Raw genomic sequence first — 815,205 nt, 5'->3', positions numbered from 1 at the left:
ACAGGTCTTGTTATTTAGCCCAAGCTGGACTCAAGCTAGTGATCTTCCTGCTTCAGTCTCTAGAGTGCTGGGATTATAGGCATGTACCACCATGTATAGCTGAGAGTATATTTTAAGCATTCTCACCACAAAAATATAACTATATGATGTAATGTAAATATTAATTTGTATGATAAGATGGATTTAAAAACTTTGAATGGTGATATAATTGTTTCAAAAATACATTGTTAAATAAGTAACTTTATGTAAAGTAAAAGTCAGGACCATTTGTCTAGCAAATTCTATCAATAGTTTATCAAAGAAACAAGACCAATCTCATACAAATTCTTCCAAAGAACTGAAGTTAGGGGATTTTGTAGTGACCTTTATATATCAAAACACTGACAAGATCACAATGTACACCCTGTACAACAATAACATGATAATGAAAATAAAATAGAATATTCACAATTAAACAATGACTTGTGGAAACTCTCTCACACTGTTGGTGTAAGAGTATATTGGTACAACCACTTTGGAAAATAGTTACAGGCTTATCTACTAAGATTGAACCTGTTCAGAATTAATGACACTGCAGTGCTACTCTTCAGAATATATGTAGAATATATAATGTATAAAAGCATATGCATTGAATCTAGGTGATAGGTGCAAAACAGGTAAGTTCAAAGAAATTATTTATACTAGAAAACACTCTATACAACACAAATGTTCATCTGAAGATGAGCACATGCTCATCACATTTCTGAAAAGTAATGTTGATTGAAAGAAGATGGTAACAAAATATTGAACACTGCAAATTTTGATTTATAGAAGTTAAATGCAAACAAATATCTACCACGTTGCTTAGGGATGTACATTTAGGAGGAAAAATGGATCATACTTACCTTTTTTTGGGGGGTAAGGGCATAGTTGTCAGGTTTGTGAAACTTCCTGTGTTCAGATTCTAGATGTTATTGATGCTTTCATGGATGCTCACTTTGTCAGAATTCATTAAGGGATGTCTGTGTTTTATGCTCCTCAATGCTTAAAAATATTTTAAAGGAAGCATTACTTACTGTTAAAGGTAACTAAAATATCATGATGAAAATGAACACAGATCCCAAGTACATAAAGCATCAACTATTAAACATAGAGATGAATCACAATCAATAAATGTAATTAGAGATTCTAAGATATTTCTCTTAAATATAAAATATAAGCAGTTGTATATTTAGAGACCCATAACAACAAACATTTTAAAACACACATCTTCAAATGCATACACATACACATCATGCTACTAAAAAGCCCTTGGTTAAAGAGAACATCGTAAGGAAAATTGTGGAATACTTAGAACTGAATGCTAGAATACTGCAGTTAAATTTTGTAGAATATTGTTAAAGCAGTTTAGGAAAACTTGTAATTTTTAATTCATTTATTAAAAATTGAATTGAGCATTCATTGTATATTGAATTAATATGTTCATCTCCTTATTCCTCTTTACATCTACATTCTGTAATATAATTTTGCAGTTCATCTCACAAACTGCATAGTGTACTGCCCTCTTCGTTGACTCTGGACTTGATTCTATAATTTGACCAATGGGAGGTGAATAATAGACCTGAGGCAATAAGAGGCTTGAAATTTGTCTTGAGACTTTCTTTCATATGCTTCTGCAATCAGCATGATAAAAATGTCTTCTGAATAGTTGTTGTCCCTGAGGTCTGGATCCCAGAGTGAGGGCAATGAGTAGACCTGAGTCAGCTAGACCCACACAGTCAACTGTCCAACTAACTTCAAGAAAATAGTGCTTATTTTTTACTTTACTGAAATGTCATTTTCAACTGAAAGAAAAAAATCAGTACCTAGAAATGGTACTGATTTTAGAAAACCTAAAATACATGGAAATGACTTTGGAACAAAGGCAATAGAGAAAGTTTTATAGGAAGCTGGAGAAAATTATCTTGAAGACTAGAAAAATGGCAATTCATATTATATGCTTGCAACTCATTTGCAAAAGTTTTACCTTCAGTAACTTGAAAGGAAAAATGGATCTAACAAATGTATGGATTTGGGAAAGATGATTTAGAGTCAAAATCCTAGAAGCATGAGTCATTGCCCTTAAGTGGCAATAATAAAAAAGAGATGGACTTATAATAAAGACAAAGAGATGAACTAGAAAAGAACTGGTCACTTTCCAACCCGAAATTAGGGAGAATATAGATCATCTATATGAAAATCCAGGACTGTAAGTGAAAGATTAAAGCTCATAAGGAAGTGCAGCAAAGCTTTCAAGTGCATGATCAATCTACAAAATGGAAAAACATTCCTCCGTTCAAAAACAAAATGAAATTTCAAATCTCACTGACATAAGTTGTGATTTGCAATAGCTACAAATCTATGGAGTATTCATAAATGGACTCAAACAAAGCATAGGGCTTTGTGGTGATGATTTATAAATATATCTGCTAAAGAAATAATGTACGAATGGAGAGATATAATGCATACAATTAAATTTGATATGCAAAAAAGGTGAATTTTCTCCAAATTAATTTGTACATTAAAAACTCCAACAAAATTTGTTTGATTACTTTGAGAACTTAAAAGAAAGATTTTGAAGTTTATGAGGAAGAAAAAAAATTCCCAACTCAGAATTTGAACGAGGAGACAAAGGACAAAGTGTGTGGGCATGACTAGGGGGTGTACTCTAGCAGATATTAAGACAAAATAGCAAACTATAGGAGTAAAATAAGCATTGTGCAATGACATATAAATTGTCCAGACAGCTGGCTAAAGAGCCAAGAAATAGACTTCCTTACATACGGAGGTTGGTATAATATAGACATAACTTCAGAAATGGGTGGGGAATGAGGAGATTGGAAAATCAAGTTAAATCTTCCAGACATTAAAAGCTTTTAAATTGGAAGAAAAAATAACTAAGTGTGAATTCATATTTTAACAAGTAATACAAAAAATGAGAATATATCTTAAACCTGAAACTGTAAAGGTGAAATTGATGAATTTGATTGACGAATGGATTAAGAAAATGTGGTATCTATACACAATGGAATTCTATGCAGCCATGAAGAAGAACGAAATGTTATCATTCACTGGTAAATGGATGGAATTGGAGAACATCATTCTGAGTGAGGTTAGCCTGGCCCAAAAGACCAAAAATCGTATGTTCTCCCTCATATTTGGACATTAGATCAAGGGCAAACACAACAAGGGGATTGGACTATGAGCACATGATAAAAGCGAGAGCACACAAGGAAGGGGTGAGGATAGGTAAGACACCTAAAAAATTAGTTAGCATTTGTTTCCCTTAACGCAGAGAAACTAAAGCAGATACCTTAAAAGCAACTGAGGCCAATAGGAAAAGGGGACCAGGAACTAGAGAAAAGGTTAGATCAAAAAGAATTAACCTAGAAGGTAACACCCATGCACAGGAAATCAATGTGAGTCAATGCCCTGTATAGCTATCCTTATCTCAACTAGCAAAAACCCTTGTTCCTTCCTATTATTGCTTATACTCTCTCTTCAACAAAATTAGAAATAAGGGCAAAAGAGTTTCTGCTGGGTATTGGGGGCGGGGAGAGGGAGGCCGCGGAGTGGGTGGTAAGGGAGGGGGTGGGGGCAGGGGGGAGAAATGAACCAAGCCTTGTATGCACATATGAATAATAAAAGAAAAATGAAAAAAAAAAGTTAGTGCACAGAAAAAAAAAAGTTAATTTTTCTGGTCAATTAAAGGTCACAGTTACTAGATGCATGATAGACAAGAAGAAGACATTTGCAAAAACTGAAACTGACAGGGATCAATATTTAGAATATACAAAGAGCTGCAAATGAACAAGAAAATGATCAGAAACCCAGTAGAAAAGAGAGCAAAGATGATTAATAACTATTCACAAAGAGAAGGGCCTGGACCAGTACAGAACCAGAAAATATGCTCAAGGAAGTGTGAATTTAAATAATAATATACCACTCTGAAAATACTCAAGTTTTCAGAAAAGTTTGAAAGCAAGATAAAATTACATGTTATTGAGGAAAGAATGAAACTCAAATACACTGCTTGTGGTAGCTCAAATTTATCTTCTATTATAGAATAATTTCTGTGGTGAAACAAAAAACACAGGACTGGAGGCATGACTCAGGTGCCACAGTGCCTGCCTAGCAAGTGTGAGGGCCTTAAGTACAACCTCCAGGACCACAAAAAATAAAGTAAATTTAAAAAAGAAAGAAAAAAAACTTGTAAATGATCCAGCAGGCTTACTCCTGAAAAAAAATTCCAGGAAATAATACATTGATCCCTGAACAAAAATACCCAAAGATGTTCATAGTATCATTGTTGTATTAAAAGCAACCTTATGTTTATGGCAAATAAAATAGATAAAATGTGAGATTTGCTTTCCTCCTATAACATGGACGTCTTAAGAATACAGTGTAATTTGAAAAATAAGAAACAGCAAATGATACTGAGCAGCACCATTCCTTTATAGTAAAGGTTTTACATTGGCAAGCTAGTGTGTATATATTTCAAGGATTCACAAGGAGACATATGGTGGAGAAAGAAATGAAGGGGTGGTCAGGGGATGAGACAGTTTTCTAATCAACAGAATTCACTCAATACTTTGTTCCATATATACAAAATAAGAAGAAATATGTGATATCTATTACTCAAGTTCAAGAAGCTTCTCAATACAAGGTTAGTGGTTCAAGATTTTAGGCTCAAGAGTTAGGCAACATGAATTCAAATTTACCTTGAGTTGTACACCATACTCTCTGTGGGCAAATGACTGAACTTCTTTGAACCTCTTATTCTTCATCTTTGAAATAGAAATATTAGTAGTACTTATCTTGTGAAATTATTGGGAATATTAAATTTTATAAATGCCTTTAAACACCTTAGCCTAATGTACAGTACACCGTCAAGACCAGGTGTTTGGCCAAATAACATTGCACGTAGCCAAGGCAACTCTGACTTTAATGCTGTCCACTCAAGAAAAGCCTCTCAAAGCAACCTACTACACATCTGGGTCCTAAATGTCTATATTTGCCCCTGCTCTAGTGGTTTTTCATCCCCGGTTCAGTTAATTATCTTGGATTCTTATGTATCCTCTGTTGGGAAATAAAAATTTGAAAGTAAAAATATTGAATTTTCAACATATTGACCTTTTTATTAGGCCCGAAGTATTCTTAAAATCATCTAACTTCTAGAAAACAATCTTCTGAGAGTATATTTACCCCAATTTGTCTAAGCAGAATGGACCTAATGAACAATAATATCACACAGCTGGTTAGTAGCAAAGCTGGGATTTGAAACCATTTTGAAGACTCAGACTTCTCACACATAACTAGCATGGTCCATTGTATCTCTGTGTCATTATTCCCAGTCTGTTTAGCACTACCAAATCTTACTAAATTAAAACACGCAATGTGCCATAAGATTTTCTAGTATACGTAAATATCTTTATTTCTAAATATCTATTAACTTATTACCCAGCCCAGAAATTACTTTCAACTACCTATTTATTTCTGTGGCGGAAGGATTTTTTTCTATACAGATGCCTAAAATGTATAGGCTATGTATCGTCTTTTGCCTTATAAACATGAATGAATTTGGTACACTAGAACTGGCCCATTCATGTTGCTCAGAAAAGGAAAACCAAGTCAAAATAAAAGTCTCACAGAAACAAAGAATCTGAGAGATATTGTAGAAAAATCTGCAGGATAATTATCTGCCATTAGTTTTTAGTAGTTTTCATTTGCAATTATATGAAATTACATATTTTAAGAGACTATAGGACTCATTTTAGAAATTGTTTTATGACTTTTAATTTTCTCTCCTCTGTTTTTAAAATAGTAGGCAGCTCTTCCTGAAAAAAATTGAAATTCGACTAAGTGTGGCAGATTGAGTTGGAATGTGAATAGTGTGATTTAATGTTCTTGTTGATTCAAAATATTTTCCTGTTGGGGAAAGCAGAGACCCCTCCATCAGCTTGCATACTTTTCCTAAAACCAACTTGCCAGAGTCTAGCCCATTATGAAACACACAGGCACGATTATTTTTACAAAGGTATCACCCTTTTCTTTTCTTCCTTCCCTTCCCCTCTGTCCCCTCTCCTCTCATTTCCTTTCCTCCCCTGCCCTCGCCTCCCTTCTGCTCTATCCTCTTCCCTTCCTTTGCCTTCTTTCCTTTCCCTTCTTTTCCACTAGCCCCTTCCTTCATTTTTCTATTCTTTGTAAAATAATCTTGAGCTGTAATTTGACTGCACTTAACAAAAGTTATATTAACTAAAGCTCGCTGTTTCAGAACCCTTTGTCAAAAATGCAATACAGGGCTTTTGGAGAAATTAATCAAGTAATCGATGTACTCTAAGATGTTCTTCTCAATTCCTTCTAAAAACTGTGCTGAGAAGGTATATTGTGCTCAAATAGCATTTCCATTTATACTTTGGGCTTCTTTCCTATGTCTACTATGCTGCTTTTATGCACCACACACATGCGTACACACACAATCTTTAATTTCAAAGAACTTCTTACATGGAACAAAGTTTCTCATAGCGCCTTTTCTCTTTTTTTTTTTTTTTAGGGTGTACAATTAATGAAACAGTTAATTAATCTGGCTGGCAATTGTAATGAAAAGGTGTATTCTTGCTTTTGGCCATAGACTAAGTAATCTCTCATGCAGCTCTTATCATAATATTCATATACCTGTGGTGTCACCTATTATAATTTTGCTGCTAATAAACAAATTTGAACGAGTCAGGAATCCTAAATTTTGAGACTAGTTGTTTATCTGAAATGCACTCCAGAGAAATAGTAATGCAGTTCTGCTTTGAATTTAATTTAAACAGGAACAGGCAAAACAAATCTCTATGGAGGATATTTGACAATAATAAAATATTTCTCCCAGCGGGTGACCTGGTAGCAATTGTATTGTTGCTATCCAAGCTCGCTTTTCAGTAGGTCATTACCATCATAACAAGCCCTAGGACCAACTGGCACGGACATGCAACATTGAGCCCCTGATGGGCACATTATTTCAGAGCTCTAACTTCATGGAGAACAAGACAAATACTCCTGGGAAAGGAGGATTATATTTTGAAATTCCTTTCTTTTTGATTTTGTTTCATAGTAAGATGCAGCATATAAGCAATCTATTGCTACTTGTTCCATTTTGGATTTTACACACTATCGAGGGGCACAAGAAGTTACACTTAGAGATTTGAAAGAGCCAGACACACTGGCTTCAACACTTCCCTATCTATAGAACTATGGAAATATCCATGCACTACATAAACGATTGTGGATGAAATAAAAACCTTAAATGTATCTCTCTTTTCTTTCACTGGTTAATCATAAATTAAATTTTAAACAAGCAAAGTGTACCTAAATTTTTTTGCAGAGTTCCAAGAATGAAATACACTTCTTCAGTTTTCATTTTTGTCTCTCACATAAAGCAACAACTTGGAAAATAAGGGTATGAGAAGTCACTGAAAAATCAAAAAATTCTAGTTTTGTTGCTGTTTTGTTTTTCAGTAGGAAAAAACAGGTATTTTAAACCATATGCAAATTAATTTCAAAGGACATTAAAGAGCCAGATGAACAGGTGTAACACAAAAAAGACTATGAGATAGAGTGAACACAATTTTTGAGCAGGTGTCTCCATTTTATATGGAGACATACGCAGAAGAGCTGGCTTGAGAGTCATCAAATAAACTGTTCCCTGTGTACTTGAGGAAGAATGTGGATGAGAAAGGCAGAAGTGACAATGGGGAAAGGGTAGGTCAAAACAGGTAAAGTGTATTTCATCAGCTTTTGAGGGGAAAAAAATAAAGGTTAAATCTTTTGTCTTGATTTTGAAAAAAAAAACTATAACACAAACTCAGAGCCGATGTATGAAAGTTCTTTATTTGTAAGGATATTTGTGGCTTGAGGAAAGCAAGAAAATGTGAAACTATGGTTTCCCTATCTTGGGAGAATCTGGAGACCTTTTCTAGCGTATTCAAAAGCCCAGGCCGTATATGACTGATGAAGTCACAGTCTATGGGGGGAAATAAGGATCAGAAAATTGTGATACTCCTATGACAATTAGAAGATGTAGACACATTTGGGAAGTACAGATTTTAAAAAAATTGTTTCTAAACAACTGGTGAAAATAAAATGATTTCTGAGCACCTGCTTGGCAAGCACGAATCCCTGAGTTCAAACTACAGTCCTGCCAAAAGAAAAAAAAAAAGATTCCTTAAAACAAGTATGCAACCATTTGTCAGAGCTACTTATTCATGTATTAAAAAATGCAATAAGCCAAAACATCAAAATTCTATTTTGTCTTCTTCTTTTGTATCTGAGGTATCCATGATAAAATTACCACAAAAGTTGTCCTATAATTCTGAATGATTACAGAGCAAGAGGATTTTGATCTTTGAGTTCTTAAAAGTATGTGCATGTTTGTCTAACATATATTTTTAAGTGAGGATCTCATTGGAATGTTATATATATTTTTTTCCTTTTTAGAAATATATCTTACATTGTTTTAATTCCACCCAAGTACTGAAAATATAAAAAATGAAACACAGTTGGCATCTACGTTGAGCCGTTATCACTCAAAGGACATTAGAATAGGAAAAGTCAACACTGAGTTATCTTGGTAGCTAGCACATTTGAGTGACTTAGACAACCTCATGCTCCAGAAACCCATTCAGTTTAGTGGCCTTTGTGTGTTGTGAGTTGGCCTCTCTAGAGATCCAGCCACCTCTGAAAGGGAGAAATACGATGGCCAAACACAATGACAAAACACTCTCAAGATAGGCAGTGAAAAAAAACTAAAAAGAAAGGCAGAGAAGCCAGGAAAAGCTCATATTAGCACTTCGGTGATGGCACCAGGAGGGTCCAGTGGAAGCTACAACTTGACCCTGCCAGCAAGGGCTATAACCTCTCTGAGTGTAAAAGGCTAGAGGAGGCCCTTTGCTGTCAGCGGTGCTATTTAACCCTCTTGAATACCAAGACAGCTCCCCCTCCTAATTCACACAGATCTATAAGCTCGCTACTGACTTCCCTTTCAAGAAATCTGGTCAGCAACTCCACTCTTACTCCATAAAGCCTGCAGTTTACTGAGGAGTTCTGCCATGCAAGCAGGAGTGCCTGATTTAATTGTTGATAGAGGGGAATAATAGGTATCTCTAGCAGGTTTAATATGATCTTAAAATAAGGAGAAAGTTTTCTGTTATGACATTGACATAGAGGCAATGATTTTGAGTAATGCAGGATGATGTGGAGATGCTTTAAGATTAAATAAGAGCTATATAAAGGCTTGTCAGAATGAATTCTAATGTGCCATGAGACACTTTGCATACTCTTAAATATGCAAAATGTCTCCGTGGCACCCTAGAATTCATTTTGACAAGCCTTTATATAGCTCTTATTTAAAATCCTGCTTTATTTTTAGGGAACAGGTACTCAGAGATAGTCTTTGAATGGAAGCAACAAAGGGCAGTGTTTATTGATTTGGTTCTTTAGTGAGGAAAAAAAAAAAGCACAATACAAAAGAGCAGTCAAAAGTGAAAGCGTGTTTTATATTGCTCTACCGTCATCCTGAAAGGCATAATAATTTGAGTTACACATCTGAACTGATTGGAGTTACAGAATCATATCTCCTTTTTGCATTTAACAATATATACAATATAAAATAAATACATTTACACAAATGGACATTTGCTGGAGCACACAGTATGGTACACATCACAAAAATATACAATTGATTGCTTTACAGATGTGAAGCCCATCTACAGCTATAGACATGGTTTTATTATTATTATTATCATTATTATTATTACTACTGGCTATAATGCAACTCCTGGATTATTATAAGCAGTTTAAATTTTTTGTCCTTTTACGATCTTTGCACATAAGACTGCCATAAAATGTTTTCCAAGGCAGGTAAACAGAGACGTTTAAATAATTAAAATACAATCACCAACACCCATTTTCTCTTCTATAAGAAAAATAGCAGTTTTAAATTTTTTATATCTTTTATGTTATCATTTAAATGCAAAATAGTGGAATAAATACAACAATCTGATCTGATTAAAACACGAGTGTAACTACAAGGAGTCACACAATCATATTGCTTTAAATAAGAACAAACTGAAAAGAAGGAAAATAAAAATTGAAATCATACAGCTAAAACATACACCTTCAAAAACTTTCCAACACTTCACATTAAGTAAATGGTCTTGCTTGAAACTTGAAAAAACTTCCCTCAAGCGAGGTTAAGATGAGTATTTACCCTAAAGCCAGTGCACTTCTTTTAGATCTACATTTTACTTTGCTTTTTTTTGTTGTTTATTTCCTATTTGTGAGATATTTGTTCTTGTAATGCTGAGAGTCACTTAAACTGAAAACTAAAAATTGCATCTCGTTCTTTGAACATATCTCCATCTTGTGTTTTCAGTTATTTGGCTCTTAATTCTGAAGCCCAAGTACTTGAATGTGATACAGATGTATATATTGTATATATTTTATTTATATATAGTGTAGTTGAATAGTGGCAACTTAAACCCTGCACAAACTTTCTGGAAAATAATCTTTTTAAACACTTACATATATAAATAATCTTATAGAATCAGCACCTTTTTTTCCCAGGAGTTGTATTTTCTGTTGTTAGTTTTAAAGGGATGTGCCAATTTCTGAACTCCTATCACAGCTATAAATTTCAAGTTATTGACCATCTGAATGAATTGCTAATGATGATTTATCTAGAATCACACTACAGTCACTTCTCTACTGAGAAACCACAATCTACAATATAGTCCCATATAGCTAATGATAGATACACAGTATTTCTAGCACTGGGCTGATATTTCATCAACCCAAGGTATTTTGTTTAAAGCACACAAAGTAGCAATAGTTTTGGAAACGAGTCCGCACCAAAAAAGTTTTGCAACAACACAGAGCAAGTTAATAACAACATCTGAGAGATGATTGAGTGAAAGCCATATATACAGCATTTAAAAATTAGACTTATCTATATTCTTGAAATATTCAAAGTTTTATTTCTAAGCTATACATTGGTATTCTATAATAAACCATTAGAGAAATTATTCCTTGTTTTGAAAATATTATTATGATTTTGATGTGTATCTGTTCATAATGAATACTTGTTTGGAATTTCAATCTCTTAATTATTATTAAGAAGAACCTTATTACTGGTAAGGAATAGAATATACTACTGTAGTCTCCTGAGGAATTGTACATCCAATATTGTCTCTAATTCTACCCTGTGTCTAAAAGCACACACCACAAGAATCCAAACACCACAAGAACAAGACAACAGTCTTCGAATGCAACATAAAATTCAGAAAAGCACAGCAAACATGAAACATTGAAAAGCTGAACTACATTTCTTTTGTTTGTTAGGATTACAATTTTAATTACATCTGTGTACATAGAATAAGACTGTTCACATAGTACAGGGAGCAGCTACTAACACTGGTCCATTGGTATAGCATTTGATGGAGGGTACTGTTTATTGATTATTTAGCAACTGTAGATTCTGGGGGTATCTAATTGATTTCTTCATTAGATTACACCTCTTAACAGTCTGGAACCTGACTGACTTTCGTGCTGTGACAATACTGGTTGAAAAGCACTTATATTGGCTTAGCTCTTGACAAAAAACTGTAGATTAATTTAAACAAACATTCCTAAATAAATAAACTCATATGGGTTAGGTTTTAGAATTTGGTCAGGCGTCTGCTGTCTTTGATGATTTTTTTTTTTTATTCTGGCATTTGCCTTATTGCCTCTTAAATGAATACTGGCTCACAGCTCCTTCTGAGACAAGGTCTGTAACTTTGCACACAGGCAGTAGCTCATTCCTAACCACCATGGCGGCTAGAAGTCATATGGCATCTGTACCTCCCAGGTAGGGAGGTGCACTCATGATAATTCTATGGATTGGTATTCCATTCGCAGTGCTTATATACGTGACTGCTCAGAGTCACGGTAGGTGTAACCTAATCCTTGGTGTCAGTGAACACAGGTAAACTGGAGCTCATGTTAAAAAACTGGTGTTTGGGACCAGACTGGCACACAACATAAATTGCATCCGTGATAATATGCACCTTCCCTTCAACTATTGCTTGAGTAAGTTAAATTCCCATATTAATAAATGGCTGAAAAGTGGTAAAGCTGGTACAAAAAAATCTCCATTTGTAAGAAGAAACAGAACATTTTTAAAAATCTTCCTTCAGGATTCATTTGTCCTTCATTATTGTTCATAATTGTTCAAAGCCAGCACAAAATTGCAGTATTCTTATTTCTCTTTAGTATTGCATGAATGAATAAAGCTTAAACTATTCCCTGAAAAAGTTACATAGTAGCTAAACTAACAAATACCTGGAAGACTTGAAAAAACAATTAAGGAATCAAATGGCTGTAACTGATCTAGATGGAAAAGCAATGATAAGAAGCAGCCGATGCAACATTGCTTGAGTTGTTTAATTACAGGCTGCTCCCGTGAAATCTAATACTGCACTTAGTCAATTCGTTTCTGTTGCACTGTACTTTTAGGTACGTCGGTTCTCTCTTTGATTCCTTAGTCATTGGGGACGTTATGGTTCACAATGAGTTCACTGGTATCCATATTATGGATCTCCATCCTTTGGCAGGGCTGGCTTCCATCTCTCTTCAGTTAGAGACCTCTTTTAAAAGTTCAGCAGCAGAAGGAAGGGAAGGGAGAAGAAGAGAAAGAAAAGAAAAGGACAGAAAATAGAAAATAAAGGAAGAGAAAGGAGAGGAAGGAGATGAAGAGAGACGAGAGGTGGGAAGAGGAAAGGAGAAAGGAAATTTTTAAAAATTAGAGTTATTAAAAGGAGAGGTTGAAAAAAAAGGGACGAGAACAAGAGAAAAGAACAAGGGATCGAGGAAGGAACGAAGGAAGGAAAGAAGACAAAGAGGGAATGGGTAATAAAGAAAGCCAAGAAATGAAGGAGGGGGGTGGAATGGGAGGGAGAAAAAAAGAGAAGAAAAAAATAAAAGAAAAAAAGGAGAAAGTTGAGATAAAGTGGTATCAGGAAGATATGGAGGAAATCTGAAAGCTGCTTCATAGTTTTGCTGCTAAAATATCCGTGCAGTCTGTCGGTTTTTTTCGATGTTGTTAACTACACTCTAAGTTTCTTGACATCACTCTTGGGTTTAGTTTCCCTTTTTCAACGTGCAGGATGGGAAGGCCCAGGAAGCTTGTAGTCAGACCTTGGCCTCCAGCATTTCCAAAAAAAGTTTGTGCATGGGGACTTTGCCTTCAAGTTTGATGTTGTAGAAATGCTGCACAGCCTTGGTGGAGGTCTGCCTCAGGAGTGGCAGGGTCATGAGCATCTTGCCTGCTCGGCGAGGGTCTTCCACGTGCTGGCCAGCCTCGTAATCCTGCAGAGCCTCGTGCAAGACATCCTGGAGCTTCTGAACAGCTTCCACATCCTCTATATGCATGGAATCTGTACAACAGAGCAAAACACTTGCGTTGATAAGAAGTTTATGTGGTTTAAACATATAAAGTTACACAGATACCAAACCAGACAAGGACACACATGTGTGCTCTCGTATGTGGAATGTAGACCTGACACAAATAGGAAAAACAGGTCACATTAAGGCACAGGTCATATTACGAGAGATGGAGGATATAAGAAGGTGGATAGAGTTGAAGTACTCTCTATACAAGAATACATATAGAATTCTTAAACTTGTTGGAACCACTATAAGAAGGGGACTAAAGTAGAAAGAAGAAAAATAGAGGAAGTGAACCAATTTGAGTTATAATACACATATACATGGAGGTGCCACAAGGAAACGCCTGTGTAGCTGCCTTAAACAAGCAAAAATGTCATTTTTTTTTTTCTTTTACCAAATCAGAGAACAAGAGGACAGAATCCTGCCTGGGGACTGTTGGAATCGTGGGTGAGGGAGGTGGGAAAAGGGTGTGGATGGGTGAATATAGTGCAAATACTGTGTACACATGTATGTAAATGAGAAAATGATACCTGCTGAAACTATTCCAGGAATACGGGAAAGGGGGGTAAAGGAGAATGGCAGAGGGGTGAATTCAACTATGATATATTATAAGAACTTTTGTAAATGCCACAACGTACCTCCACCCAGCACCACACTAATAATAATAATAATAACTATAAGCTAACATCCCTGGGGAACACAGATACAAAAATTCTCAAAAAATATTAGCAAGTTGTATTTTTGAACTTCTCTAAGATCAAAGCTATGATTTACTTAAGAGCCTCACACTTCCAAAAATCTCTATTTTTTTCCTTAAATTTCACACAGCAATTTCTAAAATTGCTTTAGAACATGGGAGTTATTATAGAAGATCTATTATTTAACACACTTTTTTTTCCGCTTGAGAATAAGAGAAAACATTCTCTTACCAAAATATAAAGCTAACTATTTTATTGATTGCCTTATTTTGTGTTCATTCATTCAAAAAAATGTCACAGGTCATTTATTAAAAGTATTACTCTAAGTGCTGTCTGAAGTAAAACTTTTTAAGATCCTGATTTTGCTTGCAAAAAGCACATTTTTCCCAAAGGGGTAGAAAAGTTGATGACTACAATTTTAATTAACAGTTCCATGTAATACATTGAATCTAGTACTAGACTGAAATTACAATAAATTCTTTCTCCTTTTAAGATTTTGAATGTAGTAGTTAGCAGTCTCTTAAAACATCTACTCTACTTCCCTGATGGAAAACAAATGGTGTCTTCAGATTACTGAGTTGTGAAATATTTTCCACATTTGGGAAGGTGAACTTTGCCCTGAAATGACTAATTTGAAAATCTAATTCAGTGGAGCAAAAAAAGGGTTAACAGGGTTGCCACAATTATTCTTGTAAGAAATGTGAGATGTGGGGAAAAAAATTAAAGTTACAGCTCTAGCACTAAAACAGACACTTAATTATATACAAGTTTGAATCATTTAGCACGTTTTATTGATTCTGATGACAGTTTATCTGTTAATTACACATAATGGAGTCTTCGGGGGATTCTTCATGTTTAATAATTCTAGTTCGCTGAGAATGCTGAGCACTAAGATATATGTAGCTAGCCCAATCTTTCATAGAATTCAAATACAGATTCCATGACCAAAAAACCAGAGCGAAACATAATTTAAAATGAAGTGGTTTAACATATAATAAAAAAGGAATTGGCAAAGTAATCAAGATAAATGCATATAACCATTAATGTGTTTTTAAACTTCTATATATTTTTGCTTATTGGTTTGTTTTTGTCATTGTCATTTTGAATTATTTTACCAAATCACTGGTGATTTGGCAACTATTTACACTAGGTAGTTGATAGCACATTGCTTCAAAAGATTTTTCAACAATCTGAAATATCATTCTTATAAGTGTTTCCTGCTCAGGAGTCAATCCCTGCTTGATAAAGCCCAAAAAGTAAATTCTTCAAAGTGGGGAATAGTGTTAGAAGGGGGTTCTCAAGACATCTCCCAACATATATCTGGTCTTTCCCTGTAGACTGTTTCAACTTAGGTTTCTCTCCAATCTGGTTCCTTTTAACAGGACAGTCTTACCCACTTCCTAGGGTGTCTTCTCTCTAAACTAAACATATCTAATTTCTGAAGTTGTGTCAGGATTGGTAATGTTAATGATGGAAGCATAGCCATAAACATGATGAAAACATGCGTTGCCTTTTTTCTCTGTTTGTACATGTAAACACTGCCTGATGGAAAATGGGGGTGGGACATGGGCACACACTAATGGTGACTCTCTAGGCACATAATAGATTGATTCAGGACCAGGTACTTAAGGGAATGGTGATTTGTTGGACTTATCCACGAAAACAACAGAAAACAGATGAACGGGAAAATATGAATTATGTTCTTTAGAGACAAAACATAATTAGAACAAAATAGCTATTTTTGAACTAGACATAAAGTAAAAATAAAAATAATAATTCTATCATCAATTGAGCATTGGCTCATTTAATCTCCTAATGGCTCTACAAGTCAGGTAGTACTGATAGAGTAAGAGTCAGACTTAAATTTGGTTTACTTTGAATCGAATTATAATATTGGATTGAATATTGCTGATCTGAGTGTAGTAGCCTTTCCTTTTTCTGATAAATGAGAGAAAATTGACCTCTGAATTCATTTCATTGAAACATCCATTTCATCAGCAATGTTCTCTATAACATTCCTAATGAAGACATGTCCAGTGATATGTAGACTATTCTACATTACAAGGGGCAGAACTAATTACTAGAAATGTCTATTTCATGTTTCCAAATGACTACAAATTCCTTCCTTTGATCCTGGTTCTAACTGTGGGAACAATCCAGAATAATTTCCTGTTTTTAAATGGTATACCTTTAAAAACTGGAAGTCAGCTAGTCATCTCAGCCCTCACCCTACACTTTTCCTTTCCCACAACTCCTGCCCAGCAGGAGATATATTAGAGGATGTCACAGGAAATGAGGCGAGAACAAATAGTAGAGAGATATGCCCACAAACAGCAATTAAGACTTCAAACTATTCTTTAAAGGCTGTGATTTAGCTTGAGAGATTTAAAAATGATTTAATCAAATTACTATGATAATTTAGCTTCCCATTTACAGAAAAGATTCTAACTCATTTTAGCTTTGCCCATTCTCAGATCTGCTAATACTTGAAATGCAAACTCACTAAATCTGAGCTATTTAATTAGACCATGATTCAGCTGGCAGACTGATGAAGAAAATATTAATCTCCATTAGGGATCCTAGTTCAAGTTCTGGCTCTGTGGCTTTAATCTGTTTTGTTCTTTTGGGTAAATTTGCATTTTGATTCCAGGTTCCATAGAACTGACATTAATTTGTGCAATTGTTTAGGTTTGGTTGTTAGTGCTGGGCTCTTTTCTAACTATGCTTTAAAAGATATAGTATCACTATCAGTGCTAATGGAAACCAGCTAAACTTAATGGAGATCATCGGTTTATGAACTAACTAGATAGTCTGAGGATGCACATTAAAAACACTGGGTGAGCTGCTAAAGAACTTGGATTCTTGGGCCCAAGCCCAGACCTGTTAAATGAAAATACTGGGGCTGAATCCAGGACATCCTTGTCTTTTAAAAAATCTAGGTAACTCTGCCAAACTGGGGTTGAGAACCACTGAACTGGACAATAAGATAAACAAGCACTATTAAAAAGAATCAAGATTTCAAAATACAGACAGGCTGGTATACATTGTAACCCACATATTAAGTTTTATCCCTTAATAATAAAATAGAACGCTTTCATAACTTTTGATATTTTACTCTGTGAATGGGTCCTAAAGAATTGTGTCTAGTTCTAATCATTCACTTTGGAAAGACAGCTAAGCACCTGAAGCTGAAAAATTCAATGAGTATTCTGACCATTAAAGAAGACTTTGTTTTCATATTTTACCTGAAATAAAATGTTGCCTTTCCCTATGATAAAAATAATCATTGTGGGCCTGGGCATAGCTACTCCAGAGTGCCCAAGTCCTGTTCAATGCTTGTAGCTTCTCATTCTTGACAATACTTCCTCAGTGGTGCCAGGCCTCATTTTCAGGATAGAATTGAATATAAAAAAACACACAGAGTGTATTCTGAGTCAAGCCTAGTACATAATATAAATTAACGTTCAGAATAAACTTTTCTGTGAAACCCATGTGTTGACTTTCTTTGTTGTTTCTAACTGCTTACCTGAAGAAGGACAGAAAGAGTTTGGCTAATGCAACCTTCTCCAATCATTCAAGGAACATTGATAGGCAAATGGGTAACTGATTAATATAGATTTAGATTAATATAAATTAGAAAAAAAAGGGCACCAATCATAAAGTTTTGATTAAAAATAGGTAGACAGTATTATATGAAGATGGTTGTAGTGACAGCAGAATTTTTAATCTCTCCAAATATACACATACAAAAAAACCCCAGAGCAACTACATGGCAAAATTAAAAACTTATACATAGTTATAGCTCAAGTAGAAGGTACACACATACACATACAAAGTAGCTTAATGTGTCGGTGTTCCTAACTGTGTCCACTCAAGGAGCTAGGAAGAATAGCTAATCCATTCCATATGCTTAGCACACAGGTTAACATCTGGTTGTAGGCCCTAGCTTGGAAATATATAATATGTTCATAGAGCATCTCGTCAGACCAAATAGCATCGATACTATGTACAACTACAAGTCATTCCAGAAGATTCTAGATGTCAACCTGAAGGGGTTCCTAGTGTCTGAAGATGGAATAATTTGAAGTTCAAAGAAGATTATACTTGCAATTGAGTGAAGTCCATTAATTAAGCTTGAATATATGTGTTTATAATGACCTTAAAAATACAGGGCAACAATTTTTTTATTCTGAAAACTGATAAATGAGGAGAATGAATCAGGCATTTCTAGTACTTTTCTGTATCACTGTTAACAAAATAAAAGAAAACATTATACATACCTCAACTACCAATAAAAAGAAAAGACAAAATTATAAATCACCATTTTTGCAGTCTCTAGTGATTAATGAAATTAGATAATGACCATCCACAGCTGCTAATGTCACAAAAAATAGAGACAACCAGATGTTATTTGACTGCTAATGAACAATATACGACTGTTAGGTGCCACAGGAATAGAACTTAAGTCTGATTTAGACTCTGGATCCAGTTGGCAATTTCCACAAAAGATAAAGGGCAGAGAAACACGAACTTACATCTTTAAAATCCAGACTAAGGGACAATCTGTAGGTTAGGTACTATTACCCCTTCACTAGATATAAGAAAAGTTAAATAAAAGAAGAACTTTTGCATTTATGTTTTAGATTTCAACTTGAAACCTGTGGGACCTTTTTTTTTTGTTTGCAAGTGAGCAAGACTAAACTAGGAATATACAATTTAGTAATGAAACTATAATGAGACACAAGGAAGGGATCACCAAAAAACGCAAGATAGAACTTTCCATGAAATAATTACTATACCAACACTGCCATGTTCCTAGAATACAGTCTACCTATTTTGAAACAAAACTGTATATCTGGCACCTTTTTTTCCCATAAAAGTTGGCTTCTCTTATGAAAAGTGAGAGGGTTGAGATTGAGATAAGATACCAGGAGGGGTTTCTGGGGTTCCTTGCAAAGTATTAACTATTGATCTTACTTATATATTCATTGTGGTAGGCTGAAAAGAGTGTCAAAGAAATCCAGGTCTTAATGGAACCTATAAATGTTACCTTATAGGAAAAAAATGATCTTTACAGAAGTGACGAAGTTAAAGGATCTTGATATAGGAGATTATCCAAGCGGGGCCTCAAAAAAGCAAAAGAGGGAGGAAGGAGGGAATCTCACCACTGAGTTAAAATAATAGCACTGGCTTTCAAGCTGGAGGAAGGTGCCATTAGACAAGGAATGCAAGGAATTTGAGTCTAGAAGCTGGAGAAGGTGAGGAAAGAGATTCTCATCCTTGAGAGCACATCCTTGTCCATACCTTGCCTTACACTTAAAGAACCGCATTTTTGGACTTCTGATTTCTGGAACTAAAAGGAAATAAATGTGGGTTGTTTCTAGCATCAAGCCATGGTGATTTGATAGAGGAGTATAGGAAACTAATACAGTAACTTAAATGGTGAGAGAGAGAGGTGGGGAGTGAGAAACTTCTGCTGGGATTGTGTCTCCAAGAAAGTACTGAACCAAGTGGAATTCTTATAAAGGCCGCAGAACACATAGCAGACAAACTAAAGAAACTGTTCAAATAACAAGTAGGGGTTTGGAGCTAAAGAAATCTTTTAGGATTTTTCCAACCCAGAGAGTAATGATAATTCTGAATTCTGATTTTGTGCTCAACCATGATGAGATGATCACAGTTTTTATTAAATAACATTAATTTTTTCAGGAGATATGATGTCCTCACTTTTTGCTTTAGCTAAAAAGCAAGTTTTCTCACACACAAATCACTCTTACTATATTTATATGAAATGCACCACAGAAAACCTCTGTGGTCATTGGGTCTTTTCTCTAGGCAATCCTCAAAGATCCCAGATTGTTGTTTACTTATATAACAGGATTTCTCTGCTAGGTTTTTTCTGATTTCCTACAATGGTTCAAGGCCCATCTCCCTTCATGCTTTAGACTGTTCTAGAAGGTTTCTAACTCTATTTACTAGAAGTGATAAAGATAATTATAGTCAGTAGCTGAATGTTGATACCATAGGTCAATCTTCTTCAACATCATAGATGATCCCATCATAGGTGATGCTAATCTTCTTTTGTAATAGATTGCTGGTAACTATGGAGTCATAGTTACTCAGGAGAAGGAAACAATTGCAGAGTATTTTATGTGCTTCTAATCCAGGATGGGAAGTTTAGAAATATTTAAGGCAAATACTTCTTATACTATGCCAAGGTATAGTTATCATTAAGCATGATGAGGAAACTTAAGAGCTAGCTTGTTCTTAACCTGAGAATTTGTAATATCCTACTACAGGAAGCCTGCCTAGTTATGGATTTATTACATGTGGTTTTGAACAAACATGGTCAAAAAATTAAAAAATCAAAAGCAATTTCAAAAACAAAAACTTCAAATTCTCATGCACACATTATACAGCTTAGTTGATGTGGAAAAGCTCTCAGTCCTGTGTTATCATCAGTAGTATTTAAATCATTGTGTGATCTGCTGAGTGGGTCTCTGCCCTTAATTATGTGAAAATGTACCTCCTAAAAAGCAAATGGTACCCAAAAGCAAGATAAAGCTATGATAATCTTCCCAAGCCAAAAAAGGTATGTAATATGTTTAATTTTAGTGATAAAGAGAAGGTTTTAGATTTCTTGAAAGCTGGTATGTCTTTTGCAGAAGCTGGGCAATGTTACGGGAGTAATGAATCAAGCTTCTGAAGAACAGCACTGAACAATATGTATCCCGAACATTCATGGTTTTTTAACAGCAGTATCCTTGGAGCCATGTACCCACAGATACCAATGATCTACATATGTATTCATACACACATACACACATACATATACATGAAATTTTAAAGTTGCATTAAATAACACAAATTGACTTCCCAAATGTATCATCTGAAATAAAATTAAAACAATTCAATAGTTATATGGTAGACTTCAGTTAATAAATGAAAGTGGATTAGGAGATGGAGTTATAATTTTGATTTCTTATTTACTAGATAGCATTATTCATTTGGTATTGGTAACACTATAGTCAGCTCCAAACATTGCATCTTTCCTTCTGTTTATCATTTTTCCTGGGTGGTTTCAGAGTAATCAGCCCTCACTATCTGACGGCAATAGATCCACAGATTAAATCAACCTCAGAAAAAAAATATTTGAATGCTGGATTTATGGCACATGACTATAGTCCCAGCATTTGGGATGTGGAGGCAAGAGAACTGTGAATTTGAGGCCAGTCTTGGCCACACAGGGAGAGCCTATCTCAAAAAGCATCAAAAAGTAAATAAAAATAAATTATGTCTATACTGAATATGAATAGGAATCTTCCTAGTCAGTATTTCCTACACAATATGGCATGGCAGTTATTTACCAATTATGTAGGAGGCTATATGTAAGCTATATAAGGCACTTGAACTTCTGCAGATTTTGGTGTCCATGGGTGAGTGGAAGTGGTATGGAACAGGGAGAAATCCTGGAACCAATTCCCTCCCATACACCACCAATTCCACAGGTACCAAGGGACAACTATATTATAACTATAAGAAGACAGCAAAATAAAGGAAGTAGGCACACAATTCTAAGCTAAATTTAAAACATTAATTTTGGTTCCTGGATATGAAATTGCAATGTCTTAAATCTTCTGCTCTGAGCCTTCTAAAGAAATGGTAGAAGACATTTGTGGAATAGAAATAGCTTATTGATAGCCAAAGACAGAAGGTCCAACCCTCGCCTTACAGTGTCCACACATTTTTATCAACTCATTTCAGGTATCTGTCACCTGATGTTACACATGTGTACTACATGGACACATTGTGGGAACTAGATTCCCCAGAGAGGTTTTAGAAAAATGAAATAGCTATGGAAAGATCCTCAGAAAGGATCTTGGCTGGCAGCTAAAATTATATACAGAATATTAAAGAAAATTTAGTAAAGATTTTACTAAAATTGGCTGAAACTCAGTAGCCACTCTAGACTGAAGTTTTACTCACTTTTATACTAATAGTTTGGCTCCATGAAGATTTTAATATTTTCACCTTATAAATTCAGCACATACATACATGTAGTCTCACCTTCTCTAAAACCAAACTCATCACCTAACTTAAAAACGTATTACTTAAAAATTTTATGCCAGTTAGGGATATTAGACATTATCTAATTTATCTGGCCTTACTTCATAGCTGAGAAAAGACATGTGTCTAAACCATGCATTCATAAATATATGCTATATAAATATATAATGTATTTGTGGTATTAATATTTCATTAGAGGGTTATTAGGAAAATCATAAAAAAAATTCCCTTAAGGAAGTGATGATGAAAAAAGACTGAAAAAAAAGACACTAGGGTTCAAATATTCTAATTAAATATGGACCCATTCCAGTCTCCTACAGAAATCATAAACTTTCTGCCCCTTTAAATTACACAATTCTAGATACATACCACTTTGTCTTCACAAAAGCCACTGAATACACTCATGAAGTTGTTATGATTACTTAGAATTTTAACTTGATGGCCAAAATATTACTTGTAGATTTTATCAACATGCTGTTATTCTAGAAATAGTATGCAGAAGTAAAAAAAAAAAAGAAAACTTGACTTTAGTCATATTTATTCTTGAATGGAAAGAGCTCACATAGTTTGAGGTAAAGGGTGGGATAAAAGTGATGAAAGTTGGGATGTGAGTGGCAACCATGAAGATCTTGTGACTTGAACAAAAGAGAAGGATCAGAACTAAAGTGGTTCAGAATCTGAAACACATGAAAAAATGCTCACCATCTCTAGCAATAAAGGAAATGCAAATTAAAACCACGCTAAGATTCCACCTCACCCCTGTTAGAATAGCCATCATTAGCAACACCACCAATAACAGGTGTTGGCGAGGATGCGGGGAAAAAGGAACCCTCTTACACTGTTGGTGGGAATGTAAACTAGTACAACCACTCTGGAAAAAAATTTGGAGGCTACTTAAAAAGCTAGACATTGATCTACCATTTGATCCAGCAATACCACTCTTGGGAATATAACCAAAAGAATGTGACACAGGTTACTCCAGAGGCACCTGCACCTGTTATGGAAACAGCCAAGATGCCCCACCACTGACGAATGGATCAAGAAAATGTGGTATCTATACACAATGGAATTTTATGCAGCCATGAAGAAGAACGAAATGTTATTATTTGCTGGTAAATGGATGGAATTGGAGAACATCATTCTGAGTGAGGTTAGCCTGGCCCAAAAGACTAAAAATTGTATGTTCTCCCTCATATGCAGACATTAGATCAAGGGCAAACACAACAAGGGGATTGGACTTTGATCACATGATAAAGCGAGAGCACACAAGGGAGGGGTGAGGATAGGTAAGACACCTAAAAAACTAGATAAGCATTTGTTGCCCTCAACACAGAGAAACTAAAGCAGATACTTTAAAGCAACTGAGGTCAATAGGAGAAGGGGACCAGGAACTACAGAAAAGGTTAAATCAGAAAGAATTAACCTAGAAAGTAACACACATGCACAGGAAATCAATGCGAGTCAACTCCCTGTATAGCTATCTTTATCTCAACTAGCAAAAACCCTTGGTCCTTCCTATTATTGCTTATACTCTCTCTACAACAAAATTAGAGATAAGGGCAAAATAATTTCTGCCTGGTAGCGAGGGGGTGAGGGGGGAGAGGGAGGGGGCGGAGTGGGTGGTAAGGGAGGGGGTGGGGGGCGGGGGGAGAAATGACCCAAATATTGTATGCACATATGAATAATAAATAAATAAATAAATAATCTGAAACTATTTTCAGTATATAAAAATGAGCCTATTGTCTTGAAAATAGTTTCAAATAAATTCTTAGATATGAGTCAACAGAATCAATCAAGAGAATAGAATCCCCTGATCTAACTGTACCCGGTGCTTATAGAAATATTTCACTATTTTCTCCATTACAAGGATAAAATTAATGACAGAATCATTGAATTCCACAAATGAGAATTCTAGAGATCAATCTAACCTCCTGGTGTTGGCATGAGAAGTTACCATGTGAAAACTGTGACCCACAATTTTTTTTTTGAAATCTGATCCTACAGAGCTATATCAGCTCATCTATGCAATAATTGTTCAAAAATAAGAGGACACACAGCTTCAATGAGCCTGAAAATTTCTCTGTCTCTCTCTCATTTTTTTTTTTTTTGGTGGTACTTGGATTTGAACTCAGGGCCTCACGCTTGCTAGGCAGGCACTCTACCACATTATCAGCAAGCGAATTGCCTGTTTCCCAAGCATAAGAACAACATATGTAATTATTGCATAAAGACAAATGTTTAAAATAAGACAAAATATAGATAAATGAGACATTGGTTGTTAACACCTATAGCCATACAGGGAAAGCTAAGAAACCTACATAATTAACATTAAAATAGATTTTTTGCCTAACATGCATTTATGTTAATCTGTAATTTCTAAATACTACAAAAAAACTAGGAGTTTTCTAAAATGTCTATAAAAAGTGTTAAAATATTTTCATATTGATGTGCTCATGTGAAGTTTATGAAACTTACATTGGGTATAAGCAAGTCTGAACCTACAGCTTTATTGCTGTTCCCTAAGCAGATGATCTTACCACTTAAGCCACTCCACCAGCCCTGCTGTTCCCTAAACAATGGTCAAACAATAGAATAAAATATCCTTATATTGACAGTATCAAAGAAAATGGCTTTTCAAATGGTTTGCTCCAAACTAAAAAGGTAGAGTTTGTGGTTAAGTGGGTGAGAAAAAGGACGTATTTATACGACATGGGAAACATAACACAATTTTGAGATTAAAAGTCTTTATAGGATTTAATCACTCATTCCTTAGTTATGCCTGATTCAGTTAATTTTTCTTGGTATTTAGAGGCTTACAAGAATGTTAAAATCACCTGCAGGAAAAATTTGTGCCGTGCGTAAATTTTCTGAGAAGCCATGCTACTCAACTACTCTAATTGGAGAGAAGGGAGAGCTTGTTAGCTATTTTTGGTTTTAAACAAGAAAAATTAGCTACTTCTTTAAATAAAGACTTTCTAATCATGAGTCACTGCTATAAAGTAGGTCACTGCCCTCCCCCAACAGCCGAGTGTGTGGGATTAGAACATTTATATATCAACAATATTAATGATTATACTTCTATGCAACAGAACAGAAATGCTGCTGCTAATTAATTAAGGTACTCTAAATTATAATACTTAGCCATAAAGTGTACATCCAACATTTAAAATTATAAACTTTAGCAATTTTGATGATAAAGTTTTAGCACTGCTCAGCATTCACAATTAGCTAATAATTTTACAAACCAATTTAAAGTATAAAAGATATAAAATATGCTGAGTCTATTTTAAAAACAATTAACCAAGTAAATGTTTTGAGTTAGAATTGTTTCATGATTACCAAATAAAAATGCTTCCCCAAACCATTGCTCTAAAATCTGTCATCTAATTATAAGAGGTCCATACAAACTAATAAATTCTCAGAAAATTCCTATTGCATCTTCCACTTTGATCTAGAGAGCAGAGTAAGGGGTTCTTGTGGACGGCAACAACAATGTCGTTTGTTATAAAGAACATATTTTAAGTTTCAAAGGGGAGTGGGAGAAGATGGGTGAATGGTGTGGTGAAGAAGGGAGTTATATTCACAATTAAAATGATGAGATGCTAAGCTCCATTGTGCAGACAAATAAGAAAGTACAACTTCATTGTTGAAAACAATTTCCCTCCTATCAGTCGAAGGATTCATGCATCAATATTGTAGATGAACTGTTAATTACAAAATCAATTAAAAATTATTTCTAAAAACAGTCACGCGTCCCTGGCTCTCATGGGGGCAATTTGGGCAGAAGGTCTCATCTCACTAGGACTGCGCCAAATCACAAAGTCGTCATCCACAAGTAAGCAAAAGCAATCTGGTTTTTCATTTTTCAGCGCGGCTGAGCCCAGCCTGAGATTGATCGTCACATATGGCCCCAGAAAACAAACTGTCAATACCTTGAATGCTGCAGAATTTGAACAAATAGCCATCCGCCCATTCAAGCCACTCATTGCATCCCATTTAACAGATTTTATTGACAGTTTCCTTCTTGTAATTAAAGGGAAAACTACTGGCCGGCAACCAAGATAAAGTTCAAAGATAGGGTCAAAACAAAAGCAGATGGAGGGGCACGGTGTGACTGTCAACGGTACATAGCATCAGAGAACGTTATTGACATGCAGGTATCTCATGATCGGCAAGCCATTAAGGAGGGATCTATCCTGAACTTTATGCAAATGCTAAAAGAGACTTAAGACCACAATAAAGCATTAGGAGAGGCACAAAGGCAAACACAAAAAGCACCAATGATTTTTATTTATCAGACGTTGCTCTCTATTTTAGCACATGTCAGTTCAAATGGAAAGAACATTTATTCCCATAATTCTTAACCCTTGCTGCCTATAGGTGATACTTTTGAGGGGAATACTCCTTCAGCAGAATTTCATGTCTAGAGAATTCCAGATTGTAAGAAACTGAGGGACTCTATGATAACCAAAATGACTTGCAACACTAAGTATATTTTCCCCATTAAAAAGTGTGCATTTTTGAGGAAAAAAGAGGCTCATGTGCATTCATAACTCACTCAAGTTGACTTGTGCTTAAAAACCAACACAGATAATCATGACCCAAGAGTGTCCATGTATGCTAGTTCTTTAAGACTTTCTGCTTTGCTACAGTTCAAATCAGTACATCCATTAGGTGGTTAAAGTTAGCTTTCAGTAAGCTAGTAATGTGAAAATGCTTCCCTGTAAATGTATGTTTTCCTTTTTTCTAACTTTCAACTAGAAAGTATACTGATTATAATCTTGCTAACTCATACAGAATTTACAAACTAGGTCTAGCAAATCGCTGAAGAAGTTAAGGGAAGGGGTAAAACTGACATATTAAAAAATGTAACAATGACCATGTCAATGTGCCAACCTGAATTAGCAAGAGCTATAGCTTTGAGGGTGACAAATTCTTCTTTCTCCAGCTTCATGCTCTTGTATTTCTTTACCAGCTGCAGGATAGCATTATTTAGGTCAAGAAGGCCTGCTAACTTGGACTGGTCTTCGTCCATTATATAATCGTCTGCATAGACAAGTTCATCCTCAAATGAAAGAGATCGGTATACGACACCAAGGATCAAAATTTCCATCCAAGCACTCTGCAGAAGGCTCATCTGGTCCGCCAGGGACAGCGTGGAGAAGCCTGTATGGGAAGATGGGCAGATCGAGTTACTTTAAAGCCATAATTTCATAATGCAACATTAGTTTCGTATGGTTGTCAGCTTCTGCATCAGAGCTCAGAAAGATGCTGATCTTTGATTAGAAGCTCTTAAAATTTTTTCCCTGATTCACTTTGTGAACGGTAAAGTAAAAGTCACAAACCAGCTTTTATTGGTTGGTGTTTTTATAGATTTCATAAACACAGTTGAGGGGAATATACTAGAGGTGTACTTTCTTTTATTAAAAGAAAAGAACCTGCAATCCTTATACTTTACTTCTGATTGAAGTTTTTAGCGATGTGTTACAGGATGTCAGGTTTTCAGCTATCTTAAACCACCCAATTATTAAAACCTTAGTATTGCTGAACATAAAAGCAAAGCAAAACAAAACAAAACAGGAAAACAATTTCAAACACACAGTAGACTACAATTTGGGATGAGTTACAAGTAGATGAGCCTTCTTAATTGGATATTTCACCTCCACGGATAGTTGTTATGAATTTCTTTTTTAAATGGTTCTTAGTGGTATAAAAGACAGCATAATGCTTAGGCTGCCAGGCCTGCTCACCAAAAAGAAAGGCCATGATTCATTCTTATGTTAAGGTCCAGTTATTCAAAAAGTTAATATAAGCAGTGTTTGGTGGAAAGAAAATCCTGAATGTAAAAACTGGCTCCACTTAAGTATTGGCTTTTGTGCCTAGAGCAGGATTAACTTGCACTTTAATGTTTGCATTTGGGAAATAAAAATGTGCTACTCATCTAAATACTAATTTATAACATGACCACTTCAATTCTTTACTGTTCTATCTACACCTGCATATTAAAGTCCCTTCTAAGCTTCAGAAAACAAAAGAAAAAAAAATATTAAATTCTCAATAGAGAAAGATGAAGCTACACAATTAAACTTACTCAGGAGACAAGATATATACATATTCATATCTCAGAGGAATTAGATCTACACTCTAAAAGGAAGTCTCAGAGAAGATACTTGATGATGGGATGTTTTTTGTTTTGATTTTTTTCCCCCAAGAATCCTAAAAATGAATTGTTTCATTGCCAAGGCTATACCAAAGAATTCCAAGAATGACCACCCACATCCATGGTTTCTGAGGTCAAGGAACCATGATTTAAAGTCCTCCTATCAGTAATTTTACAGAGGGGAGCATTTTGAATAATGTAACCTACGAAATGTATTGTTATTCCCTTTCTAGACATTATTATCCAGATCATAAATATCCACTTACAGCCAACGTTTTTAGACTCCTGCTTGTGGTCATCATTGTTGTCACTTTTATTCATACAAAATTAATCATATCCCATATGATATTAGAAGCTATAGCACAGTAAGGGGAATGGTTTTCTGACATAGTGGTACAAACTAATGGATTGCCATTTGGTACCATTAACTATGAGTACTTAATAAAATCATCAAAAGGGATTAGTCCAGCTTTTCTTAAAGGGCTCTTTATGGCACTTGTAAAAAAGCTTTCCTTTCATTGTTCAGGTGCTTATATGTTGTTTGATGGGGCTTATTTTGGTCTGGCTTTATAAGGTTTTTTCCCTTCTTTTTCTTATTTCTTGTCATTAAATTTTAATGTACATTAATAAGTATCTTCTTAGAACTTGAGATATAATAGCTGGTAGCATTTTAAATAAGTATTTGCAAAAGAAAAACATTAAGTAGATTTGTCTCTAGGCACTTTCATTTGGGGGCTGTTATACTCACACACACATATACACAAATAAAGACCACAATGATTTTTTTTTTCCATCCCTGCCCTCTTATCCTGAGAAAAAAGGTATTATGCAAATCCAAACATCTAAGTCAAGAAGAGAGTTAACTGGAGATATCCTTTATGAATTAAATCAACAAAAATTAAATGATCATCTGGAAGGTTCTAAGGAGAAAGGAATGGGTCCTTTCCATTTCTCTTGGTTTTCTTCTTCGTTTTCATGCTTCCTTTTCTGCAGGAGCAGATGGACAGAGCGCATAGCCTGCAGCACCGTCCTATGACAGCCCAGTTCTCCCTCCCAGACACTGCTGTTAGTAAATAGATTTACACATTCTCCAATCTCCACACATCTTTCTGCCGAATAATTAAAAGCAGGATGATTAGTTTATTGAGTGGAAGGAGGAACTTTTTTATTGAGGTCCATCCACGATTTTATCAGGGCTAGCACTTTTATGGTTGTCAGGGGGGTGCAGGCATCCAATTTTTCTTATCTGCCTGATTAATACAAATGCTGTTTCAGGACGCATTAATTAACAGATACAAATCTACGTTCTCATGGAAGGATCAATACAGAGAAGAAAAGAGGCATCAATGTGAATTTAGTGCTGATGATGGAGAAGGCATGCTATTGACATTTACGTGCACGGAAACTTTAAAGTTGCACTGGGGCCCCTTTGTCCCTGTGATTTACAAATTAACAATTTTTTTTCAGGCCACAACAAGGTTTCACACATTTCTATGGGGTTTAATTAAATAAAAAGCAATAAAATTTCATTTTTTAAAGGTTGATCCTATAATTTGTGTGTGTGTGTGTGTGTGTTGATGGCTCTTGTGTGTGTGTTATATCTCTCCTGCAAACCTAACTTTTTCCTTTCACTTCTCTATGAAGGAAGAAGATAAAGAAAAAGTACTTTTTGTTTTTTGGTTGGGAAACACAGGGTGCTGGGGGTGGTGGGTGTTTATTGCATAAAAGATTTTGGCAAATTTGCTTGCTCTATATCCTCCTGCCTTTTTCAGTTGATTAAAAGAAGTATAGTTTTTACAAAAGCATAGGGGAAAAGGACACTCCATGCTTCACAAAATGAAAACCTGGATTTCTATCTGTTCTTGGTCTAGAAATAGCTGGCTCACATTTTAACCCTTCACTACCACACTTCTGCAATCTGGAAGCTGGCACATAGAGCTTTCCTGCTCAAATCCCTGAGCAGCACTAACCTTTGCTATGAAACATTCACGTGCCTTGGTCACTACAGAGGCCAAATACATAACAAAGATTTTATTTTAATTCCATAAAATATATTTTATCCACTCTTTAGGATTTGCAACCTGTACTGCAATTCCATTAAACACCTGGATAGAATAATGTCTTTATCAATGAACCTGAGCAAAGTATTAAAACATAAATGACCAAGAGATAAATGAAGATTCTTGTTTTAATAAGCAGAGTGTAAGGAATCTTCTAAAAGCATGATTGTTCTGTTGGCTCACACATACTTGGATTCAAGGGATAATTATTTGTTTGTGCTCTTATCAGGCATTAATGGTATTTTACAGCTACCAGGCTGAAAGTAAGAAGTCCTCATCAGCTGCAACTTGTAGCTATCTTGAGAAGAAATGTTTTTCCCAAGTGAAATAAAATATGTTTGCAGTTGTGTTGTCTGAACTTCATATTTTGTACACTCTGGGATCTTAATCTTCAGTGTGTGACAGGTTATAGTTTCAAATATTCAGCCATATTAGAGGTTTTTAAAAACACACTGATACCATGGCACATTTTTTTTTCTTCCCCAGCTACAGCCCATTCTACGCATATCACTGACAACTCTGATCTCTCTTCATCTCTGTCCTGGAGTCAATGCCATTTAATGTATCTCAGGCATTTTGCTTAGTGGAATGACTCTCTAGCTTGACCTGTAGTTAAATAGCATGTCTTTCTGCAATACAGCGTGCTCCAAATAAACCAGATGACAGCTGGGAATAACATCATTTGGAAGGATTGAAAAGCTTCTTGAGAGGCAGGTACCCCTAAGGTGATAGGCTTGAAGAAAGGATGTTTTGTGCCAACCCTCTTGCCTTCTTCGACTGGAAACTTCGGAGGTTGACAGTGGTGCCATGGGCACCCATCAAGTACTTTTTTTCTCCCCAGCCTGGCAAACTGATGCACTTTACAGTCAACTTACAAAAAAGACTAAGCATTTGAAAGTGTGAAGGGCAAAAAATATCTGACGGCTAGTCTTCAAAAATACACTTTCATTTCAGAAAGCATAAATGTTTATTTCCTGAACAGAGTGTTGACAGAAATAGGCTGCAGCCCAGGCATTCAGGTTTAACCCCTGGTAGGCGTTTTCTTCTTGGCTGCTTTCTTGAAACGCAGGGCAAGCATTTTAAATCTTCAGGGTATCTGTTAGTATCAGTTAATCATAGCATTGATTTTCCCTGCTCACAGTATTTGAACTATAGTCTCTCAGTTCTGCAAAAAACTGACACTTTTCAACAAATAGCATTTGGTGCTAGAATCATAATTGTGCCACAATGACTCACTGAGATAGCAAACAAAGTTCATCTGGAGAAGATGACAGAGCAATGTAGCAAAACTAAGATTCCCTCACTCTCATACCTAATGTTGACAGGGACTAGGGGAGAAAAGAGTAACAGTGACTCTAAGATTTAGTCTCAGTGACCAACGGACACTCAGATGTATAACTCTTGTTAGAGATAAACTCACTCTGTATTTTTATGCCAGTCACTCTTTTCACATATGGACAGATATTATCACTTGTTCTACGATTCACAAAACACACAGCTCTGTGTCTTGGAGATTTTATAAATATGTGTGAGTGTGTGTATGGATTTCACAGACTGGAACTCACAAGGAGCCAGAGTTATGCAGCTAGATGGTTAACTACCGAAGTGAAAGCTATCAGAAACAATTTATTTTAAAATTTTCTTTAAAAGAGATGATAATGATCTCTATATTAGATTAGTACTTAAAGATTATATAAAATTCTTATAATACTACTCTTTGTATATTTATTCTTTTAGGCTGACCATAATCCAGATTTCAGTAATTTAAATTCGCTCACAACTGATATGGTTGCAATAAAAAAAAGTACCTGACAAAATGGGAAATAGATCCCTTTCTTTCTAATTTGATTATATGTTTGGGCAATTTTTTTTTTTTTTTGCAGTACTGGAGCTTGAACTCAGGGCCCCATCACCTTGAGCCACTCCACCAGCCCTTTCTTGTGATCGGTATTTTTGAGTCAGGGTTTCACAATCTATTTGCCTGGGCTGGCTTTGAACCATGATCCTCCTGATCTCTGTTTCCTGAGTAGCTAGGATTATAGCCATGAGCCACTAGTGCCCGGCTTGGACATTTATTGATTCCACAACAAACATGTTTCTAGTGCTCTGTTTTTATACCTTAAGTAGGTTTCATACAGAATTTATAGAATTGTTATGTTAAAAGTCATAATAACAATAAAAATATTTCATATAGCAACACAGAAAACCCTCAACATAAGGACAAACGTCATGGAGGCAAGCATGGGTGGGAAGAACTGCCTTCAAGATGGAAAATCCAGTGGCTTTCTTTCTTTTCAACCTGTTTTTTCACTTAAAACAAGAAAGTTCTGTCTGAAATCTCTCCTTTTAGATGTGACTTAAGTATATTTGATCATCAAGAAACAAGGAAAACAGCATCATTTAATATAGTACTCTAAAAAAATATCTTATAAAATGGCATTAGCAGTCATCACTATAGGATGAGATGGATACTGAGTAGGGAAAACCAGTGCTTTGGAGCCATATTTCTGATTTAAAGGAAGTGCTTGAATCTGTCTTGCTCTGCCCAATGCCTGGTAGGACCAGGTCAAGAAATATCAGAAGGTGTTACCGGGGTATTAACTATTAGTCTAAGGGAAAGTCCATCTAGTTCAGGCATCAAATGTGCACACATTGTTCTCTTCAGGAAGTACTCAAGAAGTCCTCACCAAATTTCATTTCACACTTGATTAAAAATCAAGCTTCCCAAACAGACATACACACTTAGCTTTCTTATCTGGGGAGGGGTGCTGGAGTCTAAATGCAAGGCCTTGTGCAGGCCATATACTTGCTCTACAATTAGGCTTTCCCTTCAGTCCACTACAGATTCTACCTGAAACTTTGGACTCTGTAAGTCTGATGGGCATTCCTATGGGTTTGTAAAGAGTTTGTCGAAAGCATTTAATACCATGCTTAAGGAAAGAGGCTAGTGTGGGAAAGAATGAGATCAGGCTACCACCAATGATAGATATTAACTTGGCTCCTCTTATTAGCTGAATTGTGTTCCACCCCACACATTCTCCAAAATATAGAAGTCCTAACTCCCAGTATCCACCTTATTTGGAAATTGGATCTTTGCAGATGATCAAGTTATTATAAGATTATTAAGAAGGATCCTAAACTAATATGACTATATTTACATTAAAAAGAGGGTAAATTTGGACAAAAATGAAAGATGACACGAAGACATAAGGGAGAATGCTATGTACTGGCCAACAGATGCTTGAAGCTACTGAGAAGCTAGGAGAATAGGTTCTCCCACAGGACCTGAGAAGAGCCCTGTTGATCCTCTGTACTTGGCATTCCAGTGCATTTCTGTTGCTCACACCTCCCAGCTTGTTACATTAGTACTACAAAACTCATACATACCCACATTTTCCCTCTGTATCTATAGAAAATGAAATGTGGACTAGACACTTTTCTGAAGAATCTTCCAGCTTCAGTAGTTTAGGATTCGGTGTAAACAAACTGAGGATGACTATTAGGAAGGACAAAGCTATTTGGGTTACATAAGACGACATCACTGATAAAAACACGAAGAACTGGGTGCCCTGTATATCACCAAGTAGTTGTGAGTCTCTGAGGAATGACCCAACAAGTCTCATTCCTGCTTTCTCATCTGCAAATGAGAAAGTGAGAAAGGTATCCCAGCAGATTTGTTCCAGCCCTAAATTGCTACGTTCCTAGAAGTTCAACTGTAGTGAAATTCAAATTAACCAGTATTTAGGGCATTTTTGATAAGTGATACAACTATAATTGCTACCATTAGAATAAAGAAAATGAATATGATATAATCCTTATCTTCTAAGACTTTACAACTAAGTAAAAGTGGATTAGACCATAATGAAGAAAAGAAAATGTGTTTGTACTGTAAGGATTGATCAACATACATACAGATGCAGAGGAAGGATTGGGGCTTGTACACATCTTCCTATATCCATTCATCAAGGTCTCTCCTTTTTTCCCCTCCAAAGTTTTGGTGCAGGCTTCCATCATCTCTTTGGGAGTAATTTTAATAGCCTCCTATCAAAATCGTCATATCTGGTGTCTCCCTCTTTCATTAATCCACAGCTATTCAAGCAATCTTTTAAATATGAAATCCAACGTCACCATCCACTGATCAAAATTCTTTCTTAGCTTCTGTATCTCCTACAAAACAAAACTTAAACTCTCTAGCAAAATACAGATTTTCCTTCACTATTTGATCCTTTTAGTCCTTTTTTTAATCTCAAAAAACCAAAAAATTCTCCCTAGGTAACTCCTCTGTGAATGACTAAACTGAAAATTAAACTCATTTTCTGAATTCCAATGTCAAATGCCATTCCTTCCACTACTTCCAGAATCATAGCTCTACCGTTCACCAGCTGCTTCATTCTTAGTTTTTCATAAAAGGCTTTCTCTTTTATTTCTCTAAAATCATTCTCAAATGTACACCCTGATTTCCATCCTTAATACCATTATCATCATTACACCAGCTTCTAAGGATGAGTGTAAAATACACAAAAAAAGATGAAGAAAAAGACACAAGCAAGATACACAGATCTTGGCATAAGAGACAGTGGGTCAGGAAGTGGACATGGCAGTGTGCAGCCTGGTTGATCTACTGTATCCTTCTTAAGGTAGTTTGTCACGTTTTAGGAGTTCTTCAGAGTAGAAAGCCCTTTCTTTGTTCCCTGCTCTATCACTAACACCTAAAATCATGCCTGTTAAGCATTTGCTAAATTAATAAATGAATAATTCCTTTGTAGCTCATTGGCTTTCAAAAGGATTAGAAGACAGGAATGAAGTGACCATTCCAGAAAACAGCCCCCAGTTCCAAAAAACATGTATGAACACATAACAAAAAAAGTTGCCTAAAGTTTTTTTTTATTAATTCAGTAAATGTTTATTGAAGCACTGATTATTTGCAAAGCTCTTTACTTTTAAGTGCCTATATAATATATATGATTGTATTTGGAGCCACTTAAACCAGGATAAAGTCCTGCCTAAATTTCTTAATCTCATCCAACTCCTCTTTAATTTATAATTGGAGTTGACATTTTAATCCTATAGCCTAACTGCTTCTCTTATATTTGTAAATAACTATTTACAGCAGATTCTACAATAATGACACAAGGACTTCTTTATTATTTCAAAGTATCAGTAATTAATTACCAATCCTCATCATGCAACTATTTTGACAATATATTCATTTATTTTCTGTAACTGTGAATTTAAACCACTGAAATCCTAACCTGGTCTAGGCAGGGAGTCAGGGATGAAAACAAATCTTCACTGCCTCTTTCCAGGTGCAGGACTAAAATATCACATGCCTCCTTTCTATGCAGAAATTCTTAGGAGAAACCAAATCTAAAGTTTTGTAAAGCAGAGAAAACTGCTCATGAGGACATTTTCCATGTGTGTTTTTTTAAAAAAAAAATTCCAAGCATATTGAGAAATATGGGTTTTCATCATTATCAGTTCCTTCCTTCTGCAGCAGAAACAGCAACAAGAAGGCAGCTATAAAAATGCATGTTGATGGCATCTCCCTCTTAGTCCATTTTAGAACAACGGGTGTTCACTAAGTAAGTGCTCACTCATCAAAAGTACATGCAACAGTACTGCAGCCTACGAACAGCCTATGGATGAGGGGCTTCCTATTTTCACAGATAGCAAAGATGGAACTCCTCTGTCGTGACCGTTCACTATATCTGAACACACAGGTGTTAATGTCAATTAAATGCTACTTAGATATGTTTAAGTACTAGTTTGTGCATCCATTCTTACAAAACAATGAAGAATATTTTCTGTCAATATAGCTATAGAAGTAGCCCTGTGCAAAAATTCTAGACCAGGAAAGCAGGATCTATTTAGATCTGAAAGAAATCAGGTAGCACCTTGAGGAAATCAAGCAAGGACCAAAGAGATTTTTTTTAATAAGTAAGTAGCAAGTTTTCATTAATTTATTTTAAATCTTGTTTTACTATTTACCATACCTACTTAGCAGAATATTTGGACTTATGAGCAAATAAATTACATTTGTTAGAGATCATAATTTTTCATTGAAAATAGATACATGGTGAATTTTGCTAAAGTAAACATGTTTTTACAATCATCCAAAGTTTGAGTGAACTAATAAAATGTATCACTTATCAGACCTAGCACAATTAGATTTGCATCAAAACTACAATGGTTGGGATGCAATCTCACCTGCAATTTTTTATTACATTTTTAAAACAACAAATTATTGGCAGTCATCTTTCTTACTTTCCTTTAAACTTTCTAACGTTTAATTTTTCCCTATGTTTTGAACCCCAAAATAAATTTTAAATGAAAAATAAAATTTTATGAGCTTTTTCCCCCTCTCATACATCAAGTTTAAAATGAACGAATTAATTTACTTTTTATGGTATTCAACACTTGAGCCACACCTCCAGTACTTTTTCTCCGGTCATTTTTGTGATAGAGTCTCACTTTTTGCCCAGGCTGACCTGGATAGCAGTCTTCCCGATCCTCCTGTTTATGCTTTCCTCTGTCACTAGGGTGACAGGCCTTAGCCTGCTGTTCTTGGGAACATGAACCAATTAAAGGAAATCTATAAGAAGCAATTTGGCCATGGCCACTTTACTTCTGTGATATGTTGCCCATCATAATATTCTTATATTGAGGAGAAGGGGACCAGGAACTGGAGAAAAGGTTAGATCAAAAAGAATTAACCTAGAAGGTAATTCTAGGAAATTAATGTGAGTCAACTCCCTATATAGCTATCCTTATCTCAACTAGCAAAAACCCTTGTTCCTTCCTATTATTGCTTATACTCTCTCTTCAACAAAATTAGAGATAAAGGCGAAATAGTTTCTGCCAGGTATCAAGGGGGTGGGGGGAGAGGGAGGGGGCGGAGTGGGTGATAAGAGAGAGGGTGGGGGCAGGGGGGAGAAATGACCCAAGCATTGTATGCACATGTGAATAATAAAAAAATAAAAATTAAAAAAAAATATTCTTATATTGTAAGAATCTAAAAGTATATCTCATACATTGGATAAATGTGGAATAAGCTACAGTAGATTAGATAGACAGACTTACCTATCTATTAAGTTACTGAACTATTACAAAAGAGAAAATCAGAAGGAAAGTATTTGCTATACCCTAATCTGACTTTAGAGTGAACGTTGACTAAGGAATGTGGGAGATCATCATTTCTCCCAACAAGTATGCTTGGAGTAATGAAGGTAGAGGTGCTGGCTTTAAGGTTCATGGTGCCTTTTTAGTCTCATTTTCTCATTGAAAGACACACTTAGACACAGGCTAAGGTATAGAATGGTGTAGGCATTGGGAAGAACTTCAATAATTTCATATGAATTTATCCAAAAACTTGAAAACTAGATTTCCATTACCAGTCCTAAAACAATCAAGAGTTGTGATTACCTTGTGTTCTTTCATTGATGTGATCAAAAATTGGCTCTGGGATCCCAAAACAAAATCATTTATAGCTTCTATATTAATTATAAATAACATATTTTTAAATCTTTTCAAATTGACTTAATAGACCACTTAATGTAGAAACACAAATTCCATACAGAACACTAATTATTGGAGACTTCATGTTCATGGAGTAACATTGAAAACTTCCCTTTTCTTACTTTTACTACTTATGTGTATAGAAGAAAAAGAAAACCCTTCAGGTATGCTTCTCTCAATTTTAACATATGTCCTAGTAGGAAGAGAGGCAGATTAAAAAACAACAACAACAAACCCCTCAGAGGTCTTCTGCAAAAACACAAGTTAAAGGATTTATAGCATAGGCCATTAAAAACAAAGTGTCATATGCATTCATGAGAGTACATAGAAGAAATATGCTATCCATGAGATGCATGTCACAGATATGAAATTATAGCATGCTGACCCTGAAATCCCACTTCAAGTGATGTGAAGAATCCTCCCCATCTATGCTAAAACACCTGAGTATAATTTGTGCTTTAGTGTAGCAAGGAAAAACATCTCTTCTGAATTTCCAGCTCTGTCAGTTCAGTTCAAAGTCAGGCTCCTGCACTATTTTTCTCTGTAGCTAATGGAGATTTTTTTCATAATATTTACTCCCAAGTTCAAGGCTGGTGTTTGCTGGCTCAAGCAAAGCTAAGTCATTATGGCTTGGCATCGGTTCCACGGGGAGGCTACAGTTATTTTCTCATTCATAATAGAGGCAACCCCTTCAATTCTTCTCTGCTTTGGCTTCTTCCTCTCTACACTATCCCCAATTTGGATAACAGGTCAAGTTAAAATGAGACAAAAACCAAAACAGAAGACATCAGAGCTCTCGGAATTCCTTCACTCCATGAACACAGAATCCTCCTCCTCAGTAGTAAAAGCCTGCCTGATGTATTTACTACAGATTCAAAATATACAAACTAAACCTGTGCCTCTTACATAATTCCCTCTGAGAAGCTTTTCCATTCAAAAGTGTAATGGAGCAGCCAGACGTACATGTGGTGAAAAGCTCTGAATTCCTCTCCTTAAATGAACAAGAGCTCCTACGGGGCTGCCTCAATGCCTCCTGCTTTGATCTGTTGGAAACTGGATTTATCTTTGTATCTCACCTCTCTCCTCTGTGGTCTCTTTCATGCCACTGACACCCTGCAAATAAACCCAGGAAATCCTAGAAATTCCTACATGAGACTGATTCAAGGGAATAAGCAAAGGAAAAACACAAGGGTGACGGTCCACAGATGAACCTATTAAGTGGCTGTGTTTCCTAACTTGATTTGAGTAGCGTTAAGAATATACCTCTGGAGGCAGAAGCTGTTAGGTCTGTAACAGTCCAATATGAAAGGGGGAAAAACGGAGGGGGGAAAAAAGCTGCCTGATTCTAATACACCTAATTAGCCATCGGCAGACTCTTAATTGCATACATTAGGGTGATTCCATAGTGGAGATTAATTCTAAATATACCCAAGCAGCTGGTTAAGATGCCATGGATTACAGTGTGGACTGTACTTTTCCACTTAATTAGATATCAAAATTAAGCAGCAACAAGCGTTCTGACATAACGGGGATCAAGCCGCTGCTTGCCATCCCAGAGCTGCACTAAAGTGACCGCTAAACAGAGCAGCACAGATGGAGAGATATTAAATGCCGCACTGGAAAGTAATTTCAAATAATAAAATATCAATATTTACATTTTAATTACCCCTACTGAGAGCCGCTCTGTCATTTCCACTATTGCCGACGCAGCAAGGGGTAGTGGAATGACATTGCAGCTCCGGCTGCAATGACTATTTTGTTTCCATTAAAGAATGACAAGTGTTTTAGAGGCAGTGACACTCAGTGTGTGAACAAGAATGACAGCAGATCAGAAAATTCCTATTAAGGGACTAAATGCCTCAACAAGAGAATTTACTCTGAGCAGCAGCTCTTCCTTGAAGCACATAATCCTTTCCAAATTTTCTGCTCAAAGTATATTATTGGGGAGGCCCAAGGGAAGTCTTAGTCTCCCATGAAATATTTAGATCTGTAAAATGTTATATGATGATTGTCAATTTAAAAACAATAATACTTGACGTGAACAAATATTTCTGGGAGTTCTGGGGAAATCTCAATGTGGATGGGAGGTTTCCTTTCTTAGACTCTCTGGCTGAAATTGATGAGACAGTATAAGACCAGTTTTCATGCCATCGATAATGCTTCCTTAAGGCATGTATATTTCTTATTAAGTACACGGATGAAAGCTTGGGATGCAATTTATCATTATCATCATCATCATCATCAAAATATTGGGCTTGCTTTCATGATCTTTTCATTAGTATTATCTTTTATCCAACCATCTTGATAACAATTTCTTTGATATAAGAAAAAAATGAAGTCAAGAATGGGTCACAATTTATATGTGCAAATGCACATAAATATGGATATATGCTATACTTTTTTTAGTTTCTGGTATTTTTTAAAAATATAGCAAAATTCCTACTGACTCTTACAAGCTCTCACCAAATTTAATTACTCTTTATGGGGTGTGAAGATGAGATTATGAAAACAAATAAAAGGTAGATATTAGATGTGACATGCTGCATTCACAGGATAATAAATGAAAACAGTGAAGTCTTCCTTTGGGGATGACTGTCAAAACTGTAGAGATCTTAAAAGAATTTTAATGCCTGAAGATATGAGAGAGTGTATAAGAAAACCTCCTTGGTCAGTATACTATCGTAGGCAGTTAACTGACCCCCTATCTCAGAGCCTGCATTTATTTAATGTGTGGAGATGAACAACCATAAATGTGATAGATGGCTACAGTAGGAGGCTGAATAGAATTTTTTCAAAAAGGAGAAAAAGGAAGTTGGGGAGTTATACAGACCCTTAGCACTCTTTTTACTCCCATTCCTTTTAAAATAGTGGTTTGGAAGTTGAAATAAAAACTTGATTAACAGGCATGGTATCCTAACGTGTGCTCTCTAACAAGGAGATTCACCCCTTAACGAAAAACAAGTGTGTTGTGAAGTATTTCTTAAGCCTCCCTAATGCTTTTAGGACAAGATCCCCGTCTCTCAGCTACTAGCACCTTTTAATTTCTGAAAGAGCCACGGTTGAAAATCTTAATTAATTGTTCCATACTGCTTCAGGATCATTATGCAATGTAATAAAGGCCGTGTAATTATGAAATTTTACAGCCATTACCAAGGCTGATGGCTCGTATTTCATCCTCAGCTGGACCGGATGGCTTTTAGGCACTCGGCTCTCCTTTGATGAACTACAGACAGATCTATCAGGCCCAAACAATATCCAGGCGAGGCAGCTATAATAGCTACCTACAGATGAAGCCATAGATGAAGATAAACTGTAAATCTACACACACAAATGCAGGCACAGTGCCTGGGGATGACAGAGGAGAGGATGAGGCACTTGGGAAAGGTAGCAGCTCCCACGACATGGCCTTCTCACTCCTTCGCTCCAGAACGGCTTCGATTTCATGAAAGACAGCAAAGCGCAAGTGAACATCTCACTTATCCTCTGATCTCAGAATCGAATGAGAACAGTGGGTGTTCATGAGTATGTATTTAGTGCATTATTTAAAGGGCAAAACCAACTTGGATGTCCTAACATCCGTTTCAGTAGTGACAAAGAAATAAAAAGGCTCAATATGGGGGTTCTGATTCCCTGCTCAGAGCACTGATACAGCAATCCAAAATAAGTACTCTGTGATAAATTAGATTACAGCTCATGAGTATCTTTTTCATAGATATTAACACTTTTAAAACAGTAATCCAAGAATAACAAAAGTACTGAAACATAGAAAGGGAAAATAAAATTCTATTTGTATATAACAAAATGTTTATAGCTTGTAATCGGAGACTGATCTCATAATTTAAGAAGGCATGTAGCCTAGGAACTGATACAACTATGTTTTACTTAACGGATTTCTAGCACATCCCTTTTGGTGAATTAAGCATTTCCGTAGGTCTTTTAAACTTCAAGTTAAATATAAAAGGGCCATTGAGGAGGTTCATTTGACAACCCTAAATGCTACACTCCAGGGAGTATCTAGTTCATCTCTGCCTTTGGGATATGGTAGCAACTTCACAGAGCTGATGCCCTCGGTTCTTACAAAGGCATCAGCCTCACACTGGCTTGTTTCATGAATATAACTAGACAGGCAGTCTAAAACATGGCTTATCCTAGAAAAAAGCCCATCTGAGAGTCCATCTAATTCAGCCTGCAAGCTGAAATGATGACCGCGCAGGGCAGGCAAGACAAGGAGCAGGATGCAAGAAGGTTGGGTCTGAGGCTGATGACTGGCTTGGGGGTAGGATGGCTGTGTATACAAAACATATAAAACAGGATGCAATATTAGCTGAAGAGACATTAAGACTCTGGAAAGCACAGCTTGAGATAGTTCACTAAAAGTACAGATTAAGAGTGAGGAAAAACTGCCCTTTAGTACAATCATGACTATGAACTAGCTGCGTAACTCTGAGCTAGTCACGAAATATTCAACTGCATCATCTACCACTGAAGGTTGCTAGAATGGATGCTCTGGTCTATGGTATATTGCAGAATGAACTATCCATTATTCCTTAATATTCTTTGATGTGAGCAGAGCGACATGTGGATTGAAAATATGCTTCCCTACACAAATACACTGAATCCTTTTTTAGGCTGTTTTTGATTTCACCAATGTGATCTTACTTTCCATATTTTGTATCAATGGAAGACATCAGCTATAAATACCCTTACCCTACTTCCCCTCCTCGTCCGTACCAGGCCTACTTTCTATTGCCCTTGCCTTCCCACTTGTTTTTAAGGAACGAGATTGGAATGCATTTTCTAGTGATCCTGTCTTCTTTACTTGCATGTATCAGTTTCTCCACCTGACGTTCCTTTCCTTCTTCCCTCTATTGTGATAAAATATTCCCTCCACACTGGCTCCTTCTCAACACCTAAATTTTTCTGTCTACCTGTTTGTCTCCTTCTTCACTCCCTATCCTTCACCATCACATTACCTAAAAAAAAATGGTGTACATAAGGTTCTCTAGGACATTTATCTTCTATCCATAGAAGTCTGGATCCTCTGTCATTCTACTATGCTCTGTTCACTAAAAATCACCTAACTGCCATCACCCACAGTGTGGTGGCCTCCCCTTCAGGTCCCTATTGATCTACATGATCCACTTAGTCTAGTCTGGCCCCCTGCTTCCTTCCCCAAACACTTTCTCCTTTGATGCTAACATATCTTTCTCCTGGTTGTTCTTTCTTCTTTTGTGATAATCTTCTCATGAGATCCTTCAATAATTCTATTTTGACTTCTCTTTTCCCCCTACTATGGATGTTACAAAACCATATTACCAGCATACACTTTTCCTACAAGAGCCAGACTTTTATATTTCCAATTCCTCACCAGTCATTCCTATCAATATGTCCACAGGCATCTCAAAATGTCTAAAACTAAATTCCTCTCTCTCCCCAAACTTATTCCAAATATATTCCCTAACTGAATTTTTGAATATTAAATACCATCTACTACTCAACAAATGCCAATTAAAAATAAATAATACCGAATAATACAGAATTTTAAAACTCAAGAGTTGTATTTGACTTGTCTCCTATGTCCAGTTCTTCCAGTGAAGTCTCTCTTAGTTCCAACACTGTTTGGAGACACACTGCCTAATTCCACCCCTCATTATCTTCCAATTGAACTTCAATGGCTTCCTAACTCATGATTCATGTCTCCTCTTCTATAGAGCTACATTAAGCAAGGATCAGATCATTCTTGTTATGAAGGTCTCTCTCTGTGAGGCCCACAGAATCCTTTGGTCAGGACCCAGTTTACCTCTCGCCCTTCGTTTCTTGTTAAGCATCATAAAAATGATGCTGATGCTGAAAGTTTATTAAGTTTGCTAAGCCCTTACTATGTGATGAGCACCATGCTAAGCACTTTCATTTATTGAGTGCTGATTAGGAAATACAACAAAATTGTATTAGAAATACAACAAAAGACAAAATATGGGTCATTGGGGGGGTTATGCAATGGGGAAGGGAAAAGAATAAAAATAAATCAGCCCAGCACAGACCATCAGCCCAGTAGTGCAATGGGTTAAACTGTTTATAAAACCCAGGAATTGAGTGTGGGAAGGAGAAGCTGACATTGTAAGAACAGGGGCCATGGAGAGCCTTACTGATACCTGAGCTCTGAATGGAGATTTGAAGAAAATGAGAGAGCAAGCTTATGTCTATCTGGGGGTTACAGACTGAATGCTTGTGTCCTCCCAAAGTTCCTATGCTGAAATCCTAAACCACCACTCCAATTATATTAAAAGGTGGAGCCACTGGGAGGTGATTAACTCATGAGAACAGGTGGACCTCATGAATGGGATTAGTGCCCTTATACAAAGACCTCAGAGAGCTCCCCCCGCCTTTCTACCATGTGAGGACACAAGGGAGATGTGTCTATGGACCATGGTAGACACTGAATCTGCCAGCACTTGATTTTGGACTTTTCAGCTTCCAAAACCAGGAGACATACATTTCTTTTATTTATAAGCCGCTTGGTGTATGGTATCTTTGTTACAGCAGCCTGAGTGGACTAAGACCCTGGAAAAGCATTGCAGGTGGAGGGAATGGCAAAGATGCACACAATGAAGGAGCTGCCTGATGGAATTCAGACATCTGTAAAAAGGCCAGTGCAGCCGGCAAGAAACAGTGGAGCCTGGCATTGGCCAAGTAAATGAAACAGGCATGTCAAAAAGGTTTTGCCACTTTTTGCAGTGAGATGGGAATCACTAGGCAAATAGGAGACAGGATCTGGCTTTTATTATAAAAAGGGACAGGGTATGGGAGAACAGTAAGGCAGGTGCAAGCATTTAATGCTCACGGAAACCTTACCGGGCCTACACCATTTTCTTCCCCACTTTGCATATAAGGAAAAGTGAGGGAGAGCTCACCTAAGGTCACATGACTGAAAGTATCAGAGTTATGATCGTCACTCAGGACACCTGAATCCAAAACTTGGAATTTCACCACCAGACTGCACTACTGCCCTTCTTATGTTACAGTCATCCTCTATCCTTTCCCAAACAAGCCACCCTGGTGTACACTTCTGTGCTTTCGTGTGAAATGCCTTCCTCCCTCCTGTCTGCAAGGCAAATTTGCCTCCTGTCTGCAAGGCAAATGCCTCTTAAACCACTCAGGTGAACCTGAGATATTTTTCTGTATGCATTCCCTTAATCAACTCAAGCAGAATGCTGCTTTCTTTTCTTCTTCCTTCTCCTCTACTACACAGTCCTGTTTCTATTATCATATTATGTTGACATTGCTGAAGGCCATGGCCTCTTCTATGGCATCAATCAATTTATTCATCTTTGCATTCCTAGTCTTTGTCAAATAGAAGGAGTTTGACTTCCTGTGTGTGTGGGGGGGGGGGTTGGGGGGTGCCTGTGCTCAGAGTTTGCAAGGTCTCATGGACCTGTAAGTTCATCACTATATTTGGGGAATAAAAGACATGCGAGGGTAGAAAGGGATAGTGGTCACAGCTCAGGCAAGGGCAAAAGCAGCAAGACTATGAAAGCTGCTCAAGAACAAAGTTGCAGGAAGCTTCTGGTACCTCTTCCCACCAGGTTAGGATTGGGCTCTCTGCTCTATGAGAACTGGGAATGAGGACCTGGTGTAGCCCCTCCACTGATTTTGCAAAGCAAGAGGAACCTAGGGCAGCTGAGCAATTCCTCCAGGCTAACAGGCCAGAGAACCTTTAGGAGCTTGAGAGGGCAAAAGCATCACTTGCACCCTTTAGCCTGAAGCAACAGTCAAGAACCTCTCAAATGGACACTAACCATCATCACATTCCCCAGCTGAACACCAGGTTACCAATCCACATTCTCGATTAAATCTCCAGCAGTCCACATACCCAATTCACACCCACTGTTTCAAGACAGCACTGGGAAGCTAAATGTTCCAGTATAATGAAGTCCAGACAAGCATAGAAAGTAAGCTCAGGAAATGATTCCAGCAGTGATCTCATGCAAAAAGTGCTCATCAGTGCACAGGTGAGGAAGCTGTGAAAATCATGTATGAAACCACTTATGAAAACCAACTCCATCATAACATTAGGAATATCATGTCAGTTAACAATCACTCTCACAACCCCAAGACTTACACATCTGTTGTCATGATATATGCTTAAAACAGATTTTATCTGCATGTTTACATAAGCCTAACTTTCAAAATACAGTCAAGGAAATGAACACAACTATTCTAGTTGCAAAAATAATGTCAAACATCAAATCTTTGCAGGGATAACTCTTCAGTTTTAAGTTGTAATGAAGGATAAAGTCAAAATAGTTCTGGGTTTTTTTCCATTTCTTTTTTTGCCAAGTCACATTAGATAATGGTTAAAATGTGTTTGTTGATAACTTCATTACTTATTGAATTTGAAGTATTTTTACATATATAAGCCTTTGACAAGAATGGCATGTCTCTAACATCACTTGAAACTATAAATTTTTAATTGAGTTTGCTATTGAGGATATTTTCACATAGGTAATTAAACAAGATGATTTACTCAAAAGCACCATTATAGTCAGTTTCCCTCCCCACTCAATTTTCTACCGAATTCACCAAGCCCTGGCTAATTCTGCTCCAATCATTTGGGACGCCTTACTATTGCTAAAAGATCTCAGCACACTCCTGCCTCACAACGTTTGTCCATTCTGTCCTATCCCCTGCAACTGAGGCTCCACAGGGGAAAGGATTCTTTTTTAGTCATTTTGGTTTGCTACTATATCAGTACTGCTTAGCAAGACCTCATACAGAGTGCTACAAAATATTTGAAAACAAATCATAAGATGGATGACAGTACATATAGCACTGACATTACATTGTGAATTTAGTAGTTATTAATGGAAGAGGCTCCACCTATATTAGTTTCTTATCCTACTATTGATGCAAAGAAAGACCAATTACCTTAATTTGAGATATAAGAAACACATACAAGATTTTTTACTTCTAAACTATTTTGATTCTGCCTTAAAGATCAGTGCAAAAAGGTTATTTTAAAATCCAATATGACTATATGAATAGTTGAAGACAGAAACAGGAAAACATAAAGAAATTTGAAATAGACCCTATTTCCTCTCCCCTAATCATTATGTCTGGGCACACTGCATGTAGAATTTATGTACTTTAATATTTCTACCTTATCACAAACCTAAGATAGAGGTAACCTTGTGAGCCTTCCCCTTATTAATATTTCCCATAGAATTCAGATACTGCTATTTTCATATTCTGAAGAATCTCCACAAAGCCAATAGACTCAGCAGTTCATCTGGAATGAAATGGGTGTAGAAAATGATTTTATAGATTATTTGCTACCTATACTTTTCATTTATTACACATTTTTAATAAGAACAAAAAGTGTAACTTCATGCCCATAATTTAAGCCTCTATCTAAATATCAGTTGTACTATACAGAAGGGATATTATTTAATTCATTGACTTTCTTCTGTTTTCAATCACAAAGAAGGTGTTTGAATATTTGGTAAAGTCAAAACAAGAATGAATCTATGTCACTATTATGTTTGAAATAATGTGTTTTCAATTTTTTTAGAGTAAAATTTGATTTTAACATAAACATTTTGCAAGTGAGTCGGCATTTATTAATTAACAGTTGAAGACTAGACGCTACATTTGAATTACTGTTTCAGTTTCTTTAGGATCTGGCCTAGGAAGTACTTGAGCAACTGAAACAGAGGAGAAATAATAGCTAGAAATACAAACTAATTCAAGGCCAATTATATCCCAAATGAGCCTTTCTTTATCCTGGTGCTTTTACTAAGGTCTGTTTTTTAACAACATGGTTATGATTTTTTTGCTACTCAAAATTCAATAAAATTATTTCTTAAAAAATTAAGATTTGCTGCTCTATCCCTATTGAAAACCAGCAGTTTCTCAAGATATTTCTTTGTGACCCAAGAAGATGACATTTACTAATGTGTTGGAGAGACAAGGATGCTCTTTTGAGGCAGGCAACACTAATAAGAAAGACATGGCTCTGCATCCTACGTGTTCTTCCCAGTTTTATTAATTAGGTGGGAAGCCTTTCCCAGTGGAATGGTGCAAGGTATTTATTAACACTTCAGCCACAAATAGAACAAATGTACAGCAAAGAAGGTAATTATTAAATACACGATCCCTTTATCTACTTGGCAGAGACAACTGAAAAGACGGAGTCTGATTATGATCTTTTTCATGATATTTTAATTGTGCTTTTTAACCTGCTAAATTAAAAAACACAGGGCAATCTCACCTAGATCACAGGCAGAGGAGATCCTATCAGTTTGCAACAAAATGTATGAATGCTTCTATCTGTTTTAATTACACCAAGAATCTCACATGCAAATTCAATAGGATCACAGAAGAACTGAGAGCTAAATGTTATCTCTTTGCCAATGGCATTATCATCCCCCGTATGTTGTTACACATTATAGAGTGTGAACTTCAGTTTAATAATAAGTTGGGGGAAAATAATGATATTTCAGTAAAGAAGACTTAATCAGATATTTCAGCGTCTGCTGGTTATTTTTACAATAAGCTCTTCTTATATACCTACCCTGGCCATGAGCATAAGAGGGAAGACTACAAAGAGAAGTCATGATGAGCTAAGTTTTTCTGCTTCTCAAACAAAGCCAGCACATGTATCACAAATATGTTCTAACTCTTATTTTGTTCCATGTCTACAACCATTTTTGGACCAAAACTCTGCCAGAATTTCTCTCAACCAAATCTTTAGTTTTGCTCAAGAGGTCCATTTATCATTATCATAAAATCCCCTACATTAACCTTCTGGTATATATCTCAGTATGAATGCACAGTAGGTGTTTGGGAGCTTCAACTACTAAAGGTTTGGGGTTTTTCATCCTGGCCACACTTTGGGATCCTACCCCCAAGTTAATTCTCTGATAGTGAACTGACCGAAAATGTATTCTTGCATGTCTTCATGAGCTGGCTGTACTACATTCTGTGGGTGTATGATGTGTGTGTACACATGTGTGTGCATGCTCACATGTGTGTACATGGAAATGTGTGTGTGAGAGGGAGACAGACAGAGATGGGGGGAGAAGGGGTGAGGAGGAGAAGAGGGAGAAGGGATAGAATGGTGTCTGATCCTGGACAATCAATTCCTGTCCTTCCTGTTTACAAAGGACATCCCTCCTAATGCTCACATCCAGTTGAACTCTATTTTTTTTCTCTTTCTTGAACTGTTTTCTATCTCCCTCCTATATATGGGACTTCTTATTTAATCATTTCAGTAAGATTCGGGCTTTTTTCTCTCCTCAAAAGAGGATCCATTTTTTGATTCCTTGTGAAGTAACTCTTTAAAAACACTGTAGCTCTTAAATATAGATAGAAATGAGAGACCAATATGCAGTTATCCAACCCAGAGCTGTGTCCATGCAAGGGTAGAGGATGCCTCATATATATCACAGAGTTTTCTATCAGCTTTCACTGAAACAGGGAACAATGAAGCGATGGAAAGCCACACAGAAACTTACACTTTAAAAATACTCTGAAAGTTTACACTGCTGGTGGGAATGTAAACGAGTACAATCACTCTGGAAAAAAATTTGGAGGCTACTTAAAAAGCTAAACATTGATCTACCATATGATCCAGCAATACCACTCTTGGGGATATACCCAAAAGAATGTGACACAGGTTACTCCAGAGGCACCTGCACACCCATGTTTATTGCAGCACTATTCACAATAGCCAAGTTATGGGAACAGCCAAGATGCCCCACTACTGATGAATGGATTAAGAAAATGTGGTATTTATACACAATGGAATTTTATGCAGTCATGAAGAAGAATGAAATGTTATCATTCTCAGGATGGAATTGGAGAACATCATTCTGAGTGAGCTTAGACCAAAAATTGTATGTTCTCCCTCATATGTGGACATCAGATCAAGCGCAAATACAAGGGGATTGGAATTTGATCACATGATAAAGCGAGATCACACAAGAGAGGTACGAGGATAGGTAAGACACCTAAAAAACTAGATAGCATTTGTGGCCCTCAATGCAGAGAAACTAAAGCAGATACTTTAAAGCAACTGAGGCCAACAGGAGAAGGGGACCAGGAACTAGAGAAAAGATTAGTTCAAGAAGAATTAACTTAGAAGGTAACACACATGTACAGGAAATCAATGCGAGTCAACTCCCTGTATAGCTATCCTTATCCCAACCAGCAAAAACCCTTGGTCCTTCCTATTATTGCTTATACTCTCTCTTCAACATAATTAGAGATAAGGGCAAAATAGTTTTTGCTGGGCAGCAAGGGAGTAGGGGGGGAGAGGGAGGGGCAGGAGGGTAAGGGAGAGGGTGGGGGATGGGGGTAGAAATGACCCAAACATTGTATGCACATATGAATAAAATAAAAATTAAAAAAAAAAGAAATCATAAAAAAAATATTCTGAAAGTGACTGTGTTCCCACTCTGGTTAGGATAGATTGTAGCATTTACTACAGATAAAGCTCTACATTATCCTTTAGATTCTGTTTTTTCAAAACTTCAAGTTTTTATACTTTGTTACCAAACAGGCTTAAACTCCTTGATAATTACATAAGTGTTTTGAAACAAGGCCCTCTATACAAAAAAATCTCAATGTTGTAGAATTGACTTCTTCTTCTACCTATTTATTCGTGTATTAATATAATTCTTGGTCCACACTATGAATGGAACATGTAATCTTGTATGTGTCATGCATGAAAATTCCCATTTTAATGTGCACTAGTTTTATGTATTGTTTATTTGCACCCAAGTGGTTGTCAGTTAAGGGTTCCACCTGCTTCGTCTCACCCAACTATGTAGCATTTGGAAATGTGTGGCAGAGATTTTTTTGTGGAACTGTTAGTGAAAGAACCAAGGAATGGCAATAGTATCCCTTTGAAAAACACTTTGAACTTTCTCAATGAAACCCCAGCAGCACAGCAACTAAGAGATAGCATAGATAAGTGGGACCTCATAAAGCTAAAAAGCTTCTGTTCATCAAAAGAAATGGTCTCTAAACTGAAGAGAACACCCACAGAGTGGGAGAAAATATTTGCCAGATACACATCAGACAAAGAACTGATAACCAGAATATATAGGGAACTTAAAAAACTAAATTCTCCCAAAACTAATGAACCAATAAAGAAATGGGCAAGTGAACTAAACAGAACTTTCTCAAAAGAAGAAATTCAAAAGGCCAAAAAACACATGAAAAATGCTCACCATCTCTAGCAATAAAGGAAATGCAACTTAAAACCACGCTAAAATTCCACCTCAACCCTGTTAGTATAGCCATCATTAGAAACACCACCACCAACAGGTGTTGGCGAGGATGCAGGGGAAAAAGGAACCCTCTTACACTGTTGGTGGGAATGTAAACTAGTACAACCACTCTGGAAAAAAATTTGGAGACTACTTAAAAAGCTAGACATTGATCTACCATTTGATCCAGCAATACCACTCTTGGGGAGATACCCAAAAGACTGTGACACAGGTTACTCCAGAGGCACCTGCACACCCATGTTTATTGCAGCACTATTCACAATAGCCAAGTTATGGAAACAGCCAAGATGCCCCACCACTGACAAATGGATTAAGAAAATGTGGTATCTATACACAATGGAATTCTATGCAGCCATGAAGAACGAAATGTTATCATTCGCTGGTAAATGGATGGAATTGGAGAACATCATTCTGAGTGAGGATAGCCTGGCCCAAAAGACCAAAAATCATATGTTCTCCCTCATATGTGGGCATTAGATCAAGGGCAAACACAACAAGGGGATTGGACTTTGAGCACATGATAAAAGCGAGAGCACACAAGTAAGGGGTGAGGATAGGTAAGACACCTCAAAAACTAGCTAGCATTTGTTGCCCTTAACGCAGAGAAACTAAAGCAGATACCTTAAAGCAACTGGGGCCAATAGGAAAAGGGGAACAGGTACTAGAGAAAAGGTTAGATCAAAAAGAATTAACCTAGAAGGTAACACCCACGCACAGGAAATCAATGTGAGTCAACTCCCTGTATAGCTATCCTTATCTCAACCAGCAAAAACCCTTGTTCCTTCCTATTATTGCTTATACTCTCTCTACAACAAAATTAGAAATAAGGGCAAAATAGTTTCTGCTGGGTACTGAGGGGGTGGGAGGGAGAGGGAGGTAAGGGAGGCGGTCAGGGCAGGGGGGTGAAATGACCCAAGCTTTGTCTGCACATATGAATAATAAAAGGAAAAAGAAAAACACTTTGAGTAAAGTGTACTAGAGAAAAAAAGCCAGAAATTGACTGCACAGTCACCATGTGCAACAATGCACATGTGGAACCCTCTACAAATCATTGACAGAAAAAAAACCCTTCTGAAATATCCAACAGCCCTCTGATATCCATCCACCACATCGATGGAACTACACTATTTTTCAGGTTATAGTATTGTTTCCAAAGTCTCCTTCAAGTATATCATGTCTGTTCTTTTATCTGGAACTTTTTGAAGTTCCCTATCACAATGTTTACAAGGTTGGGGGATAAAAATATCCTTTTTTTCTTTCCTGTAAATGTTCAAGAATTTCTTCTATTCCCACTCTTAATCCATGATGGCTCTGAAAGAGTGGTGAACTCACTGCCTTACACCTCAAAGTTAGGATTATCTTGGCAACACAGGTTTCTATCACGTGCAGGTTCCAGTGAGATTGTAATTTTCTCTTGCTATCTCAATACACATGTGCAATTTTTGCTTATTGGAGTTTTACTGCTAAAATTTGAATTATAAATACCTAGCATTTTGGTCTGTATTATTATCATTATTTCATTTACTTCCATTGATTTAGTCTCACAACTATGATTACATTTGCAGTACTCTCTTGGGCCACTGAACAGGAAAATAGTGTCCACCACCATCCGATGGATGGGGTTGTAACACCCTGCTAAATTTTGCAGAATTCTATCTTTATTTAACACCACAGTAACATTTAAGTCACTTACAGACATTTCCTGGAAACAAACCAGTTAAAAAATATAAAAGAGAGATTATAGAATCTTATATTTATGCTCAATACTTATTAAAATTAGAAGAAAATAGAGATTTGTTCCAAATATGGAAATAAAAAATTATTGATAACTTGAATTCACCTCTGTTGTGAAATGTGAGCAGCTATCTCCTGAGTGACAGATGTCAGTCAACTGTGTGCACGCGAAGACAATCAACTACATTTGGGTTTCACTTTCCTCATCTGGCCAAAATAGACCCATGAACACAAGAACCTCCCACGGATGTTGTGGGGATCAAACACAAGGGAGCATCAATTATTTTTGAAATGATTTTTAATCTGCACATCAGGTTCAGATTACAACAATAATAATAATAATTCAGAACTGTAAAGGAAGGAGAAGTTCATATAGGTAAAGTTCCAAAATATTTTTAAAAGATTGTAGTGATCTTGGTTAGACTCTTTAATTAAAAACAATTATACATTCTTTAATAAACTAAGTCTATTAAGTATGTATTTAATTTTCTTGATGACTCAGAATCAGCACAATATTGGAAACTATCAGGTGATCCAGGGCTGCACTAAGAAGCCCTTGGAGGTTACTGAGGCACATGGCAGTGCCCAAGCCCCCTTATACAGCCCTCTCTCTCTCCCTCTCTCTCTCTCTCTCTCTCTCTCTCTCTCTCTCTCTATATATATATATATATATATATATGTATATATAATTTGAACTCAACGCAGGTGTTCTACCATTTATGCCATGCCTTCAGTAGTTTCTAATCTGGTTATTTCTGAAATTCAGGGTGTTGATTTTTACCAGGCCAGCCTGGATCAAAATCCTTCTATTTATGCTTCCCACAGTAGCTGGGATGACAGGCACAAACCACTATGCTCAGCTATTGATTGAGATAGGATCTTGCTACTTTTATTTTTTGCCTGTGATGGCCTTGTATCATGATCCTCCTGATCTCCTCATAAGTAGCTAGAATTACAGGCATGAGCCACCAGGGCCCAGCCAGATTTTCTTACTTTCAATTGCCGTCCACAAGATTCCTTTAGCATCAATCCCCTCTTTGCTGTGCATTGGAAAAAAGAGTTAAGCTAGTTAAAATGGTTCAGATAGTCTATGAGTAAAGGACTGAGGGACTGCTTGACAAATAATATGTTAGTCAATTTTGCATTATTGTAACAAAATGCCTAAAGTAATTAACTTATAAAGAGAGAAATATTTATTTTGGCTCACAGTTTTGGGAGTTCCAGTCCATGATCAATTAGTCCTGTTGCTTTAGATGTGATGAGGTAGAACATAATGGCAGATGAAGGTGGAGCAAGACCACATACATCATGAGTCAAGAAAAGATAAGTCTCCCCAATCCCCTTCAATGGCATCTCCTCAATGACCTTAGGACCTACCATACCTTGCACCTGTCAGTGGTTCCACTACCTCCAAACAGTGCCATCCTGCGGACCAAGCCTAGAACACATGGACCTTTGGGGGACATGTAATATCCAAACTAGAGCAAATGCAACACATTTTCAGGATAATTAAAAATAAATATCTCTCTTATTTTAAACAGTGCTCTAGGAATCTGGGGTTGTTGAAAATTTTACTTGTTATCTTAAGTGAGCATAAATTGAGTTTGAATACAGTGATATATAATTGACTTAAAAGGAAATTTCTGTGTAAAAATACAGACAGAAAGGTTTACACTTTTTCCAGTAAAATTATTAGAAATTCAATTTAAGAACAGGTAAATGCTAGTAAAGGATGAATTGTATGATCTCCTACATGTTTATAAGTAATTGCTAATCCCTGTTAGAACAGCAACCATTAGCAACACCACCACCAACAGGTGTTGGCGAGGATGTGGGGAGAAAGGAACCCTCTTACACTGTTGGTGGGAAAGTAAACTAGTACAACCACTCTGGAAAAAAATTTGGAGACTACTTAAAAAGCTAGACATTGATCTACCATTTGATCCAGCAATACCACTCTTGGGGATATACCCAAAAGACTGTGACACAGGTTACTCCAGAGGCACCTGCACACCATGTTTATTGCAGCACTATTCACAATAGCCAAGTTATGGAAACAGCCAAGATGCCCCACCACTGACGAATGGATTAAGAAAATGTGGTATCTATACACAATGGAATTTTATGCAGCCATGAAGAAGAACAAAATGTTATCATTCACTGGTAAATGGATGGAATTGGAGAACATCATTCTGAGTGAGGTTAGCCTGGCCCAAAAGACCAAAAATCGTATGTTCTCCCTCATATGTGGACATTAGATCAAGGGCAAACACAACAAGGGGATTGAACTTTGATCACAAGAAAAAAGTGAGAGCACACAAGGGAGGGGTGAGGATAGGTAAGACACCTAAAAACTTAGCTAGCATTTGTTGCCCTTAACTCAGAGAAACTAAAGCAGATACCTTAAAAGCAACTGAGGCCAATAAGAGAAGGGGACCAGGAACTAGAGAAAATGTTAGATCAAGAAGAATTAACCTAGAAGGTAAAACACATGCACAGGAAATCAATGTGAGTCAACTCCCTGTATAGTTATCCTTATCTCAACTAGTAAAAACCCTTGGTCCTTCCTATTATTGCTTATACTCTCTTCAACAAAATTAGAGATAAGGACAAAATAGTTTTTGCCAGGTATCAAGGGGGTGGGGGGAAAGAGGGAGGGGACGGAGTGGGTGGTAAGGGAGGAGGGGGTGGCGGGGGTAGAAATGACCCAAGCATTGTATGCACATATGAATAATAAAAAAAATTTTTTTAAACAAATAAATAAAGTGATGAAGAGTACAGGCTCCACAAAAAAAAAAGTAATTGCCAAAGTATTTGTGGAACATAGCAATACTTTATAGAAAATGACTTTATATAAACTACAGAATTCATTGTCAAGTTTGCAACATGCCCACCCTCACTCAGAATTTTAAGAAAGACCAGATTAATATAAATCCCTAGATATTCTGCTGTTATCTGTATAAGTTCATTTAAAACAGTTCTCTCTCAAAAATTCTAATATTTTAAAATATATATAGCATTTATCTAAGCATGTATATTTATCACTTGTTATTTATAAATTTCTGAAAACATTATTTATATCCAAATGATAAGAAAATAATGTATAATGCTTACTTGACATGCTACAATGGCTCCTTTCTTTTCATTATGTGTGAATATATAATTAGCATCATCATGTCTCCTATGAAATGTTCAAAAAAACTTTTTCCCAAAAGTGCAGTGTGTCCACCTTTTAGAGTTCACTATTTTTTTTCTGTTTTATTTTTAATAACAAAGTTAAAACAAAGGGTTGGTGAAAATACACTCTGATCACGTTGATGAAGGTGGCTTCTTGTCAAGTGAAGCCATAGAGATGGTAAAAGAACTACCATATTTATTTATATATTAATTCATAAGATTTGCAAAATTGAATAAAAGCCCCATAAATTGGATTGTTTAAAACAGGTTTCCTAGCATGAGATAATTCCTTGTTGGAAGCAGAAAATAGGAGGATGCTGTGCATTGTAAAATATTTAACAGCATCTCTGGTCCCTACCCATTGGATGTCCCTGTTCCCTTCCCACTCCCTTATTGTGACAATCAAAATGTCTAAACATTTCCAAATGTTCCCTATGATGAAAAATTGTGGGTAGGGACCACAGGTCAAGAATGATATAAAACATCTTTCCTTATTAAATTAATTATTAGTTGTTGAGAAAAATGATATCCAAAATAGCCTATCTTGGTCTACAAAGCACTTACCCAGACCCAACCATCCACAAAGATGACCCAAGAGGGACTCTTCTACTTGTTAATTTTGTCCCCAAGCAAAATCTCCATCTCTCACAGCAAGGGCAGCTTGCCTCCATGGGTGTGCAAACTCTGCCGAGAGCCATATTGGTTTAATACCCTGCTGCTTCTGTCTTGAATTTCTTAATAATTTTTAATAAGGGAATTTTAATAAGGGAATCCTATATCCTTCATTTTGCACTGGGTCCTGTTAATTATGTATGCAGCCCTGCAATGACTTCAAAATCAACATTACTGGATGCAACAATGAAATCTGTTTTTGCCACTAGAGCTTTTGAGATCCTGTTGTGTAAAAACAAAACAAAACAAAACAAAATTCAAGGATCAGGGTTTGGAATCAAATAGACCTAAACTTAAAATCTCACTTCCACTACCTTATTAACTCTTGATATCAAATACGTTCTCTGACTTTTTAGGCGTCAGTCTTCTCACTTATAAATGGCATCCAGGCAATCCTTAATTATAGGATTGTTTTGAAAATTAATCAAGAGAACATACATAAAATAAGTAGAACGGGGCCTACACAACTGTAAAAGCTCAATGAATCTAGCGTGGTGATGAAAATGCCAACATCCACTCTGGTTTGGGATGAGAAAATAAAACTCACCCTCTAAAGCTTCATCATGTAGTTTTTGAAGGCAGATTTTCAGAGTTCATAGTGTTAGTTAGTGTTAGTTGAATCATTGCCCGATTTCCTCCTAACCACTCTTAACAAAGAAGACTAGAATCTAAAAATTTTTAATTCTACTCAGTACTTAATTAGAACCTGGCCCTAATTTTGCACAACCAGCTCCAAATGTCCAGGGACACATTTGAAGGGACTGCGCATGCCCGTCTGCTGACGTCACTGGAAGTTGAGGTGCAAGGATGTGTTAATCCACTTCATGCATTAAAGATGTAAATTTTATTCTTCAAGCTGAGAGCCAGGTGATTAATTCGCATAGCATAGTGATCAATTGGTGCAGATGCTCCACCTGTATTAATGTTTGTTTTTGTACGCATTAGTAGCAGGAGTACACCAATAACACAGGTGTCTGACACAGAGCTGCACTACGTTCCCTTTAGCCGGCAAACATTGAGATCAGTAGTTAGGTTGCACGTAGCACTGCCAATTTTTTCAATTAGACCCATTATTGATTTGATGAAAAAGCAAATTAAACATACCATGGTGGTATGTAAATCTGTTAGAGAGAGCATAAGGTTCTGGTACAAAGCTTCAAAGGCATGAGCTATATGGCTTTCATCAGCTGTAACTCATAAAGGTTCCTGACAATTGCTGCTATGTACAGGGTTTCCTTTAGTGACGTGGGCTGGCTGGCAGAACAGTCACCTGGAAAGCTCAGGGCTGTAATTTTAAAGCTTCACAACAGTTTTCCAAAAAGGAAAAGAATGCTGGAAATCCACTAACTTCAAGTGGATATGGAGAAAAGAGGTACAGATGTAACATAAAATAGTTTTCACAAAGTGATGTGCATTTTGCCTGCCCAAATACATGGCAGGGAGGGTCTTTCCAACGGGCTTACCGTGTGCTATTTGAGAACTTAACTATGCTGACACAAAATGTCCTGATCACTACCTCAAGTGACTGCTAAACTTGATATCTCCTGGTCTTAACTATAACCACAACCTAACTCACCTTGATATTATAGTATCTTAACATTTGAAATAATGTTACTTATTTTTCAATAAATGATGTCCTTTAGTTCTGCTAACAAGTTGGGTTAGGTATTCAAAATGGACCTGTTTATACTATGGTTTCATTTAAAAAGGATGCTAATAGTTAATCAAACCTTGTCCCTGATACCTCGCTATACATGTTGTCTATATTTCACTACTACTCATAGTATAGTTGAAAAGTCACTCTCACCAAGAAGCCTACCCTGATTCTAAACGCTAGAGTTTCTACCAGGGTACCCCAAACTATGCTGTGCTATTCCATCAGTACACCTGGAAACCCTGTTACCTCTTTGCTTGCTTGTATTCACCCACAGACTCTAAGCTTTATAACACCGTGACCACATTTACCCTGTTTACTCACACATTTCACTACCTAGCAGAATGATGTGCATAAAGGGACTCAATACTTTTAAAATAAATAAGTTTATAATGCAGTGACTCACTTAATTTTGTCAACTTTAAACAGAAGTATTATTAAGTAGTATTCCAGAGAGTTTGCTTTTCTCGGTGCAAGTAAGGGACCTAGGAAGCCAAAGACTGGCAATGCCAAATGTTAAGCTCTAAATTTTAAAGATATAGAATATGACAAATCTGTCAGGACAAAATGGAGTCCCTCAATGACTATTTGAAATGCCACCAAAATATGTAGCAGGTGCACCAAGGTCATGTAAATATGTTCTTCACATCCTATTTAGCAAGTTATATTACAGAAAGCAAATAACTTTTGCAGAGGAGAAAAAGAACAAAAGTGATGTCAGTAGGTAGATGAGGCTAAAGTGAAAAGAAAAATCAAAGAGAGATGTTACAAAATTTAAATATCAGACCAATGATTGAAAGGGGCTTTTTACACTGGAAATCAGAAAAGGAGACATAGATCAAAGCAAACTATTGGGAAATGAAGGAAAAGTACGAATATTGATTAAATCAGGATAATCAAACAGAGCCAAGAGAGATAGGAGAAGGGCCCTCCATCTGTGACAGGACAATTTCTGCAAATAAATAAATGAATAATAGGCAAGTGTCACAGTTAATCAGCAGATATTGAGTTGCCAAGAAAGCATAATTAGGGAAAAGAGATTCAGATCCAATATTTCATACAAATAATTACATTTCTCATCCTTTGAATTATAACCACTTATTTGTATCAAGATTTCACTATGTGCCAAAAATTAACATGCTTTTCCTTCCCTGGCCATATTACAGCATGGTAAACAGCATATCTTCAAAGAGAAGGGCTCAGGTCTCAATGCCCACACAGAAAAACTGTAAAATGTAAAAATTGGAAAAATAAAAGATTTTCTTCACTTTTTCCTGCCGAGAGAAACCATTCCCTCAAAATAAACAAAGGTGGCATAAATCATCCGAGGAGTTCTTGGTTGTTTTTGTTTTTCTTTATTTTCACATTTGTGAGTTCATTTCCTTAAACAGAAAATACAGAAGATTGGAGCTGGCACTGCCAGCAGTTTCTGATAGAAGAGAACATATGTTTTCTGTCATGTTGGCATGTGACTTCAACAGCCGCGTGGAAGTCAGTTCAAGTCCTTACATCAAAGTTTGCTTGCCATTGTGAGGACGTTGTTAGAAGTTGAAAAACAGCAATGTCCATTTGAAGCTTGTCTGTGAACTTTGCATGAACCGCTAGAATAATGTAGTGTGATGACAAGCCAGTTATACCTTCCACTAAATTTGCTGTCTAGAATGAACTGAAATAGTGTTTGGTTTGTGTAATTACGTCCATCTATCTTTATATTCCAGCGGCATATCGCAAATTGAAAATACTAAAAATTGACTGTTGGTTCTGATATTTAATGATTGCCAAAGACAAGACGATGATTTATTGGTTACTTACCGATGTGACACATTTGCATCTTATTAGACGGAGATTACTATTCCTTAAAATGCGGACGAGGCCTGATCATGTCTGATGGATTGATTTGATTTGCAAATGTAATCAAACTAATAAGAGGGAAAAAATGAGCAATAATGCCTTGTTTTTCAACTGGCAATCACTCCCCTGCCAACAAGGCTGATATCCCTGACTAAGCAGCCTTTACACAGTCTTCCTGTCGGCTCAAATAAACAAAGGGATGCTAAGAGTCTGATAAGAGGATAACAAGCCAAGTATGGAAGCAACATGGAGTCCAAGCCTCTGAACTGTGCTACTGGAGAAAAACAAAAGTTACTGGCAAAAGATGTAACAGGACCTAAACCATCTTGAGAAAAACTATAGCTACAACTAGCTTGATAGCCTTCTATTAAGTTGTGGTAAATGTAGAACCTTTTCTTAAAATAAAAGTACTGCCATCCTTCTTGATGTGGTAAATAGGTCTCTGTTCACACAGGGACTCCATTTCTGAGGGTCGTTAACCAATTACAATCCAAATGGTTTGCAAACAGCATTAAAAACACTGTTGGGCAGATGCTGATGCTTGATTTAGATCACAGAATCTCACTGATACTCAGAATACAGGAGTGGCATGTTGTAGTGTAGAAAACCTGAAATTCTAGACCAGGAAGCATAGCTAACATCTGACTTAGATCACTGTCCAAACATTTCTTCAAGACTCTTGGGTATGTGAGATAGAATCTCAAATGACCTGCAAAACAACATTCTTGAAAGAAAAATTCAAAAAGTATTTTGATAATATATAAATGATGCATCATAGTCATAAACTAGTGGCAGAAACACTCTCCCAAGAAAAGGAACTTTAGCATAAGGCCTATCACATGGAAGGATCTCCATGTACACTTCTGTATAGTATATGAATAAATGTATTAACCAGCTCACTAATAAGACTATACTACGTATGGCATTGTTGTTGGGACCTGGATTTTGCACATAGGCAAATGACAAATTAAGTTTACAATGCTTACTACTCTAGCCAGGTATTCAAATAGTATCCTACTTGATGTGAATATAACTGCACCACCTAGTGTCACCCATATAAAATTTACTGACGGTCTGGGATAGAGCATGTGCTTAGCATACCTGCGTTTAATTTCTAATACTCCCCCCAATACCAATATAGCATGGTCAAGTCCCAATAAACAAAAAATAATTCTATGAATCTACATAAAATTCCCTTCACAATTTTTTTCAGAGCAAATACAGACATGTTAAGACCCTCACTGAGTGTGGTGGATCATGTAACTGGTCAGTAAATTAAAACCCATGGATTATTCACAAGTTAATTTTAACCAGATGTTATGTACTGATTTGCCAGAAGCACTGTTTCTTCAAAATCCACATTGGTGCCTCACAGAAGTTCAAAAATGCTTTGTGAATTGGGCACACCTCATGGATTCAGGTTATTTTATCCTTTCATTGTGTAGACTACTTAGCACTCTATCAAGACAGAGGTTCTTTCATCCACTAAATTCTCAGCTACTGTGTGTTGTCGACCATGTTTCTTACTCCCAAACCTCAGGGATTTGTCTCTACTACAACCCTCTATAAGAAGTAGAAAGGTTCTAGTCCATATCCATAGGCTGATCTGACATACCCAGACAGTATACTCAGGATATACCAAGGAATAACATTACATTATTATAATTTGTGATAGACAATTTACTTTTGGTGGTACTCTAGGTAGGTGCTCTACCACTTAGGCCACACTGAGCCCTTTTTGCTTTAGTTATTTTTCAAATAGGGTCTTATATTTGTGCCTGGGTCAGCCTGGACTATAATCTTCCTATTTATACCTTCTGTGTAGCTGGAATGTCAGACATGTGCCCCCATACTCAGCTTTTATTGGTTGAGCTCAAACCACAATCCTCTCGATCCCTACCTCTTGAGAAGCCAGGATTACAGGTGTGAGCCACAGCCTGGATGTGATAGTCCATTTAAAAAATATACCAAAATAAATTTTTTATAACATTTTTACCACAAGTTTTTCTATCTGCGAGAAACCCACTATGCATATAATTATGTACGTATATATGAAGTATAATATAATGTGGTATAACATAAAATAAAGTTAAGATGATAATGTGCTACTATGTAATACTGAAAAGTTGTTGGTGACAAAGGGATAAATATCAATAGTGTCAACCTGGCAGCTATAAGACCTGAGTTTTAGTCTCAACTCTATCTCTGACTAGCTTCTGATCTTATGCAAATCATTCAGCTTTCCTGGTTCTAAGTGTCTTTACCCAAAAATGAATGTACAAATAAAGACATTTAACATTTGTTGAACACTTAAAAGAATATGCCAAGAGTGGATGGTCATTTTGCCTGTATTAGCTCATGGAATTGTCCTAACAATCTGCAAGGTAAACATTATCATCCCTACTTACTCAAATGCACCTTGTGCACAATGGGATTGGACTTTGAGCACATCATAAAAGCGAGAGCACACAAGGGAGGGGTGAGGACAGGTAAGACACCTAAAAAACTAGCTAGCATTTGTTGCCCTTAACGCAGAGAAACTAAAGCAGATACCTTAAAGCAACTGAGGCCAATAGGAAAAGGGGAACAGGAACTAGAGAAAAGGTTAGATCAAAAAGAATTAACCTAGAAGGTAACACCCACGCACAGGAAATCAATGTGAGTCAATGCCCTGTATAGTTATCCTTATCTCAACCAGCAAAACCCCTTGTTCCTTCCTATTATTGCTTATACTCTCTCTACAACAAAATTAGAAATAAGGGCAAAATAGTTTCTGCTGGGTATTGAGGGGGTGGGGGGGAGAGGGAGGGGGTTGAGTGGGTGGTAAGGGAGGGGGTGGGGGCAGGGGGGAGAAATGAACCAAGCCTTGTATGCACATAGGAATAATAAAAGAAAAAGGAAAAATAAATAAATAAATACAATGAGACCTAGAAAAAAGAAAATGCACCTTGTGCATATGTAAATGAAGTTTCTGACATGTAGTGATACCAGAAATTGAGCCAGAGTCTCTGACTTCAATGACCATACACTGCCCACTACAGTACAGTGATGACCTCTGAGGTCCATTCCAGCTCTATTACCCTGAATTGGTTGTTATGGGGAAGAGGATCTCCCTCTGTATGTTTACAAAGAGCATCAAAAAACTTTCCCTAGGCATGCTTCTGAACGAACAAGGCAATTTAAAGGATTTGAGAAAATCCATCATGAAGTCCTTTATTTTAAAACAATAGCAATTTATGGAAATAATTTTGAAAATTCCAAAGGAATTTTTCCCAACATAAGGTTAATCCAATAAAGTTTCAAATTGAAACAGCCATTGGGAAGGGATTCCTCTTTCAGGTGTACAAACCTGTGCTAAAGATACCTTGCCATGGGGCTTTTCTGTGACACAGACACGTCACAAGATAAGAGCAGCTTGACTTTTTCTTTTTTTTTGTGAAGTGCTGACCACATTGGGAGGAGACAGTCTTTCTCTGAACCCCCAGCTGCTCCTCCTGTCTCCCTCCCTCAGCAGCCCAGGCCACCATGTGCCTAGCCAGAAACATGCTGACTGGCAGAGGGGCCTGGCACTTCAGGTAATTAATCCTTTCCTAAACTAGGTTAAGCAGGTGTGAAGCCTCTCCCACATGGAGAGGAAGTAGCTGCTCTTTGGAGACACCCCTAGAGTGATGCTATTAATTGGGCTCAGATGGTTCCCCGAAGCTGGGCGGTATCTGGTGCTGACCTGCACATTCCCTTATCAACTTGCTTAGCCTAAACCCAGCTGAAGAAATGAATCCTTTCCCCTTCATTTTATGATATTAACAACTTGTGGGGGGGACTTCGAATTTACTCTGGCAATGGAAATTTCATTTCCTCGTTAGAAGCAAAGTTATGTGCTTAATGAAGATTGGTAAAATTTGGGGATTACCTCAATTGAACTGACAATAACTCTCAGAATTACCAAAGGTGGGAAATACCCACTTCACTTTTCTCTTTAACTAAACTGCAGGCACTAGTACTTTTTAATTCATATACAAATAATACTGAACTGCATCCTAAGTAATCCAAGTGCAAAACAAAACATGAAACAAAACCTTAACTTACATTTATATACCATGCACATCACTCCTGACTCTTGCTAGAGGGGAAAAATAACCTGGCAAAAATACATTAAAAAATAAAAGTTGTGGACTCCTATTTCAGAAAATAATTAGTGCTTTTATCTAGGGAAAAGAAACCTTTTCTTTTTAGAGAAATATCAAGGTATTCATGAACAAATGGAAGTATTATGTCCATTAACCACACAACATAAACTGCTTAGGAAGTTCTGTCAATTAAAGTGATCTTGACAGGTTAAAGCGTTATTCTGTTGGATCCTTCTAATTGAGACCATTTCTGATGGTTGAAAATTGGCATGAATTGGGAAGGAAGCTGCATGATTTTAGTGAAATAATGTAGTCATTAGTGCACAGTCTAGTACAGTATTAAGAAAGTATCTGATTTGATACTGGGAGTGTGGGTCAAGTGGTAGAGTGCATGCCCAAAACGCACGAGGCCTTAGTTCAATACCCAGTACTGCCAAATATATATATTTAAAATTTGTAAAATGTAATTGATATGGACAAATTGGGCCAGTTTAGATGTCAGTTAATACAGCTTTCCTGTTAGAATTGTCCAAAGGAAAAGAGAAGAGAATAATAAAAATGTACAGTTCAAGGGTGGAGGACAGCCTTGACTATACATACATATGTGTGAACTCTATGATTAATAAGGAAAATTCAGACTAGACAAGAATGGTAAATGAGAACAGCAAATCCTAGCTATAGCTCTCCCATTCTTCTTCTCCTTCTGCTTCTCAGAAAATCCTTCAGCACAGGCTGTGCAACAGTCTATTAGATCTCAATATCAAAAATATTCCCGGATATTCCTCACATCTTTAACTCCTCCCCAAGTGCTCAACCCCTCTCCTCCATCCACACCAGCACCATTTCTTTTGACACAACAAAACCACACTTTGCATTTTGAACCTGGTGGTTACTTATTCACTGAACCTTGGTCTAACAAGGAAGTAGGCTGACTCTGTCACTTAAAAGAACACAGCTAAGGAGGATATTTTTGGGAGAAAAGCAAACAGAAGAGCAAAGTTACATGGCTTTTTTGAACTGACATTTGTGATCCAAAATTATTTCAAATTCTCCTGATGTTGAAAAAGCTCCATTCTTTAGAACACACAACACACACACACACAGACTACTGCTACTGCTGCTACAAGTCACTAGCACTTTGAAGTTAACCATTCTATTTTGTGTCAGATGAGTTGAATGTTTCCCTTCCAAATTATTTAGGCTACTTTCTACCTCCCATACACTAATTTTGATATGTACAAACCTGGATTATGGAGTTTATTTATCTACAAAAAATAAAATAATGTGCCAGACCACTTCTGGGTATATAGCTAAAAGAATCAAACTCAGCTTACTATAGAAGTATCTACACAGACATGTTTGTTGCTGCACTATACACAATTGCTAGGTTATGGAAAAAGTCTAGATGCCCACTGAGGAAAGGATTGATATAGAAAATGTGGCAGATGTACACAATGGAGTTTTTCTTGGCCACTAAGAAGAATGAAATTATGTTATTTGTTGAAAAAATGGATAGGACTGGAAGTCATCATGTTAGATGAAATAAGCCAGGCCTACAAAGATAAGTATTACATGTTTTCTTTCATTTCTGGAAGCCAGGGGGAAAAGTACAATCAAAACAACCAAGGCCATGGAAGTAGAAGGGGTACTACTTAGGGAGGTGGAAGGGAAAAAGAAGGGAGGAGGGAGAAGTGGGGTAAAGAAGAGTAATAGAGGAGTACATGTGATTAAAGTACAGGATATAGATATGTGGAAATGATGTAAAACCTTAGTATGTGAAATTTAATATATTCCAATTAAAAATGGACTAAGAAAAATGTATGAGAAATTCTGAATTGACTCTTTCCAAAAGAAAACTCAGCAGCCAAATTTTTTTTAAATCACTTCTCTCTGTGTTTAAAAAGTACTTCGAAACTGCTCTGAATTCTATAGAAAACTGTTTCTCTGATTCTTGAAGTCTCCAGCTGCCATACAATTTATATCTCTTTCCTCTGCTCTTTGTTTTTCAGCCATTTTCCCTGAATGTCAAAGTCAATTTAGTGCATTTCACTTTGCTGAATAAATCAGAGGCGCAATCCTTGCTAAAAGTGAAAATTTGATTTGCTAAAAGGAGCTTAGGGCAACTATTAATCAATATATCCAGAGTGTCAAAGCCAAGGCCAGGATAGACATGCATTCATTTAGAGATTGGCTGAGGCAGATAAAGGGGGGATGCAGGGGAAAAAGTGCCACCAGCCACTAAGGGAAGTGGGACTAAGGTTGGAAAGAGGGTCAAAGAGGAGCAAAGGGAAAAAACAAAACATCCATGCACTGTGCTTTGTACTCCTCCCCCAATTTTTCTTTTAGAGAAGAAAAAGCTACTTTAATCAAGCATTTAAGCATGTGTGGATTATACTAATTATGCCAGCTTTTGTATAACAAATTTCCCATAAGACTCAGTTTTCTCTCTTTAACTCATCAAGTAGTTTTGAGAATGACCTAAAAGTCAGAGGTAACAGCTCCATTAATAAAAAGAACACCAGGGAAACAGAAAGCAGGGACACGGGCAGGTCTATAGGATGCCAACATTTTGGCAATCCTCAGGTAGATCATGAACTAAATGGCTAGATTCAGTCCATCACTTTATTATTTAAAGGAGTTTAGCAATTACTGTGAACTTGCCTGAAAATGATAGCATAGTTCAGGACATAAGACATACAGAAATCTTCAATACTCAGGGATGCAATGTTGTTATTTTCAAAAAGGTATGAAGTAAGTTGATTTTAGACTTTTCAAAATGAAGTTTCAATCAGGTCACTCTCAATTAAATTAATTCCACTGCCTTCAGTAAGAAAATTGTTTTTCTTAGCACAAAACCCAAGGTTTTCCATGATAGGGTTTTGCCTAGGTCTTAGCCTCCAGTCACATATACTTTCTATGTTTTCATGTGGCAATTTGGGAGGTACAGTGACATCTCTCATCACTGAGTTTAACTGCCACTTCATCTTTCTGAACCACCCACCAAGCTGTGTATGTGTCTTTAAACACAGTACTTGGGACAGAATTCATTAAATACTTACAAGTGGAAGGAAAGAAACAAGGAGAGAAGGAGGCAGAGACAGAAATGAATTCAATGTTGAGTAGTAGAGCTACCATGTTTGATATGGTTGAAAGTCTTTCACTGTGACTCACTTCTCTAGTTTACCTATAAGTTTCAATCAAATTCAGTATGCAGTGAATCTGAATATATCCTAGTAACCATTTAGAGACTTGCTCAACTTTTCACACAAGTAGCTAAATTGTTGACGTTTTCCATTAAAATGTGTGATCAGAGAGGTCTAGAGCACACAAACATTTTGATTTTCACTGATTTAAAGACATGTCATGCATTCCTTTTTCTAGTCACTGTTTCCTTTTAACCTCTAATTTTGTGATGACAAAATTTAGAAATAGAGTGAATAAGTTACATGTGCCTAAATTTGTTATAAAATGAAGGTAGTTAATCTGGAACAAAAGACAAACATAGGAAAGTAATGAAGAATGGGAAGAATGACATAAGGAAGGCACTGGTAAAAATGTCATTTAAATTCCATACCAGGGCTCAAAGTAACATCCCCCAATGACAGTCATAGCTATTGGCTCTCAAATTTGCACATCTATAAAGTGTGGCTAATAAGAATAAACCTTCCAACAAGTTTGCTGTTGACGTCGAACAAAAGTTTGGAGAAGAGCTTTGTAAGTGATAAGGAAGTATTTAGATCATAGCTATTTTATATTTAAAGCTTAATTATATGGAAGTAGAATGGAGTAGGATAATTCAGGTCCAAAGCTAATAAAGTTGAAAATCAAGATTATCACCAAAAGAAGTACAAACATATGCAGATATAGAGGGAGGTACCATGTCATGCACATCTTTTAAATTTCTAATGGTGCTGAGCATAATATGAAGTATATAGCAGACACTCAAATACTTACATTACATTCAGTGATTACTATAAAACTATGATTCCTTTTCAATTTCAGACATACAATAACATGGCTAGGTATAGATGGCAAATATATTTTTGGAGTGTCTAATAACCAAGAGAAGTAAGCTGGATAGAGTCACATAGACATAGCAAATTCAGTGTGATAACAGCAGTGCATTCGGTCACAAACAGTAGCCTGAATAGAGAGTTACAGGTCTGTGTGACCATTTTTAACAACCTTTGGGTTGTCTCATGAACTGGATTTCTGCCAAGGAAACCTCACTACTTCTTTGTTGGTCTATTTTTTCATTTCTAGCAAGGAATCTTGGCTGATACTTCAAATTGTTTTCACAACGTATTTCTCAACTTCCTCATTCCTATTTCTATAGCACAGTTGTGGCTTCTGAAAATGATAACTTTGAGTTATTTTAGGTTTGCCCAGGGAGGAGGGCTCGATTATTTACACTATGATGGTTCTGCCAACCCGTGACAATCTCCACACAGTGATCCCTATAGTTAAATAAACTTTTCTTCTTTTCTATTAAATTTGGTGTTTTCTCTGAATATATTTTAGAATGATTTTCATGAATGCTAACGTTTCAATCACTTGGTTTCAATTGCAATAAAATGAAGATATGTGCGGTATCTTGGAGAGAAATGAAGATCAAATGCTTTATACTTAGATCATGCTTTATAATTTGCAAACTAATTATACATAGGAATATAATTTGCATGTGTATTTTTCCTCCTTTGTTTTTTACAATATAATTAATGGTTAGCACAATTAAATAACTTGTAAAAATTACTGAACTATAGCTCAGGTTTCCTACTTTTGCTTTTAGAATCATTCAAACCTAAAGATAAACAGATATACAACCACTATGTATATTAAACAGAATCTCCAAATATTTGATAATTGAATATTCTTATAACTTAAGTTATAAGAATTGCCAGGGCTGTGTGTCTTATAGATAATTTTTCTTCTCTTAACTAACTTCTACTACTTCATAGTTCTGATATCAAGTTGCATAAACAAAAGAAAAAGAAAACTCAGTCCTGAGAAAACAGGCTAAAAATTGATGCTTAGAACAGTAGAAATTATAATTACATGTAAACTTAGTTATGGAATGGGTTGGAGGGAAGAGCCTCAAGGCCAATTATACTTTTGTGCTATGCACATTTAAAATCAACCAATCAGTACACATTTACCAAGTTCCAATGACATAGATTCAAAATAAACTATGAAGTGGTACTTACATTTGTTATGACTCATCCTAGTCAACCATCCCTGCCTCCTAAACATCAAACCATGATCACACACGTTCTTTAAGGAAGCATATTGTGAATTACAGATGGAAACGCAACCTTACAGTAATTATTTCTGCCATGTTATTTGTACTTTCAAACATACCCTAATGACTTACAGTGCTACAAGTTTATGATGGGTATTTTTCTGACCAATATGCAGTAATGAGTATTTTAAAAATAAAATTTCTACAACTTTACTTGGGGGAATCATAGGATCTTAATAATTGATGTCTCTACACTATTTGTTTGAACAATTAATATATCTCCAAACAGTGCCCTCAGCAATAAAAATTCAAACATTCCTGGTTATTCTTCTGCAAAACATATACCACAACACAGAAACAGTTTAGTCCATGCTATTTACAGATTTCTGTCATTGCAGAAAACTCTAAATACCTCTGCTGAGAAAACTATAAAAAGCCAAGTCAATGAGCAATTTTTGATACATTCTCTTAACTGAATCTTTTAACAAAAAACATTTTAGTGCAAATGGAAAATATTGGTTTTATAGCTTAGATTTCTGTTTCTTACAAAAAGAAATATAGCAAAAGACTATTTTATCACATCACCTTCCTGGTGTGGTTTTCATTTAGAACTTCCTATCTCCTGTATCCACTTGGGTAGGCTTTTTATTTTCCTGTTTGATGTCATTACAACAGATACCATTTTAAGAATGTAACTAAGAGGTTCTGAAACTTGCACAAAGTCCTTCTTCATCAATAGGTATTTATATGCCATGTTAAAAATAAATAAGGCAATCTGAAACTCTGCCATATTGAAAGAGGAAAAATGCTTTCATAGCTACATTCATTAATTTAATTGTTCAAATACCTTTCTGTTCTTTAAAAGTAAGCTGTCTGGTAAGACCTGTAAATACATTTAAGCCACTTGTATACATCAGCTAATATGGGTTATGATTTTATAAGAACCATCTGAGGAAGCACATTCTGCATTTTGCTAACAAAATTCCAGTGTGTGTATACAATAGTATTTTAATCAACCACAAAGAACAATAATAGATCGGACTATTGGGCTGATAATCGTCTTATCACACCCTGTGAAACCTAGCTCTAATATTTGATGGAGCCTCCATTACTTGGCAGCCCATTCTAAAAAAGGCCAACAATGGAGAGAGAATGAAGTCGAGTGTGCAGTACCTCCGTATCTACATAAAGGAGATTAGAGGCCACAGCGTTCCATTTTACAGCTCAATCATATTGTGTTAGCATGCGCTTATCCGAGCGCGGACGAAATTGAAAGAGAAATAAAAAAGAGTCAGGCAGATAGGAACCAGAAAAGCGAGGCATGAGCAATTTCCAAGGATATAAAAGGATGCTAATGGCGGGGCCCTGTCATTCTTAAAAAGGGCTATTAGGGCACCATCATCTGTTCTTGTGCCCTTATGCTCCTCCAGCTAAAGTCAAGCATTTTCTAAAGCCCTCATGATCTTTTTTCTTCTATAGATAAAGTATGGTCATGTTTCATAACAACACACTTTCCCATTTATGTGATTTATTAATGTAAGTCAACTAATTCTATTTACTGATAAAACCCCACTCCATATGTATTTTTCTTCAATATTTTCTTTCTTTGAATTCTTCACTTTTTATGTAGCAGAGTCAAGTGCACAAAAGTACATTTAGAGCAGTGCAGAAGGGCTACGGATCTGATCTTAGATGTTAAAATATATGTGTGTGTACACAAACTAAAAACAGCATAAAAATAACAATGCCTCAAATTTTTTAGCACAAGAGTTCACTTTCCTTTCAATGTAAACTTTACAAAAACGAAGAGTTTTGAAGTTAAGACTAAAATGGGAAATTTCAGTACTGATTTGCTTTTAATTCTGGTCTGAGCCCACTTATCAAGACTGGTTCATGTATCAAGAACATGATTTTACTTTTATCAAGGGAGAAATGTGACTTTAATCTTTCTGTTTTCTTTGCCTTACCTCCCTGTCCCACACTCCACATGGTTCTGTGTGGTTCTCTGATGCCCAGGAACTCAGAGCACCTTATCCTTCTACCACTTCAAAGTGCTGTCTGGCACACGTGTTGTTAAATTTTCAGTTAGTTCTTATTTTACTAATCCCTTTCTGAAAAGTCAAGATTTCCTCACAATCATTTCAAAAACACTCCAGGCATCATGACAATCAGAGCTGCGAATCATCATTCTATAGTGACCTGCTCTGGCATTTGGCATGGAAAGAGACTAAGGTCAGTCCCCACTGCTTCTCAGTTTCAGCTTCAGGCTGAGCACATAATCGTAAAGTCATTGTTTCCAACACTGGAAATGGTGTTACTTATGGTTATTTAAAGTTACCATCTTTATAAAAGTCATCAGAGCCCCTTTACTATGACAAGTTCCTTTATAAATTAATGGTTCCACTTAAATGCACAACAAGAACTACAAATTTATCATTGGCACTTCATTACCAGAACGCTTGGAAAGAGCTGTTGACTCTTACTGGTCTTTATTATAAATGTCTGTAAGATATTAAAATATTGTCTTACCAAATCCCTTTATTCAGGGAGATTTGAACAGGTTCATGAAATAATGGGTGAATTGGAATCATAGTGATGTAGATATTCACACTCTTGTCATTAATAATTAGTGATAACAATAATAATATTAATAATATCATTATCATTTTGAAATGGCTCATTAAAATACAATCTCCTAGGAGACTACAATGTCCTGATTTTATTCCAGGAAGCCAGGCTGAATATAAGTTTTGAAAGCACTGGATACACTGGTGAACTTGTGCATGTGTTTACCTGCTTCAAATCTGCCTTTGAACTGAGGATAATATTACCTGTTTCCTGGGTTAGCACAGTTCTTCTCAACTGGGGGGGCAGGAGGGATGTGCTGATGAAATTTTGCCCCCCTGAGGACTGATGGCAATATCTAAGGGTGTTTTCATTTGTTAGGGGTGCTACTGGCATCTAGTAGGTAGGAACCAAGGATGTTACTAAACATCTTATAAGAAACAGGACAGTCACCTACCTACAAGAAAGAATTATCTAGTTCCAAATATCAGTAGTGCAAGACTGGGAAATCTAGCTTAGAATAGTGATGTTTTGACATACTACACTAATACAAATGACATATCTTGATTATATTAAACAAGTATCTCTTGCAAAATCATATTGGATAATTAAAAGGCTCTGGTTTAGCAATGAAAAAAGGTATCTATAATACTTCAACAAATGCTAGTTTTGCTCATTCTATTTTAAAACCCTTCAATAACACTCTCCTGACAATGAGTTTTCATATACTGTTCGGGAGAATTCTGGAGATCCTCACTGCCAGAGTTCCCAAATGTCTTCAAATCTTTTAGTCTATCCTTTTTGTGTAACTCATATAGATTTGATTGCAATCCAAAAGCAGCATCAACCATCCACAGGATCAAATTCTCATTCTTCCTTGAGACATAGTAACCATCTTGTGAGTATTTTCTAAAAAATACACTCAAGCTCACCTATTTAACTAGTTTTGACTTAATTTGGGGTGCTTTATTAGCAAGCAGTGTAAGACAAAGTAGCTGGTATAATACAGAGTGATGTTTAAATTAGTTTACAATTTGCTTGGCCTCATCTAGAACTGCACTGAACAAAGCCATTCAGAAATGTCAGCTGTGTTCCTAACCACTGTAACAAATTGTCGCCTGAACGCTGCACACCTAATGACTTCAAATTAGCTTCACTGCGATATCGCCTGACAGTTCGTTACGACTGTTAGCAACATAGCTGGCGTATCATGACCAATAAATTGGTTTCAGTGTGGGCTGGGAAAGGAACTTCCATCAATTTGATTAAAGAAATTACTGTAGCATTCAAAGCATAAAGACAAACTAGTTTAAGGAGACAGAAATAAGTTAACTGTACCAGAAAAACATTGCTTATCATTCAAAAACTTGTCTATAAACTATTTGGAGATCAAAGTCCAAATAAATAAAAAATAATGCAGGTAGAATACAAAAATTCTCAAAACTTGTGATCAGATATCTGTTGTTTTGACATGTTAGGATAAGTGAAGGAAAAATGTAATAGAATATTTTAAAATACTAACTTTAATTTATCATATGAGAAAACTTATCACCTTAGTTTAACATTTATTTTCACAATTTATATAAAAATTCATGGTAAATGTGTCCTTGTTAACCAAAGCAAAACTTATATATGAAGAGTAACTCAATATAAATAACCCCAGGAACAACAAATGGGTGATTCCTACAAGAGAGAAAGGCACATTACACTAATGCTGACAATAACATTTTTAAAGTAAAAATAAAAAGGAGGAAAAAACACTCAGAATGTAAAAAAAAAATAAATAAATTTTTTAAAAGTTATATTCTTATATTTTATTGGCAACAATACCTTCACATATGAAAAAACAACAAAAACCCAAAGTTTTTGTTACCAATATACAAGGATTCATGATTGTAAAGATCAGAAAAGATCTTAATTGTGAAAAAAAACAAGTGTAAAGGTTAAAAAAATCCCATGAGAAAAATTTTAATTTATCCAAATCTACATATGTAATCCAGAGAATTAACTGCAATCTTTTATTTTCTTTTGCTTTTCAGAAATTGTACCTGGAATATGCTTCGCCCATCCAATGATAACCACCAACTCTCGGTCAGCCAAGTCACACAGTGTAGTGAGGGCTTTGATGTCACTGTCAGGGACGGTAGGGTCAGGCATGGCATAGATCTTCTCTGGTTCAGCCACCAACAAATGTGAGACAATCTTGTTATCTGCAGGATCAGACCAGAGCACTACAGGATCACTAGTAGTATCATCGCTCTAATACAAACCCTATAGTACTTTATGATTTTAAACAATAATTCAAATAATCTACAGTAAACCCAAAATATTTCATTTATGGCCCAATACGTATGTAATAAACAGTGTCCAGGAAAATTCGCATAAAGAAATAAGCCCCTGCAGTCCTAATGGGATGTATTCCTTTATTCTTTGCTTTACCTGCTTTTGCTAGAATTGAAGCATCTGTGGGGCAGTGAAGACTTTTATAGCAAACAGATAAGAAAAGTTAGATGCCTTCTGGGTTTGTTCTTTGATTCTTACATGGAATTTGGAGAAGCTGATTAAACAGTATACACAGCTTTAATGCAAAAACCTAGAGAAAAATCACTGAACTATAGGCTCTAATGGAGAAAGCAAAGAACTACTTATGCTCACAGTCACAATGTGCATGGAAGTCATTAATTGTCTTTATTCCTTTAAAGAGCAGAGGTCAGGGCCCTTCTGCCTGGGTGAATTATTGACTATATAATTTTATCTCTATGGGATGCATTAAATAGGAATTTCTTTCCTTTCTCCCAATCTCCACATGTCCAGCCAACCTTCTAAATATAGTTACTATCAGTTTCCATAAAAATCCTCCTACCTATAATCTTCTAGTATTTTTCCTTCCGAGTGCCTAATTCTTTAATCTTTGATTTTCATCTGTTGCCTTTAGTAGTTCATTTTCTGGTTCAGATTTATCTGTCTGAAATTTGTGATATATATTTTAAAATCTTTCCTAAAATAAACACTAGAAACAAATGGAAAACATCCCATGAAATGTGTTCGATTGCTCATGGGCATGGAGAGTTTATAGGAAGGGTTGTGAACCTGGCTCAAGGAATGATTTTTCTTGTTGGCCCAATTTTCAATTTCTGTATGTTGCTTTCAATTTTATACTTTCTTCTAAGTGAGGACATACAAATGGGTAAGAATAAACATGCATAGTTAAATGTTCTGTGTAGTACTATTCTAGGAAAGCAGGGCATTTAATAGGATCCTTGTGAGCAAAGTCAAAGTTTTGACTGTATTTACTAGACCATTTGCCTGGCACTCTCAGTTTTCAACAGGTTTCACTCAAAATGACAATACTACAAAGTTAGAATTAACTTTGTAATTTGTATTCTTTTAGTGTTCTAAGGAAATGACAAAGAAACTTATCCAAGCCACAACTAGCACTTTTTCTGATCTGAGATTTGCAGTTTATTACTATGACTATAGGAATTATATTTATTTCAAAGTCATCAGATCACCAGTCATTGGCAGTAACATCCAAAGATCATTCAATTGAATATGCAGATTTAGGAGGAAACATTCCCAATATCCCATTTTCCAGAAAGTAATAATATTGTATAGATTCTATCTTAACTTGTAAGATGTGCAAAGAATGGCATGTATTTCTTATATACAGTACAGAAACAACACCCTGTATTTTTAGGTTGTGCTTGGAAAAGTCTCCACTTTCCCAACTCTGACAATGTGACAAAACCTGTCAGCAAAAAGGAGATTCTCAGGATGGGAAGAAAATGCAAAAGTAATGGCACAAAAATGTAACCAAAGGAAATCAGGATTCTGGATTCTTTTTTTAAGACAGGAAAAATACAATCTGTTTTACCCAAGTCAATGGATACTTGACTTGAGGTGTCAGAGAAATTTGGTAGAAGCTTAGAAATTCCCATCGCTCAGAAAATGGAATAGCCAGAAGCACTGTTTCTAGGTAAATCTTATTTAATGTTTCCTAATTAGAATCAATAGAACCCAATTTTCATTCTTGGGCCTTTATAGTACACAAACAATCAGGGTGCAGAAATGTCCCTAGCCACTTCCTCAGAAAAGCCCATACAGTCTCTTGACACTTATCTGACAAGATCTGAAAATTAAGTTTTATAAATGTTTGTTACAAAAACACGCTAATTGGATGGACTAAGGAAAATTAACACGGAGGCCTTTAGATAATGAGTAATGATTTATTAGGAGTCCTCTTTATCTCAGACAAATGGAGCTCACTGAAATTGCTGTAATCTTCTTAAAGGTACTTGACAAACCACTTCCTATTTTTCAGGTTTACACACAAAACGATAGATGTTCCTTTACTGTGTTGAACAAATGGGCTGGTGCTCATTTTGCTTTCTTAGAGGAAATTATCAATGGTTTCAGTCAATGTTTGCATAAAATAAATGAGAAATGGACAGCCTGTACATTACCGAATCAAGGAAAACTAAACCTCTAATGAAATTAAGCATTAGTGTTTATTGCATTTTATTGTATTATCAGAAAGTTTTTTTATTATAATGTGCAAAATCTGCTTAATGCAGTCCTGGACTGTATTTGCAGAAGGCCAAACAGCTTATGCCGGCTGAGGAGGAGATGCCAGATTGGACAATTGAAGGTATAATCAACATAATGTTTTTTGGAACGGCAAAAGGAAACTATGCCATATGTTCACTGAAGCTTTAATTTTATGTAAAACTGGTTGTTTTTCCTTTGACATAGCTAAAATGTCCTTTCATTTACAGCTCAGGGTCTGTTTTATTTATTTAACAGATTCCCATATGCTCATATGGATGGTGCACAGCAGTGACCTCTCCTGGACAATCCAAATTAGAAGTGGACACTTTCTCTTCCCACGCCTTTTCTATAACTGCTAAAGTGGCGACTTTCTCTGGCAAATGTGGCTTGTGACTTCTGTGACAAAGAGAGCTAAATGCGGGGATTCTTCCACCACAGCACCTCCCAGTGCCTAGTGTGAATTTCATGCATAGACACTCTACTTTGCTAGCTCTGCTGCACTACAGCTATTAACTGATTTTTCAGAAAATAGGATATAGTTATTGCCTCAATCTGTATTCCAGCTCTTTTTAGTTAATGACAAAGAGAATGGGGTTTGCACTGTAGCAATGTACCAGTCATTCTTTCACATTGTAACCTGGCATCATAAAACCATGGGCTCTTTAAAAACAATTCATCATGCCCATAAGGGCACCTGAGATGGAACCACCAACCTATGCTTGTTATTAGTAGGGATAATTCTTGTTCTAATCTATTGCTAGCTAGCTGTTAACCTTCTATAGCTCCAAATTAATGAGGCCCCTAATGTATTTTCATTGGGAGGTTGAGCAGCCAAACTCATTTACTTAGTGAAAAACTACAAAAATCACTTTCTTGTGAAATCTGAAACGAACAGCTCCAATGAACTAATGATCACAGTATGATCTATTTTATGTACCTCTGCAAATAAAGATAACCAGTAAATGTAAAATTCACACTATATCAGTGAGGTATTAATATGCTCATGCATGCACAAAATGACTAGGTGCTGAAAGGTTGGAGGAGAGTACATAATAGACATTTTTAAAAGACAAAAAAAGATAATTAGTTGAGTTGCCATTGCTTTTCACAGAAAATACAATCTCTATTCCCACTGTTCTCCAAGAAACAGAAGTCTCCTTGGAGTCTGTAGAGATGGTTATGCCAACACTGATGTACACAAAGCTGAATGGGAGGAGCTTATGTCCTGGGAAGCCAGACACTTCTGCTGTACTTACATGGCTTTTTGGCTGGCTGAACGAGCTGAGGGTTCAGGTATGGGCTGTTCTCTGCATCTATTCTGCGCTTGTACTTCTGCCGACCTCCACGTACTCTGTCAAGACGCACCCCTGTGGGCAAAGACAGGCACTGGCTTACTTTTTAGGTAGCTATCTTTAAAACCAACCAAACACATTGACAGATTTCCCGAGAAGCACTTTGGAAACAGCCAGTAGAATGCAGAATGGTGCATGGGTATTCAAGAAAGGCAAAAATGTGAAATTGCCACATTTAGATGTGGTTGGAAACCCCACACAGATAATAGATCTGAAAAACAGTTTCTCCAAAGCCATCAAAGTCACTATTTCTACATCAAAGGTAGATGTCCACATGAATTAATACAAAGAAGCTGCTTCCTATTGTTGTCATTGTTGCTGCTAGTGTAGTTTCTCAAATTAAAGACACTGGTATTTTACACCCTAGTCATCAGTCACTCCTGAAAGCTGTTTGTAGGACCCAGCAGACCATGAGAAGAAGAACAATCCAGGCCTCCATCAGAGGACTCAGTGTGGAGCTACAGAACTGAATGGAATAAGGAGTACATTATCTGTTGGGAGCTGGAATTATGCTACCCAAGACTCAGTTCTGTGAGCTACATGTATCGTTCCATATTTAAATGACAATATGCCCCATGAGGGGAATGTTATTTACAATTTGACACACATTTGTATTTCTGTAATAGATGGGAAAACTAAGAAAGAGTAGGCTGAGTTGATTGACACAGGGTAGAAAGAGGAACTTTCTGAAGAAAGACTTCAGAGGGCTAGGATGTTGAAAAAAGGGCAGATGGACAGGGAGTACAAAAAGGTGAAGCTGGAAAGTATTCAAAACTAGACAGGCTTAAGTAAAACTGCTCCCCAACTAGTAAGGGTATGGGTCAAGAGAGGTTTTGGATCATGAGATTAAATGTTAAGAAAAAAAGGAAAGAAGGGGATTAAGATTATAGACAGGTTTCATTTAGATGAACGGGGGGGAATAGTGGGGAAGAAGCTAATAATCTAGTTTCCGGTCTGTAGTTTTAAAGTTTAGTGAATTACCACCCAAATCTTTAACAAATTAAGGGAGTAAGAGCAAGAAGAGATCCTTTTTGTGCTATTAAGTTTTATCTTAACTGATATAACAGTATAACATTATCCATTAATGGAGGTACAATACATATAAACATATGTATGATTATGTCACTTATGAAACCTATCATATACGAATGAAAACATGCTAAAAATAATAAATAAATATATAAATTCGGTCATTCGATGAATTATATTTTGGCATTTCTCAGACTGTTTACAAAACAAATTTGGTTTAAACATCATCAGTGTTATCAGTTTACTTACGGCCTCTCAGAGCCACTAATATGCAAATATACTCTGTAAAACTGTATGAGGGAGATATAGAGCAGATGCAATGTTTTAAAAACCAAGAAATGCTTCTTTGGAGTATTTATTAATATCATGTAAAACATGCATTTTGGGTAATCTGAATTATATGCAACAGTTTGGTAAAGATCAATGTATTTCTGTTTATATGTTATTCAAATGTTAAGCATTATTAGAAACTCAAGATATGAAAGAAAATAACAATTTATCGTATTACTTAATAATAGTACTTAAAAGTTCATTACATTTTAGTAGGATACACAAATATTTAGTTCTCAATAAAGCTGGAATTGTTGTACTGACACATCAGAGTACAAACTAATAAAGAGAAAACTTCAAAAGCAGTTAAACAGGTTAGACAAAAATCAAAAAACAAAGAAGTTAGATGAAGCTTTTAAGTGTTCAATGAAGACAGGCTTCATGGTCATGCCTGTAATCCCAGACTCCGAAGCTTGAAGCAGGAAGAAGGTAAATTCAAGGCCAGCTTGGGATACATAGCAAGACCCTGTCTAAAGAAATAAGGAAGGAAAGGAAGGAAGGAAGGAGGGAGGAAGGGAAGAAAATAAGGAAGGAAGGAGGGAGAAAGAGAGGAAGGAAGAAGTCATTGAAAACATGACAAAGAAGCTATTCTACCTTTTTTCTTTCTTTTTTTAATTTTCTTTTGGTGCTGAGTATCAAAGTAGGGCTTCATCCACCTTAGGTAAATGCTCTACCACTGAGCTACTTCCTCAGGCCCTATGTTTCCTTATTCTTGCCTTTAAGGCTCTTCATATCTACAGTAGAATTCCATTCTTTTCTTCATCTAATTCCTGAATAACTATTTTTGTTGCATCTGTAGTTAGTAAAGTTTAACATCTTCTACTTTCTTACCCATTTATTTTATTTTATATTCTCATCTCATCCTCTTCAAAACTGTCACCAAGACATTTTTACAGTTTACTATGGAGGTCACATTTTAATCTTGTCATCTAAGATACATTCAAACCTGTTCCATTAAAACATTTTTTTTAAATTAAAAATAGTATTAGAATATAAGCATATGACATTAGTTGTATCTCCATGTGTTTGTCATCTGAGTCCAACCCAATGAGAACATTTAATATGATATTACAGGTGGCAAGAGAATGCAAAGAGGAACAGATAGATAATGACACAAAACCTAAAGAGTGAAGGAACATTTTAGACATCTCTGAAACTCGTAGAACCAAGTAAGCTTAGAGAATAACCTTGACTGGGTACATGAACTCCTCAATTTCCTTTTGTTGCTTGTCAGAGAATGTATTCACCATTAGACAGGCAGTCTCACATACCAAACAACACACTACAAAGCCACTGCTAGTGGTTTCTAACAATGTAGTTTGTCTATGGAGAAGACTTACAGAAGAGAATTGTGGTTGAATGACTTGATCCAAAATCCTGGCTGGTGACAATGTAAACACACAGCCATAGAACATTTAAGTCACCAACTGGCTTAACCAGTCTGGCCATGTGCTATACCCACGCAGAAAAAATACCATCAATTGTGAGAATTTTTATTCTGTATTATGGGTTATTTTTGTAATTGTAGAGACATATTTTTTCATATTGTTAAGTAACTGCCATGACTACGCGGGTCCCTTCCAACTTTAAAAACTGATAGAAATATTCATATTACTTTCTCCATGCTCCATATCAATCACTTATGTCCCCACAACCATCTATCCCTTCCTGTGTAGGTAGGTGAATATCTATCTATCTATTATTGATCTATCTATCTACCATCTGTCCATCCATCGGTTCATTCCACCCATACATCTATCCAGTTTCTAAATATTCAGGAACTTTTTATATACACTATGGTTTTACTTTATTTCCTAAAATAAAAATCAATTTGCCAAAGCATTCTTTTATGATTTGTTATTTTATTCATATGACACCCAGTAGAAAAAAAGACTAGCTACCGATACTCATAAAAATCAGATTAATTATTATATAGTAAAAGTTGACAGAGACTCAATATCTGTGAAAGTGTTCCCGACAAGTTTAGATAACAATTAATGGCAAGAGTTTCTTTAGTCAATGTGTTTTAAAGAATCATAATAATGTACATGTGTGAAAATTTCATTGCCTGCTAAAAGTAGGCAGACACTGATAATTTCAAATACTTCAAATCAAGTAAATAATATTTACTTCTGCTTTTAACCTCTTTTCAAAATCTAGAAAACCTGCCTCTATGTCTCTCCTGGTGGGTTATTACTATCACCATCATGATTACTTCATTTTGCTGTCAGACTTCATACTCTGTGACATGTGTGAACCAAAATACTAGTAATGTACAGTTACAAATGTTTATCATACTGGAACTTACTCATCAATTTATTTCATTACATTTGGGGAAAACGCTACCCAAGCAAACCAGTTCTAGTAAACACAGCTACACGCATGTGATGTAGCTCTGAAAGTTAAATTGGCTGAAAGATATTTAAACATGTAAACACAGCTTCTTTATTGGTGTATCATTAAGAATAGATAGATTTATTCATGTGAGTCATAATAATATATGAACTTAAATTTTAATTTAATTTTTATTTTTAAGTGGTCTGATAAAATAATACTGAACAGGTATCTTTAAATTACATATTTTCAATATAATTCTATTTGTAAATGTTTCCTCTCCCCAAAATTTAAACATTAAAAATAAGTCAACACAAATCAAACACCTAGTCACAAATGAGGTTCTATCAGAGAAAATCAAACATCAGATTAGGAAAAACACCTCTCACATTTTGAACTCAATGGAAACAAGTTCTGCATAATTGAGATGGTACACATTTTCCTTTTAGAAGCTAATTTCAAGAAATAAAAGGTAGATTGCCAAAAACAGAAGTGTTTAACCAAAATTAAATCAAGCACATTGAAGATTCTATATTGCACCTGCAAGGACATAGGTGCAGTGCATATGTAAATGATATGCTGAGTTTAAAAAGAGCTGGGCATGTTGACTAGAGTCTGCCATCTTTGTTACTTAGGAGACAAAGAACAGGAGGATCATGATTCAAGGGCAGCCCAGACAAAACGTTTGAAAGACCCCATCTCGACCAATAAAGGCTGGGGATGGTAGTGTGTACCTGTTATCTCAGCTATGCAGGAAGCATAAATAGAAGGAATGCAGTCTAGGCTGTCCCAGGCATAAAGTGAGACCCTATCTCCAAAATAAACCCAAGCAAGAAGGGCTGGGGTCATAGCTTAAGTGATAGAGCACTCACCTAACAGTGAGGTCCTGACTTTAAAGCCCAGTACTGAAAAAAAAAAGCATAGTATGCATGACAGAATAGTTTAGTTCTTTTTCTGACTTTTTCAGTAACTAGCTCTGTCTATTGTGATGAATCTGAACATATTTATTTTTCCAAATATAAGATGGATGTAGAGAAAGTATCTTCCCTGTTGTTTTGCTATAATGATACAATAAAACCATATCATGGTTTTATACAAATGCATATTTTAAATATTTTATGAACCTTAAAATGTCAAGTTAAAATAGGGAAGTTGTTATTTTATTGAAATAGTGCTATATTACTTTATTGAAATACATTTTTTTATCACGGTCATTTACAGAATATCTATCCTCATGGAGTCTGACAATCTACTCCATCTCAATTCACTAGATGGATTTGGGATATAATGGAGATCCAGTTCTTATACCAAAGAATATAAAATAAATAAAGAGGCTATTTGATATCTGAATAATTTTTAGAAATATATGGTACAACGTTTTCTTTACTACCCACTCCTATCATAAATAATATCATTTAGATATTTGAGCAGATTAGAAAAGATACAGAAACAAGTAAAAAATACTTCAAAAAATAAACCAGACATGATGTCTCACACATGAAATCCAAGCTACCCAAGTGGCTGAATAAGAGGATCACTTGAGTTCAGGAGCTTGAGATCAGCCTGAGTAACACAGTAAGACTCTTACCTCAAAAACCTTTTTAAATAAAACATGCTTTTCCTGAGTTTACCGTAAGTATGAAAAGTTAAATAGTGAATTTATAATTTTCCAATGAACCTAGTACATTTAAAAGGTTCAAAGTCAACATTTTAACACAAAGAAACATTAATATTTTTTATCGGGACCTGGAAAATACAAATTGGTCATAACAAATATCAATCTAATTCAAATATTGCCACTGAAGATGACAAACCTGTCTCTTCATTTTTACAATCTGTCCCCCACCCCCGGCCACCAGTGTTGGGGATCAAACCCAGGGCCTTGCTCATGCCAGGCAAGCACTAGACCACTGAGCTACATCCCAGCCCTGCACAAACAATTTCTGCTTGGACATCACTTGTAAACCACTTTTGTAAAAGTTTTAAAATGAGTCTTTTCCCAGGAAATAAGATACCCACAATGTGCAAGGTTTGACAGGATGTGGAGTTTATTGAGGCAATTGGATTTTCTATTCATGTGAAGACTGCTATTATCTTTCTTAAAAAAATAAAAGATCTTAATAGTTGGCATTACCTACCTAATAGAACGTTTCACATTGCTTCTTCTTTGAATACTGCATGTGCATACATTGCCACAAGGGAATTATAGATCTTATACATTGTCAAAATTTACAAAATTGAGAAAGCAAGAGTAGGGCAAGGAGGAAAAAATATGCTGTGAGGCAAATACACACCAATAGATATAAAAGAGTTCAGCCCACGGTCTTCTTAGGTCAGCTAATTTTAAGCCTACATTTTATGCTTAAATGCAAATTTTTATAATATTATATAGTCCATAGTCAGAACCATTTTTCACATTATAATAGCAAAAGTCAGAGGCATTTCATAGGATAATAAAAAAAATCCTTCCCTTCAGAGAATTATACAAGAAACCCTACCTTACTTTCTTAGTTTAAAGGTAAGACATTTGTTATGTTGTATCCAAACAAAAGTTTGCTAGAAGACATTGACTATACAGACCTCTGGAATAATTAAGAAGGATACAAACAAGTCCCATTAAACTAAAAGAATTTTGAAAAGTTAGAATAATATTAAATAAGGTATGTTAAGTAAATTATCAACCATGGATGAGGTGGAAAAGCAATGAGGGAAAGAATTTGGGACTCTACTGCACTGTAGGTCTCCCTGATACTGTAGCTCCCCATGCTGCCTACGAGCACTTCCCTTCTTCCTTTTAGGAAGAGAATGTAGCAACACCCTTGAACTCCTGGAGATTTTAGAAGCAACCATCATAAACAGAAGGTAGAGAAAATCCCTTTGAGGAACCATAGGAAGAGAGGATTAGGCAGATTAGCAGTCTCAGACACAGCAGCGGGAATTTTAGTGGCAGCCTTGATGGGGCTTTCCTTTGGGACCATATCCAGAGTATTTGTGCATATTTATAGGTTTCTCAGTAAGGGGATGAGTGGAAATTATTTGTATATTCACATGTATGCTCCAGGGAGAATCTAACCATATTAAATTCCTAAGGATTATATAAAACAACGAAACAAACAATCCCTAGGTATTTCTCTAACTACTATTGCCCCTTCTCAATAGATAGCAATATTATTATGAATGGCTTTAGGATTCCATCCCTTTCTTTCTGTTTCACAGTCTTTGCTTCCTCATGCCTATATTCCCCTAACAAGCAATGTTTTCAGTGTTAACTGAATAAACTGATCTGTGAATGAAATGTCTTGGAATAAACCAAAATACAAGCAAAATGTGGTTACTGAAAGCTTGTTATATACTAGGCACTGGGTTAATTGATTTGCATTTATCACACTTAATCCTTAGAGTAACCCTATGAGGTGGTTGCTATTATTAATCCATTTTCCAGACAAGAAAACTGAAACTAGGAAGAGGAAGAACCAGAAAATTGCAGCATGAGTGATTTTGCATCTACCACTTAGATGACCTGGCCTTAAAATTTTAAATCTATTAAACTGTGAACAAAACCAGAGTGATTTAAAAAGTTTATTTCCTTTGCTTTTCTACTGAGGCAAGGCCCTGAGATATAAATTTCTTTACTTCTAGTTTCATCTTAAAATATCACTGCAAATTAGGCAAGTCAGGTTTTGCCAGAGCCTTGGAGGCAAAGCAACAGCCCCAGTTGAATTTTACAGTTCTGAAGGAAGGCCCCAAAGGTCATTTTTCCACTAGTCATTGCTGGCCAAGGACTACCTCTACTTACTCTGGAATATCATGACCACGTTTCAGGAAGTTTGGAAATTGCTTGGTTGCATGTGGAAATATAATGTCTGCTGATATAGAAGAAAAAAATCACACACAGAGAAAAATACATATCCATTAGGTGTGCTTTATATTTTTTTAAACCAATTCCTCAGTCACTAAAAGAGATAAAAGCCGTGACTTACATTAAAGCTTCCTTGCTCTACAGATGAATTAACACTTAGCAAGGGAAGTCTTTCATTTTGGTCTCCTGATAGCTATCTGGACTATTAAACATGGAAGGCTTGCATAGCAAAATGCAAGGGCTTCCCTCCTTTTTAGATGCCAGTTGTGTCCAAAATATAGCTCTCAATTTCTGTGCATAAGACATAACCCCCAAGATGTTGCTTGTTTTTTTTTTTTTCTTTTTTTTCTCCCCTCTGAAGTGTGATTGATTATTCTTGGCTGGTTCCAAAGTTCATGCACTAAATTTATAACAGGGATTAAAGCTGAAATTGAAATGACAGAAATTTGAAAACCATAAACAAAATGTTTAGCAGGGAAAATGTTTTTCAAGCAGAAGTAAAGTTGCTTCATTTGAAGCACAGAGTTATAATCTGTGACACATACAAGTACAAATTAGGTCATCTGCAACAGGTGACCAGTTTTAATTGAATGTCTTCTGTCTGCAATTCTGACAAAAGGTGAATGGAAATAAATGAGTCTGGCAAGACAGCCCTAAGCCTTACAATACCCAATATCTCATTATTTTTAAACAGCTATCTATAAACTGATGCTGACAAGCCTTGAACCTTTTATTTCTGCTCAAGATGAGGTTGCTGTGAAGGGAGAAAAAAAAAAAAAGAAAGAAAAGGAAAAAGAAAAAGGAGCATCCAGAATTACATTAAACATGCAATACCTACCATTATCACTTCCCCAAGGTAATTAAAGGAAATCTCCTATTCAAAAGGCACTATTTCTTACTTTGCTTCATGTCAGAAAGAGAGAGAGAGAGAGAGAGAGAATACACTAATGCATGCTTGGCCTGCATTTGCTTAACATAACGACTGTCTAACGAAAAAGAAAGAAAGAAAACCTTTCTCTCCTTTTTGGTTAAACATCTCATAAACTATTAAAAAGGATATTGCTGTGTTGCATGCCTAGCTAAACCATATTTTATCTTTCTGCTATTTAATACCAGTGACTCTTTCCTTTATCCTTTTTGAAACTGCTGTTTCATGTCAACAAATTAGCGAGTGCAGACATGAAATATGGTTGTGTATCAACAGCAAGAAAAGTGACTGCTAATTCACAATTAAATGTGACACTGGCAGCAATAAGTTTAAATACAACATAAATAGTAATAACAATACACAGTACTCCACAGGGTGCTGTGGCTGAAGAGAAGCACAAATATTATTTATGCAAAATTCAATGCCCTGTATAAATGAATTTAATATGAAATCAAACAAGCTCGTTTTCAAGTTGCAGGGTTAAGAGCCATAGTCACTTTGTTTCATTTGATGGAAAGGCATATAGCAGAATCTAATTTCAAAATCAAAAAAGCAGACATGTATTTCAAAGAGAATATATGTTTAAAATATAGGAAATGGATGGCAGAGAGAGGTACGGGAGTCTGGAAGTCATTTGGTTTCATAAAATGAGTGACTCTAGATCACATGGGAAACCTAGAAAGGGCTTATGAAGCCTAAAGGGAAGCTTATGGGAATTCTAGAAGGAGCAATCTTTCAGTCCTGGATAAGGTGTTACTAATTCACCAAAGACAACCAAAATGCATGATAGACTGGAGCAGAAATTGTGAGCACCAAGTATAAGATACCAAAGAGAAGCACGGTGCTTATAATCTTTCTTTGATGATCATTGTAATTTGGCAAAATTCGGATTCAAAACGAAGCAAATCTAGTACAAAGTACATAGTAGACATTCCCAGGTCATGTGTAAAGGAATTATGCCCAACACATAAAATACGTAGGAAAAATCAATAGAGATGAGCTGTAAATATAATATTAAAATACACATGTCCAAATTTCATACTAGTGAGAGATTTCTTGTAGCACTCTGACATATTTCTTATTTCTTGTGACACTGGCAGCAATAAGTTTAACACAATAATAATTGCAGTAATAATGCACTGTGCCCCATGGGGATGCTTTGTGTAAACAGAAGCACAAATTGTATTTATTCAAAATTCAATACCCTGTAAAAATCAACTGAAGATGAAATTAAAGAAACTGCTTATTGGGTTGCTGGGTTGTGAAACATCAGTTTGTTTTAGTCAATGGGGAGGAATTCAGTGGAGTCTAATGGTTCCAAGCTAAGTCGTTACTGGAATAAGCAAGACATAATGAAGGAACATTGAAAAGGAGTTAGAGAGATACTCTGAAATGGGTTGATTCAGGGTCTGATATAAAATAAAGAAAACACAGGTTTCCATTCTTTTCTTAATAACTCTTTCCATATAACCTCACTAACCTCTATTTGTCTACCAGTTGTATTTTTAGATATTTTGTGAAGAAAGAGAAAAAATCAGGAGAGATTATGGAAGGTATAAGCTGTGTATACATTCAAAAGTTGAGAAGAGTTGACTAGGAATCAGAATGCATTCCTTGCTGTCTGGAGCCTGAGGGGTCCACGATATAGTGTGCTGCCTCTGACGGCCGATTTTCAAGACACTCAATGCACACTTTTCCTTCCCCAAGGTTGACACTTAGACTCTAGAAGAATTTAAGAGCGTGGAAGAAAAACTAGGTAGGGACATCATGAGTGGCAGCAACAGTAAGAAATCACATATACATAAGTGACACTCGCTAAAATTAAAGGCGAATATGCAAAGATCCCCAATGATATACACTAAATGAGTAATGTTTCCTATACAATGAGTTTCCATCCACCATCCTTCGATCTCATGAGTATTTTCAGAATTGCCTTTCTACCTGGTTTCAGCAGAATAGCTATAAATTCATTTTTTTTTTGATGCAGGCAATCTTCATATGAAAAGGCATTATTTTTACAGATTTCAAACTAATGTTCAATGGTATGTTTACTTTACAATTCTGAGTAGCTAGGTTTTAATTAGGAATGACTCCAAGGTTCACGCTTAGTTGATAATACAATGTTAAAGATTTGGGAGGGAGGAATCACATGTAAAAATATTCACACATCAAAATTTTCTGTCAAGAAAATTATCAGAGGAAGAACATACTCTGAAAGCCAGTAAGAAAACTGTATTAAGGCAAAGCATGGTGGCACATACCTATAATCCCAGTACTTGGGAGGCTGAGGCAGGAGGATTACAAGTTCCAAGCCAGTCTGGGCTACATAACAAGACTTAGAGGGAGAGAAAAAAATGTGTGTGTGTGTGTGTGTGTGTATGAAAGACAGAGAGTTTCCATAGCTTGTATTTTAATTCTTCAACTAAGATTCATGAAGAATGTGAGAAAGAATACAGAAAACATCAAATGATATTTCCAGATAACACACTAAGTCTCAGCTAAAGAGCACTGGTATTTATACCAAATGAAACATTTGCTGTCAGACTTTCCTGTGTGTAGTACTTGCATGGAGATTTCTTGGATGGGTAACTGCTGGACTACTCTGTAATGGTGGGAGGAATCTTTAAACCCTAGTGTATTCCAAGAAAAAAACAAACATGTTTTTTTTAGTTACAAGGTAGCTCAAAGCTAGAGGTTGGGAGTAAAAACTCCCAACTGTCACTACCTCATGTGGGAAGAGGCAGAATTTCCCATGAAAATCTTGTAGTTTTCCAAATCAAGTTATCTTTGTCTTTCTTGTCAATTGTCTCCCTCTATTTGAAACATAGCTTGGCTGAGAATTAAACTTTTAGATATTTTCTACTTTTTACATATATTCAGCTTAATTCCACAAAAAGTTGAGGGTTGAGGACATGGTAACAAATGACACACTAAGTGGAACAGCATCAAAGGATCCAAATATAGCCAATTGATTTGGTGTATGTTCTGTGTTTTAGTCATTATTGAATATGCAATACATATCACATCCCTGCTGTATAAGAGGACTCAAAAATACTGAGGAATGGAACAAATGAATAAATTTATGACATGATTTATAGCTAAGCACTAATTAGTTTTTCTTCTATACTTGAAATGTACAGACAAGATATGGATCTCTTGTCAATTCCCTCTGCAATGACTATGTAGCCTGTTTTCCATGATGTGTTAGTATGTTATAACTTTAGAAAGGTATAAAAAACATAAATACAACAAAGCACAATGAAGCAGAGGGAAAAACAGTCAGCTGCAAAGTAGAAACTCACAATTCAATTTTTCAGTATTCACCCTGGAAAAAATACATTTGATTTGCTAAGAAAAATCTCAGCTATTAAGAAGAACTACAAATGAGAATTATATTTAGATATTAAATATTGAACTACAAAGACCATAGGTCCCTTTACTTGGCAAATTTGACAAATGAAGAAAACCATTTCCTTCCTCAGACGTTTTTATTGGTCTCCTGCCTGGAAACAGATGAATGAGCTTGATCACGTGTTAAGCTCTCTTCCAGACCTAAGATTCTATGAATGAAATACTTAAAAGATGGAACTGACCCACAGATTCAGAGTCTGACAACTGCCTTGGCAGTCAGAAACAGCAACATACTTTGTGTCTTAAATCAGGGACGACCAGAGCCAAATGGAAGGCATTAATGAACCAGGGAGCAGAAGGCTTTCTGGCACAGGTCTTAGCGTTCCCCTCATACTGACCTTGGCCAAATGCATTTTCTTTTGTTCTTGATGATAATAAAGCAAATAAAGTGCCCATGTTTGAAAAATGCTTCTAGCTTATTACTGCATTAGGAAAAGATCAATGTCTGTTGCACATCGCTGGGGAGACTGAAGTAGGGGAATCATAAACAGCCTCAGAATCTCAGGCATTTGACAGCAGAAAGACTAGGTTAAGTGAAGAAAAGTATCATCAAATAATGGACATATTGAAAGCAACCAATGGGGACTGGGTACTCATTAACTAAATTCCATTTAGAATCTCAAAAAAAAGGGCATTTGCTAAATATGATTATCTTTCATTAAATACACACAATGGTAAGTTATTCCATCTCAATATCTACACTTGCACTTTTGTCAGAAATCACAGTGTATTCCTGTATGTATGTACACATACAGTAGCTCCCCTTCTCTGTGGCGGTACATTGCAGAATCTTTAGTAGATGCTTGAAACCACAGTTGGTAATAGAGACCTACACATAGTATAATTTTTCTATACATACATATTCAAATTTATGTTTTTCCATTTTAATTAAGCACTATTCATGTGCTGTGATTTTAATTTTGGAGTTAAGATGTGCCAGTGAAACTAGTACATTCTTTTTCCTTTTTCACAATTTTAAGGATAAAAGATTTATTCTTATCATAGATCTTAGCAACCTCAGCATTTTTCCCCCTTTCCCTAAGTCAAGGATTTTCACCATCTTGCTTAAAAGAACCATTTACAGGTTTTCTTTGTCGTACAGAAGTTCCCAGTATCCCTACTGCTGTCCTTTTTGGGCATCAGTTAGAAAATAAAAATCACTTGAACACAGCGCTGTGATAATGGGACAGTCCAACTGAGAACATAGACAGCTACTGAGTGACTAATAGGGTGGTAGCACATACAGTGGGGACACACTTGAAAAATGGATAATTCACATCTTGGTCAGAAGTAGCCTGGCAGTGTGAGTTTTCATCATTATACTCAGAATGGAACATGATTTAAAACTTGAGTTGTTTCTGGAATTTTCCATTTCATATTTTCAAGACTACAGTAAACTATGGGTAACTGAAGTTGCAGAAAGAAACTGTAGATAAGGGGAATATGATACATATATAGACACACAATTCATCTCAACAAAATATTGTTCAGTCTTTGTTTTTTCTGACAGTTATGTGTCCTGATCAAATAATTCTGTGAGAATTGTTTATTTGCAGATTTTTTTCCTCCAAGAGACCCTGCATATATGAGTTTATTCTAATATTTACATCAGCAATTACAAATTCAAACCACTACAGGACTACCTTAATAATATGAGTTAATGAAAGGGACTATGTGTTTTAAAAAATTGAGGATTACAGAATGTAGCGAACAGAGATCATTTGCCCCATAGGATGTATGGCTTCTGCTTACAGCCAATCTGCTACTGTCTTGTGGGAGAGGGGTAGACAAATTCAAATGTGAGTGTAATGTTATCAGAGTTTCTATTTCCAAAAGAAGACAGTAATTTGGATCTTCATATAAAATCATCAAAGTTTAATTGTTCATACAATTTATTTAGACAATTAGTGTGGTTCTCTCAGGCTGACAATTTATAGCTTTTGGTGTCTATAGTGTTAGAAAGGATCCACTGTCAGAAGTTCCCTGATGAAAACCAAGTTTGACAACTGGCCGGTTAAGCTGCTCATACTGTAAGTTGGTAGCTATCTAGAGTCACCCTTTAATTATACAGGCCCTCATTATATGAGCATAAGTCAAATGGCTTAACTGCTGAAGTTGTTCCATAGACTACACCTTGAAATTCTAATTTCAAAATGCTATTTAGTAGGTTTTCAGGTATAGTAAAAAAACAAAAAAAAATGACTACATGTCATTTCAAATGAAAGTATAATTTTAGTCATACACACCCAGACCTAGTACCTCTCACTTAAGAATGCTGATGTGTTTTGAGCAAATAAGACCTCTTTAAAAAATCACTGGTCCCCACGGGCATTTATAGTGAATATTAGTATTTAAAGAATTTCTTAGACTCATCCATTATGTTTATTCAATGTTTTCATCTTTTGAAGAAATGTGTTTCTATCCAGTGAAATATGTTGGAATGTTGGAGGTCAGTTCTTGAAGTACAAATAGCACATCTCCATAGTCACTGAGATTGTTAACAAACTAATTGTTACTGGGAATTAGCTGATGAAGAATTTCTCTTCTGTTGGCCTGAACTCTTTCTCCCTACAACTTCTTGCATTATAAGGAAGAGAAGGGCTGTACAGTAGCAAAAGAGGAAGAAGATTCTGAATGCTTTTGGGAATTGTCTTATAAGGAAACAGGAATTAGTGTTTAGGAACTAAAAATGCTTCCTTTGGGTTAGTAGAACATAAGGTACAAAGGGGCAAAAGATGTTGCTAGAATAAAACTAGGGAGAACTGGCATAGCCAACAGCCACGATTATCAAAGATAGTATGAGGAAAGGAAATTTAATTTGAAGACGAGTGTTATTTTTTAAAAAACAGCTAAGGTTGAAACAGGTGGTAAAATCATGTTTCTATTAACTTTTCAAGAATAGTCAAGAGCTTTATGAAGCTCTTTGAGGAGCTATTATGAAGAGCTTTCCATATGCAAAACAAAACATATAGTTTGAAAAAGTGCATCTCTAAACAGACCATAACACATACTGGATAGTGAGCTGGAATTTTGCTATATAGTCACATAATATCAGTATCACTGCAGCCAGGATTAGTAAAATATATATATAATTATAATATATATAATATGGAGAGAGATAAGAGCCAAACATGACACCAGCTGAACTAAATACTTATTCTACAATTCCTTTCAACACCAAATAATTCCAGCAACATGGGCCTCTGACAGTGAGGTATTAGCTTTTTAGAACGTACGTATTTGAGTCCCCCTGGAAGCTGTCACAGCAATGCCTTAATCAGCCAAGAAGGCTGTATCCCTCCACCAACAGGAGCTTCTTGGCTGCCCTTTCAGCACCCATAGTCCCTGCTGGCCAAGAAAATGAAAGACCGTGAAATTGAACCCAAGTAACCACATGGCAGGTCAAGAAAGCACAGCAACTGGGCTACCAAAGCAACCCAAGAACATACTTTAACGTCATAATAGCATTTCTATCACAAGGTTGAGACTAGAAAGTTATTTTTAAAAGGTTTCAGATAGTCATAAGTCTTTTGGTTTACCCACGTATTTCAACACATCCTAAAGACAGTCAGCTAGCTGGGCCAAAAGTTGACGTTTTCTGGGGAAGGGTGGTAGATGGCACAGCTATTCGTCCCTTCATTCTCTCTTTCTTCTCGCATTTGTTTAACAAACTTAATTACAAATAAATACATAATTATAATATGACAGATGTGCTCAGTTCTAAAATGTTTTTATAAATCTATATACTTTTTTTTTAAAGAAACTGTTCAAATTATTTAGGTTATTTCAGAAGCCAAATAAGCATAACTTACATTTCCATTATTATTTTTCACATTATTTCAGTATGCATTTTATTTTCTTGGTAATAAAACCATGGAAAACATCAAAGATATTACTAGGCTAGTGTTATCAGTGTTTTCAGATGAGGAAAATGAAGCTCACTTCTATAATTCCCTACACATCTTTCCATACTTTGATTTACTTTCTTAGTGCTGAGGGTATGACTGAAGAATATCAACATGTAATAGCTTTAACATCAGTTGTATGCCTAATCATGGTGTCAAAATGTTCCAGATCTCATACCAAAACATTTAGTCAACATTCATTGCTAATAAGGATGAAGCTAAAAATGGCAGAATTATTTTAATCATTAATCCTAATAAAGTAGAGTCTATCATCTATCAACATGTGTTCAGCCCAAAATTGTGAAAAGTTTATAAAATTAATAAGCTATGGTAAGGGTCAGGAATGATAAAAAAATATATATCATTTTCATACAACTGATTTTTTTATTATGGGTTTCGTTTCTCAAGGATGAGATGTATTTAAAGAAATATGAGAAAATAAAGAATATACAATGACCTCACTAGAGTTTTATTATGTCGCAATTTAGCAAACTGCCAAGATATTCTGAATTTTTAACATGGGATTTTCGTAATGTGCATTACTGTCCAAATTGAATTATATTACAAAATTTGAATTATACCTTGCCTATTTAATAAAGAATAAAGTAGGCAGATCTGAATTTATAATCTATGGTTGCAAAATTTTTCTTGAAATCATAGAGTCAAGAGCATTCACTGAATAAATAAATATATGAGGGAGAAAACTTGATCTCTGAGGAAATAATATTTCTAATAGCAGGATGTTATTTCTATCAAACAATGTCAAAATAGATGTTTGTGAGTACTTATGCCCAAGCTTGAAAATTATGATAAGATACTCTATTGAATAATGTAATGAATAGAAATATAAGACAAATTATATAAATTTCATCAATCTTAAGAACTAAATCCAATGAAGTACATAAACAGGAAGCTAACTTTTATTCCTAGGGAGTTATTTTATTTTTAAAAGAAATATCAGCAATGCACACTATTCCACTTTTTATAAAGTAAATGTAAATATGTATAAGTAACTACCAACCAGAGTAATAATTCCTGTGAGTAAAAACTCAAGGCCAAAAGTGGTAGCTTACACGTATAATCCCAGCGCACGAGCTTGACAACGTAGTCAGTTTGAGGCTAGCCTGAGCTGTAAAGTGAGAGCCAGACTCAAATAACAAAAAAATTCACATCTTCCCAACCTTCTCAGTTTTCTGTATAGTATTTGCCTGGTTTCTGGAGCTCCCTGAGTTTCATTCTCCTTACCAAAACAGAGTTTTACCATGGTCTTTCCAGAACTCTTGAATAAAAACCACTTAAACATTTGGAAATAAAGACTCCAAAAGAAATGTTTGTCATAGATTAAAGAACTGCATTTTGAAAAATAATAGCTCACATTTTCTTTTAAATTAAGCTTAAAGGACATGAATAGCAATGTTAAAAAGTACATTAACTTTTTGATTAGAGGGAAGGGCTAATTATTTCAGAAATACAATGTGTAATACTTGTATAACTATGAAGTGAGATCATATGTCAACTTCTACGCCTGTAGCTGATAGTCTCAGTAACATTTGGGCTTTCAAAACCTTTTTAAATCAACATCATCATTATATTCAAAATGCTGTTTTATCATGTAGACAACTTACATATCTACTGCCTGATCAATACCTGTACAGTGAGTGAGAGTTTAATAAATAATATCGAATTACTGACACTTCAATATAAATTATTATAAATCTCATATATCTGTGTTTAACTGACAATGGAAGTAAAATAACTGTAGTACATTTCATATAAAAAATTTAGACATACATTCCATAGTATTCTGAGCAAGAACTTAATTTAGTTATTTCTTTCTTTTGACACAGGGTCTCGCTATGTAGCCTGGCTGGTCTAGAACTTGCAATCCTCCTGACTAGCCTTCCACATTTCAGGATTACAAGCACATGCCAGCCACCACACAAAGTGCAAGATCATTTCTGAAAAATCATAACTTATTTCAGAATCCATAATATTTCGAAAGAATGCTTTGAGCCAAAATGGTGTAATATTTCAGAATGCTAGTAGGTTTAGCAATAGCTAGACAATTTATGCCTTGATTACAACATGTGCCAAGCCGAACTTTAAAAAGAAACCAGGAGCAATCTTACCATAATCTGATAAAGAAGCATTTGGGCCTTTGGGGAAAGAGTTAATGAATTATAGTTCTGAAACCAGGTACCAAGGATGCGCTGTGAACTTTCATTCTAATAGTTAAAAAAGATGTCTATCAAATTGCTTATGAGGACAAATTTATGGAAAACAACCAAGAGTAAAGCTTTGTTCTTATTAAGAAACATGAATATGTATGTAATTTTAGCCAGACTAAACTAACCCAAAAATGAATAAATAAAAAAAAAGAGCAATAATTGTTGTCACAAAAGAAGGCTTGCCTCCCTTCCCCCTCTTATAAAAGCATTTATGTTTGTAATTTCAAAAATAAACCTATTTGGAAAGAAACAAAAGGAAAGGAATCTGCACAGAATCCATTAAAGGACAAGAAACATGTTTGGTTCCCCTCCCTGCTTGATAATAAACCTTTTGTTGTTTGTGCTGTTGTTTGGTAGGAGTTTGAACTCAGAGCCCTGCACTTGCTAGGCCAGCACTCTACTGCTTGAGCCACACCTCCAGCTCGGTAATAAGGGTTTTTTAAAGAGAAATAGCCTGCAGGCTAAATACAGTGGTTGATGTGAACATAACTCAGGAAAACTAGAGCTCACACAAGCAGTCCATTACTGCTGAGGTGTGTCTGTTTTCTAAGTATGACTCTTGATCTAGTCATTAATCCTAATTTTACTCTAAGGATCTTCTGAAGCTGCATGAGCTCTGAATCGAGTACATTCCTATTTTATTTAGCAGACATAGAATAAATATGAAACATATTATAGACGTGTGCATCCTGTGTGTCTCTGTGACTACTGTATATTAACATGTAGTCTCCCAGCTAATGTTCAGTCATCAGTTATGTGAACCAACAGCAATAGAAACATGGGTTATACCTCAGATTTCATCTTTATTTTCAATAAATGGTTTAATGTGATTGATAGCCATTGATCACTAGGAATTTTAGCATGGGAAATTGGTATTATTTGAGGTTAGCAAACCTTCCAACTATAATGTTCTCTCTCTTTTCCCCTTGGGTTACTGTTTCATCTATGACTTCTGGATGTGCAAAGACCCAAGAGAGTGGAACTACTATCTTAAACAAACAACAAAAAAAGGCAAGGTAATCTTGGCCATTTCTATTAAAAAACTGATCATTAAGAATTAACTTTGGCCTTGCCAGATATAAAAGAGAAATAGTTATATTAATACCTTTCTGTTCTATATATTTCACGTATATTATGCACCTCTATTTCAAAGGCTTTGGAGGATAATTGTTCTAACACTTAAATGATTTGTAAATGTTCTTTCTTTTTCTTCTTTACAACTCAGTGCCTTAAGTATAGGATTACTACCTTCAGTTCATAGGTTCAGAGACATTAAGTAAGTTCAATACTCTGTACTTGTCTAATTCCAAATCCTCTTTATATTACCATATAGATAGCTCTATATTCTAGAATTGTAAATTGTTTTAAATAAGAAAAAATAGAAAATAAAGACAAAGAAAGCAGATAATTCACTCATAGCTTTCCTCCACTCCTAAATAAAACTGCACTTTGGGAGTCTACTTGGTCCTTCTCTGAAGACTTGCAGTCAATAGGAACAAAGTGAAAAGCAGAAATCTACAAGACACTAAGTACGTCATTAGAACGCATGGTGAAGAATGTGGGAAGAAAAAAGAAGAGTCAAAAGAAATGCCAAAATTTATATTCTAAAGGAAAGGAAAACAGTGCTCTTGATCAAATTAGGAGACTTGGAAGAGGGAATGAACTAACTAAAAAAGAAACACAAGAACAGTTTCATGCTTGTTGAGTTTGAGGTGACTTTGAGAAGTAAAGATCCATCACAAAAAACTCAAAACTCTATAAATTAGAGCTACTAACACAAGAAAATATAAACATGGATTTATTTTGCAGAAAGTAGAATAGAAGAACTTGAACCAAACTTGGGAATTATTCATAAATACAGAGAGGAAGCAATAAGTGAAACCAGAGAAGAACGCTAAGAAAGAGTGACTTTTAAAAGTAGCAAGGGAAAATTAATGACTATTGAATCATACAAACCAAAGGATGAGAAACAACAATTAGTAAGGGTTCATAGTTCATACAAATTTAGCCAAAATATATGAAAGAGTGAAATTGGAGAAAAAATATAATGGTGATGTATGGAAAACATGGAAATATTGCCGAAAGGGATGATATAAAATAATGCATCTTTTCAATAGGGAAAACATTTTGGTTCTTCCTCCATTATCTTTTTTCCATTTTATTAGCATATATTAGTTGTACAAAGGGCTTCATTCTGATATTTCTATATGTGGTTACAATGTACCCTGATTAAATTCACCCTCTCTAACATGCCCCCCTATCTTCCTTCCTTTTTCTTAGAACAATTTCATTAGATTTCATTGTTCTACTTTCAATCATGTGTATAAAGTACTTTGACCCATCAACAGGGAAACTATTACATCCTATCTTACTGTTTTGTTTGTGTGTAATCTTTAGTATTTGAGTTGCAATATATCTTGTACTTTCCTTAATATTCTGTGAGAAAAATAGTAGACAAAAGTCAAAGGAGTCTAATCACACCCTAGATAATTTTAATAGCATAGTATCTTATAGAAAATTGTTTTATGCTACCAACAATATTGGATCCGTGGTGTGGTCCTGGGTTAATTTGAATATTTCTGAGTTTTTTGTTGTTGTTGTTAAAGTCTAAAAAAGAATCAATCCCACAAAAGATACTATTTTAGAGTACTTTAAAGTATTCTGATTTTTATGAACTTTAAAAAATACTGTACACTCAACATTCATTTATATGAGGATGTGTTACATATGTTAAGAATGGGCCAAAGAATGTGGATGGACACATAAAAAAGAGTTCCAACTGGCTTCTTCATCCTCTGTCTGGGGTGTAGCAAATAATCATACTGAAAGTTTAGTCCCTAAAAAATTTTGTTTAACTTACAAAGAACATCAATGTGTTTCTGGATAAAGATTTAGTTGCAGAATTATGGAAAAAGATCTAGGCAGAGAGCAGTGGGATTGGTTGTAAAGATTAAAACCCATAGCACTGGAGATTATTCTGTGATTTCAAGTTTTTAAATATATATATAGCACTATCTGACACATCATTAGAGAGGATGGGAAAAAACCATGAGAACTACAAAACTTATCTCTCTCTTTTTTTTTTATTTGACAGTATAAGCCACAAGGCAGCACCTCAATTAGAGTCAAATTCAGCAACTAAAAGATAATGTGATAGCCTTTGTTCCTTCTACTGTCTCCTAACACTTACACCTCAATACATGGCTTCCTAAAGCTAATGCCTTACTGGCATGTGACCACTACTCTGTGATGATGTGATCCTCCATTTATGCAAACAAACAACAACTGTGGTATCATAGAAAGATGCTTGGTCTTTGTTTCTGGTTCTGGTATAGCAGTTCTAAAGCCCTTAAAATTTCCTGAGTGATGTGGATGAAAGGAAACTCTATTGTTCCAATGAGGTGACTTTTGGTGGCACCTAAATGGCCTCAGGATAGAGAATGGTTACCAGAAACACTAAGTCTTGGTAAGAAGCTTGGAACTTTTGGTCCCTCCTCTAAATTTCCAAGAAGGGAGAGAAAGACTGAAGACTGAATTAATTACCATAGACATGTTTCACTCAATCATATCTGTGGAATGAAATCTGCATAAACTCCCTTAACTTATAGGGTTCAAGAAGCTTCTGGGCCGGTGATACATAGAGGTACTGGGAGGATGGTATACCCAGACAAGGCATGGAAGCTCTGTGCCCCTCCCAGATAGACTTGTGAGACTAAAGTCCTGAATTTGTGGTCATCTTTTTGTACTGCAAACTGAGAATGTGAACCAAGAGTAAGAGAGACAGTCAGTTGTTAAGACATAAGAAGCCAGCTTGATAAATCTAGGACAATTTGAGCATTAAAATAAATAATGATAGCAATGGATTTTAATATAACTCATTGAATAAAATAGGAATTCATAAGTCCACACTAACATAAATAAATAAAAAGAATCAATTAGTAGGGAATGGAATAATACTATAGTTTCAAATGAACACCCACCTCCAAATATTTTATTACCCTCAAAGGGGAAAAGAACTTTATAGTGAAAAAGGCTTATAGATACCCCAACCCAATGAACACACTGACACCATCAGTAATGAGACAGAGCTGTGTGCCATCTGTGATGTGACTATGAGATCAGGGTACCACTTCTGTGAGAATCCTACCAAAGACGCACCTGCATCTAATTATGAAGAAATATGGTAACTGTTCGGACTGAAGGACATTACAAAATAACTTGTCTGTATTCTTCGAAACTGCCAGTGATGAAAGTCAAGTAAAGAATGCAAATTTACTTGGAAACTCCTATTTTGTGTTAATGGAAATATATTGGTTTTAGGATTTTAGTGAGCCTTTGAATGTTTTTGCTTTCACTTCTCTTTCTGCTGTCTATGATTCTTTCTTTTCCCTGTATCTCGTCTTTCCCCCACACTCCAAAAAAAGCAGTATTAACAAAATGTCCATCTATTCTCCAGTGGATTTTGATTTTCTTTCTCCACTTTGAACCTGTTTTTTCAATTGATGTTAATGACTCCGGATTACTGCAATTTCAGAATGGTGCCTCCATCTTGCAAAAGATGTCGAGGTGATGATTCAAAGAAAATGGGTGCACTGCTTTCCAGTTTATGAAGTTCTTTGCCTAGTTTGCCTCTTCTGAATCTCATATTCATTCTGGGACTGGTATTACTATGTTTCCCATTTACAAATGAGGGAACTGACAAAGATGCAATCCTTTGCAAGGCTTGTGGACCTTCTAACATCAGTACCACATGGCTGCCTTCCTTATTTACAGGGACTGTGTGCATTTCAGCAATATAAAAAAGAAGGGGCAATCAATTAGTCAAAGAACTGTCCTGAAATAAGTTGGTATTGTTCAGATTGCTCAATGTGAATGAATAACATTCACTATGCCATCTCAATTAACATATGCAAGACTGTAGCAATCTATCTTCTTTTTCATTGTTTCTGTGCTCTTTAACTAAAATGGACAGTCCTTTATTGTTAGCTGTGATTTTTTTAAGAAGTGAAAAGAACAGAAAAGAAAATGAACAAAATCAATTGTAGTTGGTGGTGAATTCTATATATTTGAAGTACAACTTTACTGTTTTAATTAAATGGAAATATAGGCTCATTGTTTTAAGGACATTAAAAAGGCAATTGAAAACCTGACTTGGCCCCTTTTATACATCCTCCATCCCCATCTTTTAAAAATGTAACATCTACAAAAACCAGGCTGACCACAGTTTAGAAGATTAGATTCTGATAAAAACTAATTGCATATAACTACCTGAGTTCTAATTATTCCTCTAAAAATCCAGCTAATTATAGGCCTACCACTTTGTGCACTTTTCTAAAGTTTGGATAGTTATCTAGTTTGAAGTAATTTGATAGAATTGGCAGACATGAAATCAAAAGAACTATAAATAAGTTTGACTACATTCCCAGTGAATAATTCTAGGATTCATTCCACTCACACAGAAGAACCTCAACAGTAATATGACTCCTGAAACACAAGGGAAACTTCTAGCTAGTATAAAGGAGCCAATAATGCTGACATAATCACTTCTGATTCATGAGACCTGGGTTCAAATCTGTCCTCCTTTACTTCCCAGATGTGTGACCTTCATGTTTTTGGTCCTTGGGTTGTTCACTTGTAAAATGGGAATTAAAAACAGTATGTATATCCTGGTCACATGATGAATAAAGGACAGGATGAGTTTTTGGTACAAAAAAATGCTAGCTATTATTAGCACTTACATTTGCATTCCAAATATACTTTCCTATCCTTTATACTTTAACTTTTTTGAAATTCCCTCATTTTAAGAAATTGATGCATTTTAGGGAATATAACATCACTCATACCAATTTGAATACTATTTCAAGTTGGAATATTTTGGTTAGCAAAATTATCAAGAATATCTATTTGCTCAATGCTCTCATCAGCCCTATTTTGTGGCCAGAGGTCAAGTCTGAAGGGAAGATGTTCAGGAAACAGGAAATTCTCTCACCCCAACCTTTAAACATGGTCCTCTACCTCATGTCACCAGGCTCAGCATTCTGGAACCAGCTAATAAAATCTGAGCATTCAATTCACAATAAGGTGAAGCAGACAAAATGACTGTCTTGAGTTTGAATCATAGCTCTCCCTCTTTCTTGCTGTGTGGCCTTTGCACAATTCATTGACACTGAGCATTATTTTTCTCCTCTTCTGTAGAATTAAGGAGATAATTTATTAAAGGCATAGTACCTGGTACACAGCAAACATTCAGAAAATATTTACTCCCTATGGCCTTCTTTGGCAGAGCAAAGGAATTATTCATGGAACTTTGGGAAGCAAGAGGACTCTTGTAAGGAAGATATTTCGAGTCCTAATGCATTTCTAGCTTGTGTCTTATCACAATAGGCAAACACTGAACCCATCCTGCAGGTCTAGATTGTGGTACTTGTCATGTTTCAGTGAAATCCTCTAGGAAAAATCCTTCAAGTACCTGTGTAAGTGTAAGTGGTTTATTTCTCCATGTTTTAAGAAAGAGAAGAGGGGCATCATTTTCTAGGCAAATGTTTGAAATATATGTTTGAGAAGGAAAAAAACTGGAATTATTAAAACTAAGCATTATGTAGCACATTCTACAAAATGCTGAATGATCAGGAACCTGTCTTAATATGTCAAGGTTGATATTATTACCTGGGAAGGCTTACTTGGCATTTCAAATTCTCTAGTCTGCACAGCCACTCAGCTCTTCTTGATTTAAGAACTCAGGTAAGCTCACTAAAATGACAGGACCATGACACTACAGAGATGGGAAACTCTGATGCGGTACAATACTATCTTCTCACATAATCAGTCATAATTGGCTTTGTTTTTCCACTTAACAAATATTGTAGAAATTCATCAGGAAGCATATGCAATAAGAACCTGTTTAAATTATTTCACATAATTAAATTCCAAATAATTAAAAAAATAAACTGCTAGTATTAAGTGTCAGATGCATAGAATGTCAATTTCCCAGAAAGGAGTACAGTGTAGAATCCATTTCTATTATTCTTTTAGCACCTTTTCTCTATTTCTAGAGACAAATAAATTTCAAGGGCACCTAATTAGCTGTCTATTCAAGCACAATTGCCTGAAAAAGCTAGGACATTCTTGGCTGTTTCCCTTCCACTTTCAATTGCCTCAAATGTTGAATTTATGTTTAAACTGCCTCAAAGCCCTTGGGATCAAGTGCCAATTTTATTTTCTTCAATACTGGATACTAGAAACAATTACACAAAGCACCACTCACATGTTTTCCCTCACATACTTTTTGGCAGAAAAATGGTAAGACTTTAAGAATAAAATTCAGCAACAAGTTGTGTGTTTTTAGTTAAGTGGAAAAAAAAAACCAAGGTTTTACTGCCATGTTTCCTGTGCATGATTTTGATGTGTGCTGCCCCAAAGCCAATTCCAAGAGCAATCAGGATTACCTGCGGCTCCACTCTCCCTGGAGAACACAGCTTCGTTACATTGCTTCTATCCAGTATAGCCCCATCCCTGGGGTCAACTGGCTGACTGAAAAAGTCAGATGAGGAACAGCATAAAACACGATTACTGCTCTAGTTTTCCCTAAATGCTCCAGGTAGCCGTCACTTTACCCTGTGTACACTGCATTCCATTACTGCCCAAAGTAATAAAGACTTCTGTCACTGCACGAGCTTTTCATCTTCAGTGCTCCCTTCTCTTCTCCTGATAAGACTGCCAACTCCACTCTCTGTAAATGAGCTCATGTGAACACTTTATTTTCAGTGTGTGAAAACAAAAAGGGCCATGGCCCAGCTTCAGAGATGGAGGGGGTGGTGCTCTGTCTTCAAAGTCAGACAATGGATGTTTGAAAGGATTGAAACTGACCTAGGGAGCCTCCCAAGAAAGTTGGAGCTGTGCCATTATGCTCTCCACTGGCCTCACTTTCAATGTCTTTTGTAATGCTTGAAGACTTGGGGGTAGAGGAAGGGAGGGAAGAGACTACACCAGCTATCTCTAAGCCAATTTCTGGTTGTGAACATTAAACATATGCATTCACTTTGGCCAAGACCACTAGCCAATATCAATGGTCCAAGTGTATGTGAGCTGAACGTTCCACATGTGGGACAGATGGCTAAACCATCACAATGCAGTCAATTCTGAAATAAGTGAATCGCAGCTTAGGCTTCCTCATCCAAACAGTAACTAAATTTAATTTTTTTGCAATCAGTGGCATATGTTTGCATCTGTCTACTATATAACTTGAGCCAAATCTGATCTGGCCACAGCATCCTGGGTACAAAAGCCATACAATTCCTAGTGTTAAATTTATTGCAAATACCAGAGGGGGACAGGTTAACTAATTAAGGACAGGCAACTGCTCTTTTGGGCTGCTTCAAAATCTACCATGTTTGTAACAAAGGTAAAAGCTGCTGACCAGCTAGAGGATTTTCTCTGTTAAATTTCTAAAATGTTTACACTTTTCCCACCCACCGATAGTATTAGAGGCTGGGGATATAGTTCAGTGATAGAGCATTTGCCTAGCACCTGTAAAGCCCTTCATTCTATCCCCAACAATGCAAAAAATAAGACACCATGCTAGGCACAAGGCAATGTCAGAGTTTCCTTCCAGGGTTCATACTAGTGGTCAGGTAGGCATAAAGATAAATAATTACAGCTCTGTAATGTCTGCTTTGCAATGAAAGCACAAGTCAGGCCCTAGAAGAGCATAAAGAAGAAAATGTAATTCTCCTTGGGCATCATGTTAAGTTTGGAGGTGTATTTACAGATTGAGAGGATGGAAAGACATTTCAGTCACAGAGAATAACTGTGGCCGAGAAGCAAGTAAAAACAGGATCTGAAACTGTGCTGTCCAATGTGTGTAATAATGTAAACTCATTAAAATGAAACACATTTAAAATGCTACTTCTCAGTGACACTAGCTGTATTTCAAATTTTTTCTAGTCATAATATAGCTAGTGGTTAACATGTCTCACAGTGCAGTTTGGGAACATTTTCCATCACTGTAGAAAGGTCCACAGTGGTAATCTGGGAATATAGAGTATCAAAAAGAAACAAGCCATGAAGTTTAAAATGTATATAGGAACTTAGTCCTATGGATCCTGAGGAACCATGCAAACAGAGGTCTTTGCTTACAAAAGTTGAAAAGACACCAATGGATTTAAGTGGAAGAGTATGTGGTGTAGATAAACTAAAGAGAAAGACAATAGGTGACTTGATAAGATATGTTTCAGAAAGAGCTTCATTCAAGTGACAGTGTAAGTGAGACACACATACACACACATTATTCCTCAGAGATATATACAAATCATATGCTTTTATCCTCTTTTCTTTTTCTTTCAGTGAATGACAATAATAATGATAGTCAATATTTATTGAACGCTCATTGTGGATCACACACTGTTCCAAACCCTTCATATGCATTAACTCATTAAGAACAAAGACAATGAGATACCTTAAAACAATGGTAGCATCTAAAGGCCAGTATGTCAATATATTCCTCCATTTATATGCTTTTATAGAACTAGAAATGAAGAACATGGGTAGAAAAGCTACAGAAAAACATATGGCAAGGCTGAATCATGGTGTAATTCATCCTGCCAACCAAACTTAAGCCATGAGCCAGTTGCTGTGGAACTTGGGAGCTGAGTGATTGTGGTTGCTATAGACATCTGCAAATACATAATACGGCATTCATGGAAATGCCATAAAAATCTCTTCAGTTGCATTACTAGGAATTTTCCTACATACAACATTCAACTACACACACTGAAGGAAATTGTTCATATGGAAAACCATAGAAACTTTAAGAAATGGAGGTGGCAATAATTAAAGTAACAATGAGCAGTGAATTCTCCAGTGACCTGCCATCTTCCTGAAATGGAGAATTGAGGTGGCTGGATGTCTGACCAAATCTTAGCCCCTTCGTCTTCATGGGAAGGGTATTTTGCTTACCATCCTAATCACTTAAAGTCAGGCTGTGTCCCACAGCAAGTTAGTGAACTATTCTTTGGTTTTTAAGGGCTAAAATTTGACACAGGTTCAGACGAATAAAGAGACCTGATATGGTATTGGGCCTGGAGCCGCTTCTGAGCAGCTTTCTCATATTTCCCTGCCTCACTCAGTCAAAAAAATTTAATTGAATGCCTACTGTGTGCAGAGAAGAGGGTGTGGTATGCAAAAAAAGTTCATAATACTGACACTCAAAGCTTTTAAAACGTAGTTTAAAAAGACAACACATACAGAGAGGAAGAAATGAGATAATTTTAAACCAATAATAGTCATTTAAGATAATATGATATAAAACGAATCTCTTTTTTCAGGTTCATATTGTATTTTTTAAAATGTTTCTATTATCTTGCTATTGTACTGGGGGTACATTTTGACATTAACAAAAGTACTTATAATTTATCTTAATTAAATTCACCCAGTCCATTATTTATGCCCCCTCCATCCATTCTTAGAATAGTTCCAACAAGTTTCATTTTTCCATTTTTATACACCTTTTCTTGCATTCTCCCCCCTCCCACTGATACCAACCCCCCTCAGATAGGACCTGATTTATGTTTCCATCCTCTGTTTTCTGAGGGGAAAAAAAGACATTTTTGTTTAAACTGAATCCTTGAGTGTGACAGGGACTTGGGAATTTAGATTAAAATGATGCTATAATGATACTATCCTATAATGATAGTACATGGAGTTAAGAAAGGAAGATTACCTGAAGGAGACTGGTGTACCTGAAGTGTTGGGGAAGTAAAAGATACAGCTTTAGATGTTTCCCGAAATTATGTCTTATTTTATAATAAAATTACAGTTGCAGATTCTGGTCTGCAAACAAAAAGGAGAGCTAAGGTGTAAAGTAGATTGAAGTTTTCTAAAAGAGAATAAGACACTTCAGAAATTATATAGTCTAAAAATCTCAAAATAAGAAAGAAAACTCTGGGCTGGTGGTATGACTCTGATAGAATGCTTGCCTAGTATACCATGTGCAATGATCCAGGTTTGATTCCAAGAACCACCAAAAGAAGAAAATGAAAGAAAGAGAGAGAGAGAGAGAGAGAGAGAGAGAGAGAGGAAGGAAGGAAGGAAGGAAGGAAGGAAGGAATGAAGGGAGAGAACTCTATATGGTATAATTCCCCTAGGATTTCTTGAAACTATGCTGTTTACCATTTTTGATATAATTAATGGAGTGTTTATAATGCTTAATGCTGAAAATCCTTTGATCTAACTAATTTTTAAAATGAATTATTTCACTTAAACAAGAAAAAAAAAGCTCCTTTCGATTTTTGCCCTGGTGCTACAGTTCTGCAAGTATTCCGTATTTTCAGCTATTATCCCTTTCTTACAAAGACTCCACTTAATAATGTTCACTCTAACAACCTCATTTATTTTCCAGAAAATTAACTCAGTTTCAACCCTGATTAATGATTTCATCTAAATGAATCAAATTAAAAATTGAAAATTATATTTCAAAAGCCAAAGGAAAAAAAATTGACCATTTCCAGTTAACAAACGATCCTTTCAAATATTAAAAGATGACCATGAAGAGTGCGTGATAGTAATGAAATCTGGCTCAGGCCTGCTGCTTATCTGGAGTTCATGGAGGAGGAGAATTAGTGTGGAAAAAAAAAAAGAAAAGAAAGAAAAAAAGGGAAAAGGTACCCTATGCATTTTTAACACAGAAATCCCTTGGGACACCAAACTGACTTCCACACCGGCATTGCCTGTAATCAGTGTACCAAAATAATATGAGCACTTCCTTATTAATTAAAACTGGTTGGGCTCAGATGCCCCTCAGCAGAAGGGAGATTGGGAAGTCACACACTAACAGCCCCTGTTAGCAAAGCCTAAGTCATGAAAGAATGATTCACGCTACGATGTTTTCTCCATGAGCCGGAAGCAGTCCATGATTAAAACAAGCAACTCATTAGGGAGAAACTTCTAGTCTGTTATGTTATTTTTAAAATTCCACTTTTGGCCCTGGATTAGGGGTAGAGAGAGATGAATAGGCAGAGCACAGAAGATTTTTAGGGCAAGAAAACGGTTCTACATGATACTGTAAGGGTGGATACATGCCATTATACATTTTGTCAAATGTCACAGCATGTCCACCACTAAGCATGAAGCCTGATGCAAACTACAGACTTTGGGTGATAAGCTGTCTCAATGTGGGTTCATCAACTGTAAACAATGTGCCATTCTGAGGAGGGAAATTTTTAATAATGGGGGAGGCTTTGTATACATGGAGTCAGAGGATATTTGGAAAGCCTCTCTACTTCTGTTCAGTTTTACTATTAACCTAAAACTGCTTTTGAAAAACAAACCTATTTATTAAAAATATGGCAGAATTTAAAAAAATTATTAAATCCATTTTTGAGGCCATCAGGATTAATGCATTTATCCCTAGATAATATGTAGATCATGTAGTTTTGGGCTAGAATTCTTCAGTATTTCAATTTTTAAGATATAGGTACATCAAGACTAGTCCATGCAAAATGACTGGCCTTAAACCAGGTCGCAGAAAAAATAATAAAGTCAGTTCTACGTAGGCTGCATCCTGTTTCCTTGACAGATTTGACCTAGTCTTTCTTTTCTGAGCACAGATTGTTAAAGATAAAATAGTACCTCAAATTATGAGGGCAAAAAAGCTGCTTCTGCATTCTTCCCCAATTGTCTTCTGGCATTTGACTCATGTAGGTTGTTAAGGGCCTTGCAGAGGCCTGTGAAGCCTGTCAGAGGACACACAGCACTACAGCTGCAGGTGTGAGGAGAATGGTGGCTCTGGCTTCAGCCCCGTCCACAGGCTGCACAGGTCCCACTGGGCCCCAGGCCAGGGCTCTGTTTGCACAACAGGCAGCTAGGTGGAAAGGATGCCTGTGAAGGACCCCTGGCCAGAAGCTAGCATGTACTCTGGGGTTTCCCTCTACAGATTTCCAGAGACATCTTTGGGCCACCAGAGAGTGCACTGTATTCAGCAGCCAAGGCTAGTGTGCAAATAGTAATTGAACTCTCATGACTGTAGCCAGCAAGGGGATTTTCCAGAAAACTAGGCTAAAACTGTGCAGAACACATCTTGAGTGTTAAGGAGACACCAGTGGGTATATTATTTAAAACATTTACTGAAGAGTATTAATTATCAGGAGTTGTTTTGGTTCTGACAGGGAAGAACGACTTCAAAGTGAATAAGCAAGGGTGTGCCTTTATTCTGGGCAGGAAAGTGGTAGGTTTGGGATTTTTATATTTAGTGCAAATTACAATTGCGCAGTTGCTCTCTCTTCAGTGGCTTGTTTCCCATGTCCCTTATAATAGCTGTTGTGCCCACTCCCCTCTGGCTTACAGGTTGGAAGATTATTTCATTAATTACCACAACAGGAGGCAGATATTATTATCCACCATTTACAAGGGGAAATAGACACACAGGAAGAAGTGGCTTGCATCAAGGCCAAAAAAAAAAAAGTATGATTTATATCTGGCTCCTTAACTATTATTAGTTATCTGCTAAGGCTTTCCATAGCACACTTTATAAAATTCTAGAATTCTTTTTTTAAATAGTACCCTACATATCTTTAAAAAGTGAAATCCATTCAAAACCCTAACAACAAAAATAGGACTTTTCAAGGAACAGCAACAAAAAAGTGTCTGAAAATAGTTGAATGACCTGTCCAAGGTCATACAACTAATAAGTATACAGAGATAAAAATATACAAAAAAGTCTGAATAAAAAGCTTAGTCTTTCTATATTCTATTTACATCCCTTGTGCTTTCAAATACAGTGATTGTTTAACACACAGTTAAAGCTATTGTCCACATTAGCAAAGAAAGTGTGCACCTGATGCAGCTTTCAACATTTGCAGGGATATTGTAATGATTAGTCAGGATAATGAGGAGTGACAGCTATGTTGTGCAAATGATTCCTCTTTGATTATATTTAACAGAGAATGCTAAGTGCTCATGGACCCAAGCTTGTCATAAGCTGAAAGACTCTGTGACAACTCCCACTACATACAAGCTTTTAGTATGGAATGTGATGCAAAGAAAGGATTTCTCAACACCAAGTAAAATGTCTCTTTGGACTTTTAACCAATAAAACTGGGATGAGAAAATCCCAACTAGGGCCAACCGTAACACAAGCTAATAAATTTTTTCTGCAAACCATTGTGTATGTATAATCCCTATCCTGACCTGGAACGCACAGGCCATTTTAATACCAGGCCTTCCTGGATTATATATTCTAGATCAAATGTTCTCAACGTGAATTGTTGATTTAGTGCAATGCATAGAAAGTCTGAAGGATGATTCTGAAATTTCTAAGAATTTCTCTGAAACATATTAAATCTGAACTATGCTTTCAAAATTAGAATTCAGTGAATTGCCTTGCCAAACAACATCTTCACAGAACACTGAAATGATTTTCTGTATGTCTATCATTCAGAAAATAAATGTAAACTCACTGTGAATTAATTTAGTCTTTAAATTAATATCTGATCAATAACCTGACATTGTTTACATTGTCTATATGAAGAAAATTAAAACAAAATAATTTTTCAGTGCTATCACAATTTAGTGTTAATCTGTATCTACACAAAACCAAGGTGAACAATATTTAATTTTATTGCTATAGCTAACAAAAATCTGATAATAGAAATTACAAACAATTATCTTTTTACTTAAATTACTGAAATTAGCTTCCACATACACTGATCAGAAAAATCACATGAATTTTCTTTTTTTATGTTTGATATTACTTAAAATATCATTTTCATTATTAAATATGCTGAAATAATATTTTAAAGGAAATTTGATGTATGAAGCTTTATATATATCGTTTAATTTTCATTAGCTTTCATTAGCTTTCCTCTTTTAACTCCAAGTTTCTTTGCTTACTTATTAAAATATAACTCAGAACTCACATTCTACACAAAATTTCTCAAAATTCATCTTACTCATCCATTCTCCAAAAGATTGATACAAACTATGAAATGACCCCAATTTTCACTGAAATTGTTTGCAAATATTTACTATGAATTTACCTATTTACCTTTGACTTAGTTGTATGAGGAAAGATTTCTGTTTTAATTTTCTCTAGAGAAAAACAGTCTTGAATGCTATGGGCACTGTGCCCATTCTACAAAAAAATCACAAATTACTTTAAATTGCAAGCATTTACAAACAAAAAATAAAACAAAGCACAGTTGTTTCCTGATTTCAGTAATTTTCAAACTATTTTATAAAACTTTGGGATTCTCTTTCAAAATACACACATGAAGAGAGAGAAATTATTAAATTTATTCAATAAGATCCTAATTACATATTCTGGGATCCAGTTAGGATATGAGAGTGTGACAGTAAGAGAAATAATGTTATCGAAAATTAGGAAATTATCATTCCTCCTTTCTGGTTGTCCAGATAGTAAAAGAGAAACCATCAAAGGCATTTCAACAGGAAGAATTTAAAATGACAAATTGGCTCAAAGGGTGTTGGAAAACTTCAAGAGCAAAAACAGAAAAGGGATTTGAACTGCAGGGAGCACCGGCTGCTTCTGGAAATCGTGAGAACGAAAGGAAGAGTGCAGCGCTATCAGAATCTGTACCCTCTGACCTCTGAGGAGTGGACATTAGTGGCCAGTACTGGCTATTCCCAAGTGCACAAGAGAGCTTAATCTGAGAGTGTCAGAAAAGCTAGGAAATGGGCAAACCTGACCATGCCGGGGCAAAGGGTCTTTTATTGGTAGCATTGTCAAGAACAAGTCCATAGGAAGGCAACATGAAGATCAAATTCCTTCTCCCTCCTCCTGCCTGGAGTCCCAGCTCCCACATTCCAGCAAAGGAGGATTTAGAGCTAGGAGACAATCACTTCTTACAGGCCTGAGCGATTTCATAACTGGATCACAAACCTCATCTCTAAACTACAGTAGCCTCTCTATAAAAGAGCATCCTATGACATTGGAAAGGGACTGACTCTCTGTCATGATCCAATAATCTCTTGTTGATACGATCACACTTACTAGCTTGTAGCATCTAGAATATTTACTTACTGTGCCATGATCTGAACACTTATTCTTGATCTTTTATCCTTATGAAAGCAATATCATCATTTGTCCCCAAATACTCAGTAGTATTTTCGTTGGGGATGAATTCTTTGGAATATATTAAAACCTTAGCCCCCTACCTGGCCTTGGGGTTTCTTTGGCTGATTCCCAGGTGGACAGGTGGATGAAAGGAGGAGGGGGGATGTGGTGTGGGAGGGAGGTATGAATGTGTGACAATAAGCCTGTGATTGCAAATAAAATCTCAGCATAAAACAAGGCCTATCTCTCTCTCTCTCTCTCTCTCTCTCTCTCTCTCTCTCTCTATATATATATATATATATATATATATATATGTATATGTATACACACACACACACACACACACACACGTAACCACGAGGACTGCGGGTGTAGCTCTGCAATCAAGCATTTTGCTTTGTGTGCATGAGGCCTTGGGTTCAATTCCCAGCATCACAAGTGGGGGAGAAAAGTCACCAAGAAACAGTTTAAATTAGAACGCGATAAAAAAACATCATTTTTTTTTTCCTTAATACTGTTGGTTAGATCGGCAGTGTTATATGAAAACAGAACTATGTCATGTGAATCAATTTACTAAACAAATAGCAGCTGTAGTAAAACATCTGTTTGGGAAAGGGGAAATATAAACTCATAAAATGCAATGAAGGCAATGCGATCTGTACTTCCACACATACGTGAACACTAGGCATATGGAGCAGTTTGCAGAAGATTATCAATCATTCTATTAGAAACAAAGTATAAAATAGATAGCAGTGTGATCCCCACACAACATAGTAGCCAGTACCTGCATAACATTTTAGAAATGACATAGAAATATTTCATGGAAATGAGACATCACCCTGGCAAAAAGAAACATTTTAAATATAAAACAGCAATTCTGTCTAAAAAGCTACCTGTCTATACTGTCACCAGTAGTAGATTGACTAGTGACAATTATGCAATGTTAAATAAAATAACAGGAACAATAGGAAAGAAGAGTTGTATGTGGAACTTGGAAAAGACATTTGTTATATTATGTACAGAACCACTCTCAAGTTCATTAGAGTCAAAATGATTTGCTTTCTGAACATCAAACATTATAGGAACTCAATAAAATTTCAATAAAACTATGAAATAGAAAAGTAAACGAAAGACTAGATTTTATCCTTATGTAACCAGCCTGGAAGAAAAGCAAAAATCGATAAAGAGAGCTTGAATTAAAGAGAAAATAAAAGAACCCTCCAAATAAGCTGTTGCTATTTCTGAAATAACGAGAAAGCTAAGTGTTTGCTTGTTTGCAGTGCTGTTTCGCTGCTCGCCTTCTCTTTGATTCACAGAGTTGAAGTTAAAACTGAAGAAAGACACAATACATCCAAAAATCAAAATCACATCAGTAACGTCAGGCAAATCAGAGAGCAGTAAAAAATGTCAGATGTGTAACAGCAGAGGCAGCAGCTAGGGTGTTTTTCCCCCCACACTTAAAAGTGAAATACCTAGCTGTTATCTTGGCGCCTGCAGAGCCTTCCCATTGTAGATTCAATAATACAAGAGGCTTCTTATCAGCAGCTAGGGTGACTGATTGGAACCATGATATGTTTAGACAATGCACTGTATTTAACTGAATTTACAGATGCCCCAACTCAGATGTGGTAGTAAACGCCAGAGACTAATAGGAAATTAAACATGTACAATGGACTAACTCCATTTGCTCTTACACACTGTAATGTGTTTAGTTAACTTACTCATAGTCACACTCTATCTTTTTCTCTATGGATTCTCTGGGATATGTTTCAAATTGGCCAGAGATTAAATCTTCTTTTCAATTTTTTGTTACCATTTTATTGTCGCTTTCCTTTATTATTGGCCACTCTTTCTCTTGCACAGATAAGCTAAACAAGATGACCCTCTGCACTCTCCCCCAACCCAATTATCAGATAGTCAGCAAGGAATGCAAGGGTACAGAAGACTCTTATAATATTAATATTAATATAACATGAGAGGAACAAAAATCAGTCACTTATTTGAAAGCAATGGTGTATTTAACTCATTTGAAATTTAAATGTGAATTTTAATGTACCTGGTATGTAACACGTACATACAAAAAGAGACAGTGTGGGAGCTGCATGCATAGGTCAGGTTGAGAATCATTTTAACTCTTCATTGGTTCACATATTTGCTAGTGAAAACAGCTTCAAGTAGACATGCATCTATATGAGCATGCAGTAGGATTGTTGGGGGGGAGGAAAAGAAGTCACAATGCTTTAGCACTTTTCATCTGGTTAACAGAGAAAGGTAATTTATTGTTGGATAAACCCACAGATTGATCTCTAGATCTTTTAGGGAATCTCTGAAAGAGGCTGTTCACAGAGAATTCTCTTGTAATATAATAGCAACTGAATCCATAATGGTTTTGTTGTCCTTAGCAAACTGCAAAGAATTTCCTCATTCATGAAAGCATGTTACCTAGAAAGCATAAAGGAACTCTCTCTTCTATTCTAGTAGCATGCAGACTCTTGACAGAGTTAAAACATCCAGGGTTCATCTGAATGCTTGGCCACAATCCCCACATCCCACATGACACTGTTCTTGATGGAGTTAGATGTCAAAAACGCTGGCCACCAAGACTGACAACAGTACAAGCTTGACCACAATGATCTTCCTGGTCACTTGTGTACATTTATTATGTTGACAAGCAAGAACACCTTGACATCAGCCTAACATGCAAAATAAAAATAAATGAAACTCAGAGCAAGCACAATGGTCAGGAAAATGGGCAGAGTGGGCAACTATATGGTAATTTACATACTTAAAATCCTAAAGAATTAAAGTAGAGGGAAAGATGGCACAGAACAAATTGTATGTGCACATATTTACCTGCTTCTGAAGTACCAGACTCAGGGGCCCTAACCATAGAATGCTCGAATCTGGTATACCAGAGGGCCTAGACCATTGACCACGACCTTTTTATTACATTTTCTACATTATTCTCTACTTTCACAATTGCTATTTTTTTTACTAACAACACAAACTATTGTATTTGTGCTCTATAATGTCTAAAACTCTACTGTCAGAATTTGCAACAGATGATAGGTATAAATACTTAAAATGGAAAAGAAATACGTGGTTATGATAATCAAATGATAAGTGGCCTGAATGTCATAGTCCTTGTGGTCAATTTTAAGTGACTTTTTAAAGAAGCAAGGATGGCATCAAATAACAACACTGAAAGCACATATAACCCCATAAACCACAAAAAAAAACTGTTGTAAAATTAAACATTCTAAAATGCTATCTCCATCCCTCCCCTTTAAAATTTTACCCTATGGAAGGAACAGAGTAGCATGACTATCAAGAAATGTTAATGTCATTTGAACGTCAAGTTATAATCAAATGAACACCACTCACTAAAATGGACGTCCTAGTAATCATTTCTTTCTACAACTGAGCAGTCCAATAAATGTTTCTTCTCTTAATCAGTTCTGATTGGTATTTGCTATATGAGACAGAGACAAATCTTTGACCAATCTTTAATTAGTATCACTGATGAAATATTTATTCTTTTAATTTGAATTTAGAAACCCAATAAAGCCATGTTTGCATCTTTTATCAACTTAAATATTATCCCCTTTTATTGCTTTTGTCCTGACTGCAGATTCTGAAAATGTTCTCCTGAAACAATGTGAACTTCATGTATGCACAGTGGCCTGGTCTCACTGCTTTTAGGGCAAATATTTAATATAGGTATTCAGATCACAAATTCATTTTTGTGGTTTTTTTTCCCTCAGGAGATCATAAAGCAGATTTCCTCTAAGTGTCAAGAGAGAAGAGGAAGCTATTTTTAGACATCTTAAGACCTCCTTAGGGAATCATAGATTCACCAAATCATAACCTAATCCTCCCCAGAGCTCCTGGTGTCCTAGTCACAGAATTGCCAGGGCTGGACAACACTGCTGGGCCCTCAGGTTTGGACCGTGTGGGACATTCCAGTCTCCAGACATTGAACTCTGAAGCCACTGTTCTATTTTTGGCTCTACTGCTGATGTGTTGCTACCTTTAGCTTAAAACTTGTGTCTCCAAACAGAGGCACAGTTATACAGTTCCCAGGTCTGATGGTTCTCAGAAATCTGAGCTCATTTAAAACAGGCAGAAATCACCAAGCATATTATTAAAACCTAATGAAGCAATCAGATTGCATCTTGTTAGAAAAACAGCTTTACCAATTTCTTCTAGTCCACAAAACACCTCCAAAATTAGTATATCCAGACTTACTGGGGGAGGATAGAAGAAGAAGAATTGTATCTTGTGAATGATACACAAACAAATGAAGGCATATCTTCTGTATTGTTCAAGGGAGTTTTTGGTACATGAGAATCTTCCCCAGTTACTGGTTTTAAATTTTCTTCCACCTTCTCTTGTTTTTTTTCAATGTTGTCCTAAACTTATTTATTTATTTATTATTGTTGTGTTGGGTGGGAGTACATTATGGCATTTACAAAAGTTCTTACAATGTATCAAATATATCATACTTGAATTCATCCCTTCTATCATTCTCCTTCACCCCCCTTTCCCCCAGCTTCTCCTTTGTGTTCTATAAAATTCAAGCTACCTCTTTGAAATAAATCTATCAGAAACAGGTATTTAGTAACATGTAGACATTAGATGTTCATAACAGCTGTGTTTGTGAAACTATTATACATACTTCATGGTATCACGTGCTTCTGCCTCATAGCACTTTCACAATTACATTTATTCTACATTTATTCATGAGATTACTTTATTCATGTTGGCTATACACATTGTTACATGCTTTTCTAAGATAAGAATCATATTAGCTTTGTTTAATGATTATACACATAGAGCCTAGTACCATGTCTGGCATATAAACAATTATCAAATGAAGAGAATGTAGACCTTTCCCCAAAGAAGCCAATGCTCTCCTATACTTGTCTGTAGTCTCTGACTAGGTCACAGTTTTATCTACCCTGGAAAGCATACCTCATTGTTGCCACAGAAACCAATCCCTGTGCTCTAGGTGAGCAGTCCCTGGCTCTCCTGTGTTCCCACTTTTGCCAGGAGTAACAAAACCACAACTGCAGTATTGTGTTTTGGGGAAACATCTCTTTCATGAAAAAGTGCAAAGTAAGATTTGTAATTATTCAAATCAGACTTGATAAAACAGAATACTCTGTTATTCAGTAAATAATCTTAGCTCAGAAGTTTGGTTTTTCTTAAACTAATCTGCCATGATAAAGACAGAAGACATGAATATAAAATCAGAATTACTGTTGACATATTAGTTAACACACATGTTGTATATGATGGCATTTACTGTCACACTCTTCATTAAGAGCTAATTCGGTTAAACAAAATCTTGACCTACCATTCTATTTGGTGGTGGCTGTCACCTTGCATTTTGCACATTTTAGTACTATTTAAAAAGGCTTTTCCATATTTAATACATGATGGCTTACTGTACCTTTCCACTGGCATTTATCACCTCTCAAGAGTGATCAGTCTCCACAAACATGAAGTTCACTGTCACAGAAGGGCCTGGTCTTCATTTATCTCCCTATACAGTATTTGGTTGAGAACAAAGTGTACAATACAAGGTGTGCTTTCAATTTAGAGGTCACACATTTAGCAAAAGAAATATAAGTTATGAATATAGGCTTGTAATCTTTAATAAAATAAAGTACCCTTAGAGTGAAGTCTAGATAATTATACAAAATTTTGTATGTCTAGTTTTGTTTGTTATGGGGTACAAAGTGATACTAAAAATGTTGTGATTTCACAAACTGGAATTGTTATTGTTGGCATAATAACATTGAGTTTAGAAAAATATAGGGTTATTAATATCTCCAGCAACCAGCCCTATCCTGGTCTAATTTCTCTATCTCTGTAATAACTTATGTTGATGCAACTTATGGGGTTTGAAAGCTTTTAAAGAATACAAGAACATTTCCATGCACACCCCATCTGACTTTGCTTCAGTGTGATAAGACCATCCTTAAATAGTAAATGATCATGAGCGTCTGAAGAGGAGGAGTGTTGTCGAATAGCAGACACAACTGCTAAAGCACTGAGGTTGGTACTCTACAGCTCTGCCATCTACAGCTATGCAAGTTGGGGCAGGATGCCCAGCTACCCACAAGTCTCGACTTCCACATCTAAGGCTAGGAGAAGAGTAGGTGCCAATCAATTTACATATACATATATATATATGGGCATATGAGCACATATGAGATATATATTTATATCTTACTTGTTGACAATGTTGAGCACTTATATACAAAGCAATGTCTTTAGGGTTTTACACGAACTAACTCATTTATTCCGTACAAGAACCTTATGAAGAAACAAGCAAAGAAAGAAGCACATAGTGGTTAAGGATATAACCAAGTTTGCCCAATCCAACATGGACCTAGGCATTGCATTGCCTTGGAGAGATATAGCTAAAATGATTAAAAAAGAAAAGACATGTAAGACTGAGTTTGACACATAGTAGGCATTTGATATGCATGGTAGGTTCTTTTTTCTATCTTTTCTGTCTCTATCCCTTGTACTTCCTTTCCATGTGAATCAACAGATTTTTTTTTACAGTAACCTGAAGAAACAATTCAACTGGTATAACAGTTCCTAGCGGAGAGTAACTAGATACACCCTATAAAAGTGGACATAAATATAAAGCCTATTAGCAACTATAACATATATATATATATATATATACTAACTAACCAGAGCAAAATGAACTGGAGGTGTGGCTCAAGAGGTAGAGCACCTGCTCTACTAGCTCTGAAGCCCTGAATTCAAACTTCAGTTCTATCAAAAAAAAAAAAAAAGAAACAAACAAAGAAAAAGAAATCCTATGGAATGTGGAATCCTGAGCAAGAAACAATTAATTTGGCCCAAGGACTCACAAAAGAAGTGATTTCTTCTAGATATGTTGAATTTTACCAGGCAAAGATGAGGGTGAGAAGGACATCCCAGATGAAAGAATGAATGAGCACTGATACAGAAGCATGAAAAACGGGTTACTGAGACTAGGCACCTAAAACTATAGTACCTTAAGAAGGTTGGGGAGAAAAACTAGGTTCTAATTACAAATGGCTGCTTCATGCCTAGCAGGGAGTCTGGAAGCAGAAGACATTGAAGACATATAGACAAGTGGAGGTCATTTCAGTATCCCAGGTGCAAAGGGAAGTAATCTGTTCTAGTAGCAAAGGAGGGAAAAGAAATAAAAAGATTCAAAAGATAATGAAGATGTAGAATCTGCTAGCTTTCACAGCAGGAAAGGGAATAGGAAGAGAATGGATTTCAGGATGTGTTTAATGATAGTTGTATATATACATGATGCTTTACTGACTTATTCTTGGAAGGAAGAAAGGAAGGAAAGAAGGAAGGACGTCCCAGATGAGAGAATGAAAATAAGAAGGATAGAAGCATGAAAACTGTGCTATGAGTAGGTGAGGTAGCATTTTAAAAACATAGAGTACCTGAAGAAGGCTGGGGAGAAAAACTAGGAAGGAAGGAAAAAGGAAGGGTAGGGGGAGTAAGGAAGGGGCAGGAAAAGGATTGTTTAAATTCTAGGGTGCCATAAAATTGAAGTAGACAAACATATCTTGGATTATGGTGAAGGCCAACTAAAGGAGCTTGCTGATGGCCTTTCATCCTTCTAAAAAAAATCTGCATCTATAAATATATATAAAACTCTCCTTACATTTCCTCCCTCCTTCTTTCTTCTACATCCACCCCTCTTTTCTCGTGTCTCTTTCCCTTCTCTGTGGTTTGTCTTAGCCTCACACATAAACAGAGTTCACCCTCATGAGGCAGAAGAGTTCATGTAATCTTTTCTCCCATGTCACTCATACTAACATTAGTGTCACAACCACAATTTACCTTTACACTCTTCAAAATTTCATTATAAAAACTCAGGTTCTTCCAAAACTGCTTCGTGGGACTTATTTAACCTAAAAGCTCGGTGATGTTTACCTCTGCGCCTGCGGCAGCACAGTGGAATAACTTAGTAAATGCAAGTGGTAGAGACGCCTTTATGTTTCCTATGCAAATACTGTTCTGGAAGCCATTAATGGGAATTATGGAAAGCGAAAGCCAACTAAATACATAAATACATAAATATTCTGGGCCAGAATAAGCAGGATGACTCAACCGGTCTTCAGAGGCCTTCTCCTCTGCTGGTAATTTTGTTAGAATCATTACCACAGAAGAAACTTTTAACTTTTTGAATTGAACTGTAATTTGTTTCTGCTTTCTGTGATATCTTAAAGGAATTTCAGGGGAAATTTTTCTTTGGTTTGTGGAGTGATTCTCTGAGGACTGGGAAAAAGTCTTTTGGAAATTCTGGATTACTGTTAGGGATTTTTCCTGAAATGGATTCTTCTTTAGAATTTGTCTAATCATTAATTTTAAAAACATTATTGGAATTTTTTGCATAAAAATTTGCAGCAATTCCCTCAGCTTATAGGATTCATAAAAACGTTATTTCAATGGTAGCACCTTATAATTTTGAAAGTATTTCTACTAATGATGAAACGCTGTCTTACTGCTTCAGTCTATATAGGAAAATGTCATTAGTTAAGAAATTACAAAATGCAGAATGTATTTTTGACAATTCCTCAAACTTAATTTTTGACACAGGTGCTATGGAGTTTTTCCTTTTTATATTATTTGTGATTCTGGAAAATAAATTATAAGGGGATGTGTAAAGCATCTTCAAATATTTTTCTGTGACACCACATAGAAGCTCAAAATAACTCTTCTGATGTAATACTGTGTTCAATTATTGCATCATTTATTGAATTTGAGTTGCCTCCCTATGTATATCAAGCTCAACAAAATCGTGTTTTAGCTGGGTGTGGTCAAGAACACCTGTAATCCCAGCATTCAGGAGGTTGAGGGAGGAGGATCATGTGTTTGAGTTCAGCCTTTGCTGTATAGTGAGACTGTTTCTCAAAGTCCCCCCCTCAAAAATAAAATCTATTTTGTTTGCACCCTCCTTAGAAAATTTCAGATTGTATTAGTAATGCTGACCATTACCAGTGATATAAAAACTCCTTCAACATTCTCCTCTATGGCAGACAAGTTCGCACACTCACAATGACAAATTCTTTTGAAAGATGATGGGTATCAATGATGAAAGAACTGCTTTTAGTTTTCAGAGAGCAATACCTTAAGGCTTTTATCTGATTGCTAATGTACTAACACAAATACGTTTCTTACCCCTGTCTCTTCTGTTTCGTCACAAGTTTCAGGACAGAGGCTTTCTTGGTTTGTAACTTACACTGTCTTCATAGGACCATATTGTCCAGGCAGAGCTCAACTTTAAGTCCCTTTTCCCTGAATTCCATACCCTGCTCTACAAAAACATGCCATTTGCAGATCAAAGAGAGGCGATTTATGCTTTCATCCAGCTGACGGACGATTAAATTAAAACAGATCAGCAGTGCAGTGCATGGGCAGGTGGCTCCCACCACCACTGTCGGCCTCAGAGCGATTAAACTGTGGCGGAGATGGAGGGGTTTCTGCTCCCATTCCTGCACTTACAGATCAAACGGTGACAAATGAGATGTTACTGCTCTTGTAAAGCAAGGCTACAATCTGTCAAAATCCAACATAATTTGTGACCCTCGGTGACATCCTCTTTCTCTCTCTCTCTCTCTCTCTCTTTGACATTTGAATACAGTGATTGTAGTAGAGTCAAGTCCATTTAAGTGAATATAGTCAATTCTCTCTAAAGGAATACAGGTCTGTTAGCTCCAACATGGAAGCTGAATGTATATCTGCTGAGTACTCCAACGACCCTTTGTGTTAAGTGCAGACCATTAACAATGAATTCTGATTTTTTCCAAGTTATATAATTTGATATCTTGACAGCCCAGACACTTAAAGCACTACTATTTGTTTTAAATGGCTTTATTTTATTGTTTAAATGTCAGTATCAAAATAAAGTAATGCATACAGTCTTGTCAGTTCTAGTGCAGGGGGAAGTGTTCCTGGGGAGAAGAGTCTTGAAAGAGTTGGTTCTAAAAATGGACAAGAGTGAATTGTAATGTCTCTTGGCTGAATCCTTAAATGACTCATGAAACATATTTATACCGCATTTTCTGTTTAGCTGGTGCATTTAATAAGGCACTGAAGCATAAGCAGCCCAGGGAGCAGAGCATCTTAACTTACTGAAGTTGACATCACTGCCAAGTCTTTAAAACAAATACTGACTCCGGGAAATAATTGAGAAATGCACAACTGAGAGACGCCCAGATACATGACAGATCCCTTACTATGTTTTAATGACATAATCCACAACGTGATTACAGGTGGCTTAGTCTTAAAAGAACAAAGTAAAGATTCGAGAGGCTGATTAAGTATAGTATCTAGCATTTTTAGCTGCTAGGATGGTGGGAGAGTTGATCCTCTCAGGCCTCCACTCCATTCAGACCTGTCTGTGGGTGACAAGCCTGTCACATTTCAGAATAGCCATTGACTTTCTACTTCAAAGAGGCTAAAGATTTTTCCCCAAAGACTTTTGTTGACCACAAACCTTCAGGCAAGTTAATGCCAACCTTTGGGAAAATAACTCTGAAATAACTTTGTTTACAAAGAATAAAAGTGTATCTATACTCTTTGAGCATTTTTTTGTTAAAGAACTAGGCTGATGCGTTAAGGTTCTTTGGCACAAAGTATTTTCTGCTGTCGAACTCCACCTGTGATTGTCCTAAGTGGGTATGCTCAGGGGCCTCCTGCTTATCCCATTCCTTTCCTTACCTTAGGGCTGTATTTACAGACATTTTAAAGCAACTGTCCCACTTGATGTGCCATCATAAAACAGCCGGCCACAGAGCAGATCTCAGTGCACAGCATCCCAGAATAATCAGCAAGAATGGGAAAGTGACTCTTGACATATAGCACTGCCATACACCTTAATCTACCCTTATCACGGTGGACTTTTCTGTCCTTTCTGGGACATAATGCTTGTCATCATCCCATTGTTACCCACATGTAGAAAGACAAAACACAGTCCTTAAGACCCACAGACCTTGCCAATTGAAGAGAGGGTCTCCGCTTCATTCTGAGCTATTATACAAGCCATGTGTTTGCTTACTTTAGCCAGAAAAAGGGTATCTCATGCCCTTAAGAAGGCTCCAGAAGCTGTGGCCAGCAGCTCTACTGTGTCAAGAGTATACTGACAGATGCTGCAGTGCAAGGTCACAGCACATGGGCCACTGGGCCCTGGTTCCTACTACTATGTGCCCATAGAGACCCCTAATGTGCAAGGTCAGGTGAGAGCTTTTGCTATCACTGGAAACTCCCCAGGAGAGCGAGAATAAATTATAGGGAACTAGTGTGTATGTGTAGGAGGCAGCACACTGACACAGAAAATGCAGGTATGACTAAATTCTCCTCCCAAGAATCCTCTCCCAAGCCAAAAAAGTATCAGGTGAAAAATCTTTTAAAGATTGATCCCCTCTCTCCTTCCCTGTATTGTTTATAAATGCAAACATATATAAACAAAATATACCTATTTTGATGACAAGCTGTAGTCCTTAGGGCTTGCCAGTTGGCCTGTGTTTGTTAACAGATTACTTCTACTTTCTGTGAGTTCTGCCAAGGCCTTTGCTGATTTTATAGACTTCCACAAACCACTGAGCTGATTTCTTCCTAGCTCTCCTCTGTCTCCTCTCTTATCTCTAAAAGTGCTTCCTGCTTTTGATGTAGATTCTCTATTAGACATGGGATATAGGGCAGGTTTTCACCTTTGCCTGTAAGCATGAGAGGAGGAAAGAGTAAGGCAGCAGCAATATTGTTAACTTTAAAATCTCGCCTCTTCCTCCAAGATGAGAATAAATGTTCCCCAAAGAATCCCTGAGATAGGTAGAGACAGCTCTTCCCCCATAGGAATCTCCTGTCACCTCAGGTTTTTTTCTTCTTCTTTTAATGGAATATAAGACTCTCAGTGTAGGTAGAGATCTTTTCAAATGAAACTGCTGTACTCCATCTGTCAGATGACATTTTCATAATACAAAACTCCGTCAATCTGTTTCTGTTCCACATCTTCAATGTTTGTTATATGATGTCAATTATATTTTAACTTCGCTTATCCTAACAATTTCCCGAAGTTTCATTAGATTGGCCAGATGAAACTCACCTACTCTTGTTTAACTTCTCAAGCCTGAGAACAAAAGTGCCTAAATGGCTGCTTTTAACCAAAGGGTACTCAAGAATGCCACTAAATGAGTAGTGGCTAGAGATTATGAATAGGTGACACTATTGAAAAAGCATGAACAAACTTCCACAGTGGGTAACGTTAAAGCCCAAGCAGTTATATGGTTAAAAACCCATTCTGCTGCCTAATGTCTACACAGATAGCGAGGTAAATACAGCATCACAATTGCTTTGTTTGACCTCATGTTACTTATCGCCATGGGAGATGAAACATTTCCTAATTGCTGATCTGATAAAAAAAAAAAAGCATTGGGGAATGGGGGATTTCTAATGTGAGGACACATAGCATCATCCAATAGAATTTAAAAGAATGCAAATTATTTAAACATTCAGTAATGATCCTGTACTGTGGTCCTTAAGTCCAACAATAGCTTTTTGATAATACCAATCTCTTGACCTTAACCCTACTTGTTGGTCCTGAAAGATGAAAGTTATTTCTCTTTTTAAGTAACCCACATACATGTTCAGAAGTAGGCTGCAAAGCAAGAGCCTGCGTGGCTAGAAAAAGAAATTTTTTTTAACGTCATTTAATAAATACTCCGAAAATGCAAGTCACTTTTCTCAGCTGAATGGCTAATGCATTACAAGATTTTGTGATACCCAAACCAGTGAATGTCAGAAAGATTTAAGTTCAAATCAACATGCATTTATTCTATGGTACAGCAATATGGAAGGCTGATGGCATGAATATTTCACGGTAATGTTTCAATATTAAAATCCTCATATTGAAATTCCAGAGTTACATACAAATTATATTTAACCATCAAAAAATTCATTGAAGTACTTATTAGAGTATCAGTAATAATAGTCATTAAAATTTTATGATCACTTAAAAGAACACTAAATAAAGACAGTTTAGCAAATGCCCTATTTACATATTTTAACAAGACTTACATAGCAATGTAAAAATCACATTGAATTTGAGAGTAAAATTAAACTTGCCCTCAAAAGAGCAGATATATTATGGATCTGCCCTGATAGGTTTGCTTGTTTTCCCAGTAATAGGGTGAGTTGCACTGATTCACTGATTCTGCCTTTTTGGACCAGCTCCAATATTATACAACATCTGACCAAGACTCAGGGGTTCAGTCTATGGAGAAAGCACAGAATAAACTAAGCAAACTATTTAGTAATGTCGTCTGCAAACTTAGGTACCATATCCTATTTTGTTCTGATAAAAACTTACCCAGGTATCCACCAAATTTTGCATATATATATATATATATATATATATATATATATACAGGATAGGTACCTACTAACTATATCAGATATTTATGTATGTGTACACTTATGAGAATCACTTCCATTTTCAAAATTTTAGCATATTTATGCAAGTTCTAATCCTAAAGGATTTGAATAACTAGTATATTTAGTTGATTTTTTTCACACTTGAGTGCTAAAGAAAATAATTCTTAGAACTTTGATTCTCAAAATTTACACAGATCCAGGGTAGAGCATAAACCTAAAATATTGGTGGGACTTGTTTTCTTTGCCTTATATGTTTAAGGTTATGGGTGATCACTGTAAATTCAATGAACTTGAGTGAATGGTAGGGTCAGTAGAAATTCTTAAAGAGAGATATATGAAGGTACTCAGAGAAGATGTGTGGCCTGGGGTCAACAACCAAACTTTCTGAGAACAGCCATGCCATTGACACAGGCCACTTTGGTTTCCTTGGAATATGTGATTTACTGGCAAACATATCAACTAAAACACTGTAGGCGCTGTCAGAATTTGAAGCTCATGAGGGGCAAATTAATTTGGCTTTCAACTATACAAACTCCCATGAGGAATAAAAACAGTAACACCAATACACAGACTTTACCCATTTTCCTTGCTTAGTGCTTTCACAAAATATCTAATATTATAAAATCAAAGAAATGAAAGACTTCCTAATACCATGCAGTCCTGACGTTTGTGATATGCATATTTGCATGTATACAAGTCTTCACATATGTGGGAGGAGAAAATTACAGACATATGTATAATTAGAAATGTACCAAAAATTATTAAATGCCAAAACAAATGCTGAGTGATGTTTCCAGAAGTTTATCTAAATAGACAAATTAAAAAGTATCATCAGAAATATTTGACTGTGGATAACAAATTCATTAAAAAGCCCATAATCTTAATTGTTTCTGACTTCCCTTTTCAAAGAAATGGAATTAAGATCTTTCAGTTTCATTGGCTGTCAAATAAGAAGGCTTGAGAAACAATTTATATGGCATGAGGGAAGCTTTATACTTACGACAATACTTCTTCACACTGTGAAACTATAGTTAATTCTAAGCTAAAAGTTTTGCAATATCCTAAAATGTATGTCATTGCAACAGAAGACAAATGATCACAAATAAAATTTTGCAATATATTATACATCCTTCCTCTGAAGCATGTTAACCTTCCTAATCATATTTTCAAAATTAATATTAACATTTTATTCTAACTTTCAAAAAATGGTGGAGTTCATTTAGTTGAAGATTTAATAGATGTCTGGGAAACAGACTTGATAAGTGAATGATCCACAGAGTACACCCAATATATGTGACCAGAAGAGGCAAATTTAACTGGAATATCTAGTAGGAAAAATAAAATAGGATGCTTTAATACTGAAATGCTCGTTCAAATGTAAATTAGAAAATTCTTGAAAATCAAGAACATCCAAAATCCCAAATTTCTTCATCTATGGTCTTTTCCAACAATTGAAAAAGTAAAAACCAATCCTCTTTTGATATTCATTTAGTACATGTAGAGAAGGAGCCTGCCACTCCGTAAGATCAAACTGGCTTAGAAGCCAGTTTCAAGATTTGACTCTTAGCTCTAATTTCTCATCTGCATGATTCTGAACAAATTATCTGTTTTCCATTTTTCTTATGAAAAAAACAGGTTAAAAAAGCCCCCCAAAACCCAGCACCTAATTCAGAGTGTTGTTTTGAGCATGAAATTACTCAATACACATTAAAACATTCAGAATCAAGGCAAGCTCTAACTATAAACCATCATCATTATCCAATACATTTTTGATCGGTTCACCTCACAGGACCAGCTTCTTGTTTAAATGCTACTCTGCCCTCAGAGAATATTATTTGTCTATTTAGATTTTCATTCACTCATTCATTCAATTGCTCCCTTTCTCAAAAACAGTTTGGAAAACTAAAGGAATGGCAAACCAAGAAAAAGAACTAATAAGACCTATTTTTTTAATAATAAGAGTGATATTGGAGGACCAGGTGCCGGTCCTATTTTCACACTACTCCTGTTTTCACCTCTCTTCATTCATGTTACACTGTGTGCATACAGTGCATGAGAGGAGGGCGTTGATCACTTACATGTGAAAATACTTCAGATGTATTTTATTCGACCTAGAGAAAAAACGTAATGACAAGAATGCACATTCATGAAGGAGGTGGTAGTCTTCCTATACCCACCATCCTTTGACTTGCTTTCCAATTGCAATGTCTCTTCTACTTGAATACTCTCCATTAAAGAAAATAGTTCAAGGCAGAGCAGGATTTTGAATGATGTAGAGAAGGGGATTGATTTCTAAAAATGTTTTGCTTACCAATCTGAGGTCTGCTATCCCCTGAGGTAATATCAATATCGACATCATGTTTGGACGCCAGATGTCAAGATGCAGCATGTTTTCCAATGAACACTCCCATCCCATTCTGCTTTTATATCAGCCAATGAATATGGATAAGACCCTGGAAGCAGCCCTGGATATGTAGCCACAGCAGAAACTTAATGTAAGTGGCATATAAGTGATATTTATGTATAAATTTTGCTTACTTATTCTAGGCTAACACACTCAAAGTACTAACCTTGACCTATCCTATCCAAATGGGCAAAAATCCAATTTATTATCCAATTTAAAGAGTTTTCTTTTCTTTATGTTTTATGGGGAAATTATGCTGTCTAGCACATGGTATTACTAAAAGAAACATCTTAGTGATATGTACTTAAAAGACTTTTGACAAAGAGGTGCAATATCAAAGGTCACACATGGTGATTATTTTCGTCAATTCCATACATCTAATAAAAAGATGGTCAGCAAAACATCCTTGTGTTTTGATATTTAGTAAGAGGAAAGGAGGTTGAGAACAGTCTTAACCCATGTGTTCACAGTATGCAATGATAAAGCCTTGCTCCCTGGAAGAAAGGATTCCTTCAGTTATTCCTCATCACTATTTAACATATGAAGTTCTCAACAATATCGTGTCCATGTAGTCATCTTGAGGAAATGCCTAGCAATTATTCGGGCATTTGGGGCAGGTCATGATGTACAGAAGACAAATTTCACTCTTCAAAGTCATCTTGGCTTTGCTGTTCAGAACTGCAGACTGGTGGCATATGGGGATTAATCTATTGCAACAGATGGCTCCACTGATTTTCCTGATGAAGTGATTATTGCTCCTTCCAACAATATTCCCAGATCCAGTCAGGCACTGGGTCAGCTTATTTCCATTTTGGGAATGTTGCTCAAGTTTCTTTCTTGACCCACTGTTGCCAATCTCATGAGGAACAATGTTTGGCATTTGAAATATCTACACCAGCATTCTCCCTAGACCCTGTGCCCATCCCTTTCTCCTTTCTGCCATTATAGCAGCATGTGTACCTGCGGCTTCCCTGACCAAAGGTCTGGACTGGGTGACTATGTCTTCAGGATACAGGAAAAATATTTGTCCTGGAATTCAAGTAACACCCTCCGTGAGCTGGTGCCTTATCTCATTCTCCATCCTTATCTCCAAATTTGGACTTTTTACAAAAACTTGCCTTTAGTGCAAATGGCACCTACTATAACCCAAATATACCATGTCAGTAGCACCTGTGGGTGTTTGCTGACCACAATGACCTCTGGAGGAAGTATTTCCCCTTGACCTCTGCAGTTTTATGTTCTAAGTTATTATCATTATTAAGAGTGTAAATTCTACTTCTATGGGACTTCTTAATCTACTCTAGTCATCTTTAATAGGTTCGGAAACTGAACTCTGATCGTCAATATTTTGATATGGAACCTCCTGAATTGTTTTCTTTCAGGTATTCTTATATCCTTCTTAACAGATCACCAGCCCTTTAAGGGTACACACTCTACACATGAAATTCCCTGTATCTATTACAGTGGCCTTTAGGTAATAGGAAATTTGTTCACTATGACATTAAGAGAATGTGTGACTGGGGATATAGCTCAGTGGTACAACAACTATTTAGCACATATGAGACTTGATACAACTCTCATCACCAGGAAGGAGAGAGGGAGAAAAGGACAGAGAGAGAGAGAGAGAGAGAGAGAGAGAGAGAGAGAGAGAGAGAAAGAGGAGGGAGGGAGGGAGAAAGGGGAGGTCTCTCTTTTTATTAAATAGTGTCAATGCAAAACAAAGAAAAATTATACACATGTGCATTTCCCATAAGGTATTGTGCACAATTATTTTCACTTGCAAACCATGAATTTTAGCAATGCTTTCCTTCTTAAAAACTCAATGCATAAGCTATTTTCCTGCAGAAGAAATTTAAATGAACATCAATCATTCTGATTCCAGATTTCTTTTTCAAAATATACCACATTTCAGGTTCAATGCAATACCATAAAAATTCCATAGACATTCTTCACAGAATTAGGTAAAACAATCAAAAAAACTTAGATGGAAGTGCAAAGGATCATTAATAGCCAAATTATACTACAATGCCATAGTAACAAAAACAGCATTGGTACTGGCACACGATAGGCATGTAGATTAGTGGAAGAGAAAGACCCAGAAATGGACCCACACAGCTATGGCCACCTGATTTTTGACAAAGGCACCAACAACATATATTGTAGAAAAGACAGCTATTCAACAAATGCTGTTGGGAAGACTGGATACCCACATGTTGAAGACTGAAACTAAACCCTTGCCTCTCTGTACAAAAAACAATTCAAAATGAATCAAAGACCTTAATGTAAGACCTGAAACTTTGAAACTACTAGAGGAAAATATAGAGAAAAAACTTCAAGATACAGGTGTAAGCAATGACTTTCTGATTAGAACTCTGATACCTCAGGAAACAAGAGCAAGAACTGACTGATGGGATTGAGTAAAATTAAGCTTCTCTATAGAAAAGGAAATAATTATCAGAATGAAGTGTCACCCCACAGCATGGGAGATTACTCCAGCAGGATGGTTATTTATGATTCAGACTCTCCACACTAAGTTCATGTTCTTTTAGCAGTAATATTTGGGAAATATCTGGAATGTTTTCCTTTCTCCAGTATATGCTAAGTCAATATCATTTCCACTAAGATCTAGAAAAAAGCAATGGGTGTCAGAATACTAAAAATCTGAGGACTGTTCTAGGAATACCTTCCTAGAACCATGAATAGCAACTACCTTTGCTCATTTCCAGCAAGGCTAGGAATTTCTGCTACTGTATTCACTTATCAGTGTATTGAGAAAAAAACATTCAGATACTCAACAGTGTCTAATATTAGTAGACAATTTAAAACAGAAATAATTCCAGACCTCGTAAGAAACCTGTCAAAATATCCCAGAGGCGAAAAAGAATCCAATGACCTACAGTAGACTATTGCCATGACCCTGAAGTCCAAGTGTTAACTCTAAAAATGTTTCATGAGATATTTGATGACAGCTGATCAAGACATCAACTTTATGTCCTATCTGGAAGAGATAGGATTCTTTGAAATGAATATTCAACAAACCTGCCTTCCATACCACATGTAAATTCACAAAGAGACACGCAAGAAAAACAACAACAACTTGTTTTTCAGTTAGGCTATTCATGAATTAAAAATAGGACTCAAATCTCATCTCTATATTACTTTTCTCAAATTATTACTTCCATTCTTGGAATTCTTATCCCACTTCTGGCTTCATGTTTATATACAGGTCATTTTGATTTGAATAGTCCACTGTTACCTAAAACCCAGCACACCTTAACTAAACTCATGAGCAATCCATCTTCACCACTTAACATAGGCCTCAGCTCACAGGACAGCAAAAGCAAAACTACATATTAGTTAAGCAAATTGCTATTTCATTTCATGCCAGTGTCCGATTTCAAATTCCCCAATTCTGTTTCATGGCCATGGGCTTACTACTTTGTTCCTCTGAAATAATTGATTTCTACTAAGTTTTTCCCTTCCCACAACCTCTATTCAATATTTCCCAAATGTCAATTCTTTCTTCACAAATTCTGTCTGATGATCTTTGAATGCTAAAACCTTCATCACTGATTGCCTTATGAGCAGGTACTGGATATGTCTCCTAGTTTAGCACAAAGACCAGCTAACTCTTTCCCCTTTCATCTAATCAGACTATTTCTATAGAATTAGGATTCATGAAATTATAGTTTCCCTTCTTTCCTGGAAATCCACACTGGCTCCAAACTGTTAAACTCTAAATTACCGTATCTTTTGATGTCTTTCTAAATTGGGTCCACTCTACTCCTCACTATGGATGTTTCTATAGCACCCTTTGGTCTCTTTTATTTTAAACCTACTTATGCAGACTCTTAACTGATAGGAAAAAAACAATTTACATTAACACTTTTCCTACACATGAGGCAAACCCTTACAAAACTGTCTCTTTTTTACTTTCTTCACCTGGGAGCATCAGCTTCCCTTCACAAAGAAAAAATTCCATGTTAATAATACCAGAGTAGAGTTAATAATACAAGAGGCAAGACAGTGTAGCAGTTAGTATCTAAACTCTGAAAGGAGTACACTGCTTGGGTTTTAAGTCCAGGTATAGCATTTCAGAGTCAAATGACCTTAGACAAGCCTTTTAACTTTGGTGACTCAGTCTCCATCTGTAAAATGAAGTAATCATACCAACTTCATATGGTTATAAGAATCAAATGAGCTCACACATACATATAACATGCTTACAAGAGTACATGGCATGGTTCTAATTCCTCTCCTCTCTCTCTCTCTGTGCCTGGTATCCTCTCCTTTCTATGTCACTATTTCTCTCTCCTCCCTCTCAGCTCATGGTCAAGATTGGGGGGAAAGTTCTTCATGCTCATTACTTCTCCTTCATGACATCACAACACACTCTTCAGAGTCCCACTGCCCGACTCCTCCCCTTCCACGCTAAGGAAACAGTCTCTGTCAAAATCAGCTTTGACCTGATACAGTGGGTTAAACCCACTATTATTTTTCAGTACTTTCAATTGAGATTCACCATCTTATCACTTTTTTTAACCACTTCCTCCTAAAATCTCTACTCTCCTGGCTTCTGTGATGTCACATTCTCTTGAGTTTTCCTTCTCACCTTGGATCTTCCTAATCTCCATTCTATTTCACTTCCTCTACCCTTGACTGACTCTCAGGAACCCTAGGATTCATCCTGAAGTAAACTCTCATCTCGGGGAAGATCTTTATCAGATCCTTCCCACTTTGCCTGCTAACTCAGACTCTACCTAAAGGGCAGTGAACTACGTGCAGCTCCCTAAAGGTGCCATTCTCCTTTGTAGGTTCTATTCTTCCTTCTGGGATATCATGTGACATCCTTCTTGCCTCCTCACCCACTCTTACTTATCCTTTAGGATTCTGCTTGGATGTCACTCATGCAGTAAGCCTTCCCTAACTTCTCAGCTTTGAATTAGATAATCCTTCTTTGTGTTTCATTTTTGCCTTTTGCACATATTGCAATTCTTGATATCTTCATGGATAGAATTTGTTAGGGGGCAGAATCTGCAGCATTCAACATTTTATCCCCAGCACACAGTGGTACCTATCGACTATTCAATCTACATTTTTAAATGAATAAATAAATACCTCTAACTGTAGTTCTCAATGCATAATGGGCATCAGCATCATAGTTGGGGTTTAAAAACATAAATTGTTTAAATTCATACTAGTTTTTGTGATAATGCAATGTTCCAGAAGAAAGAGATAATGTCAAAATAATTAATAGAGATACTGTCTCCAAAAAGGAAGACCTGATGGTGAAAATACTGAGGAAAATGGAAAGGTAAGAAACCTGATGGGTAAGTGGTTAAATGAGCTTGTAGTTTATAATAGTGAAAAAAAGTGATGTGGGGAATGTTCAACCAGGTATATATGTAGATATAGAAAAAGATATTTAAAAATTCAGAGTGATGCTTATGTCACATCAAGCCTTACGAGACTACCCTTACAACTTGACCCAGTTTTCCCTTGCTTAGGAATTCATCTTAAAGAAATGTTCAAAAAGAAAAGAAAAAGAAAAATACTGAAATCAACTCATTTATAACAATATAGTAAGATAAAAACAGAAGCAACAGATAGTCACAGGAAACAATTGGGTGAATTATGATATTAATTTTAAATGACATTCCATTTTTTAAAATATGAAAGTGTATGTGAGAAATAATGTATAGATTATTAGCACAATTATGAAACATATATGTAAATAAAAGGACCATTAAGAGAGCTGGGAAGTAGCTTAGTTATAGAGTGCTTAAACAGCATGCATGAGGCATTGGGTTCAACCTCCAGCACTGCAAAAAAAAAAAAAAAGTCATGAAGGAATAAAAATAAAAATTACATTTGCTATGCATTTGTTTTAAAAATGGAGCAAAGTTGGAAGATTAAAAACAGAAACTGACACCAATAAAGAAGTTAATTATTCGATATCTAATTATGTTTTTTAAAATATAATTATCAGGGTTGGTAGAGTGCCTCAAGTGGTAGAGCACCTGCCTAGCAAGCAGGAGACCCTAAGTTCAAACACCCAGAAGTACCAAAAAATAAACAAAATTTAAAAAATGTAATTATTAAATAGCTAACAATTTCAAAGCAAAGAGAATTCAGAATCTTCAGACACCAATGTGGCTAAGGGTAAAGTGATCTTTCTTTGAACATCTACTGTGGACTAAGTAAGTACTTTAAAACATTTCATCTTTAGTCCTTACAATCACTATATAAAGTACATAGTTATCTCTATTTTACAGATGAGGGCTTCTTTATGTCTCAGGGAAGATAAATGGTTGGTTTATCCAAGAATCAAAGTTACTAAGTGGTACAGTCAATGTCAAATTGAAGCGGGCCTTGGTTCTGACCTAGAACCTTTCTAATACCCCGTCTTGCTGCTGTCCGTTCTTTCCCAATTTTATTTTAACAAAGAAACAAACCAATGGAAGCAAAGGGAGAAGGGAAATGAAAAAAAAATTAAAAGGAAGGAAAGTAATTATAGATGAGACACATATTCCCAAAGTAGCCACATAAATGTCTATAAAATATGTCAAAATAATAAATATCTTTTAGTCTACTTGCTTGCTTTTCATTTGCTTAGAAAAGACAGTTGAGTAAGTATATACATATTTATCTGTTGATGAGATCCCACCCCATACCACTAAACAAATGAAACTTAAGGCACTTGCTCACCTGATCCCCAGCAGAAAGGGATGAGGACATGCTTGGCCAATTAAATCCCAGGCCTGATCTCAATAGGGAAGATGACATGAAGGAAGGGGTATTGAGAATTCAGCTCAGGGCCACCCAATGCCCAGTAAAAATCTTTAATGGCCATAGCAGTGTCCTTAGGTTGATGCTCCTAAGTATGAACTTGGCTATGGTTTGGTCACTCAGCCTCCTGCACTTCTTGCCCCTTCCCTGAGCACGTTTGCTAGTTTTCCATTGACTGTTCAGCTACTGATCTTCCTGCCCACATCCACTGCTTTCCTGCTTGAGTTAACTACATCGATTTTTATTGATTGCCAAGAGCCCTGGCTGGTGAAAAAGTGTAACAACACACATGGCCAAGTGATAATAAACTATTTTGGTGTTTTTTTCTTTTTCTTTCCTTCTTCAAAAAGAATGATCCTCTAACTAGGGCAGGATGAAACTGAATAAATCTCAAAATAAAATAATAATAGAGCATCTATACACTTTTTTTGGTGGGGGTGCACAAATCTATCTTATTTATGAACACAAGTAGAAATAGGTTAAGTTAAACATTTATAATTAAAACTAGTAACTTTTTAAGAGAATAACATAAATAACCAAATGGGACTTATTCTAGAAGTATATTATGTAAAATTGGGAAATTTATTAATATAATTCACTAAATTAAGATTTAGAGACTATGACATTATCTTATTATAATAAAGTATTTCCATGAATTAATACCATTCTTATTAAGGTCATGATAGGAATAAATACATTGTTCCTTAATTTAATAAAAATGTTATTACAAAACTTAGCAAATGTCATCCTTAGTAGAGAAACACTGGGAGCATTTCTACTGATGTTGTGACCAAAACAGGAATGTCTACTTTCTTTAAATTAAAATTTATTTTTAGGCTCATACATAAAATGCCTAGATCTATCATCACAACCAGAATCAGAGTCTTAACCAATCTGACAAAGCAAGGAAAAAAATGAGTTGGAAATATTGGAGCGAGTGACTTAAACTTTTACTATTTGCACACAATTTCTTCTTAGAGAAGGAATAAACATTTTTGATATGAGGGACACAAAAAATCAATAAGTTCTTGTATACAAGTAAAAAGCTAATTAGAAAATTAAAGAAAAAATCCAACTTAATAATAATAAAATTATTTAAAATGAGAGAATAAACAGCAGAATTCACATATGGAAAATTACATGATTTTATTGTAGTACATAAAGTAAAGTTTAAATAAACAAGCTCAGGATAAAAAAAATCAATAGTAAAAAGGTATTAATTAAACTCAAATTAAGTCTAAATACACTTTAACAAAAGTAAATTTCTAGACTCAGGGAAATCACAGCCAGACTGCCAGGATAACAGATGCATGAAACTAAAGCACTAGTCTTCATCTTTAAGAAGCCACACGGTTAGCAGTACCCCACCTGAAGATGTGATCATACTTAGATTGCCTAGGAAAAGGGAAAACAGAGGATTTTAAGAAATCCCCTCTGCATTCCTTAGAATTAATTGAGTTCAAAGTCCCATGGGCAAGCACGTGTTCACTCCAGCACACAGAATAAACAGAACTTAACTTTTTTGCATTTTTCTTCCTTCTTCTATCATGCATTTTCCATATTCATATTCTATAATGAACAGCTAATTCTTTTTAAATGAAAGGAAACATTTAAAGTTCTAACCATATCCTACCAGACAAAACCTCATATAGCATTTTTGTTGGGGTTATTCTCCTAGTAGATAAGTGGAATGCTGCAGACATTTTGATAGTGCTTTTAGCAAAGTACTTAACAAAATCCTCATGGAAATCTTGTGGACAAGGCAGAATCATGTAGAGTAGATGACAGTAAATTTAGAAGAATTTGAAGCAGATGATATCACAGCTAGGCAAACTCACTGGGGGATGTACTATCATTCTCAAATGATGAGTATTAATGAATTGATAAATAATTCACAGAGAAAGAGAATTCTACATGTGGACTAGAAATTTTTATGGTGGGTCCTGCTCAACATTAGGTACAATGCATTGAGTCAAAGAGTACATATTTATAATATTTACAGGTGACCCAAAGAAGCAGAATATAGCTTGCACAGAATAACAAAGTAATTCTATCAACTATAATCCAAGAAGAATTTTTTAAAAATGTAATTAAGCTAAGTGTAAAGCTCAAGATTAGGCTGAGAAATCAGTTAAGTCAGTAAAGAGAAAGAGTCAAATGATATAATAATTTGTATTAAAAAAGTAAGGATTCAAGTAATGAGGAGGTTATTAACACAAACAGTACAGGAAGGGCTACTGTAATGTTAAAAAGGAGCCTATCCATCTGCATTGACAGCTTTTGCTCAAAAAACAGAACGACTCTGTGCTGGTCTAAGAATCATACTTTTAATCAGGACATTTATTAATTAAAAAGTAATAAAAGGAAGGCCACCAGAAAAAGGGGAAAGCAGATAGAGGACAATAAAGTCTGAAGGGCATGACTAGGGGGAAAAATAGGCAATTTCTGATTTTTGAAGCACTGTCTTAAGAACAAAAGTATGGACTTCTGTGTGAAAAACAGGTTCAAAACAGCAAAAGTAGGGATGATTGGCTGTTATTCAAGAAAGGCAGCAAGAGTTATTTCTATTAGAGATAGAATCAGGGCACAGACAAACAAATAGGTTGGAATTAAAAGTAGCACATCAGCCAGGTGCTGGTGGCTCATGCCTGTCATCCTAGCTAATTGAGAAACTGAGATTGGAAGGTTTGTGGTTGCAGCCCAGGGAGCAGGGAGTTTGCAAAACTCCATCTCAACCAATAGATGGACTCAGTGGCAGGTGCCTGTCATCCCAAGCTACATGTAAAGATTGTGGTCCAGGACAGCCTGGACAAAAAAGTTGGTGAGACCCCATCTCAATGGAAAAGAGCTGGGCATGCTTTCATGCATCTATAATTCCAGTGAGGTAGAAAACTCAAAACAGGAGGATCGCCATCCAGGCTGGCCTGGGTAAAAATGCAAGACCCTAGATTCAAAGTAACCAGAGCAAAAAGGGCTTGAGGTGTGGCTTAAGCAGTAGAACATCTGCCTTGATAGTGTGAAGCTCTGAGTTCAAAACCTAGTATGCAAAACAAATAAATACAAGTACCAGTATGTATGCTAAGTTATTCCATGGAACTAGGCTCTCTCCTTCCTTCCTTCCTTTTTTCCTTCCTTCCTTTTTTCCTTCCTTCCTTCCTTCCAACCTTCCTTCTTTCTTTCTTTTCTCTCTCTCTTCCTTTCTTTTTTTCACTTATTTGTGCCACTCAGAGCCCAAGACTGAAAGAGTAAGAAAAAGCAGAAGTTCCAGAGTCTGTGGCCACCAATACCTTTCAAAGGGCAAGGAAACCCTCAAGAGCAGATATCCTAATTCATTTTCAAGGTGGTAGATTCTAGAACTAAATGAATTTTATATATGGTCATGATGGCAGAATTTCATATGAAATGTCTTGCTTCTCTAAAATGTCAGGAGCAAATAAAACTCTTCTCACTCACATAAAAATAACTAGTATGTGGCTATAATTTTAAACTTTTACCAGTAAATTGGAAATCCCTTCATTCCTAGGTACCATTTTTTAAAATGTACAAATTTTCTAGTCACTCACAATCTGTTCTTCACCACTTCCCTCTACCTCTGGCTCCCCATACATTCAACCCCTGGATTCCCTTCCTTTGTTTTTTGGTGATAGTGTATCTGGTCTGACTCTGTGAAATACCAATTCAGCTCTGGCTACACATCTCAATCCTGCTTCCACTCTGCTCCATCTAGTGGAATACTGATTTTTACAGTTTAGTGCCAGCTAAAAAGGAAAAAAAAAATGTCATATTCTACTGTGCTGAGTGGGGTGAAGAAAAAAGAAACCCAGAGGGAAAAACCCTGTATACAAGCTTTTACTTTGGTTAGATAAATTAAGGGCCATATCCCAAACACGTGGATAGAACGCCAGAATTCTGAAAGTATGCTTATTTGAATGAAGTAGAAATGTACTCAGTTTAGTAACAGCATGGGATTGGACTTCAATAAGGACTATTCTGTCAAGAAATAAAAGATGGGCAAATGATTCCTTTGTCTATTATGGAAGTTTCATTGGTCTGTTAATATAAATTATTATTTGGTAATTGTGAAATATGCTCTAGGGATTATTTAAAAGGGTTTCTTCCTTATACCAGATAACAAAAGCTTCAAATATTAAGAAAATGAAGATGTTTCTATGCTTTGTTTTTTACATTTACAGAATGAGAAGTACTTTGGTAGGGTCACGTGAATATTAATTTCATCAAAAGGCATGAGTATGGTTCTTTGGAAAACATAAGTTCCTCTACTAGGAAGGTCACTTAAACTTAACAGCATTCATAGAATGTGAATGACACAAGAAACCTAGCACTGATGGTGAACCAGTTTTAGATATGCTCTGCTTAGTCTCTGGTGATTAGAATGGATTTTTAAGCAGGAAAGGATCTTCGAGTCTAGAGTCACAAATGTTAATTTATGACTTTCCTGTGGTCATAGTGAACATTCTGTTCAAATAACTATTAAACCTGACAGGATCAAATCTTAAAGACTCAAGTTCAAAGTCAGGTTGGAGTTGGTTCTCTCATAGTCTTACATCCAGAGCTGATGTGCACATGACTGAGCATGGGCTTCTTTACAGGAACAAAAATTCCTATTTTAAAATTGGATTCGAGGCAGAAAGATCATAGAAATAAACCAGGAAGGAAAGGAACAGAAGTCACTGTGATCCAAATCAAGTCAGAATCCAACCTTCAAAAAATCCTCATTAACTCGAGCAAAGACCAAAACCCTTAACTGGATTTCAGGATCCTTCATTATCAAGTCCCTGACTCCATCAACACCCCTAGTAACCTGTGTGTTCACACCACAACAACTCCTCAGCCATTCTTAGCAACTTTCATTTCTCAAAGGAGTAAACTTCTTCCCTGGGCCTCTGAGCTGGTAATGCACTGAACTCTCCACTAAGAACACCTGCTCTGTTTCCCCTGCCTTCACGAATCAAGTCTGCTCTTTCTTTGGGTCTCACTTTGCACATCACGACCAGACCAGATGTCCCTCCTGGTGCTCCTGTGCCACCAACACTTCCCTACCCACCACCAATTAAACAGCAAACTCCTTAACTCCTGCTCACTGTTTTGTCTCCATCAGGTAGAATGCCACTGGGAATTTAGGAAGCTGTCCTTACACCATTGTGACTGTCAATGAATAAAAGAGGACATGAAACTAACATGCCAAGAAAGCATCAGTAGGAAGGGAATGATCTGGTGGACCTCGGAGGGTTTCAGTTCCATTCTACATACAACTGGGAAAGAAAGATTATTTTCCTGAACGTAATGTTTACAACGTACTTAAGTTTGCATGTTGGGTACATGTGACTAGAAGATACCACTATGAGATGCAAATTTAGGACAGTAAGTGAGTTAAATCAGAATGGAGTCACTCTGGAAGATAAGTAGAATTTACCCAAATATTGGAATTGTTAGCTCCGATATATGTCACTCCCAAGGGAGACTTTGGCTCTTATATAGGAGTGCTAACTTTTTATTTTCACCAGAGCAGAGTCTAATCAAGTGTGTAAATGTTGCAGTACACCAAATGGCAGAGAAAAATCAATGTTCCTCTCGTGGGTTCCTGCAGTGTCTCACCACTAGGAAGTAACATAGGCAGTGAACAGAACAGGGATCACTGGAAACAGTTATGCAAAACCTGTGAACAGAAATACCCTTGCTTTATGTGAAGGTTAGAATTTGATGGTCTTTTCTAGTGTCCTTGGAGTGAGACTTAGGTAAAATATTAAGTTATAGCCACAGTTGAAGAGCTAAAAATAAAAAGCCAGTGTACAATTTCTAGGGTTGTCTATTGTTGACTTCAAATGCTAGTTGAATAATTTTTCAATTTATATATTTTACTGAGTTAATTCTCCTCTTGTGAAATTTTTTAAGGCTACATATACAATAGCAATTTTTTAGGTCAATTGTGTCCCCAAAAATTCACAAAAAATGAAAACTCTTGCCACCACCAATATGAGCAAAATCCTGAAGAAGTCACTGAAAACACTGGGGAAATAACTTGACTTTTAAGCATGTATTGTTTTCTTACCATGAAGTCAGGATTAGGTGACAAATAAATACTAAGAGGAGTGCCATCAAAAACTATTTGCTTCATGACAGTCCCTTTTGTGAATTTTGGTTTGTAACACATCAGGTCCTTTCATTCTCTGTGATCAGAGAAACTTCAGTGCCCTTATATCACAATTGCAAATTATCAGCTTGAGTTATTTTTCCCCTTGCAACATACAATGACACTGAATTACACTAAGACTTTCAAAGTCTTGTCTACTGTTCATCAAACTTCATTTTGGCAATTTTTTTAACTGTTAGCAAAACTAACAAATAGACACACATACAACTAAATGTCATAGGAAAAGGCCTCGACCCCTGCCAAATTTCAGCTGGGAACAAATTTTTATGGCCAGCTAATAAACCTGCTGAAAACAGGGGTTGATAATGGAAACCCGCTCAAGCCCTTAACTACAGTCTGCACGGCTATAATAAAAAGAATTAATGCAGTCAATTTGTACTACTGTTCTTGGAACAAAAAACCCTATTTCAACCACAGTCTTTTCAACAGCTGATTGGCATCCCTGTCCATTTCCCCTCTGCAGTGTTGTCAGGAGTCTTCAACATGATAATGAGCCTGTCACCATATTCAAATAGCCCTGTGACAGCATGTTTTGTGAGTGTGACGTCCACTGCAAAGGGTCTGTCAAAAAGCACCTTTCAGAAAATGAAAAGAGAATGCTTTGCTGATGATAAACCTAATTTCTCCAAAGATAAAAGAGTGAGATTTTTCACCAGATTTTGTCAGTGTTGTGTTGCATTTATCTCTTTAAATGTTCCTGTTTTCTTTTTTTTAATGTACATAAATTTAGATTTGGCAGTGATGGGGGAAAAATGATGAAACACACTTTCTGTTCTGGGAAGCTGAGTCTATCCAGTTACTATAGGAAAGAGAAGAAGAAAAAAAAATCCTGTTGCTTTTCTATCACATTAGAATCTGACAAAAAACAATTGGAGGCCAACTCGTTATTAGGTGCTCAACAAATTTACAAGTGTGAAACTCAAATTCTGTATGCTGCATGCATCGAGACCAACTGGGTGTCCAAAAACACCCACCTGGAAGTTGCTGTCTTCAAATGGTGTCTCTATATAGTCAATTCCCCAGGGCACATGAAAATCTGAAGCCATACTAATAGAAAAAGCTCCTATTCTAGAGCTGAGAGTCACTTATTATCTTGGTAAATTGTGTTCTGAACACTGGTAGAATGTGTTTTTATCACATTTCAACACATTAAATTATTGTGTGTACCTAAGATATATGGAAGCACTATTTATTATTGAAGAAAAAAACATTTTTCTTGAGCTATGAAAAATTGTTATAACGACTGGTAGAATGACTCAAGTGGTATAGAGCCTGCTTAGCAAGTGTGTGGCCCTGAGTTCAAACCCTAGTATAGTCAAAAAAAAATTTAAAAAACTGTTATAAAAACCCAAGTTCTCTAGAGCATTGTTTAATCTCTTCCTTTGTTTTCTCCCTAATGTAGACCAAATCTCAATGTGTTCTGCATTAATACAAAAATCTTGCTTCAGTATTAATCAAAAGGGGTATATATATATATATATATATATATATATACATGTTTGTGTACATATGACACATATTCACATAGATGTGTATTTATTATATATGCTAATGAAATGTAAATACACAGGTACATGAATTATATATGCATATATAATAAATATATACACATATTTACAATGCACACACAGTGGAATGAATGTGAGTGTCTATTCTTCAGGAATTTTATATACAGTCCAGTGTCTTGGACTGTAATAAAATTCACCCACATGTGCCCAAGGGAAACTGGGAAGCTCTCTGGGTTTGACAGTAGAAGAGGCGGAAAGAGGGGTGGCATGAGGAGGCCAGGGGACAGGAAACCAGCAGTGAACTGTCATTCTCTCACTCCTGAGGTGCCCTGAATCCCACTTCAAGCAAATAAACACATGCAAGAGGTCCTGAAGGCTTCTAAAAAAAAATTAGAAAGTTAAATCTAATGCCTACTTTCATCTCAGGTTCTATGACAATAAAAGAACACACGTACACTGTCCAGTATACTACAATGTGAATTAATTCACAAAGATTCCTACATTAAACTATATCCAAACATTTTTCAAAGAGACTATAAAGCCTTCATAATGCTGAGTCTCACTCTCTTGATATTGGCTAGTAGTTAGTGGACTCAGGGAATTTTCACTCTCGCATTTCAAACCAATCCAGTTCTAGTTATATCATGAAGTCTAACCAAAGGACACACTAGTTAAAGAAAATTAAAGTTTTACATTTTCAAATGTATCACACATATAAAAGGCAATGGAGCTTATCCTAAATATAGCAGAAGAGATTGAAATTTGAAATACAAAATAATTTTTTTGTTGTTGTTTTGAGACAGGGTCTTGCTATGCAACCCAGACTGGCCTTGAACTCACGATACTACTCAGACTCCTTTTTGTGCTGGGATCTCATGCCCAGCACAAAAAGAATTTTTTTAAATTGATTTACCTTTACTAATCAACAATTAGTGAAGTTAAAATTACTGAAAACTTTCTAGGTTTTATTTATTTTGCAGAATAAGGCAACTAAGGAGAAAAAGGGGGAGAGACAGACCAAAATGTGCAAAGTCAACCCCTGAAAAAGTAACTAACCTAAAGATCAGCAATAAATGTGACTGATTTTAGTTCATCAGCTCGAAGGGAACTATTACAAATCCAACAGATAGAGCTGTGGACAGCTGGCTTTGTGCAATGTCCTACTTTTTCCCTAAATGTCTAAACCACTGGTTTATTTGGGATTTAAAAAAAAATGAGATCTCAAACTGAACTATCCCCAACATACAAAGCAAATTCCAGAATCTTGAAGACTTTCATTGTCTCTGAAAGTCATTGTCACCACCGTAATCCCCTCATTAAAGCTGAAGAAATGCCAGAATGGCATTAAAATGAATGCAAACCATTTGCAGCAATCTCCTGCTCACACCACCTCCAAATGAAGGCAGGCACATTGCATAATCCAGGCAGCAAGAGCTCCTGACAGGTGGATGATTTATGCTCATAGTCAGAAGAATCGGAGGGCCTGCAGAGGAGACAGCATGAGCAAGGTGGTGGCGAGACAGATGCTCTCAGTGGGCTTGCAGGGGCTGGCAGGCTCCAGCTAGTTCAGGTGCAACCTGGACACTTTAAGTGCTGAACTCCTATTTCCTAGATTCCAACACTTGGATATGCTACTTATAATATTATATGCAATGTACACACTGAATAAACTGTCAAATGTGGGCGAGCACTGTATCCACACTGTGTACACTTCTTGCACACACAGGCAGACATTAAGTAGATGATGCCCCAACACACGTGAAAGGAGACTTGCTTCTGTTGAATGAATATTATAATACAGATGTAAACATTCTGTCGTTGAAGGGTCCTTGACCTGCAAATATTTAGCCCAGGTATGGTAAGTGAAGAGTGACAAGACTCCCTAACAATTGGATCAATATTAAAGATTGCACAGTGGAATTCGGAGAAACACACCTCAGCAGAAAACCGACGTTGCTGTCAATTATATTAATTATTTTTCAGATACATGACATGCTTTCATGACATTTCATTCTGAGAAAGCATTTGAATATTTGAGAGAAAATGAATAAAGGGTGGATAAAATGAAGGATTCCCAAAGGAGATGGACTGCTTCGAAATCAATCTTTAAAATACTTTTCCAGAATTCCTCTCCATGGCCCCAAACAATAACAATCTGGTAAAGATTATGGTATTGGTTAAAAGGGTAGATAAACCTAATTACAGCTATTGATGACAAATGACTGCTACTCCAATCTCTAACAGAAAGTCTTATGCAGCATTTTACTGGTCAGCAACAAGCCACCGAAGGACAGAGAATTCACTCCATAGATATTTGTGGAACTATGTGGGTCATACTTTTTTTTTTTTTTTGGTCCTGCTCAGCCCAGCTGAGCATATAGCTTCAGGAATCAGTGAAAGGGCTACGCATCCAAATACACAAGCTTCACAATATCTTGAATGAATGCATCTGTACTTTCAACTCTTAGATACTAGAAGGTCAAAGGCAGATCTGCCGATGAGAATTAAAGACACAGGCACTGCTTTAATTAGGAAACAGTATTCAAAGACTTGTAAATTCCCAAGAAGCCACTTTGCAAAGCAAGTTACAATGTTTTGCAGGGAGAAAGGTGGATAGTGGGCTTTCCTTTCAGCTATCCACCACTAAAAGAGAATTTTTGAAAAGAATAAAATGGAATACATTTTAAGTAATTCAAAATGCCTCCAGACTTTACAATTCTCCCTAGAGAAAAAAACTCAAACAATTTGAAGTCTTCACAAACTGCATCCAAATCCTTTCTAACTTCATTAAGCTCCAGTACTTAAAAATCGTTCATAGCAAGAACTTTAATTAGAGATGAGCCAGTGCAGGAACAGCTCGGCAGGCAGGGAGTCCACCTAGGAAGCAGACTGCCCAGGGGGGACACTGATGCTACTGGTACACAGACATACTGGAGCACTGCTACATTGCATCCTTCCCCACAAGAAAAGTGGGGGTGTGGGTTGGTGTGGCAGAGAGAAAGACTCCAATAGCATTTCTGGCCTCATCAGTATTCTGACAGTTTACCACCATATATCCAGAAAGTGTGGTAAAGAACACAAGTTTTAAGTGAAACACAGAGCCATGTCATTGCCCTGTGTAAGTCTATTTGTCTCTTTTGTGTCCCTTCCTTATTCTCTCCTCCCTCCTTTTCTCTTGGCTCCCCCTCCCCAGTTCTCCACTAAACCCTCCACCCCACACTTGGAAACTGAAACCACTGCTGATCTGTAGCACAGATACAAAGCTAGAAGTGTTAAAGGGCACACAGAACTGGGAGATGCTGACATTTATTTGGTGTCTAGAGTCACTCTTAGGGGGAAGAAGAGAGAGAAATGGAGAATTATTCCTACATGTGAAGAATGCATACTCTTACTTCTCTGGCTAGAGTAATGGCTTTGAGGCAGAACTTAGGAAAGCAAGTAAAGAACAAACAGATTCCAAGCTATCTACACTTTTAAGCCTAGGCTATTTACAGATTTAAAACAACAGTAAAACAGTTTTTAGGGACAACACAGTGGTGAAAAGTTTTAGGTGGAGGTGAAAGGTCTATCTTCACCAAAGAGTCCTATACTTTTTATCCCATTCGAATGAAGAAACACATTAACATGTGCAAAGGGAACTCTCGATGCCATAAATTACACCTTGGAAAAAGTTAGCGATGTCTGGATGAAAAGTGATCCTACAGACTCAAGGTCATTTGCTTCTGGTCCATGACAGACTTCTTTGCTTGCTGTCCCCCCACAATTCACGGAGGGGTCTCTGCAATTCTGGCAGATGATGCTGACCCTAACTGTCACCTTCAGATTTCCTGAGCACAGGAAAGGGACTTGGGCCGGAGTCATACAGAGCATTATTGGGGACCTCTGACCCCAGTGAGGCAAGGAGAGAAAGCAATGTGAAGACAAGCCAGGCCTGCTGTGAACACAGCGCTCGGTCATTTTGGAGGGGAAAAACACACCCAGGAAAACTATACTTGAGACGAAACAGAACTGATTTGTCTTTGGTGCAGTGAAGCAATGGCCTAAACTTTTGGGCAATAATAATGTAATAATGATCATAATAGCTAATATTTACTGAGGACAGATTTGTCAGAGACTCTAAATACATTATCTTTTTAATCTTCACAGTAAACTCTGTGGAATAGGCAATATTATCAACACTGTTTTACAGATGACCAAATTGAGGCCACAGATATTAAAACACTTGGTAGTAATTGACAATTTCACAACTCTGGGTTATTAGCAAATTCCACAATCTTGATAAAATGCTATGCAGAATGACATGCTTATAATACAATTCCAAGTGTATTTTCTTCATTTTTCAAATATATTAACCCCTTGACTTTATATCACACCACCTACTGGAATTGTTACAAGGTAAGAGGAAATTAATGCTCATCGTTTTTCCCTCTATTTCCCTCACTCTTGAATGCCTTTAAAATACTCAGTCCTGAAAAAAATAAAAGTAAAACTAAAGAAAAATAATTAGGCTTAGGTACCTTAGCACTTCCTATAATGACACTTTTTTACCCAGAAGCTCTCTTGCTGTGATAGAGAGAAGACAGTAGGGAAGACCCTGCAACTAAACCTTTGCTTTCCTGGTCCATTAACTGTTTTCCTATGTGCATATGACTCTGGTCTCCCAGGACTGTTGAAGAGGTCAGCTGACTCCAAAACTATCTCCTTTTGGGCTACCAGTTAAAACCAACGCATTAACTCAGGCTACTCTTTCAAGTTTGGTAACTGCAAGTTTAGTAAGAAAGGTGAGGAAGCAAAGAATTCCTAGCTTTAAAAGCTTAAGAACTTTCGAAGAGGCTCGTTTCCAAGTGGCATTAAAAAAGAAACAGAATTATTTGGAAAAGCTAGAGGACTTTGTTCTTTTATGACTTGACAAAACTTTTGATAGATTTTTCTCTGCTGGAGTACATAACCAAATAGTTAAAGATTTGTGAGATAACCAGGAGATTCTCCAACATTTCTTAGGCACACACATCTGAATTGAATTTCTGTTCCTATAACTCTGTTACCATTAGTGAAACTTTCTTTTTCCTACACTATCTCCTCAAGATACTAATTAAACACTTCTGAGGAGACCTACAGACATATATACAATCACTGAGAAATGTATGTGCTCACAGACTACAAATCCGGACCTGTTGACTGCAAAGAATGAGCAGGATGCTATTAAAAGACACTGAACTCAAACAATGATGTGTACAGGCTTTCCAAGACAGATGCTGGTCACTGGCAGACTCTTTTCCGCTAAATAATGGGCTATGATCATCTACACAGAAGGAGGGCTTTCAGAAATATGAGTAGCTCACCCATTAGTCCACTTATTAAGAAATAGAAGAAATATTTTGTACAGAAACCTCAAGAAGTAATCTTCTGGTTCTACAGGGAGCAATATTTGCAGAAATCAGAAAATATTACTTCATGGCATAACCCTCTTGTTTTAAAAATGTTTATGCCAAGGAATGATTCTGGAATTTGTAATATTCTGGTACCAAAACCATTTCTGGAAATGAAGTTCTCCTTGCTCACAAAAGGAAGCAATAGCAGAGAATAGCAGCTTCCACATGACTTAAATGACATTTAACCTTTTGACATGCTGGTAAGTTTAATTAAGAGAAGAACCAAAAGGTTTCATTATAAGTAACAGTACAGCATATGAGCTTCAGGAAGCCATGAATGTCAAACTGGATCCTGGCTTTACAATTTCCTAGGTGCCTGATCTTGAGCAAGTTATTTATACAAGTGACTTGAAATGGGTCATAGTTTTCTTATTTATATCTGCTGACTTATTGAATGTCTTCAGGCAGTTACAGAAAACCATCATCACTTCTCACTTTTTCTTTCTCTTTTTGTAAAATTTTTGGTGCCTATTGGTATACTATAAGAGTAGTCAACATAAATTCAGTAAAATATTATTTCCAAAATACAATTTCCATACATATAAAGGAAAATGTGAGCATAATTTACATGTGATTTTGTTCAAAACAACATTTTTGTGGTATTGGGACTTGAACCCAGGGCCTACACCTTGAGCCACTTCACCAGCCCTTTTCATGATGAGTTTTTCAAGATAGGGTCTCTCGAACTATTTGCCCAGGCTGGCTTCAAACCTCCATCCTCCTGATCTCTGCCTCCTGAGTAGCTAGGATTACAGATGTGAGCCACTGGCGCCTGGCCTAAAAATCATTATTTATGACAAAATTATTCCAAGTTATAAAAATGTCATTTGAGGGTATACCAAAGCAGGTTTTAAAAAAAGTTATATTTTATTGAGCACCTAATGTGATCATTACTGTGATAGTGTATGAAGAATTGAAATAGAAGTAGACATAGTTCCTGTTCTCAAGTTCTTTATGCTTAGCTCCATGAAACAAATTAAGTGAAGAACAGAAAACAAAACTTAGTAACAACAAATGTTTTCTAAGTACTATTGCTTGACAGGTACAGCACCAAATATTACACACATCACTCCATGTAAGCCTAAAAAAATCCTCTGGCATATTTATAATTTCAACCTCCATTTCATAGATAAGGCTTAAAAATGTGAAGGTATGTGCTTGAGATGACATGGCTAGTTAGCATTAAGCTTTGGATTAACCATAGCTCTCTTCTGGAACTGTCCAGTGTATTGTCTACCAGCTATTAAACTTAATTAAAAGTAAATAAAATTAAGAATTGAATGTTCCAGTTGCATTTCAAGAACTCAATCCTCTCTCCATTTGACCCCAGAGCAGATGTTCTTCATCTTTATGCTATACTTCCCTGCTTTGGCAAACATGACATTAAAATGGTAAATTGCATGAAAGAAAATGATAAAGGTATATATGTTAGAGAAATTCAGAAAGAGGTAAGACATATAAATTTAAGTCATCAGCATTACAAAGGATCATAACTTTCATGAGGGCAGAATCTCAGCCACCATATTCACTTTCCTCCTTTTTCTTGTGGCAAGGACTCATGTTTCCCAGCCTACCCTTGAACTCATGGACTCAAGTGATCCTCATATCTGATCCTCCTGAACATCTGAGTGAGCCAATGCATCTGCCTTCATCATATTCATTTTTAATCCCTGTACCGCTAAAGAAATCAAGTTGCATGGAGCCATCCTTCAAAAGGACTGAATGGGTGAATAAAGAAAGGACGGGTGAATAAAAGTTGGGAGAGGGACTTACACATGTGCATTATTTGGGTTAATGATAGACAGAAAGCAGCCTCTGATAGGAACAACCTCATCCTAATTTTAGATGACACAAAGACAGGGTTCACTTTTGGAATACCAAGTAGAAATATTTACACAGTTTAAACCATGAGGCAAGAATCCAGTTTCCTCCCAAATATTTCAAAATTATGCTTGAATTGGTAATAACCCAAGACTGGCTAAGGTCAGAGTAATTGCAGTTTAATTGGATTCAAATATACTAATGATTATGATAATGTTGATGTTGGAGAGATTTAATAGGCCTGGAGACAAATGCCTAAGAGAGTAGAGAGGTGTCCATGGGAGGTGGGGGGAGGGGATAATTATGGAGCTCATAAGGTTGAGTGGTAACTCAGTGGATTTGTGAAGGAATCTGGCTATTGGAGGAAACTTTAAAAAGCTTCAGGAAAAAAAGGGGGGTGACAGGGTGGGAAGGAGTTTTGTGTGATATGTGACAAAGAAACTTAGTTGGGGATATTAATTGGACAATCCAGGAGGAAGCCATTAAATAAGGGCTCAGATGGCCTTAAGGAAAACACTTATTATAACTGGGAACTGAGAGGTAGGCCACACAAAATGGTCTTGACTTCCTAAGGGGGCGACATGCTGGCTTGAACTGAGATGCAAAACTGGAAATTAGAACAGAGGCCAGATCTAAGTGGAAACATATTGCATTAAAGTTGGATAATGTAAATTACCTCATTTTTATAGATTTGACTCTTTAAACTCCCCATATCTCCAGGATATCTAAAAACTTCAGCAAAATAATTCAGGCACATTAAAATTATGATTAAGCAGTTTATACAGAAAGGACATAACAGATGAAAATGTAATAGTTGAGAAAACAAAGGGAGAGACTGTGATTCTACATACAAACACTCTTAGGAGATTAGTTAATCAAAGGGCAATTGCTGAGAAAGTTTCCGTTTGGGTTTTGACATCAGTCTCTTTTCATTGCAGACAGTCACTCTAAGAACAGTATCTTATGAAGGAGGCTTTTAAAATAGCCTTGTCAAAGGTCTCTGTAATGTTTCCTGCTTCCAAACCATTTCCATATTACTTACCCCTGGTATGATTCATATCCATGTCAACTTTGAAGAGAATTTCAGCTCAAATAAGGTAGAAACAAGTTCCTGGTATGGATATTCAGCTGAAGCCCCTCTTCCTGAGGGTCAGTTATTATTATGCCTAGGCTGAGCAGTCTACTTGGGTAACATGAGTGGGAGTGGCAGGTCTCTGCTATTTGTTCTGGTAGCCATAAAGCCACACTGGCTGTCAGAAAGCACAATCTGCCACACACTTAAGTCTGGTTTGCCAGGAAGCCCAAGGATGGACTCCCTACTAGTACCATCAGGCTCAGGGAATTTGGCTAGCACCAGGCACCTCAGACTTCTGCCAGTTAATTGGCTTTGGGGAAGCCGCTGACCTACTCTTCACAGAGTGGCTTTTGTGAACCTGGAACCCAGCCTGCCTCTCATCATTGATCAACCTTGGCCAAGCCAGCTGGCTTGTTCCTTTGCAGACAGCTTGCCTTAGGGAAGCTGGTTGGTGGCTTCTCAACCTACTAAAAGAGAGAGAGAGAAAGAGAGAGAGAGAGAGAGAGAGAGAACAATGTCGCACAGTACAAAAATCTCCCAAGCATTGTGAGAGACTTAAGGATAAACAAAATCATGTGGAATAGATCATATAAATGGAATAGAACTCTACAGAGCCTTAACAAGAAAGGTAACAAGTTAGGTAGAAACCCAAATTAAAAAAAATCATGAATCACTTCATTAAATAGTCCTTATCAAATGCATACCAGAATCCCTTTACATTATATTTAAGGATAACATAGTAAACATCAACACCACGTTGAAATATCCATCTATCTACCTATCTATCTATACATACATATAAATATATATATACAGATATATAAGCATATACATATATATATGTATACACACACATATACATATACGCATGCTGTGGTGACAAGGAACAAAATTCTGTTGTCTGGAGATTGACAGGAAAAAATGCCACATCAGAGGCTCTGATGGCTCTGGCCTCCCCAGACCTTTTCTCATCACTTACTGTGCTATCACTGGACTTCAAATGTCTGAGCAAATGTTGAAGCAGGTTTCCCCCGCTTGGGGTTAAAACCATTGGGGATTGTTTTATAATTCAAAAGGAATAAAAATTTGTCACATATTAGATAAATGTTGGCTTCCTATTTCAAGTTCACAAGTAGAAATGACAAATGGGAATAATCAAATAAGTGATTAACTTTTAATAGTATTCCAATTAAATCAAGAGGAAGGGAGCTAAGACCTATTTCTTTTGATTTCAGTCTTTTTGCTCCTTCCTCTGTAACACAAATGCAGGAAGAGAGATTTATTAAGGTGAAAGAATTCTTAGTGTAGCAATCACTTAGCTCATATGAGAATATCTCATTTCTAAGTAATGGTAATTTTTAAAAATATATGGAAATATGAAATGGTTTCAGAGACCCAGGAGTGCAGCGGGTATGTGATAGCCTTTTATGACCCACGTGGATTTTTCTATGGAATTGTGGACAAATCTTTAAAATATTCCTATTTTAATTTTCCTTATTTATAAAATGGTAAGGTCATAAAAACCCAGGGATACACTAAGACCATAACCTCAAAGCAACTGAGGCAGATGGAGCTGGAGTCAGAGAATCAAGTTCATTCCTCTGTACAAAGGTACAGTTTAAAAGGAATATGTTCCTGAAGTCAATTTTTAAAAAGGAACTGACCCAGAGAATAAAACTATGTCACAGGGCAAAATTTTCCTCTCTGCTTCAATTTGGCTTAAATAAAATGCCATAGACTGTTTGACAAAAACATAGATCCCTGAAATAAGATTTTCAGAAAATGAGCAACAGTTAAGTTGGGAGTGTTGCTCAATGGTGGAGTACTTGCCTAGCATGTGTGGGGTCCTGGGTTCCATCTCCAGCACTGCAAAAAAACTAATAATGAGTTGTTCTAAAACTTATGTTAGGATCTCAAGAATCTCAGAGGAGAGAGCCAACATAAAAGATACTCTAATGTAATCCTCACATAATACTTGAACTTGTGTGCCAAAACATGTCTCCCAGTGTGGGGACACTTATTTGCCTTCCAGTACAGTTCAACTATTTCTAGACAGCAAGTGAAGTACTTGCAGCACAGAAGTGAGTGCTTGTTCAAAGAAAAAAGAAAGGGAGGGAGTTACTTACATAACCTTTTAAGAGTTCAGTATCTCATAACAGCTAGACTCTGAAACATTCCAAGCTAAACATATATCCGAATATTCCTATAGTTCACAAAGAAAAACTATATTAAATAGAAGGGATGCAGGCAGTAAAGCCCAAGTACCTGCTGCAGAATCTAGACTCTCTCATGTACTAGGAGAAATTCTTAGCATTTTTTTTATCATAATCTCTCTTAGCTTTGTTCCCTCTGTGAGGTGGGGAAATACCTACCACTGGCGGTCATTGCAAGGATGAAGAAAATAATAAAAATCTAACTAAAGTACATAGTGTACAGTCTGATGCATATCAAACTCTCAAGAATACATTGTTAGTCTTATTTTCACAATCCTGGCTATTCATTTTGAGACAGACTTCCTGTTTCATACCAACAAAAAATGAAAAAAGTTGCCATCTGGCAATGAAATGTCTGTACATGAGATAACTTCAGTGGCTCCTTAAATACATTCCCAAGTGGTTTAATGTCAAGACAGAGCTCACAAAGAAGGTGCTCTTTGCTATTGCTTCTATTATAACTTGGGAATTTTGTTTAATACTCTGCATTAATGAGGGAGCTTCGTAGGATAAAATTACAACAGAGTGCAAGAAATACCAGTGAGGTCAACGCGGTTCTATTAACTGTCATCTAACCCAGAAATATTTTCCTTGAACACCATTAAAGCTTTCTCCTTTCCTTTGTTCTGCTTTTTGAAGGCAGTAGGAACCCAAATTTCCCTACAAATAATTTCTTTTTTCGACATGGCAGCATAATGATATTAGACTTGAGGGAAAAAAAAATCACCTTGGCAATGTCTTCTTGAGAGGTTTTTACAAAAGAGATTTTGTTTGGATGAATTACGAAGAAGGCTAGTTAAAGTAAGCAAAACCAAATCCACTTGCTACCACATGACCTGTGTAGCTTTGTATTTTTTAAAAAGAACCTACCTGGAAAAAGCTACACCCTTTAAATGATCATTTTATTAAAATGGGAACTATGGAAACAGAAGGGTAATTAGACAAGTAACTTGCTCTTTGCTACTCCTGCTGATAGGGTAAACCCAGAAGACTCTCAGAGGTCCCAGTGTCATATATAAATCAAGACTCAAGCTGTGGTTGCAGCAAAGACGGTTCTGGGATCATTTTTCTTTAGATCCTGTGGGTTCAGGACAACTCATTGGAGAGAGATAATAGCAGTTAAATGGATAAATGTATTGATATGTGCTCTCTCATATATATATGCACACAAACACACACACACTCACACACACACACAGCCTTCTGAAAAGGACAAAATTAGGACCTATATACTGATAATAATGAAATAGCTGAGAATAAGTAGGTCCTCTAGACAAAGAACCCTCTAACGTGGAAGAAGATGGGTTGCTTCTCCCTCTATACTCCTACCACTTCTTCTACCAAAAGGCTTCCTATTAATCCATGAGTCAGAGAAAAAGTAGAGGGCCTTCTATTACATAAAGACTGGCAATTTGTGTTGGATTTAAAAATTGTCAAGCCAAAGGACTTAAGTTGGGCATGGATGACATGACCCTTCTAAGACAGTTGTCTTCAGCCCTGTCATTCTGATATCTTAGCTTCTGATATGTACTGCCTGTTCCTACTTACCTTCAGTGACACTCTAGGCTGCTAACTTATCCCATAAAAACTTTTCATGGGGCCAGGTGTGGTAACTCACACCTATAATACCAGTGACTTAGGGTTTTGAGAACTGTTTGCCCAAGGCTGACTCTGAACCATGATCCTCCTGATCTCTGCCTCCTGAGCATCTAGGATTCCACATGTTAGCCACTGGTACTCAGCTTCTGTTTTCACTTTATTTGGAACCTGAGGACACAATTCCCCTGTATTAGTTATACTGCACATCTAGAATCTCCATACTGGCATATTTTTAGACTACTAAAAGTGGAAAAATATGCATAAATAATATTGATCACCTCAGTAATAGAAACATACTTTAAAGAGGTCATCAAATACGAGAATCAAATGTGGGCATCAATAAAATAAATACTAATTACATTATTCATTTTATTTGTTTCAATGATTTATTTTTCCCCGGAGGAAGTATTTAGAAGGCATTTCAAATTATATAAGCTTCCTCCTTTCCTCTCCTACTGTTGTCAATATTTTTATTTTAAAAATGTAACAATAAAATTTCAAATAAAATTTGACTGGTAGCCATCATAGAAATTTGTGATGAGATTTCAGATGCCCATGGAAATAAAACTCTACTGACTACTTCAATATATTGACAAAACATGGAGGAAATATAGAACAAAAGTTTTTCAAATTCAGGCAAAACACACAATCAATACTTTAGTTCCTAAGTATTTAAATGCCTATTAATTATTCTTCTGCTCCTTCAACTCTCACTTCTTTTTTTTTCTTTTATTATTCATATGTGCATACAAGGCTTGGGTCATTTCTTCCCCCTGCCCCCACCCCCTCCCTTACCACCCACTCAACCCCCTCCCTCTCCCCCCACCCCCTCAATACCCAGCAGAAACTATTTTGCCCTTATCTCTAATTTTGTTGTAGAGAGAGTATAAGCAATAATAGGAAGGAACAGGGTTTTTGCTGGTTGAGATAAGGGTAGCTATACAGGGATCAACTCTCACTTCTATTACCTGTGAGTAAAGAAACACACTTTCTACTCAAGAAAAATGAAAAGCACTCAAAGAATTTTCAGTTAAGACAAAATTTATAGACTGACACAATTCAGTATCCATGCCTAGCAATCTATACCTGGTAATGCAGTTCCAAACTCCTCCTCTTCCTTCCCGCCCTCCTTCTCCTCCCCTTCCTCCTTCTCCTTCTCATCATCATAGTTTTGAGTATCTTCATGTAATATATTAGTATAGTGTTTCTGTAGGCATAATGTCATTTTAAAATCCAACATGAATTGTTTTAGGATGCAAGGAATGAGAAAGAATGCAGTCCCTCTGCTCTCCTGAATGCGAAGGCAATGGAGAGTATTAGAGTCAAATAAGCTTGGTCACAATTGCAGTGTGCTAAGTAGAGGAAAAGAGAAATAAAAGCTACTGCAATCAGACTATGTGCCTCACACCTGTAATCTTAGCTACTGCTCAGGCTGAGGTCAGAAGGATTGCAATCCGAGGCCAACCTGGGCAAATGGTTCACGAGACCCTATTTCAACCAATAGGTGGGCACGGCAGTGTGCGCCTGTCATCTCTGTGATAGTGAGAAGTGTAAAATAGGAGGATTGTGGGCCAGGCTGGCCTGGGCAAAAAGCAAGATTTTGTCTCCAAAATAACCAGAGCAAAAAGATCTGGAGACATGACTTGAGCCCAAAGACCTGAGTTCAAATTCCAGCACAATCAGAAAAAATATGTAATGCACATTATTTCACCACACATGAAGCAGAAGCTCAATTCATATCTGTTGAGTTTACTAAAATTATTTTCATGCTATGATTTGTTTTCCACTTTGCTGCTGCTGCTCTTCCTCCTCCTCTTCTTCTTCTCCCATTTCCTCCTCTTCCTTCTCCTTTTTCTTTTGAGATAATGGAGTTATCAAAATCATACCCCACCTGCAGTATTGATGAAAACTACTTGTGTTAAAGTCTCTCTTATGCATTTTATGCTGTTGCTTCTCCTGGTGTGACCTAAGGTCGCTATTGAAGATGAGACTTCCCCATGACATTTCTGAGCAAATTTTCACTTATTGATGTGCCACTATGAAAAACACTGGAAAGCACCCTTGAGGCCACTGATATTGTCAAAAGATAACAAATTTTACATGAACTTGGATTTGTCCACCAAGTCAATATACAATATGATATCTAGATTCTAGCTCATGGTATCTCCTGCTCATTATGTTCCAGACTTGTACACTCCCTGAAACCTTTGCTCTCCACAAAATCCTCAACAGACTGAGGCAAACAAGCCTTACAGAAGTTACATCACTTGTCCCAGGCACAGGGGGTAAATGTAGGACCAGGGCTTGAACCTAAGTTGGCCTCACCTTAAAGCATGACTTACTGACTCTGGCAGCAGTAGCTAATTTTAATCTAGTCCTTTCTCTAGACCGCATGCTATGGTAAACATTGAACCTGAAATACTGTTTTTATTTCTTTTCCTTTTTTTTTTCAGTGCTGGGATGAAACTCAGTCAGTCTGGGAAACATTTGCTAGACAAATGTTCTACCATTCCCCTTTAATATCTTATGCAATATCTTCAGTATTTTGTTTGCAAATACTATTATTGATATCACCATTTTATAGATGATAAAACTGAAGATTTTTTATAGCAAATAAATAGTACACTTTCTTGGCATAAAATAACTAAACTTGTCCTCTGTGTTGCCTGATTGATTCACACTTTACATGGAGGCTGGCCTGGCTAGGGAATATAAATACATAAATGTAAAATCTTTTGTACACTTGGAAGAGACAGAGAAAAATCCTTGAATTGCCAAAGTGAAACCCACTGTGCCAAAACTCCCTTCAAGCTTTTGATTAGTGAATTTCATAAATAAATAGTGCTTTCATAAAAACATCTGTTTGATATGAACAGAGAGAAAACTGAACCACTAGGTACTACAATAGCCTTTAAATAACCAAGGAGAGAGATCAAAATAAAAATAAATCTTAACCAGATTTATAGGTACACCTTGATTAGCTCTTGGTTTTTCCTTCAAATCAGTTAATACCTGAAAAAAATAAAAAAGGAATGTTGAGACCAGATTTCATGTAATAGATGGACTTCATCTGACATACAGTATGGTAGACTGTTAAGAAAGTAATGCTGGCCCAACATTCCTGACGTTTACAGCAAAGCAGAACAAGAAAGAAGACAAACGGGACTTTTCAGAATGCCATTACTTGGATTTGAATAAATTATTATTTGTGTAGGTACACTTCTCCAAGTTTTATTATGGTATGGCATTTTGTCATTTCCTCCAAAACAACTGTTGGTTGTTTGTATCTTTTGGGAATTTTTGCATTTTGACTTCAACTGGTAACAGTTTTTGATTAAAAAATTCTAATATGAAAATCAACATAGTTTATTAAGATGTGATTCTTTGATAGCTAATGAGAGGGCATTACTTATAATCATTTAATTACACTCAATGTAATGCACAGGAATCATTTACCCATAATGCATCACTTCCCTTTCACACTCTAACCGACACTTAGCTATCTTCTTAAAGAGATGGGCCTCAATTTGTAGAAATGCCAGTCAATACAACTAAGAATTTATTTTGTTTTTACTTTTGCTATACTGGAGATTGAATTTAGACTTTCAAGCTTGCTAGGAAGACACTTTACTGCTTGAGTCACTCCCCAGGCCCTTCTTGCTCTGGTTATTTTGGAGATATATAGGGTCTTGCTTTTTGCCCAGGCCATCCTGGACCCAATCCTCTAGATCTCAACCTCCCACAATGCTGAAATAACAGGCACACACCACCATACTCAGCTATTGGTTGAGATGGGGTCTTGTGAATGCTTTGCCTGGCCTGGCCAGGCCTCAGACTGTCAACCTTCTAATCTCAGTCTCCCAAGTACCTAGCTCTACAGGCAGGAGCCACTGGTGCCTAGCTAGAATTATTACTTTTAAAATAGTAAAGGTCTCATTTTTCTATAAACCTCTTTTATAATGAAAAACTTCTTTATTCGCCTCAGGCAACACTTTATCTATGATGCAGTTGGCGAGTGGAATAAAAATACCTGTTAAAGGAAAGAAGGTTCCCATCAAAGCTGTTGAAATCTGATTTCATTTCAGATTCTCAAACTAATGTTGTTTTTTGTTTAAATAGATTTTGTCTGTCAATTTCCAGACCTGCTGTGCCATCAGCCTGTATGGACTGCTGTGGTCAACACGGGGGTTGTAGCAGCAAATTTTATTATGGACTGGTAATTGAATTGAACAGGTTTACATTTGAATAGATTTACTACATCATGATCTCTGACATACTGCATGGGACTGAAATCCCTCTACATCCATAAAGATACATTTAAGTTGATATCATTCTCTCTGGGCTCAGAAAGCAAGTGTTGAGCCAAGGAGATGGTCAAAAATAATAGGGCATTTATATGCAGGGTGTAGTGTAATATTTCACTGCATTTTTTAAGTATAAAAGGGAAAAAAATTCTGTATTTCCTCATAATTACTCATCCTTTCTTTTGGGAAGAAAGAAGAGGTGGAACTTAGAGAACTGATGTTTTCCCATCTAAGTGGCCTTAAGAATGGAAAGTAAATTATTATTAGAGGAAATCAGCAACAGCAGTGATTGCCTTGAAAATACATCCTCTAAAGGCTTGGTAATAGCAACTGAAGAGGTGTGAATTAGAGATAAGCATGGTTCCATTTACTTGGACCAACAATGTTTAATTAAATGTAGTTCGTACCACTTCATTCACTCTTCCTACCCTTCGGGATCACTGCTGTTAGAAACTACAATAGAAAAATTATTTAGGAGAAAATATTTCTTTCTTACTACTCCTTAACTCTGGGAGAGCAATTAGTTGAGCAAATTAGAGAAGTAAAGTCAAAGTAATCAAAAATAAATTATATCTTCGTTTCCTAGGAATGGAAGTGGGTCTCTATGTATTGTGCTGTTGAAAATAAAATCCAAATCTAGGATACATTCACACACGGTGTTCACTGACACATTACTTCTAACATTTTAAAAAAGTAAATTACCTTTTAAAAATAGTGATTCTTCAATTTTCAGGAATTTGAAAGCACTCTTAATGAAACTTTTTTGAATAAGCATTAGGTTTAGTTTAAATCTCTGCAAGTCCAAGTGGTTAATGAAGATCCAAAATTGACTGTCCATCTCTTACTATGTTCTGAATTATGCTTTTTTTGTTGTTTGCTTGTTTTTGTGATGCTGGGGATCTTACATTGTGAATTATCTTTGGTACATTGCTTTGCTATAGAGTTTAAGGTAGTGGCTAAAACAAAGTTTTCCACTCAAAAAAGTAAGCTACCACCATCACCTGAACTAAAAGGAAACGTTTTTGTCATATGAGTTAATTTTGTATTAATACTTTTACTTATGTATTTGCCTTTGTCAAAAACAGTCATTTTGGCATTTTCATGCAAGTTCTACTAGCAAGAGCAGACTAATCTGTCTTTTATACTTGCATTCCTGGAGCCTACAATAGTGTCTGGCACAGATAGCGGTAATCAATATTTAGCAAATGGATTATAAATGTAAAACATGTTTATTGTGAAAAAATCCTAACAGTGTCAAATGCTATGCAGTAAAAGACACCTTCCATCCTCTTTTTATTCAGCGGTATAACCCTGGCACCAGTCTTACGGTATCCTGCTTCTTCTCCAGGTGTACCATCCCAGTTGTGTGTGTCTATGTTCTGCCTTTCTTTCTCCTTTCCATGTGTCTCTCACTCCCCCTCACATATGTGTGTACATGTATATATGTTAATATATAAGTGTGTGTATACATGTAAATTTAAAAATTTATATAAAATTCAATATATAAATTTATATATAAATGAACCTTTTTTTGCTTTCCTTTGTTTGCTTGACAATGTATCTTGGTCGTCTGTTTAAAATGCTTTAATTACTAAGTTACAGGGATGTGGGCAATGATCAAAGTGGTAAAACACTTGCCCAGCAAGCATGAGGCCCTGGGTTTAAATATCCCAAACCAAAAAATTTTAAAATTAAAAAAATAATTATTTAAAGTTTTGTGTCTGTTTACAGCTGTTTTTCAAGAGAAGAGCAAAGTTGAAGGTGAGAAGAAGACTTTAAGAGGGTCTTCTTTGTCCCTAGTAAACAAGATGAAGGGTAGATATGTGTGGCGTGAATTCTGTGGACCACGACAGAATCTGTTCCACCCATCTTCCTATAGATCCCACAGAGCACCATAAAATCCTGGAACAGGAGCAAACCAGGTACAATATGAGAATCTAGTTATATCACACCCAGCTGAAGCTCTGCTTTAACTTGGTGAATTAGCACTCAGATCAACTTGGATTTAGAAAAAAAGAGGGTGTTTTAGTAACACAAAATATACAAACTAATAAGGCAAATCCCAAGAACAAAGCATATTTCTATGATACAACAGAAGGTATATATTTAAATATTTAAGTAATATAACTTCTTTTAAGCTTTAATTACCAAATTTCACTTTGTTACTTTATAAAATTATCACATTTATTTTAAACACTGGTAAATGAAGAGAAGGAAAGTCTAAATTTAATAGGTAAAATACACATGTACAAAGACACATAAAAACATCAAAAACTAAATGGTAGGCATCTCAAAGTAAAGAACAAAATTTTTTTTACATCTTCAAGCTGAAATGCTAGTTTTTCTAGATATGGTGTAATATACAAATATGTCAGGCCTCTTGACTTGTGTAGAATAGCTGAGTGCTATCTAGTATTCAGTTCCTGACTCTCCAGTAATTAACCGTGTAAGCTCAGACAATTTGTTTAGCACAGAATAGAGGTTCACTGTCATTATTTTATGTTTGTCATTGTTATCCCCAATTGAAATCAAAAATAGAAAGCAATTTTAATATCATACCAAAAGCTCTTTACACTAGGTCTAAAAGATAAGGTTGGAAAAGAATAAAGAAAACCTTAAACCCAAGATTCATAAAAAAACAAAACAAAAAAAGATCTCTCTGTGATAACAGTAATGAGAAGAAAAGCAAAAACATAATGCCAGCAAACATTTGGTTTGTCTTCACCTTTTTCCTTCGGCAAATTGTAAAGATCAAAATATCAGGACTGTCACATATACCTGGTGCCTTCAGCTGCACAAGAAATGTGTCCTACCTTGTCCCTTCTGGTTGACGTCGAGCGTTAGCCACGAGGTATCAGAATGCTAGGGTGTCTGCCATCAGATGCAGTATACTTACAGCAGTAAGTATACCATCTCTTTCTGTTTTCTCTAAAATTGGTTTAATTCCCTGTTCTTCCAAAACCCCATAGCCCTCCCCAACAAAGTGCCTTACCTTCTTTCAGCATGCCCACTTTTAGACACTTCATAAAGCGACAAGCCTGGCAGGATTTACGTCTGCGCTTTGTGATTTCACATTCGTTCGTGGCAGGGCAGCTGTACTCTATATTACCTAAAACACAAAGGGTGAAGAAAGCTGTTAGACTTGCAGGTCCCAGGAAATGTTAGCATTTCTGCTAACATTACTCCTGCCTTCCCCCATCCCAAGTTACACAGATTCATCAGGAATGTAAAACATGTCACAAAGCTGATACTATGCTAAAGTCACAGACGATGCATTTAAAAATGAGAAGACATATGGAGAAGGTCTTTAAAAAATTAAGTTTAAATTAGGCTTTTATGATCATAATCTACTTTGAAATTTCTTTTGGATTCTAAGATTCTAGAAGACAGTTACTCTGCATGGGCAGGAAAAGCAAAGGGTCAGTAAACCAAATCCACCCATGCATTACTTTTCAAGTAAATTATGTTCATAAAAATACAAACATAGAAAGTGGATTCTTGTATTGTTCGTCCTGGATTTCTTCTGGAGACACTGAACGACATAAACTTCACGGTGAGAAATGACCACGACCAGCAGGCTAATGTGGGCCTTTGTGTTAGGCACCTCCAGGGCAGGGATAGGAATTCTAACTGCAAGGCTTCCAGAGCCTTCCAGCACAGTTCCACACTCAGTAAATGCTTCTTGATGACAATGGTGATGATGATGATGGTAGCCATGGTGATAGAGGTGTTCATCATCATTACTACCGTCATTGTGTTTGTCACATTATTTGCATAATTAATTCCAAACACTCAAGGTCCATGAAAATGTTATAAAGAAGAACAAACTACTATGAAATTATTTTTTTGTTTGTTTGTTTTTGCAGTACTGGTACTGGGGTTTGAATTCATGGCTTCAGCCTTACTAATAAGCAGTTATTCTACCACTTCAGCTACACTTCCAGTCCTTTTTGCTCAGTTGTTTTGGAGATGGGGTCTCACTTTTTGCCATAACTGGCCTGGACTGAGATCCTTTTATTTATACTTCTTCCTTGTTGATATGATGACAGGGGAGCCATCACGCCCAGCTTTTTTCCAATGTGGTGGGGGACCCATGAGCTTTTTTGGCCCAACTGGCCTCCAACAGTGATCCTCCTGATCTCAGCCTCCTAAGTAGTGAAGCTATATTTTTAATATTAATTTTACACCACTTACAGTAGTGTCTACGTCTTTGAAATGATACACATGAAGCAGAAGAAGATGCAAACTTTAAATTCTTCTCAATTAGAGACCATGCAAGTGTGTGGGCTGTTCTGCGGGTTGCCTACAAATCGGCAAAGAAGCTGCCTTTAAAATAAAGCCTCTCTCCCCTCTCTGCTAGGTCGCATAGTGCTGGAAGGTCTCCTGCTACTTCCTAACCCTTTCCCCTTGTGATTAAGTGCATTAGTATCTTAATGAAAATGCATTCTGTTTATTGCCCTCCTGGGAAGGGGGAGGTCATCACACCAAATGCATAAATTGCCATCAGAGACGGTCCAAGCATAATTGCAATTTTGCTGCTCCACGTCTGCTGTACTGGGGTCCATCCTGAGTCCCCTGAAACACGTGCAGATTCTTGTAATTAGCATAGAGGCTGCCGGGGACCACAGCATTGATGAAATATTTCAGAGTTAATCACACTTTGTAAACACTGATTTATATTGACTACCTTTCTCCAGACTGATGTCTCCTCATTAAATATCACATTAGTGGATTGCAGGATTGTACAAAGACTCAACTACTCAGCAACTGCTAAACAACAGGAAGTAATACTAACCACTTAGAACTGCTGAAAATTGGTTAAGTATGCATGAGTTAAAATAAAAGTCTATTATAATTTGAGCTAAGCCTATAGAAAGTTAGTCTAAATTAGCATTTTAATTTACAATACATGATAAAAACAACTACTTTTGGTTTTTGTTTGTAGTTTTTTAAGACAGGGTCTCCCTATGAGGTCTAGGCTGGCCTTGAACTCTCTTGTAGTCTAAACTGGCCTCAAACTCACAATCCTCCTGCCTCATCTTCCCCAGTGTTGGGATTACAGATCTGCACTACCAGGCCTGGCTTAAAGAAACTACTGTTAATAGGAGGTTATATATTAAGAGTGACATTAATTGCATAAGCAAAAGTGTTCACCATCACTTATATTTCATTCCTCAGAAATATTAGTAATGGCATACACACAGAAATCCAAGGATAATGTGAAGGAATCAGACTGTGATGAAGGCCAAAAATAAGAGGAGTTTGATCTGAATGTTAGTTAAACCACTCCTCACTGCAGAGTTTCTTGAACCATCCCTGAGATTTTATTTTGCATCAAAAGAGTACTGCTAGCAATTTTCTAAGGGTTAATATTCTACGACTAGATTCTCCCTCTTCATATGACTTATTTTAAAAGAAAACTAAGGTTTTGTTCTCTTAGGAATGATGGAAAAATGATTGGTTAGAAAGACCAGAAAGTAAAAAAATTCAAATATTTCTTTCCCTTTGGTACTTGAAAAATAGTAGGCAGTAATGCTTGTTCATCTTTCTGTTTTGAGACATGAACACTTGTCTTCCACCTTTAACTCAGTCCTAGATAATCCACTACCACAAGCAAATGCAATCTTCTTTCTTTTCAAACTAGTTTCTCTCCTCTTTGGAAATTACTTCCTCATCCTTCACATCAAGACACTTCTGACAGGAACATATATCAGGCACTCCTGAGCTCACATCTGGACCAGGATGGTCACCACCTTGGTAGCTATTGGCCTCCATTCTGCCCCAGTCTAATCCAGGTGGGACACCATGAGCATATTTTCTTTCTGTGACTGTTTAATCATGGGTCTTCCCTAATATTTAAAGAACTCAATACGAAGCTGTGGGTGTAGCTCAGTGGTAGAGTGCTTGTTTAGCCTTTGCCATTACACACACACATTCACACACCAACAGTTCCTATGCCCTCCTGAATTAAGTCTAAAATATTAAGCTAGCAAACAGGACTCTTTCCCAATCTAACTCTCATCTATTTTTCCAGCAATATTACAATTTTTACCTCAGATGAACTTCCTGATGTGGCCAATATGATTTATTCATTTTTTTACTGCCTGCCCTTCAAGACTCTCCTCTGAGGATGAACTATCTCTGCCCCTCTTTTCTTCTTAAAATTATTTTCAAGGCTTTATGTTCAACTCCAATTCCCTTCAAATGTTTTATGAAAACTTCTCAGACTATCCTAGCAGAAAATGATTTCTTGGGACTTATGTCTTTTGAGGCTCTCATCCTACATGGGTAGGTCATATTTGGCTGTCTTTTCAGGTGCCTATTACCCATTAGATAGTAGGACACTGGAGGACAAGGACCATTTCTTAGGAAATATAAAAACTTTGGCCAAAAAGCACTGCATAAGTAAAAGAATAGTATTTTCTTGTTATCTCAAGGTCATCATTATTATGAACATCAATTACTGTGGTATGATGTAGTAATGTCTAAAGGATCAAGTGAGCTAGATATTCCTTTAGAAAGCAATATTAAGAACACTAGCATCTTAGGAGTGGTGACACACGCCTGTATTGTAAGCACTTGGGAGATGGAGGCAGGAGGTGAAGGTAGGATGTCCCCAAGTTTGAGGCCAGTTTGGAAAACAATAGCAAGACCCTATCTCCAAAATGAAAAAAACAGAAAGGAAGGAAGGAAGGAAGGAAAGAGGGAAGAAAGGAAGGAAGGAAGAAAGGAAGGAAACAGGGGAGAGGGAGGGAGGAAACAAAGGAAGAAGGGAGAGAGAGGTGCAGGGAAAGAAGGAAGGAGAAGAAAACCACACTAGGAAAACCATTTCACAAATAATTTTTAAGAGGGTAGAAGGAAATCTATCTCTAATTTTTTTCAAAACATTGAAAAGTACCTTTGACTAAAACAACAATGTGTATCAAAAGAAGGAGTGATCAAGAGGAAATTTTTTTAAAATGCTAATGGTTCCAGAGAGTAAAGTATATGAAAGAAAAAGAATCTGGAAGAGGCCTTAAAGGAAATAAAAATTTGTTATGATATGAATAGAAGAAGAAAAGGAAAAGGAAATATGCAAATACAAACAATACAGACAGATGATACTAAAAGAGTCATGTAATTTTGTGTTGTTTCATACTTGTTATTATTGACAAAATAGGTGCTCTCAGAATTGGATCCACATTGAAGAAAATATTTAGGAGTGATTCAATAATAATAGCTAAATCTGCAAATAACTTTTGTAAGAATAATTGTGTAAAGATTTTTAAATTTACCCAACAAAACAGAAGAGAAATTGCTAACTTGTCATATAAGAGTTTCACATTACATATAAAGAATATTCTAGTTTCCTTTCTAATCTGTGCATTGCATAATTCTTCAATGACAAAGAGATATTTGAAGGTAGGAAGAGTTATAATAATGCCTTAAAATTAATTCTTTTGTTGCTTTTGTTTTGTTTTTTGAGACAGGGACTTACTAGGAAGCCCAGGCTGGCCTGGAATTTACAATCCTCCTGTCTCAGTTTCCCAGTGCTGGGATTTTCATGTGCAGATTACCATAGCCAGCTTTTGAAATGAATTCTTGATGTCTTATTCTTTGCTGAATCTACTTATCAATGAGCCTGGAATTCTGTACTGTGCCAGGATTGGGATAGAAAGGTGGCCATAGTCAAAAGTTATTTCAACAGATAATACAGCTTAGAGTGTGGTGCAATGACTCTGGATGCAGTACAGGTGTGTACCAGCATGCACACATTCTCACGCACAGAGATTATGCTTCTGAAAGCCAGTGAATTGTTCACACAGGGCAACTGCTTGAACTGTGCTGTGAAAAAAAGAATAGATGCTGACATTGGAATAAAGGAATCTTTTCAAAGCATAGGAAATATGGTGGCAACTTTATAAAAAAAATGTCACTTGTGAAAGGATGGAAAACATAGTGGTCTTGAGTGTTTTCACAAATGATATATTTTGAACTGAAGTGTAGAGACATTGTTTAGGACAAGTCAGGTATTCTTCACCAAAGTTCTCTTTCAATAATGTCGTCTTGACACATAGGGATGATGACCTTGATTTCACTAAGTAACTCTGCTTCCTATTTTGAAAAACAAATCAACATTATTTTAAACAACTTGTTTGCTGGAAGGAAGCCTCTCTAATTTCCAAGCCCTCCCATTGAGTTACTTAGTTCATTGTTGTAGGCTATGATTGTCCATCAACAAGTCTTTGATCCATTTTAGAGTCTACAGAGATTCTGCCCTTGAAAAGCCTTCCTGTTGTTTTTCCTATTCAATTAAAAAAATCATCTTGTTCTAAAAACTTGTGCTATCACAAGCACCTGGATCACAATGTTACGTCTACTTTGGTAATGGCTCAAAGACATTACTCCCTCTAGACCACAGCATCTCTATGGGACACTTGTTTTCCTCTGAGTCAACAAAAGTGGAAACTAGACAAAAATGTTTCTAGCAGCAACTATGGACACCTGGACATTCAAGAAGCTGCAGAAATGATTGTCCATAGGATAGGAGTCTCATTGTACACAGAGTTTCCTGGGATTATAGCTTGCTATTCTTCTGGTACACATTTGTTCAATGGGACCCGGGGCAGAACTGGGCAGCTACTGATGACACAACTGGAATTTTCCAAATTTTGTCAATAGTTGGGGAAGTATGCTCTGCTGCAGAGGGAACAAATCAACATGGAAGCTGTGGGTTTTTAAATCAGGGTGACAAGAATGATAGAGCAATTTATAGTATCTCCTGGCAGCTTTTCAGAAAGTCCTGGGCTCTGATTACTTATTTCAGAGTCTTTTGTACAATTAGTTTGCAGGCAATATAATTTTCTCACTTACTGCTTAATAGAATCTTGCAGCTAGCTGGCGGGTAGAATAACAGGGTGTGTGTAAAACTCCAGCCTGGAGTGACAATAGATAATGTGTATATTCCTTTCAGTCACTTAATGGACTTTTACAGTTTGGCAGTGAAAAGGCTGAATGATGTAAATTAGCATGGCGCCTCAAAATAAAAATATATGTCAAATCTTTATTCTCATTTCACATCACTCCCACACAACAATGATCCATGTGGATTTACATAGTGCCTTACAGTCATCTTTCTTTTCATACATACAGACCGCATAACTATAAAACCAATTTGAAAGCATCTGTACATTTCCCCCAATTGTTTTAACTTTATTAGCAGAACCAAATGGCTTGAGATGACCCATAGGGTCCTCCAAGTGGGACTTATCTATTGTTTTTCAACATTAAGTGATTTAAAAGCAATGGGATTTGCCTTAGCACACAATTACAGAGCACTGAAAACACGCAAGCAATAATCTGTAGCATTTTTGTTTTAAAGGACCTAAAATGTAAAAAAGAAAGAAAACCCTCTCTTTATTATATAGTAGTAAAGATTTTTCCAGTTTTTAAGTGATATGACTTCTCTTTCTTGTTTTTAAAGCCTTTTGTTTCTAGCCACTCTCTGATCATTCTGCATAAAAGAGGAAATACTTTCTATAGCTAGCATTATATAACATAAGCTAATAATTTATCATATATCTGTAACTTATAAAATGTCATAATTATATCAAGGCACATATAAGTTAAGAATACACCCAAAGTTAGAAATCAAATTAAGTTCCATTGGGACACTGTACCTGTGCCCAAGGGGTTGTACGAAACACTTTTTGATGCTTCCTTTAGAACTGTCACTGGAATTTCTTTACAAACTATAAAATGTGTGTGGGTGGGGGGGTATTTCTATACCACACCTCACTTTTCCCCAAACATTTTATTGCCCTACTCATCACAAGTCATGACATCAATTGAATTTTTGTGTGTACATTGCTAAGTTTTAACTTTACCATCTTCAGGGTGTGGCATGGCATGCTGAGGTGTAGGGAGAGGAGTATAGCACTAGGATGACAGTGGAGCTAGCTCTCATCACAGCAATTTCATGCCTAGGGTTGTGCTCAAGCCTCATTCTCTTTGCTTCTCTGCTGTTCCTCTAGCCCTGGAAATAAGATGGGATATCAGCAGGGAAGGTATAAAAAGGGTCTTTTGCTGGATATGATGGTGCCTGCTTGTAATCCTAGCACTTGAGGCCTCATTCAGGAGGATCATGATTTCCAGGCCAGCCTAAGCTATGTAGGGAGTTTGAGGACAGCCTGAGATGCACAGCAAGACCCTGTCTCAAAACAACAACAATGACAATAGTGATAATAAATATAAATAAATAAAATAGAATGAAAAATAAAATAGAATGAATTAAAAGATAGAATGAGAAATAAAAAAAGGATCTTTTGACCTTTTATTCTTGACCATTTTTAAGGATAAAGTAGCATACAAGAGTCAAAAGAGTATACTGGCACACATTACTGATTTTCCAATGAGAAGGGCAGACTAAACTCCCCAATAGGAATGGATGATGCTTTGCCTTTAAAGAAAAGAGTACAGAAAGAAACCTCAAAGCTAGTGGTCTATCAAACCCAATTAGTGCCCAGTGTCAGGGACCGCACACTGTTTCCCTTCTACAGCCAACTTTGTCTGGGCAGGTCACTGAGCCCACAGTGGTGCTGCATTGACTTCACTCCTGTATAATGTATTGGACTGTGGGAAGTGGAGTAGGAGAAGCCTATGAGGACATAAGCACAGTTGTACTCAATACTCTGCAGGCCAAGATTGGCACAGCCCCAGCCACAGAAGAGAGCGAGAAAGCGAGATGCACCTCAGCTGCTTTTCGTAAGTTGTTTAGAAGCAGGAACACAGGCTTCTCTTGTTACAATGTCATGTCTTTCCCAGAGAACTGCTGCTCCACCTCCTTGTTTACCACTGGGTACAAAAGACCTGCTGAAGGAGGATGAGAGGCTTTTGGATAAAGGAAGGCTTTTTGATAAAGGAAGGCTTTTTGGCTGAAGGGAAATTGCTGGAAGGAGATCGCTGAAGGGGAGAAATGAATTGCTGAAGGGAGGATTGCTGAAAGGAAAAGAATGGCTAAGAAAGCTAAAGACAGAACACGGGACAGTGCAAGACTGAAGGCAAAGACTTTAAGAAGGATTATGCTAAAGAAAAGCTAAGAAAAAACATGGGACAGCGCAAGTCTAAGGAAAGAGGCCTTAAAGAGTAGTGAAGCAAGGTTTTAAAGAATTGTAAAGGAATAAGGCCTTAAAGAACAAAGATAGAGAAAAGAAGCAGAGTAAATAGAAGAGACTGATAGAGATAAGAAGCAATGAGGCTGTTGTGCATCTCCACCTGAGTGCCCAACACACCTGGCCCCAACTTTGTGTCTGTCTGTCTACCCTGTGTCCTTTCTGCATCTCTCATCACCCCCAGTTAGGCCCAGTTAGTTTCAGTAGTAACAGGAGCAAGAAAAAGCTCCCTCCATTGGATAAGAAGAGTATGCAGTCCCATTATATTGAATAAAATGCTTAGGAGGAGAAAATAGTTAGGTGGGGAAAATGCTTAGGAGGGGGAAATGCTTAGTGGGGGGAATGGTTAGGAGGGGAAAATGGTTAGGAGGGGGAAATTGTTAGGAGGGGAAAATGGCTAGGAGGGGGAAATGATTGGTGGGGGGAAATGATTAGGAGGGGAAAATGCTGCAAAGCACTACAAACTATTTGGCCTTGAACTTTTCCAGCTTAAACAAGAAGATTCATGTGTCCTTTTTCCCTTCCATTTGTAAGCACAGCCATTCCTTTATTATTTTGATCCCATAGCTGTTAACTAAACACTAGGCACTCAGAATGAGTCACCTTAAAGTGAAGGCAGGAAAACTTCTTGTGTGCCCACTGTAGGTCCAATTTTAGCTTTTTTTTTTTTTTTCAGTATGGGGGATTGAACTCAGGGCCTAATGCATGCTAGGCAAGGGTTCTACCACTTGCGTTACAAGCCCAGCCCTTTTATTTTTATTTTGTTTTTGATATATGGTCTACTATAAACTCTTCTCAGGCTTGATCCATGATCCTCCTACCTCTACATCCAGAGTAGCATGGATTATAATTATAAACCACCATACCAGCCCATCTTCAGCATTTTCCCTTCCATATGGTTCAGGAAAACATATGAGGAATGAATGAGAGAAGGAAAAGATAAAAGAGAGAGAAAGGGAGGCAGAAAATGGCAGATGAAGCTTCAAATTCCAACTCTGCCATTTTATTAGTTGTGTGCACCTAAATCACTTAGCCTTATTATTCTCTGTTTTCCAAAGCACAAAAGAACAATAATTCTATCTGCTTTATGATTATGTAAGAGTTACATGAACTAAAGATGATTAAAATCACCATAGTTTGTTTCCCCTTCAGAGAAATAAGGAGAGAAACATTTTAGAATTTCACTGATTATTATATACCTTGACTCTAGGACCTAAATGTGGAGTTTAGAAATGTTATAAAAACAATCTCCCTTAGATTTATGCAAGGATATAAGGAATGTGCCACTTGCTCAGAGAAGTTGAAAGAAGATTTTGTTTTGTAACAGCTCCAGAGAGAACAGAGCAATGTCTAGAGACACTGAAGAGAGGAGGACTTCTACAACTTGAGAACATAGTCATCTGTTGAAGTCTCAAATTGTGTGAGAAGTGCATTTCAGACATAGCAACCACATCTTCTCATGAATATTTCCTGTCACTACACCAGAGTTCATACACTACCTATCACTGAGTGTGATCTGATTATAACAGAGAGCAAAGCATTTACAGAGTTCAAAGATCTCATCCCAGCCTTATCTCTGGCCACAGTCCCCTAACCCAAGGCTTGCCCCTTGTCCGATGGCTGGAGGTTCCTAGAAAACAGCACTCTCTTTTCTTCTGTGAGTTTATGTGCTCCCACAGTTGTATCTTCATGGGAGCCCCACCAGGGCCCACAAGACTGAGTTGGGGTCCTTGTCACCACTGCTTCATTTCACATTCATCTTTCAAGTGAGCCCTTCCCTTAGCACCTAACAGCTTCTATTCTACGTGTGTGGTGAACTGTCCCCTCCTTCCAATCCCATATTCCTTCAGGGCAGAGACTCCATTCAGAATCCTTGTCTACCAGAGTGGTCAGTCAAGTCAACAACCCCCAGGAAGCACTTACTAGCTGTCATGATTTTGTGTGTGTGTGTGCTTGGCACTAGGATTGAGCACAGGGACTCACAAATGCCAAACAAGTGCTCTAATACTTGAGCCAAAAACCTAACTCTCTTATTTATTTATTTTTATTTTCAGAAAGAGGGTCTCTATAACTTTACCTAGGCTGGTCTTGATATTTTGATCCTCCTAACTCTGCTTCCTCAGTAGCTGGGATTACAGATGTGTACCACCTCTCCTGTCTGGATTTTTTTGGGTTTTTTGGTGAAGGAATCACACTAAGTAACTAGGCTGACCTTGAACTCCCGGGTTCAAGTGATCCTCTTGCTTCAGTCTCCTAAGTAGCTTGGACTACATGTACACACTGCACTCAGCCCTGTCAACTTAGTTTTCAGTATTCTATTCTTCATTCTTCCACATTAGAGTTTATCCCTAAATTACCCAAAAAGGAAATACAAAAATTAGGCAATAAATTATCAGTAAAACTGACAGTAATCCCTACCAATATTATATCATTTGGCATAAGCAACACAGATTTATAAGCTATTTGTCTCAAAGAGATCCTAAATTCCAGTGGCTGTACTGATTTACTTCTGGTCATAAAACCCCCTTTACAAGATATCCCAATGCCCATTTCAACGCTTTTAGTACCCTGAAAATTTAGACACCCATTCCAGTGGTTTTTAAATGTACCCTGAAAACTTAGACATCAACACCACAGAATCTAATAATACACATTAAGAGTGCCAGATACTCTTTGATGTGCTAAACACATATTAATCCTATTCTGCTGATCTGAGGCTTAAGGAAGAGACTAGATAACACACCCAGCACCACACAGCCAACAAGTGTCAGAGCCAGGATTTGAACCCAGGCAGCCTGAATGAAAGCCTGTGCTCTAATCTTGCAAAAGTAATAACTGAACGTGGCTAAGAATAGAAGTACAAAATGAAAATCCTGTCTTGTGAGGGGTTCTTTGTGTAGCTATTGTTGTTGCTACTGTTGCCGGTGGAAAGGAAATGTTGATGCCTGCTCCAGGATCCTAGGAGTGACAGGGCGAGGGTGGAACTTGGCACTGTCTTTGGCTGTTGTCAAACTTATGGTGCAAGGGCAGCTGTGGGATTGCTTTTGGATAATGGAATCTCTCAACACCTCAAAAAGACATCCTTCAACTTGTCTCTGTACCATTATCGTTTGTGACCAGTTTAATTCCACAGAAACCAAACAGAGCATGTCACCAAACAACAGGTGTTGGGTTGTACACAACACATTTAACAATCCCAAAATAATGCTATTGTTTGTGAGAGGAAAGAAAGTAATCCGTAATCATAAGGGTGTGTTCTGAAATACATTTAAAAGCGAATGATAAAGTGTGTAATAAAAATACACTCATGACAGCTGGGTGTGGTTGTAAATGCCCATAATCCCAGCACTCAGGAGGCTGTGGCAGGAAGATCATGAGTTTCTGGCCAAGCTGTGATACAAAGCAAGACACTGAATGATGAAAACAATGGTGTATGTAACTCTCTCTCCTCCAGGGCATGCAGAAACTCAGTAGTTTTTTGTTTGACATGATGATATCTACTTGGGAAAGGCAACTCTTCTTCAGGAATGCATCCCAGGTCTGATGTGTGCAGTCACTCATTCACCTGGTTTGGTTTGGTTTTGTTCTCAGTGCTAGGGATGGAATCCAGGGCCTCACACAAGCTAGGCAAGTGCTCTGCCACTAAGCCAACCCCCCACTCCACAGCCATCACCCTGTATCAGGAATTAAGCACAAATATTGAAAAGAAAAGCATGTGAGAGGCTTTGCATTTGATCTCCAACACCAAACAAAACAAAACATCTGAAATCCAGAACGTTCCAGGTCCCAAGCACTTAATATAAAAGATATTAAGTATATGCTTCTCTAGGGAGTCCTGATCTGTTCTGATAGGAAGTCACTGACATACTGAAGTCAAGTCAGGTTCAAAGCCTGGTTCTACCATTTTCCGTGTGACTCAGAAAGTTCTTACATTTTAATTTTCTTTCTGAATGAAATGGGATGGGTAATAATTATTGACACCTGACAGGGTTGCTGCTGAAATTCAGTAAGATCATGTGCCTGAGGTGTGCAGAAGAGCTGGGCATGGTGGCACACACCAGCCCCAGATACTCAGAAGGTGAGGAAAGAGGGTCACTTGAGCCCCAGAGTTTAAATTCAGCCCTGACAACATAGTGAGAACCCATCTCAAAAAACAAAACTTCCTAAGTAGTGTAATCTCACACTTGTAATCTTAGTTACTCAGAGGCAGAGATTGGGAGGATCATAGTTGGAAGCCAGCCCAGATGAAAGGCTCACAAGACCCCATCTCAACTAATAACAAATCTAGGTACGGCCGCATGTCTTGTTATCCCAGCTAGGGAGGAAGCAAAAATCAGGAGGATTATGATCCAGGACCTTCCTGGGCATCAAACAAGACCCCATTTTAAAAATAACTGAAGTAGAAAGGACTGACAGTGTTGCTTATGTGGTAGTGTACCTGCTTAGTAAGTGCAAGGTCCTGAGTTCAAGCCCCATACCACAAAATTAAAAAGTGTGTAGTGCCTTCCAGCCAGTGAGCCACAGTTATAGGCTAGCCTACAGATCAGTAGCAGAGCACTTGCCCACCATGCTCAAAGCCCGGGATTCCATCCCCACAACCACAAAACAAACTTGAGAAGAGTTGTGTTAGTGCTCACCATGGAAGTGAGGAAATGCCTGGTAGAGAATTTCTCCTAGTTAGATGTCTGAATCAAAAGGCAGTTTGTGAAGAGGCACAAGCAAACAAAGCAACAAAAGAACTCCACATAAATCTCATCATGAAAAGAAGACTTCCCAGAAGAATGATTACCCCAAGAGTTGGGGAACTCAGGCAGAGCTGCCCAGAGGAAGAGAAGAACCAGAGTCTCTCAAATAGAGCTTATGCCTGACATTGATCCATTGTGAAATAAAATCTGTGCACCCAGATGTCTGCTATGGTAGAGATTACAGAAACACTCCTGGCATTTCCTGATAGAGGAAAAGCAAAAAAATGGAATTACAAAGCTGGGCGTGGTATACATCTATAATCTGAGCTACTAAGGAGGTAGAGACAGGAAGATCATGAGTTAGAGGCCAGCACAAGCAAAGTTAGTGAGACCCTTTCTCAAAAACAATATTCGAGCAAAAGGGCTGGAGGTGTTCCTTAAGTGGTAGAGTGCTTGCCTAGCATGAAAAGCCCTGGGTTCAATCCCAAGTTAAAAAAAGAAAGGAAAGTACATATACTGGGGAAAGTAGCAGATGCCTCAGTTTAGTTATCTCTGGTCTATGGCACTGGACAGAAGGGTATAAGGACAAAAACACTTTTCAATCTCTTGTACATTATTTATGTTCTTGTCTATAACTTCTAAGGTAGTTTCCCACAAGTTAGGTACAAAAATTTAAAAATTAGCTCTTTGTAAATTAGCAATATCTGAAAAGAACAAATGGAAGAAAATGGGCACAGTGGTACACACCTGTAGTCTTAGCAACTCAGGACGCAGAGGCAGGAAGACTGCCAAGCTAGGAGCTTAAGACCAACCCAAGCAATGTAGTGAGACTCCATCTCAAAATAGATCAAAACAAATGGAAGAACTGATGAGTTGAGAGTTGACACTTTAAGTACCCGCAAAATTTGTTATTGTTCTCCACATAAAATGGATTCTGGAATCAGGGGGAGACTGAGGATGGTCCAAAAGTAAGGCAGTACCTTGGGAGTAGGAAAGATGCCTCAAAGGTAAAAGGAACAAGATACTGGGCTAGAGTCAGTCTTTTGAAGATTCTTGTTTTTATTTCTGATCTTCCCATCTAAATAGTGTGCACAAGAAAACATCAGAATGTAGATTTGAGACATGCTATCAGATTCTCTGTGAAGGTCCCTGCAAGACCTATGGTCTACATTCTAAATTCATCAAGAATTCCTTGATCTAAATTCACTTGTTCTCATTCTAGTCTTACTCAGAAATGCCTTTAAAAAAGCACATAAAATATGCTTATGTCCTTACATTTGCCAAAATAAAACCAGCTTTGATTCTAAAGACTATATAACATTAAAAAAATAAGAACAAAAACTTTTTTCCCACCTTCTGACTAATATTTATCATAAAGGAATTGATTCTGAGCCACCCTCGGTTGTGGTATAAATGTTCGTGCAAGTGGGCGTTGATCCTCACATCAAAACAGGAGGAAAAGCCAGCTTCCCTCCTGAAACTGAGAGCTAGAGTCTGGAAGTGTGATGAATAGTGGGCGTGGAGACACCTTTTTAGGACCAGTGTAAAACTGTCAACCAAAGAACTGGGTGGGGAAAAGAGTGACAGTAAAGAAAATCTAGGGAACACATAGAAAACGGATTGGTGGCTCTGCGGAGCTGGGCCCTCAGGCTTGCCACTTAGGGGATCTCTGAAAATGAATTGTAAACCATTAGGTATTTTTAAGACTTAGGTTTGACTGTCTCCTTCTCCTTCCTAAAATCCCTTAATATTATCTAATGATAAATTTGTATTGTTCCTAATTCCCAATTTTTTATTTTATTTTAACGACTTAATGGAAAAATTTGTCCTTGGACTACAATCTCTCAAGAAAAAATGAACTCTAAAATTGTTCAATGCTTAAAGGCTTTTAAAATACGCAAGGCAGAGTAATGTGTGGGTTCGGAGCACAGGTGTGGGTTCAGGTTTTCTGAGACCCAATTAATTGCTGCTGAGATGATTTTCTCTAAATACCTCAAGCTCAACATCTAGAAAAGAAAATAATTATGGTATCACTTATTACATTGGAATGATGAATGAATTAAGCAAGAATATAAAGTACTTAGAACAATGTGTGGAACATTGTAAAAAAACTAAAATATTCAGTATTATTATTACAAATTAAAAAAATTCTTCATGGATAACTGGTATTAAGGCATCATACTGAACTTATAAGACTAAAAAAACTGCATACATTGCTCACTTATAGTTATTACATATGGATAAGTCTAAAGAGCTAAAAGATTAAAACTAAATTTTGGGCATAACTAAATCTCTCAAAAATGTTTGAACGTTTACCTGACAGTATATGGAAAAAATGGAGCACATGCACTCTGATAGCGGGAATGAAAAATGGCAGAGGGGCTATGAAAAATAGTATAGAAGTTCCTCAAAAAATTTAAAAAGAATTACCATATGAGGCAGCAATCTGACTTCTCATTATATAATCTGACTTCTCATTATAAGAAATTAAAATGGGATCTTCAACTGTCTGTACACTCACACTCATTGCAGCAAGCATTGTTTCTTTCAGCCAAGAGGAGACTGCAACCTAAATGTCCACTGAGATGTGAATGGATAAAGAAAATGTGTTATGTGCAAACAATGGAATATTATCCAGTTTAAAAAAAAATTCTGTCATAAACAACAACATGAACTTGAGGACATCAGGCTTAGTGAAATAAGATGGGGGCTGTCAGAGTAGCTCAAATGGTAGAGCGCCTGATTAGCAAGTGCAATACCCTGAGTTCAACCCCAGTACTTCCAAAAAAGAAAAAAAGATTATTTGGAAAAATGAGACCTGTTGAAACTGTTCCAGGAATGGGGAGGGGGAGGATAAAGGAGAATGATGGAGGTGGGTGAACCCAATTTGAAAGATTTTGTAAATGTGTCAGTGTACTCCCAGCATAACAATAATATGATAAAAAAAAAACATGATAAGTTAGCACACGCAAAAAAAGAAACGAAAGTAACATACACATACACACGTACCCAAAAAAATGGGACTCAGTGGTTTGAATTAGTGGTAGAACACGTACATAGCATATACATGCCCCTAGATTCCATTTCCAGCACAGAAAGAGGAAGGAAAGGAGGGAGGGAGGAAGGAAGGAAGGAAGGAAAGAAGGAAGGGAAGGAGGAAACAAAAGAAAAAACAAATTCCTTATGGTACTCTTGGTTCCGTTTATATGACCTATCTGGAGGAGTTAAATTATAGAGACAGAAAGTGGAATTACCATGTCTTGTCAGTTGACAAGGGCTGAGGGCAGGGGAAAATGAGCTGTTTGATGAATGTAGAGTTTTGGGTTTGTAAGATGAAGTTCTGTGGCATGACATGAATATAGTTAATATTAACAGACTGTGTGCTTTAAATGGTTAAGATGTTAAATATTATGTTATATGTTTTTATCGCAATTAAAAAAGGAAAAAACATTTGTACTGGGGGCATGGATCAAGTGGTAGAGTCCTTGCTTAGCAAATGCGAGAACCCTAGTTTAATCCCCAGTACTGATTAAAAAAAGAAGAAAAGCACTATACATCATTTCCGTTAAATGTAAACTCGGCGGAGTTTAGTGTGTGCTCAGTGGCAGAGCATGAGGTCAACAAGTGTAAGGCCCTTGCTTCAATCCCCAGCATCAAATCGATAAATAAGTAAGTTTATATTTACTTTCAACTATAAACGTTATAATTCTTTACCAGTATCTCTCACCTATGTTTAGTTTTATGTGAAACTTTTAAACTTCTGTAAGTGAACTCCAATGATTAGGTCTTAATACTGTTGAAATCCATTTTCAGAAACTTCAAAAGAAAGTGAATTAATGCAGTTTACAACAAGAGAATTAATGCACTTTGTAACCGGTACGATATTATGTAAGTTTCTCAAGTAGTCTATCAGAAAACAGAGTCACACAGGTTACTCCAGAGGCACCTGCACACCCATGTTTATCGCGGCACTATTCACAATAGCCAAGTTATGGAAACAGCCAAGATGCCCCACCACTGACGAATGGATTAAGAAAATGTGCTATCTATACACAATGGAATTTTATGCAGCCATGAAGAAGAACGAAATGTTATCATTCGCTGGTAAATGGATGGAATTGGAGAACATCATCCTGAGTGAGGTTAGCCTGGCCCAAAAGACCAAAAATTGTATGTTCTCCCTCATATGTGGACATTAGATCAAGGGCAAACACAACAATGGGATTGGACTTTGAGCACATGATAAAAGCGAGAGCACACAAGGGAGGGGTGAGGATAGGTAAGACACCTAAAAAACTAGCTAGCATTTGTTGCCCTTAAGGCAGAGAAACTAAAGCAGATACCTTAAAAGCAACTGAGGCCAATAGGAAAAGGGGAACAGGTACTAGAGAAAAGGTTAGATCAAAAAGAATTAACCTAGAAGGTAACACCCACGCACAGGAAATCAATGTGAGTCAATGCCCTGTATAGCTATCCTTATCTCAACCAGCAAAAACCCTTGTCCCTTCCTGTTATTGCTTATACTCTCTCTACAACAAAATTAGAAATAAGGGCAAAATACTTTCTGCTGGGTATTGGGGGGGGAGAGGGAGGGGGTGGAGTGGGTGGTAAGGGAGGGGGTGGGGGTAGGGGGGAGAAATGAACCAAGCTTTGTATGCACACATGAATAATAAAAGAAAAAAAAAAGAAAGAATGCAGATTGAGGTCATTTTTCATTTCTGGTTCATATTGTCTTAGAGACACAATTTCATTTTAATAATATGCTAATGACATATTTCTAATGTATATCAATGCAATAAAAAACACACAAAATATATATTAAAAAAAAAAAAAAGAAAACAGAGTCACTGCCCTGGACTTTACCACATCAAGGAAAATTTCCCACTCTGCCACTCCTCATAAAGCACCTAGGTTTACTTATTTATTTATGCATTTATTTATGTATTTTGTGGTGCTGGGGATCATATCCAAGGCCTCATATAATATAGACAAATGTTCTACCACTGAGCTACACCCCTAGACCTACAGTTTGATTTTTAACAAATGTGCTTCCTTTCTTCTGAATTTGGCAAATCATATTAACTCCTATATCCTTATAATTAATTGCAAAAAAAAGACCCTTACCCATACCAATACAAACTTCTGACAATGGAACTCTTATCATTATTTTTGTTTTGTTTTTCTACCATTAGGGTGAACATTCTGACCATATATTCTAAATGGATTTAGCCATAACTAATTCTGACCTCACTGGAGAAAGAGTACTACTATATAATTAAATAAAAACATGCATTTTGGAAAATGTAAAGCATATGGTTGCATTCCCATTATTTTGTCCTCGATCACTGAATGAAAGAAAGGTATCACATTGGTTAATGGTGGTACTGATACATTTGTTTGTGTTTATCATATAAGCTAAGAATCGCCTCCAGCCTCTTCATCAAAACCAATAGTCATCAGATAATACTAATTACGGGTAGCATTTCCTCAGGGAAAAGTCCAGTGAACAGTAGGCAAAGAATCAGCCACTTCCTAAGTCCACTCACAAGTGTCAAAATCCACTCTGCAAAAAAGACAGGAAAATCAGAGGCATTTTTGTAGGAATTAAAACTGATCTGTGAAATCTTTCTCAATAACACAAATTTCTTTCTCAAGAGTTGGAGAGCTGCTGAATTTGACAGGCTGTAGATTGGGGCAGGCTAAGGTAAGAGAATCACTAACCAAATCCTTGGAAGAAATAGAAAGGCAAAGATTTCTTTTCCATAAGAGAGTAACTGATCAGAGTACATTATATGCTAATAAAAAGAGAAAATGAAAGCAACTGAATCAGAAATAAGGAAGCTTAAGTGGCCCAGGCCTGTGAGGATAAGGGGGGTTACCACCTGGGACCAGAGAAGGCACCAGGTCACATGCCAGCTTTATCCACCATCAGCACCTGTGAGGAGCTGCCTTCCCTTCCACCAAGCTGCCACTTCTGAAGACACTGGCGCAGCCCATGGGAATTGATTGTAATTTCTGAGTGAAGAGTGTTTTATTAATGATAAAAGTTTACAAAAATAAGGAAAAATTTGCATTCTTATTAAGTATGTACATGCAAAGGTAATTTATTCCAAAAGAACATCCTTATTTTTTCTGGATTCTACAATGCAGGTCATATCACAGTAGTTATTGGAGAAAATGCTTGGACGACATATATTAGAACTTTGGTTAAATTAGGAAGATAGAATTAAGTTTTAAAAATTAATTAAAAAGTTTATCCTTTTATTAATTATAAACACTATGAACTGTTGATATTGCTTCTACAAGACTTTTTTTGTATTCTTTTGTTGTTGTTGTTGCACTGGTGATAGAACCCAGGGCCATGCCAGGAAACTACTCCACCACTGAGCTATATATACCCTCAGCCCCCAAGATGGCTTTTTAAAAATAAATAAAGTAAATGTAATGTAATATTGCCAGAGGAACATTAGAACTATACTATCAGTTCTCCCCAACCGTCATCGAGTAACAGAATAGCAGGAGAGAGCCTCAACCACTTTGCCAGTTAAGTGCTAAGAAAGTTAATTTTGTTTACCTAATTTGACAGTGAACAATAGGTGGCCATTTAATCTGGTATTAAAAGTCTCCCTGCAAATTCATTTCCTCTGAATATCACTGCCACATACCCCTTACATGGGGTATGTTTTTATCCTGCAACACAATGGAAAATAAATCCTACAAGTCAAAACTGTAAATGATGTGCCAATTCGAAGTGACTTTAAAAACACAGTAACATAATACTACATATTTAAGAAACATGTAAATGACACTAGAGATTCTGGTGCTTGCAAACTTGAATTCCTAACAGCTGAAAGACAAAAAAACATATGGTGAGGATTGTTAAATTTTCTTCTATTTTTCTCTCCTTTCAAAAAAATTTATTTTCCTTTCCTAGGTCAAAGATCAATCATATCACCATCATGCTTGCAATCCCAGTATTCAGGAGGCTGAGGCAGGAGGATCTCCTGTTGAAGACCAGCCTGGAGTACTAAACCACACCCTCTCTCAAAATAAAACAAACAAAAATGGATTGACCATGTAATTTAATCTTTAAAAATAATCACTCTGATTTTATATAATCCAAAAATTCAACTTCTACAAATGATCTTGAACCCCAAGCTCAGAATGATTTCAGATTTTTAAAAAGCCTAATAAACAAAACAACAAATGTGAAACAGAGAAGACATGTGGCCCCAGGTCCTAAAGTATTTAATATCCTAAGATATTTAAATTCAATTTACTATCTGGTCCTTTACTTGAAAGAGTCTGCTGACTAGCAGTTTTTCAACAACCTAAGAAGTATGACAACTTAGGCCAATTCCTAGAGTCAAAGAAACCATCAAATAGTTTCACAAAGTAACGCTAAAAGAAATAAAATTGTAAATTACACTGTTTTAGGACGTCCATTCACAAAATGTATCTTCTCTTTTCCACCAAGAGAGAAAATCTAGATTATTAACTTTTACTGGTAGACAAGTAAAACTGAAGAATAGTCATATCTGCCAATAATAACTTGGCAACATTAAAGCAACTCAAAAAAATTCAAATCAAATTAGCATTAAGTACAGAAAAAGTGGAAAAGTTAATTAAACTTACAACAAAAACAAGTTCTGAGTTACAATTCAGACAACTGAATTATAGACAACATTTAAAAATATTATTTTATATTTAATACTGCATTCAAACTGGTAATCATGGGAATTCAACAAGTCAACTTAGACATTTCCATATTATTTGGAGTTTTAATTTTAGAACATATTAGAGTTTTAAAGCTGATATTTACTATAAACTGGGATAATTATTTTCTCTAAATACTACTTGAGTAGAAAATATCTTACTATTTTCCTTTGGAAGGTTCATATGCTCTACAGACACTGAAATTGTGAGTTCTTATTTCCTCCACTGCTGCAAATATTCTAAGACTGAAATAGCACATGATGGCAAAAAAAAGCTACACCCAGGAGAGATGCTCCAGACTACATGGCCTGTTCAGAAAAGAGTCAGGACACTCACACTGTAGAAAAGCAGCTGGCAGCATCAGATCCAAGGGCCAGGTGCCCGTGTGTCTTTAGCACATGGCTTGTGGGCAAGTGACTCCTCTTGAATGCTCCATGTTGAAGAGGAGACTTAGGCTTTAGCAATGGCACCGATTCCCTAACAACGAAAACCTCTGTCTGTATGCCTGGGGTATTAGAAGGCATCTACAGCACCTTAAGGTGCTAAGGTGACAAACTACAGCCATCCCTTTGTACTGTATGCTCTCAAATACCTGTGACCCTCAACTTCCTGGCCAAAGCAGCACAGACCCATTTCAGGGTTGAGAAGGCCTCTCCCCGGGTCCAGCTTCTGGAAATAACACTAAACTGCAAAGCTGGTGTGTATGTTATGAGACCCGAGGGTGGTCAAGAAGTTTGGAAGGGGTTGTTGAGCCTTGAACAAGATGACAGGGGTTTCAACCTATGGACAGAACAAGAAGGGGGCAGAGAGGAGTAGGGAGAGAAAGGGGGTGAGCTGCAGATTAGGGATGAACTTTCCTTATATTCTGCTGCTTTTGACAAAAAGCTCATAGGACTCTATGCCTGAAAAATGCAAAACAGACCTTCCACTCACTGAAGAGAGAATAGAGACACATTTTACGCAGCAGTTTATCTTGTTGTCTGACCTTCACCTATTTACGAATATGGGATGTGGGGGTGCTCACGGTACCCAGCTTCCACAGAGTTCAAAGTGCAATTTATTCCCACAATGTTTATTCCTGCAACTCATAGTACTTTCTCAGCTCCTAAGTCCCACATATTAAACTTATGTGTTTGTGCCATGTATGTGTGTGTTTTCTTTTCATTTTGATTTTGTTTTGTTTGGTTCTGTTGGTTAGTTGCTTTTTGAGACAAGAGTCTCCCTACGTAGCCCAGACTTGACCTCTAATTCCTGATCCTTCTGCCTCTGCCTGACAAGCATCTGGAATTACAGGAGTGTGCCGCTACATGCAGTTAACCATTGATGTTTCATGCAAGTTCCAAAATTTAAGCTTCTTTTTTTATTTGCCCACTTTTTCTCATCTGTATTCATAGGAAAAATTAATCAATCACTATAAAAGAGCAACACTGGGGAGAAGTGGCTATTTGGACAAAGTTTATTTATAGCTAAAGGTGGGCAGCTGTGAGTTAAGGAAGCTTGCCTACATTTCCCTCTAATTTAGCACTAGGACAACTCTTTGTGCTAGGATAGTTAAACAATCCAGAGCATGGTATTCCCGTCATATTCCTGGCAGGAACCAAAGTTAATAATCTATCGAACACTTACTGTGGTCGCTCACTTTAACATATTCTCTCATTTAACCTTTACCTCCTGGAAACAGAGCTGCAGCAAGGCACAGGTCCCACAGCAGGTAAGCGGCCAAGACTTGGGTTGGATTTTATATGACTCCATGAGGCAAATATCTTTTTTTAAAATCCCATATTTTAATTAGGTTTTTCTTTCCTTTTTTTATTTTTTTATATTGCTGGGGATCGAACCCAGGGCCATGCACATGCTAGGCAAGCACTCTGCCATTGGGATATACCCCCGCTCCAAATCTCCTGTTTTTATATTTATAATTTCCTCTTTTTAAATATGGGAGAAGGGAATGCTTTATCTCTAGCACTAGCATGGCCAGTTGGTACAGTTATGTCACCTACACAATAAAAAACGTACGTAAATCAGTTTTCATAAGATTATTTACCAATACAAGCTTTAAGGAAACTTATGGTGACACAAGTATGGGGCAGGAGGATGGTTTGAGCTCATGAGTTCATGACAACCCTGGGCCACGAACTTATAGCAAGAACCAGGCCCAAAAAAAGTTTTAGGAAACTAATGTTTGGAGTATTAGATAAAGAAATACATATGTTTGGATATAAAGTTTTTTTTTTCCTTTTCCTGCCTCCTTACCAAGAGTCTAGGGAAAACTCTTAAAAAAGGTCTAAAATAAGTCCTCATTCATTTATGAATTGAGGCCAAAACTGGAATAATAATAATAATGGTATCACCCACCTCCCAAATTAGCATGACTACAAAATGACAGTAAAGTCATTGCTGCTGTTATAGCCCTTCAGGTGATAGGTTTGAATCATTAAAGTCTTCCAAAAGGTTTTAGAGGGATCCAGTGTAGCTCAGTGGTAGAGTACATGCTTAGCACACACACAAGGCCCTGGATTCTATCTTCAGCACTAAAAATAGATAAATAAATAAAGTGTTTTGATTAAGAAAAATACCCAAGAAACAACAACCTTGAATTACAATGTTTAACATTTTTTAGTTTGAAGATATAAATTGACTTTTTTTCGATTCTAGAATCAAGCACCACTCCATTCCATAAAATAGAGTCCTTCTCCAACCTTTTAAACTTAGCCTTATTACATATTCAACAACCAATTCCCCATACAAATAATCACAGTAAGAAATAACAACTCTTAAGAGGCACAATTGCTCACAAACACGCCTTTGGCTGCATATGTCCCTTAAGCAAGTCAAGGAGAGCAGATCCAGGGCCTGGTGAGGCCCAAGTCACACTTACATAATGCCCTAGCCATTAGGGCTGTGAGACCAGCAGGACTTGTTCTCAAGGGGAGTTACATAATCTCTTCTCACTCCCTGGAGATCTTTAAGGGAGGGGAGGCACAGACCACTACTGTCAAGGGTAATTTGGTTCCTATGCTTCCCAGAGTCGTGAGAACCATGCCATGGCCCCTTCTGCATTGCAGTAAGTGTCTGAGATGGTACAATACATCCAGACTACTTTCAACGTTTTTAGAGTTCAATTGCTATCACTATTTGGCCAGAAAAAGGAGGGGCTGTTCCAATCTTCCTTACAATTACAGCCTTAATTATTACATTATACTTTCACAATTTAATCCCTTTATTTGCCTCACTGCCTTTTTGGGACTAAGTAAGAAACACTGTGGGATGCCTGACGATGTAGCTAGCAGGGTAGCCTTACTGAGTGCTGCCCAGCTGCCAGCTACAAGCACAGCCAGGTGGGCAAGTCCAGAGTGCTAATCTGGACAGTGACATCTCTGTCTCCTGCTCAAAATCCTTGAAACTTGCTCTCTCCAATATGGAGGATATCCGAGCACTATCTATCAATGCCAAAAACCACCCTGTGCTTTGTTCTGCTAAGCTTTTGGTAGCATTTTGGCATTCAAAAGAATAATCACATACAGAACTCCAATCGTTCTATTCCAATTACCACTCAGTAAATAAGTATTGCAGAGCTGTTGATACCTCAGTAGCATGATCTTTTAAAACAACTGTCAGGAATTTTTTTTCACATAGTTGTTCTGTCTCTATAAAATGTACTGAAGACAAAGAGTTTAATTCCCCAACACTCAAAATTTGATATTGCCTCAGGGCAAGAGATAGCTGCAGGAGGAATATGCCTCAATTCACAACCTTTGGGAACACAGCTGTACTAAATTGTTGATAAAGTGAAATCCCAGTCAGCACACAGACTAACTCATAATATATTCTGTGAAAATGTTTACAGAGTACATGGAGTGGTTTTCACCTTCAGAATCTCTTGCTTATATCAGTATAATACTTGTTAATTTATCCCAAAATATTTGCTTATCTTACTGTAGTTACAGCCAGAGCTGTGTAAAACTTGGATTTCCAAAAGTTACTAACAGTTTAAATTTTATATACTCTGCAACCATAAGGACTATAACATAGTTAAACAATGGCTGGTAAAACCAACCAAAGGTTTCAGGAGTCTTTTCATAATCAAGTCTTGCAAAATTTAGTAAATAGGTTAAAGAGGTTTTTCAAATGCCCCAAACTGATACTACACTTTGTATATAGATCACCATTGTTATTTGCTTATTTTCTTTACAAGTAATAATTTTGGAGTGCTGAGAATTGAACCCAAGACCTCATAGATGTTAAGCACATATTTAACACTGAGCTACACTCTCAGCTCTTTCAATGATTTTAGATTTCATTTTATCCTTAAGCATTCTGATAAATAGGTATCATTACTTTCAATTTACAGAAGACATTAAAGAAACAAAGATCAAGTGGATGAAAAAATTTTATAAAAAATAATTAATGAAATGTGGTAGCAATGACCCAGAAACTAGGAAGATACAGCTACTAAAATATTTAAGGAAATCATCTGTAGTCTACACTAATTTGGCTTCTTCATCTAACGCTACAAAAGGCTATGAACTATCCACTCTATTATATAAGTTATATAAGAATTATATATATTTGAAAAACTGTGTACTTCATTACTTTTTTATTTTTCTAGTGCTGGGAATTGAACCCAGGCACACTAAGCATGTGGTGTGTCACTGAGATGTATCCCCAGCCCCCAAAACAATGCACTGTAAGTAAACTCTTTAAATGTTTACTTACACTGGTCTAGGAAGCTGTGTAACAAACAACACAAAAGCAAGGGAGAGGCTGGGGATACAGTTCAGTGGTAGAGCACACAATTAGCATAGACAAGGCTCTGGGCTTCATCACCACTACCCAACAAAACAAAACAGAAAAATCTATTACACAAAGACAGTTACCAAAACCTTCAGCATAATTGGTACAGTTGCATGTGCACATAAAGGGTTCTGAATCATCTTTTGCTAAAATATTTAAAAGGATTAGAGTTTAACAAAGAGTACCTGTTTTACACCTTAAAACTCAGAATTATCACACATCACATAAAAATCCAAATAAACTGATTTTAGTTATGTCCAGCAAGAGACATCGCTGGTCAGATGTCAGTGGTAAGCCAGCAACAAGATGTACAGGGCAGTGTTGCTCGGACTTGAGTATTAGAACTAGGTGGAGTGCTTGGTGCAATACACATAGCCAGGATCACCACCTGAGATTCTCACTGAGTTAACCAGAGGTGAGGCCCAGGAATTTTCATTTCTAACAAATTTCCAGGTGATCCTGATACTGCTGCTCTAGCCTTCAAACGTCGATGACACTGGTACACAGATGATGGCACAGTTCAGTGAAGTAGTCAAAAATCCCTACAGGAAGCAGTCAAAAATCCCTCCTTGACCTGGCCGTACTTAAGACCAATTAATGAAGAATTTGGAAGCATTAGTCCTGGTATCAGTATTGAAAAAATCTTTTCAGGTAATTTCAATGATCTTATAATCTTGTGAACTACTAATACATGGAAAGAAAGACTTTGTGTCTGATAACTGGTTGTTAAGAAAGTATTATTTTGGAGAGCTGGATGGGAAGGGCAGTGGTAAACTGTGGGATTATTAGCAAGTTCAAGGTCCTGGGTTCACTCATTTATTTATACAAAACCATAAGCAAAATCACTGGTGTGCTGTGGATACTCAATAAATGACTTCTTTCCTTCCTCCATGTTCTTCAAAAGTGTTTCATAAGGGAACAAAAAAGGAAAAACCTAATTTTCTGTCAGAACATATATCTAAAATGAACTGAGTTCTATATTTGTGGATTGCTAGTTTAAAGGTGCTCATACAAATTTCTATCAAAATTTTCTACATTTTGTTTGGGAAATAATAATGTAGATTTATAAAGGTTTGGGTGGGCATCACTTGTTATGTTGGAGGTATACCCGGCAATTAAATGTAGCTGCAGTGTTATCATTTGGAGGGTTTTTTATATAAACTCAGACAAAAGATGAGGAAAACATATCCAACCACAGGAAAAAGAAGAGGCTGATACATAATTAAATTAGTCAAGTGCAGTGATTTTCAAAGTGTGGTCCTTGGACCAGTAGAATCAACCATTGCCTGAGAATTTGTTGAAACTATCAATTAATTCTTAGGCCTGTATCCCAGATCTAATCAATCAGAGACTCCAGGAATAGGATCCAGTAATCTTAATTTTAATTAGAATTAATGGACAGGGAGTATCTGGGAGAGAGTTTATCTATAAATCCTCTGCTACCAATTTTTAATCTGTTTCTATTTTCTACTCAAGATAGAATTAATACTGAGAAATGACTTATGAGAATAAAAACTGTAAAAGCAAAATACATCATGAGAGGTTGGAAGGGGGTGGGATATTCCCAGGTCCAACACTAACCTTGAATTGTCCTCTTGAAGAATGCCTTGCAGGCTTCACAGGATGCGACCCCGTAGTGGTACCCAGAGGCGATGTCACCACACACTAAACACAGTCTCTTGGGCATCGAGTTGAGCATGTATTCACACTTGGTCTGAGGATCCTCAACTATGGTACTGGGGCAGTCATCATATAGTTTCCTGACAGGCCCACTACCTCCCAGGATTGGAGCAGAAGGGTAGAGAGGTGGTGAATCAAGTCCGTTCTGATGGCCATTCATGGTTGAACTGTAGCTCCCACTGGCGTCTGAAGAGCCACCAGGACTGTGGTGGTTGACGCTGTCCGTCAGGGAGGCTGGGCTGGAGGGTTCCGTCTTGATGAAGGACGAACAGCTGGAATCAATGTGTCGATCTTTGTTTGACATTCTGCAGAGAAGCCTGAGATGGAGGGAGATACAGAGAGAAAGAGAGAGGAGACAGTGTCAAACATGGAGACCAGCAGAAATAGAAAGGAAGAGGTAGAGAAAAGAAAGGCAAGATGAAAGGAGAAAACAAAAGAGAGAGAAGAATTTGTATGTTAAAGACATTGCTCTTTGAGAGTGCTTCCTAAGGGCTGAGGACTGTACATCATTCAATCTCCAGTCAATAGCTCTTGTTCTACAAGAAGGTAATCAGCATAAGGCCATGACAGGGTTACATCAAAAAGCCCAGACAGGCCATAAACAAAAGCTCTAACGGGTCCAGTTGCTTTTATTTTACCTTTCTCTTGGAGAACTACTGTCAATAACTAAATCAACTCTTCAGATTCTAAATTAATCAATAGAAGAGGTGGTGATTTGCAAAGTCTATATCATCTCTAAAATTGCATTTATCCTCACTCCACCTTTCCTGCCACATTCTCAGGCTGCACTCCCTTTATTATGAGCAGAATCAAACTTTATTTTCAATACTGAACAGATGATCCTCAGCTCTGTAATTACTATTTGCCAGCATGCTTCCATAGCATAACTGTGTCTTTTATTGATCTAACTAAAACACATCGGGAATATATCCTCAATCACTTTGTTTCCTTATTTAAATCGCTCCATTTCATAGCCATTTAGTAATACACAAAGACATTGAGTATAAAATTCAAGCCAATATTTAAGGATTATTTTCTAGAGTCCACAAAACTTGGTAAATGATCCCTAGCACTGATGAATAAATGCATGCGTGTGTGTGTGTGTGTGTGTGTGTGTGTGTGTGTGTGTGTGTGTCTTTGTGCCTGAGTTTGGCCAGTATTTAAGAAATGAATCTGGAAAAGTCATCTGAGCCTTTAGTATATCTGTGAGTCCATAAATATCATGGTTCATTCATAGTAGTTATAGAAATGTACTAAACTTTGTCTTGAAAAATGATATTTGTAAGGGTTTCTTCCGTCCTCTCTTTCTCTCTCTCTCTCTCTCTCTCTCTCTGTCTTTTAACATCATACCTCTTGAAAGGAAGCCTGGTGAAGTACCTAATCTTATAAAATACTTCTCTTATCTAGAAGAAATACATCACCTCTTTCTTTGTCCCATCAGTGATTGACTTTCTAAAAAGGTAATTAGATGCAAAGATATAATTGGTCCTGTTGTCTTTCAGCTTAGCCATAGTGCAAAACCCCTTTTAGCAAACCTCTAAGAACCTCCTGAGAACCCACTATAGAAAGAAGAGGTGACAGTTGAGAAAGGGTCTTAGATAATTGCTTCCCAGTGGAAAGGTGATTTATGGGAATCCCACTGTGTAATGGTCATTCACTAGAATTTGGGGGAGTAGTCACCGTAGAACCAAAGGGATGCAATTATCTCTTTCACTATAAATCCAATGACATTTTATTATTGTGCAAATTTTACACTCTCCTCCAAGTGTTCCTTCCCCCATTGCTCTAGTTCTTTAAAAGGGAGGACAATATGGGATTCCCTACTAGAATGTTCACTTATCTGTTCTGAGTGGGAAGTCTCAAGAACAAGCATGAAGGCAGGAATTTGCCTCTTCACAAACATACTTCAGCTCACTTTGGAAACTGTGCTGTCATTTTGTTTTCTAAAGTCAGCAATATTAGGATGTGCAGGAAGCCCCCGTGAAGGAAAAAGCCACCCATGAGTTCACTGACGTGCCCACCCACTGGTGTTGTCCTTTACTCAAAAGCTAGCAAGAGAAAAAAAACACCCCCTCAGCAGCCCTAACAACAGCAACCTCTCCCTTCTGCATTTGCTGCCTTGTACCAGTCATTGCTAATGGGTGCTGTAATTAATAGATCGCTCTCCTGTCTCCCTGCTTGCACTCAGGGCTAAGCCCTTTCCTCAAGTCAACGTTTGGAAGAAAGCGGGTCGGCACTGACTTAAAGCAGCCCTGTGAATTCCTTTTAATTTAGAGCTCTTACACCACCACTTCACTTATTACCTTATAATTACCGGACTGCTCACACATACATTATGATCTTAGACTAGAGTTAGAAGTTATTAGGCTCCTAAACTGTGCTTGTTCCCTTTCCTGTCTTTGGCACTGAATTTCCCACAGCTATGACAATTAACTGTTTCACCATCTGCCCACAAGGCATCACTTCCCGCCCCCCAAGAGGAGAATTGCTTTGAGCTGCTTGATCACAAAATACACCCCATTTTCTCCAGGCTTGATACACTCCCCCCACCCTTTCCCTGTAACCTCTGCAAACACTTTCATCCCAATTTTTGTCCCCTCGGGCTTTTTCTCATGGACTTCTAAAATTTGCAGGCTCTTGATTTAAAGAACAAGGCCAAAAATTCCCCTCCCATTTATGAAACATGTATTTGCTAAGTCACCAAATGCATATGTGTCAAAGTGTGCTTCAAGTCCCTGAAAAATGGGAACTCTCCAGCCAGCTGTCTCATCCTAAATCTCAGTCCCTAACTTTGCAATAACCTGGATGCAAGTGGGAAAATTCAGGACGTGCAGCTGCCAGGGAAGGCCTTGGAACCCTGGCAGCATCTTCTAAATGAGGACTGGCCACTGTAGCAGCAAATGAATGCGAACAAACTGGATTCATTCTGTAGGTTGAATGTAGTTCATGGTTCTTGTCCAACACGAAGTGCTTCCTTAATTGATACCTTTTGCCCAGGGGAAATACTAATATGGCTGCCATTTATCAAATGGCGATTATGTACCCAGCCTTGAGCTGAGCATTTTACAAGTATTTATTGTACAGAAAATTCTTGTGAGGGAGGGATCTTTAGGAAATGAAGCCTCAAATGTTCTGAAATTTACTTAAGGTCATTCAAATGGGAACTGATAGAGGTGGGATTTAAACTCATGTCTTACTCCAAAGTCCAGATCAGAAATGTCTTGAAGTCAATAGTTTTTAATGGTGTTTACTCATATTAAAATATAAATAGCTGAGCAAGCAGGGATAGAGAGGATACACACAGAAACTACTGCTTTATTTCTCAACAGTTCTATCTACCAATCACTCTTCAGTAGAAAGGGACCAAGGAGCCACCACTCTGGCTGCAGTTCTGCCCTGCTGAGTCACCTCCCTGCAGGTTTGCAGTGACACCTGAACAGAACCTCAGAAAGAACACAGTTGTCTCCTAATTACTACTTACACATTGTACTCAACACTTCTTAGACATCATTACATTATAACCTAAAACTACAGCGAGCCTTAATTCTCTCCCTCTCTGTCTCTGAAATTCTACAGCTCTATTATTCAAGCCTGAAATATTCACAACTATCTATAAATTCAATTGTCAGCTGGTGGGTTTTATTCTAGACTTCACTTCAATCTAAAATTAGAGGCACTAAAATTCACATTAACTCTAAGAGGAATGTGGTGAATAAGACTTTATTTCAAAAGAACACCTTTTTGTCAGAAAGAGCCATTTCCAAGATGACGGCTTTATCTGTAGCCAACAAGAATAAGCCCTATTCCACATTGTGCTGTTAATGCAAAAATTTTAGGTCACATTGGATTAATAAAAATCTAAATTTAGTTAAGAATTATGAATAGAAATAACATGTGTCGAAATGTATGGGAAATATTTATTTTAAAGGCTTACTTGCTACAGGTTACTTTTATTTTATTATTTTAAGACAAATGATGAGGACAAGAAGACAAGACAAGCTGCTTCCCAAAAACCTGTGAATGAACAGGACACCCTGAAAATAAACTAAGGGGGAAATAAATCAAGAACAATATTTAGAAGGCTGGGGGAGCTCAGTGGTATATAGCTGGCCTCACAAGCATGAATGACACCCAAGGTCTAATCTTCAGCACGGCAAAAATAAATTTTTTTAATGTTAAGATAACATTCATTTTTTATGTACAAAACTGATTTGAGTAATTTAATAGCCTTCCTGAAATGTCAACACTTTCAAAAGCATTCTCAGTACAGTTTATGACACAGTCTCAAACAGTCCTGAGCATCCTGCTTCAACCTACGAACTTACTTTCTAGCCTGGCTGAAGGGCTCTGTAAAGGTAACATTTATCTTTGGTGTTTGATACTAATGATCAGGCAAATCAAACTTCTTAGTAGATGGGTTATTTAAAGATGTAATTCTTGAAAGTTAATTAATGTGTACATATGTGTGCACAGAAAGAAAGCGAGAAAAAGAATCCATCAAGTTGCTGGTGTAGGGAAAACAAGATCATCGGTAAGTTAATATTCAATTTATGTTATAATTATCAAGTTAATTGTTTTCGGAGAGTCTACCTACATCCAGGTAAATGTGTGAACTTGAATGAATTGCCATGAGTTTCCATATGCATGTGTAAATGTCCTGGGTGGTCTCCATTTCAAAGATTTAAGCTTAGGAGATACTTCTAATTGTTTAAAAACTAATATAAAGATAATGTTCCATAGGCTTATGTATTTTTAACCCTTTCTCAAAATGTAAGGACTTAGCAAACAACTACTTCCTTTGTTTGTTTATTGTGTTTGTTTGGCAGAGTTGGGGATCAAACTCAGGGCTTCAGGAATGGCAGGTAAGTGCTTTACCAACTGAGCTACATCCTCAGCCCTGTTTTGATATTTTGAGACAGGGTCTTGCTGGATGGCCCAGGCTGGCCTGGATCTCACTATGTAGCCCAAGCTGACCTCAAACTCTTGATCCTCCTGCTTCAGTTTCCCAAGTGCTGGAATTACAGGAACACAACTACACTTTATCAGGCAAACTTGACAGAAAACTTGAACTTATTTCTTATGCATCTGAAAATAATGGCATATAAGCCTGTAATTGCAGGACTAGGGAGGTTGAGACAGGAGAATTCCAGGTTTAAGGCCAGCCTGGGTTACATAGTAAGATCCTATCTCAGGGAAAAAAAAAATGTAAAAAAAAATCTCATAAAACATGTATGTACAGGTCACATTGTAACTTTCTGATTGTTTATACAAATCAAGATCTTCTGAAACTTTTATTATACTTATACCAGTGGCAGACACCTTCATGGGCTAATTATGCATCAGCTAAAGATGTCATCATTTCGTTTTCTTCTTTGTCATCCTGAAGATTCTAAAAAGGTAACCATAATCCTTACAAATTCCAAACATTTTCCAAACATCATTCCAATGTGCCCATGTTGCTGCGACCCTGAGGTCAACACTCTGTAAGTTGACAAACAAGCTCCTCTCACTGAATTTCTGAATTGGAAAGAGAAAGTATTAAACCCACTACCAATCACTCTATTCACAACAGAAATGAATTGGTGGGGACTGGTTGGTTTTCTGTCTTTTGAAATCACCAGATTAAATATTTAAGTACTTTGACTTAAAACAAAACACAAAGTTCTTCATAGCCTATAATATTCTTTTGTTTTGTTTAATGCATTTAGAAGAAAACCTCCAGATTAAAGCTGCAGCTTTCCTAGTCAGGCTTCAGAGCCTGTGACCCCAGCAACTCTCGTAGCAGTCCGAATTACAACTTCAAGCATGCTACTTTACAATGAGCTTTTTTTTCCCCCTGCTTCAACTAATTGCAATCTAGTAAAGTGGCAAAGTGTGAATCACTTAGTAACAAAATGGGCACCAGCTGCTATTGTCAGAGAATGGTGACGCTGAAGAAAGGGAAAGCAACCGAATGAAGTGTCATGTCAGAAATCAACAGTGCAACGTGTGATTTGAGAAAACATGACTACTTTACGGAGACAGGGTGTCATTATGGCCTCACAGTAATACGATGCTTTGACAACTTCTGGGTCTAACATATCATCATTGCATTAAGGTACACTGGCTTAGTTGGGGAAGGAAGAGAAAGGATTTTTTCTTTTAATAAGAAATATCTTAAGGTCTGCCTGGTTAACCTAATGGAAGGAGATGGTTAATTATAAAGGAAGAATTTTAAATTTTGACCCATATGCTTAGAAAGATAAATACACATGGGCACACATATGCACACATGCTCATGTATAATTTTAAGGTCTTCTTTAATAAACATCGAAGCCCATCCAATAGAACAGATTGGTATTTAACAATATCACACTCATTCAGTAATTCTGCTTCTTGATTCTTTGACGAAATAACTTGTGCATTTAGTCCAAAAGACTCTTTCCAACTTACTCCATCAAGAGCAGGAGTAAGCGAACAGCTGTATGCAAAGCTATACCTTAGCTGCTAACAAGAGTTGTGGCCATGTAGTGTGTCTATCTAAGCTATCTAAGCTAAAAGCTCTCCCAGTTCTCTAAGGGGCTGTCCACCACACCAAAAAAAGAAAATTACAATAAATAAAGAAGGGACCTTCACTTCCTGTCTGGACAGTCATTGAAAGAAAAATACTCCATGAATTAGAACTTGTACCTAATGATGAAATCCTTATTAGGAAAGACCTTCTACTTCAACTTCTACTTATTAGGAAAGACCCTATCTGCTTTTAGGGTCCTAGAGTTCAGTGGTTCTTTCTGACTCAATTTTGTTCTGACATTAGGTTTATCAACTGTCTTGGTATAAACACAGATATTTCTTGTACTAGGGACTCCTGAGTCCCAAGTAATCGAGGATGGTTAGTCTCTCACTTGGACATACAGAGATATCTAGAGAATCTTATGTAGCCATTCCTACTGTTATCCCTACACCAAAGGAAGTTTGGAGAATATTCAATTGTTTTAGCAATGAAGGCCCAGAAAGACAGCAAGAGAAATGTGCTAATAAAAGTATCAACCTAACAAGAACAGGGGGGTTGTAAGTAGGTGCATGATCAGAAGCGCCTATAGAAATGCCCACATCTGATTTTTCTATGCAGTGGGCCAGAAGCCACTGCTGATCGCCTTGTTAAGTTTTTCAGACTATTTTTTATGTTAAAAAAAATGCAGTTGCTTCAATTTGTTTTGCCAGGTGGTTTCTTATGCTTCCTGGTTGATAAACTTTATTAATGGGAAAAGAAACAGTCCTGCAATATCACAATGTGCTGCACATTATGACTGTTGACAGTTTCTGTATGTAAAGATTCGATCTGATGCAGAGGCACTTAGCAGTATAATCTATCCTTAGCTTGTTTTCTTGGACCCATTTCAATCTGGGAGTGAGCATCTCTTGTTTATAGCTCTAAATACAGTAAGTGAGCTACTGGCAAATCAATAAAACTGTTAAATGCATAATAATGCTAGGTAATTGCATACATGATGTTTTGCATAATTAACTGTCTGAGCTCTTCTTTAATATAATGGGCACTCATGTAATAGAGAGTAGCTATAAGTCTATAAAATATACACAGTTTATATGAACCATGATTCTGCTTAAAACTCTGGCTAATCTTCTACATCGGCTTTGAAGGAAGCGCTCTTGTCCACGGCCAAGTTGAAATCAATTCTTATGACATTACTTTACAACTAAGATGATATTTAATGGATGGTGGCTATTAGCTATTATACAGAATGCATTCAAGGACTGTAACAGTTGGGGGGAATATCATTTAGTTTAAACAAACTTCTCCCATTGTAATCAATACTATTGAAGCAAATTAAGTGTTTTAACAAGTGTGTATATTTGCCTTAATGCAGCTTAATTAACTATGCCCTGAAACACCCAACTACATGACACCTATGGATCTTACAAGAGAACTTTAAGAATTGCCTCATCAGAAAATCAGACACACATGAATGGGAAAACAAACATTTTATCTCAGACACCCAAGAATATTTCTTAGTTTAAACAACTCTCCTGGAAACCAAAAGCCCAAAGAGCAGAAGGGCTTTAGAATTGCATGTCTTATGGTCAATCCACATGGGTAGTAAATGTCCCACTGTGGACTGGGTCACCATCCTGGGGTTGAGTGAAATAGCCCTGGGTAGCAGGTGGGAACCATCTCTAAAAAGAAAGGTTCTTGGAGGATAAAACAAAACAAAAAACTATGTCAGATAAATCATCCAGATGAAGTTCACAATATATGGTGAATGTAACATTTATTCAGTCTTAGAGATTTACTATGCCATGAGCAGACCTCCTCTGCAGCCAGCTTTCTGGAGTAAAGAAACAGTCTCCTACTTCTACAAATCTCTGGTCTTTCAAACAGAAATATGGATCAATAAAGTTTGCTTGTGTTCAGACAATTCCATCTTCAACCAGTCAAGGAGTACACAGAAGAGAAGTGAGCACAACAGGGGACTGACAGCTAAATGAAGACCTTCTCACAGCATCTCGCCAGAGAAGAAATAAACAGACATTCAACTCATAGAAAGTCTATGCGCTGATCTTTACAAATGACAATCGAATATAGATGCTTTACACACACACTCCGGTGATGGAGTTCACAAATCAAATTCAGGTCAATGAACTCTCAGGCTGCCTGAATTTTCCTCTCCTATTCTCTTTGCTATGCTGAAACAGGAAATGAGAACACAATCAGGAGTTGCTGTAAGAATATGGAGATCACAGTATTGATGTCACCCTTTACTCATTAAGAAAATGTTTTTCCACAAGCCATTACAATTACCCATAAAGCAGCTGCCTCCAGTTTACTTGGAGTGGGACTCTAAAAGCCACTCTGAAACTGGGTGAGTTATAGTAGTAACAAAAATCTAAAGGCTGAGAAGGAATCAAGGCAGGAAAAAAAAAGGTTGCTTAAAGCACATATGAAAAATTCTGTTTTAGAGGGAGATTTACAGTGCAAACGGAGATTAAAAAAAAACCACATCTGGACAGTGGTTAAACTATGTTTGTACCTTTCACTTAATAGCTTAGTCTGCAACAGTTAACATCTGGATGCAACCGCAGCGGGTCTTGGGTGATCTATGGTAGCTGAGGTTAGGATTATATTCTGTTGGTATCAGGTGTTGTCCAGCTGAAGCAAGAGTGGAGGGGGGGGAGATGGATGGGGGTCAGCTAATTATTAATTCTAAGAATTCTTCTTCTATCTGCTCTTTTTAAACATTTCAGTGACCTAGCTGCTTGAAGAGAAGATAAAACTAAAACACATAAGGTACAATTTGCAGGCAGGGGAAAGGAACAAATATCCACATATAAATTTAATTCAAACAATAGAAAGGACTAAGGATTTGTCTTGCAGCATGATGGGTTTTTATAAAAAGGGATTATTCGGCAGTAAGACAGCATCCAGGGAAGCCAAGAGAAACCATCAAAGAGCCAGGAGTTCAGATCAGAGGGACTTGCTTGCTACTTGTCACACTGAAAGGTCTAAATACAAACATGCAGAGGAGAATTTAAAATCTTATTTGCCATTCTAAAAAAACTGATTTTTTTTAAAAAAGTGACTACATCAGAGCTCTCTGAGCATGCTTGTCTTCTACTCTTTTCCCAGGAAAGCCAATTTTCTCACAAATCTGGACAGACCTATCTCTGGACCTAGTACTGTATAACCTAAGCCAAGTTACTGAATCATTTTAAGCCTCAGTTTCCTCAATTGTAAAATCAGAGGATTTGTCAGTGTACTTCTCTAAGTCACTTCTGCCATTTCCTAAATGTGTATGTATAAATTTCTTAACTTCTGCCATTTCTCTCTCTCTCTCTTTCTCTCTCTCTCTCTCTCTATGTATATATATATAAACTCAAATAAAAACTGCACTTCCCCGTGACTCAGATAATACATTGACAGCAAAGGTTATGATGCTAATATAGGCTAAGTTACCATTTGGGGCCACAGAAGAGCATGTGTGTGTGTGTGTGTGTGTGTGTGTGTGTGTACTTATGTACATGTGTGTGCACTTACGTTTCTTAGGAGAAGGAATAATTAATTACCCAAAGAACTTGCTGCATAGCAGAGCAATTGCAGCAACCACATTGAAGGGAGAAGTCATCCCAGTGGGCCAGAAGAGGATAAATTTAACAGTGATCATTGGGGAGCTGGGGAGCAGGACCCTTGGCTTTTTCCTAGAAATGGTTTTGTTTTTACTCATTATGTTTTTGGTGGGAGGCGCTGGCGGAAAGGGCAATTCCCTGCAATCAGTGTTTAAGTGAATGTTTGTCCCAGTGTGTGACACCACGCTGTCAGTGAGCAGCAGGGAGCCAGTGAGTTGTTACTACATTTGATTTGACTGCCAGTAGGAGGTTTTATTTCTACCAACTGTTAGTTGCTCATTCAAAGAATCTTCTCTTCATTTTTGGAGTGATTTTTCCCTCTCTTCTTGTTTCCTTTGCCTTGATGTGTTGTGAGCCCAAATGCCATGCGGGTGTGTAAGAGGCAACCTCAGGACTTGTCTTCTGAGTGTGTCACAAGACATGCCGGTTTGGATGGAAGGGGTCTATGCAATTTGTTCAATATTTCCAGCCACTCATTTAGAACCCCTACATCTGAGGAATGTATTTTAATTCTGATTTCCTGGATTATGACAAGGTCAGCATTGAGGCAAACTGGTCCTGCACACTGTGGTCACATCTTTTACTACTTGGCGGGCTTATTTTAGCTGATAGAGTGGATATTTCTACAACCCTTGTCACTTACTTTTCCATACAATTTTGTTAAAATAGTTGATTTTTTTTAGTAACTGCTTCTAGTACCTTAGAAGCAGTTTTTCTGATTTGGGATATTTACTACATTACACCAAAGTCTTTCTTCTTATGATAATGGTTTTGCTAATGAGAATTTTCAAACAGTGAGTCCCAAGTTATGTCTCTGAAAATGACAGCATTTTTGGAAAAAAATAAAAACATGTGTGTGAATTAAAAGTGAAGGGAAAAGAACGAAAGAAAAAAAATCCCTCAGCGATATTAGGAAAATTCAGACTGAATAGAAAAGTAATTAACACTAAAGAGCTAAAACTGTAATTAAGAAAAATTTCATTAAGGAGAGACAGGTGAGTCTGCTTCTCTAAATATGACAAGGTGCTGTGTAAAAATAAAATAGAAGCAGGTTTCAGTGAGAGGAGCAGGAAAGCCATGTCTTTAACCAGATCAAATTCTCGAAATTGGCTGTCAAGACAGGATTGCTGTGATTTATACCCGTCTATCAAGTTCAGGAACAGGAGAGACAGAGAACAGAGGCAAGCTGCTGTCGCCACCATTCCCAAAGAACCTTTAATTTCCACAGCACCATCTGTTGCCAAATCTAATTCACATTCACCCTTAATCTGGTTTAGTTCCATAATACTAATTCTTCCCCAACCTGTATGACCACAAACTGCACACACACACACACACACACACACACACACACACACACACACACGGCTTCGGTTCTCGGTGAGTGAGAAATTGAATATTACAGAGTTAAGATGTTAAAGCCCTGGTGACTTATGGATGCTTTCTTCCATTAAAATGTATGCCTGGTAAAGGGATTTGTTTTCAGCCAATGCAGAGATAGGAAACTGTTCATATATATTTGGGGTAAAAAAAAAATGGTGATATAAAAGTAGGCCAGGGACATGAAAGCAGAGGTTGTCATAAAATACAATTGTTGTCAAGTTTAGTCACTTTTCAGAACTGGCTATAAAATCACTTTGTCATGGTTTTCATATCACGAAAGCCTGAAATTGTATTTTTGTTAAGAAAATTCAAGAGGGTGATGTGTATATTCAGAAAGAATACAGAAGGGTAAGGGAAAAAACCCTAGAGGAATGAAAGAGGAAAAAAATGTACGTTAAAATAAAGGGCTGTATATGGATAAATGCACACTAACCTCTCCCCAGCTAAGATATTATTAGCACATACTTTTATTCACCATCACTTCTACCCTTCTCCAATAAAATAACTGGCATCCACAATAATGAGTCCACGGAGCTATAAAATTATAAAGTGCTTTCTGCATCAGAGAAAGATTAAACTATGCTCAGTGAAGATTTAGTGTTAAATGTATTTTATTGCTTTCTAAGTCAATGAAAACTTGTTATCCCTAAAGGCAATAGTACATAAAGATCCACAGGCATACATTATGAAATGAGAAAAAAGTATGGTTTGAATACTGGCATGAATTTTGATTACGTTTTTAGTCAACCAGCTCACTACCTGAGTCTTCTATGAATGTGGAAAGAAGACTCGATGTTATAGAAAACTGGCTGGATTACATGGTACCTTTTCCATAGTTTCAGGAAATAATTGGAGACACTATGACTTTCAAAAAATGATTTGTATTCATCTCAGGTGATCTACCGCCCATAAACACATTTCTGCAGAGGAAACTTTCACTAACGTCAATCACTGAACTGTTAATATCTTAATACCCAATTTTTTAAAAATCTCAAATCTGGGAGTCTCTACTCCCACTTCCTGGGAAACAGGAAATATTTCTCCATTTCCCCCACTTTTATCCTGATATACTGCATTCCTTTCCTTATAAAATTTACTATTATTTTTACTAAAAAAATCTCAAATCATTAGGTAAAGATGTATATTTTCAAGAGAGAAGTTTTCATTTTACTGAAGTCCTGAGGTTAACTTAATTAGACAGATACTGTCAACTATTCACAACAATAAAACCTTTAATTTTTTAACATACAGGAGATTATGGAAGAGGCAATATTTTGTTTTTTTTAAATTGTTTTTGTTGGGATTTGAGTTTGAACTCAGGATTTTGCGCTTGTAAAGCAAAGGCACAATACTGCTCCAGCCACACTCCCAAAGATAAATTGTTTTTTAAGACTGTAAAAAAGAAAAAAAGCCTTGAGACCAGATTTTAAAAAGCTTACAAAAATATATATAAACATAATGTACATATATATGTATATATAATGCTTATAAAATTGGGCATCAAACAAATGCAAGTGATAGAAGACTATAAAGATGACAATATGTAATACAATGCTTAAGTTTGTCATTATTCAGTAAGGGATATCCTAATTCTGTTATCTCTAAGTTCTACATAGCAACCTGGATTACATAACTCGTATAGTTTCTATTACAGCCATAAAATAAAGAGAAATTTTAATTTTGGGAGGAGTACAGGGGTTTGAACTCAGGCTTTGTGCTTAGTTTCTTCATGTACACAGAAGTGGCTGAAATTCACAAGACTGACAACACCAAATGCTGGTGAGTATGCAGAACAAATGGAACTGTACTCCATAAAATGGCACAACCTCTTTAGGAAAAAGAGTTTAGAAATATATTATGAAGGGAAACACACACTGAACTTATTACAGTCTTGCTCTTAGATATTTATTAAGAATGAAAACATATGCCCACAACACAAATGTGTATTGTAGCTTGATACACCGGAGTTGAAAACAAAACAAAACAAAAACTCAACACTGATAAACACTGAATGGATAAACAGGTTGTGATGTATGTGTAGATATACACACTCACAGATACATAAACACACACACACACACACACACATACATACAGGAATCCTAGTCAAAAATAAAAACGAAATGAACCATAATGAAGAGCATCATGACTGGATTCAAAGAAAGTCTGGCAAGCAAAAGAAGCTAGATATTTAAGTATATGCTGTAAAATTCTGGTCTGTGAACTTCTAGAATAAGCAACACTGATACATTGCGTTAGAAGTCACCAGTGGTTGTCTGGAGCAAAGGGTGGGGTTTGGCTCCAGAGGTGCACAAGGAGACTGGTCGTCATGTGTTATAAGTCACATTTGTCACTGAGTTGTACACTGACAGTGTATTTCTTTTGTTGCCTTAAATTTTATTTCAATAAAGCTCATCTAAACAAAATTCTGAGCAGGTTAAACATACAGTTTTGTATTACCAGAAGTTTCTATTGATTCCCGTACCCAGTACAGATCTAGAGTTTTCTTTTACTTGGCATTTCTACTTATCATTTAAAAACCATTTTCTGCCATTTATTACTAGTAGATACAGCAAAATTATTGTCTCTTATGTTGACCTATCTGGTGACATTCCTAAATTCATTTATGATTAGTAGTCGTTTAGAAATACTTTCACATTTTCTAGCTTTGAGTGATGATATCTGTGATACAGGAGGTTTTTTTAATTGCTAATTCTTCTCTAAATGAAGTAGAACAAATATCTTTGCATTGTTTAGAAAAAATGTTTAGTTTTATAATTAAATAATGTTACTTAAAGATGTTTCATATATGTCCTTTATTTGAATGAAGAAATTACTTTCTATTTATGTTTGCTGAGATAAATTTTATATAACAGATTCTGTTTTTAAAAAACTAAAAACAAAACCTGAGTATAGCCACACGTGATGGGACATGTCTATAATTTCAGCTACTCAGGAGATGGAAGCCAGGAGGATGGCAAGTTCAAGGCCAGCCTGGGCAAAATTAGGGAGAACTGATCTCAAAAACAAAAACAAAACACAAAAGGGGTCAGGGTGTTGCTCAAGTGGAGGGCTTGCCTAAGATGCATGAGGCCCTGGGTTCAACTCCCAGTACCGCAAAAACAACAACAAAACAAACAAAAAATCTGAGTAAATAAAACGATAACATTTCAAAAGAAACGTACAGTTCTTAAGAACCTACCTGGATAGAGAATTTCAATGTAACCGAAACAAATTTAAAAATAACTTCATCACTACTTTGCCAGTTGCTTCTCAAGTAGAAATACCTAGATATACTGCCAGCAGGAAAAGGGTAAATCAAACCCTCCTCTCTTCTTTACTTCTCATGCACATGAAGGTTCTAGCATTTAATACTGGGTGAGGAGAAAACCTAATTACGTATGTGGCTAATTCATGTCTTCCTGAAAAGAGTGTTCTGCAAAATAATGAAACTATTCATATCCCAGAGATGAGTCTAGCCAAGTTGCCCATAGGTCCCTTCTCTTGGCTCCACTCTGTGCCAGATGACAAAAAAGTCCCTTAAGTAGGGTGACTGGACCTGCCTTCACCTCACTGACCCAGCCTTTGTCTGCAACCTGAATCTCTCTTCCCTCAGCCACCTACCTTGTACACATACTGTGCATAATGATTGGGAATTACCCATGCCAGCTTGTTTTGCACACTGCTTTTCTTTCTCTCCCCTTTCCTTTGGTTCTATTGTCTGGCCAGCTCCTACTCCTCAATAAGACTCAACTGAGTATCATTTGACTCTCCAGCAAGTCTTCCCTCACATTCCTTGATCTTCCCATAAACTGTACTAGGGATAGAACCCAGGGCTTCTCTCACACTAGGTAAGTACTTTACCGGTGAGCTACATCCCTACCCCCCAAAAACCCACTGTTCTCAATGTATATACTTATGTTTAAGGCTGGAGGTGTGGCTCAAGTAGTACAGTACCACTTAGCAAGAATAAGACCCTGCGTTCAAATCCCAGTACCACCAAAAAAAAAATCCCCCCAAAGTTCTTTTGATTGATTGATTGATTTTAGTACTTGGTGACTGGACTCAGAGCCTCATGCTTGATAGGCAGATGCTCCACCACTCGAGCCACCTCGCCAGTCCCCAAAAGTTCTTCTACTTACATTTACATCCCTCCATTTGAGTGGGAGGACAACCATCAAATGTTCTCTATTCCTAAAATGTAACCCTTTGCCTGAGTTGTTGAGTGAATGAACAAGCCATGGATTCACACATCCCAGAAGCTGTTGAGTCGAAATGTCAGAGCGTAAATATCTTACATGAAAGCATTCTTCAGACAATGTGTGAGATAAAACAAGAATCTCAAAAATCTGTGAGATGAAATATTCAGCACAGAAAAGAAATTTGTAGATCTCATGGGTCCCAATGTGATTTAAAATAAACAAAAAAGCTTACTCAGTGAAGTAACAAAATAATTCTAAGATTTTAAATTAGAAGAGCAGTTTCTTAGAGAACCTACACTGTCATTTACTAATGGTGGCTCCAAGATGTTATCTACGAGCCTTAGTTGCTGAACCTGTGAAATGGAAAGTATGTGACACTGAGAATTGTGGGAAGATTGAAGAAAAACATTCGCAGACAAAGCATTGTATTTGGAAGGGAGTCAGTGAGCAAGAAGGAAAACGACCACTTTAGGGTGAAGGAGGATGACCTGCAGTGCAGGTTCAGAGAAGGAAGGAGAGGGTGATGCTGAAGAGCAATGCAAGGGGGTCAGAAAATAAACTGGGGCCAGGTTCTGGAATATCTGGAATACCATACTGCATAGATCAGATATTAGTTTGTAGGCAATGGGAAGCTGTCGTGGGTAACTGAGGAGAAAAGCAGCATGAGCCAATCTGAGTTTTTACTAAATACAGTTTTGGCTCCAAAACATTCAATTCATTCATCCACTCATTCATTTAGCCATTTATTCACACATTCATTACTATTATGTTTTAGGTCTCTAATTTGATGAACAAAGTAGATCAGATCTTTGAACTCACATTACTTAAAGCCCATCTATGAAAATATTCTATCTAGATCAAAGAAAAAGAAAAACAGAATTATGGTTGTGGCAAAGAGAATGAAAAGAAAGAAGACAGGGGCCAGGGTGTAGCTTAGTGATAGAGCACTCGCCTAGCAGGTATGAGGCCCTGGACTCAATTCCCAGCACCACCAAAAGAAGGAATAAAGGAAGGAAGGGAGGGAAGAAAGATTTAAGACAAATAGTATATGCGACATTAAATAAAAGAGGTTTTTGCACCTGTAGTAATCCACAAATAATATATAATAATCTGTCCAGCTGAAATTTCATTGACAAAGTATAATTTTTGGGGGCAGTGCTGGGATGTGAACATAGTGCTGACAGCTTGATAGGCTGGTGTTCTACAACTTGAGCCCATCCTTAGCCCTAACAAAATGTCATTTTTAAACAAAGCATAGTATAAAAACACATTAACACTTTATGATGGAACTGTTTTTTTTTTTCTTGACAGTATCTCACATGTGATAGAAGAGGCATGAAAGTAAGCACACAAACACACACACTACCAGTGAACACATGCAAACCTCTAGAGCTGAGAAAAGTATATGGATCGTGTCACTGGACTACACTATCATCATGAAGGAAACGAACTGAGGGCCAAAAAGGATTTCTCTGGACTATTTCATAGAAATGCATGTGAATCTACAATGATCTCAAAATAAAAGGATTTTTTTTTAAATTAACATTTTCCTTGAAAGCATGAGCGAGATCCTATTTCACAGACATACCCAGCTTATGGTAACTACTTAATAAATTTATTAAGAATTTACTTAATATAATAAGTGAATTAACCGAACAGCATTACATCAATTAAAAACATCATTTTTTCACCAATGTTATTGAAAACCTGACCACATGAGAGTCTATGGCTAACGTGTATCTGTTAATGACATTATTTTAAACACTGAGACTCACATTAGACATGAGGATGTCAAGGTCACGAAGACGCTGGCGTAGATGGACAGAAAATGTTCTCTTCTGCCTCTTCCTGAGACCATGGTGATTATTAAGATAACGTTCTTTTGTTTTGCAGTACTGGACTTGAACTCATGGCCTTCACCTTGAGCCACTCCCACCAGTCCAATATTTTTGTGATAGGATTTTTTAAGATGGAGGCTCACGAATTTGCCTGGGCTGGCTTTGAACTGTGATCCTCCTGACCTCTGCCTTCTAAGTAGCTAGGATTATAGGTGTGAGTCACCAGTGCCTGGTTAAGATAATGTTCTTAAGAAATATTGATATGACTTCTTATATCCCAAGAAGATACCTATGAAGTACTTTTTTTCCATTTTCTGTGTTATGGTGAGGAACAAAATTACAGTCCTACAGTAGTTATGGAGACAACCCTATGTGATAAATTTTAATTCCATTTTACAGAAGAGGAAACAGGGCTTTGGTAAAGCAGAACTAAAACTTGAATTCTCTTTATGTTTGCATTGTTCACTATGGGCTACAAAAATAACCATCAACTATGACTTTAGTATGTCAACTAAGGTCAGACCTACAACTACTGATATTTTTAATCCCCTAAGCATTCTTCTTTTCAATAGATTAAGGATTCTTGTTGTTGGTTGTTGGATTTTTTGTTTTCTTGTTTTATGGTGGCACTGGGGTTTGAACTCAAGGTTTTGCACTTGCTAGGAGGCACTCTACTGCTTGAGCCATGTCCCCAGCCCTTTTTGCTCTGGCTGTTTTGGAGATAGGGTCTTATTTGCCAATCTGGCTGGGCTGGATGGTGATTCTCTTGTTTTATGTTCCTCACTCCATCTGGGATGACAGGCAAGCACCCACCCATTGTTTGAGATGGAGTCTCTAGAACTTTTTGCCATGACTGGCCTGGAACCATGATCCTCTAGATCTCTGCCTCCTGAGTAGTCAGGATTATAGGCATGAGCCATCACATCTGGCAATCGTTTCGTTTTGTTAAACAACTGTGTATGTGGTAAGTGCTAAGATGTTTCTATGGTGATTATTGGAACCCATATTACAAAACAATACAAAGAAAAAAATATTTTGTTCTTAAATGCCCAAGAACAAAGAATAATAGTGTTGAAAAGTCAAAATTACTAAAATATTAGGATTATTTATATCAGAGAAGAAGACCGACTCATGATTAATATTACATGGTATAGGATGAGAGTCTTCCCATGGAGAGAAATGGACTTTTTTCACACCATGGAAAACTGGAGCTAGATATTAGGTAAAACTTTCAGACCACTTAGTTGCTGTCATCAATTAACTGTGTGGATATGTCTAATTAATACAGATTAGCTCACTGTCTCAGTTTTCTGATAATTAAAATGGGGGAGCTAATCCCTGTCTTTTTTAATGCACAAGAATCTGAGACTCAAAAAAGAAAACAGATACAAAAAGCTTTTGAAAAGCTTAAAAGCATTATACACAGCTAAATTATTACTATAAATTTATAGGACAAAAGTGTTATTTTTTAACTTTGGAATAAATAGATCTGGGGGTAATTCTTCATCTAGCTTTTAAATCTAAATCTCTACTTACCTGGAGTATTCACAAAAAAATGACTCACCTTTGAGATTTGTGATGACTTGTGTTTGTTTAAACACTTTGGTAACGTGGCATGAGTTTTACTGATATTTCACTGTCATTAGCTCATGACGTCGCATAAAATGATTACCTTAACTTCTCAGTACCTGACATTAAGATGCTATAGTGTTGTTATAGCACAGCTTTAATTCAGTCAATTTACACATCTTTTGCTTCTTGTACGGGCAGGACGTGGTACTGGTTGTGAAAAGACTAACCAGGTCTTTTTTACAAAAAAGAATGTGAGCTTCAGGGAAGGTCAAAAAGCTACACTAAGAATTAAAGTTGTTTAGAAGTCATGCAAGAAATTAGGGGGATTAGAACGTTCCATTAGAATCCATGTAGAAACCAATAACAAAGATCTGGAAGGAAAATATGGCTAGAGACAAGTAAAACTGCTTATCTGCATGTAGCCATCACTCCCAGTGACCACAGAGAAAGCAAGACAGGATAGAGGGCTTGACGCCCGTCTTTTATGAGTTTTGGAATTAAGGGCTTTTTATGAACAGAGGCACAGAGTTCAGGCAAGAACCCAAAGTCTTCTCTGTGGAGAAAAGTCACAATGCATAGAATCAATGACACTCGTTCTCAATCTTAACATCAGGGAAGTCATGTCTCAGAGACCCAAGTCCCTTTGTCCTTAAAGGGAGGCTCTTCCATGACAGTCACTCTTGTCCATTTTCCAGGAGGAAACTGACAGGATTTCTTTCTCTTTTTGAAAGCCAATGAAGGGTGGCTGAGGGAAAACAGGAAATGGAAAAATTAGTACTATCTATCTCATGAAATACCTGCCATTGTTACCAAGGAGCTAACTGTCAGCTAAGATGTCAAGTCTCTTCCTGGAATATGTATGCCCCCATGCCAACTCCACACTCATAGTCAAGCCAGCTTGTTTACTGGAAAACAGCAAAGCAAATAGTAAGTGATGTTCAGTGTATAGACGTGAACTTTCCAGATAAGGAAATGAAGATTGATGGTAAGAAAGGAACTTGGTGGGGGTGGGGTTGGGGAGTGTCAGAGGAAGAATGGGAAATGGGGTGAGGAGTCTGGTTCATTATTTCCAAAACAACCACAGGAGAAATGTTCCTCTCCCACTGCCAAGGAACCAAAAATACTGCAACCCAGGGAGCCAAGGCTTCAGAAAAAGTGAATCTCTTCTAAAGTGGCCCCTCCTTTCCTAGCTTCTCCCACATGTACATATTTCTCCCCCTCTCCAAAATTCAGCTGACAGATCAGTGGGCTAGGTCATACTGTGGATTTGGGGAACTTTACTTGTCTACTCATCTTTCTATACGTGGGAGCTCACAAGGCTTAGGGCTGCACGCTGAGGTCACAGCCAGCCTGTGAGTAAGGTCATCTGCTTATTCATCTGCATTGCTGTATCAAATATGCTGTCAAATTTAAACAAGACAATCTACTAAAATATCTGTCACAAGAAAACAAGTAATGACAGCCAAATGATGGTGTGTGATTGGTTGACTGTACCAAGTATAGGGGGTAGTTACCTTAGTCACTTTATTAAATATGAAGCAAAAGATTTATGTTATGGTGATAGAAGCAAGAATGCTGTAAAAGTGAGAAAATATGGCAACAGTATGCTGTACATCACCAATGGGATAATTATTTATCTAAAAAGTTGGCATTCTTAGACTTCCAACATGCAGTGTATGAAATTCATTTATTCAAAGGAGACATCATAATAACCTGCTGGCTGGTAGTGATGGATAGGTTTTTAATCCAAATGACCACAATCTTCAGTCTGCCTGTCATGGAAGGCCAGGGAAAAAAATGAAATTTTCCTTTCATAACTCTTGATATTGAAAGAGGAAAAACCTGGAAGAATGATAAGTGGCTAATTCCAGTGGACAAATGGACATGGAGCTGGGAGAATGAGTGTGAATAAAAGTCATTGTTCCTTAACTAATGCTATTTTCACTTGTTACATTGAAAAAAAATGGAGGTAAGGATGATTTCTGTCCCCTTTGTGTCTAGAAAGTCCAAGTTCAAACTGTCACAAAAGCTGGAAAATTGTCAACATCATGTGAGTTAATTTTCTTGCTGAAAAACTGGGGGAAAGTCTGGTGCAATCTTTGTCAATGAACTAAAACTTATCATACAAACACAGCAAGAAGAGAGATGCTGTACTGCTTTATTGACGAGAAAGACTTGCCTATGGATTTCCTCCTTTGAGGTTTAAAGGAATTCCTATTTCTCATTTACAGTCTATCAGAAAAAGTATATGACCTGTATTTTTTAATTTATATAAATCCACTCAGTCAATCAGCCTGGGTTGAAATTTAATGGATGTATCAGTCATCGTTGGTCCAGGGAGAGAGAAAAAGGCACCATCTACTATTCCATCTGCTTCTTCTATTACACTCCCTCCTGGTTATTGGTGTGAGTTTTTCCCCCCAATCACTAGCTCAGGTGCCTCATTTCACTATTAAGCTGGGAGTCTTTGTGAAGTTGTTGCTTTAAAAGAAGAAATCTAAGTAAAAATAAACTGAGGAACAATCTCTGACTATTTGGATTTTTTTGGATTTTGTTTTGTTTTTTTTTTTTTTTTTTACCAACACTGGGGCTTGAACTCAGGGCTGTACACTTGCTAGGCAGGCATTCTACCACTTGAGTCATTCTGCCAGCTATTTCAGTTTTTTATGATCTTTATTTTCCCATCTGTGTTATGGCAACTTTATTCCACATTCAGCATGTTGACAGTAACAAGATGTTCTCCTGATAAATTACTTCCCAGGGATTTTATCAGATAAATGAAGTATCATCATGGCAGGGTAAAATCAGCCCAATTGCTTGATAAAATGCTTCCTTTAGGAAGAATCTCACCTGAAATTGAGGATCATCTCCCTCTATGTCTCTCTCTCTCTCTTTCTTTCTCTATCTATCTTACACACACACACACACACACACACACACACACACACCATCTCTCTCACTTCCTCACACCCTAAAAAATGTCATCTGGGCTCTTATTCTACTCGCAAGCTTCTATTCCCATGTTTTTCAAAAGGTAGAAAAAACTATGGATTTGAGAACAGAGTAATCTGGAATCTAGACTTTCCCCTTAGTCGATGTCTCCTACTTTTACTTCTACACTTCCTTTAATAATAATAATTAAATATTATATTTTTGTATTCCTCTTGTCACCCTAACATTCCAGGCAGGGAAGAAACCAGCAAGTGGCTGGGTTTCTGTCTTTACTTTGCTTTCCCCGTTTGCTAATTTCAGAAAGTGAAGCCAGCAATTATAAGTAGTAGGAGACTGATAAGGAGTCACACGTGCAAGAGAAATAGGTTCAATTCAAGCTTCCCTGACTAATCCTTATTATGACTCATTTTGGCTTCAGAATTTGTCGGTTGAGGTAAGAAGCTAATTTGGCTTTGAGAAGTGAAATCTCCGTTTTGTACTTTCCTTCTAGTGCTACTAACAACCCCATTATTAAGAGAAAGTGGGGGAAGCTGTGAAATATTTTTTAAGTGCCCACCCCCACCAAGCACTTTTTTTCTTAACATCCTTTAAGCAGCAGCATAAATTTCTCTGGCTTTCAAATCCACATGGTCTGCAACTGGACTATTTTGGTTCCCAAAATAAAATGCATCATTTTAAAAACCTGTACTCAATGTGACAATCAGACTGGGACCCTGAGATTAACAGTCAGACAATTTGCAAGATCCTGACAGGAAATGGCAGCAGAATAGTGCTGATAAGTTTCTCTTAGCTGCTTCATCCCCTTGTGCAAATATACTGCTCCATCTTATTGCACTCCTCAGTGAACATGTCTCTCCCCTTGGATTCTCTTCTGCCAAAATATACCCAGTTTTATCTCTGTGTTTTAAGAAATTAAAGGAATCTGCCACCATGCCTGAACCAGCTGCGATATCCCAAAACAAAAGATGTCCAGACCATGTTGCACGCAGTGTTTAAATACCATGCTGTTTATTAGCCTTGCTTTGGGGAAACCCCAAATGGTCACCTTACCTCCCCACTATGAAGCCATAAAAACACCTATGATTTATTATTGCATTCTTCTTCTTCACTATGAATGGGGTATGAAGTTCTTTATGGGAGGCTATTAAGCAACATGGATGATACTATTTGCTACTTACCCCACATAATTAATAACACCATAACTATCATAGAGCAGTATTTAAAGCAGCTAGCCTCCCGTAAATATAGCTGATTTGACTAAACTGTCAATATCAAATTTCAAGAAGAACCACTAAAAGGTGATTTACATCTGAAACGTATAATCTGTTGCACAAATCCTTTTATTAACACTTATTTTTTAGTTTTAATGAAATTATTGAGCTCACCAATTTTCTACATAATTAGAACGTCAACATTCTTAAAAGCAAGTAGTAACACTAATATCCTTCTGGGTATGTCTCTGACAAATTATAAGAATTCTCTTTTTCAAAATTTCTAACAAATATTTAGGTACATAGCTTTCTTTTTTTTTTTTTACATAGCTTTCTTTAAGAGATGACATCTTTAAAACATCTTCCATGAAATTGCTGATCAAATAAAAATGAAATTAACATCCAGATAATATATTCTCAGTTCTTAAGAGAATAGAAAGAAAAAATCTGGAAATTTTCACCAAAAGAAAGAAAAAAAAAGAGGTAGTCACAGCAAGTGCAATGAGTACTTGAGTACTTGCTTATTTACTAAATTTCTATTGTCATAGAAATAGACTCACTGCAGATTGTCCCTATTGAAACAAATATATTTGATATAATCTTAGGATAATGTAAGCTAGTACATATTCCAGGCAAAGTTGACAAAAGCATATGATTTAACAAAAATCATTCACAGGTGAATACCCTAGCCCTGTCCAGTTTAGATCAGAGAAACTCTTAACACCCTAACATCAGAAGACAAAAGGAGATAAAGAAATGCTTAGGAAGACTCTTCCTTGTAAGTCTTAAAACAAAAAGCATTTGAAAAACTAAATGAGCACTGCACATCATGATGACTACAAGGCAATTGCAGTAAGAAGTGAAAAACTTATGTGTTCTTGTAGAGAATACAGTTTAAAAATTATCTGAAACATTTCATTACTTTCTATATCTAAGGAGCCTCAAAATATTTTTAGATGTCCCTGAGGTTGTCAATTAAACATTGAGTCATCTCCTGTGTTTGTACTTAACCACTACCTTGAACACAGGCAGGTTACTTTTAATGAAGCCACATCTCTGTCAACTCTGTCCTTCTTTGCCTGGCCAGAGTGACTATGAATAATAGACTACTGTCCAGGAAAAGAATCTAAGAAGAATAAGAAGAGGTCCCTGTTACTAATTCTGGATAGATGTAATGGGGAAAATTATTTTTATAAAGACACCTTTTCAAAGCTAGGTGTGTAGGTTGGGGGGAGGGAGGTTGTAGACTGGAAAAAGAGGCCTGGTATGTTATAGGAGGCGATGTGATACCTGGGAAGACTGGGTGAGAAGATAAACCCAGTATTGCTGAAATCATCTGAATTTTAGTGCACGTCCTTAAATTTTACAGAGTTACTTGGCTTGAGCAAATATCTCATTTTATTTGCTGCAGGAAAACAGTTTTGAATGTAGATAAAAAGAAATCATCCTAAGTATATTTTGGAAATAGAATGAATATAAATCAATTGCTCTGAAGTTAAAACTATTTTGTTTGAAAAAAATATGAAGAGGGTTACTAATTGGTTATCTTTAGAATTAGAGATGATTAATTTTCAGGTCTATTTGCCTCCAGATATAAATGTTACTAATTTAAATGATGAGTAGAGCTTTATTGGGTCAAAAAAGCAGATCAATTACACTTACTTTCCAACTAAATTGAAAACAGAGTAAGCCAGTCCTAAGGAATTCAGCTTATTCCAGAACACAAAATACAACATGTTGGAAAAGTAGGCCCATAAATGTCCCTGAGGAAAGACAGAAATAGTTTCTTTAAAATCTGAATATTACCAATTCCTTCATAGTACTAAACTATCATTTATGATTTACAATCATTTTTATACAACCTAGCTCTTCTTAGACTTCATAATAATTATAGCCTCATAAAACTATCTTGTTAGCTACAAAATAATGCCAGTAAGTCTTTACAAACCAATTTTGTTTAAACTTTCCTTATTTCAATACTCTATTTTAATATAAATAACTTATTTGACTCCAGCTTACAATTTAAGTATTTCTCTCTTTTCATTCATCACGTAATTCTTATAGCTGTCCGTGACTCAGCTAGACAAAAGAGTCACACACAAACTTCTGTACTTGAAGACTTTCATTTAATATCCAGCATATATTAATGTGTATCAGTAACAGTGCTTTATACACAGTAGCTAACAAAAATATTTTTGACTAGCCACATATACAAATAAAATTAACACAGATATTTTTCTACTTTTTCAGCTCTAGTAGGAAAAAAAACCCTCAAAAAAAAAGCTATAGAAATTATAATTCGCTAAGAATTCACACAAGATTTTGCTACCTCCCAAAAAGCCATCCATTTCAAAAGGACGTACAGTGGCTTCATTTCTGCTAAAACATATTCCATTTTATCGGTTGAAAGTCCTGAAGACTCCCTACCTAAAGTTGGCCACATTTGAAATGTGAAACAGTCTGAGCGCTATCTTGATCTAGATAAAACTCATTGGTTTGTAATCTACACAGTGATCTATACATCTACATTCAAATGGACACTTGCAGACACTAGAAGATTCCACAGCACCCAGGGCAAAGCGAGTCCCAGGGTCCTTCAGTTTCTTTCTCCGTTATGCTTCTCCTTTCCCTCTATTTATTTGTACCAGCTACCTAAATAATTCACACTGCCTGCTTTGCAGCCGAATGTTCCTCAGAAGAGGCCTACACGGAGCTATTGCGGTCACCAGATGGACTCATGAATGCAGCAGGTGGGGTCGCTGGCAAGGCGCCCTGTCTGATGCCGCCTGCCTGGGCCTGGGCGGCCTTTTCCTTCCAGGTATATTAGCATCATTTTAACACTGAGCAGTGTGTGCTTTGGGGGTGGGGTGGAAATGGGGCATTGGCAAATCCTTTACATGCAATACCAGAAGAATCATAAATTCCCAGCTGCCCTCTCCTTCCCTGCCCTCCCACCCCCCAGCAACTCCTGATGTTTTATGGTGTTGCTTTGTTACTGGGTTTTTCTTTTTAAACTATGGGGAAGGTTTCGGAATAGGTCCTGGCACCAAGTATAAAGGAGCACACATCCATTTGAATCATTCCACCACAGCTTCAAAAAGTGAAAATGATTCACTTGGAGTGACAGGGTAAAAGTCAGGAAGACGATGGAGAAAAAGAAATCTTTTCACAGATATTTCAGGTGAGATGATTCTGCTCTTGGTTGTAGGCCCAACAAAAAGGTGAGCTCCCCCTCGTATACATGAAGTGAAGGAGACAAAACCCATATGTTTATAGTCTGTGGTACTGAAGAAAACATTGGCTGTGTAGATGACAGAATACTTTGTCTCATTTTTCTCCTATCACCTCCAAAAAGTGTGGCATTTCTCTTCCAAAGTTTGTAATACTACAATACTATTACTCAAAAACCTGCAGTACTACTCAGTTGCAATTACAAACTTTCAACAACGTGATGCCAAGCTATCATGAGACAAGCACTCGGTAACATGCAGTATAAATTTTAATTGAGCATAAACACTCGACAAAAACTCTCCGGAGATATTTCTGGCATATTCCGATTGGCAATGGTGCTGTGATACTATGATTTTAATCCTTCTATAAAGTTAACTGGTGCCAATCCTAAATCTTATTACCTAACTTCACTAATCATCTAATTATAAGTATCTAAAAATATGAATGAGAGTAATTTTAATGACCTGAAAAAAAGCAATCTGTATCTTCAAAAAAATAAATACATACAACACCTAAAGAAAATGAATCCATGGAAGAGATGCTGCAAAGAGAGAGAGAACTGCTTTGAATTCAGCTTCAAGTCCGCAGGCAAATTGAAATCCCAGGCTTTGGGGAACTCTACTGGGCAGGTCTGCAGGAAGGCTGCAGGAAGACAATAGCTGAGAGATTATCTCAAGATTAAGGGCAAGGTTTCCTTATAAAAACTACCTTCAGTCATCATTTACTTCGACTAGAAAGAATTTTCTAATTCAAACCTTTCTTCAAAGTCAAACAACATAAACCTCAAATTCAAATAAATTCCCTATGCTACCCCTCTAACCTGGGAAATATTTTGTTTCACCAGCTCTGAGAGTGTTTCTTCACTTTCATTATCAATCTTAAAAAACAAACCATACACAAGCAATCCCAGCATGCAGAGATGTAAGGACAACTCTGGTGATGGAGTGTTCAAAGGCTTCTCAAAGAGCAAGAGTCCCACATACTTTTTAGGTGAGGAGAAGAGAAGACCAGGTTTATGGGGGAGGGTTACTCAGTGGCAGCACTTACTTAGCAAGTGGAAGATCTGAGTTTGATCCCTAGCACTACAAAAACCTAACAAAGCAAAAGACCAGACTTGAGCTCCAAGACCCCAATTATCCCCTTGTGATATTAAAGATCTACATGTTCACTTCCTTCTGTGTTCATGAGGCTAACTTCTCATCAGCTCTAGAAAGCAAAAACCAGAAAGTCTGAATGGAAACTTAAGTTAAGTCTTACGTAAAAATAACACAACTTAAATTCTTGGATTTATTTTCTGAAGACTGACACCCATTTATTTACCATTAATTTTTATACCATTTAGGTATAAAAAGTCCCATTTTAAAATGTTTCATATCCACTCATTCTCCTGTTTTTTATCTTTTTTTCAGGATCATAGTGCCCAAGACAGTGCTACACACATGCAAATATTTTTTAATAAATGACCAAGAAAATGCGTTTTAAGGCACTAAACCTATTACTTTAATGATTTAAAAACTGCACATGAATGCATGCAGTCTTTTTTGATGCAACATGAGAAGTTACTATAAGCAATCAATTTGATATCAGAGAGTTGGTTATAAAGAAAACATTTCAAATACCAATTTTAAACTGATATCTTCTAAACCTGTTTTCATTAACTATCATTCAGTTATGAGCCTACAACCTAATTAATGTTCATAACAGAAGCACTTAAAAATACTAAACACAAGGGAATGGACATTTCCTACAGGAGACACACCATAAGGCAAGTGATAGCAAATTCACCTTTTAAGATAGCGGGTGAAATTAAGATGCAATTTTTGGAATTTATATAGTTCATAATGATTTGGATATTCTTAGTGAATCCAATATGCTTTAGGTCTGCTACAATTAAACTGTCACACAATACTACTTCTAAAATAACATTAGTAGCAAAATATCTGGGAAAACAGTAAGGAACTAAATAACCAAGTAATAAAAACAGTAAGGGAGAAGGAATGAGTAAGTAATCACAATTTAAGACTTAGGTATAAAAGGAGTAAAGGTAAATATATTACCAGAAAGATGCTGAAAGAGATTAAAAATTTGATTTTTGATATTTGAAAAGTCTTTTAGTAAGCATATATGATATTCTTGAATAGATTTGTCTTTTATAAAATGTCTATATTTGAACATGCTTTTAAAGCAATAGAAACCAGTGTAATGACATTTATATATATATATATATATATATATATAAAACCCTACATTTACACATGTGAGAAAAGAGTTTATGTGTCTGCATATGTATGTATATAAAACTCAATTTTTCCTACTGGGTGAATTGTTATTTCCTTATTTCAGACATCTTACTGGATGGGACCAGGTCCAAAAATTTTAAAGTAGAAGTTAGTATAAACCTAATAAAGAACACAGATATCCACTTAAGCTAATATATAGTACATACTAAATTTAGTATAATTTAAAAAGAGAAACATATTTTTTAAATGCCACCTGTCTCTTTCCTAAACAAAATACTGGAACAATTACTCAAATGCCTTAAGTTCAATGCAATGCCATCTGATAAATTCATGCAGACTCCTAAATTAATTACAATTTTGCCATCTTTATTGTTCATAAGAAGGTAGTGATACTTTCTTTTAAAAAATGAAAAGGATGTAGAATCTCTAATGATATTACTTATTTTATTTGTGGTTTACCTACTCTGATGAAAATATAAATTAAGTTTTCTAACTAAACACAGAAAATAGAATAAGCCAATCAATAATATTTTTAGAGATGGAAATTTAGCACACCAAAGGACTATCAATTTTTCATCAGCAAGCAAGGACAGTATCTTTGTAACATTAACCTGTAATCATGATTCAGGATATAACCAGACAATTTTTGTTTTATTTCCTCCTCTCCTGAAAGTTCTAGACAGATTTTCTCCATCAGTTTTGAGTTTAAAGCGGCCTGCCTGCTCTGCCTCTAAACAGAGACATTTACATAGTCCATTGAGCACTGTTTAGTAAACAAGTGTGCAGGCCCAGAGTGGACCCTTCCCTCCACTCCTGCAGTCCTTTTAAAAGCAAGGCAGGGGTTCTGTTTTTAGTCCACACTTTGGGTCAGCGTTAATCCTGTTTTATGTTGGTCACACCTGCTGCTGACTAGCAACCTGCTGAGGAGCTGGGGCTCATGCTGCTCACAGAAACCCCACTAACGAAGAAGCTACAGCACAGAGCTGGAAACGAAGCCTGAGTGGGAGCCAAGCGCCATCAGAAGCTGACCCCACAGAATCTTACCTCTGCTTTCCTAGTAAGACTCTGATGCGCCTCATTGCCACCCACAAAAATGTAGCCATTGCTCTTTTTCGAAAAAAGACTAACTCTACTGGGCTACCCGTATTCCTCGACTTTTATGTCTTTTGATAAAACTGATGAAAATGCAGTATAAAAAATGAGTAATTCTGATCAGATATAACATGTGAGGTACTGCTTTGTGTCCTTATCAAAAGAATCTCTATTTAAATAAAATTATTAAGTTAAAATACTCCAAGGCTAACCTCTCTATTCATAGAATTTAACATCCAAAAAATAGAGAAAAAAAAATATATATATATATACATATACATCTATATACATATGTATGTATATATATAGCTTGCCATCATTGGCAGCAGGGTGACTAGGACAGTGACCTTGTATGCTAATATTACACCCCTCCCACTGCACTGCATGTGCCTAATAGCAAACACCAAAAGGAATGATTTCTTTTTTGATCTTAGTAGCAGTGATAAATCAAATTCAGTGCCACAGACAGGGGAAAAGGCACTACTGAGGGAAAACTCCAAGACTGACAGTGGGACCAGTCAGAGGCATTTGCTCAATCAAGTTCCAATAAATGATGACTACCCTGCCTCTCTACGGAACAAGATGTAAGCTGTCATGTGCCTACCCAGAGCGACAAAACTTGCTCAGTCCTGATGTGACTCCAAGTCAAGATGCACTTTGTGCTGACATTCCTATCCATGTCACCAGCCCCCTTCCCCACCTGCCCCCAGATACAGCCAATTTCCTTCCTATCTGGGAGTCAGTTTCTGCTCACAGGTGGGCAGAGAAAACTCATATTGGTGGCCAGCACAGCAGTGCTAACAGGAGTCGCACATCTGGGGGGTCAGATGGTCGTTCTGGGATTGCTTTACTACATCTCCTCCATGCGCTGCCACCCCTCCCCCCTTTCCTGACTGCAAAGGCCAATCAAGCATCACAGGCTCCACTGCCAACTGAGGAGTTCTGCACCTGCCTACAATGCAATGGTGACACATTTAATGGGGCACAGTTTTAATGTTTCTCTAGGGAAAGCACAAAAGCCCTCACTAGCATAGGAAGGTTCTCTTATGAAATGCATGTGAAGATAAAATACCCGAGGGATTGACAACTTTCTCCAGTTTCTTTTGAAACCCTTTACCCCAACCCCCAGCAGAGACTATATTCTTTTGGGGGAGGGGGTCAGTACTACTCTCTGATAATCTGAGGCTACTCTGTGTGTGTGGCAAGGTATTCCTCAGCAGATGAAAGTTTACATGGATTCTTAGAAGTAGTTTAGTTCCCACAGGACAGACACTAGCTATAATACACACTTTTTTGCAGTGTGTACAAGACACTACCTCTAAGGGTTAAAGAAAAATGACAGAGTTGCTAAAAATGGGATTACAATATACTTGCCATAGTTGGAGCCAAATGTTGTGTGTCTTTCATAATCTGATACAGCCACCAGAACATCAAAACTAGTAACTTCCAAATTGATTATGGAATATGAACAATATATAAATAGGCTTAAGTATGGGGATGGATTAGACAAAATTACTGATATTTGATAATTTTTGACAAAAAATAACAACTTCCTGTGGTTATAATGAAAATCTCTTGACAATACTTTCATGCAAAAAAGCCTGATGTTTTAACAGATAATTTCATGATTCCAAACTTGACTTTTATATGAATTTTCCCTCAGAAAGTCACTTCTAGCTTCTTAGGGCTATAAAACAAAACAATGTATACAAAAATGAGAGCACTTTTTTGAAGTCCATGTTAAGACTCGAGCATGGGCTTGGAGGTACAGTACAGTAGCAGAGCACTGTCTACTACATGTGAAGCCCTGGGTTCCATCCACAAACCAAACCAAAACCAACCAAAAGAAAAGAATTTCAGCCTATAAAGGCCTTGAGTCCACAGGTGCTAGAAGTCTGAATTTTATTTGCAACGAGGCTTTGCAAGTAAGAACCCTCACATATGCAGTGCAGTGGAGTCATTAGTGTCATGCTTCCTTTTTGGAGGGAGCATCTGAGCAGTGCTGCGTAATGTCAGAGCTAAGGCTTCATTATAAGGCCCGAGCTGCACAAGGGTAAAATATTATAGAGAATCTTTTCCTTGAGGCCTTGACTCTTAAAGGACTGGAAACATGGGTGATTCTTTTTTTTTCTAACGACTTTGTGAGTTTGCTCAGGACAGAAAGACTTCAGTTTATTAGCAGGAATAGCGGCTTTCAGATCAAATGTTATTTAGCATTTAGTTCCCCCCCACCCCCTGTGCAGTATTGGCAGGGTGATGCTCACCCTCAGATAAAAAGGGAGAAAAAAGAAGCTACGCTTGACCAAGGTTCTCTACCTGCTGCTGCCTTCCAGCGGTGCTGCTAAGCACGTGACTTCTGAAGAAAGTTAAGACCCCCTTATTTTGATTATAGTACTTTCCTCAGGCAGCACTTTTTATTTCATTTTGTATCTTAAACCATTCCATTTCCAGTGATGCATTTTTATGTTTACAATTGACATCTTCATAAAAGAATGAAACCTTTGAGCGACAGCTCAAAAGCATGAAGGTTGCCTGCAGTAAGTACTTAAATTATTTTACACCTAAATGGAGCCCAGTTGTTTTTAGTTAAAATTTAATAAACCTTAAACTGATGACCTTTATTCCACAGAAAGGCCCCAAGTTGCAAAAAAAAAACCACGAACTTTCCAATGAAATATATTTTAAGGAACTAGTGCTGAACAAAGGGCTATTTAAAGCTGAGCGCTTTGTCAATTTATCAGCTTGTGAACATTCTGTTCCCGAAGTCGCCACTGCTGCTGAATGTATAGAACGGTGGTGCCTCACTTAATCGAATACTATTGATTCCAGCGTGTCACAGTGATCTCATTGAGAGTAATCAATAGTAATCCAAAATCAATCAATCTGCTCTTGCACTATCATTTATCAAATCTGAATACGCCAAATTATTTGTAGGCATCAAATTACAAAGAAGAGAAAATGATAGAACTGGGAACTTAATGGTTTATATTGAAGAGCAAAACCAATCTCTCTCTCTCTCTTTTTTAAGGAGAAGAGCTTCAAAATGGGCTATTACTTGGACAAATACATTTATCTTCTCATTAAAGCATCCTCAATTTGTAATTAATCGCATTCCATTCCTGGAAAAAAAAGAGAACAGATTTCTTTTATTGGAGTTTGCTAGTTCAGCACAACTCACAGAAACTTACTGAGCCCAAACTGCCTTACCCAGAGCGCACCAGCATTTTATATGTCTGATAAGCTAAGTTTCAAATGCCTGTCACCCATCTGCTGCAAAAACAAGGAGACTCGACTGACATAGGACATAACTGCATCTTGTAACATCAGAAATGATGTTTAATAGAATTGGAGGAGAAAAGCCAAAGCTTAATTTCTCCAGAGAATGCACACATAGATGTACCTGCTTATCAAAGACACTGCCGTGGATGCTGAACGTTCTTTTATCAACATATTCACCTGTAATTTAGTCAAGGTAATAAATCCTTCTATTCATTACAGCACACTCAAAAGCACCCCTCCTGTTTAACTTGAATGAAAAAAGGCCCAGAGTGTCTAAAACATTTACTTTTGCTAATGTAAAAGTGTTGGCATTTTACTTCATTCCTGATAAGCTGGTGCCAGTAGAAGTGATTATTCTTTTCTTATTCAAAGCCTATCAGCATTTCGAAAAGCTCTCTCAATCTTATCAGGCGTATGAACAGCACAGTTACTGAAAACAGTTTGTACTGCTCCTCTTTCTTTCTGCCAAGCTATCTGATAAACCTCCCAACTAACTAACTGTATTTACACACAATCAAACATAAGTTGTATCTTCCACGCACTACAGCCAGATTCTAGTTTGCCAGAGGTTTTTCTGCTGTGACATTAACTTAACAAAAATGTCAGCACCGAGTGAGTATCCCAAACTGACAACAATCAAGAAAACACTATAAAAGCACTCAACTAGAATGTACCGCAAACAGAAATGAAAGCAAAATAAATATGAGAAGTTAAAGGCAATCGCCTTGGATTCACAGAGGAAAGAAAGTTCTGCAGGTGTATGAATATTGTGCACTTACCTTTTACAAAGTAAGCGGTCCTTTAACAAAAGAGTTGAATGGAAACAAAAAAATTAAAAAAAACAGATTGGTGGAACTAAGGAAAGGTGTTCAGGAAACTTTTTTACACTGAACAGGTATTTCTGCTACATTTCAATAACTTCAATGTGGAGGCAGAGAGGTTCCACAATGTAAGCAATATAAGAAAACAGATAATATTACCAAACTTACCCCATAAACTGAAGACAAAATAGAAAGCAAGGCTGTCACATATGGTGACCACATTCTCAGGACAGTTTTTCCAATCATTAAACCCCTCATACATGCTCTAGACATTAAAGTTTTGTTCACTATAAGGAAATAAAGAAATAAAAAAATACAATTTGAGTTTTTAACCTCTTATTAGTTCTATTATTCTTCAGATTTCATCCATGGAATAGTTCAATAGAAAGAATGAGAAAAAACTCATCATCCAAATTAACATAAATAGATGATCTGGTGTCTATTTCAATCTATTAAAAATCTTCATACCAGTTCATGGCCCATAGGAATGGAGAGACACACCTCCTTTATGGGTTGTAATTTGTACCATGAAAGACAACAATGACATTTCTAGAACATAAGGGAAATGTGAAATTTTCTGAACAACCAGGTAACAACAAATTCCTGACCAAAGGAAAGCATTATCTGCTGATGTGCATAAAAATGCTCTTTTGTTCCTCACCTCCCTTTGATGAATGTCTAGAAGAGGAGAGAAAGGGGCGGCCATGTGCCTCCCACCTGAGCCCAAACTCCTGATGCTGTCTAGACACCAAGGCAGAATAAGCCTTCCTTTAGCTGTGTAGAGCAGTAAGAGGAATCAGCCACGTGTGTGGTTCAGCACAATTCAGATGACGGTTGCTTTCCCATCTGTGACACTATGGTCCCATGACTGATGAGGCAGGTCTCATCAGTCATGATGGAACTGCCATTTCACAGGACCAAGAACCAACTGTATACAGTCACTTTCTCATAGTAAAAAGACTTAGGTAAGTCTGATCATGAACAGTTGGTTACATGAGAAATAATAGTCCTCAAAAATATCTGATCTGTTTTAGTAGATTAGTGGCTGTAAAGAAAGCATCATCAGAATAGTGTTTGATTTGTAGAAAAATGAATACAACTTAACATGGCCATTGTATGTTTTTGGAAAATGAAAGTACTGCAATACTTTGGAATGTTGGACAGCAAAAGGGAATTGACTGAGCTGCCTCACATTTGAATTTTCTCTTAAATAAGTGACTTAGACTTTGTCATTCTTCTTATGATCTTCTATTTTTGCTAACTCTCCATATGATTTTGGATATATGAATGTTTTGTTTCTACCATTATTTTCAAAGAAAACTCTTTGTAAATATTGTTCCATATTTACTGCCTTGAAAAGTATACCTTGAAAAGTGTGTTAAAACACTTTAACACACTTAACACACAGTGTATTAAAAGAAAAGGGATATAGTTATTTAACAAACCCTTTGTTTAAATTCTCAAAAGCCATGAAAAAATGAGTAAAAGCTTTCTAGAGTAGATGAATAAGGAATTATCATTTGCCAAGGTAATCATTCTTATCATGGAGACAAAAAAGAATTTAGTATGTTCCTGCCTATTTTCCGTGCATAAATTCTTGGTTTACTTTTTAGATTTTTCTCTTTTTTGTTTTTGCTTAGTGAATAAGCCGTACCAAAAGAAAGCACAAAATTTTTTCTTTCTCAGAAAATGTATGCAAAATGCAACAAAAAGAGATGTCTCCTGTTGAAAATGGATTGCTCAAGCTCCTGATTCTTCACTTCTTTATATTATTTGTTCCACACATAAGAGAAACTGAGGTATACCACTTGAACAGCCCATTTTACTTCCACAATGGCAGGAAAGTCTTGAACAAGCTTCAGATTTATGCAAAGCTCATTAAGATCTATGCTATCTGTATTCTCACAGTTAGTTTTTAAAATGAAAGGAGCAGGCAAGCTGATCGTCATTACACTTAGACTAGCCATCAGTCTCGGGTATAATATGAGAATTTATTAGTAGCCTTCCCTTTATTTAGTATTGCCTTAACCAACTGTTTGTAGAGAAAGTATACGATGAGGCAAAGTTAAATTGACCTGTCTGTGATAGGCCTGACAGCCCTCAGTATGCCCAATATTAATTTGTTTTCTTTGGCCAGGCAAGGGCTGCCAGAACATATTGCACGTAGGTGTACTTCCAATCAAAATGATGAAAAGTACATATGCAATTCTGTTTCACTCAAAACAGTATGAAAAGGCACAGAGGAGTAGGTATGACCCAAACTGCTTTTTATAATTAAAATATAAAGTATATAAAGTCACTTTAACTTCTTTTTTTGAGAATGTACTCTCATTTTAAGTAGACTCCCTATGAGTTTTGACACTTTAAAGTATGTAATAGATTTTAAATGCCAAAGATAGTGTTCTTCTTACTATACTGTTTGAAAGAATTCTGTATAACCATAGGTTGTATGTCTAACAGTTAGTGTTGTGTGTCATATATTTGTAGTCAAATGCACTATATAGATCTATGCCAGTAGATTGAAGTGGACATCAATTGACTAGTGAGAAGCCAAATTCTTAAAAAAAAAAATGTCTTTCATTCATTGCTTTGCCTTAATGAGCTACCACCTTCCAAATATATATGCAATGCTACAAATTAAATAGCACATTATTTGAAGAAATTAAAACATAAAAAAGCAAGTTCCCTCCAAATACTTAAAAATGGTTTTCCAAAATCATAAGAGGGACTATTTATCTGTATATAGGTATATATAACACATAAAAACTAAACCCTCTCAATTCAATAATTTTGGATAACTGATTAGAAAATACATTTGGAAAATACTTATCAACCAGAGAAAAAGAAACAGTAGATACTTATGGAAAGAAAAAGTAGAGAGGAAAGATGTGCTTGCTAAAACCAAATGAAAATTATTTGTATCAGCTGGGGTTTTCCCAGATCTTAGCAAGTGTAAGTCTAACATGAACTTGAAACAAGAATAAAAGGCCAGTTAAATCCTTCAAAAGACAGAAGACTGTTACTACCACCCTCAGATAATAAGGGAGCTAACTTTGACTTGATAGATTGGTATATTTCTTATAAACAATAGCAGTGAAAATTTTAAAGTGTTATGCAAACAAAGAGGAAATGAATCTAGGAATTTAAATAAGAACATGAATTAGGACAAGGAACAGAAGAAGAATAGACAACAATTGTACAGCTAACCATTTTTTTCAACACTCAGATTTACTAAAGCAAAAATCACAGAACTCTAAACTTCCCTGTTACAATAACATTAAGTGTTTCTGAAATCTATGGTATTTATTATAGGAACATAATACTTATTAATTTTATTTATTTGCTTTTAGCAAAATAATAAGCAAATGTCATATTGATTTGGTGTAGATAAATGAAATTCACATTTTACATTTGTTTGAAAGCTCTCATGCTTTGCATTAAGATATATCTGTCAGGTCCAATTGTTTAACAAAAGATGTAGCCAAGAGCTATTTCAAAATCTTTTATTGGATATGGGCCCAACCCACTAAATTATGCATTTAATATCAGCAGTTTATTTCCTATTTTACAAATTATTTATGCTTACTAGATATTAAACACATGAATGAAAATGATTTTAAAAAATCAAAATCAGAAACAAATTGACTTACTAGATTACCTGTTACTTGTTTAATATATAGTAATTAAATCAATCCAGTTTTAAATTGGACCTTGTAAATACTCAAAATACTAATTCCAGGTTAAAATGATGCCTGACAAATTTAACTGGCAACTGACTGCTGAGAATAACACTTGATTGTAGAAATGTCCATGCCCAATGTTTATAGCACAACTACATGCTATGTATTTCCCTTTCCCCAAATATACATATTTCACATGCATGCTGTACATGCACACAAACACACTGTGTATATCCCATTGAGTGCTTTGGATTTTAAAGTGCCATATGTATATTTATTAATAGTGGTACAGATGAAGTGTATCTCTACACACATTGCTATGGAAGTAATAACCAACGGCAAAACGTACAACATGCAGTAAGAATGTCAAGCCACTGAGATGCTGGGTGTCATCCGTGCACTATCAAATACACACATAAGTGTGATCGGGGAGAGAGAGGCTAAATATTTCACTGTCAGAGAATGTAGAGAACTACAATTCATTTCTATCTCATGTGCTTTAGGACAATGACAATTTAATACAACGCCAGTGGATGTAAAAGAGATAAAAACTGAACAAACCAGGCCAATGTAATCAAAGATTTTCTCCAGAGAGCTGGCTAGGGCCGGAGCTCATCTGCACTTATACCAGATCTACGTCGTATTGTTTCTCTCTCCTATGAATTTGCTATGAAGCGATTTCAGAGCACAGCTTGTCTGCGCGATGACTTTAAAGTTCTATTATGACAGCTCTGTACTCTCCTTTCTTTTCTAAATGTTTGATGGGTGAGTCTAAAAAGTTTATTTGATCTTAATTGGTTTAATAAAAATCATTGCTATTCATTGCCACTTGTGTGTAAAGTATCAGCCATAAGCATGCCTTTTAATTTCTCTTATGAAATAAGATAAAGGAAAATCTTCGGTGCTGAACATCACTTCACAAGTAAAACAAAGAAATATTTTTGTTTAGTCCCTAGGTTAAAACAAATGTTGAGGAATTTTTCACAAGTGATACAGACTTGAGATTGGGTATTATGCCTACCTTCCCAAAGAAGAACGGTCTCTTCTTTGTCTGTAATTCTGGCAGGAGACAGGTATTGTGAAAGAATTGTTAAATAGAATCACAGAGAAGTTAGCTGCCCTCTTGATAAATAGCACAAGGTATTGAAAATTAATTGCAAAAGTATGGCCCAGCTAATGAGATGGTCCTTATCTTTTCCCAGCACAGGAAGCACAAGTATTTTTTTACTGGCTCAGTATTTTACAAAAATGCCTAAAGCATTATTAACTAAATAAAGCCTAATTAAAACACCTTAAAGACACACGTGATCATAAATCCTGGGATCTAGAATATTAAGAGTTAAAATTTATTTTCTCCAATATTTCCCTTCAAAAGCTTTAATTCTTTTCTTGTCTTTTTTACTTTGAAATAAACAACAAAAAAATTTCCTCCTGTTAATAATTTTAAAAGCTGAATTACAGTACCATTCTTTATGAGGTGGCCAATATATATTATAAGTCAGATTAAATCAAAGAAAATATCAAAGGCCGTCAATTTAGAATATTAAAAAAAAAGAACAATGACACCTTATTGGGGGGGAAACACTAGAAAAATGATCATCCATGCAAGAGAATTAATGGATATCCACAAGGGCTTTGCTAATAACATGGGTTAATTACTGCTGTAACACACTAGGCTCAGTAAAGAAAGCAGCAGTGCCATAAACACATTAAGATGAAAAACATCATCGTCAGATGAACCAACCAACACCATCGCCCCTGCCTCTGCCCAGGTAGTCAAAAGCTGTTTTCCAGCTCTTACTGCAAAAGGATTTTTAAACTCACCACCAACTGTGTACAGGGTAATACATAAATACCCTTACACAAAGGGCTAGGGAAACACAAGTGCCCATCCCTTACCACTCTCATTCAACATGTATGCCATTAACTCAGGAATACTTTTTTTTTTTCACTTACTGCAAGGAGAAAAAGAATCATATGTTACATAACACATATAGTCTGTCTATTTCAACTATGTGTATATATGTATACATATATACATATATATATATATATGGTTTGAGACAGGTACTGTGGTTATTTAATTCATAGAAAAGCAGAATTACTCTGTTCAATTCGATAATGCTATGGGCAAAGGTTATGAGGTTCTATAGCTTGAGATGCTCACCCTAATTGTTGCTGGTTGTCACTTCTAGTAATTTACAGAGAAGTCATCTGAAAACCTCACTTATACCACCTACCTTTAAGGCTGCAGATGTTTTCAACAGATTTATAGAGAAGAAGCAGAGAGGCAAAGTAATATAAGCTCCAAGTCTGGAGTTTGAGTATTGTTTTTGAGAAAAATTTAAAGTGTCTTCACAGTTCTCAAATAATATCACATCTTAAGTGACTCTAGCAGGCTCCTATCTTTCCTTAAAATGCAGCATCCACTCTAACTTAGACTTTTTTTTTTGTTATTTTGACTACAATTTTTTTCTTCCTGTCTATTTTTATCCCTCATATTTTGACATTATAGTATCATTTTTGGTTAGCTGTATTTTAATTTAGTTTAGCTTGTACTAAGAAGAGATGAGGCAGAGAAAGAAAAAAAAATCCTAAGACAGAAAGAGGGAGCCATACAAAAATAAAACTTGTGTAGCTCTGAGCAGGAATCTTAAAATACAAAACTGTTAAATGTTCAATGTCTCAAATTCAATGATCAGATTGAAATTTACTAAACTGTTCCCTCCTTGCCTTGTCTGTTTTGGAGTGTTTCAATTGCCTTTCCTTCTTCCAGCAGCTGTGACAACTGTTAAAACAGTCAGTAAAATTAAGTCCGCTCTATAATCCTGTAGTCAATGTTACATTTTAATCAGAGGGTGAAAGGGACTCATGTGATAAGCACCCTCATTTAGAATGATTAGGCTGACACATATGTCAGAATGAGCAGATATATTATTTTCATCTATTTATGCTATCAGCTATGACTGCTATTAAATGTGAAACAGGCATTCAAGCATTATGTTCTTTAATGTGTTGGCACATTTCCTAAAATAAAAAAATACATAGTTAGAGGTTAACATTTTAAGCTTTCTTAATGGTGGTCAATAAATTATATGAATCTTTTTTAGCAGGCTCCAAGGCAGAAATTGTTCAGTAGTTCCCTCGGAATCTGCACAACTCTGGTTTCATTTCTGTGTATATACACACGTGATGAGGTTTAACCCGGTACAATTACTATGAATATTAATAGCATGTATAAATTCTGTGGTTTATTAATTGAGACAGAGAGGCAGATGTGTTGCTTAGCGTTGGATCCTTCTGTCTGTCCAGTGAACCACGTAACCATCAGAACTGCATCCAGACAAAAAATCTGTATTTTTAAAAGATGACTTTTAATTGAGCCAAAAGAGAAAGCTAGTTTGAATCTTGCGCCAAAGCCAAAAGGGCATGTGCCCTAATTTCATTTAAATGCCTCTGCTTTTAAGAGGCTTATCTAAAGTAATTATTCAAATTAGCTATAAGAAGTTAAATTCAAGAAAACTACTTTAAAAAGAACCCTCTGGAAGATTTTTAAAGTTTGTCTTCTTTATTTATTTACAAGAGGAAGTTTCGAATTTGGGTGAGCTTGGCTAAGACATGGAGACAATTTTACTTCCTCAGTTCTACAGCCCAGGCGCACTAACCTTCGAACTATGCTTGTGGCCAGTCTTACCTTTGCTCCTTTTTCATTTTTATTTTCACGCATTTTAAGGTTGGATCTTCTGTCGAGTGTTTCAAACCGAGGTAGGCACAGCCTTTTCAATCTTTCGGTTCCTCCTAAATTCATCTCTTGGCTAATATCCTCTGTGCGAGTGTGGGCGTGCGTGTACGAGCGTGCATATACACACACTCCCTCTCTCACACTCAAACATAAGCAAGCAGCCACTGAGACTGCAAGTCACTTTTCCTCTCTTAATTATAAAGCAATGCCATGTGCAGTCACTAAGGACAGCTAGTGGACATCTACCCATAATGCAGTACCTCATCTCCCAGAGTTTCATATTTTCTTCACAATCTAGCGAGAGAAATGTTTGCCAAGTGCACTCTTTACAGAATTATAACAGTTGGTATCACTGTAACGTGAAGGCAGAGCACTGTAACTGACTCAACAGAAAGAGAAACCAGTGACAGCTTCCTTGATCTACTAATATTTTACCTTAACAGTGGGTTGAAATTAAGTTTATGACCTACTCATTTGCACAAGAATGTCTAATTTACTTCCCCTACCCGGCACTCACTCCCCTTCCACCTTTAGCCATCTAAATATATATTTCCATGTGCATAATGGTATTCTTAAGTACGAATTAACTACATTTAAGGACAAAAGCACTTTTCTCTATTTTTCTGGACCCAAAACATGAACCAAATCTACAATCTGAGCAGCGTCTATTTAAGAGCAGATTTGAAAAGTCATGACTGTTTCTTCTTTAGGGTTTTTTTTTTCCCCCTTAAATATTTATAATGTGTGAAAATCTCATGTTACTTAATGGACTGATTTGTCAGTTAAGTGCTGACTTCATGCTAACCATGCAAATAACATTATTCTAGCTCTGAATTGCATTGGGGCTAGTTTTAAAATTGTTCTCTGAAGGAGAATTAGGAAATGTGCAATTTTGCCTCTAACTCCGCGCGGTAAGAAATGACAGGGAGCTGAAAATAACTGTCAAGCTGCAAATACATAAGAGGCACTCAATAGTATAAATCATTTTGAATATTGTATTTTAAAACATCTTTCCTTGGGAAAATGGGTCCTAGTAAAAGATGCATTTTAACAGTTCACTAAGCATTTGTGCCAAGTGTCTATTCTTAGCACCTGAATAAGAAGTGACTGTCACACAGCTGTTTTACTGACAGTCACTAGCTTTGCCTCAAAGGTAACATTGTAGTCAGAGAACAATTCTGGACTTGGTGAATTAGGAGATCACCCTCGACACAAAAGGCACAAGACAGACACAAACAAGCACTGGTGCACACAAAATACCAGGGCATTACCTGACTCAGTGTGCAAGGCACATGCTGTCCTCCCCCCGCACGCACCCCCACGCCGAGTTTGAAAAGGAAAGCAAAAGGTACCTACTCTTCTTCGTAGTGCAGCGAAAAAGACTCAGGAAGGCAAAGTTCTACCGAATCCATGTGCGGCCGGCAACCATTATTTGTGCACCCCAGCTATAAATCAAAGTTTCCTTGACAGAGCACGGTGCAATTAACACAAATGTTCTCCTAGTGACAAGCCTATAGGCACGGCCAGTTGGGACCAAAGCTCTCACACTCTTCTAATCAAGGACTTAAACCCCGATTGGAGCTTATTAATATGAAGTAGGGCTTTACATATGCAGTCCCCCCGGCCCAGGCGCGCAGCCGATTGGGGGGCCTCTGCCCAATCAGGAGGGAGGCGACGGGAGGCTGCACTAGCGAGGGAGAGCGAGCGAGCGAGCGAGATTGCGAGCCAGCAAGCCAGCGGAGCCAGGCAGGTAGGCAGCGTGCACAGAGCGAGAGAACGGGTGAGCGGGCGAGCGAGGGAGCGCAGGGGGCTGGAAACGGAGAGAGGGCAGAGAAAAAGCCGGGAGGACCAGAGATATTGAAGATACTGAAATGCTCCCAATACAGCGCGCTCTCTCTCTTCTCTCTCTCTCTCTCTCTCTCTCTCTCTCTCTCTCTCTCTCTCTCTCTCTCTCTGTTTCTAGGATGCTGCAAAAGAAACATAAGTAATTTAACTCTCTAGGCACTGGAGGGCTTTGCCTCTGGTTTGCCACCCTAAGATCTATGTTGCTTTGAAAGGAAGAACTCGCGCAGACTCTCAGTTAATTTGGGAAAGGATTCTGTGGAAGGCAGAGAATTAAGTTTGTCCTGCCCTTCTCTGTGTTGCTCCACCCGGGCGGCTGCCTCCTCCGCGGTGCTGTGCTGTCTCAGTTGTTTCTAATCATGTCTGGTCAGTTGGATCAGAGGTGGAATGCAGTTTTACACAAGTATAGAAGAAGAAATACTGCACCCAAACAATTCGAGAGAATGTCTATGCAAATTAAACATTCCTGTACCTGATGCTTCTCTCTCTCTCTCTCTCTCTCTCTCTCTCTCTCTCTCTCTCTCTCTCTCTCAATATACAATACAGAGCTTTTCAAAACAAAGGTAAACAACTACAGGACAAATTGACTTCTTCAGTTTTGGAAGGGAGACTGAAGGCTGGAGGTTAAATACTACACTAAATGTATCTCAATGCATTTTGACAAAATAAAGACTTTTTATTTATTGAGAAAGCATTATTACACACTAAAAGTGTTCTTAACTCTATACTTATTTCAATATACACTTCTAAACTGGGAGACATATATTAATATATATGATTGGAGCCCAAATCTTCAGTTTCCAAATAAAACACAGTGTTTTTATTTCTATACATAATGTACACTCCATACTTTTAAAACAATCAGCTCAGATTTTGTAAACCTAGTCACTATAAGACCAGTTTTAAACAGATATTTCATGAAACCATGAATTCTCAATCAAAAGTGTTCCCCAAAAAAGACACTAATAAGAAGGAAACTGTTTTCCCTCTTACAATGGTATATCACCTATTTTTGATTTCCACATAAAGAGTATGCTATTTTAAACTCTTAAGTTTTTTTATTAGCAATTGTACATTGGAATAGACACCAGCTATTTATCTGGTGAGATAACTGCTACCTTACAATGAATTCTGATATACTTCAGCCCCACTGGTACCAACCTTCTGCATCTTACATCTTACATGATAGAAATAGTATAATCTTTGAGATCAAAATAAATCACTTCAGATATTCAGCATGTGTTAAATTCACTAAATCAGAACTCAGCTCTCTCAACCCTCTTAAAATTTCTAGGTCTTTAAAAAACAAAACACTAAAATAGAGCAGACATTAAAATTCAGAATATAAAAATGACAGACATGATTTGGTCCCCCCACAGAAAAAAAGCAATTTCCTTGCCATGTATTTAGCTGTATCTAAGAGAGGAGCCTTGTTCCTTTTATTTGTGCTCTCAATGCACACAAGTTTGGAGATCAGAACTCACATAGTAAAAATCTGTACTTGAGAATACTGTATAAAAGCAGGTAGAAAAAGCTTAATTACTAGTAGCATTATGCTGTCTATATTGTTAAATGTGAACTCTGCAATTAACATGTAAATTTGGTTGTGAGCAGTGAATTAAAAGAGCTTTGAGATGTCGAAGAAAATCCAAGCATTCTGTAGCCACCCAGGAAAAAAAAAAAAAAAAAGGTTTGTCTATTCAATCTAAAATGAAACATGTAATCAGTTTACAATTAAAAAAATAAATAAAAGGGCATTTTGCAAAAGAAATGTGATTGTTTTCCCCTAAAATACAATCAAAGAAATATGAAAGCTTCTACTACGTTACAAAGAATAGCATCTTTGGTTCATATGATTACTGTCCTGATTTTTGAAAAAACTAAAATTTTCAAGGTAATTAGTAGGCTAATTGTATTCAGATTTTTAAAAGATATAACCCCAGAAAAGTTTCCTTCTTATTTCTGTCCAGGAACATTTCTTTAAAAACATAAAAATTGTTTAGTGTACTCAACACTTATTAATAGACTCTAGGAATGCATTCTGACTTTGCACTTAAACATCACTTTGCACTGAATTCAGTTTCTTTGCTTTATCATGCAGAGAAAGAACCTGTTTATTACTCCTTCGAAATGGCCTTTTAAAGACAAGATTTGTAGTCAATTATTTACCAGTGGCTCTTAAATCATCACATGGCATAGAGGTGATTTTTTTTTTATTTCCCAGAATTTTCTTTTTTTTCTTCAGATACTTATTAGACCTTATTAGGAACCACTGCACTTCTCTAGTGTGTATTTTAAAACATATTTAGATTCATTTTCATGCATCAGTCTTTCTGTGCCCACAGAGAAACAAGTATAAACATGCATGGTGTCATCCCTCTGATCTTTCACTAACCATATTTCATTCTTGCAAGGTGCAGTGTTCATTGAGCTGGCTGTTTTCTGAACGGCCAGAAGTGAACTAGGTGTGGAGAGCTGCATATGTCCCCCTTGGGAGCAAAGTGTCACCTGCACAAGTCAAGGCCCTAAGATGCCACTTGCTGTCTTGAATCTACTTTAACCAACTTAAAATTTAAAATAGCATCTACTGCACCAGACTTGCGAGGGAGCTTCCATAATATTTTATAAACACATAGCTCAAGTCATCTCAAGAGCTTTCCCTAGTCAGTATTTTTTCACCTTGAAAGAGAAAGGAATGGCTAATCATACAAAATAAACATGCCACATATAATCTAAGCATAGACCTTCAAGAATCTACAAAGGATTTAGGAGAAAAAAATTAGCAACCCACAATAAATACATATTGTTAATCAGTATAGTGTATACACTTCACAATCTTACCACAAGGAGTCTACCCAAATCAGGAGAAACTGAGCCAAGCAAAAGGACTTCTGTCAACGGTGTCACAAAGAATATAAATTAGTTAATATCAGTCTACTAGTAGGCACCACACCTCCAGTCTATGTGGCATATACAGCCACAAATATCTGAGCAACTTCATCTCCAACTAAAGCACAGGCACCAACCACAGAATATACTTCATTTCCATTTGCAGAACAAGCAAAACTCAAGTAGGAAGGAAGATTTTATGAGTTGTAGATAGCAGTAATTTTATTATATTTCCTCAGAAGCATTTCCTAAAGTATCCTAATGGTGTTGGAAGATGCTGAGGAGAAATGTATTCTGCCTATTATTGTTTATCAATAACTATTTTTAGTTCTCACTTTCCTTTTCTGAAAACTAACAGCATGAATCTATATTTCAATATTTAAAATTCAATTACTGTTACTATTGAAATTTGTCATTTTATACTGTACATGTGCCATTTGTTAAATCTTTAAAACTAAACAAGGCATCACAAATTTAGGTTTTCAAATTATTTTATAATCTTCATTTCCGGATTTTTTCCTCAAGAACATAAACCTTTGAAAAGCTGTTCAGCTTTTAGAACTGTTCTTCTTGCTGTCTTTGAAGTATCATGTATGGTGTAATATATCATACTGTAAAAACCAAACCGAGACTATTACAAACTACTATCTTTAACTCTAAGAGAAAACTCACAGTGGACATCCCTGGGAAAAGAATCTTAAACAACATGCATAGAGGCCCAGATGTCAGAGTCCCCTTGTGAGCTGTGGCCTTGAACAGGTCCCCTACTCATCTGCCCTTGTTCCCTCATCTGCTGATTGGGATTCCTATCGTGCAGTAAACCTACTTAGGAACACACCTTTCCCACTAGAACACGCAGACTTCTTTCCAAGTCAGGATGACGACTTTGTATTACCAACAAACCTCTATCAATTCATCATACCTCATTTTCTGTTGCCTTTCATTTCTAGGGCACAGGCTTTGATATTTAAATTATTGTCTCGATTGGCAAGAAGCAATCATTTCTGCGGAAAGTGATCGCTTCCACAGAAGCACTAATAAAAATCTTGCCTTTTGACAAACCTCTTGTCCTATAAATCTATCCCATTCCCAAATTATGGAGTATGTATTAAAAAAAGCCCATTCTCTGGGGAACAATTCTCCCACCTCCCTCCATAACATTATCAAACTCTTTTCCTACTTAAAAGCAAAAAGAATCAGGGAGAGAAAGCAAAACTAATAGAGGCAATTTGGTTTCTGTTTAATTAATTCAGGATTATTTCACTTTCATTTTGTCAAGCTAATAATATACATGGTGAAATGTCAGTAAAAATTAAATTATAAACTATGGTAGCTCCAATGGGAAAACTGACTTTAGTTAGGTTGCATTTCCAACATGCTTTCTCCAGTAAAATACCAAATGCATTTTACGGTATCCTTCAAGTTTCCTATAATCTGCATGGCATGTATTTACAGAGTAATAGTTAACATTTTGAGATTATACGTTAATGAATGAGTTGCAGTTATGTTCTTTCCTGAATGTTAAGCACCAGGAGCTAAATGAAGAAAACATTCAAGGTCAATGTCCCATTTTAGACCTTTTCAGGCAGCTGTAATATTATGATAATCAAGCTTAAAATATTCCTATAGAAAGAGTAAATTAGCCTTTTCACTTGAAAGATGATTATGATAAACAATAAACCTAAGAGAGGACAAAAACCCTATTTTTAAAAGCTGCAAATTGTTGACTCAATCATGTGTGTGATAGTGTTGTCCAAAATAAAAGGTAGATTAACTCTGAAAGGAAGGAAGAAGAGGAGAGAGAGAAGCAGGGGAAAGTAGAACAAATATGACACATTTCAGAGTAAGCAATACATGGTTTGATAGCAGTAAAGTGATCAACTTACTCAGCTTAGCTACTCCATTAAGCATAAAGTACACTTGAGGCTCTGTGAGAGTGAGAGTGTGTGTGTGTGTGTGTGTGTGTGTGTGTGTGTGTGCATCTCCATGAAACATGAAAAAAGCACAAAGTATTTTTTTCCCGATGTATAATGAATGTTTAATACAATCTGAAAGCTCTCTTTTCCTATTGCTTCCATTAACCCTTTTCTCCAGATTTTCAAAGAACTAGTTAGGAAAAAAAGAAAGAAGAGAGAAAGAGAGATTAACATCTGGTATCCACGTAAACAGGTATAAAAACATTATTACACTTCTAAAAAACGTTAAAACATGACATACTTCGAAGATTCCATTTTATAAATGAATATGCTTGATAAAAACACATCTCCCTTAACCAAAGCTAATTATTTGGGGATGTATTTGTCATACCTGGCAAAAGTCAGGAACTAAAAGATCCCATAGGAAGGCACCACAAGCTGTTCTGAAGTAGGCCTTGGGTCAGATTCCAATGACCTGGGATAAAGCTTCGGGCTAGAATTATTTCACCCATAGATGCCTGTTTCCTCAGACAGCAAATGGGCATAAAGAAAGCAACATTTAGAATTGCTATGATGACTAAGCAAGTGAAACTAATTTAGTACAGTGTCTGGCCCTAGCTAGGGAAGCCATATGTCCTGTTGGGCCAAGGCTATGGTCTGGGCTAGTTGTCCTAGCCTAATCATTTACAGTAGCCTCTTTGTGCTCTCAAAAGTGTCCCCTGTTTGGATAATAAATTGTATTGTCATCCTCCACATAGTGAGCCTTCCATAAATATTAGCAGTGTTATTTTTAAATCTCACTAACTAAAAGAAGAGACATGAGAGAATGGTAGTGTAATTCAACTGGAATCCATCTTGAACTAGAGTTCAGGGTACTTAACACAGAAGAGAAAATGAAGTACACTCTTTCCCTAGTGAGAATACAGGCAACTTTTACCATAAGTTGTTATGAACTGCTTGCTACACTAGCACATATACATTGGCTCAATGTAAAGAGAAGGAGCAATGAATGGTGCGCCCCTTCAAGCTGTCATCATGTTTGATGAGGAAGACAGACTTAGGAAAATTAACCGATTCTGCTGACTCTCCAGAGAATTGTACATTATTTCCCAGGAAGAAAGGGAGAGAGAAACTGCTTTTACTCTTTTTCTCTTCCTTTAAGAAACTTCTTCCACATCCCTCTACCCTAGCAATTTAGTCAATAAGGCTGTTGATTTTATTACTATCCCAAGAACCAGCTCATTCACATTGTAGCTCTTTTGATCAGATATCCCAAGAACTCAATTTCTTCACAAGGCTTTGCTGTTGTTATAGTCAATGGCTGTTAATCTATGGCAGAACAGTGAGCCTGGGCAACGGGGAATTACAGGCAGAGAAAGGCCATAGGGATTGAGTCCAATTTGGTCAACTTACCGGTAAAGAAAACAAGTCTCAGAATAGTTAAGAGCCTTAACTCAGGTTACACTTCTAGGTAGTAGGAAAGCTCATGTTAGAAAAAGATTACACTTCTTCCCTTCAGAAACCTCTCAATTGTTGACAATATCCCAGTGCACAGAAAAATCCCTAACCAGTAGTCCTTTCATAAACACACTTTTTACTATCGGATTCAGTTTTTATTAAATGATCACTCCTTTCCCCACTCCAGCCTGATCCAACTAATCTGTGGAGCTGGGACGGGTCTGAGTACAGTCGCCAGAGCCAGCAATGGAACTCAATGAGTACTCCTGACAATGGTTCTAGGAACGCAAAGAATATGTCCTGGATGAATGAATGAATAATGACTAATATTATTACTTAGTTAATTATTATTCAGTTGAGGGAAGCTACCAAATGCTTAGAGTAATACAGGGAAATTTTAAAAGATAAGACAATTTTTAAAAATGTAGAGGAGGAAGTTGGTAGAAAAAGATAGAAGAATAAATGTGAGGCCCAAGTGTTTCAGCACTTCATCATCATTTATTCTTCGATAGCTAAGAAAGAACAATGTGGATTGGTTGCTTTCTTCCTCTTTTTGTCATTTTTCTATGTTTGCCAAAGAGTCAAATTGACTAAGTATTGGATAATAAAAAAATATTATGAATACAAAAGCAAATAAACAAAGCAGCTACATGAGCACCCTTAATAAGATACTATGGAAATATTTTCTCATTTAATAGGGCAACAAATGCTTTTAAAACTCTCAGCTGTGTCTTAAAATCAAGTAATTTTTATCAAAACATTCAAAATAGCCCTTGTATGCCATATAAAATTTGCTATACTAAGGATTCTTGGTACTTTTCATTCTGTAAAGTTTTCTTGGGTTAAATGTTGACAAGGATCCCATGAAGAATGACTAGCTAGCTCCCATTTCTCTGAGGTATTATGCAAGAACCACAGAAAACACTGGATACTTTCAGAAAGGGGGTAGATTTCACTTCTTATGAGGGAAATGAAGAAGAGAATGAATTAATCAACAGAAAAGACAGAAGAGAAAGCCTTCGGCCTACTCTCTAACTGATGTACTCCCTTTAATTCTTTAACCAACTGATTTATTCCCTTTAATTCTTTAACCAAGTCCTTTATGTTTTGTTTGATAGGTTCATCCCAAGAGCAAGACCCTGATGAAAACATATCACATTAGAGAATGTCAAATGTTATTTCTAGAAAACCACACTTTGGATTCAAAAGAGAAAGAGAAAGAATTCCTTTCCCATTTCCCATGTAGATTAAAATAACAGGAAGGGTAAAGGGGGAGGAGGGACCTGAGTATGGTACTAAAAGCACTGAAATCCTGGGGCCTCTTATCTCACCTGTCGTGTCTCACTAAGTACAGAGCTATTTATATCATGAAGGTTTATCCAATCAAAGCCTATGTTGCTGAAAAGCAAATAGCATAATTAAAGACCCCATTTTTTTCTAGAGTTTAGTTACCACTTGAATTAGAAAACTAAATAAATCAAAGACAATTTTCATTAGTGAGAAAAGAAACTTAATTCACTCTTCGATAAATGAGAACTTTAAACAAAGAAGTAAAATTTAACAAAGGAAGATTTTTTTTAAACTTTTTATTTTTAAAATACAGCCAAATAGAAAAGTTTAGCAGTTTAGAACATTTCAAAATTATAATCAGTTAGTGGAATATATAATATTTGGCTTACAAATTAACATTTAAAAAGCAGTTTCACATGTATATCTTTTGCTTCCCACAACCATCCTGTTTGTGTCATGCTGAAGCTATATCATAACCATCACCACCACTACCACCATCATCACTATCACCACCATCACCATAACTACCACCATCACCACCACCACCATCACCATTACCATCATCATTACTACCATCACCATCACTATCACCACCACCACCACCACCACCATCACCATCATCACTACAACCATCAACATCACCACCACCATCACCATTACCACCATCATCGCTGTCACCACCACCACATCACCACCATCGCCACTACCACCATCATCACTATCACCACCACCACTGTCATCACCATCATCACTATCACAATCACCACCATCATCACCATTACCAACACTACAACCATCATCACCATCACCACAGCCACCATCAACATCACTACCACACCATCATCACTATCATCACTATCACCATCAAACACCATCATCACTATAACCATCACCACCATTACCACCAGCAGCATGATCATCATAATCATTATCATTCCATTTTAAACATGACAGAACTGAGGTCTACAGAGTTTATCTGATTGACCAAAGACATTCAGTTGTTATGTTGCAGAGTCAAGACCTGAGTTAATTTTTTTTTAAAACTCTACATCTTCAGCACTTCCAATCTCAAACTGCTTCCTATATATTTTTTTGCATCCTCTTGAAAGGACACACAGGGAGTACAGAAGAGCATTAACAAGGATGCACGTTTGTCTATCAGCAAGTCTTGTTTTAAGAAACGTGATAAAGCAGCTCCTAACAATTCCAACTCAGAAAACATGCATCTTTCAGTGCCTGCACTGTACCCGCCCTGTGTCAGTTCCCTGGGATAGGTGCACATAGATTTGTAAGAATTTAGAAAACAAAAGGAAGCCCCAGCTCTGCATCTCCCTGCTCTATCATGGATTTCACTAAGGAAGGTTCACTATAGCTCCTGTTGCTGCTTTTCTGCTCCCCACATTTCACAGTCATGCAATTATCTAGTCATTCTAGATAATTCTAGAATATCTATACCAGCAGACCAAGAGGCCTAGAGAAAAACAAAGCCATTCTTCATGAAAACTGAAGCAACAATAGCCTCCCAAAATTTAAATTAGATTTTCAAACAACAGTATTTACGTGGAAGTTTTTCATGGACTCCTTAATAAAAAAGAAATATGATCATTTCATAACATAGGAAGGAAACACCTTTATAAATGTTAGTGTTTCCTTCAGAATAATTCTATTCCTCTCTAATCTTTCCAGAATGCAGTAGAAGGGGATTTCACTGTATAGAACCAGGTGTTCTTGGGCCTGGCTACATTATTGCTAAGAAGATCCTGGAAGGAAACATGGCCAAATTTCACTTTCTCTATTAGCAAAGATTATTAAATGAGACAATATTAGCTTTAATGGGCTCCTTCTGTGGTGAGAGCTTTCCAGTACTGCCCAAGTTCTACCCCACCACTGGCCTCATTTCCATCGATTGAGCAGTTAGAGCTATTCAATTATTCAATCCCAATCAATATTTTGAGATGTACCAAAATATAAACCTTCTTGTTTATTTTTAACAGATTTAATTCATATGCTCTGACTGAGGGAGAAAGTTGCATATTTATAAATAAACTATGTAGTATTGCAAAGACAGTTTACTTTTCCCTGTGATTCTGGCTCTCATTTAGTCACCTGTAGTATTTAGCAACACAATCCACAGAGTGGATTCTCAGATGTCCCCAAAGCTGTGAAGCCTCCCACAAGTACCACTAAACAGAATCAATGGCTCTCTCCTCGTGCCCCATAATGCTTTGCACTAAATTATCTCACTGGTTTGTGTCAAGGTACCATGTACTTACATCTTTCTGTCTTCTACTTAGTAAACTTCTTGAAGGCCTTCAATCATCCAAGCTGTACCTAGCACTGTAATCTGCCAGATGCATTGCTGATTTGAACAAAAATCATTTACTGTCATGCAGCTTGATTTTTGGTGAACGTCAATGAAGAAATCCTGTCAATATTTTAATGGGGTTAATATATTTACTCTTTCTCAATTAGCTACTCGCCACCTGAAACTTGTTTTGACTTACAAAGAAAGGAATGTTCTTATTATTGAATCACACTCAGTCACCCATAGATGAAAACACAATAGCTATCTTTTCCAATATTCGTCTTTTTCTTAATACAAATCCTACCATCCTCCATCCCCCACCTTCCACTGAGAGAACCTGTACAATTATTTATTAGGTTCCAGTCCTTAGCATCATACAAATAAAGTGACATGCTTGGGTGGCCTTGACTAGTCTCAATTAATGGAATGATGTGCTTAAAAGTTTGCTTTCCTAGGTCACTATACTCACTCCCATTTGAGAATGAAAAGAACAGAAAGGAAAGTTCCCAAGTAGTAGTTACTAGTTATATATAATGAGTAGTTTTTCTCGCCTGATAACCCATCCCAAACCTGATGCATCAAAAGAGAATTTTAACCTTGATATTTCTTCTCTCAAGTTGAATTTTAGGGTAAGTGTGAAAATATAATCTCTGAACGTTCTTCCGCCTCTTCCAGGGAAGTAAATGCAGTAAAAACCACAGCTGAGGAGAAATGGCTCTCCTGGGTCAGATGTGCACTGGGGCCAAGAATTTCATCTCACTGGGCTTCAAGGAATGGGACTGAAGTATGGATCTTAGACAAGCAGAATCTACATGGACTGGAAGCTGGTTATAAGTGCAAATTCTAATCCAGGTGTGGTGTGCATGACTATAATCCAGCTCTCAGAAGGCAGAAGCATAAGATTGTGAGACTGTGTTTTAAAAGAGAAAGAGCAAAAAAGAGAGACAGAGATAGAGACACAAACTCTCAGGCCTCATCGCAGAACTACTGCATCAGAAACCGTGTAGACAGAGCCCAGCAACCTATGTTTTAACAGATTGTCCTGGGGATTCTCAGGCATGGCAAGGACTGAGCATCCTACAAATCTCTTTTGCTCTAAAAGCCTACAATTTCATCATCAAGAACAGAGCTTATGCTAAAACCAAATGGCTCAGAACTCACTTACGTATTCACTTATTGTATTCTGTATTCACATTTTATATACTTCATGTTCCAACACAGGAAGTCTTCTGAATAAAATTCTACAATCAGAAACACCAAAAATAGATACATACATACACGAACTGTTGCTGGTTAGTTCACAGACAGGAATGTGGCTCTTGAACTTCTAGAAATCCCTAACTTTGGTCTTTCTTTAATTAGCATACCCATTTGGTTCATTCAACTATCCCTATTTCAAAATTTAAAGTAAAACACCTTAAAATTGTGAGAAATGGATTTGGTGACCATAAGAGCTGGGAACCACGGCTCACTCTTACTTTGCCTCTGCCTTCTGCATTCATGAGCTGGTGGACTGGTAAGCTAGTAGATTAAACTTTTCTGGCGATGACTCCAACCTCATCATCTTGTTGCTAAGGGGATTAAATGAAATGGTCTATATATCAGTGGCTTCAACCTTTAAGAAATCTCAATCCTCAGGCCTGGCCCCAGACAATTAATTTATAATCTCTGGCATCAGGAGTTTTTAAAGTTCCCCAGATGAATTCAAAATGCAGCCAAGATTGAGACTGACTGAGCACAGGGCCTGGAATCATTACTTTACCATCATTGAACCACATAAGGAAATGTAAGGAAAAGCAGAAACATGGATTTCACATGGCTTAGTTTTATTCCTGGCTCTAAAGACTGCTGTCTGTGTGATCTTGGACAATTCCTTTTTCTGAATTCCTTTGTGTTGTTTTTTATTGTAGGTTAAAAACAACAATTAGCAAAAGTAAAAAAGGTAAGACAAAATTGTTTTGCTTACTTCCTAAGCATTTGTGCTGAAAACAAATGTGTAATTTAACTCCCAGCCCACCATGAACTATGTAAATGTAAGGGAAGAATATTCCTTATGTACAGCCTGGAGAAATTTATTTCTCATGTATAGGAATATCAGAGGCCCAAGTTAGATAGAGTGATGTCTAGATCTTGAATAGACCAGGGAAATACCTCACAGCCCAATGGACATCACAAAACACAAAACAAGATAATCAGGCTCTTTGGTGGAGTTGCCTGGAGACATTTTGGGGATTTTTTTCATCTTTTTTTTGTGGTACTAGGGTTTGAACTCAAGGCTTCACACTTTCTAAGTAGGTGCTCTACTGCCCATGCCACACCCCCAGACCTTTTCTGCTTTATTATTATTTTTTTCAGATAAGGTCACACTTTTGACCAGGGCCAGCCTCAGACTGTGATCCTCGTATCTATGCTTGCACATAGCTAGGATTACAGACATGAACCGCTGCACCTGGCTACTGCCTAGAGACTTTTTACAACTATATCTTCCAAACCTGCCAAATTAGAATCTCTTAGGTATGACCCACACAGTGGTATCTTTGGAGCGAGTTCCACTGGTAATTCCAAACTGCAGCCAGTGTTGAGAGGAGAAGGAAAATGGTGACGTTAACCACCAAGAACTTGGCTTACGGTCAACTGAAAACCATTTGTGGCCATTAGCTTTGTCATGATGCCATGCTGAGAAGCCAAATTTCTGGGGAGCATGGGTAAGTGAAATTTAACTAAAATAAGTACAATACTACCACGTGTCTAGGAGAAAACGGCGAACCATAAACTGCTGATCAACAAGGTGCTGAGTATAATTTAAAAGTACCTTCTTATTGTTTTTGTTATTTTGTGGTACTAAGGTTAAACTCAGGGCTTCCCACTTGTGAGGCACTCTACTACTTGAGCTATGCCTCCAGCCCTTTTTGCTCTGGTTAGTTTTGAGTGGGGTCTCTCTTCATAGTCAAGCTGACCTGGACTATGAGCTTCCTATTTTATGCTTCTTGCCATTGCTGGGATAACAGGCGTGCACCACCACAATCAGACACTGGATAAGATGGGGTCTCATGATTGGCACCCAGCTAAAAGTGTATTTTAAGAATGGGTATATATATATTGGGTACTTGCCTAGCATGCATGAGGCTCTGCATTCAATCTGCAGCACAGGAAAAATACACAGGCACGTATATTCTGATATATATTCTGAACATTGTTTTATGGTAAAAACAGATGTAAAAAATAATGAAACAAAAATGGTGGTATCATAAGACAATAAAATTTAGCTGTTTTTCATTTTCTCCCTCCCTCCCTCCCTTCCTTCCTTTCTTCCATTTTTTCTTTTTTGGTAGTGCTGGGGTTGGAACCCTAGGCTCAAACATGTTAGGCAAGTGATTTACTGCTGAGATTCACCCCAAGCCCTGCCTGCTTTTCATTTTCTTATACTCCTATGCATTATCTGGATGATTTTATAATGAATGTGGCTTATTTACTTAATGGAAAATAACAGAATTTACTGTGAGGAGAACACTAGACTTAAGGGAATGGGGGGTGGGGGTGGGGGTATGAGTACGTACAGAAATATAGTGAAATGAACACCAGACCTGAAAGAGAGAAAACATGGTTGAACATGGTGGCTCATATCTGTAATCCCAACTCCTTGGAAGGCAGAGGATCATGGTTTGAGGCCAACCCAGGTAAAATGTTAGCAGGATCCTATCTCAAAGGAATAAGCCTGGCATGGTGGTATAGGACAGTAATCCCAGCCACTCAGGAGGCAGAGGTAAGAAAGATTGCAGTCCAAGGCCAGCCTTGGGCAAAAGCGCAAGTCTCTATCTGAAAAATAAGTAAAAGGATTGGGGGTGTAGCTCAAGTAGTAGAACACCTGCCTAGCAAGCATGAGGCCCTGAGTTCAAAGCCCAGTACTGAAAAAAAAATCTGTAATTCAAACTACCTTATCCCTAATACTTAAGTTTGCCCTTCTGTCATCTGGGAAGACCTACTGTAGCAACGGCATTCCTCTATCACCCCAATAACCAAATGCTGTGATATTTTCCTTGTATTTGCCTGATTCTCCATGACTCCACGCTTTCTGAAAAGAAAAAAGAAAAAGGTGACCTCCAATGACTCATTGAGCCTGACTATAAACGTTCCCTGCTGTGGGAAGCAGGCAAGAATTCCTGAAGAGGGACACAATCAGGGCTCTGTTTATTTTTAATAAAATATAAGAAAGTAGAATCCTAGATGTAACCTCTTCTGCCATCTTTCAGACTTCTTACGAGAGGCTGACAGTGAGGAGCTGCCCAAAGCTATTGCTCATCGGGCTTAACTGATAGGTGCTTGGAAAATGCAAATGATTTGGTGCTGTGAGAGTGTCACACTGTATTTATACCACTAGTTCTCAAAGTGAAGATCACCAGGGAACCGTTCATTGTGTAAGTTCTCAGGCCTCATTTGGAGAGACAGTGATAGGGACCAGCAATCTGTCCCATTAGGTCCCAAGTCCTCAAAGGATTGTGATGCACATTCAAGTTCAAGACTCATTGATCAAAACTGAGGGAGTCAGAAGTAAAATGAAAAGCAGCCTCAATGTTTAACCTCTTTCAAATGTCGACTACCCTAATATGATTCTGCCATATATGCCACAGAACCCCAAACGCTGATGAGCAACTGTTTCAGACTCAACCACAACACAGGTAAGCTTTTAAAATTCCCACATCCAGTCCTTAAGAAAAGGAGGCTAAAGATGCAAAGAATAAGGCCTGGTATAACGGTGAAAATCTGTAATTCCAGCACAAGAGCCAGCATAGGAAGATGGTGAGTTCCACGCCAATGAGACAGGGCTAATGAGACCCTGTTTCAAAAATACAAAACAAACAAAAAGGTGTAAAGAATAAACCTGTTGTCTTTTCTACAGTTCAGCAGGAATTAATTCTTCACTCTTCCCTACACATTGTCTTGTAAATGGCCACAGACACATCTCAAGTACTGAGCCTAGCTCCTGACCTCAGCTCTGTAAGCCCCTTCTCTGCTGAAGAACAACCTTTTTGGGTCACTGACTTGCTATTATTCTATGCTTAGTAGCCCTGACCTGTGCAATATTTTTTATCTGGCTACAATCCTATCTCTAAAGTCTGTTTTGAATGAATACCGATTTTGTGACATGAAGTCTGCTATATAATGAAATGCAAACAATGAAAAGGGGAAATCAGTTTACAAAAAATCTATTTGCCAAACAGTGTGGCGATGTCCCCAATTTAGTCTGGACAGTTCATGCGGCTCTTGATAAGGGAGTTAAACACCTCGCTGTTCACCGAGTGGAAATAAAGGCATCTGTGACACAGATCTATTTTCCTTTCAAAAGTCTTTGTTGTAACTTGTAGCTAATTAAATGTCCTTATACACTAGATGCATACACACAGCAAAATCAGGGAATTTCCTTACAAGAGAGCAAACGAGCAGAACACCACATAAGCTTCCAGCTAGGAGCTACCAGCCCTTACACTGCATTTCCATTTCTATAAGGCTTCATCAGCCTGGCAAAAAAAAAAAAAGCACATGGGGAGGCCTTTCTTCTTAGGTTTTGTACCAGAAAGATTTCTAAGGCCTGCAAAGGAACATTTGAGAGGGAGGTGGGGATGGAGGGGGAGGAGGAAGAGGGAGGTGGGGAGGGGGAGAGGGAAGAGAAAAAAGGAGTAGTAACCCCATGTTACATGCTGTGGAAAAATATTGATTTCTCTACAACTGACAGAATAAGTAAAAAAAAATATGGAGAACTTAAAAGTGTTTGAATTTTTACTTGTAGTATCTTCCTTACTCCCTGGAGATTATTTTCAGGCAGAAATGTCCCTATATTAAGTTTGACATTCATTCAACTGGCTCTGAATTTACCATGTCACATTTATCTAGATGGGGCTATACATATTGAAATGGGCATTCTTTGGTCTTTTCCATCTTCTAGATTTAACTATTACATTGGGAAGAACTTGAAGTGTTAACTCTCACTTAAATTTGCTTTTCTAATCATGTAAGAAATGGATTATCAATTAGAATGGGCACTGAGTCATCACAGTCCCTAACCCATGTTATATTCTCTCTTCTTTCACACTCCTGTCCTTTATGGGGACATTACCCAACACAGTGGAATCGCATTGCATATGAAACCGGACTAGTATCTAAACACAGGAACCATCACTGGATAATAGAAAGCTCTTTGGAGTCAATGTAATTTGTATTATAACTACTTTATACCTGTAACTACACATGTTGATCCCTCAGGCTACAGCATCACCTCCTCCTAACATCTCCTATCCTAAACACATACCCACACACACCCTAACCCCTGCCCATAGCGCCTTTCCTGTGGAATATCAGAAACATCACCTCCTCTCTGGAGGCCTCCTATCTGCCATCATTTTGCATTCTCACATCTATTTGAACATAGTTTTAAACTGTGAGCTTCTTGAAGGCAGGAACCCTGCTTCTACCTGGATACTTGAACAGTTCTTGGCAGAGAATAGATACCCAAGAGCTGTCTATTAAATAATCAAATGAATACAAGCTTAGCAAGGCACTTGCTTTTTGAGCTTTGAATTATTTCCATTATATGAATGATTAACTCACACAACTCTTTTGGTCATCAAAAATCACCACAGCGTTGTATGTAGGTGTGCAGTATAATTGTGTCTGCTTCTAAGTCCTTTTGTTTCTGATCCTCCATTGTCTCTACTTTCTTTTTATCTCCTGACTACACTCATGAACTTCCAATTAATGTAATTTTCTACTAGTGGTTTTGTTGGTTTTCCTCCATTTTTTTACTTCTAATCCATCACAGATGCTGTTCTCAAGCACTCTTTTATGTATTTCCCGCTATCACAAACAAAATCAGAATTTTTGTGACCTGAAATTCAAGCCTGTTTATAATTTGACCCAAACCCTCTTATTTCTCATAAGTCTACTTCACACAGCCTGTACAGTGATTCCAGGTAACCAGAACGTATTGAATGTATTCCTATTTCTAAGAGATTTGCTCCGGATGTTCCCACCATCAGATAGGTACAGTCCTTCACTCATCATGTTTTTCATAGATGTGACACATCTTTACAAAGTAGGTTACAACCTTAAGGAAGGTCCTGGCCAATTCTACTGGAGAGAGCAAAGAAAAGAGATGGATTATCTGAGCCAAATCTCTAAGAGCACTTTGCAGAGGAAACATTCATAGCAAGTGAGACAGCCTTTATTGACAGAATAACAGGAGCGTACTTCCCCAATAGACTGTAAGTTCCTTGAGGACAGGAATTATCTAGTTCATCTTAACAAACTCTGAAGCACCTTTCAGAGTGTTTTGTATGTAACAGTTGACTCTTTAATGAGACCTCATGCATTTTATACTAACTTCCTCAAAATCTTTAATATGATACCTTGCATATAGTAGGTACTCAATAAATGCAAGTTAAATTAATAAATGCCTTATTGACTTTTCCATTATTTTGGTATGATGCAAAAATAGGAGCAGGACAGAATAAGATTTCAATTACTAAAAAAAAAAATCTTACGAACAAAATGAATGGTAATCAATAAAAAACAGGCTAATTTTGTTTATGCAACAATAAATTGTACATAAAAATTAGTTAAAACGCTGTATTCACATCGCCCTCTGGTGTTGGACTCTCCCAGATAATTAAAACAAAAATCCAAACTTACAGTATAGGGAGATTTTTGTCACACAAAAAGAAGGATCCTACCTTCCCTGATAAATATAAGTGCATCATTGAATAAGCAGTATAGCATCTTTCAAATTTGCTTCAACTTTTAAGGATTGAATCCTTAACTCCAACAAGGTGTGGAGTCTCTAGTAGATTTGCTGAAATGGAGCGAATACCTCTTCTGTCAGCCACTGCTGCAGCATAAGAGTCATTAGAGACAATGACAAAATCTTTAGGCTCTTTGTAAAGGAGACACTGCAAGAGTGACACACAATGACAATTTCTCCCTTTCCTAACTTTGCTGAAAAAAGGCATTGTGTAGACAGAGAACAAAAGTTATAGCATAGGCACCATCTATTCATTTGCTATTAGTCATAGGACAGTGTGCCAAAGCCGCCAATAATATAATCGACTACTCTTGGTATCATGAAGAGTATTAAAGATATTTATTCCAATGCTGGAATAAATATCTCAGTTATGAAACCGTTTTTTCTGCCTATGGCTCAGAATTCACAAAGTTCCTTATATGAAGAATATAAAGTTATTGATCTGCAGGATAATTTAACTTAGAGAGCAGGTTAAAGCTTTCTACAAACTAAGAGCATAGTCCAAGGATGTCTTAGACCCAGAAACATGAACTAGAAAATAGATCTTGGCACAATGTCAGATGCTGTGGCCTAAGTCTGTAATCCTAAATACTTGAGAGGTAGAGATGGGGAGGATCACAGTTAGAGGCCAGCCTGGAGAAAAGATCACAAGATGCCATCTCAGTCAATAGCTGAGTGTGGTGATTTGAACCTGTCATTCCAGCTATGTGAGAAGACACAAATAGACAATCCAGGTCCAGACGGCCTGTGAATAAAGACCCTATTTCAGAAATAGCCAATGTGAAAAAGGCCAGCACTGTGACTCAAGTGAGGAGAGCCTGTCTAGCAAGTGTGAGGCCCTGAGTTCAACCTCTGATACTGCCTAAAAAAGGAGGAAGGAAGGAAGGGAGGGAGGGAGGGAGAAAAGAAAGTATATCTTGGCACAATTCCCTTAAAGAGTTTTTTGTTGTTTTTTAAGCAAGCTATTAGCCATTAATTTCTCTCACCATCACCACCATCATCATCACACATTGTCATCATCACCACTGTTGCTGACATTGATGGTCACCATCACCGCCGTGGTCAATGTTGCTGAGTATCACAAGTTTACAATGTGCTAGGTCTGTGCTCAACATTATACTCCATTTAATTCACCGGAACTTGACAATAATCTTGCTTTTCTTTTTATCGTTCATTCTTTTCTTTTTTTTTGAGACAAGGTCTTGCTATATAACCCAGCATAACTCAGAGCTCATGACCCTTCTGCCTCAGCCACCTGGGTGCTGTAATTACAGGCGTGCACCACCAGGTAATATTGCTATATTTGACTAATTAGAAAACTAAGTCTTGCTGGGCACAAGTGGCTCATGCCTTTAATCCTAGCTACTCAGGAGGCAGAGATCAAGAGAATCACGGTCCAAAGCCAGCCCGGGCAAATAGGTCGAGAGACCCTATCTCAAAAATACCCATTACAAAAAGGGTCTTCAAGGTGAAGACCCTGATTTCAAGCCCCACCACTGCAAAAGAAAAGAAAAGAAAACTGAGTCCTAATAACTTATTATAACTTTCTTAGTGGGTTACTAGTAGAAACAATTCAAATCCTGCTCACAGAACACTTAACTGTTGCTTTTAACCATGGTATTTCCTGCCATGAGGTACCAGACTTCCTGTTACTGGCCATTGTCCTGCACACAGCACACATGGAGTATGGTTCTGCTCATTTATCTGTTGCATTCCTCTTTTCATCTAAGTGAGGAGCAAAAATGGACAGGAAGGCTTGAAAGGGGTGCTTGAAGAGAAAAATCTAAAGAGATGAATCTCAAGTGGAGAAGGAACCACTGTCTCTACATTGTCTTTTAGAGTCTCTTCTACCTTATATCTGAACAAATGGCAATAAAATACAGCATACTAAACTTTTAGGTGTCAAATCAATTTGTTTATCTATACTATATCTGGCAAGCATTTATCACATTGTTGCTCACACTGTGCTTGGTGCGAAACAAAATATTTACACACAGGATAAATGTAAGCACATACCCCTCCCTTAGAAAGAAAACATCAGCCATACAATGCTCACAGGGTAACTCATTTGAGGTTTTAATCACATGTCTTAACTGAGTCTAGTACCAAACACTGAATACAGGAGCTCACATTGACACCCACACACACACCCGTGAATACAATCCTGAAAGCAAAGGCTCAGTTATGCCCAGAACGTACAGATATTCGGCAAGACAAGACTTCCAAAAGATGTGCAACAATTTTAAAAAGTGAGTTTAAGAAATGTGCATCCATAGGACTTATAGAGGTTATTTCCACATCTCACCATCCTTGTTCCTGGCAATGCATGCTGTGTTACCTATGAGTAGTCTCTTTTTGGCTACAAATGTGTCCCATCTTCCATCTGTTCTCCTAGCAACACTGTTGGCCTCCTGCCACTTTCGCTACACCAGTCTTCATGATGCCACTTGACTACATTTGCTTCACTCTCCAGGTGAAACAGACATAAATATTTGTCTGTAGTTCTCAGAGCAGGTTTTAATTTCAGTTTCCTATCAGGAAACATCTATGTTTCTGCTGTAATTACCAAAGCTTACTGCCCACTTTGCTGAGAGAAAAGAGTCTCAACTTTCCCCAAAAATTTGCTGGATGAGATCCTGGAGGTCTCAGCTCGGGGTCTGTTTTCCTGTTATTATGTGATGGCATTTTGAGGAGTGTATCTGAAAGATAATACTCCCTGAATTTTCCTATCATTTTCTGAATTTTCTTTTCCTTCTTCATTTAATGAAGAACTGTCTATCTAGCACTCATTTTGTTCTGTATACTATGAGAGACTCAGGAATCTTATTCTCAAGTCGAAGGTTGAGATGTCCTCACCACCATTGCTATCACTTTCCCTCACTGTGTCTAAGCAGGTTGGGGAGCCTACTGGGTAGGTATCTGGTAACTTTCTATGTCATGTTTGTCCTTTAATAGAAATTTGTCCTTGAGAAAGTTACTTAACCTCTCCACTCTTAGTTTACTCACTTGTAAAACATATTTTCCAGAAAGAGAGGCCATTATTTTTAGATCACATTATGGTGACTTATGTTTATGTTTCAGTCTCCTTTTATGAGGTAATTAATTACCTATATATCAAACTCATTCTGGCTCTTCTAAATAAGGATACAAATATAAGGCGATACAGTTATTTAATACAGTATTTAATGTAGGGTTCAACTTAGAGTTTGTGTCAAGAGATATAGAAAATGTTTGCTGAGCTCTTGCTGTGACCAGCACCACGTTGCACCCTTGACTTGTATTATTTTGTTTAACCTCAAACAAGTTCAATGAGGTAAAAATAATAACTGCCTTCTTTCATTGTGTGATTACCTAATTTAATCTTGAAAACATATATGAAGTATACATTATAATGACAACGATTCCCATTTTGTGAAGAAATGTAAAGAAGGAAATGAAGCTCAGACATTGACTATCCAAGGAAACGACCAGTAAGTGATGTCACCAAAATCTGACTCCAAGACTATGTGGCCAAGGTGTGCTCTTTCTGTCCCTCCCCATGCTTCTTCTCCTGCGTGGGTGAAGTAGAAGGCAAGCCCAAGCTGGGCTGATTAAAGGAAAAATAAAAATAAACAAAGCATTCATACTTAAAGGCAAAAATGCCATAATCAGGAAAATATTAATTTCATGTGTACAAGGCTAAATATGAGAATGAGTATGGAATCCACATAACTGCCAATTATAAAAGTTAGTTATCTAAGCTAGCTTTTAAAAGAATTCATTGCTTAAAGTTCTTTATTTTCATAGCATTTTTCTTGTCTAAGAATAGAAGAACTGTAGCAAAACTTGAACATGTGGGCAAACTTGAGATACACTCATTTTTAAAGGTATCACTTAGACTATTACATCATTTATTTATATCCCAGCACTAATAGTAGGCCTATGTAAATATTTATCCAGTACCTGCTCTGGATAAATAGACATATCTGGTGTAAATAAAAATAATTGGTAAACTTTTGATGAAATAATAAAAAATAACCACTGATTGTCCATCCACTAACATGGAGATCTTAGATGTCAGTGTTACATAAACAGAGACTGGCTCCTAATTCCAAAAGCTGTCTACTCATCAGATAAATGAAACACACACACTCATACTTATTCTCCTTCATTTGGTGTTATAACTGTGTGAAATTCTGTTTTCCTTAAAACAATCTAATTTAACTTAATTTTTTTTCTTCGACATATTCAAAAGGCCTTGAATTGTTATAATTAATTGTCAGTCTGACTTGGAAGAAGAGACTTCATTGAAAAAACCATAAAACAAGCTAAATGGAATTGATACCATTTATAGGCCTACTTGTTTTATTAATTTCTACCACAAACACATTGCTTTCAAGCTTCCAAAATGCTTGTACACATACAGTCTTATTTAGTTTGTATTTGCAAGATAAATGATGCTGATTTTCCTGTGTCATAGATTTTGAAGCTAGGATTCTGAGAGGTTGTTTAAATTGCCTGGTACGATATCCACTCAGAAGACACACAGACAAACTTTGGAGTGATTATCTCCATCCTACCAGTCTTCCTCTCTGTCACAGCTACTCCTTCACTCTTGAACCTCACTCTGGGTCAACATCATGTGATTAAAATAATGCCAGTGTTGGTCTGGGACACGTGGGTCACTTGCCTAGCATGTATGAGATCCTGAGTTTGATCCCCAGTGCCACACACACACTGGCATTAACAATAATAATATTAATATTAATAATAATATTAGTGATGATGGTGATAACCATTGTTAAATATACCTCTTCGTCACAGGTGCTTGATCCTCTCAAGATCATCCACACAGCTCTGTTCCTTTGCACAACAGTTTAATGAAAGACCTGAATCCCATTGCCCTCCCCTATTCCCAGCAACACAGCTTCTGATTTCTCCAGATATCCCTAATACAGAAATACAGAACTAGATACATGGGGTACAATGACTGAATTTCTTTCCAAACTAGATAGTATAGCTCTGTCAAATAATCTATCAATGCTTAATAACAAAATAGCTACTGATAACCCTTCTATAATCCTGGTCTTATTGTAAACAAAGGCATGGCCTCAGGCACATCATTCATTTTCCTTCAGCCTCAGTCTACAGACTTTACAGGGAAAGAAATGGACTACTTATACAAAGAGTCCATTCAAATACCAAGTGTTAGTAATCTGTGAAAACTGTATTTCATGTAACTCAAAAACACTCTAGTTTTCAGGAGACCAAGGTATGATTAATGAGCAGAATCCAATAACTTTTCACCCTTGCATTGCATATAAGTTGTTTGTTCTATAAACGCCATTTTGATCAAGTTTCCTGTAACTGAACTGGAAAGGGGTTGTATGAAGATCAGTTCTATGACATTGCTAACATGTACTTTGAATAATAAATACCACTGAAATAGAGTTAATAATCTTAAAAAACTTAATGTACCTTGGTAGGAATATATTGGTATATAGTTATTGTTTACAAATATAGTACAGAAGAGAAGAATCTTAGCCTGAGGGTATAACTCAGAGCCCTTGCCTAGCATGTAGGAGGCTTTCATCTTGAGAACTGAAAAAAAAAAAAAAAAAGCAGGAAAGGAGGGGAAAGAAAAGGAATGAGAAAAAAAGAATCTTTTTGAAACAAACAGCAAATCTGGAATCTATCATAAGCAATAAACTCCCATTTCACTTGTAAATATGCAAGTGTTTATTTATATCCTTGATCAATTCCTGCTCAAAACACTACAAGTATCATACTCACATTTTAATCTATATTGCCTGGACAGGACAAAAGTAGATGTTTTGTGGCACATGCATGCCCACTTATTCCAAGCTGACTGGGGCCCCATTTGTAATCTAGTATTGACAGAATAAGGAAAACATATAGTCAAATGTTATCCCAGGGGCAGAAGTAAGCACTTTGCCAATAATTCAGAACTTAAAATGTGGCCTTGCTCTTCTCCCTCCCTCTGTCTCTCTCTCTCTCAATCAGTTCCAAACCAAAAGAACTATTTATACAGAACACTTTCCACCTTAATGTAGATCTTTCAAATGTCTTTTGAAACTTGCTTTATCTAAACACACTGGGTTCTCTCTATTTTTCTCTAGCACTGATTTGAAGGAATGCAAGAAAGTTCATGCACCTTTTGCCAGTTCACAAGTTCCTGTTCTTTATGGGGAATGTAAGTTGTCCCTGTGTTTATAAAGTGAAAAGATGCTGTAGGGTTAGCCAGCTCTTATAAACTCACTTTAATCAAGTGCTCTCATTGTGGTGGGTGATCCAGAATGTGGTACAGAAAGCAAATCCGAGACTGGGTGAAGTAGGCCTTGCAAACTAGAAGTAATCATAAGACGTGGTACAGGAGTGTGACCTGCTGGGTGCACCACCTGTCCTTGTAGACAGGGACAGAACAGGCCAGCAAGCCATCCAGTTATATTTATGCTGTCGTAGAGGCAGTCTTCAGTTGACTATTTCCGACATAGGAAGGCAGACCTGCTTAAATCAAATCACTCATCCATCCCTTTCAATTTTTTTCACAGGTACATACTCTTTATACCAGACCATCCTGTTTCTGGCCCTGGAGGTAAGCAGGTAAGAACCCTCCCCCGCCAGCAGCAATCTTTTTGCAGAGGACTTGCACAGCTAAGGTGTCTATGTTTTGTTTTGTTTTGTTTTTTGCATGGTTATACCATCACTTAAGGATCCATTAAGCAGCCTCTGTGGTCAACTGCTGTTCAGTTGCCATCCGATGCACTGGGCAAACAGACACCAATGACCACCACTCCCCAGTGTTTGTCCTATCTCTCAGGTTCCCTAACACCATACTGATGGCACCTGTTAAAGCTGCTTCTGCTAAGCTGTTCTGCATTTGTCTGGCTGGATTTGTACTTCCTGGATCTCTGACTGAATACAATGTGATTAGAAAGCCCAGTGTTTGGCAACAAGCACCTTGGGGAGCACGCTGTGTGTGGGTCCCCCAGAGCACAATGTGGTCTCCGAAACCCCATGCTGGGAGCGCTCTGAGAGTGTCCCTGTGCTGTGGAGATCAAAATGGTCTCCTTTGTCCTCAGCTGTTTAACAGCAGCTGTTTAATGTAATTCCAAATGATCCGCTTGAATGAAGTTGTCATTCTTGCCGTAATCTTTAATTTAGTAAAACACAGAGCTGAGCAATGTTATTGTAGCTTTTTAAAAAGTTTCCAGCCTCTGTATTTGCCACATTGACAATGGATAAAAAAAAAAAAATCAGTACTGAGAAATATAGATTAGGTAAAGGAGAAAACTAGCTATCAATATCAGCATTTTCCTACCCCAGTTAGTTAAAGCCTGTGTGTCAACAGAAGTTTACAAAAATGAAAGAAGGGAACCAAATAAAGTTAATACAACAAATCTCTAGTGCCTTCTTCATTACTAAATTTAAAAGTGTACCTTTTTCCTAGAAGAATATGTCTTATATCAATAAACTCAAATAACTAGGCCAGAAAAAGCATATTTAGTACATTTCATTTTTTTAAACACTTGGACAGAGTTAAAGTAATACACTGATGACAAATCAATTTAACGTCCTTTCTTTCTTTCCTTCCTTTCTTCCTTCCTTCCTCCATCTGTTTCTCCCTCCCTCCCTTTTTTCTTTCTTTCTTCCTTCTTTCCTATCTTCCTTTCCTCCTCCCTCCCTCCCTTCCTCCCTTCCATCCTTCCTTCCATCTCTGTTATTGTCAATCTCAGTAAGCAGGGAAGTCTGTTTACCAGGCAAAACCTGCCTGGCCTGTGTTCTGGAGCATTCTGCAGTTCCCCTGTGAACAACAGAGGGCACTGATGCTTCTAATCTTGCAGACATGGCCTCAGACAGAATTCAGTCGCTCTTGTGGCTTGCTTTCCAGCTAGCTTACCTCTCCACTACATTTGCTATATACATTCTCTCTCTCCTAAGAAAGCTGCCTTTATTCTTTCCCTATTCATCTATATTCTACTACCAGTTTTCAAAGCATTGCTTTAAAGAGCTGTTATTCAGTAATAGCTTGTAATTTTTTTTTAACATCTTTTGGCTTTTCTGATTATGAATAGTTGTTCTCAAAGCTTTGCTTCTTACCTTCTTGCTTTGTGACTAACCTTATTTAAATGTAATCTATTCCAAGAGCACACTATTGCTAGCATCTGGACTTAAAAGATGGAAGCTCTGTTGGCTTTGACCCTTTAAAAATATATGTCCCAAAGCTTATTATCGAGTGACATAGTTTACCAAATGCAGCAAATTAATAAGTGGATAGGCACTGGGCCACCACCTGCAGAAGAACACACTGTAATAGAGTTCTCGCCTAAAGAAAGCTATTTGCTTTTAAAAAAAAAAAAAAAACTCAAAGCCATAACAATTTATACTGTTTCACTTGAATCAAATGAGATGCATCATCCATTTCCTTGATGTGCTTTCGGCAAAGAAGAAAAGCATTCATATGAAATACCTTAGGAAAGTGCTCTGTGTTTAACCATTTTCTCACCATAAAAAGCTAAAATCACCTAATCAGAAAACACTCCATCATTTTACACTGAATGGTTCATAAGAACATAAAATTCCATTTAGCACTGTAACCCGCTCCCATCATCTACCCTTTTAAAATGCTTACCCATCTTTCTCATTGCTATTCAAAGAAACAGATTTATTTCTCACCCTGGAGTTGGGAATTTTGGCATGCCAGATTGAAAATGTACCCAACACCAAGTAGTGGATGGGTTATTCTTAGTCTCCTTACACGCGTAAGAGAAAAATGGGGCAGCCTGTATCGCTGTATCAAGCAAAGTTCTTCGGAAACTATGACCTCAACCATAGTGAGATTAGCAAGGTCAGATTAGAAAAAGAACTGGGATCATACAAGATAGGAATTCCAGCTCCAGCAAACAAGATAAAAGGGCAAAATCTAAGGAAGTGTGAGAAGAAGTTACAGAATTATTACTATAGTTATCATACTTCTGATTTTCTTAAAAACTTTACTTACGGAAATAAGAGAAACACCTGCCATGTTTTTGTTATATACATACGTATCATTTATAGAGTGGGAAAGGCAATCACCTCTGCCCACCTATGCAAAACCTTTCCATCATTTCACTCCTGTGCCTCTTCTGCCCTCCCCCTGCACCCTCTTGATTCCTTCTCCTTTTTCCCTTCCTGCCCAGGCAGGTATCAGGGCCTGAGAATCAAGAGTAGACACTAAAGCACACATTACATGTCCGGCTGAAATAGTTTCTGTTTCCTTCTTTACAAAGTCAAAGTAAAAGGCCTCCCTAGATGACCAACCCCAGACCTTCTTTCTTGGGATTTAAAAGATAAAAATCAGAATGGACCCTGTCAGTCCTTCTTGTGTGTTATACTCTTCTTCACGTCAAGGGGAAGAATATTGGTTGACATTTTTTCTTTTTGGAAGAAGCTGTTACCATGCTGTGGCTGAGTTCACTGGCAGCCAACAGTGCCTCTGATTAGAAGGCTACTTCATAAATTACAAACCACCAGAGTGAGAGTCATTAGGTAGAATGGGCTTTGCCATCTGGTCGTCCACTCTCAACATGATAAAGGCTATCATCTTTGCTCTGTGGCTTGGTTACTTCAAGGGCCCCTCGGCCACAGTGTTGAAACATTAGAAATGTTTTCATTGCAACTCAATTGTCATTTTTGCCGGTGGGGAGAGCAGGGGAATGGTACTAAGGATTGAACCTATGGCCAAGCAAATCCTCTACCACTGAGCTCCACTCATGGACCTTCACTTGGCTTTTTAACCCTGGATAATTTGGGCACTTGCAAAGGCTATTACACCCATTTAACAGATGGAAAAATGGAAAAATAAAAGAGCTAAGTGCTTTATTTGTAAATGGTTTTCAAAAATCAAGCAAAGAAAGCAAAATTTGTTCTTTATTTCGCTAGCAAGAAAGCAGACTCCTCTTTTTTTTTTTTCCTGTTGCTTTCTGTAGAAGAAATTTCACATAGGTTTTGTTTCTATTTTCTGAAAGGTTCTATCAATGGAAGTTACAGGTGCAGCAACAAGGGAGAATAGATTTCTTATTGAACAGGTAGGCACATTACAATTCATCCCAGCTGCCTCTAGGGGCAGGGGAAACACAGCTTTTATTAAAGTTGGTAAAATTCCAGACAGCAACTAATTCTTTACGGTTACGTATATTTGTTTCCTGAAGCAAAAAGAGAAATACACTCCTCTTTAACTCTGGAAATAAGTTCAGAACAAACAGCTGGATGTCCTATTCTCTTTATTTGTTTGTTTTATTTGTCAGTGCCCAGAATTGAACCCAGGGCCTTGCAGATGGGTTTTACCACTCAGGTACAGCCCCAGGCCCTCTATTTTGTTTAGAAAGAATTTCTGGGCATTCAAGCTAAAACTGGCCAAATCAAAGAACTGTTTAGCCCAGCAGGATTCAGTGTGATGGGAAATGCTAATTACTCCATTCTTTTACATCCCTTCTTTTCTATGTTGTCTTTTCCATATTACAGCATTCTAGAAGCAGCATTGCATAGCACAGGGAGAAAGAGCACATCTTCTGGGACCACTAAGTCCCATCTATACCTCTTATTAGCTGGCTGGCCTTGGGCAAATTATTTCACTTTGCTGTGCTTCAGTTTCTTCCCCTATGGAATGGGTTTATAATAGTCAATACTTAACTAGATTGTTGGGAAAATTAAAAGAGTAAAATTTCTACAGTGCAGGAACAAAATTGTTCCAGTGAGAATCCTTTGCTGCCTTCTCACTTAATTATTACTTTTTTTCTCTCAAGATTAAATTTTGTTAAGATAAAAGAAAGGCAAGATTAGGGAGCAGAGCTAAGTTTAAACCAGGATGATGATTCATCTTCATTAATCAAAATAATACATTTGACTTTACTGTCTGTACAACCTATAGACATTATCAATTAGCATGGCCCAAGGATAACTGAAGGCAAAAGACCACACATACACACATACACATATCATTAATTAGAAGTTCTTATGCATACATAAACTCGTTCTACTATTCTTTATTAATGATTTAAAGATGCACACTAGAGCTCACAGATATACTTAATTTTTGGCAGAGTTAAGAAAATTCAATGGGATGCTTTTAATTAATGTCCAGAAACTTATAATACTGGACTCTTTTCATTTTTGGAAAAGGTTGATATTTATGAGACATGAAAAAAGAAAGCCATGAAAAGGGAATTTTTTAAAGTCCATATTAACTATATTATTGCTATTCTCCTTTCCCCACCAAAAAAGTTTGAGAAAGTATCAGTAAAGCAGTTCAACAAAGTAATACTACCAGTACTTACAGGTTTTATCAAGTCAATGTTCTGCTTTTAAATTTTTTTTATTTTTGACAAACAGTAATAGTATAAATTTATGTGTTATTTTCTGTTACGAAGAAGCTATTCTCACAGGTTCATTTGGGTTTTCTCCATATTTTACAATAGTTGTGCCAATATATAAAAGCGTATGTGTATATATTCTGATAATCCTGTGTATAGTCCTTTGATGCAGTATCTTGGGATATTCCAAACAGACAAAGCAAACATAACTTCTTAGATGAAAACAGAGACTACGTGAAGATACTGAATAGTGTATATCATGACCTCAAATCAGACTCGAGGAAACCCTGGTTTCAGATAGCACAGGAGGGTGGGAGTGGGGCGTGGTAGGAAAGACTGGGTGTGCATGTTGTCTGCATTCTCTTCTGAGGAGGAATAAAACCAGTCACCAGGGATCTTGCACGCAACATAAAGCCAGGCTTCCTGGGCCTGCACTGCTCAGCTGTGACTCTGCTCAGGGTTATCAACTCCGCCTGGCATTTGGTGATCCTAACATTGTCGCTTGCAGGCCTTTAGTCAAAAACCATGCTGATTTTACTGCCACTTTTTTTCTTCCCAAACCATAAGAGCTTTCAAAAGTAACTTAATGGGAAGCAGCTAGACATTTTAAAAGAGACAGAGAAAAAAATATGCCTTTTAGGAAGGAGTGTGACCTTGACCCAGCCTGTATCCTTCTTCAAGGGGTCTGGGCCCAGGGGAATCCCAGGCCTTCCCCCAGAGCCCTTTTGCACACTCACTGCTCACTCTGCAGTCCTATCTTGGAATTCACTATTTCAAAAGAATTGAAAATACTTCAAACTTTTACTCCCAAGACCAGTCCTGTTTCAGGAATACCCAGAACATAGAATTTAACCACCTTGCAAAAGTGACAGTCAACTTTCATCATTCAACATTCTTCTGGAGACATCTTTCCTCCTGTTCCTTTAGTTCAAGTTTATGAGCAACTCTTTTAAAAATCCTCCTCTGAGTTCTGTATAAGGACAACAAATTAGGCCTGAGCTATTACTCTCATTTTTCAGAGAAAATCATTCAGCTGGTAGGCTCTACCTAGACACAGATTTCAATCTCTAACTTAAAAGTGTGTTCCTTAGCATCTGATGTAATAGAGCCAGCCATCAGAGAAAGAACTCACATGTAGCCATGTAGCCATTGTTGCCGCATTTTAATCAAGTTGAAGAAAAGATCTGGTGGGGAACTTTAAAAGTAATAATCACAGGAACTTTCTCAGTGACTTGTAGGTTTCACTCTCATTTGTTCATTTCTGATTTCAACTCCACTATAGTGGATAATTAGGAACTGACTACACAGATGGCGAATGCATCCAGCCACTCATTAAACATATTCCATGATATCTGGGTGCTGGTGGCTCTGCCTGTAATCTGAGTTACTCAGGAGGCAAAGATCAGCAGGATCAAGGTTCAAAGCCAGTCCCAGGGAAATAGTTCAAGAAACCCTATCTCAAAATTATCCAACGCAAAAAAGGACTAGTGGAGTGGCTCAAGTGGTAGAACACCTGCCTAGCAAGCATGAGGCCCTAAGTATAAGTCTCAATACTACAAAAAAAAAAAAAGAAAAGAAAAATTCATGATGATGACAGAGACATCTAATTTTGCTAACATGTAACAGAGGCCAATTATAACAGAATATGGGAGAAGGAGAATGTAGCCTTTCTGTTTGTACATGTATGATATTCAATGTGCACATTTACAGACAGCAGTGAAGAGAAGGGGGATGCACAAAGGATTTGTTATGGGTTCCAGCTATGCCTTTGTCTCACCTACTACTTTCTTTGAACGTGACAAAATATTCTTAATGAAATTTGACATCCCTGTTTCACAAAACTGAACATTGGTGAACTTTTTTTATAATCTATAATTACCCAAATTAGAGAAGTAGCAAATTGCATGACTAACCTTCAAAGCAGAAATTAATATGAGAATTTAAGTCATGGTTTATCTTTATTCCATACAGATGAGAATCCTAGATTTTAGAGCTCCCCACTCCCCAAATTCAGGTACTGTCTTTTATGTAATGAAAAATGACATTTAGCTAAATAAATAACTAAATTAATTATCAAAATAACAGTATCGTGTACCATTTTCTTGTTGTTGTTTTTTTAAGAAAATGTACTCCCAAATTGGTCTCAAACTCATGGGCTCAATTGACTCTCCCTCTTCAGCCACCCAAGTAGTTAGGACTACAGGCACATGCTACCACACCCAACTTCTACCAGTGTCTTTCATACAGAACTTCTTTCTTTGTCTTTCTTTCTTTTTCTTCTTTTTTTTTTGTGGCAAGGTCTTACCATGTACCCCAGGCTAGCCTCAAACTTTTGATCCCCCTGCCTCAGCCTACCAAGGGCTAGGATTATAGGTGTGTAGCATGATGTCCAGCTTCTACAGAATTTCTTATTCTAAATTACTAATTATGTACATGCATCTAAATATACATAAACTTTATTATATTGAACAAAATATATATGGTGTTGGTGAAAATGAAACTCCTCACTTTGTTTCTATACATCAGGAAGAATGACCTTTAACTCACCACATGCTTTTAATGCCCTCTACCTTATCTTCAAATTCTGTAAATTATCAGGTAGCATGATCAGAGAAGATACTTAATGTTTTTTTTAATTATTTGGGGGGGCTTTGTTTTGTTTTAGTTTTGTTTTTTGAGACACAGTCTTATTACACAGCCCAGGCTGATCTTGAACTTGCAATCCTTCTGTCTCAGCCTCCCAAGTGCTGGGATTACAACTGTGTACCACCATGCCCAGCTCTGTGGAAACTTCTCTCTTCAGTACAAATAATCAATGAAGAGATAATAAAGAATAGCATTTAATTTTATGCCAAGGATTTGTTTTGTAACAGAGAATACTGAAAAGCTCTCCCAATTCTTTTATGACAGGGGCTATAGGTATCTGCTAATGCCACATATTCTAGTTAAACAGGCAGTACTCTTCCCCTGGATGACGGGTCAGCAATCCAAACTTGCTACTTAGCCCTGGGGCCACTGTGGGTTACCAGGAATCTAAGACTAACCACTAACCAGCCCCACAAACCCGGGGTGGTTGGAATCTCTGAGGAATGTGTAGCCCCAATACTCTGATGTACCCCAGATCAGCCTAGACCTCCCTGCTGTCATATCTAAAGGCAGCCTGTGTACTTTAATTTTCTCATCTGAAAAATGTAGATAGCATCTGCTCCATCTAATTTACAGGCAGGGTGGAAATAGATGTGATAAAACGAAAGGCTCAGACTGTCAATAAAGTCCATTCTCCCCCCTCCAAGCCCCAGCAAAACTGAACTACTGAAAAAAAGCCATATAAGAACATTAGGGGGCTTTTCCCCCTCTTTTCTCTATACTCCAGTACATCGGAATTATAAATTAGGTGGAAGAGTTCAAAAGCCCAGGAAATATGCCAATCCTTGGTCCTGGAATAAGATAATGATTTCGTTTGGGGAGTTAAGATTATTTTAACTAGCAAGGCATTCCTAGTCATTTCTCTGCATAATGCCCCAACTTGGACACAATAGGAAATTCAGCAAGAGGAATTTGTACTTATCAGAAATCATGAAAATCAGGTTTTTCCTGTCTGGGACAGATACAGCTCTCAGAATGGGTCTTGCTGAGCCTCCCTTCCTCCTACCCTCACACACTGGGCACAGAAAGAAAGCTCCTTGTACCTACTTTAATGGAGGACAAGACAAGGGAGGGAAAGAATGAGCAAGATTTCCAAAGCTCTAGAACTTCAAATATCTAAAGGAACCAGTATATATTTTAAGAAATCAAAGACAGAAACAATGACAATTGAAATTTCATAAAGTTAGAAAAAAAGGTATACTTTTGATATTCCCATTCTATTATCAGTTTAATTATGTATAATTTAATGCTAAGAATGGTTGCTATAATAATTAATTTAAAAAATATCTTTGGAGTCCAAGAGGAAGCACATGTACTAGAGTCCAGACTGAAAACTGATCACAAACCCATTTCTTGTCATTGGTAGATTTCTGGGGTGCCCATCATCACCTCCCCTGTACCAAAAGGAAAAATGCAGGTAGAAGAGAGCCCCCCTTACACTGCCCCTCTTCATAAAGGTAATTCCACAGCTTCCTGAACTCCTATCTAAAGATTGTCATTGCAACTTTGTGCAATGTTTTGCTCCAAACAATTCACTTAATTCAAACTGTAAATCTTTATTATAAAGATTTCCTTTTCCTACGCAGTAATTCTCTCTGCTCTGATGGGGAAAGGAATGATTTGTTTTTTTCGTTACTGGTTATTTATAAGATATCTACTCTAGATTAGTCCTGCTTGAGTGACATCCTAAATGGCTCCATTCCCCAGCAGTACTCTACTTCTGATGGGAGACTGACAACCTCTACTTAGAATGTCTTTCATGGTACACAATGAAGTGTAAAACTGCTGTGAAAAAGCCCATGTTTCAAAACAAACCATCTCTATAATAAGCACTTAAAACACTTTTCATTAATATATTTCTTTGTGTATAAAACAAAAGCTTAATGCTGCAACATGGCCTTTGACAATTTTTTAAAAAAATAAACACTATTTCAATTTTTACCTAGACTGAAATAATGAAAATGTTAAGTCAGGCTTGTTTGAAATTTTACCCACATACACACTTAGTACTTGTGCATATTGTGTTTTTCTGACCAAAATATTAAAGTTCAATAAAAATGCAAAGTCAAAAGCATGAATTAGTAAATACGGAATCTTACCACCTTTCCATCTCAGGTATTAGCAAATATCTTTGGTCTAGAGAGATATGGTCCTGTCTAATCCTTATCTGAATTTGCAATTAAGACTTCAGAGCCACAGATATCTGCACACACTTTTATACACCATTCTGCTCTCTTAATTTCAAATGACTGGACCCAAATCAAGTCAGGCTTCAAATACACTGAAAAGTAAATGTCTAATGTCTAATTGAACTAATAGTTAGCATTCTTTAATAGAGCTAATGATTAGTGCCAGCTGCAAGCAGCCAGGAGCTACAGGGTAGGAGAAATGAACAAATGAACAGCATTAAAAAGAAAGGAAGGAAAGAAAGAAAAGGAAGAAAAAAAGGAAGTGAAGGAAGGAAGGAAGGAGGAAGTAGAAAGAAAGAAAATTCTCCTTGGATAACTGTCAAGAAATTATGATTATTCAATTCCTCAATATAAATATAAAAGCAAGCAAATTCATATTGTTTCTTTGCTGCCATACCTCCTCCCTCCATCTAAATGTGCTCTGAATTTGATTGCCATTCACTTCCATTAATTGTCACCTCCAATAGGACATTGTAAGAGCTTCAAAATGAAGCACTTATGAGTTTTCTTTTGCAATCTCTTGTGGGCTTCTCTCAGTTTATCACAAATGAACAATCATGTTGGAAGGGGCTCCGTCTGTTTAATGTCATTAGCGATTGTTTCATAAAACAAACAGCCACTCTACCATTCGGCTGCAGTTAATCTTAAATCTAAATGTGGTGGCACTCAGGGAGCGCCTCAGCCGTGGTTTGTTCTCACCAACGCAGGTCTCACAATCTACTGCAAGTCAAGGGCTTATCTCTGCTAGGCTCACAGCAGGGATTTCTTTGTCCAAATACTAAACCAAACCCAGTTAACTTTGTGCGTCCAGAATTTTTTTTTTAAAACCCTGGACAATTTTTTTAAAGCGACTCAAAGTCTACAGTATATTTATGTATTGACTGTACTATTTTACAAATATTTTCTCAATACTGACAAAGTCAAATTCTTTTTCAGGTTGGCGCCTGCAAGCTAGCCTAATCAGTGAGTTTGGGAATCCTGCCTGATAAAAAGCTAAACTGAGAACAAAAACACATTTACAGACTTGGGAATGGTGGGCGCTTGCAAATGACAAGGAATTCAGGGGATCACAGGCTCATAGCAGGGTCTAATTATCCCCACGTTAATTACGCTCTACTGTTATTATCTTAAAAAACAAGAATATCATAATTTAATATTTATTTTGCCATGTATGGGGCTAAGCACTCATGGAATATTAGTTTCTATATTAAAATAAAATTTGGCTGAAGCAGCCAAATAGTTCCTAAAAAGGAATTTTTAGGTAAAGTATCTGAGGCTTGGAGAAGTGAAGAAACTTGCTGAGGGCCATCCTGCTGGTACCAGGCACACTCATCATTTAAAACAAAGCCTAACTGGTTTTCAAAGCATATGTTCCCAGCTATAAAGTCTTTTTAGAACTGGTTATCATGCTAATTTGAAAGTCCATGTCTATAATGGTCATACATTCTGCAGTTCTTGACAGATTTTAATTTATAAATTTTTGTATCTCTGCCAGCAGTGTGTCCCAGATTTTCAATGGAAAATATTACCATAGTCCTAGACTGGAGTTCCCAGAGGCAGAAACTGCTTATTGCTACTCAGGACTAGATAATTTCCCAATTTCACAAATATAGCTTGACTGAGACACTTGGGCCAAGTTCTTCATTCAAGTCTCCACAGGTGGAAACTTCTGGGTACCAGCTATGGTACTGTATCCCCTCAAAGTTCCTCAGTGTCTCCTGCACCCACCACATGGTCATTCTTTCTTTCACTATGTGTTTAAATGTCTGACAGCTCTTTTGCTGGCTTCTTGCTCAATTTTTAAAACCCTTTTATTATTTTTAACTTTTCACCTGAGCCATAATATAGCCAAAAGAGGCTTCAAGGCAAAAATCCAAGTCTAAAGCTCATTACACAGCACTGAATAGTCATTTGGTCAGCCAATCAGCCAGATGACATTTATTGAGTAGTTCCTACATTCTAAGCTCAAGGCCAGGTACCAGGCCTAATATTTGTTTCTTAATATAATATTACACAAGTATAACAACTTTTTCTTGCCCTAATAATTTGTTAAAGAGAATTCGAAGGTCACCCTTCATTCATTTTCCTTTGCATTAACCTACTGGAATGATGTTCTCCTCTCCAGAGAGAATAAGCACTATTGTCTCCAAGCAGGTACACACGTACTTCTCCCCTCACCTGGCTAAGTCCTACACAAACTTCAGATCTTTCACAGCTATACCCAGATTCACTGCATCCCTACATGGCATAAGTGTCCTCTGTTAAGCCTCCATAGCATCTAGGGTTTTCCCAAGTGATAGCACTTATACCCTGTGCCTGTCTCCCTCAAGTCTGAAAGCACCATGAGAGATAGGAACTGGTCTGTCTTGTTCACAATTGCCTCCACCACATGAAGGACAAGGCCAGATACAGAGGTGGCCTGCGATGAATAATGCCAGAATGGATGGATGGATGGATGGGTGGATGGAGGGTCTGTTATTCTCATAACAAATCACAAATATCTGAAAACATTTTAAAAGAAGATAGGATGCACATGCACACATACTCTAAAGAATAGCAATCACCTGACAGTCTGGTTGAGATTTTGCTGTTCTATCTTTAGAACTGAGAGGAAATAAAGGACTTTTAGATGAAGTTTAAAAAAAAAAAATTCCAGAGATGAGAGGGCACACTTCAGCAGGTGGGTAAGAAGACAGAGGACATGCATATTTTTTGTGTTTGCAATTTTCACAGGGAAATTAATATTTTATCAGGATGCAGATTCAGTTCAATTTGACAAATGGTCATACATCTCAGCTGATAAAACAGGCACTCTACTAGACATTATTACGAGGTCAGAAATGATTAAAATATTCCAGTTCTAAGAACATATAAGCAGAGGAATAGAAAACAAAGCAAAGACACAGAAATTCCTTTGAGGGACTTCAAGTATCGGTTCAGTCTCCTTTGTTGGCAGAGGCTCGATCTGGCAGCTTCAACCTACTGTGTCCAAGTGCTCCTCAACCACCAGGTGAGAAATAAAAGAAGGCCTAGAAAGAGTTCAAGACTGACTAATATTTGTTTCTTAATATACCAACTATACTAATATAACACTTTTTCTTGCATAAGAAAGTGAGAACTATGGGTGTAGTACTGCACATCTATAATCCCAGACATTCAGGAGACTGAGACAGGGGAGTCCCAAGCTGGAGGCGAGCCCAGGCAAAAAGGTAGTGAGAGTGATGGTGGAATGATTCAAGTGGAAGAGTGCCTGCATGAGGTCCTGGGTTCAAACCCCCAGTACCACAAAAAAAAAAAAAAAAAAAAAACATGGAGTAAGACTGTTTTAAAAAAGCAAAATGAATGCAAAAGGATTGAGTACATAGCTCAGTAGTAAGTGCTTGTCTAGTGTGCTGGAGAGGTCCTGGGTTCATTTAATTCCTAGTACCATAACAACAACAAAAATGAAGAATGTGAGTTCTATCTCTTTCTTTTTTCTCAATATCTGACATTTTTCTTTTATGAACTCTAGATTTTCTGGGTCAGCTTTGAGTGAAATGATTATTTCCTAATTTATACAATTCAAGGAAAGAGTGTACTAGTCTTCACAATCAAACAAAAATTTACAAGTGACAAACTTCAGTAAACAAAATTAAACAAAAAAAGAAAACCTTGGAAGTAACTGTATTTCCTGACTTCAAGTAAATATTGTTTCATGAATAAAGGATCCATATATTTATTTATACCATGAATATCTACCCAAGCCAATCTTCAAGCAGAGTGTTATAAGTAACAAGTTGACTTGGCTAATTTTATTTTCCCTTCCCTGCCAGGACAAACTGTCTTAAGAAAACAGTGCCTAAATACTCAGTCAAAAGAACAATGCAGGAGGTATTACAATACCTGACTTCAAACTATATTACAAAGCAATAACAATAAAAACAGCATGGTACTGGCACAAAAACAGACATGAAGACCAGTGGAACAGAATAGAGGATCCAGATATGAAGCCACACAACTATGAGCAACTTATCTTTGACAAAGGAGCTAAAAATATACGATGGAGAAATAGCAGCCTCTTCAACAAAAACTGCTGGGAAAACTGGTTAGCAGTCTGCAAAAAACTGAAACTAGATCCATGTATATCACCCTATACCAAGATTAACTCAAAATGGATCAAGGATCTTAATATCAGACCCCAAACTCTTAAGTTGATACAAGAAAGAGTAGGAAATACTCTGGAGTTAGTAGGTATAGGTAAGAACTTTCTCAATGAAACCCCAGCAGCACAGCAACTAAGAGATAGCATAGATAAATGGGACCTCATAAAACTAAAAAGCTTCTGTACATCAAAAGAAATGGTCTCTAAACTGAAGAGAACACCCACAGAGTGGGAGAAAATATTTGCCAATTATACATCAGACAAAGGACTGATAACCAGAATATACAGGGAACTTAAAAAACTAAATTCTCCCAAAACTAATGAACCAATAAAGAAATGGGCATGTGAACTAAACAGAACTTTCTCAAAAGAAGAAATTCAAATGGCCAGAAAACACATGAAAAAATGCTCACCATCTCTAGCAATAAAGGAAATGCAAATTAAAACCACACTAAGATTCCACCTCACCCCTGTTAGAATAGCCATCATCAGCAACACCACCAACAACAGGTGTTGGCGAGGATGCGGGGAAAAAGGAACCCTCTTACACTGTTGGTGGGAATGTAGACTAGTACAACCACTCTGGAAAAAAATCTGGAGGCTGCTTAAAAAGCTGGACATCGATCTACCATTTGATCCAGCAATACCACTCTTGGGGATATACCCAAAAGACTGTTACTCCAGAGGCACCTGCACATCCATGTTTATTGCGGCACTATTCACAATAGCCAAGTTATGGAAACAGCCAAGATGCCCCACCACTGACGAATGGATTAAGAAAATGTGCTATCTATACACAATGGAATTTTATGCAGCCATGAAGAAGAACGAAATGTTATCATTCGCTGGTAAATGGATGGAATTGGAGAACATCATTCTGAGTGAGGTTAGCCTGGCTCAAAAAACCAAAAATCGTATGTTCTCCCTCATATGTGGACATTAGATCAAGGGCAAACACAACAAGGGGATTGGACTATGAGCACAGGATAAAAGCGAGAGCACACAAGGGAGGGGTGAGGATAGGTAAGACACCTAAAAAACTAGCTAGCATTTGTTGCCCTTAATGCAGAGAAACTAAAGCAGATACCTTAAAGCAACTGAGGCCAATAGGAAAAGGGGACCAGGTACTAGAGAAAAGGTTAGATCAAAAAGAATTAACCTAGAAGGTAACACCCACGCACAGGAAATCAATGTGAGTCAATGCCCTGTATAGCTATCTTTATCTCAACCAGCAAAACCCCTTGTTCCTTCCTATTATTGCTTATACTCTCTCTACAACAAAATTAGAGATAAGGGCAAAATAGTTTCTGCTGGGTATTGAGGGGGGGAGCGGGAGGGGGTGGAGTGGGTGGTAAGGGAGGGGGTGGGGGCAGGGGGGAGAAATAAACCAAGCCTTGTATGCACATATGAATAATAAAAGAAAAATGAAAAAAAAATAATAAAAAAAAGAAAAAAAATAAAAAAAAAAGAAAACAGTGCCTAAAAACAAGAGAAAAAATGAAAAATATTCAAACGAACAGAAGTCATTCTTTCTCCTATATGAGCAAACCCTAAAAGTATGTGATTCCTATACAGGCTTAAACATGACCACACTTTGAAATAAATATTTGGCAGAGTAAAGGAAAAGGTGATTAAGCTCACTTACAAATCCAGACTTAGGGTTTACAGCTGGAGCTGTCCAGTTCTTCAATGCATTGCCCAGGTTTCAGGGAATGAGTTTTTCAGGCTTTGCAGTCGGAGGGTGTATATGGAGTATCCGCCTCTCAAGTACGGCAGTAGTGGGCCTTTGTAGACTGTTAACAATAGCAACAACAACACTAGCACTCTCGACTGCTTCAGACCCACTGCTTAAGGAGTCCACACGGCAGCAGGATGGACTGTTATGTCACTCAGTTACCCTCCACCCTAGAAGTGGGGAAATGGAGCTGGGGTGTAAGATCCCATGGCTCTTGCAGATCCTGAAAATTAGTCCCTGTCAGACCAGAGAGCACATTCTAAAAATTTTGAGGTCTACAAACTTAATTCTAAGACCCAAGTGCTCTTCCCAGAGTAGAAATTGAACGACGATACACAATATAGAAGTAACTTACACAAACAAATTCCTGTACTATTATTTGAGTGGAATTCCAAAAATTGTACATTTTTGACAGCATATGTAGCAGGTATTTAATAAATACTTTTTGGGTTAAATTCATAATTACTTAAGAGTACTAATTCCTATAGAGCTTTTTTCTGACCAGTTTTTATAATTATAGACTAAAAAGGCAATTTATAAAATGGGCTGATTGAAGTTAGAAGGGGCAGGCACAATTATATTTTGGAATCTTTTACAGTGGAAAATAGGTTTATGAGAGAAAATTGGCTGAGATCATTTTCCTCCATTCTCCATTTGGTTTTTTTCATATACATAATCTAGAATAAACTTTTATATAATGTTAACAAAATTGCCCATAGTGTGGATATTTTCAGGTCTCTTCAGGAAGTATTATAATTTTGATAAATCACTAAATAAAACATTATTTGAAAAAATCCTTCATTTTTAAGTGCAGTGGTTATGTAAACGTTGACTGCTTTCTTTTTTATGAATTCCACTGTAGTTCACATTTCTGACCAGGAAGGTATGGTGGAGGATTAGCAGGAGAGAGGGAACATTAAGAAAAGAGAAAGACTGAGAGAAACCTGAAAACAGATCACCAAACAGAAAGCTGTCTACAAAATTAGTGTCTGCATAGTGTTTTCAGTTAGCTAAAGTCACTTATACTTCCTCTGCTATTGCCACGTTAACTTTAATTCTGTTTTTACATTCACTCCAACACTAAGCTGTCAAAGTTTTTACTATGTATGGGCAGTAACACACGATGAAAAGAGCAAAGATTTTGTACCCCCATAGATGTAGAAGCGGAATGACCTCAGACAATTAACTACCTCTGGCACACTGCTCAAGGCTCAGGATCCTTGGTTTTGTTATCTATGAGATGAGACTAGTAATGACTTATACAGGCACAGGATTGTTAACTATAATAAGTTAAATACTTAAGAGTATTTAACAGAGTAGGAATTCAATGTGTTAGTCTCATAAAGAAGACAGATCTGGAAAAAATTAAACAAAATTTAAGACACTGAAATAAGTGCCAGGCAAACAAAAGCCATGTTCTGATAAGCCATGCTATCTCTATAGCTCTCAGAATTCCCTGGGATTCTTGCCAATTATGTAGATTTCTGGATCCCAGGTCAGATCAGCCTTACAGGGTAACATCTCTGAGGTCTAGATTGAGGAAGCTGCAAATCTGCATTTTCTACAACAATCTCCCTAATTGATTCTTGTAGCCACTAAAATTTGAGAATCTCTAAGAGAAGGAGTAAAGAATTCTATCAGTAAAGGATCCAACAGGAAGTGAGTGGCACATCCAACCTAGGACAACACTAGAACTGACCTGCAAGCGGGGGAAAGGGGTTGAGACAGAGAGAACCAGACTGAGGAGCTGCGGCTAAAGCAGAGGTGCAGAGCCTGGGAGAGGGAGCACTGTGCACAACAGCCTTCCTTCAGGGAAGCTGTGACTTTTGGTTGAGCAATAGAGCCAAAGCAAGGCTAGGTGGACAATGGGAGCTTTCTGGATTATAAATGCTGTGTTCTCACTTTTCCTTCTTTCTCTAATCTCCTGCTGAGAATTCCCACTGATCAGAAACAACTAGAAGCTGGAAGACCCAGGAGTCCTGCTGAGTTGTCTAGAGGTTGCCACCTGGAACAGAATGCCAGTGGCAAAGGCTGGGGCTAACTGAGGGGCAGAAGGGAGATGTCTGGCATGGAAAAGAAGGGAGGGGGTGGCAGTGAGGGTGGAAAGGCATCACAAATAACACAGCTGTTGAGGTTGAGAATGACTAAAACATTGTTACCAACAATAGTGATGATGACAGTCACTCTATTTCCTGTGTTTTTATTGTGTTCTACTATTCTAAGGACTGTCCATGTGTTCAGTAGTTTAACCTTTACCACTGCCTCATAAGACAAGTTCAGCTATTGTCCCAGTCTTATTGATGAGGAATCTAAGGCAGGGAAGGTTACCATTCCTGCCCAAGGCCATAGCTAGTTAGCAACAATTTGAGTTACGCAGAGAAGCTGCCCCTGGCACTGTGGGGGCAGTTCTAGAACCCTGCTCTCTCAAAAGATGATCTGTGGAAGCAAAGGAGGACCCAAACTAAGGCAAGAATGTGAGCAAAGGAAGAGGAGACAAAATTGCCCAGCGTTCAAGGAAAACATGAAACATGGTGGTATGGCCAGATAGTAAGGGATCTAGAAAGAAGGAAGTCTCAAACATCACACCTTGGAATTGCTCTTTTTCATAGCAGCCCTGGGGCACTCCACTGCCTTACAAAGCTTTTGAACATGCTGTTCCCACAACACAGGCATGAGCTAATCCCTGGACTTTAGCTCAACTCCACATGCTGAGCTGGAAGACAGCTTTATTGTTACTCACAAATGGAGTATCACGGATCCCTGGTTCTTTTTCACCTTTCATTTCTTGCTACTGATATAACTTTTTATGTCAGGAGCAATAGAAACACAAACTCAAAATATCTCAGGGCAGTGGAGGTAAAAATAGAATGTAATAGTAAAGCGAAGCAATCTTCGTCACAAATCTTGTAAAGCAAGCCTGTCGGGATTTGATCTCTTCATTCAGCAAACTCATCCTCACCCAGGCGCGCGCACATGTAAACCGGTGACAAAAAGACCCTATCTTTATGATTAGGTTAGTGTTATGTCTCGCTCTCTCCCTCTTTCTTACAAAGATGAAGATAACAACTCCTCCCATAGGCTGTCTGAATTTATAGCTGATTTTGTTGGGGCACTGGGGAGGTATAATTATGCAAAGAAGATATATGTGGGGAAGGAGTTACATAGGACAGGAAAGAGACAAGAGATGAAAACCTTGCCTTAACCTTCTCTAATCTTTGATTCTTTCTGCCTTCTGCCTTCCCTTCCCTCTCATTCTCACAGCCCCAGTCAAAATATGAGGATTACTAAAACTAACTAAATAAAAAGAAGAAAAAGAAATGCCGTATCACCTGCTTGGGGACAGGGGCACATTCCATGGGCTTCAGTGGTAAGAAATTTCATCATTTTAAAAATCTTCACCTGCCATCGTAGGGAAAATAGTGTGATATTTGATGGCAATGAGGACTTCATTAAATACAAAGACATTGTTCTTGATGTGTATCAGAAGTTACACCAGAGAGAGACATCGACCTATTGCCAGCACTTATATGAAAAGAAAGTTGGAGTCTCCTTAGAAGGCTCTATTTTATCCGTCACTGATCTTAACAGTTCTGTTCTCTGGGGTCAGACATGACTCAGACCAAATGCCTTTGGCTGTAGATCCAGTGTTCTCTATCCATTATTCATTTAATGTAGATGTTATATATTTGATTGTGGTTATTACCTAATCTCTTTTTCTGATCTAAAACAATTTCCCTTCCCCTATACATAAAACCTGATGAAGCTTAAATCACTTATCATCATTGAACTTAACAACTAGAAAGGATCTTAAATTCATAGAATCTAACTCTCTGTCCTAAGAAACAAGGTATCTGAGGAACGGCACAGGGAAAGGCACTTCACCAAGGACATAATATTAGTGAACTTGACTTGAGATGCTATGCTTGATTCTTCTCATCATCCTGACTCAGCAAACTATTCTGAGTTAACAAGGTTTTCCCTTTTTCCTTCCATTGTTCTTTATGTTTTAAAAGTCACATTGGTGTCTTAAAAAGGGAAGAAAAGAAAAAGCAAATGGGTGCATACTGGCCAAAATTTCAAAGGTACTATTTTTGAAAACTAAGGGCATAAGAAGGAAGGGATAATTGTTTTTAATTATAAAAATGTGTATATACCACAGAAAAAAAAAGAAGAATTAGGAACACTTCTTAATACTAATGCTCAGACCTAACTCCTTTTGACATTTTCATATATGTCCTTTCTAGAAAGGGGAAATTTTTGAGCTTGCTGTCTAAAATGCCACATAGATAGGTTTACCTGTAATCTAATCACCTGCCATGTTTATCACAGGTTATGGTAACAATGAGTTTAAAGCTATTTGAATAACAAGATACTGGGTTTTTGTCAGCTATAGCTCCATGATGTCTGTAATTTTCAATATATCTCGTGGTAGAAAAATATAAGCAATCTGAAAGCTTTTGATTGCTACTAGTACAGTTTACTTAAACAGATAGATAACTTGCACAATGCAGAGCTGATTACAGAGGTAGAAAGGAGTCACATGGTGTGGTAGGTGAAATAGTGAATGGCACAGGACTGTCTCTTATGTGGGTTTCATCTTCTAATGAGTTTTCTTACTGCAATGGTCAAATTTATCCTGGGCTCCCAAAATTAAGTATGCATTTTGATTTGGGGACAAGAACAAAGGCTGGAGCTATGGCTCAAGTGGTAGAGAGCTTATCTACCACTTCACGTTCAAAATCCAACACAGCATTAAAAAAAGTTCCTACTTAATTGTCTTTGCCATACTTCCTGATTTTGTCATTTTTTCCATATTCTCATTAGTAGTCTGCTTGCCTATTTAGAATAAGATTAGCATTTTCAGTTACTCAATATATTGCAATAGCCTCATAACTGGTTTCTTGACTAGTGCCTCAATGCTTCAGGTAGACTTATACATGGCTGCTTCGTGTATGCCCTGGATTGTTCCCCTCCCATGCTTGTATCTTCTGTGGCTCTAAAGACATTAGAACTATGCCCATATTTTTTAATCTAGAAGTTGAGGACTTTGGTCTTTATGATCTTAGATAAGGCACTGTTCTGCGATGATCTTCCTCTGTGTTAAACTTATTTATATAGTATCTATTTCACAGGATAACTACAGTCAGTCAATAAATAAAAATGATTTTCCTTTCTCCAAAAAATATATGAGAATAGTACATATGTTATTATGATATTGTAGAATAGCTCATTCACTTGAAATTACAAGCCAACGCTTTTCTCAATGGTAGATGCATATTTTATGGAGTATAAGGAGAATAATGGAGGAGATAAGTGAAACTATATTATAAAAACTTTTGTAAATGTCACAATGTACTCCTAGTACAACAATAATATGCTAATAAAAAATAAAGAGAGCATCACAGTTCAAGGATATAACTTAGTCTTTAGAGCAATACACTTGGAATGTGAATGTAGATTCTGTTCTTGTTAGATATTAGCCTTACTCTTGTCATAAAATAATTTTTAAGCTTTATAGACAAAGGCAGGGAAAGTTGTGTTCTATTAAACAAAGAACATGGTTAAAAAGTATTAGTTGACTTTGTTCACAAATAATTCTTCCACAAGAGAACAGTAAGCCAGTAGAGAGCAATACCTAAGATTATTAGCTAAAACAACAAAAAAAATAAAGTCAAAGTAAAAAGTCAACAAAGTCTTCATAACTAAGAAATTGTTGGTATATTTTCTTATTGAAGGTGCCCACAATGTGGGCATTTATATAAATTGTCTTTAATTCTCACAAAAATATCCAATAGGAAAAGAATTATGATAACACTTTCTAGTTGCAGAAAACAAAGCTTAAAAATTTCTAGTGACTGATTATGGAGGAATACATTTAGACAAGTTGGATTTGAAATGTTGAAGAGGCATCACATCAAGGTTTCTAGCAGACACTTAAAAATATGGAAATTAACTGATGATATGATATGCCTTAGAAATTATGTTAGATTTCTCCTGCAGAGAGATGGATGGTGGATAATACCATTGAGAAATAAGGTAGAGAGAAAACAGAAAAGAACATTAACTAAAGATGAGTTTACTTCAAGGAAGCTACCTACCAAGAAACACTGAGAAGTGGCTTAGAATTGGGCAAAAAGACTGCAGACACTGACAGGATGAAGATACGAAATGAGATGGTCACCCAACTCGGCAACAGGAAAACACTGGTGTCTGTTGTAGGCTAAGTGAGTGTCAATGGCTGTGAAGAAATCTGATGGTCTGAGGAAAAACTAAAACTGAACTGGCTAGGTATAGACGAGTTTGTTATTTTATAAACACCTAGAAGCCTTGAGAGTGAGAGAAGAGGAAGTACCCAGCCAGCTAGTTCCACAGCCCTGGACTCTTCAGCATCCATTAGCATTTATTCATATTCTAATCTACAAATCTTTGCATGTTTTTTCACCAGTACATATTGCAAGCATGTGCCTAGGTCCTTTAGCACTGGGAAATGGCTCAGCTATTTCTTTTTGCTCACGACATGATCTCAAATTATGGTGAAAGATCAACATTTTTCTTTCATTGCCCATATTTCTACATATATATATATTTCTCATACATTTAATTTTAAAAAAAAATTTATAGAAAGAATAAGTAACAAATATAACAATAAGTAATAGCCAAAACAGTAAGAATTAAGTACACACTGTTACATGAATTACCTAATCTTAAAAAAAGACATTTTGAATAATAAACACTTGTTTTATTTTTAGATTATATTTTGCATATAACTATTTAAAAATCTCTGCCCATTATAACTATCTACCCACCCATTTAGTCCTTCCTTCCTTCCTTCTTTTCCTCCCTTCCTATCTTTTATTTTTCCCAACTCTCTTCTTCCTTCCCTCCCCTATTCACCAAAGAAAATTACTCTAACTAGGTACTAGATATAATAAAGCACCAACTTTGATTTATCAATGCCATCTTGTTATGAAGGATTCCAGAGATGTATATTTTTGTCAACTACACCAAAATATCATATTTCAATTAATGGGATTTTTTAAAGTCCAAATAAATAAGAGACAGAAACCATACTGGTTTTTCCTAGTCATTCTACCCATCTAATAAAGATGCTCGATAATTCTTTACCATAAATACACATATATTTATACCAGTATATAAAGAAATTCAATTGAAAAATTAAAATTAGGCACATTTCTAATTTAACGCCTTATTATCTTTGCTGTAGCATGTACATAGAGTTATCTAATAAGTAAAATATGTAGAACAAGGAAGAAGAGCCTTGCCCTAAGGGAATTTATAATATATTCTAATGTATTCTAATGGTGTGTGAAATATACATCTAAAGTCAGAATTTGTCAAAATTTTGTAACTGGAAGATGCTGATAACTATGCCTAAGTATGCGTCTAAAATATTCCTGCCACAGGAAAAAATATGTCTTTATTTCATGATGCTCATACACTGTATTTAAAAGCTTCCTCATACACTGTAAAAAAAAAACAATTAATAAGTTGGGAAATAGCTAGAAATAATGTGGGACAGCTAGCATTAGTGGATTTATTTACTGAATTATGTTATTTTTCCTGTGATATCATTAGATATGCAAGTTGAAATTTATAGTATTTATTTTTAAAACTGTGTTTTCCATTTTTGAAAGACACAGCTAATGAGGAAAAATTTTAAATTTCATACCTCAAATGGTGTAGCAAAAATGACAGATCTCTAGTTGTAAGGGGGCCTGTGTTCTGGTCTTAGGTCCCTAGGATTATACACAGACATGTAATCGTTCAAAGGTCCTGAGACCATCTCTTTATGTAGAGGACATGTGTCAGACTAAAGTGATGGCAGTTCTGTAAAGCAGGAGGCTCCACAAACTTAATTACTTATAGTGTCCAGGCAAAGGTTCAAATAATATGGAGTAGTGGGATCCATGCTGAGCTGATGAATGGATGCTCCATTTAAATGCATTCAGATTCTAACAAAACCTCTGTCACAGCTGTCCAGCTCAACAGACAAGACACCGGTAAAGCATATCTGCAATCCACATATAGCCAGTCAGTCAAATCTGCACCACATAATTGCAAAGGTCATTTCTAGTTCTAAGATAGTGGACCTAGGACATTGAGCTCCCCAAAGAACTCCTCATCTCCCTCAACTCTATCCTTAATCACAGAGGAATTCTCTGGCTCAGGTAGAAGCTGCACATGACGAGTTCTAGAAAATTCAATACTATACCCTTTGAAGAAACTTCTAGATCTGTGTAGCTCTACCTTTGTCCAGTAGCTGGAACACAGTGAGAGACTCAATTATCCTAACAGAAAGATACTAACACTGATGCTCCCTACATAATTTTTAAACTGTCAAAGCATATGCCTTGGAATTCCCTCAACATTTAAGGACAAAATCTTTTGCTTGAAAGGTATGTGCTATCTGCCGATGACCTCAGAGAAAATTAGTTTTATGAACGAGAAGGACATAGTGAGTTATTTTTTGCTTAGCAAGATCTTCTGGCTTTGGAACTGGATTCCCAAATAGCTTAGTGATATGACCCAGTGTCCGATTACTCAAAGAGAAGCTAAGAAATGTACCTGGGCAGCAGCACATCAGGGACACTAACACTGTTTTGTGTGTGTGTGGAAAGAACCTGGAATTTGATGTTTCCATAAAAGAAATAAGCTTCGGAGGGAAAATCAGAACTTTACGATTTCTTAAATTATCTTACAGTTTGCTATTGTTTTTTATTTTCCATTACCTCTAGGTAGGAGATGAGACATGGCGTCCCTTATAATGTTCAACATATTTTCTAAAGGTCTGAATCTGCCCTCAATCTGACCACTTGGATAGAAAAGTCAAACAAAACAATCAAGACATGAAAAAAAATCTCAGCCAAGGGACCTCTATCAAAGAAAAAATTGGACTTAAATTGTGTATGCTTTTCTGTAATATTCATGGTGAAAAGACAGTTAACTGTTTTTGTTTCAAGAGATAAGAATTAGAAAATAGGGTTTACCAGGCAGATAAAAGATTCACCAAGGAATTTATGCATCTTGCACACAGATATAGCTTGGTTTGGGTTTAAAACTTCCACCAGAAATGTCATGATCCAAGTTAAGTAACTGCTAGTTTTATTTACTCTATGGACTGCCTTGATGAAAATATGGGATTTTCCTTAAGGAATTTATCTGCACCACAAACTTGACTGAAGATTATTGAACACCTTAGGGACTCTCTTCACTTTTGACAAAATTGTTAATTGTGATTAAATATACAAATTCTTTTTTATAAATGGAATGAGAGAGACCTAATCAGAAGAGAGAGAATGAAAAAAGAAAGAATGGGGACATCAATAAACATCCAAAAGATAGAAAGACATTCACAAATTTCCAACATAAAGCCTTTAAGGTCTTTCATGAAGAAAAAGCATAGCCATCTTTTATATTAAACAGTCAGATTTCATTCCTTTTTGAGAAAGCAGCTACAGAACAGCTTGTTTTGAGGCTAAAAAAGATAAGATGAACAGTGGGGTGTAAAGGGTATTAAGAATACCATGTACTTTTGGAAATGAGAAGTTCTTTATAAATCAAGCAGTATAGAAGCAGTATGGATCTGGATAGGTTCTTCATCACAGATGACAGTCCAGTCATAGCTGAGGTACTAAAGGGACTTTACACATAAGAACTAGATGATTATAATAACAAAAATAATGAAAGTGTAACTAATATTTTGACGTTTGACTTGTTTATATATTATTTTGGCTACTTATCATGTTAAATTGCCACAATTTAACAGATGATTGCATTCAGATCATAAAGGCTTAGGAGTGATACAGACAAAATTTGAAAACAGATATTTTGACATTAAGGCCAGTGCACTGAGCTAAGTGCTTCTTTAAAAGAAGAACTTGGTGAGAATTTGCTCTCAAAGGCAATAGCATTGGTGTTTTCTAGCTTCCTTGGCCTCTTGCCCTTTGGAACTGTGTGGGAGGGAGCCTGAGAGAACATTGTTGTTCCTCTTAAGACGATGATTTGCCCCGTGTCACAAGTCTGCGACAGGCATCACAGTTTAGCTAGCTTTCGAGTGCTGCTCATGTCACAGATATGAAAGCACATGATGTTCCATTACACAATGTGGTTGGAGGTTATGAATTGCAAAAGCCACATGAAATTCTAAACTTGTCTCCTCTGCCCATCAGTCACGCTGCACTATCATCATTTCACTCTCTCACTTTATGAATGAAAATCTTTGTTCTAGAACCCCCAAATCTGCCTCTTCCCCCATTCTGCAAGTACAGTGCAGTATACTTTCCTACAGGCACTGTCATATTTCAAAGCCATTGCTCCTAAATGAAAACTCTGAAGTAACACAAAAATGCTTATAATATATTAATAAGAAGGGGTTAAATGCAACACTAAAGGCATACTCTGATTAAAGTATGTGAAAACTCTGTGACTAAACAAGATCTAAAAAGGAATGCGGAAGCAATTAATTAACGTAGGAGAGTGAACAATTTCTTAGTTTTTTCATCATTGTTGAAAATGTTGCTTGTCTTCTAATAATGTGAATACAGAAATTCTGCCTTATATCCAGTTTGCCTTCTTCTATCTGTGTCCCTCTATTTTCTGTGTAGCATGGTGTTCATCCCCTTCTAAGTGCTTCCACTCTTCTATGTGTGGATGTATCCATCCCGTCACCTTAGTTACCTCTGGTCTCTGTCTCTAGCTCTTAAGCTCTGAAACCATATAACCTTGTAGCCTATACTTGCCTCTCGCCAACACTTTAAAAGACCATGATAAATGAGTTCCAGCTTCTGATCTCACCTTGATTCTGTCCAACAAAGCCAGATGGATCATTTTAAAATAGGGAGCTCTTCCTGTCACTCCTCTATGTAAATCTCTATAATAGCTCTTCATTACTTTTAGGATTAAGGGCCAATTGCTTAACATGTTTTAAAAGGTCCTTTTTGTTCAGGCCTGAGCCAACATTTAGACTCCTTCTTCACTGCTATCACCTCTCTCTTCCCTACCAACCTTACTAACAACAAACCACAACAACCAGAATCAGTGGCTTGTAGGTTTCCAACAATACTCAGGAAATAGCAACTACTCTCCCCCACCTCCAACACAAATTTGCCTGACTTATCCTAATGAATGTCAGGACTTTTCTTTGCCTGCAAGGCTGACTGGGGTGCACCTGAGAAGGCCCCCAGGGATCCCGAGCCCATGCACATCCTTTTGTTTACCACACTCTATTATAATTGATGATTCCAGGTTCACTCCCTAGACTTTAAACTCTTGGAGGGCTGAAACTGTTTCATATTCATTCTTGTTGCATTACCCCAGCACAACTACTAGTATAGTTTATTACAAAGTAAATATATGCTGAGTGCAATTTCTGAAAGCAAAGATCCATTCAAATATCCAATATGGTGGCATAGACAACATGAAAAAAACCTCTTCAAATATGTTGGCAAGAGATTCTATATCATTCAAGAGGTAAAGGAACATTCTATAACTTTGAAAAAGATATTCTAAGAGAGGGGGTAAAAAGCCACAAGACCCCTATATCCTGACAAAGGAGGAAGAGGTGATGGCTATGACAGCTACTGAAGGACAGTATTGAAGGCCATGCTAGGAGCCCAGTCAGATGGAGAATGAGGAACTACAAACGTTTACAACCTTTGAGAATCGCGTGTTCTAAGAAGATGAATGTGGGCCTAAGAAGTCAGAAGATAAAAGATGGCACCACTAGGCATTTTTAACTTTAGGCTTGTCTCCACACCCAGCCATCCCTTAACCTTTTGAAGTTTATCTATCATTGCTTTGCATTTATCCTCCTCTCTACCCAGCCAGGTACTCCTGGCATGATCTATGGTAAGGGACATAATTTACCAGCATAGCTTGCCTATACAAGCTGTAATCAGCGGTGACATATTTTGTGACAGTTCTGTATAAAAGATGACTAACATAAATAAAATGCATTGTATATTATGGGGTAATAGAATATAAATAGTCTTCTCCAGCAGTGAGATCCAGGATTTAAGTCCATGAGCGACAGCATTCTGAGGTGAAGCTAAAATTCTGCCTAGCAACTCATCCCATTACCCAAAAGCAGCCCAGCAGGCAAGCTATCAGTCAACTCAACATGAAGACCAGCTCAAGAAGAGCTTATGAAAAGTTTCCACAAATATTTATGATCTCAAATAGAACATCTAGAGTAGTATTTTAGCTTTTATTCCACTCATCCTGTCAAGGAAGTTTTTCTTTGCACAATGTGTTACAGACCACTAAAAAACAAGTGATAAGAATTGGCAAAGTGCTATAAAAGAACAACAGTACTGGATTCAATTTAAGTCTGAAATTTGATCCCAACACTGCACAATTACATTCAGATTCAATAATCATGGAGACACTGATTCCTAACCTTTAAAATGGGAGTCATACTGTCTTGGTCATCTCTATAGTTCCAACATCCAACAAGGCAATAGTCTTATTGTAAATGATTCACATTCTCTCCTTTCCTCTTTCTCCCTTCCTTCCCTGCTCCCTGCCTAATTTGGTATTTACTATTCTGAATACCCAGAAAGGAATGTGGCCCTGAAAAGCAGATACATTGTTCTACTTATACTCTCATATTGCAGAATGACAGTGTACTGTCTCTTCTATAATCCCTCTCACACTAATGCTGATTTATGAATACAACCAGGGCTTCTATCAACAGTCAAACCTAACATTGCCTGCTGACTTAAATTGAACAATAGCTGCCTTCACCTGTCTGTTATCTGTCACTGCAACACACAGAAAAACAACATGCAAAGATTAACTAATGAGTAAGAATCTAGCAGCCATTTTGGGTATCTGATCTCAGATCTGTGGAAAGCTGAAAACTCACCTAACATAGAAACTTGTTGAAGGTTGTCATAGGTTGGCTTCTTGGGAAACAGATTCTGAGATTTGTGTGCAGGGAGCTATTACGCAGCACTTCTAAGAACCTAGTGGTGAGAAATGCACAGAAGTGCAATGCAATGATCCCACCAGGAGTTCCAAAGCTCAATGACCCTTCAGACTTGTCCCTATTTGAGGCAAAGGAGCTAGTCATTTGTGCCTCCACATAAGCCAATTATTGGAGGCCTAGGAGAGGATCTTCCTTGGGCAAGGATGATTCATGTCGAGGGATTCACTGTGGACTGTCACTTTTGTCAGCTATGGAAGTGAATTTCTTGGCCCTAGAAGGGGATCTGCATAGCACACCACAGGGTCCACTACTGAGGTGTTGTGTTAGGCCTTGGTTTATAGATCCCGGGGTCACGCAGCAGTAGAGTGATAGTCTCTAATGACCTATCTTAGACTATACTAGAGGATAGAGATTGGGTTCCGGGACCTGAAGCAGTTCTTGATGGAATGTCCAGCAAGCCTGTGCACTCTACAGACATACACAGGAGCCTTGTTTCTGGCTGAAATGTATAGTACACCTTTCTCAAAATTACTACAGCAAGCCCACCTTATTTGTGGATTTGTTACATGCAGTTCTGTCCAAGTGCAGTAAAAAAATGAATAAAAAATAAAAATACATTTCAAAAACAAAAAACTTAAATTCCCATGTACACTGTGTACAGCTCAGTTGATGTAGAGACGTTCTCAGTCAGTCCCATAATACCATTGGTCTTGTTTAAATCATTGTTTCTCTGACATTAATTTTATGAAAATCTGCCTCCCCAAAAGCAAATAGTAACCAACAAAGCAAATAAAAAGTTAATATGTTTAATTTAAATGATCAGTGAAAATTTGAGATTTGTGGAAAAGCAGCATGACTTAGGCAGAAATTGGACAGTCTTATAGGAAAAATGAGTCAAGTGTCCTCAGTACAGCACTGAACTCTGCAATTGTAGTATATTTAGTTTGTGTGCAGTTTTTCAACAGCAGTCTCCTTGCAGTCATTTACCCTCAGATACCAAGGGTCTGCAGTACTTGGATAAAAAGAATAAATCTTCCAGTTTTGAGGAACATCTAGTTGGGATTAAACTCAAAAGGAAGAAATATCTATTTTCATTGGGCTGAGAGAGGAAACTGAGGCTCATTACTAAAACCTGGTAAATATCCTGAGTTGAGAGAGAACCTAAGCTTTTGCCCAGAAACCTGTCAGTGGCAATAGGCTGCCAGAGGGAAACAGTGAGGCAGCCATGTTGTCTGTGACTCTGTGGTCTTCCACTCAAAGTCACTCCACTCAACTCTGACATGACAACACCAAAACAAAGCAGTGTAAATTGCACCTGTGAAGAAAATCCCTTCTTAATGATTATGTGAATTTTGTTTGTATCTCTGCTACTATGTTATTATGTGAAGGCTTAAACTCTCTCTCTCTCTCCATATACTCCATACATATAAAACCTCCTAGGATAGTATGTTTATACTGTCCTAGAAGAAATTTCTACTAGTTTGAAAAAGTACTGCTGGTTATAGTCTTATATTTTGAACTATAATATATTTAAAATTATTTCAGCACATCTTATTGACAATTAGTCAAAAATGTTGAAGTAATTAGAAGTATCATAGAAATCACAAAAGGGGAGGCAAGATACATATTAGGCAGGCATAAGGAGGTCATTAAAAAAGGTTAAGATTTAGTACTTTGGGAATGACCTTGACTGACTCACTTATCTCCCTAAAAGTTTTCCTCTATACAAAGAGCTTAGTGGTATAGCACTGGGTCAATGCTGAAGATCAAATGACATGCCACATTAAAGTCACCAGCACCCACCATATAATATACACCTAATATAAAAGCAGTGTTAGTTTTAGTTTATTCTGCCTTGCTTTCTTCTACATAAGCTAATTGAGGAACTGGTTAAAAATATTAGTCAAAAAATAACAATAAACCATCAACATGTTTGTCTGGCTGAGATCTATAGCAAAAAAGAAAACAAGAAAGCACATCTAGATGGCTCTCACAAAGAAACTATGGCTCATGAGCCCTCACCAATGATTAAACCTTAATACAACTTGACAGTTTTAATTTTTATATAAATACCATGAGGGCCGATCATTCACATTATAGATTCCAAGCTTAACAAATGTAATTTAAAAACAACAAAGCTGCTATGAAAGGAGCACTGTCAAAGCGCTGACATTTTCAAAATTGAAAATGCTCTGTGTATACGATTTGAAATGGAAAACCCAGCAATTCTTCTCTTTACCTGACAGAAGTGATCAGGATGGACCCTGGGAACGCCGCCACATTTTTTAAGTTGAGTTATGGATAGGCTCAGATGATTTCTCATGAAATCATAAATATTTGGATATAGAATAAGAGCTTGTCACTGCCAAGATTTACAAAAAAGTAAGTTAGGTACTATGCACAAATGATCACTTTAATTGTCACAGAAACTCTGTGGATCCATGACTAACATTATTTTCAATTCACAAAGAGAAAACAAGGGCAGAGGGAGACCTGAGCCCTTGTGCTTTTGATTTCCAATGGTTCCTCTAATCTATATTTTCTTCATAACATATTTACAACACACACACACACACATACACACACACACACAGTGAGAGTGGGTTTCTACAGAAGTCCAGAGGGAAGAAGGGATTTCTGGAGTCTCAGCTAGTTAGTGACCTAGTAAAGACTAGAACTAGGTTCCCAGAACCTGTTCTTTCTCATGTGCTTTATGTTCTCTCTGGATTGTGGCGACAGAACAAAATTAGATTTTTTTTCAGCAAAACAAAGTTTTGTTTGATCATGACTGAGTATGGTGGCTCTCTTTAAGATCAATCATTTATCAGGAACATACGTGGGTCCTGGAGTAGGACCCACATATTCAGCACTAAATTTCAGCACTAAATTAAACTGTGTAACAAATTTAAATAAATAATTTTGTGATATAGTCCACTAGTGTTAACTAAGCACCTACTTTTAAAATCCAAATTAAAATTAGTAAGCAATATCACTGTCTTACCCAAAACAAAAACTTACGGTGGGCATTAAGTACATAAAAGAATATATGTTACTATTTAAACTTCTCCACCATATCCATCACATATACATTCTTTTATTCATCAGATTTTTATTGAGCATCTATCTTGTGACAAGATTTCATTAGGGACGCATACTACAAGAATAACCAAAAAAAATTCTCTTACTTAATCTTTGTTGGAGAGGAAGACATAGTAAAGTCAGGTAAATTTCTTTAGTTTTTATTTCAAAAGCAGTGGTAAAAGAAATTACAGATAATAAATACCTTATTTGTAAGCTTTTTAAAATAGCCTTCACATTCTTCTCATTTCTCAGTGTCCAACAATGGAATTAATAATGTCAGCATATGCAGAAAGGCATCCATCAATAAGCCAATTAACATTTACTTAACATCTTCTGCATTCCAATTGCTAAACCAAACATATTGTCACAGTTCAAAAGAGCTTATATCTTAGTGAACAAATTAAAGCCATCAAAAAACAAGTCTGTCAACATACATACCACCCTCGGTGCCCTAATGCAGGAGACACCACATTTACCAGGGCAAAAAAGCCCCTCCTCACTTCTGCCTCCTTCTGTGGTAACTTGGAAAAACCAAGCATATAACCAAGTAAGACAGAAATCAAAGCAAGCCAAACTCATTAGCTCATATGCAGACAATTCCTAGAAATTGTTAAGCTGCAAAGTAGAAGCCAGGTTGAACAGATTCATATCTATGTCCTACAAAGTGGTACAGAGAAATGTTGTGTGCAAATGCTGGTGATTTCAAGGTGACACACCTCTGATTGAAAAGTCTGAAGGTCAATAAATCTCAATTGGGGGTCACTTGGCCTTGCTGTCACCTTGGATGACAAAGAAGAAATTTTTAGAAAATAAACCTGAGTAAGCTTTTAAAAAGCTAGGTCTCCATTTCCAAAATAATTATAGTATATCATTTCTTTCCATTTAAAAAAAGAAACCAATTTCACATTTTTTTCTATTATTTGCAAACATTGGATGAGTAAATAGTTATGGACAGATTACAAAGGCCTTGATTTACAAGCAAAACATTTTCTATAGTAAGGCTGGTAGATCTTGCCCTTTATAGCCTGCTTCTCATCGGCCCAGGGAGAGACCTGTACTTGTCACAAGACTACCAAATAAGTCACCTGTGGCATTGCCACTTGTGAGTAATGGCATGATTCCTTCCTTCTTAGGATGTAAAGTACTTTCTCTCTGTCTCTGTCTTTCCCTGTATATATTATTATCTAATTTCCATGTTGGTTATCAAAATGCAGGCAAACATTTTCTGCTATTGCACAAGGAAGATAGAGGGCATTTCAGAAACTCCAGGGGAATTCAAGCCTCAATCAAGTTCTAACATTGATTTATGTGAATCAATATGCATTTTTGCAAACTATCTTTTAGCTTTCTTTTTTTTTTTTAAGTTAGCACTTAGCAGCAGAAATCAGGTCATTTTCATTAGAAAGAGCCTCTAATTAACTAGTTCTTTATTTAAAAGAATACAAGTTCTACTCTCAAGAATGCTATAACATTTTTGTCAATAGTTAAGAACAGGGTTGATGATCATCATTAATGAAAACCCAGTGTGAGTTTGAAAACTGCATTTCATTCCTTTTATCAAAGTATAGGATCCTAACAAAAAAAAAGCTTTATAATAATCATTTTCTACTTTACAAATAAATAAAACAAGCATTCCAGAGAAGGTGACAGGGAATGTACAGTTGAAAATAAAAAATATCCCTTGTCAGCTTTAACAGGTACTTCATCTTTTGAACCAGTGAGAAATTTAAGGAAATATTTTCTCCTTCTTAAAAAAAAACAAATCCTACTAGGATGTCCCCTGTTCATTATAAATAACCTCAGAGAGGTTATCAGAGAGAGTAAATAAAGAAAGAATGAAATAACTCCAACTTTACATTTTATCTAGGAATAGTTACCAGGCATTTTAGAATCTTCTGGGCAAAGGTTGGGGTTTGAGGAGATAGGAGGTGGGTCTCAAAGTTTGAAAACACTTTACAGGTGCTTCTGATATATCTTTTGGTTGAAATCTTAGAATTTATTTCCTTGGTCTGCCTGGTCATATGTCTCAATTATTTTGTGAATGGCTCAAGTCTCTTACCAGTGCTCTGCTGAGTGATCAACTTGATTCTGACTACCATTTATGTGAGGATGTTTACAAAGGTATGTCCTTTATTACATGCACGATTACCAATATTAATGTACTTAGTAAGAGACACTTTGCCTTCTAACAGTGAGATTCTTCAGAATTTGTTTTTAATAGGACCCATTTGTTCATCACTAATCTTTAATTAAATTTTTAAAAAGCTTGGATTATTTTACCTCATAGGAAATCACATCTCTTGATCCTACCTTTTTTTTATAGTGCATCTACAAATCTACCTTCTCATCCTAACAGAGAAGTTGGTTATGCACTTAGTTTCCCAAATTCAGTTGGTCTATTCCTGCCCCAGTTGATCACAAACTCCTAAAGGGATTCAGACCTTCTTGTGATTCTTTCTAGAATTGCAACAATATGTGTAATATTGAGGGTGACGAAGCTGCAGTCTGAGAGACCTCCCAAGACTGTGTTCCCACAGGACTCTTGCCTTCACTTGACCTTGACTCTCCTCATGTTTTCGAGTTTAGATTCAGTCCAGAACATTCTCCAACAATGGTCTATGCAATGTCTTGTACCCTTCTCAATTAGAATAAAAAAGAGCATAGCCAGGGTTCCAAAAATCAGGTTAACTTGCATTCTTTTACAATTGTGGGTGATTCCACTCTCATTTGGAAACCTGTATTTGCTTTGCACTGTACCTCTTGCTTTTATTTCCTGATCTTTTAGTTAATAGAGTTCTTCCCTGAGCTAATTACAATTTCATCCAATTAAACAAGGCCATTAAAGGCTGCATTTGTGGCATCAGGAGAGGGTAGCTCAATGGTAGAGCACAGGATTAGCATGCATGGGCCCTGGGTTCAACCCCAGCCCCCAAAATAAATAAATAGGTAAGGACTGTTTTCTTCCAGCTTATAATGATATAAGCTAAAGGTTTCTACCACCCCTTAAGATTCCTCTGGGAGTTTTTCTTTCCCGATAATACACATCTTATTTTTTCTCCCTCTCATGTTTAGTGTTTTTACAATACTTTAGCATCTTTCACTTATTTTCCATTCCTTTCCTAACCTGTTTAAAATATCCATGATGTTATAGTTAATTGGAGTCAAGATTTTTTTTCTTTTTAGCTGAGAATAACTTTTGCTTGGGATAAAAATAAATTCCTTGCAGAGGACTTCATTATTTTCTACTGTAACTACATACTTAAGTTACATATCTGAATCATAGTAAAAGAAACATTTATATATTTTATGAACACAGGGACATGTACACATGTATTCTAGAGTGTACGGTAAGAATATTTATAAAAGCACAAGATTCAAACTCCGAGGCTCAATAGAGAAGAAAGCTCACAAGACATCACAGTTACATCAGGTGATCTAAAAACAAGAATATCTGAATGAATTTCTCGCAGTTTCATTTCTGTAACTTCTACATATTTAAGAATTACAACACAGATGCCTACATCAAGATTCTACTGAGCACACTCCATTTTAAAAAGATGACTTCTTGGCCCTAGTTTCCTTTCTTCCTTCCTTTTCCCTGACGCCCCAAACCCCCAACAAAAACCTTACCAGTTGGTTAGTCTCTGTGTTATTAGTTCATGGAAATGCTAGTATATTATTTGACAATAAAAATAAAAATCACACTCAAGCGAGCACTGAATTATTCATGCACTCTGATTTTACATAATTTGGCCATCCCTCTTCTTAATGCTATTTCACTTTCTATGACTAAACAATTCTCCACTAGGTCCACCTTGGATTCCTGTGAACAAGGAGATAACACTTGTAAAATGTTCCCTCCGAGACGATGTTCTGAGCTGATGTCCAAACATTTGCAGCTAAAGCCTAAGCGACGAAAACAGCAAGGAAGACACCCTCAGTGACCAGAATGAAAAGTGGAGCATTAACAAGATGTTAAAAAAAAATCAAATTTCTTTAGAATTTTTAAATCTGTAGCATCACAAAAGCTAGCAAAATTGAACCATCAGAGGAATAGCCTTTTCAGACTTACATTGTCACTCTATATTTTCATTATGAGCTCACACAGACCCAACACATCATTTAAAACACAATTAAGGCACTTAATGCAGTTCTGGTATTAAAAGTTCCTAATGGGCAATGTCAGCCTCTCTGTTGAGTAAAAGGCCGAGAAAGGGAAGAAGAGCACCTGAGCAGAGTATGGGGACACAATGCAGCTTGCTCTTTCAGCACAATGTCAGGCAGAGAAGTGAATTCTCATCATGGCCAATGGTGCAGGCATACTGGGTGTGGCACGGTTTACTCTCATCTGTCTCTCAGGCAGCCCTTGAACTTCATAGGGCTTTTGCTCAGAACGGGGGAGAAAAGCTGGTTTTAGTATCCATCTTGATATGACAGCAAGAAGAGGAAAGCCAGCTATGCACTGAAAACTGAAAACTGAACGTGCTTAGGGAACGGCCTACTTGAGCAAGAGAGGGTCTCCTTTTAAAACAATACCACTGTGTATTGTCATGTTGTTATGCTCATTTCTAACATACAATTTTCAGCAAGTCATGAATGGAAGTGGCTGAATTGGAAACTAAACCTTTGTGGAGACATTCTTCAAATGTTCAGTGTTAGGAGTGGGAAAGGGAAAAAACGCAGATGGAAAATACTGTAATGAACTGACATGCTCTATTTAAAAACTGTTTGTCAGCTGTTGTTAAGGTGACACTGTCAGCATGGCAACAAATCATAACATTTTGCATGTTTTGCTGCATGTTGAAGCAACCACAGTACACAGCACACCTAGACCAGAGCAGTGGGAGTTCAGGAATAGTACAGTCAATGGATGGAACAGAACCTGTTTCATCTGCTGCTCCCACAAGGTCAGCCACTGGGAAAGTGGACCATGGTGTGCTGCTTCTTGTGTCTATAAAGGAAAAGTGCAATTCAGTTTTTCAAATGGGATGTGAGTGGCCCAGCAGTACTAAGGGATTCCCTCCTCTAAAATGTTTAATTATTGCATTGCACTAAGAGATTCGTGTTCTGCAAAGGATAAAGTCCCCCACCAGAGTTCTGTTCCTTTTGGCTGTATTGCATGGGAGAAAGGTGCAAAGATTGAAAACAAACCAAATATAATGGAATATAATCTCTGAAATTGAAATCCTACAAAAAAAATGTGGATATACATACAATGATAAGTGACTCTTTAATAAATGTGTACTGAGGGTCCTACTATGTGCTTAGCTCTGGTCTAGGAAAAGTGTGGGAGGAGAGTTAATACCAATGAAATAATAAAAAGTGCACACTGTGCTCATGGAGTGAACAAATATAGTGAGGCAGTGAAACTAACAGAAACATACACACCAAGCAGGAATAAAGCTATGTATAATCCAAACACTTGATTTTAGCTAATAATAAAAGAAGGTCTGTGGCAGCCACTGCTGCTTGCCCATCAAATCTGTCCCTCTATTTCCTGTATTCCTGTTAGACTGCATTTCCAAGCTTAGCAGCTGGGTGGACCACACAACAAAGATCTTGCTAATGAATTATGAGCAAAAGTGCAATTTTCACTTCACTTACTCAATAGAAAATATCTCAACCTGATTTTGCCCTTAGCTGGAATTCCTATGTCAAAGGCAGCCTAAAAATCCATGTGTTAAGTAAGGCAAACTAGTCAGTCCAGGTTTCCTAAGAAACTGTGAGTTGCTGGTGGAGTGGCTCAAAAGATAGAGCATTTACCTAGCAAGCCTAACAAGCATGAGGCTCTGAATTCAAGCCCCAGTTCCACCACCCAAAAAAAAAAAAAAAACTATGAGGAGCTGAGCTACTTGTTCATCTAGAACATTCACTTAGGTCTACTACATGAGAGATAAATAAGCATTTGTATTCTCTATTCCACACCATTTTGGAGAACGCTTCTTGCAGAAGCAGATTATCTCCAATTCATGCATGTTCTGAGTGATCTCATGCCTTCAGAAAGTCACTCACCTCTTTTGCCTGTTACCCATTTGTAAAATGGACATGATCATATTTGTCTTTTTTGACTTAGTAGAATATGGCCATAAATAATTCTATAAAATAGTTTCATGCAAAAGTAAGTTATAAGCTAATTTAGAAATCCAAAGGAAAGAACAATTTGAGATAAATCTTAGTCACATAGGGATGGGATTTTAAAGGTGATGTATGAGGATGGAGAAAAGACAAAAATAAAAATATATAATACATTTTTCAGAGAACAGTTAAAGATAGCTGTCTATAGCAAAGAAGTCTGATAGTGAATAATGAGAAATAAGGCTGGAAAGATAAATTTGAGGGCTAGATGACAGTGGAAAAAGAACTTGAGCACTAGAGTAATGAATTATGATTGCTCTTGGTCAATTGTAATTTCGTCCTCTTTGACCATGCTTGGAAGAGGAGAGCCATATGCTTGGGACACTTTCAACAGAGATGCATTGCATGGATTCAGGACAGCCACCTTGTATTCTTGATAGAAGGACCAGGAGAATCAGAGAGAGGTCAGTCATAATCTCAATACTGTGGAACAGTTGAATGAAATTAGAAGTACTTAGCTCCAACCTTCTTGTAATATGGAATAGTTAAGTGCTTCTTTTTACCCCAACATTAATTGGCATAAGAGTAAGTGATATATAAAAAATTAACTCTGCAACGGAGAAGAATATAACTAGTGAAAGATTTGATCTCTGAAAAGGTCCCTTGCAAAACCATCATCCTTAATTTCTCAAACATGTGCTCTTCATGATCAATACTTTGGAGTCTGACATTTTCTCACCCTCAAAAACATACTCTAACATAATATTTACAAAATAATGCTGGAATCCACTTCAGAGGAAACAAACTTTTGTCACTGATAATTTGTGTTTATTTTATAAACATTATCATTTGTATCATAGCACTGGTGAATAAAAACTAGTCATTAGAAAGAATTGTGCTTTTGAGAAAACTTTGTAGAGCTACCTAATAAAATGAACTAAATTTTCTGCCTAGTCTTACAGATGAGGAAATTCAAGCCTAGATAGTATATTTTTAATATACCTTGTTGAAAGCCTAGAACCTTGCTTTCTTTTTCTTTTTTTCACTAAATCACAATTGATCTCATTATTGTCAACTAGATTTTCTTTTTGTTCTCAGAATAAAAACATATGAGAATAATTATTTTCAAGCTGTAGGAAGAAAGGTCAAGTTTTCCTGATGTTACCTATAATAAGTACATACTACCAGTAGCATTTGTATCTAAAATATCAAATTTAAAGTGGAATACTTCATAATATTGTGGCCACAGGACCTAAGTGCATACACAACAACAAGAAGCATGCTGTCCATATTTTTCATTATCTCTATGACATCCTAGAGATAGATATTGCTAAATATTTCATTTCACATTATGTCTTTATCTAACTTATTTCTCTACTCCTAGTCTTTTATTAAGCAAGGACTGGAAGTCACTCTAAGCATAAGTACAGTCCTAAAAGGTAATACCTATACAATTTCTTCTTCTTCTTTCTCTAGGTATTACTCTTCATATACTTCCAAGGTTTTTGCCAGGCTATAGCAAGGAAAGCCAGGGGAGACAGATGCTCTAGGTGTTTACAGTCCAAGGGCTGCTTAGGCATATTTTATATACTTTAATTTAAAATGGGGTAAAGGCAGTAGGAAAAATGCATATAATACCTTAGTACATTTTGCCAAACTGAATAAATGCTTTTGTATAGAGTTTACATGAAATGCTCGAGTTATTAAGAGAACCATGTAGTTTAAGATGCCCCTTCAGTCTAAATCAGAAATGACTTTGCAAATGCACTGTCAAAATTTTTCCTTAGATTATCTTACAACAAACCCTGCATTAAATGTGGTGGTGCACGAAGAAAAATCACTTAGCTACAGTTGATTTTGATGCTATTCCATCGGAGCCATAGAGGGGGCTCATTCAAATACAGCCTTTCATGCTGTTCAGATTTCAATTTTCATAAGGCACCATGATCCCTTAGTGAAAAAGAACTGCTCCTAGACTGCCACTGATAGGAATATCATCAGTAACCTTAAATCCCTTTCTTTGCAAAAATCAGAATCCTATCAGTCAGAGTTCAGAATTTCTACATAACAAATTTCCTACACAGATATCAGAGACTGCTCTCCCTATGACTGGTTGATATTTAGCCTCTATGTCCATCACTCCATCTTTAAACTACTGCTTTTTTCTTCCCATGATATTGACTAAAATACGTGGTTTTCATTGCTGACCTCCAATGGACAGTCACGTGAGGGTTCTTAGAATCAGATCCTCTTGCCCTGTGGTACCTTCAGACGACTTCAGTCATGGCCAACAGCTTCAGAGCAGTCTTACGAGAAACCCTGAGCTAGAGCCACCCAACTGTTCTGCTCCCTACATCCTGACCCTCTGACACTATGTGATATTATATGTATTTGTTGTTTTGAACCATTATGTTTTCAGGTAACTTGTTAAACAGCTTCATACAGAATACAAGGCATTGTAGGTTTTTGTTTTTGCCTTGTTCTTCTAATTTTTAAGTGACTTGAAGATAGGAGCCATATCTTATTCATCTTTAAGATGAGCATAGTGCCTAAGGACATAGAAGATCCAATATCCATTTTCTGAATGAATGATTCTCTTCCTGTTTTTATCATTAACGTAAATTCAATGACAATTACACTTCTAGACTTCTGGCTTAGTGAAGTATTTTTTTTTTAAATAATGTGGTTTAACTCAGAGAATATAGAAGGGGAAAAAATTCTGAAATGAGATCACCTTTCAGAAGCTCCAATTTTTTTAATGCTCCCACCATTAAGAGTTCAATATAAATTTACAATGAAGCTCTGTGAACAATTTAGGAAGCCTTGGCCTCCTGCCTTATAAGCATTCATGATTACAAATTTAAACTTGGCCTCACGAGCTAAGACATGACAGCATGATGGCTGACGTAAGTGTAAAGAAATAAACCCCTATAGGTCTTGGGTTTAGGGGACAGTAGTGACATTCAATATGACTTAAGGAAACCATTCCTAAACATAAGCATCCCATGGTAATTTACTATCATTGTTTAAATGAGATTAAATCTATCTATCTCTCAAATATCTATCATTTCTTTATGGTAAAAGAATTCAAAACCTTTTCTACTAGCATTTTGAAATGTACACTACATAGCTGTCATCTATAGTTACCCTACTATGCAATATAAGACCAGAACTGTCTCACACTTATTTAACTCTAACTTAGTACTCTCTAATCAACCTTCTTTCATTCCTCCCTCCCTTCTATTCTCCCAGCCTCGGGTAACCACCATTCTACTGTCAACTTCTATGAGATCAACTTTTGTACATTCCACATACGAGTGAGATCATTCAGTAATTGTTTTTCTATGCCTGGTTTATTTCACTTAACATAAAGATCTCTAGACAATCAGTGACCAAACACCTTTCCAACTTCCTTGGGTGGGAACTATATTCTTTAGTATGAGGAGTCAATTCTGATAGATATTTTAGATATTTCATAGTATACCCATTTTCCAAGCTCATGAACCCCATTCCCATTAGGAAAACACAGATACTTAAAGGGGTAAAATAATCCCATTACCATGTAGAAAAATGAAAAAGCATCTATTTGGAAGCCTCTAAGAACACGTGATTCTTTGAATTGACATTTTGTTTTTTTCCACGGGCTAAGCCCCATTCCTAGACCATCATCTCCTCTGGGACAGAGTTACTGAAGTTACTGCTCCAAAGTGAAAAGAATTCAATGTATACGGAGGAGAAAATAGGAGCTTTTGCACAGCATAGTTAGTTAAAATTTTACCAAAGGAAAGTTCAACTTGCATGAATGAAAGTGGTAGCCTTTCCCTGAGGAAGAATTTGCTTGATTTTCACAAGCTACATCTTTAGGGACCATGAATGCCATCTCCAGCCTTCTCCTTCCTTCAGGAAAGAAAAGACTTAGGAAAAGCTATCTTCCTTCTCTCCACCCTCAAGTAGCTGACATCTGAATATAGCTCAAGAAGCCAAGAGCCAGAATCATTTTTTGTCACTTAAAAAATTCACTAAAATATTAAAAAAGAAAAGAACTAAATGCAGTGGTATAGGAAAGGGCCTCAGGTTCAGTTAATTTCCATTCCAGAAAATAAGCTTGGATTCTTGCATCACTTAACAAAAATTGCTTACTTCTCAAAAATTTGAGTACTGCCCTAAAGGCAGAAAGTAATATGCTCTAAGAACTAAACCTTAAACTAACCAGACTCATTGGAAAAACAAATTGACAGCTCCATTTCTTAATGTACATCTTTTTTCATTCAAATAAGTGGATAAACAGACTAAAGTATACATTAAAATTTAACATATATTTTTTAAAAAATGAATGCACATAAATAAGTAAACAGATGATTTTTAATGCTGAATCTCGGAATTGTGATTTTTAACAAAGTAAAGATTTTTCTGACCCCTTTATTTCAAGATTTATCTGTAAAACAACAAAAAAGGAACATAAGTGCATTTCTCTATCTTTGATAAAAACAGGACATCTGTGATGCAGAACCATTGTATATGATGTAAACCACAGTGTAGAGCGGTAACTTATCAAAATACATGCAGGAAGTGAATAGAAAACCAGGAGGCTCATGAATCAAAGGCATAATATCCCAGGTATTGATGTAAGGCAGGGGTGAAGCATGCAGCTGGAAACAAGTGGGGCTGGCTGGTACTGTATCCCCTCCATACTTCATGTACTTCCTGAAAAGGAACAGTAACTACTGTTCCTCCTTACTTTATCTTGGAAAATTGAGGTAGAGAAATTCTGATGGGGATAATATGTAAGGAGGTAATAGAGAGTGTCAGAAAACACCTTGCTCAAAAAATGATACAGGAAAGCCTGGTACCCTTACCCCATTGCCCCCTGGGCTCTCAGAATGCCCTAGGGCCACTGCCTATCCCCAAGGCAGGATTCTGGTAGACCCTGTTCTAGAGTAATTGAAGGTTTAAAAGAAAAGAGCTAGCAACATCAATATTTTAAGATTGTCTCAGCAACAACAAAAGACATTGGCTTTATAAAATCTTCCTTAAGCAAGGTAAACCCAGCCACAGTTCCCATCCATGCACCTACTGATCACCATTTTTCTGTATCTTACCCTTAAATGTCAATGGAATGAGCCTTTGAACATTTTCTTCTCCTTTGTTATATATTTTTTTCTAATTCTTAGAAAAAAATTTCACTGGTCTCTTCTGTCTCTTCTAACTTTAACCCAATTTCCTCCTTCTTTTCCCTGGGAGGTTTCACTTGAACCTCCTTATCCTCAGATCCTGCCATCTCATTAACTCTGAGATCTGATTCCATCACCAGCACACCCCGTCCCCTTTTAGTATTCAAAACCAGTGACTTCTTACTTGATTGTCTTGCTGCTTTGTTACTTTCTCTGTTACCCAAGCTCAAAACCTCAGCATCACTTCTTTTCTTAAAATAAACTTTTTATTTTATATCACTTTAGACTTACAGAAAAGTTGTAAGGATAGTCCAGAGACTTCCCATTTGTTCTGTAATGTTTCTTCTACTGTTAAGACCGTATATTGGTATGGTACATTTGTCACAACTAATGAACCAATAATGATACATTGACTAAGCTCCATACTTTATTCTGACTTCTTTATTTTTACCTATTGCTCTTTTTCTTTCCCAGGATCCCATCCAGGTTGTCACACTATATTTAGGGATCATGACTTCTGAAGCTCGTCTCAACTGTAACAGTTCCTTAGATCTTCCTTGTTTTCGATGACCTGATAACCTTGAGACTTTTGAGAAGCACTGATGAGGTATTTTGCAGAATTCTTCATTAGAGATATTTTTCTGATGATTGATGAAGCTTATCGGTTTGGTAGAGGAAGACCATAGAGGTAAATTGCTATTATCATCACACCATATCCAAGGTATATTTATTAACATGACTCATCACTGTGGATACTGACATTGATCACATGGATGGATGAGGGAGTGTTTGTCAAATTTCTCTGCTGTGAAGGTACTCTTCCTCATCCCTTCTTCCGTAATATACTTTTAAGGAAGGAAGTCATTATGCGTTGCTCTTATTTAGAGAGCGGGAAGTTATATTCTACCTCCTTTTAGGATAGAATATCTACCAAGATTACTTAGAATCCTCAGAATCACATTTGACCATTTTGCCCTTGCTCCCCAACTCATGTATTTTGCCTAAAGTACACAGGGTAGTTAGGCTCCAAATCAGATATTGTAACTCAGAACCCTGACTCTTGATTGTACCAAGGAAGAGATTTAATTATTCCTGCCACCTTAGGGCTTCTTTCTCTCCTCATTACCTCCCTTCAACAAATACTTAATGTCTTATGGGTAGTATGCAAAGTATGAGCTTTAGAAACATAATGGTAAATCAAACATACATAGTCCCCGGGGACTCAAAAATGTATTGTTGCATCTAATTTTGCTAGGGAGTCAGTGGAAGTTTCCCTGACAAGATGAACTTTTGTGTTTTTTGTTTTGCTTTGTTTTAATGCTGGAGATTGATCCTAGGGCCTTATGTGTGCTGAGTAAAATGCTCTACTGAGCTACACTTCCATCCCAGAGGTGGAGTTAAGATGTAAATTATGGATAGAACTCTATTAAGAAAATGAAGGCAAGAAAGAAGACAACATTCTAGACACACAGACAGACAGCATGTGCAAAGGCTCTGATATGTGGGAAGTTTGGAGGAAATCCTGAAGTGTAATAAGCAAGAGTGAAAGGATGTCGTACATTAGATGTTAAGCAACCCCTCAAAAGCTCATGTATTGAAGGCTTGGGTCCCAGCTAATGGTGCTACGGGGAGTGGCAGAACCTTAGGAGGTGAGGTTTAATATAAAAAAGTTAGGTCATTTGGGAATGTGGAATTGGAGGGGCTATTGGAACACTAACACTGGTTTTTCTCCCCTTTTAGCTTCCTGTGTCATGAGATAAGCACCTCTTCTCTACCACAAACTCCCTACCATGATATTCTTCTTCATCACAGGCCCAAAACAACAGGGCCAAGCAACCACAGACTAAAACTGTGATCCAAAACAAACTATTCTTTCAAGTTGATTATCTCATGTATTTTGTCAGAGCTATGGAAAGCTGACTCACACAGAGGATAAGGGCTGGGGTTGCCTCCCACAAATCCTACAAGCCAGGGGCTCACCAACACTGGGATAGTGTCACAAACAGATTGGAATTAAATAGGTCCTAAAAGCAGCCAGAGACAAACTTAATCTGGGCAGTACGAATCAATGCAGGACAATTGTGAGGAGGCCTTTGCAGAAATCCAGATAGAAGATGATGACAGCTTAGCCTAAGGTAAGGACAGTAGAGATGGAGGAAAATGGACAGATTTGAGAGAAAGTATGATGTATGATCTTGAGAGAGTAACCTAACTTCTCTGTACCTCAGCTTCTTCATTTATAAAAGAGAGATAATAATATACCTTCTTCATGGAGATGTTGTGATGTAATTAATATATGCAAAGCATTGTTTAAATGCTTTGTTATGTATTAGTATCTATTAATAATATCAGTTACTATTCAGGAACAGATTATCTAAATCAGCTAAGGAATCAATCCCTAAACTGACCAAAGGAGGAGTCTTGGTCAGTTCCTAAAACCTTCTCAACTCTAAATGATTAATTTTCTTAGCCAATATTCTTTGCTAATCCAAGACAACCACAAACTCTTCTGTATGCTGTGCCTCAAAAAGCTCACTCAATACACATAACCTGTACCATTGCAATCCCAAACAGATTCTTTTAAAAAAAAACATGAGAGTTGAGAAAATTTGTCCTCCTGACTAAGGAATTCTGGTTGATGTTTAGGAATGAAACTGATTATTCATGCCTAAACATTTCACATTCAGGACTCATAGAATTTGATTTTTCATTTTTTTATCCATTATACCATGGCCCTACCTTAATAATTTTATCATTTTACCAAGTATTTCGGGAAGATTCTACCCCAGCAAGCTTTAAACATCCAAAGGCACTATCCACAGAACCATAGCTGGCTTGACAATTTGGGAGAGGAGGAGTGGTGGTAATCATAGTCATGTCAAGATCGTGAATCAGCGAAGACTCACAAACGTTACCAATGTATCTGACACAATGAAGATGGAAGGTAAATCTGATCCATACACAAGAAGATTGGATATGCCATTGTAAAAGTTATGAATGATAAGTCAATTCAGACTCTAGATAGACTGGACAGATTTTAGAGTAGAGGGAATGGGGAATATTTAATGACAAAAAAGAGCTGAGAACAATGGGACACACTATCACAATGACGATTTTAAAATAAAAGCTTTTCAAAATCTTAACCAAGAGGAGAAAATTTTGCTCTTATGAACCATTGACAAAGCATACATCCTCAACACGAACATAAACTAGAAGCAAAAGACACATACCCCAGGCACTTCCACTAAGTAATGATGACTGAAAATGTCTCATTTGTCAGTAATTTGGGGTAATAATTCATATTACTTGAGAGTCATGATCAGTTGTTCCATAGTATCCATAAGAAAGGGTGCCAGGACCTCTGAGGTTACCAAAATCTGTGGATGCTCAAGTCCCTTCTGTGAAATGACAGTGTTTGCATATACCCTACGCTAATCACTCTGTATACTTTAAATCATCTCTGGATGATGAATAATATCTAATACAAAGTGAATGATGTATACATAGTTGTTATCCTGTATTTTTTAAATTGAAAAAGACATGAAAAAAGTCTGTACGTGTTCAAAATAGATAGAATTTTTCTGAATATTTTCAATCTACAGTTGGTTAAATCCAAGGATGCAGAACTCACAGATATGGAGAGCCCAATGTGATGCTTTTAAGAAGGGGAGGCCCACTATCCCCACTCTTACTCAACATAGTACTGGAATTCCTAGCCAGAGCAATTAGGCAAGAAGAAGGAATAAAAGGAATATAAATAGGTAAAGAAACTGTCAAAATATCCCTATTTGCAGACGACAAGATCCTATACCTTAAAGACCCAAAAAACTCTACTCAGAAGCTTCTAGACACCATCAATAGCTATAGCAAGGTAGCAAGATATAAAGTCAACATAGAAAAATCATTAGCGTTTCTATACACTAACAATGAGCAAACTGAAAAAGAATATATGAAAACAATTCCATTTACAATAGCCTCAAAAAAAATCAAATACCTAGGTGTAAACTTAACAAAAGATGTGAAGACCTCTACAAGGAAAACTATACACTTCTGAAGAAAGAGATTGAGGAAGACTATAGAAAGTGGAGAGATCTCCCATGCTCATGGATTGGTAGAATCAACATAGTAAAAATGTCGATACTCCCCAAAGTAATCTACATGTTTAATGCAATTCCCATCAAAATTCCAATGACATTCATTAAAGATATTGAAAAATCTACTATTAAATTTATATGGAAACACAAGAGGCCACGAATAGCCACGGCAATACTCAGTCAAAAGAACAATGCAGGAGGTATCACAATACCTGACTTCAAACTTTATTACAAAGCAATAACGATAAAAACAGCATGGTACTGGCACAAAAACAGACATGAAGACCAGTGGAACAGAATAGAGGACCCAGATGTGAAGCCACACAACTATAACCAACTTGTCTTTGACAAAGGAGCTAAAAATATACGATGGAGAAATAGCAGCCTCTTCAACAAAAACTGCTGGGAAAACTGGCTAGCAGTCTGCAAAAAACTGAAACTAGATCTATGTATATCACCCTATACCAATATTAACTCAAAATGGAACAAGGACCTTAATATCAGACCCCAAACTCTAAAGTTGATACAGGAAAGAGTAGGAAATACTCTGGAGTTAGTAGGTATAGGTAAGAACTTTCTCAACGAAACCCCAGCAGCACAGCAACTAAGAGATAGCATAGATAAATGGGACCTCATAAAGCTGAAAAGCTTCTGTTTATCAAAAGAAATGGTCTCTAAACTGAAGAGAACACCCACAGAGTGGGAGAAAATATTTGCCAACTATACATCAGACAAAGGACTAATAACCAGAATATATAGGGAACTTAAAAAACTAAATTCTCCCAAAACTAATGAACCAATAAAGAAATGGGCAAGTGAACTAAACAGAACTTTCTCAAAAGAAGAAATTCAAATGGCCAAAAAACACATGAAAAAATGCTCACCATCTCTAGCAATAAAGGAAATGCAAATTAAAACCACACTAAGATTCCACCTCACCCCTGTTAGAATAGCCATCATTAGCAACACCACGAACAACAGGTGTTGGCAAGGATGCGGGGGAAAAAGGAACCCTCTTACTCTGTTGGTGGGAATGTAAACTAGTACAACCACTCTGGAAAAAAATTTGGAGGCTACTTAAAAAGCTAGACATTGATCTACCATTTGATCCAGCAGTACCACTCTTGGGGATATACCCAAAAGACTGTGACACAGGTTACTCCAGAGGCACCTGCACACACATGTTTATTGCAGCACTATTCACAATAGCCAAGTTATGGAAACAGCCAAGATGCCCCAGCACTGACAAATGGATTAAGAAAATGTGGTATCTATACACAATGGAATTTTATGCAGCCATGAAGAAGAACGAAATGTTATTATTTGCTGGTAAGTGGATGGAATTGGAGGACATCATTCTGAGTGAGGTTAGCCTGGCCCAAAAGACCAAAAATCGTATGTTCTCCCTCATATGTGAACATTAGATCAAGGGCAAACACAACAATGGGACTGGACTTTGAGCACATGATAAAAGCGGGAGCACACAAGGGAGGGGTGAGGATAGGTAAGACACCTAAAAAATTAGCTAGCATTTGTTGCCCTTAACGCAGAGAAACTAAAGCAGATACCTTAAAAGCAACTGAGGCCAACAGGAAAAAAAGACCAGGAACTAGAGAAAAGGTGAGATCAAAAAGAATTAACCTAGAAGGTAACACACACGCACAGGAAATTAATGTGAGTCAATGCCCTGTATAGCTATCCTTATCTCAACCAGCAAAAACCCTTGTTCCTTCCTGTTATTGCTTATACTCTGTCTACAACAAAATTAGAGATAAGGGCAAAATAGTTTCTGCTGGGTATTGAGGGGGTGGGGGGGAGGGTGGGGGCAGAGTGGGTGGTAAGGGAGGGGGTGGGGGCAGGGGGGTGAAATGACCCAAGCCTTGTATGCACATATGAATAATAAAATTAAAAAAACTTTAAAATAAAAAAAAAGGGGAGACCCACATTTGTAATTAAAAGTGTACTAATTTATGGTGGAGAAGGGAATCTCAGTTCTTCCAAAGGAAATCATACTTAAATGAAGAAAGGAAACTGATGTAGCAAAAGGTGAGAAAAGTAGACCAAAAATTCAGTTGTAAATGAGCTATCATTACAGGTGATATTAAATCAATAAAACATATGATTTTACTAAAGTCTTCACACTTCACAATACAGCTGTGTGCCCAATAAAAAAACCATTAACAAAATATCACCAATGGCCCAAGTATATCAATGAAATTAATTCAAAAACCAACCCAGAACAAGAGGAAAGTACCAGTCAGTCAATGGCACACGAAACTCTCCCCACTGCCCTTCCTAGTATTCCTCAGAACACTGAAGAACTGACAGGCTGGAGAGAAAAGGGAGAAGAAAACTGCAAGTAACTTTGAAAAGCAAGAAAAAGATTTCAATCAATACTTGAGACCACTTAAGAAACACCTTTCCAAATATACAGTTGATAAACAGAAGGATATAAGGGGGTTGATAAAAACTATGAAAGGGACCCTTTAAAAAGGATGTCTTATAAACAGTATTCTATTTTCATAAGAAAGAAAATTTATTTTCTCAAGTTGAAATACCAAAGAAGGGGTTTTTAATTATTTTGGGGCCAGAGGCTCTTTGAGGACCTGATGAAAGCTGGGAACTTTCTTTCCTGATAACTCCCTATGCTTACCTCTCTGCCCCCATCAGACCAATTCTGATATGTGTTTTCTATTGTCTTGTGGTAAAAGCTTATAATCCCTTGAATTTATAAAGTCCCGTACTAAAGAAACATGCTTTAAGATCTTGAAACTGGGCATGATGGTGCATGCTAGCTCTAGGGAGGTAAAGGCAGGAAGATCAGGAGTTTGAGGCCAGCTGGGGCTATATGGTGATACTCTTTCTTGAAAGACAACAATAAAAAGAAAGAAAGACTTTGAGACAAGAGTTTAACAGTTCCAATATATTGCCAAATAGAATAGGAATTGAGAGTTTAATTTTACTGATTGTATGGCATACAATTTAAATTTTATATCACTTCTTTGTTTTTTCTCAATTCTCATTTTATTATCAAAAACAGTTAATATGAAATCTCTCCTTTAATAGATTATTTTTAATGTCATTTCTGGTAGTGCTGGGATTCAGCTCAGGGCTCGAGCTTACTAGGCAAGCTCTTTACCACTTGAGCCAGACCACCAGTACTCTATTTTTAATTTTTAGGAACTTTCTTACTGTTTTCCACTGTGGTCAACTTACATTCCCATCAACACTTCCCTTTTTTTCTTAGTTTATTTTGATAATTGCCATCCTAATAGATATCAGATGATATCTCATAGTTTTGATTTGCATATCCCTGATAGCTAAGTGATGCTGAGTACCTGTTCATACCCTTAATTGCCATTTTTATACGGTCTTTGAAAAAAAAAAGTCTCCTCATGTCCTTTGCCCAATTTTTTAAAATCAGGTTATTTAGTGTTGGTGGGATGGCTCAAATTGTAGAGTGCCTGCTTAGCATTCAAATCCAAGTAATAAAAAACAAATGGGTTATTTATTTTTCTGCAAGTTCCAATCTCTGTCTTTTTTTTTTTTTTTTTTTTGATACTAGGGATGGAACCCAGACCCCCCATGCATGCTAGGCAAGTGTTTTACCACTGAGCCACAGCCCAGCCCAAGTTACCAGTTTAGGAGCTGATTTCCTTCTTGGAGGTGGCCCTATTACTTGCTTCCCATGTGGTCCCAATATCATACATTTGAGGCAGCCTGCTACTCAAAAATACTCTGCATAAGAAAAGCAGAGAAAAACATTAAAGTAAGGTGAGACAAAAAGGAGTCAGTGGTCTTCTTGGCAGCTCTGGAAATCAGTCTGCTTGTTCGTTTACTCAGTGAACAAACTGAATTAACAACTATGTGTCAGAGTAGTAAGATGCAAGAGGTTTGAAAAAGATCAAATCCCTTACCTGAAAGAGCCTACTGTCGTCTAGTGCCTTACTGGAGAAGTGTTTGTATGCGTATACAGAAAGACACTGTGAAGACACCCCTAAGATGTCCATTCTTTTGGCCTGGGGAAGTAGGGACGTTGACCTGTATGGAGGCTGGAGGGCAAGAACTACCTCTGTGCCTTTTCCCAAGGAAGGGACGTAATGGCAAGGGAGGAGTAAGAAGTGGAGTGTGGTTGGAGCAAACTGGGAGTTACTGGGAAGCATGTTACAGAACAAAGTCAAGAGGGGAGAATTAACTGAATGGTTACTCTCAGTCTGATAACGCCACAGGTAGTTTAAGAAGTCCAATAAAAGCTTTCATTGGAAAACAAGTAGGAATACATGAAAGCAATCAAGTATTCATGATCAGCTACATAATATGTTGGGCCCAATGCAAAATAAAGATGCCGGGCCTCTTGTTCAGAAATTATTAAGAATTTCAAGGCCTTTCTGAGTATGTAAGGGAACCCTTCTGAGCATAGGGGCCTGTATGACTTTATAGATTGGACCATATCTGTGAATTAGGCCCTGATAATATGAGAAGGAAATTTCAAATCTTATGCCTATCTTTTATTACCTTGGATACAAAGCCCACATTTTCAAAATGGCAGCCATGAGGCACTTAAGATGTGCTGAGCACCAGACTGGGAGTTTTATATTCACTTAATTTTCTCAGCAACACTATGAGGTCAATATTACTAACCCCAGTTTTTGATTATGAGACCAAAGTTGAAAGAATAAAGCACTCCTGAAGGGAAAAGTGGTATTATCTTCTTGACACTATCCTCTCAAAGCCCTGTGCCATGCTGTGTTCCAGTGAGTGCTCAGCAATCACTTGTAAATGGGTATTTCCAATTCTTTGGATCTGTCTTCACTGAGCCATGAAAGTCCAGATTTTGTGAGGTCAGCCAGGGAATTTGTGCTTTTGGTAGCTAATGAGTGAAAATCTGGACTATGAGGGCCCATAGGACACCATTCTAATTAAACTCCTTCTTAGAGGCCCACAACAACCACCTCTGGTAGGAATGTGGGGTGAATGTGGAAGGAATAGAATGCCAGTCCTTTTATAACTGTCCTTTTTCAATGCAGATACAGTTATAAGGAGAAGTTATATAATTTCCACGAGAAATTACGCATTAAAATAGCACAGGTACACTGCCAAAGTAGTGAATCTATTTTAAAAGGAAGTTATTCACTCTTTAGAACCTCCAGTAATTTCTGATTTCCCTGAAAAACTTCCAATTAATAGTTTCTTGAAACAAAAGCTCACACAAGTGTTCAGGTTCATGAGAGTCCCCAGCACAACCCAACCCCTCCAATATCAAATGCTGCTGCTTGAACAATCTACAGCCATCCGAGAAATCCACACTTCCCATTTCCAGAGAATAATGACCGGGACCACAACATAGTATTAATTTGACAGTCATAAGCAAAGAATCTAAATATTAACCATAATTCCCTGATTTTCCTAGATTTTTTTTTCTGTAAAAAAAAATTAACTGGTCACCCCTTGATGTTTTATAAGGGAGGAGGCACTAGGTGGAGAATCCGGGACTTTCTGTGAAGTCTCTTTCCTTTGGTCCTAGCTGTACTCACAAAACCCCATACATCAGAGCACTCTATGTGATTAACAGCACTGCCACGCATTCTTATTTAAAACCTATTCCTACTTATGTCTTTTTTTCTACTTACCCCTGATTTCCTCTGATCTTTAACTTTTCTCCTCAGCAGAAATTACCTGCTGTCAAGAGTTTGCTCTCTACTCCTAAGCCTGGGAACTTTATTCCATAGTGTTTTGTTTTGGGGAGATTTTGTTCAGCAGATAATAGGGCAAAGCCTATTCAAATTAAATAAGTAACTGACCAAAAAGGTTCTACACAGGTTAAGAATCCGCCAGTACCTCTCTCCCTCTACCCAACCTCTCATTCCTTATCCACAATGTGAAGGCAGAAAGAAAACCACCATGTGGTACCCCCCAACAGCAAGCAAGCACTTCTTCCCTTGTTCTGCCTGTGCACTGGAAGTATAAGGAGCAATTTCAAAATTATTCTGTCAGCCTCTTGACAATTTAATTTATTTATTAGTTAGCCAGTTTCTCAGCTCTGTGTGGGTAGCAATGGCCCATAAATATCTCATTCAGGTGTAGCATAGAAAAGACTAACAACCCTGGGCCCTCAGCCAAACTTAGCAATGACTGACGCTCGCTTAACTGAGCAAAGATTTGCTCTGCACAGAGTGGGGCTTGACTGTGCAAGGACCAGGAGTGACAGTGAAGATGCCGCCTAGCATTGTAACAAAGCTGCTTCCAACTTGTGCTCAGGCAAGTGGAACTAGCACTTAAGCTGAATGTTAAGGGGTTTCAATCTTGATACTTTTTCCATCCCCAAATCATTTACCTTCTGAATAAACCCTGGGATTTTAGAGGCAAAACAGCACATTACTACACTTAACTCACAAAACCTTGTACCTTTTTAAAAAGGCTGCTGAAGATTTTATTAACTTGTAGGAGCAATCATTTAATTGCTTGCTTCTGCCACACCACATGCAATTTTTTTTAAATGACCAAATTAAACTTGATGCACAAATTCATGCTTTGAAGTTCCTGTAAAAGGATCATTCCTTTCAGGGAGGTATAAAAAGAATTGAACTGCTCTCCTTTGGTATAAATGTCTGCACACCACCCTTTCCCCACCCGAGATGACTTCATATACAAAAGCAACTCATTCTCCTTCAAATGTTTCCAATTCATTTTCCATGCCAAGTTTGAATTTCCCTCTGCAATTTCAATGAAAGTCCATAAGCATTTACAAATGGAGAAATATTGTACTTACAATTTTGGGATGTGTAATGCAGCTGTGTATCTTATGAAAAAACTGATATGTTTATTTTTGCTGTCCTTCCTGTTCAAAGACAACACCACTCTTGTATAGTTGAAGAAACTAGTGAGAAATAGGAAGTCCTTTCCACACCACGAACATGTGGACTCTATTCTTTGAATCAAGCTGCGGTAGCAGTTAGCAGTCTGTTGTCTGACACTTTGTCTCTTAGATCAAATGCAGCCCAAAGTCATCAGGATGATTTACCGTGTAACCTCACTGAACATGGTGACATACAACTGCAGAATCAAATATGTAGACTAATTTCCCACTTCACAGGTAAAAACCATGTAGACATGAGTCGGTACACACAAGACAGGTCCCATCAGGACAATTGTTCAGTTAGCTAGGACGATTCTCAAGCTGTGTGTAGATAACCAGACAACATGAGAGCGACAGAGTGAGTGCCTCTGGGATTTTAAAGTGCTGCATGCCTCTTGCTTGGACGGGAGCTCTGTTCCATTGCATCAGACACCGAGTAACACGATATCACAACCTATGTGAGCAACCAGAAGTCCAGGCAGGTCACAAGTGAAATTCTCTCCATTGCCAATTGAGATTGACATGTGCTGTTGTCATAAAGATCACACTGTCCAATTTGGCCAAATTGGTGGTCTTAGGACTAAACCAAGGTACAGATTGTCAAATTGAAAGGCATGTGAAAGGCTCCAGTGTTAGGCTTCTCTACTGGCAGTTTGCTGAATCTCTGCTGGTTAAAACACTGTGTTTTTGTTTTACTTTTAGATATTTGCTTTTGTTTTGACTTTGTTTGTTTCATGTCAATCTGTGTTTTGAAGGCATTTATGCCCAGAACTGAGCAGACGGTGTTAGTAGTGCCTTCGTGGTAGCAACCTAAGAGCGCATGGGCTTTGAAGGGAAGAGGATGGAAGGAAGATTGCTCACACTTCCTTGGAGCTCAAACCTGGAAACAGCTCTTCTTCCTTTCTTTTCCTCTGTGGGACTTGGAACCTGGATGCCATAATTGAAAGCCAGTGTGTTAAGCATAACACATCAAACTACTGTTCACACCCAGCCGCCCGCAAGGCTGCCTCCTAACAGCTCTGTTTTCTGCCTACAGTATGTGCAAGCAAGTGGAACCATCACACGCACTGCATGCTAAAGGCCGCAGCCTTTGTCTTCTCCAAGTTCTGTCTGTTTCAGAGGCTAACATGCAGCAATTAGTCTAATTAATGTGAAACAATGAGCTGTGTTACCACTTATCAAATTGATTGTTCCCCTATCAAAACAAAACAGGCTGGCTTTTTGATGTAATTTCAAGAGATGATTTGAAATGTCATGTTGCTGCAAGCCAATTACCGTATGACTAGAGTCACGGTCAACAGAATACATAATTAGCATGAGTTTGGGAAGGCTGCTTACTGCTAGTATGTTAATTAACTGTCTTTTGTCATAAAACAAAAAGATTGTAAGGAAGGTTTTGAAATAGGTCTTTTTTATTTACATTTCTTTGTGCTTATCAATGTGAGACATGACAGTGCAAAAGAATAGGAATTTTAATTCCACTCCTTCAAATTAGTACTCAGCTGCAAGGTCAGGCATCCTATACAGTCTGAAGGCAGTACCAATCCCCTCACTCTTGTCCTGCCCCTTTTATTATATTTCTTATGGAGTTAAATTAAGTATCGGCTACAACGTGCAGGTAAGACATCCTGAGCTCCACGGAACAAATCCCCTAACAGACTTCTTCTGGGCTCACTAGCCTTTGTGCAACTTAGAGGGCTGGGCAGTACATGGTTGCCCTGAGAATAAGATTCAGGTGTCGTCTTTCTATTTCAATCTCGAAATTGGAAGAGAATCATCAAATGATGTTATTGCCTTTACCTCACAATGGTGGAGAAGAAATGCAGAACGGGCACCTGTAGGCTTGTAAAAGAATCCTATTTGTGACACCAGGGCTCCATAACTCCTCTGAACTTTCCTTTTGTATATGATAGCCTGGCAATTCCACATTCTTCATTAAGGAACCAATTCTGTATTTCTTGAGTTCTAATGCATTCTGGCAGTGGCTATAATCGGTAACTGACAATTAACAACCAAGTTCATAGCCATGGTTTGACATGCATATATTAGGAAACTAGCTGCTGGTTTGGAGAACAAGTTGCAACTTTCCAAAATTTTACTTTTACTCTTCCATTATCTAATGGTATTATTCCACCTGCAAAGGCAGATAGGGAGGGCTCTCAGGGGCCTCCCACAACTTTCTATGAGAAATGCAGTCCCATTCTGTGAGTGCTCATAAATTCTTTTCTTCCAATTTTTTCTGGAGGCTTGGTTTGGGTCTTGAAATCATATTAGAATGGTCCCCAGGAGTCAGAAAAATATACTTGAAGAATTTCAAATTTAGTTTGCAAACCAGACTTTCTGTCCTACTTTGTTAACGGTTTACAACTGCTTTTTCTGTTTCTGATATTTAAAATGTAGTATAAAACATATTAAGTGGATGGGATGCAATGCCTTCTCTTTTGGAATAGTGATTTCTCAGTTTGTTGCTGTAGGGCAGGGGAACCCCAGGGGAAATGTAATTGACAGAGGCAGCTCTGGACCGAGCTAGGCAGGAGAAGAGAGTGAGTTTTCTGACACACTCTTCATTCCTCTGCACAGCACCTCTTCCTCTGTCAGTATAAAAATTCATCAAGGATTGTGATTATAGTTTGCAGAGAGAGGGAAGAACCAAGATAAGGATGGCAACCTAAGAACTCTGGTTGTTAAGTAATAATAATAACTCATCACTGCTCAGTGTTTCTAGGTGCCAGGTACAGTACTGGTCCCTTGAGATTTCAGACAAACCACAAAGGTGTTACAGTCAGGGGCTTAGTGTATGAGGTAGCAAAACAACAAAAGAAATTTACTAAGCTCATGGCTGGGTCTGGAGTCTCTAAGTGTTGGCACATCTGTAATCTGGAATATAAAGTTCATAGGATCCTAAAGTTGAATGAAATCTTAGAAATGTACTTATCCAACCTGCCTTCCAATATGGAATTCTTACTATACCAGCCCGGGTAGACTGAAATGAGATTCCTTCCAAGGTAAGGAGTCTCTTTGGCAAAATTTAGAAAATACCCAAATAAGTTTCAAAAGTTTTTGTATCGGTGCTGGTAAAAAAAAATTTAGAATTCATGATGCTTGGGTGTCATTGTTGCTCTAAAGCTATAACATGGCTTATAGGTACTGTGAGATGCCACAAACTCTTCAGCAGGCTCAGCAGGACGAGATAGTCTATGCAGAGTGGTTTGGTTAGAAGCATGTCCTGTCTGAACTAGAGACTTGGATGAGACCTGATTGGAGATCATTAATGAATCTAAAATTAAAAACTTGGAGACTGGAGCATCAGATTTAGTAACAACCTATTGCACAAATTTCTTTGCAATTTTATTTTCTCCTGGGTCAAGTCTCAATCTAACCACACTTTAGCTTGTAAAATCATTACTTAAAACATCAAATTTCATATATAATATTGTGAAAAATATTTTTTTCTAATAGTTTCCCTCTCAAATAAGAAAGGTGAAAGTGAGAAAGGGAGGAAGGAGAAGGAATGGTTGTGACCCTTTGTTGCCGGGCACTGTGTTGGTTCACATGAGGTCTATATACTTACATACCAGGAGCTATGCCAACTTTATATAGTACCTGATTACCTTCTCAGAGTGACCTTGCAAGGCAGGTGCTGTTTTCCCAACTCTCTCTCTCTCTCTCTCTCTCTCTTTTTTTTATTTCAATAAGTTAAGAAGGCTTAGAAAGAATAATTAATTAGCCAAAGTCCCACAACTAACTTTGACTCTAAAATTCTACTCCTTCTGACTATGCAAGATTATTTGGTATTTTGCTTTTATTGTTTAGGTAGAACAAGGGTCTAACTATATTATTGTAAAAGAAAAGAATATGAAAGGACTGGAAGTCTTCATCATTCAAAACAAAAGAGAATGAACTTGGAGCCATAACTAGCTCCATTCTGTAAAGCAGTACAATGGATTTTATTTTCATCATTTGAAATCTTGCCAAAGAGGGATTTAAGGGATGCTGGGCAATTGCTACATTTTAATGCTGAATCCAAAATGGTTTTTTTTTTTGAAATTTAAGAACATTACAAAGCAAAGCTATGTGTTTGGAACACAGGATAGTTTGTGTTTGTTCCCCTTCAAAGTTAAAATTCCTCAGAAATGTTTTCTTTATGCTTTAAGCAAAACCTGAACACTTTGTGCAAAATAAATAAATAAAATGTGCTCAACAAAAACAGTGTCATCCTAGTGAAGATGACTAGGTATTGCATGCCAAAGCTCCTGGGACAGTGGCCCCTGTCACCCAACAATAGAGGAGCGTGCTCGTCAAGGGCCAGGAGAGGCACAGTGGAGGAGCCTGAGAGAGCAGTTGCCACAAACACATTGTTGAAATGTCAGTCAGGCACTCGGCTGGTCTCCACCACCTTTCACAAAGCTAAACATCTCTTTATGTCAGAACAAATTGGGTAAGCCTCAAATCTTTTTTCTTTTCTCTGACTTCAATGAGATGAGCATGGGGAATGAGGAAGAGAGAAATAGCCAGGAAAAGAAGGGAGAAAGAAGGAGAGTTCAGTACACATGAAAGCACTATGACACTGTACATGCCTAAAAACCGTTCCTGGGAACTCTTCAGAATCTTTCATGTGTGACTGAGGCAGATCAGGACAGAGGCAAAAAATCTTAAAACATATGACTTAATATTATATTTCAGATTGAACATTCTCTCTCTCTCCCTCTTTCCCTCTCTCTCTCTCTCTCCCTGACTCTTCTTTTCAATTGTGGATATGTGCGGATTGTTCACACCTTGTGCCAGGGCCAGCTGGAATCACCGCCCTAGCCCAAAGACCACTCAAACCCCTCCCCACTGGCTGATTACTGGCGATGGAGAACTACTCAGGTTTTACCCCTCCCAGAGGTTACGGTGACCTTTTCAAAACACTTTTGAAGCAGAAAGCCCTCTCTCTGCTTCTGCCTCATACCTGGCCCATCATGCCTATTTGTAACCTTCCCCCCCAACATTTAGTAAGATTTATTATCACCCTCACTACATCTACATATCATGCCTGGATACATCCATGTAGGATGTAAGAGTGGATTTTCCACTTACCAGCAACTACAACATGGTGACAGTGAGGAGCAGGCAGTAGCAGGGCCACATTCAGATTCCCAGGGCTTAAGTTATTTCCCTAAGCATGTACTGGATACTTCAAGGTAGACGCTGATGTCTTCATGCAAATAGCTAAACCAGCCAACCCTTTTTTCCAGGCCATTCTGTTCCTCTTGCTCTTGGCTACCACCTGCACATCTATCATCAGAGTAAGCAATATTATAACTGAATCTGCACACAGCTTTACAGCAGTATATGTCAGTGTTCCTCTCTTTTAAGTCTCAAAGAAAATGTTAACATCTGGAAAAAATCCAGCTGAGTAGAAGGAAAGACAGTACATGAGTGGAGAAGACACAGGCTGTAAAGCCTCAAAATGCAATGGATGGAAAGACAGTAGCATAACAAAATAGACTAGTCAGCCACAGAGGGCAGATGTTTCCATGATATGTATGATATGTATTTTAGATATAAAATCAGCCATCATATGTATTACTTTTGGAAGGTACAATTAATTCCCTTTTTTTTTTTTTTTTTTTTGGTGCTGGGGATAGAACCCAGAATCTCACACATACTAAGCATGTACCCTACCATAAAGCCAATTTTTTAAAAAAAAAATTGATATAATGTACATATATATATGTTTACACAGTTGTCCTTTGATATCCTTGGGACACTGGTTCCAAGGTCCCCTATGAATACCCAAATCCATGGATGATTAAGTCCTTCATATAAAATGCCATAGTATTTGTATATAACCTACATAACCCTCATCTATTCTTTGAAAAATCTCTAGATTATTTATTATACTTAATATCATGTAAATGTTATGTACATCCTTGTTATATTGTGTTTTTAAAGGAATAACAAAAAGGGGAAAGTCTGTACATGTTCAGTACAGATGGAATATCTTTTATTCATATTTGGTTGAGTCCATGAGTGCAAAATCCATGGAAACAGAGGGCTTTGTGCAGTTTGTGTATCCATGGGTTATATATAAACACATGCACATGCATTTGTACCCATGTTTGCTTAAAATTAGCTCCAATTTGTAAAGAACAATATTTGGACAAACAGAAAAATGAGTGAAACTAAAATATAAGCTTTTTTATGTACAGCTCTGTTTTGAGAGACACAACCAAGTTCCAGAAACTGAAGAGAATAAAAAGAAGTGAAATACTGGATTACCAGCTTTATTAGCACAAATGTAAAGAACTTGAATTCTACAAAGATTTTGTTTTCAAACAGGACACAATGGTTACTCTTTGAGGGAGTGTTTGATATGGGAGAAGATGGAACCTATCAAGTAAAATGAGATAATATAAATATTTCATTTAGTCATTATCATCTCTTTATGATGATGAGAAGACATTAATATCATATTTTTATTCTAACTCATAAAAATGGTCAGTCATCCACATTTGTAATGGGCTGCAGCACACGAATCTTAAGTTTGGCACGAAGCTCACACAAATCACTCAATATTTTCAATATAAATGTAATGACTTCTGATTTTAGGAAAAAATAACAATGCTGAAAAAACCGCATCACTAGTAAACTGTAACCTCTCCTATTGGTCACTTATGTGTGTGCACTTGCAAAAATATAAACTTTCTGCATATTCATTGTGAAGAAGCCGTCTGACAATCAGTAGAAGAGACAGCAAATTTCTTCTTGAGGATTAGGCTCCGATTGGTTGAATTGCAGCATCAACCGGGCAATTTTACTATTAAGTCAGCAAAAGTGAGTTCTTATACACTATGCCACTTACTACCAGAGAACATCAGGCAAAGGGAAAAGAACACGCCAGAATAAATTGTGCATTATTTCTGGCGTTAGTTAAAGGAACAGAGCATTATAAGGAAAAAATACAGTAGCATTGATTTTTACAGGTGTTTAATACAGATAAGCTGAAAAAAGGGTTTCCATTTTAAGCCCAGTGATGGCTAAAGATGTATTCAAATACGTTCAAAGGCAATCTTAAGTCTTCTAAAATGGTGTTGAAGCTATTCAAGCAAAACGTAAAGTTTTTGTCGTAATACTGAGGAATAGAGAACAAAAACTGTCCGAGGAGCTGACTCTGGCACATGTCGGCCACTGTCAAATTGGGGCCGGGGCGGGGGTCATTAAAACACAGGTAATACTGTTTATCCATTACACAATCATACATTATATAGAGAAAACAGTAATAGACTGTCCACAGAAAGGCAGGAGGTGTAATTGCCCTGGAAGCCTCCCCCTCCCATTCCCAAGGAAAGACACCAAAACAACCAAGCAAAAGAGTTAAATCTATGCTCAGGTATTAGTCAAAAAAATCCAGTCCATGATTTGCCACCTTGTCTGTTTTTATCCTATTTCTTTAAGTTTAGAAAGAATAGGAAAATTTTTGTTTTTATCCAGCAATACTAAGTAGATGCATTTAAATGCTTCATAAAAACTAATTTAGAAAAAAAATAAAAGTTCTGGAGGACCAGAGATGGAGCTCAGGAGGTTGGCCTGTGCTTAGGATGTGCAAAGTCCTGTGTTCAATTTCCAGCACCACAAACAAACAAATAATCATATCAATCAATAAGTGAAGTAACAAATAAATAAATCAGATTATGTTTGCATTACTACTAGATGGATAGTTTTTATAGTTAACTTATTTTGGGAGCTTGCCAGCCTCTGATTTCTGTAGAGTCAAATAGTCAGTGAGATAATGAATAAGGCAGAAAAGAACAACCATTTTTGACCACAGAGACTCAATATTCAGAGAATGAAAATATGGGAGCTATGTTTGCTTTCTGGCATTCTTCGCTATGTACTGTCTTTTATTTTCTCTCTAGCAATTTGTCTTTCTTCCTTTGAAATTAATTTTGATAATTCTGGCTCAAATTATGATGCTTCCTTCTGTTACAATGTTGTTGCTTTTTTGTTTTGTTTTGTTTTGTTTTTGAGTGCTGGATATCAAACCTGGGACTGCTAGGCAAGCATTCTACCACTTTTACAGCTCCAACTCTTTAATACGTGTTTCTATCCACCCACCCCTCCTCTCTAAGACCTGGGCCAGATAGCTTCTCATTCCCATTACTACTGTGACTATTGTCCTAACTGACCATACAGCAGGTATTCTTGCATTAACAAAAAGAGGGATTGTGGTAGCCAAAGCCCCTCTGATCAATTGACCAACAAGCATAAACTTGGTGCCTGTTTGGTATGACACATAGCAATGAGGACAGGACTGACATCTGTGAGGAATGAAAAGTCTCCATATACAAAACTATCACTCTCATAACAAGTATTGGACTAATTCCAAAACATTATGTTAACTAAGACAAAACAACCCTGCACAGCTGAACAGCTAACTGCAGTGAAGTATAAGCTAACAGAGTAACCAGAGATGACTTGGAAGGGTTTACTGTAAAGATGCCCAGTCACTAACAGATCCCGTGAGCAGCGGCAGCTGACTCATGTTCTGGAGATGCTAGAACAGAAAGCCCAGGACATAGATACCATCGCTTGTCAAACACATGATAGGATCAGCCAGAAGTCAGAGCACTGACAGTGGTAGTCTGGCCAAACCTGGTCAGTGATATTCTGATCACAAAATGGCTCAGCCATGACCCTCTGTGTGTCTCAGAGTTTCCATAGGTAAAAGGTTACGGAGTGCCTTATGTCACAAAGAACACTAAAGGAGGGCAAGCAGTATCAGTAACTTAGTAATATTTTGGAATTTAGTTATAATTATAATATTATAGAATGTGTTATAATGGGGCAGGGAATACGACTCAACTCAGAGGAGACAAAATTCATATTATATTGAGTTATAATTAATACAGATTTTCATCCTACATAGGTGGAGTGATGGAGGTCAGAAGAACACAGATTTTGAAGCCTAGAAACTAAGATTGAAGTTCTTTCCTGGACAACATTGAGCAATACTTGTTCAGCCCTCTTAGCCTTGGGGCTTATCTATAAAAATGGGAGAAACTGAAGATCCTCTCAGGGATGTCCTAAGGCAGCAGAGACACTCAGGCAGGTGGATATAGATGAAAGTGTCATCAGTGCTTACATACTACCTATATCATGGTTTTTATTCTTCCTTGGGTGTAAACCCGATTCTGGCTCATTCAGGGGGAAAATCATTCAGGAAGCAAGCTTACTTTCTTGGGAAAGCATTCTTACCAGTCTTGTGAATTTGAGGAACACTTCTCACTTGCATTAATTGGTGTTTATGAGTGTATTATGAACCTCTGCTGTGGCATCTGATTCACAATAACGAGAATAAGCATACTAATTTGTCATTTATTTTCCAATGCCTGCTTTCCTGCTCATAGCACCACTGATATCCCAGGACTCAACCCAATTATTTCCTGTTTTCTATTCCTACTGATAGTAGCACTAATGTGCCCAAAAGGCTTTGCTACTTGGTGATGAAAAAAGGGGAAAAAAGGAAAGAAGGAAGGAAGGGAAGGAAGAAGGAAGACTCCTACTGTATCCATGACAATACTGTTGTCATTTGCTAAGTAGCAACCTACGCTCTCCAGGCCACTGGGCCATATCTAGTAATCAAACCAAATCAGCAGCCTGACTGGGCCATGGACACTAGCAGCAGACCTGTGCTTATTTTGTATTTATTTCTGGGGTGGAAGGAAATTCCATCTGCGGAATGAAGTTCACAACCTAGAGGGAGTTGAATTATATGAGGTCTATATACACCAATGGTTTTGTGTGCTTATGCTTTGGGGAATTGTGTGACAAAATGACACAGATAACTGGCAAATTCAACTTTGTTTTCTTCTCAAATAATTAATGACCAGTGGTTTTGACAACTCTTATTATTAACTTGGAAACTAATTTATGAATGTAGACACAGCTCACTATTAATAGAGGAAGCATAGAGACTTCACGCTGTGCTTTTTAGTCCAGCCATCTAAATGGTTTTTAACCTTACCATGTAATATTTCTGCTACTTTCTTCAGTCTTTCACTTTAAAAATGTCCTTTTGTGCTTATCCCAGGAGTTTCTGTATTGCTCAAGGCAAAAGACTGCAACGCACCTTCACAATTACGAACTGTAAACATTTTTCTGCCTTATTCTGCCCAAGGTTCCGAGCCCATTTAAATGTCTGCAGATAGTTTCAGAAACATACAAGAAACATACATATTTTTGTAAAACTTGCCAATTTCACCAAGAATTTTGGATTTTAAAAATTTTAATTAAAAAAAATCTAATATTTTTAGCTGTGGAGAAATAGTGACTAAAACCAGATTGTTATTTATTTCATATATGATCAGCTTCAAGAATGAAATGCAGTAGATTAAGTTAATCTCAATGACGTTATTTCATACTATTTTTTTTTAAATCCTCCTCTCGATTTAATCAATAATAGGAATGTTAAAGTCTTCATATAAGGAAGGAGCCTAGATTTGTGGTTTCATAATAGCATGAAAGCCAGGAAACATGAATTCTGTTCTTGGTCATATGGTCTCAGGTGATCTCACGATTTACAGCCTCAGTTTCTCCATTTATAATACTGCACAGACCAGAAACAGCAGCTTCATGGTGGTTAAGACTGTTGAATGCTATGTGCCAGGCACTGAGCTAAGCGCTTTAAAAGGATTATCTTCTTTAATCTTTTGAAGAAGATAATGTTATTATACTAATTTTACACATCAGGTAACTGAGGTACAGAGATGTAAGTAAATGGCCCAAGGTCATACAGCTAGCTGGGAACCAACTGCAAAGGTTGAGCTCTAACCCATGAGCCACACTGCTCTCTGTATGGTTGGCTTCCACATTTTCTGCAAGGGATTTACAGAGTGGGAGATACTATACAGCCAACTCAGAAAATTTCCAGAATAGTGGCCCATATTTTCCCTCTCCTCTTGCGGTACTGGGCCACCTGCCTTGAGATGAAGACCACCCAGGCTCAGGCGTTCTTGGCTTTGCTGCACCTGGTAGTCTTCCACCCCCCTCATGCTGCAGTTGCAACACAGCAGGGCTTTAATCTGTCAACTGAACCTGAGACATTTGTGTTCAGTTCAGTGCAGCTGGTGGAGGGAGGCTCAGATTTCCGCTGAACTGAACACAATGAAGCAGCCCTGTCACACACCCATTACGAAAGCACAGTACTAGCTGGCTAATTTTTGTAGCATAAGGGTATGAGCTATTTAAAACTTTTCCCTCCCAGCTTTTAAATGCCTTCCTAGGGGTAAAGTTCATCTAGGGGTCTATTGGCCATATGTTAGTTGGTGTCACTTTTTCGCATATTGAGGAACAAACACAGAGAAACTGGCTTCCAGAAGAAAATGTTCACGATTGCTGACAGCATGTATACCAAATGGCACACTTTCAAAGTATAAAGAAGCAACTCTGTGACTTCTCTGCTCAAACCTGGTGTCTGCAGAAAAAGCAAACTTGAAATTGACTTACACAGATGCCAAACTAGTGCCTCTTTCTCTACTACTAAGATTCACCTTAGCTCATCAGAGCTAACTGGCCAAAATAGGATCAAAGGTTTAAAGTGATTTAAAACTATACCACATTCATGGATGCTTATTTGAAATTATGGTCATTTGAGAATAACATATCTCATCATTGTGGACTTAATGAGAGCTATTTAAAAAATGTAATATGCACATTGATTTGATCAATTTTAATCACTCCACAATATATGCATGTTTCAAAACAACATGTTACACACAACAAATATATAATTTTTAAATGTCAAATAAAGAAAAAGAGCTAGCTATCATCAAAAATACCACCAACAACAAATGTTGACAAGGATGCAGGGAAAAAGGAACCCTCGTACACTGCTGGTAGGAATGTAAGCTAGTACAATCACTTTGGAAAACAATATGGAGGCTACTAGATCTGCCATATGATCCAGCAATACCACTCTTAGGGATATACCCAAAGGAATGTGACTCAGGTTACTCCAGAGGCACCTGCACACCCATGTTTATTGCAGCACTATTCACAGTAGCCAAGTTATGGAAACAGCCAAATGTCCCACTACCGACTAATGGATTAAGAAAATACAGTATTTATACACAATGGAATTTTACTGGGCCACAAAGAAGAATGAAATTTTGTCATTCGCAAGTAAATGGATAGAACTGGAGAACATCATCTTAAGCGAAGTTAGCCAGGATCTGAAAGCCAAAAATCATGTTCTCCCTCATATGTGGATTTTAGATCTAAAACAAATGCAGTAATATTATTGGACATGGGTCACACGATAAGGGGAGAACTCACACAGGAGGAATGGGGAAAGGTAGGAAACCCAAACCTTGAAAGTGGTTGATGTGCTCACTGTAGAAGAGTGAATATAGTAACCTTAAACTGACAGAGGCCATTATGGGAAGTTGACTGGGAAGTGGTGAAGAGGTCTGGTACAGATGAACCAATTTGGGTTGTAATACACATGTGCATGGAAGCAATGCTAGGAATCTCTCTGTATAGCTATCCTTATCTCAATCTAGCAAAAATGCTATATCTTTCTTATCATCTCTTATGTTTTCTCTTCAACAAAATTCGAGAAGAGGGCAGAACAGGTTCTGCCTGGAAGCAAGGGGGATGAGGGGAGAGGGTGGTGGCCAGGGGCAGGGGAAAGAGATGGCCCAAACAATGTATGCACATATGAGTAAATGAATTTTAAAAACCAAACAAACAAAAAAGACACATATGGTAACACAGAGAAGGCCATGTAAGATGAAGGCAGAGTTTGAAGTGATGCTGTTGTAAAAAAAAAAAGAATATCATGGATTGCTGAAAAACACCAGGAACTAGGAAAAGGCAATAGAGGATTTCCCCTATTGTCTCCAGAGTAAGCATGGCTCTGACACCACCTTGGCTTTGGAATTATAACTTCAATAACTCTGAAAGAATAAATTTCTGTTGTCTTAAAAAAGAAAGAAAGACAGAGCTAGCTATCGAGCTTCACTTTTCATGGCTTTGGTTAAGTAGTAAATAATAAAATAATACCTTATATGCTTAGGCCAAAAATAAATAAGCAATAGGTAAGAATGATATGGTAAAAGACTCACACATCCAGAGATGCTCTGCAATTTTAATGCCTCTGGAATAAGGTTGCAAATAGAGCACATGTAACTTTCTTCAAATCCTGGAGTTTTTACAAGCAATTGCTAGATCAATATTTGCGAATTTAAAAGAACTAAACTGGATTAAAAGAAGCTTAGTATCTGCTAAAATCTAATAGGGGGGAAGAGAAAAAAAGATATCATCTATATGACTTTTAAGATGTTCTAAAAAAAGTCTCCATATAAAGAAACCATTCAAAGAGACAAAGACTGAAGGCTAGCTAAGATAGAAAAAAAATATCTCCCAAAGACAAGCAATATGGGGCATCCATCCAGGTCTCATTTTCCTACAGTACAGAGAAAATATCTTGGGGACTTTTTTTTGCGGTACTGGGGTTTGAACTCAGGGCTTTCACCTTAAGCCACTCCACCAGCCTTATTTTTTAAAGAGTTTTTCAAGATAGGGTCTTGCTGAACTATTTGCTCAGTCTGGCTTCGAACCGAGATCCTCCTGATCTCTGCCTCCTGAGTAGGTAGGATTACAAGTGTGAGCCACCAGCGTCCAGGTACATCTTGGCCTTTTTATATTCAAGTATTATCTTTACACAATCCTTGCCTTCTTTGGTTTAAAAAAGATCACAAATAAATTTAAGCAATTTTGTAGCACAGCATCAAAGAGTGTAAATTATCATCATTAAAAAGAAAACAGGGGCTTTGTGGATCACAATGGACCATGCTTCCTTAAAAGAAGAAATACTGTGGGGCAGAAATGGTCCTAAACACACATCAAATAACATCTGGAGGTTGTGAAAGACCCTAGGAAACAAGCTCCTCCTTCCTACAAATATGGAAAAAAACAGCTTCCAGATGCAAATGAACTGCTGTACTCAATCCTTGGTCTTAAAAATGAATTTCAGTAGAATCACCAATGCATTATCTCAGTCTGAAAAAGACATACAATAATAGCCTTCTGAAAAATGAATTAAGAACACATTGTCATCAACTCCAGCAAAAATAATAAAGGCAGAAAAGATGAAGAGGAAAGCCTATCTTTCAAAATTGTAAAATGGGTTTATAGGTCTTCTAATAACAACTTTTGTTCAACCCTTACATAAATAGGCTTAGAGGATACAAATATTACGTGGGCTGTGTGGACACTCCCCAGTTCCTAATCGTGTTTAGGGATTACTCGACAGAACAGAGACATTTCATTCCTATTGGGCCAGGGATTACAGCCAAGAAACATCTAATATTCCATTTTTTAATTTCATGCATTTTTTATTTACCTTTAATGATGCTGTATATATTCATCATCCTGAAATATTAAAACAGTATGAAAAAAGTAATAAATTGGTGGAAAATTTAGGGAATAGGAATGCAACAGCACGCAAATCATACACTATCAAGTGCTTGATACACATTTAAAATTACTGCCTACTACGGCAAAGCCAAATTCCTAGCAGATTTCTGAAGCACAAAGTCACAATAAGGAGATCAGCAGAACAGACTGAAATAATAGAATATTCATCCCTCTAATCCATATGCAATTCTTTAGGGCTTTTTTTTTTTTAACAATGCATATGAGGTCTGACTGTATTCAAGATTTAAATAAGTTGTCTCTCTCTTTCCTGCTCTTCTCTATTTTTATTAAAAAAATGTATATACAGTTATCATTTCTGCACTACTGCACCAATGATGACAAGGTTAGCACATTGTCTCACACCTCAAATGAAACAATAGCATTTTTTAAACAACACAAGTGTTAAAAGAAATACATTTATTCATTTCACTAAAACCTCTGGAAATAGCTTTTCCAGAAAGAAGGAAAGTTGTCTTCATTCATGGGAGAAATGAAGTAGTGTTTTTATCATTTAATTACTAATTAACAGATTGATGCTATAAGACAAGATCATACTGAAATGCTGACAAGAAGAGCTAAAGGTTGGCATTTCAGCTTTGCTTCATTCACTTTCCCTTGCAGGGAGATGAGATTGCCTATCAGGTCTTAGTCAATTTCATCACAAGGATCAGAAAATTATGGAGGAAGAATAAGCCACTACAACCTGGTTTGGTGCAGGTACTTCTGGAAAATGCTTGGAACTCTGGGAAAAGGAAGGACCACATGGTATCAGGTGTCAGGTCAACAAGATCTTTGCTGTGGTCCTCACCCTCCTAGCCAGTGTTCTAGTTGTCAAGAGTTAGTTGCAGTTCTCACCCAGGGTTTCTGGTACTTTTTTGCCCTGTGTTCTTTCAGTTTGCTTGTATGTTCTGATAGTTTTCGTCAATGAAAATTTACTGTAACTTAATAAGGAGGAAAATCGACCAACAATGTAAAGCACTTCCTATGCTTTAAAGTCTCCCACACACCTCCTTCTTTAAGAGGTCTTTTTTCCACTCACCCAAAAGAATTGGTCCTTCTGTTATGCTTAAGATCGCAAATTGCCTATAGCTCAAATCCTATCCTGTCTCCTGCTATGGTTCTTTGACTTATAAGTATGTCCCTTAAGGATAAACACCCTAAGTCTTCTTTTCTAGTATTTTCTCTCTTGCAATATTCATCACAGTTCTACCAGGTGGGTTTTCAGAATTTTTCTTTTTTTTTGTAATTTCATTGAATTGACTGAACCTAGTTCTGTTAAGTGTTCCTGTTTGTGTTACACTCACTGTTTTTCAGTTCACTGTTCAAATTAGCCAATTGTGCCAGTTGTAGATATGAGGAATTACCACAATAATCCTAGATAGAGCAATATATTGCCTTAGTAGAGAATCAATTGAAAAGAGAAAGCATGCCCTACCACCTCAAACACTGAACACAACAGAAGAGAAAATATGTGGCTCCATGGAATGACAAAAACATTTCCAGACTATGGGAAAAACATAAACAATGCAATTTGGAAAATAAAATTTCCACCAATGCCAACCAAGAGGGAGACATGTAGCAAATGAAAGAGATTTATGAATGAGAAAGAGGAGAGAGGAGGGGAGGGGAGGGGAGGGGAGGGGAGAGGAGAGAAGAGTTCTCCATTTCACTTACAGAATCATAGAGTTTCTTTATGGAGAGAGATGCCTCTGCATTCAAATTAATAAGTATAAAAACATACCCTGGTGACATTTTAGATGAGAAGGAAAGCTTTAAGGAAGTCCTTGCATCCCAGAATACAGTTCTTTGAATCTTTTGCCAACCCCTCTTCGTCACAGCAGTAATGTGTCACCATTTCCTTCTAACCCCCTTAACATATTCCAGAGTCAAGATAAGCTGATAAACTATCCAATTAAAGTCCAATTCCTTCATGAATGTTTTAAGGTTATTCCTTCATTTCCCTTTAAGGACATTAAGAAACTTGAGAGAGGAAAAAGATTCAAAATATGGCGTGATGAATGGCAAGAGAAAAGGAGGACAAAACAATTTATTAAGCTGACAGAAATTGTAGGAAACACCCAACCTAATGTCTTTTTACATCCCTCTGTCATGTCTGAGCAAACCAGACATGGTTTGCTATAGCAAATCTATTCTGATTATAACACAATGATCCTAGCTACAGTAATGATATCATCTCTTTTTTTTTTTCAGCTCCAATTCCCATGCTGGCAAGCCTTTTGACTCTAGGCACCCATTCAAGAATTCAAGAGTGTTCTCAAGTTCTTGTGTGAACCAAGATGTGTCAACCCAGGGCAGGTGGTTCAGCGGCTGTGAGATTCTTTTCTGAGTATGTCCAGCATTTGGTTAAAGCCTCTTATAAACAATACACTGGCTTTGCAATTAAGCACTTATACTTGTGAGGGTTAATAAATTACTCGACATGTGTAACTGTTGACAACAGGTCAAGGGTGTCACTCTGATAGGGCAGAGAAAGTGGTAAAACTCTATAAAACTTTCAATTCTATACCCAGCACTAACCCCATTCATGAAATCACCTCTTTTATTTCCCATGGAGGCATTCCCGTGTACGTGCTGTCTTCATGGTTTCACAAACTTTACTTTTCCAGCCTTTGTGGGCTAGTAATATTTGATGAAAGGTTGTTTTGAAAATATTTCTAAAACACAAATAAACCACACTATGAAGTTTTTAGAGCTTGACTTGGTTTTGCAGAGTCTCCTACATAGGTGTGCTAATTCATATAAATATCCAAACTAATAAAGATATACCAGGGTTGGGCCAACCCATAGACAGTTGGAAAAAGAAACTATTAGCAATCATCACCCTTCTTACCTGGCCTACTACTCCCTCCTTCTGGGAGAGATGTGTGCTTTACCCTCCACAACTAGTCCAGATTTCAATTCTTTCAGCCCATCCTCTCCCCTTTTCTGAATTTGCTATTTTGTAGGACTTTCTATTTGTTGGGAAATATTCTACAATATTGCCCATTCAACTGAACCATTTGAAATTATTGTAAGATGTTTTTCCCTGATAACAGAGCTTAATATTGAAAGTTCTTTCTGATTCAACCAAATATATCATCCCACTCAAGTCTTACGATGCTGTGTAGTGGTATGTAGTATTTTGTCCTCTGTACTATTTTAGTGCAGTGTGCACTATTCCCAAATTAAAGTAGGGCTTTAAACCTGGATCTATGTGGCCTCACATTGACCTCAGTGCTCTACTCTCTCTCATTAACTGTCCCCCACTTGACCAGCCAGGATGGGGGCGCAGTTTAAATCTTTGTCACAAACACACCCATCTTTCAAGTAGTTAGTAACTCTGCAGGATAAACAAGATCTCAGTTTGAGTCTTTTTAATTCTCTATAAAGATAGAGTTGTATTTTTTAGAGTTCTTTGAAAATGACATAACTTGACAGTGAAAGTCAGTCTAAGTACAGAAATGTACTGTGTATGGCTTATGTGTAAATGCATGACTATGTTTAAACATCCTCCCAAAGCCATTGTTCTTATATGGAATTTCCTTGAGAGATAAACACTGATACTTTAAAAGTCTGCATGGATGATAAACTACACAAAATAACTAACACTCAAGAGAAACACAGTTACTAACAAACCCAACTAAAATTCTAGAACGGATGACCATCAACAAAAGAAAATGTATCTCAAAACTAGTGGTATTCAGATTGGCATTATGTTTCTTAGCAAAAGGCTCACAAATCAACAAAGTTAAAGACAGAAACATGGTCTTAAAGTAGGAAATTTTTTTCCAAGTCCTTCTCTGAAACTAGTGAAAACCACTGGCACACACCTGTTGTTTTACAAAGTGAATCAGGCAGGTGTTTGGAGGGCTTATCTTTAAGTCATCAAGAATTTCTGCTTCTCCTTAGACTGCTTCTGGGTATCATGGATTATGAGTGATCAGTGTGTTCCTTCGTTTGTTTATATAAATGGGCCCAATGGCTGTTGAAACACTTCAGAGCACTTAACTAAAGCAAACAATGCTCTTGAACTTTAAATATCCAACAAGAGGAGCTATTGACAAGTAGACTTTACTTAGCAAATCTCAGAATCATTTGGAACCTTAATACAATCTTTCAGATTTACAAAGAAGCGACACAACCCAGATACTTATCTCCAGTCTCCACAAAGAATGCACTGCCTTGATTTGAGACAAGGTTCAAAAAATAACGCTGTCACCATATATTTTGCTTGCTTTATTTAATTTTTGTTAAGACTGAAGATGAGTTTACTCAAGTAGAGAAGGGAGAGAGGGTGTTTGATTTGTATCTGAGTCTTCTGGCTTTTTTATTCCCTCCCAAAGTACTAAGAATTTCAGAGAAATTCTATGATTTCGGTCCTAGCATGTTCGTTACCTGAAAGAATGGTAAACACTCCCAGAACCCCTTCTTATCTGTAAGAGGTGGGAGCACCACTGGATGCAAAGGCCCATTTCAACCTACTAGCCAATTATTTTCTTATTTAATACAGTTACACTATTATTGGTAACTAGAGAAAGAGAGCCAAAGTACTGTTGTAATAAAATTATGGAAAACATTCCCAAGTAGAGGCCAAGGATTCCTTATGTTGGTTCTTTTATATTTAGAAAGAAACAAACTGCATGTTTCCCTGATGATGTTTGGAGGTGTTAGTTTTGCAATGGGGTGAAGATGATGGGGGAAGGGGGTTTGCTCCTTATACTTTCTTTGGAACTCCATCTTACTTTAGTTACTGCTGGGATAAGGCTTTGACTTTTGTGCCAGTAGAAGAATACAAACGAAAACTCATTCTTTTTAAGAAACTAAATCACATAATCCTATTTCCATTCTATAATAAGCTGAATTCTAGCTGTTTTCTAATTTGACCAACCTGTTTATTTTTTCATCCAAAGTTTTAGAACCACCATGTCCAGGCAGGAATAAAAGCTTTTTCAAGGCACTATTCTAAAAAAGATTTCTCAGGGAAACTTGAAACTTCTACTGAGTATTATTTCACACCTTACAAGTGCAGGAAATATTAAAGCAATATTCACATCTTTTGCTACTGGTGGACTACCACCCATTACATGAAAAGCCAAGTTTGTTTTGTACACACTGTTTCCTAAATGGACATGGTTAGAACTGTATGGGACTTGGGGACTACAAGATATCCTTTATTTCTCCCTTTCCTGACATGACAATGTGTAACGATGGCGCAAAGTCCAGAGAAGCTGTAAACTGACATTCTTTCTCCCACATTCCTCAATGCTGCATTGGGAGCATACCCAGTGTCTTGTCAAGTGCCTTCATTGTGGTTTAATCCTTTTTCTTTAAACCTCTACTAGAAAGTGTAGTTCTAATAAATGATAAAATGTAGTCTTAGGCACAGATCTGCAGGGAGCAGCTTTTGAAATTCTCTAACATTCTAAGTTATAATTGGGTTTTAATGCATAAATTGGCTGAGTAATTTAAATGTTTGGAAAAGAAAACAGTCTTTCCTAGAGTTTATGAAGTGGTAAGTCTTTTTCTTATAATAATTAACTGTGAGTCATCCTTTCAAACACAAGCACATGCTCCACACAAGAAACGCTGAAGACACTCGCCAATTTACTAAACTAGTACCTTATTACAGTGGACTTTAGCACATATTTGTGTAAGAAATAAAAATGGGAAGTAACAAACCATGAACCCTACTGAGTTTGCTGTCTATCTGCCCCACCTAACTAATGAAGAACAATGTTTTAAAGACATATACTCACTGTCTGCATATGGTCCTACTTGAGAACAAATAATGAACTAGATGAGAAGGTCAGTAGTCTACAGAAAATGTCACAATGGTATAGAGGCTGTTCTTAACAACCTGATCCATTTGTTTGCTTCTAACTAGAGCCTGCCTTTACCAGCAGGTCCTGGTTCCATGCCATGAAAATCATGAGAGTGAGGTCAGGTGGAGTGGTACATACCTGTAATTCTAACTGTATGGGAGGCATAGGTGGGAGGACTGTAGTCCGTGGCCAACCTGGGCACAAAAGTGCATGACCTCATCCCCACTGCTAAAAAAAAAAAAAACTAAAGCAAAAAGGACTAAGGAAGTGGTACAAGTGATAGAAGGTTCTGCCTAGTAAGCATGAAGTCTTGCGTTCAAAACCCTAGTATAGTATGGTGGGCTCTTTTCCCTCTCATGGCAAGGTATGAAGAAAATGCAGGCATCATCACTTCCATGTGTCATTTATGAAAGCCTCTGGGCCTGAGGACAAGCCCTTCTTTCACATCTTTCCTGTTCTTCAAGGCAAGGTTTGAATGGAGCCATCACTGGCTTCAGCCTCAGAAGAACAAGTTTTCATACTGAACTCCACCAGTCATTGCTTACATATCTGAATCTTGCTAAAATGTTCTCATTGTAAAACTCTGGCTACAGAAAATGTAATTAGACTTTTTTAAAAAGTCAGATCACATTTAAAATGGATAAATGCTGGGTTTTTACAAACATCTATAGGGATAATGCTGAGAAACTTGGAATGAAGGAAGCTTTGCAAGTGCAATGTGTTATCATAAAGGAAATCATGCCTTCAAATGTGTCAGCATCATTTCAGAAACCAAGAAAAGGGAGGACAGCTAGAAAATCTGAAACGGTAATTCCAAGTTATTTAGGTAATATAACTTAATTGGGAGAGAAATAAGTTAAATGTATGAGGCAAATTAATTTGGTACTATTGATGATGAAAGTATATATAGCATTTAGTTGCACTGCATTGGGCTGCAAATCACTTCCAGTTGCTTGCTTTCTACACAGCTTTGTAAATAGAGGACTTAAGGCACCATAAATCAGCATCAGCTTCCTAATGTGGTTCTTCTGGAAACACAATGATAGAAATCCTCAACCCAGCAGTACTGAAAGGTACATAGTTGTAGGAAGATGAGCCTCATATCACTTGCCAATTTCCCAGATTCAAACTAAATCCAATAGCTTTCTCTGCTAAAAACTTCCCATCCAATGAAGCCAACTCTTTGCCCAAAGTTGAAGGGAGAATCACTGTTGGTTTTGCAGCATCTAGTTGGGAGTATGAGCTCTCACTCAAGTTGCTTATATTTTCTTTGCTAACAGAACTAGGGAACCAGTAAGATTTATTTAAACTTTCATATGCCAAGGTGTAAAGAGAGGGCAAGTAGAGGTACTTCGAATATTACTTAAATTAAATTCTAATGATTATAAAGTGCTCAAGTCACTATTACCCAAGCAAATTGTTTAAAAAATGGAGACATATGGATGGTGTACAGTATGTCAATGAATATTGACTAAAAGTACAATCCTAATATATTTATCTGGATAGTAAACAAATGGCAAGATGAAATGTACTATCAGGATCAAATGTACAGTATAGAATAATGGGAACTGATATACCTATTGACCTTGAGTTCCAAGTGTTAGCTGTGAGATCTCACTTGCCAAACATATGGAACTGAGTACAGTTTACAGCATGGCTCAGAAGTAGACAGGTAATAAGCAGAGGTTACTGGCAATAACACTATTGTGTTAATATAACATGATTGGGTCACATGCAAATCTTTTATACACATTTCCAATTTAATTTCATCCCTATACTAACATGTGTCTGAGGTAAGTATTATTGATCCCATTTTATAGAAAAGGAAACTTACCTGATGACAAGGGAGTTAATCTTTCTGAGTTAAAAGGTCTTGCTCTTAATTTTAGTCCATACTACATAAATTCCAATTTCAGATTATATATCACAGTCTTAAGTAGAATGGAATTATTTCTTCTGGTTTTAAGTTCAGAAAAGAATGTGAAATTGTTCCACTACACTTTTCTATGTTTTGGTGCCCGTAAAACTCTGCAATGATCAAGGGACCAAGTAAAGTGATCTTCACTATCGACAATCAGGGCAGAATTTTCATAACAACATTTTAAGCTCTTTCTTTCCCAGCTGTATCAGTAGATGGTGGGAAGGGGTGATTCCTACTGTCTATCACAGACATTGACACTGAAGCATTCATTGATTGCTTCAAAACTATAAGAAAAACACAGCTCAGGTCTTCAGATTATGGCCATAAGAAAACTCTGGTAGAATTATTTATACTTAATATTAACAGTAACTTTCTGTATACAATGGGATTTTAATTTTCTTCTTTAGGTTTGTCTGTATCACGAAAATACTTTACAATAGATAGTTACTATTTTGTAGTTTAAAACGTTATGCTGATGTGGTGTGGTTCAAGTGGTAGAGTGCTTACTTTGCAAGAGGAAGCCCTGAGTTCAAACCCCAGTCCCACCCAAAAAATAAACTAAAATAATGTTAAAAACAATGTGGTGATGTATTTATCAGGATACATTAGTTTAAAAGATGTCTCTGAAATGTTCTCTCTTATAGTATGGACATTCTCCTTATTCTGTTTTGGGTTTTAAAGTTTATTTAAAGGTGATCTGTACTTACATCACATTTATCTATTGCTCAATGCTTTTTTCTCCTGATTTCCAGCATTAGACAATAACTGTGAGGAAAGCTTAGCTATAATCCTAGCTCTGCATCTCACTAACTACATGGTCTAAAGTAACTGTTTAAAACAAAGCAAATCAAAATCATGTTGCCAGAATACACACACATGTGCATGCACACATACACACACACACACACACACACACACACACACACACACACTGAGCCTCTTTTCCCTAGTATTTTAAAGATTGCTTATTTTTTCTCTAGGTATTGTATTTTCTCTAAGTGGAAAACTCAGGCATAGTGTATGAAGCCAAAAAACACAGCTGGTCATAAAAAGTTAGGTTTTAAAAATATTTTCATGCCTAATCAACAGATGAAACCAAAGGCTATATATTTCAGCAACCAGTAACTTTGTCACTGTGCTTTCTGGGATGCCAGAATCTGCATATAAAAATGATGGCCTCTCACCATCAGTTCATCTTTCACCCTTTCTGTTTTATTAACTTCCATCAGCCTCGTCTACATTGTATAATAGTTGACTGTGATACAGCTCTCAGTGAACATTTGTCAACCCATTGGTGCCCCAGGGTTAGGGATAGATTGGGTGGCCTGGAGAATCAGCCCATGGAATACACAAAGAAGGTGCTCAGGTTCTCATTAAAGATATGAAAACCAATGGGGTACAGTATACATATAAATGGTCAAAAGGTTCTTATTTTAGAAGACTAAGCAATATGAATCACATTGATAGAATGGCTATGGGATTCAACATATTTTGTAACCTGTAAGATTTATTCTTCCTCCAAGGCTATAAGCATTACTTGAAGAGCACATGACCTCCTACCATCCCAAGTCTGTCTGTGAACACACTCACACCCAAAGGGACCTCTCTAGTGACAGCAGAGGAGGGGTGAGGTCATCATTCACCATCATCCCCATCTTCACCACAGGCCACTGGCCACTAGCCAGTCACTGTGATAAATTCCTTCAGAGTTTACTTCCTTACAACCATCCTAGAAAGTTAATATTCTGAATCCCAGTTTACTGATAGTGAAAATGAGGCATAGCAAGGTTAAGAAGTTCATTTAGGAAGCTTATAGTTAATAAATACAAAAGTAAGGATGTTTAACCCATACCTATCTCACTCCATAACCCACATTCTTAACCACTCAACTTCTACTGTCTCCTCACCTTAAAGGAAGGATTTATGGGATTAAGCAGGGGCGAAAAATAGCAAACTACATCATGTACAATCTGAGGTATGAATAAAGGCCTAAAGAAAGCCGTGTTTTGAAATGAAGGCATCAATGATATGTCAATCACACACACGCACGGGGCATTTTATTATCATATCCCTGCTGAAACTTTTAATACAGCACTACAATGCATTCATTGCAAGGTGCCATTAGGGCTGGGCTCACTTCAAGTGTTACCAATTCATGGGCAGATTAGAGGACACATTAATAACGTAGTTAATATGAAGTGTTTAGTGCCTCCACATCAGTGACAAATACGACTCAGCCAAATTTCCTGACCACTGAGGCCACGGAGGAACAATTTGGTAGATTTCATCAACAGTTCTAATTATGTCCCTGTCAAGTCGAGAACAAAGTAATCCATAACTGGGGGGTACTCAGAGACAGTGGCACAGAAGAGTAATTTATGCCCAAGACACAGAGTCCTTCCTGTAGTTAGTGTGCACAACGCTTGACTAACAAGTGGGTTCAGATAGGAATTTATTAGGGAAAACACAGCCCTCTGAGTTTGAGAGGCTTGTCAGGGGAAGCTTATGAGGAGTTATGAGGTAATGACTTCTAGAAAGTCTTGTTTACACAGGCATCTGAGTTCAGGCTGTCACAACCTTGGAAACTGCAGGCTGAAGGTATAGGATCTCGGCCCTAAGATCGTTTCAGAATTTTTTTTCAACTGCTAGATTTGAGCCACTTCTCTTGAGAGGATTTGTGGGTAGACTTTTAAGTGTGACCGGAGGGATGCTGAAGTGAGTGAGCCAATGAGGAGACAACTTAGGAAACAGATATTTTAAAAATAGCAGTTCAAACCTCAGATAGCATTATCATCAGAGGTACAAGGATATTGTAAAAAGAAAAAAAAGGATCCTTTTATGAAGCTATAAATAATGTGCTAATGGAATGTACGAAGGAATTGTTAGGCACAATAAACTGAGTATCACACCTCTCCCCCAACCACACTGTGCACCCAAACTCTGAGACAGGAAGAGTGAGGGAAGGAGAGGAAGAAAAGAGGAAAAAGAGGGGTCCTTAGGGAGGGAAGGCAATGTAATTTTGACTGATTTTCCACTGTGATTTATATTGGGATGTGGCTCTGGTTCTCTCCAACAGGATAATTTTGTACATGGCATTCTTATTAAATACTTCAAAGAGGGAGGGAATAGGGGTGGAGGAACTGCATGCCTGATATATGTTCTAACTAGTTAAAATTGGTGATGTTAGCAGCGGCTTGATTATTATTACTGATCAGTTGTTAATTAAAATAAAATGAAACTTCTTAAATTGCAACACCTTATTGCAAATTATGCAAAAAACACAACTAATTGAATTATTAGCAAAAATTACATTTAAAAATAGCTTCACACAAAGAACTGAAATTATCTAATCTAAACTTGCTTTTACCAAATAAAGCTTGAGGAGACAAAGCTCTGGGGAAAATATGGGTTTTTTCTGACTCTCATTGAAGAGAAAGTGTGTGTGCGTTTAAATGTGTTGTCAAATGTTCATAGAAATAGCAAATAAATTTGAGATTACTTAAAGCAAACTATTCGATAATTCTCATCCCATACAACATGATATTCATTTGGATATAATCAATTCTTGATCAGCTACAAATGACTTTCTAAGCAACGATACGAGGAAAACCAAGATTCATTATTACTAAGGCCTTCTTTGGTCTTTAAATAAGGAGAATGGTCAGAGGTGTGTGAAAATCAGCTCCTAGAACAATGAAAAAGATGGTTTCAATTCAGTGGGTGCTTACTCACATATATATAGCACATACACAACATACACATTTGTAAACAGACCCCTATTTTCCATTGTTCTTTTCCTCCAAGTTGCTTCTCCTCTTCCCCTGCCTTGGTGTGTAATGATTCTTCATGCTTTATTCTGCTGCACAGACATCAGGGTGTCACTGTTCCCCTTGGGCTCTCTCATGTGACAATAAGCTAAAGCCAAGATGCTGCATTCTTGTAAGCAAGCTCTGCCCAAATGCTCATTTGACATCATTGTCCATTTACTATCATTTTGATTCAGTTTTTTCTTCACCTTTTTTCTTGTTTGGAAGGCCACCATGATCTTTACTCAAGAACCACAGCTATTTTTGCAAAACAAGTAAAACATATAAACAAAAGGACAATTATAATATACATGTTGGGAAATTCCTTGCTCAACACTGACTCTGGTCAGCTAAATGGAAAGTTCCTTTTGACTATAAGTTTTGACCAGGTTTCTCTGTAGGTAGACAACACTAGTATTGCATTATTCTTTTAGTGCAGGAAAAACAGAGAGAGAGAGAGAGAGAGAGAGAGAAGAGAGAAGTTGCCTACTGAAATGTTATTCTGCTCCAGGGTCATGTTATATGACCCTTTCTATAAACAGCAGTGGTCTGTGAAGCATCTCACATTGTACAACTTGGAAAATGAAACCCGGCAGGCTAATTTAGCAAAATGGTCCTATTAGCTAATAACCAGTCCATCTGATTGAGCACCCCAACACTCAAGGTCTGGAGGAAGACAAAGACACCTCATTTTAAAATTCCTTCACTACCATCATCCTTTTAACTTAATTTCATTTAACTTTCCCATAGGACAACACTTAGATTTCGGGGAGTAACAGCAGCAGGGAACAGCTGCACTAATGTGAACCCAGGGTAGAGCAGGGTCGGCGTGTTCACGCTTCTCCACCACTTTGCTTGGAAGCCCCAGAACTAATTAGCCCAGAGCCCCTCACTTATCTTCTGTGAGGCCTTGCACATTGTAAGTGCTCAAAAAATTACCTGTGGATTAACCTTTCTCAAGGAAAATTGCATATTTTATCAAAAAGAACATTTAAATGTTACACTTCAAAATTTATAAAAGAATTATTTGACCACAGGGTATTTTTAAAATGTGTAATTTAAAAATAACCCACAGGTGAAAAAGTCCATTTGGTCATAAGAATCCAATCCTAAAATCTATAGTATTTGATATCCAGTTCCAAGGCTATATTATTGCTACTAACCTTAACTACAATTTTCTAGGCTATCCATCTGTTCTAATAATAAGTACAAGGCATGAGTTTATAGGTCTGTAAGCTTAACAGTATGTGGACACTTTGCTGCTTGTGTGCAGTTTGGTCATCCTTCAAAATCTGGATTCTTTGTTTCTGTGAAAAATTTGACAAATAAAGTTAGCCAATTAGTACCCTCACTTGTTGTTCTTTTCTTTTCTCATCCTTTTAAAGGAACTCAGCAGACACTGCTTAAGGCTATATTTAAGGGAGAGAAAGATCATCTGTCTACATCAAGGTGGTTAATCCAATTACCAAATTTCTCTCAGTATACCTGCCCTCAGGCTACTGTGTATCACTGTTCATCTAAAAAAGGGTTCTTTGGAGAATTTGCTGGGGAAAAGCTGCCAGCTCTGTGCTGCCTATGCATAACTGTATAGGAGAAGCAAGTGGCAATAAAATGGTATGGGTGGCAAGAGGCTGAGGCTGGCTTGCAGAGGGCCCCAGTTGTCATGTAGTTTTCCATATGCAACAGGAATTAGTACACTCTGAACACCAGTGCTGAGGTGAGACCACAAGTCTCCAACCCCTCACTTATAGAATAAACATGGAACTAACATTATCCAACTAACAGCATGGCAATGAGGATGAAATAAAACATTGTAAGAGTTCACGCATCTTGTAAGGATAAAACTAGATGGGAAAGTGATTGAGTCAAAAGTGGCTTGAACATGGTTTATTGCAGATATTGTAGTAAAAGGTGGGGCATTAACAAAATCAAGGTTAGGAGGTGATAAGTTTGAAAGAAAGGTAAGAAAAACTGGAAAATGGGCATATTGAGCTTCAGACTGAAAATCCAGGTGGTTGTGAGCAGCATTTTGATGTCTTGTTGGAAATTAGAGGACAGGTGAAGACAGAAATGTACAATTGGGTGCTATATGCACAGACATATGATTTGAAGTTCCACTCATGGAAAAATGATGACAACAGATGCTGGAAATTAGGAAACAAATGTGTCTAAGAAAGAGGAAGAAATCCAGGGCTGAAAAGGGTCATGAAAGCTGAAGAACAAGAGTGTCAGTAAGAGAGGTTGATTAGTGGGTACCAAGCTACATTTAGCTATGAGTAAGTTCTAGTATGCTATTGCATGTCAGGGTGACTACAGATAATGGTAATGTACTGCATACATCAAGTGGCTAGAGGAAAGGATTTTGAATATTTTCACCATAAAGAAATGATAAATGAGGAGATACATTTAACCTGATTTGAACAGTACACAATGTATTCACGGGCTGAAATAACACAAGATACCCATCACTGTGTAATTTTTATGTTTTTGTTTTCAACTTAGCACAATATGTACAATTTATGTTTTAAATTAAATAAAATCATTTTAAAGTAAGAAAAATAAAATGCTGCTAAATATCACAAAGTTAAAGAATATGAGACTGAGAAAAAGTTAATGGATTTGGAGATGTGAACGTGAGTGGTGACCTCAAAGTTGCCAGGTCATGTTGGGTTAATGAGCAGCCCATAATGACTAGGTGGAGACTAGGCCCATGAAGCATTTTTATGAGAAAACTGGTGGCAAAGGAATGAGAGAAGAAAGGCAATACTTACAAGGAAGTTTATGTTTGCTTGTCCATGTTATTTCTAGAATTGGAGGAATTCAGTATGTGAGTAAATGCACTGGGAGAATTGAATAATAGAGATTAGCAAAGGATTGGGATCAGTTTTGCAAGGAAAGCTCATTTCATCTGAGGTGCCAGAGGAGAGAAGATGCTCCATTGAACTTGACCATGGACAAGTGGCATGATGAAGAATGTGACATCATTGAGGTTCTTCAAAGACTACCAGTAACAGGAGTCATGTGAAACAGCAAAGCATGGTTCAACAAAATATAATATATATTTTTATGTACATATCTAATATATATACAAAAATAAATATAAATATTTATTTTAGAACATTTAATGAGGAAACTTAGCTAAAAAGACTGATATTTTATAAACAAAACAGCTAGATTTATTGATTCTTCCTTCTATTCTTTAATCCCATTGTTCTGGAATCACATAAACTTAGCAATAGTCACACAGTATCAAAAAGCAGTGTTTAAAAAAAATACATGCTTAAGTATGTATTTGTTTCTCAAACAAGTACAGTATTTTAGAACTTGTGGGTCCTGCTTATTCAAGGTAAGGGAAGCAGTCAACACTGCTATTTTAACAAAAATGGGATGATAAATTAGAAATATATAATATGATTAGTCTGATTTTTAAGCCTAACAAAAACTGTGACGATAGAAGACCCAACTCAGGTACACTAACAGCCAAATTTTAGAAACAACAACAACAGCTTTCTGTCTTCTAGTTTCATGGGAGATTATACTTGAAAATTTCCTGTGTCAAGAATCAGTTTCATTTGTCCCCAATAAGCAAACTTCAGGAAAAGGGAGAATAAAATGAAATAAAATTGGGATTTCTCTCACCAGTGAGTTGAACCCATTAGCGGTAAGTCACTGAATTTAACTGCATGTCTTTTATTGTTTTATTTTACTTTCTTACTGTTTTATTTCTGCAATCATAGGCCCTAGAAAGACTGTAATCTCCCAGTGGGAGCCTGGCACCAGGACAATGGGATGACCAGGGAGGAAGCAGGAAAATAGGTGATCTCTCTACTTTTCCCTCTCTGTTGTAGAAAAGGGCCATGGTACAACTGAGTTTTACAACAGCCACCAGCCATTTCTTTTCTTTTTTTTTTTTCAGGGCAATCATCAGTATCAGTCGGGCAGTAGAAGAAGCTCAGCATGCAAACGTTTTTGGCTAATTTAAAATCCTGTGCAGCCGAATCAAACATGACAAGACGATGGCAGAAAGAAAGGCTATTATCCCAAATGAGAGCTGGTAGATGGCTGAAATTGGTTTGAGTGGCAGAGACAAAGGGGGAAAAGAAGAGAAATAACAGAATGATAATCCAATATAAAATGGGCTGCTATAGTATGCACATGTCTAGCCACTCAGAGACAGACAGATGGACAGAAACACACACACAATCAGAGGAGAAGAAAAATGTTCCCTGGCTTCAAGTACTGGGTAGATCAAGCATGCAATAAGCTTCTAAAAAGAAAGAAAAACATATAAAATGACAAAGAGCTACTCTGGTCACAGGTAAAGAAATACCTACTTTTTAAAAATGTGACCCTTTCCATTGAATGTCCAATTTGTAAATATTAAAATAACTATTCCATGTTTGAAAGACCATGTAGATATTGAATAGTCATTATTATGGGAAAGAAATGGGAGCCACAGGCTAAGGACTGGTAGATCTCAGGTGAAAGAGATCTTGGTTTGTGCCAAAACCAAGGACTTCCTCATGTCAAGTTCTCATCAGAAGAATTTGATATTGTGGGCTGGAGAAGATGAAGAATTCATCCTGAAAGGCAATAGGGAGCTCAAAGCAGGCTGGTGGGGTCCTGAGGCACGAACTTTGACCACTGCTTCTAGCACAATGGTTTCCTGTGCATAGAATGACGACCTGTGGGATCTGCCAGGTAGTGGTCCTTTGTAATCCTAACAGTTTTCAAAGGGCTGAAACTAACTTTGTCTAATAGTTATGGGTGCACACTTCTTACAATGTAGGTTACAAGGCCAGTCAGCATTCACAACCCTCACATAGCAGAGGGAGAATAGATTTAGGGTAGGTACATGCAGCTATCTGAACTCAGATATATAACTGACAGTCTCTTTCCACCCAGGTGTGGAAGATGAGCTGTTAAGTCTGCTTCCCCACAGTAGCTCCTCACTCACACAGCTGGACCTGAGAAGGCAGGAAATGCAGATGGAAGGCACTGCTGTAGCCCAGCCCTTGTGCTCAGGGGGTACCTAGTAAAGGAAGCCCCTTTCTCCCACCAGATGCCTCCTCCTAGAGGAGCACCTGAAACCAGGAAGGCACTGAGAGGAAAGTGAAAGTCATTTCTTGTTTACTCACAACTCATAACTTCTCAGTATCATGAGTGTAAAGGGGTTCTAATTTTGGCAATAATGAAAGAAGCACTTTTGTGGTGAAGAAAATTGGTTCAATTTCTTTTTCAGTGTCTCAAAGCGAAGATCATCCCAGTGACCATTAGCATCCACATTTTGTCATTTGATACTAACTTCAAAACCTTGACATTTGTTTCTCCAATACCACAGGGGCTGGAGGCAGACATGGCTGAGGACTTCGATGAGTTTTAGGGGAACACTGTGACTCTATCACAGGGCAAACCAATTGGCCACAATAGTTGCTTGGTTGACCTTGGTCCTCAGTTCTCATGCTCTAACCAACTTATGTGTTTTAGGATGAAATAATTGTTAAATGTTATCACCAACTAACTTGAGACTGAACTGGCAATTTCTTTGTTAAAGGATACAATAGATCTTAAAATTAAAATAGGATTTGTTTTTGCAATTTCTGGAGAGAAAAGTGGGGGCTGGGAGAAGCAGGGAGGAGAGAAGAGACAGTATATACATCACACACACACTAACGATAGACTCCTAGTAATTGCCTCTCCATGGTACTTTTCCCTTTTAGGAAGTCCTAAAGCACACAAATAGACCTGTCTTCAGGATAATCACCTTACTCTTAACACCAGAGGCCAGCTGTGTGGTCAGCACTGGTTTACACACTTTGCTTGTCCAAAGGGATTCTAAGGAATTCCATAAAGAAGGAAACTGTAGATTTCCACAAGCACTGGACAAGACCAGCTGCCAGGTTCATTTAGGATGGAACTTTAACATGAAGGAACGAGGTCCAGGAGCATTTTGCAGCCCACTTTGGAAAGCAGTTAAGAAGAATTCCTCCACAGACAGTAGCAGGCCAGGTGAAAGCATGAAACAATATGACAGGTAGCTTATGGCAGGCTTACTTTATCACAGCAGCACCTCCTAACCACCCTTCCAGCCTGCAGGCACAGGCATAATAGCATGTAATATGGAATAAAAACCAAAAAGGCAAGTGTCTGCTTTTAACAAAAAAGCCTTTAAGAAATGTACATATTATTTCGTCCAGACTCAGCAAATTAAGAAAACATCATTTAAAAATTAATCTTTACATTCAGAAAAGGAAAATAGAAAACATCTGGGTTGAGGATTGCACAAATAATTTATAAATCATTGTATTCCATAATGAGGTTTAGTTTTCACATCTATTTTTCAATCTTCAAAGCTAATGTAATATAAAGTTTGGCTATTAAAGAGAATAAAATTAATTTGTCTAGAAGTTGTTGCCAGATTGAACAAAGTGAGGCCAGAAGATATTTTCTTCCACTATTCACATTGGCAAGAAAGACTATAACATATCCAATAACCAAAGATCATTTTTGATGCAGGACAGTTTTTACTAAGATATTTCTGCTAGAAACTTATTCACTATACCTAGTTCTATGTACAGGTCTTTAGTTTCTCTTTGTGCTTCACAGTTGAATTTATATCCTCCTCCTGTGACTTCAGAGAACCCGGGTTCATAGTTCAGGAAGACACTGCTTACAAGGAAGTATGACATGGGTCCACAGGGTCTCTCATCCATCCTGTGCTGGCATTGCACTCACTACCAAGGGACCCCATTAGGAAAGAAGTGCACAGTGAACTCTGAAGCAAAAGCTGTTCCAAACAGAACACCAGGATCCAGCTGCAGCATCCTCAGCTGAGATTCCATTTGTCTTCAGCACATCAAGAGCCAGTATATGTTCTCTGTCACAAACTTCACTTTTCTGCCCAATCCACAGTGTCTTTAAAGCATGAGGCAGATGTAGTTTGCCTGGCGATGCAGCAGCCACCAGACTGTCACCCAAGTCTCTAATTAAACAGTATATGACACTTCTAAGTCCAATCTGGCAATTTCACTGAGTTTTAAATGGTTTTCACAGGAAGGCATGCATCTCTGTCTACCCATTGGCAGTGAAGCTACACCACTAATCCAAGAAGCAGAGGTGCTATGGATTTGCTTGGGCATTTATACCACAAACCTGTGAAGAAGTAAAAGCCTGCTCAAGACTGCTTTGTTACCTCATGTGCCATATGCAATCTGAAATGAGTGAATGTTGGGGTGTTATTCCTCCTTGAGCTGGAAAAAAAATCCTAAAAGTTCACTAAACTGGAATCTAAGTGCATATCTCTGAAACACATACTATAAACAAATTAGGGTCAAGGGTTTGGCTCAGAGGTAGAGCATCTGCCTAGCATACATGAGGCCCTGGGTCTGATACCCTACACTGAAAAAAAAAAATTGACTGATAAAAAATACTGATCTGGATTAATTCATTCTTTTTGCCTTAAAGGGATTAAAACTAACCTTTGTACCTTGTCCTAAGTTCATAGTGACCAGGCAATTAAACACAACACCTAGTTTCTCCATTACCCAAATGCTAATGAATAAGAAACTAGCAAGACAGATTCTTTTAAAAATATTCCTATGAATCTTTATACCACTGTCGCAAGAAATTTTGGTTTTTTGTTACATTTGAAATAGATTTTGGGGGGGTTATATATATGTATATATATATATTTTTTCCAACCATACATGCAAGCAGGGAATGGGAGTTTCAACATTGTGATTTTTATTAACAAATGGAAGACAACCTTTTTTCAACAGGCCTTTACAAAATATTCCATCAGTAGAAGCATTAGGTAGGTCAGAAAGACTAACTTTTCCAAGGTATTAAATGAAAAGATGTTGAATTACGTTAAATGCCCCACACTGAATTGACATTTCCCCTTTTTTAATGCAAGCTAAGATTGATGAAAAATACCACTTATCTACATTAAGGGTCAAAATCTCTCACAAAAGTAGCTTCTGGTTCAACACATCAGAGCAGAGTTAGTCTTCCATAATCCAGGGACCAGGACGAGGATCACATGCTGATCATCCAATTAATGGGGGGACACTTTACAATCATCCAGCAAGCAAGGCCCCTAACAGATTGTGGGGCTGTAACATCAATTTCTTAAGTGCATTTAAAGGATTACAAATGTTAGTCCTGGCTTGAGATTGAAACACCTATTGAGGTGCTCTGAACCACATTACTGTAATTGGGTACCTGAATTAATGCCATTTCTTCTGATGGGTGAGTTGAATACATTGGAATTAAGAGTTCTTTTTGCTGTATTTCACTTTCCTATTCTTTCCTCCTTTTTTGTTTCCTTGGAACATAAATCTGCAGTGAAATAACTCTCTTTGAATCCAGATAGCTTTAATTACAGCCCTCAGGAATCCAAGTATTGTCCTAATTTTACCTCATGAACTGTTTGGGTGCATTCTCCTTTGAGCTTGTTATCTTAATATGCAGCACTTAGACGATGAAAATACAACTCTTTTTTTTAATAAAAGTAAAGGAATCAAGGGAGGGGAGATGGGAGAGAACAGTCCTCTTGTTTCTCCTTCCTCCCAGGTCAGAGGAACCTTTTTATGAAGGTAGCACTTGAAATTCATTACAGGGCTGGAGGACGAAAAGCCAGATTCTCCCTACATCTCATACTTTCTGAGATCAGTTCAAGTAAAAGTTCTGACGAGGAGGAAATTGAACGGATGGGTATTGTCTGGACATTTTAAACTCTAGGTTAAGTGTTTTTGACTTCTTCCCTACCTTTATTGCCACGAAGTCCCTCAACTAAAAGATGCTTTATTCCTCTACTCTAAACCTCTACAAAGCTTCCTTACTGTAAGCTGAAGAAAATCTAAACCAATCACTTCAGTCTCAAAGGCCCTACATGCTCTACCATGCCCAGCTCGGCTAGTCACATTCTCCTGCTTACTATCCTAGTCCCAGACCCCATCCCCCCATTTCCTTATCATCTACATATACCAAGGCCCCTCCTCAGACACTCCACACTGGAACTTCTCCCTAATTCCTTTCATACTTCTACTCTAATACAAAATTGTAGAGGGTTTTCTGATTCTGCTATAAGTAACACTTGTGTACCCTATCCTACTCTTTCATCCTGCTTTGCCTTGATTCATAGCACTCATGTGTGTTCATGTATTTACATATTAGTGTGCATATGCAAATTAGTAACATACATACCACACACACACAGACACTCAAAAAAATAATGACTCCCTACAGCGGGGCCTTTGTTTAATTCACTAATACAATCCAAGTGACCATAACAGTACCTGGAAGAATCCAAATATTTGTCTAGTTGAATTGAACTGAATTTTTTGCATGGCTGATTCTGCCTCATTATTCCAGTCTCAGGTGGAATGTTTTCTTTACAGAAGACCCTAAATGACTCTGATCTAAAGTAGCACCTTCCCTACCCTGTGCCCACAGCACCAGCTTATTACATGGTTTCAGTAATCTTCCTATCACTTCATCAGTATCTGAAATATCACTGCATGTACGTATGTATATATGTTTCTTGTCTGTTTTTACACCCAAGTATTTAAAATTCAGAAACATAGGAATATTTTTCCATCTTGTTCACTTTGATGTATTTAGTACTAAAAATAGCACTTGACAAGCAAGAGAAGAACCAGAAATATCTCACCATGAATGATTCTAAGTCAATCAGAGGTAGTCAAAGATGCAAGAGACTCAAACCAGAGTTAGAGATGACACAAGTTTCCTTCACCTCATTTTATCCCAATAAAGAATCTAAATAATAGAAGGATTGTGTTTGTTCAGTATAATGTATTCTACTTCCTGTAGAGAACTAAAGCTGGTTAAGTACTTATCATTGGCTTTAGGAGGGAGACACAGAAGATCTGGAAAGAAAAATCTAACTCTGAACAAAGCTGGCCTTGTCAGGAATGGGAAAGAGGGAATGGCCCAAGTTGCTTCCCACTTCTCCCATCCTGTGCCCTTTCCCACTTGCCAGCTGCATTGTTCCCCTAATTCTACCCTGAAGCACCAATGGCCTCCAGAACAGTACCTGACTCAGTTTTTCCCTCCCCTGAAAACACTTCTATTCTGGAACTTTCTGACTCATCTATGTCCTTCTGCCAAAACATCCCAATTCAAGCACCACATTCTCTCTAGCCTCTACTCTTGGACTTAAGCTAATGTGATCAACCTCCACATCGAAAAGCAACAGCTGTCACGAGTCATAAACATGACCCTGCTCTCTTGGAAAAGAAATATGCCATCAACCCCAATCATCTCTGCTCCACCTCTCCAAGCAGAACATAGAGGAACTGCCCTTCAGTTGCACCAAGAATGAAACAATCCACAGAAGGTACTAGTCTTTCTTTTCTTTTTTACAATAACTGTTTAAACTTTTATGATTACTGATGGTACAAATAATTTTTCAAAAACACATTAGATGATTTAGATCATGTAAAAAGAAAAAAACATAATACCTAAAATAAGTATAATCCTAAATTCCCTAAACAACAAACATAAAGTTTCCTTTCAGTTACTTCTCTTTGGATATTTACATGGTTAATATCTACATGTACTCCACACTTTTCTTTTCTTTTTTCTTTTCCTTGGCAGTAATGGGGTTTGAACTCAGCACCATGCTCTTGCTAGGCAAGTGCTCTACATTTGGGCCACACCCCCAGCCTTTCTTGCTTTATTTATTTTCAGATAAGGTCTCATGTTTTTGCCTGGACTGACATCAGTTTGTGATCCTCTTACCTAGTATTTAAGGTATGCATCACCACAACTGGCTTATATGTACTTCCCAAATCAACTTTCTTTTCTATGTCTTTAAAATTCTTGATAAAAGGGCTGAGGAAGGGACTCAATGCTAGTGTTTTGAGGCCCTGGGTTTGATCCCCAGCACTACACAAAAAACAATTGTGGATAAACATTTTGGGCAAGACAGAATAGTTCATGACAGAGACTTAATGTCATGTAGTTATCAATGCCCTATTAAATTATTCAAAAATTTGATAAACAGGGAAACAATAAGCACATGTTTTTGTCTGGAGGGGTTGGCAAAATTTTCCCATACAGTCAGTCAATATGAGACCAGCTATGCAAAATTCCTGCTACCAGGGCTCCATATTATTAAAGCCTAAAAGTGTGTGAGGGTATAAATGTCTTCTATTTAAACTTTTCAGGTAATATTTCACTATAAATCTGCTCTAACATGGCATTATGCTTCCAATTTTGGTTTTACTTAATCAATTGTACAGGGATGGAGAGCCCATTTTGCTATTTATCTTTTATCTCAGCAGAAAAAGAATCTCAATGTATTCTCAGCTGAGTCCCTGCGTCCAAAAGGCTTCACTGGAGTAGAAGGGAAAGAGGTAAGTTTTAATTCCTGAAATAACTTTCTTGGAGAAATGATGAGCACTTTTTTTGTGGGTTTTGTTTTGTTTTGTTTTGCATTCTGTCATGTTTTCCTCTTAACTACACAAATGAAACTCTCTTCCTACACCCAACAGAGATGAGGGGGCTGGAATGAATCTCAAGAGTCATTTTAGTACAGGCTCTTATGTCGACAGAGTAATTTTCATTCTTCTTAAGCATACACTCTCTCTGGGAAGTGGGCGTGTCTGGGTCTGCAATTCTACTATGTTACAAAGACATGTTAAGCCCAGGGTGTTCTTTCCTCATTCATGACCTCTTCTCAAAGCAACAGGACTGTTGATTTGAGGAGTCCTTGGCCCTATACAGACGATAGGCATCTGGGTGACAGGAAACACAGTGGTTGACGGTTAGGGATGGAACTCAGTGGTAGTGCATATTCTTAGTGTACATGAGGTCCTGGGTTCAGTCCTCAGCACCAGCAAAAATAAAATAAAATATAGTGGCAGTGATGACAATCTCTAAAGCTCAAAACCAATAATATGTTCAGGAAGTGGAAGGGGAGCACTCCATTTGTATTTCCTTTGATAGATTTTTTTTAAATATAAATAAATGCTGTTCTCAAAAGCTGGCGTAGAGTAGGATTTCTCAAGCTCAGTGTTATTAATATTTGGGGGCAGAGAATTCCTTGTTGTGGGTGACTGCACTGAATATTGTGGGACATCCCATAATATCCCTGGTTTCTGTCTACTAGATGCCAGCACCACCTAACAGTGAAAACCAAAAACGTCTCCAGAAACTGTTCCATTCTCCGGGCAGGCACCAAAGAGGGAAGACCCTAGAATATCAACCCAAAGACAGGGAAATGCCCAGAAATACACATGTACTTGACTATCACCTCTGCCAAAAATGGCTCTGGGATGCGAAAGGCAGCAAGTGACACAGCCCTAGTGAGCTACCAAGAGGACTGAGCTCTCCACAATCATAAACTTCTTTCTTCTCCGTGTGCAGGTTTCTCTACTTGCCTGTTGTGTTCAACAGTCACTACAAACCTAGATATGAGTTTCTTCGTTTTTTTTTTTTTTGACTCATTAGGTCGCCCTGTTCAAAATGATTTACACATAGATAATTAAACTTAAGCCCTAAGGACTAGTTAACTGTTTAGCAGTGTATACATTTCATATAACCATTTCCATACATCTAGTTTTAAATTCATTAACAAAAATTAATAGGTATTCAGTGCTCTACACTGCGCAGCGTGTTGCTATGGTTTGCTTGTTAAATTACCCCTTTCTATCACTCCTCCCGCCATCTCACAGACAGTTAAACTTTGCAGTGCTCCAAACGTTGCCTACCAATTTGCAGCAAAGATCATATTTACTATATTTACTGTGAATCATTGACCGAACTTCAGAAAATATTTGTCTCTGTTTGGTATGCCTCTGGAACATTCCATCAGCTTTACAGAACAGTGCGTGCACTTTTTTTCTTTTCTCTTCTTGAAAAATGACTGAGAAGCATTTAATGGGCAAGATTAGCTTTGACTATGCATTAGAAATATATTTTTTACTAATATATCCTTCATCTTAAAGTTCCCTAACTACACTTAACTATCTTGCATTTTTCCCCCATTTGGCATATTTTATGAGGATAAAATGCCTTTCTAATATGAACCACTTATGACCCATTATTTATCTTTCTATTTCTGAATATCAATAGCAAAAGAGAAAAATAGTAAATCTCTTTTCTATAACCTTAGTACCACATTTGCACACAGTTTGGACTTTTTTTATAATTAAAAAATATTTTCCATTAAAAAATAATCTTCAATCCTACTTTGCCAATATTTACAGTGTTCGCCTCAGGTTGGAAAGAGAGTCAGGGTGAACTAATTCATTGTTTACACTCAGAATCCTAGGTGGCCCAATCGCATAAAGGTAGTACACGGCACTATATCTTTCGTTCTTAGGACTTATCTTAATCTCAATAACTAGCCAGACAACTGACTCCAGAGCCTGGTGCTTATCAACTGGAATTCGTCACATGAACCCAACAGAAGACAAGAAATTCATTATATAGCAATGCTAAATGCTATACAAATCATTATCTTTTGATATTTAAAGGTGTGCATTCAAAAGCCTATGTAAGACTTTTATTTATTTATTCATCTTTCGCTGAACTCAAATTCTACTTGTTCCTAGTGAATGTGAGAGCAAACGAACAGAAAGGTTCTTGTTAGGAATTATCTGCAAACAGAGTTAACTCCCAAGAGATCAAAAGGATTCTTCCTGCTTCATTCTAAGCATTGGCTATCAAGTGCTTTAAACACTTGCTTTCATACTGATTATTTAGGAAACACATTAATAAGAATATAAAAAGACCAGGGTTCTTCAAATATTGAGAAATGTCTAAGGTTGCCACTGAAATTTCGGCATCTTCCCATAAAAAGGTGGGATTCCTTTGATTTACTGACACAGACAGCAGGAATACAGAGCCATCTACACTACAGTTTTCCCAGATCACACTCTGGATTAAAAATAGGACATGACTCATAATTGTTCATTCACATTGAGGGTGTATCTTCAGCAGCAAGATTTTATGAAATTTCTCACTTTGGTGATTGACTTATTATAAATATTTCTAATTATACCTTACAGTTTTCATTCTAAATAAATAGAGACTTTTAGAAGTGCAATGTACTTATTGTGCAATTCTATACAAGATTGGAGTTATTCCTTTTACTGGTTTGACACAACATTTTATTATGTCTAAAATGAGCTAAATATTTTTACTGAATATATTTCAAGCAGAAATATACACACAATTTAATGTTTTAGATGGGCAAAGTATCTTTCAAAGAAATATTTTCTTTAAAATCACTGCGTTGAGTTTTATTTCCTCAAATTTTGAAGTGAGTTGTGCAAATGTTTGTTAAATGACACTTGCATTTTCATTTGTAACCTATGCTGTTGATATAAATGCTGTTTAAAAAGTGCTACCTATTACTTTTCCTCTGCTCTTTAAGAATGCAATAGCTCATTAATTACTTTAGAATTTTTTAAGGTTGGAGTCTCATTATTTTGCCCAGACTGGCGGCAAACTCCTGGGCTTAAGCAAACTTGCTTCAGCCTCCCAAATTCTGGGATTATACGTGCATACCACCACACCCAGCCAGAATTCTTAATGTTAAGTACAAGTTACATTGTGAAGTGAAATAAACCAGACTCAGAAAGACAAATACTGTATTTTGTCTGGTATACAGAATCCACACTTAAAAAAGACATAAAAATCAAAAGGGCTCCATTTGGGAAGAGAGAGGGGACCAGCAGGAGGGGGCAGGGGACCAAAAGAGTGTAATAGGGAAACACGTATAATCAAAGCACATTATACACATTGAATGAGAATGTCAAAATGAAACCCATTATTTTGTACAGTTGATATATGCTAATTCAACGTTAAAAGAACATATTACCTTTGGTGGGAGTGGTACAGTTCTTTAATGTTTGTATCCTTACAAGATACATAGTGTCTATTCAACTATGTCTCCGTAGTTTCAAAACACAAACCTCATCTAAAATTACACAACGTCTGAAAGGAGGCTGAAATTGAGATACAGTGAAACATCCTTAGGTGTATCTGTGGCCTAATAATTGTGTAATTCACTGGAATCCTGTCTTCTTTACACCAGTAATCAAAGGACCTTTTTTGTTTTTTCCTGTTTTGATATATTGCCCAGGGTGGTCTTGAATTCCTGGAATCAAGTGCTCCTTCTAACAAGCACTAACAAGTAGCTGGGACTACAGTTGCACACCACTGTACCTACTTTAAGTGTGTATTTCTTGATGACATTTGAATATATGTGAAATTAAAGACAGTAGCATTTAATATGAAAAAAGCATCACCTTCCCTAAGAGTTAAACTCTTCCTATAATCTGTAATAAATACCTTGCTGTTTTCCAATATGGAAATAAGAAAGATTGATGATGTTGACCACAGGTTTTGTACTTTACACTCAAACTACAGATGAAGTATTTATCAAGAAAAAAAGGAACCATTCCTTAGTTAAGAGATGTGTGGACTACTCACAATAGCCAAGTTATGGAAACAGCCAAGATGCCCAACTACTGATGAATGGATTAAGAAAATGTGGTATCTATACACAATAGAATTTTATGCAGCCATGAAGAAGAATGAAATGTTATCATTCGCAGGTAAATGGATGGAATTGAAGAACATCATTCTGAGTGAGGTTAGCCTGGCCCAAAAGACCAAAAATTGTATGTTCTTCCTCATATGCGGACATTACATCAAGGGCAAACACAACAAGGGGATTGGACTTTGGCCACATGATAAAGCGAGAGCACACAAGGAAGGTATGAGGATAGGTAAGACACCTAAAAAGCTAGATAGCATTTGTTGCCCTCAATGCAGAGAAACTAATGCAGATACCTTAAAGTGACAGAGGCCAATAGGAGAAGGGGACCAGGAATTAGACAAAAGGGTAGTTCAAGAAGAATTAACTTAGAAGGTAACACACATGTACAAGAAAGCAATGCAAGTCAACTCCCTGTACAGCTACCCTTATCTCAACTAGCAAAAACCCTTGATCCTTCCGATTACTGCTTATACTCTCTCTTCAACAAAATCCAGAGATAAGAGCAAAATAGTTTTTGCCTGGTAGCGAGGGGTTGGGGGGATAAGGGAGAGATGGGGGGGTAAGGGAAGGAGGGAGGGGGAAGAGGAAGAAATGACCCAAACATTTTATGCACATATGAATGAAAAAAAAAAAAAAAGAAATGTGCGGAGCTAGGGGTGTAGCTAAATGGTAAAACCCTTATCTACCATGCTTCAGGTCCTGGGATCACATCCCCAGCACCAGAAAAAAAAAAAAAACAGAACAAAAGAACTTCAAAGAGAGACAGGGATGTGATTAATTATTATCAATGTATTTATTAAGACTGTAATCTCATTGAGGAAGACTATAGAAAGTGGAGAGATCTCCTATGCTCATGGATTGGTAGAATCAACATAGTAAAAATGTCTATACTCCCAAAAGTAATCTACATGTTTAATGCAATTCCCATCAAAATTCCAATGACATTCATTAAAGAGATTGAAAAATCTACCATTAAATTTATATGGAAACACAAGAGGCCACGAATAGCCAAGGCAATATTCAGTCAAAAGAACAATGCAGGAGGTATCACAATACCTGACTTCAAACTATATTACAAAGCAATAGCAATAAAAACAGCATGGTACTGGCACAAAAACAGACATGAAGACCAGTGGAACAGAATAGAGGACCCAGATATGAAGCCACAAAACTATAACCAACTTGTCTTTGACAAAGGCGCTAAAAATATACGATGGAGAAAAGACAGCCTCTTCAACAAAAACTGCTGAGAAAACCGGTTAGCAGTCTGCAAAAAACTGAAACTAGATCCATGTATATCACCCTATACCAAGATTAACTCAAAATGGATCAAGGATCTTAATATCAGACCCCAAACTCTAAAGTTGATACAGGAAAGAGTAGGAAATACTCTGGAGTTAATAGGTATAGGCAAGAACTTTCTCAATGGAACCCCAGCAGCTCAGCAACTAAGAGATAGGATAGATAAATAGGACCTCATAAAACTAAAAAGCTTCTGCTCAACAAAAGAAATGGTCTCTAAACTGAAGAGAACACCCACAGAGTGGGAGAAAATATTTGCTACCTACACATCAGACAAAGGACTGATAACCAGAATATATAGGGAACTCAAAAAACTTGAATTCTCCCAAAATTAATGAATCATTAAAGAAATGGGTAAGTGAACTAAACAGAACTTTCTCAAAAGAAGAAATTCAAATGGCCAAAAAGCACATGAAAAAATGCTCAACATCTCTAGCAATAAAGGAAATGCAAATTAAAACCACACTAAGATTCCACCTCACCCCTGTTAGAATAGCCATCATTAGCAACACCACTAACAACAGGTGTTGGCGAGGATGTGGGGAAAAAGGAACCCTCTTACACTGCTGGTGGGAATGTAAACTAGTACAAGCACTCTGGAAAAACATTTGGAGGCTACTTAAAAAGCTAAACATTGATCTACCATTTGATCCAGCAATACCACTCTTGGGGATATACCCAAAAAACTGTGACACAGGTTACTCCAGAGGCACCTGCATACCCATGTTTATTGCAGCACTATTCACAATAGCCAAGTTATGGAAACAGCCAAGATGCCCCACTACTGACGAATGGATCAAGAAAATGTGGTATTTATACACAATGGAATTTTATGCAGCCATGAAGAAGAACGAAATGTTATCATTCGCTGGTAAATGGATGGAACTGGAGAACATTATTCTGAGTGAGGTTAGCCTGGCCCAAAAGACCAAAAATCATATGTTCTCCCTCATATGTGGACATTAGATCAAGGGCAAACACAACAAGGGGATTGGACTTTGATCACATGATAAAGCGAGAGCACACAAGGAAAGCATGAGGATAGGTAAGACACCCAAAAAACTAGATAGCATTTGTTGCCCTCAACACAGAGAAACTAAAGCAGATGCTTAAAAGCAACTGAGGCCAATAGGAGAAGGGGATCAGGAATTAGAGAAAAGGTTAGTTCGAGAAGAATTAACTTAGAAGGTAACACACATGTACAGGAAATCAATGCGAGTCAACTCCCTGTATAGCTATCCTTATCTCAACCAGCAAAAACCCTTGGTTCTTAGAGATAAGGGAAAAATAGTTTCTTCCGGGTAGCAAGGGGTTAGGGGGAATGGGGGGGCAAGGAAGGGGGCGGGGAGGAAGGGGGGAGAAATGACATATGAATAATAAAAAAAAGACTGTAATCTGATTGATGCTTTATCTTATCTTGAAAATATGACTCAAAGTGTAGTCTACATACATTTGTTAACAGTAGTATATAAAATAATACAATAAATGTAAAACTCTATCTACCAACATGATACTTTGTTTTATTGGATGTGTTTTGTATATGAGCAAATATCGGGATATAATCATATTTACTGAACTCCTCTTAGAAATCCTGGCAGCACTACCAAGAAAGATTAAAGATCTATCCCTAATTACAAAGATAATTTTTTTGTAAAGAAGAAATAACAACGCTTTGCAGAATGCCCACTCATTACTAAAACCTGCCTGCTCTGAGTCAGCATGACCTCAAACCAACAAGATGCATTTACTTTTCTCCCTTGCATTTGGCATCAAAATCAGCTTCAGGATGCAGCAAATTAGCAGAGAACTATTTATTATTAACTGAATGTTTATGTGCCATCCCACCACAGAAATTATATGTTGAAATCCTAACCCTCAATGTGAGGGTCTCAGCAGGTGGGGCTTCTGGGGGGTGATCATGTCATTAGGATGGAGCCTCTATGGATGTGATTAGTGCACTAATTAACAAAGGCCAGAGAGCCAGCTAACCCACAAAGATACAAACAGATAGCTGTCAGTCTTCTGTAACACAAAGACCCTCACCAGAACTCCACAGTGATCTCAGTCTCCTGGTCTCCACAACTGTGAGAAATAAATTTCTGTTGTTTGTAGTCTTCCAGTCTAAGGTGCTCTGTTGTAGCAGCCCAAACCAAGACACTTCTGTTGCTTGCCAACTGGCACAAGTGTACCTCTCCCACCAGCATTTTGAGAGTACTTTATGCTTTTTATAAACAAGATACACAGAAATAAACAAGATACACAAACAAATATTGGGAAACTACTATTTGAGGTGAATTTAAAAATCACCTGAATTGGGCCACACTGACAGTAACTACAAAATAAGGGAGAATAAAGAATCCTTAGATGGTTCACTTAAAAAGAAAGAACTCAAATTCTGACAAAGGAACAGCAATTAAGAAAGAAGTAGATAAAACTTATGGATGACAAGTTATTATATAAATGAACAGTCTCAAAACTGAGAAAAGAGATTTCTTCAAGGGGTTGCTTATGCTTGGCTTATTTGTGATTTAAGAAATGTTGCTTCAAATTTTTATTTAGCCTAAGTCCTTCTTCTTTCAAATTCATTAATTCTTTAAAATTCTTTAAAAATATTAGTGGCAAATGTTGGTGTCTCTATTGAAACTACTGCTATAAGCCGAGATCTTGTCACTTCTCTTCCGAGGATATTCATGAAGAATGAACACTAATGAAGCAAGACGATGAACACTACAAGGATAAGTTCCTTGGAATAGAAAACACAGTACACAGATTAGAAATGAAAGACAGAGGTAAGGTCAGAGAGTTCTAACATAATTGCAAAAATTAACTCACTTACCTGCTAACCATTTTATTATTCATTACATACATTTTAGTAAATTAGTATATCTTGTGGGTATTTCTGCAATGAGACAATAAACTCCTGGAAGATCAGAAAAATCTTTTTCTATCTTATTTAATGTTTAGTTCATATAGGAAAAAAGGGGTATATATAAGTGTTTCTGTGGTACATATCACTGAATTTAGAATAATGTTTGTTTTATATTAAAAAAGCATAGAATTATTGAGCAAAAAGGTAATAACTTAGTTAAGTAACATGATTTTTCAAATTAAGACATCAAAGCTCCAAATGTCTGAGAATTGAATCCAAATTCAGAACATTTTGCTCCAGAGATGGGACTCATCTACCTTTGTCACCCTACTTCCTTCCAGCGTTCCTTTCAGATCAACATTTAATTGGTCTACTCTCTTGACACATATTTGAGTCACTCTGGTGCCTCACTAACTTTTCTAAGTCCCAGGAGATGGCATGTACCAGGCATTACCTATCTGTTGCACATATTTTCTGTAAAATTAGATTTTATAGAAGTGACTTTAGCCTGCAATATCTCAGCCTGTTAGACCCTTGCCTATTGCAAGCAGTTCCCAAAATTAGTAGCATTCTACATCATAGTCCAAGATATAAACACATATAAAAATACTTACATGCTGGTTATGCTAATGAACTGAATCAAGTTAAAGGTAAAAAAATATTGCCAGACTTCTTTTATGGAATACTGTATATAGGCTAATTGGCTGATGAGTATCACAAGGAAACAAGTCCTCCAAGTCTTGGCTTAATTTTCACAGTGGATTCTACCCTTTTATCAACCCACCCTTGACATGCTGCCAGTTAGCTTCTAAATGCCAGTATGGATCATGTCACATCAAACTTCAAAAACATTCCAAGGTGTACATTTTTTTTACATACTAAGTAATAAAGTCCAAACTCTTTTATAAGAGTTATGATCTTTCCTATTTTGTCCTCCATAAGAATCACACTCAGTTTCTACACACACTCTAACTCCTCCATTCTTGTTTTTCTCCTGCCTCTTGTCTTTATTCATACAGTCCCAGAACCTTAAATGTTACTCCCCCTTGAACACGCTCAAACATCCTCCCTTGCCCCCCACTCCCAACCAATTCACCCATCACATTCTACCGCTCTTCAAAAGGGCAGCCAAACTGGCTGATCCTCCAAGATGCCATTCCTAATCCCCCAAGTCCCAGTGAAGACTTCCACAGTGAGTTGCTTTGAGCACTAGTTTTAATCTTTTATTTCGTCTTTACAACTTTTCAAAAACTTCATGGTTCTTTCTTTCCTTCTTTTGTAATGGGGCTGGAGTTTGAACTCAGGGCTTCGTGTTTATAAAGTAGGTGTTCTACCACTTGAGGCATACTTACAGTCCTCATGATTGTTTTATGAGGAAATGAGTCAACTGTTTAACTCTTCACTAGATAGGTAGATATAGATATAGATATATGTGTGTGTATTATTATTTATAGTTTTTTAAAGTCTGTTTATAGCTTATAGAACAAGTATGCCTTCTATTAAATCTGTGACAATATGATAATGTGACATAGAGGACAACCAGACATGATGCCATCAATTACTTTGTGAAGAAGGTAGGAGTTGGGCTTAGCTGGCTACTTCTATAACTAAGTCTCCCTATGTGTATTTCTTCTCGGACTAGAATTTTCTTGACTATCAGGGACTGATTTTATCCATCTAGTACATCTTGGAGCATCTAACAAAGACACTGGGTGTAGTTACCAATGAATACACAAGTATAAAATAATCCAATAAATTTTGTTGAAATGCCATTTAATTGACTGCCCCATCTCAGAGCATTCACTCTCTCTACTTTCATTTCTAAGGGCAGAAGAAACAGGAAGGGGCGCACATAGTGGAAACGGCAATGTCTTTATGGCACCCAAGGGAACTCTGTCTGGCTGTGTGATAGCCTTGGCTGACTGATATCAGAAACAGCCAGTCACATGGCTCAGTCTTCTAGAAGTGTCTGTCCTCTGAAAATGCCTGTGAACCAATAGAATGCTTTTGGCTAGAGAGCCTGTCCGGTCAGTCTTGCAGTTCTCTGGGTCAATGTGTGGCTCCACTTTAGAAGAATTGCTCATGTATTTATGATCATCCTGAAGAAAGAAAACAGGTAACATCTTTTTTTTTTATAACCAGTTAGGTAATTAATATGATATTTGGACTTAATATTCTGAGTCAGAAAACATTCCCATTACAGCTGGCTTGAACAATTACAAGGCTTAGTGACAAAGCCATGTTCTTGGCAACAGCACCTTCAAAACAACAAACAGGAGCCCTGCCTTTAGTTAAACGCTGCTGTTGAAGTTATTGCAGAGTTGACTTGAGTGTTTGGTCTCACACTAGGATACGTGCTTTCTGTGAGTTATCTCATTTAATTTTTAGAAAACTCTCTGTGGGTACTAATATTTCTCTGATTTACAGATTTGAAAAGGCAAGTCTGAAAGATTAAGAAAAGGATATAAATTTAAAAAGTAAGTTGGTGGCCAGGTGTGGTGGTGAACACCTGTTGTTCCATCTACTTGGGAGGCAGAGGCAGAAGATCACAGTAAGAGTCCAGCCAGGGCAAAAGTATGAAAGTCTATCCAAAAACAAAAAAACAAAAACAAAACAAAAAGTAGAAAGTAAGAAGACTGAGAAATGGCTCAAGTGGTAGAGTACTTGCCTAGAAAGTATGAGATCCTGAGTTCAATCCCCTGCAAAAGTAGGTAACAAAATGTTTTTGTTTGTTTGTTTGTTTGTTTTTAACTCGGTGTCACTGCCCCAGTGGCAGCAAGTCTGAATATACTATACATGAAGGCAGAGTCTTCTGTGTGACGCATCTGCACTCCATCCTCCCAATCAGCTGTCCCTGTCTGACCATGCACCAGCTCAGGAACAAGCGGAAACACTGGTGAACACTGGTGAACCAACCAGATAACGCTCACTGTGAAGAGGCTGCTGTTGATGCATCTGGAGAACACACCTCATGACGATTACTGCTGACTTGAAAATCCAATTGCGCAAAGGTCTGCGTGCAGGGTGTTTTTCTTTCCACGCTTTCTATTCTCATTTCTTTCTCTAATGTTCATGGACTTTATCTCAATTCAAGTAAAGACTGTCGTGCTGAATGATAATGAGGGGCTTGCTTCCACACTGCATGGTCATAGCCTGAATTCTCCAAGTGTCTGTTTTTTCTTATTATCAAAAGAGGTGACTTACTATCTGGGGCATTGTGTTGACACCTATGGTTACCAAAGAGGCAAAGCATTTTGGTTTTCTGTTCCCATCATGCCCCTGCCATATCCTCTGGAGTTATAACTCAGATACTTTGTTTCTTAAATGTATACATAAAGCAAAAACTTTCTATGATAGAAACACATAGCGTTGATACACAGTAGCTGGAGTAAAAGAAGAAATGGATGAGTGGATCTGAGACTCAAGCAAAGGAAAATTTCCCAGGAAGCCTACTCTTTATTTTCTTCCTATACATATTACCAGTTCCTTAATCCATCTGTCTGTCTCTCTGCCACTGTCTGTCTGTCTCTCTCAATCTCTCTGTCTCCACACACACATGCACTTTGGAAAGAACACAATCCATGAGATAGTGAAGAAACTCATCTTGACCTGAAATTGCTTTTGGACCAAGACCATCTCTGACATCAAAACAGTTTATGTCAAAATGGGTCAAGGTTTAACATCCCACAAAATAGCACCTTATTTAAAAACCAAATCCACTCCTTATTGAAAGTGATGATATTTGAAGCACACACAAGTAAAACTAATTTAACCTTTGGAAAGTTCTCTCCAGAGACAAGAGTCAAAATCCCTTTATAAGATTTTTAAGCAGCGCAATTATTGACGAGGAGTATATTACTTCACTTTTCTCTGATCAGGAAGAGAAAAAAAGAGGAAAACCCACAAGAGACATCAGCAGCTGTCAGGCTGTTTTCCAACTGCAAAGAGGTAGTTTACAGTGGGCTCGCGCTAGTCTCTTAAGACCCAGTTAAGAAGCCTTTTTAAAATGCCTTAAAAAGCCAACTCATACATTAATCAAGTTGAGCCCTCATCCATACTTACTGCAATACATCAATTACTATGTCTTTTTTTTAAATAAATTCCAGTTGACAGCAGACACCTTATTAAGGCCCACTAAAATGATACAATAAGTAGAAGGCTATTAATATTGCTCTTTTTTTCTCTCTGCTATTGTCTTGCTGCACTGGTCTGCAAACAAATTCAGGCTGCATTACAATTAATGCCAGTGGAACTCCTTCTAACGACTTCCAGCTTGCTAATTTTTTACGCTAATAATAAAAAAAGGCATTGCTATGCAAGAACGATCCCCTTTTTATCATGCTAGCATTGCACACCAGAGAGTATCTGCTATTGTTCACATGAAAGACAATTAAACCCTGGAACATCAAGCCTAAAAATGACAATCTGCTAACCAGCACTGGGCAATGCTCAGTGCTTTCCTCTTTTTTCTGAAACGATAGAAAATAATTCTCTAAAGACATTTCTTTCCTGGTCTCCCTTAACCACCATTGGTGGGGCAGAGAGCACTTTAAAAAATACCCTTTGCTGATTTATGTATCTCCGTTTAGAATTTTTTAAGTGTCTAAGGCCAATTTTACTTCAATACTCCTACTGCCTGCAGGTTTAAATTCTGGACTCATAAAAAGAAATGCTCTCATATCATCACACTTAAAAATAAACATTAAAGGTGATTTTTTAAACATGCACACAATATAAAAGTCGAGAAGGAGAAAAGAAAATCAATTCAGCAACTCTGTGTATATCATCAACTCTGGGGACCATGGCTAGGTCAGAGGGCATTCTGAACACTAAATCTGGTTCAGATGCTAATAATCCACAAAACCAGAGTCCAAAGACCCATCTCTTCACTACCAGCAATGGAAGGACTCAGTCGCCAAAACACATTCCCATTTACTGGAAAAATACCCCTCCCTTGGGTTTTAATTATAACATTGAGGACATAAATCTATCCACCTAAATGTTCACAGATTTTCTCAAAGAACTTTTCAAATTTTGACTGACATTCCATCCACAGTATAAGAACTAAAATCAACTGGAAAACCCAAGTACCAATCTTTGCTTTGTCATCTGCTAATCTTGGGGCTGTTTTTTTGTTTTGGAGATAGGGATTTGTTATGTAGCCCAGGTTGGCCTCAAACTCACATCCTCTGCCTCATCCACTTGAGTGCTAAGATTATAGGCATGCACCACAATACCTAGCTAATCTTGGAGTCTTGACCCAATCTTTTAATCTCTCCTTCGTTGAGTTTCTCCATTTGTAAAACAACAAGAAATATAACTCTTTCTTGAATCATGATTGCAAAGGTGAAATGAAAAATGGATTTGAAAGCCAAACAACTACATGTTGGAATTAAATAAAGATGTTGCATGTCCTCATTCGAGCTGCACAGCGACAAGCTTATTTTTTGACAGTGAGTGACTCTCAAATGCTGGGCATGGACAGACTTTGCATTTTACCAGCAATTTTTAGTGAAGTCATCAGATACTGTAATTGGTTCATTACATTTGGTATTTTTATTTTATTTTCTCAATCACTCTCTTAGTAGGGCTGACTAGTCCATGTTTACAAATGAGGAGACTGAGGCCCAGGGAGAGTTAGTAACCTGTCAAATGGCAGAGTTGAGATTTGATCACATAGAAGACCCTCAATAAATGTCACAAACTTGACTATTTTCAGGGTAACTTGACATGGGGAGCTTCTTGTAGGAGACTCAATTCCTTGAAGCATGAGTTTAGGCAACCTGCATGATATATTGGCCCTGACACTTACTGCCACTGGAACTCTGAGCCAGTCATTCAAGCCTCACTTTGCATCTCTAAAATACAGACATTTATCTCCTGAGGTTGTTGCAAGGATCAAATAAACTAGTCAGTGTGGAATATTGGAGAAAAAAGGTGTAGCTGGTAGTACTTAAATGTGAACACGTTTTACTCTTATCCTCCAGCATCATGTACAAGTTCAATACATAAAAGAATAAAATAGGATTCAAAATTTCTGCATTCAACCAACAGATTTACCTACACACCTAAAATAATGAAAGTAGAACACTTTAGGAGATTCTAGAATGAGGCAAGGAGAGACAGTAGTCTCTAAGAGATGAGAAACAGATGGGTTGAGACCTATGATTGTCTCAGCTTAGAGTCCCTTAAGAAAGAGAAGCCAGTCTATATGCTAGAAGGTAAAGTCAGGCAGAGCCCGGCAGACTCCCTCAGTTTAGGAGACACAACTGAGAGGCCCAGAAGATCAGGGCAGCAAAAGCTCATAAGACAGAGTACTAGAGAAGACAGCTTTGCCCAGACAGAGAACACTGGAGATTTACAGAGTTCATGTATTCAGCTGGATACTAATTAGTACATGCATATAACAAAACTACCCAAGGCTTCTGAAAGAACTACTAAAAAATATAGGTGGTAGCAGGATGTAGAACTCACACAAGGCTAGGAAGAGTGCCTGTTCCCCTCACTCAAAATGGAAAAACCTAATTATTCATAGGGCATCAGGCAGAAAACACAGAAAGGTCTTGATTCATTTGTGGATAATATTAGCTCTAGACTAAGCCCTGTTCTTGTCCATCTAACAAATCTTAAAGTAAGATCCTAAAGAATCAAACTATTTCCAAGTAACTTAATTGCATCCCAGAACAAAGCTCAAGGTTATTACTAGAAATTCAATCAGATGGAGAGAATCCCAGTCATTTCAAATGTCCCCACCAAGTGAGTTGGGCCACCCCAAGACATCCAGCTCCTGCAGAATCAGCACAAGCCAGAAATGCAGATTCTCTGTCAATCTACAGAGTCATGAAAAATACTAAATGTTTGTTACTTTAAGCCATTAAATTTTGATGAGGTTGATTAATAAAAGCTGGATTACTAAAGGTTATTAGAAAAATGGAAAAAAAAAGAAATTCAAAATACCCAGAATACAAGAAAGTAAAATTCTATGCCAGTTCTTTGACATCCAATTGAAAGTTACCAGAATTCAAGGACAGTAGGAACCTACAACTCAAAATGAGGAGAAAACAAATCAATTGACCCAGTTGTTAGAGTTATTACACAAGGACATAAAAAAAGTTATTATAATTGCTATTGTTTTGATATGGCTTGAATGTATCCCCCAAGGGTTCGTGTGTTACAACCTTGGACCCCAGTGTGGCACTGTTGAGACACAATGGAACCTTTGAGAGGTGGTAGAAGTTACTTCCAGTGGAGAGTTACAGAGTAACAGTGGAAGTTACGTCCAATAGAACTTAGTTAGATCACTGGGAGTACTGCCCTTTGAATTGATGGAGGTAGTTCTTGAGGGACCCTAAGTAAGTTCCCAGGGTTATAAAAGAGTAAGTCTAGCCCCTCCTTACTCTCTTTATTTCTATCATTCCATGAGATCTTTCTCTCTCACAAATGTTCCCATCCCTATGTAATCAGCCATGATGTGATGAAGAGAGAACCTTGCCAGAACTGGCACCACACTGTTTGAACTTTCAGCTTCCAAAGCTGTGAGCTAAATAAACATCTTCTCTTTTATGAATTATCCAAATCAGGAATTTTACTATAGCAATGGAAAATGAACTAATACATTTATATGTATTGTCTATAAAATGTATAACTACATTTTATATCTTCCAAAATTTGAACCAAGGTTCTACAAACCTCAACATTACACAAAGAAACTATAGCAGATCACATCATAATCACATTCAAAATCACAGATAAAGAAGAAATCTTAAAGAGAGAGGTGGAGGGGGTGAATTCAAGTATGATCTACTTGATACATTGTAAGAACCTTTGTAAATGCCACAATGTACCCCCACTCAGCAAACAATAAAAAATAAAGAAGAAATCTGAAGAGTAACCAGAGACAGAAGTCACATAAATAATTATTAAAATAGTTTCTCATTAAAACTGCAAATTAGAAGATAGTGAGGAAATATATTTAAAGTAAAGAAAGTAAAATGGCCAACTGAGAATTTGAAATATCTTTTTTAAAAAAAGGCAATGAAACATAATTTTACATATATACAAGGGCTGAAATATTACTTCACAAGCATATTTTTACTATGAAACCATTAAAGGAAATCTTTGAGACAGGAAACGGTACTGGACAGAAACCTGAATTTACACAAAGAAATGAAGACCAACCAACTCAAATGGTATATAATGAGCTATCATATACTTATTCTTTCCTTCTCTTCAAAATATAATTTACTGTTTAAACAAAAACTAATGGTAACAATGCAGTGTGGAGCTACATTATAACTCTTGAATATAGTTTGTAATAAATAAAAGATATGCTATAAATCCTAAGGTAACCACTGCAACAACAAAGCAAAGCCAACAGAGGTGACAATGAAAATGTATTCATTAAAATTTATTCAATAAATTCATTAAAATTGATTGAGTTAGTCATTCTCCTTTAACAGGTGTCATTTTTCCATTTTCATGCCTGAGTACATGACATTTCTGCCACATTCACCTCCTCCACCCTTTCCTTAGATCCTCCCCCTCCCACCGGTACCAACCATCCACACAGGGCCTGTTTTACCTTCCTGTTCTCTGTTTTTGAAAAAAAAAGACATTTTTGTTTGTTTAAAATAGCTGATGATATATTAGCTATGATATATTTCAAGAATTTTTTTAATGTGACAGTGTACCCCCAGTACAACAATATTACAATAAAAAATAAAATTTAAATTTAAAGAGAATAAAATTATTCAATTAATCCAAAAGAAAACAAAAATAAAAAGAACAAAAACAAACAGATGAGACAAGTATAATAGAAATAGTAAAATGTAAGATTTAAAACTATCCATACCAATAGCCCCATTAAATATTAGTGGTCTAAATACCTCAATTAGAAGATAGAGATTGTTGCATTGCATTAAAAAGCAAGATTTCCCTATATGTTTCAAACACACAGATATAGGTGGGAAAAGTCTGTGACATGAGTTAGTCAAAATATTTTTTCTTTTAAATACCACAAAAAAAAAGCCATAAAAGATCAAATTGACTAGACTTCATGAAAATTAAAAAGCATAAGCTCTTTGGAAGATATTGTGAAAAGAATGAAAAGAAAAGCCAACAATGTATGAATATATTGCAGATAATGAAATATAATCAATAGTTTTTATATAGAATACTGAAAGGATTATTAGAATCAGATGATAAGAAAATATAAATACATAGTTGGGCAAAATATTTGAACAGACACGTCAAATAAGATAAATGAATGACAAATGAGCACATGAAAAGATGCTCAAGACAGCCATGAGGGGAATGCAACATTAAAGCCACAGTGGGACACTTCTGCACCCTGTTAGAAAGACCACAACTAATAAGTCTGAATATATCAAAGATTTAGAGTGCATGGACCTTTCATACACTGTTGATGAGACTGTAAAATGAAAAGGTTAGGAGTTTTTAGAAAATTTAAGCACACACCTAATGTTAGTTTTCTGTCAGTGTAACAAAATATCTGACAATTTAAAAGGGAAAAATTATTTTGGTTCATGGTTTCAGAGATTTTTGTACACAGTACTTGGCTTCATTGATTCTTATCATATGGGGAGACAGAACAACATGGTGGTGGGAGAATGTGACAAAGGCTACTCACCTTATAGCAGACAAGAAGCAGAGGGGGACTGGGAGAAGATACAATCCCCACTCCATGACACACCACCAGTTACTTACTTCCTCCAGTTAGATGCAACCTCATAAAGTTTCCAGAACCTGCCAAAATATCACCACCAGCTAGAGACCAAGCATTCAACACATGACCTATGGGAAAGATTTCATATTCAAACTATAACATTCTGCCCCTGAGCCCCAAAGATTCATGTCCATCTCATAATACAAAATGGATTTATTCTATCTCAGAAAGTCCTCATAGTCTTAACAGTTCTAACATTGTTCAAATCCAAAGTCTCTTCTGAGACTCATGGCAAACTCTTTAACTGTGAGCCCCTATAAATTTTAAATTTTTACAAACTTATAGCACAAAAACACATGGAGTAAAAATTTCCAGTACAAAAGGGGTGAATGGGAGAATAGAAAGAAGGAATGAGACCAAAGCAAGACAAAAATCTAATAGGGCAAACATTAAATACTGTAGCTCCATTTCTGGAATCCAGGGCACACTGTGCTATGACATGAGCTCCAAAGGACTTGGGCAGCCCCACCCTTATGGCCTTGCCATTTTCGGCCCAGATGGCATCTCTCTTGGGCTAGCTCCATTCTTTGGCTGTGGCTTTCCTCAGCAGATGTTCCATGTTTCTGGAATCCATAACATCCTGGGGTCTCCACTGAAGCTTAGGCTTCACCCTCACAGCTGCATGTATCTCCCTCCTATCTGAAAGCTCAAGAGCACAGTTCTTGCTGTCTACATTCTTATCCACATTCTGGTCTTCTGAGCCTCCACATAAAGCACCCACTAAGCTCTGCTTACATCATCCTCCTAGGCTTTCTCTAGCCTGCATATCCAAATGTTTCCAAATTCCTCCAACAAACCAGTTCCAAATTCCTCCCACAAACTATTTCCAAATGCTTCTGAACCACATGATCAATTCATTTTTCTGGTACCAGATTTCTTTGTTAGTCAGTGTTCTCATCATTATGACCAAATACTTGAGCAAAGCATCATACATATGATCCACTCCTAGGTTTTTATCAAAGAGCATGAAAACCACTGTGCATACAAAGACTTGTGCACAAATGTTCTTAACAGTTTCATTTTTTAACTGCACAAACTGGACACAACACAAAAGTCCACTGACAGATTACAGAATAAACATATTTTGGTATATACATACAAAATAGTACTCAGTAATAAAACAGAATCTACTATTGATATATGAAACCATATATAATGTGTAATTCTACTTACATGAAACTCTACAAAATGCAGATATTTGTAGAGACAGACAGCAGATAAGTACTTGCTTTGGGATGGGGTAAGGGCGGTCAGTGAAGGGTCACAGGGAAAGATTATAAGGAGAAATACAACAAATTTAGTGAGATACTTGTTCATTATCTTGATTATGGTGTGGGTGTATATGTATGTAAAGATTGATCAAATTGTACACTTCCAATGTGCAGCTTATTGAATGTTGGTTATATTCTAACAAAGATGTTAGAAACAAAACAGAATCATTGCCCACTAGGAATTTGAAAGTCAGTTATTAAAATATAATGTGCACAGAAATTTAATTGAGGAGAAAATAATATAAAGTGTTTTAGATAGAAAACATGAATAGTATAGATCAATGGTCTCAAATTTTCTTACTTATAGAATCACCAGGAGGGAGTACTAAAACACAGATTGGGCAAATGTCCAGAGTTTCTGGTTCAATAGGTCTATAGCTAGAGCTAAAGGATTTAAATTTCTAATAAGTTTTCAGTTAATGTTGATGGTGCTAGTTCTGGGACTATAAGTTTATAACCATTGATAAATTTGAGAAAATAGTATAGTATAGAATATAGGGCAAATTTAGAAAAGGAAGAAATTATAACATTTGTGAAAGGTTTTAATCTTATTCCTTAAGGTCACAATGAAATAAAACAATACTCAAGTTAATAAAATTTTATTTTATTCTGAGAATTTCTTCCCTTGAAATTTTTACTATCTTCCCATGGACAATTCCTCAACTTACAGTAGATCATATAGTAGTTGCAGAACTCAGTGACTTAGAGTCAATCACCAGCTTCTCACAGAGCAAACTAATTGTCAAGCCAACAAGTAAATGAAGAGTCATTTCCTCAGTCCTTTATTCCACTTTCTGCCATATTTCGATTCTTCTTCCCTTACATCCTTTTGAAGAAATAATACTTCTGTGAGTTAAAAAATAAAAATATTTACTAGCTTTTTCTCAATCATGGGGCTTGTTCTTTGTTATTCGTTTTGAATGTAATGACTTTTATCTTTACCCGCTCTCTTTCATCTGGTTCATTCTAATTTGCTCTTTAAGTCTGAGCTTTGTATCATCTTTTTTGCAGAACTTTCCCTCCCACACCCTCTCTAATGTTTAGGCACCCCTTTTGCTCTCTTGGTCTAGACTACTACCAAGGCCTCCATCTACTCCTTTAAAGCTCTCCTGTGTGTTTTCTTCCAAATCAATTTATTATACTCATCCAATTTCTCTCTACTTCCTAAATACATAATTTATTTCTCTTTAATTTAATGAAGTAACACTTGGGACATTCTAGCAACCCTGATCCTATCTGAGTTATGTATTGTTAGGGATAGAGAAAGACAGGAGTCACCAAATGTGTAATTGTGAAATTGGAGAGGAAGGATGTAGGATGAGGTTATAGTTATGCAGTATACACACATATATGAGCACATACAAACTATCTTGGGGTGGGGGGATGTCAACAACTTCTCTAAGGATAGTCGTTTCAAGTAACACCAATCTTTAACCCAGACTGGATCATAGAACAAATAAAGTTTCTTAATTCTTACTCATGCATTTGACATATTTGTGATCTACTTTTATAGGTTTTGATCACAATTTCCCAGGAGGCAACTGGTCCCTAAATCAATAAGCCAGAAAGAAACAACCAGAGGGGTGAGGTGGTGGGAAGAGGGTGTGGGAAGATGCATATGGTGCAAATACTGTGTACACGTGTATGTAAATGTGAAAATGATACCTGTTGAAACTGTTCCAGGAATGGGGGAAGGGCAGGTAAAAGAGCATGGTGGAGGGGATTAATTCAAGTATGCTATGTTTTAAGAACTTTTGTAAATACCACAATGTACCCCCACCCAGCACAATAAATTAAAGAAAGAAAGCAAGAAAGAAACAACGAACCAAAGGCCATTCCTAATAAGAGAATTACCTATGAAGGGGTCAGTGCTGTTTTGGAACACATTTAAAACACTTATGAGAGCTGTTTTAAAATATCTGCTCATATGTTCAGGTATCATTAAAGGATCCTGGTCATACATTCTCATGATTCTAGACTTCTGCTACAGTAGCCCAAAACAAAGAATTATGGCAATGGAAGAATAAAAGTGATACCAAAAATAAAATCTCCCCTGAAAATTTTCAGTTCAACAAGGAGCAAGAGTATGCTAAGAAAGCAGAGGACAGTAAGGAGCAGGAGGGAATTCCCCTGAGGAATAACCATGGTGATGTGTGCACACTTTGGGGGCAGGTTTTTGGGGTGGAGTAACCGGACCAATTTTTTTTATTATTCATTTATTCACATTAACTGGACCAATTTAACTAGGCAGCATCAGTGGCTGTCCATCTGAGAAGGCCGCACCTTAGGAGAATACCCAGGATTCTCGGGAAATGATGGCCATGTCTGGAATGCAAAAGGCACAAAATAAGCCTAGCTAAGAACAGAAGCTGACTCAAATACGGACTCTCAACTTCCAGATTCTGCCACCATCACGGAGCCCACGGTTAGGGGCCACACCCAAAAAGTATAAGGACTGCCAACCCTGAGCGCCAGAGGAACTAACCTGAGGGAAACTTCATTTCTCTGACAGAAATGTCTAGTTCCCAAAGGTAAGTGTACTTTCACATCACACTTTCTTAGTAGATGTACATTGTGATGAATGAGAAAAAAAATTGGACTCTCTAGGAAAATTTCTTATAAGGTTTCTTCTAAGCTTGATTTTTTTAAAGCTATGCAGAAAAAATTTTGTCCCAAAGGAATAAAGAACACTAACCAAAGAAATTTCTCTCACAGATTTTTGTAGCACCTCAGAACTTCTTGAAAGGGAAGGACAAAGGAGCCGTTTGCTCAGCTTAGATCATTTTGATTGAGACTCATATGTTATTTTAAATGAACATTGCTCAGGTAGTTAAGCCTTAAAAATCAACCATCCTTGACAATTGTCCAATTTTTTTTGCAAGTCTTACCTTAAGGGTTTCAGAAACACATTTAGGAAGAACACTGTCGTTGGAAGTGGCTAAGCTTCCTGCCTGGCTTCACAGCACGAGTGGGACTGCTAGCCTTTGTTCATTTTTGTCTTTGAAACTTTAAGTTACAATTAAAAGTGAAGAAAAAAACTGATGAAGCTTAAAATGCAAATGTCGGAATAGTACAAAATTTCAGTGCACATTAAAAACATAATACAATAGAATATTTCATTTTCAATATTTTGCTCTCAACTACTTGATTAATTAACGTCAACAAGAAAAGAACAGTACTGAGTTTCTCTGGTGCACTGAAATGTTCCTTGCAGTGGCATTTGTTTTGGGATATCAGAGCTAAAATTTTCTTTGCATTTTTCTATCTCCCAAGTCACTACATTAACACTATTAGCATCTGTAACTCCACGCCTAATATATATTCCCTGTACTGGAGATGTCCATAGCGTTGCACCTTCTGCCAACAAAAATGTTTAAGGAAACGCTTTCAAAAGAAGGCCTGACATTTTGCAGAGTCTTGAGTTTATCTTTAGAATGTACAGTTATAAACTATGCCTGAAATAACAGCCCAGATATTTGTGTTAACACAGAAATTCTGTTACCATTAGTTCTTGCTTAGTAAATGCAAATATTGTGAACATGCTGTTTAACAGCAGCGAATATCATCTCTACCACTTTCTGAAAAATAATATTGCAAAAGATGCCATCAAGAAATAAACACATTTACTAAATGGTCTCCCATGCAAGCTGTGTACATGCATGCACACATTTTATTGGACAGTGTCCTGGGTAGCTATAGTTTAAGTGTTCATATCCAAAAGGATATAGATCAACGATAATAATGCATGTTTTAAAGAATGCTCTTACTATTATTTAAATATGGTTGTCCTTATCAGTATTGAAATATGTGATTTTAGAGAAAGCAACAAACATACATATTACTTTCTATGGAGGATCTGCTTTAAGCTTTCTTGGGACAACTACATGAAAATTTCATACAGTAGCTTTCTGACATAGTAGCAAGATCTATATTTCCTAGTGTCTTTATCTTCTAAAGGGGCTTAAGGCAGTCCATATTTCTTCCTCCATGTGGCTTTCTTACAGAATTCATACTTTGGCATCTGTGATTAAATTTCCTTTTATTCTTTGATGTGGGTTTTCCAACTTAATAAGAGACTACACACCAAGTAATATCGCTTCCTTTTTTTTCTGCCCCATAGATATTTTTCTAACCTTATATATTAAAAATTGCCCTTATTAAAAGTTTCTGTCATTTTCATCAGAGTTCAAACTGTGAAATGAGTAAAATATATGCCTGGCTTTGAGAATTAAAATGATGAAATTTTGCAATGCTGTAATATGTATGCCATGAGGAAGATTATCAGCAGTCAGAATGATTATGCTTACATTATACACGTGGGGAAACCGAGGCAAAGAGCAAAAACCACTTTTCATCATCTCATAAAGTATATGTGGACACGGAAACTAATGGAGTGGAAAGACTACAATTTGATTCAAAGCATTTTTCAAAGGAACTCCCCTTTTGTTTTAATAATATTTTCCTTTTCCTTCATTTTTACACACAGCTAAATTATCTGCCAGAGTTGGAACATGGAAAGACTTTTGTATATTCATCTTTTATGCTACAAAGTTGCTAAATTCAGTTTTTATCTCTAGGAGTTTTTTTGTCATTTTCTTGAGATTTTCTACAGAGAGAATCACAAAGTCTGCATAAAGAAATGATGTTACTTATTTTCAATATATTTGCCTTTTTTGCTTCTTAACACATTTTACCAGCTAGGTGTTCATGTACAATGTGAATATGAGTTTTATATTTTATGGGGTAAGCATTTAGTTTCTCATCATTAAATATACTAGCTATAAGTATCTTACAGATGGACTTTATTAGGTTTAGAAAGTTTCCTTCTATTCCTACTCTGCAGGGAATATTTTCTCAGTATGAATTGATGTTAAACTTTGGCACACTATTTTTCTGCATCAATTCTTATGCATCTGTGGGGTTTTTTCTTTAGACTATGTTGATTATATTGATATTGATCCAGATTGGCAATTCCACTTTGTAGCTGCTATTCTTATCATATCTTGAGATATTTGATTTTCTGTTCTATAGATTATGTCTATATCTACAGTAATGAAGAATACTTGTAATTTTCTTTACTCTTTTCTTTTTCTCTTTTTTCATCTTTGCCTGTTTGGAATATCAGTGTTTTTCTTTAGAGGCCAAAGTTACTCTTCTGGCTTCATAAAATAAATGTTGAAGTATTCCTCTTTTCTCTGAAAAAGATTTTATAGAATTAGCACAATTTCTTCCTAAGGTGTTTGGTAGGATACACCAGTAAATCTGGGCCTAGAGATTTCTTTTGCAGAAGGATTTTAACAAGAATTCAATTTCTTTAATAGGAGTTAAGTAATCTATGTTATTCAAGTGAGTTTTAGTAGATCATGATTTTCAAAAATTTGTCCATTTCCTAAATTTTCAAATTCCTACTCATGAAATTGGCCTTTTAATGGCTGTAGGATCAGTAGCGTGGTCCCCTATTTATTCTTGATATTGCTAATTTGTGTATTTCCTTTTTCACTTTATCAATTTTGCTAGGAGTTTACCAATTTTATTGATTTTTCAATAAAATTGCTTTCTTCTCCTGTTTTTCTTTTTTTAAATTTTATTAACTTTTTTTGGTGAAACTAAGGTTTTAAATTTTATTAACTTCTGTACCTTTCTTTATTTTTATACCCTTCATTCTATTTGCCTTGGGTTTATTTTGCTCTCCTTTTCCCAGAATATTGAAATCAAAATTTAGAGAACTGACTTGCATCCTCTCTTCTGCTTTAATCTAGGCATACAATACATACAAGAAAGTTCCCTGTAAGCACTGCTTTAGCTAAATCACACATATTTTTTTCAATATTTTCATCATTGTATGTTAGTTGTAGCAGAGGATTTCACTTTGACATTTCTATATATGATTACAATGTACCTCTGTTAGATTCTCTCCCTCCATCATTCTACCTCACCCTCTCCTCTCTACTTAAAACAATTTTAACAGGTTTCATTGCTCTGTTTTCACAGAAGTACATGAAATACATCAACCATATTTACTGTCCTTTATCCCCTCCATTCACTTTCTTGTTCCCATTATTATCTACCCCCCCAACCAGACCTTCACTTTTTAAGTGTATATTCATTGTTCAAAGGGGTTTCCCCATGGTATTCCACCCATGAATATACTGTACTTTAATCAGATTAATCACTTCTATAACTCTCCCTTTCCCTTTCCCATTTTGTTATGCCTTCTTCCTACACAGATGAAATATACTTTGATATTATTCACTCTCATTCTATTTTCTTCTTCTTTCTCTCCCTCATAGCCTCAAACAGTCCCACAATTACAGCCATGTATATGTAATACATTTATATAGAGACATACATACATGACCACATTTGTTTTTGAATCACACCCATTTTGATATATTTTAATTTTGTTCAGTTCAAAATATCTTCTACTTTCCCTTGAGTCAGCTCTTGGATCATGGATTATTTAGAAATGCATTGTCTACTATTCAAGTTTGGATATATTCCTATTGACTTTCTATTATTTACATATATATCCATTCTTTATGGTCTGAGAATATATTTCATGCTATTTCAATTCTTTCAGATTTTTTAAATTGATTTTATGACCCAGGAAATGGTCTATTTTGATTAATATTCCAAATTCCCATGAAAAGCTTTTGTATGGTGCCATTATTGGCTGGAAGTCTCTAAAACTATCAAATAGATCCACTTGGTTGATGGTATTGAGTTCTTGTAAACGCCTGAAGATTTTCTGTATATTAGTTATATCTGTTACAAAGGGAGGAGAGCCACAGCTTCCAACTATAACTGTGGATTTGCGTTTTTCTACTCTTTTGTCAGCTTTGACTTTATGTATGTTAAGTCCCACACATTTAGAACTGCTACATTGCCTTGATGATATGTTTATTTATGTAATTCACCCCACACTTTGTTGTTGTTGTTGTTGTTGCAGTGCTGAGGATCAAACCCATGTCCTCATGAATTTCAGGCAAAGGCAAGAACTCTACCAATGAACTATACCCCTGGCTAATGTTCCTCTTTATTTCTGGTAGTGTCACCTTCTCTCTCTCTCTCTCTCTCCCTCTCTCTCTCTCTCTCTCTCTCTCTCTCCCTCTCTCTTTGATGTTGCTTTCTGTTATTGACATAGCTTCTCCAGCTTTCTTTTAATTGTTGTTCGCATGGAACAACTTTTTTATCCTTTTGTTCAGCTATATTATTATATTGGAAAATTTTCCTACAGAGAACACAGACTTAGGTCATGTTTTCTTTTACTCATGTCTGATAATCTTCATTTCTAATTATTGCATTTACACTATATCTACCAATTTATTGTTTGTTTTCTATTTGTTCTCTTTGTTTTTCAATTCTCAGTTTTTCCTTTCCGCCTACTTTATACTTACCTGAACATTTTTAGGATTCCACATGAAGTAATTACTTGTTATTTATTATCTGTTATATAGGTTTTTAGTGTTTGTTCTTCACTAAAAACTTCACTTTTGACAGGGTACTTAGAATTAAATTTACCATTTCAAGTGAAAGATAGAAACCTTCTACCTCAAATTTCTCTTTATCCTACATAATTTTTTTATTCTTTCATCTTTGTTGTGTACTTGCCTTATATATTATACCTACATACAGTGAAAACATCTACATTTAGGATGAAAATTTTGCTTTCGACTGTCAAACACACTTTATAGAATTCAAGAAGAGAATATTATATGTTTGCAAATATTTATTATTTCTTTTGTTCCTCTTTTATTCTTGTTCCAAGTTTCAATTTGGCATCATTTTCATTCTATTTGAAGAACTTCCTGTAGAAATTCTTTTAAAGCTGGCTTGTTGGCAACAAATTCTCTTCATTCCTCTCACCTGGGGACATCTTTAGCTCATGTTCATTTCTGAGTAGCATGTTGGTTATAGAATTCTTTCCACTGCCTTAAAATGTTGTGTCCCTTCCTTTCTGCCTTCCACACTTTCTGATGAGACATCCATGGTCATTTAAACAGTTTTTCCTCTATAGGAAATGCATTATATAAACCTGGCCACTTTTAAAATTTCTTTGTTTCAAGTTTAATGATTATTTCCTCTTTCCATTTCATTATGTTATCTGATCAGCAATTCTTTTTTTTTTTACTGTGGGCTATTGTATTCTTCAGTTCTAAAATTTCAATTTGTGATTTTTCCTTGTATTTTCAATTTCTTTGCTGTACTTTTTACTTTAACTTTGTTTCAAAAGTATTTGTGATTGTTTGTTGAAGCATTTTTATAATGCTTAAATAAAAAACTTTACCTGTTAATTCCAACATCTGTGTCTTCTCAGCATTGGTATCTCTTGACTTGATTTTCTTGGTTCTTCCTATGTCAAGCAATTTTGCATTGTAGCTTGGATATTTTAAAAATTATGTTATGCAACTTTGAGTTCTGTTTAAATTCTGTGGAATATGAACTATTTTTGTTTTAGCAAGCAAACTGGTGAGTTTCAAATAGCTTTTCTAAGGGCTCCAATGTTAGTTTTCAAACCCTTTGTGGGGCTATTCAAATTCCCCCTGTGTGAGTGCCACCCAGTGGCCAGGATGGACATAGGTGATGTATACATTAAGTCTCAAATTTTGTGTTATGCTAAATTAGGATCACAGCCTTATTCCAGAGGGATCCTTGGAGTTCATAAACGTCATTAGGGAGTCATTTTCCCAAGCTCATAACTAACTGCAGCATCCTGGCATTTTCTCAAGATCCCCTTTTCAACCTTCCCACCAAAAATTCGGAGCTTTAATTATCTCACTTCATCACATATAATAAGGGAAACAATAGCAAACTTACCACCACTTGAGGGATAGCTCTACTTCTGGCCTTTTTTCATTTCCTTTTGAGAATCCTCACATGGTGATCCTATAAATTAGGTCCAGGTTTTATAGCTGAATTCAATGGCAGACACAGGGTAGATTGAGCTTACTCGATTTTATCCGGAACCAAAACTCAAGGTAAAAAATTTTTAAATCATGAAATAAATGCATTGTATACAGAATATGAAACACAGAGCTTACATATCAGTCTTTAACATAAGTTAAAGAACATAATAAATATCAATGTTACCTCATCTAAGTTAAAACTACAGTGCACCCCTCAGAGACTTTTCGAAGCCCTCCTTTTCCCCTCCCATGGGAAGAGTATATCCCTTTATAGTCTTACTACCTAAGCATATAACTATGAACCATACACTGCTTGGCTTTTATGCTTTACATTTTAATAAATGTACAAATGTACTTTGATCATACTTATACAACTTAAGTAATCATTATGAAGTGAACATACTTTTCATCTACCACCCAATCCACATATAAAGTGTCACCAGCATTCAGAGTCCTTTCATGCCTTTCCAAATCACTGTCTCTATCTTCTTCCCCATGGGTAACCATTGTACTAAATTCTAATATCTCAGCTTACTTTAATCTGTTTTTTAACTTTGTATAAATAGATCCACACAGAATGTATGCTTTATGTCTAACTTCTGCTCCCTGATATTATAAGGTCATGCATCACTTAATGATGGGAACTCATCCTCAGAAATCTGTCCTTAGGCAATTTTGTCATTGTGTGAACATCATAAATGCTTACATAAGCCTAGATGCTATGATCCATACCTCAGGTCCCCTACATAATCTTGATACAATCTAGAGACAGAGTAAATATGAAGTATACGAGGTTGTGGCCAGTGTAACAGAGCATGCTGTTTTACAGTAAACCTGTATTTATATAAATAGGAGGGTAGTCTAAAATAATAAAAACTATAGCATGGTAAATACATAAACCAGTAGCCTAGTTCTTTGCTAATGTCATCAAATATTATGCACTGCACATAATTGCATGGGCTTTACTTTTATATTGACTGGCAGGGCAGTAGGTTTGCTTCTACCAGCTTTACCACAAACACGTGATCAGGCATTGCACTATGAGGTAATGACAGTTACCATGTCAGTAGGTGATAGGAATTTTTCCTCTTCATTATAATCGTATGGGACCATTGTCATATATACAGTCTGTTATTGAAATGTAGCCCATGACTGTACTAAGTTTTCACAATTTAAGTTTCTCTATGCTTTCATTCAGTACTACTGGCTTCTTATCTGTTAAATGGGTTGTTAAGTGAAAAATTATTAAATTATGACACTATAAATATGGATCATGTGCTGGGAGATATTTATTCCCCGTTACACAGGATAGTGCCTGGGGGAAAACAGTCCACAGAACACATTTTTGAATAAAGAGATGACTAAATTACAATAATGGAAGTGCACAGAAAATACGCTCACTGAGTAGAGGCCAATGACCATGTGTGAGATAGGAATAAGTAGATTTTAACCAACAATTTTGGCACTCACACAAATAGCTTAGTTCCAAAGACAAACAGGTGAACATAAAGCCACTGCAATTTGGTCCATTTATGTAATTCTTTAGAAAATCTGCTTTGCCATCTGTCTTCATCTCTAAATAACATAGAGTTCAAGGATTTACAGGGGTTACACTCAAGTTCAACTTTTGGGTAGATGGTAATGGAGCCTTGAGCTGTCATTAAAGAACAAACGGACCAAACACTGTTGACTTCCTGCGTGCTGCCATTCATCTCTCTGTGTGATTGTCAAGACAGTCTCTGATTACTGATATGATTATCCCCAAAAGATGGTCTGTAGAGATGCTCATACACTGCTAGTCTGTCCCAGTCTCATAAATTGAAAATCTTGTTGGCTTATTCTTCAAAGGGAGAAAAAGGCCACCAGGAAGAAAATGGTGGTTTAAGAAAGATACCAGCTGCTACAATGCTACATTAATTGCATTAATGCAAACACAGCAGAGTGAAAACAGGATTTTGCTGTTTTGTCTCTTCTTGTTCTTTCAATATCACTATTGAGTTAATGGAAGGACTGTCATGGAATTTTCTGAAAGATAAAATGGTTCCCCTCCAAAATTACCTCAGTATTAGTGAAGTCCTCTTTCCATAGTAGGAGAATTTAGCAGCAATCTTTCTCTCTCTCTCTCTCTCTCTCTAAATCCATTTCTATCTCTCAGTACTTTTTTTTCCAAAATAAACTATACCATACTGCAACTGGCAAAATGTTATTACCACCAATGAAATAAAGTAAAATATCATTAACTAGGATTTTCTGAATTTTTTAAATTTATGGCCTGTATCAACAGTAATTAATCTGAAATGAGTATCAATAAATTGTGTATTTATTTATAATGATTATAAATAAAAATAAAGTACATTAAAGGGATATTTTCATATACATTAAATACTTTGAGAGCATCCAGTAATATTTAGACTACTAATAAATTAGCACTAAAAGAAAACATGAAAATAATTTTATCTGACGTTTATCTTACAGGAGGAACACAGAGTGTGGAAAAGGAGGAGACATGATGTAATCACTAAGGCCACCATGTAAAGATTCTGAGCATGTTTCTAATACCTTCATCCAAATGTATTTTCCAACCCGCATTCATCATTTTTTAATAATTTTTAAAATTTTTATCAGAAAAATGCTCCAAACTTACATTTATAATATCAATATCATTTACTATTCCTTTTTATTTAATTTAGGAAATATTTGACTTACTGATTTATAATGATATGAGCTAAAAAATGAAATGTGATGAGAAAGTATATCATTAAGGAATATGAGGTATGGATCCACAATGAGGATAAAATTGAAATTCTCAAAATATATTCTCAGCTATAGCAAAAGTATTCAGTAAAAGACAAACCAGTTTACAAAGATTAAAAACATTTCTGATGCTTTATTATTAAACACACAGTAGAATAATTATTGCTTTTTAATATGCTTTCTTCTGACCTTAAAACAATTGAACCTTCACATTAAAAAAAATTAATTAAAGCAGAATGGATCTGCAGTGAGCCAGGGGGAAAATCCCTAAAACTTAACATTAAAGAAAAAAAATGAATAAATTAAACAAGGAAAGTTAAAATGTTTCTCCTTTAATGTATATTAGATGTTTCTTATAATGAGTATGAACAAATGCCACTAAAGGAAATACTGGTGAAAAATTATTTGAAGTAAACCATTTACTAGATAAACTCATAATTTTTTCAACATACTCCATAATTTTCTCACTAAAGCAAGAGATTCTCCAAGATGTAGAAAGTTTACAGAAAATGGATTATCCTCAAAACAGTAGCAAAGCTTGGTAAGTTGTCAAATACAGCATTCTCAACTGAAGAAAATGACTACAGGAAGTATCACTAACACTGGAAAGTCATTTTCCACAAATATTAACCAGTGTGAACTACATTTCCTCTACCCATGGATTCCCACACAATTTTCTATGTTCTTCTAATATTATATAGAAGTAAGGGGTAGAGCTAGGGGCTGGTGGAAAGATAGGTGGTAGCTATACCAAAGGAGAGGTAAAAAAAATCAATAATGAAAGCAATTTCCTATGTATGTAGAGCTCTCATTATCACCACTGCCAACCCTTCTTCAGCAACTTCTCAGCTCTCCCTCACCCCACCAAAATAGATTAATTTTGCCATGTAAGTCTATGAAAAGAATACCTGGTTGTAAATATGATCTGATGTTAGGGAAGCCAGATGTGTACTACACAAACATACAAAAGGAGGATAAAAAGTTATGCACACACTCAAGCAAATGTTTTAAAGGGAATGAAGATTTATTGCAAAGATCTAATAGGAAAGATGAACCATCTGCTAAGTGACTTATATTGCCCCATACATTAGCATTTGTTGTCATGTTTTCAAAGTACAGAATTCTATCACTATTCTGATCAGTCTTCTGGATGTGATGAGTTTGCTATGCAGTAGTTAAAAAATAAAGTCCCAAAGAAAAGGCTTGGCCTTGACCTCTAATTCAAAATTCAGTATGGTGCTGTAGAGGTTACAATAAACATGGTTTGCTGATGCCCTCATCCAGTTTTCACTGTCATGTGAGGATACCATAATAACAATTCTTGTCTTCCAGACAACAAACGGATTTTCAAGGGGTTCCAGTGACTTTTTCAAGGTTATCCAGGTAATGGCTGGATAGGTGGGACTTTGAGTGATTACATTCCTTGATTTCTCCACTTCCTAAGATGACCTGTAGGCCTTGAATCCAAATGTAAGCTGTGTCAGTGATCAGAGTGCCCACTCTCCTTGGGCTAACCAGAGTGCTCTTGAAATACCTGCAAGTGCCTTGCAGAGAGGGACTGAGCTGTGAGCACCTGTGTGTTATAGTCACTTTCCCATACCTGTGAAAAAGTGTCAGAGAAACAACTCAAGGGAGGAAAGATTTATTTTGGCTCACAGTTTCAGAGGGTTCAGTCCATCACGGCAGTGAGGGCATGGCAGAGTAGAGCAGCTCACATCACGGTGGCCAGGAAACAGAAAGCACCTGCACTTTGGGCTCTCACTTTTTTCCTCTTTTTTTTGTGTGTGTGTGCGGTACTGGAACTTGAACTCAGGGCCTACACCTTGAGCCACTCCACCAGTCCTGTTTTGTGAATGTTTTTTCTTGAGATAGGGTCTCATGAACTTTTTGCCAGAGCTGGCTTCAAACCATGTCCTCCTGATCTCTGCCTCTTGAGTACCTAGGATTACAGGCGTGAGCCACCAGCACCCAGCTACTTTTTTTCCCTTTTATCCCACCTGGCCCCCAGCCTATTGGATCACCCACAGGTGGATCTTCTTCGCTCAGGAAATACCCTCACAGACATACCCAGATGTGTGCTTTACTAACTTATTATGTGCTTCTCAATCCATTCAAGATTAACCAGCCTGGAAGAGTATCTGTCTCAGCAGGAGAACAGTGAAGATGTGTTGAGTGAATTAATGATGAAAGGAATGCCAAGAAATTTCTACTACCTAGAATATACTCAGCAAGCTGACAGATGCTGGAATAAATAAAATATAGATTTTTGTATCAATAAGACTAAGAAAATGAAAAGAGCAAAGCACAGTTAAAAGAACTAAATTGTTCGACCTAAAACATAAATATTAGAGTACTCGAGGATGACTTACAGAGAAGTTAGTATTTCAGTTCTATCAAATACAATTAGCGAGCACCTGCCTAGTAAGTGTCAGGCCCTGAGTTCAAACCCCAACAGTACCAAAAAAAAAAAAAAATTAGCTTACTAGTGAGAAAATGAGTAGGGTAGAAGTGGCCCCACACAAACAAAAAATAAAGCAGAAGCAAAATAACAGTGTTTAAAGTAGTATTAAAATGATAGCCATAAAATCAACAACACATGTTTTACCTTTAATTTCTAAGTCTAATAAGAAACTGAATCATTTTCACATTCTGTCACCTAGGAATTGGCAAAGCAAAATATGCATTAATAGTATCAGGATTTTTTTTTTTTTTAGAGAGTCACAATTTGAAATCACTGTACCAATAAAAGTAACTCTATCTCACAGAAGAAGGCTAAATTGAGTGGCCTCTACCTCTTTCCTTATTTAAACTGCATGGAGTAGCAACACTGTGCTCAGGCCAATTTCAGGCCCAGAAGCCTGGGAAATGTACAGCAGGACTTCTTCCTGATATACACTGCCCAATGGGATTGCCATAAAACACTTGCTTTAAATAGAGAGCTTCAATACCCTGGTGATAGAAAGGAGTCAGTGATTACAGTCAGAGATTCTGTTGCTTCAGTACAGCCATGAAATTCAAGTTAATCCAGCAGAGTAGACAAAAAGATAAAGTTGCATGTCTGCCACACTGGTGTTCTTTTCCATTAAGCATGTCTTCCTGCTCCAATAGGAGGTCCCTGCAGTATAGACCTTCATCAAAGGAAGGTAGAACAATTAATTGCCTGCTACTTGCCAACTAATCCATCCCCTCATGGTGGCACCACGCAGATTCAGGGCATGCCTGTAAGAGCAGTCAGTTCCAGGTAGTTACCATGTAGAATATCACCACAAATGAGGATCAATGTCCAACACCACTTTGGAATAGTAATTTCTTAATTCTTATTCAGATCCAGCAGGCAAGATAATATAACTTGATCTGAATTGGCCATGTGATCCTGATAGCGTCCTGCTAATGGGCTGTTCACTTAATTTATGTAATTTTAAAAAATTAAATAGTCGTATTTTAAATCCCCACTGCAGTCCTTCAGATAGAAAGTACATGTTGAAAGTTACAGTGTCTTTATAAATCAATGTTATCAAACTTCTTACCCTGTTGACTACATTGTCTTAAAGTTTTACCTTTTCTTGACTTGCCTTTTGGCTCATAAGAAAAATATTTTAGAATCCCATCAGCAAGTCACTTAAAATCTCTGCTGAGGGAAAATAGGTTTGTCAATTTGGTTTTAGACTGCAACATAAATTTGTTGCTTTATGAATATATAGTAGGAACCCAGCATGCTGGGCTACAGATGTATTTGCAAAGAGGATACAGATAGCAGAGCAAAGGTAATATTCAAAAGCCAACAAAATCAAATTCATTTTTGTTACACACACAATTCCAAAAAAAATATATTTCAATTCATAAAACATTTACTGAGAGCCTTCTATGTTCAAGGCAGTGTGCCTTTCCATTTCTTTACCCTGGCCTCTGAGTGTAATGGCTGACAAAATCTTCCTGAAGCTTCCCTGGTTTTCAAGCTCTAAAACAATCATAGAGGCAAAGAGAAGGCTTTCGGAGGCACGCTAAGCTTCTCCTTAACTACTTGATCTTGGACTTGTGGATTCTGCAGTACCTGGAACTATCTTCTCAGTTTTCTCTAGTCACATCCCTTTATGGAACCTTCCATCAGAGATTTGGGTAGAGAAATGGACATCACCCCTCACTGAGAACAGGTGTGGAGGAACATTTGGTGCCTTTCAGATTGGACTTTGCTCTTACTGTAGTGAGGTTTTCACCTACTTTGTTCAAGTTTATAAATCACTTCCTAGAACTAAACTTATTTTTATTGATAGCCATACAACTCAGCGATAAATGAAGAGACTGGTCACGTTGTACAGATTTTGATGTTGGTTTTTTGGATGCTGGAAATGGGATGAAGTCACACGACTTTGTATTCAGCTTATTTCCTCCCCTCAGCTCTTACTTGGTCCCTCAAATGAAGGAAATGCAATCACTACATTCCAAAGTCCAACTACTCTGAGTGATATGAGTGGCAAGATGACATATGGTTCAGAGCAGATGCCAGGAGGGCACCACAATATGTGACAAAAGGGAAAGAGGTTTTATTCATGTAAATATGAATATAGCTATAAAAATCAGTACATATTCATTTAATATGTACTCATTTGATCATATATAAAACATGTATACTAACTATATGGCATATGAACACATATGGCATAGAGGACAACACGTATATATGGTGGACATTAACTATATAGATATGTGAACTTGCACCTGTACAAAACAATTAGACAGAATTTCTCAGATTTGCCTTTGAGGTTGTCTGGGGAGAGAAAACATGGAATAAAGGCTACTTAGGGACAGGGAGGGTATGTGGAACCCTTAACCTGAGCAAATGCATTTTACCCATCTATAAATTAGGGTTTCAAGTTTCCAAATAAGGTTTTGTTAGGGAAGTCTCCCTTTCCCTAGCTACTTTTTCAATCTGTTTTTTCACGGCTTCTCAAAGATATAATCTCCCTTTTCTTAATCTAGGCTAATCCCCATAAGGCCCTCATTTCTCCCTCTGATAAAACCAGCTATGCTTAATCCCAATTCTATTTATTTTCAGACAATTACTGTTCATTATTTAAGGGTAAACTCATGCCCCTTTCCTACATAGATCCCTAAACAGAAATTCTAGCCTGTCACCATCTTCATCCCTTTTCCTCTATTATGAGGAAAGTCGACATCATGAATTTATAAAGATATAGTCTGTATTTCTTAATTCAGTTTTATTTTTGAATTGCCAAATTGAAGTATAACTCAGGTAATCTCTGAGTATGAATGTCTCCTGTGTATGAACAACTAGGTCAACACAGACTGCTTTCCCTACTGCACTTTTGTCAATCTGAGCTTTCTCCACTCTACTTTACATTTCACTTGAGACAATGATCTTTCCCATTCTATAGTCTCAGCTGGAGCTGAAAAACAAATTGTTTTCCTCCTTATAGTCTACTGACCAAAGTTAAAAACAATTCCATGTTTCCTAATTTATTTGGCAGGATAATATAATACATTTTAGTCAAGATGGAGAGACATTCATATAAACTGATTGTTATAATCTAAGATTTTAAATGCTGTGGAAGATTAAGACATAGAGGAAGGATATCTTTTAGCAAAATATGTAAGAAATAAAACAAGCCGTGTTTGAGTATGAAAAAAATGTAATGAAGAATTGGTGATTATAATCCATTAATAGGGTGGGAATAGGCCTTTTTTTTTTCATTTTTCTTTTATTATTCATATGTGCATACAAGGCTTGGTTCATTTCTCCCCCCTGCCCCCACCCCCTCCCTTACCACCCACTCCACCCCCTCCCGCTCCCCACCTCAATACCCAGCAGAAACTATTTTGCCCTTATTTCTAATTTTGTTGTAGAGAGAGTATAAGCAATAATAGGAAGGAACAAGGGGTTTTGCTGGTTGAGATAAGGATAGCTATACAGGGCATTGACTCACATTGATTTCCTGTGTGTGGGTGTTACCTTCTAGGTTAATTCTTTTTGATCTAACCTTTTCTCTAGCTCCTGGTCCCCTTTTCCTATTGGCCTCAGTTGCTTTAAGGTATCTGCTTTAGTTAAAAAAGTCCACATTCTCCTAGAAGTGCACATTTCCTAATAAATCCACTGGCTAGCTAAAAATCCTTATTTATTTTAACAAATACCTCTGTTTTTCTATTTTCTTCACTGCTAGACTGCCAGGATCTACAAATATAACTAACACTTTCATTCTTTGGGATATTATCCACAACCCTGGAAGAAAGTATCATTTTTCTCCACTTTTCAGTTTGGAAAACTAAGGATCCATGTGCCAATATAACTTATCCATAAACAGTGAGTTGACAAAGTAGAGATTTAAACTTGGTTCTGACCAATTTCGAAGCCCAAGTTCTCCCACTTGGACCCATTTGGCACAGTGTTTAAAGTATAGAGTTTTTCAGCTACTTATCAGATAAATAAACTTCCCTGAAATAGTCCAACTGCCATATATTACATTCTTGTTAAGGAAAAATATCTCCTCAGTTGCAAGGTACTGATTTAAGCTTGAACTATCAGAACTATAAGAATACAAGCACTCTTAATTCCGAGACTTCCTATAACAGCACATATCTGACTTAGGTCAAGAAAAGTGGGAAGATTAGCTCTTCGTCATTAAATAGACCATCACTCTTAAACAAAGATAATATTGCACACACATGGTGGCAAGCACCTGGAGTTGTCTTACTAAAGTGATGATTTTTTAATTTTTGAGACTATAGATACTGTGGCTGTGTTTATAGAACTACACATTCTTCTATCAAATGACACAGCTGACATATTCAGAAGTGCTTTACAATTTCCTGCCACATACAGAAAATTGTACCTCCTTTCAATGAATAGCTAATTTTTTCCTCTCTGAACAAACTACAAGGTACTCATCCTCATTGACCTCTATTAAAAGATATAGCCAAATATATTCATTTCTCTCCACAGACATGTTATATCAAAAGAAAAGGAAATATTCCTTTAAAACTGTAAGAAGGAACACTTTCTGCATTTAGCAATATCAGTTTTGAGTTTCCTGGTGCAGAAGAGAAAAGGAGTTGAATCTTAGATCTGATGAGGTTCTGTTCACTTTGAATATTCATTATTATGGTAGTTTTTCTGCGTGATTGGTTAAAGAAGACAACACAATTTGTAATTGATTTTTTTTACCACTAAACAACTAATTTTGTCTTCCAAAAAAAGCTCTGGAGTTTATTAACTGTGCAATCACAATTTACTTGGGTCCTTTCACCAAATTAGTCCTGCAACAATGCAATTTTTCCTTTATTTTACTTCTATTTCAAGAAGGGATTTCCACTCTGGCTCTTATTAAGAAAGACAGTCACTTTTCTCTAATTTAGGTGTACTTCTCATGGCAACAATTCATTATTACAGCTACAGAATTTTTAAATCCAATTCTGGGTTTCCCCTGCCTTAATTCCTATTTCCTTCAGCATCATAAAATGTGTTATCTCCAAATTGTAGCATCCACTGGATGTTAAAAAAGGAATATACCCTGTAGATTTTTAACAAAAGAGCTTCCAATCTAGGAATAATCCACTAAATTTCTAAAATTCTGTTTGTTTCTTTATCTTATTTATTCATGTACTTCAGACTTAGCCTCTATAATAACAAGTTTCAATGAACTGATAGTAATACTAATCCTTTTTTAGGTACTCATTTCCCTCAACTGGTCCAGCAAGATTAATTTAATATATTTTACCTTTCTCGATTTTACTTAAGGAGTGTGGGATTGATATAGATTCTTATCAATACCCATACAAAAACTTGCTCTATGGAATCAAAGAAATATTCTTTATTTAGTTCCTAGCACCCAGCCCTTAACATTTGTCCCTCAAAGAAACAATATCTCAAACAAGTACATGAATGGAGATCCAGAAATAGAGCCCTGAGATCAATAGGTGTGGCTGAGAAAACCTGCACATTCTCAAGGGTAGAGCTCGCTATGTTTCTAAGTGGATCAGAGAGATATGATCCCGGCCGCTGTGAATGGAAAAGAAACTAGATGCCAACAGAGGGAGACACAAGTCCTAATGCAGTGAGGTAATGCAGCAAAGAATAGAAGAGTCCAGGAATGGAATGCCACCCTGAGAAATCTTCAAATAAGTTCCTACTTCCTTCCATCCCAATCCTCAGAAGAGTGAAGCACAGTGAAAAGACAAGATTTCAGAGTTCAAAATCCTTTCCAATGGAAAGTGTAAACTTCTTCCTCTGCTACCAACTGAAGTTATACCCTGAGTAGTTAGTCTTCTCAGCGTGTTTTCCTAGGAATGTAATAAGCGAAAGACTGCTGACACCTTTCTAGTGTGGTGGGAGGGGAGTGAAAATGCTGACTCTCCCACTGACAGATATCCAGCAGAGGTGGCCCTGACACATGGTCCGACTGGACGTTTCTAAGAAGGTTGCTGAAGCACCAATTTCAAGCCAAAATGCTTGGGAAATGGTTAACGTAGAGGGATTTTGCACATGCTAGGCACACTGCAGCAGCGTTTTTCTTTCTTTCTTTTTTTTTTTTTGAGTGCAATTCAGCAGTCTGTCAATCGAAGATCCTAAGGTTCACAGACTATGGACACCCACCTCTGACCTTGGTAGGCCCTTAGGACAAGGAGAATAGAAAGTGGCTGACAGCAGAAATCCCCCTCAATGAAATAAAATTATTTCAAAAAGGAATTTCTTCACTCTGGTCCTCTTTGCAAATCCATAGTGCAACATCTTAAGGCTTCCACTTAAATTATCAAAAAACAAGTGAGGTGCTGTCAGGAAAAGAAAGTGACTCTTGGTGGCTTTAGTTTCAGAAAGCTCCACAAAGCAGGTAGGTAATTTTGACACTGTGGTTTGTATTTCTGACGGGGTAGGTTATCGCCTACATTTGTTGGCTTTGCTTTGTTGATAAATCAATTCTCAATAAATCAAGAGTGAATTCTAGGCAAATTTAAACTCAGTATTTTATTGTGTACAGAAAGTAGAGGGAAAAGATGGAAAGGTCCTTTCTCTTTGGCTTTAGGCTAGGGTTGAGACATTGGAACCTGACATGGATATGGCCCAGGACACAGAGTATATAAGCTCAATTTTATCTCTACCTTAAATGTTCACAATAAAATGAGTTTGTTTGCAAGATAATATAACACCTATATTATCTTTCCCTTGAGAATGAACTTTTATAAACAAATGGACCTAAAATCTTTCATTGAAATCCAACCATAAGCTATGAGTTGGGGATACATTACCAATTATAATACAATCCCAATTTTATTTGCCAAGAGTTCACGGTCTGGAGAAGAAGTCACAAAAATGAACAATTAGGGCATAATGAATTATGTGAACCCATCACTGCTCCTGTTGAGCTTAAAATAAAATCTAGACTATACGGTGAATATTGACAAGGCAATTCTATTAAATAGAAGAATACACTAAGCCAGATACATCCCCTCATGGCTCCCACCCAGAAAGTGTTCTTCATTGCCCACTTAGATTTTGAAATGCTTCAACCCAGAACAAATGACCTGTGATATAAAAACTGAACCTGAGTGTATCTTACCTGCCCAGATAAATATGAACCTAGTATGAAAATGAGTGCATGCACACATTCAAAATTGTGAATGTCTCTTCCACTGCACTATTTCTTTAACATGTCTGTAACCCTAATATAAAAAATAGCCCATTTTCTTCTCCTACCCTCTACCCCCAAACCTTAGAGTAATAACTTCTAGGAAAGAAAAAATAATAAAGAATGATTACACAATCTTATTTGGGCAAAAAGCTAACATATGGGTATCAAAGCCAAAAATATGGATTTGAAGATAAAACATATGGATGCCCATATGGAAAAAAAAAAAAGGTTTCCTGGCCGGAAACTCTGCTGTTGCATTTTTTTATGCCTATACGAATGGCACAATTTTTCCCTTCTGCTGAACAATGCTGTCGACAGATTATAATGTTATAAATTCACATGCAAATTTTACAAAATGCTCCACTGATATCATCTTTATTAGTTTTTTATTCTCATAATCTTTTTTATCACTAATAGCTCAACAAGTAAATGGATTTTCAGTAAAATGGTGAGACTTATTACAATCAATCCCATGGCTGAATCTCTCCTTGATGCTCACCTAATGAAACTTATTTTTCTGCAGAACCTAAACAAGAAAATCCTTTCTTTCATACACATACATGTATGGGGGAGGGTACACGCAAATGCACACCTGTGCACAAGCAGACACACACATAGAGTACATACGTAATAGGTGGCCCCCCTGTGATCATAAATAATGAGCCTCCTTCTCAATTAAGAGATGAATTTTTAGCCAGGCGCTGTGGCTTATGCTTACAATCTTAACTGCTGAGGAGGCAGAGATCAGGAGGACTGTGGTTCCAAGCCAGCTAGGCAAAAAGTTCACAAGTCTCCATCTCAACGCAATATAGAGCTGGGTGTGGAGATGTGCGCCTGTCATTCCAGTCAGACAGGAAGCATAAACAGGAGGACCACAGTCCAAACCAGTCTGGGCATAAATGAGAGACCACATTCAAAAAAACAACTGAAGCAAAAGTGCTAAGAGTATGGCTTACGTGGTAGAGTGCCTGCCTAGCAAGTAAGAGGCCCTTAGTTCAGCCCCCCAGTACATCAAAAAAACCCAATAAAATAGAAGATGAATTTTCCATAAAGTTTCCGAATTAGTCTCTTACAATTTATTCATAGGTATCATTATTCTTTAGGGAGCACAAGAAATAAAGGTATTGGAAAAACAAGAGATTTTTAAGGAAAATGAATGCATCCTTAGTGCTGTGCTCGACTTTTAAGTCAGTACACTCTTTGTGAGCAAATATGACAACGTGAAGTTACTGTATAATTTACAAATGAGGACATTCTTTAATGGAGAACTTTTAGTGTATAGCTTGTGGCATTCAGATAACAAAAGCATGATTTGAAACTCTGTCCTTACAATCTGATGTTTCAGGAGCAAATGCCATGTCAGGTGTGTCTACCAAGGCCCTGCCTGGAGACCTGTTTAGACTTTTAGCCACTGGAAACTTAGATTTCCTGTAAGAGCACTGCCTTCTGTCCTGAAGGTTCCCTAGGGGGTTACACATCATCTTCACCAAGGGAAGAAAACTCACTCCTATTAACAGAAATCACATCGTGGGCTGTTGAGCTGTGGTATTTAATGCTCCGAGGGAATATTTTAGCCTTCCTGTCCTCGTTATGGCAGCTAAAGTGGATGTTTGGGGCTTCAAAGACCTCAGGTTATATAAAGGCAAGTTTGTTAGAATCTTCCTGAACCAATCTGTACCAGCAGTATCGAAGGCAAAGAAAATAAGGAGGAATTATATTCAGTGAAAGGACAAAGCAGTGGCAAGCTGATCTATAGCGGGGAGCACAGCACTGTCCTCACATCCTTTAAGAGGGCTCAGCTATTACAGCAATTACAGCCAGCACATCTGAATTATTTAATCGTCCTCTCCTCCACCCGCCCTGCTTGGTACCTCTAGAACCATAATAAAACCCCAGTTTCCCCTGACTACTTATATTCTTTATCGCTGATGGCTAACTTTACCTTCTTTTAAGGTGATTTTCTTCTATTAAAGTTACAGTGGTCAGTCATTAACCACACTCAGTTTCTGGCCATAAGAATAAAGTCCAAATTCCTCAGCTACACATTTAAGTCTACCCACAATCTGGTCTTCAGCTACCCTTTCAAATTTATTTTCTATGATTTCTTTGCCATATACCATATGCAGTAAACTATTTACTGTTTGCTGAAAACACCTACACATCCAGCTTCCAAGCTTTTGTTCATGCTGTTCTTACTGGTTAAAATGTCTTCTCATCCATTTTCATCCTCTAACTCCTATACTAGCAAACAACTTGCCAGGCAATATCACGGATATAAACACAGTGCCGAACAAGTAGACACAGTCCCTGAATTCGAGGATCCTGTAATCTACCCCAAATCTCTATCAGATCAGATTAAAATTCAAGAGTATCTAACATAGTACCAAGGCCCCATGACATGGAAATAAATACGGATTTTTAAATATTTGAATAAAACCGACTTGAAAGATAGATCATGAAAGAATGGCATTGCTATTTTACAAACTTTCAGATTCTTTATTCATTCAATTGATTGCATCATTCATCCTGTGCAGGGTGCTTGACAAGTGGCAATTCACCAATATGTGTGTGGCTGTTTAACTGTAAAAACCTAAAGGACATAGCTCCCCATCTTATATTTCTGTATAGGTATCCTCAACTCAACCAGCAAAAACACTTTGTCTTCCTAATTAGGCTTGTATCTTTTCTTCAACAAAACTAGTGATAAAGGCCGAAAAGGACCTGCCTGGAACTGAGAGGAGAAGAGGGGAGATAGCAGGGGGTGGGGGGCGGGGAGGGGGGAGAAATGACCCAAACAATATATGCACATGTGAATAAAAGAATAATAAAAGAAAAAAAATTTGCAAGAAATACATTCTATAATGCCTACTGGAAAAACAATGACAGCAAGGAAAATGACTACGTCTCAAAGCAGAGGAAATGTAAGTTGTCCTTCTAGCGACTGCTCCGACAAGGTGAATTTGAAAGAAGGCTGCTTTATGATTACTAAGGGAATACAATGCACCAAATTGCAAGAATCAAAGCTAATTTGAAATTATTTTCTAAATACAATGTAATGTTTGATTCAATTAAAAGAGATGCTATGATTTGGAATTGAGTCAAAACAACACATTATTCAGTGATTCTGGAAAGCCTTTTCCAAAATGCATGTTGGCTTGAGTTTATGGAAATATTGACCTTCTGACCTGGAACAGAAGCAAGTGATTTTCATTATGTTTATACAGTGGGTTTTTTCCCGTCTCTTATCCTGGTTTGCCAAATTTGAGTATTCTGCTCTGATTATAACCCATGTTCTGCTTGACTGTGGATCACCCGACAAAAGCTGTAACTATGGGTCAGATCAGAAAACTATGAACTGGTAATGAAATTCATTTCACAGACTCAGAAACCAAAAGGTACAGTTTTCAAAAATAGATGCCTTAAAGCCAATACTCAATTTCTCTTTTAAAGGTCTTTGGTCATAACTCCCTGAGCCAGGTGATTTGTCCTGTAAATATTCTGAAACAGCCTGAATCAATGAGACAAATGCAAAACGAACAAAGTCAGCTGGTTCATATGGTAGCCTGGGTGCATCATCTATATTTATACAGCCACTTAATCAAATGCTTGCTTGGGTCGAGTAGCTATGTTTATCTCTCCTGGTTACATGTAATCTCTTTATTAAGTACGCTGACTTTACAGAAGAACTAGCAAGCTACAACTTAAAGTCTCTGCTCTTTCACTCCTCACTTTAAATCTTACTTTTAGGAAGAAGAAAAGAGGAAGAAACAGGAGATGGGAAAGAAGGCTGTGCAGGAAGGAGAGAGAAGAGAGTGATTACTTGCCAAACCAGCACGTGTTCACCAGAGAACACAGTCAAGTGGTCAGGAGCAGCACGGATGTTAATTAGCAATGAAATGAGGAATGAACCAGCATTAGCCCTGAGACTAATCAATGGGAAAAAAATCACTCCACGCAGCAGCTTAATGAAGTAGTATACAGCTGTTTATTGTTAGTCTATTTTATCCTGGCTGCTCCCCACCCCAAATTGCCATTAATTGGAAAAAAAAAACCTTATTAAAATATATTTCTTTTCAAACTCTGGCATAGCTCTTATTTATGTATTTCTAAATCCCTATACTTATTTCTTTCAATGACTAGGACAAACCATAAAAATTAGCTGAACATAAATACCTGCACCATACCAGAAATATGTTTTTCAAGTTATTTTTAGATAGCTATTTTATTCATTCTAGTTGTATTTCATAAAACAATAAACACTTTCCTGGAGTTGCAAAACTGATCTAATTTCTCTGAAAGTGTTCTATGAAAGAAATGCTATTGATAGCAAATAAGACCCTTCTCTACATTTCTTTACAGTGAAGAAATTTCTTGGAAAATATTTTTGCTTGTCTGTTACTCTTGAAAATATGACTGTCATTTCTCTAAGAGCAAGAAGATAAGGCCCATTAATTAAGACCTACTACTTATCTCTCTCTATATATATTTTTTTCACATTTTGACATATAAAAGATCCAAAACCAGAGGGCCAATTGGGGAAGGGGAGTTTGTCATTTTATCAGGATCATGGATAAGCAAGGCAGTCAAAGTCTTTTTTGAGAATTTCTTCTTTAGCTCTAATTGGAGATAACATTTCTCTCTGAAGGATACAAATATTCCACCTTAGCAAGTTCCAATAAACTAAAGGGACTTCTCCAATGAGCAAATCCTATTCGCAATGTAGGAAACAAGATTAGAGTCAACTTTTCCTTCTAATGATAGAGATGTTACTGGTGCACGTTCATTCACTACAGCCAGACAGACATGAATTAAAATGTAAGGAGTGGGGATAAGGAAAAGAAAAAGAGGGAACCAAAAACAGCTCTTCTTTCTCCCCTCTTTTTTCTCCCTCTTTCACTCTACTTAAGAATTTGACAAGTAGCAATATCCACCCTTCATCACACACAAAAGTTAGTGTTCGCAAAGATGTCCAAATGGCAATCAGAACATCACTCTACCACGCTCTACTACCGAAGACAGGCTCCCTTGCTTTCTGTGTTATTAGAAATTCAAAATTCAAGTGAAATATAAAGCTTCTCCTTTTATTCAAGTATCTATGAAGTCCAAGTGAAAATACTGGCTTTGTTTATCCTTCATTGTCCCTAACAAGGATGAGTATGCAAATGACTTTTTAACATCCAAAAAGACCAATTAAACAAGTATACACGCATTCTCTTCCAATAAAATCTCTGCAAAAACCCAAGCTAAAATTCCTGCACCTTTACATTCAAGCTCCTTACTAATAATTGGGAAGGAAGAGAAATCCATGCTACTGGATCTGCTCCTCCCTGGCCAAAACCTCACAATTGAGGGCTGTTGCAATGTTTCGAGCATATTTTCAATACAACGACACATCTTGAGAAAACAAAAACAAAAAAACTGCCGCTAAATGCAAACCTGGGAAACAACAGCACGCAGGTAACCCCCTTTATAGGTTGATTTGATAGCTCAAGGAAATAGAAACAAAAGCACCAAGCACTAGAACACCAACAGCTGGTTGGGAAATTGCCACAGATTGTTAGGGAGAGCTGCAAAGTAGAGATAGGCAATGAAAAGGTTAGAAATGATAGTTAAAAAAAGACAAATTACTCCAAAGACCATATTCTTTAAATCGCTGAAGCAAAACATGTTTATTCGATTTGTTTGTATGCCTATTACAAAAATGCTACTTTGGGATTCTAGGAACCCAGTCTGTCAATTTTTCAGTTTCTGCACTTTCATGGTTGCTTAGAGCTGTTTAATGCAAATACACTTCCAATAAGAGATTTCATGCCCCTAAATTACACCCAGTTAAAAGCGAATGAAAATGTAAGGTAAATAACTATAATCAGCCATATTATCTTTCTCTTGGCACCTCTCACTTTACAGGCATATTTAAAGACATCTCTGGGGTCCTATCCTTTCTAACAAGCAGCAGCGTATTTCCTGGAATATTACTTAAGATGCTGTGCAGTGAACATTACACAGGTTAAAATGTTACCTAGAGACCTAGAAAAAAAATGCATCTTTTGCAGAGCCATCTTTTTTTTTTTTTTTTTTTTGCCACATTTTGGAATGTCTGGGAAGATCAAAGGGCATTTGCTGTGGAAGGGATGAAAAGAGATGAGAAGAGTTTAAGTTTGTCTTTTATGTTTAAGTTCATTGATCAGCAGTTGTGAAGAGCATGAAGTTTGAAAAAGTAACTCTGGGAAGGAATGAATGGGGTGATGTGAGCAAATGAGAAAGACCAACTGGATTTGCCACACAAAGAAAGCACTTCTGAGTAATGCCACTGAGTTTCTCTTAGGAGATACCACTGACCACTTTTACCTTAGATGACCTTCTGGGGGTAATAGTTCTTAGTGCACCTAAGAATCACTTTGTGAAGTATTTAAAATGCAGGGTTCTGAGGCACCCCAAGAGATTGGATTAAATTAGATGGAGGAATCTGCATTTTTAACCAGTACTGTCTGTATGGACTACACTTTGAAAAAACAAATGGCTCTATGACCTTAAGAGCACACAGTTTTTTTAAATGACAAATGCCATTTCAAACAGACTTTCCAGCCACTCACTTAGGCTGTCCCTGCAAAGCACACAATTATGACTTAGAATAGAGCCTACAGGAGAGTGACTAGCCAGGAAGGAAAAGGAAGCTGAGGATTAGAAGAATTAGTGAATGGCTCAAATATGTGAAATAACCTTCTTCATCCGAAATATAGGATGGTGTTGTTCTAACTATAATCCCAGAGCTCCATTGCCTTGGGTCACTTTCAGGAAAACTGGCAATCATTTCCTTTTGTGGGTACACAATTTCTGAAGAACCCAGTCATTTTAAAAAGATACCATTCCTCTACTGACAGCGCAGCCGCTAGCTCAGTATTGCTACACCTGGGGGAAGAGCGTGGCTGCTGGGAAGAGGGACTGGGTCCACATTCCATGCCAGCCTATTGTCTTGTAAAGCAACTTGGTCTTGGGCAGGGCCTAGCTCATTTCCTGGCACACAGTAGGCATTCTTCATCTGCACAATGAATATGCATCCTAAGCAAAAACAGACTTCTACAAAATTAATATAAACCACCACCTCACAAGTTTTAAGAAAGTTGAGACCTTAGCATAGAGCCTGGAACGTAAGGAATATAGAGGGAAAAAAATCAAGGACTTGATTCATTAAATCAAGCAACATGTAATTCCATCTGTGGCATTAATTTCCTATTTCGACTCAGGACAGTTACTGTTAATTTTAAGGTATTAAAAGAATTTAAAATTTTTGCCAGTGGAAAATGGGACCCATTTCTTTTATTGTATTTGTAGTGTGTGTGTGTGTGTGTGTGTGTGTGTGTGTGTGTGTGTGTGTGTGTGGTGTATGTGATGTGTGTTCAGTATGTGTGTGGTTGCGGTGTGTGTGTGTTTGTGTGGTGTGTACTATGTACAGTGTGTTTTTGTGTGTGTGTGTGTGGTGTGTGTGTGGTGTGTGTGTGGTGTGTGTGTGTGGTGTGTGTGTGGTATGTGTGTGGTGTTTGTGTGTGGTGTGTGTGTGGTTGGTATGTGTGTGGTATGTGTGTGTGGTGTGTGGTATGTGTGTATGGTGTGTGTGTGGTATATGTGTGGGGTGTGTGTGTGTGTGTGTGTGTGATGTGTGTGGTTGTGTGTGGTTGGTGTGTGTGTGGTGTGTGTGTGGTGTGTGTGTGGTGTGTGTGTGTGGTGTGTGTGGTGTGTGTGTGTGGTTGTTGTGTGTGTGGTTGGTGTGTGTGTATGGTATGTGTGTGTGGTGTGTGTGTGGTGTGTGGTGTGTGTGTGGTGTGTGTGTATATGTGATGTGTGTGTGGTTGGTGTATGTGTATGGTATGTGTGTGTGGTGTGTGTGGTGTGTAGTGTGTGTGTGTGTGTGGTGTGTGTGTATATGTGGTGTGTGTGTGGTGTGTGTGGTGTGTGTATATGTTGTGTGTGGTGTGTGTATATGTTGTGTGTGTGTGATGTGTGTGTGGTGTGTAGTATGTATAATGTATATGGTGTGTGTGTGTGTGTGTGGTGTGTTTGGTGTGTGTGGTGTGTATGTGTGTGTTCCTGGGGATTGAACTTTATGTATACTAAGCACAGGCAACTGAGCTGACAGCTATAGGAAACTGATACCTAATATTAACCCATTCACCAAGTAGTAACAAATTTTATAATTTGAAAGAGTGTTTGGATTTAATCATTATTTAATATTTAGAATTTTTCCATAGAAACAAAGTCATAAATGGAGCCTGCATTTCTAGGCTACTGTGCCAAAACCTATTTAACATGTTAGTAAGTGACCTAGTGTTTTTATGGGGAACATGTGCTGTGAACACAAGGAAACAGCTTCCTCTCCTGCAGTCCTAAGAGGAAAAGAAATCTCCTTAGTTAAGCAATAGGAAAGGCCACCTTGTTCTAGCTTCTTCAGCTCAATACATTGTATTGACTCAAGTACCCTGGGAGTGGAACAGCATGTTTTCTCTTCTGGAAGGATCCTAAGTCACAGGGAGGCTAGAGAGAGCTACCAAGAGTCTTGGGGAAATAAGGTGCAATGAATTGATTATCTGTACGTATATTATTAGCTTTCTTTTTATGTAAAAAATAAAACAAAACAAAACATGGAGGAGCCAGGCACCAGTGGTTCACACCCATAATCCTAGCTACTCAGGAGGCAGAGATCATGAGGATCTCAGTTCAAAGTCAGCCAAGGCAAAGAGTTCAAGAGACCCTACCTCAAAAACCCCTTCACAAAAATAGGCCTGGTGGAGTGGCTCAAGGTGAAGGCCCTGTACTGGGTGTACTGCTCCCAGTACTGCAGAAAAAATAAATAAACAAACATAGAGGACTCTTTCAGGAGATAAATGGTTAAGAAACTACAGATGATGACAAGAAAATTCTAGGGCTAAGTACCAATGACACATGAAAGACCGCTTGGGTTTTGGTTCCATATTAGTATTTGACCACTTTCATTAATAGCATTTGCAGGACACTTGGAATTTATTCTTTGAATATCCTTATCAGTATTAAATTTTTCTTTTTTTCTTTTTTTCTTTTTTAGATTGTTTCACTATATAGCCCAGACCAGCCTCAAACTCATGATCTTCTTGACTTAGTCTCCTGAGTGCTGGGATTATAGGTGTACTTTTACAATGACTACATGTTTATATTCTTCCTTACGGTTGAGAAAGTGATTTAAAAGGAATAACTTCATGCCAGTATTTTTCCTCCTTCAACCACTAATTTTATTCTTGAAACCAAAGGCTTCAAAGAAGATTGAGGAAGACTATAGAAAGTGGAGAGATCGCCCATGCTCATGGATTGGTAGAATCAACATAATAAAAATGTCGATACTCCCAAAAGTAATCTACATGTTTAAGGCAATTCCCATCAAAATTCCAATGACATTCATTAAAGAGGTTGAAAAATCTACTGTTAAATTTATATGGAAACACAAGAGGCCATGAATAGCCAAGACAATACTCAGTCAAAAGAACAATGCTGGAGGTATCACGATAACTGACTTCAAACTTTATTACAAAGCAATAACAATAAAAACAGCATGGTACTGGCACAAAAACAGACATGAAGACCAGTGGAACAGAATAGAGGACCCAGATATGAAGCCACACAACTATAAGCAACTTATCTTTGACAAAGGAGCTAAAAATATACGACGGAGAAATAGCAGCCTCTTCAACAAAAACTGCTGGGAAAACTGGTTAGCAGTCTGCAAAAAACTGAAACTAGATCCATGTATATCACCCTATACCAAGATTAACTCAAAATGGATCAAGGATCTTAACATCAGACCACAAACTCTAAAGTTGATACAGGAAAGAGTAGGAAATACTCTGGAGTTAGTAGGTATAGGCAAGAACTTTCTCAACGGAACCCCAGCAGCACAGCAACTAAGAGATAGCATAGATAAATGGGACCTCATAAAACTAAAAAGCTTCTGTTCATCAAAAGAAATGGTCTCTAAACTGAAGAGAACACCCACAGAGTGGGAGAAAATATTTGCCAGCTACACATCAGACAAAGGACTGATAACCAGAATATATAGGGAACTTAAAAAACTAAATTCTCCCAAAACTAATGAACCAATAAAGAAATGGGCAAGTGAACTGAACAGAACTTTCTCAAAAGAAGAAATTCAAATGGCCAAAAAACACATGAAAAAATACTCACCATCTCTAGCAATAAAGGAAATGCAAATTAAAACCACACTAAGATTCCGCCTCACCCCTGTTAGAATAGCCATCATTAGCAACACCACCACCAACAGGTGTTGGCGAGGATGCAGGGGAAAAAGGAACCCTCTTACACTGTTGGTGGGAATGTAAACTAGTACAACCACTCTGGAAAAAAATTTGGAGGCTTCTTAAAAATCTAACCATTGATCTACCATATGATCCAGCAATACCACTCTTGGGGATATACCCAAAAGACTGTGACACAGGTTACTCCAGAAGCACCTGCACACCCATGTTTATTGCGGCACTATTCACAATAGCCAAGTTATGGAAACAGCCAAGATGCCCCACCACTGACGAATGGATTAAGAAAATGTGGTATCTATACACAATGGAATTTTATGCAGCCATGAAGAAGAACGAAATGTTATCATTCCCAGATAAATGAATGGAATTAGAGAATATCATTCTGAGTGAGGTTAGCCTGGCCCAAAAGACCAAAAGTCATATGTTCTCCCTCATATGTGGACATTAGATCAAGGGCAAACACAACAATGGAACTGGACTTTGAGCACATGATAAAAGCGAGAGCACACAAGGAAGGGGTGAGGATAGGTAAGACACCTAAAAAACTAGCTAGCATTTGTTGCCCTTAACGCAGAGAAACTAAAGCAGATACCTTAAAAGCAACTGAGGCCAATAGGAAAAGGGGACCAGGAACTAGAGAAAAGGTGAGATCAAAAAGAATTAACCTAGAAGGTAACACACACACACAGGAAATTAATGTGAGTCAATGCCCTGTATAGCTATCCTTATCTCAACCAGCAAAAACCCTTGTTCCTTTCTATTATTGCTTATACTCTCTCTACAACAAAATTAGAAATAAGGGCAAAATAGTTTCTGCTGGGTAGTGAGGGGGTGGGGAGGAGAGGGAGGGGGCAGAGTGGGTGGTAAGGGAGGGGGTGGGGGCAGGGGGTGAAATGACCCAAGCCTTGTATGCACATATGAATAATAAAATAAAAAAAAAAAAACAAAGGCTTCAAAGAAAGCTCAAAGTCAAAGAGTTGTCTTCCCAGGGTCATGGAAGATAAAGGGAAGGGATATGTAGTTCATGCTTTGCAATTTTAGATGACCTAGGAGGCCATTTTGGAACTTCCACTGCTTATGGAGGAAGACATGAAAAGTCTGGCTAAAGCCCAAAAAAAGGTAGATGGCAAAACCAGCAGGATCTAATCAACCTATCCAGAAGGCAGAAATGGTAGGTGCTGGTAGCCACAATCCTGAAAGTAGCTGGACTACCCGCTGACCCCCTAAATGTAGAGTCACAACCCACTTCTCATCACCTGAGTTGTCCTATGCCTAAGGCATATAGTTGAGAATCACTCATCCCAGTAAATAGGATGGGTGTTTAACTTTATCACTTTGTTTTTGTTCATTTGACAGTGTTGTGTATACAATTCCACAAAGCTGCTTGAGAAATTCAAATTAGCTTTTTTATTCTTCATAAGCAGAAGATATCATAATCATCTTATAAGAGATTTAAGTAAATAAGGCATTCCATAAATGAGTGTTTGTTGTGGTCTGGAGCCACAGAGGTAACACAAAGAAGATGAGACATCTCACATAATGTGCCAATGTTTTATAGCTGACAAGTCACAAATCTGTAATCTTAAAGCTTAAAACAAACTCTAAATATTCAGGTTTAATACAGCATGCTTGCAATTTCTCCAGAAGGGCAGGAGAAGATACCATCCACTCATGTTGATGTTCAAATTGCTGACATTGAAGAGCTCCCGGAATAAAACAGCAATGGGAACAATGCTCTCAGAAGCAGTTAGAGAACGGAGCAAAATTACCCCTGGGGTGTGGATACATGAGTGTATTTATGCATGCACACATGGTTCAATCTGCTTTGAGGGGAAAGAAATTTGACCTAGTGCGTAAACTTTATCCTAAGCTATGTACCCTATTATCTCAAACCTTTATATGAAGAGTTTAGCCTTGTGTTTTTATCTCATGGTCCCAAATCATAAGGACCTTGACACTTTAAGGAGTGGACCAAGGGTAGATTATGTAATAAAATTTTAAACCTCAGCAGCTTGATCTCCTTTAGTTACACTAAGGGCTCACAGGTAATCATAATACATTTACTATATCTGTATCTTTAAATTGCAAAGTGTACACTGGAGAGAACTCCAGGACATGTAGCCATATCCAGTTCCCGTGAATCTCAGATAATGACTATGAAGAGAAATAGCAGAAGTTAGAAGTGCACTGAGGGTGTCACATTGCCAAGTGAAATAAACTTCTAGAATCTTCATGCAGGGAGCCCAAATTTCTCACTTACTAGCTCCCAGCTGTCAAGTCAGAGGAAACTAAGACTAGACCATAAGAAGCCATCCCAGATTCACTGCTGCTAGAGTTTGCTTCTTAATCCTGTGATTATGTATCTATGTTAGGAAAGTATGATTGGAATTGAGAGAATGCATGGAGGTGGGTTAGGATAGCCAAAAAAATGCATCAACCTTGTTGTGCATGGGTGTCAGGATGAGGGGGTGGAAGCTAAAATTTCCCTTGGAAGTTTATGTGGTTCTATAAGCAAAAGCATATTCATCTCACTACCAAGAATTATTAATCACCCTTTTCAACTTCTTGACATATAAGATATTATGTCCAATTCCAAAAGACTCTTCTCAGTATATAATTCAAATTATACCTCTGCTTTCTAAAATTTAAGTGTATTCTCTTTAGCAGTGTAGCTGCATTCCAAAAAGAAGAAGAAGAATCAGTTACCTACCAATACTTCCTTTTATACCTAAGATCCAACAACATGGTTGTCATAAGGCTTATCACCCAATTACTATTTCCTAAACTTCTAATTTCTTAGTCATCTCTTCTTCCTTTGTATTAATCCTATATTGTAGTCCAGGATGGTCCTGACCTTAAAAATAATGATCATTCTGGCGTCCAGGAAAAAAAAAAAGGTGGAATCCACTGAATCCTCTCTGCCCATCCTCCAGTGTGGCTCCTGCAACATCTCCACACTGGACCTATTCCTTACACCTTCTACAGTTCCATCAAGAACTAATATAAGTTCCTGTCTCTTCTGGAACTTCCACCAGCTAAGAGAGCATAAGCCTTTGAAATGTTTGTATGGCTCAATATTGAAAACAATACTAGAGGCTGAAACAATATTCAATCCAGAGTACACTCCTCCTGATAGAATGAGTACCATGACTACATGGAAAGCCCTGGAACTGCCAGCCTTTTTAGTGATAGCTCTTTATGACTGACACATTTGCTCTGTAATCCACAGGGGTCATCATCTAACTGAACTTCATTCTGCTTTCATGTTACCACTTATCAAAATGACACACAGTAGCCATTGTTTCATCAAGCATTTCTGTATTCTTTCTTTTGTTACTTTTTTAGTTGTACTTGGCTTTGAACTCAGGGCCTCATACTTGCTAGACAGGCACTCTACCACTTAAGCCACCCCACTAGCCCTCATCGCATTTCTGAATGGCCTTTTGGAGAGAAGCATGGTGCTGGGGTTGTTTCATAGACCCATGTTATAGAATCCCTTGTGTATATTTGTAGGCATGTGTTTGTTTACAGATTTGCGTGTGTATGTATGCATGTTTCTCTTTGCTTTGTAAACTGTACCTAACGTCCTGTGTACCACTATTCTGTATCTTAGTTCTTGTGTGTCATCTAGCATACATTACCCATGCTACCCAATGCTACTGTGGCATGGAAATGTCTACAGGAGACATTACCCAGCGTGTAATTCTTTGTGCAGTGATTTTTTTAAAGACTGTGACTTTTCTAGCAGTAGGGTCCATCTCTTTTCTTTTTTAAACTATAAAGCAATTTTGCAGAAATGTGTATGTGTTTGTGTGTCCACAATTGCATCTGCATGTGTAGGTATGGCTGAACGTGTGCATGCATGTGTTCGTGCGTGTGTGGGAGAGTGTACAGGGGAGGAGACTATGGAGGAAATAAGGGAAAGAGTGAGATTACAGGTTGGAGGTAATGTGATTAGGCTCGGATTGCACAGCTGTAAGAAATGGAGGGTGAGAACACGACTCAGGGTGGGAACAGCAGGCAGCGGCACCCTGCACAGCTGGTCCCTGCCAGCCTGTATGCTCTGCTCAGGGGATAGAAAAATACCCAGAGATGTGAAAGGGAAAAATCCACCCAGAAGAGTGAGAAGTGCCTTAGGGAACTGAGGATAAAGACTGGATGCCCTGATTAAACTACATGTCCCTTGCATGCCATCTTCACCAACCACTCTCAGAAGCTCGGGCAGCATGGCGCCAGATACTAATCACTACTGTGTTAAAAAGACAGGACTAACTCTGCACAGAATCTAATTATGTCCCTGCTTAGACACCTGAGCACTTGTTTCAAAACAGGCATAAAATGGCCAGGGCCCTAGGAAAAGAGATAGTATAACCCCTGCAAAGCACCTGGGTTCAAATCTTCATACCAAACACATTCCTATAATTTTGACACTTCAGTCTCCTCCTCTGTAAAATGAAGACAGTAATTGCAAACACCTTACAGGGCTGCTATAACTTCCAAAAGTAACTTCAATGAAGCCCCTATTACAAAGTAGATGGGACTCAGTCAATAGGAAGTCATGAAAATCCAAGAGAGAGCTACAAGTTGTAGTATTTACTGCTTATGCAAACCCCCCTCCATAATTACTTAGATTTAATCTTTTAATTCTCTAAACAAATGAACAGCAATAGTCCCCCCACTTCTGGCTACCATGCTGCAAATTACATTGCTAAAATGACTCAGTTGATTCTACCTGCAGACAAGATGGTTCTGCCGGAGATAAGCAGCTTAACCAAACCCTCTGTTAAACTCCAGAGCACATTGGATATTCCAGGTATTCTGACAAAGGCAAGGTGAGATTGCTAAAATTAAACAAAGTCATTAAAACGTTCACCTAATGCCTGTTACACATAGAAACAGCTTCTTTTCTCCTAAGGATACTTATTTCTCTCCCTCCTTATCTCTTTACTGCTGGGAACCGCTGAACTTACCAAAGTAAACTTGGCTTTACTTATCAGAGTAAGCTCAGGAAGCCCTAGAAGAAGGAGCAACTCAAACACCAGAGACAAGATGCTCAGAGACCCCAGAGGACAGCTTAACGCCCACCACTCTTGGCTGCCTCACGGTCACTAGCCAGGTTCATCGTCTAGAATCACAAATGGGTATATCTACATCTACCTGGCTGCAAAGCCCAGCTCCTGTCTGAAGTCACTGGCAAAGCTAGGGCTCCAAGAAGTTTCTGGAATCTTAACACTGAGCAGAGATACAGACAATACACATCACAGAAGGCTGCTGTCTTCTGAACTGCTCACCTCAAATGAGATTAAGGACCCAGTGCTGATAACTGCCCAGTGACATCCTCTTCAGTGCCAGCCAACCCAACATGGCATTTTATTTCATTCAAACTGAAGTCACTGAAGAATTCTTGTGAAAATCTAATACAGGCTGGGTTTTTGTTTATAAGAATGATTAGCCAAGCAAATTAAAGAGGCAAAGGATACTACAAGGGAGTGAACTTCAATGAACTTTAAGATTTCAAACACTGTCTGCAAACAGAGGCAGATGGTGTCTGTCCCTGGCAGAACCCAACACACACCTTTCTGGGGGCAACGAGACTGAACATAGTGAACTGCAGTTTCACTACCAAAGTCAAGTCCAATGCCAGGTCTTCATTCACTAGGATCCAGCTGCTCTGTTCTTTTTCCTGTTCCTTGAACCAGCCCAACTCATTCCTATGTCAAGGCCTTTGCACTTGCTTCTCCTTCTGCCAAGAACATTCCGCCCTCAAACCATCCCAGGGTTAGCTCCTTGTCATTATTCAGCTGTCTGCTCAAAGGTTACTTATGCCTTAAAGTTCAAGCTCTCTCTGCTATCACATCAATATCACATCCCCATTCAACTGTCTCCTAACACCCATCACCATACGGAGCTCCACATAGCTGTCTGCATACTTATTTACAACAAAACACCGCCACTAGACTTTCGCATCTGTGACTGCATGGATCCTGTCTGTCTCATCACCACTGTAGCCCATCATGGGCTTCAGTGATTGGAAATTAGAAGATGCCCAACAAACATTTATTTCTTAAAGAAAAAATAAATCATCCTTTCTTAATTCTTGTATTTCAGAGGTTTTCCTGGCTTGATTGGCTACCTTTCCATTCTATGGGTCCTCCATTCCATTTTGCTTAATCAAACTGAAAAAGAAAATCTGTCACACTCTAGGTAAATATAATAAATGAAAAACAATAGTGCTGCTGATTGCTTTATATCCTGAGCATCATTGTATAGCAGCAGAATAGTCTTCTGAGAAGTCTCAGACTCCCATCTAAAGTGGAGAGATAAGCTAGGTCATGACACGGACTGTCTAGGCTATAGGACCCTGCAGCATCTCTGGACTGTTGGAGTCTTTATTCATTGCACAGATGGTTGGAAAAGCTCAGCATTAACTGAACAGCAAAGCTCTCCTGGGACTCCGTCCAAGGATGCACCCTGCTCTCTATCGCCTTCCATACTAGCCAACCTTCCTCCACAGTGACCAAACTTCAACACCCAGTAAGGTGCTGGAAACAAAGGACTGACATCCAGAAAACACACTCAGCATAATGATGAGAATTTGCCACACATGAATGATTGCCCTTCACTAGAACTTCCTAGGATGTAGAACCCAGCAAGGAAAAATCCAGAGAATTCACGCATCGTCTGTGTTATGTAACCCACTACCAAATGACAAGGGTGGGACTTCTCTTTCCTACTCAGAGAAGTAGCAAAGCACATCTCTCTTTTAGTTTTGTCTTCTTGTACATTTACAGATAAGGACTGCGTTTCTAAAGATAGAAGTGAGATAAAGTGCAAAACGTGGACTCACTCATAACCCCCAGAAGCACCTCTAAGCTTCCTGTATACATTTATACATTACACATTTATACATTGCTCATGCATGTATGTATGCTAGTAAATGTGTGCTGGGGGATGTGTGCAGACATGTGCAGTCATTTGGAAAATGGAAAACGTTGAGGCCGGCCCTGCCACCTTGGGAGAATCTCCAAGAGCTGGAACATTCTGAGTAGGTAATACTCCATGTTCTAAACTGCTCATGCAGCAGGACTGAGGAAAAGGCATCGCCTGGCCACCGGCTGTTCCTGACTCTGGGAAAATGAAAACACAGCAGCTCTGCACCTGTTCACCTGATGGTGAAGGAAGGAAAAGCCATTACCGAGTGACAGGAGACAAAAAACCAAAATCCACTTCAGCAACTCATCCCACTGCTGGTGATTAATCTCACACTCCCACAGCCTGACGCACATTAACCAGATAATTAATAATTTCTTTAGGGATTCCGGCTCGGCAACTGTTTTCTCAACCTGCACAGCATTAGGAGGGAGAGGCTGCCTTTGTGATCAAATGTCTGGAACAGGGAGAGGAACAGCGAAGACTTTGCAGCAATTTGTGAGCCTATTTTGAAATGAACAAGTGTGATGTAAGCAATCCAGCCTCACATTTTATCACTACTAAAGCTGACCTGAATAGCAAAGTCCCTTCCATCAAGTCCCTATAACTGGTGCCACCAGCAGAAGGGCCCTTGGTACTCTGGTATCCCTCTGGCCTGGAACCACATGTGGCTCACACTATGTAAAGGAAATAGAACACGTCAGACAATAATTAAACTCTGGAAATTCGTCTCCTTTTTTGGCAGTGCTGGGTTTTGAACTAGGGGCTTCTGGCTTGCTAGACAGAGCACTCTACCTCTTGAGCCATGCCTCCAGCCCTGGAAATTCATCCGTTTAAAGGTGTGCATAATCTGGTATGCTCCAAATGTAAAGTTTCAAAGAAGTGTTTGATCAGAACTGAGCCAGTTACCATAATTCTTGTCCTTGCTGGGTCTCATTCATGTCCATCTAAAGGGAAAAGAGGTACAAAGAAGGAAGCAAACCCTATCTGAGTGCCCTGTGCAATTTATCCTTCTTCTCTCATGTCAGAACTTGTTTCACAGGAAGAAGCCAAAACTTCTTTCTTAATGTCGGTCTGTATTAAGATTTTAAGACTGTGAATAAAAATCCCAAGAATAATAATACATTATAAGCAACACTATTAAAAAGACTCACCATTAAAATTCCAAATTATTCACGTTCTCTCCTAATGGGAAAAACACTACATTGAAAATATTATTATACATTTCTCTCAACTCTATCCAGAATGCGAATTGGATGGAAAAGAAACAGTATAATCCACCCTCATCAGAAATCACAGTGGACTTGCACACAGAAAACCAGGAACGAGGGCTTGCCACAGTCACACTGTGTTTTGGTATTATGTCCTCCAGCCTTCCTGAGGGATGTTATAATAGGCAGCTAAACTGCACTAGGCAATTTGAGTTTTGCCATGGGACAGTTAATCAGACTGGATGGCAACCACAGAGTGTGGCCACCTTATGTAGACTCAGAGAAGAAACACCCCTCCCCGCAGACCTCAATGCCAAGAAAACCTGGCTTCCCCTAAATGTGGATGATAAAGACAAGGCAAATCCTAGGGCTGAGTATTGGGGCTGGGAAGAAGCTTCAAACTAAATCATTAGTGTATTTCTAGCAAATATGCAGAATCATAATATAGGTACATCCCCCCCCAACAAAGACTCCAATTTAATCTCACTGGGGCAGTCTAGGGGGATTATCCTTATTTTCAGAAGTCTTTGGATTGGATTGGATTGTATATCTTTATGAGAATTCCCTCAAATCATCTTGGAATAAAGTAAGATAATGAATTAGACAAAAAGAGAGAAAGAGCAGAAAAAGACAAACTATAAAATCTTGGGTGAAACAACTGATCATAAAGCAGAGTCGTCAAAGCTGGAAGGATCTGGGATTCGCCAAGTCATGTCAGGCACTCTCTGAGTGGGGACAGTGTGCTGTAGGGTATGAATCCTCAAGATAAAAATCAACTCTGTAACCTAGATTTTATATTAAAATATATATTATGCAGTAGAGTGTAAATTTCATAAGCACAGTAAAGATGAGGCAGACACTAGAAAACATTTTTTTTTTTTTAGTGAAAGGAATAGTAGGGGAGGAGAAAAGAGAAAGAAACATTTCCTGCTCCCCAAACAGGAAATGAGAGCAAAGACTCCCAGAAAACAAATGGTTTGATTCCTATTGGCTACTTTAGGCCCTCTTCATAAATCACACACCTGTTCCTTGACTGGTGGTCTTAGAATACATGGGACATTTTGAGAAACATTCAATTATATCACATTATAGATCAGGAAAATGAGGCTGAATTCTTTGACTTAAACTCCTTATTTCTAAAATGAAGGTAATAATAAACATTTCATTAGCCACCATGAAGATCCGGTGTGAATCATACCACAATCTCTAAAACAATGCTAGCTATAAAGTCTTAATCAAGAACACATGTGAGCCGGGCACAGTGGTACACGCCTGTAATCCCAGAATTTAGGTGACCGGGACAGGAGGACTGTGTGTTGGAGGCCAGCTTGTGCTACACAGTGAGTTGAGGTCAGCATGGGCTAATAATGAGACTTTGTCTGAACCAAAGCAAGCAACAAACAAAAAAATACCATGTTCTCCAGATTTGCAAAATTCCAGTTTCCACCAATAACTCCGAAGTCCTCCTGTGTCTATAAAAGTTAAAAGCACAAGAAATCACCTAGTGGTGTGAGTTATCAAATCACAACACCACAAACAGTACCCAGTTCCACCAGGGAAACCTAGACTGGAAAAACTGACACTCTAAGTATATACACACACTCTTTGAGGATAACGCCTTGTTCGGTTTATTTTGACCTCCTAGAAACAAACACAATGCCTCTACTACACACCCAATTTATTAGGCTCTCAGTCAGTATCAGCAGTTGAACTGAGATCTGGGGGATGGACATGATTAAACCTAAAAGCACTAAAATACTATAGGTATCACCATCGATACCAGCAAACAAACACATCGACACAAAAAAACCCCAGGGATATGGACATGGCATAGAATAAAGAGCACTGGATTTGGAATAATAAGACCTGGTTTAACTCCCTGATTTTTTTCAACACTATGTATGTAAACTTAGAGGGATATTCTCAATCACACATGGCCTAATTCCCCACTGAAATACTAGAACACAGTGCTAACCTCGACACGTTGTTGTGAGGAATAAGTTGATATAAATAAAAGAAAAATTTGTTAAATTATACAGCACTACGCAGCATTAGTTACTACCTGTGGCTACATTATTGCATAGAAATACAAAGACTGTGGAAACACACACTCACAAACACACACTCACACTCACAAACACACTCACACAGTAGGTACTTTTCTTTCCCACATGGCTTGATTCCAAAGCAAACTGAACCAAGATCCTTACAAACTAGAAACAGTATTTTAAAATAACTACATACCATCTCAGCCCCTGATTTTAGGGTTTTATTATACACAGCTAATTGAAAATGTTTCATTAGGTTTATTACAAGCACGCCAATGAATTAAGGAAAAATCTGTCATCACTACCTTTTCCTTGAAACTTATACTGCATTGTCACAAAGGCCTTGACATTACAAAATCAACACACATTAATTCAGCACAAGTCATAGGACTGGACATAGGATGGAAATTTGGCATTTCTAATACTAGGACACCATTGAGAAGGTTTGACAGAAAGCTATTATGCTCCTGATGTCAGGACGCGTGCAGACAAAGCCTTCCTTGCTATGGTGAGGTGCATTATGGAGCACTAGCTCTATGGAGACTGGACTGGCCTGGTGCAAACCAAATGTGTGAGGTGAAACACTCCTGACCCAGATTGTTGCTTTACTAAAAACTCACACTACACACACTGACGAGAACTGAACCCTGAAAAGATGAAGTACAAAGATCGCTACTAAGAAAACAGGCACTACAGGCAAATACTGTACAGGTAGCTACGTACATCAGTGTAAATCGTAGCACACTGTATTTGCTGCTCTTTTTTTTTTTTTACTTACAACTATTTATTGAGTGACTTTCGGGTACAAGGTACTTTACATACATTTATTCACACTGATTTAATCAATAAACATTATTTTATCTAATGGGTCTTTTAATTGCCATTTTATAGTTGGAAAAAAACTGCATGTGGATGTATGTACCAGCTTTATTTGTAACTGACCAAACTTGGAAGTGACCAAGATGTCCTTCTGTAGGTGAATGGATGAAGACTCTGTGGTACTTCCAGATAATGGACTATTACTCAGTGCTAAAAAAATTTAGGAGCTATGAAGCTATGAAAAGGCACAAAGGAACCTTAAATGCATATTATTAAGTTAAAGAAGCCAATCTGAAATGACAACACACTGTAGAGTTCCAACTATATGGTATTTTGGAAAAGAAAAAACTATGGAAACAGTGGTTGACAGGCGAAACAAGGATGACTACGTAGAACACAGGCGATTTTTATCTTATGTGAAACTATTCTGTATGATGTTATAATGGTAGATAAATGTTATTAGACTGTCGCCCAAACCCACAGAATGTACAACCCCAAGAGTGAGCCCTATTGTAGGCTTTGGATCTGAGTGACAGTGACATGTCAGTGTAAGTTCATCAACTGTGACAAATGCACCATGCTGGTGAGGGATGCTGATAATGGTGGTGGCTATGCACGGTAGGGAGAGAGGGGTAGATGGGAAACATCTATGCCTTCCACTCAACTGTGCTGGAAACCTAAAACTCCTCTAAAAGATAAGGTGGGAAGGGAGGTGAGATGAGGGGAGGAGACAGGATGGGACAGGAGGGAAGGGGAGGGAAGGGAAGGCAAGCTAGGGGTGTAACTCAGTGGCAGAGCATTTGACTAGAGTATGTGATGCCCTGGATTTGATTCCAGCACTGCCAAAAAGTACATACAAAGGAAGAGGGGAGAAATACACTAATTTGCTCAAAGTCTTATAGTCATTTCAAATGTGGCAGAAATAGGACTCAATTCTAGGTCTATGCAACATCACGGCTTATTTTTTCTGCCTCTGTATTTTTTACATATCTACAGGGTACATCCTTCATTGAAGTCTTCCTCTTTTACATCTGTCTCTGGCCAAAAGCATTTGTCATTTTATTCACACTGGTGAATGAGATATAATTACTGCATGCTCAGTTCTATATGATGAAGGTACTACAGTAATTGTTGGAGTTGTGACATGTGGCCATGACAGCATACATACACGTACACACCCGAAAGATGCACAGGTAAACATTTTATGCAAATTTTTCCAGTGCTGTCAAATTATATGTGATCCTATGTTTAATATTTAGGGGTTTTTTAATGTGTCATTATTGATCAGCACTGTCAGTGGGATGTGGCTTTGAAGTCAGGAGTCTTCAGCCACTGTCCCTGAACTTTTTCCAGGCTTACTTTTTCTCTCTCTCTTTCTTTCTTTAATTCTTTTTTTTTGGTGGTGGGGATACTGGGTTGAACTCAGGGCCTTGTACTTTTGAGGAGGGCATTCTACCACTTGAGCCATGCCCAAAGCCTTTTTGCTTTACTTATTTTTTAGGTAGGACCTCATGTTTTTACCCAAGCTGACCTCAAACCATGATCTCCTACATCTGCCCCACCATGTAGCTGGGATTACAAGTATATATCACCATGTCTGACTTGTTTTTGAGATAGAATCTCACTTGCTTCTCTCAGGATGGCCTCAAACCACATCCTGTGTAGCTGGGATTACAGATATGAACCACCAAGTTGGACTCATGTTTCCTAATTCTAAGATAAGAATTAAAAATATTTGTCCTGTCAGTCAGCCATAGTGGCAAAAGCCTATAATCCCAGCTAATTGGGAGGTGAAGGTAGGAGGATCATGAGTTTGATGTCAGATTGGGCAAAAAGGAAGAAAGACCCTGTCTCAAAAAATAAATAGACAAATAAGCCAAGTGCGATGGCTCAGGTCTGTAATCCTAGCTACTCAGGAGGCAGAGATCAGGATTATGGTAATTTACAAGATCCTGTCTCAAAAATACCCAACCCAAAAAAGGCTGGCAGAGTGGCTCAAGTGGTACAGCATCTGCCTAGCAAGCATGAAGCCCTGAGTTCAAACTCCAGTACCACCAAACAATAAATAAATATAAAATTTTTTTTAAAAGGCTGGGGGCACAGCTTAAGTTGTGGAGCACTTGTCTAACGAGGTGAAGGCCCTGGGTTCAATCGCCAGTACCACACACACTCGTGCACACTAAAAAAAGAACACCTTCCCGTGTACCTCAAAGAGCTGTACGAGTACCAAACGATACAGAGCACGTGGTAAGCACTTTAAAATGTATAAAACTCTGTATGCTGCAAGTCATTGCTATTAGGAATAATTATAAACCTTGAGAACGGCTGGGAAATTAGCTATCATTATAATTAAAGTAGTAGTCACACAATTTTTATGCTTTTATGACTTTGAAGGGTCCTCATTTATATCCTGAGGCATCAGAAAGAGGAGAAACATAAAGAACCAACGTACACCAGTTCCACTCTAACAACAGCAAGTGACAAGGCTATATTGCAAACAGAAATAACAACACGGAAAATACCAGAAAAGTATATTCCAATAGATCTTGGTCAAGAAAAATTGATTTCTAGTTCCTAAAAAATGGTAATGACGCCCCCTTTTCTTCTTTTAACAATACTATTGAGAATCGGCTATCACGGGGGAAAAAGAGAATTGGCCAGCAGGCTAACACTGTAGTCCTAATCTCAGTTCTCACATGGGGGATTAATAACAAATATTTGTAATGTTTCCTGAGGAGGAAAATCCTAGTTTTTTATGAGTATTAGCACTACACCCATATGTGCACTTGGCCCCAGCATAATATTTCATGTTTAATATCAATTATTACATGAGCTTCATTACAGCAGCAAAATAAAATGTTACTTATAAAAATGCTCACTTTTTCCCTCTATAATTTAAATACATTGCTAAGAGGTCATTTCTCAAACCATTACTGGTCCTGCAATTTCCTAAGACTTATAGCTTTTCTCAGAAGCAGTGCTCACATAAAGTAGCTCAGTAGGAAAAAAATGATTTTGACCATGTAAACACATCTAATTGTCAGCTGAAATTATTGAAAATCTAAATTGTATGATTTCCAAGGGGGCTCACTTAACTAGCAGTGGGAATGATTTGCTCTTGGGTTCCTTATTCCTTGATAATAACCCAGCCCATCCAGGAGGGTGTCTGGTGCCAACAATCCTACTACTCCAGGTAACAGAATTGCCTCAATGATCAAATGCAGGAAGTCACCATCTTTTGTGCCTGGCCACCCTGACAGACAGGCAGGTGACAGGGAGCATGCCAGTTCATTCTTTCCTTACCCATCCTGAAGCCCTGGGCTTCCAGACATGAGGGATTTGTTTTCAAGGTACTGACATTTATTCAAAGATCCAAATATAAGTTGAAGAAAGAAGAACGATAACAGCACTCATCACTAGTATGTGCAAAAGCAAGTACTCTGTTTCCAAGTCCCTCTCTGGAGTGTCCTTCGGTAAACATGGAAGGCTCCCCAGAACTTCTTCCATTTACTGGCTTCATCCAGTTGTGGACCCACCACCCCTCCTCTCAGAGCCACATCTGTGGATGTCAGCTCTGCAGGAAGTCCTAACCACCTCTGTACAGGGCCAGCTGGAGATGACAAAGAAGCAAGGTCACCTCTGCTCCACTTATGCATGCACACCCAGAAGTCAAGCAGCAACTCACTCTTGCATCCCTTGGTTGGCATGGAAGAGGTCATATAAGTCACCACAATTGAGGATATCACTGAGAAAAGCAGCCACACATTCTACTATCCTTAACGAGGGTACTGATGCAGTGGAGACCATAAAGACTGCAAAAGTGCTCTTTCAACACACAGACTGCATTAATACAAAAGCAAATCAATCTTCCATCTGACCCTAAACAGCCAACCTAGAGTTAAAAAAAACAAACACTGACACATATGCTTGATTACAAGAAGTGAGATCTCATATATTTGATGCAGGGGAGCATCACTCAAGACAACCTACGAAGGACTAGAGAAAAGACCCTGGGCAGTCACATCCTGGTAATACTAGAGAAAGAGCTCAACGATGACCTCTTGAGCAAAGGAGGAGCCTGTTGTGTGCACCAGAAATGTAGCCAGTCCTACGATGCCTTTTCTCATATACTGCACCATCACCAGCTCCCAAAAGAAAGAGCCAGTGACAGTAACCTCGTTGGTATGCAGTGTAACAGTCCATCCCTAACTCAGGCAATCTTGTGAACTATTCATCAGGGAAGGAAGACACTACTTTCCTCTATGCAGTACTTGTTAAGAACTTTTAGTCATATGTGATTCACTCTCTCTTCCTGTGTGTGTGTGTGTGTGTGTGTGTGTGTGTGTGTGCGCGCGCGCGCACGCACACGCACATGCCCAGCCACCTTCCTCTCTCTTTTGGCCTCGACTCAAGCATTAACCTTTGATGTAACATTTGTGCCCCTATCAGAATGGAAGGAATGAGCTTCAGAGAAAGCATTGAGTTGAGAGAATAAAAGGATGACATCACTTCAAACGTGGACTTGCCATGAAATAGTCTTTTCAAGTGCTCCCCTGTGTTGTCAGCCAGGGGCCCTCTCCGCTCCCTGACGACTGCACACTGGCCCCGCTTCAGCACTTTTGATCACCATGTGTCACGTATCACCATGGGTTGCACTTGTGCACTTTTTAAAGATCCTCTTGTGTTCAGTTTACAAACTCCCAAAGAAAAGGCGAGAATTCATTAGCACCAGATGTTAGTTTGATAATTGTAAAGGAAGTCAGTATAAACATTTACATGGCATTTGCCCAAGATGAGGAATGAGAATTGTTGGACTCTGGTTCACATTCTTTTTGGTATACATAACACAAGGCACAGGTGGCATGAAGGCCCAGGGGATAAATCCTATACCACTGTGTTTCTCTTTTCCTCTGTAAAGTACAAAGGAAAGTCTCCTAACCTTTTCCCTATTGCAATTCATTGATGCCATATGCAAATCATCTTGTTGTTATACCTTTTTTTTTTTAGCAGTACTGGGGTTTGAACTCAGGACTTTGAGCTGGTGAGGCAGGTACTCTACCACTTGAGCCATACCTCCAGCTCACATGCAGATCATTTTGAGATATCTGGATTCCTTCAAATATCACTGGATTCCTTCCTCCACTCTCCAAACCCATCTACTGAGCAAGCACAGGGGGTAAAAATGCTCATTAGAGCATTTTTTCAGTGACCTGGGTTCGAATCTCACTCAGCCACTGCCTTGGTCTTCTTTTGCTGTAATCACTCAAAACTGCTTGGCAATGAGCCACTACCATTCTGTCAGTTCCCAAATCTATAGGGGGAACTGGGCTCAAATGGACTTTTCTTCTTTTCAACCTTACTGGTGGTCACTAAGGTGGCTGAACTGGGATGGTTTGTGGTTTGGGGCTGGGCTCTGAAGGGATTCTGGGATGGTTGGATTTCTCTCTCCCCCAACCTCCCTCTCTTTATAGTTTCAAGGTCTCTCCCTTTCCCCATATCTCTCTACATAGTCTCTCCAGGAAGGTAACTAGAATTTTTTACCAGGTGACTCAGGGAATTACAAAAGAGGAAGCTTGTTGGCTTACTTAATGCTGGCATCCAGATGAGAACAAAATCACTTTTGCCACTATCTACTGACTAAAGCCAATCTTAGGACTGGCTCACATTCAGAGAACCATAACTACACCCTAGTGTGAATATCTTGGGAACCACCAATGCAGCTGAGTACATCATCACTTAACAAATAACCAAATGTATACATTCTGTTGTGACACTAAAAGGGGAAATTATACTTCCTATTTTATAGGGATCTAACAATCTAGATAGTGCATGTGAAGTGGTTAGCAGAGAGACTGGCCCATGGTAAATAATCCCATGGTGTATCTCAAAGTAGTTGGAATTTCTAGCATCCAGAAGCTTGTGAGCCCCCTCCTCCCAGTGTGGACACCTGCCACAAGTGCACAGTTCAGCTGGACACCGGTGGCACATGCCTGTAATCCCAGCTGCTTGGGAGGATAAGATCAGGAAGTTTGTGGTTTAAGGCCAACCCAGGAAATAACTTTGTGAGACCCCCATCTCAACCAATCGCTGGGCATGGTGGAATGTGCCTGTCAACCCAAGCTGTTCAGGAGGCTGAGACTGGGAAAATCAATTTTGCCTTTGCAAAAATGTTTGCAAGGCCCCTTCTCAACAGAAAAAAAGCTGGGTGTAGTGGTACATGCCTGCCATCACAGCAACGGGAAGTGTAAAACAAGAAGACTGTGGTCGAAGCCAGCCTGAGCAAAAAGCAAGACCCTATTTCCAAACTAATCAGAGCAAAAGGACTGCAGGTGTGGCACCTGCCAGCAAGTGCAAAGCTGAGTTCAAACCCAAGTTCAAACCCCAGTCCCACCAAAAAAAAAAAAAAAAACAAGAAAAACAAGTAGAGTCCATAGTTAAAATTAGCCATCATAGAAGTCATTGCAGTACCTACTACAGACCCTGGCAACCCCCTGGAAATTAGCATCTATTGATTGACTATGTGATCAAATGAATTTTATACACTGCCTCTAAGTACTCCCTCTAAAACACAAGGACAGATTGAGCTATTTCACAAGAGTTTCTTATACGCAAATTAGAAGTCATCAAATTCAATGTCATGAGCAATCACAGCAGTCTGGAGTTCATCTTCACCTCCTTTTAAATATAGTATATATAGCAAATTCCCCAAAAATATTTTGCCAGATTTCCACTGCCTCAATTTTAAAACTCAGGCACACTACAAGAAATATGTAATCCATATGTCTATGATTCATTTTTACCCAGTTCATCAAAATGCTGTTTTCATATTAAATGTCAAAATGCCTTTTATGTCTCTATATATGAGCCCTTTTAAGTTGTTATTTTTAAATCATGCTACAACGAGTTTCATCAAATTTAAACTCTACAAAGGCATTTGTAATTTTGTGCCAAACATCAGCTTCTGGGATGCTTTAATTTTGTTTACTCTGGGAAAATTCCTGTTTTCAGAGATAGACATTTCAGTTTCCGTTAAATATCCCCAATTCTCTTAGTCTTTACTTTAAGTGTACTAATGAAAAAAATCCCCTATAGGTCCACAGAGAGTTTAGAAAATCAGCGTGTCACCTACAGTCTCTTTCAAAGGAACACATCTTTGTTTCTATCATTCCATTCTACCTCAATTCTATCAACTGGTGTGTGGGAAAAGAGCCTACTATTTGTTACTATCTTTAAGGATAAAACCAAGGACAAATTTTGTTCTCTACAGTTCTAGAAACTGTAAGCTTCTCTACATAGATATGTTATATACTCAGTGTACTCCTGACATCCAAATTTCATCCAATCCTCTTCCTTTTCAGTACTGTTTTTTTAATGTTTATAACTGTTTTATTCATAATTGTCAAAAATTGAAAGTCACCAACAGACACCTTCTTGAGGTGAATAAATAAAGTACCATACACCCAGACATGGGAATATCATTCAGTGCCAGAATAAATGAGTATCAAGTCATGAAAAGACACGGAGGAAGCTTAAGTGCACGCTGTTAAATGATTTAAAAACCCAGTCTGTAAAGTCTGCATATTATGATGCTGCAATAATATGGCTTTCTAGAAAAGACAAAACTATAGAGGCAATTTTTTTTCTTAGAAAAGTAGTTGTCAAGGATGGGGGAGGGGGAAAATAGATGCAACCTGGGGAATTTGGGGGCAGAGAAACTACTCTTTATGATACTGCAATAGCAGGTTCATGTCACCAGACGCTGTTCAGCCTATAGGATATAAATACCAAGAATGAACCATGATGTAAACAATGGACTCTGTCTGGTCAGTAATGACGTATCATTGTAATGGTCATTGATTACAACCAATGTGCTACTCTGGTTTGAGTATTGCTGGTGGGATGTGCTGGGTGGAACACAAGGGGTAGATGGGAACTCTATGTCCTTTTAACTTGATTTTGTTGTGGACCTAAAATGCTACAATAAATAGCACACACACACACACACACACACACACACACAAAACTAGCCCCCTCTTTCCCATCACAGGTATCCCATGAGAGCTACCACGCCTCTTGCAGCCATGTACTTATCAAAGGTTTGTAGCTCTGCCAAATCATAGAAGCATCTGGTAATGCACCATATAATGAACTTGGTTGGGAAAGATGGGAACTAGGTAGGGACCTGGGTTCATGTAATCCATCTGACCCGACATCTCTTCACTCTACATAAATCATTGTCCACCCATCTACAAACTAATAGGATTTACCTGGCCATGATAACTGTGGCCTCATTCAATTATTTTCTTTAAAATTCTCTTAAAATTTTTTGTTGTTTTCCTTTTTCTATAATATGATTTAACTTTTTTACTATGAGATTTCTTTTTTAAAAAGAAATAATAATGTAATAGGACCACTCCATGATTCAAATTTCTGTGATCAGCTGGCTGCACTTTGGATTAAAATAAATATTTATAATAAAGTAGCATGCCAGCTAAAAAGAAAAATAATCTACAAAAGTCAATATTACATAATTTTAAAAGTAATCAGAGTAAGGTCTGTGACCCCAGACACATCAATTAAGCTCTGGATTTTATTAATGTATAAAATGAGGATAATTTTGCCTATACTGCCTCCATCACAGACTACTCAGAGTATGAAATGACTAACATAACGTTTAGTAAAATATAAACAATATTAGTGATATTTCCTATATATGTGGTATGGGTAGTTCTTATTTTTTCCCAATTTCAAAAATAAGTGGGTGTCATTCTCTAATGTGTCCATTTCGGAGTAAAATTATTTCTGTCTAGTCACTAAGACACTAGTCTAGTCACTACGGGAGCTAGGCTCTGGTGGCTCATGCCTATAATCCTAGCTACTCAGGAGGCAGAGATAGAAGGATCACGGTTCAAAGCCAGCCCAGGCAAATGGTTCTACATCCTATCTCAAAAACCCATTCACAAAAAAAGGACTGGTAGAGTGGCTCAAGGTGCAGGCCCTGAGTTCAAGCTCTAGTACCACAAAAAAAAAAAAAAGAAAGAAAAAGAAAGAAAGAAAACTATGGGAGTTAGTTAGTCACAAAGATGACTTCACAAGCTTATTTGGTCCACTTCCAGGGATCTTTATGGCCACAGGTTTACTATTCCTAGTCACCCACTGAGCAAAGGATACTAGTTTGTCCCTTCCTAGAGAAAATGCCATTCATATGGCACTGATATCTTTCCATTTAATTTGTCGAAATATGAAACATTTTAGAAGCAGTACTTCTGGGTCTGAGCTGAGAAGCATATTTCAAAAGCCTTGGCTAGAACACTCCGGCTTGAGCTGCAAACAGCTCTGAAATTTGAACTCCAACCACTATAAATCTGTTGCTAGGTTAAGAATGTTTTCTAGTAAACAGTTTGCTTCTTTAATAACTTACTAATGCAGAATACATTCTTTATATTCTTCTCTTAAAGAACACAAGTTAAAAACAAACAGGCTATCACCATAGCTAGGCCCCTTCTCTACAAATCAGACCAGAACAACTTACATTCCAAACTCGAATTAGTCTCGCATGGAGGAGGAATATCAGGCTTCTATACCACCACTGAGCTGACCCAGGTGTTAATTTGAATTTTAAGCAGAACCAAGCTTTTGCTGGGGTCCATCCCACCTGTCAGTATATAGTAGTATAACAAGATAATTACTTCCTCTTATTTCAAAATGCCAGACACCCAAGTAAGACTTCCATGGAAAATGAACAGAGCACCTGCATTAAATTTTATTCTAATAAGTCTAAGACTGAGTATCACTGGTATCTTGCTGTTATGCTGAGAAATGGTGGCAGATGCCATATAAACCCTAAGAAAAGTTAGACCTACACTTTGAGAATTTTAGATAGATACTGGGGAAAATTTTTTTTACAGAAGCAAGAGGAAGTTGTATATCATTCATTCAAGGAGCAGTGCCTCCTTATTGGAAAATACAAGGTTGAAATACAAGGTTATTTACATAAGGAAAGCAGCAATGCTATGCTTGTACAGATTTCTTGTTTATTTCATTCTAAAGATTTTAGATGTACATGCAAACTCTTCTTTACAAAAACCTGTCCAGAACTTGATATTGACCCCAGCATGGCCTGGCTCTTCACAGAGTACAGTGATTTAAATCTTTCTGATAGATTTGATGAAGATAACCAACTGAAGTCCACAAAAACAAGGCGTAGGCTTGAGTTCAAGCCCCAGTACCGAGTGTGCACACACAGTTGTTTGTCTGCAATTGCCTGCCTGGACATGGCCTTTCACATTCGTTGTAAAAATTACTTGAGAATATTTAATGATGCCTATTTACCTTTCATATTCATCATAAAAGAAACAAGACAGAATAGGCCATTAATGATGTATATGAGACCTGTATCACCTTGTGATAGTTTATAGGAATTTTGGAAAATAAATTACCAAAGATAAATGAAATGTAAGGGCAGTCCCCAGAAGACAGCTTCCATGTAAAACTATGCCACTCACCACACTGCAACCTTCCCTAGCTACGGGGTTTCAATGCCATCTAGCAGATTATTGGTTCTCTGCCAAGGACCTGTCCTGAATCATGAAGGAAGAGGTTAGGAGAAGGAGCTGCTTGAAAAGGTCGCTATCACGGGCATCTTACTCCCCTTGCCTATGTTGAATACATCTTAGCATCTAAAATCCCCAATGCTGTGGAGGCAGCATGAAACCATGAGCAAGGCAGGTGGTTGAGAGGCTGGCAGCAGAGCTAGATTCAAATCCCAGATGTAACTGTGAGCTGTTTTCAATAATTCACAGGTTTTACTCCACTCTGCTATTTCACTTGGAAACTGAACTTAAAAATGCAAATGGTAACCTGAATGACCCAGTCAGTACATGACTTGGAATCCAGACATTCGAAGAATGTCATTTCAAAAGTGAGGTTGAAACAACAGGTGTTGGCAAGGATGCGGGGAAAAAGGAACCCTCTTACACTGTTGGTGGGAATGTAAACTAGTACAACCACTCTGGAAAAAAATTTGGAGGCTACTTAAAAAGCCAGACATTGATCTACCATTTGATCCAGCAATACCACTTTTGGGGATATACCCAAAAGAACGTGACACAGGTTACTCCAGAGGCACCTGCACACCCATGTTTATTGCAGCACTATTCACAATAGCCAAGTTATGGAAACAGCCAAGATGCCCCACCACTGACGAATGGATTAAGAAAATGTGGTATCTATACACAATAGAATTTTATGCAGCCATGAAGAAGAACGAAATATTATCATTCGCTGGTAAATGGATGGAATTGGAGAACATCATTCTGAGTGATGTTAGCCTGGCCCAAAAGACCAAAAATCATATGTTCTCCCTCATATATGGACATTAGATCAAGGGCAAACACAACAATGGGATTGGACTTTGAGCACATGATAAAAGCGAGAGCACACAAGGGAGGGGTGAGGATAGGTAAGACACCTAAAAAAATTAGCTAGCATTTGTTGCCCTTAACACAGAGAAACTAAAGCAGATACCTTAAAAGCAACTGAGGCCAATAGGAAAAGGGGACCAGGAACTAGAGAAAAGGTTAGATCAAAAAGAATTAACCTAGAAGGTAACACCCACGCACAGGAAATCAATGTGAGTCAATGCCCTGTATAGCTATCCTTATCTCAACCAGCAAAAACCCTTGTTCCTTCCTATTATTGCTTATACTCTCTCTACAACAAAATTAGAAATAAGGGCAAAATAGCTTCTGCTGAGTATTGAGGGGGTAGGAGGGGAGACGGAGGGGGTGGAGTGGGTGGTAAGGGAGGGGGTGGGGGCAGGGGGGAGAATTGACCCAAGCCTTGTATGCACATATGAATAATAAAAGAAAAAGAAAAAAAAGTGAGGTTGATATGATTTTTCCCATTTGATAGTAAGAAAGACATCACGTACACACCAGACACATTCTCCATCAGGAGGCTCAGAGGAGGAGTGTTGGAGAACAAGTCCCCAACACTTGGGATCTTCATCACATGGCGACTTTTTGCAAGTGCTTAACTGAACTTCGCACTCTGTGTTCCACTGGTGAAGTGAAGGGAATGACACCTACATCTTACGGTTTAGAATATGACAGATACCATGCCACTCCTCTGTGTGAAACTCCCAACAGCTTCCCATCTTCCCAAGAGTAAAGGACAAAGTCCTCGCAATAAGGTACAAACTCTAACAGACCATACCACATAATATCGCTGACTTCTATTCTTCCTTTCCTACTGACCCTTCCCTGCTCGCCTTCAACACATGCATGCTTGTCCCTGGGGGCTGTTGCTGGCCTTCGCTTTGCACTCTTCCCCTGACCCCCACTGCTGCTCACTCACTTCCTTCAAGTCTCCACTCCAACCTTGCTGATCAGTGGAGCTTTTCCACTTATCTCTCTTAGAAATGAGACCTCGATCCACTCTGCTGCCTTCTCTCTATAACACTGAGCACCTTCTAAGGTAATCAGTATTTTCAACTTTATTGTCTTAACTCCTTTTAGTAGAACAGAAACTTGAAGAGAACAGGAATTTATATTGATTTTATTCCCTGCTGCATCTTTAAGGCAGAGCCTGGTACTTGTGATGGCTCAGTAAATATTTACAGGACAAAGAGATTTGTTGTAAGGTTTCAAGGTTTGTTTGTAGGCATGCTCCTTACAAGCACTTAGCTCAGTGCCTGGCACGCGGAGAGACCTTAATAAATGACAGCCATTAGCTGCAACAGCAGGTGGGAGGTGAGTACTACTACTTTGTGTCACACACAGGACTGAAAGGCCACTGATCTATTGCTGGTGTCTCCATGACCCACCGCTAGGCCGTGAGCACACCAGTTCCTACATCTGTAAGCAGAACGATTAATACTTACCCGAGGGAAGGAAGGAAGCTAAGAAAAAATGTTTGTGACTTGCATTGCCATCAAAGATAAGGTAATCATAGCGTTACATAAACTATTTGACAAAACAGTACAGTAAGAGACATTGTAGTTTCTCATGTTTAATGACATTTCTACCTACAGAAATCATCTTTCAGCTGGCACTCACATGCCCTGCCTGGTTTTCTCCACAACCTTCCTTTCTTGGGGTTGCAGTTAAGCACCAATGAAGGAAGAGCCACTCTGAGACTTTCCTGGGGAAATGCAAGGATCAGGCTTCTTGGATGGGGCAAGCCATTCTTTTCATCCCAGTAGAAATATACAGGGAGAGATACAGTCCTGGGCTCCTGTTCATTAACTGGGTAGAATTACTGCAGCAAGAAGGTTAATGATTACACAAGTAATTAACACGTCCTTCATTTTCATACTCTAATCCTATAGTTGCAGGATTTCAACCTTGGTCCCAGAGTCCAAGGGAACATGAGAACAGAATGGCAATGAACCACACTGGCCTTGGAGAGAGAGCCAGGAAAAGAAGAGACAGCCCTGGGTTTCTAACCACTTCCTAATGAGGTATAACTAGAACACATGCACACTATCAGCTAGCACGATGGTGCATTTTTAACAATCACATGCTTTTTCTGGCAGCAAGAGTCACCCTGTTGTGCACCACACAGGTATGTGACACCCCATCTTCCCTAAGCCTCCACTCCTACCCCTTCACGCCTGCACACTGTATATTTGGTGTCACTGTTTATTAAAGATAACTAATGCCCTAAGTCTTTATTTACTTCTGTTTATTGCTATTTTAGCAAGAGTCACCAGAGAGCAGCTATGCTTCTGGTCCATTCGGGTTCTTTAATCACTGTTACTAGGTAAAATCATCTGTGACAACTAATCCAAAAAGCAGATTATATTTATTTTGGCTACAGTGGCTTGCAATTCGTTAAAATCAACAAAGCCTTTTCATTAGCCTCCTGCTGATGTCCTAAAAACAGACATTTCAAGGGTCTCAAAGCACAGAGCTCCACATATGCAGCCAAGCTAATTCTGACAGATTCTCAGTGCCATTCTTAACACAAAATCTTATTAAACTAACAAACAAGAAACAGAACCCCTCCTCTCTGCTACAAAGGCTTAATTAACATGCCTAAACTCCAAAATCAAAATCCTAACCACAAAGCTTCCTGAATGTGGAAACAAAACAAACACAGAGACTGTGTCATTAGTTAAGCAAGATTTACCAAAAATTGGACCTCTTTTTGTTTCTTGTTTTTTTTTTTTTTGAATAATGTGGGAAAAGATTACAGATCAGAACCATGGTGCTTGTTACTAAACAGTTCTGCACGGTATTCTGGCCTTTAAAAGCTGGGGTTGTGATTAACTGGACAGCTGGGTGAAGTCAGTGAATCTACTGAGGAGAGACGCAAGATCTTACCTGTTCTTGAGATGACACACAGTCGTCCCAGGTTTTAAGAACAACACACACACATGGCCCTCCTTCATGAATCGTCACATATACAATCACATCAACACATTTATTTCATGCACAGTTCTCGTACTTGCCACCATCTGGCTGTCCATCTCATAGAAGAAGGGCCTCTTTGATGCTGCATTGGATTTTAGGTCTCAGTGTCTGGAATGGGGCGTTCCAGGAAAGACGCTCATGGCAGTGACTCAGACATCACCACACCACCAGGCAGCAGCCATAATTAATGAATGAATCAAAAGGTCTACTCAAGGAGCAAAGAAGGTAGACAATGATTTATGTTTACCTAAGGGGAAGATTATTTAGCTTTGCAAGACTTTCAAAATGAGGGAGCCCAGAAATATTCAGATATGGTGCAGCCCTTTTTCCATACTGAAAGGAAAATTGAAGAGTAAACAAACAAATCTAGAAATAAGAGGGGGAGGGAGGACAGACAGGAAGGTCCTCTCTCCCCCCTAATTTTCCCCTCTAAAGCTCTGATTGGAAAGCTATTTCCATGACTGCTACTGCAATGGAATTGCTTGTTTGTCCCCCCAGCATAATCCTGAGTGTTGTCAAGGATGATTACCAGATGATATGTCACCCAAGTCTCTTTCCTAACATGCAGATTTCCACTGGGTGAAATGGGAGGCCAAAGGCAGTCCTCGAGAGCAATGGATGGTTTAGTTCTCAAGCGCACACATGCCTAGCTCACAGACTGTCTTTGAGACCAAAAAAAAGGTCCCATCACTGCCACAAGGGCCTCTGTCCAGCAGCCCCTTCGGCCAGTACTTTAGTTTCTGGTTCATTCGATGAGCAAAAGCACTGTCTGTTAGAGCAGATAATAAAATCCAGCCTCGAAGGAAAATCCACATACAAAGCTTCTCTCAAATCAGTTTTGTCCACAGGGAAAAGTGAGCCACATCTGATATACAAGTTATCATTTTGGCTCTCCATAATTAAAACTATTGTTGCCATGGCAATCCTAAGAGTAGTACAAATATATGAAAGGCAAATGTCATGGCTTTTTGTTGTTACTGATATAGTTTGCATCCCCAGTTTGGATTTTACTTATAGCAGGGCAGAGACATGACTTGGGTCAAGGGGGAGGCCATATCAGGAGAAGAAAATCTAAAACTACCTTATGTACCCAAGATACTGATTTTTGCTTGTTCCTCATGTCCAGACTATCTCATTCAATAGATAATGAAAGTGTGCTGTCTTCCTTATGTATATTTACACTCAGTGGATCTCCCTAGCACACCCCAAAACAGCCTGGCTTTCTTCTCTGTCATCTTCTACTATCCAGAGGATTATACTCAAGAAAGATTTCCAGGTCATTGAAACAGGTCACTTTTCTAAACTACCTTATCGGGCAAAAGAAGCCACATCAATTCTTATACAGGGAAACAAAGAATCCACTTCACTTTGTGACTTCAACAGGATGGCTGGCAACACAGCCTTTATAACTGTTGTTATGTGAACATGTTGATACAAGAAAAAGCTCAGCAGTCACCCTAAGGAAGATCCCAACTTTCCACCTTCTAAGGTTACTGTCAAACACAGGGGAACTCGCCCTAAGCTTTTGTTGGTTTTGGAGTGGGGTGGGGATTTATATGTGTGTGTGTGTGTGTGTGTGTGTGTGTGTGTGTGTGTGTGTGTGTGTGTGTGTGTGTGTAAACAAGCTCCCTGGTTCATTTAAAGTGGGCCTTGCTGCTGTTCAATGTTCTCAATCCCCTCAGGACAAACACTCTAAGCCAAGCAAAAGAAAAAGGTCACACAAACTACTCCACTCAGCCCTCACCCCAAACAACCCTAGAATCCAGCACACTTCCACCAGCTAAATGCCAGAATGAATGATCAGTCTTTCCCAGACTTAGGGGCCCAAAAAGGCCCCAAGAATGCTGGGCCCCACCCCAACAGGCTCTGCTCCCACAGGACTGGACTCATTTAGGAAACACTAGCACAGATGAACTTGGCCAGCTTCTCTGAGGGCTACATCAGAAGTTCATAAGTGAGTAAAAAATTTAAATCCAGAGTCAAAGATCCCTAGGAGGCAGAAGGTTTGTTCTCTGGCCTATTCTGGGTCACTACCAGCTACTTGAAGACAACCAGCTGCCCTTTCAGGAAAACTTCCATTAAAACCAAAATGATGCCATGGTATATAGTTATGTGGCTCTCAGATACCTTGAATCAAAATATCAAATGGTCTGATAACATTTATTTGGCAGAGGAGGGGAGGAAGTTGTAACTACTTACTAAATTTTATTTTTCAACTGAAAACAATAAGTGAGAAACTACCCGTTAAAAACTCAGGAAAATATACCATATACCAATTATTCTGGAGGACATTGTACTTGCAGCAACAGTTTAGTGATATGAAGAAAAAGTGTAGTGTTTCATTTAATGCTGGGAACAGTAGCTCAGGATGTTGAAAGAAGCATATACTATTTCCCCTGGGGGATCTGAAGGTAGCAGTGTAGGTGACAAAACGGGCCGGGAGGATTGAAGTGGAGAAGGGAGCTTTCATCTGGTCAAATGAGTAGCAGGCGTGCCAGGCAGAATGGTGAAGGCTGGAGGCAGCACGCTGTCGGGAAACTGGCTGCCCTGTGAGAAGAATCGCTGCACACAGCCACAATTACTGTATTTCATGGGCACTGTCTCACTGGAATACAACTTGTTGGGGGATTAGTGTCCGGAGAGAAATTTTCAAATAAGCTTTTACTAAAAGTCTAGATGCTTAGAAATGGCAACTGCTCCTTTTTAATTCCAAAAGCAATCCCAGCCATAACCCGATAGTTCTGCTCTCTGATAACTAAGTAAAATCTGATACTGCTCCTCCAATTTTATAGACACTCCTCTCTTTCCGAGTACATGAATAGTGTATATACACTCTTCAAAGGCTCCATTTTTCTCTTTTGTAGCAAAATGGCAAGAGCCTATGGGAGAGCAATGCCCGGGGCAATGTTCCTTTCTGCTTAGAAGCCACCTGCTAATCACCTGCAAGCAATAACAGACTACAAGGGAAGCAGCCTAGAGAGGGCCCCTCACCACCCCCAAGGGCAAGGGTTAAGCAGAAATAAAGTAAGGGAGGCTTTCTCGGCCTGGGGGAGCTCTGCAAAGTGACCAGTGAGAAACTCCCCAAGGATGGATTCAAGGGGCCGAGGAGCAGTAGCTGAAGATCAGAGGCAACTTGAAATGGACCACGGTGCTGCACGTGTGAAGTAGAAAGAAAAAATAAGAATACTTCCAAAAAGGTAACACACTCTCAGGGCCAGCAATATCTTGCCTCTAGGCTGAGAAGTTGAGCTTGATTGGGCTGGCATTCAATGGGCCCCTCTCCACAGGTGGCTTTCAGAACTACAGAGCTGTTTACTCCAAGATAAGGCTGTGCCACACTTGATACTGGCACTGTCAGATGGGTCAGCAGGATCATGAAGGAGGATACAGGCTTACAACAGGATACAATAAAATTCGCCTATTCCTCCACCTTTAACCCAAGAGAACAAACAGCAGAGAATTCACAGGGAATTAAAGGCTCAGAATCAAATTGGAGCTAAGTCATTAAGGAAAAAGAGTTTAACCCAGTTCCCATCTATATCTGAGAAAGAATTTAGGCACATCAAGGATTTTCATGGGGAAAGTCTCAATAATTCCTTTCCAGTTATTGAAAAGTCAAGGAGAAGAAAGGGGCTCAAACCAGTAGAGTTGAAAAGAAGAAAGTGTTGAACGTAAGAGACTGGTACCTAATGTTGGCTGTGGAATCTCTTTCTGCACATAGTCATCAACTGTACAGTAGATATCCACAGATCCTATAGTGCTGAGGACTCACCCTGCATGAAGTGTGTAGAAGCTGTGAGTTAAGATTGATTAGCTTTCTCATTGTATCTTTCCCCTGTACCTGATGGGATGCCCATTAGACTGGAGCCAAACTTCCTTTTCTGCACTGTTTTCTCACCTCTTTCCGCTACTATCTCTCCTTAAATGATGTTTCACTTTTTTCTGCCCTCTCTTCCACCCCACTTATTAGTTTCAATAAGAAGGAAAGGGGAAAAATGGATTGAGAGTCTCTCAATCTCAGTTCTCAATAATTGCTATTCATTTGGTATTCTAGGCACACATTTTCATTACCTTCTTCATGTTAAGCCGCCATGCCTAATGGGAGCATTTCCTGATGATCCTAAGTCCCTATCTTCCTGGTCTTTTCTGATGATGTTGCCAGGCACCATAGATGATTCCTCAGTCTACCTTTTCTTCCTCCACTAGCCACTGATCAAGCTAGATGGCAGGGTGAATTGTTTTTTGAGTATTTGGATCACCTATGGAAACAACCCAAATATTCATCAATAATAGATAGAAAAACAAATCCTGGCAAATTACAATGGAATATCATTCCAACTTAAAAAGGAGTAGAACTCTGATATATACTACAGCATGGATAAAACTTGAAAACATTATGCTTGATAACAGTAAACCAGACACAAAAGGAAAATATTGTCTGATTATAGGTATATGAGGTACGTTGACTGGTCAAACTCACAGAGACAGAAAGTAGAGTGGTCGATACCAGGGACTAAGAAGAGAGAAATGGGGAGTTATTGTTTAATAGGATAAAGGTTCAATTTGAGATGATGACAAGGTCTACAGACAGATGTTGGTAATGTCTACACAACATGAATGACTTAGTGCCAGTGAACTCTACACTTAGAAATGGTTAAAGTGATAAAGTTTCTTACCACAATAAAATGAAAACATTAGGAAAAAAAATTAGTCCCCCTAAATCTGCATTTGACTGTTCCAGTCACACCAGAATCAAGCCTGATTGTTTCAGAGAAAGCTTGTCAAGCACCATCAACAATTCGTGTGAAAGTGTGTCAATTAAATCTTCCTTCTTTATCTCCTTCCTCCCCTCCTTCTTGCCTTTCTTCCTTCCCACTCTCCCTCCCTCCTTCCTTCCTTAAATATTTATTAGACAACTACTAAATGTCAGGCACAATCCTAAAGGATTCACAATCTAGAAGGCAAAAGGAGTCTCAGAAGTAACAGCATATCCCAATAAAGTTGAGAATAAGAAATGACTGTTTGGAGGGCTGGTGGAGTGGCTCAGTGGTAGAGTGCCTATCTAGCAAGCAAAGGCCAAGAGTTCAAACCCCAGTGCTGCCAAAAAAAAAAAAAAAAAAAGCGGAACGCCTGCCTAGAAGCAGGCAAGGACCACCTGACCCAGTGCAGCAAGCGAGAAGGAGGGAACACTTAGAGGAAGAGTTTTTAAGCTGAGATCTGGAATTTGAGTAGTAGTTAGACAAAAACCAAGAGTGTAGAGAAGAATATTCCAAACAGAATGGTACAAACTGAAAGAGAAAGAATGTAAGGCTTAAGTGTGATGGTTTAGTGTGGCTGAAATTTTGAAGAACAGAGAAGCTTGTAATCAGTTTGAAAGGGCTGCAGAGAGTAACCATGGAGGTCCTAGGAGATGACATTAGCATTTTAGACCTTCTCCCCTAAAAGCCAAATGAGAATATTGAACTCAATCCCCTAGCTCCCTTCCTCCTTCCTTGTAATTGACTAGATCCCTTTTAAGCACAAGTTCCAGGCCAGTAATTGCCTGTGTTCCTTCCGAAACTGTACCTGAGTGGCACTCCCCGATTACACCTTCAACACTGCCACCCACCTACACCATATCACCCTTATGTCATTCACATTGTTAGACACTACATGATTTCACTGGGTATCTGTCCTCTCTAAGTCCAGGGTTGACACACTCACCACTGTCCTCACTTCAGGGACATTCTGCCAAGATTATTATGTAATCTTCCTTTCTGACTCACATCCCCTCTGAAGAACCATACTCTGACTCACTTCTCCCTTTTCACACCCATCTTTCTTATTTCTTGCATCTTTAATCTCTCTTTCTAACCTCTTCCCTTCAGCATCCTTAATGCTCTTTAGTCCCCAAGTGCTAAGGAAGATGTGAACATGGCCCATTGCCAATTCATTCTAACTTCAACTTTGCCCTTCGTCATGGTTACCAGGTGATCTATTTACTCACCTTCTGTGCACTCCTAGGCTTACTTCTTCTAAGATTTATTTACTCTCTCCTCAAGCTCTAGCCTCCAATGGTCAGAGAATAACTTTACATTTTGACTATTTATTCTGCACACATCTTCTCTGTCCTGGCTTTGCTATACACAGGTCTGTATTGAAAGATGGGCTTAGTTTTCTTTATTAGCAATGACTAATTGCTAAAGACCTGAGAGCTACCAAAACTTGTGAGGTATAGTTCTGGGCTCTTCCAGAAATCTCAAATCAACTAGCAGTGTGTGTGTATATCACTATGATACTTTGTTTTAGACCGAGTCTTAAATGGTACAAACATACACACAACATCCAGGTTTCTTATGGCTAAAGAGACCAGGAAAGGCTGCAGGAAGGAAGAGATACATAAGATAGGCCTTAAAGGGTCCGCAAGCCTGACAAACGGCTGTAGAAGAAGTTCCAAACAACAGCTGGAGGTGTGGTTTGCATGGCAGAATGCCTGACTTGCAAACATGAAGCCCCAAGTTCAAATCCCAATATTGCTCCCACTCCACAAAATAAGAAGTTCCAGACAGAACAGAAGCAACTGCAAATGAGAAGCGGGGAGGTGAAACTTACCGGGTCTCACTGTGATTGCTTTTTAGAGTGAAAAATAGAAATCAAGTGTGATGGGAAAATGCTATAGGCAGTTTTGCTGCTAAATTTAGACAGATAATGGGAACTCACGTGACTTTTGCATGTCAGGAAAAACTGACATGTAAAGGAATGCTTTTCTGCAGGAAGAGACTGCATTGATGCTTGAAAGCCAAAGGGTTGAAGACCAAGTTCAGTCAGAAGACATCTGTCACGCTTTGGTCCCACAGCAAGTAGAGGAAGTTACGTGGGGTTTTGATATTCTAATTTTAATTAGGCATATTTCTGTAGTATAGTGTGATAATTCAATACATGTATACAAGATGTCATGACCTCATCAGGGTAACTAGCATTTTCATCTCCTTTCATTACAGTATGTTTGGAGCACTTCAGCTCCTCTCTTGTAGGGGACACAGATTAAAGATAATGTGCTCATTTCTTATAATTCTCAAATAAGGATCCTTGTTCCCTTTGTCTCTTCCTTAATAATTTGGGGAGGAAGTGTTTCTTTCACTTTTTAAATCTCATTCTTGGAGTTTTCTTTTCCTTCAGCAAAAAGTCCATTTTCTTGCCATAGAAGAAATATTTATTCTTTGTGGAAAATTTGAAAAGTCAAGAACATAATGGTCCCTTTGTATTAAAAATGGATTCTCCCAATCCTTCCTTTTTTGTTTATGTTTTTTTATCTTTGTTGTTTTGCTTTTGTGGTGCTAGGGAACAAACACAGGGCCTTAAAAATGCTAGGCAAGTACACTGAGATATATTTCCAGTCATACTCTTGATCCATCTTCCCTATTCTGGAATGCTCACTGACTTCAAAGTTTTCAAGTTTCCTTGCTTAGACATTTTCCCCAATTGGAAATGTTCCCCACCTGTGTGGCTCAACTGAAAGACTCAGCTCAGAAGACAGCCCTGAGGAAGTTGTGTTCCACCCTCCTCTCAGGCCCTCCCCTGGGTTGTCAGGACACTGAGTGCATATCTGAAGACAGCACCAACCAAAGCACAAAGCAGAAATTTCTGCACTCCCCAGCTACTTCCCACCCAGTCCAGGAGTTAAGGAATCAGGGATCATGTTTGGAAAAAAACATAAAAGATCTAAAGTAAAGTAAATATTAGTTTTCTTTCAGGGAGAAGCCAGAAAAAAGAGCTTGCATAAAAACCAACACAAATTTTTGGTGACTTCTCAATCATGAAGTGAAATACAGTGTGAAATTAAAAGGTAAAAAGTAAACAGGGAGACATTTTTATAACATATTCTTATAAGAAGGGGTTACCTCTGTTGAGCGGCAGTACACAATGTGAACTCCAAGGTGGGACTTCCTACATTGAAATCACAATTCCTTTACTTGGCCAAAGCTCTGAACTTCTCACACCTCAATCTCATCATTTTTGAAATTGAATAACAGCAACTAGCTTACATGGGGCTGTTTCCAGTATTATAGAATTTATTATATTTAAAGTACTCGAAAAGTATGGAACACATAAAAAATATTATAAAAGTGTTGGTTATAATTCTGCTTTTAAGTTTTCTACAAGAAATGTGCATGGTAGAATGCACGATGTTTTGGTTAACTACAGGGAACATATACAATAATGGTCCTGTAAATTATAATGGTGCCAAAAAATTCCTATGCTCTTATGATGTAGCCTCATAAAGTCATAGTACATTGCATTGCCTATAAATCTGTGGTGATACCACGGTAAACAAACCTAAGATGATAGTTCTAAACAAGTATGTCACAGACAATTATGCATCATACATAATACTTGAGAATAATAACAAAGGATATAGTAATGTTTTATGTATTTACTATATTGACTTTTTATCCTTATTTTAGAGCATACTACTTTTTATACAAAAAGAATAAAAATTGACCACAAAAAAGCAGCAGTCTCATACATTTCATGTTTACCTTATCTCTTGATTGAATCAAGAGGAGAGACTGACCTATGGAATCTGGGTTTATGTAAGTATATGCTATGATGTTTGCACAAAAATGACATCACCTTAGGAGGCAGTTTCAGAACATAACCTACCTTTAGAACAACAGACAATAGTCTACTACAATGACAACAAAATAATATTTAAAGAAAGCCAAGGTTCCTTATTATTCCTAAATCAACTGTAAACCACACTTTCCTAACTTAATTCCCTGCTAATCATTGGGATGGGATCATTTTCCTAAGGTAACTAACTTCTGACATTTTTTCACTTACGCTTTCTAGTTCCTTAGGTCCACCTCATGTCCATCCCTGTGCTTGTGTGATAAATGTTAAGAATTGGCTCTTGCAAGTTATGGAAAAAGCCAAGATGCCCCACTACTGACGAATGGATCAAGAAAATGTGGTATCTATACACAATGGAATTTTACGCAGCCATGAAGAAGAACAAAATGTTATTATTCGCTGGTAAATGGATGAAATTGGAGAACATCATTCTGAGTGAGGTTAACCTGGCCCAAAAGACCAAAAATCGTATGTTCTCCCTCATATGCAGACATTAGATCAAGGGCAAACACAACAAGGTGATTGAACTTTGATCACAAGATAAAAGCGAGTGCACATAAGGGAGATATGAGGATAGGTAAGACACCTAAAAAATTAGCTAGCATTTGTTGCCCTCAAAGCAGAGAAACTAAAGCAGATACCTTAAAAGCAACTGAGGCCAATAGGAGAAGGGGACCAGGAACTAGAGAAAAGGTTAGATCAAAAAGAATTAACCTAGAAGATAACACACATGCACAGGAAATTAATGTGAGTCAACTCCCTGTATAGCTATCCTTATCTCAACTAGCAAAAACCCTTGTTCCTTCCTATTATTGCTTATACTCTCTCTACAACAAAATTAGACATAAGGGCAAAATAGTTTCTGCCGGGTAGTGAGGGGGTGGGGGAGAGAGGGAGGGGCGGAGTGGGTGGTAAGGGAGGGGGTGGGGGCAGGGGGGAGAAATGACCCAAGCATTGTATGCACATATGAATAATAAAACAATAAAAAAATAAAAGAATTGGCTCTTGAATGAAAAGAGATCCAATATTTGGCATTCAGCACTCTCTGGGGTTGACTCCTACCATGGCTAATTTCTGCTCCCAACATGACATCACGGTACATAGGGTTGATGAAGGCATGCACACTTACACACCATGATACAGTCTCCATCATCCAGACAGAAGGAACTGGTCTTGAAAGCATCAGTAATTGCACAATGTGCTTAATAATAATAATGTAATTACTATTATTTTTAATATGACTGATTTATTGTAAGTTTGTCATTTAACATTTAATAACATGAAATAAACACTGGGTCATGTAATTCCTAGAAATTTAATAATTGGCTTTCTTGGTAAGAGCAGGCCCTAGTGCACCAGTGAATGCACTTACTCCTCAGAGGAAATCTCCCTTGCTGTGTCTTCCTCCTAAACTGGTCCCCTTTCCTTACCTCTGCCAATTGCTGGTCTACCTGCATAACAACGCCTTCTTATAGGAAGATAGCACTCCATTGGTCCTTTCCTTGCTCAATTCTGTTACCATCTTTGGAAAATATCATACATTTAGTGCTTCCAGGTGCATATTTTATTATCCTCACCACTGATTAGTTTGTCTGTATCATTTCTCCCAACTCCAGATTAATTGTTCTGCACCAGATGTTAGCATCTTAGGAAAAGTGGTGGGGTTCACAGTGCATATTCAAGACAGATTTGATATTTTACCTCCAATGTCTACATCAAATAGGTTACAGTACCATTATCTCATTATTTTATACACTGCAAATCTTAGCACAATCTGCCAAATAGTAAGCCCTCAATAAATACTTGTAAATTGAAAAATGAGATATTTTAACAAAAAAAACTAAAGCTCTTTTTAACTAATTTAGTAATTAGCTAAAAATGTAAATTCCCTGTCAATGGAGATGTAATAACAAAGGGAAAATCAAACTGTTTTTCCTACTCTTTCAGTCAACACAGAACACTTCTGTGTTCAGGTGTGTTGGATATTCTCAAACACTCCCCCAATTCCCACATAGTCACCACATGCATCAGTTCTTCAGTGGTCACCCTACAATTTAATGCAATGTTGACACTGTCTACCTGGAGACAGCACAGCATCTCACAGATTCAGGGCTGGGCTTGGTCCCACAAGGTTGCCACAGGGTTGCCTCCTCCCACTTCACACACCAATCAAAAGTCATTGGCTGCCACAACACTGACTTGGCTACGACTGGAAGCTTTCATGACCCTCTTCTCCAATGAGATCTATTTCCTAGAGTAGCTCAGGAACCTCAGAGAAATACTTTCCCCAGTTTATTGTATTAATAAAGATATTCTGAAGGACACAGATGGATAGCAAATGAAAAGGTACACAAGGAAAGGTGTATGGGAAGGACACAGGGTTTCCACGCTCTTGGGTACTCACCATCCCATGGCCTACATGCGTTCCACACCCTCAAATCTCTCTGAACCCTGTGGTTCAAGGATTATCATGGAGGCTCCACCAAGTAGACATGATTGACTATTAACTCAATCTCCAGTTCTTCTCCCCTTCTGGGAGGATGGCTGAAAGTTCCAAGCTTCTGATCATGGCTTGGTCTTTCCTGGAACCAGCCTCCAAAGGAACCCAAGGAGAAAGAGTGGCCTCATTAGAACAAAAGACACTCCCATCCCATAGGATAGTTCAGTGGATTAGAAGCTCTGTTGCAGGAATCGAGGCAGAGACTAGAGAGATAGATAGATAGATATAGCTATAGATATAGACATATCTATAGCTATATCTATATCTATATCTATATATCATGGGAAATCAAAATTTCATAGTAATTTTTTATTTCTTGTAGCATATGTCAATAGTTATACTAAAGAGAAAAACAAACAAATTATCATGCCAGGGTATCATTGCTTATAAAGGAAATGAAGTAAATGTCTCCTACCAGGGCTCTGTCACGCAAGCACATTTCCATTAAGAGTATAAAGTGATTGATGACTTCGTTATTATGAAAGAAAACATGGAAGATCTTGCTACCACATTCTTAGAGACTTTGGGAGTATATAAACATACACACACATACATGCATGCACATGTATGTATGTATGTATAAATATATATGGCTAGATCATACCCTTACTGAAACATTTTTAAATTCCAGTTGTGATGGCTGCAATCCTAACTTCATTAGAAACATAGTACTTAGAGACCAAATTGTTCTATGCCTACTTACTTTGAAATAACATCATAATTACTTGTTTCTAATGAAAAAAAGCAGGGGGTGGGGGGCAGGGAGCAGAATGGTAGGAGAAAGCTAATGCCCTCTAGACTCCCATGGAAATTTTGGCTAACCCTAAAACAGTCAAGGATAAGCATCAATGGCAAAGCATATAACCTACATCTCAGGATCAAAATTGCCATATCACATCCTTTCAGAAATCAGAGGAGGAATTTCAAATCTCTGTTGTTTAAATGCATTTGTATTCCCGGGGCACATGCTCAGTAGCAGAAATGCAGAAAGAGGCATTCTCAAGGCCCCCTGAAACATTCTCTTTTTAGATTAGACACACTTGCAAACTCTAGAACCATTTGAGTGCACCTTCCCCTTTTAATTGGCACTTACAGCTTTCCCAAGATAAGCTTACTTTTCAGAGTCTGTTTAGTTAAAAAAAAAAAAATCTCAAAATTTGGTCACACATAGCCAGCATTAAGTCTTCTGCTAATTTTCAGTCATAAAGAAGTAGCATTGACAAAGGCATTAAAGATAGAAACAATAAAAGGCAGAAAAGGCAGAAAAATAGATTGCCAAGTTATTCTGCCTCTGTCTGCGAAAAGATGCTAAAATATCAATGATACAAAAATAGCCTTGAACAATTATTTTTAAAAGCAAGAGGGTTGCTACTCCTAGACTTCCTAAGATGGGTGTCTTAAAGGTTTCATTGATTAGTTGATAAGTTTGCTAGTGAATGATTAGTCTGTTAGTCAGAAAGGTGTGAATTAGTTACTAGAGTTCTGCCTCCCATGAATAAAATGTGGAGCCTACTCTCTCCCACCCTGGGTGACAGATGATATCTGTTTTCTCTTGTGAGTTTGAATTTAAGAGCCACTGAAGCTCAGCAACAGTATATTCTGGCTCAAATGAGCTGAAAATTGCATTCAATTTGAATTTCAAAACTGGAGGGGAGGAAGGGGGAGAGAAAACCCTCAGCACCCATCAAGTATCCACACTTTTCAACTACTTCCTGCTGCTTAGTTGCATCCTGCCAGGCTGGGGACCTGAAACCCAGGATGTGTTGCAGGGGAAAGAGCATCGCTGGAATCCTGCCCAGTCTGAGTTTAAAAATAAACTTTTAATAGTCAGGATCAAAGCAAACCTCACTTTTTACGCACATGCATAATGCAGAATGTGACCCACCAAAAGAAATAGATTTCTCTTTTCCAAACTCAAACTGGCCTGTTTTCTTCCCTTGTGCATCTGTAGGTGATGAAGGTGAAGATGTTTGCCCTGGGAAACTAAAAAAGTAAATTCTTTTCTAAATTAAAATTAGTTCCCATACAGCTCACTTAAAACTCCCCCCACCCCACCTTGTTGGTTGATTTACTCCCTTCACCTGCCTCACATTACAAAGCAGATGTGTTCTTCAAAAGTTGAGTGAGTAGCCATTGATTTTTCAAATCAAATCATACTTTAAATGCTCTAAGAGAGCTGGTTATTTAAAGTAATCTTGTGATAAATTATTTTATAAAAATCAAGCTATTTTTAGTGTGCAAGTGATTGTGCCTTCATGCAATGACACTGTAAGCATGAACTGAAGCACTTCCAAGGTTTTCTAAAACAGAGCACACCTGTAGTTTTTAACACGTAGATTTAAGTACTACCAATATTTAAAATCAAACTGGTGCTACACAAAACAGCAGATGATATCCCAGAATCATGTGACTGAATGATTTGGGGCCAGAGCTCCAATTTAAGATAGTTGGAGCTGAAGAAGCAGAGTGAATACCAGTCATTCAATCCACTTCAAACTCAGAAACATTATTTCTCCCACCGTCTAAATTACTCTCAACTTGTGAATTAAGCAACTCAGCTGCCATGAAAAAGGTAATTCTACTTGTAAAGTGTCATTTTCCACACTGAAACAGGAATCTGCTGAATGTTGTTCAGAAATATGACAGACTCCAGAGGGCTCAACTGCAAGCACCATTGAGAAAGGCCATCTGCGGTCAGTGTGCACTGACTCCTGTTCACTGCTCTGGCCCACACCACAGCAGGACTCAGGGGACCAATGAATTGTTCTTGTTTTTAAGGAGGGAGTGGCTGGTCATCCTTCCTAAGATGCACACCTCTGTGAGAGTCTCAGGAGGAAGTACAGTCTTCACTAAAAAAAAACCCTCCATATTGTGACACTTACATGGCAGTGGTTGCCATGAGGTTCATGAGTAATGGATGGTAATCTGGTGAGAAGATATTATACAACTTTCCTTCAAAACTAGGGTTAAGTAGACTCAACCTGTAGATATTCTTAGGAAGAGCTTCACAGAAGTTATAAGCAGAGAGAGTTTCCTATCCTAAGCACAGGACAAGTTGCAAAGAAAAGTAATATTTTACTTTTTATACTTCACCAAAAAGCAAGAATTAAGAAATAATCTGGCACAAACAATCATGGTTTAGTGGTCAATACAGTAAATCAACAGAAACAAGGGGAAAACCTTTCAAAAGGAACCACCTGATCACTGGGACACACACACTCAGTAACATCGAATTTTTCAGAATATCTCACAAAACATAACACTTTAAGAGCACAAAAATGATGTTTTCATATTTTAAAAGAAAGAATGAGGAAAAAATCAGAATGTTCTTTACATTGCTGATGGAACTCTTGCCAACAGAGAACAGATAGACAAGGTGTCAAGAGGCCATTTATATCACCTGGCATTTTTGCTATGCAGATTTTTATTAATATCCTAATCTTGTAGAGAACAGCTTACCTTTCAAACTGCACCAATGTTAGCGTAGGATTTTTTTCTTACATCTTCATAATTTAATATTGTTTCATTGATGAACCAGTAAATTGTCAGCTCTATTCATTTATGTGACGTGAGCAAGGATCCAACCCAAAAAAAGGAAAAAGAAAAAAGTGAGGTCAATTTTCTTGGCTGCTGCATTTAATAAAATCTCCCAGGCAATAGAGTTAAGCACACATTAATAGCTATGACTTATGCTTTGCCTTCAGTAAGTCTTTGATTTTCCTATATATACTCAGGGCTGTATTAACAGTCCAACAAAGGTACAGTCCTCATTTTTAAGTTTTCTTCCTTCTCAGCTTTATCAGATTTATTAATCTTCCACTTCTAACTTATTTATAGCACTCATGCCAGTTATGGTTTCAAAGCATTCCCCCTTATAATACTCATTTATAAATTTCAGAAAAAATTTTTTCCAAGACCACTGGACTTACTTCTCATTAGTCTCAAAACACATGCATTTCTACAAATGTAAGAGCTTTGTTTCCTATTTGTCTAATCCTCAGAAAAGATGAAAGGGAACAGGTAAAAATGTACAAGTGTTCTAACTGGAAAAACTTGAAGCTTGAGTTTGACAGAATTTTACAGTGGCTTTTAACTAAGCATGTACTAGAGCTGTTTTAGGTAGAATGTCTATCCAAGGAAGTCACTGGAGCTCATGAAATTGCTGATGTTCTACCAATTTTGACCTGGAAAATCAGCAATTCCATATACTTCTTTTCTCTTTACCCTCAGAGCAATGAAGTGACCTTTTGACTATCCAGGGGAGTTGTGTACTGAACTTATAGTTCATGGAAGAAGAAGGGAGAGGGACTGGAATGCCCTAACGATGTGCTCGGCCCATGCTCTGGTACAATTTATTACATAAAAGAAGTGGGGGAAATAATTAGCCAGGTGGCATGGGGCCATTTTGCATCACACTCCACGAGGCATGAATGCATAAATGTAGACCTTAGGGAGTAAACATTTCAAAGAGATGCCTGTACTGTCATTAGAAGGCTCTCAGAGGGACTGCTAAATCTATTCACTAAGACACCCTTTATGGATTTTTTTAATTTTATTTATTTTTTTATTTTGTGGTATTGGGGTTTAAACTCAGAGCTTCATGCTTGCTAAGCAGGTACTATACTGCTGAGCCTTATACTAAGTCCCTAAGATATCCTTTAAGCTCACAGCTTTTTCCCTTTTCTTTCAATAAAGAAGTTAAAAGTCAAATGCTTGACAAATAAATAAGATTGAAATTTCAGTACCAACTTCTTAACACCCCAATGCTAAAACAATAACAACAAAAACAATAGGTCAAATCATACTTTGATTATTTCTTCGAATGCTGAAGAGAAACTATTGGGTACTAGGAAACAGAGGGATATTTTGAAATAAATTCATGCATTGAGTAAGAGTTGAAGATCAACTTAAGACCAGAGATGAAGGAGGATTCAAATGTAGATTGAAATTTCACAGAGTATAACATCAAGAAAAGAGGCTGCTTTGCAGAGAGAAAAATGACTCTAACATACTCATGTATGGAGACAACAGGCAAGAAGACTCAAATGTGAAAACTCAACCCTATTTATTTTCTAGGATTGCGAACATAACAGACCTGTCTTTATACAAGTATAAAGAAATTTTAGGCACAACCCCACACACTTGGCGCTAAAGGGTAGAAGCTCCCTAAATTAGAAGGGAGCTAATTTAGGTTATTATTTATTTTTTAAAGAAAGGACTCAAGAGATAAAAAGGAAAGTTTGGAGTCAACCAAAATTCTGCAGGTGCAGATTTCAGTTCTGTTGCTGTCTGAGCAATATTACCAATTGTCATTACCAATGTGACTGACTTGTCAAACTCCATCTCTGGAAATGATGCAAATTTAAAACAATGTTAGCATTGTAATAATGGCTTTAGGAACCAGTTATTTGAGCAGAGGCATTCAGCTCAGGAGATTTGGGATTTGTGGTTGAGGGAAAACAATGAGGCAATGGAAGAATATGTAGACTTAACTTCCTTTTAACTTCAAGATGGCCTCTTCTTAAAAATATGGCATACAGTTCACCAAATTAACCCTGTTTTAAGTGGTGACAGTCAAGGTGGAAGATTTCTTATTCAACACTCTGAATAATTTATTAAAGAATAGGAGGAAGAAAATAAGACCATTATAAACCTTCTTTAGGAGTCCAGTTAAGTCTGATTGAGAAGATTTCTGTAAGTAACCTAGAAAACTCCCTCCTATCTATTGCATGTTTTTCCCTGAATGCAAATATTCTGAATGTCAAACAACTAGTTATAAAATGTAGATTGGGATACAACTTTTTTACACACTGGGAACTGTCTATTGAAATTGAATACATAACTAAAACCAAAGAAATTAATTCCAGGATTAAGAACTACCAGGTATAGTGGCTTGGGTTTTGCATTATACCATATCTTACAGATATCTCACAATATAAATGGTGTCACTTCATCATGGTTGTGATATATTGGGCATGGGGGTAAGAAAGCCCCTGGATTCTCTTCCCTAACCAATAGAATATTTTCACAGCAAATACTGTATTCCTGAAACATAGTAGCATTTTGTTGGAATCCAGCCATTAACAATATATCTTCTTTGGGGTAAATCTTATGCTGCATCCCAAAACCTTAGGAGTGTCTCTTTCTAGAAGGAGTTATCTGTAATCTACTCAGACTCTGGTACAACAGCCTGAAGAACATATATTTACAAAAAGTAAATGCATAGCAAAACTAAAGGGTTTTGTTTTTTTTTAAAGGGAAAACACAAATAATTCCTTTGATCCTTCTGTAATGTCCCCTGAGTGGTTCAGAGATTATGATAGTTTTGAGAGTAGACAATAATTTTTCCATTTGGATATAGCTTTCTCCACAATGAACATAACATAAGGTTCCCCCCAGTAAAACTGAGCTCAAACTGAGAATTCCACGTTTAGCTCTCCCAGTAAGTATTTGCCCCTCCACATTTAGTCTTCCCAAGTTCAATAATATAGCTACTAACTGGTGCAATTTCTGGTGGAGAAAGCTTTTCTGTAAGTATTTGAAAAATAAGTGATTTCTTGACTAAATTGGCCAAGATTCTTGATTATAACACCCTGCCAATCATTCTCCTTCCACTTTATCCCTGGAAACATGACCGGTTGGGAAGGGGAAAGAAAGAGGAGAAGTATCAAAAGAGAAAAAATTAAGTAAAAGACTAAGTGAAATGAGCGAAAGAAATGGAAAAGATAAGAAAGAAGAAGCGTATAGCTTCTATTTACTACAATTCAGAATACCACTAATGCTCCCAAAATCAGATGGAGTACAACTTCCCCTTCCCTAAAGGATGGAAGGAGAATATTATTGAGAGAGACCTGGAGATGATCCACACCAGTCTTCATTTTATAAGCAAGAAAAAGGAGGTCCTGGAAGGCAACTCAACTTATAAAAAGTCATGAGTAGAACTAGGGCCACCAAGAAACAGTCTAATGTTCCATCCACCACAGCCACCTGAAAGCAGTAATGGCTTTTTCAAGTCTTAAGACAACCACTAATGACATCCACAACAAAGTAAGATGGAGACGCTGATCTCTCTTTGGCGGAGGGAAGGAAGGAGGAACACAGATCAGCTCACTGCAGTACAATCTGCAGGAACCCCAAGGCTGCAGCTGAAGCTTCCAGAGTAATGCGACCTTTGAAGATAACACTGCAAATTCAGAGGGACAAGTTCTAAGTCCCATTTTTTCTTTATAGAACCAACAAACTTTCTGTGGTACTGACTATGACATAACATTTCTACTGATTAATTAAGGGCTTTCCATTACATCAGCTCCTGCTCTCTTTAATAAAATGAATAGAGTGATATGAAATAAATGAGAAACACCAAGTCCTAGGTAAAGCCTAAACCCAAATGCTAGAATCATTGGCTCTCTCAAGGAGGCAAAGATACAAAAGGGGGAGCGAAAAGGGAAAAAACAGGCTTTATTAAACAAAGATGAGAGCTAGTGCTGAGAAGGGGCTGCGGGGAGGAAGGAGGCATTTGCTCAATTGGTACCTATTTTCAGAATTTCCTTCAAGAGGGCTTGGACTGAAAGCCATCAATTATTTAAAAGGTGTAACATGATGCTTCCTTTGTTGAGGCAAATCTTCCAGCAGACCCCAAGAGAAAATAAAAAATGAATTAAGCAGAATTTATTAGTGTGCTTGAAGAAAACAAAGATTTAGCTGTTGGAATTGACTCTGGTCTAGAAATAGTTCAATTTTGTCTCCTAACACCTCAAACCTCTTCTCCCTCCCTTTTCCTTACCTACTTATTATTTTCTACAGTAGATCACACACAAAAAGGGGAATGAATCACTTCCTAAACTTCCCCTTTCTTTTCACATTCAGCTTGATGTATTGTCTTCATTTAAATTACAAATACACTAATCTGTAACACTGTTTACCAAGTAGCATTTTAAATGAAAGATACAAGAAATTGCATCACTCACATTTTAAAAATGACTTTAGAGTCCAGACCTCATAAAAAACCAGCCAGCAGTGTTCTCTGCCTTTGGCTGCTATATTTCAGCCCAGTGAATGAAATTCAATTAGTGGGCTTTGTACTTTAGGACATTGTGATTCTGATGGTTGGTAAAATCAAAACAGGAGCGCCAAGCCCTAGTTCTGATTTTTGGCAGGCCACAGTTAAGGAAAAATTCAACAGAGTTGAAAAAAGAAACTTCCTTCAGAGGAGCCTTCTTTCACTGTCATAAGAAAATCCAGGAGAAGGGGACCTGCTCCCTAGGATGGCTCTTTCCCATGACCCAGGTAAATGAACTAACTTTTTGAGAGACCTCAGTACCTGATGGAGTCTCGTTAAGTTTTAATACTTAACAAAAATAACAACATAACAACATGGACTAACATAAACCAATAACTCAATAAATCACCCTTAGGTTTTTAATCTGTTCCACTTATGTTCCAAATACATAGGACAGAGAACAGAATCTTCATGATACCAACACAACCTTCCCAATTAGAAATTAGCAACAGTCATCTCATAAAAAAAAAAAAACCCTGAACCTTTACAATGAAGACCCAGACTATATCATCATCATCTCAGCATTTCTACAATACCAAAATAACAAGGCTGTAGTTTAGAGTGTCGGATGTCTTGTCCCGTTATCTGGACCACTACAATGCATCAGAAACATCACATCTTCATCTGATTGGATCAAACACAATGCCAAAAGCAAATCAAACTGACCAGCACATAGCTTGACTTTTGAAAAGCAAACACAGAAATGCAACAGTAGAAAATTACAGAAGGATATATGTATAGCCATTGGTCCATTAAGCATCATCTTAATTAATTAGCCAATTGAGATCTGAGCATCATTTGAGTTTTCAGAGTTGTTGCCTTAAAGATCAGGGACTGGAGATAGAGATCAGTGGTACACCATGTACTTACCATGCACAAGACCCTGGGTTTGATCCCCAGTACCATAAAAAATTCAGTGGCAACAACAATAAACACAAATGAGCTCATATCACCTTTTTGCTTCTTTCATAGGACATGGCACCACCATCCAATCCAATCTACAATAGAACAAAGGAACATCCTTGGCATCTCTTTCCCTCATCACCACTTGCCATCACATCTCCAAAATTTTTCCCCTTCTTGGAAAACACTGATGATACAATCACATTAAATTCCAAGAAAAATATTAATATAATATGTACATATTCCAGAAATGGCATCTGATTTCTCAGCAAACTCTTTGGAAAGTTTCTGGATACTTTAAATATTGCCTGAGTGTGACTCAGAACTCAGGACAGATGGGCAGCCTTGACACATGGTGCCCATGGTGCTACTTTTTTCTGACTCAAAAGTATTTACCCCATCTGTTGTTGATATGAATACATCATATTGATGGGGTTTTAGAGGATAAAAAGATCCATTGTGAAGCAAATTTTTCCTTGTGTCAAATACCGAAGGGACCATGCAACTTATTTCCTTCCCATAAATGGGCTGTCTCAGATGTGTTTTCTCAGAGTCTATTGGTAGAATGAAGGGCTAGAGTGGCTCATTCCAGGTTGCAGGAGTTAAGTCTCTGCATCTCTTTCCAACTCCACATTTAATGGATTATTGGTGGCAGCTTAAAATCAGCCACAGTGTGAGTATTTACACCAAGAACTCAGAGAATAATACAAACCAGGCAAAGCTGGTTTTCTGTGATTTTGTTTTTCCACCAGAAAACCAGTCAATTAGCACATCACTGAAAAAGACTTTGTTTCCTTCCTGGCAAATAAAAAGTACTGTAGTGCCCTGCATCAAACACATCCTTCCCTTTTCTCTTATGGCAAAGACTAATCAGCGGTTCACCAAACTCCTCATACCCTTGACACACTTAGCTCTGTTTCCCCAGCTGCCCTTGTACTTATGTTGTCATGATATTGAGTTTTCCTCCATGCAGGGGTAGAAGTGACAACAGTGTCCCCACACTTGGTACATAAAACCCTCCCCAACACCACATTGCACGTGATGTCTTAATCAAAACTTTGTACACCATACACTGAAGTCACAAAGATACAAAGATATCAGCTTTCACATCACCTTTTGTACGTAATTCAACCTAATCAGTAACATTCATTATAGACTTTATGCAAAGGGAAATAATTTTATTATTTGTTATGGGACCCTGAAATATTCGGGAAGTTGTTTGATGCTCAAATCACCACAACCATAACTAAACACTTTCTTCTCATCTTTCAACTGTTTTCTCTCTTCCCGCTCGTGGATATGACAAATCTGGGAATGAAGACTGATCAAAATTGGGAAGATAGAAACAAGGAAGCTAATATGATATTGCTTTCTCACATAAAGACTTTATTTCACATAAGTCTTTGGTTCCATGTGTTTGGACAGTCATTTCAACAGTTACCAGCTATAAAGCTGTGTTACTTCCACAAACCTACAGAGGACAGCTTATTCTCCCTGCCAGTGATGTTACCTCAATGAAATATCCCAATTTAGAATCATTTCCATGTTAGAAATATATGAAGAATCCAATCCATACACCCTACGACTTGACAAGGAAATTAACTATAAAGACAGTATTGATGTTATACAATTAAAATGAGAGCTCTTAACATATTTAATTTCCCCCTGACCTGACTTTCTTCAGTCATTATGAACAAAAGTATGAATTCATAATTTGCAGATAGCCCAGATTGCTTAATATATTCTAGAAGGAAGTAAGATACCTTCTCATGTGCACATGCATATACATACATTCAAGCACACATGTTTCTCTACCAAGGGAAAAATAATAATGAAGGTAAAGATAAGGAAGCATTCCAAGTTGTTAACAATGTATACTCAGTATAGTGTAACTATAAAAATATTTTAGTGCATATATCAGTTCCTTCTATAATGCTCACAGGAAGGAAGGAAGGAAGGAAGGAAGGAAGGAAGGAAGGAAGGAAGGAAGGAAGGAAGGGAAGGAGGGAAAGGACAGAGGCAGGGAGGGAGGGAAGGAGGTTAAGAAATCTAAAAATCATTTTAACCTTTGCAGATTATTTACTTTACAAAGCATCATATGTTTCCCCTTATAAAGTTGCATAAGGAATCTATTTGGGGGTGTTTGGAATTGTTGTGTTTTTTAAAATTTTACAATCATAGCTCTGAAGCTTAATCACTTGTATGTGTTACAAAACCAGATGGTTCAAGTGGGTGTTTGTTTACAAGCTCTTTGCATAAGGTTTTTAGCTTCTTCTTAGACTGAAACTGAATATTTCATCTCAGAAAGGAGGCAATAAGAGAAAAAAAGAAAAACCATAGATTTCATAGGCCTTCACATTGCCATTGTCTTGTGCACTTTTGCAAGGATATACTGAGCACAAAGAAACAATGGAATATGCTTAGAGGGTTCGGAGTTCCTTATGGAGCTCCATCCTACCTTGGGGACAAAGGTCCCCAGTGGACTCAGCACTGTCTGGATGCTGGCAGTAGACCAACTTGAATGAAACAGAGCACTCAGCCTTTCCAAAACCATTACCTGAACCTCTACAAATGTCATGTTTCCTGTTGTTTCTAGTTTTTTGCACTGAGCTGTTTTGACCAGCCATATTCACCACCAGCTTCTTTCTTCTAGATGTAGACAAAAGGGGAGAAATCAAACTTTCTGGCAACTCCCCCATTGTTTGTTTCTTGTACAATAACCACACAGACACTACCTGCAAACATGCAAAGGCCGCAAGTTCATTTACTGCAAAATAAGTGAAATAACAGTAAAGGTTTCTTAAAGGAGAACGAAAGGTTTCACCAAGACACAAACTTTTAGGGCTTTGAAAATGATCAGCATACATTTCTTGTTTTTAGGTAAATGAGAAAAATCCTGTCCTAGCTCACTGTCCCACTCTGGTAAAAAGTGACCAACTTTCAATGAAAACAGACAGTCAAGGCTTGTGTGACTTTATTTTTAACAAGATAGCATAGTTTGCACACCTAGCATTAATGTCTTAGTTCAGAAGCTATCTGTTCTTTTGTGTGACCTAAACTGGTCTCTTTCTTGTCACCACACAACAATTCCCCAAATTAAAATGCTTGAGATAAAATATGCAAGGAAAGCCCATGAATATCTTAGCATGTCAGCAAACTTGTTTGTATGATGTCTATAAAAAATGAGAAAGATACTATAAGCTAACAAAAATCCATTTGACCATGATCATTTCATTTTTCTCTTTTTTTAGTCTGAGGAAAAAGCAAGTTTTCATAACTTGCTCTGGATTACCTCTGCAAAAGTGGCATTGTTTCCTTATTCATCTAGAATGAGGAATATGCTGAATTTACCATTAGTGTTGGCCTTTCGTGTGCTTGGGTTTCATGCCTGCAGATTCAACTAGTGGCAAACTGAAAATATTTAAGGAAAATCTTTATCTGTGCTGAACACTTTTTTTGTAGTTTTTGTAGTTGTTTTCAAATAATACAGTATGGCAACTATTTACATAGTATCTACATTGCATTAGGAATTATAAGTAATCAAGATGATATTATATCTTTTTTATAAAGAATTTTGAGCATCTTTTGAAGTCCTACAACCAATCCCCTTAGTATTGAGAAACAACTGTGGTTCCCCAGAGAGCAACACAGTTCCTGACATACAGCTGGTGCTCGATAAAAGCACATTAAGTTGAAAAAAAAAAAAAAAACACATTAAGTGAATGAAAGAATAAATTAGTAGATGTGACTGTTACCTTCCAATTCTAATAACCTTGAAACTTAATTTATGTCATCAGTCTTTACAATGTAAAGTTAGGAACACCTAGCTAAATTAGCACATTCATGATTGGTAGGACTGTTTCTCCTTCTACTCTAAAAGTAACATTTAAGAAAGAGCTTTTTCATTGTTTATTGCCTTTAATAAAGGAAAGTGTATCTGACAAAATTCAAATAGATTTGGAATACTGTCTTGATTTTCAACAACAAAAAAAAATCAAGCCTAAAAAATATACTTATGGATGACAACAGTGACAATCTTGTAAGAGCCAATCCTCAATGAAAACTGTTGGCTGATGTAATAAATAACAACCAGGACTGGCAGAGTGGCTCAAGTGGTAGAGTGCCTGCCTAATAAAGCATGAGGCCCTGAGTTCAAACCCCAGTGCCACCAAAAAAAAAAAAAAAAAAAAACAATCAAACAAAAACAATAAATAACACCCAGCTTCGTATCAAGGTAGAGACCTGACTTGAACAGAGAAGGCTAAACAAGAACCTCCTGATTTGCTAACTGTTCTTCCACTATTCTAGGCAATAATGAGTCTACGATTTGCAACTGAGACCATTTTACACAATTGTTGAAGATGTTCATCCTAGTAAGTAGTCAAGAAATAGAGTTTTACATATCTGAGAAGCATAAGGTCAATGCCTGCAAAATATAGTTTTTTGAAAATAAAAGAAGGTAGGCCAGGCATGGTGGCACAATCCCCACTATGGGACAGGCATAGGTAGGAGGCTCACAGTCTTATGCCAACCCCAGGGTATAAAAGCAAGACTCTATCTGAAAAAAATAACTAAAGGGGGTGTGGCTCAAGTGATAAAGCACCTGCCTAGCAAGAACCAAGTACTGAGTTTAATCCCCAGTACCACTGGAAAAAAAAAAAAACAGGATAGGAAGGTTCAAGTTCATCACATTAAGAAGTAGAAAACTCTTTCAGAACTTCATATTATTAGTCTTCACCTAAAAAAATGTTTTTTAATATATAAACTCTCCGACAAGTGAAAGGTCAGAGATGCAACTTTCACAAGATGTTGACCATGAGATTTAATTTAAAATTAGTGATCAGAGGAAAGAAGGTTTAAAACCATGATGGGATTTCCTCTAAACATATCCCTCTAATGGACATTGGGAAAATGTATCCAGGTCTGAGCACACAGAGGAATCCTCCTCTGCAGATCAAAGAAAGCACCACCACCAGCGCTGGGCATGAAATGTCCCTTGGATCCACTATTCATGTTTTACATCCTGTCACCAGCAGCATGTTCCTTTAGCATCAGACACAAGTTATTCAGGGACACAGATGATGCAGAAAGTGTCAATACTGACGTTACTATTTATAGCCCAATAAACTACACTTTAAACAATATTAGTAATGGTAAGCTTAGGTACCACTCTTAGTATTAACGCCTTAATGTAGATATATTGCTATAGGCATAGTTTACAACATGGAACATAAACACAGATCTAGTTTTATTAATAAATCACTTTCTTGACTGCTTAAAAACATACTGCCAAAATGGGCTTTATGCATTACACAATGGAGCAGAAGGCAGTGATATATATTTAAATTTTCCATTTTTAAGCTGTCACTCAAAAACTTTTCATACTTTTTTTAGCTTATTGATCTTACCGGCTTGTGATAAGACTTCAACTGCTTGGTTGGGCTGGTTTTAGCTTCTGCTTCTTATTAAAAGAGCTAAATCGGGAATCATAAAATGCTACTAATTTAGCAGTTTTTGATAAAAATGAAAGCTAAAAACAGCACCAAAACAGTGTAGCCCTCATGTTTCATTGCATTCAAATCCCAGACTTAACTACAATGTAGCATAGTAATCGACTGGACTCAACCTTGCATCTCTATTTAAATCCAGAAAATAAAAGCTTGTATTAAATATACTAAAATAACTTTTACTGGTTTCTGATCCTTGTTAAATATTTTTGCACAGGAGCACCATTATATATATATGCATTATATATATATATATATATATATATTATATATATATATATATATTATATATATATGCACAGGAGCATGCATTATATATATATGCATTCATATAATATAGGTATATATTGGTTCTGCATTTTTATGTTCCCATTTATCTAAAATTTACAGAGGCATTCTAAATTCCTTAATGTTTGGTTGCTTCTTATCTTAAATATACATTCTGCATCAAAACAAATAAAATAGCCCCAGCAGAACCTAGTTGAGTGACCAATCAACTTGTATAACTTCGCCTAACCCACACACTGTGTTTTGAGTAGCAAATTGCACACAATCCTCAGACAATTTGCAAATGCTGATTTTGGAACATTCTCCTCACACATCCATGTCCACTCTCACATTAGATTTTCTCTTCAGCAGAGTGATTTGTCTCTTCCCTCAGTGTCAGCCTCAAAGTTCACATTCAGTGTGGAAGGGACAGTGGCCCTCAGAGCTAATTGCCCATATTTTGCAAAGGGCTGCCAGGGAAAAGGAAGCCACGGGCTCATAAGGGCAGGATCTGTGATAAATATCCCATGATGAATGAGGCCAGTGGTCATGGTCAGGGATCTTAATGCAGTCCCGATCTTGCCCACTCAGAAATGACAAAGCTTTCAGTTTGATCTTATTCCTCAGAGCCTGACGTTCTCACAGTAGGGATGGGACAGGAGAAGAGGAAGAGCAATTGTAGACAGCCATGAAATTTATCCTCAGCAGAAATTGCAGTTGGAATTTCTGTTACTACCATTATTTCCTTCTTCTAAGGGTATCCTGGAAGCTATGCAAGAAAGCAAAGTCTGTTAAAAAAATTCATGTTCATAAAGAGATTTGTTTCTTTCTTAGTGTATCTAACATCATTGGTCTAACACAAACATCTCATATATTTGACAGCAACTATTGTCAATAATTTTAAACTGCCTTCAACCTTTCAAACTTGAGTCCTCAAATTTTTCCTGGCACTGCTTCAGAGGACACCACCAAGAGCTATCCATTTTTTACACAGCTCACTGTTTCATTTTTGTAAACCTCATTTCCACTAAGGCCACTGCTCCTTCGAACATCACCTCACAGTCACTCACACTGGGCCACTTCAGCTTGTCTACAATCTGCATATGTATATGGATATAGGAGTGTGTACACCCAACCAGAGAGGCACATTTCCATTTCTCCCCCACATAAATATGATGATGAATTGGTCGCTTAGAGCTTTCCTGACAGCCAGTTGAAATGGTAGCTACAGTGACCAGAGGATGTCCTGGTTCCTCCATGCAGAAAGGTATTCAGCGCACGTAATAATTATCCATCCATCTCGTTCACACTAAAGGCATGGCAATGCAATTTTAGCCTTATAATCAAGACCATATGACAAAAACCAAGGCCATTAGGGACCAATTTTGAGTATTCTGTGCAAGACAATGATTTTCCAACTGCACTTACATATGCTGAATAGTTACCTCTGCACCATCGCACCTGCTCTCATTTACGTAACCCCCCTGTTTTCCAGAGCCGTTCTTAGTAATGCAATAGTGCAAAGTTTTAAGGGCTTGCTGGCATTTTTTTCCCCTCCATTAATTTTTTTTCATTTCCCAAAGCATGGTAGGAAAATGCTGAGGGCAAATTTTCTGCTGTGCCAATGACCATACTTCAGAGATCTGCTTTCCTCTCTCCTTTTCTATCCCCTCTGCCCAGATTCCATCCTCCCTCCTGGCCCTGCTTGCTTTTCTTTGAACTGAACCATGGTCTTCCAAGCCCATAATTACTTCACATATACTTTTGACCTCACCACTTCAGGTTCAGTGACATAATAATGTTGTCTCTGAAAGGACATGATGTCATCATAAATCACAGATCTGTACCGGCAAAGGCTCCACTTACAAAGCAGAAAGAATGCTAAAATTACTTTGAAATTACATAAAAAGTAACTCAAGTATTCTTTCACATCTGTTTTAAAATATCTAGAACAATGAATGAGTCAAATTTCTTTATAATAGACATAAATACTAAAACAACATGGTTCATCAGCACTGATTTATTGATTCAGAAGAAATTGAAAACAATCAGAATAGCAAGAACAAAAATATGAAACAGCCTATGCAAAGTGAGACAGTCACTATTATTTTGTACCATTACCTTGGATTTCTGTGGACTCCACGCTCTTTCCTATTTTTCAGTTGTTAAAGAGAAAAGAAATTATCCCTAAATATGAATTAATTGTCATCTTGGTTCATTAACTTCTGAGTCAGGTTGCATCATCATATCTCACCTCTGAACATTTTTTTTCGTTTATTCATATGTGCATACAATGATTGGGTCATTTCTCCCCCCTTCTCCCCACCCCGCCCCACTCCCTCCCTTTCCCTCCACCCCCTTCCTCTCCCCCTCACCCCCTCGCTTTGAACATTGTTTTAATTTATGACATAAACAGACTTGTTTATACCAGTTTCAGCAGTGTTTTTTAAATGACAAGACTGCATAGTTTTAAAAACATGCACTAAGTAATAACTCGGTATAATGAAAACTATTTAAACCTCAAGATAACCCCTCTCCACTGAAGAAGTATTCACACATTCTTGATGACCACTTTCCAGAAAGCTCTGTGAAGACACTCACCTGTCCCTGCACTGGAGCCATCAAAACCAAGTTCAGTCTGCTCCCCTCTATACCCTGGAAATACCATCTTTATTCCTACTTCTTGCTGCTTAATTTAACATAATGAATCTTGGCTTCTTCCAGAGAAACAAGAACAGAATGTATTATGCAATTTTCAATATAATGCACTCAAAAGCTCCTAACTGCTTAATCTAGGCATGTGTAAATAAAGGGATATTACATAAAACAAGTCAAAGATCACGGCTTGAGTGTTCCATCAGTCGAGTCATATATTCTGATTAGCTAATCAGGTTCTAAATGTATATAAAATGTATGCCTCCGAACATCCAGGCTATCACATATGAACGGATATGTTCATGTTAATACATGTACTATGTTTCCTCAATTAAGACACTTGCCAGCTGACAGGCAGAGGAGTAAGTTGTGACATCTCAGTAGTGATCCTGCATGAGCATGTGTGAACTTAGCTGTTCATCTGCTTGTCACCTCATTGGTATTATTTGCATTGGCAACAGCATATGGACTTGGTTTTCACTTACATTTGAATCTCTTTAAATGTCTTCAAAAAAGACTGCCCTGTGGTGCTATGCTGGAAATGAACTCACTGTGTAAATAGGAGCTAGCCTATCTCATGCCTGGCAATGCAGCTACAGATTACAGAAATGGCCAAGTCTTTTCCAAGAAATCATAAAATTTTGAAAGTTAAAAGAGAGGTTCATGTGTACAATTCCAGTGTTACTCCAGTGCCAATCATTTATCTGTCAAAGGCTTTCAGTCAAGAAATAAACAAGATAAAAATGTTTAAACAAATGGGAAAATCAACAAAATAAAACAAAAGTAGATGAAACCCTAAAATCTCCAATAGTCTTAAAATTATCCTTTCAATCTTACAAGTGATGAAGACAGGTTGTGGAGGGGACCATATCACTGTAATATCAAAAGTACTGACCAATGAACAAAAGTGAGCCCAAAGAATCTAAGTGTGTAAAATGCTTATTTATATTCTGATAATTCTTTGTTAAACTTTGGGGAAGTGATTTTCTTTATCTCTCTTCCTCATTGGTTGCTTCTTCCATCATCTCATTTTTCTCATCCTACAAATGCTACAAAGCTAAGTCCTTGGACTCTTTTATGTTTCTATACTCACTCTCCAGGTAGTCACAGCCAGTATCTATAGTTTTGGATAGTTGACAAATCCTGACTTTGGCTGAGAGGTCTCCTTTTAGTTCCAGACTCATTTATCCATCTTCCTACCCACCACATTCCCTTGGATATCTAATATCCATCTTAAAATGAGTATTTTCTAAAATGACTTCTATCTATTCCTACCCTTTAAGCAAATCTATCCTTCCCCCATATTTTTCATCTTCTGGTTGCTTTGACCAAAAACTTCAGAGATATCCTCAACTCTTTCTTTCTCTAACACCAATCACACAATCCATTTGGATCTTCTTTCAAAATACAGTCAAAAGGTAACCAGTTCTCATTTCCCCATCCCTCTCCCTCTGGTCCACGATCATCATCTTTCTAGTGGACCACTGCAATGGCCTCCCAACTATTTTCTCTGTTCCCATTCTTGCCCTCCTCAGTCTAATCTATACAGAAAAGCTAGAGGGATTGTATTTTCTTTTTAAAATCAAAATATAAAGATATGATCATTATTAATCACAGAATACACAATAGAATACACAAATTAAAGAATAAAATGTGATGAGTTTTATTAATGTATACATCCTTAAAACCATCTCAGTGAAGTTATAGAACATTTCTATTATCCCAGAAAGCTTCTCTTATGACTTGATCCAGCTGATCACCTACTAGAGGAAACCATATTCACATTTCTATTATCAAAGCTTACATTTTCCTGTTTCAGATATGCACATGAATGGGAACACATAGTATTCCCTTTTCAATGCATATGTACCTGATTTTCTTTTGTACAATATAATATTTATGAGATTTATCTATGTTGTCGAGTATGTTAGCAACTCATACCATTTTATTAATAAGTACTATTCCACTGCTTAAATGTACAATAATATGTTCATTATTTGTTAACAAACATTTGGAATTATTTCATAGCTTTTAGCGATTGTAAAGATGCTATAAGCATAACTTTTTGTTATGCTTTATAGATAAATATCCCAGAGTTGAATTGGTAGAAATCTTTAATTTCATAGAAACTGCCTGTTTTGCAAAGACTTGTGAGATTTTACACACTTACCAGCACTGGCTAAAAGTTCAGATTGCATTCTACAATTACACGCATTTGATTTCTGCCAGTGGGCTTTGGCTGTTATTGTTTGTTTTGATTTTTATCATAATAAGGAGCATGAAACGGTATCTAACTGTGGTTCTAACTCACCTTCCCCTGATAACTAATGATTTTGACATGTTTTCATGTTTATTGACCATCCATTGTGAAACAGCAATTGAAGCCTTTTGTCTTCTTTTAAAGAATGATCTTTCAAGACTATATCAGCTACTGTCAGTCCTCTGCTCTGAGCAGTCAGATCACTGACTAAAGCAGGAAAGGATCTGCTGCTCAGGCAACTCTGATCTCATCTTGAGTGCTGCTCAGCCCACTGCAGACCCCTCAGCCTTCCCAAGTCCTTAAACCACCTACCAGGGTAACTCTACAGCCTTCTGGGCTCTCCACAGGCAGCCTCCTGTCCCAGAGATCCACCTGCCTGTCTCTCACTTCCTTTAGTGCCTTCTGGAAGATTCTGTATACAACAGAAACCACACGTGCAGCATTCACTATTCCACTTTATAGGTTTTTTTTCTGCATGGCACCATTTTACTGTGAGTATTTTTTAACTTTTTACTTACTGTACCTATCCCTCCTTTTATTTCTCTTTCCTCCCTCCCTGCCTCCATTCATTGGTTCGTTCTTTCCTTCCTCTCATTTATTGCTTATCTCTACATACCAAAATATAAGTTCTACGAGGACAGGGAACATTTTCTCATTGTTTCCACAACTACTTGGCATTCATTTCTGATTCTCAATCTTAAAACAAAAATTTAGCCCTTCTGAATTATTGAGAATATGTAACTATACTATCTGCCAGCATAAGCACATGAGTGTTAGTCCTCATTATATGTTCTCTTAAAAGCTATAAATATATCTATTTAAAAGGAAAAAAAACTTAAAATTGTGCTTCTAAGCACTAAGCTAAAAATCTATGAGATTAAAAAAAAAAAGACTGAGTAAACAGAGAAACAAACTTTCAAGAACAAAGTGAAGGTCAGGTATGGTGGCTTATACCATACTAAAAATCCCAGCTAATAGGGAGGCAGAGATCAAGAGGATCCTGGTTCTTGGCCAGCTCCTGCAGAAAGTTCTCAAGACCCCATCTCAGTGGGAAAAGAGCTGTGCATGGCGGCATGTACCTGTCATCCTAGGTATGGCAGGAAGCATAAAATGGGCATATCATGGCACAGGCTGACATGAGCAAAAAGCAATGCCCAATCTCCAAAATAACTGCAGCATAAAGGGCTGGAGGAGTGACTCAAGTGGTAGAGCATCTGGCTAGCAAGTATGAAGGCCTGAGTTCAAACCCCAGTATTGCAAAAAAGAAAGAAAAGGAAAAGAAAAAAGCGAACAAAGTGAAGGCTGGCTACAGTGGCTCATACTGTAATTCTAGCTATTTGTGAGGCAGAGATCAGGAGGACTGCAGTTTGAGGACAGCCTAGGCAAAAAAGTCTGCAAGGCCCCTATCTCAACCAATAAAAGCTGGGTATGGTGGCACAGGCCTGTCATTCAAGCTATGTGAGAAGCATAAATAAGAGGACTGTGGTCCAAGTCAGCCCAGACAAATACAGGAGAGCCTATTTTTTAAAAATACTTAATGTAAAAATGTCTCAGGTCCTGGCTCAAGTGGTAGAGCACCTGCCTAGCAAGTGTCAGGAACCTGAGTTCAAACCCCACTACCACCAAAAGAAAAAAAAGTGAAAATTTATATACATACATATTCCCACTTTACAGATTACGAAATTGAGGTTTATAGTGGTAACTTCTCAATGACTATTAGTCATTCCTAGAGTCAGGATTTAAACTTATTATATTGCATTGGATTGCCTAAATATTGCATATGTACACATGCATGAGTATGTATAAATTGAATTTAAATTATAAATAGGACATTTAAGAATGAAGTCTATAATACAGAGAAATGAAAACAATTCTAGACTTTTGCATATGCTTTTTATAAAACAACTACAATGTATTTCTGGACAAAGTGTTTAAATTTTCTTCTTGTAATAGTTACAAAATATAGTAGCTTTGCATCATCTATGAACATTATGAAACAGAACAATCAAATAAACTCTCCCATACCTACAATGCAAATTAAGCAATGCATATGTCCCAAAGTCCTAAGGTCATCTGCAGAACCTCCGCAATCCCACCCAGCCCCACTCCTTATCCGAAGTAAACACCATTTTGAATTGTGCGTATACTGTTCTGTTTTCCTTAGGAATTTTAGCACAGAAATGTACCCTTAAATAATATGCTGCTTAGTTTATGTCTATGAGCTCTTTCAAGATGGCATCAGAGTGCGCATGGCCCTCTCTGGTGACTTTTACCCTCTCATTGAACAATATGCCTCTGTGATTCATCCATGGAGATGCCCATAGCTGTGGATCATTGACTTCACTGCCCTTATGTATTCTGTTGCACAAACATACCAAATTTATTTGTTTATCATTCTGCTGACTTCTTATACCAGACATCAAAATATATTACAAAGCTACTGTAAAACAATATATTTACACAAAGAGAGACAAACTGATCAACAGAATCACATAGAGACCTTAGCAACAGGACCACACCAGATGGTTACTTGGTAGCTAACAAAAGCAAGTCGCAGATCTGTGGGAAAGGATGAACTCTTCAGTAAATGGTGCTGAGATAACTGACTTCAAAGGTATCCTGCCTTCTATTATATGCAATAACAAACCTCAGCTGCACTAAACACTGTGAAAAGGGAACTACTAAAATTTGTAGACAAAAACAATGAGTATTTTTATGACCTCCCAGTCAACAAAATTATTTTTACAACATAAAAATGTCAACCACAAAGGAAAAGATTGATAAATTCCATCTAAATAAAAGCAACAAATTATTTTCATCAAAAGATACCAACAAGAAAATAAAAAGAGCTTGTGGCTTTTAAAAGACATTTAGAGCACATACTATCTTTCAGAGCATTCTTTTTTAAGTATAGTCCTAGTTTCCCCAAAATAGTCACAACTTAAGTATCTATTCTTATTGTGTCTTTGCCTGTTTCTTCCTAGAGCTTGGAAGAGTAGACACCCAGTATACTGTTAACTGACTTTTATTTTAGGCTGATTTCAGTATATGGAAAAATTCTATCTTGCTTCAAACAAAGGCTACTAACCATAGGTGGCATTGTTGTAGCATATATCATTTTCTCAATTACCTGTATGACAGTAAAGACTGATACTAGTAAAACTTCATTTAAGTTTTTTAATTCAATTGAATGAGAAGGTCATTGACACTTCAGTAATTGCTATTGAAAACCATTTGGCTAAAAGAGAAACACGCACATGCATACACACACAAAATAAATTGTGACATAATCTTTACCACAGATTATTACTTTAAAAGAATTATCATGTTATAAGATAATTACTGCAATTATTTTGCCTAAGAAATTTTTGATGATTTATACAGTCAAACATGCCATAATTTATATATCCAAATAAAGAAAGCTTGTCAGTGCTGTCTTCTGCCTTTTTTTCAAATCCAAGAAAAATGTCTAATTTTTAGGCTTTGTTCTAGTTCTAAATAATGGAATCAACATAAATGAAGGAAAAAAGAACTAGAGAGATGAAAGAAGGGGTTTGGCAGAATCTGGAAGCAACTGACTTCCTACACATGGGCAACATGGAGGTGAGTTGGTAACCTCAGAGGAGGCCTGACATTGAATACCACTGGATGCTCATAACTGATTATTTCCCCCCAACTGGGGGACTCTGGTAAAGTCTTTAAGTTTTTCTGATTTTTCTCTCTATCTTCATTCCAAGAAGACATGGCTTAGTGTAGCTAAGTGCCTAAAATTCCCTTATCTGTGAATGTTTAAAAATGTGTTCCCACTTGAAAGCATGGCAGAAACAGGGGTGTGAATGAACATCTTAGACTAAAAATTTAATCTGTGAAGTCCTATATCTGTTGTCTCATCTATTAGACAGTAGGTCCCCCCAGTAGGGACTTTCTTTTTGTGCTACATTATAAAAGTCACTGTTAGGCTAACAAATCCTGTTGCTTACAAACAAAGCCAGAAAGTACCAGGATGTATAATGAAGAGAAGTGTATTAGATAAAGAATTACTGAAATATAACCATTTTAAAGTTTTGAAAAGACACAATTTCAGGACTACAAAGCCAGTATTACACATGGAAAACTTAGAGCCCAGATAAGAACAGTGAAAATGAACACAGGTATGGAAAATAGAAATGGGGAAAATATGAATGACAATATGGTGATAAACCAAAGGAAGAACAAGGTACAATATTACTCTTCCTGCATATGGAGGGTGGCTCCTAGTATTGGAGAAACTACCCGGAGCTTAGAAACCCAAACACCTGGATTTGAGACCCATTTGTGTCATCTATAAGCCACATGACCCTGAAAAAGTTCTGCAATTTCTCCTGGCTGTTTTGTGAAAGGAGAGAAAATAATATTCAATCCACTGAGTTATTTGGAAATTTAATGAAGTGATGCACTTAAAACACTTTGTAAACTGTAAGGCACTATATAAATGTGATTCATCTATTTAAAGAATAATTATCCAAACAGATTCTCCCTGGGGAAAGAACAGAAGGAAATGGGTTTATTAAATTATAGCACAAGGAATTTATATCAGGCAGTGGGAAAAGCATGCTAACTGTGACACTGATTACACGGGAGGCAACAGAGTTGCTTTCTGACATTATAAACCACGATTGCTTAAGAGTATTAAAACAATCTTGCCTTAAAGGAAAAGGATAGAACATGTGACTCTGCTGCCACCCAGAATTGGGTTCAAAGTTAATGAAATTCAGCAGCAGCTCAGTCTTCTCAAGACAGACTTAGACCAGGTTTCCTGGGGCCATGAGGAACCTAACACCATCGGACTATGCAACTCTAAAGCATTTGCTGGCTCCCTCTTGTACAAGTTGAATGAAGACCTGTCTATCCCCCATTATTATCTCCAAATGCAGCCTTTTAAAATAAGTCTCCAACCTATAAAAGTAATTTGATGACATTTTTCCAAATATTAAATCATGCAGGGCTGTCTTTAGAGAAACCCAAGAAACAGGAAAATCACATAGTGCTTCCTGATCCTGCCCATGAACAATACCAAAGGACTTTTCTATGCAGGGTTTTGGGGTGAGAGCTGTGAAGGCAGAGGGAAAGCAAGCAGATACAGTCTCTGACTAAAGGAGTCTCAGACTAGTGGAGGTGGTGTAGCTATTATTCAAAGTCACATTATGAAAATAAGTGATCTAAAAGGGTACAATCAAGGGACTTGGGTGACAGATAGAAATCAGATAAGGGTTATCTGAGGATGAGAAGATGAGGCAGGTATCTGAGAGAAGAATAGGAATTAACTAAGCAAAATAAAACAGATTTCTAAGTAGAGAGAACAGAAGGTGCAACAGTCCGAAGGCAAAAAGGAACATGGTGAATGCTAGTATTTAAAAGAAGGCAATGGTATGGTTCACAGGGCAGGGGTCAGCAGGGAGAGATGAGGTGTGAGAGCTGACTAATAGTCACTGAGAAGTTACTTAACCACTATAATCTTCAATTTCATAATCTGTAGAGAGCTGACTAGGACCTACATGTAGGGTTTTGGTTTGTATCCTGGGGGCAATGTGAACTCAATGATGCAATGCAGGTGAAGAGAAAAGTTAATCCTGGAACAAACCTAACAATTACGTACAGAAGGACTGAGGGATGGCCTTAACTGCTTACCATGAAATGGAGCAAAGATGGATCAAAGATCTTTGCTCCTTTAAGTCACAAGTGTGCTGCCATCAACCTCATCTCCCCCATGAAAGTGCACTGTGCACTTTCTGTACCAAGGGGACAATGTGACCAAGAAAGTCGTTTGTTACCACAGGAGCTCATGATGAGCTATGGGAAGTTTAGATCATGGCAGCGTGGGATGGAATATGCACTTGGTAAAAAACAATGTGTACAGAGAGGAGCGAGGGTGGTGGCTGACAATGACTGTGAAGCCCAGGTGTGTGTCTACCTAGCCCTGGAGGTAGAGCTAGAAGGAGAAATTATCATCAAACTTACTCTTCTTCCTCATCTAGATAATGGCTCTTTATATTTAAAATGTTCCTACTATTAGTAGTTCTGTATTTGTAAAAGGAGACGAGAAGAAAAAAAAGAAAACTGTGGCAGGAAAGTAATAATAAAATGTATGATCCACAGAGGTGGTGGGAAGATATAATGTTATTTTACATATTTGATATAAAGCCTAAATTAAGCCATAGAAAAAAGGCCATGAATCTTCACTGCCTCATTATCAAGCCTTTCTAAACCTCAAATACAGAAAAATACATTTCATAAACAAAGACCCAATAGGATTTTAATAGTACAATAAATTTCACAGACATTTGCACTAATCACATTTCATTACATTTTTTCAAAGAAATTACATTTGATGGAGAGTCAGATTTTGAAAAAGGGTGTAAAATACCTTTTGGGGAGCTAGCTTGTGACTAACCATGAACACGAAAGAAAGTGCTATAGACAAGTCAAGCTTGATGTACCATATGCCTTTTGTCCCCTGATTCCAAAACTTCACAGAGTCAAGGTCAATCTTCTAAGTCTTTTCAACATCTTCCCTCCAAACACATCTATCTCCAAATGGCAGGAGATAGAGACTTCAATTTGAGTAGTCAACTCCCAAGGTGTTCTCCCATCTTGGATGTCTTCCTCATCAGTGACATGGTCAACATGCAATGAACCTCCTAATGCTAATTTCCATTTATTCATTACTGATTTGATTGAGGACACACTAGTTTGAATGTCGTCAGCACAACAATCTCATACCCAGAGAAAGAGACAACATTTGTCTAGCATGCCCTGCACTTTTGTAAACATACCTGCAGCAGTACTCCAGGGTCCGAGCAGTGTCCAGAGTCAAAGATATGTGCTCACCTGAGCTTCTACTCCCCTTCTAGAATTGTAAGTACCTTTAATCTTGGGATTCTCTACACAAATGATCCTAAGCGTTCTTTAGGCCTAAATCCATCCTCCCAGTGGCTCCCAGGTGTTCAATCACCTGTGCTCTACACTGAAGGGGAAGCCAGAGATCAACTACTTTAAAGGATATAGATGGTTAGACAAGGCATCCATATAGGTATGCACAGAGCCTTCTGAGATGCTGCAGGATGGTGGGACTAAGACAACCAGAGGGTTAGACTGGAGGTTAGGGGGATGAGAACTCTTATAACACTACCACTTGCAGGGGTAGTACTCTAAGAATCTAAGAGTCCTAAATTAGAATTTAGCCTTCTGGGTCATTTTAAAACATGCTTCTCAAAGATAAATGTGCTAACTAATTTACTGAAGCTCTTACTATAATACAGATTCAGATTCAGCAAATCTAGCATAAGGGCTGAAAGTCTGTATTGCAAGGAGTTCAAAGATGATGCAGACAGAGTATTTGAGCCACACGTTAAGTAAAAGGGACCAAGAATTTGTATTTGTCAAAAAAAGAATACTACACATATTTTATTTAACAATTTGTTGAATCTCCATTTGTATTCTTGTCCTGGCCAGCAAATATGAGGGACATTACTGGATTTCTCTTTTGTCAGGGTGGTCTGTCCATTTCCATAGAAAGTTCTTTTTTGGGAATTGACCAAGAATTATTGCACCCACTCATTCTGCCTGAATTAATGCCCCAGTTAGTGACCCAGGTTGTCCACACATTCCAATTCTGATGCTATGAAAAAAGTGAGGGTTCAGCCTCCTGAGACCTATCTCCCCTTTTCCCATGCCCTCAAGCTCCATCTTTAAAGGAAACCATTCCTGGTTTCTTCCCAGACCGGAGAGCAAAGACTTGCCACACTTACTAGGAAATGCGCATGTCTTCAGCAGGTATACTCTCACCTGGAAATGACTTGGACACACTGCCATCACGTACCCTTCCTTCCCCACAGTGCTCAACATTCTGGCTGTAGTTTCCCCATTCCAACATCCTCCTGAGCTCACATGGAGCCTTCCTGTACTTTTGCTGAGCAAAACCAGTTCTACCTTCTGCCTCTAAAATTCAGTATTGCAAATTCCACTGTGCTATAGAACATTGTAAACAAATGGCCATTCAGCTGTCAAGAACCACCCATACCATGGAGGGTGCCTGCTTTTATAGCAGCACAATCATATATACTCAAAAGTGAAAAGGGTGAAATCCTAAGCCCTAAACCCTTAGGCTCACTTACTTCTATTTATGCCTCAGCCACATTTCTCAGCACTCCAGCCTTATGTACTTAGCCATATCAATCGTACTAACGAATTTTCCTGAACAAGATCTGTGTTTCAATTTGACCAACGTTGCTTTAATCTGAAATTATCTAATGACATATAATGTTGAGTATCTTTTCATATGTTTATTTGCCATATGTAGATTTGTTGCTGAAGTGTCTGTTTAGGTCTTTGGTAAATTTTTAATTGGGTTATTGGTTTTCTTATTGCTGAATTTTAAGAGTTCTTTGTACACTTTCAATAATAATCCTTTATTAGATATTTCTTTTGCAAATATTTTCTACCAATGTATGGGTTGTCTTCTCATTTTTTTTTTGCAAGGTAGTGTCTTTTGCGAAACAAAAAATTTCTTTGTAATGAAGTCAGCTTATCTGTTATTTCTTTTATCAATTCTGCTTTTGGTGTTGCATCATAAAAGGCATTGCTAGAATGGAGGTTATTTACATTTTCTCCTGTATTTTCTTCTGCTTTGCAATTTACATTTTTGTCCACTGAGTTAAAATTTGTGAGGAGTTTAAGATTTGAGTATAGATATTTTGCATGCAAATGTCTATTGTACTGGCACCATTTGCTAAAGGCTATCTCTTCTCCATTATATCACCTTTGCTTCTTTGTCAAGGTCAGTGGACTGTTTTCCTGTGAGTGTATTTCTGAGCCTTACATTCTGTTTTATTCATGTATAAAGTCTATTCTTTTCCCAATACTGTCTTGGTTACTGTAGATTTTTAGTTTAGTCACAAAAAAGGTTGTGTCAGTTCCCCAACTTTGAATTTTCTCTTTCAATATTGTGTCGACTCTTCTAGATCTTTTGCCTCTCTACATAAACTTAAGAATTAGTTTGTCAATATCCACAGAGTAACGTGCTGGGATTTTGATTGCGCTGCACTGAATCTATGGATCAAGTTGGGGAAGAACTGACATCTTGACAATATTGAGCATTCTTACTGATAACCAGTGCAATAACTCTCCATTTATTTCGTTCTTCTTTGAGTTCTTTCATCACTTTTGTAGTGTTGTTCTTCCAGATCTTAGACATATCTTGTCAGATTTATACCTAAATATTTCATTTTGGGGGATGCTATTGTAAATGGTATTCCCGTTCACATTTTCTGCAGCAAGGATTTTCTCTTCCACTCTTCCTTCTTCTTAGGCTTCAGGTCGCAGACTCCCTGTCACTTTGTTTGGAAAATCTTTCTAAATCACATATTTAATCATTCATTCCTTCACTCATATATTCACTTACTCTATTGCAGATCAGCTGTAAGCTATGAGGATATTGCAGAGAAACAAAACTTTCTATCCTCATAGACTGTATATTCAAATCATGGGCAAGTCAATTAATGAAAACATAAGAAAATAATTCTATCAGTAGCCTAATGTGGAGATACTCATAAAATACAGTATGAATGAATGAGTAAAGGTTGAAATTCTCTGTCCCTTCTGGTGCCTACTGAATGTTATTTTTGGTTAACTTTTCCTTTAACAAATTAAAAAAAATTGATAGAGGTGTCTTTTGTTTTCAAATGATTGCAACTTCTGATTCAACTTTATGATGAGCTTACCTTTAGTGCTTAACAAATTCTTAAATGATTTGCTGATGTTTTAGGAACAAATTTAGGGCAATTAGCCCTTCAATAGAAACAATTATAAACCTGAGATGAGGGATGCCAGTCTTGAATCTGAGAGGAAGCAGGAGACATTCTCCCACACCCCATTCCCCATTATAATTCAAACATTTACAACTCCCTTCTTCTTACCATAGTCAAGTTCAATGGAGTCACTGGTAGTGGTTGTCTTTTTTTTTTTTTTTTCCATCTTTCAAGTGTTCTATCAGAGAGAAAATGCTGAGAACTACCAGGAGAAACATAACTGAAGCCACCAAAGTTTTACTATCAACTGGAAAACCCACAAATAAAAATGAAGATGAGAAAATTCATCACTAAAAATCTTATGTGCAGTTAGCTAAATGATAAACCAATTTGAATTAGTGAATACTAATTGAAAAACTGCATGACAAAGTATTTTCCCATTAAAGCAGGAATTTGCTAAAGGCATTTTCAATTATTTATCATGCTTCAGTAAAAAGCTTCACACATCCTAACAACATAGTGCCTTTTTCAACTTTGCCTACTGATCGAATTTTTAGCACAATGGCTACCTAGCCCAAATGACTTTAAAAATTATATGCCAATGACCTTGACAATGTTCTTCCATTTTCATGAGGTTCTTTTTTTTTCTCTACAGTCCTCACACCTAACTGCACAGATGCTTTTAACCCAAGAATCTAATTATTATCTAAGAGTGTTAATATTTCTAACCTTAGCGTGGCTTATCTGCATCCCTGAAACTCACAGTTCACTATACTTTACTAGACAAGTAGAATATTGAGAAGTTTTGACCATCTAAAAGGACATTCTAGATGAAGGACTAGCTCCCTTTGAAGTACACAAATATTTGAATGTCCTTTCAATTGCTTGGATAACTCACTCTTCTCAAAAATCAGGGCAGAGGTGACTGCTGGGAGCCAAAATTGTAGATTCCAAGCCTACAGGGAAAGGAATATATCTGGAACATAATACCCTGTTGGTGCTCAATAAATGTTTATTAATGAGCCCCATTTTTTTGACCCAGGCACAGAGAATAAATCCAACGAAGGAAGATTATGCAAATAGACAGAAAGGTCACCCAGCCCTACATGGGGGTGTGGCCCAGGGTGGGGGCAGAACCAAGTTATTCAGGTGACAGGACATTCTCCTGGGTGTATAGCAATGACCCTGGCAACCCTCATTCCAATAGTTATCTATTCCATTATAAAATAATATAGAAGAACATTTCAGTCAGTGGCTGCAGAAACTGCTGCTTGAGGAAAAAATGGTTCTCTTCTCTAAATGGCTTAAAGAGATTCCTGGGTGAGAGACTTTCAGTGAAGAATAGACAACAGGGAAGAGAATCAAAGTGTGATCTAGAGGAATCACTAGTATCTGCAGGATAGTGCTCATGAAGTCAGTCTTACATAAATTATTTTTACAGCAAATGGATAAAACTAACATGCTAGACAAAATTAACAGTATTAGAAATTCATGTCACCCCAACTGATGACATTGGACAAGGGCCACTTCAAAGGCAAAATTTATAAAATAATACATACTTGCTCTGCTAGAAAACAGAAAAGCCATGAAACAGTTACCAGGATGCCTTTTAAAATTCATCTGTTCTTCCTCCCCAACACTGCAGAAGAGAATATTCATCTGATTTGGCACCAGTCATTAGCTACTTAAAATTATTGTTTTTAATCTAGTAAGTAAAACTGAAATTTGCAATGGTTTATTTTAATAAAATATTTATGATGCTTCAGGAAAATATCTAAATAACTCTGATCTGAAAATGAACAATGAAACTGAACTAAATTGATTTCTCCCCAATAGGACACATAACTCAAAATATACACACATAAAAGATGGACACATCTAATGTTAAACTCTATTTTGTAGACATTTGCTTTTAATTGAAATCTTATCTGAGGTGAAGATTAGTTCTTTTCCTTCTGCTACACTAATCTTTCCTAGCCTGAAGGCCCATAACTTGTGAATTATTAAACAATCATATTTGTAGCAGCAAATTGATTTCTGAGAGAATCCATATTGATTGAGATATTTAAGACTAATGATTTTGAGGTTAAGGTGTTTAGATGTTATTATGTGATGAACTAAATGGGCAGGGTTTTGTTTTGGGTTTTGCTATTTTTATTCTGCTCCTTTAATAGATGATTCTACTTGCTCTTCAGCCTTGAATCCATCTATCAGACCAATAGTAATCCAGTTTTTCTCAACCTGCCAAAGCACTTGACGTGCTAAAACAATACCAGTTGTTGTCCACATTCATAAAAGAAAGGCAACAGTGACCATCAGCTGGTTAGAAATCAGGGGTCAAAGTCAGAATTATAACTGTTAGTAAGGCTAATTAATCTTGCTCTATTCCAGTAATGCAGGAGGCATCCTGAAACCACAAATAACTGCCAATGAGTCACGCAAGAGTCACTGGATGACAGTACAGTGGCCAAAACTGGGTAAATTAATTACTAGTTACCAGGAAAAAAGAATGCCAAGTGCATGGTCAAACAGACTTCCCCACAAGTCAGGACTTCGGTCTTCATACACAAAAGACAATCCATGTTCACATGTCAGAAATGCTTCGCTTTGTCTCAGCCACTCAGAGGGAGGATGGAGATGTTAAAACCACATAAGCTATGGTCCCAGCACTTAACAAAGGAGGGTTGACTGATGCAAAGTCTGCAGGAAACCTGAGTTCCAGTATCTGCTCTGCCATTGACTGGCTGCATGAACTTGGTCAGAATATTGAATTTTACCAGGTCTATGTTAATGCAATATGAAAAATGAATATTACCCAGCCTATATCAATGTAATAGGACCTATTGCATAAGTTCACTTAGAATAATGCAAATAAAGCTTTTTTTAATTTTTAGAGTATATTGAGTTTCTGGTGTTCAAGATGATATTTAAGTAAGACATTATCTAAGGATTTATGGTTATAGAGTGAGAACCTATGATTCCAAGTTTTTCTTTCTCTCTTAGCTCACATCTAAATCATCATGAAATCTTGTCTGCACTACCTTCAAAGTGCGTCCAGAGAATTCAACCACTCCTCCCCAGCAACATGACCATCTCTGGAGTCCAAGCCACTGTCCCCTCTCCCCTGGAGGATGGCATCAGACTCCTCATGAGTTTTCCTGCTTCTTCCCTAGTCCCTCGTCAGTCTATTCTACAGACAACTGCTGGAATGATCCTTCAAAAATGTGAGGTCATTCTACTCCTCCTCTTGAAAGCCTCTGGTTTTTATCTCACTCAGAGTAAAGGCCACAGCATAACACTAATCTACTGACACTACACACTCTACTGACCCTTTCTCCTCGGACACTGCTCTTCCTCAGTGTACTTCACTAGTCCCACTACCATCTTGGATTTCCTCCTGCATGATGTCAAACAAGCTCCTTCTACAGAACGTTGATGCCTGCTGTTCCCATTACCCAGAATGCTCCCTTCCCAGAGAGCCACAGAACCACTCTTGCAACTTCTTCATATCTTTTTGTAAATGTCATTTTCTGAGTGGAACCTCTCAGTTTTACACAATATGTAAAACTACAACCCAAACTTCCTCCTTTTGTTCTGTTGGTTTTAGCCATCCTATATGCTGTGTTATCTTTCTTCATTCATTATCTTTCTAGAATCTCTACAAGTGAGTAGAGACTTTGTTTGCTGTGTCCCAGTGCCCAGAGAGGTTCTGGATCAATAAATATATGTAAAGAATAAAAGTATGAGTGAGTGAATTCCAAATTTGGTGAACTCTAACACCAGTTTGATTGCTATGAACCAATAGTTCTATCTCTACACTAATACTGTGTTGCTATAATCACCCCCTCCTGTAAGTTATAATGCTGCAAAATCACTCACAAACTCTGGGGTAACTCTTGAGCTTAAAAATAACGTCGAAATCAATTATTATCATAATTGGAACCATTATCACTAACAGTTCTGTTTATTTAAAGAACAAAATTAGATAACTTTCAACTTCATTCATCTTTCCAAAAATCTTGCTAACTGACTTCAGCCCTTGAAATTCCTAATCTCACAGTAAGTTGGTCTGGACTGAGGTGGGTATCTATTTTCCAAAGGGGAAAAAACAGCAATAAAAAGATTGCAACACTCCTCAAAGTGGGGTTCACAATATTTTTATTTCTAAGCCACATGTACATTAGTCTCCAAAGTTCTCAGGGTAAAAAATAAAAAGGCTGGTGTATAATTTTTTAAATAGAAAAACAGGCTGTAGCACTTTAAAACTTCTCAGTTGGAAAGGGATATTTTTGGTCAATGATCTATTTTTATTTCTGCTCTGCTGTTTCTTGAGGAGTCCAATGACAAGGACCTGTCCTTCAAAGTTTTAGTCTGTGGGCACAGAATTAGCATTTTCAATTACTTTCTCTGGATGAAGTATACAGGTCTCTCTCTCTTCCCATCCCCCTCCCTTCCCTTTCTCTCATTCTCCCTTTCCTCAGAGGATACGGAGGACAGTTTCTGTCCTGGGTTATCCTTCCTTTTTTTCCCCTAGAACTTTCTCAGCAGGCTACAAACATATTTTAAAAAGCAATTTATAAATGTTTTTTAAAAAAGAAGTGCACATAGAATTTAAACCACAAATGACGTCTGCTTTTACTGTTGACACTATCTGTTTTAGTTAACAAATTTGTTTTATGTCATTCTTAATCAACAAACATATATTTTTGTTACTCCTATTGATTCTGCAGCAAAGCCAGTTAATGCTATTATGTTGGATAGTATGCTCAGAACAGCTATCCTTACAGACATTTTTAATAAAAACAAACATCAACTGGGAACTCGGAAATGAGATCAGATTGCCTTATTAACCAAGGAACAACCGTTGTTCTATTTCACATTCTTCCTTAAGTGTCTTTTCACTTATCAACTTTTTAAATACTACAATCTGTTCAGATCAAGGACAGGTATAGGAAGGGGAAGCCAAAAAAGAAGAAACTCTTGTTTAATTGTTGATAAAACTAATATCCAAAGGAGGAAAACCAGAACATACTAAAAGCCAGGTGCAAGAGTTGAGCTCAGGTAATGGGAGCCATAAATTCTTCTATCATGATGCAGTTGCCTTGCCAATTTAGTGGATGATCTTGAAGGGCCCTTCCTTTCTTCTGGCTCAGGTCTCATATTAAGTCAGAGATAAATGATTCTCAAGCACTTTGGAAATACACAGTGCTCATTAAAAAGGCACTCACAGAATTCTGAGAGTCTCCACTTCAATTCTCAAACTTAATATATCCTGCTGTTCTACTTTTGAGCCATAAGGGAGGATGCTAGAGACAAACAGATCTGGGATCTAATCTCTTTGGTTGCAAAGAGCCATCCTTAATTAAGGTTAAGAAACAGGAAAGTGATGGAATAACCAGGACAAATATCTTATGCCAGTGGGAAAGGACCGTATTTGTTGAACACATAATACATAGCAGACCACTGTGGGATTCTTTCCATATATCACTGTAAGGACAGATACCCAGAACAAATCTCCTTATCCTCTTTCCCCAAAAATCTCAGCACCAAATTATTTGAACTCATTACAAGCACTTCAAACAGAGCTGGTTTCTACGAAGGAGTCAAACATCTTCCGGATGTCTGTTAGCTTCACACTTCTCCCAGGGCTAGGTAGCATGTTTCATAATATATTCAACACCTAATAGAAAATTTAAGTCCAAGTTTCTTGGAAAGGTGAATCTAAAAAACTGCTAGTAAAGTGCTTTGTTAATGAAAAAAAATATGAAAAATTGTTAGCCACTGAAGATATGTAAATATGAAAACTACAAATCACAGTAGCAATTCTAAATAAATAACTCACTTTAAGCTACGTAGGAATAACTCAACATGCCAAAAGACAAAATACTTCTAAATATGTGTGAATTAAAATGATTACTGCCCTTCCCTCATCTAACTCTAGCCCCCCTAGTGTAACATAGAAATAATTTGGAAAGAATTAAACTAGGATGCTACTCTACACGGTTGCCAGCATATGAGTTATCAGGTGACTCTATAACCCCTGCACTGACACTGCTGCTTCCTTAAGATTTTCTTTAGCAGGTATAACCTTCACTACCCAATGTCTCCGTTGGTCTGCCATTTACCTGGCAATATCCTGTTATAGCAATAGCCTGCAATGTTAAACACCTCTTAATTATGGCCTCATTTAACAAAGGGAGCATTCATCTCTTCATTTCACAGACAGGCCACGGTAGCAGTGGTAGCAATTTTTTTTTTGTAGGAACGTAATGGCAGTTAGACTCATTTTTATTACCCTTCAATAATGAGGTTTATGTTTTGCTTTGTGCTTAAGTAATGGATTGTACTCAAATTAGTCTGCTTTTCCTTCTTATTACTCTTATGACTTTCATAAGGAAGGAGAAAGAGAGAGAGTTTAGACACATTCCATTCTGTATCCAGTCTCAGTCAAGTGCACTGGAGGGAGAATAAATGAAGTCAGAGCTTTATGCTTTCCCCTATTAGTTTAATTATGGAAGGCGCAATATCATGGAGCTTCTACACCAGAGATGGAGTCACTTTCTTCATACTCTGCTCAGTACCATTTATGTTATATTCACACAGGGGTGAAAACCACTGCAATCTCTCTCCCTCCCCCCCCTTGGGGTGTGTGTGTGTGTGTGTGTGTGTGTGTGGTGTGTGTCCCTGCTGCTTCCCTCTCTTCCTTCTTCAATGTGCTTTTGTTGTTGTTTGGAGAAATCCTGGAAATAATCTTAGTAGAGTAAAAAACATATATATACTTGCAACATTATTGGCTGAAAACATTATTTTGGCAGAAACTTCCTTTACCATTAACTAAACCAGCACATTTCTTCTAGGGCATCGACCTGTCAAACCTTTCACCAGGTTCGAATGCCACCTAATAATGTGAAGAGAAAATTTGAGATCTACACAAATTTTCCATTAGGACTTCCATAATTTTTAAGCCCAAGATATGAGGTAGACTAAATTTCAGAAGTAAATTTTCAGCAGCATTCACTGTCTTTATTTTACTTTACATTTGTAGAGCACTTTCTCAGACCTTTTCACATAGACTGAGAGCTGACAAGCTCCTCACTGCCTAGAGGAAAATGAAGCACAGAAAATAAGTATGAGGGCCAATGTTCCACACATGTCAGGTGCAGAGGTGCCTGACAACCCAAGTGTCCTGACACTCTTCTGTGTGTCATCTCCCATGTGACCTCCTCACATGGAGGATGGGAATAGTTAACTAACTAGATGAATAAGGAAACTGAGACAGAGCAAAGTTGTTTGCAAACAAAGGCTGGCAAATGGCTATGGGGGCCCAAATCCACTTAGCCCAGCTCCCACCTGCCACTTCCACCTGTTTGTTCTTTTATGGTTCTGGAGATCAAAAACCCAGGGTCTCATGAATTGTAGGCAAGTGCTCTACCACTGAGCTATATTCTTAGTCCAACCTCTACCTGCTTTTAAAACTAAAGTTTAACTGACACTTTGCCACACTCATTACTTCCCTATTGCCTAAATCTGCTTTTGTACTACAATGGCAGAGGTGCGTAGTTCTGACATACAGACTGTATGACCAGCAGAACTGAAAATATTTATTATCTGACCTTACAGAACATTTTCCAGGGTCAGCCTAAGGTATATAGTGAGTGTCAAATTGGTATCAAAATACAGATTGTCTAACCCTTTTCACTCAAGGAATAAAATGTAACCTGCCAAATATGTTAACCTGAACTCTGCCAGAAACAAGAAAGATCCCCAGACATTGTGGACTCAACTTTACAAAGGAGTGTCCAATGTCTGACTTTCAACCACTATCCACAATTCTAGTACCATGACCCAAACAGTGCCTCAGTACCCCAATGTGGAATGTGGTGCTTCTGAGTGGCAGTCTCCTCAAAGACAAAGCAGAAAGTGTCATCTCTATGCAAATGCCCTAAAACACAGGCACTTTTTGTGCCTGTCATGTATCCATGTACCCATAGACAAAATGAGAACTATGGGCCATTTTGGCTTCTCAAAGGAGTTGGTCAAGGCTTCCTTCCTTTATTGTCCTCTATTCTCAAAGGGCTCAAATTTCTAGAACTGATCAGGCTTACATACTAAAAGAAGTGAGACTGACTGGTCCCATAAATAATGTATTTCGTAACTTTAATGAAAGCTGGAATTTGATTTTTGAGTCAAACTGTCATCGATACATTACATGTCCAGTCAACTGGCCAACTTCAGAAACGAAGCTTAGTGAAAACTGGGCAAGAATGTGCATATTTCAGCAGGGCACCAGGGGCTCATGCTCATCATCCACCTACTTTGGAGGCTGAGATTGGAAAGAGTGAGGTTCAACACCAGCCTGAGCAGTGAGTCCATGAGACCCCATCATAACCAATAGCTGGGTGCAGTGATACACACCTGTCATCCAAGCTACATAGGAGGCTGAGAGCTGAAGGACTGTGGTTCTATGCCAGACCAAGGAGGAAAAAAAACCAAAGTTTGTGGGACCTCATCTCAACAGAGCAATGCTGGGCATGCTGACTCAAAAAGACAGTGTAGAATAGGAGGGTTGTGGTCCAGGCTTGCCTGGACAAAAAGCAAGAACCTGTCTCCAAAACAAGCAGAACAGAAAGGGCTGGCAACATGGCTTAAGCAGTAGCATGCCTGCCTTGCAAGTGCAAAGTTCAAACCTCAGTACCGCCAAAAAAAAAAAAAAATGCACACATCTTACTGAGCTGCTAGCTCTTTATAAAGGAATTGCTTAAGCACCAAACCTTCCAAAATGACACAATGCAATATTTAAAACAAATTCCTCTCAAGAGAAGTTTTTAAGTCATCACATTGCTTAAATCCAAGGACTCTTCCATATAAAACTGTTTTCTCTCCCCTTTCTCTTCTTTCAGATCCCTTCTCTCATCAAATCCATTGAACAAGTCCATCTATGGTCTACTAAATCCTACTTGTCTTGCCTTACTGCGAATGTATAGAGCACTGATGCTTGTCTTTTAAACTACAGCACCAGGCATAAAATGATAACCTTTGTTATTGCTCACTAGCCATTATCTCATGTGTGCTGTTGGTGTGTGGTCAAACATAGCCCTATTACTTAAATTTGAGTCACTTGTATCCAAGCCTTTTAGACAGACATAGACATATGTCCCAAATCTGACAAAACATGTGAGTTTTAACCAAGCCCATTCCATTTTTTATATTCCCCATCCTGACTAATGACATTATTACTTACTAATTTTTTAAAAGCTAACATCTATCCTCAAATCCTTCCATCTCCTTTTCATAGCTAATGAATAATCAGTCTCGTCTATTCCATCTATTAAATATTGCTGAAATCTAACATGGCCACTGTACCAGTTCACAGTCACAGTCTCATCCAGGACCAATGCAACTATCTCCAGTGTTGACCACTTCCTATTCCCTTCAATCCATTCCCCAAGGTGCTGTTCTTTTTCCCTAAGCTCAATATGGGAAATGGATCCCCACTTCTCCAGATAAGCACAGATCCCATGGAATTGCCATATAATAACCATTGAAACTCTGCCTGTTAACTTCAGTGTTGCTCCCTCTCTTGCCTCCATTCAATCATCTTCCATTTTATGTTCCAGCAATAGTTTACAGAACCTGTAGTTCCAGAATATGCTAGCACATCTCTTGTTTTTATATATGCTCTTCTCTCATCTTGAAATACCTTTTCCTACCTTAGCTGTACAGAAACCAATATTTCTCCACAAAGTCTCAACTGAATGTTAACCATTCACATCTTTTCCTGATTATGCTACTTACTATTTCCTAAGGCCATATACGATGTTGGTCATGGTTTATGGAGCAGTGTGCACAAAAGTAATCTCCAGAGACAGGGATATCTTTTTCTGTACACCACTCTTGGCTCCAATGCTACTTTCTATTATAGCAAGAATATGATTAAGTGACAGTCATATGGCTACCTGCCTTTCCACTCTACCATAAGCAAATATTCAAATATATTTTGAAAGAATGAAAAACTATCCTTTGTTTTTTATTTGTCCTATGTTTTCACTGGATTTCTCAAAGGACATACTCTAACAAAAGGTACTGAGATCAACATTATGGGCTTTGGAATCAAACAATCTCAATTCCAGACTCAGCTCCACCATTCATTAGCTCTATGACCTTGGGCACCCCACTTACCTTCTACAAAATGGGGACAAGAATGGTATCCTATTTCATGGTACTGACATGAGGAGTCAGTGAGGTAATGTATGCAAATAACCCAAAATAGCATCTAGCATGAAACAACTCTTCAATAAATGTTATCATTTATTACCTACATGTATAAGAGACATATGGTGACCATAAATAAAAATTAATCTCTTGGTTCAAATAGTCCATTATTCTACAATTTTACATCTCCTGTGATTTTCAGTGGTGTTGAACCTACAGAATTAAACACACACAGGCGCACACACACACACACACACACACACATAAGCATTTTTCCAACCAAGACTTGTCATCTGAGGATGAGGGTCGAAGAAGGGAGTGCTGCTGGTTATGGATGTTAAATAAACAATTTTTTCTTACAACAAACCCCTGGCACCCTGTTCTCACCATGTCATGGCCTGTGATGACTTAGTGTCTCCCGAGCATGACCAAGCGATTAGCGGGGCTGTGTCTGTGCATCTCGACAGTAATGGGAGCTCTCTTTCCATTTGCCATGTATTGAAGTCTGAGCGCTTCGCTGCTTCGTGCATTTTCAGCTTGATGAATTCATTATTCTCCATATTTTTCTCCTCCCTCCTTCAGAGACAAATCTTTCCCCAAAATGCCAAGACTTTTTTTTTTTTATAAATCCCCTTTTTAAAAAATACAGGTGATTTTTACATACAAAAAAAATTGATAACATGTCTATGACAGCTGCACCCAATGTCAATTTTTTTAAAAAGAAGAAAATAATAAAAATATAACTTCTATGATACAAATGCCACAGTATTGGCTTTCACTGGATGGAAACACTCAAGCTTAAGTTGGGTATTTCTTTTTTTAGATCAGAAAAGAAACAAACCAAAAGGTATTTGTTCTAGATGGGCAAGAATTCCTTGGTCAGCACCACAGATCTGAGAGCTTATTTTCCAGTCTTTGCCTTTTCCCCTCCCTGTAAGTAAAGCACCCCCATACCTGGGGTTCATCCTCACCATTCCCCATACAGAGGCCACTGGCCCATCCAGACCCTGCACTCCTGCATAGAGATGTACTCCCGAAGTGGCAAGGGCACTTTGTACAGAGCTTGTGCTCTTATATACAGTACTTTCAGGGCAAAGGAGATGAAAGAGAATTATTCTGAGTGGAACAGTAGGTAGTAGAAGACCTTACCTAAAACCAATTTTTGGCTTCCAAACTTAGTCTTGACTACCTTCCAGTAGCAAGAGGACTAGAACAGAGAACTCTACGACATACAATAGACAGGCTTTCTCTGCTAAATTCTGAATCAAGAGAAAGAGTTTAATGAACACTAAGGATTCTGCCCATATAGAAGATGACATCACAGGCACTGGGCTTTTTAGTCACCTGCATATGTCTAGGTCACAAGCACCAACAATTTCATCTTCATACACATGAAACATGAGTCATCAGAAAATTGTATCTATGAGCAAGTAGGATAATAGTAAGAAGCTCTGGCCCAGAAGTCAGATCACCTGAGTTTGCAATCTGACTGGCACAGGGACCCTGAATAGGTTACCTAACTTTCTAAGCCTCAAATTCCTTATATTAAAGAGGGAACACTACTGTACACCTGATAGTCAATGCAATGATTAAATAATTCATGAAATATACTTAGCATGTGTGTAGTTACTATTAGAATTAGTATGAAACACAGCAGCATAGATTGTTTTTATTCTTTTTGCTAATTTACTGATATATCTTCAAATACTTTTTTCCTTTTTCTGGAGTAAAAGTTTTATTGCTGTTGTTAAAGTAAAATCTTTAATTCTATCCAAAAATGAATAAGATGATTCATCTCTCATAGATATGTGTGTGTGAACACTAAGAATCTGTTCCCCAAAACTTAATGTGCAATGTGTTTTTTTGCAATATATATCGGTTTATTATAAAAGTACTTTATTCTATAAAATAACATCAAAAGACCATACCCATTAATTGGGCTTCTAACATAGAGCAAATTCTTATCTCCCAGAAAGTGAAAATGTCCCAAATGGATATCTCTTCCATTTGGCAAAATGCCATCCTTCTCAGAAGCACAACCTTGCTGTGGTCACAGAAGATGACGCTTCAGATCTAAATATAGGGTCGCAGTGCTGGGGGGAGGGGCAGAGAGATAATAAGAAAGGAGGGTAGATAGAGGCCAGTGTGCTATAAATAACCAGAGAACATGACTGCATTTAGAGCTTCCCATGTGGAGGACTCAAGCAAATCTCATGCTTTGTTTCCTGCAAGAAAAAAAGCAAGAGCTGTCTCTAGGTTTCTCAGAGAACCTGGCAGAAACACACTCGTCTATTTTCTTTTCTTTTGAAGAACCAAGAGCTCAAAATAAATCTTTACAATCACTTTAAGATTCTGTAATCCCCAAATTGCATCCATATTATACTTGGGAAATGACCGGCCCACACCAGCTCACACTAGCTTCATGCAAAATAGCTCCCGAAACATAAAAGTTTTACTTGGCAAAGTCTTAACAACTAGTGTACCTATTTCACTTGCAAGTATTTGTTTCTGTAACATCTCCAACATGGGTGCTTTTCACAATGTTTTGGCAGAAACAAACATCTGTTTTGGGGACGACACCTGATAAATTTAAACATTCCTATAATGGGAAAGTGCTGACTAGAAGAAATGTTTACAAAGATTCTTTGTGCAGTGAAGATGCCCAGGTGTCTATGAAAAAAAAGAAAAAAAAAAAACCCGTTCAGCAAAAGCTCAACCAACCAACACTGCTAAACATCTCTGGGATGCTTCTACTCCAAAATTTTCTAGGCTACATGATATAGAAAAGAACCTCATCTTGAACTCCCTGGAGAACTCTTTGCATAGTCCTGGGTATTCATAGGTATCTATTGAGTAATCTGCATTCAAATTGAAAGGAATCTGTATGCTTGTGGATTTGTGGAGTCCCAGGAGAAGTTGGGGCCCATAAACCAGTTAATGAATCCCATTAATACATATATGTAGCTTTTTCATCTGTGACATCAGTGACATTTTTTACTTGCCTATTTCTGAATATTCTTTATTAAACAATAAAGTCAAGAATAATTTCCTACAAATCACCAGTGTATGTAACTATTATTTCTTATTATTACAATGGCTTCCTCACAGGCATGATGCTCCTGGTTCAGGGGTATAGTGAAGTTTGCCAGTGTGGAACCCTTTTATGGCAGGTCCAAATCCCAAGGCTACTTTACAAAACCAGCACATGTGCCTTCCAGAAGAAACTCCACCTGCTGGAAGAGACTGGCCAATAAAACTCAGAGAATAAACTGAAAATGTCACCTTCAGACCAGGCTGGAGAAGGAATAGGTGGTACCAGGCTTCTCCAAATATTTCCAGTGAAAGTTGTTCCTCTGATGACTGACTTTGAGTCAATAACTTTTATCTCCCTTCAATGAACTAATCATCTCCATTTTTGTATATTTCATGTAAATGATATGCATATCATTTTTCCATTAAGGAATTGCTTTTTCATGGGGCTAAATGAGATAATATTTGTTTCTTCTGTAATATTCTGTAATGTGGAAGACAATGATGGTCAAGACTTACTTAAAAGCCATTTGTCTAATGTCATTTATCAACAATCATGACCTTATCAATCATGGGGGTAAGAGGTGGCACTCAAGACAGTTGATAACAAAGCTCTCAGAGGGTAAAAGTATTCAAATATCTATCTTCAACTTGATCCAGAAGATATTTTAGAAACTAGGTAGTTCTTTGAAAAAACTGACAATTCTAAAAATTTGCATAACATTACCAATAATGAGTAATGCAGCTGAAGGAAGCCTTTTAAAACCATCAATAATAAAAAAAAATTTTCAATCAATACGCCAGAGGAAAGACTAACTTTCTATTCTCTCTACAGAAAATGAGATTACAAAATCTTTCTTGTAATATGAAAAGGCAATCAAAAAACATGTAACAAAAAAAGGAAAAAGAACAAGTTTTATAGAGGAGTATCAGACAGCTAATTGAAATTTTGTTATTTTTCTGAATTTTAAAATGTTGTGATTTTTTATATTTTGTTAAATTTAAATTTTGTTGTGATTTCCTTTCTTATTCTGGACAAATATATTCACTTCTATAGCTAATTTTGCAGCTATAATTTTATATCTTTTTCTCTGACATAGCTAAGGAGAGGACGTGTGCATCCATGCATGGTCCAGTTTGGAGGAACAGACTGTAGAGGCAACAGCAACTGTCCTAGGAGATAACCATCATACCTGCTGCCCAGTCCATCTTCCCACTCCTGCTTGGAAATACTTTTCCAGTGCTAAAGATTTGGAATATCTGAGTAGTGTACTTCAGTAAGGGAAGCAATCCCATTACCATCCTGCTTAATATAAAATCTAATTTCCAGGGAGGGAGGCTGAAGGTTTCCTTTCAAGCTACCCATCTAGACCCTATAGAGGAAACTACAACATGGATTTGATGAGGTACCCATTTCCTGTCAACTATTTCTGCCTTATGACCAGTTAACCAAGGCACTCCCTAAGTACAGCAGAGGTTGTCAGTGTCACACCCACATCTTTCTCCCTCAACTGTACAGGGAGTACCATCACCTACTTACTTTTGGCCAGAGGGAAATCTCTGTCTCCCATGATGGTTTGTCTGCCTGGCCTGCACAACAGAGGAAACACGGAATCTGCTGTTGCAACCCCAACCAAGAAATGACAAAAGAGTTGATGTGCAAATATTCTAACTCCTTCACCCTTTGGTGAGATATCTGGCCTTTCAGAGGTTCCCAACAGGACTGAGCTCCAGTTACCTATGGTGAAAACTTACTTGATGTGAAACCTTTTATTTGGCTGCCTTCACTTTTCTGTCCTACTGTCTTACTTTTCAAGTGAGATCACCTCACAAATAAACTACTTGCCTTTGAATCTTTGTCTTGGGGTCTATTTCTGTGAAAATCCAACACAATTGGAAGAAAGCGAAGGCACACCCAGAATTGCATAATTATCATCATTATTACTTGCTATCGTTGAGCCCAGATGCCATCAGCTTCTCTACTTTCTAGTCACCTTGAATAAGAGAGGTCAGAAGAGAAAATTGCCATCAGAATTTAAGTCTTCCAGGAGTGATGTAGAGACTCCTTGCACTCACTGTGAAAGTCTGTGTTGTATCTCACTCTGACTTCTGCACTTGGTCTCATATTTGTCAGTTTTTTCTTCTCCTTCTTCTCCTTTTAATTTTTTGGAGGTACTAGGCATTGAACTCAGGGTCTTGTGTTTGCGAGGCAGGTGTTCTAGCACTTGAGCCATGACACCAGCCCTTTTATGCATTCGTTATTTTTGAGATAGGATCTCACTTCAAGCCCAGCCTGCCTGGAATACAATCCTCCTATTTGTGCTTCCAGGTGTAACTGTGATGACAGGCACACACCTCCACACCCAGCTTCTTTTGGCTGAAATGGGATCTCATGAACCTTTTTTTGATCAGGATTAGCCTAGAATGGTGATGATCCTCCTGATCTCCTCCTGAGTGGCTAAGATAACAGGCTTGAACCACGATGCCAAGCCATCGGTTCCTTTCTTTATTGAAACTCTCAACACTGTTGGTGAACCAGGAGCTTACTGCTACCCTTTTCCTACCTGCTTCATAGGGTTCCTTCCTCAGCTTTCCTGTCCTTCCAGATGGTACTTGACTCTGGACCAGTCCTCAGTTTCTGCCCTTCTATTTGAGAGCCCGTCCCTGAGATGCAGTGAGCTCTGATATGATGGTTGAACTGTTCCAATTCATACTTGGCTCCTTTTTTGCAGCTCTTCATGTGTAGGGGACTCATATCTTTCCTTGACTTTCATTCTAATCCCTTCAAATGCTACTCTGGGTGTTTTCCTAGTTGACCCATGTGTTTCACACAGAAGCACTAGACACTTCTGAGGCTGTCTTCTGCTTTAACTCCATTAATTTAACACATCCTCAGGGAGAATGTCCACTATGAATAATTATTCAGACAAAACTGAATGAGAAAATAAATGCGTGTAAAGAAAAAGAAAGAACCTCATATATGTTTTTGGACCACCTCAAATTTTCAATTCCACTGCATGGATGAGCAAGAGTTTAACCATGGTTGTAGGCTGTTAATTGGAATGACAACAATCGTGCTTCCAAAATGAGATGTGAAAGGCAGATATTAGAGTTGGAGTCTTTTGTGTCCACAGAAGTGTAAGTGCCTATTGTTTTTATTTAATTACTTGTCTGAAAATTGGGGAGTGGTTAATTTTCCTAAGACAAAACTAAGCATCAGATATGATTAGCATTTTCATATTCTTTTTTATTTATTAACATATATTAGTTTACAGGGGTGATTCATTGTGACATTTACATATGTGCTTACAGTGTATCTTAATTAGGTTAACCCTTGCATCATTCTCCCTCATTTTCCCTGTCTTGTTCTTAGAACAATTTCATCAGGTTTCACTGTTCTATTTTCATACATGAATACAAAATACATCCACTATATTTGCATTTATTTACCCTCTGTTTACCTTTCCCTTTCTCACTGGTACCCACTCTTGAACAGGACTTATTTTACTTTCCTGTACTTCATTTTTTTTAATTGTATATTGATTGTCCAAGGGGTTTAGCCCTGGTATTTCACATGCATAGATATCATACTTTAATCAGATTAACCACCCTATTACTCTTTCTCTATCGCCCTGCTCCCTTATTATTCAACATCTTTCAGGGCTTTTGATTATACTTTCTTCATACACAGATGCAATGTGTTCCAATATTATTCACTTTCTATCATTGAGTATTTTATTATTAAAAAAGATATTTATCAAACACATCACCACTTCTCTGGTTAAAATTATCAATGAATAAATGAAACTATGCTTTCTAGAATACCATTAATCAAAACTACTCGACCCTTAGTTTTGATAGGATGCATATATAAGTGTGCCTCAAAATATAGCACCAAATTTCCTTCATACAATTTGTCATTCAGATGAGAAATCAGAGTTACACACCTGTGCCCATTATAGTCAGTGTGTGTTCCTGCACACTGTGTTTCTAAGCAGCATGATTTGGTTTCCATGGGCTTCTACTATGTCCTTACAATAGGTGTTTACAAGTCATTTTCCACTGGAAAGGATTTGTTAGGAAGTTCTCATGTTTCACTACTTGTTGAGATGGTTGAGCAGTTTCCTGAAATTTACTTTTTGAGAAAGGTAGTTTGGCTTTTGCTTAGATGACTGATAGCAACATCAAGAAATTTTCTGTTAAATCCAAGAATCCCCAGGTCTTAAAATTACATGAATTCACAAATGAATGTCATCTTAGATTTTTCCAATAAGGATCTACTCTTGGGCCAAACGATCAGATTTTGTCAGTAGTATCACTGAGGGATATAACCTGAAGGATGGCAAGAAGGGCAAAGACAATGTTTCAACATCCCTAGATGTTAATCAATGTGCACTCCTACTCTAAAACATGGATGCTTTGAAATTTGTACCAATGCATCCATTGGTGCAGTTCAACAATAGCATACCTTATTTAAATTGCAAAAATAAAAAGGTAAGAAAAATACTTAAAACTATCAATGCAAAAACTTATTAGCTGCACTCATATTGCTCTTTTAATATTTGGCACACATGCTGGGGCATGGTGGCTCAAATCTGTAATCCTAGCTACTTAGGAGGGGGGGATCGAAAAGATCATAGTTCTAGAACAGCCTAAGCAAAAAAGTTCAGGAGACCTTATCTCAACCAATAAAAGCTAGGTGTGGTGGCATGCACTTGGCATCACAGCTACACATGAAGTGTAAATATGAGGATCACAATACAGGCCTGCTTGGGCACAAGTGATAGAGCATGAGGACCTAAGTTCAACCCTCAACACTGCCAAAGTAAAATACACATAGTGCCACTTTTGTGTCACAAAGTGTAGTCAAAGTCATTCAGTTTATGTCTCATTATGTGGCGTTACAGAGAACAACAAGTGCTCGGCCATCGGAACAAATGCAGAAGCTTGTCCTGCTTCCATGGTGTACTGACTCTCTTCAATCAAGCGCTCTTGAATCACAAGGATTTGTTGTTGCTATTGTCACTATGATTATTCATCATTATGAAACCTCAATTCAGGAAGTACTCATGGGTGCCTACTGTGAGTCATGCAGTAGGTAGACAAAGATGAACAAGGAAAAGTCCTGTCCTCATGAAGTTTACCCATCCACCTGGGGGAGTCAAGACCATCATTGAATAAGTAAATACATGTCCAGTAGAGAGAAAGGGAAGATAGGAAGGGAGGAGATGGGAGAGAAAGGAGGGGAATCGAGGACAAAGAACTGTTTTGAAGAACAGGAAGCAGAGAAGGGAGGTAGAATGTGATAAACCATGGCTATGTTGAGGAAGTCAGGGTAGATCTCTAAGTAGGTATCTCAACCGGCTCTGCAAATAGCAAGAATGGCCTCTAAAAAGTAATTGCCAGGTAAGTTTTTCTGTACCATGTGTCTGTCAAGTATCCATCACTTTGCCCAAGTTCCACTTCATCCCATCATGGGGATGTGCCCAGACTGTGATTGTTGTCCCTAACCCTTCCCAGTCAGAGTGTGGCATGCTGCTTACACAGGCCAAAGAATAAAAAAGAACTGCCAAGTAGATTTTGGATTCCCATGTAGTCTGGATTTTTCAGACCAAATGAATCAGTTGAACCTGCATGTCTCAATTGAGATGAGAACGGGGGCTTCACTTTGGCCACACATCCAAACCACATTCAGTGCTTAAGCTTCCAAGCTGTCAGTCCTTGTGACTCTCCTTTAATGATATTTAACTACTTGTGACATGAGATTCTGAAAGCTTTTTGAAAGTCTTACTCACTAATGGAAAAGCCTCTTACATATTTTATAAAAGTAAACAAACATCAAAGTTAACACTCAAATGTAACTTGTTTTTCTAAACTCTCAGAGCCTTGTCAGCATATAAAATCCCTCTAACAGGTTCTATTAAAACCAAGAGTAGAAGAGTCCTAAACTGTTCAGGGAAAAGATTAGAAGCTCCCCAAGGGCAAAGTCTCTATTGTGCATTTTTGTTCTCCAGTGCCCAGCATAGGGCCTGACTCAAAGTAGAGAAATGAGGAAATGTTTGTTTAATTGTACTACTGGGGAGGGGAGGTGCAAGACATTTAAATACATGAAGCACCTTGCTTTTGTTGATTTTTACCCTTAAACATTATTAGCTGTCTCCAAAATTAAAACTACAGATGATAATAAAAATTCTTTACAAATACAAATTTGAATCCCATTAAAGCGGGCTCTAAACAATTCTCCCTATAATACACTATGGACTACCAAAATATGCAAAGGGTACATAGGCTTAAACTACATCATTATTACCAAGGATAATGAAGATAGTAACTATCAGTTACTATGATAGCTAACACTAATTAAGCAGTAACCATGTTCAAGCACTGTGCTCCAAGCCTCCTTATGTTCTTCCTCTTCATTCATACAATATCACCTCCTGTATCACAGGTTTCCCCTAATTACCATATCTAAATGTCATCTCCATTTGATCCCTATCCCTCTCTACCTTTCTTATTAGCACTCAATGATATTTGATATATTTATTTGTTCAATTTCTTTAATAGGTCTAGCTCTCCCAACCAGAATGTAAGTTCCATGAGAGAAGGAACTGCATTGTTCACTCTTGGATCTTTAACAGCAAAAATCCAGTAAATAGATAATAGATGGATGAACGAATGAATGAATGAATGAATGACTTTATTCACCCTTTAAAACAACTCTGCAAATTAGAGCAGTTAGCCCCAGGAAGCTAGGCCATAATTCTCTAAGTCCCACACTTTTCCTAGTACCCCATGCTACCCCCACATGTTGAATAAACATAAAGGTGAGGGAAAGCCATGCCTCCCTTACCTTCCCCCCACCCTGCTCCTCCTACCTTTATCTGGTAGAACCAAAGTCTCCAGTTCTCACTTCACTTGCCCATTCTTAGGGGGATACAGTGAGCAAAGTCCACAGGCATTCATCCCATCCTATGCTACTTTTATGCAACTTCTCTGCAATCCAAGAAGCAAAGGTTATAGCATTTGGAGTTTGGGAGCAAAGATAGTCGGATTTAAGAGCCATCTCTGAGTCACCTGAAGCATCCCTGCAGTATGGACATGGCCTAAGGCACGGACCAGAATCAGAGAAGTTGATTTTTTTTAACTCACCGGGATATGATGAGGGCAGATCCAAGGTTAAGGTGACAGGTTTTCCTGTACCGCAGTCTTGTCCATTTATATCCAGGACCCTCCACCTCTGAGGTACCCTGTTGAATGACTCACTCCTGGCTACATTTGTGCCTCAAAAAATATTGGGTAGAGATTGCGCTCACTCTGGCTCCCGTTCCAGGATGATCTCACTCCAGCTCCTGGTCCATAATGATGAGGTTAGCCTGAATTATAACCTACAGCAGAGTTTCAGTTACTTCCTTTGGAAAAACGGACTTTTATCTGCCTTAGATTTTAAATTTTATACTAGGTAAATATCACTTTCACTCCAATATATTTTCATTTCATGAGGATGATTGATGAAAACAGGAGCCAATATTTTAATTGCTCTAATAAAATGAATCATTGCTTTCATTCGCATTTTACTCCTTGCAGAGATTTTTTTTTTTAATGTGTAAGTGGATTTCTGAGAGTTCTTAAATATAAGCATGTCTCTGAGATTGCTAACTACATTTCCCTTAGTAGGCTATTTAACCCAAATGTTTAAAGTAGATTACATATCTCAGAGGACTTGTAATGGGCTATGGAGTCACTCACTCTGAAGTCACCATCAGATTTAAGCAGTAAAAAAATCATTAGAGCTGTTTGGCTTGCTTTTGTGGAAGGTGGGTTAGTGACTTTTCTCCAGTTTCTATATATTCACTTCACAAGTATTACCATTATCTCAGAGGCATTAAAGGAGACCCTCCCAGTGATGGGGGATCTGGACGAGATGTCACCTGAATGTGCACACATGAGTGCACACATATAAACACACTCATCATGGTACAACTGCTCAGACTGGACTCATTCACAAAGAGCATAAAAAACATATTTTAATCTTTTGACAACACATGGTTCAGCTCCACCTGCTCAGCAACCAGTGGGCTTGCCTATATCCTCTGTGGTCCTGTCCTCACTATGCAGGATTTCTGTAAACAGACCAGTGCACCTCCCCAAGCCTGCCTTGCCGTTCACCATGATGAACAGAAGATGGTATTAGTCTTCAGGGATGTCGATCCAGAACCTTTGAAGTACACTGGCCTATACTTAAAACTCAAGGGCAACTGAGATGACTCTTCAGAAGTAGGGCCTTTCCTTAAAACTCAGGAGACCTAATGCCATGCTTGACCCTAGGTCCTCCTTTCTTTCTTGCATCCAGTATTCAGCATGGTCTGTCCATCTGTCCTCTTCACTTACCCTGAAGTTATCACTTCTTTCCATCATTACCACCACCACCTCAGAGAAGGCCACCACCATCCTCTACCTTGATTCCTACACCAACTCTCTCAGTCTGTGATTTTACTTCACTCCTTTCTAGAATACTATCAGAATGTATCCCCAAAATGTCACTCCCCTGCTTAAAATCCTCCAGTGTCTCCCTTTGGCCTTCAGGACAAGATTCATGTTGCTTAGCACAGCCAATAGGACCTTCATGATCTCACTCATCTGTTTTCCTTTTATGTCACTCCTGCAGCAAGCATGCTTCTACTGCAAGGAATGTATTGCTCTCTTCTACAAGATTCTCTAGTTACTGTTAAATTATTCTTCTTGACTCCACTTAACTGTCATTTAAGGACCCTGTCCTGAGCCTTCCAGGTTGGGAGCTATTCTCACAGCCCTGTCACATCACTCACTGCACTACAGTGGAATACTGTCTTCTTCAAGCAGGATCTGAGTCTCATTCACTATCAAATTCTTAGTCACTAACATGGTATCTAGACTCTAACAAAATGAATAAATATGTGAGGTCAGAATTTTAAGAATGGCTTATAGCATTTCCTTTATTTCGTGACTATATTGTGTCCTATACTTCTGGTTCTATTTAAACCGATCTTGTATCCTAATCCTATTCTGTTATTTTCTTTGTTGCCATAGGTCCCTCTGCATATAAGGCAGAGAACAAAAGAAATGGAGAGGAAGTCTTAGCTGTGTTCTTTTCAGGAGGGCTTTTATTTTTTAAAAAAATTAAAAGTTTATTCTTTACTTGAAGAGTTTTAGGCATGATCTCTCTCTCTCTCCCCCTCTCTCTTTCTCTGTCTCTCTGTCTCTCTCTCTCTGTCTCCCTCAATAGTACTTAGGGTCTCAGGCTTGCTAGGCAGGTTCTACCACAGGAGACATGTTCCCAGCACAGACATAGATAGCATAGACTGGAGCAGTGGTTATTATAAATAAATCTGACCATAGTTTTGAAATGAGGGAGAAAAGCCTGGAAAGATTTTTCACATGACTACAGAAGCAAAAGAGAAGGTAGACGTAGATGAGGAAATGATATGACATGTTTTTTAAAAGAGAGTGTAAGACATAGATACATAGAGGATTGAAAAGTCGAAACACTGAGAAGTAAAGGGGAACAAGGAGTGGAAAGGGGAAGAATGGGCAAGGTAAGAAGATAAGGGGAGGAAAAGGAGATGAGAAGACGTATTAGAGTACAGATAAATCAGAGAAATGAGAACAAAAAAGAGGAAGAAAAAAAGATATTTTGAACCAGGCCTTGTATCCACATGTGAATAATGAGGGAAAAGTGAAAAAAAAAACAAAACAAAAAACAACAAAAAAAAAAAAAAGATATTTACATAATGTGCACAGTAATCTGTACATAGTAGGGGGTCTTATTTTGATAGTTAAATAGATAAATGAATGAATGAAAAGCAAGAAAAAGTCAAGGTGAAAATATTTTTATTTCATTCCACCATGTTATATATTCATTATACCCCAAAATAGTTGGGTGCTGGTGGCTCACACCTACACTTAGCTACTTGGGAAGCCAAGATTGGGAGGATCACAGGTCCAGGGCAAACTGGGCAAAAAAAGTTTGTGAGGCCCCATCTCGACAGAAAAAGAGCTAGGTGTGGTGGCACACACTTGAAATAACAGTGACAGCAGGAAACATAAAATAAGAGGCTGTTCAGTCTGGCCCGGGAAAAAAAACAAGACAGTATCTCCAGAATAACCAGAGCAAAAGGAGGTAGAGGGGTGGTGCAAGAAGTATGGCACCTGCCCTGAGTTCAGATCCCAGTATCACCAAAACTTTTTTTTTTTAAAAAAAGAATAACCTGTATGCTAATATTCATTTATTCAACCAACATTTACTAAGCACTCTTGGTGGGCCATACACTGTTTTAGGTGTTAAGAATCTGACCGTGAGACCCTTCAGCCATGCACCCAAGGACACTGCAAAAGAAAGTGTTAAATTCCTTTTTTAAGTTATAAACAATCTCTTACTTTATATCGCACATAATTTGTGAAAAAAAAATCAGAATCACAGGTAATAGTATGACTTGGCAAGAGCCACAGGAAACAGGAGCAGTTTTTTCTCAATAGAATTAGATGACATTATGACATGTGCCCATTTAAAATGGAACTGCAAATCATAAAAATGCCAAAAATGTGGGGAAGAAAAACATTAAAGGAGCTAACAGTAGAATATTAAAGACAGACATAATTAAAGAGAGAAAGGCATAATAAATATAGGGTACTTTAAATTCTCTTTGTCATAGGGCTATACTGCAATTTGACTCCCAATCCCATTAAAGTCATTCTAAATTGATTCCCCAGGTATAATGAGCCCCTCTTGATAACACCAAAACACTTGGCCTCTCAAGAGCTCCTTAATGCGGCCCTGCAGAGATGTGGCTGACAGTATCTTCCTACAGAATGGCAGCCACTTCCACTTCACTCAGTGCCCTGTGCACAGGCAAAAGGAGCAAGTCTAGATCTTCCTGCATGGGTGGATAGCAGAGGACTGGGCAGCTTGCGAAACACCTTTTAGGCACACACAGAGGCATCACGGTCCTACTGCATCCCCAAGTTTTGAAGTTTCCTGGTTATGAATGAATGTCTTAGAATTTGCTGAAATTTTGAGTTTCCTTTTGAAAACCCTTTATTATTTTATATTTGGACTACATGTGGGGCTTCCCACTTAATCTGAAGAAAGGGAGAATTTATACAGTCTCCCACTAAGGTCACCTTTTGGATGGATAGACAGATGATGGAGAGAGAGAGAGAGAGAGAGATGATGGATGGATAGATGGGTGGGTGGATGGATAGATAGATAGATAGGTGGATTCCATGTGGAAAGATAGATACTTACAATAAGAACATAGGAAATCTAAAATATATTTAAAAATCAACAGTATCCTTATCCACTATACAATGTTAGCAAATTTAAGGGACATCCAAGAAACCCAAATTATTATATGACCATTTTCTTGGATCCCATTAACTTTAAAAGAACGAGAGACGTCATCCATTTGCATGACTAAATAGCTTTTCTCTAAAAATGTAGCACCAATAGCTCTTCTACCTGTTCAGGTTTGGTTCTCACCTTTCCCCCTCCCAATTTTTTTTTAATCACTAAAAGTATTTGCATGAAAATCTTTGTTTCCCAAGGACTGATGCTGCCTCTTTCCACCTTGATGACATCACAGCCCATGCAAAGGGGCTAATTTTAATACCACAAAGGGTCATGATTTCAAGTGGAATCAGCTAATATCTGCAAGAAAGACCTTGTTTGCAAGCAATTGTTTCTGATAATAAAATACAAAAATAAATATCTAAAATATAAAGTAGATATTTTATGTAAAGAAGGTGTACTAACATTACTTAGGATTTTCTACATCTGAAAGCTGCGGGAAAAATTTAAGGCAAAGAAAAAGAGAAATTAACTTTCCATTGATAGCAGGATTTCTGTACACCTTTGCCAGTGTTGTTTGGCCTACAAAATGGGGCAACTATATTTTTATTTTAATATTCTATCTTCTTTCACTGAGAGTCTAGATAATAGATGGCCAAAGTCAAATGTTGTATCTAGACATCGCTTATTTTGAACAAATATAAAGCCACTTATAATACTTTCTATTGTTTTATTATCACAACATAATTTAGCATTTTACTGACAGTTATTTCTATTATCACAATTAAACATCAGTTTTCAGTGATTTTAGTCTCAGCAATGTGCGTATTTGAATATGCCTCTAACCATTCTACTTCTAAGAGATAATGAGAAATATTTCCCCCTGTTATAACATGAAATAAATTTTTAGACCTCATAAACAACAAGGTATTGGACAATTAAGAAAAATGCAAATGGAATTTTAATGTATTTTGATAAGTTTACACAATTTTGAAAAAGTTATGATGAAATCATGAAGTACCATTAAGAGAACTTTGGTGACTAGCATGGTGCAGTAGTACATGCCTGTATTCCCAGGTACTTAGGGAGCAAAGATCAGGAGGTTAGAGGTTCAAAGTCCAGTCAACAAGTTAGCAAAACCCCATCTCAACAAATAAGCTAGATATGGTGGTCACAGCTGTAATCCCAGCTATGTGAGAGGCAAAGGTAGGAGGATCATGGTTCAAGGCCAACTCCAGGCAAAAACATGAGAAACTATATGAAAAATAACTAAAGTAAAAAGGGCTAGAAGCCTAGCTTAAGTGGTAGAGCACTTGCCTAGCAAGCATTAGGTCCTGAATTCAAGTCCTAGTACTACCAAAAGGGAGAGAAAAAAACCTGTGTGATACCCAGCCTTTGAAGGAGATTTCAGAAAAGATAACCAAATATGGACACTCGCATATGCACAGTTCATGCTACCTGCGGACTACGGACTGTGATCTGGAGCCATGTGTGACTTGTTCGTACTGCCAAAGTGATCACACACAGCACGGTCTGTGACTTGTGATCATCTGTGATTCTCTTGTGGTTGAGAACAGTGTCAGGCACAAAAGGTGGTGTGTTGGAGTCTCATGTAAACTACTTAGTTTTGTCCTCTCTAGACCACAAAGGTATGCCACCCCCAAATTATCTTCATAAGGATGGCTAGCTCTTAGATAAGAAGATTGGAAGAAGACAAGTGCTCACAGCTATAATCTCAGCTACTTGGGAGATGGTAGGATCTTGGTTTGAGGTCAGCCTATGGAAAAAGTTATTGAGACCTATTTCAAATACATGGCACATTCCTGAAATCCCAGCTACTCAGAGGTATGAGGAGAAGGATCATAGCCAGGTAGCTCAGTCAAAAGTATGAGACCCCATCTGCAAAACAAGTTAAAGCAAGAAGGGCATGGGACTTGGCTTCCATGGTAGAGGACTTGCCCCTACCAAGCACATGACCCTGAGTTCAATCCCCAATACTGACAAAAATAAACAAAATCCACTACTTACCACAATCTGTCTTTGGAAGAAAGTTTTTTGTGTGTTCTCAAAGAAGCAAAGCATCTGCTCATTTAAGTTACTTTTCCCATGCCTGGTGTGTGTGTGTGTGTGTCACAGTACACATTACAATAACAAACAGTGAAAGTATGGTAGTGCTGGAGGAACCTCGTCCACTTGCAGAAGGAGAAGCAGACGCCTGACATGAATCCATGGAGACCCTGAACAGGCTGTTTTTCACTAATTCAAGGGTAAGTCCTATATGGATGCTGTCACTGGACCTGCAGACAAAGCAAGAGCCACCTTCAGGGTTAGAGAGGACTGGATCTCAGCAATGCGCCAGACTCAGAATCTATGCATCCTGCCCCCACTCCATAGAGTCCACAGCCATCAGAGCTCCAACTGTCTACACTGAGTACATGAGAATGACACATTCCATTCCATCAGTATCAATTCTGGTCACATGCACCAAAATGAACCACTCTGTGTCATGTGGGTTGGCGGCTCAATGAGATATATCTTGATTTAATAGAGAAATAAAAGCAATATAAGGTCATAAGCTAAGACCATCATAAAGTGCATGCAGGTACCCTATACTTTAACACTCCCAAGCCGCTTTTTAACTGAGTGAAACAATTTGCCTAATGTGTACAGAAATGGTTGGATTAATTTCCTCCTTTAAGTAATATCAACCTGTCCCCTATAATCCACCTTAGTAGAAGTGCTTTGGTTTTCTTCTGTACCTTTTCAAATGTTGAAACTCAAAAGGTGCAGGGATGGTAGGAATGCTGATTTCTGAATGACAGGAAATCTCCCACAGGAAAAAAAAAAGAACATTCACACTTGATTACAGCCTTTAAAGACCCTTTGCAAACACCAGTGGCTGAAAACAGTCAAGTGGATGATTTCAACTGCCCTGGGCAGGAAAAGGCAGCTGACAGCCTCTCTCTATGGCTTCATTAAAAATTCCTTCACTCATAACACAATTTTTTGAGCACCTAGTATGTCTCAAGATTCATTGTTCTAGATAGAGGTTTTCAATGCGGTGGTGGGGTAGACGGCAGAGAACATTTGAGATGACGAATTACAGAAGGAGTTAATCATAAGAACATATAAAAGAATATTTCAAGCATTGAAAACAGCCACTACAAAGACACTCAGGCAGGAACAGGTCTGGTAAATTCAAGAAATAGCAAGAAGGGCTGGGAACAGCGGTGTGCACCTCCTGTAATACTAGCTAAGGATGAGTCTACATAGGAGGATCACAGCCTAAGATTGACCTTGGGCAAAAAGTGAGGACCCTATCTGAAAGAACACTAAAGCAAAAAAGGACTAGGAACATGGCTCAAGTAGTAGATTGCCTATTTAGTAAGCACGAGGCTCTGAGTTCAAACCCTAGTACCCCTTCCCCTCATAAAAGAAATAGCAATGAGGGCAAGATGGTTGAAGCAGAGACAATGAGGAGAAAGGAGTAGAAATGAGGTCATGAAATAACACAGTGCTGTCAAACAGAGGGCAGGTTATATATCCTAACCAAAAGCAAAGTCAAGGAGATGTTTAAGTCAGCTTGTGCACATTGTGAATTTACATCTTATTTTCAATAGGCTTTTTTAAATCCTGAAAATAGGCCATTCTCAAATGACTTCTTCCAAAGACCCTAAACAACTACTCAGATTCAATCACTTCTTTTTAAGGAGGTAAAGATCAAAAGATTCTATGATTAATACAAGGTAAGAGTGGCATAAGTGAGACAGGAAAAAGTGATTAAATCCAAGATGGGTGCCCTTTCTTCACTATTCAAAAATAATTGTAGGTTTGCACATGACAACAACCAGATAGATCAATCAAATCGATGAATATTCCAATCACAATGGTTGTTCCAATTCACAAGTAAGTACTCTAAGGAACAGGAAAGTCATAGGACACTTGAGATAATGCTAAACAGATAAGGCAACCTATAGAACTTGTTTTGTAATGTTGTTCTTCTCAAAGTGTCAAAGCCAACCAAAAAGGAAGTGCTATGTTTATTAACTCCAAAGATAACCTGACTTCTACAATGCCACAAATCCTAAGCACGTGATATGTTAACATTTAAGTGAGTTCTTAAACAGCTCTTCTGATGGTTAAAAAATGAATAGTAAGTCAAAATCCACAACTTTCTGTTTCAGACTTCTCACCTTTTTGTATGCATGACTCAGGCAACTAGCCTCTACAAGCTAATAGGAAAAGTCCTCCTTTCCACTGTTAAAGTTGTCAGCTTCGTAGTTAATCTCCCTTCTTATGTAAATTGTGATATCTTTATTGATGGATATTCATCCCAAGTTAGTTACAACTTATTTTCAGTAAAGTAACAGTAATAATTGAGGATAGAACTGATAGAGGCTTAAATCCCAGGAACTGGGATGGTGGAGTGGCTCAGGCAGTAGAGTATCTGCTTAGCAAGCAGAGGCCTTGAGTTCAAACCCCAGTGACACCAACAAATAAAAAATAAAAAGGCCAGGAGCTACTGTTTAACTCACACAGCTGAGTGTCTTTTCAATTGAAGTGCCTTTCAAACCACAGAATTAAGTACCTACAGTTTACCAGATTTTTCTTCCATATTACAATAAAGTACAGAAAACTAAAAACATGCTCAATGAGTCAACACAATTTATCATGCTAAGAATGAATTTAGAAATCATTGAAGATGCTTAAAAAAAAGTAAAATGTTATATGTATATGAGTACATGTAACAATTGTTGGTGATATGCTCACCTGATTTATTGATATATATATATAATTTAAATTTGTCCTATTAATAACATCATTGATGACTTTGTTTGTTTGTTTCTTAGTGCTGGGGACTGAATCCAGCACCCAGCTCATGCTAAGCCTATGCTCTACAACAAAGCATTTATTCTACCGCAAAGTTTATTCATCTTAAGACTACAGTATACAGATAACGTCAATAAGCCTCCCAGGCTATGTGGAGCCAATTTGACACTCTAAATACCTTGGAACTGGCTTAAATAACAATGGCTGCTTTTAACTAATTAGTAAACTGAACTGTTGTTGGAATAATTTATTTGAACTGCCGTGCTTTTTAATTTATTGTCATCAGTGATAAAAGCTCATTTCCTAACAAGTGCTTGAAAAATTATATCACCAGTTTAAGGCTTATTATGACTTTTTTAATTCTATGTGATTTAATCCTTTGAATGATCCATCAGGATTTTCCTTAGATCTTTAAAAGAACTGTAATGAGTTCAGGGATGATAGAGATTAAATTCACAGGATAATCACAAGAGCAAAAGGGAAATTTCTTCACATATACACACGTGCATAATGTAATAGAATACAGTAGATTGTTCCACCATCCCAAACATTAAGATTTGAATGTGACTTCCCAATTCCCCCCAGAAATTAGGAGGGGAAAGGAGAGAGACAGTGAGGGAGTAAGGAGGGAGTTCACCATATGGTTTCAGTCTCAAATTTTTAAGGTATTTTCCCATACTACCATGTAACTGCTAACTCAACAACTTTAATCTTTCCTTCCTTCCAAAGGGAAGAAGGTAAATAAAAGAAACACAAACCCAAGGGCATTTTGATGAGCAACTTTAGAACACTTCTATTATACCACTGGATAACTGAAGAACAAGATCCTTCAGTTCAATACCCGAAAATACATCTGAGGATTATTGTCAAAAAAAATTTATGACTTCCTTTTGGAAGATGAAAGAATGAAAAAATTCAGTCTTGTAATCATCTTTACAGGGCCATCTCCATAAAATTCTTCTTCGTCGTCTTTTATTCTTAGGCTATTTTCTCTGATGAGACCAAATTTTCTAAACCTTCACCGAAGAATCCCTGACTTGGGCTGCTCAACCTACTTCCTTCCTCCTTTCAGTATTCATTCAGTATGTAAGTACTGAGCGTTTACCATATGTCACGTAAATATGGTAAACTCTTCCAAGTAAATAAGACAAAAAAAGAGTCCCAGGACAATCATGAGATTAGGGTAGAAGCAGATAGGAGACAAGAGAGGGGTGCTGAGCCATCCATAGTGTATCCAAGAGAACAGCTGTGACACGAGTAAGAAATGGTGTAACAAGGAAGTTAAAGACCTCAGATCTTTAGCACTATGGTCGAGTCCCACAACACAGTCTCACCGTTAGCTCCTTGTGCTCAAACATATCCTAAGGTAGCACCAGGCTCTTACAACAGCAACAGCAACCCCAAACCCAGTACAGCAGACATAAAAATATTCAAACCAAGCACACTTTTGAACTCCTCTGAGCTGAGCAAGCACAGTGTGATGTGGGCAGGGGGAGTATCACTATCTCAACTTTACAGATAAGTAACATGAATCTCAGCAAAGGGACTGTTTAAGGTTACAGAGCTAAGTAGTCTAGCAACTGAAACCAAGTCCTTGCCTCCAATGACTATTCTAGAATATCTGCACAATGGAATATGGATGGCAGCTAGTGGAGAAATATTTCTAGAAGCTGCTCAGGAAACACTGGGCTGACTTAGCTTGCTTGCACCTCTAGGTGGGGGCTGCCAGTGACTGTGGGAAGTTTTGTAGAGGGGAGTAGGAGTAGGAGAGATGGAAAGACAAGAACAGATAATGAATTAAACCCCAAGGCAATGCAGATGTCTGTAACAAGATGCCAGGTGGAATGGCATCCCAACTTCTACCTCTAGAAATTTTAAAGGTCTTATTTTATTAATCAGGGACAGTAGCTCTTGATTTACCAATTAACTCCAGATCTCCAAGGTTTTACACTGTGGTTAAGTTGAAACAAATTCCACTTCCTTCTCTGACAGAGATTTATTTAAATAGACCAGTGCTCTCCCAACTAAATGCTGTCTGAGTAAACATCTTCCCACTAGAAGCCAGGTATATCCTCAAGGGCTCAAAATGTCAAGCAAGGCCTTTCTAGAACATTCTCCAGTGACTTCAGTGGTTAGGTGTCCCTGTCTCCTGATGCATGCGTATTTGAATGGATCATTCTTATATATGTCTAGGCATTTATTTGGAAGCAATTAAAATACTCTCCTTCTTCATGGTAAGAAGTATTTTTTGTCTTAACATGTCACAGTCATTTCCTTCTCTGTAATATCACCCTACTTCTTTGTTACTAAAATGCTTCCTGCTCAAGCCAATCTGATCCTTCGAAATTCTACATGTATAAAACCAGGAGTTACCCCCTTTCCACTCACAGACCACTTAGTACAATGCAGGAACCACAGAACAACACTATATATTGGTAGAATTATTCCTTTAAGATATGATTTCAAAAGTTTCTCTTTAAAACTCATTTCTAAGGATGACAAATAACACACACTTGTTGAGAAATGGCCTATAGTAGATGGAACTCCTTAATGGGATCAAGTCACTGGTTTTGGAACTTAATGCTTTCCAGTCCAAAAGATCCAGAGATACAGAGTTATCTCAAGGGACTCAAATAAGCTATTTTATCCAGTTTGAAAAATAAACAATAAAAATGGCAAACAGAAAAATTCTCATTGTTCTGTGACTCTCTGCTACTAAATTAGTTCATTGTCTATTAATGGCATTTGGTAAGAACACTTTAGGTCTGAAAGTTGCTTAAGGAATGCTCACAGTGCCTGGCCTCTGTCTCCATGGATCCCATGAACAGATCCCATGGAGAATAGTTTTCAAATTTTAAATTGCTCTAACTTTTACTCAGAGCACAAACATCAGACCAACCACAGCGACTTTTGTATTGATGGGGTACAAGAACGAAGAGATTTCACTGTAGGGGGAAACATCAGCAAATCAGAAGAGCAGAGATGATCCCAGCCAGCCCAAAATGAGAGGGGCAGATGTAGGCATTAGCACAGTTTCCGATGAATAAACATACCCTCTTGCATTATTTCCATGTTTGCTTGCTCTTGCATGCTGTGTGTCTTTGGCGAAGAAGAGCCAATATCTGTATTTGAAAATGATTGTTAATCGCATTTTTTAAAAACATATTTTAGCCAAAGGATGAAAACACTCACAAATGTAGCTGGAATGAAAAAGAGAGAAAGAGAGAGAGAGAAGCAGCCACCCCTGCAGCCAAAACAACTCAGTGTGGAAACAGTGTGGTGTTGACGCATCTCTGAAGCCCAGCTGATTTGTAAAATCATCAGAAACTGAGGCGGCTGGCTCTGATTACCACTGTGATTTGGGGGTGTATTTATCCTTTGACAGAAAATCTGTTCAACTGAATTCTTCCCCTTATATGCCACCCACCCAGCAATGTGCTAACAGTGATCTTCATAAAGAACCAAGGGTCATCAAAGGTTATCTTTTCATTCAAAGGTCCGGAAGGGAAGATGGAGACAGAACTCCACACTAAATTTTACCTTGTGAAAAAAGAAGTCATTGAATAGCTAGCTGAAGAGGCCAAGAGATTTTAAATAAAATAGCCAAAGACCAGGGGAAAATGACCTTGAATGGAAAATTATGGGAAATACAATTAAACTAGATGTGGGGAGACTGGGAATCTGAGGTAGGAAAGAAAGAAGAGAGGTACATTTGATTCCCTTCTCCTAAATGTCAGCCTCTTACCCTCTCTACCAATCCCTTGAGACAGATTAGATCTGAAAATGCCTTTAATCTTTGGTAGACAGGTGTCAGCACCACGAGGCTAACACATTCACGGGCAATGGCCTGAAAATTCCAACAAGTCGGGTTAAATAATTAAATATACTGAGGATCCAAGGTTACTCACCAGACGCTATCAACTCACAATACCATATGATCTGCTTACTATGCAAATATCCACATACGTGCAAAGTCTTATTATAAATAACTCATTTCCCAGCTGCATACATACTCTACAGAGAAAATGACACATTGCCTGACTACCACTGAAAGAAGCCAAGTGAAAGTGATGTATAAAATCAGGCTGCTTCTCCTGAATTTAGGTTTTGTTTGAAACATAAAAGGAAGTCCTAACTCTAAAATGAGAGTTCTCTGGTACTCAATATATGGATTTACAAGTGGGTACTACCATGCCAGGAAGCAAAGTTGATCTTTGTCAGAGTCTAAGTGGTGACTTTATTAACAGTGAAATATTGCTTTGGCTCTGGAGGGGACAGTGTTTGTGAGTGACTAAACTGTCACGTATTATCTTCTTAGTACTCAGTAGCTAATTTCTTGAGTGTCTACATGCAAAGTATTTGCTAGATGTCTTCCCAAGGGGAGGTCAAAGATCCTCACTTCCCCTACCCTCTCTTCTCCATGTTCTGGGATTGGTTTTTGTCCTGGAAAACAGGCCAAGATTTCTGTACATGCACACCTCACACACACAAACCCCTCATGCTCTTATTCACTTCCACCCTTCAGGGATTGCTCTGTGAAGCCTGACTGCCCACTTGGGCTGAAATTCCCTTCCTCCACCTGTCCTAACCATGGTCCCCATTTACCCCACTCTCTCACGCAACTCCTCCTGGTCACTAATCTCTGAGTACTTGGCTCATTTGGACTATTCCTATCTTCAGCCCTGATTTTTTTACTTAGCCTTGTTTAGCTTCTTGTTCTGGGTCCCTCCCCACCTCAGCAGAATTTCCTGATTCTTAGAAGCCGCACCATTCTATGCCAGTTTGAAGTATCTAAAACCCAGACAACTGGAGAAGGACTCCCTTTAAGAATACAAAAATACAAATTTAAAATTAAAAAAGAAAAAAAAAAAACTTTGGAGGGAAGCCATGCAAGAGAGGTGATCTGCTACTTGAGGTTCATCAGCCTCTCAATCTCTGACTAGAACTCCATTATTCTGGTGGACGGCCATTAAAGGTTTTTGGCCAATCTTCTGAGAAGCCTATCTATTTCTACAGTACTTAAGACTTTGTTTTCCTGGAGAATTTGAGAATTTAATAAAACTTAAAAGTGTTTATGCCCATAAGAGGCATGCAATCAATATCTGCTGATATAAATAATAAAAGTAATGGTAAGATGGGATCAGAGGGCCCCCAAACCTCCAATGCATAAAATTTGAAGAAGCAGCAGCTCAAAAACCCAATTATTCTTAGAAATAGCTAGGGATATAGGCCTAGCTTGATAGCATTTGAAACAGTCCCTACCCTGATACCATTAGAAAGCCCTTGTTTGAGTTACTAATAGCAAGATTGACACTGATGTTGGCAATTTAGAAATGGCAAATTCTGAGGCTAAGTTTAGGCTAAAGGGACTGGAAAGTATGGGACTATTCTCCACCTTCCTTCTTGCCACAGGAATAACAGGCTGAACCATCCCCATCCCCCAACCTCAGCCCCAGATTCCCAAATTTGCCCTCAGTATCTACACTGGGCCAGGGAGTTCTCAGGTCAATTTCACATACTGACAAGAATCACAGTTCTCTTTCTTCTGAGTTCTTTGAACACCAATCACAGCATTATACCCTTAAGACTTCTATTAGTTTGCTAGGACTTTTGAAAATAAACAGGGTGGCTTAAACAACAGAAATTTATCTCACTTCTGGAAGACTAAAATCAAGGTGTAAACAGTGTGGGTTCCTGTCCATGGCAATTGGGAAAGACTCTTTGCCAATCCTTTTTCGCTTTTATTGGCTCTCTTCTCAGTCTCTTCACATTGTTTTCCCTCCATGCATATCTGCCTCTGTGTCTAAATTTCTCCTTTTTATAAGAGTACCAGCCCCACCTTAATGACCTCACTTGAACTTGGTTATCTCTGTAAAGACTATCTCCAAATAAAGTCACATTCTGACATGCTGGAAGTTAGGACTCCAGCATGTCTTTTGGGGGGTACACATTTTAACCTGTAACTAGGACTATCACCAGGTCTTTTTATTAGACACTGGGAAAAAATATGTGTAACTAAGATGACCATTAATAAGTTCACTGAGCAAGCAGATATAACCATAGGATGACATGGGAATGCTTAAAGAATGCATTTTATTAACAGCAAAAAATAGAGAATTAAGAACTGATGTGATGTTGACTGACAATTATACTAAATTTAGCAAAGAATGCTGTGAAATTGTACAAAAATTGTTGTTTTTCTTCCATGTTCATAGACATTTTATGAAGCTAACTCAACATGTTCTAACTTTTTGAAGGACAAGCATTCCACAATCTCTGATCAATAATACTTCTTTTGAATATCCCTTTGCTAGGTAATTTAGGATTCATAGAATAGAGAAGGGAAGTCTGATCAATTACCCTTGGAGTATGGTATATATTTCATCTCTAGATAAAAGAGGTGAGAATTTTTTGGTGCTATATTCATTTATGAGGCATATATTACCAATGTAAGGATATAAAATGGTAGATGAGATCACTTTAACTGCCAGGAAAGTCCATCACTATTAGTCCATGCCATCTCCTTAGAAGAGGGACCAAGTAATTGCTCCACTTGCCTAGAACCTAGCTTCTTGTCATCTCCTACCATCAAATGAGGTGCTGAACCATTCGTAAACCAGAGGAAATGACAAGGTTGAATATGACGTGATAATTATGAAAATAAAGGACAACCATCAAAACAAAGAGAAAAGAGCCACACCACTGGCACTAGGTGTTACTCTCGGTGAATAATGCTGGATCAGGCAATGCTAGGACAGGATGGAAGTGTGCCTACCCTCCTTTCTTTTCCTTCTTGCATCTACTTAGAGGATTCTTTTGGCTTTGGGTTTTTTACCCCCTTTTCCCTCTTTCCAAAATAAAATTTACTTTTTGTGACTGCTGTGGGTGTTTGGGTTCTTATTTTAATTTATTTTAAAGTTTGATTTAAATTTGGAACCTGCATAAGACTTTTGACATTTATTTCTGGGGGTGTTTTCTGAAGCTCGATGAAGTGGGTGTTGATTGACAGGCAGGTTGCTATGGAAATGGCTGTCACTGCAGAGACTAAGGCTTTATTTCATAGTCTTCTTTTGTCAGGCAAAGGTTTGTGGGATATTTTAAAAATAGTATAAGTGCTCCAGAATTAATAGGAAACCATTCCGTGACTCTTTGCTAACATACCTATCAGAACCAGCAATTGTTTTCATTCTGTACTGTTCAGTTCTGCATATATATTCATAACTTTTTGCTTTAAACTAGTGCTTCCTGATATTGTTTTCTCTCCCGGGTTGTTCACCACATTTTCCCTATGATATTGGCCTCCTGTGAAATCATACAGATAAGGAAATTGAAGTAATAAAAAGAAAGTCCCAACTATACAGTCATGAACTTCGGCAGCCTATGACCTCCATCCTGAGGCTGCATTTACTAGACAGCTTCTTTATTTTAGGGTTTTAAATGGAAAATTCAGGAGATGAGAAAATGCACCTATATTAAAAGAGGACCAGATGAGTTACCTTAGACTTAAGTTAGGTTCAACTATTCTTATTACTATTCATTTATTTCTTCTCCACCTTTAGTAGTCTCTTGGAAAGTTGGGTATAGGATTAAATAGATACAGAATTTTGAAACAAATTGTAATCAGTCCCAAATCTCCTATTTCTCAGGACTGTTTATTTCCCAGACAATTATTAAAGTCCCAAAAGCAATCGAATTCTGAATACTCTCTAAGCATTTCTTAAAAAAAAAAAAAAAAAAAACTAGGCAGAAACCCCATGGTTTCTGCTCTGCAAATAATAAAGAATGACCCTCTTCTAAACTCAGCTTCCTATGAAACTGAATCCAATCATCTACTTCTTCAAAACAAGAATGTCTCAGTCCTACCTCACACTGCAACACAGCCCAAGACCCTGGATAGGTCAGCAACTCGATTTCTGAATAGAGTTCAGGAGCTGAGTGTTGCATTACTTTGTATTTTTCTGACTGCAGTCAATTTCTGCCATCTCTTTATTGGTCTTGTTTAGCTCCCTTTTATATGAATGTCAAGTTTTACATTTGTGAAGAGTGACCATCCAGACCCCTGCTGGAAAATCAAAATTTCCCCTTGCAAATGCTTCAGATTTCCTCTACATAAATAAAAATACAATTCTAGTTTGGAGGAAGTAAAATATAAAGACATACACATTTATTTTTGTGAACCCTAAGCTCAAGCTTGGATGATTACCTGTGTCAAGTCGTAGGAAGGGATTTCCAGAAGGATTTTTTCTTACCATGCAAAAAATTCTACATGTGTATACCATCATGACAAATGAAAATTCACTTTAATAGACTAAAAATGTTTGTCGTATTTTCTGGCCAACTGAAAATATCTGTTTTTAAAGCTGAGAATAAAAAGATCTTAATTACACGTGGTAAAGCAGAGTTTGACATTTCAAGGACCTTGAATTTTTTTAGCTAGATTTGGAGTAGGAATGGGAAAAGCATATTACGGAGGATGGACACTTGATCGTGCCTTCTCCTTCCTGTGGCTGTAACAGCTGATTTGGGAGGTAGACTGCAGCAGAGACCCATATCCCTGACTTTACTGCAAAAAAGCCTATAAACAGGTCCAGTTAGTACTAATCTTAGAAAAGATAAAGTTGGTGGGAAGATGAAAGAGGTGAGGAAAGAGAAGTGATAGTATGAGAACAAAATTCAATTTTTAAAAAATGCTAAGCAGTACAGAGATAAGAGCTATTGTAACGTAGGCTAACGTGGTATGAAGCTTATTTGTCACAGCTGTAACATTATTTACATCTTTTTATAAACATAGATGACATTTCTTGTCCTTTTTTGGGGGGAGGGCAGTACTGGAGGGTTGAAATCACGGCCTTACATTTGCTAGACAGGCTCTCTACCACTTAAGCCATGCCCCTGGTCCTTTTGGTGTTTGTTATTTTGGAAATAGGGTCTCCCTTAATGGCCCAGCCAACTTCAAGCTGCAATCCTCCCAATCCCCAACTCCTGAGTAGCTAGGAATAACGGCTTGTGCCACCACACCCAGTTCATCTCTTGTGTTTTTTAAAGAAAATATGATGCAACAATTATAGATGCACCTCAACTCATGATGGAGTGATATCCTAATAAACCCACTGTAAGATGAAAATATTGTATGTCAAAATGCTTTTAGTACATCTAACCTACCAAACTTAGCTTAGCCTCAACTTACTCTTAAACAGGCTCGTAACACTTACCTTAGATGACAGTTGGACAAAAATCATCTAACATAAGAACTATTTTATAATAAAGTATTGAGTAACCCATGTAACTGAGAGCAAACAACAGAATAGATGTAAGGAACATCTTTGGCACCATTAGAAAGTTGAAAACTCATTGTGAGTCAAACTGTCTTAAGTTGGGAAAGTGTATTAAACTTCGAGTCAGGTGAGCTAGAATGTGGTTTCTCAAGTCATTTTATAGGTGACCTCAAGGAAATAAAAATTTAGTTGCAATTATGTCTTATCACCTTGAAAATAATACCTTGCGTATAGCTTATAGCTTCTGATCACATTTAGTAAAACTAAATTGTTTTCACCCTCTTCACCTTCTCCTCCCTCTTTTCTTAAATTCTAACTTCTCTTCCAGTTATCATCTGTATCTTCAGTGTCATTATCATTCTCATTACTTGAGGGAAATATTTAAGTTGGAGATTCTGTTTTAGCATTTGTTTCCTATAGTCATAAGCTTAGAAATGATTTACCTACAGAGTCAGGAAAAAAACCTCAAAAGACATTTTCCTACATCTTTTCTCTTCACAAACTCTGCCGATCTTCTCCAAAATTAAGTGTTCTGTTGAATTCTGCTATAAATGGATCCAGTTCAGCCCCTGTCATTAAATTAATAATCTGGGAAAGCTATCCATATTTACAGAATCCATTTGCAAACACTAACTACCAACTTTGTACCTGATGCCTATATATCTAAGCATACGTCTGCATAGGTTATCCTCATACACAAAGGAAAACGAAAAAATCCAGTCAGTGAACTCTTTTACCAAGAGACATAACCAAAGAGCTTATTGTCACTTTAACAGAGTGCAAATCAATAAGTGATGCAGGGTTTTACTTTTGGTAACATTAGGATGTTGACCTCAGCAATAAGCATGCTATAGATTAGAAGTTAGGACAAAATGTTCTTCTATAATACACAAGTCAAAAACCTCTTATTTTAGAACTGTGCACATTGGTTATCCAATAACTAACTCTCTACCACTGCACTCACCTATGCACTAGGTATGTAATCTATAGCCATCAGCCTAGTCTTTCCACTACAGGTCCTACCCAGAGAAGGGGACAAATTCAATACATTACAGTAGAAATTACCAATATACAAATACAAAAAAACTTAATATAATTTAGAAAACAAGTCTTTTAGCCTCATTCACACTGAGAATAAACAAAAATGTGATTATTCATGCTGCAGTTAGTTAGTCACATCAGACAACATGGAATCTATCTTGATTTTTTCATTTACAAGATCCCTGGAGAAAAGAGTCTACAGAACTCAAAAAGAAGGGGAGGGGGAGAAGTGAGCCCATTCCATTATTTGAATATTCACTGTCATATTTTTGCTTATTAACTTTAAAGTTATGGAAAGAGGAGAAATTAGGATTTAATTTCCAGCATGACTCCTTCGTAAATATGTTACCATAAGCAAGTTATTCAACATTTTATGCCTCAATTTTTTCCATATGTTTAGAATGGGACAATAACAGTATCTGCACTGTAAGGGCTCCGAAAAAAAAATCAAGTGCAATAAAAGCATTTTAAATACCATGAAAACTGAATTATGCTACAATAATTTTAATTGATAGTAAGAACTCATAGTGGCAGCAGTAGCTATATTAGCAATAACAAAAACATGCACAGTACCAGGTGTGGTAATGTATGCTTATAATCCCAGCACTAGGGAGGCTGAGAAAAGAGGATCTCGTGCAGTTGAGGCCAGCTTTGGCCAGATAGTAAGATATTATCTCAAACACAAAACAAAACTAACAAAAACAGCACACACCACTGCTTACATAACCCTGCAGTCAGGTCATAATCAAACCTATTAATGTTTCCGAAGTGAAATATACAAATATTGACACTTAACGGGATAAACAAGAGTACATAAATACCCTGCTCTCAGTTAAGGTCAGATTTTGCTACCAAATAAGTTTTGTGGCCAAATTTATAAAACAAATAAAAAACTAAAATTCAACTTTTTTTTGGTTTCAAAATCACAAGATATTAGGTTTTGCATTTTAATAAACCACCATTCATTTATGATGGAAATACGGTTATTAAATTTCTCCCTAGCCTTTCTACATCTCCTCTAAATTATTCTGGTTTTATTTTCTTCTTGATCTGATATCCCAACTCTTTCATCACCTTGTCACCCTTCTTTTAAAACCCTATGATGTCTCCAGGTTGTTAGGCCAGGTTCTCTGCCATAATAATACGAAAAAGATTCCGAAAGAGACTGGCTCTTGACAGCCTCCTAGACTGGTCTTCCTGCTTTCATCCAATCTATCCTTCACCCAGGAGTGAGAGATCTTTTTTAAATGAAAATTTCAACATGTCACCTTTCTGCTAAAATCTTTCAATGCTCTCCCATAATTCCACTTAACAAAGATCTAACTTTCATATAGCACACAAAGCCTTTTGTGAGCTGGTTCCTGCTTCACCTTCCTGCTCAGCTCCAACTTCCCTATCCACAAAGCCCATAGCCCAGTTCAGCCACGTGACTTGCAGTTCTCTGAGTACATAAGGTCTTACCTTTGCACTTCTGCTCACAGTGCCCCTTTCTCTAGAATGTCCTTCTCCAACAAGACATGCCATGTGATCATTCCTTATTCTTTGCACATTCTCTCAAACAAAATTTCATCTCTAAAGTGTATCCTGACCCCTTTACATTTCCTCCAAACCCCAGAAACAAATGAAGCCTGTTGCTATCATATGCTTAGTGCATCTCCACATGGACCATGTCACACAATAATTCAATGTAATTATGCATTTACTCATCTTCCCTGACTCTTCCAGTAGACATCCCCAGCACAACACTGGCACAGGCCCTTTACAAAGTGTATTTGCTAAGCACAGGCTTCATGAGTTAAGGTGCTTCACAGAGCTTTTCATCAAAACTGTACATGTTAAAAGTATATGAAAAGCCACCACCTGCTAACTTGAAAGGTAAAAGTTCAGATGTCTTATTTCTAAGACAAGTTTTAGATTTATTCTCTAACTGTGGTTCTCATGGAAGGATACCAAATGGTCTAGTGCTCAGATTGAACAAAAATCTTTGCTTTTTACCTTACTCTTTGTAGAAATACAAAGCATTTAATCGGGTATTATGAGTACTAGACCAAGATTAGAATTTGGCCAATGAGGGGTAGCTTTCAGGTTGGAAAGCTTTCAGGCAGAGAAAGAGGGAAGGTTAGGTCCATAGAATTTTCTCCAAATGTATGACTTTCCCACCATTTTCAAATGGGTGATTTTGTGTGTTGGCAACATTTTCTCTATGTGCATACTATAGTTTGGATCTGAACTGGCCCACAAAGGCCATGCTAAAAGTTTGGTGCTTCCTCGTTCTTCTGGAAGGTAGTAGAATCTTTAAGAGGTAGGGCTTATTAGGAGGAATTTAGGCCATCTGGGATGTGCTCTTGAAAGGCATATGGGGTCCCTGGCCTCTTCTTCTTTCTCTCATTCACTTCCCAGCTACCATGAAGCAAATAGCTTGCACTACATGTGCTTCCTCACCACAGCTGCTATGACAGGCCCAAAAGCAACAAGGTCAACTGACCACAGACTGAAACCTCCAAAACTGGGAGCCAAAATAAACCATTCTGTTTTTTAAGTTGGAAATTGCATGCATCTTATTATAGTAACAGAAAGCTGACTAACACAGTATCTATCTTAGAAGCACATCCGTCATGAGGCAAACAATGTTCCAAACACAGCAATGCTTGAAAGATGCAAGAAGGTGTTTTGATAGGACCAAAACACATGTGTGAGGCACTCAAAAGCTATTCAGAGAAGCTACTAATGAGCACATTCCAAATTAATTTGGAACGAATAATTAAAGAACACATGTTATGCATGAAGAAATGTTGAGCCTGCCATATTGGTCCCATTTTTCCTATCTTTTCTCTTTCTAGAAATGAGGCTTTCATTTCAATTAGGAGGAGCAGAGCAAGTTCCAGGCAGGAATGCCTGGTCTTACTCAGCCTTAGTTTCTGGCAGCATCTGTCACATAAAAAACTCTGAGTATTTGTTTATTGAACAAACTAGAAATTTTCACTTAGAAAACATTTAAAAAATCTCTTTTGAGATATTAGCTTTACTTAAAAAGTATTCAAAATGTACTGACTATTTGGGGTAGGGCAAGGACATTCTTTTATTTTTTTTTCCCTACTCTGATTATTCATAGTCAGGGGCCCAAATAAAGTGACCAGGACTCTAGTATCTTAACACCACTCTCTGTGGACTTTTTAATCAGAGGCACTATATGCATGGATAAGTAGCCATGTCCTTTTTCTCTTTTCCCATAAATCCCAAGGGTCCTGGTGATAACTCCACATTGGTTTGCTCAAGTCAACAAAAAAGCATGAAAAAACCAAAAAAATCTGTGGAAAATATGGCACATAAGTGGCTTACACTGAACCTTTAGAACTGGATGCTAAACATTAAGGAGAGCTGGTATCAAAGCATACATATTTAAATATAGTAAAACTCTTGGAAAATATAACAAGTCCACAAAACTTCTGGGTAGAGTTTGTACTCAGTTAACCATCAGACACAGTCTTGGCTTTCAACTGGGTCTAGAGAGCTATTCCTAACTATAGATTATCAACCATTTTATAATGAGGAAACTGAGCCTTGAACAATTACTTATGCAAGGACATGCCCTCTAATATGCAAAGGGATATACTTTCTTCTTTTCCCTCTTATCAGATCTGTCAGTGATAACAGCTCTACTTGAAATGGAAAAATGACCACTATCTTCTACCCTCCATCCTTCTATCATGCAAGCATGAATACAGATTTTAATGAACCCCAGAGCACTTGTTGGGGGACAAGGACAGGAGAGTCAGAAGTGAAAAGCTGAAAAGCAACAGAGGATCTCTTTCTCTATTTTGAGGCTTATAAGGTACTGTTGAAAATCTACAGATAAGCATCTTAAATCATGGTAAATTACACACTGCATGCTGGTGACTCGGTCATGGAAAATTATGAAGCTACGTGATGTCTCATTTGTTGTGCTGAAAACAAATGTAAATAAATTACTGGGAGAACCTCATTTACATTTAGAAATTCATCCTGATGCATGACATGACTACCGATTTTTTTTAAGATACTTTGAGAAGAAATGCCACTCATTAAACCCAGATTATGAGGATCAGGATATGAGTGTGATTTGATGCAGGCTTTTGGAAATAAGAAAAATCTACCCTCTCCTAACAGAAGAAACACAAACCCCACTCCACCCCCAACACATTCATGCACACAAGGGAGAGGAGGCGCCACACAGCTCATAAGCTTACAGTTGTTTCTGTTTCTAATGACAAATTCACTGTCTCTCACGTTTGGGGAGAACACCTGAGAGCCACTGGTAGTGAGACTAGCTCATTGCCCAGTAGTGGGGATCATTTGTGGGGAACCGTTCACAATCCCTCACCCCATTCCACCCAAGACCTAAGGCAGCTGGCAGGGGTTAATGGAACAGAATGGAGTTAAGTGACTCCTGCAGGGATCAAGCCCATGACGGATCTCATTACCACTCTACTTTGACCAAGTGAGCTGCAAAGGCTGGACTCTCCTTGAAGAGGAATTGGTCATCAAGTGGCATTGATGCCCTGCACTAAGATGTAGCTGACCTGGAAAGGCAGATAGAAAAGACAGGAGATTGATAGGATTTGGGCAAAAACCTTGAAGGGCTTCAGGTCTGGGGTGGCTGTTAGGCTGGTTGCCATGCTTAATTTATCCCATCCACCTCTCCCTAACTTCACTCAAATCACCCAGGGCAAAAGTAAGGACTTACGAAACAGGGACAGAGAGTTACAGTACACTGGATGTAATAAGAGCAAATCGGGCAAGCACTTAACACAAAGTTGTAAGACCCGTTATTCGCTGTCTCCAAAGCTGCAGCTACAAAGGAGTAGACTGCTGCTTCAGAGTGCTATTACACTACACTTAGCACCCTCAATATCAGATATGATCACATCCCCCAATGTCCTGCCTTCTAAGTGGGGGCCTGGGACTCAACCTCTTTTTCTCCACAGCTGTGGTGATGAACTCACTTTCCAGCCCTTGAATTTCCTCCCATCTTTTTTCCCTTCCTCATTCTAAATAACCATCACAAAAAGTTGTTGAGTTTTTACATTCCACCCCACAAGGGTGAAGTACAACCATTTCCTAAATAGGGATATGATGGTGTGCTCAGCCTCATCCGCAGCAGAATACCTACATAAGCTTGAAGAGGTCTGAGAGTTTATTGGTTAAGGGAAAAATAAGCAGGCCATGAAATAATTATTTTTCATTGTGCCCTGCCAAAGCCATTCAGCCAAAGGCTAAATTGAGCTGCTATTGTGATTATTTGAACTGTGGAGCCAAAAGTCTTTGCTGCAAAGCATCCCAGCTGTCCTAAATTTTGTTCTGATGGCTAGTTTTCATTCTGGCTCTGATTGTGCCAAAAAAAAGGTCCCCAAAATAGGAGGGTGGAAGGGATACTTTATCCAGATTCACATCAATTACTGATTTAGGGCCATTCAGAGAACTCGATTATTAACAAATCACTTCCTGAAATTGTTATGACAGGATTCCCATATGCAAATGGCAGGCCACTCATATGCACACAGTGAGGCAAGGAAATTAAAACTAAGACTTCCAAAATTTACTGGCGGTCATTTCTTTTAATGCTGATTGTACTTTACAGCAAATGAGCTCTTCCCAATGGTCCTCACAGCTGGGAGGCTACAGCAACAGTAGTCTCCTGGCTGGCTTAATGGGGACATCAACCCTGTGCTCACTGGGGACATCGACCTTGTGCTCACCTGGCACCTCGATAGGTATGTCAAGTGACTGTGGGATTTCATGGCTGAGTAAAATGGCCCTTCTAGGGCTTTTGGAATCAATGTAAGCTCAGTGTGCTCAATGTGGTATCCCCAGCAACCACAGCAGTATCTGCCCATTGTGGGCATTCAACCTGTATGTATGGAAGGAAGAAAGGAGGGAGAGAAGGCAGGAAGACTGCGCATCCACTGGGATTCACATTTTAAGATTGTCCTGCCTTCTAAACAAATATTCCTTCTTTGTGTTAGGAGGTACACATTTCTGAAAGTGAGCCTATTATGGAAACACAGAAAATCTTCAAACCAGTTCTCTTTTATCAAACCATTACTTTTGTTTTTTACTTTGGCCAGAATATATTCACAATGGAGAAAAGAAGTATTTTAATTTTGTGCATCTTTCTATGAAAAGGTATACTAGACTGGAATGAAAACCTTTAAAAGATTCCCTAAGACTCCCCTGCAATTCGCCTTTTAATGAATACCTTCAATAAATATATGTCAATAGCATGTAGACAAGGAAGCCGATCTGTAGGGTACAGATGGAAATCAAAAGCCTGGGATCAGAGGAAGTTTCAGAAAGAAGCTCTGGGAATGAATTTCTGTTGCCTACACCCAGTGGTATCCAGAAGGAATTTCCTGGAAGCTCAAGTTGTGCCCACTTTTGGTAGGACATGTTTGATGTGCCCTGGATCCAGGTCCTCAATGCAGAGACAGAGCCTGTAGACACTGAGATCACCAGTCCAAGTGAAGGGTGGGTTTTTACTGTTTCTGGAACTCTTTGCATTGTAGGTAGACAAGCTCCAGGAGAGGTCCATTCTGAAACAGCAATTACAAGTTAAAGAGACTTCTTCCACACATACCCAAACAACTCTGGACAACCCTATCTTTAAGATGCTTTCCTAGAACAACATCAGGGGTATGAATTTCTTTGGTGTGCCACTGTCCTCATATAATTCACTTCCTCACAATCACTTCCCCAACCTCAGCTCCCCACGCTAAAAAAAAGATTGGGGACAGGGAAGGGAAGCATTTGCCCTCCAGTCAATTCAGAATCTTGGAAATACTATCACTGTGTCAACAGTGATCAAACATCAGCTCTCCCTGGGCTGCCCATCAGGAGTAACTAGCTAGTTTCAGAACAGTCTATGACAAAACTCCATGTGTGGTGAAGGATGAATGGATGAGCCACCTTCCAACAGAGACAGTAAAAGTAAAGTATAGGAAACACAAAGCAAGAAATTCAAAAGATAATTATAATTCTAAAAGTTGCATTGGGAAGACAAAACAGTTTTGTAATTAGTGGTAGGATACAACTATATGTGGTTTCCAAAGAAATTTTGGAACTGTACATCAGGTTAGGACAGATGGGTAGTCTTTGTCATGGCTGCTTCGCTGACATACCAGATGTTAGAGCCCAGATGCACCTTTGTGAATACCACACCTACCCACCCCTACCTGTACCTACTTAATCCCCACATAAAGGATATAAGGACACTGAGGCTAGGAGACTTGAATGCCATTTAATCATTCACCATCAAACTATTTCTTAATTCTTAATCTCTTTTTATCTCTGCCCCATCTTTTCCTTTTTTCCACTCCATTCACTTCAATCTTTACCATCTTTTACTTTTCCCCCACTCTGCCTTCAGACTTCCTACAGTTCTAGCAACTGTAGGAATAATAACACCAAACATTCATACAACATTTATGTCAAGAACTACACCGAGTGTTTTGATGTTCACCACCTCATTTCGTCCTCACGTAGCCCTGTAATGTAGGTACTAGGATTATCTCTATTTTATTGTAAATCAGCAAACTGAGTCTTAGAGAGTTAAGTGACCTGTCTGAAATTATCCTACCAATTTACCAATAAAAATGTACTGCAAAATACCCTTTCCACCTCACATTTGAGGAAACTGAGGCATAAAGTTTTAGTAACATGCCTAAGGCACTCAGCTATAAGAAGCAGTACCTGATTTGAGCCTGGTTGCCCACTGCAGACAAATACTCCCAACTTCCTCATTATCCTGGCTTGAGAACCAAAGCTAGAAGGCCTGAGGGACCAGCAGCTATACTAAAGGCAAACAGCTGTGTCTGTTCAGCCCTGGGGCCTGTAACATCATCAGGCTCAAAGTTTTATTAAGAAATCTAGGAATCAGGGAAAAGCCAGACACAGAGTGCTTTTCTTTTGTGAAAACCAGGCAAGACTTATTTAGCATATATTCCTGGATAATGATTTTGCCAGTTTTCAGTCATTTAAAAATAAAAGCTCAGTAGGGTAACATCTATTTTAAATAATTACAGCCAAAAATAAAGTTCTTTAAAAAAAAAAACTAAATAAAGTCAGTCTGGTGCTTTTGGTTCTAATTTCTGGGGTACGTCATTATGTATTGCAGGAAAAAGTATATGCACAAGAAAATTAACTACTTTTGGTCAGGAACAGTGGGGAAAGTCAAAAATGTCCACAGACATGTGAAAACTGTACTCCCTAGTGAAGTCATTCACCGGTAAAATAGGCACTCTCCAAGCCTGACCTCTAATACTGGGTAAATGTTTGTTATACTAATAAACCATTTTAAAGAAATACAGCCATGCCAATGTCCTAGGAAAGTCCAGGCCTGGATAGCATCCAATGTCTGATTATCTAGTTTCACTACCATTTGATTTCCATAGTCATGGAAGGTCATTTTCATCATGTCTACTTTTTCTTTTACTTATTATTCCTATCTAGAATAATACATTATTTGAGATGAGAAAAAAATAGCTGAAAAAGAAAAATTCTTGTAAAATGATAAAAAGCTAAGCCCATGGACCCCAGCAAAGCACAACCTTTGTCCTGCTATTCCCTAGTGAGATCAGCTGTGCATGGCGGCTTTACACCTTGCCTTTAGTTTCCCAACCTCTCATCTCACCTGCTGAGCCCCACAGAAGTTTCTGCAACTATAATTTAATTCCTATTTGAGTTGGAAGCATGAAAAGAGTCTGACCTGTGGCCCATGTGACAGCCACCACTCTTACCAGTGACTAGATTCCTTCCCTGATCCAGTCCACTGGCCAAATGGGGCAACAGAACATCTTTCCCTTTAAGGCAAAGGAAGACATGCCAAGAAAGGCTTCATTTCAATTAAACTCAGCAGAGAATCAGAACCAAATCGGCCACACTTATTGGAAGAAGCTGCAAATGGCAAGAATTTTTAAGACACCACTCACTGTTAATTAAAGACTCTGTAAAATGCTCACACACTCAAGACGATTCACTTCTTCCCAAAGAGGTTTGAGTTAGGAAAGGACAGGACTCCAGTTTCCTGGTTATTAAACAGTCACTTCTGGCCTGAGAATGGCTGAAATGGAGGGATGCTTTACATTTCATCACATATGTGACTGTGCACTTGGGGGTATCTAATTTGGAGTGCTATTAATATGTAGCCTTTTCTGCTGAACCTGCCTAAGGGACCAGTAACCCCCCCAAAAGTTGTGTTGAATATTAACTGTATTAACTTTGCAGCTCACAACATACTGCTATACACAAACAGCCTGCAGTGCCTAATGGGTGATTTGCTTAACAAAAAACATTCCCCACCAAGCCCTACTGCTAGAAAAACATGCTACCTCCAGAGGGAGGCCCTCACCACCCCCAAAACAGACCCAGTTTAGGGTATTATCATTTTTAGCCATTAATTTTCTCTGACCACACAAGATCCTTTCACTGAAGGCAAGGTTCACACACACACACAATCAGTTGAAGAAATGCATGTTTAAAGGTAAGAATTTTGAATATTGTACGTAATATTTTTTTAATCTCCTACCACAAAGGCCACATGTTCGTCCTGGTTCCCAAACATGTAATCTACAACAACTTTCTAATGACTTCAATTTATCTGGGAAAACTGAGAATGATTTTGCTATAATGTCCAGTACCCAAAAAGGAATGAATATAGCTCGAATGCTCATTACAAGTAGAAGAAATATCACAAGTTTTCTACCTAGTGATAACAGCCTCTTTAGAGATGACCAGCTCACCGGAACTCCACTGAACAACCATTCTCTCTCCTCACTCCTTGCTTTTGTGTTACAAACATTGTGCAGCTCTTACAGCCACTTTACAGAGGGGACTAGGTGTAATTAGAAATCCAGTTAAATCTTAGGGCCTGGAACCTTTATTTCTTCATAATGCTGTACACTTAATTGCTCCTGCCAGTTAGCAATGCAATTATGTTGTCTAGAGATGGAGACAAACAATAGATTTTAGTATTTAAACAGGAACTGAAACTGCAAGCCGAGAGCCGCAAACCACGCCATTAAACTGGAATTGAAGCTATATGTGAAAAGAAAAAGTTCCACTCCCAGCAATCATCAGTCCACCACACAAAAAGAAGCAACCCACAGAACAGAATGGAAATGGAACAGGTGAGGCAAAGTTTGGGTTCCCAGTTTCAGCTGGGATTTTATGAAAATCCCACGTTAAAAGTATGGCAGAATCCAGAGGACAAATAGCGACACTGGACAACTCTTGCTCTTTAATGGCTGAATAAGAGAATGAAAGAAGCCTCTTCTGTCAGGAGTATCACTTGTGCATAACCATGTGTCAATTTACTCTGTCCCTAATCTCTGTGCCTATCAAGGTTCCCTAAACTTAATGCCTTACTTTCAGAATTAGGCAAGAAAACAAGGAAGTCAACTGATATGTATCCCTTTTTCCTAGAAACTGTAAAAAAGATCACAGAAACTCAAATGGTAAGCAGATTTGACCTTACATTTCCTTCTGATCCCATCCCTAGAATTACTATCTACCCCCACCTCCCCATCACCTCTCAGGGCACATACATTCTCTTAATATAATTTATTAAGGGATAGAGACCTTACACAGTAGCATCTTATTTCAATATTATGGAAGGAACTAATTTAGCCTCTATCACCATTAGTATGCCATGACAGACCAGGAAGGACTCAAAAGATCCATTCAGGAAACAACTAGAATAGATGTCAGCAGTCTCTTCCACTGGGAAGGCTGTGAAGAAAGCAGTGAGACTGAGTGAACCTACACTGGAGGCAGAAATTTTACTCTACCTGCAGATGACAATGACTGGTAGACATATAAGCCCAACATTGCTGAGGAGGACAGACTTGAGATATCTGATGCCAAGTTCAGAAGGGCCAGAGCTTTTGCCTGTCAGCTGAGTTTACAGAACCCCTTAGTGAGGATGAAAAAACCTTTGAAGTTGAGTTTTGTGTCTTTAGAAACAGCAAATTTCAGGAATCTGCCATTACTCAATATATGAATAGTTTTTCTATCAGAATTAAATTAGTGAAGAATATGTTCCAATTTCTGGAAATATGCACAAAATAGCAAAAAAAAGCCATATTTAATTAATGGGCTTGTGCATGGACCATACACCCAATTATGTAAACATGTAACACTAATCTTTGAGCAGAATTTGCTGATGACTCTGTATATCCTCTATTTCATCTTGTCCTTGTCCTGAATGGACCTCTTCACCATAGCTTTCCAAGCCCCACCTTGAAAAAATACTAAGTATTGCACCCTCTGTCCTTGCTTTCTGAAAAGCAAAAGTCACATTAGTCATGCATATACCACAACATGGAACCCTTCCCCAAAAAACAAATATCCCATCATGTCATCTTTAATTCAAAAGTGAATTGTGGACTTTTACAACTCAGTTTAAAACAAATTCTCTGAAAAACAAAAATAAAAAAGAGAGGGAGAGGAGAAATTAATTCCAACCCTTACCTTTGGCACCTTATAAGACTTTTGGCCATGACTTACCTGTATAAATAGAAAGAACTAATTTACTACAGAAATGCCCATGGGCGAACATGCACTGGCTAATGAAGTGTTCGGCTTTTGCATGATTAACCAGCTGGTAGGGGTAGTGTAAAAAGCAGAGGGCATAATAATAAGAAGAAAAATTGATTAGCAGCCCTTTTTAAAAGTAGTCCATGAAAAATTCCTTTCTTATACTAACCAGCTAAGAAACTGACTGTAAAGGAAGATAAACTCGAGTGGCTTACCAGGAAACTGAGCAGGCTGCTGGTGTCTTCCAAATTCACTATGTAGGGAGGCTCAGGTGAAGGAAGAAAAGACACCAACTGCTTCCAAACGGGCTGACTCATACAACAGGTCCTGCCAGTTGTCATAAAGTTAATTTTCTAATACATTGCGAAACGCGTTATAGAAAGTGGGGAAGTATGACTGGCTATGTGTCCATTCAATTTTTCTCTCTGGAGCACTCTGCTAGACCACAGTTGGCTTTAACTACCGCCAGACCAATTCATTAAGAAAAAAGAGTATAGTCTTGAGCCAGAATATTTATACACTTGACTCTGAAACAATCTATTCTAGGGGACATTTTCCCAAGCTAAATGCACTGCAGGGCTTTCCTATTCATAAAATTCTTGAGCTGGTCTGCAAGTCCCTTAAGTGGGGAGGAAAGGAATCAGGTCCAAAAAAGAAAAATTGCTCACTGACTAAAAAGGAAAAAATGTCTCAGGAAAGGCAGGGATTGGAGTAGCCACTCAGCAAGCAATGAGATTTCTCTGTATTCCATTGATACAAGTCCATTTATATAACTAACATTTACTTACTTTAGTCCTCCCTTCAGCACAAGAGACAGGCATTTCCCAGGCCAAGAAAGACCAACAAAAGTTCAGCATCCTCACCAGTGCACCAATACTACCCTCTGTCTTATGGAGCTACTGATGTCAAGGAGAGAACAAGGTGGTGCAGAAACAGTGACCCACAAACATACACTCCAAGAGCCTGTCCAGAAGCATAGGCCTTTCTCTTCCTTTTCTCTTCTCTGTGGCCACAGATAACATCTCTTTGCCCAACCAGATCTCTCACACACTTGCCACAGACCCTAAGTAGAAAGTGACACTGAGTTATGCCTAGGATAAACACATCACCATTACAAGAAAATCAAGCATTTTCTGGATGATTCTTAGGGCTAAGGTCCTTAAGGCCACTTTTCAAAACTAAAGGACCAGCAGAAAGACACCAAGCATCTGTCTGATCATACATGATGAAGATTCTGTAGAGCTGGACTGTCTGAGACAAGGTCACTGGCCACATGTAGTAGCTGCTGAACACTTGAAATACGGCTAGCCTGGAATTCAGAAACAATACCACAAAATGCAAAATATCTCATCAATAACTTATATTGGTTACATGTTGAAATACTAATATTCAGGATAAATAAAATACATTAGCAAAATGAAAGTGAATGCTCCTTTTTACTTTTTTAATGTGGTCACTAGAAAATTTTCCATTAAAAAGTGTGGTTCACATTATATTTCTGCTGCACAGCTATGCTCTATAGGAAAGTTTAGCAAACCATGGCCTATAGGACAAATCTAGTCCATAGCCTGTTTTTATATTCCCTGAAAACTAAAAATAGTCTTGTATTTTCAATGTGTTCTTTTAAAAAAATGTTACTGAAACCATTGTAAGCAACAAAAGCTGAATTATTTACTGCCATACTTCATAGAAAAAGTTTGCTCACTCCTTTTCTTCCAGGGTTCTGGTATGACTGTGATAGCCAAGTGTTGAACACGATGCAAGAAAAAGTACTGAGAGAGTATTCCATCCAGCCCACATTATCCTAAATGTGGTAAAAGAAGATAAGAGGAGAATTCCAGAAGAAGAAGAAATAGCGATCAGACTTACTGCTTATGTTCCCCCTTTCTAACCACAGTATCAACAAAGCTTATATTTAATCTACCTCACAGATTTCAGGTTCACTCTTAAGAGAAAACAGCTTACCATGAAGAACCTGAGCCTAAGAGAAAAAAAAATATGATGTTAACCTAATATGGTAACATATTTTTAGCCAAATTTTTGTGATCAATTGTCCTAGTTCTCTAGGACCCTGGGATCTTCTGGAAATTTAGAACTTTCTGCTTGCAAAGCAGTTGAAATCAGTACAGTTTGGGGCAAAACAGGATGAGTAGTCACTACAAATCTGACCAAGAAAAAATATGCTGCTATATTACTTAAGGAAGAAAGCTAATCCTGTTTTTTTAATAGAAATACCTTCCTTAACAAAGCTACATGTTGAAATTTTCCCTCTCCTACTTTCACTGCCTTTTAATTATTGAAAATTAAATTCTCACTAAGTTCTCCACTGACCATTCGGTTCTTTCATTTTATGATCTTGGATCAGATTCCTCAACCTTTCTGGGTCTTACCCTTCCCACTATATAATAGTAGATAACATATTCTTCCCAATAACTTCTGATGGAGGATAAAACACTAGGCTTGAAAAACCTTCACATAAAGATTTTTAAAGATTCTCAATTCAGGAATCATGGTTAATTCATGGACAACAGAGATCAATAAGATGAAAACATTTTTTTTTTAGTTGCTGGAGATGGAACCCAGAGCCTCATCCATCCTATCCAACAACTCTACCACTGAGCTACACCCTCCAGCCCCAAGGTCTCTACCACTGAGCTACACCCTCCAGCCCCAAGGTCTCTACCACTGAGCTACACCCTCCAGCCCCAAGGTGGGTTCTTTTTTTTTTTTTTTTTTTTTTTAAGAGTTTTAAACTGTTTGACATTGAAATTGCTTGAACTGGAAGTAAAATGGAACCCAACTTGATCCAGCTACCAAGAAATATAAATAAAACTTCAAATCCAAAGAAGTTACAAATCCCATATAGCTGAACCTACACAGAGAGGTTTTATTGTGAGTTCTGTTATTTAGAGTGGTTGTTTGAAAACTCATAGATGCCAGGATAGTAATATCACATTCACAAACAAGTGAAACATAAAGAATGGAATTCCCCTTCTCCCAGATGGTATGGAAATGTTCTCATTGTTTAGGAGCCTATGGTGTCATTCATTGCATATTAAGCACACACTCTCTATGTTTCACTGGGGATGCTCTATTGTGCAATAATTGGTCCCTATTGTTATATGCACAATTTGGCTGCTCACATGTAAAGTAAAAACCTCTTAAATAGCCATCTCCACTGATAGCCTTAGGCAAGGCTGGTCCCCAGTGGCCATGTGCCTGCAGCAACCCATGACTAAGGCTTATGCAAGGGAAGAAAGATTAAAAGGGGTACACATACAAACCTTTATTTATATGAGATAGCCACCCCAAAACCGAGTGGAGCCTGCTAAGACAGATGAGTGGCCCATATCCAGGAGGAAGGAAAGGTAGTGAAAGAAAAACAATGCTACTGTGTCCTAACCCTTCTCCCACAGAAGAACCTGTCCTGTGTCCTGCAGTGTTAAAGTCCATCTGGCTTCCTTGCTCTCCATACATCATCCATTCTAAAGTTACAAGTCTAAAAGGTCAATTCTTACCTTAACTAAATATCACCACGACCTCTCCATCCTCCCACTCCCCCAACCCCATGACTTTAGCCAGATGACAACTAACAGGGCTTTTGGATATTGAAAACATTCCAATTTCTCCCACCTTACTGGAATTTTCCTTCTTAATTTCCGAACTCCTTTTATGTCCAAATCACACCTTAAGAGTTTTTTCTAAACAACCATTAATGTTCTGACACATTCCTTTTGAAAATTTTGTTTCCCTTAATCTGCCTCAAATTTTCTTATTCTTGAGTCAAGTTTCAACCAGCCCAGGGGACTTTGCTTCCCCAATTTAGTTTAGTCCTATGAACCCCTAGGGGACCTGCAACTCTGTAGGAGCTTGCATTCTGGGCACAAAACAAGTGAGCTCAATGTTTTGGTGGGCAGGGATCTGACATCTGAATCACTAGAACAAGTGCTGTTTCTCCTGAGAAGACAGCCAAATTTCCCCCACAAATTCTTCAATACAGATAAATAAAACCGGGGGCAGGGCAGGATAAGGCCTGGAATCCAGGTATGTCAGCCCCGGGTCCACTCCTCTTCTTCTCTGTGTCATGCTTAGAGGCCCTATGAGGACAGGGTGGGGAGCCAACTGTTTTCCACCACCCATAACACCAATTGTACTTTTAATAACATGGAAGAGTTGGGGACAAGAAATCCATAATGGAGCATTACACCTCAGAAGATCCAGAAGAAGGATTTCCTGTGTTATACAGAAAACATGGAGAATCACATTTTCTATTTATCTATCTATATTTTTTTTATTTTTAACATGTTTGAAGCATTTTCAAATGGTTATCAAATCAAATACCAACTCCTCCTTGTTGATGGAGGCCAGGCTGATCCAGAGCTCAAATCCCAATGGATTAGTGGTATGACTGACCTTGGCCAGATTTCTTTATGTGGCTTGGCCCTGGTTTCATCATTAATGAGGTGGGATTCATAATATCTACTCATTAAAATTAAATGGATCGTATATAAAAAGTGCTTAGCAAAAGTGCTGATCTAGTCTCAATAAAGAATAGCTATTGTTGTTATTTGCAGTCCTGATGGGTACAAAAGGATTCAGAAGCTGACAAATGAGACCAAGCTTTCTCAGTACTGCCAATCTCAAAGCAGGCTTGTATTCTTAGGCAGTTTCCTCTCCCAAATGGTCTTCTCCAGAAGACCATCCCCTTCCAAATATCTCTGGTCACAGAAGTAAGATAAATACAGAAGGAAAAAAAATCCCACTGAGCATCGCAATATTAACAGGATATTTAAGTTTAAACCAAAAGTCAAAACCTTGAATGATTCTATGAAAAAAAAATCAGAAAAAAAAATTCTGCAGAGGCAGAGATATTTCAAAGGAACCCTAAATGACTTGTCGGAGTATTAAGGAAACTTAGGATTCCCATATTACTCTGAGTCACATTTGTGCTCTAGTCAAAGTTTGCTCCCAGTAATGAATATCGCACTGGATGGCAAACTAGTCAGCCAGTCAGCCTACCTTAGAGTCCTTCCTCTCCCAAGCTGGTGCCTACCTGTTCCTTTTGAATTCTCCTCAGCCTGTGCTGTGGACTGATCGGCACCCTTCCTTAAATCCAGGTGGGAAATGCAGACCACCAGAGAAAGAACCACTTCAATGGCTAAAGGAATCATCACGTCCAAGCTGCTTGCCTCTGGACTGCAAGGCTGAGCACATATGTTCTGCAGAAACTGGGTACTGTCTGTACGAACGTTCCAAGGAGCCCGAGTCTGCCCCTGATGACAAGTACTGCACTTTCCATTTTGGAATTCCTGCTCTCCTGAGATGCCTCTTAAAGACCAGATAGGGTAGTATTCTCTCTCTCTCTCTCTCTCTCTCTCTCTCTCTCTCTGTCTCTCTTTCTCACACACACACACATACACACCTTTCTTTAAAGACTATTTTCATTATACTTTTTCTGACAACTAAATCCATTACAAGTTCCTTTTTAAATCACTTAGAGACACGGGCTTTGCCCTACAAATTTTTACTTGCTTTCTGAACTGTTGATATGTATTTAAAGTATTTGAACCTCAGTATGATCTGTTCTTCCACCTGAATGAAAGCTCTTACAGTCTGAAGATGGTCATTTTTCTTAACCCTATCTAACGCCTCTGAATGGTAGAATTCTGTACATGGTCACACAGTGATCAACATAACCTCATCAACTCTGTCTTAAACTCTGTAGGCTGGCTCCATGGGAACAGGTAGAAATAAAGATAAACACCCCACCACCACCACCCACACACATACAAGAGCAGAGAGAGAGACAAAGGTGAGAGAATGCCAGGACTCCTCTCATATTTATCACCTTCTGTTTCATAATAACTGTGACATCATATTCTTTTAAAATTTCAGGATAGTCGTTTCAAAATAGGTTCTATAAGTGGCAAGAGATACATTTTTGGAGTAGTCACGGAAAGAAAAATGTCAATTGGCTGCTGAGTTCAAAACCTATCTCTTCTGTCAAGGGCCAAGACAGTAAGGAAGCCACTGCCTGGTCTCCCTGTTAATAGTCCCACAAGGAAGGAAACAGAGGATGCTTGGGTCATCTCTGACCCCCTTCCTGCCACAGGCAAGGACAGACCCCCTTTTCCTTGCTTTCTATTTCATCTCCCCCTGAGCTGGAATTTTATCATTCTTTTCAAATTATTAATTTCACTCCTCTGGGATTTAATAAGTAAAGCTGCTGCTGCCTTAGTTAAACTTTTATGGCAGTGATTTAGCAATCAAAAACATTTTGTTTTCTGATGAGAGTTTGGGAATATTTCAGATTTTCTAGCAATAACTGCATTTTTCCTCTTCTATCTTTGCAATAGTAGCATCTTCAGACAAAAAATGCCAATGATAAGACAACTATGACAGGGATTAGACAATCTGCCCAATGTCATACACTATCAACAGGCCAAGATTCCAACTAAATCAGTTTGACTTCAAAACTGCACCCATGCTGAGTATGCTGTGGAACTCCACCAATGCTGTTAGTCCTACTCCAGTCAACCTAGAAGAAGGCTCAGCAATTCCTGGGCTTAAAGGAAAGACATCCCAGCTAACTACCTTACTACAAAGCATTCTGAGTTTTATTTGGAATTTCTGGCAATACACACTGTTGTCCTATAGCATACTCAGTTATTCTCCTCTACACTGGACAACCTCAACAGATAAGAGACGCTTAAATTTAGTTTACAAACATTTTCACCTAATACCTCCCCCACTCGATTTTAGTCAAGTTTAGTCTCCACAGACTGCATGCTCAGTAAAAGCATGAAAAACCATTCTCATCTTTTTTTATTAAAAAAACGAAATCAGAGAGACCCAGGGATCTCTAGCTAAGAGGCCCCATAGTCAGAAGCACTGTAAAAAGATCATAGCTGACACCACAGTTGGTGAAAATAACAGCCTGCAAGCTGTGCCAAAAGCCCTTTTCCCTCATCTAATCCTCCACCATTCTTCAGATACGAGACAGCAAATGCATTAAATCCTTTAAACATTCATTGCAAGTTCATATAAAAGTAGTGCATTTTAAGAGGTGAAAAAATTTGTGTGTACATGCATTCACACACATATATTCACAACCATATCCAGCAGTCCAGTTTTAAAAGGAGTAAGTTCACTAGAGGCTTAAGAGAATCATCTAATCTAATTGATCCTGCGTGTGGCAATGATGAAGCTAGTTAGGTGCAGATTAGACTGAGAAGTAAAATTTCCATTCTTTGCTTTTCTGGAAAAAAAAAATCATCCTCTACATACAACAGACCTGGAATATACAGTTTTCGTTTGTTGTTTCTACTTTGTTTCTTTCTGGAACATTAAGAGTTCTTGGATAAACAAGCATCTGACAGTTACCCTACCAGCTGGTAGACTTGAGTGTCACAGCTAAAGCCCACATCTGCTCAGTCTCCTACAGAATCCCCACTTTAATTAGAATTAGATATTGGTCTGTCTATATGTTCTAATTTATCTTTTTATTTTATATCTTGCTTTGGCAGGCAATATCTTTTTACATTCTTTAAAGGGAAGAGCTATGCTTGTCCTCAGATCATCAAGGTTATATTCAAAGTAATGCACCCAGTAGGTTCTCAACTGACATTTTATAATCTGTCACCTATGCCACTGTCATCTTCTGATGCTCCCTGACAACATTCTATCTCATGATGAAAGAATCCATCACTTCGCCAGGTAGGCTCACTCTAACCACAGATACGTATTTCTGCTTTGATAAAATGTGGAATTGTTTATATTATGGATAGCTCTCGCTATTTGTTTTTCTTGAATCACTCAGCTATACAGTATGCTGAATGACATATAAATATAGAAATTATGGAAATAGAGAAAGCATTTTATCCAATGCAGATTCCGAGTTGCTAAAATGAGTCACTAAAATTTCTCTCTAGGGTGTCATTTAAAATCTAACCTTGTCCCAAATAACAACTGACCACCAATTGCTTTGATTCCCAGGAAAGGAGCATTCTGCAGCATGACTCAGGCAAGAGGCATTTTCTGCATGGGTATGAAGAAGTCATCTAAGAAGAAAGGAGAGAAATACATGTGCGTGCACATGCACGCGTGCACATGCACACATGCACACGTGCACACACATGCACAGGCATACATGCACTGTATACACTCTGGCTTCCAGAAGCAGTATGATAATACAGAGAGGGACTCCACTGTCCCCTCTCCTTTCCCCCACTCTTCTTTTCTTTCCCCCCACAGGCCCAGTCTAAACCAGCAAACGGTACTGGAGCAGGTGTTTGCAAATAATTCTAACTATAAGCAGCCACTGCTAAAATCAGAAACTTGGTCTGTTCATTAAAAAAAAGAAAAAGAAAAAGCTCTCCAAAAGGGTCTATTTAAATGAATGCAGCCAGAACACTCTGATTTGGCAAGGAGTGACCCAGCCAGGGCACTGCTGTTTCTCAGCTTTGCCACTGCACCATAAGCTATACTTGCTTGCTAGTTCCTAATGAAGACAGCACAGGGTGCGTCCACTTCCACGGTATGGTGCTGCCTTCTCTGAAACAGGCCATTAACAGTGCCCCATTCCTCAGTGGCCTAGTCCCCTTTGAATCCCCAAAACCATGTTAAAGTGAGTCTTGTCAATTCCTTTTCCTCCCTTTGCTCCCAGCTCCAGTTCAAATTTGATGACCAACACTAAGAATTTCTTGGCACACACACACACACACACACACACACACACACACACACACACACGAGACTCCACGATAACCCACATATAGATGCTCAAGCCCTGTTGTCCATCAGGAAACTCAGCAAAGACGACAAACTTCATACATTTATAGCATCATCAAACTGCATTCCAATCCTACACCCAGGAAAGTGAGCGGCCTTTACCGATTGCAGCTAAATTGGGCTCAAAGGCGCCTTCCATAAATGGAAAGAAGGAAGCTGGGTTCGGTTACCAAGAGGAAGCTTCTCTCTCCAATTTACACAAACAATATAAAATCACCACACTCAACCTAAAAAGGTGGTGTCATTTTCAAAGCCCATCAATAATAAATGAATGTTGCAAACCTATCTCTAATGAACCAAAATTCTCAGACGTATTTCTGAAAATGAAACACATCATTGTTGACCCTTTACAACAATAGCATTCCTCAGTACTTTTATTAAACAGCCATTATCTGAACCCAGAGTTTTAAAATTTACTTATTTTTATCCTTATTGTCATTACTCTCAAATTGAACTAGTATCTGAGAAAAAGAAAAAAAAGAATTTTTTTTTGCACACATATCCTGGCTCTTAAAAAAACAGACAATAATGTAAGTCATATTTCTAAAGACGAAGTGTTAATGTTCTTGATATAGATACATTGTGTATATACAGGAGCAATACAAAAACTCAGAACTCAGAGAACAGACCGATAGGTCAATTACCTGGGATTACAGAAAGCAGGCAGAACTGATTCTCCTGGATATTCACCCCTAACGTTACACCCTCATCCTCATCCCATTGTATACTTCCTAGAGGTCAGAATAAAAGAACAAACGACCATATTTTAATCTTTCCCTTCTCCAAGTTAGTATCTCCAAGATACCAACAGCACTCATATAGCCAAAGGCAAGAAAAAAGGGGGAAAGAAACCAAGCATAATGGTTTTAACTATCATAGTCAGCATCAAGAAATGCTTAATGCTTGACATTAAATTTGAACCCAGGATAATCTGTCTTTAAATAATCAAGACTCAGCAATTATTTAATAAAGCAATAATCACTTCTGAAGTCCACTGAACTAAGCATTAGTAGACCATGAAGTGCAGAAGTTGAAGGCCCTTCCTCCCCCTCCAGAGGATGTAGTTCTACATCCTCAGATATCATTCTATCACTTGACTACCTTCTTTTGGGCTACATAGGAAACACTCCCAAATTGGCCTCTGTGAGGAATCACTTGAACTTCAGTCTCACTAACATCTTGGTTTCTCTTGCCCACTTCACTTCTGAATCATGCTGCCTCTCTTACCATCTAAACACACTCAATCTATTTATTAACTATAACTACAGGACTATACTAAAAAAAAAATGGAATGACCCAATTCCATCCCATTCCAACTTCATTTTATATCAAAGTAACATAGCCCCTTCCTGAAAATCCTTAACTCATCTCTTATTGGTTCCTAATGAAATCTACATACTATTCCAAATCTAACTCCTACACTCTAAATCCCTTTGCTGACCTCCAACTCATGTTGACATCAGATGAGATGTCAAGTGCAAAGGAGGCAGTAGATAGTGTATAAAGAGGCCACAATCACTGACTATAAATGACACATAAAATCCCAGTCCATTTTCATATTTTCTGACTGACATTTTAAAAAAAATATAAAATAAAAAGCACCACAGGAAAATGGACTTCCCACTGAAAGTCTCAGCAAAAACAGCCACCAGAATAATTCATTGGCACTGAGTTATTAAAATCCCTGACAGGTATTACTTAAGATGTTAGAAAATTATTCAGGCACATGTGTACACATATATCTACCCTCTGTACTTGTAGGCTCTCTCTCTCTCTCTCTCTCTCTCTCTCTCTCTCTCTCTCTCTCTCTCACACACACACACACACACTCACATTTTTAGTAAGTACTCATTAAGCTATCTGAGATATTAAAACTAATCACGGCAGTTTTCCTTTAATGTTATCCTCTGCATAAAGAGAAATGAGCCCATTGTCATTTATTTCAAAATCATTCTTTATAAAAAATAGCTAATCTCCAGAAGCACACCTGGTTTATTGAAGTGAATACAAAGATGCAGCATATAGCCTTAATGTGCTCAGCTGGGGAAATATATTTTTTTAAATGAGCATTTGTTAGGGCTTTATTTGCAAATGCAAAACTATCCAAGGCACTCTTTGTGCAAGTAGAGATTTTTCATTTCAAAAACCACATTAATATAGGAGGATTCACATCAAGCCTTAAAAACAGCAAAGAAAAATTAACCCTTGTATGTTTGGAAAAACAAAAAACCATAATACCACAGGTCAGAGGAAGTTCAAAACCCAGGAAGCCATTGGCATAACCCTGAAGTACATCCGACAGGAATTTCTAATACAACACTGTTCCCACAAAACATCCTGATTCATAGATTTAAAGTGCAAGTATCCACAAGGTTGACTCATGTATTAAAAAGTGGCAGAAAAGGGAGGCCTACTAGATTAAATATTAAAAGGAAAAAAATCACCCATTAACTACACTTGGGAGCTTCCAAAGAAAAATCTAAGTCTAGAGCTTTCTTGATCTTCAGAGATGGCTGGTCTCCATGATGAGGCACGAGGTGGCCTCAGTTGCCAAGGATGGGATATTGGAAGGTTTTCACAGCAAGGCTATGTGGGAAAGAGTGTGTGGCTCTTGGCCATGTTAGCCGGGTGTTTCCTAGTTACCATGGCAGGTGTCAGTTTTTCCATTTGATCAGGGAATGTAATATGTCTTCAAAACAATTTTCACCCAACGGGTCAGAGATGTTAAAGTACAACCCCGAAAGAATTCCTTTGCTACTTTCCCTCTGAGGTAGGCTGCCGATGCTGCTATGTTTCTTTTGAAAACATAGATTTTTATACAAAAGTCTTCCATCTATTGTTTCTTTAGCTTTTTTGTATTTAAAAAGAAAATTTTTGAAACTGAATATGTTGAGATGCTTTTCTATTAGGGATCTCAGGAATTCTATGTCAAACACAACAAGGACAAGTAATTTGGCATTTCTACTGCTGAAAAAGAAAAAGTCTACGGAGCTTGCCATATAACCTGAAAGAGTTAGGGTATGTCTCCAATAAAAAAAAATTACATCAGAGCCACTGAGATCCTATGATGTGTATTTCTTTATAAAGATAACTTAAAATTATTCCCCATGTAGACACTAGCATGTCAGGAGACATGTTTTTAAAATGTTTAATTTTATATCCCTATAATATTCAGCATTCTACCTTATACAAAAAGATGATCAATAAATATGTATTGAATTGATTAAATGAATCAGCCTGCTGGCATTAGATCAGGAAAGCCATAGTACTCAAACACATCCAAATTAGGTTATTCACTTCCTTGACTTCAAATCCTTAATGACTTTCTGTTATCTAACTTCAGGTAAAAGACAAACATCATTGAGTCATTTAACTCCTGCTTACATTTCTAGCTAAATCGCTCATCAGTATTTTTTGCAAATAGTTGAAGAATACAATAACAACGGAGACCTAAATCTTAAAACTTAACATATCATAGTATAAAAACAGAGATGTGTAATTGTCACTGGAAAGACAAAGTTATTCCCTGGTTGGTAAAATCTGCTGTAACCTGGTTGAATATGTTAATATATGTAAAGGAAGGGTATGCCATGAGAAGAAGTGGCAGAGTGGCAAACCATGGGATATGCCCTGATAGCAGGAGCATCACCCAATAGGCTTGTTTATCATCTGGCCTCTATGGTAAGCTTATGCCTACAAGTGAAATGGTTGCATCAAATTATTTACTGTTTGACTTATGTAGCTATTGTTTCTCTAGTTTAACCTGAGCTCATCAACCATCCTTATGATTATGATATGATTTTCTACAGAAATACCCATTTTCAGCTATAAACCTACATGTCTCACTGAGTTAGACACCTTCACTTGGATGTCCCATAGAACTTCAAATTCAGCATGTCTGAAAGTGAACTAGTCACCAAACCAATTCTTTTTCTAGTGTTCAGCATCTTAATAAATGGTATCCATCCATTACAACCAGAAACCTGAAGCTCACATTTCATCAGTCCACCTCATTCAATCAAACACCAAATATTATTAATCCTACTATCTAGTTATGTTTATAATCCATTAATTTCTCTCCATCTTCATTGTTACAACCCAAATTTAAGCTACCTCTCTCAGGAAACCTTGTTCCTTCTTTTAACAAAGGGAATATTTTATAAATTATAAATCCATTCATTAAATCATATTCCCTTACAGCCAGATGCCAGTAACTCACACGTATAATCTTAGCTACTTGGGAAGCTGAGATGGGAAATTTGCAGTTTGAGGCCAGCCTGGGTAAAAAAAAAAAAAAAAAAAAAAAAAATTAGTGATTCCCCATCTCAACCAATAGCTGAGCATGGTGGCATGTACCTGTCACTCCAAGCTACATGGGAGGCTAGGACTGGGAAGACTGTGGTTCCAGCAACCCAAGCAAAAAAGCTTGTCATACCCCAGATCAATAGAAATAAAGCTGGGTGTGGTGCGTATCTGTCATCCCAACTATGTTAGGAAGCTTAAAATAAGAGGATCACAGTCCAGGCAAGCCTGGGCATAAAACAGGCTCAGATGCGAATGAAGCCACTTAGGCCCTGTCTAAGCCAAAACAGAATTGACATTAAGATCATAAGCTACACAGTTGGGAGCAAATGGAGGCCGTGACCAAGCTGGCAATGACGTTACTATTCCTGAAGAGGGCAGTGGTGAGGATCCAGAGTGCCACCCAAATACCCTGCACACATACCAGGCCCCCTTCCACCCAGGCCTCTGTCTCCCATGTCAACTAGATGGATGACTCTGACAGAGAAGTTTCCTAAAATGGACCACTTTAAAAGAAAGGACATTAAATGTTAACTGAAAGAGACTAGGAAATCGTGTGTTTCCCAGCTACCCACTGAAATAGGAACTTACAGGAAAAGTCAGGGCAGCCATAGAAAAATAAAGAAGTTTACATTTTCTTTACACATCTGAGTATGGCATGAGTAAAGCTTGATCCTCCCCCCAGTCTGTAACCAGAGTAATTTTTTTTTCAATGAAAATCAAATGATAGCATAAAGGTGCTGGAAACCTTTCCTAACCTTCCCAGGTTTTCTTTTGCCTACTGGTTACTGGTCCAAATCCTTAGTAAGCCCAATACACTCTTCACCTAGGGCCACCTGCCTCATCCAGCTCTTCTGTCACTTCAGCTCACTATTTTCCTGACACAACTATTTCCCTGGGTCTTCTGAACTCCCATTCCCTTAGTCCAGAATGCAACTTCCAAAGCCCTTCCCTTACTCCAAATTCTATTCATTGTTTCGTTCTATTCATTGTCAGAATCTAGCTATATTTCTTCCGTAAGCCATCCTTGCCTGAACAGGATCTTTATTCCTGGGAAATTCTAGGTTACTCACAAACAGACTGCTTTCGTTACTGTAAGAATTCTCAGAGTCTTTACTATGCTGTAGTGAATCTTCAAGAAGCAGAATGGAGTAAAGAAGTTTAGGATACTTAAGATGTGTTAGTTTTAGGTTACAGTAACAAAATATCTGAAATAGTCAACTGGTAAGGAAAGAAGATTTTTCTTGGCTCACGGTTTCAGTCCATGGTCAGTTGGTCTCATGGCTTTGTGGGATGTGGCAAAGCAGAACATCATAGGGGAACGTGAGGCAGAAGGACAGCAATGCATTCACCTCAGGTCATCCAGGAAGCAAAAAGAGAGAGAGGAAGGTGCTGGGATTCCACTATCCCCTGTAAGACAACCTAACTTCCTCCCACTAAACCTCACCTCTTAAAGATCTGCTTCCTCCAATAGCCCCACAGGCTGACATCTAAGCCTTTAAGTCAAAGGCCTTTCTTTGCAGGACAACTTATTCAAACCATAGCACCTGGGTATACTATTCTCCATTTTATAGAATTAGAATGCTCAAGCTATCATTTGGAAAATGCTAACTTGTAAGAGTTACAGAACCAAAAAAAAAAAAGTCTTTTTGAAAACCAAAGACTGAATGAAGTCCATAAAGCTTCCTAGACAAGAGATGAAATATTAATTCTATGGTGGATAGAAACTCAAATTTCTTTGGAGAAGATGACAAAGCAGTGACACAGCAGAGAAGAGTAAAAGAGAGTATAACTGGTTTGTTTACCAGTCCTATCAAGACTTAAGGCACAATAAATTGCTCACCCCACGTCAGATCCTCATGATCTCCCTGCTGGGAAGGTCTCTCCACCCAAGTCTTAGACCTATGGCCACAGCTTGAACTCTAAGCACCCTCCCACATGACGCAGGTTGCAGCAGAACTGGCTCCAATCCAGGGAGACCAGCCAGTGCCACCTATGAAAAGTTAACAGCAGCTTTCTGGTCAGCCAGAAGAAAGAGGCCACAAGAAAAGAAAGTGAGTCAGAGTGGGGCAGAAATGAAGTGAAAGGTGATCTCTCTGGTCCCATTTGGGAAGACTGCATGTGAAGGGCTCAGTTCTGAAATACATGTCCAGTGTCAGGAAACCTATGAAGAACAGCAAAAACACACAAATGCTTCAAAAGAGGAGGATGGTGCCATTATACTCATGGAGGAAACTTCACTGTAAGTCAAACATGTCTGAGCTCCACTCATGGGAATTTAATAACTGAGATGTCAAAGAACCTTATTAGAAGGCAATCTTACCTATGGGATCCTTTGACCTGGACCTCAAGGATCATCTACAGTGCTGTGCCAAGATGTCTGAGCCAGGGGGCTGAAGGAGAACTTCTGGCAACACAGCTTAACAAATGGATTCTTTGGCCCAAGGAAGTTGCTGAAGTAGTAAGATGAGATGGGGTCCAACAAAATTTAGGTTACACGTAGAAAGATCTTCATAAAATATAGCCCTTCCCTGGAAAAAAGAAAACTACATTATTTTTTATTAGATAGGATAGACCACATCACCTTGCAGCTTTATCTTTTGAGGTCTCGGGTCATTTGGGGACAACTCAAGTTTGAACAGCAGAGGAGCCAGACAGACTGCATGTCAACGATCCCTTGCCTGCAGGCTCCTTCCAGGGAAGCCAAAAATTTCCTCCTGCTCAAAAGGTGCTCCACAGAGGCTGACAACTGGGGAATAGTTGAGGAAATGCCAGCATCCCGTAGCCAGTGCTCTCACAATGGCCATATGGTTGGATGGGCAAGGTGTTCAGGGTAGGGGAAGTGGTCCAGGCCATCCTCTGCTCAAACCAAGATGTGGACCATTTTCTTCCCCATTCCCCTTTTGTTCTATTAGTCACTGCCTTTTCCTCAACCCATTTATTAATCAATGGTCACAGCAGATAGACTCCACTGAAATAAATGAATCAGGAATCTGAGGACAGTCACAGCCATACTCAACGTGTCACTTGATCTTGAATGTTTGCACCCACTATTAGGACCCTTCGAAGGCTCCAAATGATAAAATCAGAGATGCTGCTCTGGTCAAGGAACATTGCTTGGACCATTCAGGTTAGCCAGGTGTGGGCGGAAATCAGTGAACAGAACAGACTCCAAGGCAGAAAGAGAAAATTTTTTTAAGCTGACAAAGGGAGAAATGAAATCATGGAAGAAAGGTTTCTTGAAAGACTTTTTTCACTCCTTATTCCACCTTCAAGATCTAAGAACGATGCACTGGCCAAGAAGCTGAAGTCAGCAGTTGCATGTCCTCAGGTGGTTCTGAGACAAGAAAGAAAGGAGTGGATAATGGGGGGTGGAGAGAGTAAGACTGGGTCATTTGACAATTCTTGGCTTGAATCTACCAGGGTTTCCCTTTGGGTATTATCCTAAAGAAAGCTCGAGGCAACCTTAGGCTGATTCTTCACTTGTCACTTCTAAAAGGTGAATCACCTAATGCTTACAGTGGCTGCCTCTGTGCTACAGTTCAGATTCACATGCACCTTCTAATTATAAGAAACAGGCTTCTTGGGCTTCTCCAGGCAAAAGCTGAGAGGACGCCAACCTTATTTTTGCTGTTACTGCAACATCCAAAATAATTTTCCATCTGCTAGAGCCTCAAATTAAAAGGGCAATGATTATGAATCAATGCATGCCCACTGGCTTGGGTCATCCTTCATTTATGTCCCTGAAAGATCATTGTTCCATTTTCTGTATCAAGAGGTGAGGAGACATGAGCTACATAGAATAGGAGATGGCCCAAGAGTCAAGAAATCTAGCTTAAATCTCCCTCATGATCTGTTACAAAATAGTGGCCTTATGCAAAAACACCCATCACGATCCCTATTTCCCACTCGGAAAAGGCACAGATGTTATGAAAAAATAACAGTGGCAACGGGGAGGGGAAGAACTCTGAATAAAGTGCCTGCTCAGAATCATTGCAAGGAAGGCAAAGGAAGATAAAACTAAGAATGTAAAACGGAAATACAGCTTGGTTTTTGAGACAGAAGTTTAAAACTATGAAGGAAATATTGATGCAGCTTTACAAGCGCCACAGAATGACCTGGGACAATTCCACACAGATCAGCTTTAAGATTTGGCTCAGAAAATGATTTTTCACATATCCAGAGGCACATTGGACAACCCTGAAGCAATGTTGGGGCAAGTTTCATAGTGACTGAACACATCAACATCAAAGCAATCTCCATCTGTAAGTTGTTCCAAATGAGTTCTTCTTTATAACTTGAGCAATAATCATATATTACATTCATGCTAGAATATGACTCTCACACATGTCTAGATCTTTCTAAAATGATATTAAAAAGAGACCCGTGAATTCAGCACTAGATAGTTAATGCCACCTATAACAAAATATCCAAAAGCTATTTTGGATATCCCCTTACTTAGACATTCCTAGATGTACCAAGGGGCATTATGCACTTTTATTTTTTCTCAATAAGCACTTTTAAAAGAGGATGATTTCTACACTCTTACTGGAGAGAAGGATAATGAAGCTTATAAAATGATTGGTAGTGATAATTAATAATAAAGGGTATTCTTTAAGTGGTTTTCTCAGAAATAATCTGAGGTAGTTGACTAAGGACTCTTGTGTCCTCCAGCCACAGTCCATGGACTAGACCCTTAATCACTGAAGACTTTTGCATACTCTGGTAGCTATGATTAAAATAAATAGACCATGTAGAGATGAACATGTAGACCAAGAAGTACTTTTCATTCATCTTCCTTCCTTCAACTCTTCCTTAATCAGATCAAAATTGCATTTCTTATTGTGGTTTCCAAAAACAAACTCAAACTACTGTAGAAAATTATGTGATTCTTGTTCTAGTCAGTAGATACCTCTATAGATTATTCAAGAAAAAATATTAATTCAATATGGCTATGTTACCAAATCTTTTTTACTTAAAATAATTTGAATAGCATGACAAATGAGGTTTTCGACTTTTTTCTACAATATGATTGCGTTTCAAAAAATAAAATCAAAGTAGTATAGAAGTCTCTGTTTTCTGCTTTTTGGGTTTTTTTTTTAAAGAGCCATCAAAGAGCTAGCTGTAGTCATGGTTGTTGTCACCAGACATGGGGCAACACAGTTGGCAGGGGTTGGCACATTTTTCCAGGAGTCAGAGCATTTGGAAACTCCATGGTGGGTCCCAATGGCACAAAGGCTCGTGCGTAAGGCCCTGCTTTACAAGAAAGGCTCTGCCGATTCCTCAGCAGCTGTGAAGTTGTCAGCCGTGGCATTCTTTACAAAGCTGGGTGGCTGCTCACTGCTGACATGTTCGGTTTTGAGCTCTGAGAAAAAAAAAAAAAAAACCTTCTCTGGAATGTTGAGCTAGGCAAAGATAACAGATGCCCAAATTGAAAAAGCCTATCGCACATCAGGTGCTTTGGAACGTTCTGGAAACTGTCATAAAAACATGACTGTTTTTCTACTAAGTTTGCACTTAGGCATTTCAGGTCCTTTTTGTCAAAATCTCTCAACTTCCCCCTCCTGGACCTTGACAGCCAGACTAGAGACGATCCAATAGGCTATCGATCATATTCTCTTCTAAAGGTCATATTGGGGGGAGCATAAATGCCAGACAAACCACACGTTTCTCTAAGGAAATTGCACATTGCATTTACCCTCCAAGCTAAACTCATGCAGGCTTTTACCAAGACACAGGAATGCCTGAGTGAAGTTTGGTACAATACTTGTGATTATTTTCTGAGGTTTCCTCAATTGAGGGAATCTACCCAAAAGAAAGAACAAAATGTATGTGACAATCTTCCTTGATGCTAGTCTAAGCAAAAAAAAAAAAAAAAACATATATCTCTGATAACACACTTGAGTATCTTCTAATGGAAGAAAAGCAGTCTTTCCCTGAGAGGGCTGCAATCCCAGTGCCTAGAACTAGTTCTTGCCACAACAGTGTCTATTTAGGTAGTAATGACCTGAACAAAGCTAAATGTATGGCTTCTGTGGTTATTATAAGGGTGCCTAGCAATAAAATACCATGCCTTAGCAAATAAAGAGACATAGGAGGTGAATAAAGGTCAGAGAAAAAAACAGATGAGAAATCAATGTCAAAAGAGGTCACTTTATGAGCTTCAAAGGGAGCTACAATCATTGATTATAATATCACTGAAACAACACAGGCCCTGCGAGATCTGAAATTACATTTCCAGTCTGAATTTATAGAACTCACTGCAGACTGTGGTTGTGATTGTAGCACATTAATGGGAGCCTACCATGTACACATGATTGAGATACACACAGACAGAGGTGAATCCAGTTTTTCCTGTGTGTAGGTGACACTAGGTGTGTGAGCAAAAAGGCTTTGGAATGGGTTTCCTCTTCAGTTTCAGAGATACTGGTAGTAGTGGGGGACTAGAATTACCTCTCAAAACTACAAATCTCTTGCTTACAAACCACCCATATCCTCTGTTTTGTTCCATGTATAATAAGGCTTAGAATCCTTAATCAATATGCAAGGTGTTCTTATGAAGTCACCCAACTTCCTATTCAGAACTCATCTAAGTTTTCCAAATATAGTATACTGTTTCCCAGAAGCCTAATGTTTTCTTTTCTCTCCCTTTATTTTGCATTTTATTATTATTTATTTTTTACAAACCCTTGTGTCAAGGGATGATTTTCAATGGATCACAATAACAGAAATGTTCTATGTACGAAACTTGGATCACTGAGTTTTTATGCAATTCATTAATGGGTGAAATGCCCTCTCTGCCCTAGTAAAGTTTTCCATATTCTTCTTCTGGCACATTTCCTCACCATGGCAGACCCTGGGCTCACCAAGCCCTCTCTCCTTTTCTCCTTGGGCACACAGTTACAATACTCTTTCCATTTCCCTTGCTGTTACGTAGGTCTGTATCATTGAGCTCTGGCCAGAAAGTGCATGGAAATGAGCTATGATATCACTGGTCTTTAAAATACTCTCTTTAGAGCCTCCATGTTCTCTCTTTTCATGAGCTTCCAACTCTGATGCCCTTGAGGATGGTCCTAAGTCCCTGAATAACTATACAGAGCAGAGCACATAACTCACCAAACTGGCCTATCTACATTAGACAGGCATAAGCTAGAAATACTACAGGACCAAAATGTTTAGCTGTTCTACTTTGATCAAACTCAACCAGATATAATTAATTACATTTATCTTTTATTGGTATGGTTATTTTATATATCACCATATTTTTTGAAGAAGTCTAGATATAAGTAGAAAATCATGCTTATTAAAGGAAAGAACCTGAATTGATACTAAAATGAAGACAAAACAATGTCAGAATTCTTTCCTTCTCTGGACTCACTAGTTGTCTAAAATATGGTACCACTGAGATTGTGTCCATGGGTCCAAAAGAAAGTCTTCCTCAGGCCTAGGCTGCATTCCTTTTCCTGGGCTACTATTGCTCAGATGTGTGTCACTCATCAAAAATGACATTGTTTAAGAGTCTCTGGTGGCTTAGATTTCTGTAAAGGTATTGGGATAATTTGTAAAAATTAGTTTCCAATAGAAAATGGCACCACAGCTCTTCAGAATTTTGACTAATATATAAATAGATTAAAAAGTCCAAATCCACAGACAACATTTATAACAAAATGAAAATATGTTTCCTCTGGAACTTCCAAATGTAAATTAATGGAACAAGTCACCAACACTCAGATATCCTGCAAGAAGTCAGCATCTGGTGGGAAAGGTGGGCATCTATGGACCTCAGAACAAAGAACCTTAAAGTAGCCAATATGAATCAAATGTGGAGTTCAGTGGGCCAACTGGAAAATGATCACTATAACTTGAATGTACTTTTATCCTACTTAACACCAAAGTACAGGACCACCTGGTGAGGGGGACTGACAGGGATGGAGTAGTTTCATCCTCATAAATTATAAAGCCACCAGGGCTCTCTTTGGTGTGAGCCCTCACTAGAAAACTGCTCAGAGTGTCATCAAACTTGATCCAAATGTAATAGGAGAGTTGAAGAAAGAGTAGGTCTAGATCAAAGTTGGGAAGGAATCCCAGAAAGTAATCTGCTAACTTTTTGCACATTACCTAGAGAGAAAGAAAACAAGTATACAGGAAAGAGAGAGACAGGTCTGTGAAGCTATTAAGATTTCCTTAACTATTCCTCATTCCAAAATGTCAGTAAAATTAATTCCACATAAAAATGAACAATGGAAAAATAACAAGGTCAAGGTAAGGTCCCATATAAAGTTATTCTAATTATAAACTAGAAGGAGCAGAATAACATCCCTAAAGACAATAAAAAAACAAGAAAAAGACACTCCCACAAAACAAATAATAACTGTAACAGACCATTTCAAAAGAAACTTAAAGACATTGTGAAATTATGTAAAATCTAAAAGGATATAATCATCAGATTTGAAAAACTCATAAATACAGCTTAGAAAAGAATTAGAAAAATAAGCAATGAATCATTTCAGAAATGTCAACTAAACTAGAAACAAAAAGAACTGGTAATCTCTCAATAAACAGAAGAGACAAGAAGGAGATGCTTAAAAATAAAAGAGAAATGAAGAAAAAAGGAGGATTTAAAAGAAAGAGAAATAGCAGAGATAGGCAAAGAAAATCAAACACATGAGTAACAAGTGTTTCTGAAGAAGAAACAATCGGGAACAGAACAAATACTGATAACTATAATTCAAGAAAATTTCCTGATGTACACAAAAAATTGAAATGACATATTGAAAAATTACACCATGCACCTGAGATTATTGACCCAAAAAGACCAATAGCAAGACACAGTCTAGTAAAATTCTTGGCTTTCTAGGCTGAATGAATGCATACCTTCTAGCATAAAGAAAATTAAACTAGGCAAAAAATTTTCTAAAGAAAATGCTTAAGCTAGAAGAAGATGAAGCAGCCTATTCAATATACTAGAGGAAAAAATGATTTTATATCCAGCAAAACTGACTTGCAAATAGGAAGGGTTCAAACAGTTATAAATATAGTCAAGAACACGTTGGTCCTGAGTCCTTTCTAAGGAACATACTTCCGATGATGAAAATAATCACACAGGCCACACTGTAATAACTGCAGGTACTCACCTCCAGTTAAATATATACTTACCTGTAAATTTAAGACCAAAAGGGACTATGAGGTAGACAGAAAGATATCTAACGCTCAACTGCTCTGACCATGTAGATATAGCACAGCTATTTTAAAATGAGGATGGTGGGGTAAACATATTTTTTAAAAAACCTTCAATGTTTTCAATAACCACATGGGAACCAGTATTAGCATCACTCTCCTGAGATGATTATGCTGGTAATGTGATAAAACAAAAGAGAAATATTAGAACCGTTTAATTCTATTATCCCTGTGTCCTTGAGAATCAAGATTCCCGAGGATGGAAAAAGACCCCAAAATAATACAGAACAAGTTAAAACTGTGGCTGCAAATTTCAATTGGGTGATTAACATACACTCATAAGTTCATGAAATATATGATAAAATCTCCCAATCTTATCTACAAAGGGCTAAGAAACAATGACCAATCCTTTACCAGTGAGCATCTCTAGCTCTCAGACTGCGATCTTTAAAAAACATTCTTACCTAGGAAATCAGGACCTCTTGGAGAAATGAATGATTTCGGGTTTAAAGCAGGAAATGTACCAGATCAGCCTGGAACGTCTTATATTACCAGACAGTGGGAAAGCTATCAAAGGCTTTTAAGGTGATGACAAAGGAACTCAAGAACCAACTTGCAGAGGTTCCTACTGGATAAAGTGGGACAATTTGAGCTTCAATAATGATTGTAGCTTTGCCAACCACCAACTACAGTTTTGCCAAAATGATCAAACAAACCTGAGCGTGATCCAGTCTCCGGATCAGGTTGCCAATTTGCAGGAAATCAAAGGTCAGAGGAACACTTTGAACCGCATTTTGAGTGAGTAGTCTCTACAACTCAGGCTCAGAGAAACTCTATAGGTCAAATAGCCCTGGTTCCTCAATAGATAAACTATAAGGAAATGAACAGGACTAAAGAGGCACTTACAAATTAAAAGACAGCTTTATAATGCACCACTTTTTAATGAGAAAAATTAGACTATGATACTTGGGGATATGCAATGGATGATAAATATATTTTTAAGAGCAGGGTGTGGTGGCACACAGCTGTAATTCAGCACTCAGGAGGTTGAGACAGGAGGATTGCAAGTTTGAGACCAGCTATACTGTAAGATGCTGGCTCAGTATATATGTGTTATCTATACATGTATAGTTTTTCAATATAAGAAAGTAATTCATACAACACAATAGTGGCTACATAAAAAGGGTAGAAAGAAATGTAGTTAGTGAGGCACTTGAAGGTTTGGGAGGGTCAAAATTCTATTTCTTATCTGGCTGATCTAGAATACTTACACATATATGCATATATATTCATATAACACACCAGGACATGCATTTGATTTGATTTGATTTGATTTACAATAAAATTGTTTTAAAATGTTTTTCACAGCCACCCAATGTTCAACTGAAAAGCAAGACAAAGAATATATCAGAAGAGAAAAGGAAGGTTCGTACACCATAGTGACTGAAGCCATGTTGGGACGGCAGGCAAACGTGTTTGCAGACATATTTAATTTGGGAGATTCTGTAGATTCACTTAAAGGGTTTATAAATCCAGTGACTTCCGCCCCCTTTCCTCTGAACTTCTTAATTTACTCCCTTGATTCTCACATTTGTATAATTTAGATGACAGAGCTAAAGAAGGATGACGTGAAATAAACCCAGGACACGTAGGTGAAGAGGGGTGGACAAGCGTTGCGTTCATCGATAAGGTCATCCTATTCTATTAGGATAGAATAGAAAACTTGCTTGCTGCGCCATTTTTATTAAGTTTATCCAGATATTTTTGCCTTGTCGAGCATCTAAATTATTCCATTTCTTAGGGAATATGCTAGAACCCAAGAGAAAAGAGTAAACTTTGAGTTATAAAATCAAAACGACATTGAACGCTAGAGAGACAGATAGACACAAGGGAGTAAGTGCCTCTGAGTATGCCTGGTGTCTAAGCAATCAAAACAAATTTACAGAAGTCTTCTTGAGACTGTACAGAAGAAATCCCACAGAAATTATTACTGTAGGCTCATTCTCATTTTTCTACTTTGAAATATATCAAACTTTCATGGATGGTCCTTTTTATTCAGGATGCTAAATATTTTTAGTGACCATAAAGGGATCTTATGCATTGGTTCTTTCTTTCTCCCAAAGGTCTTAAGTTCTTCCATTCTAAATTGTCATCCAGTGGGATTTTCCAGAGTTAATAATGTGTAAAATGCTCCTTGTTCAAGACAAAGACAAAAATGAAGCTTTTAAAATTGCCAGTGTCACAGTTAGGATAAAACAGCCTGCCAATCACTACAGCATAATTCAACCTCGTATTACAAAAGCACTACTTCCCAGTCCTTTTAGGAAGAAGGGGGGTTACTAATTCACAATAACCAAATCTAACCCCCCAAGAGGAGATAATATAAAACCAAGTAGCTAAATGCATGCAAGTAAGTACCAAGTGAATGGGCACAAGTCATACAAACCTCACCAGAGCTATCTCTCCCAGGACTGCTTCTGCTTCTAAATCAGAGGAATAAAGGGCTCAGCCCACCTTTAAATATGGAATAAAAAGACAGTTGCACTGGACTATAGAAGAGGCAAGCCCAAATTCACAGAGGTTTTATTAAAAACAGGAAAAGGTCAGTCCTTTTCCCCCAAAGGAATGTCCAGGGCTTGTAGGAATTATTACTCCAAGATAGTTTCTTTATTAAATTCACTGTGCAGAAATAGAAAGACAAAGCCAGGAGAGAACTAGACACTGAAAGTCTCACTGTCATCTAGCCTACACATCCCCACTATCTAAATTTAATGCAAGATAGAAGGAAACAGACCCTCTTTGCTGTGTCTAGAACCCAGATATATTTTAAAACTCAGAGTTTTTAATGAACTAAGAAGTTACGTGATTAAAGAATTCTTGCTTTTGCCACAAAATACAACAAATGGGCCACACCTGAGAAAGCTATGCCAGAGAAAAACATCTGCAGCAACCTGCGTCATGTTAAGCAAGAACACGAAGCAGCCACCTACCCTTCAACCTACGTTTGTTTCTAGCTAAAATCAAGTGTGAGTTAACGAATTAGTTGGAGTGAATTTGAAGATTGAGGGCGGCCCAGCACGGCCTTGTTTAGCAAACAGTTTTCGACATGGGCAGTCACGGAGAAATCTCCAACCGAAGTTAAGTGCCAACTTAAAATGGATTCCTGAGACACCCCTGGCGTGTGAATTAATTCTATTTGTATTAATATTTGGAATGTCACGCAGGATGCCGCAGCTGGTTTGGCGTGACGCTCTGGCACTCTCCCCACAGCATTTTTATCATAAAAATGACCAGGTTTTGAGAGACTTTACAAGAGTGGGAAGGATGAAAAGCTGAAAATTTCTCCCCTGGTCTCTGCCTATTAAACACCTTAGCATCTCAACAGCAGGTCAAATTTTGGTGTCAAAGAATAGGACAGTGTATGCAATTTCAGTGCAGTGAGGGGCTTGGGTAATCCTATCTCTTCACATTTCAGATCAGCCCACTCAGAAAAATCAACAGAATCAGATGCTCCAAAATAATGCCCACTGGGCAGGTACAAAGACACAAAAAATACTCCTTGCGAGAAGGTAGAAAAATTAAGGCAACCTAAAAGGGAAAAATCTCTCCTGGAGATCAGAGAGGAAAAGTAAGTGTCAGAGATGGAAACCCTCCTCTCTGGAAAGCCTCTGCAACCAGTGCTACTGTTTTTTGTGGAAACAGGGGCAAGGCTGGTTTGGATCAGCAAAAACTGGATAGAGATAGATATCTCCCTTTAGTCTATAGTTTCAATCGTTTCTTATCATCAAACATTTTTATGGCTTAGAAATGAAAACATCACCTGGTTTGGATTGTATTTCTTTCCCTCACAGCCTGCTGGTGGAGATGTCAATAAAACTAATATGGCTACAGCTAGAAGGAAGAACCACTGAGACTAAGGATAAGGTTCAAGCTACTTCCTCAGCCCTTAAATAATCAAAAAGATGCTCTGATGGGTACCTGTGAAACCAGCTATTTTCTACCTTTGTTGCAGGTTCAGGTCTGGGAGAAAATCCCATCCGGGGCTTTGGGGTTTCTGGCTATTGTTACCTCTCCTCTCCTCTTCCCTCTTTAATGGGTTCTAGAAAAAGCATAGGAGATTGCAGTTTCAGCAGACAGGGAAAAGAGAGTTGATATGCTTTACACAGTTATTTTTATATTTAATCCAAGAGCAAGAGAGGACTAAGCAACCCAGCTGACTCTAAAAAGCATTTTAAGAAGTTGGCAATGGAACAAGCCACCTCCTGCTATCTCCTACTGCGAAGTAACTGTATCCGGGGTATAGATAGTTCCTCAAAGATATCAATAGCACAGATAATTAAGTTAGTGCAGTAAACCAGCTACATGCTTTGAAGTATGGATACAGCCGGTGCACTAACCTTTCCCTCACCTGATAGGCTAAGCCTACAAACTCCTCGCACATGTTAACAATCCTGTGACCTTTGGTCCATCCTCATTATCACATCATTTAGGTTGCCCAACCATGTGGGACCCACCATAAAAATGACTGCTTATAAACTAGGATAGCCAGTTAAGAGGTTCATAGACTCCAGTAGAGTAAGAAGAACCCTCCAGAAGAGGAGCTAGAATGCTCTAGACTCTATTCTACTGCTGCCAGAGGATAGCATTACAGGGTGTGGGAGAGGTGACCAGTTATCCTAGGGTCCCATCCATCTCTGAGTTATTGGAGGTGTTTCTAAAAACACAAGTTACTGTAGCTCACCCTCCAGAGTCTTATTCAAAGTACAGAGGCATAGATTTTTGCCTCTGCTTTTTCTGCATTTTAATGAGTGCAGAGGTTGACTCCAAGTCTGTAGTCCTGAGACCACATTTTGTCAAAAAAGAAAGGCAACACAAGTGTCTCAGGACTCCAACAATATGCACATAGGAACCCAAAAACAACCACTAAACCCTTTTTTGTGCTTTGAATATTTTACATCATTTAATCCTCACAACATATCTATATTAATGACAGGTAATTTGCATCATCTACAGCTGTGGAAAGTAAGGCTGACAAGGTCAAATAATTTGATCCAATGTCACAAGCTAATAGATGACATGACCAGGTGCAGAACCCAGATTTCTCCCTTCCAAACAGAGCCATAGACCCACAGAGAGAGAAGCCTCAGAGTTGGCTGCAGTCCCTTCTGAGGTGGGCAAATTCACTTGCACTCTTGTCCATAGGAGACAAGAGTGAGTGAAGCCAGGAGATTGAGAAAGGGTTGAGTTATATATGTACAAAATATTAGAAGTCCTCCCAAATGCATAGGCATTTCTCATAAGTTGTAATTGAACTTGATGAACAAAATAGACTATAGAAACTTCATGTAGGGATTAGCCTTTAGGCATAGAGAAGCTGCTATGAATAAATAGATGACAGCTACCTTTTTGATCAGAAGGAGATGGAGAACACATGAACTGGGCCTCTTCTATCCTGCTCTATACCAGACTCTGTACAGATGCTGCAAACCTGAATACATCCATACTGCACTTTAGTTTGTTTTGTTTTTTTTTTTTGTGAAGAGAGAAAAGAGACAAAAAAGGAGAAGAGAGCAAGGAATTAACTGCCTGCATACACACACACACACACACACACACACACACACACACACACACACACCACACATCACACATCCCATATACCCAGCAAAGAAAAAGAAAATAAGGGGGGCTAGAATGCCCCTTTCCTCCAACTCAAGTACTGGGTTTGGGGACTGTACAGCTCATCAACAGGAAGTGCTTTTATATTTAAAAAAAAGGGGTGGGGCAGAGGTGTTGAACTGCTACTAGAAAGACAAACAGCCTAGGATATCTATTAGTGCCCCCTAAATTCTGCTGCTCAGAAGGCGTATATAGTTCTAGTGATTTGTGATGTTTTCTTTCCAGTTTTTGATGGCAACTCAGGTTTAATACAAAAGACCAGTTTGGCAAAGGTAAAATGTCTAGCTATGAAAAACCTAAGTCCCTAGATCCCACATCCTTGGTAGGTATGAAAGCAGCAAATCTTAACTAACTTGCCAATTCCCACAGAAATCCCCACTGGGAGTATGACTTCCAGTGTGGCCTTTCTGGGGGGGAAATCCACTGTCAAATGTGTTTTGGAGAATCTCCCGTGAGGCTGGCTTACAGGAATTTTCTATATTTTTCTTTCAAACATGAATGGCCAAACCGGCCCTGATGATAACATTTTAAGGGGAGACCCTTATCTCCCCTCTGCAAACTTGGAGTGATACTCAGAGGACAGCCAAAAAGAAGGTGACAGCGGAGGTAGGAACAGTCACTCTGTATTTACAAGTCTGGGCTGCAACGGATACTTACCCTCTGTCATTTACACACAACCCAAAGACCAGTTCAGTCAAGAATGGCCATTGAAGAGGAAAAGATGGATGGGCACAAGACCAGGTGCAGAACTGGCAAGCAGAGAGTTACACAATCTTTGTTTTTCCCCCCCTCCTTCTAGAAGCAAGTATAAACCTACTTTATGAGGGCAATCCTTGTTTCCCAGGGAAGCACTTCTGCAATAATAGCACCATAGAATAAAAGCTTGAGCAACCAAGGTCATTTAGAAAATAAAGCCTCCCTATTCCCAGGTATTCTATGGTCAGTGCCCTGTTCCTCACACTTCCAACCAGAAGCTCATTATATTCCTTTAGGCTGCAGGATTGCCTGGTACAATCATCTACCTCCCCACTGAAGTTGCTTTGAGGCTTAACTGAATTGCTATGTGGACAGATACTTTAAATAGTGTCTGGTACATGCAGTAAGCTCTCTATAAGTCATAGATGTGGAAATTGTTATGGTAATTGTTACAGGTGGCTCAATTAGACACTACACTATATTTTCAGTATTTGTTAAGCAAATATGTGGCCTGTTTGAAGTTTTTAACATCAATGCTATGTCTTTGGGAAAAATCCTAACCATGAAATCAGCCATTTAAAAAATCCAAAAAATATTTAAGCCACTTACTTTCTCCTTTTTACCTTTTAAATATTGCAAGTGTGTAGTGCAGGGCTTCTTAACATTGACACTGCCAATATTTTAGGCTGGACAATTCCTTGCTGTGTAGGGGGCTGCCCTTTGCACTGTAGGAAGTATACCAGCATCCCTGTTCCTTACATATTAGATGCCAACAGCACCTTCTTTCCAATGGTGATAATCCAAAATGTGTACAGATATTGCCAAATGTCCCTTGGGGAGGCAAAATTCTCTAGCTGGGAAGTACTGGTCTAGAGTCATTTTGAAACAAGCAAGTGAACTACAGACAGACTTTCTCTAAAACAGGTGTCAAGCCTAAGATTGCATTCCCCCAAAATGATCTTATTTATGCCACAAATAGCATTTTACCTGCAGTAAAGTGAAGCCCAATGCCTGACAGGGCCAGTGAGATGCCTAGCACTAACAAGCTATGGGGAGCAAAGTAGTCCAAAATTCTTCATATATGCAAACTCAACATTTAATTTTCTGCAAGGTTACCCACAATAATTACAAAATTTCTATAATACAGCCTTAAAAGCTTGGGACTATGAGATCCATAAGAATTGATACTTTATCTTTTACCTTTGCTGTGTACTGTGTCTGCGTAACATAGCAAATGAATGTAGGCAATATTTTCCTCTAATTTCTAGGAGTATTAAAGTGAAACTTTACTAAAATTAAATTGATTATTAAGGAATCCAATGGAGGGAAATACAGAGCAAACCTCTAGCGTATCAACAACACTGAGGCAGACCAAAGACCTACTTTGCTTATAAACATATATCCCTTAACTGGATATATTGGTTGTACACATGATAACTAGAAGTTTAACATTATACAAGTAATTTTGAAACAGTTTATGGTAGCTGACAGTGGTTAATGATGGCTTCAAGGCAGAAAGTTGACTCCTACATGACACCACTCTGTCTAGTCTGCCAGTAACATACAGTACTTTTGAGGCATTAGCAAGTGCTTGAGTGGACTTTCTACTGGGAATCTATAGGCAAATGCTGACTATGCTAGATTAACTTGAAGATCTCAGAGCTATTCTCAAAACACATAATTTCTTTGTTATAGTCTTAGAATTAAGCCAAGTTAAGAAATCCATTCTAATAGACAACGCTTATTGGGATTTTATTTACCTGATATTAATATTCACAGGAGAGAGAATACTCATTTATTTCACCTTTGAATATCCATATGACTAATAAAGTTTTATTCAAAACAAAGTTTTTTAGGGGAGAGTTACCCATATTTTAGCTAAATATTAGGCCAATGCCTTTTTTAGATTAAGGATGTTGGTTTGATGAGAGAATACTCCCTCATCTATGCTCACTCTGGATTTCAGAGACTTAGTTGTCCCTGCTCTTTCTAAGATGATGTTACTGAAGGGATTACTCTCCTAATATAAGGGAAAGTGAGTGACATTCTATATAAACACAGGACTTAAGGTTACCACCACAAGGTCATTCTATTTGCTTACAGCAAACTCAAGCCATCTTCTGTGATGCAGAGATTATGTTTCCACTCTACTGCGTGACTTCAGAAAGAGAGGAAAGCCTGAGGATTGGTGGGAAGAGGGAATTATGGCACTACCCCTTCCTCTTGCCCAGTTTTCCCTGCCCTTTTGCCTTTATTTTTCAATTGAGGACAAAGTTGGAATCTGTGTGCCATCTTGAAGCCTTGGATACCATACTCGACAGGCAAAAATGACAAGTTTTTTTCTTCTCACACACCTAGAGGCTGCTTTTTTTTTCCCATCCCAACTTTTTCACACCCAATCTCAACCCATAACCTATATCAAACCTCTTTCATGATGTGGATTTTTTTTTAAGCGATAGTAAAATTTATTACAAAAGGAATGTATTTTCAATAAACTGAAAGTAGATCATCTCTAGAGAAAGAATGAGAATGACATGATTAGGCTTTCTAAGAAATGGAGTCACCCTGGATCTAGATGTCAGAATATATCATTTCTAGTATTCTGTTCTTGATATTTTTAACAAGCTGTTATTCTAAACCACTTAATCTTGCTAAGTTAACTCAATTGTAAAAGGAAAATGAAAATTTGTGACTCCATAAACTTTCACAATATAAATATCATGTATTATTAGAAGAAATACTCCTATTTAGAGAAACAGAGTGAGTTATTTTACCTATTAATTCAGTAAAAGCCATAAGAAAACAATTATTTAATCAACAATTACACTTATGCCCAAGCAGCTTTACTCCAGGCTGGTGAAGTGATTCCATGACCTTCTAAGGGAAAAGTGAAAGGTCATCACTTTTTCCTTTATTTGATCCCTCCTATCCACCTCCAGAATTTACATACTAAAAATTGGTGGCTGGAAAGGCACTGGAGTCTGACTAGTGGGCTAATTTCAGTGATAATGTTTAAACTGAGTTAAGAAAGTGGTCTGACCTTGACATTAACCTTGGAAATTACAAGGATTTCCTTTTCCTCTCTTTCCAGTCTGTCTTCTACTGCATGTCATTTTTCTTACACACACTTAGGTACATCTTCTCTTCTTGTTTCCTAACTTACTCAAGCCTATGTCCTCAAAGCAAGTATCCAGAGTTCCCGTACCTTTCGGAGGAGAACTCTATCTGCCCCACAGAGTGCCAGTAGGTTACATCATAGAAATAACAGACAACCATCTGGGGAGGACGTCATAGTGTCTGGTGGACCCCAGGAGATTAAAACATAGGACAGCACAGGTTTCTCCCTAGTACCCAGCCTGGAGACTATGAACAAAAAGTGCTGTATGTCATAGCCCTTACATCATTCCTTAAAGACCAGCTGATGGTATTCCGTACTTGAAGGGAGTAGAAAACCTGAATAAATGAACCACCCTTCCATTTCCATCTTCCAGCAAGGCCCTCATTGCATACATAGGTGTAGCTCTCCTCCATCCATGTGTCCCTCCATTCTCAGATGTTGATTAAGTAACAACCACACCAATTATAAATGACCACTACAGTAAAGAAACAAATCTTGGACGAAGATGTGGCTCAAGTAGTAGAGAGCTTGCCTACCAAGAACAAGGCCCTGAATTCAAATCCCAGAACAGAAGGGGTGGGGTTGGGGAGCAAGAGAGAGAGATCTTTCTCTGGGGACATCAAAGTTCACAATATCAGCTTTCACGTTTCTTATATGTCAGAATGATTGTAGGGAAATAAATTAGGGAAACTAATTTATCAGTTTCTCCATCTGTAAAATTGGGAAGAAAATGTGACTTGTTGAGCTCAGACAATTTTTAAATATCAAATGAGAATAGTAAAATCTAATTTTAAATTAAAAGGATTAAAAAGGTTAAACATCTAGTTATACTGGGTGCTTGTGGCTCACACCTGTAATCCTATCTACTTAGGAGGCTAATATTGGGAGGATCGCTATTCAGGGCTAGCCCAGGCAAATAGTTCTTGAGACCCTATGTCCAAAGTAACCAGAGCAAAATGGACTTCAAGTGTGGCTCAAGCAGTAGAGTGACTGCTTTGTAAGTGTGAAGCCCTGAGTTCAAACTTCAGTCCCACCGCACTGAGAAACAAAACAAAACAAAAAATACCAATCCTTTTACATACAGACTAATCTAATCCATGTCTCTAGTTTAAAAAGTACACTATAACTTTAGAAATTCTCTAGTGTTAGTATCTGAGAAAGTGTAACCATGGCTCCATTATTTGTCCTCATGCCATTGCACCTGTACTTCTCTCTCTCTGTATGCCTCTTTTTTCTGTCTGCATCTTTGCATGAAACTCTGGGTCTCAAAAGGTAGCATAATATAGAAGACTGTATATATTTTAAAGGTAAAAAAAACCATAGAGTAAATCTCAAATCCATCATTTCTAGTTGCATTTCTTCAGACTAAATGATATCTCAAAATAGGTAAAATGGAGACTGTGAAATGAAAGACATCTACTCATGCCTCTCCCCATCTCTATTTCTCCTTTCCTTCCTTCTCATGCTGCATCCCAGAAAATCTACCATCCTTACAAATCCTGTAAATTGTCTCCAACTGAATGAGACAGGATGCACATATGTAGGGAAGATCATAAATCAAAGGTCTGGCTGTCATTCATTAGTTGTGTGGACTTGGGCAAGTTCCATGACCTCTTGGAGTCTCAATTTTCTCATTTATAAGATGGGGAGAGGGTAAAAATATCTATCTCATAAGAATAATGAGAAAATTTGATCAATTAAGATACCATATAGAACATATGGCATGAGGCCTACTTAAATGCTAACTGCACAATAAAGACAGTTATTACATTAAAACTAAAAATCAGTTTCTTGTATTAATGATACTTTGGCTAATGATAAGAATGGCAAATCTGGGTGAGAAAACTCAAGATAGGACACTGCCCACCAAATTGTTTGAAAACAAAAGCCTCTAATAATTACTAAAATGTATTGATCACTTAATGTATGCCAACCATTTTTCTTAGGACTTTCCATGTGTTAAGTCATTCAATCCTCACCACAATCCTCTGATGCAGTTACCATTATATTTCAATTTAAAGTTGAAAAACAATAGAGGTTGAGAGTGAGAGTGGTTCAGTTTCTTCTATGTCATCACAGAGAGTCGACATGGAATCTAGCTCCAGAGCTAGGGATCTCTCTAAATCATATTCCTTTAGAAAAAAAAATGGCATGTTCTAGACTAGCTGGTCAGTTGTCAGTAATTAGTAGTGACTACTAGTAAACTACTAGAGTCTCCTGATGACTTTCTTTTAAATGAGTGAAGGTCCACTTTTTCCTTTTTTTTTTTTTTCTGGTGGTACTGGAGTTTGAACTCAGGGCCTCACACTTGCTAGAAAGGTGCTTTTACCTCGTGAGCCACCCTGCCAATCAGAAGGTACACTTTTTAAGGCATGTCTCTTACTCACCAACATTCTCATTTCTTTTCTTATACAGAAAAATGAACTGTGCAATCCAAAGTAAGGCTTCAGGACATGGTTGTAGACCTGGGCTCATGTGTGGTATGCATACATCACCCATCAACATGACCATCTTTGTCATCCCCACCACCACTGTTATCACCATTACCATCAAATTACTATTTATTGATCACTCTCTGCCAGGAATGTGGTAATTCTCCACATACATTTTCTATATGTATAACAGCAGAAGGAAATGTTGAAAATTACTGAGCTATACTATTCCAGATGCATACTGAAAGACTTTTTCTTATAATTTTACCACTCATAACTCCAACACCAATCTTGAAAAGGAAAGAGGATTGACAATAATATTTACTGATACCTATCTCAGGTCAAGAAATGCAAGACATTTAACATATGTAATCTTATTTAATCCTTACAACCAACCTAAAGGCGTCATAGATACTTTAATCCCAATTTCACAACAAAGGAAACTATAGCCCAGAATGGTTAAGTATTTTTCCTAAGGGTTTTACATCTATTAAACTTTAGCTTTAGGATTTGAACCAAACCTCTATGATTCTTTCGAGCAATACCTTTAAGATAGTCTTACCATTTCCTAACTGTATTATTATTTGTTTCTCCCATAATATAAGCTCTCTTACATAGTCTATTCCACTACAAAGCAGAAGTCTCAAAAAAGTACTAGTATCACAAGTTCTAGCTCTGGCTTTGCAACTCACAAATAATATGACCTTGGAAAACTTGTTTATTTATCAAAAGGATGAGTTTCCAGTTCTAGCCTTCTACATTCTATGATATCTGTAGAAATAAATTACGGATAGCCACCATCTTTCACACTACATTAATTCCAATTGCAGGCTTTTTCTCCATCCTTGGAAGAGAAGATTCTGGAAAGGGATCGCTATACTGGTGTGACTGCTGATGGGACCACCAGACAGGAGTGGTTAAGGAAAAGGTTGGCTGGAAAGTGTGAGAAAGGCACCACCTTGCAGCTGTCCCTGCCTGAACAGTACCATGAATAAACAAGAGCCTCTCTCTAGAGATCTCTGCTGGCACCTTGTCTTCATTCCTTTCTGGAAAAAAGAAAAAGAAAGCAATTCATACCCTTGTGAAGAATGTACTGCCTTCTACACGCAATTGCCAAAAACCCAACTGTAGACAAAATCCATCTGACAAAATCCCTTAACTGCTTTGATTCAGTTCTTAAAGGAGATTAGTTGTTGGAAGGTCACAGAGAAGCCATCCTACTGCACATTGCAGCTAGGGGTTTCAAAGCTTTCACTACTAAGGGAATCTCTGTGCTTCATGCCCCTTCTCTCCATGCTGTTTAATCAATGAATCAACAAATAGTTACTGAGCAAGGCTTCCCTGGGGTCTACAGGTCACTTCAGATGTAGCTCTCTAGTTCAATAGCAGGAGAAAGAAAAACAGATTTTTCTGACTCCTCTTAGTTTCCATTTATAAAACCAGGGCTGGCATCAAAAGACTGTCGGTCTCCTGTCCCTCCTTTTCCTTTCCCTGAGATTTCTGATTCACAAAGAGCAGGAGAGTGTTATGCAGCCAAGAGAATATAGAAGGAAGGGAGAAGGGAAGGAAAGAGAAGGAGGAAAGAATGGAAGGGATGGAAGGGAGGACAGAAAGAATAAGACATTTAGATTTCAGCTCAAGGACAAGGGTCAAAAGATAAAGCAAACCCATAGGCAGTATTCCCCAGAAGTATCTCTTTAGTAGTATAAACTTCCATGCTTACTAGCCTGTTACTTTTGTTCTTTAAAATTTAAGACTATCCTTGAGACCAATTAGTGACCACAGGGCTTAAGCTTTTAGGATTTGGGTAATTATGAATCTCTTATACCCTAAAGTGTTCTACTGCCTACAACTATAGCAATAGGCTCATATGTAAAATGGGCATTTAGCCTCAATACAGTATCATAAATCCTAAATGAAAAACAAGTCTTAATTAGTCTTCCTAAATAATTCGCATGAAAATGAAAAGGTATGTAAGATATTATTTTCAGCTTTTAATAAAATGTTACATAAACCACTACACTATACTATAAACTGAATCACCATCCCCCAAGTGATGATAAATTACTCCAGTGTACAATTGTCACTAAGATAGGACCAACTATGATATAAATAGTGTCCTTCTCTGTCTAGCACATAAGCAGGATTCTACTTCAGTATATACTTTTAAAATAAAATAATGACAATAAGATTCACAACACATTATTGAGCATTTACTATGCCAGACTCGGTAGCAAACAGCTGCTATAAATGATCTCATGTAATTCTTTTGACCACCTATAGACATGCATTATTATCTTCTATGCACAGTAAGGATGTGGAGAGATAGTCAATTGCCTAATTTTTTTTTTTTGGGTGGTACTGGGGTTTGAACTCAGGGCTTCATGCTTGTTAGGCAGGTGCCAAGCAAACCACTCCATCAGCTCTCTTTTGTGTTGGATATTTTTCAGAAGTATTTGCCAGGTCTGGCTTCAAAGATCAGTCCTTCTGATCTGTGTCTCTTATGTAGTTAGGATTACAGATGGGAACCACCAGCACTCAGTTTGCCTAAAATCTTAAACATGGTTCAGTCAAGAATGAAGAATCTAATCCATATCCCATGCTATACACTGTGCTTCTAATTCTACCCTGAGACTGTTAGTGTTTCATATTTTTTATAAGTATGGCTGGTACTAGAACACCAAACAAACATAAGATCACAACTTAACCATGACATTCTGAAGAAATTTTCAGTGTAAGTATGGAGTAAGGCATTCCAACATCTTAAGAAGATTGATTTTTTTCAAGAGAAGCTTAAATATAAGTACTGTGTTGAGAATGGAGAGTAAACATGATCAAAGTACTTAACAAGCATATATGAAAAAAGAATAATAAAATCTCTTAAAAATTGTTTCTAAAAAGGGGGGAAAAGAAAGAGTAATAGAGAGGGTGAGTTTTATCAAAGTATAGCATATGTATGTATGGAAAGATCACAATGAATCCCCTTTGTACAATTAACATACACTAAGAATAAAGAAAAAAAGTACTATGTTAACACTTAGCACTCACAAGTCTGAAGAAAGAGTTTGCAAGATAAAGTTGAGTGTATATGGATGGGGTTGATGCTTTTAGAACTTGTTGGGCTCCTAAATTATGATTTTTCATGTACAGATTGGTTCTATCATAGATGGTAATAACAGAAAAAAACACACCTGAAATTCTACAAATCAGTAGGAAATCTACATGTATATAATTGTGCATCTATTGTGAGCAATCTATATGTCAATAGAAAATAAGATAAAAATACAGCATTATCTTTTGCTCCAAAATGATGTGATTATTTATACCATCTGTGTGTGGAAAGAAGTGTAGACCAAATAACCAGTTCAGGTCTGTTTGACCTTAAGACACAACACACCTAATCAGAATCCTTTGCTTAAAGTTCCTGTGCATGCTTTAACTGTGAGCATCCTCACTCCTGCACACTATATCCAACTAGGTCCACCCTCCAAATTTGAACCAAGACCCAGCTTTCCTCTTGTTTTTTCTTTGATGAACACCTGATAACTGTTCACCAAATAAGCCATGAGGTTAGCACTGAACACAGTTAACAGTTGACTCATTTTTTTTTGGTTGAAAGCAAATTTGTGAGTACAATCATTTTCACATACAGAAACCATCCCTATAAGAGAAATGAAAATACCACTGTAAGACCTGATCCTTATAAGAACCCAGAAAAGTCGGGGTAGGTGAAAATGCTGAAATGAGACATGGCACTTCCCCAGTAGCTGCATGCACTCATTACCATACTGCAGAAGTTGTTTCTAAAGCACATAGCACTTTGCAGAAAGACCGAGGTTAAAAATTAATCCAGAGATCCAGGAAGGGAGCAAAAAGGCAGTTGTACCACTTAAAACAAAATGATCCTCTTATACTTAGGCTTGAGAACTTCTAGTACGCAATTAGCATGATCCTCAAAAAGGCAGTCCTGAAATACTCAGTCTTCTTTTTTTGTTTCCAAAATAAAGGTACTTACCAGTAAAAATCCACAAGTCACCACACTTTGCCCAGAATTACATGGGTCATCCTTCTCCATGGGAACACAGAGTGGGACTTGCCAAGTTTGTAGAGATACCTACTTGGGTTGGTTAAAAATAGGTAAGGGGTGGGGGGAGGGAGAAAAGAAAGACTTTCCCTTTAAAACTGAACAGAAGCGGATACCAAATCACATGACCTTTTACCGTAATTTCTATTAAAATCATTTCATGTCTGGTTGCCTCTGCTCTCCTGGCTCATTTGTATTGTTTACAACAAGCCATTGCACTGGCAGTTAGTGGTGGCTGAATCCATGGTTACCCGTTTTTACATTCACTAGTTAAATGGAATGCAGCTTTGCTGTGGGTTTCAGGGAGCAAGCTCTTAAGAAACCACAATCCAGCTATCAATCAGCCTAATCTGAGAGAAATTAATCTTACAAACGTAAGTATTGTTGCATATTAAAAATTGATAGAAAGGGGGCAGGGGTTTTTATTGGTTGGAGTTACAAAAGTGGACAAGCTGAGATTTGACTTAGAGTGTTCAGTCTGTGGTCTCCATCTGACAGCCATTCACATCGTGCAACTAAAAAGCTTTCAAGGGTGACACGACCACCCTTGACAAACAAATCCCACCACCTCCCCCAAATTCCCTGAGCATTGATTCCCCCTGAATGTTCTTAAAATCTAAATATAGGTTTAACCAGACTGCAATCCCCACAAAGTAACTTAAACAGATACACACAAGACAGTAAAATACCAAACATACAGCATTGAGTAGGATTCAATTAAGACAAAACCTCAGAGGAACGCTCTTCCTGAGTAAATTAAAACTGCAAACTAATATGTTTTATGGAAAGGGAGCGCAGTATAAACTCATTCCATTGTCCATGAATTTATGTAGTTAATCCTTTAAAAACATTCCCCCAAAGCTAACTTGTTTCTCAAGGTGGACATGACCAACAATGATAATTCCTAATAAAAATTTAGAAGTTTTATAGTTTAATGCCCACAGCAATTGTCCCACAAGTCACATCTACATGCTAAATGAGAACAGCAAATAGTTAAAGCTAACATATTACAACCCCATCTACTGCAAAGTCACTGTATCAGAAACTAGAATTGATTTGTTTCTTCAGAGCGAATTGAAAATGAATGTAACATAACGTCGGAAAAAATCTCTCCTGCACTGCTAAGCGGATATTGTATAATGGTTGATTGTAGCTTTGCCCTGCACTATTGCTGCCTAAATCACACATACTTACACGTTCTGGGTTCTTCCAAGAGTTTGGTGCAGTTTCAAGGACAAATGTCTTAAGGATGCCTCTCTATTGTGCAGCAGGGAGCCTAGCTCAGATCTGATGACAAGAGCACAGTGCTAAATCTGACAACAGAGAAGGAAACCTCCTCCGTGAAGAGGAGATCTTGGAAAGTCTCAGGGTTAAAAAGGCTGCTTGAAATGTGCTGGTAGATTTGCTCTCTGGTTGTGTATACACAGTAACAGCTGATCTGTGTTTGCAGCCCTGCAGAAAGGAACCTTTACTGAAAACCAATGGCATCACATTTCAGCAGGGCCAGTGCCAAGTGCTGGAGAGCAGAGCAACCTTTGACAACTTCACACAATTCAACCCAGCAGACTCACCACAGGTCAGGGAGGAGGGTGGAAATTGTCTGCTGCCGCTGAGGTTCATGCCAGTATGTTAACGCGGTACCCGGGAAACCAAACAATGTCACAGTCTGGACTTGGGCAAGAGTGGAAGGCATTCCCTGGACTTCTCTTAAATGTGATTTTTGTCTCTGCTGCCCTGACCTACCATGTACTATATGTCAACAGAACAGTAACAATGAATCCCAATGTACAAAGTGCATCTCCCTCTGTTTCTTATATAAACCTTTGGATGTAAGGTTCCTCTGATGTTCCTCAAAAATAAACCAAAGGGAAAATGGTATACAATGGGTATACCATGCACTGTGCCTCTCAATTCAGAGGCCAGAGTTTAAAAAAGACTGTGTTGTCAGGACCATTTCATCGTTGTTCATTATAAATCAAGGCATTTACAGAACATCACTCAAGAGACTTTCTACCACAGTGAAACAATGAAGATACCAAGAGCAGACAGGCCATGAAGAAGATGGCAAGTGCTGGTCAGGAGAATGACCTTTGTTATCATCCTTCATATGGAAGAGGAGGAAAACTCCAGTGAAAGGAACATAAGAGACAGAGATGGGGGCAGGGCTTCCAATGGCGACCACAAACTTAACCCAAGTCACGGGTTGACAACTTTATTATCTGTGTGCTCCTCATAGCCCTTCCCTTCTCTTCTGCCCTATGACAAGTCCATATCGTCTATCATGGGGCATTTTATTCCACTATCATGCATTTCACTTCAAAGGGCAGAAATCACAACTGGCAACTTCACAGAGGCCATATGAAATGTGTCAGATGGCTCAGGGCCTATTCTCCTTGTCTAAAGTCAGGTCCAGGAGCTAGTGCCTGGGCAACTGGTGAGCTATCCAAAGCAATTCCTTTGAGGCCATACTTGTTCCTGAATGATGATAATCCTTTACCTTTGAAAGCCTAAATCATGTAATAAATAAACTGTGATTTTGAAGCCAGATAGATGTAACTTCCTACCCTGACTCTACCAGTCTACCTGCACCAGGTTGTGAGTAGTTTAAAATCTCCAAACTTCTGTATCTTCAGCTGTGACATGAAGATAATCTATGTATCACTTTTTAAAAAGATGTAAGGGACAATATATGTTGAGGACTGACCAAAGTGCCTGGCATGCATGCATTCACAAACATTTACTGAGCCTCCTCTCAGATCAAGACAAATTTCGAGACTCTGGAGGCTCTGAGTCAATTAAGACATGGTGCCTACCCTCAAGAGCAGGTCCACAAGTGTTAGGTCTCCCTTCCTCTCCTCCTGTAATCTATGTAATCTCTATTGTAAGCATAAAAACACTTTCAAATGCTCTGACATGGGCTGGGGAACATGGCTTGGTGTTAGATTGCTTACCAAGCACATATGAGGGTCTGGATTCCATTCTTAGCACCACCAAAAAAAAAAAAAACCAAAACAAACAAAACAAAAAAAAACCTACCTCATTTGACTCTTACAACAATTTTATTTTATGAAATAAATGAAAGTAAGCCCAATTTTTAAATGGGAAAACTACATCTTTTTTTTGTTTGTTTTTTGGGTTTTTTTTTGGTGGGACTGGGGTATTTGAACTCAGGACTTTGTGCTTGCAAAGCAGACACTCCACCACTTTAGCCACACCTCCAGTCCATTTTGCTTTGGTTATTTTGGAGATGGGGGGTCTCTCTCAAATTATTTGCCTTGGCTGGCCTCAAACCTCAGTGTTCCCCACTTCAGCCTCCCAAGTAGCTAGGATTACCGGTAGGAGTCACTGGTGCCTGGCTAGAAAACCACATCTTAAAGAGATCACACAGCTAGTAAATTGCACCCTTAATGTTAATCAAGCTCTCTGATTCTCCCAGGTACTATTTAATGTATCTATATGAATTAGCATGCAGCATTTAATGTATCTGTATGAGTAAACATTAGCACTAAATAGTTTATACAGTTCTATGTTGTACTTATCTTTTTTGAGGTTGTTTTTTTTCATACTGTTGGGGATAGCACCCAGGCTTCACACATGCTAGACCTAAGCTCTACCACAGAACTAGACCCAAAGCTCTCCATACTGTTATCTTAACAATTTCATGCACATATACTGTACTTTCCTCAAGGTAGTATGAGGCTCTTAAACACAGAAAGGCTATATCTTCAAATTTCTTTGTAGTCACTAACAGACCTAACATCATGTTAAATATATTACATGTTCAATAAATTATCCTAAATGGAAAAGAAACTCAAGCTGGATTGACTTGTACCACCTATGAGCATAGGAAGCCAGAACCTTCAATAAATGGTGGTTTGGAGTCCTCACACCATCTAAGTCTTCAATTACTTATAAAGATTCACATGCACATTCAAGCTTTTAACACTGACTCACAATTAAGTCCCCCAAATTTTATTTTCTTCATTTGTACAGTACACATTCTATACATTGAGAACATGCTGGGTTTTGGTAAAAATGACTAAATATAGACTTTAAACTTGATCCCAAGACATCTTTTGATTTGTAGGTTCACCCTGTTTTTGTGTGTAACAGAATGAAAAGTATAGAGTTCTGTGAGTAATGCTTAGAGTAGAGTAGAGCACACACTAATTTCAGAGAGAATCCAAGCAGAATTTTGGGATCTAGTTTTTAAAACATATTGTCTAGACCAAATTTCTTGAATAGTTGTTGATATACTACTTTCCTCAAGGTAGTATGAGACTCTTCATTGCATGCAATGAAGTAATAGTTCATTTCTAATGGAAAATTTGGCTAGGAATTTATCGGTGAATAATATACAATTCCTAGAATCACATACAATCAGACCTAGAACTTGGAATTCGACTGATGTCTTATATCCTTAGTTCCGTCGTATCTTGGAAATCTTTTTTCAAATGGAATTTATATCATTCTTTGTAAGTATTTACTGCTAAACAATGATTCCTTTAGCCTTCACAGAAATGCAAGAAATTTAGATTAATATCAAAGTCATGGCAAAAGTGCAAAAGGCAAGCAGTGTTTGAGACAAAACTATTACTGAATGCATTGTTTTTATTTCCAAAAATCATTCACTTGTTTACGTAAGCAGTGGCCATGTATAGGAAAGTTAATATGCTCAAGCGCTGGTGTTGCCTATGTTAGAGTCAACAGCCTGTGAATGGCTTCCACTTCAAAGGCCCATCTGCACAGTATTTCCTCCTTTTTCCCTAAATAGAGTAATATGAAAAGTGCCCACCACACTCCCTGTTCCACAATGGGCAAGAAATGTCCCAAGCAAAGCAATCCAGAGTAAAATAAACTCTCAAAATTGCCAGACCTGGTCAGCACAGAGTGGGCTGACCCAATGACTCTTGCGTCCCACCAGAGCTAAAGCTTCATAGTTTATCAATATTTTCTACCCAAGAGTCTCTCACAACTTTCACAACCATCTTGAGAAGCAAATGTTTTCATTAGTCACAGGTTTACAGAGGAGAAAGGTTCAGAGAATGAATTTCTCAACATAATGTAGGCAGAAGTGGCCCAGAAGAAATTTTGGGATGAGAAGCTGAAACCTAATTCTAAAGTTTTTCCACACAACATACTCTACCTTCCCTTCAAGGAGGATTTACACATTTTAGTTTTCCTCTTTGTCCTTTTGGCTTTACAACCAATAGCTCAGTTAAATGTAGACCAGACCATTTTTTACACACATACACATACACACCCCAAAAAACAAACAACAATCAAAAAAAAAATCTCTTTTACCTTCGACCTTTTCTTCTCTCACATCTTGGCCAATGTATCCGAATAATACATTTTTTTACCTTCATTTCTCCTCGCTTCCACTTTCAATGAATTTGGGTGACAAAACACAAATTTTATCACAGTTGATAAACTTAGCAGCAGTGCTACTGTTTCACTATTTTAAGAGAAAGAAAGACCATCTATTTTACAACCAGTTTCTAAAAATCCTGAAAGTTTCTAAACACCCCTTTTAGCTTCACTTCAATAATTTCCATATATCTTTTCAACGTCCAACTACGAGTGCAGACTTTTAAACATCAACCCTTCTGCTCTAGATAAGTAATGAACTACCATTCCATTTCACTGCCTTTTTGCTATGTTTATCACTTGTATCATAATAGAACTGTTCTTTACATTTTGTTCATCACTGATAATACAATATTTCACTCCAGTAAGTAGGAACAGGCTTTTATGATCTAGCTTGGGAAAGTAATCAGCAAGATTGTTTTCTGTAGGAAAAATGTGTGTTTTGAATATCTGATAATTAATCTGCAAAGGAAAAATCTGAGTGCAAACCTGACTGTCTAAATATCATAAGGCTTTCATTCCAAACCACTGAATCTGAGCTCAGTTGCTTCTCTACATACTAGTTTTTTCCGTCATGGCATAAGGCCATACATAAGTAAGTAATTAGTATGTAGAATAGAAATAAATTAGAGTATCATTAATTGGTTGATGCATTATTAATCACTTAATTCAGAACTTAGGGGCAAAGTAAGTTGGAGACCATCTAGTGAACCTCCTCCATTTTGGAAATGAAGATGCAAAGGTTCGCTATTGTTCTCTGAAGAAGTGGGTAACCATGTCATTCTACTGTCTGCTTAGTATCACTGTGACTGACCTTTAGCTGAAGACCAACATTCAGTCCTATACACATTAGCTATAAAGAGCAGATTTCTAACTCTGATGGGGATTGGCTCAAAAGATCATCAGGAATTATGTCCTGATTCTGCAATTTTCAGAAAATAAATGTTCATACTAAATAGAAAATGAATTTCTAATAACTGAATGAAACTGCTCATCTAAATAGATAACTTTGGATTTCTCTCTACACATAATAATTTGGGGAAATATATAGCCTGTGTTTACTATAGCAAAATAGCTATAGTCTCTAAGAAGAGCTATAACTTGCTAACAATTTTCCTGATTTATGTTTGAAAACATACAGGGCATGAAATGATTTCTGCAACCTTACATTTTCCTCAAGAACACTGGTGAGCAGAAGATATATTCCAAAAATCATGTGGGATTACTTATTTTATCTCCTATTTCAACAGAAACGTGACGAGCAATTATACATAGATGTTCCACCCTCAATAAAAGGTCATTAGATTATTTTTCCCATTAAGGGAGAAAAGAAGAAAAAGGAAGAGAAGGAAGAAGAAAAGGGAAAGAAGAAGGGAGGGAAGGAAGAGCATCTATTTTCATATGATGTGTACATTGTAAAAAGTGATTGCCTTCTTAAGGAAGGGCAATAAATATTCTTCCAAAGAACAGCTTATGGATAATGTATGGTTGTAAACTGTAACTCACTATACAAATGTTAGTTATTCTTGTTGTTAGTATTTAACATACATGGAAATTTGCTTCACAATCTATAATTGCGTTAATAAAAGATAGGCATTTGTGAATATAAATTATATTGGTCATTAAATCAGCCTTATTAATCTAATATATCTTAGAATGAGACCAAATTTAAATGAGCCACTCTGGTAACATAGATATCTTGAAATGTTGTTTATTCTACCATCTAAACATCGATTGGAATAAAAATACAAAATTTTACTACGCTTTATATAATGGCATTCTGAATTTGAATCTTTACAACACTCAAAAATCACTGTCAGACATACATATTTTCCAAAGTAATAAAATAATTTGTTTGTATAAAGGAAGTAAAATAAGCAAGCTCATTAGTTAGCATCCTTTTTAGAGTAGTATCCAGGTTATTTTCAGCAGATGTGCCATTTGAAACAGCTATAAGTGTCCATAAGTAAATATCTTTGAATCTCCAGTGTCCTGCATTTTATCACAGGGATTCCAAACACATTCAACCCTTTTGTTGTGGCATCTGTGATCATTACCTTGTTTAAATGAAGTAGAATCCTTCCTAGCAGAAATACAGCTTAATTCAAAATTATCAACGATGCTTTCTCCACCCCTACAGGTGCTATCAAGTGTAATGTTACAAACGAGCAATTAATACCATGCATGGTGTGCCTGTGTGAGGGACACTGGGAGGTGCAATGCAGGAGGTAAGTAGGGAGGAGGTGGGCTTTCACAACTGGAAGTGACAAGGGTTGAATACATGCTCCAAGACAAAGGAAACTCCCTTATCTAAGGGATAAAAGGCACACAGAGTTTGCATTTTCTCAGGACTTGTTATCAGAACCATAATGTCAGGAATTTTCATTCAAAGATTTTCAAGGATTTTTCTAATTTCCTGAATCTGAGGTGATTCCAGGACTACAGTCCTGTGTGTGTATTAACAATCTATTTCAAAAGACTGTGAGACCTTGTGCAATTATTTCTTAAAAGAAAGACACTCAGGCTCTGGCTCTCCTTCTTAGCTTCAATCACCGAGTCCATAGGAAGTGTTATTTTAAATTAGGCTCAAAATAATCTAAAGCAGACTGTTCTAGAGAAAGACCCTTAAACTCTCCCACAGTACGCCACGACCACCTGCCAGCATGCGAACTCACAGAACTTTTTCCTAATTCCTTGTTGATTCTGAAACTCTCCAGGAATGGCAATGCCAACCTAAAAACCAAATTGTGAAGCCATGGTATCTCACGGCTCTAACCAACTGACAACACAGTGACAAGAGAAGAAGTCTTTGTTTGCACAAGAGGCCCCAGTACATTATTTTGACTTTAGGAAGATATTTAAAATGAATAAGAAATCGTAATATTATGACACTTGGTAATCACTATTTCAAAGATCAGAGATTCTATTGTTCAGGGAGAAAATTTCAGTTGATTTTCTCATAGCAGTGGTTCAACTGAAAGGTTCACCAACAGCTCCCTGGAGAAAATGGAAGGCCTACATTTAAATGGAGATACAGTATTTCCGAATGCACAGTACCTAGAAGGCAGATACTGTCAAGGTTTCTTAGTGAGAATAACTCAACTATATTAGGGACATTTCAAGCTGTAGCGCTCCGTATTTCATAGAGCTCAGGCTATTTTCATAGAATTCTTTTTCCTCTACACATCTTCATGTTTGTCCCCAGAAGTTAAAATTAAACCTCGTTCCATAGCAAAATCCTTACTCTCACAACAAGCAATTACAATTGTACATATCATTTCTGTGTGTGCAGAAAAAGACCACAGAAGATAGCTTGGCCAGAAATGTTAAATAATTGAAAAGTATAATGACATAATAGTGTAGTAAGCTTAGTTTACAATGCAGCCGATTTAAAGCCATAAAAATACTGTGTAAAAATTTTATCTTGTGGTTGACCATTACATATCCTATCTATTATTCAAAAGTATCTCAACCGTGTTTTTCTTCATTAATGTGGCTTTTGGCATTTCCCTCAAAATCTTGCAATTCCAAGAGTTTTCCACAATTTTGAAACAAATAGAAAATGTCTGTTTTATATCATAAAGTTGCTTCACTAGAATGAGAATATCTCTAATGGCTGATTGAAACTAATTTCATAGGTCAGTTTACAAATGAATCTTTAGCCTCCTAAAAAATGATTTGTTTTCTTTTAACAGACTCAAGCATACAAAACATTAAAAAAAAAAAAACTAGTCATTGGACACATGTAAACAAGAGAAGAAACTCATAAATAACCCCCTTTTCTGTGACACGCTAATCCAGGGATTTGTCTGTATTAGAAAACGCCATAAACCATCAGGAAACTTTTGCCTGGAGTGTTGGGCTAAGGTGCATAGCATGTCTGCACAGGAGCAAAAAGAGACACTTAGGATCTATTTCAAACATAAGCCCATTACCTCTGGCAGGCTCTTGCTAAAATTCTAGCTGCAACTGAAATGTCCCTGCAAACAAGGTTACTAAGAACAGCCCCAGCTACTTTTTTTTAAAAGCAACCTTTCCTAGGAGCCCTTCAGCTGTCTGTGGGGTTAGTTATACCTTATCTTGCTACACTGCCATTCACTTGCTGATTCAAATCACAACCCAAAATAAAAGATAAAATATCTTGAAGATCACTTAATATTGCAGTAATAAGTAATGCTCAGTTGGCGATGGGAACATGGTTCTCCCTTGGTAACCTTTTAATTTCTGGAAAGGATGTACAGAATAAATTGAGCAGCACACACATGGAAACATTATCGATTGATGTGCTCAATTTTGTGAAAACACCACCCATCAGAAGCTCCCTTGGCTCCCCAGGCAATTCTGGTTAAAGAAGACCTGCAGGTTTTAGTACATATCATGAGCAAAGACTTAAATACTATTTTGATTTATTAAAGAAAAGGAATCATCTTCTATCTACATTGATCACCACAGTCAATGGACAGTTTGATGTGCAATGTGATACCATTCTCAATATACACACACTTAATTCTATGTGACTCAAGTTTTAGAGTTGTGAGAATCTGCTTTAGTAAAAATAACAAGACCATGCTTCACAGACAAATCTATATATAAAAGATCACCAAGCCTGTTTTATTATGCAGTTGATCACATTAGAAGGAAAAGAACCCTCATCAATATCACTTCATCAGATCAAGCTTCTTCTTTCTGTCAGCCATTCCTCAGCTCAGATTTGAGAAATGTTCAAATTTCCCTCTCTTTTCCACAATGACAGAACTGTTTCTCAGGTTGGTTAACTCATTTTGCTAACATCACATCTACTGGACAGCAGGAAAAAAAAAAAAAAAAAAAGGAACCCTGAACATGCCCCAATCCCATTCCCTGCCTTCCTCTCTAAGACATTTCTGACATTTTCCTCTTGCCTGCTGCTTCTGAATTTGGGCATTTTCCAAACACACTCCCCTATTTGGTCTTTGGGCAGCGTGAGAAAACAAAGGAGAGTTTTCTCTTTAAAACTAGACCAGCTTTTCTGAAACACACTTCACAACATCCGCAGTTCTCTTGATCTTGACTTTTAAGTATTAAGCAGGAGTGTTTTGAAAGTAGTGGGAAGTCATATGTGAACCTAACAGCTTCTCTTAACCCACATGCTGAGAATTTCTTTCTTTTTGGGGGGGTGGAGAGAGAGGTGATAAGGGAGAGGGAGTAGAGGATGCTCTTTTTAACCTTGACCTCTGGCTTACTTTAGCCAACTCATTTCCTTTCTCTGTGTGTCTGTGTCTTACTGCATGGCCACTGTAATGATACTACAACACAAACATACCAAACGTGCTTCCCTAGCATCAGCAGACCCATGTGGTAATTCACAACGTAACCGAAGCAAGCACAATAAATAAACACATACATAACCATTCCACAGCACTGAAGCACGCGGGGCATTCGCCAGGCCCTAAGAACTCTTCCAGAATCGCTCATTAAGATTCGGAAAGGGGGAGGGGGTACAGCTAGGAAAAGGTTGCCGGAAGGGAAGAGGAGGGGAGGAGGGGAGCTTTGCCCTCTGTGTCTTTCTCTGACAATCTCCCATCAGCAGACTGGGGGGTGGGGGGTGCCCAACACGGAACTCTCTCCTGCAGACGCTCTGACAGACTTTAGGGGCAGAAGAGAGTAGGTGGTTTGAAACACTTAAAGCATGGCCGGGTGACCTCTGCTCAACTTCAGAGACTCCCTCCCGGAAGGTGAAAGGGTTGGGGAGACAGCAGGGAAGAAGCATAGAGGACAGGAGGGAGACACCTAGGACTACAGCAGCAGCAATCACCGGGATTTTCCAGCCCTTGACAGCAATCCTGAACTCCTGGCACCACCCTCTCATACACGACCCCTACCCCGTGTCCCCTTGGCCCCTAAGCCCTCCCAGTTTGGGGTGCTCTAACTCTGCCCTCACTTTACCACTTTACCAAGCACACAAGTCTCTAACCAGGAAGGGGGATGGGAGGGGTGTTGAAAGAAGAAATCTAATTGCAATTAGGATTTTCTCTGTGTCTCTTGCACACACCTGACAGTTTTGCAGTCATGGTCAGGCGAGTCTACAAGAGGTGGGTACTACTTATGGTTGTGTTATTGAGGAAGGGGCTGCTTTTTTTTTTTCCTTCTTCTTCGTCTTCTCCAAGAGACTCTATAAGCAAGTGAAGGGGGTGGGGGGGAGAAGGGGGTAGCAATATAGATTTCAACCAGGACTGCAAATAAAGAAAGCCCCAGATGCAAATGTCTGTCTCCAGATGTTGATAAGGATTTATTTGGAGCAGTTACCTTGGCAGGCTCAGAACTGCAGCCGGTTAATCAGGTGAGTCGTCGGGGATTTTAAAGAAGCCGAAGCCGGTTTCTTTGGCTATGAAAGTCTACAAAACCCCCATGCAGGAACATTGCACATCTTACACACGCCTCCTTTAAAACTGGGCTCCCGCGACCTCAGCAGGCGAGGGGGTGCTGGCCGGCCCGCCGATGGCAAGGGCACGGCCCCCTGCGCTGTCCCCGCAGGCGCGGGCCCGGCCTGGCCCCCGGGGTCCGCGTCCCGAGCGGCTGTGCACTCACCGAGCCGGGCTGCGAGGGGCAGAGGGGCGCCCGCGGCTAGCCGGAGCGCAGAGGCGCCTCCCTTTTCTCTTGGTAGCGTCGGTCCGCACTCCCTGTGACCCAGGACGTCATGATGCCTGTCTGTTTTCTCAATGATAACTTGGCAGAAGAAGAGAGAGGCTTCCAGGTTCTCCTCGGGTGGTTACGTGGTATGTGCACGTTTCTGTTTGCATGCGTTTCTCTCTCTCCTCTCTCTCTCTCTCTCTTTTTCTAAAAAAAAAAAAATAATAAATCTCTCTATATTTTTTCTAAAAAAAAAAAAATTTTTTTTCCCGGCACAGTCATGATTTGATCGCATTATTGCGTTTGCATAATTGACGCCTCTGGGTGTGTATAGATGTGTGTACATGCGTGTGATTTTTTTTTTCCCCTTTAAATCCTGCTGCTCCTGCCGCCGCCGCCGCCGCAGCCCGCTGCAAAAGGAAAGCATGCATGCGTTCATCTTTTGTCTTTCATTTTACCTTCAGGGTGACATTCAGTGCCAACTGCTCCCTTTTGACCGTCGCCAATCCCCGCCTGGGCAAAATAAATTTGAAAAACGTGGAGGGAGGAGGGAAGGAAATGCCCCCCCCCCCCAGCCAGAATGCCGGGGTTTCTATTGCTTGGGCTCCCAGATCCCAAACCTTACCCGGCCCACCTCCCAACCCCGAGAAACCATTTTCCCTTCTACCCACCGGGCCCAGGCAGAGAATCGGCACCAAGACAGCAAGGAAGCATCCACCCCGGCCAGACACTCATCTCTCAGTTGCATCCCCAGTGTGTAGGCCTCTCACAACTGGAGCTATTTTTGTCTCCCAGTGATTTTCTTTAAAGCCTTTTAAAAATGGGGAGGGGGCAGGGAAGAAAGAGAGCAGCGAGAAAGAAGTCAAAGCCAGCATTGAAGGGACTCTATGGACACAGGAGAAAACTGGGATGGGAGGGTGCTCCTGGCATGCACCCCATCACCAGGGTAGTTTGGAAGGGCAGAAAGGATAACCAGCTTTTCTTTGACTTATTCTCCAATAGCAGGAAAACTTTTTTTTTTTAATGCAAAGATGTTACTGCTAACTAGTCATTTTTATAATTATGGTTTCCAGAACCAGTAGGAAAGATCTCAAGAATAATCCTTAATATTTCTTTCTGCAAACGTGAGAATGTAGTTTAGATGGTGTGGCCACAGGACAAGTAAAGCACAGATAAGTTCTTTGTGTTATTTGTACATTGCTATGGTTTGTGTAACTTCTCAATCACAATATTGTATATATTACTCACGATGTATATGTTTCTGATGAATACATATCTAAATAATGCCTAGCACCAGGTTCGGCAAGTATTTTGCCCTTCTTTATCCATAATTACTCATTTGTAGTAGCAGAATGGTATAAGGATATTTTTTTTTCCTAAGCCTGTGGTTGACCTTGGCCGTCATCCTATATTGGTAAAAATCACTGTCCCCTACTGATTCCAAATTCCTAAAAGATGACAGCAAAAGCTGAAGTTGCAAAAAATAAAACACAGAGGAGAATGTTGTATCTGAAAAGCAGAGTGAACTGAAAGAAAAAGTTTTTAACTTATCCAAGATAATCTGTAACTGCTGTAGTTGAACATAGTTTATCAATTTGAGAGCTTGGCTAAGTTTAATGAAAATAGCAAGTAACTTGTTGGGTCTTTTCCCTGTAGAGTCATAGTCCAAGAATCACTAGCAAATCCCACAGGAAAGACACTGTAATTACTAAATTACGCAAAAGCCAGACAATCAGAATTGGAGAAGCGCCTGGCTGAAGTACACTAAGAGGGTCAGAGTACTATTGACTAATGGCCAGATCCCAAGACTTCAGCAACTGCCTGGCCACCCTTGACAATTGGTCATGGTTCCTCTGGCTCTGCTTATCAGTCTCCTTGGAACCCCATTTTGATGAACTGGTACATTCCTGTCGGTACCTAGAGGTTATGAGAGCTGGTGATTCCCAAGAGGACAAGGGCCTATTCAGAGTGCCAGGAGGGACCAGCTATAGATGTTATTGGTAACTTTCCCTAACTGCCCAAGAGGTACTCATTAATATTCAGTTTGGTTCTCCAGCATTTTTACTTATTAACCTCGGAACTGGACTCTTAAAGACTCACAGGAAAGGAACCATAAAAATTTGACTTTAATCCCCTGAAATCCAATTTTTTTTTTCTTTCTACACAAAATCTGTCCTTGCTGTTTGTCACCAATCCATGTGCCAGTGCAGACAGCCAAATGATCTCCTTCCCCAGGGGAGGAGTTTGAGCAACTAGCAGAAAGTAAGGCAGAGTACTCAAGTGATCCAGAGGTCTGGATAGAGGCTTTCCAAGCCAAGATTCTATAAATCCAAGTCTGCCTATTCAAGTGCAGACTTCTCAGGCTATTTTCAAGCCTTTATTTTCTGGCTTCACATTGTCATAATATTTTCAGCTTTATTTCTCAACCAAACCAGAGGGTGTAAAAATGTTTACCAAATGGGGGTGATGACATAGAATGTCTTTAAGGCAAGGTTGTAAACTTTACTAGACTTAGAACTTGTAAAGCTAACCAAATCTCCATAACAACAGGAGCAGAAAAGTAGTTTTACCCAAGGAGACTGTGGCAGGAGGAGTTGAGTAATTAGTCTCAAGTTACACAGCTGGGGTTCAAATGAAGTTCTGTGAGCTCTCACTATCAAACTTTCTGCTGACCTACCTACCAAGGCAACCTTATTTCCAACTACTGGCTCATCTACCCAAGGATCAGTCAGGCTAATCACTCACTGTTAGTCTCACACACTCCATTATCTCCTATTTCAACACCATTCCCTAAGCATCCAACACCCTCCTTCTATTTAATATTCAAGTTCTATCCATTGGTGAGGCCAGGTTCAAATCCTACTTTGCCCACAATGCTATTTACTATTCTTGGGTCTATCTGTCATTCCTTCTCACTGTTCCACAGTGTTCATTATTACATAGAACACTGCTGTTCTCTAATTGTCTGTAGGGTTTATTTTTAATCTCTTCCTCATCTTCCCATTCCATTCTGATGGAATTGTCTTTTCCGGTTTGTCTCACGTAGTGCCAAGTGCAACCCTTGCTTCTGATGCATTCATTGATGCAAAACTGCCCTTTGGAGAGAGCTAGGATGCCACTTTTCAATTTGATAGGAAATGAAAGTTTTATGTAGCAAGGCTTCACAAAACTCATCCTTTCAGCTGAAGAAATTGCAAACATGTTTCTACCTATTTCAGACTGCCCCTAGAAAACAAGTCAGATCAGTGGTGAAATTATTTAACTGGAGAAGCATATTATGATCAGGTAGAACTTAATATGGGAGGTGGGGAGAGAAAGCGGGTATATAATTGTATCATTTAGAAAGCTATTGTAAATCTAATTATGAGCTTTTAGCTGTTATAAGCCTTTTTGTGCAGTACTTTGCATTTCCTGAATTTTTTTTCTAATTAAAAAGATAAGAAAATAAGCAAAGACTGGTAATCAGAAGATGTAAGCTGCTCTTGGATCTGCTACTGATCAGCTTGTGTGACCTCTGGCAAATTTTTTATTAATTTTTCTAAACAATTTTATTAGTATATTAGTTACACAGGTGGTTTCATTGTGACATTTCCCTATATTGTACAACGCACCCTGGGTTTAGTTCATTCCCTCCATTATTCTCCCTCTTCTTCCTTCCTTTCTTAAAATGACTTCAACAGATTTCAATGTTCCATATTCATCCATGTATAGAAATACAACAATCATATTCAACTTCCTTCACCCTCTTCATTTACCGTCCCCCTCCTACTAATACCTTCCCCTTATCATAACCTGTTTTACATTCCTGTCCTTCCTTGTTTAAATGTCTATTCATTGTTCAGTGGGGTTGTGCCTTGGTACTTTACCTGCAAATATATTATACTTTTTAATCTGTCTAACCCCTCTGTTACTCTTCCTTACACTTTCTCCCACCCCCCCCCCCACCTATTGTTCAACAGCTTCAGGCAAATTATTTAACCATTCTGGGCCTCAGTTCCTGACTTGCACAAAGTGGAGTTGAGCTAATCTCCAAGGTCTTCCCAGCTCTACAAGTTTGAAAGAGAATGAGAGAGAGATAGAAAGAGAAAAAAAGAAGAGCAGGCAAAGACACTCAGCCTGCCATGAGACAGTTTTTTTTTTGTTTTTTTTTTTTTTTACTAAAAACGTAATCCAAGTCCATGTATGTAACTCCCAACTATAGTAAGGATTGCTCAGAAAAATGAAATCCATACACAAAAGCCTTGTATTTTCCAAAACTGTCTTTTTATGTGAGATAAAATTAATAATAACCATGTATATCAGTAGACTACCATAAAATTCAAAACATTACTAGTCATATTCGTGTTTGCTCAGACTTACTTTCTAACACTCCTAAATCATTGTACAGACCTAAGTTGATAATCCATGTTGCCTGTCTTCAACTCACAAGCAGCTTGAATTAAATCATGATTCAATACTAATTGAAAAGCAGAGCTCCACAATGAAGAGATTTGGGGACTAGAGCCAGAAAGAGATCTTCTGCTTATTTCCTGACTGTAACTTTTTGAGTAACTAACACTCAAAAAGCCTTTCTTTCAAAGGTATGGCTCAAACCTGCTTTGTAAGCTTGAAGCCCTGAGAGCCCTGAGTTCAAACACCAGTCCACCCCCGCCAAAAAAAAAAACCTTTCTGTGTTCCTTTGATTATTTGTTCTTATTAATTGAATAATTATATTCATTGACTTTCTCACCAGGTTTTTTTTTTTTTTTGGAATAAAATGAAATGGCAGAAATGAAAAGGACACTATCAATACAACACAATATTATCAAATCAACTGTATCATATATGTCACATCAGATGTGCTTCATTTTACACCTGAGTTGTGTTTCTAAAAAAAGTTTTCCAAAGTTAGTAGACCATGTGGAGACAGAACTCAGGTCCCCTGGTTGAGAATTCAAGTTGATTTCCACCACACCTTGTTGGTTACAGAACTTCACAAAGTCCTAGAGCTAGCTAATCCACATGGCTGTGGAGATCAATTGTTCTGTCACAGTCCATTTTCAAAAGATGTGGCACAAGGGCCAGGGGTGTTGCTCAGTTATAGAATTCTTGTCTAGCATGCACAAAGCCCTAGGTTTGATCACCAGCACAGCAAAAAGAGGGGAAAAAAGTAGTACATACTCAAGGAAAATATACAAGTAATCACTTCTTAACTGGGACCAAATTCATTATAACTCTAGGGAGTTGTAGATGACTTAAAGTCTTGTGGTTGTCAACACTGTGTGTGTGTGTGTGTGTGTGTGTGTGTGTGTTATTCGCAAGAGAAAATCTGTAACTTTTATCACATTCTTAGATGAGTTCATGATTCCAGAACCACTGGTATAAAAATGGTTTATTTTAAAACTGAACTTAATTGTTAAAGAGAATACATGTTTACATACACCTAAAGCCATGCTGGCTACAACATGGATGGTATGTAACAATCACCAGTATTCAGAATGATGGCCTGGAAACAAAATAAAAGCCTCAATCATCAAATTTATCTTTAAGATATTTTATACATATCTCAGCCTATAAGAAAGATTGGTATATTGAATTAGGATGAGTTTCCTGCTTTGGTTTAAGCTGGCTGGACAACTCTCTGTGCTAAGCAAGGTGGATTAGTGTGGGAAAATACTCATTGTTTCAGGGAGGACAGTTAGAAGTCCATGGCAGCTGCTGAAGTGACAAAAAATAGGGGACAGCAGTAGGAGCCTAGCAGTAGAGGAGCCAGGAGGAACTAGAGGGATATTTGGCAGGAAACAGATTAACAGACTTTAGTATATGGCTTGGACAACTAAATAAATGCTAGACTATTAAAGATGTATAAATAAACTAAAGAAAATAATGAATTTTGTTATAGATATGATGGGTTTAAAGTCCTTTGGAACAGCCTTGATTCCACTGGCCTCAGGAAAGATTTGTGGCTGGCAGATATTTATTTGGGAACCCTCAGTGAATCAGTGATGCCTTAAATGGGTCAGAAAGGTAAAGGAAAATTATACATGTAAATGATTTAGGAGAGTCTGAAATAAAATTGCACATACTTGAATAAGATCTAATTTGTAAAATATGATACTAGATATTACTTAAGGCAAAATAATGTCCACAATTTTAAATATTTGCAGACCACTGTATTTGTACCATAAATTTCTGAAAAGAACTATCCATCTCAGAATTTTATTTTACACTTGGGATTTTCTGGAAGTTCTTTCATTTCAAGACTTAATTTTCCATTTGAGATAGCACATTCACTCCCTGGGTACAGAAGGGAGAAAGAGCTTTCCTTGGCAACCATGTTCAACTGGAAAAAAATAATCAAGATGTCACCTGATGCCACAGGCTACTGCCTCTGTTCTCATTTATGTGGACCTGCCAGTTGCTGAGGCAGCAGAGGAAACTCAGAGTCATGGAAAGAACACTAAACTTAGAATCAGAACCCTTGAGCATGAGTCTCATTCCTGACTCTCACTGCTGTTGTGACCCTAGGCAAGTCATTCAACTTCTCCAGGTCTGCATTTCCTCCTTGGTTACTGCTCTGCCATCCTCAGGTCATGATCCCTAGAGCACTGATGTTTATAGCTGACTCCCAAGGCAGACAGGGAGGCATGAGTGGGCCTTATCATATGTGTCATGTCACCTCGTGAACCCTTCTAAGATGTATGTCCCTGATCCTCCCTGTAAAAGCCCAAGGTGAAGGGTTCATCCTTTCTCTCCACCTCCATCAACACTTCTGGGACTGTACTTATACTTTATTGTCTGATGCTCAGAAGTCTTTGCTGCCTTTGTAACAAATGTTTTAGTTATTTTTTGACTCATAGTGTCTAGAACACATAGGTGCTCCAGAAGTGCTAAATGAATAAGCAATTATCAGGGAAGAATCTTTGCCTGCCTATGTGCTTAGTTTATGAAACTGCTTTAGATAGCTGGAAAATGGGAAATGTGGAGCTAGCCTATGGGTAAGTCATTACCTACATATGGATGCTTTGCTCAGAGGGGTATCTGTATTATCAAATTGCTATCTTCACTGTGTCCTACTCCACCTTATGTGTTTAGTTCTTGTAAGGGAATAAAGTTCTTCCTTTCCCAGTCAAACTTAAGTTTAAAATGTAAATATTGTCCCTTCTTATAAAAAAAAGTTAACACTGACTTCATTTGACACTGATATACAAATGCTCAATTTCAGGTTTTCCCAGAAAGCTAATGAAAGGAACCTGAAGAAGGTGGGCAAGACTACTGTAAACCCAAAGGAGAGTTCAATGGCTGTCACTATGTGGTGGAAAGGACCTCAAAAGCACACCAAACACCCTGTTTTCAAATTCCTGAAGAATTTTCTTAATCTTTCTATGATCACATATTGCACCTTCAAACTGGAAATTAAAATACTTAAGTATCAGAGTTTTAGGGGTGTTAAATGAGATGATGCCTATGATGGCACAATGCCTTGTCACATATGCAAATGATAAAAGCAAATTCTCTACCCTTTATTTCTTCTTGCATATTTACCTTCACAGAAGAAAAAATAATCAAGTTCATCAAGTTGTATCCATGATTACCTTATAAGCTTTTCTCTTGGCTAGTGCTATAGTTTAGATCTGGAATATCCCCCAAAGGCTCACTTGTTGAAGGCCTTATCCCCAGCCTGTGATGCTATTAGGAGAAGATAGAACCTGTAGAGACTGGGCCCAGTGGAAGGAAGTTAGACCATTGGGGGGTGTACCTTTGAAGAGGATATTAGGACACTGGTCCTTTCTCTCTTTCATTTACTGGCCACCATAAAGCAAACAGCTTTGCTTCACCACACACTCCCACCATGATGTGCTGCCTTGCCACAGGCCCAAAAAGGACAGGCCAGCCAACAATGGACCTCTAAAACCATTAGCCAAAATAAATCTTTCCTCTTTATGTTGAGTATTTTGTTACAGTAACAGAAACCTGGCTAATACCACCAGACTCCTAAAACACGAGATCATAAAAACTAGTTTATATCAGCAGTTCCCACACACACATCTAATCACTTGGGATGCTTTTAAAACTTCTGATGCTCAGGTCATATGCCATAGCAATTACGTCAGAATGTTTGAGGATATGAACCAAGTAACAGTATTTGTAAAAGTCCCAATGTGAATTCTGCTGCACACCAAAGTTTGGGACCCACTGACTAATGTAGTGAAATGGGCCTGGACTGGTTAACTTGATGGAGCCTGATCCTAATAAGGCCCAAGATTTGGATTCTGGTCCAGAACAAGACAGTTCTTAACTCTTTCACAGATCCTGAATGTTATTCCTTTTCCTTCAATCCTCTTCTATCAAGCTCTTTGTTAGTGAATCCTAAACAGGATAATAACAATATATCAGCCATCCCAAGCACTACAGAAGCAAATTTAAAAATCTCATAAACACCTCAAGCTATAGTACTTTGCAATTTGTAAGGTACATTAACAGCTTATTTAATCTGCATAGTTGGCAGTATTATTTTGCCCACTTTATCTATGATAATCCAAAACTAAAGAAAGTTCCACTTGCTCAGGGACAAAGTGGCAGATTTGAGTTATACTGAGGCTCAGAACTCCAGAATGAATGCTCGTGTAAGCCCTACTGATTACTGCCAGCAGGATAACAGCCTCATGTTGAAATTTGGTTCAGAGCTATGATCTAGTTGCTCTAGGATGTTAAGAAAGAAAGGAAGAAGGGAGGAAGGAAAGGAAATATTGTTAAATATATTTGAATTAAGCAGGTTTCATTCCAGCAGGCCTTTTCCAATTACTTAATACATGAACAAGAATGTAAATGTCTAAAATTTATTTCTTCCAAACTGACTGAGCAGTGGAACCCTTTCTAGCTCAGCACTTCTCAGGACTGCCACCCAAAAGAACATCATCTGATATGTGCTGCTATGGCTTTCCACAATTCCTTCCAGACTCTGTTCAGTGTCTCATAGGAAGGACCCACCTACCTGACCACCCTATTTAAAACCAAAACACCGCTCCATTCCCAGCCTAGCACTCCTTACCTACTCTACTGCTTTATTTTTCCCATAACCCTTAACACCTTCTAATACACTTGATAATGTACTTACTTCTTCACTAACTGTCTGCCTTGTTCTCTATTTCTGCAAGCTATGAGATTAGGGCATTTTCTAGCTTTTTTTTTTTACACTGCTATGCCCAATAGGTAGAAAAGCAATTGGTACAGAATGGTTATTCAGTAAGTAAGTGGTAAATGAATGACTAGACAAAAAGAAATGTACAGTCTCAACAGTAATGTCTTCTTGAAAAGTTCTTTAATTCTAATTATCCCTCACAATAACCTAATGTAACAGACAGAATCCTTACCTTACAGAAAAATAAAGTGAAAATTAAAGTGATTAGATCTGTAAGCAGAGAAAAAATTGGATAAATAAAAAGATAGTTAGGTTGGAATTGAGCCTTTTAATTTCCTGCGTAGTGATTAGGAGATAAAGCTTGTAGAGTAGGTGTTTCCAACAGTGTACATGAGACATACAGATATGTGGTTTTAGCCACGAATTGTACAAAGACCTAATGTATCAGCCCAGGAAGCTATTTTTTTATCTACCAAAACCAGCCCAGGCTGAGATAGAAAAATTCAGCAAATCTCTGGTATAAAAATGTTAATCTTTGGCTGGATTCAGATTTTTCCACAGGTCAAATCATATTGTGAAAAGTGTTATATGAAATTACAGTGGAAGTCAGCCTGTAACACAGGTGTTAGTTGGGGCTTCCTCACTATTTTACACAGGCTTCACTGCTTAATGACAGTGTTTTGCGTCCATGTGGAGTCTCTGTAAAGGTCAAAGTGCTGTGAACAATTCAAATATAAGCAGGGATGATGATGGTCCATCGAGCTCACAAAATGACCCAATTGACCCATCCCACTCCAAACACAGAAAGTAACAATGAAGTGGAGAATACACAGTAATAATGTCAAGATCAATGCTCTGTTCCTCCGTTTCCCTTTTTATCCAACAAACTGCATTTATGAAGTGAGCTCTTTTAGTAATGAAAGTGGTATTTATTAAACACATCAAAACTATAAATCCAAACTAGCACTTCTCTTCAAAATACTCATCTTGGGAGGCAATGTAATTACCTCAGTGATCTTGTGACTGCCCTAGCATTTGGGAATTCCTCTTCAAAAATTACCTTCATAGCTGGTTTAGTACTCATACAGCAAAACAATAGCATTTCTTTATGGCTTTGCTTTATATAACAAAAATACATTTTAGTCCCCAGTAAATTTGGCTGGACAGTGTCATGGGTCACAAACTGGCTGCCCATCAGATTCTCCCAGGTACTTATTAAAGAGAGCTTGCCAGAGTGACCCCAATACACATGTAGTAAGGTCAGAGCTGGGAACAGGAAGTCTGGTTTTGAGTGGTCACTGTTTCATCCATTGTCATTGTGAAATGTGAGTTAGAGCACCTTACTGTTCAAATAGGGTTTGGGGTCTGAACTCTACTTTGAGTCAGTCACCTTCCTCTAGCTGACTTCAAAGGCTGGACCCCTAATAGTCATTCATTCACTCAAGCATCTGTGGAACTCTTACCATTGGTTTGAAAAGAGAGACTTATCAGTAATTAGAAATTCAAGTGAAAGAGTGTAGATGGTTAAGCTCAAAAAACGTACCCATTGGATATAACTTCACTGTCATCATGCTATCTTGCCAACTTCATGGTTTTAACTTTTTCTTTGGAGACAGTCCAAAAGAGAATAAATAATGTAGCCTCCAAAATAAAATTTCCTATAGTCAAACCCATACTCAATCAGGTGACCTAGGGCACATTATTCATATGTTCTGTGCCTCAGTTTTCCCCATTTGTGAAATGTGTCTAATACGTCTATCTACCTACTAGGAGTATTGAGAGGATTAAGATAATAAATGAGGCTGAGCACAGTGCTCATAAATTTTAATAAATATCAACTACTATCACATCCCCTACCCTCCCATCACAGAGTTTTGTTATAATATAATCTAGACTGACCTCGAAATCACTATTTACCCCAGATTGGGCTTGAACTCATGATACTCCTGCCTCAGCTTCCTGAATGCTGGGAATATAGGCATGCACCTCCATGCCTGACTGCTACTATCATTTTTGATACTTATATGTTAATGATTCTTAAGTCATAAATTCTAGATCTGATATTTCAACCTCCTTCCTTAACATTAATACACAGATGCCCATCAGAATTTTAAACTGACCAGATACAAAATTGAATTAATTACTGGCCCAATTTCAGTTCCGAAGTTGTTCTAATTTCTCAGCCTTAGCTCTTGGATAGAGGCATCAATAACTATAGGGTCAGTCCCTAAACCAAATTTATCTCTGCTTCTCTTTCTTATCTTACTTGACCTCCCATAACATCAAATATGCACACCTATGTGCACATTCATTTAGTTACAAAGTCATGTTGACCCTTCCTTGACTTTTCTTTCCATTCATGTGTGTATTTTAAACCAACCTTTATTAAGACATGCCAGATCATAACAGTGTACATTCATTATTTCATTTAAATCTTAAAACAACCTCATGAATTAGGTGTTACAGTTATTTCTATTTTGAAGATGTAAAAACTGGAAGCATTAAGAGGTTAGGAAATTTGCCAAGGTACAATCAGCAAGAAACTCTGGGAACTGGGGTTCAATCCTGGCAGCATGACCCACTCTAGAACTCTTGCTAATATTTTAAAAATAATTACATGTGTTGAGTTCTCAATACAACATACTATCACAAAAAGCTTATGATGTAAATGCTACTAAAACTCCTCTTTTACAGATGAGGAATCTCAGTCCAGAGTAGAGCTGCCACTTCCCCAGTTCAAGTCTCCATGGTATACTGTCTAGGACAATGAGATCACCACTCCAATCTCCTCTGCAACTCCCAGTTAAAATTTTTCCAGTTACTTCACCCTCAAATTTCAGAATAACCTTCCCAAATTTCAGTCCTTGCCTTTTATTTATTCTTTAACAAGCAATTTTAAAACAACTATATTCCAAACAATATTATTATAATCCATCACTCATACAACCTAGGTGAACCTGGCATGGCCCAGATCTACAAAAAGGTCCCATTCTTTGGGGTGACTGCTGCAGAAACAGATAATTTCTATAAATTGTAATATGCACCTTGTAGAGGTACACAGGAAAGAGCTTCTAATGTACTATGGGGCAGCATGGAGGGAATGGATCAAAGAAGGCTCAGCACAAGCTTAGAGACTTCTAGAGTTATCTAGGCAACTGATAGGGTTCAGAAAAAGAAGATAAAGAGGAAGAGGGTAAAATATGAACAAATGCAGAGAGACTCCTGTGAATGAAAGAGTGCAAAAAAATCTGTCAAATAATTACATGTGTAGGGTTTAAGGACTCAACTGGAAAGCTTGGGTTAGAGATATTTCTACATAAACACATGGTCTTTGTGTTTTGATCTTCTAGCAGGACTGAAATTATGGGAACCAAAGCATCCTCCTGTGGTCACCCTTGGTACCCCTGCTAGTGCTGCTAGATTATAAAGGGCGAAGCAGAGAGAGGGGAGTCAGCTGGCCTATGGAGCCCGGACTTCATACTGTAATGGCAAGCGGTTAAAGGATTCTGAAGGGAGTTACAGAACTGTATATATGTAAAAGATTAGATACTCAGATTACTAACACCACTCCCAGCTTCACAATCCTAAAGCATCTTTCTCACATCCAAGAAAGGAAGTTTCACCTCAGCATTCCAGGAAGGCAAGCCAAGTATAAAGGTCCTGACATGTCAGCATATTTGCTCTGGTCAAGTAACAGAAAATAGAGTGGCTGTGGCAGAATAAAAAGTGGGGTAGAATGTAGGGCTGGAAATACTAGAAGATGAAATCAAAGAGATAAGAGCAATGATAGGGTCCTGACCAAAGGAGCACTTGATGTGGTAACACTGAAAAGAATCACTGTTTGCTCTGATCCTGGATGCTATCACATAAAAATACACAATTGTTTCTAAAACAGAGCTCCATACTCAAACCATTCTCTGTGTCACTCTTCTTCCCCTAACATCATTCCTTTTAGTGTCCTACAAATTCTTATGTATATTGTTTCAAATACTTACCTTTGACACAAGAATAAAATGTCCAAGATCAAGAGTGGAACTTCTGTGTTCCCTATAGTCTCTATAACTGTGATGCTGTAGACAGCACAGGGCTGACAACATCCTACAGAGTGTAGGTACCTAGTGAGCACTTGATCAATCAGGAAAGGCCCTGGAGGATTTGGGTTAAAGCATAAATGAAATGGGAAAGGAGCAAATAATAAGCCCCCATCAACTTGTACTCAACATGGTAAAGCAAAAAAAATCATAGACTGTAGATTCAGAAAACTTGGTTTCTGGAAGTGACTCTATCACCAGCTGAATGATAATACTATCTAAGACTCACTTTTTCCAACTGCTTAATGGATACAATTCTACCTCAGCGGGAAGAGATAAATGAGATAAAATGGGTGGAAACACTTTGTAAATGGTGCTGGGATATATGAGAGGGAGTGACATTATCTTATCAGCTGAAGTCACAAGAATGTGGAGATGGTGGTAAGAAAGGGTCTAGAGCGTCAAGTTCTGCATAGCACAGGCACTGAGTTGTAAGGTAAGGAGAGCTGGAAGAAAACAGTGATGGGAAGCCCACCATTTTACCATTCATAGTGTATGATAAACCATGATTTCAGATTCAAAGAACTGTTCTTTAGGGATTAGGAGTTCATGGTAAGGAAACGAACCTTGGGGAAAGTTCAATGTTTGGTTAATTTCTGGAGAAGAGATATTGAATGATCATGGGTTAAACATGTTCAGTTGGTAAATTAAAGTGCACTATTTCAACTAGTTTTTTCCCCATGACCTTCTCATTCCCAAAGAGAACCTCTTACAGTGTTCAGCAAATTCAGCTCCATCCCACGCATGATATCCATCGAGACAAAGAAGGCGACTATTATGTCATTACTATCATTCTTCCTGTCTTATGCTGCCAGGTACCCTAACTCCAGTAACTGCACTTGTTACTATACTCAAATCACCACTTTGTTCTAGGGACAACACTAGTAACCAATTTCAAAAACACAGTATTATGTTATAAGTGTGGTCAGGCATGTGCCAAGTGCCTTATTATTATTTTTAACATCACAATAAGGTAGACACTAGCTTATTTTACAGACTTTATAGAATCTGAAGTTTAAAGAGATTAAGTACTTGACCAGAGTCATTCATTTGTAAGTGACAGAGCCAGCATTTTAATTGAGCTGTTTATTTCCCCAGGCTTAGGTAGAAAGCTCTCAACACCCAAATGTGGCTCCTGAATACTGACCCAGTGCATGGGTCCTACATAAAGTGTGCAGCTGGCCAGTCTTTCTGGATCACTACCAATTGGTCTCACCTGGACTTCCTGGCTGCTGGGAAGAGCCACCACCTACTACTTGCTGGACTTCCTGATGCTAAGTCTTGCAGGAGCCCCAGCCTGTCTCCATGGTAACAGATTCTGCACACTATTTTCCTGCTTATATTTTCCTCTTCTACCCTGCACATGGACAATCAACTCAACACCTGTCCTGTCCCTAGTAGCCAATCTCCCTAGTAGCTAATCTCAATTATTTCTAGCCTGTGGTTTCTAGGCACATGAAGTCATTGGCTGTATGACCTTGGAATCTTGTAGGTCAAAATGTTAGAAGTCATGACACAGGTACCAATAAACATACTCACCCTATTTCACATTTTAGATAAACAAAATAAACCTTGAAAGTGTAAACTCATCATTTCATGAACTAAATAAGAATGACTGAATCAGACTGTGGGGAATTCGGTTGTCTATATGGAAGTTAAAGGTCAATGTGACAATCCCAAAGTAGCAACCAAAATGATGATAAGACTTAATTTGCCATGAATAAAAAATGTTTTTTTCTAAAAAAAAAAAATCTTGAGAATAGTAGATGTGCTTAAATGTAATAGTCTGTCAGTAATAATTTTAAACAAGGGAACAATTGTTTTAGAAAGTAAGGTATTTGGAATCTCCGTACAGAACTGAGATCAAAGGGAACAACTTTGATGGAATGGTAGGACAAAAGCCATACCTCCTCAGGGAACCAGATCAGGGGATCCTCTGGGTCACAACTCTCACCCTGTCCCCCTCCTCACACACATTCACACTCATACAACCTGTTCTCTGTTCTGTTTTGTTTTTTTAAGTGACTCTGTGACAGTGCCTGAAAGTGTTAATTTCAGTGTGAATTGAGACACTGATGGTTTTACTTTAGGAGCTGGATGTAAAGGAAGAGGAAAAGCTGAGTTGTCTAGAATAAAGAGCCTCACTGATCAGGGGAGGGTTTTGGAAACACAAACTCCCTTAGCAGTCCTCCTGGTAACATCCCCTCTCTTGTTACAAGCTGCTTGACCAATCTGAAGTTTTGCTGACATGGGGATGCTTAGCTTTTGCTTCCCTTCCCGTGACCAGCACTGCCTCCTGCCTCCAGCCTCACTGCCCATAACCTTGACAGCCTCCTTCACCTGACTATTCCTACTGCTCTGAGGAATGCAATGCTGTAAAAATTCTTCATGGCAAACAATATATTTTGCCCAATTTTATATTTTCACTATGACCTACTTGCCTATCAAGACTTAAAAGTGAGCCCCCATCTCTCCTCTTCTGTTACCACCTACCTGGAACAGAAAAAAATTAAGACAGTTTTAATAGATTTAGACATATTGATTAGACTGATCTTTTTTGTATTTTAATCTGTTTTGCAAGCTAAGAAGAGTTATAGCAAAAGTCAAACTTTGACTCATCTCAATATCTTCTGGCTGATGGTAACAGTATGGCTTACTCTAAAAATTTGGAAGAAAAACATAAGTGAAATTTGCCACTCTGTTATTTTACACCAGGAAAATTAAAAATAAGCAAATAACAGTATTTATTCCCTTTCTCAAAACATTTGGTAAGGTACAACTTTCTGATATTCGTTGGATTCTGTATGACTCCAACATTTCTGACTTGGATAAACAGTTTAGCTCACATTAATTTTTATTAGTGACATTACCCAGCATTCAAACTATAACCATAATTTATTCATGGATGAATCAAATGTCAGTGCTTCCTTGATAGAGTCATGTGTGATTTCTAGTTATGTCTGTTTGCTCAGAATCTAAAACTTATACATACATATTGCACTTTTTATCCCCCTGGGGTTAGTTCGGAGAGTTTGTTTCATTAAAGAACAGACATAGGAAAAACTTTCAGTTCCTCTTAATAGTTGCATTTAAATGCATATATAAACATTTCATTGTAGGTAGTTGAGACTGAAAATTCACAAGGATGTTAGTGATTAGATATATAGTCTATTTCTGTGCCCAAACTTAATGCTAGAATGTATGGAAAACTCTCCTAAAATTCAATCTGAGCTACTCATGCACAAGCGCCATCAGACTGGCCTCCAAACAATTATCTAAGATGTCATAGTGTTTTCCATCTTTCTTATGCTTGGAAATAGTTAGATTTTATGACCGCTGAGTCAGAGCCAAAAATATAATTTTATACTATAATATACAACCTTTTCCTTTGGCTGTGAAAATTTATATGTACATATTTATGTGCATATATAGATAAAAATCTTCATAAACAGAGTGTCCCATTTGAGATGAACTGTATTTAAAGCATGTCGTTTCTGCTCTTGATGATATTACTACTACATTTAAAAAAATCAGTTCTCTCCATGACTTACCAAATCACAAACAAATACCTTAAACTGGTACTCAAGTGCATGCAGTTTTGAGTTTCCTGACCTTTCTCCTTCTTCTTTATGTTGTTGGTTTGGGTTTTTTTGAGACAGTATCTTCCTATGTAGCCTAATGTGGCCTCAAACTCCTCCTGCCTCTGCATCTGAAGTGCAGGGAGTTTTCTCTTAATTCTTTATCACACAAATTTTTACCCAACAGAAGGGGGAGGGCAAATGGAGAAAGTAAAGGAGGATGAATGTGTTTGAGGTGCTTTCTATACATGTATGAATATGGAACACTGAAACCTGTCAAAGTCATTTTAAGAGGAGGAGTGAGGGCAGAGGGAGAAAAATGGAGGGAGGGGATGAACCAGACTGGGGTACAATGTATGTATATATGGAAATGTCACAATGAAACCCCTGTGTAACTATTATATACTAATAAAACTATCAATACTAATGAAAACATTCTAAACAGAATGAACAAAAACAGAAACAAACTCTCAACCAAATGAAGGTAATTTTCTTTTGGCTATATTGGGGTCTGAACTCAGAGCATCAAACTTTGTAGACAGGAGTGCTACCACCTGAGTCATACCTCTAGCCCTTTTTGCTTCAGTTATTTTTCAAATATGTTCTCACATTTTACTGAGCGGGTCTCAGACAGCAATTCTTCTACCTATGCCTCCTGCATATCTAGGATCACAGACACATAACACAGTACCAGCTTATTTGTTGAGATGGGTTCTTACTAACTTTTTGCCAGGTCTATCCTCAAATCGCAATCCTCTAAATTTCCCCTTCCCTGCCAAATAACTGAAATAACAGGCATGAATTTGGCCTTATTTTATTTTTTGGCAGTACTGGGGATTAAAGTCAGGGCCTTGTGCTTGCTAGGCAAGTGTTTTACCACTTGAGCAATGCTTCCAGCCCAAGTCCTGATGTTTTTAGGAGTAAATTGCCCCTGTTCAATTAGTTTCTCTTTGTCACATCACTAGCTTATTTATTGCTCACTAGAAAGCTTTCTAGGCCACATCCTGAAGTACCTGAGTTCAAGACCAACCTGGACTACACAGTGAGATCCTGTCTCCAAAAAACAATACACACACACACACACACACACACACACACACACACACACACACAAACATGGCACAAGGCTGCCAGCCCCACCCAACCTTGGGATCTACGGCTGACACTGCTAATCAATCATGGTACCCTATCATACACAAACCAAACATGGACACAGAATTTTTGTCAGCACAGCACTATGAAAAGCAACTCCAAGTTTATCACAGTGAGTTGAAATAACACAATTCCTGTGCTATGGAAAGCCCTCTGAATCACCTGTTGGCCTCTTTCTTGATCTTATCCTCCAAACCTACCTTGTTGACAACAAAGAGTCACAGACTTTGACCTTTGCTATGAATTCTTACTTTCCAAGCCATTGCATGCAGCTTTTTCTCAAAATTTTACCCAAGTGACATCTGGCTTTAGTTTCCTACTTGTTAGGACAGCCTTGCATCTTTCATACATCCTCTGTCTTTTCATGAATACCACTTGGCGATGCAAGTTGAATGTCCAGCAGCTCCAGAAGAGTCCTTATTTTTCCAGTGGTTTGCTCTAGGGCACAGACATAAAAAAACGTGTTCTAGGGATAGGTCTCCATTTGGGAAGAATAGAGGGCAGTCACTGGGGACTTGGATACCAAGAGACTTACTGCCATCGGAGGCTCCCTGAAGCTGCCTAGGGCCCTCTCTTACCATGCCCTGCAACACACATCCTGAGAGCCATTAAGTTCTCTGGCTTGTATAAACTCAGCAGCCCACCAGACTCCTCACACACTAGAGGTGAGGCACTATTTTGCCACCCAAAACTCTCTCGGCACCCAGCTCAACCAGAAAGAAAGGTCAGGATTTTGATACACCACTGTTAAAAGGTCACTGAGTCCTGTAGGAGACTATAAAACAGGGTGAACTATTCAGCTAACGTTAACAAAGGGATCGTTCCAGAAGCGATTCACACAATTTCAAACTTTATGCACAAATTCATCCATGGAATTGAAAACTATGAAGGTGAAATAAGTCAAGGGAGAAAGCTGTCTTAGAAAAAATTTACAGGATTGATTTCAGAAACTTTAGGAACTTTTCAGGACAAAGAACTTTTTGTAAGCTTTCTATAGATTGAGCCTGGGCATGGTGGCACCAGCCTATAATCCCAGCACTCAGGAGGATGAAGCAGGGGGATCAAGAGTTTGAGCTACTAGTGAGACTCTGTCTCAGCAACAGCAATGAAAATTCTGTTGACTCTCATCTAGAACTAAAGAGTCCTTTGAAAATATCTCCCACATTTTAGCTGCTGACTCTCACATCATCAATATTAGAGAGTGGAGAAGGTTGGTACGGCTTTGGTGGTCATTGTAAAAACTAAAAATGGCCACAAATTATTTGTCCTTCTCTCATTGAGAAAACAATGGCAGTACTCATTGAATGTGAGTTATTAGAATCAGGAAAAGTGGCATTCTGGCACTTCCAAAGTGAACCCATTAGAAATTGTGGAATTTGTAGCCAGGTCTCTGGAAACTTTCTATCCAGGTATTCCCTTTTGGAATCTAGCCACCATGTTGTGAGAAGCTTAGCTCAACAGCTTCACCTAAATTCCCAGCCAACAGCAACTGCCAGTCATGTGAATAACCCATTGGGACTTCTGCCCATTCAAGGCTTCAGATCTAACCATAACCGCAGTCCTACCTACCCAACATCTGCCTCCAAAGCAGATGGGGTGACCATCAGTTGGGGTGATGGTAAAGTTGTTGATGATGTTACTAGTCATAGCCAGGCACTTCCCAAATATTCCTCACAAACAAAATTATGAGCAAGTAAAATGGTTGTTTTCAGTTACTAAGTTTTGAGGTAGATTTTCATACGACTATATACAACCAGAGAATAATTTGTTATTGCAGGGGATTTGTGTGTGTGTGTGTGTGTGTGTGTGTGTGTGTGGTGTATGTTACTGGTATTTGAACTCAGGGCCTAATGCTTACTAAGCAGGTGCCCTACCATTTGAGCCCTAGCACCAGCCCTTTTTACTTTTTATTCTGTCATAAAAATCTAAAACATATGGCACTAGCTTTGGAGGCTGGAGAAAGGAGCACCTGATTTAAACATTGGTAGAACAGTTAGCAAACCCTTGCCTAGACAGCAATGTGGAACACAGAAGAGATAGAATTCCTAATGAATTTGAGGATACGACCAAGAAGATCTTTAGGCAAAATATAGAAAAGTGCTTCTTGTAGCCACCTATAATAAAATTCAGAAAGAGAGGACTAGAATAAAGAAAAGACTATTGAAGGCACATGCTTGTAATACTAGCATTCAGGAGACTGAGGCAGGAGGATCATTGAGTTCAAGGAGAACCTGGACTACATGGCAAAACCCTGTCTCACAGCAAGGAAGGAAGGAAGGGAGTGAGGGAGGGAGGAAGGGAAGGAGGACTTTTCAAAAACTTTTTAGCAGAATTTAGAGGAATTTAAAAGGATCCAGGGTTTACTCTGTTTCAAAATAAATTTTTTCTCATCTCTAGTCTCTCACAAAGGATTCTGAATGCAAAAAAAAAAAAAAACCTAATTACTTCAAGACAGATATCAAATTCAAAGTCTATATTAAGATCTCAGAAAGAGTTAAAGGAATACCCCTCAAAAGCTTTCAGCTACGCAGAGGACTTCTCTAAGTATCTAAGAACAAACATCATGGATAGTCTCTGTTAATCAAAACAACTTATAAACATATGGTGTTCTTTTCTACAGCAACTTCATATGAGGCTAAAGATAGAGGATATATTTTGAAGAGATAGTGAGTGAAACTTTTGACCAGAAAGCCATGGAAAACCATATAACTTTTAAGAGAATTGTATTGGAAGAAGAGATGCCAGCCTTGACCAAAAGTGTCAGAGAGCACAAAATGAAAAGAAGCCTTTAGACTTCCAGTCTTCTACCAGAAGGACACAGGCTGAGAAATTTAATCACTTATAGACAGAGACTTATCTTTTTTTCCACTTCTGATTCAGAGAAGAACCTCAAAAAATCATTCTGAGGCAACAAGAATGGTCTTGATCAAGCACCCGACAGCATGTGATGAGCTCAATTTCAGAACTACTAGGGGTCACTAAGTGCTTTGTCTTCCCATCCCGCCCCCCCCCCTTTCAGTTATCTCTGTACCATCCCCATACTGAAGGGTGTGATGTGGCTCTTGATAACTTATCTTCAAACTCAGAGAAACCATTTTCAGTGGTTTCCATCCATATCTGAACCTCATTTAGATGACAAAATCCTGAACCTTAAGCCAATGGAAAAAAAATGAAAAATGAAAAAAAACTTCAGGAGTATTTTTTATTTTTGGAAGGATATAAATAATTTGTTACCAGATGACAAACAGTGGTTAATTACAAGTATCAGCTACTCCTCTCTTTAAGAATTTGTACTGAGAATCAGTTTACTGTTACTATAATGAAATACCCTTACAAAGTTGGAGAAGTCACCTTTTCTAGAAGTTCAAGCCTAAGTTCTTCACTTAGGCTCTGGGGAAGACCTCACCATAGATGGCATCATAATTGCAGGAGTGCCAGGAAAACAAATATTACATGGGAAGATGGAAGCCAGCATGGAGGAGAAGCCAATATATGACCTCCTGCACATTCCCCTCTCAACACTGCTCTATGTAGGACCAAGCTCCCAACACAGGAACCCTTGGGGAGTATACTCAAACCATAGCAAACATCTAACACTATTTATAATAAGTGTTAGATGTTATAATAGTGGCAGATTTAAGGTATTTTTTTATCCTGTACCACAGAAAGTAAAAACTTAAAATTTAAAGTTCCCTGCTGGTTTGATATTTGGCACTATAAAGAATTATAGGTAGAAGAAAACAACCAGGACTAAAAACATCTTGTGAATGAGGAAGAAACTTTGTTCTGGGCCTTGGAAGAGTCTTGAATCACATAATTCATTGAATTATGCTACAGATGATAATTCTAATCCCTGACCTGAAAGTAAAAGGCAGTAACAAAGCTGGAGGCTTGGTCAGGTGTTAGAGTGCGTGCCTAGCAAGTATGAAGCCCTGAGTTCAAACCCCAGTGTTGCCATGAAAGGTAATACCAGCCTATCCGCCAGCAAGACCTTACTTTCTCGGGTACTGCAATTTAGGAAAGGCTGAAAAAAATTAGTCCTCAAAGATCAAGGTGAAGTTAAGTGCTATGCCCTAACTTCAGACCAAAACAAAGTGGGAAAATTTAGACTGACCTGAATAAAGGTGAGGTGCTTTATTTCATAAGGTAATATACCATAAGCTTATTGTCATTACTAATGTCTTAGAGTTTATTCTAAATATAATTCACTGGACCCAAATTCAATTTATAACTTTCAAGAGTATTGTTATTGAGAAAATGGGATATACCTGTCACTTGTGCATGGATATCCAAATGGTTTTATAGTTAGCTGTGTGTTCTGGTCTATAGGATGTATTTATCCAGACAGTATGATTTAGGAAGAAATATTTTTCTTCTTTGTATCTCCGGATCATAGCACAGTGCATGCCAAGTGGCTGGTGCTCCCTAAGCATCAGGTATTACAAATACCCCTCCACTATCCTGGTTTTAGAATGATAGGCATTCGAATTCTGAAAATTCTGACCTAAAGGAGCCTAGATGACCCATACACATCCCCTACCTACTTAGCCATCCAGTAATCTCCCTATTCTATCTCCCATGCCTGTCCTTGTGTTCCCTTAACTCCAGCTTCACTATTTTTCTTGCTCAAACATGCCATGCATGCCTCACCCTGTACACCTCTATATTTGTTCTTCCCTCTCCCTGAAATACTCTGCCCCACACTCATTAACACTGCCTTCCTTGTTTCCTGCAGGTCTGTATCCAAAAAGCCACTTTCTCACAGATGTCTTCTCTGTCCACCTGAACATTTCATGTTTCCTTCCCTTCCTTCTTCTCTTATCTCAAACCTATATATTTTCCTACTTATAGTATTTGCTATATCTCACCTATAACATGAGATCCATAAGTATCAGGACTTATGACCGTTTTATTTACTATTCAATACCCAGAACAGTGCCTACTCAATATAAAGATGAATTAATGAATGAACGAATGAATTTATAACAGGCTGACTTCCAATATAAAACTGATGAATACATGGAAGAGTTTATAGCAGGCTGACTTCCAATTCATAGACTAGTAGTTTTAGAAATATTTCTCAATGACAATTTTTATTGTAAGTGGATACAAAAGGAAGAGAAGATTGAATGAAAGATTTATTAATGTACTTTTCTAAGAAACTGATCTCATACTCAGCCTGTTAAAATGTCTAGGTTCTATGTAGACATTATAGATAAAATAGATTAAGATAGGCACTTTTCCATTTTATGGATATAAATATCTTAATTATCTTGAGAGGAATGTATAAAGCCATAAAGCCATCACCATGGATAACAGTGATTGCTGGCAGGTCCTAACTCTGGTTGTCATCCCATTGGCAAAGCCCCAAATAGAGTATAATGATTTAGTACCAATTCAAACCAAACTAATAACAACCCATGAGTTCCTGATGTGTTTAACGAAGTGAGCTCCTGCAGCATCTATTGAAGTTATGGGCAACGTTTTATCCAAAAGCTAAGTGTTTTGACTCTAATAAGACCTACTTGAAATACAACATAGTAATAGGTAGAATGGATATCATGTCTTACAAACCTATGGTGAAAGCAGTTCTCCATAGCCCCTCAGTATTTTAACACCCATACTATCAGAATATTCTTAAATCTAACTTAGATAGATATTTCCTGTTGTAATATTTTCATCATTGATGAAGGGCAGAAAATAAAAGCAGTCTTGTTGCTGAGAATATGGCAGACTTTCTACTTGTAAGTCTTTTTACTTTCTACTTATACAGACAATATGAGCATAGTTAGGATTCTCCTCTTCTCCCCACATCCTGGCTGCTTGCCCTTCTTTTTGAATTACTTCCCCATTGGCATTTCTGCTAACTCTGTCTCTCCACATATCAGCCAGTTGGATTGATGGCAGTGTAGCGTTAGCAGGAATCTCTCCTATTGGAGGATTGTGGCTACATGAGAAAATGTGGGACCTGGGAAAAGGCACATGTACTAACTGAATAATCCCGGGCAAATCAATCGACCTCATTAAGCCTCAAGTTCCTTGCCAGAAAATTGACACTTACAGAGTACTTAACTCGTAAGTCTCTCAACGTGCTCTGTGAAACCACAAGTTTCATACTGAGGATATTTGCTAATATAAATAACAGTATACAGAGGTAAATGTAACAGAAATGTTGAAAGTACTGGCTTTGTAGCTTGTCATAACTGGGTTCAAACACTGACTCTAAATAACTTCTGAACCTTGAAAAACCACATGACTTCTCTGAGCCTCAGTTTATTTATATATGAGATAGAGAGGACAATACTTCATAGAATTTTTAAGGATTAAATAAAATTAAGTAGCCAGAGGATTAAAGTTACTGTGATACATTAAGTACTCAATAAATATTTGATATATTTTAATAAACCCATTTCCAAGACCAATCTGGTGAATTTATTTTCTGCTTTCTCTTCAACAGACTGAATCATCTTGAGGTCTTTAATCGTCTCTAAATGACACTTTTATCCTGAGCTTCTCTGAAGACTTTTTGATACTCTCAATACTTTCAGAGTATTTATAGAAGGCAATCTCTAAACTAATTCAGTTTCAAAGGTCAAGCAGATGATGTGTATTTAATGCTTCACCAAAAAAGCTCAAATTCTTTACATTTCACCAAAAGTTTCAGTGACCTTGCCGTCATGAATCTTTGCTCTATGAAGACCGTCTCTTAAAACATCATTCAAATCTAATGATAGCTACTAGAATTATTCAGTGCTTACTATGTGCCAGACCCTGTTCTAAGCATTTTACTGATAATAACACTTCTAATTTTCCCAGAAATCCTATGCAATGAGCATATTATTAACACCATCACCCATGGGGGGAAACTCAGAAACGAGGAGTTATATAACTAACTCAAAGTTATACCACTAATTAGAGGCTAAAGCTTAAAAAATGAACTCACACAATCAGATTCTGGATCCTGGGCTCTTTATCATCCTACTAAACTTCTTAATGCAAACAGCAGTTCTAAGACCTGCTTTTGGCTTGGCTGTCTTTATAGAGTGAAGTAACTGGAAAACTGTCAGATCTATATGATACTCTGTAGACTTAGCCTCAGAGTCTGTACCTGTATCTAGTCAGACTTGCCTCAACCATTCACTAAAATCATTATGACTGTGCTGTGAATCACATGATGCTCAATTCTGATTCCCATCATAAAGATGGGCAAGAAGAAACTATGGGTCCATTCAAGTCAAACATTGTCCTTTTTCCTTACATTATATAAGGATTATATAATCCTACAAAGTAATATAATGAATTACACATGCAAAAACTACATATATAAAAGGAAAATACACATAAAAGGGAAGACTAAATTCTTCAGCTTCAATTATCTTCACGTTGCATGTGGGTGATAGATATGGAGTCTTAAAAATAAAGATTTCTAATTTAAAAAAGGATGATATATCCAATTTAAAGAGTACAGTAGAAGAAATTCTCTCCTCAGTCTGGGTTAATAAAACTAAAACAGCTCCATTCATTACTGTGTACAGGATGGGTTCAAACAAGGTTGTGCACAAGTAAATTTTAATCCCAAACACTTCACAGGGCATTTATAAACTCAGCTTTGTCTCACCGTAGATAGAGACTGTGTGGTTATGACTAAATTCAACAGATTCAGAATACTGTTCTATCATTGTGACTCCAAGAAACAGTGGTATCCTTCAACATTAATCTCTTCAGATACACGCTGTGAAAACAACCCTGCAACAGACCATGTAAATGCTTAAACCTCTTTCCAGATCTGCCTTAATGACTGAATCCCACTACAGCAAGAAAAGAGAGCAAGCTAAAAAACAAATAGCCCTGGTAACATTACTTTTGTATCTGTCAACCTTCTTCTTACGAATTTATTCTAATTTCATTTGGTCCTGCAGCATAAAGGCATGGTTGGCTTTTACAACACGATCTGTATTTTTCTTGTAGCTTGGCTGGCTTTGGTTTACTTAGGAGAAAATGTCCCTTGAGTAAACATTATATGATTTAAAAAATAAAAGAAGCATTATTTGAAACAAAGGTTGGCTTGGGAAGTAAATGTAAACTTGAGGTTTAACTGCATTTTATGTCATAATGTAACTTCTTAGCCAGGGATTTAAAACACTCTACAATTGAGCCCTAACTTGCCCTTCCAGTTTTTTGTCTTCTTCTTCTTCCTTCCTATTACTGGTATGGGAGAAATTGTGTGGGCCTTGGGGTCAGTCAGAGTATTTATTCACAAACATTTACTTGGCAAATATTATGTACAGATATAGAAATAGGTACTGAGGATACCAAAATGAAAAAGATTAACAATAATAAGTAAATGTTGTTCCATTCCTTGGAGGAGGTCACAGTCTACTAAAAAGCAAAAGAAAAAACAAAAACTCACACAAAGGAAATTAAAGTAAAACTGAAGTAACATGAATATGTGTAATATACAGAGAGATGAGTCCTCCTGGCCTTCTCTAAGGCACCTGCTATAGTTTGGATCATAAATTCCCCTCCGCCTGAATGCTCATGTGCTAAAGGCTTGGTTGCCAGCTGTGGCATTATTGGGAAGTTGTGGAGCCTTTAAGAGACAGGGCCTACTTGGAGGAAGTTAGGTCCCCAGGGGCATGACCTTGAAGGGGATATTCGATCTTGGGACCCCAATCTTTCTCTTCCTCTTCCTCCTCTTCCCCCTCCCTCCTTTTCCCTCCCTCCCTTCCTCTGGCTGCTATGAGGCGAGCAGTTTCCTCTGCTGTGTGCTCCCACCAGGATGTACTGCTTCACTGCAGGCTCAAAAGCAACAGGCCAACCGACCACGAACTAAAACCTCCAAAACAAACCTTACCTCTCAGGTATTTGTTACAGTAATGCAAAACTCACTAGCAAAACTCCAGACCCCAAACTACATTTCTTCCAGTGTTTCTGAACCTTATGACCAGCTTTGCCATCTGTTCAGGAATACCAGGGCCATTTTCTCCCTCATGTACTGTATCTACCCCAAAATACGTCCTATTTTATTTCCATTACTACAATTCTAATCAATATCTGAAAATATCTTACATAAACTAACAAGTCTATCATCATCTACTCAACTAACCTTCAAATTCATATTCACACACTAGACAGAATGAATTCTTCAAAATAAAAAAGTCATGACTTGTCTCATCTAAAACGGCTTCCTTAACATGAAAGAAAAACTTCCTTAACATGGCTTATGCCATTCTTCAGAGTCAAGCCCCTTCTGTTCCTATCTCTTCCTGTGCCTCACCCCCTGACCTTATTATGACTGCACACCTTGCTTTTACTCAGTCCCTTCAGATATCCCAATATTCCCTCTTAACATAAGATTTTCGCACACACCATTCCCTCTGCCTGAAACTCATTTTTCTCAAGTAATGAATTCATCTTTTACATCTCAGCTCAAGCACACTTGCTTGACCAAAGTCTCCCCTGTACTCTTACTAGCTCAAATTCTCCTGTGTAGGACTCACCATTACAGCCTTCTCTGTTCTTCAGAGTGTTCGTCATAGTTTCATTTCACAATTATTTGTGGGAATGTCTGATGAATGGTGAACTCTGCCCTCAGTCTGTAAGCTCTATGAGGACAGGGACCATATCTATTCTGTCCATTATGTCCAATGCTTAGCCCAATGCCTAAGGGACAGGGATCCAATTCAATGGAACAGAACAAAGGATGAGTGATGAACTTTCTCTGAGGGAGAGTGAGCATAATGCTACAATACAGGGGTCAGCTGGACTGAGAGTCAAAGGATATATAATCATTTACCAGGCAGAAGGAGCACATGAACAGAGATGCAAAGAAATGAAGCAGTCTGCCACCACTTGATATAACTAAAGCTGTGGATATGCTCTGTTTTGGGGAGGGGAATAGTAAAAGTGTCAGAAATGAGACTGGAGAGATTCAGGGACTAAACCACAGAGGGTCTTTTGTGCTCTGCAAAGCAATTTGGATTTTTGCCATGGGAAATCACTGAAGGGTTGTAAAAAAGGAGTAAAATGACAATCAGATTTGCATTTTAGAAAAATCACTCTCCTGGTAGTATGAAGGATGTCATTGACAGGTTGAGATTAGAGAGAGGGTGACTAGTTAGGAGGACATCATACAACTCTATGTGAGAGATAATGAAGCAAGAATGAAGGCTGGAATAAGGGATTAAGTGGAGTACAAAGTTTCAAAAGAGATGAAAATGAGAGTCAGGTAAAAGAAAGAATCAAAGTATATTTACCTGTTCTTTGGGCATTTGGGAGAGTAGTATGGTCATTAAGTTAGAGAGTATAAGATAAGATGTCAATTTGGATAGATGGCTGAATATTGTTTTAAATCTATTTGAGGTTTAATATCTAAGAGCCAGAATCTTGTGCCATAATGATGGTTGCTCCCCAAGTCCTTTTCCCACCTCTTTCATCAATACTGCTTCAGCTGAGCCCATAACCATCTATGAGTACATATTGCCCCACCTCCCTTGCAGCTAGGTGTGGCCATACGACTAAGTTCTTGACAGAGAAATAGGAGCAGAAGAGTGCAACCTCTATGTCACTTCTTTAAAAGGAAAGTGCTTGTTCAGAATATCTTCTCAGATAATCAGGAATTGATTTAGCTCCACCTATGTAAATGAGACAATACCTTAGGAAATGTTGGAGAAATGGTATGGAAAGAACCAAATGGTCAATGAAGCAGACAGGCCAGCTCAATCATCCTTGAGAAAGAAAAAAAAGCTTTAATTATTTAATCCATTAAATAAGAGCTTTGTTTTCAACAAGTTCATTTTATATTCTAAATAATATAGACTTTAAAAATAGAGATCCCCATAGACAACTGCCTACACCTGGAGAAACCATCATTATGTCTCTGGTAGACACTTACATTTTTCCATCCTCACTCTGCATCCTCATTCACATGCTTGTCTTTGTTTACAAAGCCCTAAGCACCTTTCTTCCCTTCTACTCTACCATTTCTACATTTACCCTTTTTAAAATACCAATCTCAAAGCAATCTCCTTGAGAAGCTCCCTCTAATTCTTCATAATCAGATTAAGCTCTTGGAACCACCATCACAGTGCTTATGATCTCCATTTAGCACTTATCAGATGTTTATTTGGTATCACACCAATATGTATACTCACTCTTCCTTCTAAAGGTACCAACGGCATTCAACTCTTCTTTGTTCAAAGTGATTAAAAGGCTACACTACATGTAGACTCTAAACTTAAGAGATCAACACTTAGAGATTTGAAGTCTCCTCACAAAGAACGAGAACTAATCTCTGAAAAGTAGGGTGCAGGGAGAGTCTAAGTTCATTTTAAGTATCTAAATACTCAGGTGATGACTATCTTGATTTTGGGATAGTATTGGATTTCTTTATTTCACTTTGCCTGACCATGAGAAAGCATGTGTGGTAATACCTACTTAAGAATAAAGAATGTACTTAACAAACAATAAAGTAACAAATATTTAAATATGATGATACTTCAGAAAAGCAATTTTCAGACTTCTTTAAGAACTCTCCAAGTGTATGAATCAAGGCAGTGATGTGGCAGTTTTTAAGGCAATTTGAGAAATGTCAATAATCAAACTATTTAAATCTATCCATCATGTGAACTCACAGCTCTTGAGTGATCTGAGCACTTGCCAAGACACTATTCTGTTTAGATACAGCCAGTGCCTGAGAAAAAAGAAGAAAAAGGAAAAAGATGGTGTATCTGGGCTTAGGTGGTCTACTAAAAATGTTTATGTTCTCCCCTTTCCAAACAATCTTGATAAAACTAGGTAATGCATAGGCAGGAAGTTTATCTCAGTCTACTGAAATAATCTTATTCTATATACCTTGCCTAAGATTGGGAGTCACTCAAATAATATATACATCTTTGTATATAAGGAGACCAGCATGAGATACCCCACTAATACTGCCTCTTCATATCACCTACTCCAAGATGGCCTCAGAATCCCTGGAGGACTCTAAAACCATTTTTCTGCCTGAATCATTCCCCTGCTGGTGAGACCAAAGACATCTCCAGGATCCACTCCATATCCAAATCCACACCCAATCCATGTACTCTGAAGATAGCCCAGAGCTGATCTGTATCTATAGACACCAGGGTTTTTTGTTTTGTTTGGCAATACTGGGGTTTAAACTCAGGACACTGTGCTTCCTAGACAGATGTTCTACCACTTCAGCCACACTTCCAGCCCAACGCCAGGTCTTTGACTACAATTTACCAACTGCTTATCCCAGAGCCCAGTGTTTACTAGGATATCAGAACACTACCATCCTGAGGAGGAAGGTGCAGTGGAGTTCCATGATTGTGATAGACTACATAACTATACTTGTGCCACAGGTCCTGGGACTTCCAGGGGTCACAGGATTTCATTGAAATACTATGGAGACCACTAGCTCTAGGAGTTGCTCTTTATACAGAGGAAGCAGGAGTAAGTCTGGAAAATACGTAACATAATCCTCTCAATGACGGGCACAGGACATGCTAGTACGCACAGGCTTTGAAAAATCCTATAATGAAGAAACCTGAGCAACCCATTATTTCACAAAAATATCGGTCTCCAGAAAGTTTTTGAGGCAAGGCACCTATTAATATCTTCTCTGCATAGACTATGGGTTGGTTCTGTGAGGTCAGGGACCATGATGTTTTGTTCACTGCTACTCCTCAAGTGCTTATCATGGTATATGACACTTTAATGAATATTTGACAAATTAGTTAATAGTATTTAGTAGTACAGTCCCATAACTTTATAAAAGTATGTAGAGTTTTGTATACATTTGTATAGAATACTTCAAGTGAAGACGACCTCCCCAAACTGGAATCACTTTGCATCTCTCAATTAAATTCCAACTTGGTGCTGAGGGTATAGCTCAGTGATAGAGCACTTGCATAGCATATACAAGGCCCTAAATTTGAGCCCTAACATTCCAACTCAAATTTAAAAAATAAACCCCAACTTGTGAGGTAACTCATGGGTATTTATTATATGTGGTCAGAAACGCCTCAGTTCCCCTCAATCTTTTCTTAGAGCTAAATTAAGCTATCACAATATTTTCAGATGTTTAGCATCTGAACTAGCGATGCTAAAAATCTACTATGTGTAAAGATTCTCTTGAGGGTATACTAAGCATTCTGAGACGTTAGGATGCAGTATTTCTGGTGCAGGGCCCAGGATTGTACATTTTATACAAATAACCCAGGTCTTTCTGGAATCGGCATCCAGGCAGGGCACATCTCAGAAATGCTGGTCAGCAGACATCATGGTAAAGGGCCCTGGACTTGGTATCAGAGACCTGGATGTGAGGCGCGGGCTGCACCCTTGTGAGTTGTGTGGTTAGGGGCTGTAATCTCAGTCTCACTTTCCCATCTGGGGGATTCATAACACATATCTTAGCCTAACTGCTTGACTACTATATAAGGCGAAAACATTTATAAAATTCTGCCTTGAAACTTATCAGGTAGCAAGTACATACTGCTCAATAAATCAGTACATTTGTAATTATTTTGTCATTCTACAATATTCAAAAAACTGTATCACAACACAAAACTTTAACAGCACAGAGCTGACAGCTGTGGCTCAAGCAGTAGAGCACTGCCTAGCAAGCACAAGGCCCTGAGTTCAAACCCAAGTACTGCCAAAACACAAAGTTAGGCAGCAAGAAAAGTGTTTCTACTGACCATTTAAAAGACATTTCAAACAAGGTTAGACCAACTGCACTGTGGCATCACATCAACCAGTCTGGCAAACTAGACTACAGCACACTAGACTCAGACTTCAAACCATATGAAGGCCAAACTACAAGACATTTACCACAGCACGCAGAACATTAAAATATCTCCTCTGTTTAATACTGGACATTGAAAATGCAGATTTTCAATCTTAATAGGCAAATTACTAGAGTAAATACTTTGGTTGGCATTGATATATTTACAGAGGGCAAGTTTGTGCCAATAAAATATCCTCATTAATAATAATTAACTATTGTTCAAAAATTAGAGTGCATTAGAATATGCATAATTGACACTATGATATATAATTGTCTCTCCATTCAGGAGACCCTTCTGAAGGCTGCAGTACTGGGGTAATTGTTACACCCAGCGTGAATATTTTGACAGTACTAAAGACTGGTTTGAATGTTTCCTAACTTTGTGACATGTTCTGAAACCTGCTTTTAGAATAGATCAGACATTGCTTGTTAATTACCTCTTAGGTGTAAGGTAAGAAAACAAGTTCTATAATGAAAGACTTCTGCCTAAACAACAAATTATCAGAAATCTCCAATTAGCAAGATGTCTACTATATTTCCTACATATTCATTTACAGTCAATCTCTTTCTGTAAAGTTGTTTTTTTCTCACCCTTCAGATTTTTCTTCGTGATAGTTCTGGAGATTGAACTCGAGGCCCTGCGCTGCACTTACTAGGCAGGCACTCCCCATCTTGATTTTAAAATAATTTTAAACACTGTTGCAAGTACTCGGGGGCTACCCAACAAACACGAGAATCTGAGCTTGTTGCTTTGTGGTTAATGCCAGCAGCAAGAGAAATTTGCAGGACTAAATTTGTGTCACGATGTTCATCAAAATTGGCTTTCTTCTTAATATTTTGGTTACGATTTATTGTCCTTGCTGGAGTTCTATATTACAGTAGCAAACCTGATTGACTATAGGGCTGATGCAGGTGAACAAGCAAATAACCAAGCCAAGTTGGGTGACTGTCAAAAGATGACAGTGACAACCCAGTTCCAGCTGCTCCTAGCCATAACAGAATGGAGGACAGCAGCCCCAGCACTGCCAGAACATTCAATGTTGCAAGAGAAGTCTCCAGGCAAACTTCTTGAAGTTCAATATCATACTCTGTCACTTATCAGCTACATGACCTTACACCAAAAACTCAGTGCTTCAGTTTCCTCCCCTGTAACATGGGGGGAAATAACAGGACCTACCTTGTAGGATTGTTTGAGAACTTCACTTATGTGTTTATGTTGCATTAAGGATCAAACCCAGGGCTTCACACATGCTAGGCAAGCACTCTGACCCTCAGCTATGCCCCCAGATCCATATTTTACTATTTTTTAAAATTTCTGGACAATACCTACATAAAAAAGGAAAATCACAGTAAATTTTCAAAATGCCTTATAAATATGTCTCATATATAGGTACCATTTCTACGTGCATTCTTCTTTTTTGTTGTTGTGGTGAGTGGGGGTACCTTGTGGCATTTACAAAAGTTCTTACAGTGTATCAAATATATCATACTTGAATTCATCCTCTCCATCTATATTCCCACCTCCCCCCATTCCTGGAACAGTTTCAGCAGGTATCATTTTTCCATTTACATACATGTGGACACAGTATTTACACTATATTCACCCTCCTTCACCCTTTTCTTACCTCCTTCTCCTTCCCACTGGTACCAACTCTCCTAGGCAAGACCTATGCTGCCTTGAACTGTGAGATGAAGGTGGTATTCCACACCCAAAGAAACCAAGTTCCCCTAGGGATCCTTCAGAATCATTCAGGGTGATAGCATGTGTGTATTCATCAGCCATGCAGGAACACTGGAAATGGGCCTTTACAAAATGTCCAGGGGTTTACCCTCCATAAAATGACAAATTCTGAAATCTGATCCAAGACCTCTGGGGATGAAATCAGAGCTCTCTAAACCAGTGTTCACAACAGGCCTTCTTCCTCAATAACTACATAAATAAAATAAAGATCTGATTCAAACTAGTGGGTGTGTTATTTTTAATTAATAAATTAACAGCCCAAAAGTAACCAATTTGAAATAATTGACAAAGCCCTTATAGTTTATACCATGCATTTCTGTCCTTACTCTTTTATTAACTTCTGTTTTAACAGTGTTTTGCAATAATTTACTTTCTCTTCTGACTCCAAGACCTTTCTCCCAGGAACTTTACAAGCAAGTCACCTGACTATCCAGTCCTGTGTGCTAGAAACTGCTAAGTTAGGAACACCCTGTCAACCTTTACTTTGATTTTCCTGGTTCTTGTTGGTTTAAGGCAGATCCTTAATGTTATTTAAACAGAGAAGACTATTTGAAATTTCTTGGTAGATGAATTTGATAGTGATAATTTTTAAAATAACAATAACTGTCATCTTGAGATAAAAGATCTCATTCACTAGGGTAGACACCTTATCTGAATAAGTCAGAACTTCTTCTAATAAAAGGTCAATGTAGCCCAGGCTGTTTCCTATTCTTGAGCCACAACAGTAACTTTATGTACTCTCTGATAATCTGTAGTTGATAATGCTGTTTGGGCAGTACAGAAGAGTCTTCTCTTTATTTAGGATGTTAAGAGTTTTATTGTGTGTATGTGTGTTGTGTCTAATCTGAGTCTTCTGATGGATTAGAATGCACCTCTTGTTAGAAAAAAAAAGTTGATAATTTGCAGTTCATGAAAAAACTTCAATGAATTACAGGATACAATCAAGAAATTGAAAGTGAAGAAAATTAAAACATTTGCAAATCATCTAGCTTATAAGGGTCTAGTATTCAGAATATATAAAGAACTCTTAGGGCTGGGGAGTTCGGCACTTACCAGACATGTGCAAGGGCCTGGATTCAACCCCAGCACTGAAAAACAAAAAACTCTTAAAATTCAACAACAAAAAGACATGAACAAAACAACTTAAAAAATGGTCGAAGGCACTGAAAAGGTATTTCTCCAAAGATATACAAATGGCTACGGACCTCGAGAAAAGACACTCAACATGGTTCATTATTGGGGAAAAGTAAATTAAAACAACAATAAAATTGGATTTACACCCACTCCTGTAGCTGTCTTTACAGAAAAAAAAAAAAGGCAGTGCTGCTAAGAATGGATAGATTGTACTCCTTGTATATTTTGGGTATGAATGCAAAATTACACATCCACTGTGGAAAATAGTAAAGTGCGTTTTACAAGTCAAACACAAGTGGAAACACGTCTAAACAAAACTTTGTATACAGGTTTTCATAGCAACATTACTCATAACACCTGACAAACATAAACTAAATTAGTATATCCATCCAATCAAGTATTATTCAGCTATGAAGAGGACTAATGAGCTGACACAGGTTATAGCATGGATGAACCTCGACAGCACTGCTTCAAGTGAAATTACACTCATTATGCAATCCCTCTTAAGTGACAGAACCAGAATAGGCAAACCCAGAGAGACAGAAAGCAGATTGGTAGCAGCCGTGGGCTGACAGGGAGGGAGGAATGAGAAGTGACTGCTTAATGGGTACAAGGTTTGGGGATGTGGGAATAATAAATATTCTGGATTTAGATAGTGAGGTCTGTTGCACATCAAGTGCATGCAGTAAAAGCTAATAAGCTGCACGCTTTAAAATGGTTAAAATGGTGAATTCTGTGATGTGAATTTTACATTTCAAAAATAAAAATAATACTGACTCAGCCCCGACCCTCAAGCCAGTGGAACAAGCAAAAAGCTTCTTCCCATACAGAATAATTTCACAAAATACATTACCAAAATTATTTATTTATTTATTTTCATAGTGCTGGAGATCAAATCCAGGGCATTATACATCCTAGGCAAGCTCTCTGCCACTGAACTAACTACATGCACACTGGCTTGAACCCAAATAACTTAAGGAGTGAAATCCTACATCTTGAAGATCAGTAGCTGCCACGTTTTCCTTCTTCCCTTTACTTCATTGTGCCATTTGTCATTAGCCCTTTGCTGTTGAATGCACTGTTGGTTTGCCAGTTTGCCAAAATATTGAAACCAACTTTTCTAATGTTACACTTCCAAATGTCCCCTATCAATAGTTTAGCCAGTCTGAGTAGGTGTGGAAACTTCTCCGTTCTAAATTACGTTCAGATGTGTAATTCAAAATATTTATACTTTAATTACTCTGGTAAGAGGAGGGATATGACTTTTCAGAGACCAGTAATTTGAGTATTTCTTTAATTGAGGGCAGATCAGTTAGTCAGAAACAACAATGTAGCTGATTAAAAACAAAAGAGCATTGAAGACAAACTAATTATTCCACACACCTTCCTGAAAAAGATAACACGTACTTTTCTCTTACAAAGAAATGTCCTTTCTACCATTAAGATGTTAACAAGAAAAATACAGCTTAAGTAATCAGTTCAGTAGAATATACAAAATGCTCCAAATTTAAGTTTTTTGAACTGCTAACTTCTATCAAGTACATGATACTGCTGCAAAAGTTGAACAAATTCAACAGTTGGAAAAAATCTCATTTAAGGACATACAGTTAAAGCAGTACGTTGCAGATGCAAGTGGATCAGAGAATTATAAAGAACTATAGTAAAGCAGGATGGAAAGTTCTAGAATGAAGTGAAGTTGCCAAATGACTTCAAAGATACAGTTTCTTGAATTTACATTAAATACCTGAGTTATGATTTTAAAATACCTAAAAGAAAATTTCTACATTTTAAAAAAGTCATGCTTATCTTTTATGACATCTCTAAATGTTAATATAACCAGATTTATTCCAAAAAAGGCAGATTAAAAAAAAAGAGAAAGAGACAGAGAGAACCAATATTTGAACAATTCAGATTTAAAAAACACCTTCTCTTTCATCTCAAGTGTGTATCTAATTCAGGTGAGAGAGAGCAAAGGCAGTTTCAGCCAGAACTGCCTGGAGAATTGTGGTGCAAATAATCCTGACCCCATAGAAGCTAAGCATATCTGGTTCATGTATTGTTATTGCAAGGAAATTTGAGAAATACAGAAACTGAAACCAACCTGTTGAAAGTGAACAAGAACTTAAATAAAATTCTTTTATTACTTTATGTCAAAATTGCATGAGACAAAGGAGGCACAGAACCTACAGGTTGCATATCTGTCCAGTGGTCTAATCCTGAAAATGATCAGCTAGAATACAGAACTGAACCTGTGGCTAAAACAGTCACCTAATCTGTGAGTTCTGCTTCTCTTACTGAAGGGAGAAAAATGGAGTTAAAATTGATGAAACATAACAGGAAAACATCAAGTTAGTTGAAATTGCTTGTCCAACAGAGTCCCTTAGTTCTTTTCTGGGTTTTCCCTCCTCCCTTCCCTCCTACCGTATGGGTGTCAAGTCTCAGCTCTTTGCTGGGAAATGTGTAAATTTAATGAGCAAATGAAATCCTACAAGGAGACTGTACTCAGCTCCTTTAAGCTCTAACCTCTGAGCAGAAGTTGCAAGAAGAGAGAAACCATTGGTTAGAAATGTCCCTTTGGAGCCCTGAGGTTACTAGGGTCAGAGTGGAAAGGGAGAAGACTTAGGAAATTGTTCTAACCTTTGAGAGAGAGAGAGAGAGATTCTTTATTCTAGTCAAAGGTCTAGCTAGGGAAAGGGAGAGGGAATCTCTGGTTGGCTTTGAAGCTATTTTTAGTTCTTTGATGACTCAGCCACACAGAGAGGGCAGGTTGGTGGTTGAAGGGAGTAGGGCTGAGAAAGGAAGGGGACAGTTACACCCCAGGAGGAATTTTTAGGGCTTTTGGTCTGAGACAGTTCAAGCTGGTCATCCCACTTCATGGATTCAGCAGCCACAAAAAAAACACAACTCAGGGACTGTCAGGTGTCTGCCCTACTTATTTGTAAAATGGTGGCCACTGCTGAAAGGTGGCTGCTTCTCATCACCTCTTTTAGGGGCTTACAGGCCATAGATATGAAGAATTTGGAAAGTGACAACTCTGTCACTTTCAGAGTCTCTTAAAACTGGATTATTGTGGAGAAAATAAAATTTCTTCTTCCCTCATGAACTGATTTGGAAACAAATCAGTTCCTGTCCTCTGTCACCATCAACTCCATACACACAATTTGTTCTCTAGTTTTGTTTGAATGTCATTTCTACTCACACTCAGAAAAAAGGACTTCTTATCTAGAACCCCAACCTGAGGGTAAAGCCCAGGAGTCTGTAGCAAAGGACAGACCAGAAAGGAATCTGCACTAGGGTGGGGAAAAGCCTTCTGGCTCACAAAGTTCCTGAAAGCAAAATGATTTTTGGAGAGCACTCCTCTCCCACTGCAGCCCAGGAGCCTGTTATAATAGACAGGGTGCTAGGAGTGAGCACTCTCACAGCACCTCAGCAACCCTGTCATGGAAATGCCTTTGAGGGTCAGGACTAGGAAGACTGAGAAGGGCTAGTCAGTGTGCAGGCAGATGAGCACCTGAAGGTGAGGTGGGGGTGTTCTTGTGCTACCTTCTTCCCTCTCTAAAAAGGTCTTGTTCCTTTCAAAGGAGGAGAAGCATTTAGCAAGGGCTCATTCCTTCACAATAGTTTTCCTTTTATTTTGCCTTTCTCTTCTCTCCTCTTTAATCTTGTCTTTCTTACTTTGACCTGTTCTCTCTTGCCTTCATCCCCCTTAGAGCTTTCGAAAAGGACCTGCCACAGGAAAGCCAAATGGCATTTCCTGTCCAGGACAGGAATGGAGGAGAAATTCTAAGACACAGAGCCTCCAATCCCAACTGCTACTACTACTACTACTACTACTTCTTCTTCTTCTCCTCCTCCTCCTCCTCCTCCCTCCTCTCCTCCTCCTCCTTTCTTCTTTGGCAGCACTGGGATTCGAATTCAGGACGCTGTACCGTTTGAGTCACTTCCCCAGGCCCAGCTCCCAAACTGTGACAATTAGGGTCAATACCACTAGTTTCTAACTATGAAATTGTCCTAAGATCCTCTACCTATATACCTAAATCCGTCTCAAGAATAGCAGAAACTCGCCTTTGCTTTTGACGGGTGAATTGCAAGCTGAATTGGGCTGGCCAGGGTGAGAATCAGGACAGCTTAGGACCAGGTGTGTGCGCCCCCAGTCCAGTCTGAACCAGGCAGTGCCAGCAGTGTGAACTCTGGAGAGAGTCAGAACCGGGGGTTGGGAGCACATCGCGCCCCACCCCCACCCCCACCGTTTCCGTGGCGGGAAACTCTGGGTGCACACACCCTGAGGAGTAGTTCCTCTCCACCGGGCACCATCACAGGTCCGTGCTGGATCTTAGCAAAAAAAGGGAGTTTGTGACATTCACAGTGTTAGGAAAAATTAATGGCGGCTAAGAAGTTGATACAGATGCACGGGGCAGATGAGCGCCAGGGCCCAGCGTACCAAAGTCGTGAAGCAGACCTTCTCCCGCTCATAGGGTCCTAACTTCTCCCCATCTCAGCACTGCGCTCTCCTTCTCCGTCAGACACAAACCCAGAATTATTTCCAGTCACAACCTTCCCCATCTCGCTTCCTCCAAAGTCGTGCCTGGGCCCAGACTGCAAAGGGCACTTTGACCCACCATGAACGACTCTCAGGTCACCGCTGAGCTCCTGTAAGAATGCGTCTGGCCGCGGCCGGGCGCACGCAGCTCTCCCAGCGCCACACGCGCTTGCCTTGGCGCTCCTGTCACCAGGAGCTTGGAGAACCTCTCCCCGGCTTCCCAGTCCCTTAATACTTGATTTCTGAAATCCGGACACACTGTCTGAGGCTATGGCATTTAGAAAAAGAGGGCAAGGTCAAGGTCTAGGGACCCACTTAGGAGATCGGCTTCTACCTTAGTCTTTGGCTCAAGCAAGCTTGGAAAAAGGGATAGCAGCGTCCAGTTACCTGCAAATTAGGGCCGTTACCCTGCCTCTATTTCCGGCCAAGCCTAACTCACATCCTTCCCCTTTCCCTGCTTTGCACACGGAGAGGTTCCGAGATTTTGATTACGGGAGATCTGTTCTCGCACCGCAGAGGGATGGCCCCAAGTGACCAGGGTACGCGGGTACTGCATTCTCATCCCTCGGTCAGAGCCACTGCGGAGAAAGGGCTCCATTCGGGTGCACTTCGTCCCATCCCCCAGAGCGCAAGGTCGCTCTCCCCGGCTGGCTCCAGCACGCGCCTTCCCCCCTCCCTCTCTCCTCCGCTCAGCCAGGCAGTTTTCCCCTCTCTGAAACACGCACGCCCACCCCGCCTCCCACGTAAAGGCTAGTCTTGTCTCTTTGTATCCAGAAGCAAACTCAGCTGGAAGTTGAGAGCAGGCCAAAGAGGGGAGAGCAGGGAAAGAGATGTTCTGAAATAGAGAAGGGAGAAATCAAAAGGGGAGCTGGAGGTGGAAGGGAGCGGAGGCGGGGGACTTGGAGAGGGGCGCGGCGGGGCAACAGCGCCTCCCGCGCCCTCCCGCTGGTGCGTGCGTAGGGGTCGGACGCGAACTCACATGGTCGGAGTGCCCGGCGGCTCTCAGCTACTGCGAGCGAGTGGTGTTGGGGGCTCCCCTCGGGCTTCTCCCTGGTGGCCTGCTGCGTGAGGACAGAAACAAAACAAATCACGGGACACGACCGGGACGGGCCGCTTGGCGCCACTAAGACAGCTCTCACTTCGGCCAAGGAAGCGGGCGCGGGGATTTGGGCCTCTGGGTGTAGCCTATAAATAGCAAACTTTTAGCCCGAATCAACTAACAAATGAGAGGAGAGGGTGTAAATTTGCGCAGGATCCCCCTTTTCCGGGGACAACGGGCACCCCCCCCCTCCGACCACTCCCCCCTCCCACACGCTTCCAGGAGTTGGGAGGAGGCAGATTTTAAAGAGGAGGTGGAAAGTAATGTTATTAGAATCTACAGTAGTTTTTGTTACTTTTGCAAGGGAGGTCCTTCCCTGTCGTCGTCGCCCCCCCCACCCCCCACCCCCCACCCCCCACCCCACCCCACCCCTACCCCAGCTGGGAAGGGCAAAGGCCTGGGAGATCCGAGCTTCCCAGAGGGCTGGCTGCTGACGCTACGCGGAGGGGAGGAGAATCCCGAGCCCGGTTTCCCCAGGGACTCTGGGAGCGAGGGAGGAGAAGGGACAGGGAAGCAATGCCAGGATTGACGTTTTCTTGAGTTGCCAGGACGGGAATTTGGGTAATCCCGAATTTTGGTGGGAAGTGCGAAAGGATGAGTTCAGAAGGCACAAAGAATATCTGAGGTGCAGGTTTCCTTTCCCAGAAGCACCAATAACCCTCCAAGGCTAACAAACCCCTCTGGCTTTCTTTGCGTGAGCCCTCTGCCCTAGCCCGACCCGGAGAGCGTGTCTGGGCTCGTGTGGCGGCCCGAAAGGTCTCAGAGAAGCTGAGACTGCTGGATGGCACCCTGGAGTCTTCCTCACTTAGTTCTTTCCCTCCCATCCCCCGGGGCGGGACGCCTTTTCTCCATGTGGGTTCACACCAGCGTCCTGGTAGGAAGCTGAGGGACTGGGGGTCCCGAGTGCAACTCGGGATTCTCCATTCTCCTTTCCTTTGGCCAGGATCGAGTTGTGGGTGCTGATTGGGTTAGTTCGATTTTCATTTTCATTCTAGGTATTGCCTCAAATATATAACCCTTGAGGACAACAGATACGAGCTCACCAGTCCAGACTCCCCACTTAACAAGTTTGCTTCGCTAAATATATACTGGATGTCGAAAAAAAAATCACAAGGATCAATAGCAGAGTCAACATAGGTGGGTGTGGAATTGAAGTTGAGGACGCTGCAGCTGAAGTCAGGTATGGAGAGGAAGATCTGCAGGTGAAGAGTGTGCTGCTCTCCATTGGAGGCCCAGGCCTCCCCGCCAGGGACAAAGGGGGCCAAACACGCCCAGTGGCCTCTAACTGGGGGGGAGGCAGTGGGGTGACTGAGGGCAGTGGTACTTTTTCCTTTGCCGGTCGTTCCTCCTCCCCTCAAACCTCCGGGACGGAGATCAAAGGGAATCTCGGACTTGGTGGCTGCAATCCTGTTTAGCCCTACACCTGTCTTCCCGCCAATTACCTCCTCATAATAGCAAAAGTTATTTGCCCCCAAATCCAGCCGCGTTTGGAAAGAGCAGAAAAGTGCAAAGGTGCTAAGCAGGTGACTGCAGCAGCCCCTCCCCAGCGGACGTACCCACTGCCCCCAACTCCACGCAGCTTGGTGCGCGCTCGCTCTGGGTGCTTCAGCTGACCGCCGCGCTTCCTCCACTTCCCCGGAGGTCTAGAACCTGTAGTGCGGCCTCTCCGTCCCATCCCCGAGCGATGTTAAGGGTGCTCCCGGACGCGAGTACCGAGCTGGGGGATCCGGGGCACCCCTGCCTGGATTGCGCACCCCACGCTACATACCTATCTTGGCCTTCCCGCTCCAACTGCTGACCGCGTTGGGGGGTCCGGCCTGGAGCCTGTCGCCACCCGCAGAGCCGCTCTCCCCCGCGCGCTTTTGCTCTCTAGGACGCCCGGTCGAGTGCCGGGCGGTCTCCCCACCCCCACTAGACCATTGGCTATGACCAGTGTTCCCAGCCGACTTCTAGGACTTCCCCAGGTTGTGCGTCCAAGCCAGCGCCTCACCTTTCACCCTATCCAGCCCCAACATCCCCATAGGTCCCCCAACCCCGCCTCTCGCCACCAAAGCCCAGGTTTCGAACTAGAAACTCCTCAAAGAGAGCAGGCAGGAAGCCCTCTTTGCGAACCCGGTGTGGAGGTCCGGTGGGTATTCTGGAAGGTTCTTGGTTTTTCATTCTAGGGGAACAGGATTTATGCAGACCAAAATGATGGCCCCACAGACAGCGCAGCGTCCTGGTGGCTGTAGTCAGCTAGAGGTTCACGTCTATTGTTTTATGCCTAGGGGAAAGCCGCCCAGCGTGATAGATCTTTTTAGATCTCATCACTGGATGGAAAATCCTGGTGATAACGATTATCTCCCTCTCGCGCTATCTTGCCATCACCCCAATTCATCTCCCTCTCGCTCCAGCCCTTTGGGGAGACGAGGAGGGTGAGGAGCTGGAGGGAAAACGGGCCAAGCCGCTGCCCTCGGATGGAGCAAAGAGGGAGAGGCATGAGGCCACCTCATCTGTCCCTTTCCGCTCCTGGGGAGAGGACACGGAGTCTCTCTCTCTCCCTCTCCCTCTCTCCTTCTCTCTCTTCTCTCTTCTCTCTTCTCTCTTCTCTCTCTCTCTCTCTCTCTCTCTCTCTCTCTCTCTCTCTCTCGCAAGCCTCACGTTTCTTTCAAATGCTTTTAGTCTGGTGCTTCGCTCTATCCATACACATTTCCAATCTCATGGCTCATAAACTATTAGCAAAATGGTTTCATTATTCACCTTCTGTATCCTACAAAAGGAAGAAAAGGCGGGAGCGGGAGGGGGGCAGTCGTCGGACACCAGTTAACAACGATGCCGCGCGTGTTTAAATCATGGCACAGACTGCCTTCTTCAAGCTGACACTCAACAAATCTGGTCCTTTCCCAGCGATCTGTAGCCGACCCCTTCTCGCTCTTTCCTTACCCCCCACCCTTCTATCTCTCCATCCACCACTATCCATCCCTAATACACAGGGTTTTAGGACCAGATGAATAGCCAGGATACTACAGATCCATTATTTGCTTCATTAAATGTCATCAATAAGGCACGCCCTTTAGATACGACATACACAATTAACTGGTTAAAACTGCTCTGCCAGGTCCCGTTTTGGGTGGTGTTAGTTGCCGTCCCTGAAACCAGCCCATCTTAAGATAGTAGTCTGGGATGATAAGCAAGAAGTTGAGTAAAGATTCGGCTTGGCTTTAAGGTACTCCACTAGGCACCATGAGCGCGATGAATGTGTATAGGCTGAGAATGGGGGCAGGGGGTGTCCAGCAGATTTCAAAGACAGAAGATGGAGTCAACAGCCCCTACTCAGGGTCTTTGTTTCATTCTGAGAGGTGGCCAAAAAAAAAAAAGAAAGAAAAAAAGAAATGAGCCAACTGGAATGAAAGCAAATAGAATCAAAGTGCGTCGTGGAAGCCCGAGTGAAGGCGCTAAATGCGGTGGAAAAGTGCGGGCAGGCGGCAGCTGGCAGATGCAGCCCTGGGCGAGTGGAAATCGGACCTGCTCCTCAGAAGGGGTCGACGATCATGATATTAGGTGTCTCCACGAATATTTTTACTTTTCCTATAAATAAATTTTATCTAAAATGACTCCCACACTTCCCTACACTTTTTGAACATACAAAGGACGCTAGGCAAGTGAGCGTGCGGTAATTATCCCTGGATATGGAAACCAATCTGGCTGGAAGAGGCCCCTCTGCAATCGCCGGCGGCGGCAGCGGCGCGCGGGCCCGCGCGGTGGCCGGGGACTCCCCGCGCTCGCTAGGTCACCAAACCGCGCGGCCGCCTCTCGCCCGCTGTTTAATATACATGGGGTGGGAACAGAAGGAAGCGGATCCCTGTGCCAGCCCGCCCTGTAGGAAAAAAGAAAAAAAATCAATTTGCTATTTATTTCTGAAATATATAGATTTAGACATTTTTCCCCCAGCCCGAGCCCCTTCAAGAACGGCGGCCCACATTTAATTACGTCTTTTAATGACTTTTCCCTTATTTGCCACCGCTATTTCACGTGAAGGGCGGGAGCAGGGTGGAGTTTCTTGGGGGGGGGGTTTCAATTCTGGTATCTTCAAAAAGATTTGCCTTATGTGTTAATTGCATGCTGTTAAGCACCTCTGGGACTGCGTGCTGACCAACTCGGACCAACTTTTAATTAACACATTGACCTGGCGAAGAAGCAGCCGCCCAGCCTCCCCCTGGAAATATGCATATTAGCCGTGCGGAAGGCGCTCGGCCCGCGCCGCCAGATGCGTGCGAGGAATTGCCTGCGTCCAGGGGCGAGAGGGGGTGCAAATTGCAACTGATCGCTCCCTTTCTGGGAACGTTTTTTCCTAGCCTCACCTCTAGCAAAACAACAAAGAAAAAGAATAAGTGAAGGGTTCCTGGAGCAGGCTGCTTACATCCTTGACCGTGACTTGACCCTTTGGCAAGGGGGTTGAGAGTGGAAGGAAAACCCGCCAAAGCCCTTTCTAATCAACCTGACTTGGGTCTGAGCTCAGGTCCCCAATCCAGTCTCTGAAAGAACCAAGTTCTGTTAATGAGTATAAGGAATGCCCAAGAATCCTGGTGGAAGGAGAGAACCGGCCACACCGGTTGCCTTTCGCGGTTCTGGCCTTCTTTCCTCCCAACCTCCTTGCCTTCGCCCGGGGCTCTGCGAGACTAAACCACAAAATCCAGGGCCCCAGACCACAGAAAGAGGAATAGGTGTTCTCCCTGCTTGGAGCGCGCTACAGCCAGACTAGGGCAGAGAAAATCGGGACAGATGTTAGAACGCTAGGCCCTTTCCAGGAGGTGCAGGCTATTCAGAAGTGATCTTGAGCTAAAGCCAGACAAACCCCGACTGGGAGGAGAAAGAAACCCGGAGCGCAGCTCAGCCGATGCCACCTGCAGATATGCAATTTCACCCTAAGTAATTTCATTCAGAATTGATGGCGTTTCACTGGAGTGGTGCCTTCACAGTGAGTGCCTAGCCTGCTTCCCTGTAGAGCACAAATACGGGTTAATCCCCAGATACGTACTCATTTTCTCCTTCCGCTGGTAATATCAACTGCCTTGTTCTTGTAAGTGCTTAGCTTCCGCATACAAACCTATAAAAAAAAATGTCAGAGTGGTATTCCTTCCCCTAGCCATAAAGAAGTTGGAACCAATCACTCCCCAGTTACCGTTTAATGTCCCCTCCAGGACAAAGTTGAAGTTTCTTGTTTGACATTTTTTCATTCCCCAATACAGAACTTTTCAATACACACACAGAACCAGGGTGAAGAATAGATCACAGTAAATGCTCTAATTATACTGTTGCTTTGAAAAATTTAGTGAGATAAGATTGCTCCTCAAATTCCTTCTACCTCATTTAAAAAATTTTTCTCTCTCTTTTTTTTGTACTTCCCTCGAATCTCCTTTACTTTTCCTATGCATTTATTGGAGAATCTGCAAAATTTGAGACCAAAAGAGTAGAGAAAGATAAAGACAAGAGAACAAAGTTCTATTACTGTGTATTCCTCTCAGTCCTCCCCCCGCCCCAGATCTTCTTATATTCAGATAAAGGTGTAATCAAAGCATATCTTTAGACAGGGAAAAACCAATCAGTTGGTAAATTACAATGTCCCTTTGCAAAGATAAGGCCTTTGGAAAGTTCCAACTTTCTTTCGAGTTTTAGTGGACCACAGTTACTTACTTCAGCTCACAGACTGATCTGTGAAATTACAGCCCACACCTGATATCCAGGGGGAACAAGAGTTGGTAACTCCAGCTGTTTCTTCTTTTGATTTACTCTGCCTGGTAAAATGTATGCTGGGGTGTTTTGATAAGAAAAAAAAAAAGAGTCAGCAGTTTGATTTGGAAACTCTTTTATTGCTGAATATGGTTGCAGGTTTAAACTAAAGAATGTGTTTCTGCTGGGGACATTTGCATGACACATCCATATGCATTAGCAGCTGCACTGTGTTATATCATCAGTTCCTGTGAGCATTTATCTTTTTTCCCCTTCTGTCTTTCTCAAAGGAAGTAGGTAAGTGGCTTATAGGAAAACCATATAGACTTTAAAGATGTATAAATGGCTCTTGTCCTTCAGGCGCTTGCCGCCTACTTGGCCTGTAACAACCTGTTTCTTTTGAAGATTTTGGAGCATTTGGAGTAGCTAACCCCCCAGGTTACTTTTTTCAAATTTAAACAATGTATTAGCAGTGTATTAACTATAATAAAAGTATTATCCAGAAAGGTGTTGTCATCTATGCCCTTCTATTGATTTGCTTAGTGACTTTCCAGAGAAACTTTTCATTAGCTAGATTTTTTTTTTTTGTCATCAGTCTTCACTTCTTGACACTTGATAAAGGTAATATTTTTGAATCAAGATACTGAGGACCTTGCCACACTGGCTTGTAGTCATGATGTCAGGAAGCAAAGGATGTTTGCTTTTTCACACACTGTATGAGCCATATACAGGGCCAGTGTCTAATTTCCCTAGTGATTGTCTGCCTATAGTCCTGCTTCAACCATGTGTCATATGGCTGGATTTCCCTGAATTCCACTGGCCTGTCAACAGTAGGACTCACAGTACCAAACTGAAACCAGACAAAACAGGACTCTTACTTTGTCTGAGTCTGTTCTATCACCTACACTATTTTTCTTTGTTTGTGTTTTGGGTACTGGGTATTGAACTCAAGACGTCATACTTGAGCTACACCTCCAGTCAACAAGCTATTTTTCTATAAAAACAATAACAAGAAAGCCTGTGTATCTTAATACTGAGGTGACTAGAAGCATATAGACACCCAAGCTAAGAGACTGAACATAAGAACACTTTTGAGACTTGCTTTTCACTTCTGGTCAAAATGCAAGAATTATTCGAGAATAATTTAAATCATACTCAGACTTTTTGACCAAGTCAAATTAGAAACGAAAATCTTACACATACACATAAACACTAGCAAACAAAAAGGAATCATGATGACCAATGAAAATATCAACTGCAGATACTATGGATTTTTCTCCATTATTACAGCTTATTAGGTCATAGGAGAAGTTACTTAGAGAAAAAAAAATGAAATGACAATAATTAGTAAAATGGTGCCATGAATTTTTTCTAACATACTTGGAACTAATATGCACTATTGTACAAATGTGCATACACAATGACACATAAATATGCATGAGTCTCAATGATAATCTATTTTTATGTCTTGTTTCCAGATGTTTGCAAATACTACCAGTGTATTGATTTGACCTAACCAAAAGTTTGCAAAGATCACTGCTATTCAACTGAACCCTGGCTGTTTTAGGTATCACCTGGGATAACCTTCGCTTGCCCCCATTGAGTAAAAGTTATTTTAGCTCTTCAACTTAAAAAAGATAGTTGAATATAATATGAATATGAGAGATAACAGTTGCTTGATATTATATAATGAAAAACTTAGTCAACTTCATTATTTACTCAATTATTTTAGCAATAATTGGAACATATGATTATTAAGTCTAGTTAGCTCAGTTGTTTAGGTTAGAAAGTGGCTCAGAGTTGATTCTGTATTTAACTGTGTCTATTTCAGAGCCAGGACTGACCAGTCCTGTACAGTTCATTTGTAGTGACACAAAGACCAAGCAAGAAATGATGAATCTACCCAAACCAAAGAAAAAGCATTATTTTTCAAAGTGCATATATCATTTGCAGCATTTAACTTCAGAAAAGTGGGGATTATGGTTTAAATATAAAATGTTCCCCCAAAAGGCTCATCGTGTGTTGAAGGCTTGGTTCCAAGCTGGTGGCACTACTGAGAAGTGACTGGGGTCGTGATGTTGCTAACCATATCAATGGATTAATTTCTTTTGGGTTTTATTTATTTATCTATCTTATTTTGGTGGTACTGGGGTTTGAACTTAGGGCCTCATGCTTGCTAGGCAGGTGCTCTACCACTTGAGCCAGTGGATTAATCTTTAGGTGAGTTCATAGCTGAAAGAGATATTAGGAAATGGAGAATGGCTGCTGGAAGTGAGTCACTACAGGCATGGCTTTGCAGGATATAGTTTGTCTCCTGCCTCTTCTCTTCTCTGGTTCTTTGCTTCCTCGCAACAATGAGGTAAGCAGCTTTGCATCACCCTCTCTACCATGATGCTGGACTAAAACCTCTGAAACCTTTCCTCCATTGTTTTCCTCATGCATTTTGTCACAGCAACAAAAATCTAACCTGGAGTGATCTTCATTCCAAACGAAATCTCATCAAGGCAAGATTTCTCAGAGAGCAGAGACAAAGAGCAAAGACTAATCCAATGCATCGACCAGGAGAGTTTAGGCATGATGGGAAACTTCCGTATAGGATGCTACTGCTTCAGTGTGTATTTACTTGATCTTTAAGATAAAGAGAGAATTTGTTTTCTTTGTGATTGGGGTTTGAAATTAAATCTTTCTGGATATATTAATGGTATCAGTAGACATAGGATATGGGGGATCTGAAGGTATTACTTATTTGCTTCTTCATTTATCTCTTGGTTATATTTACAGAATGATCACATTTGTCTACCAAAGGCTTTCTTTGTCACAGGTCATAAAATAAGAGGCTCTTTGAGATATGATGGCTAACAAAGATAAAATATAGACTACTATTGAGTCACCCTTCGTTCAGCAGATCCAAATCAAAAAGCAGAAAGAAGATTTGTTAAGTCAGTACTTAATTCTACATTTATTTATTTAATTCATACTCATTTCCAAGAAGTGTCAACTAGGTATTGTCTATTCAAAAACCAGTCATTGTAATTTGGCATGTAAGGAGCTTAGAAATCATCACTCCATTCTAATAATAATTTTTAAAAATGAACAAATTGAAAAATCAATACCTCTTCTTAGATCCAGTAGAGAAATGAGGTCACAGGGCAAACCAATTCCCCCCAAATTGGAGTGATATTCAGTGACCTAGAATCACAATTTACCCAAGTAGGAACATACGAATAGAAACCTCTGTAGGAACTAATGCCACACTAGGAAAACCTGAAGTGCAATTGAGAAATTACTGGGGGTAGTGTGTACAAATCTGAGAGTGAAAAACTGCACAGGAATCTGCTCATGGCTGCTCTCCCACTCTGCATTTTACCTCCTGGTGTTCTATTAGGTTCTCACAGAAATCCTTCTGTGTTTCTGGTAAGCACAAAGGAAAAGGAACCATTTTGAAATGTATCAGAGCATTCTATTTTTTTTTTCTTAACAAGTCCTACCCTCAGGAGAAACTATTTTGTCAGATCCTTACTGTAGTTTTATCAGAGCCTAATCTACTAGAGGGAAGGAGAAACCAATTCCAGCTTCCTCTAGCTTTCTACATAGAGGAAGGGAAATTTCTCACTCCAACCCCTCCACTATCCTGGTTCACCTAAGGTGGGGCAGGAGGCCTGAGAAGTACATGTAGAGTTCACCGTCCAGGGGCACAAGCTCTCCAAAAGACTGACCTGTTTGGAGGACTACAAAACATCCCTACCACAACCACATTAACACCAATTGCTAAAGCACATTTACTTTGATTCTTCTTACCCACTACATCATGTCTTCCATTGTATAAAAAATGGTAAGGCATGTTAAAAGGCAAATGTTTGAAGAGAATTAACAAGCATCAGGAACAGAGTCAGGTATGTCAAGACTGTTGGATTTATCAAACCATGATTTTTTTCCCAGTGCTGGGGCTCAAACCCAGGGTCTCATGCATACTAGACAAATGCTCTACCCTGAGCTACAACCCCAAGTCCCAGACCAGGATTTTTTCTTTAAAAAGATTAGTATGCTAAGGGCTTTAGTACTCAACATGCAAGAACAGATAGGAAATACAAGAATAGAATAGGAAATTCTAAGAAACAATAAAAATGAAATTCTAGAGATTAAAAACACTGCGGCAAAAAGAAAGATTTCCTTGCCTTTTCTTTTTAGCAATACTGGGGTTTGAACTAGGGCTTCACACTTGTTAGGCAAGCATTCTTCTAGCCAGATTTGCTTTTGATGGGCTCATTAGTTGACTAGACATGGCTAAAGAAAGAACCTCTGAGCTTGAGAATATGTCCATAGAAAGTTCCAAAACTGAAACACAAAGAATAAAACTGGAAAAATATAGAACAGAATAGCCAAGAATTGTGAGGCCATTACAAAAGGGTAATATACCCATTATGGGAGAAGGAGAAAAAGGAGATATCATTACATATCCCTTGAACATTAAAAGGATGATAATGAGATATTATGAACAAAATATGGTAACTTGGATGAAATAGCTAATTTCCTTAAGACACAATTTGCCAAAACTCACACAAAAAGAAACAGACAATTGAATAGGTCTGAATCTATTAGTGAAATCGAAGCAATAGTTAGTAACTTTCAAAAACAGAAGACACCAAGAGTAGATGACTTCTCTGGTGGATTTTACCAAACATTTAGAAAGAAAAGAAACTATATCAATTTTTTAAAAACTCTTTCAAAAGATAGAAACAGAGAAAGTTGGTTTTGGTGGTACTGAGGTTTGAACTCTGGGGCTTCATACTTGCTAGGTAAGTACTATACCACTTGAGCCACTCTGCAAGCTGTGAGAAGGTGGAAGGTGGATTCAACATTCAAAAATCAATGAATGCAACCCATTCCATCAATAGGCTAAGCAGAGAAACTCCATGATCAGAAGAGGCATGTGGCAAAATCCAACATGCATTCATGACTTGAAAAAATGCTCAGTGAACTAGAACTAGAAGGGAAGCTTCCTCAGCTTGATAAAGAGCATCTATAAAAAACTGACTGCTAACTTCATAATTACTGGTGAGAAGAAACTTGATGTTTCTCCAGTGAGATCAGAAACAAAACAAGGATGCTACTTCTCACCACTGCTGTTCAACCTCACACTGAAAATCCTAGAAAATACAGTAAGACCAGAAAAAGATAAAGGAGATATATGATTGGAAAGGAAGATATAAAGCTGTTTTTGTTGCCTGATGACTTGGTCACCAATAAAGAAAGAATAGACAAAAAACTCATGGAACTAACAGGAACTTTATCGGACACAAGGTTAGTATATAAAAGGCAATCAATTTCCTACACACCATCAACGAGGAAATACAATTCGAAATTAAGAACACATTACCATTTAAATTAGATGGAAAGTGTGAAATATTTATATACAAATCTATCAAAAGACATGTATGAAAAAACTATAAAACTCAGAAGAAAAATTAGAAAGAAGTAAATGGAAGACAGTCAATGTTCATAGACTCCATTTTTAAGATGTCAGCTCTTCTTGATCTGTACATTCAATGCAATCCCAGCAAGTTTTGATTCTACAATAAAAACAACGGCAAGTTATTTTATAATTACCAGCAAATTGACTCTAAAGTTTATACCAAGAGATAAAAGACCCAGAAATAGCCAACTCAGTATTGAAAGAAAAAAACAAAGGCAGAGAACTGACACTACCCAACTTCAAGATTTACAATAAAGCTATAGTCATCAAGACAATGTGGTAAGAATACCCGAGTAGACCAACAAAACCAAATACAGCCCCAAAATAGACACACAATGTCATTGAATAAATGACAACAAAGGACCAAAGCAAGAGAATGGAAGAAAGATATTCTTTTCAGAATTGGTGCCAGAGCTGGAGGTCCACATTGACACAAATCTTATACCTTTCAAAATATCAGACCTAAAGGGGAGTAGGTGGGAAGAGGATAACAAAGAGCAATAAAGGGGGTGAATTTGATCAAAGTAATTACATGCATGTATATAAATATCACACAGAACCCCTTTGTGCAATTAATTTATAGACCTAAATGAAAAACATGAAATTATAAAACTTGTGGAAGATAATATAGGAGAAAGAACAGATGACATTGAGCATGGTCATGACTTTTTAGATACAACACCAGGCAGGGTTCATGAAAGAAACAACTGTTAAGCTACATCTCAATGTACTCCTACCCAGTACAAAAAATGAAAATTAAAAAAAAATTTTAAAGGATAAAAATTGCTCTGTGAAAACAATTCCAAGCCAATGAAAAGAAAAGAAACAGACCGTGAGAAAATGTTTTCAAAAGACACATCTGAGGAAGAACTGTTATAAAAAATCTTACAAAGAATTCTTAAAACTGAATAAGAGAATGAGCAAACCAACTCAAAAATGGGAAGAAGGCTTAAAAAGATACCTTAGCAAAGAAGATATACAGATGGGAAGTAAGTGTATGAAAAATTGCTCTACTTCAGATGTCATTTGGGATTGAAAATTAAAACCACAATAGGATACCATTAGAATGTTCAAACTCCAAAAAACTGACACCACGAAATGCTGGTGAGGATTTGGAGCAACATGAACTCTCACTCCTTTCTTGTGACAATGCAAAATGTTACAGCTACTTCAGAAGATATTCTGACAGGTTTTTTTGTTGTTGTTATTTTTGTTTTTATAAAACTAAGTGTTCTCTTACCAAACAATCCAGTGGTCATGTTCCTTAGTATTTACTCAAATGAACTGAAAATTTATGTTCACACCAACCCTGTACATGGATGTTTATATCAGCTGTATTCCTGTCTGCCAAAAATTGGAAGTAAACAGTGTCTACAGCACAAATGGATAGATTGTGCTTTAGTTAGACAATGCACTATCATTCAATGCTACAAAAAATGAACTGTCAGGCCTTGAAAACAGATGGAGGAAACTTAATAACATATTCCTAAGTGAAGAAAGACGATTGGGAAAGGCTTCATACTCTGATTCACAATATATGACACTTTGGAAAAGATAAAACTGTGGAGATCCATGAGTGCTAAGAGTTAGGGAAGAGAAGGGAGGAATAGACAGAGGACAGAGGATTTTCAAGGAAGCGAAACTATTCTACATAGTATTATAATGGTGAGTATTTGTCATACATTTGTCAAAATCCATAGAATATACAACATAAGAGTGAGCCCTAATGTAAACTATTGACTTTGAGTGGTAATGGTGTGTCATCTTAACTTCATCCATTGTAACAAATGTACCACTCAGAGGTGGAGGATGGTGATATTGGAAGATATTGTTGGGAACAGGAAATATATGAGAACTCTATAATTTCTGCTCACTTTTCCTGTGAACCTAAACTGCTATATAAAATAAAGTTGATTAATATTTTTAAAAGCCAATGATTTGCCCTGTGATCTTAATAAATTAATAGTAGCACATTCCAAGTGTTAGGCTTTAGGGTCTGCTGCTGAGCAAAATCTTTCCATAAATATTTTTATCTCTATTCATTAACAAAGAGGACATGTGAATGCAATACTGTATGACTTTAAGAAAAGCACGTAATAATATAGGAAAATCAACTCTAAGAAATATTTCCAAGACAGAAAACAAAAATATTTTGGAAGATTGATTAATTACTAGTATTAACTGTTAATTAATATACTATTTAACTAGGAAACATAAATTATATTACATTTTGCAAATAACCCTAAAATGAAACTCTTTAAAGCAAGTTATTATACCATTTTGCAGGTAGAAAGAAAAAGGATTTGTATAAGACAGAGAGCAAAGTATACAGTTAGCTGTACTATGGTTCGTACTCTGAAATACTGTCCTATATTTATATATCACATAACCTGTGGTGACATGAATCTGATGCTCAGAAGTGCATACAGTTTGACATAATGTCAAAGTCAAGTTTCTGAAGGACCATATTCTGGACTCAGTGAATTCTTCAGGAGCAATGACACCTTGCCTTGAAGGTCTCTTGACAGGCAGCTGGCTGACCTTTTCTGCTGATGTCTCTGTCTTCCTGTGTGCTTTTATTCAAACTGAAGCAAGAATTTCATACTGACTACAAAAGGATTATTTGAGAGTAACTGAATTTATACCATGGACAGTGATGATTTAGTATTAGCAAAAACATAATAAAAGAAATTATAAATGACATCAAGTGGGGATGTTAACTTTCACTCTTTTCCCCTAATTACACATATTTGAAACTCTTATCCATGGTCGACTTTAGAGAAATGCCTTTATACTCTCCTTCTTTCATCCTTTTTTGTCTGTGCACCCAATTGTCATGTCAGGATGGATTGAAATCATTTTCTTATATGAGGCTTTTAATAATTTTTGCAAAGAATCCCCAGGCTCTCAAATCTTAGCATTTGTTCTCTTTATCAACCATATTGCTAAGCTACTTTCCAGATCTGCTCAAAGCCAGCATTTAAGAGGATTGCTTTCCTGCAATGAGCTCTGTGAAGTGAATGCCACTAGCTATTTACACTTGGGAAACAGTTTTGGGTAGTGTGGCGTTATAATTCTGCCTCTATCTCTCTCTTCTACCTGTGTTCTACATGTTGAGGAAGCAGGGGTCGGGCAGAACAAAGGCACAGTTTATAATCCGCTTGGAAAATGGTTTCCACAATTAAAAACAACAACTTTTCTCTCCCTATTTCCATTTTGTGGAACCAAATTTCTCCATATAGCTGATAATACTTGCAACATGGTTTCCTTTTCTTTTTTGAGACAGGGTCTCACTATATAGCTCAGACTGGCGGAACACATAATCCTCCTGCCTCCATCTCCTGATTGCTGGGATTACAGATATGTACCATCACGCCTTCCTCATAAGCATCCTTTTTGGTTGTAGCCACCTAAAAGCTCTCTGTTTGGCTATTGTCAAACTCACTAGCATGTAAATTCCTGGTCGCAGAGTAAACCCCTCATCTCCATGGCCTCTGAGCTTCTGAGACAACTCAAAGCTTACACTTACTAATGTCTGGTCTTCAGGTGGGGAGGTTTGAATACGTTTTGTTTGAGTTGGGAGATTTACACAGTATCTGATCAGCATGGCTGTTTTTGTGCAGGGTTTTTTTCTCTGTTACCAGTACCTATTGTGGTGCATAGCCAGAATGGTTGTGCAATAAGTGTTTCTTCAGTGAATTAAAGCTTCTAAAATAAACCCTGATGTAAATTAAAATGAAACAAAACAAAACAAAATAAAAGACAACTCATTGCTGGACTTTACACTTTTTTAAAAAAGAGGAAAATGACGAAAGAAAAAGATGCATTGTGACTTTTAAACAGGCTATCGACTTTCACTGGGGTACACGGCTCACATGGTGATTAGGAGTCTACCCTGTAATTGTTCTTGTCACCTGCACACTTGGCTCCAGTCGATATCTTTTTATCATATACATTTTTAATCATGTATTAATAAACAAGAAGTTTGTATGCTATTGATGATTGGATTATATTATTGACTAACTCCACAATTCTGCACATAGCTTCTAAAAATATAAGCAAGGACAAAATGTGAAGATCACATAAAGTACACCAAAGAAATAAATTAGCCTTTTCTCCCACTCCCTGTACAATGCCTGTAGAAAATGACTATCAGAACAGAAGATTTTTGAAATTATTTATCCACTGAATACATGATTTCAGTCTAGACAGGAGAATAAGATAAATAAAAATTAAACTCAAATTATTTTATTACACTAGAATATGGAAAGCATTTTTGCATTTTAGACATTTTGGTTGTGCTTAATTTGTTGAACAGAATTTGATCTGGGCTATTTATAAACCCTCAGTGGGGTCACAAAGAAATATGGAAATATGGTGGGTGGCAAACAGAAAATGTTCTGTTTGGAAAAATGTTTTAGTGTTTTCTCCTTTAAGGGTTAGACTCTTGGTATTAGAATTTTTCCCTTCTCTCTCTCCATACACCATTGTACTCTACATTGCTCCCCTCCCAGCCCTGTGTTGTTTCTGATACAGATTGCCCAGTGTGACACATAGATTTCTGCTGATCACTTGCCTCCACTGGGAGTACAATGTGCGTTGTGAATATTTGACAAGTTATGGGTAGAATATCTTATTGTAATTTGGTTCAAGGTGACCAACTCTCAGATAAAGCATACATTTTAACTATTCTTTCATTATCATTCTTCACGAAAACCTCTGGTGCCAACCTAAAGATAGTTCTGATGTTGTCCTTAGTTACTTGGAAATAGAAGAAAACATTTCTTTGGACACTATCTCACATTCCTTCTTTATACATGTGGCCTCAGAACTGTCTTCTCTCTCATAAGATGTTACCTATGGGCAATAAGGTGATGGGTAGGAACATGGAACCTCTCTGTTGTGTTTACAACTTCTTTTGAGTATAGAATTATCTGTAAATACAAAGTTTTTTTAAAAAAACAAACTTATACCTGCTAAAAGCTAACTTCACCTATAATTCATATTTACACATTAATGCAAATGTTTCTATACTCTGGACATAATTCTGTAACTTGCAATTACTTTTGGAGTAAGATCATAGGGAGAAGTTATCTTTTTAATGATAGGACATATCCTTATTTTGGAGTTTAACTACTTTTGGAGAGGGGATTGGGAAAATAGGAGAAACAGAAATAAGCACCAAAATTTTTTTAAATGCTTTTTGGCTAGACTTGAAGGAGGCAATCAAAAGCACAAATACATCTAACATTCACATCAAATGAAGTCCTGTCTTTCTCATGATAAAATGCATTCAAATAGACTTAATACTTCTTTTGAGCCCTTCATTTGCATCTGTTAAATATGATAATAATGCCTTATGTATATAGTGATTTACAATTTTAAAATTCACATTTATTATCTCTTTGATCTTCATAAAAATTCTGTGACACAGGCAAAGCAGTGGTTACTTTTCCCATTTAAATATGAGAAAATTGTGGATCAGACAAGATGAGTGTACTTTCTCAGGAGAAGCTAAGACTTGAACCAGTATTTTCAAATTCCTAGTCAGGTGTCCTTCTTAACTTACCATATATTATTTGAATATCCTAGTTGGGAATTTATTTTTATCTGGCTTAAGGAGCAAGAACTACTAAAGCTGTTTACTTTGCTTTATCTTTTTTTGGGGGGGGGGAAAGAATTATTAACATAACAATACCTGAAAAATCACAAGCTATGAATAATGCTTAATGAAGTTTTTTGCCTTCATGTAGCACTTTGTGGAAACTCTGGGTCTGTGACTCCATGTGATCCAGTTCTCCACTTCTCTGATAGTGTGTGTGTTCTTCCCTCTTACCTTGGGTATTTGCTTCACCTTGGTTTAAGGGAAGAACAGAGAATATATATAGTCCCTCCTTCTCCTCCTCCCCTCCTTTTTTCTTTCTTCCATCCTACTCCTTTTTTTTTGGCAGTACTAGGGTTTGAATTTAGGGCCTCACACTTAGGTGCTTGCTAGGCAGGCATGCTACCATTTGAGCCACTCTGCCAGCCCTTTTGTGTTGAGTATTTTCCAGAGAGGATCTTGAGAACTATTTGCCTGGGCTTGGCCTCAAACTGTGATCCTTCTTATCTCTGCCTCTGGAGTAGCTATAATTATAGGTATGAGCCATTGGTGCCCGGTCTCCATTTGTTTTTGAAGCAGGGTATCTCTATGTAACTCAAGCTTCCCTTGAACTCTTCCTCCTTCTGCCTGCGCCTCCTGAGTGCTGAGGTACAGGCATCTGTTACCATGCCTGGCTCACCACACTTCTCATTTGAATGGAGAATATTTTTCAGTTTCTCATTTTTTAAGCTAAATTACTGATTTTTTTTCCCTAAGTGTTCCTAATTTAGTATTATATGTGTGCTTGTTTTATGATCCTGGATTCTATAACATTCAACTTTTCCAGTCAGTTCAGTTTTCTTTTTCTGCCAGAAAGTTCATTTTGAGTACTAAAATTGATATTTAATATATTAAAATTCCAAACAAAAAATTTTAGTTTTTTTTCCTGGGCTTTTAAGTCAACTTACGCATACTATGTTATTTATTTATTTATTTTTGGTGAGACTGGAACTTGGGGCTTCATGCTTGCAAAGCAGGCACTCTACCACTTGAGCCAGTCTTCCAGTCCTATATTATGTTGTTTTTAAATCTGCAGATTTAATCAATCACTTAGAAGGAGCATTTCAGAAATGTTTATTCCCTTTTGTAGATTTGATCGAATACCTTCAAACATTTGAACAGTTTTATAAATTTATTTATTTTCTATGTATATTAAAAGTTTATTTTCTTATATCTGAATTAGCAAACAAAACCTTACTAAGGAATTAAATAACTTGTATGCATCTAAGAGATTAAACATACAGATAGATGTATGGTGAATTCAAATTTTCTTAGGTGGTTCTAAAACAATACACAGTACAGAACTTTATACTCATAAGTCTAAGTCAATTGCTCAATTTCACATTCTAAATAACAGTTAGAGGGCTATCCCTCTATTAAAAGTAATTCTTCTGAACTGGTTGTGGTGGCCTATGCCTATATTTCTAGCAATTGAGAGATTGAGAAGAGGATAGTGTGTTTGAGACCAGCCTGGGCTATATAGCAAGTTTAAGTCTAGCCTGAAATACAAAATGAGACCCTGTCTCAAAAAGAGAGAGAGAGAGAGAGAGAGAGAGAGAGAGAGAGAGAGAGAATCTCATAAAATATATTAAATATTAAATACATACATATTCCTTTATTTTTATCTTTTGCAGTGCTAGGGATTGAACACAGGCCCTTTCACATTCCCAGCATGTTCCCTGCCACTGAGCCATGCCCCAGCCCTATATATATTCCTTTTAACATGAAATTTCAGTGCTATGGCTATTTAAATTCTTCAATGAGTCAACATATTGTAAAAATGAATCCTTTTGGGTGTAGTGCTAATGAATTTTAACATATAAGTAGATTTGTGTAGTCATTAGTAAAATCACAATACAGGCCAGCAGGCCAGCAAAGTTACCCTTTAATTTCCTAAAAATTTCCTTTAATCCCTGTTCCCTGCCCCTCCCTCAAGGCATGTCTAGCTTTTGTTCTGTGGTCTGCTTCAATGTGTCATTGTCAGTTTCCTGGCTTTAATAATTGACTATAGATGTGTCAAATGTTACCCACAGGGAAGCTGAGTGATTGGTACATGGGACCTGCTGCTTTGGGAACTGGTTTTAAGTCTTTAATTACTTGAAAGCAAAAAAAAAAAATTACGTTTGTGAATCCTATAGACAGACTCATGTACAGCCCACTTTTCTATATTAATACACATGTCTGCACTGCTGGTGAAACCCTGTAACTTGCAATCCATGTTGCAGGAAAAAATTTATCTTTTTTATTACAGAACAATTCCGTCATCCTTAAAGCTCATCTGTGTTATCACTTTGTGACCACACCTCCTTCCACCTCACCTGTAAAGCTACACAGTCACTGATCTGGTCTCTGTAGCTCCAAAAGTACCTCTGAGATTAATCCAGGTTTTTTGTATTATCAATAGCTTGTTCCTTTCAATTACTGTGTATAGCTGAACTACAATTAGTTTGTCCATTCATTTGTTGAAGATAATTTAGGCTGTTTCATTTTTTTTTGTTTTTGCAATTAAGAGTAGGGTTGCTCTAAACATTCGTGTACAGGTTTTTATGTACATATAGTTTTCATTTCTGTATAGTACATAGTAGAAAGGAAACTGCTGAGATAGTGTATGTCTTTCTTTTTAGGCAACTGACAATTTTCAGAGTGGCTGTACATTTACACCATCAACATATGAAAATTCCAGTTGTTCTGCATTCTTATCCATGTATGATGATGACAATTTTTATTTTAGCCATTTTAATAGATGTGTAGTTGTATTTCATGATGATGTTTGCATATCCCTAACGGCTAATGGTGTTAATCATCTTTTAATGAGCTTATTTGCCTTCTAAATATTCTCTTTAGTGAAATGTCTATTCAAGTTTTTGCCCATCTTTAAATTAGGTTGGTTTTGTATTATTCAGCGGTCAGTGTTTTTTTATGTATTCTGGAAGCAAGTCCTTTATTAGATATGTGACTTGCAAATATTTTTTCCCAGTCTACAGTTTGTCTTTTAATTCTCTTAATATTGACTTTTTCAGAGCAAAATTTTTTAATTTTGCTGAGGTTGAATCATCCTTTTTTTTTTCTTTTCGATATATACTTTTGTATCATGAATGAGAACTCTGTCCAACTCCAGATAACCAACGTTTTCTTCCAGAAGTTTTATAGTTTTGCATCTTACATTTAGATCTATGATGAATCCTGCTGCTAATGTCTGTATCACATGTATGATTTAGATTGAGGTTCATTTTTTGCCTATAGATGCCCAATTTTTCTAATGCCATTTGTTGAAAAGCCTTTCTCATTGAATTGCTTTCTTACATCTTTGTCAAAAAATCAGTTGGGTCTATTGATGTTGGTCTACTTCCAGGTCCTTCATCTTCTTCCATTGGCTTGGGTGCCTGTCCCTCTAGCAACACCCCACTATCTTGATTACTATATATTACAACTAAATGGTTTTAGTAAGTCCAAAAATTTGGTGGTATGATTCTTTAAAATATATTTTTATTTTCAAAGTATTTTTGGCTATTCTACTTTCTTCCCTTTCAAATTACTTTAAAAACGAGTTGTTTATACCTACAAAGAAACCCACTGATATTTGATAGGAATTACATTTAACTTATAGCTCACCTTGGTGGGGATGAACATCTTTATAATGTTGAGTCTTATAATGCATGGACATTTTTCTCCTTTGATTTAGGTTTTTTTTGTTTAATAAGTTTTTGTAGGTTTTTAGCACAACGACCCTACTTTTTTTTCTATTTGTATTTCAATTTTTGGTGCTGTTGTAAATGTTATCACTGTTTTCAGTTTGTTTCCAACTGTTCATTGCTACTATATATTAATCTGTTTATTTTTTTCATGCCAACTTTATCCTGAAACTTTGCTAGGCTCACTTTCAATTTCTGGATTATTATTTTATTTATTTTATTTTTTTATAGATTCCTTGGGGTTTTCTGCCTGGACAATTCTGTTATCTGCAAATAGTTTTATTTCTTCTTTTCCAATCTGTATGTATTTTATTTTTTCTTGCTTTATTGCACAGGTAAGGACATTCATTAGCTTTAACCAAGCTTCAGTAATTTTGTTGTTGTTGTTTGTTTGTTTTGCTTTGGTCCAACTTAACATCTACTTTCTGATCTCATAGGTTTCAAAGTTGTTTCTTGTAGATATCACCATATGAGGTTTTTATCTTTGTTCCTGCTATAATAGGTTTGTTTTCTTCCCCACCCCCAACTTTCTCCTCCTCCTGTTTTTTTCCAACTGCTGTGCACCAAAGAAGACCAAATAAAATGCTGGTCATTTTTTATTAACCTTAAATGATTTAAATGCTTCTATTTAACATAAATACTAAAACATAGTAAAATACCCTTAATAAACACAAATGATCTTAATAAGTCAAAAAAAGTTTGTAAAATTCTCATTTGTTTTGATAATTTTCTAATTAAGAGGCTATTTTATCTTCTAAGAAAACGAGGATATTAAAGTTTTCTTTTTCAATTTTTTAAAAATGGATGAGACATTTGTTATGTTACAGAATACAGCTGGACATAGTTAAATGAACTGAATCACCTTGCAAATAAAGAAGAGTTGGGGGGGGGACGATGGTCGAGCAATGATCAGAGGCTCTAAGCTGGCAGATACCAGGAAGCACACTGCAAGCCAGGTCAATAGTGAGACACCAGTGGTGCACTTCAGAGATTAGATTTTAGCCTCTCATCTGCTAAAAAGCCAAAAGCACTCAGTCCTTGAGACTGGAGTAAAGATGGGCTACAAAGACAGAAAATAGGGCCTAGTGGAATAAATTGAAAGGTCAGTCTTCAGCACAAGAGTGGTAATAAGAATGACTCCATGTTGGGTGCCATTGGCTCACACCTGTCATCCTAGCTACTTGGGAGGCTGAGATTTGGAGCATTGTGGTTAGAGGCCAGCTCAGACAAAAAGTTCAGAAGTGTCCCTTTCTCCCATTTCCAAAATAACCAGAACAAAATGGACCACAAGTGTGGCTCAAGCACCTGCTTTGCAAGCATGAAACCCTGAGTTCAAACCATAGTCTTCCCCTTACACCTCCAGAAAAACAATGACTCCAGTAGCAAACCTTGACTCCAGGGTGCTGGGCAGGAACTCTTGCTTCAAGTCAAGACTGATGCTACCATAGTGAGCAGGATTTGTGGTGGGTTGAGGAGCAAGTCTGCTGTGAGGAGTGGTGGGGGTGCATAGGCCATGAACCACACAGGTTTCAGCTGCACTATCTATGAGTGGAGCGTTTCAGTTACCTTCACCTTTTTTTCTCTTGACAGTATACAATGGTCTTTTTCTTATTTCTCAAATGGATTTTTAAATTAAAGATGTTAATATTTGAAAGAACCCTTATTAACTTCAAATATGTAGATTTCTGGAGTTAGCTTTATTGATTAAATTGGTAACAGATTTGAGGATTGAGTTTCTTCTGTTTTGCATTTAGACATGGGATCTTTTTCATTATTAGCATTTCTATGGATACCTTTTTCTTGAAGAAGGAAACTGTTTAATAGTTCAGTAGATATTTTAGAAACATACAGAACCTGGCATGGTGGTGTGCCCCTGTAATTCCAGCACTTGGGTGGCTAAGGCAGGAGGATCTCTAGTGCCAGTAGTGCCAGGTCAGCATAAGCTACATAGATAGACCCTATTGAGACAGACAGACAGAGAGAGAGAGAGAGAGAGAGAGAGAGCTGGAAGGAAGGAAGGAGAATAGAAAAGAAAAAGAAAAAGACATGGACAGCTAATTTGGGTAAGAGGACAGGTGATTCATTTACCCGATTCTACTATTAGCTGCAGCCAAAGCATCATTTTGGACAGAATTTCTCTCATAACCTGGTAAGAGTTGTATGTTTTTGAAAACAGAATTTTCTTCTGTCATACATCACTTTCTTTTAGGTCATGACTCCGTCTCTGGTATATTCTCATTTGAGGTATAGATGCAGACCTGACAAGATACAAAAGACTGCTAAAATTGATTGACTACATAACCCCCCAAAGACTGATCCATTCTAGTGGCTTCCTTTTGTATCACTCCTCTAGGTTTTGGTACTGAAATACCGGATCATTTACCAAGGATTAACTTTCTGTATGCTTCCAAAACACCTCCTGGTGATTAAACATTTTCTTTTCTCAAGAAAAGGGAATTTGTAGAAATGCTAAAAATATATTAAAATGCTTTTCTGAATTCAAGGCACTCACATAACTGGTTTGGCTCTTATAGCCTCCTAAAGGTCACCTGTGTGGTTATTTGCATTCATTGTGCCATCAACAAATATAAATTAAACCACCTGCAAGAAAAGGAACTTTAAATTTAGGCAATGGGCAGAGACTGGGCCCAAAGGATCCATTTCCACTAAATGAGGCTATAAAAACTAAACATGACCTAAGCATTCTTCTGCCCTCCAAAACAAGGCTTAAGATGACATTAAAGCCAAGAAAACATACTACCTAGAAGAAATCAAAGGACAGGATGAACACTTACTCGTCCCACCTTTTCTCAGCACAACAAAGGACAGTAAAATACAGGACTGGAAGAACCATTGCTCTGAGGTTGTAGCTTTTTAAATATATTTCTCAGTGGTACCTAAGATTTACACGCACACACACACACACACACACACACACACATGCCCTATTTTCACAGTAAAATATCACCTCTCAGATATATTGGCAGGAAGCTCTATCCCAAAAGACATGGAGAAAAAGCTCCCGAAGGGTCAGTTCTTAGATATTATATAGCAGGCTTCTCTCTTCAGGGCAGAATCTAAATGTGTAAATGTATACAGTGGAGTCGTTCCAGAATTTTACCCTGGTAATTCATATGAAATAACTTGCAACCAGCCCACTGGGGCAGTCTGTGCAGCACAGAGTTTGAATCAGCTGGAAAGGCAGTCTGAGGACAGTGTTTGTGTGTGTGCGTGGTGTGTGTGTGTGGTGTATGTGGTGTGTGTGTGGTGTATGTGTGTGGTATGTGTGTGTGTGTGTGGTGTATGTGTGTGGTATGTGTGTGGTGTGTGTGGTGTGTGTGTGGTGTGTGTGGTGTGTGTGTGTGTGTGTGGTGTATGTGTGTGGTGTGTGTGTGGTGTGTGTGGTGTGTGCATGTGGTGTGTGTGTGGTGTGTGCGTGGTGTGTGTGTGGTGTGTGTGTGTGGTGTGTGGTGTGTGTGTGTGGTGTGTGTGTGTTGTGTGTGTGTGCGTGGTGTGTTGTGTGTGTGTGTGTGGTGTGTGTGGTGTGTGTGGTGTATGTGTGTGGTGTGTGTGTGGTGTATGTGTGTGGTGTGTGTGTGGTGTGTGTGGTGTGTGCATGTGGTGTGTGTGTGGTGTGTGCGTGGTGTGTGTGTGGTGTGTGTGTGTGGTGTGTGGTGTGCGTGGTGTGTGTGTGGTGTGCGTGGTGTGTGTGGTGTATGTGTGTGGTGTGTGTGTGGTGTATGTGTGTGGTGTGTGTGGTGTGTGCATGTGGTGTGTGTGGTGTGTGCGTGGTGTGCGTGTGGTGTGCGTGGTGTGTGTGGTGTATGTGTGGTGTGTGTGGTGTGTGCATGTGGTGTGTGTGTGGTGTGTGCGTGGTGTGTGCGTGGTGTGCGTGTGGTGTGTGTGTGTGGTGTGTGGTGTGTGTGTGGTGTGTGTGTGTGCGTGGTGTGTTGTGTGTGTGTGTGTGGTGTGTGTGGTGTGTGTGGTGTGTGTGTGTGGTGTGTGGTGTGTGTGGTGTGTGTGTGTGTGTGTGGTGTGTGGTGTGTGTATGATGTGTGTGTGTGGTGTGTGTGTGTGTGTGTGGTGTGTGTGGTGTGTGGTGTGTGTGGTGTGTGTGGTGTGTGGTTTGTGTGGTGTGTGGTGTTTGTGTGTGTGGTGTGTGGTGTGTGTGTTGTGTGGTGTTGGTGTGTGTGTGTGTGTGTGGTGTTTGTGTGTGTGGTGTGTGTGGTGTGTGTGTGGTGTGTGTGGTGTGTGTGTGTGTGGTGTGTGGTGTGTGCATGGTGTGTGTGGTGTGTGTGGTGTGTGTGTGTGCGTGGTGTGTTGTGTGTGTGTGCGTGGTGTGTGTGTGGTGTGTGGCGTGTGTGTGTGTGGTGTGTGTGTGGTGTGTGGTGTGTGTGTGGTGTGTGTGGTGTGTGGTGTGTGTGTGTGTGGTGTGTGTGGTGTGTGTGTGTGGTGTGTGGTGTGTGTGTGTGTGTGTGTGTGTGTGTGGTGTGTGTGTGGTGTGTGTGTGTGTGTGGTGTGTGTGTGGTGTGTGTGTTGTGTGGTGTTGGTGTGTGTGTTGTGTGGTGTTTGTTTGTGTGGTGTGTGTGTGTGTGGTGTGTGTGGTGTGTGTGTGTGGTGTGTGGTGTGTGTGTGTGTGTGTGTGTGTGGTGTGTGTGTGGTGTGTGTGGTGTGTGTGTGTGTGGTGTGTGTGTGGTGTGTGTGTGTGGTGTGTGTGGTGTGTGTGTGTGTGTGGTGTGTGTGTGGTGTGTGTGTTGTGTGGTGTTGGTGTGTGTGTTGTGTGGTGTTTGTGTGTGTGGTGTGTGTGTGTGGTGTGTGTGTGGTGTGTGGTGTGTGTGTGTGTGTGGTGTGTGTGTGGTGTGTGTGTTGTGTGGTGGTGTGTGTGTTGTGTGGTGTTTGTGTGTGTGGTGTGTGTGTGTGTGTGGTGTGTGTGTGGTGTGTGTGGTGTGTGGTGTGTGTGTGTGTGTGGTGTGTGTGGTGTGTGTGGTGTGTGTGTGGTGTGTGTGTGGTGTGTGTGTGTGTGGTGTGTGTGGTGTGTGGTGTTGGTGTGTGTGTTGTGTGCTGTTTGTGTGTGTGGTGTGTGTGTGGTGTGTGTGTGTGTGGTGTGTGTGTGTGGTGTGTGGTGTGTGTGTGGTGTGTGTGGTGTGTGTGGTGTGTGTGGTGTGTGTGGTGTGTGTGGTGTGTGGTGTGCGTGGTGTGTGTGTGTGTGGTGTGCGTGTGGTGGTGTGTCTGTGTGTGTGGTGTGTGTGGTGTGTGTGGTGTGCGTGGCGTGTGTGGTGTGTGTGGTGTGTGTGGCGTGTGTGGTGTGTGTGGTGTGTGGTGTTTGTGTGTGTGGTGTGTGGTGTGTGTGGTGTGTGATGTTTGTGTGGTGTGTGTGGTGTGTGGTGTGTGTGGTGTGTGTGGTGTGTGTGTGGTGTGTGGTGTGTGTGTGGTGTGTGTGTGTGTGGTGTGCGTGGTGTGTGTGTGGTGTGTGGTGTGTGGTGTGCGTGGTGTGCGTGATGTGTGTGGTGTGTGTGTGGTGTGTGTGGTGTGTGTGTGGTGTATGTGGTGTGTGTGGTGTGCGTAGTGTGTGTGTGGTGTGCGTGGTGTGTGTGTGGTGTGCGTTGTGTGTGTGTGGTGTGCGTGGTGTGCGTGGTGTGCGTGGTGTGTTGTGTGTGCGTGGTGTGCGTGGTGTGTGTGTGGTGTGCGTGGTGTGCGTGGTGTGCGTGGTGTGCGTGGTGTGCGTGTGGTGTGTGGTGTGCGTGGTGTGTGTGGTGTGTGTTGTGTGTGTGTGTGTGTGGTGTGCGTGGTGTGCGGTGTGTGGTGTGCGTGGTGTGCGTGGTGTGCGTGTGGTGTGTGTGTGGTGTGTGTGGTGTGTGTGTGTGTGTGTGATGTGTGGTGTGTGTGTGTGTGGTGTGTGTGGTGTGTGTGGTGTGTGTGGTGTGTGTGGTGTGTGTGGCGGGGTTGGGGGGGAGAAATAAGGCAATACTAGTTATTCTGCATTGTGTAATCTACCGCCTTCTTCTTTTGAGGGATAGGATGGCGTTTCCCTAGGAATTTTTGAAGAGCTTTTTGGTTTCTCTTATATTAATTAACCATAAAAAGGAAAGTTCCCTGGGTATTTTCCTATCATTGAAAAAGTAGATCGGTTTTCTTAGTTCCAGATGAAACTAAATTTCTGTACAACATTTCCCAAAGCAATGTTATATGAAAAAAATTAATGCTTACCTAGGTTTAGGAATATTGTTGAAAACAAAGTTAAACAGGTTACTTCACTCTGGGGCTCTGCAGTATTTGTAATAGGATAAGGCACATTAAGAATCTCCTGGGGATGGACGTGTAGCTCAGTGGTAGAGAGCTTGCCTAGATGCATAAGGCCCCACTGCTCAGGTGTTCAGTCCCCAGCAGCAGGGCTGCAGAGTGGGGAGGGACCTCTGGAGGGAGACATAATAGTCAGTCTTCCCAAGTTTGCTTCACCGCAGAATCCTTTTCTTCAGGAACATCTCATTTGGGATGTGTTTTGCAGGGCACACTTGAGTTAGACACTGCTTGATGGGTATCAACAGAAACCTCATTAAAGCCAGAGATCTTGTTGCTCTCTCTTGTATCTGGTCCAAGGTGACTGGTGGAAATGACCACTCTGAATGTCACTTTGTTCTTTCATTATATGCCCAATGAGAGGACCTGGTACACCAGTTTCTCGGTTTAGTTTGATTTTGTAGAGTGTGGTAAATCATCTGATCAAAATTACATGTCCATTAGGAGGACACAATTCTGGGGATTCAAAATAAGCAGCCAGCTCTTCTTTGGTGCAGTGTAAAAAAGAAACAGGGTAAAATTTTGGTGTGGGGAAGTCCTACAAATTTGAACTACGTTCATCCTTGTCTTTTTTTTTTTTTAATTTTTCTATCAGTGGATTCATACATGAAGTTTTACTATGTATGTGTGTCCATCTGTGTGAATAAACCCTTGGTACTAATATCATCTGAAATATACTGATTATGAAGGATAGCTCACTTCTTTTACCAGAACAATGTAAAATCACATGGATAGAAGGACTATGGACAGCTATATATTTATTTAAATATAAGTTGAATATATATAATGTACAAATATACTTATGTTTGTTTGTATATACACACATAGAATGCAACTATTATGAGATCAAAACAATTGCATCTCTTGAAAATAACTTCTTATGTCCCTGGTCCCACCTAATCCATCACCACTGCACACATGTGTGTGAAAACATACACACCCCTACAGTTTGCTTTACAAAGCCGCTTAAATATCAACTGTCTTAATTTTGAAAACTTTACAGGTAAAAACGTACAAATTTCTTTACAACTGTAATCAATATTCATGCATATAAAAATTTCCAGGCCCAGAGGAATCAGGCTTTAGTGACAGTGAAAGGATAGAAGCCACTGAGTGTCCCCCCTCACTGAGAACCAGAAGAGGCAGTCAAGAGGCAGCAGTAAGGACTTTCTGATTCTCAAAGTACTTCTGTCTAAGCCTCTTTGAACCATGATCTTGTGAACTTCTTGTTAAAATTCAGATTCCAGATCCTTCAAGTCCTCCTTTAATAAGCTCCCTAGTTGCTTGTGGGGCACACTGAGGCTCCACAGCTCCACTTAAATTGAGAACAAGCACTCTCCCCAGCAACAACAGCAAGCTTAATGTTGGTGCTCACTGAGTACTTATGGAACTAAATTGGTGCGTTTGTGTCTTTCTATGAAATTGATCACCTTTGTGAAGTAAGTCCACTTTTCTCCACTTTGCAAAATAAGAGGCCCTCACCAAAGTGTGGCTTTAAGCCTCTCATGACATGTGGGCAATACGAAAGTTTTACCAGTTCACTGCTGTAGGAACTGCTAGTTTTGAAAGTGTAAAGACAAATAGTGCCTCATTACCACCCTCTTCTCTTGCCTCTTTGACTGAAATTCTATCTCTCGTCTATCTCCTAGCTAGAGCCACTAATAGGCAAAGGACAGTACTAATAATAGCTATGTGTCATCCTGAGTCCCCATTTCTCTCCACCTGAATTGTGTAGATTGTCACCAAATCTCATGCATGTGTGAATAAAGAGAGAGATCTGCTTATCAAAAGGGTCACAAACTGGTTACTCATGAGATGTTTACTTTGTTCAATGTATTTAATAAAATTTAAGCAAATTTTTTGGGGTGGTACTCAAGTTTGAAGTCAGAGCCTCAGGCTTACTAAGCAGTTGCTTTATCAAGGGCTTTATCAAGCCCTTTTTGCTTCAGTTATTTTGGGGATAGAATCTCACATTTATAGCTGGACTGGCTTGGACCACAGTCCACCCATTTATGCTTCTTGTATAACTGGGATGATAGGTATGTGTCACCACACCCAGATTTTATTGGGTCTCAAGAACTTTTTGTTCAGGCTGGCCTTGAACTACAATCCTCCCTATCTTTACCTCATGACTAGCTAAGAATGCAGGCAAAAGCCACTGTACCCAGCTAAAATTTAAGCATTTTTGTAAACCACAGTCTTCCAGAAATCTAGATACCCAGTTTCTTTAAAACATTGGGTTATTTATCCCCACTGGGTCCATATCTCCCCACGGTGGTCTGCTGGTGCTAAGGGGTAACAACTATCTTTAGTTGGGCCTATACTATGAAGCTTGCCCCTGGCCTGACCACTCACTTTAAGAATGAAGAACTACACACAGTCTTCTTCAGTTCCTCATGGCCACAATCTGTCCCTATGGGTGCTGAGTCAATCAAGGGCATTGGGCTTTTGGATTTTTTTACTAGTAAATACGGGGAAATAAATATACAGAAGCAGGTTGGGAGTCATTCCTTGGTAGTGTGGGTTATGGTCGATAGCTGTCCTATTCTTCAGCACAAAGGTTAAAAAGAATGCCTGGAAGCTTCTTTCCAACCTCATCCTTAGCACCAGGGCTTCAAGTCTAGAGGAAGCCCCATTTTCTGCAGGTGTCTGGAAGAACACCAAAATAAAGACCTGCAAAACCTACCACAGCCCAGTCATGCTACTGACCAGTTTCATTTCCAACCATGACCAGGCCAAGGTTGTGTTGGATTGTTTTTGGAGCATGAAGAAGAGGTAGATGTCCTCCAGACTGAGAAAAACCAGCTCTACATACCTCTGGCCTAATACTTCTCTCTCTCTTTTTTTTTTTTTCATTACTAGACAAAGCCATTTAAAGGAGCATATAAAACCACGAAAAGCAGGCTGATCTTAGAATGAGTTCCATTAAAAAAAAAATAGTCTGGCAGAGTGGCTCAAGGTGAAGGCCCTGAGTTCAAGCCCCAGTTCTGCAAAAAAAGTAACTTTGTGTGTAGGGAGCAGGGAGCTTGGTAAGCCTTCCTGTTCCTTTATATTTTAATTTGTTCAAAGGTGATAACCATCAAATTAAGTAACCTCCCTGAGCATTAATGAGATAATGTGAGAAAATTATCAAGTGCTGTGGTAATGTTAGTCCTAATTCTACTTATTTTAAAATAAATTACTCGTTTCTCTTAAAGGAAAAGTTTACTAAATAGAAAGACCTTTAAAATACTACAGAGGGTAGAGAAAAATATAAAACAGTCATGGATGACATTAGCCAAGGAAGCAAACCTACCCGACCACAGACAGCCCTTCTATGCCCAAATTAAAGCTACCATCTCTTATCATTTCACCCAGCCATTTTTGGAGCCTAAATGTTGCTTAATATAGAAATATATATCTATTTCAAATTCCCCTCTCCAAAATAATTATAGTTAATGAAACAGACCTAAAATATCTGTGGATATTTACATAAAGTAGGCATGCTTAAATAAATGAATAAAAGAAAGAAATAATGAAAGCATGTTCACTTGTTTTGGTTTTAAATTTATATTATAGTAAGGAAAAGAGGTCAGAAGAGAATAAGGAACCTAGCCTTAAATGCTATGACACTCAAGATCATTCCTCTCCATTTATCAACCAGTCAGTGCTCAAGACATGTAAGGACTTGCCCCTTATTTAAAATAGTTTAAGGCAGAGCACAGTGGCTCACACCTGTAATCCTAATTACTCAGAAGACAGACAGAATGGTTCAATCCCAGATCTGGCAAAAAGTTTAGGAAACTCCATTTCAAACAGCTGGGCAAGGTAGTTCCTGTCTGTCATCCAGCTATACAGGGAAGTACAGATAGGAGAATCACTGTCCAGGCCAGCCTAGGCATAAAGCAGGACCCTATCTCAAAAATAACCAATGCAAAAGGACTGGTAGAGTGGCTCAATCCCCACCACTACTCCCTCACCAAAAAAAGTTTAAAGTCACAGCAAACAAATAAGCATATGTATACATGAAAAAATTTGATATGATAAAAATTTAACTCTAGGTTATGACTATTCTTTCAGCAGACATTCAAAGAAGTGAGAGGTCATGGGAATTGATATTGTCAGAGAAGTCTTATGAGGTAGGTGAACTTGCACTGTCCCCATCCTTTTCTCACATTAACCCTGTGAGGTTAATCTCTTTCCATAAATGAGGAAACAGCTCAGGCAGATTAAGTCCCTTACCAAGGTCACTCAGTTGACCTTACTACAAAGGTCTCTCCTCTGCATAGTACTGTCTTTTCTGTAATGTGTGGATTGTTGCAATAACAGAATAAAAGCCAAAGCCGGTCTTCTCTCGTCTGGTCCCTGCCCCATTGAAAGCCTTATCTTCTACCTTTCCTCCATTTGGTCTCTGTTTCAGCTACATCCTGTGTTTTAGGAAGAACCCTAACAAGAAACATATGGCATAACTCAAAGAGTGTAACTGAAAAATAATTTAATGAGAAATTATTCTCAGAAAATGAACAGTTAGGAGAATCAACAAAAGGTGGGTAAGTCACCTAGAGACAACAGCAGGGAGTCCCAGGACTGAGGAAGCAAGAGGAATAGGTAATGATGCTGAAGACTAGGAAATGCTGAAATTTGGTGTATTGGGGTAGGTGGGGGGGGTGGCGGGGAGGGTTAAGCCACAGGAGAAGTAGCTTTATATAGGCATTGTCAAAACCACAATGAGAATAAAGACTCCAACATCTTCTCCACCTGTTCCAACATAGTCAAGACTTTGGAAGACAGAGGATAAAGGAATCCAAATGATGCCACTCATACAAGTCAGCCTCCTGACACAGAAGAGAAAGGGCAGGTAGTGATCTTGGTCACAAAAAGAGATACAACTTCTTCCTATCTCTGTAAGCACATCTTCTCCTACTGCTCCGGAATGCTGTCCACTGCTTGATTAACTACTCTTCATCCTTCTAGATTTAGTTCAACAACCACCCACAGTCTGACTTAGGAATCTCTCCTCTGACTCTCATCAGCACTGTGAAGACCTTTGTTATTACCCCATCACCTTGCTGGAATAGCCCTAGTGAGCCAGATGCATCACATCAGGGCTGAGGAAATTCCTTCCCTAATTCCATTGATGCACACAAGCAGGCTGAGCAAACTGAGTACCCATTGCCAAGCCCATGTCTTCTAAATTTTAAAGTTAGGGAAAGTTGCAAAAAACATCACAAGAAAATTTTATGTTCCCCTTTTTCTCAGATCCACTAGTCTCTGTCTCTCTCTCTCCTTATTCTCTCTCCACACACACACACACATATATAATTTTCTTTTTATTATTTGAAAGTTGGAACCACTGTATCACTCTTCCCCTAAATACACTTCAGTGTGCATTTCCTCAGAACAAGGACATTCTCTTACATACTTAGAATACAATACTCAACACAGTAGTATACAACACTCAAACCAGGCAATTTAATTATGTTGTGGACGGTAATACTATCGTCTAGTCCACAGTCCGCTTTCAAATTATGTGAATTGCGCCAATAGCCTTCCCTTCCTCAGTTCAGAATCTAATACCAGATCATACATTGCAAGGAACTGTCACACTTCTTTAGTTTCCTTTAATCTGGAACACTTAATCCACCTTTCTGCATCTTGACCTTGCCGTCTTTGAAGAGTTTGGGACATGAACTTTGCAAAATGTCCTGCATTCTGGCTTTGTCTGATGCATCCATGTGATTAGTGTTAACTTGGTTTTATCAGGTGTTCCAGAAATGCATCCTTCAGAGTTTTGTATCAGCGCTTAAATAATGTCTGTCCTAGTATTAATGGTGCAACTCTGACCATTGATTAAGATGTGCCTGGCAATCTTCTCGATTATAAAGTTACTATTTGAAATTTATAATTAATCAGTGGAACATACTTTGAGACTGTAAATATGCTATTCCTTATCAAATTCCTTTTAAAAGGAAAAGAGGAAAATTCCTCTTTAAAAAAAAAAAAAGGCAACAGTGGAAATGACACTCATGTCTTGTTGCTCCTTCTCTTCTCGCAGGTGTCAAGGTAGGTTACTCTCCCTAATCATTGTCCTCCCTTTTGAGTCATTTCTTGTCTCTTCTGGGTCCCTGTAAGAATTTTTATAGGAGAAAATTTGAGTCTCCATAGAAAGAGCAAACCAACCCCATTGGCACCTCCTTGGGATCAGGATTCAGTCCTTTTATAATCCTCCCCTCTCCTGACATCAGACATGGGAATCCCTTCCTCCCTGTTCCAGCTTCACTCAGTGTACATCAGAACCAGGCAGACTTTCTACTGGCTTGTTTACTTCGGAGATCTGAGCAGTAGAAGGGTAGCCTAATTATTATTGACCCAAGTCATTTTTCTTGCTTAGGAAACGATTTAACAGTATTAGGAGGTGAAGTCTGGTAAAATTGGAACCAAAATAATCTTGTCCTTAGACCTTGAAGACTAATACAAGGTTAATGTGTCTGCCTTTTAAAAAATGTAAGTATTTATAGGGTTTTAAACTAGTGCTGGCTTTCTTTTCCATAACTCACACAGTAAGAACTTCAAAAACTCAAAATGAGGACTTTAAATCACCGGTAAAATACTGCACTGCAGTTATTGTCCTGTCCCACTGTAGAACGGGACCTCCCTGAGAAGAGGGTTATGCACTGTTGTTGACTTTCGTGTCTCCTGTCTGCCTCTGTCTACCATAGAGCATGGTACATAACTGGACTCAAGCTTACTTGAAAAAGTAAGTGAATTACCTCCAATATAATAAATTATCTTCCCTATTTCCTTTATTAAATATTTCAATCTAGGAACAAATGGAATTTAGTTAGAATGTATTCCACTTTTGGCACTACAAAAAGTTATGAAGTTAAAAATTTTATTGAAAAACATCAAAGGATATCTAAATAAATGAACAACTATCACTTTGGAAGAACAGATTACTTTCAAATAGTTTTTATTCTGAAATGGTTTAACACTTACAAGAAGTTGCCAAAAAGGTACTGGGAGTTCCCTTGTACCCTTCACCTAGCTCCCCAACTGAGTGTCTTACAGAGTGCATTGTCCAACCCTGAAACTGACTTTGCTTCAAAACAAGTACTGATGAGGTATGGCCTAGAGTTGAGTTATTTGGGATTCATCAGTTTTTACAGGCATTCCCTTTTGTTTGTTTATTGTTCTAAGAAATTTTATCTATTGTATAAAATTTTGCGCAAACAGTACAGTCAGAATACACAACCCTTCCATCACAAAGAAGCTCTTTCCACAGTTCTCCCCCTACACCAAGACTAACTTCAATCTGGTCTACAATTTTGTCACTTTAAGAAAATTGCATGAACAGGAAATCAATGCCAGTCAACTCCCTGTATAGCTATCCTTATCTCAACTAGCAAAAACCCTTGGTCCTTCCTATTATTGCTTATACTCTCTCTTCAACAAAATTAGAGATAAGGGCAAAATAGTTTCTGGTGGGTAGCGAAGGGGTGGGGGGGAGAGAGAGGGGGTGGAGGGTAAGGAAGGGGGTGGGTAAAGGGGGGAGAAATGACCCAAACATTGTATGCACATATGAATAATAAAAAAATAAATAAAAAGAATATTGCATGAGGGCTGGTTTAGTGACTCAAGTGGTATAGCACTTGCGTAGCAAGTGCAGAGACCTTGAATTCAAGCCCCCATACTTTACCCCCCCAAAAAAAAACTTGATTGACTTTGCTTGTTCAATGTAATGTCCTTAAAATCCATCCAGGGTACTTAACCTTAAGGACTTCCTCCTCCTCCTTCTTTTCTTTCTTCTTCTTCACCAAATTGTAAGAAACCTCTTTTAATTTTAGTTTATTTTTTGCATGTATTTAAGGTATGCAACATGACGTTATGGTTCATTTGGACAAAGTGAAAGGATTCTTACAGTTGAGAAAATTAATATCCATCATATCATGTGGTTACTTTTCTTGCACATGTGGTGAAAGTACCTAAAATCTACATTCTCAGCAACTTTCCAGTATACAATAGAGTATTTGTATATATAGTCCTTATGCTATGCATTCGATCTCTAAACTTACTCATTGCATGTAAATATAACTTTGTACCTTTTGACCTCCATCTCCCCCTTCTCTGTCTTTATAATCACCATTCTGCCCTATTTCTCTACATTCCAGGGTTTGTTTTTGTGTTTAAAATTTCACAATAAGTGAGATGGTGCAGTGTTTTCCTTTCTCTGTCTGGCTCGACTCCTCTAGTTTCCTCCATGTTGTTGCAAATGGAAGGATCTCCTTTCCTTAGGCTCAATAATATTCACACACACATATACAAATGCACAAGTATACATATTTATATGAATCTATATACATATACAGATGTGTATACCACACATTCTTTATCCATTCATCCTTTGATATATGCTTATGTTGTTTTCGTATTTTGGGTATTGTGAATTAAACTTCAATGAACACAGAGGAACAGCTATCTTTACAGGATGGTGATTTCCCTTCCTTTGGCTGTATGTCCATAGGAGGGGTTGCTGGGTTATAAGGTAGTTTTGTTTTTAATTTCTTTAGGAAACTACATATTATTTTTGACAATGGCTGTGATCCTTTGTGTCTTTATCTACACAGTTCCTCTTCTGGTCTTGACTCCCAAATCTCTATTTCCAGTTTCCTGGAAACCCAGTCTTGGATATTCAGATGCTTTATGATTTCATGGGTGTTTAACACATTTGTCAAAATGAACCTGGACAAAGCAATTTTTTCCCCAAATTGAAAATTATTGGAGAAAGCTCCAATCTTTTTCATCCAACACCCACTATTTACCAAACTGCTCAAGACAAATATTGAGGACTATTCTTTCATTTTCAAATTTTGTTTTTCTCATTAAATTCATTAATGACTCTGTTGATTCCACTGACAACCATACTCTGAATTCAAAGGCGTTTATTGTCCATGGAGAGGAGTATAGAGCAGAGGTTAGGAGTCTGGGCTTCAGAGTTAAACTGCCTGGGCTTTTTGTTTCATTTTGAAACAAGATCTCCCTGTGTTGCCCAGGCTGGCTTTGAACTTGTGGGTTTAAGTTATCCTCCCACCTCAGCCTCTCAAGTAGCTGGGACTACAGGTGCTGGCTAACTGCTTGCTTTTGAACCCTGACTCTGCTTCTTGCTTGATGTGAAGACTTTGGCCAGTTCCTTAAACTTTCTGTACCTTATCTCTGCCGTTCCTTAAATGGGGACAAAAATAACACCTACCTGGGGAATGGTGAGAATTAATCCAGTTGAGTAATGATCCCTAGTATATAGTAAACACTCAAAACAGTAGTGGCTGTTGTTAGTCATTTGTTCACAGGGTGGCTTCCAGAGTGACTGTTATGTGGTGGGCACTGTTGATGCACTGGAGATAGAGCAATCAGCAGAGTGGAGAACCTGTCATCAGGGAACCTACATTCTGATGGAGTGGGGAGGTGACAGAAATGAAAGAGCAGACACAGATGATGGTAATGCATGCTAGTACTATGGACGTTACACTTTTAAGAGAACACACTGTAAGGAGCATAGTTAGCTGATGGCATCTGCCTGCCACACTTTGGACTTTTCCCTGTGTTCAGCTAAGGCCTCACTCTTCCCAGGCTGACCCTGACAGTGACTGAGCAGAGGTTCTGAGTCTGATCATTTCACTCAACATGGAGCTTCTCTCACAGGCCGTCTTCATGGAGCGCTCCCTTCAGTTGGCCCTCAAAGCTGCATTAAGGGACAGAACAGCATTAGAACTTGAGGCCCTCTGTGCCCACCGTTCCCTCTTGACCCCTCCTCCCTTTCCTCTCCTTTTACTTGTGTCAGACTTGTACAGCTGTCTGAAGTCTCTGCCCATCTTCTCCTCCCTTTTCCTTTGATCCTTCTAAGGCACTTCCCCCAGTAAATCTCTTACACATCTAAATTCTTGTTGTCATCTGCTTTTTTCTTTTTGGTGGTACAGGGGTTTTGACCTCAAGGCTTCGTCTGTACTAGACACCCACTGTACAACTTGAGCCATACCCTCAGCCCTTTTTGTTTTAGTGATTTTTTTTCGGATAGGGTCTCAAGTTTTTGCCTGAGCTGACCCTATTCTGCAATCTTCCTACCTATGTGTCCTGCGTAGCTGGGATTACAGACATACACCACTATGTCCAGCTTGTTTTCTGAGTTAGAGTCTCACTGTTTTCCTGAGTTGGCTTGAACCAGTATCCTTCTATCTCCACCTCTCAAGTAACTGGGATTACAGGTAGGACCCATGATGCCTAGCTTGGCATCTGCTTCTTGAGGAACCCACACTGACTCTGTGCTAAAAATTAAAAATAAGACAGGATCTGGGGAGAGGATGTGACTCAGAGATAGATATGGTGCTCACTGAGTGACTTTCAAACAGGATGAGCAGAATCTGTTAATTGGTGAGTAAGCGAAATACGCCAGGATCTGAAGGCGTGTGTTCCAGGTAGAGTCAACAGCAGATGGAGAGACCCTAGAAGGGAACACGCTTGGTGCGTTTAAGAACCAGGAAGGAGCGAAGATAGTTGGGATAACTGAACAAGGGGGTAAATGGAGGAGATAAAGAAGATACGCAGGGGTGAACCAGATCATTTGGAGCCTTGTACGGTCAAATAAAGACTGGATTTTTCCTTTTGCTGAGATGGGAAGCTAGTAGGATATTCTGAGCAGAAGATTGGCATGATCTCTCTTTTTAAAAAGCAAAATTATTCTACCTACTTTGGCAAGCCCAGTTAAGTAGGTGTGGTAGCTAGGATTCCAGGTGGTTTCCCAGAACCGGCCCCTGGTGTACACATCCTATATAACTCTCTCTCCTTGAGTATAGATGGCACCTGTGACTATGATGGGGTTTCAGTCCTGTGATTAAGTTACAATTAGGTTACAAGCCAGCTCACTTTGACCTGATCAGGAAAGCCCTTAAAAAAGAGAAGCAGCAGTATCAGCACATGCACTCAGACTGGGCTGAACAACAGCAAAGGGCCATATTGGAAAATACCTATGGGAAGCATGTGGTCAGGAGCTGCAGGCAGCCTCTAGGAGCTGACAGCAGGGCTTGGTTGCCAGCCAGCAAGAAATAAGGACCTTAGTCACACATCCGTAGGAACCAAATTCTGCAGCACCCTATGAGTTTGAAAGAAGATGATGAACATAAGATGAGACCGCCCTAACTGACGCCCCAATTTCGGCCTAGTGAAATCCTGAGCAGATGACCCAGCTAACCTCTCTTCAGACTCTTGACCTACAGAAGCAGAGAGATAAGCATTTGTTGCCTTAAAAAGAAATAAAAACAAATAAATATAATGTTATACATTTGTGTTTTTCTAAGTTACCAAGTTTGTAGCAATTTGTGACACAGCAATAGGAACTAATACAGTTAGAAATGGTGGAAGCAAGCAGAGATCAGTTAGGAGGCTTTGCAGTAACCCAGATGAGGAGTATGGTGGCTGGGTGAGGGTGGAGATGATATGCATCATTATGGTCAAACCAATAGGATTTAAGGATGGGTTGGATGTGGAGCGTGTGAGAGAGATGTCAAAACAGTTGACTCGAGCAACTGCAAGTTTGGGATGGTCAACAATAGGAGAGTGGGAGGAGAAGATTTGATAACTTTTTGGCAAGTGGATCAGTAAGAACAGTGAATTCTGTTAAATTGGAAATATCAATTAGACATCACAGTGGAGATGTCCAGAAGGCACAATTAGATGTATGAGTCAGGAGTCAGGGAGGAAGCCCAAGACATATAAATTTTAGAGTCATCGGCAAATGCATGATATTTAAAAGCCTGAAACCAAATGAGATCACAATAATTAGTACTAATTGTTTCTAGACTTGTCCAAGCCCCTGCCATCTCCCACCTGGACTTCACTAACTTTCTAAATGGTCTCCCTTCTTCCATTGTCATCCTTTTAATACCTATTCTCACACTGCTGCTGGGTGGTGGATTTTAAGGATTTCCATGCAAACAGGATCAGGTCTGCTATCTGTTTAATACCCTCCAGAGGATTCCCATCACACTGGATTAATTAGCTTTGTTGTATTGCAAACCACCCCCAAATTTAGTAATTTGAAGTAGTATACATTTATTTTTATGTTTATTCTGTGGGTCTCTTGGACAGTCATTCTGGTCTCCAGTGCTTAGCTGTGGCTGGATGGATTCATTTATGTGTCCCATGGTTGGACAGTTAGTCAAGCGGATGGGGGCTTAGCTGTGATGGCTCTTCTTTTCCTCACGTGGGCTCTTATCCTTTAGCAAGCTATCCCAGACTTCTGCCAATGGCGGAATCAGAGTTCCAAAGAGCAGCCCAGAAAGGCAAACCTCAATGTACAGGAACTTTTCTAGCTTCTGTCTATGTCATATTCGCTAATGTCCCATGGGACAAAGCAAGACGTACATAGAGCCTGCCCAGATTCTAGGGATTAAAGAAATAGACCCCACCTCTTGATGAAAGCCACTGCAAAGGCACATTGCAAAGGGGGTTAGGATGTATTATAGGTCTCTACAGAATCCCCTGGAAGACAATTCTGAATCCTTACTCAGGCTTCCAAAGTTCTGAATGACCTAACTCCTACACACCTCTTCACTTCTTCAGCATCATGTGATGTTGTTTCTCTCTTTCTCTCTCTCAAAATAAACTTTTTTTTTTTTTACAGCAACTTCAGTTTCACAGAAAAATTGAGTGGAAGGTACAGAGATTTCCCTTATGCCCTCTCCCCCCACACATGCAGAGCCTCCCCTGTTAGAGGCATCATCTGTTCTCTTTCAACCACATCTTTCTGTAATTTAATAGGCTTATTTTTGGTACAGAAGAATCTACCGCTCCTTCATTTGGACTGTTCTTTTTTCCCTACTGGCTTTATTAAGGGATAATTGGCAAATAAAATTGTGTATATTTAAGATGTATTGGGATGATAATCTTGATAATTAGAATGAATATTGCAATCAAGTTAGTTAACACATAAATCAACTTGTGTAGTTACATTTGGGCGCATGTGCTGAGAACACTTAAATCTATTCTCCTGATAAACTTCAAGTATATGTCATTATTTATTATAGTCACTATGCTGTACCTTAGTTCCCAGAACTTATTCTCGAATGTTCTTCCTCTCTGATCTTGGCAAGGCAGGCTCCTCTTTTACACTAAGGCTTCAGATGAAATTTTTTCTTTTGAAAGAGGTTCTTCACCTCCTCTCGATCACTTTTTATCTTGTATTGAATTCTCATCATATCATTTATTTTGAAGTGATCTGATCTTTTTCTGGTTTGTTCTTTTGTTTGTGTATAGGTCTCCCTTTAAAAGAATGTCAACTCTGTGAGAGTAGGGACTTTGTTTTATCCACCCCAAGCATGGTACCTTACATATAGTGGATATTTAAGCAGCAATTATGAAATAAAATTCTCAAATGTCAAGTAAAAAAGTGTTTTCCTATTATGGAACTTTGAGAGCTGACTACCATTGCATGACCTGAGTTCAGCTAAATTTTATATGAATAAAACTAAAGTTGATAAAAAACAGAGAACTATTATTTAAAATAAGGAAATTTGTCTTTTAGACACTCAAGTAAAATTTACTGTCTTTCAACGAAATTTACAATGTCAGATTTCTTTTTAAAGAATTTCCTTCTCAGGGACGTGACTCATGTAACAAAACGGTGCCCAGATCTTTGGACTAGTATCCTGACGGCTCCTCATCCCAAACTTCTCTGTTCTGATTAACAACAAGTGGCTGAATATCCTATAATGAGTAGGAAACTCCTCAGTGTCTACTTCCTGTCCATTCTGGCTTCAGTGCCCAAAATTTATTCATTAACAAGTTTTGCTTCCCAACTAACCTGCTGTTATGAATTGAATCTTTGTGTTCCCCCAAAACTCATGTAGTGAACCTCCTAATTCTCAATACAATGGTATTAAGAGGTGGAGTCTTTGGAGTCTAGGTTTAGATGAGTAATGATGGTGGAACCCTCATGACAGGATTAATGTCTGTATAAGCAGAGCAAGGGTCTCCAGAGCTTCCTTTCTCTTCCACAAGAAGGAGACCATCTACAAGCCAGGAAGAGGGCTCTCAACAGAACCCATCCAAGATGGCACCCAGATCTCAGACTTCCAGAACTGAAAAATAAATTGGTTATTGAAGTCATCCAATGTATGATATTTTAGTATCAGCCTGAGTTAATATATCTCTTTTCTCTTTTTCTCTTTTTCTTTCTCTTTTCCATTAAGTCCATCTTTTCTGAATCAGACAGTTCAGTGGTTCAGCTTTCCCAGGGGATATTTGTACTTGTTTCATTTCACTTTCTGATTAGTTCTTGCATCAGATTCATTTGTCTGCTCCAGAGCCATTCACTTTTCTTAAATGAAACAATTCTTGTCTCCTCTCTTCTACCCCAGCATTCATCAATTGCCTCCCTTATACCCCAGGGAAATTCCATTCTCTTAGCAAGAGGCAGGGAACTTTACCAGGCCCTATACTGGATGTCTTAAATCTGCTTCCTGAAAGTCAATGTGCAAATAGTGATGAGTGCAAGTGGAATGGGGCTGGGGTGAAGAACAATATTCCAGGGATTCTAGAATACTGAAATTGGTCCTTGACCAAAGTCACTGTACAGAGACACTGCTCTTCTTACCTTATATTTTTGTTTTCTTTCTGGACATAGGAAATCCACATTTTCTAGTCTCCTTGGTATCTAATATAACTAGTTCTGTCCAATGATGTATTTATGGAAGTAATCCATATCATCTTCAGTTCTATCACCAAGGCAGGGGTGCGGGAGGAGTTTGATGCAGTTGAACAATGAAATTCTCTGAGGATTATCCACCAAGATGAAGGTAACGGGACAGAGTAGAACTAAGGAAATGTGATACAGAGTAGCTCCTTGTAACATCCACACACAAGCTCATTTGCAATTCACAAAATGTAAGGGAGGATCCTCATTAAAGACTAACAAAACCACATAAAACAAGAAATATGCAAAACAGAAGAAAGGTTGATAGCTACTCAGAGACCTGCAAAAGGAAAGAGTTAAAAGAGCCGGGTGCCGGTGGCTCATGCCTGTGATCCTAGCAACTCAGGAGGCAGAGATCAGGAAGATTGCTGTTTGAAGTCAGCCCAGGCAAATAGTTTGTGAGACCCTATCTTGAAAACACCTTACAAAAAAAGGGCTGATGGAGTGACTCAAGGTGTAGGCCTTGAGCTCAAGCCCCAGTACCACACAAAAAAAGTTAAAAGACAAGTCGAGAGAGTTGAGTTATCATTGTCCTTACACTATCAGATTATTCTCACCAATAGTGAGAACAATTGGGCTCTCTAGCAAAACAAGAGGAGAAACTGTTTGGTTGTTGAGGCTGGGGAGGAGTTCTCAGGTTAGCAAATGTTCCTTGCACAATCTTTCAAGGTTGTCTCTTGGTATCAACTCTACCTCATAGCCTTGCCTGCAGAGGTAGTGGAATTTGTGATGGGATCCAGCTCTGTTCCTGTTGGTGTTCTCCCTGTAGGCAGATCCTGTCTCCAATTTTTTTTTCAGGTAGCAGCCCCTTGTGGGCCTCTGCAAGCCACAAACTGCAGGCCCAGCCGATCTCAGTGCAGGGTAGATAGTCCTATGTACCTTGTCTATGCCCCATATCAACCATTTGCTTCTCTTTGCCTTGCTGCCTCAGGGATTAGCCTGAAGTTCTTGTTTGGCAGCAACCTAGGAACACAAAAATCTTAATGCTCCTGGAGGCAACCCTTCATGATCAAGGATCGGATCATGAATAGACATGTTAACCTGCTCTGAGTTTGTTCCAATGATTCCTCAGAAAATGTTGAAAGAATCTGAGACCCAGTTGTGCACTGCAATAATCAGCTCATAAACTACCTTTTCGGTCTCAGGTTCCCCACTGCCTTAGTCAGTTTTCTTTACTATAATGTAATACCTGAGGTGATGAACCTATAAAGAGGGAAGGGCTATTTTGGCTCTTCCTGGAGGTTCCAGTCCAAGATTCAGTGGCTCCATTACTTTAGGTCTCTGGTGGGGACACCAGATGGGCAAGGCTGGAAGTGACTGGTAGAGCCATCTGCTTACATCCTGAGCCTAGAGAGAAAGAGAGAGAGAGAGAGAGAGAGAGCAAGTAAGCCAGGTCCACACAATCCCCATGAAGGGCATACCACCAGTGACCTAAGCACCTTGTGCTAACCCCATCTCCTAAAGGTTCTACCACCTTCGGGTAGAACCACACTGGGCTCTAAGCCTTTAGCTCATGGTCCTTTGGGGGATGTTCATCAAACCATAACACCTACCTTCTCACATCTACTGTCTTGGGTCACTTCTCATGAAGGCCTTATCATCTGTTCTAACTAGAATCTCTAACTTCTGATGCCTTATTAATATGTTTGCTGCTGTTTTTTTCCTTTTATCCTCATGAGTTTATCCTCCTGCTATTTCTGTGACATTAAGAAGGAAGTGGAGGTAATAGGTGTCTTCATTTCTTCCCTCTTGACTCCACTCAACCTTGAGGTTCACTGTCACCTTTCAGGGAAATTTTTTGGACACTCCCATCCAAATGAGTCCTGTTTTGCTTTTTTTTTCTTTTAATAACATCCTACACTAGTCTCTTTTATTTTACTTTATGTTATTTATTTATTTTATTATTGTTGTACTGGGGTACATTGTGACATTTACAGAAGTTCTTACAATATGTCATAATTGAGTTCACCTCCTCCATCATTCTTCTTTCTACATTAGTCTTTATGACACTTAACACAATTCATAATTTTATCCTTTTTAGTTGATTTTCCACACCTTCACTAGTGTCTTAACTCCATGAATCAAGGCCTACATCATTACTTTTTAAATTTCTGTTTTTGTTCAATGAATGAAGGACCTTCCCTGCCAAATGTAGTCTGAAAAGATCCAATCTCTCTGACCCTCTGCATAGTATAGAAGACCACTCAGGTCACTTGCAAATAGACCCTTTTCAGTACCTCTTCTTAAGAAAACTCAGCTTTGAACCAATTCAGAATTATGTCATCAAATTGTCAGTTGGAGGAAAGTGATGTCCTATAAGTATGAACATGCATGGCTAGCTGATTTGAGTATGGACACAAGAAAGAAAGAGCAGAAGAATGCAGAGTTAGACTTGACTTTTACCCAAGGCTCAGTATACTCACTGCTAAACCCTGCAGATCTTCTGGGTGTTTGAATTACCCTTTAAGATAGAATTTCTTTAATGTTCTTGGCTTCTGGGGTCCTGATATTCCCTTGCCTGTGGAGAATGATTGTCCCACCATGTCTAGGCATCTGTGCCTACCTACAGACAGGCTTTGGACACCATCTCCAAAAACAGCACACAGACAAGCCAAGAATCACCTTCACAAGACCTCCAGCCACTGGGCAAAATGGAGGAGAATAGTGCCTGTACAGTCTTATTTAAGTGGGGCTTCTTGATAGACAAAAATAAGTGATTGCTTCCAGTAACAATATCAGAGAGATTTTATGAAGAGGCCAAAGATTATTTGGTGTAAAGGAGCATTAAAATGCAACAAAGGGATTGAGATGCCCTCTCCTTTCTTGAAAGTCCTTCATGTGACATCCATCTCCACACTGCCCCTGATTTTTAAACTAGCACATGTATGACATATAATACAACATTTATAAATTAAGGAAGCCCACCTCTTTTAAGTGATATTCTTTAAATCTCTATTTCTGACAGTCCTACTATTTGCACAGTAACTGTAATAGGCGTATATTTTGGAAAATAGTGAATAAAAACTGACAAGCTATCGGGGAATCTGAATGTATAATTGATAGGAGCATAAATTAATATGATTAGGCCTTTATTGGGTACAGTGGCTGCCAAACCTACAAAAGGGGCCTGGAATGAATCACTGCCATGGTCTCGGTGCTGATAGACATCAGTAATGTGGATTATCTCAAGCTTTCTCATGTGGTCCGCTTATGACAGCATTGAGCCTAATTGAAATTTTTATCTTTTTGTTGCATACAGACAGTTTTGGCTGGGCACTTCCTTTAGAAAGAGGAGCAAACCAGGTGATAAAAAAAATCAAGGTTTTCAGTGAAGGTCTTAATAAAATCATTTCATAAAGGTTTTAGAAATTAGTGCTTTGTAAAGCCACTTTGGAGAACCCGACTTCTGGAAATTCCTTTGCTTTATGATTTTTTGTTGAATATTAAGTAGGCTTATTGAAGCCAAAGTAAGGAGGACAGAAGATTTAGTCACTTTGGTAGAAATTGCTGTTTCTTCATAAAATCAGGGCTAGTAAGTTTTGGCTTTTTTTTGACACTGTGTGAAACCATTTCTTTATTATTATTATTATTATTATTGGGGCTTTTTGCTGCGACTGGGATTTGAACTCAGGGCTTTATGCTTGCAAAACAGGTGCTCTACTGCTTGAGCTATAATTTTAGTTCATTTTGCTGTGGTTGTTTTGGAGATGGGGTCTTTGGAACTATTTGCCCAGGCTGCCCTCAAAGCTTGATCCTCCCAATCTAAGCCTCCTAAGTAGCTAGGATTATAGGCATGAGCCACCAGTGCCTGGCTGAAACCATTTTACTTTTTCTTTTTCTGGTAGTACTGGGGTTTGAACTCAGGGCCTTACTTTTGCTAGGCAAGTGCTCTATCAATTGAGCCAGTTCATCGGCCTGACACCATCTCTTTTCTTTTCTTTTGTTTTTTTCTTGGTGGGACTGGAGTTTGAACTCAGGGCCTTGTGCTTGCAAAGCAGGCACAGCAAGAGACCACAGTGTAGTTTTGTTTTGTTTTTTGGTGGTATTGGGGTTTGAACTCAGGGCCTCACACTTGCTAGGCAGACACTCTACCACTTGAGCCACTCCACCAGCCTCACACCATTTCTTAATGTCTCTGATAAAATGTGTCTTTGCAGAATGGCATTTATATTTCTATAAATAAAATTAAAATAATTTTCCTTCCATTCTAAACAACCAGCACATGTTGTTCAGTTAAGCAGTTATCATCCCTGCTCACCACTGTTCTGGTTTGCATTTGCTTCCTCACGCTACATTTTAGGTTGTAATTCTATAATCAAAACTTGGAGGCTAGAGTTTTAGTGTTTGCCCAGTGTTAAGTTTCAGAGATCAAAGCAGGGACATCAGTAATTTTCCAGAGCTTCATCATTTTATAGCATATAAAGTGTTACTCACATTTTACATCTGCCCATGGCAGTAATAAGTTTAAGATGTGAAACGAGCTCAATATGATTTTTGGGGAACATTTGTGTACTGCAACCAGAAAGGTCACTATGTTTCATGTACTTTGTGATAAAAGTGAGTGTTGATATCGAGGGAAAGGACAATGAAAGCTAATGGGGCATTGGAACTTTCTTGGTGACCTCATGAAGCAATTTATGATCCTTTTATCACCCCTCATCTGATGTTGTCATAAAAATGATCTTTTAATTAAATGTAACAGGAAAACTCTGTGCCCTCATTGGGGCATTTCTGGTCCTAGTGAGTTAACATTTTTAACAGCATGCCTTCAGTAGGCAACATTTACTAAAGTCTCTAAAAACACTTTCAAAGCTATGATCTCTTAGCTATATTGACCCAAGAGACTGAAATGCAAGAAGAAAGCAATCGAAAGACTTCTTCCATAGAAAGACAGTAGAGCATCATGAAAAGATTAAGCTTAGAAGAAAAATGGCCTATCACTTACTGAGCTCCTACTATGTGCTGGGCGTTCTGTCAAGAACTTCATCAGAACTTTCATTTCACTTAGGTTAAACCTTATTCTCTGGGGCACTGGGTTCTTTTTCTGGTTTTGCCAATATTTGACTCATAACACCGGCCTCAGTGCTCTCTACTGAAAATGGGGTGAGAGAGAGAAAAGAATTTGACCAGGTGGTCTCTAATTTCAGTTTTAAATTTCTGTAGAAGTAAAAGGATGAAGACAGAAAAGTAAAAGAGTATCAGAACAAGGAACTTCATTAAAAGTACTATGAACCATCCACAGTCCTGGACCTTGGAGACTTAGATGACCATGACATGGTTTCCCCCATTAGTGAACCTGCAGTCTTGTGGAAGAAAACCATGCTAATATGCACTAGAAAAGGCAATTGTGAAGGACTATGAAAACAGAGGAAGAGGCTCAATTCAAAAGCAATGTTTAGGGAAGACTTCCATGGGGAGAGAATAGCTAGTAACCCTTAAGTAATGAAGAATGTGACCTGGGTAAAGAAAGGTAGAATTGATGACCCAGGCAAAGGGAAATTACAGATATATGCAGTGACCTGGTGAACGCAAGTAATTACAGATTGTTAGGATGTGACATTCAAGGGGGTAGTAGGAGGAGCAAACATTGAATAAATGATGAGGTGTTAGTTCATGGAAATTCCTGCAAATTAAGCTCACTAGCACGGACTTTATCCCACAGGAGATAGGAAGCCACACAAGGTCAGGCTGGTTTTTGGAAAAATGACCCTACCTTCAATAAGAGAAATTTAAATAGGGCTAAATGGAAGCAAGGAGATCAAGTAAAAAGCTAATACAGCACTTGTTGATGTGATAGCCATGAGCCAGGGAACAGGTGTTGAGAGGAACAGGCAGCTGGAGAAATGTTTAGAAGGTAAAAAATCATCCGGGCTTGGGCTTGATTGAATGTAGGATCTGTCTCAGAAGGGGGGCTGGTATGCACCAAAGTTCTTGGCTAACTACATCAATTCTGGGAACTAAAAATGAGTAATTTCAATGGAAAAACTCAGAACCTATCTTTGTCACAATAATCTTAAAAACAAAATTGTGGATTAACTGAAATCTTCATTTGCACTAAGTGATTGGCCTAGATCTAACGATCATGTATTTTCTTCAGAGCCAGTGATAAAGACCACTTTGATCTCTGCTTGGTAGTTTGAGAAATGGAAGCCCTGAGAAAGTCATGGATGCCTCACCATCCTGGCAGGAGACTAGTATGAGGTCAGCTCCCCCAGTTCCCATCCACAGGGCCACTCCTTACATAACTTGCCTCTTCCGTCACAGGACTTGAAGCAATTTTTTAAAATTAATATTGATTGTTTCAATCAATTTTTTTCAGGGGAGGGGAGTGGCCATTACTGGGATTTGAACTCAGGGCCACACTCCCAACCCTCTTTGCTTTAGTTATTTTTTGGTCTTGCATTTATCCCCCAGGACTGGTTTCAGACCATGATTCTCCTACCTACACTTCTTGTATAGCTGGGATTATAGCTATGAATAACCATGCCTGGCTTATACAAATGGAGTCTTGCTAGCTTTTTGCCCAGGCTGGCCTTGAATCATGATCCTCCAGATCTCCACATCCCAAATAGCTGGGATTACAAGTGTGAGTCACCATGCCTGGCCCTTAGAAATATTTAAATCCATTTCTCTGCTGATACAAAGATTTATAATCAATAGACTTCCTTAGTGAATTATCCTTAATATTTAAAATTTAATAAGCTCCCAAATATTAGCTGGAGTGACTGTAGCTATAATATTACTGAAAAGTTGACAAGATGAAGTCATGCTCATGCTTGTAATCCTAGCTACTTGGTGGGCTGAGATGGGGAGCATTGCAGTTCGAGGCCAGACTGGGCAAAAACTTCACAAGGTGCCATTTCAACCAATATCAGGGCATGGCAGCCTGTACCTGTTGTCCCGGTGACAGTAGAAAGCATAAAATAGGAGAATTGTGGTCCGGGAAAGCCTAAATGAAAAGCAAGACCCTATCGCTAAAATAACCAGAGCATGCTAGAGGCATGGCTCAAGTGGTAGAGGACCTCCCAAACAAATGCGAAGTTCTGAGTTCACACCCTGGTATCACAAAAAAATCAGCATCGTTCAACTTGAAAAGTTAGCTTAAATAATCTGCTATGGCCCTCATTTACACGAGGCATATTCAATTCAAAGGCGAATTCTTGACAGGTGATTTACTTTTAAAATATTCTTTTAGCTTCAGCATTTGAGAAATGAAAACTACACAATACTGTGGTATCTATCTGTCCTGTCTTATGCATGCTACTTAGCATAGTACCTGATTATAAACGTGACTTTCTACCTTAGATTCGTGCTAGGCTCAGACCATTTCACAGAATTTCTAAAATTAAAAATGAGAATGGATCACCCTAAAGTTTGCATAAGCAAGAATTGTCATTGCCTGTGTTAGCCCCATCAACTCAGGACAGTGTGTTTAGAGATGGTCTCCTATTGTGTAGTAAGAAATTTGGCCTCAACCAAAGTTCTGTCCTAAGCCTTTGAGGGGATCCTAGTCATAAGAATACCTTTCCTTATTCATGTTGGGCCTCTTAACTCACACTTGACATTTTCAATTGACAATAATACCCTAAGATGAGCCCCTGGATCCTGATGTCAGCAAGATCTCCAGGAAGGGACCAGGTCCTGGAGAAAGCTCAATCATGTGGGCAAAGAATCAATCAATGATGCTTATTAACTAAAAATCAGGACACCAAGGCTTGGGTGAGCTTTCTTGTGCATATTGTCACACTTAGTGGCCAGGAAGGACACAGGGACAGGGCACAGAGATTTCCAAATTTGGACTCCTGCTAGACACTGCCTTGTATCTCTTCCTTCATCTATTTATAATTCATATTTTCTTTCCGTATCATAAAATGACTGTGAGTGTAATAGCTTTCAGCTAGCTTTTTCTAGCAAATTATTCAAACTGAAAGTAGATTTGGGAAACCTCTGAATTTGTAATCAGTAAGACACTCCAAGAAAGAAGAAACTCCTATCTGTGATAATTGAAAGTAATTTGTTTCTTTCTTGATACGTTCTTCCCTGGAGTCACTATGCCATCAGTCTGTCTTGAAGGAATTCTCTTTTTAAAACCAATACAAAGAGTAGTATGACTGCTAGTAGTGGTCATGATCTGATTCTGTTGAAAGGTAACAATATCTATAAAATTTAGATTATGAGACGTATTTGCATGACACTTGGATTTTAGGGTTGTGATGCATTTTTTTTTCCTTGGGAGGAAGAAGAGTTGAGCCAGGGTCTTGCTATGCTGTCCTAGGTTGGTTTGCTATTTGCGATCCTCTTGCCTCAGCCTCCTGAGAGCTAGGATTACAGGTGTGTACCATTGCTACCATACCCAGCTTGTGGTTGACTTGATTTTTAATGGTCACTGGGTAAAGTGTAAACATGGATAATCAGAAAAAAATAATCCCATTTCTCACTTTAACTAGTCTTTTCAATTTCTCCATATCAACGCAGAGTTGCAATAAAATTAACCTTCTTTAATTTTATCTTTTTTCCCACATCCAGACCTGTTGAGAATTTCACTCTGGGACACTGTGCAAAATAAAACACAAACATCTTAATATTAGCTATGATGGCTATATGTCAACTTGATTGGGCTAAGAGATGCCCAGATCGCTGGTAAAACATTATTTCTGGATATACTGTGGGTGAGTTTGGAAAAGATTAGCAATTAAATCAGGGAAGAAGATAACCCTCACTAATATCAGGCAACATGAGACTCAGTGAGGGCCAGAACATAACAAAAAGCAGAGAGAACATTTTCTGTCTCTCTATTTCAGCTGGGATGTCCATCATATCTTGTCTTTGGGTATTGGAGCTTCTGCCTCAAGCCATCAGCTCAGACCAGGGCTTTTTAAATTAATTGGCTCCCTTGAGTCTCAGGCCTTTGGATTTGGATGAGATCTACACTATTGGCTTTCTTGGGCCGACAGCTTTCAGGTTACTGTGGACATCCTGGCTTTAATAATCACATGAGCTAATCCTTGTAATAAATGTCCTGGAGTAAATCACACACACACTCATGCACACACACACACACACACATTTTATTGGTTCTTTTTCTTGGAGATCCTTGACCAATGAATTAGCAAACAGGGTGATATTTAGCAAAGGCCACATATTGCATTTAGAAAGTCACTGACAAACCCATTAACTCTGCACCATAGCTTAAAAACCTTAAAAACCCAAATCAGCACACTCTCAGTTCCATGCTAAGAAAGGAATTGCTCATGACCTGGGGTCAATGGCCTAAGAATAACCATCAGGTAGGAAAGAGCAACATGTGCTTGTGGCCACTGTGCTGGATGTTCACACAACTCAATGACTTCTCTCTCAGAAGGGTGACAAGAAATGAATTCAAGAGGACAAATGGCTTTCCAAATGACCTGCTGTCCATTCTTGCTGGACCAATTCCCCTTTTGTGTTTTTTTTTTTTTCATTTTTCTTTTATTATTCATATGTGCATACAAGGCTTGGTTCATTTCTCCCCCCTGCCCCAACCCCCTCCCTTACCACCCACTCCACCCCCTCCCGCTCCCCCCCCTCAATACCCAGCAGAAACTATTTTGCCCTTATCTCTAATTTTGTTGTAGAGAGAGTATAAGCAATAATAGGAAGGAACAAGGGGTTTTGCTGGTTGAGATAAGGATAGCTATACAGGGCATTGAGTCACATTGATTTCCTGTGCGTGGGTGTTACCTTCTAGGTTAATTCTTTTTGATCTAACCTTTTCTCTAGTACCTGTTCCCCTTTTCCTATTGGCCTCAGTTGCTTTAAGGTATCTGCTTTAGTTTCTCTGCATTAAGGGCAACAAATGCTAGCTAGTTTTTTAGGTGTCTTACCTATCCTCACCCCTCCCTTGTGTGCTCTCGCTTTTATCATGTGATCAAAGTCCAATCCCCTTGTTGTGTTTGCCCTTGATCTAATGTCCACATATGAGGGAGAACATACGATTTTTGGTCTTTTGGGCCAGGCTAACCTCACTCAGAATGATGTTCTCCAATTCCATCCATTTACCAGCGAATGATAACATTTCGTTCTTCTTCATGGCTGCATAGAATTCCATTGTGTATAGATACCACATTTTCTTAATCCATTGGTCAGTGGTGGGGCACCTTGGCTGTTTCCATAACTTGGCTATTGTGAATAGTGCCGCAATAAACATGGGTGTGCAGGTGCCTCTGGAGTAACAGTCTTTTGGGTATATCCCCAAGAGTGGTATTGCTGGATCAAATGGTAGATCAATGTTTAGCTTTTTAAGTAGCCTCCAAATTTTTTTCCAGAGTGGTTGTACTAGTCTACATTCCCACCAACAGTGTAAGAGGGTTCCTTTTTCCCTGCATCCTCGCCAACACCTGTTGTTGGTGGTGTTGCTGATCATGGCTATTCTAACAAGGGTGAGGTGGAATCTTAGCGTGGTTTTAATTTGCATTTCCTTTATTGCTAGAGATGGTGAGCATTTTTTCATGTGTTTTCTGGCCATTTGAATTTCTTCTTTTGAGAAAGTTCTGTTTAGTTCACCTGCCCATTTCTTTATTGGTTCATTAGTTTTGGGAGAATTTAGTTTTTTAAGTTCCCTGTATATTCTGGTTATCAGTCCTTTGTCTGATGTATAATTGGCAAATATTTTCTCCCACTCTGTGGGTGTTCTCTTCAGTTTAGAGACCATTTCTTTTGATGAACAGAAGCTTTTTAGTTTTATGAGGTCCCATTTATCTATGCTATCTCTTAGTTGCTGTGCTGCTGGGGTTTCATTGAGAAAGTTCTTACCTATGCCTACTAACTCCAGAGTATTTCCTACTCTTTCTTGTATCAACTTAAGAGTTTGGGGTCTGATATTAAGATCCTTGATCCATTTTGAGTTAATCTTGGTATAGGGTGATATACATGGATCTAGTTTCAGTTTTTTTGCAGACTGCTAACCAGTTTTCCCAGCAGTTTTTGTTGAAGAGGCTGCTATTTATCCATCGTATATTTTTAGCTCCTTTGTCAAAGATAAGTTGCTCATAGTTGTGTGGCTTCATATCTGGATTGTCTATTCTGTTCCACTGGTCTTCATGTCTGTTTTTGTGCCAGTACCATGCTGTTTTTATTGTTATTGCTTTGTAATATAGTTTGAAGTCAGGTATTGTGATACCTCCTGCATTGTTCTTTTGACTGAGTATTGCCTTGGCTATTCATGGCCTCTTGTGTTTCCATATAAATTTCACAGTAGATTTTTCAATCTCTTTAATGAATGTCATTGGAATTTTGATGGGAATTGCATTAAACATGTAGATTACTTTTGGGAGTATAGACATTTTTACTATGTTGATTCTACCAATCCATGAGCATGGGAGATCTCTCCACTTTCTATAGTCTTCCTCAATCTCTTTCTTCAGAAGTGTATAGTTTTCCTTGTAGAGGTCTTTCACATCTTTTGTTAGGTTTACACCTAGGTATTTGATTTTGTTTGAGGCTATTGTAAATGGAATTGTATTCATACATTCTTTTTCCGTTTGCTCATTGTTAGTGTATAGAAATGCTAATGATTTTTCTATGTTGATTTTATATCCTGCTACCTTGCTATAGCTATTGATGGTGTCTAGAAGCTTCTGAGTAGAGTTCTTTGGGTCTTTAAGGTATAGGATCATGTCGTCTGCAAATAGGGATATTTTGACAGTTTCTTTACCTATTTGTATTCCTTTTATTCCTTCTTCTTGCCTAATTGCTCTGGCTAGGAATTCCAGTACTATGTTGAATAGGAGTGGAGATAGTGGGCATCCTTGTCTGGTTCCTGATTTTAGAGGGAACGGTTTCAGTTTTTCTCTGTTAAGTATAATGCTGGCTGTAGGTTTGTCATATATAGCTTTTATAATGTTGAGGTATTTCCTTCTATTCCTAGTTTTCTTAGAGCTTTTATCATGAAGTGGTGTTGGATCTTATCAAAGGCTTTTTCTGCATCTATTGAGATGATCAAGTGGTTTTTGTCTTTGCTTCTGTTAATGTGGTTTATTACGTTTATTGATTTTCGTATGTTGAACCACCCCTGCATCCCTGGGATGAAGCCTACCTGGTCGTGGTGAATAATCTTTTTGATGTGTTGCTGAATTCGATTTGCCATTATTTTGTTGAGGATTTTTGCATCAATGTTCATTAAGGAGATTGGCCTATAGTTCTCCTTTTTGGAGGTGTCTTTGCCTGGTTTTGGGATAAGTGTAATAGTGGCTTCATAAAATTGTGTTTGGCAGTTTTCCTTCCCTTTCTATTTCATGGAACAGTGTAAGGAGGGTTGGTATCAGTTCTTCTTTAAAGGTCTGATAGAATTCAGCAGAGAATCCATCAGGTCCTGGACTTTTCTTTTTGGGGAGACTCTTGATTGCTGCTTCAATTTCATTTTGTGTTACAGATCTATTCAGGTGATTAATTTCCTCTTGGTTCAGTTTTGGATGATCATATATATCTAGAAATCTGTCCATTTCTTTTAGATTTTCAAATTTATTTGAATATAGGTTCTCAAAGTAGTCTCTGATGATTTCCTGGACTTCCATGGTGTTTGTTGTTATCTCCCCTTTTGCATTCCTAATTCTACTAATTTGGGTTTTTTCTCTCCTCATTTTAGTCAGGTTTGCCAGGGGTCTATTGATCTTGTTTATTTTTTCAAAGAACCAACTTTTTGTTTCATTAATTCTTTGTATGGTTTTTTTGGTTTCTATTTCGTTGATTTCAGCTCTTATTTTTATTATTTCTCTCCTTCTATTTGTTTTGGGATTTGCTTGTTCTTGTTTTTCTAGGAGTTTGAGATGTATCATTAGGTCATTGATTTGGGATCTTTCAATCTTTTTAATATATGCACTCATGGCTATAAACTTTCCTCTCAAGACTGCTTTAGCTGTGTCCCATAGGTTCCGGTAGGTTGTGTTTTCATTTTCATTGACTTCCAGGAACTTTTTAATTTCCTCTTTTATTGCATCGATGATCCATTCTTCATTAAGTAATGAGTTATTTAGTTTCCAGCTGTTTGCATGTTTTTTGTCTTTATTTTTGTTGTTGAGTTCTACTTTTACTGCATTGTGGTCAGATAGTATGCACGGTATTATTTCTATTTTCTTATATTTGCTGAGGCTTGCTTTGTGCCCTAGGATATGATCTATTTTGGAGAAGGTTCCATGGGCTGCTGAGAAGAATGTATATTGTGTAGAGGTTGGATGAAATGTTCTGTAGACATCTACTAGGTCCACTTGATCTATTGCATATTTTAGATCTTGGATTTCTTTATTGATTTTTTGTTTGGATGATCTATCTATTGATGATAATGGAGTGTTAAAGTCTCCCACAACCACTGTGTTGGCGTTTATATATGCTTTTAGGTCTTTCAGGGTATGTTTGATGAAATTGGGTGTGTTGACATTGGGTGCGTACAGATTGATGATTATCATTTCCTTTTGGTCTATTTCCCCTTTTATTAGTATGGAATGTCCTTCTTTATCTCGTTTGATCAATGTAGGTTTGAAGTCTACTTTGTCAGAGATAAGTATTGCTACTCCTGCTTGGTTTCAGGGGCCATTGGCTTGGTAAATCTTCTTCCAGGCTTTCATCCTAAGCATATGCTTATTTCTGTCAGTGAGATGAGTCTCCTGTAAGCAACAAATTGTTGGATCTTCTTTTTTAATCCATTTTGTCAAGCGGTGTCTTTTGATGGGTGAATTAAGTCCATTAACATTAAGTGTTAGTACTGATAGGTATGTGGTGATTCCTGCCATTTAGTTATCTTAGTTGTTTGAAGGTTTGATTGTGTGTACCTAACTTGATGTTACTCTCTACTGTCTTGCTTTTTCTTATCCTGTGGTTTGGTGCTGCCTGCCTTTTCATGGTTAAGTTGGGTGTCACTTTCTGTGTGCAGGATCCCTTGCAGAATCTTTTGTAATGGTGGCTTTGTGGTCACATATTGTTTTAGTTTCTGCTTATCATGGAAGACTTTTATTGCTCCATCTATTTTGAATGATAGCTTTGCTGGGTAGAGTATCCTGGGGTTGAAGTTATTTTCATTCAGTGCCCGGAAGATCTCACCCCATGCTCTTCTTGCTTTTAATGTTTCTGTTGAGAAGTCTGCTGTGATTTTGATGGGTTTACCTTTGTATGTTACTTGTCTTTTCTCTCTTACAGCCTTCAATATTCTTTCCTTAGTTTCTGAACTTGTTGTTTTAATGATGATATGTTGTGGAGTAGTTCTATTTTGATCTGGTCTGTTTGGTGTCCTGGAGGCCTCTTGCATTTGTATGGGAATATCTTTCTCTAGATTTGGGAAATTTTCTGTTATTATTTTGTTGAATATATTACGCATTCCCTTCACTCGCACCTCTTCTCCTTCTTCGATGCCCATGATTCTCAAGTTTGGTCTTTTGATGGAGTCAGTGAGTTCTTGCATTTTCTTTTCACAGGTCTTGAGTTGTTTAATTAATAGTTCTTCAGTTTTTCCTTTAATTACCATTTCATCTTCAAGTTCTGAGATTCTGTCTTCTGTTTGTTCTATTCTGCTGGATTGGCCTTCCGTTTTGTTTTGCACTTCTGTTTCGTTCTTTTTTCTGAGGTTTTCCATATCCTGGCTGTTTTCTTCTTTATTGTTGTCTATTTTTGTCCTGAGTTCATTTATCCATTTATTCATTGTGTTCTCTCTTTCACTTTGGTGTTTATACAGTGCTTCTATGGTTTCCTTTATTTCTTCTTTTGCTTTTTCAAATTCTCTATTTTTATTGTCTTGGAATTTCTTGAGTGTCTCCTGTACATTTTGGTTGACCCTATCCAGTATCATCTCTATAAAATTCTCATTGAGTACTTGTAGTATGTCTTCTTTTAAATTATTCTTGTGGGCTTCATTGGGTCCTTTGGGATAGTTTATCTTCATTTTGTTGGAGTCTGGATCTGAGTTTCTGTTCTCTTCATTCCCCTCTGGTTCCTGTACTAATTTTTTGCTGTGGGGAAACTGGTTTCCCTGTTTTTTCTGTCTTCCCGTCATTGTCCTTGGTGTTGTTACTGTCCCTGTACTGTGTGTAATTAAGTATTTTCTAGCTTGTAATAATAACAATGGTAATATTGAGAATGGAAGAGTGAGCTGAGATGGAAAGCAAGAAGTTAAAGAAAAGGGGAAAACAAATATACAGACAAGAGGGAGAAAGCAGAACAAGGTATCAGACAAGAGAGTTTGAAAGGTATAAACAGGGAGTGTTAGTGTACTAGTCGACAGTAAGCTGAACAGACAATAGAGAGACAGAGAGAGGATTGAAAATCAAAGATAAAAAAAATAAAAAATAAGTATATGAAAGTAATATCTATATATAAAAATGAATTAAAACAAAATGGAAAATAGAAAATAAAAAAAAAAGAAACCAAAAAACTTCCAAGTTTATATGCAATGCAATTTCAGTCTTAATAATTTGGATGTCTGTCTCAATCTCCAGTCCTGGAGTTGGTGCCTCAGATGTTGTTCTGTAGTTGTCTCATCAAAGGGGATGCATAAAGTAGAACAAAACTACACTCACACACACACACACACACACACACACACACACACACACACACACACACAAGAGAAAAAAAAAAGCCCCACCAAGTGTCCCCAGTTCAAATGCAATAGAGTTTCAGTAAGTTTTTCAGCTTGCAGGTGTAATTCGGTTGTTCTCTCATCAAAGGTAGGGAGAAAAAGAAAAAAAAGAGTGGTATCTGCAACTGTGGCTCGCCTGCCTGCTGCTCTCAGCCTGTAGCTGGCGGCGTTATTGATGCAGATCTCTGGGGTGAGCTAGCACTCACCTGGTCCCACAGGCTTTGTTTGCTCAGAGTTCTCCTGTGCGGGAGCCTCTGCTACAGGCTTTCCCCTTTCCAAGCACTGGGAAAAGTGACACTGCCTTGCGTTGACAGGCCTGCGTGTTTATTTACAGTTCATGTGGGAGGTGGGTCTTCCCCCCTCTCCTCTGAAGTTTTCCTCCCACTGCCACTTTCACAAGCTTTCCTGCTCCTGCTTATTGGGCGGTGCTGCTGCTCCTGCTGGCCGCCATGTTTGTTTACAGTTCATGTGGGAAGTGGGTCTTCCCTCCTCTCACAAGCTTCCCCACTCCTGGTTGCTGGGCACGCACCCCGCTCCCGCCAGAGCCCCTCTGGCCCGCCTGGCTTGTTTATTTACAGTCCCCGGAAGGATTCCCTTCCTCCAATCTTCAGCGCTCAGGGCGCCCCACCCTCTTTCCAGCGTGTCTTAACTGTTCTTATTGCTTATTACTCAGTTTCTCTTTTTTTCCCGGGTGGAGGTCAGTCTGTCCAGGGGGCAATGCTGCTCTGGCCCAGGCTTGTCTGTGGGGCTACCGCGGTACCGCGAAGCTCACCTGGTCCGCGTCTTCCCAAGCCGTATGGGCGCCGGCCACTGGCGGCCCCGGGGGCCCTCCTCGTTTCCCCTTTTAACGTGAAGTGGAGATTCTCTGCGCCGGCTGGAGATGTGGAGGAGTCAAAGTTATGCCTTTTCTCGGTGATTATGCCTGCAAAGTGTGTCTCCAGCATCTCTCCAAGATTTCACTATAGGAGGGTCGCTTTCTGCTTCCTACCTCTAGCCGCCATCTTCCCATCCCCCTTTTGTGTTTTAATCAGACTCTGAACGCTTTCCCACCTTATATCTTGCTTCACGAAAACCTTTGGAATACTTTGCACTCTCTGCTGCTAGAATTATGATCCTTGACTAGTTTTCACTTTCCAGTGTGAGATCATTGGCATAAAACCCATCTATGCCTCAGTCTGTGTCTGTTTGTCCTGCCTCATGTCCTAACATTTCCCCTCAAAGTCCCTGAGTTCCAGACAAGCTAAATCACTCCTATGTTTTCAAAAATACTACCTACTCTTTTGCTCAAGTGGAACCATGTCAGTCTACAAACCCTTCAGGGGTCAACAAAGTGTTCACCTTTAGAGACCAGTGATGCTGTCTGGCTCAAGTAATGAACATGGAGCCGGACAGATGTGGGTGAGAATTCACGCTCCACTACTCACTGGCTGTATGAATTTGAAGGAATTTCTTAGATTCTAGCCAGCAGCATCTTCACCCAGAATATAAGATAATCTTGCTGTTTACATCATAGGGATTATGAAAGAATCGAAGTGTGAGCGCATGTGAAGCTCATGATACAGTGCGTGGGACTTGATAAAAACTCGAAGTATTCAATACTATGATGTTATTATTAGTCATTCTGAATCATCCATCCATGCCCCCCACCAAGTCCAGGTGAGTATTCAGCCATATTCCAAAACATTTGCTTATGGTAATCATTTGAAGGTTCTGCAGAATCTGTGTGTCTAACCTGGAAGGTTCAGGACCTATCTTTGAATGAATTAATGAAGAAATGGGAAACTTCTACTCCTGTAAGTGTAGAATAAAGTACATTTTCACACAAATTTCAACTTAGGAAACTTCTGACAGTTTATTGCACATTATCAATCTCACTTTTATTGGAAAATGGGCTTTAAAATTTTTTTCAAGAATGTGAGAAGGGAGGCTAATAATGGTGTTTCACTGATTCAAATTGTATATATTGCTTCTTATAAAACAATTATTTTTACAGTATATTTTAGCCAACTACCTGGTCTCTTGGTAGTGGAAGTAATAGTATTATTTTGTTTGACGCATTCCTCTCCTCTGATCTTCCTTCCTGTTTCTTATATCTCATTCTGCTTAGCACTTCTGTTAGCTTTAGCTGTTCTTGTATCTGTCATGTACGTCAGTCAGGTGGGGTGAGGTTTGACAGGAAAGAAGGTAAAAGTGAATCTTAGGAGACCAACACAGTAGCCACCATTTAAGATTGCATAACCCACTATCTTCACAGAAAACTTGGCACTCATTTTAACTTAATTTTTAATTCATTGATATGTAATTATGCAAGTGATAAACAGTAATTTTCATCATGAAAATAACCAAACATATCAAAGCACCTAGGCCTCTCAGATTATTTTCTGTGCTATTTGTACATGTATGTATGTATGCATGTATAAGACTATATAGTTTTAAAAATATTTTAAAGGAACAATAAACCTTAGAGAACTTTTCCACGTTAGTATGCAGAAGTATTCATTTTTAAACGTTTGTACAAAATTCCATAATTTCTTGTGATTTATTAACCATTCTACTCTTAGTAGATATTTTTTACCCATTTTTTTACTTGTTGCAAACAGTGCTATGGTAATAGTCTCCTTACAGCCTCCTTGTATGGATAGATCTATATTTTGCTGGAGTCAGTACCAAGAAGTGGATCTTCTGTGTTACAGTGTTTAAACTTGGAAAAATGTAAATTTGTTCAATTATTTTTTGAATAAACAGGCAATCATGTCATATAAATTCTGTAAATTATATAACAGGGTTAACCTCTAGTTAAAGTTTATCTAGTTTCATATTGCTATTTTCTGCTATGTCCTCCAAAAGATATTTTTTTCTATATTGAAGCAAACAAGTAAATGAATTTATGTATACTATATATTCAAAGTCTTATGTATATAGGCAAGCCTACAACTCAATTCCTTATCCAGAAGAGTTTAGAAGCCTTGCAAGTCTGAGAAACTGAGTTCAAACCCCAATACCACCAAAAAAAAAGGAGTTCAGAAACCTCAACAAAGTATTGTTAGCTAAATAAGATGTATCTACCACCTTAGAATTTATCAGTTCCCATTTTATTAAGCATAGTAAAGCCTTTACTTTGTTGAGATTTCTGAACTTTTGTGGATAAGATAAGTAAAGCTTTGGAAGGCAGTTAGATGATGAGTTCAGCTTTTGGATGGTATCTGCCCTTGCTTGCATGACAGAAGACCAGGCAAACCATATGTGCTAGTGGATAGCTGGCATTCCTAGTGTTCTTTAGTGGGTCTCTGCCTTCAGCTGGGGAGTTATGTGAGCAAACAACTTATATAACTTTACACAGCAGCTCTGATAATCACTCCTTGGGATCCTCAGGGATTAAATAATCTTAGAAGCAAAGTTGTAATCTTTATAGCAGTTAAGGTGAATAACCAGTGTATGGAGTTATCATTTATGTAAAACAGAATCCATTAATCTCAAGTGGAGTGTCATGAGATTTTACAAGTCACAGACACCAATACCAAGATATAGAACATTTCTGTGATTCCAGAAATTTTCCTCATGCTCCCTGTCAGTCAACTCCCACCCCTACGTCTGGCATCCAGCCACCTGTGGTCTGACTTCTGCAGCTATAGTTTTACCTACTTGAGAAAATTTTTATGAGCGCACAAATAGTCTTTTATAAATGGCTACTTTCAGTTAGTAAAATATTTTTAAGATTCAAACAAATTGTGTGTTTATAGCTTTTACATTTTATTGTCGAGTAGTAATGTATTATATGATATGGATATTCTACAATTTATTTATCTATACTAGCTGACAGTCTGGAATTATTTTCAGCTTTTGGTTATTAGGAAAAACTGCTATGCAATGCATGTACAACTTTTTGTGGTAGACATAGGTTTTCACACCTCTTGGGTGAGTATCTGATCTGAGTGGAATTACTGTATCTGAAGATAAACATATACTTAAATTTATAAGAAACTGTCAAACTATTTTCCAACATGATTGTACTGTTTCATATATAACTAGCAACACATGAATTCTATTTGCTATACATCTTTGCCAACACTTAATGTTATCAGACTTTTAAAATTTTACCCATTCTCTTGAGTGTGTGTTGGAATTTCACTGTGATTTAAATTTTTGTTTCTTTAGCTAATCCTAAGAAAATTAGCCCATATGACTAATGATGCAAGTATATGTTAGTGTCATATTGACCCATTTATGTATCTTTTTTTTTTTTTTGGGTGGTACTAGGGTTTTAACTCAGAACCTCATGCTTGCTAGGCAGGCACTCTACCACTTGAGCCATTCATCCAGCCCCAAATCTTTTCCCTGTTTTTATTTATTTATTTATTTACATGTCTTTATTTTTTTTTCTTTTATTATTCATATGTGCATACAAGGCTTGGGTCATTTCTCCCCCCTGCCCCCACCCCCTCCCTTACCACCCACTCCGCCCCCTCCCTCTCCCCCCACCCCCTCAATACCCAGCAGAAACTATTTTGCCCTTATTTCTAATTTTGTTGTAGAGAGAGTAGAAGCAATAATAGGAAGGAACAAGGGTTTTTGCTGGTTGAGATAAGGATAGCTATACAGGGCATTGACTCACGTTAATTTCCTGTGCGTGTGTGTTACCTTTAAGGTTAACTCTTTTTGATCTCACCTTTTCTCTAGTTCCTGGTCCCCTTTTCCTATTGGCCTCAGTTGCTTTTAAGGTATCTGCTTTAGTTTCTCTGCGTTGAGGGCAACAAATGCTAGCTACTTTTTTAGGTGTCTTACCTATCCTCACCCCTCCCTTGTGTGCTCTCGCTTTTATCATGTGCTCATAGTCCAATCCCCTTGTTGTGTTTGCCCTTGATCTAATATCCACATATGAGGGAGAACATACGATTTTTGGTCTTTTGGGCCAGGCTAACCTCACTCAGAATGATGTCCTCCAATTCCATCTATTTACCAGCGAATGATAACATTTCGTTCTTCATGGCTGCATAAAATTCCATTGTGTATAGATACCACATTTTCTTAATCCATTTGTCAGTAGTGGGGCATCTTGGCTGTTTCCATAACTTGGCTATTGTGAATAGTGCTGCAATAAATATGGGTGTGCAGGTGCCTCTGGAGTAACCTGTGTCACAGTCTTTTGGGTATATCCCCAAGAGTGGTATTGCTGGATCAAATGGTAGATCAATGACTAGCTTTTTAAGTAGCCTCCAAATTTTTTTCCAGAGTGGTTGTACTAGTTTACATTCCCACCAACAGTGTAAGAGGATTCCTTTTTCCCCGCATCCTCACCAACACCTGTTGTTGGTGGTGTTGCTAATGATGGCTATTCTAACAGGGGTGAGGTGCAATCTTAGTTTGGTTTTAATTTGCATTTCCTTTATTGCTGGAGATGGTGAGCATTTTTTCATGTGTTTTTTTGCCATTTGAATTTCTTCTTTTGAGAAAGTTCTGTTTAGTTCACTTGCCCATTTCTTTATTGGTTCATTAGTTTTGGTAGAATTTAGTTATTTTTTTTTCATTTTTCTTTTATTATTCATATGTGCATACAAGGCTTGGTTCATTTCTCCCCCCTGCCCCAACCCCCTCCCTTACCACCCACTCCACCCCCTCCCTCTCCCCCCCCCAATACCCAGCAGAAACTATTTTGCCCTTATCTCTAATTTTGTTGTAGAGAGAGTATAAGCAATAATAGGAAGGAACAGGGGTTTTGCGGGTTGAGATAAGGATAGCTATACAGGGCATTGAGTCACATTGATTTCCTGTGCGTGGGTGTTACCTTCTAGGTTAATTCTTTTTGATCTAACCTTTTCTCTAGTACCTGGTCCCCTTTTCCTATTGGCCTCAGTTGCTTTAAGGTATCTGCTTTAGTTTCTCTGCATTAAGGGCAACAAATGCTAGCTAGTTTTTTAGGTGTCTTACCTATCCTCACCCCTCCCTTGTGTGCTCTCGCTTTTATCATGTGATCAAAGTCCAATCCCCTTGTTGTGTTTGCCCTTGATCTAATGTCCACATATGAGGGAGAACATACGATTTTTGGTCTTTTGGGCCAGGCTAACCTCACTCAGAATGATGTTCTCCAATTCCATCCATTTACCAGCGAATGATAACATTTCGTTCTTCTTCATGGCTGCATAGAATTCCATTGTGTATAGATACCACATTTTCTTAATCCATTGGTCAGTGGTGGGGCACCTTGGCTGTTTCCATAACTTGGCTATTGTGAATAGTGCCGCAATAAACATGGGTGTGCAGGTGCCTCTGGAGTAACAGTCTTTTGGGTATATCCCCAAGAGTGGTATTGCTGGATCAAATGGTAGATCAATGTTTAGCTTTTTAAGTAGCCTCCAAATTTTTTTCCAGAGTGGTTGTACTAGTCTACATTCCCACCAACAGTGTAAGAGGGTTCCTTTTTCCCTGCATCCTCGCCAACACCTGTTGTTGGTGGTGTTGCTGATGATGGCTATTCTAACAAGGGTGAGGTGGAATCTTAGTGTGGTTTTAATTTGCATTTCCTTTATTGCTAGAGATGGTGAGCATTTTTTCATGTGTTTTCTGGCCATTTGAATTTCTTCTTTTGAGAAAGCTCTGTTTAGTTCACCTGCCCATTTCTTTATTGGTTCATTAGTTTTGGGAGAATTTAGTTTTTTAAGTTCCCTGTATATTCTGGTTATCAGTCCTTTGTCTGATGTATAGTTGGCAAACATTTTCTCCCACTCTGTGGGTGTTCTCTTCAGTTTAGAGACCATTTCTTTTGATGAACAGAAGCTTTTTAGTTTTATGAGGTCCCATTTATCTATGCTATCTCTTAGTTGCTGTGCTGCTGGGGTTTCATTGAGAAAGTTCTTACCTATACCTACTAACTCCAGAGTATTTCCTACTCTTTCTTGTATCAACTTAAGAGTTTGGGGTCTGATATTAAGATCCTTGATTCATTTTGAGTTAATCTTGGTATAGGGTGATATACATGGATCTAGTTTCAGTTTTTTGCAGACTGCTAACCACTTTTCCCAGCAGTTTTTGTTGAAGAGGCTGCTATTTATCCATCGTATATTTTTAGCTCCTTTGTCAAAGATAAGTTGCTTATAGTTGTGTGGCTTCATATCTGGGTCCTCTATTCTGTTCCACTGGTCTTCATGTCTGTTTTTGTGCCAGTACCATGCTGTTTTTATCGTTATTGCTTTGTAATGTAGTTTGAAGTCAGGTATTGTGATACCTCCTGCATTGTTCTTTTTACTGAGTATTGCCTTGGCTACTCATGGCCTCTTGTGTTTCCATATAAATTTAACAGTAGATTTTTCAATCTCTTTAATGAATGTCATTGGAATTTTGATGGGAATTTCATTAAACATATAGATTACTTTTGGGAGTATAAACATTTTTACTATGTTGATTCTACCAATCCATGAGCATGGGAGAGCTCTCCACTTTCTATAGTCTTCCTCAATCTCTTTCTTCAGAAGTGTATAGTTTTCCTTGTAGAGGTCTTTCACATCTTTTGTTAGGTTTACACCTAGGTATTTGATTTTGTTTGAGGCTATTGTAAATGGAATTGTATTCATACATTCTTTTTCCGTTTGCTCATTGTTAGTGTATAGAAATGCTAATGATTTTTCTATGTTGATTTTATATCCTGCTACCTTGCTATAGCTATTGATGGTGTCTAGAAGCTTCTGAGTAGAGTTCTTTGGGTCTTTAAGGTATAGGATCATGTCGTCTGCAAATAGGGATATTTTGACAGTTTCTTTACCTATTTGTATTCCTTTTATTCCTTCTTCTTGCCTAATTGCTCTGGCTAGGAATTCCAGTACTATGTTGAATAGGAGTGGAGATAGTGGGCATCCTTGTCTGGTTCCTGATTTTAGAGGGAACGGTTTCAGTTTTTCTCTGTTAAGTATAATGCTGGCTGTAGGTTTGTCATATATAGCTTTTATAATGTTGAGGTATTTCCTTCTATTCCTAGTTTTCTTAGAGCTTTTATCATGAAGTGGTGGATCTTATCAAAGGCTTTTTCTGCATCTATTGAGATGATCAAGTGGTTTTTGTCTTTGCTTCTGTTAATGTGGTTTATTACATTTATTGATTTTTGTATGTTGAACCACCTCTGCATACTTTTCCCTGTTTTAAAACCAGGTTGTTTGAAAGGGATCTTTATGTGTTCCTGCATTATTTTCTCACTTGGTGAGTGAGGGGTATGCTTAAGCTAACTAGTACCAAAGTAAAGAAACAGAAAACTAAGTGTATAGCCTTACTTCTCTGTTGGAGGGGAAACTTATTTTCGTCTGCCTTCATAGTTCCATCTAGAAGCAGCTCTCCTGGAGTTACCTTCTACCACTCTCCTCTGCCCCTTATAGGAGAGTGGGATGAGAAGCTATTTTGGGGGTGAGTTTTGAACAATTTGTGAGCATGCTCAATTAAACCCTGGGTTCTGTGGGATTGGTTTTATGCAGAGTGTGCCTTCTTTGCTCTTCCACACTGCACTAATGTCATAGCCTATGGTTTTCTAGCCACTGCCAATGAGTGAGAGGCCTCATTCATCTCAGAAGGTTGTAACAAGTCCACTTGGTTCTAGGATGAAACTTGATAGAAAATCTGTTTTTCCAGTAAATTCATTGTGTCCGGCCTTTTACTTTGGCATATGATGTTACCCAGTGAAGGGACTGAATATCCTATCAGATTCATGGGTTCCAAACATACTTAAAAGGACAGAGACTGCACAAGGCAAGTAGACCGGGGGGAATGGGAGTCTTAGGTTACATAATCTGCCTACCACAGTGTATCCTTGTGGTACACAAGGAATTTTTTATTCAAGACAAAAAGGTACCTGTAAAAGACCTGTTCTGTTGGGAGAGGGTGTTAGGTGAATACAAGCCAATTACAGATAGTAAATGCTTTAAGGACCTCAAGGGGACATATACTCCACTTCAGTTACGGTTTGGAAGTAACCAAAAGCTTAAATATCAAAACAGTGGCAGAGATTTCATTTAGCACTTAATTTTCTAACTGAATCTATCTATCTATCTATCTATCTACCTATCTATCTATCTATCTATCTGTCTGTCTATCTATCTATCTATCTGTCTATCTGTCTGCCTATCTGTCTGTCTATCTAATCATCTCTCACCATTGGCTTACTCTACAGTTTTTCTTTTGTCCTCTGTCCCAATATTTCTAATATCAGTTTTCCTCCTTGCTCCACCATTCACATATGTTAATAATTTGATTATTTCTGTTTCATAGAAATCTTGTAATATTTGCCCCCAGGCTTCTGAAGCTACTTTTGTCCCAAATAATTCAAAGTGAATAATTTCTGGGAATCCTTGTGTTCAACATAGAGCTTAACAGTTTACTAGGAAACAGATTACAAAACACTATGAAAGTCCAGACTGAAAACCCAGTTTATTTTCTTTTTTTCCTATAGGGTACTGGGGTTTGAACTCAGGGCCTATACACTTGGTAGGCAGGTATTCTACCACTTGAGCCACACCACCAGCCTGAAAACTAATTTCCTGTAGACTGGTAACTCATGATCTGATTGAAATCAGGGAACCTGCTGCCATTCCCATGACTTTCTGAGGTGCTCATTTCCATGCAGACTTCCTTCAGGTGTCTTCCAGTTCTGCTAATGTGGTGCCAGCCACTTCTTTGGATGTGACTATACATCCCAGTTCCCTCAGACCTATCTCCATTTACACCTGCCGTTCTGAGGTAATTATTCATAGTACACCTTTAACCCTCACATGTTCCAGTTTGGAAAATAAATTATGTGACCTAGAATGTATTGCAGAATACTTTCTACATAAAAACAGAACTTCTTGTGCACACAGGAAAATAGAAGCTTTTGATATTTATTAAATTCAAACGTGGTTTGTGTGTAGAAATTCAAATTTTGACAAACTAGACTCCATGCTTGATGCATTTCATTTTATAGCTTGTGGATTTATTCCCATGATTGAAAATAAAGCCTTTCAATTAAAAAATTATAAATCTGCTGATAAGTATTTCTGTATATCCACATGAAGATAACTAAGTAATACATTCTGAAACTAAAGATCATGTCAATAATATATAGCAATAGATCATCACTCTACAATTCTGTTGTGTTGTGTTAGTAAGATCAGAAATAGAGTACCATGGTCTGGAATTAGGGATCATAAGGTTGAAGACAGAGAGAGAGAGACTGAGAGAGAAAAAGGAAGAAGAAGGAGGAGGAGGAAGGAGGAGAAGAAGAAGGAAAGAAGAGAAGAGAAAAAAGAGAGAAGAGAAGAGGAGAGGAGAGAAGAGATGAGAAAACAAAGTGGCACAAGGAGGACACATGGAGCCAAAGCTGAGACAGAGAGGTAAAAGTGTAAGAGATGATGATACTTTTAAAGTTGTCTTCATGAAAAGGTCACTCAAGCAGCTGTATTAAATTATCAGGGACCAATGATGTAGAAATGTCATGAAACCAAGTAAAATCTAATAGCTTGCAAATTCTTATTCCCAAATTAACTGATTTTTTCCCCTTTCTCACACTGGTAGAAGAGATTTTGTGATTGTTATAGGATCAAATACTTGCTGGAGAAGGTAGCTGAACAGATGACCCAGCTTGAGATGTAGGATCAGGACCAAACACTGAGTTTACCAGAGACAGAGACTGGAATGACTTACTTTAGTGAATGCAGTTGTAATAAATGTTTGATGGGCTGGGGATGTCGCTCAGTGGTTGAGTGTTTGCAGGCATGAGGCTCTGGGTTCCATCCCCAGAACTGCTAAATAAATAAATACAATGTTTGAGTACCTATTATACTCCAGGCTTTGTTGTAAGGGTTGGATGTAAAACATGGATGTGAGAGAGAGAGAGAGAGAGAGAGAGAGAGAGAGAGAGAGAGAAATGTATGATAAGGAAAACAAAAGAATCCCTACAGATAAGGAACTTACAGCCCAGTCCTCTAATTTTAGGCTTCATTACACTCATATTTCAAATGTGACTATGTTGTTTCAATAACCATGGTAGCCACCCTAAAATTTACACATCCATTTAATTAACTAGTAAGACTTTTGGGGGAAAACAGATATGCTTTGGTTTCTGTCCTGGGTACTGGAATCAATTCTTGCAAATCTCATTGTGAGGTAAAGCTCTAAAATAGTATTTACACCACATTCTAAATATATAAGCACAATGTTATATTATTTGGCACAAATGTTCATTTTAAGAGCTTTTTCTTCTCCCCAAAAAGCTCCAGACAATTACATATTCATTGCTTTTCTTAAGTGCTATCTGTTACATAGCATTTCAGCATGAGGTTAATTGCAGCTAAAGAAAAGTTTATGATTAGTCCAGACAGGTATTTTTCTTCATTGTCTAATACCATAAATCCATTAAATTCCTATCCATCTTGTCATACTCTCCTTGAAGACTTGGGTATATGACCTGCAGTACTAGCTCAGTTTCGTGATTATAATTGTGATTGGCAGAGAGCTTTCAGAGTTGCAATAAATTTTGCCAGAGAGGGATTTTTGTACCACCCCAATTCCACTGTGAAATCTGAATTTTTAACTATCTTATTACTGGTGAACAGTCTCATTTGTAAGAAAGAACCAAACCAATGAATGTATAATTGTCTGGAGCTTTTTTGGAAGGAGAAAAATAAGTGGTTTTGAAAAATGCACACTTTCAACAAATAATCTGACATTGTGCTTCTATATTTAGAATATGCTTAAATTCTTAGAGCTTTAGCTCACAATGAGAGATCCTCAAGCATTGGCCTCAGTACCAGTGACCAAAACATATCCACAGCCTCAAAAGTTTTGATAGATAATCTTAAAACCTTTTTATTCTTCATCACTGAAGCATATCGCTTTTTGTAAAAACTTATATTCTGAGATAATTCTGTATCTTTCATTGTTCCTTCAGACAATCCTGGGATTGAGGAGAGGGTGTGGGGTTCTCATCAGTGGAAGTGGACAACACATTTTTCTCTGATGTATTTTTTTCTATGTGAAAAAAAGAACATTTCTGGGACTCTCTGGTGGATGTGTATACCTGTGCATGCACCTATGTATGTATAAACAAATAACCCATAGGCCCATGACACATGTGTTCCTCCTTGAAATTTCTGTTGTTGACATGATGGAAAAATTGGGTAGGTAAATTATTTCTGCCCCCAGGCACTTCAACTTGAACGGCCAGCGCTTATTCAGCTGGCCACCGCAGGTCTCCTTGTCCTTGGCAGCATTACAGGGGTAATATTTTTTAACATGGATGAACAGCTCTTGAAATTTCTCCAATGTATTAAGCATGAACAAGCCTTTTTCAACACCAGGCTTGCGTGTCTTCCTTTCACATTTATTTCTCTATAACAAACATATTTATTAGGGCCATTATGAGAAAAATCTCCCTCTCCATAAATGTTTGTCTTCCCCTTTGTCCCTTTTATAGGATCATGAAGAAATGATGGAAGGTCTTGTTGGGTGATTGTGTATATTTTTGTGTGTGCTTTTTTTTCCCCTGAAATTCCCTTTCAGTCCACTATGGCCACAGAGTCTCATTTAAAGCATCAGATACTAGGTTCTGATTGTTTGCTTTGGAGTTAGAAATGAGCTGTGTGGCAAAACAGATACTAGGCAGTACTTTCAAAGTAAATGAAGAAAATAGAGTATTTTCTGCACTGGGATTTGTAAATGACTTCTCCATTTACCATATCCATTGATGTCACCAAAGTGTACCTGAGAGCTAGTGTTTTAACTACTCATTTTCCAATTAGATAGATACCTGACAGCAGTTTAAATTATAGGATTCTGATAAACGAATGTTCAGATATTAGTTAATTTTTCAAAAATTTTATGGTTGTAGATGCCAATAGAAAAATAATTTTCAGGCAACCAGTAAGAGCAGTTATCTCTGGTACAGGTCAGTATTGTTCAATGGCCCGATATGTCTGTAGTCAGAACTTCTTGTTTCATAGTTAAAGTAAAATTCAGGGAATATTTGAATCATGTTAATGCAAATCGTTACCATGTAAGATTCTGTGAAATCTGGGGTGATGGCTGGACAGTATTAGAACGAGTTTTTCACACATGTGCTCTTAGATGGGAATGGATAAAGCTATTAGTACAATTGTTCTAGTCAGTCCCTGCTCCTTTGTCTGTAGGTTGACTGCTGAAGGGTAGCCAGAGGAGTGAGACATCCCTGCATCAAATTCTACATCACCACTTCACACAATTCCTGTTAGTCTGTTGGGGAGCTAGGCAACTGGGTTCAGAGGATACAAATATGTCATTATGATTATGAATAAAGAGGTGAATTTCAGGCATGCTTTCCCTCAAATGTTTACAAATCCCTTCCATCAGGCTCATTTAAGGCACAGGCAATCTGAGCATGTGTTTTGGGAATTGTTGCTCTGAAAGACAATGACCTTACCACTTCTATTGGCAGCTTCTGTGAACACCATAGAGACCAAATGACCCATTTCTATCTTCAAAGCAAGGTTGAAGGAAGATGGGAACAGAAATCAGTTCTGGGCCCCAGTTGCTGCTGCTTCACCAGTAGATCTATTTCTAGGGAAATTCGGAAAGAGGTCTTTTTAATCCTCTCACCTTTAATGTATAATTACATTATTGTATTTGAAGATGTGAAATCAGATACCACTCCCTAATTAACTTTTTCTATTATATTTTAAGATTTTTTTTTCCATTTCAAGGTAACAAACTTACTCTGTTTTCTCCTAGAAACTGCATAATATAGCTTTTAATTTTAGGAATACAACTCATCTCCAATAAATGTGTACATTATGAGGGAGAGATTGAGATTCATCCATCTCTTCACTTTTCTTCAGTTATTTTAGCACTGTGTATTAACAAAATTGTCATTTCTGCATCCAATAGCCTTAACACCTCTGTGGAAAATCAGTTAAAAGTGTGTGTGTGTGTGTAATTTTGAGCTTTACTATGTTCCAATGATATAGTTATCTTAACCTATATTAAAACCACACTATTTTGATTACCATTGCTTTATAGTAAGTTTTGAAGTCCAGTAGAGTGAGCTTCCTAAATTTGATCTTTTTCAAGATTATTTTGACTACTCCAAGTCCTTTGTCCATGTTTAGAATCAATTTACCGATACCTACTTAAAAAAAAAAATTTCATGATGGGATTTTGATTAGTATTGTGCTATGTCCTTTAGATTGTAAGAAATGATATCTTAATAATGTCTACTCTTTCTAGTTATAGACATTTTATATCTCTATCAATTAAGACATTCTTTAATTTCTCTTAGCTGTGATTTGTGGCTTCAACTAGAAAGATACTACAGATCTTTTAAAAAATTATTTCTAAACACTTTATATCATCTGATGCTATTGTAAATAGAAACTTTAAATTTTTTGTTTCCAGTCATTTGCTGTTAGTGTATAGAAATACCACTGACTTTTGTATATCAACCTTAAATATTCTACCAATGACAATTCATTTTTAGTTTAACAGAGTGGGACTGTTTACAAATTATTAGGATTTTGTACACATATGATTATGTTTTCTGCAAATGAAGATTGCTTTGTTTCGTCCTCTTTGGTCTTTGTGTCTTTTTTTTTTTCTTGCTTTATTGCATTATATTATCATGACATATTGCCATACAATAGTGAAAGGTGGTTGTGCCTTGCTTGCCTTGGTTCTGCTTTTACAAACAGGGTTTGATATTCCACAGATCATTTCATGTTTCTGGCCTACCATATTTCATAGATGCCTTTTATAGGACTGAAAATTCTCTTCTATTCTTAACTTTCTCAGGGTTCTGATTTTTAAAAACCATGAACACATGTTCAGTTTTGCCAAATATTTTTCTGCCTCTATTAAGATGATCATATAGATCATAAATTGTCCCCCCTTTTTTCTGTTAATGTGCTAAATTACACTGGTTGACTTTCAAATATTAAACCAACTTTGTATCAGAATAAGTTACAGGTGGTTATTTTTATGTAATTTTGGATTCAATTTACTGATAATTTGCTAAGGATTTTTATGTCTAGGTTCATGAAGACTATAGGCCTATAATTCTCTTTTCTTGTAATATCTTTGCCAAATTTGGTGTCAGGGTTATGATGCCCTTTTAAATTTGTTGGAAAGTATTTCCTTCTCTGTTTTAAAAATATTTGCATAAGAAGATATTATTTCATTCTTCAACAATTGATAGAATTCACAAGTGGAGTACTTTGGGCTTAGAGTTTACTTTGTGTTGAACTCTTATCACATATCAATGTTTTTGAATGATATTGGTCTATGCAGAATTTGTTAGGTTTTCTCAAGGAATGTACTCATTTAATCTAAGCTATAGAATTTTGTGACTTTAAATTATTCATCGTATTGCCCTGTTATTATTTTAAAATCTGTAAGACCTGTAGCTACATTTCTTTTTTACTGATATTTGAATTTGCATTTTCACTTTTTCTCTTGGTCAGTCTGTTTCTGAGAAAAGCAGCTATCACCTTAATGCTGCCTCATTTGATCAGAAATGTCTCTGATTCTCTGACATCTTTTATGATTTTTACCTTTATTCTTTGACTACTGGCATTTTGACTATGATTTAAACATTAAGTGTGATTTTCATTTTATATATCCTGCTTGAGGTTTGCAAGAGCATTTTTAGTATGTAGTTTTAAAAATAAATTTTTCTGTATATATTTAAGGTATACAATGTGATGTTCTGAGACACAGAAAGATAATAAAAATGTTTTCTATAGAGAAAAAATTATCTTACCCATCATCTCACATAGTTACCCTTTAGTGTGATTGTGACAACTATCGCTGAAACCTACCTAATTAGCAAAAATTCCAAATATGAAATAATACTATCAACTCTAGTCCTCATGATGGTCTTGAATCTATAGAGTTAACACATTTAGAGACCTCTGACTTTGGAATGTTAATTTATCCACTGTGTTTTCCCTATCATTCTCTCCTGGTAATTGCAGCTTCTTTAAAAGCCTGACATTCTAACTTCTTCCTCCTCAGCTCAGGTAGACCACTGCTCCACTTGGACTCTAAGTCTCATCACTGCAGCAAGAATGTGAGGCAGAAAGCCAGAATGATCATGGGCTTACCTTGTGTGCATTTATTGCCTCAGGGGTTGAAGTTCTCTTCTGCTTTTGCTCCGTGCTTGCAAATGGTTGTTTCACACCTATTGTCCAATTCTGTAGTTGTTTTTCAGCAGGAGGTCACGTCCCAGGATGAACAGCCATGTCCTGGCTGGACGTGGAAACAGCGTTCTGTCTTTCAAACGGATATAATACGTTAATCCTGTTTTTTTTTTCCTGGGTATTTTATAAGATATATACCTAAATTTGAAGAGGGAAGCATATTTTTTCCCTAGTATTTAGCCTTCCTCAGATTCTCAAAAGAATCTGTGTTAGAGAATAGGACTAGTAGGTATAGTATTAGATTCTATGACTTTATCCAAAAGAAAAAGTACTTGTTTAATCAATAAATTAAACAATAAACAATAAACTCTGATCACACCTGAGTAAAAAGATCTCAACAATAAATTAAGGACAGAGTTCTGAGTTTTAAACATTAGCATAAAAATGGTTATAATCGTAACACATAGCCACCTAGAATTAATTATATAAAATGTGATCTATGTATATAATTAAATACTAGAGAGCCATTAACTCTACAATATGCCTGTAGACACTGAAAATAATCATGATACAGTAGATTCAAAAGCTCTAGTCCAGTTTGACAAGAAAAAAAGGTATGTTTTGTATTTTTGGCCACAGATTAATTTTGATTCGAATGGTGATTCTATAGCGTATCCTTAAGTAAAAATTCATTAAACTGTACTCTTAAGATTAGTGTAGTTTCTCTATTTTTTGTATTTAAAGTATAGCAATAAAATGTCTAAAAACTGGTATGAATTTAACCACATTCTTGACACCACAAAAATGTCCTTCTCTTCTCCTTGGTCACTCAAACTGGGATTATCCAATCATCCAAGCTGTTTTGTATCATTCCGCCCCAGTATCTCATCACTGGAGTAAGAATTCAACATCTACCCTGAGCTTAGAGAAATGCTATCATTTCTATCATAAAAAGCCAATATCTTTGCTATGAATTATTGCAGTAATGCCAGAGACTGAATGCCTATTGAAAAGAAGTGTAGAAAAACTTGACAGCCACCATTACTCTTGCTAAAATCCTTTTGAAAAATCCTTCTTGCCATATCTAGAATAAAATACAACTCTGAGCACAATTATCAAATTTTACAAGCCCTGAGTACATCCTTCCTATTACTTCATCCCCCTCTGCTTCCACATGGCCCTCACTTACACTCCTTGAATATCTCAATTCTGCTCCAATCTAAGGGCCTTTGAGTTCAATTTGTCTCTTGCATGGAACCCTTTTTGCCAAATTCTACCATGTCTGCCTTTTGCAACATCAATTGTAAGCTAAATATCAACTCTTTCTTTCCCCAAGACCTCCCCTGAAAACTTAGCTAATGCAACCTCATAATTCTTCTCATATTACCCTATTTCATCTTCTTATCATGCATATGAACACATCAAATTACTTCTATGGTTGTATACGTACGTTTATTTTGGGGTGGGAGGACTTGTCTTCTCTGTACCAGAATACTGTTTAATCTTCTTGAGGGCAGAAGCTTTGTCTTGTTCAATACCATTTCCCCAATTACTTGTGATGGGAAACGCGTAGTGTTCATTATTAGATGTTGTGACCATCCTTCTGGGCTCATTGCACAGCCAATCCTGATTTCCAAACACCTGCTGGCAAGGGGAGTGAAGAGCTGGAGGACTTGCCATCACCACCACATGGAATGACAGTTGAAAAGGCTCTTTTATATTGTGTCATGTTATCCTTACCCACTGCTGTTACATTATCCTAGCTGCCAAACACCAATTCCTCTGCATGTGTGTGCATGCATGGCATGTGTGTGTTGGGGAAATCTCAGGACACGAGAAGGTTATTCAACTGAATATTACCTGCAACTGCGATCATAACTGCCCACCTGTACACCCACATTCCCAGAGGTGCTGCTGCTTTTTATATGGTCAAATTTGAATTCAAAACCATCATCACAGTGGCAGGGATGCTGGCTCAAAACCTTTTACTAGCTAAAGTCATAGGCTGTGCCAGGAATCACCCACCACAGCACACATTCCGTCTTAGAATTTAACCAATTCTGTTCCTTTTGCTAGATATTTTGGTCTTTTTTTTTCTCAATGGGGATCATATCAATTGTTCAGCTTTGTGGGGGTTTTTTCTGATAAATGCTCCTTTATATAAGAATATGTCAGGGGTGGTGGAGTGGCTCAAGTGGTAGAGTGCCTGTCCAGCAATCATGAGGCCCTAAGTTCAAACCCCAGTATACCCAACTAAAACAAAATTGAAAGAAAGAATATGTTACAATTATAGAATAACACAGTATAAATTGTTCATTAATTTCATCTAATAGTAAAAAGAAAAAGAAAAAAGAATCAGGGATAGAGGAGGCAAAGAAAATGTCAGATTATAGCATTTTAATCAACTATCATAAAAAACTTTTTCTTTATTCTCCTGATGTGAGGACAAACCTCCAAATTAACAGAACTCCGAATGAGATAACACCCTAATAAAAAATGTCTTCATACCAGTGGAACAGAATAGAAGATCCAGATATGAAGCCACACAACTATGAGCAACTTATCTTTGACAAAGGAGCTAAAAATATACGATGGATAAATAGCAGCCTCTTCAACAAAAACTGCTGGGAAAACTGGTTAGCAGTCTGCAAAAAACTGAAACTAGATCCATGTATATCACCCTATACCAAGATTAACTCAAAATGGATCAAGGATCTTAATATCAGACCACAAACTCTTAAGTTGATACAAGAAAGAGTAGGAAATACTCTGGAGTTAGTAGGTATAGGTAAGAACTTTCTCAATGGAACCCCAGCAGCACAGCAACTAAGAGATAGCATAGATAAATGGGACCTCATAAAACTAAAAAGCTTCTGTTCATCAAAAGAAATGGTCTCTAAACTGAAGAGAACACCCACAGAGTGGGAGAAAATATTTGCCAACTATACATCAGACAAAGGACTGATAACCAGAATATACAGGGAACTTAAAAAACTAAATTCTCCCAAAACTAATGAACCAATAAAGAAATGGGCATGTGAACTAAACAGAACTTTCTCAAAAGAAGAAATTCAAATGGCCAGAAAACACATGAAAAAATGCTCACCATCTCTAGCAATAAAGGAAATGCAAATTAAAACCACGCTAAGATTCCACCTCACCCCTGTTAGAATAGCCATCATCAGCAACACCACCAACAACAGGTGTTGGCGAGGATGCAGGGAAAAAGGAACCCTCTTACACTGTTGGTGGGAATGTAGACTAGTACAACCACTCTGGAAAAAAATTTGGAGGCTACTTAAAAAGCTGGACATCGATCTATCATTTGATCCAGCAATACCACTCTTGGGGATATACCCAAAAGACTGTTACTCCAGAGGCACCTGCACATCCATGTTTATTGCGGCACTATTCACAATAGCCATGTTATGGAAACAGCCAAGATGCCCCAGCACTGACGAATAGATTAAGAAAATGTGGTATCTATACACAATGGAATTTTATGCAGCCATGAAGAAGAATGAAATGTTATCATTCGCTGGTAAATGGATGGAATTGGAGAACATCATTCTGAGTGAGGTTAGCCTGGCTCAAAAAACCAAAAATCGTATGTTCTCCCTCATATGTGGACATTAGATCAAGGGCAAACACAACAAGGGGATGAGCACATGATAAAAGCGAGAGCACACAAGTAAGAGGTGAGGATAGGTAAGACACCTAAAAAACTAGCTAGCATTTGTTGCCCTTAACGCAGAGAAACTAAAGCAGATACCTTAAAAGCAACTGAGGCCAATAGGAAAAGGGGAACAGGTACTAGAGAAAAGGTTAGATCAAAAAGAATTAACCTAGAAGGTAACACCCACGCACAGGAAATCAATGTGAGTCAATGCCCTGTATAGCTATCCTTATCTCAACCAGGAAAAACTCTTGTTCCTTCCTATTATTGCTTCTACTCTCTCTACAACAAAATTAGAAATAAGGGCAAAATAGTTTCTGCTGGGTATTGGTGGGGGAGAGGGAGGGGGCGGAGTGGGTGGTAAGGGAGGGGGTGGGGGCAGGGGGGAGAAATGAACCAATCCTTGTATGCACATATGAATAATAAAAGAAAAATGAAAAAAAAATGTCTTCATGTTCCACTTAATGTTAAAAAGTGAAGAAGAAAGAAGGAAGAAAGGAAGGAAGGAAGGAAGGAAGGAAGGAAGGAAGGAAGGAAGGAAGGAAGGAAGGAAGGAAGGAAGGAAGGAAGGAAGGAAGGAAGGAAAATCTAAACCTGTTTTAGATGTGGCAGCCAGGAAACACAGGATTTACATTGAATGCTTTTTGAATTATTTGGAGAACCATCATCTCTGTGTGTTTTCTTTAGATTTCCTTTTTTTTTTTTTTTTTTTTTGGTGGGGGACAGTACTGCAGTACTGGGACTTGAACTTGAGACCTCATGCTTGCTAGAGAGATATTCTACCACCTAAGCCACAGCCCCATCTCATTTCACTTTAGTTATTTTTCAGATAGACTCTCATGCTTTATGCCCAGGCTGGCTTCAGACTGTGATCCTCCAACCTACACTTCCTGCATAGCTAGGATTACAGATGTGTACCTCCGAGCTGGCTTGTTCTTTAAGATAGGGTGTTGCTAACTTTTTGCTAGGGTTGGTCTCAAACCACAATCCTCCTATTTCCATTTCCTGAGTAGCTGAGATTACAGGTATAAACCACTGTATCTGGCCTTGATCTCCATTCTTTACAGTATATTTTCATGGCTCAATGACCAGACCAATTATCATTTTCTCTTTTTACTTATTCTTTTTTCTTATAGCCTCCTGGGACAGGAAAAAAGAACAATGGTGTCAGTCATCTCGTTTATGGAAGGCTTTTAACCTTACTATTGAGATGCTCTTCAACAAGTCAACTTACCAACGACACACTAGGAAAGCAACTCTTCGGATTGGAATCATCACGATGATGGTAGTCTTTTCCACTAATGGAAATGTACAAGCTGACTCACTGTGTGTGAGACAAGTGGTCTCCTTCAGGACCGGATCTTAGACCATTTATTCATTTTTTTCCTTTTTTAAATTGTTGTGCTGGATGGTGGTACACTGTGGCATTTACAAAAGTTCTTACAATATATCAAATATATCAAACTTGAATCCATCCCTTCCAGCATTCTCCTTTATCCTTCCTCTCCCCATTCCTGCAATAGTTTCAACAGGTCCCATTTTTCCATTTACATACATGTGTATACAGTATTTACACTATAGTCACTCTCACATGCCCTTTCCCCACCTCTTCCCCTCTCCCACTGGTACCAACCTCCCAGACAGGACCTGTTCTGCCCTCCTGTTCTCTGATTTTGTGAAAGAAAAAAAAAATGACGTTTCTGTTTGCCTAAGATAGCTACACAGGGAGTTTCCTTGTGACATTTTCATGTATATATGTATTATAACCTGAATTGGTTCATCTCTTCTATTTTATTTCTTTCCTCCTTAGTCCCCTTCTTATGATGGTTTCAACAGGTTTAACAATTCTATATTCATTCTTGTATAGAGAGTACATCAACCACATTCACCTTCTTAACTTCCTTCTTTTACCTATCCTTCTTTGTTCATTTTTTAAGATTTCATCATTGATGGGGAGAATGGAGTATGCTACTGAATGTGACAGAAAGAATTTGGAACTCAGAATTACACAGGTTCTTAACACATAGTTTAGCAAGTAGCAGTTCAAAACCAAAAGATTTTAATGATATCATTTTAGTGTCTGAATTAGACTGAAGTATGGTGAAAAGACCTGAATGTTCAATGTCTGTGTGTGTGTGTGTGTGTGTGTGTGTGTGTATTTGTGTATTCTAGTAAATTCAGTGAACATGGGCAGGATAGCATGAGGGACTTGAGAGTTCAGAAGCCATCCAGTTGAGAGCAAGAGCAGAGCTAACATGCAGAAGGGAAAACATCTCCACAGGGTTGGAAAGAGGAGGATCTCCATCCCTAACAGGCAAACATAGAAGTTATGACTTTTTAGGATGTCATAAATACAGACAAGAAATCCATGTTTGGAAGTCTGTTCAAATGTTACCTTTGTATGTTTGAAACACTGGGTGTTGTTTGAGAAGCCCTTTGTGTTTAATGGTGTGTTTAGTGGTTGCCAAGCTATTCATATCCGTTTCCTAAAGCATGGGCTGCTTGATTCTTTCACCTATAAGTTTAGTCCTGTCCTTGCCTCTTAGGACAACCCCACCCTAATGTCTCAGTGTTCCTTCTCTAAAAGTAGAAGTCAGATAGGGTTCCAGACCTTGGGTGTTTGCTCACAATAAGCTGGCCATGGCAGGGACATCCAAGTAGAAAGGAGACATGTGGGGTAGTCCTAGCCTGGAGTAGAGGATTGAAACTCAGAGTGGGTACAGAAGATCACAAATAAGGTATACATATAAGAGACAGGCATTGGGGGGCTTGAATGACAAGAAGACATGAGAAGGTTTTTGACTATTGCCTAGTGCTTTAATGGTACATGGAAGATGAAGATATGTTTGACTGCCTTAAAGATCAAGAAAGGAAGTATATGATCTGACAGAGTAGCTTAAGTGATAGAGCACCTGCTTAGCAAGTGTGAGACCTTAAGTTCAAACCCCAGTACCACCAAAAAACAAAAGAAAAAAGAAAAATGAAAGAAAGGTAGTATCGGAGATTCATGTTGTCAATCTGCTGCCAGTCTAGCTCTGTCCCCTGATCCTCTTAGAAAATTGGGCCTCTGCCTCCTGCCTGACTTTTGTCCTATGCCCCAATTTCATTTTGCTATCTGAAAACTTGGTGTCAGAGACTTCCATGACACCACACACATTCCTGCCTCCTGTTGTCCTGCCTGGTCTTTCCATCACTATCTTTTATCTGTGTAGTCTTCCTATGGTAGATAGTTTCCCAGACCATAGCTTGTCATCTACATCTACACCTTTTAGGCACAGTGACCTTCCTACCCGAAAAGGACACTTTTGGATGGTTTCTCAAAGGCATAATGATCAGGACGGAGCAAGTGCCTATGTACTGATGTAGATTCTGAGTAATAAGAAGGTATAGGGTCTCCGTGATTAATCCATTGATGAAGCAAGAACTCTCATAAACCAGTCACTTCTCCAAAGCCCATCAGCAAGCAACCAAGTCTTTATCACACTGTTGTTGGAAGACATTTTACAGATAAACCATAAAATGGACCATATTTTTTCTCATCTCTGTTTTTTTAATGTGTTGTTTTCTATAATTTCCTGCCCCTAAAACTTTAGTCTCTCTCTCTCTTCTTCCTAACTTATCCATCCATCACCTTAACATGTAATACCAAATTACTGTTGCCATATGTAGTAAAGAGTTTTCGTCTAACTCTTAAAAATGGATTAGAAATCTCTCATTGATATCCACAGCATTCTATTATTATAACTAAGATAGTATTTGTGTGTTGTAACGTTACTGCTTTTTTTTTTTTTTTTTTTTATCGGTGAAAGCCTTGGTTTAATTGGTGACAAGATTGAAGGATTGATTATCGATCAACAGACCGATTCGTTATCAAATTGGACAACACACAGGCAGTCATGGGGGTCCTGCACCCACCCTGGGGAGAGGAACTGTGACTAGGGTTGGGGCTCTTTCTGGCCAGTTCCCCTGCACCAGGCTCCTGGGGAAGGGGCAGCCCTTGCCCCTACAATAACACAACATCCTGTCACCCCAGGACTATGGTACAGTTTGCATAACACAGCAGGAACGGGGATACGTTACTGCTTTTATCTTGCCCAACTCTCCACATTATTTGTGGTTATTTCTGTTTAAGATGCTTTTACCTAACACCATGCTTGTAACAAAATAGAGGATCAAAAATATTTGGATCACTTTGCCATGTTAGACTTCTCCAATCAAATTTCTTTCTTACCCTTATTTTCAGTGTCAATCTTAGAACACCACTCTAATGTTGGTATAAATGCCTCTTATTACTTTCATGGCTTTTTTTAAGAGTACCTAAGAAATTAAAGCAATTGAACAGAAAGAGTACATTAATACAGGAACAGTGGGCTTGGATGGGGAGTTCAGTTGGAGGAAGCTAGCATTACAATGTGCCCTCCAAAGGATCCTAGCAAACACAGGTCCTCCAGAGGGTCATTATCCAAAGGTTCCAGTCTTGGGGAAGGGCTGATATTAGAATCTCTGAGGAGTACAGCTCCATAATCATTTTCTAGGGAATTTTATTAGATTGGACTGGATCTTCAAGGAACTAGGAAAGTCTATTTTCTGGAAGAGAAGAATGAAGTAGGAACTGAGCAACTGGCCAGGTCTCCAGACAAATGTGCTGAGGTCCAGGGTTTTCTTAAGAAGCTAAATGTCTTAGGTCCACAGGGTGAAGGGTAAGGAGGGAAGTTGTACCTTTACTGCCTGTGGACACCCAGGGGCTCTCCCTGAGCACATCTGACACCATGCAAAAGGCAATAGTCAAGTGCAAGTCTCCCAAGAAAGGATCAACAGCAGCTTATTTTGTAAGAACTATTATAATAGGCCCTGGAAATAACCTTTTTCTCAAAAGCTCTAAGATAGCACCCAAATGGAATTTAAGATCAAATTAATTTGCAGTGAGTGATCTGTCACCAGTATGCATGCCAAGGAAGGTTGAAGGTAGTTTCTGAACAGTACAGGGTGTTGAATTGGAATGAAGTCATTTTCTTAGCCATCTAAAAATCAAGCCAGTTTTAAACTACCAACTTTTGGGTTGTCTATGTTGCAACACACTCCATAGAAGTATAGGACTGTATACTAACATTGCCACAAAAATCTCAGTAAAGATGATTGGGTCAAGTTCATGAAATTAGTGAAAATATTTGCTTTAGAGACTACTTTTTAAAATCATGGTTGCAAAGAATGTTTTCTACAGTGACAGCTGCAATAGGAGGCCCCGGGCTTGATGGGTTATCAAAAACATCTCCACCACTGCATTTTCATATTGTTTTATAATGGTTTGTTTCTGTGTCTGTCTCCTTAGTAGATTGTGTGTTCCTTGAGGAATTAGCTTAGTATTTTCAGGTCGTGTGATGGCCAGCACTCACTCAGTGTGGTGACTCTCCTCCACACTCCACAGAGTTGGAGACTCTCCTCCAACCTCTGTTTTCCCTTTTTTTGACCACATGTCTAGGTATCATTTACCCATGAGTCATTGGGCAGAAAGAACTCTCAGTCATGCCTCAATAAGGTAATAAGTAAATGCCTTAACTTAGGTCTTTAGTCTCAAGATGCAGATAAACCAAATCTTATCCATTGTCTTATGATATCAAAAGATCCTGAAAATTCTCAATGAGTTCGATCAATAAAGTATCACTATCAAATCAGACCAGCCACACTAACTTGAGGAATATATTCAATGGCATTTTTAAAAATAGCATTCATGGAAGAATGCTGAAATGCACATTTTTAATTGTCAGGCTTTCTAAGCTGATTTTCCTGATAGGAAATTGTATTTTTGGAAGGATTACGATATAAAATAGATGGATTTGGGAGGGGGTGGGTACAGGAGTTCAAACTCAGAGCTCTGTGCTTCCTAGGCAGGCACTGTACCATTTGGGTCCTACCTCCAGATTAAAGTATGTGGGTTTTAATAGTCAACCTTTATTAATAAAAATTTGCTTGTCCAAGTGTTTTATCTTCAGGCAAAGATGTTCTCTAGTTCTTTCTCACTCTCTTGCTTCTCCTCCTTTATGCACATTATTATTCCTTCCAGAAAAACATTTCTAGTTCATTTTCTTTCTCTTAAGTGTTCTAGAGTTTGTTTCTGGAGGTAAAGGTAGTCTAGGCTAAGATAAACATATTTGTCAGTATAAATCACCTTTCTTCTTTCCAGTTTTCCCATCTGTCTGAGCGTCTTCTATATTCTCAGAATATCATAATGGTTCTTGTGACAAAATTAGTTTGAAAATTGGACAAATAATTGGTAAACCAATAAAATAAATACATTCCAAGGATAGGAAAAATATCTGATTCAGACACTGAAATAAATGATGACATTAATGTAAAATCTATTTTTATTCAGTAAAAAACAATTAACTTAATTAACAAACAAATATTGAGTTGACATAGTGGGTTCAAAACTAATGACAATAAAAACAAAGCTTTTATTCTGTTTTAAATCAATGACACTAATATCGTTTGTAAATCCATTATTTCTGAACTCAATCCTTTTAAAAAATTAACTTCAAAATTTTTAAGTCATAAATAAATCTTCTGTGTTTTTAAGCAATAAATAAAGCTTCTGCAGTTTGATAGGTCCTGCCTCTCAATTTGCAAATTAGCCATTTTCTGCCTTTCGATTATAGTGTATATAGGTTAAATTACATTGCAACAAATCATATGGTGACGATTTCAGAGCCAGAGATTTTTAACTCTTATTTTCCTTGTTTCAACTAATATTTGGTGCAATGAAAGCCTAACAAGGAAAGTTTGACTGATCCCTTGAGGATTTTGTTAAAGTGTTTTACCTGAATTTATTTATAGTTTTTCTGAAAGCTGTGATAAGAAAGGTTCTTGAGCTAAAAGCATGGTGCATATTTGGCAAGGTATAAATTAAAGACAAATATCTGGGAACTATGAAACAGTTGGACTTTTGATTTACAAAGATTAAATATAGATAAAAGATCAAACACATATATAATGTTTTCATTTTTATCTGAATGTTTCAGGAGTAAAAAACCATGCCAGGAGTGCTCAGCTAGATCACTGCTTGTGAAATCTATAATTGTTTTGAACCACTATGTGGTGTTTCTAGGATTCCAACCCTAATAGAAATATGCTGCTTATCTTTAAGGAAAATTGTATTGAGTGATTAAAAAAATCTCTATGCCTCTTCTCTTACAGGCTTTTCTATAGTGGGTCACATGATCAGATATCTGTGTGTACAGGTTGTATGAATTATTTATTGATAATTATAGTGGAATATAACATTGATTATTACAAAATGATTTAATAAAACAAATGACTATTAGCAAGAATGCAAAAGAACTTGACAGGCCAAGTTACATTACTTGTCCATATTTGAAATCACAGAGTTACAGTCCTACTGTTAGTCGATAATCAACTTGATGAACTTGCTGATATTTAGCATACTTGTGAGAAAAATTCACCATTCTTTGGTGGTGCTGGGGATTGAATCCAAGTTCTTGCATCTGTTAGGCAAGTGCTCTACCCTTAGCTACACCTCCAACCTAAAATTCACCATTTATAATGTAGCTACAGAGCCAGGAATATTGTGGTAAAAGGGACTGGAGAGGCACACAATTGATAGTCCCATTTAATATAAGGACGTGGAATTCTGGGTCATCAGCTGGAGCTGTGTTAAAAAGCTGGAGGAGACCTAAAGTGTTTGGGAGTAATTGCCAATGAAGATAAGAGAAAAAAATTTTCCACATGTAAGAAAAAAATTTAGTATTTTTTGGACCTACCTAATATTGAAAATGCATAAATTTGGGCACATTATTGAAATTCCAAAAATATTTAAACAGCTAATATATGCTTCATTGTTCAATACACTGGGGAAATAAGCCCAGTTTTGGGTTAGTTGCTGTCTAAACAGATAAAGGTGTGTGATTTTTCTGTAGCCTGGTTGTTTAATTGCTCCAGATTGGAAAAATTGAGGAGCAAGTATGGAAAAAGAGCAGAAGTTTATTTTATTTCAAGAAATACTTATTGAGAACTTTAATATCCCAGTTGCCTAAACAGGAATGTAGGATGGAAAAAACAAAGCTTCCAGGTCAACTTGTAGTATCTGGGAAAGACAGGAATGTTGGCACATCTTTGTCACTAACATATGCTCAATGTCATGGTGATCTGGAGAGAAGAACATGCAAGAACCCCTTATCTCTGTACAGGAAAGTCCGGGGGGATGAGGCAGGGAGGGAGAAAAGTGTCAGTGGTGAATCCTAAATAGTATGATACCTGAGCTGAAGCTTCCTGAGGACATAAAGCAGCCTGTATGATATTTGCATAGAAGTGTGAGTTGATGCTCTTCTGCAAAAAGAATGAGGCAAGAAGAGCCTACGATGAGGCTAGAGGAATGAGAAGATCCCAGAAAACCTTGGGGATGGGCACAGGTAATCAATCATGGGATTCAAGCTGAGTAGCAAAGGGCTTGAATCCAGGATGGCTCTGATAGAGTGGAAAATATTTATGGGATCAAAGGTTTGATCTCCTATGGGGTAGAAGAGAAGGATCAGTGAGAGAGCTCAACAAGAGCATGGAAGCATTTGAGGGTGGAGCATTTGAGCTTAAGAAGTTTGGTGTGGATACTTTAAAGTGACAGAGGCCAATAGCAGAAGGGGACCAGGAACTAGAGAAAAGGTTAGATCAAGAAGAATTAACCTAGAAGGTAACACCCACGCACAGGAAATCAATGTGAGTCAATGCCCTGTATAGCTATCCTTATCTCAACCAGCAAAAACCCTTGTTCCTTCCTATTATTGCTTATACTTTATTTTCAACAAAATTAGAGATAAGGGCAAAATAGTTTCTGCCTGGAAGCGAGGGGGTAGGCGGGGAGAGGGAGGGGGTAGGGTGGTTAAGGGAGGGGGTGGGGGGAAGGGAGAAGAAATGACCCAAACACTGTATGTACATATGAATAAAATAAAAAAACACTTGAAAAAAAAAAAAGAAGTTTGGTGTGAAGTTGCTCTAGGGGAGGAGAAAGTCCTGGATGTCCATGGGGATAAGGGACTTGAAGAGCCTGTGAGAATCACTGAAGTCAATGATATACTCTCTGACTCGCTCCTATGCACCTTGCAATTTCTAAGAATGGTAGTGGGAGGTAGAAAAAAGGGAAATTGTGAGCCCGAATCAATGATTGTGAGGTAGTAATGTGGATCCCACTTGATTATAGTTATATGAAGGAGTGATGCTTGGCTTAGCTTGTCACTGACTTTGAAAGCAAAAGATTTGGTGGACAGTTTGTGGGCAGAACACGGGATCCCAAAACATCTCAAAGTACTTGGTTCTGGTAGCTTCCTAGTCAGCAGAGAAATGTATACCCCTGAAGTCCTCACAAATATGGGATCCATGGGTTAAGATCTCATGTTCTTCATACTTATCTGGATGTTAGCTGCGTCTACACAGATACCAGGAGGAGAAAGGAATTACTTAAGCTTGCACAGGAAATCAGTGCTTGACCTAGGACCAGAATGAAAAGATTTTTCCTCAAGTTTGTTATGCCAGACTTCATTGCATTTTTTTAAAAATTAGATTTCTTATTCAGATGATGTTTTAAATAATAAATTATTCCTTTTAATACAAACTACTGGTGAAAATTATCTTCTTAGAATTACAATTATACTTGGCCCAGGGAACTTTTCCCAGGTTTCTCGCACCAATGTCCTGGTGCTGAGATAGCTCATACCCCCGAGACTACAACCAATCCTGGAGCCAGTTCATTCTAAATTTCTTTTCTGGATACAGTTTGATTTTTTTAACCCTAAGTTTGAAAAGGTTTAATACATAAATACAGAAATTTTGCTCAGTGCAGAATTAAGCCCAAGTCTGGAACAAGTTCTTTAGAGCTCAACATCTGGGTCAAAAGCATTTACACGTTCAGTGTATTGCAAATTTTTAGACATTGTGTCTATAGAGTTAAAATATCTGGTTGAATGATTATTCATTTTTATTGGAATATTTTTGTATTCTGTAGTTACATATTCTCCTTTCCCAACTTGTCAAATTGAATTTAGTTCTATAGTATACAAAACTTTTGAGAACAGTGTTGACTAAGATCTTAGAACCTCTTTCCCAGGACAAATCCTGCTTGCTGGTGTAATTAGAATGGACGCAGTTATTTACTTGAAGTTTTCCCTATGGTACTATTTTCTATGGAGGGCACTGCATAGCTCTTACAGCTGACAGTGTCTAATAATGCTAGGTCTGAATAGTTACCCATCTAACAATGTGCTTTTGGTATCATCTGATCTCCATATAACATAACTCCTTTTATCAACTATTGCAGTTTATGTGCCTAGAGTTTTGTAAAAATATTGTTGTCAGTCTTGTCTTAGTTCATCCTTAAGCATTCCCCTGAGATAGAACAAGTGCTTTCTCCCAGTGTACTGATGAGATGAAGCAGTTCTCCCCAGGTCTATAGACAGCACGAGCAGAACTGAGGTGGAAACTTTAAGAAGTAGAATTGTCCTATTTCGTACAGCAGAGGTGGAGATTGAGTTCATGTAACTTTCTAATTCAAGTTTCGTTGATTCAAAACTGGATTCTGGGAGTGGCAGAATGCCTGAAGTGGGAGAGCACCTGTGTAGCAAGCATGAGGTCCTGAGTTCAAATCCCAGAACCATCAAAAAAATGGATTCTGGCCCATTATCTTATCAAATCTCTCAGGAACAATACCAAAATTGAACTGAGGATATTTTTCAAAAAATTTTAAGCCACAATCTTCAAATCTTGGATAGAAGGTAAATCCTCACCTGTTTATCTGCGTACCTAGAAGAAAAAAATATGTCTAGATTTATTTCTAAAATGAAGGCTATTAAAAACATAAAACAAAGACAATAACTGAATATTTCGCAGACTCAATAGGCTGAGATAGCCTTCCTGTACCAGAGTTGTGGTCAGGTTTCTGATAAAGAACATCTGTCAAAGGGCTATGCAAAGCCAGAAACCCTCACACCCATTTTTAAAAGCTAATTTTTATGTTTTGTTCCAGGACACATGAATTATTCACATTTATACTTATTTTTCATAAGCTGGTGTCCCTCCCTTTCAGAGATGCCTCGGAGGGGATTTATGTAGATACTCACACCCACTAACAAATGGAAACCCACATTCTTGTCTTCATGAACCACTGGGTACACTTACCCAACGTTCATGCAATGGAGTTACCCTGTATGTAATTAAGTTATCAAAATTAAGACGGAAGGGGTTTTTAACAGTGCTTTCTCTCCACCACAAGCCATGGGCCATCACATTGTACTTTCTACTTCCTTTATTATTTTTTTTTTCATTTTTTCCTCAAAGCTTTTCCCTAAATTGCCATTTTTTGCCAACTGTGGAAAATTTGTTATCCCTTGTTAGGAACCAACTTTATTGAACTGGAAGTCTCATCCTATTACTATTTATTAATATATTTTAGAAGAATCCTCCCATTTTGGTTGGTAGCTGCTCAGTTGGTTTAAATATGATGCACTTGTTGGCTGGTTAGCCCCGTGAGGACTGTGCTGAGACAGACTTACTCAGGCATCCTTTGAACACAGAAATGAAAATCAATAAACAATTTGAACTTCTTCGAATAGAATTTTTCTCCTCTAATGAATATACAAGCTTGGTTACAGCTTAATTCAAAGACTGGATTTAGTGAGTGTTTCGCCCACACCATAAGCATGACAAACAGAAGCCTCCGGTGACATGACCCACAGGGACACCTAATTTTTTTTAGACCATACTGTCCCATCCCAAGCCCACATAAAAATGAGACAACTCAACTATAGCAATATTTACTTGATCTAGAATACTGAGAAATGGTCCAGTGAGTGCCTAGTGATATAATTTGTCCTATCTATGCACAGAGTTTTGAACACAAGCAATTATAGAGACAATAAACAACAACAAAAGATATCTTAATTAAATCAAACAAGTCAATATTGAATCAATTAGGAGACTGTGTACTTCAAGTAAAGGGAAACACAACCCTGGCAGGTCTTGAGCAGGTCTTGATGCAGAAGCTCATGTGATGTTACCAAGTCTGCTTCTTCCTTCCTTCTGCTCTTCCTCAACATCTCATAGTCTCTATGGAGAAGCAAGGTACTCCCATGTGACAGCAAAACCACTTCCAAGGAAGGAAGTTAAGTATTTTCCCCACAATAGATGAAAAAAAAAAAAAAAAGCCCAGGTCCTGAGCAAGGTCCTGAACTGGGTCACACAAGCATTCCTATCTCTGGCCAGGTGAGCAGGATGTGCTGATTGATCATGGCCACAAGATCAGATCACTTTCTGACATCTAGAATGATGTGGGCTAGGGGGTGACTCAAGCAGTAGAGTGCTGGTTATCAAACTCAAAGCCCAGAGTTCAAACCCCAGTATGGCCAAAAGAATGGCATCAATGCTAGGCAAGCCTTATACTATCTGCCAGGGGTGTTTTCTCAGAACAAATTTGAGGTAGTAATTTATCAAAAGAGATAAGGTGAGGTACTATATGACGCAAACCACATATGAATTCAAGTATAACAGATTTGAGAAATGGTTGATTAATTAGCTAAACCTATTATTTTAACTGTTTCTAAAAGCATGGTAGAAAATTGGCCCAGTAGCCATAATTTATCACTAGACATTTACAACATATGTACACATTAGTGAATTATAACATTTAAAAAATACTGCATATAAAAATATACAACTATATAAACACTAAGCCCATACCATGAATGGAATCAAAGTAACTAATTTATTTATAAATAGGATCTACTATTAAATACCTATGACAAATGAGATTTCATACTTCTTGTTGCAATTGACTTCAAAGTCTTGTTATTTTCTTTATAGCATTTTATCACTAACCTTTTAATTTTTCTACATTTTTTAGAAATGTACTCACTGGAACAATGAAGGGAAAAAATGTTACATTTTGTGTTTCCTTCCATGTACCATATTTTTCACTGATAAGAAAAGGGGTTACCAAGAGCGGAGCCTATAGCATGGCTCTCTCTTTCTCCTGTATAAATCAAGAGAAAACATTTTTCTCCTGGTTTATGACGAGGCCAGTTGAAAAAATCCCACCAGTGAGATAATTTAGATGATTAATGCTAGACAATGGCTTTCAGATTTTGCAGGTGGAAGCAAGCCATGTGTCTTCTTGAGCCTGGAGAAAACATCAATTCTCTTCTATATTCCCAGATTCTTGCGTTGACTCACATCTAATATCAGTTTCTATGTGATTTGAAAATATGCCCACACATTCTTCACCACCCCTCCCTTTAAATGTCGAAGCGTAATTGCCATTCCTGGCACATGAGCTGGCTGGATTCTTGACTTGCTTTTAACAAGTAGAATATGGCAGAAGTGATGGTAGATCTGTCCTAGGTCATAAAAGGCATTGCACCTTCCTCCTTGATCTTTTTCTCTTCTTTGGGTCCCTCACCTTGGAATGTCATGAGGACACTTAAGCAGCCTTATGAAGAGGTCTTTTTGTTTAGGAAGAAAGCTCTCCTGCCTACAGCCAGTAACAAACTGAGGCTTTCTGTCTCCTGCCATGTGACAGAGCCATATTTAAGTGAATTCTCCAATCCCATTCAGTCTTTAATTTGATTGCACCTCAGCCTCTATCTTAACTTCATGAGAAACCCTGAACCTGAACCACCCATGTAGGCTTTGCTCACATTCAGAACCCTCAGAATGTGTGTGATAATGAGTATTTGCTGTTTTAAGCCATTAAGTTTGGGAGTGATTTGTTATGCAGCAGTAGATAACAAATTCAGTATCCAGCTTTATTTTCCATTGCTCATCGAGATGCAAACTCCTGACATGTATTAACCAATAAATTAGCCAATCAGTCAAACAATTGAGTATGCATTTACTACTTATTCCTTCCATGCTCAACTTAATCTCACATTTAACCTCAGCACCTTCCTCTCTTCTGTTGCCCAGACAGAACTCATCTCTCCTTTAAATTTCTGATTTTCTAGTCAGTAGCATACAGTTCAGCTCATAATTTTGCTTTAATTGACTTATATGTATTATATTTGGCAATCTTCCCAAAGAACATTGGGTTCATATTTTAAAATATTTCTAAATGCATTTTTGGAGTCAATAAGTCTTGATTAATTGAAGGAGCAACTCCTTGAAACGGCTTGACTTCTGGGGAAATTAAATAAGTGGCTTTGTTTTCTTTGGAGCAAACATTAAGTCTGGTTTTCCCATATCTGCCTTCCCATATCTGTCACCATATGCACCACTCAACTTTGCTGTTGTATCATGATAGTGGTTATGGACACTAAGTAAAAGAATGGATGTGGCTGTGTTCTAATAAAACTTTACTGAAATACCATTGCAAAATAATATGGACTTAAAAATGAAGGACAGGATTGTAAAACCGGTTCTGTGATGGGGTGTGCACTTGTGGGAGGGGGAGGAGAAATGGGGCAGATAAAGAGGGTGAATATAATCAATGTACTTTGTATACTTATACAGAATAGAACACTGAAACCTATTGTAACTGCTTTAAGTAGAGGGCAAGGGGTGTAAGGGAAAGAGATGGTGGCAGTAAACCTAATAAGTCACATTGTAAGCATATACAGAAATGTCATAATGAATCTTCCTGTACAATTAATATATGCTAATAAAACATTAATTAAAAAAAACTATTTACAAAAACAGGGGACAAGGCAGTCTTGACACACAGATGATAGTTATAGATTGATGCTCTAGGGTGATAATTCCCAACATTCCTACATTAAAAGAATCAGCTAGAAAGCTTGTTTTAAAACTAATATACCTGACCACAGCTGTGTTTTAATAAAAAGCACATCTGGCTCAGTGTGGTGGTACACACCTGTAATCCCAGCTATTAAGGAAGCAGAGGCAGGAAGATCATGGTCTGAGCCTGGTTGTGCAGTTAGTACAAGACTCTATCTGAAAAACAAACTTAAAAAAACCTCATAAAAACAAACGAAACAGTAACAAATATGTGAAGCTCTGAGTTCAATCCACAGTACTGCAAAAAAAACCCAAGCAATCTGACAATTTTCATATTCTGACAGATTTGCAAAACTGGGGGAAAGAATCAAAGTTTCTGTATGTGGGACTGCTTTCACAGAGATGTGAGCCAGGAGCCAAAAATCAGGTTCTTGACAACTAGGATTTCTATGATGTTGAGAGGCCACAAACCCCTTGAAAGACTTAAGTTTCTTAGAATACGCAGCTACATTTCTTATGCTTGGGAAGACAATGGGGAAAATCCACTTCTCCATTTCACTAAGGGAAATTAAGGTCACACAAGAAACTTTTGGACTTTCCACTTGGCTCTGTGACGTTAAAGGATGTAGTCACCGTAATTATTCCTCTGCACAATGTGTAATTTTCTTAAAAAGATAGTTTGTCTGCAAGATTAAGAATTTGAAGATATAGAATTCAGATACATAACACGAATGGGGTGTACAGCAGAAACACTTAAATCTGACCAAAGTCTGGTCAAAGAAGTTCCAACACCTACAGTGTTGTGCTGGGATGTCAAATGTGTGTTTCAGCTATTAAAACAAAATGATGATGGCTGTTTCCAATGGGTTTCCTCCATGCAGTCTGATTCTCCATCCTAGCCCAATTTAGTGAGGTTTACAATACTCCAAGTAAGATTCCTCTTCCTTCTTTTTCACATGAGTAATTTTGTAATTTGATAAATTCAATACACTATCAAAATAATTTCAATAAATATGATCAACGAGGAAAAAATACCCTGATTAATTGGCTCCAATTCTCCTGCACAAATCTTTGGGTATAAATATTATAGATGTTCATGTGGATAGAGCATGGTTTGCTTTCTTAACCTTGATGATATTGGCATTTTAGATGGGGAATTTTTGGGCTAGCAGAGTGACTCAAGTGGTAGATAACCTGTTTAGGAAGTGTGAGGCCCTGAGTTCAAACCCCAGTACTGCCACAAAAAAAAATTTCATAGGTGGTGAGGTTTATTTATTTATTTATTTAATACTGTAGTTGGGGCTATCCTGCTGTGCACTGTAGTATATTAACACTTTCACTAGCTTCTGTCTGTTAGCGTCTGGTCACAAAACCTCAAGTTAATTCCAAATGTTCCTGAGGTAAGGGGTGGGGAGGGGAAGGCAGAATTGTCCCTGGTTGAAAATCACTGATTTGGAGAGCATGTATATTCCCCAAGCAAAGTGGAGGACAAGGGCAGCTACCCAGTTGTCTTATATTAAGTTCCTGCCCTCAAATATTTTCCTGAAATAGCTAAGCAAAAGAAGGACCTACTCAAACTATAATTATTCAGGTAATTGACTCAGTTCTCTTTATTTTACATGTATGAATACCAACGGTAACTCAGCTCTCCAGGGAAAACTGTGCAGAGACTCAGTGCTTCAGGAACACCTGGGGACCATCATTTGTGGGATCCCTCAGTAATGATTTTATAATACCCAGATGTTAGAAAAACCATTTGCACACCCTGACCCAGGCTCGCTGCATTTTAACAAGTCTGCATCCACAGAATTCTAGGGAATATGTGCAAGAACTAGGTAGCCTGAACCATCTGGTGTTTTAAAAAACATGTACTATAAGACCAATTAAGAACTTACATTTAGACCATTTATGACTGGACTTATTTTGAAAGACACAAAAATCTAGCTCTAAAATAAAGGGTCTCATTTGGAATTTTCTCTTACTTTTTTTTTTTATACTTTAAAGCATCATTTTTTTTTAATTTTTATTTTATTCATATGTGCATACAATGTTTGGGTCATTTCCCCCTCCCTTCCCTCAACCCCTCCCTTACACTCCTCCCCGCCCTGCTCCCTCCTTTACCCCCACAATACCCCTTGCTATCCTGCAGAAACTATTCTGCCCTTATCTCTAATTTTGTTGAAGAGAGAGTATAAGCAGTAATAGGAAGGACCAAGGGTTTTTGCTAGTTGAGATAAGGATAGCTATACAGGGAGTTAACTCACATTAATTTCCTGTGCATGTGTGTTACCTTCTAGGTTAATTCTTTTTGATCTAACCTATTCTCTAGTTCCTGGTCCCCTTCTCCTATTGGCCTCTGTCACTTTAAAGTATCTGCATTAGTTTCTCTGCGTTGAGGGCAACAAATGTTATCTATTATTTTGGGTGTCTTACCTATCCTCACCCCTCCCTTGTGTGCTCTCGATTTATCATGTGATCAAAGTCCAGTCCCCTTGTTGTGTCTGCCCTTGATCTAATGTCGGCATATGAGGGAGAACATATGATTTTTGGTCTTTTGGGCCAGGCTAACCTCACTCAGAATGATGTTCTCCAATTCCATTCATTTATCTGGGAATGATAACATTTCGTTCTTCTTCATGGCTGCATAAAATTCCATTGTGTATAGATACCACATTTTCTTAATCCATGAGTCAGTAGTAGGACATCTGGGCTGTTTCCATAACTTGGCTATTGTGAATAGAGTTGTGATAAACATGGGTGTGCAGGTACCTCTCGAGTAACCTGTGTCACATTCTTTTGGGTATATCCCCAAGAGTGGTATTGCTGGATCATATGGTAGATCAATGGTTAGATTTTTAAGAAGCCTCCAAATTTTTTTCCAGAGTGGTTGTACTAGTTTACATTCCCCCAACAGTTTAAGAGGGTTCATTTTTCCCCGCATCCTCGCCAACACCTGTTGTTGGTGGTGTTGCTGATGATGGCTATTCTAACAGGGATGAGGTGGAATCTTAGTGTGGTTTTAATTTGCATTTCCTTTATTGCTAGAGATGGTGAGTATTTTTTTTTTGTCTTTTCTTTTTTGGTGCTGGGATCGAACCCAGGGCCTCATGCATGCTAGGCAAGCTCTGTACCACCGAGCTACATCCCAGCCCATGGTGAGTATTTTTTCATGTGTTTTTTAGCCATTTGAATTTCTTCTTTTGAGAAAGTTCTGTTTAGTTCACTTGCCCATTTCTTTATTGGTTCACTAATTTTGGGAGAATCTAGTTTTTTAAGTTCCCTATATATTCTGGTTATCAGTCCTTTGTCTGATGTGTAGCTGGCAAATATTTTCTCCCACTCTGTGGGTGTTCTCTTCAGTTTAGAGACCATTTCTTTTGATGAGCAGAAGCTTTTTAATTTTATGAAGTCCCATTTACCTATGCTATCTCTTAGTTGCTGTGCTGCTGGGGTTCCATTGAGAAAGTCCTTGTTTATACCTATTAATTACAGAGTATTTCCTACTCTTTCCTGTACCAACTTTAGAGTTTGTGGTCTGATATTAAGATCCTTGATCCATTTTGAGTTAATATTGGTATAGGGTGATATACATAGATCTAGTTTCAGTTTTTTGCAGACGGCTAACCAGTTTTCCCAGCAGTTTTTGTTGAAGAGGCTGCTATTTATCCATCGTATATTTTTAGCGCCTTTGTCAAAGACAAGTTGGTTATAGTTGTGTGGATTCATATCTGGGTCCTCTATTCTGTTCCACTGGTCTTCATGTCTGTTTTTGTGCCAGTACCATGCTGTTTTTATTGTTATTGCTTTGTAATATAGTTTGAAGTCAGGTATTGTGATACCTCCTGCATTGTTCTTTTGACTGAGTATTGCCTTGGCTATTCTTGGCCTCTTGTGTTTCCATATAAATTTCACAGTAGATTTTTTAATCTCTTTAATGAATGTCATTGGGATTTTGATGGGAATTGCATTAAACATGTAAATTACTTTTGGGAGTATAGACATTTTTACTATGTTGATTCTACCAATCCATGAGCATGGGAGATCTCTCCACTTTCTATAGTCTTCCTCAATCTCTTTCTTCAGAAGTGTATAGTTTTCCTTGTAGAGGTCTTTCACATCTTTTGTTAGGTTTACACCCAGGTATTTTATTTTTGTTGAGGCTATTGTAAATGGAATTGTTTTCATACATTCTTTCTCAGTTTGTTCATTATTAGTGTGTAGAAATGCTAATGATTTTTCTATGTTGATTTTATATCCTGCTACCTTGCTATAGCTATTGATGGTGTCTAGGAGCTTTTGAGTAGAGTTTTTTGGGTCTTTTAGGTATAGGATCAGATCATCTGCAAATAGGGATATTTTGACAGTTTCTTTACCTATTTGTATTCCTTTTATTCCTTCTTCTTACCTAATTGCTCTGGCTAGGAATTCCAGTACTATGTTGAATAGGAGTGGAGATAGTGGGCATCCTTGTCTAGTTCCTGATTTTAGAGGGAATGGTTTCAGTTTTTCTCCATTAAGTATAATGCTGTAGGTTTGTCATATATAGCTTTTATAATGTTGAGGTATTTCCTTCTATTCCTAGTTTTCTTAGGGCTTTTGTCATGAAATGGTGTTGGATCTTATCAAAGGCTTTTTCTGCATCTATTGAGATGATCAAGTGGTTTTTGTCTTTGCTTCTGTTAATGTGGTTTATTACATTTATTGATTTTCGTATGTTGAACCACCTCTGCATTCCTGGGATGAAGCCTACTTGGTCGTGGTGAATGATCTTTTTGATGTGTTGTTGAATTTGCTTTGCCATTATTTTATTGAGGATTTTTGCATCAATGTTCATTAAGGACATTGGCCTATAGTTGTCCTTTTTGGAGGTGTCTTTGCCTGGTTTTGGGATAAGTGTAATACTGGCTTCATAAAATGTGTTTGTCAGTTTTCCTTCCCTTTCTATTTCATGGAACAGTTTAAGGAGGGTTGGTATCAGTTCTTTAAAGGTCTGATAGAATTCAGCAGAGAATCCATCAGTTCTTGGACTTTTTTTTTTTTAAGGGAGACTCTTGATTGCTGCTTCAATTTCATTTTGTGTAATAGATTTATTCAGGTGATTAATATCCTCTTGGTTCAATTTTGGATGATCATATGTATCTAGAAATCTGTCCATTTCTTTAAGATTTTCAAATTTATTTGAATATAGGTTCTCGAAGTAGTCTCTGATGATTTCTTGCACTTCCATGGTGTTTGTTGTTATCTTCCCTTTTGCATTCCTGATTCTCCTAATTTGGGTTTTTTCTCTCTTCATTTTAGTCAGGCTTGCAAGGTGTCTGTCGATCTTGTTTATTTTTTCAAACAACCAACTTTCTGTTTCATTAATTCTTTGTATGGTTTTTTTGGTTTCGATTTCTTGATTTCAGCTCTTATTTTTATTATTTCTCTCCTATTTGTTTTGGGATTTGCTTGTTCTTGTTTTTCTAGGCTTTTGAGATGTATCATTAGGTCATTGATTTGAGATCTTTTGGTCTTTTTAATGTATGCACTCATGGCTATAAACTTTCCTCTGAGGACTGCCTTTGCTGTGTCCCATAGGTTCCAGTAGGTTGTGTTTTCATTTTCATTGACTTCCAGGAACTTTTTAATTTCCTCTTTTATTTCATCAATGACCCATTGTTCATTAAGCAATGAGTTATTCAGTTTCCAGCTGTTTGCATGTTTTTTGTCTTTATTTTTGTTGTTGAGTTCTAGTGTTACTGCATTATGATCAGATAGAATGCATGGTATAATTTCTATTTTCTTATATTTGCTGAGGCTTGCTTTGTGCCCTAGGATATGATCTATTTTGGAGAAGGTTCCATGGGCTGCTGAGAAGAATGTGTATTGTGTAGAAGTTGAATGAAATGTTCTGTAGACATCAACTAGGTCCATTTGATCTATGGTATATTTTAGATCTAGGATTTCTTTATTGATTTTTTGTTTCGTTGACCTATCTATTGATGATAATGGGATGGTAAAGTCTCCCACAACCACTGTGTTGGAGTTAATATATGCTTTTAGGTCCTTCGGGGTATGTTTGATGAAATTGGGTGCATTGACATTGGGTGCATATAGGTTGATAATTTTTATTTCCTTTTGGTCTATTTACCCTTTTATTAGTATGGAATGTCCTTCTTTATCTCATTTGATCAATATAAGTTTGATGTCTACTTTGTCAGAGATAAGTATTGCTACTCCTGCTTGTTTTGGGGGGCCATTGGCTTGGTAAATCTTCTTCCAGCCTTTCATCCTAAGCCTATACTTATTTCTGTCAGTGAGATGGGTCTCCTGTAAGCAACAAATTGTTGGATCTTCCTTTTTAATCCATTTCGTAAAATGGTGCCTTTTGATGGGGAATTAAGTCCATTAACATTAAGTGTTAGTACTGATAGGTATGTGGTGATTCCTGTCATTTAGTTGTCTTAGTTGTTTGAAGGTTTGATTTTGTGTACCTAAATTGTGGTTACTCTCTACTTTCTTACTTCTTCTTTTCCTGTATTTCAGTGCTGCCTGCCCTTTCATGGTTATGTTGGGTTTCACGTTCTGTGTGCAGAATCCCTTGAAGAATCTTTTGTAGTGGTGGCTTTGTGGTCACATATTGTTTTAGTTTCTGCTTATCATGGAAGACTTTTATTACTCCATCTATTTTGAATGATAGTTTTGCTGGGTAGAGTATCCTAGGGTTGAAGTTATTTTCATTCAGTGCCCAGAAGATCTCACCCCAAGCTCTTCTTGCTTTTAATGTTTCTGTTGAGAAGTCTGCTGTGATTTTGATGGGTTTACCTTTGTATGTTATTTGTTTTTTCTCTCTTACAGCCTTCAATATTCTTTCTCGAGTCTCTGTACTTGTTGTTTTAATGATAATATGCCGTTTGGTAGTTCTATTTTGGTCTGGTCTGTTTGGTTTTCTGGAGGCCTCGTGCATCTGTATGGGCATAGATTTCTCTAGATTTGAGAAATTTTCTGTTATTATTTTGTTGAATATATTACACATTCCCTTTGCTTGCATCTCTTCTCCTTCTTCAATGCCCATGATTCTCAAGTTTGGTCTTTTGATGGAGTCAGTGAGTTCTTTCATTTTCTTTTCACAGGTCTTGAGTTGTTTAACTAATAGTTCTTCAGTTTTTCCTTTAATTACCATTTCATCTTCTAATTCTGAGATTCTGTCTTCTGCTTGTTCTATTCTGCTGAATTGGCCTTACATTTTGTTTTGCATTTCTATTTCATTCTTTTTTCTGAGTTTTTCCATATCCTGAGTTGTTTCTTCTTTAATGTTGTCTGTTTTTGTCCTGAGTTCATTTATCTCTTTATTAATCATGCTCTTTGTTTCACTTTGGTGTTTATACAGTGCTTCTATGGTTTCTTTTATTTCTTCTTGTGCTTTTTCAAATTTTCTATTTTTGTTGTCTTGGAATTTCTTGAGTGTCTCCTGTACATTTTGGTTGACCATATCCAGTATCATCTCTATAAAATTCTCATTGATTACTTGGAGGATTTCTTCTGTCAGGTTGTTCTTGTGGGCTTCCTTGGGTTCTTTGGCATAGATTATCTTCGTTTTGTTGGAGTCTGGATCTGAGTATCTGTTTTCTTCATTTCCCTCTGGTTCCTGTACTAATTTTTGCTGTGGGGAAACTGGTTTCCCTGTTTTTTATGTCTGCCCATCATTGCCCTTGGTATTGTTACTGTCCTTGTACTGTGTGCAATTAAGTGTTTTCTAGCTTGTAATGATAACAATGGTGATATTTAGAATGGAAGGATGAGAGGACAGGGAAAGCAAAGAAGGTAAAGAAAAAAGGAGAAACAAATAAACAAACAAGTTAAAAAAGCAAACAAACAAACAAAAAAGTGTCAAAGATATAAACAGAGAGAGATAGTGTACTAATTAACAGTAAGCTAAACAGGCATTAGAAAGACAGAGAGATGATTAAAAAAAAGTCTCCAAGTTCAAATGCAATAAAATTTCAGTCTTAATAATTTTGGTGTTAGTCCCTCAGCCTCCCTGGAGATGGTGTCTCAGAAGTAGTTCTGTTGTTGTCTCATCAAAGGGGAAAAGAACCAAAAAAAATAAACACCACAAAGTGTCCCAAGTTCAAATGTAATATGGTTTCAGTAAGTTTTTCAGCATGCAGGTGTAGTTCAGTTGTTGTCTCATCAAAGGAAGAGAAAAAAAATAAAGGGTCTGGAGACAGCTTTGTGAATGTCTATCTGAGGCTGCGCTCACCTGCGCACTACTGACAGCCAGCTGTCGCTGCAGGCTTTACTGATTGTAGATTTCAGGAATGAGCTTAACACTCACCTAGCCCCTCACTCAGGCTTTGTTTACTTAGAGTTCTCCTGGGTGCGACCGCTACTGTTATAAGCCTTCTGTTCTGCAAGCACAATGAGGGAGGTGGTGCTACACATGCCTTCTCCAGCCAACGTATTTATTTACAGTTCACGTGGGAAGTGGCCTTTCCCCCCTCTCCAGTAGAGTTTTCCTCACACTGCCACTTTTACAAGCTTTCCCACTCCCGGTTGCTGGGCGGGTGCCGCCACTCCTGCCTTCTCCAGCCAGCTTGTTTATTTACAGTTCCATGAGGGATTGCCCCTCTAAGCAATTAAAGGAAAACTTGTAGAGTTGTATATTGTCTTTCAGGGTGCAGGACATTCTTTATATCAAGAGCTACAGGGAATTGACTCCAATTGTTCTTCATGATTATAGCTATCCTTATTCTAGTAATTCCTGCTGGTGTGTTGGTATGAGAAGCCCAAAGTGACCAAGTGTTAGTCAAAGTGTCCAGTTCAGGGGAATTCTTACTGTTTCCTCTGGAGACACTGTGTCATCTCTGACAACCAGTAGAGCCTTATTTAGTCCACAGGTGAGTGAAGAACAAATTTGTGGAATTTGAGTCACTGAGTGTGATGGTGAAAGGAGCCATTCCATCTTCATTCATTAGTTCCCAAAACAATGTATTCTAATTATTTATGAGGAAACACAGGCTAAAACAAGAGTGAGTAAAAGGATTTCAGATATTTGTTGAGAATGGGAATTCAGGAGTTTGTAGACCCATGTATATGCTATAGAAACTTTCTCTAGTTAGCATTTGCCATGTTGGTGGCAAGAATGAAGATGACAATTGGTGGGAATTGTTCACGTTTGAATAAGTGAGAGATGGTATGATATGAAAGAAATTCTTAAACTTGAGATGGTTCCTCTGGGTATAAGAATGATTTAAGAGGTAAATCCAGTAAAAAGCTAAAGGCTGGGGTATCAAAACCAAAATACCACAAGTAGTGTTGAGAGCAAAAAACATTTATAATAAATTCAAAAGCGGGAGGAACTTCATGGACAATAAAATTTTCTGAGTGTTTCTCCAAAAGATACTACAACAAATATTTAATTTCATGCACATTAAAGTACCATTTTCTTTCACACTTGTTCTTGCCTAGCATTAGGAGCCTTCTTGCTGTTTCTTAAATGAGTACCTTTGATCAAGTGCTTAGAAGACTCTGCCCAGGTAGTGATGCTCACATGGATTTCTGTTATGTCAGCTTATGGCTCAAATATCTCCTTCAGTGCCCTGTATGGAGTAGGCCAATTCATCCTATCTCCTCATCCTATTTATTTTTTCATAACTGTGCTCACAACCTGGAATTATTTAATTTACTTGTTTCATTAGATTATTTGTTTTTTGCCTGCCTTCCTGGGGAAGAAATATTATCAATTTTGAATCCATATCAATCATAGTACTACTAGCATATAGCAAGTATATCATTTATAGATATTTATATCTATAAGTTAATAAATGATTATTAACTATTATCAATAAAATTATTTATAATGAAGAAATACATCAGATAATTCATAATAATTAAATAAAAGACCCTGTATGTACCTACCTTCTGCTTAAGCCTAAATTTAAACCTTAACTTTAGCACAGGAAAAGCTTGCAGTTTCATCAAGGTGGTAAGTGACACGCACACATAATACACAAACACCTTGTGGCTTAGTGTGTGAGGCATGTTAAAGCAGTTATGGGGATTACGTTTGACAAGTGTCCCAGGATTTCAGAGGAAAGAATGCTGAGCATTGCAGAGGCCAGAGGGATTTTTGTAAGAGGTGGAGTTTCAGTGGGGTCGTTTACACTGGCATAAAGAGTAAAGGATAGACAAGAGTACTGTTTTGATCTCACACCCATGACCTGACCAGTGCTGAATACGTCCATATCTAAACAAGCAACCCACTAAACCCCCAAAATAGCCATTTTCCCAGTTACTTTATCTGTGCACCACAGCCATACACACACGCATCATCTAGGTGATTAGATATGAGTTTGAGCTCATGCTTAAGCAGTTGAGTGTTATATTTTGAGCTCTGTTGTAATGAGATGAATAAATATTGATTGCTTTAAATGGAATAAGGAATACTCAATTCAAGTGCTGAACACATTCCCTTGTACCACTTTAGGAAGGGAAAAATGAGATGGATTCTGCTTGTCAAGAACTGACTAATGTCCAGTCCAATGTTCTCATTTGGTGTCAGCCTCTGATAAAAATGAGGGCAGCTGATTCATTCGAGTATTTCTTCACTGACTATTTGACAAAAACCCATTTAAATTGCCCACATCAATTGTGCTCCTTTATCCTGCTTGCAGTTCTTATGGTGCTGTCTTATTTTATCAATGCTGGTTTATATTTTCCCTGTTTTAATTTTTTGAACCTAAGAAATTCTGCTCTAAATTTATTTATTTGGCTTATTTTTCATTGGCATAATACTTGTACTTATCTGTGGGGTGCAGTATTACAATTTGATGCTTGTAGATAATATGTAATGATCAAACCATGGTAATCAGCATTTCCATCTCCTCATATGTCATCACTTCTATGTGGTGGGGACTTTTAAACTCTTGTCCTGTGATTTTGAGATGTATGATTACTTGTTATGGGCTTCAGTTTTCCTATTGTAACATATAGCATCAGAATTACTTTATCTCTCTGTATTTGGGGATCCATTTTTCACTCTCATACTATTCTCCCTCCTTTCTTGCCTTACCAGCTTTAGTGACCTCTATTCTGCTTTACTTCTGTGTGATCAGCTTTTTTATCTTCTATGAATGAATAAGAACATGTGTTATTTGGCTTATTTCACTTAACATAATGTCCTTTAGTTCCATCCATGTTGCTACAAAAAACAGGATTTCATCTTTCGATGGTTGAATGATATTCCATTTAATATATATATATATACACTGAATTTTCTTATCCATTTATCAGTCAAGGGACTGATCAATCCGTTGATTTCAAATCTTGGCTACTGTGTATAGTGCTGCAATAAACATGAACATGCAGATAGCTCTTTGATGTAACAATTCCGTTTCTTTTGGGTATCTATCAAGTAGCAAAATTGCTGGGTCATGTGGGTGTTTGATTTTCAGGGATTTTTTTGAGGAACTGCCATAGTGTTTTTTCCATGATAACAGTACTAATTTACATTCCCACTAACAGTATGTACGAGTTTCTCTTTCTCTGAATTCTTGCCAGCATTCATTTGTATTTCCTTTTTTTTTTAAACTCCTGCATTATTTTATTTTTTTTATTATTCATATGTGCATACAATGCTTGGGTCATTTCTTCCCCCTGCCCCCACCCCCTCCCTTGCCACTCTCCCATCCACTCCCTCTACCCCCCACCCCCTCGATACCTGGCAGAAACTATTTTGCCCTTATCTCTAATATTGTTGAAGAGAGAGTATAAGCCATAATAGGAAGGAACAAGGGTTTTTGCTAGTTGAGATAGCTATACAGGGAGTTGACTCACATTAATTTCCTGTGCATGTGTGTTAAGTTCTAGGTTAATTCTTTTTGATCTAACCTTTTCTCTAGTTCCTGGTCCCCTTCTCCTATTGGCCTCAGTTGCTTTTAAGGTATCTGCTTTAGTTTCTCTGTATTGAGGGCAACAAATGCTATCTAGTTTTTGGGTGTCTTACCTATCCTCATATCTCCCTTGTGTGCTCTCGCTTTTATCTTGTGATCAAAGTTCAATCCCCTTGTTGTGTTTGCTCTTGATCTAATGTCCGCATATGAAGGAGAACATACAATTTTTGGTCTTTTGGGCCAGGATAACCTCACTCAGAATGATGTCCTCCAATTCCATCCATTTACTAGCGAATGATAACATTTTGTTCTTCTTCATGGCTGCATAAAATTCTATTGTGTATAGATACCACATTTTCTTAATCCATTTGTCAGTAGTGGGGCATCTTGGCTGTTTCCATAACTTGGCTATTATGAATAGTGCCGCAATAAACATGGGTGTGCAGGTGCCTCTGAAGTAACCTGTGTCACATTCTTTTAGGTATATCCCCAAGAGTGGTATTGCTGGATCAATGTTTAGCTTTTTAAGTAGCCTCCAAATGTTTTTCCAGAGTGGTTGTACTAGTTTACATTCCCACCAACAGTGTAAGAGGGTTCCTTTTTCCCTGCATCCTTGACAACACCTGTTGTTGGTGGTGTTGCTAATGATGGCTATTCTAACAGGGATGATGTTTTTTGGCCATTTGAATTTCTTCTTTTGAGAAAGTTCTGTTTCGTTCACTTGCCCATTTCTGTATTGGTTCACTAATTTTGGGAGAATTTAGTTTTTTAAGTTCCCTATTATTCTGGTTATCAGTTCTTTGTCTGATGTATAATTGGCAAATATTTTCTCCCACTCTGTGGATGTTCTCTTCAGTTTAGAGACCATTTCTTTTGATGAGCAGAAGCTTTTTAGTTTTATGAAGTTCCATTTATCTATGCTATCTCTTAGTTGCTGTGCTGCTGGGGTTCCATTGAGAAAGTTCTTACCTATACCTACTAACTCCAGAGTATTTCCTACTCTTTCCTGTATCAACTTTAGAGTTTGTGGTCTGATATTAAGATCCTTGATCCATTTTGAGTTAATATTGGTATAGGGTGAAATACATGGATCTAGTTTCAGTTTTTTGCAGACTGCTAACCAGTTTTGATAATAGACATTCTCACTGGGGTGAAATGATGTCTCATTGTGGTTTTGATAGGCATTTCTCTGATGTTAGTGATAGTTATCATTTTTCATATACTTCTTGGTCAATTGTTTATCTCCTTTTGAGAGATGCCTATTCATATTTTTTCTCCACTTTTAATAAGATTATATGCTTTTTACTGGAGTTTTTGGAGTCCTCATAAACTCTGGATATCAATAGCTTGTGAGAAGAAGAGTTTGCAATTTTTTTCTTCCATTTGTAGGTTGCCTCTTAACTCTACTGTTACCTTTGCTGTGTAGAATCTTCTTTAGTTTGATATAATCCCATTGGTCTAGTTTTGCTTTTGTTGCCTAGACCTTTGTAAATATATATATATATATATATATATATATATATATACATAATTATTATCAAATATATATATACATAATTATCAAATATATATATACATAATTATTATCAAATATATATATATATATATATATATATTACATAATTATTATCCATGGCCACCCAACTGAGTAATTTCATACCATAGTTCCTTACTCTGATTCAAAACCCATTGATCAACCTTTTCTTCTTATGCCCTTCCTCTTACTTTTTCCAGCCTCTGATAGCCAGCATTCTACTTGCAAGTTCTGTGAGATATCTTTTGTACATTCCACATGTGAGTGAGATCATGGATATGTCTTTCTGTTCCTGGTTTATTTCACTTACATATGATCTCCAGTTCCACCTATGCTGTTGCAAATGACTGGGTTTCATTCTTTTTTGTGGTCAAATAGTATTCCATCCTGCCCATGTACCACATTTGCTTTATCTGGTCACCAGTTAATTGGCGCTTAGATTGATTCTATTTCTTGGTTACTATAAATAGTGTTTCAGTGAACATGGGAATGAAAATTCCTCTTCAGCATACTGGCTTCTATTTCTCTAGATATAGATCCAGTCATGGGATGCTGATCTCATGGTAGTTGCATTATTAACTTTTTGAGGAATAACCATACTGTTTTCCATAATGGCTATGCTAATTATTTCCATGAACAGTGTGCAAGGGTTCCCTTTCTCCACATCCTTAGGAGCCCTTGTTATCATTAGTCTTTTTGCTAATAGTCATCCTTACTGGGGTGAGGTGGCATTTTGCATTTTATTCCATTGAACTGGTTCAATGATTTGTGATCAGTGTGAGTATGATATGAAAGAAATTCTTGAACTTGAGAAGGTTCTACAGGGACATTGTTGCTCTTAGTGACATTAGAAGACCCTAGAAGGATTCTTTAGTTCTAGAAGTATTTTTTCTCAGCCTGTAAATATCTAACACATTAGTAACTCATACTGTTTATTAAAGCAGCAATGATTGAGATATTAGGGGATGTGGGTTAATTTTCTTCCGTGTTAAAAGAAGATGAATTCAGCTCTTATTAAAATATTTACCAAGGCCCCTCTGAAAAGTATTCAGCGGTGAGGCATTCTGAGAGAAAAATATCAATTTTTTTCTTATAACTTAGAAAAATATTTAAATTTTGTTTTAAAAACATTTTTATTAGCATATATTATTCTTACAGGGGTTTCATTGTGACATTTCATATGCGCTTACAATGTTATCTTGGTTAGATTCATCCCCTCCATCATTCTTCCTTATCCCCCAACCCCCTAGGAAAATGTTTTAAAGGCATTTGATAAACAGTTTCCAAGTCTGGTGATGAGATGAGTACTTTGAAATGAGAAGTCAAGAGAAATTTCTAAGAGAAATGAGCCACTAAGGTCACATAGGAATATCAGGATAACTTTTATTCATGGAAGGTGATCCAGTCAGGTTATTACTGTTAAATATGTTAATGAACTTTACACTAAAGTTGGAAGAATAAACATTTAGAAAACTATAGTATGAATACAAAAACATGTAAATGAACCAATCAGCAAATCTTAGAGAATGTTGCTACTTATCAGTTAAAATACAAACATTTGTGAAAATGTGGATTTATAGCAGCAAGATTTGTAGATCTGTATCACTGAGTGATGCAATCCCACTGCTGTTTCACTGGAAAGTATTCCTTCTTGAGGCTGGAAGGATTAATGTTGCTTTCTTGGTATAATACCAAGAAACAGTCTGATGTCTTTTAAAACAAAGCAATATAACACTCTAAATGTACAAGCAACATTGCTCCAGAAAACACATTTGTCTGTCAAAGCCAAATAGTAATCTTAATTTAATGAACATCTTCAGTTTGTTGAGCCTGACAAGGAATGAAAGAGTCTTTATGGAAAGCATGTAAATGAACTGTACCAATTTATTAGGCAGCTTTTTCTTTAGAGTGAAATCAAAGTGCCAGGAATATTTGACCAAAATGTTCTAAGATTCCCTCAAAACTGAGACTGTTATTCAAGATTGTCCCTCAGATGATAAGTTTCTTCTCCTCTGTCTCTTTTTTATTAGCATACATTAATTGTACATCCATCCATCCATTCATCAAACATCATTACTCCCTGTCACACCATCGGGATGCTTCAGACACAGGTGCACATGCAATTTGAACAGGAAGAATAGGATGTATTAATGCTCTGAACATAGGATTATGAGAATATGAAGAAGAAAAACCTTAATTCTACCTCAAGTTTTGGAAATGCTTAACAGCTCTTACATATGGCCTCTTTTACAGAAAACTGCATTCCACAAAGGAAAAATCAAGAAAATTTAAGTCAACAGGTATTTCCTGGAAGATCTTGTTTTTCATGGTAATGGGATGCATGGGGCTCACTGAACAGGCTTCAGTCGAGATATGTGTCATTATTGAGCAGCCCTGGACCTCTCAGAAACCAGCAGCATGTATTCCTGTTCTAAGTCCTTTTGCTGGTCGTCATTGTTGGTATCAGTAAGGGAGGGAGTGAATTCTCTGCCACCTGTTAACTTGTACCTGCTCCGCCTAGGAAGACAAGTTTTTAGTCAATCTGCTTGAACTATTCTCTGCCCCTGCTCTCTGTGGACAAAGATTTAAAAAATTTGACTTCTCATTTTCTGTAGTCTTATGTAGTGGGAACTGGCACCCCTTTTGTTTTAAAACTTTTAGACTAAGAGTGGTAACCTACCTTTCCCCCGATTTTATCCATTGGGTTTCTGTATTTATGTATTTGTCTTATCTGTCAGTGAAGATGGGCACTGGGGAGGACCCAATGCAACAATGTCTGAAGATGTTGAGGGTGTCTAGATCTACCCAATCTGCCTGGGGACTTTTCCAGTGTTTGCAAGTCAAAAGCTCACAAGCAGCAACAGAGCCTATTGGGTGGGACTTCAAATTATCATCTTCTCTTATTAGTAAGCTAAGATCACCTTTGTAGGTTTATTTCTTCCAGATCCCCTGATAAATCATCTGCAGTATATTGTAGAAAGTGAATGGTTATGGTAATGGGTAGGTGGGATGAATTGGGAAAAATTATGTAACATGAATTGAGATGGAAACTATATAAATTGTAATGGAAATTTCTTCCTGGAAGCTGGACTTGTGATATTTTATGGCCTGCTCCCAAGATGTCAGGAGGCATCATGAGATCAATAAAATTTCCTAAGATTCAATGAACCAAACTGGTCTCTCTTTTCACTACATTACCCTGGATCCCAGGGAGGCCATGATGCTGAGCGGGTGTCTTGGTAGCTCAAACTGCCATTTACTTAAAATAACAAGTGATCTGTGAACATCCTTATTCAAGAAGAGGCAAGAAGGAGGAAGCAGAATTAGGGACTAGGATTCGCTTCTTTAATATGTATGGTGTTAGTTTTCTGGGACTGCCATAACATATCACCATAAACTTGACAGTTTAAAACAACAGAAATTTATTCTTTCAGGATTCTGGATTTCAGAAGTCCAAAGGAGCATAGAGAGGAAAGATCCTTGTTTGACTCTTCCAGCTTCTGGTGTTTGCTGGCTTTCCTATAGCTGCATTATTCTAATTCCTGCCTCTGTGGTCATGCTGCCTCCTCCTTTTCTGTTTACATCTTCTCTTTTTCTGTCTTTTATAAGGATACTTTTCACTGGATTTAGAGCCCACCTAGGTAGACCAAGATGGTTTCATCTCAAGATCCTTCACTTAATTACAATTGCAAAGACATTTTTTCCCAAATAAGGTCTCATTCACCATTTCTTAGTATGCAAACAAGGACACCATGTGGAATTTATTGGAGAGAAATTATTAACTTCATGTATTAGATTGTCTATTGTTTTAACCCTGAATTTCAGAAATCTGTACGTTATATCTAGGTCTGCCTTCAAACAGCTGTGTTCTATTGAATAAGATATTTCACCTCTTTGTCGTGCAGTTTCTTCATTTGAAATGTCAGATTAGATGACGTGTAATGCTTCTTGTAGCTCTTAACTTTTGGTGATTCTGAACAGAGGGCAGTATTTGGGGGAAGGGGAAACAATTAAATAGTTTACTTTTATTTTTTCATGTTCTAAGAGCCAAACCCTGTCCTTGTATATGCTTAGCAAACACTGTACCACTGAGCTACAGGACTAGCCCTTGGGACTTTGACAAATGGTCTCACTATGTAGTGCAAGCTGGCCCTGAACTCTCTATGTAGTCCTGGCTGGTCTTGCACTTGTGATATTCCTGTCTCGACCTCCTGAGTCCTGGGATTCTACAGATATATGCAACCATGCTCAGCTAACATTATGAATCTTGAACTTTATTTCTTTTCACATGTCTTCGTCCTTCTGTGCTGCTATAGCAAAATACATGTGACTGGGTAATTGATAAATATTAGAAACTTACTTCTCACAATTCTATAGGCTAAATCCAAGGAACTGACAGGTTTGGCATCTTGTGAGAATCAGATTTCTGCTTCCAAGATGGTACCTTAAATGTGGTGTCATCACACGATGGAAGGGCTGGAACAGAAAAAGGTATCAGTCTCATCATGAAGTGGGAGCTCCCAAGACCTAATCATCTCCCACAGGCCCTACCTTCTAAAACTGTTACCCTGGGGATTAAGTTTCAATGTGAATTTTGTAAGGGATACAGACATTCAAGCCGTAGCAAGCAGAAAACCACATTTATAAAATTTTCTTTCCAATATGACTAGCAAAATATCCAAAATGATGATACCATAATAATGACAACCACTAGGTTCTAATTCTTATTAAAGAATAGAAATAGAGCAGGGCACCAGTGACTCATGCCTGTAATCCTAGCTACTCGGGAGGCAGAGATCAGAAGAATCAAGGTTCAAAGACAACCCAAGCAAACAGTTCACAGACTCTATCTCAAAAATATCCAACACAAAAGAAGAAGGCTGGCAGAGTGACTCAAGTATGAGACCCTGAGTTCAAAGCCCACTACCGAGTATGAATGGAAATATATAGTTTTAACATTAGAGGAGTTAAAAGAATCTGATTATTATATGTTTATCACCCACAATTTTCTAGCTACTATACTAGGTGTTAGGAATACAGAGGAATGTGAGACCTAGTCCTTTCTTTTATGTACTTACCTTCTAAAGGCAACAAAAACACTGTGCCTATACCCCAACACAGCATTCAGACATGTGAAGCCAAAGAAAGTTCTCATGAAAAAAAGATTAACAAATCGAATCTGGACTAACACTGTGGAAAAGGCCCAAGATGCAGAGCCAAATCTCGTTGACTTCATTGCTAAATCATGAAAAAATAGATTCCAGTTGCCCTACCACTGAAACCCTAGAGGGTACTGCTACTCGTGACCATCAAGGGATTAATGGTGCATTTAAATTGTTCTCACCAGAGGTTATAGACGCACTGAGCCACAGTGGAGGCCGGGGCTGCATGTGACCTGACCAACTGGCAAACTCCAAAATCCCTGTGCATTTCTCTGATGAGAGGGTTGATAACAGCCAAAGACGTGATGGCAAACAGTTCAGGCATCTGAACTCCAAGAAGGACTCTGGTCCCATGAGACCAGCTGCCCTCATTCTGTAAATGTTGCATGGGGAATTCTGTCCCCTGGCCAGATGTAGGCCGTGAGTATGCACTTTGGTTCAGTGAACTCCACCCTGCAAGGAAGGAATAAATCATCATACTAAGTAAAGCAGGGGGCAGGGGAAGACTGGGATACTGTGCGAAGTACACCGAATGTCTCCGGGAAATGTCAGGGTGCGCTGTAAATTTGGCAAGCTTGTTCTCAGACCTAGTTAACATTTTTCTCAAATTCCCTAGCAAACAGTTTGGCCTGGTTGGCAGCTTGCTCTTACGAGGCTCAGAAATGCACGATCTGTTCACCTAAGTAAGCCCCAGAAAAGAGATTCACAGTAGAAATAATGTCCAGGTTTAGTCTTAAGTAGATCAATGGTGACTTCTCATCTGGAAATGGAAGAGGCATTGTCACACTGGAGGCATTTGGCCTGGAGAAAAGCCAGTAAGGCTCAGGTTCACTTGCAGCGACCACAATTCACTTGGTCATCAGGAGAAACGGGCTATCTAAGGCAGAGCTCAGCATGGAAAGTGTTCGTGGCAGCCCCAGCCCACGGCAAATCAAAGAGCTGTAGGTCTGCGATAAGGGAACGCTGCAGTCATGCTGAGTGCCAACGCCAAAAAGTGCCAGAGGATGGTAGGGCACTGGAAAGTGTAATCACTTGGAATAAAAACATTCGTGTGACACATAGAAGTTTTTCAGGTACAGAGCCCATCTCTAATGCTCTTAGTTCCTTGACTCTAATGACTTTTTTTTTTCTCCAACTAGTGCAAATGGCTGGAAAATAGAAAAATAGTAATGACAATAATCAGAATCCACTGTTTTTGCCCTAATTAAGCTTACAGTCTAGTGGTGTTACAGATATTAGTTGTCATATACAAATACATAAAATTAAGTGTTAGAAGAAATACATAGGCTAAGGGTATATAGTGGAGGGATTTGACAAGTGTGGGGTCATAGATTTCCCTGTAAGAAGGTGACAACTGAACTGAAATTGGAGAACAAGTAGGTGCTAAGTTCTCAAGTCAGAAAGTACAAGTGATTGCCAAGGGAGGGAGAGAGATAGGCAAATAGCCAGAGGAACCGTGGAGTCCAGGATTTGTGTGTGTGTGTGTGTGTGTGTGTGTGTGTGTGTGTGTGTGATTTTAGGGAAGAGACTTGAATTCAACAGAGCAATGGAGTTTGAGTCATATAAGCATCACCTTTACAGATATTGTATTCTTCATCTATTAAGTTGAACCATTTCTCCCTCATTATTGAAGAAATTATGGAAATATTCCTTTTCTATTTTAGTGAGGTCAGGCTTATCACTGTCTTCATGTGTTGTACACCCAGGCCTTTTCTTATTTCCGTGCCCTCTTCCTAGTCTTCTCCCCTCTTTTACTCATGCCCCTCACTGTCTGTACAAAGATCTCTGGGAACTGACTTCACATTCTTGTGGTGGAGCCTGAGTTTGTGTCCCTATTTTTCAATCTCTATTACCAGAATTATAGATAGCTCAGGCTTTTTTATTAAAATCATCTGTAACATTCATGACAAATGAGTAAACATTGAGCAAATGTTCCATTAGAAGAAAATTATCTCTTAGAAAAGAAATTCCTCTCAAATAACACCAATTTGTTGGTTATATATTGGGTTTTTTTGTATTTAGCTTTTTGAGAAACAGCCCAAAATGTAAATTAAGTTTCTAAATGTACAGATTTTTAAATGCCTTAAACTGAAGATAGAGAATTTTACAATTGATCTTCTACAAAATTTCCATTGGTTTATCATCTATATTCAGTTTTATATATGTTTTTTTCAGGTACAATATGCTAGATTCTAAACAGAGGAAGTTCACTATCAAAAAAACAACCATAAGACAGAACCTGATCCATCTAAGGGCTTAACATCTAGATAAAGGAGGAAAATCCAGGGTAATTTATTCATAAGGCTTGCTGGAGAACTATTATATACCAGTGATAAGCTAGAAAAATAGTATCCCTGCATTTGTAGGGGTTAGGGTGCAACCAAAGCTATGCATGCAGGAAAAAAAACATAAATTTTAAATAACTGTCATCCAACTTGAACACTTTATTAGTATAGAAATTAAAAAAATAGTATCCTAACTTTGTCACTATGGAGACAAATGACCAATTTAATCTATTTAAAATTGAGTCCCTCACAGCTTATGATGCTAAGCATTAGATATTGTTTTATAACCAGTATTTGATTATCAGAATATCCAAAACAAATGACTCAACAAGCATTTATCAGTGTTTAGGAAATGAGTGCACTGTCTACCAGGAATCTCTCTATTTATTATGTCTTTTCTTTACAATAACTATATATGGAGATAGTGATTGCTGGGTTGACAAAATTGTTGTGTACTGAATTGTATCCACTCCCACCCCATTTATATGTTGAAGTCCTAACCCCCCTCCATGACTGTATTTGGTAGTAGACCTTTAAGGAGGTAATTAAGGTTAAATGAGGCCCCTAATCCTCCTATAGAACTGGTGTCCTTATGAGAAGAAGATAGTAAACTCTCTCAATTTTTTTTCTTCTCTCTCTCTACTTGCAGAGAAAAGGCCATGTATGTGAGTAAATAGCCTGATAAGAGCTGCCTATAAAGTAGGAAGAAAGACCTCAGACCTCACAAGAACTCAGTTTTTCAGTACCTTGATCTTAAACATCTAGCTTCCTCAACTGTGAGAAAATAAATTCTTGTTGTTTAAGTCACTGGATCTGTGGTTTTATTATAGCAGTCCGAACAACCAATAGAAAAATAAGCAAATACTTATTATCATCTATGTGCTAGACTCTCTACATCCCCAAGCTAGTCAATATTCATTGCCTATTTACAGAGAAGAATATTCCTTTTGCATAGTCCTATTTAACCTACAGCCATGTCCACATTCCAAATTGAAGTTAAGACAAGAAGAGGGAACATGCCTTCCTAGAAGGTACTACCCAGAAATTGCACATTGTATTTGCCTATATCCTATTGCACACAACTTAATCACATAGTTAAACTTAATTCCAAGGGAAGCTGAGAAAAGCAGTCTTTACTTTTGTTGTGAAAGAGGTTCTGTCACTCTCAAAGAAGCAAAGAATGCATGGAGAGGGACAATAGTCATCTTTCCAATACTCGCACCCTCAAATGGACTTAAAACATTCCTGAATCAAGTATTTAATGTTTCTAATCCTTCTGCTATGCTTTACCCTATGTCCTCTGATTAAACTGTTGGATGATGTGACCACTCTTATTGGGGCTAATATTTTCAACTTGGATTTAGTTTTTTCGTTACCAACTCCCAATGTGATAAAACCAGCCCATACTTTTGTAGATTAACCCCAATTATTTTTTACCCTCATAATGGAAGAAGCGAAACTTTCCCCTTATAGTCAAGGAAGCAAAAATGATTTGCTTAAGGCTTCATAGGTAGAAAATAGAATAACTGGGATAGGAACTGAGATTCTGGCATTCCAAGTTCAGTTTTGTTTTTGAATAGCCACCAGTTAATTTAAAAGTATTGTGCGTTTGAGGCCAGCCTGGGCTACATAGTGAGAACTTGTCTCAAATAAATACCTTCTAACTCACTGTAAGATTTATCAATTAACTCCTTGTCCATAATAAAGACTGTGGAAATGCAAACAGAATGGTTAACAACAGTCTGAAAAAAATGATAATTTTATGTTTGGTCTATTTCTTATTTCTTAAATAATTTAAATTTCCCTCACTGACTGATATCCCACAATGTGTTCTAGCTTGTCCTATTTTTAGATTATTTTCATTCTATTTCATTACTGTTTAAAACCACAGTCCATTAAATCCAATTGTGAATAAATATTTATATGAATGAAAAGTTATGGACAGTTTAAGTAACATATAATTTCAAAGTCTGTTGATTGTCTTTGATCATATAGCCAAAGTGCTGTCCAAAATGATTTATTAACATTTACTTCCATCAAAAACACAAAGTCTACATGTTGAAGTCACAGATTGGGTTCTCCAGAAACAAACCCTGTTGTAAAGACCCATATGTTCTGATGTATTTAGGAAAGGCTTCTTTGGAGAATAGTATGGAAATGAAGGACACAGGACAGGGAACAGAGGAAGCCATACAAAGGTGTTCAGTCAGCAAGATGTTCTACAGAGCAAAGGAACTGGGCTTCCATATTCTGGTGCCTGATGGTCATTACCTCTCCTGGGGGGAGAGGTAAACCCTAAGCATGTACATTGAGCCTTTTAGTAGCAAAGCAATTCCAGTAGCCTGAGGGTAATGCTCCCAAGAATAGCTTCAAGTTGTAGGCATTAAAAACACATAGAAGTCAGTGGTAGGGGCAGTGGAGGTTATGCCTGGAAAATATAAGAATCTGAAAGGATCTACACAAAGCACCAGTATTCTCTGCTAAGTCTGACGCTTTCCCTGATTAAATTCTTTCACATTTTAGTTTTTTGTTCTTATATTTTCATATGTACTAAGTTTGCACTTTCAGAAACCTTTCCGTTTTCTCTTTTCCTTTTCTTTTTAAAAAATTTTTTTATTGTTGTGCTGGGTGGAGATACATTTACAAGCTTCTTACAGTATATCAAATATATCATACTTGAATTCACCCCCTACCTCATTCTCCTTTACCCCCTCCCCAATTCCTGGAATAGTTTCAAAAAGTATTATTTTTCCATTTACATACATGTGTACACATTTCAATTTTTAAAGGTGGTGGTTACTGAAAAAAAGGTAACATAGAGAGTTAATTAGACAAGCTATGATCTTTACTGCTTCAGTTGGTCCTGAAGCGAAGACATTTCATAATCCCCTCTTCTACCAACCATTCTCCCAACTACTGAATTTAACGATAATGCCATATCATTTTTCATTGCTCTGGAAGCAACTTATCTCTAAGCCTTCATGAGGAATACACCCATTCATACACCTCCAAATCTATTTATCTTCTCCTCTATACTCTGCCAGATCATTATTTGTTATAAGTTTCAAGGAGCTGCTCCAGTGGCATTTTAGGACCAGTTGCATCCAGGTGATCTGTAAGAGTGTTAAGTATTGATCCACATGAGAGGCTCCTAAATCAATAAACTACCTTCTCCTTCTAATCCTGTATTCTCAATATCTACTTCCTTCCATGTTTTCCTAGTATCAAGAATTCACATTAACAAGGTCCTATAGATTCCGTCCTCCCTTAATAAGGCCAACATTTCACTAATGGAGTCATACTGAGGCCTAATCCTAGTGAGGCAGGATAGGGATGGCCAAGACAGGGTAAATGGATCTTAATCCAAGTTCTGCTTTATTACACACCCCAAGCCCACCTAGGATATGCCTGTTTCAGAAAGCATCTGGTTGGGAATATCCTTGGAACCTCTTTTTGTGATCAGCTCAGTGACCACTACGTCATGATAAGGGACAATGTATGGTGCAGAGGGAAAAGTCCCCAAACTAGTGCATGTGCTGAGGCTGGGAAACCTGCCCTCAGATGACCTTTTGAGATGCCCATCTACTTAAAGCATCTCATGCATGTAATTATAAAAGGATGCATTATGGGTAGGGACATGCATAGTCAAAAATAAATAATATAATATCCTCCTGTCAATCATAAGAGGGAAGCCCTTCTCAAATCCCCTTTTAAACCCCCTTCAGCCCTAACTCTGGCCTTAAATTACAACACAAACATGAGAATCAGAGTCTTCAAACTTCTTCACTCAGGTCCTCTCCCACCAGTGGGAACATATCCCACTTTCAATAAATCTGATCTTTGCTTGTCTGTGCATTTTGTCCTTTTGTTCAATTTGCCAACAACTGGGGTTTCACAACCCCATCTGGACCCCCTGGATGGTATCACTAGTTGTCTGTCCTGTGTTAAATAAAAAATGTAGGGATAGATCATGAGGAGGACAAGGATTGTCTTTTGATGCATCTGCCTCAGTTGAGACTTCTGAATAATCTCCAAGCATGATGGGACCTCCTAGGAGAGTTTGGCAATTTTACACAACCAGACTGCTCAGGTGAACCTATCTGGAGTCCCAGCAGCTCTTCCTTTCTTTTCAGAGCTCTGATTTTGGTGTATGACATTTGACGTTGTTCAGACTTCTCTGAAATTTTGTTACTTTCATAATTGAGTCCTGTGCCTGGTCTTTTACATGTTCTTTACCTTGGCCAAAGGATATGTCTAAGAGTCTTTAAATGATCTTAAAGTCCTACTGACTTTCACACTGTACCTAAGTAGGTATGTGAGGACATAGGCCTGTATTTTTCTCACTTTGATGCATCCAGAGTACTCAGCAGTAACAATTTGACTATCCTTCTAATTATGATTTTTTCCTATTTCTTGTAAATACAAGAAATATTGCATGAGAGAGAACATCCATTCCATCTATATTACAGCCCCACCTAACACAGATGAAAGTCTTAGTGTAACTACTAGGGAGAGTCAGACTCCACATAGCACCACCACAGCAGCGCTTGTTTTCAGCTGGTCAAATATCCAATTCCAGAATCCAGCCTGCTTTTTCTTCTTTCTAAGACCACTCTGATATGAACAGTCTTAGGGGAGCAGGAACCATCCCTAGGGTTGAGGGTTCCTATGCAAATAATTTTCAAAACTAATGCAGAAAATCCTGGGAAAACAGATGAAGGCATGAGGAAAGAATAGGGACAGGGAGAGGATGTCCAGCCTGGGTGTGACCTCAGGCAAAAGTTCCTTGGAAGGCAAAAATCAGCCTGATCTCTAAGAAAATCTCTGGAGTGTGGCACTCAGAGTTGTTTGGTCCTGAAGGGAGGATATATTGGGCTTTCCTTCCTCTACATCATTAGTCTTTGGTTGAACTGTAAGCTCTAAGATCCTTCCATCATTCTGCTGGAGTGTGGACAAAATGGCTGTGGTGGTCCAAGGACTTGTTCTGCGGAGAAGAGTCATGGGTGTTGTTCACAGAAGGGCAAGCCTGGAGAAGTGGGTTTAAGTGTACAGAAAGGCCTTAAAGGGACCCTGGACATCTGAACAGATCACTAACATAATGTCAACAGTTGTAGTTCTCTTTGTCCATTTTCTTCTTTTTGTTTGTTTCTAATAATACTACTTTCAATTTGGTTTTTTTTCTTTTTAAGACTCAAGTTTAATTTATGTTTGGAATGGGTTAGTTTGCATATAGTATAAAATCCAAATTTCAAAAAAGACTGTATGTGAAAAATTCCCCTTCCTATATAGCCTGTCAAAATATCCTGCCAGAATAGATTTTGTACAGAGCAAAACTCACTCAATCTCTTTTGTTTCATGTTCATGTAATTCTTTTTTATAATTCTATCATCTCATTTAAAGGGATCAATTCTTTTCTGCATGGGAGCCCAGAACAAGGATGGCATTCCAAAAACAAAGGAGAAACAATCCAAAAGTTACTGAGTTACTGAGTGCTACAAACCGTGCAAAAGAGGGTTCCCAATGAGGCCTGACCCCATTATACGAATTGGCACATCATCATTGTTCTAGGAGGAAATGATGACAACTGTAAGTTTAGTTTAATTAACATCAAGACTTGCTTTGTCTTCAAAATAAACAAGAGAAATCTTAAATATGACGAATTGGTAAGATACTGGACTATAGTGAAAGGTGATAGATGGCTTTCCGTTCCATCTATCTGACTAAACTTTTAATGGACAAGGAGGATTTTACTTATTTGGAAAAAATAAGTAAATAAATAAATATGTGTCAAGGCGAAGAGAACAAAGGTTAGGAATTAAAAAGTCAAACAAACAAAAAAAAACCAAGAAAAACCCATGTACTAGCTCCAGTAGCCAGAACTTACTGTGTTAGCTTGACTGATTCACTCAGCTTCTCTATGCTTCCTGGTCATCTGTGAGCTACCCTCAGCAAATTATGAAGCTAAAATGAAACCAGTACACACAAAGAAAAATGTCTGTGGGATTTGATATGTAGTAACAATCATGCTAGCAAAAGGATAAAGCTGGTCAGACAGGGTTTTTTGTTTGATTTGCTTTTACATTGTTTCTATTGCTTCGCTATCTGAACAAAGTACTGTTTAGTTTATTCTCTGTGACTAAGTCTTACACTTGGACTTGAAGTCTGCAGCTCAATACCTACAAGACTGTTAGAAATTTGCAGTTTCACTGTCAAATTTCCACTGTTGTGGAAACCTAGGATATCAAATGAAGACGGAAGATGTGTGGTCAGCTTCTACTCTTTACTTTCTTTTGACTGACAGCTGACCTTCACTTCCCATTTGGTGTGGTTATCAACAGAGGAGGAAGGAATCTTGAAAGTTACACTGTGAACTTAAATTTTGCATGCAAAAGCCTGTAGCTGCTTTGAATATTTGAGTTTGTTAAGCCAGTGGAGGAAATCATCAATTATTTTTACTTATTTTTTCCCTAGTCTCATGGAGATACTGCAAGCGCTGGACCTGCAGGTCTGCTTTTACTGACAGGTTGCATTCTGCAGACACCTGTCTATCAAAATGTTTATGTATCACACAGGCAGGATCTCGCAGATGTGGAGGACAGCCAGTATAGACTGCCAGGTTCCAGAGTGGGTTTTTGTTTTGCCTGAATTCATTTTCTATTGTTGCCATAACAATTGCTATAAACCAAGTGGCTGCCAGTTGGGGGCTACACTTGTTTTCTGGAAGCCTCTCTCTAGTCCTTGCCTGTGGTTCCCAGAGACCACGCACTGAATCCTTTTCTCTCTGCCACATCACTTCCCACTCCGTCCTCTTTTTGTACAGCATCTCTGACTGACTGTTCTGCCTTTGTCCTTTAAAAGCTCAAGTGATTAGATGGCCCACCCCCGATAATCCAGGATAATCTCCCTGTTTAAAGGTCTGTAACTTAATCACAAACTCAAAGACCGTTTTGCCATGTAGCATAATGTATTCAGAGGTTCTGGGGATTGAGACATGGAAATCTTTGGCAGGGAATTATTCTGTCTACTACAATCCCATATACTAAAAAGATGGATAATTATGGCATAAAGTGTTCTCATGTAATTGCCTTCCTTATATACCTAAGTGTTGTGATTATTACTTACTGCCTGACTTACCTAGGAAGCATTACAGGAACTGTACAAAGCAGGTGAGATACTGGAATGGAGATTTGGGGGATACATGTTTCCTTGCTTCATACTTCCTTCCACATGCAGAGAGATTTTCTAGCAAAGCATGTCTGGTCTCTCTGCACACTCTCTTTCCTACCCATCATTATGTGACTTTGGGAAAAGGAACTAGGCCATGGCTCTGCCCTTTCAAAGGTCACATTTGGGATCTGTCTGTCTGCAGGGAGCAAGAGTGCTGGTTTGCTCTTGGTCACACGCTAAACTCAGGGAAGAATTACAGGGATCCCCTGTAATTTTCTCGTGCTGATTATAGCTAAATGGAATTGCTCTGCAACCATGGACAGGTCAGCCTCTGTATTTTGGATCTATTGAGCATCTACCACATTCAGAATAGTGTAGTATACTTAGTATTGTGGAGTAGATGCAAGTAAATTGGGATTTCCAAATAAAAGACATCAGAGGAAAGGTGTCTTTTCTCTATTTTCCTCTCAGAAATCACTGTAATAGATTCCTCTCTGAATCTCTCCACTTGTTTCTATTGCATAGATTGTTTTTCTATAACATAAATTTATTGTTTATTATATTTTAGATATAACATAACATTATGTATTACATATAATATATATTATTATATTTATATCATACAATAATTAATAGTAGTACAGGAAAAGAATGAAACAGGGAAGGCAGTGTATATAGCCTGATTTCCTCACATTTGGTAATAGGAAAGAGGGAAAGGTAAGTGCTACAAGATACATATCTGACAAATTATGTATTATAGTTCTGAAAATACTTAAAGAAACACAAGAAAGTTCTAGCCAAACTAACAACAATATGATTAACTAATTAAGTTGGGAAGGATGGAAATTGGGAAGAAATACAAATATAGTGATTTGCTAGTTGTCAAAGTAGGCAGATAGTAGGTATTACCTAAAGAAACAGAGGGTTTATTGTACTTTGTAACATTTAGTTCTAAATTTATAATTTCTAAAACTATTGCAATAGAGGATTAGAAGCAGAATAACGTAAACTTCCAAATATAATTTGTACTTAAGTGCAAAGAAAATATGATTGTATAGAGCAAAAGATATTTCAAAAAGTACAAAAATAAGAATAATATGAAGAGGTAATATATAACTGAATGATAGATATCATATCAACAAATATAAATGGAATAGGCTTTCTTATGAAAAGAAAGACTCAAATTGTATCAAAATGGAAAAATGCAGGCTGGAGGCATGGCCCAAGTGGTAGAGAACCTACAAGCATGATGTCCTGATGTTCAAACCCCAGTGCCACCAAAGAAAAAAAGCAAAATGTATAATCCGGCCATGTGGTTTGTACAATAAACACACTTAAAACACGTGGACAAAGAAAGGTGGAAAATGGAACGATGTGCAAAGATTTACCATGCAAATAAAAAGACAAGGACATAAACTGGTTTTTAAACATACGAGAGGATCCTTTCCTCATCAGATTAGTTAAAAGTAAAACTACCTTAGAAGAGATCTTTATCCACCAAATTAGTGAAGATTAAAAAGACTGTTAACACACTGGTTGTTGGTCAGAGTCAAGAGGCACTCTGCAGGGATGGGGGAATTAGAAGAAGGAGAAAGGGGGGAGGAGGGAAAGAGAGGATAAAAGATAAAGAATATGATTGAAATCCATTGTATTTATATGTGAAAAAGTCTTAATGAAACCCATCTAAAAGTTTCAAGAATGTTAAAAAGAGGGGTATGGGAGAGAGGGGATAAGAAAAACAATAAAGGGGGTGACTATGATCGAAGTAAACTGCATGCACAGATGTAAAATCACCACAAAACCCCCACATTGTACAACTAATATGTACCAATAAAAATGTGGGGAAACATTGGCCACCAGTGGCTCACACTTGCACTCCTAGCTACTTGGGAGACTGAGATCAGATGGATTGTGGTTGGAGGCCAGTCAGGCAGGGAGTTCCTGAGATCACATCTACCTGGATGTAGTGGCATGCACCTGTCATCCCAAGCTAGGCAGGAGGCTGCTCCTGAGACAATTGATGTTCCAGGCTAGCCTATGCAAAAATGTTTTCAAGACCCATCTTAATGGAAATCAGCTAGGCATGGTGATGATCCCAGCTATAAAGCATGCAAGCATAAAATAGGAAGATTGCTGTACAGGCCAGCCTAGGCAAAAAGTGAGACCCCTATCTCCAAAATAACCAGAGCAAAGAGGGCTGGAAGTGTTCTTGAGCAGTAGAGCACCAGCAAGCGTAAAGTCCTGAGTTCAAATCCCAGTACTGAAAAAAAAATGTGACAAACAGTAGATACGCTCACTTATTACTGATGGAACTATACACTGATGCAGCATTTATGGAGTGCAACTTGATAATACATATCAAAATTACAAATACATCTTCCATTCGGTGCAGCAATCCATGTTTGACAAATTTATCTTTGAACAATACATATGTATGTACAAGAACAGTCAATGTAGTCATTATCTATAAAAGCAATTTTTAAAAATTAATCCAATATACCCATGAATCCAACATATGAAACCATTATTGTTATTCTAAATGGTGGTTTTGGACAACTTAGGAAAACCTGTCTTTCTGTTCCCTGGACAGTCTTTCTAGGGCCCATTGGTTGTGAGTGGACCAGGGCAGAATGTTAGCCCTTGTTGCCTCCTCAATATCACACTCATGGAGAGCAGAGCCATACTTGGCTGCCCTGGCTGAAGAGCAAACACCTCCATTACTTTGTTTTGTTGGTGGGGCTGGAGTTTGAACTCAGGGTTTCACACTTGCAAAGCAGGCACTCTACCAGTTGGGCCACACTTTCAGTCCATTTTACTTTGGTTATTTTGGAGATAGGATCTTACTGAACTGTTTGCCTAGGCTGGCCTCAAACTGTAATCCTCCCGATTTCAGTCTTCCAAGTAGCTAGGATTGTACTGGCTGGCTACCTGCATTACTTTCTAAGATGGCCTTCAAGAAAGAAAAACATCTATTCTTTTGTCACATGGGAATACTATCAAACAATTATCTATCTCTGAGCAGAAACAGTGGATTCAAGATATCTTAATGTAACCCACAAGGAAAAAAAATAATTTGCAGATCATTAAGATTTAATTGTCAGTAGAAAGAATTGTATTTTATTTACCAATCTTAATTTGCTCTCTGAATTGAATTAATTGATTAGCTAATTTAGTGCTTAATGCCACTTGTTACCTTTGAATAGCATCATTAAACTTTAAATTAGTAAAGTTTGTAAACCATGAATTGGGAGTTGGGTCACATTATCTCAAACTTGCATGAAATAGACATTCTAGTGTACATTTCTAGGACACCAGCCTTTTTACATATTAAAAAATTATCTAAAACTGTAAGTCAATTACCTAAAAGTTTTGGTCTACAGTGTACTCAGGTATGATTTGTATTAAGCTATTAAAATAAACTCCAACATTTCAGCAACATGGAATAACTCCATGCTGATGTTGTGGTTGGCTGGTGGCTCTCCTCTTTAGTGATCTCAATGTGTAGAGTCCTTGTACATTGTGCTGTCACAGGAGGTTGGACCTTGGAGTTCTTTATAGAGTTGACAGACATGGAAAGGATCAGTGCAGAATCCTACCTCTTAAAAACCTCAGGCAGGAAGTGACTAATTTCAAACACTCACATGGGCATAATGAAATACAAAGGTTCCTGGAAGTGTCTGTGACTTCAGTGAAACAAAAACAACCATGCACCATGAAAGAAGGAACGAGAACTTTCGGCCAACAGCTAAATATTTCTGTCATCACCTGAATGCTGTAAGGCAGTGTCTGACTGAAAATTACCCTGGCTTCAGATGCTTGGCATTTTATGAACCTAGAATTGGCTGATGCTTGATATGGACTATCTGACCTAAATGAAATACCAGATGATCCTTGAAAAAATTGCCTGCATGTGTAGTCTATCTCTCAATGATTCCTCAACCCACTTCTATTAAAAGTCTGCTTTCAAAATTTTGCCTGCCAATCTTGTTCAAAAAAAAAAAGTTAGAGTAAACAGTCAGCCAGGCATAAGCAGGAAAAAGGACAGGCCTTCATCACCCACATGTGAGACATACCAAATGTAACAGACACCTGTGGCTCATGATTAACAAACACCCTCTTATCGGGGATCCACAACTAGGCAGCATGTACACAATGCCCTGGCCTGTTCAGTGGGGTGAAGAGTGGATGCAAGAATTTGGACCAACAGACTTCTCTGCTCTGTTACCAGATGAAGGACCTGGACAATGATGGCTTGGGGCAGTCAGTCCCTATCTGAACTGCCTGCCTCCTGTCTTGAGGTATACTGACAGCCTTTAAGCTGTCAAGACTTTCTGAACTGCCTGCTCTACATCTCTCTTCAAGGCTGCACTGTCAATTCTAAGAAAAGCCTTATTCTTTTCACAATAAAAGTCTCTTTCTTACTATACTTTCCTTTTATTATTCTGTTTATTCTACTTTTGCTAATTTTAGACACTAGACCAAGAACCAAGGTCATTGTAATGCTTCTGCCCAAGGACCATTGCCAAATGGTAAAAAAATCTATTAAGCTCTTCTGCAAACTGAACCTGTCTGAACCTGTAATTTTTTTGTTTATTAGCATATAATAGTTGTATAGGGAGATACATTGTGATATTTACATATGAACTTACAATATATGTTAATTAAATTCACCCCCTCCTTCATTCTCCCTCATCTCCCCTCCCACTTCTTAGAGAAAACCTCCTCTTTTGTGTTCTGTATCCATGGGCCTTCACTGTAACTGATGATGGTAAGTGCTTTTTATAGCACTCTTCTCTTTGTCTACATGCTCTCTCACACCTGTTCTGGATAGTTCATCTCAGACATCTGTCCATGTTCCTTCTCCTAATACTCCTTAAATGTTAGTGACCCTCAAGGTACAATCCTGACTCAACACTTCCTTTTCCAAACCTTCCTTGAATGACCTTAATGTCCCTAGGATCAGAAGCACCACTTGTGTTGTGTAATTGGGACTACAAAAGGGAAAAATCTTTGGTGTCACCAGCTGTGTGCTGGCCAGTTTACTGTGATTTGCTAATCAAACTGACATTTCCTCCCCTTTTGTCTGCATGCTGGAGAGTCCAAGGTTAACACCCTTTACTCTTCAATTAAATCAGGCAGTCTTCTACCCCCATCTTTCTCTGACCACCAGAGAAATAAACCTGCCAGCCAAGACACACAGCTTCAAAGATGTGGCCTCAGGGCACCTGGAGAACCAAGGCCAGCACCTACTGTGGGATATGCATTCGGCAACACACTTCAACTGAGTCTCTTGAACTCCCCATTAGAAACTGGACGTTTCCTCTCAGGAGTGGGACAACAGGTCTTTGAGAGGTTGACTCTTCCTGTTCTCCTCTTCATCTGATGAATAATAAACTCTCTTTCTCTTTCCTCAAAATTCCTGCTCTAATTATTTGTGAATTGGCAATGAGCGTAGGCCACCAGCTTTCTGGTAACACTTGTACACAGTGCTCAGATTCATATCTTTGAAAGTTATTTTCAACCTGAGTTTTTGATAATATTTCCATGCTGAATATTTTCCCTGGACATCACACAAAAACCTCTTTACTTATTCAGTCCCAACATACTTCTTCCCAAATTTGTTCTTCCTCCAAAATGTCTGGCTTTAGTGATGAAACTATTGTTTACCCAGCTCCACATGCTGAAAACCCAGAGTTTGTGCTTGATTCTATTTATTTCAACCATATTAAATTGACCAGAAGCATATATGGCTTAGTTTACCTCCTAGATGTATTTCAAATCCATTCCTTCCTATTCATATTCTATTATTATTGCCTTAACTCAGAGCTTCAAAATACCTCCTCTTTATCATTTTATTTTAGGTGCTTTATTGTCATCTTTTTCTTTTTAGATTGCAGGCATTTGATATCCTGATCCCACCCTAGACCTAGTTTCCAAGATCATGCTGAATGGGGCTGGGGAATCCAATGTTTCTAAACAGAAGATCCCAGGTAATTTTTGATTACCACCCAAGCTTAGAAATCACTAGCCTATTTAGAAGTTTAGAAAAGGCAGTGAAAGACTGTCCTTGGTGGCCCAGAGAGACAATTTGGCTAATATAACCATGTTAATGAAGTTGGAATTTCACCTAAAAATAATAGCTCAGCTCTGCCAGGGATTGATACAAATACAAAAGTCTATGCTAAGATATTTTAATTTCTGTAAGGCGATAGTTTTCAAACTGTACTCCTTGGAAAAGTATTATCCTAAAAGCTATTAATAAAGAATTATGTGAGAAAAGTGTGCTAATATGTATTCTGTAAGAAATACTCAAATAAACTTGTGAAACATCCAAAAAAAATCACTAGCCTAGAAAAAATACTTGTGAGCCATCTCCAAATAGCAAGTAATATAGCAACAAATCCCCATATATTTTTTCAGGACTTTATAAATCATTTTTTGGTTTTCTAAGCTGTTAAAACAAGAAATGAGTGACACAAGCTTGATGGTTCTAATTACTTAAACAGCTTCAAGTTCAATTCAATTATCATTGCCACAGAGTAATGGTTAATTGGAGAAAACCCTGGATTACACTGTGAGTTTCATGTATCTCTATATTCAGTGTATTATTCAGGCAACATAAATCTTTCCTGAGGTCCTATCAGGCAAATTTTAGGAGATAAACCAATGCATTGGCAAACTGGGACCTAACAGTCTTTTGTATAACCTTGTTTACTGAACTATGAATGCTCTACTTCAGAAAAAGAGCAGAGTAGGGAACAGAAGAGTGTGGATATGTGCTTTTCAGTTCTGGGTATTTATGCTAGGCTATAGTAAGGATTTGGTGGAGTTCACCAAAATGGCTGGAGGTAACAGACAAGAGTCAATAAGCAGAACCCCAGGAAACCTGGAAGTCTAGGAAGCAGAACAGTCTCTTGTCAGCAGGAACAGGCTAGTGAGGATGCCACTGGGGCTGTTCGATGGAAGACCTCCAAGAGCTCATGCTGGCCTTGCTTAACTTGATTATCATTCACCATTCTCTGAGAGAACATCTAGTTGGTCAAGTGTAGGTCATTGCCAGCTCTCTTGCTTACACCAGTGCCAGGGAGAGGGTAGATCTAGCACCCCAAACTTCTTAGTGAGAGGCAGGACTAGTCATAATAAAGAAGAGCTTATTTTTCCAAAATGAAGTCAGATGCTATTAACAAGAGAGAAGAAGTGCTCAGCAATGAATAAAGAACAAATATCCTTGCAGTGCACATAAGGGAAATTGAAGAGGAAAGAAAAAGAAAGGAGAAAAAAATTGAGGAAATAAGGAAAACAATAGGTTCAAACTTCACACAGTCTCATAGGAATTTTATTTTGCTTTGCTTTGTTTTTATTACTTTTTAAATTAATCGAAAGAAAATCTCTTATGGTTTTGATAGTCATACATCTGGTCTTAATAATCCTAGAAATCTCTATTTATAGACATTGAGTGTGTTGTTGAAATTAAATATAATGTATGAACAAAAATTTCAAGATACATTTAGGATTTGCTCTCTCAATAAAGCATACCACAAAGGGAATAAAGAAATTCTTTACTCAAATTAATGGCGAATTCTTTTGTCATGAGAATAGGAGTTTATATTCATTTCAGTAAAAGCACATAAATTGTTCTAGACAAGAAAAACAAAACTAGCCCAAGGCGCTATTTTCTTTATAGAAAAAGGCACATGTCCATGGATATCTAGTTTAATATTAACAAAAGTCATTCAATTAGCTATGCATGTGCCATTGTTATGAATATTTATTCATGTCTCAGCTAAGTAACACAGATATTTTTTATTCACTGGTTCAGAGATTCAGATGTTATAAACATTTCCCTTCTTGCCCTGGTGGGAGATAAGGGGATTTGAATCCAAAAAAAGGCTTGATACTTCCCAGCACTGGAAATGCAAATTTCCTTAGAACTTTCAATTTTATGTTCAGGAAATTGTCTTTGTTGTTTGCTAATTTTACTTCTTCTTTAAAATTATTAAAAGAAAAATAATCTGATGAGCTAATATTGCTTCTGTAATAATGACCATTGTTAAAGATCTAAAAAGTGGTTTCCTTCTCCTTGTCTCTTTGATTAGCTGTAGGTGGCCAAAGAGGAAAATCATGTAAATTCAGGTGAATTAGATTAATTAGAGCAAGATAGCAAAAAAAAAAAAAATGTAGTCAAGCCATCCCCTTCTATGACAAGCTATGCTCTATGCTCATCCTTTAGGGTCTCCTTCCTGCTGAGCTAGGTATGCTTTCTGTACTATAAACCCAACCCTCTTAAGTACGAGCCTCCCATCAATAGGACTTGACTTATAAAATGAAATATGTTTGCTATACCTAATTTACATTGATTCAATACATTCATAAAAAGCAAGTCTTTGCATTCTACCTTTATCAGAAGATGTATAGCAGCACCAGTGACCCAATGGTCTCAATTCCCACTTTCTCATTTTCCAGCCATTAGTGGTTTGGAATCTCATATTTTTTTTTCTTGTACCTTGATTTTTAGCAACCACCATGCAGAAAGAATGGAAAGAATTCTCTAATCCTTTACACCTTTTTTTTCTCAGTGCTGGAGCTTGAACCTAGGTTCTAGTACATGCTGTGCAAGGCCTCTACCACTGAGCTACAGCCCCAGTCCTACATCCTTTCTCTTTTGATCATTTATGTTCCTCCCTGATGACCAATCATATTTTATTTTAGCCTCTATACTAGAAATGGAACACATACACACAAATACACACACACATACACACAAACACACAGAAGCACAGACACATTATTTTTACATGCTGTAGAATAATTCTGGTTCAGAGAAGAAAACAACATGTTTTCTAAGCTAAATATACATATTTCTTGTAGACTTCAATTGTCTGAGCTTTCTTTACTCTCTGCCTCCTAAATATTTTCTATCACTTGTAACTAAATTATTGTTTTTATAAATACATAAACTTCATTTTACATACAAATACTGCAGAAATAATTCTCTGTCAAAGATATTTTCATGTTTCAGCAGATTTAGCATTCTCTGTGGTTTTTCAATAGTAAAATTTGTCACAATACCTTTCTGTAAGAGGGCTAAAATTTCTCCTAGTTAAGCTTAAACATTGCCTTCCTTCTTTATGTAGTCAATTCGTATTTCTCTTTATTCTTATTTCAGATATATCTCATTGGTCTTCTTAAAGAATCTTTCCTTGAAATTTTTTTTTTCAGTTTAAAAAATAAGTTTAATTAATAATAATAAAAGAACTCAGGCAGTGCTCCTGTGAAATCATGCTTGCTTGCAGTGATGTTTTTTCTTTTTTTTAATTTTTCTTTTTTTTATTATTCATATGTACATACAATGCTTGGGTCATTTCTCCCCCCTGCCCCCACCCCCTCCCTTACAACTCACCCCGCCCCCTCCTTCTCCCCGCCACCCCCTCGATACCCAGCAGAAACTATTTTGCCCTTATCTCTAATTTTGTTGAAGAGAGAGTATAAGCAATAATAGGAAGGAACAAGGGTTTTTGCTAGTTGAGATAAGGATAGCTATACAGAGAGTTGACTCACATTAATTTAAATTCTTTAGTTACTACTTGTTGTTAGTGATTGCACACACACTGCAATTCTTCCATCTACTGCAGTTTGTTGTGATCAAGTATTTTTCTCTTATCTTTATTCTGCCAACACCCATTTCTATGACTAGAGTGAAATTCCATGAGATTAGGAGCTCTGTCCTGAATTTCATATTATAATCTCAGTGCCTAGGACAGTGGGTTTCCTATTTTGTGGCTCGAAAAGAAATTGATGAATGGATTACTAGGTATTTACCATTGAGGTATGGCTACATAGTGATAGCCTAATATGCAGTATGCCTTATCTACTAAGTGCACTTGCAAGGCAGAGGTGAAAATATATTGACCCAAGGTAGAAATTTTATGCTACCTGCAGCAAGCAGGCCACAGAAAACTCCTCCTGGCTTGGAGTGATGCAGCTTCCTCCTCCCTGTCACTCTTCAATGGATGCCACCTAAGGGCCCCTCCAGGCCCCTCAGCAAGGAATGTAGAATGATGGCCTGCATTCTCAGAGCACTTCACCTTCCTTCCCCACTTCTGTGAATGTGAACTCCATCTTCCTACAAATGGCCCTGCAGGGGCCTCAGCAGGCTGCTGGGTCTATATCAAGCAGTTCAGTTAGAGTGAGGAGGTAACTTAAGCAATGGGATAGCAATGGTCTTCTGGCCTAGGGCTTTAAGTGACCTGAATAACACAAGATCCTTAGTTACTATCAGGTTTTCTCCCCCTCTTGTTGTGTACCTTAAGGTTGATGTCGTAACAGTGATTGAAATTGCTGGCCTCAGTTAGTACGGAATTAGGGAGAGACTTTTGTCCTTATAACCATTAAAGTCTTAATTAAGTCAAAAATGGGAACTCATTACCTCCTGTGCAGCTTGTGATCTAGCTTTCGAATTATGTCACTGCCATGGGCCTGACCTGCAGTCTCTGCTTCTAACCAAAAGATGCTCTGCCTGCAGAGTGGCCACCATACATGCTTGTCTCCTCACAAGCTACAAGGAGAATCACTGAATAATGCTCCCTTTTTGATTGGCTACAAAAGGGACACAACATTTGATCTTTGAGAAAATGGTGGAACTTAAAACACTCTGATGTGAAAGGCAAGTTGTACATTCCTAGAGAAAAGGACTGTCTTCTCAGTGACTAGCAAATGCTGGTAGTAGGTAAGAATTTTTCATTGCTTAGCTGGTTGTTTTCTGGATGGATTGAATTGGAACCACTGGCCAGGATACTCATGGTGTTAAGCAAGACTTGAGTCTAGTGGTTCTGGAGATGCTGGTCCTAGATCAACCTTGAACTGAGCCAAAGAGTGTTTAACAAGGGCAAAGCTTCAAGCTGTACCTCCCAAATATTATGGGTTATTGTGTATGGGATGAGCCCCGGAAGCTATATCCCACAATGGTTTTCTCGTGATTTGCCACATTTCATCAAATGTAAAACGCTACCAGTCAGAGGTGGGAACATTATTTAACCTAGCACAGAGGAAAAAATGTTGTCAATTAAATTGTCCCATAATGTCATGATGCCATTGATTTTAAGTTATATTCAGATTTTAGAATTGTTAAGTGGAAGACTTGAATTTGGAACACTTGGAGTAAACCTGAAGGTGTAATGATGTTGGGGACAACGTGAAGTGACAACTTGAAGGCCGGAGGTGGGGGGAATAGAAAACAGGTCAGTATATACTATTAATGTGAGAAACCTTGCAGATGTTTTTTATCAATAAATAAGGTTACAAATCACTAGTGTCAGTCTCTTCTTTTATAATCCAAGACTGAGATCAGGTGAAATAGTGGTTTTGGTAAGGAATATAAATCACTTTTGTAAGAAGCATAAAGAAAATGAAACACTTAACTGCATGTAGTTATTCATAGATGTATTTTTGAAGGTAAAATGGCATAAAAATGTGACAATCTTATAGTCAACAGGAACAGAAAATGATATTAATATAAATGGTAAGTAGGTCTGATGTAGCAATTTGGTTCTTATGACCTGTATTAACCTGCAGAAGGTACTTTTAATCAACTTTATCCAAAATAATGAGTCACAAATGAAACTTTAATTTTTCTAAGTAGTCATATTTCAAAAGGTAAAAAGATACACATAAAATTAATTTTAATAATCTATTTTATTTATTGCCACATATTCAAATTGTTCTCTTTTCAATATCTAATTGATAAAATAAAGATGAGCTAATTTCCCATTATATTTTTCATGAGACTTCAGACCTGGTATGTATTTTAACAATTACATGGCATCGTTTTGACTAGCCACATTTCAAGTGCTCAAGGCCACATCTGACTACCAAACTGGACAGTGACACTTTACTCCTCTCTAGTAGTTTCTATATTTGTAAAGTAGAAGAGATTGTGTACTTTATAATAGCTTCATACCAATATAGTACAGAATTTTACTGGAATGAGTGAACTCCCCGAGAAAAAACTTCTATCCCATCACCTATTATCATAGTTATAGAAAAAACATAAATAAAGGTGACAATGAAGCTTGTTCAAATTCAAAACCAAATTATGTTAATTCAACAGGCATAGTTTTAGGTATATAGAGAGAACATAGAGACATAGCAGATAAACTTGCTTAAATTGGCTCAAATTCAGATTCAGATTTTTCTTAGACTAATTTGGTAGCTAAAATAAATGAGATATAAAGTCGTGTAGGACGTGGTCCTTATTCTTGAGGAATTTATACTCTAGTTAAAGAAAGGTCTGAGCTCCACTGTACTCTAGGATTCTGTCCAAGTTGCTTTCCACATTGTAATTCTGTGATGTTAACTACGACATGAGCAAAGCCGGATATTGGACAGACTTTATATATTCTTTTGAATGGCAGGAGTTTTTATTGTAATGAGTTGGTGTGATAAGATGATCTATAAGCTCACTGACCACCAATTCTGATGCCACAGAATTTTGAAACCTCAAAGGTTTTCAAAGCAGTGCACAGTATTACTAAAACAGCGCTTGCTGGGATCATCACAGATTTTAGAAGGGTCTTAATAACCCATATGTTTTTATACTTGAAATGACTCAAGAGAAATGTTCAGATTGGTTATTGTTTTAAAACAAACAAACAACCCCTCCAAATTAAATTTCCATGAAGAACCATGAAGTCAAGCTGTATTCTCCATAAATATGTACAAAATTTAATTTTTCCTTCGGAATAATTTCCAAGTCAAAGTAGCAGACTCCATACTCCACAAAGCCATGATCTCAGGCACTGGGAGGGGCCAGCCACTTGGCTGTCATTTAATTTTATCTTCCTCTGAACTTCCTGCTGGTCACTGCTTGTTGTGTGTGTTCATTATACTTCACAGGTGCTTCAAAATCCCCTAAATAAGAAAAAGAAAGTCTCCTGTTCACTTACTAATTTTGACTTAATACCAACTTAGCAAACCCTGCTCTTACTGAAATACTGTTTTCTGAACTGAACATTCAAACAAATGGGAGTATGAGAAGCCAAATGGAGAAATTGCAGCAATAAAATATCAAAGATTAAAAGCCCATTTTATTTTAGTTCTTTTGAATCCACTTTCACTCATTAGCCTTTTGTTTTCCATCCTTCTCCAAAACTGCCTGATGTCTGATGGTTGTGAGGAGAAAATAGAAAAGGTTCTTGTCATCTTATCAGAAGCCAAATTATTGAGTTGATTTACATCCTACCATAATGTTGGCTTAGAGATATGTACGTCTCCCCTTAAGCTCATATAACCTTCCCTCTGCCTTCAACTACAGGTAATCAATTCCATGGCAACAGAAAGAAACTTACCTACTTCTTGGGAAGGAATAGAACAAACAAATGTTTGGATGACAACAGCTGTATTAATATACATGAGAAAGTAACAGCTAGTGTTATTCTACAGAAACAAATGAATGAATAAATAAATAGACTCTAAGCACTTTATTCTTCTCACATAATTTCTTCCCAGTGACATTATCGAACAGGCTGTTGAAAACAAACATCGTTAAATGAGAAAAGAAGAGCAGCAGCCTTTCTTATTCTCCACTGCAACATTTTCTAATGACGAATGCTCCCTAAATGGATTGAGCTTTTTGAAAAGAAGTCAGAGAGAAATTTGATGTGGCCCCCTGACCCCTGGTAAGCACATGTATCTTCACCTGTCACATAACACACAGGCACTTGCTTACTTTTCAGCAAAGACTATTGATTTTGCTTATTGGCTGCAGGCAAGTCCATAAAGAACAAATTACAAAGTCAGAGGTCCACAGTTAGCAATTGCTTGCATGATAACAGGGGCCTCACTCCAGCTCACCACTCACCATTAACATCCTCACAACCCCAGCCAAAGGAGAAAGCTGGGTAAGAAACCTAGGATGTGCTTCCAACTGCCGTAAAGTCAGACCTTTGTATACAAAGGTTTTTGTAAAGCATAAAATGACAGGAAATGGGCTGCAATTGTGTGGCATGGAGCATGCCTGTAGTAGATGTGTGCATGTGCATATGTGTGTGCGCATATGTGCATGCACATACGTGCGTGTGCACACGAAAAGCAAGCAGCAGCCATGCCATTCTGGGTGGAGCCAAGAGACCATGCAATGGACTTCGTTTGTAGCTGTGAAAAAAGTTTTTTTCTTCAGGCTTAAAATACAAATATGTAAACCGATCTTGGTATACTTTTACCTAAAAACATTTCATAGACTGGGCAGTTTCTCAAAATAATTTCCATATTGAGGAATGAATGAATTTCTTATAGGAGATTTAAAGATGGTAGAACATATTTTCCCTATAATTAAACAAAGCCTACAGGTCAAACTTTTCAGCAAATAAACCAAAGTAAGATGGAGTGCAATGTAGCAAGTGAACTCGAAGACACTAAATTGGCTGTTCATCCATCAATTCATTTCTATCAGCTCCTTAAATAGTTTAATTGACTGAATCAAGCACGTACTGAGCTAATTTCTGTGCAAACTCCTCAAGAAATATTTTTCTAGGTAACAATTTTTATCTGGACTGAAGTCCATGATTTGTTTGTCACTATAATCCACTGCTTGACAAACAAGGAAATCAGTGAATGCTACTTACAATAATTAGGTTAGCTGGCATTTTTGGCCTCCAATTATTGCCTGATTCCAAAAACCTACACACCAGGGCATTTCTAATTAAAGACACATAGGATTTTTTAAAAACATATGTCATAAAATCCATATGCCACTCATATAAATAAATCTTTCAGCATTTCTGATTCTTCAGAAGGCAGATATTAGAAAGACAAGTCAAATATTGGAGGTATAAAATTATTGATGGAGATGGAGAGTAGCTCCACTCAGAGCTTGTTATGAAAATAAATATTTGAGAAATATAACTGCATGTTGTCAACAGATCATGTTGACCACATAGATAACCAATAATGAAGGCCACTGAAGAGTCCTGAGGTTCAGGTATGTGCTTCTTCCCTAGCTTGCAAGCAGAAAAAAAATGAAGTTTCAGTTTGACTTTGACACTTATTTGCTGACAGTCATTTACTATATTTGAAGGGATGCTACGCTAAGGAAACTGATCCACATGCCTTAAATAGCTGTACGGAAAGAAAAACTTCTAAATATACCTTCCCACAAGGCATGGTGTCTTATGAATATTGCTATGCATTAACATCACTTTGACGGAACTGCTGAGCTAGATTGCAACTTTATTTTATTTTTTAATTTATTGTTTTATTATTCATATGTGCATACAAGGCTTGGGTCATTTCACCCCCCTGCCCCCACCCCCTCCCTTACCACCTACCCCGCCCCCTCCCTCTCCCCCCCAATACCCAGCAGAAACTATTTTGCCCTTATCTCTAATTTTGTTGAAGAGAGAGTATAAGCAATAATAGGAAGGATCAAGGGTTTTGCTGGTTGAGATAAGGATAGCTATACAGGGAGTTGAATCACATTGGTTTCCTGTGCATGTGTGTTACCTTCTAGGTTAATTCTTCTTCTTTTTTTTTCTTGTCTGTATATTTTATTTATTTATTTATTTTTTATTGCTTTATTATTCATATGTGCATACAATGCTTTGGTCATTTCTCCCCCCTGCCCCCACCTCCTCCCTTACCACCCACTCCGCCCCCTCCCTCTCTCCCCCACTCCCACAATACCTGGCAGAAACTATTTTGCCCTTATCTCTAATTTTGTTGAAGAGAGAGTATAAGCAATGATAGGAAGAAACAAGGGTTTTTGCTGGTTGAGATAAGGATAGCTATACAGGGAGTTGACTCCCATTAATCTCCTGTGCATGTGTGTTACCTTCTAGGTTAATTCTTTTTGATCTAACCTTTTCTCTAGTTCCTGGTCCCCTTCTCCTATTGGCCTCAGTTGCTTTTAAGGTATCTGCTTTAGTTTCTCTGCGTTGAGGGCAACAAATGCTAGCTAATTTTTTAGGTGCAATTTTAAATGAAAACTAAAATCCTGGTCACTTTGTTTCAGATGACACCATAGAGATTCCCAGTAAGCTCACCCCAGAGAGAGTTTTTGAGAAATGTTTGGCTATGCAAATCACCGCTAAAATTGATTCGGATGCAAAGACTTGCAGGAGGGTTATATGAGGTTGGAAGGAAAATGACAAGTACAGCTTGGGACTCAGGGTTTGAAACAGTGTTGAGGGTTATTGGCTGCCCTCTTAGGCCCCATAAAACATACAGAGCGTTGAGCAAGGAAAAGTTTCAGACTTAAAAGCCAAACTTTTCACATTCCCGTGATACTTTCCCTAACCTTCCCCTGTCCCCACTGGAACTCCACAGCCCTCAAACACACGGACTTTTTGCACTGTCAGGTGGATGGAGTAAGTTCGTCATTGTCTTCAGCCAGGAGTAGCTGTGAACTGGTTTGGGGATTGAGAGAGGAGTTGGAACATTTATGATCTTCCACGGTGATTGCTATTGGTAATTCTGCTGTGAAATGTGTAGAGCACCTGGAGAGGGAATTCAGTAAAGTGTGGCCAAAATAGCACTCACTTTATGTCCTGGCTTCTGGCAACCATTTAAGACAGCACTGAGACAGATCATATGACCTCAGCCCTTGCAAGACCTCATCACTTTTCATGGGAGAACTGAAAAGTGCTGATCTTGGAGTGTTTATGCTGATGGAACACAGATAAAAATCTGCAGGGGTAACTTTTTAAAAATTTAGTACATGAAGCATAAAAAATATATCAGTACCACTATACATCATCTAGACCCAACTTCAACACCATCTTGTAGATATAAAAACACTCATCAGACTCTTTGGATGCGCAAGAACACATATACGGAGCTATGCCATAACAAAGGACAGGTTGGAAAAATGCTTCTTTTGTAATATTTAAAAGCTATGCAGCATGGTAGTCACTTACTAAACCCTAAGAGGATATGTTTTTTCAATGTAAAAATATCAAATATTACTGACACATAATTTCTTCACCTAATTTTTTCATTGGGTGAGAGACCTGTTCTACAGAATGTTTGGAAAGCATTGAAGGAGAGGAAAAAGGAAAGCCTAAAGAAGATGGGTGATTTTGAAGAAACAGAGGTGGAAACGGATATGCTAGAAAAGGGGGCAGAAAAGCAAAAGTAACTGAAGCCATACCTGGTGTGTGGTCTTCTGCAAGGAACTGAATAAGTCCTAATTTCTGCATTTGTACAGAGAATTGAACTAGATTTTGAGTTCAAAACTCAGTCCCATAACTCAGTGAAAGAAAATACAGGTTGGCTATGCAAAGGGGGAGTGTGTATGTTTGGGAAGTATAGGAGTCTGTTTTTCTTAACTTAGAAGGCTTATAGTGAATCACAGACATACAATGAAATTGATTTGGAAATTAATGGATTCTATGGCCTGAAGAAATCCAAAGCACTTTAACAAACAAGTCAATCTATACCTAGTTGAAACCATTTAGATAACTTTTTATCTAGGAAAGGAAATATAAACATCGACTCAGGGTCGAAGAGAGTACACAGACCAAAAATATCACCCAGAGGTTTGAGATTGTCTGCTACCAAATTTAGATTCTCAATTCTAAATCCTCAGCTCCTCCCAAATGCCTCTTCAAACATAAGGTGCCAGCTGGGCATGGTGGTATACACCTGTAATTACAACTATTTGGGAGACAGAAGTAGGAGGATTACAGTTGAAGGCTAGCAGGAGCAAAATTAGTGGAAGACCCTAACTGAAAGACTAAAAGCAAAAAGGACTGGGGGTTGTGGTTCAAGTGGCAGAGAGCTTGCCTAGCAACTTAAGATGTCTGGAACTCATACAATCTCCAATCCACCCTATCCTGCCAGTTTCTTTTTCTGCCCTCAGTTCCATAGCTCCATGAGTGGAACAGCTAGCATTTTGAGATGGAAACAGCAAATTTCTTCCATGAATCATCTTTCCTCTTTCCCCCACATCCTCAGTCATGGGGTCCCACATATTTTATGCCTAAATAATCTGTCCTGTCATCTTCCCTCTCTGGTTCTTAATTTAGCCTTCTTTATGTCTTCTCTGAATTGTTGTACTTCCTAACTAATGACAAAACTCATATATCACCCACCTTTAAAAATCAATTCTCCTCACCATTGCCAGAGAAGTCTTGCTAATGGAAACCCTGCTTCTATTACTCTTCCAAGAGGTCCCTATTGCCCTTTGGAATCAAATCCAAATTCCCTAGGGTGGCATGAAAGACTCTTTATTATCTGACCTCTGCCTCTTTATTTGGCCTCCATATTCATAATCTACTGCTTTGAGCTTAAGAGAAATCAACAACCCATTCCTCTGCCTGCCTTCATCTGCTTTGCTTAGGCCATTTACAGAGCTTGACTCCAACAATGAGTACAGAAAAAAACAGAAATTGTAGACCAAAGACACCTCGCTTTGGTTTTAAGATACATCTAGGCAGACCATATTTTTACATTCCCCCAAAATGTATCTCTCCCATAAACTTGACTCTTTCTTTTTCTTTCTTTCTTTCTTTCTTTTTTTTGTAAAGCAGGAGAGTTTATTGAAAAGTGCAAAGCAGAGAGAGTAGAGCCCCCAGAGTTGGGGAGGGGCAGTTCACAAGAGAGGGTGCCCAAACTTGACTCTTAACATACTCAAAATCCATTGTCTCTGCTGTGGGCTCTGAAAATCTCATTTCCAACTCAGAGCTAAGTGTCTTTGTGGAAGCCCAGTTCTGTCTTCCCTTTGAAGCTATGAATAATATTCTACAAGTGGAGAGTTTCCTTGGTCAATAAGGAAACTCTAGGAGCTATGGGAAATTTAAAAAGACATCAGGCAATATTTTAGTATTTTTAACAATCATATCAGGAAAACAAGAACTCTGGTTTAGGGCATCTGTCCCTAGGAAACCACTGAGTCATTTAAAAACAAGAAAAGACACAATTCCTAAATATTTCTGTGTCTGGCTGTGAGGAAACTTGTCTAGTAAGCACTAACCTGTCCTCCCTAAAGATGTGATATTTATGTGGTTATGGAATTTATAAAAGATTATGTCAATGTCGAGGATGGCGGCATATGCCTATAATCCCAACCCTCAGGAGGCTGAGGCAGGAGGATCATAAATTCAAGGCCAGCCTGGGCTACATATGTAGACTCTGTCTCAAAAAAAAGATGATGTTCTGTCTGAGTCCAACATGGAATTTAATAGCACACACCCCACTTTCTTGTTAACGTTAGAGCATTAAAAGAGGTATCTGATTATGGGGAACTTGATAGAGTCTGGTGTTTGGGAGGTCTTACAGGGAGAAAGCACTACCAAATACAGAGAGGTAGATTTCTGCTTCTTTCTGGAAGAACAGTGGTGAGAATATCTTTGTCTCTGTGGCTCCAGAAGGAGATTTTATGGCTGCAGGAGCCAGAAGAGAGAATCAAGACGTGGTCTTAAAACAGTAATAGCCAAATAAGACAAGCAATCGTGTTGGTTGATTCATTTACCTTTAAATGAATCTCTTGTAGGTGGCTAGATCAATCCTGAGGGAAAGTCAGAAGAAAAGAATTTTGCAATGAACCAAATTAGCACCTAAAGGACCCATGTAATTTCTGTTTGAAAAAAACTCACTTTTCCATAAATGCAGTTTGGGTTTTTACAAATCTTGTTATCCCTTCAATCATCATCACACATGTGTACCAAACAGAGCTTGTATGAATGCTTTTCTGCTCTTTGAACCCTGATTCAAGCTATGAATATTAGTTTTATCTCTGCTATTACTAAGTAGACATTTTAAGTAGTTAAGATATAAACATCCTGCAAACACAGTTTATCCAACTCTCATGACAGATGTTATCCAACGTTTTCATTCTAAAGCTTGAAAATTTCCTAATATATTATTAGCATTGCATGAATTTCTAAAAATAAATTTTATGGGATGAATTAACTGTCCAGGTAGCTTATATAAGGAAAAAATATTTTCCCCTTACATAGGTATTGGTTGTGATTAGTCATATTTCTTTAACATGAAAGGATATCTACTTCCTTATTAGGGTTGTTCCCTTGGTTGCCATACAAAAACTGATAAAGTTTCTCTCCTCTTCTAGCAGTAATGCTTCATTTGTGGCTTTGTATTGCATTTTAGACTCCAGAAGGCCAACCAAGAACTGATAATGCTTTTTTCTGAATTACAGTTTATGCACTGGACTCACTAGTTTTGTGCAAGTCATTCATTTCTCCATCAGTTCTAAGTACCACAAGGTGTTGTCATTCCACCCTTTTCCAATCTATGAGTTCTCAAGAAAGAAGTCCCTGAACTTCGATTCCATTCGGAATATTCTTGACTACACAGCGCACACAGAATTTTCTTTACTTCAGTACTGCCAAAAGACTCAGATATGGTTGATGATTGCAAATATCATTTAGACTTCTGGACAAGAGATCTTCTGGTGACTTTGATTTCTAGAAATTTTCCATGTGTTCTTTGGTAGCATGTTATCATTACTACTAATAATAGCTTACATTTTCTGAGTACCTATTATGTGCAAAGCAATATCTTATTTAATCCTTGTGGCAATTGTATTAAGTAGATACTCTTTCTATCCCTTATTTTACAGATAAAAGTAGGCTTCCAGTGCTCTACTAAGCACATCATTACCAGGACTGTAAGTACCCATTAGCAAGTCATCAGGTCTCCAGAATGCTGAAACTGAAATTGGTCCTCTACCACCCACATGGCTTTAAATAGTGCAGCATTTTCCCTCATGGTGCCTAATAACTGCATAGATGTAATGTTTTAGGAAACATGGTCTTTCTTGAAGACAATGTCTTCATCTAGTGGGAATCAGTGTTTACTTTCTGTGTAAAATGCTTTACCTTAAAGAATAAATGCTGTGGGTTTTATATGTACCACTCATAAAATGTGCTCAAACTGAATCCTGGTGATAGGTTTTAAGTATATACACAATTATTGTTTATTGCAATGGTAAAGTAATAAGAACGTATTGTTTGTCTTAATGTTTAGAAATTCAAGTCATTTATAGCAATTTTTTGTTAACAAATATCAATTAGCCACTATTATTGGTAACTACATTTTGTCTATAATAGGACTTGTCTTCCTTTTTGACGTGTCTTAAACTTTTCTCTCTATTGGAAAGAAATCATAGTCAGATTTGAGACAATTTTCTCTCTCTTTGAGCACTTGTTTTTGTTTTTACTGTGCTTCTGGTCTGTGTGAGAATTGATGTCTTCTCTCTAACTGTAGGATTCCTTTATCAAATAGGCCTGTTTCTCATACCAGCTTAACCAGTTTATAGTAGTATTTAAAGGAGTAACCAGAGACCCAAGTTTCCTTGATTTGATTTTGCCTCTCTTAAAAGTTCAGATCATAAAATTATAGCAAGTCAGAGCTAGAAAGAACTTTAAAAAATGATCTCTAATTCCCAAATATTGCAGTAAAAATGAAATTCCAGAGAGATCAAATGACTCATTCATGGATATACATGATCAGTAGTTCTGACTCATAGTTTATGGCCTGGCCCACTGTTTCATATGATTTTGATTGATATTCTAAAAAAAAAGAAATAAAATGTTGATTGAATTGAATAAATACAATGCACAGAGACTTAAATCCTGCCTATAAATCTGTAAGTGGCAGTATAACAAGAAACCAGTATAAAAGTACCTCCCACTTACTCATTGACTCAACAACACTGGGTCAAGCATTTTATACCTGTTATCTCTTTCAAAACCCCCCAAAACCCCACAAACATGCGGTAGTAAAGCTGAGAGAACGCTGTTAACTTGGCTGGAGTCTAGAACTATTTAATGACTTTTAGATTTTGACCCCAACTTGTTGTGGCGTCTCTCAGTATCAAACACTGTTTAACATTTGGGGAAAAGGGAGGTGATTTATTGTTCTAACATAGAGTGGTATGTTGGAAGAGTATGAAGCTCTTCTTTTCAGATCTTTAGAGAGACTGCAGAGTGGAAAATACACCGACAAGTTTGTTTGCTTGCTTAGCGTGAACATTCTGTTCCCTCCATTGTAGCTGTTTGATATTTTAGGCCTATCGATCAGGTGAGTTTTCTGACTAGGTACTTTATTTTATGAGTTGTTTCGATGTCTGGCTGTAACTCATTTTAGCAAAATGACATGCCTCATTCCTGCCAAACAGCACGTGATGTCACAGCATGGCACATCAGAAACAATGTTCACGACTAGTGATTTGGTAACTAATAAAGGCAAGAACATTGTATTATTCATGTCTACGTAATATTCATAGATAATTCAGTATGTCCAAACCCCTAGAAAGGAGGCTTCTAAGGAAAATACACTGATTCTGTGGTCTTTGCTAAATCAAACCAGATGTGCTGCAAGATACATTTTTATCAAAAGCTCTTCTTTATAAATAGGCCCACCAGCCAGACTAATTTTTAGGTCTTACAGCAGAACTTGGAGAGCATCGCGTACCCTGTCTTGGGTATTATAAGCAACAATCTGTTTCAGAGAACTGAAGCTTTTCATCAGATTTCTCCCTCTGAAGTAACATTTTTTTTTTTAAGCTCTTGCCTTTAAACCAAGGGTCAAAATAAATTGCTAAAAAGTACAGAGGAGCCACAGTTCAACTTTTGCATTAAGCAGGAAAGTGATTTATATTTCAATAAAAACAACAGTTGCCGCAAAGATAGGTATTGACGGACCCCCCTTGTTTTTTGATATAGTTCCCTACAATGTAAATAGCCTTCAGTTTAGCCAAATCTATAGCTCATGTACTTTACCCCTTTTGCATGAATTTTTGTCCTCATTTCACAGAAAAGCAGATGCAGGCTTCTGTGCACAACAGAAGGCAGTCTCCTCATGGTGAATAACAGGGCCTTTAGAGCACAACAGGCCTTGGTGGCGTGCTTGCTTCACCATTCAACACCAGGGTTAACCTCATCTTGATTCATGCAACCATCTATAAAATCCAGCTTCCTGGGGTTGCCGTGAGACTTACCTATGATAAAGTGTAGGCACAGTCTTGTATGCAATACTTGCTTAATAAGTGAAAGTTGTTTTGACTAATAAAAATAATAGTATAAAAGAAATGGAGAATTTTCTAGAAAGTCACAACTCCCCAGACATCTCATATATAGGAGTATAAATAAGATTTGGAACTCTTTTAAGGATCCTGTGGAGATACCAAACTGAAGAGTAGCAATTGCCCTCTGGAGAAAATTCTGTGGCCCATTAGAAATAAGAAAGTTCTTAATGATTTCTTTCTATGGACTGACTTTTTTGATTTGTCATTTTTGGTGATTGTAAAGCAAAACATACAATTTAAACAACCACGCATAGCCATATTTATAGCACAAATCACATGAAGCTCTTTTGTGGACTTACATGATGTCTTTTCAAACAGACAAGGCTAGAAACTTGCTTTTACTTTATTAACTATATTTGCAGTGATTTTCATGGGATCTGACATATAACAGACATTAGATAAATGTTGAAAAGCAAACAGATAAATTATTTCTATTTTTAGGAAAGAGCAAAAAAAATGATGGTGCTTGTTAGATAATTCTAAATTACATGGCTTGAATTTCTTACCAGATAATTGCATTGTATTTGAACACAGGCATTTGAGAAGTTTATGTGGGATTTAGAGTCATGAAGAATCTTTTAAGAAAGCAGTACTTATGAACCTTTTTCCTCATACTAATTTCTTATCTTTATTATAACTTAATAAAGTTAATTTCTTATCTTTATTATAACTCACTTTCTCTATATTTACTGCATAGTGATACTCATATGCATATGTGACACCAAAACAGAAGGGTTTGAATTTACCTCCTCTATGCTTTTGTAAGGTTACTATACAGCTGTATGAGGCAAGGTCTTTAACCCAGACCTGAATAAGATATTCACACGTTTTGCTATACTTACATGTAGCTCTACTTCACAGACCAGAAATCCAATGAAAATAAAACACAATCAGAGAAACTTATACCCTAAATCAGACTAATTTCTGTTTGAAATAAAGGAAATGTGATTTTTAAAATATTTTGTCATTTACTTAAAACTTCTAATTCCCAAATTGCCATCTATCAATGTTCTTGTCACCAGCCCCATGGCAGCTTCAGGAATGGCTCCCTAGAAATCCTTCAAATGAAGAACAAGGAACATGACAGTAAGTTGTAGTTTGCATGGAGTAGAAAACAAAACTCCCAAAGATGAAAATATTTTAGAATACCAACAAACCAAACTGATTTAAAAATAACCATGTACTTGAATGACACGGAGGGAAATGTGCATTTATTGGCCTAGTACTGTGCACAGTACTCATTGAGTCTTTGTTGAACTGAGTAAACCACAGTAAATTAGTTTCAGCCTTGGCAATATGGTGGTTATTCAGTCATCTCCATGAGCAAATGTATAGTAATTCTACTAAGAAATTAAAAAGCAAGTGGTTGAATCAGTATCCTATATAAAACAGTCTTTAGAAACTATTTATGATAATTAAAAGGCCAGTGGAAATAATCTGGTATAGGCCATAGAAACACTATATGTTAAAGCAATCAAAGAAAGAAACAAGAGAGCAAAACAGAAAGGCAGTATTCTCTGTACATGGACAGAGAATACCTGGAAATGAACCAGGAACTGCACTCTTTCATTTTACACTGAATGCAAAATTGGGAGTGAGAATGAGCATTTCCTTCTTAGCAAGATAAATGAGTACAATGTATTGGTAATTTCACATGAGATAGTTCAATTTACATTTCGAAGGATTATAGTTTGATTTTTTCCCCCAACATGAATATTTTCTCCTGTCTACTTCCCAAATATTAACCTAGAGGGGATATAAATGCCTTATTCTAGAATGGATTGACAGTTTGATGCTGTTCTCTGGGAGTCTTTCATGTATGTCATATTATGATTAATATTGCACTCTTTTCATTTCCAAGAGCATTCCTGTATATTATGCAGTGTAGCACACTACCACATGCAGTTAGATCAACATGTGCTTTAACTAAAATTCAGTTTTCTCTATTGTGTCTTCTTTTCTAGTAGCTATAATTTCTCTATCTGTGTGCATATGAACTATTTAACATCTGATTTTGAGGCTACGACAAGTAAAGAGTTTTGTAGTATGAGCAAAGTTATGTCCCAAACAAGAAAACACTACCTTTACTACCAGTAAAAACAATGTTAGTATACATGGATGATCATTTTTGTAGTCTATAGAATATCTGCTGTTTATTTGGTGTTATTCATTCTAACAGGAATATAGAAAAGGTCATATTAAGGGGCTGGTAGCAGCATGAGGGGGAGGGTAAAGGAAGAGGGTAAAGAAGGGTGAATATGGTTGATGCATTTCTGTCCATATATGAATGTGGAACATTGAAGCCTGTCAAAGTCATTTTAAGAAGTGGGAGGGTGAAGAGGGAAAACAATGGGAGGGGATGAACCAAACCAGGTTGCATTTTATACATATATGGAAATGTCACAACAAAATCCCCTGTACTATTATAAACTAACAAAATGTTAAAATAAATAAATAAAATTTTAAGAAATGTGACAGTGTTGGTAAAATTGGAAGAGGTAAGCAATCATGATTGAAATAGGTGTGAAACCTCAAATTTATCAAGATGCTATGTCCTATTCAGTTGAACTAGGTCACATCAGATTAACAAATGGCATCAGGAAGAGCCTTTCAAAATCTAAACTATTTGTAAGTGGAGGTACTTCTTTATCATGTGAAGTAAATTTTATGTTATAATTCAGGCAAAGTTAAATTATTTGTTGCTATATTTCAACAAATGTCACATCAGGCAGAAGTGGACCTTATTTACATTCCACACAATAATAAACAGAATTTTTATTCTAATTTTTATATTTAGTGCATATCATTTTCATGCTAAGAATTAAATAAGGATTCTCTGCTTTCAGACGTTTGGTAAACTAGATAATCTAAGAGAACTTACTGCTAAACATATTTATTCAGAAAAAGAAGGGAAAATGTTCTTGCATTCAATTCCATCCAGCTTTCTAAGAGGGGAACCAACCATGGAGACACACTGTGAAGAAGGCTCATTGTTGGGAGTAGTAAGTCATGAATGGGCCAGAGGACACAGGCTATCCTGACAGCAAGGCCAATGGCAGCCATAGCAACCTGCAAGTCAGATGCAAGGTTTTGGGACAAAGGTCAGGAGTGGGAGCTGAACTGGGTACCTCTTTGTTAAGATGGAACCCTAGAAAGGCACTAAAGAAGATGTAGATATATGATGCCATTTGTTCTGAGCAGAGGCAAGCATAAATTGTATATGAGGAAAGCTTTTCTAATGAATTCCTATAAAGTCTCCTCAGATAAAGATTGTGCAATTGGGAGTCCACAGAGATCAAACTTCAAAGTGAAAAAGTCTCCATTGGGGAGAGTTAATAAAAACAAGATTATTAAAAAAAAAACAGAAGTAGATTACCACAGACTTCATATATTTGAATCATCATAAACAGAATATTGAATAGTCTCTTAGGAAATGCACAAAGATCTGAGAATAGAATCACAAAAATAAGCAAGCTACAGGAGATTATCCTAAATGATTATATAAATCTTAAAAAGAATAAAATAGAGCTCCAAGAGTAAAAATATAGCCATTGAATAAAACCATTGATGAATGGATTAAATGGAATAAATGGAATGATAGATAAATCCCTAAAAGATATGACTGAAAAATAAGAAGTTATAAAACATAAAATGTAATTATAAGAGATAAAAATAATGTCAGGTCTATACACATAATAAGAATCCCAAAAGGAAAACTTGAAATCATAATTTTTGAGAATTACCCATAAATGATGAAAAACATAAACTCACATTCAGGAAGTTTAATAATTCTTAAGCATAATGAATAAAAAGAAATTCATCTATAAATATATTCCAGATGTCACAGAGCACCAAAGACAAAGACTGCTTTTTAAAATTTGCTAGAGACAGAAGAAAAGTCACCTACAAAGATAATCAGACTGACAACAGGCTTCTCAACAAAAATGCCAATACCACCAATAATTTCTCAACAGTATCACCCCAGTCCTTTGGTTATCATAAAGAAAACAAACAACAACAAATTCTGAAGAAGATACAGAGAAAGTGAACTCTCATACACTGTTGGTGGGAATGTAAACTAGTATAACCACTATGGAAATCAGTATGGAAGTCCCTCATAAAACTAAAAAAGACCTACCTCGTGACCCCTCTATACCACTCTTGGGGATATATCTGAAGGAATATAAAGTAATATACATGAGAGATACCTGCATACTCATGCTTATTGCTGGTCTGTTCACAATAGCTAACTGTGGAATCAGCCAAGATGCCTAACAGTTGAAGAATGAATAAAGAAAATATGGTATATATTCTGTAAAACATGGAATACTACTCAAACATAAAGAAAACAAAATTATGTCATTTGCAAGAGAATGGATGGAATTAGGGAACATCAGGTTGAAGGAGATAAGCCAAGTTCAAAAGGCCAAATATTGCATGATCTCATTTGTGGAAACTAGATTTTAAATGATAATGATTATCTGGGGGGTGAAGAGGATCAAAGTATGCCCCATATATACATATATATGACAGCATAATGAAACACACCAAACACTGATTGAAAAAGTAGGGAAGAAGAGGGAGGAATAGGAATATAAACAAGGGGCTGAAACTTGTTCAAAATAGACTGTACACATGTATAGGATTATCACAATGAAGATCCCTAGTATTATTAATGTATACTAATTCAGAAATATGAATAAAACTATTTTTAAAAAGAACAAGGATAAAATAAAGACATTTATTTTATAATGAAAGCATTTTATTTTGTTTAATTTTCTTATGAAAGAATTTCCCACCAATAGGCCTGTGCCAATGGAACTTTTATAGAATGCATTCCAGGAAGGAAAATAATGTATAAGAGGATCGTCTGACACACACATACAAAAACATAGCTTATGAGACAACAAACAAAAGATGTAAATTTAAACAGTGTCTGAATAAGAATAATAATGTCAATTTGTACACATGAATTAAGAGCACAACTAACATATTGTATCATAGTTCGAAGGGTGGAGATTAGAACTAAGTGTCCTGGGGTTCTTACACAAGGCAAAAAAAATGAATATACATTTTGCAGGGTAAAAATTTCAAAAATGGATATAAAGCATAAAATTCTCAAGATAATATAGGAACATGTTAGATAAGAAAAACAAGAAATAAAAAAGTCAATAAATTAAAAAATTTTAAGAAAAGACAAAAAGAAATGCAGAGAAAAAATAAGAGGTACCAATAGAAATCAAAGAATATTACTGGAAAAAATCCAAATATATACAATAACATGACTGATTTTAATAAATTTAAATAGATTGAACTCATTCAGATATTCAATGACTATACTGTTTACAAGGGCCATACTAAAAATGGAAGAGCCTGAAGCAAGATTAAAATCAAAGAAGGAAAAATTTATCATTTAATATCACAAGCAAGTGGGTGTGCTGTATCAATGACAGACAACTAGGAACAAAACATTATTAAGGATCAAACATTTAATTATAAAAGGTTTAGCTCACCAAGGAGATATAGCAGTTTTTTATCTGCCTCAAAATATATAAAGTAAAAATTAATAGGAACTGAGGGAGAAATTTTTTAAATCTCCATTACATTGAAAGATTTTTACTATTTCTTTTCTCAATATTAATAGGACAAAGAAAGAAAGCAAACAGTAGTGATTTGGTCTGTTGGTAAATGATTTAGGCAAATTATGCCATCTATATATTAAAAGAATAGTAAGTTATGAACAAATAGGTTTCTTGTAGGAATGCAAGGATGGCTCAATGGATGACAAAAAGATATCTCAATAAATGTTAAGGGGAGTTTAATAAAATCCCCATAAATTTATTATTTAAAAATAGTCTGTATTAGAAATATGAAAATATTTCCTTAAATGTGATTAACTATTTCAAACCATCAATCAAAATGATACTTTATGATGAGACACTGAAATGGTTAAGAGACCATTCTCTATAGATGGTTAGTCTTCTGCAGATTAAATACTACTTTGATATTTACTATTTAATCTTAGACAAATTAAATCAGTTTATTTTCCTATAGAAAGAGGATAATAATCTATCGCAAAGAATTATTTTCATCATTACATTAAATAACCTAAAATAAACAAAATCTAGGAGTTCAACAAATGTTAGTTATTATTACTTGAGGAAGTCCTTATGGGACTAGAGTAAGGGAGAGAGTATAAACTATGATTACTGTTCTTTGACTCTTAAAGCAGACTTGAATTCAATTTGTCCACACTACAATTAATGCAGCAAAGGCATAATACAAGTGACTGAGTTTATATTTTTATTGCACAAATTTATTTATATTATATTATTCATAAAGTATTAATTTACTTCAAAGAAACAAATGAAGATGCTCTGCACCTGTTTTACTTCACCTCAAGTGGTTGTGTATGAATGCACATGTGTGTGCATGCCAGTGTGTGTGTGTGTGTGTGTGTGTGTGTGTGTGTGTGTGTGTGTACAGGGTGGGGATTTTCACTTTTTCTCTGGCTATACCTCCATACTCAAACCACAGTTTGGATTAAAAAATAATCCAAATTCTAGTCTTAAATCCTTGTGGCTGGGAGTATACACCTGTGGGAACCAAGACTCCTTCTCTCTTAATAGATACCAGAGTAGATCATAATTCCGTGGATTCAGATGGTGAGTTGTTTTTTAAGATATATGTGGATATGCCAGATATATGAATATGCCATATCCATGATTTCATGACCCTGATCATACTTTCTCCAATGCAGAATGTTCTTCCCCTTTGTCATCAAACAGATAAGGATTTGAAATCTTGCCAGACCACTCACATTTTGTGTGACTTTGAGTATGTCCTAATTTGCTCACATGTAAATATAGGTAAAGGACCTCTTTTAATAATTACTATTACATTTAAATAAGACAGCATGTTAATTACATGTAAATTGGCCATAATGTGTTTATTATGTAAATGGATCACAATAAATGATAGATATTGGGGAAAATTAGATTTCTAAATCTTACCCTTTTCTTCAACGTCCAGTTCAAGAATCAGTGCTGGATTCCATGACTGTACTCCTTCCAAATTTAACCTGTATTAATCTTATTTTTCTCTCAGTTTCTGTTTGTTTTCTGCTCATTAACTATAGCACTTAATTATAAATTTTATTTGTTATAAGATTTGCTTTACCTGGATGAGTATTTACATGTGTTTTCTCCCCTAACTACCTTGTCAGCTCCTAGAGGGACAAGAATTTCTCTTAATGCCTCAGTTTCTTTTTCCAGTTTGAATTAACTTATTTAGTTTGCAAAATAATGAGCTGGTTTAAGGAGAGCAATTGACATAAAGCTTTATATTTTAAAGATTACCAAAAATAGAGAACTGCAGCCATTACATGATAAGGCAAACATTGGAAAGTTATCAATGAATGATTGTAATTTGGAAAAAAAGTGCCTCCATTACATCCTTCCCTCTTCCCTTCGGAATTACTACTGCAACAGTTAATTTGAATCACCTTCCTTCCCTTCTCTCCCCTTTTCTTCTCTCTCTCCTTCTTCTTCAATAACTTTATTGAGATATAGTTTACATACCATGAAATTCACCCATTGTAATGCATATTCAATGATTTTGGTAAATTCTTAGAACTTCTTACACTTCTTTAGAATCCCCAGACCCCAGGTTTAAACACATTACTGGACGTTGGAAGGTAGCCAATAAACCCATAATGGGAGAATGAGGAGTTAATTATAGATATTTAAGTAAGTTATCAGAGATCTCATTATAGTTGATTTATACTATTATTCAAAAAACAAATCCTTTATGACATGAGACTTCCTGGTATCCTGAGCATCAACTCTAAGCCATACAAAAAGATGGAAGGTATGGTTATCCTTACGCAGAGATACTGAGAGAAAGGTTGGAGAGCTGCTTCAGTACTATACGCTGGTTTAAAGGTGAACTCAGACAAATTAAGTTCTATTCTCAAATAGCCAAATGCTTTTTATGTCCCAGGCAAGAGCTAAATCTGTTTAATAAGCATTTTGCTCATATAGTAATACAGATGCGCCAGACACATGGTTTTAATAATGCATGTCAAAGTCCTTCACAAATTCCAAAGCAGTATACAAATGAAAGGAAATGAACAGCGTGATTCATACTCCCTATTTTCCATGGGATGATAAGTTCTGTCAAACACTTAGAGGACAATGATCACTCTTTGGCACTATCAACAAGAGAAAAGTGGTAACAATTTTTTCTTAAAAAGGGTGAATTTCATAGCTTCTTTTAAAAAAAAATTAGGGCTTCTTTTTGGTGGTACTTGGGCTTGAACTCAGGACCTCATGGTTGCTTGGTAAGTGCTCTACTGCTTGAATCATTCCATCAGTCCTGTTTTGTGGGACTATTTGCCCAGTCTTATTTCGAACTGTGATCCTCCTGATCTCTGCCTCCTGAGTAGCTTGTATTAGACATGGTCCACAGTGCCAGGCTAACAGATTTTTTTATTAATTGTTTTATGTTCACTATGATATTTATTTGCAGGTCATCCGAAAGTCAATAGAAGTCAAAGAATTGAATAAAAGACTAATCCCACAGTTTATAAGTACTCCATCAAATTCCATTGATATTAAGGCATGAATAAGAATATATCCTTTTTGCATGTAGTTACAAAGTGTTTTATTATGCTTTAAATGCGACATAAAATTTCTTTAATTTGATATGCAAGAATTATTATTGCTTATACTCTCTCTACAACAAAATTAGAAATAAGGGCAAAATAGTTTCTGCTGGGTATTGAGGTGGGGGAGAAGGAGGGGGCAGAGTGGGTGGTAAGGGAGGGGGTGGGGGCAGGGGGGAGAAATGACCCAAGCCTTGTATGCACATATGAATAATAAAAGAAAAAAAAATAAAATAAATAAAATAAAATATCAAAAAAAAAAAAATCACTGTGATGACCAGTGAGACTATATGATGTTTGCAGATACAAAATGGAAAGATCAAGGAAGAACCTAGATATTCATATTAGTAAAGCTTGAGAAAGAATGATTAAAAGTAAAAGTTTCCAGGGGCTGGGGATGTGGCCTAGTGGTAGAACACTTGCCTAGCATACATGAGGCCCTGGGTTGGATCCCCAGCACCACAAAATAAATTGACCAATTAAATGTTTCCAAAACATTAATTCCCTTGAAAGGAGGTGATTTCCTACAGTATATTAACTACACATTTTTTTCTCCTATGTAGGCAACTTACCCTGAGTAAGTACTCAGGAAGTACTGTGCTTGCACTAGTGCTATGATTGCACTATGATTGTTTCATGCTAGCATTGAATGATTTTTTTTTTTATTTTGGTAGGACTAGGGTTTGAACTCAGGGCTTCATATTTCCAGAGCAGGTGCTCTACCACTAGAGCCATACCTCCAGTCCATTTGCTCTGGTCATTTTGGAGATGGGGGGTGTCTCTTGAACAATTTTTCTGGGCTGGGCCTTGAGCCATGATCCTCCCAATCTCAGTCTCCCAAATAGCTAGGATTAAAAAAAAAAAAAAGAATATAATAAACTATTTTTGTGTTATTGGGCTATCATGTATTATTATGAATAAATGTGAATTTACCTTCTTAAGATTATTTCAATAGTACAGGGATAAGATAAATGAGTACATGTGGAGATATGATCATATCTTCCCAACCACACTACCATTACCTCATTACAGCTTAAATCTCTTTCATAATTCACCACTGAATTTTATTATTTGTCAGCTTCCTGTTACCATAGCAAATTCCCAAGATAATCAACTTATAAACAGAAAAGGTTTGTTTTGGCTCTCAGTTTTGTAAGTTAGCATCCATGGTTTGTTGACCCTGTTCTTTGGGCCTGTGGCAACACAGTATGTTGGGAGCATCAGGTGACTGAGCAAAACCTCATGGCTGGAAAGTCAAAGAGAGGAAGAGGAAGAGACCAGGGTCCCTCAATGCCCATCAAGAGCACGTCCCCAGTGATCTAACTTTGTCACACTAGAATCTCTTCCTAAAGATTCCACCCCCTCCCAACAGTGCTATGGGCTGAGAACCAAGCTTTAACACAGACCTCTGAGAAACACCAATCCAAATCATAGAATTGCCTAAGTCCCTGCTCCTTAGTGTGAAGCATAGGCCTTTATATCTAGATTTCTCCAGCTCTAGATTTTTGCCACCAGTTCATTTTTTGTCCTTGCATTATCAAATAATTCATAGTTCCTTGGGCAACCCCTGTTACTCTTGCCTCCTGCACATTTAATTCTCTTATGAACACCAGGTGATTGTTGCTTTTCTCCCTACTTCCTGCCCTCAAAGCTCCACCAAGTATGCCTGTCTGGAAAAATCCTCATTCATTCTTTAAAACTCCATTCAGACACCTATTCTGGGAAGTGCTCCCTGTTTTGTACACAAATAGATTAAACATGTTGCTTTCTTTGTTATTTTGGGGGATTTTTGAGTACTATTTCTGAACCAAGAATAGAGTTCTATTAGCTAACCTTTCCCCTGTATCATAATTATTTATTTACGTGTCTGTCTCCCCTATGAAACTTGAGCTTTTTAATGTCAGACATCATTCCTTACCAACCTCTCTGCCTACCCTCTGTCTAGAACAAGGCTTGGCACATGCTCAGTAATTTGGAAGGCATGAACAATTAATTATATATATTTTAAAATATATCCTGAAATAGTTTTACAAATCATTTATATTCATTTGCATTGCCACCCAAATAAAGCAGTGGAAGAGTTTCACCATCTATTTATCCAATTGGCCAGTAACTTCTTTTCATAGCTAAGTATGACTGACAATGGTATGCAAGGGGCACAAGAGCATGTAATATGCCAGAAAAATGACAATAATTACCTTATATTTCTCAGTAGTTAGATTGGAGACAGAGCTGGATAATGAACTTGGTGCCCCGAGTGGCTCTAGTCTCTTTATGAGTAAGAAGATCTGTATCAAATCATAGAGCATTCTTCCAAGACACATTCACTGTGCTAAAGTTAGTTTTGGACCAAGTAAGAGTTTTTATTTCCTTCATTATTCACAATTGATTGCATGATTATGAATATCAGAAATTACACACTTCCTTTTTATATGTATGCATACAATTGAGGTCAATATTATGTTCAAGTTGACTTCTTATTTGGAAGCAAGGCAAGGGGAAATTGGGGTATCATATATCATTTTCATGCTCAGAGTCTTGGAAAGCTGGATAATTTCTTGCATTCTCCAGATACAACTATTTTCTAAAGATATTCCCTGTTTCACCAGTAAGAATAATCACAGGGGACTTTCCCCCCTAAGGTGTTATTTTGATCTTGGGAATTAAGCTGTAATTGAGCAGCTGAGAAAGATCCTGCTATAAATGTTAATGATGAAGCTAGCTTTTCTAATGAACTCCTGCTGATGAAGGGGCAGGAGGAAGGAAAGAGGAACAGCAAGAGTTATTGGAAGATGGGGTGTATAGTGAAATACATAGTAGCCTGCCCCCTGAATTCATGCTTACCTAGAACTTCAGAATGCAACATTTTTTAGCAGGGGAGGGAGGGAAATCAAATACTTCAGGATATAATTAGCTAAGGATCTCAAAATAAAGTAATTCTAGACTTAGTCTAAGCCATAAATCCAAAGATGGGTGATTTTCAAGAGACACTAGGACCTCCATGTGAAGAAGAAAGCAGAGATTAGAGCTACATCACCTGCTGAGAAAGGCATGGGGTCCACCAGACGCTGGATGAGACATGGGAATTCTTCGCTGTGTCCTTCAGAGGGAGCACAGTCCTGCTGAAACCTCCGTTTTTGAACTTTCATCCTCCTAAAAGGTGACAGAATTTCTATTGTTCTAAGCTACCAAGTTTGAAGAACTAATATAGTTTATAGTGTCTCTATCCAGTAATTGTTTACTAACTACCTGTTGTTTGCCAGGCTTTGTGCTAGGTACTGGATGCATAATAATGAATAAGCTAGACATTAAGTAAGTACTGTGAAAATATAGAATATGTGGGTGTAGTTAAGGACTTGAGGAAGATTTTGGCCAGGGTAAGGATGACTCTGGGTTGAAGCGTCTAGATGTGTAGGATGATGGATGATGCAGACCATTACGAGAGAGGAAAGATGAAAACTCTAAGGAAAGTACCCACTGTGAGATGTGAAAGGGCCTGGTTAGAACAATCGAGAAAGTGTGTTTGGGTCACAATAATTGGGAGATCAGTGACACAAGATGATGGTGGACATGCAGTCAGGGATGACACCAAATAAGTCCTTTTAGTTTATGGTAAATACTAAAGAATTTAGTCTAAGAGCAATAATAAGTCTTCTGAAGAATTTTAGAAGAGTGTTGTATGATTAGAGTCATTTTAAGAGATCACTGCCGTTGCTCTGTAGAGAAGGAATTAGAGGAAGGCAGGAGCAGGGGCAGGTCCCACATAGGAGGCCAGTGCAGCAGTCTAGGTCATGATAGTAGAGATTGACAGATGTGGGTGGATTTAAGATACATTTGGGGAAAGGACATTATTGCACTTGATGTATGGGGGAAGGAGTGAAATAAATTTCAAAAACATACTTTAAACTGAGTGGAAGTACTAGAAGAGGAATGTATTTTGTGGAGACAATGAATTTAGTTTTGCATTGTTCTTGGAACTGTCTTTGAGACATTTACGTATGGGAGTAGTGCTCGTCATCAAATACACAGGTATAAAGTCAAAACAGTTTCTCCAACCTGAAGATACAAATTTGAAGTCATCAGAATTAAACACATTTGAAGCAATGGGAATGAAAGACATTACCTAGCAAGAAAATAGAGAAGAGAACCTGAGCAATAAAAGTATCTCTAAAAAAGAGACAGATGAAAGGGAGGTGGAGGGAAAGGAAGAGAAGGAGAAGGAAGAGAAAGATTAGGAAAGGCAGCAAAGGGCAGAAGAAACTAGGAGAAAGCTGAGGGAAAGAAGTGGTTTAAGGAGAAAATGGTCAACTACATCAAAAGCCATGGATGTTTTAGTGAGATAAGAATGAAACTGTCTCTTGTGTTTAGTAATATGGAGATCATTGGTTACCTTAGCAACAACCACTGAAGTGGACTATGGTGAGCAGACACAGAGGAAGGGAACACCCATAGACCACAAGAATGAGGAATGCCTGAGGAGGGGAGAGCAGGACCAGTCAGAGTCTGATGTTCATCCCCACCATGAAGTCTTCATGTTACAAAGTGCTTCTGAAGTATTTCTGAGTGGCTTAACATTGGGTTTCTGTGTTCTGGTAGAATGAAAGATTGAAATAGAGATTGCGTTCAGTTGTGTCAAAAGAAATTCACCTGTCTTCATTCTTTGGGACACTGAGATTCGTCTTGTTCTAAGTGAATGACTTTGGGAAGCTTCAGTAGCAGAGGAGGAGATGGGACATCCTGGAAAGAGATAGAAGAATCAGCACATTCAACCCTGGTGAGAAAGTTGTTAGTGCCCTGCAGAATCTTCTGTAATGACTGGCTCCCAATCCTCTCTCAAACAGTAAGTTGTAGAAACTGGTATCTGCTTCCTTCACCTGTTCATCTGTGCCTGGTGTAAATAGTGTCTCTGTGTATGTGTGGTGGGTGGTATGTGTGTGCGTGTGTGTGTAGTGGTGGAGAGCAATCTCTGAACCACCTCCAATGTCGCTCCATTTTCAGCATTTTATGATTCAGCAAGAACAGAGGACAGACACAGTGGCAAAACTTACTTGATAGAAGCTAATTCCAGCTCATGACTGGTCTGAGATCACAGTCTCCAATTATCGTGCGAGTTTCCAATTTCATTTCCAAATAAAATCCAACGACTACCTGAACGGATAGGAAATGGATCCAAGAAAGCTTCATCAAAAGCCTGTTTTAGAAAGACATTTTAATAAAAGCTAAATGCTGTGTCTTTAAGGATCTTAATGTCAGGATCTTAATTTACTATGTGTATTTAATTTTAAAATATGTATTTCTAAAGGAATTTATTTCTATTTTGTCTGTTTTCCTGTTGGTGGGGTTGAGTCCAAGGCCTCGTGCAGGTCAGGCAAGGGCTCAACTACCCAGCTACATCCCCAGCCCTAGCATTCATCTCATTTTGATAACAGATGTCCTTTCCAAGGACACTTTGCCAAAAATGTGTTTCTCCCAGCGTGATGCTTAAACTGAGTATTTTCCAGCTTTTTTGTTTGTCTATGTGTTTGCTGTAACAAAAATAAGTGTTTTATAGCTACTGAGTGACATGATGTGACCATAGAGATGAGGCAGATGACACTAACTGGGGTGGGTAAGGATGAAGGACAAGACCCTTACCAAGAAGAAAGCAAGCTGGGGAAGGAGTGTGTAAGAAAGCACAGAGACAGAGCTGGAGGAAGAAGACGCAACCCAGCAAAACACAGCAGAGAAAAGGATCACATCTTCATATGTAATTCACTTCAGACTGCTTTCTTTTACTGCCTTTTAAAATACCTTATACCCTACGAGGGATCTAGTGCTTACTGTACCCATCTTTGAGATAGTAAAGGCAGCTAGAAAAAGGAGCTGGTGAAAACTTGAATCCATGACAAAAATGATTTTAAAAGCCAACCTGTGGAAAATTGATATTGGTTTCATTCAGCATTATACAGGACATTGCTTATTTTTGTCTCTTTTCAACTCAAGGGAGCATCACAGTTCTTAAAAATAGTCTTAATTTCAATATTTTTGAATTGAATTTTCAAGTCAAGTAGATATTTCTTTTTTTTTTTTCCCAGTGGTACTAGGAATTGAGCCCAGGGCCTTACACTTGCTAGGCAAGTGCTCTACCACTTGAGATAGGCCTCTAGCCTTATGTAGATATTTCTCAGCTGAAAATAGTTACAGCATTTATTGGACAAGGCAGGTCATGTGTGGAGTTTAATGAGATCATGTATATATGACACCTAATATAAATCCTGAATGCAATATGCACCCAACATATATAGGTTATATTATTTGACAACTACTGTTATTATCTGTTTTATATTATATTTTAAAGAATACAAAATTGAAATTATAAGTTTATTGGTGGTGTTGTAGATTTTAGCTCTATTATGAATATTTGAATGCCCATTTTCAAAGAATTTTAAAGTTCTCTTACCTTGAGGTACTTCACAGTGCAAGAAAAGATAGGTAGGTAGTATTGGTATCTGAACTGATAGATTCTTAATAGAATGTCTTTTTAATGGTATGCTTAATCAAGTATTCTACAAGTAGTTACCATATTCATTCTAACAAAATTGTTTTTGAAGATATGTCATGCCATTTAGCATTATATCCAATTGGATCTCTGAATCTGTTGTTTCTGTATTCATGGATTCAACCAGCCATCACCAGAAAATATCCAAAAAACTTGCTCTATCTGAACATGTGTAGACTTTTTTCTTTTCATTTTTCCCTAAACAATAAAGTACAACTATTTCTATACAATTACTTTGTGTTACGTTTTATAATTTATGTAGAGATAGTTTAAAGCAAATGGGAGAATGTAGGAAGGCTATATGCAAATACTATGGAACTTTATGTACGTGATTTACCTAAATGGGCATGAGCATCCACAGATTTTGAGAGACAACCTGAAACCAATCCCCACATCTGCTGAGGGAGAACTGTGTGTGTGTGTGTGTATATGTGTGGGTGTTTGTGTGTGTGTGTGTCTGTCTGTTGTTTATTAACAGTACAATTTGTCCCCATACCACTTAAAAACACCTCTAGTTTATGAGTTTGGGAGAAGCCAGACAAGTTCCTTCCACTTGTCTCTTTCATCTCTGCCCCTCTTCTAGCGTTCTTACCTTTGCAGCAGTCTCTGTCCCTATTAAGGGGACTTGCAGTCCTTTGATCTGAGTAAGGATGTTAGGAATCCCATTTTTTTCTGTAGAAGTGAACCAAATTCTCCTAAGAGCTCCTCTGCCTCACACTTTGTCTCTCAATTAGTTCTAAATCCAGCTGGGGATAAGGAGAACTCTTTGAGAGATCCCTGAGTTTTACCCTTGAGAAATTTGTGTACTTTGCTAGTTTTTATATTTTGATAATTTATATATTTTAACAACTTTGTGGACACCTAATCAAATGTTAGTACTTTATGAAATGAAGCAGATATAGATAATTATGTGTATTGATTAAATGCAACCAAAATATAGTATGTATTATATAATTTAATTTACAGCATGAAAGCAGTCTTTCCTTTTAGCCATCCTAGGGCTGAACTAAAAAATAAATTCATGTATTAATAATTAAATCATATAACCTATGTAAAAGTCATTCATATATTGCAAAACCTTGTACAAATGTGACCTAAAAGCTCTTATTTTGGTTATAATTATTCCTAGTTGAATACCCTTTCTCTGTTCCCACTTGAGCATTTCGTACATCAGGCATAATCAGGTTATATAGGATAGGGAATCGCAATATATTTCTGCTTCTAAAATAATTCTTATCAAGTAAATTTCATCAAGCAGAAGTTAACATATTATTCTTGTTTTCCAACTAGTAGTCCTTAACAGACAGGAAAATCAATGCTATTTCCTCAGCAGCAAATTATATTCTACTCCTGTACATTATAGCACTTTTCTTGGACTTGATAAATAAGGAAAAAATAGTGATGGTCATTTAACTTAGTAGGATTTACTTAAATGAACTGACAAAGAACTTAACTCTTAAAATAATTGATTTTTCTCTACATCAGATGAAAAATGTACAATAGAGTAAATGAAAGTCTTTTCAACAAAAGTAATTTTCTGTTCATTAAAGGAAACATAAAATACACTATAAGATTGAATTATCCAAGTCTTTGGAAAAAATTATATGTAGGTTATTAACCTATTTTTTAAGGCAAGAAGCTTTAAACTGTATTCAGAGCATTTTTCAACCTGGTACACATTGAAATGAAGAAATTTTAAAGTAAATAATTATTACTCCTGCAATGTTTTTGCTACCTACAGATTCAGTTAAAAAGTTGAACGTATGTAAGAGATTTGAAAATGACAAGTCTCATGACAGGGAATGGCAGTAGGGAGACCATAAAAAAAATCCATACTGACCTTGCCATTGTTCAACTCCTATCGGCAGTTGTCACTCAAAAGGTGACATCACATAAAAGCTTTCCGATCTGTAGCTTAACTTTCCACAGAGGAGAAAAATCCTATTACCTTCTAACCCACCTCTCAGACATCCATTCTCCTCTCTTCATGTCTGCAAACCACTGACAGTTTCTCTGAGGCGAAATGTTTTTATACTTAGGTTGGGTCTTATTATCACCCTATCCCCAAATCTTATTAAAAACAATCAATTGCAAAAAAAAATTATGTGCAAGCCCATTATGTTTTTCTTAGAGTTATATTATGTACCACTCGACTCCATTAAAATACCATCTCCATAGCCATTAGCGCTCTCTCTCTCTCTCTCTCTCTCTCCCCTCTTTATCTCTCTCTCTTTTGCCATGCTGGAGATCCAGCAGAAGGTCTTGTGTAGGCTATGATAGAAATGAATCTATAGTCTTTTATTCCAAAGAAGTTGGTTGGAATTTTTGAAAAGAAAATATTTCACTTCATATTGACCATTTATATGATATTAGATGATTGACATTTGCTCTCTCTCTCTCTCTCTCTCTCTCTCTCTCTCTATATATATATATATATATATATATATATAGGAGAGTGGTACTAGAGGTTGACCTTAGGGTCTTGAGCTTGCTAGGCAGATACATTCACTTAATATTTTACCAGGCTTTGTGCCTGTATTTTGAGACACAGTCTAAAATGAAAGGAAGAGCAATACTGTCTTTTGAGAGCTCACCAGAGAAGAAAATTTCTAGTTATTTCATATCAGAAGAAATTGATAGAATCATAACTTTGTCATTGTTCAATCTGCTGAAGCACAGTGGCTCCCAACCCAGTCTGATGATATTATCTTGGCATATGAGAGGGGTATTCATGATACTGTCAAATGAAATACTGCTAGACCTAGCACAAATGTAAAAAAATTATGAAACACCGGTCATCTTAAGGGGAAGTAATGCAAGAGAGGGGTAGGGAAACTAAGAATTCAAATAGGGCTGATATACTGTCTATATAAGAATGAATATAGAAATCTTAAACTGACTGAAACCACCATAAGAAAGGGAATAAGGCAGAATGAAGAAAATTAGAATAGATAAACCAATTGGGGTTATAATACATACATACATGGAATTATCACAAGGAAAATCCATGTAGCTACCTTTGTATCAAGCTAAAATGTCATGTTTTTCATTTTATCATTTCTCTTTTTTTTTCCTACAAAATCAGAGAACAGGAGAATGGAACAAGTATTGCCCAGGGGGAAGGGTTGGCACCAGTAGGAGGGGGAGATGTTAGGGAAAGGGGGTTGGAAGAGGAATACAGGGCAATAAAATGTGCACATGTGAGTAAATACAAAAATGATACCATTGAAACTACTCCAGGATCAGGGGAGTGAGGGATGGAGGAGAATGGTAGAGGAGGTAAATTCATGTATCATGTATTTGATACACTGTAAGAACCTGTGTAAAATGCACAATGTACCCCATCCAGCACACCAATAAAGGAAAAAAATCAAACAAAAGATCCTTAATTTGTTCAGAAATAATTACTGTCATTCCCTTTATCTGGATGGATGTCCTTTTCTGTTCTTTCATGAACTTTGTCCCTGCACATTTTTAAATATTTAGGATAGATGTCAGTGTCTTCCTGAATCCGTTCCCACCCTTTTTATGACCTACTTTACTGGGGGAGTGGATCACTTTACCCTGGAAATTTTTTCTTTTTCTTACTAACATTTCATTGAGATTCAATTCACGTATCACAAATTTCATTCTTTCAAAAAGTGTAATTCAGTGTCTTTTAGTATATATATAAAGTGTGTCAATTGCAACTCCATAATTCTAGACTTTTTTTTGTGAAACTGGGGTTTGAGCCCATGCATTGCTAGGAAGTCCTCTACACTTGAACTACTCCCAAGCCTCTTTTCCTTTTTTTAGGTTATTTTTCAGGTAGGGTCTCACTTTTTTTTTTTTTTTGGCCTGGGATTAGCATCAAACCTTGATTCTCCTGCTTACGCAGGAGGACCACAGGCATTCTCCACTACACCTGGCTTGTAGGTTGACATAGTCTCACTAACTGCCAAACCACAATCCTCCTGATCTCTGCCTCACAAGTATCTGGAATTATAGCCATAAGCACTATGCCTGGCTCTAGATCATGATGTTTTTTGGGTTTTTTTTTCTTTTTAATGATTCCTAAAACAAACTCCACACTATTTTCATTTACTTCCCCTCCCTTTTCTGCCTCACTCCATCAATAGTTTACCTTCTGTCTTATAGAATCGCCTATTTTGGATATTTCCTATAATAGAATCACAATATATAGTGTTGTGTGTTTGGTTTCTTTCACCTAGCTTAATTTTTAACAGTTGCTCATGTCATAGCATGCTGCTCCTTTTTACTTAATTGTATAGCTATATCACTTTTGGCTGATTCACTCATTTGTTGTTGCTCATTGGGGTCATTTCCATTTTCTAGTTACTAAAAATAATGCTGCCACGAACATTCGCGAGCAAGTTTCATATGGACATGTTTCCAGTTCTCTGATGTGTACATCTGTGAGTGGAACTGCTGTCTTTATAGCAACTCTATGTTGAACACAGAGGAGCTGCCAAACTGTCCAAAGTGTCTGTACTGTTCTACAATCACCTGCAACTCATGGAGGTACCAATTTCTTTCGTTTTTGGCGGGACTGGGGTTTGAAATCAGGGCTTCGCTTGCAAAGCAGGCTCTCTACCACTTGAACCACACTTCCATTCCATTTTGATCTGGTTATTTTGGAGATGGGGTCTTGTGAACCATTTGTCTGAGTTGGCCTCGAGCTGTGATCATCCCACTCTTAGCCTCCCAAGTAGTGAGGATTATAGGCGTGAGCCACTGACGCCTGGCAATGTTCCAATTTCCCCAGTTTCTTTGGTAACATTTGTGATGGTTCATCTATTTAATCATGGTTATCCTAGTCGGTATAAAGTGATTTCTTACTGTTATTTTGATTTCTCTGACCAATGATAAATTCCTCAACATGATTAATGACAGTCATTTTCTTATGAGGAGAAATGAGGAGAGTCTTCAATGAGGCTTTCAAATATTTATTTTAAAGTCTCCATAACCAAATGTGAACTGGCACATTGTAGAGATGCAATAATATTTATAAAAATGAACATATATTTAATTTTTAACAATACTATACTTTAAACTCTTTGTACAAAAGATCCTAAGTATCCTAATGTATATTATAACTATTCTTAAGTAGTCCAACACATTGATGGCAGACATAAATGCAAAATATGGATCCTTTAAATACATTTTTAAGCCAACAAAATATCTGTCTTTTGAATGATAGCTTACTTACCTTTATTTTTCTCCTTAGAAATCAATTTTAGACAAGCAGCATGTCAGCGTTCTTTACGGGAACAAATTTTAACTCAAATTGGTTGGCAGCTGTGTTTCAGCCAAGTTGATTATAGGGCCAAAACCCCTCAGAGTTGTTTGTGGAAGACAGAGGCAGATAGGGATCTTGCACAAGAGCCTGTTCCCTGAAATTAGAGATGGACGAGAGATATGGATTTATTTTTCAGGATATGTTCCTTCCTGGATGTCAGATGCCATTTGTCACACCAGTGATTTTGCTGTCTATCAGGATCTAGGTTAAAAGGTATTTCAGAGCTTAAGAAGTTTCTCTCCATGTGAGCATTTTATCCAAAGGAGCAGTATCAATCCACATGAGACATTTAGAAAGTTGGAGAAAAACACAACAGTATGTGAACCATGATATTCAGTAGGTTAGTTCTGTATCTCGGCTCCTTCTAAACTTTAGAACTTCATTTATTTAGATATTCTCCCAGGGTGATTTCAATAAATTCCCACACCAGTGGTGTAAACATGACCACAGAGATGCAAAAAGTTTCCAAACTTTTTGCAAAAAAGTTTGGCAAATTAAGAAGCTGAGAAAATCTCTTTGTCAGAAGTTGCAGATAAACTAGACATGGTGGTACATACCTGTAGTCCTAGCACTCAGGAGGCTGAGGCAGGAGGATCACCAGCGTGAGGGCCATCTGGACTGTAATAGTGAGTTCCAGGCAAGCCTGGACTAACAGTGAGATCCTGTCTGGAAAAAAAAGAGTGGCAAGTAAGACCATGGCTTAAGAATATGCTTCAAAAGATTAAAAAAAATAGGCATACTTAGTTATGCAGGAAGGTTGTTTTAGGGTTACAACTTTGGAACATAGTGAAGGAGTTGTGCAAAGATTTATGGAATAAATGTTTATAATAGGTTTGTCTTTGATAGAGAAAACCTTATAAATAATCAAATAGTCCAGCAACAGAGGACTGATTTAATAAATTATGGTATGTATAGATACCTAGATATTTAAAGTAACTTATGCAAGACTATGTAATGACGTAGAAAAAATTTAAGATGTACAAAGTTAAAAATTGTATCAGAAATATACCTATATAGATTACAAACCACATGCATATGTACATGTATGCATACAGGAAAATAATTAATTCTGAGTGATGACATGAAAAATACTTTTATATTCTTCTTGCACTTTTTACATTTTCCACATTTTATGATTAACAATTATTAAATGGTAAATTGCTTAGAGCAAAACAGAATTTCTGGTGATACATCATACTCATAAGAGGCTCAGAATTTAGGAGATAATATTTTAAATTAGACTGATTTCAGAGAGGTTTGATACATTTTAAAGAGAATGCACAAATACAAATATATACAAAACATAGAAAATGTCTTTTTTTGAGGCCACTGTTAGCTTTTCCACTCTGCTCTGACTTTCCTAATATTTTTGAATTAGTGACTAGTGTGGAGGGTTGGACTTTCTGTTCCATGTCTTGCTTCCCTCGGGGACAGCTCCTGACTGAGTAGTGTTCCTAGACTCTCTTGGCCCTTGGTCTTGCTCTGCCCCATGAGGAGAGTGAGTTGTCTGATGCCAGTGCTGCTTCTGCTCCCCCTGGGCTCCTTTCTCCCTTTGTGGAGGAGACATAGCAGGACACAGTCCCAGTTCCTCTCCATGGTGCTCTCCCTGGAGAGACACCTGTGTCTCTAGGCAAAACTTGTCTGATGCACTGATGTTAGAGATACACAATTATATCCATATCTTCAAATTCAGTCTTACTCAGTAATAAACCTGATTCTTAAAAATCTATAAATGATGTAGTCAATTGTTACTAACAAACAATAGGCATTTAAAATGAAAAACCATACTACTTATATTAACACAAAAAAAATAAGCTTAGGGCTAAATCTAACAAAATAGAGACAAGATCTACATGGGGAAAACTATAAAACTCTGACAAATGAAGCAGAAGAACTAAATAAATGGAGAGCTATTCCATGATCATGGATAGGAAGACTGAATATTGTCAGCTCAGGATGAACTAACACATTACTGTCAGTTCAGGGTGTCAGTTCTTCTGCTTTGATAGAATGCCAATCAAAACCATTGGGAATTATTTTGTGCATATTGACAAGTTGATTTTAAAGTTTATATGTAAAGGCAAAAGACTCAGAGTAGGTGACACAATATTTTCGGGAGAAGGTACTGGGGTTTGAACTCAGGACCTCACAGTTGCAAGGCAGGCATTCTATCACTTGAGCCATGCCCCTAGATGACAGGATATGGAGGGGAAGAACAAAGTCAGAAGACTGACACTACCTGGTTTCAAAATTTCCTATCAGGATGTGAGGGCTATCTGATTGCATCATCTGTCACCATTGATTGCCAGGATTGATTCAGCTGATGGGCTGGCTAGATGGGTGTCCCCTTCCTCACTTACTGCTCCATGTGCATCCCTCTCAAAGTTGCACACTGGGTTGAAGAGGAGGTTATTCTCCCACAGAGGAGGACTGTTCTTCCATCAAGAATATATGAGTAACTGTGCTCCCCTGCTAGAACCTCCAAACAAGCTTAGCTTACTATAAAACTATAATCATCAAGACAGTGTGGTATTAGTGAAAGAGTAGACAAATGAATGAGTAGAACAGAATAGAGACTCTAGAAATAAACTCATGCAAATAGAGTCACTTTATCTTTGACAAAAGAGAGAAGGCAATCTGTTGGGGAAAGTGCAGCTGCACTTCCACATGCAGAAAAGTGAATGTAGATACAAAACTTCCACCTTTCATAAAATTAACTTAAATGTATCATGGACCTAAATATAAAACACAAAATTAGAAGATAATATAGGGAAATATTTAGGTAACTTTGGCTATGACAATGACTTTTTCAATGTATCACCAAAAGCACAATGCACGAGATAAAAAACTAGGACTGGAGTATATCTTGGTGCCTGAGGCCCTGGGTTCAATATAGATTCAATATCCACTACTCTCTAAAAAATAGAAAAAAATTGATAAGTTGGACTCTATTAAAAATTAAAACTTCTGCTCCTTCTTAACTTCCTTCTTTTACCCTCCCTCTCTCATATGTGACCTGGTTTTTTTATATAATATTGCTGTATTTGTATTAGGTCTAATTCCATATAAGAGAGAAAACATGCAGCTTTTGGTCTTTTGAACCTGGTTACAAAGGTGAATATGGTTGATGTACTTTCTATACAAGAATGAATATAGAATTTTTGTTGACATCATTGTAAGAAGGGGATTAAGGTAAAGAAAGTAAAGTAGAGGAGATGAACCAATTCAGGATATAATACATAAATGCATGTAAACGTCACAAGGAAACTCACTGTTAGCTGTCTTAAACAAACAAACAAAAATGTCTTTTTTTTCTTTTAAAAATTGGAGGACAAGATGGCAGAACAGGTCCTACATGGGGGTAGTTGGTACCAGTGGTGGGGAGGAGGTGGGGAAAAGGTGTAGGAGGGTGAATATAATGCAAATACTGTGCACACATTTATGTAAATGGGAAAATGAGACCTGTTGAACATATTCCAGGAATGAGGGGAGGAGAGATAAAGGAGAATGATGGAGGGGGTAAATTTAACTATGATATATTTGATACATTGTAAGAACTTTTGTAAATGCCACAATGTGTCCCCACCCAGCACAACAATAATTTTGAAAAAGCATTCAAGAGTCAGGTTTTTAAAATTTTATATTAAAGGTAATAAAACTTCTGCTTTGTGAAAGACCCTGTTAAGAAAATGAAAAGACAAGCCCCAGACTGAGAGAGAGAAAATATTTGCAAAGCACATATTTAGTATCCAAAACATACAAAGAACTGTTAAAATTCAACAATCAACACTCAATTAAAATCTATATCTATCTGACTCTGATAACAATATGACAATTGTTTAACTTGGAAGAGTGAGAAATGTGTGTTGTTTATGCAATATTCCCCCACAAACAGAGATCCTGATCTAATAACTATAAAAAGGAGATGTATAGAAAAGGTAGCATTCTCAGGTAACTCGAGCGGGTCAGACCTAACTGAGATACTTGTTGGACTGAGGTGAGACAGTCGGCAAGAATATACTACTTTGTTCCTTTGGGTCACATTAAGCATGTACAGACATAATCCCAGGTCAGGAAACACAACCAAATGGGATAGAGAAAGTTGTTTGATTAGAGAGGAGACAAGACAGATTGATATTTACAAAGTCAAGTTCAAGAAGCAATATACCCTGTGTGAATCTTGGCCATGTCCCTTAAAAGTTGTTTGAACTTGGCCAAGTCATTTAACCTTTAGGGGCCTCTAATATATGTAAGCATGTAATAAGCATTGGTTATTAAAAAAAGAATACCCAAGAAAGTAGGTCATTTTCTTATAATTCCTAACTTATTCAAACTCCAGACAGATCTCCCAGCTAATTCTTGACCTTAGGGTGGTTTATCTTAAATGTTGAGCCAATGTTCCACCAATTCAACCAGATTAAGGCAGAGTAGTAAGTAAATGAAAACAGAAGACATTATGGAGATACTTAGGAATCACAGCACGAATAATTGAAGGCGAAATACCCTCCCTGTTTAAACTCATCTGCAGAAGCATAATATGCTTCTTAGAAAGTGGTAATAGTGATTTCCCACCATAATGCAACAGACTTTTTTCTAGGTAGAAAGCAAACCTTGGGCCACTAGGAACACACTGTTATCTTATTAAGCTCACCTAGCTTTGCATCTGGTCTCTGGGAGATGGGAGGATCTGCTCCTAACACTTCGCCATGACACAATGTGGATTTGTACAGAGCTCAGGTATGTAGTCAGGGTTGCCTGACTCATGCGTGAGCATCCTTCAAAAATGATAGGCAGTTGTCACACTGAAAGTTGCTAAAACATGGTTATAGCTCAATAAGTATAGTTGTTATTCTTAGTATTATCCTAATTAAGAGTTTTAAAGAAGCTAAATGCTTGTTCACACATCAAGAAAGTGAGGATCCAATATTAAAATGAGGACTGTCTGCCATCCGTATCTAGATGTTTTGAATTGCATGTATTATAGAGGAAATTCAAATTCTTATTATAGGGCTGAAGCCAAAAGCACTAGCTATGTGAATGACTAATTTGAAATATTATAGAATCAGCACTAGAGAATACTTAAATTAGACATCTGAGTTACTCAGAATAAGTTAACAAAGTGAGATCTGCCCACTGCATATTTGAATATATGAAAATCATTTCCATTTAGCACATTAGTTGTCAGTATGTGGATGGGCACTTCTAAAATATTCAAAATAATTCGTTCCCATTGAACAGTAAGTCAGTCTCAGAACATCGTTTATATTTGTTTGCACAGTAAATTTTGCTTATAAGATCATGCAGGGTTAAATATCTAGCCTCAGAAGTTTTTAATGTAATTAAAGTTTATGTTTTAAGGAACTTCAAAAGAAATATAAGTACAGGATTTGATCTGAATAATTCCAGAAGTTTCTGTGGAAAACTTCTTTTTTTTTTTTTGTGGAAAACTTCTGATGCCTTGTTGACAAGTATAAATAGCCTCACTGTCTCCTATTCTCTTCTTCTGTTCCAGTGTTGGAACTCCATCCAGGCACAGAATGCTCTAATTTGGAGATGTAGAAGGGTTTTTCCTAAGCAGAAAACATACCATTGAGAATATGAATCACTAAGGGCGACATTAAATATTGCAAAGATATAATATATGTCTCTGTGGTGACTCAAGAGACTAACAATAAGTGTTAAATATTAATAAGATTGTGGAAATCCTCCCGGATGCTGTCATAGCTTACCTCCAGACAAGGAAAAGACAGGAAATAAAGATCAGAAATCTGCACAATGATCTTTACCAAAGTGCAGTATACATTTTATATTTGGGGGGAAAGTAAAGATAAGTGTTAATGGAACCCATAGAGGGGTGTATAAAACTTATAAGAAATATTCTTCAGAGACAAATAGGCAGTGACTCTCCTGCTGTACTCTGATCTGCAAAGGAAAATTAGCCCACATTCTGAAGACAAATCCCCTTATCGAACCTTACGAGTGAATCCATTTGCATTGGAGTTCATGGTTTTGCACTTGGAGTGGTCCCTTGGAATGACAGAAACAACAGTGATGACAGAGGATGGGAGTGTCAACCCACCAATCAGAGAGTGGGCTATCTAGGCAGGGATGCAGCTTTTCCTCATGGCTCCCCTTCAAAACCTGAGGCCTTACATGTCTCTGAGTATATGTGCAGAACAATTATGAGTGAGTTTCTGTCTATAACACTGGCTCACTTTGCACTTACTTCTCAGATCAGTGCTACTCCTAGAGACTCTCTTCTCTGACTACCCCAAGCTTGATGGATGAGAGCACTCAGGCAGGGTATCTGCAATTGGGGAGAAAATGTATATTTTCTATATGCATATTTTTCTATATGTCCTCATATAGAAAAAAAGGGGATGGGGTGAATTAAATAAAAAGAGGAAATTACCCTGGTTACATTCTCTCGAGAGTCCAGGACTAGTTTAGATTGCAATATTAAAGAAAATCCGCATATCCTTGAGACATTGAGCAGAATGGCAAAGAAAAGCATTAAAGGAAAATAGACAAACCTAGCCGAAAGGCTAAGGCACATGTGTGGCTGCCCATGGGGATACTTGGAGAATCTCAGTGAAGCCTATGAAAATGGAAAGAAGGGCAATGGGAATATTCTAATAAGATTCATATTTGGAATTGGTCCATCTTGGATATGGAGGAAAGACAGGGAAATTATAACCTATCAGATGCAGAGGAACAGGGGATACCATGTGTGTTTGGGAGGCAGGAAGGATGAGAGCCACAGAACAAAAAAGACATTAAGAAAGAGTTAATGTGTATCAAGAGTAAGGCTGGGGGCCATGGGGTCTTCCCATTCCAGTTTTACCATATTACATGAACTAACTCTATAAGATGAAAGTGGAAAGATGGAAAATGGATAGATTATTATTTGGACTTGTTCTATCTTGGATATGGAAGAAATACTGAGAAATTATAACTACTTGCAAGTTCATATGATATGAACTTGGTGGTACTGAAGTTTGAACTAAGGAACTCTCACTTGCTAGGCAGGTACTCTAAATTTTTGCATCCTTAATTGAAGAAAAGTGGTTAAATTAGACCAACAGAAGAAATACTGGACTCAAGTTTGATCAAATCCTGCCAAAGACAACTGTGATAAAGGCATTTTGATAAAACAGGTAGACTGATTTGAATTTTTATTTACTTAGTTAGAAATTGAGCCAGGTATCTTTGAAAGCTGTTTCTGCATCCACATTTTATGATTTTAAGAAATAAAATGTCCTTTTTGAGAACCCAGGGATTGAGCAGGGAGTTTTTTCTTTGGCAAGGATGAGGCCCTTGGCATCCAGATTAGGAGGAGAGTGAGATTTCCAGTGTTCGGAGGACTTAGGACCACAGAGCACAGAGAACCTCAAGCAGAATGAAGTCCTCACTGCTCTGCACACACAGTGACAAGGTGGAGAGCTGCACTTGAATACCTGTGCTTGCTACAGACAAAATGTGAATGAATGTGGGGCACAAAAGCGAATTTAATCTGTAATTGAAGAAAAGGTAAAATGGATTCATGTTGTTTCCTTGCAGTTTTTCAAGAAGAAAATCTAAGCTTCCTTTAAAAAAATCTGAAGTCAAATTTTGAAATAAAATGAGATCTTTACCTCCTGAGTATCTGTGAGTCATGGTATTACCCACTACCAAACATTTTCCTTTATACTGTGGATCAGAAGAGACAATTATCTGACCACAGTCCACAGGAGCCATGTTTCAGAGCCAGGAGGAAAGAGTGCAGTGGCAAAGTAGAAATTATTGCACGGGGAGGCATTTGGATGCAAGTAGGGAAACCGTGACTTACCGTAGCATATGTTTCTTACATAAGAATTAAAACATTTCTGCTGTTGGTTTAGTAGTTCAGCATGGTGGGGCTCATCTCTCTCAAATTCCCTCAATTTTTTCCTCTCATTGTTCCAAGTTTACATCTTTAGACCCAGTCTGTGTCAGCATCTAAGGTAGTGGAAGGGAACTATGCCAGTGACGTTTGTGTCCTTCTGTGGAGCAAACACAATATTTCTCAGCAGTCTTTCCCAGTTCTGGTTGCATGAGAGTCATGATCACGTGATCATCTCTAGCTGCAAGAGAAGCTGAAAACTCCAGCATCAGTCTTGCCATGGTGGGCTATGATCCATCACATGCTGCCCTATGCTAAACTAGATTCTGCCTGGCAAGGATGAAGGATGGACAAGTGCTGGCTTGGCAGATAAAGGTGTCTATCCAATACAGTAATTTGGAAAGAGTAATGAGCTTATTGTAGATAGAACTGAGTTCCATGTCCTAGCTTTCTTACTGATTACCTTGGGCAAGGAGGGCTGGTTATGATTATATATGATTACTGAGGTTAGTAGATGAGAAGACATCTGTGAAAAATGCTTAGCATAAGGGCTAGGTGAAAGTAAGTCCTTAGAAATATTAGTTTCTCCTATCTCTGGCCTATAATCTATTTACAGGAAGGAGAATTCTGATCAGGAATATCTCTTGAGTAATTAGAAATTACTCAAAGCATAAACAGCTTGGTTCTCAGTAGCATCTTAGCAAGGCACACATGGTAATCTTCATTTTGGGACTCAAGGTTTGGTAGGGAGTCCCAATGCAGGTAGATAAGCTGGAGTGAGGAAATATTAACTTCATGTGCTCCCTGTAGTCTGCGGGAAAGCAACAAGTATAGTCTAAATGAATCCCACATAGCATCTGGAGAATACCCCAACCCCCAACGCAAATAGCATACAGATTTTCACAACCATAGTAATGCAGACTGAGATAGTACTGTAGGGGTAATGGGCAAAGTTAGGCTCTGATCTGGGTTCAAATCCTGGCTCCACCACTCATCAGTTATGTAACTCTGAACAATTTCTTTGACCTGTCTGTATCTTAGTTTCCCTATCTTAAATTGGCACTAAGAGCACTTGGTGAGATAGTAAGGATTTATAAATAAGTGAATGTAGCTTTCTTACAGGGATCACTTTTGTAGAAGAATATCTTGGGGTCACATTAGAAATAGTTAGGTTACCACTTGATCAAAACTTCCTCCAAGAAGACTACTGTGTTAGTGAAACAGGAGTAGACTGAACTTGTATATTAACACTGGGGGATTATCCTACAGTCAAAAGAAGTCCTAAAGGTGTTTTTTGTTTTTTTTTTAAATTTTAATTTTTTTATTATTCATATGTACATACAATGCTTGGGTCATTTCTCCCCCCTGTCCCCACCCCCTCCCTTACCACCCACTCCACCCCATCCCTCTCCCCCTGACCTCCTCGATACCCGGCAGAAACTATTTTGCCCTTATCTCTAATTTTGTTGAAGAGAGAGTATAGGCAATAATAGGAAGGTACAAGGGTTTTGCTGGTTGAGATAAGGATTGCTATACAGGGCATTGACTCACATTGATTTCCTGTGAGTGTGTGTTATCTTCTAGGTTAATTCTTTTTGATCTCACCTTTTCTCTAGTTCCTGGTCCCCTTTTCCTATTGGCCTCAGTTGCTTTTAAGGTATCTGCTTTAGTTTCTCTGTGTTGAGGGCAACAAATGCTAGCTAATTTTTTAGGTGTCTTACCTATCCTCACCCCTCCCTTGTGTGCTCCCGCTTTTATCATGTGCTCAAAGTCCAATCCCCTTGTTGTGTTTGCCCTTGATCTAATGTCCGCATGTGAGGGAGAACATATGATTTTTGGTCTTTTGGGGCAGGCTAACCTCACTCAGAATGATGTTCTCCAATTCCATCCATTTACCAGCGAATGATAACATTTCATTCTTCTTCATGGCTGCATAAAATTCCATTGTGTATAGATACCACATTTTCTTAATCCATTCGTCAGTGGTGGGGCATCTTGGCTGTTTCCATAACTTGGCTATTGTGAATAGTGCCTCAATAAACATGGGTGTGCAGGTGCCTCTGGAGTAACCTGTGTCACAGTCTTGTTTTTTGGTTTTGATTGAATTTCTTCTGAGCTTCTGTAGGGCTGACTTTATCAGCATCATCAATATGTCTACTATCGTTAAGACAGGAAAAAAATCCACGAGTTTTTCTCCTCGCTTTTCAAAAAACACAAATGGGACTGTGCTACTCTCTTGGTTTGGGTTTTTTTTTTTTTTTTGGCGGTACTGGGTTTTGAACTCAGGGCCTCACACTTGCTAGGTAGGTGCTCTACCAGTTGGGACATTAGCCCTATCTTGGTTGGGTATTTTCCGAGATACTGTCTTGAGAACTATTTGCCTGGGCTAGCTTTGAACCACGATCCCCCTGATCTCTGCCTCCTGAGTAGCTAGGATTAGAGACTTGAGCCACTGGCACTGATCTACTCTCTCGTTTGAGACTTTTCAGTAGTATATCTTTGTCACATCTCCTTACAGGTCATCAAGTGTCTTCCTGTTATGCCACCTGACTACACATGTACTTTCACTGTCATATGCTCTGATATAGTAGTTACCAAAGGTTAGCTGCTCTGGAGTCAGAGAGCTTGTTAAAACAGGTTTCTGGGCCATACACATAGATCTTTCTATTTCAGCAGTATCCAAGATGGTGTACTTTTAATTGATCAATACAAATTGACTGCTTTTTTTTTTAAATCATGACTCAAAACTAATTTATAGTTCATACTTTTCAGCAATACAGAATAGGCATCCCTAAGTGGACTATCAACTGCTTTAAATGTAGGACCTTGCCTATCCATCTTTCTCCATTCAAAACTGGGCTCATTGTCTAGGACATAGAGGTTTCTCAACAATATCTGATATTCAAATGAAATCCAAATGAATGAGTCTTGGTTGTATATAACTCCTTCATGAATATTCTGTTCTTCACATACAAAGTAATATTGTTGACTGATGAATTATAGGCAAGAATTTTTTCTCAGTCATGGTGGTAGGCTGCCCAAGTTAGACTCTTAAGATACCTCTGAGACTAACAAATTCACTTGAAGGAAATTGCTTGAAGCTACATTAGCAATCAAGGCACAAATGGAAGCTTTTCTTCTCTGAAACTTAGTATCTTCCTGTAGGGGAAAACCTACAACCTTGATTCATTGACATCATAAGATTTCAAGTCCGTGTTCTCTTACCTAAGCCTTCCTTTAACATGCATAGAGAAGGACACCCACTGATCTCAATTTAGAAATACTAAATTTTTTCTTTCATTTTGGCTGACCAGTGCAAAAGAAACAATAACCACACAACTGAAAATAAACTTAATGACTGTCTTAATAGGTAGACCTGAGTAGAGCAACTTAGCCTGAGAATGTATTTAAGCATACACTGAAATCTGTTCTCTAGATGTGATCTGACTTTTTGATAGCTGTTTTATCATATTTGGGCCATTGTCTTACATTGAAAATGAATGTACATTTTCTTAACTCATTAAAATTTCTGATTGACTTAAAGTAAATACTAAAATGACAGAAGGCCAGAGGGCCCTTGTATATCTCCAATAAAACAGATTTCTTTTTTGGTGCTTTTGGTTTTATTAGAGGTTTCATTTATCACTTCTCTGGTCTTTGAGGTTTGATAGTCATATACAAGCTTTATCTACACAGCCATCCAGAACATTGACTTCCTCATTTATAAAATGGCAATATACTACCTGTCTGATCTAATTATTATGAGAATTAAGTGAAACAGCATATATAAAATGCCAAACCTTGGGCCTAGTATGTAGGAGGTTCATAATATTTGCTGAATTTAAATGCTTAGTGCATACATAACCTATGCAAGGTATAATAGGTTAAAGGAGTATGTAATCAAATAGTGAGTTAGAGTTTATGTCCTTGTAAAATTAAATGCAAATGTTAAATTTACAAAGGCCAATGGGACCCAAGTGGCATAGTGCTAAAGAGGATTATAAATAAAAATTAAGTTTGCAGGAAGAGGTTGGAGGATTCTGAAAATTTTATAGACTGTGTTCTTTGATTATTTTCAGCATGAAACAAGGAAAAAGTTTCCTCAAAGATTTCATTTCCTAGACAATAAAATGTGGCTCATGATAATGATTGCATATTCATTTATTCAATGAAATAAAGTATGTAATGTACTTAGTGCAGAACCTAGTTATTAATCTACTGAATAAATGGTAGCTACTATTAATAAAGATAATTCTAGAGAAGTAGAAAAAGCCTGTAGCCAGCAGTTCTGGAAACCTGAGTCCTTTATCTCTCTGGTCTCTGAGAATGAAGCCAGATGACAAGACTCTCACAGCTCCTTCCAGCCCGATAGTCTCACTCAGGCTCTGTGTGATGTGTGGTGATTAGGATCTGGAAGGGACATAGTTCCTGCCTCAATACCAATGTTCAATGGGTGATGCTGATTCCCTCCCCACATCAAGGCACCTCACCTCCTGGGAAGGTGTACTCTGGAGAACTTTGTGCTCACAAAGATGTGACTCTGAATTTTGTCTTTGTAACTTACTAGCCTGACCTCGGACAAGTTACCCAATCTCATTGGGCCTCAGCTACTTATGCTGCAGAATTGTTACAAGGAGTGGAGAAGGTGCTGGAATAGCACCTGGGGTAATTCTTGACCTAGGAAAAACAATGTTGAAGAAGCAATGGCTACTTTAATTATGATCATTATTATATGTGATTATTGTTAAGACTACTATTTTGAGACCAAAATAAAATGATGAAACAGGATTGCTTCTAGTTCGCTGTCTTCCAAGCAATGTTTCCTTTTCATGATCATGTGAGTTGATTTCTCTCTTCCATTTTTCATTCACTTATATCCACAGGCAGTCTTAGAACTATTCATTGCCACTTCCTCTTGCTATTGTCCTGTTTCCCTCAAAAACATGAAATATCCCTTGCATATTTCTTATCTCTATAGATTTGCTTCCAATAGTTCATATTCTTCCATTTTCATGGACAATTGCTACTGGTCAGAAGACATGCTGCTGTATTTTATGTGTTTATATCAAGGCCATTTGGATATGAACTTCATCCTTTTCATTGAAATGAAGTTTTGCCTTTATTTCTAGCTGAAACCAGTGTTTAAATGAAGACAAAGTCAAACAGAAAAAGTTAACGATATCTAAAATAAAATATCTAAATAAATATCTAAATAAAATATCTAAAATATCTAAAAAGAATAATAAGAACATAAAAGCAATGAGCTCACTCCCTGCATATACAGCAGGCACAGCAAAAATTATTATGAGGGATGACTCTCTCCGAGTGATCAAAATTTGCAAATTAATCCAGCCTACCTTCTCTTCTAACCAGTCAGCCTTAGTCTCAGAGTCACACAAATCAGGGAACCCTTAGGAACTGAGCAGAACAAGTTTCCTAAAGTCCTCTGTTAGCTAAGATGAGAGGCTGACATTTGTCAAAGACTGAGAGGGGCAAAGGTGAGAAACCAGCCTACCAGGAAGGCATCAGTCAGCTGAACCTTGATTCCAACTTAGATATTCCCCTCAGTTGCCAAGATAGCTGTGTCTGCGATGTCTTGGGAAGAAACAACATCTTGGATTGATGGGCCAGACATGGGGGTTTGTGGATTTAAAAGCAGTCCATCCAGTCTGTCTGCTCCAGACTATGGTAAAAATCTGTCTTGAACTGTGCACTCAGACAGTAGTTAAAAGAAGCCCATGCTAGAGCCAAAACGTTCCAATTTGGAAGCTAAAGGTTGCCTGGATATTTACTCAGCACTGCAGCCCCTTGCCCACACCTAACTTTGTACCCAGTTTTAATTTCTTTTTATATCTTTCATCATTACCAATTCCTCAGAGACAAAAACAGGAATTGTTCACTATTATAATATAATATAATACCATTCTCATTAAAGTTTTCCAAAATTGGTGAGTGAAATAAGTAATGCGCAGGTATTTAAGCAACTGGAGCTCGTGCTTGTATTAGGTATGGTGGAATTATTCCATGCTGTGTATATGGAGGAGGGCTAGGGTTGTAGGAAAGGGTGACTTTTGGAGTCAGGATGACCTGGATTTAAGTTCTTGCCTAAGCATTCTTTGCCACATGACCTTGGCAAGATTTTGTTGTTGTTGACAAGGTCTCATTGGTAGCCCAGGCTGGCCTGGAACTTAAGATCCTCTTGCCTCAGCCTCCTGAGTGCTGGGATTACAGGCCTGAGCCACAGTGCCTGGCTGGAAAGCTTGTTCTGTCACATGAGTTCATAATTTAGGCTCATTCTGAGCTGCCTGTGTTCAAACCTGATTCTCTTCACCTCAAGAATAGTGACCAGTGTAGAATTCGCTGTATAAAATAATAACAGACCCCTCCCTCTTAGTAAGAGTGAGCCCCTCTGAATCTTAGAGAGGATTAAATGGGAGTTATGGTTTCCTCATGCATATTATGCCTCATTAAATGGAAGCTATTAGTTATAAACCAACAACATCATTTTCGATCACTTCTTCAACTTTTGATTTAAGTGAACATTTTCACTCCTATATCAACAAAATCTGAATAAATTATCCAGGCTTTCCTTAAATACTAATGTCACTATGCCTATCATGTTAAGGTTGAACTTCATTTTGATCATTTGATTATGGTCCTTGCATTTTTTTAAAATAAATGTAAAGATAATCCATTTAACACTGCAACTGTGGATTGTTACAGAGTTTTTGTGGAATAATAATAGCTCCTGTTTAAGGCTCATGTACTACATGACCTGGGTGCTTTTCATCTAAAACCTTGCACAGTCCTCAGATTAATCAAGATTTTAGCTCCATCTTACAAATGAAGAAACTACAGCTCAAGTAGTTTCCCAACTTGCCCTGGTCCCATCAAAAACAACGGAGGCCCGATTTTAACCAGATTCCAACTTCGAAGTTCAGGTACTTGTCAGAATCCCTGACATCTACAATGTTCACAGCCAGGATCCCTACAAGGTGATTACTAAGACATTTCACAGTTGGGGTTCACTCCAAACACAGTTCAGAAGTCTGGGTGCCATTCTTCAGTCTGTTCTCCAGCATTACACTGCTGCATTTTAATGCTATAAGTGATTCAGTTTGAAAGTTGGATAATGCAGCTGATGTATCCAACATTCACAAAAAACAACAATACCAACATTTAGAGAGTAGGACCCCCACGTTGGGAAATAGCCTCATTCATCTCCATTTCTGTGCACACATCTTCTTGTTCCTTTAGAACTTCCTCACACTTCCTTCTTTCATTGAACAAACAGGGTATGTGGTTAGGGTGTAAAGGAACAAGTGCTCTTGAAAAACATTCTCCCATGGTTTTAATTATCCTTAACTCTTCTTTGGTGTCTGTTATGTTTGAAAGATCAGGGTATGAGAAAGCTATACCTTTGACAAACAGGTTTGAAGAGATGTATGCATGGAATAAACATTCATGGGACTCCTGTTACGTCCCAGAAATTGGCTATCCCGAGAGGACTATTGGGAGGAATTTGATGCCTTTTCTCAAGAGGCTTGCTGTTGTATGGAGGACATGGCATGTAGCATGGTTTCATTCCAGTATGACACACTGTGTATAGCAAAGGTGTGTTCACTGTGTTTAACACTGAAGAGAGGTCACGTGAAAGACAATGGTAGGTGAAAGGCAAAGTAAGTCCCAAATGTCTTGGCTAAGTATGTGATGTTTCAGCCAAGCACTAGAAGTTTGGTGGATCTCAAATTACAGTCCCTGCCACAATATCTTGACACCAGGTACCAGGAGTTATTGGGGCCCTGAGGACACATAAGGGAGCAAAATAGAACTGATAGGAAGGACGGCAAGAAGCATATTCCTATGCTAACATGTTGTGGGATTTTAGGCAAGTTACTGCATTCTGAGAGGCTCAATTTCTTAACCTATAAGAAAGGAAAGTTGAAGAAGAATAATGAACAAAGTTCTTTAATCAGTTTTAACTCTTTTTTTTAAGAGGGAGAACCATTTTATTTATTTTATGAGTGGGGTGGCCACCCTCCAATATGGTCCCCAGTGATTGTCACCACTTGTTCTTCATACCCTTGTGTAGATTCCTACCACATTTTTCCATGGCTGGTTTGTGTGACCAATAAAATATTGCAGGAGTGATAGCACCTTTATGAGATTAGGTGATGAAAGATCTCACATTGCATTTTGGGAATTTTTTTTCTCTTTTTTAAAATTTTATTTTATCATTTTTACAATTACATGTGTATACATTATTTGTGCCATCTCCTTCTCCATCATCTCCCCCCCATCCCCTGCCTCTGGGCAGAACCTGTTCTGCCCTCTTGTTCTCCGATTTTTGTTGAAGAAAAAGCATATAAGATAAAAAGAAAAATACAACATTTTTGCTAATTTGAGATGAAGATAGGTATACAGGGAGAGTACTTGTGTTGTTTTCATGCATATGTGTATTACAGCCCATATTGGTTCACCTCTACCAGACCTCTTCACGACTCTTTAAGATTTTCTAAAATACAGATTTCTGATGAGTTTTATTTTTTTCATTAAATATTATGGCATGCAGCCACTAGCTGTACACTAGCTTTGGGGTTCACCAAGGACAAAATACAGCATGGTCATTGCTCTCATGGAATTCATCAGTGGTGTGGAAAACAATTTTAAACCCACAAAATACATTAACTAGGTATGAACAGTGGTAAGTGATTTGAAGGAAAGACTTCTAAAAAAATCATTTAGTTTTCTTGAATAGGTTGAATTTGTCTATAGCTTTTATGCGTTTGAGCTGATCATTTATATATTTGGTGAACAAAACTCTTTCTTTTCCATTGAGTGCTTCTGGATGACATTTGTCTGAGCATCACTGAGGATCACACACAGGCACAGAATTGGAGGTGCTGGCAAGTCTCTGAACACCGTCAGGCTGCTTCTAGGATCCTCTCCAGAGTCTTCTAAGAGCTCAGGAGAACTGGTTGATGAGAAAGGAGCAGCAAAGAAAATTAAAGCACTTGGGTCTTATTTTTGGGAAGGAAGGAGCTATAATTCTACAGCATTGTTAGATCTGATCAGGACTGTGGCACCAAGAGAAAACTGAACCAGCAGCTCCTCAGGCAGCAAGTGGACAGCAGCAAGCTGATCAAGGCTCCTCAGAGCAGCAGATGGTCTGGCTGTCCCCACAGCATTCACGTGGCCAGTGGACTTGGACAGCGAAGAGCTTATAGGACAAACTGGATTTCACTGTGAGCAATTGTTTAAATCCAGGCTTGAAGAAGCTGAGTGCTCTGTCCTCAGTCTTTTGACACTTTGATAAGACCACCAGAGGATGAAAGTGAGGAGAGGGGAAAACACACTTGAGACTTCAGCTCCTGCGTATTTATGGTTGATAATTCCCAAAGTTATGATTCCAAAACAGATAATCCTACTCATTAGTTTTTACATTGTACATTTTCCTCAAAAGGTCTCTGGAAAGATTGCTACAATTTTGTTACCACAACCCTAGCAATTATCCACATAGGCTATCAAGATAGGTTATCTGACCTGGGTAAGGTGGTGCTTGCCTGCAATCCCAGCCCTTGGGAGGCTGAAGCAGGAGGATGGAGTTTGAAGCCAGCCTGTACTACATAGTGGGATCTACCTTAAAACAAAACAAACAAAAGACACACTCCACTTGAGATTAGGTAGCAAGTGAATACTGGGGTCAGGACATTCCAGTTCTTTTAGCCTTTATAACAGAACAGGTCACTACATATTTTATTTTTGTATTCTTTTTATATTGGGGAGAAATATAATTGGTGAATTCATGAACTGAAAAATTCAGAACAGGAAAAGGAAGCAGATGAGAATGGAAAGGAATTCTCCTGAATTTAATCCCAGTATACATTCTCAGACAGACCACAGTATTCCCTCTTTCAGGCCTTGCTCAGTGCCAGACACAAGCACTAGCTGTCTTGCTGAGTTGTCTTTAGGACAAAGAATCTGGCAATGAAACAGAAAGAGGCTATCCTGTTCTGGAGGTAAAGAGGAGAGAGGCCAGGTTTAAAGAAGCCAAAAGCTCTGGCCTAAATTATATGGGACTCCCACATCATGGGAGCTCTCTGTCTCCAGGGAACTTACAACACCTCCCAAACCAGGATTGGCTGTGCTTCCTCAAAGTCTATCAGTGTATGAGCTCTGTGACCAGAGACCTTGGACACACAGTTCTACTGGGCAGTGAGGGTGACATCAAGTGGATACAGAAGTGAATGAAACAGCCAAGTTAACTCAGACTGTACAAAAAGATTATCTTTCTGTGAAAAGTGCTTCCCATGTACAGAGTTAAAGTGAGGGTTTGAATGTTTGGTTCTTCCTATGCCCAAGCTCTCCCACCTACATGTTTTTACAGTAAAGAAATAATTTTTCTCACATAAGAAATTCAGTTCCCATGGCACAAGGTGGGTCATGTTCTAAGCCTAGTTGTTCTGTTGTTCTTGTGGGAATTGGGAAAAGGAACATGGTTTAGGGGTTTGGGGTGTGTGAATTGAGTTCAACAGTTATTTATGGTATACCTACTGTGTATCAGGTACTGCCTTGTATGTTGAAGATTTAAAGACAATCGAATACTCTAGAGTTCATCAGTGTATTAAAATTTTAGTAATATTTTCAAAACATAAAATTTGCCACTTAATATCATTGAATAAAGTGAAAACTCAACAAACACACCCAAGCTCAGCCAAGAGATATCTGATTTATCCCACCAGGAGAGGGTGACAAGGGAAGCACCAGAAGGGAAGGGCCTGGGAGACAGCATGAACCAAAGATGGGAATGAACACTAGCATCCTAGGGCAAATAAGAATGTCAGGACTATGTGACAATAAACTGAGAGTTAGGTGGGATGCCTCACTAGCCCTAGTTTCCTCCTTTGCAAAATATAGGGTGGACTCCAATCTTTCCTTTCTCCAAGCACATTTCCCACAGACAAGGTGAATCTGGAGGGTCATTAACCAGTGAGCTTCAACCAGGCCTAAATACCTATGATGAAGTTTATTTGCTTGTTTTTTAGTGTGATATCACAGCTTTCCTTCAATATCCGGGGATTTTAATGCACCAACAAATTTAGACTTTTGAATCTACTCAAACCCACATTTTTTGTGATATGCATCACATAAAACTTACAACTCTAGCCACTTTTAAATGTACACCCAGCAGCATTAAATACATTTGCATTGTTGTGCAGTCATCACCACCCCAAACTGAAACTCTGACCACATCTCCAGCTCTAAGACCTTCGGTAATCTGCCTTTTATTTGCAATCATTAAATTGTTTTGCCTTTCACATAAGAAGTCCCAGGCTGCTTTGCCACAGCTGAGACAGATGGAACTGTAGAGCAATCAAAAGGGAGAGCTTCTGACTTCTGAAGGTGGTAGAGCAGCCATCAGCCTTTTGGTTCATGCCACGCTGCTGCTTATTAACTGCATTTGGAAGCTGCTTCAAGAGTTCCTTCTCCCAACCTAGAGCATAGAACCCACCAGGGAGGCTTGAGCTCCCCCTACAGTTTAGTCTCTGCATTGCAACAATCTGGGCAAAATCACCAGACAAAAGGCTTGAAGTATGGTGGAGATGGAAAGGGAAAGGAGGGACTCTGTTTGACAGCCACTTGGGGGATGCTCAAAACAAGCTGTCCATGCCTCCGAAATAGCAATTCCTCCCTTCCCTCTCCCCTCTTGCAGTGGATTGCATTTCATAATCCTGCTAACACTTAAATCCCTTTTGCTTCCCTGACTGCCCAGAGTAACTGATAATGCTGATGCTTTAGTAAACCTGGCTGTTCTTCAAGTCAGTTTGGAACTAGCGTTTCAGCAAGGGGCCACTGTGTTCCCAGGGATGGCAGAAATCAAATGAAACATAAAACTCAGGCTCTGACCACCTCTGGTCCCAAAGGCTTGCTTGATTGGAACTTCTCACACGATGGACGCCTAACTATTTCTGCATTAATCCTTGTTTCCTGGCCAAGTTCCAGCTCAGGTAATTACATTCTCCCTTACCCAAATCCCCCCTGGCAGATTTAGTCCTTCCACATGTCTTCTTGCAATCTCTAGTTTTTGTGGTATTTTTCTCTTGACACAGCATTTTTCTGAAGAGATTTTGCCTTTCAATGAGAGGGCAGAGATAGGTAGGTCCCCTGGCATTTCATACTACCCACTGAAGAATCACAGGGCAAGATGGAATTAGTAAAGCAAAATCATCTAGAAGAGAGCCTTAGAGAATGAAATCCTTATGAGGTCTCCTGGTCCAGTCTTCTCCCTCAGGAAGGTACATAATTAAACTGCTGATGTTATTTATTTACTTCTTGCTATAAAGCTTCCATAACCTTCTTGAGTAGACAGCTAGCCTTATAACTCTTCTGGCAAGTGACTCTAACTTAGCCTCAAATGAAACCCCTGCAGCTTACCTACCCTGTGTTCTTGTGTTGGATTGACAAATGGCATATTTTTCAGTTCTCCAGTGTTAAGACCTAGCTTTTACTTTGGGATAAATATCACCTCCTTTAAGATGTGATCAATGATGCGAAAATTTCAACTCATGAAGCATTTATTGAATATATGTGCCACTCTCATCGACATGACACCAGAGGAGTTAGCTAAAGTTTCATGCTTTAATTCTGTTAGTTTAAATTTTAGGATGATAAGAATCACTACTTTAAAAAATTATTGTGATGTTTAAATGAGAGTGCATGAAAAGCCATTGCTATTAGTGTAAAATATTATCAAGCAAATGTAGTGTGCAATTAATCAGGAAGATGATGATATGTCAATCTGTTGCAGAATATGAAGCTACGAAGATGACTAAGCAATGGTACTGGCCCTCGATATGCTTTTGATCTAATGAAGAAGCCATACATTCTTCTCTATTGTTGTAAGTTTACCACCTAAATCCATGCCTAACTGTTATAGTGAGTGGCCAATAAACATGTGTTGATAGAATGAATATATGCACTTAAACGTATGGAAAACACTAATGAGGGGCATTGAGGACAGATTCATATAGAAATTTGCATTTGATCTGAATCTTTAAAATGGCTATGATTTTGATAGATAGTAAAGGAAGTGAAAGATATTCAAAGAATACTTTGAATAATCATGTTGGGTTATAGTACATAAAGAAAATGATAATATTCATATAAGACACTGGCCAAAGGTAATTAACCAGAAGTTTCAGCCACCACTAACAAACTTGTTTGTTTTGAAGGCTGAAGGAATCAATATTTTGGGTATAGAAATAATTCTTTTGTATCATCCCATTGGAAAGATAATCTTCAAGAGAACAGGAGCCTTGCATGGTTTGGTCAACTTTGTATCCCCTACACCTAGGACAGTTCTTTGCATGTGTTAGTTGAATGAGAACAGAGGGGAAAGTACAGGTTTGTAATCAGCACAGTTGGAGCCCATATACAGAATTCATAAGAAGATACAGGAGTTTAGAAAGATAAGTTGGAGATAGATGTAAGAGACTTCTGAATGACTGACTTTTATTCAGTATGGCATGGGATCCAGCAAAGGCTTTGGAATAGGATGCTTCTAACGAGCAAGATAATTTGAGGAGCTGTGTGACAGAGTGAAAAAACACTGGAAAGAGAAAGTCAAGAACATTGCTATTTCAGTCTGGATGGAAGACCATGAAGGACTAAAGTAGGGCAGAGGAAATGTGAAGGAAGCTGATGAAGGTGACATTTACAGCAAGGTTCAGTAGAACCACCTATTCACTGGGTTGAATGGAAAAAGCAAGGCAGAAGTCATGTTACCATTATTTGACTATTTTACCTTAAACAGTGTACTCAACTACTCTGCCTGTTTCCTCATCAGCAGAATGAGAGATCTAAATCATTACTTTGTCCCATTAATTTCTAATATTTTAGAATTCTTTAAAATTTTTTAAACCTCTAATACATTAGCAAGATCACATCTCCACTCCTCTTCCATCTTAGTGGGCAGTCACATTTCACCTTCTTAGTTTGGATTCCCTTCATTCTTTGAAAAATTTCAGGTTGACATTCCTTTTAAATACAGTGTTTAAGTCCTTAAGGTACAAGGTCTTTCCCTAGAGCAACTGAGGCTATTCAACTGGAAATTTTATTACTCCTTTGATCTGTTAGAGAGAAAGCTGGCATAGACCCTTTATTATGAGTAAGAATTGTGTTTTCTTCCCCATTATTAATTAAGCCTGGCATATATAACTGTTGAAAATATGAGGTATCAATGAATAAATGAATGTATGAGTAAATGCAGTTGTGATGGAGAAACATTACCTGAATTATAGCTTTCTGGTTAACAAAAAGTTATAGTCAGATACATTGTGACTGGAGACTGGTAGCCTTGTTATTTATTTATTTATTTATTTATTATTCATATGTGCATACAATGCTTGGGTCATTTCTCCCCCCTGCCCCCATCCCCTTCCCTACCGCCCACACCGCCCCCTCACTCTGCCCCCCACCCCCTCGCTACCAGGCAGAAACTATAAATTTGCCCTTATCTCTAATTTTGTTGTAGAGAGAGTATAAGCAATAATAGGAAGGAACAAGGGTTTTTGCTAGTTGAGATAAGGGTAGCTATACAGGGAGTTGACTCACATTAATTTCCTGTGCGTGGGTGTTACCTTCTAGGTTAATTCTTCTTGATCTAACCTTTTCTCTAGTTCCTGGTCCCCTTCTCCTATTGGCCTCAGTTGCTTTTTTTTTTTTTTTTTGTCTTTTTTCTTTTTTGGTGCTGGGATTGAACCCAGGGCTTCATGCATGCTAGGCAAGTGCTGTACCACCGAGCCACATCCCAGCCCCTGGCCTCAGTTGCTTTTAAAGTATCTGCTTTAGTTTCTCTGCATTGAGGGCAACAAATGCTAACTAATTTTTTAGGTGTCTTACCTATCCTCACCCCTCCCTTGTGTGCTCTCGCTTTTATCATGTGATCAAAGTTCAATCCCCTTGTTGTGTTTGCCCTTGATCTAATGTCCGCATATGAGGGAGAACATACGATTTTTGGTCTTTTGGGGCAGGCTAACCTCACTCAGAATGATGTTCTCCAGTTCCATCCATTTACCAGCGAATGATAACATTTCGTTCTTCTTCATGGCTGCATAAAATTCCATTGTGTATAGATACCACATTTTCTTAATCCATTCGTCAGTGGTGGGGCATCTTGGCTGTTTCCATAACTTGGCTATTGTGAATAGTGCCGCAATAAACATGGGTGTGCAGGTGCCTCTGGAGTAACCTGTGTCACAGTCTTTTGGGTATATCCCCAAGAGTGGTATTGCTGGATCAAATGGTAGATCAATGTTTAGCTTTTTAAGTAACCTCCAAATTGCTTGTTTTTTAATTTTTATCTTTCCCTAAGAACTCTTGAGAATCTGGGTGATTATTTTAACCTTTGTTCTCCTGTAGCTATTGTTGTTATTTGCTACTCAGCCTTCCCCATTCACAAGTGGTTACCTGACTAAGATCATTTGAAGGCCAAGGAATCAATTGTGTCACCCTGCTCTCTCAAGACTAGAACATCCACTGTTATGTTATCTACTGTTATGTGCACAGAAATTCTGTCAGCAGCACCAATTCAGATTTTGAAGATAGAGACTTGGAATGAGTTAACATGCACCAACACATTTGCTAAGCTTAAAAGAATACTCTTATTATTGTGTGGCAATTGGTAAAGAACTTATTAATTAAGGATACAAGATAGAGAGAAATCTCCCAGGAGGCAAAAAGCCATTACAAAGACATTGTGGAACCAATCTAGCAGTTAATGGAATACTCAGAGGTCCTTTAAAAAGAAAAAAGAGGGGGTCACTTTTAAAAAGAATAAATATCATCAAATTAGTAATATTAAAGATTAGGGGAAACAATAAAAAATAGGTAAAACCTAAAAACAAAACAAATAACCTCATAAGCATTTATTTTAATACAATATAATCTTTTTATTGTAACATCTTTAGATCCTAAATACCCACACCACCACAAAGCATAAAAGTAAATTGAGATGGAAATCGAAATCAAACTAGTGTTGCAAATGAGAATTAATAGTACATTTGCTTTTGCTCTGAGACAGGGGCATCAAAAACAAAATAAATAACTCATTTCAAATGCCTGTGAGTTATTTGCTTAAGAAATAACTACCAAATTAACAAGAAATGCCAGACTCTCCTTCTATTTCCCTTCTTAAATTGTAAGTTTTCCCCCTACAGATTAGCTCATCAAATAAGGACAATATTGTGTTTTAGAGGGATTGGGTGAGAAGAGTCAAATACTGAGAACTACCCAGAAATTGGCTTCTCTGGGATTAGGCATGGGGGGCTTTACATATGTGTTCCCTTAAGATGTTTATCTTCAGAAGGATCTGATGACTTCTGCCCTGTGAAGAGGCACTCATAGAGGTCAGCTAAAGCAATCCTGTCAATCATACAACATCCCAGAGCACCTGGTCACTGGCCCCTAATAGCTCAGTGTTGGCCCCCTCTGAGTCTTTCAATGCTGAGAAAAAACCAGACCTAATAGCATAACCAATTTCAGTAACACTATAGAGGTTAAGAGCATGTGAGTGAAAAAATTAAAACAGAAACATTCACTTCTTTACATTGGAATTCAAGTGTAACCTAGCCAAATCCTCTGTACACAAATTGGTATCTAATAAGTTCAAATTGAGGATTATTTATTCCAGTTTTGGTGGGGAGGAGAGGTATGCATCTAAATTAATCAACCTAGGATGTTTAAGTGTAGAGAGCACAGGGTATGGAATCTGAGGATCATGTTTGGGGAACGTATGTCATTGCAACATATCACTTACACTCTCTGATCCTTTTCCAGTCTCATCTGGAAAGGGGGCCAAATGATGCTTGCTCTGTGTGCTGCATAGAGTAGCTATGGAGCTCATAGAAGACAAGCATCATTCTTTGAGAAGGAAGATCTACATCTATCATAATAGAAATGACTTGATCACACCATTAAATACTGGTAAACAAGACATATTTATTTGCCCTTGATTTCTAGAAGAATCAAACCCATAATAATATAAGCCCATTGCACAAATAGGGCTGTTTTTTCCCAACAAATAGCTATTCATTGCAATGTTAAACCTCCAAAAGCATATCCCAACACTTCCACTTCCTCTCGTCCTGTGCACACGCACAAGGTTCTTCATCCTGTTGCCTACCCTGGAGTTCGGTTTTTTTCAATTTTCTTTTTCTACATGTTGAATTTCTGAGTACCATTCTGCTTGACGAAAAAGATAGAGATGATGTGTGAGCTGAATAACTTGGGTTTCTTTTTGTAACTTACTTGCTAAGTATTGCAGATACATACTTACATCTTTCAATTTTGTCCTTTCATTTCTAAATAGTTAGACTTTTGTGTTATTGGTCTTTTCAATTTCATGAGCTTTACTCATTGCTGGGATCCCTGGCCTGTTTTTATGCAATCACAGCTTTTTAATCTGAGCTCATCTGAGTTCTTTCTGTGGTAGTTATATTGGTTTCTTATAGATTTACCTGGCAACACTGTTTGTTGTTGTTGTTGTTTCTTTATTATTTGCATTGCTTCTGATTGTTCGGCTGGAATTTTATTTCTTAGTGTCTTCCAATAGCCTTGAGTATCTTTTGAGATTTATTTTAGAGTATTTGTTCATAAGATTATTTGGTGCTTAACAACTTGGCTTATGGAAAATCCTTGTTTCTGCTTGAGGCTTTCTTCTTTGATATTACAAAATCTCATAGTAGTGTTCCATATTTCCGCCATCCTGATACCCTTTTTACTGCTTTTAGACTCTCTAGTCCCTCTTTTTGGAACATTATTTTATGTCTGTTCTTTACATGACAGGCTCCTTCTCAGTTCTAGGTTTTAGTTGAAATGTCATCTCCTCATAGAGTCTCTCCATGATTGTGATAATTAAAGTAGTCTTCAACACACACACACACACACACAGCCTGTTACTGCTACTGCTTTTATGACTTTTGGTATGATTTGTAACTATCATGCTGACTAGTTTTTTTGCCTATATACTATCTTTTCCCTACCCCAACCCACTCTCCAGTTATGAATTGGACCTTGTCAATCTTGTTCACAAATACATCCCAGTTCCTAGCATAAGGATTGTCACACAATGAATATGTGTTGAAGGAATGAATGGTGATATCTACATTACTCTATAAGCCCTAAACAGGTAGGGTTTAAATGCATGGATGAAAATGTACTCAAAGTAAGACCAATTTTTAAAGTAAGGATAGAAGTAACAGGATTTTTCTTCCAGAATTTCCATTTTATCAATAAATGTTCAAGGTAGTGAAATTATTTGTGCATGACTCTTCTTGTTAGTGAGTGATGAAGCTTGGAGTAGAATTTTTCTTTTGATCTCCAGAGAAATAAGTATTCACTAAAGGTCGTTTCCCACTGGCACTAGTCAATTTCATTGTCCAAGGTCCCCATAATTTCCCAACTTGAGCTCCCCACCCCAGCCAACCAACCAAAAAAATACAACTTATTTCTTAACAAGAGCAACAGAGAGTTCTGTCGATACCATGCAGTCTCCCACATCCATCCCTACTCATAGAAGTCCTGTCAAAAGATCTTGTTTTATTGAAGTTGTGCTTGAGTAATCCCAATCAACTTCAGCCTTGCCAGGTGCTCTGTAAACTAATTCTTTCTGTCTTTGTCTTTCCTCATAGATGGTAGATCTGAGGCTCTTATTTCATTGACATTTCTCCACTGTGGTAGACTGAAAACCATGGGCACAATATTTTGTAGCCTTTCCCCTAATGGGGTGGAATTTATTTCCCCATCTGGAAATAAGACTGGAGTTGGGTCTTAGCCATGTGACTTGCTTTGGCCAATGAAACATTAACAAATGTGACACAGAGGTTCAAAGTGCTTATGGTATTGCAGTTGGAATCTTGAGGTTACCATGTGAAAAAGCAAAAGCTAGCTTTGAAGAGGCCACATAAAGGAAGAGATAGGTGCCTGGGCTGGTTGTTACCCAACTACTAGACATATAAGTGGGGCCACTGTAGACTATCTGACCTTCAACATGTCTTCCAACTTACTGCAGACATCTGAAGGAATCCAAGAAAGGCCATCAAAAGAACTGCACTGACATACCCAGCCTGAATTGCCAGCACACAAAATTGTGAGCTAACAATGATTATTGTTTAAAGTCACTAAGTTTAGGTTAGTTTCTTAGACAGCAAAGGCTAACTGATACACTCAGCATGCATCCTACATTGCTTTTTCAGTCATCTTTGCTGCTGTTCAGGTGCCATTTTCTAGTGGAAGATCCATTTATCCCCATTTCACAGAGGAAAAATCAATGTCAAGAGGTTGTTCTAGCATTGCTGTCCTGACATATTTAATTCTTCAGATCTCATGATTATAGATAATTTGTCCTTGGACACTGTTCAAGGGAGTAGCTACTAGAAATGTCAAGAAAGATGTTAGGATATTAAGCACAAGCAGACAGTTCCTGAAAGCTAGACTCCCAAACTATACGCATGAACTTAAGTAGGGTTTTACAATTAATAAAGACGGATTTGAATTTTAGAAATTAATCTATTTTCTAACCAGAAGCTGCCAGCTGTTTATAAAATATCTATCCTGCTCGAATCTGCAGTCACCAGCACTTTCGTTAATAATCACTATACTTTTAATAATATTTATCAATCATCTCCTAGGTATTAGGTACTTTTCACATGCATTCTCTTTATTAACATGATAAACACACTAGTAGATATAATTTTTCTTTGCAGATGAGGAAACTAAGACCCAAAGAAATCAAGAAACTTGCCCCAAGCCACACAGCTGGCAAGGCAGAGAACTGAAATTCAAACTGGCACTAGCCAGCTTTCTCTTCACCTGCTAGTTTCCTTTGGATTGACAGCGATACAGTCCTGTTTCCCTTTATGTTTTGGGATGAGGTTAGGAGTCCCACATTCAAGGACACCTGAAGGGTCTGCTCCTTAGTAAGCAGACCTTGTTTTGAGATATAAGTGATTTCCCTTTCAAATAGCTTGAGTCTGTTATCCTTGGTATATCACTAGAAAAAGTCATATTTATCTACAAGATTTCCTTCCTTCCTTCCTTCCTTCCTTCTTTCCCTCCCTCCCTGATTTCTTTTCTTCCTTCCTTCCTTCCTTCCTTCCCTCCCTGCCTCCTTTCCTTCCTTCTTCCCTAGTGCTGGGAAGATTGGATTTAGGGCCTCAACCATGCTAGGCAAGCACTGTACCACTTAACTACATCCTCAGTCCTAACATTTACTTCTTGACCCAAGTTTGGAGGAGGTAAAGGACAATGTTGAGCACACACTTTTTCCTAAATGGAGTACAATAGTACTCCCTTCCCAAATTTCTGACTTAAAAATTTTAAAACCCTACCAAGGAGACTTCAATATTTTAAAACTTAACAGAGGTCAACCCTGAAGCAATGAATAACCTTTGCAGCTATTTTTTATGTTCCAATAATAAAACAATATGTGGTACATCCATCTCTATTAATGACATTTTATACTTCTTAAAGTAGTAAAAATGGGCACTGGGCTTTTACATTAATTTAAATGATCATTACTTACCTGCTAGTTACATTTTAGTATCTCCCTTCCACCCCAGTTACAAGCTTATAAAATCCTCTCACTTTGTTGCATTGAGTGGATATTTGTTTGCTGTCTGCTTCACATCTGGATGTCCTGATAACTTTGTGACTTCAGATTCTTACTTTGTGAAACACGCCTTTTAGATCTTTATGTTTCCACTTATGTTTAGACACGTTTACATCTCTCCTGTCACCTAGCACTTGACCTTAGTCCTCATTGTATCCCAATATCTTGGAGAGCTGCTGGCAAACACAGGAGCTTAATAAGTATTTGTCACATTGAATTATACTTCTTTGCATCCTCACTCTACTTGTGACTCTATGTTGCATAAAGAAAGGATTTTTTAAATCTCTGTGATTACTAATTAATCGAGAAATAGTTGGAATGACCAAACTAAGGGGAGTTCATCTTGATTGTAAGCAGATCTCAGAGGCGGGAGATCAATGACTTTCTCCCTTTATTTTCATTCATCTTTAGAGAGAAAGTTCCTTTGCTTCAATTCTTTTTCACCAAGACCTCAAACTGGTACCAAAACCTGTTTCAAAAAAAAGAAAAACAAAAACCAGCCAGTTTCTTTTCCTTGTACAACCAACTTCATAACTATAATTCTGTCAAATTACATGCCAGCCATTTTGAGAAGCACAACAACCTGACCTAGCTCAAAGTTTGTGTGGATTAAGTGACCAAAGATACTTTCAAAGCACAGCTTAGCATTTTTTTCTTTTTAGTTTTCTTGAAAACAGCAGAGTTCTAAAGAAGACAAATTACACAATCTAATTCAGAATTAAATTACCACAAAGAAAATGAAATGGCACAGGAATCTGCCCTCAGTAGGTTATACATAAAATTTCATGTGTCTGGAAAAGAATCTAACATTTTTATAACTAATTTCCCTTGAATTAGGAACACTTCTGATTTGGTTCCTCTTGCATCTGCTTCCCAGCTCTTGTTGAAATGAAGTCATCTAAATATCTGTGCTGGGTGATCCCGCAGCATCGGGTCAGCACAAAGGAGATGAGAAAAAGACCAAGGGAAAGGGATTATGTCACATCCTGACTACAGGGAAACAGTGCAAAACATCTCATCACAGCAGTGCCAGGGAACTTGAACCTGTCCAAAAAGATCCCAAGCTCTCCGTGTTTAATTGCCATTGATGGCTGCTGGCCAGTCATGCGTGACAATGCCTGCGTGTCTCCCTGCTCCCTGCCTCTGCTCATTCCTGTCAGCTTTCACTCCAGGTGATGAACGCAGTCTTCCGGCCATGGGGAGAGGAGTCTGGGCCAGATATGGGGGTCAGTTGTGCTGAAGAAACTCCTCATGGATGTAAAGAGACTTGTACTCTAACAACCCATAACATAGACAGAAGTCTTTAGCAATAGAAATGTTATATAACTTGCTTCAGTCCTCTGCTTCCTCTCCTGACAGCATATTTATTTTCCTTGAGAGGAAAACAAAACTAGGCCACCCCATGCAAATGGGTAGGACATCTGTGACCTGAGGTATGTCGATTGGCAGCATGCAAGTCTCCTGTACAGTAATTATCGTTGAGCACATGCTTGAGGCTGGATGGAGAAATTTGAATTATACTTGAACAGTAAAGGACATTATCTTTTTTGGTGACTCTGTGTTCTTAAACCTGTCTCTATAAGAGCAAAAATCACACTTCTTTTGAGTCTAATGGCAAGAAAAATTCCCTTTAAGTCTCAGGGAAAAGATGGTTTATTAGGTCTAGTGTGGCACTGATAACTTCTGTCACCTTAATTGTTCATTTTTTTAGTGTGAGATTAGTCTAGAACCTCTCTGAAGGAACAGAGTCCAGATAGGATGCTTGAAGGCAAAGATCAGTATAATCAATCTCAGAGTGCAAAAATTCCAGACAGTTAATAACCCTGAATTGATCACTATATAACACATACATTGTACTACTCTGATTTTCTGTCACTGTCGCAAAATACTTGACATAAACAACTTCAGGAAGGAGCAGTTTATGTTAGCTCATGGTTTCAGAGGATTCAGTCCACAGTCCTTGGCTCTGTTGATTCTGGGCCCAAGGTGAGGCAAACATCATGGCAGAGCATTTGGCAAAAACTACTCATCTCATGTTAGACCAGAAGAAAAGGAAGAGAGAGAATGAAACCGGGGACCAGGTATAACACTCAAAGTCATGCTCTCAGTGACCTACTTTAGGCTCTACCTCCTAAAGTTTCCTCTACCTCCCAAAATAGCATTATCAGCTGGGACCACGTTTCAGTCCTTGAGCCTGTGGGGGACATTGCATATTCAAACCATAACATATACTGAAATACCCTATTGTGTTCCATAAATAGACACCACCTTTATATACAATCAAAAGTAAAATAAAAATATTAAAAGATCCAGGCAGAAGAAAACAGTGCAGTTGAGTTTAGGAAAACCACTTTTTTGCCTGTCCCTGTCTACACCCCGTAAAGTGTTGGGCAGAACTTCTCTTTGGGCTCGAATTGCCTCATGTCTGAAAATAGACTTTTCTACCTCATGGGGATCCTGTGGGGATTAAGGGAGCTGAAGTCAGCTTGTGAGCTTCCTTTGCAGATAAGCAGACAAACCAGCCATGCCAGGACAAGGGTACATGATCTATTTATTTAATTTTGTAAACTTAGTGATAGAGTGTAATGGTAAATGACGAGCACTGAAGTTAGGCAGGCCTGGGTTGTTATTTATTGCTTAGTTTTTGTCAGTTCTCTCATATCAAAAATGAGACAAAAAATTATTTTTACCTGATGGGATTGTTTGAGAGACAGTTGAGCTATGTTCCTGCGAGATCTGACATATGGTAAATGTTCAGTAAGGGTCAAGTACAGCCTAGCTGCCAGCTTCCAGCATATGTATGCAGAATGAAAATTTAGAAATAAGGTTATGATATTTACAACTAAATCATCCATGATGGGTGTTTGGTGGTTATTAATTGCCAATTTGACATAAACTGTGTTAAAAGTATTTTACATTTTTCTGAGAAAGAACCAAAACAAAGAGAGCAAGTAAGTAAATTTCATCTTATGATCATAAAACCTATTTTCCCCACAGTAAGACTAGGGTGTTCTTTTTTCTGGTTACATAAACAATACCTGATCATTATTTTAAAAAAACATTTTTTTAAAGCAAACCAATAAATAAAGTTTAAGAGAATGTAAAAATCACCTGAAATTCTACCATCTGGTGACAATTGTTAATATTTAGTAACCATCTTTTAAATGCATATGACTTTGCACATACATGCACATATATATTACAAAGGAGATTATATTGTAATTATAACTGATATTTTTATCTGTGCCCCTTTGTAAATTCAATTTTTTTTTTGTGATACTAGAGCTTGAACTCAGGGCCTACACCTCAAACCACTCCAATAGCCCTTTTTGTGATGGATTTTTTTCAAGATAGGGTCTTGCAAACTCCTGACCCGGGTTGGCTTCAAACCATGATCCTATTAATCTCTGCCTCCTGAGTAGCTAGGATTACAGGTGTAAGCCACTGGAGCCCGGCTAAATTCAGTCTTTTTTTTTCTTCTCTCTCTTTTAATTTTAACTTCCCTAAAGGCATAACTGTTAATATATGTTTGGGGGGTGACTGACTTGCTACTCACTAAAGTTTTTTACTTTTCTTTCTGGATGCCCAGCTAAACTACAACGTCCAGCTGCCCTTGCAGTTAGGAGTGGTCACATGACTGTTTTTAGTCAACAAAATATAGAAGGTGCATGTCTATTTCCCTGTCTGTTTCATAAAACCTTCCTGTGTTTGATACCCTTGCTCTTTCCTTTGGGTTTAATGCAGGTAAGTACAGTGACTTGGAAGTCTTGTGTTGAAGATAATAGAATAAAACTGATGAAAGAAAAAGGATTTCCTGAGTCACTGCCCATTAGAAATTACTTACCTGACACCAGGGACAATTAAATCTCTATGAAATTAAGCTTCCCCATCCCCATCCCCCCATCCTCAGGACTTATGTCTTCAGCAGCTGGTATTGTCTTAACTGATATTATAAACATAATAATATATAATAATAATAATGATACAATCATTTCTGTTTCCTCCTCTTCCACCTCCCTTCTCTTTCTTCCCCCACTTTCTCTTCCTAATTTTCTTCTTCCTCCTCTTTCTCTTATTCTCTTTTATGTGCCAGGTATTTCATTGTACATTCTATTATTTTCAATATCTTAAAATCACATTTTAAAACATGTTTCTTATGAATAGCACAATTGAATTTAACCCAATATGATGTTATCATTCATTAGAATTCAATCAATTCATTTTTAGTGTAACAAATTACACCTTTGGTTTTATTGTTTCAATCATATATCTTTACAATATTTATTTACCTGTCCTTTCTTATTTTCCTTTGTCTTTTTTTGCCCTAATTTGATGAAATTATTATTCATTCCTCTTTTCAACACTTTTAATTTGGAATTTCTATTTTTTATGTTTTATAGTTTCACCAATTGTTAACTTTCTGTTCCTAAGTGTCCTAATTAGACACATATTTCTATACCATTTTATAAAAACCAGATACCTATTATTGTTCCATGTATTTTTTTCTTCCACTTCTCAGCTCTAATAAAATGAAACTTTCAAAAAGCTTCCCATTGCCTTGTCCACAGAGCACACACCACTGTTACAATATTTGGTATGTCTTTATTTTCTACTCCTACGTCATCAACTCCTATTTTGCTTAGTTCAATCCATTTTAGGTAGATCATTATTGAGTTTTCCCTTATAGAACTCCACTTCTCTTTCAAGAGGTTTTCTATTTCCTTATAGAATACCATTTCTTGTTTGATAATCATATCACGCATTGCTAGTTAGCCTATCATTATCATTTAGATAACTGAAAATAATAATTTCAGTGTTTATTGTTCATCACTCACTTTTTTTCATTGTCTTCTGCTGGGATCACTTCTGCAGGCATAACTTCATGCACACTGAGAAGCAGCAGCCACTGCCCTGTGAGTCAGTGATGTTACAGCCAGCTAGTAGCCAATCTCTTGTTGGGAAATGGCTCCCCATTTTTCCAGCTGCAGAAGCTGGGTTCTCCCCATTTTGGCAGTGGATAACCCTCAGCTTAATTGTTCAGCAGTCCCCTAGTGTCTCTTTCAGGAATACCCATGCAGCCTAGCACTGCCTTCCTCTGACTCACGGCTTTCTAAAGGCCAACTATTGTCCAGTGGGGAAAAGTCTTAAGGCAGCTCCTACCACCTTTTAGGTCCTGCCTATCTGCAAACATCAGGAGCTCCCAATTCAGGAGTTGACTGGGGAGAGTGGACATCGTAAGGATACGCTCCTGCCAGAGCCACCTACAAGAAATCTCCTAAAATCAAATGATAAAATTTGTAACTCTGACAAAAATCATTACATGTAATTCTTTCTATGGTACTTAAAAAGTTAGAATTGAGATCTGAACCTGTGTATGCTGAGAGCCTACTTGCCTCTGCCTCTTTACCTATTACCTGTCTTTTTGTATCTTTTACTACTCATCATTTTTTATTCAGTGTTTTAGTTGGAGTATGTATTTCTCCTCCAGATTATTTACTACTGCCAACATTTTCTTATTTGTTCTCTCACAGGGTGGTCCCTAAAAGTCTCTGAGGGTAACTCTTTTTAATGCTTACTAATCCAGCTTCTTCATTCATTGTGAAAGTGCACAATGGTTACTTACTGCATGTCATTTACGAAGGCATTGGAAAGTCACATGCCCTGACCCTTACCATCTCCATTGTCTCCCTTTAAAGAAGGAGGTTTAATTATTATTTTTTTTTAATACGGAGACACCTTTGTTAGGAGTGTAGCGAACTATAGATGAGGCGCTATGCTGTTATAATCCCTGGGCTTTTTGTTGAACTTTTTCTGAGTGTAGATTTAAATCATTGCCCTCCAGTCTAGAGGGAGGAAAATTCAGTTTGTGTGCTCATTTGGTTTGGGGACAAAAGTCTGACAGCTCTGTCAAAGGTGCAAATAGTTTGCTAGCAAGTAACCAACTCTGACAAGTTGTACTTCGTCATCTTCTGCCTTGGGTGAGAGTGAGGACTGTGGAGGGAATGGAGATGAGGCAGAACTGGGGATGGGACTCTCTGGAAGGCAGAGGAGTCTGGACATAACTGTGGCTTACATGTAAATTCATAAAAACTCAGAGTTCTTTGATGCTGTGTATAATTCAGAAAATTGGTTTTGGATCTCTACATGTGGATTTATCAAGAAAAACCTTTCAGTATCAGATGCTTTTTCAACATAACAAGATTGATGCACTTAATTTTACATGAAATCAAAGACATGCATTTGCTTAGGAAATAAGTTATATGCAGTCCAAGTTAAGTCACTGGAAAATACCAATAAATGTTATTCTATCCTCTGCTCTCCCAAGCCCACCCTGTTAAGCACCGTTTTAAGACAGGTGTTGGTGAAGCCACAAATGGTGGGTTAAGTAGATAAATATTTTAGTTCAGAGACAGAGATTAGCAAATTTTGGAGTAATCCTGAAAAATTCCATAAGGATAGAATGGCTGGGTGAATGTCAAAAGATGGGTGGCATTTGGGTTTGTAAAAAGGAGAAAGAACACTCATAAAGTCACAGAAGTGGAAATACAAAGAGAGTAAGCATCATGGGTAATGAAGATGTCTTTCTGATTCTCAACTGACAGAAAAGTATGCTAAGAGTATTGTGATGGTCTCCCATTAGACTCAAAGAACCTTGAGGTTAAAAAATTTAAAAGCCCTGCATGGTAATTTTCTGAAGAAAACAGATCCTGGGAATCCTGGTAACTCTAAAAGGCAAGCAAATGGAGAAAGTAAGCCTGGGATTGGCTTGGAACAGTGCCTAGGAGGTGGGTGGAGAAGGTAGTTGTAAGGATTGGGTACAGGGATGTGACAGTCATGGATATTACCACAAAATGGTGCCAATTTTCTGTATTTCCTTAGGCTTTATTTACTCTCTTAAAAAGCCACTTTTATGTTATATGTTACTGTTTATGTCATGTTTTACATTATTATGACATTCTGTGGCATTCAGTCGCATGGTAGAACTTTCCATTGCACCAATGTGAGGGGAAAGGGAGAGAGAGAACTGTGGGGCAGAGAAAGAGTAAAGTTTGAATGCATTGTAGCATTGGCTTAGAAATGAGTCTTGGAAATCAGATCTTATCCCCAGAGTTCACAGGTCCTAAATGGCTTTAGAGTCACCCAAATATAATGTTCTTTAAAAGAAGAAATCTTCCTTCAACACTGAGCCACAGTTCCAGATATAAATTGCTTATTTTCCCCATAGAGTGGACTAATTTCAGTTTTTGCTTCTGAATAATTATAGTTGGTAGAAAATTAGTGCTTATATTAAAGTGCAATTGGTCTCCTTAGAAGTGTTCTTAAATCAAACTCAGCACCATTCTTCAAACAACAGGTTACTAGGCTCCACCTAAGCCCATCTGGATCAGAGTCAACAGGGATGGAGCCTAAGAATCTTAATCAAGGACCACTGTCACCTATCTTCTTGTTATTGTTTCTAGTTCTGTCTTTTACAATTACATTAAACAGAGACTAATCCTTGTTCTTTAAATATTCAAAGATAATTTTCATGTTCTAACTTTCCCAAACTCCTTTCTGTAGTTTGGATCTAGAATGTTTCCCAAAGACCCAACTGGTGCTGTCTGAAGGTGGTAGAAACTTAAAGTGGCGGGGCCTTGTGGTGGGGGTCCTCTGGTTTATTGGCAACATGACTTCAAAGGGAATTATGGGATTTTGGTCTCTTCCTCCTCTCATTTTCCAGCCTTAAAGTGAATAGTTTTGTTCTGTTGACATGCTCCCACCATGATATGCTACCTTAGACTCAGAGCAATGGGCTAACCAATTGTGGAATGACACCTCCAAAACTGTGAGCCACAAAGTCTCTACAGGCTGAATCTCTCAGGTGTTTGTTCCAGCAATGGAAAGATGACTAGCACACTCCCCCACTCCTATGATTTCCTCTTCTACAGGCAGAAGATCTCCACCTTCTTCATAAGTTCCTTAAAGAATGTGGTGGTACTTACTGCTCCTCATACTTCCATCATTGTTCATTAAATGACATCTATTTTATCCATAGTTTGCAATGCCAATCAATCTGCATAGAAAATCTGATGTAGTTTGGCCAAAACAACACTTAATTCCCTCCTTGATCTGTGCTGCCATTAGTGACTTTTATTTTGTAGACCTACTTAACTAAATTCTAACACTATTAGCTCATTTAGAGATTGGGTCAATGAACTACCTTCACCCATATTTGCTGCAATCACATCATTGATGTTTTTCTTTCATTTTGTTTTAGATGGAGTCTTGCTATGTTACTCAGGTTGGTCTTGGAACTCCTAGGTTCAAGCAATGATCCCGCCTCAGGCAACTAAGTAGCTGTGCCTATAGATATACACCACCATAAAATTTAATTTCAGTTAGCATTATTTTGAATCTTACATCTGTCATCAATGTATTTGTTTCAGATAAATGTTTGAATAAAATATGAAAAATAAGTAGTCTGGAAAATAATTTGAATTGTGAATAGTTGTTGGTTTCTGTTTTTCAAGTTCTCTTTTTAGCAATAAAATATGGAATAACAATATAATACAAAAAAAAAAAGCAAAAGAAGGGAAGAAGGAAGAGGAAGAAGAAGTAGTGCTGCAGAGAAGGTTCCTGAACATTTTTGGAAACAAACAAATTTCTACCTGCAAGCCTTACGGTAAAAGAAATGATTGCCAAATCTTTATTTTTCATCAGGCCATTCATACACGTGCACTCAAACGCAGAAGAAGAAAGGGACCAAATCTAGTGAGAGTTTGATGGGCAGGCGGTTATACGAATGATAAAAAACTTCTTAAAGTATATCGACACAAATTAGAGTGGTGCACACTTTATAATAAGGGCAATGATAATCAGGATGATTCAGAGGCACTTTAATCAAACACTATATTGGAAAGTGGATCCCAAAGGTGAGAGAGAGTTATAGCCCATGGCACCATCCAGGTGCCATGCACTCTCCAGGCATTCATAGCTCAGCTCACACTGAAAGATTTCAACGTCTTGGTAAAAGGGTAAAATCCCCTTCTAAATTTATTTGGCTTGTATGGAATGTGAATGTCTGGTAAAGATAAGAAGAGATAAGGAAAAGAATTTCAAGTTGAAATGGAAAAAAATGGGTGGGAGTTGAGTGGGACAGAATTACTTTAAATTTGGGACAGGACAAGGAAGATACAGGTGTCTGCAAATGACGCATAATGTTTTTAGTCACAATTAAATTTGATTAGAGTACCTAGAAGTACACATTGACAAAATAGTTAAATGGTGAATATTTTTCAAAATATAATTTAGAGGTTTATAAAGCATTTGGAAATCACCTATATTTTCACTGATGAATTCCAGGTTTTATTTCTCTGCTTGACTTCTTTTACAAGCTGCAAACTGGAAAGTTTTTTCCCGTTGACGGTCCTGCTTAGATGTCTAAGAGGCAAGTCAAACTAACAAAATCTTGACTTCTGTTCCCACTCCAGAATCCTTCTGCTCTCTTTTTTTAACCTTGATGAATAGCATTATCCATTTTTTTAGACACAAAACCTAGGAGTCATCCTGGATCCCTCATTTTCTCTTTTACCCCAGGTTGAATCCATCAACAAGCTGCTACTCACCCTATAGCCTCTTTCTCATGGACAACCACACTAACTCCTAACTAGCTCCCCATCTTTTATACTTGCTCCCTCTAATCTTCCACACATGGCCAGAATGATCCTCTCAAAATATATGTGAGGTCATGCCACTGTCCTGCTTAATAAACTCTAAGGACTTCTTTATACACAATTCAGGCTCTTCACCATGACTTGCAAAGCCTCACACTGTCTGGTGCCTGGCCAGCCCTTTGACCTCATCTCTCCCGGTATCTGCCTCACTTAATTGCTCTCCCATTTCCCTGAGCTCCTGATGTTCTTTAAACTAAGCAAGTAAGATCCCATCTCAGGGCATTTGTACTTGGCAATTCCTTTGCCTGAAGTACACTTCCAGATATTAGTGAAGTGACATTCTTCAGTTCTAATTTCTGCCCAAATACCACCTTATCACAGATGAAACCCTCTTTAAAATACCCTCTCTCCAGTACCCTCTACCTTTATTCTTGTCTTTGTTTTTTTAATAGCATTGTCATTATCTAACATTATGTCATGATAGAAGATTGATTGATAGAGATAGATAATGACAGATTAGATAGATAGATAGATAAATGATAGAAGAGATGTGAGGGGAGACCCAGAGGGGGAGAGAGAGAGAGAGAGAGAGAGAGAGAGAGAGAGAGAGAGAGAGAGAGAGAGAGAGAGAGAGAGAAATGCATGAAAGCAAGCAGCGAGCCCCTGGGCATCAGGATTCGTTAGTTTCCCAGGTGTCTCCACCGTGCAGTCAAGGTTGGGAATCACAGGACTAGAGAGCATGAACTAAATACATGAAACAGACTTTCTCCTGCTAGATGGAAGTGGAATATTTTTACTTCACTGCTGACCATTTTGGTTTTGTAATTTTTGAAGTGTATCCAGAGCCCCTTTGCCTCCACTACAGTTTTGACAAATTACCAGAAACAAAGAAAGCTGAGTTCAAAAGTAGCCTTTCCTCTTTGGTAAAATCTCTTTTCCAGAGGAAGAAGAAGATAGTATAAGAGCAAGAATGTCATAGCCATTTGACTCCTGGGTCTACTACCTGAGCAAGTGACAACTCTGTGCTTCAATGTCATCTGTAAAAGGAGAATAACAACAATAACTTCCCTTGTAGAGCTGCAGGGAGATTAAATTTTCTGTGTAAAGTGTTGGAGCAGTACCTGACACAAAGCAAGTGCTCTGAAAGCATTCAGAGTGGTTGCTCTTATCTTTGAGAGAATGACCCTCAAGCAGAAAATGCATGTGGAAAATTCCTTTGGCCAATGATTTTGAAAGTAGCTAGGGGGATTGAGACAGACCATTTTTTCTGATACTCTAACTCCACTCAAGAACAGAGTTAGTTAATGATTATCTCCTATAAAATTTTCCATGTCATGTGCCTTTTCCCCACTAGGCAATAGAAAGTAATTAAGAATTATGGGGAGCAGATTCAGTGAGAGGAAAGGCATGCCTTTCTAGGGACAAGCTCCAAACCCTAACGAGGTTATTGGCACAGGTGTCTCCTGCAAATAAATTAATGGGGAGGCAGATCCAATCATTAATCTGTCATCCAAACTTGGTGTTTAGAGTCATTTGGGGAGATGGGGCTTCCTTTGCCCAACCTTGGTGGTGTCTGGAGCAAAGATTAGGCAGCAGAGTGATTTCATTAGGATAACAAGACTGTTAAAGAACAATCTGGCTCTTTAGCTGGTATTTATAAAGCATTTCAAAGAAACTGTGTTCTGACAGCTGCTGTCAGTCTCTCAGATAGGAGCTGTGGTGATTTATTGATACAGCAGGGAGCTATTATTATCCTTATTTGTAAAAGTTTTATGCACACTAACAGTCTATCTCATTGTGTCACAAAATTCCCAAAAACAAATGCACCTGATTGAATGTTGAAATCACATCAGCATGAGATTTTGATTTAACAGAATATGATAAATTATCATATTCAGTTTTATAAACTGCTTCAAGTCCTTTTTGATAAGAGATGGTAGATAAAATCACATTTTCAGTTATCTGCTTGTGGATTACCCACCACTACTTCCTGGATAGTGTTCTCCAACTTGAGCTAATAAAGCAATGTGAAGCAGTGCGAATCATCAGAAAATACAGAAGTACAATTTTTTAGATAGAAGAATATATAATTATGCAGAAGACAGTGCTTCATAGAACATGTAACAGCACCAAAATTAAATATGAGTGATTTTTAAATTAATTGTTATCTGTGTCCATGCCATCTTACCTCTCTGGTTTAGCTAACTGAGAATTGGCTATATGTAAGTCAAGTCATGAAGTAATTTTTTTTACTCTTGAGTACCTTTAGGGCCACAAGGTAACTACATGATTGGGTTGCCAGTAGCAGTTAGCAGAGGACAGGTGGAGCCTTTGTGTCATTTTTAGGAATAGGCATATCTATTCATTTCTGTGTGGTTTGAAGAATGGAATTTCCCAAAACATTTTTATCAGATCAGATGCCAGTAGAGTCATGGGATCATTGACTTTTCCTGGGCTGGAAGGGATCTTAGAAACCATCTAACCCAAGCTCATTTATTTTACAATTGAGTTAACTGAAGCCCAAGGAGATAAAATGTCACATAGTTATTGCTGAGCCAAGACAAGAAAAATTAGTATGTGTTAAGTCTTAAATGTTTATGCTCACCGGTTATGCTATCACCACTAGTTTCTGTGGCAATCAGGGAATAGTCAGTGAGAAGAAAAGTGTTTGGGGACAGAAAAGAAACACTGCTGAAGAAGCCAAGAGAAATGGAGAGAGTGAGATGAAGGAATTAGAAAAAACAATACTTACACTCTTTTCCTTTTGCATGCCAGGATCAACTAGGAATGATATAATATCAGGTTGGAGCCCAACATGACTTGTTCTCCATGAAATAAACAGAATGCACCAAACCTTATTCACCACAGCCTACAACAGTAAGTAGCTCAAAGGAGAGGCTCTGCAAGCTTGACAGAGATCAATTTTGGACAAATGAAGTATTAATTTATGTAGTAAGTAATAAACTTTTCATCATAACAAGAGATTGTCACAGAAGAAGAGAAAGCATAGATCCTGACCCGGAAGATCTCAAATAAAGTGGTAAACAGCTAGCCCTACAGCAGTGCTATCATTTGGATCTGGAATGTTCCACAAAGGCCTCTATGTCCAAAGCTTGGTGCCCACCCTGCAGGGCTACTGGAGGTGTGGAACTTTTGAGAGGTGGGGCCTAGTGGGAGGTACAGACATCGTCTGTAAGGGACCATGAGAATGTCACCCCTCCTCTTTCTCTCTCTTGACTTCCCAGCCACCTTGAGGTGATTAGTTCACTCTGTCACGTACTCCCACCAAGATGTGCTGCTTTGCTACAGAGCCAACTGATCATGAACTGAAACCTCCAAAATTGTGAGCCACAGTTTTTGTGAAGTTGACTACATCAGGACTTGTTACAGAAATGGAAAGCTGACTAGCACAAGCAGCTACAGCACAGTTAATATTTCATAAAGGATCAGGTGTCTTGGCCTTTTTCATGAATGGGTATTATATTGTTTAAGATGATTGGCTTCGAGCTGATTGGTTTTGATTTGCTGAATTACACTAACAAGCACATGTAGTTTCCATCGTGTTTATGATTAGGGATATTTCAAGGAAATCAGAGTGAACTAAGTTTTGGTTCCATAGTTATGGGTGGTTGGCCATAGAGTATAGCTAAACAGTGTCATCCATTTCTATCTTTAACAGTTCAAACCTAGCTGTAATAAATTAATGTATGATCAGGCCGTGTAGGTTAGTACCCCAAACTAAAATGCCTGAGGAAACAGATTTTTCAGGTATTTGCTTGTCAGATTGATGGTCCCTTCTTCCACAAACATCCCTTATTGCTAAGCAGTCTACTGGATCATGGACCTGGCCATAGAGTGTTCTTATTCTGTGCAAAATTTTAACTCCACGCTTTTCAGTAGTGGTAGTTATTGTTCCACATTTGTTTATCCAGGAGTTGATGCATACATTGTTGTCTTTAAAACTTTCTCTGAGCCTGTAATGCCAGCACTCAAAAGGCTGAGGCAGGAGGATCAACAGTTTGTTACCAGCCTGGGTTTTCAAGAAAACAAGCAAGCAATCTCTGACTGCCAAGTTTTTGAACACATTGTCACGTCATTATTACTTTTGTGTAAAAATTAATAGTAGCTGCACATCTGAGAAGGCTGGGTCCCAATGGCTTGGCACTGCCATCTCATTCCTGGGCAACCATTTCCATATGATTTTGAAATGACAGAGAAATTAACTGTTTCACTCACTATTTGGGAAATATCATTTACCATAGCTGAACCTAGTTCTACCATAACAATATTTAACTGTGCTTCTTAGTGAAACACAGAAAAAAACTAGATGGCTTTGGGAAAAAGCTTGAAACAACCGGCTAAAATATAAAATTAGGATTTACTACAGACCTGCTATGCATGCGGTTCCTGTCTCCTATTATATTAGTTAGTTGAGAATTAGTTATGTTTTCTTTTTTCCAGCCATGACCTGTTTCAATGTTAGAGACCACTTCATCCTTGAATGCTAATCTTGTGGTTCTAATGACAGGCAATTTGGGTAAGGAAATTGGCAGAGTAGTTGAAATTTAAAATAGAAGTTCTTATTGCTCCCCTGCAAAACAATGAGACCCTTAAAAGTATTTCCTTAGAAGATGAGTGAAGAATCAATGTCATCAGAAAGATATTTATAAAATATAAGTTATAACAAGCTTATTAAAACCTTGGCCACACATACCTATGTTTGATGTGCAACAGAGTTTTTTTTTTTTTTAACTTGGAGTTAAAAGGATAAACTCTAATCTTGGCTTTGGAGAAGTACTATCTCTACTTTTGGGCAAGTAATTTAATCTTCTTAAGCTTATCTGTTGAATCTAAAAAATGGCAATTATAGCATAATTTATAAAGTTGTTGTATTAAACAATAGTGATAAAAAGATTTATCCCAATATGGTGGCTTTGTAAATATCAGCTAATCAGATCTAACTAATATTGCATTCATGGTGGTTTGAAGAAGACATGATTTAGAACTTGAGTCCCATTTAAAAATGCATATGGTGTCTTTTGTCCATAAATCTATTGTCACAAGGGACAAGAAAGCCAACCACCATTCTTTGTGAAAAATCAACTTAAGAAAAAAAAAAATCAGTGATCATAAACTGCCTCAGGATACATTGCAGCTTAATCTCTTAACACTTTGGTGTGTGAAACCATCTGACACAAACAACATTCTCATTTTTAGATAAGCCCAGAATGAAATACACTTTATCAAAGTTTGGTTGAGATTTTCTGTGACAGAGTATCTCCAGGAAAGTGCCCATGCTTACAGAGGAGGTACAAAAATTGCCCTCTCCAGCCACTTCCTCTCCTTTTGTTGTTTTGAGACTCTGGCCTTTGGAATGGTTTGTGACACTGAGGACGGCACAATTGCACCGTAAAGAATAGGGTTTTATGGACTCAGTAAGGATCAGAAGAATTCAATCCAGGGTAGACAAGAGGATGAGGTGTGTATAAAGCTCTTTAATCCAGAGATATACATGGAGGAGGGAGTCAGAAACAAGGTAAAGTGAAGGGTAATTGTCTATCAGTAAGGAACAATCCCTTATACCTGACTCCATTCATCCTACCCCATCATCTCCTGGCCTGGTACCAGGCACATGTGTCAGAAGGCACATGTCTCCCTGAGAAGGAAGGTTTTAGTGAAAGAAATTTAAAATTCTTGCCAATGAAGTATGGAATGACTTTCAAGTTTTGACCTTAAACATAGGCAATGATAACTACCTATTGCTTTTTATAACTCAAGAAAAGCTCCTTTGCCTAAAGAAAATACTAATATTTTGTTAAGTTTCTGCAACTGAATGAGGTATGGGAAGAAAGGAAACTACTTGAAAGCTTGGTGTGGTGGAACATGCCTGTAGCAGAAGCAGAGGGATCAAGAGTTGAAGGCCAGCCTGGGCAAAGTTAGTGAGATATTATCCCAAAAAATACAAATAGATTGGGGAGGGGCTCAAGTGGTAGAGCACTTGAAGACCTGGGTTCAATTCTCTGGACCACACACACACACACACAAAAAGGAAGGAGGGAAGGAGGAAGTAAGAGAAGGAAGGAAGGAACAAAAGGAGAGAGGGAGTAAGGGAGGGAGGGAGGAAAGAAAACTAGTTGAGCACCAATTACATATTAGGCCTGTATGTATTATGTAATATGCATCATATCACATATCAATGAGTTGATATATATATATTTATGAACTAATATATGTATACTAGGTATCTTTACCCAAATTATCTCTTTTAATCTTCAATGATTTCTGTGAAGTAGATAATTTTATTCCAGTCTGACAAATAAAAAAAAAGATTGGAGACATTAAGAAAAATGAATAAAATAACAGATAGTTAATGATAAAGTCAATAGTTGAACAAAGCTAGCTATGTCGGACTCTGAAGGCTGAGTTTCAAAACTTGAATGCCGTGGTCCTGAGTCAGGCTGAGCTGCTGGAGTGTGTTCACTTTAGCCTTTCCTGAGGCAGCAGAACTTGTTTCTGGAGCTCCCAGAGCCCGTGATGGGCCTTGATCTGAGAAGCTATGTTTTATGTGATTAAAGATACGGAGAGCAGCAGACTGGTATGAGGCAACTCTCAGTTCTAGAAAATTAACTGTGCTCTCACACAGGTGACTGTAACTCTTAGTTGCCTTTTCTCTAAAGCACAGAAGGAATGTGACATACATTATCACAATGATGTAGTAGGCAGCCTCTTCGATGGCCCCGGTAGTCCTTGCTTAACTCAACTTTTGGGAGGGCTGGACCTACTGATTCACTTATAGCAAACATTATGGCATGTCACTTTTAAGATTAATTTTAAAAGCTGTGGTTATCACTCAGTCATTCTCTTGCTAGTTCACTTATTCTAAGGGGAAGCTAGCTGTCAAACTCAAGCTGCCCTAGAAGAGGCTCATGAGGCAAGGGACTGAAGTCTCCAGCCACCAGCTTCTGTGATGGCTCCATGGTAGTGAGCTTAGGAGGACATTCTGCCCCAGTTGAGCCCTGAGAAGACTGTGTACCCTGCTGTCACCTTGAGCTCAGCTTCTGAAAGGCTCAGGCTCTTATCATGGCTGTAGCTTTCTGGAAACCCACACCAGGATTTCTGACTATAGAAATTGGCTAATGAGAAATACTTGTTTGTTTTTTTAAGCCCAACACCAGTGACTCACATCTGTAATCCTAGCTACTTGGGAGGCTGAGAATTGGAGGATGGTGGTTGGAGGTCAGCCCAGGCAAAAAGTGAGACCCCCTCCCATCTCAACCGATAGCTGGGTGTGGTGGTGTGTGCCTGGTCACCCACTGAAGGCAGGAAGCATGAAATAGGAGGATTGTGGTCCAGGATGGCCTGGGCAAAAACCAAAATATCTTCAAAATAACCAGAGCAAAAAGGTTGGAGGAGTGACTCAAGGTGTAGAACACCACCAAGAAAAAAAAAAAAAAGAAATATTTGATCTTTTCAAGTTG

At 37.9% G+C, this 815,205-nt stretch overlaps 1 protein-coding gene and 1 long non-coding RNA gene across 25 annotated transcripts; both read right to left on the bottom strand.

The window, feature by feature from the left end:
* Window positions 1-9,531: 9,531 nt before the first annotated feature.
* Window positions 9,532-566,183, bottom strand: Esrrg (estrogen related receptor gamma). Of its 24 annotated transcripts, none has more exons than XM_074048304.1 (11): window positions 566,045-566,176; window positions 531,245-531,452; window positions 484,942-485,177; window positions 438,574-438,665; window positions 435,019-435,207; window positions 189,000-189,415; window positions 162,066-162,182; window positions 78,104-78,214; window positions 74,348-74,509; window positions 27,150-27,419; window positions 9,532-13,475 (listed from the first exon to the last, which is right to left on the bottom strand). In XM_074048304.1, the coding sequence occupies exons 5-11, from the start codon at window positions 435,024-435,026 to the stop codon at window positions 13,231-13,233; spliced, it is 1,329 nt and encodes a 442-aa protein (XP_073904405.1). In that variant the 5' UTR covers window positions 435,027-435,207; window positions 438,574-438,665; window positions 484,942-485,177; window positions 531,245-531,452; window positions 566,045-566,176; the 3' UTR covers window positions 9,532-13,230. The 24 variants fall into 24 exon arrangements, with proteins under 24 accessions (XP_073904405.1, XP_073904404.1, XP_073904415.1 ...); XM_074048303.1 differs by having other exon boundaries at window positions 435,019-435,196; XM_074048314.1 differs by lacking the exon at window positions 435,019-435,207.
* Window positions 566,184-609,884: 43,701 nt separating this feature from the next.
* Window positions 609,885-612,135, bottom strand: LOC141413938 (uncharacterized). The gene is made up of 3 exons (XR_012438990.1): window positions 612,008-612,135; window positions 611,352-611,420; window positions 609,885-610,190 (listed from the first exon to the last, which is right to left on the bottom strand). It is a non-coding gene; the product is annotated as an uncharacterized lncRNA (long non-coding RNA).
* Window positions 612,136-815,205: the final 203,070 nt, after the last annotated feature.

Source organism: Castor canadensis, chromosome 11 (genome assembly GCF_047511655.1).
Source record: "Castor canadensis chromosome 11, mCasCan1.hap1v2, whole genome shotgun sequence".
Classification (NCBI taxonomy): domain Eukaryota; kingdom Metazoa; phylum Chordata; class Mammalia; order Rodentia; family Castoridae; genus Castor; species Castor canadensis.
Note: the sequence above shows the minus strand (reverse complement) of the source record. Positions and strands in the feature narration are given on the sequence as shown.

What these genes read in the sequence shown, in the direction of transcription:
- Esrrg (XM_074048301.1), bottom strand. Translation starts at nt 231,875, where the DNA reads ATGGATTCGGTAGAACTTTGCCTTCCTGAGTCTTTTTCGCTGCACTAC. An exon ending in CTTCAAGAGGACAATTCAAG is followed by an intron (nt 162,183 to 188,999) that starts GTTAGTGTTGGA and finishes TTTGTGTTTTAG; the next exon opens with GTAATATAGAGTACAGCTGC. An exon ending in TCAGCCAGCCAAAAAGCCAT is followed by an intron (nt 74,510 to 78,103) that starts GTAAGTACAGCA and finishes CTGATCCTGCAG; the next exon opens with ATAACAAGATTGTCTCACAT.